Source organism: Acinonyx jubatus, chromosome A2, assembly GCF_027475565.1.
Source record: "Acinonyx jubatus isolate Ajub_Pintada_27869175 chromosome A2, VMU_Ajub_asm_v1.0, whole genome shotgun sequence".
NCBI classification, from domain to species: Eukaryota; Metazoa; Chordata; class Mammalia; order Carnivora; family Felidae; genus Acinonyx; species Acinonyx jubatus.
The window spans coordinates 130,416,500-131,328,143 of NC_069383.1; the positions used below are offsets into that span (position 1 = coordinate 130,416,500).

The 911,644-nt window shown below is 39.7% G+C and overlaps 1 protein-coding gene, 4 long non-coding RNA genes, 1 other non-coding gene and 3 pseudogenes across 9 annotated transcripts; 7 read left to right on the plus strand and 2 right to left on the minus strand.

The window, feature by feature from the left end:
* Window positions 1-92,003: 92,003 nt before the first annotated feature.
* Window positions 92,004-592,494, minus strand: TAFA1 (TAFA chemokine like family member 1). 2 transcript variants are annotated; one of them, XM_053219103.1, is made up of 5 exons: window positions 592,010-592,494; window positions 589,917-590,037; window positions 209,750-209,887; window positions 98,892-99,016; window positions 92,004-93,125 (listed from the first exon to the last, which is right to left on the minus strand). In XM_053219103.1, the coding sequence occupies exons 2-5, from the start codon at window positions 590,032-590,034 to the stop codon at window positions 93,108-93,110; spliced, it is 399 nt and encodes a 132-aa protein (XP_053075078.1). In that variant the 5' UTR covers window positions 590,035-590,037; window positions 592,010-592,494; the 3' UTR covers window positions 92,004-93,107. The 2 variants fall into 2 exon arrangements, with proteins under 2 accessions (XP_053075078.1, XP_026895001.1); XM_027039200.2 differs by having other exon boundaries at window positions 209,750-209,890; window positions 592,010-592,490.
* LOC113593596 (uncharacterized) lies at window positions 315,253-343,700 on the plus strand. 3 transcript variants are annotated; one of them, XR_008297054.1, is made up of 6 exons: window positions 315,253-315,480; window positions 315,703-315,787; window positions 331,401-331,491; window positions 333,852-334,013; window positions 342,644-342,732; window positions 343,170-343,700. It is a non-coding gene; the product is annotated as an uncharacterized LOC113593596 (long non-coding RNA). The 3 variants fall into 3 exon arrangements; XR_008297055.1 differs by having other exon boundaries at window positions 342,647-342,732; XR_008297056.1 differs by having other exon boundaries at window positions 315,253-315,435.
* Window positions 440,464-440,561, minus strand: LOC113593617 (uncharacterized; annotated as a pseudogene).
* LOC128314885 (uncharacterized) lies at window positions 480,460-486,142 on the plus strand. Its single transcript, XR_008297057.1, has 2 exons — window positions 480,460-480,673; window positions 485,856-486,142. It is a non-coding gene; the product is annotated as an uncharacterized LOC128314885 (long non-coding RNA).
* On the plus strand, window positions 588,996-592,104 carry LOC128314886 (uncharacterized). Its single transcript, XR_008297058.1, has 2 exons — window positions 588,996-589,389; window positions 590,785-592,104. It is a non-coding gene; the product is annotated as an uncharacterized LOC128314886 (long non-coding RNA).
* Window positions 592,495-599,259: 6,765 nt separating the features above from the next.
* LOC113593595 (uncharacterized) lies at window positions 599,260-617,353 on the plus strand. The gene is made up of 4 exons (XR_003413878.2): window positions 599,260-600,898; window positions 600,996-601,340; window positions 610,941-611,045; window positions 614,079-617,353. It is a non-coding gene; the product is annotated as an uncharacterized LOC113593595 (long non-coding RNA).
* Window positions 617,354-637,274: 19,921 nt separating this feature from the next.
* On the plus strand, window positions 637,275-637,790 carry LOC128314995 (60S ribosomal protein L12-like; annotated as a pseudogene).
* Window positions 637,791-702,256: 64,466 nt separating this feature from the next.
* LOC106975125 (60S ribosomal protein L21-like) lies at window positions 702,257-702,756 on the plus strand (annotated as a pseudogene).
* Window positions 702,757-837,197: 134,441 nt separating this feature from the next.
* Window positions 837,198-837,303, plus strand: LOC113593610 (U6 spliceosomal RNA). Its single transcript, XR_003413890.1, has one exon. It is a non-coding gene; the product is annotated as a U6 spliceosomal RNA (small nuclear RNA).
* The last annotated feature ends 74,341 nt before the right edge of the window (window positions 837,304-911,644 follow it).

Here is a 911,644-nt window from a genome sequence, read left to right on the forward strand (position 1 = left end):
GTAGCTGGCATAGGGCTGGGGAGGGGTCTGCGGATGGGATGCTGCTGGACAGCTGGTCAAAGGGAGAAGGGAAGGGACCAGGGGAACTTGATGGGACAAACATATGCAGCCCAGTGTGACTATTGTAGTCCCTGGGCGGTTTGAGTCCTGGCTTTGCCACATCCTAGCTGTGTGACTGTGCTCAGATTTCTCAGCTTTTCTGGGTGTCGGTTCCTTAGGTAAGTGGATCTCGATGCTGCTGATCTGAAAATGGTATGAATATGAGCAACATTTGCTCAAACGGGTTACTGTGGGTGTTAAATAATTTAACATTTAGGAAGCTTGGTGGAATGAAAGTAAAGTAGATTTATTTTGTGTATTTAGTTTATTTTTTTAACTTTTTAATGTTTGTTTATTTTTGAGAGAGAGAGAGAGAGAGAAACAGAGAGAAAGAAAGAATATCCCAAGCAGGCTCCAGGCTCTGAGCTATCAGCACAGAGCCAGGCGAGGGACCCGAACTCATGATATCATGACCTAAGCCAAAGCTGGACACCCAACCGACTGAGTCACCCAGGCGCCCCGTATTTATTTTTAACTTTTCAAATATTCCATATCATTGTTTACATTTCATTGTATCAATGTTTATACGGCATGAATACATGTGTTACATTTTCAATAGCTGAAGTTCATAAACTTTAAAATGGGGTGAGAAAAGAGTACCATTTCTTGCATTTTTAAAAAATTTTAAATGTTTATGTATTTTGAGGGAGAGAGAGGGGGACGGGGAGCAAGCAGGGAGGGGCAGAGAGAGAGAGAAAGAGAGAGAATCCCACGCAGCCTCTGTGCTGTCAGAGCAGAGCCCAATGTGGCTCTCGATCTCAAGAACTGTGAGATCATGACCTGAACCAAAATCAAGAGTCAGATGCTTAACTGAGCCCCCCAGGTGCCTCTCGCTTCTGCAATTTCATGCATCCTAACCTAAGAGATGAGAATCTGCAGGGTAGTACCCAGAACTCTGCATTTTGAAAGTCAGTCCAGCTATTTATAACACAGATGACACCTGAGCTACCTTTGAAAAACCATACATATACTCCAAATGTCTTCTTGCGGAGACAGCACCTCTGGATATCTTCAGCAGCTAGTACAGAGCATGACACATAGTAGCTACTCAATAAACATCTGATGGGTGAGTAAAGGAATCAACCGTTGGATGAAAATAAATACTAATCCAGAGTTTCTCAACCTCAGTGTAACTGATTCCGGGCCAAATAACTCTTTGTTGCGGGCACTGTCCTGAGCATGATCGGATGTTTAGAAACAACCCTTACTCATTCCCACTGGATGCCAGTAGCACTCCCTCCAGTCGTGGCAACCCCAAATGTCACCAGACATTACCATTTATCTCATGGGGGCCAAACGAGGCCCAGCTTCAAACTACTGTCCTAGACAGAGGCACCGGTAGAAGGGGAAAGCCCTCACACACTGTGTGGCACACAATAAACATGGGCCCAACACTGCTGCTATTGCTTTAAACCATTTGGGATGCTGAATCACTGCAGATGAAGAGGAGGAAGCACCCAATCAAAGGGTTGTACGAGAGTTCTGTGAGCCTTCTTGTAGGATTAGATAATTACTTTCTCCTTCCGAATGCTTATCTGAGTATGCTCGTAAGAAAAAAAATTAATTTGATTTTGAGCACCCCTAGCAGATGTCTGGCCCTTAATTTAAAAAAAAAATGTTATGTGTTGTAATTGATCAGTGTGATTCCTATTAAGTCAGTGGGGAGTCAAGGAATAAATCCATATACAAGGCTTCAAAGTGTAACCTTGAGTGTGATCCACTTGTTATATTCATGAGAATTATAATCGATTGCCTATATAGGGACACATTTATTTTATTCCCCCACCCTTTAAAAATTTAAAGCCACACACACTTTGTAAAAGGAACTCACTTTGTCAAGAAAGCAAGCAGAAAAATGAAATGTAAAAGATCAGTGTCCTAAACACCATTTTCACCTTATTCTTTAAACACGTGGCCACTCGTACAGCTTCAGACCAAACTTTTGAATCTCCCTCAGGCAACTGACAATTACAGTTTGAAGTACAAGGAGGTGTGATTTTGTGCTCTCCTCCAACAAAGGTAAAAGTGAGGATTAATGGCCTCATGGAAGCACACGTGGGTACATAGCTCAGATGGAATTCTGCGTTTCGCTTGGGGTTCAAAATAACGACTTGGGAACTTCAGTAAGACAGGTAAAATGAAAGAAATGATAGAGAAATCCAGCCTGAGTTCTGCTCAGATTTCTACCCCAACAGCAGTTACTGCTATAACAACGTCAACAACAGACACAGACCACAAGACAATACACATCTCAACTGCAAACTTTTGTTCTACACCTGCTGTTACTAGCCAATCATGGCAAGTGCTATTCCTATGCATGCCCGCGTCTGGAACAAGGTATGACAACAACCCTAACCAATATTTTTCCTACTGCTCCTCCACTGCTGCCAGAAAATAACTCTACTGAGACCTCTCTACAGTCCATAAGCTTCAAACCATCCGATGAGGTAGGAATTTAGTTCCATGTTCCCAAACTGAGGCTTAGGGTTTGTCTGATGTGCTCACTAAAGGCAGGAAGACCACTCAAGTCGTGAGTCCTCGTCTCCAGTTCAGTGATGTGCTACTCGACACCGTGGCCAGATGGCCCCACCTTCCTGGAACTGGGCCATCTAGTTTGTTGAATGCCGGGAATGGATTAGGTAACATGTAAGCAGTTTCCTCTATTCCTTCTCAGATGAACTCTATCACTGTATTACGTAAGCCCAGAGCAGCATGGCCCCCCACAGTGACCCGGAACTGAATGTTCAGATGTGTCCTCCGCGTTCCCATGGGGGCAGCTAGCTAGAGCTGTGGCTCAAGCCAGCAGGTGTTAATTGAATTTGTTGTCTGCTGGCCAATAGGGCAATGTTGAGATCAGGAACCTCCCCTCCCCCCATGTCCACACCAACACTGACCATTAAATAAGGCATTTGTATTTGAACTTTGAGGTCCAAAGAGTGAGGACTATGGAAACCCCGTAAGTTAACCATCCTTTAAGAACATGTTCCTTCAAGAAGAAAGACTAAGGGAGGATTTGAGAGTAGGAAGGACAAGTTCTGGCCTGTTTGTAAGTAACAGCATTGTCGATGACAGCAATGTTCCTAGTACTGTTTATAATAGCAAAAAGTTGGATACCACTTACAAGCCCATCAGGAGGGGGCTGGCTACATTAATTATGAGACTTCTCTACAGCACAGTACTGCAAAGCCATTAAAAATGATGTGTAATTCTATATGTGACACAAAATGACACTCATTTTATGTAAATGACAGGATAAATTATCATCATACTCCCACTTACAAAAGACAACTCATTTCTTTTTTTTTTAATTACTCTTTTTTTTTAATGTTTATTTACTTTTGAGAGGGAGGGAGAGAGAGAGATAAACAGAGTGCGAGTGGGGAAAGGACAAAGAGAGGAAGACAAAGAATCCGAAGCAGGCTCCAAGCTCTGAGCTGTCAGCATAGAGCTCGACGTTGGGGCTCAAACTCACGGATGGTAAGATCACAACCTGAGCCAAAGTCAGATGCTTAACCGACTGAGCCACCCAGGGGCCCTCATTTCAAACTCTGTGTTAACAACGAAAATTGTATATATATATTATATATATATATATATAATATATATATAAAACCACTACCTCTTGGCAGTGGATTAAACTCGATCTTTACTTTTGCCTGTATAAATTTTAAATAATATGCAGAAAAAAGATACAAAGCTATTTCTAAAGACAGGGAAATCTAGACGTAGGAGGCTACACTTATATTCTGGTGACAATTTTCTATCACATCCCAACTTGGTAAACAGCCTATCGGTTTCGTTTATATACTGTATGAGAAAATCAGACCTCTCCTCTTTAAAAACCCACATCTCCTATCTGATCAGCCATGTTATTTGTTAGCTTTGATTCTGAACAACTGGTAGCCTCTCGTGAAAAGTCAAATCCCCCCAGCAGGAGATGGACTAATACTGGCAGGTGCAGGTTATGACAGTAGCTCATGTGAACACCATTAGAATAAATACGAAGCTTCAAAGTCAACTGCAGGGAAGGAAACAATGCTAATCTGAACACATCCATTATAAAGTGTGAGGAAGGAAGAGCACTTTTTTACAGCACGTAAGCCAACACATAGAGAAATACAATCAGCTCCCTTTAGCATAAGTTTTATATGATTTTCAAATGAAGCCTTTCCCCATCTCCCACCGTGCTTCCCAGACCCAATTTGGTTTGCTGATCTATTTCCATCCGTCAATTTTCTCCTTGAGTACAGTGCATTTTGGGCTCCTCTTTTCCTCGAGGCCTGGAGGCATGTTAATAGGATGAGTCAACAAATGAGCTTAATTGATCCTGTTGGGCCTTTGTTTATGCAAGGATGGAGAGGAGCTGTTGGCTCAGTTCTCTTCTGAAAATTTTAACTTGGGAAAAATGCATTTCCATCTAATTTTACTCGCCGAAAGGATAGTCACCTATCTATTATTCAACACATATTGACCACTAGATTACAAGCGTCCTCACTTTAAAAGACACCTTTCTCCAACACCGCTGGTACGATTTACAGCATCTGTTTTCCAAAGAATTCAGGGGCTTTCAAATACCTTCTCACGGCTACCCCCTGCCCCCACCCTCCCTTGGCAGTGTGTCGGTGAGAAGGAAACCTTATTTACCAGAGGATGAGGAACCAGCCCAAGGCCGCTATCAAATTTACACCAAAGAGCACAGCAGGACATTGTTCTCAGGTGCTTCCCACCTCCCATGACCACCACCAGGGTTTGCCTCCCTGCCATTTTCTTAGGCTGCCAAGACGGAGTGAATTCCTTGATGTGCCCTGAGCACATTCCTCAAAAAGAGAAAAAAAAAAAAGCCCAGTACTGGAGATGTTGTCCTGTCCCCTCTGCCCGCCCCCCCCCAAAACACAGAAGCAAATGACTTGATCTTTTGCTTATCCCTTGACCCATCGTCTGGTGGTAAGCCATGCTTCCTGGCGTGAGCACCTTGGTTCCCTCCCTGGTTGTCTCCTGACACCTCCTCCCTTCTCAAAGTGCTAACATCTCCTTCGGCTCAGCATTCTTAGCTGACCAGCTTGCCGTTTCCTTCTTTGAGAAAATGCAAGCAATAACACGAGAACTTCCACAATCTCCCATGTCCGCATCAACTCACCTTTCCACAGGCTCTGTCTCCCTTCTTGTCCCCGCCGGTAAACCACCTCCGCTCCTCTCCGAGGACATTACCTTACCTTGTGCCCACCCTCCTCCTCTCTCCTGCTCAAACCACCCCTCTCCCTCCCACCTCATCAATTCTCCCCTGTCTGCAACATTGTTCCCAGCTGTGTGAAAGCACAGACGTCTCTCCAGCCTTACGACAGTCCCCATTCATTCCATCGCTTCTTTCTCCCAGAGCCTCATTTCCCTCCTCTCCTTTAGCGAACCTCCCCGAAGAACTGTTGAGGCTAATGGTCTTCCCTTTGACCTCGAGCTTATTCAACCATTCTTTTCCACACTTTTCTCCATAGCACTGTGTTGAAGCCACTCTGTAATCTCACCGGTGAATTCCTTGCAACTACTTCCGGTGACCTCCTAACTTAGCCTCCCTTTTCCCATCTTTACCTCCCATGCAATATGATAACCCAGCAGTAAAAGTCAAACCGTGTCATGCTTGTGCTCAGGACATGTTCATGGCTTCCCGTTATATGAAGTCCCAATAATTTTATGCAATGTCATATCACTGTCTCTCACCATTTACTCTCAACCCTCATCCCCTCTACTCTGCCTCAGCCATGTCATCTTCTTAGTCCACCTTGAAGAAATCAGGCACACACCCACCTCAGGGCCTTTGCACTGACGATTGTCCCTCTGATATGCTCTTCCTTCAGTTGCATGCTGGCATACTTCCTTACATTCTCCCTGTACCTGCTTAAATACCACTCTCTCATTTCGGTCACCCTGTCTATTCTATTTACAAATACACTTTTCATCTCCGTGCCTGGGACTGCCCCGCTACCACCCCCAACAATTAGGTTTGGTTTTTCTCGACATCACTTACATTTTATTATTATTTATTTATTATGGTGTTTATTGCTTATCCCCTTTGGTGGAATGAAAGCCAGTTGAAGGAAGTGATATTGTATTCTACCTTTTAAAACAATTATTATTTTTAAAATTTTTATTTATTTTTGACAGAAAGAGAGAGAGAGAGAGAGAGACAGACAGACAGAGAGACAGAGAGAACGCAAGCTTGTACCAGCAGAGGAGGGGCAGAGAGAGGGAGAGAGAATCCCAAGTGGGCTCTACACTGTCAGCACAGAGCCCAATGTGGGGGGTGCAGACTCATGACCTGAGCTGAAGTCAAGAGTCTGGTGCTTACCAGACTGAGCCACCCAGGTGCCCCTAGAACAATTCCTGGCACAGCACATGCTCGGTAGATCTTGAATAAAGGAGTTAGTGGCAAGATGACTGTTGGTACTCTAAGGAACTGGTTGCAAGGTACTTATAAAACATGCAACACATTTGACTCCATACCTAACTATTTAATTACAGTCTCTGTGGGTAGGGCCCAAGAATGGAACTGATTGTTTTTTTAATGTTTATTTATTTTTGAGACAGAGAGAGACAGAGCATGAACAGGGGAGGGTCAGAGAGAGAGGGAGACACAGAATCCGAAGCAGGCTCCAGGCTGTGAGCTGTCAGCACAGAGCCCGATGCGGGGCTCGAACTCACGAACCGTGAGATCATGACCTGAACCAAAGTTGGACGCTCAACCGACTGAGCCACCCAGGTGCCCCGAATCGAACTGATTCTTATTCACAGTGATTTCTGACAGCGATGATTTGAAGAAGGTTAAAGAGCTAGAGCTACAGAATTCTGAATGGCTCTTTGGTAGCAAGCCAGGGGGAGGTAGTCACTCAAAAGGCTTGAATAGGCCGATGATTCTGATCCAGGGTTGTGTGCTCTCCATCAGACAATGTCTAGAGCCATTTTACTCGTCCATACAGAGTACTACTGGCATCTAATGAATAGAGGCTAGGGACCCTTGTAGACATCCTACAATGCACAGGAAGGCTCCCAATCATCAATAATTATCTGAGCCAAAAAAGTTAATAGTGGTGAGGTTAACCTTGGACTAACCTCGTTTCATATCCTGGGCTGTTCACTTGCACAATTTCTGATCCCTAGCTCCCAACAAGAAGTGTGGCAGAGATTTACAGAGAGAGAGACCAAAGGACAATCAGGCAAAGGGAACATTGCTTTAGGAGGAGTTATCTGACTTCCAGCCTCAGCCCTGTTTTTAACTGTATGATCTTGATTATCACAACTATTCATTCTGTTTGCATCATGTTATGGACTGAATCGTCCCTCTCAAATATCATACATCAAATGCCCTAACACATGATGTGGCTGCATTTGCAGATAGGGCTGTAAGGAGGTAGTTTAGGTGAAATGAAGTCATAAGGGTGGGGCTCTAATCCAGCAGAACAGATGGGATTCCCTTATAAGAAGAAGAAGAGACACCAACAGTCTGTCAGTACAGAGTAAAGGCCATGTGAAGACACAGGGAAAAAGTGGTCCTCCATAAGCCAGGAGGAGAGGCCTCATCAGAAACTAACCCTTTTGGCACTTTCTTTAAAAAAAATTTTTTTTTAACGTTTATTAATTTCTGAGAGACGGAGACAGAGCGCCAATGGGGCAGGGGCAGAGAGAGAGAGAGAGGGAGACCCAGAATCCGAAGCAGGCTCTAGGCTCCAGGCCGTCGGCACAGAGCCTGATGTGGGGCTCCAACCCACAAACTGTGAGATTACGACCTGAGCTGAAGTTGGATGTCCAATCGTCTGAGCCACCCGGGGAACCCTAACACTTCCAGCAGTTTGATCTTGACTTCCAGCCTGCAGAACTGTGAGCAAATAAAATTAAGTGTTTGGTGTTTAAGCTCCCCAGTCAGCGGTATTCTGTATGGCAGCCCGAGATGACAGATGCAGAATGCAAATAAACTTTGGGTTTATGCTGCCCAGCATACACTCCCCTTTCTTCTTAGGGCAGCATCTTGATTTTGCCTTTGGAGCACCGGCTCACCTTTTACATCACTCCCTATAGTTCAAGTAGGGTTGACCTCACCCTCTGGCTCCAAGGGCTGACCTGGGAACTCAGCTTGGCTAATCGGAGTGTTTGTTCTCTTGACCACAGTGATTGAAACCAGGGCAAAAGCAAGTATGGGATTTTTGTTGGATTTCTTGGAAAATTCTGCCGGCTTGCAGCTGGGAACATGGGCTACTGTAACCGTCAGGTGTCTTTGCAGCATACGAAGACAGAGCCAAGAAAAGGAGAGACAGAAAGTTCTAGCAACATGCAACCAAGGAAGTCCTGACTCAGATTTCCTTGAATGTTAAATAAAAAGGTAGATTTACATTACAGCCAAAAAGTGATAAGACGCAGTAAATGAGACCGAGGAGCCAATGTTTTTATATCTTTGACAATTATCAATAATAATCACATGCAAGGTGAGCCTCTGACCCTGCCCCCACCCCCAACCAAAAGCGGACCGTGAATCAAGTTTGAGGCATAAGGTAGGGATGAGAAGAGACCCCAGGTCTCTCCCCTGGGGTGAAGATTAAATTGGAAACAGGAGAAAGCCTTGTAACATTTGTGAGACATTAAAGTTCAAGTGGTAAGGCGAGCCAACTCTGGCCTAGTGGAAGGGGAGAGAGAGGAGAAGACATACAACAGTAAATTAGTATTAAATGTGTGCACGCCAACTGGCTTTGCTGATAAGTCTTCATGTATTACATACATCCCATGATGTACCTAGTGTGGAAACCGGGTTTATCGTCCCTTGGAAAAGACAGTCATAATTCAGAGCTATTAACAAAAATAATAGGGCTGGGGCCCCAAGGAGCTTTTCTTAGAATGCCTACACACATTCTACCTAACCTAATTTAAGCGATGTCATGAGTCAGAACAGATCCCCATCAAGCCTGTCATGCTTGTCATAACATAGCATTTGAACAGAAGACATCCCTTCCCAGGAGATATTCCTGCTAAGGAACTGTGTTATTTAATGGGGTTTAAAGATTCCTTTTAAGTTGCAGGGCCTGTTTGTAGGAAATTTGCATTGGAGAAAGCAACTGCTGGCTGAGCTCCACTTAAAGGGAACCAGGCTTTCTCCAGGCTCGGATTTGGAGGGCAGGCTCCACAGCTGTAATTAGCTAATGATGGCAGGAGAGCATCGCGGACAGAGGGATTGGGAGGGGTTGGGGGGAGGGGGGCTTTGGTTTGAATTTGAACTGATGGGCACGGTTTTTTAAGAGCTACCATCTGGGATTCTGACTCACTTCCAAAATAGCCCTGTGGTTATTCATGATGATGTTTGCATTTCATGGTGTCGCCTCTCTGCATGAGGTGATCGGACCAGAGTTGGACACCTGGCCCAGTTTTGGCCATCATATCCTCTTGGGGTTTGGAAATGAGACACAAAAGTAATCTACTCTGTTTGTCCCAAACTTTTTTTCTTGAACTTGGGACATACACATTTCAAGAGACATAGGCTGATGGAGGCCACAATTTCCACTTAGCTTGGAGGAAGGAAGAGCATTAGCTTTGAAGCCTTTGGACGAAGCCTTGGTAAAAGCAGAAAGGGACCCAGAGAGAGAGAGAGAGAGAGAGAGAGAGAGAGAGAGAGAGAGAGATCTAGAGCACTTAGAACCTTCAGTCTAGTTCTGAGACACGGCAGATTCCTTACCAGGTGAGTGATTTCAAGACTAGTAGGGGTTAAGAGAAAAGAGTATGTTTAATTACCAAAACCTCTTTATAATTTTATTTCAAAAGTAGCACTTCAAACTCCGAGGTTCTACTGGTATAAAAGTGACAGAGTAATAACGTTGCTGGAGTTATTTAAACAGAGAGTTACTAAAGCGTCTTACTCTTACCCATCTTTAAATTCTTTCCTTCTGGCACTCTCCACCTTTTCGAAGGATATTTTTGACTTGAAATTAACAAAAGTGGTACCTGAGTAAGGAACACGGTCAAAACGGCACAGTAGGATTCACCCTGTTTAATTCAGAGAAGGATATCTGCTCATGGAAAGGTAGACACAGATTGCAGATACAAAAAGGCCAGCTTGGTATGTCAATCGAGTGCCCAGATATTGCCAGTTCCTAAATATCTGCACTCATCTTTAATGTTACGGGCTGGGTCAGTATCCAAGTGATTCATTATTCCTCTGGATGTGTTTTTCAGAGTTTGTTTGGCAGTTAAGTAGCAGGAAAAAGTTCCATTTTTCACATCAGGAAAAATTCGCGAATAAAATGAAACCTCTCATTAGTGCCTCTCCTTTCTAAATGCTGTGTTGCCGTATTTATCACAAGTCATGACAGCACCTTATTCGAACCTCACACTTCTATTTCAGCTTTCCTTGCTTTCTTTACTTATCTATTGTTTTCTGTCTCTTTTACCTCCCCGGTTAGAAAAACCTCTCAAACTCTAGTTCAGTAAAAGTGTCAGCTAGGCTTTCTGGAAGACAACATGGTTGGAGCAGAGGGGAGAACACTAGCCCTGAATGGTTCATGTTTTGGGGACTTTGGGCAGAAAATAACAGCTAGAACGTTTGTTGCTAAATAAAATTGTTATTTTTATGTCCCTTACTCAGCGAGCATCACGAAGAGAATGCTCCTTGTCTGTCAGAAAGGAATGGTTTAGCTCTCGTAGTCTCTGGATGATTGGGGCAGAGGAGGCTGACAGTGAAAACCTCCTTACAACCGGCACTGAGACAGTAGCTGTGGTCAGGCTACTAAGTTGGTGGTGGCAGCGTGACTATCACTACACATTCCCAACCAATTAGTCCTGGGGTGGATCCAGGAGCCTTTGAACTGCAGCTACAATATCAGTTTGGCTAAGAAAGCTAACTCATGAACCACAGGTAATTTCACCCCAAGGCGAAAGCCTGAAATATTTGTGGGAGAGCAAATTCGTCAGGCGTCTCTCTGTAGGGATACTGAATTCATTCTGGCATACACATAAATTGACTTCTGGGAAGTCAAAGGAGCGGAGAGCTTCAGGAATGGCTGTATCCAGGGGACCTGTTGTTATCCGTCTCTCTCCATCTTTCAGCTCTGCTTTATTCTAGATTGACTTTTTAGTCTTGTACAGGCCTTCTCATCGTGGTGGCCCTAACAGCTTCAGCTTACACTACACTTAAAGCCAGAAGGAATCCAAAAATTCCAGTAGAAAGAGATCTTTCTCCTTTATTGTCCCCCTTTTCCTCCCTAATATGCTCACAGTATTCCTGAGATTGATTCACTCTGGTCTGGGTGGGTAATGAAACTCCCTGACCAGACCAAGGAAGTGCTCTTTTCTGGAGACAGGTGCGTGTGTGTGCGTGTGTGTGTGTGTGTGTGTGAATGGGACAGGGTGTTGTCACCTTGCACTAAAACCCATAAATGAAGAGTGAGAAAGAGGTGACTTTCCACAGAGAACCTAGGTACAATTTCCAGAAGAATGGGGGCTAGAAGACGGGTTTACAAAAACCAGTTTGCAGATATTTTGCAGATATCCACCCTAAGGAAGCCCTTACAAGGACTGCCCTTCATCCCTGAGTGCACAAGGATTGGTAATTATCCACACTGCGCATAAATGTTCACGTACCTTCACTCACACTCACAGGTTGGCAAAACCCAGCTCATTTAGGTTTGACCTGTTTTAAATTGACCAGGATGTGTCCGCATGGGAGGGGAGCCCCCTAACCTTTACTGAGTACCTGCCACATACTGAGCGCTTGCGTATATATGATTTCACTCTCTTCTCATGATGTTCTTTCAAGGCAGGTGTTGTTAGCCACATTTTAATACGGAAGCCAAAATGTACAGCAACAAAGAGGCCTGTCCACAGTCATACAGCTAGTGGGAGAATCTAGCACTTGCCTTCAACCTAGCACATTACTTTTATGTTTACATAATTCACAACATTAATTAATAAGCCAGAGGTCTCATGGTTGGTGGTGATGGTGGGGGTCACTCCCAGAGCCTCAAATGTGTTATCTTTCTAGCCCTTGATACAATTTCTGTGGTTCTACTGCTTGTCTGTCTTAGTGCTCACACTGCTGTGACAAAACACCATGGATTTGGTGGCTTACGCAATAGATATTTATTTCTTACAGTTCAGGAGTCTGGAAGTTTAAGATCAGAGTGACAACATGGTTGGTTTCTTGGAGAGGACTCTCTTCTTGGCTTGTAGACAGTCACCTCATTGCTGTGTCCTTGCATGTTGGAGAGAGAGCAAGAGCTCTGCTCTCTTCTTCTTATAAGGACACTAGTCTCAGCAGGGGCCCCTGCTCTCATGACCTCATCTAAACTTAATTACCTCCCAGAGGCTCCATCTCTAAAAACCATCACAATGGGGGTTAGAGCTTCAACAAATGAATTCTGCGGGGGCAGAAGCACTCAGTGTATAACATCATCCTATCTTCCATTCTAGCTGAACTTAACTCAGAGTTATTTATTCTCATATTCCTTTCCTCAGTTCTGACTTCCTGCCATATCTCTCTGCTAAACCTATCTACGCCACAATAGGAACTGCTTTTGGAAAATGAGATAGAGTCTCTCTGCCTCTCTCTCTCTCTCTCTCTCTCTATCTCTCTCTCATACTCTTCTGACATCGGGCATCCTTTAGCAGGCATGTTAATGCAGAGAAGGGAGAACTGGCTTTCTAGAGGCCACTTTTGCTTCTGTGTTCAATAGTGCATGCATCGTAGAGCCAGAGGAATCACTTTGATTCTTTTACTCAGGCTTTACCATATTTCATTCCAATACAATTTGGGATTTTTGAACCAGTAACAGTTATGAGTTGGATTCTCAATGAACTTTCCCAAATAAAAAGGGGGGGGGGTACAGTGCCACCCCACTCATTTTGATAAAACACTTTATTTGGCATCTACTGAGAGTAACAGCCTTAAGGTGTTAGCTGGCTGAGCTGAGTAGATTAATAACTTGCCTTGGGTTATCAGCTGAGTTTTATCCGCAAATAAATCCTGTCTGATCACTTGGTACAAGCCATGAGATTATTCCATCTAGTCCAGAGGCAAGGATTTTTTGCCTTGTAATTGAGCGGCAAAATGACTCTGAATAAAGCATTATTTTGTGTGTCTCAGGGTTTGGCTACTTTATGAACTATGATCATGGAAGAAAGATGGTTTGCTCCCTGTCATCAGAAATTATATAGTCAAAGAGCATATACTTAAGCTAGAACAGTGGTTCTCAGCCTGGGGGAAATTTTGTCGCCTTCCTTCCCCCAGCAGACATTTGGTAATGTCTGGGGATATTTTTGATTTGTCACAATTGAAGAGAAGGGTACCACTGGCCACCAGTAGGTAGAAGGCAAGGATGCTGCTAAGCATCCCGCAATGGTCAGGGCATCCTCCTCAACAAGGGATCATCCAGCCAAAATGTTAATAGTGCTGAGGCTGAGAAACCTTACGGTAAATCGTAAGTAGCCAAAATGACCCTTGGATTTCTTGTTGGATAGGCTATTTTCTTAAGCTCAAACAGGAAACACCTTTCTCTTTTGCAGATGCTGCTGGTAAGGAATGTAGTCCTTGTATTAGTTTCCAATGGCTTCTGTAGTGAATGACCACATGCAAGGTGGCTTAAAAAATACAAATGCATTATGTTCCACTTTGGGAGGTCAGCAGTCTCACTATGTCCCCTCTGGAGACTCTAGGAGGAGAATTAATTCCTTGCCTGTTTCAGCTTCTAGAGGATACCTGCTTTCCTTGGTTTGTGGCTCTCTTCTACCTTAGGAGTGAGCAATCCCTTCTCTCTGACCTCTGCTCAGGAATTCTCTCTCCTTCTCTGACTCCTTAGAACACCCTACCTCCATCTTGGAAAGATCCTTGTGATTACGCTGAGCTCACTGGATAATCCACGAACATGTTCCCACTTCAAGACCCTTAACAATATCTGCAAAATCTCCTTTGCCATATAAAGGCAACACATTCACAGGTTTTGGGGATTAGGAGACGGATGTCTTTGGGTAACCATTATTTCGCCTATCGTGGTTCCATTCCTTTGATACAAGTACCTGTAGGCTACCCCTAAGTTCTGAGATACCTCTGCCCCAAATGCACATACATTACTAGAATCCTGAGACTACAGAAAAATAAAAAGCAGTTCTAGAAAAACAAATCAAAACAACAACATCCCTACCAACACACGAAAGACAATTCTTTTAAAGGAGCTTCTGGCCACTTGTTCAAGCTCCTAAACTAATGGCACGTAAGACTGAATACAATAATGATTATAACTTCAAGATTTCAAGAAGATAGGAGAATTGAACCATTCTTGGGACTTTCATCATTTCTTCTTTCCGCATAGAGATTTATAGTAAATAGAGTCTTCTTTTTAAAATTTGAATCTCTAGTATTCTTTATTCTATCACTGAATCAAAATTCAAGAACCAAAATTTCAAGAACACAGCTACTATTTTAGTCCAGGTGGGTGTCAATATTCAACTCAGTACTTCATGGCCCCCCAAAACGCAGATACTGAACTTGAAGCTTACCATAACAGAACTGCCTGTAGGGTCTGTATTAACTGCGTGGACTGGAGCAGCTACATGCTTATCACTGTGCTTTGGAGGGCAAAACGGGTACTGGAGAAAAGCCAGGCATCCTGCAAGGGTTCAAGGAACTTAAATCATGTTTGCCTTCACTTGAGTCGTTTGGGAACTAGAAGAATAAAATTCCAGACAACTGAGTAAACGTTTATAGAGCATGTACTCTACACTACCTTGGCATAAAATGTTAGGATATAAAGATAAATACACAAATGCTTCTCTTGAACTCAGGACCCAGAAGGAATGCCTTAATCTTTCTCATCAGGCTGTGTTATCATAGGCATTTCTATAATAGTGAGTCTTCAATTTGTCCCCATCTATAAAATTGTGTATCAATAAACGTGACACTGTGCAAAGAAAAATAAAGTCATTGCCTCCAAAAACTAAGCTTTCAAATCCTAGAATTTCTCTTGGGGTCTCTTCTTAAAGAGGCAATATGACATGGTAGAAAGCACAGTAGCTCTCAAGTACACAAATGTCAGTATGAACCCCGGTGTGGCCCCTGACCAGGAAGTAGGACCTTGGAAAAGTCACTTACTAGTCTTTGTTTCAGTTTCCTTATTTGTAAAATGGGGCTAATAAGGGTTCCAACTAAAACACCATAGGAAGGGCCACCAAAAATGGTGGAAGGACTTCACACAGGAGCATAGTGGGTGGTGGATGAGTGATGCCTACAATCCTCACTCTCTCTGTCTCTGGTCATGGACCCACTGCTTCCATTCAGCCTTACCAAGTTTGCCTCAGTTGCACACTCATCCTTTACGGCTCCCCCACATCCCCCATGGCCTTGGAAAGAGCTTAATATGCAGACCAGTTACAACTGTTCATACTCCTCTGTTCACATTTTTAAAACACCTTTAAATGTAACTCACTTGTCCCATAATTGGATGCTATAAAAGCCTACACCTTTTTTTTTTTTTTATTACACAACTGAGTATCTTCTAGAAGGTGCTGACTTTACACTTTTTAAAACTGGTTACTTAATGGAGTCATTTTTCATGTTGGAAATAATCTCTCATTTTCATGGAGCACACAGGGCTGGCCACACAGCCAACTGGGAGCTTTTACAATTCTCCATTCCATTCATCTGTCTCCCATTTGGTATAATTTTGCCTGGAGAAAAAAAAATAGTATTGACATTTTTGATCCATTCCCTGCTTCTAGGAAATTTGAACATTGACATCTTCATTTTATGATGCAATATTTATGTGGTTTTGAAGTGGTGAGCAGTTGAGATCTTGGGATCTGTAGTCAGGGAGGATGTAATTTCAATTCCAACTCTGCTACTTACTAGGTACGTGGCTTTGGGCAAGATACTTCCCTTTCTGTCTCTCAGTTTACCCATCTCCAGAATGGAAGCTGTAATAGAACCCCATAATGAGGTTCACTGAGATTAGGCATAGTACTGTAGTGCCTAGTGCATACATTATTATTATTACTGCTGCCATTATTATTAACAATACCATCACTTTGATTTATTATTACCATTGTACTATTATACTTCACTGATTGGCAGTTGGGATAAATTTAGATGTTACGTGTAAAGTACTTAGCATAAAGTCTGGCACGTAGTAAGTTCTCAGTGAATGGCAAATATTATTTATTATTCTTTATTTTTACTTATGGAAGGGTTTTATAGACCATAACTTAATCATTATCCTATGTGTGATTTCAATTATTCCCATTCCAAAGGTAGATAAACTGAGGTACCAAATGGCTAAAAATTCTGCTCAAAAAATACAGATATTAAATGGTAAAGCTGGGGTTTGAACCCAGGCACTTATTAAACACAGCTCCATTTTACTCATTTGGCTGTAAGATGCTGCTCCATCTAAAATGTGTCATCAAAATGCCCCTCGTATGTCATTAAAGTCATGGCCATGCCGAAAGGTCAGTTAAATTATCCCGAACTAGACAAGATAAATGAGATTATAAAAATATTACTGGGCTTAGTGTTGTCCCTCCCTTTCCAGGGCAGCACACCATCTGGATGGCCCAGAGAAGGCAGGGAGTCAAAATCATTAATAAACTGGCTCCCTCAGTGTGGAGCGGCCATGAATCCAGCATCCATGAAAAGAAGTGAGGCGCCCGCTGATTCAAGCAGACTGGTTCTTTAGTAAGAATAACCGAACGTTTTCGTTGTCTTGATGGCAATTGACACAGCTTCTCATCAGCAGCTGCCTCACTCCCTTAAGAAGAAAGGTCTTAAATGGGGATGTGGTTTAGGAACACTGCTTCTGGTAGGAAGCGGAAGGGAGAGATTACATTATAATGCTGATTAGAGCCCATTGAGTAGGGTGATTGGCTGGGAGAATTCAGAGGGTCCCAGGAAATCAGTGGGTTGGATTACTCAGTGCCCAACAGAGAGGCTGCTTGTCCTAGAGAACACTCCTTGGCTCAGTGCCATCTGGTGTGCAGGGAGCCACTGCATTTTACAGCACAGGGGCAGTGATGGATTTGACAATCCTATTCTTAGTGGATACCATTTACTGAGCATTCATCAAGGGTGTGGCCCTTTCCGTACTAATTCTCACTGAATCCTCACATGAGCCAGCTAAAGAAAAGTAGAACCGTTTTTCCCATTTCACAGATGAGGAAACTGAGACTCAAAAGCTTGAATGCGCCCATGTGGGCACAGTCAGAATTCAAACCCAGGTTGGGCTGACGCCATCACCTACTGGTTTAATTACTCAGCCACACACAGAGCTGAAGGTGGTGGAAAGGGCCAGATCGGAAGAATTTTAGCTAGCCGGGAAGTATAAGGGACAGCACATTGTTTTCTCATCTGTACAATAAGGAGTTTGTACACAAAACACCCTTGGCGAGTCTCTGTCGTTCACAAAGACAACCTGAGGAACAAATATCATATAACTTCAGTATGTTTTGAAAAGTTTAGGAGGCAGCTCATTTGATTTTCCACTATTAGAACAAAAAGATATAGCTGAATATAGCTCAATATAGAAGCCAAATTTCTAGAGACTTTCCTAAGAAAGGTACAGATTCATTTGTGGCACTGAAAACTCGAGCATAATTGTACTTGAGTTATCCCAGTTGATTTTCTATCCGTTCTCTGGATCACTCAAGAGCAGCACTTCTCAAACTTCAGTGTGTATCAAATCACCCAGAGAGCTATGACAATGGAAACTGCAGGGCCCCACCCACGCTCAGGAAGTCTGGACTGGGGACACAGCAGTTTGCATTTCTAAGTCGCAAGCTAATGCTGGCTCTGCTGGTCCAGAGACCACACACTGGAAACCACTGATCTAGACGGTAGTATATTTCATGGAGGTTTCAGTCAAAGGCATACACAATATCACCAACACCCAAATGGCTCTCCTCTCTCTGCCCTCTGCAGAATTTCCTTCATCTTAGCCTCTGCACTTGCCTTTAGCAATTCCTCATTGTAATGGCATCAGTATTTCTGTAGAAGAGCTAGATTCTATTTCCTCAGACCTCGCTTTATAAGGGTGAGAAAGCCAGGAGACCCGGGTGGCTAGGTCGGTTAGGCATCTGACTTCGGTTCAGGTCATGATCTCGCAGTTCATGAGTTTGGGGGCGGGGGGGGGGGGGGTGGGGGCTCGGGCTCTGTGCTGACAGCTCAGAGTCTGGAGCCTGCTTCGGATTCTGTGTCTCCCTCTCTGCCTCTCTCTCTCTCTCTCTCAAAAATAAAGATTAAAAAAAAAAATTACAAGGTTGAGAAAGCCAGAGTTCCTCATCCCTGGGAACACCATCTCTTTCTCCACAATGTTCCGTGGATCTTCTTGGTTCTGATCTGTTCAGGTGCTTGTTTTTGAGCCATCCCTTGGGGATGGAGGTTGACCAGGCTAATCAGAAACTCTGGAAATATAAGTGGGAAGTGAACCCCGCCTGAAACACATGGCTGAGAAGGACTGAGGACGAATCCCCCAAAGAAAAATCAGGGACCTGACCTTTCATGGGGTGGAGTGGAGATAGATACTGGAGAGATAAACAACATATTCTCACAATTTTATAATACGTGAGATCCCTCGATAAAGCCAGGGCTGAGGTCAGAGCTAGTCCTGGCCATGCAGGCAATTTCAGAACAGGAACTCCTTCAGGAGGTAGCCTGACTCCTCAGAATACTTAGCCATGCTTGCGCGGGGTTCAGCCCCATTTTCTCTTATTAGGTAGGTATCAGGTGTTCAAGATAAACGTTATCTCTTCCTGCTTACATGGCTTGATAGCACTAAGGAAGAAAGAGATCTTATAGTCAGAAGATACCAGTTTCCAGTTATGAGATAAGTAAGTGCAGGGGATGCAATGCACAACATGGTGACTACAGTTAATACTGTACTGTACATTTGAAAGTTACTAAGAGATAGATCTTGAAGGCTCTTGTCACAAGAAATAAGAAAAAAAAATATCAAGGACGTTTGGGTGACTCAGTTAAGCATCTGACTCTTGATCTCAGCTCAGGTCTTGGCCTCAGGGTTTTGAGTTCAAGCCCCATGTTGGGCTCCACGCTAGATGTGGATAAATAAATAAATAAATAAAAACAAAAACTGAGTGCTGGTGGATGTTAACTGTACTTTCTGTGGTGATCATTTTACAACATACACATGTATCAACTCATTGTGTTGTACAACTAAAACTAATACAATATTATATTGCAAAGAAAAAGAGAGACCCTGAAAACTGGCAGTGTGACCAATTTTTAAGCCTGCCAAAAAATCTCGAAGTCTTAAAGCTGTAACCATTAGCCCTAATGACGACTGGGGTCTCTAGAGAACCCATTTCTCAGTCCCAGGCGATTATTTAGGCAATAAGTATCCTTATCATGTAGCTCAGGGTGGGGTCCACAGACCTTTGATCCATTGTCTAGACAACAGGGAAAATGCTCCACTCAAGACAATGCTTTGGTAAAGGAAAGGATTGCGGCTCATTTCACCTAAGGTCAGCTTTGTTCATTGCACCTAAGTAGGGTGGGCTTCTTGGGAGGGGGCCCGGGGAGAAATAGCTCAGGCACAGAAGTCCTCATACATACGGCTTCTTACAGAGAGTCAGGCTTTTGTCCCTTATGTCACCCAGTTTCTAGGTCTCTTAGACTGACCCAGACCAGTATTGGGAATTCTCAACATCATTCCTGATTCCCCAGCACGTAACATATTGCTTGATAAAAATGAGAACCCCAAATGAAAAACGTTTAAGACTATTTGGCCATTTTGGCTAGACTTGGGTTTCTGGTTGGCACTCTTTTCTGTACAGAAAGGGTTCGGCCCATCTTTTGGCAGCTGCCGGGGTCGGTGTCCACCAGATCTTAGAAAGCATTCCTGGGACCTTGGAATGATTATGGAGGGGAACAGCCCCAGGAAGGGAAAAAAGACATTTTCTCAGTAGGAAGTCTTGTGACTGAGTCATTTCATTTGCATTTTCGGCCACAAACTGGTAAAATTACAGGTCAGTAAAATAAAGATGACAAGAGCAACAATTACATTTAGTATATTTTTGAGTGCTTACTAAATGCAAGGCATTTTTTAAAAGCACTTTATGCATGTTAGCTCTTTCCATGCTCATTTTAACAGTGATAAACACTATTACCATCACCATTTCCCAGATGGAGAAATTAAGGCGAAGGGTTTAGGTTACTTGCCTAAAGTCATGTAGCTACTAAGCGGCACGTGCTGCTTTTGGTCTTAGATTGGTGGCTGTCAAATATTAACAAGTAACAAATCCTTTTCCAGCATTTGTTAAAACACCAGTTGGCTAGGCCACGCCCCCAGAGTCTCTGATCCTGTATGTCTGGGATGGGCCTAAGAATGTGTATTTCTAAGTGTGCAGGAGGTGCCGATGGTGTTTTTTCCAAGGGCGACACGTTGAGAACCATGATTGTAGAGAGACAGATTCTGGAGTTTACACACCTAACAAATTTGGGGTGAAAGGGACATTCATTGAGAAATTGTGGCACTGGTTGCTTTGACTTTTTTACTTTTTACTCCTGGTAAAAGTTTGCATTTCTGTGCCCAAGTACGAGTCATCACTTTCTTATGTCCAGGACCATGAGCATTCACACTGAGCACTTCCGAAGCACGTTGTGTAGAGTTCCCACAGCTGTAGTGTGAGGTTGACTTTTCTTCTGTGGACTGTTCACTCTCAGACCAGCCTGCTACTCTGGCCTAAGTAGCCCTATGTCTGGTGACCATCATTTAGTGATAAACTAAATAAAAGTCTGTACATCTAAACAAAGGAATACTACAAACCTGGAGAAGAATGGTGGTCCTCCTAACATCTGTTTTCTGCTTTTGTTGGCTACATGGCCGGTCAGCTAGAGAAATCATTTCCCAGATTTCCTTGAAATGAGGGGTAGCCATGTGATTAAGTGCTCCCCAAATGACGTGGATTCAGCTCTCACTTTATAGGAAACTTGCTTTTTCTTGTTTTGTTTTTTTTTTTTTTCCTTTCTGCAAGTTGGAGTATAGATTGGATAGCAAGCCAGCTTTGATCTTACAGATGATGACAGGACCCTAGGGGTAAGAGAACAACAAGATAGGAGGAACCTGGGTCCCCAAAAGACCGTGTGGAGCACAGCTTCCCTACCAGCCTGGGCCTCACATCTCCAAACTATTTTATGGGAAGCATAATAAACTTATACTTATTTAAGTCATTGTATTTTAGGATTGTTGTTTCTTTATTAGCCTTTGCAATAACTAACAAAAATGACATATGATGGTATGTTTTGGTTATCTAAAATTATCCCCAAACTTCGTGGCTTTGAAGAAACAAATGTTAATTATCTCCCAGTATCTGTTGATCATGAATTTGGGAGCAGGCTAGCTAGATGATTCGGACTCAAAGTCTCTCATGAGGTTGTAGGTAAGATGTTGAATGAAAGCCTTACTTGGACTGGAAGATCCATTTCCAAAGTGACTTGTTCACACTGTATTGGCAAGATGCCTCAGTTCTTTGCCCCTCCATAGGGCTACTTGAGGACTCTCCCAATATGGCAGTTGGCTTCCTCTATGGTGAGTGACCCAAGAAGGAACAAGGAGGAAACCACAATGCTTTTCATGACCTAGTTTTGGAAATCATACTTCATTCTTTCTGCAGTGTCCTATTTGAACACGTCAGCCCTATTCAATGTGGGATGGGACTATACAATTAGGAGGGGGTCACTGTGGTCATCTTAGAAGAGTTCCACTGTATCATATGAAACTATATCCAAGATAAACTCTCAGCCACTAGGGGGTGAAAGGTAGGCACAGTATGCTCTCATGTGTGTTGATTTTATGGATATACATAATACCTGTGCTTATATACACATATGTGCCTGGAGATTGTTTGAGGGGACACCTAACAAACTCCTAACAGAGAATGCCTCTGGAGTAAGAGTTAGGGGACTAGGGGTATAGAGTAGAATAGTAATATCGTTCATGGCACATCATTTTGTCCTGTTTGATCTATATATTTATTTGTAGCCAATATTTAGTGAAAACACTTTTTGTTAAAAGCCAAACCAAAAAAAAAATGACAATAATGCAAACAAAAATTGTAATCCAAACTTGACTCCAATATACAACCATCCCTAAAGAAGCAAGTTAGTATTAGAATTTGATGTTGCTCCTTTTCTTCCCCTCAGATTAACTCACTATCATTTAATAGTGATTTTTTTGCAGAGTTAATATCTTTGCTGTAATGCATAAATATTTGGAAGGCGAAGTTGAAAGTGCTGGAAAACACAAAGTATCATCAATAGCAAATGTGTTCAGTAGGCAGAAATAACAAAGAAACGTAATGAACTCCATATTTCACTTTTAGAAGAACAACTTCTTTTATGTCACCAAAGGCATTTAAAATGCTCCTAATTGATATGGTTTATGTCTTGAAACAAAGAAGCCCATGTCTACAGAATTGCAAAGTTATTTGCAAACAACGAACAAACTCTGTCCCCTGGAAGGCTTTACAGAAAGTTTATTTTAGATTGTGTTCTTCAAAAGAAAAAGGGAGAAAAAATCTCAAAAAGAATTAGCTAGAACAATAAGTTGGCAGAAATAACAATCTTTTGTTTAGGACCCCAGGGTTGGAATGGTGAATGGGGTTTATGTAACTAACTATGGAAAAGTAAAAATCTTTTTTTCCATTCCCAGCCTGTGAGCTACATCAGTGGATCTCAATGGATTTGTAGCGAGCAAAACTTTTAAAACTTCGCAATCCATGGTATGACCAATATAGGGCTCATGCCATGTGTGACTCACCAGATGAGCTAGACAACATGCAAACTAGCCTATTTCCTTTAAATTTTTTTTTTAACATTTATTTATTTTTGAGACAGAGAGAGACAGAGCATGAATGGGGGAGGGTCAGAGAGAGGGAGACACAGAATTGGAAGCAGGCTCCAGGCTCCGAGCTGTCAGCACAGAGCCCGACGTGGGGCTTGAACTCACGGACCGCAAGATCATGACCTGAGCCGAAGTCGGCTGCTTAACCGACTGAGCCACCCAGGCGCCCCAAGCCTATTTCCTTTAAAAGAGGCTAAGTTCAGTGAGCACAGGCTTGAGTGGCATGGCAATGTAAAATTACTATGGACGTATCTAAAACTTACTCTCTATTTCTATATTTACTTCCTCTCAGACCTAGTCAGGCAGTTCACAAAAGGTGCCAATCACTGAGCCAGACATCAAACAATACTGAGTTAGATCAGTGTTTACGGGTGGGAAGTGATTTGGCCAATAAAGTATGATTGGACATGTTTGTCTCATACATACTGTTGTGGGTTCAACTGTGCTTCTTGAAAAGATATGTTCCAGTCTTAACCCCTGGTGCTTGTGAATATGACCTTATTTGGAAGTAGCCTTTGCAGAGGATGTAGTCAAGTTAAGATGAGGTCACACTGGATTAGGGTGAGCTTGAAATCAAATGACTTGGTGTCCTTCGAAAGAGAAAGCGAGCTGAAGACCAAAAGAGCCACAGGGAAGAAGGCCGTGTGAAGAATGAGGCAGAGTTGAATTACATAGCCACAAGTCAAGGTACACAAAGGATTGCTGGCACTTATGGAGGACAGGAAAAGGCAAGGTCACTCTAATTCTTCAATGGCATCAGAGAGTATAGCCCTGCTGTCACATAGATTTTGGTCTTCTAGCTTCTAGACTATAGGAGAATAAATTTCTGAGTTTTTTGATATCCAGCTTGTGTTACTTTGTTACCATATCTTTAGCAAACAAGTACAAACACTAGTAGTGAATTCTGTGGAAAAAAGTTTAAAAAAGGTTTTTACGGCCAAATAAGTGTAACAAGAAGAAAGTTAAACAAAGCCAAAGATTTAATCTCAATAACATTTCTCAGGCCTTTGACATAAAATCAGCAGCGACTATTGACTAAAAACTGTCCCGAAGATGTGTCAAAAGTGTTAGGCACACTAATGTACTTGGTTGACACAACAACTCTATGAAGTTGAATGTGTTCCTGTCCTCATTTTGGAGATGATAGAATGGAGGCACAGAATGGTAGGACGACCCACATAACTGGTAAGAGGGGTGGAGCCAAGATTCAAAGCCTGGAAGTCTGAGTCTGGAGCTTGGACTCTTTCTGGCATGTGAGGAGCACTGAGGATCTCTGAAGTCTCCCCTGGTGACAGTGGGATCCTTTTTTTGTACAGCGATTCATAGGATGAATGTTCAGTGGGTAATGACTGTGGACCTGTTCTAGTACTGAGATTATCTCAGGATTCAGGCAGTTCAGAATCTCTGAGAAACTAACTGAAGCGAATACCCATGGCTTCCAGTGGCTCAGACATTTTCAAAGAGCTGAACGAATTATTTTTATATCTAGACATTCCCATTTGGAAGCAACTTCTTTTTTATCTTCCACAGGTTCTGGGATTTGCACAGGGAGGCACATCTTGGCTAGTAACGAGTACAGCCTGACAAAAGCACAAGAAAAAACCCACCCTGGCAAATGGAAGAAGGAGCTAAATTGATGGGCCATAGAGTTGAAGGGAGACAGACCCAGGTGTAAAGAAACGGGCATGGATGTGAGTCACGCCATGTTGCTAAGAGAATGAGGTCGTAAAAAAAAAAGAAAAAATGAACAACACAAAAGGGATCAGGGAGACTTGGACAGAGAACCAGGGGGATATGGCTATTGGCAAACAGAAGGAAAGGGAGACACGGTCGGTCAGAAGCATTTCAAAATGCACACGCATTGAGAGGAGAGGTCAGGCAGGAGGATGACTACAAAGGAGTAGAAGCTGATACTACTGGCAGAAAGTCAAGCTCTGTTTTCCCACACAGATCATGACTTTCCTCCTTATTTCGTTGAGAACACAGGAGCAGTCAGAAAACAATTTTCTCATGTTTCCATCACCCAATCTACCACCCACCCGCATCTGTACCCATTTCTTTTCTTTTGCTCCTGATACATGGCATCATCTATCCCTTCCGGTCTTGCCACCATGCACTGGATGACTTTCCTTCTCACCCACTCTGGGACTTTATCCTGCAGTCTTCCTCTTTCCCTCTGGTGTCATTATTTGTTCTTTCTCTACAGGATCATATCAATCAGTTTACAACCATACCGAAATGATTTCCCTCCTTAAAGGGGTTTCCCCCACCCCTATTTCTCCCTCCAGCTACAACCCCATTTCTTCCCTTCCCCTCTCATAGTGAAACTGAAGAATTCTTCATACTCCTCTTTTCCACTCTTTAGCTCAATCTGTCTTGCAAACACTCCAATCAGGCTTTTTATCTGGACCACTCCACTGAATCATTCTTGTTAAATCTGCAATGACTCTGTGTTGCCAAAACAATTCTCTCTGTCCTCATCTTACTCAACCTCGCAGCATATTGACATGGCTAATCGCTTCTTTGAAACTCTTTCTTTGCTGGGTTTCCAGAGTACCAAATGCACCTGGTGTTTCTTCCATTTCACTAGCTGCTTCTTTTCAGTCTTGGTTGGATTCTCTTCTTTTTGACCTCTAAATGTTGGGACTCAGTCCTTAGATCTCTTCCCCATCTATACTTGCTCAGCAAGAGCTCTCATTCAGTCCCATGGCTTTAAATACCATCTATGAGTGGTCTTCTCCCAAATTTGCATCTCCATTCCTGACTTTTCCCCTGAGCTCTAGGCTCATACATACAATGGCTTCCTTGACATCTCTCTTTAGCTGTCTAACGGATAACTGACACACATTCTGTTTAAAACAGAACTCTTAATTTTCTTCCCTCTCTGCCTTCAAACATGCATATACAGGTTGGGTTCTTTGGAAATAAATGTTGAGACGGAGTTTGGTGAGCAGGTATTTAGTAGGGATAAGCATCTGTGGATAGGAAGGTAGAGAGGGGGAGAGAAGCAAGATCGAGTACAGAAAGGAGTTTCATTGTGAGGCAGAACCAACAAAATGTTGGCTTACTCCCTGGAGAGTTCTGGATTGCAAACGACCCATTAGAGTTGTGCCTTCTTGGGCCAGGCCTTTCTGCTCCCTCTTCACCAATCACTGAATGTGGGCTTCCCTCAGAAGGGTGTACTCTCAGATGGGGCAGCTCTGTGCAGCTGAGCAAACCATGAAGGCACTGACAGTTGGAGGTGAGTATCTCTGACTGGAAGGAAGTCTTTGTCATCACTAGAACCACGTTGGGTTCTACCTAACCATTTTGTAGAGCAAACCACCTCTGACTTTTAAAGAAGCAGCGCATTGTGAATACAGGCATTTTGCTAATTGTTGGCATTTTATCCCCGGCTACGAGTATTTTTTGCATAACATCAGGACCCCAATTCATTCACTCTATGATGATTACAATGGTGATCTCCCCAAAGCCGCTACCCACTTTATTTTATTTTAAAGAGATTTTTCAAAGGCACAATTATGACAATGAAATGCTGAAATCTCCCCAAAGCCGCTACCCACTTTATTTTATTTTAAAGAGATTTTTCAAAGGCACAATTGTGACAATGAAACGCTGAAATTGTGAGGCTCGTATCTCCAGAAATAATGAATCTCTACACAAAGACAAGCAGAAACTAAGTGTAAGGAATTAATTCTGTACAGGGGTCTCTGTAAGTATCTCAAACTAGAATGGATTGAGAGTCTTTCAGGCTAGGTTTTTTCCAAATTTCTACGTAGTTGTTGAAAATAAAGTAATTGAGTAAGTCTGTAAAGACTTGTGTGTGAGGTGAGTCCCTATTTTCTGAACGATGAATTTTGAGGCAAATATCTTGCCTTATAACCAGGCATTACGCTATTCAAGATTACGTAAAAACCAGATAGATAGATCTGTCACAGTGGTTGAAGTAAACCTGACTCTATATACTGAAGTAAATTCCTCACGGGCCCAAGCAACAAAACTACTTTTCTTCAAAGCGACACATCTCGAAAAAATCCTGCATTCATGTTTCACCTCCATTTAATTTTCTACCTACAACTCCTCTTGAAAACACAAGCGCCTCATGGAACAGGTAAGAGACCCTTAATTCAAGGCACAGACTTTAGTATTCCACAACACATGGGCCCAAGACGCCAATTTCAAATTTTATAATCTGCTTTTAGAAAACTTGGCCTGTCCTCTTCTCCCCTGGGGTTCGCTTCCTCATCCGGGACATCGGGTTGTCTGCTAAAGTCAAGAAATAGGAACGAGTGCCTGTGGGGACAGGTCTCAGAAGCCCACACATAGTGCCTTTGTGTTTTAGTGAAACTTGTGGATATTTCTGTCACCTCACAATGTGTCAAGGCCTCAGACACATGACTGCAGAAGTCAGAAATGAAATGGAGAGTAGACATGTTCCTGATCAATATGTTTTATTTTTTAAAAGTTTAACAACAAGCTTTTATGCTACTCTTTACGTCTATCAAAAGAGATGCTATTGTTTGCTGTTTATTCCTGCTCTTTCCCCACCTTCACTCTGCTGTTACTAAAAACCTGAAGAGTAGCATCACGAAAGGGACTTGGTACTATGGTTTAACTGTATTCTGTGATCTCCCAACATGGCCTGAGGTTACGTGGACCACGACATGGGCTACCACGTGGCATGACTGGGAGTCACCACTGCACAGCCTCCTTTTCTTTCAGCTTGTCTTCTCCTTCATTTCTCTCCCACAACATCCTTTGGCTTAAAACAATTTAAACCAGTCATTTTTACAAAACAATCCAAGGAAACCAGCTAGTATTTATGGACTGTATGTTTCAGGGTTATTCATCTCAACTCTCTCCTTGAGAGCGAGACATTATCTCTCAAAATGGCCATTATCAAGCCCATTTTGCAGATGAGAAAACTGAGACCAAAGAAGTGAAGAAACTTCATAGACAAACATATTTAAGTGGGAGGTTTGGCCTACCTGCCAAAACTTATCCTCTTAACCCCAGCTTATCTCCTTGTGCTCAGAGTTTAAACGCATCCAGCAAATTCTCTGTTCCAATCACCTCATTTTCAGGACAGGAGAGTGACTCATTTGAAATTACACAATAGCTAAGCCAGATTATAGCTTGGATCTTTTTCATTTAAATCTGATGGTCCAGGTACACTATGGTGCTGCCTCCAACATGATGAGGATTCTAGGAAATAAGAGACTCAATGCTCATGCTGGTTTTGGCACAAAGAAAATGCACTTGAAATTCTAAGAGTTATATAAGGGCAAACACTTAGGACAGAAAGTAGTGTCTCTTTACTTCCACTTACTTTTCAGCTTCTTGTAATTCATGCCCATCATGCTAAATTGGCACCCTTCAGTGATGCCAATATAAAGTGCTCTCATTGATTTGGTGTCTGCCTGTGTGGATGTTTGGTTATGACTGGGAGGAAATCATTTTGCTCGTCTGATTTTCTAGGACTTTGCTCTAACTTTACTCATCTTGCTTGTTTAAAAGTGAGACCAACAGAATCACTAACATGAATCTTTGAGATATTCTGCATGCTGTATCTTAGTGCTAGTTTTTTTTTTAATTTTTTTTTTAACGTTTATTTATTTTTGAGACAGAGAGACACAGAGCATGAACGGGGGAGGGGCAGAGAGAGAGGGAGACACAGAATCGGAAGCAGGCTCCAGGGTCCCAGCCATCAGCCCAGAGCCCGACGCGGGGCTCGAACTCACGGGACCGCGAGATCGTGACCTGAGCTGAAGTCGGACGCCCAACCGACTGAGCCACCCAGGCGCCCCATCTTAGTGCTAGTTTTTTTTGTTTTGTTTTTTTTTTTAATATATGAAATTTATTGTCAAATTGGTTTCCATACAACACCCAGTGCTCATCCCAAAATGTGCCCTCCTCAATACCCATCTCTTAGTGCTAGTTTTTAAAGGATTTACAGAATATTTTCTCCCTCCAAGCTTTATCACTTCTCTATCCATTATCTATCTATCTACCTACCTACCTAGCTACCTACCTACCTACCTACTTACGTATCGACCTATGTGTGATTATATTTTTATTTCTTTAGTGGCCAGATGAGAAAACAGATTCACACACCAAACCAAGTATGATAATAGAATTCCTCATAGAGTTAAGAGTTGGCTTTCTATACATTCTGGTTTAACTATGTTTTTGCTAGTTTTTTTTTTGTGTGTGTGAAAACATTTCATGGAGACTGATACAGAATTTCAGAACCACTTCTGAGTTGACTGCCAAACCTATTTATTAATTAACAAGGACAGTGACTCCATGCAGGGGTAGCTCTAAGAGAGGCAGTTTCATAAAGTATGGCACAGATTTTGATCTACAAAACTCTTCTAACAGATTTCCTGGCTAGACTTTCAATTCTTATTTGCCATGGTACTGATGCACACTACTTTTCATGGATTAAAACAAATGACTGTGTTGAAGAATAATTTACCACCCCTTATACTGGAGTTTGATAGAACTATTCAAAGCCATGTGATCAATGAATTATTTATAAACTACAGTACTGACATTGGGCAGCAAGGCTATTGTTAAGGCTCTGTCGGCCTTTCCAATAGATCTCGGCCTTTGTTTCTCCCTCACTGTGGATCACTTGCCCATTTTAAATTGTAGCAAGTAGACACTTGGTGGAGAGAATGACATTTTATAATGAAAATCACCAATGGCTCAGTAGATAGCAAAGAAAATTGCCTTCTTCTCAGTCACATTTAAATCCCCAGGCACACAAAGTTTGCAGGTAAGAGAGTTGGAATAAGCATACATTTTTTTCTCAAAACAAAACCAAGGTGGGTTATTATCAAAGAGCACAATACACTATGTTTTTATATAAGATTTGAGATAGGGTGAACATACAAATAAACTACCAGGCAAACTCACACTACCATTTCCCTATTTATGGGGATCATTGTCCCCTGTCACAATTAGACCTACCCCCTAAATTCTCTCAAGGCAGCATTTCCCAACATCTTCAACTCCCCATCATTAGCATAGGGGAAATGTGGTGCTCATGGACATGACAGACATCACTAACCAACTGCAACACTATTACAGCCCTCTTTGCTGCTGAACTTGGCTTGGCCAAAATGTAATTAACCTTTGCTAGTTGTCTATGCACTCATATCCACTGAGAATGCACTCCACCACTCCCATTCAATGGGAAGAGCAAACACAGTTTTGGAAGGTCTAAATTCTACTTCAAATCAATTTCACAACAGTTGGAGGCACTGTGGAGATAGTGGGAGAGGAATCAGATGTGACTTCAGGGCACAATTAGCTCACTAGACCACCCTGTGTATGAGTGTTGGTATAAAATCTCCCCTACCTCACTGAGTAAAAGGGCCTCCTTCATGACCTTAAAGCCACACATGCTCAATAAATAATAGGAATGAAAAGGAATTGCACAGACAGGCCATGCCCTGGTTGTTTGATCTAAAAAAGTAGCCACTATGCATTAGAATGAATGCGGTTTCCCTCACTGACCCACCCCCTCAAATCCCATCAAGTTTACCATAATCTAAATTATCACCATCTCCTACCTGGAATAATGCAATAGCATTTTAAGTCATCAATTCTTAGCTTGGGTCTCTGCACAGAGTTTGGGGAGGGGGTGTCCTTGAAATACAATGCGAAAAAATATATCATTTCCACTAACCTCTAATTTCCTCCTGGTTTCCCTGTTTTCATTTGCAGTTCATTCTCCACGCTGCAGTCTCAGGGATTCCTGTCAGAGCTTAGCACTATCATGTCTCTGACCTTCTTCTGCCCTCCAGTGGCTTCCCAGTAGAGAATGAAATCTAGACTCCGTGCCGCGAGAACCCTCTGTGACCTACCCACCACCTACCCCATTTTCTCAGGTCCCATCTGCTATGTCTCTTGCCCACCCTGACTTCTTTGCTCTTCTTTTGGGCTTACTCATCCATCTGGCTGGAAACCTTGTCCCCTGGTTATCCTCATGGTTCCCTTCTTACTTCTTCAGGTTTCTGCTCAAATGTATCTATCGGAAAAGCCTTCCCTAACGACTCTATTTAAAGCAGCTCCAACCTCACCGCTCTTTCCTCATTTTGCCTAATTTTCCTCATTGCTTTATCACCCCAAACATAGTATATACTGTTTTTTCCTCCACCGGATGCTTAGGTTTGTGTCAAAACAAAAAAATGGGTAAATAATGTGAGGAAAATGCACAGGTAAGTAATGCACAGGTGAGACAAAGCAAGAGGATGCCCAAGGGCCAAACTGAAGAGTCCCACTATTTCTCCAGAGTCCCCTCCTGCCAGGGGGATGATTCAGGTGATTTTCATGGGTTTACAAGAGGTCAGGTGATTTTACCCTAATCCTCAGCAAGGGGAATTCTGGGAAGGCCAAGCAAAATCAGCGTGTGGCCTGGGACTGAGGCCTAAAGTTCTTGAACTGGGGCGAGCTACATAACGTCTCCAAAACCAATCTTTCTCAGCTGTGGAAGGAGAAAATATTTGTGTTCATTGGGTCAAATATACGGTAGTACAGAAGACTAAATATTCATGAGCTTTAGAGAGAAAATACTACAGGTCAAAGACATTTCCTACCATGGAGGCTTAGGACGTTGCCCCCATATCTCCAGAGGGTAGAGCACCACGTATGGCTGCTGATGGGTGCTGGTGATGGGTGCAATTTAGTACAAGCATGGGAGAAGCAACAGAGGTGCTTACATTTTACTGTGAAATCAAAATTCTATGCAATGTGCATTAAAATGCCCTAGGTTTTAATTCACTGGCTGAGAGGTGAGACCCAAGGATGTGCATATGTAAAAAGCATACTAAGGAGTTTTGATACAAGTGGTCCAAGGCCCACTCTAAAAAAGATGTACTGAAAGGAAAGAAGTAAAAAAGAAGGCCTTTCAACATATATTAGCTTAGGGTCAGAGTGCATAATGGTTTAGGGAAAACTCTATAGGTAACAACAAAAAGATGCATTTGCATGGAGGGCCCTTTGTATCTGTAGTATTGGAACCCATGCGGTGATGGGGGGCTGGATGAGGCTTAGAGATCTTTACCATCGTCTCCTTGGGGACCTAGCTCACATCCACTGCATTTTCTATTATTCATTTACAGTCCTTTTTATCCTGGAACAGCTTTTACTCAGTCCAGTAGTCCAAGGGTAAGTTCTCGATTATCTCCTGGAGTCCTAGATTTAGAAGGAAGATCTGGTGTGCAAATACTAGCAAAGAAAGAAGACAGAGTACGGTAAATTAGGTTGTTATTAGGCAAAAGAAATCATTTGCTTTCACTTCTCCCCGACCTCCATGGGAGGAGTATACTTCCCAGCCCTGTTAATTTTGGGTTTGATATGATAACTTCCTTTGGCTAATGGAAATTGAGAAGGGACAGTGTGTGAATTCCAAGCCCAGACCATAAGATTCTGTATGTTTCTACTCATTGCTTTGTGTATTAGTTTTCTGCAGTTGCTGTAACAAATTGCCACAAACCAAGTGGCTTAAAATAAAATTTTTCTTTCACTGTTCTGGAGGCCAGAAGTCTGCAATAACGGTGTCAGCAGGGCTAGCTACACTCCCGGTCAAGACTCTAAAGGAAAATGCTTCCTTGCCTCTTTCGGCTTCTTGTTTGTGTCTGATTCACTCTGTCTGATTCACAAACAGGCGCTCCTTGTTTGTGTCTGATTCACTCCGTGTTCTCTTATCTTCACGTGACCTTCTCTTCTATGTCTGTGTCTTCTGCTTCTTATAAGGACATTGGGTCACTGGATTTAGGGCTCATTGGGATTACAAATCATCTTATCTCGAGCACCTTAATTACATCAGCAAAGATACTTTTTCCAAGTAAGGTCACCTTGCTAAGTTCAAGGGTCAGGACAGGAACATTCCATTTTGGAGGCCAACATTTAACTGAATACACTCTGGGAGCTTGTGGCTTCTACAGTGAGAACATGCCTTAGTTCTCCAGTCTGGGCCTTGACAGAATTTAGCCCAACCCATTGCCTGAAGCAGAGCACATCAGGTGACCTGCCAAAATTTGAACAAGAGATAATTGCTGATTTCAGTGTGCCACTGAGACGTTGTGGTAGCTTGTCATGCAGCAAAAGCTGACTGATACACCAGGTGTGAAGAACATACTCCTTTATTTCTGTCCTGGTGAACAAGAATTTGTAAACTATGTCACAGACACATCAATGGTAAGCAATAGTAAGAAGTGACTTTCTTAACATGGAAGTTACTAGAAAATCTGGTTTATGGGGTCTTATTCCAGATAATTTACCCCTATATTGGACTGGCAATATTCATTCTGCCTCAGGACTCACATAAAGTGATATAGCTGCCAATAGGGTGGGTGGGGAGAGGAAATTATTTTAGCACTTCTTACTTGCTTACTTCTCAATAATGCAACCCACAGTTGCAAACAGTGATAAGGCTCCTTTGGATAATTTGCATTTTTCTTACAGAGAGAAACTAGCTTTTTGAAATCTGATTAAATGTATCTTGCTACACCACACTGTAGCTGAATATATACCGGTCTTTGTTCAGCTTTAAGAAAGGAGTTATTAGTCAGATTAGAGAAAGTAATGGATGAGACTGTGAAAAATGTGTTTGCCACCAAGCAAACAGAAGGCAATATATACGAATGGGGAGGCACTCAGCAGTGGAAAAAAATTACAGCCTCACTTCCAACCCGTGGTCTTTGCCCATGGACTGAATTTAATAGGACATTTACTCATTTTCATAGCAACCTGTACAAATAGCGGCTGCAGTCTGTGAATTGAAAGAAGGGACTAGATTTTGCTCAATTTTGTGTCCCCAGTACCTGGCCTCAAGACTGATACTAAGTACATGCTCAGTAAGTGTTTGTTAAATGAACATGCAGGAGCCAGAGTGAGACTCTTAAAAGTGTAAGACCCGTCATGTCACTCTTCTGCTCAAAACCTTTCAGTGGCTCCCATGTCATCCAAAGAAAACTGCAAAGTCCCCTTGATGACTCTCAAAGCCCTACATTGTCTGACCCTAATGCCCGTGTAACCTCATCTACTCGTTCTCTGTAACTCACTCATTCTTTCCCAGCAAGACAGCCCTCCCTCTGTTTCTCGAGCTCAACAAGCATGCTCCTACTTCAGGACCTTTGCATTTCTTAACCCCTCTACCTGTGTTGTTCTTCCTGGGTGTCTGCATGGCTCACCTCCCCACATCCTTGAAGTCATTATTCAGATGTTTCGATCTCCGACTGGCCTTCCGTGACCACCACACATGCAACTACAACTCCCAACCTTATTCCTCAACACTTCCTGCTTCCACTTACTGTTTTATCAATTTAATTTTTCTTTGTTTTTAACCCAATATAACAATGGATCCCAATATATTTTTTTTCTCTTTCTAACTAGGCTGTGAGCTTGCCCGAATGAAGAGATTTATATATGTATATATATATATTTATTTATTGCAATATCCTAACATAATGCTTGGCACAGAGTAGTAACATGATATAATTTGTTGAACAAGTGATAGAGTGCCAGTATGTGCTTCACAGAGGGTGATTCCAAGAACAAAGAAATACACTTTGGCAATGAATGCTGTTGCCCCAGCTTAGGACCATGACTGTCTCTGTAGAACTCACTTGAAAGGAATGCTGCTCTTAAGACAGATAGAAAGTGTGTAGGAGATAATTCTTCAAGTTGTTTGTGCTTATCTAACCTTGACAGCTGGAATAATAAGCCAGCTTGGTGCTAACGTGCCATGTAGGGGCAGCAAGTGTATTTTAGTTCAAGATTACGAATCAGTCTACAGCTTTGTAGTGGTCAACAGGAAACAGCCAGACGAATACTGTGATTTATTAAATATGTCTCCCTAATTAAGCTAAAATAGTTGATGCATTAGTATTTCCCTTGCCTGATGCCTGAGTCTAAGGAAGAATAAATCTCCTAAGAGATAAGTCCCTCAGATTATGATGTATCGCCTTGGGGGAGGGACTTTTGAAAAGCTGGCTTTTTCTGATGAAAAGTAAAAGGGAGAGGCACCCTAAAAGTTGTGAGTTCTGGAACAGACTGTGGCTGCCTCTCTGCCATTATAGCCAGTCATTAGGGTGGGGCTCTAAGAACCAATGCTACCTCTCTGGCTCTCCCTGGACTGGAAAAGATGGGGGCCCCAGTCAATGGCTCAGAAAGTGTCATGAATACAGCATTTTCTACAAGTGAAACCAATTTCTAGGGGGAGGAACCTCAGACCTTGTTTACCTTGAGTGTGTTCTATCTTGGGGTCAGGGTAGGAGAAGAGAGGAGGGAACGGAGATACCCATTTCAACTTCATCTTGTCCCGCTATACACACATGCACACATCTCTTCAGCAGGCTTTCTTGAATACTAGGATTAAAGAATGTTTAAACCTGGTAAACCACATTGACAGTCTCAAGAGAACTCAAATACACTCTACTATTTAAATAATCCAAATGACGGTGTATAAAACGAATAGGGCTGTATTGTGCAAAGGGAAAATTCCAATCTATCAAATCCCAGGGCATAGATAGAAGGCTGCTGTGGAATCCAGGGCAGTGACTATCTTGAATGTTGGCAATATATGCAAGGTGTAGCCACATTATCTAGTAGAATTCTCATCACAATCTTATTAAGGTGATAATACCATCCTAGTTTTTTGTAGGTATTAGAAGGTTAATATAATTTGACTAAATAATACATTATTATTTAAAAAAAATTTCTAAACATTTATTCATTTTTGAGAGACAGAGAGACACAGAATATGAGTGGGAGAGGGGCAGAGAGCGAGAGAGACACAGAATCTGAAGCAGGCTCCAGGCTCTGAGCTGTCAGCACAGATCTTGATGTGGGGCTCAAACCCATGAACCATGAGATCATAACCTGAGCTGAAGTCGGATACTCAACCAACTGAACCACCCAGGCACCCCAATAATACATTATTATTATTATTATTGCCCAAACAGGAAACAGTTGTAGTGAAGTTAGGTGACTTATCCAAAGTCAAACAGAAGCAACAGAGTCATAATATAAAGCTGGGTCTTTCTCTTCCCAAGTCCTCATCACCATACCCCACTATTTCACCAGAAGCAGGAGAGGATCGGACTGACAGCACCTCAAAGAAATACAATATTATGCAGAAAATAGTTTCATATAAAACTAGTTTACCAAAAATGGCATTCTTGGAAAGCTCAAATTTTGAAAAAAATTTTTAAATGTTCTTATTTATTTATTTTGAGAGAGAGAGAGTGCAAGCTTGTGAGAGCAAGAGTAGGGGAGGGGCAGAGAGGGAAGGGGAGAGAGAGAATCCCAAGCAGGCTCTGCACTGTCAGCGGCACAGCCTGCTGCGGGGCTCCAACACTTGAAGAACCACAAGATCGTGACCTGAAACCAAGAGTTGGATGCTTAACCGACTGAGCCACCCAGGCACTCCAGAAAGCTCAAAGCTTCAAAAGGGCTCTGCACAAGTTCAACTCTTACCCACACCTTTGACTATCATATTTTATTTAACTCTCCAGCTGAACATGATTGCTCACAAGATTTCTCGTCTCCATGTCTTTGCAGGAACATTGTTCTTTCACACAGAAGGCTTCAACCTTCAAAACAAATGCTACATACCTATTCCCCCAAACCTGTATGAAATGCCTTCCATCTTGGGAGCCTCCATCTTTGGAACCTAGGTACTTGCCTCTTTACACCCCTCCTTGGGAGCCAGGTTTGTCTCTGATTTATTGCTACGATGTATAGTAGTCGCTTAGAACATGCTTATAAAATGACGAGATGAAATGAAAATAGACTAAAACTCCATACTCTGCATGAAACGTGGCCCAGAGCTCCTTTTGCACACATCACCAAGCATCACAGACTAGCACCTTGAAGAGAAGCCAGGCCATTAAAAATCTGGCCACATGTGGTCCACCAACTTTGTCCCTTTTGACATCTGTGCATTCCCTTCTAAAAACCCTCCCACTTGTTATTAAGGAAGAACAGGTAAAATAGAGAAGATAATTTACAGAGCTGTAATTTTTTACCTATTGCAAAACTTCACATGCATTGAGCAGTGTTTTGTCTGTCATGGCTCACAACAGCACATGATAGGGAATTCAGAGAAATGCTCCTGTCCTCAAAGCAGATGAGGTGATTTGGTAGAAGGAAAATAACACAGGCATACATAAGAGTCAGAAGATCTGGGTTATAATCTCAGATATGCTACTTTGGGTAATCACTTAATCCCACTAAGCTCAAATTCCTCATTTGCAAACAAAATTAATCACATTTTTTTCTGCCTGCTTTGGAGGGAGATTCTGGCAATAATTTAAGAAAATATTATTTCTGATCACTGTAAAAACATAATTACAAGTTTCCTAAGTAACAAAAACCCATAGCTTTTGTTAAGATAATCTTTATTCCGTATACCCCCATGTGGACTGGCCAACCTAGCAAAGTGTGGGCAGAGGATATTGAAATCTACCATCAATCACATTTCTTTTAAATAAGTTATTGTCTTATTTCTGGTGCTGCCTATGTACTAGCAATACTATGAGATTAAAATTCACAGTTTCTTTTTTCTTTTTTTAGGATTTAACTATCTCACAGGTTAACTGACAAGAAAAACAACTCCATGTTTAATGTGGTTACTGCTCCTTGAGGTTCCAAATCAGCACTTAAGATCCCATCTTAAAAACCTCAATAGAAGGTGAAACCATGCTAATTAGGATAATGGGAATTTATGTATCGAAGTATAAGCATCCATCGGGGCAGCTCCTCACTCAAGTGGGAGTGAAGAAAATATACTGGGAAGGTGGTAAATATTTACTACCCAATGGAAATATATCTAGAAGACGCTATCTTCTTCTCTGCTTGGGGCAGATTTAATGCGGTGACACAGACTCAGAAGGAATTCTCTGGTGTCTGAGATCTATAGATACTTCCCTATCCCTCAGTCTCTTGTGTAAATCTACACACACACACACACACACACATGCATACACTGCAGTGCCTTTTCAAATTCATTTTCCCCTTTAAGCCTGCCTTAAGGCTTCCAGCACTTATTAGTTCTCTTCAGTATCATTTTTGTTGCCTCTCCCAAGAAAAGGGGATACTAATTCTATTGGTCAGATTCTAGGATGCCTTAGGGAAAATTTACTAGTGGATGGAGTCACTGCAAATTAAGAGATTAAAAATATGGTATTTAGGGACAGAGTCAAAACTCTTTAAGAAAGTTCAGTGTTAAAATAGACTTTGAATGAACTAACGTACATTTGATACCTAGAATTCTTCCCCTAATATCTGTCTCACATCTACAAAACTGGATCCCTGTGGATAATCAGATAAGAGCATGAATTTTCTTGTCTTTCTTTTCCTCCGAGATAATTGAGTGTGATTTTCCCCTTCATTCAGACTTTCATTTCGGAGAATCAGTTATATCCCAGTGTCAACAAGGGTATAGATGTGAAAGGTGACTAAAATAAGTTTTCTTGCCTAGGGATTTATATTTTTGAAATTCTGTTATTGGGTTCCAAGGAGTTTATTCTTGTATCTTTGAAATATGAAGTGACAAGCTTCCTCACACCTCCACCTCCTCCCATTCTGTCTCAGAGACATGGGCATTTATGGTCTTTGGCTGAAGGAATTAGTGGGAGCGAGTTTGTCACCGGGTATCATTTGGGAGTTTATAAAATCCTCGTGAAAGCCTGTCTCTCTGAGTCAGCCTGGGATGGGGACTTTGCTTGACTCTCATGACATTGAGTACACCACACCAGAAGAACAAATTCCAAGTTTTGCCAACCTAATTGTCTCTTTCTCCGTGACACTGACGAGACAGGAGCCAGTGGCACATGCACACACATTAGACACAGCAGTTGGATATAGCGCTCTCTCTCTCTCTCTCTGCTTTTCTCTCTTCTTTATCTTATTTCTAAGACAAAGGTACACAGAGTCACTGGAGGAATCTTGTTAACATTTAGATTCTGATTCAGTAGTTTTGGGGGAGGGCAGACATTCTGCATTTCTAACAGGCTCTCTAGTGATGCCGCTGGTCTGCAGACCATAAACAAGGACATCCCCAAGCTTTAGCTCGGCTTGCCAGAGGGTGGCAAGGGTAGGGTGGTAGCCACGGATCCACTTAACAGTCCATTGGTATTTTGCTTTCCCTCACTTCTATCCCTTGTAGGTGCAATTCCCTTAAACTCTTTTATTTATTTATTTATTTTTTGTGGAGAGACGATTGGGAAGGTAGGTAGGATCGTCTGGTGCAGATATTGCACTGATATCTCCAGGATGTCACCACTATTCCTGTATCCCACTATTCCATCGAAAAGTCTAGATTTAAAACTGTCATCAGTTCAATTGCTGATATTTTTGCAGACGCCTGCATAGGGGCTAGTAAGAGCTTTTCTAAACCAATGACACCTGAATTAAAATAACGTTCGCAAACACAGCTTTCAACATAAATGAAGACTCAGCACAGCTACAGAGGCACATTAGCTTGCTTAACGAGGCAGGCAGGGAGATGGAGAATTATTCTTGTTGGATTGAGGACCTTAGCAGCCTCTGCAGAATAGCTGTTCTTTGGTATCAGTAATAATCCTGAATTCTATTCCTTTATGGGAGTGTTCTTCTATAAACATTATTGAACATTTGCTTCGTGTCGGGGACCCCTGTGAAGTACTGTGGGAGAAACAAAGATGAATAAGACAAGCGCCTGGTTTTCAGAGATCTAAATGCAGGCTAGACCTAACACATTTAGTCGCACGAGATTTGCAAGGATTTAGTAGGCCATTAATGTGTTCATCTAACGGATCTTTGTCACATCACTACCACGTGCCAGGACATAGTGGTGAAAAGAATACATACAGTCCCTCATACAGCGGAACTTATTAAATAGCCAGCCACACAAATAAATATGTGATGGCAAGTTGATATAGGTGTGATACAGGGGAGACGGGTGGTAAAGGAAGAAGGACCTGGTTGAGAAGGGAATCAGAAAGCTGTTGAAAAGATGAGCTGCTCTGCTCATTTCTCCTGAGCTCTTGAAGGATGAGGAAGCGTTTGCTAGGTAAAAGGATGTCCAGACCAGTCCAGGAAGAAAGAAGGTGTATCCTGAGGCCCCAAGGCAGGAAAGAGCTGGTGCATCCCAGAACTGACAGGGGGCCAGTGTGGCCAGATGGCTGTGAGGGAGGCGATGCGGGCAGTACGATGATGCGGGACCAATGAGCAGAGCAAGCTCACCTTACGGCAACTGCAGGACCTCTTATGGAGTCTGCATTTTCTTCTGTGTGCACTGGGACACCTAATAATCGAATCTGCATTTTGAGAAGCTGCCTCTGACTGCAGGCAAACAGAAGAGAGGCAAAAGGTGATGCCAAGGGACCAACGGGGGTCACTAGCTGGGTCATGCTCATCACCTTCTTCAAGAAGCTTCCACACTGACTCAAGTGCCTGAAGTCAACTTGGACACAAGTCTGGCCACAGTGTTTCATTCACTCATTTGATAACTATTTGCTAATTATCTCTTATATGCTGGGGAAAAGAAGTTAATAAGATAGAGAAAAAAATCCTAGCCTCTCCCCTTCCCCCCCCTTTCTTCCTCCCTCCCTCCTCTCTCCCTCCCTCTGTCCTGTTTTCTCTCCTTTGTTCTTTTCCTCCCTAAAATGTGGATTAAGTGGCTTCTGTGTGCCAGGCCTTCTATAACAAGCTTGTGAATACTTCTTTGCACGGAGGTCCTTTAACCACTCATACCTTTGGGTGGATCAGATCTACTAGTTATTAAGATCCGCATTGGGATAAAATAAGAAAGTACTTCCTATTAATGTTTATCATCATTATCCGTTATCATCTATTCCCTTGCTTTCCTCTATATTGTAAGATCAGGCCCTCTGAGGGGTGTGAATTAGAGAAAGAATTTTAGAACATGTCCTCCGGTGAAGAACGTGGGTTTGAGAAATGACCTAAAAACACACAGTAAATCTTAAAGTATTCTTGTGGGTAAGAGCAGTGTACTGGGTGCTGAGGGACATGGGTTCCCATTCCCATTCAACTCTTTGTAAATTGTAACCTTGGGCAGAATGCTTATTTTTCTCATGTACAAAGTAAAAACACTGAATTGTGTAATCTCCAAGGCCCCCCTCAGCTACAAGTTTCTTCTGTGGAAATCAACATGGGATTTGCAATCGGAAGACCTAATAGTTGTGCTCATTCACTTGTGACCTTGGCAAAGTCACTTGATATCCCTGAAGCCAGATTCCTCGTCTGGAATGAAGAGAGAAATGACACCATCTCAACCCAGTATGCTAATGCAATGCCTAGTACTTAGTAGAAACTAAAAAGCTATTTTTCAGTGGATGATGGATACTTTCTACCTTATAAAAATTAAATGAGATCAGGCATATAAGAAAGGTCTGGACTATGTGGCACTCTTTCAATAATAGTTCACATACTTCTTATGAACTGAGTTTATATTACACATTTAAAAAACCCTTTGCTGTGGTTTGGGCAGGGCATGACTCGTTATCCAGCATTATTTGTTAAATTGAGGATACATCTCCAAATTCTTCGGGGCACATTAAAACAGCAGAAAGTAAGGTTGGGAGAAATGAGTAGGTATGCCACTTAATGAGCTATTAAACTTCCCATCAGAAAGCCAGAAACTCAGAGGCAGTCCAAAATAGCAACTCTGCATAACCACCCAAATAATAAGCTACACTCGAGAGCGAGCGATCCATTCTTAACACGCCGACAAGATAAACTAAACAGGAAGAAAAAGATGCCAGCGTTGGCTCAGAGACTTCATTGTAAGGTAACTTTATTCATCATCTTGAACCCTTCCGATTTCCAGGCAACCATCTCTTAACATGGGCTTGCAGGTTTCACATGAGGGTGACAAGGAGTCTGAAGTATGAAATGTTACCTCCGCTGCAGTGTGTTTGTCTTAGGTTGGAATTTCTTGATTTCAACCTGTCAATGCTATTTGAATGCCAGGGTGGTTATCCACCCTGGTCCCCACCCTATGTTCCAATACTCCAGCTTGCCCACCACCGCTTTCCCATTCTGGAAAGAGTTGTAGGGGGACCGGCTGTAGTTTGGTTTGGCTTTGATGTCCAGGAGCCTTCCCATCCTTCCCATGAATGATTTCTGTTGCTGAGACTCACTTTGAGCTTGAGGTAGAGTTCAACGTTCATTAAAGACTGAAAAAAAAATTCCCTTTGGTACGTATTGTAAAGAAAAAACACTGCCTCCTTTTTTCTGCTCCAGTTCATCTCTCTGGAAGGCAGGCTGGTGGGAAGGCTGGAACAAAGGCTAGGCTAAATTATTCTGGTTCCAGCACTCACTACTGATCTATTGCACCAGGAAACCCGCTGGTGGCCTCCTTGAGTGAGCTGGAAGAGGATAAGGCAGGGATGGCTGTGACTGTAAGGGGCAGAAGAGACAGGAGCCAGTATTTCCCCAGGGGTAGTGTGGTTGCCTATCTTATTAGTAAGAACCGCAGCAAAAAGAGAAGCCACGCCAGTAACAAAACAACTACCATTTAACTGAGTGTCTATTACGTGTCAGGTACCATGCCTTGTTTACTCCTTTCAAAAACCATGTAAGATTTCCACAGATGAGAAAATGGAGGGAAGGGGAGGTTAAGTGATTTACCCAAAGTTATGCGGCTTGGGTGATAAGAGCTGGGAGTCAACGCCAAGTCCATCAGGGTCTACAGCCCAGACTTTCACATTTCATCACACGATGGAGTGCCAAGGAGGGTCTCAAGGACTTGTGAAGGATGGCCTTCTCTTTCTAGCTCTCCTGATTTCCAAGGCTTATGTGAGGGAGATGGAGTTGGCTCCGGGCTAACAGAGTGATTCTTTTTTGATGAGAGAATGAGAGCTTTGATTTTATTTTTTCTGTTTAAAGCTAAAAATAATCTGAATTTTGAGGTGTTGGCAAAAGGAAAGAGGGGTGGTACAAAAGGTAAAGAGCATCCTGGTGATGTCTGCAAACTAGTAGCAGGTGGATATATACCCAAAGGGGAAACACAAAGCCCAGGAGGGCTTTACGGCAGAGATGAAGTATATCTAATTAGGCGGCAGTGACAGACTCCCAAAAGGCTTCATCGAGGAGGTGGCTTTTGAAAGACAGGAAGAGTGCTTTGAAAGAGAGGAAGAGTGATGGGAGGCAGAAATGGGTATATTCCAAAGTTAAAAATAGAATCCTTATTAATTGCATCCCAGACAAAAGCGTGATCTTAGGTAGGAGAAACTCACACTGTGAAGGCAAGCATCTTCTGGCCAATAAAAATGTTGACCCCAGAAGTTTGCTAGAGTGGATATGAGTGCACTCAAGTGGAAAGATCATTTACTTGGCTAGAAGGTCTGCTTTCAAATTCTAACTCTGGCACTGAGGTAGGAGGTAACCACTCTGAGACTTAATTCCTTCAGCTATAAAGCTGTTAAAGTCTCTGCCTACCCGCCTCCCAGGTTTTGGAAAGGTTCAGGTAAGATAAAGTAGATGAGAGGTTGCAAGTTAAAAGAATTATCATTTCCTTTGAAGGACTTTTTTCCCCTAGTACCTTCTGGATAATTCTGGGGATAGTGGCTTCCACTGGAAAGTTCCTTCGAGTTCCCCTGGCTAACTGATTGGCCTACACCTTTTAACAGTCTAAGTCAAAGCTTGCAAGGTGTTTGAATTTCTCAAACAAGTAAATGATCAAGATACATTTTTGACACACCTTTCCACGCATCAAAGTCGGTCATAAAGAAATCCATCACATTTGCACACACAGCACATATACATGTGCAAATACAAACACACACTACCATCTGTTCTCACCAGCCTTCTCTTGAAGAAAGACACTTGGATGACAAAAAGTAGGAAGGATAGAACTTCAGTAAAATGTCCTTTAAATGGAATAAGTGTGGCTTTAGGAGAAATTCACTGTAGCGTCCCTCTGCTGTGAAGATGAAAGCATCATACTGTCATGACATCAAGCCACAGGGGGCCCCATTTCAAATTTGCCAGATGTTTGCTGGGGACAGTTTATTTATTTATTAAAAAAAATTTTTTTTAACCTTTATTTATTTGTGAGATAGAGAGAGACAGAGCATGAACGGGGGAGGGTCAGAGAGAGGGAGACACAGAATCGGAAACAGGCTCCAGGCTCTGAGCCGTCGGCCCAGAGCCCGACGCGGGGCTTGAACCCACAGACCGTGAGATCACCACCTGAGCCGAAGTCAGGCGCTTAACCGACTGAGCCACCCAGGCGCCCCAGGGACAGTTTATTTTATTTATTGACTGGTTTGTGTGGATGGTCATTCCATATGCTTGAGGAGAGAATTTCTAGGTACTGCACTTCTGTAGGTTGAGACGAAGTTTAAGACTCCACGTATCCCTTTAAGGCATCTACACTCCTAGCCCCGACACAGTACCTGAGATGGAGGACTGAAGACGGTGCTGGGGCGTAGGAAATATGAAAGGAAATTAGTTTATTTACTCTTTGAAGTTTCTAGGGGTTTATCAGGTAAAAGAGAAATTATGTTGGAGATGGAGCATGAGTGCATTTAATCTACAAGATGACTATAGACCTAAAAGTTTCCCAACCCCACCAGCCCCTGACATCCAGATTCTATTGTATCATCTCCTCTACTAGGTGAGTGTTAGAGAGTTTTAATGGGAAAGTGGCATAAACTCTGAACAATCAGGGGCATTTTATAGTTTTTCCACCTATCTCACTTTCTGCTAAAGATTTTCTAGTTATGTTACATGCTCAAACGTTCAAATGTCCAGGTATCTACATAGGGACTTCCCTCTTGTTTCTTCTTTCAGCGCTTCAAACTCTGATGGGCATAGAATGATAGAAGGATGTACACAAAATCACGACCTGAACTTTGGGATAATCTATAACCTTTTCAAGGTTATTTTTGATCAGTCATAATTTCTGCCTTAACACAATGACATTCCCTTTGAACTGAACGATGGACCAATACCATGAATCACTGGGCCAAACCTCCCAGAACTTGGAATTCTACTGGCAAGTAGAGAAATTGTTAGCACTGTGGTTAAGTGACCCGGCAAGTTCAGGAGAATGCTGAAACACTGCCAAAGAATTTGCATGAAAACTAAGAAAAAGCTTCTAGTTTGTGTCTGTTGTATTAGTCGACTATGGCCACAATAATACCATATAACAAATGAACTCCGAGCTCAGTAATTGAAAATAACAATTATGTATTATCAGGCACTTGGGTCAGTGACTCAGGTTCTAGGCTGTAATCCTCTGGGCAGCTCTGCGTTCAGCTATGGGTCAGCTATACATGGCTCTAGGCTTGGGGTTCGGCTCAGTTTGTTCTATGGTCCTGGAGGAAAGGGCAGGAGCTACCTAGAGCATGCTCTTTTCAACCTTGAAAGTACAGTTCAAGTTTATGCTTGTATTGTCACTAACTGCCTATTATCAAAACAGGCCGCATGATTTGCAATCAATCATGAATGTGACTCCAAGTGAGGAAGTCCAGCTACACCATGGGAGGAAGGGTTCTGGAGGCTAAAAGGACCAAATCTTGCTTGGTGAGTTAAATTCTCCTTCAGGCTGCTAATTAAGCACCCCTTCCCAAGGAAGTGACTTGATTTTCCTATCAGGCTTTATTTCTGTTGCCAGATCCAGGCTCTGGTGGCTATGATTGATTTCCCCAGAGCTAGTATATGGCACATAGGTGAACATGGAATAAAGGTTCACCAGTCAAACTGTGGAAAGCTCAATCCTTGATTTCTGTGACCTAATCCTTAGCCCCAAAATAGAGCAGTGGTAACCTGAGACAAGTTACTTAACCTTTCTTTGCCTCAGTTTCTTTACTTATAATTATAGTGGATCCAAAAATGTATCTGCTTCATAGGATTATTGAGAAGAAATATAAGATAATGTGGATGAATTATTTGTTATAATAATGTCTCAGTAAACGCTTTCCTTGCTACTTAAATGAAAACAACTCTCGGAAAGTACATCCTATAGAAGGGCAAAGAAGGATTTCTCAGAACATGTCATATTAAGTTCTTCTCAAGATAACTGGAGAAGGAAGGATATTGTAATGGTACTTTTAAGTGACTTTGACAAGAGAACAAAAATGGATATCTAAATACAAGAACTCCGATCAATGTGACTGCTAAAAATCAGCAGCTCCTCATTTCTGCATTGCCTTGTTATCTTACATTCTGGCTTCATGGTCACTTCAGGAAACATTTGCTGAACATACTGTCAGGATTTTCACTGGAAGAACAAAGTCGTGTCTGGAAACTCTGTTCATAGGACCTCTCAACTCATACTTTATTTTGCCATGCTCTGAGCATTAGGGCTCTGGAATGTGTTTATTATTCTGAATTTGTAAGAAGTATCATTCTGAGAAATCTTTTCATAACTTACACACTTGTCTAGACGCAATGACTTAGGACACAGACAACTTTCAGGAAATAACAGAGCTTTATTTGACTTTGCAAAATTTTGATCAAATGCCAGTCTGGGAGTTTTGTGGGCTGACAATATCAGAGTCTATGTGGTATTATCCCAGGAGCGGTTATTGCTGTTTGAGATGAAAATCAGGAGTCCGGTGACAATTCTTATTTTAGTGATTCTCAAAAGGAACGTCACAATATTACTGGAGTGCCATGAATCCTTTGCATGTTTGCTTTCTAGTTTTGATGAATGTGTCCAATTAATTTCTTTTTCAACTGAGGGTATATATTATTATAATTTCTGTCTGATATAGGGTTGTGCAGAGTGAGACTTAGGAAGCCCTGTAGAGCAGAGAAATGTTGACATTAAGAAGAGGCTAATCATGATATCAAGTCAGCATGAAGAAAGAGTCGGGTTTCTTGGAATACTCAAGAACTCTGCCTTGTGGGTATGTTAGGGGAACTTAGGAAAGTAAACCGTTCGTCGTCTAAAACAGTCTACATAGTCTGCATTGTGTTGAAAGACAATCAACGAAGATGATAAGACGATGTTTTTGTGTGTGTGTGTGTGTACTATGTGGTATCATCTCATTGTAATAGAATTGTACCATAATTATTACAGACTGATTTATTGTTGCTTTCAATCTCTTAAGGGCTTTAATGTGTGGCCAAAATTTCTGTTATTATAAAGGTAGAGAATCACTAACTTACCACCACAAAACCCTATCCTTTAAACGCTGTAGGGAGAGGGGGGCCTGGGTGGCTCAGTCGCTAAGCATCCGACTTCAGCTCAGGTCGTGATCTCACGGTTCTTGAGTTCAAGCCCCTGTGCTGATAGCTCAGAGCCTGGAGCCTGCTTTGGATTCTGTGTCTCCCTCTCTCTCTGCTCCTACCCCACTCACACTCTGTCTCTCAAAAATAAATATACAGTAAAATTTTTTTTTTAAAAATGCTGTAGGGAGAGAAGCTCAGTATTAACCCAGTGAATGGAAATCTGGGATCTAATGTTCCAGGTTCTCAGGAGGGCTGTGGGATTTGAGGAAGCACAAAAATATCTGAGTGGCAAGATTGGAACCTCCCATATTAAAAAGATGGAGAGAGTGATGATGGGGAATCAAATGCCCTAAAAATAATGAATAATAAAATGCAGCTAATAAAAAATTCCTACATGCAGGACTTTGAAGGAACAGAATACTAGTGACTGAATACCTACTGGTTGACTAGACAAACGAATAAATTAGTCAATGAATAAATAACCTTTACCATATATTATATATATAATATATGGCATTGTATATATAAGATATATATATAACATATATATTATATATATAACATATATATAACATAATATATAATAATAATATTATATATTATACATGTATATGATCTTATACAAGAAGGCAGATATTCTTATGCCCATTTTGCCCTTAATGGTTTAAAGTGAGAAATTCACTTGTCCAGGATGAGCTTAAAGCTGGGATTTGAACTCAGAACTATCTAATTACCAAAACCTATTCTATCAAGCTGTTATCATTAAACAAAAAGCTGTAGATCTATTCACTACAGATGAGCCCAATTAATCATATAAAGCTTCAATGTGATCATATCCTTCTCCTATTAAAATCCCAGGATGGTTTTCTGTCACTCAGAAAACAAAGCCCAAACTCCTGACCCTTGGGCAACAAGGTGTCACATCATCTGGCCCCCGCCCACCTATGGCCCCTCATCTTTTTGCACCGGGCTCTTCTTGCTGTTCTAATCAACCAAACTTGATCCTCCCTCCAAAGGCTTGCCTTTACTGTTTCATCTTCCTGGAGTATTCTTCCCCCCAATCTTTTTTGATCTGTGCATAAATGCCGCCTCTTAGAAAGCCATTCAATGGTCACCCTGTCCAGTCGTATGCTCTATTTCTTTAACTTACTGTTTAAACCATTACCTGAAATTAGATGTTTTGTTTATGTATTTATTGTTTCTCATTTCCAGTAGTATGTGAGCTCCAAAGATCCCTTCAATATTATCACTGTAGCCCTAGGCCCTCAATCAATGCCTGGAAACAGCAGATCCTCCACTAATGTTTATTAAATGAGTGAACAAATTCTTTCTCTGAAGCAAAGACTGAGCACTGCTTGCAATCATGAAAACATTTCTTTTGTCCAGAAGATAGATAATACCTTGTAGGATTAGGTAGGTGAAAAATAATGTCTAGGTAAAATATTGTCACTTTAAGAAAGCACAAGATTGATTAAGGGACACAATCCCCCAGCCTGTAAGAACAAGGCAGCATAAAGGTGAAGGTGAAACATAGAACTGAAAGGGTTGAAAATTTGTGGTTATATTCTCACTGGTCAGGTTAAACTTTATGACCTCAAAATGGTGCAGGTAAAAATGAATTTTGGCCAAAGTTAGCTGAGGACAAATTTGGCCTCAGGGTCACAAGGCAGACATAATTTTAACGTAAACCACCTTCTGTAGCAAGGGCAGTGTCCTATTTGTGAGTGTGATTCTAATGTAATATTTTAAGGGGCTGCAGCAGTTTTGGCCAGGCACAGGACTATACAAGTCTCCAGTTAAGTTTCAACGACTGCAGAATTCAGAATATGCCATCTGAGTGTCAAACTGTGAACTCTTAGCTCTAGCAAGTTTTAGAAGGTGACAAATCAATTCCCATTCAGCTACCCTTCCCAAGGTTAAGGTATCTCTGAGGCACGATCTCCAAGACTCAGATGTAGTTTGGAATTTAACAGTTATTGTTTCAGGTTAGAAGTATAATCTAATGAAGTGTGCAGTAATATCCTGTGGTGAGCACTTGAACGTTAATCTGCTTGGAATAAGGCAGTGGATCTCATCCGACCTTGTCATCTATATTGAATTTAACACTCCCAGTGAACGCATTTCGAACAGCCCATGTCAAATGGATGCGATCTATTTCGATTTTCATTCTTCCCCCTAATAGTTTAATACAGCTGAGTAACTCCTGGGGCCTCGGTACAAATCAGCAGTAGCTCCTGCTGCCAGTTATGGGCTGGTGCATGACGTAGCCAGAAACTGACCTTCATACAACACCTCTCTATTTTCCTTCACCGGTCCTGATTCTAGGAGGTGATTGCAAAACCCAATAGCTAATTCTCCCCTGAAGCTCTCCCCTCAACTAGCTCTTGGAGAGCCCTGGTAGATGCAGGAAGGGTGAGAGATGGGAATGTCTTTTTTTTTTTTTTCATATTTAGAGCTAAACTTCTTTGAGCAGTAGTTTAATGCTGGGGGGTAACATTATGCAGCAGCTGCTAGTTTCCATATTTGGTAGAGAACGGTGAGTATGGCATTATTCAACACTGATCAATTCCATTTTCCCACAGAAAAGAATAGCCTTTTTCTACACCCCATCCAAGCAAACAATGGATAATTATTTAACTAACATTATTGTATAGGCAATTGGAGAATCCAGGTCTCAGGAAAGGGGCTGCTTATGTAATAAGCTATGTTGAGAATGAATGTGTTAATCTGGAAATCGGTAACTGTGGGCAAAACACACCCTTTGGATTATAAGGGAATATGATATTTATTCCCTTTGTGTAAATCAGATTAAACTAGGTAGACTTTAAAAACCTCTGTTACTCCTTGACATAGGTTACACAGCTTTACTCTCCTCAGGAAAACAACTACAGTTTACGTACTCAGAAAGACAACAAAAATGGGTCAAAATGTCACCTTAATCATTTATGGAGAGCCTACTAGGTATTACAGCTGAGTTTCATAAAATCAAGTCATTTTAAAGATGAAAAAACTAAGGCTCGGAGAGGTTAAGTGATTTTGCCAAGGTCTCACAGCTGGTTGCGGGCAGCCCTGGGATTTGTAATCAAGTTCTTTCTGATTCTAAAGTCCAGTGTTGCCACAACATCCATCTGCAATCCAGTTTTGAGGTTCTATCTACCAGCTAAGCTGGTTCTATCTACCAGCTCTTTACTCCCTAAAGAGATAAGCTCTGAAGGAGCTGAGATAGAAGCTCTGAAGGGTCCTTCTGAGACAGTACTACCAGCTGGTGCATTTGTTGAAATACTTGGAGGATTATACCTGCACAGTTTCCACGAGGAAATATTCATGTCTGTTGTCTTCATTAGTTATTCCTAGTATCTGGCAAGTAGTAGGAGCTTCATAAGTAATTAGGTGCAAAAGGGAATGCACGAACAAGTAAATGAATGGCATACTCAAGAAGAGTCTAAAATACTTTCCTAAGTAGAAAGAAGTTAGATTATCAGCTCTGGGTAAGACACACGTAAGTCAAAAGCAAGAAGCAATCAAGGATACCCTTAGTTCAGGCTACGAACTCTGCCTGAATAATCCTATAAATCTTTGTGCATTTGGCTCTTTCTTTTCCCTGAGGGCTCATTTCCAAAGTCATCTCCCCAGAGATGCTTTCCTCAACCCTGGCTGGGGTTTGCCTCAAATCTAGTCACTTCGTGTTCCCTCACCCTGTTTGATTGATTGATGTTCATGTAGGCTTCACTCTCAGTGTGGAGCCCAATGCAGGGCTTGAACTCATGACTCTGAGATTAAGACCTTAGCTGAGATCAAGAGTCCGACGCTTAACTGACTGAGCCACTCAAGTGTCCCTGATTTATTTTCTTTATAGAACTCGTCATCCAGGATGTCTTCATTATTCATTTGTTTGTTTCTTATCTTGCATATTGTGGGCTTCCCACCTTTAGAATGCCAGCTGGCAACTTGCTTGTTTTCACTAAAGTATCCTCAGTGCCTAGGCACACAGCAAGCACTTTATAATTATTTCCTGAATGAATGAAGCCAAATTCTAGAAAATGGGTTCAAATCAGGATTTCAGAGGTCAAGGTCTAAGAGAAGGGTCAAGAGCCAAGAAGCTGGACCTTAGTTAACGCAACAGCACATAGCTGATCCCCCTGAAACCCTACATGTCATCTCTTTTGGAGCTGGCCTGCTTTCCAGGACATTCTCCCTGCGAAGACTGCATGGACTGAAATTTTTGAATCCCTTGGCCTTTCCAATTATTCCTCAGTAACCAACACAGGAAATAGGTGATCGAACAGATTTCAGTCTATGACATCAACATTCCTGACCTCATTTCAAAGGCCATAAGTGGTCCAAATGGTCCCTTGCTGGAGAGAACTCAGAATCTCTTAGGAGATACAGTACGTTGTCCCTGTGTCCCTGAGCTCCGGGAAGGTACCATTCTCCAGGATCAGCCCATCCAGGATTATCATCTTCTCTATGACTGCTGTTAGCATTTGGACCTCTTGGTTTTATTTTATAAAAATCCTCTCATTTATGCTTGGGGTGCCTGCATGGCTCAGTCGGTTAAGTGCTGATTCTTGATTTCAGCTCAGGTCATGATCTTAGTTCGTGAGCTCAAGCCCTACATCAGGCTCTGTGCTGACAGTGCAGAGCCAGCTTGGGATTCTCTCTCGCCCTCTCTCTGTTCCCTGTCTCCACTCATGCTCTCTTTCTCTCAAAATAAATAAATAAACATTAAAAAAAAAAGCTTCAAAAATCTTTTCATCTAGGTTCCACAGTTATCCCCGTCTTATATATGAAGAAATGGAGGCTCAGAGAGGGAGGGTAGCCTGGCCCACAGATAACCCAGCTGGAAAGCCATGCTGGAGAAGTTAAAATACAAGTTAATCTGATTTTAAAGATTATACTTTTCTATAGCAACATGGAAGTGAAAAGCTGCATGGCTCTGCCTGATGCTGAACTCTTCATTTTGGCCACGGTTATGACAAGGGGCTGGAGGGATAGCCTTCAGCCTCTTTCCATCTCTGTCCTATTGAAATTGTATGTATTTCTCCTTTTTCTTTTAATGGTTTTTTTTTAATTTTTTTTTAACGTTTATTTATTTTAGAGACAGGGAGAGACAGAGCATGAACAGGGGAGGGGCAGAGAGAGAGGGAGACACAGAATCTGAAACAGGCTCCAGGCTCTGAGCTGTCAGCACAAAGCCCGACGCGGGGCTCGAACTCACAGACCGCGAGATCATGACCTGAGCCGAAGTCGGACGCCCAACCGACTGAGCCACCCAGGCGCCCCTCTTTTAATGTTTTTTAATGTTTATTTTTGAGAAAGAGAGAACGAGTGGGGGTGAGGGAGCGAGAGAGAACGGGGGAAGGGCAGGGAGGGAGACAGAATCCAAAGCAGACTCCAGGCTCTAAACTGTCAGTACAGAGCCGATGCAGGGCTTGAACTCATGAACCGTGAGATCATGACCTGAGCGGAAGTCAGACACTCAACGGCTGAGTCACCCAGGCACCTGTCCTGTTTCTTTTAGCCTTAAGCTCTCCAACAGCATAGGTGATTACATCTAACTAGTTTTGAAGCCAGGACATGTAAAGTAAGGGTTAAATGACTTAAAAGGCACCAGCATTGAGCAGTCAAAAGGTAGTTTGGAAATGTTCCCCAGGGATGGTTCACCTGAACAGAGCTAGCATCAGGGGCTGGCTCCTTACACGGTGATGTCTTGATGTCCTCCCTTCTCGCTCCCCCTACCCTTGGTCTCCAGCCAGACAGGCAGCTTCATCTTCCTGCTATCGTGCTGCATTTCTCACCCTGAGATTCAATATACGAGTCTTACCAAAGTAAATCTCATGCAGGCTGCCTGGGCGGCCTCAATATTAGGGCAGGAAATGCTGCTGTCCATCACTGTTTGGGCTTTTCCTGAGAAAGCCTGCAGGTTCAGGGAGGTCTGTCATTGTCCAAAAGGCACATTCTTTTCCTCAAGGCAAGAGAGGAGATTTGTCTAATCCCAGATTGCACTCAAAATCATTTTATTTTCCTGGAGGCTGATGGGCTAGAAACAAATAGGAACATGTTAGTGGTGCACCACTCACACAAGGTGAATTGCTAATAATGATCGTCCATAGTGTTATTATGACTGAAATGTATCAAGTATTTGTTAAGTGCCAGCCTGCATGTTGCATTACTTGATCCTCATACCAATCTTCTGAGGTAGTATTGTGATTATTCCCATTTTCTGGAGGCTCAGAGATGCTAAGAAATTTTCCCAAGGCCGCACAGCTAGAAAGTGCTCAAGGTAGGACTTGAACCCAGATACTCTACAGCAATGGTTCTCAGTTGGGGTTGATTTTTCTTCCAAGGGGACATTTGCCAAAATCCAGAAACACTGTTTTAAATTAGCTTTTTTTATTTTACAAGAGTTTCACAGTTACAGAAAAGATCTGAAAGTAGTGAGTTTCCATATACCTCATATTGAGCTTCTCCCCTTAAAAACATCTCTTGTGCTAATCATTTACATAGTACATTTGTAACAATTGAGAGCCAATATCAATACATCATTAAATAAAGTCTGAACCTTCTTCAAATTTCATTTGCTGTTATGTGACGTCTCTTTTCTGTTCGAGGATCCCATCCAGGGTACCATGCAAGGTTTAATCATCTGACTTGTTAGTTTCCTCTTGGCTGTGACAGTTTCTGGGACTTTCTTTGTTTTTGATAACCTTGACAATTTTGAAGAGTGCTGGTCAGATATTTTGTAGAACATCCCTCATTTTGGACTAGTCTGTGTTTGTCTGATGAGTAGAACAAGGTTATAGGTTTTGGAAGGAAGATCACAGAAGTAAAGGGTGATTTTTATCACATTATATCAAGGGTACATCATGTCAACATGACTTATCACTGTTGATGTTCACCTTGATCACCTGGCTGAGTAGTGTTTGTCAGGTTTCTTCACTATAAAGTCACTTTTTAAATCACCCATACTGTAATTTTCAGAAGGAACTCACTACATGCAGCCCATACTTGATGAGTGTGGAGCTAAATACCACCTCCTTGGAGGCAAGTATCTACATAAATCACTTCGAATTCTTCTGTAGAGAAGATGTTATTATCCCATTTAATTGTTCGATAATTTATTTAGATCACTATAAACTCCTGAATATATATTTTATACTTGGGGTTAAAATCCAATGCTACTTTATTTTGTCGCTCAAATTGTCCCCAGGTTTGGCCGTTGAGGGCTCTTCATTTGGTTACTGGGGTCCCTTTGACATCCTCCCATCCTTGATTTTGTGTGTGTGTGTGTTTGTAACTTCCTTTTTTTTTTTTTTTGATACTGTGAGATGCCCTAGGCTCATCTTATGTATTCTTACCCCCGCCACAGAATCAGCCATTTCTCCAGAAACATTTTTAATTCTCATGACGGGGGTGGGGCGGGGTGGGGGCGGGTGCTACTGGCATCTAGTATATAGAGGCCGGGGATGCGGCTAAACATGGTGTGATGCACAGGACAGCCCTGCAACAAAGAACGATCTTGTTGAAAATGTCAAGAGTGTCAAGGATGAGACACCCAAAAGTGTTATCTTGACAATTACTGCCTTCTCTTTATCTAGACCTTCCGAGTGAAAATATTGGAAAGGCGGGGACACAATCTTTGGGTGCCACACACTGTTCCAACCAACATGAAGACATCAGGCTGGTTAAAAGATTCTTTTTGCATTTGCACACATTTTCCTTGCCTGGATATTTGTCTGGAAGAATGAGATATATTTGACAAAAGGAGGAAGAGTTTTTAAAGTAGAGCACATAAAACAGAAGGAGCAATAAATGAAAACATGAGGTTAGCATCTGCTAAATTAAAAATAAAAGTTTGCATCCCTGGAGAAAGCTCTGGTACCTTTCCCTCTTTTCTCCTAGCAAATTCTCCTTAGTGAGAAGAACTAAGACTCCTCTCCTACCCTCTTCTATATGAGGATATTTTAGAATCCACCCTGGGAGACATTATGTGGCCAGAAAATACAACACAGTACATGGTAAGAGGAATGGACTTGTGGCTTGTTTGTGTCTTCTCTTAATTTCAGTACAGTTAGTTTAGAATCAGCAAAGATTACTGCCTTCTGTTTGGTTATCACAACTTCCTAACACCTGTTCGTGTCAAAGTCACATTTGTCATAGGTTTTCACATTGTAACGCCGTGGGCTAATAGAGCGCGCATGTTCTCTCTTATGTGCATACTTTCTCTCTGTCTTTAGAACAGATCCCATTCCCACTTATACGACCTGCCAACACTTGCAAACAAACTGATAAAAGAACAACACTATTCATGAAGACAAAGCCAGGTCATTCAGAGAAAGTCAAAGCTTATGAAGTATGCCAGGTCAATCTCTGGGACACCCAGATATGTCCTTAGCAGATTGAAACAGATTGAGAGAGACCAAATTACCATCTAATGTGGATCATCCTTAGCCCTTACCTTCAGCCCAACACATACAATGATCCATGATTGAAGGGTACTTCTGTGCAGGGAAAGACACTGGACTAAGACAAGTTTCTAGTCCTGGCTCCATCACTGCCCAGCCAGGTGAAAGGCCAGACACTGAACCTTTTTGAGCCTTCTGGGTAATCATTTGTAAAAGTGGGATAATTTAACTACCTCAAAGAATTATGAGGATTCAGTGAAATGGTGAATAGAAAGCACTTTTCATAACGCTGTTTTCAAAAAGCTACATGTCTTAGACGTTCCATAAATTATGTGAATTAGACTCACCTGTTTATAAGAATTATACTGATATGGTAATTCATAGAAGAATAGCTTTCTGAGAAAAAGTGAAGCTCAGCCAAATTAGTTCACTGCTATTGATCTTGGTTTCTTCATTTAGAAAAGACAGGGTGGGACAAAATGATCTTTGAACTTCCAGAGTTGATAAAATTCTAGAATTCTATGATTCTATTAAACTAGCATTGAAATAATGAATATTAGCCAATTATGACTGATATACATACACACACATTTTTGTTGCTATTATTTACATAGGAGGTCCCTACATCCTGTTTTCATAGACCCCTGAAAAGAAAGGGCAATTTTCAGCCCAAATTCTCTCTTCATCCCCCTACCTTGTAATCCATTCCTTGCCTTTCCCCAGCCAGGAGATGTAAGGAGACAGATCCAATAAATGGCAGAGAAAGGCAGACCCAGAAGGGCATTGGTAGAGTAAGACTTCAACTGGTACAGTAGAGAGGTTCATTACATCTTCACAATGAAGCCATGGAGAAGAGGGGATGATGGGCATGTAGAGGATGGGGCAGGGGTGGACAGTGGGCAAACAAGGACTCCAAAGAGTCTCCAGCATGTGGAGAGAAAAGGAAAGGGGATATAGTAAATGTTGAAACTTTTCAATTGGATCTCTTGAATTATCTCATGAATTCAGGTAAGGAGGGACTTTTCCCTTTGAACTTCAAACAAGTACACACCCCTGCCTGCTCGACTCTCTTCATCCATTCAGACTGCTATAACAAGATACTACAGACCAGGTTGCTTATAAAGCAACAGTTCCTACAGTTCTGGAGGCTAGAAGTCTAAGATCAAGGGGCCAGCATGGTCGCTTTCTGCCGAGAGCCCTCTTCCTGGTTCACAGCTAGTGCATTCTTGCTGAATTCCCACATGGCAGAACGAGTGAGGGGTCTCTATGGGTCTATCTTGTAAGAGAACTAAATCCCATTCATGAGGGCTCCGCCCTCACGACCTAAGCACCTGCCAGAAACCCTAACTCCTAATACCATCAAATTAGGGGTGAGAATTTCAAAATGAGAATTTGGCAGGGGTGGTGATGGTGGGAGGGGACACACAAACATTCAGATCATTACATCTACTTTGCCACTTGGATACCTAACCAGCATTTTAACATCGCCTGTTCAAAACTGAATTCCTAATCTTTTCCCCAAACCAGCTTTTCTTATCATCTTTCCTATCGCAGCTGAGGACACTGTGATCCTTTAAGTTGCTCAGGACAAAGTCTGAGAGCCCACCCTACTGGAGTCTTCTCACACACTCATATCACATAATCAGTCAATTCAGTAAGGGCTACTGTCAAAAACCAATCTGATTACTTCTCACCACCTACATTGCTACCACCCTGTTCAAACCACTATTATCTCTTGCCTAAAATATCGACATAGCCTCCTGGTTGGTTGCCCTATGTCTGCCCAACACACCAGCTAGAGTGATACGGCTACCATATAATCAAATCATGCCATTACACTGCCCAAATCCTTTAATAGCCCTCTATCCCATATACAATGTGATGGTGATGATTAATTCTATGTGTCCACTTGACTGGGCTACAGTGTACCCACATATATTGGTCAAATATAATTCTGGGTGTTTCTGTGAGGGTATTTTTGAGGGTTTAACATATAAATTGGTAGACTGGGGAAACCAGATCTCCTTTCCTAATGTGGGTGGGCCTCATATAATCAGTTGAAGGCATGAATAGCTCAAAATACTGGATTTTGAGCCTACTGGTCTTCGGAGTGGAACTATACCATCAGCTCTTCTGGGTCTCTAGCTTGGCAACTGCACATCTTGGTACTGGTCAGCGTCTATAATCTTGTGAGCCAATTCCTTATAATCTCTCTCTCCATCTCTCCCCACATACACACACACACACACACATGCACACACATGCACACACACACATACACATCCTGTTGGTTCTGTTTCCCTGGGAAATCCCGACTAATATCCAAAGTAACATCCAAAGTTGTTGCAATGATATGTAAGACCCTACACATTCAGATATCACTACACCTGCTCATTCTTTTAGACCAGAGGTCAGCAACTGATGGCCTGTTGTCTGTAGCAGCCTTCGCACCACAGTGAGAGCTGAGTGGTTGTTATGGAGACTGTATGGACCCCAAGGCTGAAATCTTTTACTATCTTGTCTTCACACACAAAGTTTGCTGATCCTGGCTCTAGTCTCTTACGGGCCTCCTTGTAATTCTAAGAAAGGCCTAGCATTCTCCCACCTCAGGCCTTTACACTTGCTGTTCTCCCTACCTGGAATGTTCTTTCCTCAGACAACTGCCTCTCTCCTGGCTTCCTTCATACTTTGGGACAAAAGTCATCATCTCAAGGAAGCTCTCTGCTCCCAGTGCTCCCAATCGTCTTTTGCTGCGCTTTTTTCCATATCGCTTTTCATCATCTAACTTGTCACTCATTTTATTTTGATTGACATATGTTTTCCTCCCCTCAGTGTAAAATCAATGCGAGAATACTTTTGGTTTAGTTTGTTCACTGTTGAATCACTAGTGGCATGAACACGGCTGGCACAGAAGATATTCAACAGAAATATTAAATAGGCAAATGGAGTCCATCTTAATCTATATTGGGGTGTTGAACTATGCCTCCCGAATGAGATACCATAGACTGACCACATGGGTCACAGATGCCATAGGGTTTCACATGCTTATTTAGCTTGTGTACGTGTGGATCAGCCCAAAATCGCATAGAATGAAACAGCAGCCTGCGCAAAAATACAACAGAAATAGATTCCCTTCACCTGAGAACACAAGTGTATGCTTTAGGCATTACAAAAAATTTCTTCTAATCTTTTTTCCGACCCTTCTCTTGCACTTATAAGCATGTGTTGTCCTCTGCTTACTTCCTTGACTCCCTGACTTTCCCTGAAATGACTACATTTGGTTTTCCTGTTCTTATTATCTTCTGATCCTCTTCTATTTGTCCAGATCATCTCAGCTCTAATCCTTTAATTCCATTTAGCAAATAAGAGTGGAAAGAATGAAAAAGAGAGATAAACCACAAGCACGGAGATTGTGGACCAAAAGAAGTTGTTATGAGGAATAGATATCTGCCTCTTGCTAAATAGCTCCAGGAAGTCTCCTGGGCAACTTTGCACACTTACTTCTTTTCACAGAAGCAGATATTCCTGGGCTTATATTTTGTGGGTGGATGGATGGGTTGTGGGGATCTGGTGACTTTGTGTACTACTCAAACACCAACATATTTATGAACCTTTCCCCTGAATGCAGTTTCAGACTGCTACATAGAAGTATAGACAGACATATAGATGATATCATATGATATATGTGATCTGTATCTATAATAATAGATAATATCTATATCCATACCTATTATCCTTTTGGAATTCTCTATGCCTCAAAATATTTATCAGATTTTAAGATGAATCACTATGAGTGGAAAAAGAATTCTAACTTCCCATTTTTAGTCCTTGTGGATTCATATGGTAAGAAACTTAACTCAATCTGGTTTAAGTGAAAAGGAAATTTTTGGGCTCCCATAACTAAAATGCCTGTGGGGTGATTTCAGGCGTAGTATAATGCAAGGGCTCAAACTGAGTCAAATAAGCCCCACTTTCTTCAGAACCCTAATAGGGAGACTAACAACATTCCGTGCTAGCAAAAGTTAAAGGTGCCTTACCCATATCCTCCTTAGGTCTTATTTCAGGGCAGCAGGATCTAACTTCCAAATTCTAGCATCTGTATCTCCTTGCTTGATGTTACCCTTTGGTGACTAAAACTTCTACTCTGCTGTGCTCAGGGTGGGCCAGAGGTAGGAGGGATGAACACGCCCAGGAGCAGCCCTTTACCAGTGACTGACCGGGATAAATGTGCACCCCTCTGGCGGCTCCTATTCTACACTGACTCCTTGTCCCCCAAGATGAAGCCCCAATTCCCCTCCCTTATAATTTACCTGATAATGTCAACCAATATTTCCTGAGATCATTTGTCAGGTAAACGATTTATACTCAAGTCCTAATCTCTAGATGTGCTTCTGGGGGATTCTTTCTGATTGAACATATCACAAACCTTACCCTGGTTGGACAGTTTGGGACCACACCCCATCCCTGCACCAGTCACTGTGGCTTGGGGAATTAGTGTGTTCATTGGTTAGATTTTGGTCACATTCTCTACTCATGGAGCCAGAAGCCCAGACAAAGCAAAAGCACGTGAACAGAGGGTCGGGTGACAGTGGTTCCCAAATGACGCGAAGGGAAATAGATCCTAAGTAACCCAGAAAATAAAACCAAGAATGACCACTATTACTTATGTCGGCTATATCCAATAGGAAAGTCCATTTGTATCTCCACATTTTATGCCCCGGGTGTCATATCTAGTCGGAAGGTGGACTTGCTTTGGCACAGATAAACTCGATTAGAGGTTGGGCTGAGTCTAGCTGCTGACTGTTGTATGTAAGTAAAGTTTTATTGGAACCTAGCCACACCCCTTTGTTTATGTATTGCCTATGGCCATTTTCAAGCTATAACAGTGGCGTTGAGTAGCTGCAATTGAGATTTTATTGCTCACAAAACCTAAAACATTTACTATCTCGCCTGCTATAGTCTGAATATTGGTGCTTCCCCAATATTCACCTGTTGAAATCCCAATTCCCTTATAAAAGAAGTCCCAGGGAGCTTCCTAGCCCCTTCAGGTAGACAAGATAAAAGAAGATGTCTGCCATCTTGAAGAGAGCCCTCATTCTACCATGCTGGCACCCTGAGCTTCGATTTCTTGCCTCCCAAACTGTGACAAATAAATACCTGTTGTGTATAAGCCACAAGTCTGTGGTATTTTGTTATCGCAGCCTGAACTAAGACATGACATTTGCAGAAAAAAACTTGCTGACCCTTGAGCTACACAGTAACCACTCTGACTTCAAGGTGTTGTCTCTTAGGTTCCAAGACAGCACATGAAGAAACGTTATTCTCAACCCTTTTGTCTCCTTTTCTGTTCATTTGCAGAGACCTCCATGTGAGGAGGAGCACGTGAACAAATGGCAATTAAATTAGCAGATTCAACTTGTCATACTTCCTTAACCAAGAACTTTGTATTAAATCACACAGCTCTGCAGTGAATCTTGTCAGCAGCTCCATGCCCATGGTCCTGGTAATGGAATACACTTAATATAAAATGCAACCTGAGCACTTCTAAACACAGTTGTCACAAGTATGATTAATTCAGTCATGTTCCCCATATTCAGCCTGAGAGGATGAGTTACTGAAAGGTAAAAGTTGGTGGGTTATGAACCAAAGGTGACAATCTTGGGTGTGTAAAAATTAACTCTATTTCGATGAAACCTGTTGATTTTATGAGTCAAGAATCCCCCAGAGAGAAAAATTAACCTAGCCCTTTCTAGGACTAGTCCAGAAATTCAGTCCCCTCCAGAGACTGTGACTTGTTACTTCTAGGTTAAAACTCAGGCTCATTCAGAAGATCTCACACAATCATCTTGAGGTTCTCTGCTTCCCCCCTAAACCAATCCTGATGCTCCAGGGCTAAGACAATTGCTACAAGATGCCACTGGGGAGACAAGTACAGATTTTGGTCTTACTCTGTCTTCATACTTGGAATTTTGGGGGGGGAGGGACACAGATTCTTTAATATCTGCAAAACTTGTCTTGCCTGAGTCTTGAGGGTACTATCCAGTCTACTATGGCATTTTACCCTTTACGGCTTAGAGTCATTGGCTCCTAGCTGCTCTTTGGGCACATCCTTTTAGCCATATTAATGTGTCTGTTGAAAATGACCAATGATGCCATCATCTCTGAATAGGGATAGCAATGATTTTCAAACATTTCACCCTTCTAACCACCCACCCAACTTTTTCAGTGAATGCCTGCTATATACATTATTCTGGGCTGGACTCTGGGGACATAAAACTTGCCCTTGAGAAGCTCTCATTCAACTAGGGGGGCCAGAAAGTAAAGAGGTAATTTCAATGCAATATGATAAGCACAAAAGGAGAAGTATGAATACAAGGCTGTGGGAACCCAAGAAGGTAGTTTCTCACCCACGGAAATATTCAAGGAATAAAGAGGGTAACTTTCCAGAGGGAGATGACAAAAATAATATAGAAGTTAAGAACACTACTGTAGTAGGCTTCGCACGATATCCATTTCTAATCGTCAGAACCTGTGGATAGGTTTCCTTACATGGCAGAGGGGACTTCGAAGATGTGATAAATTAAGAACAGAGATGGAGAGATTATCCTGGATTATCCAGGTGAACCCAATGTAATAACAAGAGTTCTTTTAAGAGAAAGAAGGTAAAAGTTAGAGGAGATGTAAATGGGGAAGCAGAGTCCCCCCAAAGAGAGGGAGAGACAGAGACAGAGACTGAGAGAGAAAGAAGGAGGGAGGGATAGAGAGAGGGGAGGGAGAGAGATAGGGAGACAGAGAGTGATTTCAAGATGTGACACTCCTGGCTCAGAAGACAGAGGAAGGGGCCATGAACCAAGGGCTGCAGACAGCCTCTAGAAGCTGGAAATATCAAGGAAACAGAATCTCCCCTAGAGCTTCCAGAAGCAATGCAGCCTTCTGACACCTTAATTTTATCCCAGTAGAATTCATTTTAAACTTCTGTCCTCCAGAACTATACGACAGTACATTTGTGTTGGTCTGTTCTCGCAGCAATAGAAGACTGATACAGCTACTTTGGAGTCAGGATGTCCTGATTTGACTTCTCACTCTGCCAATTCTGAGACATGTATCCTTGGATAGGTGTCACTTTGCTGATAGACATGTATCTGTGGAATGGTGTCACTTTGCTGAGCTCTACTTTGCTCTTCAGATTCCTTCTTATGCCTAATAATGGTAACACATCACAGGGTGTTGATCATCACAGTGCTGGATATGCAACATGCACTGAAGACATATGACTTACTAAGGTGATCCTTGGTTAAAGACTTGAGGCCTCCAGAGGAATGTTCCAGGCAAAAGGCAGAGAATATACAAGGACCACATTGTGATCAGTTGGGAGACAGTGAAAACTCTGCTATGGCTGCAGTAAAACATACAGCGTGGAAGAAGCCAGATACGAGGCTGAAGGGGTAAGAGAAAGACAAATTGTGAATGTCTTGCATGGTATGTTAAAAAGTTTCAATTTTACCTAGTCGACTAGGAGAGATCTTTTTTTTTTTAATGTTTATTTTTTATTTTTGAGAGAGAGAGAGAGAGAGAGTGAGAGAGAGCATGTGCAGAAGTTGGGGAAGGGCAGAGAGAAAAAGACAGAGGATCAGAAGCGGGCTCAGAGCTGGCAACAGAGAGCCTGATGTGGGGCTCAAACTCATGAACCGTGAGATCATGACTCAAGCCAAAGTATCATGACCTGAGCTGAAGTCTGATGCTTAACAGACTGAGCCAAACAGGTCCCCATTCAGAGTGATCTTTAAGGGAGGGAGGGCCTTGATGAACTTGGGTATTTAGAGAGAGAACTCTTTTGTTGGTGATAATATATATGTATTGCTACAATATATCTATATATTCATAAAAGAGGAAGAAAGAAGGGAGAGAAGATCTGTTTGAGGGAAATAAGAATGCAAAATGCCCCGCAGTTTGACAAATAATGATGATAATTACTGTCATCATAACCATAAAAATCCAAGTATTTCTTGAGTACTTACTTTATGCCAGGCACTATGCTAATTACTTACCAAAGTTATTTAATATAAGGATCCCAATAACCCTATAACTTGGCAAATCATTAACATCAATAGACAAGGGAAACACGTACGCTCAGAAAGTTAAGTGACTTGCCTAGTGTTACCCAGGAAGCAAGGAGCACAGAGAGAATTCAAGTCCAAGCCATTCAGATGCCAAAGGCTGTCGTTTTACCTGCTGGGCAGTTTTTCACTTCTCTCTTTCCGGCACAATCTCATAAGTAAAGCCCTCTTTTGAGGAAATCCTTGGGTCTTTGAAAACTAAAATAGGCCTCCATGAAGGACCCTCACTTGTAGCTATCCGATCTCATTCTTTGGAGATCCATACCCGAGCCAGTTTCCAGTATAGTAGTTCTCTATGAGCTCACTCTTCAATCTAGCACTCATGTATGCTAGAGACTATTGAACCACTGAACATCTTTATGGCTATGGATTTATGCCCTTCTCTGTGTTTGGCAGATGAAATAACAGCTATTGATGAACCAGCGAAGCACTGCTGATGCTGGCATTCTAGAAATATAGCCAATTAAATTCATCGGGCAGAAGTGAACCCTATCATAACTGTTGCCGGTGAAAGAGACAGCTGTTTGTCTTGGTATAGGAAATAAATATAATCAGTTTTTGCTTTCTGAAAGTGCATCAGAGACCATAGCTGCCTTTCTGGGTACAGAAGATGCTGTGATAGCAATTGAATACCTTTCCTTATGTGGAATGGGTGAGAAGGAGATGGATGGAAGGTAGCTCAGGTAGAGGAGTCATATGAGATGTCCTTTATTAGGGATTGTTAGGGAGAGCTTGACCAGCCTCAGTGACATACCTTTAAACACCAAACGCACCCAAAACCCAGAGAGTGGGATCGAGAAAGGGCAGTGTGGAATCTGACGTTGCAAACTTAAGGCCGAATGAAACTGAAGAGCAGCTTGAAAGGCAAAGGAAGACACTTGTGGTTCCTAATACCAAAATAAGTAAGGTAAGTCAAAAAGGAGGAATACAAAGAGAGAACGGAGAAATACGGAATTATGGATTTTAAGAGATAGGAAATTGTAGCTTCTCTAGTTCAGGGTTAGCAAACAGGTGACGTTTGGTCCGTTATATCCCATGCACTCCTGCAGGGATTATTCCCTGACCTCAGTGTTCTCCTGCCTAACAGTCCCCTGTTGGTTGAACAAAATGACAGCCGGGAAATACGGAAACCTGTGACGTCATACCTAAAGGTCAGCCTGGAGGCAGAGATGTGGTGAAAAGTAGGTAAAGAAGGGCAAAAGTGAGGTATCTACAACACTGTGGGTAAAACTTAGTCTTAGTTTAACAATTAGAAATGACTCTCAAGTCCCTAGAGTAGTGAAAGTGCTGGAAGAAGCCATGTGATAGCCTGTGTATCACACCAGGATGGATACTTAGCTCCTTGGTGGCATCTCCTTCTAGTTGTAGAGAATCAGGCAGTGGTCTCTCATTAAAAGACATAATAGGGGCGCCTGGGTGGCTCAGTCGGTTGAGCGTCCGTCTTCAGCTCAGGTCACGATCTTGCGGTCCGTGAGTTCGAGCCCCGCGTCAGGCTCTGGGCTGATGGCTCAGAGCCTGGAGCCTGCTTCCGATTCTGTGTCTCCCTCTCTCTCTGCCCCTCCCCTGTTCATGCTCTGTCTCTCTCTGTCTCAAAAATAAATAAATGTTAAAAAAAACTAAAAAAAAAAAAAGTAAAAAAAATAAAAGACATAATAAGTCTCTCTTCTCTCTTATTTTTTTAAATGTTTATTTATTTTGGGTGGGGGCACGCACACATGTGGGAGGGGCAGAGAGAGAGAGGGAGAGAGAGAATCCCAAGCAGGCTCCACACTGTCAGCGCAGAGCCCGATGTGGGGCTTGATCTTATGAACTGTGAGATCATGACCTGAACCAAAATCAAGAGTCACCAATTAAGTGACTGAGCCACTGAGGCGCCCTTCTCTTCTCTCTTATTGAGCCTATAGTTCATCCTAAGAAATACTTGGTGACAAAGAGTTTACTGTTGTACATGAGCTAGACCCAAGGTCAGACCCAGCTGGTGGAAAATCACGCTGAGTAACTTACAGGGCCTACTTGCCTTCAACAGGTGGCTGTCCTTGCTTCTACCTCCTGTATGTCCTACCTTCTGGAATATTTCCCCAGCACATTTCTACTACACTCTTCACTCCTTAGGTTAAGCTGTATAGCTGTTTTTGAACATGGGAAACACTCTTCAACCTTATGAGGAGAAAACGAAATACCACCACACGATTCATGAAGCTGAACACTCACAAAAGGCGTACTTTTCGATATATACACATACATATTCCACTTCAGCGAAAAGTTAACATTTGTTGAAAAAAGTGACGTTTCCTCCTAAAACGTATGCACACATTGTTTTCAAACATTCAAATATGGTTATTTTAATGTAAGTCATTGAAAATTATGTTTCTGTTAGAATAAAAAAGTGTGGCTTTTCAGAATGTTCAGTATGTTTCTGTTAGAATGAAAAAGTATGTCTAGTGGACACAGAGCTCTGTTTTCCTCCTCAGCTCTACTTTCTTTGTGGGATCATTTCTCCCACTGTCCATACGATTTTGTGTATGGTGGCCCCCGCTCCCTGAACCTACAGATGATCATGTAATTCACTTGTGGCCAAAGTACTCCCTTCCTCTGGCTGCACAGACTGATGTGAGAATGGATACTCAACTCAAGGAGGCCAATCACAGTCCTCCTTGATATATCTGCTGGAAATCTGAAGAAGATGCATCCTCTTATGCTTAGATACTAAGTTGCAAGGACTGAATACACATGGGACTACTGGCTGTCGTCTATCCAATTACATGACAGGAGAACGAAAATGAGGCCAACGCGTGTTGGAAGTGAAAGAGAAGGACACATAGAGATGAACAGAGAAAAGCAGCCAGACATCATCTGAGGCCCTGGAATCTGCTATGCCCCGCAGGTCAACATCTGTGCTTGACTCCACTCCTGGACTTCACCGCTAGATGAGCCAAAATATTCTGTTTTTACTAGTTTGAGTAATGATTCTGTCTTTTTTTAAAAATATTTTTTATTTATTTTTGAGAGAGAGAGAGAGAGTGTGCGAGCGGGGCAGAGGCAGAGAGAAAGAGGGAGACACAGAATGAGAAGCAGGCTCTAGGCTCCAAGCTGTCAGCACAGAGCCGGAGGTGGGGCTTAAACTCACGAAACCCGGGATCATGACCCAAGCTGAAGTGAGACCCTTGACCGACTGAACCACCCAGGTGCCCCTATTTCTGCCATTTGTAACTCAAAGAATTCCATCAATACAAGGATGTTAGTAGTGTTTCTATATTTAAAATTATTATTAGGTTTCTTTTCTTCCAAAGGTTGAAACACATTATGGGCCTCTCCTTTGGAAGGAGAAATTAAATAATGATTGTTTTGTTATTTTCCAATCTCATTGTGCCTCACATTAAAGGGAAAACGATCTTATATGCATCAGCATGCATAAGCCGTGTTTCCATATTCAAGGATCATTATTGTTTAAAAGGTAGATAAAACCCTGATGAAATCACAAAATCTTCTGGATTGTATATTCCCCCCACGCAGTGGTCTTGAGATTCTTGACTTCGAACTTGCCTCTGAGACTACATTTATGCGAAAGCATTCCAATTCAGTAGAACTCACCTCAGCTTTCTGGGATTTGTAGGAAGAAAGAGAGAGGCAATGACCCCTTCATTTGGAGAAGCAGAGAAAGGCTAGTGTATGGCCTCTACCGAGAGCTTGAGAAAGTCAAGCCCCCAAGAAGAGAAGGCTCAGCGACCAGCAGAACTGTCCCAGACTGTTCAAAAATACCCCCAGGGTCATTTAGAGCCTGCCAGGACCATAGCTGTTAGGTTTGTCCTCATTCACCTACTTTCTGGGAACTTCCATGTGCTTTGGCCTACAGTCAGACTCTTTCCATATTTCAGTTTTAAAGCAATTGCACATATTATTACATTCTCTCTTGGAACAGTTGCAAAGAGAAACCTTGTTGCCTTCTCTCAGGTTGACTGGTTTCACAACAGACCCTACAACTAATCTTCTACGATGACACTTAATGAGAACATGGCCTTGATCTTAAAATAACTAATAAACCCTAACTTTAAGGATGTGTAGCCCATATAAGATGTGATCTCAGACATTAAGATTTATTTTCTAGGCTGACCCTGGCCTTTCCTTGAAATCTGAAGTTTTGTCCTGTAACACAAGGTCATCATTTTTGGAATGAGAGGGATTTACCTACTGATCAAGGTACTAGAGTCTCAAAGCTGGTTTTCCCTTCTTCTGGCTGTTTATAGCATCTGTTTCTTACCACCTTGTCTCAATCAGTTTAGGCTGCTGTAATGAAATGTCATAGACTGGGGGGCTTAAACAATAAACATTTATTTCTCACAGCTCTGGAGGCTGGGAAGTCCAAGATCAAGGTGCCAGCAGATCTGGTGCTTGGTGAAGGTCCTCTCCCTAAGTTGCACATGGCTGTCTTCTCATCGAATCTCAGATGGTGGAGAGCAGAGAGAGGGAGATCCTGAATCTCCTCCTCTTTACATAAGGACATTAATCTCATCATGAGCCCCTCACCCTCATGACCTCATCTAACCCTAATTACCTCCCAAAGGCCAAATACCATCACATTGGGGGTTAAGATTTCAAAATATGGGGGTGCCAGGGTGGCTCAGTCGGTTAAGCATCTGACTCTTGGTCTTGGCTCAAGTCATGATCTCAAGCTCTGTGAGTTCGAGCCCTGCAACGGGCTCTGCCAATGCAGAGCGTGCTTGGGATTCTTGCTCTTTCTCTCTCTGTCCCTCCCCCACTCATTCTCTCTCTCCCCCCCGCCTCTCTCTCTCTCTCTCAAAAAAAAAAAAAAAAAAAAAAAAGATTTCAACCTATGAATTTAGGAGGATATAAACGTTCACTCCACAATACACCCTCACTTCCACCCCCATTCTGGGCTGCCATTATATCTTGCCTAGATTGTGATCATAGTCTCCTAACTGGTCCAGCGGCTTCTATATTTGTATTTCCACCTCTACAATTTTTTTTTCAAGAAGCAACCAGAATTATTTTATTAAAAGAAAATTAGACCATGTCACTCTTGTGCCCAATACCCTACCATGGTTTCCATCTTACTTAGATTAAAAGCCCAAGTCCTTACTATAGCCCAGAAGTCCCACACAATACAGGTCCTTATGACTTTTCTGATGTCATTGCTACCTCTCTCTTCCTCGTTCACTTTGCTTCTGCCCTTCTGATCTTCCTGCTATCTTTGATCTTCCTCAGATTCACCACACATGAGCCCACCTCAGGGCCTTTCTACTCATTGCTCCTTCTGTCCAAAATGCCTCCCTTCAGATATTCTCCTGGATAGCACCCTCATTTTCTAAGGGTCTGTTCTCAAGAGTCACTTTCTCATGGAGGCCATCTAGGACCACTTGATCTCAATTTCAAGCCCCATCCTCTAACATTTCATCTTGTCCTTCTTGCTTCGTATTTTATTTCACCAACTAGTTCTGTTCCTTCTAGTAGAACGTATACTTTCTGAGGCAGGAAGTTTGGTCTGTTTATTTCACTATTGAGTCCTTAGGGGCTTGACGAGTACCCAACATAGAGTAGGTGTCAAAAAAAGTTTTGTAGAATGAATAAATGAAAGGATGCATATTTAAAATGGACGACAGGGACACGTGGTTGAGGGCTAAAATGAAGATGCATCGGGGAGCCTTTTCAGAGAAGGGTTGCTCCCAATGGAAGAGAGGGCAATGGCTTTCTAGAAGCAGGGAATACACAACGTGTATGAAATGCTATTAGAAGTTAAAAAAGATGAAGTTGAGGCAAACATATTGACACAGAACAATCTTCAAGATACACTAGAAAGCAGAAAACAACAACGACAAAAAGGAAGTTGCACAGCCATGAACAAATAAAAATATGCAACACTGTAGATTTCTGTCTATTTGTGTGTTTATATATGTACAGACATAGATACATACCTAGCAAAAGGTCTGGAAGTCTATCCCAGTAGTCAAACATTTTTTTGTCTCTAAAGGACCAGACTGGAAATATTTTAGGCTTTGCAGGCCCTAAAACTGTTGCTGCTACATATTATTCATGTTTTTATTTTTAAATAACCCTTTCAAAATGTAAAAAGAGTCTTAGCTCATGGAATGTACAAAAATAAAATCTAGCCTGTGGGCTCACTGCCTGTTGACTCCTAATCTGGGGCTTGGTTAGTTATGGTGAAGGCATTGGGAAGAGTGAAGTGAGAGTTTAGATTTTTTTTTCCTTTGTATGCTTACTATTGTTTGCATTGCTTTTTTTTTTCCCTCAGGGAACGTATTCCTGAAATGTATGGGCAAAAAATAATATGTGATAAAATAAACGAATGGGAAAAAGCCTGGCGCATAGTAGGTATTCAAGATCATTTGCTGAATAACCGAATGGATTTTAAATGAATGAATAATTAAATCTTCAAAGGAACAGATGAATGCATGGATTCATGTGCTCCCAGTCTTTTGGCTATGTTTTGTGTGGAAGCAAGGAAGTTGTTTCTGAAGTCCTAGAGCTAACAGAGCACGCCCTGAAAAAGATCACATAAGCTACTAATTTTACATTTTCATCATTATCAGTTTCTTAATATTAGTACAGGAAAATCTGTTAAAAAGTCAATTATTTGCAATAAAGACCCTTTTACCTAATGCATTCATCTTTGATTTGTATCAGGTTCTGCTATAATACACCAGAGGAAAGCTTAAAATAAAATAATATTTGGTTACTTCACATTTTATTCCAGGCTTAAGTGGGCACTGGGCCACGAATATTTATTCATATTAAACCCACTTTTCTAAGTGTGAGCTGCTTTGCAGGCTCAACATATCAGACAGTTTTTAGAATAAGCACTTTAAACCTTCTTGGATTTTTGCTAAAAACCTGTTGTTCAATGGCCTGTTTGCAAAGAAGGAAAAAAAAACATGCACGTCTGTGTCCTTGTGGAGAAAGGAGACTATCTGTGTTTTTGCTTTAAAATGCTATTTTAATATTAATAATGTAAATTTCAAATTGTCCTTGAGATTAGTATCTAAATTGCTAACAATTGTTTAAAACATCCCTTCACCATGCTTTAGTACCTATCCCATGTGGTTTCACAAAATAGCATATTTATCATCATCAACATAAATCTCATTAAAAACACACATTAGGCACCCATCTGTACTGTTCTGGTGCCATACCGAAGGATTTTGGGAAAAAGAAAACCAACAGTACAAGTCTGGGGAGTCCTTTAAAAGTCGCTATCAGGAATGATTTTAATCCGGTAAGATTTTTGTCTCTTAAATATCTAGATTTTCTCCCAGCATTATTGAGATACAAATGACAAATAACAGTGTGTCAGTTTAAGGTGTATAAATGTAAGGATCTGATCATTAAATATCTAGATTTCCACCCCCACCCCCACTTTGTTTGCAGGAAGTTTTCACTACTCAGTTGATTTCCTAATTTTATTTTCAAAAAAGTATTTGATTGAGGTCCACATTTCACTGTTTTAGGCTAGAATTACCATCATCACACAAGAGTTTCTTTCGGCTTTAACTGATGCTGTCAAATTTACTGCACTGAATGCCATTTAAAATAAATGCTAAAATACAGTATTAACTATCCGTGAGCAAATATCCGACTACAATATGTGAACTACCTAATATTTTCTTATCGTCCCCAAAAGTGTGAATTAAATTATAATATAATGAGAAACGAGCAGTTTGTAGTAATTCCAAATGCGGCAAATCTTCACCAGTGCGTAAAAAATTTTCAGTGACTGTGAAAAACAGCTGACTGATTCGAGCCTTGAAGCTTTCTCCCAACGACCAAAAAGGACCCAAAACAAACAAGCATAGCTAAGCATTTCACCCTGGAAGCGGCTTATTGAATTAATAAGACAAGTCAATTAATGTAATGCTCTGTTGCTTTGGGATAAAACATGAAAATGGAAAAATGTGGAGCTGTTTACCATATTAGGATCAAGCAACCAGTAAGTCTCTGAAAAAAACATCCTCCTTTCTCCAAGTCTTAGAGAGGAACGTGACACATGGCTTCTGCTGTCGACTGATACGTGTTCTCCCCAAATTCATTTGTGAAAGGACTAACCCCCAGTGTGGCTGCATTTGGAGACACGGTGTAATGGCGTATAAGGAGTAATTAAGTTTATAGAAGGTCATAAGAGGTGGGCCCTGATCCCATAGGATTATCATCCTTACAAGAAGCGACACCACAGAGCTCACTCTCTCTCTCCACAGCGTGAGAACGCAGTGAGAAGGCAGTCATCTATGAGCTACAAGGTGGGCCCTCCCCAGGAGTCGAATTGGTAGCAGCTTGATCGTGGCATTCCGGCCTCCAGAACTGTAAGAAAACAAATTTCTCTTATTTGAGCTACTCAGTCTGTAGTGTTTTGTTATGGCAGTCAAAGCAGACCAATGCCGCTTCCACAGGCATTCTGTGTAGTGCTATGGAGAGAAGTCTGTGGTGAGACCAGCCAGAAGTTCACCATGTGGGTCTCTCAGCCTTCCCAGGCACACAGTGGACTGCATTTCCCAGGCTCCCTTGCAGTTATGTGGGGCCATAACCTGGATTTCTACTTAATGGAATGTGGGCTCTTGTATTGTATTACCACTTCCAGGGCTGTCCCTTAATTCCAGAATGATCCTCTCTCTTCTCTGTCTACTGATGGGAAGCGGAGGCTCAAAGGGAAGTGTCCATGGGCCCAGAAGTGACAGAGACTCTCACGAATTTTTAGCCTTGAGTCCATGAATGCTGGCCTATGAATAAAGTTTGAGGAGTCCACTAACTTGGTTAGAAGAACATCGTATCTTTGTTTTCATGAAACTCTGCGTGGTTAGAAAAACATTAATCTCTATTTGCATCAAACTCGAACTTAAATTTAGCGTTTTCTTCTATTATGAATGTGGGCAAATAACCACAGTGGTTTAAGCCCTACCTCCGACTTTGTTACCTAGAGAAATCACAGGTATTTCATGTCACATTACAATTACAGATATTTCAAAATATTTTGCACTTACCACTGCTTTACAGGTATGATAGTTAATAAACCTGCCGTGAGATTTTATTATTTAATGCTTTAATAAAGAGGCACAGATATTACTATATCACATTAAAGAATATTTTGATAACTGAATTTTAATATAATTTTCTTTAAATCCTGTGTATTTTATTTTATGCATTTGAAAACTATGATGCTGGAAAAGAGTTGACAGACATCTCCAGACTGCCCAAAGGGTCCAAGGCACAAAACAATTCAAAATCTCAGCGCCCCGTGGAAGGAGCCTGTGACACGAGGGGAACATAATCATTTGTTGGGTTAGCACACAGGCTTTGTAATTGTTCATTATATTTGTCAGTCTCTGCAAATAGAAGGGTCTACACCCTCCCAGACATGGGTCAGCAACGTTTTTCTGTAAAGGGTCAGACAGTAAATATTTTGGGCTTTGTAGGCCACACGTTCCCTTTGCAATTATTCAACTCCGCCATTGTAGTATAAAAGCAACCACAGACTACGTATGAATGAACAGGCATGGCTAGCTTCCGATAAAACTTTATTTATAGGCACTGGGATTTGAGTTTCTTATCATTTTGATTTGCCACCAATATTATTCCTTAACGTTCTTTTTCAGTCATTTAAATACATAAAAACCATTCTTAGTTCACAGGCTATACAAAAGCAGGGAGCGAACTAAGTTTGCCAACCCCTGGTCTAAGACATGGGTCAGGTGGTAGTTTGGGGCAAGATTAGGGAGGGTTATTGTGTGAACCGTTCAACTAGCGGGATGAGTCAATGCAACATTGCATGAGTTATTGGAGACATCACTCAATGGCCATCTGAAACAATTCTTTATTGTCTATTCTTCGTAAATCTAAATATCATCCTAATATCATCACCACCTATGTCCTTCATGTTGAGGTTAGTGGTTCCGAGTCTGGCTGTGTTTTACGACAGCATGGAGAGAACTAAGAAGCAAAAACCATCAAGGCCTTGGGCTTCACGCTGGACCCATTAAATCAGAAACTCAGAAGCTCTGAGAGCATGCACTGGCATCCTTACAAAGCTCCCAGATATTACCACATACAGTGAGGGAGGGATCGCTACTGCTCATGCAGTGAGGCTGGACATGAGCACTACTGCCTTCCACGATGGGGGGCTTGAATGAAAATCAAGATTTCTTTCTCCAGGGCCTTGGTCCTCACTTTGTTTCATTTCTGGTAGGTTGCAAATGGCACGTATCATTTTGGCTGAATAAATACAGAACATCTCCTCTCTTCTGATACATACCACATCATGAGACCAGTGCTGAATGAACAGATGTAGTCTTTTGCTTGGAGTTTGAAAACTGGTGGTTTATGGAACGACTTTGACCATTTGCTTCTTTTTCCTTTTTTTTTTTTTTTTTTTTTTTTGATTTTGACCTTTTCTTTTTGGTTTCCTCTCAGCCTCTCTGCCTCCATCCCTCTCTCTTTCCCTTATTCCCTTTCCTCTTCCTTTCTAACATATGTTTATTGAGAACCTACTGTGCACTTGATGGATACGTTTCTGGACACCTTGAGATTTGTTTTGGTTTTCCTGTGCATTGTCTTAAACACTTTTCAATTATTTCCCAATCTTTAAAAATAGGGAGATTTCATCGCATCATTAGAGGAGATGGAGACACTGGACATTTCCACATGGTGACAGTCAGGTATGGTTGAGTACCAGGATCCCTTTACGTTGGGAGGGCAGGTTCTTTCTGCTGAACTCTAACCTCACCATTTCCAAAATCTTATACACACGTACATCTCTCATGTAACTGAAAGTTTTCACCCTGCAGAAATTTGATCTGTGACCTTCTACCAGAGCCACACTGTCTTTAAAACAGTTTTACAATAAAAATAAATAAATATGACAACAACAACAACAACAAAAATATTCTATAATCCACACCTTTCCTCTCACTAAGTGCAAATTCCCACATGAAAGCAAAATATTCTGTCCCCGTCTATATCGGAGGTGTGCAAACTATGGCTCGAACACCAAATCTAGCCTGTTACTTGCTCTTGCAAATAACTTTGTAAATAAATTTCATCAGAATACAGCCCTATCCATTTGTATATGTATTGTCTATGCTTTCTTGCAAGTGGTGATGGCAGGTTCAGTAGTCCCCTGCAAAGTCTAAAACAATTACTTCCTGACCATCTACACACAAAAAGATTGCTAACCCATGATTTAACTATTTGGTTTAAGAAACTTGTGTACCTAGACATCTGTTAGAAGCAGACTGATTTCATTTTTAGCTTTTCATTCAGACGTTTCATATTGTTGTGGCATCCACTTACTTCTGCATAATCCATTGAGCAACCCGGAGGGCCCTGCTCATCTCTGAGAACATAGAAATTTCAGTAACAGAGAACACAGATGGAAAGATGTTAGGAGGTTAGTAACATCTATGGTTGTTCTTTAGCTGAAAGCCTTTGGCTTCATATTAATTTGAGTCACAGTTATTGTTTTTTTCAGTCAACTGCTTAAAGAGTCATTAAGAAAATTTTATTTTATCTTATTACCTAGGAGAACAAAACCCGCGCCGGAATTTTCAGCAAATTCCCATTTACTCCCAACCTGTAATGGACAAAAACACTAATGGTTGGAGATCATTAGACCATTTAAAACACTACGGTTGAAGCTAATCGACTTGAAACATGCTTAAGAAAATATGCTTATGTCAGATCTCTAGGCAGCAGGAAAATGATCCAGTTTCCCAGGTTATAGCAAAATGCTTGACAGTAGTAAGATACCTATCACAAGGCTTCATTCTTTCCCAGGAAAAGCTAGTCCAACCTGAAATTCTTTTTTTTTTTTTTGAGTTTCCTCTTGTAACTCCAACTTCTCCCTACCCCTGCTCAACTAAGAAGGACTTGTTAAAAAAAGGTTCATTCTTTACAAAGTGCTTACTCAGCAACACTTTCTCAATCTTCCTTCATCCTGGGATATGGACTTTTTGATGAACTTCATGGACTGTGAATCTCATCAAGAGAAAACAGAACATGGTATAATTCACTATGTTGGCCCATAACATTCCAATGTTCTGTGGGAACGGGTAACTGTGGATTTAATCACACACTTGTATCTTCAAGTATCTTAGAAGGTGTCTAAGGTTGTTCTCAAGACTGGAATGGGAATAACCATAAGAAGGATAAATAGGGTTTAGCTTTATTAAGACACAGTGTTAAGAGCCCTGATATCAGAAGATCTGATATTCATCACAGCTCCACAATCAAGGAGGCTTGTTTACCCTGGCAGAGTTGTTTCATTCATCTGGGCTATGTGTCCTCTACTATTCAACATGGGTACCATCAGGTACTGTCTGAGAGCCCAAACCCAACACTGCTAAAATGATGGGTGAGTCCAAATGAGACAAAAGAGTGTTAGCACTTTGTAAAGCACTCTACAAAGGGAACTCTCTCTCTCTCTCTTTAAAGTTTACTCATTAATTATTTCTGAGACAGAGAGAGAGAGAGAGAGAGCGAGACCAAGTTGAGGACTAAGAGAGAGAAAGAGAGACACATAGAATGTGAAGCAGGCTCCAGGCTCTGAGCTGTCAGCACAGAGCCCAATGCAGGGCTCAAACTCACGAACCGTGAGATCATGTCCTGAGCTGAAGTCAGACACTTAACCGACTGAGACCCCAGGCACCCCAACAAGAGGGAAGGGGCTCTTAATCGCTGCTCAGGAAGCCCTTGCAATTCCTAAGGAAATTCCTTTCTGGTTTGCCTTTAAAAGTCCCTGGAAAGCCCTCAATAAGTTTCAAACGGCAGAAGAGGGGGCAATTTGAGCTTCAGTAAGGATGAGACATGCAAAGAAACAAAAGACATCAAATATATTGACCTCCACAAAGTCACAACAATACTAAAAAAGTCACTGATTACATTGGAGGATGCTGATGAAACATCTCAATATTTTGAAAGCTGACAAATGAAGAGAAGCAAGCATTTATTATGCCTTCTTATAAAATCTGTACCTCTAGATAATGATGAGGAGAAAATTTCCTTTTTAGACAAGTATTCCAGTTAATAAACAAAGAAGGAATGAGAGAATTAAAAATATCACTATTTCTTTTTTTGAAAGTTTGTTCAATATTTATATTTGAAGGAGAGAGAGAGAGAGAGCAAGAGCGGGCGGGGGGGGGGGGCATGAGTGGGGGAGGGGCAGAGAGAAAGGGAGACACAGAATCCAAAGCAGGCTCCAGGCTCTGAGCTATCAGCACAGAGCACTATGTGGGCTTGAACTCACGAGCCATGAGATCATGATTTGAGCTGAAGTCAGACAACCAACTGACTGAGCCACTCAGGCGTCCCCAAAATATCACTATTTCTAACTTCTAAGAAATCAGTTAATCTGAGTAGTGATCATCAATGACTGGTAATCAATCACTGATGATCAATGACATCACAAAAAGAGGCAACCAGACATTATGTGCCTCCTGATGAAAGTATAAATCTTTGTTGGAGAAGTCTTACCTGAAGAAAGAAAGAACAAAAAAATACAACATGAATCTCATCCAGCCTCTTGATCTCATTACTGATAAATAAGAAATTCAAGGGACAGGATTGTTTTAAACAATACTATGGAGATCTAATCCACAAAGTGAAGACTTTGGGAAAATTCTACAGGACAGAGGCAATTGACTGTTTCAATTTTTTTTTTCAGATGGAAAAAACCAAGGAAGATAGAAGGGAAACCCGCAAGATTTAGGAAACATATCAATCCATTGTTGCATATGGAACTTGCATCCATATTTGGATCTTGCAACTTACTGAAAAATCTTAAGATAATCAGAAGAGCACAAATAGCACTGATCTGGCATTTGGTGATATTAATGATCCATTAATTGTTTATTAGTTTTGGTAATCATATCGTGATTATGTTTTCTTAAAAGGTGCCTTACCTTTTACAGCCTGAAAGATGTACAGTTGAGATGATAAGAGTTGCTTCAAAATAATCTGGGGTGGGGGATCTTGGTGGGCATGTGGAGAATAAAAAAAAGTTGGGCTACATACTACCATTTGTTTAAGCTGGGTTTTGGGTAAACAAGTGTTCATTATACTATATCATCCACTTTTGTTTTATGCTTGAAATTTGCTACAATAAAAAGTTAAAAAAGAAAAAAACAATTGCTCCAACATGGAACAAGTAATGGACCTATACGTCCTCATGTGTGTTCAGGAACTTTGGCCTTAGAGCTGGAAGTTCTCCGAGCAGAGTGGGTAGAATGAGGGCCCCAAAGACTCACTTTTCTGTCAAACGCTTAAACTAGGCTTTGAGTTGCCAACCCTGAAATTTCATAGAAATTCAAAGCCCCCTCTGTCAAATCCATGTCTTACATATGCACACATGTCACATGTCACTGACATCTGTTAAATACCTCAGAAGGTAGAAAACCAACATAATGACCACTGTTTCCCGGCTAATTGAAAGGCTGTCCCTGAGAGACTTTTAGCCGGTCTTGAGTTTTTCTAATAATGTGTTTGATCTGACCCAAATCCATTATGCTTTTTACATGCAATCTGGAATAAATGTGAAATGTGAGCAATTTGAAATGTAGGGTTTACCTTATTCAAAGAGATCATTAATTTTATGTTTAGACTACAATATTTGACACAAAGAATTTTTATATCCAGTTGTAGAATTTGCAGTGTTTATGTTGGAGGCCAAATGGAATTATCATGAAAAATATAAATCTATCTCTAATTCTTCTCTGGGATTTAAAAATCCTCAGTTGGTGCACCTGGTTCGTTGGTTAAGCAATCATCTCTTGGTTTAGGCTCAGGCCATGATCTTACGGTCATGAGGTCAAGCCCCACATGGGGCTCCATGCTGAGCATAGACCCCCTTGGGATTCTCACTCTCCCTCTCTCTCTGTCCACCACTCTTCAAAATAAATAAATAAACATTAAAAAGTACTCTGTGGTGTTTAGGAAGAGAATGACATTTTGAAATCAATGCCTTCTGTTCTCCTCTCTTTGGAACTATAGTCAATGTTTAAGCTGAATAATTATTTCATCAAAATCCCATCCCATAAATGGCAATCGTCCACAGGAGGCTGCAGAAAGCATGCTCCCAGTGATGTTGGCCTGTGACCAGCAGGCCGAGATAGTATTTTTGAGAAAGTCTGAGTTGCATTATCCATCTTTTCTAAGTTACTCTCAGGGCATATTCTATTTTGAAAAAGACTATAAATAAAAATAAAGTATTTTGAGACTTTTAGACTCTCTTTGAAGCCATTAGAGACATCTTTGTGTGCACCAAAACTTGGTTTAGGAATCAATGACTTAGATCTTGGTTTGAAGCCTTCAGCATTTGGAAGGGAACGATTCATTAAAAGAAAAACTGAAAAGGTTCTTAGTTGCTTTTTGTGATGCCAAGCAGCCCACAGTGCAGCTTCAACCCTGCAAGCCATCAGTCAGTTACTCAGTTTCACATTTGAAGGCCTTCCCATGCCTTGAGGCTCTCTTAACTGCTGTTTTAAATGAAAAAAGAAAAAAAAAAACCCAAGCAAGAATGAAAAAGCTTTGAGAAACATTAAAAAAAAAATCCTAAATAGTTTGGAAGCTTTGTGTGTGTTTTTTTAATGCACCCTCTACCTCAAAGCACTACTGAACTATAAAGTTGTTAAGCTCCTTCTAAGAAACATATCATTATTGAATCTTAAGAGAGGCTGTAAATTCTGAGGAATACCGCACATCTTAATAATTTTTATTTTGGAAAAAATCCAAACAGAAACCTGCAATCATCTCATGGATCACGGGATAAGAATATATTCTGCATTGCTGTCTTAAAAATTGGATGGGGAGGGAAAGGCAGATGAAGGAACCAACAGACACAGCTTGAACAGTCCTTGAAATCCCTAAGGGGTGGTAAGTGCTGATGGAAATCCAGCAAAGTACAGTGCCAAGTATTGATACATCTTAATTATTTTTGCATGCTGTTATGACTGTAGTTCTTAACAAGAGCAAAACCTTACCCTTATGGGCCATGTGGAAATTTGTGCAGCGATTTATTGTTGCTACAGGGGTTATGGGCTGCTACTGCTATGTGATGAGAAGAAAAAGATGCTGTATGCCTGAAGTAGGTGACATAATGCTGCTCAAGGCAGAGTCACTGTCCCAAAGAATAATTAATGTCACAGTGAACGTTGGTGTAAGTGAAAACCTGTTTTAAGTGATCTGAGCCCAGAAGTGAACTCAGACACAAAAGAGAAATTTTGCATGTTTTTTAAAAAACTGAGGCATAATTAACGTTCCATAAAATTCACCCTTCTTCCTTTGATTTATTTATTTTTGAGAGAGAGAGAGAGAGAGAGAGAGAGAGAGAGACAGCACAAGCAGGAGAGGAGCAGAGAGAGAATCTGAAGCAGGCTCCAGGCTCTGAGGTGTCAGCACAGAGCCCAACATGGGGCTAGAACCCATGAATCACAAGATCATGACCTGAGCCAAGGTCAGATGCTTAACCAACTGAGCTATCCGGGCACGCCTAAGTTCACCCTTTAAAGTAGCATACAAATCAATGGTTTTTAGTATATTCAAAAGGTTGTATATCTAGATGGCAACTACACTTGTGGCGAATGGAGCATAATATATCAAGATGTTCAATCACTATGTTGTACATCTGAAACTAATGGAACATTGAGGGCCAACTATACTTAACAAAACAAAAACCAAAAAACAAAAACAAAAACAAAACAAAACAAAACAGAAAAGGGAAAAAAAAAGAAAAGGAAAAAGGAAGGTTGTGTATCACCATTATCTAATTCCAGACCATTTCCGTTAGTCCCAAACAACAACTAGCTGTCACTCTCCCATTCCCCCTTCCCTCCAGCTCCCGGACACCAACCAATCTACTTGCCTATTCTGAACATTTCATTTAAATGGAATCATATAATATGTGACCTTTTGTGTTTGGTTTCTTTCACATTTTGTTTAATCTGTTCGTCAATCGATGGACATTCGTGCTGGCATGACTTTGATATAGTAAATTTACTCAGGAGCGTGGCTAACATGTACATGGGGAAAGACTGTCCTTCTTTGTCCTGAACTTTACTGAGAATTAGTCACTATTTTAGAAACAGCACATTAGCAATAGGAACGTGGATTGTGGATTTGAGTCAGCAATAAACCTAACTCTTTCAGTTTTTATTTACAGATGCTGCATTGTTGGCTTTAGGTAAACACACCTTCTCTGTTACTTTGTCTATATTTTCTTTTTCTTTTCTTTTTTTTACATGACATTTATTGTCAAATTGGCTTCCAAACAACACCCAGTGCTCATCCCGACAGGTGCCCTCCTCAATGCCCATCACCCACTTTCTCCTCCCTCCCACCCCCCATCAACTCTCAGTTTATTCTCAGTTTTTAAGAGTCTCTTATGGTTTGACTCTCTCCCTCTCTAATTTTTTTTCCTTCCCCTCCTGCATGGTCTTCTGTTAAGTTTCTCAGGATCCACATAAAAGTGAACACATATGGTATCTGTCTGTCTCTGTAATACTTTGTCTACATTTTAAAGCATTTGTACACACACTCACAAAATTTTTCTTAATCTGTAATTTAAAATATAATATGTCAGCAGTATCTGAATAAATTTTACTTCTCTTAAATCTAAACTTAGTCATTATACATGTGCTCAAGTCTCTAAGTTTTTCATAACGTTTTCTGGCATTATGTGCCAGAGCACTTACACGTCAGAATAAATATTATTTTTATTATACATCAATTTTCTTGCATTTCTCTTTTATATTATACTTGCAAACTACATTAAGTTTTTGGAAACACATGTATAGAGAAGTTGTAGTATCCATGAATTTCATTACAGGAGGCTTAGGTGATGTCGAAAGGAGGCAGTGCATCTTTCAGGGTTGACAATCACCACATTAGGGCAGGATTATAAAGAGATTATTTTGTAGGGCGATGTTCCTCTGACATAGGCCACACATTTCTTTGATGGCATTTGCATGCAGGCAGGCATTGTTCAGCACTAGTATTTGGCACTTTGTTGTTGAAGTCGGGGTAAATGTACCACAATGAAAAATTAATTAACAATGAACGTGGCACCCCTGAGTGTTTCCATTCAACAATTTTCTCCCCAAACAAAACTTTCTCCCAGGGCAAAGGAATATCTGGTGGTCTTTTATTTAGATATGCCCGGAAACAGTGCTGAGATCATAATGGGCATGTTAAGACAGGAAAGTGAAATAGAGTTGAGGTTTTGGTCCAGGTGAATTTTCATTTATGGAGTATCCCACTAATTATATGTTACTGTCTTTAATGATAACTATAATCTGATAAACCATTGGAAAGGTAGTGGAGACATCCCTGGGTAAAATATTTGCTGAGGTGTTCAGTTTTACATTTTTGAACCAAGTCCTGCCTTCAGCCATTTGGATTTTGACCCATGTGTTTGTGGGCTGCTTCCCTGTTATCAAACTTCTGATTGGTTCATCCTTGCAGTTGAAGTTATACCTGATCAAACATCCCGGAAATCTTTTGTCCCATCTCCATAACAAAGGGCTGCCGGTTTCCTGTAAAATTCCTATGACCCCAAGTCACTCCCGTCATCATCTCATTATTGCTGTAACTGGCTGATGAGCAATGGAGCTGGCTTGCTCCAGGTGTGGCCAACTTGCTTTGAAGAAACTGATGACCGGTGAACAATACTTCTGGGTCAGTTAAGGGATATCTGGACATCTGAACGAGGCAACTTGGATACAGGCGGATTCAGTTGCTCTTCAGGGTTTAAGAATGTCTTGCACCATAAGAATCTGACAGTACAAATTATCTCTATATTTATTTCTACTCTACTGGTAAGAAATCAGGCTCAGCACATTACAAATTCTGAGAAGTACAAAGTTGTGTAGGCATGAATCCTCCTAAAGAACTCCTAAGAGTTCTCTTCTGTGTGAACACCATTCACAGCAAGAAAATCACTAACTCCTATGAAAAGCCTATTGGGTACATTGTTCTTACCTTCACTGAAATATATTTAGTTATAAATTCCATACACTCTTTAGAAAACTAATTTAGTCCCTCTTCTAAACGACAAAACCTCCAATATTTAAATATCCTTAAATATCCTTCTCCTTCTTGATCTGTTTATTCTTTTTCACAAATCTAAACATCATGTCCTTCAACCATTCATAACCATCAAAACTACTTTCTTCTGCCTACCTGTTTGGTTGAACTTGATTTCACCATCTTATATTCTCAATGACCACTTTGACTGTAGACCATCTCCAAGATTTGTCTGCATACGATGTGAATACCCTCTTTCACATGGTTAGTAATAAGACAATGCACTGGACACAGCCAGGACAGAACTCAGGTTTCTGCTACTAGGAACCTTCCTCCAGAATACAATCATTCCATGATTTAGAAACATTTGAATATGGCTATTCATTATGGTTATGAGCCCACACAAATTTTTTTAAATTTTTAAAAATTTATTTATTTTTGAGAGACAGAGAGAGACAGAGTGTGAGCAGGGGAGGGGCAGAGAGAGAGGGGGACACAGAATGTGAAGCAGGCTCCAGGCTCTGAGCTGTCAGCACAGAGCCCGATGCGGAGCTCGAACCCACGAACTGTGAGATCATCACCCAAGCTGAAGCTGGATGCTCACCGACTGAGCCACCCAGGCGTCCCGCCCACACGAATTTTTACTATCATCCAGCCTTTTCCATAATAGACCAGGGGTCAGCAAGCTTTATAAAGGGCCCACTGCTAAATATTTTAGGCTTTCTGAGCCATCAGATCTCTGCTGTAGTCATTATCCAACGGCTGTTATAGTGCAAGTGCAGCTATAGCCAATATGTAAACAATTGGCTGTGTCACAATAGAACTTTATTTATAAAAACAGCAGGACAGGTTTACTGTAAGGGCCATAGTTTGCTAGTCCTTGGCCAAGGACACCTACCTTGCTAAAGTCTAGACATATCATATTCATCGATTTCTTTTATTTCCTTATTTTTTAATGCTTATTTATTTTTCAGAGAGACAGAGAGAGAGAGACAGAGAGACAGAGTATGAGGAGGGAAGGGGCAGAGACAGACAGAGACACAGAATTTGAAGCAGGCTCCGGGCTCTGAGCTGTCAGCACAAAGCCTGATGTGGGGCTTGAACTCACAAGCCATGAGATCATGACCTGAGCTGAAGTCAAATGCTTAACCGACTGAGCCACCCACGCGCCCCCATATTCATCAATTTCTTAAAGTCTTCCGGACTAGTTAAAGAAAATAGGCCAATGACAAAAGGTGTCTGGCATGACTTTTTTCTTCTCAGTGAACACCAGTTGGCTCCTGGTGATCACTATTTTCCCAATTATTCACAAAAATTCCTTAAATGATCTACTGCAGCATCTTGCCCTGGGCTGGCTTCAGGGTCACTGGTCTATAATTTTAAAAATTCACTTCCTCTTTTTTAACAATTGTAGCTATACTTAACCAATATTAGACTTCAGGTGTCTTTTCCAGATATCTCAAAATTCCCTGTCAGGAGTGTAGTCATTTTTTGATCGTTTTGTGATTTTTTTCCGCACAGGTGGTTATACACTGGAGCTGGCTCTTACTGGCTTGTGGGGGTCAATCACACACATCTCTTCCCTGCTTCACATTCGTAGCTTGAAATCGGCCATGACACAAGTATTTACAGCGCAGAAATCAATGGATAGTACAAAGCAGGGCTTCCCCCCTCCCCCCATCACTGCACAGGGTGCTTGAATCATTGAGGAGAGCTAGATGCTGTCTTACAAACCTGTTCTTCTATGTGATATATACATTATATTACTCAGCCATCAAAAGGAGTGAGATCGTGCTATTTGCAGTGATGTGGATGGAACTAGAGTGTATTATGCTAAAGCAAAATAAGTCAGTCAGAGAAAGACAAATATATGATTTCACTCGTGTGTGGAATTTAAGAAATAAAACAGATGAATGTACGGGGGGGGGGGGGATAAAGAGGGAAACAAGCCACAAGAGACTCTTAGAGATAGAGAACAAACTGACGGTGGATGGAGGGAGATGGGTGGGGGATGGGCTAGATGGTGATGGGTATTAAAGAGAGGATTTGGTATGATGAGCACCAGGTGTTGTATGTAAGCAATGAATTACTGAATTCTACTCCTGAAACCAATATTGCACTGTATGTCAACTAACTAGAATTTAAATGAAAATTGGAAAAGAAAAAAAAAGGGAAACCACCCCCACAAATTTCTTTTTCTATCTTGAGTTTCTCTCTTAACAATATATTCCTTTCAGATGTTAGAGGCAGAAGATAATTTTACTGACAAAAAAGAAAATAGAAACAAAATAGTTGGCTTGAGAAAAATCTGAATTTCTATCACCTTCCTGGCTTTAGGCAGTAGATTTGCCCCATTTGCTTTGAACATAGCTACAAGAAGTTTTTTTTAGCATGATCTTACCATTCCTGGAAGTCAATTTTAGTCGTAAATTCATTTACCTTTGTAACGATATTCTTAGAGGTTTCTGTCACTCTTACATACATATAATCTTTACTGCTTATGTGACTGTACCAATTTTTGACTTACGTGCTTTAAAATTCCACACTGGAACTTTAGGCCAACATGGTCTCCTGTTGAGATGATTTGGTATCGCCTGCATAGGATGTCATTTCTGAGAACCCCTTCAAGAAGTGTAAATGATTCCTTAAGTTAGGCCTAGAGATTTGGGTTCTTCACTGCATTTTCTAGAATGCCATACTTGTTTTACCATTTGGTGAAAGAAAATACCAGGATTAGAGACAGATTTGAAATTTTCTCGTTAATTGAAATATACTTGAATATATACTTGAAACTTTGCTCATTGATGATGTGGCTAGGTCGAATCACAAGGGACTAAAAGCTTTCTCACTATGATTCACTTTTATGGGATGTGGCACAGCCTTATTGGCTAATCAAGATGGCCTTGGATAACTAAGCCTATTAAATGGAATCTACAGATGTAGTTGAGATGTGAACGCAAGCTCTTAGCTTCTCCATAAAAGGAAAAGCATGACTCGTTGATTTGCCCCCGGTTTTGACAGGAAAATTCTTCATACATGTTTACTAAATAGTATAAAAACCTCCTTACCGGTACCTTCAGTTCCACTTGTGTGCCCTTCCCATCTTTTTCCCTTTTTGGACTATAGTGGTCACTTTAAGATTGCCTTAGGTGGGTCTCTCCATAGGAAGGCTGGGAGACAGAGATTTCAGTGCAAATAGTATAGATGAGAGATGAAAGTACGCAGCACTGGCAAGGAAATGAGGCAGCGAGACAGGAAATGAGAGGAACCCAATTAAATGCATCTTTATGAGCAGGTTTGGGGCAGCTGGGGATCAATCCCACTTGGTTGTCCAATACAATAGCCATTAGCCACAGCTGGCTATTTAATTACTAAAATTAAATAAAAATTGAAATAATTTCTTATGTCACAGTTGACACATTTCAAATGCTCAATGGTCACAGGTCACGATAGAGAATATGACTCTGAGTTGTGCCACCTGTGCGAGAGAAAACTTGGAAACTTGTACATCGAGTCCCATCTGCCAATGGTTGATGGTTGCTCTCCTTCTTGCCTGATACATCTGGTCTACCGTGCATGTGTATGGGACCAAGGAGACGATATGGATGGACACTAATAATGTCAAGTGTAAGTATAAATGAGATTGTGTCACTCCGTGGTTAAAAACCTTTTTACTAACATCTCCTCCTGGCACAATATAGATTAAACTCAAACTCTGTATGGCCTCATTATCTGACTCCAAGTTTACCTCCCCAAACTCAGGTCACTTTGCTTTAACTACTTCTGTGACAGCAAACTGAAAGAGACTTTATCTCAGTTTTGCAAAGACAATGAAGTCCTCCGTGGCTAAGGCCTTGGTACATACTAATCTGCTCACCTCCTGTCCTCTTCATGTCCTCAATAGCATGGCTGTTGCCTGCTACCCTCTAGTTCTTAGCCTAAATTTCACCTCCGTGAAGAGAGGCTCCCTCACTACCCTTCTTCCTAAAGTTCATGTTTCCTTCCCATTATTTACTTTCTTGGCTCCTTTAGCATTTATTTTATCATGATTTATGATTATTTGTTCATTTTTGGTTGGTTTCCCCTAGAATAATGTAAATTCTGAAGTTATCTCCAGTATCTAGTATTGTGTCTGACATGCAGTAACTACTCAACAGATACTTGGTAACTGAATGACGACTGACTGAAAGCAATCTTTACCAGTTTAGTAGCTGTAAGAGTGGACAATGAAAGGTCATACCTCTGCAGTAACAAGGATTTTATGGGAACCTGCTTGGACAGTTAGCCTGAGGGACAAGAGGCTGGATGTGGGAAAAAAGTAGCCAGGTAATAACATCGTGTGTAGTTGCTGAAAACTGTCTTATGTACCAGATGGCTCAGATCGTTATCAACTGGATAAACATTCTGGACACCAGCAAGGTGCCTTCTCCAACCCGCAATTGCTTGCTTGTATCAATGGCACTGCTCGAATGTAAGTTACATTGACATTTTCCAGTGGTTTAAGAACAGTAGCCAGTGGTAATGGCAAATGGCAAATCCTACAAAGTGGAGCAAGATCGGTCTAGACATTTAACTTTCTAGAAAGAGAATATGAAATAACATTTTGGCTGTTTTACCTAAGTTTGTTCTTTGGTTTACCTTGAGTGGGGCTAGCATTGACACAGGTAGCATCTAGGTGACACATAATCATAGGAATCTGAGAGAACAACAAAACAATCATGCTTACGTACTGATTTCCACTTATAAAACATTTCCATCTTCTCTATTTCCCTGGTCCTCCCATAACCTTTAAACTTTGTGCACAGTCTCTGCTTTATAGACATGAAAACTCAGAGAGAGAGGGTATAGGATTTTCTAGGTTGTAAGTGGGGAACAAGGACTTAAATCTTTGGGGGGGGACTTTTCTGGCTTACATTTTAGGGCTTTTTTCCCCAAAAAAACAGTGCCCTATCAGTCTGAAATGTGAAAGAGAGGAGAAAAGTAGCCATGCTGAGGTGAGCGGCAGGTGGGAGGGGCAAGAAACCTTGAGAGTTTCTAAATCTGGGGGAGGATCCAGATCAGGGGCAAAGAACTCAAGAACCCACATGTGTGGCAGCGGTATGTGGAACACGGAAGCAGAGAGAAGAGGCCATTCTGACTGGGCACCCAATTTGTAATGTTCTTCAAATTAAACGCGCAAGCTTCTTACATCTCTTACCACCAGCAGCTGGGATCTGCTGAGCTTGCACTGCCCTCTTCCAGTCCTTGAAGTTTACTCCCACACCAGCTCGGGGCCCCCAAGCTGAAATCTACAGATTAATCAATTTACTCCATTCTAGACAGCAGATGACCTCTTTGTGTGACCACGGCATGATCCCGATCAAGGATAGTTGCTGTCTATTGCTGCACCCACAGTATTTTCCATAGAAAAGTAAAGCAGTTGGCAAGTTAAGCGCAATGATCTTCAAACAAGCTCTATCTCCGTTGCTTTCTCTACCACTGGAGGAGGCACATGATAATGCCAATCCATGGGAATCATGTAATTTTAGGCCAGATTTGCAGACTGTTATTTCATGGACAGAACAGAGTCTTCAGCCACTTTCTTTTAATGCAAATCCAATGTGTTATAAATTTCTGAAATTTAGAGAATTCATACAACCCTCTGAGTTTCTGGATTTTCGCAAAACAACAGTCAGAAGAACTGGGCCACCCCGGCTCCCTACTGCTGCGTGGCAACAATAGTCTGGGACCAAATGCTGGCTGCTGGAACCGTGGTGTCCCATCGCCAGTCTCATCACTGTGGCCCTACGCATGAACAGGTGACCCTTGTTAATTAACTTGTGTTTCCTGACTAGCTCCCGTAGGCACATATGCCTCTTAGGCCTTGTTTGAGAACTACCCTTGAGCCAATTATAATTCCTTCCAAGACATATTTGCAGACTTTATTAATACTAAGAAGCCACTTCCGGCCCACTTCATGAGGTATGACCACACATCCATGTAACTTGGCGAAACGGCTGACAACCACTGACTTACGGCAAGTCTGGCCTCAGGTTTTCCTCAGCACATTCATGCGAGCCTATTCTTGGGTTAGCGCCTCTCAACAGGTGGGAATTAGGGCTACAGATATAGTGCCTAGTCTATAAATATAGTCAGTTATGTCTGGGGTCCTGGCTTTCCTGTGTAAGGACTGGCTATTATTATTTTTAAAAATAATGCAACTAGCTGCCAATACAAATAAAGGAGGGCTTAACACTTTTCAAAAAAGTAAAACAAACTAAATAACAAACAGACAGATGAGAGCCATTCACTGACCAATGATGTGAGCATGCCAGACTTCCAGTGATACGCCTCGGAGAAGTTTTACAAGGAAAAAAAAAACACCTGGCTTATTCAACCTAAAAGTTTTAAATCTTAAAAAAAATTATTTAATTGCTTTTAGTTTTGAAGGAGAGACAGAGTGTGAGCTGGGGAGGGACAGAGAGAGAGGGAGACACAGAATCCAAAGCAGGGTCCAGGCTCTGAGCTGTCAGCACAGAGCCCGACGCGGGGCTCGAACTCACAAAGTGTGAGATCATGACCTGAGCTGAAGTCAGACACTTAACTGACTGAGCCACCCAGGTGCCCCTAAAAGTTTTAAATCTTTAACATGAGATGGGTGTGTGTGTGTGTGTGTGTGTGCGCGTGTGTGTGTCTTTCTTTTTAATTTACTTTTAAGTGTGAACATGAGTCTATTTTAAACAGTTTGTCTGAGGTCCACGGGCACTAGGATATCTGATTCGATCACTGCTGCCATTAGTCCTGAGTCCTCACTTTCCTTAGTACATCTTTTATCTTATTTTCTCACATTTATAAACTAGATGGAGGTGGGTTAGCCCTAGAATTTGCTAGACACTAAACCTTTTATTTAGAAGACAGACAGCTCGTTAAAAGGAATACGATACATTTCTTTGTCAAGGAAACCTTAAGAGATCTTGAAATGAAAGTGTCAAGCTTAATTAAAAGAAAAACTCCTATTATGGCATGCTATTTAACCTTCCGGGACGCAGTGCATATCCCACGTGAGGAATGTGTGGATCTCCTCATATAAACAACTTTTATACTTTTCGTAACTTATATCAGTGACAATGACAAGGTAGCATAAGATGCTGCACTATAAAATCACCATACTGTTCTGTGAAAGTTACACTGGATTTCACCAGAAAAAGGATGTTGGATTGTGTGTTGGTGAAAACATTCTTCATCATTCGATAATGGAATAGAGCCAAGGAGCAAAACTTCTCGGTGTGCTTGCCAAATCCATTAATAGATAAATCTAATCAGGCAAAAAAAAGTCAACAAATAAGCTCTACCTAACTGGCAAATCTGTCTTATGAAATGAACCATATTTTCTTTTTTACCAAGAAATGGGGTCTGGATGAAACCCTTTCCATTTGCTCTAATTATGTTATGACATTATTCATCATCCTTGGTGCACAAGCTCAAAATCATTATTAGTCATACCACACTGAGCTCTTTATTACCAGCAATACATGATAAAAGTTTTTAAACCACACATGTAGGCATGGGGTAGCCAATGAATCCCCCCCTAACTGGGGTGGGTCCAATTTAAACACAACGTGACGGTTCACACATTTGTATAAGGGACTTGATAAATCCAAATTGAATTTGATGACATTTACAAATATTTGCACGGTTTTACGGGACGGTTGCCTGATTCTGATGTGGTCTTTTTTTCTCCTTCTCTCTTCTTCCAGGCCTTTCCAAGGGAGGCTAATGCATCAAGTAACCACTACGAAATGAACTGACAGATGTGGGCCTCTAGACTAATTCTTTCATTGACTTACAGGCTCTGGTTACAGAAGAGGAGAAGCTGTGAGTTCCTCATATCGAAAATTATGAGAAGGGTCTGTATGCGCGAGGCCAAACTTCACATTGAGTTTCCATTCAGGACCAACGCTGTTAACAGGGTATTCCAGGAAACAGTAATCTCATAGAAAACACTACATGATCACGGAATTTGGGGCAATAACAATGCTTGCAGAGTTTTTAATAGCAAACATCTCAGATTAGTTCCTCTTATTTAAGAATGTTAGGAGATGTTACATAAAAATCCAGACTGCTGGTGCTCTTGGAAAAAATTGAAGATGTAACAAGGCAGTGAATATATCCTCACAGAGAAATAATTTCTTGTACCTTCTTACTAGGCAGGGATGTGCTGTCCATTAGTCAAGTATCCACCTAACATGTCTGGATTTGGGAAGATTTTTACTTTGCTCCCCGTGTTTTAGTCTTTCCTGAAGACATACAACACTTTTTGTGCATTAAAGGTTCTGAAAATTTCCTCAGTAAATATGTCTGTTTATTTTATTAAAAATGTTCCCCCAATATATTTGATTAGGGAGGTTTTTTTCCTCCCCATCTTGGGATGTACCCAAGGTCACTCTTTGCATTTAGGTCACTCTTTGCATTTAGGATCTCAGTTGTTACTCTGAAAATTACAGGTGAAAGTCGATTGCCAACATATTTCTCGGTACACGGAAAGGGACCATAAATTCAAGAGACTGTGATTTGGTTGTATGAATCTTATGCTATCTTCTGGCAAATATTTGTGAAAGTATTTGGAAAGCCTAGATTTTGTAGTTAGGATTCCATTTCCATTTCTGGATGCTTTTATAGGCATTCAAGATGGAGAACCCATCTATCTGATTAGAGTATCTACATATTCAATCAGACTTCAAGTTATACTGGTAGGCATTAAGGAGCCTCTGGATATTACCTGAGGTTTAACTTTAAAACTCCAAACTAGGCGGCCCAATGTGCTGGTGATCTAATACGAAGCCCTAAAACATGTATTCTAGAGGGAAGGCTTTGGAGGAAAAGTAGATATCCTTGCAATATGATAGGTTAAGCAACAGGAATGTATAATACTATTACACTATCCCAGGTAGATAACAAGTAGTTATTTCCTTTTTATAATCATTATCTGAGTAACTTTTAGAAAGAGAAGATGGACAAGAATTTCTTTTTTCGGGATGGGAGCCCCATATGTATTGTCCAAGTGACCAGTACAGAAACCCAATAATGGGATTTGACATTTAATCTTGCTGGCTGAGAACACAGCAGTCATAGTAATGAATTTCTGATTTTCAGAATACTGGGGTTGGAAATATTGGCTGCGATTGTAGCAAAGACGTCATGGAAAAATTCTGGGTGACTACGAGTCTCTAAGCAGGGTGTTCTGTGGATTTGGCTAAAACTGACTCAGGAAAAATAAATGGCAAATAAAGAGGACAAGTAGGTTTAGAAAGAAGTTATTTACCACTTTAATAGGGCTGTCCAGCATTTGGTCACATAGATCATTTTGAAACCTAATTGCTTTAATGGTCTTCCTATCTCACCAGAAGAGATTTGAATACTCATGAAAAAAGCAAATCAAACATAGAAAGAGGTACCATGATAAGACTTGTTGCTACAGCACTATGTACTTAATGATGCCAGACTTTGGATTTCATTGGAGGACATTTCTGCAGTCTAGGACAGCTATACAAAGCCTTAAGACATTGTATTTACAGAACTTATTAATACAGGGATCCGTATTCTACCATAATTTTGCCAGAGTCTTAATAGCACGGTGGAGCAGCTCCCTCAAGAATTCTTATTTTTCTTACCCGTGGAAAAGCTAGTAGTTCTAAAAATACTTTCCTGGAAGAGGTTAGGATGGTTATTATATATCAATTGAATATAAAGTATGGTTATGTAAGCCAAGCTTGCATGCTAATATTGCACAGGGTAGAAAGCAATAAAACAGGACGATGTGCTTCCTTGGGCCATCTGGTAGAAACAGAAGGAAGCTCTCGATTCAGTATTGTTACGATGCCTCAGATTCCAGGAGTCCACCTGTAGCTGGCCTTCCAGTGTGAGTGCCATGTTGAAATTTCAGAAGGGCACATGTCTTCCTCGCCAAGAGAAAAAGAAATGCAACAAAACAAAACAAGACATCCAAACTCAAAGAGGTACACCAGCCGCCTCAAACTGTGGTATTGTTCATTTCTTGAAGAGAATATATAATATTTCAAAATATTATATATATACATATATTTAAAATGGTACAAAGTAACTATAGATCCAAATTAGAAGATAGTTGATCGTTCTTCGTAATCCCAAAAATTTTCATGGAGAAAACCCTTTTTTTAAACCCACTTTCCACGGTGTTGCCAAAAATGCAGGGTCTTCTCACTATAGGATACTTCATGACACACAGTAAAAGCACTGTGATTTTCTGGTAACCAGTCAAAGTGCAAATAAGAAATCCATTTGGCTTGTAATGTGTAAGATGTTTTAAATTCTTAAAATGTGTTTTCTGCAGAGGTGGTTTTCCTTTGCTACTATAACAAATGCTTCCATTAGGTTCTTGGGTGAATCTGAAACCAAAGAAAGAAAGAAATTTCAGGGAGAAAAGAACAAAATGAAGGCATAAAGAAAGGTGACTAGGCAGAAAATGAGGACATCTTGAATTTTTAGTATGTGGCTTCTTTCAAGTGATCTGAAGCCAAAAATGTTAGTCTACAACCGTAGTTCTCAAATGGTGATAAAAAAGCACACTGACAGGCCATCATATTTTTATCAGTTCATTAAAGGCATTTTGCCACAACCGAGGAAATGGACTCTTGGAGCAATGAATAACGATGATTGGCTTCATGAGCATGTCACATATGCAGTTGCACAGAGCCCTGTGCTGGAAAGGGTCCCACACTTCATTTAATGATCTTCTATTGAAGTCTTGAAATTATTACTAATTTTTAAATGAGAGACGCCATGTTTTCATTTTTGTACTGGGCCCTTCAAATTATGTAGTTAGTCCTATGTCTGATGAGAATTTGAACTGAGTAGGTCATTCCATGACCTTGTCAAGCTGGCTTGCTGTGACAGGTAGAGGGGTGGCCATAAGGTAAAGTCACTGCCAAGGTTCGAACACATTTTCTTAGGAACACAGGAGGGCTTTGCAGGTTGAGGAATTCTCCCTCTCAGTGACATAGTATTCAAGAGTAACCAAGAGCATACTCCTATAACTAATGATGCCATTTAATCTATTTGAATATAGCCCAAAGACTCTAACATTCAACAGGATACATGCACAGAGTGTCACTGGTTTAGGGCAGAAATGATGATTCTAATAGAGTTGAAGATTCTACTTTAGAGTTCTAGGAATAGGCATTTTTCTTCATAATCTCTTGGTTCTTTATAGTCTTAGAAATTGAGTGTTCTGGGTCCAGGGGTGGAGTCCATTAAAAGATTTTAAGGTTGGATAGGAATAGTAATAAAGTTGCCTTTCAAATGTTGGTTGTGCCATGGGCAGCATGTATAAGAAATCTTCACACACTTATTATTTTTTTTATCCTCTCCTTAGAAATGACATTCTTCCAAACCTTGGTTTCCTACATTCTGATAATGTGTATCACCTCCTGTTTCCACTGTCTTATTTTTCACCAAAAGGAGGGAGAAAGTGACATTTACAAAACTGAAATGGGTTGCCTGTCTTTTATCTCCATCAACTTACCATCTCTACCCCGCGCTACCCAACCTTAGGCCCTATCCTCCATGTAAGAACAGGAGGTTGGTCATCACATCCCAAGACCTTCACACATTAACTTTACAGAGCAGAGGCTTAAATATATTTATTGGCCAAAGAAATGGATGAGTTCACTTGGACCCAGAGGCAATTGTGATGGCATAAATTGATTTGTTTTTCCTTCTGGAAATTTCCAAATCCACACTCTCCCTCCTACCCTTCTCTCTTAAAGCTAGTTCATACAAAATGGTCTGAACATCAGGATTGTAAAGGCTTTTATAACCCTTGACACCTGATGGAATTTTGAGTGATGAAGCTGGGATGTGTCACAGCTGGAAGTTTGCCCTTCTGTAATATAAAAAACACTGGCTGATGAGAATGGATGGAGATATGTGAGGTCAGAGTCACCGTTAGGAGAATGGGCCCAGGTGAGTGTGGGCAAATGACAGTAGTGCATTTGTGTGAAACATCAATTTGGCTGGACAGCCATTGTGGTGAGATGGGCAGTCTAACACGGCCTTTTAGGGAATGGAACTTAACTCTATGTTGTGTATATCTAACTGTTCATTTTCCCAGGAGTCTGAAAGACACTAACATATTGGGTTGAAGGAAATCCAAAGTTGCTTGATAAGTTCCCAGGTATTATACCAGATTATGTTCTACTATTTTAACCTGTTAATTTTGCCTTCCTAGTAACTTTGGTTTTCTCCTCATTTCCTTCCCTGCCTTGTTATGTCCCCCAAAGCCAATGTTCCCTTTTTATATGTGAATTATTACAGCATTGTCAAACAACTTATTTCCTCTGGGGCGAAGTCTGTCTTTATAAATTAAAGCATTATTCTTGAATACACAGAGTATACATTTCTTCCTGAATGCATTAGATACAGCATCCCCAGCTTATTTTTTTTAAATATGTACTATATTATAGCATATTATGTATTATTATTTCATATACATTAAATATAATATTGATTATAGGGAATTAGCTCATCTGATTATGGAGAGTGGCAAATTCAAAATCTGCAGAGCCAATTTCCCAACAGCACCCCCAACTTTCAAACTTATGCGTTTTTTTTGTTTGTTTGTTTTTAGAAATGTTTTTATTTTTGTTTCTATTTTTGAGGGAGAGAACATGTGAGCAGGGGACAGGGGCAGAAGGAGAGAGAGAGAGAAAGTCTTAAGCAGGCTCCACGCCCTGCATGGAGGCTGACATGGGGCTGGATCCCATGACCTGAGCCACCAGGGGCCCCTCAAACTTATGTTACATTTAAAGAAAAAAAATAAACCAATATTTATGTAAAACCATAGGAAACTACCTCTTGTGAATATCTGGATTGGTTTGTCTTGCCACAAACTACCAACAAAGTAATTCAACAAAACAACTGAAGCAATGGTCGAGCAGGTGTAGTTTAAAATTTAGCCATGAAACTTCACCCAGATGTACCAGGCTTCTTCCCAGGAGGGTTTCTGGCACCAGCTTTATTGTACCCCATGCTGGGTTTTGGAAAACTTCTCAAGGGTGACTACCTTCTTTCCGTAAAATGACATTCGGGAAGCTTCCTCTTTCCTAAGACTTATTCTCTCCAGTCTCCTGAAAGGGAAGCCTGTGCCTCATTCTACTTATCTTTTCTCCTTCCTTCTGTAGGTTATATTGTCACCCAGATCTAGTTTCCCCAAGGTTCTCCTTCAGACTGTGGCCTGTTGTCCTGGCTAGTTCATATTCTGGGCTGCCTGGTCCTTTAAATCAAACAATGAATTTCTACTCTCCACCATCCTTAAAAAATGAGCACCATGCAACTTTGAATTAGATCACACTTTGAAACATCTTTTGTTTATTTACATTGCACAGACTGCTGAGAATTTTGACTCAGGGTGATTATTTGGGAAGTAATTCATAATAGGAAGGTTTTGAAAAAACCTATATAGGGAAAATGACACCTTAGGACTCTATCTTGCAAATATCTTCATATTGGCGTTACTTATAAAAAGTAACAGTATGATGGAAACTCGCAGTTGCCATTAACAATCTGGGGATGTTTCTTCTGTGTTTTTTTGTTTTTTTGTTTTTTACTGAGACCACTCTCTTTGAATCAGTCTTATATGTAAGAACCAAAGAGGTGATTTTAAAAAATTTTTCCTCTTTGAGAAGAACTTGAATTTTTTATCCCAAAGATTACCTCTTAAATTAAGAGTAGAACATTGAAAACCTATGACTCACAATTAAAGTACATCTGTTTATTAACCTGTTTTGAAAGTTAAACTGCCAGAGTCAATACTTGAAGTGTATAGGCATATTTATACTCTGACAGGGAAAAACACATAGGGCATACTAGAAAAATTAATATAAAACCTATTTTGGAGCCTATGATCTAAGGACTGGTGTTGGCCTGCCATTTATACAGAATGGAAAGCTCCTGTATGTATCAGCTGAAGTTAATTGGTGCCTTTGTGTTTAAAAGTGCTTATTTCACTGTGAATTTCTTTGTAAGGAAGTGGGGAGAAAATTTAAGTCAGTAGTAATGTCTGAGCCCTCTCAAGGTATAAAAAGTACAGCTTAGTGTTTTCTTTTCCTTCTCTAAAGACAGAGTTGAGATTTATTAGTTGAGTGATGTGTTGCTCACACGACTGTAGAGCAACCTCTTATTTCCTCGCTTGAAATGGATGCACATATCAGAACAGGTACATCCTCTGCTTTCAAACCAACTGCATGGGAGATTTATTTCTTTTGTACACTCAACTGTCGGGTTGCATTCAGCCCACCCAGGACAGTAGCAAACACAGAGGCTGTGCTCCAGCCTCTATTATTGTGATCAGACCTGCACTGTACTTCTGTGAGGAAAGAAAATGTCTAGGATGTATTTACAGTGTTTTAAAATATACTCTACAGAGGCCAAAAAAAAAAAAGAGTGTTACACAGTCATAAAAAGTAGCATTAACAATTTCTGTGCTTTGTTTATTTATATTCTATTTTCCAAAGAGTCTCCTAGTTGGTACCCTTGGAATCTCACATACTCAAATCCTGAAGTAATTTGACTTGTATTCTTATTCTTGACTGAGTTTCAGGTCTGGAGGAACCATAAGAGCAGTGTTTATATTCAATAAAGGGAGATCAGTTATCATTTGGATGAGGAAATAGAGTTTTGGCAGAAAATACATCAGCAACCTGTTTTAAACAATGGTGATCGAATTCCAATCATACTGATGATAATTCAGAGTATCTGAAAACTGACTTGGAAGGGCATCTTCAGATTGTTTCGTAAAATTAGTTTCAGGCAAAATGTAACCAAAGGGAAATATGAAATCCACTCTCCATCAGTTAATGAAGACGGTTTCTGGAGGTAAGTGTCATGAACTGGGTTCATTTTTGAATAATCTCTCCTGAGGCTGTTTCTTTGAAGTGAAATATGATAATCCAAGCTGAGCATCTCAGGTGCATGAATGCATGTTAACAAGCTAGGATGGTTCAGGAACCTCTCTTGGCCACAAGCCAATGAAGTATAACAATTTACTGCTTAATGCAGTCAATATAGGCAATGAAATTGGATATGCAGAAGAGTCTCCACTTATCTTATGTATGAAAGATATGTTTTATAAGATATTATGTTTTCCATATCACGAGGCTGCCAGTACCAATGTTATTTCTTGAGAAGATAATGCTGAGAACAAAGATCAATTTAAGACTCATTATATAGGGGTGGGAATTAGAGATGACCTTTTAAATTTGAGTCACCCTTTTGGAAGGCTACAAGTTCAGCATGTTGGGATTTGTAACTGGTGGATCTGGCTTTCAACAATATCCAGTACATTAAAACACATATACACACAACAGGGCTGAGAGCCACACGATATACATACATAAAACCACACTAGTTATTAATATTGACATGATTGTAATTATGTAATTAAAATATTGTATTACATTTGAATAAATACTGTCTTAAGTGCTCTGAGCTACCCTTTCTACCCTGCCCTCTTTAGGACTCCCCTACTTTCCCATGATCTATTATCTACAGGGCCAATGGCTATCCTACCTGGGCTTTTCCAAACTGCTCTGGCAACATGATACCAATTCTCATGGGTTGGATGGCCTCACCATATAGGTTGTTATGTATTTTGAACATAGCTCCTTATTTTACCACAGAAACCAAGGAATGATAATTCACATCACAAAAACTTTTCACTCATTTAAAAGATCATCAAATAATTCTTTTAAAGAACATGTAGAAAATGGCTGTACTTAAACGCAGCCCTCTTCCGCAAACCATCTGGACAAATTAGGCAGGACTCTTATTTTCTTATCTATTTTGAGCACCGTAGTAGTTGGCTGAATTATGCGACTAATTGCTTTACCGTTCTTCTTCCTTTTGGCTATGCTAATCCAGCTTTATTTGTGACCCAGTCACACAAACGCTAAACTGCTCAGCAGGGAAAAGTCAAGTTCCATGTCTAACTTCTTGTTGCTGGATGGACACTGATATGAACAGTTAAGAATGTTTTCTGTCAGGGAAAAGGTCTTCTTATCTCCTGTTCAAAGCTTCCCTGGATGCTGTTGTACAACTCAAAGGCAACACGGTATGGTTGGTAACATGCATGAGATATTTGAAAGAAATACACTTACTCTTGTGGTCTTAATTTTATTGCCTGTAGCGCACATCCAACCGGAATTATCAGGTAGCGTTTTACATTCTTCTCCTTCTAGACAAGGCTCCATCTCACACCACCATTTCCCAATCACTATGGAGGCTGTGTAAAAACAGGAAACAAGTGTGTTTGCAATTCATCCAAACAACGTGGGCACCAGTGACGTGACCCTCTGTAGGTGTTCATTCTCTTTGAAGCACGCTACTTTCTCTTGAACCTTCTAGGGCCGGCTAAGAATTCGTTATGAAGAAAAGTAATATTTTCATTTACCGGTCTTACAGAGCAAATCTAATTTTCTACTTTTATGGTTTTATCAAGCAACAGTTTGTCAAAAATCACCCTCGTACCCTGAAAGATGAAAATCTATGCATTGGGAGGTATACTCTCTGGAGAAAACTTTATGTTTTCACAAACCGAGGACCTTTTACTCTTTCTTTTCAGGGAAGGGGACAAAAGTAGTAACTGCCCTTCAGAATGATAGAGCTATTCCTTCAGAAAGGCCAGTTTATCCACCGGCATTAGGGCTCATCCCCCAGCCTCGGGCCTTCTTTGAGAATTTCAAAGGCCTACCAACAGGAAAAAAAAAATGAAATGACTGGAACCATAAAAGAAAGCCTGCAAAATAAAAACCAAGGGTATTAATAAAAAGAAGTATTTGTTTACAATCACAGGTATATTCATGTCAGCTGCATTTTCTGTTGATGTTTGATATGAGGTGGGTCGAACTTTCCAAAGTTGAGCCTCTGATAAAAAAAGCCCTATTTTGCAGGGTGATATCAAAGATGACCACAATGGGAAGCTGGCGATGAACTGAGTGGATGTATTTATAGCACAGTCTGGTTTTTGTTTTAAGATTGTATGAAATAGCGACTGGATGCACTCCACCCAAGTCAAGGAGCTCCACATCTTCCTTACTGCCTTCATGAGCGAAGAATTATTTCTGCCATTCGAAATTCTCAAAACGTCTGCCAGTCGTTCTTGTGTGGTGCTTTCTGATTGCCTGTTTTCACACTGGACTAGAACCCTAGTTCTAGATATACTCGCCTTCAGCCTCTTACACCTGCCGGAGGGGAGTCCCCACCTTGATGTTTCCTTCTCACAATGACAAAGAGGCCAGATGACATCTGTTAACATCACAGAAGATTCTTATTAAAATGGAAGGAAGTAAATCCCGAAGCAAAGCAGGAGTACATTATAAGTCCCCAGTGGGAGAGAGGGATTAGATTGCTAATTTAAAAACAGAATGGTTTAAACATCCGGATGTCTGCCCATATTCAAGCTTTCTTCTTTCTACACTACCCTTACTTTGGACTTTCCTTCCTCTGGAAGCCAGCGTATGGATTGCAAAATTTGATCTTATATGCAAAATCATGTCTACTCCATTATCGGGTCAATTTAAGGAATTTTTCAAGGGTAATTTTGCCTCTGCTTGATTTATACCTTATGTGCGGACCAGAATGAACCACATAAAATGCATCTCCATTGGAATATAGCACGCAAGTATAGGAAGTAAAATCTCCTAAATAGTCCATCCGTATGCAAGACAACGTGATATTTTGGTAAAACATGGAGTAGTAACAGAAGACACAAATTCTCCACAGGGTACAAAATGATGATGAGAGTTAAGAGCGTCTTTCTTTTCAATAGCAGGGTTCTCTATGAGCATGTGGAATAAGGGAAGATTCCAGTCACAGGTAAAAGAGACCTTATTTAGGTGAATTAATAGGTGACGATGTTAAATGAGAGAAGCATGTACTTTGGCAGCAAGAAAAACACATGCAGCGTTGAAAAGGGAACAAAAATAAATTGCAAAGCTTCCAGTAACCTAAGATAAAAGCCAGGGTTTGGCAGTGTTTATTGAGAGCCTAGAATCGGAAGCGTCCTTTCGGTTAGCACTCAGGCAGCAACAGGCTGGTGACATTTGCCACACTTGTCCCCTGAAATCCCACCTAATATTTCACTATTGCTGCCCTGAATCGACACCAACAAGAATGGAAAGCCTCTGATCTTAGCTCCGAGGGGAAATTGCCTTTCCAGACAGTGTTCCATTTAGGGTTTGTGACTTTTTTTTTTTTCCCCACAGAGGCACACAAATAATGAACAACTGCCAGTGGGGTCAGCTTTAGCATCTCTACTTTCTTCTAAAGGACGCTGTTCCTTCTTCTTGAGGTTGCTCTCTGCCCTCTCAGAGCTGACCTACTCTGTTGTTAGCTAACAAAGCAGTTTCTGTGTCTTAAGCATTAATGTCTTCTAAATGAAAATGTAGACAATAGGAAAAAGAATGCATCTCAAAACCCACAGATCACCTTTAATTCAAGGGAGTAAAGGTCCACTGACTCAAAGGGAAAAAGGAAAGCCTTTCTAAGAATAAAAACATCCCCAGACTGGACTGTAATCTCTAAAAATTCCTATTACACTTGCTTCTCCTTAACAGAGTTGGATGCTTTGACGTTACCCTCTGGTTTATTGGCATCTAGTTCATTCTTCCAGGGTTGCTTTTCTAAAGATGCTATTAGACTGATTTTGCTTTTGATTTATGCATTACATGGTCATTTTAATATCTTTCACATCATCTTCTAGGTCAAACTATAGTCTTTTCCCCTAATTTTTTCATATACTCGTATTTCCTGCAATATTTTCAAAAAAAATTCACAGAGAGGATTTACAAATTGTGCTCTCTTCTCCCATACTGGAAGTCACCTAAAACCTTCAGATTATTGAAAGAGGAATGATCGATTAGATTTAATCAATAAATGCAATATTAATGCAACTTAACTGGCTTTATAATTTTTCTTATGGAGATACCTATAATAAGAAAAATGCAGGCACAAATTCTCAATATCTTGAATTACAATGGTCAGTGCAATAATAAAAATGATAATGGACATTTTTGATGGCCTCTTCTGGGTTTCTGTGTTAGGTACTTCAAAATGTATGATCTTAGGGGCGCCTGGGTGGGTCATTCGGTTGAGCTGAGCGACCGACTTGGCTCAGGTCATGATCTCACGATTTGTGACTTCGGGCCTGTGTCGGGCTCTGTGCTGACAGCTTGGAGCCTGCAGCCTGCTTCCAATTCTGTGTCTCCCTCTCTCTCTGCCCCTCCCCTGCTCACACTCTGCCTCTCTCTGTTTCTCAAAAATAAATAAATGTTAAAAAAAATTTTAAATGTATTATCTTAATCTTCAGAGCAATCCTAACGGTGGGTATTATTATGAACCCATTGTATGGATGAAAAAAAAAAATGAAGCTCAGAGAAGTTAAAAAACTTGGCCAAGCTTACACAGGTAGGAAGTGTAGGAATTAACACTACGTGCAGGCCTGCTTAATGACAAAATCCTTGTTTTTCATCATTATAGTGCTAACTTATGATAGTTTTGTGTTCAGGATTCAGAGAACTCTTAAGAAACATATGATTGCTGAGTGAAGGAATGAATTCTCTCTGATGTCTTATTATTGAAAAAAAATTCATATAAATACAAACGCTTGAGGAAAATACAAAACATGTAGTTTCTCATAAAATTAAGTTAACATAAAAATAAGTTGCATAATAGCTGGTTTATATCATATTTGTTTCTTCCTAGACAGAGCTCCATATTGCTTGATTTTATTCCTTACAGCATTTTAACAGAAAGTCTCAGTAGTGAATAATTTTTGAAGCCACAAGAAACTTGTGAGGTAGACATATAACTTCTGTGAGGACTTTTTATCCCCTAGAAGAACAGAGTTAATTAAATATCAGCTGCAAAAACCAACTCTCTCTTATCTATGATGATTAGGAGAGAGGCTCTTAAAGGTCCCTTTTAACCCTGGGGTTTGGAATTCGCTCTCTTACTGGATCATGTTCAGGAAAATATCTGATCTTCAACTTGGTCAAGAATGTTCATTTTCCTTGAAAGATTCTTAAAATTACTAAAGCTACTTTAATCATGAGTTTTGATTTCATCCTTATATCATCATGTTGCTGCAGAGCAAAAAAGAGAGACTGTAAAAGGAGACTCAATCCAATTTTCAGTGAGAAGTCTTAAATAGAGAAGTCCTTCTGTTGCTGTTATTGTTGTTTACTTTGTGGTATCTTACCACGTAAAGAGAACAAGGTACTGATAAGCAATGGAGTTAATAAATACAGCAAATATACATTATCTTATTAAAGAGCCAAAGTCCCTTTTTATCGTTTCAATAAACAATGTTTGGGTCTCAATTTAGTAAGTGTTCTTTGGGCACTTTCTGCAGCCAAAGGACTATGTGGCTTAGTGGCATGGATAAAATGATGAACATGACATAGTTCCTGCCCTGAGAGCTTATGACTTAGCTCAAGGTCTCTCTCTCTATGGGCACTATTGGCATTTTGGCATGTGTTATGGTTAGGAGGTATAAGTGAGCAAAGTGCTCCTCTGGCAGGAAGCACGTTATTGTGCGGGAAGAATAGGCTCACGCTGGGAGTGGGAAGGGAAAATCTTAATAAGATTGTGGAAGTTCTTGAAAGCATGAAGCTCAGGCTTCCCTCCCCCCTCAAAGCAATGGCAAGTCACTGAATATTCTAGATTCTGTGAGCAAAGGGAAGACATGATTAACGGGTGTCTGGGGGAAGATGGATTTGGCAGTGATGTCCAAGATGGAAGGAGGAAGAAGAAAGTAGCTGAAATGCCACATGAGCACAGGTGCATTCAAACCTAAGGGATAGGTCTTGCTTTTGGATGCCTCCTCCAGAACTGTGAAGAAGGGCAGAGCTGAAAGTGATGTTAGGAACAACTGAGGAAACCATATGGCAATAACTCAACTATGTTAGCCGTAACCTTAACCACACCGCACTTGAATTATTAGCTCGTGTGCCTGTCTATTCACCAGGCAGTGTGCTTCTTGAGGGCAGGGATCATATTGCATTCATCTTTGAATGGCACACGGTAACTCAAGGCAGGTTTGCAATTTATGATTGAATGAATAAAAAAAATGAAAGAGAAAAAGAAAAAAAATCATGCTTCTATCAAAGGATGGTGAGGATGCCATGAGAAAATGCATTCAAAGCACTTAGCAGCGTATCTGGCATTCAATAAATGTTTGATAAATATTAGCTATTATTATCATCGGCATCATCATTTTTATGACTCTAAAGAATAAAATCACTCCAAAACAGAAACACAGTTCTTCACAAAGTGAGAGAGTAAACCATTGTTCTTCGATATTATGCCAAACACCCAGCTTGCTTCTATGACTTATGAGAGTTTGAGCATAAATTAAATGGTTGAACATATGATTGCATTCATGTTCCCAGAAGTACGTTATAAGTACATCAATCAAGACAAATTTCCAGGCTCATTTTTGTGCAACCTGTCATGCAATTTAGGCAATGGCTGGAACTCCATTAGAAGGCTGGGACAGCCCTCCCGCCTTCCTTTTCGCACAGGTTGTTGGAACAGCTGCTACAATGCTCTTCTTCAAAAGACGTGCAGTGGCTCCCTCTGTGTTACTGTCTTTATCAAAGTAAACAGAAAGTTAAAGGCACTGAATACTATCGCCTGCAGCCATGCCCAACTCCCTCTTTCTGTGAGCCCACATTTAAGGATAAGCTCCAGGGCAGACGCATCATGTAATGGTTAAGACTCTAAGCTCTTGGGTATGTGACAAAGGGACCTGGGTGTGAATCCTAACTAACGCCACCGCTTCTGGACAGCATGGCTTTGGAAAGTCTCTTAGGTCAAATGTCAGGTTATTGAGTTATAAAAGCACTTAAACAAAATCACAACTGGTTGCAGTAAATTTTAGAGGAGATCAGGATCTCAGTGTAACACATAATAAACTTTATATGCAACAGATGGCAGTTATTACTGTTATTTATCCATGTGTCCTTATCGAGCTATATATGCATCCAGCCAATTACCTTCACAGAGAGTTAATGCCTGATCTTTAACGGAAGCTTGTATGAATTGTGGGATGCTTATATCCAGGTTTTTTACTAATTAGACTGTATTTATTAGTAGCATCTACAAAATATTTCAGAGGCACACATGAAATTAATGATGAGTGATGAGCATTGCTTTCCTTCTACGAATTCTATTCCAGGGTTTTTCAAACTGGGGCAATTTTATCTTCCTTGAAGGTGTTTGAAGACAAAAATGATCTTTTATTCATTGACTGCTGTGAATGACATAAGTAGACATAAGACAGACACATTTCCTAGCCTACCCTAAAGTGGCTTACAGTCTGTTGTGGGAGATACTAAATATAATGGTGGGATAAAACAGAGTGACAAATTATGAAAAAGGTACTAGGGAAACTATTGAGTGGATCTGATTTGGATTGTCAGGGTGATGGTAGTAAGAAAAATCCTCATTAAACATAGGGGTGCATATATCTTTTCAAATTAGTGTTATCATTTTCTTTGGGTAAATATCCAGTAGTGGAATTATTCGATCATTGTGTGGGAACCTCCATACTCTTTTCCACAGTAGCTGTATCAATTTACATTCCCATCAACCGTGCATGATGGTTCCTTCTTCTCCACATCTTTGATAATACTTGTTCTTTCTTTTTTTAAAAAAAAACCTTTCTGACAGGTGTGAGGTGATATCTCATTGTGATTTTCATCTGCATTTCCCTGATGATGAGTGATGTTGAGTATCTTTTCATGTGTCTGTTTGCATCCATATGTCTTTTTTGGAAACATGTCTTTTCGAGTCCTCTGCCACTTTTCAATGAGATTGTTTGGTTTTTGAGTGTTGAGCTGAGTCAGCTTTTTATATATTTTGGATATTAACCCCTTATTAGCTATATCAGTTTCAATATCTTCTCTCATTCAGTTTTATACAGCAATAAAAGGAGTAAGATCTTGACATTGCCAACAACATGGATGGACCTAGAGAGTATTATGCTCGGGGAATTAAGTCAGACTAAGAAAGACAAATACCATATGATTTCACTCATATGTGGCATCTAAACAACCAAACAAATGAATAAACAAACAACAACAACAAAAAGTCAGAAAAAGACCTACAAAGTGATGACAGCCATATGAAAGGGAGGTAGGGAATGGGCACTACGCTCACCGAAAAAAAAACAAATAAAGGTCTTCCTTGATGAAGTAATTTAATAACTAAGTCATCAGCAAAATTGTTTCCATAGTAAAGCAAACAATTATACATGTTGTGAGGCAGACGCCTAGCTTCAGGGGAATTTCAAGATAAAACACAAAATGTAAAGAAATCTTTTACTTGTCCTGGGCTGTTCCAAGCTGTCTTATCAGACCGTAGGGGTGCAGTTCGTACTGCTTTGAAAAAAACTATCTGCTCTGGTAACAAGGAACATGCGGAGACTTTTTGTCCACTCAAGGGAGTGCTCCTAATTCTTGCCAGTACTGATATTCTTCTTTGTGGGCTACATACACCAAGGCTGGAGTTCCCGGCTTGGCCTGCACTTTCAATACATGATGACTCTATCCTTGCATTCACTTATAAATCAAACACTGGATGGTGGTAGGCTTTCACTAAATCAGTGGTTTTATTGTAAAATTAACTCTAGTTCTGTTTTTTCATTTGTGTGTATACTTAACTTTAAATACAAGTTTAAGAAGGAACGCAAAGAATCATGGTTATTAAATAAATTTTCTACTGAACATTCCTGTGTTCTCAAACTTAACATTCTATGTTTAAAACATTTAAGAGCAACTCTGAGGTTTATGGTAAAGTGTGATGTGCAATTCTGTGGAGACACACGCATTCTGATGTTCTTGTTTTTGCCAACCATAGAAACCTTTCCTTTTCCTAGTTTTTTAATTATTTTTGAGAGGGAGCACGAGTGAGAGGGGCAGAGAAAGGGGGACAGAGGATCCAAAGCGGGCTCCATGCTGAGTGACAGTAGCGAGTTGGGTGTGGGGTTTGAACTCACGAACAAAGACGTCATGACCTGAGCCAAAGTCAGATGCTCAATCAACTGAGCCACCTAGGCACCCTTTTCCTCCCTAATTTTAAAAGTAATAGATATTCTTTTCTAAAACTCAAAGCATACAGATAATTAGCAAAAGGAAAATAAACATTATCACATTAGGCAGAAGTAGACTGCTACATATGGGTATGTTTTTTCCAGAATTTCTCTCCGATTATTCTTGACACGGCATCCAGCGTGATCTTTTAAAATGCAAATCATTTCCTATCATTCCTCTGCTTAACACTCTCCAAAGGTTTCCAGCACATGGAATAAATTCCACATTGCTTACTCTGCCCTTCAAAGTCCCATGTTACTTGGCTCTTCCTCGCTCTCCGACCATGTATTTTTCTACCAGCCCCACCCCCACCCTCCATCTGTAACCAATCTCTCTGTCCCTCTACCTCTTTTGCAAATCTGTAAATCTCTTTTCTGATTTGGCTCACCCTCTGTCCAGGGAATGTTCTCCCCAAACTGCCATTAACCCCAATTCATAAGCCACAATTCAACTGTGTTGTGCTTTGTTTTGTTTGTTTTGTTTTAGAGTGGCCTCTCTTGATAATTTACCTAAAATAATCCACACTCGCTTGACCCTGACTCTTTCCCCTTATCGCCTGCTTTGATTTTCCTCATTACTCCCTGCATTCACATGACGTGATTACTTTACCTGGATATTTGTCACAGAACAGGTCATCAATATGTGTTTTTTAAATGGTTGAATAAATGCATATATTAACTAGGATAATTTTATTAATAAAAGTAAGATCATTCCACACATACTGCCTGCCACCCTTCTTCAACACCTAACCATGGAATCATAAACAGTTTCCTATGTCTATAAAAATGAAATGCAGTATTTTAAGGCCCACATAATACTCCTTGGTAGGGGTGCATCTTATTTAACCAATCCCTCAGTGTTAGAAATTTTTCTTTTTTGTTGTTGGTTGGTTGACGGTTTGCTATTAGTAAAGATGCTTATATCAACACCCTTGCACATATATCTTTGCAAATATATTTAATTATTTGCCGAGGGAAAATTCCAAGAAGTGGAGTTTCTGAGTCCCGAGGTAAAAAAAAAAAAAAATGTTCAGCACTTGTGATACATAAATTGTCAAGTTGTCCTTTGGAAAAACTGTACTAACACTGTTTCTCACCATAAGTACCCATTTCTCTGCAGGGCTGTATCAACCAGATTAGAATTCTTGACGATTTTAGTGAAGTATTTAGTGAAGATAAGCATTTACTTATCTTTTGGGGGTACAGAAACACATTCTTAGCTAGCTAGTGAACGCAGCCTACTGTCAGTCTTCATATTCCAGGTTGACTATCTATAGAATAGACCTAAAATAGTAGAATAGCAACAATGACAACAAAGTCTCAATTTGTCCTTAAAGAAATCTAACCAAGAGGGCTATAACAAGTGAGGAGAGAATAATGAGGTCAAACAGTGAAGGCTCTACACCAATACAAAAAAAGAACAACAAAAAAATCTGCATTCCTCAGTGTAATTTGATATTTCTTTAAAAAAATTTTTTTTACGTTTATTTATTTTTGAGACGGATAGACACAGAGCATGAACGGGGGAGGGGCAGAGAGAGAGGGAGACTCAGAATCCGAAGCAGGCTCCAGGCCCGGAGCTGTCAGCACAGAGCCCGATGCGGGGCTCGAACTCATGAACCATGAGATCATGACCTGAGCCGAAGTCAGACGCTTAACCGACTGAGCCATCTAGGCGCACCTATAATTTGATATTTCTTGGAAGTCCCTGAAAAATGGGATGTCCTTACTACACATGTACACCTTAGGCTTAGCAAACTCAGATGGAGAACCTTGCTATTTCGGAATAAAATAGGCATTTATGTTGGTCCCTTTGAAATTTGGCTTCCCTGTGGTCACCGTTGCTGTCTGATCCTTTTACTTTCATGGTAACAGAACGGGGGCGCTGGATGTGGTTGTGGAGAAGAACTCCAAAATGTCTCTGTATTTTAAATCAAAGTGAAAATCAGAATAAAAAAGATATATATGCAACTTTTAAGCCACATGCACATGTATAGATCTTTTGAGTGCTAGCTCTCTGTGTTCTTCCAATAGAAATGGCTCACTGGAGGAATATATTTGTATACAAGTATTTTCCCAATTTGGAGAAGTACTTTGAGAGGTTATTATTAAATTCTATAATACAGTTTTTGCTAAAATTGCTACAGATTTACCAAAATAAAATAATGTCAGTTAAGTACATTTTCCTCTTTTTGTATGTAAAGTAACCACTTTTACTGTTAGTGATACATTAACATATCACTTTTGGTTGATTCCACTTTGCAACTGATCCCCAATATTAAATTATTCCCAGAAAATTCTTGGCATCAAGTCCCTTTGCAAAACTAGGGCTTGCGATCTTGGCAGTAATGGGAAAGTTGTACGCCGATTGTAAGGTCTTTCATTTTAATCTTGCTCCCACTAGAGAAGATTGATATAAATAAAATTTAAATAGAAAACACATTTCAGATGCCAACAGTGAAAAAGACTTTGTCAGCCTAATGAAAAGGTATCAATTTTCTCTACTTTATTCAATAAATTGTGAGTCATTTTCTAAATGGATTAGATTAAAGGAAAGTTCAAACTCCCAGGGAGATGCTCTTGGCAATGATGGAGACTTCAGACAAGGGAAAAAGGACAGGGCACATAAAACCTCTTAGGTCTCTTCAGATCTATAAAAATTGATAGCAAGTAGGAGAGAGGTGTCTCTAACCCTGAACTCACCTATTGCCTTAGAAGCCAAATCATGGGGAATTGAACAAGACACATTGTTTCTCTTATTTTATTAGGATGTCATGGGTGGTTGAGTAAATTACAACTGAGAACATGGAAACCTTGGGAGGGGTGAGTCCTGGATGAAAAGCCTGTGGCTCTCCATGCTTTCTCTGCCTGTCTCATAGATGTATGCTAAAGTAAGAGAACAATATGCTCTAATGCGATTATGCTCATGCAGTCTCTGTGGGAGACTCTGAATACCTTCAGGTGTATTATAATTAATTTAACTTCAGAAAACATAACCTACCTTTCATGTGAGGATGAAATGTGTAAACTTTGATCATAGAACACTCTCGGATCTAATGTGATTCTTGTGTACGTGTTTGAAATGGCAAAATAATTTGATAACTGAATATTTTTGTAATTTAGAAGAACTGCCCCAAACCTCTTTAGCATGTGCATTCATTTGCCAACCCCTTGAGAACTGGGAAATAAGAATCAATGTTTTATTTTCCTCTACAGATACCACACAACTAGCATGGTTATTTGTGTGGAATTGTCTGAATGGTTTGGAAGAATTCAACTTTCCTTATCAGAAAATATTTATAGGCTGTCTACTCTATGCTTAGCACCACTTGATATAGGCAGTCTGAGTGACACAAAAGCAAACCAGAGCTGTCACATATGAGTTTTAAAGTAGAAGAGGAAATAAGAAATCTTAAGGTCCCGATTCCTAAACATTTAGTTCCAGTAATACCAAACACTTTGAAGCTGTGACCAAGATGGCAGAATGCGAAGACCTGGAACTCACCTCCTTCCACGGGCACACCAAATCTACACCTACATATGCTGCAACTCCTCCTGAAGAAGAATCGAGGGCTGACGGAATAGCTTTTGCACACAAACAATAGAGGCACCACACAGAGGAGGGCAGGATAGATAGAGACATAGTAATGATGGGAATCCCACTCCCACTATGATGATCTAAGCTAGGAAAGGATATCACTGAGAGGCCAGTGCACTGACTGGCCTGCCCTGGGACACAATGGAAAAAAAATAGTTTCAAAGGCAGCTGGATTATAGGTGAAGGCAATCCATTTATTAGCCTTAGACTGCCCAAAGGTGGGGAACTGCTAGAACTCTCTCTGGAGGGGGAGGCACTGGCAAACTCCACTTTCTACATTTCCGCTCTGCCTTGATAGCATGGGTCTTGGTACCCTAGCCAGCCTTCCAAGGCAAACCAGAGAGCCCCAAGTCCCCAGCTCACCCCAGCTCCAGCCATTCTACCAAGGTGCCACTGGCATGGAAAGCCCTGGGAATCTCCTGGCCCACACCTGTTCTGCCTCCAAATGTCCCACCAAAGTTGCTCTGTTGTATCCTGTCCCAGGACCCATTTTGACACCCACAGGAGCTTTAGCCACCCACCAGGGTGGCCCTGGTGTGGTGCACCTTGGGACTTCCCTGGCCCACACCTGCTCCAGCTCCAGGAGGTCTGTCAAAGCTGTCAGCACATGAAATCTACATAGTGGAGGTTCCTACATGAGGCCACTCCTTCAAGACAGGGAGAGGTAGTTGTTCCACGTAACTAAGAGAAACAAATAGAAGTCAAACGACATGAGGAGACAGAGAAGTATGTTTCAAGTGAAAGAACAAGATAAAACTCCAGAAGAAAACCATAATGAATCAGAAGTAATTTACCTGATAGAGAATTCAAAGTCAGGGTCATAAGGATGCTCACTGAACTCCCCGAAGAGTGGAGAACACAATGGGAACTTCAATAAAGAGTTAAATAATATGAGAGAACCAGTCAGAGTTGAACAATATTGTCAGTGAAATAATAAGAAATATATATATACATATATACATATATATATGTATATATATATGTGTATATATATATATATATATGATAGAATCAACAACAGATTAGATGATACAGAAGAATGGATCAACAATCTGGAAGACAAGGTAAGAAAAAATCATCCAATCAGAACAGCAAAAAGATAAAAAGAGTTTTGAAAAATGAAGTTAGTTTAAGGGACCCCTGAGACAACATCAAGGGTATTATCATCCACTTTTTAGGGGTCTCAGATGAAAAGAAAAAGAGAAAGGGGCAGAAACCTTATTTTAAGAAATAATGGCTGAAATTTGTCTAACTTGAGGAAGGAAACAGGCATCCAGGTCCAGAAAATACAGAGTCTCAAACAAGAAAATCTAAATAGATCCATATCAAGACACATTATAATAAAAATGACAAAATTTAAAGATAAAGAAAGAATCTTAAAGGCAGCAAGAGTAAAACAAATAGTCATATATAAGGGAAATCCCATAAGACTACCAGCAGAATTTTCAGCAGAAATTTTGCAGTCCAGAAGGGACCGGCATGGTATATTTAAAGCACTGAAAGGGAAAAACTTACAACCAAGAATACACTACCCGGCAAAGTTATCATTCAAAATTAAAGGAGAGACAAAGAGTTTCCCAGACAAGTAAAAACTAAAGTTCATCACTAAACCAGACTTACATGTTAAAGGGTCTTCTTTAAGCAGAAACGACAATTCACTAAAAATAAGAAAACATCAAAGAAAAAAAATCTTACTAATACAGGCAGATATATAGTAAAGGTACTGAGTCAGCTACTTAAAAAGTTGGGATAAAGGTTAAAATACAAAATTTGCTACACCTGCATGTAGTTATGTTGTGGTTTTACAACGTGTTTAAACTTAAGCAACTATCAGTTTAAAATAGACTGCTATATACATACAGGTCAATATATATGAACCTCAGGTAACCACAATCAAAACCCTACACTAGCTACACAGGTAATAAAAAGAAATGAATACAAACACAAAACTAAAGAAAAATACCAAATCACAAGGGAAGAGACCAAGAAAAGAAGAAAGGAACAGATAAAAACTACAAAGACAGCCAGAAAACAATATTAATAAAATAACCGTAAGTATATACCTATCAATAATTACTTTAAAAATAAATGGACTAAATGCTCCAATCAAAAAACATATGGTGACTGAATGAATAAAAAAAAAGGCTCATTTATATGCTGTCGACAAGAGACTTACTTTAGATCTAAAGACACACACACAGATTGATAGTGAAAGGATGGAAAATTATACCCCATACAAATGAAAACAAAAAGACAGCCTGAGTAGCACTAATGACATCAGAAAAATAGACTTTAAAACAAAGACTGTAACAAAAGACAAAGAAAGGCATTACAAAACGGTAAAGAGGTCACTTCATGAAAAAGATGTAACATTTGTAAATATTTATATAACCAACACAGGAGCACCTAAATATATAAAGCAAGTATGAGCAGACATAAGGGGGCAAATTGATAGTAATACAATAATAGTGGAGACTTTAACAACCCACTCACATGAATGGATACATCATCCAGACAGAAAATAAATAAGGAAACACTGGCCTTAAAAAACACATGAGACCAGATGGACTTGATAGATATATATAGAATGTTCTATCCCCAAACTGCAGAATACACATTCTTCTCAAATGCACGTGGAAGATTCTACAAGACAGATCATGTTAGGCCACAAAACAAGTCTCAACTTCAAAAAATTACAATAATATCCAGTGTCATTTCTGATCGTGACAGTACGAAACTGGAAATCAACTATAAGAAGAATGATGGAAAAAACTCAATCACATGGAGACTAAACAACATGTTACTGAACAACCAATGGGTTATTGAAGAAATCAAAGAGGAGATAAAAAATTACCTTGAAATAAATGACAATGGAACCACAGCTTTCCAAAATGTGTGGGATGCAGCAAAAAAGGGAAAATTCTAAAAGGGAAATTCAAAGCAATATAGGTCCACAGCAAGAATAAGAGAAATCCCAAGTAAACAATCTAAATTTACACATATAGGAACTAGAAAAAGAACAAACAAAAGTCAAAGTAGGAGGAAGGAAATAATAAAGATCAGAACAGAAATTAAAATAAATAGAGAAAAAAAGCAATAGAGAAGATTAATGGAACTAAAAGCTGGTTCTGAAAAGTTAACAAAATAAGTAAATCTCTACTCTGACTCATCAGGAAAAAAAGAGAAGGCCTAAATTAATAAAATCAGAAATGATGAGGAGTAGTTATAACTGATACCACAGAAATACAAAGGATTATAGGAGATTGTTATGAAAAATTATAAGCCAACACACTGGAAAACCTCAAAAAAGGAATGTTTCTAGAAACACACAAGCCAAAACTGAATGATGAAGAAAAAGATATTTGAATAGACAGATTACAAATAATGAAACCGAATCAGTAATTTTAAAACTCCCCCAAAACAAATGTCCAGGACCAGATGGTTCACAGGTAAATTCTACTAAACAGTTGCATAAAAGTCACTACTGATTCTTCTCAAATTATCCTCCCAAAAAATTAAAGAGGAAGGAATACTTCCAAACTCTTTTTATGAAGCCAGTGTTAGCCTGCTATCACAACCAGACAAAGAAACACACACAAAAGAAAATCATAGGCCACTATGCAGCAGATGCAAAATTCCTCAACAAAATACTAGCAAGCCAAATTTAATAATAAATGAAAAGGATCATACAACATGACCAAGTGGGATTTATTCCAGGGATGTAAATATGGCTCCATCAACATGATACACTCTATTAACAAAATAAAGGATAACAATCATTTAATCATCTCAACAGATGCAGGAAAAACTATTTAACAAAATTCAACGTCCATTTATGGTAAAAACTCTCAAGGAAGTGGGTATAGAAGGAATGTGCCTCAACATAACAAAGACCATACGTGAGAAACTCACAGCTAACTTCATAGTCAATTGTGAAAAGCCAAATCTTTTTCTTTTTTAATTTTTTTTTCAACATTTATTTATTTTTGGGACAGAGAGAGACAGAGCATGAACAGGGGAGGGGCAGAGAGAGAGGGAGACACAGAATCGGAAACAGACTCCAGGCTCCGAGCCATCAGCCCAGAGCCTGACGCAGGGCTCGAACTCACGGACCGCGAGATCGTGACCTGGCTGAAGTCAGACGCTTAACCGACTGTGCCACCCAGGCGCCCCCAAAATCTTTTTCTTTAAGACTGGGAATAAGACAAGGAGGCCCAACCTAGCCATGTGTATTCAACATAGTACTGGAAGTCCTAGACAGAGAAACTAGGCAAGAAAAAGACATAAAAGTCGCCAAATTGGGGAGGCGCCTGGGTGGCTCAGTTGGTTACACATCTGACATTTTATTTTGGCTCAGGTCATAATCTCAGGGTTCCTGAGAATAAACCCTCTATCAGACTCCATGCTAACAACTAACAGCGCAGAGCCTGCTTGGGATTCTCTCTTTTCCTCTCTCTTTGCCCCTCTCCCACTTGTGCACGTGTGTGCTCTCTCTCTCTCTCTCTCTCTCAAAAATAAATAAACTTTAAAAAATGTTACCAAATTAGAAAGGAAGAAGTAAAACTGTTACTATTTGCAGATGACATAACACTTTATATAGAAAGCCCAAGATTCTACCAACAATCTACTAGTACTAATAAATGAATTCAGTAAAGTAACAAGATACAAAATTGACATACATATACCAGTTGTGTCTCCATACACTAACAAATAGCTATCAGAAAGAAAAATTAAGAAAAAAAATCTTATTTACAATTGTATCAAAAAGAATAAAATACCTTGGAAAACATGTGACCAAGGAGGTATGAGAACTGTTCTCTGAAAACTCTAAGATACTGATGAAAGAAATTGAAAGCAACACAAATAAATGGAAAGACAGACTGTGGTCATGGATGGGAAGAATTAATATTGTCAAAAGGTCCATACTAACCAAAGCATTCTATAGGTTTAATGCTATCCCCAACAAAAAACCAATAGCATTTTTCTCAGATCTATAACAAAGAATCCTAAAATTTGTATGGAACCACAGAAGACCAAGAATAGCCAAAGTCATCTTGAGGAAGAAGAACAAAACTTGAGGTATCATGCTCCCTTCAAATTATACTACAAAGCTTCAGTAATGAAAACAGTATGGTACAGCATGTAAACAGATACATAGGTCTGAGAACCCATATATAAACTCACGAATATATGGTCACTTAATCTATGATAAAGGATGCTAGATTATACAGTGCAGAAGGCAGTCTCTTAAAAAAATGGTGGTGAGAAAACTGGACAGCTACATGAAAAAGAATGAAACTGGAACACTATCTTATACCATACATAAAAAAATTCAAAAAGGGGGGCACCTGGGTGACTCAGCCGGTTAAGCGTCCAACTTCGGCTCAGGTCATGATTTCAAAGTTTGTGGGTTCGAGCCCTGCACTGGGTTTTGTGCTGACAGCTCAGAGCCTGGAATATGTTTCAGATTCTGTGTCTCCCTCTCTCTCTGTCCCTCCTGTGCTTGCACTCTGTCTTTCTTTCAAAAATAAATAAACATTAAAAATAATTCGAAAGGGTTTAAAGCCTTTTGAACATACGACCTAAAACCATAAAAATCCTGGAAGATAACAGGCAGTAAGTGCTTTGATAGGATTCTGAGCAATAATTTTTTTGGATCAGTCATCTCAGGCAAGGGCAATTGAAAGCTAAAATAAACAAATGGGACTACATTGAACTAAAAAACTTCCATGTAGCAAAGAAAACCATCAGCAAAAAGGTAATGTACTGAATGGGAGTTAATATTCACAAATTATACATCTAATAAGGAGTTAGTATCCAAAATACATAAAAAAACTTACATAACTTAATATCACCCCCCCCAACAAACAACCAATTAAAAAATGGGCAGAAGGCTTGAATAGACATTTTTCCAAAGAAGACTACAGATGGCCAATAAGCACAGGAAAAGATGCTCAACGTTATTAATCTTCAGGGAAATGCAAATGAAAACCTCAATGAGAAATCACCTCACACAAGTAAGAATGGCCAGTCTCCAAAGATAAGAAACAACAAGCTCTGGCAAGGATATAGAGAAAAAGTACCCTAGTGCACTGCTGGTGGGAATATAAATTGGTGCAGTGACTGTGAAAACAGTATGGAGATTCGTCAAAAAATTAAAAATGAGAACTACCATATAATTCAGCAATTCTACTTCTGGGTGTTTACACACACACACATACACACACACACACACACACACCAGAAAAGAAAGAAAAGAAAACACTGATCTGAGGAAATGTATGCACCCCTATGTTTATTGCAGCATTCTTTATAATAACAAAGATATAAAAGCAACTTAAATGCTCACTGATGGATAAATGAATAAAGATGTGGTATATATACTATGGAATATTAGTCATAACAAAGAATGAAATCTTGCCATTGACAATTCCATGGATGGACAGGGAGGGTACTATGCTAAGGGAAATAAGTCAGGTAGAGAAAGACAAAAACTACATGATTTCACTTAAATCTAAAATCTAAACCAAACAAAAACACAAGACAGAAACAGACACCTAGGTACAGGAAACACACAGCTGGTTACCAGCGGGAAAGAGATGGGGGGGGGGTGGCAAAATGGGTAAAGGGAATTGAGTGGTACAAGCTTTCAGTTGTACAATAAATAAGTCAGGTAATGTACAGCATAGGAAATATAGTCAATAATATTGTCACAACTTGTATGGTAACAGATGATAACTAGACTTAATTATGGGGATCATTTTATAATGTATGAAAATATTGAATCACTATAATGTACACTTGAATCTAATAGGATACTGTATGTCAATTATACTTTGATAAAAAATCAGACACATTTTTTAAACAATCAGAATAAGCTTTTAGGAAATGCTAACATACATGGGAAAAGAAAGCTCACTATACTGGTATTTCGCACTTAAAAACAATTTTTTTTAATGTTTATTTATTTTGAGGGAGAGAGAGAGAGAGACAGAGCATGAATGGGGGAGGGACAGAGAGAGAGGGAGACACAGAATGTGAAGCAGGCTCCAGGCTCTGAGCTGTCAGCACAGAGCCCGATGCGGGGCTTGAACTCACGAGCTGCAAGATCATGACCTGAAGTCAGACACTTAACCAACTGAGCCATCCAGGTGCCCTGGAACTTCGCAATGTTTTTTTTAAAAAAATTATCTATTTCTTTAAAGAAAGAAAGAGGGAGAGAGACAGAGCATGAGCGGGGGGAGGGGCAGAGAGAGAGAGAATCCCAAACAGGCTCCGGACTGCCAGGGCAGAGGCTGGCATAGGGCTCAAACTCACAAACGTGAGATCATGACCTGAGCCAAAACTGTTTGACACTTAGACTGAACTCAGGAGCCCCAACACTTTGCAACTGATTTACTTCATGTTAATGACAGCGTCAGGAAAGCTAGAAAATCAAAGGAAACCAGTAACGTAAATATAACAATGTTTCAGATGCAGCCATTTGCAAAAAGTTCAGAATTCTAGTTTGTGCCTTGAGGCACCTATCTTCTCCTTTTGTGATTTAAAAATCTGTAAGTTTAGCTAAATTGGAAGCGGGATGCATTGTAAACCCAAAGTTCACTCTGAGGGCTGAGCATCTGTGAAGAAGGTGGAGATGGTTGCACTGGCTGTGCTAGGGACTTAGTCATGCGGATTCATTTTTAATTTTTCTATTTAGCATCTCTTTATGTCAGGTGATACTAATATCCTCTCTCCTGATCACAGCAATGGCCACAGAATCTTTCTCTCTGTCCAGAGCTTTGCAATGTGACATTGCCTCTCCTCCCATCGAGAAGTGGAGTCTGGCGGAGGGGGGGGGGGGGGGCGGTGGATGGGTGAAATAGGTGATGGGGATTAAGGAGCGCACTTGAGATGAGCACTGGGTATTGTAGGGAAGCGTGGAATCACTATATTCTACGCTGGAAACTAATATAACACTGTATACTAATTAACTGGAATTGGAATTAAAACTTAAAAAAAAATGGACTCTATTTCTTCAGTTCTTCTATCTGGGTTTGGTCATTTGATTTGTTTGGCCAATTAGAAATTAGCCAACATGGCACAGGAAGAGGCTGAAAGCGCTTATGTCTGGGTTTGCTGCTCTTTGGAACCCCCTGCTGACCATGATGAAAGGTAGACTATTCCACCTGAGGCCTTCCTGGATTAACAAGCCTACTAACCAGCAGATGTAGGAATGAGATCATCCTTGACTAGCTCCACAAAGTCACTGCTGGCCTGTCCTCAATCCTCCTGGTTTCTGTCTTGAACACTTATCGTGACAGCTGTAACTTCAGTAGCTATCACAGCAGGAAACTGCTCCTGGTATTGACGTCACCAGTGAACGAACACCACTAGCCAATACCTCTGGATTTCTTGTCATACAAGAAAAAGCAATTCATATTATTCAAGCTACTCCAACTGGGCATCTGGTACTTGCTTCCTAACACAATCCTAAGTAACAGTGAAGGTATTCAATAAATACTTGTGGACTAACTGAATGAATGGATAGATGAATGAATGAACGAATGCAGTAGTTTCTTTGTACCAGACCAGAACATTGCCATTTCTAGCCACAGGTACTAGATATTCACAACAGCTGAAGAACAATTTCCTTTTTGGCATTAAAATTCAGAAATTCAATTGACCTATAGACAATCCTGAGAGTGGCTTTCGGTCCTCATTATGTGTCTCCCTATTTTGCATGTACAATCACATCATCCTTCACCACGCACCAGATGCAGAAGATAGAGAGCTGGCATAGCTCTATGTAAATGAGGCATTTTCCCAGAGCACTTCAGTGTCAGTGGCAATGTTGAGCTTTCTTAATTACAATCCAGATACGCTCACGATGGAGTCACACTAACTATTATGGTCCAGAGAAGCCGCATTCAATTTTACTAAACTATTAAGATTCATTTACATGTCTCTGGTACTATCTGGGCGAGAAGAAGAGAGCATTTAGAGATTGCTCTCTTGGTGAAATTTTCTTCTGAAGCTTGCTGTAGCACAAGAAAGAAATGGGAAAAGGGCTGAAAATCAGCCCTCAAAAAAAAAAGGGGGGGGGAATAGCAACTAAAGAAACTCCTAGTATTTATTTGTTGGTTTAAAATCATTTTCTGTCTTAGCTGTAGCAGACTGAAATCTATCTCTACCTGAATCTGAGCCCTGGGAACAGGGTCTGAAAATATTTTTGAATTGATATGATTTTGGGAGAAGACAGGTCTGAAGAAATTTTTTTTCTTATTTTATGCTCTGAGTTTTTTAAGTTGGCTCTAACCCAAGTGCCAAGCTCAAAAAACCATTTTTATTTCACTTTCTGAGATGACAACTTTTCTTAAAGAAAAAAACCATCACCAGTGCAACATGGATTAACATGAAATTCTGAGTAAAGGCATACTGCTTTGTATTATAGAATTTTTTCCATAATACACACACAGCCTAATATGAATTTATTTCTGAGATGTTTCATGCTACGGAATGTAGCTGATCCAAAACTATAAGGCAATCATCAGTAATCTTCTAATTAGCCCCTTTCTAGATTGTAATTTAGACCAAGAAGCTCAACAGCTTGAAAAATATAGACACATGTGTCACCTTCTACTATTTGGGAGTTCAAGACAAATTACTGATATTCAAAATCAAATATAGCCTTATTTATATTCATTGTAAAAGTTGTCATCATGTAAAGAACCAAGGAGCAGGCCTCATGGAAAAAGAAAAATTAATCTGAATCCAGTATTGTTCTTGTCTGTTATTTTGGCTTCTCCAATAATAATTCCATTTCCCCCACTGAGTTAACCCATTGAGTTTACCTTGGGAGAAACAAGCTTCTCTCATTCTCTTAATTCATATGGTCATGGGTCCTAGTCCCAACCTCTGCATATTCCTTCCCCTGTGCCTCAGTGATTGGTTCAGATGTAAACGAAACTACCCCATGACTTGGTTCTGAACCTTTTATGGGCTCTTAAAGAATGTGTCTTTCCCACGAGTTTGCTAACCCCGTAAATCAAAAATCTGGTGTCCAGGACCCCACATAAAATAGTCCTGTTTGAGAACAAAGACAAAACACAGGAAATCACAGCTAAGAGTTAGTGACCAAGAGACCGAGTCTTGAGCTCTACTGGATGGTCTGAGTCTAAGATGTGCCTCATTTGGCATTTGGACTTTTCAATAGCAAGCCACGGAATTTCTTGTTTTGCTCAGTCAGTTTGGTGCGTTTGTAACTAACAAATGGAACAAACCAGATTAATATAAATAGTACCTGGTTTGATGCAAATGGTGATAATATTGTGAATTATACTGTAAAGCTTATCATCTGAAATAAACTAAAAACAATCTAGTACCCACATCCACACAGACTTATACCTGTTACATAAATTTCTTGAGCAGCAAAGTCATTGAAGTGTGACTGTTAAAAGTGAAATCTTTGAAGTCTAATTCCCTTGCTTTAAATCCTGGCTCTATTGTATGATGTTGGGAAAGGCATTAACTTCTTTCTGCCTCGGTTTTTTTTTGAATATCTGAGATGGAGATAATAATAGGACTTAAATTAAAAGATTGTAGAATTGAAAGGATCAATACACATAAAACCCCAGATCAATGCCCAATACAAACCTTAGCTTTTAATTACTATTATACAAGAAAGCATCAGCTGAGCTCATCCGGATGCAAGTCTATTAAACATAAATGTACTGAATTTCTGTACTATGTTGGGGCTAAGGACAAACTGAATAAATTTCAGTCCACATATACCCTAAGCCTAAGGAGCTTTCGGTTTAATAAAATATCATTTAATCAATCAATGTGGTCAGTGGGTTGATTAAATAAATAACACTTTGAAATCATAACACATATTGAGCACCAGGCACTGAGCTCATTGAATTGTATTGATTCTATAATTTAATCCTTTTAAAAATTCTGGAACGTGAGCACCATTATTAGCCCATTTTAGGGAGGAGGAAATTGAAGCAAAGGGAGGTTACATAACTTGTCCATGCTCGCACCGCTGGTAAGAGGCAGAAGTGTGAATCAGCCCAAGCCACCTTTTCCAGAGCGGATTAAAGGTCAGAGAAATGATGTCAGAGATAAGTGCTCAAGGATGAATAGTGATTTGCAAAATAGCAAAGTGGAGAAGCATCATCTGAGTGGAGGTAATGCTGTGCACAACCCAGAGGTGTGAGTTAGAAAATTGTATTCCCAGAACTATTAGTGAGCGGTTCAGCATTTGTGGACCACTAGTGCATGTTTATGAGTGAGTGAGGGCAGGTGAGGCTGGATGTACTTTAGGTATTGTGAAATATGATCACAGTCTTCTTAATTAACTATACAAATGCAATTGATGTGACAAATCAAGGATACCATGATTATAATGGAAACCATCACTTTTGGTCCAGCGCCAGCTCTGTCCTCTCAGGTGATACCGTTTCTCTGTCAGACGGATTTCTCCTCTTGTGCCACAGTTCTGCATTTGGAAGGTGCAATTTAGTAGGTGGTTCTAGGCATGAATTAATTCATTTGACAGAAGCAAGCAGTGTGGCCTCCCTGAATGTTTCCTTCTGTTCAGATCTCCATCAGAGGTAACCTAGAAGATCCTTGTATCTCTCCTCGGATCGCAGGCTTCCACAGCATTCCCTGCACCCAGGCTGCAAGACCAACTTGGGACGCTTGGCCTATAAACAAGGAGCCAGGGCAACAGAAGCTGTACAAAGAGCTTCACCTGAGTTTTACGCCACAGAGTGTCACTTCTAGAAATAGCTTCTTTTACTTAAACAAATTTATACAAAAAGGGAACTTTATTTCCTTGTTATAAATGGAAAATGGGTGTTTGCTGTAAGGTCTAAATAAAAAACAATATAACATAAGGTTACTAAATCTAGTTAGATACTGTTGTCCTAAGGTGAAGTCCTCAATTTGTTTTTAAAAATTGGCAATGAGTAAATTTTAGAGAGACGTTAAAGACAGGATAGTACCAAACTGAGATCTTCTCTTTAAAGGTGTAAAACACAATAAAACGACCTCTCTCTCTTGTTACGGCTCTCTTGATCTTTTTGCTCACCTCATGGAGAATGGGAGGAGGTAGCATGAACTAGTTCTATCCTTAATTGTCACACAATATCCCGATTGCTTTCAACCCAAGAGCACTTTTAATTGAGATCAAATCCAAGAACTAGACACATTAATTGAAGAGATAAATAAATGGGGCTGTAAAATACGAAAACAGCTGCAACCTAAGTAGCTTAAGATTTTCGGTTGGCGTTCACACTAAAAAAAAAAAAATGTATAATCCAAGGCTGACATTTCTTGAAGGACAGTTCAGTTTTAGCTGTGTCTTCATGATGAAAAGCACCAGACTGAGAAGTCATCGGTCTGGTATTTTAAGACACATTTAATCACTGAATTTGGAAGACAGTTTCCAGGACCTGAATGTCCAGGAAAAAATATTAAGCAATCAAGTTTTATCAGTGATGACCAATAAAAGAGAAAAGGTAAATTCAGCCCTAAATTTCGTTATTAAGATGGGTTGAGCCGCCTCCCACATTCCTTAAAACACCAATGGCCTTGAATGCTCAGGATTGTGAGAGAGATGCATTCTGAAGATAAAATAGGAGAAAGATGAACAGAGACCAGACTGTATCTGCTTGTATTGATCAAGGTGAACACTGTGAAATGGATTTGGGGAACTGATGGCCAGCACAGCCTGTAAACAATGCCTAGTTTCTGCACACTTCAAACTCCCTAGGCTACTACATTCCATGCCACTGTCAAAGGGGATGTTCGTTTCAAGAGAAGCTCACGGCTACAGTTTAGGATGTTTATCTAGGAAAGAAAAAGAAGGGGACAACATTTTTGAACAAACCTCAAGTACTTTATGTACAGTACTTCATTAATGCTCACAGCAAACCCTAGGATGGCTATTATTATCCACGTTTTATAGATAAGGAAGGTAAGGTTCAGATTTTAAATAATTAGCGCAAGCTAATTAGTGGCTGAGTGAGGATAAAACTGAAGCTTTTATGAGCCTGATGTATTTTTTTTTTGGCATATTTTTTTCCCCCACAAAGCTGTTGGAATCACAGATTTGGTGATGCCAAGATCAATTTGTAACGTAGCTTGTTGTTTCTATGTACCTAGCATCTGCTTCCTTGTCTTCTGGCAAAAATACCCTAATTTTCCTTTGGGGAACTACTCTTGTCACAATGTCAGTTGGATGCTTTGGATGGAGGTGGAGGGGTCCATCCCTTGGCAACAGAGAGGGCATATGACTAGGCTCGACCAATCAGATCATTCCATATGCATGTAGCTTAATGATTGCAGGAAAAAAATAGCCACTCCTCTTATTGAAAAGTAAAGTATCGTTTCCCTCCTGCTGAAACTGAGTTGGTCTGAGTAACTTGCTTGACCAACAGAAAGCAGCAGAAGTGTATTCTAGGATTTCTTAAGTGAGGTCATAAAAAGCCTTGTAGCTTCCACCCATGCTTCTTGGAATCCTCTCTCTGTAAATGCTTGTTAGAAGTTCAGCTACCCTGAGATTACCATGCTGAAAAGAATGTAGATAAGCTGAATCCATCCTTCCAGTCATCCACTTTAAGCCTGTAAATGAGCCATTTTTGACTTTCTGATCAGCCCAGCTCAGTCACCAACTAAACACCATGGGGTGACTTCTGGTTATGTCATGTGGGACAGAAGAATCAACCTACAGACACGTATCCAAATTACTGACAAATAAAAGAGTAACATGTAATTAAATGATTACTATTTTAAGCCACTTCGTTTGGGGGTAATTATGCAGCAGCTAAAAATGAAAACAATCTCTTTGGCCACAGTGATTAGTTCAAAGATGAGCTTGTGACCTGAGTCAATCAGTGATATTCATTACAGGAGTTTTGCTAATACAATTGGGAAAAAGATGCTTTCTTTTCATTATCAGGTGATGGTCTTGTAAGATATGAAACTGGGGCTGCTGGTAGCATTTTTTTTCTTTTATTACTAGAACAGAGCTTGTTTGAGATTGAGGTCAGTATAGAAGAAAACAGAAGGAAGATGGAGAGAGGGGTAGTGATATCTGCAAACAGTCATAGCACTGGCCTTTCATTTCATGGGAAAATAAAATTTTGTCCAAATTAGTTGAATTTTTTTCTCACCACTAAAGGAGAATTCAACTAAGAAAAGATATACTAGGGGGAGAAAGGTGAACGAGAAGGAAAGATTTACAAACAATAAAATCAAGGATCCCTATACATGTATTTGTATACATGTGCATATTTTAAGTGAATATCAAAGGCAGTTTTAACAGTGAAGTCACACTAAAAGAAGGAGGAGGGGCAAACTGAAGATACGTCTAAAAATATTTTGCCAAACCCAAAGAGGAGGGCTCTCAGTCCAAAGACCATTTTGATCTTTCTAATTGTATGTCTAACAAAAGCTACTGGGAAAAATATAAACAAGCAGAATAGTGTAATGGTCAAAACCATTAGCTCATGTCTCAATGGGCAAGTTACTTTGATGGCTGGAGTTCCATCTTCCTTCTCTGTAAAATAGGAATAACACCTGTTTTATTCCTCATCTTAACAAGGTTTTTAATGAAAGGTGTTAGGGCTTTTACAGGCAATTTGAAATAGGCAAATAAAACCATGTTTAGGGCTCACAGTTGGGGGGACTTACTTGGCTGCACCTGTCTTTATGAAAGAGGCAATGATTTGTGTCAGCAGGAAAGATAGATACGACTCCTAAGGTTGATGCTAAGAGTCCAGGGCTGGTATTGTCAAATAGGGCAGACACCAGCTACACGTGACTATTTAAATTAAAATTGAATGCAATTAAAATTTAACTCCTTAATCACACTAGGTACATTTCAAGTATTTAATAACTATAGGTGGCTGTGGTTCCCCTACTGGACAGTGAAGAAGAGAACATTTCTCACTACATAAAGTTCTGTTGGATACCACTGCTCTAACATACCTGACATACCATCTGCCCTGCATTATTAACCATCATCTGGCATAAGCCCGCCTACCCCTTCACCAGCAGTACCCACGCTACTCCTAAAGGAGTTAGCAGCTTTGTTCTCCACATCCCTTTCATGTTTTATGCTCACCACTCTGGAGGCACCTCCTGAGTAATGTACAGTGGAATGGAATTTAAGACTTGAGTTCTGATCTCATAGAGAACACTGGTGTAGATGAGAACTTTAGCCAATCATGTCATATCATTAAATCTCAGATTCTCATCTGTAACGTGGGTATACCACTCACTTTACACAGTTGTTATTGAAATTACAGGAGAGAACACAGGTGCTTTGAAAAATGTACAAAGTTTGATACTGACAAAGCTCTCAGAAAGTTAAACTTTTTTTCTTAGGCACCTGTCAAGATTTTATAGTCAACAGTCAAGATCACAAGCTCTCACACCAAATAAAACACTCTTTTTAATGTATTTGCTTTAAATCCCAGTTAAGTCAATTACTAGCTAATATGACCTTGGTCAAGTTTTTGACCCTTGGCCAACCATAGCGTTTTTTTTTTTAAATGAAAGAACTCACTTAATAGCAATGTGCTAATTTAATGAGATATCACAATTTTAGTATTGTATCTGGTACACAGATGGAATAAAAACTATTAGCTGACTCTTCTAGCCATGGACACCCTACAGGCCATTACATAGCCTTCAATAAATACACATGCAGATGGGTGGTTATAGGATTATATCTGTACTTTTGTGGGTGGGTAAAGAAAATCGTAGAGAGCTAATGACACTTGTATCTAATTTTTTAAAAGTATATTTTCTTAAGCTGGCTGCTCATAATTTCTCGTGTTGATAAAATGGTCTCAACTTTGAAAAGTTAATGATATTTTCTTTTAAAAAAATTTTTTTTTCAACGTTTTTTATTTATTTTTGGGACAGAGAGAGACAGAGCATGAACGGGGGAGGGGCAGAAAGAGAGGGAGACACAGAATCGGAAACAGGCTCCAGCTCTGAGCCATCAGCCCAGAGCCCAACGCGGGGCTCGAACCCACGGATGGCGAGGTCGTGACCCGGCTGAAGTCGGACGCTTAACCGACTGCGCCACCCAGGCGCCCCAATGGTATTTTCTAAAGAGTAAGTTTTTTTGGAAGTGCCTAAGTTCTATATTATGGGCAATAAATCTAAGTCTGCTAAGTGATGAGAGTAACAGAATGAAGTTTATAAAGACTGGTAGTCCTTCAGCGCATGAATTGGTTGAGAACTTTCACTGGGGAGTCAGTGAGGCTAAGGTTCTTGTAACTTTGATTACACTGGGTGACTTCTATAAACCTTGGTGCCTGCTGTCATCAGACAGGGACAATCATAATTTTCCTATCTGGTAGCATTGATGGGATGAGTATGTATTAAACAGTTAATACGGAGAGAAGTTAGAAGAGGGCCTGCCATCTATAAATTCAGCATGTGTTATTGATGATGGTGATGGCTGCCATCATCACTTGTATCACTCAGAGCCATTCCTGATATAGAAGTGCTCAACTTAACATTGGATATCACTTATATATTTATTACTGTCTACTGTTACTCTACAATGATATATTGGTTTTAATTTGAATAAGTAAGCTATATTAAGAATTATAGCAAAGACAAAGGATTTCAACAAATTAAGTTTTTCTATGGTGACTAAGACCACCAGGAAAACGTTAAAGGATTGTAAGGCTCGTGAATATTAATCTGAATTTAACTAATAGTATTCTTTTGCAATTTAAAAGTAGGTATTTCTTTTTACTGAGTAATTATGGATATTCCCCTTCTTAGCTTAAGTAAAGAATTCCTCAGAATCATTTTATAGCATGAAAAACTCGTGATATTTATCCAGCTCACACCCCATTCTCTCCATTCAATTAACTCAGGGTTTACTGTTTTGATTTAAGAACAATTACTACCTTTTCTAGTGTATTTCTGAGTTCTAGAAGGAATAAGTTATTTCATCTTGTCTTCCCCTAGAAATATGTGATTAGCAACCTACCGAAGCTACAGAGATAATTACGTTAATAACATTTATGACAAATGCATTTGCTAACAGTATTATTTTCACATTTGTTTTCATACCCATTACTTCATGTTTAAATTCATCATAGCAAGAGGCTGAGCCTTATTTCCATATTTATTGCTACCCAGATATTTATACTATATGTTTATTTAAAAAAAACAGCAATGGGTGTAATCTTCAATATGCAAAGCAAATGGAATAAGATTACAAAAGATCTAATGAGGTTTCTCCCCACCCCACCCCTCCCCCACCCCTGCTTTCAGAAAATAGCTAACACAGTGTGGAGAGATAGGTATTTGCATTTGAGTCCTCTTAATATATGCCTGGAAAATCAGTACAATAGATACTTGACCTTCCTCTTGTTCTTCTGAATAAACAAGTCCATACTGAAATCAAAAGGTATAAAATCGTATGTATCATAAGCTGATTTACATCTGGGAGCAAATTTGTAACTTCTATTTACCTGATAGGCAAAGAAGAGTAATAACTTGCCTATTACTTCCCTTTACTCTTTTGCAGAACCCAATATATCTGTCACTTTCCTGCATTTTTATTTTTGTTTTATTCATTTTTTTCTCTATGCAAAATGTTACAGCAGAAAGAACAGTGAATTGAAAGTCAGAATTCCCTAGCGTACATCTGCACTGTGTCGTTAATGAACCATGTCACCTTGTTTGACTTCCTCAAATTTTGTGAGTCTCCATTTCTTTACCTTAAGAATTATGTGAACTCTAGGGGCACTTGGGTGGCTTAGTCCTATTTTAGCTCAAACCTCGCTCCTGCTTCCCTCCCTCCCTCCCTCTCTCTCTCAAAAATAAACATTAAAAAAAGGATGTAAATTCTAAATTGTAAATGTAATATACATTTTGATAATATCTTAGGGACAGTTGGGAGCATAGTTGGCCGAGGGCTTTTGCCCTGAGACACAAAACTGGGAAATGTGATATTGGACCTCTTTGACCAGAGGTGGCTCTCTGAGTTAACAGGTAAGCTATTCTTCATGAGAGAGGAGGGTTAAACTGTGCTTCCTACAGCTCAAGGTGTAAGACTGGGAGTGACTTTTCACTTTAGGACCCGTGAGTGGAAGGGAAAATATCAAAGAGGGCTATGTACGTATATATCTGTTTACTGCAGTGTGTATGGGTGGCGAGGGGAGGAGGTGACCACTTGATTGCCTGGCAGTCTACCAGTACTAGGCAAAGTGCTAACTAAGCACTGGGGATGCAAGGCTGGCCAAAGCACTGTTTGATCTTTTCCCTTGTTGCTCAGAAGGCAGTAGATGTGACAGTCAAGTCAATGGGCAATTGTGATTTTGGGTAACAAGTCTATTGTAGGGTAAGCAGTGGATATTAAGGCAGCACAGGTGAGAGACGCCAGACTCAGCCTCGGAGGGTAAATAAGGAAGATTTCTGTGAGTGATGCAAAACAGAAAAAGAAAGAGCACCAGAGCCAGAGGGATCAAATTTTGCAAATGCCTGAATACTACAGGAATCATGAAATAAAAAGATGGGGACAGATCATTAAAAGTCTTGAAAGGCATGATAATGGCATTGGACTTTATCCTGACATAATGGGGACTCAAAGTTACATATAATGTGGGTCTTTCCCCCTTAAGTCCAGAAAGGGACTAGTTGTGGAGCCAGGTGCCTTGACAAAATGGTGTTGTTCCTTTCAGCCTCATTTTATCCTTCCTTTACAGATCCTATTTCCCTTTGGTTTATCCTCTGTCCTCTGCCTCCTCGGCAGTGTTCACATTCTGAGAACCTTCCTTTGCTTTTCCTCGTGTAGCTGTGTCATTCTCTGAAGAGGAATGAACCAGTAAATTACATGCACGTGGAAATGGCTGAAAAGGATGAGATGTGTCACCCTTTCATGGGGCTTTGGGTTTTAAAAACAATTAGGATGACAACAGTGATTTTTTAAAAAAGTCTCCCATTTTTCATGATCTCTATTAGTCCTTGCCCATAAGCATATCTAAATTTTACATGATTTAAATTGAAATTTGGTTAATTCTTTGAATCCCTTTTTGTTCATATAAAACTAAGAACATACTCACTTTGTCTTGATAATGGCTTCACCCAGCAGAGTGGAATGTGGGGTTTCAAGAGACGGGGTTGCCAGGTACACCTGCCTAGGATCATGAAAAAAATCTGGCCAGTGTCCTTCAGTTAAATGTATAACTGTCTTTCTCTCTACCTTCCTGAAGGGTAGAGTGAATATGACATGAACTCTAGCAAGGCCACGTATATTGACAATGCTTGATTAACTTGTGTTCTTTCTTTTCACGTCGGACCACACGATACAGGCTTTCCCCAGACTCCTTGTGTAATTTGTTTGTGACAGTTAAACATAAGAGTGTATATAAGTCACCTAGGACCGTGCCTAACACATACCAGATGTTCAATAAATAGTTCTTTTTGTATGAAGAGATTAACAGGAACACATCAATACCTAGAGGCCTATCTGCCAGTCATTAGCCAATTGGACAGACTAGTATTTGATTCTTGACCTCACTGCTGACACCCCCACCATGCTCCTGCCTTCCGGCCTCTGCTCTTGCTTTTTCTGCTGCTTCTCCTGTCCCATCCCATGGCTTTGCTTGGACAACTCCAACATCTTCTTCTGGTACTTATTCGACTCTAACTTGCTCTGTGAGCTCTATGTGTATCATTTTATTTAATGTTATTACTTATCTCCCTTTCTCCAAGCATTCGGGACCCAACATCACCCATCCTGTTTTTTCATGAACTTATAATTTCCTAATTTAAAATATTACTCTTCTCTTCTCTTCTCTTCTTTCTCTTCTCTTCTCTCCCTGTCTGTCTGTCTGTCTGTCTATCTAATTCCCACCGTTGGAATGCAAAGTTTTCAAAGGCAGAGATCTCTTTCTGTTTTATTCATGAATGCATCTTAGGTGCTTAGGACTGTTCCTGGCACAAAGGAACAAAAATTGTCTTGAATGAATGGTTCTGTCACAAGTCACGTGGTCACTGGGCCAAATGCTTGACTTTTTCAAGCATCTAGAAAGTACGCATAATGACAATATCTACCAAATAGGGTTGCTATGGAGATTAAGTGAAACAACGAAGAGGCTGACACCCAGTGAAAGCTCAAGATATGCTACAAAAGATATAAAGGCAAAACCAAGATGTCTTTCTGGACAGTGGGCATTTTTCTATGTTGTTGTGTACTCAATTTTGGTGTCCTCCCAAATTTATAGGTGGAGCCTTGACCCCCAGCATGGCTGTACTTGAAGTAAGTAATTAAGGCTAAATGAAGTCATAAGGATGGGGCCCTGATATGATAGGATTAATATTCTTATAAGTGACATCAGAGAGCTCACTTTCTGCCCCACCCTCCACTTCCATGTACACACACCAAAAAAAAAAAAAAAAAAAAAAAAAGACCATGTGAGGCATAATGAGAAGGCAACCATTCACAAGTCAAGAAGAGAGACCCTACCAGAAATAAGAACATTCACCTTGGACTTCCAACCTCCAGAACTGTAAGAAAATTCTTTGTTTAAGTGGCCAGTCCAAGTATTTGGCCATTTTGCATATGAAGACATGGGTTAAGGGAGATAAGAGGTTCATATAAGGTTGCAGAGTGAGATATGCTAAGATATCTGGGTATTTGGTCTACAGTTATCTTTACCACATCAAATTTCTACTCAAGAGTTAATCTAGTCTTATGGAAAATGTAACAATTTTAGAGTTCAAAAACCTTGTAAGGCCCACTTAGAAGGACCCCTGTGTTTCTTATTAGATCTTGTATTTCTCAGCACAGCCCAGCTGAATGTTAACTATAGTCAGAAGGTACGTTGAAGGGGATAAGAGCTGAAGAATTCTAGCTCCTAGTTTTAATTGAACTTGTTTGCTCTGATCTGACTACCACACAATCAGAGATAATAATTTTCAAGAATACTCACATATCTCATTTTTTCCATATAAATAATATTTCAATAAAACCATCTTTCTACTTTATCTCAGTAGCACCAATAGCAGGCTTTCTTCCCTCAACCCATTACACCACTGTTCTTCAACAGTCTATGCTTACTACTTGTTTTTTTAGCAGATTATCTCATCTTTAGTTCATTTTGGGGACCCAAAGGTGGTTCTATGGTAAGGTAAGTTAGGTGGCTGTCCAGAACAGGGAGGGCCAACAGGCTTTAACTCAAGTGCCAATCCAGTCATTGATAGTGGCTGCATAGGGTACAATTTTGAAGATTGTAAAGCAGGGTCTAAACTTGAGAAGAAAGAGTGCTCTGATTATCAGTGTCTCCCATGGGTGGCAGGAAGGCATCATGAAAGCTATGGATTTGCTATGCATGGGCTACAACTTCAAATATCCAAGACCCTTCCTGGAACACAGGCCTCGCTTGTGGCCATAATAAACACCTTCCATCCCGGAAAAAAATAATGTGGGATACTATAATGCCATAGGAATACAGGTTTCTGATTCATTTGCAGGATGGCTGCTTTTGGGAATGATTTAAGTGAAGTGAATGGCTATATTTAAATCTTTCCAAAATGAAAGACATTTTCAGGAATATTTCCTCTGTCAAATTCATTGCAATGATCACTGTTAGGTATTAAATTAGGGCAACCTGAAAAATTAACTTCCATGACAAATATTTTACATATGAAACATTTTGTCAATACAAGGACAGTTATTTCACCCTGAATTAATGGGCCTCAGTGAACCAGTCAGATCACAACCAAATACAGACCAATGGAGCTCCATATAGAGATCAATATATATTATGCCTAAATAAGGTTTACACCAACTCTCAGATATTGGAAACTACCTTGGAGTATAAATTGATAAGGCATATTTGCTATATGTATGGTGCACAGGGGACACATGCTAAGGTGACTGCTAATTATTTGTGTCCTCTTTCAATCCCCTCTGCATTTTATGAGTAGCACCTGTAAATGCATTTTAGAAAACAGATTATGGAAGGGGAGCCTGGGTGGCTCAGTCAGTTAAGTATCCAACTTGATTTCAGCTCAGGTCATGATCTCACAATTCATGAGATCGAGACCCACGACGCGCTTTGCACTGACAGTGTGGATCCTGCTTGGGATTCTCTCTCTCTCTCTGCCCTTCCCCTGCTCATGTACTCTCTCTCTCTCTCTCAAAATAAATAAACTTAAAAAAAAGAATATGGCAGAAGAGATGAGGATGTCACTTCCATAATTATGTTTCATTATATAAGATTCTATCTTCGGGACCAGAGAGAGATTCTCTTGCTGGACTTGAAGAAGGAAGCCATCATATGTGAACTGTCGATGGAGAGGGCCATGGGATAGGGAATTATAAGGAGCTTCTAGGATCTGAGGGGAGGTTCCATCCGGCACCCAGTAAGAAGCCAGGGCCCTCAATCAGACAGCTTCAAGGAAATAAATTCTAGAAACTGCCTGAATAAGCGTGAAACTGGATGCTTCCTAGTTGAGCCTCCAGTTGAGAATGTAGCCTACACTGACTTTGAAAGCAGACTGGTAGACACTGAACAGAAGACCCAGCTAAGCCATGGCTGAACTCCTGACATCCAGAAACTGAGTTGATGTACGTGTGTTGAGTCGCTAGATTTGTAATTTGTTATGCAGACACAGAAAAATAATACAAGGTGGTGGCGAATTGGTAATGAGAATCTTACACTTGAAGGGTGTGATTATAAGGTTATTAACCTGATTGTAAAGTTATAGGAAAATGTCATGTGTGAGAAAACCTGTTAAAAGGCAAAAGGAGAAGGTGTTGGAAGAATATAGGTTGCATCACGTATGACTATATCCTGGACCGTGGTTCTTAATGTGTTGTGTTTGCAAAACACTTTTAAACACAGTGGTTTAACACTTGAAAGGATTAAACTGTCACTGCCTCTGCAATTTCCACATTACCTACTGGGGCACCCTCCAAAACCTTGTCACTGTTTGAGTAGAAGCATTTGCTGCCCGGACTCTGCTCTTTTCCGTACATAGGAGGTAGCTCTTCCACGTTCCAGTAAACACATTTGGCCTTTGGTTCCTTGTTTAGCCAAATGCCACGTTTCTTTTACTTGCAAGATATACTCTCTCCTTACCATTCCATGAAACCCACAAATTTTACAATCTGACAGCCTTTTGTCATAACCTTTGTTTTTGAGTTGATCACTTTAGTTTTAGCAGGAATAATATTCATTTCTTGACCATATCTTGATTCTTTGAAGGGATGGTGGTACAGCTGTGTACCACAGCACAAGGTTGAAACTACTGTCCTTTGGCTTTGCTACCAATGGAGAGATTTTGTGGTCAGTGATGTTTTTATTAATACAGATGGGGAACATTTTAAAGCTCATTACCTCAAATGTTTTGAGCCTGGAAGGGAAATTTGTAGTAAAGGGCGAAGAAAAGGACTGATAACCACAATATAGATTTGACAGATTTCCTTTTTCTTTGAAAGAGATGGAGTCATATCTGAAGACACTTGATATATGGTCGCATGGCAGGGATAGGTGCAGGGCTTTTGTGATTGTGCTCTTGTATGGCTCAAGCGAAACTAATCAAGTCAGCTCAAAGACCTAGTGGTGGAAACTGCAGGAAAAATTGGCTGTCATGACTGGATCCTAGTGACAAGCTTGGTTAAGATGCTCCAGGAACACAACTCAAGTCAAAGGAGGTCCCTCACAAGGCTATGGCAGGCAAATCGACACGGCCACTCTGTGAAGAGTTTGTGCTTTGAGCAACTCAGGTTTGGAGGGCAGCAAAAAAAGCCCTACTGGTTACCAAAGCAAAGGCCTAGTGAGCAGTTTCCCTCTGGCTCAACCTGGTGAGCTGGGCAAGACAAACTTGGTTGTATAGGAAACATCCTTACAGAAAAATGCCTACAGTAAACGAAAGGCATGTACAAATTCCATGGCTGGCAAGATCTACCCTTTTCTTTTTATTTAGTTGTACACAAATGAGACTCACATGTGGTTATTTATCTTTTCCTTGTCCCTTTATCTCAAGTTTATACTTCAAATATGTAATCTTCTATAAAACACCAGTCAATTATGCACTAAAAATGAGTTTTATATCTACCGGATTAATTTTCTTCTCTGATTACCAAGTTTATCCCGATTATATGGTGATGATGGTATAATGATGATGATGATTACCATGGCCATGGATCATCACCATCACCAACTAGTTAATCCTTCTGTCAGCAGTGAGCACTTAGTTCAAATACAAAAACGAATCCATCAGGGCTGTTTCACTGGCTTCCTTTCCAAGATATGTGTTATCAGAAAATGAGGCCTCATTCTGCGGAAATGGATACACACTCGCTTTTTACCAGAAAGGCCTTCCTATCAGGAACGATTCTTGGAAAAACTGATAAAAAGCTGTGAAGGCAAAATTCACATAACTAAACCATTTTAACTATTTTAAAGAGTAAAATTTCAGTGGGTTTTAGGGCACTCACAAGGTGTATGTATCACCACTATCAAATTCCAGAACATTCTCATGGTCCCAAAAGGAAACCTTGTGCCCACTAAGCATCACTCCCCATTTCCCTCTTTCCACAGCCCCTGGTAACCACTAGTATGCTTCCTGTTTCTAAGGACTTGCCTATTCCAGCCATTTTATACAAATGTATATACAATATGTGCCCTTTTATTTCTGGCTCTTTCATATAGTATAATCTCTTCCTTCCCCTCCCCTCTCCTCCCCTCCCCTCCCCTCCCCTCCCCTCCCCTTCCCTTCTCTATGTTCATTTATTTATTTTGAGATACAGAGATAGTGTGAGTGGGGTAAGGGGAGAGAGACAATACCAAGCAGGTTCTGCACTGTCAGCGCAAAGCCTGGCATAGTGCTTGAACCCACAAACCATGAGATCATGACCTGAGCCAAAATCAAGTCTGACACTTAACTGACTGAGCCACCCTGGTGCCCCTACTATAATGTTCTTTCTTTTCTTTTTTCTTTTCTTTTCTCCTTCCTTCCTTCCTTCCTTCCTTCCTTCCTTCCTTCCTTCCTTCCTTCCTTCCTTCCTTCCTTCCTTCCTTCCTTCCTTTGATTCACTTTAAATCCAAGCTAGTTAACATACAGCGTAATGATTTCAGGAATCAAATTTAGTGATTCATCACTTATGTATAACACCCAGTGTTCATCCCAACAAGTGTCCTCCTTAATGCCCCTCACACTTTTAGCCCATCCTCCCACCCAACACTACACCAGCAACCCTCAGTTTGTTCTCTGTATTTAAGAGTATCTTATGGTTTGTTTCCCTCCCTGTTTTTATCTTTTTTTTTTTGCTTCTCTTCCCCTAGGTTCATCTGTTTTATATCTTAAATTCCACATGAGTGAAGTCATATGATATTTGTTTTTCTCTAACTTATTTCACTTACCATAACACATCTAGTTCCATCCACCTTGTTGCAAATGGCAAGATTTCATTCTTTTTGATCGCCAAGTAATACTCTATTGTGTGTGTGGTGTGTGTGTATACTGATTGTTTATATATGATATATATATTGCTGATTGTTTCCTTCACTGTGCAGAAGCTTTTTATCTTGATGAGGTCCCAATAGTTCATTTTTGCTTTTGTTTTCCTTGCCTCTGTGTGTGTGTGTGTGTGTGTGTGTGTGTGTGTGTGTGTATGTGTACACATACATACACATACCACATCTTCTTTATCCATTCATCAGTCAATGGACATTTAGGCTCTTTCCATAATTTGGCTATTGTTAATAGTGCTGCTATAAACATTGGGATGCCTGTATCCCATCAAATCAGCATTCCTGTATCCAATGGATAAATACCTAGTAGCGCAATTGCTGGATCATAGGGTAGTTCTATTTTTAACTTTTTGAGGAACCTCCATAAAATTTTCCAGAGTGGCTATACCAGTTTGCATCCCCACCACCAGTGCAAAGCAGTTCCTCTTTCTCTGTGTCCTTCCCAACATCTGTTGTTGCCTGAGTTGTTAATCTTAGCCATGCTGACTGGTGTGAATTGGTATCTCATTGTGATTTTGATTTGTAGTTCCCTGATGATGAGTGATGTTAAGAATTTTTTCATGTGTCTGCTGGCCATCTGGATGTCTTATTTGGAAGTTTCTATTCATGTCTTTTGCCCATTTCTTCAGTAGATTATTTGTTTTTTGGGTGTTGAGTTTGATAAGTTCTTTATAGATTTTGAATACTAACTCTTTATCTGATATGTCATTTGCAAATATCTTCTCCCATTCCATGGGTTGCCTTTTAGTTTTGCTGACTGTTTCCTTTTTTTCTTGATGAGATCCCAATAGTTCATTTTTGCTTTTGTTTTCCTTCCCTCTGGAGACATGTCAAGTAAGAAGTTGCTGTGGCTGAGGTCAAAGATGTTGTTGCCTGTTTTCTCCTCTAGGATTTTGATGGCTTCCTGTATTAAGTTTAGGTTTTTCATTCATTTTGAGTTTATTTTTGTGTATGGTGTAGGTCAAGGTTCATTGCGTATGGTTCAGGTCCATTCTTCTGCATGTCGCTGTTTAGTTTTCCCAACACCATTTGCTGAAGAGACTGTCTTTATTCCATTGGATATTCTTTCCTACTTTGTCAAAGATTAGTTGGCCATACATTTGTAGGTCCATTTTTGGGTTCTCTATTCTGTTCCATTGATCTATGTGTCAATTCTCAAGACAGTACCATACTGTCTTGATGATTACCGCTTTGCAATACAGCTCGAAGTCTGGAATTGTACTGCCTCCAGCTTTGGTTTTTTCAGGATTGTTTTGGCTGTTAGGGATATTTTCTGGTTCCATACAAATTTTAGGATTGTTTGCTCTATCTCTGTGAAGAATGCTGCTGTTATTTTGGTAGCAATTGCACTGAATATGTAGATTGCTTTGGGTAGTATTGATATTTTAACAATATTTGTTCTTCCAGTCCAGGAGCATGGAATGTTTTTCCATTTTTTTTGTATCTTCTTCAATTTCTTTTATAAGTTTTCTATAGTTTTCAGTGTATGGATTTTTTACGCCTTTGGTTAGGTGTATTACTAAGTATTTTATGGTTTTTGGAGCAATTGTACATGGGATTGATTCCTTGGTTTCTCTTTCTTCTATTTCATTACTAGTGTATAGAAATGTAACCAATTTCTGTACAATGATTTTATATCCTATGTATCAGTTCTAGCAATTTGGATACCTTTTATTTCTTTGTGTTTGATTGCTGAGGCTAGGACTTCCAACCCTATGTTGAACAACAGTGGTGAGAGTGGATATCCTTGTCATGTTCTTGACCTTAGGGGGAAAGATCTCAGTTTTTCCCCATTGAGGATGATATTAGTGGTGGGTCTTTCATATATAGCTTTTATGATCTTGAAGTATGATCCTTCTATCCCCACTTTCTTGAGGGTTTTTATCAAGGAAGGATGCTGCATTTTGTCAAATGCTTTCTCTGCATCTATTGAGAGGATCATGTGGTTCTTATCCTTTCTTTTATTAATGCAATGTATCACATTGATTGATTTGTAGAATTTGAATGAAACCTGCATTCTAGGAATAAATCCCATTTGATTGTGGTGAATGATTCTTTTAGTGTATTCTGGGATACAGTTTGCTAGTATCTTGTTGAGAAGTTTTGCATCCATGTTCATCAGGGAAATTGGTATGTAGTTCTTTTTACTGGAGTCTTTGTCTGGTTTTGGAATCAAGGTAATGTTGGCTTTGCAGAATGAGTTTGGAAGTTTTCCTTCCATTTCTATTTTTTGGAACAGCTTCAAAAGAATAGGTGTTAACTCTTCTTTAAATGTTTGGTAGAATTCCCCTGGGAAGCCATCTGACCTGGGACTCTTGTTTGTTGGAGATTTTTTATTACTAATCCAATTTCTTTACTGGTCATGGGTCTGTTCAAATTTTCTATTTCTCCCTGTTTCAGTTTTGGTAGTTTATATGTTTCTAGGAATTTGTTCATTTCTTCCAGATTGCCCAATCTGTTGGCATATAATTGTTCACAATACCCACTTCCAGCAGTGGACAGATCATCTAAACAGAAAATCAATAAGCAACAATGGCTCTGAATGCCATACTAGACCAGATGGACTTAACAGATATATTGAGAACATTTCATCCTTAAGAAGAATACACATTCTTCTCGAATGCACACGGAACATTCTCCAGAATAGATCATATACTAGGTCACAAATTAGCCTTCAACAAGTACAAAAAGATCAAGACCATACCTTGCATATTTTCAGACCACAATGCTATGAAACTCAAAATCAACCACAAGAAAAAAATCTGGAAAGACCATGAATACTTTGAGATTAAAGAACATCCTACTAAAGAATGAATGGGTTAACTAAGAAATTAAAGAACTTAAAAAGTACATGGAAGCCAATAAAAATGAAAACACAACAGCCAAAACCTCTGGGATGCAGCAAAGACAGTCATAAGAGGGAAGTACATAGCAACCCAGACCTTCCTAAAGAGGGAAGAAAGGTCTCAAATACACAACATAACCTTACACCTAAAAGATCTGGAGAAAGAACAGCAAATAAAGCCCTAAGACAGTAGAAGAAGGAAAATAATAGAGATTAGAGCCAAAATCAATGATACCAAAATAAAAAATACAGTAGAACAGATCAATGAAAACAGGAGCTGGTTCTTAGAAAGAATTAACAAAAGTGATAAACTCCTAGCCAGATTGATCAAAAAGAAAAAGGAAAGGACCCAAATAAATAAAATCACAAATGGAAGAGGAGAGATCACAACCAACACTGCAGAAATGCAAACAATAATAAGAGGATATTATGAGCAATTTTATGCCAACAAACTGGGCAATCTAGTATAACGTTTTCAAAGTTCATGTATCTTGTAGCACGGAGTAATACTTCATTCCTTATTTTTGGCTGAATAATATTCTATTGTATGACTATATCACATTTTGCTTACCTATTTATCTAATTATGGACATTTGGTTCTCCAACCTTTTGGCTACTATGAATATTGTTATTAGACACATTCATGTAAGAGCTTCGGGTTGAATATAAATCTTCAATTCTTTTAGATCTTGGAATGATTTTGAGGCTTGAATTTGAGTCTTATGCTTTGGTCAAGACTTGTTCCGACAACATCATAGCTTTCTGCATGTGATATTTCTGACAGCATGAATAAGCAGGTGTTTGATTTGCAAGGATGAAGGTGAATAAGGCAAATGCAAGTACAAGTGGCAAAGTCAGGGAGGGAGAAGCATGCAGGCAATGGGAACTGGGTCCTGTCTGAAGTAAATGTAATTCTCCATAGTCTGGGGCGCCTGGGTGGCTCCGTTGGTTAAGCATCCAACTTTTGATTTCAGCTCAGGTCATAATCTCACATTTCGTGAGAATGAGCCTCTTGTTGGGCTCTGTGCTGACAGCATGGAGCCTGCTTGGGATTCTCTCTCCCCCTCTCTCTCGGCCCCTCTCTCCCCCAAATAAATAAACATTTAAAAAATAATTCTCCATAATCTGTTATATTGGTACCGTAGAGATTATATCTACTTGCCTATGATTGTCTGACTATTTTCATCTGTGTTTCAGTAGTATGTTCAGTTCCTATCCAGTTACTCAATGTTTAGTAATCCATCAATTGTCTGAAATGATTAGTACTAATTATCATAAATCAGGATATTTGGACATTGTAGCCACGTTCCATTAACAAGTATTTTGTGTTTGATGACAGTCCTTGTTTCTATGTATTTTAAAGCACAAGAAGACCCAAATTTATTTTTCCTAGCAGACAATAAGAACAGTAATTATAATCATTATCTATAAAATGGATTTCATAACAGGCTTGCTGTGAGGATTAAGGAATTTAACACATTTAAATTGCTTAGAACATTGCCCTTAATGGGAGTCGACTATTATCATCATTATTATTACTCATTCAATACATAGCAGCAAAACTGATATTAAAAAAAATAAATCAAAGCCATACCATCCACCTGCTTACTATCCTTCAGTATCTTTCCACTTTACTATTCAGTAGAGAATGTGCAAGCACTAAGACACTGCCGGAATGATTTAGCCTCTAAAATATGCCAAAGGTTTTTGGACTATTTTTATTCTTGCTTAGTCGATGTCAACCACACTTTTTTTTCCTAGAACAGATCAAGATTTCCCTGCTGCAAAGACTTGGCAACTGCTTTTCCCTTTTTTGAAAATGTTTTGTACACTATATTTCTTTTGGCTATTTGCTCCCCTTTGGGGGAGCCTGGATTCCGTGCCACTTTCTCACAGATGTCTTCCTTGCTAAAGGAGATTCCCCATTATTGACCTCTATTCCTACTCCTTTTGGTTAGGTCAAATGATAGCCAAATTATAATCTGCAGTTATTTTATTTAATTACCCACTGATTACAGTTTTGCTCCTCCCTCCAAGTCTCTTGAAAAGACCAATGTCTAGCACAGTGTTTAGATATTCATGGTATGTATTTATTAAATATTTTCCAAATATAATCTCCAAATAGTTTTCATTTTCATTTCTGATAATTAGAGTTAAATAATTGTAAGTATGATCACTTTATATACTATCATGGTAGATATAATCAATTCTCTTGTTATTATACCATTTTAAAATTATTTATTTATTATTTTGCATATTTTCTTCCTCTTCATTTCTCATGGGATTTGAGATAACAAATTCTATTCAGTCTTCGTTATGGCCCGACTTCACCCAAGGCATGTTTTGACCGTGCATTCATTTTGTATAATAATTCAATTTGAAGGAATCAAGGAAAGAGGAAAAGAAAAGTAGAAAGATCTAAATTTTGTACATGAAGGTTCTTAGCTTGCAAGAATATTGTTCCCTTTCTTCTTGTAACTGAATTTCAATTTCCATTGGAAAATCACCCCATTTTACCGTGCACGCATATGCTTCATGAGTTGTGCGTATTACTTTTGCTCGTCCAATCATAAACCATGATCTTCTGGTCACAGTGATTGTTTAATGTAGGAACTGACAAACCTTATTCTGTATAGGTACAGACAGTAAATATTTCCACCTTGAAGGCAACAGTCTTCCTCCAACTACTCAACTCTGTTATTACATGATGAAAGCAACCTATTCAATATGTAAACAAATGGGCATGACTATGTTCCAATAAAACTTTATTAACAGCTGGTGGAGGTGAAGACTTGGTATGTATGTTATAGTTTCCTGACCCCTGGCTTAGAGTACTGCTCCTTCAAAGTGTCATTGCTATGGGCCTGCAACTAGGTAAGTACAGAAATTAAGAGTAAGTGGTTAGAAAATTTGATATTAATTTGACAGAGTAATCTGATGTCTATGAAATTTAATAATAATTTGGGCTTGTATTTTGTAAGTCCATTTTTTCTTTCATTTTTATGTTAATTCGTTTTTAATTGTATTTCACAAAATTATTGCTCCATGACAGATTGGTTATAAAAAAGAAACAATTAAAAAGTCCTTGGTGATGGAAACACCAAGGCTTAGAACACAACATGACTTAAGCCAAACTCATCAGTCCAAACTAAGCTTATCCCAAGACTTTTATGAAGAGACTCGCTTCCCCCAGAAACCCAGAAAAATGTGAGGCTGGAGATGTCTGGAGCCGCTTCAAAGGGCCTAGGAAATATTGGAAGATTCGACCAAGAAGTGGACAGAAACTGAGCATGATGACATCATCTGTGACCATTCCTTGACGAAACCTGCAGTTTCCTTGTTACTGTGTACTTGTGTTTTACCTGGTCCCCCAGCTAGTAAGTTTTCACCACTGGACATCACTTGTATGTAAGCCAAAAAAAATTCCTTCTGCTCCTTCAAAGAAAAAAAAAAGCCAGTTTAGGCTTTCTGTCGCTTGTCACCAAGAGAATCCTGACAAATATAAATTTTCTAACCTTTCACTTTGATTAACTAACTGTGACATAACCACCTCCCTTAATCATATATTCATTTCCCCAACTAGGAAAATAATGGGGTTTTCCCAAATACTACCTTACTTCTATTAGAATTTTAAAATCTATTACTACACTTACATTTTTATGGTAGGTTAAAGGTTTTTATGTTGTAAATTTAAAATGTGAATTCAAGAATTTAGTTTGTATTGCATATTCTTAGAAAAAAAGGACTCCTAAACAATATAAGTCCAATGCACTATCCACTGTGTGACAGAGCCACCTAAGACTCCTAAACAATAAACAAGAACAAAAAGCAAAAATAGCATCCCTCCTGAGAATTCAAATTTCAGTTAAGTCATGCCATTGCTAAAACATATTTAGAACGATTTGAATGCTTCAATAAACAGTAGGTGTTTTTTTTTTTTTTGAATTAACATATAAAGAGTTTTCATGGAAAATACTGCCCCAGATAATTGTCATTCCTGTCAGTTTGGCCCTGACAAATAAAATGAGTTGCTTAATATAAATAAAAATTCTGCCTGGATCTCCAACAATATTTTAATACCCAGGCTGCTTTATGAGGGTTGAGGGATAATGTATCTCTTCGATAATTTCTACAGCTCCACTTTAGTGACAAGAAGCTGACCATTTTGACTTCTATCAAGATAAAGGCAAAAGACGGTTGCAAAAGTAGGAGAGGGAAAATTTACTCCTAGGCTCTAGCCAATACATGTCAAAAATCCCGTTTGCTGGAGACAGGCTTTCAAGGCTCTATTTCCCAGTAAGTGTTAAAAAATATCTCCTGTACTCATGAAAGTCCCTGAAGACAGTTTCAAAGTCAATCACCCTGGCAGCTGATCCTCCAGACATAGGGACTACTTCAAATGTTTCCTTCTACGTGGTGGCCACTAAAATAGTTTTCTCTCAAAAAAAAAAAAAGCCACCAAAAAACTTCTGGAGGCATTTTTATGATCCAAAATAGGTTTTTTAAAATCCTCTGCTTGAATCAGCTTTCAAAAGAAAATGATCTTTGCATCCTCAAGCTGTCTTGCATTTCCAGTGACATCTTGGGCTCTGTAACTACCACATTTTCAATCAGGGGTCACCTTGGCCTTGTTTTCTTAAAATAATAAACTCCACTTTCGAGACATGCAGCTTCTTGGGCCCATCTAGCCTCAGTAAACTTTTGTGGTTTGGTATTTACATTTGCACAGACGTAGCACTGTTCGTGGCTCACAGCACCCATTTATCTGTGTGATTTATAACCCAACACCTGCAGATTATAAGTATCTGTGAGAGTGGGGACATTCACTAATTTATCTTTGAATCCCAGTGCCTGGTTCAATACATATGTGTGGAATGGATGATTATAAAATAATAATAATTATTATCATTAAGGCCTCTCTCCATTCCAGGTTCCATCATGAATATTTTCTCTACTTCTAATCCTCACTGCTTGAAGGTGACCGTATTCTTATGCCCATCTTACAGATGACAAAACAGGGGGTACAGAGAAGTGAGTCTTCCAAGGTCCTACAATAACCAGTAAGTGCTGAGTCAGAATTCAAACTCTAACACAGAATCTCTTAACCATTTCACAACACTGAGGAGTGAACTTTAAGCCACTCTTGATGAAGAACATACTTGACCACCAAGCCAGAGATAAGTCATCAGAACCCCTGATAGGTGATGCTCTCTAGAATATCATCAAGTAGATCCTTTGGAAAAATTCAATTCGTTCATACCAACTGGGGATAATTATCCAATGGCAGGGGACCGCTGAGTATTTCTCTTCATCCAGGCCACTACTATGTAGTCCAAACCATCCCTTTCCTCCTGGGCTACAGTTATTTCCTCTAACACACACACTCATCCCATCCTTTCCACACACAGCAGTTACAGTCATCTCCACAAACAAACCCACCATACTGTCATTTTATTTTTTAAAACCTTCACTGTAATTCCACATATCCAAAAAGTAAAAATCCTCCTCTGAGTGTGGAAAGTACTTACTGAGGGGTCTGCTTATTTTTCCAGGTTTTTCTCAAGCTTTTTTCACGATAGCCAGCCCCACTCTGTCTACTTTCATTTCCTGGGGGAACCATGCTCTTTCCTAGCTCAGGACATTTGCTCAGGCTGAAAATTGTGTTGGACACACTACCACCCCCCACTGCCACCCACCCAACTGTGTCACTTTCACTTGCTCTTACACATCCACTCATCCTCCTTTTTGGTATCAACTTGTCCAGAAAGGACTTTCTTGAGACCTCTCAATCCCAGATCGCCTTGGATTCCTCTAATTTATATGAGCATAGCTTTGCCTTGCTTTTCTTTCTTTAAAACTCTCATTATACCCTTACAATTTCTTGTTTAATATATGCCTGCCTTCCTTGCCAAATCCCCTGTGCCCATAATAAGGTCTGTCATATTGCTGACACTCCATAAATCGTTATTGAATGTGCTAGTGGACCTATGTTAAATCATTGAAATATTGTTACTTCTAGCAACCACTTCGAGACGAGAAAGGGTCCAAAACATATCTTGAAATTTTGAATAGTTGATAGAGCACTATAAAAGTTTACCCAAGAACACTGACAATCAGAAAAAAGTGGCATTATTAACAGCTAATACGTGCCAAATATTTGCTATGTACAAGGCACTGAAAAGTGGTGGTTTTGGGTTTTGTTTTTTCATTTGGATTTTCACGAAGACCAAGTCAGAAATCTCTCTCTCTCTAAGCTGGTGAGAAACAATAACAATGTTAATAGTAGTGGTAGCATTGGTGGTAACAGTAAAGATAATTGTGAAGATGATGACGATGATGTTTGTGCATTACTATATGGCATGTTTATTATATGCAGCATAATAATACGTGGTCTTCAGGACCATCCCATGAGTTAGTTAATACTATTACCCATACCATAGAAATGAAGAAACTGAGTCACAGAAGCAGTAAGCAATTTTCTACCTTTGTGTAGATAATAAAGACCAAGTCAGGACACATACCAACCCAGTCCTGACGTTCAGATTGCATGCTCTCAACCACTCTGCTTGACAACATCTCTTATAGTTATCTACCGCTTAAATTTTAGTAGCTGAAAACAACAATACGATATTTCGATTTTGTGGGTTGCATGGCTCAGATTTGAGGTTCTTGCTTGGGATCTTTCATGAAATTGCAGTCAGTCGTCAATTGGGGTCTTTGGTCATCTACAGGTATGAGAGGTTTGGATATCCAAGATGGCGTACCTGCAGGAACAAAACTGCTGCTGCTGTTGGCTAGGTGCTCTTTGAGACTGTTGACTGGAGAACCACTCCATGAGGCGTGGGCTTTTTGCAGCACTGGAGCTGAGTTTTGATAGGGATCATCCCATTAGGAGGGCTCCGTGATACCAGAGCAAGATGCAAAGCTTCATGTGACCTGGGAGTTCAGAATGTGACTCCTCTCACATTCTATTGGTCAAGCAAACATGAAGAACGTCCAGGGTTCAAGGGGTAAGGAATTAGACTCAGTCACTCCACACAGAGAGCAGCAAATATGCACACAGATGAAGGCCACCTTGGAAACCGTCTACCTTAACATGCTATCTTTCCCCATAATTTATTCATTCCTGGTACTCTTTAACCTTGAACATGCAGACTAAGAAGGCAGGCCTTGCCATACATACGCCTTCAAATTCTCATGGGAAGACAACTTTAGGCATACGTTAGACAAAACACAGACACAGTGATATCTGATTTGAAAAGATCTGCTCTTTGCCTTTTTCTTTTTTCTTTCTTTCTTTTCTCATTCTTTTTTTGTTGCTGTTGTTTTGCTCGAGAAAAAGAAGGTTCACTATCATTGTGTTTCAAGAGGCAAGTGGGAAAATCCTACAAGACAAACAAGAGCCCTTCAAAGGACGCCTCTTAAATCAATGTCCACATAGATCATTTTTCCCTTTAAGTCTGTGAGGGAAGTCTGGAGTTGCCTAACTGACTCTGATGTAAATTCCTTCCTCAGTTTCCTTTCTTTCTGGATCCACATGGGAGCCAGAGGGGCGTGCATCTTTTTGTACCCTAACAATCAACCCTGTGTCGCTTTAGATATTTGTCCTTGGGCTATGCCTGCAGCAGGGTAGACTGTGGACAGGGTGGAAAATGTGCCCCCTAATCCAAAAGGACTGAGAATGGTAATAAGTAAATTAGTCGAAAAATTCAGTTAAAACAATAAGTGACAAGTTGATACATATACCTTATATACATTTCAGTGTAACTTAACATAGCCAAATGTACACTTATTTGCCAATTTAAAAATTTAAGGCCAAGAACTTTTCTTAGAGTAAGAATCCAGATTTTGAGGTTCCAACTTGTCATCCTTGCATAAACTACAGTTATTATGCATTATCTTTAACGCCAGGTTTTGTTTTATTTAAAGTGGGAACTTAAAGCAGAGCAGAGAATACTTCCCATGAATACTTTTTGAAGCAATTTTTCCCACCTGCAAAAGAGCAATGTTTCTTTTTTATTTAAACTTTCTAAAGCATTTAACTCTTTTTTTTCCATCCCATATTTCATTAACTTATATGATATTTAATTATGTATTTCAATAGCAAATAAAATATGCATGAACAAGTTTGGAAACAATGAATCTTGGTACGTATGCAACTCAATCAGCGAAAACACAAGTATTCAAATAAACGAGGAAGTGGCCTAATAGCCAGCCAAAAGTTTTGGGGGCATTTTTATAGAAAGAATGGAGAGTATGAGTTCACCTGGTGTGTTGGTTAGAGGTCGGTTAAGGGAGTTTCTGCTGTGTTCCCTTGGTTTTCACCCCAGCTATCACTTAACCTCATTGAAAACCACATTGTCCACAGTCCAGAGAATCAACATGATCTTTTTGGAAAGTACTAAGGAATCCAAGCCCAGTTTAAATAAAAATTATCACTTTTTTTTTTAAAGCATGTTCTATGTGCCAGGCATTGTTAAACACGTTTCACGTGCTTTATCTAATTTTATCCTTACAGTGACTGAATGAGGTAAAATATCAGTAGGAATTGCATTCAAATGCTAGAGTAGTTGCAACAGAGGCTTAAAAAGTTTAGGCTTCTTGTAGGAAAGATGACTTAGAAGGCATTACCACAAGATTTGTGTACTATCATTAGGAATTTAATCATTGTGAGTAATTCCTGTTTTCAACATCAATGCATGATCCAAGATGACCACTGGTGACTTCACATCTGTTTTTCAGCAGCAAATGTGGCAAGGGAGAAAAGTTCTCTGGGAGACTTTTCTAAGATCTAAAACTTACATTGCAAGGGTCACACTTGGCTATATATTTTTTAGCAGTGCTATTTGATATTCAGCATAAAATGTGAGTTATTCTACGAAGAAAGAAGAGACTCACACACTAGGATGCAGATAATTTTTATCATTGACTCTGTTTCATAGAGGAGAGAACTGAGAATAATCAAGGTCAAAGTCTTGATCACCAAGGTAGTAAGTGACAGGTCTGAAATTTATACCAGATGTGGTGTTAGAGTTAACACCACCAACCCTGAAAGCTTTACAATATCAGTCCTAATTTTCAGGAAACTCAAGCTTAGAAAGGCTAAACCCACAAATAATTACATGGCAAGTAAAATCAGAAGCTAATATGGAATCCTGGTTCATCAGATTCTTAAGTATGAGCTTTCAACCATCATTACATCATATTTGACTTCACTGGGTGCTTTTGGGAAGAGTCAACATCAATTTCGGATATTGTCTCATTCCTCTGTGCCTGATGCCTCCAAAGAATGTTGCTCAGTTTAGGAAAATATCACATATTTACAATATGCAATTAGCAATATGGTTCATTATCCTTAAATCTGTTTTAAACTTTCCAATCACCCAGTATCCAAATATGCCTGATCATAAAAATTACCTGATGTATTTGTCAAAAACAAAAAAAAATTCCCAGTTATTTTCCCTAGAAATTACTTTCAGTAGATCTGGGATAAAACCAAGAAATCTATGTCCAAAAACTTCCCCAGCTCAACCTTATGAACAAGCTAACATGGAAAGTACCCCTCTTACATGCTAAATCGGGGCTTTTAAAAAAATGTGTATTTATTTTGAGAGAGAGAGAGAGAGAGAGAGAGAGAGAGCGCTAACCACAAGCAGGGGAGGGGCAGAGAGAGAGGGAAAGAGAGAACCCCAAGCAGGCTCTGTGCTGTCAGTGCAGAGCTAGATGCAAGGCTCTGTGTCACGAACCATGAGATCATGACCCGAGTGGAAATCAAGAGTCAGATGCTCAACTAACTGAGCCACCTAGGTGCCCCTCAAGGGCTTTCTTTTTAAGGCTCAGTTCACCCAGAGCTTGAAGATGGAAATGCATTCTCACAAGACTGGTTTTTAAGGCTTTCCTTCTAACAACAACAAAAATCCCAAAATGTTGTCTTTCCTTTCTGATCTTCTGTGTTTTCTACAAAATAAATATGGAAACAATTTCAAGCAAACTATGGTTCAAACTCCAAAGTCATTTACCTTGAAACTTCATGATTGAAAAGTCATCCCTGAATAAAATCGAGAATGAGAGTCCACAGTGAAACAACAGAGAACTTGAACAAACACTCTTTTCTGATTCATTCATTGGTTTCTTCTTTCATTCATGGAGAGATCAGATGAACTCAAGAAGAAAGGAGGCTATGCAGACTATCAGAGAAGCAATTCACTCAGAAATTCTCTCTGTAGTCTGACTTCCCTGGGTTTTGCTACCTTAACTTTCACAAAAGGAAGCTTCAGGGACATAGAAACCTGCACTGAGTGTTCTGGAAAAGGCTTGATGCAGAAAAGGCCACTGATGGAAATAGAATAGGGCCAGAAAAAGACGATGGTTCTTAATTTATCAAGGCTCCATCACAGGAGGGAAGGGAGTTTTTACAAAGCCTTTAGCCTTTTCTGGAGCAACACAACTATAACTGGGGACTCACATAGACCAGTCTCTACAGGTGCAATATATAGAACAGAAAACATCTCATCCTCTAATATCATGTGTGTGTGTGTGTGTGTGTGTGTGTGTGTGTGTATGCTCAAGTTTTTGTCTATGTGTTCATAATACATTAGCACAGAAGCGCTTATATGCAGACTAAATAAATAACACATAACCTGAGGGTATGCTCCATCATATTGGTTATTTCATTATTTTTATTCATTTATAATTTGTGATAAGTCTCTTAGCAGCTTTCCATAATCACAACACTGTGCATTAGATCCTCAGAATGTATACATCTTCTAACCACGAAGACTGTACCCAATAATCAGCATCTCCCCCATTCTCTCACATTTCTACTCTGTTTCTATGAGTTTAGCTTTTTAAGATTCCACATATAAGTGAAATCATATGGTATTCATCTTACTCTAACTTCTCTCACTTAGTGTAATGTCTTCTAGGTCCACCCATAGGATTTCCTTCTTTTTTTTTTTTTTACGGCTGAATAATATTCTAATTTAAAAAATGGGCAGAGGAGCTGAATAAACAGTTTTCCAAAGAAGACATACAGTCGCCCAACAGACACATGGAAAGTTGCTCGATAACACTAATCATCACGGAAATGCAAATCAAAACCATAAGACATCATCTTATACCAGTTAGAATGGCTATTATCAAAAAGACAAAAAGTAACAACAGTCGGTGAGGATGTAGAGAAAAGGGAATCCCCATGAAATGTTGGTGGTGCAGTGCCCAAATTGGTGCAGTGACTATGGAAAACAGTATGAAGCTTCCTCAGAGAAATAAAACTACAATATAATCCAGCAATTCCACTTGAGTATATATCCAAAGGAAATGAGACAGGATATTAAAAAGATATCTGCCTTTTTATCTTCATTGTAGCATCATTCACAATAGCCAAGATATGAAAACAACCAAAGTTGTCCATCAGTGAATGAATAAATAAAGAATATCTCATTTAATCTTTACAAGGCCCTGTGATGGAGGTATTTTATTGCCATTATACAGATAGAAAAAAAATGAAGCCCAGGCAATTCAAGGAATTTGCTCAAGATCAAGCACAGTATCTGGATGTGGGACTGGATGGGGCTCTAAAGTGTTTATTCTTAAAAGCCACAAATACTGCCATCCATCTATAGTTCTGGAATGTGTTGAAATATGCTTATATCCCTCCCTACTGATCACCGATTGTCTATGGGTGGAGGGACTCTACGAAGAGGAAATCTGTGCTACATTTCTTTTATGTGGAAGTTCTCCAATACGCACCAATGAAAAGCAAAAGTAAAACATCCACGTGACCCTAAGCATTTCAATAAGATTAATTTCTATCACATTATCTTTTTTGGTAGAGCAAACAGTTTGACGCTGACAGGAGTTTCAACATTTATAGCAACACACATCCACCTTTACCAACATGCCACAATTTATAACAAAGCCTAATTAACTGGCTGTGAAAAACGAAAATCACAAACATAGTTATTTTTTCTTTTGTCAAACCCAGAGGTTTTAAACAATGAAAGAAATTCATATCATGGTTAAAGCCCATGTTGCTGGTTTCTCACTGTAATTAGAACCATGTGTACTTTGCTGGTGAGAACTACCAAGTTTCCCCAAACCTTTTCTGACCTTATAATATTTTGGATTTAGGTCACATATCTGAGCAATTGACATTCTCTCTTATTTGCAATTAAATTCTGAAGTTTTCAAACACTCTGACCCATCCTAATATTTTCATCTTTTCAGAAGTTTAAGAATGCCCTTGCTTGGGTTAATTGATCCCAAAGGGCTGTACTTTCTTATATTTTATTTCATTTTGTCCTTGGCTTATTGTCCAAACTTACTGGAAAAAAAATCATCACAATAAACTCATATTTAGTATTAAATGCTTTCAAAAAGAAGCCTACCAACAGCACATGCCAATTTGTCCCCCAAAGAGTGCATGAGTATTGGTCATGATGATTAAATGCCACACAGACAGATGAGAAATAGGTAACTCAGTCGTTCAAATGCCCACGATATCAAGACATCTGGATAATTAACTTAATGATTGCCTTTTTATAAGGATTATTGCTATGCTGACAACAACAAACAAGGGTTCATTTCACAGAGCTGAGAGTTCACCATTGTTAAATGCTTTGCTATGTGCCCCATCGTGGGTAAGTCCAATGCATTGTCTCTTACAAGTAGTTATTTCAAAACCAACTGGCTGGAATCAAACATCTGGTAAACCCAGTTGGCGAGTTGGCAGCATTTACCCGTCTTCCCCATCTGGCTTGTGTGTGATAAAGTACTGGCATTGACTACCAGAGAGATTTTTTAGCCTGTAGCTGTGGAAATTATTAAGAAGAAAAAAGGACAGTCATTTGTTCTGGGTGGATTAGAAGCGCTAAAGGCTTGAGTGCTGGGGACTGCAACCAATGAGCCCTTTTGTGGCTTCTTCATCTGTGTAGATACGGCCACATCCACCTCTTTGAAATTCGAGTAATCCCCCTACCTTTTCAAGAGCATGTGCCGCCATGGAAGGTAATCAAGAGATGAGTTAAAATAGCCTTGGTTATGATTCTTGCCTTGAAATTAAACCCCAGCAAGCAAATTGTTTCCTTTTTCCCCGAGAAGGTTTTAAATCCAATTTATTTGAGGTTTCTATTTAAATGGAAAATACTGTACCATCTCATGCAAAGTGAAATCAATCTCTTCAGAAACAGGAGGAGGAGAAGGGAGAAGGGGAGAATGTGGGCCAAGCATATGTAGATTAAAACTTGCTTTTTCAAAGATTTTGAAATATGAAAAACTATCTCTGCCTATAAGATTAATGATGGATCCTTGGGACCGCACCACTCTGTTTAACTGCTTTCTTGGATGCTTAATAGGCATCTTGAACTTAATGTATCTAAACCCAATTCCTCATTTTGCTTCTGCCTAGCTTAGTTCTCTCCTAGGCTTTGTTCATGCAGCAAATGGAACCAACAACCCAGCTGTTTATGCCAACCTGTAGAAATCCTCTTTGATTCGTCTCCGCATTTCTCAAATCCAATTCATTAGATCTTATCTCCCCAACACATTCCAAATTAATCTCTTTCTGCTTCTATTACCCAGGACCATCTCCTTTCCTCTAGACCACTGCTAGGGCCTCTTAGCTCATTCCCTTGTTTACATTCTTACTATAGGAAATCCATTCTCTACACAGCAGAGGGTGCTTTAGAACTACAATGTCCAACATGGTAGCCATGAAACACAAGTGGCTATCAAACCCTGGAAATGTGGCTGCTTCCAACTGAGATATGCTATAAGTGCAAAATGCACTCTATATTTCAGAAACTTCGTACAAACATGTAAAACGCATTGTAAAGTTATCTCATGGATATTCTTTATATGGATTACACTTTGAAGTTAAAATATCCTGGATGCCTTTGGATTAAAGAAAGATATTACTGAAGTTAATTTCACCTGTGTCTTTTTACATTTTTTTTTTTTTGCTTGTAACTGCTAGAAAATTTAAAATCACATGTGTGACGCACATATTTCTATTGGACAGAACCATTATGATACATATATTATAAAATAGATCAGTCTCCCCATGCATCCCTTTTGGTATAGCCCACAAACCCAGCCACATTCATTTGTTTCCTTATGGTGTATTGGGTTGCCTCCGTGTTGTAAGTGTGGAGTTGGATATTTTTGAAAGAGAGCATATGTGACCTCTTGGCCCACAAAGCTGAAAATATTTACTACCTGATCCTTTGTAGAAAAGTGTGCCAACCTCTTATACATATATAAAGTTATATGAGATCCTTTATGAATCGAGCTTCGTCTGTCTCACCAATATCTTCTCAAGTCATTTCCTCTGTCCCATTCGATGCTGCAGCCAAGCCACACTACATGATGACGTCTGCTGGCACCATCTTCTCTCAGGGGTTTACTTTGGTGCTTGTTTTCTAGTCTGGAAACATCTCTCTTCCCTATATCTGGCAAAACCCTATGTTGGTTGCAAGAGACAACAGAAATGACCCCACCTAGTTTAAGAAAGAAGTTAAATTCAGTGATTCTATGAATTAAGCAATACACAAATAGGACTAACTTTATTCCGGGGTTTAAATGATGTCCACAGGTTTCTTTCTCTCCATTGCTCTCTTCTTCCTCCTCTGTTTTGGCTCCAGATGCAGAAGGCTTTCAAAAGCTCCCTCAACCCTAAGGTTCTAGAGGTTCCCAGGGAGACTGTTACTGAATGGTTCCAATTGGACCATCTGTTCCTGCGTGAATCCATCACCCTGGCCAAAGAATGTGTTGCTTTAATTAGCTCAGAACTAGGCTAGTTGTCAGCATGGTGAATGAGGTACGCCATCAGTTCTAGTACAGGGCAGAAGTGGGGTGCCTGTGTGGCTCATTCCATTAAATGTCTGACTTTGGCTCAGGTCGTGATCTCGTGGTTTGCGGGTTTGAGCCCCTCATCAGGCTCTGTGCTGACAGTACAGAGCCTGGAGCCCACTTGGTATTCTGTGGCTCCCTCTCTCTCTCTGCCCTCCCCCACTCTCTCTCAAAACTAAATAAACATGAAAAAAAATTAAAGAAAAAAGAAGGCAGAACTGAAGGTAGGGAAGGTGATCTTCTCAAGAAAATTAGGACCTTGTAACCAGGAGAATCAGGAAATGAAAACTGTGTAGCAAAAATCATGGATGTTTCGGGGCGCCTGGGTGGCTCAGTCGGTTAAGTGTCCGACTTCGGCTCAGGTCGTGATCTCGCAGTCCGTGAGTTCGAGCCCTGCGTCAGGCTCTGTGCTGACTGCTCAGAGCCTGGAGCCTGTTTCAGATTCTGTGTCTCCCTCTCTCTCTGCCCCTCCCCTGTTGATGCTCTGTCTCTCTCTGTCTCAAAAATAAATAAACGTTAAAAAAAAATCATGGATGTTTCACTGCCATGTCCATTAAATCTTGATGGAAAGGCCAACATCTTCTTTTGGGAGTCTTCACTGATCCCTTCACCACGGTTCCAGCTGAGTCCTGTACCCATTCTGGTCTCCCATGATCCTGGGATTTTCCCTACATGAGCACTGCTTAGATCACATGGTAATAAGTGGCTAACTTGCCTCTTTCCTGCAGAGGCTTCAGCTTCTTGAGACAGGACTTTGCTTTTTGTATCCATAGTATCCAAACACAGTGCCTGGTATAAAGGAGGAACCCAATACATACTGAGCAAATGTTTATTAATATGTACTTTATCCACTGTTTTCTCGAGTAAGGAATAAGTATACAAAGGACGATTACCCTGGTAATGACTTATAGGGTAAATGTGGAAACACTGAAGCTATAAGGTCCTTATTATGTTTTGGAGTGAACTGAAGAGGGATGGCAGGAGGGGCTGGGCCATGGCAGTAGGGAAAAAGGTGAAGGAACTTGATGTCTAGAAATTCTCTCTCTGTATCACTCATCTAGAAGCAAATTCCTAAATTATTGATCCAAAGCTTAGACCAATTTAAAAAGCTGCTTTTTACTGATACTTGCTTCTGTGCTAAACCCTATGCTATCTACTTTATAGAAATTAACAAATTAAAGCCTCTCAGGACCCCGTAAGGTAAGTAATATTCTACTTTTAGAGCTAAGGATATATTTTCAATAATGTTAAGCAAGCTGTTCAAGATATGCAGTGAAATAAGGCAGAATCTAGGTATGAATAAATACCTACCACTAAAGGTCGCATTACCAATAAAGTGAAAAGAGGTATGTAAAGTGAACAATTTTTCTAAAACTCTTTCATGTTCCCAAATAAGTGACTTTGCGATTCAGGGTTTATAATTACTTTTTATAATTAAAGGAAGTCATCGCTTGTTTATAGTAATACTCTTCAGAAAACTAACAGATTAAAACATCCACTGTTTATAGACTCCCAAAGGTCTACTGTCATCATAAGATTTCAGGAGATTTCCCTGACGGCACCGGGTAAAGTCAGAATTCAGGTAATGCTCATGAGTTGAATAAAGAGCTCATGCTTTGTTGTCACAGAGTCTGAGTAAATATCAGATCTAGTAATCAGAGAGATATTAGAATTCAGCCATTTAAGTTCAAAAGATAACTGTTGATAAGGTAGCCAAGATGATGAGGTATTCTTATAATAATATGCTCTCATTATTTGCTACAAGAAGCTACACTTACCATTAATTGTATTTCTGGCCTCCTTCTTTCTCTCAAAAACCTCACAATCTAAAAGAAATCAATGAGATAGATACCTAGGGTCTTGAGGATTTGAGAGTTTCATAGAACATATGAGTTGGTAGGGATATTCCAGATCATTTAGGTGAATGGTTCTGAAACTTCAGCATTCTTCGGAATAACCCGGAAGATTTTGTGAAAACAGGTTATTGGGCCCCACCTCTAGAGTTTTTGACTCAGCTGCTTCTGAGCAAACCTTGAGAATTTACCTTTCTAACAACTTTCCAGGTGATGCTGATGTTGTTGGTATCCAAATCACATTTTGAAAGCCATGTATCTTAATTTGCAAATGAGATAATCCAAGGCCAGAGAAGTGAAAGACTTGTTTCAAATCATGTTAGCTAATGTCATAGCTGAAAATGAGGCAAATAATAATTTATGGACTTCTCTCTAAAGTGGAGATGTGTGTCTATGAGTTTGTGTATGTGTCTACGTGTGAATATCAATGTATGCAGGTATACGCATGCTGTTTTGTTGTTGTTGTTATTATTGTTGGCCTATAAAGCATCCGTTACTCCTTCCTGTGGTCATGACAATACTTTCCTGCTCTTGATTCCTATGACTTGAGTGGAGTTGATATCATGCCTAACTGCAGAGACAAGCAAAAAGCCTGGAAATATTTTAAAAATTTATGTAACCCCTCTGATAGAGCATGTCGATTTTCCAGAATGTATCCTACAAATACAGTCTCGTGTTATATAAAGATATTAAATATGGATGTCCATTCCAGCACTGTTTTTTTAAATTTACATTTTAGTTGGGTAATATACATTGCAATCTTGGTTTCAGAAGTAGAATTCGGGGGTGCCTGGGTGACTCAGTTGGTTAAGTGGCTGACTCTTGATTTCAGCACAGGTCATGATCCCACAGTCTGTGACATAGAGCCTTGTGTCTAGCTCTGCCTGACAGCCAGAAGCCTACTTGGGATTCTCTCTCTCTCTCTCTCTGCCCCTCCCCTGCTCAGGTGCACACACTCTGTCTCAAAATAAATAAACATTAAAAAACATTATTAAAAAATAAAATAAAAAAAGAATTCAGTGATTCATCACTTACATACAACACCCAGGGCTCATCACAAGTGCCCTCCTTAATACCCATCACCCCTCTAGCCCATCCCCCATCACCTCCTTCCATCAACCCTCATTTGTTCTCTATCATTAAGAGTCGCTTGTGGTTTGTTTCCCTTTCTTCCATTCTCCCCCCTTCCCATATATTCATCTGTTTTGTTTCTTAAATTCCTCATATGAGTGAAATCATGATATTTGTGTTCCCTGATTGACTTATTTTGCTTAGTATAATACATTCTAGCTTCATCCATGTCATTGCAAATGGCAAAACTTCATTCTTCTTGATGGGTGAGTAATATCCCATTGTGTGTGTGTGTGTGTGTGTGTGTGTGTGTGTGTGTGTGTGTCACTATTAGGTATTTACCCAAAGGATACAAAAATACAGATTTGAAGGGATACATGCACTTCAATGCTGACAGCAGCATTATCAACAATAGCAAAACTATGGAGAGAGTCCAGCACTGTTTTAACAGAAAAAAACAAAACAAAACACAATAGCAAAGAACCAAAATGTCCACCAAGAAGAGAGAGTTCGGGGGCGCCTGGGTGGCTCAGTTGGTTAGGCGACTGACTTCGGCTCAGGTCATGATCTCACAGTTTGTGAGTTCGAGCCCCGCATCAGGCTCTGTGTTGACAGCTCAGAGCCTGGAGCCTACTTCAGATTCTGTGTCTTCCCTCTCTCTACCCCTCCCCTGCTCACTATCTGTGTCTCTCTGTCTCTCAATAATATATAAACATTAAAACAAAAAAAAAAGAAGAGAGAGTTCAGCTGAACTATGGGAGATGGCTGTACTGGCAACTTATGTAGCCATTTCAAAAAATAAGAGAAATGTACTGATATTGATTACTGAAACTCTTGGAGAATTCTCATTAAGGACATTGAAAAACTAAGATCTAGGGGCACCTGGGTGGTTCAGTAGGTTAAGTGTCTGATTTCAGTTCAGATCTTGATCTCGCAGTTCTTGGGTTTGAGCCCTGCATCGGGCTCTGTGCTGACAGCTCGGAGCCTGAAGCCTGCTTTGGATTCTGTCTCCCTCTCTCTCTCTGCCTCTCCCCAACTTGTGCTCTCTATTATAGGGAATAGAAATATATGCATTCATGTAAATATACATCAGCACATAAGTATATCTGTGTGTATGCAGCTACCACTTTAGCATATAGCAATATATATTCATATATATATTTATATACATATATATACATATACCACATATTAATGCATATAGGATCACTATGAAGGAATATGTATTTAAATATATCATAAAATTAATTTTCTCTTTGGAATTCTCTTTTTCTCTTATAATGTAGAACTAGAGTTTGGTATTTGCATACGTAACACATTTATGCATTTTTCAGGAAAACAGTCACTCATTTAAATAATACATTTTAATCACTGTGCAGTTACATGTTAGAGCTCAGGTTGTCCTTATGTAAATGAAAAAAAGGGCTGGTTGCTTCAAAGTGGAACAGAAACTGAGGACCACTTAAAATAAAATAATCCTAGCATTGATAGGTTCAATCTACATAAACTTCTATTTATTCATCACTTTCCATAGCTTATAAACTACCATAGCACAGATATGATTGCAGAATTTGAGGGAAGAATGATTGTTTCAGCTTTTAGCTTCTTATGGAAGGTGGATAAATATTCATCGAAAAAGAGTTTCAAGTTTCTCAGACTCTAAACCTCACTGAAAATAATTTGTTTTCTTTTCTTTTCTTTTTTACTTCCCCTTCATGTCATGGAAGTAACTAGAGTTTTTTTTCTCCGATTGCTGAGAGGCTTGCAGGATCTCTCATTTAGGGAGAACCCACTGACTTTCTTGCTGAGGAACATGAACAGAACAACTAAATATGCCCAGGTGTCCTGAGCACATGATGTAAACGTTGCTGAGAATTCTCAGTTCTTCTGTCAACTGGGCACCCCATGTTCCAATTTGTTAAACAAAGATAGTGGCAAAGTTGGAAGGACCGAATGGGACAGGAAATGCGAAGGCTGACATCTGTGAGAATGTAGGAATCACAGGGAATGTGTCTGCTCATTTTTCTCCAAGGACCAACCTCAGTCTTAATCCCCAGAAGTCTTCCTAATTCTGAAATTCTGTGCTTGAAAAATTGCCTCCTTTTTCTATGAATGATACACCAGATCGAAGTCTCTTGGGAACAGATGAAGGATCCCCAAGCCATTAGCACAACTGTTTCCATGTTTACTGACGATCCATACCTTTCATTCTAAACTCAAATTCTAAAACTCAAATGAAAATGGCAAGGATACATCAACAATATGATTTAACATCTCATCCCCGCAAAACCTGATAATACGAAGTGTTTGCAAATATATGGAGCAATCTGAACTCTCACACACTGTGGGTAAGGGTATATGTTGATAAAACATCTTTGGAAAATTATCGGATGGTCTCTTCTGAAGCTGAAAATATGCATATTCTTTCACCCAGAAATACTACTCTTAGGTTTATATCCAACAGAGATAGTCACATATGTGTGCCAAAAGAGGTATGTAACAATGTCTATAAATGTACTATTTGAAATAGTCCCAAACCAGAAGCTGATTCAATACACATCAAAAGTAGAATAAATCAATAAAATGTGGTATGTTCGTTCTGTGAAATACCATACAACAATTAAAAAGAAGATACAATTATTTTAAACAATAATATGGATGGATCCTGCCCACAAACTAGGTTTAAAAAACAGACCGGGGCTTCTGGGTGGCTCAGTAGGTTAAGCTACTGACTCTTTTTTTTCTTTTTTCTTGAATGTTTATTTATTTTGGAGAAAGAAAGAGAGACAGAGTGCAAGGAGGGGAGGAGCAGAGAGAGAGGGAGACAGAATCTGAAGCAAGCTCCGGGCTCTGAGCTGTCAGCGCAGAGCCCAATGCGGGGCTCAAACTCACCAACCGGGAGATCATGACCTGAGCTGAAGTGGGACACTTGACCAACTGAGCCACCCAGACGCCCCCTACCGACTCTTGATATTGGCTCAAGTCATGATCTCATGGTTGTGACATGGAGCTCCACATTGGACTCCTCACTGAGCATGGAACCTGCTCGGGATTCTTTCTCCCTCTCTCTCCCTGTCCCTCCCCCACTCACACTTTCTCTCTGTCTCTCTTTCTCAAAATAAATAAAGAGACATTAAAAAACAAATAAAAATAAAAGAAATCAGACACAAAGGAGTAAATAGTATATAATTTCATTGACAAAAAGAAGTTCAAATGTGTTCATTCATTCAAAAAAAGTTGGAAAACGAATATATGGTGTTGGAAGTCAGGATACTTAATGTCTGTGAGGGAAAGTAGGAGGTAGAAGGAAATACAAAGAGGCTTCTTGGATGCTGATAATATCTGTTTCTTCATCATGTGCTGGATACATGGGTAAGTTTACTTGCTATAAATTTCCAGGAATTTTCAGTATGTAAGTTATATACTGACAAAGACAACAACAAAATCAATAGCTATCATGATAGACTTTACCTGTTTCATTGTATCACCAATATTGAAAATTCTAATAACTATAACACTGGTATAGCTTTTTTCAGGTTACTGTGTTTTACATCTCCTTTTTAAAATACGAGATCCTGGGAAAAAATTCCTATGAGCTTGAGAAGACAGATGTTAGGACATAATCCACTTGGGGTTAATGTAGGTGAGGTCCTAGTTCACATCATATACTGTAACCTCAACAGGTGCATAATCAACAGGTGTCTAACTATGAAGACATCCTAACAGAAAAATGCTATTTATTGGGTTTCCTTAATCATATGAAAATATTCTTTCTTACTCCATACTTTCAAATAGGCAGTGAATGGAGAATAGGTATAAATTTTAAATGGTTAAACACGAATTCTTCACAGATTGTATGTCACTTCAAATTCTTCAGTGCCCGGTGTCTGTATTTTTAAAGACTAGTTGAGTTCCATGCTTCTCTTTCATAGCCTCTGTGCCAGGCAGGACAGATACCAAGCACTTTCTCACTATGTTAAATGGCGGCTGGTTTCTGGAGACCATGGTGACTATCTCAGACTTAACAGCTGAAGGTCAAGCCCTTCAAAATGAGAAGCCAAACATTTAAAAAGTTGCTCCAAAGGGTGGCGACAGAACCTTTTCACATCTGACCTTGAGCAAGATGGATTTTTGATTTCAACATCAATGGTAAATTCAAAGGAACAGAGCTTCTTTGATAAGGAAGTAGGACCTTAGCTAATCAGTTCAGCAGATCTCATCTCAGCTCTGAGAAACACTTCACATTTCTGATATTCAAGAGGAAAAACAGTCATATAGTGAAGAAACAAAGCTACACTAACGTGATAAGCAAGAACTTTGTCTCAGGAATCAAAGTTATCTCTGCCACTTTCATTATTTCTCCTTCTTACACTATTTTTTCACTTCTGCTAGAGACCTTATCCTACTGATGATTTATTTGGGTCCTTTTGTGTTAATCTCTTCTATGCCTTTCTATGTATGAGCCTTGTCAAATTTTATTTCTGTGGAAAAGTAACAGAAATGATTGGGAATATAGTTAGGGAAACAATTTTCAAGGATTTATGAAGCTAAGATTGTCAAACCCATGATACATCCATGGAAAGTTGGCTCTCTTGACCACCGTGCTCTCTGAAAGCTGCATTTAACTCTTTGATCACTAGAGACCAAAGGCTACACAGTGAGTCCATACCTTACTGAGCTTTACTCTGGTGGCTTCTACCAAACAAGTTCTAAAGCTTCTGGATGTAGATAAATTCTGACAGCTGGATAGCTCTGGCTTGCCCCCATGGATGGTATAGTCAACTCACCATAGTTTTGAGTAATGGGGCATAGATGTAGAAATCAAGCCTGAGGCAAAACCTCAGATTCTCAAACGGATGAGCGGACAGTGCTTCATTCCTATTGTAATCCCTGTTCCTATCCCCTTTAGAGAAGTGACATAGCCTGCAACAGTGGTAAAGACACATGTCCAGAAACAGGTGCACTTGTGTCTTGAACAATTTGAGAAACCTGGTTTAGTCACTTAATCTCTCTTTGTTTTACTATCTATCTACCATCTATAATGCCTTCATAATAGTGTTATGATATTATAAAATACCTATCTATGTCAAGTGCCTAGGAAATGTTTTGGCATTTAAATTATAGTCAAGACTTAAAATGAAACCTTGCCTTTTATTCATTTAGGTGGCAAGGCACCATGTCATACTAAGTCAAAACTTAATCCACTTTGCTCATGGTGACTTTCTCCCTGAAGCCTTTCTTCATTTCAATATTGATCTCACTCTTCCCATGTTTCAGAACTCTTATGCGCTGGCTAATTAAAGCATAACAAATTAAAAAAGGCTATAGCCCTTGTGGAGATTACATACTAAGGGAGAGGAGATACGGAATAAATAAGCACACAAGTAAATAAATAAAATGATTAGAGATTGTAATAAGTTCAAGGAAGATAAACAACAACAATAACAAATTATGTGAGAGAGTGAGCGGGGTTGGGAATGAATATGCTAACGTCAGTTGAGAGGGTCGCTCTAGAGTTTTTCTGTACTTGTAGGAATCTGGAAGTCAGGGACCAAGACCAAGGCCAAGACTATTATTTCCTTTGTCTGGAGCTACTTGGCCCGGCCTACCATGGCAGACAGATCGCAGAGATGATGCTCCTTATCTCAAGTAATCATTCCAACTTTGGTCAATTCTAGTTGAGAAGGAGGCAAATCCAACAGGTGAGGCTGTCGCTACCTGGTGGCAAGTTTCATTATGGAAACAATGTCATCCACAAATAAGACCACTAGGTCTTTAGTGTCTGGTAATAAATGCTAAACACAAAAAGAGAAGGGCAGGTTAAGAAAAAATCCACTTAGCAATTTATACATCCAGAGATTACAGAAAATTCTTCATTTTCTATCTGTCCTGGATTGTCTGTCACAGACTCATGTTACAATCATCCTCATCCTCATTGTCATTATCATTGTCTTGGGATGATCATTATCATTTTCATCATTTCCTTCTATATCCCCTCTTGGTCACTGGGAAGAAGCTGCGAATTAGAATCCCATTTCTATGTTTTCCGGTTAGATACAGTCAATGAGAGGCATTTGAGTGAGTTTTGGAAGGTGGATGAGAAATCAAAGCCATTGTTCTCTAGTGGAAGTTTCAGCCAGTTCATGTCAACAGCTTTCTGGGCTACTGAGGATTCCCAGGTAGCTGAAATAATTGACGGTGGTTTGCTGTATCATCTGTGGGATCTTCTGAAAATAAAAACCTCATCAAAATATCTAGAGTGGCTTCTATTTTCTGTTGAAAGCTTGACTGATATGCCATTCCTCATTTTTTACATTGTGTTCCACATAAGAAGCAAATTTTATTGGTCAAAGTAATTCATTAGGTAAGTGGGCACTTGGTTTAAAAATAGCTATCATTCACTGGGGACTTATGATGTCCCAGGCACTAAGTTAATTGCTTTATATGCATTTTATTATTTCTAAGTTAAGATAATTATAAAAAATACCATAGAGAGAGCTCATTACTTGGTTTACTCTAACAGTAACATTTTGCCAAAATATGGTAAAATATCATGACAAGGATATGGATATTAATACAATCTACTGATTTTATTCAGAGTTTTACAGTTTTATTTGTATTTGTGTGTGTGTGTGTGTGTGTGTGTGTGTGTGTGTCTGTGTGTGTGCATTTAGTCCTAAACAATTTCAGCACATGTTACAGGCTCATGTATCCACTACCACAGTCAAGATACTGAACATTTAGTTCCATTACCATAAGGACTTTATGTGTAGTTTTAAAGTTCAAACCCATAGGTGCTATTATTATCTATTTCTATTTTCCAGGCAAGAAAACTGAAGCTTTGATAGTATAAGTCAATGGCCCAAGGTTATGTAACTAAAAGGTATCAGAACCAGAACTTGAACCCAAGTTATTTAACATCTGGCCCAGTAGGAAAGAGGAAATGCCCCTGGAAGACAGCCAGTGAAGTTCCCAATGTCCGACCGAACATCTCTGTGACTTTTCATTCAAAAGAAAAAACAAGAGAACCAGACTTAAAAGCTAGCAAGAAATGATGAACGAATTATGGTTTTTCCATTGTTAACATGCCTCCTTTCCATCTGAAGAACAACTGACTGTTTCTTTCAAATTCTATCTTTTAACATTCAACAATACTGTAACAAAACAAAATAAATGCATTCTTTTCTCCAACTTTTTAAGCCTTTTCTAGCTCTGACCTAAACAAGTGATTGGAAAAGAACTTCAATTTGAGCTGCTGGGACATACTGCTCATTTCTTCTTCTTTTTTTTCTTCTGTGACTTTCCAATGGATCAACCACTTTGACAAGAAATAATTTGACACTTTGTGGAATTCATTCCTTACTAAAAATGATATAGCTATTGATGAGTTAGCAGTTTTTAAAGTCATGCAGGCAGCAAACATATGTCTTTCTTAGAAACCAGATTTGAAGATAATAGAAAAGTGTTGATAATGTGAGCTTCAAGCTGGATGTAGCTAACCACTGAAGAAGCATCATAAATCTCAACAATATTGCCAACTCTCAACCATTGGTGGTAATAGAGGTCTAGGAGAGCACAAATACTATAATTGAAATCTACTGATAATTTAAAAACTTCATTTTACCCAATAGCTTCAGTGCCCTCTTAGGCCAAACCCTTGACAGGAATGGATTATCAAGTGGTCAATGTGACTAATTTGAGTTTCATCTCCTTCTTCCTGTTTTGGCTCAACCTAGCAGCAGAGGTGCTCAGCCTTGAAAATGCAACAAGCAAAGCCTGTCACTGAGGGGCTGCTGGTGGAATTTGGCTCATGTCTCATAAATACAAAGAACTGCAATTTAGACTTATGAAAATATCTTCAAAGAGTTTTATACACAAAGTAACAGAGGAACAATGTAGGAATACAGGAAAGTATATGTCATACATAGTTAAACTTCTATGCTGTCTCTAGATCACTACCTTCCTGGTTTAGGTACTATGAATTAATATTTTTTATACCTATTATTAAGGTGTGAATAACAATAATACTATGTTTCTTTCATTTTGCATCAAAAGCTAAAACTTGTTAAATAGAAGTCTTCAAACTTTATAATTTTTGAAACTCTGTTTTAACATTGCTTGACTTTTGTTATGTATCAGGGCCATCAACAAGTGGAAATGGCCTGTGACACTGAAAGATCTTTAAAAGAATTTAATAGGTATTGGGTAAGTCTTCCTGACATCATACTAAGGGGTACAGGTATCTTTGATTTTCAAAAGGTAGAGACTACTTATTAAATCTTTACTATAATGTATATAAGGTTTATGAACATCTCTAGGTTTTGCATTTTTTAATGTTTATTTATTTTTGAGAGGGAGGGAGAGGTGGGGGAGGGAGGAAGGGGCAGAGAGAGAGGGAGACTAGGTTTTGAGATATTTACCCACTCATAAGCATGGTCTTAGTGTGAGTGTTCAATGGTCAGAGACCTAGTGTTTAAAGAAAACTGGTGAAATCATGGCTATGAGGGTCCCAAAAGCCTTGAAAAGTATAAATATAGTTTCTTCAAAAGTATTTATCATTAGGATAAACAGTTAAATATTTGTAATGGAGTACAGAGAATGAGAAAGACTCAGATTCTCATACCTAAAAAAGATCGAATGTTTCAAGGTGTGGGCCGTTCGCATGTTATCTACCTTCCTACCTTCTGTAACCATATGGAAAGTAGAAATGGTAAAAGTTACATTTCAGCGCTATTAGAATGGAAGAGAATATACATACATCAGTTAAGCTTCCTGGGTTACACCATGAAACAATATCCAAATTTCAGGAGCTTAAAACAAAGTTTCTTTTCCCACTTGTGTGTCCCCTGCAGGTTGGCTGGGCTGTCCGCTCCATCTCATTGTCGTTCGTAGTTTGGGAATGAGACCAAGAGAGAAGACATGCTCTGGAACACCTGCTACTGTGGCAGTGGAGAAACTCTGCGCAGTTTTGCATCAGTAAATAATGCTTTGCTGAGACGTGAAGCACGTCACCTCACTTATGCCTTTCCCAAGCTCTAGGGTAGCAGGAAGTGCATAAAGCTACCATATGACCCGACACAGAGCAAGAAGTGGAATATTTGGCAGCCAGTTCAAATGCAGAGCCTGATGCACTCAGTAGATGGTAGCTATTACCACGGCAATACACAATACGATCAGTTCTCAGTACGCCAATAATTGCCAATCTGCCAATACAGCAGTCTGTGGCAGACAGACTGCCGGCATCTCTGCTCCCCCCTGCCCCCCCATATATTACCTTCTTCCGTTGGTAATTGGTTCTCCAACTTTTCACTGGATTCACAGTTCTTAAGCCAAAAGGCATTTTCCAGCCTCTTTTGTAGCTAAGAGAACTCATGTGACCAAGGGCAAAAGTGCTGTTGGTGGAAACAGCTGTCCTTGAAAGGAAAGGCCTTATCCTTCTCTTTCCTCTTTCCTGCTGGTTGGAAAATGGACTTGGTAGCTGGAGCTAGAGCAGGTACTTGTCCTAAAATGTTACTTTGGAAATGGGTTCTCTGGTAGTAGAAGAATAAAATTAAAGACCCATTCTAGTCCTGGAATATCTGCATCTAGACTTTGAGAAACTGACTGCTATAGTGTTTAAATCATTGCTCTTTGGGACTTTACTCCTCATTTTACTGTCCATGATAGGGCTCAGCAAATTTATACACACATATACCAATTAGAATGTTTTTGGCTGTAAATAATAGAACACCCAAATCAAAACTGGCTTAAGCATAAAAGACAACGAGAAGTGTCTAGACATGGATGGTTCCACAATTTTGATGCTCCATAGTCTCAGGCTCTTTCTTTCTGATCTGTGATCCCCTGCACATTGGATTTGGTCCCTGTATACTCATAAGATGGCTGCTGTAATGGCAGTAATCCTTAATACTTAATATTTACGGCATAAAGAGGCAGGGGCCTCCCGTTATCTCTCTGTTTATTGGGAAGCAAAATTCCTTATGGCAGCTTATGAAGCTCTCTGCTCTTCTTCCCTCCCACCCCACTCCACCGAAAACTTTCTCCTTCATTATCTATAAGAAAACCACATACCCTCTTCTAAACCAATCATTAGCAAAGGAGGCTGGGATTATTATGTATGGCTTAGGACATCATGACTCATCTCGCAGGACTGAGGAATGGACTACCCGTCCCTGAGCAAACCGCTGCCCCAAATCAGGATTCTGTAGGTTAAGGAAGAAGGTGGAAACAGTGTCTTCCTCAGCAGTTAAAGAATCTTTCTACTTTTTACTTTACTTTATTTTAATGTTCATATATTTATTGGAGAGAGAGAGGGAGAGAGAAAGACAGGCAGAGAGAGAAGGAGAGGGACAGAATCCCAAGGTGGCTTTGCACCACCACCAGCACAGAGCCCCACGCGGAGCTCAAGCTCACGAAGTACGAGCTGAGATCAAAAGTCAGAGGCTCAACCAAGTAAACCACTCAGGCACCCCTAGCTTCTCCTTTACATTTGTACTTAGCAAGTCATATAGCTCCATGTTTGTTCTAAATATACAGAACTACAACCTGAGAGGCAACGCAAAAAGGATATCTCATCACTGCTCTGCCTTTCATCCATCCCCCTACCTTCAACTGACTCTCAAACAGCAGACATTAGCTACATTGGTTTTTTTTTTTTTTTAACAAATCGTATAACATTACTGCCTTTGCTTAAAACCCACTGAAAACTTCCCACTGCGTGGATGAAAATATCCACACCTCTGACTGTGCTCTACAAGGTCCTATGCCGTGTGACCCCGGCTTCCTTCAGTCCGACATCTCATGCCACTCTCTCCTTCCCTCACTGTGTTCAGTCAGAAGGGACTTCTGAGTATTCTACAAATGGTATGAACTCATTCCTACCTTGGAGACTATGACTGGGAGTCATGATTCCCCATAAGATTTTACCTGAATGGCTCCTTCTGGTCCCTTCAGGTCTCACTTCAAATGTATCTCTCCTGAGAGACTTTCTCTGACCATTCGGGGGAAAGGAGCTCCCTCCACTTCACCTCTCTGTACCTTTACCTTTTGTTTTCATCGCGTTATTTTTACTATCAGAAATTATCTCATTTAAATATTGATGTATTTTTCCTTCTTGTTTAGTGTTTTACTCCCACTGTCTTCAAACTGGAAGGCAGCCAGGGCGTCATCCATGTTCTTTATCTATGTAGCTCTAGCAAATATGTCAGTACCTGGTACATGGAAGGTGTTCAACAAACAGACAAAAAGTTGGGCGATGGTGGTGGTATTCGAGATCATCCCTACCTGGCTGACAGAAATGGCATGAAATCAAATTTCATTTGCCTACAAAAGTGAAATGTCATCCTACCTCATCAAGAGTCTACTGACTCAAATCTGTGAAGGGTCAGAAAAAGCACAGTTGCTATTTATGAAATGATGTGGAAAGCATAAGCCTATCCATTCACTTAATAAATAGATCAATGAATTTGTGTCAAACCATATGTTTGACCATATCTATCTATCTATCTATCTATCTATCTATCTATCTATCTACCTATAACCATATATATGTATATATAACCATATATATGTATATATAACCATATATATATATATAACCATATATATATACATATATATATATATATATATATATATATATATATATATAACCATACACACACACACACACACACACACACACACACAGTAACAACATGTATCTTATTCATGAGGGCTATTTCGGAGGCTATGAAATTGCCTCCTAAGCTATGGTCATAATTCAGCAGAAATGTCTCAAGGAAAATAAAACTAAATGTCAATCCTACCAAAAAAAGTTATCAGATTTTAACTTTAGCCAATAATAATGCCCAACATCAACTGGCAAAGCTTATTCTTGGGTATGAGGACGTGCTCGGCATTTTATATTGAAGTGTTCCTTTCTGTGTAAATCTGGAACACAGGACACAGATTCAATGCTCGGGTGGAAAGAGAGTTTACAAGTGACAAATATAAAGAAAATAAGCAAAACAATTCAATAGGCAGGGGTACCTTTTCTGCATGTTGGGGGGGTGATCCAGGGAGAAAACCTAACTGATTATATTACTAAAATCCTCATTTTCTCGTCAAGAAAAAGGGCTAATCAAAAACCCAACTAAAATGAAACCTTTTGATAAAAAAGGTTTGTAAGTGACTGCATTTGAAATGCAAGTTGTTTGTAATAACTCCGGGATGAAACAGTGGTTTTTCCATTATGCTCCAGGAAATAGATACTTGCTAAAAAACTCCTTTAACTTTTTCTGGCATCTATTGATTATATGCATAGAAATTAACTGAAGAAACCAATTAAGTTTAAAATTTAATGGTGTTCTGATGCTGTTAATTTACTGGCTGACTCAATCAATGTGTCACCCTGGATGGAAATCTATGCCCTCCTCCCATGTGCTAGAGAACTCACTGATGCCCTTTCAGCTAAAATTATAGTGATCACAAGAAACCAAAGAACTTAGAAGCAGGTACCATACAAAGAAGTGAGAGAGTGACAACAGAAACCTACAAGAATTTAATCTATGTTTTTATAGAGATCACTGAAATTGAATTTAACAAACGTCTTGAGTGGTTTTGACTATCTTAGGGCTTGCCAATTTTGGAACTCACTAACTGCTATATAAGCCACACCCATAACAAAAGGTAAAATTTTCTCTACCAATAAGAGCTTATGCATATGTGTGTGTGTGTGTGCACGCGTGCGTGCGCGTGTGCATGTGCGTGTGCATGTGTGTGTGTTGTAATTTTAATTTGCTTGCGAGGAAATGAAAAGAAGTTCTGGGCATATGCCATGATTTAATATGAAAAAAAAAATGCATGGTTACTCTCGAAGGAGATTATGCCATTTATCATAAGATATTAGCATACAGAATAAGCCTAAAGCTTAAACAGTCACTTTATGACAGTGGACTTTCCTCATGATACCATTTAAGACAAACTAGTAGTAATAAGACACAAGTCACTAGAATATCTCACTTTTCACAGAATGTACCAATGATCGTTTCTCTATTCGTTTAATGTATTATTTCCTTTTAAATGATATTTTGTTAAAAATGGTTTTTGTAGATATGTACATGTATTCAAGAATACTTCAAAATACACCAAAATGTTAGATCCTGTTTATCTACCATTAAAATGAGAATTTTCCCAAGCTTTTCAAAAGTGTACCTTTAACAGCCAAAATATATTCTATCTTATCAATGCCTCATAATCATTAACTTTCTCTCTTCTACGTAGCAAGATTTTACCACTTTCTCTACCTTGAACTTCCTCGTTGCAACCCAGAAAACAGCTCTGGGAGAGATGATTTCTTTCCTCCAAAGGTGTTAACCCATTGTACACTACAACCAAAAGTGCCCGCGGTACTCTCTGTCATGGAGGAGTAACCAGAAAACCAGCAGAGAAGGGCGCATCTACTGTCCGGCCCTGCATCCCAGGAGAGCACTGCTAAAATTACATACCATGATTGCAGTGGAAGAAAGGCAAACGGGACCACAAGGGCAACGGTCTTCTGCTTGAGAATAGATGAACATAATAAATGAGATAGGTTTCCATTCTCAACGACACTATGATGATATGTTGTGGGTAGCTTGTGCTCTAACATGAGAGTTTCCACAAAAACCATAGAGACCACTGTTACGGAAAGGGGATGGAAATAAAGAGAGGGAGATGTATGGAGCAAGGCTTCAATCCCTCTTCAGGTTGGCACTTCCACCAAGATCCAGGACTCAGTGAGGACTGCCAGGGAAGCTGAGAGCAGATTGGATGCTGCTAGGAAAAAAAAAAATTGGGCCACATGGCCAGTTCAGGCTATGCACACACACGTGCAGCACAACTGGTGTGGACCTCTTCAGGATATCCTGGCCAGGTATTTGCACACTTTCGGTTGCCTGTCTTGGGCTCTAAGAGCAGATCTTTATCTGTTTTACATTTGGGGGTTTGGAGAAAGACTTCACTTAAAAGTATCTTCTTCTTTTTAAATCTGTCTATCTATATATAGATACAGACACAATTTTTAACGTTTATTTATTGTTGAGAGACGGGGGTGGGGGAGGGGCAGAGAGAAAGGGAGACGGAGGATCCAAAGCAGGTTCTGAGCTGAAAGCAGAAAGCCCGATGCCAGGATTCAAGATCATGACCTAAGCAGAAGTCAGAGGCTTAACTGAACCACACAGGCGCCCTTCAATATATTAAAAAAAAAATTTTGTAAGTTTTTAGCATAGTGGTTCTCAGTGTGTGATTCCCAGACCAACAGCATGAGCACCACCTGGGCACTTGTTAGACATAGAGATTCTCAGGCCCCAGGCCAGCTCTATAGAATCAGAAACTCTGGCAGAGGGACTCAGCAACCTGTGTGCTAGCAAGTCACACAAAGTCCTGCCTCCCCTTTCACTGGCATCTCTGTGTGTATATTCATCCTCTGTGTTTGGGGCTCCACTCCTGGGAAGGGGCAAGGGATGCTTTGAATCTGGAATGTGGAGAAAAGAAAGACATCCCCACAGAGATCTTGCCTCTGAATGCAATCGCTAAAAATATAGCTCAACATCTTTTATTAAATGGTTATGTTCCTGCTGGCATCTACCCTGCACCTTATTATGCTAAAAGTCTGTCTCTTCTCTGGATCTGAGTAACAGCACTGAAAAATAAAAGTCCTTTATTCATGGAGAAACTAGACCCCAGGGAGTGAGTGGTGAGGGGGAAAAAGAAAATCACCCTTCCATTGATTTCTTCCATGATGTAAGAAGGGAAAAACGTGATGCATCAGATGGGCTGGGATGGGGCAGGGTGAGCCAAAATTTCCTTCCAAATCTGGAATTCTGAGATTTGAAAATGTCCACTGTTTTTCCTCCCCTCTTTTATTTTAATTAATACCACCCTAAGCAGTTTCCAGCTAAGTTTTTTTTTTTTCTGTAGAAAGAGGAAGCATTAAAAAAAAAAAGCCTCATTCCTCCTTTCCTTCTGATATCTAAAAAAGTAATTTTTGAGCCCACTTGGAAATTGGGGGAAAACCATAAGGTCCCCATTTTAGGTGATGGAACAAGTGTTCTCTCCAGCCCCAATGAAGGGCCTTCAGTGCATTCATTTACCACGAAATGGTGATTAGTGGGAGAATCTAAAGAAACTAATACTGATAACACAGCTTGATTTTAGAGTTAATGATTTTAACACAGCCTCACTGTGTTTTCCAGAGCCTCAGGAATCTTGGATTACACATGAGAAGTTTACTTTTATTTATCATTTTCTTTTCTTTCACTAGGGATGATATTACTTCATGGGCACTTGACTGGGGCATCTCAAAATGAAAGTCTTATACGGGCAAATAGGGAATTAGGGAAAAAGCAGCAATGAGATTTCTTTGTATTGATCTTATCACTCATTTCAAAGATGAGATAATACCTTCTATCAACTGCAAACACTTTCATTCAGCTCCCATAAAACTAGTATTAGTTCCATTTATTTTGTCCTCCGAACCAGGATTTAGTCATATTTATTCAATTCTCTGAACTTGTATTTTTCAAAAATGAACATTCAAGGCTAAATCATTGCTTACTTCTCCTAGTGCATTAAAAGAAGTGGGGAACAAAAAATCATGTTTGAAATTAGACCCTACTTTAAAAATCTTATTTCTTTCTAGAAGATGGATTCTGAACTCCCGATCAAAGTGTAAAAATATACGAATTTTTAAACATTATCAAGGGTTCTTAATATTCTAAAGTCTGTCTATTATCTTTGTTCTTAAATGTTGCTGAAGCTTATTATCCTAAAGACTAGGAATATTTGTGGTGGATCTCCACTTTCGCGACCAAGAGGCTCATTCTCCCAGATCCTGCGGGGGGCCACAGTTCACTGGGAATTGCCTTCAGCTGAAGAGAGCCTCCTTGCCCAAAGTCAAATCCCTCCCAGGGGTCACCCTGCATTCAATGAGCAGCAAATGTGGGGAGAGAATGGCCTGCCTCCCGGCCTAAGGGAGAAAATCCTGAAGAGCTATCCTGGGGTGATGGCTGTAGAGTTTGCTGTGACTGCATCACAACTCTGCTCCTGCCTCTGTCATCCTGGCTACCTTGTACCTTCCCTCCCACAGGTGCAGGTCCTGGGGCCATTACTCAATATAACTTCTTTTAAAAAAAATTTTTTTTAAATGTTTATTTTTTTGAGAGAGAGAGAGAGAGAGAGAGAGAGAGAGATGGAGTATGAGCAGGGGAAGGGCAGAGCCAGAGGGAGACACAAAATCCGAAGCAAGCTCCAAGCTGTCAACAGAGAACCCGACGCCGGGCTCGAGCTCACTGACTGGGAGACTGTGACCTCAGCCGAAGTCGGTTGCTTAACCCATTGAGCCACCCAGGTGCCTCCTCAATATATCTTCTGCAAGCATATCTCTCCTAGAGTCTGTATCCCAGAGAACTTATCTGAGAAGATATCACTAAATATAACGTGATTTACCCTTTCCTATAGCAGTAGTGAGAAAGTTTTTAAAAAGTAGAAACTCTCCAAATATATCTACTCCAACCACACAAGATTCTCAGCCAAGCAACTCTAAGTGACCTACATGTGGAGTATTTGTCCATAAGACATCTGGGAATGTCACAGTAGTAGTTGCCATCTTAGGATTTATTCCCAGTTGAGAATCTTTAGAGACCCTTAAGAAGACTGGGGTGAACAACAAACAGAATTAAAATCCTATGCCCTGGTGTTGAATTGGACAGACCATTTAACTTTGCTGAACCCTCTTAGAAATGATAAAATAGTGAACAAGTGATCTTGGTGAAAAGCAAAGCTGTAACCATGGATTATCGAATATCTGCCTACTAATTCACACAATAAAACCAAAGATTAAAATGTTTTGTGGATTCATTGCCTTACATAAGAGTGATATGGTCAATTATTTCAAAGCATGATTCATAGGAAAACTTCATCAGAATGACCCAGGATTTTTGCTAAAAAGGCAGATTTTTGGATCCCCACCCCCATCTACTGAATCACAATCTCTGGGGGTGGTGTTAGGAAGATAGCATTTTAACTAGACATTCTTGGTAACTGTTATGCAACCTGAAGAGTTACAGGACAGGGGTGGGTGTGGGGGCTTTGAAGAAGAAGGAGAAGAAGAAGAAGGAGAAAGAGGAGGAGGAGGAGGAGAAGAAGGAGGAGGAGGAGGAAGGGGAGGTGGAGAAGGAGAAGGAGAAAGAGAAGAAGAAGGAGGAGGAGAAGGAGGAAGGGGAGGTGGAGAAGGAGAAGGAGGAGGAGGAGGAGGAGGAAGGGGAGGAGGAGAAGGAGAAGGAGAAAGAGAAGGAGGTGATGGCGGGGGAGGAGGGGGAGGAGAAGGAGAAGGAGGAGGAGGAAGAGGAGAAGGAGAAGGAAAAGAAGAGGAAGAAGAAGGAGGAGAAGGAGGAGGAGGAGGAGGAGAAGGAGGCTGAACAAGCAGCTCTTATGGATTAGCAACAATAGTCACAAAGAACTGTCACTGAGAGCTGAGGTATGGATGGATGAAATGGCTTTGCCTAAGGTCCAAACAGCCCAAGACTTCCAATACTTCTTAAAAGCTTAGGAATGGGCTTGAAGGCAATGGACTTCTCTAACAATCTATAGCTGGGGTTTGTATCAAATAGCATACAGTGAGGGAATATAGATAGAGGCTGCCAAATTCAGTTACGGAGCAACACTGCTTGAAAGACCCGACACCGAGATCAACACTGGGGAGGAAGAACACCAGGACCAAGTAGGAGATGACAGACTGAGGAAAGAAGGAGGGACCAAGGGGTTCTCCACTAGGGGTAAACAGAATCAAGTTCAGGAGAAGCAACAGAATATATGCAACACAACAGACGAAACACACAAAGGTTTCAAGCCAGGGAACATTTAAGAGACAAAATATATATGGTGACCCTATTTCTTATGAAGAAAATGCTGGAAACCTGGAAAAGCTGGCACAATTCTTTTACAATTGGGTCGAATATAGGAGATCTCTTATTTGAAGCTGGAGAAGACTCATGCCCATTTAACAACACAATTGCAGCCACTGCTATAAATATACAAGTTGCCCTAGGTGCCCCACTGATAACAAACATCTGTTAACCTGCTTCTACTTCCTTTGAATGTGCAAAGAATTAATTTTTCGTTTCAGTATTTCTCTTTACGCTTTATTTACTCAGATGTGCCCCAGAGTTCAGTTCAGATTTCCAGCAGAGTGCCAAGGCAAGAAGGCATTGAAATTGTTGCATCTTTATCAATGAAGGAGAAGCACGGAGAAGATTATGGGGAATGTGAAAGCCTTGCCTGCAATGAAAGACTTGTATCTAATTGTCATTTAAATCATGGGGTTGATGAATAACATCCCAGGAATAATGAGTATTCAGCTTGACAAATAGTTCCTTAAAAATTATCTAACACAATTTTGGCATATTGCTGTTTGTCAAATTACTTCTATGCCAGATGCTTACACAAAATCTGTTGCCCATTGCCAAATGGCCTCGCTGCACATTTTCTCATTAGATGGCATTGATATTCTAGGCAGAGAATGTATCAAAATATAATTGAGGACAAAGATATTTGCACTTGTGTTCTGCACGGACAATGCCTGTTGCCACTCCCTACCTCCACTCACCTGCTGTTTCAAGTCCGTTCCTCATCCACTCATTTTGGGCATCCGGAATAACCTCAGTCACTGAGGACAGGACTCCAGCTTGCATTTTTATCAGAACAGGAGTGAGAAGTGGCTTGAAGAAGAGTTGCATTTATAACATGCACTATTTCTGTCATTTTTGAAACACGCTGCATTTTCTGATTGGAGACATTTTCACATCCTAATATAGGAGCTGTCACTCCCCAGCACAAATTACATGAGGTTGAGAGGAGTCTTCAATGGCTCTCTTGTCAAGACAGAGGGTTTGGGGCACCACCTCTGACCCACTCAAACCCCATCATTCTTAAAAAGAATTCAAAAATCTTGAGCGGGTAACTCTCAAGGTTAGCGAACACTTATGTCTCTAGAGATTAATCCAGTTTTTCAGTCTTAGTGAAATAAAGCAATGCCATAGCAGTGAGGGGGAAAAATGAGTGTCTGGCTACATGTAGTGTTTCAAATGACTTTATATTAACATTCAAAGAGGAGAGGAGATGAGCCCATGATTGACAACTGCAGTATTCAACATTTACAATTCCCTCTTCGGGGATATTCAGAATCGATTGAAAAAGAATGCAGTGTTTAGGAACTACTCAGGGGTACTTTTAGTAAAATGCTTTAAATAATAATTGCCCAAAGCCTGCTAGACACTTTGTAAATGTCAGAAACACATTAAATATGTTAAATGGACGTGTTCAATATGTAGAAAACAACACAAGTGATTTACAATCAATTTCACACATGTCCAGGAATGCCTCCCTGATGGAAGACAAGAGCGTCCTCTCTGACCGAGGCACACCGATCCCAAGTCTTCATTTTGGTACAGGATTTTCCTCATCCAATGCCTGGTCTCCAGCCTCAATCAGGCCATCACAATTGCCCTTTAATCCTTGTATTTATCATCAGCCGACTGTCTACCTCACCGTCATTGACTGTTCTGAAACTCCACCTCTCTCCTTCAGCTTGCAGGACTCATTCTTAGCAAATGGCTCTGGCCCCTGCCTCAGTGAGTGAGTATAATTCATCATTGTGGTCCTTCTCAATTTTCCATCCTGTGTCTTTATAAATTTTTCATGCCTGTGTACATCTGCACCTGTATTTTCCCCATCTTAGATGTTGAATTTTCCTTTTCTTTGTTTTTAAGTCAACCCCTATGTTTTCTTTGGAAAAAGTCTAGTCAGGACCTCTGCCCATTTTTTAATCAGACTGCTTTTTTGGTGTTGAATTGTATAAGTTCTTTATATACTTTGGATACTAACTCCTTATCAGATATGCCATTTGCAAATATCTTCTCCCATTCAGTAGGTTGCCTTTGTAGGTTGATGGTTTCCGTCTCCATGCAAAAGCTTTTTATTTTGACTTAGTCCCAGTAGTTTATTTTTGTTTTGTTTTCCTTGCCTTAGGAGACATATCTAGAACCATGTTGCTACATATAGCCACTGTTGAAAACAGTATGGAGCGTCCTCAAAAAATTAAAAATAGAAATACTGTATGATCCATTAATTTTGTTCCTGGGTATTCACCCAAAGAAAATGAAAACACTAATTCAAAAAAATATATCCACTCCTATGATTTTTGCAACATTATTTATAACAGTCAAGCTATGGAAGTAACTTAAGTGGCCATCAATAGATGAATGGATAAGGAAGATGTGTGTGTGTACATGTATATAAATATATGTGTGTATACTTATACATATGTGCATATATAAATATACATATGTGTATACACACATATAAGTATATTTATATATGCACATATGTGTATATAAATACACACATATACACACAATGGAATATTATGCAGCAATAAAAAAGGATGAGATGCTGCCAGTTGAGACAACATGGATGGACCTACAGGGTATTATGTGAAGTAAAATAAGTCAGACTAAGAAAGACAAATACCATATGATTTCACTTATGTGTGGAATCTGAAAAAATCCCAACGAATAAACAAAAAGCAGAATCAGACATAAATACAGAGAACAAATTGATGGTTGCCAGGGTGAAGGGGAGAAGGAGGTATGGGTTTCCAATAATGGAATGAATAGGTCATGGGATAAAAGCCACAGCATAAAGAATGTAGTCATTGGTATTGTAACAGCATTGTATGGTGACAGATGGCAGCTACACTTGTGGAGAACGTAGCATAACGTATAAACTTGGTGAATCACTATGTTGTACACCTGAAACTGATGTAATATTGTTGGTCAATTATACTCGAAAAACAAATAAAACCATTTCAACCTCTCTGTGCTTAGAACATTATTAGGAGTCAACAAATATGTGTTGAATGTATAGAAGAATGTCCAGATGGAGAGAGACGATGATAGGGATATGAATTTACAGATAAGGTCTTTTTTTGTAAGTTTATTTATTATTCATTTTGAGAAAGAGAGAGAGAGAGCCCAGTGGGGAAGGGCAGAGAGAGAGGGAGAGAGAATCCCACGCAAGCACCCCACTGTCAGCACGGGAGCCCTATGCGGGTCCTGAACCCACGAACTGCAAGATCATGACCTGAGCCCAAGTCTGATGCTTAAATGACGGAGCCACCCGGGTGCCCCAATGGATAAGATCTTAGTAGCTTTTATCTTTTGTGATGGAGGAGTAACTTCAACACCATCTCTTTTTCTCCCTTTAGAGACATCACCACATGTCTTTTTCCATATTCCCTCAAGTTTCTCCTCTACTGACAAATTCTTTAAAATTTATTAATATGTTTGAGTTTTTACCATACTAGGTACAAATTTCACTCCTCCACTCAGATTCAACATTTCTCATGCATGTATTTAACAACTGCTTCTCAAGAGCTTATATGATCTGTGACACATGGTGACTCAAAGACGTGTCTAGGCTCACAATATTTTTTGACTGCTCACTGCATGAGTGGGGTGATCAGATATCATCTCAATCTAGACACTGCTTCTTTTTAGGTAGGATGTTGGCACAATAGGCATAAACTGGATCACTCTATTTTTTACCCATTTCAGGGTGAAAACAGAACCTAACAGTACTAAAATCCAGAGCCTAGACTCTGGAGCTAGACGGCCTGAGTTTGAGACTTTACCCCTACCTCTTGTGAAAATTTTGTAACCTCTGCCCCTCAGTGGGCTCAGTGTAATATGGGGATAGCCACAGTACCTTATAAGGTTTTGTTTTAAAAGAGTTAAAATGAAAGCACTTAGGGCTGTGCCTGCAATGTAGTAAGTACTATGCAATTATTATTGTTAACTGGTATTGTCCTTATCAGTTCACTGAACTTGCTTTCACTAAAATGAACAATGAACTCCAAATTTCCCAGATGAATGGGCCATTCTCTCTTCTTAATGCATTGGACACTTCTTAAAAATCTATTCCTCCGGCCTCCATATACCCTATGTCTGGAATCCTTTTATTCCTGTTTGTTTTTCCAGGGCGATTTTGTGGGATCTTTTCCTCAAATGTGCTGTTCCCTGGGCATCTGTCAATGAGCCATTCTTGAATGTCAGGCTCTCCCTGAGTGATGGAATTTACTCTCATGGCTTCACCTACCAACCATCTGCTGCTGACTAGTGAAATCCAAATTTTTCACCCAGATCTCTCTGCTCACATAGCCAACTTTCTGCTCAACATTGCTGTTGTGTGTTCCAAGTTTACCTCCAACTCAACATGTCCCTAACTGATCTCATCTTCACCCTACGTCTGCCTTTTCTTTCTTATTCCCTTAGTCGACAGAACCACCATCAGTTTCCATATACAAAGCAGAAACCAGAGAAGGTAATTTTTTTGCTCTCATAGCCTCCAAGCCAATAATCACAAAGCCTTCGATCACATCCCCTAAGGATCCTGTGAATCCACCCTGCCTTTCCAACCTCAGCTCCATAGTTTGAACCCTCTTATCCAGCCTTGCCTGGAACATAGAAACCTCCCACTATTCTCCCTGCCTCCGGTTTGCTCCTAGAACCCATCTCCCAGGAGCCCATCAGTCCACGCTGTCTATGGCAAGACGGGCTGCAAATTCAAATATCAAGCTTTGGGCAGGTATCGTGAGTGAGTGAAGCATGCTAGAGTAAGAAAGAAAATATTGTCTCTCTCATTTTTCTTGAAACATGTGGTCTACTTGGTGTATCTTTCACTTTTTCACTTTCAACAGATACATGAGTACAGACAAATACTTCTTAACTATAGGGAAAGTGCCATAAACCTGGTGATAAATGGTCTTACTTATTTGGGCTCGGAGTTGGCAAGGAAACAAAGAGTGGTGGGACCAAGACCACCTGGACAGCTCCTGTCCAGTCTAAATGAGACAGTCACTAGTCAGCCATGGCCAAATGATGCCAAGCAAAATATGAATTCAGAGATATTGTATCTTTTCATTTTTTGAAAGGAGGGTAGTCTCATGATTTTTAAAAAATGTTTCCTTATTATTTTTGAGAGAGAGAGGGAGGGCGGAAGAGAGAGAACGAGCAGGGGAAGGGCAGAGAGAGATGGGGACAGAGGATCCAAAGTGGGCTCTACACTGACAGTAGAGAGCCTGTTGTGGGGCTCGAACTCATGAACCATGAGATCATGACCCGAGCCAAAGTCAGATGCCCAACCACGTGAGCCACCCAGGTGCCCCTCTCCTGATTTTTAAACATAGGAAGAATTTTAAAAAGTCAATACACTCGGCAAACAAATACCAATTTTTTCAGAAGATCACCAATTTGTACTCTCTTTCTGATCTCTACATCAGATCGTATCAATCACTTACTCAGAAGACATTAGGGTCTCCCATCCCTTACAGAATACTGTTCAAGAAACCTAGCACAGCAGGTAAGAACTTCTGTGTTCTGGTGCTTCCTTCTCCCCTCTTATCTCTCCAAAAGCCCTCTCCTCTCTAGTAATTCATGCTCTGGAGATGGCAAAAGGAGTCTCATTTCCTGCATTCATAAGGTCTTTTCTTATTGTGTATTTCTTGTTATGCTGCCCCCTCTAGCTGTAACATCAATAACTCTTTCTTTGCCTGACAAACTTCTGTTCAACCTTTAAGGCTTGGTTATCGCTTCCAGCAAAGGCGAGAAGGGTGGGGAGGGTCTTCCCTGGCTCCTGTCTCCTCGTCACATTATCACTGCATTTCCCCTACTATTTTGTGGAGATATGTCTGTCTTTCCCAGAGTAGATTCCAACTGTCTTGAAGGAAGGTGGTCATCTCACTCATATTTCTATCTCAGCAGCATGAACCCTATCCCCGTGTGGACACACAGGAGGCATTCAGTAAAAAACAGTTTGTTTGTTCTTTTCCCCAGTATGAATGGGGAAGTGGCTTCTTGAATACTAACCAAGATCTCTTAGAATTTATTAAGAAAAGGCTTTAAACAGTCATTTCCAGCTACATTATTATTTTTTTATCGAGATCATCCACAGAACAGAGGTTTGTTCCCATTTTACAGTGGAAAAAAAAGTGAAACTCAGAGAGGTTAGGAGACTTATTCAGGTTACATAATTACAAAAAATTTATTAAATTCTACTTCTTTTGCCTCCCATATCCAGTTTTCCTTTTACAACATCAGAACTACTTTTAATGTAGTTCAAAGTTTCAGTGTTCGGAAATAAGAGGGTCTGTGACCTTCACAGGAACAAAAATTACATCTTTACCTTCATTAACCTTTAAGTGAAATTTATCAACTCCTTCCATTATGTAAGAAGGTAACAAACACTAGAACAAGAAGTTCACGCAACTACACCCAGATGGAAATCGCCAAGATTTTCCTGCCACAGCAGAGTTGTTGCAGATTATTTGAAATTCTGTTTATGTTCTTCATTATTTCAAACTATAGCTGCTATTAGACTCACTGATGGGTCTTGTTATTTACTGCATTAATAAAGGAGTATGTATACTACTCTCTTACAAAGTGACTTCTACAAATACATTTAACATGTGGATTTCAGTATATTTGACTTTTTTAGTTACCTCGTGTGATTTGTAGTATGCATTTAAAACATTATTCTGGGAAGGGGTCTGTGGATGTGACAAGACCGTTAAAGCCTCCATTGCACAAAACAGATTAAAAAGCTCTGAGACTATCTTCTTATGTTGTCCCTCACTAGGAGAGTACCTCAGGCATGCAAAGGTCTGTCACACACACTCCTGCCCTCTAGCAGGAAGTGACCACACCATTGACAGATTCTTGGGCTTGTATCCTGGCCCTGCTACTTAATTACACTGAATGTGAATGGGGTAAATCATTAAACTCGGTGCTTTGGTTCCTTCACATGTACCTATTTTATAGGACTGGTGTGAAATTAACCAAGGTGATATTTTAACGTGTTCAGTTCTGGACCTGGCAATTCCTGCAGTATGTGTTGATTTTTTTCTGATTACTATTTATAATGTTCTTTCCTTCTACAGCAGCACAGAGCTTCAGAATCCTTCTCAGTATAGCACTGCAGCAGCCACTGACAATTGATTAGAGGTGGAAATTATTTGACAGCCTCGGGATTATTCAGTTTATGGGCCTGGGCGTGCTTCCCCCTGATTGTGAGGTACACTACTCTGTGGAAACATACACTTAAAAAAATTTCAACTGCCATCTACACTTACCTACGTATTGTCCCTATCTTTGGGATGGACTCTTTTGGCTTAGTCCATGATCAGACCAGAAGCTAAAGAGTTTAGGAGCTGTGGCCACCGATACCTGATGCAAGGCTGTTTTCTGTAGAGTAGACAAGTGACTCACCGGGGGAACAGGTAAGACCAAAGTAAATGATGCTTATGGATGAATGTAATGATCACATTCAGAAAATTTGTGGAGGGAGTTTACCACGGGCAGAGTAGAGTAGTTGACAGTTTCGTTGTTAGTTCACAGTTCAATCCTGGCTATGGCTTTTACTAGTAGGGTAAACTTGAGAAAGTCCTTTCAGCTCTCTAAATAAAGCTCAGTTTTTTGTTCTATAGAATAAAGTAATGCTACCATGAATATCATGAGGCTGCCAAGATATGTCTTGAGCTGATAAGCATCAATGTAAGAACAGCACATGGCACATTTACTTTCCTTTTTTTTTTTTTAACCTCACTTTTTAAGTATAGGATATCAACCCAATACCATATAATCCTCTTAAAGTTTCTTACCCAAATGACCAAATACAACCCAAGAGAATCTTTTAGGTCACCCTTTACTGTTGAACAAACTCAAAAATGCAACAGACAGATAATTGATGGCCCTAAGTAAAGCACAGTGATCAGATCCAAGGAGTCAGCACGAGGCTATAGATCTTCTTTTCTGACGACTCCAATGAAGACCTCATCAAGTAGCAACAGCATGGAGATTATGCGCTCTGTCCAGTGGACACCGTGTATCGCGACTCATGACTTGGGTCCACATGAGCAGTTCTCTCTAATTAAATGGACATGGCAGTGAACCACTCATCACACTCACTGAGCCCCTTTGTCATCTCAAAAGATTAAGCTTCCACTGTGTCTTTTCCAAGAGTGAAGGGTTTAAGAGGAAAGCTGACTTGGTGATTCCTTTTAGATGTAAGTCTTCCACCCATCTGGCAGAAATTGGGTACTGAAGGGTGTAATTCAATTTCTTTTAATTTGCACTCTTTAATGACAGGCATATATAAATGATTTGTCTTTATAATTTACTGTCCTGTTGGTGAGCTCATAGCTAATTCAAATTCTGAGGCCATACAGGGAACTTATATAAGGTACAGATGGAAGAGAAGGGGCCAGGTCTCTTGCCATTCTCTTCCACATTTACTTCCCTATTCTTTAGCCAGGGGTCAGCAAATTCTTGAGATAAAGTAACAGATACTAAATATTTTTGGGTTGGCATGCCATATGGTCCCTGTTAGGACTATTCATCTCTTCCATTGTAGTGTGAAAGTAGCCACAGACCACGAGTAAACAAGTGATCATGGTTGTATTCCAGTAAAACTTTATTTACTGAAACAGATGGTATGTCAGACTGAAGGTGCAAGACATAGTTCGCTGAACTTTGCTTTAGGCTAGTGGTTCTCAGAGTGAGATCTCAATAAAAGCAACATTACTTGAAGGTTTTTTTTTTTAAAAAAATGTACGTTTCTGAGCCTAGATGTACAGAATCAGAAATCTTGAAGATGAAGTCCAAAAATCTGTGTTTCAAGAAGCCCTCTAGGTAATTCTGCTGCATGAGAACCCCTGCGTTAGCCTAAGGGACCATATGTCTGAGGCAGATAGAATTCCCTCCTACCAAGTTAACAGCTAGAACTCATTTCAAAAAAATTTCATGCTGAATGCTAATTTCAATGCCTGGAACTGCATCAGTATTTATATATTTGTTCAATATAAATTATCCATGGAGAATTCCTCTGAGAAAATTAGTTTGCCCATACTCCATTGCATAGATCATTTGTTCATTTGCTGACTGATTAAAACAATAATCTCGCAAAGCAGATAATCCTTCAGTGCTCAATTCTATAAAGGTGCACATCCAACCACCACACAAATTGGGATCGAATTATAGGCTGTTTGGTGCAATCAGAAGACTTTCTTCTAACTGGTCTGAAGTGATTGATACCACTTCCCCAAGATGCAAAATTAAAAATGGCAGAAATAGACAATGGACTATTCATAATCTGCTAAGCAGGTATCTGAGTAAACCAGCTAGTTTTGCAGTAAAGAAAATGCTCAAAATGCAGTGTGTGTCTATACATAGACACACACACACACACACACACACACACACACACACACACACACACACGGCATGCCTTAAAGCTTAAATACCAGCAAGTCCAAGTCTTGTCTAATTACCATTGGATTAGGACAAAAACTAAACGAAGAGGGTGACTATAATTATCAAGAGAACTCTTCACACACGTTTTAAGTTACCGAAAAGTTATTGGTAAAACTAGATAAATTTATCTTCCCATAACAACCCTGTGAATATTTTATAGATTAAAAAATAGGATGTTAAATGTAGTAGAGTAGTGCTTGAGATTACAGGAGTTGCAAAGGGTAAATCTGGCATCTGAACACAGATTCATCTTAATTTCAAGAAGAGCTCGCAGCAGCAGAGGCAATGGACATTCCACAGACACGGTGCAATGTTCATATTCCTGCAAATATTCTTAGGGACAAACAGTTCAATGGCTAGCTCTTCACTGGAGAGTTGTATGTTTCCATGGTGTAATATCATTACTGGAAAGCACAGACAAGGACTGTACTTCCAGACTCAGTCCATTTAGCAATGGTCACGTGACCACTTCTGGTGGAAATAATGCATGTCACACAAGGCTGAGAGAGCAAAGAAATAAAGCAGACTTGAGAACGCTTTCTAAGAAGTAACACTGGAGATGATTACTGGTAGGCAGAGGTTATGCGGGAAAAACAGGTCAGGAGCCTCTGAGTGTTTGAAGGAACTATGTTGCCATAAGAGAAAGCTCAGATTTAAATTAAAAAAAAATGTATTTAGCCATCCAAGCTTAAAGAAACTCTTAGGTTCCCAAATTACTAAGAATAAGAAATATGCCGTGAAAACTGTAGAGCCCGAGGGGGCCACTCTGCCTGGCACTCTACTCAGAGGAGGCCACAGGGGATGATGGACAAGGAGGACCTGCCATGTGACTGAGGAGGGCCATGGAAGAACATGGACCACTAGGGCAGGGATCCCTACAATGCCTGTTGGGCAGGATTTCAGATTGGGAAGAAATGGTGACTCCGTTTCTTTCCCTTTCATTCCTGCTCTGAAGGGCACTTTTTATTGCTTCTGTTCCTGCTTCCACACATATATTTGGTATGTGGGGTGGGGTGAGGGTCAAATCATGCATGTTATAGTTTCTAGGAGGCCAGACGATGAGGAGTCTCATCTAGTCTGGAAGAAACTACTCAGATATAGGAGACTCTGGACTTTGGCTATCTCTTCTGGTGAGGGGGATGGGTGTCGTTCTCTGTGTGGGGACATATTTGGTGGCTGGAGATAAGTACTGTGGAAGAGACACCCGGCTGCCTCCCAGAGCTCTTCTGGAAGTGTTCTTCTTTCATAGAGCAAAGAAGTGACCAAGAAAAGGCTGCCTTGCTAGAAACTCTATTTTCCAGTTTCCTTACAATGAAGCGGGACCACTCACCAAGACCATGTGAGTTGAACGGATGTGACCATTTCTGGGCCTTAGAAGTAGGTGGGTCTTCGCCACTGTCTGCCATGTGATGGAGATGCTCCCAGTAGCCATAAATGACAGAGCTACAATAAGGAGGATTTGAGGTTTCGTGAATCACCACACAGAGGAGAGCCACCTGCCATGCAGGTACCCATGAATCAGTTTTCACGTGAGTGAGCAGTGAATTTCAGCCACTGGATCAAGAAGCCAGAGTTATACAGGATGCTAACATCAAATCTCTGCCCCTCAATTCTTATCAGATGCCTGGTGCAGAGCAGCAGTCTTTAGGAAAGTTTGCCTGTGGGATAACCCATGCTCTTCCCTAGGTAACTAAAATCTGTTTCTGGTTTCAGTCAGGCTAGCTGAGCACTGCTGCATGAACCAGGTCATTGTGCAACACACAACCACTGGAACTACTTTTATTGAATCATGGGAGGCCATCAGCCCACACTAAGGAATGCTGGCAAAGCACCCCATGAATTTTGTGATATATAGTACAGGCTCCTCCAACCTTTCTTTCTTCCTCCATCCACTCACTAAATATGTATTAGCAGACACTCTGTGTTAAGCACTCTATTAGGGTGTTGGGGTTTGCTGAAGATACCATTATTTTATATGGTATCCTCTCTATTTGAACCTGGAGAGGTTGCTCTCTGGTATTGTGCCAGGAATAGCTGTTCCCCTCCTAAGAAATTGCCTGGATTAAGGTGGGAACCTCCTAAATCTTGTAACCAATCTCGTTTCCCTCTTTGCATTGCCTGTAAGGCTTAGAAGGCTTAAGGCCAATTTGTAGCCCACTGCTGGCATATTTATAGGCCCCCATGACCTTCTCTTGATGTGTTCACTTCCCTCTTGGCCTCCTCACAAGTCTCCTATGCTTGCTTTCCCTGGATCCTGACTTCTTTCATGCGTACATTACATTTTATCTTTCCCTGATGTGTGGGCTGCATCCCGGGAAGTTACCTTTAATCTTTTTCTGAATATTTATAAATGAAAAATGAAGAGAAGAGAAACCATTTTCAGCACCATTAAGAGGTTCCTAATAAAGTGGGCTGAATCGGGACAACAGAAGTGGAGTCAGCTCTATCTGTGAATGAGAGCCAAGGTGTCACAAAGACGAGCATCTGTCTCCCTGAGCACCGGGGATTATTAATACCCAGTGACTCCTTGTTCATTTTTGAAGCTCTATGCTGATTTAATCTCAGCTTTTCACAGAGACATCTGTTGGTCCCACATTTGTGTTAAACTGATATCAGAGTCCAAGTTTTGGAATGGACTCTGGGCGACCCTTTAATTTATTCTACTTTGTACAATATATACCTGCTTCCCTCACGTTTGGGGACCACGTTATTAGATGATCAATTAATGAACACTTGCTCAAATGTGAACATTAGCCTGGAACTCAAGAAAGCAATTTGGCCCCAACTTGCCTTTCTAAATGTTTTTTCCTATTACTCCCTGAGGCACCAGCCAAACTAATTGGTGCCCTTGGAACATGCCTTGTGATTTCTGCCTCTGTCCTCATTTCTCTTATTAAATGCATCTGGGTTAAGAAAAATAGTTTATATTCATCAAGCACTTATCTGCCAGGTATTTGTAAATCACTTTATTTGTTAACTCATTTAGTCCTTGCAATGATCCTACCAGGGAGATAGTATTAGTTTTCCATTTTACAGAAAGGAAACTGAAGGCAGAGGAGTAAGAACTAAATTCCTTTCATGCTGACATTACATTTTATCTCTATCTTCCTATGTCAGATATAGTGATATAAGCCACCTTTAATGCATAAACAAATGAAAAATTAAAATAGCAAAAATACTTCCATTTCCAGAAAGGGCTATAATTCCAACTCCCACCACCTTAGTCTCCAGCCCATTCTCTTGGCCACTACACATTTGGTTCTTGAATCTAGTTACAATTTAGTATCCCTTGTGGAGCCTTTAAGAAATACAAATGGCCAGGCACCACCTTAGCCCAATTAAGTACAAATGCCTAGGGGTGTGGTCAAGACATTGGTAGTTTAAGAACCTCTCCAGGTGATTCTAATGTGTAGCTAAGTGGCAATGCATAGTGTTCTTTAATCTTCCTAGCATGGGAGGTCTCTTCCTTCCATGGTGAAGACATCAGTGGAATCAACTCTCCTCTTGCCATAGTGCTATTGATACACTGCCAAGAGTTTTCCCGAAGAACCTTGGAATCCCATCCTAGACCTTCTGAATATGCACAGTGCAGGGCTTTTGAGTCATAGGTCTAATTAAATGCCATGACTTCCTCTGAAACTTGCTTCCTCTTCCATAATCTCCACCCTGAGTTTTTGTCCGCAAAACTGTGACGCACCTTTGCTGAGCGAGCTTTGACCCAAATATCACAACTGACCGGCATCCTTTCTGGCATTCCTTTCTTGGGTTTATTCTATTGGTTAGAAATATGGGCCCAAGTACAATGAAGAGCAGTTCACTATGTAAGCTCCTATAAGCAGTTCTTACAGGAGAAACAACTTGTTAATTCCTTTGCTAGCTAATGATACTCTCCAAGATAAATCCAACCATGCCATTTATGGGCACACAATCCTTTAGTGCCTGAGTCCATCCATTTTGGACAGAGTTCCATTTTTGCAACATGGCTGCCAGGATGCTGCATGAGCTCTCACCCTGGTGACCACTCTGGTCTCACATCTTCTCACATGTATCCTATGCTCATCTCTCCCCAGGTGCACTGAACTGCTTTCAGATCCTTGGATTCATCAGACACCTTCTTGACTCCAGACTTCTGCAGGTATGGTTCTTTCTACCTCAAACATTCTTTCTCATCATCTTACCTAGATACTTAGGGCCTCAGTGTGAATGTCAGTTCTGATGGGGAACTATCCAGAGCCTTCCCCAGCTTGGGTTAGCACCCTCACCTCTGCTCTCACAGCACCCTGGGCTAATCCCTATCACAGCACAAATCACCCAATTTTGAAAGCACCCATTTACTGTTGTCTCCCCTGGATCTCATAATCATTAAAGCAGGGTCAATGTCCTATCAGTTACTCTATCCCTGATGCTTAAGATCAGAGAGGATGAGTCAGTATTTGCGGAGTGAATCTTTTGAGGTGGGCATTTTCTTGGGCCATTTTATGTATCATTTTTGGTTTATACAGGAGGTGGTATTAAACACTTTTCTCTTGAATTCTTTAGATCCTCAAAGATGAAATCATCAAAAATGACAGGTTTCAGACAAATGATGTTAACTCTAAAAGATATACCAATATTCTGTCAGTCAGCCAGCCAGTCAGTAGGCTACAAAGCCATTTGTAGAGCTTGCCTGCCTGAATAATTGTTGAGTACACTGAATAATTCTACCTTTGATCAAGAGTTCTGTGTAAACTTCATCCTCATATATGTTTTATCTCCATTGGAACACAGGAAGAGTCAGGGATGGGATATGTTTCTGTCTGAGGTCTTTTTTGTTTGCATTAAAATGGAATAAAAAGTTCTCATTATATAAACACAAAGAAAGGGCTAAGTAATGTCAAGCTCTTGAATGTACTTTAAAACAATCATTTTAAGTGGAGAATCTGATGAGTTTCTATAGATGAATCTGTCTATATAACATTTTTTATAAGTAGTAGAGAATATTTACACTGTCTTCCAGTGAGTGTTACTTATAACAAGTGCCTAGCTAGAAGAGGCTGCATTCAGAGCCAAGTATAAAGGCAAGAGATAGACTAGCCTTCCAGAGATTATAGCCCTTTAATTACTGAAAAAGCTAAATTTTAGTGAATTACTGAAAAAGCTAAATTTTAGTGCAAAGCATCCCAAGTTACCACAACACACACCACCAGCCAGGTATTAGTAACACAATGTAAAAACCCAATTTTATTTATTTTAGGTCGAGTAAATATTTAAAAAGAGTTCATTGTCAATTTGGTTTTGATAGTGATTATCCCTTCCATGAAGTTAAAAACCACCTGACTTTTGATTTCTCCCACCAATTACAAGGATTCATCTTTCCTCTGCTTTCACCATGGAGAAAAATTAAAAGAGTGCAATATTTCAGGTGAATTTGTAGAATAACGAGGCCAAAAGAATCTTCTGTTCTGTACAAACTATGCCTACTCAAGTGTAAGGCTGAAAGTTGCTGTGTTGACTTTAATTTCTCCATATTAAGAGTAGAGAGCCCCACAGGTGGTCCACCAGAAATGGAGGGTCTTTACTCTTAGAACCAATATTTATTGAGAACTAATTCTATGTTATGTGCTCTACATGCATTTCCTCAATTCATCCTGATGACCTCACCATGAAGCTGTCTTCTTGTAATTCCCATTTTCAGGAATGTGGAAATTGAGGCTTAGAATCATAGTAGAGTGGGGAATGGAACACAAATCTGCCTGATCCCACTAGCCTAGGTGTAAAAGGCGTGAATTATTTGAGTGTCTACACCAGGCATTGAGCTGGGCACTGACGTATAGCCTGAACAAGACATTCGCATAGCATCTGTTGTACAGCAGTGAAGATAACATTGAAATGTAGTTTAAAGTGGGAATTATGCTACAAAAGGGGAAGAACAAAACACTCTGGTAGCATCTATCAGGAAGAATTATATTACTTACTGAAGGCCATGTATGAGAGAGGCTTCAGGCAACAAGAAGACATTTCAGCAATGAACGCTAAGGATGGCAATGGCCTGAGCCTGGTTGTTAGAAGTAGGGATGGAAAAAAGAGAAAAGATTGGAGAGATGTTTAAGCAGTAGCATCAAGGATGCCTGGTAGAATGGATGTGGGCGTGAGGAAGTGAGACAAAGCAAACATGTTTCCCGAGAGGCTGGCTTGAATGAGGAATAGATGAATGCCTTAGTTCTTACAGGCTGCTAAAATAAATTTTCATAGTTTGAGTAACTTTTTTAAAAAAATCTTTATTTTTAAGAGAGAGAGAGACAGAATGCATGCAGGGGAGGAACAGAGAGAGAGGAAGACACAGAATCCAAAGCAGGCTCCAGGCTCAGAGCTCTCAGCACAGAGCCCGACGCGAGGCTCGAACTCATGAACCATGATATCATGACCTGAGCCGAAGTCGAACGCTCAACCGACTGAGCCACCCAGGAGTCCCTGTAGTCTGGGTAACTTTTAAGCAGAGATTTATTTCTCACGATTGTGGTGGATGTAAGTGAAAGATGAGGGTGCTAGCATGGTCAGGTTCTGGCGAGAGCCCTCTTCTGGATTGCAGATGGTCAACTTGTTGTATGCTTGCTGACAGAGTGAGGGATCTCTCTGGGGCCTCTTGTATAAGGGCACTAATCCCACTGTGAAGGCTCCACCCTCATGACCTTAAGGGGTCCTACCTCCTAAGACCATCATCTCAGGACTTAAGATGTCAACATACGAATTTGGGGGGGACATAAACATTTAGTCCACGGCAATACAGGTGCTGTTCACTGATGTGAGAATAACGTGTGCATTACCATGCTGGTAGAAATGTGTACTCCATTTTGAGCATATTGAATTTGGGTACCTTTGAGAAATCCAAATGGTGATGTCTAATAATTGCCTGAATAAAAGGGCCGGGAGTTTGGAAAAAATGGATTAGGTTAGGTAGCAACCGTCTAAGTCTTTGAAGCCATGAGAGTGAATGAATGAACTCACCCAGGGAGAGTGTCTCTAGTGACAAGAGAAGAAGGCAGCTCTTCTGTGAATGTTGAGAAAAGACCAAAGCCAAGGTTAAGTCCATTCCAAATGGAAAAACAAGCATCACATTCAACTTGCTTTCTTTCTTCATGCTTCTCTGGGGACAGGATCCTAATTAGTTATCTCACCTTCTTTTGTTTCTGTACACACATTTGCAGGAGCTTAAAAGTCGTGTTTTATGGTTGGAGGTAATCCACTGAGGTGGGGGTATATAACTATTGGTATTTCAACCAAAACCACAGTTCTGACTCATGGTTTCTTATCTCAAAATCTAGATGCACACTCATTAACAAAAATATAAATTTAATATTGTTTTCTGAAAATAATCATGAATTTATTAGAGTTAATATAACGGGGGACTCACGATATGCCTGGGGATTTTGTGGTTTGTGTGCATTATCTTTTTTTTTTTTTAATTTTTTTTAACGTTTTTTATTTTTGAGACAGAGAGAGCATGAACAGGGGGAGAGTCAGAGAGAGAGGGGGGACACAGAATCAGAAGCAGGCTCCAGGTTCTGAGCTGTCAGCACAGAGCCCAACGCGGGGCTCGAACTCATGGACCACAAGATCACGACCTGAACCGAAGTCGGACGCTTAACCGACTGAGCCACTCAGGTGCCCCTGTGTGCATTATCTCATTGGATACTCTCATCAACTCTTTGACATTGTACTTTTTTCATTCTCTGCTTAACAGATGAGGAAACTACGGCTCCAGGGGAATAATATGCTGAAGGAAATTGGACTAATCAGTGGCAAAACTAGGGTGGAAATCCAGGCCTGTGCATGTTCCAAGTGCAGCATTCTATATTGCCACACAAATTTTCTTGTTCTCTGTCTGGGAAGCAACACAGTCTCAACATCTTATAGGAACACTGCTATCCGACTATCCAGGATTAAATCCTGGATCTACAGTTGGGTAGCCATGTGACCTTTGGCAAGCCCCTTTTTGTTCTGAGCCTCACTTTCCTTATCAATAAAATGGGGACAATAATAACAGTATCCATTTCATGTTGTAAAATGACATGTAAAAATACGGCTCACATTCTCAGGGAGGTGCCTGACACATAGTGCTTAACAATTTACAATTTGTGTAATTATTATTATAGTTTTTCTACAAGGGCTGTTAAGTACAGTGAATAATTTTTATAGCATACGTATGGCTTTATTACATTGTTTATCAAATGCATGTGCTTGAATATTCTGAAGGGAGCAGGACTTGTTAATGTGAGAAACAACCATTTCTCCATTATCTCCTTCACAAAATAGACTCATTAATGCCTGTGTACCCATTTGAATTTTATACACTACCGCAGATTTTTTTAAATTATTATTATTATTATTTTTAAATGAAATTTATGGTCAAATTGGTTTCCATACAACACCCAGTGCTCATCCCAATAGGTGCCCTCCTCAATACCCATCACCCAACAACCCCCTCCTTCCCATCCCCCATCAACCCTCAGTTTCTTCTCAATTTTTAAGAGTCTCTTATGCTTTGGCTCCCTCCCTCTCTAACCTCTTTTTTTTTCCCTTCCCCACCCCAATGGTCTTTTGTTAAGTTTCTCAGGATCCACATAAAAGTGAAAAACATATGGTATCTGTCTGTCTCTGTATGACTTATTTCACTTAGCATAATACTCTCCAGTTCCATCCATGTTGTTACAAAAGGCCATATTTCATTCTTTCTCATTGCCACGTAGTACTCCATTGTGTATATAAACCACAATTTCTTTATCCATTTATCAGTTGATGGACATTTAGGCTCTTTCCATAATTTGGCTCTTGTTGAAAGTGCTGCTCTAAACACTGGGGTACAAGTGCCCCTAGGCATCAGCACTCCTGTATCCCTTGGGTAAATTCCTAGCAGTGCTATTGCTGGGTCATAGGGTAGATCTATTTTTAATTTTTTGAAGAATCTCCACACTGTCTTCCAGAGCAGCTGCACCAATTTGCATTCCCACCAACGGTGCAAGAGGGTTCCCGTTTCTCCACATCCTCTCCAGCATCTATAGTCTCCTGATTTGTTCATTTTGGCCACTCTGACTGGCGTGAGGTGATATCTGAGTGTGGTTTTGATTTGTATTTCCCTGATGAGGAGCAACATTGAGCATCTTTTCATGTGCCTGTTGGCCATCCGGATGTCTCCCTTAGAGAAGTATCTGTTCATGTTTCCTGCCCATTTCTTCACTGGATTATTTGTTTTTCGAGTGTGGAGCCTGGTGAGTTCTTTATAGATTTTGGATACTAGCCCTTTGTCTGCTATGTCATTTGCAAATATCTTTTCCCATTCCATCAGTTGCCTTTTAGTTTGCTGATTGTTTCCTTTGCAGTGCAGAAGCTTTTTATCTTCACGAGGTCCCAATAGTTTCATTTTTGCTTTTAATTTCCTTACCTTTGGAGATGTGTCAAGTAAGAAATCGCTGCGGCTGAGGTCAGACAGGTTTTTTTCCTGCTTTCTCCTCTAGGGTTTTGATGGTTTCCTGTCTCACATTCAGGTCCTTTATCCATTTTGAGTGTATTTTTGTGAATGGTGTAAGAAAGTGGTCTAGTTTCATTCTTCTGCATGTTGTTGTCCAGTTCTCCCATCACCATTTGTTAAAGAGACTGTCTTTTTTCCATTGGATATTCTTCCCTGCTTTGTCAAAGATTAGTTGGCCATACGTTTGTGGGTCCAATTCTGGAGTCTCTATTCTATTCCATTGGTCTATGTGTCTGTTTTTGTGCCAATACCATGCTGTCTTGATGATTACAGCTTTGTAACACTACCCCAGATTTCAAGAACACAGGGGTCAGACATTCTTTGGTATAGGTATTAGGGAGACTTTTTTTTTTGGCTCCAAAGAACATGGCATTATCAATTCATGAAGAAATGAACTGGAGTCAGAGACGATCAAGTGTTCAGAAAGAAAATAAACTAACCTGAGCCTGTAGTTAGCCCCCACGTTTATGTATATCCCAAATTATAAACCTTTTGCCTTAATGCCCCTCTAGGAATAAAGAACCTACTAGTTAAAATGTTATCTAATGACAGACAATAGAATTGAAAGTCAATGACTTAAAATTTCTATCAGAAGGTTTTGTTTGCTTGATTCGGTGGTAGTTATGAGGATTCTTTCAGCAGGATGAGTGGTTGGGAACGGACAGAGTGTGAGACATTCAGGTGACAGCCACCATGTGGATAACAGCATGTGAGGAAGGCGGCGATATCAACAAGGCAATTTGATTTGCCATGCTTTGCCATTGTTTGAAGTGTGAGTGTTGAAATTTTGCAATCTGTTGGCAGACACTACAGAAGGAGGATTTGGTCGCGGTAGAGGCCTCTTGAGTCACCTCCTCATGTACCAAATTCCAGGCTGACTTACCATCCAATTTCCCACAAGAGATTCCACGTCGCTGCCTTCTCTAAGAATTTGACTAGCACGTCTCAGTTTTAACAATTAGGATAATGTATAAACTTGTTGAATCACTATGTTGTACAGCTGAAGCTAATGTAAAACTGTGTGTCAACTACACTCAAATTAAACAAAAAAGAACTATATTAAGAACTGGAGAGGCACAGATCAATTACAACAGTATTATTTAGCCCTGCCTATCTTTTCTGCCTCCTTTCACACATGATCTTATTGTTCTTTGGGTTTCAGCCACGATGGCTTTCTCTGAAGTTCTTGATCAAAACCCAAGGCTATTGCCCATGCTGGCTCTTTGCCTGGAAAGCTTTTCACCCAGCTAGCTTGAGTCATATCTCCCATCTCCAAATTCCTCTCACTTCTTCACGGAAGCCTCAGCTTTCCAGCCTTCTTTAGATTCTTTGTTATAACACCGTCTCTGAGGACTGAATTCTTTCTGTCTGAACATGTAATTTCTACCTGAACACTGGAACATGTAATTAGATTAACATGTGTTCCCCTGCTGGACTGTAGGCTGCATGAAAGCAAGGGCTTTGTTCATCATTATGTGACTAAGTGTTTAGCATAATTCCTAGGATGCCGTCAACACTTTGCAAATAATCGTTGAATGAATGGGTGAGTCTATCAGGGAAAATCACAGTCAACAAAAGGATCTAGTACAATATGTTAAGTTATGGTAAATGTTGTACAGGATGCTTCGAGGATGTGGAGGAGGGTATTTATTAGTTTTGAGTGTGGTGGTTTGAGGCAGGGCCTCTGGAGCTGGTAGTCCAGTTGGGTAACAAATTCAGAGTTGGACAATACAGAGCATGGTATTGAAGGAACATTAATTAGGGTCAACATAAGAGTCTATGGCAGTAATGAAATTAGAGAATGGTGAGAAATTGAAGTATCTGAGAACCATGGGATGTGAATGATAATGGTGTATATATTTGAGGGGATGCTTAGGTAAGGACCTAGCACGCCTGAATGGCAGTGTCATTCTCTGAGGAAGGGAATACAAGAAGTGAGCAGGTACTCTGAAATTTTGCTATCCATGCTTCTCGTACAATCTTCTACAACCATTTCTAGCAGTTCCTCATTTGGGGCCCCAGATCTCCTGCTGCTATTCTTAGAAGAAATGATTTAACTTCCCTATGGCATCAGGTTTTTCCTCAATAATTTGGGGATAATAATAGCAACTTTCTTATAAGGCTGCTGCTTTAAGAATTACATAAATTGATACAGGCCTATTTCAGAAATATTGCAGGTACAGTTCCAGACCACCACAATAAAGCAAATGTGGCAATAAGGCAAGTCAACTAATTTTTTTTGGTTCCCAGTGCATGTAAAAGTTATGTTTATATTATACAGTAGTCTATTAAGTGTGAAATAGCATTATGTCTAAAGAACAATGTACATGCCTTAATTAAAAAATACTTTATTGCTAAAAAATGCTAACCATCATTGGAATTTTCAGTGAGTTGTAATCTTTTTGCTGGTAGAGGGTCTTGACTCGATGTTGATGCCTACTGACTGATCAGGGTGGTGGTTGCTGAAAGGTGGGTTGGTTGTAGCAATTTCTCAAAATAAGATGACAAGAAATTTGCTGCAGTGATTTTCACCGTAGCATGGGATGCTGTTTGATGGAATTTCACGCCCAGTAGAACTTCCTTCAAAATCCGAGTCAATTCTCTCAAATCCTGCCTCTAAATTTATGTCATATTCTAAAAACCTTGTCTCATTTCAACCACCTTCACAGCATCTTCACCAGGAGTGATGCCATCTTAAGATGCACACTTTTTTGCTCATTCATAAGTAGCAACTCCTCATCTGCTCAAGTGTTCTCATGACATTGTAACAATTCATCCCATGTTCAGGCTCCATTTTTAATTCCAAATTTCTTGCTATTTCTACCACATCTGTAGTTACTTCCTTCATTGAAGACTTGAACCTCTCAAAGTTGTCCATAACAGTTGGAATCAACTTCCAAACTCCTATTCATATTGGTATTTTGACCTCTTCCCGTGAATTATAAATGTTCTTTTTAAAAAAAAATTTTTTTTAACGTTCATTTATTTTTGAGACAGAGAGAGACAGAGCATGAACGGGGGAGGGGCAGAAAGAGAGGGAGACACAGAATCGGAAGCAGGCTCCAGGCTCTGAGCCATCAGCCCAGAGCCTGAGGCGGGGCTCGAACCCACGGACCGCGAGATCGTGACCTGAGCTGAAGTCAGATGCTCAACCGACTGAGCCACCCAGGCACCCCAAATGTTCTTTTTTAAAAAAAATTATTTATTTATTTTAAGAGAGAAAAGGGGTGAGCAGAGAGAGAATGGGAGAGAGAGAAAGAATCCTAAGTAGGCTACCCAGTGTCAGTGCAGAGACCAGTATTGGGCTTGAGTTCACAAACTATGAGATCATGACCTGAGCCAAAATCAAGAGTTGCATGCTTAGGGGTACCTGAGTGACTCAGTCAGTTAAGCATCTGACTCTTGATTTTGGCTCAAGTCATGGTCTCACAGTTGTGGGATCTAGCCCCACACTGGGCTCTGTACTGAGTGTTGAGCCTGCTTGGGATCTTCTCTCTTTCTCTGTCCCTTCCTCACTCACACTTTCTCTCTCTCTCTCTCAAAATGAATAACTAAACATTAACAAAAATTAAAAAAAAGGGTCTGACTCTTAATCAACTAAGCCACACAGGTGCCCTGAATCACAAATGTTCTGAATAGCATTTAAAATGGTAAATCATTTCCAGAAGGTTTTCAATTTACTTTGCCCAGATCCATCAGAGGAATCGCTATCCATGACAGTTATGACCTTACAAAATATATTTCTTAAATGATAAGATTGGAAAGTCAAAATTACTCCTTGACCCATGGTCTGAAGAATGGATACTGTGTTAGCAGGTACAAAAACAACATTAATCTCATTTTACATTACCATCACAGCTTGGATGATCAGGTGAGCAGTATTTTGAAAAAAAAAAAACTTTCATTATGAGCAGGTCTCAACAGTGAGCCTCAAATAGTCAAACTATGTGATGAACAGATGTACTAACATCCAAGCTTTGCTGTTCCATTTCTAGAGCAGAGAGTAGATTTAGCATAATTCTTTTTTTTCTAAGTTTTTTATTTTAATTCCAGTACAGTTAGCATACAGTGTTATATTAGTTTCAGGTGTACAATATAGTGATTCAACAATTCTATACATTATTCACTATTCATCATGATAAGTGTGTTCTTAATCTCTTTCACCTATTTCACCCATGTCTCACCCACCTCCCCTTTGGTGGCCATCATTTTGTTCTCTATAGTTACGAGTCTGTGAGTCTATTTCTTGATTTATCTCATTTGTTCCCCCATTTGTTTTGTTTCTTAAATTCCACATATGAGTGAAATCAAATGCTATTTGTCTTTCTCTGACTTATTTCACTTAGCATTAAACTCTCTAGTTCCATTCATGTCATTGCAAATGGCAAGATTTTATTCTTTTTTATAGCTGAATAATATCCCATTCATCTATATCTGTATCATCTACATCTATATCACCTATATCTATATCTATGTATCTATATATTATTTATCCATTCATCTATCTATGGACACTTAGTCTGCTCCCATAATTCGGTGATTGTAAATAATGCTGCAATAAACATAGGGGTGCATATCAATCCTTTCAAATCAGTGCTTTTGTTTTCTTGGCATAAATACCCAGTTGTGTAATTACTGGATCGTAGAGAGACTTAGCATAATTCTTAAGGGCCCTATAGGATTTTTGAAATGGTAAACAAACACTGGCCTCAACTTAAAGTCGCCAGCTGCATTAGCCCCTAACAGGACTGTGTCAGCCTGCAGGTATTGACTTCTACTCTCAAGCTATGGGAATCCCAGACAGCATCTTCTTTTAATAGAAAGCCGTTTCATCTACATTTAAAACGTGTTGTGTAGTGTAGCCACGTTCACTGGTTATCTTAGCTAGAACTTCTGGAGAACTTGCTGTAGCTTCTACATCAGCATTTCTTGCTTCACCTTGGCATTTTTATGTTATGGAGGTGGCTTCTTTCCTTAAACTTCATGAGCCAACCTCTGCTTCATATTTTTCGTCTGAAGTTTCCCCACCTCTCTCAGCCTTTACAGAATTGAGGAGAGTTAGGTAGGGCCTTGCTATGGATTATGCTTTGGCTTAAGGGAATGTTGTGGCTGGTTTGATCTTCTATCCACACCACTCAAACTTTCTCCATATCATCAATAAGGCTGTCTCCCTTTTTTATCACCCATATGTTCACTGGAGTAGCACTTTTAATTTCCTTCAGGAACTTTTCCTTTGCATTCATATTTTGACTAACTGTTTCAGGCAAGAGGCCTGGCTTTCTGCCTATCTTGGCTTTTGACACATCTTTTGACATGTCTCACTAAGCCTAATTATTTCTATCTTTTGATTTAAAGTGAGAGATGTGACTTTTTTTTTCCACATGAAAACTTAGGGATCATTGTAGGATTATTAATTGGTCCCATTTCAATATTGTTGCATTTTAGGTAACAGGGAGGTCCAAGGAGAGGGAGAGAGTTGGGAGAGCAGAGTTGGTCTGCTTTTATTAAGTTCACCATCTAAAAAGTGTGGTTCATGCTGCCCCCCAAAACAACAGCATTGGTAACATCGAAGATCACAGAGCATCACATCAAATGTAATAATAATGAAAATGTTTGAAATACTGCAAGAATTACCAAAAAACGTGATGCAAAGACACGAAGTGAGCAAATGCTGTTGGAGAAATATTGCTGTTGCCACAAACCTTCAATTCGTAAAAAATGGAGTATCCGTGGCATTCAATAAAGTAAGGTATGGCTGCACATGTAGTACACAGGTGCTGGCACAGAGGAGGACTCGATGCTTTTCAGCCAGTATAACTAGCAGTTTTAAACTAGTACTATAACTAGTGACCATACAGTTGACAGGACTGTTTCCAGCTAACACGGACAGACTTAACCTCCCTCATCCACAGAGAAAAGAGAAGAAGGCCAATATCCAGAAGGGTCCCCAGACAAAAGGTGACATCATGGGTGAGTCAGAACTATGAGAAGCACACGTGTCCTGGTTCTGTGTTAGCTTCCTTGAGTCTTGCTATGGAATAATCTCTGCGCTTGGACTCCTGTAGAGTCTCACAATAACTTGGCTTCTCACTTGAGCCACTACTGAGAGTGTTTAGGTTTCCTGCACTCTGAAGAGTTGATGAGAACAGGTGTCCAGCAGAAAGCAAATCTGGTGTGTAGGCACCAAAGGAGATGATGAATGAGACCTTCTGAGGAGGCGCATGCAGGCCCTTCTAAATCTGAAAAAATGGGACCTTCCTTTGAAGGAGTGGCTGGTTAACCACGCAATCACTTTACCAGCCTAAGTAATATTAGCTAGAACTGAATCTGAGTCCATTGAATTTTCCATTGAATTGTTTAAATAATGCAATCTTGGGAGGTGCCTGACTAGCTCACTTGGTGGAGTGTGCGACTCTTGATCTCAGGGTTGTGAGTTTAAGCCCCACACTGGGTGTAGGGATGACTTAAAAAATAAAATGAAGAAAAATGATACAGTGATGAAAGTACCAAATAATATCAGGGATTATACGTGAAGTAGGTAGGTTGGGAAGGTAAGAGTGTTCCACCAATGTCTTAGCTCCGTGAGAAATCTAGTCTTAGGTAGTTGGTGCATGAAATTTCTTTTCTATGTCCACTCTACCTATTAAGGAGCCTAAGTTCCTCCTTTCACTTCTGGGAATTCATAAGCATCCTGGAGGTCACCTATGCAGTATGGAAGGCTAAGACTCTGGTGGTTATGACTGCTGTTGGAGAGTCAGGATGCAACAGGCTAGCTGCCATTTGTGGATGGTCTTCCCAGGAAGGCAACCAAAAGGATATGAAGACAGTGTGTTGAGTTATCATGTACAGTGCTCTCTTGGCTAGTGGTTGGATAGGTGAGTCTATACATCTCTGGTGGTAGTGGTAGGCAGCCTCTACTCCATTGGACCACATTTTTCCTCCTCAAGTGTTCCTTTCTTTCTCCCTCCCTGAGCTGACCCATCATATTACCTTGGGGGGAGGAATAAATGAACTCTTCCATTGTATATCGGAGTCTCGGAATGGCTTTTGAAATTAAACACCAAATATTTGAGCCTCTATTCTCTGGTTAGTGGGTGATTCATGTTTTGTTGTTTGGGTTTGAAGTAGGCCCTCAAAAATTCCACTAGCTTGGGTGTATTGAGGAATACATCATTAATTTTTCAAGATATTATTCATCTGCATAAATTTCTGCACAGGCTTCAGAAGGGGACATAAGTTTTACCACATTCTTAGATGAAGATATCGGAACACTCCACAAAGAAATGTACCAACATCCTGAGCGGCTTCCAGCATTGTTGCAGAAGGACAGGGCTATAGATTTTCCTAGAAGTGTGAAATAATTCAGAAGGCTCGCTCGTTATTCATGTGGACAGCACATTAATAACACAGGACCCTGAAATCTTGCCTTATCTGGGCTGAGGCCCAGCTGGAGAGGGATGAGGAGCTGACTCCTTAGATTTAGAACAACATTTTTCCCCTTTTTTGAAAGAAATAAGAATTGATTAAAACTGCTCTCATATCAGACAAGAACAGGTATTTGAAAACATCTAAGCTTTTTGGAGATAAATGGAAACGAATGACTTTGGAGCTACTTTCAGGAAATTTTCTTAATGAGTTTGGAATTCTGTATAAGGAAGTACATTCCAACTAGGTAAGGGACAAGAATTTGGTGTTGTACCATGATTACACACACACACACACACACACACACACACACACACACACACACACGACATGCACACCACTACAAATACTTGTGCAGAGAATTTTGTATCTCCCAAGTGGCTACATTAATGGACTTTACAATGGACTTCCTACATTTATGTCCAGGTGTATGCACTAAATATACTTTCATATATGGTTTTCCCATGGAAATGAAATCAAAATCCTTAGAAGATGTCTTAGATGATATCCAAATGGATGAACCTGACCTTATTGAAGAAATGCAGGGCATGATGTACACATGAACTCTTGCTAAATAAAGTCACTGTGAGCAGTTGAAACGCATGTAGTTCATATTATGTTCCCCAAACATCCAGTCTCATTACCAAATTTCCTATTTATCTTCTTCTTTTCTGGTGAAAGAAATAAAGAAAAGTGGCTAACTAATTGAGTCTGTAAGCTGTTTATCACTGAGTATGATTTATAAGTAATTTTTCTCTCCTTCCTTAATACTGGGTATTACCAAACTTTTTATCTCTGCCTATTTGATTGATGAAACATTACATTTCAGAGTTTAATTTACATTTCTTCAACTGAGTGATGCTGAACATCTTTTCCATGTGTACCGCCCATTCTTTCACTGAAAGACAACTATTGGAAGATATTTTCTTATGCTAAAAAAATACAGACCAATGTTTCAGTTATATAGCACCATTCTGATTTATCAGGTTGTATGTATGTGTTATCCACAGGCCTGCAGGGGCATGGATATATTCTCTAAGGATGCACAGAAAGCTGGTAACAGTGGATGCTTCTGGCAATTAAGATGTGAGAGGTTCAGTGGGAAAGGGGAGAAGGGGATTTACTCTTCCTTTCTCTGCTGTTTTTGTGTATGTACACTTCTATTTATGCCAAGTTATGTATATTACTTTGATATCAAAGAGCAGGGTTTTTTCCCCAGAAAATTAATTTTTTTATTCATGAGAATAGCAGGGAAATGACTCTCAGCAGGAAGCATGGATTCCCCTATCGTCAGGGATCAGGCAGGTCACATCAGAGGGCCACAGCCAGGTAGGTGTGTAATAGAAAGTGGAGAGGCACAGGAAAAACTGGAGTGTCCCTTTGAAAGGCACGCAGTCAGGTTTCCCCATCACTCTGCCAACCTATGGAATAGGTCTGAGAGTAGTTTCTGCCAGTGGGCTGCCATTTGGCAACTGCTGCTTAAAAAAAAATGACATCTACTCTTAGTTTTAGAAGCATGGGAAAATCTGGGGCGCCTGGGTGGCTCCGTCTAAACATCTGACTTGGGCTCAAGTCATGACCTTCCCGTTTGTGGATTCGAACCCCACATCATCGGGCGCTGTGCTGACAGCTCAGAGCCTGGAGCCTGCTTCCCATTCTGTGTCTTCCTCTCTCTCTCTCTGTCCCTCCCCTGCTCACACTCTGTCGCGCTCTCTTTCTCTCTCTCTCTCTCACAAATAAACATTTAAAAAAAAAAGGTAGCATGGGAAAACCTGAAAGCTGAATTTCTGTTGTCTTTATTATGCAAAGGAACAAACGCAGGGACAGACCTTTTATCAGATGGTACAAAAAGCTTTGTCAGTTCCTCTATATCCTTTCTCTCCTTCCTCTTGCTAATGTAGGCTTGGATCCCTCACGTACCTGGGCAGGACTAGGTGCCAAGTAGGGGAGCAAAAGCAAATTTGTATGTAATTCAGAAATTATACCTAGATGTGCCACAATTTTACTAATGATCCTTTAGTAGACCCTCTTCAATAACAGTGGGATCTCCCTTCAGAAATGCCTCTTGATGAAGCCAACTAAGCTCACCGTCCCATCTATTAAACAAGCTGGAGTCTGCCTTGAAAGAACAAAGCAGGCTTCGAACAGAGACAGTAATGAAGGGACCACAGACTGTTGCTGTGCCATCCCGATCCACCAGAGCAATTCATTATCTTCGTATTTCATTGTGTGGACAAGTAACAAATGGCGGAACCAAAATAGGTCATCTTCCCTTGTTCTCGAAAACGGTTAATATTTTGAATAAAAATAAGGGCTTAAGCTTTTTCATACAATGTTTGCTCTGGAAGGTCCCTAGATGATTTCCAAACTGCAGCTGAGCCTGACATGTCACAGAGATATTATAAATCACATACCACCAAGACCCGTTGTGCGATGCTTGGTTAGCCAGTCTTAGGAAAAACACTGAGCTACTGGCATAGGAATTATTAGTCAGTCTCAAAAGACCTAAGAGGAATTCCTGGAAACAAAAACAAAAACATAGTCCATAACGTCCATACCAGCATGGCCCAAAGTCTGTTTCATAGAACATTGGGTCTACAGGAGATGAATAAGTGTTGAATAGAAAAAGGTTCTCTAGTCAAGGAAGTTTGGGACATAATGGGTCAAAGTTGAACAAGTTTCTTGTCTACAGAACTTCTCAGAGCCTTTAATATGCTATCGTATTTTGAATGGCTATGAAGGGGTTGTTACATGCAGTATTTCTCATATATATTTCATAACATTCTACAGAAAACTGTTGCTGAATTTCAAATTTCCTTCAGTTATCAGACCTTTTTCTCAACCGTGGCTGCCTCTAGGGAATGTGTTGGTATGTGGTCAAGAAACTTTTATCATGTTTTTTCTAAAGAAGCAATCTCCAGAAGCTATTTTTACAGATATTCTGGTTCTAGAATCTCTTATCATACAACTTGAAAAAAACATTCAAAGTCTCAATCTACCAAGTAGATTTCATTTTGTTAAAATTAGTCATAACTGTGAGAATGAATACAAACAATTGTTTGGACAAATGAGTAAAGCTATTTCATAGGTAGATGTTTAATATACCTTCTAAGCACTCATTGTCTCATATCTCTTTTACACCTCTTTTTCTTTGACTCCCCCTTTCCTTGTCCCTCTTTGTATGTCCTCTCTCACTGTCTGTCTCCTTCCCTGTAAGTCTATCTGTTTTTCTGGGTCTGAATATTTGTGTATCTTTCTTTCTTGCTTGCTCTTATCTTAAAGGTTATGTATGATGAGCCAGCAGTAAAATGTCATCTTATATTGTGGGTTTTTGTCTTCACAGAAATAGGCAGGAATATGATTACTTTTCCATTACATTAACTGTACACAAATCTTAGTTACAAACAAAAAATCTGGGATTTCCATAGCTGTCAAAGTTAGGAAGTTCTGTGATGTAAGCTAGTCGCTTCTGGCTGGTATCTGGTATAAAAAGATGACAATAGCAGACAATGTTTGTAGCAATCAGTCATAGAAATGGTCAGAATTCACACTGAATGAAAAGGAAAGGCCTATGAACTTATCATGTAGACTCTTCTTAATAAGATTGATGCCAAAATCTACAGAGAATTAAAAACCCTTCTTTACAAACTAGTACTTGATTTTTTTCACATTTACAGCGCATGAGAATAAAATCCTAAAGAGAGAAAACCACATGAAAAATTCCCCATAAAATAGTTATTTTATGCCACTTCCCCATCTCCATGACACTTCAATCATTCCATAGAACAGAAATCATTATTTATAAAAATGCTTCTAATTGCTCAATGACTACAACCTTAGAAAGGGCAATTAATCAATCCTCTCTGACACAGAAAGGGAAGGGGCAGGTATGGTCCAAAGGACTGGATGTTTCTGAAAGTCAGCACATAGTTGGGCTTCCCCCCTCTCCTCACCTAGAGATTTTGGTATCTCGCAAGAAAGGCTTTGGAAGGGAACGTGTGTTTATGTTACATCCTTGTTTGCCCACACTTGGTAAATAGGGCCCTGGAGTCAGACAGCCTGGGATGGATTTCTGGCTCTGCCACTATTGGCTGTGTGATGGTTAGCAAGTCACAAAATCTCTGTGCTTCAATTTTCTGACAGGCAAAAGGGAAGTAAGAGAAGGAGACACCTTCAGAAGTTGGGGTTAGAGTTAAATGAATACAGAGACTTGAAAGACTTGAATCATACATACATGGTGAGCCTTCAGGAACATATTAGCCATTAATTTTTTAAATGTTTATTTATTTTGAGAGAGAGAGAATCCCAAACAACCTCCATGCCCAGCAAGGAACTCAAAAGGGGCTCAAACTCACCACCTTGAGATCATGACCTGAGCTGAAATCAAGAGTCAAATGCTTAACCAACTGAGCCACCCAGGTGCCCCGTCCTTATTTTTATTATTGTTAACAATGATAGTGAGGAAGGTGCCTTCCTTTCGGGTTAGAGAATACTTAACAAGACACAAGAGGGTGTGAATCAGAGTGTAATGATTTAATATTTGGTCAGAAAAGTGCTAGGCACAAATCCAAGAGCATAACACTTTAAAAAGTCTTTATACATATCACAAAATTGAGTGAATGTTAGTGTTGAGAGTTTCTTTTGGTATTTTCACTTATTAGGTGATAGAATATACTTTTTAAACTCAAAGGCCACTATTTAAAAATTTTTCCCAATATCCTATATTCTACTTTTGAATAAGTTGCTAAAATTACGCTGCAAATGTATGTCCCATTTTAAATCATCTGGTCTCCGATTTTGAATAATACAATATATGCTTATTTTAAAATCATAGCTGTTTGTCGGGTTTTGAAAATGCTATGGAAGGCAAGTGACCTGTAATTTCAGAGGAAAGTAGATAACAGCAATTGGAACGCTTACATGGAAAATGCACTATGTACAACAGAATATATTCAGGACAAATATGGTGTATGGGTTGTCAACTACTGTTATGGGGAGAAGCTGGTTTCCATCCATTTTTAGACTTAGAGAAGTGTGCCAAACGTTGTAAATATGCCAAAGTGGAGGAAATAGATCAATCACTTATATCCACCTCCGAAGCCCCATGTAGTTATTAACAATAATGTTTTTGAAGAATATGTTTTAAATTGGGAAACGTTCACCTCACGTTAAAGGAAACAAGCTGTTGATAAAAAACACTGTAACATTTTAGTTCAATAAAATACCTACCACGTGAGTTTCTTTTTAGTAATGGGTTAAGCCAAAGGGGACATATACATGTTTTCTTACAAAGTAATGATAATCTCTGAGCAATAATATCCTGTGTGATTTTAAGGTATGGATTATTTCTGTAGTTTTCAGAATTCCTATAATAAACTTGAATTCCTGAAGATGACTTACCAGCATTAGTGATCTCCAGGATAATCAGTGAGAAGCAGTTTTAGGAAAAGGTTGGCACTAAAATGCTACCGTGTTTGATTACAATGAAGCACAACTTTGTGAAGCAATGTGTTCTTCCAAGTATTACCCATACTTATTAGTAAGATAGGAAACAGATGCCATCATTCTGCAAGCACTACATGGGAATCAGACATTATGCAAAACACACTTGACTTCCTTAATCCTCATCCCAAACTAGAGAAGTAGAAACAATTACCATCTCCATTTCAGAGCTAAGGAACAAGTAACAAACGTATGTGACTTGCCCAAGGTAATTCGATTAGTAATTGGTGTAGCTGAGTTCCACTCATGTCTGTCTAACGGCACAGCTCATGATTGTAATAACTACACTGGAATGATTATTAGTTTATATATATATATGCTTCATTTTTAATTTGCATGAGGAGATTTGGCCCATAAAAATAATTGTTTAATATCTACTTATGTACCTTGAGAGAGAGAGTAAGTAGGAGTAGGGGAGGGGCAGAGGGAGAGAGAATCCCAAGCAGGCTCCAGGCTCAGTGCAGAGCCTGACATGGGGCTCAATCTCATAACCATGAGATCACAACCTGGGTCAAAACCAAGCTCAACCAACTGAGCCACCCAGGCACCCCCATAAAAACAATGTTGGCCAGAGTAACATGTAGACTTTACTCTGACGTGCCAACGGAGTCAAGGATTTTGGAAGAGTGGAATGCTTTAGAAAATATAAATCATCAGCTTGATCCTATAGAATACTCTATATTTTATAGACTTTTGCTTGGAAGATAGGGACTAATAGCCCTCTTGCCTGAACCTACCACCTTAAAGGATTCAGAGTTTCCAAAGTCAAGCACACTTGTTCCGACAGACAAAATATTACCATCATGTGCTTTAACTTCTCATAGAAACTTAGGGCCAGATGCCATTTCCCCCTCTGCCAGCATAAACAATGTATTGTTCTTTGTGTCTTACATCCAAATCCTGAAGGCAATTCTATTTCTAGATCATTAGAGATAAAAATGAACTGGAAACAAAATGGAGATTTATAGCAAACAGACTCGATGTTTTTTTCTTTGGCAGACAATGTGAGAAACTATCACGGTTTTACAATATTTATTGGCTTCAAGGGCCAAGAGTTTCCTCCTGCAAGTAAGAAAAGCAGCATTTCTAGTCTAGCTGCTTGCCTTTCCTGCACTGGAGGTACCTTGCCATGTTGACTGCGATCTACAAGAAATAAATAATCATAGCGCAGGTTTTCAACCTCAGCTCCATTGACGTCTGGGGCATGATAATACTTTGCTGTGGGCGCTGGCCTGTGCACTGTAAGATGTTTCACAGCATCCCTGGCTTCTACCCATCAGATGTGAATAGTACCCCCATAATTGCAACAGATGTCTAGGCCAAAAAATGTCTCCAAATAGTGCCAAATGACCACTGAAAATGCCTTAATTGAGAACTTACTGATCATAGTATATTCCCAAACTTGGCTTCTCCACATCCTTTGGAAAAAAGAAAAAAGAAAAGCTTGGTACATGATGGGCAGCTGTACGTGCCACATGTACGGCTCTCTGGCTATGGCTGATTGGGCAAAGGTTGACACGTGACCCAGGCTGAGCCAGGTATGTTTTGTCTTTTTGGAGAACACATTTAAAACACAGAAACTGAGTCAAATATTTTTGGGCTGTATTGTGATCCCCATGAGATCAGAGTTGGCACCATGGAAATAAGAACTTGATGCCAGCTCCTAAGCTATGGGGGTTCAAAAGCTAAAATCTTGGAAGAGGGAACCAGTTCACATGGAGAAAAATGAGGAGAACAGAGATCAGAAAAATGCGTGTCCCATGAACAAAGAAAACAAGATGGCTTCCACTTGAAGGATTTATGAATTGAATCCCATGAGGTTTCCTATAACTGGGCTCCCCAGGATTCTTCTATTTTCTTAAAAAACAACTTTACTTGGTGTAGCTTGAGTTTGTTTCTCTTTCTAACCACATAATAATGAAAATAAATAACACAAGTCAGTCTAGAAGGTGTCCTGCTCTGTCTACATTCTAGAGGTACAGCCAGGGATCCTAAGCCAAGAGATTCAGGGTCTAATCGCTGTTGTGTGACCCTGAGCAGGTGACTCACTTAGCTCTGAGTCCTGATTTTCTTACTGAAGAATTTGAACATCACCTCACGCTTGGCTCTAAAATTATGAAAGATAAAGATGGGGAGAGATATTTGTGGTCCTTGTGAGCCTTGGCTCAACTATTAGGACATACAAAGTTGTTTTAAAGACGGTAGCCAAGACTTGGTATTACAGTTAGTTACTCTAGGCTTAAGAGTCAGTCAAGCTACAACTTGTCAGCCATGGGACCAATGGAACATTACATAACCCTTCTAAGCCTCTGTTTCTTAATGTCTGAAATGGGAGGAAAAATGTATCTGTCTCAATGATCCCTGTCTTCTGGCCTTCAAGTCCTGATAGTTCACTCCCACACTGAATGGAGATGACTTCACTAACCAATATGATATTGTAGAAACAATGAAGGGTAACTTCTGAGGTTAGATTATGAAAGAGAACGTTATTGTAGCTTCTATATTGTTCTCTTGGATTACTCACTCTGGAGGAAGCCAGTTGCCATGTTGTGAGACACTGAGCTCCTCTGCAGAGGACCACACAGCAAGGAAGTGAGTCCACATGCCAACAGTCTTGTGAGTGAGTCATCTTAAAACCTTCCTCCAGCAGCAGTCAAGCCTTTAGATCTTGACTGCAACTACATGAAATGCCCTGAACCAGTCACACACAGCTCAGTTGAATTCCTGACCCACAGAACTTGTGAGGTAATGTTTGCTGTTTAAAGCTGCTAAGTTTGAGGGGCTAATTTGTTACACAGCAGTAGGGAACTATTATAGGATCGTTGGGAGGTGTAAATAAGATAATGCATGGTAAGTGTTTAAGACACTGCTTGGCATATCGTAAGCATTCAAAGCATCTCTATTTGTTTACGAATGCATGTGATAAACCCAGAGCAGCGCCTGGCATATAGTAAATGCTCGTTATATTTGCATTGAGTAAATGTTAGGTATTGTTATCTTTAGTACTATCGTCACCATCATCATTATGTATAACCTCATCTAAAATTACTTCCCAAATGAATGGGGCCCTCCAATTTCTTGACTTGAAAAATTACTGTACCTTAATCTCTAAGAAAACATTAAAATGGAGCTATGTGACAATTCCACAGCCAGAGAAACAAGAATTCAAAGTCTGCTGAGGACGGGCATTTGTACAGCCGTCTAACTCTTTGGATGCACCGTGTTCGTTATCCTGAACCGTAGATGAAACAAAAAATATTTATTATGCGCAGTGAACACCTCCATAAACACCTAAGGATAGATGTAAAACTGGCTACTTACCATCGACGCAGGAAGGTCTGTTTCTTGTCGTTCCAGCCACTTTTCCAGGCAGACAGGAACACTTTACTGTTTGTGACCGCTCCTCGATTCGATTCTTATTACAACATCTGTGTGCAGCTATCACTTCACATGTCCCTCCTTCTGGCAAGACAGAAAGAAGAAGGACACTGATTAGAAATAAATCAGGGGCCATTAAAGCCTGTGGGGGTACACGTGGAGGGATTGGGGAGGGTAAGAGAAATTACAGCAAAAGTTTCCAGGAAGTATAATTACTGTGGGATTCTCTGTCACCCTCTCTCTGTAACATCGATACACACATGTATACAAGATTCTACAGTAGGTACGTGCAGTCCTGCAGAAGACAGGTAGTACAGCCCTATACTTCAAATGCACCAAAGACCACCAATGAATAGTGCTCAAGAGGCAACGATTCCGGGCTGTATATACTGAGAAGCGGTGAACCAGGGAATGCCTGGCACTAACACAAAATAAAGAGTCTATCTGATTTAAATGCATTATATTTTGGGAGCTCAATCCTATGTTATCTTTCCATTTAGAATTCTCTGAGCTCCCGCTTAATGACAAGCAACTGACACTCCAGTGATACAGAACCAGCGGTGGCAGGAACACTGCCCAGAAATTAGCTCTCCCGCCCAATGCCCGCCTACTCTCAAGGGGGCTGAATAGAAAATCTAGTTGGGGAGTCATTTCCCAAATCCAGATCTCATCCAAAAAATGATAGAAAGAATTGCTGGAGAAAATAGGTATGTGCTTTAAATGGCATCTCAAATTACAGAGCTAGGCATATGGCTTCACTTAATTGTTACAGGTCAGTCATGCATTCAACATTTATTGGCAACCTAATGTATGTCACTCTCCACTAGGTTCTTAACAGGTGCACTGCTGGGTCTGTCTAAATGTTGGTGAGCATTCAGGTGGGTCTTGCCAGCCTGTAGGATAGCTCTACAGGGACACTAAAGATACTCCAAGTACCCAGAAACCAGAAATTAACTTCCCCGGTATCAAGTTTTATGTTACGAACAATGTTTTTTATTTGACCAGAATGGACCCGTAATATTTAGGATCCAGTTGGCATAAATTCAGCAAGTATTTGTTAAGCAACCACTATATACAAGTCACTGTGTGATAAATTGTTAGGGACATGGGTTCAGCCCATACACAGGGGGCACTTAGGAAACACTGGAGAGAAGGAGAGGAGGGAAGGAAAACAGAAGTCAGGAAAGACTTAAGACATGGCCCCATCCTACCCTGAGAACCCACAAAATAATGTAATGATTCTCAAGGCAGGGCTGGGGATGGGATGATTTTGCTATTTGCCCTCTCCACCAGTGATATTTAGTAAAGTCTGAAGGTATTTTATTTGTCATCGCTGGTGGAGGGTAGGTGCTACAGACATCCAGCAGGTGAAGGCCATGGATGCTGTTAAACAACTCACAACGCACAGGGTAGATCCCACACCAAAGAACTATCTTTCTCAAAATGTCAAGAGTGCCCAGGTTGATAAACCCTGGTTTAATAGGAAAGAAGCAAAAGAATCTCTGGTTCAAGTCAAACTAATTCTACCTCCTCTCAATGGCAGGAAGAGCTTGGGCTTTTGAGCCAGCCAGTTTTCGTCTGCATCTCAGCTCTGCCTCTTACTGTGTGCTTCAGTTTCTTCATCTGTAAAATGGTAAAAATAGTAACACCTGCCTCAAAGGGTTGCATGAGTGCACACCAAGATAACACACGTAGAGGGGTGAGCACTGAGCCTGACACACGGCCAAATGTCCGTATATGCTACCTATGACTATATCTGGTCACATTTATATTATATTTCCTTGGCAATTTCCTCCTCCTTTCTGCCTCAGTGACTGTGCAAAGATGGCGTGTCCTAGAATACTTCCTCCTACTTCCTATCCTTCCACCCTCCACCCACAACTCAAATGTGTTCACTCATGAACTCTTCTCTGAACTAAATGCAAAGGTCAGTTCCTTTAAGAAAGCGTCCTCACTGCTGCCACTGCTCATTCTCTTAGCACCCTACGCATGGCCTCACACAACTGTAACCACACGTCTGTGACCGCAGGCAATTTGAAAGCTTGGCCAGGGCCCAGGTTAGCCTTACTGTCAACAAGCGCTGTAGGTACACTATAATTGTTGGTTGAATGAATGAAGAAGGAAGTTCATTACCTAAAATTAACACCATAAGGCAAGTAGCAATTTCTGTGGATATAGGCCAAAGGGGAGACCCATTTGTTTTTGAAGAATTCGAAATGCTTCTTTTTTTTTTTTTTTTGAGTATCCAAATATTTACTTATTTATTTATTTTATTTTTTAAAGATAATTTGTTGTCCAATTGGCTAACAGACAATGTGTAAAGTGTGCTCTTGGTTTTTGGGGTAGATTCCCATGGTTCATCGATTCCATACAACATCCAGTACTTATCCCAACAAGTGCCCTCCTTAATGCCCATCACCCATTTTCCCCCTCTCCCCCAACCCCCTATCAACCCTCAGTTTGTTCTCTGTATTTAAGAGTCTCTTATGGTTTGCCTCCCTCCCTCTCTGTTTGTAACTATTTTTTTCCCCTTCCCTTACCCCATGGTCTTCTGTTAAGTTTCTCAAGATCCACATATGAGTGAAAGCATATGGTACCTGTCCTTCTCTGACTGACTTATTTCACTCAGCCAAATTATTGAAAGGCTTCTTAAGTTGTGAGTTGAAAGGGAGAACTTCAGCAGGCTATGATGAAGGGAAAGCATTTCACTAATGTGAAAGGTCACAGCCTTTTTTTAGAACCATGTTTTAATTAATATAGAATTGTCTTAGGTTTATAGAAAATTTGTTAGGATAATACTGCCAGTTCCCATATGCCACACCCTATTATTTCCTATTTCTATTCTGCTAATGCTAACATCGTATATTTGTATGTTGTATTTGTTACAATTAATGAACCAACACTGATACATTATTATTAATTAAAGTCTATGCTATATTCATATTTTCTTAGTTTTTACCTAATGTCCTTCTCTGTTCCAGGGTGCATTCCAAGATGCCACATTACATTCAGTTGTCATAGCTCCTTAGGCTTCACTTGGTTATGATAGTTCTCTATCATAGTTTCAGACAGTCCTTCCTTTTTGAGGACTTTCATAGCTTTGAGAAGTGTTGCTCAGGTATTTTGGAAAATGTCTCTCAGATGGGATTTATCTGATTCTTTTTTTTTTATGATTACACTGAGGTTATGTGTTTCTGGAGGAAGACCACAGAGGTAAAGGGCACATACTATCAGCATGACTTACCACTCTTGATGGTAACCTGGCTAAGGCAGGGCTGGTCAGATTCCCTCCAGATAACATCATTCTCCTCCTTGCCTTTCCATACTGTCCTCTTTGGAAGGAAGTCACTATGTACAGCCCACACTTAGGGAGTAGAGAGTCAGGCTCCACCTCTGTGAGGTTGAGGCATCTACTAAAATTACTGGGAATTGTGCATGACAGATTTGTCTCTTCTTTTTCATCTATTTACTTAATCATTCATATCAGTATGGATTCAAAGATGTTTATTTTACACACTGGGTTATAACCCAACACTACGTTATTTATTTTCTTGCTCAGAATGCTCCAGTTTTGGCCACTGTGAGTCCCTTCAGTTGGTTGTTGTGTTCTGTCTCCCCATGTTGCTTGCCCTTCACCTTTTTTTTTTTTTTTTTTTGAGCACTTTCTTACTTTCTGACTTTACAAGATGCCTCAGGCTCATCTTGTATATTTCCCATCCCAGTCCTATAACTAGTCATTTCTCTAAGGAGCTGGTCGGGGCATTAAAAAAATATTTTAGAGTAGATGAACTAAGGACCTGACATAGGATTAAACTGGAGAGATCTTCCCTCTCTAGAAAGAGTATTCAGTGTGATTCTGTTCGAACAAGGCATAACTGGGGATTTTGAAGCCAAGAACTGAAAGGATCTAGATATTGTTCAAGAGTGACTGACCATCCTGGCTGCTGTGTTAGGGAGGAATTGGAGAAATGCAAGGTAGCAAAGCAGAAGAAACATAAGGCCAATACAAAATTCTGAGCAGGAAATAAGGGGGTTTGAAATTGGATCATGGGAAGAGCATCTCACTGTCACCACAAGCCTTTCATTGGGATGAGAGTTAATGAAACAATAGGGCTAACATTACATTCTTTCACCCAGATAAGGGCAATTAGGTTGCTTTAACTTGTAATTGTCAGTTGTAAGTACCCTCAGTCAATTCAGTAATAGCTGGTTCTACACTTTATGAAAATACCACCAATGTTTCAGTCACCACTTGGCTTTAATGGAAGACTAGAGCAACATTTATGAATAAAAATAGCACAAGCCATAGAAAAGCTTCTAGGATAGATCTTGACTCTCATTTGATTTACAGTTAAGGCAGTGACAGACATGCCAAATCATCCAGATTGTTGCCCTGAATTAAATAATGTGGACAGGGAGGTGGCCACTGAAGGCCCAAAGCCAGTCTCTCCCAACACTCTTGTAGATGAGCCAAAGGAACAGTTCTGCACCAGCTAAGTGCTCATTGACATTGACTGGATTCTGATTGGATGGATGCTGGGCACTGTCGTCAGCACTTTACCCACATTACTGACAAACCTTGCAGCAACTATAAAAGGTTTTGCCCCTATTTTAGAGAAGAAAAACTGAGACTCGGAGAGGTTGAATAACATGTCCCAAATTACACAAGCATGGTTTGGGCCTGCTGGACCCCAAAAGTGCTTTTTTGCATCCTGTCACAAGCTGTCATTCTTTGGAAGTTCTTGCAAAAGGAAGTCTGAAGCTACGTTTAGGAAGCTTATCAAGGTTAAGTATCCAACTCACGCTTCCTCCTCAAATTATATTCTGACCTCATCTGCTCCTATCCTTCCCTCCATCTCTCTGTTCTAGGGACACTGGTCTTGCAAGCTATTGCCTCCAAATGGTAGGCGTGGTCCCTCTTGAGGGTTACTCTAAATTCAGGGAGGCACTGCTCTAAGAGGCTCCTCTGATCTTCTTGACAAGTTGAACTGTGCCCCACCTGGGACCCTCTTTTAGCAAATCTAATGGGCCTTCCCTTACTCTCTCCACATCTTTTCTCAAATGTCATTTTTTTCAGAGTTTCACTGGACTACCCTATTTAAATCATAATTCTCTTAGAAAGCGTTCATTATCTCCTTTATTTTGCTCCATGTCCTTATCTTCATCACCTCCAGACTATTTGTAACTTTCAATTACTGTAAGTAGTTTATTTATTTACCTTATTGCCTATATGCCCCCCAACCCCCTCAGAATATAATATCCTCAAGGACAAGGACCCTTATTGTCTACTTCTTAAACATTTAAGTGCATATTTCAATTTACTTGCAAAGTACTTCACAGATAGAAATAGGACTAGTGTTATGCTGATTTTCTAGTGAGGAGGCAGACTTAGACCAGGCAAATGGCACAGCCACATAAGTAGAGGTGATAACTATAGGAATATAGGAGTTAACCATTTCTTGAGTACTTACTATTTTCCTGACACCATGATAGACACATTATAAATCTTCCATTTCCTTTATGCTTATTAGAGCCCAATGAGGTTATGATTACCCCCATTTTACAGGGGACACAACTGAGATCAAGAACAGCTAAAAAAGTGGCCCACGTTTTAACTACCCAGATAACTATTATCTGGCCGCGTGTGGACCAGAGCCCAGATCTTCTGACCCCATATGCAGTGCTCTTTCGCTAGCCCCACTCGGGCATACATGCTGACATTTCTGTGAAAAGGGGAGGAGAACTCAGAGACTGGGAATTGACAAGTGCTCCATTTGCATTAAAACCTTGTGTATAAAGTCAGTGACCCCAGACCACGTCTTCCGCAGGCTCATGGATGATGGATTTGCACACAGGAAGCCAGACAGGTGTTGCTCTAAATAACAGGCTCACCTGATCTTGACAGCTTGAACTATAGCTTCATTTTACACTGACTGCTTAGGTAAGCCAATGTGGAATATGCAACCAGGTTCTGGAGCCCACAGGACCCTAAAATTCAGAAAGTCTTATTGGACCTGTCATACCCAAATCTCCTGACTCCAAAGTTTTATATTTGTGACTGACCTGGCCACAGCCAACCAGAGCAAGTTAATCTATCCAGACCATGAAACCCTGGTCCAATGACTTGGGTTGACAAAATAAAAATATTAGATCTTTGACAGGAAAAGGCTCACTTGTATCTCTAGTCTTTTGCTTGTAAGTTTTTAAGTTATGCTTTTAGGGGCTCTATGAATTACTTAAGAGGGTTCACTTCTACTGGAGACAACGAGAAGCACCTCTAGTTGTTTTTGACATTGAGTACAAGAATCTATTTTTTAAATTTGAGACGGGGTAGGGGGAGAGGGGCAGAGGAGGGCGAAAGAGAAAGAGAGAGAGAATCTTAAGCAGGCTCCACACTCACCATGGAGCCTGACATGGGAGTAGATCCCATGAGCCTGGGATCATGACCTGAACTGAAATCGGACAATCGACTGAGCCACCCAGGCACCCCAAGAATCCATTCCTTAAAGGAATGCTTCTGCAAAGGAAAAAGTGGAAACAACTTTGTTTAGCTGATGATCAGCCCTCTAAAGCTAATATCAAATGATAAATATTATTGGATGGATGGACAGATGGGTGATTGAACAAAATGAATGATTAGTATGAGCCGGTCATGAATTTTTACACAGCCAAATAATATGTAACTTACTGTTTCTTGAGAAGCTTGGATGCCTTTGGTGTAGTAGTGTATAGTAAGATTGTAAGATCAACTTCCCCCTCCCAATTTCTATGTGTTTTTTACTTCTTGGCTATATAAGGAACCCACATTTACTTTGGTCTACCCAAGACACAATGAGAAACTGATCAAATCCTGTGAAATGAAATAAAATTCTGAACTTCTCTTATAACCATAGGGATAGAATTTTTCTATCAAGCTGGCTGCTTGAACAAGGGGACTGCAAACCAAAATATTCTTCAGGTTTGTCCCTGATGATGAAAAGGAAAAGTAAGATTTGTCATAACCCTTTCCAGAAACTAGAAAATGGTCCCTTTAAATCTATTTTATCTGCGATTTAAAGATTATCTAGTTAACTGTCCCTTCAAACCTAACTGCCAAGGTTATTGCAAACTCATAATGATAATATTTATCATGTAAATGTCTTTCAGACTTTTCTTTGGTGCCAGTGCCAATCCATTCATAAATTCTATCTCAGTCCAAGTCAAAATGATTTCAAAATGATCTATCGCTGCTCACAGCATTCATTTAAGTGCTCCATAAATTGAACTTCCCCCCCTTTTTTTTTTTGCTTATGGATTATCTGGAAAATGGCTTTTTACCTGGATTTCACCCAGCATCTGTAGATCTATCACATAAGACAATGAGGTAACCTATTAGCTAACAGCAAAGAATGGGGCACAAAGAACAGTAGGAGGGTTTTCTGTACTCTTCAGAAATTTCCAGATTATTACTTGTATCATCACTTGACTTTGTCCATGGGAAAACATCTAAGATACAATATAAGAAATTAGCCATGGTTTGCCTGGGTGGCTCAGTCAGTTAACTGTCTGACTCTTGGTTTTGGCTCAGGTCATGAACTCCTAGTTCATGAGTTTGAGCTCCACATCGGGCTGGCTCTGTGCTGGCAGTGCAGAGCCTGCTTGGTATTCTCTCTCTCTCCCTCTCCCTCTCCCAACTCTCTCTCTCTCAAATAAACAAATAAACTTTAAAAAAATTAAAAAAAGAAATTAGCCTCATATCCTAAATTGCACTTCATAAGGGGCCTCCTAGTTCTTTTAGATTAGAAGGTAAATGCAGTAATTACCTGGCTCACATGGGTCAATCCAAAATGTTAGATGTGTCAGATGAACATCTATTGCTCAGTTCTTCCTCTCCCACAGATTTTCTAAATGGGAGCCTTGCTTCTCACTCCATTTGTCCATTTCACCCCAGTGGCACTGGCAGCCCCCTGTAGGGAAGCTCTATGGGTCAGCTCTCCACTTTCCCTTCTGCTTTTTCTCTTGTGTTTGTCAGACCTCTGAGTACATTATCAAAACCTATTTTTAACAGGAAGAGAAAGTTTCTAATATCCAAAAATGGGGGTGGGGAAGACAGCATTTCAGGATTATTTCTGACAGCAGCAACTCTCTCTGAGCTGGGGAAGTTAAAAAAAATGCCAAGCCCAATATGCTCCTAGCAATGATCCCTCCTTCCCAGCTCAATACATCACTGTCTTCCCCTGCACATGTGAGGAAACACAAAGAAGATGAATTGCTAAGGGTAACATTTCTCTTAAAAAGAGTCCCCATTGATGACAATTATATGTCAAGAATGAAAGGGATGATGAGGTTAGAAATGACTGGCAAGCAGATGGCTAAAAACTTGAAGGCTGCCATCATAAAACAGGGTTTGCTCCCGGAATGGTCATCTAACAGTGCTCATACCAAGCAACTGGATTGCTCTGGGCTACAAACTGGGTCAGCCACTTAAGAATGGGCACTTATGGGAAAATGCTATGTCTAATCCTTTTCATCTGCCAGGCAATTTGACATTCACTAGTATATTTTGGCGTTGATGGCTTAATGTCAATGACTAAGCATAGCCAAGTAATTCAAAATTATCATGACACTGGGTTTTCTGGGAAAGGAAATGCTAGGGGACAGTACAAAGTTACAAGAGAAGAAAATAATCTTAAAAATAAAAAGAGAGAGACTGTAAGTCTAAACCCTGTACTATATTTTTATTTTATTCTTTTTTTTTTTTGCCCCCCATACTCATTATTAGGATCATCTTTAAGTATCCTTGAACCATACAGTGAGTTAGATTCCCCTGCTATATGATTCTACAACCTTACATAATTCTCCCACAATAATATCACAAAGTATTATTTTGGCATTTTCAAACGATGTCTTCCTTTTCCTATAAAGGGTGAGGGTAGCAATTTTTCTTTTTTATCACTCTATCCCTAGTACTTGCCTTAGAATCTGGTCCAGGTTTGGTCTGTAAACATTTGTTGAATAAATCTCTTCCCCAAAGACTAGCTTTGGATCCCCATGGTATGATCTCTTAGCAAGCCTAAATTCTCCTTTGCAGTGTATCTCCCAGTAAAAATGTTTGGTTCACTATGTGTCTATCCTGTTGGGCTAGATACTCCACATGGCTGGGACCACATCTTGTTTACTTCTTTATCCTTAGTGCCTAGAATAATAGTATCACTTTTGCTAAATGATTGAATGATGAAGGAAGGAAGAAGGGAAGGGAGGAAGGAAGGAAGGAAGGAAGGAAGGAAGGAAGGAAGGAAGGAAGGAAGGAAAGAAGGAAAAAAAGAATGGAGGGAGGAAGAAAAGAAGGGAGTAAAGAGAGAGGAAGGGAACAAAGGAAGGAAGGAAAAAAGTGAAGGGGAGAAAGAAAGTAAAAAGAGAGGAAATAAAAGAAGGGAAAAGAAGAAAGGCTAATATAAATTAATCATCTCTGGGGGACCTATTCCTATTTGAATATTCACTATGAGATCTTTTAAGAAAACAAACTTGAGTGATAGATGTAATTTTTGCAAAGAAATGACCTAATATACCTTCTAGAAAAATCTACTTGGAACTTTGGTGTGGGGTAGTGCCAAAAAAGTACAAAAGACAAGCTTTTTATTATTCTAAGCAAAATGACTGGAAAATTAAATCGCAATTAAGAGTAATCATAAGAGAGGCACCCGGGTGGCTCAGTTGGTTAAGCATCTGACTCTTGATTTTGGCTCAGGTCATGATCTCATGGTTTGTGGGATGAAGCCTTGCATCAGGGTCTGTGCTGACAGTGTGGAGCCTGCTTGGGATTCTCCCCCTCTCCCGCTCTGCTCCCACCCCTGCTTGCATGCATGCACACACTCTCTTTCCTCTCTCTCCCTGTCTCTCAAAATAAACACACAGACTTTAAAAAATAATAATAACTGTAAGAAAACTTTAGTCCTCATTAAGAGTTAAGCCAGGATATATCTGCTTATAGTTGAGGGCAACTTCTGGAGGAAATGAATAAAACATAGCAAGGAGTGTTAACACAGACATAATTACTCAGATCCTTCCATTTTCATTTCATTGCAAATGGTTCCTTTCTTTAAAAGATGTTACGTAGGAGACAAAGCACAGATTTTTCTGAGATTCACTTTTATAGGGCTTCTTGATCAAGACCTTATAAATAGCTCTCTTGGAATGTATGGTAGTGGCTGTCAGAAATGCATATTTAAGACTCTGTTAAAAATGCTTTATTGACCCAGTAGACTGGAAGGAAGCTCCAAGTGTCTTCGTCTGTAAATCACTGACAAGAGAGACACTAATGGATCCTTAAGCATGTTTTGGTCGAGGAGGGCAAATGGCTGCTTGATTTGTTTATGCTTCAGATTAAACAAATTACCATCTCCTCCCTCCTAGGGCTCTGGGGTACATAGAAGACAGATGAATGGAAGAAAAAAGAACAAATTCTGGGCTGGGAAGCCCTGTTTGAGGCAATATAGCATAATGAGTAAGATCACAGATTCTAGAGCTAGGCTGCCAAAATTCAAGTCCTGGATCTGCTGCTTCAGATCATTTTGCATGCTATGCCTCAAGGTTCTTGTCTATAAAATGTGGATAATAATAGCATTAATTTCATAGAGTTGTTCCAAGGACTATGAGAGAGTATAAGAATTAAATAAGTATAGGCAGCTATAATAATACCTCATTAGGAGTAAGCTCTGAAATGCATTCTGCTCTTAATAATACTATTGGAATCAGGATTATTACTGGGAAAAAATGTGACCCTTCTCATTTTTTCCCTCATTTCACTAACATGGACCATTCCTCACACCTGTATCCCTACTCCCAGTCAGGGCCACTGGGAAACATTTAGACCCCGCTATTCCCCTAAAACAAGATTGCTAAAAGTAATGAAATACTACAATGCACTTATCACCCATCCCCAAGATTTCTCCTTTATTTATTTTTTTTTAAGGAAGAAAATGGCTTACACATAGGATATGATGAAACTCTACTGCAAAAATTATTTTTAAGAACTTCTCTAACAACATGGAAAGAAATTTTACCCAAAGATGTACCAATGAGCTTATAAGAAGAACACCTTTCAGTCTTTAGCGTTCTTTAAATACTACACAACTTTTACTCTTTTTCCAGCAGGGATGCCTTGGATAGCATTAGAGAGGGCAAACCCCAGTAGTGGTTTGGATATCAGAGGATGTAAAATAAATAAGTTGTGTTCTACTATTTTTTAAGTTTATTTACTCATTTCAAGAGAGCAAGTGAGCAGGGGAGGGGTAGAGAGAGTGAGAAAGAATCCTAAGCAGGTTCTGAACTGTCAGTGCAGAGCACAAGATGGGGTTGAACTCATGAACCGTGAGATCATGACCCGAGCCGAAGTCAAGAGTCAGATGCTTAACTGAATGAGCCACCTTGGTGCCTCTCCACTATTTTGATGAAGGCAAGGGTTAAAAGGGAATGAGGATTAGAGGAGTAGCTATGTCCACTGGTCCCCTATAAGGTACAACTTTCTTCTTCTAAATCCCACTTGGATCCCCCCAAGTCCTTTGCCTAAACCAAAATCACCAGTCCAGCTAGGTGGTAGGTTACCAGGTTTTCTTCTCTATTGCTAGCCTTCCAGGCTGGGAATGATAGGGCAACAATTTTTATCAAACAGACAGGCAAACTCATTTCACATGAGCAACTCCTCTGATTATAATATTATAATAATTCCCCTAAAATTACGTGAAACACTGACCTTAAAGGTTGAATACATTAATATTTAAATATTTCAAATAACGCAATGTGGGTTACTAGCTGGATAACTAGGAACAAAGTGTAATCTCTAACTTCTGGTCTTTCATAAAGAAAATGCCCAACTCTACAGGATATTAGGAGAATTAGAAATTGTGTATTAATATACCAAACAGCACTCAGTAAGCATACTATAAATAAAAGCTAATATTATTCTTATGACAAACATAAAAATACGAAACCCAGTTTCAAAGATAACACTGGAGGCAGTTACTTCTCACAAGAATTTTGATAAAGGAAGAGAATTCTGAAAGGGTGAAAAATGGAAGAATTTGCCTTGCAGGCTCCAGAATGTCCTGTCAATGGTGGGTGGTCTGATATGTTGTCTATATTGAATCTTATCTGCTCCTATGTCTTTATTCATCTTTCTATTTGGGTTTCTTCCCGGCATTTATTTAATGGTATACAGATAGGAATACTCTCTGAGGTGGAAGTCCAACAACAGTTATACACTTGTTTTATTCTCTTAAAATGAGATTCTTCCATTATCCTTCGCAGGTAAGTATGATGGATGTTAACAGGAACACGGGTGGTAATTATACATAAACTCCATTAGGACAACATGAAAGTATAGTCAACAAAATAACGCAGGCAAGAGAATGGCTCCAAATCTATCACCTCAAAGCCATGACTGTATTCTTTGACATGTCTTCCACAAGCCACACAACGCTAACAACAAAAATGCTCGTGCAACAACCTTCCTGAGATGGCCGAGAAGCAAAGACAGGAAGACAGATACACCTTGAGTTAATCCAGGAAGAGAGTGGTTGTAAAATACTCTCCTCTGAAAGAAGTGATCTTACTCGAGGGTCTGATGTCCCCCTGCTGAGTCAGAAAGCGATTTTAAACTACAAGTTCCTCAGTATCTGGAGGAAAACCACGTGAATCTCCAACACACAATCCTACCTGAATTATCGGGCGTTATGGAAATCTGTCCCACAAAAATAAAAAGTAGCATTTTGCATCTACTGAACTTTACATTTAAGGGTTTTGTCAGGGAGGGGTCTCTACCGTACCAAGGGCTGGCACTTCTGTGAGTCCCAGGGGTTTGCACGTGGTACGATGGTAAGAGTCCAGTGTTTGGATGGGATTCTGGAGCTCTGTTGACTGGGTTGAAATACTGCCTTCCCGCTTGATTAACTGTATTTACCTCAGGAATATCACTTAAGCTTTTCATTCTTAGTTTTATCATCTGTGTAATGGGGAAGATAACAGTACTTTCAGGATGAAGTTGTTGTGAAGTGCTATGAAGCGAGTAAACACTGGCAAAACACTTGGATCAGTGCCTGAAGTATAAGAAAAATGCAATTTCCTCCTATTAATATTCTTGCTGTTATTAGTTTTAGCTCTGGCAGCCAGCAGGAGTGCTAAATGACTCTCTCTGGCTCTCTTCCTCCTGGACTTATGCGTAGTTCTTAGTCGCCTTGTGGGAAGTGGGGCCATGTGACTATTTCTGTATTAGTGAAAGTGACTTATCACTACCGTGATGAGTTTTTAATTCTCTATACAAGACTCACCAAGGCTCTCTTCTTGCTGGTGTGATAACCAGAAATATAAAAAAAAATTTTTTTAATGTTTTATTTTATTTTTGAGAGAGAGAGATGGAGAGAGACAGAATGCAAGCAGGCGAGGGGCAGAGAGAGAGGGAGACACAGAATCCGAAGCAGGCTCCAGGCTCCGAGCTGTCGGCACGGAGCCCGATGTGGGACTCAAACTCACGAACCGTGAGATCATGACCTGAGCCGATGTCGGACGCTTAACAGACTGAGCTACCGAGGCGCCCCCAGAAATATATTCTTTTAGTTTAAGTTTATTTATTTATTTTGAGAGAGACAGAAACAGCACAAGAGGGGGCGGGGCAGAGAGAGAGGGAGAAAGATGCCCAAGGGGGCTCTGCACCATCAGCACAGAGCCCGACCTGGAGCTTTAACTCACAAACTGTGACATCATGACCTGAGGTGAAACCAAGAGTCCGAGGCTTAACCGGCTGAGCCACCCAGGTGTCCCCAACCAAAAATATTTTAGATCAGGGGTCGGCACGCTTTTTCTATAAAGGTCCAGATAGTAAATATTTTTGGTTTTGTAGGCTACCTGATCTCTGTGGCATCTACCAAACTCTGTTATTTTATCAGGCAAGTAGCCACGAACAATACTTACACTAGTGAGTGTGGCTGTATGCCAAAAAAATTTTATTTATAGAAACTGAAACTTGGGTTTCAGGCAATATTTATGGGTCACAAAATATTCTCCTTTTGAGTTTTTCTAGCCATTTAGAAAGGTAAAGGCCATGCTTAGCTCATCGGCAGTACAAAGCAGATAGGATGTCTGGGTCAGAGTTTGCCCACCCCTTGGTTTTAGATGGTGGCTCCCCCAGCAATGCTAGTCCCTGAGTGACGTCTATCAACACAGCCCCACTGTTGAACCACAACAAGCATGCTGCCAGATGAAGAAATAAACCTTTGTTGTATGAGCCAATCAGATTTGGGGGTGGTGAGTTGGTGTGGTTTAATGCGGCCTAATCCGACTAATAAATTACTCTTTAAGATGATTAAAGTAAAAGTAGTATATTACTCCCTTAAGAGTGTTTAAATAACTTCTATAAATATGTTTAATGGTAACTAGGGAGGCAGACTCTCCGAGGCTTTCACCCGTGAAATATGGTCTTTCAAATCTACGCTTTCCAGGGAGAACCAGAACAAGACAGAGCTTCCTAGTTTCCTCCGTGCACATACCTCATCTGAGCCAAGAATCTGGCCCTTGTCATCTTGATATTTTATTGGCTTCGCTGAGAGGTGATAATAAAAGTATATACTTATTTATATCATGAGACTGTGCCTCACGTTCACAGCCAGAAATCTCAGAAAACACACATTTCGGGGGAAAGCAGACAAACAGAAGCTCTGATTTGTGTTACACATTGTAGAAGTCATTAACTATGACTCAGGTAGAAAAACCTATTACTTCTCTTTTTGACAGTGATGACAATTTAATAGTATTTGACTCTACCGAGTTACATACAGCGTCCAGAGGCACTGAAAGGGACTGTTTATCAAGATGATAAACAAGGTTTCATTTCCTCCCTGGCTGCATGGATGTGATCAGAAGTCTAAGGCCATCCGAAATCACTTAGTCTGGCCACCAGGCAGACGTTAAGCTACTTGGGACCATCTGCGCTTGAAATGAGCTTCACTTAATGGACCTTCTCTAAGCCCATCAGCACCGAGGGAAGTATGTGTGCATGAGTGTGTGAGCACTGGGGCATACGGTGTGGACGTAAAGGGCTGAGGGAAGGGTTTTAGACACACCAAAAACCCCATCCTCTGGGAATCTCATACTTACCAATTTCAAACCTCAGAGCTAGTTTTTCCTTCTGGGTTGGGTAAAGCAGGCTGGATACATTTTCAAAACGCTGGGAGTGTAGAACAGATTTGTATGGGTAGGTATAATAAGGAACACTTAGAAAATAAGCATTTTTCTTAATGTTATTACTATTATTTTTGTTAGCTATGGCAGTGAATGAAGCCATTAGTCATTTCTACCCTGTGGAGTCCCCTGTTCCTCCTGTCTGCCCAGCAAACATTCCCACTCCCACTAGTGAATGCTTCTTGCTTTTCCATGAGAAGCCAACGGTCTTCATCCTCATTCCCATATCGTGGAGTTTTGAAGATGCTGCTTCTAACCCCGTCCGGGAGAAGGCACAAGACTTAGGACTTGCAAGGTGGATCATGCATTTTCTGGTGACCAAGGGATTGCCCCAAGCGTGGGTGCCTGGCCTAACCCACACACAATGGGAGCCAATCAGAAAATATTTATTCTTGGGAAAATAACATTTTTTTTCCTCCATGGGTTTCTGATAAGAATTTGTAAATCTGGAGCTTGCCACGACCTTACTATCATGAGAGCAAAAGCAGCAAACGAATGGAGTCAACACAGAGGGAAGCCAAGTGGAAAAGCATAGTGCTACTTGACAACATGGGTGATGTTACCTGATGTTACCTGGTGCCACAAGGTAGAAGGTGAACCGTAATGAATACATGCCTGTTTTTTTTTAAAAAAAAAAACTCAGTGTGAACTTAGATTTTTTTGCTACTTGCAATAAAAAGAGTCACGAAGTACAGTCCTACTAGGCATTGCAAGACTCTGTGTCGTGATTTTTTCTTCTTTGCTATAAACTTTGTTATATGAAGGACCCTATGTTAGGTGCTAAAACTGAAGTAGATACCACCCTAAGGGCTCCTCGTTCAGGAAAGCCTTCCTAACTTCCCTGATTAGGTCCTTCGTATCTCCTCCTCCCCTTCCCAATGCTCAGAGCCCTGTGACCTTTTTCACATCAGCACAATTACAACTGAATTTTAAATGTGTTCAACAAATACTTTTCATTATTGCCTGTGTCCTCTAATTAGGAAAAAAGCTATATGAAGCAGGGGCCATAACTGTTTTCATTGATCATGTTGCCTTGAATGCCCGGCACAGTGCCTGAGGGTGGAAATCACTGTTGCAGACTCAACGCTTATTCTCTTCTTTTTCACAGAGCTAGACCAAGAATGTTGATCCGAGTGCCTAAATGCCCGCTCGTTCAAAAATATTTTTCCATTCTCCTTTCAGCTACGGATGGAAACACGACACAGTTCTTGCCAGTGGGATACAAATCAAAGTCTGGTGAGGCTACCTAGGAAAACTTTGTTTTCCAGACATATTAACTTCCTATTTACCATTTTCTGCTTCTTCCTCCCCAAAATGCAGGCTTGATGCTGGAACTATGGAAGCCATGGTGTGCCAATGAGAAAAAGCAATGCTTAAAAAAAAAAAAAGAAGCCAAGAGAATCACAGAGATTTTAATCTTGAGAGTTTGGGACCGCTGAACCAATGTCACCAAAACTCTACTTTCAAACTTTTTTTTTTTCCTACGTTCAAACTTTTTATTGCATGAGAAAAAATAAACTGCCTGCCAATCCGTTTAACCCACCATTCGGTTGGGGTTTTCTGTCCCTTGAAACCTAATGTAGTTTTGGTACAATGTCACACATTAGGGTTTGGATAAACATTTGTCAAATGTATGAATAATGAAAGGAAGGGCGGGCCTTCGGCTTCAGAGATCTAGTCAGAGTGCTGAGACATGGAAAAAAAAATGAGTATTTCAAAACAAAAAGTAATAAATGTCCAGAGAGTTTAGGGATCGGTACTGGAGGTTTTGAAGTAACCAGGAGATACTTCCTTCAACCTAATGGACTAAGTAAGTCTTGGGGAAGTAGAAGTATTTGATTCAGGCCCTTGGTCCTTCAAGGAGGACTTGTTTTTGCAGTGATGGGAAACACACATTTTAGGTAGTGAGGGCAAGTTGAATGAAGGCCGAAGGGTGGGCCAGTGACAGATTCTAGAGTGTCCCTTAGACTATAGAATGGAATACAGGAAAGGTAATAGGATGATACTCTTGTAACTAGGCTACATTATGTGGCAAGGATGATGTGATGCCACACCACGGTTATCTCTATCTTTATCTCTAGGTAAGATCTTGTTAGTAGACATTAGGGAGATCCTCTCTCCATTGCTAGCTTTGAAAAAGTTTACATGGCAAAGAATTGCAGGTGGCCCCGATGAGCTGAGAGTAACCCCTGGCTGGGTGTCATACAACCACAAGGAGATGAATTCTGCCAACAACCTGAGGGAACTTGGGAGTGAGTATTTACTTACGTTACCCTCTGAGGAGGGTCTATGTGACTGTCATCTCATACCTACCCAGTGCATATTCTCACCAAGGATGAGGGATTAGTTAGGCAATTTCAGGTAAAAATGTCTACTACATTTGGCATTTGATTCCAGTTACTAGGGACATCTTCCAAGAATCGACAGCATCTATAAGATCTGTACAAATAAGAAAACATGTATTTTGCTCTTTAAGAGTCTGGTTCAGAGTTAGTAATTTTACTTGACTGAATCCAAACATAACTCTCTGTTCTATTTTAAGTTTACAAGCACGAGCAACAAGCTCCTTTTGAAAATCTTTACTTGCAGACTTAGTTCCTAGAAATTCACTGTGGTTTTATAACTACCCTGAGATTTCCTGGCTGGAATACTGGCTTTATATCTTAGTAACTGGCAGATATTGACATGTCACTCTAAAGTTCTTGAACCTTAATGTAGCTGTCTATAAAATGGGGATAATGGAGACTATCACTTTCTGTAGCTGAAATCCAATGTTCTTGCTAATCTATGACTCATTTCCTCTTCTAATAAAAAAGTTAATCATCTGGGGAGTGAGCACCCCACCCTAGTTTCAGTCCATGTAGTGCAGGTGAGCAAAGTCTCCAAGGGTGAAATTGTGACCTAGCATAGGCAAAACTGCATGGTCCATCCCAGTCACAGAGACTGGTTTGAGAATAAGTTGTGATCTAAGGTGGTTCAACGAACTTAAACATGAGGGCTGTATGGAAGCACTATGTGAAAAGAAGCTTTCTTTTCTGCTGGGCTTAAAGCCGTGGGCTAACTTTTGGGGAGATTCTGTGTGAGACCAAGCTGACAGGGAGAAAAGCGGAGAGGAGTCATAGCAAAGGACTAAGCCCTCATGACACATTTGAGCTTCAATAATGCTGGCTCTACCTTTGAACTTATTAAGTGTGCTAATATACCTTCTTCCTCTTACCGTACATGAGTGGGCCACTGGGAATTCTGTGGTTTCTTTCTCATACCACACCTCCAACGCTCCAACAGAAACTAATATCTAACAATTCCATTCAAATTATGACATTAACTACTTGGAGTTAGCACAGACCCCACAGATTGAAGGGATCAGTCCCACAAGAATGACCTCACTTCAGACACCTGTCACAAGTGGGGTGCCCGAACCACATGCACTTTGGTCTGACTTGGTGATAAATTTGGGGATTCCCAAGACCCCTTGTCAGGTTCAATAACTAGCTCGAATGGTTCGCAGAACTAAGGAAGGCAGTTTACTTACATTTACTGATTTATTATAAAGGGTACAAGTCAGGAATAGCTACAGGGAAGACATGCATAGGACATGGTATGGGGGATGGGTGGAGTGTGTTGAATGGAGCTTCCACCTGCCCAGCATCTCAATGTGCTCACCAACTCAGCTCTCCAAACCTTACATTTAGGGGGTTTTATGGAATTTTCATTACATACATAAGACTGAAAAAGTCAATGGCCATGGATGATTAACTCAGCCTCCAGGCCCTCTTCCCTCCAAGAAGTAGGGGAGCAAGGTTGAAATTTCCAACCCTCTAACATGTGTCAGTCTTTCTGGTGACTAGCCCCCATTTTGAAGCTATCTAAGCACCCCCAGCCACCAGTCATCTCTTTAATCGACAAAAGATACTCTATTACTTTGGCAATTTCCAAGGGTTTCAGAAGCTATGTGCCAGAAACAGGAGGCAAAAGCCAAATATTTTTCTAGAATACCACAGGAATTAGGTTTTAGGGTTCTAACATTATACTTTATAGGGTCTTTGTGAGGACTAAATTTAAAAATGCACAGGAAGCATTAAGCACAGTGCCTGGAACCTAGTAAGTATTCAAAGTAAGTAGTCATTTTTGTTACCACTATTATTATTATTATTATTATTATTATTATTATTATAGCTATTGTTCTACCCTTTTTTATGAAGTGACTGGAATTTTATTACACTCATATGCTTACGGGTCTACAAGTATTGTTGAATATTTCTAAATTTACTGAGGGAAACTGATCAAGAATCAATGTGATACTGATTTTCTGTGACTTTTACTGCAGGTGAAGTCCAAATAACTCACCACATAGATCCCTGGCAATTGATAGTTCAAGAATCAGTTGAAGTGACTCATAATCAACTGGATGGTTGAGGCTATGTTGTTAAGCAATCCCAAACAACAGAGCCATGAAATGATTGGCAAAATCATTCATGTGATTTTGAAGCCTCCTGGGCTCAATATCTGCCAAATGTGGGTTTGAATCCCAAACTTGCTGCTTATACATCACGTAAAACAGATCCATTTCTTAATCTCTCTGAGCTGTGTAACATGGGGTTAGGGGAACACCTTCTTCATAAGGTAATTGTAAGGAATAAATGGAGTAATAAATCTGAACTGCTCAGTACAGCCTAACTCAAATTGTACAACACCCTAATCCCCAGCCCTTCTGATGTTTTAATTATGTTGACTGATATGAATAAACCAGTTCCATCTAAAGTAACACAAAGTTACCTTAACATTTTTATGGCCAAATGCATTGATTCACTGTCATTTGAGCAACGTAGAAGCAATACCTCAAAATAGATCAATTTTGACTTTTAAGCTATGTATACTAATGAGAGACATATTTTTATGCCTAATGTAAAAGAATGCATTCTTTAAGATATTAAACGCACTAGTTTAGATAAATCATACATAAAGAATGAATGACCCTGCGGTGAGAAGCCTGTAAAAAGAAATGACCATTCTTCCTTGGTTAGATGTCAGTTTGACAGCAAACATTTGTGAGTGATCACTTGAAAAAGCAGAGCATGATTATTGAAGTTTTAAGTTCTTTTAAGAAACAGTCAAGTAAGTTAATAACTGTAATGAAATAACGTTAGGGAAAGCTGTCCAAAAAGTACATAAATTTCAACCTAAGTCTGAAGTTTTCTTCTTCACAGCAAATTATATTCAGGCTAATGGAGTCTACATTGGGGATTTTAGCTACTGAGAAGGCCTAGTTGGCTCATACCAAATTTCTGCTAACATCAATAACGCATAGAGGGGCGTGTGGGTGGCTCAGCCGGTTGAGCGTTCGATTTCGGCTCAGGTCATGATTTTGCAGTCCATGAATTCGAGCCCCACGTTGGGCTCTGGGCTGACAGCTCAGAGCCTGGAGCCTGGTTCAGATTCTGTGTCTCCCTCTCTCTCTGTCCCTCCCCCGCTCATGCTCTGTCTCTCTGTCAAAAATAAACAAACATTGAAAATTTAAAAAAAATAATGCATAGAGACATTTGGAAGAATGCTATTACCTGAGGATACTTGTGAACATGTAAGGTCTTCATGGGAAGAGCCTTACAGAGAGAATGCCTTTCTCCTTTTTACTCCATAGTTTTGCTTAGACCTTTGTGTCCACCTAGAATGGCTTCCTTCCTGTCCAACAGCTTTTCACCTTCCAATCTCTCATCCCTGAATCCACCACTTTTTTTTTTTTTCTTCCAGCACATCTACTTTGAAAGCTTAGGGAAGCAATATAAAACAGCAGCCAAGGAAACAGACTCGGACCACTCAGGGTGCAGTTTAACTCCCAGTTCTGGTATTAATTTAACCTTGGAATCCTTGATCAATTTCTCTCACTGTCAGTTTCCTCATCTGTTCAATGGGGTTAATTTTAAAGTTCATTTATTTTTTATTTTTGAGAGAGAGAGAGAGAGCACAAGCAGAGAGAGAGGGGAGAGAGAGAGAGAGAGAGAGAGAGAGAGAGAGAATCCCAAGCAGTCTCCATACTGTCAGTGCAGAGCCTGATGTGGGGCTTGATCCCATGAACCATGAGATCATTACCTGAACTGAAATGAAGAGTTCAACGCTTAACGGACTGAGCCACCCAGGCACTCCTCAATGGGGTTAATTTTAAAGATGATGGAGAGGAATAGGCAGAAAAAATACTGGGTTAAAATTACCTAAGAAAATCATTACCTCCTCCATCACCCTGGAGAGATGCCTACAGCGATGGGGGCTACATGATTTAGGAGGAAGTGGAGAAGAGGAGACGCAGGACCCCTAGCTCTTGCCTGCTCACTCCTGGCAATCCTAAGAGGGGTGAGGGTCAGCACCACGTACCTTGTGACTCACTGTTGGCTCTAGCTCTCCCCTTCCCAAGCATAGGCTGCTGAACTGAGCAAGCTTAGCGCATGCAGAAGGGCATTCCTGCTCTTTCTCTTGGAAGATTAGAGAGAAAATCAATTCTACCCGATTGTCATTTTATCTTAAATTCCAGCAAGAAAAAATTTTGTGGAGGGCCACCTGGGTGGCTCAGTCGGTTAAGCGTCCGACTTCAGCTCAGGTCATGATCTCGCAGTTTGTGAGTTCAAGCCCCGCATCAGGCTCTGTGCTGACAGCTCGGAACCTGGAGCCTGCTTCGGATTCTGTGTCTCTCTTTCTCTCTGCCCCTCCCCTGCTCATGCTCTGTTTCTCTCTGTCTCTCAAAAATAAATGTTTTAAAAAAACTAAAAAAAAAAAAAAAAGAATTTTGTGGAGCTTTGTTTTCTCTCAACCATGTTATTTAAGTACCTGCATAATACCCTCAATTTTGTCTTTTGGCCCACAAAGCATAAACTAGTTCTATCCTGCCCTTAACAGGAAAACTGCCAGACCCTGATGCCGCTGAATTCAAATTCCAACTCTTCCCATAGGCATTTGATAAGTGGAGTGAGGGGCAGACAGGAATTAACATTAACAAAAAACAAAACACAAAAAAATTTTTTTGGGAGAGAGAGAGAGGGCAGGGGAGGGACAGAGCGAGAGGGGGAGAGAGAGAATCCCAAGCAGGCTCTGCACTCTCAGAGCAGAACCCATTGCGGGGCCTCAACTCACAAACTGTGAGATCATGACCTAAGCCGAAATCAAGAGTCAGGCACTAAACCAACTAAGCCACCCAGGCACCCCAGAAATTAACATTTTTGCGGCTAAGTGAAAAAAGGTTGATGTGTCCCACTCTTCCTTTATCTCAGAGGGTGTGCCTCAAGCTGTGAGAGCGACCGTGACCGCTAACATTGGTAGATCACAGGGCTTTACCTTTCAGACTTTAGTTTTTTTAATCCTACAACAAGCTTAAGGCTTAGTTTCTGTTATTACCCATTGTGTAAATAGGAAGGCTTATCCCCGGGCACAGTTAGAGAGTTTGGAACCGGGACTCAAACCCAGGTTCTCCATATACAGACAGATATTCATGGTAGTGAAGCGATACAAAGTTACTGTTCACATTGGTCTAAAACCGTCAGCACTTGTGTTGTGCAGTGTTGTGTTTGGTAAGTATGCGATGATGGAGTGGAGGGTAAGGGACACGTGAATGTACACAAAGAGACACATTGTACAGAAGAGTTTCTAGAAACTCAAGTAGAATAATTACAATTTCATGGGTCCTTATTTTAGCCAGCGGTTTTGGGTCCTGAGGATCATGAGTGGCTTTTATCTGTTCCTTTGCACAATCATTAATTCATTCAACAAATATTTTGAAGACTACCTACTGTTTGTCATCACTACCTTAGGCAAAAGGATACAACAATGTAAATATCCCCAAGGTATTTACAGTTCAGTGGGAAAGACAGAAAAATTAAAAAAAAATCCAATTCAGTGATGTAAATGCTATGATTTTGATAAGCACCTTAAAGGGGACCTAACTCCAGTTTGGTGGGAAGGGGAAGTTTTCTAAATGACTTAAAACCTGAACAATGAGCAAGATTTTCTCAGCCAACAGGGCAAAAGAGAGCTGAAAAATTTCCAGGCACAGTAGTGTTCAAAGAGGCTTTGTTGTAAGCATAATTGCAAGGAATTGGGATGGCTGAAGATTACTCAGGTCAACACAGAGGAAGGTGCTTTATAGATGAGAATAAGGAAAGTGGTCAAAAGATAACCTGATGTGAAATTCTTAAAACCCATGTTAAAAAGTTCTCAGTTTATTTTAAGGACCCTGAGCAAAATGACATGATTGAAGCAGTGTTTTAAAAGAATGTTTACGGGCACCTGGGTGGCTCAGTCAGTTAAGCATCTAACTTTGGCTCAGGTCATGAACTCATGGCTCATGAGTTTGAGCCCCCCACGGGGCTCTCTGCTGTCAGCACAGAGCCTGCTTTGGATCCTCTGTGCCGCTCTCTCTTTGCCCCTCCCCTGTTCGTGCTCCCTCTCTATCTCAAAAATAAACGTTAGAAAAAAACCATGAAAGAATGTTTAAGTTTGTATGGAAAACTGTCATCCTTCTTCTAGGTGTATACCCAAGGATAATGAACTTATCTTGCATTTATGCAAGAACCGTCCCAGAATTCTCATAGGAGGTTTATTCATAATCGCCCCAAACTGGAAGTAACGAACAGTCAATGAAAGCAGCCAGACATCAAAGAGGATATAGTATACTGATGAATTTAAATCAAAAGGTTTTTTGTTGTTGTTGTTTGTTTGTTTTAGGCAAGACCAACCTGTGGGGTTAGAAATTAGGAAAGAGTCACCTTGGGGTCAGTAGTATACTTCTGGATTGCTGCCAATGTTCTATTTCTTGATGTGAATTGTAATATGAATGAGTTCAGGTAATGAAAATTCATTGAGTTGCTCACTCATGACTTGTATGCTTTTCTTAATGTATATTGTGTTTCCGTTTTACAAATTATTTAAAAAGAAGTAAACACTGGACACTGTGACTTTCCTATTTTAAAAGATCTCCATCTCAATAGGGTTTTTGCTCTAAAATAAACAAAGAAATAAATGAACAAAAACAAAGACCCTCACTTTAAAACAAGAAAACTGAAGTTAACCTAGCAATAATTTTCCCCAATCAGTTTGGTAAAAATGGACAGGGATGGTTGGTATCCAGAGGTGATGAGGGCACACAGAAACAGACACTCTCAAACACGATTAGGAAATATCAAGAAGACGTTTTTAAAGAATAGAATTTGGCAGTATTTACCACTATTTAAATGGACATAGCTTGTGGGGCGCCTGGGTGGCTCAGTGGGTTGAGCGCCCAACTTCGGCCCAGGTCATCATCTCACGGCTTGTGGGTTGGAGCCCCGCATCGGGCTCTGTGCTGGCAGCTTGGAGTCTGGAGCCTGCTTCAGATTCTGTGTCTCCCTTTCTCTCTGTCCCTCCCCGCTCACACTCTCTCAAAAATAAATAAACGTTAAAAAAAATTTAAATGGACATAGCTTTTGACCCAGTGATATGAATTCTAGAAGTTTCTTCTACCACTATCTTTGCAAAAGTTTACAAAGCTGTATCCACAGATATTCAAGGCAGCCTTATTCATAATAGATAGGAAAATATTATAGTTATTGAAGATGATATAAAAAATGAATAAAATATTTTTAATTACCACGAGGCCAAACTGATGAAAGCCTTTATGTGTTCTTCTGGTTAAAACAAATCTACACCAAAAAAACAAAAACAAAAACAAAACAAAACAAAAAAACCCCCAAACAAATATGAGCTTAAAACGCACTGTCAAATACCTATTATATTTAGGCTTAGAAAGAATAATTGAAAAATCAAAGCAAAGTATGTGACAGTTTTACAACTACATACAGATCTCCTTAATCCAAGGTAGAGATTGTCCAGACATATTCTCCAGGATAGCTACCGAAGGGGTTCATAATGAGCCTCATCAAAGTGTGCCATTTTAGAAGGTGGATTATTCTGAGCTAAAGACAATCATGGCCCCAAAGACTCAAAGTGTATTTTACTTCCTCCTTTTCTGTCTCTAAGAATTTAGAGGTCCAGGGAGATAGCTATCACCAAGGATAATTACCCAGACTATGGGTCAGGTGTGGTAAACTGGGGGAAGCTCAGCAAGGCCTGGAGATCAAATCCCTCTCTGTGTCCCCCTGTCTCTGCATGGCATGACAACCATTTGTTTACCAAATGTTTGCTCTTCCGGTCTTCCTGTACACTATCCTCCTCCCCTGCAGCCCCAGATCCCGACCTCCTTCTCCTTAGCTCAGTGTGCATATAAGCCTCCATTGCCTGACTGTGTCTGAGCCTCCCCCATCTTTGTGGGGCTCCTGCATACCCAAAATACAACTTGTTTTTCTCCATTAATTTGTACTATGTCAATTTAATTAATAGGCCAGCCAAAAACATCTAGAAAGGGAAGAAGGGAAATTGTTTCCCTCGTACTATCTACAATCCCGAACTTTGGAAATATAGAATTGTCCTTATCAGCACAGACTATACGCTAGTTGGCAGAATCCACAATTTCATTTTTAATTAAAAAGTTATTTGCACCTTTCGGTCCATCATCAGGAATAGTTTTCTTATTTTCCTTGTAGAAAAAATCATGCAAAAAATACAAATAAAGGGATCTGTATTATGGCTTATTAACTTGCACAATAAAAACTCCTTTTCCAAATCACCGATGTACAATAATTCTCTTGGGCTAGTTTCCCAGATAAATATCACTTAACAATGCAAACAATTACAACCTAATTTTCTCCAAAATGGATTTTTGAAGTAAAGCTGAAGCATCAATGGCTAATCACATGGAGATCTATATTCCATTGTGATGGCGCTGTTGGCTAATTGTTAAGCTTTAGAATGACCATTCAAAAGGCTTCTTTTGCTGTCTACGTTTATATTTTAAAAAATCAAATGGCCACAAACTTTTAAAAAGGAGCAGGTCTTTCTTAACATTGATTTGGCTTCGTGTCGTTGTTTGTCAGTTGTACAGTTTTAGAATATGGGACCAAAGGGGTCCAGAGGAATGTGGTACCATGAACGGTGGCATGCTATCTAAATCTGAAGGTGATGGGGATTTATTCGGGGGAGCAAATTAAGATACTGGTGGGAAGATCCAAAAAGAAACCTGCAGGTGGGATAATGAGCTGAACGCAGCTAGAAGGAAGCAAGAGAGATAAATGTTAGACACGACATATTAGAAACAAGTCCCTAAGTATAGATGGAAAAGAGGTTTAGCAACTGCAGTGGTTTGAAAAAGAGAGAGAGGTTTAAATTGATGGTGAATTTTGAATGAGCCCTCTGTGTGATGTGGTTACTAAAATCGCTAATGTGCTTGTGGGTTTCATTAATAAAAGCTTAGTACCTAGTTTAGTGATGTCAGCCATTTTTTTCCCTTAAATCCATACTACCTTTTGATAAAGGTAACATTTAAATCTAGTGATGCTAATATGCATTTATTCAATGGCATATCCTTCCCTAAATCTCTTCTAACAATCTTTTGTTTTTTGTTTTTTGTTTTCTGTTTGTTTGTTTTTTGGGTTTTTTTGCATATCTCTTCCAGCCAAGATTCCTTTGGCCCTAATTTTGGTAGTGTGAGTTAAGACATAGGAATTTTATTTGATTTCTAAAAATAGCAATGTACTCATATACTGAATATGCCTCTTCAAACTATATAGAGTATGCTTGTAATGTGATAAATGATTAACACTCTTTTATAAAATAACGTGAGTTCCTTTGGTGGAATGTGGAAATGTTACCTTGAATCTCATGAATGAGTTTTAATGATATAGCCAGAAAGGACTTAGATACCAAAAAGAATATAATATCATCATTGTTTTGCATGAAAACATAGCGCTGAATGGAGGGTATATTACAAATAACCTCCCCATCACAATCCCATACTTTAGCCTCTACTACAAAGCTGTAATCATCAAGACAGTATGGTATTGGCACAAAAATGGACACAAAGATCAATGGACTAGAATAGAGAACCCAGATTTGGACCCACATATGTATGGCCAACTAATCTTTGATAAAGCAGGAAAGAGTATCCTGGAAAAAAGACAGTCTCTTCAACAAATGGTACTGGGAGAACTGGACAGCAGCATGCAGAAGAATGAAACTAGACCACCTTCTACACCGTACACAAAAATAAACTCAAAATGGATTAAAAACCTGAATGTGAGACAGGAAACCATCAAAATCCTTGAGGGGAAAGCAGACAACAACCTCTTTGACCTCAGCTGCAGCAATTTCTTATTCGACACATCTCCAAAGGCAAGGGAATTAAAAGCAAAAATGAACTATTGGGACCTCATCAAGATAAAAAGCTTCTGCACTGCAAAGGAAACAATAAAACTGAAAGGCAACTGATGGAATGGGAAAAGATACTTGCAAATGACATATCGGATAATGGGCTAGTATTCCAAATCTATAAAGAACTCACCAAACTCCACACCCATAAAACAAATAATCCAGTGAACAAATGGGCAGAAGGCATGAATAGACACTTTTCCAAAGAAGATATCCAGATGGCCAACAGACACATGAAATGATGTTCAATGTCCCTCATCATCAGGGAAATACATATCAAAGCCACACTGAGATACCACCTCACACCCATCAGAGTGGCTAAAATGAACCACTCAGGAAGCTATAGATGCTGGAGAGGATGTGGAGAAACGGGAACCCTCTTGCACAGTTGGTGGGAATGCAAACTAGTGCAGCCACTCTGGAAAACACCGTGGAGGTTTCTCAAAAAATTAAAAATAGAATTATCCTATGCCCCAGCAATAGCACTGCTAGGAATTTACCCAAGGGATACAGGAATGCTGATGCTTTCAACAATGTTGGTTTTAAACAATAGCCAAATTATGGGAAGAGCCTAAATGTCCATCAGCTGATGAATGGATAAAGATATGGTTTATGTATACAATGGAATGCTACTTGGCAATGAGAAAGAATGAAATCCTGCCTTAACAGTAGACCATGGGGGAAGGGAAGGGGAAAAAAAAAAACCAGTTACAAACAGAGAGGGAGGGAGGCAAACCATAAGAGACTCTTAAATACAGAGAACAAACTGAGGGTTGACAGGGGGGCTGGGGGAGAGGGGAAAGTGGGTGATGGGCACTGAGGAGGGCACTTGTTGGGATGAACACTGGGTGTTGTATGGAAGCCAATTTGACAATAAATTATATTAAAAAAATAAGAAATAAACTTCCAAGGCAAGGTAGGTCTCAGGAAGCTACCATGTGCCTCTCTGCTAACAAAAAGGAGACAGTGAAAGTTTTCACGTCACTGTTGGAATAAGCATTTACTACTGATGACCCTGTATAGGGATTCTTAACCATGGCAAAGAAATGATGTCCTGCATGAAAGGAGAAAGAAGACTTACAAAAGAAAAATCTGAGAAAAGAGATCGACCTAATACACCCTGATTCTTTTGTTTCCCCAGCACCAGCATAACGCCAGGCAGAGAGCTATTTCTAAATAAATGTTTGTTGAAGGTTGAGCACAAGGTAAAATTGTACCAAGACTCTTCATTGAGACATAAAATTTCCATGGTACACTGGGACAAATTACCACGTAAAAAAGTCTAGGTGGTGCTTTTTAATGTAAGAAAGCATAAATAAGTCCACATTAGGCTTCTTAAACCTAATTTTTCTTTAATAAATGATCCTAAGGAGAGGTTTTTAATGTAACTGGAAAATTCCAAACGCCACTTGACAATCTAACAATGTCTTTCTTAATGTTGTGAAATAGATCCCCATTGCAAAGTGGACTACAGACTGCCATTTGGAGTTGAGCATAGAGGACATGAAATCTGTAAGAAACCTAATTATGACTGGAAATACAATGCCTGGATTTATAGCCACCAGAATTTTTAATCCCACCTTCAGCCAACAAGAAAGACAGCTTTTTGAAGGTTCAGATATCAGATTCATTCCATCACATTCTTCTCATGCTTAAGGGCTTCATCCTTAAGAAAGCGTCTATATGCAGACACCAAAAAAGGATCATTAAGGCACAGGGTGTATGGATTTAATTTCTGACTTTACAAAGAAAATTCGGAGCACACTAGCAATCTACATGTAGAGCAAGTGTATGTATTTCCATATCAAACCAACATACACACTAGAGAATGATCTTTCCTTCTAAACTAAAGGTTCTTGCAAATTGATCTCACGGGAAACCTTTCACTGGACCTAATTCTTATGCACATGACGTATTTCAAAAATGAATCAAAGGAAAATGGTACCTTCTCAAACAAAATAAGCTTCTGGGGGGGCAAAGCTTCAGACATTCGGTATTTCAACTAGCTCCACACCTACTACAGTAGTTACAGAGCGGATATCCAAGAGGCCAATAAGAAAGGAAGCCACAGTCTGTAACATTAATTCATCAGCTACACAGCTGGCCTTGTGGAGGCAACACTGTTGGTGAAGGCCAAGTGTTCCATCCTGGAAGGAGGAGGATGGTTTTCAACAAAGATGGAGGCAGGAAAACACACCTGTCACCAGGCTAGCTTTATTCAGGCTTGTCAAGTTAGATCGAGCACGTATCATCCTGCCTGAGTTCTTGGTGCAGGTAAAATGCAGGTGGGTGGCCCAAACGTGGACTTTTCAAACATGCGCTCTTTGTATCATCTATATCTGAGATTAGAAACAAAGTAAAAGAGGAGTCGCTACCAAAGCCCTATTTGTCATCAAAGAATGACCTAAGTGAATCTGAGAAATATGGTTAGAAATGTGGATTTTGAGTCATAAAGGAAAAAACAGTGGTTCAAGTTCCACACTCTTTGCCATTTGCTAGTTGTGGGACTTTGGGCATTTTACATAATAATTCTAAATTTTTGCTTCTCCTTATGCAAAATAGGGATAGCGATAGTACCCACCTAGTGTTATTGGCAGAAAATATTTTTCATGCTATGGGGATTAAATTTAGTCCTGTAAAGGTCCAGATAGTAACTAGTTCAGTCTTCAGGGGCCAAGAGGCTTTCCTCACCCCTGCTCAACACGCCATTGTAGCACAAAAGCAGCCTGACAATGTGTCAAATAACGAGCACGACTGTGTTCCAAGAGAACGTTATTGACAAAAACAGGAGATGAGCTAAATTTGGCTGGGAGGCTATAATTTGCAATGGTTTATAGATATGCTTAATTGCAATATTATAAATAAATTTAATGATATCAAATATTGGAAGTTGTTTAAAATATGCTACATATTGTACTGTTTCATATGGATTGGCTCATTCAGTTTTCATAAAATAGAAACTATTACTAAGTCCATTCTTACAAAATTAAACAGGCCCAGAGATGTTAAATAACCTGATCAAAGTTACAGACCTAATAAACTGAAAAGGTAGGATCTGAACCTATGTCCTCAGGCTTTTGAGTCTGTCCTCTTAGCCACTCACTATGGCAGTGTCTACGACCTACTAACCTCTGTTAGAATGCAACTGTATGCCAGGTGAAAGCCAGTCTATAACTAAAGTTCAAACAAAACTCTAGTGTATTTCAACTTTGAGGAAATACATCCTCCATAATTGTGAGGTAGATGAGGCAAGTGGTGAATCTAGAGGAATTTCTATTAGCTTTATCTTTGATTTTGACCATCGCTATTTGTTTTCTCGGAAACATGTCCTACCTATGAGTCACTGTAAGTTTTCTCAATGTTGTAAAATTCTGTGAATGAAAATGAACTAATGATGATACTGATGAAGATGGATAGGGCATATCTAAGTTTTTCAGGTCAAAGAGAACTTTAAGAATGATTTATTATGTGGGGTGCCTGGGTGGCTCAGTCGCTTAAGCGCTGACCCTTGATTTTGGCTCAGGTCATGATCTCATGGTTGGTGGGTTTGCGTCCCACATTGGGCTCTGCGCTGACAGTACAGAGCCTGCTTGGGATTTTCTGTCTCCTGCTCTCCCTGCCCCTCCCTCACTCACACTCTCTCTTCCTTAAAAATGAATTAAAAATTTTTTTTAAATTTACTATGGAGTATACTCACTTATAAAAACAATATACCAACATCAACAATTCATTTAAAAACACAAAATAACTTGGTTAACCAACAACGTTACTTGTTGACCAGGATTTATGTGGTTTTGTAGTCATTGGAAATGTTTCTAAAATGACAAGCAAAAGGCTACAGAGGACAATGCGAAAGGCAGTTCTTTCCCGGTTCTTTGTAACACACTAGATGCATGCATTATCTCATTTAGTCCAGTAAGGTAGGCTCTATTATTATCACAGATGAGAAAGTTGAGGTTGAGAGAGGTTATCTTGCCCAAGCAAACCTAGTTAGTAAATTCCGGTACTGGGAAATAATCCCAAGATATTAGATTCCAAGGTAAAATATTAAGGCAATTAAACTCTGCCCTGAAGTGTCCCTTTTCAGGAAAGGCATATAACTGATGGGTATGGAGCACGTGGGGCTCAAAGGTCCATATCCTGCTTAAGACCAGAGGACAAACAAAAGATACAAATTGAAATGGAATGAAGGATCAATGGAAAACATCATCTAATTAAGATACTGGTGCTCAAATACTCACTGGTGAGTATCTGTAGGAGGCTTTAAAAATATAGAGATGCCTGGGCTGCTTGCTCAGAGATTCTCATTCATTTTGGACGGGGGTGGCGCTATAAACACAGGGGCTCATCCTCGACTGTGTGCTGTGATAAGGCAAATCTTTACATATGTATATATAAACATTATTTATTTTTTATTATGTTTATTTATGTGTGTGAGAGAGAAAGAGGATAAGCAGGGGAGGGGCAGAGAGAGAGAATCCCAAGCAGGCTCCGTGCCATCAGTGAGGAATGATGTGGGGCTCAATCCCATGAACTGTGAGACTGTGGCCTGAGCCGAAATCAAGAGGCAGATGATTAACTGACTGAGCCACCCAGGTGCCCCTACCTATGTGTAAATAAAGAGTGGGCTACAGTAAAGGTCCCCAACATGGCCACATATGTGAATGACTTGTGTATACAAAGTTAGAACAGCGCATGATATATAGAGAACACCAAAAAAATTCATTATTACTATTAGCTAAGAATGTTAAATATGAAGGAGTGGATACTATGCTGGTTTTTAATGAATGTAAGTTACACAAGGAAAAAAGATTCATAGTGGTCCTTGGAAATCATCTATACATTAATCTGAGATTGACTTTCCGCCAATGTGAGTTGATGGGGGCATATTTATATACAAAATGTGTAGATCACGATCGACGTAAGGTCAGAGACAGCATGTGATTCATCTCCATTCCTTTCACTCCGTGACTTGTATGGAACAAATGCAATATATACTCCCTGAGTTGATTTCCAATGTGGTTTATGTAGGTAAGCCACCACGTATGATTTTTAATGAACCATATTTTAATTGATATAGATTTAGAAATTATTTGCTTGGTAATAGAAAGTCCTGATAGACACTGTCAAGTGATAACATCGCTGTCTGGAGTAGGATGCACAATGGAAACGAAGCCTGTTTGGAAAAAAGCTCTCGCTTTCAGTGACAACGGCTGAGCAGCAGACAGAGTGAAAAACAGGAGGCCAGAGAGCTATTTATGTGGGAGAGGATTAGCGTTCAGGTGGGAACCCTGAAAAAAACGTCTGGCACAGTCATGTCAAAAGCGGACCTCCTTCTACAAAGATTTGGGTTTGATAAGATCAGCACCAGATAAATTTATCCCCAAACACAATTATTTTGAAATGTGATTAGCCTATGGAGAGCCCATGATGCCATCACCAAGAGAGAAAGGTGGTTGGAGAGAATGCTTTTCTTTTACTTTTCCACTGGAGGCTGATTTTGCAGGCAGGGAGATAAGAGGCAGTGAAAGTAATGCGATCCATAAAGAATGTATAGAGACAGAGCTCGTGAGATCGCTGGGATAATATGAAAAGGCTGAGCTGGAGTTCCTGGCCGGGCTGGGGACATTTATCTCACAAGAAAGCATAATAAGTAACTGAACAACTAGGAGACCTGGAAGTAAATGAGTTTCATCAATACATATCATAAGGTGAGTGCTTAACATGATGCTGGCATGTCGTGGTGATCTTTAGAAACAGTCAGGGTGTGGTGACATAATACAGAATGGTTGTGGGGTTCTTAATAGTCATTTTATGCATCAAGCCATACTGAATTCTAGAGTGCTCAAAGAGCCAGTTTATCATAAGAAACATTAATCTTTTAAAACCCTTACAATCAGTAACATCTCTGTATGAAATTCTACTCTGTATGAAACTATACACAGTAGAGACATTTTTCTTTTGTATGTGTGTATAGATAACAGTATGGAGGACCACCGAAGGTAGCTGACTTGCTAAGAATCCACTCCCCATCACCCCTTTCTTCTTTACAGGAACCAGCCCCTTACCGCTCTGCTCCACCCATATGTTTGTAGTGCAAGCAACCGTATTTGCAAAATGTGACCTCTGGCTTCCTGGTTTAAGTGGATTGGCCAGGGGTCGACCCCTGACCCAAGCCGGACCAAAGGGGATTTGGGATTCCTGCACGCACGTGGCTGGCCTCCTGAATACTAAATTTAATCCCGAAATGCATGGATAGCTGTGTTTTACCATGTGAGCTAAGAAGCAGAAAAGGCTAGTTTGCAGGGAAGAGAGATTCAGAAAGGAGAGTGACCTTGTCTTGGGTCTAGTTCTGAGTCTTAGGTGCATTCCTGCCCTCAGGTTTGAAGAGACACTGCGTATCCTTATAATAAATTTCCTTCCCTCTGTTTTATTCTTGCTCAAGTGGGTTTCTATTCCTGTCAGACAAGAGTCTGAACTAATGCAGAAATGGGCTCTAGCTGTTTGCAGAATCCATTTGCTTTTACTTATGAAAAAGGGTCCTAAGAAAATGAATGTTTGCCAGGCAGAATGACCCAAGTTTCCAGTTTGAATGCTGATAAGCATTTCCCTCACACTGGAGTTAGATTTAAAAATCTGGCCTCAAATTAAGATTGGCATATCTGGTCTTCCAGATGGTGACTCGTGTCTTGATGTAAAATGAAAAGACTTCTGTCTCTTATGGTAGCTCTGACATCAACATTTATTACACAGCCAGAGCATGCTGATGGTTGCTGAGCAAAACAAGCCAAGACGTATTGTTTGCCAGGGTTTCCTGGAGGAAAACAAAGCAGGTATGGGGACTGTGATCTAATAGAAAGAGCAGTCGCGGTAAAGGAGGTAACCTGGATTTAAGCCTTCTGTTTCTTTGTATAGTTTGAGCCACCTCCTCTAAGCCCATCTGTATACAACTAATACAGAAAGGAGTCTGCTTCGAGAATTAACCAGCTTCGGGTTCAAATCTCACTTCCGCCACTCGGGAGTTATGTGACTTTCATTCAGTTCCTCTCTCTTTCTGAACCTCGGCGTCCTCATCTGTAAAATGAAAAGCATACTCGTTTCTGCCCTTAGAGTATCAGAATAAGTAATATTACAAACAAGCTAGGAACACAGTAGTTATTCATCATATGGTAGTTACCAGATCGAGCAAGTGAATTCAGTTTTTACTTCATTTACTTCTTCATTTATTCCACAAGTATTTTTGCTGTGACTGCTGTGTCCCAGCCACTGTGTTAAAGGGCTACAATTGCACCAATCAGTGAATAAAAGTGGCGGCCACGTCTTTCTGGGGTTTGCAGTTCAGGGGGCATTAGAGTCATTAAAGAGACCCCATAAAGGTACATATCCCTAACCAGGTCTGGTCTGAGCATAAGCAGTCCCTGTTTGCCATTGTTTTAAATGCAACGTTCACGAACATGCTTCTTCACCCTCAATGCTCATTTTTTCAACCACGTGTAAGTGGGGCTAGCCATTTGGAGAATTTTCTCTTGGGCAGTTTCAAGGCTAGGATCTGTACGTTCCTCATGAGCAGCACCCCAGCACTCCATAAATGGTGGTGGGAACTTGCAATTTAAAACTATAAGGATATGTTAACTGTGAACTTTACATACTGAGGGACCAAATTTTTCCCCACTGAGGTTGAGGCCAAATAAATCCATTACCACCTCCAGTGTGAGATCTGCCTGCAGACAGACTGGGGGTCTTGCACATCGGTTTCCTTTATAAACCTGGACGGCTTTGCAAATAACTTTTGTATTTTCCGACAGATTCCTGGGTTTAGTGTCTCATAGAGGCTATTCCTATGGTGTCTTTTAGTTCTTCCTTCTAATCACTGATTTCCTCGGTGCTGGCTTCCCGCCCCCCCCCCCCATCTGATTGGTTGTGCTATTTCATTTTATTAATTCAACCTTTGTTGGATCAGATCTTGGCAGTTTATTCCCCAAATTGTATTTTTCCAGTTCGCCTTTCATTTGCTTCTATCTGAAAACAAGGCTCTACTGTACTATGCCCTGAAATTTCTCTACGCTGCATTTTCTTATCGTCTGCCAGTTCCGTACTAGGCTATTTGTCATGTGGTAAGCAATTAGTATAAATGGCATTTTGAGCACATGCCCAAAGCAGCACCAAAGATTGGTAGCCCACGTCCAATCCCACCTGGCTCTCTTCATCAAAGTGCTCATTAACTCAGAGTTTGGGCTTCCATGCTGTTGCTTGCTGGGACTGATTATTCTCCATTAGGGTCTGGATCAGTCTCGATGACAGTCTTGCTCTTTCCTTGCATGTCAATCTTCACCTGAGAATGAAGCATTGTGTTGCTGCCAGGCTCTAGACGAGCTCCAAATAGTGCAGAGTTATGTTCTTCTGGCATTGGCCAGACCACAAAACTATCAACATGATTCCTGGTGTATTTTAAAAACAAACAAATGACACCAAATTTCTGGGTTTCTTGGATTGTTTATTTTCAACCTTTGGGGACATCTTTAAAAAAATTTTTTTTAATGTTTATTCATTTTTAAGAGAGACAGAGTGTGAGTGGGGAAGGGACAGAGTGTGAGTGGGGAAGGGACAGAGTGTGAGTGGGGGAGGGACAGTGTGTGAGTGGGGGAGGGCAAGAGAGGGAGATACAGAATCCACAGCAGGCACCAGGCTCTGAGCTGTCAGCACAGAGCCTGATGCGGGGCTGGAACCCATGAACTGTGAGACCATGACCTGAGCTGTAGTTGGATGCTTAACCGACTGAGCCACCCAGGCACCCCTAGGGACATCTTAAATAACTTAAGAATTTAGATAATTCTTAATTATCTAAAGTTGGTTAAGCTTCCAACTCTTGGTTTCGGCTCAGATCATGATCTCAGGTTTTGTGAGTTTAAGTCCTGTGTTGGGCTCTGTGCTGATAGCATGAAACCTGTTTGGGATTTCCTCTCTCCCCTTCTCTCTGCCTCTCCCCTGCTCACACTCTCTTTGTCTCTCAAAATAAATAAATAAACTTTTTAAAAAAAAGGGTCTAGGTTTCTAGTTTCTCTGCAAAGTATCAGAATGTATGACAACAGCGGGCCTCTGTACCCTCATGGGAATAATGATCTGGGGCCCAGGCTGACTAGGTACCCCACTTTCAATTAAAAGTAGCCCCTGCTCCCCTTGTACCCCAATGTTTATAGCAGCACTCTCAACAATAGCCAAATTACCGAAAGAGCCTAAATGTCCATCAACTGATGAATGGATAAATAAATTGTGGTTTATATACACAATGGAGTACTACGTGGCCATGAGAAAGAATGAAATATGGCCCTTTGTAGCAACGTGGATGGAACTGGAGAGTGTCATGCTAAGTGAAATAAGCCATACAGAGAAAGACAGATACCATATGTGTTCACTCTTAGGTGGATCCTGAAAAACTTAACAGAAACCCATGGGGGAGGGGAAGGAAAAAAAAAAAGAGGTTAGAGTGGGAGAGAGCCACAGCATAAGAGACTCTTAAAAACTGAGAACAAACTGAGGGTTGATGGGGGGTGGGAGGGAGGGGAGGGTGGGTGATGGGTATTGAGGAGAGCACCTTTTGGAATGAGCACTGGGTGTTGTATGGAAACCAATTTGACAATAAACTTCATATATTGAAAAAAAAAAGTAGCCCCTGCTCATCTGTTTACCATGCTCACTTCTGCCTCCAAATTGGCCGCTTTGGTTACTTTTAAATCTCCTATATCCTGTATGCAATCGAGGTGACACATCTGGAATAGGGGATTACAAGCATTTTAGCTTCACAAAAACCTCAAGAAAGAAGTATTATCTGCAGTTTACCGATGAAGAAACAAAGGCTCAGACAGGTACCTGCTGGGGAGATGAAAAAAATGACAGTCTTCCCTTAAGAGAAGAGTCAGTAAGAAAAACAAAGTGTTTCTGGCTTGCTTGACCTGTTCATACCTTTTCTTCATTGATTGCTAGATGATTATACTAGTTTACTCTTATAGTTAAAGGAAAAGATAACTAACCAAAGGTAGCTAAAGAATGAGGTGGGAGGGGAGGAAAATCAGTGTTCTGTAAGATTATACCCACAAATACCTTCTTCATACCAGAAGATTTAACCACATGGTGACAGTCAATTAAGTGCAGAGTTTCTTTTTTTCTCCCTCCGCCGGACCAGACGGCCTTGTTTGTGCACTCATTGGCTAGAAACTGGAACTGAATGGCAGGTGTCCCAACACATTTAATAAGGGGAACTGTGTAAGCATCGCTTCTAACTGCTCCCAACCATCTCCCTGACACCCCCACAACTTATCCAGTGATTATGGAGCACAGGCAATTAAAAATAAACAAAAATAAAAACAAACACACACAAAAGAGGAAGGAGGTTCAGCAAGGATATCAGCCATTCTCAAATTTTCTAAGAGTTTTGTTGTGGTTCTTCCATGTGCCTTCATGAAGACAACTTCTAATACCTATAAGGGTTTTGACATCGCTTTTGTTGTTCCACACACTTAAAAAAAATTAACTCTACATCTCATTTGTAACACCTATTTCCTTTAGTAAGCAATTCAGTTTGATTTTTTTTTTTGGCAACTAAAGTTCAGCTCTTTCTTCCACTTTGGTTAAATTCAGGCTACAAAACTTCTTTTTTTGTGAACGCTGTGCAATTTAAAACAAATGTTTGTTCAGCCATCAATCTCTTGTGTGTTTTAAAAGCATATGGGTGGTCTTATTTTCTTCTCTATTGTCTTAAGGGAGGCTGTCTCCTGGTTTTAAAGGTGTAACACTTGCAAATATTTTGAGAAGGACATGGGTTCATCCTTAATAAGAATCCTAGAAAGAGAAGCTCTTGTTTAACAAGAAGAGTATTTGTAGAAACAACGCAAGAGGCAGAGCCAATTTATATTGAGATTGAAAACAATGTGAGAGTGAGTGACGGCAAATCCCTAAGAAATTGAGGATTTAAATGGAACAAGAGCTATAAAAATAGAATTGGCAAAGGGAGAAAGATCACTCAGAAACCAGACTGGACAGTATCATCTTTGTACTGTGACTGCAGATGCCTAATAACCAATTGCGTAAAGCAGTTGACAGAACTGAGTTTTAAAACTAGGTCTCATCCATATTCTGCTAATTTATATTATTTGTTTAAATGCATATACCTTCACTGCACACATGATTTCTCTGCAAAAAATTTAAAAACACACTTTATTTTTTTGCAATTTTGTTGAACTTCACCATTAATGTATTGACATGCAACGCAAGCCAACATGTCACCTCTATCTTTGCATGCATGATAAAAGATATTCTGATCCAAGTATATGTCAAAAGCTCATCTCAACTGGAATAATGGTTGCTGGTTTCATGGCCTTCCATTACAAAATTATTTACGTACTAGACTCTTTAGTTCTATTTTCATTTGGTGTGACGGTGGGGCGGGGGGGGGGGGCAGTGTGCACACATACACACTAGACTGATGGTCCAGAATGTTCTTCTCCTGACTAAGCAGTATTGGAGCCACAGAGCCTGCTTTGGAGAAGTGAAGTCTCTGCTATATAATCTGATAAAACAAGTTTATATCAACTAATAAAATAGCCATAGAGAGATGATATCTCCTACACAGTAAATTTTATTTTCATCCAACGCTTTCCTTAAACGATTTCTTAACTCTCCACCACACATTGGTTCTCGTTCTAATATGAAGTTACTCACAGAGGGAATAAAAAGAAGAAATAATAGAGGATGGGCATAAACCATGAATTCAGAATACATTCATGTGTGATGAGATCCTTCCTGCTCCTAAATTGTAGCCAATCCCAAGGATTTGTTGTCCCCAATTTCCCTTGGGTCTAGGTGAAAGGTTTGTTGGTGGAGACACCATGGCATAGATGGGACATACTGGGGTTCTGTTTCCCTCTTTCACCTGTGCAAATAAGTAAATCTAAAAATGATGCTGAGGAACCAAAGGAGGGAATAGAGAAGACAATTTAGAATCTCCATTTTCCATTACAAAGAACACTAAAAATCTCAAGATTGTTTGGGGTTACTTGTCAGATTGACATGCCAGCTGTCTTTATGAGGCGCTTCTGTCAGTGTTCTGTATAATGGGGTTTTCTTTCCTTTGACTGTGTTACCTTTACATTTAATGGAGAGATGTCAGGGCTTTACGGCCCATGAGAAATAATCTCATGGTGTAGTAATAAGGTCGTTGGTAGACCCCCTTGAACTATCTCCCAGTGGGAAGTGGAAAATATCTATTCTTATAGACCAAATTCTATGATGCTCAGTGCTAGTCTTGTTTACGAACTCTCAGAAGGTTGGGTTGTCAGAAAAAAACTAATAGTTTAATAGCTAATGTCTATCTATTAGGTTTGTTACATCCAGTAAATTTAGTTAGATTAAGAGACTAGAGGAGAAAATGGTGAGGTTGAGCACATTTTCAAAGGCTCCCCAGTTTGTCTGGTACTTAACAAAGGCAGGGTGGAGGGATAGAATTCCCAGCTTTTCACTTGGGAGAGTGAACAAAATGAAAATTCCAGGCAACTAACTGGCAGAATTGCATGTATATTTATACATAGGATGGCATATTTCTCATTGTAATTAGCTTTTAGAGCACCGCTTGGGATTCAAATAAATGTATGGGACTATGTTCATATAAATAAACTGTTTGCATTTGAGTTAATTTGCTTCACCACCAGATACAGGCAGCAGTTAAGTCAGCCATTAATGTTGAACATTAGTTTTGCAAACAACAGAACCACTCCCTCCACCCAGGCAGTTGCCCTTTGTTTTCTGTTGCTATCCTACAATCTGCCTTATTAGAACTTAAAACAAATTTTTTTACATTTATTTATTTTTGATAGACAGAGAGAGACAGAGCACAAGTGGAGGAGGGGCAGAGAGAGAAAGAGACCCAGAATCCCAAGCAGGCTCCAGGCTCTGAGCTGTCAGCACAGACCCTGACGTGGGGTCCGAATCCACAAACTGCAAGACCATGACCTGAGCAGAGGCCGGATGCCCAAACGACCGAGCCACTCAGGTGCCCCTGCCTTATTATAACTTTTATGCACCATTTCCTAAGCTTGGCTTAACAATGGAACCCCTTGGAGAGCTTTAAAACAAACAAATTTACGGTTCCCACCAGAGAGAGCCTTATATTTTGTCTAGGGTATGGCTGGGATACAATAATTTTTAAAAAGCTTTTCAGGTGATTCTTATATGTGTCTGAGCTGGTGGACCAAGGAATCCCAGCTTGACCTTCTTCAGATTTTAGGAGCATCACCTGGATGAACACAGTTCTTCCAGCTTTGTCTCTGCACTTACAGGTGACTTGTGGTGTTCTTGTTTATCCTTTGCCATTTGATGGAGAAAAATCATGGCATAGGACCTCTGATGGACGCTGTAAGCTGTTATTAGACCAGAGGGTTACACAGTCATTTGATCCAATTTTTGTTTCCTTTTGCTCTATTTCACTCCATCACTGCAATACTGTTAGAGATCTTGCATGCTTCCTAAAACAACTGTATCAAGTGAAGTAAGGGGCCGCTAAATGGACTGCAATTGCTCAAGAGTGGCTCTGATTATTTACAAGAATTGTCATTTCCGAAGGGGGAACCAGAAAACACTAGACTCTGGGAGATTTCTGTGCCAGAAATTGTTCCCTTAAAGGTTCAGCTGGGACTTACAAAAAATAGACAACCTGACCATCTCTGTAGTGGCAAAGCCTGAAGCACTTTGACATAGAACCTCACTTGGTACTTGACAGCAGCATGATCAACCACAGCCAAACTGTGGAGAGAGCCCCAATGTCCATTGCATGATGAATGGTGAATGCATAAAGAAGATGTAATGTGTGTGTGTGTGTGTGTGTGTGTGTGTATACATACACACTGGAACATACATACATACCAAAATATTAGTCAGCTTAACAAAGAGAATAAAATATTGCCATTTGCAATGATGTGGATGGAGCTAGAGTGTATTATGTGAAGTGAAATAAAGTCAGAAAAGATAAACATGATTCCACTCATGTGTGGAATTTAAGAAACAAAACAGATGAACATATGGGAGACAAAAAGAGAGAGAGGGAAACAAACCCTAAAAGACTCTTAAAGATAGAGAACCAACTGAGGGTTGATGGAGGGAGGTGGGTGGGGGATGGGTTAGATGGGTGATGGGTATTAAGGAGGGCACTTGTTGGGATGAGCACTGGGTGTCGTATGTATCACTGACTTCTACTCCTGAAATCAATATTGCACTGTATGTTAACTAACCAGAATTTAAATAAAAAATTGAAAGAAAAAAAGAGAAATTAAAGGTATAAACAATGAGTTCTTGAAGCTTTGAATGAGTCATGGTCAATGTCCAGGGTATAATAATTGACAAGAGGTAAGAACATAAACATCTTTGAATATGATCTGGCATCAGAGGCATGGACACATTTCCAGGTTTTTCATTCTGAATCTTGCATCTAATAATAACAGTGGGTCCTATTTATTGAGCACATACTATTCGTCCAACCCTACACTAAGCAACTCATCTTAATTATTTCATCTGATCCCCCCAATCTGAGATAAGTACTATTCTTGTTCCCACTTTATAAAAAGAAAATGTAGGCTTAGAGAAGTTAAGGAACTTGTCCAAAACTCAAAGTTGGGTTTGCACTGTCTTGCCTTGAAACTTCTATTTTGAAATTCTGCCACCACTGCCTTGTTCTAAGGAAGGGATTAACCACAATTGTATCCATTACATTATACTGCTTCCTGTGTCATTACATTTCCACCCAGTGAAGTCCCTGTCTCCATTTTAGATCTTTCTGCTTAAGACCAATCAGCACCGTATCGTGTAATGGTCTGAAAACAGGGACTCAGCGTAAGGATGTTAAAGGAGGTCTGTGAGCTTCTCTGTTCATACGAGGGGTGGTGCTTCTTGCCTTTTCTGGAGGTCAGGATTCAAACCATTACACTCACTCACCCTGAAGCAGGGCTCTGGCTCAGCTACTACCTCAAGAGGGAGACCAGAAAGGACACCCATGCATCTTTACTGGAAATGTCCTACATGGTAATTCACATCCTTGATATTTATTCCACATCGGTGTTCCCTCATCCCCCTCTGCGCCTTTATCATGGTCAAAATGTTTCCTGCGTTCCATTTTTTGAGCATCCAAACTTGCCTTCCTCTGTAAGTGGTGAGTTCCACAAATAATTTCAGGTACAGACATGACTTCAGTAGACATGGTCCTTGTGTTGGAAGTCATTTGTCTTGGGTCTGAACTCTTCTGAGTGCTGACACTAATTCCCTAAGAAGTGGCAATACAGTGTCCAGAAAACGAACTTTCCGGCCAGAGAGACCTACATTCAAAACCTGGATTCATCATTCAGTATCTATGCCATTTTAGCAGTTAATGAGGATCTTCGGAAAGAAATTCAGTTTCCCTATCTGCAAAAAGGACCAAGGCATACTTACTTCACTGGGCAATTCATGAGGTGAAGCATATGAATGGCAAAGCACAGTGCTTGCTTGGTGCATGTTACTTTTACAGCAAACACAACTACAATGATCATGACTCTCCTACCCCACTGCTTAATAAAAGAGTCTTTCAGCTTTATGATCAACATTAAGGGCAAAAGCTCCTTTATAGACAAGCTGGTTGTCATCCAAAAAACAACAAACCAACCGACCAACCAACCAACCAACCAACCAACGGTGTTATGTAGCAGAGAATCTCCACAGCTAGACATCTGGGTTCAAATCCCTGCCTGGCTCTTTCTGTGTGAACTTTGATAAGTTCCTTAAATTCCCTGTGCCTCAGTCTCTGCATCTATGAAAGGACGATACAAAAGGTTGTTATGAAGATTGAAAAGGTAATATGAAAATTATCATGTGGGAGTTCCTTGGACTAGTATCATGCACATAGCTAGCTACTTTTTGTTATTATTTCACTTAAGTTCACCCAAATCCACAATGGCAAAAGAGAATCGAAGAATGTGTAGTCCACGATATTCTTAGGTACGTATCTCGGTTTCTAAACTTGTTTGTTTAGAGGTTATAAAGTGACATGCGTATCAGCTTATAAGATAATTATATCTTCCTAGAAATAGGTTTCTTTTGAAATGCATCCCTAGCTTTAACACCCTTACCCTCCTTAAGTCTTTGCTACAAATTCCTCTTTAAGGTGCTCTTGTCATTTGGTAGCTTAATTTCTTAAAGTTTAGAGATGGGCCTTTCGAATCACACACATTACCTAGGCTCTGCTATGGGTCTTAATTGCCACGAATCACCGTTTCTGAAGTTGGTGTGCCCGGATTCACTAGAAGTGCTTGTGAAGTAGACAGATTACCTGGCACTTCCCAGAATTCCAGACTCAGCAAGTCTGGGCTGGAGCCCAGGAATCTGTATTTAAGGAAAAACACCTCAGGATATGCTTATTGCTAGCTCTCTCTCTGTCCTAAGGGCTGATTTACTTAAAGTGGAGGTGGCAAGTAGTAACCACGCCTCCAGTTACACTTGTCATTCTACTTCCTGTTGTCACTTCTCCCAGCCCCGTTGGGTACATTTCTCAGCTTATTCCTGGGAACAATTTTTTTTTAAACACACTGTGCAATCTTCATTTCCAAGATTCCTAACTTCTGGTAGCTCATGCTTTTGAGTCCCCCAAGCTCATGGACTGTAAACAGTTCTCAGGTCCTGGTGAACAAGATGGAAACCATCCAATGCCCAATAGTCTGCGGCGTGGAGGGAAATAGGTAAAAACCTTGCGGTGGCATCACTGTGACCTTGAAAAATACAGTGAGGTACCTGTACCTTAGTGTGGGTACCCAGATGGAAAGAAGCTAGAAGTTGCCTTTCTTTGGGGATGCATTGGAGAATTGCATTAGTTATTCTAGGCAAGAAAATGAGCCAATGCTTTCAAAAGAACCAGAATAAGAATGAGGGTAGGTCGTCCAAAGAAAATCAGACAGAAGGCATTTTAAAAATTACAAATGTATTTTCTGGTTTATGTTTCCTTCAAGTTACTGTTTCTCAGGAAATGTCTGGAAGACATAAGATTTCTTTGCCCTCTCTCGGTTGGACAATATAGCTTAGGGGTCAAGAGTATGCCATGCTTCCATGTACTAGCTATGAGACCTTAGAAAAGTCACTCAGCTTCTCTGAGGTTTGGTCTTCTCAGCTATCAACTAGGGACAGTACTATCTGCCTCATACTATTTAATCCAAATTGATTTTGGATTTAGCCAACTCTGCTACTCACCAACTTTGTAACTCAAAGAAATTTGTTACTTTCTTGGAAACCAAGTTTCCCGTGCAAAACAATAAGACACATTTTTTTTGCATCACAAATAAATTAAATAATATGCAAAATTACCCAACACTGAAGGTTGCAAATAGTGTATATTCAGACACAGTGATTCTTTCTTTTCATTTCTTAGGTCTTACCCAAGACTGTTGTGCAACAATTTAATCTGTTTATGTTTGCTCAACACTTACTGGAGGCAGCCAGTGGAGACTGACTACCCGTCTACAATTATTCAAATACCTGAATAAATCCGTGATATCATTCTTCAAATATCAGTAATTAAGTTTGAGTTTCCACCAACATTGTATTTTGCCTTAATATTTCCTTTTTTTAACGTTTATTTATTTATTTTGAGAGAGTGACAGCGCACATATGTGGGTGCCAGCTGGGCAGGGGCAGACAGAAAGGGAGAGACAGAATCTCCATACTCAGCATGGAGCCCAACCCGGGGCTCGATCTCGTGATGGTGAGATCAACACCTGAGCCCAAATCCGGGGTCAGACGCTTAACTGACCGAGCCACCCAGGTGCTCCATCTTATTACTTCTTTAGCCTAAAATCATACCAAACTTTTATCATCATGGCAGAAAACACTAGAAACATTATGCCTTGTGAACATTAAACTTCTTGATTTAAAAGACTCTCACCAGCTCTAATGTTCAATGAATAATAACTGATATTCCTAAATTTTAGTTTTCATTGGGATACTGTAAAGTCTATTTCATGGCGGCAATATGTTGTCAACATGCTAACGTAGTGTACAGTGATTTCTGTTTTAGAACAAAATGTAAGCATTTCCATATGAGTAAGTGATTTTAGCATTGTTGTGTCTTCGTATGAGGCCAAGCTGTGAATTTAAATAGTAGCATATGTCATACTTATGTATACAGACAGTATTTTAAATGACTAACTATGACAATATTAGTGATACTGATTTGAAATTTTCAGCCTACTGAGCGAACAGTTGTGATTTTAAAAATTTACACTCAGTGACATAGCCATTGAGTAACTAATAATGTGAATTTTGCCCCTTCCTTCCAGCCACGGCCCTTTTGTTTGTAAATGTGTGTTGGGTGACAAGTGAAGTTGGCATCCTACTCTGGGAGGAAAATTTGAATTAGTTATGCCAACAACAGTGCTGGGACTCCATGATGTATATCATGTCACATATTATGGCTGTAACTAGGCAAATAGCCTTGCACAAATAGCCTAAGCACCTATGCTCTATGAAGCATTTACATTGTTAACCATAAATGCTTTGCATTTGTTAAACTGGTTGCTCAAAACAGCTGCTATTAGTGATATAGTCAGAATTCTCTGGATGTTGTAGGCCTCCAAGAGGATGTGTTGAATAAATACTCTTCCACGAAATCACCAAGTCATTTAGCATTAGGAAGCATGGAATTGAAGAACCACTCAAGTTGGTTATTTACTTGTATTGTTCAAGGGGTTTGGGGGAGGATCTATACCAGTATTGCATGGCTGTGAATACGACAGAGGCATGGATTCAATTTTGAAAAATATAAACTGGGGTCTGAAAAACACACACAACTATCAACACGAACGGTAAACCCATGCGCCCTCTTGATGTACAATTTTATAAGGGAGCAAAGATTTAAATTTTCTCATTCGATTTGTCCATGTTTTGTTGAAATGTCTTCTATCGAGGTCCCCACTAATGGAACCTACAGAATGGCTCATTATGAAAATAGGTAGTTCCTTTGATGAAATAAACCCTCTGGTTTGACAGTGAAATAAAGTTGAGCTCCTGCCATGATTTGGTAATCTATGAAGGGGTATTTACTGGCTATATTACTTTCCTATTACTATTATAACAAATTACCACAAACTTGGAGGTTTAAAACAACACGAATTTATTATCTGACATTGTGTAGTTCAGAAGTCCAACATGGGTCTCACTGGGCTAAAATCAAGGTGCTGGCCAGGCTGCATTACCTCCCGGAGCCTCTCGGGGGGAATGCATGCTTTCGTCTTTTGCACCTTCTCAAGGTTGATGGCTTCCTTCCTCTACTGTCAAAACCATCAGTGACATATTGAGTCCTTCTCACAACCTATCACTTAAATCTTCTTTTCTCCCTCCCTTTTCCATTTTGAAGGACCTCTGTGATTATACTCAGCTACCCAGATAATCCAGGATAATCTCTCCAAAATCAGCAGATTAACAACCTTATTTCTATCTGCAACCTTAGTTTCCCTTTCTCATTTAACAACATATTCACAGATTCCAGGGATTAGGACGTAGCAGTTTGTAGGGGGAGACTTTATTCTGCCTACCACAGATGTTAAAACCCAAGAGTTACTGGAATCTTTTTGGCAATTTCTGAAAAACGCGATTTTAAGAATATTTGCCTTTTACCACAGAACATATAGGAAAAATTTCTCATACATGCACAACAGGTGAACAATAAAAAAGGAGCTATCAGGGCACCTGGGTGGCTCAGTTGGTTAAGTGTCCAAACTCTTGATTTTAGCTAAGGTCTTGATCTCAGGATCATGAGTTCAGACACCATGATGGGCTCTGCACTGGGCGTGAAGTCTACTTAAATCAAAAAAGGAAGTATCTTCAGGAGAAGAGTCTTATTTTTTATTTTTATTTTTTTTATTAAAAAAATTTTTTTAATGTTTATTTATTTTTGAGAGAGACAGAGACAGAACGTAAGTCGGTTAAGGGCAGAGAGAGAGAGGGAGACACAAAATCCAAAGCAGGCTCCAGGCTCTGAGCTGTCAGCACAGAGCCCGACGTGGGGCTCGAACTCATGAGCTGTGAGATCATGACCTGAGCCGAACGCTCAACTGACTGAGCCACCCAGGCGCCCCAGGAGAAGCGTCTTATAAGTGATATGTGTCTGGTTCAAGAGTAGGAAATTGTGCACTGGACACCAAGTTTATGCTGTCAACCCAATTCACACAAGAAAAAGACTTTCTGTTAAAGTGGCAAGACCCAGTTATATTTTAGTGGTGGATTGGCCATACCCATAAGAGAAGAGAATACCCAATTAATTCCATATGTTAAAGCAACTTCTGCCTTAGGCTGAATTAAAGGTAGATTTAGGTCTGGAAACAAAATCAATTCAGATCACTCGATGGGTGCCAAGAGCTTTAACAGTCGTGCAAGGGTTATTGTCTATTCCATGATGCTGTGGTGAGTTTTCTACAACTGTATCCAAGAACCATAACAATATCACTAACTTGGGCCACAGGGGCTAAAATTCCAAAGGCTATAAAAAGAGGGGTGGGCAGCATTCCTTCATCAGCAGCACGTGTAGCTGAGGGCTATGGGTAGCACAGTGATGGAGACAGAGAGTTGTCTAGGGACAGGGGGTGGGGATGGGGCAGTCTCAACGGGGACTGGGTCAGTAGAAGTTGTAGGTGAATAACAAGACACCCAGGTGATTAATATTCAACCATTTAGGAAGTGAAGCCATATTTTATAGTGTTTGAGAGGGTCCATCAGCTATCAGCTATGTATCCTTGAGCAAATTACTGGACCTGTCTAAGCTCCAAGGGCCCTTCCTATAAAATGGAGATAATGATAAAACTGGGATAATGCCTCAGGTGGATTGGAATATTAATGAGATGATTAATGTAAATATAAGAGTATAGAACCTGATATATGGCATGTCCTTAATAATTATCGGCTGTGTCTGGCATTTTAATTATGAATATTATTATTAGCTCAATAAGAAAACATGTAACAATATCCAGGATACAAAAGTAAGGATAATTAAGATACAGAACTAGGGGTACCTGGGTGGCTCATTTGGTCGAGCACCCAACTCTTAATTTCAGCTCAGGTCATGATCCCAGGGTCGTGGGATAGAGCCCTGTATGGGGCTCAGTGTTGAGTGTGGAGCCTGCTTAAGATTCTCTCCTTCCCTCTCTCTCTCTCTGCCCCTCCCTCACTAGCTCTCTCTCCCTCTGTCTCTGCCCTCCCCCTACTGCACTCTCGACCTCTCCCTAGGCCCCTCTCCTGCTTGTGTGCACTCTCACTCTAAAATAAAAAAATAAAAAGATATAGAACTAGAATGATTCTATTTTTAAAAAAACAAGCCAAAATTATGTACACAGAGAGCTCACATAAGTATAGAAAAATGTCTGAAAATACACACATCTGTTAATAATTCTGGGCATAGGATTGGATACAGGTATCTTCGACTTCCAGCTTTATTACCATGGTAAGAATAAACAGCTTTGTTGAATGCTGGCTCCCTGCAAATATCACCCAAACCAACTGCTGATAAGACAGTCTATTTAATAAATCTATAATGCTTTTGTAAAAACAGCAACAAAGCACATAAAGCAACATGTAAAGTAAATCTAAGCACTTGCATGTAATATTTGAAGACTTTTCATAATCTGCTATCATTCTGTCATCTCTCAAAGAAAAATCCTCTCTCCAATTTCCAAGATTCAAAAATCTAAAGTAAAATGGAACATCTTCCTCAGAATTCCTTGGGAACCAGAACAAATAGAGATGGAAATCCACAAAACCCAAGGAACATTAAAATCTCGAGCAGGGACACAAAAATGCCTGGTCATTCCACTTTTATTTATTTATTTATTTATTTAGCACAACAATGAATCAGAAAGCTTGGAAAGCGTGTAATTGCTAACAGCCACTCTATTCCTCTGCCTCAGCCTCTTCAGAAACATTTGCTTAACCAATTGTTGAGCTCATTGGAGTTTTCTAACCGACTGGCTCAGCAGAGAAACTTGCTGAGAAACTGACCAGGGTCGGGGAGATCTTTTACAATAGAAGGAGTGAAAACTGTCTTAAACAAACAAACAAACAAACAAACAAATGTCATAGCTTTTTAAGGAATTAAGCAACAATAAAATAAAACAAAAAATTACCAATGGGTCCTATACCAACCTAATGCTTTTTGTGTCCCCTATGGTCCCAGTTATCTCTCTGAGAAAAGAAGATCTTTCCATCTTGACAAGACCCATCTATCAATCACTCAAGTGATAATGAATATATACATAATGAGAGTATGTTGTGTTTCATGAAAATGGGTACGTTTTCACTGAAGTAAGTTGCTAAATAAGAAACATTTCTTGGTCAGTATGTCCTTTTAGGAGATTTAGCTCCATGTAATTAGGCAAATGCTTGTTTAATCCTTGTGTGTTGTGTACAGTTCTGAGAGAAAAAGAAGAAACAAATGTTACAGATATAATTCTTGTTTACTAAAGGCTTATAGTATCATTGGGAAGGGGAGAGAAATATTTGTATTTTTAAAAAAATGTTTATTTATTTTTGAGAGAGACAGAGAGCGCTAATTGGGGAGGGGTGCAGAGAGAGGGAGACAGAGAATCTGAAGCAGGGTCTGCACTGACATCAGAGAGCCTGATGTAGGGCTGGAACTCACCAGCTGTGAGTTTGCAGGACTTGAACTCATGAGCTGCAAGATCACGAACTGAGCCGAAATCAGACACGTAACTAAGCCACGCAGCCACCCTGTTATCTTCATCTTTGTGTGACAAAGGCCACAGGGACATCACCCTTAAAGATTCTGCTCATCTATCTTATAAACAAGGAGGCTAGGCTGGGCACATAGCAAATACCTAGTATTAAAGAGACCTGGGTCCAAAAAGTTGTGTCTGTTCTTGTGTAAGAATGGTTAAAAACAAGGCATTTGAATATTCAAAAAATTTTCACCTACAAAACAGCTATAGGAATTAAATGGCATGATGTATTAATGTTCTTGGCACAGTATCTGTCATAGGTAGTAATCTATATATATTAACTGTTATAAGTTAGAATTATTCTGAGTCAAAAGAATCTGCGTTTGAATTCTGTATCCATACCCTTTATAACTGTGGGTAGACCACACGCTCTGTAAACTTCAGTTTCCTCAATATGGGGACAGTGTGAGTACTTAACTCCCAGGATGGTGGCAGGAATCAAATGAGATATTGTATGCAAGGAGTTTAGCTTAGAGCCGGGTACACAGTTATATGTTCTCCGATGGTAGTTACTGGTTTTTGGGGGGAAGCTGACACAAGAGGGAGGCTTTACTCTATTGGAGATGGCTGGCTCTACATAATTCCTTCCCTTCAGCTTAAGAAAGAACCGAGCAAGTGTGTGATGTCCCACTTTCTCCCAGATGCCGAGCTTGAATTTTATCCATTTATACTCATAATTACACTCTGAGGCAAGTTTTAGTTATTGAGCTGGGGAAACTGAGGCTTAGCACCAGCGCTTTGTGTGGGCAATGCGTGAGTCTGAAATCCAGGAGTCCATGGGTGAGTAAGCTCCATATCACTCAGTATACTCAGTATCTCTGTCCCTTCTTTACATTTGTTCCATGCTTCTTGGATTGACCTTTCCAGGTAATCAGATTCAGAACTCCAGAGCAGGACATCCCTCTATAATGTGCTGCTCACCAGAACTTTCTGTGATAAGGGAAATGTTCTCTGTCTGTGCTATCCAGTGAAAGGGCCACCAGCCACTAGTGGTTATTGCTATTAGCACTTGAAATGTGGATCGTGTGACTCAGGAGCTGTTTTATACATTTCATTTAAATTTAAGTAAAAATTTAAATACACTACCTCATGGCTACATATCTGGACAAGAGACCTACAGCATCCCTGACAGACAATTATCTAGTCTTTGCTTGAACAACCTAAGGGACAGGGTGCTGATCACCTGACAAGCAGCCTATTCAGTTGCTTTGTATCTCTGAAAATAAGAAAGGCCTTCATTGTATTGGAATAACATCTGTCTAACTTTTGCTTATGCAGTCCTAATTTTTCCCTCGAGTTATATAAAGTATGCTTAATCAATTCCACAAGCTACTTCCCCCTAATAGTCTTCACCATGCACAAATCTTTGCATAACTGCAAAGCATTCTGGGATCAGGGTTTTTTTTATGAGGCTACTGTTGGGAGTCAGCAAAGTGGGATGATAATAACATAATGATGGTAATAATAATCATTACTGTGTACTAAGCACAACACCACTTCGTCAAAAGGCCAAAATGGAAGGAAATGGAAAAGCTGCTCTTGCCCAGGGTTTCAACCCAAAATACCTATGGAGGCCGGGAAGCTCATGGAAATGAATGAAGTGGGTTGTTTATTTCAATGTATCTTGGTTTTCTCAAATTTGTTATTGCCCATTGTTTTTTCTTTGGAACACGATGTCTTCTTGGGTTTCCTTATAGTTTCTCACTGCTCACAGATGTATTTGTACAATGAATGATCCATAGTCACTTGACCAACCACACTACCACGGGAAGTGCCAGGCAAGCTAATGGCTTGTCACCTAGTCCTATTGTCTGGGTGGAAGTAGAGAGAGGAGAGGACCCTGTGGCAAAGTGAGGTGCACACATCCTATCCAAAAGGGCAGTCATGGGTGACTCGGTTGCTTTTCACTGCTATAAGCAAGCTTATGAAGTGATGCACACAGGACTCTAGTCATTAGAACCCCTGAGCTTTCAAAGGATGTGTGAAATCCAGATTTCTTAAGTAAAATATTTTACTTTTCAAGAACTGGCAATTCAATTTAAAAAATACCTTGTACTACATGCACAGTGGTACCCTAGATTGGATCATGAGATAAAGAAAGGACGTTAGAAGAAAAACAAATGACATCTGAAAAAATCTGGAGTTTAGTCTTTTTTTTAAAAAAGTGGGGGGAAAAGGCCCTAACTGGAATATCAGTAAATACATACGTAGCCTATGGGCTGTTAATACGCCATCACTAATCCAGTCCAAGGACCACAGTTAACGATGAGAAAGCAGAGGCCCGAAGTTCAGAAACACTTTGCTCCAAGTCACATGCATTAGTTGCAGTGTTTTGTCTAGAAACCCCATTTCCTACTGCTCAGGCCACTGATAAATTCTGGAATTGTAATAGAACTTTCCCTTTCTCAGTCCACACTTGGAATAAAGCAAACCTTACGGATACTACTGGTGAAATTCATCACATATGGTAAGACATTATGTGATGGAAATGTTGTGCTGCCTTGCTAATGATAAAGATGCTTTCTCTTCTTCCTTCCCCACTGGCTTTCTTCCCCCACTCTCTGCCTCAGCCTGGATTTTTCTTGCCATCACCTTTTCCTGAACATTTAGAGTTTTCCTTCTATTGTTCCCTACCTCCCTGAAGCCACTGTTGCATGAAAAGGCAGATTATGCAGCAAACTGTGGGCTATGAATACAAACAATGTGCTTATCCATAAACCTAGTTCAGAAATACCCCTCCATTAAAGCATCAAGAAAATTTCAAACCGCCAAGGACGAATTATTCCTACAAGGCTCATGCCACACCAGTCGCATTCTGGGCTTGCGTGGAGCAGAGAACCATAAGGCGGGGATCACCTATACGTGGCCAAGAGGATGGACGTGTCTTCAGTAAAGAAACAAGGAGACGCCTGTAAGCATGTCCATCTTGACAGCGTGACTCTTACAGAACAGAGGGGACTTATGAAAGCAGACTGCAGACTTCTTGCCTGTCCAAATACGGACCAAAAGATTTAGGTGAGCTTCATAAGGCAGGCAGGAGACGAGTGAAAAGTGAAAAACTGGTGCCTGGAATAAAGGACCATTCCAACATAGGAGAACAACACATTTGTGGAGTGGATTCTACTATAGCGGGTACAATTTAAGGACTGAGAAGAGAGGAGTAACCCCAGTTGTGAAAACGCACAGTTTTAAGAGGACAAAGAGGCCATTTTCTAAGCGTCCTGTTTATTACTGGGTCAATTTGGCTAACGAGGAGCTGGGTTTTTTAGATCCTTTGATTTGTGACTGAGTCAGACTTGAGCGCAACACAAGCCTGCGATTCTGAAGTGTGTCACAGTTACAGCTGGCCAAGGAAAGACGAGGACTCGTGGTTTTCCTTGCTCTCCCCCGCTGCTGACCCTGCAGATCCCCAGCGACCTCGGGGCCAACATTAGACTCTGGGCCAACAGCCTTCCACGGGCTTCTCCGCCAGGGGCTAGGACACCTGCCTTCCCACATTTCCACGCAAGCTCCTACTTCACCAGAGCTTCGGGAGGGCCGGTTAGAGACTTCTTTTTGCACCTTCTTATTCCTTCAGACCCTCACTTCTCCAGCTTCTCCCTCAAGTGTATCTCCTTATTCCTATTCTACAGTCCTTATTCCTTAAGACTCTTGGTAATCCTGCCCCCACACTGAACTCTGATTGATGTACTAAAGCGAATCTCTTGGGGGTGTTTTGCCAAATTTGCCAGATCACAACATTCACCTAGCTTGCTTATTGAAAACACACATTCCCAGGACCTATGGCAGGCTTGTCAATGCATGAGAATGTTAGAATGTTGAAGATAGGGGCCTGAGAGCCCACACTTCTAACAAGCTACGCAGGTCACTCTCAAGATCAAGTAACTTTTGGGCTACACGTTCAGTAACTTAGGTTGCACGTGAGAACTACCTGGGGAGCTTTAATAAGAAATACTGATTGGGGCGCCTGGGTGCTTCAGTGGGTTAAGCAACTAACTCTTGATATGGGCTCAGGTTGTGATCTCATGGTTTGTGAGTTTGAGCCCTGCATCAGGCTCTGGGCTGGCTCTGATAGCATGGAGCCTGCTTGGGAAACTCACTCTCTCTCTCTCTCTCTCTGCCCCTCCCCACTTGCATTCTCTCTCTAATTCTCACTCTCTCTCTCTCAGAATAAATAAATAAACTTAGAAAAAATACTGATGCCAGGGTCCCATATCCAGAGATTTGGATTTAGATGATCTGAGCACAGCCTGGACATCAGGATTTAAAAGCTCCCATGCAATGTCCATGTGCCTCCAAGGGTGAGAAGCCCCGTTCTTCTGGAATAAAGGTGAGCCATCTAATAAGAGGGAATGATTTTCTTCTAACTCACTAGCAAGATATGATAGGCCCCACACGCTCCAGAAAAAGACATCTATAGAATTTTAAAGTCAATGTGCCAGCTAGAAGGGGTCTCAGTGGTCATTTGGCAATGCTCTCATTTCTGCCCTTCGGGTAGAACACTGAGGCCAGAGAGGTTAAGTGGCTGGTTCAAGGCCACACAGATAGTTATTAGAAGACCCGGCACAAAACTCTTTTTGCCACAGATTAGCAACCTTTCATCAGTGCTTAACTGTGCCTGGAATAAATGTTCTTACATGTAATTGACTCTGTTCTGAAGAGGCACCCCGCTGCTTTTCTGTTAAAAGGGGATTTAAGTCACATCCAATAAACAAACAGGAAGTACTATGTCTGTACTGATCTTATTGCAGTTCTGCAAATTCCTCCCCACATAAGAAACACACTGGGGCCTTTTAAATATGCAGATCCTGAGAGGCTGATGGGGGAAATCTGTGGCAGGCCTAAGAATCAGCAGTTCCTACCAAGTTATAAGTATACTTCCCTCCTACTTTCCCTCTGATGCAACTAGTTCAGGGGCCAGACTTTGAGGAACCCTGTCCTGTCATTCGATCCCACACACTGGTGTAAAATATTCAGATGAGAACAGCACCTAGCTCTTATCGTATATAACGCAATACTTGACATTTTGTTTTTCCAAATTTGTGTAGAACATTGGAGTCTCAGCTCTTCTAAATCAGAGATTATATCCACAGCTTCTCAAGTAATGCTCTATCAAACAAAGCCAATTGAATCACTAACTGAATATGTATAAATTGCTTTTTAACTGCAGTCTTGCCATCCATAGTCTGGCTCTCCAGAGTTTGAAAATAATGCATGCTATATATATACCAATATGTTTGCCTATGAGTGATTGAGTTTATATCCCTTAAACCTGTCACAGACTCCAAATCCTAGAGGCCAGAGAAGTATCGCTGATGAATCAGGCCGACTGGGCTGGAAGTTTCACAGGAGGTAGTGGGGCTGTAGCTAATTTATACCTCATTTTGTGTCTCAAAAGAACAGTTGTTGTTTGACTCTGGATTCTTATGATGCTGATCTTCTGGTCTCGCTTGCCCATCCTGCACTCAAGAGAAGATGAGAACTGAAATCAAGATTCCACAAACCGGGGAGCTTGGGTGGCTGAGTCGAATAAGCGTCCAACTTCACCTCCGGTTGTGATCTCAGGGTTTGTGAGTTTGAGCCCCGCATCCCTATTTCTGCTGCCAGCGCAGAGCCCTCTTCAGATCCACAATCTCCCTTCTCTCTCTGCCCTTCCCCTGCTCTCTCTCAAAAAATAAATAATAAACATTAACTAGGACCGGAGAGCCAAATCCAACCCCTCATCTGCCTTTGCAAATAAAGTTTTACTGGAACACAGCTACACTCTTCTTTACATATTGCCAGTGGCTGCTTTCTCCCTACAATGACAATTAAGTATTTGTGACTGAGATATATGGCCCTCAAAGCCTTACAATATTTACTCTCTGGCCCTTTACAGTTTAAGTTTCCTGATCCCTGATCAAGATTTGTTAATGTGTGAAAATCTAAAATGCCAGGTCAGATTCTAAAAACACAGCATATCCAAGTAAAACAGATACGTTAACAAACTAAACAATCATTACTGTTTACCCCTCCTCTTGTCTGTATGGGCGGGAAATATGAATATACAGAAGCAGAACAGAGACAGGGTATTTATTTCTGCAACACCTTTTCATAAAAGAATATCATGTCCAGAAAAATGAGCACTTAAGTACTGTGATATTTGATGCAAAATTATGGCAATTAGAACAGATTTTGCTGGTGGAAACAAAGAAAAAAAAAACAAGCACAAAGGATTTTGAAGACAATAAAGCCTGATTTCATTTTTCAAATGCCTCAAAGAGAAGGTATAGTCTAGATAACGGACTGTGGGAGATACTATCTCAAATTTTATGACATTAAACACATTTCTTGAGTACATTCAGAATGATTCAGGAGAAGTTTCCCAAAAGAAAAAAAATGTATCAGTCCCTTATAAAGAACAAGCAGGTTGGCATGCCTTTTAAGAAGGTTTTAACATCAGAAATCCGGGTTGTTTCAGAAGCAAAGCCTTCTAGAACTTTTATGAATTGTGTTTTAAAATTATCAAAACCTGTTCCTATTGCTTTCCCCTTACCCTCTATTTTATATGAGTCCTTGATCTTTTCTACTACAGTTTTTCCAACCATTATACTTTTCATGCAGGAACGTGATCCCTGTGGCTGTTGGGGGATTGCAGTAATTCATTCTTAGATTTCACGTTGAGTTTTAAAAATTGCTTTCAGAGGTTTTGGGGGGTAGAAGAGAGAAGGAAGAAAACAAGGGTCATAAAGAAGCTTGGGTTGAAATATTTCAGAACAGTAGCAAGACGGAAATCCTCTAAAATTCACTGGTGCTTTAGGAGCCAAAGTTAAAGAACAGCTCAGAAAAAAAGACAGCCTAAATTTCCCTTCCTCTAGCCTCTCAAATGCATCCAAGGAATAAAATTAGGAAGAGAAGTTGTAAGTAGCTGGCAAATGGTTTCCATTCCCCCAATTTCTAGTTCAAAGAAGCATGTGTTGTGGTAGAATAAGCTGTTATTCAAGAAGTCAAAGACATGGGATAGTAAAAGACAATCACAGTATATCAATAAGAAAAAAAAATCAGACTTATACTGTGTCTAAATCTGCACTATGGTTTGGAATTCGTGAAGCAGTCTATCACCATAAGTATATGGAAAAATAGAAATACTAGTTGGTATGCACTTTCTATGTACAAAGCTCTCTAGTGAATACTATACATATATTATCTCTTTGATTCTTACAGGGTACATGATCCCACCTTCTACGCAATGACTGTGAGATCTAGAGAAGTTAATAACTTGTTCTAGATGATACAAGAAGTATAGGCTGGAATAAAAAATATTCTGTTTTTCATACTTTCAGCTTCCCAATAGCACTGTGAGTATGTCTGTTTTACAGACAGGGGATGTACAAGCTGTGTGGAGTGAACACCACGGAGTTAGCAAATGAGAGCATCACGACAGAGCCCAGGTTTCCTGACTTGGGTGCCCTTTCCATAATGCCACACCACCCCCCATGTGAAAATCTTCTAGTCTGCCATTCCAAGTAAAGGGAGCTACAGAGAAGGAATCTCAATGTTGCGGAGAAGGACGGCAGTGGCTACCTCAAAAGGGACCCTTTCAAAAGGCACATCTTGACGGACTACTGCTAATATACTGTGAACAAAATGTAAGGCCCTTCACACTCACACACACACACACACACACACACATCAAAGCTAGTGATTTTAGGGTAAGAATCAGCAAACTGTGGTCCTACTGGCCAAATGTTTCCCCAAGTTTGTTCATTTGTTCCGTTTTGAGATTCTACATGTAAGTGAAACTGTGCAGTATTTGTCTTTTTCTGTCCGCCTTATTTCATTTAGCATAATACTCTCAAGGTCCATCCAAGTTGTTGCACTTGGCAAGATTTCGTTCTTTTTTATGTATGAGCAGTAGTATTATTGCATGCATATCACGTCTTCCTTATCCATTCCTCTCTTGGTGGGCACTTTGGTTACTTCCATATCTTGATATCGTAAATAATGCCACAATGAACAAGGGAGTGCATGTATCTTTTCAAATTGGTATTTTTGTTTTCATAGGATAAGTTCTTGGAGTGAAATTGCTTGTCCATATGGTAGATTTTTAATTTTTTTGAGGAAATCCCATACTGTCTTCCATAGCAGCTGTTTATACCATCCCCAACAGTGCAAGAGGGTGTACTCTTCTCCATTTTTGCTTGTTATCGAGTTGTATTAGTTCTTTTCATATTTTGGATATTAGCTCCTTATTGGACATATGATTTGCAAATATCTTCTCTCACTAAGAATGCTGCCTTTTTGTTGATGGTTGCCTTCAGTGTGCAGAACTTTTTCATTGTGGTGTAGTCCCATTTGTTTATATTGGCTTTTTTTTTTTTTTGCTTCTCTAGTGACACCCAAAAACATAAAACCAAGATCCCTATAAAGGAGCTTACCACCTATGTTTTTTCTAGGAGTTTTAAGTTACTGGTCTTATATTTAAGTCTTTAATCCATTTTGAGTTCATTTGTGTGTATGGTATACAATAGTGGTCCAGTTTTATTTTTTTGCATGTGGCTATGCAGTTTTCCCTACACCATATATTGAAGAAACTGTCTTCTCCCCATTGTATATTCTTGCTTTCTTTGTCATAATATATAAATTTTGATATATGCATCGCTTTACCTCTGGGATTTCTATTCTTTTCCATTGACTTACCTGTCTGTTTTTATGCCAATACTATACTGTTTTGATTACTGTAAATTTGTAGTATAGTTTTAATCAGGGAGTGTGATGCCTCCAACTGTGTTCTTCCTCAGTGAGAGAAATAGTTTTGAGACCTTTTGTTATTCTGTGCAAATTTTATTATTGTTTTTTCCATTTCTGTGAAAGTGCCACTGGAGTTTTGATAGGGACTGCAGTGAATCCATAGATTTCTTTGGGTAATACAGACACTTTAACAACATTAATTCTTCCAATCAATTAACTAGTTCAATTTCTTTCATCAGTGTCTTAGAGTTTTCCACATATAGGTCTCTTCCCTTTTTGGTTAAATTTATTTTTAGATATTTTATTCTTTTCGATAGAATCGTAAATGGGATTTTTTGTTAGTTTCTCTGATACTTGATTGTTAATGAATAAAACAGCATTTGTTTTTTTATATTGTGTTCCTTGCAAATTCACTAAATTCATTTATTAGTTCTAGTTTTTTTTTTTTTTTGGTGGAGTCTTTATAATGCTTTGTATATAAAATTATGTCATCTGAATATAGTGATGGTTTTATTTCTTCCTTTCAAATTTTGGTGCTTTTAATTTCTTTTTCCTGCCTTATTGCTGTGTGCTATTGCTGTGGCTAAGACTTCCGATACTATGTCAGATACAGGTGGGCATCCATGTTTGATTCTTGATCTTATACACAAAGCTTTCAGCTTTTAACTGTTGAGAACGATGTTAGCTGTTAGCATGTCATATATGGCCTTTATTATGTTGAGGTACACTCCTTTTATACCCACTTTGTTGAGAGTTTTTATCATAAATGGATGTTGACTTTTGTCAAATGCTTTTTCTGCCTCTACTGAGAAGATAATATGATTTTCTTCTTTCATTTCATTCGTGTGATGTATTTCACTGATTTACAGATGTTGAATCATTCTTGCTTCCCTGGAATAAATCCCATTTGATCACAGTGTATGACTCTTTTAACATATTGACGAATTTGGTTTGCTGTTATTTTGTTGAGGGTTTTTGCATCAATGCTCGTTAGGAATATTGTAATTATTTTGTAATTATTTTGTGTGTCTGATGTTTTTGTATGTGTTTTGTGTGTTTATTTACTTAAATATATGTATATATTTTAATATTTACATATTATCTGAATATTTTAACATGTGTTGTTTATACATATTTATATATAAAATGTATGTACAATAATTTATATAATTAAATAAAATATAATTATAATATAATGCAATAAAACCATGAATATATAATAAATACATACATATATTATGTGTTTTAATAAAGTTTATATAAAACCTATATATATTTCTCTATATCATGTAAGGGAAACAACTGGGAAACCAGTATAGTTCATTATTTAGGACTACGGAACAATTCTAGTTAGAAACTCTAAACTTGGGTAGTTACTTTGTGGCTTGAAACCTCTAACCACAGCTTTGGCAGTTAAATAAAATGTATACCAAGTACTGTGTATAATGATGGTCAGACAAAAGAGGTTCAACAAATGTTAGTGATAATTTGCAACCGACTCTTCTGCTGACTTCATAAAAATAATAAAGAATCCTTTCGAGTACTATCACTTGGAGATATTTATGCTGCGAGGTTCCTCTGTGAGTAGAGTAGTGGGGATTCTGGATTCAGAGAAGGAAAATGACAGGTAAGCAGTATCCCCTGCTTAATATCTACATGCAAAGCTTACTTTTTTTAAGTTTATTTATTTATTTTGAGAGAGAGAGAGCACATGAGCTTGATCCAGACAAGGGTAGAGAGACAGGGAGAGAGAGAGAATCCCAAGTAGGCTCCACACTGCATGGAGCCCCATGCAGATCTCAAACTCATGAACCTTGAGATCATGACCTGAGCTGAAACCAAGAGTCAGTTGCTTAACCGACTGAGGCCCCCAAGAGCCCCAAACAAAGCTTAATTTTATTTTGGTAGGCTACCCATTCTTCTAGCACTTTAAATATTTTTGCTTCTTAATTAGACAAACTTGATCTATATGCAGGTGGTAAGGTCCCAGAGAAACTGTTGGTAAGGAACAGCAACTAAGCAGCCAGCCATTCCCTCTAGAAAAATTCTAAGCAGATTTTTAGTTGGTTGGTAGAGCCCAGTATGTAACTTAGCAAGCTGCTCTTTCTTGACAGTCTTTCCCATCTTTGTCTCTAAGAATGTACATTTCATGATCAATTATCCTCAGTGCATCTTCTGACTCACCCTTTTCACCTCCAGTCCCCGCACCCCCACCCCATGCACACAAAATATTGCACAAATTTCTAATGGGATACCTTTGGCTTTCCAGAATCTTCATTAAAAATATTCAAAAACTATCATCGGGTAAACACAACACTTTTCACTGAGGCCTGTTTCCTTGTTTTGTTTCTTAAATTTCTAGCTATAAGAGTATTTTCCAGGCAAGAGCAAACATTTGAATAAGATGGTATCTCACTGCCTTAAGGAAATGCTTGAACATGATCTCCTGGGTCTCCTCGTCAAGCTGAAATGTCATTCTATGATTCATGTCAACATACTGCCGATTTCTCACGTTCTTCTCTGACTTCTTACACTCTGCGTGCTGCTAATCCCTGTTCTATTTTCCTTGAGTCAGAGGATTTTCCTGTGTAAAAGAGCAGCTCTCTTTCTATATCCATCCTGGTACATAAAGAAAGGCTGTGATGATGAGACTAAGGGCAGATGGAAAGTACGAAGCAGCAACTGCCTGGTCCCAGGTTCAGATTTCTTCTTCTAGGCCTACTTGCCTAGACTTCCATGAGGTTACATCCAGCCCTGGTTGTGCACTTTATTTCAATCTGTTGCCTCCTCCTGCCTCAATGACAGGTCTCTGGAGATTCAGTGGGACATAGCTTGTCTTGAGGGGTCAACAGTTGGTCTGGATGGTCTCTTCCAGATCCTGGATGTAGGTTAATATTTGATAATACTCCATTTGATATCAGTCTCCCAAGATCTAAATATGAATGAGGCACTTGATTTTACTTTCTTATTTTAAAGCCTGGAATAGAATTTAACTCAATTTATTTATCACTCTTGTAGACAGTGATTAAGAATGCAAGTTCTGGTGTTGAAAAGCCTCTGTTCCCTTCAACTCCCAGTATCTCAGTTTGCATATCTGTTCAATAGGGATAATAACCTAACTCGGGGATATTTAAAGATTAAATAGAGGACACCTGGCTGGCTCAGTCAGTTGAGAGTCTGACTTCAGCTCAGGTCATGATCTCATGACTCATGAGTTCAAGGCACACACTGGGCTTGCTGCTGTCAGTGTAGAACTTGCTTTGGATCCTCTGTACCCCTTTCTCTCTCTCTCTCTCTCTCTCTCTCTCAAACAAACAAACAAACAATTTAAATAGAATAAGGACACAAAGCACTTGGAAGACTACCTGCCAGGCAAAGGCTCTGTAGTATTTATTCCTCCTTTCCTTCTTATCTCTGTTATTAGCTGTGGTAGACTGAACTAAAACCTAGAAATTCAGGGAAGTTGAGTGACCCAGCCTAAGTCACACAGCTAGCTAGTAGCAAAGTCAGAGTGGAATCAAGGTTACATGCTGTCCAGTTCACTTTGACCGTTTGTCTAGGAGAGGGACTCTTACGCTAATGACTCAGACCTGAGAATCCTGTCCCATAAAAGCTGGCTCACATGCACACATGCACTCTGAAAATCTCTTATGAGGTTATGATGTGAGAAGCACGTAGAAGACACATGGCACGTAGAGACAGGCAGACTTGGGTTCGTATTTTATTTCCACAAACGCATGCTTTAAATCAGAGGTTCCCGAACCTCGTCAGGTCACATGGTATCCACAGCGTCTCTGTGGTTTCTTCACGGGGCATGCCAGGCCCAACCTTCCAGCTATTAAGTGGTTAGTACAACCACTTCATAGATATTTATGTCCTAACAGCTTAGCAGCCATTTGAAAATATACTACGCATAACCTGAAAGATTAAATATTATAAAAGATATATTTCCCACATAATAGTAATATACGTATTTCACATATTTACATATTTAAACATATATATTTTTTTATCTAAATAAGAAATAGACTAAAAATATAAAAACATACAGGGCGCCCAGGTGGCTCAGTCGGTTGGGCGTCCGACTTCGGCTCAGGTCATGATCTCCCAGTTTGTGAGTTCAAGCCCCGCATGAGGCTCTGTGCTGACAGCTCAGAGACTGGGAGCCTGCTTCGGATTCTGTGTCTCCTCCTCTCTTTGCCCCTCCCATGCTCATGCTCTGTATCTCTCTGTCTCTCAGTAATAAGTGAATGTTAAAAAAAAAGAAATTAAAATATAAAAATATAAGATGTATTTAAATTTATTGTATTTATAGATAATATATAATATTAAATGGAATATGTAAATATTATATTAAAATATATCTAATATTATAAATATAGAACATACATATAAAAATGTATATATGACAAAATATTATTACTGTATTAAAAAATGTATATATGACAAAATATTATATTGAAGCACAACTTCTCAGACATCAGAATCAGACTAGACACCACCACTCTTTTTTCTTTTAATTTTTTTTTTAATGTTTATTTTTGAGAGAGAGAGAGAGATAGAGAGAGAGAGAGAGACAGATAGAATGTGAGCAGGGGAAGAGCAGAGAGAGAGGGAGACACAGAATCCGAAGCAGGCTCTAGGCTTTGAGCTGTCAGCACAGAGCCGGCTGCGGGGCTTGAACTCATGAACCATGACATCATGACCCGAGCCGAAGTCAGGTGCTCTTACCGACTGAGCCACCCAGGTGCCCCGAGACACCACCACTCTTATTTCTTGGGACATGCTTTGGATCACAGCAACTCCTGGAAACTCAGCTATACAAAGAGAAAATATCCTCAAAAATATGTCGCAGGGGCGCCTGGGTGGCTCAGTCGGTTAAGTCCGACTTCGGTTCAGGTCATGATCTCACGGTTCCTGGGTTCCAGCCCCGCGTCGGGCTCTGTGCCGACAGCTCAGAGCCTGGAGGCTGCTTCGGATTCTGTGTTTCCCTCTCTCTCTCTGCCCCTCCCCTGCTCATGCTCATGCTCTGTCTCAAAAATAAATAAAACATTAAAAAATATAAAAAATAAAAAAAAATTTAAAAAATGTTGCAGAAAGTACAAACGATACAGAATTTGAGAGCGAACTACCATAAGCTAGGCACCGGCTCACTATTCAAGAGATGTTGAGCATCACTGTATCTTTCCCCCAATTTTAAAACATCCTGCAAAGCTCTGTGGAATCAATGTAGTTAGTGTTCAAGGATGGAGCAGGACACAGTGTGAGAACCAGACACATAAGCCACGCCCATCCTCATTACCCTTACCTACAAACCTGGGGAGGCTAATACACAACTATTTGTGGGGATAAAATTCAGTAGTAAAACTACCAAACCCAGCAGTGAGTCCCCATCTTTCGTGTGCCGAAGAATCACACGAGTTCTTTTTTTCTGAATGTGAATTATTGGTTCGCTATCCCCAGAAATTCTGACTCATCAGGGATGAGGAGTACCCCAGGAATCTGCATTCTTATTCCCACCAGGAGACTTCTACGTAGGTGGTCGGAAGCCTACAGTTGGAAAAAAAAAATTGCCTGAGAGGTAACATTTATTTATTTGGGATGCGGGAAAATGCCAGCCATTTAGAGAACAGAGTTAACCCATGACCTTTTCTTCATTATGGGTAATGAGAAAGCTCAAAACGCCTCCGGTGGGTTGCTAAGTAAGTTTCTTTCATTCAATTCCCGAGGTAATCAATCTATAGATTCTCACCCACTCCTACATTAGCCACCTGATAGCACTTTGTTAAAACAACTAGCCTATAGGAAATTTGATCCATGAATAAAAAAAGGACTTGAAAGGATAAAAGATACTTGGAATGTGTGAAGAATCTACTATTAAATCTTAAAGGCAGCACTGCATAAAGTGAAATTATTGTTATTAAATTCTCCACAGATTACAAGGTAGCAGCAGCTCATATTGTAAAGGCCAGATTGGGCCTTTGTGATGTGTAACGTGCTAAGCACAAGGGAAGTAGACTTTGCTTCTTGAAGGATATTTGCCTACAGCATAATACCAATAATGGAAATAATATCAGATCACATAAAGTTGAGGCTTTTATTCTCCACAGAACTGAGAAATGATGAGAGAAGCACTCTGGGAATTTTCCCTTTAGATTAAATATTTGAATCATGACTGTCTGAGACAATCACATTCAGCTTGAAAATTACTTTGCTATCTCAAGCATGCTGAGAAGAAAAGACACTTTCGGTATCACAATTAAGACATGAGAATCTTATTTTCTACGGGATTTGTATAGTTAAGAAAAGAGAGAAAAAAATATTTGAATGGTACCTAATGTTTTAGCTAACTTTTACTAGCTCTTACTGCCTTCGGATGGGAATAAACAAGTTGGCAACCTGTTGGAGCTGATTAAAGATCCTCCTCAGTTCTAAGCAGGATCAGAGACGAGAAACAAAAGAAAAGTCAACAGGGCAACCGCTTTGTTGTTCTGCAGTGAGGTGGCAAAGTTTTCCAGCACCTTTTTAAGTTAAGTTCCAAACTGGCTTGGATCTCAAATTCCCCTGACATATCACTGAGGCCTTGGTGGGAAGGGGCAGCCTTCATTTTGTGGGTTTATTCCCTTTACCTTGTCTTTGTCAGGATCAGTTGTCATTTGTTTTGGAGGCCACCCAGCTTCCAGAAGAATTGGTCAGAAGGGTGCAAACATTCCATCCATCCATCTACACATGTGACTGGCCTTAGGAGAAGGGGGTAACCCCTGGGTGATAATTTCTTTAGCAAGATCCCTTTCCCATAATATGCCCCTACTCAATGATCCGCTCTCGATGGAGTTCATTCCCAAACCACCTTGGTACCAGAAGCCTTTTTATCAAGGCTGCGTTTTTGTTCCATGTCTCTTCTTTTCCCGTTTTAAGCTCCTGGGAAACTGAATAAGCAGGATATCTTTGTGTATCATCTCTATTCCCCCATCTCTCCAACTCTTTCTACTATGGAAGACTATCTCACCCTTTGTCAACCTCCATATGGTAACATCTTACCTACTATTAATGCTACTCTTTCTAGAAAGGCTTCAATGGTTCCCAGCACCCCCCACTGAGGAAGTCTCTGTTTTACTTGATCTGGACCTAAGATACTGATCATGTGCTCATCACTTTCCTCCTGATAGTACGGACATGCAGGTATTGGTCAGATTCGTGTTTTCCTGATTAGATTCTGAGTTTTGAAAAGATTTAATTCACTTTTGCATCTTTCCTAGCATAGAAGAGGGCATATAGCCTGCCACTGGTGAGTAATAAATGAATTAGTGAATTAGAGAAAACAAGTGATATGTGGTTACTGCTAGAAATTCTTCAAGGACTCTAATATATCTAAGATAGAAGCAACAGAGCTTTCTTGTTTCTGTGCAAGGAAATAGTCATGTAAAGAGGAGAGAAGGACAGTACACAGAGTATGAGGTCATCACTCAACTGTGGAAAGATGACAGCACAGGGAGACACTTTAAAGGTACCCTTCACCTAGTTTAACTAATTTGCTCAACACCTGGCAAGGGGGGCTATTTTTTCCCCATTCAAATCCATGTCCATGCAAATAAGAGAGGCAAGGCAGCACAGATAGCTATCATATTGACTACATTCCCCAGTGTAATCCACAGTTACTGATCCGGATTTCACATAGCCTGTTTCAGATGGAACTGGCAGACAGAACAGGTGGTACGTTCTTTGGTTCACTGATACCTTGACTATTTAAGTTCAAAGAAAACAGGAGCTTCTTTCTTAAACCAGGAACATGTAACAGACAGCATGCTACAAAATCATGTAATTCTATGTGTCTTTCTAACGTAGAATACGTAATTGGTAAGTACATCAAAAACACAGGGACCTGAAGCGCTGGGGTGGCTCCGTTGGTTAAGAGTCTGACTCTTGGTTTCAGCTCAAGTCATGATCTCATGGTTCATGGGATCGAGCCTGCAATGGACCCTGCACTGTCAGCTTGGGATTCTCTCTCTCTCCCTCTCTCTCTGCTCCTCCCCCACTCACACTCTCTCTCACAATAAATAAATCAACATTAAAAACAAAAAAAGAGAAACACAGAGGCCTGTTTTGAGGCTTCAAGCACAGTATTTTCATAATGATCTTCACACTTACACATGACACAATGTTTTTTCAAAATGTTTATTTATTTTGAGAGAGATAGAGAGCATGAGTGGGGGAGAGGCAGATACAGAGGGAGACACAGAATCCGAGGCAGGCTCCAGGCTGTGAGCTGGCAGCACAGAGCCCGACGTGGGGCTCAAACCCAGGAACCACAAGATCATGACCTGAGCTGAAGTCTGACGCTTAACCAACTGAGCCATCCAGGCGCCTCCATCATGCAATGTTTTGATGGTATATGAGACCAAATTCAGTCAATATGAAAGAAAAATTACAAGAAAATAAAAGAGATAAGGAACTTCAATGGAACAAGTAGTATTATTTATATATTATTTATGTTGGAAGAGGTTCAGGTGAGCTGGCTAATAGCAGCATTATGTGAGTTGGTTCTCAAGCCACTGGCAAATTGAAAGGGGCCATGGTGGGAATATTTATGTTACAGAAATTAGCAAACACGACAAATCAAAACCTTTTTTGTTTGTTTGTTTGTTTGTTTTTTGGAGAACTGGTTTAGCAACACCACTGAGTAGGCATGAGGGTAAGTCATAGTTTGCAAAGAAGAATAAAAAAGTAGATTAAGATATTCTTATTGACATTTTGTTTCTTCAAAAATCTACATTAAGGGGACTATCAGTGACTCTATGTTCAAAATCACTGGTGTACTTGGGTGGCCCAGTCGGTTAAGTGTCTGACTCACGATTTTGGCTCAGGTCATGATCTCAAAGTTCATGGGATCAAGCCCTGATTGGACTCTGTGCTGCAGAACCTACTTGGGATGATCTCTCTCCCTCTCTGGCCCTTGCCAACTCACACACACACACACACACACACACACACACACACACACACTCTCTCTCTCTCTCTCACTCTCTCAAAATAAACAAACATTAAAAAAACACTGACAATGTCTGAGTAGAGCTGTACGCATTGCAAAAATATGATTCTACTGAGAACAAGAGGATTATAAATCTTAGCTTCATCAAAAGAGCTTTTAATAAAATGCCTTTTCAATACACAAATCTCCTATTTCTCATGTATATATAATATCTTCCATAATGATTGAACCTTCAATTACTTTCTCTGTCAAGTTTAGTTGGCCATTATCATCCACATTGTCATAATCATCTTTAAACAGTAATCATGGCATAGACTGAGACTGTGTCTCTAATAATACAATTCTCCACTTTTTTATAAATAAGTTTTCTGTGGTAAAAACACCATAAAATGATAGAATAACTTTTTTTAAAAATTTTTTTAACGTTTATTTATTTTTGAGACAGAGAGAGACAGAGCATGAACGGGGGAGGGGCAGAGAGAGAGGGAGACACAGAATCGGAAGCAGGCTCCAGGCTCTGAGCCATCAGCCCAGAGCCCGACGGCGGGGCTCGAACTCACGGACCGGGAGATCGTGACCTGAGCTGAAGTCGGACGCTTAACCGAATGAGCCACCCAGGCGCCCCTAGAATAACTTTAATAAGAGTCACAGAATAAAATCCTGTTACACTTTGTAGATAAGTACAGTGATTTTAATGCTGTGCTCATTAGCATCCAATCCCATGTCTTTGACAGTGAGAAAGAAAACAGTTGTTCTGATATATCTAATCATTGCTGTAGTTCCTTATATACCTTCCCCTCTCCCGGTATTCACACTCTTGAACTTCACATCCGTGTACGTTCCATGACACTGCTGATGATATTGGCCATATAGAATGTGGGTAGAGCCCACAATGTGTCTCGCCCTATCCCAAGTGCTCAAGAGCCATTGTTCATTTCTCTTCGTTCCTGCCACCAACCATGAGGAAACTATGCCCTAGAAAGCTGCCATTCCTTAGCATGACCCCCAGCATAAGAAACATGGAATAGACATTAACCCACCCTGTAGTCAGATCCAACCTCAGACAAGCCACTGACCCATGAGTGAACAATAATGCTCATTTTAAGTTGATGAGTTTTGAAATAATTTGGTAAGCGGCACTATGGTAGAAATAGGTGACTAAAATAGTTATCAGACATTAGGCAGAAGCAGAAATTATTTGAAACTTTCCTTAAGACAGTTTATATCTTTTATATCAGTTTATACTGATATACTGAAACTTTTTATACTGATATACTGAAACCTTCCTTAAGACAGTTTATATCAGTTATAAGTATAGGTTTGGGGATGAGGAAACAAAATTTTGAGTCATGGCTTGATTATTTATCATCCTTCTAGCGTCTCTTTTATCATATATAAAAAGACAATAATATTTATTTCACAAGTTTTTGGTGAGGATGAACTAGGAATTCTCACCATAAAATAATCTATTATAAAGGGTTTGACATCCTGGATGCCTGGGTGGCTGAGTCAGTTAAGTGTCCAACTTCAGCTAAGGTCATGATCTCACTGTTCATGGGTTCGAGCCCCTCATCAGGCTCTGTGCTGACACCTCAGAGCCTAGAGCCTACTGCAGATTCTGTGCCTCCCTCTCTCTCTGCCCCTCTGCTGCTCGTGCTCTGTCTCTGTCTCTCAAAAATGAATAAATGTTAAAAAAAATGTAAAGAGCTTGACAAAGAACCTGGTACATAATAAAAGCTGAAAATTTGATAGGTGAAAGTATTGTTTTTTATTTAATAGCATTTATCGAACATTTACTATTGACAAAAGCACTAACACTAACTGAAACCTGGAAGAGAAATGAAAAAGCATTTTTTTGGTTTAGAGTCAGAAATCACTAATAAAACAAAATCACCTGCAAGACAACATATTCAGTATTGACTGTAGAACACAGCCAAATGTAATTGCTTTCGAATTAAACACAGATTTGGAACAGGAATTTATTTTTTGAACATTGCTTAGCACTGACCATATCAAAAAGTCTCTGTAAAATGTGATGGATGAGTTCCATTATATAAGTAAAAATTAAGGAATGGCCTTATCCAAGAGTTGTTAACAAGAGGCACTAAAGATCCGTAACAGGTAGCCCAGAGCTCACCAGGGAGGAGAGTTTTCAACATAGGCTTGTACAGCAAAAACAAATATTCACATCATTAAATGAACTCCAAGCCAAAGAACCTTCAGCTTTGTACTTGAACATAGGCTAATCCAATTTGACAGAAACCCACTAAGTGGTTAGAAAATTCAACCATGTGGTCTTCAGTGAATTAATGAAATTGGTTAGGGACTCAATGTCTCAGACATGCCCTAGCGCTCTTTTTCAGTTACAAGAGACAAAATAGATATATAGTCAAAAATGTAGAGCTTAGGTGGATGCACGTATCACTTCACATAGTAATGATCCCTCTGGGAGCCACACTATCCTGTCCCTGTGTCTCCCAGAATCTGCCTTATGGTTTCTTTCAAAGGGTAGTACCTTCAACCAGTGTATGGTGTTAAACGTTAGAGGGCACAGAATCATGTGAAAAGCTTTCAGTTTTTTATTGGGCCAAATACTCAAACCCTGACTCAGTGGTCTGTGGGGTTAAGCCATCTGGACTAATGGCTGGAACTCTCCTTTTTTCCCTATTTATACCAGGTAATTGTCAAACAGATATGGTGAGGAATCTCCTTGGAAGAATATTGAAGGAAGGTTAATAGGAAGTCACAAACTAGTAGCCCATGGGCCAAACACGTGTTTGTATCGGTTCACAGATTTGTTTTACTTGATAGGGCCAAAAAGGAGGAAACGTCACATAAACAGATTTCCAGATTTTCTTAAAACGTAAGTAGATATGGCAATGTCTAGGTTTCTACGTCAAAGCCAGGTTTCTGCACGACAAAAATGCACTGGAGAAGTGTAGTAACAGGGAGGTCTGTTTGGAAGATCATGAAAGCATGAAACCAAGAGATCAAAGGTTTTGTCGTGGCAGGGCGGGATGTCACAGCTAAGGCTCTCAGGCCGAGAGCCCAGTTCACATGGCATTACAATAATACCCAACATTTAAACAACCCAAGTAACGAGCTAGACCTTCTTCTAGATGCTTTGCATATCTTGTTTATAATCGTCATAACTACCCTGCAGAGTAGATATTATGGTCTTTATTGTAAGATTAGAAAGCCAACGATCAGAGAGATTCAGTGTTTTACCTGAGGCCACACAGCTGGCAAAGGGAGGTGCTGGGCTTCAAGCCCAAGTCTGCCTGGCTGCAAGCTCCCTTTCCTTAATGATTGCTTGCTTTTCCAACTCAGCATATTAAGGAGAAAGAGAAGCACAACAAATGCTGACAGCAGTGGGCTGGGATTCAGGAATTGCAAGGAAGGGTTACAAATCAAAACTTGACAAAGCAACTATGAAATGCTTTCTAGAACTAACCCTTCCGTGTTCCCAGCAAAACCTATCATGTGACTTTCTTCCTTTCTAAGGGCATTTCTGTTTGAGGAAATCATTCAAAGACAGCCTGGTGTTTGTTCTGGCTACTGACATCCTCTATTATTTATCCTGTCATTTTTAGAATTAATGGAAATTCTTACAGTAAGTGGACTCAATGACCTGCCAAATTTGGAACGTGATCATGTGTCTTGTGATGCCATTATCTGTACTTGTGTGGGTTTAAAACCATATATCCTTAAATTTTCTAGGATATCATCCAATAAAAAAAAATGTGCCTAAGAACCACTAGAAGAGCCTGGAAGTTTTAGTTATTCAGCATCTAAGTTCCACTTTAATTCAACTGTTCTAAAACTAACAGGGGGCCAAAATTCTTTGTAAGATCATGTGTGTTCCCCGTGGATATGGAAAAACTGCTCTCTGGATGATCCATCCATCATTTGCCATTTATTTAGCCTAAGAAATGGGCAGCGGTGCCATAAAAAATTCATGAAGCATAAGCCAAAACAACTGAATTCTAGACTTAATATTCCTTTTCTGGAAAGAAAAGTGATTACTCTTCTTTTTATGCCTCTACAAGTAAGAGGGTTGGAAATAACTTCTACAATTCTTTTTGGCTCCCAAATAAGAATTATTAGCTCATCCTATGAGGAGAAAGAAAAATCACTCCAAACTCTCTTGTAAATAGCATGTATCTAAAGCCTGAAGGCAAATGTATTTCCTCTGAAACTTGTGAATAACTAGTATATTCACATGATGCAATCCCATGCACAGGCTCTCAACATGACAAGTTACTATGATTCACTAATATGTTATTCTGCTCTACTTCTGGGTATAGAAAGATTATAATTCTCTGCTTCCTTGAGCTTAGGCATGCTCACAGGATGAGTTCTAACTAACCCAATATGATTAAAAGTGACATGGGACATCTTGAGGTCAAAGTACTTAATTGCCAGGGCTCAAATTACCAACCCTCACATTCCCCATCCTTTAGATGGTTCAACTACAAGATGTTAGATTTTTCACTGATGTAGGTGCCTGAGTGACTCTGTATAGCTAAGTTTCTCACTGAAACTTCATCAGATACATAACATGAGTAAGACATTTAAATAAGACTCACAGCCTAAGTGTCAAAACACTGGCGTTTCAGAATTAATTTCTTCCCACAAAAATCAAACTGGGTGTATGATCTAGCAGCGGTGGTGTCATCTGGGAGATTAAAAATGCAGACTCTCAGGCCTGACCCCAGAGAGAGCAACAGAGCACACAAGCTGGCGAGGAACAAGGAGAGAGGGAGAGAGAGAATCCCAAGCAGACTCTGCACTGTCAGTGCAGAGCCGGCTAGGGCTTGAACTCACCAACTGTGAGATCATGACCGGAGTCAAAATCAAGAGTTGATCGCTCAACCGACTGAGCCATCCAGGTGCCCCAAATTAGAAGCTACGTTTTTACAAATTCACCAGGGGATTTGTATGCACATGTCCTGAGCGTCTATCCTGATTTATACGACGCTCAAGTAATTCTGTCCAATGTAGATACATTTGAAAGATCTTGCATTCTCGAATAATCATGACCTTCTTCTGCTTAAGAATCTTCTTCAGTATGTTCCAAAGCTGTCTCACAAATCTCACGGCAAAGAAGTAATTGAAATATAGCATGACTACACTGCATCGAGTTATACTTAATAGTATGAATGTTCTCTCCTTCTAACTTGAAGAATCAAGAGGGGGAAACACATGTAAATGGTCTTACAAACATTTCTTAATCACAGGCTAGAAGATGGGTGCCTTTGGCTTCTGTTTATCACAAAGAACATGTTTCTGTGCAACGGAGTAGAGTAGAGTCCTCATGACCAAGTTACTCCAAAACTTTTTTAAAGTTCTGGAATCTCACCAGTTTCCATTCATTTGTTTATTCAGCAGGGATTTTTTTGAATACCTACTCTGTGCTTGGAAATTTTTTGTGGCAAAATTCACATAGCATCAAATGCACCAGTTCAACCACTTTGAAGTGTACAATTCTTCAGTGGCATTTTGCACATTCACAGTGTTGTGCATCTATCACCACAGTCTAGTTCAAGAACATATTCATCATCCCCAAAGGAAATCCATGCCCTTCAAGCAGACATTCTCTATTCCTCTCTCCCTGTAGCCCCTGGCAACCACTAAGCTATGTTCTGTCTGTAGGAATTGCCTGCTCTGGTTATTTTTTAGATATGTAATCATATACTACATGGCCTTTGTGTTTAGCTTCTTTCACTTAGCATAATGTTTTTAAGGTGCACCCCTTGTAGCATGTAAAAGTGCTTCATTTCTTTCTATAGTTGAATATTTCGTTGAATGGATATACCACATTGTGTTTATATACTCATCAGTTGATGGGCATTTGGATTTTTCTTTCTACCTTTTAGCTATCGTGAATAGTGCTATGAACATTCTATACAAGTTTTTGTTTAAATACCTGTTTTCAATTCTTTAGGATATGGAGCCACTTTTTTTTTCTTTGGAACCACTCTTAAACTGGAAAAAACAACAACAAAACACACAACCATGAATGAAATTCCCTGTATTCAAGAGATTTAAATCTAGTAAGGGAAAAAGACATATAACTACTGAAAGTAGAAAATGTCAGAACCTCTTAGACTAAGACCACTAAGATAGGCTTTCAATTTTATATCGCAGAGTGACAAATCTCCAAAGTTAAATGGAACAAACAAACAAGATTAGAAGGTGCGGTAGTTAGTTACACTTGATTCCAATCCCAATTCTATCACTTGCTGGTTGTGTGACCCTGGAAAATTTACTTAATTTCTCCAAGCCTTAATTTCCTCTTCTATAAATGGGGAAAATGATAACATATCTTACTTCATAGGATTGTTCTGGAGACTAAATGTGGTAACACATGTGAAGCACTATAAGGGCTCAATAAATGGTCATTATAAGCATATGAAATCAAAATAGGGCTTAGTCAAGGCAAAGTGAAAACAGAGAGAGGGAGCCTGGCATATATCCACTCCAAAGTCCCCTCTTACATGATTACCGAAATTCTTTACACAGTAAGTAATGCATTTTATGCAGCTTAGTCAGGCTGGCATGATTCTTGAATCATAGGAATGAGCACCGGGCCCAGCTTGGCCAATCTGAGGACTCGATCACTTCAGAGAATGTCAGGTGATCCAAGATGGACAGACTTTGGAAGCTAGACACCAAACACGGTAGTTTAGTCATTAAGATTGGCCACAGGTAAGATGATGTTCTATTTCTCCAAGTCAGCTTGAAAGACACGATGAAAGGCATAGATAGCATCAGAATACTTGGCTACATCATTATGTTATCCTTTTCCCTATTTTTCACATACCTTGCGACTAACCTGCCATTCCGTATTTGCCTTCCTACTTAGTTTTTATTTCATTATATGTAATCTCCTCTCTTTGCTTACCACCAACTCTCTCTTCTTTGCTTCCATGCCACTGTTCCCTCCCATTAAGGTCTGGTTTCTAGCTCAATTTCATTTGTCTCTCCTCTTTGGAGCTGTAATGCTAAGTACACATTCATTATATATAAAGAGCTTATTCTCCGAAATGAATGAAGAAATAAAGAGCGTACAGGAATAAGTGTTATCTGTGAGCTGATGTTCAGACAGAGTAAACTCCAAAGTAAACCGCACAATGAAAACTGGGTAACGCATCCATGCCTCACATTAGCCTTCTGGTTTATGTAAGTCCCTGGAAAATGCACTGAACAATTTAGGATAATCCACAGAACTTGAAATGTGCACAGGGCAACCACACGGGTTTGTTAATACCTCTCAGGAAATAGCTGAAATGCTTAGACTAGCTTCCCGGCCCAGCAGACACTGTGCCCAGCAATTTCAGCTCAAGGGGCTTCAAAGCTGGGTAATAACTACTTTCCCCAAACACAAATCTGAAACTAAATAGGATCATCAAGAAGAAGAGACTGTCCTTCTGAAACTGGGGCGGCAATTGCCGTGTTCAATAAAAATAGCATCTTACCCAACATCAAAAGCAATTTTATGAAATTGGTAATTTCAACACTCCACACAGCCTGAGCCAGACACTGGGGAATGCATTTGTGAGAGCAGCACAAAATCCCAGTTGATCACCAACAAGCTGATTCATGAAAACTAGACATGTAGAAAATATAGAAGTTGAGGACAGCCTTCCAGTTGAGCCAGATGAGGAAAATGAGATCCTAGGCAGCAGCAAAGAGTAATATCTTTTGTAATGACAGATTCATAGATCAATAATGTACAGTAACTCAGATGCCCTTAAAGTTACCATATTAACAAAGTAGCACCCTGTAATCAAGTCAGTGTTTCAATATCCAGATACCTCCATTTAAAACTTTACTCATATTACAAAACATTGTAGTAATAATTCTCAAGGATTTGGAGGATGTCTAGTTTCTAGATTACCCTGGTCCACTTATTCTTCCTGATGGAGTTCGATGGTGAAGGAAGGCAGCCCTACATGTTGCTTTAAATGATATCCATTTGAAAACACTTCTTCAATGAATAGTCCTATCATTAAGGAGAGGCTGAAGATTTTCATGAATTTTAGTTAATTACAAATGATACTGAACTTTAGGCAAAGCAATGAATACCCCAACTCATACCCTTCTGTGAGTACTTATTTTGTGCCCAGAACTGTGCCAAGGATATATATGAATTAACCTATCTCATATTTTCAACAAGGCTGTAAAATTACTGTAGGTATCTCTATTTTACTGAAAAGAGAATTAAAGCTTAGTGATGTTAAATATTTTGGCCAGAGTTTCACACAGCTAATTAGTGGTAAAGCCAGCACTTGAACCCAAGCTGGTTTAATATCATAGCTAATACTTAACCTCATATTGCCTCTCCTCAGTTGTACATCCATTTTAATTTAAAGTTTTTCTAAATGTATTTCTTGCTGAAGCTCTAAGTTTAAGGCCTAAAATTCATAAAATACTTTCCCTGTTCATATCTAAATACGCTTGGGAAAGGTAGCAGTTTAGGCAACATAGCATCCAGAAGTTGGACCCTTATATTTGAAGTAAGATGTCCAAACTCTGTTTTATAGTTGTGGGTTTATCACATAACACCTCTCTGTCCCATCTCTTCATCTTTTCAAAGGGGATGTTAATATCTCCTTCCCAAAGGCTTGAGGATTAAATGAGACAATTTATAAATATCTCTGCATTGTGTGTATCTAGTAATAAGAGCTGTTTACATTCTAATTTGCTTTCATTTTGCCATGATTACTCTTTTCTACTTCAGGGTGAAAGTTTACATGTCTTTTCAAACATCAGATTTTTTTACCTTTATTTATTTTGAGAAAGAGAGAGCATACATGGGGGAGTGGCAGAGAGAGAGAGAGAGAGAGAGAGAGAGACAGAAAGAGAGAGAAACAGAGAGAGAGAGAGGATCCCAACCAGGCTCCACAATGTCAGCACAGATATGGGCTCCAACTCAAGAACCATGAGATCATGACCTGAGCCAAAATCAAGTCAGATGATTAACTGACTGAGCCACGCAGGTGCCCAATCAAACATCCCATTCAGGGGGCACCTGGGTGGTTCAGTCAGTTAAACGTCCGGTCTGCTCAGGTCGTGGTCTTGAGGTTTGTCAGTTCGAGTCCCACATCAGGCTCTGTGTTGACAGCTCAGAGCCTAGAGTCTGCTACGGATTCTGTGACTCCTTCTCTCTCTGCCCCTCCCCCGCTCATGCTCTGTCTCTCAAAAAATAAATACATGTTAAAAAATTAAAAACAAAACATCCAATTCTGATGATGCACTGGCCATGTGGAGGGGGCAGTTAGCTAGTGGTGGCACAGCATTATGGAGATCAGCGGAAACGATGTGGTGAATGCAAATAATGTGGCAATCAAACCAAGGCTGATGTGAATATACAGATATTTTGAAGGGGAAACACATACGTGTTACAGGTATGATTAGTGAATCCAGCAAATTCCCAATGGTTCTCATTCTATTCAGTTGTATCCCTCCCCTTTACCAGGCTTAATTTCCCTGGGTCATTGTCAGTGACACAACCCAAAGGATGCAGCCATCAAAACTCACTGAAAACAACTGCAGATACTTTTACACACATGTGACACAAGGGACCCTCCACAAGTTGGTTCTACTCAATACTAATATCAGCAAACAGGGAACTTAGTGTTCTTTATCAGCCTGAAAATTTCAACTCCTTTTATTGTCATGTGAAAATTAAAAAAAAAAAAAAAAAAAAAAAAAGAGGATCTTCAGGAAAAGAGCATTTGGGACTTCAAAGTCCAGTAAATTCTGCTAAGCCCTTCACTTCTATTTTCGTAGGAATAGCCATCTTCTTGGATTCTCAACATTTTACCTTGTCCTAACTCTATTTCAAATGACCCCCTTCACCAGCTAAGACCAAAAAATATCATTCTATCTACTGCCCCATAATGAACCCTTCGTGTCACAGCACTGTGATCCCAGAGGAGCGGTTGAGAGTTTGGGATGTGGGTTCAAGTGTGCTTTATCACCAGCAAGGCATGTGTCATTGGATACATTATGTAACCTCTTTCAAGTCTCAGCGGCCTCATTCAGGTTAGGGGAGTCTTTGGGATCCTCAGAGAATTATGAGAACCACAAAAAGTGATGGACAAGTCAATAAATGTCAAATACTACATGTTATTCATACAACAATAGATCTTAAAACCTCAACTGGTTCCTCTCAAAGCTCACTGCCATTGCAGCTCCCAGAGAGAAATTCACTAGGATGTCCAGCCCAGCATTTGGCACATAACAGGTACACAATAATGACAGTGATCTTTCTCATCACTATCATACCAGTAGCTACAAATACCGAGCACTTAGTGCAAGGCACTGCTCTAAAATCTTTACATATATTGCCTAAATTATCAGAACAATCCTCAGAAATGCATACTAATATCTTCATCAGTTTCCAGATGAGGAAGAGGCTGAAAAACCAGCCCAAAAGGTCATAGAGTAGGCAGGGGACAAGATTCAAACTAATTCATGTGGCTTTTATCTACACTGTTAACCATAGAACTTGACAAGGAATAATGCATGTTTAACTCACCCTTCCTTCTATAACTCCTAACAGTGATGTCCAGCACCATTATTTTCCTAGGGTCACACATCTGGAAACTCAAACCCATGTTCATCAAGACTCTATTGCAGTGGCTCCCAAACTTGGATTTCATGAATAGTTGTGATATTGAGAACGAGACAGAGAGGAGGGGGAGAGGCAGAGGCAGACAGACACCCCTAACTGGCATACTCCTGTCAGTGTGGAGTACTGGCTCTAACAGACCATGGTATTTTCCTGCTAAATACAAAGAATTTCTCAAACACCAACCAACATCAGTTAAGGCTACTCTGTGGCCCTGATGAAGACCAAGAAAGAGAGACCACCCTCTTATCCTATCTGAGCACAGAAAAAACAAGAACATGATCAAGCCACAAAAAAATGACCAACCACCCCCCCCCAACCTTCGCCTAATATGAGGGACTGCTCTTTCTTTACTAATTACTGATTTACTAATTTGTTCTTCTTGCCTACTTAAAAGACTTGTCATGGTACCCAGTCATAGAAATGCTCCTGTTTTCTGAAAGCACACAATCCACAGCAAAACCAGAAACGTCCCTCAGATACCTAACAAGATACATCTCATGACAAGCCCTGCCTCACAGTTTTGCTATAGGTCCCTACACTTTCCCAACATGTGTGGTTCCCAGTAAGGAGCCCTGCTTTCATGGCCTTGTAGATGTTCCCGGTATTCTTGCTGTGTTTCTGATATTCTTTGATGTCCTTAGGCTATATAGACATAGAATTTCCAAATATGTTTTTTTTTTATTACCTGAAGGTAATTTTTAAGAAATTACTCTCTATGGCCAAGTTCCTAAAAGAAAGGGCATTTATCAGCAAAATACAGTAAGGAAATATTTCCTCCTTCTCCCTGCATTAAAAAAAAAAATCTCACCAAAGTAGGATTAATATGATTAGTTTAGCTTTATGGAAAAGTCTCTACATTATTCTCATTTTTCTCATTTCATTTTGGACTAGTGATATGTTTGTCATGGACCAGCACTACCAGAAAGAGGTCTAGGTTTCAGGAAGCCTAAAGCTTATACAGTTCGGGGGTAGGGCAAGCTATTTAAGAAAAATACAGAATTAAGCAGACAAGTTGTTTACTGAGAGTGAGAAAAGAAATACAGACTCCCTGGAGACTTAAGAGATGTAGGGGCCCTTCTTCTGATATCCCTGCAGGCAATTTATCAGAAATGCTTAAACAGAAATTACTCCTGATGACAATCTGGCTTCCCCTCCCCATGGCGCACACAGTAAGGTTCCTCCAAGGTGGAGGGTTCCAGATCTAAAGTTTCATTCGCCTCATAGTAAATCCACCAAAGGCTGGCATTTGGTAAACAATGCTCTACAACATCCTGCTTCTGAGAATTATTTCTCAAGAAATGAATTCCAACTGATCTCACAGGCTAAAGGAATAAACAAATATTAATATCACCAGGCTTACCTTCATTCTTGGATGGTTGGCGTTTCTTCCCTCTTCCAGGTTCAAATAAGTATGGGCGGTTCAGCCTCGAAAAATGTTAATTTTGAGGGCCAAAGTTATCTAGTTACAAACACAAAGATGGGCAATTCAATACAGTTTGGCCAGAAAATTGTCAACCACCGACCCGTGGTTAATTCGGATGCTCTTGCTTCCTCTCTTTGTAGAAGTCGACATTTGATTCTGTTTGGTTTGGCTTCCAACTCCCCTCGCTTTTTCTCTGCAGTTGTGTTGGCTCCTATTTGCCGAGTCTCCAGCCTGTTTCCAAGTTCTGGCCCCTTGCATCTATTTACTTCAGAGAATTTTACACAGCTGGGTAGGTCTGCAGGTGGCAGCCATTACTTTACACAGGTGGATGCATAAATCCTAATTCCCTTCATCTGGAGGAGATAGCGTCCCTCCCCGGTATATGGTTAGTTCAACCGGATCCGGAACATGCAGCCCTGGTCACACTGAAGCCAGGGTTTAATGTGAGACCAATGCTTGGCAAAATTACGTGAGGATTTTATGTACAATTGGTTTTGCAAAACATCTTTTAATATAAGCGATGACACCCCTTTGCAAGAATTATGTTTATGATCCCAGAACCCCAACTGGCTTTGATTTTCCTAGAGGCAGTGAGGCTGTGCGATGTAGCGGGAGAAATTAGACTTCACCTAACTCATTTAGCTCTTGCCCAAACTTTGTCTCTTACTATATGAATCTGACGGGGCAAGCTGCAACACCTCTCCAAATCTGTGGATCTGAATAAACAGGAGACAGTTACACTGACATCTCAGGACTGTGAAAATTAACGAACAATGGCTCTCTGGATTTCTCGAATACAGTGTGTGTCATTGTAAGGATAGATGATGGTTCTGAGAGGAAGAGGAAGGACATAAACCCAGCACATCTTACTCAAGTATTAATTTTACTTAAAGATTGACTAAGTAATTTAAATGGTAAGTATGTCAAACTAGTATTTTTGTGTTACAATGATTATGGAGTCCGAAGCAAAATGTGAATGCGTCCCATAAACTTAGCTATGATACCAGATCATAGAAAATGTTCCCTTACGTAGGTATTTTTGGCATATTGGCCCCAGAACCATGAAATTAGAAAAGAAGCCTCCTCTGCCCTTAAGAATAATTTGTCCTTTGTATTTATAAAGTATGCTGTGAGGTTCGAGAACCATTGTGTCCACGGCTACGGAAAAAGATCTCTCTGTTTTAGGGAAAGACTATAGCCTAAATGCATGGGAATTTATTTTAGGATGGAAATATGTCTGTTATGAATGACATTAAACAAAGAGAGAAGAAAGTGACTATTCATATTTAGGGTCTGTCAGAAAACCTTGGAGTTGCAGTTGGCTATTTCCTTTAAAATGGTAAACAAGGTCCCCCTGCGGTTTTCATGGCCTCTAAGTCCAGATGGAGCCTAGGATAGGCTGAAAGATGTATAATCTTAGAAGGCCAGGTGGGAGGGGGTAATGCAGATGGATAAATAGTGGGGGAGAGGACGGCCAAGGGGAGGGTCAGGGAAGGAATGACCTGGTAGGCAGAGAGGACAGAATAGACCATCAAGAGGAACGATGGCTTCCTATCATTCAAATATTCAGACAACATGCAGCTTCCTGAAAGTCCCTAGCATGTTAAAAATTTCAGTCTTTATTATTACATGCCAGCCTTACCTAATGATTCTTACACAAACCGGAGCTATCTTCTTACCCCTTAAGCGAAACAAGTGAAAAGAAACATCTTGAACATTTGGTTCTCAAATATTTAAAAATCTCAATTTGTGGGGTGCCTGGGTGGTGCAGTCGGTTAAGCATCCGACTTCAGCCAGGTCACGATCTCGCGGTCCGTGGGTTCGAGCCCCGTGTCAGGCTCTGGGCTGATGGCTCAGAGCCTGGAGCCTGTTTCCGATTCTGTGTCTCCCCCTCTCGCTGACCCTCCCCCGTTCATGCTCTGTCTCTCTCTGTCCCTCCCCAAAAAAAAAGTTGAAAAAAAAAATAAAAATCTCAGTTTGTTTACCAATATACTTTTATTTCCCTCTTTCTTTCCTCTCTCCACCATTAGGGGGAATATTGGTTAAAGATGCCCCCAAATGAAATGACAATAATTGTAAAGTAACTAAACACTCATTATGTGCCAGACATGTGCATTATCCCATTCAATCTTGAACTAATCTATGATGTAGGGGCTATTTTTACCTCCATTTTATGGGCAGACCCAGAGGGACAATAATAGTAGCCATGTATAAGAGGGTTTCCATGTGCCAACCAATGTTCTAATAATTTTTTTGTATAAGACAACATAGAGCTAATGATACTTTTATGAAGTAACCTTATTATCCCCTATCCTCTATACTGAGACCAAGTAAAGACAGATTAGTCGGCTTCCCTGTATAAAACAGCCAGCAAGAGGCAGGTGGTGAGTATGAACCTAGACGGTCTAGCTTTAGAGATCATTCTTATGGCTTTGGTCTGTATGGTCTCCGGTGTAGAACAAACACGGAAACTTCTACCCCATTCTCCAGGGGGAGCTAAATGGGATGGACTTTCTTCAGCTCCTCCCCAACGTCTACTGTCTCCCCAGGTGGGAAGAGACATTCTTACCGGATCAAAGAGCCGGGCGTGGTGGGGGGGGGTGGGAACGACCACGAATGCTTGTAGCTCCTCCAAGGAAGAATCTACTCTCGGGGCGTGAACTTTCTCTTCTCAAGTTCCTGCCGTTGGGGCAGAACCTTGAGCTCTGGGTGCAAGAGACATGTGGAATTCTAGGGGAGTCCAAGTGTGAGAGAGTCTTTAGAACATGGTTTTCATCAGAAAACTACTTATAAGAGCTGAGGGAAAAGGTGTGAAGCCAAAGAGGAAATGAGGCTTGGCAGTATTAGAGAACCAAGTGTGGTCCTGGGCCGGAAGGAGACCAGAAGGAGGTGCTTTTCTGGGGGCTTCACTTTCAGAGTCTAGCAGTGACAGGTGGAACCATGGCAGGCCTCTCTGGCAGGATGTGGAACCACAGGGTGTCTTTGGGACAGAGCTGTTGGGGACGTCGCAGAGGCAAGGAAGGAGGAATACTCGTTTGTCCTTTCCTAATACCTTCCAACCTCCCATCAGCACCCACTATGGTCTGAACCCAGCTGCCAAAGGAACCAAGGAAACGCAGCCTGCAGCAGCCAGCCACACTGCAAGCGGCAGAGCAAGAGAAGGATGAAGTGTGGGTCTGAGGGCAGAAAGCCAGGCCTACACAGTGGGCGAGTCCAACGGGGAGGGAAAAACACAAAAAAGCCATACTGTGGCCACTTACCTAAGCCTTGTTCCCAACCTGGCTTTACCATGAATAAAGCTAAAATATTATTATATTCCTCATTTATAGGACCCCTATTATCTTTCAAGTGACAGGGACTTTGGGGAGGAAGAGGAAGGGCTTGGTGAATTATTTCCCCCAGTCCCCCAGCCCAAACTGCAAAACTGATGGTTAAATTGCAAACAATGGGGGCGCCTGGGTGGCTCAGTCGGTTAAGCGTCTGACTTCGGCTCAGGTCATGATCTCGCGATCTGTGGGTTCGAGCCCCACGTCAGGCTCTGTGCTGACAGCTCAGAGCCTGGAGCCTGTTTCAGATTCTATGTCTCCCTCTTCCTCTGACCCTCCCCTGTTCATGCTCTCTCTCTCTCTGTCTCAAAAATAAATAAATGTTAAAAAAATTTAAAAAAAAATTGCAAACAATGAAGCCTTTATTGTTTGTTTTTTACATATGTGTATACGTAAAATATATATTTTCTATTTATAATGTATATAAAGTATACATATTTCCTCAAATTAGACATGAAGTATTCAGGTGAAATTCAGGTGAAATCATTATTTTAGAAACAACTCTGCTCTAGTAGTATCTCATTACTTGCTTTATCAAAGCTAACAACCATTCTAATGTTACTATGAAAATACCAATTATTTTTATGATAATGAAGACTTTAAATAGCTCAGTAGGATAAATTAGATCCAAACCATGGCTTAGCTAGTTCCTTCCATCTTAGGAATACTAAACTAGAATGAAGGATTTAATCCTTCTCATATGGAAACGTCTCTTCTGAACTATAAAGAAAAAAAAGATCCTTCTCACTCTATTTCAAGGATGATGCATTAATTTTGAGATGGGAAAGTGAAAAAAAAAAAGATTATTACCTGAGGGACAAAGCCCAGAATGAGTTTAACTGTGTCAAAATCCTTACTGGTAACAATGACAGACATCACCAGTACGCATCCATCCATGTGATGACAATGGACAGAATGACCACATTTTTATAAGCCACCTACCCTCCTGGATACCTTGGATGGAGCAGCTAGGTCAGGGCTGCCCAACCTCAGAGAGTCCACATTTGAGGCCAGGTAATTATTTGTTGAAGGGACGGCTGTCTTTTGTAACATAGGATGTTTCACAGTGTCCTGGCCTCTACCCATTAGATGCAGTGGCCTCTCCACTCAGTCATGACTATTACATCTCCAGACATTTCCAAATGTCCCCGGGGGAGTGGGGCAAACTAACCACTGGGAGAGAATTTCTGCTCTCGACATTTACAGTTATCTCACTTATGCTACTGCTGGCTCTGTCTGCCACTTGTGTTGAATTAGCTCAACTTTCAGCTTTGAAAACCATGCACGTTGAAATGGATTCTACTGGTGAAGAAGTAATACCCAGGGATCAAATCTCTTTGTGGGATTAAGTCTTTTTATCACCTATCTCCTACATGTCCTTAAAGTGAACCCAGATTTCAGTTTCAGTATGCCTAATGGGACCCAAGACACCTCAAGCGAAAAGGATGTGTTTGTTGAAGATGCGTGGGTAGGAAGGAAAGAGGGGGAGGAGAGTGATCTTCAAATAAAATGCTGTCTTCTGAGATATCTGCATTAGAGGAATTCCTTAAAAAAGTGGGTATTTATTCATGTCATGAATTCTTTCTTCTAGCTATGAATTTAAATATTGGGATCCATTCCTTGAGTTAGTAGATATATCACATGGTGTATCCTTAGGGAAGAGGGCTTAAATTCAACTAATTCTCTATCTAGACCTATCTGGACCATACGCCCTTAGAATCTTTTCAGCAATCATAAAATACATTCTTTAGATGCAAAAAGAACTAGGTTTCATGTGAAAAAAAATGTATCAAACGGTTTAAGAACAATATTCAACCTGTCCTATCGCTTCAAATGGAAACGAAACAAAAAGCGATTGAAATACTCAAGGAGGAAGAAAAATATAACTCTAGAATTCAAGACAATGTAACATTAGATAGATGGCTTTGACGGCTGATTTCTTGTCAAGTTTGTACCAACACACTATAGATGACCACAGATATGACACTCTATTTCTGTGGGTTTCGGCTCCTCAGCAGGAAGGTAAGAGAGTCAGATTAACACAATGCAGGGAGGGGAAGCAGGCAGCTGGTGCCCCTCGTGGGGTAGGTAGGGCTCACCAGCAAGTCCATGTGCCTGAGCAAGCTTGAAATTAGATACCAAATAAAGAGAGAGAAAGGGAGAGAGAGAGGAAAAATAGAAAATATACTTTCACAAGTCTAAAGGGTATGCGCCCCCGTATTTTTCAAATAAATGGCCTCGCTTTTCACTTTGCACAGGGTCACACAAATAATGTAGTTGCCCTGGTAATCAGCCAACACTCACTGAGCATCTGGCATGTTCCAGGTACCATGTTAGGTACAAGGGACCAGAGGAGAAAAAACAAGTCGCATTCTAGCCCACGGGGAGTTTTCAACGACTTCATCATTATTACACTCCCTTTCCACCCCTGACATTCCTTGTAAAGACTCCTTATGAAGACATTCTCTATATGCTGGTGAGAAATTGGCAAAATCACCTATGATAGATTGGATTACTAGCTTATCAGGTGTTCCAATTTCCATTCCTAGGAATCTCAGGGTCAGGAATATACCTCCTCTCCCTGGTGAGCTCAGGAGTGGCCATACAACTTGCATCCATCAATGAACAGTGGACCCAAGTGTTCTGTCGCTCGTGGACAGCAACTTCAAGAACTGGTACACAGTTCACCGGGTCTCTTTTCCTTCCGGGGCAGTGACTGGAAATAATCTTAAAAGATATTGGTTCTTTACCCTGGGTCCTGGGAGGGAAGCAACATAGAATAAAGCTGCAGCTGGCATGCAAGCTAATTAAGAAAGAAACTTTGGTTGTGGCAGGTAACAGGGGAGTCCTTTGTTAACGTACCATCATCTAAGCTGGTCTCACAATTCCACCAATTTATTCCATTTCGCTTGAGAAGAGCTATAAACTCCCCAGAGATTTCGCATGAGTGATTACACCTCTGACATCTCTCTCTCTCTCTATCCAGAAAAGAACAGTTTTTCAACAGAGTGTTGGAATCCTTTTTCCTATTAATCAACTCCTTATCTAGCAAAATTTCAGCTATCCCCTTCTACAACTCATCAGCAATTTATTGACTCTGCAGTTATTATGTATGGAGCTTAAGTTTTTGCTCTATCACCAGCTCTTTCAAGGACCTCACATGCTACTATCACAATGCAATAGAAAATATGTACAAAGAAATAATGGACATATAAGACTATTTTTCCATTTACCACAACAGTTGAGAAACATTCATTCATTAGCTATATTCTCGCTACTTTCTCTCCTTATCTTAGAAAAGCAGGCCAAGAATTGACTAAAGTCAGCGGATTCAGATACTAGCATGTAGTTCTACTTCATGGATTCATCCCACACATGTCTACTGAGGTCCTACTATGTGCCAGGCACTTGTAGGCATTGACTCCTCCCAGTGCCTAGGGTAGCATCAGGCGCCTATAGCGGTCCGTAAATATTTTTTGAAAAATGTGAATTAAATGAATTTAACCCCATTAAACGTGATGAATTAAATTCTCTATCCACCTCACAAAACGGTAGGGTCTCCAATGTTTTCGAGACCCCTTACTTTCCCGGTCTGCAAGGAAATGCCGAGAAAAAGTCGAGAGAGAGAGAAAGAGAGAGAGAGAGAAAGAGAGAGAGAGAGAGAGAGAGAGAGAGAGAGAGAGAGAGAGAGAGAAAGCCCCGGGCCACTGCAAGTAAGGCACCTAAAAGGAGAGCATTCTGAAAAATCCAAACATTGCACACACATTAATCAGCCAAAGGTTTAAATCTAAAGCAACACGAAACAGTACTGGTAAATAATTAGTTTTGTTTCCTTTTCACACGAGGGTAAATTCTGAGGTAGGGCAGGGCAGGCGAATTTTCTAAGCCACTGTGATTTATTTAACCATTTAGCAAGGTGAACCTCTTCCTCACCTCCCAGGTATTGTTCGGCTTTGTCAACTTTACAAGCAGGCAGTAAAACGCCTATTTAAAATAACCATTTCAATAGGTACATTAGCATGGCAATGGAACAAAATAGTCTTTACTCCGCTTAGAGGAGTGAATCCCTCATTTAATTACAACTGCAAAGGTTAGAAACTTTTTATCGTACACACATATTCTCTGGGAATTATCTGGCTCTGAAATATAATTAATCATCCTCTGTCATGCTTTCATTATATGCACCGCTCTCCAGAGTCACTGCATTCTTCCTTCTTCATTCATATTCCTCTGACCTTCCTCCTCACTGTTACCACAGACCTCAGGTGATTTCCGTGGCCCGCTCAGAAATGACTGGATATTGTTAAACCCATTTGTCAACCACATTATCAGCTCACAAACACGAGATCTCTGCATATGTTTAGCCTTTTCCATATATAGCCGTCCAAGTATTAACATGGATGGCATCTGTCAATGTTGACAAAAATTAAATTTCGAAACTACTGTAAATAATAAAGCAGTCATATAAAGATTATTTCTCTGGAGCATAAGCTACCAGTAAACACGATTTGCATATTGTGCTTACAGCTGTTCCGACATGAGCTGTTTGCTGTGGTTCATTAAAATGATTTGATTTGTCAGATTCTAGGATAGCTGAAAGTTTGCATGTAAAACGATTTAAGGAAGTTTTGGGAAATTTTTGATTTTTAGAGCTGTGCACATATGGCATAAGAAGAGTAAAGTGAATGGAGTCCTCTATCTTCAGAGAGAAATCACCAGGGTTTTAAGGCATAAGAATTCATCATTAACTCAATTCCAAAGGGCTTCAGGGAAAACCAACTTGCCTGTCCCAGCAAAGCTCATGTACTTTCCGCACACGGCTCAGTGGAGGAGGAAGGCTCACCCTTCTTATTTCTTATGAAATAAGGAATACCTTTCTCACCTCCATGGGAGAGGACTCGATCGTCTTCCATAACAACAGCGGAACATGACAGAATTAAGCATGGGTTCACCAGCCTGGGAAGCATTTAAGCTTGTTTCTGACAGTTTTGTGTGGAATTGGCTTAATTCTGTAATCCTGTGGCTCTCCTATTCCATCACTTTCCAATCAGAAATCATAAAATCTTACTGCTCAGTGGAACAGAGAAAGGACATGTGGGTTGGCATTTCCTCCCCCAGGAAGAGCAGAACTAACTGGCTTTAGAAAAACGGCTGCAAAGTCTGGCTTTCATGATTTCCAGAGAAGAATAGTCCATGATGTCTTACTTACTGCAGTCCTTTCTTATAATGAAGAAAGCTGCTTTTTTCCATGTCTGATGACCTTCTTCATATATTTTATTCTTTTATCCAACACTGATGTATGTGTAGTGATATATGCAATGTACATCACTATTACCATCATTGTGCATGCCAAGAGCTATCCTGAGAATGAAAATTAACCAGAGGAAGTCACCCTTTAGCCAACTCTTCCAAATTTTGGACCCGAATATTCTTTCCCATATTATTGTGATCGCTTCTGTGCCAGAGCTTCCCCTGTTTCATGACGCTGAAGGGGTCAGGCTGAACTTCTCTCACTATAGGTCATGTCTTTAAAAAGAACTTTTAAGATTTTGGATATAAAAGCACTTGCTAAATGCATTTACAAATGCACTACCAGTATCCGTGAGGAAGTGCGTTCAGTGGCCATTACAGGGACCGTGTGCACGCGCGTGCACAGGCCCGCACTCACGTGGACCGGAGGGCAATGCTTTCTCCCTCAAAAATCAATCCCATCAAGAGAAGAATTTGCCAATCGTTTTTATTTTGTCCAGTGATATGTGGTTTTAATGGAGGAAGAATTATTTGTAGACACCAATTTGTGGACCACTAAGAGCCGGAGAATCGGAGTGTAGGGGACCGAAGAAGTGGCAGGAATAATCATGTGTCAACAGTGTGACTTTGCTGTAAGTCTGCTGCAAAAGGCAGATATTAATTTCCTTTATGGGTAAGTATCCACATAAAGCTCAGCTCTCAACATACGATCAGCTCCTCTCTGAGCAGGAACAGGTGTTCCTATTTGAATTTTACAAAGAAGTGTAGAGCTGCCTACTCGCCCACATGTCAACCATCACTATCTAATTGGACCAGGTGTTCAATACACAGGGTAGTGTCTTCCCAAAAGATAGTTCATGGGCTGTCATAAGAAAACCAACAATCCAACGCCAAACTGAACAAGACCCTAAAGCCTAGGCAAATAAACAACAAAGACTGGAGTCATTTTAATCCCATGCAGGGACACTCCGTTATAATGCGGTGGAAATTGTAGCGTTGCTTCATGTTGGAAAAAAACGGATTCCTTTCCACATTTCTACTTATCTTTGTAATCAAACACGCCAAGCACATTTGTTATTTCTGCAGGCTGATATTCACACCGTTTCTTAAAACGAAACCATCCCTCCATTCCTAGCCTTTGGGCTTCTACTAAGAATGACTTTAAACTTTGTCCCTAAGAGTAAAAGGAAGGCACGTGAGAATAGTCCATGCACCACACACATGCATGGAGTGATTGACTTAGACAAATAACCCAAGGCTGGCTATTAGGGTCAAATAGGATATATTACGTTTTTGTTATTGTTTCCCACTCTTTCCCAGGCAGTTGTATACAGTTGTCCGGGTTGTACACTGAAGAAAGACATTAGATCTGAGGGGCTACCATTCATATTGATATATCTTCTTTATCATGACATTTTGTTTCTTATAACTTTGTTAGCTTCAGCACAGATGATTTACATATTTATTTTAACAATTTGGGGGGCAGATGGTACTAAGATGTCTTGTTCTAAGAAAATCAGCCGATTAGGACAATTTTCCAGCAAACCAAAGTAAAGACTGTTGCTCTGACAGGGTATACATAGATCATTATGCTTTGACTGATGAAAGATAAGCAAGCTGGAGAATTCAGACACTCTGCCAATGCAGCAGCATTAAAAATAATTTCTGATTCTAAGCAAGGAGCTTACAGAGTAGACAGATTCTGGGATGCAAAACAATACTATAATCCCCAAACTATTTGCTTTCAAATGTATTTGATTAGTGTTAATTTGGCATGAAGTTGTAAACAAAATTAATGTTATCAACAACACAATGAGCAACCAAATTTCAGCATAAAGCATTTGAAAGCACTAAAAGAAACAATGAATTCTTTGAAGAAAAATGAAATGATGTTTTAAAAATACATATAATTTAAGGTCCATAAATGTAACATATTTTAGCATTAATATTGAGTTCTCCAGCACAGAAAATATGAGACTCATTTCAAATATGAATACCATTATTATTCACTTTCTATGGCCCAGAACTATATTTTAGAATACATTTCTTCCTACACTGTATTTTACATTAACCAATTCACCTTTCAAATACAAGTTTATAATAGTTTATGAGACTGTTAGTTGAGATGTAATTTGAAAAATTATAATGAACAAGAGCTACTCCAATAGTGTAAAATATAAACTTGAAATTGAGGAACAAAGTAAGGAATGGGATACTGAGGGGACATCAGGAGATGATGATGTAAACTTGCTATAGGTTTTCTAACATTTATAATACAAAATTACATTTATAATGAATTTTAATACAAAATTACAAATATTACAATGCAACTCTTGTTGCAGCAATGAAATATTCATTCCCCAGGAGAATTTCCACGTGGTTTCATTTTAGAACATTTAAGATCCATTCAACTTAGGCAGTACTGGTCATCAGTCAAGAATGTGGCTTTTCAAAATTAAAAGGAAAACTACTTGCGGCCTCCACCTTCACTACAAAGACGGTGAAACCTATAGTTTCACTCTTGGTGCAGGTAGGCTTTGAAAATATTTCATTTTGTTTTTCTAAAAGGACGCCATGTAATTGTTTTCTGCCAATTAATACATGGAAATGCCTTTGGATTCTTAATTTTTGTGATTTAAAATGTACCTATTCTATTATTTTCAGTAGTATGATTACCATTGTTTTTAAGAGTGCATCATCTATGTTTCCGTAATTACTGATAGAGTCATACACCACGTTTGGAAATTTCCTCAAGATAGGGGTACCTTTTTCTAATTTTTACAAACATACCATATGGGCTGGCAGCGCTTTGACTACTGGGGAAACAAACCTCCTTGTTCCCACTGACATGAAAGAGAATACATGATGTCTGTAGCTGCTAGAACTACCCACCTGCCATGTGCACACCAAGGAAGGAGAGTATGGAAACTGGGAAGAAAAAAAATTGGCTCCTACTGTCATAATACGAGCACTAGGTCAAGCCTCCTTTAAAGATATCCCTCCAACCTGCTCAATTTTGTGCACTGAGACATTTATTTATCTTATTTTATATTTTCACTCAAGCAGATTTAAGTGGAGATTTCTACCACTGCTAACAACAAAAAAAATCTAAATGATATAAGTCTCACGGAGTGTGCATTTACAAGTAATCCCTTCTGATGGCCAGAGGGAGAAGTGTTAGGTAGGTAAATAGGTCTCTGGGCCCTTCGTTGTACATATTCTGGGTTTCTTTCCACATTTGTGCCTAATGGTAAATGACAATGCTTTGTTATAGGATAGACATGGGTTCAAATCCATCTTGGTTATTTAGGGATGCTGTGAATTCTCACGATATGAGAATTAAGTAAGACAATTTAAGCACCTTAGTGCTTATAATAGGGGTTGTAATACCTTAGTTTTAGTAGGTGCTCAGTAAATGATAGATAGCCTTTCCTCCTTTCCTCTTCGAGATACTAGGTATCTTTGTACACACTATGATTATTTATTTTACTACTGAAGTCTACGTGATTATATTTGACAAATAATTTTTTGAGCACCACCTATATATTCCTGGTATGTGGGGGACTGAGGATATCATAGACATGGTATGTTTTTCACTTTCACAGAGCTTATGGTAGTGTGGAAAAAAATGAGTAACAAACCAAGCTGTTAGGCGTGATAAGCCCTAAGAAGACAATACAATAAAATTGTGGCATGTTAAAAGTCTGGAGTAAGGGGTACCTTCAACTGGTTAAGACGTGAGCTTAGGTCTAACTGATGAGGAAGAATTGGCCATGTGAAGATTCATGACAAGGTAATTCTAGGTCAAAGACAAAGGCTCTAGAGCAGGGGGCACATTCCAGGGATAGGAAAAAACTGGTATGGCACTTAACATACTGAAGAAGCAAGGTGATAAAAATTAGAGTTGTCGGCAGGAAGTAGATCATTAGAGCCATGAAGGCTAGAGTATTTGTACTAATTTCTATTTGATTTTAGTACAACCAGTGCTTTTGAACTACCTGCTACTTCCAGGTGTGTGTGTGTGTGTGTGTGTGTGTGAGAGAGAGAGAGAGAGAGAGAGAGAGAGAGAGAGAGAGAGAGAGACAGAGATGATTCAGGCTACTTACTACTTTCTAACAGCACTTCTTTTTGTTTTGTTTTGTTTTTTAAATTTTTTTTAACCTTTATTTATTTTTGAGACAGAGAGAGACAGAGCATGAACGGGGGAGGGGCAGAGAGAGAGGGAGACACAGAATCTGAAACAGGCTCCAGGCTCTGAGCCATCAGGCCAGAGCCTGACCCGGGGCTCGAACTCACGGACCGCGAGATCACGACCTGAGCTGAAGTCAGACGCTCAACTGACTGAGCCACCCAGGCGCCCCTCTAACAGCACTTCTTATATATATGTGTGTGTCATTGATGAGCATATGCTCAAAATAAATGACCATCATCCTCTTGATGGAATCACTTGTTTCCCAGGCCACGGTGGACAATGATGGAAACAACCCCACCATTTTTAAATTTTAGGGGGCTGATGAGGTTTTATAAACAAACTGGCCAAGGAGAAACTTTTCTGCGTTGTTATGATGGCCTCTACTTATTATACTATCCATTTCATGTGGTCTGTGCAGGAAACAGCAAATTCACTGGGAAATGCAGGAGGGAGAATAAAGAAAAAAATTAAAGTAAACAAGTATTTTTATTATTAAATGAATACAAGTATCTCTTTAAAAAACAAACCAACAGGGGCACCTGGGTGGCTCAGTCAGTTGAGTGTCCGACTTTGGCCGGGGTCATGATCTCGCAGTTTGTGAGTTTGAGCCCTGCATCGGGCTCTGTGCTGATGGCTCAGAGCCTGGAGCCTGCTTCAGATTCTGTGTCTCCCTCTCTCTCTGCCCCTCCCCCGCTCACACTCTGTCTCTGTCTCTCTCTCAAAAATAAACATACATTAACAAAAATTTTAAAAAATTAAAAAAAAAAAACAACCAACAAACAAAAATGACCAGTAACTTTAGAGTATGACCATGTACGGGGCGGCAGCATTTTCATGAAGACAGTAATAAAGTAGGGGCAATTTTGGATATTAAGTAGTGTATGTGGTAGAATGACCTAAGGTAGGAAGCCTTGCCAGAGCATCTGAATTTACACACTAGGATTGGTGTGTAAAACCTAGGTTTTCGGTGGGTGAATGCTCCAACATTTTGGGGCTTATTTTCAATTTAGGAAGTGAAATTTCCATTCAGATCACCTAACTTCTTACTATACTTGCTACTTGGTCAAGTAATTTCAACAGAGGGCAGTATTAAAAACAAGCACTTTCCCTTTAAGGGAGGTAATTATTTTGGAACAGTTAAGAAGGCTAACATAGTCATATTAGAAACCAAGGAAGTGACAAGGGCAATTATGAGTCTCTGGTGCAATGATCATCCATTTCTTATGCATCTTTACAAATTTCTAACCTTGACCTCACGCTCACCTTCTCACATGGAGTTCACCCTCACTATGTCTTTCCAGTCCTGGGGAAGCCACTGTCTCATGAATCCCTCAATCCCCAGATGAAATGAAAATGCCAAAACAAGGAAGGAGTCTAGGATACGCTTCCAATCTCCAATCCTTTCAAATGTTTTGCCCTGTTCAGTGAAACAAAGTAACCATCAAATAATAAGGGTAAACTATGAAAATTGTTTTAAGGAAAAGTGGAGGCGCATTCCCAACAAAAGCCACAAAGGAGCACAGGACAAAGTCATACATCCATTATATCTGAGTAAATTAGAAAGTCATATTATTTATACAGGTAGTTGAATATTACTGCTGAATATAATAGATGTTACTGTTCTAAATATATTTCTGGAACTGCAGAATTTGTGGCCATTGTGTATTTACATACCTGGCAATTATCTTTCCTACTAGACCACTCTAGACTGGCAATGGAGCACTAGAAAAATTATTCAAAGTGTCCAACTTCTTTCTCATCTTGAATTCCAAGCTTAGACAAATAGTTCTAAATCAAGCTAACCAAGATAATTCCCAACTTTTGAATAAAGGTAGGTATAAATAAATATTTTAAATAACTTTCTTTCATTATTATAAGATGGACTTTGGCCTTGGAAAATGTGGGATGAAAAATGATAGCTAAAGTTGGGAAGGTTGATTAGGCACACAGCTATGTGCTGCGGAGCGTGTTAAACATGTAACACACAGTACCCCAATCACACCATTATTATTAGCATTTTACAAATGAAGAAACAGAAGCCTCACAACAGTGAAATGGCTTTCCAAAGTCATATGGTGGAACTGGCATTTGACCAGTCATTGCTGGCTCTGAAGATGGAGTTCTTAACCATTACATAATGCTGCTTTGAAATGTCACCAAACATTTACAGAAAAAGGCATGCAAATATTTGGCAGAAACTGGCTGAGCACATGCAAATTAAGCCATAATTGGTCTCTTGGGGAAGCATGGGGGTGAGGCCGGTGCTGGAATGTGGATACTCTAGAGGAAGATCCCATCTCTTACACCCTGAAGGTTCAGCACGAATGACAGCCACCTAGGTGGTATGGCCTTCCTCTTGGGCAGCCAGGTCCAGAAGCACCTGCTAGCCCTTCAGACATTTCAGACAGGTAACTGATGGGGGGACAGGATTTCACAGAGTATGGTTCCAGAGACCAGCTGTAGCTCCTCTGAGATCAGGGTCTGTCCAGTGGGGAAATTTTGTTAATTTGTATGAGACCAAATTTAAACTGTTCCATCAAAACATGTTTTTGACAGCATACATGTTTGAACACACACACACACACACACACACACACACACACACTGGATGTTTGAGTTAAAGAGTGTTTCTACAAGTTCAAAAACTAAACTCAGGAAAACTAAACTCAGGCAAACTAAACTCATGTAATTCTTGCATGTTTCAAAGGTAATAGCAATCTGATAATTGTTGTTATTTAATTACATTTTTGGCAAAGTCAAACCCAAATAGTTTCTTGTGATTTCCAAGCACTGAATCCACTGGGAAGAAAAAACACCCAGTAAAAATGAGGTACAATGTAATACAACTTCAAAGAAAGGCAACCACTAAGTATAAGTCATGATCCAAAGGTTGGATTTTTTTATTAGAATCTAAAGATCACCGGTTTGTATTTTCTCTGCCAGAACAACTTCAGGCATCTAGTCCCTATATGAAATCACACTGTTCCCTCTTTTTTTTTTTAATTTTTATTTATCTTTGAGAGAGAGAGAGAGAGAGAGAGAGAGAGAGAAAGGAGGGAGGAAGTCGCAGAGATAGGCAGAGACACAGAATCTGAAGCAGGCTCCAGGCTCTGAGTTATCAGCACAGAGCCCGACCCGGGGCTTGAACCTACAAGCTGTGAGATCCTGACCTAAGCGAAAGTTAGAAGCTTAACCATCTGTGCCACCCAGGTGCCCCGTCACACACTGCTCCCTCTTTTCTCACCTCCCTTACTCAATAATCAAAGGGTTTTAATTAGTAGCTTACCCTAACTCACGGTTTCCAAGTGGATTAAAACCATGCCTCACACAAGACGTTATTCTAGGTGTTCTCTTTACAATTCAATACTCACAACTGTCTTGTGCTATTATTATCTCCATTTATATGAGGAAACTGAGGCATGGAGACATTATCTAACATGTTCCAGTTCCAACGGGTAGTAAGTGGTGGTGCAACACGTGAATCGGCCTTTCTGGCTCTTTACTTGCGTTCTTAATCACTCGACTCACACCTGTCAATTTTCATAATTTTACCTCTGTTCTTTTGCTGGTGATACTTGTAAACCCTTCAGAAGCATAAGGCACCTTCTTCTACTCCCTCACCACACTCCCTCTCAAGAATACTTGTAATTATGTGCTCTAGCTAGAGGATTTATTAGTTATTTCTATATTTCCCAGGGATCTAAAGTGCCTACTATTTTTCTTTTCGAAAATTATGCTTTCAAGGGACTTCCCTTTTCCCTAAGTCTTTGTTAGGGGTTGGATGCTACCTCCCCCTCCCCCTCCCCAAAATATGCTGAGGTCCTAACTCTTGGCAGGTGGTGAGTTTGTGAATGTGACTTTACTTAGGAATAGCATCTTGGCAGATATAATCAAGTAAAGATGAGGCCACTGGAGTAGGCTCTAATCCAATATGACTGGTGTCCTTATAAAAAGAGGAAAGTCAAGGGCACCTGGGCAGCTCAGTTGGTTAAGCATACGACTCTTGGTTTCGGCTCAAGTCATGATCTCACAGTTCATGGGATCAAGCCCTGCAGGGAGCTCTGTGCTGACAGTGTAGACCCTGTTTGGGATTCTCTCTCTCCCACTCTTTCTGCCCCACACCCCTGTATGCACACGCACGTTCTCTCTCTCAGAATAAATAAATAAACGTTAAAAAAGACAAGTGCCAGAAGAAACAGACACACAGGAAAACCACCATGTGATGACAGAGACAGAGAATGGACTCACGCTACTCTATGCCAAGCAATGTCACCAATTGATGGCTACAGCTGAAAGTCAGAGACAAGAAAAAAATGCTACCCAGAGTCTCAGAGGGAGCGTGGCTCTGCTGACATTTCTGGCCTTCAGAAAGTTAGGAGAATGAATCTCTGTTGTGCTAAACCACCTAGTTTATGATACTTTGTTTTGGCAGTCCTAGGGAACTGATGGAGTCTTTTGAATTCTAGTTTTATTCCTTTGTGTTCTACCGGGCGGGGCAAAATGGACACATCCTCAAAGGGATTAGCAACTATGTAGTTATGTGATCTACTCCAATGACTCTTTGCCTGGCCTGCCAAACACACAAAACAAATGAAACTACCCAACCAAGCAACCAAATAAACCTTCCTTAGCAAACTTTTCCCACAATAACTTCACTTTTACTTCCTCTTAAGGACTAACCAAATAACTCATTAGCATCAAAAGGAAATGTACCTTCTTGGTTCTCTATTTTAACACTGTGGGCTTGCCAAGGTTCTCTTCGACCTCTGTACGTAATAAAGTATCTATTACATTTCAGTGGCTGTTTGAAAAGAATAAAGTGGAACAGGGCTTTACAAGCTTTATCTTCCTTCCTGAGTACCACAGTAATGGTTGTCACTCCTTTATTAGTACAAATCCTGGGAACAAGGCATTATCCTCAGCCTACATGCACATCCCAGTATCTGGAGGGGGCATAGGAAATGTTGCAGATCTGAATCCCACCCCTCATTCATACCATTTAGGAAAGAGTTACATATGGAAAAAATTAGCTGTAACAGAAAGATAAAACGATTAACGGGAAGACCTTTTACCTCGGTCCACATATAAAGAAAACTTCAAAAGATTTCTTCTCTATGGTTAGGTATTCGCTTATATTGACTTGGGATTTTACAAGTAAAACTTGGCTGTATTTGAATTTTGCAGTTTACTCTTTTTTTTTTAATTTTTTTTTTTTAGTGTTCATTTATTTTTGAGAAAGAGACTAAGCACAAGCAGGGGAGGGCAGAGAGAGAGAGAGAGGGAGACACAGCCTCCGAAGCAGGCTCCGAAGCAGGCTCCAAGCCGTCAGCACAGAGCCAGACGCAGGGCTCGAACCCACGGACCGTGAGATCATGACCTGAGCCCAAGTCGGACGCTTAACCGACTGAGCCACCCAGGCGCCCCTGCAGAGTTTATTCTAAAGGCAAACCTCTCCTTTATGTACACTCATATCAGGTATCTATCACTTAAATCACACAGCTATTGAATATCTTCTACTAACATTTTTTTTTAATTTTATTTTTTATTTTTTAAAATTCACATCCAAATAGGTTAGCATATAGTGAAACAATGATTTCAGGCATAGATTCCTTAATGCCCCTTCCCCATTTACCCCACCCCCTTCCCACAACCCCTCCAGTAACCCTCTGCTTGTTCTCCATATTCATGAGTCTCTTCTGTTTTGTCCCCCTCCCTGTTTTTATTTTTTTGTTTCCCTTCCCTTATGTTCATCTGTTTTGTCTCTTAAAGTCCTCATATGAGTAAAGTCATGTGATTTTTGTCTTTCTCTGACTGACCAATTTCACTTAGCATAATACCCTCCAGTTCTATCCACGTAGTTGCAAATGACAAGATTTCATTCTTTTTGACTGCTGAGTAATACTCCATTGTATGTATGTATATATATATATATATATATATATATATATATATATATATATACCACATTTTCTTTACCCATTCATCCCTCGATGGACATTTGGGCTCCTTCCATACTTTGGCGTCCTTAAAATTTTTTTAATGTTTATTTATTTTTTGAGAGAGACAGACAGAGCATGAGCAGGGAAAGGGCAGAGAGGGAGACAAAGAATCCGAAGCAGGCTCCAGGCTCTGAGCTGTCAGCACAGAGCCTGATGTAGGGTTCGAACCCATGAACCGCAAGATCATGACCTGAGCCGAAGTCTGACTCTTAACCGACTGAGGCCACCCAGGATCCCCGAATATCTTCTACTTCAATATGCGATAGGATGAAAACATGGTTAGAATGCTTTTACAAACCTTCATTTTGCCATATTTGAGTATCCAATTTCTGATTTCTATCATTTCAAAGTGGCTCTGCCTTATTTTTTGTGGATAAAACTGTACACTTTAATTTTCCACTAATATTATGTCTACCTTTCTTAAGAAAGTACCGTATTACAGGTGCAGACCTAATATTTGAAATTCTAGTGAGTATACATCCAGGGAAACACAGGGCAATAAAATGTTTTAGTTTTGCTTTTTTAAAAAAAAATTTCAGTAAGGGGAAGGATTGTTTTTTTTTTCAGCTGCTTTTCAAATTTATGTCAGCAACCCTGTAGCTTCCTTTAAGAATTTTGCCTGTTTGTGACGTATTTTTAATTCTTCTACAGAATTCCCATAACGAGAAGAATTGGACCAAAAGGCATTTTTCTTGTCCCCTCTTTAGACAGAGTAATGGCAAACTTTTCAGCATTCAGTTCAGGTCAATCAAAAGCTCCTTTTCTCAAAAATCTCATCTGTCAGTATGCCAGCATTTGGAAGGATTTCCATTTTGTCCATAAATTTGGTTAAAAGCACTGAGCTTCCTGCTGGAACACAAATGCATGTCTCTGAAGCAGGTAACTTGGCAATCTGGAAGTCTATACCTGTATAGCCTTTTTTCTTTTTTTTTTAATGTTTATATATTTTTGAGAGATAGAGAGAGAGAGAGAGAGAGAGAGAGGGACAGCACGTGTTAATCCAGAGAGAGAGGAAGACACAGAATCAGAAACGGGCTCCAGGCTCTGAGCTGTCAGCACCGAGCCCGAGGCGGGGCTCAAACCCACGAAACGTGAGATCATGACCTGGGCCAAAGTCAGCCACTTAACTGACTGAGCCACCCAGGCACCCCCTGTACAGCTTTTTATAAAGAGAAATTACTTTCCTTCACTGTCTCACTTGTTTCCCACAGTAGTACTGGGAATAGAAGTGGCTAATATTTACTGATCATTTATTATGTACCTACTACATATTGTGAAGCGGAAATAAAGTTCTCCCAACAACCTGATGAAGTAGATTATTTGTGTTTTTCCTATTTTGCAAATGAGAAAACTGAGGTTCAAAGGTCTACGTAGCTTGCCCAAAGTCATACACAGCACGTAAGTCATAGAGCTGGGCTAAAACTTAGGTGTTCTGACTCTAGAATCTGAATTTGGGGACTGAATCGTGAGTCTCACTTTATAACTGGAGAAACTGAAGCTTAACACCCTTGCTGATTTATATAGTTAGGAAATATCAAGGCAGGGATGGGAATTCAGATCTCCCTGATTTCTGGTCAGCTGGTCTTTCCTGTAGGCTAGACTGTCACCTCTGTCCCATTCATCAAAAAGGGTTCATAGCATCCCTCCTGTGTGCCTGACTTGGATACAACAGTGAACAAAACAGATGAACTCTGTGGTCTTAGAACTTTCATTTTCATGTGTGGGTGTAAATGAACATAAACAAAGGAATAAAAGGATAGAAATTTTTCAAAATGCTAAGAAAAAAATGGAAATTGTGATATATAAGTGCCCGAGAAATCTCATTGCCATTGTCACCCATCATCACATAAACTCCACTCATTTTTCAAAGCAGTTAGCTATTATTCGGAAATGTTCTGCAAGAAGAAGTCATGTGTGTGTGTGTGTGTGTGTGTGTGTGTGTACACACACACACACACACACACACACACGTTTTAAATTAAGTTCTACATCCAGTGTTGGGCTTGAACTCACAACCTGAGATCAAGAGTTATACGCTCTATTGACTGAGCTGGCCAGGCACCCCAGTCGTGGTAGATTTTTATATGAGAGACCAGGGGACTCTTTGAGTAGGAAATTCTCCCTTAGACATATGTCTAATGCCTGATGCATAAAAGACGCTAAAAAATTCTTTACTGAATTTAATGGCTTTTCTGAGGAATTCTTGGAATCTCTAAGGCAGTGAAAGAGTACTGGGCTCAGTGCTCTAGTATTTTTTTTTTCTAGTATTTCCAGTATTTTTACTGATGAGTGGAAGTCTAAGATAATCATTACCTTGGTCATTCAAACTCCAACTCAGAATATTTACACCTCCTTTTCAATTATGGTAAAAGAAAACATCTGATGTCTGGTAGTGATGATTGAATATGTCTTAACTGGACTTACATTTGTGTTTATGCACACACACACACACACACACACACACACTTGAAAGAAAGTATAGAACAAACTCTGAAGCCTTTCTGATTATCAGAAAACATAAAGCAAATAAGTTGTTAACAAAAGGAAGTAGAATAAACTGAACTAAGAATATGAAGTTGAATAAGCTTAGCAGAAAAGTTGATCTCTAAAATATGTACATTTAATTAATGCTATCATTCTGGAGCAATCTTTCTTTCAACTCGGTTTAGACAGTTAGGTGATGTTCTTTCTTGCTTTTCCACATAAGCACTGTCCGTCATCTGACAGACTTCTGACAATTTGCAGAGTGCTGCTGAGTCTCCAATGTCAGTTTTTAATTCAGTGATGACCCCGTTATCTCAAGTAGTTCAGGTGGTGTTCTCTTTGATTAAAAAAAAATCCATCCTTTCAGTCTTGCAGAGGTGTACTCCTGCTTTTAATTCTTCTTTACTTTTTCTGCTCCCAGCCACGTGGCTACTTTGCCCCTCAGCCTTTGATAGAGCGGCCCCAGTTTATTGTGCACATTTGGCAAGCTTCTCTTGAACTTACCCTAAGGCTCTTGTTTTGTGGTATATATTGTGGCGTGTTTTTTGGCAAAGAAAGCCACTCAGAGATTGTGTAAGTGAATTAAAGGTACAGAGTTAATACAATGGGACACTGTGCACTTGAAAAGAAGCAAGGAACTCTCAGTGTGAGGATATGAACTGATCTCCAACATATATTAAGTGAACACAGCAAGGGGCAGAATAGTTTACATAAATAATTTACCTTTTATATAAAGAGGATATACATTAAAATACATACATATTGGGGCACCTGGGTGGCTCAGTCGGTGGAGCTTCCGACTTCGGCTCAGTTCATGATCTCATGGCCTATGAGTTGGAACCCCACATCAGGCTCTGTGCCGACAGCTCAGAGCCTGGAGCCTGCTTCAGATTCTGTGTCTCCCTCTCTCTCTGCCTCTACCCTGCTCACTCTCTCTTTCTCTCGCTCTCTCTGCAATAAATGTTTTGCTTTACATTTTAAAGAAGGATGAATGGAAGGAAAACACAGACTAGTGAAGGTGACCATTTATAAGGCAGGAAACAAGATGAATGGGGAAGTAGAGTTGGGATTTAAATGTTTCATTGAATACCTTTTAATATCATTTTGATTTTTTAGCCATATGAATGTACTACCTTTAAAAAAGATTTCACAGATCTTGGTAGTGGTTATAGAAATCTATACATGTGATAAAATTCCACTGATCTATACACTTAAAAAAAAAAGCAGGGCATGAGATCTAAATAAGATCTATGGTTAACAATATTACACCAATGTCAGGCTCCTGGTTTTACCAATTGTGCTATGGCCCCTTAAGAGGTTATCACTGGGGGAAGTTGGGCAAGGGGTAATGAGAATTCTCTGTCCTGTTTTTGGAACTATGTGAGTCTAAAAGTCTTTCAAAACAGTTAAAAAGCAAGTTACCGAGCTAGCTGGGCATTTCAAAGAATCAAAAGAAATAAAATAAAACTTCTGAATAAACTTCCAAATGAAACTTCTAATGAAAGAGGGAAGGAAAAAAGATAAATAACACTTAGAAGAAAAATGAGGGGGGCGGATCTAACCACTAATCCAATAGTGAATTCAGGGACAGGGAAGAGAATTGGAAGGACTCATGGCAGGATACAACTCTTCCCAGTAAAAGCAATTTCTCTGTGTCCTCATCCTCCTGCACATCTCCTTCTCTCTGTATCATCATTTCTATCCCCTGTGTCTCTCTGCCCCATTATCTCTTCTACAGTCTTCTTTCTGTCAATCTCCCTTTTGTGTGTGTGTTTTCCTCCCTTCCTCTGTCTTTTTGTCGCTCTTTCTATCCATTCCACTCTTCAGCTCCCAGATTTTCCATCACTGCTACAATCCCGTTCAATTTCTCCTTTTCTGTCCCTTCCTGTCCTTTCCATTGTATTCCATTCCCTTGACTTGCGCTCCTCCAACATCTGCTCAGCAGATGACATACGTACTATTTAGCCATTGGTATTTATAGCCCCACCCAGTCCCATTTCTGCATGGCCTCTCACTTCAAGTAGCCCAAACTAACTAATTAGATATGTTGGACCCGTGTTTCAAATTCCTGCAAGGAGTATCTAAGTGCCTCTGCCAGAACTGGTGTCCAGCTCCGGCCACAGCCAAGACAGTTGTATTATTGGCTTGTGCTTTGTTGATCGTGGACTGTGGGCACTGGCTCTCCAGGGCGGTCTACAGCAAGAGCAGATACCTCAGTCTACATAACGGACGGAAACAGACTAACAGATAAGGACAGGGAAAGCAATCTCCAGGTCCGATGAACTAATTTAGTCCGAGAGGAAACATCTTTGTCTTACTTCTGAAGTGTTCAGAAAGTATAAATAATACCGACTGCAAGAAAGTGGTTGAACGATAGTAAGTTCTTACAGAATGAGAAACAAGATAAAAACAGCACGATCTGAAAATGTTAGACTTACTGAGCTTGTTGTAAGAACTGCTTGAGTTCGGTTTCAAAGTAAAAGCAAACACCAACTTAAAGAGAATCAGCATTTTTTGAGGAAAGCAAAAGAACGGAAATGAATGCAGAGAAATATTCTTGATATGGATGACCACAGAAAGTTCAAAAACTGAAATATCACAAAGCCCACTGACATCAGGGGAGGAAAATTATGGGGCGCATGGGTAGCTAGGTTGGTTAAGAATCTGACTCTTGACTTTGGCTCAGGTCAAGAATCTGAGCCCCTCATTAGGCTCCATTCTGGCAGTGCAGAACCTGCTTGGGAATTCTCCCTCTCTTCACCCCACTCTCTCTGGCCCTCTTCTGCTCACACTCTTGTGTGCCCCCCCAAAATAAATAAACTTTAAAAAAAAGAGGAAAATCTTGCTGTAAACCTTCCCCATTAGCTGATTTCCAAAAATGACTGGTAATATCGTCTATTCTGCCGAGATTGACATCAATAAATAAAGGGGTGATGCACAAAACTGAATTTCTGAATTTCCAGCCTTTGTTGACCATCAGATTGACTAGGAGAAGGTTTAAAAGATAAAGGTGGCTGTGCCCACCCTAGGTCTATGCAAACAGAATCACCAGGAATTGGGGAAGGAGGTCTTATCACCTAATTTGCTGTAAATCTCACCAGCGGCTCAAGATGCAGATCCCGAATTGAGAGTAGCTGTTCTCAAGACCCAAGGAGAAGGTTCCGCGGTAATTCTTGGCTTGCTTAAAAAACTGAAGATGGGCTAGTGACAGTCTAAGTTGTCCCAACAATTGAAGTGATTACCTTATTACAATGGGTATTAGAAAAAAGATCAGAGGAGCACCTGGGTGGCTCAGTCGCTTAAGTGTCTGACTTTGGCTCCGGTCACGATCTCATGGTTCACGGGTTTGAGCCGCACATCGGGCTCTGTGCTGACAGCTCAGAACCTGGATCCTGTTTCCGATTCTGTGTCTCCCTCTCTCTCTTGCCCCTCCCCTGCTCGCACTCCCTTTCTCTCTCTAAAATAAATAAACATTAAAAATTTTTTTAATAAAAAAAAGACAAAGACGAGATTAGGTGTAAAGGCTTAGACTCAAGATCAACATCTGTGATAGAGCCAACCGAGCCCAGCAAGGTCTGCCCCCCTTTTGCGTCATCCTGTGTTACACTCCTGCTTCTTCTCTAAGCTCCAGCTACATGGGCTTCCGTTGTCTTCTTTGAATGTGCCATGCTATCTTCTACCTCAGAACTTTGGCACATGCTGTTCCATCTACCTGGGGGGTCCACCCTCCTTTTCTCTACTATGGTCAAGTGAGCACTTTGTCATACTTTGGGTCTCAGTTCAACCACAGAGGCCTTCCTGACTTCTCCAATTAGGTTATTTCCTTCCTAAAGCCTCCAGTTTCACTGTTTCCGCCACCTTTCTATGCTTCTCGCTATGGTTAAATTTTTCCATTTGGTTATTGGATGAACAGGCCTCCCCTGTGATAACAAGCTTCCTAAGGGCAGCACCTGTGTCTGTTCACCATTATCCTGAGCACCTAACACACTGTGTACACATAGTAAGTGCTGTAAACTGGATGTTTATATCCCCTTGAAGTTTACATGTTGAGGCCTAAATCCCCATTGTGATGGAATCGGAGGTGGGGCCCTTGGGAGGCGATCGGGTCATGAGGGTAGACCCCTTGCAAATAGGATTTGTGCCCTTATCTGAATAGACACGAGAGAGAAGACTGCTGTCTCACTACAGGAGAACACAATGAGAATATCGCCGTCTGCAAACCGGGAAGAGCACCTTCCCCAGGAGCTCCCCAGGCTTGCACCCTGACCTCAGACTTCCAGCCGCCACAACTGTAAGAAGTAAGGTTTTGTTATTTAAGGTACCCCGCCTGTGGTATTCGGTTATAGCAGCCTGAATGAAGACAGTAAGCATTCAGTAATTATTAATATAATCAGTGTAAGTATATTAATATACAGGCACACAGGTGGGTCACTCGTATGTTAAATTGGGAAGTGCTTCCATCTGGACAAGTGTGTTTACCAGAGACCTAAGAGCAAATTGACTAAAATCTAATGCAGGAGGTATTGTTCAGTAGATGTCTTTCTGAGCCCTTACACATCACTTGTTACCTTGTGTTCTCTTCAAGGGTAATCTGAATACATAAAACGGATTCTAGCTTTCTGTGGCTGAATAGCACGAAAACATCTAGATGAATTTCCATCAGATCCAAGGTAATGTTTGGGATTATGTGGTCTGTATAGAGATTTCAAGGTACATGTGACAGAAATTCATTTAGGGGGCTTTGGGGAACAATTCAACCGAGCAGGCAATAATCCCCTAGAGAGGCTAACACTGAAATTCAAGAGGATATACCCATAAAGAGACATACACACATTTTAAAATGCTTGAGACAGGAACAACACACATGGATGCCAAATACATAATCAAGGAAAAAGTTAGGAGGGCCAGTGATCCCGACTGCCAGGGCTGATTTTGTGGTGGGGCTGCAGCTCACACGGGCCCCTTTATGGAGTTGGGTTTCATGATATAAACTAACTCTGATTTATTGATTTCTCCATATTGATTCCCATGCACATTAATAAGGTTCATTCGCCAAAGATAATTAATTTGATCTCTTACGAATGTAGACTCAGAGGCTTCTGCTTTATATCAGATGATATTTTTCACGTCCTGATTTTTATTACAGAAATAATGTATGTTCTTTGTTTAAAACTGAAATAACACAGAGGACTTTGAAACAAAACAGAAAAGCCCCTCTTTGAATCTCTACCTATGGGGTAGATAGGTTTAACAATGTGATGTGTATTTTTCCAAACACACACACACACACCCCACTGTGACCATGCTACCACTTAAACTCTTCCTCAGAAACTTCTGAAGTATTCCTTTATATTTAAAAACTATATCTTGAGAACTAAAAATCAAGATGAAAGCATTGATGTTGCTAACAGGAAGCAGAAAAAAGAACTGCTTTAAAAAGGCAACAACCCACAGAATCCTACCTTTAGGATTTATAATCAACATTAGCAATAGGGACGATGATTTGTTTCAGTCTCCACAAATGTAGAATCTGATTTGAAATCCCTATAAAATTAACTCCCTCCCTATCATTAAATTTAAAATACCTTATGTTTACATTTCATTTTACAGTCCATTATCTTACTCAACTCTCACAACAAACAAATTTAACAGCTTGGGGCGGGGGGCTCTGTAAAAGCAAAAAAAGTGAGGCTCAGAGAAGTTAAGCAAGTTGTACAAAGACACACAGTGAGTAAGTGGGAGACAGGATTCAAATCTAGAGCTTCTGACTCTAGTTATTTTTTTTTCTTAATTCATTTATTTATTTTGAGAGAGAGAGAGAGAGAGAGACAGAGAATGTGGAGGTGTGAGCAGGGGAGGGGCATTGAGAGAGGGAGAGAGAAAATCCCAAGCAGGCCCCATGCTATCAGCACAGAGTCCGGCGTGAGGCTTGATCTCACAAACTGGGAGATCATGACCTGAGCCGAAATCAAGAGTCAGACACTTTTTAAAAAAAATTTTTTTTAATGTTTAAATATATTTGAGACAGAGGGAGACAGAGCGCAAGTCGGGGAGGGGCAGAGAGAGAGGGAGACACAGAATCCGAAGCAGGCTCCAGGCTCCGAGCTGTCAGCACAGAGCCCGATGCGGGGCTCGAACCCACGAACCGTGAGATCATGACCTGAGCCGAAGTCGGACGCTCCACCGAATGAGCCACCCAGGTGCCCCTGGAGCTTCTGACCATAAATTCACATTCTTCCCTGTAAACCCATGCTCTAATATGGCAGCCACGAGCCACCCGTGGCTATTATGTACTGCAAAAGTGGCTATGTCACTCAGGGAAAGGAGTTTTAATTTTATTTATTTTTATTTTTTACAGTTCATTTATTTATTTGGATAGATACAGAGAGATCAGGGGAGGCGCAGACAGAGAGACAGAAAGAGAAAATTCCACACTGCCAGTGCAGAGCCCAATGTGGGGCTCGAACTCACAAACTGTGAGATAATGACCTGAGCTGAAATCAAGAGTTTGGATGCTTAACCCACTGAGACACCCAGGAGCCCCAAATTATTTCTATAAAAATTTTTTTGAGTTTATTTATTGAGAGGGAGAGAGAGGTGCAGGGACAGAGAGAGAACGAGAGAGAATCCCAAGCAGGCTTCCCACTGTCAGCAAGGAGCCCGATGAGGGGCTCAGACTCACAAACCCTTGGGATCATGACCTGAGCCAAAATCAAGACTTGGAGCCTTAACCAACTGAGCCACCCAGGTGCTGCTAATTTTATTTAATTTAAAAATAAAAATAATATAAAATATTTTTTCTCTAAACACAACCTAATTATTTTGGCATTTTACTTTTATCACTGAAAATTTAGCATCAGAAGACAGATGCATTGTAAGTGTAACAGACACAATGGATTTCAAGACTTGGTATAAAAATAAGAATGCAAGACATCTCATTAACAAATTTGTATATTAAGTATGTGCTGAAATGATACTTTGGATATATTGGATGAAATGAGATATAATTTCACTTTAACTTTTTAAAATGCGTCCACATGAAAATTTAAAGTCAAGCATGTGGCTTGCATTTGACTGATGTTGTTCTGCATTACACTGTCCTATCAATTCCATAAGCATTGGGAGAACATTGTGTATGGTATTAAAACGTGAATTTTTGTTGTTGTTTATTGCATACTTTGACCATCACAGATAGTGTCAAGTATTCCCTAAAGTAAGGGAAGAACTAAGCAAGAATAAAATAAGTTTCTCTCAATGGATTGGTAATGTTTCTCTGAATGCATTTCACTACAAATGAACAAAAAAAAAAAAATCCTAAATCTTATTCGATAGTGTTGCAGAGAGATTCCCTGCTTTGATCAAGTTCTGCTTCTTTGTGTTTTTTTGACAAGGTTTGCTTTCTCCCTGCCCTCCTTTATAAAAGGGCTGGAGGGAGCATCCCCCACCAGGCCTCAAAATGAAATGAAAAGGGCCTTTCTCACCCCAGTTCTCAACCTAGAAATCGATCTTCAGTTTCCCTCATTGGTCTCTCGTGACTAGCTTCTTTGCCCTGCCTTCCATTTCCACTGAAAAGCTTGAGATACTAAGTAATTACAAACGTTTTATGAAGAGAACAATAGTTAACATTGATTAAACCCATGTGCCAGGCAACAAACTATGCCCCGTCATATCCAACATCTCATTTAATCTTTTACAGACGTCCAAAGACGTAGATGCTTACCTGAACCATGGGACTAGGAGTGGCCAGCTTGCCCGTGATTAAATATCAAAGACAAGGTCAAGGTTTGAGCTCTTACCCATCGATCCTGAGTATATACTGTGAACCATAACATTCTAGTCAAGATCAAGGAAACTAAAGAGGTTGCTAAGAGGGATTCTTAATCTCGGGATACGTATACGAAGAGTATAAGACATTTGACGTAACGTATATAGAAAGAAACTACAAATGTGCCCAGGTTTATTGTGGCTGGGAGAGAAAATGGTAACAGAAGAGTATAAGCCATGAATGGAGGTTGAAACCATGTTTGTAAAAATACAGCAATAATGTTCTAAAGATTTTGAAAGGTAAATTTCTCTGAAATTTTTCTAAAATCATTGTTAGAAGCCTTATAGAGTTCCAAGCCAAGGGAATTGTTCAGCTTAAAAAAAATGTTTATTATTTATTTTTGAGAGAGAGAGGGAGACACAGAATCTGAAACAGGCTCCAGGCTCCGAGCTGCCAGCACAGAGCCCGAGGCGGGGCGAGAACTCACAGACCGTGAGATCATGACCTGAGCCGAAGTCAGATGCTCAACCTAGATGCCTGCCACCCAGGCACCCTGCAATTGTGCAACTTTTTAAAGGATCCCGCAAAGATTGCTTTCCCTCAAATGTAAACTCCTCTCCTGGGAACTTACTTTTTCTCTCACATCTTAATGGATCTCCCTCCAAGCAGGCTGACTACCTTGAGTTGGCTCAGAGCAAATGATGAGTCTGTGCCATACTCGTCTCCTTGTGTGCCAAAGTAGCCCAACTGTCCAGTTATTCAACCTATTCTAATCCCACCTAGAGGAAGAGCCACCTTTCCCAAAACACTTCCCACAAATGTCCACATTCTCCTTGTTCACTCCCCTTAATGGTTCTGCTGCCCCCTATTTTCCCTGTGGTTATATTCTCTTCTGGTTTGAAGTGCCCTGGTTCATGCAGCCAGCTCCTATATATTTTAAGGAAAAATATTATCACCTGCCACTCTCTTATCTCCCACTAGACAATTACCAGCTTTTTAAGGGCAGGGAATGCATTTTAACTGTTATTCCTCGCAGAGCAGCGGACCCAGGATTCTCTAAACAAACATGGTTATTTGGAAGGAAGCATTCAATCCAGTGGGATTTGTGGGTTTAGGGACATCAACATCACTTTGGGTTATAACACTATGAAAATTCTTTAAACGTGATCCAGATTCTTTCTGTACGGAATGGACCTATTGTGTTAACATGCCCTACCTTACGTGTGGATCCTCCTCTAGCTTCCATTCCTTCTTTTAGGAAAGGACTTATTTAATAAGAGTCTTTCAAAAGTAGTGCTTACAGTGGTTAAGAGTATGGGTTCTGCAGGCAAAGAGACTTAGGTCAAAATCTACCTCCATCGCTTACTCGTTCTTTGGTCTTACAGTCTCTAGGCTTAATTTTGTTTTTCTTGTACCACGGGATCCACAATACTGCCCACCTCATAGGGCTGTTATGGAGATTAACTGAGAGCATGCTTGTAAAAGGCTTAGCATAGCACTGGACAGGTAAAGTATACTCTGTGTATGGATGCTAGAACAGTGTTCTCAAAGTTATCTTCCAGGTCTAGTAACTATTCATAATTACATGGCCAATTGTATCGAAGATGGGATAGTATCTTACGGTCTATAACTCTGGTTCTAAATATCTGTTAGTCTACTAATGTCATAAGGGAAATTTCAATGTGATTTAATGTTATTTCAATTGAACAAATACATGTTGAGCTCATACTCCTGTCGAACCGAAAAGTCTTTATAACTGAGATGGATAGAGCTAACGTTCCTTGCACATTTTATATGGGCCAGATTCTGCTCTAATCCTTTTATACACATCCTTTCTATTTGATGTTCACGATGATCCTAGAATCATTATTCTTCCCATTCTACAGGTCAGAAAAGTAAAGCTTAGCTGGGTGAAAAATAACACATAATCGAAATTGAAATTCAATTGAAAGTGAGTTATATCTTCAGGAAAAAATGTTTATTTTTTTTAAAATGGTTCATTCCATTTTGGGTTACAGTTTTAGATTTATCTATGCTTGACATCCGTGGGCTTGATCATGAGTAATTTCTTTTTATAATTATTTCTCATATGCAGATCAAAGGTTACAAATTAATAGTTAAACATACTGGGGAGCGTACATTCTTTTAAGAGCAGCAATATAGATATCAATTAAATAGCAAATTAGATATACCTTTTGACTTATGTGCAAAGAAGAAACTTGCTACAGTATTAAAGTGTTTTTAACTACTGGATAGTCAGGTAATTAGGAAGCTGTCAAAGCTTGTTATGTTATCTTGTAGCAGTTGGTGTTAAGAATATTTCTTGCTACTTGTGTCTGAATGGGATGTGGTTAATATGCAGCTTTAGTCAACAAAGGTTCAAAGGGGACGATTTAATTATGACTCCGTAACTTCTTAATTTTCAATTATTATGACACAAGGGAACTGCCCTTCACAAAGGGCAGTTAAAAGACATTTTGCCACTTGCATAAGATTGCAGAAATAGACAAATTTGATCAAGCATAATGTTTACTGTTCGCTTATTTTTGAGTGTTGCAATAAGTCTCCAGGGTGTGTGCGTTTGTGTTAACACAATAGCACAGGCTGATGAATAACTTTTCCTGAAGATTATTTCACAGAATACTAATGCTAGTTTCAAGGCATGTTAACAGGTCTTCCTAAAAAGCACTTTTGTAGAAAAAAATTAGAGAAATATCGGGTTAAATAAAGCAAAAGTAGCATTGTTTTCTTACAGAATTTCCCTGAGACTTCAGTGATGTATATAACAAACCATCAAGGGAGTTAGTATAAAAAGTATCCAAAGTTACTGGACCAGAAGATCTTACTTTGTTTTTCTATAATGCTTTGTAATGGGTTCAATGGCATGTTCTGTGCATTATATTGCTGTAATGGAGAAAAATCCTAAACGTAGGGTCAAAACACCTAGGTGCTCCAGTTTTGTCATGTACAAGTCTAGTGGATCACTCATTCATTCTTTCATTCATTTCCACTTAGATGAATCACCTCAAACTGAACCTGAATAAAACATGATTTTTTTAGTTTGCCCTACAAATCTTTTTTTTTTTTTAATTTTTGCCTGCATAATCATAATCGGTAATACCGTCATTCACCCAGCAGCTCAAGAACCAAGGAGGCATCCTTAATTTCTTTTTCTCTCCTCCCCATCTATAAAATTTGAAGGCTTACCTCCTGAAACATTTCTCAAATCCAACCATTCCTTTCTATGATCACTGTTATTCCCCCAAATCTAAGCCATAACCATTTCTTGTCCAAACTGCTGAAGGAGAATATTCTAAATGTTCTCCCTACTTCGTCTCTTGTCCATCTTCCATATGGCAGCCAAAAAAGGTCTTTATCAAATAAAAACTAGCCATGCCAAGCCTCTTCTAGGAATATTCTAGTGGTTTCCCATCGTTCTCACACCAACACCCAAAATAAGTTTTGGGGTCAATGTAGATCTGACTCCAAAGGGCAAGCAGTAAATCTTCTAGGAAGTAAAAGTGAAGACTATCTTCATGTAAAGAGATTTTTACAATCGGATACAAAAAACACAGGCCATAGCAGAAAATTCTGTAAATTAGACCACAATAAAATTAAGAACTTCTATTCATGAAAAGATATGAATAAAAGAGTGAAAATTCAGCCTACACAGTGGGCTTTTATTAGCACATTGAGTACACAGAGAATCCATGTCTAATCCTTACAAAGAAAACAACAGCTATAAGTCATACAAGAAGCGGAAACAACCCAAAAGAATATGGGCTAGACACACGAATAAGGCACCTTTAAAATATACTATTTCTTGGCCACAGCTGTGGTTATATACTTTGTGTTAATTCACTGAGCTATAGGTTTACAGTATGTGGTTTCCACTTCAATAAATGCTACAAAAATTTGCATACCCAAATACTTTAAGACATGAGCTAACTTCCTTGGGGACTCAAGAAACTTGGCCTAGTTGGAATACTTCCTTACCTCTACAATGGTCTTTACAAGACAAGTCATTTTTTTCTTTGAAAAGATAGACATATTTCATTTTTTTTTCCCTACAGGGTAGTACCAGCAGAGCATTTTTGAATAAGAATTGCATGCTTATATAAAGCTCTAGCTCTCCATATCATACAACAGTCATTAATAAGTCATTGTGTCTGCCCATACACTAGCATTTAATATAGACAGGGGGCTCGCTGTTGCGTTTTGCATAAGATGAATAAACAAAGAATCCAAGAACAAGCGGTATTAATATTTTAAGTACGATATTTAATTTGAAAACCAGGATGGGGAGACATTAGCATTGATAGCAGATAGGGAAAAGTGCTTGGATGAGAAATGATTAAGAGACATCATGAAAAATAGTGGTTGGGGAAGACTACAAACACAAAGAATTCTTGTCTCGTAATCTTGCATGGGCCAATCCTCCAGTAGGCTGAGCCAAGGAAATGGAAGCTTCCCCACAGCCGATCTGCATTTTATTTGCCTCATTTCTGCCTTCACCACCTCCTTTAGATTCAACACAAACATGAGCCCAAGGATAGCTCCATGTTAGCAGAGCTGCTTAAAAAAATAAATGTTCTTTTTGTGCCTGTGGCAATGTCAGGCATCACACGGGGGCCTAGAGCCACGTTCTGTTTTACACTGTGACAGGTGAGCAGCCACAAATGTGGGAGAATTATTACCTCGAGGAGCATATTTTTCTCTATCTGCTAATTCTGAATTAGAAACAGCCATGAACTCTCAACCCTGCAAGGAGAGGGTAGATCATCCATGACCAGAGAGAAAAGTAATGGAAAATGAGAGCAAAAGCTTTCAGAAACCAAGGACAGGACGTCACTAAAAGGAGTCTACATGGTCTCTTGCAATGTCCTCAGAAAGTTGACGTTTAAAAAAATCAATCAAAGGACGCTAATCATTTGGGGACTTTCAGAAAGACAGCCCCCTGCCCCAAAAAACCTACTACCAAACAAACACCTTACAGACGTAAGAAGTGTGTACATGTTGAGAGGTCTAAAAATGTCCTTTATCTATGGAAAGATGCATGTATAATTAGATTTCACAAATGGGCCTTACTTCAGGGCATCGTGGAGGGAGGGATAATAAAGAATCCTAATTGGAAGTGTATATAATGTGTAACACAGGCTAGGAAACATCCACTGTTAAAATCATTTCCTCAGATATATTTTTCATACACTTAAAATGCACACAGGAACCTCAGGAGTGATCTTTAAAGCCTTTAGCAGGGGGCACAATGGAAAGGTGAGGTCCTCCAGTCTGCAAAGGATCTCACAGGGTGCCCAGCAGCCGGGTGTCCTGGGATAGACTTGAAGGGAAAGAGAACAGTGCTTAATGCTCCCTGTCCCGTGAAAGCAAAGAAAAAATCTTGTTGCCCCTCACTGTGATTTTCACGCACCATAACTTTAACTCCAAATGGAACTCATCTGTTTGCTCATGGAGCAGAGTGGGGAGACCAGTGCGGGGGAGGGCAGAACAGCTGCCATTAAAACAAAGCGGCTCGATCAGGTTTCCATAGTTTGCAGGTGATGAATGAAGGGCAAAGGGAAGCCTGTTCCCCGTGTAATAGGGCAATAATAGGAGCCTCATTTGGGCTGCGATACTCCACTTTGGCTGGTGTCAGCTTTTCTATGACACACGCAGTTTTTCACGAAGGTGATAATTCAAGGATTAAGGAAAAATAAAAGGGAACTAAATTAACCGTGGGCTGAGACTTGGCAAATAGGGTCTCCACTTGGGCGTGCAGAGCCCAAGGAACTATGAAAGCGGGTCACTTTTAATTCTAGGCCAGAGAAATGGCTATTTCCTGGCATTTTTCTTTGCAGTGTGGTTGACTGCAGGGCCCTGTGACCGTGGAGTTTCCCTGCTTGAAATGCAGGGAGCCTCTATTCTGATTGCAGAGCGTAAAGGATGGCACTGTTAAAAGTGTGATGCCAACACACGTGCCTGGCTCTCCCGGAGAGATGGTGTCCTCTGGTTCTGTCAGCATAAGGAGCAGAGAGTGCTTCAGATGTCTCTCACGGGCTCACTCTTCTCTTGTACCCACCCTTCTGGTAAGAGTTTAATACTCCATGTTCTGATTGCTCTGCATTACTGCAACCTTGTGCTTGTCCCCTAGTCCCCCAAGAGTCCAGTGGGACAGCCTCAGGAAGATGTCAGCAACAACCTCTCCACTGCTCAATGCTCGGGGGGGGGGGGGGGGCGGGTAGATGGGACGTGCTCAGAAACTATTTGCTGATTGCAATTCACAAAATGCTTTTTGCAATTCCTAAATTTCCTGGGCTTTCTGCCCTTTTTTTTTTTTTCCTCCCCTCCTGGGTCACCTCATTCATCCCAGTTAGCCTGCTCTAGGCTCTCCATTCCCTTTGTCTATTCTTTGCATATTAAGCATCTTCGGCTGTGCCAGCTCTTTGGTTCGCTCCAGATATTCTCTGTATCCGGTTTCTTTCAAACCCAGAGCTGCAACTTGAAGAACTGGGGGTCCTTTTATCTTTCTCTCTGGGCCCAACCTCAGCGATGAGCTCTTGGCCCACAGAGTCAGCAAGCTCCTCTTGAACAGCTCACGGATACATCAAACTCTGTTTCAAAAAAGGGACTCATTGGGGTGCCTCGGTGGCACAGTCGGTTAAGCATGACTTCGGCTCAGGTCATGATTTCACGGTACGTGAGTTCGAGTCCTGAGTCATTGATGACTCTGTGGTGACAGCACAGAGCCTGGAGACCGCTTCAGACTCTGTGTCTCCCTCTCGCTCTGCCCCTCCCCACCCCTGCTTGCGCACGTGCGTGCTCTCTCTCTCTTGTCTCTCTCTCTCAAAAACAAACGTTAAAAAAATTTTTTTAAATGGACTCATTAACTCACCCCTCATCCCACCCTAACACTTATTATTTTTGCCCTACTTATTTCAGTCACCTAAGTCATAAAAGTGGATTTCATTTCTAAAATTCAACATCTGGGCATTATTCTTGTTTCATTTGTTTGCTGACCCTTTACTGGGTGAAATATTTAATGCCAGTCCTAGACACCTTACCATTTTACCTTGAGTCATGATACTATCATCCCCCTAATGATATAAGCCCCTAATATCATTTAGCAACTAGCTCATGTTCAGTTTTCCCCCAATGACTCAAAAATATCTTCAGTTTTTTTTAATATTAGGATCCACACAAAATCCACATAAATTGCATTTGACTGATATGCCTATTAAAAATTTTTAAATCTGTGATAGTTACCTCTTACTCCGTTTTTTCATGTCCCATATTTGTTGAAGAAAGTGGGTATTCAGAAAGTTTTTCATAAAAATCAGTAATTTCCTGTGTCTATCTTATATTAATAAATCTCTTCTAGTACAATAGACAGGTTATTTGGAGTTTTTTGAGGCATAATGTGGATATGACAAAATCTACAAATCTTTAAAGCACATAGGCATACATTTCACACACACACACACACACACACACACGTGTTGAATACTGGCACCACCCAGATCAATATTTAGATCATTTTTATCCCAACACTTCTTGCACCACTTTCCAGTCATCAGCTATCCCCCCAGAAGCAAACACCATTTTGACTGCCATCAGCATAGACTGGTCCTTGTACTTCACATTAATGAATTTATACATTATGAACTCTTTTGTACCTCACTTCTTTTATCAATCTTAACGGTTTTTGAGTTTCATCCGTGCTTCTCAATGTATTTGTAGTTTATTCTTTTTTACTGCTGTGCAGTTTTCTATCGTATGAACATAGCATGACTAATTCACCCATTCTCCTGCTGATGGACATTTGGATAGTTTCCAGTATTTGCTACTGTAAATAAGGGTGCTAAAAACACGCACGATCTTTTTGAAGACATATACCTCAATATCTTATGAACATAAGCTGGGTCATAGAGGAGACCTATGTTTTCTTAATGACTCCCAGTTTTCTAAAGTGGCTTACCGTTTGACATTCTCACCAACAAAATACGAACTTTCCAGTTATTCCACAGCTGCACCAACACTTATTACCAATTTTTTAAATTTTGGCCATTCTGAAAAATTTGGTGCAGTGACTGATGAATTTACAGTGCTGGCATTTATTTTTAATTCCCAAAGTGATGGAAAAAATTAATAATCCAACAGCTTACATAAGTGTTTAGACTTTAATAGGAACACAGTCTTCTGAGTTGTATCTTCTGACATCAATGAAGTGTAATTAAGGTTGTTGGCTGAAAAATTTATAAAGACTAAAATCTCATCAAACTTTTTCCTCTTTCAAAATTCTTTGACTGATGTGGGCACCTATGAAGATTCAATATCAAAAGCCTAATGTCAACCTGGCCAGTTACAAGTAATACCACGTGGTGGATGTGGAATAACCAGAGAAATCTCAGTCTCGGCTTCTTGTTCAAGTTGATATGTTCATCTTGTAACTTACAGCTTTTACCTAACTTAACAAGATGTGTGAAACTACTCAACCATTCATTCAAGAGGATTCAGCCAATAAATGAGTATTTTGCAAGATGTGCACCTATGCAATGTATAAAAGTTAATAGCAAACGAAAACAGCTGCATGCCCTTGAACCCAGGAATGAACACTCATTGCTGCTTTATAGTAGGGAGAGGCAAGCTGGGAAGGAAAGTGACATTAGCCAAGTATTTATAATGTGTCAAGACCTTTGTTGTTAAAATTGTTGTAATATGCAAGAACCTTAATGTATATATAGTCTTAAATCTAATTCAGTCATCACTAAAATATATCAAGGTGGGTTTTATTATTCCATTTTACTGAGAATGAAACTGAGGCTCAGAAGCATTTAGAAGCTTTTACTGTAAATGCCTGGGCCAGAATTCACCCAGAAATATAGGAATGCCATGGAGTTTTATCTTCTAAGGAGGATGGAGATTTTATTAAATTTAGAGATAATATTAAAAGTATGCATAACTTATCATAAAAAATTCTTTGCATATCCCACAAAGCAGGGCCAAGTGGCTTGGTGTATATAACCCCCAACAGTAATACTTACGTATACTACAGCTTGAGAACCAGTATATTAGAGTAAAAGAAAGAACAAAAGATATCAGATACAGACTCAGGGCTCTCTGCTTTTTTGCATTTTAAGGTAGTTATAAAATCTCTATAGGTGAACAGTTATGGCAGGGTTTACTCATTTAAGTATCAATCCTCTTTAATCATAAAATAAATTACATCTGTCTGTTGCTCTGAGAATTAATTTTACAATATAGGAGAATCACAGGTGGAAGGAAGTTTATCTTCCAAAATCAACCAAAAGGTAAACTGTGTATGCAACATGATTTTTTTTTATTCCTATTGCATTATGAATAAAACCAAGGTTCAGAGAAATTTGATATAGATGTCCCAAAGTCTACAGCCAACTGAACCCATTCACCTAATTGCAAGCTCAAAGTTGAAGGCTCTTTCCATGAATCAGCCGACCAGTGGTTTGGCTACAGTAGACCCAGAATCAGTTAACCGGGAATTTGATATACTTCAGACTGACTTCGTGAAAGAAAAGACTGGACAGCTTGTCCATGAAACTGCGTGCACTAGGCAAATACTTCACCCGCTAGAGAATGAAGGCCAACAATTTTCCTCTTCAAAGATGAAATGCTTTGGGACAGCTCCTCCCAACCTTGATGCTGCTGTGATGGTGCTGTCCAGGGGGCTGGCTGTGCTCCCCATTTATGTACCTGGTTGTGGTTTCCATGACTTTGCTCTAACTACAATCCTTAAGATGGACATAACCTGCCATCTTACGTTACTAAGAAATTGCTACCTTCAGACTTAAAGAGGTAGCCTACACATCGGCAATGCCCTTAGAAGAGTTTTCATTATCTTGCTGCATGAAGGGGTGGTTAGGTTGATTGTGATGAGAAGGAATCAAAGTCATGTCAGGCATATGATGTGAAGTTCTCACAGGATACCACCACCCAAAGATATTTCTTTGCTAAGTACAAGGAGATGCCCACAAGTCTGCTTTATAGTACCAGGAAAGACAATAAATTAAATATAATACCGGGAAAGACAGCATAATCTGGCCAATTCTAAAAGAATCAGTGTTGGATCTGGAGAGCCAGTGGATACATTCCAGTTCTACCAATCACGCAACTATCCTGATTCTCAGTTTCCTCATCTGTAAAATGGGGATAATAACTGCCCAATAACTGTAGCTGCCCAACAAGGTAGTTCGCAGGGTTATGTACAGATAACACACATACTAGTCAGAATAGTGTCTGGTTCACATTAAGTTCTCAGGACCTGTCCATGATCATCACCATTAGGAAGAGGAAAGGAAAGAGAGCAAACTGAATTCACCCACTTGGGTGGATCAGATATATTGCTATTTTATTCTAATGGAAATCAAACAAGTAGAATGGTGGTGCCACAGACACATCCACTCTTTTAATTATCCTGAGTAAAAACTTTTCATGGAAGAAGTCAAATGTATCAGCTGCCACAGAACTATCACATCAAATAAAAGGCCCCCGTACCTTTAATTGAATTTTGGAGCTGATGACAGATTGTGTGAACAATGACCCAGACGAATGAAAAATCTGAATATGAATTTTAAGTTGGTTGCAATTCACCTATATCACTATTGTACTGTAAATAAAGAGAATTCAATATAATTCCTTTCAAAGAAGCAGCTATCTGCTTTGTTAGAGTGTTTAATATGGAGATTGGGGCCCTCCCCAAATCAAAACATCTTAAATAACTGATTCTAGGGCTTCATGTTACAGCATGTTTTCAGCATTTTTTTATTCAAAAATCGCTAAAAATAGGGGCACTTGGGTGGCTCAGTCAATTAAGCATCTGACTCTTAATTTCTGTTCAGGTCATAATCTTACAGTTGGTGAGTTCAAGCCCCATATTGGGCTCTGTGCAGACAGTGTGGAGCCTGCTTGGGACTCTCTCTCTCCCTCTCTTTCTGCTTCTCTCTCGCCCCTACATTTCTTACAAAATAAATAAATAAAAAAGAAACCACTAAAAATAAAATTTTAATATGGCATAAAGATAATATCAAGGGCAAAATGGTATAACAGGAAAAGTACTAAGTCAGAAAATGAAGGTTTTAGTCTCATACCATTTCTTTTTGTGCAACTTTAAGTTTCTTTGTAATGCATAAGGCTTCCAGGTTGTAATCACTGTCTTTAAACATCCCAAGATTCAAATTAATCATCTGTAAAACCTCAAATAAAACATTTATCATGGCTATCATATAGACCTATTTTAAGAACTGAAGGGGACAATGTATATAAATTTGAAAATGCTAAAATCTTATAAAATATTTTATTAGAAACTATATGGGTTTCTTATTCCTTAAGAATACTCCAAAAGAATAAGAAATAAGTTGCCTAACAGCATCAAAATATTTCTAACCATCCCACTGTGCAGCAGGGGACAGATCACCAAATCAAGTACAGGCATGCTCAATTCCTTTAGAAATGGAGGTAGAGATCTCTAGCAATGATCGTAAGGCTGACAGTCTATATCTAGGCATCCTTTTAACGAGTATGATATCCTGCCTAAAAGCCACTTTTTTTTTTTTTTTTTTTTTTTTTTTTTTTTTACCACCTGTGGAATTTCCTAATTCACTCACTAGGCTGAATTCATCAACACATATATGTTGAGACTGTTTAACAGTGAACCACAAAACAGGGCAGAAAGAATGCCACTAACTGTGTAACTTACAAAGAGTGATTGCCAACCAAGGTTGTTAAAGGGATCAATGGTATTGAAAGAATGAGTTGTGGTGAGTGGAGTATTGACCATTGAAAAGAATGATGGACAATTACAGTCCCGGCCCAATATCAGTGTTAGAAAGGTCACTGCTGAAAGATGTCTCAGTTCCCTCTTTTATAAGTCTTTTTATGCTTGATTATAGTTCTTTTTCCTTTTCACTATTCTGTTTTCTCAAGCAATCCTTTTAGAATCTTAATGACAGTGAATAGCACCATCCAGCAGATGGTAAACATATCACTTACATTATTAGCATTTCAGAATTTTTACACCCTGTATAGAAAGCTATACAGGACGAGAATTTAGGAAAACAAGAATGCGGTGCAAGACTACAATTGGCACATTATTTAAAATGCAAAAACTACAGTTGTATCTCATTAAGGCTACAAATTGAAATTCCCCCAAAGTCAAAGAATGAACAAAGTTATGGTTCTCTAGGTGGTGTTCACTTCCTCTTGTCGTATATACTGTGTAATGAACAACATGTTGTATTATTCTTACAAACCTAGCTAATAATTGGCAATATAACCCATGTGCAAAACCCATACGATGATTACATGGAGGACCATCACCTTGGCATTCTTAGGCTTTGAGAGATTTCTTGTTGAGCGGGGAGTTTCCTATTGAGCAAATGTTTAAATTTAACTTTTAAAAGAGAGAAAGCAGAGAAAGAAAACCAATCTTTTTCTTCTCTGACTTCCTATACAGGTAGATTATGTGTTATTGTATCTGTATCTTTCACCAGGTTTTCAGATCTACAGAGATACGATCATCTCCGATTCAACTCCTGATTCATCTCTGCATGGCCCACAGCGTGCAGCAGCATCATGTAAAAGGTCAATGCAAATACGTGTGTCTTGATAAGATGGATGGTTTGGAAATGAACCAGATGAATCCAAGAAAGAACACCTGTGCATCATCTGTGGCATGTAAAGCAGTGGCTCCAACACTTACCTGTGCCCTCAAATTGACAAAAGAGTTGTCTGAAAGATAAATTTCCAGGCTCCACTCCAAACTCAATGAATCAGGATTTCTCACTGGAGGCCCCTAGAATCTAATTTTTTTTAATGTTTACTTATTTTTGAGAGACAGAGACAGCGAGGGGGGCAGAGAGAGGGGAGACACAGAATCTGAAGCAGGCCCCCGGCTTTGAGCTGTCAGTCCTGGTTTGGAACTCACAAACAGCGAGATCACGACCTGAGCCGAAGTCAGACACTTAACCAACTGAGCCACCCAGGTGCCCGTGAAGTCTAAATTTTAAGAAAAGTTTCGCAGTTCATTATTCTGTATCCAGTGTGGGCTTAGTCTGTGTAGTGATATTCAAGACTCTTTGAAACCAAGAAAGCCCTTCCTTCTCGGTCAGGCATCGCTGGCTGATTAACTTCACAAGCCTTCTTTCTATGGCAGTGTGGCCACTGAAGATCTACATACTGAAATTTGGTCCATGGACCAGCAATACAACTGGAACCTTGTTGGAAAGGCTGAATCTCAGGCTATTCAGCAGACCCACTGAATACAAATCTGCATTCGAACATGATCTCTAGTGATTCATTTGTGCAGCAATGGAAGCACTGGTCTAGAAAAATGTTAACGTGTAATATATAGACAGGTACCATCAGCATTGCCTAGCAGGTTATTAGAAATCCAGAATTGTAGGTGCTGCACCGAATGTACTGAATGAAAATCTATGGAGGAGGGATCTAGGAACATGTTTTTAACAAGCTCTCCAGGTAATGCTATGCATACTGAAGTTTGAGAACCATTGCTCGAGAGTCATAAGGATACACTGGGGCTTCCTGCAAAAAGATGTATAGCTCAATTAATAATATCTACCAAGGTACAGAAGGGGAAAGGTAATGAGATTCTTGCCACATATTTATTATCTCTGTGATAGAGAGAAAACTTGACTCGTGGATATGATGCTTCAAGACCAAATACATAAAACTGTGAAGAAATCAAAATTGGTACTAGGATGACAAGTAAAAGACGAACAACCAAACAATGATGACGACAACAATAACAACAACAACAAAGAGTGGAGAGGGAAATGGCAGGAAAAGCAAGCAAAGGATTAAACCCCATGCAGATAAAACAAGTCTGGCCATATATTGGTAACTATTGAAACAGGATTATGGGCAATGAGAGTTTATTGTACTATTCATTCCATTTTTGAGTATCCATGATATTCTTCATGATAAAAAGTTTCAGGGGGCACCTGGGTGCTCAGTCGGTTGAGTGTCTGACCCTTGGTTTTGGCTCAGGTCATGATCCCAGCGTTGTGGGATTGAGCTTCATGTTGGGTCTCAGTGTGGAGCCTGCTTGAGATTCTCTCTCTCTCTCTGCCCTTCTCCCCTACTCCTTCTGTCTCTCTCGCACGCACGCGCTCTCTCTCTCTCAAAACACTACAAAATAAACCCATCCAGTGATACATTATTGCCTATGTTGTTATAAAACAATAATATTGATAACATCCATCGTTGATGCAGATATGGAAAAGGAAATTCTCATATATTGTTGGGAACATGAATGATTATGACCTTTTAGAAGGCAACTTGACAGTAATTATTAGAATGTTTAAAAATGTTTCATATGTATTGACCCAGCAATTCTATTTCTAGAATGCTTATGTACAAAAGAAGTCATCCATTTGTGTATGCATACAGTACAAAGATACACACTGTTGCCTTACTTGTTAACAATAATTTGGAGAAAGTCTATGTATCTACTCAGATGGGGAAGTTTAACAATTATAATATATTCACTGTGGGGACTATAATACAATTATTATTTCTAAATGGTTTAAGTCTAAACATATTGATCTGAAAGGTTGCCAATGATACACTGTTGAGAAGAAGAAAAGGTCTACCATACCTTTTAATGGGAAGAAAAAATAACTTTAATGTGTGTGACTCTCTTTGTCTATACATAAGCAAGCATATGGAAGTTTAATTCCAAACAGTCGATGCTTATCTTAGGGAAAGAGAATGTCTACTTTTAGAAAGATGTATATCACTTTTAACTTTGTACAATTTCATATGGTTCTTCTCGCCTTTTGCATCTGGATTCACATGACAGTTCTAGGCAAGAGATAGAAATCTCCATCACTGGGAAAATTCTTAAGTTCTGAGAGAGCTTGTTTACAGGATCAGACTCACACGGCCCTTCCTTTTGCATTTTTTCCTTTACCTTCTTCCAGTTCAAAATCTGGATGAACATCTGAATGAAGGGCAGCTGTTTTGTAAGCTTTGGACCAATGAATCCATGCTTAGCAATAGCACAAGAGAAAAACAAAGGAGCCTGGGTTCCCAGGGGAAGCGTGGACTCATTGAATCAGCCCTGAAGGGTTCAAACTTTTTATGTAAGTAAGATAAAGCCATTAATTTAATAGTTTTCAGGTTTCTGCCACTTAAAGCCCAACAGTTCCTGGCCAAGCATTCCTTAACTACCCAGGTGTCCAGGTACATCTGGTATGAGTAGAGGCAGAATATACATACTAATATATATGCAAATAGGCTTCCCCTAAAGAGGTACCTGTACATCTGGTTCACCATGAATCTTGAGCCTTAGCACAAAATCTGGCCCATAATTTAATGAGGGAATAAATTAATCTATTAAAGCATAATATACATAGTTACCTCTAGATTGTGGGTTTATAGATGATTTTAATTTTCTTCTGTATACTTGCCTATATTCTCTGAATATTTAAGATTAGGGAAAAAAGCTCTTTTTAAAAATTCTTAAAACTGTATGGGAAAACCGTATGGTACAGCTTTTTTAAAAAAATTTTTTTTTAACGTTTATTTATTTTTGAGACAGAGAGAGACAGAGCATGAACGGGGGAGGGTCAGAGAGAGAGAGGGAGGCACAGAATCTGAAACAGGCTCCAGGCTCTGAGCTGTGAGCACGGAGCCCGACGCGGGGCTCGAACTCACGGACCGCAAGATCATGACCTGAGCTGAAGTCGGACGCTTAACCGACTGAGCCACCCAGGCGCCCCCATATGGTACAGCTTAATGACAAAGTGGAACTGTGTTATTCCACAGAATACAATACATTTCAGGTCAACTTTTTTTCTCCTCTTTCCCTCCCTCAACAAACTACTTAAAAAATAGAATAAAATTCTGATAAAACTCAATATGCCAGATGAATATTAGTCTGATCCCCCATCAGAATGATAAAGGAGGTTTACTCTACAATTATATTACATATTTATAAAGAAAAACTTTGAAAGTGGTTTCTTTTACAATGATGGATGTCTGAACACTAACCATAAAAAGTCATAAAAAAATTAAGCATCTTTGTTTAGCTGCTGCTAAGAACATATGCATGATGTACAGTATTTCAATTCAGGGGACACATTTCTACCTCTCGAGAAAACTTTGCACACAAATCAGTTGAAACTCCTCCAGGTGGTACATATTCTGCAACATTTTACCAAGTGTCAGGGCATTAATACTTTTTTTTTTAATTTTTTAATGTTTATTTTTTTGAGAGAGAGAGACAGTGTGTGAGCAGGGGAGGGGCAGAGAGAGAGAGGGAGACACAGAATCCGAAGCAGGCTCCAGGCTCTGAGCTGTCAGCACAGAGCCCGACGCGGGGCTTGAACTCACCAGCTGTGAGATCATGACCTGAGCCGAAGTCAGACGCTCAACAGACTGAGCCACCCAGGCGCCCCGGCATTAATACTTTCACACCCGTTGTCTTAACTGGGCCATATGGCAATATCTGGAGTCACTGTGGGTTGTTACCACTGAAGGGGTGCTACCAGTTTCTAGTGGGCAGGGTGTAGCCATGCTGCTAAGCTGAACAGAATTCTTCAGTCCAAAGTATTAACAGTTCTGAGGCTGAGAAACCCTGATTTATATAATTTTTTCCCCCTGTCTTGTTACTTAGGTTCTATCTACCCTTCCAGGTAATTTGATTGCTTTGATTTCTAGATTTTTAAACATTGGGGTATTAGACTACAAAATGGCTGATGATTGTCAACATTTAAACGATTTCTTTCTAGTTTTAGAATTTTAACCCTAGATTTATGGCCACTTTATCTGAGAGATTCCTTTGTGAAACAAACGTTTGCTGAGTGTCTAATGAGTCCTAGGCACTGTCGCAGGCACTGAGAGTACAGAATAGAGGAAACGTGGTCTCTGTGAAAGAGAAAAAGCCCCCACACCTCAGGAAGCAGGAAACCCAGACAGGTGACAGCACTGGCGAGCAGTAAAATTAATGAGTACACACTCAAGTCCAAATCCTAGTCAACCATTGCCTTCTATCTATTCATCAGACCCAACCACAGTCCTGCTTCCTGGTCTTTTGCACCTTCTAGCTCTTTCGCTGGACGAATATCCTTTCTTCCCATCTCTCCTCTGCTGGGCCTTTTGCGCCATTCAGGTCTCCGTTCCAATGTCACCTCTTCCCAGAGATATTCCTGTTTATCCTAGCTACTATCTCCTCTAAGCTTTCTGTGTCTCATTGCCCCGTTCCATATTCCTGCTCTAAAATTCTCTTGATTACTTGTATAGCGTTTGTCTCTCCGACGGTGACTTTTTATGACTTTTGGAAAAACGGCCCACAGTACTTCAAGGCCTTGGATGACACAACATCTGAAGACATGGGTGGTCTTACTTGAAGCCCTCCTGCCTTCCTTCTTTCTCCCTTCTAGCCACACCGGTCTTGCTCTGCCCCTTCATCAGAGCATGCTGCCTCCCACAGCAGTAAAAGGCACACCACAGGGAATAGAGTCAAATGATATTGTAATAGCATCTTGCGGTGACTAATGGTAGCTACACTTGTGGGGAGCATGGCATAGTGTGTGGAGATGGGCAATCACCATGTCGTATACCTGAAACTTGCGTGACCTTCTGCATCAACTGTATTCGAATAAATAAATTGAACAAAAGAAAAACATACCATCTTTGAGCATTTGCCTAAAATTCTTCCCACCTCCCCTGGCAGGTAACTATTCATTCTTGAGCAGTTATCTTTCTTTTCTTTTCTTTTCTTTTCTTTTTTCTTTTCTTTTTTCTTTTCTTTTCTTTTCAAAGTCTATTTACTTTCAGAAAGAGACACAGCATGAGTGGGGGAGGGGCAGGGAGAGAGGGACACACAGAATCCGAAGCAGGCTCCAGGCTCCCAGCTGTCAGCATGGAGCCCGATGCGGGGCTTGAACTCATGAGCTGTGAGATCATGATCTGAGCCAAAGTTGGACACTTAACCGACCGAGCCACCCAGGCGCCCCGAGCAGTTATCTTTAAATGTGACTTCTTCCACTATCCACCAAGGGCTGCCTTCCATGTTTCTCCCCACTTATTACATTTTAATTATTGGCTTCTTTTGGCTGCCTTCTCTTTTAGGCGCAAGCCCTATCAAGGCAGAACCCCAGTTCTTAGGCTATGTGCTCAACAGATGCACACTGATTAACTTCCTCCATCCAGCATCCTAAAACGGGTTTTGAAAAATTACATCTAATAGAATATTTAATAACACTTACCTTGTCTGCTTTGCTCAAGGAATACTAACTTTAGGCACACACCTCCACGGTGTTTCCACAGATTACGTGCGGACTAAATATTAATTCTGCAACATTAACAAAACTGTGAAAAAGGTCCTTTGCTAAGAGAATCACTTCCGGAGAATAGAACTCAATGAGAGAAAGAAAAAAAAAAAAGGCAAAAAGAGAAAGCGAGCATGCACACATGGTCATAATCTCACTGAATTGAAGCAGGAGCCCATAACTGAACTTTCTAAGGGTAGTGACACACACGCCTTATGGGGAAAATGCAAACACTAAAAAGCCTCTGCACTCTTGTGAGGTCCTGATGATGTGATTTATGGGTAGTGTAACTATCCAGTCCCCCAACGTCCTCCCAGTACAAAATATTGCCTCCCACAGCAATCCAGACCAACTCCTGGAGAAGCCAAAGCAGGCTGTGTCTTGTCCTTGAGGATATTAGTTGCAGAACGATTTTTGCAAAGCGCGCTGTGAAGCTCACATTGATCTGCCGGCAGCATTTGAATCTGCAAGCAGAAACGAACTTTGGCTTTTCTTGAATGTATTGGCATCCCGCACTGTTCTGCTCTTCATTTTTATCTGAACGCCAGAAAGAAAATGTCGGAGGAGGTGTGGAGAGTGTTCTCTTTCTAATTCTTTAGTTAATAAAACTTTCATCACAGCTCTTTTTACTCGTTTGCACCTCTCCATGAAAACCATCATCCTAAACACCCCCGAGTGAAACTTAATTAACCTATAATCTGGATTTAGGAACTTTATAGTCTGCATGTGGAATTGGACATTTGTTTGTGTACCCGAGTTACCATTGTTTGAAGTCATTGCAACTGGAAAAGAGAGAAAATAACACCGTTTCGAGGCAAGCCAACCCGCGCAGTTCTCAAGAGGATCCACGCTAATTTCTTATTCTTTGGTGCATCAATATTCCCACACTGTTGCCTTGGGGAAGGTCTGGGAAGCTGGTCAGAGCAAATTACCGCATCTGACCTAAGCCAAACAGATTTGATAGAAGGGTTCATCTGGCTTAGAGATATTTATAAACTAGAATAAAATGTTGATCTAGGAGAGTCCTTAGAGATTGTATTCTGCATGCCCTTATTACAGTGAAACGGAGCTCCAGAGATTGAAAGGGATGCAAACAAGTGTCATAGACACTCTTAAGGCTGCAAGTTTCTTCTTGTGTGGGTGACAATGTCACACATCCTGCCCCCTCCAGTGTAGCCCCTGTCTCCTTAGGGGATTTCTCTAACAGCTTTCTAACTGGTATCGTCTCTACCAAACTCTTGCTCCTTCCCTACAGTACCAAGAGTGGTGTTAAAGATAAGTCAACTTGTTTCTTGCAACCGTGTCTCAATGCACAAAAAAAACAAAAACAAAAATGAAGCAAGCTCTTGTCAACACTACAAGAGCACATATGATATGGCCCCTTCCTTTCTGCAATTACACAGTTTTTCCCTGACTAACCCTGCTTCAGCCCTACTTGTTTGGTTCTTCAAAGATATCCAGACTGCACTTAACTCAGGGCCTTTGCACTTCCTTTGCCCTCTGTTGGGAATGCTCTTCTCTTTCTCCTTTGCCTAGCTGAATTTTTTTTACTCTGTATCTCAACTTAGATCTCACTTCCTTTTACAAGCCTTGCTATAGGAAAATAAGGCTGCCTTAATTAGTAATATTTGTTTCTCTTGGTCTCTCTCTTTCCTTCATAGCATGTAGCAAAATTTGTTATTATTTTGCCATCACATAGTTTTACCCCCCTTCCCCCAATTAAAATATAACCCCTGTCCTGAGCAAAGAGCAAGGGACAGAGCAGGCACTCAGTTCATCCTTGTAAGATAAAAGCATGAATGGGACTTGAATCCAAAGCGCTCACCTCCCAACCCAGTGCATATCCAATGGTGGGAAGCCGAAAGTATTAAAATAAAGGCTATTTTAATATGTTATCAGTTTCAGCCACTACCAACTCATTGTTTAACTTGATGACAAGTTTAGCTCTGTTTCAAAAACATTCACCACGTTCTTACTGTACACAAAAACTAAAGCTACCACAAGTTTTTTTTACTGCGAATCTTTTGAGTTTTAAAGTCTGAAGGGGTTTTAAAAGTTGTATTTGGAATCTCTTGTTTCATAGATGAGGAACCTACAGCGAAAAGGGATGCATTCCCATAAGTGTCACAAAAAAACGGCTGCTTAGGCTTTTAGTTCAACACGTAGTCTGTTTTTTAATCCAGAATCCCCCCAAATAGAATTTGCCCAACTTGCATGGAATTATTAGGGTCCATTTACTACACCAAACAGTCATACACTTACCGATCGCCAATTGTTTGTGTCCTTGTCGTATGCCAAGTCCTGTGTTTTATGTTTAATGGGCTTGATCTGACTAGACCCCCATGCTTTCCGTTACTTTATCATAGTCACTGAAGAGATGAGGAAACCGAGGTTTAGCAAGCAAAGCAGGTCCCCAAGCAGGAGAACAATTGGAGGCCATATTGGTGCAAAGCAGATGGTTTCAAGCCCCCCTCTTCCCTCCCTCTTTGAAGGGCACTCCAGTGGCACCTGGGAGCTGACACGGGTTTCCAGAGTGCTGTGCTTTATTACAAAAAAGCAGCTTTTCACCTGGTGAGAATAAGGCTCTTTTCACGGAAAGTGATTTTTATCCTTGGCAGAAAGCGAATGCAATACAAAGCAGTATTTCACTGTGCTCAGAGCTTGGATCTCCTCATACATCTCCATAAGTCAATAGGATTGGGGAAAGAGAATCTTCCCCTGGGCATCTACTTAGAGTTGCAGAGTGCAAATAGCTATATACTTGGAAATCATTTAGCCACATTTCCATCATTTGAGTAAAACCCTCTGGCTGGCATCACATCCCCAATTCTGAGGTGAATAAGCTTATTGTGTACATTTATACACACACACACACACACACACACACACAAGTGTAAGAGTAAAATCTACTACGGAAAGTGACAAAATACTGGTAGGTATAATCCTCCACCCCAACTTCTCAACTCTTAACCCTTTGGAAGCTGTCAAGTATTTGCCAAAAACACCTTGTCTCTGACAGACATCAGGCACTCTTTCTTGTCAAGGCTTGGATTCTCTCTCACCCAAGTTTTTTTTTTAAGGAATATATCACTTTTATTCCCTTTGAGATCTTAGAAATCAGTTCTTTTTCCTGCCCATAATCCATTCTTTCTTCTTGAAATAATACCCTGATTTTATTAGAGATATCGTCTTTATCACATTCTCAGGGATGTAGCGTGCATGGCCTGGGTCTGGCCAATTAGAAGGAGACAATTCCATCCCCCCGGACTATTATTGGTTCCTGGACAAATGTGTGACAAAGCTAGGCCTACAAAACTCCATCTCAGGACTTCCATGGGTCTGTGCTTGGAAAGCAGGTGTTCTTTGTTTCATTGGAGTTTTAGGCCGTGGTGGGAAATACAGCTGGAATGGATCGTGGCCCTCCTTCTACCAGCAGAGAGATCTTTCCTGAGATGGAAACCAAACCAGAAGAAAGAAACACCAAGAGATGGGGAGGAAGAGAGAGCAAGAGAGGCGGGCTGTGGAACAGGACACTGATCCCCTGAATCGTGCCATGCCCCAAACCAGCCGTATCCTGTGAATTGCAGTTATTCAACCCAACAAATTCCACGACCACCACCCCCTGCCTTTTTTTTTTTTTTTTGGTTTAAGCAGTTTTACTTGGGTTTGTATCATTTTCAACAAAGACCCTTGATTCATATAGATCAAAAATCAATGCTTTTAAGAAGTCTTCAATAAAAGCAATATTTTCTGTTCTTTTCCCATCATTCTGAGCTCATTTTCTAAATGGCTCATATAAGCTAAATGGCTCCCATGTGCTTCCCTAATGAATTTTGATTGAGGGTTGACTTTCCTCTACTGTTTAATCTATGATATGTCCCACAGCTGCTGGTGGGTTAGTCTACCACACCTCCCAGGAAATAGTTACTTTTGACCTTTCCACTAGAACCTTCATCCAAAGGATCAACACCAATGTTAGAAGCTCCACGCCAAGTAGAAACCTACTTGTGGTTGAATCATTTGGCAGTTCCAGATTGCATTTTCATCCTTGGCCCACAGATAACCCTGACCTCTTGAAAAACCCTTGGTACCAACAGGAGTCAAGTTCCAAATGATTGTACTGACGGGGAAATCAGTGCTGCATGAAAACACTAAGCCACTTGTATATACACTGAGCATTGTCTAACTTTCCACATACAGTAACATTAAATACTTCCTAATTCCAAGTACAATGTTAGAAACGTTGGAATGGTCTCTCCTCTTCTTCCTAAATACAAACACACCAAATGTGGGGCGCCTGGGTGGCTCAGTTGGTTAAGCCTCCGACATCGGTTCAGGTCATGATCTCACAGTTCATGGGTTCGAGCCCCATGTCAGGCTCTGTGCTGACAGCTCAGAGCCTGGTGTTTGCTTTAGATTCTGTCTCCCTCTCTCTGCCCCTCCCCTGCTTGCTCACTTCCTTGCTCTCTCTCTTTCTCTCTCCAAAATAAATAAACATTAAAAACCCACACCAAATGTGACAAGAATCACCTCAAAATATTAACCGCTTACACCTGAACTCCTGTGTTCTGATGCTTGCTAACCCTCCACTGAGGCCATCCACAAACCCATCTAGGCACCTACTACTTTCAAACTTCCTTTAACCAGGGGTTTAGAGAGGTTCCCTTAGAAAGCAATAGAGAATAGACTGAAATCCACTTCTGCTGGAATCTAGAAGTCTTGGAGCCACTTCAATTCTGTACCACAACAGAGGGGAAGAATACATTTGGATGTGGTTCCTGGAAACCTCTTAGCACTGGGGAAGGGCATCAGACTTCCCAGAGTTGAGATGGGAACTATTTCACCAAACGAAGATCTGAGCGAACAGGTTCTGGCACGGCCTTTGGTTTTGTTAAAAATCAGTGACCTCTAAAAGCACTAGAAACGAGTGGACCCCTGTCTTGAAGTTTCCCAATGCGTAATCCCAGAGTCTGCCTCACGGTCATCTCCAGGAACACTGATAAAAAGGAGAATCCCCAGCCTCATCCTCATCCTACACTTACTGAATCCGAATCTGTATTTCAATAAGTCCCCCAAGTGGTGCAAATGCACACCCAGATTTGCAATCAACTGGACTGGGCCAAGCTATCAGTGTGTGGTCCTTAGAAGAGCCGCATAAGCATCAATGAGAACAAGGCTGGCAGATGTGGAAGAAAAAAAGAAAGGAAGGGGGAAGGGAAGGAGGGAGGGAGGAAAGTGGAAGGGAAGGAAAGTAAGGGAGGAAGAAATATTCACATTCGCTGGAAACTTTCACATGCCTGGTGTAATGGGAGATTAGAATTAATGTTAGTTCAGTCAGGCAAGACAGCTTAGGGTAATGAGTTAGTGTCAGCCACTCTGAAAGTTTACATCTTTTTCAATTATCATGATTACTCAACTGACTGGTTTCTTTCTAACAGCAGGAAAGGGCAAGGAGCAAGCCAGAGAAGCAACAATAGCAGCCCCTACAGCATATGCATAAGGAAAGCAGAGTAGAAATGTCAACCAGGTAAGAGGGGGGTATTTTTAGGTTTCTGGAAGAAAACCGAAGGGCTTCATTCGACCCTCTTCTCCCACCCATCAGGGTGTCTGGCCACTGGCCACTGTTCATTCTTTTCCTTTCTATCCCTTTCACCTTTCATTTCCTTCGCCCTATTTTCTCCCAGTGTGGGGGAACAATGATGATAATGGCCATCAAAGAGAGGTCAAGTAGCAGAGGAAGAAAATGCCTCAGGAGCTCTAATATTTAGCTGACAATTGAACTGCCCACCCCCCCCCCCCCTCAACTTGTCAGCACCACAGTGCACTGAGTCACCGGGGCCAGGCAGTTTTGGTCTCTGGTTTGGATGTGCTAAACCTCCAAATGTCAAAGTTAAGGCAACACCTTAAAATATATCTCTTCTTGTTGAAACTGAAATGGCGTTTTCTCCCCTCTTATTTTCTTAGATTCCTGACCCGGCTGTCCTTTTTTTAGAACATTGTCTTTCGGTGCCAAAACTTTAGGCATCTTCTCGAAATAAGAAGGGCATGTAATGGCTGTCAAAGACTTCAGAACTTTATTTTTGGAGCTGGTGTCATAAAAGAGAGAGACAAAATGATGCTGAAAATATGTCTCACCTCTTACCTTTTCCACACTGTCAGAAAATTTCAACACAAAGAACAAGCCAAACGCGCTGTCTGGACTGCCAGTGGCAAGGGACCACAGCCCTTCTAATTAGTTCATGACTGTGAAAAACTCCAGAACTGAGTCATCTTAGCCAGTTCGTATTCCTAGTAGCACCTCGTAGCCCTAATAACATCTGACAATCGTCTAGCAGAGATGTATCTCATGCCAGTAGTCTTCCTACTGCGGATGACTTACTGGAAGAAACAAGAAGGAGACAGGGAAAGAGCCCTCAGAGGAAAAGAAAAGGCAGAATTGAAAAGTTACATACACAAAGAGTAATGTAAGGGTTTGGATCTCCCCACCCCTACCCCTTAAACATTAGAAAGGAAATCCTTCAAGCAACCTGTGCAGTGGAGAACAAAATTTCCAGGAGTTACCAGAGAAACCTTGCCGTAATCGAGAATCCTTTTGTGAGGAGGAGTCCCCACAAATTTGCTACACAAATTCACTTACATTGAGGTGGTGACAGAAAGCTTTCCATCCAGAGCAGGGGGACAATTCTTGAGACCTCTAGGTACACAGGCTCTAGAGTCCCACAGTTGAGCTTCAAGTTTTGCCTTCAGACTCGATTTTTTGGTAAAGCTGGTATGAGTAACTTCAGCTTTTGGACTTCAGCTTTTGGAGCTCAGATTCCTCATATGAAACGACAATAGTTTACCCACCGTAACGCAGACGCAGCATCGTTTTGCTTGAATAAAATAATACATGCAAACTGCTTAGTAAAAAGTATGGGTGTAGAAGTCTTAATCTATGTGTCCCAGTGTCCCAGTTTATACCAGGGGGTGGGAACACATGGTTACCCCAAGGAGAAATTCAGCTCTTTGTTAATGTACCCCTGGGAAGGAGGCTCATTCGCATGCAGGAAGACTATCCCTGGGAAATCTATTTTTACTGGCACCCAATGCTCTCTGCATCTTCGGGAATATTCACAGGAGAAACTGAGGTGTATTCATCCACAGAAGCCTCCTTCGCTTGACTAAACCCAAGAGTGGATGTGCCCCACTAAAAACCAGTCAGGCAGGACACATGGCTTCAGATTATGGCAATAAGCCAATTAAAACCACACGCTTATGCCTGGGAGCTGGGCAGCATCCCCTAGGGAAGATGGTTGCAGAAGCCAGATAAGCTGATGGACAAAGGTGGCCCGATTCTCTGGCCTTCCTTTCCTATTCTCTGCACATCCCCAAGCATCTAGAAACCGCATTTCCTGCTCTAGGTCTCCTGGAATGATCTGTGCTCCCAATCCCTAGCCAAGAACGGACAGCCCTGTGTTCTAGAAATGCAGCATTTCAAACCTGGAACAAGTGTGGTAAAGGAGAATAGCAATCCTGGGCACGCCACGGAGGTATAAAGATTCAACACACTTCTGTTTGTGAAAGCTCTTTGTAAACCTTAGAAAATGAGCCAAATGTCAGTATCACTAGCAGTGGAAGTGAAGGGAGGCAGAGATTTACTTAGGGTCAGTCTATCCGGACCTCCTCCTCGAGGAAAGGACATGCATTATGTTTCTTATAAAACCTTTAACTCCACAACACACATCCTAGAGATCTCTACAATTAAAGAGGTTTTCTATCTCCCTCTCATTCCATTAAGCCCCAAATCAAACTTCACTCTTCACCAATGGCAGGGACACCCTTACTCCAATGGTGTCAAAACTTAAACGACCATCCTGGCTGTAGCTGAAATCGCGCCCCATGAAAACGATGACGTTCCACTTCTGTCTCAGTTCAGCCCCAGCGGTGACCACTTTACTTTAATGTTGCCCTTATCACGGGTGCTTTCTTTTCCCTACAAAGGAAAGGTTTTACGCCCTTAAGTATAGCAGCTTGGCATGTGCAGGAGGAATAAGAACTGGCTGACTGCGTCTGGGGAGTCTCAATCTGACGGCGCCGGTCAGGTGAGAGGGGGAAGTGTCCCGGAGAAATAGCTCAATGCTATTGGGCCTGGCACCTTAATGAGCCACGTCAGGGCCAGGTGGTCCAGACCCTTCTAAAGGGCTGGTTTAGCTTCTCTGTCACTCAGCAGCGCTTGTAGACCATGGGAGGGAAGGGACTTGGCTGTCTTGGGCCAGCTCTGGAACAAGCCTCACAGAGACAGCTCCTTCCAACTGGCTGCGAAGCCGTGTTTTTCATGTTCATGTGATCTTTCTAAGGACTGAAGACGAACTCAGTAAGTTCGGGCTTCACATCGCATCTGTGCCCTAGAAAACTTCCTCTCCCTACAGGGACAGATCAAAACATCCTTCCGACATTTCAGAATTCATAGAAATTCCCACTGGGAACATCAAGTGTGATGTGGCCAAACCTTGCCAGGAGTCAATAGGCCGGTCTTGGTGGGACGCTGGGTGAGTGTGCTAAATCATCTTTAATTAACGAATGAGTTGCCCTTGATGGTGGGGAGTCATTTTCACATGAAAAGACCTCTCAAATTAGGTTGATGTTGGAGGCAGCAGGGCCAGGGCCCCTTTGGAATACACAGGGAGCATGCTGCGGTTAGATTTCCTAGCAAGAAATGATTAAGACAAAGAGAGTGAAATCAACACATGTTAATAACGGCTGAGGAAAATTAAATAGGAGATTGTGATCTAAGTGAACAGAGGCTCAGAAAGGGTTTTTGATGAGATTCTTTTTAAAAAAAAAGCTTTCGAGTTAAACAGAACCGTGATGAGGGGAAAATAAAAATTGGAAGGATGGAAACTATACTAAATTGAACATGTTTCTTGCATTGCCAATTAAGCAGCCCCGGAATTTCTAACTTCAATATTATATAAAAATGCCCCCAATTTTTATGTACATTTTCATAACACATGCTAATTTTATACAAGGGCCATATGTTATTATAGGAGCTCTTAATAATTATCGATAAAGTCTTACCATCTTTTGTCAGCTTTACTGAGGTATAACTGGCAAATAAAATTATAAGATATTTAAAATGGACAACCAACATGATGGTCTGGTGTTTGTATATATTGTGAAGGGACTCCGCCCAGTAGGTTAACATAACTATCACCTTACACATCAACCTTTTTTACTTTTTTTCTGGGTTGAGACATCTAAGCGCTACTCTTTTAAGCAAATTTCAACTGGATGTGCAGTGTTATCAACTGTGTATCATCGCTACATTATACGTTACATCCTCACAACTTATTGGTAATCTGCAGATTCTTATTCAGTGAGTGTGGGGTGGGGTCTGGGATTCTGAGTTTCTACAAAGCTCCCAGGTGCTGCTCGTGTCTGGACTGTGTTTTACATGGAAAACATGCTAGGATACCTTTGATGATATCCAAAGCAAAACATGGCCTGACATCGGAGGAGAAGGCTTCCAGTGTTAGGCATCAATTTACAAAGTTATTACAAGACTCTGAAATCACACCATCCGCAGCTGGTATTTCTTGTTCTGTGGAATAGCATTATCAGAAATTTTGATTTGCAAATATTCACTGAACACTAGATTCACCATGGCAACCACTCAGTTAAACAAAATGACTAAGTCACATCAGTTTCTTATTATTCTGAAACAAAATATTTTAAAGGAAATACTCTGTAACAGAAAGCCAATTTTAAGTTTGTTTGTTTTTAAACAGAGACAGTATAACATACTCCTAAGAATCAAAACAGTCAACAACATGCCATACAGGACCCCTGGCCAATCAGAACCAACATGTTGCATCAACTTAAGTCATGGTATACTAGCTAGGCAACCAGGGTATATTAGCTAAACATAACTCCTGATTTCTAACCCACTTTGGTTATTTTTTTTTAATTTTAGAATTATTTTAGGTTAAATTATTTTTTAACATTTATTTATTTTTGAGACAGAGAGAGACAGAGCATGAATGGGGGAGGGTCAGAGAGAGGGAGACACAGCATCGGAAACAGGCTCCAGGATCCGAGCTGTCAGCACAGAGCCCGACGCGGGGCTCGAACTCACGGACTGCGAGATCATGACCTGAGCCGAAGTCGGCCGCCCAACCGACTGAGCCACCCAGGTGCCCCAGGATTATTTTAGGTTAATAGAGAGTTGCAAAGCTACTACAGACAGCTCCTGCATATCCTTTATTCAGCTTGGCCTAGTATTAACATCCTATATAATCACAGTTCATTTGTTAGAACTAAAAAATTAACAAGGGTACATTACTGTTGACCAAACCAGAACCGCCTTTGAATTTGACTAGCCTTTTCCCTTTTGTCCCTTTCTTCCCCGGGATCACACATTTTATTTAGTACATGTGTGTCCTTTGTCTCCTCTGCTTTCTACCGTTTCTTTATCTTTCCTGGTTTTTCATGATCTTCAGAGTTGGGAAGAGGAATTTTGTAAAATGTCCCTAAAATTGAGTTTGTTTGATGTTTCCTCCTGATTAAGTTGGAATTCTGAGTTTGGGGGAAGGATATCAACCAGGTGGAGTGTCTTTCTTATCCCACCATGTTGGGGGTGCATGATATGAATGCTTTAGCATTGGTTATATTTACCTTGATCACTTGGTTAAGACAGTGCCTTCCAGGTTTAGCCACTGTAAACACAGTTATAATTTTTTACCTTTTTTCCTACCATTTATACGCTATTCTTTGGAAGCAAGTCATTAAGTTCATCCCATACTGTAGGGGAAGGGTAGCCAACTTTTAGAGGAAACTAAGAGTCCCTTCTATGCCCATTCTATGAAGATAGATCATTTCTTCTTTTGCAAAATGGCAATTCTAAAGGTAATTAACTCAAAAAGTTATTGTGATGAGGAAATAAAATCATGAGTGTTGTGCCCTTGGCTCAGGGCTTGGCACACAGTAGGTGTTCATTTGTCCACGCATTCACCAATTCAACAACTATACATTAAGCACCAATCATGCCTGAGGCAATATCCTGGGTATCCAAATACAATGTTAAAAACCAACCAACCAATCAACCAAAAGACACAGTCCCTGTTCTTATAGAGTTAATTGTCTACTGGGGAAGACAGATGTTAAACAAACACAGAGAAAAATGTAACACTACTAACGGAAGTAAGTTATACAAAGGAAAAGATCAGTATGCTTTTCAGAAAAACAGATTAATGATGGGGAGACTAATTTAAATTCTAGGGTAGGGTGGCTGGGCTTCAAAGAAGTGCTCTCTAGGAAAGTTATATTTAGCTGAGATCTGACGGATGAGCAGAAACGAGAGGTAGGAAGTACAAATGGAAGGTGTCCCACATAGGAGAACAGCATGTGCACACGTACTGTGGCTAAAAATACTTCATGTATTCAAGGACCGAGGGAAGGACAGTGTGGTTAAAGGCAGTGAGCGAGGCAGGACGGGACATGAAGCGAGAGAGGGAGGCAGGAGCTTGATGCATTCTGTTTACCCCAAGTCCAAGAAGTGAGTATGCTCAGCATGGGAGTGACACGAGGTGGTGGACAATCCTCAGTAATCAGGTGGGCTGCAGTGTGAAAAACAGACCAGAGGAGGTACAAAGGCATTTGGGAGATATGGCTAATGTGGGCAGAGCAGAGATGGTGGCAGCAGAGAGAGGGAGGGAGAAGTGGATGGACCCACTCGATAAACACATCAACAAACATCAAAACTCCGACAACCCTCTTTTCCCCTATTACCCAGCTTGATTTACATTGTAATTAACCCTCCAGTTAAATTTGTTGTCCTCACATTCCAAAGTCTCCAAAAAGCATTCTTCACATCAAGTTCATGCACATGAATTTATAAATAAGACTATATGCATGAAAACATTCAAAAACAATTATACAAATGCTTTCAATGCTATCTTTATTTTTTATGGTAGACACTCAAGATGTTTAACAGTGAGTGCTAAGTAATGGACAGAGACATTATTTTCTTAAGGACACAGTAACAGCTCATAAATAACACCGCAGGTGAAGCATCATTTAAAGATGTGACTTTAACTACAATGTGAGGAGATAGGTACAATTATCATCCCCACTTTACAGATGTGATAACTAAAGTACAAAAATGTTAAGTACCCTAATTAATGTCTTGATCTCACAGTTTATCTACATGCTCTGACACATCTCAGTGCAAGGGAGTTTGGGTTTGACAGAATACTTGGCATTTCCCTGTGGCTAAAGGAAGAATTAAAGAAGTATATTTTTAAAATGTGGCAACGCTTTAGCAACCATGCCCTAAAAACTCCTGAGACCGAGTGAGATTGAAAGACCAAGTGAGAATAAAAATTCTTGTATTCCACTCCACAACTGAAAAAGCTGTTATTATGCCCCAACTTAAAGGTAGCTGGAGGTAGCCATCTGGCCTGATATGAGAATCTAATATTCCACAAATGTTTTAATTCAATTTTCTGGCTTTGATAAATAGTATGTATTGCAGCAGTTAAAGCTACTGTTCTGAAAGAATGAATTAGTCCCAAATAGAATCACTGACAAGATGAGTTAATAGTAAATAGATTCATTAACCCCATTTCTCTTAAATAAAAACATGTTTGTTAAGACAGAAACCTCCTCAGTTTTGACAGCTTTAACTGTCTGTCAGCCAGAGAAACTGGAGTGGCCTTTCAGTTTCTATCAGCCTGCCTCCAATCATCCCTGCTACACACATGTTAGACAAAAGAAAATCCCAAGAAGCTCTGGGTCCCTTAAACAAGTAAATTATCATTCCTCACAAAACAGGCAAATGAACAAACAAAAAAAAAATGTAAAGATCTCTACCATGGGATTTAGTTTTCCCTTGGTCTTTCCCTATGTTGCAGCCATTGATCGTGGTATCCTATGAATGGACATCAAGACAATAGGTACTTCACACTACCAGACATAAAGTGGAATATAAAGTTTCCTTCCCAATAAATGTCACATTTAAGGAAAAACACTGGTGACTGCTGATTGTACATCAAGACTTTTCAAAGGGTCCTCAATTTTGAATACTTCTTTGGTATACCAAAGGGTTGGTCAGTGTTTTTCATTACCCAGATTTAATGATAACTTGCAATCGGTACCAAACCAATAAATGTAAATGGATTACATTATTTTAAATTAGACACAAACCAGATTTACATACGTAGATTTGTAAGTCAAAGCTAATAGAAAAAACCAATATTTAATAGAAGGTCATACAAAAGCCACACCGTTTCTTTATTCCTTCTTTACTCAGTCACACTTCTCAGGTTGAATCATCCTACTTTAATCTAATAGTTTGGAGTTGCAGATGACCTAAAGATGCATGAATATTCGTCACCTGTTTCACTAGCGCTTATTGGACTTATTGCTTCCTTTTTTGACAAAATGGTCACTCTTTGGAGGAGTTATTATTTCCTATTGTAAAATCAAATACCTTTGAGTGACAAGTAATTCATTACAAGATTCATTTCCTCCCCACCTTTTCAGTGGGGCCAAGTGTCTGCCACTTCCAGGGCTAGCTTTAGCCAGAGGATCAAATTACCTTTTCTATTCCTTTCACGATGTAGGCTGGCATTGTGTGTGTGGTTTGCTGCCAGCAGAATTAATTTGGTTCTCTGTGATCAATCAAATGACCTCACTACTCCCTTCTGCCGGCATGGCAGATACCATGGTCCTTGGGAGAGTTTGACATGAACATTCTAGAAGGTCACTTTCAGAAAACTAGGACTTAATTGTGGTAGACCCACGGTTAAAAACCAGGATTATTTGTAATATTGCTACTTATCTTTAGCTTTCCTCCACAGAGGTAATAACTATCCATCACAAGATCTCTTTGGTTTCCATATGGATGGATTTCAGCAGTAGTATTTAGAAAATGGCCTTGGTAATTATAGCCCTACTCCCCACCATGATGGCATATGGAATAGTGTTTTATTTCAGAGACTTATGCAAATGATGGCACAAGTATCTTCCTTCCAGGTTTAAAAACTTTTTCTGAGATTTGACTGAATTTTACACAGCAATTCACTGACATTTATCAAAAAGTACACTTTGAATCTTCCACCTCTACTAACAATCATCTTCGATGGCTCAATCTTGATGTAACTGATTTCCACACTTTCTCAGTAATTATTTGCATTGTCTCTATCACATAACCTAATATATCTTGAATTCTCATATTTTGTCTTTTATCCATCTTGAAGACGAAGGCCCAATATGAGCCACAGTCATTTCTGTATGTGTATATACGGTTTCGTATATAACTTCGAGAACTCCAAAGAAACAGACTCCCTAGTCATTTTTATACATTGGCCGATTAGGTTTAGAGCTTCCACTTGGAATTAGTGTCACACAGTCATGACCTTCCACCCATCTCAACCGCCATTCAAAGGGATGGAGAAACTATTTCAACTCCACAACTTTGCAATTTGTAACTGGCTACCTTTTCCAACCTTCCACTGACTGGAGAGAAACATGACCTTCTAACTTGGTATTGTTGGCCAAGAAAAGTATCTTGATAAAATTTTCCTCATGAGGTCTCAGAAAATAAATTTTATACTGCAGAGCATTGGTGCCAACTCTCTGCCAACAGGTTGAAACATGACCCAATCATCACCTGCCATGCATCTCTATTAGGATTCTCCTATCTGGCTAGAGAGAGAGAAAACACCAGCACAAGATAGCCAGAAAGCAATGCAGGGGTGCCGGGATGGCTCAGTTGGTTGAAATGTCTGACTTTGGCTCAAGGTCTCATGGTTCGTGGGTTTGAGCCCCATGTCAGGCTTTGTGCTGACGCCACAGACACTGCTTCGAATTCCCTGTCTCCCTCTCTATCTGCTCCTCCCCAACTCGCACTCTCTTCTCTCTCAAAAATAAATGAGCATTTGAAAAAATTTTTAAAAAGCAATGCCAAGGAGTAGATGAATGTACAAGGGACAGCACACAAAATCAGAGCTGGAGGAATGGAAAGCAGTGAGAAATGAAGTCCAGCAAGGGTGGCCAGTGAAGGCTTCATAAAGGGGTAAGCTTTGAAGTGGACCTTAAGAGATGAATAGGAATCAGTGATCACAGTGGATCGGATAGGCAATTTGGGAATGAGGGTTGGGATAGGCACTTAGGATAGTGCCTGGCAGGGAGATGAGACTGTAAAAGACATGTTCACTTTGAAAACTATACCAATTTAACTGATACAGAGCAGAAATTATAAACAGCAACCTTAAAAGTTACCTTTTATTGAGTGCTTTCTACAACCAGTCATTGTTCTAAATGTTTTTGCATGTATTAACTCATTTAATCATCACACCAGGGATATGAGATAGGTATCACTGTTACCTACATTTTGCAGAGGAGCCATAGAGATTTCAAGTAACCAGTCAACATCCTAAGTTGAGTAAGTGAGAGAGCTGGAATGTCAACCCACTATTTTGGCTCCATTAAGTACTTAGAGCTAACATTCTTCATTAGTGCCAAAATCCGTGTCCATGCCTACAAGGACCAGACAGGTTATATATGATGTCTGTGGATGTCTGACTATAGACAGTGGTGCAGACTGTGGAAAACCGGAGAGCTCATGCCCCACACCAAATGGGCAGCCACTGCTCAGCTTCAGCCTGTGGGAACACGGGTCCGGTGTTGTGACTTCCGATTTTTCTAGAAGAGAATCTAGTATCCTAATTTGTATGGAAAAAAACATTTCGAAAAAAAGGTACGTATGGTCACAATATCACCTGCAGATGAGCAATCTGAGATGTTGAGGATATGGGAGAGATGGGATTGAAAAGGTAGGCTGCTGTCAGATCACTGAGGGTCCGGAAATCACAAGAAGATAGAGCATACATAGCTGGAAGGCGATAAGATAGTGGGATTGAAGGAAAAGAAGGGCCACACCCTGTGAATTTTATAGGGGATAATTAACTGGATCTGTGACTGAAGGAGGGGATTAAGGGTAAGTGAAAGCAAGGAATACAATAAGAAATAAGCCAGCTGAGATTTTGAGCGAGGGGATGTCAACAGAAAAGGAAGCTAATTTCAAAGTTAAGTTTGTCAATAAAATCAATAAAAGGGTACACATATGTGAAATTATCTACTGAGTAACTAAAAAGCTATGCTGTGATTATAAATGATTAACGCTTTGGAATTGCATAGACGCCTTACCCTGGCTGTGGGCTTCTCAAATGGGTCCTATCAGTGAGTTATTTATTATCCCTTTGTTTTCAGTTTCCTAGCAGGTGAAGCATTTCACTTCCCTGCTCCACCCACATAGGGCTTTCCATTATCCACAGAAAGAGATCCAGGGTCTTTATCTGGCCTCCAAGGCCCTGGCCCTCCTACCCCTCTCAGCACATTCCATTCACAGAGGCCATACTCTGTTCTTCACAAGCACTGTTTCTTCCACAGGACCTTTGCACAGGATGGTTTCTATGCCTGGAACACTTTCCCCGGAGCTCACTCACACCATTGCTTTACTTAGCTCTCTGCTCAGATTTAATTTTTTTACTCCCTCTCTTCCACCACCGTCTCGTCTTTCATTTACTACCTCGTGCCCCCACTAGAAGGCAAACCTTGCCTTTCCTTATCACTATATCCACAGTACCTAGGACAGTGCCTGGCCTATAGTGGGCACTCAGCGAATGCTCACTGAAGGCTATGAATGGATAGAATGAAAACGACAAAGGAAGGGAACAGAACTGCTAACAGAGAAGTATGCAGATCAAAGAGACGATACGCGTCAAGCACTTAGCACATAGCCGCAGCAAACATTAAAGAAGAAAAAGTAGCTGAAAAAGACAGGAGGTATTAAGACAGGGCAGAGAGCTGGAGGTGAGCCCTGGAGCTTGGTGTCTGAGACTGTGAACAGGATCGTGAGCAGCTAAATCTGTACCCACCTTCACGACCCAAACTCTTGAAGGTCTATCACCTGCACTGAGTGAGAAGTGAATGGCCACATTTTGTTTTCTTTTGTTTTCTTGTTTAAAGATAATCTATAAACTGCCACTTATCACTGCTTTGCTAATTAACTGGAGATAAGGGAGTGGTGCGGTATTCCACCAAAAGCAGCGAGAAGTCAAAAGAAAGCAAATGCCAAATATCTTATGTACTGTAGCTCTTTCAAAAATTACCATTTCATTACCATAATAAGGAAAAGAAGGTTCTTTTTCTGATTGTTGTGTAATTAGGCCCTTTATGAATAGTAACTGACTTGAAAATAGATCCTTGTCTGGGGTGGGGGGGGAGGGGAAAGAAAATTGCTAGAAAAAAGACCAAAGGACCACTTAAGTTTGCCCAACGTGCCTAGTAAATTCCTTCTCTTCTCTGAATCCCTGTTGGAATCCCCACTGAAGCCATTTCCTTTTGCCTTAGGGGTTGGCCACCTGAAGAAGAAATAATAGGTGGGGATTTTAAAGGGCACAAGATAATCTGTTGCTAAGTCTGTGAATGTTTTGGGAACGGAGCTAGTCTCTTGACCATGGGAAATATTATGGGTTATTCTGAGAGAGTCTGGAGAGACAAGGTAGGTCTCCCCCCTCCCCACCTCGGGATAAAATATGAGCCAGAGGCCAGGCTGAACTAGGAATTATGTAACTCCTGCTCTAGTTTTCAGGTCCCTAATACCGAACATTGGTATATCATACCTTCTCAGGATATCATAAGCAAAGAGGTCTGGTTAATTCTGAGACCATTTTCAAACGATGCCAAAATGCCTGAACAATAATTAGAAAGTGTGTTTACTGTCTGTCCAGTGTCAAGATAACAAACCTTTGCAAGGGGTATTATTATTATCCCCATGGGACAGACAAGCAAACTGAGAGTCACTTTTGTCCAGGGTTACATACACAGTTAGCAGGCAGAGGAGTGTGGATTAGAATCACCACATTGAACCATGAGGCAGGGATAGGACTATAGGTAATGACAGGGCATGCCTATTCACTGAACTACTTTTTCTCCGGAATGGATTTGTTGCGTGCCTTCACATTAATAATCTCGATATACATTTGGGAGATGAAAACCCTGAAAAAGTTGTCGGTCAGAGAGCCATTTTTCATTGTTCGGTGTTCTTCAGGTATGTGCCTTTGGAGGACAAGTAATTGAAACACATACGTCACAGTCTAGGGGCCCACACTGGAGCGGAGGCTGTGCTTCCGGCCCCGGAGAGTACTCAGAAAATACCAGCACGTCTCTGAGACAGGGCTTCATGATGGGGCAGTGCTGCACCTTCTGTAGCTTGGGCAGCCTTAGCTTTATTCTGCTCCCTTCTGTCTAGTGGTAAAGTGGATCTCAGGCACTGGGCGGGGGAGGTAGGCCATCTCATGTCCTCTTTTCAGTGTTTCTCTCCTTCCTGGGCTTGAGGTGCTCAGTTTTCCATCCCATTCCTTCCAAATTTAGCTTTGGCAGGGGGTGGTACAGGACACCATGTTGTTTATGTTTCTTGGGCAACCATTCTACTTTTTCTGGTAACAGAAGCTCTACTTCCTCTGGAGAAGCACCTTTATTTATTTTATTTATTTTTTTAATGTTTAGTTATTTTTGAAACAGAGACAGAAAGACAGAGAGATACAGAGCTTGAGCAGGGGGAAGGGCAGACAGAGAGGGAGACACAGAATCTTTTTTTTTTTAATTTTCTTTTTTTAACGTTTATTTATTTTTGAGACAGAGAGAGACAGAGCATGAACAGGGGAGGGGCAGAGAAAGAGGGAGACACAGAATCCGAAGAAGGCTCCAGGCTCTGAGCCATCACCCCAGAGCCGGGTGGGGCTCGAACTCACGGACCGTGAGGTCGTGACCTGAGCCGAAGTCGGCCGCCCAACCGACTGAGCCACCCAGGCGCCCCGGGAGACACAGAATCTGAAGCAGACTCCAGGCTCTGAGCTGTCAGCCATGGCCCAACGCAGGACTCAAACTCACAAACTACAAACTCAAACTCACAAACGTGGGACCCAGATCATGACCTGAGCTAAAGTCGGTTACTTTACCGACTGAGCCATCCAGGCACCTCTGGAGAAACACCTTTATTGTATTCTTATGCCTCTTGATACAAGGGAGGATCAATGTTGAAATCAAGCCCTGGTAATCGTGAACCTCTCAGGGGTGTCCTGGGACACAAACCAGGTAACAAAGACTCCGTCTCAGAACTATTGCTGATTCACCTGGGAGAGACATTTTCTCCCGAGTGGAATTTGTGACCTGGTGGATGTGAAGCCTGGAACCCCTGAAATATCTTGACTTGTCGGGAAGGTTCTGCCCAGTAGTGAAACTCAGGTAAGACAGGCAGGATCAGGGATTAGGGGAGCCCAAGTTCTGAGGACGTCATTGAGTTCCTGGATTTGGTTTTATTTCTGGATTATTTTAGTCACTTGAACTACTCTTTTTTTTTTTTTTTGGTGCTTAAACCTATTTGAATTGGGTTTCTGAAGGCAGCTGGCTTGTGTGGGGATATCTTCAGTAGGCATGCTGACTTTAGTAAGATGTTTACTTTGATGTCTGGTTTCAGCCATTGTACAAACTTTGTTCTTTCCAAGTGATCTATCCATCCTTAATCTTTTCTCAATAATTTAATTTTATTTCTAGAAATGTCAAGCCTAAAGGCAGATTGAAATCTTCTCTCCACTAATGATCTGCAACTACAGAGCTTTATCAAGTGTTTGCACTTAGTGGTCCTTATTAGGGTTGTGTATGAACCAAACTGGGATTTTCTTGGATTTATAAAACAAGTAGCCCCACACTCGGACTTCGCAAATAAAGCTTTTTGTACTATTACCACTGCATAATGGTTATTAGAGATTATTACAATGCATATTTTTACTGTTTCACAACTGAAAGTGTTCTAGTCAAAGCCCCCTCCCCAGCCAAGCTTGCAGACAAAACTCACAGGTGTCCGTACTTGGCCCTAACTCTTTGTTTTTCTAGGTCATGATGCTCCCCATTCTCAGAAAATAGACCACAATTACAAAACATATTCTTCTCCAGCTGGATCACACCCCACATCCAGGACGGCCCCCTGGGAAACCGTCACCTCCTACTCTACCTGGCCAAGAGATGACCCCCTCCCTACACACTCTCCCCTATGGACATAGCTGTAACCCTCTCACATCCTTCAAACCCCTTAAAAGTCCCACGCTAATAGAAATTCGGGGCCATCACTCTTGAGGTCCGGCCCCTCTCCTCCCTTGGAGAGTAAGTAAACTCTATCCTGTCTGTTGGTCCACTCCGTGCAATTCTTTGCCACCTGGGTCATTGGCCACCCTAACAACAATCATTTTAGCCATTGTTTTTGACAAGCATGCACTGAAAGCCAGTTATGTTTTCAAGGCTCGCATTCATCGGATTCTCAAAGTCCAGGTCTTAAAAGGATCTTAAAATGAGATTTTTTTTTTTTTGTAACAGTTTTTGCAACTAAGTATTCCAGATGTGGTCACCCTTAGTTCTGCCCTTTAGCCTATAGTACCTTGATATTCAAATGATCTACAGTTTTTCAAGGATACAAACCACAGCCTGAGAATTTAAGTCACCTTTCCAAAGTTACACTACATAATTCACAACGACAGACTTTCTACGCATCTCCACACAAATGGAGACAAAGAGTGATCAGGCTAATTGATTCGGGCTCAGTGCAGAAACACTGCAGAGAGCTCAGAGCCCAAGGTGCCCACCAGAACTTAATTCAATCACCCAGTTGCAAGACTTTCCCCTTCACATTCCAGGGTAGAGTCAGAAGCCTTCCTGCAAGGGTGGTTTTGTTTTGTTTTTTAAATCAGACGTAATGATATCCCTTTCTCCCATGCAGGGCTGCAATCAGATCACTGGCTTAAAGAAATTTGTGGAAAAAGGAAAGGGTCCAGCAAGTACAAATTAAAACGATGAGGGCAGCGCTTGGGGAGAGAGTCAAACAGGACCCTGCTTACAGCCCTACAGAATCCCGGGCCCGAGGGTGCACGGATCCTGCCCAGCCTGTCACCTCCAGGTCCCCTGGCCAAACCTGTAGCGGGAGCGACTTGAAGTGGCTTCAGGCAAAAACCATCCTGAAATTGACAAGGTTCCAAACGAGGCCAGGTGAGGAGGCCTGCTGGAGCTCACCAGGGCTGGAATTAGGACAGGTGCTAGCTCTGGTGACATGTGAAATGAGAAAAAGTAATCCTCCCATGCCTTTGTTTTTGTTTTTTGGTGTTTTTTTGTTTTTTTGTTTTTTTGTTTTTTTTTGCAGGGGTGGGGGTGGGGAGTCTTCAAAGCAGGAGGAGAAGGAATTAAACAATTCCTAGCAAAAGAGAGAATCTCCTCCAGAGGATGCATATGAAACAGAGATTTAGCTAGTGTGGGAGGGGATATTCCAGGTGGACTTTCTTCACGATGATACACAACAAACATCTCTGTGTTTCTCATTACACTCATCTTTCACACTCCAGAAAAGGAAGGAGGGAGAAAGAACCAGGTAAGGGGTGCGTAGGGTGGTTCGACGTTTTATTAATAGCAACACAATAACTCATATGTCATGAAGTTTATTATGTGCCAGGCATTTTGCTCATCATCTGACATAATTTCATTTCATCAACCCCCTGAGGCGAGAATCAATATCCTCTGGCATTTAGCTGACGGAGAAACTGAGGCACCAGGAAGCTCAATAAGCACAGGGGCCAATATTGGGACTCAAGGGGCCTAATTCCCTAACTTTGTTTTTTCTCATTCCATGTTTTCACCTGTATTACCCTTCAGAATCACCAGTCACCTATTCTTTCTCCGATCCTTCTCCCCAGGGGGAAAAGTGAAGACTTGCCCATTTTCCAAGTACTCTAATCCTCGCATTATAGTGCAAGGTGGAACCAAGTCAGTGAGCTGAAGCAGAACAATGCACCACTTCCTGTTAGGAGACAGTAACAATCCTTTGACTGGGGATGGCACTCTGCCATTTGCAAAGTCCTTTCCCTGTAAAATCCCATTTCATATTCACAACAGACCAGTGAGAGCTCATTATACAGAGAGAAAACAATGAGACCAATGAAAACAGACTGACCAAGAGGATCCCAAACCCTTATTTTCTTATTCCAGTGTTGTGTCCCTGGGAAGGTTGGGACCCCGTCCGAGGTTGGTTTGGGCACAATGAAGGCAACAGATGGCTGGGGTTTGGGTGGTTGCCTTAGGCTAAGTGTGAGATACTCAAGTTCCAGGGCACTTCAACTGATTTCACTACCTTACAAGCTCCACACAGAGGTATGGAAAAAGGAACTCCAAGAGCAGACAGAGGGGAATGCCAGACTCTGTTGCTGACTTCGGAGATAGGGGCAGGGAATGAAACACACAGATTCTTGGTCCTTCCATTTCTGGACACTGTGTCACGTTAACTTTTACCCGTGCCTGTGTCTTGCCTACTGCCCTCAATAGGCTTTCTCTTGGCTCCTGTCAAAGACCCACATGCTTACTCTTGCTTCAAAACACCCAGCTGATACATTGCACAACACAGTGAAAACAATAAAAGCTAACCCTCAAGAGCAAAGCATTATTTTCCTTTGTGATCTACACTAATAAGATGTGCAGGTTTAGAATTGGAGGCTGCTCAAGGTCATTCAGCAAGTAACCGGTAGAGGAAGCAAAGCAATTCATCTTGTGATTTTTTGCTCTACCCACAACATTTTCTATTTGCAAAAGGTGACCAAGTACCAAATGTTTATGAAAAAAAGTAGAACTATGGTAAAAAAACAAAACAAAACAAAAAAGAACTCTTGCCAATTCCCTTCCAGGCAACATATGGCACTAGGTGACCCTCTTGTTCACTTTGCTTTAATTGGCAACATCTAAGCAAGCCTCCATGAAATGAAAACTAGCACATTAGAAATATATGTAAATTGGTTATAACATGTAAATCACAAAGAAATCATTACTACAGGTTAATGTCCAGGAAAATAGCCTATCAAGATTTTAAAAAGGAATTAGAGACTCAAATAAGGAAAGTCATCCATAGCTATGTGATCTTTGTTGAAAATCAGAATGATTCTGGAAGAATTTCTGTTAAATACAAACTGAGTAAAAAAAGAGCAAAAATGTGTTAGATGCCCTGGTTGTAACCATTGGCAGGGTAAAGAGTATCATTTAGAAAGCGATCCTGGGGGTGCCTGGGTGGCTCAGTCAACTAAGCGTCCAACTTCGGCTCAGGTCATGATCTCACAGTCCTGAGTTTGAGCCCCGTGTTGGGCTCTGTGCTGACAGCTAGGAGCCTGGAGGCTGCTTTGCATTCTCTGTCTCCCTGTCTCTGCCTCTCTCTCTCTCTCTCTCTCTCTCAAAAATAGTAAATAAACATTAAAAGTTTGTTTAAAAAAAAGAAAATGATTATGGATGAAGACATCATTTCATTTTCTAAAATGGTTATAGATAAAATAGCAAACTTCTGGTTGAATTTCATTACTGGTCTCCAAACTTCTAGCTGCTTTCTTGATCTGCAGAAACGTATTTTGAAAGTTCTGCCAAAGAGGTCATTTTGATCCTGACTGAGCAATATAATGACTTGAGAGATGAAAAGCCTTGATTCTGAGCTTCCTTTGGTGAGCAAACATTTTAGTACTAAGCATGTTATGGGTTTTTGATCAGAGACACCTGGATTCTAACTCTTTATATCACATTATCTTTGCGATCTTGTCATATTGGTTAATGTTTTCCAACCTTTGTTTCCATAGCTCTAAAATGAACATAATAATAATGCACACATAAGTTTGTATGCAAAATAACAGTTAATAATTTAAGTAAAATGCTTATAAATATGCCTGGCACAGAGTAAGTACTCAAAAGTTTCTAATTATCATTATGGGAGACGACACATAACTTACTTAAGGACTATGTATCTTTTAAAATATCCTGCTGTGATGAAGTGGATGAGGAGTAACTTTTTGATAACCATTGCCAGAGTCAATGGACATCACAGGAAATCAAATGAGTCTGAACATAAACCTCATACTTTTTGTAAAATTTAACTAAAAATAGATCATGGACGTCAATCTAAACCATGAAACACTAACATGTCTAGGGGGAAAAAAACAAGAAAGTCTTCAGGACCCAGGAGCAAGCAAAAAGTGCTTAGACTTGATGTCAAAAGAACAGTGAATGCAAGGAAAAACTGAGAAAGTGGACCTGGTCAAAATTAAAAACTTCTGCTCAGCAAAAAGAGGATTTTGCTCCGCAAAAGAGCATTAAGGAGATGAAAGGACAGATTAGGGGCTGAAAGAAACTATTTGCCAATCACATATATGATAACAGGCATAAACTACAATAGATCAAGTTCCCCTCAAACTCAACATTAGAAAACGAACACTGGAACTAGAAAATGAATAAATGACATGACAGTTCACTGGAGAGGATATACCTACGGCAACTAAGCACATGAAAAGATGTTCAACATCATTAGCCATTAGGGAAATGCAAATTAAAACCACAATAAGGTATCACTGAACACCTATCAGAATCGCTACAATAAAAAATAGTCGTCAGATCAAATGCTGGTGAGGATTCAGCGGAACTGCATCCCTCACACATTACTATTGGAATATAAAATGGTACAGCCACTCTAGAAAATAGCTTGGCAGTTGCATTAAAAACTAAAAAAGGAATTACCACATACGATCCAGAAATCGCACAATCGGTTATTTTCTGCAGAGAAATGAAAAATTATTCTCCTTAGAATGTGCACAGCATCTTTACTCACAATACCCAATACCCTGAAACTACACAAATGTTCTTCAGACGGTAAATGGTTACACAAACTGCGGCGTATCTCTATCGTGGAAGATTATGTGGCAATAAAAATGAGTGGACTCTGGATACACCTAGCGCTCTGGAAAAACCACAAGGAAGTTGTACCGAATGAAAAACATCCCTCTTGAAAAGTTACATACTGCATGATTCCACATATGTTGTATTTGTGGACTAGTGGAATCATAGAATGGTGAACAGATTAGCGGTCGTGAGCTGCTAGAAATGGGAGAAACACATGGGTGTGGCTATAAAGGGTTTGCACAAAGCAGCCTTGTGATGACAGTAAATCAAGTATCTTCATTGCCGTGGTGGTCCGTGAAGCTACACGTGATGAGACTGCACAGATATAGGCGTGCTCACATATATGCACACACGCACACACGCATGCACATGAGTGTAGGCGTCAACTGGCGAAATGCGAATTTGCTCGGTGAATTGGACCAGCGTCTATTCCCTGGCATTGCCATGGTACTTTAATTGCACACCAGGTTAACGCTGGGGAAGCCGCTGAGTGAAGGGTGTGACAGAGGACCCCCAAACCATACATTTGGTCACAACTTCTTTGGAATCTGTGATTATTTCACAATACAAAGTTACAAAAACTATGCTGATTTCAGGATTTTAGGTAAGCACTTGCAAAGCCTTGCACTTTAGGAAAAATTCCACTGTGACACCGAAGCTCACGGGTACCCGTGCTGTTCGGGAGAGAGAATAATTTAAAATGCTTCCTAGGAAATTAGAGATGGAAAGCAGCATTTATTTCATCATACTTTCTCCACTGCACATGCACACACATCTCACATCGCTCCTTGAGAATCCCCATATGCTAAGTGTTACATACAACACATACAGCAATAAGTTTTATATAGTCCGCATCAAATTTTACAGTTTATGTAACGATATGTGCCTGCACTTAATTCTGACCAGTCACACTGAAATAGGAGAAAGAAATCACATTTTTGGTCCTATAACTAAATTTGTGATGTTAGCAAATCAACTCTCTAAATTGTTTTTAATATGGTGATTAAACTAGGTGATATTAAAGATTCCAGCTATAATTAAATAACACCTTATAACTAGGAGCAAAAATTCATTAGGTACAAGTGCTGGAGATGTACTATACTTAACGTACAGTAAAACCTCATTAATTTAGATTCCATTAATTCAGAACTTGTAATAACTTAGACTGCTTTACGTATCTTTATTTTAATATTTAAGAAAAAGAGGAATTTGCCATATAAACAAACTGCAAAGAAGTGTCTAAGAATATTTAAACAGAGCCAACTTATTAAAGGAACAGTGAGTACTCTAGAAATTCTTGTGTATGTGCAAGAACGGAGGGGTTTATTAGAAATGCTTCCTATCTATTGCTTCATACGGATGCTTGAGATATGGGATGGACAGGGACTAGACCTTCCCAAGAGACTCCTCTAAACTCATTCATGCCAAAAGAACTCCCCCCAGCTTCCAGTTGGTACCCTAAATGGCATCCAGCTTGCCAACCTAATAACCCAGCCTCAGGCTGTATCACTGCACAGACAGAACAAGTGGTCAGGCCAAAATCCAGGGCTATTAGGATTAAAACAAACAAACAGACAAACAAAAATTACAATTAACATGACAAAGGGGCAAAACAAAATCTCTGGTTCCAAAATTTTATTTCTAAAATTTAAAAATGGTATCCACATTTTCAGTACTCAGATAATTTGCTAAGCTGCTGGATTTTCCAATGGCCATTTTTAAAAAAATATCTTTCTCATACCCTATGCTTCTGTGGGTCTTGCTTTTGGCCCTGGATCCAAGATTAATGCATTTTTTGGGAGTCTGGGTTCTGCTGGGAAGGAAAAAAAATAAAACCTTGGTATCAAGCAATAAATTGTGTGTAATGCACATGTGTCTGTCTGTCACACCCTTTCCTCTGCCCATTCATTTATTCACTGAGCTGTTGACCACCCCCCCCACCCCCCACCCCAACTGGCCTGCGAGAGGTCTAAAGTTGGGTCTGGTACCGGAACAGAGCCATGAGGAAGTTTAAGTATCAGACGAAATTAAGATACAACAACGTCTGACCCCAATCCATTATAGGAAAAGCATTATTACATCCTTGGAAAAATACATCTATTTGGAGTTTAGAGTCATTTTCTGGGTCTCGCTCTAAAGTTCTATTTCTTTCTGGCATTAATTCATTTATTTACAAGCTGAAAAAAATTCTTTAAAAGTCATGATGAGATGGACATCTTAACATTGTTTCTCCCATTAATACACTCTGAGTCCAGAAAGCCTTAAAAAAAATCTCATAGAATCATAATATTTGTCCAAAAATATCCCTATAATTATGCCATCTCACGGTATCGGAAAAAAAAAACCACACACAAAAGGTCACCAAGTAATTGTTGTATTCTTTTACTTCTATTTAAATCTGTAATAAAGAGACTACCAATTTTGTGTTCTAATAGGCCAAGTAGCAAAACTTTTTATATGAAATAACTATTCTAATGAGCAATTTTATGAAAAATATAAGGATCATTTTGCAATGCCAACATTTTCTTTACTCCTCTCAGAAGTGACCTAATCATGGTGAAGACATAAAATTTCTTATTATAATTTCCGATAGGCAAACCAGAAATATTGTGATGGTTTATATCTGAAGAGATCTGTATCCCCCCGTCTCAAAGAAAGATATGAGAATATCCACACCAGAGATGATTTTAGTGCCTCAAAGCTTTCTTTGGCAGAGATAAATATGGTCAAAACACAGACTTCTTTAGTATTTCATACAATTCTGTACTTATGGCCGAGTTGCTTTCTGTCTTTGGGCAACAAAGCCTAGACTGAGGAAGAGAAGCATATCTACTTCCCCTCGCCCCCAACCGGTAGTCCAAATCAGTAAGAGACTGTCCATGAGTTCTTTGGAGAAAGTTCTTTATAAAATGCAAAGCAGTTTCAGAAGGCATACTGAACTCTAACACAATGTTAGAACCAAGATTTTGCCTCTCTTTATCCCTGTCTATCTTGCTTACCAGAGGAGAGTAACACATATTCAATGCATCAAATTCTAGGACATACTATGTCTATGTCACAGAATGGTCCCTGTTTACCAGTGGGCAAGGTTGCTGTGTAGTAAAAGGTCATACGAATGTGACACAGTGTGAAGGTACTGCTTCTCTCTGTGCAGCTGGAGTGATAACAAAAAGAGGAAGGTTTTGGTGATGTTCTTAATCATACATCTTCTGGCACTCTCTCTGCTTCGCTTTCTGGTGTCCCATGTAGCGGGCCAATCACAATAGTCTGAAACTTGCCTTTGTGTTTAAAAGAGAGGGAAAAATCCCTAAGGTGCCCTTAATTGTTAAGACTTCTGGCTTACTATTTTGCACATGCTCACCTGCACACGAAGTGCTATTGTGTTCTGAAGCAACTTTCCTGTTCATCTGTCTCTTGAAGGGACACCATAAAGTGGGGTGGACTACTTGAGGATAAGATAGGAGTATTCCTAGATCGTTTGGCATAAAATATCCAAGAGCAACCCATTCCCTCCATCGTTTCTAAAAGTGTAGTAGAGCGAGCACCGAACTGGCAGTCAAAAGACAGTAAGTTCTAATCCTGGCTCAGCCACGAACTTGGGCAATCGCTTCACCTCCTTAATTCTCTGTTGCCTCCTTTGTAAAATCACTCATTTTACAAAAGAGCTGCTGGGCGCATCAGATTTCAGAATGCACAAGAAAGCCCTTTAGTGGTAAAGCACTATTTATTTATAAGGTGCTATTATATATTTAAAAGGCAAGTTCATTTCCAACAAAACCATCTGTCTTCTCATCTATGAACGTGTCAATGAGGTTTCATGAGGACACGGGGGCCGCAAATGGTTCTGACTAATTGTCTGAGGGATTCAGTGATCAGTTGGCTGTTTGCTCTAAATGCCACAAAAGAAGCAGATGGACTGCTTCCTTCCCCTCGACTAAAACTGCTAATTGTTTTGGCAACTAAGCCTCCGAGAGATTAGAAGTTACACTAAACACTACTTACACCCTTCTACGTGTGCCTTGAGAACTCTCTGAAAGGCTTGGACCCATCTTTAAATACTGGCAACATCATCATCAGGGTTAATGTTTTTATTTGGAGCTAGAGTGGGGTAGGGGATGTAACTCACACAGAATTTCAGGTGCTTCTCCTGGGTAAAGAGTGACAAACAGGAAAAAAAAATATCCTCTTCCCAAACATTAGGGAAGAAAGGATGGTAACTGTTCTACCAGAAATTGGAAATTTAAGACAGCTAATTAAGAAACAAATCCAAGCACTTAACTGTAAGCAACTATGTGAGTTTAGACTGAAGACTCCTGAGTTCTAACATCTTATTGACAAGCCTTCTAACATTTGCTTAAACGATACTAATTTTTTGGCCCCTACTCTCTTCTTCATGATACTTCTCAATACCGCATTCTTGACAAATGGAAAGTGGGGTAAAGGAAGAAGAATGGAAAACTAAGAGGATTTCCTTACTTCCCATTTAATTGACTTATCTATAAAAGTTTGTTTTGGCACAAATAAGTATAAATACACATTCTTAGGGTGGTTCCAGTCTATGCCTCATAAAATCAGTCTCCAGCAAAAATTTAATATGAAAAAGGCTGTATTTAGCTCAAGAACTTCCATTTGGGAAAACTTCTTAGAAATCAGCCTAAATAAAAAAGTTCGATACGTTTTAAAGGTGTGACCCCAAAAGAACTCCATAGACCATTAATTTTCACATGTTTCAAACTTAAGTATCTGTTGAAAGAAACTAGTCTTAAGCTATGGATTTAAATACTCACTAATAAGGTAACGTTTTCCTTCAGGGAAGGATTTCCCCTATAAAATTACGTATGTATTGACTGGGGCCATGGAGAGAAGAGAGACCAAAAAATGGATTTAATATCATGGTTGTCTGCAGTGTCCATGTTTCCATTAAGATATTACAAAATATTGAATCGTCAACCATCAACTTGGCAAAGGAAAGAATTCAGAAAACAATTCCACTCTTCCTTTGGTATTTAGTCACTTTCTGCCAGCGTTTGATTAAAGTCTCATTCAACCCCCTACCAAGTTGTCATTGTCATAAAAGTGAAATTTTCAAAAATTAGCTGCATTAATGGGTCATAGACAAGCATTATACATATGAAAATTAAAGCTTTTATCCTGGACAATTCACCTGAAGGAAACACATAACCAGACCTGGCATTGAGTTGCCAGTCCCTCTTCATCGCAAACCCTGAATTTCTCCTCTAACCAGTGCATGTAACCAATAGGAAAAATTAGCTGGTAAAATTAAGATGGTTCATGAAACCCAACAAGGTCTAGATCTCAGCCTGGGGGAGGAAGGTTCTCCAAGGGTTCTCTGTCTCAGCACTAAGGGTAGTGAATGTTCATTATATCTCCTATTCTAATTATATTTAGGGTTTCTTTAAATCTTAGTAGCCAATCCCATGGTACTCCAATTCCCTATTGTAGACGATAAATCTTTATGTTAAATTTCTGTTCCAGTTATTGTGTGGTTTCTCTTTTATGCTTGGACCCTAATCCAGCATCTTTTGAAAGAGTTTTATTTATTTATTTATTTATTTATTTACAATGAGTAAGGAATATATTTGTAGTTGAAAACAAACAACAAAGAGAAATTTTAAATTAAAAACAAAAAAAAAGAGGGGTACCTGGGTGGCTCAGTCGGTAAAGCCCTGGACTTTTGATTTCAGCTCACGGTTCTGAGATCGAGGCCCACATTGGGCTCTGCACTGGGTGTGGAGTCTGCTTAGGATTCTCTCTCTCTCCCTCCCTCCCTCCCTCTCTGCCCCTCCCCCATGCACACACGTGTTCTCTGTCTCTCAAAAACAATTAATTTAAAAAAGCTAAGAAAAACATAGATTATGTATTTATTATGATATAATCTGCCTCAAAGATATGTTATTCCCAGAATGTCATGGACTGCATTGATGAATACCTGAATTCATATATACATGCCTAATTATCCATTAGCACTTGATGTGTGGGTAGCATTTAAAATAAACCAACTGACAGCCTACTAGCTACTTGAGGATCAATAGTCTACGCTGTGCATCGTGTCTTACAATGCTAACATATGCTTGTGAAATTATTCAGTGGTTTACCGTTTAGTGAACACAACCTAATTTTGATTAGAGCAGCTAATTCATCTCTGAGATTCCTGTTGAAGCCACATTAATTCCAGCACACGTTTTATGAGCTCCTATTGATGCGCCATCAATATCCCTCCACAAATAATTCCACAATCATGATATCATGAGAAGGTACTGCCTCTCCCAACACAACTCAGCCAGGAGGTTCATTGAAGTGGTTTCAGTGGAGATGTCATTTCACGAAGCCATTTTTATGTGACCCAACAGAGATGTTCTAATTGACACTTAGTTTCAGGAATAATTAAAATCCACTTTAAGATGAACAATTTCTCATGAATAATATTAACTCACTGTGAATATAAGAGACTGTAACTGAACTATCTGGTGCAATAGAGGTGTTTTAAACAACTCCACCCCATAATTATTTTTTCCCATTGTGTACTTGGTTATTATCTGCCTCCTAAGTTGGGGCCATAAATATCTCCTTTTAGCACATCTTATTTTTATTATCCCAGTCACAGAGTCCATTAACAAATAATGAAAGGGAGTGAATTTAACTGGTCTTAGCCCAGTTTTTCGCCTACATAGGAATGCCATTTCCTAATTCCAGAAATGGTAGTAATTTGTGTTTTTTTTAATGTTTTTATTTATTTTTGAGAGAGAGAGAGATAGACAGTAGTGAGCAGGGGTGGCGTAGAGAGAGAGGGGAATAGAGGATCCCAAGTGGGCCCTGTGCTGATAGCAGAGAGCCCGATGCAGGGCTTGAACTCACAAACCTTAAGATCATGACCTGAGCCGAAGTCAGATGCTTAAATGACTGAACCACACAGGCAAAATGGTAGTGATTTGTAATTTCATTCTGAAGGATCTAGTATGTGGAAATATATTTTTCAAAGTATGAATTATTGAAATAAACGTATAACTAAAACAATCTCACTGATGTGTATGTGTGTATGTGTGTGTATGTTTTAAAACACTTTTATTTTTTTAACGTTTATTTTTGAGACAGGGAGAGACAGAGCATGAACTGGGGAGGGTCAGAGAGAGGGAGACACAGAATCTGAAACAGGCTCCAGGCTCTGAGCCGTCAGCATAGAGCCCGACGCGGGGCTCAAACTCACGGACCGCGAGATCAGGACCTGAGCTGAAGTCGGCTGCCCAACCGACTGAGCCACCCAAGTGCCCCTGTGTGTGTATGTTTTAAACAAAAAGCTTAGAAAATTAGTCAGTATGCCCTGAGAAATTAGACATATGAATAATTAGATGGTTCAGAATTACCATTTTTATTTTTTTAATTAATATTTATTTTGAAAGAGAAGGGGAGAGAGAAAGAGGAGGGGGGTGGCAAAGAGCAGGGAGAGAGAATCCCATGCAGGCTCCATCTGCCAGCTCAGAGCCCACATGGGGCTTGATCTTGCAAACCTCAAGACAATGACGTGAGCCAAAACCAAGAGTCAGATGCTCAACCAATTGAGCCACTCAGGCATGTCCTTCCCCCCAAGTTTTTTTATAATGCGATCCTTTCCCTTGGCTCTACTGAACTATGAACTGTCAAATGTTCAGCCTTTATTTATTTATTTAAAAAAATTTTTTTAATGTTTGTTTATTTTTGAGACAGAGAGAGGCAGAGCATGAATGGGGGAGGGTCAGAGAAAGAGGGAGACACAGAATCCGAAGCAGGCTCCAGGCTCTGAGCGGTCAGCACAGAGCCCGATGTGGGGCTTGGACTCACGGACCGTGAGATCATGACCTGAGCCGACGTCGGAAGCTCAACCGACTGAGCCACCCAGGCGCCCCATGTTCAGCCTTTACTGAGCATCAACCTGTACAACAGATTGGCAGAGGAGGGCAATATCGTGGTGGTTTTGCTACTGACAAGTACAAGAGTACATTAATCAAGACTCCCAACTGCAGTTGCCAAAACACCCAACTCAAACCAACTTAAACAAATGGAAGTCTTTGAACAGTTCTAGTTTCAGAGGTAGCTCTAAGATGGTCAACCCATGTGGCAAGAACTCCCTATTTCTATTTCTCTTTGCCCTATCTCAGCTCCACTTTTCTCCGCTTTAACTTCACTCGCAAGACATTTCAATGTGGGGGCACCTGGGTGCTCAGTCAGTTAAGCATTTGACCCTTGATTTCGGATCAAGTCATGATCTCACAGCTGTGGGATCAAGCCCTGTGTTGGACTCCACACTGAGCATGGAAACTGCTTGAGATTCTCTCTCTCCTTCTCTCTCTCTCTCTACTCCCCTTGACACACACACACTCTCTCTCTCTTCAAATAAATAAGCATTTAAAACAAGTTAAAAAAAAAAAAAGAAATTTCGATGTGCGTGGTGGTTCTTGGAAGCTCCAGATTTATACTCCCCCACCTTAATTCCAGCTGAAAGGCAGTTTCTCTTTGCCAACATGTACATGAGCATCCCAGCTCTGAGTCTCAATGGACTACCGGGGTCACAGGAAGCTTTCATTGGCCAGATTCACAGAAGATGGGTGTGTTCAGCACCAACTACATCACAAGGACTCCCTAGACTCTCTAGGAAAAATGGAAAGAGGTGTTGGACAGACATCAACAAAAGTTCTACATTTCCAGCATGCACTATTTATTTTGGCTAAGTACCAACCTATAAGCCAATACTTAACCCTCCTGATACACCTATTTCTTTGAATCATTACATGTGATTTACAGATGAGACAGTGGGTGCTCAAAGAAATTAATTAACATGCCCAGGATTTCATCATTGGTAGGTGTTAGAGCTGCTATCAATATAATAGAGACAAAGTAATTACTCCTGAAGAGCCCCAGTCTGTAAGGGGATGATCTCCAAAATGCTTTCCATGACTAATGTGGCAAGATGTAGGAGGAAGAAGTGTTTAACTCAAAATAATACACTTATTTGGATTTGGGTAAGATTTCTACTTCAAGAGCGGAACTCAAAGTCTCTCTAGAAAACAGCAATATTAGAGGCAGAATACTTACGATCCTTACAGAAGCAGCAACTAGCTCCTTCACCTTGAACTGAAATGAAAATGCAATTGCCCTTTTAGGGCAAGACCTTCAAAACTCCAGGGAAGGTGTATATGTGCACACATGCACGTGTATGCACACGCGGGGGCGGAGCAGAGAGTCCGGTCTGTGAGAAATTCAAGTCCAGCTGCACCAAAGAGACAACGCAAGCTACAATGCTTGAAATAAAAGTGACCTGCTCTGTCACTTTGCCCTCAACCATTTGCTTTGCAGGGACTGAATCATCGGAGGAAATCTAAGTACATTGACTGCAAGCGCCAATAACACTGTGTTTGTTGGTTTTACTTTTTGTTTTGGTTTTGTTTTGGTTTGGTTTCCCAGAACTATAAAATGTGGGAGACATTAACCTCTTGGAGAAAACCTAAGCAGGGAAGACTCGGTCTTAGAAGGCCAAGCAGCACTTTGATGGGCCAGGTGAAAGCCAGGAAAAAAGAACCCAGAACAGTGTCACTTGTGAATGGGTCTGGGCCAATCGTTTTGGAAACAGAAAAATGGGAACCGTAGATGTACAACGTGTTGGAAGCACTGGTGCTTTTTTATACTTCAATTGCACTCAGATGTGACCACCCTCAAATTGTCTCCATTGAGTTGGCAGTGACAATTTTATCCCCGAAAGGAAAGATGCCCCACGTGTGAGGGAGGCGTTCCAGTTGCCCGCTCCTCACCCTTCTATATCTTCAGGGGATTTTAATGTCAAAGAAACCTCAATCTGTTTGCTTGGAAACCTGCCACAGAAGCGACTTCCCTCTGAGAACGCCTTCGACTTCCCTCCTCACCCACGAAGTCAGCATCTAACTCCTTCCTGTAGGAGGCCAATTCCAAAGGCAGTTTCCAAACACCTGCCATTGCTGTTGTCAGGTTGCACGCTCAAATGCCATGGTGGGGGATCTGTTCGAGCAATTACCACCCTAGCTGATAACCCACAGAAACATCAGCTGCTGGGTAATCTGTGCATTCCCCCATCTAGGGATCTTCCATGCAGGTACAGAGATATTCAGCAAAGCGAGCCTCAAAGCAGTCAGCAAAATGAACAGCCTGGGTCTCCGGGTTTTCTGGCCACTTTCAGTCTTTCCTCCTTCTCCTCTTTCTTGCCTCATTTGTATCTGTAAAATGGGAATGATTTCGTGCTCTAGGTATAAGGAATTGAAGGGAGCAGAAAGATAACAATAATTATAGGGACATATTTTTTTGTGTCATATAAACTCTGCCTCATGAAAAAAAAATAATCAGGTCTCTCTGGTCTTGGACAGTCTCGTCAAAATCTTTGTAGTTCTGGGAACCAAAATATAGGAGCACCCCATGAATCCATGCTATGTTGGTTAAAACTTATGCCCTTTCAAATCTATTGAGACAGAAAACAGACTGGAAGTTGCCTGGGGCTGAACGTACGAAGAGGGAGTAACTGTCAACGGATATGAGGCATCTTTTACAAGATGATGGAAATGTTCTCGAATTGGAGTATGGCGACGGTTATACACTCTACCAGTTTACTAAAAATCGTTTAATTGTGTGTTTTGAAACAAGTGGACTTTCAGGCATATAAATCACATCTCAATAAAACTGTTAGCAAAAATAAAATGGATTCCAGAACAAATGGATCTGTTGACATACGATAAATATAAAATGTTAACTGTGCAAGCTGGATGTTGGCAACGAGTGTTTATTGTTCAATTTTCCTGTTTCTGGATATTGAAATGTTCATAATGAAATGCTAGGTAAAATACATGTGTACAAAAGTTCGTATCTCCAGGCCTGGCAGAAAGCATGGAATCTTCCTCTTAGTGTAGTTCTGTGTAAATCCACAAACACAAATGCATATATTTAAGTAAAAAATATAAACAAATGACCCCCTTCCGTCCTTGAGAAAAATACACAAAATATGCTAAGATTCTTGTGGTTAGAGATGGCTCTCAGTAAATAATGAATGAATGATATTCAAACAATTACTTATTAAGCCACCGCCATATCTGCTGTGTGCTGTCCTAAGGACTTTACATACATTATCACATTTAGTTTTTATAAACAGCTGTGTGAGGCATGTGCTATAAATACCTCTCTTATACAGATGAAAAAGCTAAGGCCTAAAGGGTTTTAAAATGCACATGTAAGTGGAAGAGTTCGAACATGAAACAGATCCAACGTGAAGGAAAGCCTATCTATATTCCGGTCTAACAAATGTACCTTGGGAGCAACTCACATGACAAATGATCACAATTTTAGGAGTCTCCTTCCACCTGTGGGGAAAAAGTCAACTGTCTAGGTGACAATTAGTCTGGCCATGCTGTACTTCTAGCCTATGTTTCTACATTTTCTACCCTAGGAAAGCATTTTGCAGCATTTGGGGAAAAAACAAAAACAAAAAAGATATTTTGTGCTATTACTTTGGTTACTTTGGGGTATTTGCCCCAAGGCAACCACAAACCACAAAAATTGTTGAGAGATGATATTTCAGACTGTAGAACAGCAGGTATTTTTTCTGTTTTAGAATAAGATACCCCGGCAAGAACTTAACATTTTTTTCAGCTAGCATATAAGGATTTCTTACACATGTTTATTTCACATAGATCAAACTGTTGCTCTTGAGCACTGAAAAAAAATTAGAACGAGCAACAGGAAATCTGAGTTACCTTCTCAGTGAAGAAAACCAGTAAGGAAACATTCAGAATGACTTTCAAATCTACTGTAACACAAAATGTTGCCAACACTATTGTGCTTATTTGGTTCAAAGAGGTAAAGCCAGTGGCCAAGATTTCTAGAATTGAGGAACATCAAGTCACCTGTTTTTGAACAGTTGTGATAGATGCCATGTTTGGAGGGGGCAGTGAGCAGGGGGCCACAGGATAGAGGAGGGAAAGTGTCCTGTGCAAAACGCACTCTTTGGGGCAATCCGTTCACTTTTATCCTCATAGTGTCCCTTTTCCATCTTCTTTTCCCCAAATCTTCTCCTTTCTTCAACCTTCACTTATCCTTAGATCTATGGGTAGGACTCAGCTTATTTGGAGGAGGGGTAGGTACCATCCTGGTCTGTGTCCCTTTCCAGTGTGACATCACATGAGATGGTTTTATTCAGGTTTTGACTTCTTTCCCAAAGCATGACTTATTAAGAAGCTGCTTTTAAATCAAGTAAACTTGTATATACGGACACAGTTACTTACCATGGCAGCCAGAGAAAATTAAGTAAGTACAGAGCCATATGGCATTGCTATAAAGAAAAGAAAATATATAATAGTAATAATAATGTGTTTTCTATAGACATGTTTTTGAGTCTGGTTATCAGGCAACCTTGACGTAGTACAAGTTAATATTTACCGAGGGCTGACAACACATCAGGTGATGAGATTATGCTTTACGTGCATGATCTCCTTTTATCTTCATAATTATCCAGTCAGGTCACTATTCTTTTCTCCATTTTTACAGATGAGCCAACCTCAAATACACCTGCTGGATGAGGGTGTGTTTATCTTCCCATCCAGGAGGTCCAGCTGCAAGCTGGATGCTTCTGCACCTGTCAGCCTGTCTCCAAGTTCAACCCTTTGCTGCTTTCTCCGCAAGGCAGTGTCCAAAATAAAGCATGTGTTCAACTCTAAGTTACAGCTGGTGATAAAAGATTTCCTTTTGGGGAATCACTTTTCACTTACAATGTACAGACCTTGGTCCATGGAGCATCTGTGGTGGGAAAAAAGGAATCATTTTAATAAAATGAAAAGCCCCAGATGCTCCCAATATTGAGTGATAAATTCACACCCTGTTTGGGAATTCACTAAGGATTTGAGACAGATCTGTAGAGAGAAAGTTAATATCTCTGACAGAGTTGGAATAGAACCACATCACTTTTTTCTCTAATACAGAGGTGATCACTATTTTTTTTTCCATTTCCATCCAGCCTTCCTCTTAATTTTTCCCCCCTTGCATTTGGTGGTCTTCTTTGATGCACTCTTTCCACCGCCCCCCTCCACCAGTACTGCTGTGTGGAGTCCAGCTATGTGGGAGGTGGCATTCTGAGTCTGAAGTACTCATGTTCCAAGTTCACCTGGAGATAGGCGGTCTCCAACTTGGCCAGGCTTGAAAGGACCTGGCTGAAGGCCAGCCCCCCGTAATTATGTTCTAATCTGTCTTGATTCCCTCTCCTCATTTTTCATGTAATGTTCTTAACACAGCTCCAACCACAATTTCATTGCTTTCTAGCAGGAAGGGAAATTAATGGATGTACTGTGAGGTTATCTAATGACATATGATTTATTTTTAGTTCACTCCAGTTAGATGATACCTAAACAGAGAGTGCTAGGATATGAGCTAATCCACAATTTTCAAAGTATCTATTTTCTATATGAAACATGCCAAATTTGCATATTTTAGCTGTATTACATGCAATCGTATGACATATGCAATATTTGCATATATAAGCTGGACATAGTGGAAATATTTGCCTCCTGTTAAAAAATTTTTTTGTGTGAAACACTTAAAGGCTAAGTTTTACCAGTAACAATAACTAGTTGACTCCAGGCTTGCAACCCCACCTATGCATCTTGGTTCCCATAATAATAAATGTTCTCTAAGTGACAGAGGCCAGATCAGCCGCTCTTCATGTGCCCTGCAGCACCTAAGGACAAAGCTGGGTACCCTTGGCCCCTCCAAACATCAAGTCTGCTTCCTGATGGTGCTCACTGGCAGTCACTGCCTTTGCCAAGAATGGTTTTCCCAAGTGTTTGCGTGGCGGGTGGGGCGGAATGAGGAAGCATTAGGATCAGGAAGGGCCGAGCCGGGAAGTGACCAGTCTGAGAATTACTGCTTCTGTGACTTGGGGCAAATCATGTTTGAGCTTTCAGATTTCAAAAGAAAGAGAGTACTTCATGCACGGCTTACATCTCACGACGACTGATTGTCGTAAGTAACCGGATAGTCATCAGCATATCTGTAAAATGTGCTGTACGATGGAACTTAACAGGAAGAAGAGGAGGGCAAAGGACAAGGGAAGCAGTGCCTAAACCTTCACTCTCACTTAAAGTACAAGCTCCCTGAGGTCCTAGATTATAGAGCTCAAGTTTTATTCTCGTGAAGCCCCTGTGTCTCCTATATTAGAACCTCACAGGAAAGCATGTTAGAGATGGGGATACATGGGGGAGGCAAGGATGGGCTGGAGGGCGAGTAAACATTTTGAAATGACAATTCATATGCCCATATAAAAATTATGTCCCTCAGAAGCATGAGAGTCATTTATCTGAACATGAAACAGAACACGGACAGAAACCCTGTGGTTGTGCTAATATGGTTTTTCCTCTCCCTTTGTTAATGGGCATGAAAGCATGTCCAATACTTCTAAGCGCCTCCGCCGATGAGCGAAAAGCATTTGTCTACAATGCAAAATCATTTCCTTTTGAGGTATACCCTGACCCTTTGTTTTTAATTGTCTGATCAAGAAGTGCTAAAACATAGTGGGGAAAGGTAGACCTCGAGACCAAATAAAATAAAATAACATAAAATAAAATAAATCACATTTTTTCTATCGGTCTTTCTTTGAACCTATGTAAATTGAACTCTGAAAATGGGACCCGAAATTCAATTCTTGTAATGACTGCATGCCCATTGAGCGCTGTGATACAGTTTTTGCAAAATGACTTTTCCAGTCATGTCTCAACTATAAGCTATAAATTTATATATAACAAACAGTATCTCCCATAATATTGGATGGTTTTCAAAGTATTTTCATAGCGACTATGTTTACGCAATGCTCACGGCAATTCTGAGATGCAAGTATTATTAGCTCTTCCCTTTCACACACGGGTTACCTGAGGCTCAGAGAGTTTTGAAAACTTGCTCAGGATTCCACACGTTGGCAGGTAGGGAGACAAACAAAGAGGAATTCAAGATGCGGGAAGTCAGGCTTAGTTTACAAAAATTAACTACAGTGCCGGAGATCTCAAGGTTAGTAAGAGTAAAGGCAGGACTTGAACCCAGAGACACTGAGGACATATCCTACTCCCTTACTATGCTGTTTTGGGCTCTACATGCTAGATGCCTGGTACAGAGCCGGGCACATAGTAGGTGCTTAGGAAATACGTATGTCCCGTCATTATTGGGGTCTGTGCCCTGAGGCAGAGAGCGAAGACATGTGTAGAGGAGACGTGACCTCCTCAAGGTCGCCAGCTGGCCCTCCTTCTGTGGCACCATATTGCCACCACAGGCCGGAACTCCAAGGCCATCTATTTCAACTGTTGCTCTCAATGCTTCCTTTGGTGTGGGTAAATGTATTTTAAATAGATGACCCTGTTTAGTTGCTATCTATGTATGGGCAGAGGATCCTTCTTAGACATTACAGCTTGTTCGAAACTTCCCTGATGTGTCTCCTCTTACTCTACTAAGTTAAGCCCAGAGAAATAAATTCCACCCAAACAATGAATACAGTGCTACAGGCAAAGCGTTTCTTAAATTCAAAATACCAAGGAGAGCATCGCCGTCCTCCTCAGCAATGTCTTACACCCTTCTCCAAACCACAAGTCTGGGATCCCCTCTTTCTATTATTGACTACTCGTATGAGCTCAAAGTCTTTCAGAAATCATTGGGCGAGGGGTGCCTGGGTAGCTCAGATGGTTCAAAGACTGTTTCTTGGTTTCAGCTCAGGTGACGATCTCATGGTTCATGAGTTCAACCTCCACGTTAGGCTCTGTGCTGACAATCGGGAGCCTGCTTGGGATTCTCTCTCTCTCTCTCTCTCTCTCTCTCTCTCTCTCTCTCTCTCAAAATAAATCAATAAAAAAAGAGAAATCAATGGGCTAAATGTTGCATTTCAAAGGTGGGGAAACTGGGGCCCAGAGCAATGAAGAGAATTGCTCAAAACAAAAGCCTGTGAACCTCATTCAGGAGAGTGACTCCCATGGCCCATCTGTTTTTGTTTCTTTTTGGTTTTTTTACTATGCTGTTACTTTTCCTTCTATCGAAAGCCACAGGCCATAGAGTTTTCAAGAAACAAGCTCACATCTCAAACTTAACACCCCTCTGATTCCTGGATTTGTAGAATCCCAAAGGGTTTCCCATAGAAGCTAAGGTTAACTTAGTAGCCCTTCGGCTTCGATTACAACAATTTTAAAAAGAAGATTAAAATGTATTTAACGTTTTAGGATTTCCTCTGTCAAAGCCTGGACCCTAAAGAGTAGGTGATTGTGTGACCTCTTACATTTCAAGGAGAGGTAAATAAGCTGGGGGTTCTGACTGCCTCAAGGCAGGCTCCCACCTGCAGGGGGCTCAGAGCCAGTAATAGTCTTAACTCCTACTTAGGAGCTAGTCTTACATTTGCCTAAATCTACCTTAATTTACTGAAGGTGATTTGGATGTGCATTTCAACCTTCCCAAAATATTTCAGATTTTATGTTGAATGTGAGCAGCAAACCAGAAAACGTTCATCGGGGAGGGAGACATAATACACCCAAAATACTAGCAGTTTGCCAAGACTCGCACGGTTGATGGCTATAAAATTTGTGCTCAATAAATTTTATTCTCATTAACTGCATTCTGGACAAAGAAAACAATGGATTAAGGTTTAGGCAAATTAATGTATTTGATGTTGGGGCATTCACATAAACATGGCCGTATGGCCTTGCATTCTATTTTAAATGCTGAACTTAACACAAAGCAGGGTGAAACCCAGACAGCTCTGATCAATCACTGATTTCAGTCTAAAACTGCTAACAACTTTAGGTGTGGCATGAATTACATTTGCCCTGACCAGCATTTGTCATGGCTCTGGGTAAATAACATTCCTGATAAAATAACAGCCATTTGTCTAAACTTCTTCACCCCATCAACAGGCAAAAGGAAAACTCTTAGAGGGCTAAATATTTGGGATATCACCCAGGGAACTTGGGAGGGTCTTTCAAGAATTGCATGCTATCCATCCGTTTGTAGGTAAAATTCTGCAGACTTAGGTTTTTATTACAGAGGCATGGCAATGATAAGAAACGTGTATAAGAGACTTTTGTGCATCTACGTGTAACTCACACACACTCACTGGAGAAAATTAGCAAGGGTCTTAAAGCGCTTTATTTCTAAAGCTCAGTCACCTTGGTTGTAAATACTGGATGACACTACTGAATAACATAATACATACAAAGCACTTAGCACGATGTCTAAGACATAGCAAGTACTCATTAATTGAAAAAACAAACAAACAACAACAACAAAACTTTGAGTAGAAACTCTAGATTGTTTATGAGCAGAGATTTCCCTCCAAGGGTGTGGGGAAAGATTGAGAGGCTTGGTAACTTATCTCACCCTTAAGTACTTTGAAACGGCCTTAAAAATTATTTAATAGGCCCTTAAGGAAAGCACAGATTATCTTTGCCAGAAAGAGAAACATTCATCCTGATCCCCCCCAACTCGGCCACCAAACGCGGGTTTCAAAGACTTGCTTTCTTTCAAAAGGGAAATGAAGTCACAAAGGATGAGAAAAATGTCATAATTAAGGGTGTTCAATAGAATGTGATTTCTGTTTTAAAAAATGATAGGCCCTCTCAAAAAAATCCTTTAAAAAATTGTTTTAATGTTTACTCATTTTTGAGAGAGAGACAGAGACAGAGACAGAGATGGAGACAGAGCGTGAGCAGGGGAAGGACAGAGAGTGAGGGAGACACAGAATCCGAAGCAGGCTCCAGGCTCCAAGCTCTGAGCTATCAGCACCGAGTCCGACCCGGGGTCTGAACCCAAGAACTATGAGATCACAACCTGAGCTGAAGTCGGACACTCAACCAACTGAGCCACCCAGATGCCCCATTTAAAAAAAAAAAAAAAAAAAAAAAGAATTCTTAAGTCACGACTCATAACAATGATTCCTCCATTGGAATGAGCACTCAATCTGCTGCACAGAGAGGGAACAAAGATCCTGCACAAATAAACTCCAGGAAGCTAATTCTACCAAATTAACTGATCAAATAGATATTGAATCCCCTCCAGGTGGAAAAAGATAAAAAAAACAAAAACAAAAACTAGGCTAGGAACTGGAAGGGTGAAAGGGTATGGAAATGGAGCAAAACAGCCCCACTCTTCCTAGAACTCAGAAGCTGTCAGCCAGAGAGGCAAGCAGGTAAGAGACCAACTCTAATTGCCTTACTTTAAACCCTGCAAATAAAGATGGACCAGAAAAGGAGACACAAAGGACAACACAGTGCTTCCCTATCTGGCATGAAATTTATCTTGTGAAAAGAACAATTATCTACAGGCCAACTTCTTCCTCCATGACATCAGATCAAGTTTGCTGGAAAGGGCAAGAGAAACCACATCAACCTTTATTCCTTAGCTGTGCTGTGGTTCTAAAAGACACATGGCATTGCATCTGTAAATCAGAACCACAAACTTTAAATGAGCCAGGCTTTCTTCTGATCCCTCTCACTCTCATTCAGACCATGAAAGTAAAATGAAAAAGCGGATTTCGGGTTTGCTCAAGACCAGCAGCTATTCATCTTGAGGAATCGACTCTCCATAGCTGGCCCCAAAGCACTGTCCAGGTGTCATTCTCTATTATATTTCAATGTTCAACAACTACACTCTGAGTTCTTGTTCTACCACACATATTAGGTAACATTTTTGTGTGTGTTCAAATTATACTGCAAATATTATGATTTTTAATGGCGTATCAGAAGGGATGAAAGAAAATAGCACGATCACATCATGTTTTGGTGTATCATATTCATTAAGAATCTCCCCACGGTATATTTGCTCTTTCTTTTCTACCTACCTACTCTGCTGATTAAATTACCAATTAAACTTTGAAATGAGTTTCAAAACCATTAAGGTGCTTTTCATGGACTCTTTCTTACTTTTACCTCACTGTTCCAGTATATTCACCTGTTTTGCTGTAGAAGAGGATGGGTATTAGGAAGGTAGGAACAGGAGCACCTGGGTGGCTCAGTCAGTTAAGCATCTGACTCATGACTCAGGTCATGATCTCACAGTTTTTGAGTTCAAGCCCCATGTTGGGTTCCACATGGACAGTGTAGAGCCTGCTTGGGTCTCTCTCTCTCTCTCTCTCTCTCTTTCTCTCTCTCTCTCCTCTCTCTCCATCTCTCTCTGCCTCTCCCCGCCTCAAGAATAAATAAATTTTTAAAAAGTTAAAAAAAATAAATGTTGGAACAGAAGCAGGACAAGGAGAAAGGTAATTTTCCTTCTGGAACTTAAAAAAAAATCAAGGTTGTTGTAAAACAATTGCTTTACAAGCCGTGCTATTTACTTGAGAAAATATAATCAGAATTATTTTATTCCTCATTTAACATATCAAAAGGCAATCTAGTCTCTTTATGTTACAGTTTCACATAAGGAAGACTCAGACAGGAATAGGGATAAACCCCTTGTTTTAAGGCCCAAGGAAATAATGGAAAGGAGAAAAAGAAGAGGGGAGTAAAATTCGGTCCGGATTTTCTTCACTCTAGGTCAAAGCCCAATGAGTGGAGTTGACTAGATGGGCAAATGAAAAAGGGCACTTGGTGCTAGAACATGATGGTTTTCTAAGCCATTTCCCATGTCAGTTTGAGGACACAGTGTGTCACAAGAGCATGGAGACAGAAGTCCCGAGGCTCAGCATTCCTGAGCCAACTCTTGTTTCTGGTGTGATAGACCTAAGACTAGAATTTGCTGAGGGTATGACTGGAAGGCTTCCAACAGAGGCACTATAGCAGGAGGAAGGCAGCTTTGTTACTAGGGCTATAAGCAAATCACTGAAGCCAGGTCTTGATGGAGGTCACAGGTAGTCTGCAGAGGTCACAGGCATCTCTCCCAGCGGAGATGACTTAAGTCTAAGTCTGCTGTGAGCACCACTAACTCCAGTGAAGCCAAAACAGACCTAGTCAACAATACCACCAGCCACCCCCAAAGCCAGCAGTATAAGCTAAAGAGAGAGAAAGAAGGGATATTACTCAGGAGACAGGAGCCAGAGAATTCCATGACCTAAGGACCTCAAAATCTTCTCCACCAAGAGACAGAGAAAGCCATTCCTCTTCACCCACACACCCAGATGCCATATTGGAGGATATCTCAGGGGTAGTGGTACAAATCAGAGGCTGAACACCTTTTTTCCAGCACATTCTTGAATAAGAGACTGAACACTTCCTAAAGAGACTGTGTGAACTAAAAGATCAGACAGACCTGTTATCTTGACTGGAAATTCACCCATAGTTATATTTTTTCCTTCACTAATTACAGGGTAAAGGACTTGGGAAGAAGAGTGTATTAGTTATAGATTATTTAAAGAAATGACATCTTTTCTGCACATTCAGGTTGTATCAAGAGTTAAATGCCTTACCCTGCTCTGCTCCAAGCCTCAGTGCAATTCTTTATCTGTGAGAATTAACTGAGTTTGAATTAATCATTTCTTCATCTAACATCTGCCAGATCTCACTTTACTTGAGCATGGACTTTTTTCAGATTTGTACTGCAGACAAGATTTGTATAACAATGTCCCAAACCTACAAACTCTCTGAGGGTATCCTTTCCAGTGATCCTGTAATATTTTGTCTTATTGACTAAATAAACAAACTGAATTTAGAAGCTAAATGGCATTTTTTTCTAATTAAAAATGTTTTGTTTCTAAGGTCTAATTTGTGCTCTACTATAGTTCATATTGTGACTCACCTAATTAAGTGGGTCTATGTAAAACTTGTAAACTGGCTTATGATTTTTTAAATTTATTTATTTATTTTGAGAGACAGACAGAGAGACAGAGAGTGAGCGAGAGGGACAGAGAGAGCGCAGGGGAAGGGTAGAGAGAGGGACAGACAGAATCCCAAGCAGGTTCGGCGCTGCCAGCAAGAAGCCCGACACGGGGCTGGAACCCACGAACTGTGACATCATAACCTGATCTGAGATCAAGAGTCAGATGCTTACATACAGAGAAAGACAGATACCATATGGTTTCACTCTTATGTGGATCCTGAGAAACTTAACAGAAACCCATAGGGGAGGGGAAGGAAAAACAAAAAAAGAGGTTAGAGTGGAAGAGAACCAAAGCATAAGAGACTCTTAAAAACTGAGAACAAACTGAGGGTTGATGGGGAGGTGGGAGGGAGGGTACGGTGGGTGATGGGTATTGAGGAGGGCACCTTTTGCGATGAGCACTGGGTGTTGTATGGAAACCAATTTGACAATAAACTTCATATATTGAAAAAAAAAAGAGTCAGATGCTTAATTGACTGAGCCTCCCAGCCAACCCTAAACTGGTTTATGATATTAAATCTACAAATGATGGTGGAGGACAAAAACTTCATGCTTTGATGACTATAGTAGCTCTCCTATCTGTTGCCCAGTATGCACAAGGTCTCGTATTGTGGTAACAAATCCACAGAACTCAAAACCAATGGTAAGCCAAAACTGTTACCATCTGCGACAGGCAGAATTGAAGATGGCCCCCAAGATTCCCACACTCTGATGTAGGCACCCTGTGGTTCTCCTCATTTTGGTGTGAGCAGGACCAGTGACCCCGACAGAATAGTTTTCCCTTGCTTAGGTTACCAATCAGTTGACTTTAAGTTAACCATAAAGGAGATTCTGGATGAACCTGACCAAATCGGGTGGGCCATTTAAAAGGTGAAGCATCAGTGATGGGCTCTCTGGAAGGCCTGGAGAAAGCAAACACCCATGTGTGAGAACAGAGGGGCTCCTGAGAGTGACTCCTGGTAGATAGCCAGCAAGAAAGCTAATGGCATGGACCTGGGGTTAGAGGCAGTGCAACGGTGAGGTGTTACAAAGACACCTGTATTTGCACGCAGTTGCATTTGGTAGATCTGAAAAGGAAGAGGGACAGAGGGCTAGAAAGTCACTACTTTCTAAATACTGTGCATTCCCAACTATGTTTTGATGTTCAATGATGTCTGCATTAGTAAACTATATTCACAGGTGGATTTACCTCCTCTGGGTTTTATTTCACCACAGTTTTGTCAAATTAAAATACTTTTTAAAATGTCTTTGCGTTATAAGAAAACCTGTTCTGGAGAGGAATGTAAATTCATTTCTCACTGTCAGGCTATGCCTAAGATTTATTTTTTTAAGACATAATAGCTGCAGCCATATTTCCCTAGTGATAAAAAGAAATCCCCTTAGTAATCCCTACAAAATCCTAAAGGGCTAAAACGCAATGAAGAGGGTTTCTAATGGTAAGTTATAAATCCTTTTAGAGAACATCTTGGTTTAAAATAATTTCAAAAAAAAAAAAAGAATGCTTAGGAATGGAGTAGTACTATTTAGAAATCCTTCAGCATTATCAAGGACACTCAAAAGGATTTCACATTCAGAGCTGAGAAGATGAAGTTCTATTTGTGACGGTCAGAGGCGGTAAGAAACTAAAAGGTACCAAAGAAACACATCTGTACACTCTCAAATCTTGACAGAAATCCAGGGGGCCATTCATTCCATCCACCCCAAATTCAGACACTCCTCTACGGCAAGGATCACAGCCAGAGATCTAACCATCTCACAAGCCAACATATTCCTCCGGTGAATTCAAGAGAAATTTAGCTCAGTGTAAATGTTAACCTTTATATAAATTTTACTTTCTGGCACTCCAGAGAATAAGTTCTCTCTCTTCTATCTGGATGTACTTCCAACATTTGATGGTAGCTGCTAGTATTACTAACTGTCATAAAATGGATACCAGTTGGGCCAGGCATGAAACTTAAAGACATAAAGATCTAAGATGTAAAACTTCAAGACAATGGGAGTGATAAGCACCACTGCAGACTCCAACATCAAGGTCTGCACTGACAGAGGCAGCGTCATTCCCCACAAACGTGTGGTAATTTGGGAAATAATCACCACAAACCAGGGATCTGGACTATCAAGAATAAAATCCTCCCCTCTAAAAAGTGTCATGAATTAACCTGGATATTAAGAAGTCACATTTGATCCCCCTAAATATATAGTTATATTGAAACACACTTTCAGCTGGCATTTTATACTATTAGTATTTTAAACCACTATTAGTATTTTAAAACTATCTGTCATTCAATGTTGAGAAGATACCCGGAAAGCTACATCTACGTAATTAAATAGAAATGGAAATCTTGAGACCCTTCATTGAGTTTCTACAGTTGGGGCCTGAAAGGCTTGAACGTTTTACACTGAGTTTTGCATTGCTGGAAAATGCAAACAACAACTATTGAGGGATGCAGATTACATCTCCAGGGAACATAGTGTGTAAAGATCCATCTGCCGTAATGACCGGAAGACATGGTAGGTGCTTTGGATACTGTTCCTAGAAAGCCATACAAGTACATAGCATTTGCCTTATCATTTCTGAGCTTCATCCACCACTTTGAAAGATATTCATTGTCTTCAAGTCTAAATAACCTTCGAAATAAAAATGATAATGATAATAAAAGCTAATGCAAATGAAGTGATGCAAAGGGTTATGGTGAACATTACAAGAGATAAATGCACTTATCAAAGAGTTGTAAGAATGAACTAAATTAATACACATAAAATGTGTGAACTATATACATGATCTTAACTTTTACCAACTCTCCAGTTTTAAAACAAAAATTTTTTTGAACAGTATTAGACATACAGAAAATCTATGAAGATAATATAGAGCTCCTACTGACTCCACACCCAGTTTCCCCTATTACGAATATTCTACATTACTTGCCTTAATTATGGATTCCATACTGACATATTATGATTAACTAAAGCCCTAGTTTATTTACATTTCCTTAGTGTTTTCCTAATGTCCTTTTTCTGTTCTAGCATACCACCCAGGATACATTATATTTGATCATCTTAACTTCTTACGTTCTTTTTGGCTGCGACACTTGGTCAGACTTTCCTTGTTTTTGATGACCTTGACAGTTTTGAGGAGTACTGGTCATATAATTTGTAGAACACCACTCAATTTAGATTTATCTCATGTCTTTCTCATAATTAGACTGAGATTATGGGTTTCAAAGAGGATGACCACAGAGCCCAAGTGTCATTTTCTTTCTTTTTTTTTTTAAGTTTATTTATTTGAGAGAGACAGACACACAGACAGAGAGAATCCCAAGCAGTCTGTGCACTGTCAGCACCGAACCCAATGTGGAATTCGATCCTGTGAAACTTAAGATCATGACCTGAGTCGAAACCAAGAGTCATACGCTCAAATGACTAAGTCACCAGTTTTCCCCCAGTGTCATTTTCATCTTATTGCATCAAAGGCACATACTATCGAAATGGCATCACTGATCATGTTAACCTTAATCACCTGGCTGAGGTGCTGTCCGTCAAATTTACCACTTTCAAGTCACCCTTCCCTCCCATCCCCTGTTGTCATATTGTTCATTTTAGAAGGAGGTCACTACTCACAACCTACACGTAGAGTAATGAGTTGTGTCCTAGATCCTTGAAGGGAGAGCATCTAAACAAATTATTTGGAAGTTTTCTACAGGGTAGATCTATTATTTCCCATGTATTTGTGGGTTTAATTATTTGTTTACATCATTATGAACTCATGGGTATTTATCTTAAACTTTGGGTTATAACCCACAACCACTTTATTTTGTTTTTCTGGTTTTGTTTGCTGGGAGCTCTCTCCGTTGGTGCCTGTGTCCCTTTGACTCTATTAGTGTGGGGTGTTTACTTTGTGTGTGCACATCCTTGCTTTCAGGCATTATAAGATGCCCCAGGCTCATCTTCTATATTTTCTGCCTTAGTCCTTGAATTAGCCACTTCTGCAAGGAGTCCTGGATCCTTTTATTAGATAATACTATTAGCAACCAAGATCTGGATGCTAAGTGTGCTCATTGTTACAGCAAGGGCATTTGTGTGTCTTTATCAACCCAAATATATACACATTTAACCCATATGTGTTGATACACCTTTATCAACTACAGTGCATGTTTATGTGCAATTTCTTTTACCTCTGGTTTTACAAACTCCATGCATTTCCAAGACTACTTGTCAGTGTTGTTTTTCTCTATTCCTTTCAATGAGGTTGTTTCCTATATTTTAATAAGATTCTTTTTGGTTGTTGTTGTTCTTTTCCTAGTCTACATTCATCTGGGATTCCCTTGACCTCTAAAGGATTTTTTTATTTGCATACATTAAAGTTTATTCTTTTTCTGTAAATTTTAATAGGTTTTGACAAATGCATAGTGTCATGTACCCATAATAACAGTATCACTCATCATAGTTTCACTGCCTTAAACAAATCCACTGCTCTTGATCTATTCAATCCTGCCCCATTCTGAATATCTGGCCACAGATGATCTAGAATACCACACAGTAGGAATCATGCATCACGTAGCCTTTCCATAATGGTTTCTTTTGCTTAGCAATATGCATTTAAGTTTGCTCCGTGTCTTTTCATGACTAGAAAGCTCACTCCTTTTTGTGTCGCATAATATTCCACTGTCTGGGTATGCCATAGTTTGTTTATGCATTCACATACTGAAGCTGTTAAAAACATTTACCTGCAGGTTTCCATGTGGACATCAACTTTTATATCAGTTGGGTAAATACCTAGGAGAATAATGGCTAGATCATATGGTAAGATTATGTTTAACTTTGTAAGAAAGTGTCAAATGGTCTTGAAAAGTGGTTGTACCAATTTTTACTCCCACCAGCAACAAATGAGAATTCTATTTGCTTCACATCCTTGCCAGCAACTGCTCTTGGAAGTTTTTTTAGTATTTAAGCCATTCCAATGGCTTGCTATACCTCACTGGGTGTTTGTTTTCCATTCATTTTCTCCCAGAGTCTGTGGTTTTGTCTTTCCATATTCTTAAAATCTGTCACAGAGCAAAAATTCTATTTTTGATAAAGTCTAATTTATCAGTATCTTCTTTGGAGGTTCATGTTTTAGCACTGTATCTTAAAACTTATCATCAAACCCAACTCAACCTAGATTTTCTCCAATCGTCCAATTTTTAAGAACTATATACTCTTTTTTTATGGCAAAATTGGGAGTGAAATATAACTGGGCCAAGTTCACATAGCTTGTATGTCAACTCAGGTTGTCTGACGCCCCCCCACCTCCATTTTATGATTTTTCAGAACTATGTCATTTGTGTGAAGATTAAATGAGATAACGCATAGAAAGTACTCTGGGCATGTTGGATACAACCTGCCTTTCCATTTATTGTTGTTACTTTGTTTTTGCTACTATTAATATTCCTCTTGGACATGCTTATTACCTAAAGTTTTTTTTTAAGTTTATTTATTTATTTTAAGGGGTGGGAGAAGAGGGGCAGAGAGAAAGGGAGGCAGAGAATCCCAAGCAGGCTCCTCACCGTCAGCACAGAGCCCAAGGTGGGGCTCGAACTCACAAACCTGAGCTGAGATCAAGAGCTCGATGCCTAACCAGTTGAGCCACCCAAGCACCCCAACTACCTTGGGTTTTGATTTCAGTTATAACCACACTAACTCATGGTGAAACCTCTCTGGCATACTGGCCTAAAAACGTAGCACTGAATTTAAAGGAGCTTTATGGAGCTTTATGTTGCTATGATTAAATAATGCAGAAATCTGAGTTCCCTTCATTTCACAGATCAGCAATAGATACATGTAACCTCTAAGCAAAACTATCACTTTCTTGCTTATTGAGACACTTGAGCTAAGATTGTAGAGAAGTCCCCACTTGCTCTTTGGGGTCTCTCTTTCCTTATCACCTTCAAAAGCAAACATTCGGCATTTATTATTTAAAAGACAGGTGCAAAGAATTCTCTTATGAGTGCAATGAATCACCAAAGATAGTTCGTATATGGGGGGACTGGGAATAGCCTGCAAAGCATGTCATAAGGGGACAGGGAAGCTGCTGGTAACTTTAAACATTTTTTGATCTCTTGATGTGTGTTAGACACAGTAAAAAAACTGAACACGTATTACATTACTTAACCTCAGTTACTCTTATTATAGTTGAAAACCAGGAAATGGAGACCCAAATAAATGAACTAATTTGCCCAGGGTCACACAGTGAGGCAGAATGGCATCAGGATTTGAATTTGGGTCTCTCTGAATCCAGAACCTTTGCTCTGAAGCACAATGCCCTTCTACCCAATGGAAATCATGCAGTTAGAAGGCCAGACCTTCTAACATGCCAAATTTCTTGCAAAGGGAAAGATCTCATAGCACCTAAGGTTTGGATGGGAGGATTTTGGAAGACTACTCAAAAGGCTGTACTTACCCTATGTGGCCAGGAGAGTGACCAAACATCATAGCTTCTATTTACAGAGCTCGGTTCCTCATCAATTTAGTAACTAAGCTATGTTGCTCCAAAATGTTTGACTGTATTCTATAAATAACTAGAAGGAATGAGAAGGAGAGACAAAAGCATCTGGACCATATTGAATGCTGAGCTGTCAATGTATGCCAAGGAAAAGACCAATAACTTAGGTGATCTGTTCTTTCTAACAAGCTAATCCAAGAAATCAATGCTATTATGTTTGACTTGGATAGTCAGAATCAACTGAGAAACAGCTTCAGGACATCCCACTGGTATAGCAGAGTAGACACATACATACACAACTGATAGTGGGAACAACATGAACTACTTTGAAGTTAACTCTTTTTTTATATATAATCATATGTTTTGTGTATAATAATACCCATCTGAGGCAAGGATGGACAAAAGTCAAGTACTTTTTTATTGAAGTCAAGGTTGAATTGATTCAATATTGGAAGAATGTGCTAAGGGCTCTTCTAGGTTTAAGCAAAACTTTCTGGTTGACTCCAATGGTAAGAATATTTAAGCTAGACATACCCTCACACATTAACCATGGGTATAATTCTTAAACTGGAGATTATTATGCAGAAATATGTGGTATATGACTTTTCATAATTTACTGATCAAATAACCCTGAACGTGTAAGTTGGGCCTCTTTCTGGCTGGGTGTGAGATTGGTAGAATCCACAGATCAATTTCCCCTAAGATTTAATATCTCTCATACATCAATATCCTCCCTTGCCTCACCCTGTAGGGAATCTGGAGGCAGAGGAAGAGAAAGGAAAGTATCACTTGTAGTAAAGACACCATGATTTCCTTTTGGAATATTACTTCTTCCAAGTACACAGTGTCGAACTACAATGAGCTTTCAAAATTTTTAAAGTTAAGGAGAATGAAGCAAAAAGGAAAATAACAAAAGTGGTGAAATCCACTCATTATGGAAGTGAAAACCTGAAGAAAGTGTGAACTAGATCCTATATCTTAAATCATGGCCAGCTAATGACTTCTTTGGGGTTTTGTTGCTGGTTTTTTTCCCTCAAAAATGTTTTTCCAACATTCCCTTCAATTTACCTAGTCTCCTGGTGGTCATCCAATAAATTTATTTTCTACTTACATTAGCTGAGTTGCCTTTTAGTTAACTGACGACAAAGTTTTATAACTGATCATATCACCTAAAAGAATCAGGTACCAAGCGGTACTGAAGTGCAAAGAAAATGGTGGCATCTCTAGGTTTATGTTTTATTTTTTCCTCTGCCTAAAATCGTTTTTATAAATACCACCATTTGGAAGTTATGTCTGTCAAACCCTGAGAAAGTTTACTGAAAGAGACTATAGCATATCCTGAGAGCTTCTCAAGATGACAGCGTCCTCTTTGGCCGGAATAGTGGGCTACAAGCCCATCTAGAGGCTCCGTGTTTACTTCAGCCTCGGGGCTGAGTGTGCACACGCAGAACCAACGAAAGAAAACAAAAAGAAGAATGACAATAATAGCAGGTGAAACTGTCCATCCATTTTCTACCCAGTGGCAAGATTGGTCAACCTAAAACCTAAAGAACGTCATGTTGCTTCTCTACTAAAAACCTGTCATTGGCTCAATGGCTGCCATTGCATTTAGAAAGGACCCACAAGGCACCTGTTATTTGGCCTTTTTTCTCCCCCTTCCAATCTCATCTCATACTCCTCTCCTCCCCACTCACTGTGCTTTAGCTACACTGATCTGTTTTTCAGGCTTGTGACAGCCTGGTTTTCCTGAGTTGAGTCAAGCTACTTGTGACAAAGCCTTCTAAGTTAGTTTCACTTTCTTCAACTTCTGGTAACAGAATCACATTTCTAAGGTAAAACAAATGGAATGTGTTAAATAATAGAAATTTCTTCAAAAATAGGACTTGATAGTAATAGGAGAGATCGTTGCAATTATTTTCTCCCTTTCTTTTTCTCTCAAAACACAAGCACTCTACAGATCCGGGGCAGCAAAATGAGAAACAAAACAGATGTGTGATGAACTTTGATGCTTTCAAGGACGCACTTAAGACAAAAATTAAAACTGAGGTACGCGAGTTTAAAAGAGAGGCCCAGAATTTCAGTCACTAAAGGTTTCATCATGCCTATTACTTGGGACTATGTATTCCTGCATTTCAACCTGATGATACACTAGGTATCAATTTCGGTGGCTCTTACACTTTTTGTTAGAGCTGTATCTGTATTATAAAACTGAAATATTCAGTTCTCCAATATAGCACTCATGAACAACAGAGACAAAAAAAAAAAAACACCTTAGGGATGTTGCAGTATTTATTGATTCAATGAAAATATTTCGGCGATTTCGAAAAGAAAACATACTACAGCAATTCTGAATCTATGTGCCAACACCCTGGAAGCCAAAAACCCAGGAAGTCCATGGGCAGAGACCACACATATGATATAATAGTGCATGTGGGAGACAGCAGAACAACTGGTTAAGAAGCCAGAAGGGACAATAACAACATGATATGCCAGCCTCTTAACTGTCGGTGAGAATCACAGCATTTCTGTGCTGCTTTCCGTTTGCTATGAAACCACATGATCCAGTTTTTGTCTAACAGTTCTCGGAAATTACCACTACGTGGTGGAGTATTCCGGATGGAGGGCTAAACATGTTCCAGGCTCTGTTTGTGTTCCATTGCCACCTAACGCCTTTCCATAGAGGTGGTGGTCTCCAACAACGTAAATTGATCATCTCACAGTGTCTGTGTGTCAGGAGGCTGGCACGTTACAGCTGGGTCCTCTGCTCAGGGTCTCTGACAGCTGAAATCAAGGCATTGGCTGCCTGTATCCTCATTTGGGAGCTGGACTAGGCAAAGATCTGAGGCCACGCACCCTCAAGTTGGTGGAATTCATTTCCTAGCAGCTGTATGACTGGGGTTCCCCATTTTTTTTCTAGATGCTGGTTGAGGACCTCAGCACCCAGAGCTCTCTCTCAGGCCCTATCCATTCAACAGCATAAAAAGGAGGAGGTGAGCCTACAGTTTTGCATTTCTCAGGTTTTTCTGACTGATCATTAGGCTTGCTTTTAAAGGACTCACCTGAGTAGGTAACTCCCGGTCACACTCAAGAGCAGGGGTTCTTCGGGGCCCGGACACCAGGAAGGGGGGGCGGGTCTTGGGAGCCACCTTCTAACTTTGGTTACAACAAAGGCATACAGGTTCGAGGCAATTTTGCACAGAAGGCCAGCATGGGCATAGGCACATGCCTGCCACCAGAAGAGCTGCCTTGGTTCTTTTTTTTCTGCAGGGAGAGGAACTGCCTGGGCCACTAAACGATGGTGGTTATGGTATTGTTCCGAGAGAACTGAAACAGCTTTATTCTGAAGACAAGAATGTGGCCTTGCTGGGGCTGAGTTCATCCCAAGAGCCAGCCATTCCCTAAATGAAAGCATTCAAATTATTTGAGTAGGTTCTCCTGACCAGTGACTTAACAGTGACTACTAAAGGCGGGGTGCAGAAAGGATTCAGGTATTTTCTCAAATCTGGCAGGACCCCACCTGCACAGAAAGTCTTCTCTGGAAGTGTGTACCCAGAGAGGCCTCAGGGTCAAGAGAAAAGTGTGCCCACATATACTGCATAGATTCTGCTTGCAGTAACAACCTGGCTGGCTACACCACTGAGCCAACCCACAGGGTGTGCTCCGACATTTAAATGCATGAGGGGCTCTACTGACGCCAGAAGGCACTGAAATGGAATGACGAGGTTTGTACTGGTGCACGGGTCCCAGGCAGACAGAAGGGATAGCTTACAACATGCACATCCTCTCCACAGCGGTGACTGGCAAATCGTGTCTTACCGTGGACAACGTTGTAAGATTAAAACTAACAATAGTAACTTTCCCTTTTCTTTTCCCATACAACTAAAAATAAAAAAACAAGCCGGGTTGATATTCAAAGGAATATGAAGCCTATTGTTATTCCATTGATACCTGAAGAAAGCACCTTTCCAAGTGCCAAAATGACAGAATGAGAGGGAAAGGTGAGAAAATGAGAGTGTTGCTATTTAGAGGTATGGCTTTGAAGAGACACTTTTTTTTCCCTCTCCATTTTCTATAAAATGGGACTCATAAAAGCACCTAATTGGAGAGAGATGCTCACCAAATGAGACGTGCATTATGCCTCGGATACGGTTAAGAGATTAGTAATTACTTCCACTATGGCAAGGGTTAGTACTGTTGGAACAAAAACTTTTCATGGAATTGTTGTTACAAAACCGTGCCAACAAATCGCTTGCTGGTTTCGCAGTTGGTAGTTCTTAAACCTTAGTGTGCATCAGCATCTAGATGCACATAGATGACTCAACTAAAGAGAGACTACTGGGACCCAGTGTCACAGTTGTGGATCCCAAGCCTGGAGTGCGGCCCCAAGAATTGGCATGACATGCTCATGACCACGGTCTACTCTGTGAAGTTGGCCACTTCAGGAGGGCAACAAGAAAAAGAGGCAATCCAAGCGGTAATGATGTTCTCCTGCACAGTCAACCCTTCAGCACGTGGGCATATTTTTCACTTTTATGAGTTTTTCACAAGGTTTACAGAAATAGTACCTGTTTTAATTAACTGTGACATTTTAACATCATTTAATTTGGAAAACCCCAAGAAAGCACGATGTGTAGGATCTTGGACCCCTGCCTTAAGAATAGGAAAGTTTTAGACAACCATAAATGTATGGATCTTGATTACCAAGAAGTCACCCTGTATTTGTCAACAGTGAGAAGCATCCTCATTTTTTGCTCATATGGGGCTGAAAACTACCTGTTTTGTAAAAACCATTAATCAGGCAGGTTGGTAACACTCAGGGTAGTCCTTACCAAAGGTAAGGTCCTTGACCTTAAACCTATTACCTGTGCATACTATGTACATAACATTTATGGATTTTATTGATGTTAAAGTATGACTGACATAGCCCAGTTTGAAACCACTTGAAAAAAAGAAGTTTTCTTAGGCTCAAAGTAATTAAGGTGACAGAATGTAAAGCAGGAACTGGGGGTTGGGGTAGGTCTCTTGTCTTCACACAGAAAGACCTTACCAGACAACAATACCAACTCAGAGAACAGCAAAGCCTAGAAATAGGAGCATGATTAATGGTGATGTTGAACAATTGGACCCAACTATGCCTGAAACATATTATTTTTTTCCATATATATGAATCAATAAATCCTTTTTTTGTTGTTGTTTAAGCCAATTTAAGTTGATTTTTCTATGTGAGACTGAAAGAGTGCTGGAAATTGTTCTATTTTTATAAAACATGAGTAACTTATTATCAACACATATTTTATAGCATTTCATGACAAATCACAGACATAGAAAAGAGAAGAAGCCCTAACATTTATTTTAAGACTGCCAACTAGCTTTAATCTGTCATTGGTTGTCATACTACATTTTTTCTAAGAAAATATCATATTCTCTACATTGATAGGGAAGTAAATTCAAATCAGCCATTATGCTACTCCCTTAATAAACACATACTGTATCTCTTTATTATCTCATAATGTTAGACATAATTTAAAACCTACTCTAAATTTCTTTACTAGTCAAAGATGGCTGGTTACATCCGTGTACATCTGCAGTTTTAAAATAAAACACAGAACAAAGATTGAAACCACTTAAAATCATCCCAATCTCCATGTGACATGGGGATTGATAAGGAAATTTTAGACCATGCCCTTAGTCATATGGTTGCTGTATCAGGGTGACTATCTTCTTAATTCCACTGCAAAAGGATTCCAGTGCATTGTAACCACGCAATGTTTTTGCATGTTTCCAGAAAGCTCGATTTAACCGAAGAGAAAATCTGAACACCACCTAACTTTTCCCCTTTCTCCAGGTTAGTATTTTGCTACCGAACATATTCTTGTTAGTGTGAGCAGGACCAATTCTAGGAATAATTGCTCTTTTTGTCTTTATTCATGCTTAGGTAAACAGTAATTTTATTTTTTCTGGGGCACAGCTTATGATAATTTGTATTTCACTTATGATCTGTTCCTTTGGAAATTCACATCAGTTACAAATAAATATAGTGGTTTGAAGAAAAGATTATCTAGGGACACTGTCCCGTCTCCATGAGTCTAGTGTCAGGCTAAGTTCACCTTTGCCCTCTTATAGCAACGTAGCTGCTCGTTACTGATGGACCTGCCTAGTATGTGATCTCTAAATATCCACATCTTAACCCATATAGAAAGTGGGACTTGGAGGGGCGCCTGGGTGGCTCAGTTGGTTGAGCGTCCGGCTTCAGCTCAGGTCATGATCTCTCCGTCTGTGAGTTCGAGCCCCGCGTCGGGCTCTGGGCTGACAGCTCAGAGCCTGGAGCCTGCTTCGGATTCTGTGTCCCCCTCTCTCTCTGCCCCTCCCCCACTCATGCTCTGTCTCTCTCTGTCTCAGAAATAAATAAACATTAAAAAAAAAAAAGAAAGAAAGTGGGACTTGGAGATTGTGTGCCTTGTCCTAAGTCAGAAAGCCCTGTTGGACTCCAAGCCCTATGTTCTTTTCCATTTCCTACAGTCCCTTATGGTCATTTACCTCTTCTCAAGGCTTTGAGGCCGAGTCTAGCATATCGCAGTGGCTACTAGCTGTGTAAAGAGCGGCTGTGAAATGAACACAGCCAGAGTCCCGATCCTTGCAATGATTTCCATTGGGTTTATCGACTAAGAGTTTCAGCTCTTAAAGCACAAACTCCTGCTATTGAACTGATTTTAATCATCTCAGGAAGAGTGTGATGTCTAAAAATCACGCCTATCTTACAGAATAAGTTAAAAATCCTCCTTCACATAATTCTCACACTGCAATGTTATTAACTCATGGTTCATTTTCTTGGGCTTACCCAAGTTATGGAATCCCTACACATTACATACAAGGTCAGTTTCATCCTGTATGTGCAACTGCAATTGGCCAATCTACTTTATAATTCTATAATAGGATACGATTTACTAAATGGGAAAAGTTATGCTTGAAGTGAAAGGAAAAAAAGGGAGTAGGTTTATAGGGCATCTGGGAGGCCAAATGATACAGTGGGAACAGGCTCTCAACCAGGCAACTGTAGATCTTAGTTATCTCATAGATTAGTCATTAACTCACTGGATGACCTTGAGCAAATCACATTTGCCTGAGCATTTCAGTTTACTCATAAGGGAGTTGGGAAAGTTTACCACTGAAATCAAACTCTATACAGAAAACCTCAAAGAGAGAATGTGGTGGCCATCTGTCCTGAACTGCTCTGGGATTGTTGCTTTTATTTGGTCCTTATTTGCGGGATCTACCTCTTTTTCTCTTCATGTTAGTCCCAGAGGCTGCCAATCCCAGTTGTGCATTTCCTGCCCTGTGATGGTGCATGATTTAAGCTCTTCTATCAGGGTATCTCCACCTCGAGACGCAGTTACTGGTTCAGAAATGAGCAGTATCATGAAAGAGAGATAATCAGAATCACTTATTAATTCATATGGATGTAGGGGGACGGAAAAATGGACTCATTTTCTGGGATCTCTAACCATAAGGCCAGGTGAAACTTGGCCTTCTCATGACCATCTTTGCTATGAGATGTATAAGAATTATGCCAAACCGGGAGTGCCTGGTGGCTCAGTCAGTTAAGTGTCCCACTTCGTCTGAGGACATGATCTCACGGTTTGTGGGTTCGAGCCCCGCGTTTGGCTCTGTGCTGACAGCTCGGAACCTGTAGCCTGCTTCGGATTCTGTCTTCTTCGCTCTCTGCCCCTCCCCCACTTGTGCTCTGTCTCTCTCTCTCTATCAAAAATAAATACATGTAAAAAAAAAAAAGAATTATGCCATCCCAGATGAAAGTAGAGATGAAAATATAACCAGAGAGACAGAATCCAGGTTTTATCATTAGGACATCTGGATCCAGCTATAACTGAGGTCATATTTACTTTCGTGGACTTTCCAAAACATAATCCAGTAAATTCCCTTTCTTCACTTAAGATAATTTGAATAGCTACTGATTGAATTCTGATGAGTATCTCCAGAAATTGTTATTTAATCTCTAGAACTGAACACTATGCTGTAATTAAGTAGGTGCTCATTACATATGTGTTGATAAAGTATGTGTTATGAAGCGTTCTAGGAAATGTATGTCCAGTATTAAGGTCTACATTGGGAGGATTTTTAAAGACTAATCACTATTCATTCATTTGCTGAATATTTATTAGACAACTTTTACATGCTAAGCGAGCCCTGAGGATACAAGGGCTGAACAAAACAGACAAAAACTCCTGTACCCACTGAGCTAACATTCTAGCAGAACTTGAGTTACATTGTATTCAGTCACATGTAACTCAAGTTTCAGAAGCATTCAAGCCAGTATATTCAGGAACAATTAAACCAAAAATGAAAAACGAAAAATATATAACTTAACAGATCTCAGTTCTCCAAGTACTTTTCTTTCACGGTGCAGTGAGTTTGCAACAGAGTTTACCATCGAAGCCTGAAGGTACAGTTATTTGCTAAGTTTTTAAACAAGAGCTCTTACGTGCAGTTTTGACGAAGATATATTTAGGCCTTGTCTGATTGTACATTTGTGTAAAATAATTTGGAATAGTTCCTGTCAACCGAAGTTAGATTTAATAACAACCACCTTGCCAGCAATCAAGAAAAAAAGGCACTGACATTTCCTTTTGTATAATTAGATGTTGCCCCTGATATGGAGAACAGACACCACGGTCTTGAATTTTGATTGTTGCCTGATGCAATGCTCACCGTGTTCCCCTAACCTCAAAGGAGCTTGTCCTTCTGACTGAACGGTCATAAAATGTGCTAGGGAAAAGTCAGGTAATTCCAAAAGATATACCTGATCTGATGAAAGCATACAATCCATACCATACCCACTCAGTTCTCCTAAATTTTACCTTTTTTTTTTTTTTTTTTTGTTAAGAAAAGCCATACAGTATGCAGCCGGAAACATTTTAGCAAGCATAAATGTTCTATTTATGGGCTATGGAATTTTTCATGCACTGTGCTGGCAAACCATTCTAAATAAACCAGAGTGCTGGCAACACCTAGCATAGTAAATTATCACACATTTTCTTCAGTTGGGGATTATGTATATTCGCCAATTACAGCTGGGGTATAAAGCTTGATTCTAGGCCTTGTAGAAGAAAAAGAGAGGCAACACTTGGTGAATCTGTGATATGATATCTGATATGCTGGGCATCCGCTATGCTTTCTTGTCTAGCAATTCTTTCTACACTTTCTCCTAGTTATGAACTCCTTCTTTGGTCTCTGAAATCCAGTCCATGCCATTGGCTGGAGTTTTCTCTACCTCCCCAGCCAGAGATTTGGTCCTATGGTTGGGATCAACCTGTATGGCCAGAGTGATTGGTTCAGATGCTGGCAAATGACCCACACTGAACCAATCAAAGTTCTTCCTAGGAAGGTTCTCAAGAAGATTCTGGGCATGATTGCTCAGCAGGGACTGACGGTGGCCTTCTGGCCCATCTGTAAGATGGACAGAGACACAGTGCTGACAATAGCAATTGGAACGCCTGGTTCCAATCATACAGGAAATGTAACACAGGAAAACAGAAGGAGGAGGAAAGACAAAAGATGGAAATCTGATCATATCATTTTTGCTCCCCATATGCAACTACATTCTTGGTCTGTCAAAGTATTTGAGGGAATAAATCTCCCTTTGGTTTTTCCCTTAGAGTAACATGACATGCATTTCCTCAGCTAAAAGAATGGTGACTATACATTGGGAAACAGATGAGTCAATACAAATGCAGACCCACAGAAGTATCATCCAAACTGACTGATTGATTTATACATTGATTGCCTCCAAGATTCATTCACCTGTTCAAATGCGTGCAAGGTACCTACTGTGTTCCAGGCACTGGGGGGAACAAAAATAAATAAGACCAAGCCTTCAGGAGTTCACTGTTGAGAGGGAAAGGTATGTACCAAAAAGCTATTCTGGTACAATGTAATGATAGCTTTAGTTGCAGTGTGCAGAGAGAATTGAGGGTCTGATGAAAGCATTCTTGGATGCTAAGAAAATTAGGGAATGGCTCCACGAGGCCTCAAGCACAGAACAATGAACTAAACTCAAGTTACCCATTGATATGTGAAATGGGTATTTTGAGGGCCTAGGGGTAAGTACTAAGTTACAGAGAACAGAGCAACGTGGGCCTGGCGAGAGCTGCTCACCCATGGATGAGAAGGGCAGGGCCAGGTCCCTCATTCTTGACCAGCTTCCACCTTGCCCTTGTTGGAGGATCGTTTTTTCCCCCAAACCTCAGCTCTTTGATGCATGACCCAGCTTCTAAGAATCATAATGTTTCTGAAATCCTATGCAATTCTGGTGCTATTTGAATGACAGGAAGAAAGAAAATATATTTTTTCATCCCAAGTGGCAGAGTCACTTGGGTGCAAGACAGCAGACTCCATCCAAAAACATTTATTGAGCATCTACTACTTCCCAGGAGCCGTGCTAGGAGCTCAAGGCAACACCAAAACAAGCTATGGAGAGCCAGAGGGGGGAATAATCAAGTATTATATGGTAATGACCTCACTGCAAAGTAGAAATCTCTCTGGTTTGAGACAGTCAAATACAATGTGATCATCCCGGGCATGGTTTGGAGCAAGGTTTCTCAGTCTTGGCACTGACATCTGGGACCTGAGGATTTACTGGCGTGTGGGGCTTGCGCAACAAAAGATGTTGTATACCATCTCTGGCCTCCACGCACAACTTCCAGTAGTATTCTCCCTTATGACAACCAAAAATGCCTCCAGACATTGTCAAATCTTCCCTGGGGGGTAAATCACCTCTGGTTGAGGACCCCTGGCCTAAATGGACTGAAGTTGAAAAACGGAAAGATCTTGGGGCACCTGGTGGCTCAGTCAGTTGAGCGTCTGACTTTGGCTCAGGTCATGATCTCGTGGTCTGTGAGTTCGAGCCCCGCGTAGGGCTCTGTGTTGACAGCTAGGAGCCTGGGGCCTGCTTCGAATTCTGCCTCCATCTCTCTCTGCCCCTCCCCCACTCATGTTCTCTCTCTCTCTCTCTCTCTCTCTCTCTCTCTCTCTCTCTCTGTCAAAAATAAACATTAAAAGAAATTTTTTTAATGGATAGATCTTATCTGAAATTCCAGCTAAGACACAGTAATAAGCATCTGTACATAAGAAATTCTCAAACTCTAATTAAAAGTTGATAAGTCCACATGTTTGTAGTAGTATGCTGGGACTAGGGGGACTAAATGGGAACAAGAAGCCTTATGTTGTATCCTCTCAGGGCATAAACTTTCCCCTGGAGAATTTAGAAATAAAGTAAGCAATGTAGTAGTAATTCAAAGCACCCATATTTATATTTAAGCAAATGCACATAAATTCGGTAGAAGCTCAAAAGAACATTTTCAAATGCTATGGGCTATTTCAGGCTACAGCCCCAATCCCTTCAAACACACCCTCGACCTCCTCTGCCATTTTTTTTTGGGCGGGGGACACAAGAAACCTAGCCCCAGAAAGTAAATTTGTTTTAAATGTTGCTTCATAATGACCTTTGCCATCAAGATAACATTAAAAAAAGCACATGAAAGCCAGACATAGATTAGCATACAGGGAACACATCCACTTTAAGCAGGATTATAGAACATGGAATGGCTGGACTCAAGGAGTGACTATTACTGAGAAATCTGGAAGAAAACAATCACCCCTATTTGGTGATGATGTCGATGACAACCCTACCCCTGCAATGAATACGTCATATATGCAAGTCTCTGTATTATGCACTTTCCACATAAGACCTTACACCCTCTGGGACAGCTACTGCTGTCACTGTCATTTTAAAGCAGAGGAAATGAAGTTTTCATACACTGAAGTACTCTGCCCCGAGCTGTATACCTAGCATATTAGTTTCCTGGGGTTGCCGTAACAAAAGACCACATATGAGGTGACTTAACACAACAAATTCATTCTCTCATAGTTCCAGAAGCTAGACGTTGCAATCAACTTGTTGGTAGGACCGTGCTCCTTCTGAGGGCTCTAGGGAAGAATCCTGTAGGCCTCTTTCTAGCTTCTGGCGGTCGCCAACAAGCCTTGTCATTCCCTGGCTTGTAGCTGCATCACTCTACTTTCTGTCTTCTGGCCTTCTTCCTCATATGTGTGTGTCTAACTCCAACTTATCTTCTCCTTATGATACTCTTTACTCAATAAAATCCAGTATGTCCTCGTCTTAATTTGATTTCATCTGCAAAGACTCTATTTCCTAATAAGATCTCACTTAACCGATCCTGGGAGTTAGGACTTCAATGTGTCTTTTTGGGGTGTGGGGTCACAATTCAACGCAATGCCCCAAGGGAAGGACGTAAGCATGTCTCCCACTCACGATCCATGTACATCCTCTACCTAAAGAGCCCTGTTATGTAACAAGCACTTATTTATTAAGAGACACTGTGTGCTAGACAATTTTCTACGTGTGTTCTAGGCATTCATTGTGTCAATTCTCCTAAGAGCCCTGAGACCCTAATGCTATTATTATCCCTACTGTACATAAAAGGTATCTGAGGCACAGAGAGTTACAAAACTTAACTGAGGCTTCCACAGTCTGGCTCTTACTTCCTCTGCCATCCTGACTTCCCCTTTTGCACAATGAATTGTAAATTATAATCAGAACCTCTGGGCCATGATTGGAGGTCACTGCACATAAATAATGTAGCTGCAAAATGCAATAAAGGGATGTCTAGGTATATGAGATACATGGCTGACACCCAACAAAACTTACCCTTTTTATTTTGTTTTTGGTTTTGTTTTTTAGCTTTATTAACACAGAAGATGGCTCTTAGTTCTAATCACCTTGTTACCATTTTTAAAAGCAGTATTACTTTCTTAAAGAGAACTTGAAGAGTAAATGTATTGAGTACTACTAAAATCTACTCATGTTTTCCCATTCAAAAGTAATACTTTTGAATTGTTTATTATTCTGTCTTCTTACTCTGTTTTTATTACTTTATTACTTCCAACTCAACCTCAATCCTGCTTTAAAAAACTATCTCTATTAGCTAAAAATGACAAGCTTGTTTCTTGAAACAGCTTTCATTTCTAATTTTACAATATCTAACTGATTTACTGCATACAAATGTCCTTTATCCCTGAAGAACATCTTAAGTGGATATTATGTGGCAAAAAAAAAAAAAAATCATACTGCTTGGTCGTATGATCTGATTTTTTTGAATGCAGTTTATCTTTGATAATGATAGCACAGCATTTACTGTTTAATCAACTGACACCAAGTCTGCCATTAGAGTATCTGTAGAGATAATTCTTTGGTTAGTCAAATCTTCCCCCTCCCGCCCCCAGAGTGGTTAAAGAGTTCCAATTTGCACAATGGCATAGTCTAAGTGGAGAAAACAAAGGAGACTCCCATTTAATGATACTTTAGCCACCATGGTAGGCTTGATTATTGCTCCCAATGTTTCACTTCCTCTCTCTGATAGAACTGTACACGCCCTTTGCACATAACTTGGCAGACAGTCCCCTTACTGGAAGCAGAACATGTATCTCTAACTTACTGACTTTGAGCTTGACCATTTCACTTGCTTTACAGTGGGCACAAGTGATAATATTTCAATTCTAACCCATGGTTTTAAAAGGCATTGCAAGATTCCACCAGCCCCATGAGCTTTAGCCCTCTGCCACAGGAAGAACATACCCCAGATAGACAACAATCTTTCCTAAGCCTCAGAACGAATATACACAAAGCCAATGTGAATCTGAAACAAAGCCTGAAGTATAGCCCATCCCATCCAAATTCAGCCAAGACCAGCTAAATCACACTGAAAGGCAAACCCATGAACCTATATATAAATATATACAGTCCTAAGAAACTGGGATTCAGATGATTTCTTGTTACACAGCATAAGAACAGAAATCTAATATAGCTACCATATATCACAGATACAGAGGAGATCTATTCTACTTTTTTGCAACCCAGCTCTAAAGCCTAGGTAAGCTGACAAACTTGGGGAAAACAGAATTTGTGTAAGGAAAATCATATTTTCCTATTGACTCACATAATCATTTCAGAGATGTTTTTGCCTGGGGAAAAATGTTGGCTTCCAAATGATAATGAAAGCCACACTCTCAAGAATGCAGCAGACTCAACAAATAAAACTCTGCCTAAGTCCCTGTCCTTGACAATGCAAGCAACTGTTGAGTATCAATTCATGCTGAGGGAAGAAGGCTCATCGGAAGAAGACATAGTCTGGCTTTTTGTTTTCTTGATGTTTGGTTAAGTTTCAATGGTAAATGTTCTGGTCAACTTTTCTTTCTAGAATACTATTTAACTTGCTGTTCCCTTTATTGACATTTTTAGTAAAATACTTAAGGTAGGACATAATGTTTTGCTATTTCTTTAACTTGACATCTTTAAAAAAACATTTTTTTCCCTTGTTAATTTTTTTAAGTTTTTTAAATTTACATCCAAATTATTTAGCATATAGTGCAACAATAATTTCAGGAGTATATTCCTTAATGCCCCTTACCCATTTAGCCCACCCCCCCTCCCACAACACCTCCAGTAACCCTCTGTTCCTCAACAAGTACAAAAAGATTGAGATCATACCATGCACATTTTCAGACCACAACGCTATGAAACTCAAAATCAACCACAAGAAAAAATTTGGAAAGGTAACAAATACTTGGAGACTAAAGAACATCCTACTAAAGAATGAATGGCCTAACCAAGAAGTTAAAGAGGAAATTAAAAAGTTCATGGAAGCCAATGAAAATGCTAACACCACAACCCAAAACCTCTGGGATGCAGGATAGGCGGTCATAAGAGGAAAGTATATAGCAATCCAGTTCTTCCTAAAGAAGGAAGAAAAGTCTCAGATACACACACTAACCTTACACCTTAAAGAGCTAGAAAAAGAACAGCAAATAAAACCTCAAACCAGCAGAAGACAGGAAATAATAAAGATTAGAGCAGAAATCAATGCTATCAAAACTAAAAAAAACTTTTAATACAAAAATAACTTATGTTTGAATAATAGGGAAGTACCTAAAATAAAAATAAGGTATCTCTCTCTTACCAGATCCTACCCCTCTAGGACTGTAGTTAAGCATGATACATAAAAGGTGCCTGGGTGGCTCAGTCCATTAAGTGTCCAACTTTGGCTCAGGTCATGAGCTCACTGTTCGTGAGTACAAGCCCCACATCAGGCTCTGTGCTGACAGCTCAGAGCCTGGAGCCTGCTTCAGTTTCTTTGTGTACCTCTCTCTCTGCCCCTCCCCCACTCATGCTCTGACTCTCTCCCAAAAATAAACAAACATTAAAAATCTTTAAAAAAAATAGCATGGTATGTTGAATGAAGACTTTTCCAGATCCTCTCTTATCCTGACACACACTATCATTTATCTTTTCCTCAGGAGTAAGACATAGGTCTTGTGGCTGATTCCTCATACTTACAACACTTCATTGGCTTCTCATTCCCCCCTGGCGTAAAGCTCAGCATCTTTAATGAGGCTTAAGAAGCCCTGAATGGTATACCCCCACCTACCATCTAGGCTCATATTCTCTACTATATTTTGTCCTGTTTGATTTACAGTCATCCTGGACCTCTCTGGGCACATTTCTATACTCTATTCCCTCTGCTCAACTATACCATAGGCCCCACCATCCCGGAGTTAACTTCTTTGTCAAGCTTCAGGTCTCACATGATCCATCATGCCCTTCAGGACCACATCTTTTACTTCTTTAGATGAGATAAAGCCCAGGACTATACACTTTTAGAGTCTCCTTTACTTTCCTACTAAAATATTCATTATAATTTTAGTCACATTTGTTTACTTTTTTCCAGCTTTATCGGAGTATAACTGATAAATAAAACTGCAATGTATTTGAAGTGCACAAAGTGATGATGTGATATATGCGGACACTGTAAAATGATTCCCACAATCAAGTTATTTAACACATCCATCACCTCACAAAGTTACTTTGTTCTTTCTTTTGATAAGAATGCTTTAGCTATACTCTCAGAACATTTCAAGTATACAATATGGTGTTATTAACGATAGGCATTGTGCTGTATATTAGATCATCAGAACTTACTCATCTCATAACTAAAAGGTGTTTGTCTACTTTTAGTTGTAGTGATCTCCATGAGAATAGAAGCTGTGTTGCTTATTCCCTTAGCCCCCGCATAGGGCACAGAGTAGTCACTCAAAAGTTGTCGGACTAGAGCGACACAATTCTCATAGCTCAGAAGACAAGTACTTAAGAATTAAAGCTAATAACACATTTATGCAAGGCTCTGGGAACAAAAGGGAGACCAAAGCAAAGGAGAGAAACCTAAAACATGGAAGGAAGCCCTGCATTGAGAATTCACCTAATGGTTGAATCAGGAGGAAGCAGGTAATTCAATCACTATGACTGAGAAGATTACTCCAATACCATCAGGTCAGGTCCTAGATAATGACTACATCAATCAGGACCCCTAAATTGCCCATGGTGAAAACCAATTGCCCATTATCATCTGGCTTAGGGACCTATGAGTATTTGCCTCAAAGCTGCACGGCCTAAAGTTTACCTGTCATGTTGGGACCTTAAGCCAAGTAGGCTTTGGTAGGCTTTCATTCTACGGCCTTCGCTGTATAAAAAGAAAAAAAAATTTAATTAAAAAAAAACCTGTGGCAACTACAGAATTAGGCTGAGCTGATGAATCAAGTCCAACTTACTAATATGGAACTTGACCTAACTATAGCATTCCCTTAAATACTTTGCTCTGTCAGTTCTACAAGTAACAACACCAAAGCCAAATGAACAAACACGCAAAGACAAGAATAACTGGGTACAATTTCAGCTTTGCCTCTTTAGTGAAGCCACAAGTTTCAACTTCAGTTTACCCGTGAATGTAATTCACTCTCTTTTGACAATAACCATGGTTTTTCACTGCTTGAACAGGATTAATAAATACTTCCATGATGACAGTCCTAGGTGTCTTGGGGAAATGCTTTTAAGGTCTAAATTAATGACACATGCTACCTTGACTATGTACTCAGCTCTTTGTCGAGTTGTTGGCGATTCCGTAGGAAGGACATTAAACGAGAAAGTACATCATATGGATTAAAAGTGTTGTACTGTGTTTGCCACTGAGTTTAACAAAACAACAGAACAGAACAAAACAAACAAGATAGACACGCTATATATTAATCATAAAACATTCACTAGCCTTTTCTCTAAACGTAGTGTCAAGACCACTTACGTGCGATTTCCTCTAGGGCATATTTGAAGTTCACATCTCAGACTGGCTGAATCCAAATTTCTGAATTCAACCTGCTATGCAGATGAGCATTTAAGACCTCAAAAACATGAGGATTGCAATATGGGGGCAACACCTACAAGTACTAGGATGTCAATATGAAGTGAGAGGTGTTTGTTAAAATTGTGCCTTGGGACAGACACTGTATTTATTGTATTTGAACTCTGGTCTCTCCAAGTTCATACTACCTTGTTTGAGGAAGCCCCAGATACATATTATATTAGGAATAAATAAAAAGTTTATATTTCTCTGGTTCAAAAAGATACATCAAAAATATCTATTCACAGCTCCTGTGGTGAATTTCCTATTCTGTTCTCACTAACCCCTTCCAACTCACTTAGGGTGACAGACTTTAAGCGCATGCTTTTCCCACCTCACTATTTTGTCTTCAGGAAAAAAAACCCTCCTACATATCAAGTTGAGATGCCTGAGTGGCAGAATCTTCAGGAAATATTTGCAAATGTCTTTCCTAATGACGTGCGGGTATCACTGAAAGCTGATCCAAAGGAAGGCCAGCCTCCCCCTATCAGAAAGACTGCCAAGCTGTAATGTAGTGAATCTCAGATAAGCTATGATCTAATTAATCATTTCTTTCACTCCAGTACAATGTAGCCATAAAAGAAGCTTTTGGTGACCGACAATGAATAATAAAGGGGAAAAAAAATGACAAACATTAGAATTTGTTAGTATCTCTCTGACACCATTCAAAGGAGAGAGCAGGCTGATTCCACATAATAGCAGTTCTTTTGACAGAATGTCCTTCAAGTGGAGGAAGAATTCATCCAGTCCCTGGACCCTGATATAAACATCTATGAACTTCACCAGCTTCCTTTGTTCTAATTCTTTCTCACCGAGCAATCTTCTCTTCTGTAAATGGGTCTCCAAAGTCCACTCACATGCCAGGAAAAACTCCCACAGCAGATGACCAAGAACACCAATGATGCCATTAAGAATTACAGAATTGACAAGAACAAGAGCTAGGGCAACTCCCTTTGTGCCAGGCCCTTGTCCTACAGTGTCTCATTTCATATTCAAAGCTTCTCTATGAGGGAGGTCTCATTACTGCTCTCATTTTAGATATGAAGCAACTGAGGCTTAGAGAGATCAAACAATTTGAATGAAGGGAATAGCTACATAATAATTAAGTGGACAAGACATCATTGAGGCTCTTTTTATCTGAATATAAAACATAGCTTCTATAATTTTGTTTTCTTTCTCTTAATAGAGCACCTTTTGTTGGCTTAATTTGTGAACTTCTAAAGGGTGAGTGCTAGAAGTGAGAAGCTCTCAATGAGGCCTTGGAATCAGAGTTTGGGGCAAGGCTGTGAGTGGGCAGCCATATTTAAATATACAAAAGGCTAACTGAAATGGGTTGCCAACCCAGAGTTGATATTTAAACTGGGAGTATAAAGCCCAGAATGTATGAAATAGAGTTAACAAGAACAGATGCAGGGGTGATGATATTAAAGGTCATTGTGAAGCAATATTTAAAACAAATTTACTTTCTGGGGCTAGACTCCTTACCCTCACCCCGCCAAAAATAGCATATGGGTGAGAATGCTAAATTAAAAGAGCCAAGGATCAGACAGTGCTAGTTACTTTCTAGTACATAATTCTTCTTTCACTGAAGCATCTTTTACTGAGCACCTACCGTGTGCCTAGCCATATGAATACAATGATGAACAAGACACAGATCCCACCTTCATGCAACTTGCATTCCACAGTTTTACATTCCAAGAGTTTAGGTCATGCTCCATGGATTTCAACTGGTGCAAACAAGCCCCTGAGAATATAATCACTCATGGTGATCCAACTTGAGAGTCCGACTGTCCAAAATTGATGACCACAGCCTAGATCTAGAAAGACTTGAACATGGTCATAAGCCCTCCTTATTCCATGGCACACACCTGGTCCCTCATCTATTAAGGAAATAGAAATGGCAGGCCACAAAGAATATATTTCATCAAAATTGCACTGATTAATAAAAATTAACCGAAACAAGCATCATTTAAAATGGTGGTCAGTGTCAAAATGTCATCTTTCCTTACTCATCCGTGGTTCTATCCTCAGTGCCAAGAAGAATGGAATTAAGAGTTAAGAAAAGCTACTGTCCTTTCTCTCTAAAGCACTTAATACTTCATGGAAACACAAAGACTTCACTGAAAGAGCCAGTGTTGCTTCTGTAAACATTAACACAGATATAACAGATACTAGTTTCCAATGGCCTTATAGAAAAATATTTAGAGCAATTCCAATCCATTAAAAATTACGCCTTAAAGCCAAATGACTATTTAAAATAATTAACTGAGCACTGATAGGGGAAATCACATTGCAAACTTGCTCTTACCAATGTTCAGGAAAATTGGGCAGCATGGAATTTTGTAGGTTGTTACTGAGGATTTTTCAACAAGCAAAAAAGTAGACTTGACTGCAGTAAAGGTAAAATTTTCTGTTAAGTTTATAACCAAGCAAGCAAACACCCGTAAGACAATGAGAAAGCAATCTACAGAATAGACTATGCAACACAGATGAGAAAAGTCTTAAATGCCGAATATAAAATGACTGCTCTCAATCAATAAGATGAAGCTAGACAATACGGTAGAAAATGGGCAAGAAATGTGAACAGAAACAGCAAGCTCACAAAATAGAATATCCCAAAGGCCAATAACTCATGAACAAGAGTTCAACTTCATTAGGAATTAATGAAATGCAATTAAAGGCAAAACGCCACCGCACCACTCACCAAAATGGCAAAAAAAAAAAAAAAAAAAAAAAAAAAAAAAGACTGGCAGAACCCAGAATGAAATGCTGGCAAGAATGCCCGGCCCAAAGGGTTATATGCTGCTCCTGGCATAAATATAAATGTGTCTAACATGCTGAAAAACTGACTGGTATTTTCTACTAAAGCTAAACAAATGCTTTGCATAGAATGACCCCAAAATCCCACACCTAAGTATGTACCCAATGGCAATACGTGCTTCCAGAACACAAAAAGTTCATGGCATCATTACTTATAATGGCTCCACACTGAAATTCACTACTACAGAGGATTTATAAAAATGGTCCTGCAATTCTACCCTGCAGTGATGAACTATACCACGTAACGTAGTTAATTTCACAAACATACTACGGCACAAATAGGACCACAGAGTAGCAGTCCATCACCAGAAGTTCACAAATGGACAAAACCAGTCTGTAGGGTTGTAAGTGAGAATCGTACCTTCAGTCGGAAGTAGAGGTAAATAGGAGGGGCATGAGAAAGGCTCCTCCTGAGTCACTGATAATGTTTTACTTAAGGCTCTAACGTGTTCATTTGGTGACGATACATCAAGCTCTACACGGATAATTTGCACACTTCTTTGTGTGTGATACTTCTATAAATAAAAATTTTAAAGATACTTTGAAGAGCTGCTTATTATACACAGAAAAGGATTTCAAATTATTTGGGAAAGTAGACAAAGAAGCAATGCTCATGTTTTATTTTTTATCCACACTCAAAAATGATAAGTGAGATGAATTGAGCATGCGACTCAGGGCTTCATTATTGCACAGATATTCCTAATTTCCATAAAAGTTTGGCCTGAAACAGAGTGATAACCTAATGATGGGATGGGTATCTAGGAAAACTGGCCTGAGTCATTGTCTGAACAAGTTCCATATGTTTTCAAAAATCTGTTCATTACCCACAGAGGAAAGAAAGATCATTTTTAGGAGTGTATTTTATGGACTAGATATACTGGTCATTTTAAGGGGCCAATTCCTAGCAAGATGGGAAATTAGCATGCCATTCCCCAAAGTTTGAGCTTTCCTAGCAGCTTAATGCAATTCAATATATCCTGAGCACTTAGTAAAAACTCTGCCACACACTACATTTGATAAATGAATTAATGAACTGGAGACAGCAGGAAAGACAAGGAGAGAAGTAGGGAAAAAGGGAAGGGGAAAGAGAGGGAGAAGGGGAAGGGGGGGGAGAGGGAAGGAAAGAGCCCAGGCAGATTAAGCGTCTGCATGAAGAAGGGTTAATAGAAGGGTAGAGTCACCAACAGAGGAACCAACAATCCTTCCTAGCTCCAAGTGGGGACAAGACAAGGATTCTTCTCAGCAATGGAGATCTGACTCAGAGTACAACATGTAAAATATACAACCTGAATTGCATTGGTTAAATGGAGTAATGAGAATGCAGAACTCTGCTCTCTTAGTAACTGATGCCACCAGACTTCTTAGAAGCATACCTGAAACATGGAAATATCAATCAATTGCCAATTCAAAAGCATATTTTCCTTCAGTAAGAGAAAGAAATAAATGCATTAAGTGTATGATTTTTAACTGTAAAAATGCATGTGTTGGAGGCCACTAGATGCCACACTACAATCACCAGGAATTTGTCCACTTACTAACATACATTTATGGTGCACTACTATGTGCCCGTCCCTATGGCAGGGATGAGGGGTAGGACAGTGAAAGAAAGTAAACAAAAGCTTAGGATCTGCACTCACATCCTAGTCAAAGAGGCTTTACCCCAACGGTCTATTATTACAATGAGAGGCGGCTGCATTATGCCGGAGAGCGCAAAATCACACTTGAATATTGAAAACAGAACACAAGAACTCAAAGGCATTTTCAACTTGCTGCTTTGGCTTCGGGCTTTTCTGGATACTCGGTGGACAAGTTAGGGAAGCATACCATGAACTCTCTAAAAACCCTCCAACAGTTTCTAATTGCTCTTAGGACAGAATTCAAAATCTTTATGATTTAAAATAACTATTCCCAAAGAGTGGGAAATGTATTATAGAAGACTCTCAAGATGATTGTGGATAGTACTCCAAAGGGGCGGTACATGGCTGAGGCACTAAATAACCATGACTGCACGATAAGAAAGTTTATCAATTTTCTTATAAGAAGAAAGTTTCATACTGGCGCTAGGCTAGCTTTACCTCCTTCCTAAGACCGGCTCCCCTCCCTTTTTGACAAAGAACAGGCTTAGTATCTTCAGAGGGCAGCAATTCTGACTTTGCATTTAACAATCTAATTTTGTTTCAGTTTGGTTCATTTAGAAAGTGGCCTCCTAAATATGTTAGATAGCAGTGTGAAGTCTTTCTTTAAAACAAAGGCATTTGATTGTATTTATTTATTTATTTATTTATTTATTTATAATCTTTACTTATTTTTGAAAGAGAGACATAGTGTGAGCAGGGGAGGAGCGGAGAGAGAGGGAGACACAGCATCGGAAGCAGGCTCCAGGCTCTGAGCTGTCAGCACGGAGCTGGACGTGGGGCTTGAACTCACGAACCGCGAGATCATGACCAGAGCTGAAGTCAGATGCTCAACCATCTGAGCCACCCAGGCGTCCCGAAAACAAATGCATTTAAGGAAAGAAATGAATAGATGCAGAGCCTCATATTCAGGAATTAACAGTACAAGCGTACCCAAGTGGAACAAAATCATAAAAGCGGTATCAAAGTACTGAAGACGGCTGAGCACAAGTTTATACTGTCCTGTAGTTTCCACCTTCATCCAGCCCCTTCTATGCCACAGTCCTCCATTCCATTTTCCAGCCATTAACGCTTTCTGTGTTTCAATCCACCCTGTTTTATTGACTCCGGGCCCACACATAGGATTGTCTCCATTTGCTAGTCTCCCATCTCTGTATCTTCCCTTCCTTGCCTGCCCTTGGCTGGCTCCTATACAGCCTTCAAGGCCCTTCAAATGCTATGTCTTCAGGGGTGCCCTTCCTGCTGCTCCAACACAGATTAGTTTAAGTGCATGTGTGCTGTGTGTTCAGTTGTCTGTGATCCCTAACAGCCTGGCAGCTATGCGACAAAGTGTTTGGGCCAAGTTCCTATCACATATTGTAGTTAAATATTTATCAAGTTGATGAGTGGGGGAGAAGAAGCATCCCAAACAGGAAATTGAATTTATACCACTGGTTATTCAAATGAAGATTGCAGAATGATTTCCTGGGCGCTGGTGTAAAACACACTTCCCCAGGCTTCCACCTTTGAGAATCTGCTGCATCACACTAGGTTGAGGAACCAACATTGTTTACAAGTAAAATAGTCGTCCATACATTATTTTGAGAAAGATTAAGTGTGTACGTATGACAGGCAATATCCTTTGGACCCATTATCTTTCTTTTGCTAGAACAATTCCACACGAGTGAGTAGTTTATCTTTGCTCATTTACTCAAACCCAATATTTATTCAACACCTGCTTTGTCGAGATCATCAATAGTACCCATTTAGAGACAGAAGCAAAGACATCCCCCAAATACATTTGTAACATTTCAGCTTATTTTATTGCGGTGTGATTTTTATGCACACGCTCACACACACACACGTGTGTGCACAGAGCTTATCTTAAATGTGAAAAATATGTTGGTATACCTTCTAGCCACAGTGTTTCCAAAACAGGAGTTCTAATAATTTCCTAAGCCTCCAACCCCACAAGGCCATCAAATCTGTTATTTGCTTTTGTGTAGGATTTAGGCTGAGATTGCTGTCATGTTATCTTGTAGAAGTGATTTATTTCATCACCATATCCATCTTCTGTCAATCATCTGAGTTATAAATGTTAGCATCAACTCAGTCATTTGATTCCTTATTCACAGAAATTCATAGAAAAGTTCAAGGAGAACATGGTACAGGAGGTACTTTTTGCTGTCCAGGTCCCTTCTGAGGCATACAAATGTAAAATGCCACATTGACATCCTGGAGACAAGGAGCTTAATGTTAGTGTTTGGATAAGACATTTGAGTTTATTGTTCAGGTTATGGATTAGGAGCAATTACATTAAACTGTGATGAAGGACAGTATCTTTTTGAGTATATTAGCTCTGCATTACAGAAGACCAGGGTTAGCTCATTATCCCTCATTGTGGTTATCTCTGAAGCACACGGAATTATATTACACATTTGTGTATTCATTCTCCCTGACATGTTAACTACAGTTATGACTGTTCAGTATGCATGGATTCCCATTCTCTGAGCAAAATGAAAACTAGAGAACTGACTCCGATCTACATAAAATGTGCTTAGTAGCAAATATGCTATCTTAATCCCTTGTATTACCAAAGTGGGTTTGGAATCACCACAAAGGAAATGAAATAATGGCCAGTACTTACATTCAAAAGTGATGCATGATTAAAAAGCTATGTTTTAAGTGGACTGCCTAAGTGGTGGAATGATCAAACAACCTTGTCTCTCATGGCTGAGGGCAGCTAATAAATAGTCACTAAACATAAACAGGATCCAATAGACTCTTCCCGAATCATAACAGTTCCAATCTGAAAGTCTTCATTATATCAAAACTATAGTTCATTCTCAAAATGGGAACTTGACCAAGCTATTAATATGCACCTCACTTTATACCTCACTTGAGACAATGTATCTGAGACATAATAAGTTGCTGGAGTGTTCTAATGCATGATAATGCATGTCTTCTAGTTCATTATTTCCTGATGTTATGACATTGCTGTCCAATCCTGGAACATAATGAGGAGCTGGAGATCTTATATTATCACTTAATGAAGCCCAATTAAGCATCATTAACCTTTGATCTACTTTGCATGCTTAATGGACAATGAGTGGTCCTGGGAAAACTTTAAAAGGTGAACTTGGGCAAGATTAATGGACTTTTTGAAGAGTGAAAGCTGTCTCAGACTACCATTTTCACCAAAAGCAAGGGCCAGGTGATGCTACTGATTGATAATAAAACTATATACACATTCTTCAGGTCAAATGTATTGAATACAGCAAGGATTTTATAATGGGATAATTATTTAGGAGAGTTTATTAATACAAGAGGTAACAGAAATGTGATTTTGATGATTTGCATTATTAACATGTTATCTATTAACTGCTTGAACCTAGATACAAATTATATTTATTTTTATTTTCAACTAAATCTAAGTGATATTTATCACTATCAGATGCGTAAAATGAAAATGTTTATAAAACATGATTTATTATCAAGTAAGAAAATAAATTGGCCCACCCTGCTAATAAATGTATATAATGCATAAAGTACTATGTTTTATGTAAGGTTCACAGGAGTGCAAGGTTTATACCAAGAAATGGTATAAGGGCTACAAGAGATTACATTACAACACACAGTGAAGTATGTGTGTGTGAGTATCATTAAGCCCTTTAAAAGGATGTTTCAGGTTCATCTGAAAAATTCAGTATGATACAGAAGTAGGAGAATTAAGACATGACAGGGGTACAAGTTGGAGCAACAACATAGCATTCATCATTCCGAATTCTCAGGTCTGTATTTGAGTATGTTAACCCGTCAAAATAGTTTTGAATAAAATACTACTGCACTGTTTGTAGCCCTTAAAACCTAAATATTATAATCTCAGAAGCTAAAGGCACCATGCATTGCACTCCATGTCTTATCAACTTTTATCTCGAAACGGAACACAATTACTGGTCCCATCTGGAGGCTTTTACAAAGCTTCTGAATACAGAAATGCACAGGATCCTGTTTTCCAACTGACAAAGAGGAACCCACTACGGGTTATACAGTGACACTGAGTAACCCACTAAGCGTTATACAGCTTATTATCAAAGAATCATATTCTGATTAGTGAGTACAGGGTCTTTGCCCTGTCCTGCTTCTTTTTTAACTTAGATTTCATCCTACTCTACAGATGAGGGAGTTGTAACCACTGCTCTTCAACCCATGCTTACTGATAGGAGCCCATCCATGTGTCTGGAGTTTCATAGAGTCTCCTTTAGGAGTCTGATAGTCTGAGAACTTAGTATAGTCAATAGTATTCAACCTTTTTGAATTCGAGACATACAGAATATTCGAGATAATCAGAATATTTGGAAGAATATTTGAAGGGGCTTCAGAGAAAATCTACTCAAACAATACTGATGTAATATTATACAAGTGACATTTCTGTGTAACAGTCTCATGGGACAGTTAACGTACCATTGGCAACCTTTATTTCATAGCAACTGAGTACTTCTAATGTCAGTCATTATGCTAAAACTATAGTTATGAGATTTAAAAAAATCACTGGTTTGATTTTTATCATCACAAGGAGATTTTCTTTAATATTATTTTTGAGAGAGAGAAAAAGTGCAAGCAGGGGTGAGGAGTAGAGTGAGAGGGAGAAAGACAAAAAGAATCTTTTTTTTTTAACGTTTATTACTTTTTTGACAGAGAGAGACACACATAGAAAACAAGTGGGGGAAGGGCAAAGAGAGAGACAGACAGACATAGAATCTGAAGCTGGATCTGTGCTGACAGCACAGAGCCCGACATGGGGCTCAAACACCTGAACCGCGAGACCATAATCTGTGCCAAAGTCAGACACTTAGCCAATTGAGCCACTCAGATGCCCCATGAGAGATAGAGAATCTTAAGCAGACTTCATGCTCAGCACGAAGCCTGGAAGGGGCTCAATCCCACAATCCTCGGATCATGACCTGAGTTGCAATCAACCAACATGCTCAACCAACTGAGCCATCCAGGTGCCCCCAAGATAAGTTTCTTGTAGGGGTTACTCAAAGCACCATTTTTCTCTGAAGTAATATGATATATTATTTATCTATTGCTGCTTAACACATCACTCTGAATGTCAGCAGCTTAACACAACATAGTTTCTGGAGGTCAGGAATCTGGGTATAGCATATCTGGTCCTCTGTTTCAGGGTCTCTCAGGCTACAACCAAGGGATCAGCCAGGGTTGTGGCTTTATCTTAAGACTCAACCAGTGAAGGATCTGCTTCCACATTCACCAGTGTGGTTGCTGGCAGGATTCAGTTCCTTATAGGGCGTTGGACTGAGGGCCTTAATTCTTAACTGGCTCTTGGCCACAGGTCACTCTTGCTTCCCTACTCAGTGTGCTTCATCACGCCAGCAGCTTGCTTCATGCAAGTAAGCAGACTAAGAAGGCAAGACAGAAAATGCCAGCAAGATGGAGGTCATATCCTTTAATAACCTACCTCAGAAGATCCCATCAATTTTGTCAAATTTGTGTGTGTGTGTGTGTGTGTGTGTGTGTGTGTGTGTGTTTCAGAAGACAATCACTAGCTCCAGCCCACCACAAAGGGAGGGGATCACACAAAGTCCTAACAACTAGGAGCAGGCTGTCACTGGGGGGTCATTTAAAAGCTGCCTACCACATAGGTGATGTTAGTGTTCTTTCTTTTTTTTTTTTAATGTTTATGTATTTTTGAGAGAGAGAGAGAGAGAGAGAGCGCCAACAGCAGGAGGGGCAAAGAGACAGAGATTCAGAATCCTAAGCAGGCTCCAGGCTGAGCTGTCATCACAGAGCCCATTGCGGGGCTTGAACTCACGGAACATGAGATCATGACCTGAGCTGAAGTCAGTCACCCAACCAACAGAGACACCTAGGCGCCCCAGGGATGTTAGTGTTCCAATGATCACGCACTTGAAAGGCTACAGGGATCCAGCAAGGACTGTAAGCAACTAAAGCATGTCAGATGCTAAGAGAAATAATGCAGAGATCCTGGCAAACCAGGGGCATGTGCCTCCTCTTTGAGGGGGAAAAAACACTATAGCTCGTGCTGATTTGGGCCAAGCAGGAATGAGGGCCCCCTTTTGCCAACTGACTAATTTTTCAAGGGACACTGTGAGTTCTAGTTTCTGTCTTAAATTATCTGAATTTCAAGTATTGCGACAACACAGGTTGGCCAAAGAAAACTTGCTTATAGATTCTTGCTCAGTATCCTAGCCATCTCTTACATGGCTCCTCTGCCATTTCGACTTACAACCTGCCTAGCTCAAAGTGAGGCTCAGAGTGATAATTAAAACACTCTATGTTCTCTGTTCTAGGCAGGAACAAATCTTAACCAGGTATCAAAATGTGATGTGCACTAGCTGACTTGCCTATATTGGTTATCCATGGTTGATGATTTATTGCATTCACATAAACATATAAATGAATGGGTGGGGTAGATGAGGGACATACAGAAGGCCGTCCTCCCAAATGTGAAGAGTATGTATTTAAGCCGGATTGCCTTACTTGACTTAAAACACAATTCAAGAGAAATGATGTTCTACTTTACAGATATATATCATCCAACTCATTTAGTTGATAACTAATGCATGAAAAAAAAAACTCCAGCATTGTTGGGGTACAGCAAGAAGAGAAAGATTAGTTGGTGTTACTTTGGAAACTTTACAGAGAAAACATTTTCAGTGTTCTCCAGGGACAGAGTTGCAAATAAGAAGTCCTTGAATAGAGTACTAGATAAGTGCCTGTTATTACATTATTACTTAATAATTCCGCAACACATGGAGTGCAAAAAAAGAAAGCCCTCAATTCAATTTTTACAACTTCAATTTCTCTAGAAACACATGCCAAACTAAAATGAGGAGAAAAGAGGGATGAACCAAAAAAGCAGAAAAACCATAGTGTGAAACAAAAAATCGAATGAGACTCCCACATTCAGTCTGTGATCCTTATGCACTCAAATTAAATTATGAAGGTCGTGTAGTAGTATCATATTGCACGATGCTTAAAAATATTTTCCACCTAGAGAGGAGAAAAATCAAAGAAACAGGCTGATCTGGTACATGTCCTGGAATTTTAAATTTTTTTAAATACCCGAAGTGGTGTTTTTGTGCAAAGAAAATAAGGAGATGGAAACTATAGTTTTTCTGGAAGTACGTTACGACCTAACGAAAATATGAATGATGGGGTGCGTTTCAAAACAAGAGTAAATGCAATCGTGAGTGGTTCTGCTATGAAAAGCTACTCTTATTTACCAAGTAAGTGCCTTCTGAGCACTCCTACCCCCACTCCCTGATCCATGGACAACGAAAACATCTAACATCCCAAAGTGTATCAGCTACAAAATAGCCCCAGACAGGGAAGTTTGGAAATTTCCCCTATGATCAGTAAGGAGGAAGCCTGGGGAGACACTGGTGATTTTCTTCAAGCCATACTTGATAGGGCATCTTGAAGCACCTCCTTAAATCTCAACCTTACGACACGATGTCTTCTAGAGCTCCTGTCTACATTCTAAATGGAATCTAAAATTCTCACAAGGGTTACCAAGCCCAGTACTACCTAGCTTTTGTTTTCTTCTTTAAGCTCATCTAATGATTCTACCTCATCTTCCTTGTGGTCCAGCCACCGGCCTTCTTTCAGATCCTCGTGCGTACCAAGCTTTTTCTACATCAAGGCATACACAGCTGCTGCTTCTCCAATAGGAATACTTTTCCCTGAGCTGGTCTTCCAAATACTCCTTGTTCCTCAGTTATTAGGTTCATAAACAATGCTTGCTAGAAACCTTCCCTGAATGCTCTGAAATTAACTATCATGCCCCTCTCCCCATTGCTGATTTCCAACCTCAACTTTGGCTTGCTTCTTTCCGAACACCTCTTATAATTCATGATCATGTATCTGATTGCATATCCTTTCCACCAGAGGGTTAACTAAATGACCAAGAGACTCTACCTATTCTGGTCACCATTGTACCGTTTTCAGCACATGAAAACAATTGACAGGTGTGACATAGGAGTGAGTGAATGAATAAATAAATGACAAATTGAAAAGCCTTTCTGGTTAGGCCACCGCATTGCTTAACCGTAGTAATTACCACATACCAGACACTGTGCTTTGCAGGATTATCTTTTTGATTTTTATAATAATCCTCTGAAGTAGCTACTATAATCACCGTGATATTTTAGGAAGAGAAACAGAAGCTCAAAAGTCTGAAGTTATTTGCCCAAAGCCCAGACAGATAGTAAAGGGAGCGGTAACAGTGTTTGAATCCAGTTCTGTCTGACCCAGGAGTTCCAGCTTGTAACTATTACACACACCATTAATATTAAATCCCTTGTTGAAAATCAGGAGTTCCTAATTATTTATACGGGGACTACATTTTAGATAACGGCCTAAAACCACATTTAAATGTGTACCCAAGATGACAATGTATCTAATCACAAATTGACTATAATAGGAGTTCAGTCTTATTATATTCTTGATTACTACGGCTACAAGTCTCAGGATGGCAAGTTTCTCTCTTCCAAAGAGCAACGTGACCGTAAAGCAGCTGGAAGAGCAGACAACTCCAGGATTGTTTTACTTAGTAAGGCTTCCCTTCAGCCACTAGCTCTGCAGCACATCTACGAGAAGTCAAATGTGAATGTTCGTTTTCTGAAAGAGTCAGATCTAAACTTTTCTAAACATCAACATTGATTTACCACTTAAGCATCCCAGAGAAATTCACAGGAGCACGCTTTGGTGTCTCCCTCGTCGAAATACACAGGCAACCTAGGAATCCACTGCAACCTCCTTCAGTGAAATATGTGACCATTTCTGCCTAATTAGAATTACTCCTTTTCCCTTTTAATGGCTTTCTTATGCATATTTGTCCCCATTTGTGTAATATAAACAGTGGCACCTTCTGAGTGACTGCAATATTTACAGTTTGAGTAAGGTCTAGGAAGACGTGAGTGAAAATACCGGTTCTCCATCATCACCAGTCCATAAAACATCTTAATCCAAATGCCACCAAGAATCAGATGAGCAGTAATAGTGAAGCACAAACAATGAAATCAATTTTCCTCCACATTCCTCCCAGATCCGGCATACAATCTACTCCCAGGTTGAGCTTTTGTGCTGACTTTCATCACAACTTCACAGCAGAGTTATAAACCCCTAAATTGCTGATACAGCCTTAATTATCGCTATGCTGGTGACATCGTTGTAATGAACCCTTGGCTATTTTATGTAGCCTGGGAATCCCAGAAGGAGCATTGTCTAAATGTACAAACGCACTGGTCAGGCTTTAGGGGGATATTTTTGGAATGGATTATTAGTAGATGTGTGTATGAGTGTGTGTGTGTGTGTGTGTGTGTGTGTGTGTGTGTGAGAGAGAGAGAGAGAGAGAGAGAGAGAAGCTTTTAGTGCAAATATGAATTATGTAAATTTTAATGTGTGTGAAATCACAATGGTGATAGCATTTGCTATTAGCGAAGACACTTGAAATACTGTAAATCTTCCCAATTTAAAAATTTATCAAGATTAAAAAGGAGAAAAAATTATCTGTCAACTGTATTTATGTTTACATTATTTCCTCTATTATCATGAACAAGCAATAATTCGATTCGCAAACTAAAATAGCAGCTACCATTTTCAGTTCCATGAAAATCGGTGCCTCTCAAAGTATAATGCAGTGCAATCCACTGAAAATTCAGATTGTGATTTGGTATATCTGGAGTGGGGCCTTGGATCGTGCATTTCTCCCAAGCTGCTGGTCCATATTACTATTTATTTGGAATAGAATTTCTAAAAGAGATTTGGGTTACCACTGCACTCTTTTTATAACATTCAAAATCACTTTGAAAATATGTTGGGTAACAGATTCACACCCAGAAAGATGTGTTTCCTTACAAGTTGAAGATATGATTTTTAAAAAATTAAAAAATCCTTTAACTTGTTATCTAAACATTCTTTATTCATTCTAGCACTGGTTTTAAAAAAAAAAAAAAACATCAGAAAGCCTCTGAAAAATCAGTGACTTTGGAACTGAAGGGAGTAGCTTAAAAATACCACAACAAACGACAAATACCACATTTCATATTGGTAACTTAGGGAAAGAATACTTAGAAATAAAGTTAATGAAAGGAAGACAAAAAAGGAGCATGAACACCAACCTTTGTAGATTTACATCTATTCTTTCAATGTATTCTTATAGGAAAGGGAGACTTGAATCCCACAATTTTCTTAAGTGTTTGATGATTTCAAAATATACTTTCTGCATAAATCTATGGACCAATGTATATTTAAAATCTAGGTAAAGATAAAACAAGGAACCTCACACTATACTATTTCCCTGGTTCTCTTTGTTTCAAGCTTGATGTCTTAAGATGACCAACTGCTCTTTTGCAACATGAGGATATAGCATTCCCATTAAGGAAAACCTAAGGAGGAGAGTTAGCTCAAAAGCTATAGTCCTCAAAGTCCGTATAAAAAAGCACCACAAAGGAAACAGGCCACATTGTGTGATGACAGATTCCAATTCCTACTCCGAAACAAAACAAAACAAAACAAAACCATAGACACATAAGACTGCTATTACACTTAGAGGATTTACTCAAAATATGCACCTTTATTCCAATGTACTGGGAAATTCAAACATTTATCAACACAGGAAAGTGAAGAGGCCACTTAAGTGCCCTATAGAAATGAATATACATTCTGGTATATTCATTGTATGAATTACATCTCCAAGTTGAGAAAACGCATACATACATTTCTATGTGTGAGCTGCCACTCAAGTATTTGCAAAGTGGTTCTTGAATGACTTGTCTGATTCACAACTCTGACATATTACATGAAATGTTAATAATACAGCAACACAGAGGCATGGGGAAGATGGTTGAGTAGGAAATCCAAAGTTCACCTTGTCCCATGGACACACTTAGAAAACAGCCACATCAGTGCAATCAACCCAGAAAATGATCCCTGGACAGGTGGAAGAGACTTTCCTCAGTTAATCATGGAGAGGAGGACATACTGAAAAGTGTAGGAAGGGCCGAGATGCAGACGGGAACCAAGGTTCCAGTAAGACTAAAATGACAAATGGGATGGACTTGACATGCACAGAGAAGGGACAAGAGCATACTGTACACCAAGCATCCCAGACATAGAGAGCCTCAACTGAGAAAACGATTTCCCTTAACATTTGGTTTTGAAAAACAATGGGGCTTAACCTCATCACTTTTTCTAGACGGTGGGGCTTAACTCCAGGTACTTTCAAAATCAGTGGGCTTGGCTCTGGGAGAGCTAGAGAGCAGTAGGAAACTGAGTCACCACCTTAAACATGCGTAACAACGAGATACAGCATAGAAATGGTTTAAAAAGTGCCTGTGGGGGGCACCTGGGTGGCTCAGTTGGTTGAGTGTCCGACTCAATTTCAGCCCAGGTCATGATCACAGGGTCATGGATGCATCCCTGCATCAGGCTCTGCACTGAGTGCAAGGCCTGTCTAAGCTTCTTTCTCTCTCCCCCTCTCCTCCACTCCCCGCTTCACACGTACTCTCGCTCTAAAAAAAAGGAAAGAAAATTGCCTTGCGCTTACATAAAGGAGATTTATTTACACATGTTAGGATATATGCTGGAGGAGCAGGGATTTTTATAAGACTTGTCCAAGAACAAAAGAGTTGCTGGGCACCATATCTCTCCCACACTCCCCAGCCTAGATACTTAGACACCTGCAGGAACCAGCGAGAACATTCACCACCTTTCTTACTAACAATGCATGCCCCCATCCTGTATTCTCTTGTTGATGGTCTCATCCAATCCATCCCACTCAGGAGTCCATCCAAACTGGCTCCTGCCTAGTCTTACCCTATAAGCAGCCCTGGCAGGGACTGCTGCCACTCCCAAGTGACTCCTGCCCTGAGGAGAAGGTAATATAACCACACACACCAGTACACTCGCAGTCTCAGCAGCTGAAAATTATAACTGGCAATACAGAGAGAGTACCCTGCCAACTAGTGCATTTGAAATCCTGGCAGGCATCTGGCCTGGCTGCTGTCTCTTTTCACCAACAAAAGCCTCTCAAGGGACAAAGCAAAGGAAGATACCCCATTGGTTAGTGATACTGTAGCCCCCAAAAACACACCGGGGGCAGACATCTAGTTTCTCTGCAGGCCCCACCCACCAACAAAAGCCTCTCAGGCGACAATGCAGGGAGAGCACCCTGAAGTTCAGTGGACCTACAACACCAGGAAACAGACTGAGAGCAGGCATCTGGTCCAGTGCCCAACTATGAGTCCATCATGGCCCCAGACTATTCCTTTAACAACAAAGGGACCAAACCCAGGCCACAATAGGCAAAGGAGTCATCGCATCCAAACAGACAGAAGGCTAATGTGGCTCAGCCACAATAGCAGGGCACATTCAACCTGCAAAGGAGACACCTTTGAAGTGCTCGTTTCTGGTGGGCAGGGAACATTGCACTACAGGGCACCAAAGAACTTCTTCTCCATAGGGCTATTACTTTCAAGATCAGGGGACATAAATGACTTTCCTAATACATAAAAATGAACACAGAGAATTAGACAAAATGAGGAGAAAGTGAAATATGTCCCAAATGAAAGAAATGGACCAAATCACAGCTAAAGAGCTAATGAAATGGAGATGAGCAATATACCTCATCAAAGATTCAAAGTAATGGGCATAAAGATACTTCCTGGACTTGAGAAAAGAGTGGGGGACCTCCGACCTTCAAGAAGGAGAAAGAAAATATACACATGAACCAATCAGAGATAAAGAACTCAATAAGCAAAATTAAAAATACACCAGGGGAATCAGTAGAATAGAAGAGGCAGAAGATTAGATCAGCAAGTTGGAAGACAGATTAATGGAAAACAACCAAACTGAACAGCAAAAAGAAAAAAAAAATGAAAGTGAGAATAGGTTAAGGGAACTCAGCAACATCATCAAGCATAATATCATTATAAAGATCCCAGAGAGAAGAGAGAAAGGGGGGCAGAAAATTAATCTCAAGAAATAATAACAGAAAACTTCCCTAATCTGGTGAAGAAAACACACCTTCAGATCCAGGAGGCTGAGAGAGCTCCCAACAAAATCAACACAAGAAGGTCCACACCAAGATACATAACAATTAAAATGGCAAAAAGTCATGATGGAAAATTTTTAAGAAAGCAAGAGAAAAGAAAACAAGGGAAACCTCTTAAGGGTATCAGCTGATTTTTCCTCAAAAAACTTTGCAGGCCAGAACAGAGTGGCATAATATATTCAAAGTGCTGAAAGGAAAAAAAAAACCTGCAACCAATAATACTCTATCCAGCAAGACTATCATTCCAAATAGAAGTAGAGATAAAGAGTTTTTCAGACAAACAGAAGCTAAAGAAGTTCATCACCATTAAACCAGCCTTACAACGAGTAGTCAAGAAATTTCTCTGAGTGAAAAGAAAGGCTACAATCAGGAGTAAGGAAAAGAAAAAAAAAAGAAAAGGGAAAACAATATGTACACCTACATATAAATGTGAAAATTAGATTTATCACTTACAAAACCAGTACAGAGATCAAAACACAAAAGCAGTAAAATCAATTTTATAAAAATCAGTCAAGGGGTTCAAAAAATAAAGGATGTAAAATAGAATATTATATACATAAAATGTGGGTGAGAAGGAGTAAAAAATTAGTAATTTTATGTTGGGCTCAAACTTAAGTGACCATCAACTTAATATAGACCGCTGCATGCATAAGATGTTATACATGATCCTAATGGTAATCACAAATCAAAATATGTAATAGATATGCAAAAAATAAAGAGAAAGGAATCCAAGCATACCACTAAAGAAAGCAAACAAACCGTAAGATAAGGGCAAGGGAAGAAAGGAGCAGAGAAAAACTATAAAAACAACCATAAATAAGTAACAAAACGGCAATAGGTACATACCTGCCAGTAATTACTTTAAATGTAAATGGACTAAACGTTCCAATCAAAACATAAAGGGTGGTGGAACAGATAAAAAAGCAAGACCCATATATATGCTGCCTACAAGAGACTCACATTACAGCTAAAAACACAGGCAGATTGAAAGTGAAGGGATGGAAAAACATTTATCATGCAAATGGAAGCAAAAAGCTGTACCAGACAAAATAGACTTTAAAGCAGAGATTGTAATAAGAGACAAAGAAGGACACTACCTAACGATAAAGGCAACAATCAAACAAGAGGATATAACAACTACATACACTTATGCACCCAGGATGGGAACACCCAAATACACAAAGCAACTATTAAGAGACATAAAGGAAGAAATTGACAGTAATACAATAATAGTAAGGACTTTAACACCCCACTACATCAATGAATAGATCTTGCAGACAGAAAAAATGAGCAAAGAAACAGTGTTTTTGAATGACACACTGGAGATGTGGTAGAGATGCACCCAACAGATATATTCAGAACATTCCAACCTAAAAGAGAAAAATACTCAAGTGTACATAGAACATTCTCTAGCATTAGATCATGTTAGGATACAAAGTAAGTCTCAATTTCAAAAAGACAAATCATATCACGAATCATTTTTTACCCCAACAGTATAAAACTGGAAGCCAATTATAGGACAAAAGCTGCAAAGAACACAAATACATGGGGGCTAAATAACATGCTACTAAATGATGAACTGATCAATCAAGAAACATGGAAACAAATATAAACAAAAATACAAAAGGTCTAAAATCTTTGGGATGCATCAGAAAGTGTTCTACAAGGCAAGATTATAGCAAGATAGACCTACCTCAAGAAGAAAATTATCAAATAAAAAAACGTAATTTTAAACCCAAAGAAGCTAGAAAATGAAGAATAAGCAAAGCTCAAACCAATAGAAGTAACAAAATAAAGATTATGGCAGAAATAAATTAGAGACTAAAAAGCAATAGATCAATGAAATCAGGAGCTGATTCTTTGAAAGATCAACAAAACGGTTAAGTCTTCAGCCAAACTCATCATAAAAGAAGATAAAAAACTAATGGGGCACCTGGGTGACTCAGTCAGTTAAGTGTCCAGCTTCAGCTCAGGTCATGATCTCGCAGTCTGTGGGTTTGAGCCCCACGTTGGGCTCTGTGCTGACAGCTCAGAGCCTGGAGCCTGCTTCAGATTCTGTGTCTCCCTCTCCCCACCCCCCCCACTCACATTCTGTCTCTCTCTCAAAATTAAGAATTAAAACACTTGTTTAATTAGAAAAAAAAGATAAAAAACTGAAAATCAAAGTGGAGGGGAAATAACCAGCATCCCAGAAATACAAATGAATGAGATATTATAAAAATTATATGCCAACAAATTGGACAACATAGAAGAAATAGATAAATTCTAGAAACATATAACCTTATAAAACCAGATCAGGAAAAAATAAAAAATGGGAACAGACTGATTACTAGTGATGAAATTGATTTAGTAATAAAATAACTCCCAACAAACAAAACTCCAGGACTAAACAGCTTCACAGGTGAATTCTACTAAACCTTTAAAGAGTTACCGAAGCTAGAACAAGCAATCCTAAAATTCATATGGAACCACAAAAGGCCCTGAATAGCCAAAGTAATTTTGAAGAAGAAGACCAAAGCAGGAGGCATCACAATCCCAGACTTCAGCCTCTACTACAAAGCTGTCATCATCAAGACAGCATGGTATTGGCACAAAAACATACACATAGACCAATGGAATAGAACAGAAACCCCAGAACTAGACCCACAAACGGATGGCCAACTAATCTTTGATGAAGCAGGAAAGAATATCCAATGGAAAAAAGACAGTCTCTTTAACAAATGGTGCTGGGAGAACTGGACAGCAACATGCAGAAGATTGAAACTAGACCACTTTCTCACACCATTCACAAAAATAAACTCAAAATGGATAAAGGACCTGAATGTGAGACAGGAAACCATCCAAACCCTAGAGGAGAAAGCAGGAAAAGACCTCTCTGACCTCAGCCGTAGCAATCTCTTACTCGACACATCCCCAAAGGCAAGGGAATTAAAACCAAAAATGAACTACTGGGACCTTATGAAGATAAAAAGCTTCTGCACAGCAAAGGAAACAACCAATAAAACTAAAAAGCAACCAACGGAATGGGAAAAGATATTTGCAAATGACATATCGGACAAAGGGCTAGTATCCAAAATCTATAAAGAGTTCACCAAACTCCACACCTGAAAAACAAATAATCCAGTGAAGAAATGGGCAGAAAACATGAATAGACACTTCTCTAAAGAAGACATCCGGATGGCCAACAGGCACATGAAAACATGCTCAATGCTGTTCCTCATCAGGGAAATACAAATCAAAACTACACTCAGATATCCCCTCACGCCAGTCAGAGTGGACAAAATGAACAAATCAGGAGACTATAGATGCTGGCGAGGATGTGGAGAAATGGGAACCCTCTTGCACTGTTGGTGCGAAAGCAAATAGGTGCAGCCACTCTGGAAAACAGTGTGGAGGTTCCTCAAAAAATTAAAAATAGACCTACCCTATGACCCAGCAGTAGCACTGCTAGGAATTTACCCAAGGGAGACAGGAGTACTGATGCATAGGGGCACTTGTACCCCAATGTTTATAGCAGCACTCTCAACAAGAGCCAAATTATGGAAAGAGCCTAAATGTCCATCAACTGATGAATGGATAAAGAAATTGTGGTTTACATACCCAATGGAGTACTACGTGGCCATGAGAAAGAATGAAATATGGCCCTTTGTAGCAACATGGATGGAACTGGAGAGTGTTATGCTAAGTGAAATAAGCCATACAGAGAAAGACAGATACCATATGTTTTCACTCTTATGTGGATCCTGAGAAACTTAACAGAAACCCATGGGGGAGGGGAAGGGAAAAAAAAAGAAGTTAAAGTGGGAGAAAGCCAAAGCATAAGAGACTCTTAAAAACTGAGAACAAACTGAGGGTTGATAGAGGGTGGGTGATGGGTATTGAGGAGGGCACCTTTTGGGATGAGCACTGGGTGTTGTATGGAAACCAATTTGACAATAAATTTCATATATTGGGAAAAAATAAAGAAGAGTTAATACCTATTCTTCAACTACTCAAAAAAAAAAATAGAATATGAAGGAAAAGCTTAAAATTCATTCCAACAGGCCAGCATTACCTTGATACCAAAACAGAAAAAGACAGTATGAAAAAGAGAACTATAGGCCAGTATCTCTGATGAACATAGATGTAAAACTACTCAACAAACTATTAGCATATCAAATCCAACAACACATTAAAAAATCATTTCCCACCATCAAGTGTGAGTTTATTCCAGGAACAGAAGGGCAATTCAAGGTTCACAAATCTATCAATATGATGTATTACACTAACAAAAGAAAGGATAAAAGTTCTATGATCATCTCAGTAGATTCTTAAAAATGAATTTGACAAAGTACCTTTATTCATGACAAAAACAGTCAACAAAGTAGGGGTAGAGGGAACATACCTCAATGTAATATAGTCCATATATGAAAAAGCCACAGCTAACATCATACTCAATGGTGAAAAACTGAGAGCTTTTCTTCTCAGATCCGACATAAGACATGGATGTCCACTCTCACCACTTTTATTCAACGTAGTACTGCAAGTCCTAGCCACAGTAATCACAAGAATTAAAAGGTGTCCAAGTTGGTAAAGAAGAAGTAAAACTTTCACTATTTACAGATGACATGGCACTACTATCTATAAAAAACCCCTTGGGGCAGCTGGTTGGCTCAGTCAGTAGAGCTGGTGACTCTTGATCTCAGGGATGTAAGTCTGAGCCCCACATTGGGGGTAGAGTTTACTTTAAAAAAAAGAATATTGGGGCGCCTGGGTGGCTTGGTCGGTTAAGCGTCTGACTTCGGCTCAGGTCATGATCTCACGGTCCGTGAGTTCGAGCCCCGCGTCGGGCTCTGTGCTGACAGCTCAGAGCCTGGAGCCTGTTTCAGATTCTGTGTCTCCCTCTCTCTCTGCTCCTCCCCTGTTCATGCTTTGTCTCTCTCTGTCACAAAAATAAATAAACGTTAAAAAAAAAAAGAATATTAAAAAAAAATCCTGAAGACTCCACCAAAAACTACTAGAGTTGATACATGAACTGAGTAAAATCATAGGATACAAAATTAATAAACAAATCTGTTGCGTTTCTATACAGTAATAATAAAGTAGCGAAAGAAAAATTAGGAAACAATCTCATTTACAATTGTACCAAAAAGTCCTAAGATATCGAGGAATTAATTTAACCGAAGAGGTAAAAGATCTGTTACTCTGAAATCTATTAAAACATTAATGACAGAAGTCGAAGACTATGCAAACAAATAGAAAAATATTCCATGCTCAGGGTTTGGAAGGACCAGTATTGTTAAAAAGTCCATGCTACCAAAAAGCAATCTACCGGGAAGTATCACAAACCCAGATTTGAAGACCTCCTACGTAACCGTCATAATCAAAACAATATGCGAACTGACACAAAAGTGGATGCATAAGTCAAGAGAACAGAAAAGAGAGTCCAGAAATGAACCCACGCTTTCATGGTCAATTAATGAGGAAAGGTATACAATAGGAAAAAGCCAGTATCTTCAACAAATGGTACTGGGAAAACTGGACAGCAACATGCGAAATGATGACAATGGACATGTTCTTACACCATACACAAAATAAACTCAAAATGGATTAAATTGGAGACCTGAAACTGCAAAATTCCTGGCAGAAAACATAGGTAGTCATCTCTTTGACATCAGCCACAGGAACAGTTTTCTGGATATGTCTCCTTTGGCAAGGGAAACAAAAGCAAAATTGAACTGTTGGGACTATAATGAAATAAAAAATCCTGCACAGTGAAGACAACCATCCCAAAACCAAAAAGGCAACCTACTGAATGGGAGAGGTAGTTGTAAATGATACATCTTACAAAAGGTTAATATCCAAAATATGTGAAAAACTGAAAGAAGTCAATACCTAAATAAATAAATAAATAATCTGATTAAAAATGGGCAAAGAATCTGAATACACATTTTTCCAAAGAAGACATACAGATGACCAAGACACTGAAATGATGCTCATCATCACTTATCCTCAGAGGAATGCAAATTAAAACCATAATGAAATATCACATTACACATATCAGAGTAGCTACAATCAAAAACACAAGAAATAGCAAGTGTTGTCAATGATGTGGAGAAAAAGGAATTCTCTTAACACTGTTGGTGGAAATGCAAACTGGTGTAACCACTGTGGAAAACAGCATACAGGTTAGTCAAAAAAATTACAAACAGAATTACCATATAAACCAGTATTTCCACTACTAGATATTTACCCAAAGAAAACAAAAACACAAGTTCAATAAGGAACATATACCCCTATGTTTATTATAGCATTATTTATAGTAGCCAAGATATCGAAGCAACTCAAGTGTCTATCAATAGATGAATGGATAAAAATGTGGTACACACACACACACACACACACACACGCACACACACACACATACACTTGCAGTCGGAAACCTGAACCAGAATTCCAGCTAGGTTCTCCTTATTCCTAGTCCACAGCCGAGTGCCACCATGATACTGTGCTGCCCAAATTGATAACTATCTCTACTACTATAATCTGAACCATCTCTACTGAGAGTTTTACGTGAAGCACGTTTCTCAACACACACACTGAGGACAAGGATTTCCTAGCTTTTGTTCTGGTTCCTGAATTAACACTGCTTCCGTAACCTCAATTACTATAGTTTTAATGACATGTTACTTAATTTAAAAGGTTCTTCTTTTTTATATATTACAGCTTTACTAAGATATAGTTCAATACCATAAAATTCACACTTTTGATTTCACAATTCAGCAGTATTTAGTATATTCACAGGGTTGCGCAAACATCACTGTTACCTAATTCTAGAACATGTCACCATCTCAGTAAAAAAAAAACCCATAACAATTAGGGTAGCAGTCACCCCTTACTCTTCCCTACCTCCAGGCCTTAGAAAGTACTAATCTATTTTCTGTCCCTATGGATTTGTCTATTCTGGCCATTTCATAAAATTGAATACTGTATTATATGGCATTTTTGACTGGCTATGTTCATTTAACATATTATTTTCAAGGTTTGTACATTTCTAGCATTTATCAGCACTCCATTCCTTTTTATAGTCAAATAATATTCCGTTCTATAAACCACATTATACTTACACATTTGGCAGTTGATGGACATTTCAGCTGTTTCTGCTTTTGGCTACCATGCATAATGGTGCTATCAATGGTTGTGTACTGGATTTTTCAGAGGATGTGCTTTCAGTTCTCTTAGGTATACAACTTGGAGTGGAATTGGTGGGTCACACAGGAACACTATGTTTAACATGGCAGAGGCCAAGTCTAAGAAGGTGAGGTAGGATGACCCTGAACTCATCTCCTCCCACAAACACACCTAATTTAAACCTACATATAGAACAATTGCCCCTGAAGAACAAGTGACAGTGATTTCAACAACTGCGCAACAAATGGTAGAGGGTTCACATCGTGAAGGGTAGGACAGATGGAGGCATGGTAACAGGAACCCTACCTCCATTGCAACAACCTAGAGTAGGGAGGGGTATCACTGAGGGGCCTGTATGCAGACTTATCCACCCTAGGGAATGGGCTGGGGGGGAAGCATTTTAAAGGGCAACTAGACTGTAAGTGAAAGAAATCTATTTACCAACCTCAGAACATGTGCCAGAGACCAGGTAACTGCTGGAACTTTGTCTGGGGTCAGAGGCACTGAGAAGCATCAGTTTTTATATCCACTCCCCCCCCCCCAACTATACCTCCAAAATGGCCTGATACGGCAGCCCCCTGGGACCCTCCCATCCATGCCTACAGCAGCCCCATCTGTCTCACTGGGGCAGCCACAAAACACACATCTCAGGAAACCTCTGGCTCATGCCCACTTCAGGCCCATCCATCCTGGAAAGGCAGCCCTGGTATGGCATATCCCAAGACCTCCTGCAGCCAAAGCCCACTACAGTTTCAGCCATCCACTTAAGATAACCCTAGCAAAGTATGCCTGATCAAGCGACCCCACCAAGGCAGCCCCAGTGCAGCATGCCCAGAGACCCCACCAGGCTGTGCCCACTCCAGCTTCAGCTGTTCTACAAAGTTGACTCCAGCAAAGTATGCTTCAGGTGCACCTTGGACCATGCCCATTCCTGTTCCAGCTATCTCATGAGGGTGGCTCCAGCAAATAGAGACCCAAGAACCCTAGTCTGTGCCCTCTTCAGTTCCGGCTGTCCTCATAGTGTGGCCCTGGAATGGCACACTCTGGAACCCCTGGATAGCACCTGTACCAGCCCCGGCTGACCCGCCAGGGCGGCCCCAATGCAATGCATCCTGGGACCTCCCCAGGCTACACCCACTCTAGTCCCAGCCAGCTCCCAGAACCTCTAGGATCACACAGTTTACAGAGAGGATGCTCCCAAACAAGGCCCCTCCTTCAAGACTGGGAGAGGTAGCTGATCTATTTCATTCACAGAAACAAACACAGGAAGTCAAAAAGAATGAGGAGACAGCGGAATATGTTCTTACACGAAACAACAAGATAAAACCTCACGGGTGGGAAGGAACTACAGAAATGAACATAAGAGTTGAAAGTAATAAAGATGCTCACTGAACTTGGGAAAAGAATGGAAAGAACACAGAACTTCACCAAAGTTAGAAAATTCAAAAATGAATCAACCAGAATACAATTACTGAAATGAAAAATACACAAGAGGGAATCAACAGCAGATTAGAGAAGACAGAAAAATGGATCAGCAATCTGGAAAAAAAATTAATGGAAATAACTCAATCAGAACAGCAAAACGAAAAACCAATTTTTGAAACTGAGGATAGTTTAAGAAACCTCTCAGACAACATCTAGCATGCTAACAATCACATTACAAGGGGTCTAGAAGGAGAAAAGAAAGACAAAGAGGCAGAAAATTTATCTGAAGGAATAAGAGCTGAAATGATCCTAAACTTGAGAAGGAAACAGTCATCCAGATCCAGAAAGCAGAGAGTATCTCAAACAAATGAACCCTAAGAGATCCACACCAAGATATGATTTTTTTTAAAAAAACGCAAAAGTTAAAAATAAAAGAGAATCTGAAAGGCAGCAAGAGAAAAACCAAGAGTTGTATACAAGGGAAGCCCCATCAGATTATCAGCTGATTTTTCAGCAGAACTTTGTAAGATTAGAATAAAGTGGCAGGATATATCTGAAGTGCCAGAAAGGAAAAACTTATATCCAAGAATATTTTACCCAGCAAGATTATCATTCAGAACTGAAGGACAGATACAGAGTTTCCCAGACAAAAACTAAAGAAGCTCATCACCACTAAACTGGCACTGTAAGAAATGTTCAAGGGTCGTCTTTAGGTGAAAAAGAAAAGACCAAAACTAGAAATAAGGAAATATATGAAAGAAAAAAAAATCTCACTACTGAAGGTAAATATAAGTAAAATATAAGTGTCCTAAGTGAAAGGGTATTCTCCTACTACAGGTAGTGGATTAGCTACTTAAAAAGCTAGTGCGAAGATTAAAAGACAAAAATAGTAAAATCAACTAAAACTACATTAAGCGATTTAGGAGTACACAAAACAACCAAATGTAAACCTTGACATCAATAATATGAAAGTGTGTGTGTGTGTGTGTGTGTGTGTGTGTGTAGAAAGTAAAAATGTAGTGCTTTTAGAACGTATTTGAACCTAAGTGACTATAATCTTAAAATAGACTGTTTTATTTAAATATGTTATATATATGTGTTATATATATGTTATATATATATGTTATATATACGTTATATATACGTTATATAAATGTTATATATGTTATATATATGTTATATATGTTATATATATGTTATATATATATGTATCATATATATACACACCTCATTGTTACCACAAGCCAAAAATCTACAATAGAAACAAAAATTAACAGAAGGAACTTAAATAGAACACTATAGACAACCACCAAACCACATAGGAAGAGACCAAGAGAAAAAAGTAGCAGAGAAGAGCTACAAAAGCAACCAGAAAACAAGTCCAAAATACTACCTACCTATTCATAGTTATACATACCTATTCATAGTTACTTTAAATGTAAATGGACTGACTGCTCGCAAAGATTAGCTGAATGGAAAAAAAAAAAAACAAGACCAACTATATGTGGTCTACCAGAGACTCCCTTCAAATCTAAAGAACACACAGACTGAAAGTGAAGAGATGGATAAAGATATTCCATGCGAAGAGAAATATAAAAAAGCTGGAGTTGCAATACTCGTATCAGATCAAATCAGACTGAAACCAGACTGAAACCAAGACTGTGACAAAAGACAAAAGAAGACATAGCAAATGATAAAGGAGTCATATAAAGAAAAGGACATTTGTAGATATTTGTGCACCCAATATATAAACACCTAAATATATAAGGTGTATATTAACAGACATTAAGTAAAAATTACAATAATACAATAATAGTAGTGGATTTTAATACCCCACTTATCATCAGTGGATAGATTACCCAGACAGAAAATGAGTAAGAAAACATTGGCCTTGGGGCACCTGGGTGGCTCAGTTGGTTAAGCGTCCAACTTCGGCTCAGGTCATGATCTCACGGTTCATGGGTTCAAGCCCTGCGTCGGGCTCTGTGCTGACAGCTCGGAGCCTGGAGCCTGCTTCAGATTCTGCGTCTCCCTCTCTCTCTGTTCCTCCCCTGCTCTCACTCTGTCTCTCTCTCTCAAAAAGAAATAAAGATCAAAAAAAAATTTAAAAAGGGGCCCCTGGGTGACTCAGTCGGTTGAGCGTCTGGCTTCAGCTCAGGTCATGATCTCACAGTTTGTGGGTTCGAGCCCCACATCGGGCTCTGTGCTGATGGCTCAGCACCTGGAGCCTGCTTCGAATTCTGTCTCTCTCTCTCTCTCTCTCTCTCTCTGCTCCTCCCCCACTCATGCTCTGTCTCTCTCTTTCAAAAATAAATAAAAACATTACAAAAATTCAAAAAAAGAATCAGTGTATGTCTATGAAAACCTTTAAAAAACAAAAAAAAGAAAACATTAGCCTTAACACATCAGACCAGATGGACTAAACAAATATACACAGTACATTTCATCCAAAAAACTGAAGAATACACATTTCTTTCAAGTATACATGTAACATTCTCCAGGACAGATCACACCTTAGGCTATAAAACAAGTCAATAAATTAAAGAAAACTGAATCTTATCAAGCATCCTTTCCAACCATAATGGCATAAAAGTAGACATCAATTACAAGAAGAAAACTGGAAAAAAATAAATGCATGGGGACTAAACAACACGCTACTAAACCAGGTGAATGAATATAGCAGAGTAAATCACAAAGTACCTTGAGACCAATAAAAATGAAAACACAACTTTCCAAAATCTATGGGATGCAGGACTCTGAAAACTCTGAGACTTTGATGAAAGAACAACAACACAAATGAAAAAATACACCATACTCATGAACTGGAAGAATATTTTTAAAATGTACATATTACCTAAAGCATCCTACATATTCTATGCCATTATTTTCAAAATACCATGACATTTTTAACAGACCTAGAACTATTATAAAATTTGTATGGAACAACAAATGACCCTGAATAAGCCAAAGCAATGTTGAGAAACAACAAAGCTGGAGGCATCATGCCCCCTGATTTCAGTCTATATTACAAAGCTATAGTAATCAAAACAGCATGGTACTGATATGAAAAACAGACACATAGATCAATGGAAGAGACAGCCCAGAAATAAACACACTGGACAACTACATGCAAAAGCATGAAATTGGACCACTATCTTACACCATATACAAAAATAAATTCAAATGGTATTAAAGACTTGAAACCATACCTGAAATCATAAAATTCCTTTAAGAAAACATGGGCAGGAAGTTTGTTTTAAAGAAATTCATCCAAGGATTTTATTTTCACCTAATACAGGCAGAAAGCTCTTGGACATCAGCCTTAGCAACATATATATATATATATATTTGGACCCTTTCCTCAGGCAAGTGCAACAAAAGCTAATATAAACAAATGGGATTATATGTTAACTAAAAAGCAACTCCACACCCAAGAAAACTATCAACAAAACAAAAAGGCAGCATAGTGAATTGGAGAAGATATTTGTAAACCATACATCAAATAAGAGGTTAATATTCAAAATACATAAAGAAGTTATACAACTTAATAACAAAAACACAAATAATAAAATAAATATACACACAAATTAAAAAAAATTTTTTAAATTAAATAAAATACAGAATAAAATATGGACAGAGGACTTAAATATACAGTTTTCCAAAGACATGCAGATTGGCCAATGCATACATGAAAACATGCTCAGTATCACTAATCATCAATGAAATGCAAATCAAAGCTACAACATAATATTAGGCCATGCCCATCAGATGGTCTATTATCAAAAAGAAAAAAAAATAATATGTTAGCAATGATGTAATTAAAAGGGAATTCTCATCCACTGTTGGTAGGAATGTTTAATAGGTGCAGGCACTATGGAGAAAAATAGGATTCTTCAAAAAATTAAAAACAGAACTACAATATGATTTACCAATTCCGATTATGGTTTTTTTAATCCAAAGAAAACAAAAAAAAATCTATCTCAAGAGATATATACACCACTGTGTTCATTACAGAACTATTTATAATAGCCAAGATATGCAAACAACCTAAGTGTACATTGCTAAATTAATGGATAAAGAAGATATGGGATACATATATGCAAGGGAATATTATTCAGCCATAAAAAATGTAATGTTGCCATTTGCAATAACATGGATGAACCTGGAGAGCACTTTCCTAGGTGAAGTAAGTCAGACAAAAATAATACCATATGATTTACCTTATATGTGGAACCTAAGAAACAATAATAAACGAAACAGAAATAGACTAATAGATATAAGATACAAACCTGGTGACCAGGGTGGGGAGGGATAGGGAAGGTGGCAAAATAAGTGAAGAGAACAGAGAGGTGCAAACTTACAGTTATAAAATAATTAAGTCATGGGCATGTGTACAACATAGGGAATACAGTGATATTATCAGAATTTTGTACGGTGATAGATGGTAACTGGAGTTATTTTGGTGATCATTTCATACTATATAAAATTATCAAACTATTTTGATGTACAGCTGAAATAGGTTACTACATGTCATTATACTTCAGTAATTTTTTTCCAAAAAATTGCCCAACTATTGTCCTAAGTGGCTGCACCATTTTACAATCCAATCAGCAATGCCTAGGTGTATGAAGCTTCCCGTTTCCCTATATCCTTTCTAATTCTTGTTTTTATCATTTTTATTTTAATCATCTTAATAGGTGTGAAATTGTATTTCACTGTAATTATTTCTATTTCCTGAATTACTCATTATTTTGAACATATTTTTATGTGCTTATTTGCCATGTGTAAGTCTTCTTTGGAGAAATGTTTATTCAAATTCTTTGCCCACTTTAAAACTTTTTTTTTATTGTTGAGTTAAAAGGGTTTTTTATATATTCTAGACACTATACATTTATCAAGTATGTAATCTGAAAATACTTTCATCCATTCTGGATCTGTATTTTCTTTTTTTTTTTTAACATTTTATTTATTTTGGCAAGACAGAGAGAGACAGAGCGTGAGCGGGGTTGGGGCAGAGAGAGAGGGAGACACAGAATCCAAAGCAGGATCCAGGCTCTGAGCTGTCAGCACAGAGCCCGACGCGGGGCTCGAATTCACGAACCACTAGATCATGACCTGAGCCGAAGTCAGATGCTTAACTGACTGAGCCACCCAGGCGCCCCTGGATTTGTATTTTCACTTCTTCATGGTGTCCTTGAAATACAAGTTTATTCATAAGGGTAAGTAATAATTGATAAAATTGAATTCAACATTTCTTCTTTCATTGCTTGTTCTTTCTGTGTCCTAGCTACTAACCTACTGCCTGATACAAGGTCACAAAGATTTACTCCCATTTTCTTCATACTGTTTTACAGTTTTAGCTATTACATTTAGTTCTGTAATCCATTATAAAGAATCTTTTCATATGGTGTGAGGTAGGGGTCCAACTTCATTCTTTTGCATTAACTTATCTAGATGTTGAATAGACAGTTGTTTCCCCACTGAACTTGGTTGGCATCTCTGTCACAATCAGTTAACTGTAATGTAAGAGTTATTTCTGGATTCTCATTACTATTGCATACACACAGGATATATATAAAATATATATAGCATAAGGATGAAAATTCTGTTATATATATAAAATAATAATTTCCATCCTCATGGCAGAAACACATGATCCTGTTTTGACTATTCTAGGTTCTTTGCATTTCTATATGAATTTTAAGATCAGCTTTTCAAAATGTAAAAAAGTAATTGGAATTTTGACAGAGATTACATTGACTCTGTGGATCAAATTTTTGTCTTAACGTTAACTCAATCATGACCATATGATCTTTTAAATTAACTGTGACATTTAATTTTTTCAGCCATGTTTTATAATTTACAGTGTATACGTCTTGCACTTTTTTAAAGTTTATTCCTATTTTATTTTGTTGCTAATAAAAGTTTAATTGCTTCTTAATTTTGAGAGTCTCCATTACTAGTATATAAATATACAAAAGACTTTAAATTTTTTTATGTTTATTTTTGAGAGAGAGAGTGAGCATGAGAAGGGGAGGTACAGAGAGAGAGAGAGGAAGACAGAGAATCTGAAGCAGGGTCCACACTGTCAGCACAGAGCCCAATGTGGGACTCGAACCCACGGACGATGAGATCATGACCTGAGCTGAAGTTGGGTGCTTAACCAACTGAGCCACCCAGCTGCCCCCATAGAAGAGACTTTTTTTTTTTTTCAACGATTATTTACTTTTGGGACACAGAGAGACAGAGCATGAACGGGGGAGGGGCAGAGAGAGAGGGAGACACAGAATCGGAAACAGGCTCCAGGCTCTGAGCCATCAGCCCAGAGCCCGACGCGGGGCTCGAACTCACGGACCGCGAGATCCTGACCTGGCTGAAGTCGGTTGCTTAACTGACTGCGCCACCCAGGCGCCCCTAGAAGAGACTTTTTGATAGTGACCTGGTACTCTAGAATTTTGCCAAACTCATTTATTAGTTCTAATAATAATTTATTCATTCTAAAAGATTTTTAGTGGACTCTACTGGATTTTCTAAATCAAGATCATGGGCATCAGTAAATAGAGAGAGTTTAGCTTCTTCCCAATGTGCCCAATCTGGATACCTGTATTTCCTTTCCTTTTGTAATTTCCCTGACTAGAACCTCCAAAACAATGTTGAATAGAAGTGGTGAGAACAGACATCCTTTTTTTGTTACTGATCTTAGAGAAGGAAGCATTTCTTCTTTGGCCGTTAAGTGTGCTATTAGCTGTGGGATTTTTGCGGACCTAATTTATTAGGTTTAGAAAATTCCTTTACATTCCTAGTTTTTAGTTTGTTTGTTTTGGAAAGGCTATTGGCTTTTGTCAATTTTTTTTTTTTTTTGCATCTACTGAGATGGTCATGTGATGTTTTCCATTAGTCTATTAATATGGTCTATTATACTGATTTTCATATGTTAAACCAACTTTGCATTCTAGGGAAACATTCTATTTTGCGATGGAGTATAATCCTTTCCATATATTCCTGGATTCTATTTACAAGTATTTTGTATGAGGATATGTCTATATTCATAAGGGATATTGAGCTTTGTCTGATTTTGTTACCAGAATACTACCAGACTCAGAATGAGCTGGGAAGCATTATGTTCTCTTTTATTTTTTTAGAAGGCATTGCGAACCACTGGTGTTAATTGTTTAAGGTTGGATCATCAGTGAAACCATCTTGGCCTGGGCTTTTCTTTGCAGGAAATTATTTGATTACTAATGTATTATGTGTGCTTGTTACAGGTATAGTCACATTTTTTCTTCCTTCACTTTTAGAAACTTCATTCTAGGAATCTGTTTAATTTGTTTGCATACAATTACTCAGATTATTTTCTCATTATTTTTATTTCTGTAATATCATTAGTGATATTCCCTTCTTGACTCCTTATTGTAGTAATTTGATATTTGAGTCTTCTCTCCTTCTCTGGATCAATCTAGGTAAAGTTTTGTCAATCTTGTTGTGCTTTCAAAACACAAAGTTTTGATTTTCTCCCATGTTTTTCTATTATCTGCTTCATTTTTTTCTACTATAATCTTCCTTCCTCCCTTCCTTTCTTCCTTCCTCACTCCCTCCCTCCCATCCTTCCTCCTTCCCTTCCTTCCTTCCTCACTCCCTCCTCCCTTCTTTCTCCCTTCCTTCCTCCCTCCCTTCTTCTTTCCTTCTTCCAGTTTAACTTGTGCTTATTTTTCTTGTTTTGTTTTGAAATATGGAACACATCACAAATTGGCACGTCATCCCTGCACAGGGCCACGCTCATCTTCTCTGCATTGTTCTAATATATGCGCTGCCAAAGTGAGCATTATTTTTCTTGTTTCTTAAGTGGAAGATTAGGCTGTTAGTTTTAAATGTTTTCTTCTTTTTCAATATAGGTATTCATTGCTATACATTTCCTTCTAAGCAACTGCTTTTGTAACAGCCCGTAAGTTTTAGTATTTTATATCTTCATTTTTATTTACCACAATGTATTGTGTAACGTTGGCAGTTTTCATCTTTGACACCTTGACTATTTATGACTATGTTGTCTAATTTTCACCTATTTGTGGATTTCCCCAATTTCCTTCTGTTATTTCAAATTTGATCACCTTATGGTTGGAGAATAAACTTATGATTTTTATCCTTTTACAATTATCAAGGCTGGTTTTATGGACTTATATATGGCTTACCCTGGACTATGTACCACATGTACTTGGGAGAAAAATGTACATTCTGTTATTGGTTGAAGTGCCGTATAGATGCTTCTTAACTCTATTTTTTAAGCTTTCTATTTCTGTGTTATTCTACCCATTATTGACAGGGTGGTATTGAAGACTGAAGTCTATCATTATTGAATTATCTATTTCTTCCTTGGAGTACATCTCTACTACCTTCTAGGCTTCATGATTTCTGATGAAAAGTGATGTTAATCTTTTTGAGGAGGCTTGTGCATGATGAGCTGTTTTTCCTTGTTGCTTTCAAGATTTATTTTTGTATTTTGACAACTTGAACATATGTGTAGGTGTGCATCTCTGTGAGTTTATCCTGTTAGGAATTCAGGGGTTTTTTAATCAAATTTAAAAATATTTATGTCATTTTTTCACTATTTTTTCTGTTTCCCTCCTTTTTCTTAATTCATTTATCTATATATCTGTACATGTAATGAGGTTCCCACAGATTGAGGTTCTGTTCATTTTTCTTCATTCTTTTTTAAGAATGGTTTATTCTTAAATAAAGAATATTCTTAAAGAAAGGAAGGGAGGAAGGAAGATTATAGTAGAAATCTTGGACTAAATTGATCTATATTCAAATTTTCTTTGTTCTCTCTTCTGCCAGATCAAATGTTTACTCCCAGGGATCTTGTAATTTTTGGTTCCATTGCAAATGAGATTGTTTCCTTAATTTCTCCTTCTGCTGCTTCATCATTAGTATATAGAAATGCAACAGATTTCTGCACAGAGATATCTTGTGACTTTACTGAATTTATGTATCAGTTTTAGTTGGATGGGGTATTTCAGGTTTTCTGCAAAATGTATCATGTCATCTGCAAAATGGTCTAAGTGTTACTTTTTCCTTACCAATATGGATGCCTTTTATTTGTTTTGCTTGTCTAATTGCTGTGGCTAGGACTGAGGGTAGTATGTTGAATAAAAGTGGTGAGAGTAGACATTCTTGTCTTGTTGCTGACTTTAGGGGAAAAGCTCTGAGTTTTTGATGATGTTTGCTGTGGGTTTTTCATATATGGCATTTATTATGTCAAGAACTCAAAGAACTTCTATTTGCCTCTTTCTTTTATAATGTCTCTTTATTGACAATTTGGTGAGACATTTTTCTCAAGTTTTTCACTCATCTTTAGACATAACTTTTAAAAAAAAATTTTTTTTAACGTTTTATTCATTTTTGAGACAGAGAGAGACAGAGCATGAACGGGGGAGGGGCAGAGAGAGAGGGAGACACAGAACTGGAAGCAGGCTCCAGGCTCTGAGCCATCAGCCCAGAGCCCGACGCGGGGCTCGAACTCACGGACCGCGAGATCGTGACCTGAGCCGAAGTCGGCCGCCCAACCGACTGAGCCACCCAGGCGCCCCTAGACATAACTTTTATTAAACACTTTTAATGTAGTTCACTCAATGCTTTTTTTTTTTTTCCTCACTCAGTGCTTTTAATAGCTTACTTACAGTCTTTGTTTATGAAGTCTGACATTTGTGCTGGCTCTGGGATAGTTTCTATTGACTGGCTTTCTTCCAGGGTATGGGACATGCTTTCCTCTTTTTTTGTAACCTGTCATTTTAAATATATAATCTTGCAATTCTGAAAAGCATGTCCTCCCTGACCCCATATTACTTTCCTCTTGCCACTGAAACAAGTTACCACAAATTTAGTGATTTAAAACTATGCAAATTTATCATTTTACAGCTTTGCAGGTCCTAAGTCCAAAATGAGTCTCAACAGGCTAAAACCAAAGTGTGGGCGGGACAACATTCCTACCGGAGGCTCTGTGATTGAATCTGTTTTCTTTCTTTTAAGGTTTTTCTAGTTTCTAGACACTGCCTGCATTCTTTTACTGGTGGCCCTATCACTTCTTCCAAGTCATTAGCAGCTCTTTGAATCTTTGCCACATTTTATCCCTAGGAGAAGAAGTCTTCTTCCTCTCTCTTCCACATTCAAAGAGCCTTTAAATTGGAAACTAGATAATCCAGGATAATCTCTTCCAAGCCAGCTGTTGGCTAATTTAACTCCTCCTTTTCAGGTAACAGAACAGATTCCTATCTCCTGACCATGAGAACTTCTACGTCTTTGGGGAGGAGGCTTTATGGTGCCTCCCACACCTCCACAACATTTGCTATTGTTACTGGTGATGGTTCAGTGAATTTTCTGGACTAATTGTGTAATGTCTGAATTGTGTGTACATGTGGCCACTCACATCTCTGCTTGAGAAACTTAATTGTTAGCTAGTGAATGGTTAGAGATTTCCTTACATAACTGGAACCAGTAGGTATCCCAGTCTTTGCTGAGTATCTGTATGTTTCAGGACATGGCTCCAGTGTTCTGGCATTTTACAACTCTGAATTAGCTTTCCACTTTTGCCCTGGACTGAGTCTCAATATGACCCACAGATAAAACACAGTTCAGGACCTTCTCAGTTTATTTCTGACATGGGCACAGCCCTGAACATGTGTGTTACTTCTGGGCTTTTATTCGAGTATTTAAAATATGCTGGAGCATTTAAAATGTTCCTATGGACATCTTATTTCTCAGTTCTTCCTTTTAATTTTTTTGGTCAGCACTTGTATCCCTGCCTCAGGATTAAATCACTGCAGCTGACTGTTTTAACACTTGGGATAGGCTGTTTGCACAGACAAATCTGCATCAGACTACATAAAAGAAAGCCCTAAGAACTGGTTTTTTTCAAGGAGCTACTGGATAAGATAAATAGTGAAAATACTCCAGGGATCGGGCTGTTGAGAGAACCCAAACTGTTTTGCCCTACCCAGCGCCTCACAAACTGTTGGTTTTGACACATAGCATGGTTGCGAGGTTATCGGTTTCCACAGCTACTACCTTGCCTGGACAGGGAAACGGGAATAAGAAAACTTAAGATGTCACAAAGCTTGCTTTTCTTACTGACATTCAGCTGCATTCTTTGAATAAGTGCTACATTAATTATTAGAAGCCTTTACTTCCAAATTCCTACACAAGCTCATTTAGAGAATGTTTGCAATTGTTATTGCTTTTACAGAGAGCAGATTTTTACAGGGACTTATTCCACCATTTTGGAAGGGCTTCCTGACAGTTCTTTCTTAAATTTCCAAATTTGCCTTTTCTGCAACTCGCATCCTTTCTCATTACCAGGATATCAAACCTTCTGACCAACCACTGAAGGTTTAATCTTTTGAGAATTTACCACAAGTAGGAGTTGTTTTCTCTACCTCACCACCATAATCTATTCTTCTAAAACCTAGTTAAAAATTAATTTTTCTCTTAAAATCTTCATATAAACCAACAGAATGAGATATAGATTATGATCATTATGGCAGTTGGCATGCATCCAATAACCTGAATCTTTCACATCATGCTCTTGTCTCTAGTCATAAAACTGTGTATTTATTTTCTATTGTTGAGTAACAAATTACCCAAAAGTTATTGGCTTAAAGCAATGATGATCATCCATTAGCCATAAAAGTCCTATCCATTAAACAGATGTTCAGTTGCTATGTGATCAAGCAACTATTGGTCTGTGGTTTCTGTGGTAAAGCAAATTGGGAGTGCTTGGTTGGGTGATTCCAGCTTGGATTCTGTTTTGTTGCAGTCAGGTAATGGCGGTGTCAAAAAGACTCACTTCCAAGGTGATTCAACTACAAGGCTAGTAGCTTTGTGTTGGGTTTTTATTCAGCAGCCTCAGTTCCACTCCACATGGGCAAAAGGTTGTTTGAGAGTCATCATGACATGAGAGTTGGTATCCCCTGGAGTGAATGATCCAAGAAAAGAAGAAGCTCCGGTGACTTTTATGACCAAGGTTTGGAAGTCACACATCACTACATTTGGCATATTCTGTTGGTCACTCAATGTCAACTCTGATTCAACAGGAGAAGGGCACCAATTCTTGGAGACATGAATCATTTCAGGACACGATAGAGGTCCAGTGTTGTAACACCTGTTTTGCTTAAGACCTTGTGCAAGATATAAGATGTTAAAAATATGACCCTTCCCTTAAGGAAGTACAGATCTGGGGCACCTGGGTGGCTCAGTCGGTTGAGCATCTGACTTTGGCTCAGGTCATGATCTCATGGTCTGTGAATTCGAGTACCACATCAGACTCCGTGCTGACAGCTCAGAGCCTGGAGCCTGCTTCAGATTCTGTGTCTCCCTCTCTCTCTCTCTGCCCTTTCACCACCCATACTCTTTCTCTCTCTCAAAAAAACAAAAAACAAAAACAAAAACAAAAAACATTAAAAAAAATGAAGTACAGATCTAATGCAGAGAAAAAGGTAGGTATTCCAGTACCAATACTACTGCAAATAAGTGATATGTTATAAATGAAATAAAGACTGTATACTCTGAGAAGGTACAGACTTTATATATTATGTAATATATATATATATATGTATATGTATATATATATGCTTGTTTGTGTTTTTTGTTGTTGTTGTTTTAAATGTATTTATTTTGAGAAAGACAAAGAAAGCTTGTGTATGCATGAAACCCAGGGAAGGACAGAGAGAGGGAGAGAAAGGACCCCAAGCAGGCTCCATGCTGTCAGCACAGAGCCCCACATGGGGCAATGAGGACCTGAGCCCAAACCAAGAGTCAGACACTTAACTGACTGAGCCACCCAGGCTCTCCAAATACGCTTACTTGAATGGCTTAAGCAGCAGATTTAGATTACTTGAACTAAGTTTTTATAAAAAGATTTTCAAGCTCATGGTAGGTAAAATAACTTCAAATATCATAAATAATTTTTAGCTAAGCCCTTGATACCAGAATTTATTGGCCACAATTATAAACTGCCAGTAGGATTTGAAGAAAAACCAGTGTCTTCTGAATTTAATTCCTATCCTCAAATAGAAATTACCTTGATATCATGTACAACCAATCAAAACAATGTGAATAGATGGACAACTAGCAAAGAAATTGAATCAGAAATCAAAAACCTCCCAAGAAACAAAACTCCAGGACCAGACGGCTTCACAGACAAATTCCACCAAACATTTAAAGAAGAGTTAATACCTATTCTTCTCAAAATGTTCCAAGAAACAGAAAAGGAAGGAAAAGTTCCAAATTCATTCTATGAAGCCAACATTACCCTGATACCAAAACCAGATAAATATGCCACAAAAAAAAAAAAAAAAGAGAGAGAGAGAGACAGAGAGAGAACTACAAACAATACCCCTGATGAACATAGATGTGAAAATACTTAACAAAATACTAGCAAGCTGAATTCCATAATACATTAAAAAAATCACTCACTACAATCAAGTGGGATTTATTCCTGGGGTACAAGTGTGGTTCAATATTCACAAATCAATTAACATGATACATGACATAAATAAGAGAAAGGATAAAACCCATAAGATCATTTCAATAGACACAGAAAAAGCATTTGACAAAGCATACAATCCGTTCATGATAAAAATCCTCAACAAAGTCAGCTTAGAGTGAACATAATTCGACATAATAAATGCCATGTATGAAAAAACCACAGCAAACATCATCAAAAACGGAGAGCTTTTCCCCTAAAGTCAGCAACAAGACAAGAATGTCTACTCTCACCACTTTTATTCAACATACTACCCTCAGTCCTAGCCACAGCAATTAGACAACAAAAACAAATAAAACTCATCCAAACTGGTAAGGAAAAAGTAACACTTAGACCATTTTGCAGATGACATGATATATTTTGCAGAAAACCTGAAATACCCCATCCAACTAAAACTGATACATAAATTCAGTAAAGTCATAAGATATAAAATCTCTGTGCAGAAATCTGTTGCATTTCTATGTACTAATGATGAAGCAGCAGAAGGAGAAATTAAGGAAACAATCCCATTTGCAACGGAGCCAAAAATTACCAGATCCCTAGGAATAAACTTAACCAAAGAGGTGAAAGACTATAAAACACTGGTGACAGAAACTTAAGATGACACAAATAAATTTGAAGACATTTCACCCTCATGGATTGGAAGAACAAATCTTGTTAAAATGTCTATACTACCGAAAGCAACCAACCGATTCAATTCAATCGCTATCAAAATACCAACAGCGTTTTTCACAGAACTAGAACAAACAATCATAAACTTTGTATGGAAACACACAAGACTGCAAGTAGCCAAAGCAATCTTGAAAGAGAAAAGCAAAGCTGGACGTATCACAATTCCAGACTTCAAGTTATATTCCAAAGCTGTCGTGGTTAAAACAGTATAGTACTGGCTTAACAATAGACGTGGAGATCAACAAAACAGAATAGAAAGCCTAGAAATAAACCCACCATTATACGGTCAATTAACTTTCAACAAAGGAGTAAAGAATATGCAATGGGATAAAGACAGTCTCTTCAACAAATGGTGCTGGGAAAACTGGGCAGCTATATGCAAAAGAATGAAAGCTGACCACATTCACAGTACACAAAAATAAACTCTAGATGAATTAAAGACCTCAGTGAGAGACCTGAAACCATAAAAATCCTAGAAGGCAGCACAAGCAACTTTTTTTCTGGATAGGTCTCCTCAGGCAAGGGAAATAAAAGCAAAAATAAACTATTGGGACTACATCAAAAGACTACATCAGAGCCTGACATGGGGCTTCAACTCACAAACCTTGAGATCGTGACCTGAGCCGAAATCAAGAGTTGGACAGCCAAGTGATTGAACACCCCAGGTACCTCCTAAGTAACAGACTTTTAACTATAGAGAACAAACTGATGGTTACCAGAGGGGAGATGAGTGGGGAGATGGGTTAAATGGGTGATGGCGATTAAGGATTGAGTCTTTCCAGAAATACAAAGTTGTACGGTTTTTAACTATTTGCTCCAAAGTTGGCAAATATATTAATATACAACAGAGAATGACTATGTGGTTTACTACATTACGTGCTGAACATGCTGGGAACTTCAGGGAATGATTTGCTCTAACAACATTAAGTGAGTTGATAGGCACACCCTAATTCATCAAATTTTGAGATTTAAGAATCTTTAGTTACACCCAGTGCCACCAGGCTGGGAGGAATACAACCTAAAACAAGGTGTAGTGATTCAGAGTGAGCTTAACAAATCAAATTTGTCTTGTATTTGCAAAGACATAAAATTAGAGAAAAAAAAAAGAAAGAAGTTTGTTAGGACCAATAAATCGACAACAATGGTGAGAATTCTGAAGCACTGCCGTTAATAATAGAGATTCCCCCCAGGATCCTACTTCAAGAGAGTTTGATTGGGTGAAGGCCTCCAGTTTGCATTTTGACTCCTACTAGCTGATTCTGAAGCAGTCGCCTAAGACCACACCTAAAGAATGAGAGCATTACTGTATGGGACTTACCCTCTTTGAGCACAGAAGGAACATCCTACATTATGATTCGGTAGATGTGAGTACATGTCCCAACCACAGCACTAAGCAGCCACGTGACCTTGACTAGTTCCCTTCCCATTCCTAAGACCCCTGTGAATCATGGTGAAAATTCTCGTCTCATGCTTGGTAGTAATGAAGATAAAAATGGCAGTGTTAATGAAAGCCTTTCTAAACTGTAAAGCTTCTGCAAATGATATTAAGAATATTCTTACTGCTGAGGCATCTGCCAGAGGTGGCTAGTTTACATCCTTGGTCTTATTTATCATTCAGAAGATATTTACTGCATGTCTACTCTGCGCAAGGCTTCGTGGCGGATGTACTTCCTCTGGCCTTTATACAAGCCTATAACGGGATTTCAGGACTCACAAATGGGCTATTAAACCACCAGCCTCTTCCTGAGAGTTCTGCCCTCCCTTTGATACACAGAACTTTCCTCTGATGATTAAATTGGCACCTCTGTATAAAAATGTTCCCTTCTTATCCTCTGGGGAGGGTGCTTTCTCCCGTTATGAGCTTCACAAGGGAGGAGTGTGGCAGGCTTTGCTGTAGATTGCAAATTGTTAATTTTTAATGCGAGAAGGCAGATTCTGCTGGCGTTCTTTATGTTACCGATTGCACTGTTGGTCTCTCACCCACTCTGCAATGCATCCCGTTAGCTGTTCCAGGAAGGTGGCTCTTCCTTGCGAGAGGTTTCAAGATGCCAAGTTGTTTAGTGACTTTATAAGTAAGGAGACACAAGATCCAACTCTGTTCACCATAAAGGACAGATCTGACGAAATTTCAAAGGAATGGTAAGCCGTCTAGTTGACTGACAGATGAGGAAGAAAATGTACTAACAGGAAGGACAAAACACTACCCAAGATGGTGGTAGAGGTGGCTCAGGAAAGGAGAAACTCAGAAATGCAGATGGGATGCAGAGTAGTCTGCTTAAACATTTTCAGGTGTCACTAATCCATAGGAGAGCAAAACCTTGTCCCTGGCAAGTAAGACTTTCACGGTTGAGTTCCAAACCACCTGTCCAGTCTCTGAGCTTGGGTTGCAGTGAATTTCTGGAATGCCTTATGGTCTTTCACATCTACACTTGTTTGAGCTTTTCTCTCCCTTGTCTGACATTGCTGCTTCGCTTCTCTCCACTCTTCCATCTCCTCCAAACAACTCAAGGTCAGGCTGGACTTCTCAAGCTGATGCAGACAGAAGGAACTAGTCCTTCCTTCGTCCCTGATGATCACTTTGCCATGCGAGGGTTTCTCCTTTTGAGGCACCTGTGACCTTGTTTTACTCATGATTATTTTTATTCAAGTTCCCAAATATTTACTGAGTATATACTATGCACCAGGTACTGTACTAGATGGAGGGGATATAGCAGTGGGCAAAACCAAGTCACTAGCCACACACACCCCACTCCCGAACACGCGTGAGTGCACGCGCGTGTGCGCGCGCGCACACACACACACACACACACACACACACGGTGACTACTGGTGCATTCTTCTTTCCTGGGAGATGGGAGGGCAAGGTATTGCCTATTTAGTTCATCAGTCTACTCCCACAGTCTAGAATAGTGCCCTGAACATAGATAACACTTAATGAATATTTGCTGAATAAACAGACCTTATTTTCATTCTAAAATGCACTATAGGGTACCAGTCAGGAATCTGTTTTGCATAACAGATTGCAGGCAATTTGAGGGTAGAGGACACATCTTCTTTACTTTTTGCATCTTTAGACCAGAGCCATGTACCTGGCATGGAACAGATGCTCCTGAATAAATACAACAGTCTAAGCTTATCTTTTTAGCTACATCCATGCACTTTATATTCAAAAGCTTAGTTGGCCTAATTGTACAATTATTTATTCTGAGACAGCTTAAGATCAAAGTGTTATCCTAAAAAGTCCTGTTCTAAACGTAAGACTTTAGACAGGCTTGGAGTGGAGAGAATCTGCTTGGAGTGGGAGTCTCACTGTTGCTGATTAACCAGTTTTGCTAATAGCAGAAAGGGTGTTGGGGGTTCCCACTTTATGCCAGGGAGGTTGCTGCAAATTTACCAATGTTTTCCACCGTTAGCATTATTGGTTGATTCAGAGTCACTCATCAGAGAGAAGATGAAATTCTAAAATTCCAACAGTTGATGGTTCTCCATGCACAAAATAGCAAAACTTCTGGGAATTCATCTATGTTCAAATTCTCTTTTAGGCTGCTGCACTGTGGCCTGAACTTAATCCTTTTCACTACCCATTATGGACAACTGTACGAAGAGTTCATGTATGACCAACTACTCTTCACTTCTCCATAGAATGGAAGAAAAGGGACCCATACACTTCAAAATAGTGGCATATGTAGAGCAGCATTTAAATCAACGACTTTCAAAGAGATTTTATCGAGTCTGGAGAACACAATACATTCCCAAAATGATATACCTCAGAGAATCCACAAAGGCCTTTACAATCATTAACGGTGCATTGGAGTGGGGGGAGAGGAGTTAATCTGTTTTATTTCAGATGGGTGGGAAAAGTAAAATCAGAGGAGAAATATAGACCGTCTGCAAAGTGGATCATTCCACGTGAACATTTGAGAGCCAACCATAAGCACTGATATCAATTTCCCCATGTAGACACTTCTTACACCACAATCTCACACACATACACACACACACACACACACACACACACACACTGCAAAAATAATGGATGTGGTAGATGAGATCATGAGGTGAAAAACTAAGAACAAAAACAAATGGAAAGGGGAAACAATGTAATGAAAAAGAAGAAATTCTGCAAAAACGAGAATTGATTGAGTTCACAAAAACTGGAAATGTTCTACACGATATACCCAGGGCAATTACCCAAGGCAGGACAAAGGGATCTATTCAAACCTTGCCTGATGACACGTCCATGATGAAGTGTCAACATTTCGAGGAACAAGTTACAATGCCTTGAAGGCCCTTTCCAGAATTCCACTTGAATATCTATAAACTCTGCAATAGTTCACCTACATTAAACGATGTATTTTAAGATTCTGTTTGAAAAAAAATGCCATTCAGAAGCAGGACTTCCTATGACAAGCTTCTACTCCGAGTGAATTTTTATGGCCAAATTAGAAACCCTGGAAAATAGAGATTGTACTGGAAATGCTGACTCAGCAGTAAATTGCAGCAAGGCAATGGGACACTAATTTAATGATGCTAGACCTGAAATGCATCGTTCCTGAGATTAGCATATCTGTTATAGAATAAAAAAGAAGAACGATCAGCAACCCAGCTAAAGCATTTCACTAGCGGTCAGCAGAAAGGGGATTTTTGAATAAATGCAAGATTGGGAGATAAGGTCAGGAGATTCAAAAGGGATTATACAGTTTATAGATCTAAGAGTTTGAGCTATGAAACTCCAGATTGCATTCAGTCTCTGTATGCCTAAATTGTTCCAGAAGGATGTTCTTTAGTACAGTCCCTGGCAGATTTAGACACTGCTTACATGGTCATTCCCATCTTTCTAGTAGATCTTCCAGTTTATTGGCAAGAATTAAGCCTCTTTAATTAGCTCATCTATCAAAAATTTATTTAGCATCCACCCTATACTAGGAACAGGAATACCCGGAGGATCAAGATCCAGCTTCTATCCTCAAGAACATCAACATTTACAAGGGAAGTACAGTCAGCACGGCAAGTGATTTCAGCCCGGAGTCAATTGTGCAAGATAGAAGTAAGTAGAGAGGACTATGGGAATACAGAAATGAGATACTTAACCTAGGTTGGGGGAGATGAATGAAATCAAGCGTTTTTAGCCTCACCTCAAGGGTCGTAAGGTTGACTCAGCCTTCAGCATACTTTTTCCAGAATAATTAACACATTCCAAGTACAGCATCAATTTTAGACTTTAAAACCAGTTTAACGTGTAAAGGTAGAACCTCCTGATGAAGTGGAGAGAGTAGGTCTTGGTCTTAGAATCAGATCCAGGCTTCAAGCTGAGTCTACCTGCTAGTTGAAAGGTTTTCTGCAATTTATGTCTTCAGTTCCTATGAAGTAGGAATATTATCAACTTATATGAACTCTGAGATTTGAAGGAGATAATATATATAATGCACCTGACAGAGAGCACCAAAAATGGACCCAATAAAATGGTAGCTGCAATATCTGTTCTGCTGTTGTACCTGTGGAGCTGCTATGCTTACCGCTATTATTAAGATACAAATATAGTTTTTCAAGTTGAAGTCAACAAGCACAAAATTTTCATGGCTCTACATTTATTCCTACATTTCTTAATGTATTATTGAAGGATGCTGTTCATCAAAATAGTATTGGGCAGAACTTTCCAATAAACTTTTTACTGATGAAAATATTTACATGGGCCACTAGCCACATGTGGCCGGCTGTTCAATGCTTGAGATTTCCCTAGTATGAAGAATCGGATTTTAATTTTTATTTCATTTTAATTAATTTAAATATTTAAATAACCATGCTATGGTCTGTTGGTTTATCCAAAGATGATGTCAGCAGGAGGTGGGGTCTTTGAAAGGTGCCCTAGGGTAGTCATGAGGGTAGAGCCCTAGGAATTAGGATCAGTGTCTTATAACAGAGGCTCCAGAGAGATTCCCTAGCTCCCTTCTGCTATGTGAAGCCACACGAAGTCTATGACCCTGAAGAAGGTCCTCACCTGACCACATGTGTGCTCTGAGACTTCAGAACTGTCTGGTATTTTGGGAGTCTAGTACTTTGGCATAGGAGCCTGAATAGACTAACACCAACCATGTGTATGGCTAGTGGCTACTGGATTTCACTTCCTAATTCTAGGGCAGTTGTTAAACAAAGTTACCAGGATTTCACTGTAGGCCCAGTTAATCAGGAAGAATGATGAGAATTTGCATTGATATGAAATCTAATAGAAGATTCTTAAGAATGCCGATGTTGAGAACCACAGTTCTATTCCTCTGTGTGGTTTTGATTTTGTGGCTATGTGTTTGTAGAAGGGCTCTGAGGTATTAATTAAATATATTTTCCTGGAGGGTATCTCTATGCTAGGCTCTAGAAGTTGAACACAGCCTACGGGTAAGGTCTGTTTTCTCTTTTATAGACATTTTGGAATTCTTAAAAAATTTTCTATTTATTTTGAGACAGAGAGACAGAGAGAGAGAGAGAGCTGGGGGATGGCAGAGAGAGAGAGAGGCAGAGAGAAAATCCCAAGCAGTCTCCACAAGTACAGACCCTGACATGGGGCTCAAACTCATGAACTGTGAGTTCATGACCTGAGCTGAAATCAAGAGCTGGAGGTTTAATCAACTGAGTCCCCCAGGCGCCCAAGAAATTTTGCTGTTTTGTAAACTAGTTAGGACATACACAACAATTAGGAAAGAAAAACTATTTTTAAAGTAGGTGAAAAAGTAATATATACAAGTAGGTTGTGAGTGGAGGGTCTCTCCCGTAGAGTTATCAGAGAAACCATCAAAAGCAAGCAAGTATGAAAACAGAAACTACAAGGGCAAGAGTGAGTGTGATTGGAACGAAAATTTGTTGACAACTAGGAAACTACCAACAGTCTTAATTTTCTCATCTAATAAAAGGGGGATATGTAATAACAAATACTAATTGAGCACGTACTTTACGCTGAGACACTTGACCACATCATCTAACTCTCCCCAAGACTTTACAAGTAGCTTCTACCATCACATTCCATTTCACATCTGAAGACAGTGAGTTAAATAAGTTTCTCAAGATCACAGATTTTGTTTAGTAAGTGGTATCAATCTAGGCTAGAGAAAATGGTAGATCCAGGGGCCAAAGGAAGCCATTAAATCTCAATTGAGCTAAATTTAAGTACTCCTCTAATATTCATCATAGAGGCTCTATTTAAAACACACCAAAAAAGATGGAAACCACACTATCACCAACAAAGATAACAGGTGTCACTTCCTGGGCACTTACTGTTGCCAGGTATTCTGCTAGAATCCCTGAATTCTCCTGACAATCCTCGAAGACAGGCACTGAACAATGAGGGGAACAAGAAAATGAGCAAGCATGTTCTTCAAGAGCCTTGGGGGAAGAACCATGCCAAGCGAAGAGAATTTTTTCCTCTTCAGTACACAAATAGGCTCTTTCATTTAGATCACCAGTATAGAAGAGCATCCAACGGGGATGAGACACATACAATACTCAGGTAATAGTGTTGACATTAGAGTACAGCTCAAGCTTTTGCACTAAAATAACATTTTATTGATTCCTTAAACATGGAGGTTGTGCCTTTCACCTCCAGGTCATAATGGTGAATTCGGGAAGTTCTAGGGGCACCTTTTGATATGTCAGCAGCTGCTTGAAGTTTTCCATTGTAAGATGTTAAGGGATTTCCACTCCCCCCCCCACACCTACCCACTCCCCATTTTTGGTCCCCAAAAAACTGGGACCAGATCTATAAAGATTACGAGTTGTTTTCTTTGCTAATACAAACACAAATATTTATCTCAAAGTATGGTTTATACAATAAAAACCATTATACCAAGACACTAATATACCTGGGGATTGATTTCTTTGTCTCCACAATCTTTTGAACATTAGACAATGTTCTCTATTATGCGCAGGGTTTCAAACAGAGTGCATAGTTTTTAATTAGAGCTGCATGTAGGATTCTTACTTTGACAGTGACCAATGTTAAATGTATTTTAACAATTATAACTGCTCTATCACCCCTATCTCCCAGATTTATTTTTAGGACAAGGCAAAGTTAAAACTTTTATGCCAATTTTTGCTGTCCCTCAAATAACCACGAGTAACTATTCACTCTTCCGGGTTCTATCCATATCTTAACATGTGCAGGCTGTAAAATGTAAGTTTATTACCAGAATGTCAAACTACAGAAGATACATAGGAAAAAAAAATTATGATTCTACACAGCATCATAGAACCCAGAGATCATCTACTTGTTTATTGGCAAATCATTTAAATTTAGACAGCAGCTGCTAATTCTTGAGATGAGCTGTTCAGAATACTGAATTGAGGACAATTTTGAGATTGGCTTCCTGGAGAAAGAAGGTGCAGGGATGAATTAGTGACGTCTGCCATAATGAAAGCGACAGAAGTGATGGTAGAATTCACTTGCAACTCATTTTGTTCACACTGTGACTTTAGTAATTAACAAAGTGGGTCCCCATGGTTTTGTCATCTACCCAAGGTTGTACAGCAAGAGTAATGTATAAAGATGCTTATCAGTTAACTCCCACATCACATGGTTGCCCACTCTATCAACCTGCAGTCATGCTATTCATTTTTTTTTTTCCTCCCCAACCAACAATACTTAAAATCCAGCTAAACGCACTGGAAAAGGCTGATCAATACATAGACGAGAGCAGTCCTTCAGAAGATTACACAGAAAGAAAAATAAATTGCTATGCCCTTGAAAGAAAAGCTACTTTTATTTAAGTTAATAAAGCTTTATTTGTTCTTCAGCCGTTAAGTTTATAGAAATTAAAAGTCTTGACTATTTGTCTTTTGCCAACATGAATTTAAAAGTGGCTTTAAAAAATCTCATTAACATTGTACTTTTTTTTTTCTGTCCCAAGCTGATTCAATACAAAACAGATTACCTCCTGTCTGTGCCACTAAAGTGCGCATAAATATTTTACAAACCAATTTATCTAAAAATTTTGTCATTCCTCATTCTGAGTCTGGACACAGAGCTCACTATAAAGCACTTTAGGTTTTCCAGATAACATAATCATTCAGGCAAGAGTATATTATATTTCCTTTTTTTGATTCTCGCCTGGGCTCAAAATATTCCTCTTGGCGTGTTTTCAGAATTTCGCTATGTCGGATAGGTACAAACACAGTTAATGGGACTTCCAGAGAATGATCAGAATATACTTAAATGAAGTAATTTAATAGTCAGAATACTGATAGAGTCCACACTTTTGAGCCATAGGGGAAGAAGAAAATAAACTTAGCTTTTACTGATTCAGGTGGGAAAAATTATAGTCCTAATGTGAAAAGACTGATCTAGTTCACCAAGAAGCACATGCAGACAAGAGCAGAGGAACCTTCAGTACTGAAGTTAGGAAAGCAAAGGTAATGGTAGTAATCTTGAGGTATTTTATCAATCAAAAGTAATGTGAGGTGTCTGTTGCCTCTACATCAGTCAGGGCTAGTCATAGGGGAGGCACTCAGCAATTGCGTGTTGAATGACTAGGTGATTGAACAACAACAACAAAACCCACTTCCTTTCCCGGGCCTTGGAATTTCTCCCTTCTGTCACCACCCTGCTTGGCTGACTTCTAAAGGATGCAGGTATTCCCAGTTCCAGCTGCAGGATTCTCTCCTTGCCTCTCTACATGCAAAATGCCCTGACCTGCTACAAAACACATGAAGGTTCAGCATACATTTATTTAAATTATATAAAATCACAGTATTTATTTTGCAAAAAAAAAGATAAGTGTGCAAATGAAAGAGAAAATGGGAAAAAATAATTTGATTGCAAATTCGGGATGTCCTCTCGTATTGAGGCCATCTCATCTCAGAGTAGCATTCCAGGGTTCAATGCTCTAGTTTTTATATGCAAGCCAAAGACTTCATCTTATACGGAATGGAACAAAGAGAAAACAAACTGCACTAACCCTAACAACTTGGCTGGGCGGGCCTTTTTGATTTATGAGCCCTCACACCCATCTCCATTGTGGCATTAAATAGGGCCACAATGTATCTAATACCTCTGTCATCAAGATTCACTGAAGACACATTTGCATCATTTTTATGAGCTATTTATACGATTTACTACGTTACAAGTTGAATCTGAAATCAACCCCAGCACAAGATGCCATGCCACTCTACTGTACATGTTACACGTTCAAGGTCAGCACAGTTAATGAAAAGGGGAGGGGCGCCTGGGTGGCTCAGTTGGTTAACCATCTGACTTCGGCTCAGGTCATGATCTCATAGTCGGTGAGTTTGAGCCGCGAGTTGGGCTCAGCTCGGAGCCTGGAGCCTGCTTCCGATTCTGTGTCTCCCTCTCTCTGCCCCTCCCCTGTTCATGCTCTGTCTCTCTCTGTCTCAAAAATAAATAAACATTAAAAAAATTTTTTTTTAAAAAAGGAGGATTCCCAAGGAATGCCGGGAGAACCTCTACTTGGACCCCGCAGTAGAGTAGGCAGGCACTTCTGAACAGACAATGCTGCAGAGCAACTTCAGGCAGATACATGCCAGCCTAAAAGATGTGCTGAAATCTGAAGCCTATTTCCTATCAATCTTGGGCTGTCAGGAGGATAAAGATCCAGCAAAGCTGTTTGTCTGGGATTTCGATATTCAGGTTGCTCTTCAAGGTAGATTTTGTAAAGGGATTGGGGGAAGCCTCTTCATGGATTTTAATTTCAGCTGATTCTTACTGAAAGGTATTGATTGATCTCTGGAACTTGTTAAGTGCAAGGTGGAGATAATGGCTCTGATTTCACAGTGAAGAGACCCAATGTGAAACCCGCCCAGCGCTCACAGTGGCTCTTCTTGTGCCAAAAAAGACGAGACAGTTTTTCATGACTGTAGCACACTACTTTCAAACCAAGGAGGTTGTCTGTTGGTAAGGAAACCAAAGGTATTATGTGGCTATCCGCCTAGCAGTGGCGGATGCTAAAGACAGTTCTAAAATGAAATTTGCAGTCAGAGGTATTCAGAGATAAGCTAAAGATGCCAGCCCTATTTGGAAATGACTAAAGACAGCACATAGGATTTTTTTTATTATCTTGGTTAAATTAATAGGAAACATAAAACCTGGGAGATGAGACCATAGGCTTTCTTTGTCCTTTCTATTGATTGGATAAAGGGTCCCAAAGGACTCAAAAGTATTTAAAAATAAACAAACTGTATTTTTCTCCTGTTTGTTACCCGTGCCTTCCAAGCAAGACTTTTTCCCTCCTCTCTACCGCAGTTGGCAGAAATTAGTTTCCAGTTAAAAAATAAGGCTTATTTATCAGATATTCATGATAAAGTGGTGATCATTATTATTGCAGTTATTTCTAATACCTCTTGCCAATGCTCTACTTTCTAATTTAAGATCATGGACCTCACGAAGTTTCCTACCTGCCACTGAATACACTGACCTCAGAATGAGTTTCGACGTGAAACTCCAGAACCCATTTTGAAGCACAGAGAAAGCAGGCAAAAATAGAAAGAAGCTAACAAAGATAACCGTGATGAAGAAACAACAGCTTTCCCAGGCCCTTTCTGAATACACATCGAATGCATGTTTTCCATAGCATACTGATCGCTTCTGAGATAAAGTTGAATTAAAACGCAAGGACGAAGCTAAGATAACCCTACAGTGCAATAGAAGAGTTAGTTACTATTGCAAAAAAGAACCTGAGAACATTTCCCTCAGGGTTTCTTAAGTCAGAAAAGAGCAGTGGTTAAAAGGTGATGGAATTAATATATCTGAGTTCTAACTCATCTCCCTCATTTATTAGCTAAAAACCTACAGGAAGTAATTTTTCTGTGCCTCAGGTCTCATCTACAAAATGGGTACGTTAGTATCTGGCTCAAGGTGAGGGAGGACATAAATTAAAGCTAGCACTGGATTTACGGTTTTCCCTGGCACATTATTCATATTCCAAAGATTACAGCTGTTATTGTAGAAATGAAAATGAGGATAATATTGATCATTTCACAGCTTATTCATGGTCAATCATCCTAGCTGAAAATGTAGGTTACTGAACTGTTTCCTATTTTGTATACAATACAGATAAAACAGGTTAGCATTAATGAATCACTTCAGTGTAGAGCATTTTTTTAATTAAAAAAAAAATTTTTAATGTTTATTTTTGAGAGAAAGAGCACGAGAGGGGGAGGGGCAGAGAGCGAGGGAGACACAGAATCCAAAGCAGGCTCCAGGCTCTGAGCTGTCAGCACAGAGCCCGACACAGGGCTCAAACCCATGAGCTGTCAGATCATGACCTGAGCTGAAATCCAACGCTTAACTGACTTGAGCCACCCAAGCGCCCCACGGCAGACATTTTAATATGCAATGTTGATGCATTTTCTCAGTCAGCACAACAGGCATGTTAGCCATCTTGCCGATGAGGAAACTGAGGCCTAGGAAATCACGTAATTTACCTGAAGCCCGACACTTGAAGCAAAGCCAGAGGAAAATAAACAAGCCAGCAAAAAAGCAACTCTGATTTCAAATCCAAGGAGTATGGCCACTAAGAAAACACTGTTCATAAATTCACACTGCATGCCTACCTTTGGATGTTCATCCTCGTTTCCCAGAGACTCTGGTTAGAGGGAGTAAGCCAGAAAGCCAAACCCTCAAAAGTACAATGGCTGCTGGTCTAACAGTCTCTGCCTTCTTCCAGACTTAACTCAGTATCCCAGATGCTCTTCTTTGCTTCTGTGTCAGAAACACCAGGCCGGCGCTTAGGCTTTATTTACCCCGTCCCCATCTACTAGCTTACTGTGCCGCAGACCTTAGTCCTTCAAAAGCACTCAGCATCCGAAACGGTATCCTGGAGGCGAGCGCAGCCTGCTTGACCCTGGGGTTTAGACCAGCCAGGTACTTGCAGGGGAAAAAAAAGCAATAACCTAATTACTGCAACCGCCTGCTGCCCTCGCTTTTGTGTTCCTGACTGCAGCCAGGTGCTAAGCTGGCATGCTTGGATCAATTAGAAATTGTAACTGAAGCTGACTGCAATTAATTATATAACTTTAAGCTGTTCAAGCTTAATACCGCCCCCCCCCCCAATTACTTCATGAAACTGGGCTATAGCGGATTGCAGCAAATAAAGAAAAAGAGCTATGAATAAGGTTTCTGTAAGTGTTGTCTTCAGGTGTGGATCATACCCAATCCTCATATGTCATGTGCATGGCCAACTTGTTCCATTTACCCATTATTAACGAAATGATTCGTGAATTTCCAACTTGTGGCCCAAGACTGAGAAGTGTGGCTGTTCCTCTCACAGACCGCGAGGGAGGTGACTTCTCCCTTGGGCCGTGCTGTGATGGTCTTCAGTGAGGTACAGGGCAGTGCAGTAGATTAGGGACTATGGGACGGTAGGGATCAAGGTTTGAGTTCTGGCTCCGCCCTTAGGCAACGGGATAAGGGATAACCTCTACCCCTGCTTCCTCATCTGTAAAATAGGGATAATATTAACACTGGAGAAACTCATCAAAACAGAGTATACACATTGATGGATGTGCTATCTGGCATAAATTGATGCTTGATAAATGCTGATATGCCACCACCGGCTGCTAACCTTTGCAAATTTCAGGGGATGAGCAAACCTACTGAGGCTCTCTCACAGTGACAGCTCCCCCACTGACCAGGAACTACAGTGTGATACGGTCGTATCTATGGTACCTGGGCTCTTGTCATGGACTATACCCAATAAGGTGTGTGTCCAGGAACCAGCAATGCAACTTCTTCCAATCCCATTTTCCACATCTTAAAGTAAAGAGAAACGTTACCTGTTTCATAGGGTTGCTTCAATGACTAAATGCCATAGGGCAGGGCTCTGATAGGCATAAACATTAGCAAGACATGCTAACATTTACTCATGGCAAAATAATTTCTTGGAATTATAATTTGTATTTTTTTCTCTTGGCATTTTCCCCTGTCTTCATTCCACAATGGTAGCCAAGCCCGTCAAGGCTTCTCGCTTCAGGAATCTTGGTAAGGCTGAAAATATCAGTCAAACTAAACGTCCCAAGTGCACTAGGTGAGTGGGTGCGGGTGGGGGCAGGTGAGGGCTGAGAAGTTTTGTGAGAATGGCAGAAGTTCTGCAAGAGAGAGGAGAACCAGCCCCAGACCAGGAAAGAGAAAGGATGTCTGTGAGTCTCCGGAGCAAGGAAATCTACATGTGTTCTCTGGCAAAGCCTGGAATACTAGCAAGAACATTAGGTAGATAGCTATATGCTGCCCTGAGAAAGATGAACTGAGAACATCATGGTTTCCAGCCTCAGCATGAATCCCCACAGGGGTAGGAAAGAAGAAAAACATGAGCCTCGAAGAAATGGCATGAGTTTGAGTAAGAGGATGGGAAGGGTGTTAGCTGCAATCCTAATGGGCTAATGAGACCCCCTTTTGCAACAAGTTACCTAGATTTTACTCTAATCTAGAAGCACAAGGAGTGAAGATTATATAGTTGGAAGTGGGTGAATACTATTAAATCCATTTCCTTTTCTTAAACACACAGAGAAACTACCTTTACCAGCCTTCCTTGTGGTTAAGGTGGGCCATCGCAGTTAGATGTGGCCAATGGAAAATGAGGAGACGTGATGTACACAAGTTCCAGGCCTCTAAAACCCTTCAGGTGATGCATCATAGTCTTTGCCCATTAGCTGACTCTATGCATAGGATGCAGTTAGAGAATGGATGGAAGGATAGAGAATCCTTGAATTGCCACATGAAAAGTCACTTGCCAAATATGTAATCAGAGTATGAAAAGACTAAGAGGGGCACCTGGGTGGGTCAGTCGGTTAAGCATCTGACTCGATTTCCACTCAGGTCATAATTTCAGGGTTTGTGGGATGGAGCTCCTTGTTGGGCTCTGTGCTGACAGCGAGAAGCATACTTGAGATTCTCTTTCTCCCTCTCTCTCTCTCTCTCTCCCCCTCCCCTTCCCACACAGGCAAATGCATATGCCCTCTCTCTTTCTCAAAATGAAAAATAAATGTTTAAAAAGACTAAGAGATAAATTTATATGCTATTAACCCCACAAAAATTGAATGCCATTTATTAGAATAGCTAATATTAAATACTTTTTTTAATGTTTATTTATTTTGGAGAGAGACAGAGCGTGAGAAGGGGAGGGGCAGAGAGAGAGGGAGACACAGAATCCGAATCAGGCTCCAGGCTCTGAGCTGTCAGCACAGAGCCTGGCGTGGGGCTTGAACCCACAAACCGTGAGATCACGACCTGAACTGAAGTCAGACGCTTAACTGACTGCGCCACCCAGGCACCCCTAAATACTCTTATTAATAATATGTCTGGGGGTGCCTGGGTGGCTCAGTCGGTTGAGCGTCCGACTTCGGCTCAGGTCATGATCTCACGGTCCGTGAGTTCGAGCCCCGCGTCGGGCTCTGTGCTGACAGCTCAGAGCTTGGAGCCTGCTTCGGATTCTGTGTCTCCCTCTCTTTCTGACCCTCCCCCATTCATGCTCTGTCTCTGTCTCAAAAATAAATAAACATTAAAAAAAATTAAAAATAAAATGCCTGAGGTAGAATTTTTCATCAGCCCTAAAAGGTGTAGGATAGAAAGCAGAATTGAAGTTGATTTAAGAGAAATAATCAAATACATGTCATACCTGAATTTGTGCATAACTTTATTACAAAAAGATGGATTTTCCACGCAGCAAACTAAGAAATACGTGGGTAAAAAGAGTTACAAAAGGCAAGTCCTTTACACCATGGGTTGTTCAGATAACAACTCAAGAAGTCACATGACAGGTTCTCTCCAGAAACACGCCAAGGTTGCGGTGACTGTCCCTTAGTCATCTCACCACGAGAGTGCCCACAGACAGATCACAACACCATCTGACTCAACCACCTCTATGAAGTCCTACCTGCAAATATGCATGATGCTACTAATACCTGCAGGTATGAACAGGCAAAATGGACTTGTCTCCGAGAGCTCAATTTCAAAGCCCTCCAAAGCTGTAAATGAGCTTTTCAAACTCTAAGAAACACCCTCATTTCTATCTGTATCTTGCAGCTTTGCAAACAAAGTTCTCATTCTCTCCAGCCCCTCATCCTTCCACGGTTTCAGCTTCTAATTATGACCTTCCCGTTCTCCCCAACCTGCAGCAGTTTCTAATTGGTCCTTGAAAGTGTCCTGTGACCTGTAATAAACCACTTTATCCATTCCAGTGATTTGAAGCATCTGGGAAATAAATTCTATTAGAATGCTAATTGGGCCTGATGTGAACAGTTCACTATTGATCTATGAGGAGACGTACCTGACAGAGCGCCGGATCGTGTTAGACTCCGTGACATTTAAAAATATTTGCTAAGAAAATTATGCTACACCCAGTCACCTGGGAGAAAATGACAGCTGAGCTTTGAACAGAGTATAGCTCATTTTATCTATTCATTGGTAAGAAGGATATCCATTGATTTTCATGCTCACCATTTACTCCTCTTGCTTGTAGTAGCAAGACCCAACTTTCCTTTAAGAACTAAACCTTCCTGGGGTGCCTGGGTGGCGCAGTCGGTTAAGCGTCCGACTTCAGCCAGGTCACGATCTCACGGTCCGTGAGTTTGAGCCCCGCGTCGGGCTCTGGGCTGATGGCTCAGAGCCTGGAGCCTGTTTCCGATTCTGTGTCTCCCTCTCTCTCTGCCCCTCCCCCGTTCATGCTCTGTCTCTCTCTGTCCCAAAAATCATTGAAAAAAAATTTTTTTAAAAAAGAACTAAGCCTTCCTCACTTGGTTCATGAGTGACTGATTCCCCCTCTCAATGCCTCTTTCTCCCAGGTTCAGGACTGTGTACAAGATCCAGTTTGGCCATACTTGGGGAGCATGGCATGCCCTAGCTTCTATTTGGTTCAGGAAGATTATGGTAGCAATCTGGGCCCAAGTCCTAGGGTTTTTGAAGGAATTATGTTCCCACCAAAGTTCTAACCTGACAGAATAGAAGCCTGGAGGTGGTGGGGGGCCACCTCATCACTGATGGGAAGTGGCTACTTAAGAATGAAGCCAAAAGGAAGAGAGGAGCACCAAAACATGGAGAGAAGGGGGTTCCTGGTGATCATGTTTGAGCACCTGGGTGTAGCTGTATTGCACATAGTCAAATGAATCTCCTTTGATGCTTCATCCTGTTTGAACGGGGGTTCTCTAAAAGCATCTAGCTTAAAACCATGGGACTGAATTAAACTGGTAACATCAGATTTTCATAGAGGTGGTGTATTCAGCCATCATTTACTTCTGGGCATCCAAAATCGTCTCACTTGCTGCCTGGTACCAATGTGACCATAGTATAGTTACTCTTCAAGGGACTTTTCAAAAAGTATGAGCTTTTTACCTGAGTAAAATTTATATGCGTTCCAGGGAGAGTTGGGAACATTTTGAAAAATTATAGATTCCTAAGCCATATATGGGCAGATTCTGATTTAGGAAGTCTTTTGAACATTCCACAACTCAGCATTTTCAACAAGCAGCCTAGATGATTCTGATACAGGTAGCCACATTTTAAGAAATATTACTGTGACGCACAGATCAGAACTGAGGGACTCAAGTCATATTCATATAAATTTCAAGTCCTGGTTTCTACTGCCTACGAAGTATACCTTGGACGAATGGCTTAATCTTTCTTTGCTTCTGCTTCCTAGTTTACAAATGAAGATAATAAAGGCATCATAGAGGGCTTTGCAAGATAATGTTTGTAAAGAATTTAGCGCAGTCTATCATACCAGTAAAGGCTCCATTGAATGGTATCTGTTAGTAATTCATTTGCATGGATTAGCTTCTCAGATAAACCAGTTATTACTCCTTAGAATTCAGCAGCATATAAGACCTGGTAACAGTGAGACAGAGGGTATATAAGTTTTGGTGCAGAAAAAAGGAGGCAGCCTCTACTTTTCAGCTTGATAAATGTTCTGGTTTACAAGGAACAGGAAAATTGTAAGGGAAAAATATCTATCTTATCTATTATTGGGCCAAAAAACCCTTAGGGCATTATGCTTGCCAATATGATTTTATTCTTTCCACCAAAAACTTCCGTACATTAAATAATAACTACCCAGACACAAAAGTGAATGAGGCGATGGGACCAAAATAGCATCACAAAACATGTTGCCCCTTGTGTAACAGGTGGGGATGTATTTGAGGGGGGATGTAAATGGTGAATGTGGTGGAAGGAATAAGGAGGACACCTGAAAGGTGTAAGTTTGTATGGCATCCAGATATGGAGGATAGGCTTTGGAGGAGGGCCAGCCATCTTGGGTTTAAATCACAGAAGCCCCATTTATTAGATTGAGCCATCATGTTAATGAGTCACTTAGCCTCCAGTTCCCAGGACATAAAGAAAAAATGAAGCCAATCTTGTTAGGTTATATTGAGGACCCAGTGAAATAATGATGTATATGTCTAATAGAAGGCTTGACATATGATCTACGCTCTGAAATGTAGCCATTATTATTATTTATAATAATAGTATTATAATAACAATAGTATTGGTTAGTATAACAATATTATTTACGATAGTAATTAATATTATTATTATTGTTGTGGGGTTTTTTGGAGATTTTTTTTAAATGGCAAGATTAGGGGGTGCCTGGGTGGCTCAGTCGGTTGAGCATCGGACTTTGGCTCAGGTCGTGATCTCCCGATCCGTGAATTCGAGCCCCTCATCAGGCTCTGCGCTGACAGCTCAGAGCCTGGGGGCTGCTTCGGATTCTGTGTCTCCCTCTCTCTCTGTCCCTCCCCCACTCACACTCTCTCTCTGTCTTTCTCAAAACTAAATAAACATAAAAAAAAATGGCAAGATGAGGATGTTTTGCAGGAAGAAAAAGGATTCAAAACATTGGATATTTCTGCAAACATTGACAGTGAGGAGAAGTAATAATCACATACACCCCAACCTATCAATTTCGGTACACTGGGGGGAAAAACAAGAGGAAGGCTAAAACAAGTACTTGCTGTCAGTCACTGCTGCACTCCCTCGTTTCGTAGGTGAGGACTTGGTTGGCCTTTGCCCACAGACATGTTGGAGCAAACACCAACCACGGCTCTGACTCTAAGGATCTCCACTGGCTATCTCCAAAATCCATGTTTTAATGATTAGCCTTTGCTGCCATAACAGTTGCAAAAAAAATCAATTCCACAATTTTTTTCCTTTTCTAAAATGCCTGGTTTGGGGCTGATAAAGCAATGATTTAAGTCAATGGCCGAGGGGGGAATTCGAGTATGTTCTTAAAGGATAATCACTAGGCTCCTTCTTGGGATGCATCTGTTTTGAACCAATTTCTCCACTCTGTGCTAATTAAACAAGGAGGTGTACAAAACACAAACAGTGGAAACTGGAAACGAGCTTCATTAGTTTCTGTATCTTTGGTAACTACAGGTGTGTGTTAATGAATTACACGACTGGTAAAATAAAATTAAAGGCAGCTGCACGTGTTTACAAACCTGCAGCCACAAATTACAGGTATCTGTAGCATCCGTAATTCATCCATAATTGACAATTTTCATATTACTGGAATAGAGAATCGAGTCATGCAGATGATTACAGTATTTGCCTCTCAGCACTAGAGATTTTGCTTCATTTTTCATGCAGCATCTCAAATGAAATAAATCACAGCTTTTACATGGAGCTGGACGTCAGGGTAAAGGACCAAAGTATTGCAGACAACCTAGCCCCGAGTTCGACCTCCTATGCTTCCGACTTCTGACTCCCTACTATTCCCTAAGTTTGCTTACCCACTAGCTTCAGAAACACATGAGCTGAGTCCAGTCTAGATACTGCTACCCAAATCTAGAAATGAGAGCTAAGTTTTTAAAAACGCTACGCCTCAGTTTCTTCGAGTATTAACAGAATGACAAGAGTGCCTACTTCACAAGGTCATTAAGTTTGAGTTCATTGAGTTGATATAGCTCTTCCCATAAGCAACCTGAGGTGATCCCTGAAAATAGTGTGCTATTCACTTGACCCAGAAAACCCTACAAAATCATGCAAATCAAGAGGTCCCGATCTTCGTGTTCACTTTAGGAACACATGTGCAACTGCCCAGGCCATCAAGAGTATGCACATCAGAAAAGCTCCCAAGTATCTGAAGGATGTCACTTTGCAGAAGCGATGTGGGCCATTCCATTGCTACAAGCTACAATGGCAGAGGTGACAGGTGCTCCCAGGCCAGACAGTGGGGCAGGACACAGGGTCAGTGCCCAAAAATAGTGCTGAATTTTTACTGCACATGCTTAAAAACGCATGCAAATCCCCCAAGATGCGGTGCAGAACTTACAGGGTCCACGGTCAGATTAACCCACACATGAGCTCTCCCTGCCACACCGAGATGGTCCTCATTGAAAAAGAGCAGAATGTTCCTAAACCGGAAGAGGAGGTTGCACAGAAGAAAAAGACATCCGAGAAGAAACTGAAGACACAAAAACTTAAGGTCCGGGAGTACATTGCTGCATAAGATAAATGCAAATAAAAGTAAAAAAAAAATTTGAGTTAATATAGGTACACTGCATGAAGATGGAGTAATGGCTGGCACTAAGAGCTTAGCGAACGCTTAACTATTAACTTCTCCAAGCTTCAGTTTCCTGAGCCAGAAAATAGGGGTAAAAACATCACCTATCGCACATGGTTGGTAGGACAAGGAAGTGAGATAACACACGTGAATTGCCTAGTTTACTTCCAGATATGAGCACTCGGTTTTCCCGCCAGTAGTAGGCATAGTAATAACAGCAGCTTTACCTCAAAGGGACACAAAAAATGAATACTGTTAATTAAAAAATTATTTTGTGTAAAAATCCCACATCTTTGGCTTTTAATTTTATTTAGCAGATTTTTTTTTTCCATTTGGGTATTCTGATTCAGGTACTGTTGGGGATTTGATTTTCACAAGGCATCTTGGACTCAAATAAATTTGCTCTTGATTAAAAAAAAAAAATCTCGGGGCGCCTGGGTGGGTCAGTCGGTTACGTGTCTGACTTCTGCTCAGGTCATGATCTCACCGGTCCGTGAGTTCGAGCCCTGCGTCGGGCTCTGTGCTGACAGCTCAGAGCCTGGAGCCTGTTTCAGATTCTGTATCTCCCTCTCTCTCTGACCCTCCCCTGTTCGTGCTGTGTTTCTGTCTCAAAAATAAATAAACGTTAAAAAAAATTAAAAAAAAAAATCTCTCCTGTAAAGAGATGGCCTGTGCATCGTTCTAGCTTCACCTCCCCAAAGAGGGCTAGCCAGAGGCACAGAGATATCTCTGCTGCTTGATGACGGTGAACAAGGAGGCCGCTTTGAAAGCTACCAGAGTTGTGAGGGATCCAGCAGGGGACCTGACAGAGACAAAGCTGGGAAGCTTCAGGGACACAGACTAAAGGCTTGTCTGAAATCTCTGTAACGTTCCCCAGAACTTTCTCAAGTACCCGTCGTTTCACAGATGCTAAGTCTCGAGTCTGCCTGCATGCTGGTTCCTATCACTGAAATTTAGGAAGAGAGGACAATGCAAATACACAGTAATGACAACATACAATTTCTTAGACAAACTCATCTGAACTTGTGTCGATGTTTATTGCGCGTTAATGAGGGACCCAGCACGTAGAAAATGCTCATTGGAACGACATGGACGAGGGAGGTTAAATACACGAGGCTTCCAGCAAGGTACAGACTGCTGTGTTCCTTGGAATGGTCATAAAAAGGTCATATTTTTATCAGTGGTTGGGTAAATTTGTAGCACAATATGGAGCCATCTTTGGTCATAACCCATTCATCAGAAATAAGTAACCTGTAAGAGAAGCAAATGATAAGCAAATTGATCTGTAGCAATTAATTAGACATACCAGATAACAAAGTTGCTCCTGACTCTTCCGCAGAGGACCATTTTGCACCCAGGCACTGGGCAGCCGTCAAATACAAGCAGCACTGACAGGAGCACAAGGGTCCCGCTTTTCCTCAAATTTCTGCAGCAGGTAATCAAAGACACCACACCTTTTACTTAATGCTCAGCGAGGGAGAGGGCGTTTTTCTTTCAGAATAAGAGCATGTTGTAGTATTTTAGATGAATTTGGTGGAACAGTTTACCAAGTGTGTTCTCTACACAAGCTCACATTTCAATTGCACACTAGGTCTGAGAAGGGGACAGGGTAGATGCCAAAAGGCATCCGACACCCAAGGAATATTATATCCAGGGGGGCTAAATGTCTTTGCGAGTAATGTATCTTTAAGTGGATGAAAGAGCCAGGCATGGAACTGATGTCCAGTGCAGGTATGGAAAACATTTCTCTTTCAAATATTTCAAGGGCTGCAAGGAAATTCTTAGCTCTGGGCCGATAGCAGACACAGATAGAGACATGCATTCAATAGCACGGAGGCTTTAGGGAGTATTTAAAAGTCCTCTTGCTCTTTCTCCATCCAATCTGTCAATGCCAGTGTCCCCATGTTCCCAGCCTGACTTAAGTCACGTAAGTCTGTTTAGACAAGAAACCTATTGTATAGAGGTAGGTCTAACACTTCAGAAGTTATCATGTTTAGCATCTGATCACAATGTGTTAGCAGATACGCTATTTCGACTTCTGAGCTGTCCCCAGATGTACTCTGTTAGGAGAATTTCTCCCTCCTGTCCAGCGTTGTCCAATGTCCATTCTACATCAGAATCTCCTGGAAAGAGTTTAAAAACTATTGATATCGAGGTTGCACCCCCCCCCCCCCCGCAAATATCTGATGTAACGAATCCAGTCAAAAGACACTTGGAAAATATGTAAGGGAAGTTCTACATTTGACCATGTAAAAGGGTTTTGTTAGTTTTTTTTTTTTCTCCAGTAGGGTTTCTCAGAGTTTTTAATACATTCACATATCATGTGACTCTCCAAGATGGGGAACCATAGTTGATAGAGTTTGGCAAACTTATTTCACTCCAAAGTCTTTTCGGTGTTGAACATTTCCTGGGACTCGTGTTGCATACTGACCTAATGAATTCTAGGAGAGAAGGAGGGATGTTTTCATCAGCTCTGAATTCCACAGGAGCCACAAGGCACCTACTAAAGAGAAAGACTCCATCCAAAGAAAGATATGATTAAGACGATCTTCCTAGTCTAGAGCCTCATGACTCAGTGAGGTCCCTGCCCCAGCCTCACCTGCCTCCTGGGGAGGTGGTTAGAAATGCAGAGTCTCAGGTCCCATCCCAGACCCAAGGAAGCAGCATCAGCATTTTGACAAGATTCCTGGGGAAGTCACAGGCACGTTAAAATTTAAGAAACCTTGCTATAATCCACCATTTTTTCAACCCCTTCCCAGGTTTCATCATTCTGGTTTTGAGACAGATGTCACCAGGGGGTCGACAGGAGGACTTTCTGTGGCACACCTTGTGCGCTCCACTGACGGACAAGGAAAGCTCAGACTCTGGTGGCACAACTCCAGGGGCATCAGGCACAAAGAACATAAAGGAGACACTGTCCCCCAGAGTTGTGTCAACCAAAGAAATATTTTCAAAATTGACACCATACCATGTAGATTATAGAGACTTCATACATGAGTCCTGCCAAAGAGATTTAATTGAGTCAAGCTTATCGATAACTGCTAATACTTTTTGAGAACTTAATAGGGTCTAGCACCTTGATGTCACTTTATAGTCTTTATTTTATATTATCAGTATGACAACACTCTAAGATATAATCTGTTATTGCCCTCATTTTTGATGAAACAGAGGTTGCTATGAGTTTATAAAAGATATCATGCTCAAGGTCAAAGAATTGAAAATAACATACGTGGGATTAGACTCTTGATCTAATGCTGACCACGCTCTTACTACAGAAAAGCTGAATTAAGAAAAAATCTGTAGGATAGATTATTGAGGTGAGAAATTACAGGAGAGTTCATATGAAGAGAGAGGTTAATATGAAAGGCATGGCTAGAATGTGTTCTTAGGGGACTAGGTTTTGCCCAATTTAAAATGAAGAACACTGCATAAGCAGACAATGATGAAAAAATATTTGCTACATGATTACAATGTCTGATCACACTAACAGATAATTTCCATAGGCATTTAAAAATCTTCAAAGAGCTACTCTCTTGTTTTACGCTCACCATAGTCCAGTGGAGACTTTTACCACTTACGTGTTCAGGGACAAGGTAAGTCCCAGGAATTTAAGAACTTCTCCTGAGATCTTGAAGCCTGGAAGTGATGATGGTGAGATACAAAACCAGGTCTTGAAACTTTCATACTCTGAGCTCTCTCCACTACAGCATAGCCACCTTCCCAACCATCAGATAAATGTCAGGACCTTGAGAATAAAAAACGGTAGATCCACTTCTCAGCTGGCCAGCCTGGCCTGGACAGCCAACAGACACAAATGAGAGGGCTCATGGAAATGAATTGATAGAACCACAATAACAAAATTTAGAAAATGCCTTCCAACAATTTTTCACACTTTAGCAGACATTTGGTTCTGACAAATGGTCGATTCTGGTACCTAAGAGCACAGAAAGTTATTTTTCCATAGTCCTTAAATTTGATTTTTTTTTCTCTCTCTCTTGAAAAAAAAAATGTTTCTGCCAAGCCTACTAAAAAAAAAAAAAAGGAAGAAAAGAAAGTCTCCTTCAGGTTTCCTGCTGACATAAAGGGCATTCTGGATAGTGCGACAGCTCGACAAGCCCTATCATTAGTACAGGCCACAGGGACAGGGAGAGAGAGAGGAATTAGGCCAGGTCACAGATGAACAGTGTTCTAGAATTCTAGGGTCAGCAGGGATTTTGAGAAGTCAGTGCATCCATTCCTCTGTCTCCAGGAATGATTCACCTTTCCCCAATAATATGGACCATGATAGAGCGAGTTTATTCTATTTTACAGAATACTGGAAGACAGGTTTTTCTGTGGATCAACACTTTGCAAACACCAGTCCACTCTTACACATCTTCTCTTGGTTTTGGTTGTCAACTGAACCATGTTTTGCCTTCTCTCCTCTTCACCCTCCCATTCACCCAGGAGACGCGTGACAATGTCTGGAGACTGTTTTCGTTAAGACTGGAGAGGAGTTCACTACTGGCATCTAGAAGGTAGAACCCGGGATGTTGCTACATACCCACAGTGACAGGACAGCCCTGCAGCCAAAAATTATCTGCCCCAAAATTGAATATGCCAAGATTGAGAAACTTTACAGAAGAGAGAAGTGCAGTCATCCTTTGTATATTGCTGTCACAGTGTGGATGGGAAGGTAGGTAACACAATATTTGTTGATACAAGTGCCTACCCATAGTAGGCTAAAGTTCTATGCTTCAGAAACACATTTCTTCATAAGACATTTAAAGGATATGTAGAATTCTTTTTTTTTAAGTCATACTGACTTAACTCTTTACTGCCTAGCTGGGCTTAGCTATTGGACAATAATTCCATGAGGGCAGAAACCATATACGGCGAATCTCTACTCTCCCAGGGTCTACCACAGAAAATCGCAGTTGGAAGATGCTTCATATAGGTTTTAAAAGTCTCTATGTAAAATTCAAATTATCTGGTTATATAAAAACATAGGTGGATTTTCACCAAATTAAGGGCATGTGCTAAGATGGTCTATCTTAAAGTTACTGGTTATTTTGTGTACTTGATATTTTGGTGCTCCCTGGGTAAGGCATCTCAAAAACATGGATAGTCTTCCAGAATAGTTGAAACCAAGGAATCTTTGTGACTGTAATTGGGGCATGGCGTGCCATATGTGTGAAGATTTTATACAATAAAAAGTAACTGTGGTTTCCAAAGTGAGTCCCAAAGTGAAAATCATAGAGGTAAATTCTGCAAATTATGGAGTTGCTTTGCTTCCCACAAGGGCAACCCTATTTAGTCATGTAGTGGTCCACTTCTTGGAAATAAGCCACCTCTGAGAGGAAAGTCTTAAAGAGAATCAGAGCTGAGCAATTCATGGCATGGGGTGTATTTAAAGTGCTCTTGGAAAGCTACCAATTACCAATATCACAGACACAACCCATTTCTGTTTTAACAGGAACTGCTTTAGCCCATCCTGTTAGAGTAGGAGGCTTCACCAACTTCCTTTAGACTTTAATTGATAACACACAAATCTGTTGCCACAGATGGTTGGGTGGGCAGCATCTGAAGCTGAGGTCTGGAAGAAGGCTTCCCACCCCCAGCAGATGCAAGAACATTCAAGAAGTGTCGATGCAGGGCGCACCATGGAAACAGAATTGAGGGAAGAGCTCTGGGTTGCACATCAAAGCACAAGGGGTCTGGATTAAAGGTGCCCCTGCATGAAGAAGGTTACAAGGTTCTAGCTCATCTTTATGTCATGTGCGAATCAGATCATATGGTTTTGAATCCCAGATATAGCAGCCATTAACCATGGGATCTTGGGCAACTTATTTAACTTCTCCAAGCTCTGCCGTTCCCCATATGCAATGGAGATTGATATCATACCTCTCTTTTTAGATTTTGAGAAGCTTGAATGAGATATAAACACATTCTCTATTAATTATTAGTATTTCCCCATGTATAAAAGAGAACTATCCTTGAAATAACCTCTGTTTTCCTTGTCTTGGAAAATTTTTCGTTTGTTCGCAATATGGCATGCAGGATCTATGGCATCCCATTGATCTACAGGTAGGACGGCAGAACTCAACAGTTAGTAAGCTCAGTGACCTCAGATTCTTTAGGGACAACTGAAGGAATCTCATATAATGCCAACTGCTCAAAGAAAGTAGAAATCACCTGTGAAGGTAGATATCTCAGAATGAGGAGAAACTTCACTGAACTGGTCTCTTTCAATGGCAGGTGATTGAAAGTTAACAAAAACTGCCTGACGGAATAAACAGGAAGACATCAATGGACTCTCCTTCCAGATGAGAAGCCCAGTGCAAAGCTTCAGGCCAGGTGGTATCTAGCTGATGAAAAGAGATCATGGGGACTCTGTTTCTATCTCTTGGCTTTACTTCCTTTTGTGTTGACTTTGCTCTCAGCAAGGCCTTCTGCAGGGGTGACTCCAACAGCTCCAAATATATATCCTCTCACTGTCAAGGCCAACAGACCAAAATGTATCTCTCCCCTTCACTCTTGTAAAAGGCTAAGGATTTAATCTGTTTTGGTCAGACATGGGTTGTCTGCCTACTATGGGCAATCAGAACACGTTCATGGGTTGAGGAGGGAAGAACAAATAATATATGCACTTCCCCCACTAAGAAATGTGCAATCCAAATGTAGTGGATATCATTCAAGGCGACTGAAGAGAAAAGGGTATGATTCTTGATCAACGCAGAAGCTGAGGCGCCTGGGTGGTTCACTCTTGTTTTCAGCTCAAGTCATGATCTCAGGGTTGTGAGTTGGAGCCCTGAGTTGAGCTACACGCTGACAGCGTGGAGCCTGCTTGGGATTCTCTCTCTCTTTCTCCCTCCCCCCCCCCCCCCCAAGTAAATAAATACACTTTAAAAAATGAAAAAAAAAATGCAGTAGTTTAATCTGGAAGGAGTTTCTGGAACAGGAAATTCGTTTTGATATTCTAGAAAAAGAGTAACATACTCAGCTGCTTCTGAAAGAGACCCTGTCCTCTTCCTTCAAAGCTTTAGGATAGTATCACCTTTATAGGCAATGAGCAAAGAACACTGGTCCCCAAATCAGCTGCCCCTTTTGAATCAATTGTGATGACTAACATCAAGTGCGGTTGTCCCCAAATTACCCTCCCACTCAAGATGTGAACAGACAGACAATGTGATTGGCTGGAGCCCACTGTTCTTGCTCCTATCTACTACATGATATCCACTGCAGTTTGAGACGCAAGAGTCAAACCAAGTCCAAGGTAGCACAGGAAAGTGGTGTTGGTTGACCCCTAGTGTTTAGGAAGGACTTATTTAGAATTTCACATGCCTTATTTCACTTGGTCCTGACAACCGCTCCATGGGTTAAGTACCACTAATATCCTCATTTGCAGATACGAAAACATGAGCTATAGGTCCAAGATCACATACAGCTAATAAACAGAAGAGCCAGCCACTGCTGAAGAGCTCGTACTCTTAACCACTCTATGTTCAGTTTCCTGTGTTGACATGAGTTGGGACAGAAATAGATGAGTGCAGGTAAGATGAGGCTTGCTGTTAATTGGAAGGGAATCCTACACCAGATTCCAGGCATTATTAAAATGCGGAAGTCAGATCTGGCATCACTGTAGGAACTCAACTTTTTTTTTTAGGGTGTTCTGGTTGTGAAAAAGTTGTTGAGGTTCCAGAAACCTTCTCGTTCATCCTATTAAAAAAAGCAGTCTAAATATCCCAATTACAATGAGCAATTCCATACATTTAGTTTAAAAAGAAGAAGCTGACAAAAGACCACAGACTCTTGTCTTTATAATAACAAGACACATTGTGCCTACAGTGAATCAATATTTCCCCATAATGGCACTTGTCTCCCACTGAATTCCTGGCAAATTCTGCAGAGGAAAGCAATGCTTACAGTACATTGTCACTTTGGTATTTCAGGGGGAATTATTCATCCCCACGTATTATTGCAACAGTGCTCACTTTACAGAACCAGTCCCCAACTCTAATTTCCAATGGTGCATATTTCTCCTCTTACTGCTCTTTAAATGCACAATTAGGGGCGCCTGGGTGGCTCAGTCGGTTAAGCATCCGACTTCAGCTCAGGTCACGATCTCACGGTCTGTGAGTTCGAGCCCCGCGTCGGGCTCTGGGCTGATGGCTCAGAGTCTGGAGCCTGCTTCCGATTCTGTGTCTCCCTCTCTCTCTGCCCCTCCCCCGTTCATGCTCTGTCTCTCTCTGTCTCAAAAATAAATAAACGTTAAAAAAAATTAAAAAAAAATAAATGCACAATTAATTTCTAAGGTTAATTGATCTCGTATTTGGTACGTCAATATTTGCATGTGTTAACATAAATAAATATATATAATGATAGATGCAACAATGTAGTAGAAATTCATTTCCCCATGGAACTCATTAAATACAATTAAAATATGCTGGTAGTTTCCAGAATTCTAAAGGTACACCAGGGCAAATCTAAAATATTAGACAAATACAATTGGATTCTACGTGGCCACACTCAAGGAGAGTGATTCACAGAGCAGAGGAATTTGCACATCCTGCTTCCTTCACAATTTCCCCCTTGGATGATGGCATTTGGAGCGTCAAGTCCCCCAGTCCTAGAAACTTCTAGCAATGTCAAATATATCCTAATTCTACCTGAAAAAATTTGCAGTGATTCAGTGCCCAACTAAGTACAACCTCACTATTACGGAAACCAACCATTGATAATAACAACAATGGAGCACTTAGCAATACCACTGAATGTCTGCCACGGGGCTGGTGCTGTGGACTTTCCACTGTGCATTCCTACGGCTATCGGGACTCACAAGCAAGCTGCGATGTGGGATAGATACGCCCTCTTGACTTAAAATCAGACTCTCTCCGGCTGAATGTCATCTGACAGGACATTCGCTCCTTCATCTAATCATAAAGTTGAGGGACAATGAAAAACAGGAGATTTGGAAGAAAACAAAAAAACAAGGTATTTATATGAAACAATGTGAAGTGACTGAATGCTTGAGGGTTTTTGTTTGTTTTGTTTTGTTTCTTTCTGTGCCTAGAAGTCTCTTAACATATTACGAGGGAAAGGAAAGATTATCCTACAAAGTACTCTTATTTCTAGACCTTGAGAAACTAGTTTGGGAAACAATAAACCCCTGACATAATGGAAAAATCATTCTGTTGCTTTCACTCTTGTCTTTTGAAAACTTGTATCCTTGAAAACACTATTATGAGATTTTCCCCTCAGCCAAATCCTTGGGGCCTGAGTGGCTGATGGCAGGTCCTTAACAAACAGGTGAAAAGCAGAATGAAAGTACCCTTTGAAATTTCAGCGAACCACTGGGCCAAAATTCACTATCAACTGAGAAACAAATTAATTGATCCACACTGTATCTCATCAGAATGCTCACTGATGGAGGAGAGAATCCCACATACCAGGTGATTTTTTTAATTACACCTTTTTGATTTGTATCCACCCAAGAAGGAGACAAATCAAGAAAAAGAAAAAAAAAATCCCCTGCTTTTCCCCCAGGGTCTGTTGTTCACCCCACCCCCTTTCTCCATTTAGGAACCCAAAACATATATATTTCTTTTCCTTCCCAACCTGCTCATTAAAAAAAAAAAAAGAGAAGTAACAAATGCACTCTGTGAATGGGGTTGCCATGGAGAAGCTGTTCCAGGTAAAGAATAGTCACTACAGAAAAGTGGCATGCAGCTTGTCAGCAGAAATGCTGCCGCAGCCCCAGAGCAATCATGATTCTGCCCCTGCTCATTTAAATACAACAGGGTTCTGCAGGTCTCCAGAAAAGGCTGTGTCCCTTTGTAGGGGGGGCCTGGCTTTCCAGAGGAGCTGCATCCTGGCTGTCTGTATTTAAATCAAAGCACACACTGTCGTATTTAAGAGAACCCTAATGAAAATCCTTTGTTTAAAGCTTTTCCTCTGGTTTCAGAGCATCAGGTTTACTTACAGTGGGATCAACCCATAGAGTTCTAACACGGGACCTCTGCCAGTGTGAAGGAAATAAAGGTCCATTGTGAGCTGCCTTGGTTTTGACTCTTCCCTCTTTTCTTGAAAAAAGGCATCGGCCCAAATCAGAGGAGTAAGTACAAGTTTACCTTTCTGGAGTCCAGCCTTTTTCTCTGCTGGTTAAAAATTATTTTTATTTTTAAAAACTTGTTTTTAATGTTTATTCATTTTTGAGACAGAGAGAGACAGAGCATGAATGGGGGAAGGTCAGAGAGAGAGGGAGACACAGAATCTGAAACAGGCTCCAGGCTCCGCGCTGTCAGCACAGAGCCTGACGCGGGGCTCGAACTCACGGACCGCGAGATCATGCCCTGAGCCGAAGTCGGACGCCCAACCCACTGAGCCACCCAGGCGCCCCCAAAATTATTTCAAGACTATGTAAGTAAATTTAGGTTCCTTTATTAGACTTGAGCATAACAGCTCAGGTTTCAGAGAAAGGAAGTATGTTTAAGGGGGCACGAGATACACACACATACCCTAAATATGCAGGAACCATATACATCTATCATCATACCTAAGGTTGTTTCAATGTAAAATGGAAAGAGAATCTTGATATTTTGGAAGGAACAAAGAAACGGTGATTGTGACTCAGTTAAGACTTGTTCAAATAAACTGCTATTCAGCAAGCCCTCATGATCTAATCCTTCAAGAATCGGCTTCTAGCTTTGAGCATGCAACAAATACCACTGACATTTCTTAAGTATCTATTATGTTCCAAGCACGAGGCTGGATCCTTTATATTCATAACTGTGTTTGGTCCTCAAAGTAACTCCATGGTGGTTTACAAACAAGAAAATAGTGGTTTAGGGGCGCCTGGGTGGCTCAGCCGGTTAGGCGACCGACTTCGGCTCAGGTCATGATCTCACGGTTCTCGAGCTCCAGCCCCTCATCGGGCCCTGTGCCGCCAGCTCGGAGCCTGGAGCCTGCTTCGGATTCTGTGTCTCCCTCTCTCTCTGCCACTCCCCTGCTTGCAATCTCTCTCCCAAAAATAAATAAATAAACAACAACAACAACAACAATAATAATGAAGGAGGAGGAGGGGAGGGAGGAGGAGAAGAAAATAGTGCTTTAGAGCGGTTAAGCAACTTGCCAAGGCCTATTCTTCCATACTCTGGCCAAGCTGAAGGTTCAAACCTGGGTCTTGCAGACTCCTGCAGAGTGTGTGTTTCTTCCTCCACGCTGCCAGAAAATCAGGAAATGACAAAATTCAGCTGCGCGACCGCAGCCACGCAAAGCACGTGCCCCATCACTGAGGACTGGGACAGCATCAGGGAAGAAATGATATAGGCTTTGTTTGGCCTGGGCTAGGTATCCCGGAGATGCATTATGGCAGACACTGCTGGACGACCATCTGAAATCTACTCTCCCCGGCTCTTTGCTAACAAGTGGCAACATGCCCAGCTTCACTACTACACTTGCCAGGCTGCTGTACAGACATGTGTGGCGAGTGACATGTAATCAAAAGCTTCGGGCAAGGTTTGCAGCGAAGTTTTCTAAAAGGGTCTCGTTTGGCCAGTCTGTGTCTTCTTGCTTTTTCACCTGCCTGCACACCCATCTCAGGGCTGAAAGGTGGGTGACAAGTCATAATAATCAGAGAGGAACTCAGAAGATAGAGACCAGGGGCTAAGAGACTTCACTAACCTGAAGACAGTGATTCAAGTCCTGGTTTCTTGTTTATGTAAAAGAAAATTACCGTGACTCTTCTTTAAGCCAGTTTTACTTAGGGCTTCTGTCATACAAAGTCAAAACCAGCCCAACTGAAACCTCCATGACGTTAGAATAAAGAAAAAGGAGTCAGAATTCACTCCTTTGTCTTCCCAGTGTGATGATAGCGTCCCGGAGGCTAAGAGACCTTATTGCTTACATCTCCTTTTTTGCCTCCCCCAATACCCAGAACTTTTCCAGATAAACAGCGGAGTCACAGTCACTTGCTTACTTAAGCCAGTAGATATTTTAGAAAAGAGCCAAGGAAGGTCTAACTTTCCGGATGTCATTTTTTTTTTAAGCTAAACCCAATTCAAATACTTTAGGAAAATATACCCTGGATGGATTCCAACAGGCCACTGACACTGACTGACAGTAAGCACCATCTACCTGAAGAAAACAACAACCCAGAATTAAATTTGTCTCTCAGAACGACACCGGCTAACAAAGGAGATATGTGGATATTTAAATTATAGTTGGCAAAGAAACGACTTTTTACGCACACACACACACACACATGCACGTGCACACAAACACACACCTATCAGGGGTCCTTGTAGAAACTAGTTTGCATACTTACTCTCTCCTCTTGCACATGCCTTGGGAAACCTGGGTGGCTCAGTCATTTGAGCGTCTGACTCTTGATTTTGGCTCAGGTCATGATCTCATGGTTTGGTCAGTGAGATCAAGCCCCATGTCTGACTCTGCACTGGCAGCACAGAAGCACAGAGCCTGCTTGGGATTCTCTCTCTCTCTCTCTCTCTCTCTCTGTCTCCCTCTCTCTGCTCCTCCCCTGTCCAAATGCACACACACTTTCTCTCTCTCAAAATAAATAAATAAACAAACATTTTGTAAAACTAGAAGGCATTGCTCTACAGCTGTTTAATCTTCTCTAAAGCCACAGTACCCCCACTGGTAAATGAATAAAAGAATAAAATCTCATCTGGTTGTTGGCTAGATTCTATGAGGTTATAGATTAACAAGCCTGGCATAGTATAAGCTTCGTGAGATATAATCAATCAGTAAATATTGGTTGCCTTGGTTGTATGACTCAATCAAAATTCAATCTCATAGCGACATTTATTTTAGCTCTCCCTTTACTCCAATCAATTAATCAGGGATCTCCTTTTAATCCAATTACTTAATCCAATCCAATTAATCAGTCGTCTCCATTGCACTATTCATTTCAGCTAATGTCCACTCTTAGTCTGATGCCCAGCCCCAATCCCACACTCTCCAAGAGTCCAGTCCAACCACTATGACATCAGAAATGCCTCCAAGTTTTGCATTCCATCCAGCCCATGGGGCTTTACAAACTGAACTTGAACCACAATGCTACAGTGATTCTAAGACATGAGCTTGAATGCTGAAGGTTTTATGCAGCCCAACGCCCTGCAGCAAGACACCCAAACACCCACCTGCGCTCAGTAGCCGAAACCCGTATTCACTCTGCGGATTTAACAGTCCACAGCAACAGCGAAAAAGTTTGCTTAAACCACCTCAGAGCAACACTAGTAAGTACAGCGGCAGATTGAAGAAGGGCAGCAGCATGGTGGTGAGAAATCTGAAAATAAACATAAAGATGCCGGAAAGGTGGGACTTGAAGGCAATTGACCTATGCTCTTCCTCTGGGGAGAATAGAGGCAACTGACTGGCCAGCTCAAACAGTTCCGACAGCCACCTTAGAGCCAGACTCTCCTTTTGGGAATGAGTATGAGTCCAGGGGTGATTCTAGAGAGATGACACCACGCATCATCCAGAGCGTGGGAGAATGTGGGATCTCCAAAGAGGAGCTGTAGGAATCACTGACGAGGTTAAACAAACAAATAAATAAATAACCACTACTTCATGATGGTTCCAAAGATCACATGGGCGACCAGTCCCATGTCGCTGCAAATAATTACCCAGGGAGACGCTAATTCCCCAATTCATTCATTACACATGGACTGGTTTCCTAAAATATTTATTAAGGCATTATGCCGGTACTAGGGATAAAATGGTGAATCGTCAGAAGAAGTCTCTACCTTCATGGAGCTGCTCATCCTTTGGGACAGGCCGACATCAAACAAGTCATCAATGAATGACCAAGAGAATAACAGGTTATGAAGGAAAAGGACAGGGTGATGGGCTGGAGATGAGCTGGAGAGGTGACAGGGAGGGCTTTACAGGGGGTGTAATATTTGGGCTGAGACAGTCACAATGAGAAGGAACCATCTCTGCAAAGATCTAGTGCAAAGAGAGTCTTGGAGGCAAAAGGAACAGAGGTACAAAGGCCCTGAGGCAGAAAAGACTTGGTGTGCTTGGGGAAGAGAACTATGACAATACAGGGAAACCGAGACAGGAGAGGTTGAAATGGACAGGAGCCAAATCGGAAGAGCTGTGGAGGCTGGAGTACAAACTCAAGGTTTTACTCTAACAAAGGAAGGTTTTAGAGCATTGCAAGGGCAAGCCCCAAGCTCTGCTGTGGCTTGGATTCAATGGAATAAGAGAAACAGGGAGACGACTTAAGAGGCTGCTGTGGAGGCCTGTATGGTTCAAGTGAGTCTGGGCAACGGCAGACATGGGAACAAATGGCAGGATTTGAGCTGATCTTGGAGAAAGAACCACTTGTGGCTTTTACCCAAAGGCCTCGCTACTCCAAATGTCAGCAGCAAGCTGTTCAAGTGCCTGAAATTTCTGAAATTACATAATTAAAAAAGAGAACGGGTTATGTTCAAAACTAACTCAAGGCAGAGATTTTAGGAAGTTTTGCTTCCAGCTTCAGCTTCCTGAATGCATGGCTGCTTTGTTGTTGGCCAACTCTTTAAACTAACTGGGGTGCGGTGGGTTCTACATCCCAGGGTCTGTCCCAGGCTACCTGGAAGGGTTGTTGTGAAAAGTTAACTAATTAATAACAAATAAAGTAAAAGCCTTTAAGGCTCTAGGCCAATATTTCCCAAACCAAAACACGTTTGTCCCAAGAAATAAGAAAATAAACACTGCGTAGTCAGACACAGGTATAGGCTTCTATATCACAGGACTTATCAGAGCCTTTAATGAATTAATGGGTATGTTACCGGCCAATATCATACTGCATTTCTCAAAATTATTTCAAGAAGGAGGTTTTTTTTTTTTTTTTCCTCTCAGACCACCTGGTTGCAACTGCCATGGAACCCAGTTTGGCAAACACTGTATTACAGAGATGGAAAAGACTATTACTGAGACACCAGGAGCCCTTTTAAAATCCAGAATCTGCTAGCAGGGATCATGTATTGCACAACTTATAATTGTCAGGACTTTGGAGAAGAATTACCAGGTTAGGGAGTCAGCATCTTGCCTAGGTGCCAAACACATAAGGTACTGATCACACAGTAAGAAGAAAAGAGCTGCCTAGGCAACACATTTTAGAAATGTAGCCTCCCATAAACCATAGACAAAACCTGTGAAGTAGCCGTATTGATCTCCACGTAACAGGAGAACTGGGCTTGAAGGGGTTGAGTGACCGACATCAGTACATGCAACTAATGTGAAACCAGGAAGGGAACTTCTAACCATTATACCAAAGGCTCCTTAAAAAAAAAAAAAAATAGAGTATAGTGACACACAATGTTACAGTAGTTTCAGATGTACAACATAATGATTCAAGTTTTCTATACATTACGTTCTGCCCACCACAAGCGCACCTACCTCTGTCATCATACAACTTTATTACAGTATCATTGACCATATTCCCCGTGCTGTGCCTTTTATTCCTGTGACTTATTCATTCCACAACTGGCTAGTGTGGCACCTGTTCCAATTCCAACCACAAGGAGCAGCAGAGAGCAAGACTGTCAAGGGTTATTTGAACCCTGGCTTTCCCACTTACCAACTGTGTGATGTTAGGCAAGTTGCTTAATTTCTCTGAGCCCTGGCTAACTCTTCTGCACCAGAAAGATAGTAACAATGCCCCCCATCCACTCTTAGGTTTGTTATGAGGATGAAATGGGACAAAATAAGTACTTAGCTCAGCTCCAGGCACATTGGGAGACCCTATTAAGTATTCAGTCTTGCTTACTATTTTGTATAGGATATTTAATTTGTATGTATAATTTGGGATGTTTCAGGGGCAAAGGCCCCCTGGGGGAATTCTGGGTGCCAAAAGATGAGGAAGAGCTTCACACTTTTCAGAGTTTTGATTAGCATGATTTATTCTGATGTCAAAGTCAAGGTTTAAGTGACAGAGCACAAAAGCTACACATTTTCACTTAATCTAGGGAGACTATCTTTTTCCAGAAATCAGCTTTGAGTAAAAGACATTATTATTTTTTTTCTGGGAGCACTCAGTTTAGAGTTAACTCACTGAGCCTGAGCAATATGAAGAAAATTGGAAACCTAGTGAGAGATAAAGACTTAGCTCCGGATGTCTAAATGATTCCCAAAGTATTGCTCTAAGTACCAGATTTTCTCTCCATGGAATGTGCCCACATAATAGCAGGTGGGGACAAGCACGGGAAGAACGGATCATGAGAACGTGGTAGACAACCAGGAATGACATGTGTGCATATGTGTGGAGGGAGTCTGTTGTGACTATGAATAAAGCTGCTGATTTAAAATCATACCTATTCTCGCCTTAGTTAAATCCACAAGAATCCAGTTTTTGACCTTTAAAAAACAATATCATCTTGTTCACAGTCCCCTGTGAATTGCTTGTCTACTTAATAAAATTGTTGCCTGGCTCATAAAGTTGTGGCTGAAGTCCTGCCTCTTAGCCATTAACTTCAGGATCTGAGCACAGTCTTCTATTCATTACACTCTTACGTCTCTTAGCAGAAGGATGTAGAGTCTTGCTTAGAATTGGATTTGGATGGCCTCCGATCTTGATGAGTTTAAATTGGAAAACAAGATGTTAGATTAGTATAACGACTACGTGGAACAAAGTGTTTGGCCTCTGGAGTCAGCCTGCCTGACTTTGTGTCTTGGTTCCACTACTAAAGGCAAACTCTCTAAGCCTGTTAATTCAGTTGAATACCTGAATAATAATAATAATAATAATAATAATAATAATAACAACAACTACACGACATCGGTATCTGATTATGAGCATTAAAGGAAAAGTAGGGTACCTGGATCATAAACACTCGCTATCATCATTGTCACCACCATCACCATCACCATCATCACCATCACCACCACCATTAATCATTACTATTATCATCAGTCACCACCATTCCCACCACTATCAGCAACACCATCATCATTACCACCATCATCACCATCACCACCACAATCATTACTGTCAATCACCACCATTGCCATGACCATCATCATTACCACCATCGTCACCCTCACCATCACAATCATTACCACCGTCAATCACCACCATTGCCATGACCATCATCATTACCACCATTGTCACCCTCACCATCACAATCATTACCACCGTCAATCACCACCATTGCCATGACCATCATCATTACCACCATCATCACCACCACCACCACCATCAGCACCACAATCGTCATCACCACCACCATCACAACCACCATCATCAACACCATCACGAATCTACAATCACCATCCCCACCACTACCAGCAGCACTGCCATCATCACCACCATGGGCACTACCACTGTCAGCAGCAACAAAAATGTCCAAGTCCACACAAACCTATAAGCCCGATTCTTCAAGATCCATTTAATATCTCCTTATCTTCTTTCATTTCTCCCACGCCCATTTTAACCTGTGCTTATGTTTTCCATGTTACAAGTAAAAGCAATTTTAAGCCTAACAGGAAGTTAATCAAGAGCCGTTGTGGCAGCTAGCTGTGGTCTTTAACAACCCCTATTTCTGCCTAATTTAGATAGCTTAACTCAAATGTTCTGCCCTCCGTCCCTTTTCTGACACTCATACACTATCAATGGCCTTCATATTTTCTGATTAATCCCTAAATGAGACTCATCGTCTTTTAAATATTTATCTGTAAAGACTTCTCCTCCCATTTAGTTACCAAATGAGTCTACTCAGATCTACTCAGGATCTTCAGAAATATGACTGCTGGATTTTGCTTGGGGTCTGATATAGCAAAAATCAGTTAATAAAGCTCATTCATGAGTTTTCAGTTTATATTAACTGTTCTTGCAGTGAAACCCTGTTGTACACATTTTACATTTTCAGGGTAGGTAGTAATATCATTATTCTAAACCAATATCCAAAAATACTGAGTTCATCAGATTCTGCAGACTAAATCTCTAAAACTCCCATCTTCCTCTTTTTAGGAAGACAGAAATTATGAGCCTATTATATTGAAGAGTTCACACAAACTGCTCTTCTGTAATGAAACAGGAACATGACCACTCAGTGAAGAACATTCCACATTCTCAAGTCAGGCTGGCAGGATTGCTGAGTCATCATTGTTAGTGAACGAGGTGCATAGTCAAACGAACCCCCATCTAACATGATGTGCCTCACATTATAACCTCCCAGGGTACAAATATCATCCCATGATGTATTCTTGACTATGCCTTTGGCCTATAAACTCTGTATTTTGTCTATAAGCTCCCTCTTGCTCTGTATTTGGTCTATAAGCTACATCTTTATCTATTATTCCAGCCTGGGACAGGGCCCATAACAGAAAATCAATGGATATTTGCTGATACGTAAAGCATGTTTATGTTTGGAAATATATAATTTTTGAAAACATAGACAGCCATCAAATTCACTATTTGTTTTCCTTCAGGATTACAGGGGAGAAATGAATGATCTCCAAGAGGAACGACGGAAGTAACCAAGCAAGACATGAGAGCCTTCCAAGGAAGATTCTGACAACCAGCTGCCAAGTTACTGGTACAGCACTTAGTAAAGAAATTTGAGCAGTGCACAACTGATGTGCTCATTATCAAAGTCTAAGAGGCATATTTATTTGTTTGTTCACTGATTGAGTCATTCAACTAGCATTGGCTGAGTGCCTAAAGTGTGCTAGGCACTGGGGGCTCAACAGTAAATAAAGGAAATGGAATTTACAGATTTGCACAATGGCACCGGCTTTGGCATTAGAGTTTTAGAACAGCATATGTGTCTCAGTTTGGGTCCCAGAAATCAGAGCCTGACACAAGGACTTATGTACAGGTAGTTTATTGTGAAAGCAATTCTGTGAGACAAGAACAAGGGAAGAAGGAGAGTGACACAACAAAAGAGCAAGTCAAATATAAGTGAGTGTTTTGAAAGTCTGTGTTGAAGGCAGTAGGGGCTGCTGAGAATCCACTGGGGCCTCTGAGTAGCACACACGGCACTTTCTAGAATTGTCCACCGGGAAAGTTGGAAGGCTGCAGTGTTTACCCACTAGTCAGCACTGTCTCCATTGGCTAAGGGTTGTTTGCAGGCTACCATTATACACAGGCTGAGTGGGTTCCCCAGAAAAGACCTTGAAACAGGAAGCAGGAAGGCAATGAGCACCCCTGAGGCAGGTGCTGCCACCATGAAGGGAATCTGAGCCCCTGAGGCACCGCCCGCCACAGCTGTGGCTAAAATGAAGGGTAAATTGGGGAACCGCAACTTGAGACACCAAAACCCAGTGACTGTCATTCTTTAAGAAGCTTTAATGAGGGCCTGCTTCCAGGCCCTTTGCTAGGATACTGTCTGTGAGCTTGAAAAGACAAAGGGTTTCCACATCTCCAATTATACCCATCTTTAGGCCGGGACTGGGTCTCTCCAGCACACTTAGAACATCGTTCAGCTCACAGCCACAGACCAAAGAAACTTTTCTGGTGATGAGATTCACTGTCCCTTTTTGAAGCATATTAAATGCTAATTTTCAAAACAACAAAAAATGGTAGTAGTAATAATAATAATAATGGTGATAATGGCAAAAAATACACATGCACACACACACACACACAAAACACACAAAAAAACCAATAGGACAAATGACTCTCTCTATGTACCAGGCTCTCAGAGCTTTACATATATCATCTCTTTTATTCCTCCACTAATTCAATGACATAGGTACCATTATTATCATCCCCATTATGTAGATGAGGCAACAAAGGTTACAAGAACTTATAAGATATGCCAGTGAGATGCAAGGCAAAGACTGAAACCCACAGTCAAATTTGAGTCTGCACTCACGACAGCATTCTGTGTCTGGAAGCCTAATGGAGAACCTGAGCGTTGCCCGCTCGTTCCAATCATCTGCATTTTTTTCACACCTATTTCTTGTATACAGTCAAGCGCTTTCAGATATCATGAGTCTCAATCGATGCCTGGTGGAGGCAGAAAGTTGTCTGTTTCTATTCTAGAACTGAAAAGAAATACAGAGCTCATCTACTATGACCCCAACCTCAACCCCCCACCCTTTGTCCTTACCCCCTTACCCATATTTACAGATGCTCCAAGAGAGCAAAAGTTCCATGGGTAGGGATAGAGCAGGTTCCAAAACTCTTGTTTATTAGTAAAGGTTCTAGGAGCCCAGGCTCTGAACTCAGATTTCCCGAGTTTGAATCTGACTCACGCAAGTTGTCCAAAGCATTGGTTTTCTTACCTACAATATGGGCATGATAATAGTGTCTTACGTGTTAGATAGTACTTACAAATTCTGTAGCACAGTCTCTTAAACTTGGAAAGCATTGGCTATTATGCTTATTCCCTCCACTGTCATATACCCTTTATGAAAGGAGCTCATGCTCCTAACTTAGAGAGTTGGGGCTCCAATTAAAAGTTCATGATGTGGGGCACCCAAGTGGCTCAGTCGATTAAGCATCCAACTCTTGATTTCACCTCAGGCCATATTCTCACGGTTCATGAGGTCTTGCCCCACATCGGGCTCTATGCTGACAGTGAGGAGCCTGTTTTGGATTCTCTGTCACCTCCTCCCTCCACCCCTCTTCCACTAGTGCTCGCTCTCTCTCTCTCTCTCTCTCTCTCTCACTCTCTCTCAAAATAAACAAAATTTTAAAAAATTCATGATGCTATGAACATATCTTCCTCACAAATGCACATAGGTACCTAATGTTTCAGACGGTCTCAGGGACATCACAACCTACTAAGCATCCTTATGGGCCACACAGGGATATGTTGAGGGATTCCTAAAGTCTGTAGTGAATCAAACACACTTAAAAATAAGTTTCGTTCTTTATCAAAGTATAAACGTTGTATAGATATTCTCATAGTACAGCTGGTTAATTAAGAAAGCAAAGGTAGCCCATAGTATCCGAACAAATAGCTACTCTATTATTAAACCTACAACCAAATATCAGGTGAGCAACTATACAGATTTAGAAATAATTCCCGTGGACACACTGTTATACCACTTGGTTGTTAAACCAATCGCAGACCAAGCCACTATGCTAAATGAGAAGAGATGAACTCAGGCTGAATGAAATAAGTCCGATTATTTAATTGAAATTCTCAAGAACAGACCTCTGCCATTTCAGACAACTGAAGGAGTCTTACCAGACCTGGAGGTCCCACTGCCTACCTGACTATGCACCATGTTTTCTTGGGTATACAATAGGAAGAATTCTGTATTATCTTAGGAAGGGTTCCTCTAGGGGTTTTGTGCAAATTGTGCAAGAGGAAACGACTGCTTCCCATTTTTCCCTTTAGAGTCCTTCACCCATCTCTTCCTAATAGACAACATCCCCTTCAGGCACTCTGGGAAATATTTAAATGGAGTAGAGCCTTTGGCAAACCTTTAAAGGTACCAAAGGCAGCAGCCCCCTTTTTCTATGCTTCTTGTCAACTTTTTTCCCTGGTGAGTACCTCTTACCTTCTTAACTTTTCTGCACTTATAATGCATCTTAGCATCTAAGGAGGTGAACCTGAAAATGAGCATGATGGAGAGTCGCCAAGGGAGAAAAATAACACATTTTCCTATGGCAAGAGGAAACGCTTGCGTGAGAGCTATCTAGGGTGGGGAGGAAAGGAAGGAGGAGAAGAACGGAGGAAGGGAGGAGGAAGGAATCTACAGAAGTATTTTCAAAAATGAAGGTTATTTTCTTTACTGCTATTTTCAGTGGGTCAGCCCCCAGTACCCAGTGAGTCATGAAATTTCAATGAGTCATGAAAATACACACACACACACACACACACACACACATATATATATATAAATGCCATGAAGTAAGTTAAGGTGAATAAAAGCAACTGAAGTCTTAATATAAAAATAAATAAATTTCTCATTTATTTCAAGTTCTGCTTATGGAATTTTAAGCAACTTGCTTTTTCCAGGCTTTGCTTTTTACAATGAACACATAAAATATGCCAATGGCAAACTACTAGGTTTATCTTGACATTGGTTTTCATCAGAACATGGCCCTAAATTCATATTTAACTTATTTTCTCTCCTCATACAGGAGTAAGTGTTCCTGTCATGTGGATTGCTTAAGCTGCACATTATGTGTAGCTCCGTATAATCCTTTTCATTCTATTATCGTCACCTCATTTATGATTCCATTCCAACCTGCACTTCTCCTGGGACATATGTGATTATTTAATCTTTTATAACTTACACTGCATAGAAGACAGAACTCCCACTGGGCCACTGTATTTATAAATATGATGAAATCTATACATTATAGGGACAACTTCCCCCAGTTATTGGCGTCATTGCCTTGGCGGAGATGAAAGACTGGCTGTATAATTGAAAAGGAAATTCTCAAAATCATTAGGAAAGTTAGATCACATAGAAAGCCTTGGAACTAAATGATACAATGAACAGTTGTATCAGAGACCCAGACAGAGTAGAACATCATGAAAATTTGACTCTGGAGTTAGAGAAAATGAACTTTGAAACCCAGAGACATGACTTATTAGAGATCTCAGCTTTCTTCTTTCTAAAATGGAGATAAAAAGAACACCTACTTCATGAGATAGATGTGACGATAAAGGGACTATATACCTCAGGCTTAGCAGAGTGCTTGGCACACACATACGGAATACTCTAGAAACACTGGCTGCCATTATTACCAGATACAAAGGACTACAATATATTTGTAAACATCCTGCAATTAACCTTCCTCTATGCTTCCAAATGATGACCCCATACAAAATTCCTATCAAAAATCATACTTAAGCTTCTGGAGGGAAAGAAGGGTACTCCATTTTTAATTGATTATCATTTGTTGTTACAAATCACAGTGCATGTGTTTTAACTGATCTAGATGACAAAGGTATGATATTGAACAAAATAATAAATTATGTCCATTTATGTTAGTATTTTTATACTCAGTCATGAGCACTGCTTCATTGTGGGAGAATTGGAAAACACATGATGATTGAATTAGGAACACCATGGAGAACTTAGTATCCCAGCTGGTTCATTCACACCCCAGACACATACTGTTCTTATTCAATTACAGCCTGTACATTCAGTTCAATAGTGTTCTTCAAAAACCTTGTTAGTGAACTTCAAATTTCTTGGAACGCCAAAAATAAGCTTGATTATGTGAAAGATCCACTGACACAGAATAATGAGTACTGCAAGAATTTTAAAAACAGAGGAAAATATTCATATTTTGAATTATTTAATAATGATTTAGCCAGAATATCCTGAGGAATCTATATAGGTATATATGTATGTATATTGTGTATTATATATATAATATGATATTATTATTCACATTCTGTACCTATATTCAGGTATATTTTAAAATTCTACATCAAATCGTGTCCTATGAAAAACTAGGATGAAATGCATTATAAAGAGTATTTTTCAGCCCACGCTGAAACATTATTAGCAAGGAAACTCAGTATTCTTTTCTTTATTAAGACTTGGGGAAATTTACACCCTGGATTGTCATCCCCATACTGCTGACTCAGTAATAGGAGAAAGCTGCGGCCAAAAAAATAAATAAATGAATGAATGAATGAATGAATAAAAAAAGCTACTGGAAGAAAGAAGACACCATTGACTCCATGCAGGATTTGAATTTGCAATTTAGCGCTCAATCTAAGCTACATATAAAGTTCTTAAATGACTTTTAGTTAACTTTTCAGGCATTTGACAATAAAAAATGGAGCCAGACCTTCATATTCCTAAAGGTGAGAGGGATTTGAGAAAAGTACTTTAACACTTTCAGTACTTCACATAATCCTTTTATTCTCTTAGAGGAACTGAGTCCTCTGGAGATATCTCTTATCCTATGTTCTAGAATAACCACCCCCAAAGCCTCATGGAAAAACAAGTTTTTTCCATGTATTTTCATAAAAGAGTAGGCCTACAACAAATACCTACCACACAGAAACCTGAAGGTGGAGAGTGGTATCTTCAAAAGGCCCATTACCCAATAGTTATAAACTTCACCACAGGTAAGATGAGGCCATATCATCTCTGTAACTCTCAGGACGGGAAACAGATCCAGACACAAATATTAAGGCTGTGGAGGCAATGTGAAAACTGACTGGTGTAGTTTGCAAGCAAAGAGGGCCACTTGAGTATTCTCCACTCACTCTCCAGATTAAGGATACCATAGTTCTCTTAAAAGAAGAATGGAATGGGGGCGCCTGGGTGGCTCAGTCAGTTAAGCGTCCGACTTCAGCCAGGTCACCATCTCGCAGTCCGTGAGTTCGAGCCCCGCATCGGGCTCTGGGCTAATGGCTCAGAGCCTGGAGCCTGCTTCTGATTCTGTGTCTCCGTCTTTCTCTGTCCCTCCCCCACTCACGCTCTGTCTCTCTCCCTCTCTCAAAAATAAATAAACGTTAAAAAAAATGGTTTGGTAGTGGCATCAAATCAGACACATAGACCGATGGAATAGAATACAGAGCCTAGAAACAGTTTTGCATATATCGTCAAACAATTTTGGACAAGGGTACCAAGAGTTTGCAATGCACAAAGGACAGTCTTTACAACAAATAAGTGAATATCCACGTGCAAAAGAAGGCAGAAGGCAAAAGTTTAATCCTAACCATATAGTATATATAAAAATTAACTTAAAATGTATCAGACCTAAACATACAAGCTAAAGATATAAAGCTCTTAGAAGAAAACATAAGGGAAAGTCTTCTTGACATTGTATTTGGCAATGATTTCTTGGATGGGATACCCAAAGCACAGGAAGCGAAAGTAAAAATAGACAAATCAGACCGTATAAAGTGTAAATTGTGCATCAAAGGACGCAGTCAATAGAGTGAAAAGGCGATCAGCAGAATGGGAGAAAATGTTTACAAACTACACATCAGATAAGGGATTAATAGCCAAAATACATAAAGAACTCCTACTCAATAACAGAAAAACAACTCAATTAAAAAATGGACAAGAGAGTTGAATAGATATCATCTATTCAAGAGAAGGTGCACTAATGGCCAATGAGCACATGAAAAGATGCTCAGCACCACTCACTGTTCATTGGGGAAATGCAAATCAAACCCATAATGAGATATGACTTCACATCCATTGGAACAGTCACTATTTTGTTTAATTTTTAAACTTTTATTTTAGAGAGACAGAGAGAGTGTGCATGCAGGGGAGGCGCAGAGGGGGAGAGAGAATCTTAAGCAGGCTCCATGCTCAGTGCAGAGTCTGGATGGGGTGCTGGATCCCACGCCCCTGGGATCCATGACCTCAGGTGAAATCAAGAGTCAGATGCTCAACCAACTGAGCCACCCAGGAACCCCTGGTTACTCTTTTCTTTAAAAAGACAGAAAATAGTAGGAAAATTAGAACCTCTGTGCACTGTTGCTGGGAAGGCAAAGTGGTATAATCATTTGGAAAATGGTATGGCTGTTTTTTGAAAAATTAAAAACAGAATACCATATTATTCAGCAATTCCATTTCTGAGTATAATATCCCTAAAAGAACTGAAAGCATGCTCTCAAAAGAGACAACTGTACACACGTTCATATCAACGTTTTTCATAATAGCAAAAGGTGGAAGCAACCCAAGGATCCATTGACAGATGAATGTATAAACAAAATGTAGTATATACAGAAAATGGAATACCATTTAGCTCAAAAAGGAAGGAAAGTCTGACACCTGCTACAACATGAATGAACCTTGAAGACATGATGCTAAGTCAAATAAGTCGGCAAAAAAGACATTGTCTGATTCTACTGATACAAAGTACCTAGAACAGTCCACTTCATAGAAACAGTAAGCAGATGATGGTTGAAAGGGGCTGGGGGAGAGAGAGAAATACTGAATTACTGTTGATGGCATGGAGTTTCAGTTTGGAAAGATGAAAAAGTTCTGGAGGTTGGTTGCACAACAGTGTGAACATAGTTACCTTGGCTGAATTGCACACTTAAAAATGGTTAGGATGGTACATTTTACACAATATGTATTTTACCACAATTTAAAAAAACTGGGGGAGCCGGGGTGGCTGCAGTAGTTAAGTGTCAAACTCTTGATTTCTGCTCCAATCATGATCTCACAGTTTGTGGGATTGAGCCCCGCATCAGGCTCCATGCTGACAGCTCAGCGCCTGCTTGGGATTCTCTGTCTCCCTCTCTCTGTGCCCCTCCCCTACTCACGCTCTCTGTTTCTCTCAAACTTAAAAAAAAAACTGACGAGTCACTTAAGAAAAAATCAAAGTTAGTTCTGACTCTAGGAAATTTTCATCATGAAGTAATGAAAACTATTAAAACCGAACCCTTACATTAACCCGTCATTCTACTATATTTTCTGGCTATTTGTTATCAAGTTTTGTGTTTATAAAGTAAGAGAATTATAAGGAACTATAAATATCAAGTAACCAAGCTTTTTCCAGTTTTAAAGAAAAAGCTGAGAAATACTGCTTGGAGATGGGTCCCACTTCACAAGTTTATACATAGCTAATGGGATTACAAACTTAGAGACCAGTCCTCTGTACATTCTGTTAACTATCTATTAAAAGCTAATGTACTTTTATCCCTGAATGCTGATAATCTACCATGGAATCCAACTGGGGGTTATAACAAATCATATTATCCACTCTGATATACCACATTCCATCCTTATTAACTTGGCTTTTCACTGAACTCATAATCTGATATATTATTGCCAGTTTTCTGAGAATGAGAGCTGGACCAAATCTCATATACGTAATTAATGTGCTCCTGAGAAGTTATGCTTAACTTGATTCTCATACTCCCAGACCTCACTGTACTTTAGCATAACCAAAACCCCAGACTGGCTGCAAGAGAAAATGAAGGGCACTTAACGCAGTGAGGAAAGGAAGTTTGCAAACACAGACCACAGTATAATAAAACAATTAATTAAAGGTAACATGCAAAAAGAAATGTATTTGGGCAAAAGAGAAATGCTTAGAGACACTAATAAAATGATTATTTCATTCATTCAGTATTCAACAATTACGGAGAACCCACTGTATTATAGTTATTGCTCTAGATCAGGGATCAGCCACTGTTTCTGTAAAGGAGCTGATAGTAAAATATTTCACGTTTTGCAGGCCAGACAGTCTCTGTCTCCAACCTTTCAACCCTGCCACTGTAGCATGAAGGCAGCTATGGATAATATGTAAGCCAATGGGCAATGCTGTGTTCCAATGACTTTATTTGTAAAAATACGCAGGTGGGCTGGATTTGGCCCATAGCCATAGTTGCTAACTTCTGTTGTATATATTAGAAAATAATATGGAAGTAAACCCAGTAATATTATTTTCACGAAGCTTACCTTCCAGTAAAGAGGCAAGGGGAAAGCATACATACATACATAATACATACATATTCAGATGCTATTAAGTGACATGAAGTTATGCTCTTTAATGACAGAATGTTCCAACATCTTCTAAACTAAAGGTTTTAAGATCTGGCAATTCAACAGATTGGCAGAAAAATTTGTCAAAAATTCAGACTACAGGGCTTCATCTGGGAAAACTTTTAATTAAGTAGACCTACCACAGACCTCTAGGATACAGCTTGCAGAGCGTCCCTTTTAAAAAATTCTTCAGGTGAGATCTCTGATTAAACAACTTTTGTTTCTGTAAGTATTATTGATAACAACTCAATTATTAATAACAATGAACAATTGTTAATTAACAAATAACAGTTATTAATTGTTAATAACATTGAGAGAAAAACAGAGAAATAAGCTGAATCAATGTTCAAATAATAAATAGCTTTTTCAACACACAAAGGTCAACACATGTGCATTATTGTAAGTAGCAGAGCTAAATGGTATACTCGTCCTTCTTTTATGTAAGAAAGCTAAACACATTTGCATTACGTGCATGATATGAATTCTATGTTCTTCTTTAAGACTTTTTCAAACTGATGTAGTTTTGTCAGAGGATAATTGTACATATCAATACCACAGGGGTAGTTTGTCCCCGAATTTCGTTTTTACCAGAAATATTTTATGGTAACAACAGGGCATGTGTTACATGAGTATTACAAGCAATTCCAAATCGTCCCCAGATACACTCAACGGGCTTTGAATCAGATAAATAAAACAATCTTCTTGTCATAAAAAAATGAGACATGGGAACAGCTCATAGGAAAAAACTGATAAGGTACAGGCACTTCCTGATTTGCATCCGGCTGTGTTTTCTGCTGACACGTCCATAACACTGAGAGACGGGGACACACATCCAGCATGGCCGAAACTGCCCAGGGATCAGGGAGCAAAGCCTCGAAGAACTACCTCAGCTAATGTGGGTTGCTACTTAGATCATGTAAAAAACCTCAACCTGGTCCATCAGATGTCATCTCTCGCTAATTCGGGGGCTCAATATTTGGGCTCTGTGCCAAAATTGCTGTAGCAGCATCTTACTTCAATATATAAAGGACGACTCAGAGCCATCTGGTCAACCAGCCTTTTACTTTATAGACCAAGGAGTTGTGGTCATAGCAGGGGGAACGGCAACAGACTGCTTGGCTTTTCAGCAACATCGTCACACTGCTATTTTTTTGCCCACAATTGCTATTCTTGAACTCCCATGATGCCCCTCTGTCTCTTTAACATTTTCATTATGAAGTATAACATGCTTACTGCAAATGCATAAAACATAATTGCAGTAATTAATAAATTACCATATAGCAAACCTTCATGTAATCTTCCCCCAGGCCAAGAAATAAAAATTTTGCCAGCATTCCAGAAGGCTCCTGGCTGCCCCCGGCACTTAAAATCTCCTCCCTCTCTGATAAATGTAACCATAATCCTGACTTTTATAGTCATGGCTTCCTTGCTTCTCTTTATACTTTTATCTCCAGTGAACTATAAATTATACTATAGTTTAGTTTTGCCTATTTCAATGATATAATTATATCCGTTATAAATTTCTGTGCCATATTCAACATATGTGATACACCATGTTGCTGCTCTTGATTGTAGTTTTCTTTTTCATAAGTGTATAATATTCCATTGTATGAATATATCGCTGTTTATCCATTTATAAATCGATGGATACTGGTTGTTTTCAGTTTAAAACTATTACAAATAATGCTGCTATGAAAAGTCCCGTGTATGTCTCTTAGTATACAGATGCATGTGTTTCCTTTAAATATGTATCTAAAACAGAAATTGCTAATCCATAAGGTATTTGTATTTTCAGCTGTGTTAGCTGATTTCAATCTGTTTATCAAAGTATTTTTGTCATTTTACATTCCTACGGGAATCCTATGAAAATTAAAGTTGCTTCATATCTTTATCAGAAACTTGGCATTGTTAACTTTTAATTCTAGCCCTTCTGGTAGGAGTCTCATTGTAGTTGTGTATTTCTCTAATGATTAACAAGATTGACCTTCTTCTCAGATGTTTATTGGTCACTTGTATATGCTTTTGTGCACAGTGCCTGCTTGTCTATTGTTTAACTGCATCAGTTAATTGTTGCTGAGTAACAAACTATTCCACACCTTAGTAATTTAAAACAAACTAAAAGAGGACATTTTCAGCATTTAATCATTAAATATAATATCTACTTGTGTTTTGGTGACTATATTAGATTATATATACTCTTTTTGTTGTTTCCTAAGAGTTTTTTAAATAACTTATAGTTTTGTCACATCTTTGCATTAACTGAAATGACTTCCCTCTTTTATTCTGTTAATGTGTTATATCAGACTTAAAATATATCAAAGGTAAGCAAGTTTAAATTTCTGAATAACCTCTACATGGCAGGATATATCAGTCTGCTAACATTGTTTAGGATTTCTGCATCTACACTTACACATGAGACTGCCCTATATTTTTCACTTTCTGTAACTCCCTTTATGAGTTTTGACTAATTACGCATACCTCCTAAAATGAACTGGGATTGTGGCAACTTTTAATATTTTAAGATTAGTTATTTAAGATTATGTTACTTCTCCCTTAAATGGTTGAACTGACAAATCAACCCAAGCATCAAGTTTCTTTTTGGCAAAATTTATTTCTCTGCAGATAGAATTTCTTTCATTGCCATAGGACCATGCATACTTAGTATGAACATTCTGTGTCAGTTTTAAGTAATTGTATTTCTATAGAATATTTTCCATTTTATTTACATTGTCAAGTTTATTGGCACAAAGCTCATAAACTGTCCCTTAAATTTATAGCTGTAGGATATATGATTAGGTTCTCATTTTTATCCCTGATATTACTCCCCCCTTTAAAAATTAAGCTCACTAGAGGCTTATTAATTTTATTAATCTTCTCAAAAACTAACTTTTGATTGCACAAATGTTCATTATTGTTGTTTTGTATTTTATTTTTTAATAAAATTGTTTATTCTTTTACGTTTTATTAATTTTTGATAGGCAGAGAGACAGAGCATGAGCAGGGGAGGGGCAGAGAGAGAGGAAGACACAGAATCCGAAGCAGGCCCCAGGCTCGGAGCTGTCAGCACAGAGCCCGACATGGGGCTCGAACTCACAAACCGCAAGATCACGACCTGGGCCAAAGTCAGACGCTTAACCGACTAAGCCACCTAGGCACCCCTGTTTTGTATTTTATTAATGTCTGTTCTTACCTTTATTATTTCTTTCTTTCTACTTTCTTTGAATTTATTCTGTTCCTTCCCTCTCCTCCTTTTTTAACTTCTGAGAAGGACCTTCAGAGAAAGACTTTCCCTTCAGATACATGCATTGAAGACTAGTTTTTCCCTAAAACCATGACTATAGCTGCATCTCACAACTTCTGATGCTAGTTTCATTGTCATTCAAATGAAAATATTTTCTAATTTCCATTATATTTTTTCTATGAACTACGGACTATTTAGGAATGTATTGTTTAATTTTCAAACAGTTGGGAGTTTCTAGTTACCTGTGTGTTCTCAATTTCTACAGTAATCAAACTCCAGTCAGAGGACATATACTCCGAAAGTTTAATTTTTTGAAACTAGTTGAGAATTACTTGATCTAAAATAATGTAAGTCTTAACAAATGCACTACATGTGCTGACAAAATATGTTTCTTGCAGTTACTGGATATAGCATTAAATATATCCACTGACTTTTAAAATATTCTATATCTTTACTGATTTTTGATCTGCTTGTTATATTAATTACCGAGCAAGAAGTGTTAAAATTTTCTACTATTCACCAGAAACCATTGGTCAATTACAAGCCTCAGGAAAAGTTGCAATAGAAAATATATAGCACCACTGAGGAAGAAATCTAGTCAAAAATAAATTGAACCAAAGTCAAATCAAGTCTCCAGAACTACCTACCAACTTGATGGGGAAAGAGGGATAGAAAAACAAGGTAAACAACATGACGAAGAAGCAATAAGTCGGGGCGCCTGGGTGGCTCAGTCGGTTGAGCGTCCGACTTCAGCTCAGGTCACGATCTTGCGGTCCGTGAGTTCGAGCCCCGCGTCCAATTGGAGCAGTTGGAGCCTGCTTCCAATTCTGTGTCTCCCTCTCTCTCTGCCCCTCCCCCGTTCATGCTCTGTCTCTCTCTGTCTCAAAAATAAAATTAAAAAATGTTAAAAAAAAAAAAAAGACGAAGAAGCAATAAGTCAAATACAGAATATAGGCATGGTACAGGATGAACAATGCCATTTATTCACCAGAACAACAGCATGAAAAACGAACAAAAAGACAAGGATTATGAAAAAAATAAAACACATTTGAGACAAGTTTCTAATCACTCACTATAACTGTATAATTATTTCCGCTCACGACTGTAACCATTTTTCTTTGCATATTTTGAGCCATGTTGCTAGGTGCACACATATTTAGAATTGTTCTATCTTCTTGGTGAACTGTGTGTTTTATGATGATGCCATGCCACGTTTTGTCCCTGGTAATTTTGCCTTATAGTTGCTCTATCTGATATTGATATGGCTACACCAGCTTTATTTGGTTAGCGTTTTATGGAGTTTCTTTGCCTATTTTAGTGAAATAGCCATCTGAAATATAATTAGCTTTTACTTGGGGCACTTAATGCAATTATTGATCTATTTCTGTTAATGTAATCTACTATCCTGTTACATGTCCTGCCCTTTGTCTCCTCTTTACTCCCAGGATGGCACCCTTCAGGATTCGAGACCAAGCAAAAAGGATTTTTTTAATGGACTCCACTCCTCAGGGGTTCTCGACTCCAGCTTTTTTTCTCTCTTCAGTACTAGGAGCTGCTAGAAGCCCTGATCTGTCTGAGAACCTCCTCTTTTAAGATTGAAAGATGGCCATAATTTATCTACTGCATTCCACAATCAGTTTTACAGCAAGTACTGTATTCTATCTCCAAAACATATCTGTAACTCATGACTATTCTCAGCCTTCAATGCCACCAGCACCTCCTAACTGCATGACCTCAATTATCATCCTACCTTGTCTCCCTGCTTCCACCTTTGCTTCCTTTAGTCATTTCACTGAACAATTAAAACCAGTCACATAATTACATAAATCAGATTATGAGGCTCCCAGCTTAATCCGCCCATTGCTTTCCCACTGAACTTGAAGTGTGCTGTTTCCCAACATTCAAACTTCTTACCTTCTCACCTCTTCATGGTCTTTTCATGGTCTGGCCCCTGTGTTTCTCTCTAGACATACTAGAGTAATTTTTGATCTATGAATAATCCAAATTAGTCCCTTCCTTAGTTTCTTTGTGTATTTTGCTTTATCAGAAAACAAAAACAAAAACAAAACTGGTTTTTCCCCCTTGATATATCTCATGGTTGGCTCCTCGTGGCCATTCAATTTCTCCTTGAATGTTCTCTCTTTCACAAAGTCCTTACCGTCCTAGCTAAAGTTCTCCTCCTACAGTGACTCTTTTGTGCATTACTCCATTAATTTTGTTCATAGCATTTACCACTCCCTGAAAGTTTCCTTTTTATTACATGCAACAAATTTCAGTCAAAGATAATGTGAAAAGGCCTCTTTTTTTTATAGAGGAGACTGCTTGAATGTCATAATCGATGAGAAAAACTAAGTCAACACAAAGAAATTACACATAAAAGTATGTGGCACAAGGCCGGCACATAGAAGATAGTTTTAAATATGTTTGCTGAAACCGAAAACACAAAGCTCTGGATATCACACATACATCATTAATCCAGTCATGGTCTTATGAATTCATTCTTCATGCAGCCATCTGATTCTCTTTCCTTTTATCCTTCATTTCAAATCTCTCCTTTGATTATCACCCAGTTTCCTTCTCAAGAAAACAGCATTATTTTCAACTAAAAAAAAAATTGTTTCTAGTAACATACCCAAACAAGCAGTCTCCACTTAAGTGAGCAAATAATTGGGTACAAACGTGTACTGTAATAAGCGGGAAAATGAAAAACCTAAATATTCTTTAAGAGAGATTGGGCAAGTACATTATATTGTATCTTAAAGCCTAATTATATACTGCCCTGAGGTAGACCTGGAGGTATTTTCCTGGAAAAAGTTAATGATAAATTGTCCATTAAAAAATGTACAAGTAGATGTATACTATGGTAAAGCTTTCATTTTTAAAATACCTCTCTCTATGTACACCTATATACAGAAGTTGTGTCTACAGAGTGAAATTGACATTGAGCAAAGACTGTTATTTTGTATTTCTAAATCCCTGCTATGTTCTAATATTTTACTTATGTATTATGTTTTTTTAAATAATAACAAAAGCCCAACAAGCCCACTCAGATTTTAAAAACCATACCCTATGATTTTTTGATCATTGCATGTAGCTGTGTTTTTACATCTTTATCTAATCAGCAATGACATTATTCCCAAGGTGTCAAAAATTACTAATGCACTTGTAAAGCTCTAAGCTGTCTAGATTAATTTGCTCTCCTCACTTCATGTCTAGTGTGGCAAGTTCTGCCAGGAAACGCACCACTTAACCAAACAACACTGTGATATCCCCAGCCCAACAGGTAGGTATGGCAGCCAGCATAGAGAGAGCATATTGTAATCCTTAACTTTACTGTATACAAAATCCTCAAATCAGACATTTTCCCCACTACTTTCTCTTGGCTTTATTACATTGGACATTCCAGAAAGCAAAGTTACCTAATTTGAACATATTTTGGCCTTTTTTTTTTTTTTTTTTTTTGGTCTAGGACCTATTGATGCATTAAAAAAACACATTACTTATTACAGGTCAGCTCAATTGGAAATCACTAAAAAATAGCTCTCATAGCCCTTGTCTGAGCAAGTTGACATTTTATAATATAAAATAAACACTTTATTATCATCATTATCTTTTGATTCTAGAGAGAGAGCAAGAGCACATGAGTAGGTAAGAGGGGCAGGGAGGGAGAGACAGGGAATCTTAAACAGGCTCCACACTCTCAAACAGGATCGATGTGGGACTCGATCCATGACCACGAAATCATGACCTGAGCCGAAATCAAGAGTCGCACACCCAGGTGCCCCTAAAATAAACACTTAAAAGGACAGAAATAATAAGCGATTATACACTATTTCACACATTTGTCCTAAAGAGTTATACAATAATTATCTTTTAAAGATTATTTTATTTTCAATAACTCCAAAACCTTGAAAAGCTTGCTCAGAAATGTGGGAACATAATATGACTAGAAGAGAATCCTACCAGCTTGTTAAACTCTGTATTTCTCCACCCATACATTTTAGCATTGAATCATCAAAGTTAGGCATGAATAGGTAATTTCATTCTTAATAAGCGTTTAACAGAATTAGTACCCTGATGACTAGGGCAGAATCATCCAAAGGCCACTGTAAAATCAATAAAAACACAAGAAAGAAATTGGAATAGACATTAAATTATGTGCTAAAAGACTTTAGCCCTTTAAATTTGGATTTAAAACTAGACTTTGTTATTTGATGCTATTGTCTGAGTATCAGAAATCATATGAAATCAAGCCACTCCTAGGAACTTGATCAAGAATGAAAATTTCAAGCTTTTTAGTCTCATATAAGATATGACATGTCCCTGAAAACTCACATAATGGATTAACTGTAATTATAGTCTGTCTGGTAATTCAGAAGTAAGTTTCATGCTCAAAAAATTGGGGCAATGTGAAGCTTTATTGGAATAAAGTATTTTGGATTAGGGTCCCAAGGGAAATACTTAGCTTAATTCATATTTGTAATTCTATTTTTTAAATTTTTAATGTTTATTTTTGAGAGACAGCAAAAGAGCAAGGCAGGGGGAGAGAGAGAGGGAGACAGAATTCGAAGCGGACTGCATGCTGTTAGCACAAAGCCCGACCGACATGGGGCTTGCACCCACAAACCGGGGAATGGTGAGGTCGTGACCTACGCCCAAGTCAGATGCTCAACTGACTGAGACACCCAGGTGCCTTGTAGTTTTATTTTTAAATGACGGAGAGACAGAGACAGAGAGAGAAACCCTCATCAACCACTCAAAGTCTCTTGTATGTTACATTCTATTCATTGTGGTTTTTAGTTTCCCTAATGACTACTAAGGAAGACCTTCTCTTGTGCTTATTTACCTTTGTGTCTCTTCATTGAAGTATCTGTTCAAGTCATTTGCCCATTTTGTTTTCTTATTATTGCAATTTGAGACTTCTCTTCCCTGCTCTGGCTACAAGCCCTTTATCAGGTAATTGCTTGTAAATATTTTCCCCCCAGCAAATTGTCTTTTCATTCCCTGACCACAGTCTTTTAAAAAAGCAAAACCTTTAAAAACTTTTTATATAGTCCAATTTGTCATGTTTTTGTTTTGTTTGTGCTTTTTCATCCTATCTAAGATATCTTTGCCTAACCCCAGTTATAAATATTTGTTCTTGTAATGTCTTCTAAAACTCAGAGGTCCAATACAATAGCCAACATCCACATGCGGCTATTTATTTTTTTTAAATGTTTCTTTATTATTGAGAGACAGAGAGACACAGAGCGTGAGCATGGGAGGGGTACAGAGACGGGGAGACACAGAATCTGAAGCAGGCTCCAGGCTCTGAGCTGTCAGCACAGAGCCCGACGAGGGGCTCGAACTCACGGACCGCGAGATCATGACCTGAGCCGAAGCCAGACGCTCAACCGACTGAGCCACCCATGCACCCCTTACATTTTTTTTTTTTAGTGTTTATTTATTTTTGAGAGAGAGACAGAGTGTGAGTGGGGGAGGGGCAGAGAGAGAGGGAGACACAGAATGTGAAGCAGGCTCCAGGCTCTGAGCTGTCAGCAGAGAGCCCAACGCGGGCTCAAACTCAGGAACTGCAAGATCATGACCTGAGCCGAAGTCAGATGCCTAACCGACTGAGCTACCCAGGCGACCCTTAGAAGCACTTTCTTACAAGTTTACAGTTGTATGTTTTACATTTAGTCTCTGTATATTTCAAGTCAATTTTTGTAGATGGTGTGAGGTACAAGTAGCGTTTTTGGTTTTGCCCATGAATTTCAAATTGTTCAAGTGACATTTAAAAAAAAATCTGTTTTCATTTTTATTACTTTGTAAATTTTGTACGTGAAAGTTAATCACAAAGGCTTCCCTTTGGCATTTTTTTTAACTTCTTGCAAAAAAAGGTATACCTGGGGATAAAATATTACATGCCTGAAACTAGTTGAGTAAGGCCCACCAAATTCACCAGGTCACATTTGCATTCCCTACTGCCCTTGGTCTCCTGAATCAGCACCTGTTTCTGACATTGTGTCCAGTAGGCCTTAGGGAATTAGCCCTGGTTTATATAGAAAGGCAGCTCAAATGAAAAGGCAATTCTGCCTCTTGCAAAGAAACTACCAAATAATCTGATCAAGGTAGGAAAACCTCACTGTGGCCCCTTATGTACAAGAGATGGGCCTCTGCAAATGGACCTTTGTTGTTCTCTGCAAATGGAACAGGTGTGAGGAGGTTTGTTTGTTTACTTTCAATAAGTTTACATTTTAAGTCTGCTTTAGAAGAAAAAGTAAATACTTGATTATGGGTTTCTTTAACAGGCTGAACATTTCAGAGTCCCAACATTGTTTTGACACAGCTGTGCTTTTTGTCCACTTGGAAAGTCTCCAATATTAGGTAACTTTGAAGTATTACTGAATTGCGTATATCAACCAACAATTCAGTCTGTACAAACTGTTCAGAGCAGGAGTCCTCAAACATTTTCTATAAAGGACCAGAGAGTAAATATTTTACTCTTTCAGTGTCATATGATCTGAATCACCAGCACTCAACTGTGCTGTTACAGCACAAAAGCACAGATAATATGTAAACAAATGAGCTTGAGTGTCTTCCAATAAAACTTTATTTATAAAAACAGCTTCTGGGGACGCCTAGTTGGCTCAGTCGGTTGAGCGTCCGACTTCGGCTCAGGTCACCATCTCACAGTCGTGGGTTCGAGCCCCACGTCGGGCTCTGTGCTGCCAGCTCAGAGCCTGGAGCCTGCTTCGGATTCTGTGTCTCCCTCTCTATTTCTGCCCCCTCCCCTGCTCATGCTCTGTCTCTGTCTCAAAAATAAATAAAAACATTTAAAAAAATAAAAAAAAAACAGCTTCTGGGCCAGATTTGGCTTGTAGGCTGTAGTTTGCCTACCCCTGATTTAGTGTTAAAGTTCTTTACTCCAACTCTTTAAAATTTCAGTGCAATTTGTGTAAAAATAAATGAAATGTAAATATTATTCATTTCCTTTCAAGTGATTTCTATGAATGTGACTTTTTTTTTAATGTTTATTTATTTTTGAGAGGGTGAAAGCTGGGGAGGGGCAGAGAGGGGGGTGGACAGAGAATCTGAAGCAGGCTCCGTGTTCTTAGGGCAGAGCCTGATGTGGGATTCAAACTCACAACCCATGAGATTATGACGTGATCAGAAGTCAGATGCTTAACCAACTGAGCGACCCACGCATCCCAGGAATGTGGTATTTTTAACAGCAGCATAAAAGTCATGAATTTTTCCTGTTAATATATATCACAATTTTTATTTATTTTTTCTCATTTAAAAATTGTGTATTTTGCCATGCATTTAAAAAAAATAAAGACAACTGAATGAGGTAATATAATTCTTAAGGAACTGTCCTGGGAATTGTTTGATGCAAGCTTATGACTTCGGTAGTTATCTAAATAAACACAGTAGACCATATGAGTATAAATGCTAGCAATCTCCCAAACCTCTTAATGACCAGAATAGGAGACTGGTATAATGATGGCTACTGAGTCCAGAATGCAACCATTATAATAGTAAGGGGAATAAAGATTAATGATACACTCAAGATAGTCTAACATTAGTCTTCAAATTTCTATAGAACACTGGAGACACATGAACAGTAAAATCAGTAAATCAGGCTGACAAAAGGCATATGCAAATGAAGTGGGAACCCTAAGCTAATTGGAAGAGACAATCAGAGACCTGGGTTCAAATTCTGACCCTCTACTTATTAACTCTGGGTTTGGGAAAAATCGCTTTAGAGAAAACCTTTAAATATACTCATCCCTTCCCCCAGCCCCTAGCATTTTCTTCTCAAAAATGTTAGGTTACTCTCCTGCAGCTAACTTCCTTGCACCCCCTTTTAAAGAGGGGGCACTAACAGGTCCAACAAAACCTGCCCCAACACTTGCAGGGCCTGAAGCAAGAGCACAAATGGAGACCACCTCCCCAGCCCACCGGCCTCTCCTTGCCCAACTCCAGTCTGTACTAGGAAGAGTTAAGCACATGATTTTGGACAACAAAGCCCTTCAGCTCCACCTTAGAAATATCTACTCTTTGGTGATCCCATATACACACACTCCCAGAATTCCTTTCTGGACCTTGAGGTAATAAACTCATGGGAAAAGGAACTTGAAAACAGGTTCAGGGCCACTTGTGCTAAGAATCTGAGGGTCTCAAATACCCAGAGCATGGTGTGGGTGGGGGGCATGGGTTCTGGATGGACACGTCCCTTAGCGCAAAGATTCTCATGGGGAGAGGCTCAACCAGAAGAGGCCAGAGCTTCACTCTAAAGCTCAAGGCCTAGAGTGGGACCAGTGGTCTGGGTCTAGGGTTGTATTGACTACAAATGGTTGATGAACCAGATCTAAGAATCAGAGAAATAATGAGGCTTTCTGCCAGGCAAGTGGTTGAAGTAGATTAGTAACTGAGAGTATGTGTAAGTCTAGACATCTTCTTTTCCTATGTTCCCAGAAATTGATAATAATACATAACAGCAAGCTATCTGTCTTGTTTTTTAATGAGTACTGGCCCAAAAGTCACCCCCATGTAAAATTTTATGTGTATATATAGCAATTCCATATGGGAGCAATACTTTAAGGACCAGCTTTCTATACATATTATTATTTAAGTGACATTAATGTCTCTACCCAGTTTTCCTCCTAATTAGGGGTGTGTAAAAATCCTGCTTTATACATAATTGAATGGTACGGCAGAGCTACAGGATGTTGCAAAATGAACATATCACAGTTACCTGAGAAGTCGATAATTAAATGGGAGGAAAAGAGCAGCCTTTTAAATCCTAGGTATAGGGTATTTGAAGAATTGGGAAGTGGTTTGAGAACTTTGATCACAGAAGAGTTTACAGCCTTCTCAATTTTAAGAGATTCCCATCAGCCTCACAGTTCAAGCCAACCTGGATGTTTCCACCTAGAATAATTTAGACAGAGGGAAAGAAAGGAAGCATTGCCATCTGAAGCCAGGACAACTTCCAGACTTGAAATTTCACAATGTTACTAGCCCTAACACAAGGGAAACAAAAGAAGCAAATAAACTATTGGGATTGCATCAATATAAAAGGCTTTAAACATCAGAGGGAACTGTCAACAAAATAAAAACTTGATCCACTGAATGGAAGAAAATATTTGCAAATGATATATCTAATAAGGGATTAATATACAAAATATTTAAAGTAGTTATACAACTCAACATCAAAAAATAAATAAAAAACACAAATAAAAATTGGGCAGAGGACCTGAATAGACATTTTTCCAAAGATGACATAAGAGATGGCCAACGGTCATATGAAAAGATACTCAACATCGCTCATCATGAGGGAAATGCAAATCAGAACCATAATGAGATTATCACCTTACACCTATCAGAATGGCTAGAATAAAAAAAGACAAGAAATAACATGTGTTGATGAGAATGTGAAGAAAAAGGAACCCTTCTGATCTTTCAGTGGGAATGCAAATTGGTGTAGCCACTGTGGAAAACAGTATGGAAGTTCCCCAAAATAGTAAACGTAAAACTACCATATGAATCAGGAATTCCGCTATTGGGTATTTACGCAAAGGAAACAAAAACATTAATCTGAAAAGATATATAGACATATGGACCTTTATGTTTACTGCATCATAATTTGCAATAACCAAGATATGGAAGCAAGGCAAGTGTTTATTTGTTTACTGATAGATGAATGAATAAAGATGTGGGGTGCGTGTGTGTGTGTGTGTGTGTGTGGGTGTGTGTGTGTATAACATATTTTTTCTAGATAAGATGTCATCTTGCCGTCTGCAACAACATGGATAGACCTAGATGGTATTATGCTAAGTGAAATAAGAGTGAGAAAGAAAAAAGCCATATGATTTCACCTATGTGTGAAATTTAAAAAACAAACAAATAAGCAAACAAAAAGCAGAATCAGACCTGTAAATGCAAAGAGGAAAGAGGTGTTGGGGGATGGGCAAAATGGATGAAGGGCAGTGAAAGATACAGGCTTCCAGTTATGGAACGAATAAGTGATGGGAATAAAGTTGCAGCATAGGGAATGCAGTCAATGGAAGAGAAAAAGCTATTAGCTACTCTAACACGCCTAGCTCCTTCTGCAAGTTTGTCCAGCTCAGAGTCATCCACTTTGAGATCTGTTAACTTGGGATTCTGCAGGGATGCTTCAGGAATAACTGGCCACAGAGGCAGAGCTACATGAGCTGTTCAAGGCTTGGATGATGGGAGAAGCTGCCAGAGTCTCACACAGCTCTACTCTGAAATGCCTGGAGTCCCTCAAGAGAAACCACCCCAGGAGAACTTAGCAGCAACACCTCTTGGCAGTTGTGTTTCTCAGTCTCTGTCTTCTCACAAGACCTGGGCACGGCTGCTTTCTAGTTCTGCTTGTGCTCCCCTTTTCCCCTTTTGTTTCAGAAATGGATAGGACTCTTCCTACTGGATAATCTCTGGAACCCGGCATCCAAATCCTCGAAGCTCTCACCTCCCTTCAGGAACTCACCTGTCTCCTCTCCCTTAGCCAAAAGAGTGGCTGAACTTCCAGGGTCTGGTTGCACAGGTAACGAAACACATGGTAACACGTGGTACTAGCAAGGTATGAAAACTCAGGCATATGTTTTTTCCCAGCCTTTGTTTCAGGTCTATGATTTTACCATATTCTGAGTCAGGCTCCAGTGATCTACATTTTTTCCTACATCATTTCCTAACCTGGGAGCTTCTTAAAAAGAGAGATGAAATCTCACCCCTTACTGATTTCAGAGCAGCATACGTGACACACAACCCATGCTCAGGAAATATCCCTTTATGGATTATTAAATCGATGTCAGTAAACAGGTATTTGGAATGATGAATGATGACCTATGAAGGAATGTTTAGCATGGAACCTGACAAGTAGCATCAAACCCTACTTTTGGGATGGAGACTAGAAAACAACACATCCATCTGGTGCACATGACAGTCCCGTGCTATGTCGAGACGCTTTTGCCACATGTCCATCGCTCTTGGTATCTCCCTGCATAGAATTTAACTGCCCTCCCATGTAATAATTTGTGCATGGGCTTGTCTTCTCTCACCTCCCTGCCATGTGCTCCTCCAGGGCAGATATGCCATCATAGGAGTGGCATGGAGCACTGGGTATAACTAGTGACCATAAATCATTTGTCAACAGATGGACTAATGAAGGAGGCCCTACTCAGACACAGGTCTCTTAAAAGCACACTGAGATATAGAAGTTAATGGCTTTATTTTATTTTATTTTTTTAAATACTCTTTTTTTAAATTTTTTTTTAACATTTATTCATTTTTGAAAGGCAGAGAGAGACAGAACGCAAATGGGGAGGGGCAGAGAGAGAGGGAGACACAGAAAGAGAAGCAGGCTCCAGGCTCCGAGCTGTCAGCACAGAGCCCGACGCGGGGCTCGAACTCACGGACCACGAGATCATGACCTGAGCCGAAGTCGGCCACTTAACCGACTGAGCCACCCAGGTGCCCCAGAAGTTAGTGGCTTTATAAATTTATTTTTATTCTTCTCATTTTAGAGCTTTGGAAGCTGAAACTCCTAGAGGCCCAGTAGCTATACCTCCAAGTCACAAGTGAGGAAGCAGCACAGTGTACTAGAGAATTTTGCTCGTTTTTTTTTTTTAATTTTTTAAGCATTTATTTGTTTTAGAGAGACACAGTGCGAGTGGGGTAGAAGCAGAGAAAGACGGAGACACAGAATCTGAAGCAGGCTACAGGCTCCGAGCTGTCCGCGGAGAGTCTGATGCGGGGCTTGAACTCATGAAGCGTTAGATCGTGACCTGAGCTGAAGTCAGACATTTAACCAACTGAGCCACTCAGGCGCCCCTGAAAATTTGGCTCTTCTTAAGGAAACACTAGTCATTTGGAAGGATGTAAGAGAAACGTTTAAAACATAATCACCCTTTATTTTTTTTTCTATAAAACATGTTTTTCTTTATTGAAAATTTGTTATAATAATTATTGGAATAAATCAGATAGTAACTGAGATTTGGAAACAATTTTTAATATGGATATTATTGTTATGCTAATGTATTTTATCTGCAAAATATCTAAATATAAACTGTTATAGAAAAGGTTTTAAGCTCTCAAATCATTCAGATTTTCCTTGCATCAGATTCTATAGAATCTTTCAGATGGCATGTTTTTCCTGCCTCTAAAGAATCAGCTTTTGTTTTTATAATTGTTCCACATAAAACATAATCACACTTTAAAATGTCTAAGTTGGGAGGTTGTGATTTTTTTTCTCCCTTTTTCTATTTGATGCATTTGATTACTGACTTCCACCACAATTCTGTTAAGACACCACAAAGTTTCCTTTCAGAGGAATAACATAATTCTATGCAGTGAGAACCCAACCAGTCTCTCATGGTCAATAGCAATTATAGCTATTGACTGCTTAACCTGTGCTAGTCACTAACAGCGTCCACATGAATCATTTGCCATTTTACAAAAGAGAAAATTGAGGTTTGGGAGAGATACCTATCAATGCTTTCATGCATAGAAAGTAGGGAAACAGAGTAGAGATTCACATTTACCTGACAGTGGAGGCATGTTCTGGACTGCCATGCTGTGAGGGTTTGTTTTCCAGGGGGCTGTCAAGAATGGCAGGGAGAGCTTCCTCTGGGGAAAGTGGTCTAGCATCATACATTTCCATGGCTCTCAGGTTACCCCTTTATCATAGACCTTTACTACACGTTCCCATGAAGGTACTCACCGGGCAACTATTTACTGAGCATTTACTAAGTCCCAGGCATGGGGCACAGCAGTGAAAAAGACAGATAAAATAGCCCACCCTGTCCTTTGGTCGGAATGTAAGCTGCATAAAGACAGGGGATATGTTTGCCTTCCTCCCTCTCCCTTCATTCTTGCATAAATGAGATAATTAAATTTACTGAGATTCAAAGCACTGAATAATTGCTGTGAGACAACAAAATACAAGCTCAAGCTATACACAAAGACATTTCATCCAATGCTTATTTCAGGACAAATGAGAACTGTTTAGTATTGGTGTGCCATGCAGGGAACGCAGGATCAAATGCAGATTGTGAAGGAAAACAAACAGAGGCAATAATTTATTTTGTTTACTCAAACATAAGTAGAAACTAATTGCTCTTCAACCTGAACATAATCGTTGTGGCCTCGAGGCTTAAAGGTGTTCATTTCAAATGAGGTTTATTACCGGAAAGAAGCATCATGTGTAAAAACCTATGTTAATGAAGCTGAGATTCTGTAATTATAATCACGAGAAACCCAACCCCGGGTTATGCCCCCATTAAGATCTCTACTGTGCTTGTGTATGAGATGATCATTTCTCTTACGGTGTGCTCATGGTGAACACAAGGATGGGAAATGCATCGATGGCGACAAAAGACAATCCTTTTACTTTAATAAGAATAATCTCAGAGCATCTGTTACTGAATCCCTCAGCTCACAGAAGCACAGTGTAGACAGAAAGGCACGGGTAGTGAAAGAAGAATTCATCAGTTCCCCAGATACCATTTTACCTGCTGAGCGTGCCTGGGGGCAGACACCTGCTAGATGGTAATTAGGTGTTTTCAAAACCCTCCAATTCATCTGATGGCTCCTTACCATTATCTCCCAGAATAACTTCTCCAAACTCTCACTTCTATCCTAGATAAAAGTGCTTTGTGATTACAATTCTGTGATTACAAAACTGTAGGGTATGGACACATGTTTGTATACTATTTAGACATGTTAATGATAGTGTCGTCTTTGTTAAAGATCAAACTCCTACAATAGTCTAATCTGCGATTTAAGAGTAGAGGCTTGGTTGTTCCAAATCCCAGCTCTGCCTTTTACAAACTGGGTGGTCTTAGGGAAGTCACCTAACCTCCCTGAGAGTTAGTTTCCACAGCTGGAAAACACAGCTAGTGCTCCTCCTTCACAAAGTGTCTCCAAGAACAGAATAAGATAACGCACCCTAAACATTTTCAGCACAGCGAGAGGCAGGAAATCTCTGAGGCCTGCTCTAATCCTTTGGCAACTCATTTACTCTCTTTGAGCCCAGTTTCTTCATCTGTGAAAGGGGGATACTGAGAGTACCTAATTCATAGGCAATTTTGCCAGGATTGAACTACTTAATGCACAGCAAGTGTTTAACCTAGTGTCTAAGACATGGTAAGTGTTCCATAAATGTTACCTGTTAATACTGTGTTGTTGCTATCATCCCCATCCTCATCATCATCATCACTTGATAATCTACTGTAAGTCAGAGACCAGGGTTTACAAATGTTTCCTCAGCCCAGATGCTAGGGAGCTAAAAATTCTTTAATATTTATGGATAGCTATCATGGAAACTTGGGGGTGAAATCTCTACGGAGTAAAGATATACCACTAGGGAAGGAAGGACTTGCTATTAAATAATAAGACATTAAACCCACGATATGAAAAGCCAGGGAGTTCCAAGACTAATATAAAAGGCTCTTCAAGTGTGAGTGCTGGATAGCACCAGGCCAAGCAATCTCATTGCAAAAATGTCTCTGAATAGCACTCTTTGAATTAATAAAAATTTTTATTAATGGTAAGGTCACTTAAACTCAGGCATGTTTCCATTTGAATTGGTATCAAGATCCAGGAATTTCTTCTCATGGTAAGTGAGAAAGGAGAAAATGTGTAAGCAGAAGAGTTCAGAACCTAAGAGCTGTATCCGATGTGGGCAGAACAGGAGTGTCCGGGGAGCTGTAGACACAACTTGGAAAACAGCCGATCAGATCTCTCTGGCCTGAAGAGGAGGGACCAGAATGCTGCCTGCCTGAGGCCAAGCTACTGAGGGGCGAAGGGCCTCTGAGAGGGTCACGGCCCATTTCCTGTGATGGGCGGCCTTGCACACACTGCTGTTGGAGTAATTCTTTGAGACTCCCAAGAGTTATTCTACAAGATGACTCCTCATTAACTGGAGAAAAATGGCCAGGAAGAGCGAAAGCAACTTTCAATTATTGTTGAGCACCAGAGTCCTTGTTCAATTTCTTTTGCCTCCCTTCCTTCCTCTGATTTTTCATATCACCCTACAGGCTGATACCTAGGGGAAGGAAATAGAAGGAAGCTACGATTCAGGCACAACACTGTAGGATAGGTAACCCTATGTCCACTTTACAGATGAAAATACTAAGGTTCGTGGCAGTTAAACAGCTTGCCCAATATCACATAGCTAGGAAGTGGCAGACACAAGATAAAAGTTAATCCTCCCCTTTTCTCCTTCCATGAGAACTGACATGTGTCTGTTTGTTCCACATTGTCACCTCAGTGTCTGATACTTTCTAAGCATTCTTTAATGCGTATTATTAAGACAACATACTTTCTCACTTATATGCAAGACCTGACTCTTTTCAGTATTTGTTGCTAAATGGACATAAGGGAGTCTGTTTCTTTTATCCATTCATCATTTACTTATTTAACAAACAGTTATGAGACCCTAGTAGGTTCCCGGCACCAACGGATCATCCATTTCAGGCCCTTGTGGATCTTATATTCTCAAGGAGGAAGTGAGACAATAAGCGATAAACTGAATAAATAAATAAATTGTTTAGGATGTCCAAGAAAGATTCATTGATCCAGAGGAGATGAATGATCTAACCACCCATGAACCCATCAAAGTTGGAAATCATAACTTAACAGAATTAGAGTTTGGATAAGTATAATGTTTTTGAAAATATTAAGCTGATGTACTTTTCATTCCTCTTAAATCACCATACCCTGGTCTCCCTCGCCGACCCTAAAGGGTTTCAGCACCTCAGAGAAAGGGCAGGGATCACCTAGAATAACAAAATCCTTGCTTCATATTGACTGTCAAATTAAGTTTATTTTGAGTCCATAACAAGATCATAGTTCTGACAGTCAGGCATTGTCAAAAAAGAAAAAAAAAATTCTCAAAACTCCCTTTCCATATCAAGAGACAAGTCTGATGACTGCCAGCAGTAGACAAAACTCAGGATAGAACATAATGTAAATTCCCATCTAAGTGGGGAATAGAGAATGCTTCCAGGGAGGTCGGAAACTAGGGTTCTTATTTCTCATAAACCCCTTTCCACTGCTGGGGACCAATCTCCAGGAGGAGTCATAAAAACATAAGATATATTGACACAGGATGCTGTGAGCATCTTTTCACCTGTAACTCAGGAAAGTGTTGCTAACAGTATGCACCCTTCTGATATGGGATAGCTACCACACATTATAAATGGATACAGGGCAAAGTCAGTCAGAAAATGACTCCATCAGACTGAGCCACCTCCCCAGAATCTACCGTGTGGCCTCATGGATCACTTATGATACAGAAAATATCTGAAAGGATTTCTTGGGTTGCTTAATTTAAGAACCAAGAACCTGCCACAGACACACCAGGATAATTTTTAAGGTCTTTCTCATAGCTGAAATGAGGGAGACTGACGCAAGAGGATCTCCTGAGCCATCAGTAAGAAAATGAGACCAATTTATAGCATGGAAAACGGGAGGTGGAAGGGACAGCCACTATGATCCACTGGGTGAAAAGAATACCGTCAGCAGCTGTGAAGTTGGTGGCTGAACAAGAACGACGTTAAGGGAGCTAAGTAAGAACCCAGGCAAGAGTCTTGCTACTTATACTTACTGCCGCTTTCCTTTCTCCATCACCATGAGTACAGAAAAGCTTTTTATCTATGCTTAACGCCATCTTGGATTTTCAGGCAGGACAGGGGAAACTTTTGAGAGAAAATAAACATAGATGAAAGTGACTTTCAACCATTCATTTGTGAATACTCATCCAAAAGAGGCTGAACGAATTTGAAAGAGACGGTTTACAACCAGCAGGGAATGAAATACCTACAATCAGGCTATTCCCAGGCAACCGCGTTCAGCTAGAGACAATAACGCTGAGTTGTACGGTGTAAATCTTGATCACTGTGTAAAGGGGCTACTGACTCGGCAATTATGATTTATCCCACATTATCCTATATGCACATGGGGCCAGCTGGTTTTATTTTGACACGTTTGAGAAGTACCATCGCTATTCTGGTAGGTCTCCAGATACTAAGAGTTCCTGTTTATGACTGCTGGGAGCTGTTGTTTTCTTTGTTTGTTTGCTTTGCTTTTTTGTTTGTTTTGGAGAAGAGGAAAAAGAGTTCTTCTGCCTGTTGATATACCTGTAAACTCTTTGAGGAAAACTACTTAATAAGCTCCCTGAGAGATTTACCTCAGAGAGAAGGAAGACTGGACTGGCACAACAGGACTCAATTTCTTTTTCTCTTGCGCATTACAAGAGATCACTCATCTATCTAAACTTCCTTTGAATAAGTTGAAATCTCTCACCGTGCCGGTCCTTATTCTTCATAGTGTCTACCTAGACAAATATAGCCCTCATCTCCAATCATTTGCTTATCTCCATCTGCTCAGAGCCTTCCTTTCTGAGTAGGACTTTCTTTTTCTCTGTAACAAGTTACTTTGACTAATTTACATCTTAGTAGGTCTTATTCCAAACCTTGACTCAGCAATTCAGCTCCATAGGGAACACATGGGTAAGTGGGTTGAGTAAGGAGGCTGTTAGAAAGGGCTTCTTCTAGAATTTGGGATTAGGTAATTGAGATATAGAGTATTAAGTTGGTCATTTTGGTGGTTTCTTCATGTTTTTGTCTGTATTCAGAAATGATTACAGTCACTGTCTTGATCAATTAGAGTCAAAGAAAGACCTTCCTGATGCTGATGTTCTGTGAAATTCTTTATGTTCAACAGAGAAAATCCAATTTTCAGTGCTGCTTTTCCCTTGCTCAGTTTGGTCATTTATTTACTCAGTTGTAGTAGTTTATCAAAATTGATAATTAGTTCATTAATTGCTCTGCTTGCTTGATATTTCATCTATTCCTTATATTAGAAATAAGCTCTAAAAGAAAGATACCACGTCTAACTGATTCATCATTGTATCCCAAGTGACTGTTCAGTGCCAAAGAAGAGAGCACCCAGTGGATTGAGAAGTCTTGGAAGGTCTCACTCAAATGAGACACGTAATAATTCCATTACATCTTCTAGCTCACAACACTGGAGACATGAGAATGGCTAGAAAGTCAGCCACTCAGTCCAGACTTCAAAAAGCAAACTTTTCAACAAAAAGTTTTTTAAGACATACCATATGCCCGCAGAGCTAACCACTAGGGTATACTTTTTTTCTTAGACTGTTTGTTTCAGACAACCTGCCAAGCTTTTGAAAATGCCCAATTATCAATGTTCCATCATCCCTAGAGGGAAGCCTGTGGGTATCCTGGATGATCACAAAGAGGATTTCAAGAAGCATTAACTTATATTGTCATTTAGGCGGGAAAATCATTCACCTACAATTGTCCAGCTGATCAGAACAACATTCGACAACCAAAACAATGTTCATCAAGAAAGCCATTCTGGAATAGATTGTTTTTTTCAGACTTGATTTTAAGACATTTCAGTAGTTGGCTCATTGATATTTAACTGACATCGGATTTTTTAACAGAGTAAGAATTTTTCCCATGTGTTAGGACACATATGTATTTTGGTTTCTGGGGGATGGAAATCTTCTAAGAACAGATTTGGGCTCAGAGAAACAAAGGTCTTACTGACATTGATTTTCAGGAGCATCACCACTAATGTCCTAGTTTTCTATGACATGTTGCTGAGTAGGTTAATTGATTATCTCATCCAGATGAAACTCATCCAGCCTCTCCTGGTGTCAGAAACTTTGCCAGGTGCCATAGAAACAGTAGTGAATAGAAAATGTAATTTTTGCCCTCTGAGGTTATAGTCACAAAGGAAAGCTGATACTGAACAAAGATTACTAGTGAGCTGAGGGTTACAAAAGGCAAAGTACACAATACTACCAGAGTGCAAATAGGAAATCTATCCAGACCCATAGGGTCACAGTTGGAGGGGAACAGCATAGGGTAAAAAAAAAACCCAGGATAATAGCATTAGCTGAGATGTCTTTGCATGTCTTTAGAGTTGTAGTTTCAAATCTTACATTTTTAATTCCAATGATTCAAATCTCAATGTAATCTTAAGATTCCAAATCTTAATATAAAGATGAATTGTCAATATCCTGGCTATGATAATAACTATAGTTTGGCAAGATTATTACCATTGGGGGAAAGCGGGTAATGGGTACAGAAGATCTCTCTGTATGTGCATCTACAAGTATCTCAAAATAAAGGTTTAATTAAAAAAATGAAACATATATCTTACAGGGATTTGTTTGTTTTACGTGTTGAGGAGCATACTCTTGAGTTATCAACAAATGACCGATATTTCTGCCATCACAACTCCAAAAATACTGTAATTCTCAGCTAGTAGGATGTCTGGTTCACATTAATTGCTCTTGACATCTTTGCGATTGAATGAAGGAGGGAATTCTTAGTGAGTACATGGGCTCAGGTTGCTAATCTCAACTGCAAAGTCTTGGTCATCGTGGTGAAATATTCACTTAGTGTTTACGAAGGGTTCTTGAGAGGTCAGCCAGCCAATTTCATTTTCAGAGATCACACATATAATAAATAGCTTCTGTGAGTCATGAACATGTTTTTTAACTAGAAATTGTAATTCAAGCCAGGATTGTTTATATTTCTCTTTAATATTTTATCCTTTATTCCTAACAAGGCCTAGCCCAGACATCAAGGGACCATGTAAATACAGATGGCTGAATTATTAAAAGGATTCTCTCTGAGCATGTCAAGGACTACACAAGGCTTTTCAAGTTAACATTTCCATCTGGGTGAGGAGGGTCAGGACCACACTCCAACCACAAAGATTAGAGTTGGCACAGTCAACCATAATAATATGGACCCTGGGATTCATGGCTTGGTTTCCCTGCAAAGTGTAATTAATAGCCCCTATTTATTCAACCTCTAATCTAAATAAATTTTAGGATCTGCCTTTTCTCCTCTACCCTCTATACCCTACACAGAAGCTAGACAAACACACATTTTCTCCACCTTCTGCAAGTCTCTAATTGGATTTTAGAAGTGTTCTTATTGGCTAATACCTTCACTGCCAATTGACCCATCCATGTAACATCACAATTAGGAGAAGAAGCTAATATTTATCACCTACTTACTATACAACAGAGAATGTGTTGAAAATTTTATAAAATTCATATCGCCTCAATTAATCTTTACAAAAAGCATCTTACAAATGATTCAGCTGAGGCACAGCAAGATACATTGCCTTGATTAAGAGCATTTAGCCAATGCTGATAATCCCCAAATTTAAATTGCCAGTGCTGGCCTCTCTCTTGAGGTGTTGACCCATATATCCAGTTTCCCCCTTGAACATCTCCAGCGGCATGTCTAATAAGCACCCCAGAGAATATACAAAACCAAAATGCTGACAACCCTTCCCTCCACCCCCATGAAAACCTTTGCTCCCTCACTATCCCCCATCTCAGTGACTGACAACCAGAATCTCTTTAGTTGCTCAGGCCAAAAACTGTAGAATCATTGGGAACATCTCCCTCCTGCTCACCCTACATGCTACCCATCTGCATATCCGATCAACTCTACCTTCAAAATAGAGCCAGAATGCGACTATTTCTTGCCATTTCTGGTGATGCCACTGTAATCTCTACCTTGTCAACCGTAAGTGCTTTTTCCAATGGGTCTTTCCACTTTCACACGTGGCTTTCTATAGTCTATTCAGACACCCATAGCGATACTAATCTTTCAAAATTTTAAATGTTGAATCACTCCTTGGCTCAAAACTCTCATTGTATTTATGATTTTGTCATCCCTATCTCTTAGCATAGCTCAGATTGAAGGAATCCGTACTCGTATTAGGATCTCAGAGCATTTTGGTGGTAACTTCTGGCAGTAATATCAAAAAACCCAAAGGCTAAAGATTGCTGGATTGCTAGAAACTGAGAAATTATTTAGTGATATGTTCTCATTTTACAGAACAGGAAACTGAAGCTCAGGAATATCTGATGACCTCCAAGGTTAAGCAGCTAACAAGCAGTTTCATATTGAGAATTCGCGGCTCCTGGCCAGGGCTTTATACATGATGCCACACTGTCTCCACCCACCTGGTGGCTATGAGTGGAAACCTCCGTATGTGTTAAAACCACAAGTAATCAATAAAACCAAAATCAATGGAAAGATAAATTCTGCGTATTTGCCTGATACCACCTTTTGACTCGGGCTGTGAAGAGAGCCGGATAATACAATTGTTACATTATTTTTAGTTAAATTAAGATAGGCTATGGATGCCCTGTGAGTACATATTATTCTTTCCAAGCCCATATTACAATGTTATTTATACAAAGTCTCTTAATGACCTTGGAAAATAAAAAAACCAGAACTACTAACCTTCTAACTCATGATAAAGATTGTCTCAGTACAAATAAATATTGTTTCCCCAAACTAAATTTAAACGACCTTATTTTATTTATCATGGAAGCATAGGAAGACAGAAACACGAGTTGTGTCTAACATTGTTGTAGCTAAAGAATCCAACATGTAGTACTAGCACAACAAATATTTTTTGAAGAAATGATTGCATGGAAGCCATTTATCACAGAAATGTTTATCATAGACAAAACTTAAAAACAATATAAATGCCTAGTAGTAAGAGATCCGATATATAATTTATGGCACATTTATACAACAAAATAAAACTCCTGTGAACTAGAAATGTATTTACTGGCTTGGAAGACATTCAAAGTACGCTGCTTTATTACAAAAGCAAGTTATAAAAAGTTCAGGTTTAGTATAATATTAAGTTTTGAATATGAGGATGGTTGGATGAAGCGGAAAAAGGGAGGGGATGCAAAAGGAAGAAGGGAAAGAACAAAAGAGGAAGAAAAGGAGGGAAGCAAGGGTGAAAAGTAAAGAAAGAAAAACAAAACACACTACAAAAGGGTATTTTCTAAAATGCCTTCTCTAGGTGATAGTATTAAATAATCTGTATTTTTATGTTTTTGTGTTAAAATGAATTGCTTACACGAACATCAATCATTGTTTTGAAAAATGCCCAGCACAGAGAGGCAAATTTCATTGGCAACCTCATGTCCTCTGAAGCAAATGCAAAATATTGAGAGTAATTATTTTCTTTAACACAATACCAAAAAGCCCTCCAAACCAAGTGAACATCTATTTCCCAGCATTTCAGCTATTGTCTCAAAAAGGATTTCTACTGAAGTATCTGGGTATGAAAGCTTTATGGATTTTGCAAATCAGATTGAATTCCTTTCTAAATGCAATTCCTGCACAACAGTGGGTATCCAATGGTAACTAGGCAGGGTTATTTGAACAATGCATAAATATTTCATAGTGTGCAAAAAGCCACAAATGCCAAACTCTAAAATGTCTGCAAACATGCAAGATTTCCAGTTCCAAGGATGTAATTATTGTCTTGGGATTTGTGGGGTGTCTTGTTGAAGACCCTTTGTATTTTGATAAAACGATGATCTTGCAGGCAAAATTATGCTGTAACATCTCCTGCTAACCTCAATGGTCCTGATCAAGGGGAAAGATTCTTTTTGTGAACCCTTTAAGAGAAGACTACCTAACGTCTTTTGTTATCTAATAACATTCAAGAATTCTCTCCACCAGGCCAGTATTTGGGAAAATGGGTTTACCCCACAATAAGTCTGACAACTTCAAAATCATGATTATAGGCATCAGGCTGCCACCGCTCTTTAAGGGTAAATTAGAAATAAATAATGTTTTCTCATCTTCTCCACATTCTCATTACAGAATAATAATAATAATAAATAACACCAAGTCGGGATAAAAATCTTGAAATCAGAAGGGGGAAATTATAGTCAGAATGCTTTTTCATGCAGTTACTAAAGAATAGGTGAAAATGAGCAAGAATGTTGTTTTAACGGGCAATGATTAATCAGACACACCTATGACAATCCGGCCATAGAAGCATATTATTTGTTTTTAAGTTTTATTTATTTATTTTGAGAGAAAGGGAGAGAGAGCCCAGCAGAGAGGCAGAGAGAGGGAGAGAGAGCCAGAATCCCTGGACTGCCAGCGCAGAGCCCGATGCAGGGCTTAAATCCATGAACCATGAGATCATAACCTGAGCGGAAACCAAGAGTCAGATGCTTAACCCACTGAGCCACCCACGTGCCTCCAAAGAGATATATTAAATATACAGCTCACACTGCTGAAATGAAAAGGCAAAGAGACAGATAAGAAGCTCTGTCAATCGTGGGGCGCCTGGGTGGCGCAGTCGGTTAAGCGTCCGACTTCAGCCAGGTCACGATCTCGCAGTCCGTGAGTTCGAGCCCCGCGTCGGGCTCTGGGCTGATGGCTCAGAGCCTGGAGCCTGCTTCCGATTCTGTGTCTCCCTCTCTCTCTGCCCCTCCCCCGTTCATGCTCTGTCTCTCTCTGTCCCAAAAATAAATAAACGTTGAAAAAAAAAAATTAAAAAAAAAAAAAGCTCTGTCAATCGTGATGGAACCCCTAGGAAAAAACCTCACATCTCCAAGAACCTCCAAACGTACCTGGAGCTCTACATAGTTATGGGCACCTGACATTGGTCAAGCCCCTAGATGAAGTCACTGATCAGTGCCCTCAATAATCTGGGCCATATTCTGGAAGTGTCTATCAGCATAAAACACTTTGGGATAGGACAGGAAGTGACCTTCAAAGGCTTGCATCCCGGACTACCCACAAACCAGATCGGCACATCAGGTAATTCTCTACTTCCAGATGTCTGGGTTAATGACTGACCATTTTAGTATTTGCAAATAAATGGGCTGTGCCTCCTGTGAGGAGAGAAAATGCCTTCAGGGTAGTAGGGAGAATTGTGAATTTCAACAAGTATCAGCTGTTGGTTTTCTCAAATACCAGAATTATTGCTCAGCTTCTGAAATAAAGATCAAGACCTGGGGCTAGAGCTTTCCATGTTGGACACATCTGTTCAGGTGGTGACGTACGGTGTGTGACAGCTTCACCACATTCAGTGTGGAAAGAGATTGGGTGAAAGCACAGCCTCCATAAGAATACATATGCCCTCATTAGAATATCAAAGTCTGCATGGGTCGGGGGGAGTTGGTTGAAAACCTACTGAAACTACAGAATATCTAACATTGTATTCAACGTTTGTCCTGGTCCCTGAGAGACCTGCGAGTCCCAGTGAATTTCAAATATGTGACAGAAACTTACATTATTGCAGTAGGTAGATATGCTCGTGGGAGTGGATGAAAGCTAAAAACAAGTAAATTTCACTTCTAAGCCCTGCAGAAAGCAGTATGTTGATCTTTTGTCTCTCATAAGGGTCAGGAGTTGTGATCGTCTTTAAGAGGCATATTTGACAACTTCCTAAGAAACCGTGTGTGTTTTGGTGAACGAGCTGACTTTTTGAAAAAGCAGAGATGGTGAGAGAGTAGAAGCTGAGAGAGAAAGATAGTAGGCAACGATTGAAAGAAGTCTAGTAGAGAACGGACCAGGCGCAAGAAAATACACCAAAAAGAGCCAAACCCAACAAAGCAGTTGAAGCCTGTAACTGCCGGAGTGAAGAGGGAACTATTAATGAGGTTTGCAGGGACACTATTCCTTCATTTGCATTTCCCATGATGCCTGAGCACAGGTCCTCAAGAAAGCCCCACTGGCTTACTGGCCACAAGCATTCACACAACTGGGCCATTCTGAATAAGTCTGTCCCATGCCACTGACAGAAACTAAATTAAAGCAAATTTGAATTTAGAAAGAAGAGAGAAAACACTTATAATCTCACCGCTCACACATAATGATCATGTTGGGGTATTCACCTCCAGTCTTTTTGATGTATAATTTTATTTTAAATGATTTTCATGTAAAACCTATTGAAAAGAGGCAATTAAAATCCAAATAATTCAAACAAAGACAAACATATCAACTAAAATATGTAACTGCTTAGAAATTAATAGGTGAGGGTGGGGGGCTGGGTGCAGTTAAGTGCCTCAATCAACTTTCTGATGACTCACCATGCTTTTTCTTGCTAGATAGATCCCCCTCTGAATTGAGAGGCTCTCCCTTATTTGGCATGAGCATGACATAAGGCACCACCGCCTTCACGCTCTTTCACTTGGGCTCTTTTATGCTGGAGCACTTTACAATTACAAAAAAAAAAAAAATTAAATGGTAGGCTATGAACGTCATTAATATTAAATATTAATCCCTCACAAATTAAGATACAATTTGGCATTAAGTGTTACATGCATTTTTATAGCATCTCTGAAGGGCAGATAGGCTACCCCTTCTTTATACATGGAAAAAATGGGTAAGCCCAAGAGGGCAGGGATGTCCTCAATGTCAAATCGCAGCATAGTCAGTAAGGACAAGCTATGCCTTGCTTACTCTTTAACTCCAATTCATTCAACTCAGTCCTGTATTTATTAAATACCTTCAAGATGGCCAAAACTGTCTCTGAGAACACACATGAATATAATTCACTCCTACCTTCAAGGCATTCACTGCTTAGTGGGAAAGGCAGACATAAATTAGCACACACTATACAAAGGATATCTCCATCATCATCATCATCATCATCATCATCATCACCATCATCATCTACACAGAGTATGCTTTCAGACTGTTTTAATTTCTTCATGTGAATTCCATCTTTCAGTCCTCAAACCAGCCAGAGTTTAGGCACTATCGATGGCCCCAGTTTATAGATGTGAAAATAAGACTTCAAGAGATTAATAACGTTCCTGATGTTACAAAACTAGACAATGTCATGGTTAGAACTTGCACCCAGGTTTATGAGACAGCAAAGTTCAGGTTTATAACTGCTATATTGATGGGCCTCCTGTATTTAAGATGTATGTACATTGCATCAGGAACAAAAATAAGGAATATATTAATTAGGAAATAGGAATAATGCAAAGACTCCTATGACTTAGGGGTTTTTGTGGGGGTTCCTTTGGAGTCTTGCTCTCTTTTGTCAAACTCTGATCCCTAAAGACGACTGGACCGAGAGTCAAAATACCTGGGCTCAGGTCCTAGCTTTCCAACCATCTTACACCAAGAATATTTAAATGGCAGTGGAATCACAATAAAAAACTTACATTTTCTACAATGATCATGTCATTCTGCTAATGGAGATTTTAGTTAGATGATTGAGAGGGATTTTTTTTTTCTATGAGAGACAACGGTCTTGGTCCAGTCACAGTTATGTTGACATTGGCTTTACCATTCCACCCACTTGAGACACTTGGAAGATGTCTAAGGATTAGGAGGTTAACTTCCTTAGACAACATCACAATTGCTGCTTCTTCACAATGTGTAATAAAACAGCATTTACTTTTAACAGCCCCCTTGTTAAAGTCTTTGGTACTTACAATGGTGTAAAATGAAAATAATTCATTATAATTCCACTGAAGTGATCTTTTCTTTGCAGAGTCGAATGTAACATCCTAGTTAGGTTTTTCAATATTCTTATCACAAACTACAAGCTGGTTTCTGAATCAGTGTATGGAAAGAGAACAGAGAGGAAGAAAACTCACTGAAGTTGACTAACAGTCTATTAGCCTAAGAGTGAGATTCAGAGTCACAGGGGTCCCAGACTTCAGTGGAAAGTCAAAAAGCAGCTAATTTTATCCCAGTGCCAATTAGTAGGGAATGGAGTAACTGTGCAGCCCGTATAAAACAGGATCCAATGTGGCCAGTCTCAACACAATACTGTATACAAAAAAAAAACAGATTTAGAGTTTTAAATACTGTTCCAATAATAGTACTGATTGAGCCTGGATAATCTTCTGTGATTCTACTTTGTCTAGTCTTGCATGCTAAATGGGCACCTTTTGTCAACTGTCAGTTTCCTGAGAAAGACCAATCAGTCACCTGTGATCCGAAAAACGCTAAAGCTAAAACAGGCATCTGCAACCACTCCAGAGGATTCACAAGTGGAACATTCCAATGCTGAAAATGTCCCGGATAACAATGCAAAGATGTCTAACTAAGATCTTCTTCAAGATTTAACAAGCAAGTTTCAAGATTTGAAACTGAAGTGCTCTATTCAAAGAAAATGGCAGTCGTGGTTTTGAACAAGCTTGGGAGTCAGACAGACCTGGATTTGAATTCCTGCTCTACCACAAGGCAGACTTGTGGATTATTTCACTTCCCTGAGCCTCAGCTTGCTACTATGTGTAATAGGAACAATAATAATGCCTCCCTGTTAGAGTTGGGGCTATAAGCTTCGCCAGATGTTTCATGTACGTATGTTTTTCATTTCAGTCTTACTGCATCTCTTTCAAGCAGGCACTTGTATTCTCGTTATCCATACTGATGTGGAAAGTGAGATGTCGAGAACTGAAGTTATTGTTCAAAGTCATATACCTAGAAAATGGTTGTGCTGGGATATAATCCCAGGAATTTGAACCTGAATGTGTTAAGATTTCGATTATACCTTTGCACAGCCTCTTATGTATGTGGCAGCTGGCCTGCAGAAAGCGCTTAATAAACGTCTATCATCATCCTCACCATTACCATCACCATCGTTACTAATTTCACCATGACCATGCAACTATAGCTACTACCATTGCTGCTGCTACTACTTGCATCATTAATACACTTTCAGGAAAAGAATGGGCAGGAGGATGTGACGTTTGTCTTTTAAATATGGAAACACTTCAACCCAACAGCATTTTCTAACCAAACCTCACGGGACAGTTTCAAACTAGTATACTATGTTTTGCTGAGAAGAGCTTTCCAAGCCAATGTTTCCACTCCACTCCAGCGGGGCTATATTTATTCATACGTGATGCTCTCCTTGGCTGGAAGGTAAATAGAGAAAAGGGCGGAACAGAATTAAGGGGGATGCAAAGATATATGCGTTTCAATACTGAAAATACTGTAGGGAACACTGAGGACGCCCAGTGCCTCAATCCAGCAGACTTCATTCTGAGTGCCTGGTCCTGTCATGTGTTTGCTGTGAAATCTGGAGCAGATCACTCGGCCTCAGGAAACCATTTTTTTTTTCACACACACTGTAATACCAGGCTGCTTCTAACTCTAATACTGTGTGAATCCATAAACATGCCTTCTTCTTCTAATAAAGCCATAGGTAGAAGTGATCCTCCCATAAGCCCACAACAAATGGAAAAGTCTACCCACGGATCTCTTCTGCTGGTTTATCTCCTTATTTTCTAATTAACCAAGAACAAGGATGGCCTGTCTGGAAATTGCCTTTGGAGGTCTAGAATTTGAATGCATGTCACTGAACGCGGTGTTTTCTTTTCAGAAATCCTTCTAATGAGCTGGGGAAAGAGTATATTGTTTCTTTTTAGAAAAATTTCATTGGAGTTCTTTGTATTCTAACATAAACTAATTACTGCTGAAGACTGCGGCAATAGGAGAGCACTGCTCTGAATACTTTATATGTGCAGGGGGTTTTCTGCAATTTATCGGAGCGTCTGCATCTATCAGGTCACATCTTCCAAGCTTCAGACCAAAGCAGTGACTCAAACTGTACACGCGTCGTGTCCAGCCCCTATGTGCTCTGTGATAATGCTTGTCTTTATGTGGACAACATACCATCACAGACTCCACAACCCACACTGAACTCACTGAATCTGCACACACATTCCCTGATGCTTTATCTCTATCGGGGGCATGGCCATTCACCCAATTCCCAAGACAGAAACCTGACTTTTGTCCCTCTCTTCTTGTTAACCTGGCCCCATAAAATCAAGAACTGTCTGTATTATCTCCCAAATATTTAAAAAATACTCACCCTCCGCCTTTTCATTAGTGTCTCTATTATATCTCTTCTCTGTCACCTGGATCCCCCCAGGTCCTCCTAACTAGTCACCCTGTCATCTTATTTCCCTCAAACCCAAGCTCCGCAGATCCATCGGAGTGCTGTCAAAAATACCGCTCTCTGACACTCCTGTGAAGGTTCTCCATCACTTGAAAATCAATGGTACAAGCCCAGGGCCTTTGGGACCTGACCCCCTGCCTACTTCCTTGGCCTCGCATCCCAGATTTTCTCCTCGGGCAACATGAGGCTGTTTCTCATCTCTACGCTTTTGTACATAATGTCTCTCTGCTGGGAATGCCACCTGCTAATACCACATCTGGTAATCACCTGCTAGACTCTTCCGCATCCCGTAAGCCTCAGCTTAAGGATGATACCCTTGAAGAGCAAAAAAACAACGAGAGCAAATAACTAAACATCACTTACAAAGTGCCAGCCACTGTTCTAAGCAAATTGCAGGTGTGAACACATTCAATTCTTCCAATGGCCACATGAGTCAAGTACTATGTCTATTCCCATTTTACATGTGGGGAAACTAAGGCACAGGAAGACTAAGTGACTTAGTCAAGGTAAAACAGCTAGCAAGTGGCAGAGCTGGGCTGGAACTCACACTGCTTGGCTTCAGAGTACTGTCCTTATCATTTCACCTCACCTCTTCTAGGAAGCCTTCCCTGATTTATCAGTTATCACCCTACCTATCCCACCAACAAGACATAGTTACTGGCAGATTCAGGCTCTTGTCTTCCATTCTAGCAATTTATTTGTTATATTATCCATGCTCCATTGCTTCCCGAAGGGTAGTTTTAGCAACATCCTCATCGAAACGGTCCAGCATGTATGTTAAAAACTACAGGGTTCAAGTTACTCCCTTTCTTTAAACCATCCAAAAAATGCAGAGTGCTGCACCTAACCCAGACCTACTGATTTGCAATCTCCAAGGGCAAAGCCAGGAATGTGCATTACAGACAACACACATAATATATTCTTATGTATAACAATATGGGGGATTAAATCAGATAATGTGTGTAAGGTACTTAGCTTGTAGATTCTCACCTGATGAACACTCAGAGTGTTAGCTACTATTATGGTATGGTTTCTTTGTTACTGTTTGATCCAAAGACAATAAATAAGAATAACTTTTCTATATACTATGAAATGAGGGAGAAAAAGGGAGACAGCAAGCATGTTACTAAAACCATAACACAGGGTCTTTCGTAAGCAGACAAAGACCAATTTTGGAGGAAATAAGAAGTTCATGGTTTCCAGTTCCATGTTCTTTGGGGTTTGTTTTAGGTAAACCACAGGGGAAGAAAAGACACAGATACATTTTTATTATAGCAGTTTTATTCCTGAGAACAGTGGCGCCTACTTAAGTAACATGACCCCAAGTGCAGGAATTGGAGTGATTAAAGATTTAAAAGCTTAGAATCATCAGCATGGTCATACTGTGATGTCTCAAGACTCAGAATAGCAGAAATAGCCAGATACCATAACAAGAGGAATCTGTCTGTGCTAGAAATAGGTGTCTGATTCTGGAAAAGAAGATCTACGATAGTTTAACCCATGAAATGTACATTAAAGTCCTTGATGGGCAAAGTGACATCTTCAGCGTGGTATTGCACAACCTCAAATCTCATTCCATGTCCTGTTACGTTACATGCATCACATATTGAAACCAGTTATTTAACTTACCTGGCATCTAAGAGTCCATTTGAAACTATTTTTAAGTAAGTAGTGTTTGCCCAGTATGGGTTAGTTCTCTTTTTTTTTTTAATGTTTATTTCTTTTTGAGAGAGAGACAGAGAGACAGAGCACAAGCAGGGGAAGGGCAGAGAGAGAGGGAGACACAGAATCTGAAGCAGGTTCCAGGCTCTGAGCTGTCAGCACAGAGAGCGATGTAGGGCTCAAACTCACATACTGTGAGATCATGACCTGAGCCGAAGTCAGATGCTTAACTGACTGAGCCACCCAGGTGCCCCTGTATGGGTTAGTTCCTAATGTCTAGTAGCCAGTGCCCAGAGCCAGGAGACCTGCAATGAGTTGTATTTCCTAGGCATCAAAACCATTGCTTCAGCCTGAAGATATGTGAGGACACCAACTATCAGAGGAAGCAACAGGAAGTACGATGCTGGTCACAAACGAATAACCATGCCAATCTTCACACTGTTGTCTGAGCATTTCCTAATTCCTTTATTAGAAGAATTATGTTTCTAATTATATCATAATTGTTTATGCATCTGTCTTTCTGCCAGCTCTTTGACGGCAGGGCCAGGGCCTCATTCAACTTTGTGTCACAATATGTAGCATAGAGCTGTCGATCAAAAAATGCTTGTTGAATGAGTGGGAGGAAGGAAGGAAGGAAGGAAGGAAGGGCAAAGGAAGGAAGGAGGGAGGGAAGAAAGGAAAAAAGGAAGGGAGGGAGGGAGGAAGGAAAGTTCATTAATGGATGACCATAATTTACAATTTAATTAATATTGATGCAAATTCCAAACTTACAAGAATAACACAATAAAAACAATTTTTATAAAAACCATTGCCTCTGCAAATAATGTAAATGTCTACCATGTGCTGGGCAATGTGCTGGATTCTAAACCTAAGTGCTTGTATTACCTATCAAGCCATGTACTTAGGTATCCAAATTCAGTTGCACAACACTGAGATAAGACACATGGCTCAGAGCAGCCCATTTAAAAGATGTTTAAGAATAGAAATTGGACACAAATTCAAGTATACACTGGCAATGAATAGTGAATGAGAAGTGGGTAAATTGGCCATAAAATTTAAAATGTGATATAAAAAATAGCAAAAACTTAGGCTACATTGACAGAAATATAAAATCCCAAATGGGAAATGTTAGTGTTCTTCAAAAGACAGTCCATATCTAAAGGATTAGGTCCAATTTTGTGTCCAAAAGAGAGTGACAACTTGTTAATTCATTCTTTTGGTGAATATTTTCTGAGAACCCAGCAGATGAAAGACATTTTGATAAATGTTGCTATTTATCAAATAAGAACAGGATAGCCACACCCCTAACACTCACAGAGCCTTCAGTTTGGGAGGGGGAAAGACTTTTAACTTTGAGATGAAAGTGAATTTTCTACGGCAAAGGGGGAAGTACATGATGGTGGTGGGGTAAAAAACAGCAAAGCTGGTGAGAAAATACGAATTATGTTATGAAGAATAGATAAAGGGATGTTGAACACAAAGAAAATTAGGAAGAATGTTAAGGTGGTCTAAACCAATTGAACAGGTAAATCCTAGACATATTTAGGATGGTTATACAATGTAAAACAAGGACCCAAACATAGATGTCACAAGAAAGTAGATTTGGGGTTAATCTGAGGAAAAATGATCTCATTGTAGATTCTCAAGCTTGAATCCCAGCCAGTATAATGGAAACAATTTTAATTTACGCTAAAGTTCTATGTCATTCTTCCCAAATCAACTCTAACCAGAACATTTATTTCCCAGTTATTCTATATGGAGTTGACCATCTTGCCTGGTACCATATTGAAGACCCTATACAAGTGACTATTTTTATTTAAAAAAAATTTTTTTACATTTATTTATTTTTGAGAGACAGAGAGAGACATAGCATGAACGGGGGAGGGGCAGAGAGGGAGGGAGACACAGAATCGGAAGCAGGCTCCAGGCTCCAAGCTGTCTGCACGGAGCCCCATGCGGGGCTTGAATCCACCAACTGTGAGATCATGACCTGAGCTGAAGTTGGACGCTTATCCAATTGAGCCACCCAGGCGCCCCAGTGACCATTTTTATTTAAACTCCCTTTAAGACCATGTGCCTCAAGGAAAACTACTGCTCTTCCACTCTGATAGAAATCCAGAATCATGACAGGCATATACCTTGTAGACATCATGGGGTTCCTCTCCAGTTCTATCCCTGGTCTTTTCTTTCTCTTCCTCTCTGCCCCAAATCCACCAAATTTTGGTCTCAGGATATCTTGCCCTTACTATTACCTGTTGATGACTTTTATAATGTTATCATAGCTCCTAAAATGACCAGAGCCTTCATCTCCTGAAAATTAGAAGTTAACTCTGTATGGTCAGATCCTCTCATGAAATATTTGGCTAATCTTTTGTCTTTCAACCTACAGCTGGATTCTCCTTCTACCTGTTTATTCTGTGATTGGGGTAGTGCTCAGTTCTTTGTCACCTGGGTGGGTTTTTTTGTGTGTCTTTACATTTTCCAGGCCCATCTGGAAATGTTCCTACTATATTGAGAGAAAGAAAAAGATGATGATGATTTTCACACAATACACATTCAAAAGAAGGAATAGAAGATTTATATCTACGGAGCTATGTACCCTTTTTTTGCATTTATTTATTTTTTTAATATTCATTTATCTTTGAGAGAAAGAGAGAGACAGAGAGAGAGAGAGAGAGAGAGAGAGAGAGAGAGAGAATGAGCAGGGGAGGGGCACAGAAAGAGGGAGACAGAATCCAAAGCAGGCTCCAGGTTCTGGAGGTTCTGAGCAGTCAACACAGAGCCCAATGTGGAGTTTAAACTTGTGAACAGCAAGATCATGACCTGAGCTGAAGCTGGATGCTCAACTGACTGAGCCGCCTAGACATCCCTAATTTATTTTTTTTTAAACAAATATTTACTGAGCACTTACTAAGTGCCAGAAACAATTCTAAGTTATGGGAAAATAGCAGTGATAAAAAAAAATCCTTTGCTTCCATGGAGTGAATGTTCTTTGTTTACAGAAAAGGGAACACATGTGCACACACATGTAAATGCACAGACACCTATATAGCTCCACTGACCTTCAACAAATTGTAAATAGTGTATAATTTGATAGACTTAATATATGTACACACCTGTGAAGCCATTAGCACAATCAAGATAGTTTCCTCTTGCCCCTTTAAAATCTTTCCCCACAATCCCCTCCCATATAACCACTGGCCCACTTTCTATCACTTTGGATTGGCTTATATTTTCTTGAAGTTTATATAAATAAAATCATAAAGTATGTGCTCATTTTCATCTGGTATAATTATTTTGAGATTCACCCATATTGTTGCATGTATCAACAGTTCAACCCTTTTAATTGCTAAGGAGTATTCCTTTGTATGAATATTAAAGTTTATTTCTCCATGTACCTGTTGATGGACATTTGAATTGTTTCCAGTTTATATAAACAGATAGATGCATAGATATACACATATGTGTGCACCTATATATTTACATATGTACATATGTATATATATCTATATCCATCTACACACAAATAGAAACACACACACATACGTACATATTATTAATAGATTAAATGGAACACACATATGTCTCCATTCAATTTGCATTCTCCAACACTCTAACTGGCTCTTTTGGGAGTTCTAAGTAGAAGGAAGTTAACAGTCATGATACTGTGATACAATAGCAAATACATATTTTGTCTTCATCCCTGGTTCCTGGCACAAGAGCTCCTTGAACCCTTGAAATATCATGTGATGAGTGTTTTTCGTATACTAATGCGATTACTGGTGGCTCAGGGCCCCTAGGTATCTTTACATTAGAGACTGGATACCAGAAAGACCAAGGCATGATTAGAAGGTTGGAACTTTCAGCCCCAATTCCCTATTCCAAGTAGGAGAGAGGGGCTGGAGGTTTAGTTCCATCATCAACAATTTCTTCAATCATGCCTACGTAATGCAACCTCCATAAAAATCCCTAAACAGTAGGATCTAAAAAGATTTCAGATTGGTGAATGCATCCCTGTGCCAGGAGCGTGGGGCACCCCAACTCCATGGGGATAGAAGTTCTTGTGCTTGTGACCCTCTTTCCTGGATGCTTATTTGTACACTTTATAATAAGCTAGTAACAACAAGCAAAGTGTTCCACTGAGTTCTGTGAGCCATTCTAGCAAATTGTGGAGCCAGAGGAGGGGGGTGTAGGAATCCATGATTTGTAGCCAGTTCATCAGACGTACAGGAGGCCTGAAACTTTTGACTGGTGTCTGAAGTGAAGGCAGTCCTGTGGGACTGAGCCGTTACCTATAGGATCTGTCCTAACTCCAGGTAGTTATCATGGGATGGGAATTGAACTGTAAGACACCCAGCAATTGAAGAATAATAGGTTTGGGAGACCAGCCCATGGATTCACGGATTAAGCAGGAAAAGTTACTCAATTACCCCAATGGCATCTTTAAACAAAGAGGGCAGGACACTAGGCACCCTCTCAATCACTCATGAGGCGCCCTTATAACGTGCTTCCACGTTATAGGACATTGCCCAACACAGCCAATTGCTCTGGTTCTAGTTTAGAAAATCTTCTCCCAGAGCTCAAAGAGTACATGTTCCGATTTACGTGATCAAGTAAGGAGCCACTTCGCAATCACTCTTGTAAAATCCTAAGTAAAACAAACCAAAACCCCTACAATATGCCAAGAAAGCCCATCAAAACTGAAACACAGTCACCCAACAACAATCTAAGTTACAACGGACACTGATCTGTGCTTCCTGTCCCTGGTAGAGATGGAAGCATCTCCCTAAATTGAGAGCTGTTACAACTGACATGAAAGACGACGGCACAAACTAATGGGATATATGACCAAGAGGAAGCCACTTGCAAAGTGCAAAATCCTCAGTATTACAATCTGTTTGCTCTACTCCATGGGTCTGGATTTACTCACTACCCAACAGCTCCAGGAGATGACATCGTGGGCATATAATGTACACTTAACCATGGCAAGTGGTAACTAGCCAAGAAGTACAGACCAAGGCAATTTTTTTTTCTCAAAAGTGCAGATATTTTCAGAAAAGTACAGAAAAAAGAACTTAAATGAAGAAAAAAGACACCCTAGAGCTTGCATCTTTGTCTCTCATTAAATTTACAACACAAAATAATTTTATCATCAAAATTATATAATAGCATAAGCCACAATAGGATACATTTTAGGCCAAAAAAAAAAAAAATTGAAAACACACACACACACACACACACACACACACACACACACACAGACAATGTTTTCCAAGGAGTTAAGAAGCTTTCTTGGACAAGTTATGTTACAATAAAATATTAATGTGTGCTCATTTGTCATGTGTTAATTAGCAGAATAAGCTGTAGGAAGTCCGGATTACCATGCAAATGTTAATTAGGTCATAATTTATGTTAAGCATTTCTGAGTTTAGGAGCACTGCGTCTCATTTAGCAGCGGTTGAACTTTAGAAATAATTTGCATGTGCAACTGCTCCTTTTCAATTTTAATATGACAGTCACTTCATTTTAATAAATACAAGAAACTGCATTTAAATAATAGCAAATTCAGAGCTAATCTGGTCACAGTCAGTACATTTCCATGGGAGATAGAAACTGTCTTTAATCACTACACAGGTGAAAAAAAATGCTTCTGAAGATACTTTTTCTAAAAGAGCTAAGAGAGTCCTTCTCTCCCCAACAACTATTCAGAATATTGAAGCCCTACTTCCTTTTTAAGAAAATACACCCTTAGATCATTTTTTCATGATCCAGCTTGACCATCTTTAGGTCCAACGTCATCATGTTTTTCTGTCTCCACGTTGGCTCACTACAGACAACCACTCGGCAAGGTTCTGTCAGTTGTCCCTGACCCTGGTTTTACACATTGCAATGTAACTGAGACAGAGCAGGGACTGTGGGGTTCTCTCACCTCCAAACACAGAATCCAGAGCTCCTGGGCTAAGTCCACAGAAGAAAATGCTGAGCCACCTGCCTCTTAAGTCATGTATCTCATGGAACTGGGAAGTAGGATATTCACCCAAAAGGGAAGCTTGGCTGCAAGAGCCAGACCAAACCAGTCTACTCCAAGATGGACCCCAGCGCTGACCTTTCACCTACTTTCTCTCTCATTATAACAGTGAAAATCACACCCAGGGGTAGAGATTTAACATGTTAATTAGGCACGTGATGCATGAAGAAGCATGACGCTTGAATGCCTAAGCACAAAAGAACTCCCCGTCCCTACCTGTTTAGACAGCACCCTTTTCCTGCCTAAGGACTCTCAGAGATCCCTCTAAGGGCCTCTCCAGACCCCTGCTCCTGAGAAGCAGCCTGAGGACATTTCCCTTTGTGCTGTCTCCGCTGTGCTCAAGTACAACTCCTAGCAAAGCCTTGTCTGGAACTTCCAGAATGGCCTTGTCAATTTCCATTGTTTGCGAACCCCAGGCTCTGGTTCAGTCACATAACCTTTTCAAAAATCTTTATTTTTTAATTCATTTTTGTTTGTTCTCTGTCATAACAATGAATGATCCCAACTACTCCTGAATTCCTGGGAGCAACAGAAAACTCTCCTGGAAGGGTTGTCCGTCTCCCAGGTAGGAAAATTTACAGAAAGGAAAGCCAGACTACTATCTCCAGAGCAGATCACCTTTTTATCTACTGTTAACGCTCATCAGAGCAGGGTTTCTTAACTTTTCTCATGTCCTGAGCCTCTTTGGAAGTCTTGGTGAAGTCAGTGAACTCCTGCTCACAGTAATGTTTTTTAATCCTTAAAATAAAATATGGGATTAAAAATGGAACTAATTATAGTGAAATATTATATTTTAGATATGTGACACAGTGGTTTATATATGTGCTTCTTTATGAATACTTTACAGAACATGATCCAATGTGGGTCTGCTAACCACTGTGGTTTCAAAGTCTCTGTAGAAATAAGTTAAATGTTAAGCCATCTGCATTTCAGCACTGAAAATACCTGGGATTTCAATTGGAGACAAAGTCGCAGAGGTACAGCTTAGGCTTCTGTGGGTTGTTAACCGTTTCATAATGGAAGGAAGTGCTACACTTCAATTAGAGGATAATGAAAATAAAGATGCACTTATGCTTTTTTTCAGGGTCATACCCCCCACCCACCGAGAATGCTCTTAGGCTTAAACTACTGATTTGGAGGAACAACAATTCCTAGACTTCTAAAAAGATTTCTTAATTAATGTTTGTTTCCCTAATTTAAATTTTATACTATAATTAGGAAACATTTGAAATGAAATCATCTTTTTACTCACAAAAAACTATTTTCATTTTATACTTCTTGTCCATGTGCATGCATTTTTTTACATATTTGTAATTAAAATGCATGCCAAGTTTATTCTAGCCTCAATGGTCTCCCATTATAGACAGCAGTAATATTTAAAATACGCTTGAGGACAAGAGACCACCCTTGGCTCAAGAAGGAAAAGAATGTAGACTCAGGACTTAGGGCATGAATAACCTTCATCCCCCCAACACCCCCCCCCACCCCAGCCCAGCAACTCTAGGTTTATTTTACATATCAACTTCCAAATAAGCTTTGCTTCACACTTTTTTTAAATGGGAGTTTGCTGCCAACATTTAAAAACTGTAAGCTTCAAATAAAACCCCAGATTTTAGACTTCTCATGGGCAAGGCTGGCACTGCATTTCTACATGGCAACAATCCACTGGACCTAAGTCTGTTTCTTATCTAGATACAGTGCCCAACTCACCTCCAAAATAATTTTGTCATTTTTGGTTACCTTCCTGGCTCCTGTGGGCGTTTGAGTTGGCAACCGCCTGCTAGAAGATAAAGCTCATCCTCCTTTGCCTGCCTTTTCAAACTCTCAACAACTAGTGCCTTCAACTAATTGTTTTCATGAGCTCTTTACTCAAATGGAAGTGATGTTGCCATTGTCCCAGGAAGGGTGTTAGAAACTCTTTATATCATGGGGCTTTCCCTTCCTTCATTCAACACTTCAGGACTGCTTCTTCTTTGTTATTATTATTATTTTTTGCTCTTCACCAGCTAATATTCATATTTCTTTTTTTTTAACGTTTAGTTATTTTTGAGACAGAGAGACAGAGCATGAACAGGGGAGGGGCAGAGAGAGAGGGAGACACAGAAACTGAAACAGGCTCCAGGCTCTGAGCGGTCAGCACAGAGCCCGACGCGGGGCTCGAACTCACAGACCATGAGATCATGACCTGAGCCAAAGTCGGACGCTCAACCGACCAAGCCACCCAGGCGCCCCTAATATTCATATTTCAAATAATAAATCAAATATTACCATGAATCATCCTCTTTTACTCTAAACTGAAATATTTGCCCCTACTCTCCTTGTGTAGCTAGCAAAGAGTACATGTTTTGGCTTATGGTTTAGATTTTCCAGTGAGCAAATCCTGGAGTACTGCACATATAGAAAGACATTAATTACTTGTTGATTTTATTTGAGTTGGTTTGGTCGAGAACCTGTATTTTGTTTTCTTGATGCTTTGCTGTTGCTGTTTATTTATTTGGTGTTAAACCCCCTTAACAAGTCATTCTCTAGAAGTCACAATTAGAGTTTCAGGGCCTGCATATCATTTCAAATGGCAGTAAACTTTGTTACTTTGACCATATTTCTGGCATCTCTTGAAAATATTTGTGTGGGATCACAACTTTGGGTCTACAGCCCCACATGGAAACTATTGGCTGAAACTGAGTAGTAGCAGCCTCCCTTAACAATGGAATATGATCTCTAGTTTGCTACAGTCCTCACCCTTCCTTAGTAAGTACCCTGGATTCATCTCAATAGTCCTTATGACTCGCCTGCCTGGCCCCTCCTATGTTTCTTGGCTTGAGAACACCCAATCTATACAAAGACAAAATTATTACAGAAAAAAATATACAAGTGACAGTCAGACAAGGGATTTGACTGTTAGAAATGTAGCAGCAAAAGATACATTGACAGCTTCCAAAATAATATACCTCCTATATGTCTGCGGGAAGCATTGGAACCTCTTCCATGAGTATGAGAAGAGAGACTATACTCTTTAAGGTATCATTTCTACATTTGCCCATAAAACGGAAAATGCCATTTTGATGAGGAATAAATGTAATCCATCCAGGGAACATAAAAAGAAAGTAATCTTGCTATAGCTGGGCCTCCACCTCCCCCTCCTTCCGTGAAGGGTGTTTTGTGGAGAGAGATGACTTCATCCTCCAAAATAGAGATGTTTCCTGAATGTTCTTAATGTACCTTTAATCATCAACTACAGTTTTACTCTTCACTTATTTATCTGCCCTTCTTTGGAATCTGCTTCTCTTTCAAGCTGCTGCACATGATCAATAGTGCTTATGACCTGTGCAAAATGCATCCGTTATTCTAGTCTTAAATCACCACTTTCAAGCTTCGAGCAAAACCCTTAGTTTTCAAGGATGTGATAAACAAGTGTACATTTATCACGCCTGGCCCCTTTCTAATTTTGTGCATGGCTACACCATTTCCACTCAGACCTAGTATCCCTGCGCTGACTCCCACTGTGCCTTTCTAGCCTTGTCTCATAAAGAAACTTGCTCATCACGTTGAACTTATTCAGTCTCTTTTCTCAGGATTTATCCTGCTTTTTCTGCCCTCCTTGAGGCACACAAATGGAATCAAATGTAGAATTCTTGGTATGGAAAGTCCATATGAACAGAGAAACTTATCAAGCACCATCCTTTTAATGAAATTTACTTTCATTACTTGATTCGCCATGTTGACAATCAAGTTGCAAAAACCTCTCTCAACCTTAATAAATGTCCTCAAACTCTGCCACCGGATATATGCCGTCTGCACAGGGCACTGATGAGAATGACGGAGTTACACATCCCATGTCACAGAGCTTCCTGCTGGGAAGTTTCCCTGTCTCTTCACTGGCTACTGTCCGCTCAGTTTAAGCAGATATTTACTTTCTACAACTGTCAGTTGGAAAAAAAAATCCAGAGAGAGAGAGAGAAAGAATGTGTGTGTGTATGCACACTAGAGTAACATGTAGTCAGTACAAATTTGAACCTATATCAAAACGCGCTAAGGGAACAAGTGGAATCATCCATCCTGGCAAGATGGTGTGTGACATCGGGACCTGAAGAATCCACATTTTCATTATATGGAGCTTTCCTGCTAAGAAGAGCAATCAAAAGCCAGCTAATTGAATTATCCATGAGCCCATTTAAAGAAGAAATATTGCTCAATAAAATTATACAGTCTCTCTCCAGCCCGCCCCTCCAACTCTTTTATCTTTCCTGTAAGGCATACGTGCCTGACATCATGACAAAGACGCTGGGCTCCGGAGACAGCTGGCCCAAGAACAGGCCCAGAGAGAGCCAGTGTCTCCACATTCATAGGGACAAAAGGAACGCTATTCACACACAAAAAGGGAGTTCGCCGTAAAAACACAACGCATAGATGTCTGTGAAAGGCCCATAACCTCACCTGCTGGTCCAGAATATTCTCCCATCTTCCTGTTTCGCTGTCTGAAATGCTACCATTCTGGCTTCAGCCCTTCAAAGCAAGGCAGCATGGCCTCAAATAATGTCTTATGGAAATAAAAATACCCATCCTGGGGGCAACAACAACTTGAAGCTGCATTGGTCATTTGTACACCCGGTGTCTATACATAATGCAGTCCAAGCAGCAGGTGTACGAGCCCTGATGAAGGAAGGCTGAGGTAATTTAAGTTGCTGTATGCATGCACACACACACACGCACACACACACACACACGGTTGCAATGGTAGACTTCTGAGGCAGTGAGCATGTGGGTTACAGGACAATAGGGAGGCATCAAAGATAAACTTTCTCTTCCCAGTTTTGCTTGGGCAAGCCCTGATCACCAAAGGAACAAACCGTCTTAAGTATCCAGAGCAAATTCTCTCAGGTTAGTCTCCTGAACGGGAGGAAGCCAGGAACAAGGCCCACGGAGCCCCCAATTGCCTCACACAGATTTATTTGCAGCCAGCAATTTAGGCTCAAGTGCTCTTATAAGTAAAAACAATTACACTCCTCCACCATGGCACTTGGGTTAATAATTCCCAACTGAGTCGGTAAATCAAACAAACACATTTCTTTTTTAACAAAGACCTATTTCCTCTGAATCTTAATTCATTTAGTTAGGGCTGGCCCTTGGCTAAATGGTGGAATAGAGAAAGATTATCCGGGGGACCTTTTGTTTCAATTCGTTTCCCTCCATCCCAGCCCCCTTCTGTCACTGCACAAACATATATTGAGCACCCCTTGTTCCCACAGTGATCAGAGACACTCTGATGGTATCTTAACTGGGTCTGTACTCTCTACCCACCATCCTCCCTTCTTGCTTTCAAAACTCATCTATGCTGTGTGCTGTTCTCTGAGGTCTGTTGTCTAGATTCCAAGGTAACTTACTAATGAGTAGGAATGTGGGCTCTTGGCGCCAGGTCACTGGAGTTCAAATCCCACTTCTGCCACTTACTAACTCAGGGAACTTAAGCAAGTGATTTAGCCTCTCTGCCTCCATCCCTCATCTATAAAATCAGAAAACTAATAGTTCCCACCTTGCAGGGTTGTTATGAGGAATAAACGTATTTATATATATAGCAGGATCACAGCAGTGCCTGGCACTTTCCAAACACTCAATGAGCGTTAGCTATTACTGTTATGACAAATGGCATCTAGGACAATAATCCTTATCACATGGTCTCGTGCTTCCAGCCATTAGCATGAATTTTCCCCAATACGTTTTCTCAGCTCTTGGAGTAAATATGAGGTTGCAGGAAAGAGAGGCACCATGATACCACCATTCAACACTGAATGTGACAGGGACAATTACGTATTACTCACTTAGCATGTCGAATAGTGAACAGCTCCACAATTTGGTTCCATCTTCAGCCATCACTGCGTGGCTTCTGATCCTGAAACTTCTCAATTTGGGACGTTTTTCTGCCACCGGACCTCATCTCTCCAGGCAGTGTGACTCAACCCCGAGAGAGAGCAGCAGAGACTATTACATGAGCCTTTTTTTTTTTCCCTGCGGCCTATTCATTGAAAAGTCATCAAACTCTAAGGTTTCTAGAAGCCTAAAACCCAGATATCAGTACACAGTTCGGTTCAACAAACAGAAGCCAAGTGCATTCTGAGATAGTAAACCCGTGGGGCTGTGGGTGGGCCATTATTTAACCAAGCTTGTTTTCCTTTACTTCTGGAATTCAACCCAGAAGTGAAAAGAGCAATGGGTTAGGAGACATTCTCAACCACACCTATTAATGACTTGGAGACCTTATGCAAAGCCGTTATCCCTTCCAAGATCCTATGCGTCTATACAGAAAAGGGCAAGGGAGAGAAGTGGGAAACAACCCCACAGGCTTGATTTAAGTTTAAACTAATATGTTGAAAGAGCTCTGTAAACTGTGAGATCATCACGAGTATAATGATCATTGCTGTTACATTACAATAATGATAGCCAACGCTTTTGAGCTCTTACTACATGCCAGGAACTCCTCTAAATGCATTATATACATCATCTTGTTCAATGCTCATAACAACACCATACCTGACATATCATTACAATGCCCATTTCACAGATGAGGGAACCATGGTTCAAAGTTGCTACCTCACTTTCTGAAGGTCACTGCAATTAAGTGATAGGGCCACGGAACTTGAACTCGGTTTCTTGAATTTTTAACATCTACACTAGACTTCCGCCAGAAATAGAAGTGCCTCCACTTTAGCTCCCAAGATCATTGTCATCTATTATACTCTGTGCATTAGTTTCCTATTGCTGTTGTAACGAACTCCTACAAACTTAGTTGTTCAAAACAATGCACGTGTACGTATTATCTTACAGTTCTGGAAGCCAGATGTCTGAAACGGTCTTAATGGGGGCTGAAATCAGGGTGTTAGTGAGGTTGCACACCTTCTAGAGGCTCTCGAGTATTCTTTGCCTTCTCCTACTCAAAGAGGCTGTCCCCTCTACTGCGTTCCTGGCTCTTTCCTCCATCTTCAAAGCCACAATCACATCAGCCTGACCACTGCTTCTGTCTTTACATCTCCTTCCCTGACTCTGACTGGAGCCTCTCTCTTTCACTTACAAGGATACTTGTGATTACATTGAGCCTTCCCAAAAATCCAGGATTATCTCCTTGCGTCAAGATCCTCAATTTAATCATAACTGCGACTTCCCTTTGCCATATAAGGAAACATAGTAATACGTTACAGTAATCAGGATGTGAACATCTTTGGGAGAGCAATTATTTTGCCTTCCACATGCTCCAATGGCCAAGTTATAACCTTACAACCAAAGAACTGCTTCTAATATATACAAATGGAAAGGGAGTAAATTCACTCTATCCTACCATCACTTCTGTAACAAAGATCCATGTTTGAGAGAGGTAGGAAAATTGATGTTGACTCATCAAGCTAATAAAATGATGTGAGGTCAGCAGCAGAGTGAATGAGGAACACCCTGGTATCACCTCTTCCAACACTAATACAAGGGGGCTGGCTTTGGGTAGGTGTTGGAACTGTTTCAAGGGATGGTATTTGACCACATGCCACAGCTAATGGAACATCTCTAGCTGTAAACCATCAGCACCATTTGAGTTATCACAGTGGCAAATCTGCAAACTATGGATTTATATCCCTGTCTCCCAATTCAGGGTTATAGACTATACAATGACTCTGATTTGGGAAAGGATGCCCCTTCGATTGTGGCTCAGGTCTAAGAGAGTCCTGTAGCTTTTTCCCATTAAACCTCCTGTTGTAAGTCTTGCCCAGCCACCCCCTTAACTATGACAAAGTCAACTTAACATATGTGGATCCAAGAACTGCCAGGGGGTAGGAACACCAAATGTCGAATTGCCTCACTTATCTTCCAGATCTTTCAGTGTCTCCAGTTAAATACCAGCTGCCAACCTCTTCATTCCTGAGCCTGAGCTTTTTTTCTGTCCCTGAAACTATAACAAGAACACTCAGGCCCTGGTCAACAGGCTGGAAGTACCCAGAATTTAACACCCTCCAGGAGCAGTCCTTCCCAAGGACTCTGAAGGATTGGTAGGCAAACCTCCCAGTGTCCTTACATCTCTACTGGGAAATTTCTGGTGCATGTGTTTTGCCCTACTTTCCAGTTTTCCATGAGAGTAAGATCTGATTGCTTACTGTGGTATCTGGCTTAATAATGTTGTCTTGATTGGCTGTCTTCCCTTCAACATATCATATTATTCACTATACTTCCTGAACAAATCTGGATGGACTCCAAGGTCCACCTGTGCAGCAATAAAACAGTTGGAAATAGGGTGACCAACTATCCCGATTTGCTCAAGACTTAGGGGATTTCGGGAAGGGATTTTCAATGTCAAAACCAAGAAAGTCCTGGAAAAACCATCCCACATTTACCTGAAATTGAGGACTTTTTCCAGGACATGGAACTTTCAGTGCTACTACAGATAGTAGTAGGCAAACCAGGATGAATTTGTCACCCTCACTGGAACACAAAGTCATCCTAGGAAACAAACCTTTGGAATCGGCTTCTGTTGCTAAACCATCAGAATGGCGATATAACCACCATTGTTGGTACCAAGGTGAATGGTGTGCTATGTCGTAATTACTAAAACTGTCACTTGAGGTTGAATTGGGATGGGACAGATAGAAGAGGCCACGCCAGTTTGTGCAATCTCTCTAACATTTGAGACATATCACGGCAATGACCAGTGAAGGGTCCCGGGGCTGGAGAGTTGTGTCAGGTACCATCAGGGAGCTGAAAAAAAAGAAAATGGCAGAGGCTCAAGTGACCTGAACACCAAACCATGGTACAGTGGGAAAGCCAGAATATCTCTCCAACAACATTTAAAGAAACTCACCTTGTGCAGGTTAAGGGAAGATCATGTTGAAAATTAGGGCTTAGGATGTGATGTGAAAGAATCATTGTAGGGACTGTTTAAGTCACAGTCCCAACAAGCATGCTATGTTATAGTCGGGAACTGATTGAGCAAACGGGGGACCGTGAGATATGGGATAGGTTCATCTGGGTAAATGTACCCTGGACACTTGAACCCTCAGACTCCTCTGGACTTCTGGGACTGCAGAAATCACCCACACCCCACGGTTAGAAGATAATATTCTCTCCTTGCCAGGTGACCAAGCAGAAGCTTCGCTTGAGAGAAGGCTTTGCAAGATGATGCCTTCCTTCCTCGAGACCTGCCCTCACCTTCCCATATGTCAGCACCCAGTGTGAAGTTTCACTGGAGAAGTACCAACTTTGCTTCAGGAAGACAAGAATTATTCGGCAATAGAGCTTTAGGACCTGGCTACCGGGTACCTGTAGAAACTGAGTAAACGTGCTTGGTCATGACTCTTGTGGAGACTACACTGTGAGGTAAGGGAGGGGAGCAAACTAAAACCCTGGATGAGGGGCAATTTGTAGCTATCAAGGCGCATCCCACATGAGGAAAGCCAGAAACACCAAGAAATTAAAACTCCCCCCTCACACTTCACACTTTTGTGAGCGCACGGGTGCGCGCGCGCACACACACACACACACACACACACACACACACACACACAGACCTATTAATGACTCCTGAGAGTTAATGTATCAATAGTCCCTTCCACCCTCTTGTCTCTTAGGTGGGCCATTTCTGAGGTGTGTGTTTTACACATTTCCCTGAGTTTCCTCCTGGGATTCAGCTCCAGTCACCCACTGTGGTAGGTGGCTTAGTAATACATCTTCTATGGACTACTTTCCCTTCCCCTTCTTACCTTCCCACTCCTCAACCACTCAAATAAAATGTCCATGCTTAAATCCTTACCTGAGTCTGCTTTTGGGAGAACCAAAACCAAAACATGGAGGAAAAGATCTCATTACTAAAATTTTGCAGCACATTCTTTAATCTCTCCTCTTAAAAATCAAAAGAAGAAAAAAAGAAATACCTCTACCCCATTTATGCCAGATTAAATGCTTCTGAATCATAAAATTGTGGCTCCCATTATGTTGTGATTACAGATCTTAGAACACTGTCTGGCACACAGTAACTACTTATTAAATATTTGTTCAATAAATAAATAAACAAATGAATGGATGAAAAGATTAACTCCCACCAATTATATAACTCAGGAGCTGGCAAAACTCTGTCCATAAAGGGCTGGATAGTGACTATTTTTAGCTTTGCAGGTCACAGAGTCTCCATCCCAGTTGGCCAACTCTGCTGTTGTAATGGGAAAGTACTCACAGAGAACATGTAAACAAATGAGAGTAGCTGTGACCGAACAAATTTTACTTACAAAAAAAAAAAAAAAAAAAGGCAGTGGGCTGTGTTTGGCCAATGTTTGCAAACCATACAAGCCATAGTTTGAAAACTCTGGCGCAAATCGAAATTCAGATCGTACAAAAACTTCAAATGGACAAAGTCCAGAAAAAGTTCTGATTTATCTGATGGCCACTTTTTAAAAACTATATTACTTAAAAACAAAAACAAAAACAGATCTTCTCATTTTTGGTGGCCCTGCTTTGCTGAAAGCTTAATTTGCCATTTGGGTAATTCTATACCACACAAATTACCATAAAATAAAATTCTGCAAAATAAAAGGCAGAGACAGATTCCACTGGATGGAAGTAAAACAAATACATACATTAAAATATTGGACACCGAGGTTTGGGAGGAAGAATGCAAAGAGATGGAGGAGAGTAGGAGATAGACCTGATTTTGCTTTTATTGCTATTGGAAAAAGTACCAGAAGAATCTACTAACAGCCTACACTCATGACAAATGTGGACACTGTCACTTGTAGAATAAAGTCACTATCACATTTGTCTAAATTTAAATTTTTTTAATGTTTTTATTTATTTTTGAGACAGAGAGAGACAGAGAATGAACAGGGGAGGGGCAGACAGAGAGGGAGACACAAGATCTGAAGTAGGCTCCAGGCTCCAATCTGTCAGCACAGAGCCCGACGCAGGGCTCGAACTCACGGACTGTGAGATCACGACCTGAGCAGAAGTCAGAAACCCAACCGATTGAGCCACCCAGGCACCCCTCACTTGTCTAAATTTAAATAGGCAATCTACTGCGAGTGCAACTTGAAACAATTCTCAGTAGGATTTCCTTTGGCTCTCTGGTCTAAACAAGGTCCCACCCCGACCTAGCACCCTGTTTCACATCACATCGCTTTATTTCTGTCATTTACTTCTGTCCTCATCATCTGAAATGTTTGCATATTTGAAAATTGTCTGGGCTAGGAATTGTCTGAGAGAATTTGTGAAGACTTTGGAATGAACCACAATAACTGCTGTAGAATGCTAGATGCTGTCTAACAGATCTTCCGGGGTAATACGATTGTGTGGAGTATATACCTTTCATTGTTTTTCACCAATCTATTTTGCAACTCTGGGAAGAAAAAGTTAAATTATAGACAGTGCTGGTGAAATCAATGCATTCTTCAGAGAGCAAGGCAAAAGCTACCTGCTCATGGCAATGCAAATGAATAGCGTGCCAAAGATATGATAATTCTTCGTAAATCCAATTCCCATTCAAACTAAGTATTAAATATTACTGGTTCCCTCATTAATTAAAGAGTTAAATAAAATCTTTGATGTGCTTTCATTCTGTGTGTGGGAGTCATGGTTTTCCCTTTCCAAAAATTAAGTAATGCTAGACACAAGATTCAGAACCTGACAGGAGTCTTTGTTTGTTCACTGTTGTGCCAGGCACATAGAAGGAACTCAATAGATAATTGTTGGCTGAATGAATACATGATCAAACAAATGAATAAATAAAATAAATGGAGATGATGCAACAGGAGAGAAAGCCAGGGGACAGGTCTGGTTAGGATATAACTTTTAGGAATGTCCTGTAAGAGTATACAAGCTGTGCATAGTTCAAGAGCTCCCCATCAAGGCTCTGTGTCCTGCTTTATGGAGATTATTTCCTTAGAGTAAAAGATCCCTTTCTTTATACCCCAAAGGTTCCACATGGACCAGGGGAAGATGCAAGAACAGTGTAAGGACATTGGAAGAACCAAGGAGCCATGGAAATCTAGGGAGATTCAGGTGTAAGCTGAGCCCCCGAAACGAAAAAGGCTGCCATTGAGAAGGGATATATTGATGGAGATGGCCTATTTAGAGCTGCAATTTTTTTAATACAAATTCTCTAGCAAATTCATCTGTCAAGTTGAGAGAAGATCTCAACACTTAAAAAATAAGAGAAAGAAGAGTTCATGGTGATTTCTCGACAGTGAAGAGCTATTAACAATCACTCCAATGTGGTGCAATTCAGAACAGAAAGCATTTTGAAATGGGACAGTCCATTTCAAAAATCATGCTGTCATAATATTGGAAGTTAAACAGGTATAAATAATAGCCTTGCATTCTTCTCATTGCCAGATAGCTTGGTAATTTATGAAGAAAAGTCTTCCTTAAATCACAACATAGATGATGGATTGGGGAGGCTGGCCTTCATCATCTCAAATGCTGTCCTAGATTGATAGAAAGATAAGGAATGTAAAGAACATCATTTGTATTGTTAGAAAGATTCTTCAACAGTTAAAATTGTTTTAGAAGAAAATGAAGTATGTGGTTTTGTCAACCAGGCACCTGGCATATTTTTTTTTAAATGATAGTGTCATTCAAAAAATAACACTCCACACCTAAATCTATTTATCTTGACAAAATATTCCCATGCATCTTTTTGAAGCCTATGAAGCTGACAAATCATGATGACAATTTAAAAATCATCTGAAATACTGTGACATACACAGTACCAAATGTTAGAGGGTAAAAGTTCAGAAGTGACATATCCAATCTAAACCAGGTTTTCTCAGTCTCAGCACTAGTGACATTTGGGGCCAGATAAATCTTTGTTGTATAGAACTATTCTGTGCATTGTAGAATGGTTAGCAGTATCCTTGCCCCTACCTACAAGGTGCAAGGAGTCCCCTCTCCCCCGGTAAGGAGAAACAAAAAATTTTTAGATACTGCCAAATAATCCTTGAGAAGCAAGTCACCCCTATTTAAGAACTACCGATTTAAGCCCAGGAAGTTATAACAGTTTATTCAAATGTAACTGGCAAATATTTGTGCCAGACCCAAATCTTACCAAGGATCTCAAGAACTATCGTGTTATCTTTCCCCAGTAGAATTCCAGCGGAATCTTCCAATGAGAAAGCAAAGTAGTAGTAGAAATCAAAATGAAGGTAATGGAAACATCTATTAAGTTCTGTCTGTCAAACACTGTGCTAAACCGCACGTGGATTAATGCATTTAACCCCCGTAAGAACCCTAGGAGGCAGACATTCTTATCATGTCCATTCTGCAGATGAGAAAACCGAGGCCTGGAGAGAAGAGATGCTTTGCATGAAGTCGCAAAGCAGAAAGAACACCAGCTGAGGTCCAAAACCAGGCAGGCTGACACACACTACCTGTAATGTCCACGCTCTATGGTGTCCTGTGAAGTAAACCCTGTTCTTTATCACACATGAGACAGCTGTGGAAAAAGATACTTGGGCTTATGGGAGAAACAATGGTCTAGGGGTCAGATCCAACCCATAACCTGTTTTAGTAAGTAAAGTTATATTGAAACACAGCCATGCTCATTCACTAAACATTCATCATGTTTAGAGATGATGTTTAGAGAACCATGGGGTTCCATGGTTATGAGAATCCACCATAGGGCTCACAAAGATGAAAACTCTACTACCTTGATTTTCCATAAGAAGTTTGTTGTTGATGCTGACTCCTGCTTTAGAGGCTGAGGAAGAGGCTTCCCGAGGGGTAGGTGGTAGAGCCTGAACTTGAATGCAGCCCAATTCCATGCCCTGGCTCTAACCCACAGGGCTCTTTTGAGCACCACAATAGGCATGGCCCCAGCGCAGAGCTAGGGCTTGCTATGTGCCCAGCACTCCACTAAGCACCACGTGGAAACTCACTTCAAGTAACCCAATGAAGTATTAGGATGTGTCATCACAGATGCTGTTAGTGCCCAGCCCATAGCCCCCCAGCTTTCACATCCACACGCTGAGGGCTTTTCTTTCCTTGCTTTGGGAGCACATTTGGTCCAAACACAGGGAAAGTGGGGAGTGCCAGGAAATAACTGACACAAAAGCAACCATCAAAGGCTTAGTGATACATTTCTGAGAGTCTTTTCCCTGGAATGGGATAAATTTGAGGTCTCTTCTACACTCACACCAAGTTCCCAGTTGTAGGTTTAATAACACGGCCTTTATTGACTTTTTCCTCTCCCTCTCTTACTTCCCCATTTTCCAACCCATGTTTCCTGGAAACGTTTCCCAAATAAACTACTTGCACTTGAATTCCGATGTCAGAGTCTGTATTTGAGGGAATTAAAATCAAGATATGCCATTTTTCTCAGCAGAAAACTAAGGCCCAGAGAGGTTATGCAACTACCCCAAATTCACACACTGGGAATTGGTGGTGTCAGGATTTGAACCAGGCCGTCCATCCGGCTCCAGAGTCCATACCCTTTAACAGCACTCCCAAGTAACAGCCATTTGGGGGGCATCTGGATATTTCTGCTATTCTTTCTCTACTTTTCAGGAAAAATAAATAATCATGAACACCCAGAATTTATTCAGGGAGAAATAGAAGTCATTTCAGGGGGAAAACACACACACAGAGCATGCTCTCAGCTTCCTCCCCTCCCTATCTACGGGGGAGAGTCAATTTCTGTGTCAAAACCCAAGACAGGGGGACAGAGGCAAACTTTTTTCTCTTTCTCATCTTAGAAAGTCACATCTATATACTCCCTTTGCTTGTGCTCCATTACCAGCCTTACCCAAAATTTTCCCGCAAGCTCCACATAAACAATCAGAATTCCCATTTCCCCAGGCCTTCTAATAGATATGAAAGCTCTGTCCAGATTCCATTACTGAGACGCAGAATCCGTGTGTGCCTACCAATGCAAATTATGTTTCTAGTCCTCTTCAGTGTAGAAAAAGACTGCCATTCTCTTTTCTCTTAGGGATTAAAAAAATGTGATTGATTTACCACTGCCATAACACAACCACAGCCTACAGTCCTCAAATAATGAGAGACGTTGAAATCCCTCTGCCTGTCATGCATACATCCTGCCTAGGGGCTGAATAAAGGCTGCTCCTCAGGGGAAAAGTCCTTCTTCAGTAGAGACCCTTGACTTGCCCCTATCTTAGACACTTTAGGCAAAGGTTTGGGGTTTCTTTTCTTTTCATAACCTATGTGTTATAAAAAGGAAATTTATGGGAAGATGAGTGGCTAGAAAGAGAAAATGCGGAAATAAGCCAGGGCCAATACAAATAGTTATACATTGTGGACCATGTGATTGGGGCTCCCTCGAATTGATTGCTCAGTGAAAACTCTGGCCAACTATAGGTAGCATCCCTGCCTTAAGACCATCTCCAAGGTTCATAAACCTCATATGCATCTGTCTTGCCCAGTACATTCTTACAATCATAACTACTACATTATTCAGTATCATTGATTTCAGAGTACCAGAGTGCTTCTTTGTGGCAGTTACAGAGTACTCAAAAATAGCACTTATATTTCATAAAGTAGGAAGAAAAGAAAGAAGGTAGTTCGAAGTTTTGATACCCTCATGATTTTAAGGTATCTAGGCTCTGTGTTGATTTCTATGGAATTACCTTGGCTTCCGCCTCATGGTCAAAGGATGGCTGCTGAAGCCAGCTCTAAACATCATCTCTCATAAACAGTTGGCCATCTTAATGCATTCACATGGTCTGAGTGACCCTGTTAGTAACTGAGTCCCCCTCTTTTGAAATAAAGTGTTGGAGTCAGAATCCTAGGTTTCTGAGCTTTGCAGGGCTATTTCAAATCTAGAATCACCCAGTAGTTGGTGTCTTCTTGAAGCCTGGTTCTTTTGTTCCTAACATATAAATTTTTCTAATATATCCCTATCCCCCACTACTTAATATAACTTGAGTGAGTTTCTGTTCCTTGTAAACAAATCATTTAAACAACTCAGTTCGCTGCTACTAGAAAAGGATGTTTCTGCCACCACAGTTTGAACCCAGCAAAATCACAGGGCATTTCAAAGAAAGAACAGAAACTGTTAATTCTGGTGCATTCCCGAGACGAGGGTTTTCAGTCCTCTTTAAAAGTACCTGCTACCCATATAAAATAAGTTTTCCCTTGTAGCTTTCCATGAAGATTCAGCCGCCTATGTTATTTCTTTGTGATGAACCCCTTCTTGAACTTACTTTTTTTTCTCATATTTGCTGTGTGTTTTATTTCACCTGGAAGATTGTATCAGAATTATTTCATACCTGGGTTCATTTATGTTAGTATATGTCACCATCTGATGAGGGTTGTTTCAAATTTCTATACCAGCTTCCTATGCTGAAAGAGATGATAGTACCCATATCACACCCTAGAGTTACCTGGAGAAGTAAACTCTGGGATGAAGGAAGCTACAATACTTTCAAGGGCCTATTTACCGTGTCTTTGTTTTGAGGAAGAATTGTTTTATACTCGGCAGTCAGTCACCTAAATATAAACCTATCATCATAGGCAACAAATTCCGAAAGAAAATATCTAGACCCGCATTTCAATTTTTTGGTTTAGTACCGAAACTAAATAAAGATATGGATTTGTTTCAAATCCTGAAAACCACTGCCAAAATAACTATGCTACTCAACACCGTGGTTGCACAAGTGAGTATCCTCCATGGGAATATGGCTTATGTAAATAATGGGGACAAGAGAAAAATGAAGGAATTACTGTAAATCTAAGAGGAACAGTAAACTTATTAGGTAAAATATGCTGTCAATGGGACAAGTTAATTAAAACTTGTCACTAAACTAATTCCCAAAACTTTAGTAATTAACTTATGGCAATATCACCAGAACACTACTGCAGATTCTTTACAGTTGATAATCATCTATGAATGAAGTCTTCTGTAGGATATAAGGTGTGCTCCACCATAAGAATGTTCCCCTCTATTAATTTTGGCACCTCATTTTAAAAATGGAATAAAACTTGGAAAAATAATAAAATGAATAATTAGAAAGTTGAAAAGACTTAAGAGACAACCTATGAGCTGATGAATAAACAATACGTGATACATAATAAGTACAAATCACCTGTGCCATCATTCCCCTCTCCAGTGCTCGTGTCAGACATAATAAATCTGAGCTGGCTGGTCCCATAGCTCAGAGGAATGCCTCCCAGCCAAGATCAACTGACTCTTGGTTGCATAAGTAGGCCAGCTAAGATCAGTTGTAAGGTGCTCCCAGTTAATCCAAAGAAGCCTGAATGGGGAAGAAGCCAATACTTTATACCCTGTGATTATGTGGATATTTGTTACACAGCAGTAGCTGACTGATATAATTATGCATAAGATAATGATGATTACTATCTCAAGAACTTCTATATGCCAGGCATTTTGCCATTTTATGTCTAATCTTCACAAAAGATCTGCAACAGTATTCTTATTTCCCATTTTAGAGAATCAGGAATGAGATCCAGAAAATTTTAAAACTTGCCCAAGGTCTAACACCCAGTAAATGGCTGGTCTATGGTTTGAACTTGTAAATTCCAAAAGCCATGTTCTTTCTTAAATACCATACTTACTCTCTCTTTTCATCTCCTATCTAGCTATCAATATCAATATATCTATTGATATATTTCTATTATATTTCTATTCTATTGATATATTTCTATTATATTTCTATTTCTATATTTCTACATATATTGATATATTTCTATATTTCAAAGCCAGAAGGAAGTTTGCAAAGGGAAAATAGTAGGATGTGTGGTCCAGGAGAGGACCAGAGGCTGTGTTATCCAGGGCCACTCAGCTCACTCTAGCAAGTTCTGATTTTACTCTGAGCAAGATGGAGGGCCATGAAAAGGGGAGTGCAGAATGTGCTCGTTCATGTAGTCACTCAGCAGATATTAATAAGCACTTCACTAGACAACTAGGGTTTCAATGGTGAGCAATGAAAGGACAAAGTCCCTACCATTGTTGACTTTACAATGCAGGGGACAAGAACAAAATACGAATTAAAGAGCCAAAAGGGCACCTGCAGGGCTCAGTGGGTTGAGTGGCCGACTTTGGCTCAGGTCATGATCTCACAGTTACGGGTGTGAGTCCTGCATCGGGCTCTGTGGTGACAGCTCAGAACCTGGAGCCTGCTTCCGACTCTTTGTCTCTCTCTGCCCCTCCTCTGTTCCCTCTCTCTCTCTCTCTCTCCCCCCCTCGCTTCTCTCTCTCAAAAATAAACATTTAAAAAAAATTTTAAAGAGCCAAAAATAAAAATATAACTGACATTAGTGCTACAAGGGAAGAGTACATAATACATTGAGCACCTGAAGTAGAAACAAATTGAATGAATGATTGGATGAATGAATGAACAAGACGATAGAAAAGATTCCCATCCAAATCTAAGGGCATGGCATGCTTGTTATACATGATCAAAGAGTAGAATCCTAAAATTCAGGGCTATGAATGTTCTCACCTTTATGTCTGAGTCAAAAGGGTGGCTGGAAAGATGGGGAAGGGGGTTCTAGATCAGAAAATGAGAATGAGTTTTCCTAGAAGCATCCCTGTGTGCGTCCCGTAGAAATAACGTACTTCAAAAGAAATACCATCACCAACAACGTAGGCAGCTTTTGACTCTGGCAAACACCATCAAAGAGCCCATATATTAGAATGACCCAAGAAAAAGAAATATAGGAGAGAAAAAAAAATGTTTAAATCCTACAAGCATCCCCAGCTTCTTTTTAGGATTTGGATGGAAAAAAGCAAAACTCGAGCCTTACTTTTAAGATGCTAGAGAAAAAGAACTCATAGAAAATTCTATGAATAATGAACTTGGATTTTTATTTTTCATGTTGTGGATTCAGCTTTTTCTTCACCAGGAAGAGAAATATCAATTACTTTGAAGAATTCTGATATTTATTAAAGGAAATGAGTAGTTTCTGAGATAGACTAGACATTTGTATGTTTTGGCTTGGCTAATCTTTTAATTATCTTTCAAAAACATACATTGATATAAATATATACACATCTCACCAAAAATAATAATGTATGAGTAATTTCTTAGAAAATCAATACTACTGACTCATATACCTGGATAGTTCTTTACTTTTGAAGGAAATTCTTTTAGACAGTTAATCTTTTAATCAATTCTTAAAAATACTTCTCCCACCCCAAATAGAAGAACTCAAAGAGACTCAGGGGAGGAACCTGGGTGGATCTAAAGTGAATAGAAATGAGAATTCAAAGAAAATATTTATTTACTTCTTTTGAGAGAGAGAGAGAGAGACAAAGACAGCGAAAGAGAGAGAGAGAGTATGAGCAGGGGAAGGGTGGAAAGAGGGGGAAAGAGAGAATCCCAAGCAGGCTCCACATCCAATGTGAAGCTCTACAAAGGGTTCAGTCTCACAAACCGTGAGATCATGACCTGAACTGAAATCAAGAGTGAGACACTTGACTGACTGAGCCAACCACCCAACCCCTTTTGAGAAGACAATTTTATCAGTTCCTTCTCACCTTCCACCATCACCACCTTCCCCTTCCAGCAAGTAATACCCGAGTCACGCAGCAATTGGTTGGCAAAAGTCAGAACCTGCTAGTTTTTTTTGTTTCTGTTTTTGTTTGGTTGTTCTTACAGAAAACACTGCACTCTCCTGTTAACACAGAAATACAGAACAGCACAATGTAAGTGGTTACTGAAGTGGAAATTAATGTACTCCTGAAGTTTTAGGGACCTGAACCAGAGTCACCAGCCTCTGTGCCTCTCATGTGTAAAACAGGAGAAAAACAGTATTCTTCTAAGAGATGTGCTGATTAAATAAATACGCAGACATCTAGGTACAAGTACAGCTAGTACTCCATTTAAATATAAATATGTAAAAATCAATGTTTCCATTAACCAAAATTGAAAACAGTATTTGCTCTGCATAAAGCCAGAGAAATGTAATCACTATACCAATGTAAAGGCTTATTACGATCTCAAACATGCATGAAAAATACATGTTGCTTAGGTTCTCAGACAAGAAGTTAAGGCGATAAGCAGAACATCCCATAGGTTCACAGTAGGTGAAATAGAATAGAGTAAGAGAAGAGCAGCCATAAAACTGGGGATGGTGTGGTCTGTGGTGAATTCCAGACAATCATGGGAAAATGAAGGCTCCCTGTAGCCAGATCTGCCAATTCTCTCAGAGAGGCTAGAACTCTAGCTTTTTTTCTGAATTTTTATAATATTGGCAAGTAATTAAAATGTTTTCAATATGATTACAATACTGAGGGCATCCAGCAAAACCTCTCTGTGATAAATGTTTACAACCTCCAGTCTAGGTCATTAGTTCTCAAACCATGCGACGTGTAAGATCCAGAGCTGAGCTGGAAGATTCAGAATCATGCCTGCATTCAATGGACCACAAGTTGGATTTACTATCCAAGGTGAACTGCCTTTCACCAGAGTAACTCAAATTTTATCTTTTAGATGTTGAACTTCTAAGATAAGAAGCATTTTGAATCAACGGATTCAGTGCTTGTAAAATGGTGGGAAAACATTGGTCTGTAGAGAACACAGTATGGTTTTTTTGTCCACTTTGGACTGGGAGCTTGCCTGTGTCTGTCCTATTTCTCCACACAGCCCCAGCACCTAGCAGAATGCCCAACACAGTAGACAGTCAACACCTGTTTTTCAAAGAATGAATGACGAAACCAGCTAAGTGTTAAGTTCCAAAGCTTTTCAATCCAGGTTCATTTTCTGGACCTTCCCACATTTAGGTTATTCCTATAGGGAAAATGGGAGACAAAAAATGTGTACTTCACAGGGATACAGCAAAGATGCATGAAATAACCTATATGGGTGGCTTCAGGTTCTCACTAAGAATGTTTCTAGACAACTCGAGGGCATATCTGTGTGTTCTCTGACTTCAACCCAAGTATAAATTCTTGGAGAGCATACAAACTGAATTTTGGCAAACCAAGTAAGTTAGTTTCAATATTTTTTAGCCAGAGTCTTTCACAAGCAAAGAGGATATGTTTTATGTAAAAAGAACCTCAACAGGGCACTTTTGGGAATATGAACAACAACACAGGATGGAGGGGAGAAAGAGGTACTGGAAAAAAAGTTTTTTGGTTTTGAATTACAGATTTCTTTATAGTGAAGCACATGCCTTATAATTCCCAGCCATAATACTTGCAAATGTTATCATTCATTTTATGAAAATGCTTTAAAAGATATAATCATGAAATAATCAATTTGTATGATTACAATAATCCTTGATGTATTGGAAGAAACAGAGGCATTGACTTAATATGAGTTTCAAAATAATTTCTGTATTTGCATAATCCATAAATGTGCAAAGGTTGAGGGCACTGGAATCTTCATTAGGGACGCGCTACTAAAGGGGAAAAAAAGTCGTTAAGAAGGGTAGGAATTTGCTATTCTCCTCGGAAAACAAAATGAACTTTCCTCTTATACAAATTAATTTGCCACAGACACTTGGACAAATGTAAATGGTAAATGACAACAACTATGGTTCTGAAACTTTCGCACTCGTGAAAATCTCCTGGAAGGCTTGTTAAAACATATTGCTAAGTCCCATCCCAGAGATTCTGACTTGGTAGATGTGGAGGAAGGAGGGTCCAAGACTGTGAACCTTGAACAAACTCCCAGGTGATACAGATGCTGTGGGTATAATGACCACACCTTGTGAGCCACTGGACGCGAGGAAAGCATAACACTGTTTTCAAAATAAAGCTGTGGTAGCTCTGGATAAATCATTCATCCACCATTGGAACACCAGCAAAAATTACATCCTGCTTAGTGCTATAAAAGACATTTTCTTGGACACACAGGTTGCATTCAGCTTCAGAGTCATTAAAGCAGTGACTGAGTTTCTTGACTCAATTCACTTGAAACCCACCTAGAGGAGCCATGAACCTCCCCTGGGAGAATGTTAAAGAGTTGGGTTGTGTATCAGGAGAGCCAAAGAGTGTTACAAGATAATTAAAGTGAATCGCTGACTCAGCAGGAGAGGAAGCTAAAAAGGTATAAAAACAGTTATGCGTGGAACTGAACCACAGAGAAGGTGAGCAACATTGCCTTGCAATAAGCGTTTTCACAAGAAAACACAGGAACCAAGACGCAGGGTCTGGGTAAAAGTGTTAAAAGAATAATTTGACATTGTTTCTCAAAAATACCTATTAAAGCATAAACACAAATGCACAAGAAGGTGGCACAAGGATGCCGTAGCAGGTGGTCTCCACGTCCTGCCCACATCCTTTCTAAAAACACTGTTCTCGAACACCCAGAGCTTCCTACTGTGAGCACTAGATTGAGAACTTGCTATGGACATGAATGCAAAGGCATGCTCAGCCCAATCACAGGACAAGTCAGAAGTGCTCTGGAGTCAGTACTCTGAGATTAACCCATAGCCAATGATAAACTGAAGTTGGTGGAGTCCTACCTCAAATAGGATTTCTCTGAGGCATGTTCTTCACAACCCCCAGAAGGCCCCAAGGGGACTGAGTCCCACTTGTCCCAAGCAATGATCCCAAGCAATGCTTATGGGAGCAATACCATTGGCTCCCCTCCCTTTCCAGTCGTATTTACCCACTCTCATACTGGTCTCTCCTAAGATCATCAATCACCTCCAAGTGCACTATCTGACCTTAATCTTTGTTTCAAGGTCTTCATCTGGAGAAATCCAGCTGTTCACCAAAACCTTGTTTAAAATAATTAGAAAAAGGGGCAGATGGCTGGGTTGATCAGCACAGCAGGCAACTCTTAATCTTGGGGTAATGAGTTCAAGCCTCACACTGGATGTAGAGATTACTAGAAGAAGAAGAAGAAGAAGAAGAAGAAGAAGAAGAAGAAGAAGAAGAAGGAGGAGGAGGAGGAGGAAGAGGAGGAGGAAGAGGAGGAGGAAGAGGAGGAGGGGGGGAGGAGGAAGAGGAAAGAAAAATGAATTGCCCATCATTGTGTATCTGTAAGATGAAATCCAACATAATCACTGAGTGGGCAGAGATATGTAGAATAGTAAGAATAACATTGTTTAAGTTAAATAAAATATATACACACAAACTGAAAGTATATACTTTTATGAATTCATATATATCATGGAAAGGCTGAGAAAATGATGAGAAAAATTCAAATCCACCAATAACTAGGACCCTCCCTTCAAGGAAATGTGTTTGATAAAGAGTACTTGGGCCTACATTTGTAAAAATGTTTCCATTTTTACATGGTAAATATATCTATGTATTATCTTGTAGGCATAATTTCTAATATTGATAGGAGTGAAATCACTCATCAATGCTCCTGTGAAAAACATTAAAAGTTTGAGACTCAAAAACAAGTTTAAGCCTCTACAGAGAAAGACAAATACCGTAAGATTCCACTGGTGTGTGGCATTTAAGGAAGAAAACACACAAGCAAAGGTAAAAAATAAGAGAGAGAGAGACACCAGTCAAGAAACAGATTATTAACTGTAGAGAACAAACCGGTGGTTACCAGAGGGGAAATGGGTAGACAGAGGGGTGAAACAGGTGATGGGGATTAAGGAGGCACTTGTTATGAGCACTGGGTGATGTATGGAAGTGTTGAATCACCATATTGTACACCTGAAATTACTATTACACTGTATGTTAATTACACTGGAATTAAAATAAATATTTAGGGGTGCCTGGGTGGCTCTCGGTTAAGCGGCTTGGCTCAGGTCATGATCTCACAGTTGTTGGGTTTAAGCTCCACATCGGGCTCTGTGCTGACAACGTGGAGCCTGCTCAGAATGCTCTCTCTCCCTCTTTCTCTGTCCAGCCCCGCCCCCACTCTCTCCCTATCTCAACATAAATAAATAAGCATTAAAAGAACATTACAATAAACATTTAAACAATTTTAAGACCAATAGTAGAAGATTAAAATAAATGAATGATGGCATATTCCAAAGGTAAGAAACCATGCAAACAGTACAAACAAAAGAGTAGTCAGCAATCAACCAATGCAGGGTGTGGTTACAGAGCTGAGGACAAGGGAGGCATAATTCTTGTCCACCTAGAGTTTATAGTCTAGTGAAGAAGGAAGACACTAACGCAGAATCTTGTACAGTATGAGTTGTATGTGAGTTAAAACACAGATACTTGTGACAAATCAGTAGAAAAAAATAGGCCACAAACCAGTAGGTACAATAGCGTCCCATTTTCTTTTTTTTTTAAGTTTATTTATTTATTTTGAGGGAGAGAGTGCGCGTAGGCCTGTGTCCCCATGGGAGCGGGGGAGGGGCACAGAGGGAGAGAGAGAATCCCAAGCAGGCTCTGCGCTGTCAGCACAACACCAGAAGCGGGACTCAATCTCACAAACCACGAGATCATGACCTGAGGCGAAATCAAGAGTCAGACGCTTAACTGTGTGAGCCACCTCTGTGCTCCTAGTATCTCATTTTCATAAAAACAAGTGCAAAAACAAATATATTGAGTCAGTGTAAAGAAGATAGGAGCTTATATAATGAAATGGTAACAGTAACAATCTCAGGGCAGTGACATTCATTCAAAACCATCTTGGTTAAAGTCTGCAAGAAACTAGAGGTGTTTATTTTTCCACATTTAATGTAAACGTTCTCCTGCAAGCATTGACTGTTGTATAGTTCTTAATTTTTTTTTAAGAGACGGCCTCTAAAATGACTTGTAACTCCTATTTGAGCAATCTCCATCTGACCTACATCAGTTTCTAGCTTACCCTTCCTCATCTCATCAGTGTTTTGAACCACTCAGTGGTTAGGTCAGTACTGCAGCCATCTTGATCCCGGTCATTCCTGCAATTGCCACTTACTGTATTTCTGCTGGAATCCATGCTCTGTGCCCAATCCTGTGCATTCAGCTGAGAGAGACATGCCCCTAGGCTCCTAGGGCTTCTAGTCCAGAACAGAGGACTGATAAAGCAAAGTATGACCTAAGTTGTTACACTGAGCTCAGTAGAGAACTCTCTATTGGTTGTACTGAAATGAGACCTTCCCAACCTTAAGGGAAGATTAATGTGACACCAAACTTTGGTTTTCAAAAGATTTTAATTACTTGTCTCAATTTTCTAAATCCATTCTTTCCCATCACCTTCCCAAAGTGACTCATTAAAAAAGCATAAGGAAGACTTTTCAGACTCCATGATCTATTGTTCTTAAATGTGACAATGACAGTCTTTAAAATTATGATAAAATATGGTAAAGTATTCCACAAAGCAAAACAAGAGTACATTAAGCTAAATATACTGTAGGCAAAATTCAGCACTGCTCTGGAATTTCCTAATGCTGCTTCTGTGGTCTGTTAATGGCACAATCAGTTGACAGTCATGTATAATATAATAATTCAAGTGACATCAGGCTTTTATGCAATTATATGGAAAGGTTCTTTGTGGTTTTCTTTGTGTTTCTTTTCCTTATTCGTCTGTGTCAGAGAGGAGGAGAGAGACCACATATTTTTATGGGGATTGCATGCCTACTTGCACAGAATGGTACACAGCAAGGATATGTTTTCTTCCTCTGTCCTATCTGGCCATAAGATGTTTAAAAAAGGATTTGCTTAAATTGAGACTCCAGAGCTGTAAAATATATCTTGCTACAGACTCCCTCTCCACATTGCCTCTGGGGCGATCTTTCTAAAATGCAAATCTCACTGTGTCTCTTCTCTGAAAACCATTTAAAAGGATCCCTTCCACCTACCACAGGAAAAGATTAGAATATTTACAGGCTGAGTTTTTTCCCACTAAAACTGAAAATAGTTTTACCAAATCCCATGCATGTACTGTATATTCTTCCAAAATGGATTACCTGCTTTATTGAATAGATGAATGTCATTGGGAAAGATTGAAGCTGCCATTTACACAGAGAAAGTTAATACCTAGACGTTTGTGAAAAGCAACGTGAGGGTAGCTCTCTAATCTTTCAACCAGAAAACTAGATAGTGGGCTTTGATAGAGTTATATGGGGCCTGTGGCTTGTGGGTTACCCATCATCACAGGCTTGCAAAATTGAAATATGAATTCCTGAGCATCCAAGACCTTGCAAATTTGGCCCTCAAATCTCTGGTGTCATCCCCAGACACAAGCACCTTTATATGTCACCGTCTAGCAATTCTGCACAACTTGCCTTTCCCAGAACATACTTTTCTGTCTGTCTGGAGTGCCCTTCTCCCATCATTCTCTGCCTGGAAAAAAATGTATTCATCGTTCAAGACTGAATGTAGCTACCATGATTTCTTTTCATTCTTCCCTGACCTCCCCCAGCAAGAAATTAACCACTGCCCCTCACCATTCCATGCAATTATTGCCATCAGTTACACATCTGTCTGCTTCACCTGACTATGGACTCCAGAGGGTAGGACTTGGTTCTACTTCCCAAGTTCCTGGCCCAGGACTTGGCACTTAGTGGTGCTAGATAAGTGCTAAATAAATGAATGATTGCACAAATGAAAAGATAAAGAGGAAATTCAATATGACAGGAGAGCAATAAAAATCCCGTTGATTTTGAAGTGGCAACAGACTGGGTTCTTCTTATCTAAGAAGTGGTTTTGTTAAATAATTTCCTGGATTTCTGGAAACCCTTGAGAAACTAGAAGGATTGTCCTAAAAGTCAATACCTTTTTGGAAATTCGCAAAGCAGACTTCATGCTCTAACATTTAGTTGGGAGAAAAGGGCTAAGATTTGGGGGCAGAGCAGATAGATGAGGAGAATAAAGGTAAATGGTCCATCTTCACCAATACTTGTACAGCTAGCCTGACCTTGCAGGAATTTACCAGGCCCTACCTATCTGAATGTCAGCTACATCCAAATAGTGTCACACCCTCCAGTTGGTAGATGCATATTTTTACCCAACTCAAAGAGAGAAGGTCCAAACAAAGAGGTGACAGGCTCCAGGACGTCATACAAATCATCCTATCAATCTACAAATACGCCAGGATATCTTTCATTTTTACACTTTGATTCATTATTTTTAAATTTACTTTCAGTAAAACTCATCCTTTTGGGCGAACTGTTCTATTTTTGACAAGTTCATACAGTCATGTAACTATCACCACTATCACAATGTGAGAACATTTCCATTAGTCCCCCAAATTTCCTCATGCGGCCACTTTGTGGTCCGCAACCATCCCCCAACCCTAGCCCCGGACACTAGTGATCAGTTTTCTGTCTCTATAATTTTGCCTTTTCCAGGAGGTCCTATAAATGGAATCCTACAGGATGGTGTCTTTTGTGTCTTACTTCCTTCATTTAGCGTGATGCACGATACTATTGTCATTGCGCATACGTACCACAGTGTGGTTTGTGTCGTCTCATTCATTAAAGGGCATTTAGAGCATTGTTCCCTTGTTAATGATTGTAAAGAGAACTTGTAGAGATGCTCATGTATGGGTTTTGTGTGAACACGAGTTTCATCTCTCTTGGACAAATACTCAGAAGTCAGATTGCTGTGTCATATAGAAAGTGAACGTTTAATTTTGTACAAAACTGCGAAACTATTTTCTGAAGAAACTGTGCCAGTTTTCGCTGCCATACAGTTGCTTCACAGCCTCACCAGCACTTGGTGTTGCCAGGTTTTTTTGCTTTTGTTTCTGTTTTTTTTGTTTGTTTGTTTTGTCATTCTAATCAGAGGAACTGGGATGCTTGGAAAGAGAAGGTGGGACTTGTAAACAGGTATACAAAACTTACGTATAAAATGATAAAAGGAGTTAGTAGTAGTAATGATGTAATTACAGTGGAGGGGTTCTTTTTACCAAATATATTAAATTCTTCATTTAAGGAAAATTGCAAAGACATCACATACATAGAGAGTCTGGGGTTTCAGAACAGGGAGCATGATTGTAAAGGCAATAGAAGCTTTGTGCTAAGTGAGGATGTCTCAACATGGCACGTAGGCTAGACTGGACCACAAATCTCTGGAAAGAAAAGTCTGAGTTCAGATGACAAATCCAAGGGATGCTTGTTTTCTTAAAATCTATCTGAGATGAGACAAGATCTGAGAAGGGAATTATAATTAAAACACACACACACACACACACACACACACACACACAAAGTCAAGCTAATGTCATTGTGAACAGAGGGAATGCCCAAATCCACTGTATAAGCAGGTTTATCTATATATGTTGAATGGCTGACCCAGAGGCATAATCTTCAGATCGAAAGAAAAAGGATTTGCGATTAAACCTTAAGATGCCTCCAACCTGGGCACCACCATACAGATGGATGTGTAAACCATAATGAATAGATAATATACCTACTTTGGAGTGTAGATTTTTTATTTCCCCTTTCTACGACAGTGTCAGATATTTGCCCGCCTACGTGTTCAAACATTCATCCCAGTACTCCTGTCTTTACCAATCTATAGTGCTCCCAGTTTCTCTCACCTCCAAGCTGTCATGTGCACAGGGACGGAAGTGCTTTGGGCCTTACACCCTAGAACATAAAGCATCTGTACTCACCAGAGACATGCAATGATAATAGTGACTTTCTCATTCTCCAGTCCCAGGAACACAAGAACGAAAAGCGAAAGGAGCAACTTTGTCAAGCAACCCTTTTAGGCTTTCTGCAATAGGCCAGGTCGGAGTAGAGCCAATTCAAGGTCATCTTTAAGAGCTGGGGGTCTGGGATCAACTGCTTGGGCTCAAATCCCACTGCCCACCCCTCAAGTACTAGGCATGTGATGTTGCTGGGCAAGGTATGGAAAACCGTGTTGCAGGATCCTATTATGTCAAATGGGATGAATAACGTGAGTGCCTTGAAGTACCAAGATTGATGAAGATTAAATGGATGTACACAAGTACAGAGATTAGAATAGCGCCCAGAACACTGGAACATGATCATGATCCATGTTGCATATTAACTATTACTACTCTTAAGTTGATTATCATTATTACAATTAATATCATCATATATCAAGTGAAGGAAGTATTCTAAGGGATGTAAGTCTCTGATGCTAAAATCACATGGCCTTATTTCTGCTACAAATCCAAACTACTATTTACTTGGCTCCATTTATAAATTAGGTCATGTGCACTACAGGGAGGTATGGGTTAGCACATAGTGCTCTACCTACAAAAGTCACCACTGTGTCTAGTTTATAGGTCAAAGGTGAGAGGTCACAATGACTGTCTTTGCTCCTGAGTACATTGCTTTGCTCCTTGTTAGTGTGGTCATTTCTCATTTGGTTCACGGTGATACTGTTACTTGCCCACCTTGCTGTTAAAGGGTTGATATGAAAAGTACATGTAACTGAAAACTGAAAGGTGCAATTGGAAACCCAAACATAATGTCTACTTGTCCATCTAGTCTAACCCCATTGAGATTGTAAATTACATTTCTAGCATTTAGACACCAGTAAAGATCTCCACTAATAAAGATTTTTTGACAGGGGTGCCTGGAAGAATCAGTCAGTTAAGCGTCTGACTTCAGCTCAGGTCATGATCTTATAGTTTGTGGGTTCAAGCCCTGCCCTGCACAGGGCTCTGCTCTGACAGCTCAGAGCCTGGAGCCTACTTTGGACTCTGTGTGTCTCTCTCTGTCCCTCCTCCACTCACACTTCCTGTCTGTCTCTCAAAATAAATAAACATTCTTTAAAAAACCTGTTCTGTAAGGTTGTTTGACAGGGAAATATATTATTTCTCCAGTAAAGAATAAATGAGGCCTATTTAAATTTTTTTTTTTACTATTGGCTTATATGCATACAAAAGTACCATACTATCAGACGGAATATTAAAATTGGATGGAGAATGTTCTTTTTTAAAAGAGAAACATCTAACATATTATGCAAAGTCAATATCAATGTCAGAAGCTAAATACTTGCATTGTGAATGCCTTAAAAAAACACACGCACGCAACAACAACAAAAAATTAAAAATAAGCCGCGAGTAATCTTATGCTCCTAAAGGAAAAATATAAAGTTGTATGACTTTGAGATAGATTGTTCCAGATATGTCAGGTGTTGAAAGTAAAAGTACAGTCCCCAACTGTGAGGACAGAGAGAAGGTGAAGATTGGAACAGCTGAGCAAGTTGGCAGAAAGGAAGTGGGTATGAAAGCTCAGACACAGAAAAATGGATGAGTCCCCGATTTCATACAATCAAACAGCAACTAGGTCAATGGAAAATGTGGAAAATTACAAGAGAGGTTATCTATTTTTGCTGAACATTGAAGGCAATTTAGTCACCTTTTCATTATCAAAAAAGTGTTCCACAACCAGGCATGACCTTCCTAAATGACTGTTAAGTATATAGATTTAGTATCAAATACATATACATTTAGTATTATATGTAATTACATATACATAATTATGTGTATTAGTATATATATTTAGTATTTATAAATATTTATATACGAAGTACATATTTTTTGCATCAACTATATAATCATACATATAAATGTTCTTTCCTCTGGCTTAATTTTGGGAGAAATGAAAAGCTATCACACACAGAAAGGGCAAGAGATGGAATGAGGAATCTGGAGGGGAAGACAGAAGGAATAGGGTGAAGAGGTAAGGACAGAAGTGTAGCAGAGCCAGTGACTCATTAACAAGTGTTAACATCCCCCAAGTCCTCAGGTATGCCGGTCCTAAGGAAGATCCTTTTCCTTCAATGGTCAGGAGGGTATGAGGGCTAAACTAAAGAGGAACAGATTTCTGTACCTGAGAAATGGTTTAGGGTTTCCCTGAAGAAAATAGCAGAGGAGTCTGGGACAGGACTCTTGCAAAGGCAAGAGAGGACAGGGACGTGTGGGGAGGGAAGCGGACCAGGTGATGGTGAGAGGAGGGTTTGGAAAAACATGGACAAGGACACAGGTGACTATTGGGAGGACTACATCGAAAAGGAGGATTTTAGCGAAGTCTCACTCCATGTCATAAGGTACAATTACTTTTGTCTTAGCGCTACAAAGGTAGGTCAGCAAAGCCCTATGTTACCTTCTAAAACTTTTGCCAACGAATTATTATTTCATTTATGTGTATTCATAGGATGAGATGGGCTTTTGGGGGCAGAGCTACATGTCTACACCTTCCATGGGGCGAGGGACAGAAGGAGGGAGAGGTGAAGAATAAGAGGTCAAAACAACAGTCAACTAAATCTGCCATCATTTGATAATTTTAGCACATCTGTATGCATCTCTCTTCTTGGTATTTTAGTGCACTTGTTCACCTAGAGAGAGAGAGCATTTGTTTACCCTCTAAAGCACTGTAAAAATTCAAAATAATTTTGAGAGTTTCAACTAGTGAACCTCAGATACAGACTGAAGAAGCTCTTGCTTTGTTCTACAAAGACGAGGCTGTCCAAACCCAAAATCAATCCGAAAAGATGTCAAGGGTACCTGCATGTGGCTTAAGATTCCAAACACAATGAAATCTCTGAGAGAGAAAAATACCAAGACTCAATTTTTAGTGTGTGCAATGAGTAAATAAACCCTACAGCTTAGAGAAGGAAAATCTATAAGAAAATACAAATAGGTATAATTTAGAGATTAAGAATGAACACCATGGCTCTTCGATTCTGGCGTAGTTTATCACAATGGGATATGACCCAAGCAGTATTTAGATTAGAACTGAAAATAGAGTCCACGGGAAATCTAACAGAAGACACAAGTCATCGAAACCAACCCTCTCACAAAAATACTATCGTTCTGCATTATTCAGAATGGATGTTTACACAATGACGCCTAAAGTGTCTTTATCAATAAAACTTTTCAGATCACATGTCTCATTTATTCACTACTCTTTTGAATGATTAGTTACCCTATACAAGGCTTTGGGATTTATGGCAAGCCCTTCCAGACATTAACAACTTGACAAATGGAATTATTATTGTGATCTTTCTTCCAGGCTCACTTCCACTGCATCTACTCCAAGAATGAGCTCTCCCCCCAATACCAGGTAGTGTCATTATTCTTCTCTCTTCCTCATACCTTTATTCAACAATTACTTCTCTTTGCCTGATCTTATTGTTCATTTTTTAGGCATTGCCCACCACATCATAAGACCTTTGGTGAAAAGATCTTTTACTCATCTTCTTTTATGGCACACCAGTTCTAGCACAGCACCATGTAAATATTGGAGGAATGGAATCAGAATCAGATAGGACAAGAAATTGGTCACCGGCTATCCCACTAGAAAATTACTTCAACGTCAGTTTCTTGGTATGGATAACTACAGGCCCCAATCTGTACTGAATATTTATCTCCTTCCAAAAATGATTGTATTAAAATATTCCTGAGACCTGCTAGTTTCTACTTTTAAATAAGGGTTGGGGTTTTTTGTTTTGTTTTGTGTTGTTTTTCTTAAAAATTTGCTGAGCATTGGTTCCGGATGGGAACTTCTGAGGTGGTAGAGAAAACAGTTCCAAAGATTAGAACTGATGCTTGCCAGCCAAGTATTAGCAGCATGTTTGAGTAGCTTAACCATCTCCACAGCCACAGTATTTTTTGTTGGTGCAGTTCTTTCTGGTATTGAATCTAAGCTGCTATAATGTAATATATGGGCTGACTTGTGGTCTTTTTAAAACCACTAAAAAGGGGACATCCTTTCCCTTCCTAAGAAGGGTACATTTCAGCCTAGGATTGCTATTAAGAGCAAATAATCGGCATCTTATTTGGTAAACCTCTCAGGCAAAATGCACTATATAAAAGATATATGGCTTAAGACTCCATTAAGTTGTGTTCTGGTTAAAAAAAAAAAAGTATGAACTTGTTTTGTCTTTATAACTTGTTTTACTGATGTGACATTACTGTTTGCCATTATTAATAATGCTATTCACTATGTTTCCAGTTATAGTCACTCTCTTGACATTTTAAATATATTCTCTTATTTCTTCATTTTACAAAACATCAAGTTAACGTCCTGAAGAGAAGTTAATTAGAGGAACTCAGAAGGATATTCAGATCATGTTGGATAAAAACCTGAAATCAAAGTTCCGCTGAGGTTCTAAGCACTGAAATTTCAAATAAACTGGCTTCTTGGGCCAAATACAACTGTCTTCAGATGTATTTTCTCATCGGTTCCCTTATTTATCGTCCATACAAACATCTGACTCATGGGGCACGGGCAAGGTAAGAACACCAATATGAGTTGAGACACATTCCTCCATGAGAGGCAGGGAGTCCTGCCTATCTTGTTTATTACCATATTCTCAGGTCCCGACACACTTTAGGTGCTCAAAAATACTCGCACCACAAATGACAACACTTAATGTCACTTATGGCTAAGTCAGCAATATATAATGGCATACGTCAGCTATTATATATTATTATTAAATTGTAATAATTGAAGTGTTACCACTGCAATGTACAACACAGCACCCACTCGCTACATGTGGCGACTAAGCTTGAAATGTAAGGAAACAAATTTTTCGTTTGTTTATTTCATTTCGTTCAAATTTTAAAACTAATATTTGATTTCTCACCGGAAAACTTTGAAATATGCTTGGAAGAACTCAAGTATGTGAATCAACTTTTTTCAAGTTTAAATTTTACAAACTCTAAATAGAGATCAATAATGTCCAAATTTTACAAACTCTAAATAGAGATCAATAATGTCCAACGAAAATTTGGTGGCTGAATTGAGATGTGCTATAAGTATAAAACGCGTACCAGAGTTAAGAAATTTAGTACAGAAAAAAAAAGAATGTAAAAGATCTCATTAACAGTTCGTTATATTGATTACATACTGGCATGATCATGGAGGTGGGCTGAATGATGCCCCCTCCTCAAAAGATAGGTCCTTGTCCTCATCCCCAGAATTTGTGAATATTACTTTATCTGCAAAACAAATGCGATTAAGAATCTTGAGAGGAAAAAAAGGAGTGGGGGATCTCCAAATGAGGCACGTACCCTGGATTATCCTGGTGGGCCCTAATTCCAACGACAAATGCCCTCTTAAGACTGGAGCCAAGAGAGATTTGGCAGGCAGAAGACGAAGTAGCAGTAAAGAAGCAAAGACTGGAGTGGTGTGGTCACAAGTCAAGGAACACCAACAGCCAGGAGAAGCTGAAAGAGGCAAAGCATTCTCCAGAGAAACCACAGAGCGTGGCCCTGCATGCACCTGGATTGTGAACATCCGGTCTCCAGAACCGTGAGATGGTAAATTTCTATTGTGTTAAGTAACCCAGTTTGTGGTAGTTGTTACAGCAGTTACAGGAAACCAATAAAATAATATTTTGGATATGCTGGGTAAAAATATTATTAAAATCCATTTCACCTGTTTTTTTTTTAATGTTTTAAAATGCGGCTACTGGAACATGTTAAATTATATATGTGCCTCTCATTATATTGCTATGACATCCCATTTCTCTAAAACAAACTATCAGAGGTTGACTATCTCTTCAAATAATATTTTTCCTGAAATTTCCATCTCTTAGGTCACATATGGAAGAAGAAGCTTCAAGATCTTCTTTAATGCACAAAATGATGCAATGTTGGCATATGATTACCATTCCTGGAATGTGGTAGTGCTCAATCCATGTTCAGAAATCAATTTGTAATATTTAATTGATAGATTGCTCTATTCATTCAAAAACATTAAGCTTGTAAGTCTAATGAATATATCCGATGAGAGACCTGGAATGTTTAAAGTTTCCAGTAACATGAAATAAAGGCTGAAATCTAATAAGATGGAAAGTCACAGGGACAAATTTAAAGGCCACACTTGAGTTCACGTAGCCAGCTGTGAAAACAGACTTGAGAAGATGTGTCTTCACTGCAGCATGTGTGAAAGGGACCTGGGGCGGGGTTACTGATGATAAACTCAATCTAAGTTGGCAGGGTGGTGGAGATGCTAAAATAACTATTGTGACCTTGGGCTATTTAAATAAAAATTGGGGTTCTACAACTGATAGTCCTGTTCCAGTCCACAACTGAGCCATTTCATGTGACAATCAACTAGCCTGGAAAAGGGATGTCCAAAGGGAAACGTATTAAGATATCTTTGCATCTGAAAGGCTCTTCTATGGAAGACACAATGAGCTTGCTCTGTTCCCACCATCAGGTTTAAAACAATCTGGATATTCTTCCCCAGTCCCAATTTCCTCAGGATTCTACCAAGTATCAGGGGGTAGAAATCTAGCTAGTATTTTTTAGCTTCTCCGGTATTGAAACACACTACCACAAAAGGCAGCAAACTTTCCATGTCTCGGAGGAAATATAAGAAAGTGCCTTCTATGGGGTCTGAGATTTTTTTTTAAATTTTTTTAATGTTTATTCATTTCTGCATGACAGAGAGAGAAAGAGCACAAGCAGGGGTGCAGCAGAGAGAGAGGGGGACACAGAATCTGAAGCAGGCTCCAGGCTCCGAGCTGTCAGCACAGAGCTCAACGTGAGGCTCGAACTCACAAACCGCAAGATCATGACCTGAGCCGAAGTCGGGCGCTTAACTGACGGAGCCACCCAGGCGCTGCCTGAGAATGTTATTACTTTGCCTTATGAATGACATCACAAGATAACTGTGTACCCCTTTCCAGAGTCAAGGTACATACATGTGAGAGGATAAAACAGTGGTTAGGAGCACAAGGTATAGATTCAGACTGGCTGGATTTGAATCCCAGCTCTGTCATTTACTAGCTGTGTGACACTGGGCAATTTCCATAATCTCTCTGAACTTTTTCCTGACTTGAAAAAAAAAAACGGTAATGAAAGTTCTTACTTTCTCAGGATATTGTCACAGGGTCTTCCCATGGGCTATTGGCTTCAGGCCAACCCCCATGCTCATTGCCATGGCCCACAGAGTCATGCCAGGGGTACAGACTCTTGAAACTAGAAAACAATTGCATTTTTGGTAGAGACCTGAAGGCTGTGGGGGAAAGATATGAATATTTATTGTGTAACATTTGATGGGGAGAAGAGGAAATGGTCTCTACCTCATGAAGTCCTAAAATTTCTTTTATTCATTCATTCAGTCAGTCAGTCAGTCAACAAATATTTCTTTTCTTTTTTTACTCATTTACTTTCAGATAGAGAGAAAGGGAGAGAATGCCAGCAGGGGAGGGGCAGAGAGAGAGAGGGAGAAAGAGAATCCCAAGAGACTCAGCGCTGTCAGCACAGAGCCTGATGTGGGGCTTGAACTCAGAACCATGAGATCATAACCTGAGCTGAAATCAAGAGTCAGACGCTTAATTGACTGGGCCACCCAGGCACCCCAGTCAACAAATAATTCCTAAGAGCCTTCTGGTGCCCTGTGATACATCAGAGAACAGACCTGATGAAAATCTCTGCCCTTAGGGAACCTACATCCTGATGGGGAAAGACAAACATTACATTTAATCAGGAAGTGAATGATACAGTATGCTGAAAGGCAACAAATGCTTTTGCAGAAAGTAGCATGGAGTTAGGGGATCCAAAGATCTCAGAGGAGGGTGAAATGAATATAAATAAAGTAGTCAAGAGAGCAGTCCCAGAGGAGGTGATATTTGAGCAGACACTTGAAAGGGGGCAAGGATGTGTATCTTGCAGATATCTGGGAAGGCATACTATAGGCAGATAAGAGCCAATGAACATGGAAGTGTGCATCTTTGAAGGGACAGCAAAGAGGCAATATGCGTTCAGGAGAGGGAACAAAGGCACAGTAGATGTCACCAAGGTAACGGGGGAAGACGAGGGCACATTGCGTAGGGCCATGGACTCTAACCCTCAGAGAAATATGAAACCGGTGAGAGTCTTGGAGAGATGAGTCAAAGATCTGACTGACTTTTCAGTCTTTCCACCCATTCTTGGTTTCTCTGTGGAGAGTATACTGTAGGCATAACAGGTGAAAGCAAGAGACCCACAGCCACAACACTCGGGCTGGTATTAAGGGTTAACTTGCTACAAGCTAACACACTCCTTACTTGCTGACCTAAGGCCCTTGATCTGTAACAGAACTAATTTACTTTCTTTGAGATTTGCAGACCACTGGCCTTGAGGAGTGAAGGACCAGAAATTCCCAGGCCCCAGAGGGCAGCAAATCTGTTTGACACGGCCTTGGCTTTCTGATTAGCCCAGCAATTTTTGCCAGCAAAGTGTTTTTCTTTCTTTTAGGTCAAAGAAATGATTTTACTGACCTCCCTTAGTATATCTATAGACCTTGCTCTCCTCTGTAGATAGAACAGAGTCCTCCTGTATATCAAGAAACAAGAACCGGACCGCCTAGCACAATTCCCAAGCACTGAGATAATGCCCATCGAGTCTGCACATGATTGAGAAATGCTGAAGGTCACCACACTCTCTTTACTGATTAACTACCCTAAATCCCTTTAAAAGCCCCTGAGCCAGGCAGAAACCTTGGAGTTGGTCTCTGGACAAGAGTCGCCTTCTCTTCAAGTGGGTGGCCTCCTAAATAAAGCTCCCAATCCTTTTCAATCAAAACTCATCTTTTGACTAATGATCTTTCTGGTGAGGGTAGCCGAAATTGGATTGGGTAACACCACCATAGGTTTCTGTAACAATTCACCTCAGAGAAACAGTGGTTTGGCCACTGTCTTACCATGGAGGTAGTAAGATGTGGTTGGATTCTAGATATATTCTGAAATGAGCAGAGATTGTTTTGCTGAGATTGAATGTGAGATATGGAGAAAGGGAGTTGAGAGAGATTCCAAGATTTTGATGTGAAGAACAGACAGGACAGAATTGCTATGAGCTGAGATCAAGAAAACTATGAATGGAAGAGGTTTGGGGACAGCAGCAGATCTGTTTTATGATTGAAAGAATTTTAGGCCAGAGAACAAGTCCCAAGTTCAGCATGCCCCAAGTCAATATGGTGGTAAGATCCAACCAGTGAATCAACAACCACTTGGCAGAGGGTATTTTGAGGCAAATAAAGTGACTGATGACAGCTTGGTTTGGATGATTGCTAAAGTAATTTCCAACTCTTAAGTTATTTAGGTATGATATTAAAATATTTTAACACTATATGAAGGAGTGTGTGTGTGTGTGTGTGTGTGTGTAGCAAGGAGATAACGTAGAAAGTCCTTTCAAATCTTGACAAAATAATTGCCTAAGCTTTATCTCACTTCTAAGAGGTGGGAGGTCAGCCATGAAAGCCAAGTTTCACAGACCTAACCCAGATGGGTGAGTACTGTCTTCCTGAACCATCCATGGGAAAGCAACACTTGCTAATGACATCGGGACAGATAAAGTGATGATGGACCAAGCTAGTCTTCCTATTTTTTTTTCTTCCCTCAGATTCACAATAGAGAATTACAGCTTTTTCTTCCCATCAACACAGACTTTTTCTTTGGCTAATCAGGAGAAATCTTGTTCCTTAAAAAAACAGCTCTCAGGAAGCCTAATTCACCCTAAAACAACGTTTCTTCAGCTGAGGTCACTATGGATTATGAGAATGCTTTATTAAAGGAAGGGGGAGAGGAATAACACTACTGTACTTCTAGGGTTTGAAAATAAGTCATTTAGCACCTAAAACTGCAATGTTCTCTGCTATCACTGTTTCCTAGCTTCATTAATTTTTCCTTTTCAAAGTCAGCATCCACCCTTACAAGCCTTTGTCTTTTGCTGTCATAAAAGCATTTATATGCATTAATCCATGACAAATGGATGCACTTGATCCATAACTGATTTCTCTGCCCGACAACTAGAAACAGGTAGAGTGCTGAACATGAAAATAAGAAGAATTAAAAATACCTAGGAAAATATAAAAATATCACTTACTTGCTCAATATGCCCTAGAAAAGTTTCATCTGAAAAAAACAGCATCCCAGATAGTGTAGTAGGAAACGCTTTGACCTTTTATTCATGGGTGACCATTCTTAAAACTGAAAATCAGCTCACAGATTAGATTCCTACAAATGAGAGCGTGGAGGGAGGGAAGGGGAGAGAATAAGCAAGCAAGAGCCTTGGGTGTTTGCTTGGGGAAAGAGACTGAGCTCAAGAATAGGTCAGGAACTCTCATTGTCCCAAAGGTTTATTTCACATTCACTCAGCTATGGGGCTGGCTGGTAACACCCACTTACTCAACAGTCAGCTATGTGTAAACAAACAAAACAAAACTAGATGCTTGGTGTCACATTGTATTTTGATTTGACTTTTTTTTTTTTTGACTCCCTCACTGAATTATCCTCTTGCTTATAGACTGCAGGACTGAAGTTTCTGGAGCCTTCTCCAAATAGTGAAATAAGCTAAGATGTGTAAGGTTGGATATGTGAGAGTGGAAGAGTACCACAACAAAGAAAATATCATCTCCTAGCCACTAAGGCATTTTATGGTTGGCATGAATGCTCTACATACACCCAACATTGCCCACTCTTGACTTTCTGGGCACGTGGTAGGGATGCACCTCGGAACCCCTAACCATCAGGATGAGTCACAGTACCAGGACTGGCCAATGACTTGTGAGCCGAAGTGACCTGCACCACTTTCAGGCTGGACTCTTTATTTGTAGATCTTAACCTCCAAAACTCTCTCTCTTTTTTTTTCCGCCACGATAACAGTACTATTTCAACTAGATGCTTCTCTTAATTGGGGATTGAAGATAACATGGAGCACAGCTTCTAGCCAACCTCAGAGAACAGCAGCATGAGTGAGACATAAACTTTGCTAAAATACAAAATTGCTTCGTGCGATTGAGATTTGGAGCTGACTGGTTACCACAGTATCACCTGGCCTATTGTGAGGTACATCGATTTCCTCCAGATACTGTCCATCACAATGAAAACAACAGTGGCAGAAGCAAAGAATTTCAAGTAGTATAGTCATTAGGAGGGCGGGATCTGGAATCAGATTACCTCAGTTCAAATCCTGGCTTCACCCTTATTACCAGTGCCCTTCGGGCAAGTCATTTAAACTCTCTCAACTTTATTTCCCTCATTGGTGGAAAAAGACAACAAGAATAGTTATCTCACAGTGATAAGTGTAAGATTCATGAAATAAAATAGAATTCTTGGCACAGTGTCAGGCACGTAGTAACTACTAAATAAAAATCTATTTAATGAATCTATATATCAGACACAATGAAGAAGTTAATTTTTTAAGGCTAAATTATTATTATTTTTTCTTCCAAAGTAAGTTTCCACTGGGTCTCTTGCTGCCTTCAAAGTATTTGCATGCATTAATCCATGACAAAGGAGTCCCATTTCCCTGATAGCACGATCTTCCCCGGATTATGCATCTGCCTTCACAATGCTGTTATCTTTGCCTCAAATTCTTTGCTACCCAAACCCCATCCCTAACTGTTGGTACACTTCTTATTTCTTCAGGTCTCATCCGAAGCCCCTTTTTTTCATGGAAGCCTTGACCCAGATCTTAGACTCTTCTCACCACCAAACAACTCCTCCAAGGAAGGAAGGGGAGGTGGAAAGATGGTCTTGGAGCCCCTCAGGGGACATAGTAAAAAGCATGTCTTCCTTGGCCAGAACGCCAGTATTCTTACCTAACAATGGATTTAAGATACCAAATACTATGTGAAGCTTCCCTTCCAAATGTTCTATTATAATGACAACTCTCTTTAATTAGCATTTTTATGCTGCTTTCTGTTGCCGAATAATACCATGCCCAGAAGAAAGAACTTTCCACAAGATCTTATTCACACAAACAAGCACATCAATAGAGCCTTCTGCTTACAATAATAATAAACTACCCTTACTTGTTTTCAACAATTTAATTAAATACAATTAACTCTAGTTTGTTTTGGCAACCTACTAATGTCACAATTGAATATAAATAGACTCCTGAAAAGATTAAAATTAATAAATCCTTTACACTGCTGTAAAATTACTTCAATGCTCTGCTTGCCAGAAATACTTAACAGCAGTTTTGAAGTATGTTAATGAGGACAGTAAAAAGGAGATAATAAAGTTTTATCAAATAACTGAGCAAGGCTTTTGTAAGGCTTTGACCTCTTCAGTTGAGAGCTCTCGCCTGGTGGGTATAGTTCTTAAGAGACTCTAAAACACTAATTGCAAATTTATCATCCTCTTATATTATCTTTAATCCATGTCTCTAACCTTATAGGCTACCCACTCATGCTAACTCGGGTTCCCTAGTGTCTTAAAACATAAGACACTAACCATGGCACTTCTTTTTTTTTTTTTTTTGGTTTGTTTTGCTAATTCTCAAAATAAGAGATACAATGATGCTCAGGCAATCCTTAACACACAAAGATATAATTTTGTATTCAGGATAGAAAATATGAGGTACACGTATGAGTACACATAAATGTAATGAAACCTATGACCATTTAGGTACTCATGTGTTTATCAGTATATGCCTGGGTTCCTTCCTTTGGTTGATGGGGTCTATGAAAAAGAAGGGATGGGTTATTGTAAGAAGTCAAATAGTGGAAAGAAAAAACACTGGAGGAAACACAGATAAATAGTATCAGATTTCAGTTGATTAGTGGCTCTTTTAATAGAGTTATAATAAGGATATAATGCATTCTGAGAATCACAAAGCACCAATGCTGACTTCTAGACTATTTCCCACTAATGAGTTATTGGCCAGATGTTTAAGTTAATTAACCAAAGTTCACTATTATTTGGCATCACGCAGACTCTACCAAAACTTATGGATTAAAGCACCTTCATCAGCAACTACATAGAGAAATGCCATTGGAAGGAAGGATGCTATTAAGTACTGACCTGTTCTTACTGACTTAGCACCCATGCCAACCCATTACATAGAGATTGTCTATAAAATCGCTATCTTTAAACTGTGCTAAGTATATAGATTTTATTAACAAAAGACTCAGGTGTGATCATAAAATGAAAGTAAATTCAAGTTGCAAAATTTCTATGGGCATTCTTTTTTGTACAATAAACTGTTAGGGAGGTATGTGTTAGTATCAAGCTCTTCTCGGCCATCTTCGCATTGACATTCATATACTTAGATGACAATACAATGAGATACCATATGCTGGATACCTACCGTATGGCACATATAGAATAGACATCACTCTATTCTTCATGCAAACCTGCAAAGTGGGGATTTTGTAAACAGGGATCCCCATTTTATGGATGAGGCAAGGAGAGCTACACTCATGTGCCCATATTTAGAGCTAACAGTATAACAATGATAGAGGTGGAATGCAAAACTTGGTTCACCTTGTACACCAAACTGCTCCTCTCTCTATAGGTTCCTTGTGCCAAGAGTAACTGGTAACAAAGAGGGGGAGGTGGGGGAAAACACCTACAGGCATGTCAACTTTCTACCCAATTTTCAAAGATGTATGGAGATGCTATACTTGCCTTAAGGGGGACTTACCCTGTTGTGGGAACCTTTCCAAGTGCTATATATTCCCTTGACTCTTTAAATTATTTCAATCATTATTTGTAAATGAATAACATGGCCCACCTTGAGAGGTGAGTTAAATTACATATAAAGACAGCCTAGACCATTAATGGACAATATGTTTCATCTTAAAATTAAACAGATAAATCCATATAAGGCACTTTGCACAGAATGTGACACAATATATGCTAAGTGATGATTGTTTTGGGGCAGTTGTGTTTTTTTCTAATGTTTATTTATTTATTTTTCTGAGAGATCATCAGTGCGTGTGCAGGAGCGCACGAGAGACAGCGCGTGTGTGCCGGGGGGGGGGGGGGGGGGGGCGGTGGTAGAGGAAGAGGAAGACAGAGAATCCCAACCAGGCTGCACGCTGTCAGCACGGAGCCCCATGGAGCCACCTGAGCCAAAATCAGGAGTCAGACACTTAACTGACTGAGCCACCTGGGTGCCCAGGTTGTGGCTGTTTTTGAAATCATCAGTATCTCCTTTAACAACTCAGTGATTGAAGCATTGTACCTGGAAGGATTCAGAGGTTGAATCTGGGTTGGTTAGCAATGCCTTCAATGATATAACCATAGGAAGAGGGGGCTTTGTATCGGGAATCTGCCATCACTAGCCACAGGGATATTTTTGGAACAAAGATTTATTTTGATGATGAGAGGAATTTAAAAGGGAGGCTTCAGATTCGATTATATAAGCAATTTCTACCTAGCATGTTACTGGGCTATGCATCTAGCAAGTTTAATGTGAAAGACAGCAAATTTCATACTTTAGCAAAAAGACACTACTACAAATGATCAAACCACTTACCAGAAAGGTCAGCCCACTTTACAATATTCTAGATAATTTATAAAGTCTCGATATGATGAATACGAAAAAAAAATCTTATCAAAAAGTTAAACTGCCATTAGGGAGAATTCTTTTCCAGTGTGAATGATTTACAACTTCATTTGAAGTGAAACAGAAAATCTACACTAAGACCGAGTCTAATAAATGTAGATTTATCCTATGTTGTTGCTTTGCTACACGGAGCGCAAAAAGGGTCTCCAAAATCTAAAAACAAGAACAAAACAAAACAAATACTAGGAGACTGTAAAAAATATTTGAAAATGAGGTGCTGTTAACCCAGTAAGAGAACACGGTTTCAGCCAGGGGTATTGCACAGCAAAATTGAGACTAAAGCATTACTCAGCCACAAGACTCAAAATTATTAAGTGACCTAGCTACCCTAATGCTCTTAACACAGAAATTTGTTTTGTAATTTAAATTAACCAGGACTAACTTCCTGATATTCCTAAGGGCTATAGCAGTACTTGGCTGTGATGGAAAGACTACCGGAGTGCAAGTCAGTGCCAAACCTAAGTTTTCCTCTCAGCTTTATAACTATAATGCACAATTCTGCAGTGTTTTGTACAACGGAGGTAACAGCACCAACCACACAGGGTTGGGGCAGAGTTCAAATGTCATATTCTAAGAATCAGCCCGTATCAGGACCTCCCCACAGCAAACACTCAGTAAACTGAGCTGTTATTCAGAGGCTGGAAACATTCTCAATTTGCCCTCCCAAGCTACATGGCTTTGAATAAATCAGTTAACTGGGTTTATATTTTTCATTGGCTCAATGCAAAGATGATCTACCTCCCAAGTTTATTGTGAGGATTCAATGAGACATCAAATTCCTAGCATCATTCATCCATTCATCCACTCATTCGGCAGTTATTTATTTGGCTCTCGCCATATAGCAGACACAGTTTCAGGCATTGCCAGATCAGGGCGGGGGGCAGGGGGCTCCCTACCCTCACAGAACTGACAATCTAGTGGGGAAAGTACAGTTAAACCAGTGGCAATAAAGCGGCATCACTACCGTTACTGTGGAAGCATAGTGCTCTGTACCTAGTAAGCAGTCAGCAAACATTTGTTGATAATGAATATTAAATCGGTTGTCAAAAATCAAAAATTATTTATCCTCAGATTTTGGTTTAGAGATATGCAGTTTTCTCTAATATAACAACCAGACTTTTCAAGTCAACCATAGTAACATATTTTGCCTTCCTTACACAAAGGTAACAACAATTCAAAGGTGCGAAAGGCCTCACGATGGGGACTCAGAGAATCTGTCCAGAGTGCAGTGCCTGGGTTTTTCGTAGTTAACTGATTTGCTTTCCATAGAGACCTTAATTGTAGATACTGGGACTCTTTCCTTCCATCTTACCTAGCTAGCTCTCCAACTGCGGTCATCAGTGTACATTGGTAAGGCAGCCCTCAGAATATAAAATGGTGACGAAGAAAAAGTAAATCTTGCTTTCCCTTTAATTGGAATAATACAAAGTTTCTCCAACCAGTTTAGGGCCAATATCCATCCAAGCCCCTAGCCCACCACATCCCCACTACCTGCTTCAGGTTTACTTGTTCCGTTCCTTCTAGTTGAACAGGCTACCCTCGATCCTCTCTTGTTAGCTGACTTCCTTTCCAACATTCAAAGCCCAACACAAAATCCCCCCTCCGTGAGAGCTTCCCAAATCCAGTCTGCTCAGAATTGGCTTCATGCTTTTTGATCATACAGCATGCTGTTTGGTTAGAGCTCATATCATAAACCACTCAGCATCTTAGACCTAGAGATACAGAAGAATGGAGAAAGGAATGAAAAACTTCCAGAGGAAATGAAAAGAGAGTTTTGTAACTCTCACTATTCGAGAGAATTGCCTAATGCCGCACTATCTTAAACAGCAGCTACAAGACACACGCAGCTCTTTAGATTTTGATTTAATTTCCATTTGGCTCATCGTTCTTATTTTTTAATGAAATGTTTCATGGCGTGTACTTTTTTTGGATAGGAAACAGATCCTTGAGATGGTCAGTCAATTAACCCACAACAGAGATCGACAAAGACTCCCAACTTGCGCACCACTGACCATCAATGGATAGGCGGTGTTTGGCGAAGAGATTGAGAAAGATTCTGAAATCACATCCTGGCTCTGTGGGAATAATCACTGTGATTGATGACCTGGGCCTGTGATAGATGGAGGGCTGGAGATTGGCAGCTTGTATGCCATAAATCTGCTCTTACTTCTAAACAATCCTGGGAGTAGCTGTCAAAAATGTTGCCCTACAAATATTCACCCAGTGACCTAGTTTCTCAAGCACATGTCTGATACATGGCATCTTGCATTTTCATCAGATAAGAACACATAAGAAGCTACAAAAACAATTCACCTAATAAGACCTCATCTGAGAAGCTTCCATAGCACCTTCTCTTGTCTTATAACTTAACATTTTATTTCAGAAAAAAAAACAGTTTTATTTTTATTTTTTGCCATGCCACATATTTCTTAATGCAGAGTTATACATAGGGCTTCTCTAGTTACAACTTCTTCATTAAATATTTGTGTTCAGACTTTCCTGCCCACAGTACACCAAAAACATGAAATATCCAATTCCAACCTGTTTCCATTTCCCAGTGGGAAAATACTCAGTTAATAAATATTTGGAAAGATACACTTAGGAATCACTATTATTTTTATAAAATAAGATGAGCCTACTAACATGCTCATTTGTTATAACATGATGTCCTGTGGGTATAAAAAGAAACCGAAAATGTTACTTATCTTGAGAACTATTGTTATAGAAGTTAACAGGCAGTATTAAACAATGCCACTATATAAGCGTCACCATAGAAATAGTTTGAGAGTGATTACATTTACGTGTTTTCAAATATGAATATACGTTATTCATTTCTGAACCACAATTCAAGAATGTCTTCAAGTCTACTCTTTGGTAAGTCTAAAATCCAAAACATGCAAATATGCATCATTACAGACTATACGGTTAATGAAACAGGCCACAGCAAATTTAATTGATAATGATGAAACTAAACCAACACTAATTTATAATTAAAAAGCAAAGACCACAGCAATTGAAAATCACTAACAACTTAAACAACACTCAAGTTACACTGGTAACAAATGATCCCTCCCCAAATTGCATGAATTCTAATTATTTGCATGCAGGCACTTTGCAATGTTTCCAAGAGCTGGCAGCCAGTTTTCTTAATAGAATACTGAATTAAGAAAGCTCAGTAAACCTTAGTTACATGTCATTCTAATAGAAGGATAATTCAGTTGGTATACTAGTAAGTAGACTATTCATATACAAAATGAATGCACATGAGATCTTAAAAGCAGAAGAACAGCAAAACACAAAAACAAACACCAAAAAACCCCAAAACAATGTTGAGTTTCAAGGTAAATTTATAACCTACTAGTGGACTGCAGATTGCATTTTGAAAACTTTAATAAAGTATTAAAATTCAGCATTTTATATAGGCAATAGTACTCTGCCTGATGCTAACCTCTGTTTCATTACATTTGTAGTTTATTCCTTCTGCCAAACTTTAATCCAAAGGAAAATTAATTTATTTTTAGCTAAGATTCAAAGGAGACCTCTTTTCAGGCCATTGACTTCATGATATAAATGCTCTTTGTTTATCAGACTCCCAGGGATACCAGTTAGTAGCTGTATACAAAATGCCCAGAGACTCAACGCTTTAGGCATGTTGGGGATAAGTCAGGAGAGGCGAAAACTGCAGGCATGATTTTAAAGCAAGCCAAGAGAGATGTGCATAGAAATTCCCCTTTTAGCCCCACTGCCTTTCACCTTTCTCTACCCTTCTTGCATAAAAGGATTTGAGAAATTCATTAGAAATCAAAAAATGTTGGAGCTGGAGATAATCTTGTCTGAGGTCAGACGCTAACAGCCTACAGGTGGGATATAGCCGTGAGTCAAGTTTTGTCTGGACCACCTGACATTTAAAAGATAAGGAAATTATACATAAGATTCTAAGTTCCCAGCGTGCCTTGATCTTTCGGATGATCTGGTCACACTGAGCCCGTTTTGGGCATAGCTAAGGATGCAATGTGCCCTCTAGATGCACACGTGCTCTTGAGCTGCTACGGTTGTCACCATTTTGTAATGTCTGGCCCCTAGGCGGATCCAATCATTTTTGTTAACTGGTCTATGAAGGTATTTGCCTTGTTCATCTATGATGGACAAGAATATACTTTATGTTTGCAGGATGCACCGATGGCCTCTTTGGGACATCTATACAAAATACGAAAATCATTGTTTCCATCCACCCTCTTACTGGAGGCCTGCAATCGACAACTTATGGGAGATCTCAATGCTCCAGTATCCTACCCTACTCTGCGGCTCCTTTCTCATTACCATTCCATACAAAAAGGCTTAATGTGGTGTTTTCCCGCCAGTATACGCATTCTTAAAGGATGTAAAGTTCTTGCCTAGTTGATAAAAAAATACCTATTGAATATTTACACAACATTTATTCAGTGAGAAGTATGATCTGCCAGCCTGCTGACCCTAATCTAAGATATATTATCAATTTCAAGAGCACTGAAGTGCTTTTTCCTCCTACTGTGTGGTAGCTCATCTAAACCTGGGGGCTGACATACTGTAGTCACTTCAGAGCCTATGACTCAATCCATCCATTCTTCATGTACTTTCGGGGGAAACACACACACACACACACACACACACACACACACACACACACGCCTTTGGGTGTATACAGACTCAGCTTGCATTTATTCTTGGGTAAAACAGAAGCATGCCTAAAAGAGTAGGTCTAGTCAGGACACAGTAAAGGTAAATACAGGTGATGGCAAGAGCAGAACAATGACCTTGGCTGAGGATGGGGCTCTTCCTCCCTTCTGGACTCTGGGTGAGATTTGGTTTGACTCCTTCCCTGCATGGAGGAAGAATCTGCTTAATGAATAGCCACATCACTCAGCATATCCATCCATCTTCTGAGAGAAAATTGCTGTGATTATATCATTTGTCTTTTCTTTCTCTGAACCTTTATTATATAAAGATGGGGGAAGGAGAAAGAAATAGTGCGCCAACATGGTCCCCTAAGTGCTTTGAAGACATTATCTTTAGAAAAATCCAATTAGTTTACACAAATTGTTAACAAAATAATTCATTTTCTTTCTACCCCAAAGAAAGGAAAAATTGCTGTCTGTTGTTATTTTCTCCCTGCTACAAAGATGAAGTGAATTTTTCCCTTGCTATCAAACAATTTGAGAGCAGAAGGCCTTCCCTTATTTGCTAAGTGAAGTTTCTCTTCAGTCCCTGAAGACCACACTTACAATATTTTCTAAATCCATAGGAAAAAAAACCCATGCTGTGACTGAAAACCTTAGGGATTTAATTTTGTACTACATCCCTAAGCACATTCTTTGGATTATTGTGATTAATGGAAGTGCTGTCAAATATTAAATAGAGTAAAAAGCTACACAAAGATATTGTAAAAAATACACACACACACACACGCATATGCTATACTGACAATTTAATATTTACATCACTCTCCATTTGAGGTATCTCTGAATGGCAAACATGCACACATACACATATACATCCATCCATACATACACACTCACACACAAGTAGTAACAAATGAGGGAGAGGTTCAGATTTTACCAGAACATTCATTCCTTCTTCACTTAATAACGTAACAACTATTTTCTGAGCACCTATTATGTGTGAAATTCCTTACTAAAAGTGAGAGATAAGAAGATGTATAGCACAGGTTTCTAGAATTATTTCGGGTCACGCTTCTCAATGCATGTGATAAAAATAGATACTTGAGACATTGCCCGAGTAAAATAAAAGTGGAAATTTTTAGTTCCACACAATCAAGTTTCCTATCTGCAAATCTTTCCAGAGCTTGTATATACATCGCATGCACTGCAAATCTCCGAGAGGAGAACATACCAGACAGTCAGTACTGCCCCAACACTGAACGGCTTTTTTCCAAGGAGCATCGTGAGGGTACAGCATTTTGTGAACTGGAAAATGCTGGCCTAGACATTTTATTGGATTAAGGCTCTAAAAAGGAAAAGGGCCTCATGACAATTTTGTTTTTCTTTCTCCTTAAACTAGGATCAGTGTGATACATTTTTTTTTAATTAAAAGAAATGTTTATTTATTTTTGAGAGAGAGAGACAGAGCAGGGGAGGAGCAGAGAGAGAGGGAGATACAGAATCTGAAGCAGGCTCCTGGCTCTGAGCCGTCAGCACAGAGCCCCACGCAGGGCTCGAACCCACGACCCATGAGATCGTGACCTGAGCTGAGGTAGGATGCTCAACCAACTGAGCCACCTAGGCGCCCCAATACATTTCTAATTTTACCATAAAACTCTCTACAGCTAATATTTTAAGTTTCTTTTAAAAAAGTAATGTATACCCACATTAAAAACAAATCCATAAAACACGTAAGTATAGGAAATAAAAAGTCTAAGTCATTCTAGCCTAACACTAGGTTTAACTAACACTATATAGGGAATGTTTATATACTTTCTGACATTATTTTATGCCTGCGCTAATATTTTTTCCAAAATTGTTTTGAAACTGTATATTTCGTTCCTTGTTTTTTTCACTCAGCAGTACATCATGGGCATTTTTCCTTAACAGTGCATATAAATCCATCTCACCCTTTGCAGTGGCTACATTGAATCCCACTGTTCAGGTGTACAATGACTTACTTTACCAAACTCCTTTTGACAGAGATAAAACTCTCCTCCGACTATTTGCCGTTAAATTAACAAAACCCTAACATTCACTTTTCCAAACCTGTCCAATCGTTTTCTTAGGATAAGCATACCAAAATGGAATTACGTAGGATCTGCACAATTTTACACTTTGGGACACACTGCCGAATTGTTTTCAAAAAAATGGTATACCAAGGTATACAATCAAACTTTGAGATTTTCACACAGCTTAAAACTGGAACAGTTTTTCAAAAAGTTCAAGTTGTCATCTCAAATGAACCTTAAGAAATTGACAGTTGAACTCTAATGCTCATTTGGGCCACTCCTAAATACTTGTTTTCAGTGTGGTATAATATTTATTTTCCTTAACTATGAATTGAGGCCATAGGCTCGAGCTCACATAAATAACAATATTCATATAGCACTGTAATAATTCTCCTATAAATTCACGAGATTGACAGGAAATATTTATTTGCATCTCTACTTGGTTTGGATAATTTGAAGTCTTATCAAATGTCCATAGCTGACTCTGAGACAAGGTCAATATCATCAATCAGATGATCAATGGATTATCACTAGCACGAGCTTACACCAAATAACAACCTGTCTGCTCTAATCCTCAGGTCAATTCGCTACCCTTAGCAATCCAGTACAAATTCTTAAAAAGCCAACATGCAACCAATGTTGTTCTAACAATTTCTTTTATATTATAATTGTAAAACAATGCTTTATTGTAATGTGCCAGGGTATTCTAATGCATATTCCTTAAGCAACTTTCAGTACAGTAATATTAAATAGTAAGGTAAAAACAAGTATAAGATATACGAGAAAGCTTTTTAATATTTTAACCAAAAACACCACACTTTTAAATGGATGGTGATATTCCCTATGTAATCATTAAGTCATAAATGAATACCTCTAAATACATAGTTTTGCTTAATACAGTTTTAAATCAGGCCAAGTATGAGTTACATAGACAATTCTATTAAGTGTAATCTTTCCATATATCATTTCCATATACACCTGTCAATACAATAGCAGCGACTCAAGAATAAATGATTCATTAGGCACTTAAAACTTCTTGTCTCATGTAATTTATCTTCATAATTTTAAATTACTAAAGAATCCCAAGGATCTTTTCTTACTAAAGTATTTTGAAATGATCCATATTTCATTAAGTTTCAAGAACAACCCCCCACACACATACCCACACACTCGAAATTAAGTAACCATTAAACTTACTGTCATAATTCATATATCCATAGGGGAGAAAAACTAATTCTAAATTTAGATAGTTACGTCCAGCGAACCATTCATCCTATTTCACCTGTTACACAATAACTAACGATCACAAAGAGTTGAAGCTGTCTTTTTTAATTACCTGAAACAAGAGAACACCACTCTTGTCGTTGTTTAGTCTTCCTTTATAAAATTATGTGTGTGTGTTCATGTGCATGTGTCTGCGTGTGTGTGTGTGTGTGTGTGTGTGTGTGTGTGTGTGTATAAGGGCACAGGTATTCTTCAAGTTATCATGGCAATTTCCGACATCATTACCAAAATAAAAACTTGGTTTGACCAAATATTAAAATATTGACATTACAAATCTGTTAACGTACAGCTCATTTCACACATTTGTGTACTTTTAAAATTCACTTCCATTTGATTGACTATTTTAATCCTCCTTAACTAGTGAGTTAGTGAAAATAAATGGTGTGTTCCTAATACCAGAAATACGGAAAAGAGAAAGTACTTTGGGTCTACAGGGAAATCTATTAAAACCAGCCCGTTTTCCAGTTAACCTACTCTGATTCTGTTTGTGTACTAACCCACTGTACTGAGAAGACAGATCTCAAATTCACGGGCTCGCAAAAACATTGTCCCGATTTCATGTTTTGACAGCAGAAATTGGCCCAAATCTCCAACCATTTCCCCTACAGGACCCTGGCCGGCTGGTGCCATCCAGGTGCGGCACAGTCTGACAAGGGGAACGTCGCGTCAAATTCCACTCATCTGTCAGTGTAGTGGATTATTTCTTGAGAGACTGAAATTGGCTACTTAGGATGGGAAGACCATCAATCTTCCTGTGTAGGGGATGGCGAAGGGGCTGCCGGTAAGAGGCTGGCAAGAGGGGGACCAGCCGCTCCTAAGCAGGTGAGGAGGCAGCTGTAAAGCCTTCCCTCTCCCCCACTCAGGGCTCTGAGGGAAAGATTTGTCATTTTTCACATTTCCCGGATACTTGGTATGCACGCTGTGTCCGCCTGCTCCTGCTTTATGAAAGAGGCGATTTTTCAAGCTTAGGCAAATGTGGCAAAGCTCAGGGTCTGCCTGGTGTCTCATTTTTTTCTGATCCTGTCACTTGTTTTAACTGATTTGAGACAATGAGATTATGTTTTTCCTTTTTGCTCATTTATCCAGCGATTTATTTATTTATTTGCTCATTTAGGGGTGGATTGTCACAGATAACCGATCCTGATTTCTCTCTGGTTTTCATACACATTTCATTAGTGTCCCTGAAGATTTAAGGCCCACAAAGGGAACCATCACAACTCTCATCACGAAAAGCATATATTTACTCTTAAAATCAAAACAGATTGTATTAAAGGAGATTGTATTTCTGACTGAAAGAATCTAGAGTATTGCTATGTCCAAGATCTATCGCTTTAATCTTCACAGCTATTGTTGAAAACCCAAGAAAGTTGAATAAACCTATTACGTAGAACAATTGGACTTTCACTCTGATATCATTTGAATCTTTCTGCACCGAGAAAGGAGTAGATATAGTTCCTTAATTTCATCAATGAATCTGAAATGGATCTCAAATGTGTAAGCACTTGAGTTGAAATTGCTTTGGGCACTAAAATTTCTTAGGGTATTTGACACACGGATCAACCACGCATGGATGATGATAAGCAACTTCTATCAGTCCACAGTGGAGAAAACAAACACTGTGTTTCATTTTAGTCAGAACTTAATGTTTCTCAGTTTAAGATTATAATATTTTGATAACAAGCCCCCTAAGGATTTACTTACAAGTAGCATGGCCATAACCCCTGACCAAAAAAACCTCATGTATTAATTGATTAACGGAGATAGTCTAAGTGAAAGCGCGCATTGCAAAGCGTACTATATTTCACAACTATACAAACTGAGTGTAACAGACACATGGCATCTGGTGATATATTCTAGCCAGGTATCAAAGAGCTAAAAAAACAAACAAACAAAAAACATTCACAAGAGTAAAACGAGATTTTTGTCCCAGGTGGATTATTAGCTGTGTGCACAGCAAAACTTGACTCATTCAGCGTTCCTGACAAGTACGTTTGCAGTCCTTTAAGGGGACACATCAGTAATCGCTGATATTTATGAAGAGCTTCCCAGGTTTGCAAAGCACTTCCGCAAAGACGATTTTATTTACACCCCCGTAATATCCCTAAATGAGAAACTGGGCTCAGAGAAGAAAAGTGACTTTCCCAAGGTCACGCCATCTGATGTTAAGTCACAGACAGGAGGACCGGCCTGAGCTCCACACCAACCAAGGACACCACCGATAGCCTCTGCCGGGGGCCACCCTTCAGAATGGGTTTGCAATTTAAAAGAGTCCAGGAATTAACATAGCTTGGAAGTTTTCACAAATTATGGAAAACCGTTCAGACCTCCTCAAAGAGGCTACCTGGCATGGCCATTCTGTGCCCTGGGAGGCATTACCCCCTCCCTGGGAAACAGGGCAGGGAGGTGACATCAGACCGTCCTGACTTCCACTGGCAGTTATTGGCTGTGCCTTCTCGCACTAGTCACCAGATCCCTCAGAACTTCGGTCTCCTGGGCAACAGGATGGGGGGGGGGGGAGGGAGGGCAGTGCTACGTTTGGGGCGGTGGGGTGCAGAACCTACTTGCATGGGGACTAAGACAACGTGACACTGTGCCTGAAACAATCACAACAGTTACGTCTGTCAGGAAGTCTTATTGTTCAGTATTACAACGCATGAAGATTTCCCGCGTTATTTGTACGGCTGTAACAAGTCAAAGGCATTTTCGCCACAACAGACTGGCGATTAACTGACTAACCTGAAGATTCCAAAACCTACGTTTGTTCTTCCTCCACCTCGGCGCGGAAGCCTGGGGGTGTGGCGGTCCCCGCTCGGGGTTCAGGACCCACGAGCAGAAATGCGAGCGCGCGGCAGGGGCGGCAGAGCGGTTTTTATGCCCGCCTGCAGGGGCACCAGCGCCCGCTCGCCTTCCCTCCCAGACCCGGGGCGTGGGGAGTGAGGGTGGCTGGGGCCCAGACACAGCCCGGGGTTCAGGCCGCCCCCAGCCCCTCCCCCCGCCCCCTCCCCCTCCCCCTCCTCCCACGGTGGCCCGGCTCCTGCGGCTCACGCGCTCCCCTGCAGCCCGGTGCGGGCGCGCGGGAGGACCCAGGGCTGCACCCTCGCGCGCTCCTTCCTGCCAGCAGCCCGGAATCGGACGGGGGAGGCAGCAAGCGGCGCCCCGGGAGATGTTGCTGGACGACTGTGCCCAGGAGCCCAGGATTGGTGTCCAGGCCGCTTGCGGAGCCAGGGAAAGGCTAAGGCGTGGACGCTGGACCGCGCAGCTGGAACGAGCCGAACGTTTGGGAGGAGGCCAGGAAGAATTTGGAGAGGGGCTGGAGGGCTGGGAGCGTTTCAGAACTGAGGATCTGGAGCTTGCCGCGCAACTAGTCCCCCCGAGCCCGGACTTGGAGATGAGGGTGGGGGGAGGAGTGGGGGGGGGGGACAGGCGCAGGTGGAGGGGGGAGTAAACCAACGCAAAGCTGAAATTAAACAGAATGTGGAAAGAAATCTTTTCAGATAACCAGGGAGGGTAAGGACAATCGAGCTGGGGGACAGTAACGAGAAAGGCAAAGAAGGAGAAAAAAAAAAAAAAAATCCAGACTGAAGAGTGAGGCCATGGAAGGATGAGAAATGTACTTTAAACAGAAAGGCAAAGAAAGAAAAATGCGTCCGGAAATCAAAATTCAACATGGGGGGAAAATCAGGCTACAGGCAACGTGTTCCTGAAAGTGTCAAGAAAGAGAGAGAGAAAGAGAAAGAAAAAAAAAAAAAAGCCGCCGAACAAACTGGAAGAACAGAAAGTGAAGGGAGAAAGGAAAGGAGACAAATTAAACCAGACAAGAAATAGTAAGTTATTTTTAAATTTCTTTCTCATTGACAAACTACTTCCAAAGTTAATTTTGGCACATACATCCCCCCAAAATTCTGAGCTGCATAGACACCGACATTAGAGTATCTACACTTAGATAGACTATCCCAGGAATATATACACATTATTTTATTGGTAGCAAAGATCATGTTTTGCCTATAAAAAATCCTCAAGTCTTGCAAGTTATCCCACCTTGTGCAGAATATTTTGCTCTTGGCCAAAGTACCCCAAAAAACCATGACTTCTACTTTTTAAGGCATGAGGAAGAGGGCAGGGAGATCTCAGCGAAGACCTTTTTTTGTTTTGCTTTGTTTTTTTCCTGAGAAATTAATAGAAATACCTCTGAGGCATTTTAGGATCCCCCCAAGCATCCAGCCAACAATATGTCTTGGAATTCAGAGGCAAGCTGCCCGCATCATAGCACTTTCTGTCACTTACATTCCACCATCTGTTAAGGTGACAGCAGCGAGACTGGAGGCTGCATTGGAGCCAGCTTCCGACTTACCTGGTCTGTGCAGGTGGTGCTGCTGGAAGGTGTGCTGAAGGGTTCCATGGCACAGGAGCACTGCACAAGCACTTATCCACAAATACAGGACCCAGGACATTGCAGAGACCATTGCCATCCTCTAAAGACAACATGAGACAGCAAGGATTACCTCCAGCTTCAAGCCCCCAGCTCAGTCAGTCCCAATGATGAAAGAAGGGGGGGGGGGTCTCAGACGTCATGTCCCCTTTGCTACTTTGCTGGCTGGAATTAATAACCCAGCAGAGGTCATGCCATGAAGTGGGACTGAGGGAAAGCTCTCTCCAAGAGATCGTGAATTCTTTTTGAAATTCTGCAAAACCCAACTCCAAGGCTTGCCAAAACACAGAAATAAATTCAAGTTTTTGCCTTTGGGTTAGGCAGTTTGCAACATAGTATCCTGACTATACATCCTGTTTTGCGCAATGATCTTTAAACTATAGTTATTCCAGGCAGTGAAAAGCTGCAGACTCCTGTTCCTTCTAACTTCATTGTAAGTCTGACATAAGCCTGAAAGGAAAGAGTGGATTCTTTTTTTTTTTTTTTAATTCTACAGTCATGAATTTTTAATCATTCTGCTGTCTTCTAAACTAAGTAATCATTTCTCAGAGGCATGTTGTAATCTCCTGATAGAACCGGTCTTTCTGGCTGGACTTAGAATCAGAAGGAATTGTCTTCAGCCAAAATGAGTTTCAGATGCAACATCTATGCTTCTATCCTAGAGCGAGCCATAATTTACAATATTGCTTTGCCTTCTAAGATCCCATTGTGGCATGTGTTGTATAGTGTTGATGAATATGCATATACAGGTGGTGTATGTATTTATGGATGAACATGTACCTTTTCTCAGGCGCTGAAACTTTGACAGTCTTATCTGCACCTATAAGGATCTTAGGAGCTACAGAGACTCAACTGTGCTACATATTGTCCAATTTCTCAAACAACACCTTATGCTGCATTTCATATTGCCAAATTAATCAGACTTGAAGCATCGTCCTTACTCAGCCAGTGATATGGAAGCATTTTCTCTACAAGAATCCAGTTAAGTGTATGCTTTTCTCTTAGAGCTCCGGAACCCAGATTGTTCCTTTTTGACATTTTCTACTGTCAAATTACACACTACAAGTATTTCAACTATACATTTAAAATCTGCTAGTGACCTCCCAGTGTGGTTTCTTTATTCATGGAAATTGGCACTCTTTCAAAAACTGTGATGTTCAGAAAGCAGAAAGATATAGATATATAGATACACACACACACACACACACACATATGTATATACAGACATAACAGAAGATAATTTATGGGCTTTAGGAGAGAGATGCTCTCCTTTAAGAAGGGTTTAGGACTATAATAGACAAATGGTGACAACCATAATTAAGTGCAAAGTAGGAAAACATTATTTGCAACAGCATGGTGCCTTTCATGCCTCACTCTGTGATTCAGTTGGACCATTCACTTTATAATTACTTTCACTGCCCACTGTTTACTTTTGTAGACAACAGATTTAGCTTCATTGTCTTCAGAACTATCAATATAACATAGATGCATTCTCTTCAGCAGAGATAAATAGCAACACCCCTTTTGTGAACCTTGAAATGAATGCGTTTGGGGGCCTTTTTCAAATACCCTGCAAATTGTAGAAAGACACAATAGAGGTGACTGTGGCATGCATTGACTACTTGTGAATTTCAGTTAAAATGCACTAGGAATTCATCTCAACTTTCAAAAAGCCTACCACAATCAAAACTTAACAGTTTTTCAATGACTGTGCTTTCTCTTGCTCATTTATTCACCCACATATATTTTAGCCCTTAAAAAGATTACTGTGACTTCACATTTGCAGTATTTTCCTTCTTTTTCCTTTTTTAATTTAACTTTCTTTCATTCTTAGCATCACTTCCAAGGCTCGTGCATTATCACTCTCATGGCTTACTATCACCAAGAGCTTGTCTCCATGTTAATAAGTGTCTTCCACCAAAATAATGCATCCAGCCTTACATAGTTCTCTAGATATGACTGAACAGGTTACAAATCTGTTTTCTGAATCTTAAATCCTTAAAGAGGCTTCTTACCTGAAAAATCCAGCCAAGAGCAGAGTACTCTATTAGTGTTCATTGGAAAGCTCTAACACTTTCTAAAATCCATCTGTGCACAATTGGAGATTTTTTTTTTTTAAAAAAAGAGCTTCCCAATAATCTTCTTTATCAGGATTAAAAAATATGTTTTTTCTTCCGATGCTATTTCCACAGTAAAGAAGACATCGGGTGCATTCAGACTGTATTGTCAGAAAAGGAGCCAAGGTTTGAGGGGTGGAAACCTTGTCATTTTCACCTTTAAATCATCTCCTGGCGTCACCTCTGCCTGATGAGACCTTTGAAGGGATGGTGGAATAATGTGCAGTTTCCTGATGAGAGTCAGTTTACAGTTAATGACGGACCATCCCCGGTCCTGTGCGTTCAGGGCAGAGTAAGGCAGCAAAATGCAGGAGCAGGGCTGCTATACGGTGCTGTAAGTAGCAGTAGTCTGGTAGTCTGTTTCGATACATCCCTCCTCTGTAAAGTATCACATGTCTTAAAGTGACATTACCCTCTATTACAGCTACAGTGAATTGTGATGCCTGCCCACTAACTCTTCAACAACTCAAGCAGCACTTTAACACTGTATTGCCTGGTATGTTATGTAGAGCTATTACTGATGCCTTTCATTTGCCAAAAGAGTGAAGAGGGAAGGAGAAACAAAAGAAAAAGCATTCTGCTAATATTGATAGTGTTAATGGGGGTTAGACTTGTAACAATAAATGCGAAAGTGAACTGCGAGCCATTTCTTACCTCTTCACGTTCTTTGAACCAGTACGTTAACCAAAAATATTGTTAGGCTTATACAAATGTAAGTCTGTCGATGGTTTTGGCAGCTAAATCTGGAAATATGGTATACTTGGAATACAATATATGCATAAGCCCGATAGAAACCTTCTGAGGTTTTTGAACATGTTTAATAAATAGAAACATGTCATTTTCAGCATCAAAGCCTGGGTTATGACAAATAAGTATGCTCAAGGCATTTTTTAAAAAATTTCCCTCTCCCTCTAATAACATGCTGGTGTGGGGAGAGAAAACACTCAGAAATTGGATATTTTGTTTCTAGTACTATGCTTTGGACACTCTCTTCTTTGGAAACATAGTGTGATTGTACCTGAACATCAACCACACACGAAGGTTGACCTAGTTTTCACTTACAGACTGCATGAGCACTGATTCTCAGAAATACTCATTCAGTTATTTCATGAATTGCTTATAAAGCACCTACTATGTGTTAGACACTTGGACAAGGCAGAGAACAAAACCAATGTGGTCGCCATTGTTACAGGTCATACTGATGAGGGAGCATGGGACAAGCTGAGGGCAAAAACAGGCTGGCACCCCCGCCTCCCAGGTGGAACAATGTGTGATATTCCTCAGACACTCCTGGCTACCCAAGAACAGAGGAAGGGGGTTTAAGTGCTTGCCGAGGTAATGTGGGAAACTACAGCAAATGAAAAACTAAATTCCTTTACTGCCTATAGCCCATTGACAAGTTCCTGACACCAGCAGAGTGACCTCCCTCTAGGAGCTCAGCTGCCTTGATGAGGACACTTTGCTTGGGGCAAAAGGGAATCTTAGCTTAACATTATCCCAACCTCCGGGATCCTGTAAGTCTACTTCCTTTGTCTCAACTACCCCGAGATATGTGATGTCAATCATACTCCAAGCTTATGGCCCCCCGAAATACATCTGAAGGGTCTCATGACTGAGGTTGTATTCAACAGTAATAAATGGCGTTTCCCTAGCAACAGCTAGCCCAAGTTCCTTGAAACCTTGCTTCCAAAATACCTTAGAGACTTAACTCTATCCCTAACTCCCAACCTGAGGGTATATAATCATTTACCCACCACAACCCCAGAGCAGCTCTTTCTGCCCACGGGTCCTGTCCCTGTGCTTTAATAAAATCACCTTTTTGTACCAAAGACGTCTTCAAGAATTCTGTCTTGGCTGTCGGCCCAGACCACCCACCATCACCCCAAAATTTCATCAGTACTGTTTAGTCTTTCATCTTTTTTTGAAAATCAAAGTGGTTCCCATAATTTTCCTTGTTCACAAACCTTTGGAAATACCGCAGAATACTCTTGCCTTGTGCAGGTGTCATAAAGAAGGGCCAATGCTGCCACCATGCTATTTTGGAAGCCATCCCCTTTTTTCATCTTACAGAGTGAAAGAGGGAGAGGCCCTGCAGACACGGAGCTCTTCCCCACTGGTCTTTCCCATTGCACATTACATATGTAACAACACCAAAGTTCTAGTTAGTAGTGTGTGTTTCATTTCATCGGTTCATGATTGTTGTGTTGGTGACACCTACAGAAATTTTACGCCAATAGTGCAATCTCAAGAAAAAATAATAATGGCAGTGCAGCAGCTAATGTGCATTAAACTTTTGCTATGAGTAGCATTACTCTATATGATGTTGTTTATAAGGTATAACTTAATCCTTTTTACTAACTCCATAGGATAAGTGTTATCATTCTTATCTCCATTTCAAAGATGAGTAACCCGAGGGAGAACAGGGAGATTTAAAAACTTGCTCAGGGTAATATAGCTAGTAAGCCTTAGAGCAGGTTTCAGACTCCAGTGATCTGGCTTAAGAACCCACCTCATAAAATATTTCATGGTTAAAACAACACCCCAAAATTAACCATTACATTTCCTTATTTCCTTACCTTTAAGATGGTCTCAAAAAAAGTATTATTCATTCATTCAAGAAGTATATATTGAGCACATTCCAGGCTTTTGAAATATAGATGTGTGTAAGGTAGTCTTTATGATTTTTTTTGTTTTGTTTTTGCTATGCTAATGCATTCAAATTAAAAGGAGGTTCACATTTACTAATAAAGGCTACCATTTTGAAAAAGTAACCATTATGTTCTTCCTTTCTAGGGATTAAATAAAAGCTAAACATAGTTATCTACAAATTAGTTCAGTTTAATAAGCTTCAAAGACATAGTAATGGATTATGTTCAAGGCACTCAGATAAGCATTGTTAATTTTTCAAAAAAAGACTGGAAGAAAGACTTGCTCTTTCAAGCTTAAGTGACTTTCAATACATGTATATGATGTATATCATATATATATATGATGTATATCATCAACAAGAACATCAACGTAGTTCCAGTTTTTTCTCCCAAATACCTTGCAGTCCATTGTATTGCAGCCAATGACCATTTGTCCTAATACTATAGGCATCAACAAATATTGGCATTTAAGGCAATTTAGTCCATTATCCCACCTTTTGTGTGATAGCAAAACTATTCTCACACCTTTCAAAGAAGTTGGGTCTTTCTACCGTCTGGCCATAGAAGGACTGTCTGAGTATCCGAACTCCTTTATGGTTGAGTGGGCCATAAAGTTCTGGCCAATGAAGTATCTGCAGAATTGATGGTGTCTTTTTGAGGCTGAAGCATTTATTTGTTGAAGCAGCATCTGCCTTTGCTGGATGAACAGGGACTAGCCACACTCTCAGCCTGGATTCTTGAGTGATCACAGAGCACAGGCCTTCCCCTTTTCCCACCAACCCAAAATGGATATACACAGTGAATGAGAAATGTTTTGTTCTTTAAGCAAGTGAGATTTGAGGGCTATTTGTTACTGCAGCATAACCTAGTCTACTCTGACTGATGAGGACTTTAGCTTACATTATTCATGTATTAATTGAATTTTTATGGTCCATACACTGCCCTAAGCTCTGTGGAGACAGCAGTACACACATCAAACCAAGTTCCTGCCTTTTCAGAGCTCCTTGCAATAGAAATCCATTGGAGACTTTAAGTTTTTTTATCATTATTTTTCATCAGAGCAGCGATAAACCCAAAGCACTGATTGTTGCTGCTGGAATCCCTTAGGATTCTTAGAAACCAGGAGTTATAGACTGATTGCTCATGTGGCCCATGGCTGTGTCCTACTCAGCCATTTTCTTATGCAGGCACAGTATTTACAAATGGCCAAGGACTACAGCAGCATTTTTTTTAGCCCATCCAGTTTTATTAATTCAAGATACCTATGTAGCTGGGTGTTCAAACCATGATTCAGGCCAAACTCCTAAAGATCTACATTTCAAACATAGTATCTATGTATATACACATTTGTTTATGTAAAGAAGAGAAAAGTCTATTCATTAGCCTATTTATCTGCCCCATGGAGAAATCCACTTTAATTCAGAGGAAAAGACCGACACAAATAACTGGGGGTAAAAGCTAAAACACTCAGAATGGTTAAATAGCCAAGAATATTCAGTGAATTGCCCTGTATAATAAGAAGCAGTGGGCAGAGGGATGAGTGATAGAGGATATGACAAGGAGAAAACCAGGAGGGAGAAAAAAAAATGGTGGGAGGTAGAGAGGCAGAGACAGAAATATATTAGAGGCTCAGGAAGAGGCCTTAGAACAGAAATGTCCAAAGGGGATTTCTTGGTGGAAAACTATATCCTATGGAGTGTGACTCTTCCCTGTTTCACCAAATGATTATAAAAGTCTTAAAAAAAAAACTCACCTACACTTTGTGTTAGTTATTAAGTTTCTTGGGAAACCCATTGAAGGGGCTAATTCCTGTATCTTGACATAAAGTACCATGAAAGAATCCCTCACTCCCCTGATTACCACACTTCTTACTTCTTAGCATTAGAAATAAAAGCCATCATACTTCAGTTTAAGAACAGTCCACTTAATAATTTGGCTAATTTTAATTCACAAATGCACAGGAAAAAAATTTGAGACAGGCAAGATTTTATGTCTATGCATATTTCGAAATTGAAAAACAACTAAAGGAATTTAAATAAATTACATCTGGACTAAGAAACATGCCAAGTTTCAATCCAATGCAAATTAAAGTGGCTTAGATGTATACCATTTAAATCGCATTTCTTGAGATAACACATTTTGGTTGTGATTTCCCAACCCTGATGTTTTTTCTTATTTCATTTCAATTGGTTAATGAAAATGGAGGCATGGATAAAAGGACAATTGTCATGGTACTTTCTATCTCAACTATATGCCTTCTGTAGCACTGAAGTCCAATTTCTTTTTTTCTATAGTCACTGGGGCTACCTATCAATTGGCTGAAAATGTCTATTTTAAATCATGATCATGAGAAGGCTATATACCTTTTCCCTTGGCTAAGTAATAATGTTATCTTTCTTCCATTTGTGTATATAAATCATTTTATTATTTTACTTTTTTTTCTAGAACTCACCTGAAATTTTCCAGTCTACCAAACAGTCCTATGTGCCCTATACCAGATACACAGCAGTTAACCCTAGTTGTCAGTCTTACCTTTGGGACCTAAACAGCATGTATATACTTGCCTTATTTCTCTTATCACCTGCCATGATTCAAAATATATTTAAGCTAAGAAGAAGGAAAGGATGATGAAGTGAAAGTAAATGAAGTACAATAAGAGAATAGGAGTTATAATGATAACATATAATATTGATGATGATTGATGATATATAATACATGGCATATATAATAACAATATTATAATTAAGAATATAATCAAATATAATATAATAATGATGAGGGGCATCTGGGTGGCTCAGTTGGTTAAGCGTCCAACTTCGGCTCAGGTCATGATCTCACAGTTTGTGCGTTCAAGCCCTGCGTCAGGCTCTGTGCTGACAGATCAGAGCCTGGAGCCTGCTTCAGATTCTGTGTCTCCCTCTCTCTCTCTGCCCCTCCCCCCACTCGTGCTCTGTCTCCCTCTGTCTCTCAAAAATAAACATTAAAAAATTTGTATAATAATGATGACAGTGCTATTCTATTAATATCTATTTGGGGGTGCTGGGGGCGGGGGGGGGGACTCTTTGTATATACCAAACCCTGGCTGAGCCTTTACATTCAGTGTCTCATTTAATACTTACAAAATTGCGAATAGATCTATATCTTATTGATCTCTATTTTATGGGTAGAAAATCAAATTTCAGAGAAGTTAAGCATTTGAACTAATATCACACCTCTAATAAGATTGAGGAACTAAGATTCAGACTTATCTTTAGTTCCCAGAACCTAAGCTCCAATCAACCAAATACAGATAAGCAGTATTAGTAAGAAACAATACATTTTGCATAATAAAGATAAAAGATCAAGTAAACAAAGATGAGCCTGATGTAAAGTTTGAACATGAAATGTAAACTGTCAAGTGATACACAAAAAGCATTATTTTGACTCTAAGTTTCCAACTAGTAAAGAAGAGAAAATTATTTCTTAAAAATCCATAGCATCCACAAGGTAAAAAACAAGACAAAAGCAAACAAGGAAACAAATAAAAAGCCAAACTCTGCTCAAGAGAGAATAAGCATCATTAATAGTAACAAAGAATGAACAGAACCTAAATCATTTCCTATAAAACTAGTGATACTTAGGTCTATATTTGAATCTGGATACATAAGGCAGAATTTTCAGGAACTGTAAGAAAAGGGAAATGGGAGACAAAATTTTTCCTAGGCTGGAAGGAAAGATAACCTTCATGTAGGAATCTCATTTTTCACCTCTAGCAGCCTATCTCTACAATTACTTTATCAATTATAATTCCTCATTGCTTATCTTGTCTGTCTTCCAGGCAGAAGAAAAAGAAAGAACAAGGTCATTTCTTTTGTTCTTCTAGTTCTCATCTCTTTATTTTTCTTTTAGAACAGAGAGAAAGTTGAAACAACAGCTTCACTTTCTTCTCTATGATCAAAGTAATAAATAAACTAGTGAGTTAGAGACCAAGTGGCCTCTTTATTACAAGAATATGAACATATAAGCACATAAAGGTCATGAAAATGACTGCTTTGATGATAATTATAAAAACAGTAATGATTTCTTTCGTTCATAAAACTCACACATCCATAGTTGTATTCATCATCACTGTTGCCTAATCCCAATGAATGGTTCAAGCCAAAAATGAAGACTGTCTTTCCCATCTCCCTCTCTATGAACTTCCACATTGTGTCATTTCCTATTACTTTGACTTTCTGTCTATGCCTTAAATCCATCCATTCTTGCCCTCTCCATTCCAACCCTTGTTTAGGCAACCATCATCTTTCATCAACTATGATAATACTTTCCTAATATATGTGCTCCTCCCACCTATCAGTCCCCACTCTGCAGTAAGAGGCAAAGTGTTTGAGATGCATGTTGATCATTCCACTCTTGTATTTAAAAACCTTTTGGTAGTTTTCCATTGAGCCTAAAATAAAGCCCATAGTCATGACCATGGTTGAGAAGGCTCTGTATCCCTACCCCGGTCTACATCTCCGGCCTCATCTTACAACACTCTCACTCTTGACTTGTGCTACAGTTTTCTCTTGGGTCCCTGAATGGGACAGGGAAACTTCCTCCTGGTAGCCTTTTGCTCCAAAAGAGATCAAGTCCCTCTGCTACATGCTCCTGCAGCCCTCAGGGTATCATCTCTGTAACCTTAACCACCATTGTAAATAACTGTTTTTGGTATTACTTGCTTGTTATCTGCTTTATCTCTTTCCTAGAGTCACCATGAGAGCAAGGAAAACCAGTATCTTATTTACCACTGTATCTTCAGAATTGAGCATGTATGTAGTACCTGGCCTATAGTATACACTCAACTGTTTGCATAAACAAATGAATAATAATAAATCAATCAAAAGTAAAATATGAGTTCACTATCATGACAGCATACACAACAAACTTTTTCTCTGAATAAGTAGATGGTGTGCCTTCCCCAATACCTTTTGCTAGTTCTCTTGGTAGCCAATAGCATGCTTTTACAAAGTGACACATATTCAGGATGACTGCCTTGATTTGTGTTAGTCAACGGCTATGACACTTAGTCAAGGAAATTGGCCCATACGTTGTTTAAACCCATACTTACCTGCCACTAAATCTGTGTTGGATTTTTTTTTCTTTTCCTTTTTTTGCCAGAAGAAAAGAAATGAAACTGCCCTGAATTTTCAGTCCTCGTTCTCAGTATTTGATATCTGAGTATGATCTCATGATAGAGCACACAGCTGACCCCCGAAGAATAAAGAAAAGTCTACAAATGTTAAAAATCAAAAGAAAGCACTTAGAATTTCATTATATTGAAACTAGAAGAGATCCCTCCACCCTCCAAAACCTCCTAGTCCAACCTCTCTGCTCTAAAGGAAATAAAAAGATGTAACAAAGGGAAGAAGCTTACTTACCAAAGGGAATATAGTGAGTTTAGTGGCCTGGGTGATGCTAGAACACAAGTTTTCTAATCATCTACTGTCTCTCTTTCTGTCTTAGTAGGCACTAGACAGTAGCACTTTCTGTAATGCTGGAATTGTTCTATGTCTGTGCCGGCCAAGATGGTAGCCACTATCCACATGTGGCTATTAAGGACTTGAGATGTGGCCAGTACAACCGAGGCAATGCATTTTTAATTTAATTTTAATTAATTCCAATTTAAGTAGACACATATGGTTAGTGGATACTGTATTGGATAACACAGTTCTGGAATATGCCAGCTAGGTCAAGGAAAATAAAACCAGTAACATCAAATAATTTTCTATTAAACTGGAAGATCTTGAATTACCTGACAGTAACCTTTCAGGACAGGGATAACAAAGAAAGAAGGAAATACGATATGCTTGGTTTCAGTTAATGGAAAACAACAACAACAATTCAAGCTACGATGCATAATAAAGAAGATGAATGATTTCTCTTCTATAATTTTTTTGTTACGTTTATTTTTGAGAGAGACAGAGACTGAGTGGGGGAGAGGCAGAGAAAAAGAGGGAGACACAGAATCCAAAGCAGGCTCCAAGCTGTCAATAGAGAGACTGACGCGGTGCTCGAATTCATGAACCATGAGATCCTGAGTGGAAGTTGGACACTTAATCCACTGAGCCACCCAGGCGTCCCAAAAATGAATGATTTCTTAAAGGTTGAGAGTTCACAGGTGGGGCTCACCTCCTAAACTCCGTGGCTTTGATTCAGTAATTCCACCAAGACTTCAAGGACCTAACTCATTTTCAACTCTCTCTCTGTCTTTCCAGGAGCGCATCCTACGGCAGGCTCTCCACAATGGATCAAGCATAGCTGCCCACAGCTGTCTCAGTTATGAGCTTCTTCATCCACATAATGGCAACAGAAAGAACTGTTTTGATTTCTGTCAGATGAGCAAGGAAGATTCTTTTTCAGCTTCCACTAGCAAACCACTTCTCGTATGGCTTTAATTTAACTTGGGTCACTTACTGCTCCTGGTAATCAATGACTTGAGCCAGGTACTGGCTTGGCCGAGGGAAAAAAAATCATATTGCTAGGCTTAGAGCCACACCACACTCTCCAGGCCCAAATCAAGAAAGAAATCACTTTCTGCCAGAAGAGATGCATGGAGTGAGGTGACTGTGGTACTTAAGGGAAAATTAGGACAATAGTGATAAAGAGGAAATGAATATTGAAGAGAGACCATTGTGTTGACTAAAGCTAATAATGGTTTCATATGTATTTTTAGAACTGACGTACTTTGATTTTTTTTTCCTACATATAAAGTGTTAAACAACAAAAAATTTGAAGATCTAATTGGTTTTATTAAGTGATTCGGAGGGGAGCTCCAAGGAGATGTCCAAAATGGAAGATTTTGTAAGAAAGAAGGTGGGGCAAAGAAGTTGTTTACAAAAGAAAAGGAAAGAGTGTTTCTGGCAAGGTCATGTTCTCTTTGGGGAAGTGCAGGGGGTCTTATTAGGTAAATTACCTCATTTTCCTTGGGGGTGGGGATAGAGAAGTGTCCTTTGACAGACTGCCTCTTTGGTGCTGACCAGAAAATTCTGGACTCAGTTAAGACCACATTTCTGGGAAAGGTTAAAACTGATATTAGGTGAGGTATTAAGCCCTAGTTTGGTGACTTGGCCAAGCATAAGTGATTTTTTTTAACGAAAGTAATATATTCATATTTTAAAAGGTAGAAAACTAAAGATCTAAATAGTAAACTTTTGGGGCTACTGGGTGGGTCAGGTGGTTAAGCATCCAACTTTGGCTCAGGTGATGATCTCGTGGTTCATGGGTTCGAGCCCCGCATCAGGCTCTGTGCTGACAGCTCAGAGACTGGAGCCTGCTTGGGATTCTGCATGTCCCCTCTCTCTCAGCCTCTCCCCCACTCGTACTCTGTATCTCTCTCTCAAAAATAAATAAACATTAAAAAAATTAAAATAAATAAAGTAAAATAAAAATAGATAAATAAATATTTCTATTTGCCACTTTTGTGGCACCTGAAATGCTCAGGTCATGATCTCGCAGTTGTGGGTTCGAGCCCCTTGTTGGACTCTGGGCTGACAGCTCAGAGCCTGGAGCCTGCTTTGGATATTGTGTCTCCCTCGCTCTCTGCCCCTCCCCCTCTCATACTCTGTCTCTGTCTCTCAAAAATAAATAAACGTTAAAAAATAAAAAAATAAATAAATTGAAAACTTTTAAAGTCAACTATAATTTATCACATGTAAGTTACCAGTACTTACATTTAAGTGTACATAAACTTTTCCAAACATCCTTATTTGGTTTTGTTGCTTTTCTAACAATTGTACTTTAATATACAATGTGTTTTATGATTTGCTTTTTTTCTCTGAAAAATATCACATTTTCCAATGCCACTAACTTATTCCTCTAAAGATGACCTTAGTCTACATAACCAACCTAAAGTACTTTTCTTTCCCTAAATATTTGTTGCTTGTAAACTGTAGTTGATCTCACTCCTGTGCCAGTAAATTTCCTGCTATGCAAGACCCAAGAATTAACAACAGGAATGTTTTTCTTTTTCTATAGGATCTTACATGATACCAATGGTTAAACTACAATAGACAATCATAAATCACCTTTGGCTGGCGTGGGCTTAAACTCCATTAAGTTTTCTTGACACCTTAAGTTTGTCTCTAACTTCTCTTCAAGTAAATTTCCTTTCTGGTCTTTGTCTTATTATCAATATGGCTGATTATCTCTTTTCTTCTGGTTTGAATTTTAATAATGGGGGAAGATAATTTCCAGAAATAGAAACAATACAGAAAAATAGAAGTGTATGTGTTCATATATAATATAATATAATATAATATAATATGTATAATCCATAATTCTTTGGGCCTCCTTCCTTTTCCTTCTTTATTTTTTGACTTTGTCAGTAACACACTATAATAGAAAAGCTAAGAGAATGAACTCTGGATTTCAGCTACACCACAAACTCACCATTAGATCCTATGCAAATACCTTCCCCCAGTTGCCTGACTGATACCTAATTCAAAAGATTGTTAGGGTGTGCACCAGAGTGCCTGAAATTCTAAGTCTCCATAAACTCTTAAAATTAAATTTGATTTATATGTGTCACTAAGATTTAGCTCTAAATTTTTAGATACTTTGTTACATCTCCATGCTTCTGTACATTCAACGTTTTCTGTTTGAAACATCCTGTTTGTCTTTCCATTTCTTCTTTTTTTTAATTTTATTTTTAAATGTTTATTTATTTTTGACAGAGAGAGAGACAGAGCATGAGAGGGGGAGAGGCAGAGAGAGAGGGAGATACAGAATCCGAAGCAGGCTCCAGGCTCTGAGCGGTCAGCACAGAGCCCGACTTGGGGCTCGAACTCACAGACCGCGAGATCATGACCTGAGCTGAAGTCAGAAGCCCAACCGACTGAGCTACCCAGGCGCCCCTCCTCTTTCCATTCCTATGTACCTTTCTTCTTCCCCTTCCACCTCCCAAATCAACCCACTTGTGTAGATTTGGTTTTGGTACTACATTCTCCATGGAGTATTTCTTGGCTTCCCAAGTCTAGACTGGACACTCCTCCTCTGCAACCCTACACAATTCAGTGCCTGCTGCATTCGCCCCAGCATCTCTGCTCCGTGCCATATTTACTTATTCACTTGTCTGTCCACTAGACTATCTTTCATCTCTATATCTTCAGGTAAACATAGTGCCTTTCTGTTCTTCAAACCTCTTATGCCTTTCTTGGCTCCCAGCTTCTGCACATCCTGTACCCTCTTTCTGGAACATTCTTACATCCTATTCTTTGGCGCTTTTTGAATCCCTCTGGTCTCAGAGATACCTTCCCTGTCCTTATCATTTCTTGTTTGAAAATACACCCTCGTTTTCCAATGTACAGAATATATATCAGATTTTGTTTTCAAGCCATAGACTGCAGGCCCAGCGTAAGCCATTTATACCCGTATTTCCAACCTGAATATCATCCCAGTCCTCCCTACCCACTCCCACCCTCACCATACTCCAGTCACTGTGGTCTTCCCTCAGTAATACATTCAGGCATTCATTCACTCAGCAAGTATTCATTCAATGACCAAGGGACAGGGACTAGAACTCCAGAACGGGTGACCAAGATAATCATTGTGCCGTCTCACACACTCCAAATACTTTCCAGATTCAGGGCCTCGGTACATGCTATACATTTCTGTTTTGTTTACCCCTGTTCACTCACCGTCTGGCAATGTACCTGGCACATAGTAGGTGCTCAGTAAACAGTTCTAGAATAGATGAGTAAATGAAAGGGTGAGTGAATGAATAAACATAACCGTTTCTCATTTATTCATGTTTTAGGGGTTTTACGAATTCGCAGCAAAATTCTGAGCAAGCGGTTGGCAGTGGGATGCACAGGGAGGAGGCAGGGAAGAATTTCAGATGATGTGTCTGTATGTGTATGGGTGTTTGTGTGGGAATCTGAGTCTGAGAATGCCTACATGTGCATCACCAACCACATCCTGGTGCCAGGAAGAAAGGCTTTTTGCATCACTTCTTGTTTTCTCTCATCCACCCTTTTGTCCCTTTCTCCTCACATACCATATTGACAGTAGGCCTTCCCCACTCTTGGTTTCCACCCTCACATTCAGGTTTTTTCATCCTGTAATGGGGACCATGTGGTATCTCTGGGAGTCCCAGCTTAGAGAGGGGAATCTAGTAGTTACTAGTTTAGAGTAGAGGAGGAAAAGAGAATTATAAAAAGGAGTTCAAGGGAAGCTTGGATGTGACTGAAGGGGGTAGAAAGCATGTGTGCATGCCCCCACTTAGATGCCCTAAACCAGAGGTCCCCAATCTTGACTATGGATTACAATAACCTGGGGGAGTTTTGAAAACTCTAAACGTCCAGACCTCCACCCCAAATCAATCATGCCAAGATTTCTAGATCTGGGATGCAGGCGACAGTATCTTTCAAAGCTCCCTAAGTGGTTCCAATTTGCAGCCAAGTTTGAAAACCACTGTACTAAAACAAAAACTTACTGCAGTAGGCCTCTGGTCACTATAGCAACTCCAGAAATACCCACGATTTCTGTTAATTAGTTGCCAACTGAGAAGTACCTTCTCTGTGTTTATCTGCTTTAAGGTTAGCCCAATGCCTGCACCTTCATGGAAAGCTTATTAAGTGCTTAATATGATAATAGTTACCATATAAACTTCTATTTTGTTAATTTGGGGTTTTTTTTCTTAGCTCTTATTTAACTGTGAGCATTATGCGAACCTTAGATTTTCTAAGCGCTAAATGGTTAGTAAACTTCATGGTTTCCCGCTTACCTACATTCTCCCTTCTTGATTTTTAATCGGTTAGTAGCCACAACCCCTTTGCTTGGGCTAAATGCTGGTTGTAGGAGTCTCTCCTATGGCTCCGGGCAGTCGGATTCCCCGGTCACGGTCAGAGATGAGCAAAGAAGTCAACGGGTGCCAATGATACGCAAAGACAGGTTTATCAAAACAGTTCTTCATTCATCTAAAATTCAGGAAATGATTTTCTCTTTTTGTCCAGACCTGAACAATGAAGCAGGTCATTGACTCGAAGTCATTAACAGGCATGTGGACATTCTAAAGAGGTTGCCACCCTTAACACGAGGCTGCTACCATGGAAAGCCAAGTGCCTAATGGTAAAAATATTCTTCGCTGAATCAAACCATTCAAGTCCACACAACACATACTAGACTTTCCCTGGGATAGTTTGAGACAGTTTGAGTAGGGCTTTCTGTTACGTGCAACCAAAAGAATCAATCCTAATTAACAGAGCATTAATAGACAGCTTACAACAATGGAAACATAAAACTAAAAATGCCGCAGAGATTTTTAAATCCAAACTCCTATTTTAAAAATAAGAAGATTAAGACCCAAACCACTGATCTGACTTGTGCAAAGTGACACAAAGGACCTCACTTTATGTTTACCTAGATTTAGGTCTTAATCACAAGTGTCCTCATTGCCAATCCATTGTTCATTCTACTGACATAGAAAGTTATCTTCATTGTGAACACTCACTTTAATTTTCCAGTGTTGCTAAATTAGCTGTGATGACCCTAATTTTTAAAATCCCATTAAATTTCCTTGGAAGGAACTCTCTCTAGAAATAGATATTCTCAGCATTCTCTTTAAAGACACCCTCAAAGCCTGTAGATACCATCTGATTTTTAAATGTAGACGTCATGAAAGAATATGTAAAACTGTAGAAAATATGTATCACACAACCCACCCCCAACCAAAAAAAAAATATTTAAAAGTTCTATCCAGTTAGGCTGCTTCAGTAAATTATGTTGCTGAATATATAAAATACTTGAATCTAAATTTAAAAATGTTCCCCCCCCCTTGATTAACCAGATTGTCCCCTCCCCTATATATAGGAACACTGTGTGCCTGAGCCCACTTGCCATCTGTCACCACATTTTCCAAACTTCTCTTCCACCCCCTCCTCTTACACAATCTTATCACATAAAAATATTAGATTTCGGGGATTTGTATAATTTCATTAAATTTTCTGAGCCAAGTAAAAATAGAGGAGGTATTGGTGTACCAAACTGACTCAGTTTTTGAGTGCCCAACACGCGTCTGTAGTAGCCAGTAATGCCTTTTAGGTAGAATTTATGTGGCCAGGAATAATAGGGATACGTTTTTTTTCCCCCTAATTATGGCATCTCCTATTAGGAATTTGCAGATGTTCCCCATGTTGCAGAGAGGAATTTGGAGAGATTCCAGAGAATCCTGACTCATATACCATCCTGTTGCTTTGTTTATTACCTTTTATAAAGTTTTGTGAGTTTTCTTAGATTAGAAAAATACTTACAAGCCAATTGGGGATTATCCATGTTACTGCGTCCCCATCTGCTGCCCCCCCACAGTTTGAGGAATGATTTTTAACCATCCAAATACAGGGTGCCTCTACTCACCCAAGTACTTAATGACAGACACTTAAGATCTTCCTTGGTTGCTCTCTTTCCTGCTTCTCACATACGATCCAACAGAAACCCTAACCAGTGCTTTTGTTTCCAGACCACGCAGGAGGTCTTTGAGGAATAAGCCTGGGGACTGGGTATATAGTATAAAGTGTACCACACAGTAAGGGACTGTTAGGGATGGTCCTCTGAACTTGGTTCTTCCCTGCTTCTCTACATCTGGAGGAGGAAAGAGGCTTGTAATGAGCATCCTGTTGTGTCTACCGAGCACCACCTCTTCTCCCATCCCTAACCCTGGTTCTATTGAAAGGCTCATCAGTCACAGCGCCTCAACTATTCTCCAAACACAGGGGTAGTCACAGGACTCCAGGCCTGACCAATCAGGAATTCCCATGCCCTGCCAACAGAGACTGTTCTAAGCCCGGGCGTATTACCCAAGAAGAACACTAGGGAGAAAGAGATTTATTTCCCATATGACAAAGACTGGTGGCTATTGGTGCCATTCCGTAGACAGTGAGGAAAAAATCTGCCTGTGGCAGCAGGGAATATAGTCATACCCAGACGAGAAAGAGACAAATGAATGAAAAATGGAAAAGGAGAAAGAGGGAGGGGAGTAGGAATAGTCCAAATCAGGGGTCAGCCAACTAAGGTCTGTCTCTTGTTTTTGTAAATTAAGTTTTATTGCCAAACACACACACATTTTTTAATGTATTGTCTATATCTGCTTTTAGAGTACTATGTTAGAGTTTAATTGGTGCAGATGCCATACCTGACTGAGAATGCCTGAACAAGGACACATAAAGTATCTTTGTCCTTTTCAAAGACCTTACAATTCACTGAATTGCCAGAAATACAAATACATATTTATAGCACAATACGATGATGGGGGGGACCCAAAATACAGAATTAGAAAGAACACATAAATCAAACAAAATAACAGTGGAATAATGATGATAATAATGTTACTGATGATGGCAGTTACCATTCATTGATTGCATATTACATTGCTACTTCATGTGTATTGTCACTCATCCTCCAAACAACCTTGCAAAGTAAATGTATCAGTCAGGATAGGATAAGTTTTGCTGCAGTAACAAACAACCCCAATATCTCATGCCCCATTTCCAAAGCGGATCAGCAGAAGACCCTGCTTATTGCTGACAGCCAAACCCCAGATGGTAAAGGCTCCTTCTTCACACATTTCCATATGTGACTCATTGAAGTAGGGGACCATAGCAAACGACACAATGACTCTAAAAGCTTCCATTCATGAGTAAAACACATCACTTCTTCTCAGATTTTATTAGCCAAAACAAGACGTAGAGCTATGACTAGCACTGGTGGAATGTAATACAACCATGAGCTCAGGAGGAGAAGATGTGGAAATATTTAAAGAATGGCGGGAGTGTTTACCCAGATAGGTGTTGTTAGTTCTCACCTTTCCAATGAAGAAACGCAGTAAGAGAAGTTAAGGGACTTCTTCAAAGTCAGAGCTAACAAGTAGTAGTGGTTGTATTGAACTGAGTCAGTTGGACTCTAAATTCCAAGCCCTTTTATGCCGTACCTTATCATTATCTTCCCTCATCAGCTTCATCTGGAAAATAGTACAGTTTACCAATGACAGGAATAGTAGGTTGCATGACAGAGGACCGAGAAAGAGATATAGGCCTAATGAGCTTGGAAATAGTAAGCACTTTAACCTTTTTGTTAAGGAAATTTACAAGATTTAATCAATGTTTAAGCAAGATATGGAAGGTGATTTTTGACTAGAGAATTGGACTCAGTGTGGAATGACTACGGAGGGGGAAGGTCAGTAGAGAATCAGGATGAGGTAATATAATTTGAAAAGAACAGTGATCAAGAGAGAAAGAGAGAGAGAGAAATAGGGAGAGAGTGAGTGAATGAGAGAGAAGGAGTAGTTGTAAGGGAGATTTTAGACTGAAACTATTCCTGTTCTTGAGTGCCTTAAGTATAATTCTTTCCTAAAAGGTTCGGGTTCAAATATTTATGAGACAGAGTTACTATTCCTTTTAGAGGCTTGTCAAGTGTAAAAGAGGAGGAAAAATCTGTTTGTGAAGGGAGTTTACAGTATACTTAAAGTTTATTTTAAAAATAAATAGGACTTGATAGATAGGGCAATAAACAACAGGCCCCACCAGTAACCTGCCAGGAGCACTAACAGGAGGCATCTGTAGGCTGCCAAGAGCCAGAAATAAGAATGAACAGTTCTTACTGTCAGAGAGTCAGAGGAACATTCACAAACAAAGAGATTATTTGGGGTGCAACCTTTCTAAGCCAAGTTACTCTGTCATGCACACACTCACAGTTTATGTGTAATACACCCACACAGGTAAAGTCACATCTGAGTCAGATGTTGCTGGCTCCCTTGGCTATGAATTCCAGGTTTTGTTTCCGATTGAGATTGTTACATGGCACACAAAAATATGTAGAGACCTTTAGAAAAATGGAATATTGTAGGGATATTAAACTTTGTGTGACCTCAATCATTAGGAAGTACATGTGATCTGAAAGGGGTCTATGTGTTTCCCTCTAATCTTTCTTTCTTTCATTATTTATATTTATTAAATGTATACAGTTGTGACTTATTATTTATGTGTGCCTACAATGCTGGGTAGGATTGCAGGGCCTGGGGATACAGATGTGAAGAAGAGAAATGGTCTTTATCTTCGTGGAATCTCCTATTTTAATGAAGGAGGAAAATGAGAAAACAAATACATGAGGTGATTAAAGACTGGGGTAAATGAAATAAAGCTATGAAAACAATGATACACTAGAAAACCTGAGGGTTGAAGAATGGGACTGACTTTAGACAGTGGTCAGGTAGTCCATTGTGGTGGGGACCTTTGAGCTAGGACCAGAAAGGTAAGAAGCAAACCATGCACTGACACGGTTTGATATATGTTTAGGCCTGTTTAAATTAATAAAGACTTCCTTTCTGGAGACAAAAAAAAAATAATAGATCTGGGTTATAAAGCTCATTGAATGAGGACTCAAGAGATCTGGATTTCTTCGCTGCTGCTTATAATAGCTGCATGCCCCTAAGCTAGCCATGTAAACTTTATGAGTCTGGATTTCTTCATCTGTGAAATGTGTGAGTTGGGTCGGAGGATCTGTAAGGTCTCTCTAGGCGTTAAAAGTTTATACTATTTCCTCTTCTGTTCTTATTGTATGTGCATGCGTATAAGCACATGTACATGCAAGCACACACACACACACACACACACACACACACACACTGGATGCATGTATGAAGTTTTATTTATCTGTCTATCTATTTATTTATTTATTTATTTATGGCAGAGAGAGTGTGAGTGGAGGAGTGGCAGAGGGAGGGAGAGAGAGAGAGAGAGAGAGAGAGAGAGAGGGAGAGAGAAAGAATCTCGAGTAGGATCCATGCTCAGTGCACAGCTGGATGCGGGTTCCATCCAATAACCCTGGGATCATGACTTGAGCCAAAATCAAGAGTTAGACGCTCAACTGACTGAACCACCCCAGCACACCAAGTCTCTTGTTTTTTGATTGCTGTAAGGAACAGACCCAGGGCAAAATAAAAATGCATACTTAATATGTTTTCGATATAAGTGACAAATACCTTGCCTTTTCAAACAACTCTACCTTTGCTGAAATACAATTAGTCTATTCCATAAGCGTCCCTAGGAACCAAGGTGACTACTTTATGTTAGAAGATATACCCACACCCTTCTCCCAAACTACCTATTACTGGCCACAGCCTCTGATATTACAACAGTATGTGACTCTTCTTCTGTATTCTCCCCCTCCAGAGTACCCCAATCCATCCACATCTGATTGGATCAGGAAAATAAAACACCTGACTCAAATAAGCATCAACCATAGTTTGGCCACAGATCTGGAAATGAAGAGAAAAGGTGAGTCAGGCCAACAGATTGGCTTCCAAGGAATTTGGATTTGGGAATGTGAAACATGATATATAGGTTGGTGGCAAGGCCAAAAATTAAGGACACATAAAAGACTGCCAAAGCATAATGATGACAAAAAATTTGAATGAAGTCTATTAATTTTCTGACTGTTCTGACTACTGAGTCTCCCAGAGCTGTTTAGATCCAGACTCACTTTCCAGTTTCATTTTCCATGAGGCCCTGACATTACAGTATTTCCTATCCCTGAGATCTATGAAATTTCCATGTTCTGTCCACAGCCCCCATTTCTACTTGAGTTAGTTTAACTGGATTTCTTTCAGCCACGTCGCAGTCACAAAATGTGACTCATTCAATAGATAAGCTGAACTCCGTGGAAATGTTCATGGTGACCAGATTTAGAAACGGGAGCAATTTTTTTTTAATGGGGGGAAGACTTTGCTTTCAGGAAATAGAGGTCAGAGGGCCATGAGTTGCTTGCACACAGAGGTTTGAAAGGCACCTGTAGGCAAAAAAAATGGATGCCACAAAACACACCATTTGGAGGTGCTCCAAAATTGCTCTGGAAAGCCTAAAAGAGAAGCCTAGAATGGGAATATGTGACCCACAGTTTTGCTAATGAGAAGCACTCAACTTTGTGGGAAATCAACAGCCCCCGGAGCGCTCAAGCACTTCGCTTCCCCTCCTCCCATCTTTCTCCCAGCACAATGCATGATATATAGTGAAAAATAATAATTCTTATTAGTGGAGGCATGAAATTCTCTCCTTCAGGAACCACACCGGAAGGCATTTTTCCCTAGTCATTCTTTAAAGAACACTCTGTTTTCCACCCCTGCTTAACTCTTCAGAATTTTTCTTAATTCTGTGGCTTATGCTCCTCAACTTAGGGACCACGGGGAAACAAATCAAGCTTGTTGTTTTTAAGAAGAGGGTGGTATGGAGTGATCGTCCAATAGTCACTTCCAACTGCCATCTGTGATAAGTCTGTAAAACATTTCGTTTGCATAATATATGGGAACGCTATTAAAATACAGCACACTGTTAGAAGAAGGGGGAATATTCTAAGTCAAATTATGTCTCCTCATAAAACAGTCCCCCTGCTATTGGCAGCAAAGCAGAGTTCTTCAGTATTGCTTTAAATTAAAAAAAAAAAATCGGCTGCGCAAGGAATTACCAAATAGACACTGAACCTAGTTTAATCCAATTCTGTAGACATGTTGTGAAGTTATAATGAACACAAGGCTGAGCAAAGGTCATTTAGCAGAAATATGCCTGTTTAGAGTGAACATCTTCTCTGCTCTGGGGTAAGCAAGGACAGAACAGCAATCAGTTTACAAAAGCAGGCACTGTGGGCCATCCATAATGTAGACCTATATATTTGACCTAAAAAGGCCACTGCTCACGTTTCCAGAAAGGAAAAATGTATATCAAATGCTTTACCTGCAAGAAAAGATCTCTGTGTTTAGTCAGAAGTGGGCCAGCAAACTATCGGGACAGCATGCTGGAGAATCTAGTGAAGGAGTATGGAGGGTCCTTGGGCTTTTCATTCATTCCCTGTCTCCGTCTCTAGAATACTGACCTAATTGCTCTAAAAAAGGATACTTTGCTTGTCTAGGTACCGAATTTTCAAAGCAATGCTATTATTCTTAGGTTCAAACCAGATTGTGGCTACCAATGTGGTTTTTCTAAAAGCCGCCAGGTTAGCAAAGCAAAGACCATGGTAGTTATTTAGTGACTGGTCAGGTCACCTCCACAGACTATCCAAATTTCAATGATCACTTAGAGGAAATTAGAAGGGAAAACAGGACAGGAGAGAATGGCAGAGGGTGGGTTACCTTCAGTGTTTTAATTAGCCCAATCTAATAAAGTAATGTGAATTACCATTGAACAGCTTAAACATCATTGTTGAAGAATTCCTATTGAAATGTAAGCCCTGGAAATAACCTTCAGAGGCATTTTTAATTGTCTGGTTCCAACTCTGTATAGGGTGTTCAACTCAAGGCTGGAAAAACATAGAAGTGGTTTTGCCTTACAAACAGTGTGAATGACAGTCACTCCTATGTCCTATTCCTTTTAAGACAGATGGTGAGAGCACAGTTTACTGTTCAGTTTCAATTCACTGCTGCCTTTTATAAGCAACATGGTTAAGCAAGCTGCTAAAGAGAAAGGCTCCAAAGCCATTCTGCTTAATTTTAACAATACCAGGATGAATCCTCATGCTTTGATATTATGGTTCACTTCCCTGTAGTGTTTTATGAAATTTGCCTTAAATTTGTCATCCCAAACTCATGACGGATGGAATTCAGATGGTCTCCTAAAAATGAAATCTAGGAGAAGTTTATAATTTTCTGTGTCATTCCTGACACCATTGTCCATCTTTTGTTTTGTACAGGTGTTTCTCATTTTCAGGTCTCTGCCTCAATGTGCTTTTATGGGCCCATTTTATTTCCACACGCCACCAAAGAGAAGCAGAGATGCTCTCCAAACTTGAATAATCCCACACCTGGATTTGTGTTTTCCTTTATACTGAGTGCTTAAGGTGGACCAGTCACTGTACTAAATGCTTAAAGTCTTTATCTGTATTAATCTCACACAACTGTGAGATCCATTTGATAGATGAGAAAACAGAGACTCAGGTTAGGTAGCTTTTCCAAAGTTATATGACTCATACACAGCAGAGCAGAAATGCAAACCTAGGTGTAAGGTTACAGCCTCACGTGTTAACATACTTCACTAATCAGCTCCTGCCCTTAAATCTATTGCTCAAAGGGAATGCTTCAGCAATGAGTTTAATAATAAGGCCTGAAAAAGAGCAGTGTTACCTTTGAAATTCCAATCCAGGCTTCCATTTTGGTGAATTCCCACCGGGCCACTAAACACCTGTGTTATTTTGTGCCTAGACCAGGTGGAGGGAAACTGATTTTCTTTGGGGCGGAGACAAAGAGAGTTCATGCAGGCTTTGCCCCATAAAAAAGGCTAATGTGTATAACTATACTCTCCCTTATGTTTAATCCCATACCACAGTGCAGTTTCCAGAAGTTCCGAGATCCAGTCTTATAGCCATGCTTGGAGCCCAGAGATTGGTGCTTAGATATTCAAGTATTTGTTGAAGGAATGAATGAGTGAATGAATGAACAGAGGCTTCGTGACTTCAAGAGACCTCAGTGTAGGAGACTTTCACTCTATGTCTTGCTTTCACCAATTATACTACAGATACCTGTCCATTGCCTGGTTTGTGATTGCCAGTTTATTTATTAACCTAACAAAATCTCCACCCCAAAGCTTCCCTTGGATCTCTCCCCCTTATTGAAAAATCTGTGTCCACCCACAAGCTTATCCTTAGTTTCAGAATGAATTTCCTCTCATGATAGTTTGACATTATTTTCTCCATACCTAGACTCCAAGGGATAAAGGGGTGGGGGGAACCAGAGATTGCTTTTTTGTGCTTTAAATTAAAGATAAATCATCAGACTTCTTAAAAATGAAATGTTAATAGTCTATCATTTTCATTCATACAAAAAATATTTTTTGAGTTCCTACTGTGTGCCAGGTATAAGAGCTGAGGTATAGTCTGAGGATGCAAACCAACCAGACAAGAATCTTTGACCTTGTAGAACTTAAATTCCAAAGGAGGGAGCCAGTAGTGAGCCAAACAGACAACTAAAACACAGGGTGTATTAGGAGGTGATAAGCAGCAAGAAAAGAAACAAAGAACAGCAGTGGGATAGGCAGTGATGAGGGCAGGGTGCAATTTTTAATGGATAGGGTGCTTATGGGTTCCATTACAGCCCATCACAAAGGTACACTGAAGTCCTAACCTCCAGTATTTCAGAATGTGACATGATTTAGAAATAGTCTTTGCAGACGTCATTAGTTAAGATGAGGTCATGCTGGAGTAGGATGGGCTCCTAATACAATATGACTGGTGTCCTTCTAAGAAGATAGTGTGAAGACACACAGGGAGAGTGCCATGCAGTGAAGAGGCAGAGGTTTGAGTCACTCAGTTAAAAGATTTAAGACCACCACAAGAAGCTGGGAAGAGGCAAGAAAAGATTCTACCCAGAGTCTTCGAGGCAACATGGCCCTGCTGACACCTTGACTTGGGACTTCTAACCTCCAGAACTGTGGGAGAATAAATATGTGTTTTAAGCCACCCAGTGTGTGCACTTTGTAATGGCAGCTCTAGGAAACTAAAATAGTGGAGGGGCTGGGAGAATCCTTCAACTGTGAGGATGACATCTAAGAAAAGACTTGAAGTTGGTGATCAAGCCACATGTGTAGCTATCTGGGAGAAAGGGAACAAAAACCACAAAGGCAAAGCAGTAGGAGCAGACTTAGTATATTCATGTGGCTACAAGGAGGCCACAGTGGCTGGGGTAGGGTGAGGAGAGGGGGTATAGTCAATGAAATCCAAGGGTAATGAGATCTAAATACCATAGAGTCTTGTAGCACAGTAGTGCTCAAACTTTAGCTGGGTATCATAATTACCTGATGGACTTATTAAAACACAGATTGCTGGGCCCACCCCTAGACCACCAGACTTTCTGAATAAGTAGATCTGGGGTCAAGCCTAAGAACATGCATGTCTAACACTTTTCTGAAGCCGATATTTTGGTCCAGGGACCATCTTTGAGAAGCATGGTTGTAGAGCATCATTATGACTTAGATCTTTGTTCTGTGTTAAGATACAAGCTATTACAAGGTTAAAGCAGAGGAGTGACACAATATGACCTCTATTTTAGCAGGATACTGTGTTCATGGGTTGGGAATAGGCTCTAAGAGGTGACAGGTAGAAGCAGAGAGACCAGTTATGACATTATTGAAATAATGTGAAGCATGTATTTAAAAGTTGATATGAAAAATTAACAACACAAGAAAACAGCAGGTGTTGGTGAGGATGTGGAGAAAGGGGAACCCTCTTATACTGTTGGTGGGAATGCAAAGTAGTGCAACCACTCTAGAGAACAGTATGAAGGTTCCTCAAAAAGTTAAAAATAGAACTACCCTATGATCCAGCAATTGCACTATTAGGTATTTAGCCAAAGGATACAAAAATACAGATTCAAAGAGGTACATGCACCCCAATGTTTATAGCAGCATTATCAACAATAGCCAAGCTATGGAGAGAGCCCAAATATCCAATGACTGATGAATGGATGAAGAAGATATGAGATATACACACACACACACACACACACACACACACACACACACACACAATGGCATACTACTTAGCCATCAAAAAGAATGAAATTTTGCCATTTGCAATGATGTGGAGGGAGCTAGAGTATATGATGCTAAGGGAAATACGTCAGTCAGAGAAAGATAAATACCATAAGATTTCACTCATATATGGAATTTAAGAAACAAAATAGATGAACATATGAAGGGGGAGAGAGAGGGAAACAAACCATGAACAACTCTTAAAGAGAACAAACAGGATTGATGGAGGGAGGTGGGTGGGAGATTGGCTAGATGGGTGATGGGTATTAAGGAGGGCAAGTAAATACAACTGGGTGTTGTATGTAAGTGATGAATCACTGAATTCTACTCCTGAAACCAATATTTCACTGTATATTAACTAACCAGAATCTAAATAAAAAATTGAAAAAAATAAAAGTAGATATCAACTAGTATGTGTTACATATGACCCAGGGTTTTTTTGGAGAGGGCAGGAGCATGTGGGTTAGTCCACAGAAAGTGAATATATAACTAAGAGACCTAAGTTACCTGGTGCCTTGAGAGCTTGGCATTCTTAGAGGACAACTCTTATTTAATATGAGTTATATTACCTCTGAGCAGCACTACCTTCCCTCCTGTCACCTCCATGCACAGCCAATTCAGCAATCAAGGCCATGTCACATCTTGAGATTTTTAATGGGCTCTGTAGGCCATCCACTGGAGTTTTGAATTCTTGGATTGCTTTTAAAAGAGAAAAAGGTCTCTTTCCTCCATCCTAACACCAACCCAGAATTCTTTGAATTTTAAGAGTTTTTGCTTGAGTAGCTAATGAGGACTCTAATACATATGTCCTGTTAAGGCTCTCAGATCATTCCCACAATGACCTTTAAGAAGGTCCTAAAATAGATTAGAATATATGTATCTTTTTATATAAAGCCTAAACCTTACAGTGGAAGAAATTTCAGATGTGAAGAATAAAACAAAATACTAGGGTTAATAATGACCAAAAAAGTAATATTTAGAAGGAATAATACATCCAACCTTTACAGAGCATTTGATTTCTATTATCACATTCTTTTTTCACTCAGTGTGTGCTCTCACCTTCCTATTGATCTATCATCCTGACAAGACACTCATAACATCTACCCAGACTGCTTCAAAACATAATGGTTTTATTTCTTGACTGTTTGAAAGACATTTTTATTTTGTAATTGTTTTTTTTAAAGACCTTGACTTAAAAAATGAAGTCTTTTTAAATAACCAGAATCCTAGAGAAAGACATAGCCTTTCTGCTGCAAGAGAAAAAGTGAAGCATCCTCAAAGTCTTATCTAGACCAATGGAATGCTGGCATACTCTATCATTAGCTATGTGACCTTAAGGTAGAAATTAACTTCTGTTTCTCAGCGTCCATATCACTAAGTTAAGGGAGTTTGGACCAAATCATGAAGGCCCTAGTAAGCTGGAGAATTTGCTGATTTAAACTGTACCATTGTAGCCTAGATTTATTTTGGCTTAAAAAAAAAGGGAAGTTATTTTAATTGTGTTCTCTCTGTTATTAGAACTTTGACCCAAATTCAAAACTTACAAAGAATAGGCTGGTAGCATAAACGAGTGAAGCAAATGAACAAAGGAAACAAAATCAAGGACTAAGAAGTGGTCATGTATTGGTGGTGGGCGGGGGGGCGCATGAATGACCTCAAAATGAAGGATATTTGATACTGAGCTGCAGCCTATGTGTCCATACTAGACAGAGAGACTTGGATTTGTTAGAGTTCCCAATGCTTTACAAGCTCTAAATATTCATTTTTGTTTAAAACACCTTGATACTTAACCTGATGATTACCAGAGGGGAGGTGCATGGGGCAGATGGTTGAAATAGGTGAAGGGGATTAGGAGTACACTCATCTTGAAGAGCACTGAGTAATATATGGGACTGTTGAATCAGTATATTGTACACCTGAAACTAATATAACACCATTAACTCCTGAAACTAAGCTAAAAAATAAAATAGGCATAAAAAAACTGCCTTGATTTTTAAATGACAAGTAATTAAAATTAAAATCATCATCATCATTGGGCAGGCCGAACCAACATATCTTCCAGCTGAATCCAATCTACAAGCTGTTAGTTTGCACGATGAAAGCCATATTGGTTAAGATTCATCCCTTCAGGGATTATTGTTGCATGGAAGTTTCCATAAAGGGAGAATCAGGTTGCATGAGTCCTTATCTTAATTGATTTTCTTGTTGAAAAATAACTACCAATCTCATGCATACCCCTCCAAGGAAAAAGTTAAATAAATCATTCATAATAGCCAGAGATAGGCAGAACGACAGACACAGGATATGTAAAAATGCCTACAGAACAACACCAACTGGTTTTGTAGAGGAGGCTTAGCTGAGATTTGAACTGTCTAGCCCTAAATCAAGATATGCTCTATTACTGCTCAGTTCAATTGGCCAAATGGTGAACAGCAGAAGTCATGGTTGGGCTGATTGATCAATCAACCTGGCCACAGGATGAAAATTTATCTTCTTTTCCTTTCCTTCAATTTATATTTCTCCCATAGATTCTGTTCATTCACAGCTTCAACACGAAATTACTCATTGGTCATAAGTCACAGCTGCCCCAATATCTCTCCCAAACCTGGCAAAGAGACAAGTGAGGATATAATTAAAATTATAAATACGGCTTTTTCTTTGAAAGAAAGATTAATAAGATTAAGAAGTAAGCATCTTTCACATATCTACGTGTTTATTAATGATAATTCACTTATTATGTGGAGCTTCATAAAAAATTTCAAGAAAAGGTATTTAGGTTTATGGATTTTCTATATAAATAAAATTAGATTCCCCAGTTTTTCTTCTTGTTACTGCAGCGCACAAGAAAATAAGGGGATGAATTTTCGCCACTTTTGGAGACTACAGTTGAGACGGCCTGAGTGAAAATATAAGCTATATTCTGCATGTCAAGTTGGATTCTGCCATCAAACAGCCCGAGACAAAGTCTCAGGTAATTTATTTGAGACATGATCCCAGGAAGCAGGAAGAATGGGGACAGAAAATGCCAATTAACCTGCATTATTTTACTGGAGATGGGTATAAGAAACTAGGCTCATTCCTACCTGGAATTTAGAACCTTGTAGAATATGTTTCAGAATGGGTCTCTCCAAAACTGGAGAGGTTGGGAAATTTCTATATAGACTCTCATCCTGCAGCAGTTGAGATTTGCTGTGGGCGTCACCTTCCCAGCATAGTAAGAACTGTTCATAGATATGGAAAAAGTTTGGAGGCACAAGAGCAGAGAGATCCTGGAGGCATTTTAGGTAGGATCCGAGAACATCATAGGAACGACCCATCACATTTGCAACGACAATTACAGTTACAGTTAACTATTACAGTTGACTACCAAACAAACAAACAAACAAAACCAAAAAGAAAAAAAAACCCAAAAAACTTGTGAAAGCAGGTGTGCAAAATTGGGATCCATCAGAAAGATAGGATGCTATCCTGCAGAGTAGCTAGAACTGAATGGAGGTACGAAGAGAAATCTACGAATTTGCCATCATATGTTTGCCAGAGAGGAAACATTTGATCTTCACAATTGCCAGCTGTGGTGAGTGCCGTCTATGTACAGAAGTATTCCATGTGTGTTACGTATATCAATTCATTTAATCCTTGTCTATGCCACACATGCTATTTGTACTCTATGCTCTAATAAGCAAATTAAAGATTGGGAAGATGAAACCACGACATTTCAATATACCAAGGGACAGAACATTTAACTGTGCCCCAAGTACATGCCCAAATGAACAGTCTTGAGGGAAGAGACCTTGAATCTTGGGCAGTGATTTGCCACACGCTGCTTCACACATGGGCAACCCCAGCAAATATTCCCAACCTAGTAGCCGTTAATGATATATTTATTTGAGTGTAGTGTATGATTCTCTTAAGCAATGATCAGCCCACCAGCAAGTCCCCAATTAAAAGTTTTCTTTTTTGAACATCTACTCAAATTATCTGGGAAAACAGGGCTCGAGTTAAAAACGTCTCATGGGTACTGAACTTTCAAGAAACACACCCACTGTATATCAAAAGATCCACTTACATATAACAAGTACTTATGCAAGTGTACGTGAAGAGAGATTTACACTAAATAGAATTATGTTCTTTTAGAAAATATACTTTTCTCTCCTACTGGGCACTGCCATTGTGGGGCTCTAAAACAGAAGCAGGCATTTATAGTTTGTTAACTCAGTACCACACTTGAGTACCAAAGACTCGTGTGCCCCACACAGAGACCTTGCTTGTCTTTTATGGTAACTAATGACTCCTCCGTGTTCTGCTTTTTTGTCTTCCACCACGGGTTTTGAATGCCAAGGGGAAGAAAATGGAAAAACAAGAGCAAAGAGAAAATGAACTGCTGAAAAATAACGGGTAAAGTTATACTATGTTGCAATGAGCATTTTTACTCAGATTCATTTGATTTTATTTAGACAAGTGAGGTGTATAAATGTAGACTTGGTCAAATGAGTCCCCGTCGGTGAAATTATTTGAAATCCTGCTAATGATGCCAAACCTGAGGGTTAAAAACTGATGCTTTGCAATTAAGAGATTTATCCATCTATATTGGTGTTCTTTTCTTTACTGTCATGACAGATCTTTCTGAGATTTGAGTTTCAATTTTGGCTAAACTAGAGGGATTTTGTTAAACTGTATTCCATTCTATTCTATTAGTTAGCTAGTTAATTCCATTTCCTGGGATATGAAATCATACTGACAAGCAGATATCACACTGTCACAGAAATCTTCTCCAGGTTGCTTAAAAATATAAAAGTGAATAAAATAGAAAGAAAAAGCAGACACCTAGACAGTAGAGATATAAATGGCAATGGACTGAGGTGCAATATGAGAGTTGGCTTGTCCAACCTGTTAACATACTGTTAGAGATGCCAGTGTCTTGCTTACTTACCTTTCCATAGAAGATCTTAATTTTCAAAGTATATGGTTCTATTAATAACTGGCCAAATAATATTTGCGTGTTAATTTTTTTTTAATCAGAGCCTACAACAGTAAGCCTCCTTTTCCTGTTTTCGTAATATTATAATGAGAGGGGAATGATTTTGGCTTGGTCTTCAGAAACTCCTTGATGCCCTGATACTGTGTGCCAAATTATGGGTGGACATACTTAGGGCACAGAGTCCATAGCTTTCATTAAATTCTCAGAAAGATCTGAGACATTCCCCCACATCATACACACACACACCATGCACAAATACATACCCCAAGTCCAAGAAGAAATGAACACTCAGGCTGAAATAATTTGATCTTTAATTACCTTTGCCAACTGGTCTCAAGTGATCAACTACTGGCTTTCAATGAGGGCTATCAAAGAGTTGCCCACTCTATGACACAGGATCCATTCCATACCAGAAAGTCTTTCTGGGCCGGTAAAATGTTTGCATGAACCCCTAGATGGTATTCATGTTTTGGCGATAGCCAATCTAAGGAAATGCTTGAATAGTTCTCTTTGCTTGAAACAACAGGTTCAGTGCCAAGTTTATGGCTCCTGGGCAGCCACCGTACCAGACTATAAGGTTTACATTTCCATGATCTAATTTAACCCCAGGATGTAATAGTTTTCTGACCTTGTGCCCAACTTCCTCAAATATTTAAGGAATTATTCTGAGCCTTGTGTATTTTTATAAGCTACTTTAAATTCCTGTGCAAAAAGAAATCATAAAGTTCCTTTTGAGGAAAAGTAAACCTGGGGCAGTTAGGTGACATTTTTATCGTTTTGGGCCCTGACCTTGCTTGATTTTTCCTCACAGCGCTTATAAATAACTCTGTGACAATATATTACATATCAATTTGTTTATGAGTTTTGTCTGTCACCCCAAAGAAGATAAATGCCATCAGGCAGGGACATTGCCTACCATATCCAGCACTGTATCCCCAGTGGCTAGAGCCAAGTATAATCCTAATAGGACCTCAGCGGAGACTGGCTGAATGAACTTAGTTATCTGAGTTTCTAGAAAAGCTTAATGAGCCACTGTTCCCTAGAGGCCAGTCAGCCAACTCACTCCTCTCTGCTGTTTTGATTTCTTCTGATGAATACCCCAAAGTGTTCAAATAGAACCACGCATGAGTTTTGCAGTCTCCCAGGTTTAGACAGAAATCCTTTCAAGACCCATGAATGTTCCCCATTTAAATAACGGTATAACTCTTACCACTTGTTTTAAGTGATCCTAAAAGGAGAAAATCATTGACTTTACACGAATTTTATAATTGGAAATCTGGGTACATTTGAGCAAAAGCTAAGGGATCCATATCTATTTCCTCTGAGCCTCTTTTCTATAGTAGCTTGAAAGGCACTCTTATTAAATTTTTAAGAATAGTCAAAACAAGCTTTCTTTTTAATGTTTCTCAACAAAATTAACATACTGTTTGTAGCCTTATACCGACTTCAGTTTCATGCCCCGTAAATCATCATTTATATACTCAGTGTTCAGCAAAGAACAAAATATGTGTCCCATAGAATTTGTGGTTTGTTTTCAGGACACATGAGAGTACAACTGAGACCCATGTGATTCATAACAAATTCAATCTAGACAAGACAGCAGACCATTAAATGCAACTCCACCTCCTTCTCCTTTCCCATAAGAGACTGAAGAGTGGAAGTCATTTGCTCAAATATGAAATTCATGAAACACTTTAATTCTATGACAACCATACACCACGGACCAGAAAAATCATTTCATCTCATAAAGTTTTAGAGACCCCAGGCAAATGTAAACAGTAGATGCTGTTAGACATTAAGAATTCATTACAAGTACTAAACAGCTAAACTGAAATCTACTGATTTATTTGGAATTCCATGGGATTCTGGTAGGAGATTTGTCAAATTATTTACCAAATATGAACATAAAAAATTACTATTTATTGAATCTGAATATAATGCTTACGGGCTTATTTCTTTTACAACATGGTTTATATTAAGAGATTATGTCCATGGTGAAATAACATCTAGTGTCTACCATTAATTCTCCAGTAGTGATCTCACTGGTGATCTTACTTCTAGGAGCTGATTCACTGGTGTTTAAATATTCCTCAGATCTCGTGATAAGATTTACCTTCTATCAGTGACACCTATCTGGGACTCAGAGACCAAGATTTGGTATTTATATAGACAGCATGGTCTTCTGTCTACCCATGTCTTTTGAGACAACTATCCACATAATTTTACAACTGGTTCCACGTAACTCATCTTCCAAACTTTCTGAACAGACAGTACAAGCACTGGATATCATTCTTCCCTTAAGAGAGTGTGTTTTTGCCAAATATTTACCTCCATACACTATGTAAATTTCTACATGTATATCTGTATACATATTCAGATACTGTGCATGTGTGTCCACATACCCAGATATTGTGAGCATCTGTATACATCCAGATATTATCATGTGTCGGTATATACACAGACATTGGAAGCAACTATACATGTGGCAAAATGAAAATGAAGAACGAGAATTCAGCCAGACAGTTCCACGAATAGTACAAATTATATGGTATGGGTGGGATGAACAAAGACATCGTTACAAGAGTGTGGGTTAGCCAAAGGATCAGATGACCAAACAAATTTCAGCTCGGATAAATCTGTTTCCTGGTGGATAAGATTTCTTGGGTGATAATGGAATACAATAAAATGGTCATTCATCTAAATGAGAACACACTAATTTAAAGCAGGCTAACCAACTGTGGTTACCAATACGTGATGGTAGGGGATGCAGGAAGACTGCGTGCGATAAGGAATGGCTGGTCACAGGGATGAAAGGGACAGCATGAGGCAATTGTATTTCTGTGGTGAAGGCTGGTTGTATCAGGGTCCTGATAAGCGGAAGAGGGAGGCAGAAGAGAGAGAGACAGAGATGGAGACAGAGAAAGAGAGAGTGAGAGACTTGAAGATGCTACATGATTGGCCCTCACGATAAAGGCACAGGGCCACAAGCCAAGAAATGCAGGCAGGTCTAGAAGCTGGACAGGCAAGGAAATGGATTATTTTCCAAAGTACCCAGAAGCATCCCAGTCCTGCAGACACCTGGATTTTTAGTCCAGTAAGAATTCTGGCATACAGAACCTTAAGATGACAAACCTTGACTGTTTTAAACCGCGAACTAAGTTTGTGGCAATTTGGTGTAACAGCAATATGAAATTAATAGACCCATTCTTACCAGGAGTAGCCTCTTCTCATGTGACATGTCTAGAACTATCTCATTTTGTACTCATTGGATCCAGGCAAGCAGAAGAATACTTTTGGATGAATCAACTTATCTTCCATTCTTCCTTCCACACCCTCAGTTTAGGATTGAGAGGTTTATCTGTGGAAAAGTTGTGGTGGCTGGAAGGACTCAAGTAATTCGTGACATTTTCTAATCAAATTTGACTGTTCAAATCATTAAATCCGGTAGACCTCACATTACTTCAGATAATTACTTAATATAAGTTTTAAGACAGTTTAATAATAAAGGGAGAAGTTGATGTTTTCCTTTAATAAGCAATTAAATTAACTGGATTGACTTTACCCAATTTAAAAATTATTTTAATTTATTAACACTGGGTCTATCACACTGAAGATCCAGAGATTTGTTCTTATAACTTGATGATTCTGTTGAAAAATAAAAGCTAAGCTCTGGTGTCTCTAGACAGAGAAGAAGTAAAAAGTCATTTTCACAACCCACTTCACATTCTGTCTCTCTTTGTTCCTTACGTCAGTTTACATGTCCCTCAAGGAAGTATGTCTATATATTTTTGTGCATCATAACCTTGTTAACTCCTCATCCTGGTTGTTCATTGTCGCTGGAGGGAAAAGATCAAGGGTTTCCATGGGGTGTCTGCTTAGGGCTCCATAACCATGAAACCTGGGCTGCCTCCTTTCTGTGTGGTCATTTGTCACCAGTGAGAGTCTAGAGGGGACAAATGCCCTAAATTCACCTCCACCCAAGACTGACCAGGGATCATTAGTTTGTAATCTCTGTGTTTTGTCATTTTTCTTTAAAAATAAACAAACAGGGGTGCCTGGGTATCTCGGTTGAGCATCTGACTCTTTTTTTTATTTAAAAAAATTTTTTTTAACGTTTATTTATTTTTGAGACAGAGAGAGACAGAGCATGAATGGGGGAGGGGCAGAGAGAGAGGGAGACACAGAATCTGAAACAGGCTCCAGGCTCTGAGCTGTCAGCACAGAGCCCGACACGGGACTCGAACTCACGTACCACAAGATCATGACCTGAGCCGAGGTCAGATGCTTAACTGACTGAGCCACCCAGGTGCCCCAAGCCTCTGACTCTTGATACCTGCTCAGGTGGTGAGATCAAGCCCTGCATTCAGCTCCCTGCTGGAAATGGAGCCTTTTTAAGATTCTCTTTCCCTCTGCCCCTCCCCCACTCATGCCTGCATTCTCTCTCAAATAAAATAAAATAAAATAATAACATAAAGTAAAAACTAACAAACAAAACAACTAACAAGGAAAGCAGCGTAACACAAGGTCAAGCCCACAAGTTTTGGAATCAAACTGGGGTTTATCCGCTGGCCGCCATTCTCCCTAATGTGTGACCTTGGACAATCGACTCCATTACTTCCAGCTCCCATTTTCAAACCTATGCAAGGGGAGAAGTAACAGTCTTTATTTTGCTTGTCTGTTATAATGATTAAATAAGATATGTCTTCAAAGCTTCTACATAACCCTAGTCTGTGGGTTAATCGCTTTATAAAATGCCTCTTACATCTCTTAAATAATGATTTGAGTGCAAGACATGTTCTTTAACTTCTTTTGGGGTCATCTTCTTCATTTGTTAAGAGAGTTTGACCGAATAATAACTTATTATTTCCCCTTTAGTAGTGAAATTCTTAAAGCAACAGAAATATAAACAGACAGTTGCAAAAGTGAAGAGATATTTAGGCTAAAGGGTATGGAAGGACGATAATGTATTTAGATGTGTTTCTCCAACTCTTTTTTTATTAATACTTGTTCCCATATTAGCTGTGAAGTTCTTTGGTGCCATGGATCAGTCGGGGGTATGTTGATCTGTGAGGTTTGTTCAGTCAAATGTGTAGCAAAATAAAAGCTAATATTTATTGTTTATGGCAGACACTGTTTTGAAGTGTTGTGTGTTCATTCACTCATCTGGTCCTTGAAAAACACATGTATATATACATATATATGTATACACACACATTTACACACAATTTGGGAAAGTTATATATACATATATGTGTGTGTATTCTAATATAATATCAGTATATATTATATATTTTATATATATTATACATGTTATATACATCATGTATTATAATTAATATAAGAACTGAATATATATATTATATATTATATATGTACACATAGGGAAAGTATATATTTTACATTTACAATAGAGAAGAAACTCAGGTAGAGCTTTCCATTGTAATTATTCAGTACAATTTTACTTCATTGTTAAGTTCTGTCTTTATAGGATAAAATTGCTTTGTAACCTAACCCTCCCCCTCTACCTTTATACTTTTTTTTTTTAGAACACTTTAGACTTTTACAACACATATGAAATTCTAATTTGAAAGTCATTTCAAATTTAGGAAGGTTTAACAAACTTTTAAATAGCATAACACGGTCCAGATTAAAGTGTAGAGTGCCAAATATAGGAAATAAACAGATGACTATGTTAATATGAGCCTTAAATACTGGCATAAAAGTCTAAATCATTTTAAAAGGGAAAACATACTAAATAAAGAATAAAATCAGGGGAATATACCCAAGAAAACTGAAAACTCTACAACAGTATTGTCCAATAAAAATATAATGTGAAGTGTGCATGTAGGCCACATATATTATTATACATTTTCTAATAACCACCTTAAAAGAATTTTTAAAAACAGTGGAATTACTGTCAGTAATATGTTAGTCACATTACATTCAAAATATTTTCATTTTGACATATAATCAATATTAGAAATTATTGAGATACTTTACTTTCTGTCATAGTAAGTCTTTGAAATCTCATGTTTTTGATACTTAAAACAATTCAGACTCTCTACATTTAAGGTGCTTCACAGTGATATGTAACTAGTGACTACCAGGTCAGACAATACAGGTTTAAGTCTATCCAGATCTGTAGCTAATATCCAAGGTGTGAGAAGAGGTTAATCTATGAAAAATCATACATGTACTTCTATTTCGAGATTCAAAAATTGTTTCAGGAAGGTATCTGTAGGTTACATAGAATTCACTGCTTAGTACAGGTGATAGGTTTGGGTTTCACAAGTATTGGGATTGCATCCAGAAGGAGAACACTAGGCAGAAACAGAAGGCCTGGAATCAAGTCTTAGCTTCGTTGAGTCACTTGAAATACATAGAACTCATTTTTCTCATCTCTCAATTGGGACATATTACATGTTCTATTTACTTCCCTGCATCACATTTTGAGAATTAAATGAAATAATTTAAATGAACTCGTAGAAAAGAATAGGATATAGGGGCGTGTGGGTGGTTCATTTGGTTGAGTGTCCACCTCTCGATTTTGGCTCAGCCGTGATTCTAGGGTTGTGAGATCAAGCCCCACTTCGGGGCTTAAGATTTTCTCCCTCTCCTTCTGCCCGCCCCCCCCCCCACTCATGAGTGCATGCACACACACTCTCTTTCAAAATAAATAAACTTAAAAAAAAAAAAGAATATGATATAAAGAATAGCGACTATGATTGTTGTTGAGATAATGTTGGTGGTAATGATGATGATGTCAGCATTGTTCTTTTTAAACTAAAATCTATATCAAATAATCCTTCCAAAGAAGAATATTTCTAATGAATAGAGCTTTGGCTGAATCATTCAATTATAAAATTATTAAAAGTAGAATTACTGTGCAGTTACATAATGATTGAATTTGCTTAATAGTTGCCCTTCTTTTATTTATTCATAAAAATTGGATCTTTAGTTCTAAATATATATATCAAAAGATAGAGGAAGTATGCATGGAAACTTAATGGAAATGGTGATTTATATATCTATAATTTAGGATATATGAATATACATATATTCATATAAGGAGTTATATGAAATGGAAGTATAATATAGCTAAAAAAATCATTTTGACTACATTATTATAAAAAATAATTATGTCAATACTTTGTGTCAATAAAACAGGTAAACTAGAGAGCTATTATATTTAATCAGGAAACGGGAAATTTTAAGAAGCAGCAGTTAATTATTGTCATTAGCCGGATTGGTAACAATTCATTTGTCCTAGATTGGTTTAATCGCAAACATCGAATCCTCTCCTAAGAGTACATGATTGTATGCTAACAAGGAATTGAAGAGTTTTAGACACAATGTCAACTGCATTTACCTTCACTTTTGGTGAGAGAAATGCCAGGCATAGATCCGTGAGAGAAAAGTCTGCATTAACTTACATTTTTCTAGAAGTTTTTCTGAAACTTTGTTTCAATTAGTTACAGTAAAGCAGGCAATATTTAAACCTACTCTTTATTTACAAAGCAACAACAGTATCCTTTAAGGTTCTGTCTCAAAGAATAATAAGCTGGTAAAGAATCACATGTGTAATGATAAAATGCATCCTTCATCACTGGTATCATTTAGTTGGAGGAATTGTCTTCTCACATGATAGATTTTGTAGAACCTCAATATATAAAAGAAACTATAGCAATTTTTTATTAGCTTCAGTTAATTTCATGTTCAAATATATGTTTTCTTATTAAAGCCCATCAATAAGAAGGCAGGTTGGATCAAATAAAATAGTTAAAATAAGATTATTGCCAATCTTGGGGTCTCATTCTCTGTGTTTGTATCTTTATATATGGATTGCTATGAATATTAGGATAAACCATAAGATCTTCTTAATTTGACCAATTTTAATCAGCAAAAAAGAAAACATCGCATCAAGCTAATGGTTATAATTGTGCTTGTGTTTCTTTAATATCTCCACTCGTGCTCTTTCCATTCCCTTTAATTTATAGCATCCAGAAATTTGAAATAGAAATACAGTCAAATTTGCTTCAAGGTGTAATCACTAACAATATCAAGAATTTGCTCACACATGCTATCCTGAGAGTAAGAGTCATACCACAAAAACTGAGTGATTTATTGAAGGTTCTGACTCTCACTAAAAGAAACTCTAACAGATGTCTATCAAACAGAAGGAAAATTTTATCACATGGAAGGGCTGAGTTGCAAGAAGGTGAATAAAAAATCACTAACAGTAAAGAATATAATAATTTGTCTAATTTGGGAGGGATTAAAACTCACACATAAAAAATGGTAATATGTAGGTTGTAAGGGAGATGATCTGAGTAAAATGCTCTAAGTTCTTATTATTCTGCAGTGTGATAAAGATACTGGTTAACTTCAGGTGTCATTAAGAGAGGCATGTTACAATAGCTTGGATCATTACTATAATAATAGATATATGACCTAGAAGTTCCAAAAAAATCAAGGGTTAAAATGGAACTAAGGAAACAAAATTTCATAAATCTAAAATAAGAGAAAAAAGGGGGTGGGGTAGAGAAAGAAAAGCAAGACCTACAGAGCATAAATAAGATGACAGCAATCAACACAAATATACTAGAAATCAAAATGGGCTTAACTCTCTAGCAAATTCTCCAGTCTACTTATACAAAACTGCCTGTTTTTGACAACTTCAGCATCTGCCATTTATCGGAGATACATCTTTTTTTTTTAATTTTTTTTAACGTTTATTTATTTTTGAGACAGAGAGAGACAGAGCATGAACGGGGGAGGGTCAGAGAGGGAGGGAGACACAGAATCTGAAGCAGGCCCCGGGCTCTGAGCTGTCAGCACAGAGCCCAACGCAGGGCTCGAACTCACAGACTGTGAGATCATGACCCGAGCTGAAGTCAGAGGCTCAACCGACTGAGCCACCGAGGTGCCCCCGGAGATACATCTTAATATAAAGATTCAGAACGGTTAAAAGATAAAGGACATACCGGGTAAATAGTAACTCAATGACAATGGGTATAGAAGTAATCATATCAGACAAAATAGACCTTAGGACAAAAATAATTCATTCCAATAGTAATCATTTGATACTAACCATAATAACAATTTAATTCACTAAGAAGGTAGACAGTTCTAAACTAGTATAAACCTAAAACCATAACCTCAAAATACATAAAGTAGAAAATGACAACTACAAGATGAAAAATAAGCAAATTCACCATCAGAGAAGAAAGATGATGTACCTTTTGTACAAGCAGAAAAAGACTTAGCAAAAATATAGAAAAGTCAAACAACAAAATTAGCAAGCTTGATCTCATAAGCTCAATATCTACACGGTTTTCTGGAATCCCTGCCGTCCTTTACAGAAGAAGGGGTTAAACCCATAGCACAGCTTCCTCTTTCTATGAATTCAGGAGTGCATCTAGTCCTCTGCTTACAGAGGCTATAGGGGAAGTATGGAAATGATAAAGACACAGTCAGCTCTTAACACGCCTTACGTGGATACCCTTGGCTGACTTCCTTTTGAACAAAGGGGTTCATAGGCCCTAGTTCCATGACAACAAGCAAAGTCCAATGCTACATTCTATCATGCTTGAAATACAATTGCTGAAGCTATCCTAAATGGACCGTGTTCTTGCATATGACCCTGTTGTCACCACACTGTGTGCCATTCTGTTCTTAGGAGAACTGTACCAAAGAAACGTCACTGCCACTTCATTGAGCTTGTACTCACCTGCCTGGTTTTAAAAGAGCAGACAAGCGCGCTTTGGAATTTTAATCCAGTGACACTTTACAATTAATCCCAAATCATTAACATGTTCTCGGGATTTCAAACATTGCATATGCACAGAAGGAGGGTGTGTAGGCCAGAGGGTGGAGGTGAGATTCCAACGTCTGGAGGAAAGGACTGGTTAACCTGGTCACCAAAGTTCAATGTTAGGAATTTTAATGTGTTCCCAGGAATTATGAGAATGTATGTTGGTTTTTATTAATTTGTTAGGTAGCTGAAAACACAGTTATAAACAAAATCAGAATTGAATATACGAGGAACCCTGCAGCACTCAGCAGAACACAGGTAAGGCAACCAGCAGCCTATGATATGGAAAATTGCTACGCGGATACTTAGACACAGAGGATAAAGCAAAATACGCTTACTTTGGGTACTTCTTTCTAATGAGCTACTTTCGGCCATCCTGCATTTATTCATCATGCTTGTCACTGTGAGGTCATATCCCTGCCACCAACCATGTAATTCAAGAACGAGCACAGATAACAAACACCTGGTTGGTAACCAGTGTGAGTAAGTACTATGCATGATAGAAGTTCCCGCCAACATTTATTCACTGACTGTTTTATTAATTCAACTAATAGTTTTCAAGCTTCTACCAAGTGTCAGGCACCCTGCCAGACCCTGGGGATGCAATATTGACCAAAACAGACAAGATTCCTGCTTTCACGGAGCCTACATCCTAAAGCGGGAGGTAGGCAAAGCCAGGAAAAGGGGTGAGTGAGAGTTTCAAAGGGTCAAATTCCTTCAAGAAAATAAAACAAGACTATATGTTAGATGCAGTTTTGCAACTTTAGGACTACAGATATATTGTGCCAGACAATTACTTGCTGTGGGGGTTGGGCTGTACATCGTTTGGTAACATCCCTGGCTTGTACCCGCGAAATACCAACAGCACCTTCTCAGTTGTGACAACCATCAATGCCTCCAGACATCGCCAAGTATCTCCTAGGGGTGCAAAATCACCTCCAGCTGAGAACCAGTGCAAGAGTGACCGGAATGGAAGTGGGTTTCTGTATGGTCTGGTTTGGCCCCTTCTTGGGTGCTCAGGGAAGGCCTCTTTGAGGGCTTGAAAATGAAGAGGGGGAAAAAAGACGAGAAAACGATTTTGGAAGAAAGCTTTCCAGGCAGAGTTGAACAGTGAGTACTGAGACGAAAAGGTGACAATCGACTCGGAATCCTAAAGGAACGGACAGAAGGCTTGGGCACCTAAAGCAGAGAAGCAGGAAATGGTCTCAGAGAGGCAGGCAAGAGCAGATCACAAGATCACATAGATCCTTACAGGCCAGAGTAGAGGGGTCACATTTTTTTTTTTCAGGGTGATGAGAAGTTTAGATGAAGGGGAGGATTTCTGATTAATTGTGAAGAAAAACATGTTTCTAGCTAGCCCTTTAAAGATGGAGAGGCCTGGATTTTTACAGTCTGAGATGAGAGAGTGTTCCAGGTATGGGTAAGGGATCAGAGATGATAACATGTGGCTGGGCTGGGGCAAGGGATGAACACAATTCCAGAATTGTGAGAAGTGGAGAATCTAATGTAGGAGGAAGGGATTTTTGAGGGGTATCTTCTACCAAACACTTCTGGAATAACAGCTAAGAGGAACTCTGAAGGAGAGTGTGTTTTATGCAACATATTGGCAGCAGCTGTGAGCTGTGGGACCCACCGTGTGTATGTGGACTCTGGCTCAGCCCCAAACATGCCCCTTTAGGGAGGGAGGGCCCAAAGCCAAGGGCAGGCCGGACTACCCAGCAGGAGCCAGAAACTAACAACCCAGGGACAGGTGACTACCATCACAAAGATGTCAATGTCTTGATTCTAAAATATTCTTGCTTGGAGGTTTAGAGAGTCAACTCTTTGACACCAAGGGAGACAAGGATAATAACTTTAGCCCTTTATTCCAACTTCCTCACTGTTGTATTATCACTACCATTTTTTAGGTAATGGCACCCGTAAGGCATTATTCTAAGTGTTGTCCATCAATTTTCTCATTTAATCTTCTGAACAATCCTATCAGGTAGGTTCTCTTAGTTTCATCATTTAAGAAAAAAGGGCACCAGAGCCTAGAGATGCTCTGGTACTTGCCCATGGAATCTGAAGCCTAAGCAATCTGACTCAAATCCAAACCTTTAAACACTGCATAATACTCAGGTAAAGCAATCCATATGATATGCAGCTCAGACGAAGCAAATGACAAAGATGAAATCACTTGCCGAAGGTCACACCCAGCTAATGTCTGTCTGAGAAATAATTAATGATAAATTTCTAGTATTTGAACACTGACTCGTTTGTTATTTTTCTAAGCACTGTGTATGAATTCTTGTTTAGTCTTCATAAAAACTATAAGAAAGGTCTTATTAGTTGTCTCATTTTATAGATGAGAAACCTTATGTCTAGAGATCTTGTCACTTGTCCAAAGTCACCCAACCAGCAAATTGTGGAAATGAGACAGCAATTTAGGTGGTCAAATGCCTGAGCCTTCACCCCTAACATTGAATCACAGAACCCAGTTCTCTTCCTGCAACAAGAGACTATTTTAGAAACTCTTACCGTCTTACTTGGTAAAAATGACGTGTGTGATTTACAATAATGTAACACCACTAAAAAGAATTTTGCAAACAAGAACATCTGATAGCACAGTCCTTTGGAAAGCTTTGTGCAGACGTTTTACAGAAAATATGTTAAATTCGTTTATCAGTTCATCTCACATGATACGTTAATTTCCAAATACGTTTATGAAAAAGGACAATGGTGCATTGATTCTGCATTCTCTCATTAGAGTCCCAGGAGGTACTGTTCTGGAATCTGTGTGTTTGCCTGATTTCCAGGGGCTGACATAGGAATGCCAGCCAGTCTGCTGCTATCCATGTACTGCCCATTTCCCATGGCACCAGTGTGACATAAGAGAATGACCCAATCTGTTGGTGATGTAATCTGTTGAAAAGTATATTCTCAAGCAAGAAAACTGGAGGTATTCACAGGCATCCATGGAGCAGTGAAAGAAAAGCAATATTGGGCATCAGAACTTTGAGATTTGAGTCCAGTTGTACCGTTTAAAAGCTCTGTGGCCTTGGGGAAGTCACTATGACTGCTCTGAGATTAGAGCTCTTCATTACGCAGGAGGCAACCTAATCCTGACCCTGGCTACCAGACAGGTTGCAACGTAGATCAATAAGACGATTTGTGCACGGGTGGTTTATGAACTGTGGGATGCTCTGACAATAAAGGGAGACATTCATAATAGAGATGTCAAATAGCTAGTTACAAGGCTGACTGTTTACCGAACTAGGGATAGTGTGTCTCTTTTCTATTGTCAGGTCTTTTTGACAACGGCAGCGTGCCGAAACAAAGCCAGCTCAAGTCTATGTGTTCTGGAGCTAGAGGAGGGATGAGGTCAATGGGAACAAGATATTTATCCTTGAGGCAGCTGCTCAAGACAGAAACTAAAAATTCCCAGTATTTTAAGGCACTAAGTCTAACCCGACTAGGTAAAATTTGAGTGAGATAAACCTTGCAGACCCAGGAACAACTCTCTTTTAAAATGTTCAATACCGATAATAATAATGATTACAGTCGTGGTATTTCATATATGAGTGAACTACTTGAATAATTACTATTTTTTTTTAATTTTTTTTAACGTTTATTTATTTTTGAGACAGAGAGAGACAGAGCATGAACAGGGGAGGGTCAGAGAGAGGGAGACACAGAATCTGAAACAGGCTCCAGGCTCTGAGCTGTCAGCACAGAACCCGACGCGGGGCTCCAACTCACGGACCATGAGATCATGACCTGAGCCGAAGTCGGACGCTTAACCGACCGAGCCACCCAGGCGCCCCGAATAATTACTATTTTAATAATAATAGCATCTCACATGTCCATCAACCACTTTTGCCAACAAAATATTCTAAGACTCCTATTCTTGCAAATGATTATTTATTCTCAGTTCTCTAACTGCATGGTGGGTAGGCATTGGTTCATCTACGTTGGGCTCAGACAGGGAGGTTGGGCTCAGACACGTAGTTCTGCCTCAGATGGCAGGCCCACTTGACCTTTCTTCTTACGGTGGGTTGGGCTCACGTGTGCTTCTTCTGGAGTCCAGGCAAATTGAAAAGCAGCTACCTATGGGTAAGGCCTGCTCATGGCAACAGAAGAAGTGCAAGAGAGCATGTGTGTGATCATATTTCAGGCCTCTGGTTTAATCCCTGTGGGTCCTGTTTACTAGGAACTAACTTTGTGTTCAAGCAACTGTGTTCTAAGAGGTTTATTTTACCCGTTCTTTTACATAATCTTTACAGCAACCCTGTGAAGCCAGGCTCATTTTTATCCTCGTTTTAAAGACAAGGACATGCAGGTAAAGAGAAGTTAAGAAACGTTCCCCAAATCCTACAGCTAGTAAATGGCAGAGTCAAGATTCCAGGATAGACAGTGGGACTCCAGGAACTATACAATTTGCCAGTACATTCTAATCACTGCTTAAATCCTGGGCCATCAGCACTGCAATTAAAATGGGACTAGTTTCAAAGTGTTGAATATGTCCGGGTTCCTATACCATGACACTTAAAAAATGTATGAATTTTGTTTTATTTATATCATGAAATACTTGCTTTGTACAAGGCACCTAGTAAAATGAACACATATGAACCCACCACCCAAGAATGAGAATATTACCAATATCTTTGTGTGATCCTTTCTGTATCAACTTTCCCCCTCTTCCCTGAAGGTTACCATTATCTAGAATTTTATATTTATCATTCTCTTGTTTTATAAAAAAATTATATTGATCGGATATATCAAATAGTTTTTGCTTGGTTGAACCCTCAACTGTGCTATCACGTGTACCTATAGTCATGTCATGTTTTAAATTGTTGTATAATAGTGAATTTCGTGAATGTATCACAATATATATATTATCCCACCAATGAATACTGGGCTATTTCTAATGTTATTCTATTAAAAATAAGGCTTTTGTGAACAATCTCACTAGTAATGTATGAAAGTTTGTATTATGTTACATTCATTTTATTTTATTTTATTTTATTTTATTTTATTTTATTTATTCCTTAACCTACAGTGATGTGTTAATTTTAGGTGTACAAATTAGTGATTCCACAATTCCATGCATCACCTAGCGCTCATCCCAGCGAGTTGTGCTCCTAAATATCCATCACCCATTTCACTCCCATCTGGCCACCATTCATTTGTTCTCTATAATTAAGAATCTGTTTCTTGGTTAGTGCGTGCCTCTCCCTTTTTTTCCTGTGGTCATTCCCTTCTTTTTCTTAAATGCCACATAGGAGTGATATCATGGTATTTGTCTTTCTTTGACTGACTTATTTTGCTTAACATTATGCTCTCTAGTTCCATTCAGATCATTTCAAATGGCAACATAACTTTTTTATGGCTGAATAATATTCCTTTGTGTATATATACATATATGTGTGTGTGTATATAAGCACACCCATACACACCACATCTTCCTAATCCACTTATTTATTGATGGACATTTGGGCTGTTCCCATAGTTTGGCTATTGTTGATAATGTTGCTATAAACATTGGGGTGTATGTATCCCTTTGAACTAGTGTTTTGTATATTTTGGGAAAATACCCAGTAGCGTTGACTGCTGCACCATTGGGTAGTTCCATTTTTAACTTTTTCAGGAAACTCCATACTGTTTTCCATAATGGCTGCACCAGTTTGTATTTCTACCAGCAGTGTAAGAGAGTTCCTATTCACATCCTCTCCAACACTTTTTGTTTCTTGTGTTTTTGATTTTAGCCCTTCTGACTAGTATGAGATGATATCTCATTGTGGTTTTGATTTGTATTTCCCTGATGATGAGTGATGTTGAGCATCTTTTCATGTGTATCAGCCATCTGGATGTGTTTTTGGAGAACTGCCTCTTCAAGTCTTCTGCCCATTTGACAATTGGATTATTTGTTTTCTTCAAGTTGAGTTTTATCAGTTCTTTATACACTTTGGATACTAATCCTTTATCAGATATGTGAGCTACAAATATCTTCTCCCACTCAGTGGTTGCCTTTTAATTTTCTTGATTATACCTTCACTATGCAGAAGCTTTTTATTTTGATGTAGTCCCAAATGTTTACTTTTGCTTTTATTTTCCTTGCCTTATAAGATGTATCTAGAAAAAGGTTTTTGGCTTTCAGCTTTGAGGAGGAAACGGTGCAACAGTCTTCGATCATCCCAAATCTGGGTTCATCTGACACCAACCGCTGACACCAACTACCTCCCACACGCCTCCTAAGCTCGACCCCAACTAGATCAAAGTCATATACCTGAGGTGCACCGGTGGCAAAGTCAGTGCCACGTCTGCTCTGGCCCTGAAGATTGGCCACTGGGTCTGTCTCCAAAAAATGTTGGTGATGACATTGCCAAGGCAACAGGTGACTGGAAAGGTCTGAGAATTACAGTGAACCCGACCATTCATAACCAGACAGGCCCAGATTGAAGTGGTACCTTCTGTCTCTGCCCTGATTATCAAAGCCCTCAAGGAGCTGCCAAGAGACAGAAAGAAGCAGAAAAACATTAAACACAGTGGAAGTATCATTTTTGATGAGACTGTCAACATTGCCCAACAGATGCGGGATCAACCTTTAGGCAGGGAACTCTCTGGAACCATTATAGAGATTCTGGGGACCGCCTAGTCCATGGGCTACAATGTTGATGGCGGCCACCCTCATGACATCATAGATGACATCAATAATGGTGCAGTGGAATGTCCACCTAGTTAAGAACGACAAAAGGAAAATATTTTAATAAAGGATCATTTGACAACCAAAAAAAAAAAAGAAGGAAGGAAGGAAGGAAGAAAGAAGAAAAAAAGAAAAATGTTGCTACAGCCTATGTCAGCAACATTACTGACTGTACTCTCTTCCAAGATGTTTATGGTTTCAGGTTTCATGTTTAGGCCTTTAATCCACATCGTGATTATAATCTTGAGATTATAATCTTGAGATTATTTTTGTGTAGGGTGTAAGAAAGTAGTCCAGCTTCATTCTTTTGCATATTTCTGTCCAGTTTTTCCAACACCATTTGTTGAAGAGATTGTTCTTTTCCTCTTGGATATCCTTTTCTGTTTTGTGGAAGACTCCTGACTATATAATTGTGTATTTTTTCTGGTTTTTTAATTCTGATCCATTGATCTATGTGTCTATTTTTGTGCCAGTACCATAGTGTTTTGCTTACTACAGCTTTGCAATATAACTCGAAGTCTGGGATTGTGATGCCTCCAGCTTTTCTTTTCTTTTTCAAGATTCGTCTAATTGGGGTCTTTGCAGTTCCATACAAATTTTATAATTGTTGGTTGTAGTCACGTGAAAAATGCTGTTGGTGTTTTAACAGGGATTGCATGAAATCTGTAGATTGCTTTGGGAAGTACAGCCATTTTAACAATATTTTTTCTTCCAATCCAGGAGCATGAAATGTCTTTGCATTTCTTTGTGTTATCTTCAATTTCTTTTATCAATGTTTTAAAGTTTTCAGAGTACAGGTCTTTCACCTCGTTGGTTAAGTTTATTCCTAGATATCTCATATTATGCTACATTCTTATGAATATTTGGTATTGTCAGATATCATCATAAGTAAAATAATATTTTATTATGATGTTAATTTGAATTTCTCTGCTTAATAACAAGGTTTGGCACATTTCCATTAGGCAATCTACCATATATGTTTTATCTTTTGTGAACTGCATATCATGACCCTGGTCAATTTTCCTATTGAGTTATTTATCTTTCTTATTGATTCCTATCAGCTATTTATATATTATATATAGTGTAATTATATAAAGTTGTCCATTATATTACTCACACCTTCTCTCAGTTTTTGTGTTGTCTTTTCATTCTCTTTACAGTGAATAGTCAAAAGATTTATCAGTCTTTTCCTTCATAGTTGTACTGAGTTGAATAGTGCCCCCCAAATTCATGTCTACTAAGAACCTGTGAATGTGACCTTATTTACAGATAGGGTCTTTCTGGATATGATCAAATTAAGATGAGGTCACACTGGATTAGGATGGGCCCTAAACAAATCACTGGTTTTCTTATAAGACAAAAAATTAGACACAGAGAGAGAGGAGACAGGGAAGAAGACTACATGACAACAGAGGTAGACACTGGAATGCTGCCATGGAAAGCCAAGGAACACCAAGGATTGCCAGCAACCACCAGAACCTGGAAGGAACAAGAAAGAATTCTTCCCTAGAAGTTTCAGAAGGCACATGGCCCTGCAGACATCATGATTTCAAAATTCTAGATTCCAAAACTGCCAAAAAATAAATTTCTATGCTGTAAGCAATCCAGGATGTGGTAATTTGTTAAAACAGCCCTGAGAAGCTAATATAATGGTTAACAACTTTTGTTTTAAGAATTTCTTTTAGGGGCGCCTGGGTGGCTCAGTCAGTTGAGCGTCTGGCTTCGGCTCAGGTCATGATCTCACAGTTTGTGGGTTCGAGCCCTGCATCAGGCTCTGTGCTGACAGCTTAGAGCCTGGAGCCTGTTTCTGATTCTGTGTCTCCCTCTCTCTCTGCTCCTTCCCTGTTCATGCTCTCTCTCTCTCTCCTTCAAAAATAAATAAAAACATTTAAAAAAATGTTTTTTTTAAATCCTAAAGCTATGAAGATACCCTATATAGTATTTTCTAAAACTTTAAATACTGCCTCCACATTTAAGTTTTTCATCCATAAAATACTGACTTTGTTTATGGGCATGTGTAGGAATCCCATATTATTGGGTTTTTTGCTTTGCTCTGTTTGGTTTTGTTTTTCTGTTTGGATAATGTACTGTCCCAGCACCATTAACTGAAAGGTTTATCTTTGCTTCATTAATTTTCAAAGGCTCCATCATATATGAAATTGCCATAAAAGTTTGGGCTTCTTTTGGTGCTCTTCTGAGTCTATTCATTGGTTACTTTGCCTATCATACTATTCTAGTCTCATTATTGTAAATTTATTATCATTCTTCCTATCTAGTAGAGTTAATACTTTCACAATTCCCTTTTTTTTCTTTACAAGTCTCTTGGTTATTCTTGGGTATATGATCTTCCATTAAAATTTAAAATAAGCTTGTAAAGCTTTTCTTAGAAGTCCGTTGAGATTTGGATTAAAATTTCATTTAACCTATAGATCACTTGGGAGAATTAACATTTTTACAATATTAAGCTTATCTATTTATAAAAATAGTTATATATTTTTATTTACATTTTAAAATAAATTAATAACACATTTCAATTTTCTCCAGATAAGTCTTGTACATTTATTGTTGAATTCATTCCTAGGTGCCTTCCATTCTTTGTTGCTAACGTAATATTTTCCTTTCAAAATTATATTTTATAAATTTTTGGTTGGTGTATATACATGCAAACTTTTATTGTTGGTATTATACCCACCTTGCTAGATTTTGTCATTATATTTACATGCCAAAAATGATGACAGCATGGTTTCTTCTTCTGCAACATTTATACTCTTCATTCTTTTTTTCATGTTTATTTATTTATTTTGAGAGAGAGAGAGAGTGTGTGTGTGTGTGTGAGCAGGAAAGGGGCAGAGAGAGAAAGGGAGAGAGAGAGAATCCCAACCAGGCTGGTTACTGTCAGTGCAGAGCCCAATGTGGGGCTCGCTCGAATTCGCAAACCCTAAGATCATGACCTGAGCTGAAATCGAGAGTCAGACGCTTAACAAAATGAGCCACCCAGGCACCCAACCCTTATACTCTTCGTATCTTTACCTCTCCTTGCTTCTCTGTCTGCGACCTCCAGTATAAGGTTATGTATAAGCAGTAAAATTGGACACCTTTGTCTTGTTTCCTAATTTTAAATTTAATGCTTCTACTGTTTTACAATTAAGAATTATGTTTGCTGTAGACTTTTGTGGGGTTTTTGTACTCTAAGAGATTAAAAAATTTCCTTCTATTCATAGTTTGCCAAAAGTTTTATTGCAAATGAGGCTAGAATGTATTAAATGATTATTTGATATCTATTGAAATCATGTGTGTTTTATCCTTAAACACACTAGTGTGGAAAATTAAAGATTTTTTAAATCAGTGAAGTATGACTGACTTACAAAAAGTTACATATTTCAAGCATACAGCTTGATGAGTTTGTAGGTAAGTATACATCTGTGAAACCATAACTACAATCTATGCTAGAAACATCTATCACTTCCAAAAGTTTCTTCCCATCTTCTTTACCAGTGTTTTATATGTGACAAAAACACTACACATAAGATGTATTCTCTTAGCAAATTTTTAATTACACAATAGAGCATCATTAACTATAGGGACTGTGATGTACTCAAGATCTTTAGCACCTATTAATGTAGCACAATGGAAATTTTCATTTTTGACTAATACTTTTGACTAATACTTCTGTTTCTTGCCTCTTCCCCCAGCTCCTGACAACCACCATGCCACTCTCTGCTTTTCTTGAATTTGACAATTTTAAATTCCATATGTAAGGGGAATTATGTAGCAGTTGGCCTTCTGTGTCTGACTTATTTCACTTAGCATGTAAGGAAATAAGGTTCATCCATGTTGTCACAATTGGCAGGATTTCTTTGTAAGGCTAACTAGTACTCCTTTGTAGGAACATGTCACATTTTCTTTATCCACTTATCTGTTAATGGACACTTAGTTTGCCCCTCACCCCCGTCTTGACAATTGCAAATAATGCTGCAATGAACACGGGAGGGTGGATATCTTTCAAAGATTCCAATTTCAATTCCTTTGGATGAATACCGGAAGTGAAATTGCTGTACCATCTGGTAATTACATTTAATATTTTTTTAGTAATTTCTGCACTGCGTTCTATAGTGGCTGCACCAATTTGTCGTCCCACCAACACTGTACAAGAGTTCCCTTTTCTCCACATCCTTGCCAACATTTACTTGTGCTTATTAAGTAATAGCCATCCTAAGAACCGTAAGGGGATATTTATTGTGATTGTGATTTGCGTTTCCTTGGTGATTAGTGATGTTGAGCACCTTTTCACGTACTCGTTGGTCATTTGTATGTCTTCTTTGAAGAAATGTCTATTCAGTTTCTTTGTCCATTTTTTAGTCAGGTTATTTGGTTTTTTGTTTTTGTTTTTTTGCTATTTACTTGTTTGAGTTCTTTATATATTTTGGATATTACCCCCTTATCAGATTTATGGTTTGTGAGTATTTTTACCCATCCTATAGGTTGTCTTTTCACTTTGTTGATGTTGTCTTTTGCTGTGCAGAAGCTTTTTAGTTTGATGTAGCTGATTTTTTATTTTGTTGCTTGTGCTTTAGATGTCAAATCCAAAAAAAAAATCGTGACCAAGACCCATGTCAAGGATCTTCCTATGTTTCTTTCTTTCTTCCTATGTTTCTTCCAGAAATTTCATGGTTTCAGGTCATATATTTAAGTCTTTAATCAATGCATAGTTAATTTTTGTGAGTGGTGTAAGATATGGGTACAGTTTCATTCTTTTGTATATGAATATCCAATTATTCCAACACCTACTATTGAAAAGACTGTCTTCTCCATTCAGTATTCCTGGCTCCCTTGTCAGATGACTGTATATGCGTGGCTTTACTTCTGAGCTCTCAATTCTGTTCCATTGATCTATTTGTCTGTTTTTATGACAATACCATACTGTTTTGATTACTACAGTTTATAGTATAGCTTGAAATAAGGAAGTAATAATGCCTCCTACTTGGTTCTTCTTCCTCAGGATTCCTTTGGCTATTCAGGGTCATATGTGGTTCTATACAAATCTTTATATTCTTTTTTTCTGTTTCCATAAAAAAATGCCACTGGAAACTTGATAGGGATTGCAGTGAATCTCTAGATGGCCTTTCGTACTAATGGCATTTTAACATTATTAATTCTTCTAATCCATTAACATAAGACACCTTTCCATTTATTTGTGTCTTCTCTAGTTTTTTCATCAATGTCTTACTGTCTTCAGAGTAGAAACCTTTCACTTCCCTAGTTAAATTTATTTCCAAATATTTTGTTGTTTTTGATGCTATTGCAAGTGAGATTGATTTATTTCTTATTCAGGAAATTCATCGCTAGTACATGGAAACACTACTGATTTTTTTTTTTATCTACAACTTGACAGAATTCATTGACTAAAAGTTTTTTGGTTGAGTCTTTATGATTTTCTACTTCCAAAACTGTATCATCTGTAAATAGAGAAAATATTATTTCTTCCTTTCCAATTCTAACTACACTTAATTCTTTTTTCTTACCTGATTGCTCTATCTAGGACTTCTAGTACTATGTTAAATAAAAGGGGTGAGAGAAGGTAGATTTGTCTTGTGCCCGATCTTAGAGGAAAAGCTTTCAGCCTCTCACCATTGAGTATGATGTTAGCCATGGACTTTATTATATTTATATTTATTACATTGAGGCATGTTCCCTCTAAAGCTGGTAAAGCTCTTTTCTGCCTTAAGTCAAACTGCACCCTAAGTTCCCTAGCCAAACAGGGCCACTGGCTTTTTTCTGCACACTATCAGCTCTGCTCACCCTTCTCTCAGCTTGTATGTTATTGTGTCACACAGCTTCCAGGAGTTGTCATTCACCCTTCTGGTCAGACAGGGTGAAAGACGCCACAGCAGGTGGGGACTATGTCTCAGATATCTTGCCTGGGTGGAAGAAGGAGGGCCCATTCCTGGCTACTCTCAGGTTCCCAAACAGGCTCTCCAGTTGGCAGAGGCGGAGTTACTCTCGGCATAAGCTTTGAATTAATTGCCTTGCTTGTGCATAGCATGGTACATCTCCACATCTAACACTAGCTTTGCCCTTAGAGCAATCTGCTCTGGCTTCTCATCTCTCGGCCCAAGTGCCACTGGGCCACACAACTTCCAGGAGCTGTTGCCAGTCATTCTAGTCAGATGGGGCCAGAATGCACTTTCCACAGGGTGTGGGGCTGGGATTCAGCTTCTTGCTGGACATGGGCAAACTGGGCTCTAGGGCTGGCAAACCTCCTTGTTTGAGGATCCAAATCAGGCACATCTAGACCCTGCTGACTTCCCTGGTTAAAGTGAGATCCCAACTTCATTTTGCAGATGCAACGATTTTGCAGCAAAACTGCTGGTTCGGACTATAACTTGGACACTGCAGTATGAACTTGGTCTGCCAAGATCCTTGTACTGTTTGTTGCAAGCCCCTTCCCTCTTCCCTGTCACAGTCTGATTCCCAATGCAACATACCCTTACAATTCTTGTGGTGCAAGACCAGAGCAGGGACTCCTAAAAAGCAACTCAAAATGCTAGTTACTGATTATACTCCCTGGGTTCTCTTTTTCCACTGGTGACACTGACCTCTCCATATGGTGCTGTGCTGGCCAGGGGAGGGGCAATGGGGTCAACAGGTAGCTCCTTCTCTCACCCTTCTAACACAGGCTGTCTTGTTCTCTGTTATATAAGGTAATTTAGCTTCACCCCCTGTGTGTTAAGACTGTTTCAGTGGTGTCTTGTTTTTGAGTAGTTAGTTGTCCTTTTTATGAGGAAGACTGAAGCCAGGAACAACAATATTGCCATCTTGGTGATATCATTCCCCTAACAGTTTTTCCATTAATCTTTTCTACACATATTTATGTATAGGAACCATATATCTTTGTTTTCTAAAAGTGCCCCAATATTAAAAAGCTGGCCATACTTGATGCAAAAATAGACTTTGACTTGTCAAATATCTGGTTATTCTTGGTAACTTCAGAAGTTGCTTGCTCATTTTCATTGCATCTTTCATTTCTTTAATGTGTTCATACCGTAATTTATATTCTATATATGATATTCCTAGATCAAATAATTAGGTATCTAAATTTGATTGCTTGCTTGCTTTTGCTGACTCACTCATGGTGGTTTATGAGCTCCTGCTGATTTACTGTAATGAATTGGGAACCTGGGTGCCTACCCCCGGAGGATACTTTGCACCATGGAGAATTTGCTTTCGCTTCTGCTGAAAGCCAGGAGATGTTACAAGCCTAGGATGACTTTAGACCCTTCAGGGGCCACAAACTTAAACTAGGAATCTCAGGTTCTGCTCATCTAATCACCTTTGGTAGTCCTATTCTTATGAAATTTAGAGACAAACAATATACACATATATTCATATGTAATCTCTTGATAGTATATGAGACACCTAGAATAGGTGTACAATACAGCACTTTAAATTCTCGTTATTTCATCCTTCACTTCAGTCACTGATATGATGATAGTTTGTTCCAACTTTTGATGGTGCAAGCTCACAGTGACTCATTGCTTTCTAAGGTTGTCTCCCTTTCTGATATTTTATCCTTTGCATGTTCAATGTCATTAAATAGCTCCAGGAATTCCTTTAAGGTGAAGTTTATGCCATACTTCATATCCCTCTTGCTTCCTTCCTGAAAACTTATAAGACATCATAGGATGAAATTTCCTACAAGAACTCACTTACTTTCTGGAGGAGTGAGGTAGTTCATGTCCACAGGGTTACTTCTGACCATTGAGGGCTGGGAGTGGATGGATAAATACATCTCTGTCCTTGAAATAGATAGCTTAGGTGGGGCCCCAAACTGTTAGGATTGGTTACAACTCCACTTTAAGAGGAAGAGAGCTATCTCTTTCCTTGTGTGCAAGCTCACAAACAAGAGTTCATGTGAGCATATGGAAGATGATGGTCACCCACAAAACAGGACAAGAGGCATCAGAGCTAAACCTGCCTTGCCAGCACTTTGATAGCAGACCTTCTGGCCTCCAGAACTGTGAGAAATACATTTCTGTTGTTGAAACCACCCAGCCTATGGTATTTTGTTAGGGCAGCCTAAGCTGAGTAAGACAAAATGTTTTATATATTTATTTAAAAAACTGTATTGCCTTCCTCTCCTCCTCACAGAACTTATACTGAGTTAGCATCTTTCCTATGTATCGGCAAATTCTCATACTCTTTTCTAAATATGAGTCACCTTGCAACACTTTCACCTTAAGCTTTCAGCTTTCAGAGTCATGAATGATCTCCAAGAGTCCCTTTATTTTTTTTAAATCTTTTTAAGATTTTATTTTTAAGTAATTTCTACATCGAACATGGAGCTCAAACTCACAACCCCAAGATCAAGAGTTGCATGCTCTACCAGACTAAGCCAGCCAAGTAACCCTTCAAGAGTCCCTTTAACGGAAGCTTTGCTGATGTCACTTCTTCTGGAACATGTTCCTACTGTCATCACAATCCCTTTCCTCATTTATGTTGATCACTTTGCCTTCACTGAGTTCATCTACACATGTAGGTCATTTAAAAGAAGGCATTTCTATTGTTTAATAATTTGAATCTTCCGTGTGAAAACCATTATCTGTGGGATTTGGTAAGTTACTTGTTCTAATTCCTTTGTAGCTCAATATCTTTATTTATAAAACAGAAGTAGGGGTGGCTGGGTGGCTCAGTGGGTTAAGCGTCCAATTTCAGCTCAGGTCACAATCTCACGGTCCGTGAGTTCGAGCCCCACATCGGGCTCTGGGCTGACGGCTCCGAGCCTAGAGCCTGCTTCCAATTCTGTGTCTTCCTGTCTCTCTGCCCCTCCCCTGTTCATGCTCTGTCTCTCTCTGTCTCAAAAATAAACGATAAAAAAAATTTTTTTTTAAAACAGAAGTAATAACAATACAACATGTTTTCTTTAATTTTTTTTTTTGGTTATCATTCACTAGTAACTTAAATGCCATGCATGATGCTAAACATGTTAATATGGTAACGCCTAAGAAAAGTTACATTTAATGTTTCATTTTCTTTAGAGATGTTAATATTTTTGATATTATTTGGTAATGTCTTGTTTTGGGGTGTTATTTATTTATTTATTTTTTGGTCTTCCCCCAAAGATGGCTTACATGTTTAAAAGACATTCTGCTCATAGCAGGTTCTATTCACCCATAAGATTAAAGCATACTGTTCAGAAAAGTCATGACCTGCATATGACTATGAATAGTCTCCTTTTAGTTGGCTTTTTAAAGAAATACTTAAAATAATTAGTGGTTAAACAGTACAAGATACAATACTTCTTGTGACCTTTCCATTTAGGTTACAGAAATGAACCAACTCATACAATCAAAAAAAATAATAATGAATATCATCTGAAAATGACTCTATTCTTGATTTATAAAGCCCTTTGCAACACGGTACATACAACTGATAAACACCAGCTTTTAAAATCTTACCACCATTGTTTTTGTGGAATAACACTGCCTTACTATAACTGCTATTATTTTAACCTTCTCTTATCTATTTATAATTTATTGAGAAATTCACAAAAATGCTACTACTGACTTTATAAATCATAACTCCCTAATCAAATATTGATGAAAATTTTAATTCTCCAAAAATCACACACTCTCTAGAGACTTTTTATTTAAGAAATGCTATATTTTTTGAGTTGCAAAAGGGGAACTTACATGTATAGGAAAACTTAAACACATGCTAAGAAAAGGAAACCGCAGGTGTTTCTTCTACAGAGAATTGGTCTTAGGATTGTAATGCACAGACTGCTTTGAAAGGATTGTTTCCTAACTTTCATCACACTGTGATCATATTTTAGGAAAGAAAACTGAAAGTCATTGAATACAGTGATAAAAAGGAAAGATTGTTGCAATTAAAGTTTTTTTAATGAATATAAAGCATGAGTTAGTCATTTCTACAGTTTGATAAGATAAGGAAGAAGGCCAAAAAATAAACACAAACCAGCTGCCATCACTTTTAAGTTAAATAGATCTATAATTTTCTTGTGTTCTGTTTTCATGAAGGTGAGTTTCAATGTAAGTCTGTTAAAAACAGCATCTTCCCTATAAAAATAAGAAGCTTTGGGCGTTTCTAAATAATTATCTTCTTGGAATTGTTAACCTGAAAACTTCCAATTGATTACACATATTAATCATAGGAAATTTCAATTATATTTTAGGTAAGAGAGAGATAGTCATACTGGCTAAAATGAGAGAGAAAATACCAAGTGACAGGAATCACCATATATTTCTGATGTGAGTATAAAGTGGCAACCACTTGTGAAAACTGGCATTTTCTACTAGAGATGAAAACATGCACAGTCCACGACCCCAAAATTCCACTCCTAGGTATATTTGCAACAAAAATGTTCACATGTTTATAAAACAACATGTCTTTGAGCATTCATAGCAACATTATTTTTCATAGCCCCAAACTGAAAACTACACAGATGTCCATCCTAGTGGAATGGAATAATAATGGAATATTCACTCATCAGCAATGAGAATGAGCCAACTGCAATGTATGAAGTCTCATGGATCAATTTACAAATTCAATGCTGAGTAGAAGTCAGAACAAATAATCCTGAAATTTGTATGAAACCAGAAAAGTCTTTGAAGACCCAAAGCAATCTTGAGAAAGAAGAACAAAGCTGGAGGTATCACAATCTCAGATTTCAGATTATACTACAAACCTATAATAATCAAGACAGTACAGTATAGCACAAAAATAGATACTGAAATTAATGGAATAAAATAGAAAGCCCAAAAATAAACTCATGCTTATATGGTCAATTAACCTATGGTAAAGGAACCAAGAATGTACAATGGGAAAAAAGACAGTCTCTTCAGTAAATGGTGTCAGGGAAACTGCACAAGTACATGCAAAAGAAGAAACCAAACCCCATCTGACACTATACACAGAAAAACTCAAAATGTATTAAAGACCTAACTATAGTTAAGAGTCTGTTTCTTGGTTCGCCCCCCTCTCTCTCTTTTTCCCTATGTGTGCCCATTTTGTTTCCTAACTATAGAGAACAAACTGATGGTTACCAGAGGGGAGGTGGGGGAGGGGAATGGGTTAAACAGCTGATGGGAATTAAGGAGTGCACTTGTTGTAATGAGTACCAAGTGTTGTATGTAAGTGTTGAATCACTATATTGTACACGTGAAACTAATATTAAACAGTATGTTAGCTAACTGGAATTTAATTAAAAACTTAAAAAAAAAGACCTAAGTATAAGACCGTAAAATTCCTTAAAAGAACATGAAGAGTAAGTTCTTGAACATATGCTTTAACAATCTTTTTCTGAATCTGCCTCTTCTGAAAATGGAAACAAAAGCAAAAATAAACTACTGGGACTACATAAAACTACAAAGATTTTTCACAGCAAAACAAAATCAACAGAATGAAAAGGCAGCCTACTAAATGAGAGAAGATATTTACAAATGATATATTCAATAAGAGGTTAATTTCTCAAGTATATAAAGAACTCATACAATCCAACAACGACGACGACAACAACAACAAAGCCTGATTAAAAAAGGAGCAGAGGATCTCAATAGATATTTCTGCAAAGGAGACATACAGATCACCAATAGACACATGAAGAGATGTTCAACATCACTAAACATCGGGGAAAAGCAAGTCAAAACCAATGAGATATCATCTCACACTGAATGGCTAGAATCAACAAGACAAGAAATAACAAGTGTTGGTGAGGATGTGGATAAAAGAGAACCCTGGCACATCATTCTTGGGACTGTAAGTTACTGCAGCCACTATGGAAGATGGCATGGAGATTCCTCCAAAAATTAAAAATAAAAAGATTACATGATCCAGTAATTCCATTTCTGGACATTTATCTGAAGAAAACAAAAATACTCAATTGAAAAGATATATACATCTCTATGTTCATCACAGCATTATTCACAATAGCCAAGGTATGGAAGCAACATGTTGAATGGATGAAGAATGGAAGAATGTCCATTATATATATAATGGAATATTATTCAGCCATAAAAAAGAATGAGATTTTGTCATTTGTGACAACATAGATGGGTCTTGTGGGTATTATGCGAAGTGAAATAAGTCAGACAGAGAAAGACAAATACCATATGATTTCACTTACATGCAGAATCTAAAAATCAAAACAAATAAAACAGAAATATAGTCATAAATGTAGAGAACAAACTGGTGGTTGCCAGACGGGAGGAGAGTGAGGAGAGGGGCGGAGTAGTTGAAGGGGATTACTAAGGACAAACTTCTATTTATAAAATAAGCAAGTTGGGGGAATGTAAAATACAGTAAAAGGAACTTAGTCAATAATACTGTAATAACTTTGTATGGTGACAGATGGTAACTACACCTATCCTGGTGAGCATTTCGTAATGTATTATAAATGTCAAATCACTATGCTGTACATCTGAAATTAATACAGTATTACATGCAAACTCCTCTTCAATAAAAATAATTAAATAAAAAGAGAAGTCAGACACACAAAAAAGTACATGCCATGTGGTTCCGTTATATAAAATACGATGTAGAAAAAATATCTACACTGTTCAAGACTCGTGGTTACTTGGGGAGGCGGGAGGCATCACGTCTGGAAAGAAGCATGAGGGTCTTATAATGTGCTTGTGTGTGAATGCTGCTCACACAGGTATGTTCAGTTTGTGAAAATGTATTGAGCTGTAAACTTTCATGTGCAAGTATATTTCTCTCTGTAAACTGTATTTCAATAAAAATTTAGTATTAAAAAGCAAAATGCTGTGACAATTGTGTTTACTCACTTCAATTTATATATTGTTTTCCATATTAACTTTATGACAGTCAACAGCCAAGCAAACTTAATAACAGAACTCTCACCTTCCCTGCAGAATATTATTGGTAAGTTAACTAATGGCTCATAAAACACAAAGCAAAATCGACTTCTACAAAATGGGTTGAGTAGGGCTTTCATAGCATTGCTATAGCAGTAGAATAGTTATGTCCCCCCCCCCTCCTTTTTTTTTTGGATAGGCTTTAACTGAATTAACACACCTGAAGATTGCAGAGCAAATATTCTATTATCCCACTTCAGAAAGGCATTTTATTACACAAACATTAAAATCCACTCCTCCAGATAATAAGACAAAGTTAACTGAATTTACAACCATTTGAGGTTTAATGTCAGAATTTTGTTCTTAAAATGAAAAGTATGTAAACACAAAATTATCCTTGAAAGGTCCTGAATAGTGTGGTCCACCAGAGACCGAATTACAACTCACATTCTCTACCAGATGCCTCTATTACCAATTCAATGATTTTTTGTTTAATTTAACAGGAGATAAAGAAGCTAGCTTACATTTACAGCCATGTTATTAAGAGGAGACAAAAGTATCGGGAACACATCAGCCTCACAGGCATCTGGGAGCTCAAATGACCTGGGTCATAGCAGGTTTACAGCGCCCATCTCAGAGTTGCCGTGGAATACATATTCACTGGATAAAATGGCTACTTGGATTATCCATATTATTTGAATTATTTTCTCTTTATTCTCTTCTATCTCCAATCCTGGCCCCAGTGCAGTGCACCAAGACATGAATTCACAAAAATTAATCCCACACACGGACTCCATTGTACTATGCAAAGATCTGAATTTTATAGCCACACAAATTTAGAATCAGTGGCTGGATCTGCCATTTACCATCAACTGATGAATCTCAGTTTATTTGTCTGGAAAATGGGATTGGTTTCTTATGTTGTGTTAAAAATGAAAGATAAATGTGTATACAACGCTTTAGGTGTTGTATTTGACACATTATAAGTGCTCAGTAAATGACAGCTATTATTGTTATGGTAAAGAATGTGAAAATAAATGATGGATTTACTGTCATGCATTCTCAAACCAAAGTTTAATAATACTTCTTTTCAAACTGGAAAAACATGCTTTTTTTAAAAAAAAAAGTTTTATTTTTTTTAAGTTTAGATCCAAGTTAGTTAATATATAGTGTAATAATGATTTCAGGAATAGAATTTAGTGATTCATCACTTACATATAACAGCCAGTGCTCATCCCAACTAGCACCTTCCTTAATGCCCTCCCCCATCCAGCACCTCTCCAGAAACCCTCAGTTTGTTCTCTGTATTTAAGAGTTTCTATGGTTTGTCTCTGTTTTTATCTATTTTGGCTTCCCTTCCCCTATGTGGTCCACATCTGAGCGAAATCATATGATATTTGTCTTTCTCTGACTGACTTACTTCACTTAGCATTACAGTTGATTCACGTTGTCACGAATGGCAAGATTTCATTGTTTTTCATTGCCAAGTAATAATCCATTGTGCGTATGTATGTTTGAATGTATATGTATAGGTGTGTATATATATATATATACACACACACACACACACATACATATATATTATATAATATTATATGTATGTAAGTATGTATATAACATTTTCTGTATCCATTTGTCAGTTCTTGGACATTTGGGCTCTATCCATACCTTGGCTGTTGTCAACAGTGCGACTTATAAGCATTGGGGTGCACATGCCCCTTTGAAACAGCACTCCTATATCCTCTGGACAAATACCTAGCAGTGCAATTGCTGGATTATAGGGTAATTATATTTTTAACTTTTTGAGGAACCTCCACACTATTTTCCAGAGTGGATGCACCAGTTTGCATTCCCACCAACAGTGCAAAGGATTCCCCTTTCTCCACATCCTTGCGAACATCTGTCGTTTCCTGAGCTGTTAATTTTAGCCATTCTGACACATTTGAGGTGGTATCTCATTGTGGTTTTGATTTGTATTTCCCTGATGATGAGTGATGGTGAACATTTTTTCATGGGTCTGTTAGCCATCTGAATGTCTTCTTTGGAGAAGTGTCTATTCATGACTTTTGCCTATTTTTTTCACTGTATTGTTTTTTGGGTGTTGAGTTTGATAAGTTCTTTATAGATTTTGGATACTAACTCTTTATCTGATATGTCATTTGCAAATATCTTCTCCTTTTCCATTGATTGCCTTTTAGTTTTGTTAATTGTTTTCTTTGCTGTGCAGAAGATTTTAACTTGATGAGGTCCCAATGGTTCATTTTTGCTTTTGTTTCCCTTGCCTCTGGAGACATGTCAAGTAAGAAGTTGCTGTGGCTGAGGTCAAAGAGGTTGTTGCCGGTTTTCTCCTCTAGGATTTTGGTGACTTCCTATCTTACATTTAGGTCTTTCATCCGTTTTGAGTTTATTTTTGTGTATGGTGTAAGAAAGTGGTCCAGGTTCATTTTTCTGCATGTCGCTGTCTAGTTTTCCCAGCACCATTTGTTCAAGAGACTGTCTTTATTCCACTGGCTACTCTTTCCTGCTTTGTCAAAAATGAATTGACCATACATTTGTGGGTCCATTTCTGGGTTCTCTGTTCAGTTCCATTGATCTGAGTTCCATTGATCACACTGTCTTGATGATTACAGCTTTGTAATACAGCTTGAAGTCCCCGATTGTGATGCCTCCAGCTTTGGTTTTCTTTTTCCACATTACTTTGGCTATTTGGGGTCTTTTCTCATTCCATACAAATTTTAGGATTGTTTGTTCTAGCTCTGTGAAGAATGCTGGTGTTATTTTGATAGGGATTGCACTAAATATGTAGATTGCTTTGGGTAGTGTCAACATTTTAACAATATTTATTCTTCCAGTCCATGAGCATGGAATATTTTTCCATTTGTGTACTCTTCAATTTCTTTCATAAGCTTTCAATAGTTTTCAGTGTATACATCTTTTACCTCTTTGGTTAGGTTTATTCCTAGGTATATTATGGGTTTTGGTGCAATTGTAAATGGGAAGAATTCCTTAATTTCTTTCTGCTGCTTCATTTTTGGTGTATAGAAATGCAACCAATTTCTGTTTGTTGATTTTATATCCTGTGACTTTGCTAAATTCCTTTATCAGTTCTAGCATTTTGGGGGGGGGTGGAGTTTTGGGTTTTCTTCATAGAGTACCACGTCGTCTACAAAGAGTGAAAGTTTGACTTCCTCCTTGCTGATTTGGATGCCTTTTCTTTCTTTGTGCTGTCTGATTGCTGAGGCTAGGACTTCCAACACTATGCTGAATAACAGTGGTGAAAGTGAACATCCCTATTAGGGGGATAGCTCTTGGTTTTTCTCCACTGAGGATGTTATTAGCTGTGGGTCTTTCATGTATGGCTTTTATGGTGAGGCATATTCCTACCATCTCTACTTTCCTGAGGGTTTTATCATGAAAGAATTCTGTGTTTTGTCAACTGCTTTTTCTGCATCTATTGAGAGGATCGTGTGATTCTCATTCTTTCTTTTATTAATGTGATGTGTCGCTTTGATTTGTGGATATCGAACCAGCCCTGCATCCCAGGAATAAATCCCACTTGATCATGGTGAATAATTCTTTTAATGTATTGTTAGATCTAGTTTGTAGTATCTTGTTGAGAATTTCTGCATTTAAAAATAGATACACTTTGGGGCACCTGGGGGGCTCAGTTGGTTAAGCGCCCTACTTAGGCTCAGGTCATGATCTCACGGTCCATGAGTTAGAGCCCCACTTCAGGCTCTGTGCTGAGAGCTAAGAGGCTGAAGCCTGCTTCAGATTCTCTGTCTTTCTTTCTCTCTAGCTCCCCCCATTTGCTCTCTCTCTCTCTCTCTCAAACATATATAAATATTTTAAAATTTTTAATGAAAAAATATATACATTTTATTCAACTCAGGGTCCTTGGCCTAAAGCTCAAGACCAGGTAGCCACAGTGGTTTACTTTTTAGGACCCATATCCTTGGCATAGTGGCTCTGAAGTCCCTTCACCAAGAGGTAGAGGTCTATTTCCCAACCTCATGGACCTGAGCTAACTTGTGGCATGTTTGGCCAACAAAATGCAGCAAAAGAAGCAGAGTGCCACCTCTAGCTTTGGGCCTCAAGAAGTCATGCAAACTGTCAGTTTGTCTCTGGAAACTCTGTCTTAGCCATGAAAACAACCTCAGGAGGAAGGGAAACAATAGAGATGAGATGCCAGTCCAGCTAATTCTGCCAGTTGAGATCCCAGATATGTGCTGGGTCCCAAACTACTGAGAAGAGCCAACTTACATTTTTCCAGTGGCCACTCCCAACTGACCACAAACACATGAGGGTGACAGCTCACATTAGAACTGCCCAGCAGTGGGGTGCCTGGGTGGCTCAGTCAGTTAGGCAGCCAAATCTTAGGTCACAATCTCACAGGTCATAATCTCACAGTTTGTGAGTGTGAGCCTCTCATTTGGCTCTGTGCTGATAGTGTGGAGCCTACTTAGGATTCTCTCTCTCTCTCTCTCTCTCTCTCTGCCCCTTCTGCACTCTCTCTCTGTCTCTCAAAATAAATAAATAAATTTAAAAAAAAGAACCACCCAGCAGAATTATGAGCCAAATAAATCCTTGTTATTTTAAGTCATTGTTATGGTGGTCACCCATATCTAACTGTTAAAGACCAAATGTTTTCTCATCAATTCTTCAAAACTTTCCTTTAAACTGAGAGCATTAGTTCCCATTTGAGGTTCGGATAGAGTATGATATTCCTACATATGATTTAATAGTCTCAGACATTTTAAAGATTCGTATGAAATATACATATACACAAACTTAACAGTTGGTCTCATAAAAATGTCTCACTGACTTCAGAATCTTCTGTATTTCTTTCTCAGTGCACCCCGTGTGCACCTATAGTGACAAAGCCGGTAGTTAGATTCTAATTACCAGTATACTCTAGTCATTTTCTTTTTAAGTTTTATTTATTTTGAGATAGAGAGAGAAAGAGAGAGGGCATGAGTGGGGGAAGGGCAGAGTGAGGGAGAGAGAGAGAATCCCAAGCAGGCTCTGCACTGCCAGTGTGGAGCCCAACGTGAGCTCGAACTCAAGAACCATTGAGATTAGGACCTGAGCGGAAACGAAGAGTAGGACACTTAACCAACTCAGCCACCCAGGCACCCCTAGTCATTTTCTATCTTGTCACATTATAAATAGATTATTTAATCAACATATATACATATGAGAGTTTCTTACCAAGGTAATGAGGTCAGCAACTTATTTCAGACTTGCCGTATAATTAGGAGACATCTAAGATCCGCTTTAATACCAACTTAGTATAGTTGTATGGAAGAAGGCACTTTTAATCTTCTTTTAAATTTAGATAGGTACATATAGTGAAAATTGATTCATCTTCTTCCTCTGTCTTGTTCTAAAGGCAACCTCATTGCCAATTTCTTATACATCCTTTCAGAGATATTGAATCTGTTTGTATACACACTGAATATGTATACACAAAAGTATATGTGTGTATATTTGTGTGTACGTACATATACTTGCTCCCCTCCTTGCTCCTTTGAATTTTACAGTTTGTCCTGGAAATCACCTCATATCATTAAATACGGATTTTAAAACAGACTTGAAACAAGACAAGCCCAGTCAAGGTACCCAGAGCTTACTGCTACTGAGTAACTATGAACGCAAATTTACCAGTGTCTAGAAGACAGAGCTTCCTCTCTACTATTCAATTTCCATTTTTTTTACCCTTTCATTGAAGAGAGAGACAACGTATGACTGCCAGAAAATTAGAGATCATTAGAGACCATTTACTCCTCTTCTCATTAAAGTAACATTTGCTGAACTCATGGTAGCTTTTAGTGCAATCAGTAGTCACTGATTTAAATAAAATCAGCCCCAGAATTTGAAAGGGCAGAGAGAATTTGGCCTTAACTTGGATCAAGTTACTTTAAGTTTATAATTCCTTAAAAACAAACCATTTTATTACCTTAATGATATTAGGAAGTTTTATGTTTTCTAAGAACGTCTATGTACAAAATCAGTCTATATCCTTAAGGGAAAATTAGGAAAGCATCTGTGCTATCAAATGTCAGAATGTGTGATCTATACACCCAAAAGTCCAGAAATAATTAAATCATAGAGGAGGTGATGGCGCAGATACAAGTCCTGATTTAGTCCTTATTTAAAATAGGAGCCAAGTTTATACAATTAAGAACTCTGCATTTTTCAAAGGAACACTTGTGGCTTGATGATCGCCCTTCATAAAATTGCCCTTAAAGATTGTGTTGCACCACAAACACATCTAAATTCCTTTTAGCACCCCGTACAGAAAAACATCAGTGATATAGTTCCTGAAAGTTTTAAATCTGTTCTCAGTCTGTATTGCATTATATGTTGAACAAAGATAGGTTGTTTGCTGTTTTCCTGTTGTTTGATGGTTGGTTGGTCTGTTTCCATGCTACTGCCTAATTCAGATAACGCTAGCTCAGTCCTGAAGACACAAAGTCAATAAAACACTAGCAAGTTATTATAAGATATTGAATCTGCAATTCTGTTTTTAAGAATCAGATTAACTTTCATATGCATTTTCTATAACAAAAATTTCAAGATGCTTCAAATTTGGGACACTTTTTAAGCAATGTTACAAGAACTAAGATAGTGGAAGAAGAGGAGGGGGGCGCAGAAGTAAAGCAAAGATGGAGGAAGAAAGGAAGAGGGAAGGAAGGAGAAAGAAGAAGGCAGGATACAGGTAGGAGGGAAGAGAGGAAAAGGAAGAAGGAGGAGAATCAAGATTTCTTACTCCCTAAGCCAGCAATTCCATGAAGAAGTAATTCTATTAGAGACATTTAGCTTGCTTCTGAGGACCAGAAGACATTCTTAACTGGACGTTCAATTGGAAGATTATTGCATACTCTGGCTTTATCACAGATGAAGCAGCTCATTTTCTTAGAACACCAACAAATAGGCTTCAGAGAATTACATGCTGAGGACTCGGTGATTGCTATAAAATAAACAAAAGCTTTTGGTTTATTCCTCATTAGATGAGAATCTAGAAAACATGGAACAATTCAGAAGAGAAATCTGATACAAAAACTCCATTTAAGAAAACATTAACTTGTACATCCAGAGAGGTAAAGGGAAGGAAACAGTTCAAACTACTTTTTCCCCCTGTTATATTTTCTCTTTCTGATAATTTTGGGAATAACATCATGTCCCATATTCCTCCAGTTACTGCTAATGCTCTGAACTTTCTGTTCTTGCCTGGCAGGGATCCATCAATACACCATCTTTCTACTATTAAATCTATTTCCCAATATAGGTCACTTGAGTCAGAATTACTCAGTTACGGGTAAGATATAACCCTCCGCTAGAGGGACATACCTTTATCTCAACATGCAAAGTCTTGCCTTCTTAACATTCCCCAGTGTTAACGGAGGTTACACTCATAGCTCTTTTAGAAGAGAATATAATTTAGAAATGTACTCTACCCTTGATGATTGGGCATAACTTCTAATTAATATAAAATGAGAATTACGTGACCTACAGGCAGCAAGATCAGACCTCTTGGTTTAAACTAATGGTCAAAGTTTTGACTTCTCCATACTGTGAAAGTCTCCTCTGAAGCATACCAGCATTCGTGAAAATGCCCTTTTACCTCCAGAGCTGTTGCCTTGAACTCAACTGGTGAATATTTTAAATCTTTACATCAAGTCTGTATACTGTGGGTGTCACTGATTCGTTTCATGCTTTGTTTTAAATAATGGCTTGCATTTCAAAGTAAAGGAGATTCACTTTGCTAGTATACACTTGGCCACAGGTGACAGATTCAATTTTTTCTCATTATCACCTCTTGGTGATTTCAAAAGGTCCTGGTGAAGCTTTTACTCGAAGCCTACTTTATGTTTAAGTCACCATAAATATGAATTCTTTTATGCATTTAACAAGAATTAAATACAAATTTGGCTATGACAGTAAGACCACAACACTAAGACAATTCCTATCAAAAACTAAATTTTTATAATTCTGAAAAATCTGCTGCATATCCACGTGGCATATTATAGATATTATTCAAGAAGTGTTAACTTGAAATCCTCATGTTTTCCTGTCAATACATTATACAATCAAAGAAAAGGCAAGTTACCCATATCACCTCTTTTAAAAATTAACAATAAATACTGTCCCCCACTATTGGGATCATGGAATTATCAGATAGATGTATTATGAACTTATGACAAGTGCATTCAGACTGAGAACATTTTTAACAAACCCCTATGTAGAATTGAGTGGGCAAGGTGGGAGGGATTGGGGTAAATGAGACCCTCAAGAGATCCTTGACACACTAAAATGTGTAAGATAAACCAACTAATGTGTTTCTTAGAAAAGTATACTCGCTAATGACTGATTTACTCTTATTTTAGTCATTTCCTCTTATTTGAGCAATTTTACTTATTTCATTTCTGGACACATAAGCTATTATAAAAAACAAACACACACACACACACACAAGAAAGAAAACAGAAGTTCAGACACACTTTCAGCAAGAAGTTGTGTCTAACACAGAGGGAGAGGACAGAAAATAATACAGCATCCAACACAAGTATTCACAAAGTACAGCTCGCTGGGATTAGTGAGGGCATCTGAAGACACCACTGTTGTCCACATGGTCCAATAATAGCTTTAAAAAAAAAGAAAGAAAGAAAGAAAAGAAAACCCTAAGATACCTTACACAAAACACAAAACTTGTTGAAAAATACTTGCTGCAAGAGGACAGAGGAAGCTACACTTCATTGTTGAAACGCTTTCATTTCATGGCTAAGTTTGTGCCATTATTGTCAAGGTTTTGCTCACGCAAGAAATAACTATAATTAGCTAAGCAAGTCAGCTATAAGGACCCAGACTTCCCACGACTGTAAAGTAAACAAGATTATTATGTGTGCCTTTAGTTATGTGCTACGGAGAATTGATTTCATTTGACCCTTATTGAGCCCCTAGCCTAAGAAAGATGCATTGGAAATGAATGACATTATATGTATTAAATTTCTCATCCATTCAATTTAATTAATTCTTTATTGCAGTCATTCATGACAATGGCCGTGAGAAAATTTTTAAGCCTATGTTTATATCCCCTCCTCACCCTACCAAAACACAATGTCAGTAAAAAAAAAATTGATGTGACAATAACGACAGCAAATAATGGGATAGCACTAGCTAAGTTTCACACACTGTTCTAAGTCCTTTACAGATATTACTTCATTTAATCCTTACAACCTTCCTGCAAAATAGGGACAATTATCACTCTAAATTTAAAGATGAAGAAACAGACACAAAGAGATTGATTGCTCAGGAATGCATAGCCAGTAAGTAGCAGAACTGATATTCAAATTATCAGCTTATCCATGAATAAGGATTTTTATAAGAACATAAATGATGTATTTTAAATATCACGAGGACCAATTATCTTAGATTCAGAACTGTCAACATGGTATGTCTAGGCTTAAATAAACATTTGAAACTCTCCAAAATTTGTCATGGTTTGTTCTAAAAGACTGGCCACATATGTATGTATGCACTGCTTACATCCAGTTCAAATGCAAACTGCCTCAATGGGTCTGAATGCCAGAAATATCAGATAGCCTTGTATGCCGTGGACTAAGAGTATTTTCTTTACAATCTGGTTTATCATGCAGTATTCAAAATTTACCATCATTAATGGATCGTGAGAATTAATATTTCAAGTAAGTTAGAAAAAAAAATAAACCACAAGAGATGAGAACAATTGTGTGCGCGAGAAAACGTTCCTGCTAAAACCAAAGTTTCAAACACTAGATTCTTTTGGTTGTCAATGGAAGAAACTCACATCAAACTAGTGTAGGCAAAAGGGGTGTGGAGGATATAGTTTATTCACTCATGAAACTGGAAAGTCAGATATTCAGTGATTCCAGAAGTACAATGTCCGTAGGGCTCTGCTATGCTTAGCTTTCAACACTTCTGCCCAAGGGAAGCGTTGCTGTCTGCCTGACTTTTCCTCAAGGCACAGAAAACAGCACTGAGTAACCCCAACACTGACTTTCATCACGGAGTTACTAGGTCTTAGATAAGTTTCTAATTAGCCTGGCCTGGATCAAGGGCCCCTCCTCAGCTAATTACTGAGCACGGAGATCAAATATCACGACTGGCTCTGGGATTAATTGCTTAACCAAGACCTCACGGACGGGGAAAGGGCAGTTGCCCAAAATAAAAATACAATGTTTAGTTACCTGAAGAAAGGGAAGATACGCTAGACAGGCAGAAGCAACATTTAACCGCTACCGTCTTGATGCACATTTCTTCATGGACAAAGCACAGATTTCTTGAAGGTAACAACTACTTTATATTGAGGACGAATTATGGCTCAAGCATAATTGTTAAACATTTCAGATGCCTAACTTCACTTAATCCTTGCGACAGTCTTGAGGTAGGCACTACTGTTATTATTTCCTGGAATGATACACAATTTACACATCAATTCACCTGTAACTGCCAGGACTCCCCCTAACTGGCCTAGGCCCCTTTCAGTGATTCGGTTCCCATGCACATCACATGATGTCTTTTGAATGACCAATCTTGGTTATTTCCAATACTTCCATAAGGCAACTGAGTCTGACAATTTAAAAAAGTAAAATTAGGAAGTATGAACCCTGAGTAAACGCAGTAAGTGTTATTCTTTATTAGTGTTAATTACATCAAAGCCTAAACATGACAAATATTATAAAGCGTTATACTCTAATTGCTTAAGAGCTTCACTGCCGGTGCAATTTACATATAATAAGATGAACCTGTTCTAAGTACATAGTCTGACAAGTTTCACCCAAAAATACAGCCTTGTAACTACCACCCACCTAAGACAGAGAACATTTCCTTTGCTCCTTTTCAATTTCTTCCCCTCACGCCTGTCATCCACCAACCAAAACTCTGTTTTGTCACTACAATTTTTTCCCTTTCTAGAATTTCATAGGAATGGCACCATAAAGCACATAATCTTTTGCATCTGAGTTTTATCATTCAGCACAGTAACTTTGAGAGTCATCTACCTCATTGCATGTATCAGCAGTTTGCTCCTTTTTATTGCTGAAGAGTATTCCCTTGTTGGGAGATACCATATTTTACTTACCCATGCATCAAGTGATGGAAATTGTAGTTTACTCTAATTTTTAGATGTTACAAGTAATGTGAATAAATATTCACAGCAGAACTATGAATCCTAGGAGAGACACGTTTCATTTTTGGGGGATAGATAATCAGGAAAAGAGCGGATAGGTCATAAAAATAAGTGTATACTTAACTTTATAGGATACTATCAACCTGTTTTCCAAAGTGGCTATTATATTTTTGCTTTTTCATCAGCAGTGAATTAGAGTTGCATTAGTTCTACCTCCCTACAAAGGCCTGATGTCATTACTCTTTTTGATTTTGGCCATTCTGGTGGGTGTCCAGTGGTTTTTCTTTGATAATTTAATTTTCAAATGTCCAGTGACATGTAACATTTCCAGTGTGCTTGTTGGTCATCATGTATCTTCCTCACTGAAGTATCTGTCCAAATTTGTGCCCATTTATTATTGGATTGCATGTTTTGTAAGTTCTTTACATAATCTGGATACAAGTTTTAGATTTATGACTTCGTAAATATTTCTACCAATCTGTCAATTACCTTCTTTTTTCCTAAGAGTCTTTCAAAAAGACAGTGCTTTTTAAATTTTAATGAAGTCCAATTTACCAACTTTTCTTCTTCAGAGTGTATGCTTTTTATATCATACTTAAGAAATCTTTTGTTAAACCAAGAACACAAAGACAAAAAGATTTTTTCTTGTTTTTATCCAAAAGTACTATGGTTTCAGGTCTTGCACTCAGGTTTATGATGAGTTTCCATTTAATTTGGATATCCCATACAGATATCCAGTTGCATTATTTTTCTATGATCGTAGCACATTGACAGAAAGGTACTGGTTTGAAATAACATGAATTTATTATCTCACAGTTCCATAGTTTAAAATTCCACCATAAATCTCACAGAGTCAAAATCAAGTTGTCAGCAGCACTGTGACCCTTTCTGAGAGCTCTAAGGGAAAACCCATTTCCTGGTCCTTTGTAGCTTACAGAAATTGCCCTTGGCTCATAGCCCTCTTCCTCCATCTTTAAAACCAGCAGCATTGAGCCCAGTGTTTCTCACCCTGGGACCTCTGTGGTTCTCTTTTTTTCCCGCTTTCTCTTTTCAGGATCCTCATGATTATATTGGGTCCACTTGCATAATGCAGTATGCTCTTCCCATGCTCTTCCAAGGTCAGCTGACTGACAAATTGAATTCCATCTGCAATCTCCATTCCTCTTTGTCATATGACCAAATAGGTTCTAAGGATTGGGTTGCGGACACCCTTGGGATAGGGAATGTTATTTTGCCTACCACATTAACTGTACCAGGATCATATGTTGAAAAGACATTGAATTAACTTGGTACTTTTGTTGAAAATCCACGTATGTGTGTATTCATTCTTAGATGCTATTCTGTGCCTCTAATTTGTCTTCTTTTTAACTATGACCGTGGCATGTCTTGTTCACTATAGATTTATACTAAGATTTATACTACAGCTTGAAATCAAGTAGTAGAAGTCCTTCATTTCATACTTTTCCAAATTATGTAGGCAGTTCCAGGCCCTTTGCATTTCCATATAAATTCAGAAACAGTTTGTCGCTTTCTACAAAAATTCGGAGAGAATTTTAAGAAGAATGGAAGGGAATCTATATTGGAGAATTGACATCTTAATAACATTGAGTCTTCAATCTGTGAGCATGGTATCGCTCCCCCTTTATTTAGTTCATCTTTAATTTACCTGAGCAATTTTTTGTGAAAGTGTATACCGATCTTACACATTAATCTTTGTTAAAATAACTCTCAAGAACTCTATTTATTATAGGTATCATTGTAAATGCAATTGCACTTTTAACTTCATCTTCCAGTTGTTCATGACTTGTATTAGCAATAGAGTTCAGGGGCACCTGGGTGGCTTAGTTGGTTAAGTGTCTGACTTCGGCTAGGTCATGAGTTCATGGCTCGTGGGTTCAAGCCCTGCATCGCGATCTGTGCTGACAGCTCGGAAGCCGGAGCCTGGAGCCTGCTGAAGATTCTGTGCCTCCCTCTCTATCTGTCCCTCCCCTGCTTACACTCTGCCTCTCAAAAACAAATAAACATTAAAAAATTTTAAAAAATGAATAGAGTTCATTTTTGGATATTGCTTTTATACTGCATAAAGTTACTTAATCTGCTAGTTCAAACAGCTTTTAAAATATATTTCTTAGGACTCTACATACATGATATTGTCATCTGCAAATAAATATACTTTTCTTTCTTCCTTTTCAATATAGATGTTTCTTCCTTCTTTTTCCTGTTTTGTTTCACTGATTCAGACCTCCAGTACAACACTGTATCCTTACAAGGATTTAAGAATTTAAGAAACAGACATTCTTAACTCATTCCAGGTTTTAGGCAAAATATACTCAGTCTTTAAGTATAATGCTTGCTGTGAATTTTTGTTGATGTTCCTTACCAAGTTGAGAAAGCACTTCTCTGATGCTAGTTTTATGAGATTTTAGTAACACAAGTGTGTGTTAAACTTTTTTCTACTACTATTGAGATGATCAAATAGTTTCTTTAATCCTTTATCCTGTTAATGTCATACATCACATTCATTAATATTTGAATGTTAAACAAATCTTGAATTCCTAGGATTATACTCTCCTCTTTGCGATTCATTTTTCTTTTTATATAATGCTGTATTTGATTTGCTAAGATCATGTTAAAGATTTTTGCATCTGTATTTATGTAGTTTCTTTTCTAGGATATCTTAATATGGTTTTGCTATCAGTGTAATACTGGTTCCATAAAATGCGTTGACAAGGGGACTCCTTTTTTTTTTTAACATTTATTTATTTTTGAGATACAGAGACAGAGCATGAGCGGGAGAGGGGCAGAGAGAGAGGAAGACACAGAATCAGAAATGGGCTCCAGGCTCTGAGCTGAAAGCACAGAGCCCGATTCAGGGCTTGAACTTACAAACTGTGAGATCATGTCTTGAGCCAAAGTCGGATGCTTAACCAACTGAGCCACCCAGGTGGCCCTGGACTCCTATTTTTTAAAGAGTTTGTGAAAGACTAGTTCACCTCCTTCATTAAATGTTTATTTCGCTAGTGAAGCCACATGGTTTTACATTATTTTTTCTTGAACATTTTTTAAAAATGTTTATTCATCTATTTTTTGAGAGAGTAAGAGTGCATGCACGAGCCAGGAAGGGGCAGAGAGAGAGGGAGAGAGAGAATCCAAGCAGGTTTCACACTCAGCTCATCACAGATCCTGAGGACCCGATCCCACAACCCTGAGGTCACAACCTGAGCTGAAATCAAGAGTTGGATGCTTAACCAACTGAGCCATCCAGGCGCCCCTCCTGAACATTTTTAAATTGTGAATTCAATGTCTTTAATGGACATAGGGCTGTTCAGGTGTTCTATTTCTTCTTGAGGCTGTTTTGGTAAATTGTATTTTTCAATACATTTGTCCATTTCATAGAAAGTATCAAATTTATTGACGTAAAATTGTTCATAGCATTTCCTGACATTGATTTCTGCTTTGATTTTTATTATTTAGTCACTTGTTACTGAATTTAATTTGCTCTTTTTTGCTAGCTTCTTTAGAAACTGGTGCAATTTTAGAACTTGAGTTAGGATGTTTCTTCTTTTAAATATAAGTATTTAAATCTCTAAAAGTGCTGCTGAGCATTGCTTTAGCCATATTCCGTGAAACTGAACATGATTTATTTTCCCTTTTATTACTTTCAAAATGATTTCCATTTTTTTCTTGTAATTTATTTTTCAACTGTGGTAAATAACACGTAACATAAATTTTGCCATTGTAGACATTTTTAAATGTACAGTTCAGTGGCATTAAATACATTCCCATGTGTGCCACTACTACTCTCATTCGTCTCCAGAACTTTTTCTATCTCCCCAAACTGATACTCTATACCGTTGTACAATACCTCTCCACTCCTCCTTTCCCCCCAGACCCTGGACACCACCATTCGACTACTCTCTGTCTCTAGGAGTGTCGCTACTCTAGATACCGCATCTACGTGGCATCATACAATATTTGTTTTTTCCTGTCTGTCCTACTACAGTTAGATAACACCCTATGTATGATTTCAATATTTTTGTACTCACTGTGGTTTCTTTTTATAGCCTTGTATTTGGTGTGTCTTGGGGAAAGTTCCATTTGTTCGTGAAAAGAATGCATCTTCTGCTGTCTCAGTAGAATCTATTTCGAAAATGTCATTTGGGTGAAACTGGTTCGTATTTTTCAAGTCTTTTAAATCCTTTCTGCTGTTCTGTTGGTCCTGTAAATTACTGGGAGAGGAGTACTGGAGTTTCTAACTATGCTTGCTCATAATTTTTAAATTGTCTATTTTTTTCACTTCTGTTATTTTTTGTTTCATGTATTGTAGAGCTATTTTATTAGGTACATCGACTCCTATAACTGGTTTATCTTCCTGTTGTATTGATCTTTTTTTCATTAAATATTACTGTCTCTGCTACTACTTGTCTTAAGGTCTAATACATATATATATATATATATATATATATATATATATACATATATACATATATACATATATACATATATAATATGTTATATATTAATATATTGATCCCCTTTTTATGCTTACTATTTAAATATTATATAATTTTCCATCTTTTTACTTCCAAATTGTTTGTGTATCTGTACTTATCTATTTGTTTATTTTTAACGTTTATTTATTTTTGAGACAGAGAGAGACAGAGCATGAACGGGGGAGGGTCAGAGAGAGGGAGACACAGAATCTGAAACAGGCTCCAGGCTCTGAGCTGTCAGCACAGAGCCCGACGCAGGGCTCGAACTCACAGACCGCGCGAAATCATGACCTGAGCCGAAGTCGGCCGCTTAACCGACTAAGCCACCCAGGCGCCCCTATTTGTTTATTTTTAAAGCTTATTTATTTATTTTGAGACAGAGAGAGAGAGAGAGAGAGAGAGAGAGAGAGAGAGAGAAAACACACACACAAGCAGGGGAGAGGCAGAAAGAGAGGGCAGAGAGAGAGAATCCCAAGCAGGCTTGGTCTTCCTTATTCCAAGCATATGTAGTTTTGTGGTCACCTTGGGATTTGGGGAAAGTTTATACTCAGATTTTAGACTGCAGCTCTTTAATTTCTGATTTTTTTTTTGTTTAAAGATCAAACTTTTCTGTGCTCAGAACTCTATCTTCTGTTACTTCCAAGTGATAAGGGAGGTTGGGGTAGTTTTTATTGAGATAATTATAATTTATATCAAGTTCTAAAGAATAATAAAGAGAGATCTCATGTATGCCTTACTCAATTTCCCTCAATGTTAACATCTTGGAAAGCTATAATACAATATCAAAACCAGGATATTGACTGATAAAATACACTGATCTTATTCATATTTCTCCAGTTTTCCTTATTTGTGTGCATATATATTTTATTCTACAAAATGCTATCACACGTGTAAGTTTGTGTATCCACCACCATAGTCAAGATACTCAATGTTTCTATCAGAAGGATCTCTTGTGTTGCCCTTTTAGGAACACATCTACCTCTTGCCTGCCCCTATCCCTTCCTTACCTCGGGCAACCACTAATCTGAACTTCATTTCTAGAATACTATCATTTCAAAATGTTACATGAATAGAATATGTAGTATTCTGGGACTGACTTTTTTCACTTAGCAAAGATTCATCCAAGTTGTGGCATTTGTCAACAGTTATTTCCTTCTTATTGTTGTAGCAGTCATTGGAATAAATACATACACAGTTTGTTTAGCCATTCACTTGTAGAAGAACATCTGGGATGTTTCCAATTTTTAGGTATTATGAATCAAGCTGCTGTGAACATTTGTGTGTAGCTTGTTGGGTTTGTGTGCGTGTGTGTGTATGTGTGTGTGTGTGTGTATACAGGTTTTCATTTATGTGGGACAAACACTCAAGCATATAATTGCTAGGTCATATGATAATTGCATATTAGAGTTTTTTAATTGCATATCAGTTTTAAAAGAAATTACCAAACTGTTTTCCACAGTGTTCTAGAGTGACTATACCATTTCTCAGTCTCATAAGCATGAGTGATCTGGTTTCTCCATGTTCTCACCAACATTTGGCATTGGTATTATAGTTTATTTTAGTCTCTCTCTCTTTTTTTTGAGAGAGGGAGAATGAAACAGAGACAGAGCAATCAGGGAAGGGGCAGAGAGAGAGGGAGAGAGAGAATCCTAAGGAGGCTCCGTGCTGCCAGTGCCAAGCCTGGAGCCTGACAGGGGGTTCCATTTCACAAATATTGCGATCAAGACCTGAGCCAAAATCAAGAGTCAGACACTTAACCAACTGAGCCACCCCACGTGCCCCTATTTTAGCCATTCTAATTGGTATCCAAGACTACCTCATTGTGGTTTTATTTATATGTTCCCAATGGACTCATACTTAGAATATACTGATAATCTTAACAAATAATCAATTAGAAGGGTACCTGGGTGGCTCAGTTGGTTAAGCGACCGACTTCGGCTCAGGTCATGATCTCACGGTTCATAGGTTCGAGCCCTGCATCAGACTGTGCACAAACAGCTGAGAGCCTGGAGCCTGCTTTGGATTCTGTCTCCCTTTCTCTCTCTGCCCCTCCCTCCCTGACTTGTGTGTGTTCTTGTTCTCTCTCTCTCTCTCTCTCTCAAAAATAAATAAATAAATAAATATTTAGAAAGAAAAAAAATACAAATGATCAATTAGAAAATGGACAAAAGACCAAAAAAAAAAAAAAAAAAGACATTTCACTGAAGATGATATACAGATGGAAAATTCTACATATGAGTCTTTTAAGGCTGTTTTGTAGGAGGAATTAGCTGACATCTTCATGCTGCCACTATGGAATTGAAATTACATAGAAAAACATCTGTAACATTAGTATAACACAGAATGGGATTTCGTTAGATATGTGAACATAGCACTATTAAAAACAAAAACAGGGACTTTGTCAATGAAAGACTAAGAATAAATACACCAAAGTTACAACGATTATCTTTGATGATACTAACGGAAGTAATTTTTGTCTAGTTTCCATTTCTTTGTACTAGTGGGTGGCTAGTTATCTTCTATAATTACAAATTTTTTCAGCAGTTTTATTAGGTTACTTAATCATGGCTGAAACTGTTTCTCAAAGACGTGAATGAAAATTATACTTGGAATATTATGCATAGTCATAGGACTTTCTACACATCCCCTAACTCCGCTTTGTGAAGGTAATACACTTCCCTAAATCCCCTGAAGCCATAAGTAAGTTGTGATGAGAGCATATAGCTCTTCTATTATCAGGTAAGGGTTAGGTAATGATTCCTAATTGATTTAGTATCATTCATACAAATTATATGCATATAACATATTATTAACTATAGTAACATCTCATGAATAATTCAAGCAAAATTTAACCATCACATAAAATAAGGACTTTAAGGCTAGCCTCCTAAAATATTAAATTGAATACGCCAACAATTAAGGTAAAAATACACATCTAAGGTGTATTATTCAAAGATGAGATGTCTTTTAACATTTTAAAAAGTAGTTTCACATACAAGAAATAAAAAATTAAGTAACAAACTAGAACTTTTATGGACATTTTGGTAAAGTCTCTTAGGATAAGCTGGGCCCTGGGCAACTCTTTCTAATTTGCTAAGATGATACATTCAAGTTATAGTGAGTCGGTCAGAATTTCCTATAAATGTAGCTGAACATTCTGGATTTGCTTAGACAAATCCGCATAATCCATTTAAAATTTATTTTGGTTCATTTTTCCCCCAGGATCAACAGAGAAATCTGTCCTCCTCCAAAATCAGTAAACCTGGCATATTAAATTCAGTCTTTTAGGCTCAATTATTATATTCAACATTCCAGAAAGTTTTGCTTTCAAATTTATAAAAGTTCATAAACACCTATAATTAAAAGGTAAGTAAAAATGACTTATTTGACAATCAAGCCATTCCCATGCCAAGATTACAAAATTCTGAAATCCCTCAGTGGAGTGTATAAACCTGTCATTTTTACCATAAGGCCATTAACATTTAAAAATTGGCAAGGTTGGCATTTCATGTAGTAAATAACTCCTGATAACACTACCATCCACACATCAATGTCAATGGCCTATGTTCCAACCTGACCTGGCTGTTTATGGAAGTCAATGAATATCATTTTTAAGAATATTCTTTTTGCTTGGAATAGAAGTTGGAGGGAAAATCCTCTGAGTACAATATTAATAGTTAGTGTGCTGATGATTAGTGTACAGTTAAGAGCTCATAAATTAGAAGTTCAAGTCATGAATACTGCAAACACTTCACTAACGCACATGCTTCTAAAAACTCAGTGGGGCATAAGGAGGGAGTTGAAAAGGGCTGGTTTAAAAAATTTATGTACTTTTTATTTCCCTTTGGTTTTTATAATAAACAACTACTCAAAAGAAATAAGCTGCCAAAGAAAAGTTACAGTAAAGTAATCTGGGGGCTGGGACTAAATCAGGGAATCAACATTCTTTATTAGTGCTGAAATTCTGCCCCAATAGATAGAGCCCTGGCCTAGTCGTGGGAGCTCTGGTTTGCTTCTTAAATCCACAGGGGATAAGATTTAGGGATTTGACTTACTGCTTTTGAAAGGCATTTTAAGTTATGTGACAGGAGTGAAATTGGCAAAATGACTGTACTGATATTACATACCTCAGATACTCTTTCAAAGATTTCTCAGCAGCCAATATCCTCAATTTACTTCATCTACTACAATGTTACTTTTTGCTTTGGGTACCTTATTTTAATGTGAAAACATCCCATTGAGTATCAAGCATGTATGATGAATTTATGCCTAAGGAGTTTTCCCTCTTGCTGCCATTTCCATTTTGGAAAATGTGATTGAATTGGTAGATGTTGTACGTTGACAGAACTACCCAGTTGGCTGCTTGGGATGTGGTATACACCAGTATGATGCATTGTTCTTTTCTTCTTTTTTCAGTGATATATTTTGCAGGGTCAGATGCTAAGGACTGGGAATGCACAAGCCCACTTCTGTCAGAAAATTTATGTTTTGGTGCACTGAGCTCTCTCATAAAAACATTTATGTTTCTTTCCTGACAGTGATGCCCAGTGACCTAACACTGGAATCCTATAACACACTTCTCTGAGAGGCTCCAAACACAGACAGATGGTCCTGAATTCTAGTCCTTCCCAACCCACTGGCTCAGTGACCTTGTGCGAAAGCGTCTGTGAGAGGGGCCAAGATGGCAGAACAGTGTGGGAGTTTTTTTGTGTCTCTCATCCCTGAAATGCAGCCAGATCAACACTAAACCATTTTGCACACCTAGAAAACTGATTTGAGGATTAACACAACAATCTGCACAACCTGAACACACAATTCGGCAGGTATGCAGCATGAAGAGGTAAACTGGGGGAGAGAGAAGCCGCAGAGGGCAGGGAGCTATTTTTGCTTGTGGAGAGAGGATGGAGATGGGGAAGAATATGGGAAAAGCACCCCCCTCCCTGAAAGCAGCTGGAGAGAAAATGTCAGAGTGGAAACAGCCACAAGGACTGAACAAAAGAGGGAGAAAGGAGAAAGGAGAGGGTTTAAATTCCATTAAGACTCTATAAACAGGGGAAGTGCAGAGTCTGAAACTCCGGAGCTCGATACCTGGCGGTGCTCTTGTGGGAGGGGCAAATCCCCAGGAGCAGAGAATGAGGTCTGAGGGGTCCTTGGGCCACACAGAGGTGGTATCCCTGCTGGGAAGACATTTGGTAGAGGCAGTGCAACCTTCACACAGGCAAAGTCCTCAGCAGACCCAGGGGAATGGCCACATTCGCTGGTGTTAGAATGAGGACATGAAGGGTGAAGCTGGCAACAGATATGTGTTGTGATTTGCCATAATCCCTGAAACCCTGCTGCTACATGATTGTGCAAACTCTTTCTGGAGTGGGCTGGCACCCAGCTGCAATCCCTGGGCATTGGCAGCAGCTTGGTTTCATGAACGTTCCTGAGGGCAGGCCAGCACCCAGTCATTGCTCAGGGAGACCCTCCCCCAGAGGGTCAGAATGGGTCAAACCCACAGTCCTTCAGAAGTGAGGGGATGGGAAATGCAGCTGCATCTGAGATATAACTCAGGTGGGAGGTGCCATCTTGAAGCCTGATGGCTTGGTCATGAACAGTGTAGAAACAGGGAGGGGACAGAAGCCAGAGACAAAGGAGGGGTGCTCAACTGCTGATCAGGGAAAGCACAGAGTTCTGGTACTAGAGACTGGGTAGCTGGGTGACACTATTTTCACCCCTTCAGTGCATACACATAACACGCCTACACATGCCTTAACAAGCCACCCCAGTAAGATAAACAGTCCCATCTAGTGGAGAATGGAGCCATCACACTAAGCCCCGCCGAACTAGGCCAACCACACTCTTGAGGAACACAAGTCTCTGTGCCTGCTTAGTTTACAGACTATAAAGTGCTTCATAGTTTGACGTCTAGGGACAACTGGATATAATTTGAATCATATTTGATTCTGTTCACTGGTCCATCTATTCAATTTTTTTCTTATTATTGAATATGGAAAGAAAAATTTATTTTTATTTTCCATTTTTATTAAAATATTTTTCTTTAATTTTTCTACCATATTTTTTGCTTTTTTGTAAATTTTTAAAATTCTATTTACTTCCATCATTACATTTTATTCTATTTTAATGTATCCATTTTTCAAACTTTCAAATGTTTTCCTTTTTTCCTTTTTTTCCTTTTCTTATCTTTCCCTTTTTTCTATAATTTATCAAGGTGTTTTTTTAACAACTAGACCAAAACACACCTAGGATCTAGCATCATTTGATTTTTTTGTGTGTTGTTTTTAATACTTTAATTTATTTTTTATTTTTTTTTTACTTTATTAATTTCTTTTCTTCCTTCAAAATGACAAATTGAAGAAATTCATCCCAAAAGAAAGAAGAGGAAGAAAGGACTTAATCAACACATATACAAGCAAGATGTCTGAACCAGAATTTAGAATTATGATAATAAGAATATTGGCTGGGGTTGAAAATAGATTAGAATCCCTTTCTGTGGAAGTAAAAGAAGTAAAAACTAGTCAGGATGAAATAAAAAATGTTATAACTGAGCTGCAATCTCAAATGGATGCTATGGCAGTAAGAGTGGATGATGCAGAGCAGTGAATCAGCAATATAGAGGACAAACTTATGGAGACTAATGAAGCAGAAAAAAAGAGGGAGAGTAGCAAAAGAGCACGATTTAAGAATTACGGAAATCAGTGACTCATTAAAAAGGAACAACATCCGAATCATAGGGGGTCCCAGAAGATGAAGACAGAGAAAAAGGGGTAGAAGGGTTATGTAAGCAAATTATAGCAGAAAACTTTCCTAATCTGGGGAAAGTCAGAGACATCAAATCGAGGAAGCACAGAGGGTCCCATTAGATTCAACAAAAACTGACCATCAACAAGACATATCATAGTCAAATTCACAAAATACTCAGGCAAGGAAAGAATCATGAAAGCAGCAAGGGAAAAAAGTCCTTAACCTACATGGGAAGACAGATCAGGTTTGCAGCAGACCTATCCACAGAAACTTGACAGGCCAGAAAGGAGTGGCAGGATATATTCAACGTGCCGAATTGGAAAAATATGCAGCCAAGAATTCTTTATCCAGCAAGGCTGTCCTTCAAAATAGAAAGAAACATAAGAAGTTTCCCAGACACACAAAAATTAAAGGAGTTGGTGACCACCAAACCAGCCCTGCAAGAAATTTAAGGGGGACTCTCTGAGGGGAGAAAAGATGAAACAAAACAAAAAAGACCAAAAGCAACAAAGGCTAGAAAGGACCAGAGAACACCACCAGAAACTCCAACTCTACAGGCAACCTAATGGCAATAAATTAATATCTTTCAGTACCTACTATAAATGTCAATGGACTAAATGCTCCAATCAAAAGACATAGGGTTACAGAATGGATAAGAAAACAAGATCTACCTATATGCTGTTTATAAGAGACCCATTTTAGACCTAAAGATACCTTCAGATTGAAAGTAAGGGGATGGAGAACCATCTCTCATGCTAATGGTCACCAAAAGAAAGCCAGAGTAGCCATACGTCTATGAGACCATCTAGATTTTAAAATAAAGACTGTAACAAGAGATAAAGAAGGGCATTATATCATAATTAAGGGGTCTATCCACCAAGAAGATCTAACAGTTGTAAACCTTTATGCTCCAGACGTGAAAGGGCCCAAATACATAAATCAATTAATCACAAACATAAAGAAACTCATTGGTAATAATACCATAATAGTAAGGGATTTCAACAGCCCTCTTACAACAATGGACAGATCATATAAACAGAAAAGCAACAATAAAACAATGGCTTTGAATGACACACTGGACTGGATGGACTTAACAGATATAGCCAGGACATTTCATCCTAAAGCAATGGCATACAATTCTACTCCTGTGCACATGAAACTTTCTCCAGAATAGATCACATACTGGGACACAAATCAGCCCTCAGCAAAAAGATCTAGATCATACAGTGCATAGTTTGTGCATAGCACAATGCTATGAAATTTATAATCAACCACAAGAAAAAATTTAGAAAGATAGCAAATACTTGGAGACTAAAGAACATACTACTAAGAATGAACGGGCAAACCAAGAAGTTAAAGAGGAAATTAAAAAGTACATGGAAGCCAATGAAAATGATAACACCACAGCCCAAAACCTCTGGGACACAGCAAAGGTGGTCATAAGAGGGAAGTATATAGCTATCTAGGCCTTCCTAAAGAAGAAAGAAAGGTCTCACATACACAACCTAACCTTACACCTTAAAGAGCTGGAAAGAGAAAAGCAAATAAAATCCAAACCAACAGGAGACAGGAAATAATAAAGATTAGAGCAGAAATCAATGATATTGGGGGAAAAAACCCAGTAGAACAGATCAATGAAACCAGGAGCCGATTCTTTGAAAGAATTAACAAAACCGATAAACCCCTAGTCAGATTGATCAAAAAGAAAAAGGAAAGGATCCAAATAAGTATAATCAAGAATGAAAGAACAGAAATACAAACAATAATAAGAGAATATTATGAGCAGTTATACGCCAATGAAAATGGGCAATCTGGAAGAGTTGGGGAAATTCCTAGAAATATATAAACTACCAAAACTGAAGCAGAAAGAAATAGAAAATTTGAACAAACCCATTACCAGTAAAAAATCGAATTAGTAATCAAAAATCTCCCAAAAAACAAGAGTCCAGGGCTAGATGGCTTTCAGGAGAATTCTACCAAACATTTAAAGAAGCATTAACATCTATTCTTTTGAAACTGTTTTGAAAAATAGAAATGGAAGGAAAAATTCCAAAGTCATTCTATGAAGTCAGCATTTCCTTGACTCCAAAACCAGACAAAGACCCCACAAAAAAGGAGAACTATAGACAAATTTTCCTGATGAACATGGACACAAAAATACTAGCCAACCAGATCCAACAATACATTAAAAGAATTATTGACCACAACCAAGTGGGATTTATACCTGGGAGGCAGGGATGGTTCAATATCCACAAAACAATCAATGTGATACATCACATCAATAAAAGAAAGGACAAGAACCACATGATCTTCTCAATAGATGCAGAGAAAGCACTTGACAAAATACAGCATCCTTTCTTGATAAAAACCCTCAAGAAAGTAGGGATAGAAGGACCATACCTCAAGATCAAAAAAATCATATAAGAAAGACACAATGCTAATATTATCCTCAAGGAGGAAAAACTGAGAGCTTTCCCCTTAAGGTCAAGAACACGACAGGGATATCTACTCTCAACATTGTTATTCAACATAGTATTGGAAGTCTTAGCTTCAGCAATCAGACAACCAAAGGCATCCAAATAGGCCAGGAGGAAGTCAAATCTTCTCTCTTCACAGATGACATGAAACTCTATATAGAAAACACAAAGGTTCCACCAAAAAACTGCTAGAATTGATCCATGAATTCAGCAGAGTCGCAGGATACAAAATCAATGCACAGAAATCAGTCACATTCCTATAGACCAATAATGAAGCAACAAAAAGAGAAATCAAGGAATCAATCTCATTTATAATTGTATCAAAAACCATAGAATACCTAGAAACCTATACCTATACCTACAAACATACCCAAAAAGGTAAAAAATCTATACCCTGAAAACTATAGAAAGGTTATAAAAGAAATTGAAGAAGGCACACACAAAAAATGGAAAAATATTCCATGCTCCTGGATTGTAAGAACAAACATTGTTAAAATGTCAATACTACCCAAAGATATGTACATATTCAATTCCCTCCCTATCAAAATAACACCAGCATTCTTCACAGAGATAGAACAAACAATCCTAAAATTTGTATGGAACCAGAAAAACCCCAAATAGCCAAAGCAATCTTGAAAAAGAAAACCAAACCAGGAGTCATCACAATTGTGGGCTTCAAGCTGTATTACAAAGCTGTAATCATCAAGACAGTATGGGACTGGCACAAAAACAGACACTCAGCAAAGTGGAACACAATAGAGAACCCAGAAATGGACCCGCAAACATATGGCCAACTAATCTTTGACAAAGCAGGAAAGAATATCCAATGGAATAAAGACAGTCTCTTCAGCAAGTGGTGCTGGGAAAACTGGACAGCGACATGCAGAAAAATGAACCTGGACCACTTTCTTACACCATACACAAAAATAAACTCAAAATGGATGAAAGACCTAAATGTAAAACAGGAAACCATCAAAATCCTCAAGGAGAAAGCAGGCAAAAAATGACTTTGACCTCGGCCGCAGTAACTTCTAACTCACCATGTCTCTGGAGGCAAGGGAAACAAAAGCAAAAATGAATTAATGGGACCTCATCAAAATAAAAACTTCTGCATTGTGAAAGAAACAATCAGCAAAACTAAAAGGTAACCGATGGAATGGGAGAAGAAGATATTTGCAAATGACACATCAGATAAAGGGTTAGTATCCAAAATCTATAAAGAACTTATCAAACTCAAATCCCAAAAAACAAATAATCCAGTGAAGAAGTGGGCAAAAGACATGAATAGACACTTCTCCAAAGAAAACATCCAGATGGCTAACAGACCAATGAAAAATGCTCAACATCACTCATCATCAGAGAAGGACAAATCAAAGCCACAATGAGATATCACCTCACACCTGTCAGGGATGCAGGGAACATCCCTGCAGATGTTGGTGAGGATGCAGAGAAAAAGGATCTATTTTGCACTGCTGGTGGGAATGCAAACTGGTGCAGCCACTCTGGAAAAGAGTATGGAGGTTCCTCAAAAAATTAAAAATAGAACTACCCTATGACCCAGCAATTGCTCTACTAGGTATTTATCCAAGGAATACAGATGTGTTGTTTCGAAGGGGCACATGCACCCCAATGTTTACAGCAGCACTATCAACAATAGCCAAAGTATGGAAAGAGCCCAAATATCCATCGATGGGTGAATGGATAAAGAAGATGTGGTATATACATATATACACACACACACAAAGGAGTATTACTCAACAACGAGAAAGAATGAAATCTTGCCATTTGCAACTATGTGGATGGAACTAAAGGGTATTATGCTCAGGAAAATTAGTCAGTCAGAGAAAGACAAATGTATGACTTGACTCATGAGGAATTTAAGATGCAAAACAGATGAATATAAGTGAAGGGAAGAAAAAATAATACAAAAACAGGGAGGGGGACAAAACATAAGAGACTCTAAAATATAGAGAACAAACACAGGGTTGCTGGAGGGGCTGTGGGAGGGCTAAATGGGTAAGGGGCATTAAGGAACCTACTCCTAAAATCACTGTTGCACTATATGCTATCTTGGATGTAAATTTAAAAATTAACTAATTAATTAATTAATTAAAAAAGAAAACTGCTGCCACTAAATTCTATTAGTTACAGTATCACTGCTAATTTGAGATGAAACCTGTTGTTTTTGCAATAATATTCAGGGATATAGCTTATCAATTGTTTATTTCTGTTTCCGAAATGAAAGAAAGTTCAAAAGTAAGACTTACCTGTACTTATCCAATCATGATGGGTAGGACATATTTTTCTAAAAATGTGTCCACACTTCATGGAGATTTGTTTAATTCTAGGAAAGGTGGGGAAGGAGGCAGGGAGGAAGGGAAAGCAAGACTGGGTAGAATGTTCGAAGCTGGCCTCAGCATCCCAGCAACCCAGCGGAGTCACTCAGAAGCCATGCCACATGGCTATGCCTCAGAGCATTCCATTGAGGAGAGGAGTAGCAGCACTTTATCTGCTGACTTGTCTCCCTCTCCCGCCACTTATTGGCCAAAGTTCTGTCCATGGGCTATTATGGTGCCATTCCCTGCACCTTCGGGTTATGGGTTAATATCTTCCCGGAACCTTTGGGCAGCCATTGGGAAAGCCAGAGCTCTGTGGGCACAGAGCTGGGGTGGAACTGATGTGGCTTCTACCATAGGGAGAACAATGATTTTCACACAGTAATCTGTGTGAGGAGGGAAGGTCATAAAAACGTCAGAACCGTAAGAACAGGAGCCTCCACTGGGGCCATTCTAACAGGAAACTAAGCAAGCAACTGATGTCCGCAGTGAGAGTGCATGTAGGCTGAGCCGGTGTAAGGAGGCATGTAACCTGGATCTTGAATCACCCGCAGAGATCCATATGAAGTTTGCATGGTTCCTTCTCACAGAAGACCCCAGTCGAGGATTCTTTCTGAGGTTTCTTTGTGCAACACAATTTCATGATAATATGGCAGCAAAAGCCAACTGCACTACTGTTTAGATAATTTAAACCCCAGATATAAAGAATTACAGTGAGATTTCAACAGTCTTCTTAACTCTCAGGCTTTTTAACCCTTGTAACTCTTTCCACACAGCTGGTGAGCCCAAGTCAAGCGTGTCTGTGGTGGCTGAGGGGCGTGGCTGCTTGAAAGCAGGGCATGGATGTAAATGACGTCAGTGACTATCCTATTTTTTTTCCCAGTGTTTATTTATTTCAAGAGACAGAGCGCATGCATGTGTGTGCAAGTTGGGGAAGGGCAGGGGGAGAGAGAGGGAGAGAGAGAATCCCAAGCAGGTTCCATGCTGTCTGCGTGGAGCCTGACACGGGGCTCATGTCACAAACGGTGAGATCATGACCTGAGCTGAAATCAAGAGCTAGATGCTTAACTGACTGAGCCACCCAGGAAACCCTGGTTTTTTTTGGTTTTTTGTTCTTTTTTAAACTTTTTATTTCAATTCCACTATGGTTGACCTACAGTGTTATATTAGTTTCAGGTGTATGATATAGTGATTCAACAATTCTGTACATCACCCGGTGCTCATCATGACAAGTGGACTCCTTAATCCCCATCACCTATTTCACCCATCCCTCCACTCACCTCCGCTCTGGGTTACTCTTCTATTTTTTAAGAAATATTACAGACACTGAAATTTAAAGCAACGGGTAACATTCTGCATAAAATCTGTTCCACCACCTGGTGCCACTAGTTGGTTCTTTTCCTTATAACTTTTTTGCTTCAAAGCCTCCCTGGGGTTTGGCTGGGCAAATAACTGATTGAGCTGCGCCTCTGATCACTTTCCCAGCTCTCCCCGCAGTTAGGTACCAATCCCTGCCTTCTTCTGTGAAAATGCACTGTCCTTAACCTCAGATTGATGTGACTTAGAGATGTGCATCTGCATTGGCATGTCTGCCTGAAACTTCTAGCTTCCTGCTTAAGTCAGTCCTTTGTGCAATTAGGACCTTAATACCTATTTTTAAATAATTGCAAAGAAGCTGCTTCAGTGGCGCTGGCAGCAATGAAAATGGCACTGACATGATTTCTTCATGGGTTTCATTTTGAAAAGCTTCTCAAGGGTGCTTAGCTTTGTATCCTTACTTAGTGGCTAAGCCAGAATCTGCCTGCCACATTGGAACGACTCAGTAAATACCTAGTGAACAAACGAACAGCACGGAGAAGATGGAGAAGATTAGCCCTGAAAAGCACAGACATAGAACAGTGGGAAGAAAGTTCATGATTTTTCATTATAATATCATATGACATATTACATAGAACACAGCTATGTAAATCAGCAGGATGGAAACTTTTTCTCCGTGCTAACAAGGCAACTGTGTTCAAAAAGCATATAATCACAAATATACACAAGCACACGTATAAAAATAATGTAAAGGACACCATTGAAAGAAAGTGCAACAAAACATAAATAATAGGCCCCTGTGGCCAGTTGGGGCATAGGTAATGTTTGCTGTGTTGTTTGTATTTTTCAGATTTTTCCAAAATGAACACGTATTACAATTTATAATTTGAAAGATGATACTATAAAAAGTCTTACCCAAAATTCAATAGAGGAAAGAGGAGAAGGAATTAGAATAAGACATAAGCATTTCATAATTTATCAAAATATAAGAATTGCACTTATCAGAGTATGACTAACAATGCCACCAAACTTTATAAAATGGTGTACTGGACAGCAGGGTGAAGCAAAGTAAATTCTCTACCTAGAATGTGCTTCTGCTATATGATTTTCTGACATCCCAAGACCTGTACCACAGAATGATGGGGATGGAAGAGACTCCTCAAAGAATCACAGAATGAGGATTTGAGGCCATAGTGTGCCCGGCCACTGCTCATGCTACATACCCAGGTAGAAAGTCTCCCTAGAAGAGCCGTACTGTTCCAGTGAGAGGAAGCCATGCCATGTTCTTTGTTCCAAATTCTTGCTTTGCGGAACGATTTGAAACCTCCATCTTTGTTTCAAATCTTACACAATACAGAATGGAACAAGAGAATCAGAAGGGCGGTAGGACAAACAGAATGTATGGTTTTAGGTGAGTGGTTCCTACAGGATGTGATTTTGCTGACAAGGGGACATGTGGCAATGTCTGGAGACAGTCTGGGTTATTACAACTGGGAAATAGGACAGGTGCGGTGGGCACCTCACAGAGGCTCATCATCTCGCGACGTCAAGTACAGCCCTCACAATAGAATCATTAGACTCAAAACGTCAATATTATCGAAGATTATTGAACATTATACAAACACTGCTTTAGAATAGAAAAGAATGGGTTCAAAATGAGACTTAATGGCCTCCACCACTGTCAGGAAGGTGGAGCATTGAGAAACTGCCTGGAAGGGCCAACTCCAGACTGGAAACAACACAGATACCAACAAGCCACTGCCATAACAACTATTGGTTTCACAGCCAATACCCCATTTCCTAGATTCACATTCCCAAGAAGGCAAATGGCATGCCCTTGGCCCCAGCCTGAAATCATAATCTCAGGATTACTCACTGGAGCACATCAACAGAAAACTCAAGGCTTGCAATCAGGGTCATGCATGTAGACAGAGTAGAAGCCAAAGTGTACCTACATTTTATTTCTGCTTTCTGGAATCTTCCTGTGGAGCATCCAGTTGGAAAAGTCTAAATCAAGGAATGCTGGGAAAGGAAGGCTTTACTGTCATAGCCTGTACTATAAAATGAAGGTGGCAGGGAAGTTAGCTCTCCTTGCCCAGTTTAGATCTGCTTAAAACAGAGAAGTCTGTAGTGAATAAAGGAGCTGTGGTTGGCTTCTCTTGTTCCCCTGCCCATCCTCCACAGCTTCCTCCCCAGATAGGTCTCTGAGGCATGAAGAATTTAACCCAGAAAGATGTTGCGGTTTAGTGGCTGAGCCTGGGACATTCTCCCAGGGGGAGCTTCTAACTGTAGCTCCCACGATACGAGCAGTGTTTCCTTTTTATATGGCTGCTTTCAACTCTCCTCCTATTCCTGGTCTTACTGCTATTTATTCCTCTTTTGGGTCATTTGACTCATCCTGGGAGTTATCCTAGATGGAATCTCTTTCACAATGCTTCTGTGAAACTATATACCATTTTTTATTATTTCCCGTACTACCACAGACCTAAACAGGAAGGGACACCTGTCCACGTCCCTTAGTGTTCCTCTTATATCACATCTTACTTGGGTTTAGGTAGAAAGACACACAGCCCTTCTCTTCCCCATGAGGGAACAGTGTGCAAACAGGGTACTCCACACCAACACTTTTTGGTGTACTTCCCTCTAATTTTGAGTGCCAATATAAACCAGATGTGGATATTCTCAAAACCTGGCAGAATCAGGTTTGCAATTGCTCTAAACTGATATCCAGGATTTAATGTATAGTAGCCTGACCAAATGATGATGCGGAAAAGTCCATGTTAACAGAAGAATTTATTACCTATATTTCCTAAGACAAGGGGACACATCATGCCACATAGAGCCATAGGGGAAACACCAGGATGGTTAGAAGGCTAAAGACCAGAGTGAGGGGAAAATCTAAGCCCCAGATTTCACAGGGGTTTCCTTAAGAGAGGCGAGGCAGGGCAGAGCAAACAGTTTAGAATTAGCTAGTTTGAATAATTCAGACACATAGTTGGGGCACAGGGGCTGTCCCTTCTTGTCTGGTACCTGGTCCTGGGGTGATTTACAGCAGGGAAATATTGGCTTGTGTGTTAAGTACTAGATAAAGGAGGTGGCTGGAGCTATAGACTTGGGACTGGTTGCCTTACATATAAGGGATGTGTTCCTGGTTGAGCTTTTGCTATCTCTAAGAATTGGCCAGCCGTGGGAGGGACTTCTCGTCCAAGGTCTGTAAGGCCCCCAGATGCCAGAGCATCAATAATACAGAAAATAAGTAAAATAGTTAATTTAATTGGCCATATGGTGAATTAATCTCAAATAAACAAATATGGCATCTTAAAAAACACAGAACAACCATTTCTTAGCAGATCTTGCTTTAGTGATCTAACTCTCTACTTTATGATACAAGGATATTTAGTATCTATGGTCTTTTAAAAAATATGTTTATTTATTTATTTTGATAGACAGAGAGAGCACTAGCAGGGGAGGGGCAGAGAGTGAGAGGGACTGAGAGAATCCAAAGCCCACTCCACACTGTCAACAAAGAGCCAGATACGGGGCTTGATCCCATGAACTGTAAGATCATCACCTGAGCCTAAATCAAAAGTCAGAGGTTCAACCAACTGAGCCACCCAGGCACCCCTTTACTGTATTTTTAATATAGGTATGTCACATGCAATAATTGGGGCACATTTATACTAAAAAAGTATTATTGTCTTAGTTTCCTATTGATACCATAACAAATTATCACAAATATAGTATCTTAACACACGACAAATGTATTATCCTGGACAGCTCTGTAGGTTAGGAATCCAACATGGGCTCCAACGGGTGAAAGTCAAGATTTTAGTTGACTGGACTGCAAACATTTCTGGAAGCTGGTGGGATATCCCCAACGTGGGGAAACATCTCTTCATTGTGAACACTGTTAAGGTGCCTTGCCCTCTGGCCAGTTGTGGACAGACAGTTTTCCTCAAGTAATTGAATTTTAAGTAGAGCCATTCAAGATTGGAATCCATTGGAGCTATTTCATCACATCTGAGGGGACCTGCAGTGACTAGTCACTTGCCCATGCCTCCTAGATCCATGGCATTGATTCTTGCCCTTTCTGATGCCTGGCTATTTATCTATTCTCTTGACTCTTTGAGCTACACCTTATCTTTCCAAGAAGTTTTTTTCGTTTTTAACCCAAGTTGGCCAGAGTCCATTTCTGTTGCTCTCTACTGGATAAAAATGATATCTAGTGTTAATCTTACACAGAAGAAAAGGGGAAAGGGTTTTGAATAGTAATTCTCCACTGTTGATTTCACAGTCAAGTTGTGTTTCTGTGTTTCCATGACATATTGGATGCTAAGAATCACAGATCGATAATATCTTCATAAAGTATAATACTTCATTTTGCCTCACTCCAGGAAGAATTCATTTTGTTTGGGAGAAGTCAATGAAAGAAAGATAACTAATAAAAATTCACTGTTTCCTTAGAGTGATTTAGGTTTTTGCTGAATTTGAAATTTTTATGCCAATACTCCATGGGTCACTGATTTAGACAAATTAAAGGCATAAATCATATGAAAGCTGTAATTGCCAGAGTGGCTTGGTTTTCACTTTATATTTATAAAATCTATCTGTTTTGCTCTCTCTTATTGTCTCTGCTTTACCTGATTTTGTTGTTATGCTAAAACAATTTCTTCCTTGAGATATCCACTTATCTAGGCCCTGTGTTACAAACTGTGTTGAATCATAGTTGGGGCATGCTGGGCTTTACCTGTTTGCCAAATAGCATTAACATCTTTTAAAAGGAGCCAGTATTTCTGCGGTAGCATTCGTGATATTATCAATCCATGGAAAAGTCCTCTGGGAGATATCTGTGTTAATAAGTACCTGGGCAGCCCATTATAATGCAGAATTATTCTTTTAAGAAATCTGTTCCTTACTTAATAATTAATTATAAATAATAGCTACTTTATTCATTTATTGGATATTTATTATATGTTAGATAAAGACAAAATTAAATTTAGTTTTAATAGTAACCACATACTTTAGGAATTCATCATGCTCAATTAATAGATAAGAAGCTAGAACTTGGGGACCATAAGCCACATGCTTCAGCATCACCCAGAGGCAGAGCTGGGATTTGAAGCCAGACCTAGACGACTCAAAACTCATTGTTTCCAAAGACTCCAACATTTGGATTTCCATTCACCTCCTAAATGATCCAAAATGTGCTTATCTTCTTTATCCATTCATCAGTTGATGGACATTTAGGCTCTTTCCGTAATTTGGCTATTGTTGAAAGCGCTGCTATAAACATTGGGGTGGTTTAAATGGAATACTACTTGGCATTGAGAAAGAATGAAATCATTCCATTTGCAGCAATGTGGATAGAAGTGGAAGGCATTATGCTGAGTGAAATAAGTTAGTCAGAGAAGGACAGATACTGTATGTTTTCACTCACCGTGGATCTTGAGAAACTTAACAGAAGTCCATGGGGGAAGGGAAGGGGAAAAAATGGTTACAGGGATGGAGGGAGGCAAACCAGAAGAGACTCTTGAATACAGAGAACAAACTGAGGGTGGATGGCGGGGGGGAGAGGGAAAAGTGGAGGAAGGCACTTGTTGGGATGAGCACTGGGTGTTGCATGTAAGCCAATTTGACAATAAATTATATTTGAAAATGTGCTTATCTTTATTTTTTATACTTTCAACAAAATGAAAGCCCAAATCTTTGCCTGAGGTATCATGGAAAACTCAGAAATCTCACTTGGATATTAACTTCCTTGAAACCCTTGGCCATCTAAGCAACTTCAGAGTGGTTGTTTGGGTGTTTACTTGGGACGGTATAGAATCTTTGTTAAGTCAGTAAATAAGGGGGAGTTTGAATAACCCCTTTGAGAACAACTCTCATGAAGCTATGCTTTCCAAGCATCTGTGGAATTGAACCGTGGGTCCACTCACACTCACCTATAAGGCAGCAGGTGGAAGATTCCAATAAATGGGACTGATCCTTTCCTTGGCTGAATCGTACTACTCATCTTACAGAAGGAAAGCAAATAAAGTTGAAGTGGTAGAACTTGACACCTGACAAAAATCTCATTACAGCCTGTTCTTCCATTTTCTGTATTAGGAGATTAATTCGTCATCAATGATACACATTCTTCTTAGCATTTTACGATGGCTGTCTTTCTACTTGTGTCTGCACATTTGTGAATTTATATGTGACACAATGTAGCATGGTGATAAAATACAGGCTCTAAAATCAGAACACTTGGGCTCAAATCTTGGCTCTGTCAGCGACTAGAACATTTCATCTGACTGCTCTGTTCCTCAATTTCTTTGTCTGTACAAAGGAAGTCATAGTTTCTACTTGATTTCACAAAGTTTTTGAGGATTAAATGGGGTAATACTCACAAAGCACTTATAAAAGTTTCTAAATTATTATGTGTTTGATAAATGTAAGATGTGACCTTCATTTTGTATTTCATTCAAGTGTGTGTCTCGAATTGTTAAGGGCATATTTGATACCGAAATAAGGGCCCTCAAAAGTGACTTCCCAAAAGAATCACTATATGCACATGGCTATAATGGCCCTGCCATTGGGCTAAATATACCAGTTAGCGTACACTAACTTTTACTACTATACAAAACCACCCTAAAATCTCATTGGCTTGCAAAGTTTTTATTTCTGGATTGAGTTTCACAAGTGTGTCATCTAAAGCTAGGCTGCATGTCATCACATGCATGCCTCCTCTTTGAAGGAGCAGTCCTTCGTGCCACATCTTGGCTGGCCTCATGACAGAGGGGGAAAGGGAGCATTTAAAAACCACCAAGGACTCAAACTTCCTACTCGAAAGTGATGTGTATCACTTTTACTTGCCAAAGCAAGTCACCATGGCTAGCCTAACTTCAAAGGATCAAGGAAAATCAATCATCCCACATGGAAAAGAAGAAAACAATTTGAAGCCTACTATGGCTACCATAGCAAACATAACTAGTATTTGCTGAGCAACTCCTATATGCCAAGCATTGCTCTACATACTCTGAGACACATTATAGATATGTAATATCCTACAATTCAATATCTGGATATATCTTCACAAAAGCCCTGTAACACAGTTCTTTTGTTCTTTCACTATAAATGAAGAAATCTACACACAGAAAATTTTGATATATTCAGCCACAATTTTTGCATTCAGGTCGGTGATAAGCTTAGCATTGCACCTTACTGTGGAGGTACAATAATGACCAGGAAAGTCATGACCTTTACCTGCAGGGAGCCTGAGATTTGCAGAGGAGATTAGTTAACATGTAATTATTTGAATGCAATTGTGAGAAGTGTTCAAAGAAGAGACACAGGATGCTATGAGAATAAATGCAGAGCGGTTTCAAGCAGGGTTGCTTAGAGAAAATCATCTTTAAGTTGAAATATGCCAGAAGAGTAGAAGGTAGCAGGATGAACGTATGGGTGGACTTGAAGTGAAAAAGGTCCAAGGAGGGAAAGGACAGCCCTGACTTTATAGCAGCATAGTTACATGACCAATGGGACTATGTCAGAATCAGGGGAAGGACTCAGGTGCTTTCAAAGGAAGTAAAGCAGAAGTCATTTAGCCTAGAAGTTAGAAGTACAGGCTCGCAACCCATATTATCCGGTTTCAATCCTGGTTTTCTTACTTACTATCCGAATAAAATAAGGCAATTTAACCCCTTGTTGTCTAAGATTCATTACAAAATGGGGCTAGAAACGATAATGACTTTCAAATTGTGCCAAATTAATTAATTTTTGTAAAGCACTTAAAGTACAGTGCCTAGTGCTGAATTATTGTTCCGTAAATTTTAGCTTTTCTTAGTATTGTTATTAAAATGCACAGAACAGGAAACACAGTGGCATATCTATTGATATGCCTGGACACCTGATTCGGGTGTCGAGGTGGGCAATTAGGACAATGAGCAAAATGACATTAACTATCAAGCATTTAGGTAGTACTGTGACAGAGTAGGACACAAGAGAGGTGTGGTTTCCCCATTTTTCCATTGCCCCCCGTGGAAGTGTAATGGGCAAGGGGCAGGGGTGGGCAATGCACATAGATGGGGGATTCCTCTCATGGCTGAGGAGCCCTGAACAAGTCTCCTGAGTTCTCATGGGCCCATGGACCGGAAGAGGAAGATGCAGGGAAAAAAAGGGGTCTGCGGGGAAAGGTACCAGGTCAAAATAGGGAAAAATGCCTCAGCCATGACCCCTGATTAGGAGGTCTCATCAGAGAGGTCTGGGACAGGAATGCAAATTGCAATGCACTCCCCGTGCACCCAGTCTGGTGTGGGGAGGGCAGCTACCCCTGATCAGACCTGCTGGGGAAAGTCTGGGAATTGCCTGTGGTTGGGTCTCAAAGATCACAGAGAGAATTTTAACCTGGAACCAGATTCCTCAACATTCTGTTAGAGCTGTAAATTGTTTTGGCTTAAATTGTCCCTATGAAGTTTCCCAGCTGCTGATCACCCTGTAATTGGAGTAGGAATTGCAGCAGGTTCCCTGGATGGGTCTCTGGTTTCCAGTCTCGCTTGTCTGCTTTGTTTGTTTTCGATAACCTTCTACCTCATCTCCGTGGACTTGGAGACCGACTTTGCAATTGGTGGAAGTGATTGCCAACAGCCTAGCACCTTGCTCAGTGCCACTCAAGATGAATTTCCCAAGGAAATCCTCCTCCTCCTGGGTGAGGCGTCAGGCCCATTAGAGGACAAATCCTGCATCTTGTTTCAATAAAACAATTAAAAGGCTGATGTGATGGAAGTGAGTTTAAATGGAGGCTCAGGATGAGGCTGGAGAACAGAAAGGGACCAGGTCAAAGTGCAAGTGAATTGACCAAGGTCATACAACCGAATCACTAGGGAGTGAGAACCTGAAGCCGTGTGTGTCTGGCTCCAGAGCCCTGATGAGCACACTGAGTCAGACACACACCATCATTTATGCACAACGATGGTTGAGGAAAATGTCTGGTTTTTCTGCAAAGTTGTACCTGGAGCAAAGGGAGAAGGTGGTGCTGTTAAACATAGTTCGTTGTCAAAAACAGAAGAAATTTTTGCATGATCCTAGATTCAGATTTTAATCTTTTGGTCCTAACAAGAGGGATTGAAGCTCACAGGGCTATGAAGCTGCTGGGAAGTGACGGACCAGATGAACAACCTGACTCCAATAGTCTATCAGTGCAGATATGGCTAATACCCTCTCCAGCAGTTAGCTTTTCCATGCAACATAATGAGGGAAAAAGTAAATCTGAGTCAATGATACATCTGCTCATAAACTTCCATTTGTTAAATATGAAGCAAAATTCTGACAGCCATAAAACAGGGTGAACAGTTGTGTGTTTGTATTAAAATATCATTGAGATAAGCAATAACCAGCTATCCGAGCAAAGGAACATCTGTGATATTATCACGCTATTTCTGGCTGAGTCATCTCATGCTGGGAGAAAACACAGGGAAATGGAGATATCACTTGTGGTGTTCTTAATTGAGTTAAGAAAGGGCTCTGTTTTTTATCTTCCCAGGGTAGGTCCTGGAAATGCAACAGGTAGCATTTAAAAATAAATTTTTAGCTGATTGTTACAGCTCACTGCAAACCAGTCCTTGCAGCCTACTTAAAAAAAAAAAAAGGCTGCCATGACAATTCCTGGAATAAAATGTCAGCACTAAAAGTTTTATAATTCATGAATCTAACTTTTTAGTGGTTGGAAGGACTTTTGGTTTGACCTCTACAGAGAAGAACAACAGTACATCAGAAACATTCAAAAATGCTATTTTCCAGGGTCCCCTGGGTGGCTCAGTTGCTTAAGGGTCCAACTCTTGATTTCGGCTCAGATCATGATCTCACAGTTTGTGGGGTCAAGCCCCATGTCAGGCTCTGTGCCGATAGCATGGGGCTGCTTGGAATTCTCTCTCACCTTCTCTCTCTACCCTCCCCCACTCATGCTCGCTCTCTTTCTGTCTCTAAATAGACTTTAAAAAACGCTGTTTTCCATGTTTTTGCCATGAGAAACCCTAAGTAGTAGGCAAAAACCCTTCTCTACCAGGGAGTAATAAGGTGCTTAGTAATTTATTAACTAAACCCCTTGAATAGGGATGAGACCAAAAAAAGACAGTTATTATCCCAAATTATATTCTACAGAAGAGTAATGAATTCATGGAATCAAGATTTTATACTGTTGGAGGAAGCCTTAGAAGTAACTGAACATTGGATTTATGGGCTTGAGCAAATTATTTAATAATTATGAGCTTTAGTCTATTCATCTACAAAACGGGGGGTCTTCTAGAGTTCTTGCATACACTAAATCAGATAACATATCTAAATTGCTAGGACACAACACTCTACTCCTAGCAGATACAGTAAATAGTTTTTCATATCAGCTTGAGTCCACAGAGCCTGTTGACTATAGTGAGCTATTTCTCCAAGTATAGTAAAAAGAGAAAGAAAGTCAAAGAAATCTAGATCTTGGAACACTGTCAGTTTTTCCAGGTCAATCTACCAAGCCCATAAGAAGTGTATGCCTCTAAGGATTACCACTACACCTAAAAAGTCTACTGTTGGTTTGTTTGTTTGCTTGCTTGTTTGTTTGTTTAAGAGAGAAAGCATGATGGGGGGGGAGGGGCAAAGGGACAGGGAGAGAGAGAATCTTAAGCAGGCTCCAAGCCCAGGGAGGAACCGGACTCAGGGTTCAATCAAACATGAGGCTCAGTCTCACAAGTGAACGAGATCGTGACTTGAGCAGAAATCAAGAGTCAGATACTTAACCGACTGAGCCACCTAGGTACCCCAAGAAGTCTACAATTTAAACCACAACTTATTCAAGGAGACCTTTTCCAACCCAAGTAATGCAAGGAACAAAGCAAACTTAGCCTGAGGATTAACTGAGTGCAAAAGACTAACTAGACTGATCAGATAATCCTGCCACCTAACTTTCTACGTGGTAGAGAGGAACAGGTAGGTTACCATTGTTGCTGACAAGGTAAATTTTGCCGGTTGATTTCGGTACAGCCATGCTTTGTATTCAGAAGATCTGATTCACACATGTCCTCAGCTTCCCCAGATGCCCACTGAAAGCCAAGAACCCACAGCCCGCAAGTCATTTATACAGACAAATTCAGACTCAGGCATAAAGATACCTTATGGACTAAATTTTAAAGACAATGATCTCTGTGTACCTCTGTTACATATGTAGATCCCTTTGAATATTACCTTCAAAGAGCCAAATACAAACAGCTGGTGACTTGAAACAGAAATTTACTTTGAAGTAGTACAAACTAGAGTCATTATCTTAAATTTGTGTTCTTTAATAATATAAGCTGTAACCTGGTACAGTACCTTTTATCTAGGCTTTATTGATCGGGCAGCACATTACAAGTATAAAAAATTAAGTAACTCATTAGAAATACTGAAAGCTTAGAAGGGTTGCTGTACTTCTAATGCATGGCTTCTATTTAAATATAACTAACTACCTGTAGAGAGATATAATAAATTTATACCTTCCTTCCAAATGCTCAGCCCCTTTACCAGCAAATGGACTTTCACGACATCTCTATGAGGTCTGAATGCGCTGGTGTTTCACCTTCATTTTCTATTTGTGTACTATGGCAACAGTGACTTCCAGGTGTGAACTGTATTCATTGGATCACAGTGGAGCTGGCACTCCTCGTGGGGTTGACTCCCCTCTTTGCCACCCGGTTGATGGCTCCTTACTATACATGTTATCCAAAATTATTCCAGGCTTGGGGCACCTGGGTGGCTCTGTCGGTTAAGCATCCGACTCTTAATTTTGGCTCAGGTCATGATTTCATGGTTTGTGAATTCAAGCCCCGTGGTGGGCTCTCTGCTGACAGAGGCCTGCTTGGGATTCTCTCTCTCTCTCTCTCTCTCTCTCTCTCTCTGCCTTTCCTCTGCTCACACGCATTCTCTCTCTCTCTCAAAAATAAATAAATTGATTTAATAAGATAAAAGTATCCTGGGCTTTTGTAGCCCGTGTTTTTTCCTATAAACCCTTGCTTTGAAATGGACATCATCTATGTTCTTGCTTTGCATGAATTCTTGTAGGTATTGACTTCAGCAAACACATGGGAGATGCCCACCAGTCCTTCAAGTTATGAGTCCCATACACATCAGAGGTCTCCCATGGAAAAATCTCAGAACCATATGACCCTATTGATGCACCGAATGAATATCAAGAGTTGGTTAAAATGAATCTGTATGTGAAAACCTAAACTCCCTTTAAAATATCATGGAACTCCCACCTTCCAGCATTTGCAACACCATAGAAGGCATTTATAGTCAGTTACTGGTAACCAGAAAAATTCCGAGGAAATCAAAAGAAATATCACCATCATAGATCCCATAAAAACTGATGGTTTGGTTTTGAGCTGTTACTTTGGATTTTTGTTTCTTTAAATACATTATTTAACATGGTACAAGCATCTATTTGTCATCCTTAATTATGATTTACATTAGTGTTTATATTGATTGATTTCTGATTGGCTCTGAACTCTTTGTCCAGAAACAAAAAATTAATTTCCATGAGAATTGCCATGGGTTACGTTCTGTGGTGTTTAAAATGTGCTCTTTAAAAATGCATGCTTCTACAATGACTGGGGCAACAATCATTTTTAACTACATCTAACCTCTAGTTATTGGGTTATGCTAGTAAAATAATACAAGGTTTCCATGTAATTGCCAAGTGGTGTTAATATTTTACAAAGTCTGATTTTCCCAACAATTAAATATTTAGTCTAGGTTGCCTCAAATGTTTGCATTTATATTTACAGTGAATGAAAAGGAACTTGGACTAATGTTCCATTTCTCACATACGATTTAGAATTCTCTGGAGGTGCTTGTTATAAATCATGGACTTGCCTCCGGGCCTAATGAACCAGACACCACAAAGGTTATTGTGGTAGGTGAGTCTTATGGCTTTAAAGTTGGAAAATAAAGAAGATGATGATGTCGATGCCCATTTTAACGGTAAAGAAATTGAGGCTCAGGAGGTTAAGACACTTGTTCTAAGTCACTTAGCTATTCAGTAGTAGGCCCAGGATATAAACCCATGTGGGTCCCACACCAAAGCCTATACCCTTCCCCACAGTGCTTCAAGGTACATCAAATTCATATGAAATTTATAAATTTATACAAATTTCTATAAAAGATTCACAGAGACTATAGATAAGACAACAAGGAAAAACAGTACGAAAAGGCTGGAAGAACAAAAGGAGAAGTTTTTTCAGGAGACTATAAAGAATTCCTATTGGCCCCAAAAGTAGCTTCCTATTGGGTTTTAATGTTTAACTGAGAAGCAAGCTCCATAATGGGAGGCATCTTGAACGTCAAGTTGAGGAAAATGTTGGTAAGCAAGACAGTGGTTTCCCACTAAACGTGCTGTTCTGTCTACTTCTCTGGACACCTTTGGTTCAGACTACCCTCACCTCTCAAATGGACCACAACCATGCTGTGCCCAGAGTGTTCTTTCTAAAATGAAAATTTCATGTCATTACTCCCCTTGAAAACCATCTTAACTTCCCATTACCCTCAGAATAATGGAACCTAAGATATTTACCCTGGCTTCCACACCCTATTCAAAATCATATCCCACCATACCTTTTTACCCCTCCAGTCTTCACCTCTAATGATGTCTTTTGTCTGCCGCTGTCTTCACTAAGTCTTCCCAATCACCTACTTCACTCTGACCCCAGATACACATACCTTTTGTTTCTTTACAAGGCCATCATTTTTTTCTTCACTTGGCCCTTACATATCCTGGACCCTGCCAGGAACATTTTTATGTCATTTTTACATATTTCACTGTGAACTCTTACTATCCTTTGGGTCTCTGTTTATACACCATCCTCCTCTACCCCAAACCTACCTATCCAGGTACATTTGCATGTTATCTCCCTTACTTATTCTAGCATTTATCTCACGGTATTCTAATAGGCTTCATGTTGGTCTAGAAACCCCTTTAAAGGCAGTATTCCCTTAGGGTAGGTTCAGGCTCTATCTTATTTGCTAGTGAATCCCTAATGTTTACCATAGTGCCTGCCAGTAATTACCCAACAAACATAATTTGTCAAATTGATGAAGAGGTGGATGGATAAATGAATTATGTGGGGTGTGGATATGACAGAACAGATGAGAAAGGATAAGAAAGGATAGACAGGAAAAACATAACCAAGCAATTTAGTCACACTGGATAAATCAAAGAAATATATATATATATATATTTAACCTATATATAAATCTATACATAAATCTATATATATAAACATATTTATATATATATTGTATTTATATATTGTAATATATATAAATTATATATATTTTATATATGTATATATATATAAACATATTTTTTTCTTTTACATTTATTTATTTTGAGAGAGGGACCATGCACATGGGAGTGGGGGAGGGGCAGAGAGAGAGGGTGAGAGAGAATCCCAAGCAGGCTCCACACTGTCAGCGTGGACCCCGACGTGAAGCTCAATCTCACCAACTGTGAGATCATGACCTGAGCCAAAATCAAGAGTCAGAGGCCTAATCGACTGAGATAAGGCACTCCAGAAAAACATATTTAATACCACCAGGCACCCCAGAATAATATATTCAATACTACCATGTATTAAATGTATGCACATTTTCAAAGGGAAAAAAAAATCTTTTCTTCAAGTTGTCTTGAAGGATAACAGGATGTCTACGAAGTCTGGAAACAAAGATAATATTTTATTTCCTATAATTTGAAGAGTTCTTTGATGATATTATATAATAATAGTGATATATTTGCCTACATTTCGAGATTTTGTGGACACCTACAGATGTAAGTATCATGCAAATAACTTTTACAATCCCTACTGCCCCAATTTCCATCTGATGTGGAGACAATTGCAGCCCTTCCAGTCATAAAGGGGGGGATTAGTTGATAGTAACAAGTTGATCTGGAATGTCTCATCGATCTAGAGCACATCACCTATGGGATGGATGGCCTCCTATGAGCTCTGTCTACCTCCAGCCACTAGGGAGATGCTGTGACAGGTTGATGGAACACACTGGTCCAGAGGATGGTCTTTTGTGTCATATAGACCTAGATTCAAAGCTCTGCCGGGCCTCAGTAACCTAGGAACATTCCAGACCTAAGTTTCTCACACAACCTTCCATACCCAAATAACATTTTTGCAGCACCTCTGTACTAAGAAGGAGACTCATTTCCGGAAGTTGTGGCCACTACCGAAAAGGTCATCAGGAAGTAACAATGTCCCCCAAAGCCTCCTCTTGCTTTTTAAAAGGCATATTTAGAAGGAAACTCTAAGTTACTCTTGGGTGAAGGAATAATGTGGAAGAAACAACCTGAATAACAGTCTTGCCCACCTAGAAACCAGCACAGCTGTTGATCATTAAGGAATTAGCCAAAAAAAAAAAAAAAAAAGAAGAAAGAAAGAAAAAGAAAGAAATTTACAACAGAGAAGGGGAACATGTTTCCCTTGAAGAGAGGCATTTCTGTGTAAATGCCACATCTTCAATATAACCATCTAAAATTATATACAAGTCTCTGTTAACTATAGTTATCTAGAAAGGAGAACCATTTTGTCATTAGCTTCATGTACTCTCAACATTTGTCACTTATATAATGTATTACTATTATTTAAAACAAATAGAAAGCACTATGGTGAATTGTTGTGTAAAAGTAGCCTATTCTTAGTACTTTTGTTCCAGGCCTGGAAACCTTTCCAGAGTGTCTTATTTTTTGTATTTTTGTGGCAGAATAATCACTTCGGGACATAATGCTGTATATTAGTTCCTTTGAAAATAACATTTCTCTATCAAATATTAAATTCTTCAGCTTTTCATTAATTTTTAGAATATTTCAGGATGGCAGGTTATATTTCTTGTCAAAGGAAAATCACTCTTGGCATCTTCTGCAGTTAGAGCAAGAAACATATTCCTCTTCAAATTGCCTTTTTTATTTTTTTATTGTTGTGTTACAGCACAACCAAGAGTGTGTAGCATACAAATGATAGGTGGTAAAGATATTGTGGGTTTGCATGCATAATAAATGTGGTTTCATTTCAGGAGTTGGCGAGCATTTCATAACGCAAGAGTGGAAAATGGGACAATTTGAATATTTTGGGAGGCTTCAATATATACTCACGGTGCATGCATATACATATTTACATATAATTTTCAACATTCTTATTTATAAGCAAATAGCCAAACAGGCAATTATTTGCATGTGGGCCAATATGACACAGTCAATGGTTTGGAAAATATAGGCTAGCTAACTAACTCATTATTGTAAATAGAAAGTGCAAGTAAGGTATATCAGCTCTTTGAAACATAAGCCACTGAAAACAGAGTTGCTTCCCTTAGAATCAAATGTAGGAGGTATGTTTAGATAGAAGTCCTCTCCTTTTCGTGATATTTAAGAAAACATGGAATTGTGAAGTGTCTTAGAAAATCCCTTTTAGAGTAAAATGTGGACCAGTCCCTTTCTACAGCAGCAGCCAGCAAATCAAAACCAATCTATTCCCTGTGATTTTACGTTTTAATTCCTAGGAATATTATATGAGCTGGGCCCCGGCTTCTAACGCACTTAGTCACCTGAGTCACAAATAGTAATACCTGCAGAGAGTGGTAAAATAAACCTAATGAGCCCTTACATTAGTGTCAGAGTCTCTGTTGAAGTCATGCATCTGAAATTACTCAAACGAAGGAGAAAGAGGAGACACACAGGGCACAACAGGTTGTTGCCGCGAGCGAAGGTGTCGTCTGGGCGCGAGGATGCGGCCAGCGCTCCATCAATGCCCACCCTGCTAAAACACTGAACGAAAATGACTGATCTACAATTTGCATTCTCTTTTCAGTCCATCAGCAGAACATTATTAAAACCAGTCAGCCAAAACCCATTAGAACAGCACTCACGTAGGAAACAATGCCCAGGTCTGCTTGTTCTCCATTTTTATGCACTGCTACAGGACTATAAATATTCATCGTAATGTAACTGAAAATTATTGAAGTGAGAAAAAAGAGAAACAGGGAAGCCATTTGCTTCAATTCATAAACAGCATCTGTTGGGAAGTTATTCATAGATTGCTTCAGGGCCTGCTGAGCAGCAAGCCCACGGAAAAGGATGCCATTGCAAGCAAATTGGCGCAAACTGCATGGAGATGCTATTACACATGATTCACTGACAGCCAGGGAGAATGATCAGGCACTGGGTTGTTTTATGTGTTCTTTTATCACTGGGACACAGGACTACCCTCCAGCCAAAGTCTCACACAGTTCAAATTAGAAGAGCAACCTTCTAAGTGTATTAAGGCCTAACCAGTAGCTAGAGAAAGTTAGAATAACCAGCCAGACTCCTGGTGAGAGAGCTTGTTCATCAGCCCACACCTTAGGCACCCTCACATCCTGCCCGTACAACCTGGCAGATGTGAATGTCCTGGTAATACTGTGTCCATCAGAAATTAAACATTCGAGGAAAAAGTTTCTAGAAGGTTGAAACGAAATTTCTGGCTGGGATGTCCTGAAAGAAATGTAACGGAACGCTCACCACTTACCAAACCAAGGTTAAGAAGAAACATTGGCAAGGAATGCTTGCCGACCTGGCGTTAGTGGTGAAGTTGTATTTCATCAAAAACTGGATTTACGGCTTCCTAGTCAAAGCACCAGATTCAGTGCAGAGAAAATAAACACAGCAAGAGCTTTCAGAGGTGAAGTGATCATGAATAAAATGGGTGGGTTGATTTAGTAAGTGTTTACGCTTGTATATTGATTTATGTTTTTGTGGTAAAAAGGGATCTTCAAGACTCAGAAAGAAAATATGTATTTCAGATTTGGGGTGGGTTTTTTTTTTTTTTTTGGCAATGTTGAATGTCATCCATTTCAGGCTGAGCCCACTGATCAATCTTAATATCACTAAAGGAGAGAGAACCAGACATGATGTGTCCCCTAAAAGGAGGCAATGAGAAAAAGTTCTCCCCTTCCCCATGAAAGACCCTTGTGGTTGCATGTAGTCTCCCCTCCCCCCACAGAGAGAGAGAGAGAGAGAGAGAGAGAGAAACCTAAATCAGATCAAGCGCTTAGATCCAATTATGCTCTATAGAAAACAGACAGGGGACAGGAGAACCCATTACCAACACTATAGAAGTAAAATCAGCAAAATTCAGACTGTGGAAAACTTAAGACTTCAGCGACCTGGTTTCCCCAACAAATAAGTTGCAAAGAAAATAAAGAAGGTGGGGGACAAAGAGAGAACCTATAGATTAAGAGAGATTTAAGAGATGTATCAACTAAATACAATTGTCTGGATCCTGATTTGGATAGGATCTGTATACCCTCCCCCTACCCCCCAAAAACCTCTATGTACTCAGGCAAATTTGAATCTTAGTGGTTAGTTGATAGTTTTAAGGAATTATTCTTGGTATTTTTTTTTTTTTTGTATTGTGGTTGCATTTTTAAAGAGTTTCCATCTTTTAGAGACACATTTGAAGAACGGGCTTCAAAATAACCCATCTGGGGATGGAAGGAGCAGGTGGGATCCAGATAAAACAAGAATTTGCATGGTTTGATAATTACTGAAGCCAGGTATTGGGAACATGGGAGTCGGTTAGCAAATTCTCACTTCTCTTGAAAATTTTTTATCAAAAGTTCTTATAACCTCATAGTTATCTTATCCACTATTTTGCCTAAATTGGCTTACACTGGCTCATGAGAGTTGATTGTTAAATTTTCAGAAATTTTCCAGCCTGTTGTTAAACCATCAGTGGCTAGAAATCAGCCAGAGTGGATGTGTTTCCATCACAGAATTTAACCGTACTGTAATTAAGGCTCCCCTCCGCCTCCCTGCCCCCCACCCCCACCCCTGCCCACCACCCAAAGAATTGATTGGAAAATATTAATCACCACACCACTGGTCATGACCCTGAAGCCCAATGCACAAAACTCTATATACAAGTTGGATATTTTGTCAATTAGTACAAGATGCTGCCTTTTCAGCTTAGGTCTCTCTCTGTTCTCCCTTCCCATGTTTTGTTGCCTCAGATCCCAAGGTGTGGCAATCCATGGGCCCACCCTGGAACATTCCACCTGGGCTTCAATCATTCCTTCCTGTGGTAAGTCTTTACTATTTCTCCTTCTCTCAAAATGTATCCAGGGTGTGGCCCTTTTCTCTCAGGACTAATCTGACAGAGAACAGAGCTCAGATGATGAGGTTAACAGATTCTGAATAAGAAGGAGGAAGCCTGAATCCTTCAGAAATAATTTTCTCTGGAAATTTCTGACCTTTTGACAGCCTTCATATTCTTGGGTAACTCTATACCTCCAAAACACCTTTATACAAATAGGTTCATTTACTTATAAATATTCTTGGTATTTTTTAAGTGACTGCTTATTATATAGAAGATGAACCCTCATTAGAACATTGTCTCATTAAATCCTCAGAATAAAAATATGAGCTAACACAGAAGCTAGAATTTTGTTCCTCTGACAAGTAAGGGCATAAATCATCATCATCATCATCTTCATCATCATCATCATCATCATCATCATGGAAGTCAAGTGTCTTATCTAAGGTCACCTGGCTAGTTAGAGACAAACTCAAGACAAAACCTAAGAGTATTTCCTATCATGAATCAAGAATCTTTCCACAAACCACCAACCCACCAAAGCACCCAACCCATTGTTTGGGTGAACAAGCAGATTTTCCTGCCCTCTCCAAAGGCAGGTTTGTGTTAACTATGTGGACGACAAAGAAAAGGAATCCCAAAGGCATTTTTTTTTCTTTTTCACATACATGAGCATGAAGGCTACTAGTTATTTAAGTCTAATCTAGAAGCATTTATTAAGAGCCTGCAAGAGAATGGAACACCCGCTACAAGGTACCAAAAACAAAAACATCCTACATTAAAAAAAAAAAAAAAAGGGAACGGCGGCTCCCTCAATTTTTAGCTAGCTGTATTGCCAAAAGGGTGTGTTTTGTTTGAAATACTGTGATTTGCAAAATTATGTGTTTGTCATTACTGGTTTCTTCCTGCATTTCAACAGAAGCCATGTCAACATTGCCCAGAACTATTTAGGAGGCTAGGCTGTTGTCCCATTAACATCTAAATTTACTGCATTTGTGTCCTTTTCAAACGAGATGGGTAAGACAAACAACCCCATCAACTCTTGTCGTTTCCTTCTGCTTTTCTATGACTATTAATTGTAACTCAAATCCTGCAATCGAGAAAATGGCTGAGCATGGGGAGGGGTGGGACGTACAAAATGTGATCTCCTCACTAACACTGAATAAAGACATATTCTGTCCCTGTGTGTTCTTGGCAGAAATTTGAGGAGAAATTAACTGCTCCTAATTGCTCATCAATTCCATTATCTCTTTTTATTTGTGCATTTGTCTCTTATTGACCAACTGCTATATGCCAGGGGCTGTGTAAGAACTTGGGATATGATAGTGAAAGTCCTTGGTCCCAAGTTGCTCACTGGGTTGTGAAAAATAGACATATAAGTAAAGGCACAAGGACATTAGAGCATTCAGAGTGCTAAACACTGAAGAGTTCAATGGGCACACAAAGGGGTAAATGGAGTTCGATGGGCACACCTTCAGCCTGGGGTAAAAAGAAATATTCTTAGAGATGGGGGCATCTAAGCCAACATGAGAAATACAAAGAGAGTTGTTCTAATGAATAACTGAACTGGGAGAAGACACTTCAGACAATGGGAACAACATAGGCTGAATTTGGGAAGACCCAACCCTGAGATGCTCTGATGCAGTAAATCTGAAATGAAACCCAGGACAATGTATTGTTAACAAGCACCCCAAGAAATATTAATGCAAGTGATTAAAAACGTTTAAAGAAAGTCAGAAGCAACATGGTAGTTTGAAACAGTTTGCATGTGGTCATCCTAGAAATTTTGGAAATATGTTCAGGAATCTGCACAGGACCTTTCTTGGCACCATTTACATAACTAAATCAAGTCATGTTGATTATGTATCTGCTGTGTGGAAGCATGGGAGCATAATGGGGTAGCTCTCAAGGTAGACCAAGGAGAGAGAAGTTCCAAATGAGTGGTACACACAAGAAATATACCACAAGAAGGGTAACATTAAAGAAAGGCTTTCTGGGCTGCACGATGCTGAACTAGGGCTTGTGGAAAGGGTACAATACAGAATAAGAGGGCACAAGCCATTCCTGTAATAGAGATTTGTAATTTCAAAGTCCGCATCGAATCAACGTTTAGCTACTTGTTAGTTGTGACATTCAGCAAGTTGTATGACTTTGTTTCAGTTGCTTCATGTGTAAAATGGAAATGATAATTATTTCAACTGGGCAAGACTGATGTGAAAAACATATGATGTGATCTATCAAGTAAAATACATATGGGTTCTGGTACATAGTAAGTGCTTAGTAAATATCTACTGAACAAAAAATGAAAACTAATTGTTATTTCTTTTCTCTCTGTGGTTCCTAACCTCAAAAAATATTTTTCTAAGCAATGACCTTATATTTAGCAATAATCTCTAAGAAACCTTATATGTTATTACAGAACCATGGCTCTCTTCAAGGGACTTTATGAGATCATTTGATTCCAGCTCTATATTTTACAGTAGGAGAGTATGGTGAAAAGGATACAGATTTTGGGATTAGACTACCTAAGTTTGAATTGTTGCTCACTATTTACTAGCTCTGTAACCTTGAACATGTTTCTCGAACTCTTTTAGGCTTGGTTTATACAATAAAACGATGAATGTCTAACTCTTAGGATTATAAAGAAGCCTATGGATTCATTCACTCAACAATGTGTGAACCGAGTACAGTTGACCCTAAACAATGTAAGGGTTAGGGGTGCTAACACCCCGTAGAGTTGAAAATCCATGTATAACTTTTGACTCCCCTAAAACAACTACTAATAGCCTGCTACTGACTACAAGCCCTACTGGTCACATAAACAGTGCATTGACACATAGTTTTTGTTATATGTGTTACATACTGGATTCTTACAATAAAGAGAGAAAAAAGAAAGTGTTATTAAGTAAATCCTAAGGAAAAGAAAATACACTTACTATACTGTATTTATTGGAAAAAAAAAATCCACATGTGGACCTTCACAGTTCAAACTCATGTTGTTCATGGTTCAACTTTATTTACCAAATGTGAGAAACTGGTCCAGGATCTGAAAATTAGCAGTGAACAAAAATGAGAGACCCCTACCTTCCTCAACCTTATACATAAAAGATAGCTATATTATTTCTCTAGAGATATATAATAAGTTTCTATAAACCTGGCTTAAAACAAAATTTATTTTCTCACCCTGGAGACTAGAACACTGAAGTAAAGGTATCTTAGGACCATGCTCCCACCAAAATCTCTAGAGAAGAATCTTTCCTTGCTTCTTCTAGCTCCTGGGAATCGTCATGTTCCTTGGCTTACAGACCCATCACTCCAATCTCTGCCTCCATTGTCACATGGCATTCTCCTAATGTGTATGAGTTCAAATTTCTCTCATCTTATAAGGACACCAGTCATTACATTTAGGGCCCATTCTAATCCACTATGACCTTATCTTAACTTTATTACATTTGAAAAGACCCTATTGTAAGATCACATTAACATGTCCCAGGGGTTAGGATATCAACTGATCTTTTCGGGGGACACAATTCAATCCACAACAGTAGTTAATGAACAACTTGGCCACATAATTTTTGGCAGGCCATCCTAGGATCAAGCTTCCAGGAAGCCCTCAGTAAATGATAGCTAATATGGGGTGACATATTTTGGTCACATTTTTTCAGGTAAGTTCGGTGAATTTTGCATTGTTCATCAAAGATCAGAAAACTAATACAATGGAATTAGAAATCTGATAAAATAAATCCAAAGAAGGGTCTCTATAAACAGCAGTGTCTCCCAAAATTGGTTATTCACATGCCTTACGGCTTCTAAAAAATTTTAGGTATTAAGAGGACAATCTTTACTTTTAATAATTATGTATTTAACATGCATTAGAAGAAATATTACTAGCACTTAAAACCCACGATTTCACAAATAACATTTCTTTCAAGGTGTTTTATACAGAGCTGTCATTTAAAACAGTTAGGTGTTTGCCTTTCAGCCAGAATTGCCATCTTGCAATTCGCCAAAATGACCAACACGAAGGGTAAGAGGAGAGGCACCCCTCTCTCCAGGCCTTTTATAAAACATGGAGTTGTTTCTTGGGCCATGTTCATGGGAATCTACAGGAAAGATGATACCGTAGACAAAGGGATGGGCACTGTTCAGAAAGGAATGCCCTACACATGTAACCATGGCAAAACTGGAAGAGTCTACACTGTTACCCAGCATGCTTTTGGCATTGTTGTAAACAAACAAGTTAAGGGCAAGATTCTTGCCAAGAGAACTAATGTACATATTGAGCATATTAAGCACTGAAAGAACGAAGACAGCTTTGTGAAATGTGTGATGGAAAATGATCAGAAGAAGAAGGAAGCCAAAGAGAAAGGTACTTGGGTTCGACAGGAGCACCAGCTTGTCCCACCCAGAGAAGCACACTTTGTTAGAACCAATGCCAACGGGTCTGAGCTGCTGCAATCCATTTCCTATGAACTCATGGCATGGTAAGTGTTAAAATAAATAAAATAGCTCAGGACTGTGAAAATAAACAATTAGGCACTTGAGTGAATCAATTCATTAAAAAAATGACAGAAGAGTTGGTAAGTGGCTGTAGCGAAAAATACTGCAGTGGTACTTGGGTGACTCAAGTTTCAGACATGTCCTACTCCCACATGATGCTTCTTTCTTCATTCTGTCAAACCAACTAGCATCGATGGCTGTATGTCTTCACATGGATCCAATTTGCAGAATGCAAATATTGGGACTTTCCCAGTTGGGGCATTGGACGTAAAGATGCAGTTTCTATCTTTATGTCACCTGCATTCATTTATTTATTTATTTATTTATTTATTTATTTATTTATTTATTTATTTTTACTTATTTAATATAAATTTATTGTCAAGTTGGCTTCCATACAACACTCAGTGCTCATCCCAACAAGGGCCCTCCTCAATGCCCGTCACCCACTTTCCCCTCTCGCCCAACCCCCATCAACCCTCAGTTTGTTCTCTGTATTTAAGAGTCTCTTACGGTTTGCCTCCTTCCCTCTCTGTAATTTTTTTCCTCCTTCCCTTCCCCCATGGGCTTCTGTTAAGTTTTTCAAGAGCCACATATGAGTGCAAACGTATGGTATCTGTCTTTCTCTGACTGACTTATGTTTACTTAGCAAAATATCCTCTAACCATCAACACCCAAGAGGAGAAAGCAGGCAACAACCTCTTTGACCTCAGCTGCAGCAGTTTCTTACTGGACACATCTCCAAAGGCAAAGGAATTAAAAGCAAAAAATGAACAAGTGGGATCTCATCAGGAAAAAAAGCTTCTGCACTGCAAAGGAAACCATCAACAAAACTAAAAGGCAACTGACAGAATGGGAAAGATATTTGCAAATGATGTCGGATAAAGGGCTATCCAGCTGCCTTTAAATTGATGATCACTTCTCTCAAATCCACATCTTAAATACGTCTGAAGCTCAGTATCAAAGCTTAATGATTAAACTACAATAATCAAGACTGTGTGGTAATGGCATAAGGATATACATGTAAATGAAAGGGACAGAATTAGGAATCCAGAAGACCTCCCACATTTATTGTCAAATGACTTTCAACAAGGGTGTCAAGATAATTCAATTGGGAAAGAATAGTCTTTTCAACAAATGGTACTGGGGCAATTGAATGTCCACATGCAAAAGAATGAAGCTGGACATCACTTCATCTCATATACAAAAATTAACTCCTCATATATAAGAAAAGAGTATGTTATCGTGTGTGTGTGTGTGTGTGTGTGTGTGTGTGTGTGTTCACAAAAATATTTTATTCCATTCTGGAGGTTGTCTTTTTTCTTTCTTGATGGTATCCTTTGCTATGTTTTCTCCCCACCTTTTGTTGCTTGTACTTTAGGTATCATATCTAAAGAACCATTGCCTAATACAAGGTCATGAAGATTTACACCTGTGTTTTCCTCCAAGTTTTAGTTCTTGCATTTAGGTTTTTGATCTGTTTTTAGTGAAATTTTAAATATAGCATTCTCTCCATTTTGATTTATCTCAGAGGCTCTTAATTTCTCAATTTTTTTGAGATATTTATTTTGATGGAAATTTTGAGATTATGGTTTTGATGGATTTTAATAAGCTTGACAGTCTTTTTCTCTGGACACAATGAATATATCACCACACTGTTTCTAGCCTACATGGCTTCTGAGGAGAAATCAGTGATTAACCTTATCGATAATCCCTTTAAATGATGAGTCACTCTTCTCTTGCTGCCTTCAAGATTCTCTGTTTGTGTCTACCTTTCAACAATTTATGTTTTACCTAGGTGTGAATCTCTTTGAGGGTATCCTACTTGGATATCCTACTTGGAGCTTATTGAACTTCCTGGATGTGTAGATAAATGTTTTTCATTAAATTTGGAAGTTTTAGCCATTATTTCTTCAGCTACTGTTTCCACTTTCATCACTCCTTGTGGAATTCCCATTGTGTGTATATTAATATACTTGAATGTCCCTTGGGTCTCGAAGGCTCTGTTTACTTTTCTTTCTTCCTTTTCGTTTCTGTTCCCCAGACTGGATAACCTCAGTTGTCCTATCTTTAAATTCAATGATTCTTTCTTCCACCTGTTCAATTCTTCTACTGAGCCCTTGTAATGAATTTTTAAATTTCAGTTATTGTACTCTTCGAATCCAGAATTTCTACCTGGTTCTTTCTTTATATCCTCTATATCTTTATTGGTAGTCCCTATTTGGTGAGAAGTTATTCTTCTATTTTCTTTACTTTCACAAGCATGGTTTCCTTCAGTTTTTTGAACTTATATAAAATAGCCAGTTTAAAATGTTTATCTACTTAGTCTGGCATGTGGGGCTCCTTAGGGAGTTTAATCAATAGATTCTTTCTTTGAGCTATACCTTTTTTGAGTGTTTGAGCTATACCTTTTTTTTTTCTTTTTTTTTTTTTTTTTACAAGTGCACTCCTTAATCCCCATCAACAGTTGAACCCCACCCACCTCACCTCTGGTGAATCAGTTTGTTCTCTCTAGTTAAGAGGCATCTTGGCTTGCCCTTCTTTTCCCTTTGTTTGCTTATTTTGTTTCTTAAATTCTACATATGAGTGAAATCTTATGGGTTTTGTCTTTTTCAGACAGAGTGATTTCACTTAGCATAATGCTCTCTGGCTCCACCCATGTTTTTCTAAGTGGCAAAGTTTCATTCTTTTTCATGGCTGAGTAATATTGCACTATATATATACATCTTCTTTATCCATTCATCAGTGGAGCTGAGCTATATTGGAGTTGATGAGCTAGACATTCTTATTTCTTTGCATGTCTCATAATTTTTGTTGAAAACTTGACATTAAAATAATGTATTGTAGAAACTCTGAAAACCATCATCTCCCCCCCCCCCCCAGGACTTGTTATTGTTGCTGATCATTGTTTATCCAGTAATGTTTCTGAACTAATTCTGTAAAATCTGCATTCTTTTCCTTATTTGGCCATCAAATTTCTGCTTAGTTTAGGGATTGCTAACTTGGAAACCAAGAGGCATCCTAGTCTTTGCTAGGGACCTCCATGTGCGTGTTGGGTCACATTTTAATACTCAGTCAGCCACTTGACAACTTTACCTTAGTCTTTACTTCATGCTTTGCAAGGAACATCAAGACTGGCCAGAGGTTAGAGGTTAGGACATGTAACGTAGGTCTTTTGTAAGCATTCATGCTGCCCTGGGAATGTGCACAGCCATACCTATGTGCTTGTCTTCCTAAATTCTCAGAAATATGGGAGAGTTTTCCAAAGCCTTAATAGACTCCTCATTTCCCAGTTCTTTCTATTAAGTTTTTTTTTGGGGGGGGGGGTGTAGCCTATTGTTTGCTGCAACCATCATCCAGTGCCTCAGGCAACCACAAAATTAAACAATCACCCCTACAGATTTTTGACAAATATCTCAGGAAAAAGTCGTCAATAGGGCTTTCTTCAGTGGGTGAGCTGTAAGTCAGGTCAAAGAAAGCCAGCTTCATAACTGGGGTCATCCTAGGAACTATCAAACAGGTGAAATAATGCTAATTCTCTAGGAATGTGGCTGTGAGGCAACTCCGACCATATTCTGTCTCCTTATTCTCTCAAAATTGTGGTCTGCTGGTTTTCAGTGTTACTGTGGAGCTGTAGAGAGGGAGATGGGAGGGGAGCAAGTTAAAATATAACAAAGCTCACTCTTCTTAGGAAGATTTACCTGTTTTTCTTCAACGAAAATTCTCCAGATTGCTGCAAGCCTTTGTTAGCTTTTAAAATTTTGAAAAACTTTATTTGGACAATGCTGTCCGGTTTTCTCACTGCTTTTATAAAGAAAACTTTCAAAAGTCCTTATTCATTTTCAATGACATCCCCTCTGTCCTTCTTTCTTTGTCTATAAGTGCAAGGTTGGCTTCTAACCAGCACTATGCTAAGTTGTTCCTCTTTTTTTTTTTTTTTTTTTTAATTCTGCCCCTTCTTTTTACTCTGGAAAATACAAAGTATCATAGTTGGGTAGAGACACCGGTGTCAGATTTGTTAAGTTTTGAGAAGATGAGGATCATTGAAGGGTAATGATCCTTGAGGATCATTTTTATTAATTTTGTCCCATCCCAGATGGTGATTACTCCACTTAACCGTGTTGTTATTTACACTAAAATAAAGCTGTCTACTAAAGCACATACATTAAATGACATCCATGTCCTGATGATGAGAAGAATATACATAATGAGACCATCACAGAAGCTAAAGCTGAAGAATACAGGTTGAGTGCTTCCTTTCCAATCACATCAAGAAACATGGTTCCTCAGACTATCTTCACCTCACCAATAACCCACCTTTCAACTTTTACCCCATTCCCCTTCACCTGGGAGTCCTTTTTCCAAAGAAACATCATTACTGTTATTGTTTTAATCAACTGGTGAATGTTACTAAATACAGGAAATAGTCAAATATCAAAGCTCCGCTGAGATCTTAATGCTGGGCAGTTAGCTAGGTTCACTCACTCGCTCAGTGACTCATTCTTTCACCTTATCTGACAAAGTTGAATATTATTACCTGTTACGAAACTTTGAGGTCCTCGGTGCAAACTCACATTGTGAATTTTGAGTAACAAAGACCAATACTTTTACACAAACTGCAGAGACTTTTACAAATGTTTTCTCGAAAATGAAACAGCCCGTGATTCATAAGCGCAAAAGTAGAATTCACCAGCTGTTTCATATGCCCTTTCCCATCAGGCTTGACCTTTTCTTCACTGCTTCCCCAAATTCCAAATTCTTTCCTGCCTGAGGGGAAGAAAAGCATTTTCTCCTGCCAGCGACAGACAAGATGCTGCAGAAGCAACAGCTGGCCAGAAGTGATTCTACCTTCCCGCGGAGCAAGCCAAGTCAGAGACATGGATCATTATGTTTCTAGGTGAAAATCCCAGACTGGTAATTCTTTGGGCTTTTTTTAACTTCTTTTATTTGATGAACATTTAGCATGCCATCTCTCTATGCTCAAAGGTGTAACATTTATGTAACATAACCAGAAATACATCTGACCAAATAGAATGAAAATTATTTCGGCTGAGGCCACAACATCAATATTAATACGAAACCCATGCCACAGTCCCTTAGTGCCATTAACCCATAAAAACATACACAAATTAAGGATGGTTATGGTTCTGAGGTCTCACTGGCAGTTGGAAAATGGGAATTTGTGTTGTAGCCTAAGAAATATTCCTTAAGTGGATACCTAGTGTTCCAAATTTGACCAGTTTTTGGTCACTTTAAAGAATTTATTTACCACTTATTACCTCAGTATCTATGATTCAGAAACTTTCAGTATTTGGGTCTTTTTCACCTTAAGGCTAAAATGTGAACAAAATTCATTTGTTGTTGTTGTTTTTATTTTTTAAAATTTTTTACTGCTTATTTATTTTTGAGAAAGAGACAGAGGGTGAGCAAGGGAGGAGTAGAGAGAGAGGGAGACACAGAATCTGAAGCAGGCTCCAGGCTCTGAGCTGTCAGCATAGGCCCGACATGGGACTTGAACCCATGAACCGTGAGACCATGGCCTCAGCCGAGGTCAGATGCTTAACCCACTGAACCACCCAGGCGCTCCTCATTGTTTCTTTTTTAAACCATTGTGTTAAGTGAGGGCCCCTAACCACTATCCCAACCAGGGAGCAGCTCCAGAATTTCCCGACTGCTCAGTGAGGCTAGTTTGACCTGCTGAAGACAAAGCCACCAGTACAAGTGGTGAGCTCTCCACTGGACACATTTGCCCGTCTCTGCATATGGCCAGAAACATCTGGCAGGGACAGAAACTCACAGCCACCTTGCTCACAGTTGCAGACTGTTCCTGAACCATCTGAATCTGGCCGGAGAGGAAGCACAAAGCAACGTCCTAGCCACTTAATTTTAATTCAACAGGGAGATAAGGAAGTAATGACCTTGCTTCTAATGTGAGTTCCAAGAAAGGAGATGAATAAATTGCCTCTCCTCTATCCAGACCACTATTAATTTATACAAATACTGGTCAGTTAAATTAGATTACACTTGTAAAGTGCTTGGCTCCAGGGCCTGACACATAGTGAGGCTTACAGTAAATCTTAGTGGCAATTAATAATAAATCATATTCTGAACTAGTTAATGATATTTTGCATGCATTTAAAATTTCAACAGAGAAAATGACCTCAGTGCAAAGACACCAACACCAAGTGTTCCTTTAAACACATCAGGTATCATGTAATATTTCACATGTCTGGAGAGGCTGGGTGTTCTGCTTTTGCACATGTATGAATATCATATATGATTGTGTTTGGGAAAGACAGAAAGAACACCAGCAACTATAGAGGTGAGGGGTTGAAAGCCATATGATTATCTAATTAAAGTGATATGTGACATACCTGTTACTTATTTCCTTTGTGGACAATGTAGAGCCAATGAACCAACAACACTTGAATCTTTGAAACCATGGAGTAAGCAATGAGATACTACTTTGTCTCAATATCCTTTGTGTAAGAACCCTAAGTGAATTTCTGTTTTGAGATTCATTTCAGAAAAATCGTTGCCTTTGTAGATTAATATATCTTCTTTCTATTTTCAGAAATCGCTTGAGTCACTTGTTATCTTTCTTTTGTTGCTTTAACAGCTTTATTGTTATACCTAAGTTTATCACCCAGGTGGGTAGAATCTGCTCAACCAATATATGCAATGCTAAAAACATTGACTCCTTCTGCCTTCTCCAGATGGTTTGGAGATGTCTTACCCTACCCAGTGTTTGAAATTGCCTTAGTATATAAAGGTATAAAGAATGGCATAAAATTGCATTTATAAGATAATAATGTGGCATAATGGTAAGTTGTGCTATTCATGTTTAGAAAACCACTTTTGGGGCTCCTGGGTGGCGCAGTCGGTTAAGCGTCCGACTTCAGCCAGGTCATGATCTCGCGGCCCGTGAGTTTGAGCCCCGCGTCAGGCTCTGCGCTGATGGCTCAGAGCCTGGAGCCTGTTTCCGATTCTGTGTCTCCCTCTCTCTCTGACCCTCCCCTGTTCATGCTCTGTCTCTCTCTGTCCCAAAAATAAATAAACGTTGAAAAAAAAAAAAGAAAACCACTTTTACCAGTTATTTGCCTCTTTAGTTTCTCCATATCCATTTGTCCAAAGACAAAGGTCTTTGCTCCTACATTTTGCTGGGTTGGTATGCCCGCCCCTCCCCCTTTTCTCTTCTGATACAAGCCAAGTCAAGTACCATATCCTTGGCAGATCTTTAACCTATAAACAGCTCATGTCAATTACTATACTTCTGTCCCTCCACCGAGAGAGAGAATTGCCTGGGAGAACATGTGACTCTAGAGGGTCTCATCACAGCAAAGTGCTTTAGTGCCTAATATATGTGGTGGAAACACTGAAGAAAAGAAACTCTCTTCTCAGTAATCCTGGGGCTTTCTGGTGGCCATGTTGATACCCAAAGGAAAGAAGTTGCTGGAAATTTAATAGTGACCCTGTCTCATTGAGTCAACACTCTTGTGAGGGATACCAATGAGTCAATGAGTCATAATAACTGCTAACAGCAAATAAATACAGGGAGTTATGGGACCACTCAGCAAGAGCACTGACCCAATTTAGGGAAGATCTGTCAAAGAAGACGACATCATATGGATTTTCTGTCACCTGCTCCTCAGGGGTTAAATTAAAGATGTTACATTTTTATCCTCAAACTGAGTGCACAGTGAGTAATAACGTTGACACCTAGCCATAGGTATTATCATTATAACTCTAAAACTGTAGCTTTTCCTTAAAATTCCCACCCAACAAGATGTCATACCCCATTCTATTTTAATAGCTAACTTTGCATTATTCATGATTATTGCCTCAAAAACATAGATTATCACAGCTGCTCAGCCATCATATATATAGTTTCCAACCCCACCACCCACTCCCAATCAGAATTTTGGCCATGGCCCCAGTTGGTACTGAGAGAGAACACATAAACGTTAAATACTATAACAATCTGTGGTAGAAGAGAAAAAAAATTAGCCACCAACAGGGCTGCAGAATTGTAACCAGGAAAACAAAAATATCTCATCCAAGTACCTATTTTTAAAAAATGATATATTCTGACACAGCAATTCTTTGATAGGTTTAGTAAACCCATCAAAAAGCTCATGGAATGAACTCAGTAAAACCTTCCTTTTAGGACTCTCTTACTGAGAAAATAGGAGAGTTGGTCAGGATTTGCACAGTAGGTTAATTATCAGAAGCCAATGAAGGACAACATGAATTTCATGTATGTATAATTTGCTGGGTGGATAACCTATTAATTTCTCTCTCTAAATGTATATATATTTTAATCACATATAAATTGTAAGAGCTGAACATTTTCAACGCTTAGTTAAAATTTTAAAACAAAGGACCAATAATATTAGATTGTTCAGCATCTGCTTTTGGGAGTTTTTCCCAACCCATGTGTCCTTTGGTTGTTCAGTACCAAAGACTTTGTGAGGAATTGCACCACAAGAGATCCAGGATGGAAGCTGTCAAGACGTCCTTCAAAACACCCTTATAAAGCCTGACTTCAGGATGAAAAACTTACAAAAACCAACAACAACAAAACCCCCCCAAAAACCTAAAATGGAATTAAAAATGATGAAGCTTTCCTTGGCTAAGATATTTCAAATACGGAGGCCTATGTGAGACATGAATCCACGAGACTAGGGCTGATGAAATGTGGTAGACAGGCTCAAGACAGTCATTAGTGATTCTTGCCTTCTACATTTATATCCTTGTGTAGTGCCTTCCTACGATGATAGGACTGGCCTTTTCAGTCAATAGGATAATGCAATATAAAGGAGGGTGACTTCTGAGGTCAATAAAGATGTTGCGGCTTCTGTCTTGCTTTCTTTTGAATAGGGTAGTCCACAGAAAGCTAATCACCATTCTGTGAAAACACTGAGAGAGACCTCTGCAGAAAACTAAGTGGGAAGGAACTGAGGCTTCTCACTAATTGCTAACACCAACGGGCCAGCCATGTGAGGAAACCACATTGGAAGCAAGTCCTCCAGACTCAGTCAAGCCTACCAATGCGGATATGTTGATTATGACCTCATGAGATGCGCTGAATCAGAACTACTCAGCCAGGCCACTCAGGGGATTCCAGATAGACAGAAGCCATGAAATAATAAATAATTATTGTTGTTTCAAGCCACAATGGCTTGAGGTAATTTGTTAGGCTATGATATATAACTAATTCACCAGGCAGTTAACCTACTCATGTCTTTTGCTCTAGACTTTACAGCTATTATTTATTTAATAATAGGGTAAATGTGTTTCTGAATATTCATCAGTGCTGATTACAGTTAAGAAATGAGGTCCATAATATTTTTCCAGTCGTCTACACATGCCAATCTTGAGATGTAACAGATTCCTAAGACTGAAGGCATCTATAACTCCACTCAGTACCTATCCAGTACACAATTGGCATAGTGGACAAATTGCCCATCTACTCTATTTCCATGCAATTGTTTGTGAAAAGATGCTCACACTTATCCATGTATGCAGTATGTTTCTCTGCACCTTGACCTTCATAGAATTATTAATCAGAAAAATTGATACAGATCATAAATATCTTCAATTTCAGCCCCCTCTTCAACATGCCAGCTGTAAGTTCTTCAGGCTAAGTCATAACACTTTCAGGGACAGGAATTCATTATTTATCGCCATCTATTGAAAAACTCAAAAAAATTTATTCAAACAAAATCTCTCTCTCTCCCTCTGAATTCCAAATACTAGCCTTAGACACTGAGTAAGTCATATGCCACTCCGATCAGTCTTTCAGATATCTGCAGAAAATAGTATCTTCTGTCTGAGATCTCACTTACATAGGATGAACGTATCCAGCTCCTACTATTTCCCTTAAGACATGATTGATCCCCTGATATCCGCGATGCTTTCCTCTGAACTTGCCCCAGTTTCTCTTACAATCAGAGCCCATGATCCAGCAGCCTACAAGCCTGTAGATGCTGTTTTGTTCTGTTTTGTTTTGTTTTCAGACATTTGTTTCTGGATGCTTTTGGACGTAGCTTGCCATCTTCGGTTACCACAAATCCCACAACATCTTGCTGTCTTATAGCTCAGTTCCCGTCACCCATTCTTACCTATCTGACTGATGTCTCCCAGAACACAATACTCCTGACTTAGGAGTTAAAACTGCGGCAGCGCCCGTTCCATATGCCACAGGTGGAGATAATTCAGAAAGCTGCTCCTGGTTATTACCGGGAAGAAATCGGTGTCACCACCTTCTCGCCTCATTCTTAACCATATCAAGTTAATCAATACCTACTAAGCATCTCCTGAAGGTCTCAGACCAGGAGTTGTGTTAATAACACAGAAGACAGGGGTGCCTGGGTGGCTCAGTCAGTTGAGTGTCTGACTCTTGATTTCAGCTCAGGTCATGGTCTCATGGTTTATGAGATCCAGCCTTGTGTGGGGCTCTGCACTGAGAGCACAGAGCCTGCTTGTGCTTGTGATTCTCGCTCTCCCTGTCTCTCTCTCTGCCCTGGCACCATTCACGCCCTCTCTCTCTCTTCCTCTCAAAATAAAATAAACATTTAAAAAATAATAATACAGAGGACAGAACACTAGTTAGTTCACTCCTCAAGGCCAGGATCTGTACCTCTTATCCACCCCCTAGTCCCCTCCCTGCATGAACCTAGCACATAACGATTACTCAGCACACGTGATTAAAGGGAAGAAAGCAGAAACGTAGGTGAGGACAACAACGCCCACATCTCAATTGGCAAAAGACAAGCAAGAACTACGTGGGAAATCTAAACGGGAGAAAGATGTCTACCCCTTCGTATATCCAAATGGAGGGGCCATAGAATGGGGATAAATTCCTCATTGGGCAATTGTTAGTCCGTTTGGTCTATCCCATAAGCCTCAATGGAGCATGACCATTTTGGGGGTGTTTAATCAGTGCATGGCAATAGCTAACTCTGATTTTGCTTCCCTGTACTGGCAACCTTAAGGACTAGAAGATATTTTTTTGCTGTTTACTGCATGATTTACTGAGGGTATAAATTTCAGAGAGTTAGATCTAAGGTCTTTTTACCTTTCTACTAAAGAAAAAGTTATAGTGGGTCAGAAAACATAGGCAGTGAGTTGTTCTCAGTAAGAAATATTAAAGGGAAATAAATAATACATGGCACCCCTCAAGAGGTCTATCTTTATTGTTTGTTCCATGGTACACACATCCTTGCAAGCCTCAAGTAGAATAATTACTTCTCTAAATAGCAGCCGAAGGGGGGGACAAAAACCAGCACACAATAGCACTCGACTTTTAATTCCACTGGCAGCTAGAACACCATTAAACTGAACTTCAAGTCTTTGAAGTGCTAAAAATTTCACTCAGAAAATATAATATGGCCATGTATCCGACTTAATAGCTAACGCGGTCCCCTCTCTCTCCAGTTGAGAAGAACATTCAAACTACAGCAGAGTGGTGTCGGAAACTTTCAAAACCATACTAGCAAGTCTTTTGGACCAGTTAAAAAGAATGTAGAAATCATAACCTCTTCCCACTTCACTGCCTCTATCCAATCATATTAGACACTCTTGAGAGGCAGTAGAGATTACTGGTTAACAGTACAGGCTTTCTCTGCACTCAGACCGCAGCTTGCCACCTAGTCTGAAGCCTGCAAACCATTGTCTGGTTCAACCACCTGATTTCAGTGACACTCAGTTTTCTCCTCTAAAAATGGAAGTGATCGTAGTACTTACCTCATAAAGTTCTTTTTTTTTTTTAAGTTTATTAATTTTTGAGAGACAGAGAGGACAGAGCACGAGTGGGGGAGGGGCAGAGAGAAAGGAAGACACAGAAGCAGGTTCCAGGTTCCGAGCTGTCAGCACAGAGCCCGACACAAGGCTCAAAACGACAAATCATGAGATCATGATCAGAGTCAAATTTGCATGCTTAACTGACTGAGCCACCCAGGTGCTCACCTCATAAAATTCTTAAAAGAGTAAAAGCAGTGATATATGGTAATCATTACCACTCTGAGTTCTCTATTTACTGAGCGCTTACTATGTGCCAGGCTCAAAGCTAAGGGGGTACATTACCCACACTGATCCTGACAGTGGTGTTTCCCTTTCCCTACAACTTTATAGAGAATACTTAAGAGGAAGCAAATTTGGGGGAGAATAATACTCAATTGCATTTGGGACAGGTTGAGTTTGAAATATCAGCAGGCCATTGGAGGAGAAAACATGGCCTCCACATCTCTGAACCACATCCCCAGGTGCTCTTCAGATAAAACCACGCTGAATTTTAGACTATTCCCACTTGCCAATAACAGCCGTAGGAATGAGTTCACGTTCTAAATATAACCTAACAATACTGTATGTAGTGGCTCAAGGCGTTTACCTAGGGTTGTATCACCTATTTAGGCAGCTCCTTTATATAAGCTGTCCTTGTCACCTACGTCCTCTATTTTTTTTCTGCCCTCCTGAGGAGACTTTAATCCAAATCATCCTGTTATCATTCTTGGATTTTTGATACCTCTGAACATTAATTGTCATCAGAATTAATCTTAAAGGAATTCTTTACCTTTTTAGCTTGTCACATTAGATGCTCATTTTCACTTTGGCATTCTTCACATTAGCTCTCTCTCCTAACTTCAGGACAACCACTATATCATAAGGAGACTTTTCTGATGGACTTGAAGCAAAACAAACCAAGTAAGACAAAACCCTCTTCACTCTGTGGAAAGAACATGGAGACACATTTCTAATGCCAGCTGGAGTCCAACGCTTTGAACCTGACCTGTCCATACTATTTCTAACATCCAGACTATAGCAACTGACATACTGTCTACATCCAGCTCCAATGTGAAACATTTGCACCTCCATCCCGCCGGTGCCTTAGTTCTCAGGCCATGAAAGAAAATGTACAGCACAAGAAATGTTAGCAACTTAGAAGCGACAATTTATACTAGGAAAGGCACATAGTTCTACAACAAGCTATCAGGCACTCCCTTATTTTGAAAATCAAACTTTCTGTACAAAGTGATGCTCAGTTTCTGCAGCTGGAAATTCTTAACTAAAAGCAGATTTCACTATCAAGTTGGTAAGTCATTCCTGTGCAAGTTGAACCTTGTACAATTAACTATTTTACTTTGGATGTGGCTGTATTCTCTTATGATATTAAATACACATCCCTTTGTTTCCTATATCCTGCCACAAGAAATGAAGCAGAAAGATACATCAAGAGCGATGAGGAGAAACTTCCTATTCATCCAAAATTTTCATGGGAAATGTGAAAAGCCAATAGCGTTCATATGGGAAGAATTATTTCCATTTTCTACAGGATCACGAGGCTATATACAAGGACTAAAATTATTTAAAATAGTTAACCACATAGCCCACTAGCTATTGAGAAATAAAGCTATGAAAGGGTTATAAACAGGTATTGGATGCAAAGTTTAATCACTAAAGTTACATACAGAACATACCAAAGTCCTTTTTAAACTTAGAGTGAAAACAAATGCCTTAGGGGCTTGGCTATAAACTAAGAATTTCAGAGAACAATATTTACCATGAGGGACTATTATGTGTGGGTTATATATATTTTAGAGATTTACATGGACTTCTAAACGTTTTATTGGCTCGTTCCCTAACAACATGTTGAAAAGAGAATCTGACAAATCCCGATTTATTTTTTAAAATATTTTTTTTCCAAAACCGATCGTTTGTAAAATTTTTCTAGGATAGTTTTCCTAAAAATTACATGGGCCACATCCTTCCACTTCCTGTGAGCTGAGTGGATAATAGCAGGGTTTGATTCTCAGTCCCATCTAGGTTTGATTCTATAGCTTCTTAACTCTGTAATCTTTCATTCATCACTTAAATTCTCTGAGCCTCAGTTTCCTAATCTGTAAAATGAAGATTGAAATTCTCTTAGAAGAACATTCACAATGTTTTAATAAGGAAAGTCAACCCCTTTTCCTTCCCTTTTCTTTTTTTTTGATAAAATTGGAAGATTAATTCTAAGAATTTCTTTTCACCTTCTGGCATGGTTTCAAGTTTATGTTCTTGATTTTCAAGACAAGACATCTTTCTTGTGGTTGCTAACAATTTGTGTTATGAGTTTGACTCCTTCCTGTCAACTGTGAAAGAATAAGAAGAGAAAACATTTGCAAAAAGAGTAAGAAGGCGGAGAAGGAGGAGGCAGCAAAGGGATCAAAGGAAAGTGGAAGAATTACTTTAAAAATTTTTTTAAAGTAGGCTAGAATCTGGGAGGCTAGAATCTGATCCTAGGAACAACTTCCTTAAAAGATTGAAGATCACCTACCCAGAAGGATCCAGGTATGCAAACTCATGGAATGATCACTTGGAGTGGCACTGTTCACATAGACTAGTGGGTCACAGAGATGATCTGTCACCCTCATCACTAATTACCCAGCTATCACTGAAGGAAGAACTTGTAAGGTAATCTTCCCTTGAAAGCAAAACAAATAAAGCATCGCCTATAAACACCTAGCAGGAGTGATATGTATTTATGGTAAAACACTTGGTAGATTTCAATTCTTTGGGCCCAGTGAACCCCCATGAACATACCTCTCAATTACGTAGGAATCTGTATGTTCCTCCAATGGTGATGAGACTTTGGACATTAATTAGGGTTATGATGGAGAAGTTACCTGTGCTTGCAGGGTAGGTAAGTTAAACTGAATAAACCCAAGATTCTCATGCTGGATCAATGATTACACATTACATATTATTTCCTGCCTCGCTGCGTTCTTAGAAAGATTAAGTGAAATGACTTATGTGAAATTCTTGGTATTGTGAGGATTCAAAATGGTAGCTACTTTCATCATCAATATCACAGTAGCAGTGCCTCCTTGTGTTATCAGGACCTTAGACAGCTTCGGCAGAGATCAGAGAGGAGGGATAAATGGTGGAATAGAGTCGGGAACTTTATAAGAGGTAGCCTTGGTCATCAGAAGCTGCCAGAAAATACAGGAGACAACACGAGGTCATTACAAGAAAAGCTGTCTCAGAATTTTACATTTTTTGACCTGGAAACAGCCTTGGGATTATCTAATTCCAATTATTCATATGCAATCACCTCTAGCTACAGATACACAAACACCGATGAGAAGTTAAGTTTCTACAGATACGTTTTCAATAACTGATCACCTAAAATAAGGTGTATGAGAGATATTCCTGACTTTCACTAGCCCATGTCTGAAGATTTTGCTCTCAAGAGTCAATGCCATTGAACAGTTGTTTTTTTTTTTTTTTGGAAATCAAAATATATTAATCAAGACTCGTCTGAATTGCAAATGAACCCCCATTGAAATTCAATGAAGTAGGAATTTCCTGGCTGACCTGAATGCAATGACTAGAAGACCTTCAAGCAAGAAAGAATTGAGCTGCTCAACAATATCATCAGGATTTAGTTTTTCTCTGTGATCTTCAGTTCCTCTGGGTCCTCTTCTCTTGGGCAGTTTCTCTCTTTTGAATGAGTCAATGCAGGAGACCTAGTTGAAGAATGGCTTTCTCTTCACAACAATCAGATCCAAAATTCCAAGACTGGGTGTCTGCCTATCCTGGGTCTTGTGCTACATCTCTGAGTCTATGTTGATTGCCCTGGCCTGGGTCACATGGCCACTCCTGGAGATAAAAAAGTAGTCCATCCTCACACAAATCAAATGTATGAGACTAGGAGGTTATTCCCCAGAATAAATTGGGATATTGTTAGGAGAGAAAAAAAAATGCATGTAAGGCAAACAAAAACAACAGATGCCTACTAAAGCCAGTTTTATGAGAATACAGAGTGTCAGGATAGACAAAATCCAAGTATAAATTCAAAGTTCTTCAGTACACATTATTATTGTTTTCAGAGAATAGGCAACTATCCAACTCTTAAAACACTTCTGCAGAATGCAAAAGGTCAGAGAGATACAGACTTTTGGCTCTCATCTCTTTTCATAGACTTACAAATACTAAATCCAGCATTTACAGTTAAATTGTGGTTCCCTTACCATCTTAATGACCAGTTTTATACAATCAGATTGGTCATTTAATCGATCCTATTAAGTTTGAAAGACAACCCCAAACATCAAATTGACCTCTCAGTCTAGGATTTTCTTAAGTCCTAGACAATGTCTCCTTCATTCTCATTTACAGTTTTCACATCTATTTTTTTCTTCTACTTTCTTCTTTTCTACTTTTCCCATATAAACTCTGACTCCTCTTGCAATTCACACAGCAGACCAATGAATTCAACTTCCTATTTTCCTTTACTTTCTCGGAGTCTCCTAAAGATATCTTGATTAAATTATACTCTGCTCCATTTATTTAACAAATATCTGTGTTCCAGGAAGGATTCTAGGTGCCTGGATCACAGCCATAGACAAGTCAGACAAGATTGCTGTTCTCATAGAATTCACATTCTAGTGCTGAAAACAGGCAAACTTACCACCTACTTGTGATTCCTTGCCTGCTGTTATCCACCATGGACTGTGGTTGTCATGAACCGTGGGTAGCTTTTCAAACACATTAAAACTTCCCAACTCATCGTGGAAGGTAGACCAACTTCCACTAACCTCATTTTACAGATATTATTCAACAGAGAGGTAAAGTGAGATCATTAATTTAATCATTCTAGGATCTCCTAAACCTCTACCTTAAAAAATGCCAGATACTATTTTGGGCTTTGGAACAATAACGTTGACTTCGGCATTATCCGCATGCGTCTAGTGAGGGACACTGATAACTATAATCGCAACTAAAAAAAAAAAAAAACCAAAACGAAACAACAACCACAAAAAACCTATGAAATCAAGTAGCAAGTTAGTGGCAGACCTAAAACAGTGGACACCATTTCAGACGTGAGTCTGTTATTCTCACAAAAGTGTAACTCTCCCTGCAAACGATCACTTGACCAAAACCCGTATGAGGATGAAGCACCAGCACCTAAAGCTATTCTTACCGTAGCACCTGCTGCACAGATCAGGCCTAAAAAAGAATTCTATAATCCCCGATCATGACAACACCTCTACTTCACAAGAAAATCCACTGACTCCACCTCCAGTCACTTCTACTGTTCAACATCTACTGAAGGTCTTCATGAATGCAATGGGTAAGATCAGATGGATGGGCTAGGACAGGAGGTGACAACCTAGCTTGCCTCTCAGGGCAGCCTGGCTCCAGAAATAAAGCTCCTAAACATTCTGCTATTGTGCCTTTACAAAGAAGACCTTAATACAGGGAAAATACAATTTGCGAAAGAAAAAACAAAATTCACCCAAGTGAAAAGCTTACGAATAACTTAAGATTGATATAGGGCACCTGGCTGAGTTGGTTAAGCATCCAACTCCTGATGTCCACTCAGGTCAGGATTTCATGGTTCGTGACATCGAGCCCCACGTCAGGCTCTGTGCTGACAGTGTGAAGTCTGCTTGGGATTCTCTCTGTCTCCCTCTCTCTCTCTGTCCCTCCTCTGCTCGTGCTCTCTCTCTCTCTCTCAAAATAAATAAACAAATTTTTAAAAGATTAATATAAAGAAGCAACAGGATGCGGATATTTTTTAACACAAACAAAAATAGGAAACAGTATTCAGAAAAAACAAGAAATTCTACAAATGAGTTAGAAAAAAAAAAATGAGCCAATGATTCAAACAGGCAAATTAGAAACCCAACAGCCAGCCACAAACACACGTACACACAGCTCAACTTCAAGTAGCAACCTAAGTATTACGAATGAAAGTAATGACAGCATAGTATTTCATACACTCAAATAGGGTGAAAAATGTCTGACTTCATCAAGTGCTGATAACAGTGTATGCTTCTGGAACGAACTGAGTTGCTGCAACAACTTTTGAGAACAATTTGGCAACATATCAGTAATTTCTAAAAAGGACATAATCTACAACCCAACGGTTCCGTTCCTAAGTATATACCTTACAAAAATTCTTGCACTTGTATCCCAGAAAACTGTTTGAGAATGTTTACACCAGCAATCATGAAATTGTATTATAAAAACCTACACATCTTCCAATAGTAGAATAGATAATTAAGCGGGAGTGCAGTTGCATTTGAAAGGAAATAGCTATACCTATAACATGCAGCACAGATATTAAAAACATAATGCCACGTGAAAAAAGTGTACATACAGCACATTATACTTTCTGAATCTTTTGCGGACCCAAACAGTACTATATATATTATTTACAAATAGAAAAGAGAAAATAGAAAAAAAATTTTCTAGAAATAGAAAACAACGACTCCAAGTATGCCTCCTTAAGTTAGGAGTCAGTGGGAGATGAAAAGAGAATATGGAGGGATAAAAGGAATGTCAACATTGCCTGTTCTGTTTTGTTTCTTTTACATTAAAAAATGTGAAATAAGACTGACAGAAGGAAGTCTTTATCGATGTCAATATCCCAGTGTTTTTATATAGTTTTCTATGCTTTAAATTTTCAGTATTTCTCAAAATTAAAAAAAAAAAAAAAACCTCTCTGTATTTGCTACTTTATGGTTCCAGATGCCAAGATGAGCATAATGGTAAATTAATGGGGCTCTGGATTAGAACCACTTGGATTCCAATGTCAGCCTTGCTGTGTATGTGGGTAAGCTACTTAACTGCTCTCTGCTACAGTGTCTCCATGTGTAAAAGGGGGAAAGCAAAATCATCTTGAGTGTGGGGATATTGAGGGAAACAAGTGAAATGGCACATGTAAAACACTTCTTAGCACCAAGATTGGCACCGGTAGTTACTTTCGTGATGACTAGTGGTAGGGAAAGCTGGCTGGGAGCGACTGTACTCCAGGAATCTACCGCTGAGCCAGAGTCCTTGCCTGCCTGCCATCTCAGGCTTCCAGCCCAGAAGAGAGGTCACATCTCATTCATGCATCTTCCATGGTGCCCTATCCATACTTAACTGAAAAATTACAACTCAGACAATTAAAAGTGCAAGGCAAAAATAGGATCTCCAAACAAAGAATTAACATATCTTAGCATTTTCTTTCCTTGATCTTTTTCATTCATTGCTTTATTTAATAAATATTCACAGAAAGCCTAGCACATACGAGTGCGACTTGAAATGGGGTCCACAGTTCAGCCAAAGGCTCACAGAAGCAGCATTTAACAAGATCCCAGCTGATACATATTCAATTTAAACTTGCCTAAATCAACTAATGTTTTTCTTTGTTTGTTTGTTTGGTGTGTGTGTGGAATGCTTGGGTTTAAATCTTTGTTCTAGTATTACTAACTATTGGACTTTTACCATGTGATACGGCTTGCCTGAGTCTGCTTTCTCATCTGCCATTGGGAATGTAAGCCCCTATCTCACATTTGCTGTTAAGAACTAAAAAATTAGTTCTGCCTAGAAGCGCTTGGCATAGCCATGTGACATAACCCCCCGATGGTGTTAGTTTTGTTATTAAGTTAAAGTCTGAAAGAAATAACAATCAGCCAAATGAAAACATGGAAAGGAGGGGGAAGGATCTCTATCATTAGGGGCTGAGGCAAAATGGTTCCAGGAGAAGCAATGGTGAAAAATTAATTAGGGCAGGGTGGAGGAATGATTAAAAAAAAACCAAACCAAAACAAAACAAAACAAAACCTTTGCTCTACATTAATTCTGAAATCGATTTATAGCTATAATACATCATTACTTCTGTTCTAGAACTTAATGCAACTAAATTTTTCTTCTTCATTCCATAAAGATGCACTTTTGATGGTAGTGATGGTTTGTTATGGTGTTTATCCTGTATTTCATGTTTTGTTTTTAAAGGCTTCAACTAGAAAAATCCATGCACGTGCACAGTGTAGGTTTTCTGCTCATGATGGAACAATACCAGGCTTAAAAGAGAAGCACTGGACAGAGTCCTACATCCCTCGCTAGGGGCTCTCTCCCCACCCCTGCCACTCATGATGTTCTGTTTATGATGTTCTGGTTCCCAGGAGGATTTAAGACATGTGCCCTCTCACTCTCACCAGATCATCTTCCACACTTACCCTGCTGCATCCCCTACTATGCAAAGTGGAAAGAAGGAGATTTTTAAAATAACATTTCTAATGTTATCATACCATTTAAAACCCTCAATAGTTGCCCAGCTTTTCAAATGTGGGTGCCTATAAAGACGGAACATTCATGAGCTTAGCTTGCCAGGCAGGAACTGCACAGAGTTCCCTTTCATCCTCCCTGTAGTCATCACCTGGCTTCAGTCCCTCCCACACACCATGACCGCTCTGGCCCATGCAACTTTCCACATGGTCAGCTTTCTGAGAGGACTGCTCACCCGGCACCTGCAGCAGCCCAACTCAGCCCCACAGAGTCCGCTCCAAACACAGGGTCTCCAGTGAAGCTGCCATAACACATGCCTGGCCAACTTTAGCCAGATTATTTAGCTGGATACTCTCAGAGTACCATCTTGCTTTCCTTCAGAACACTACCTTAGTTGTGGGGCTTCCATATTCTACTGTCTGGTGTGTTTTCAGGGTTTTTTCTTCTAGCTTGTGAGAGTCTCCCTCACTTTTTCCTACATTCAAATGCTTCTTCATATAGTTCATCCAGCGTTTGGAGTATGTTACAACTGGAGGATTTCTTGTTATCCTGGGACTTAATATCACAAGAAATGTAATTACTCTACACCAGAATGTAAATGTGTACTTATTCCATTATTTAAGAAAACTTGTCCATTTCACCCTAGTGCATGGCAACGTCTGTGTTTGACTCATCACTGTCATCGGTTTTGTTGCGAGCGCCCAGCACAGAGTAGGTACTCAGAAAACATTTGTTGAATGAATGAACAGATCAGAGCTTGAGGGTAGGGGGATATATCTTGGAACGTCTGGCTGAATAACAGGCTGATAAAATCCAACCAAAGGCGATATGACAAATTCCAAGATGTCCCACATTCTTCCAGGCACTTCAGATGAAAGCCTCAGAGTCTTTGATCACCAGAAAATGTGGCTCTCCTACTAGTCTAATGTCGTTAATCTTTAATGCATTTTCACTCCATCCATCCTACACTTAAGTTTCCATATTCTTCATTAATTCTGACATCAGCAGGCTGAATTCCTCTGAGGCCCAAGGCACTAGAGCTCTCCCTTCAAATACCAAAGGCACATTTTTTTAAAAGACAGGCATAATTTTTGCCCACAAGATTTTGTGTAACAATATTACCAATTAGCCTCTTGTGCCATCCAAATAAATTGCCTACTAGTCATCACTTTAAGGGATTAATTGACCATGCAAATACTGAGAGGCATAAAATTCTGCCGCCAAACAGAGACCTAGTTAAGGCCTCTGTAAGTATTTGTCCTTGGGAGCAAACTCCCTTATATTTTAATCATATTGTATTATTTGAATAAAACTTACAAAGTTCACTTAAGGTTTTTTTTTCCCTAGGATTATCCTCAATTCATTTGTTCTTTGCCAGACTAGAATTGGCCAGACTTTCTTCAGACATTGTACACAAAGCGGGCAGGATGCTAAAAGGTAATGTTAGAATTCCAGCTGGTTTTCCATACCTCTCAATGTACCTCGGAGAGATCAACCATGGCAGAATTCCACCTGACTTATCTGAGCTATGGATAGAGTCAGAATATTGGTAATGGGAGGTTTCTTAAAGGTCATCTAAGTTCAATGAGAGGTTGGGGAAATAGATAAGTAAGAGCCTATTAGAAAGGGCCTCACCAGGGATCCTGAGAAACTTAACAGGAACCCATGGGAGAGGGGAAGGAAAAAAAAGAGAGCGAGGTTAGAGTGGGAGAGATCCAAAGCATAAGAGACTCTTAAAAACTGAGAATAAAGTAAGGGCTGATGGGGGGGTGGGAGGGAGGGAAGGGTGGGTGATGGGTATTGAAGAGGGCATCTTTTGGGATGAGCACTGGGTGTTGTATGGAAACCAATTTGACAATAAATTCATATATTAAAAAAAAAAAAAAGAAAGGGTCTCACCAGGAAATAAATGGCACAGTCCAAAGAGAATAATGGGGATAGTTTTACTAAAGAAAATGTTTACAAGGGTGTAAGAAAATGGTAAAAGCTGTGAGAGTGCCCTGATGTTAGGGCCAACAGAGTTGTCACCACCCCTTTGCTGGAAGGGGCCAAAAGAGAGAACAGTTACAAGAACTTGGAAAGAGAGAGACATACGAAGAGGCCCCCCTTTGAAGGAGCTATGATCTTTGGTCAAAGAGAAAGCCAGTCCAAAATGATCCCTTAAGTAAGGAGACAAGGAAATAAAATAGACCAGCCTCCCTCTCCTTGCCTCCTCCCACATTCCACCACAGCTACCCATTGGCTCCTCTCAACAGGAAGCTAGATATCAAGGGAGTTCACCAAGGCAGTTCACAGAGCTTGGCCTCCTGAGACTAAAGCATGACTAAGAAAAAAAGTTGAGTGCACATCTAGAGGGTAAAACAGGAGATATCCAATATAGCAGACGCATCTAGGGAAGACTCTTAAAAACGTAGATTCCAGGGCCACAGCCCACACTTACTGAATCAGAGTCATAGCAAAATTCAAAGGCACATGAATTTTGGGAAAACTACATAGGCAATGATGATGCATACTTATGGTTAAGAATAGCTGACATTTTTAGTTTAAAACCCTAATTTTAACCTTTATTTCACAGCTCTTGGTAGCCCAGGAAAATTAACAATTTTGGTGCTGCAAATTTGTCTTTGCACCACAAACATCAATTTTCATCAACTATCCAAGGGAATGGGGCTATTTAGGGACCCAAGCTTTCAACCTGGGTAGATATCCACCCTGTTCACATGGTTTTTGCTATGCCAGTGGTTAAACTATTTAATTACCTATTAGTTGGCAAATAGCCATTGCTCTAAGCTCCCAAGTATCCAACCTCTACGCGAGCTGTCCAGAACTTCTTCAATACAGCCACTAAAGGGTTAACACCCCAGGATCCAGTATGATTAGATGTTTTGAATACCACATCTCAGTTTTCAACTAACTTATTCTCCTTCTCCACCATACTTTACCTCTTAACCAGGAATGCTCACGTGTAAATCTGATGACTCTCTGGCAGATTTATTAATAAACCCAACAGCCAAAGACTATTTTTGATGAGACACAGAAACCTACTAGGCAGCTGGATGCTTTGTCCCTAAATTAACACCACTGTGCATTTTCCCTGTACCGGTTTTCAACACTGAACCCAATAACTGTTAACCTTAAATCGAAGAACTGGAAGAGCATAAACCCAAAAGAATGGCATTTGCAGTCAAAATCTTGCATTCAAACTCAGTTGTTACAACCAGGTGGTTGACCTTGGTCTGGATATTTAGAGTCTGGGTCTCAGTTTTCTTATCATTTCAGGATTTAAAAACACAACACGGGTGACCGGGTGGCTCAGTCGGTTAAGCGCCTGACTCTTGATACTGGCTCAGGGCATGATCTCACCGTTCATGAGTTCCAAGTCCCACATCAGGCTCTGTGCTTGACAGCATAGAGCCTGCTTGAAATTTTCTGTCTCCCTCTCTCTCTTCCCTGCATTCTCTATCTCTTTCAAAATAATTTTTTTTTTAATTCTAACTTTAAAAAGCAAACAAAAAGCTTACTCCCAATGTTGCTGGACAAAATACCCTAAGTGAAAACAGACCTCATGTTTTGATTGTTCAGTTAGTAAGACCAAAGAAAGCAAAGGGGAAAAAAGGAGAGGAAAAGTTAAAATGAACAAAAAAATAATAAGGACAACACATTCCAGTGTGTTATCACATAAGTAACAAAACACCTACCACATGTGAAGCTATTATGTTTCACTGAGAGGAGAGTAGTGACTTTGCACACATTTAGTGCTCACCTAAGTCCTAGCAGCTAACGTTTTTAAAGGCAGAGCACTAAAGTAGACATGAAGCTCTGAAATAACATGTTTAAGAGCACACAACAGCAGAAACCATCTCCCAGGTAATTTCTTGGCCTCCCAAGTGATGTACCAACCTGCTAGTTAAGACAATAAAATCATTAGCTTATGGTCCCATTATTATAAACAAGACCTTTAAAATCACTTACCGACCAATCACTTACATCTGATTTCAGAAAAAAAAGAAAATTACCAAGTATTGATTTTTAAGGGGAGACCCTTATGAAACTGCTGTATAAAGAAAGGTCCATTTTCTTAGGACTTCTCCATTTATCTGGATTGGCTAAATTCTAGATTTCTAATATGCCAGAAAGAGTGAGTCATGTAAGTGCTTCAGGGATTTGTAAAAAAAAAAAAAAAAAAAAGTAACAAGCTATTGATTTCTCTTTCTGTAAGACTTTGTTTACATGTTTATTAACATGACCGGCATCAAAGTAACTCATGGCTCAGGAATTTTAGTTGTAACAAGAAAAAGAAAGCACTTTCTCGGGAGAATGTAGGCTTAATCACATTATTTGGGGCTCTTTCAACTCCATTCCATCCCCAAAATATGTAGATTTGATCTTCAACCCCCAACACATCTGGGGAAATAGCTTCAGGGGATCTAATACGGTCCTATTCAATAAAGACCACTATGGGGACAAGAAAGAAGTACACTTCACGGACTGTCAAGTACAGAATCAGGGGAAAGTTCTTTTTTTTTAAGTCAGTGCTTTTCTGTTTATGAAAAGACATTGACTTTGTTTCCTGTTTCACAGGTTGTAGAAAATGCATCGCTATAACTCATTTTCCCCTAATCCAGGGCTCAGATCTTCAAGAGCTTTTGCCTCCTGATCTCAGGAAATCCTTACTACAGCCACACGAGGAGCGTGCTACCACTGTCCCTGCTTCCCAGAGGACTTTAGGGATTTGTCTAAGGTTGGTGGTTCTTAAGAATAGCTGCTTGTTAGAAAGGCAGAATCAGGAGCTCCGTGCTTCTCAAATCAGAAACTTGGAGGGTTTAACAAGTTCTTCAGGTGACTCTGATTCTTGGTCAAACGTTGCTTGATAAAACTTACCTGGGATATTATTCTTCAACCAGAGCTCCTAGCCGGTGAAATGGATGAGTCCCCAAAAACCCCTCCCACAGAAATTTTGTCTCAGGGGGTCCCAGATGGAGTTAAGGACTGAACTGTGTCCTCCCACAATTTCTCTGTCGAACCCTAACCTCGACTCACTCAGAATGTGACTTTATTTGGAAACGGGTGCTTTAACGAAATAATTAAGATAAAATGAGGCTGTTAAGGTGGGCCCTAGTCCAATTTGATTGGCATCCTTAAAAGAAGAGACTAGGACACTTACAGAGAGAGACCAAGGGCACACAGGACAGGGAAAAAAAAATCATGTCAAGAGGCAACAAGAGGGCGGCAGTCCACAAGTCAAGGAGAAAGGCTTCAGAAGAAACCAAACCCTGCTGTTAACCTTGATCTTGGATTTCCAGATGTGCCCTTGTTTAAACCACCCAGTCAGTACTGTGCTGTTATGCCAAAGTGTCTGTATTTTCAATCAGCACCACAGGTGATTCTTCTACTCTGACAAGTTTCAGAGACTCTAACCCATCACCCTTGTTACTCGGATGTGATTTTCAAAATAGTAGCTTTCGCATCTCAACTTCTCAACCAGAATCTGCATAAAATTCTCAGGTGATTTATATGCATAATAAAGGTTGAGAGACACTGTCCTGGGGTACATTCTAAGGTTGCCATACTTAGCCAGTAAATGTTTGTGGTATTTGGGACCTGTTCATACATACATTCATATAAAGATATATTTATACTAAAAAGTCATTGCTTACCTAAAATTGAAATTTACCGGGGCATCTTATATTTTATCTGGCAATCCTATCACAACAGCTCATCCTGAAGTGCAGGGGAGAAAGTGGATAGGCTCACCAGAATGATGTCAAAACAGGACAAAGACTCACCTTTGGTTTCTAAAAGCTCCTTTATGGTTGCATGTTTCTTGTCCTCAGATTGAGTAGTATAACAACGCTCCAAAGGGCTGACATTTCCATTAGCTGAAAGAATAGCAAATCTCAATGATCTTGTCTAATCTTCGGGTCGTGAAATTTCTTACTGGAAACATCTGTAGCAACCCTCGCCCTTAAAGCCGACAACTTATTTTCCGGAAGGCAGCCCCGAGTTCAGAGCTCCTCATAACCCAAGCAGTCTCAGAAACATCACGTGATTATTTCTTATGGTGTGTCGTATCTCTCAAAGTAAAAATGGCAGGTCATTAATTTTGTTATTTCTTAAAAATCACAGAATATTAGCGCTGGAAAAAAGTATTGTAAATCTCTGAATTTAACCTTGTGGTATAGTGTTAGTAGTCATAACAATCACTATTTACAGAGCAGTTACAAAACATCAGAGTAATTTACAAACATTCTTTCAAATTTCGAAAAGACTAGGTATGATGATTTCATTTTTCATAGCAATAACTTGGCTAATGTTACTGCAAACTTACTATATGGTGGGCACTGTACTATAATGTACTATTCCAACTTATCTTAAGCCTCTAATGTAGATATTATGTACTCCATTTTACAGATAAGGCAAGTTATTTTCCCAAGGTTTGCAGAGCTGATAAGCAATTGAGCAGATGCCCAAACACAGGAAAAAATCTCTAAAGCCTTCACTGCTAGTTACTGACATCACCTCACCTGATAGAGGTGGCAAGTCAAAATCAAAGAATTTAACCCACCTCCCTCTTGTCAGAGCTGAAATTTAAATAAAAACCTGTGATTTTGAGAACTATCCTTTGTGTGAGCAAAGTAGAGAACTTACGTGGCTAAAGGACCAGGCTATGGTCTCATAATGACCAGTGACTCAGTCAGTATCAGGACTCTACCCTGAAGAGCTTCAGTTCAAAAATGTTCCCACCCTCTGCACATGGCAGCTGGGTAGGAGAAAACAAAGGCATCCAGGTAGGTCACGTGACAAGCCACGGTTGCCATGATTGACCAACTGGACTTACATAGTATTGCATGGCTATAGCAGGACTGGACCAAGAAAAAAAAAAATCAAGAAAGGACACATAGAAACATAGCATCTGTGTAAGGGCTCAAGGGCTAACATTTGCAGAGTATCGGAACATATTAGAGCATATTTATTCATTCGTTCAACAAGCCAGTATTGAGTGCTCTCTATTTGCCAAGCATTCATCCACTCTCTGGAAAGCCGACCTCAGTTTCAATAGAATAACAGAGTACCTCAGATATTCTTCTTTAATCATCGTGGGAAATATTCTTTGCACACCGCCAAGTGGTAGTCACCTTTTACTCCACGAATTTTTGAATTTACAAACCAATTAAGTTTTATAACAGCATATTCCACATGTGTTAGCATATTAGGCTCTGCTTCCTAGCATCAGTGTGAACCTTGGGAACATTTTTTAACCTCTCTGGGCCTCAATTTCCTTATCTGTAAAGTATTGGTACAAAGAATATCAAGCTAATAGGGTGGCCGTGAGGATTGATAGCCAATGGTTTTCAAGTAGCTAGAAGGATGTCTGGTTCGCGATTGCTATAAAGTGTTACCTATCAGTGAAAGTAAACTGAGGCTCCAAGATCAGATGTCTTCAAAGATGGTGCCTGGACCACCTGAGTCAAAATCTCTTAGGGCAGTTGTTAAAAAAGGTGATTCCTGGGTCGCCTATCTACTGAATCAGAATCTCAGGAGAAACATTGCCACGTAGCAATGAGAAAGAATGAAATATGGCCTTTTGTAGCAACGTGGATGGAACTGGAGAGTGCTATCCTAAGTGAGATAGCACTCACAGAGAAAGACAGATACTATATGTTTTCACTCTTATGTGTATCCTGAGAAACTTAACAGAAGACCACGGGGGAGGGGGAAAAAAAGTTAGAGAGGGAGGGAGCCAAACCCTAAGAGACTCTTAAAAACTGAGAATAAACTGAGGGTTGATGGGGGGTGGGAGGTGGGGGAGGGTGGGTGATGGGTATTGAGGAGGGCACCTGTTGGGATGAGCACTGGGTATTATATGGAAGCCAATTTGACAATAAATTTCATATTAAAAAAAAAGGAATCTCAGGAGAATCTCTGGTCATTACGAGACCTCCTTGCCTTTCAGGTGATTCTTATGTACATAAATGTTTGAGAAGCCCTGTCTTGGAGAAGAGACCTGCTCATCTCTCAGTGGTAGTATCTTTGCCGACCAGCAGATGAAAGACAGGTGAGTCCTCCAGAAAGAACTCAGTCCCTGGCATACAGCAGAGTGCCATATAAAATGGAATTTTAAGTGGTTCTTTTCAAGCTAACAAGTCGTCCTAATAATAGAACCAGAATTTCAATGCATGTCTGTGACTCTTAAGGCCTGCTTCAGCCACTGCACCAGCAGGAATAAAAATGTACTCGGGAGAAACTCACCTGCCTCTAAATGGAGTGGAATGAAATCTCTCAGAACATCTTCGTCACTCGTGTTGGATGCCAGGCCACCTTTTCCATTAAACCAGAGCATCATTTCTGGCACTAATTTATGGTGGTCCCCTTTATCCTAAGGAAGTCTTGTGCTGAAGAGCAGACCCTTGGGTGTCTGTTAGAAGGGTGGGTGGGGCCTGCCAAAGCCAACGTTTCTAATTGAAAGCATCTGTCTAGCATGTAAGACCTCACTTTGGAGCCGTAGTTAAGAGCTGAAGGCTGTTAAGAGCTCACACCAGGAACACTGACTGCAACCAGGATGGCCTTTTGGTCCAACCGTATCACTTCTGAGATTTTTCTTTAGATGGGGGTTTAATGGTCAGAAGGGGACAAGGTCAACCAGCCTGAGCTCTTCAACAAGGCAATGTTAAAGGGGGAAAATAGAGAGGGTAGGGACTACTTTAGATTAAAAGACACTTAAGAGATAAGTAACAGCCATAGGTGATTCAGCCTCTTGCTCGCGGTCTGATTTGAAAAAAAAAACACTATATAAGAATATGAAAGCATTTTGCACAATTGAGAAATTTCCAACTAAACTTAGTATTAGGTAATATTAGCAAATTATATTTAATTTTGTTATGTATGATAATTTGATGGTTATATAGGGAAATGTCCTCATGTTTATGAAAAACATATTATGTAGCATTAGGCCAAAATGTCAGGATGAAAGTTTTATTTTTAAACGCTTAAGAAAAATATAGATCAAGTATATTTGGCTAAACGTTTATAAACAGGCTAAATATAGATGCTAGTCATACAATGATATTCATTATGCAATCCATTTTAAGGCTTTCTTGTTTTGAAACTTTACATAACAAAAAGCAAATAAAAAAACCTTGCATTGGACAGTTTGAGCCCGACAGATCCACTTCTAGAAATTTGTCGATATTTGTGTGTTTATTAAACAAATGTGCCAAGCAGTAAGAAAATAATTAGGTAAGTATTTAAGTTGATTTTTGCAGTGTTATGTGTAATAGATAAAAACTAATTTTTTCTTTTGAATTTTTTTTAAGTTTATTTATTTATTTTGAGAGAGAGAGAAAACATGAGTGGGGAAGAGGCAAAGAGAGAGGGAGAAAGAGAATCCCAAGCAGGCTCTGCATTGCAAGCACAGAGCCTGATCATGAGGCTTGATCTCACATACTGCAAGATTGTGACCTGAGCCAAAATCAAGAGTCAGACACTTAACTGACTGAGCCACTCAGGTGCCCCCCAAAAAATAATTTTTTGAAAAGCTAAATGTCCAACAATTAGATACTGCTGAACGGTGGGGCGCCTGGGTGGCTCAGTCAGCTGAGCATCCGACTTCGGCTCAGGTCATGATCTTACAGTTCGTGAGTTCAAGCCCTACGTCGGGCTCTTTGCTGACCGCTCGGAGCCTGGAACCTGCTTCCGATTCTGTGCCTCCTTCTCTCTCTGCCCCTCCCCCACTAGCGCTCTGTCTCTCTCTCTCTTTCTCTCTCAAAAATAAACATTAAAAAATTTAAAAAAAAAGACACTGCTAAATAAATTCCAGTTCATGTATACAATGGGGAGGTGTGCATCTCATAAAGACAATGAACGATATAGGTGCCTGTTTCCAGAGTCGTGAAGCCATATGTGCAAAATAAAATTGTTACATGAAAAAAGCAAATACAAAAGAGCATGCAGGCTGTTTTTGTGAGATATTTTGTAAAAAAAATATATATATATATTTAATACTGATTTTACAAGCTGATCTGAATTGAGAACTTACTAGTTTCTAGTGCCTGGGCCACATCATGATTATTTCATAATTATCAGCATTGTCCAGATTGGGAAGTTGAGGCACAGAGAAGTTCAGTCACTTGCCCAATATCTTCCAGCTAAAAGAAAATTGAAACTTACGTCTGTGGGATTTCTAGGCCCAAAGCCTTTGTGCTCTGCCCTGGGTCTCTATCCAGGCAGACAATCAGCCCCAACGCCAGTCTTAACACTGGTTCTGACTGTATGATGGGAGGATGAGTACTTGTATTCCTGATATGTTTCCCTATAGCTTTTATTTTTTTCTATAACACTAATACCTGGGGCTCCTTATATAAATTTAGGAATGAATCATTAAAAAAAAAAAAAAAAAAAAAAGGAAAAAAACGCAACAAGGAGCAGAATTCTCCTGATCTGGGCACAGACATCCACCATCGTCTGTGTGATGCTGTCTGTCTACTCTGCGGCCGTCCTGGGAGGCTGTTTCTAGGGACCTGCTCTAATTTTCTCTGTGTACATGTGCCTGGCTGAAACCCAGTGTGTCTAATGTTGTCAAACCTCTTGCCGAACTTCCCTTATAATATCTTCCACTTTGTTGTAGGTCGTATTTGCCAAAGGTCAGTCATATCCATTTCTCTCACACCACATGCTTTTCTTCATATAGGACTTGTCTGTGATCTTGCTATTCCCCCATCAAAAGATGGTGTCTAGGGGCGTCTGGGTGGCTCAGTCAGTTGAGCGTCTGACTTCGGTTCAGGTCACGATCTCGCGGTTCACGAGTTCAAGTCCCACGTTGGGCTTCGTGCTGACAGCTCTGAGCCTGGAGTCTGCATCAGATTCTGTGTCTTCCTCTCTCTCTGCCCTCCCCCTGCTCAAAAATAAATAAACATTTTTTAAAAATGAAGAAAAAAAAGAGATGGTGTCTACATCCCTTCCTTAGAACCTAATGGAAGCCTGTGACTGCCTTAATCAATACAGGAAGGCACAAGTGATTCTATGTAACCTCCCAAGCTCCATCATGAAAAAAAAAACATACAGATTCTACCTGATTCTTCTTCTTCAGGACGTTTGCTGTTGGGATGCAACCACCATGCTTTGAGGAAGTCCAGGCCACATGAAGAGGCCGTGTGTTAGTGTTGTAGTTGACAATCCAAGCTGAGCTCCTAACCAACAGGCACTATCACCCAGCAGCCATGTAAGTGAGGAAGGGGACCCTGGCTTCAGCACTCCTGACCACGATTATCCAAGGCATCCAAGCAAGAACCACCCTGTTGAGCCCTACTGACCTCTGGAACCAAAAGAAATAATAATAAGTTGTTATCTCATATCACAAAGTTTGGGATATTTTGTTCCTTGGCAATAGATAACAAACAGAATTGTATAGCACATTATAGTTTATGAAGCATTTTTATGTTCCCTTTCATACAATCGTTACAATCCTGGGGGTGTAGTTAAGATCATAAGAGCCTCTTTATAGAGGAAAAAACTGGGGCTTTGGGAGTTTGGACTCTGGGATAATTAGTATCAGACATCTGGGTCCAAGTCCTACTTCAGGTACTTACGGTCTTAAGAGTTAAGTTTTGAAAAACTCAGTTTCTTCATCTGTAAACTGGGTAGAATGATATTCCCAGCCTAACCGAGCTAAGCAGTGGGTTGTCTAAGGCATGTGCAGTGATTAGCACTGGCCAATCTCAGTAAATGCTTCTGCTTTTCAGGCTCCAAACCTTGGAGGGATCCTTGACTCCTTCCTTCATTTGTCACATTCAACCCAGCATATTCTAGCATTCCAGCCCCAGAATATATGCAGAACTTCACAATGTTTCCCAGTTCCTACTGGTCCAAGCTCCAGCTATCCTCCTCCCAGATTAGGGCAGTAGTTCCAATGGTCTCTCAGCTCTGCACTCGCCTTCCCAGGAGTCTCTTTTCAATACAGATGCAGAAGTGATCCTCCAGTCAGAACACCACGTCGTGTCACATCTCTTCTCAGAATTCCCAGTGGCTCCTCACTCTGCTCCAAGCAAATGCCACAGTCCTTCCATTAGAGAGCCAGCTGAATGTGCACAGTCTCACTGCTCTTATCTCTTCCACCTCATCTACTTCAACCCTTCCATCCCGCCCACTTCCCTTCTGCCTGGCTGGCCATTTACTCACTCTCCAGCCTGCAGCCCCGAGTCCTTTGCACTTTGCCATTCCCTCTACCTGGAAGACTTTTTCTGTGGATGTCTACCAGGCTCACTCCCTCCCCTCCTTCAAGATTTTGCTCACATGGTAGCTCTTACTGAGGCTTTCCGGGACCTATTTAAAATGGCAACTGTTCTTAACACCCCCAGAACTTCCTACCCACCTCCCCTCCTTTATAGTCTCTTTAGTGCTCATCACCATCAGATATACCATATTCTTCAGCTTATTTAGTATTTGGTTGTCTTTGCTCCACCCACCTCCACTAGAGTGTAGTCTCCATGAGGACAGAGAGTTCTGCCATTTTTGTTTATTACTGAAGTCCCAGAATCTAGAATAGTGCCGGGCATACAGTAGGTGATCAATAAATGTTTGTTGATCATAAATGAGTGCTTGACAAACGGTAAAAAAGTACAGTTATTGTTGTATTATCAATTGGGATTAAAGCCCAGGTTTTCTGACTTACTATCTACTATAGTGGGTTGAATAGTGACCTCACAAAAGATATGAGGACGTCTTGACCCCATGACCTATAAAGGTGACTTTGTTTGGTAAAGGGCTTTTTTGTGGATGTAATTAAGAATCTGAAGATGAGATCATGCTGAATGTAGGGAGGCCTAAATCCAGTGACAAGTGTACTTGTCAGAAGAGGAGAAGGTGACTGATAGGAAGAAGGTGGCAGAGATTACAGGCAGAGATGTATGTATCCACGAGCCAAGGAACACCAAGGACTGCAATGCAGCCACCAGAAGCTGGGAGAGAGGCATGGAACATACCATCCCTCAGAGCCTCCAGAGGAACCAACCCTGCCAACACCCCATTTCAGACTGCAAGCCTCCAGGCTGGGAGAGAGTAAATATCTATTGTTGCCTATCAGGTTTCAGGTGATTTTTTTATGGCTGCCCTAGGAAACTTATACATCTCCTTGGACACTAAAGTTGTCTCCGGTTTGTCCTAGCAGTCTGGACTTGACCTTAGTTTTTCAACTGGCCTCGTCATAACTACACCTCCTTTTGCACGTGGACAAGCATGCCGGCATGACCTCAACTCCCAGTCCGCACACTGTTTGGGCCACTTCCCTCTCCAGCCCAGCCTGTCTTCTGGTCCTCACGCTCCCCAGCTTGTCTAGACCAGGCCTTGGTACTGCTGCAAGTTGCTGATGAAGCTCTTTGGTCCCGTCTTTCTGCCTATGTTTCTGATTCCTGTCTCCAGACCTAAGTGGACTGGATATGATACAGCATCCGGAGCCAGAACAATTGGCCTCCCGAGCCCCAGCCTGTCTGCGGGGCTGGCTGCGAATCGCCCCGGGGCCCCATACCTGCTGGTGATCTCACCACCCCTCTGAACCCATTGGCCAGACTGCATTAATAGAGTGCTGGAAGGACCTTGGTTTCCTGTAACTTTTCCCAGCCTGATGTCTGCTGTGATGTTTAATTTATGCTGTAAGAAATAAAAGAAGCACACTCCTTCCTGCTTAAAATCTTTACATCCGCTGAGATCTCCAGTGTTGTTCCTGTGCGATGGAGACAAAGTATCGGGAGGAAGATTCTGTCTGAATCCAGAAAGGTTCAACAACTCCCTCCTCCCACCAGGTTGGAGCCGCATCATTTCAGATGTCCCAAACCTCTAGATAAATCCCTCCTTACCCAGGTAGCTGAATTTCAAAACCCCTTTCTTCTTAACCTTCAAACAGGCATCGGCAACTGAAGAGATGGATTTCCAAATGCCTTTGGCTTCCTGCTAAACAAGCTGCCATGCTCTCCTTCCCAGTCTACCCTAATTTTTCAAGTCTCCCCCCAAGCCACGCAAGATGAAATGGAGACACCTATCTCTTCCGCATCATTCTTTATACCTGTACAGAGCAGTAAGCCATCACGTCATAAAAAACAAGTAAATAAATAAGCAGAGCATTCGTCAAAGGGAAATCTTTATCTCGTTGAATAGCTGATGGCTGAGAAAAATAGTGTCCTGTCTGTGCTGGAAATTTTTCAGTCCAAAAAAGAATTCCACTCAATGGAACCAAAATGTATTGAGTACGTCTCTGTACCTGAAATGGTTCAAGAAAGGCCAGCCCTCTCTCGCATGTACAGTCCTGAAGGGCAAAGACTTTTTAGCTGTGCTCAATGTAGCCATAGTGTTCTGAATGGTCTCGACACATAGTAGGTCCTCAATAAATACACGATGAATGTGGAATCCTTAGGAAAGAAAGCAACTGGAGATTCTGGGAGAAACTTCCAGAAGGAGTCCTAAAATTCCAAAGTGGCGGGACCTCTTTGGGATCATCTAGTCTACCCCTCAATTTTCATTAATGGTAACAACAGCCAGCACTTATCGTTGAGTGCCCGGCACTGAACTGAGCATTTAAAATTTATTGCCTTATTTAATCCTATCCCAATCCTCATTTTATACATGAGGCGATGAAAATCACAGAGGGTATCAGATCAGAGTAAATAGGTAAAGAGTAACCTAAGGTCACACAACTGGTGAATGGCCAAGTCAGGATTTGCAATCAGTGCTTTGAGACCAGGGCCGGTACTTTTTAATTCTGTGCTATATTGTCACTTTTTACAGTTCAGTAAGCTGAAGCCAGGAAAGAGGAAGAGGTCACCCTAATTTTCATGCTAAAATGGGGCAAAGAAAGCCCAAACTTGGCGTTACTGGATCTCTAACTTGGTGTTCCTGGCATAGGACCACACTGCCTCTTAGCACTTGTAAAACCAGGATTCAAAAACTTCAGCACTTTTCAGAAAAAGTGCTTTCTTATCTTGCTACTCTTTCCTCTGGGGTTGAGAAAGAAATCTCATTGGTGCCTTTTAAGACGAAATTTTAAAATCAAAAAATTCTTTTGGGAAAAGGCAACCTGTTTGATCATCAAAAGAAAAAAAAGACTTTTATTCACATAGACCGAGTTAACCTGTTTAAAATATTAATATACTGTTTATATACTGCCTTTCTTCCAGGAACTGAAAGAGTTTAATATAGCTCATTAATTCTTGGACCATTTCTGCAAGGAAAGAAAGCAAGCATCATTATCTATATTTTAATATGAGAAGGAAACTGAAGCATAGAATCAACTAGATAGTCGAGAAATACCGCCAATTCAGATTCCAAGCCAAAAGGGAAAGACATGATCATTAAGTCACACTATAGCTGGAATGTTCACTGGATGTGGATCATTTCCCTGAAGTCCATTGATCTTTCTTGAGTACTAGATGCCTCAAGAAGTCCGTGGTGTCATACCATTAATCAGTGAACCCTGTGATTTATAGCATTTTTCTTGAAGTAAAAGTCAAAATAAGTGATTCTCAAACCTGAGCATCCATGAGAATCAGCAGGAGGGAGAAACACATCGCTGGCCCCCACCCTCAGAATTTCTGATCCAATAGATCTGGAGTAGATCAAGATCTTGCAGTCTCACAAGTCGTGGCCCATGGCCAACAGTTCAGAACCACCCTTCTGTTACAGACGGTCCTACGGGAATCAAGCACTCAGATCTGGAAGTAAAGCTGTTACGGGCTTGAGTCCTGGCTCTTCAAGTTTACTTAATTCTTTCATACTTCTATTTTTTCTTTGGAAAAACCGGAGATTATGATAATAGCTTTAACAGTGTATGGCAGAGAAAGAGTGCTCCATAATTGTTGGTTACCCTCATTTTGTCATGACTCAGACCACACACACTTAGCAATCTTCCTTGGTGCTACAGAGCTCTCACTAACAAGGTATCATAAATTAGGAAATATCCCTTCTAAGAAGTTGGGCAGGCCCCAGGGAAATTAACATCAGGCAGAAATCTTAATTATGAGAATGACCATTAAACTCATAGGTCCTGAAACTTTGATCAACGGGTATATCGCTTTAGGATACGGACTTCCAAGACTTGCTTTACAAGTTCCGTGAGCAAGGGTAGAGACCCTAACTTTGATACGTTTCCAGAGACTTAAATAACAAATTATCAATGTTCATGACGCTGGTGAGAATAACTGTTTGGTGGAGGTGTCCGCGGTAATGCTGAGCTCTGAATTTTAATGAAGGAGATTTTCCTCTGTTCCTAGGCTACACTTGTTCCCCACCTAGAAGAAAGGATGCTGTGTATGTGCTGCATGACAACGACATGCTAAAATTTTTGCCCAGGTTTCCACAATTCCTCCGGAGCAATGGAGGAGATGGTACTGTGTGTTTAAATCAGATCACCTAAAATCCCATTGCTGGCCCCTTCGAAGGCATAAGGGGGGGAATGATTCAGATAATTTACGCTAATGTTCCTTTCAAGTAGTTAATAGGCCTCATATTGTTCGTGGCACTTTATGGACGTGAACAGGTAATGCTATGGATTTTTAAAAAGTGCTTGAGTGCTAGCTCAGCAGCTCGTTCATGACCAGCCCTGCACCTCTCCCCAGACTGCATCCTTCTCCAACCTACGAGGCTGGGTGCACACCCTATCCCCGATCACTATGGCAGGGCATCCGTTTTACATCTTTGCGCACAAATTGAATTCCCGAAGGTAACTACAAAAACTCGTCCTAAGTTATAACACACAGAGCTAATTTACTTTACTGGCCCCTAATGAAGGACACTACAGGTATTTGCGCCCATTTGTTGCCCCTCCCCTTGAATCTAGACCAGCTCTGTGACCAACAAAATGCAGCAGAAATGATGAATGTGCTTCAGTGGTAAGAAAGCCTACGGCTTCTGCTTTTGTTCTGTGGGGGAAGCCTGCTATCAGGTAAGATATGACCACCGTAAAACTGCCATGCCATGAGAAGTCCAACCTAGTCATGTAGAGAGGGGCATGTGGAAGAGAACCCCAAGCCAGGAGCCCCGGAGGGATTCCCAGCCGACAGCCTGCACCGGCCTGCCAGCCATGTGAATGAGGCCATCTTGAATGTAGAGACTTCAGCCCCCCTGGAGCAGCCAAACTGTGATTTGGGAACACATAAATAAAATAGTTTTTGTATAAGCCTCCGAGTTTGGTGTATTTCATTAGGCAACAACAGATAACCAAAAGAGCTAACTCCAAGCATAGCCCAGCCCTGCTCCGCGTATGTAGACTGTGGAAACATTCGTCCTGATACAGCCTTAACCAGCCCACAATCTTTTATCTGGTGCTTTGTACACCATATCGATTCCAAGTGAAAAATTACACATGCATTATTTGATACTCGTTTCTGACAACAATTTTCTTTTACCATTTTGTTCTCACCCCTTTTGTTTTGGTTTTTACATCAGGAAGAACCCAAGAAGAGTTTTTCGTTTTGTTTTGGTTTTGGTTTTTCATGCCTTTCTGACAGTCAAATAATCTAGGCCTGGCATTTAATTACTTCTCATCCCTTGTTATCATAAAAGCATCAGAGGGGCGCCTGGGTGGCGCAGTCGGTTGGGCGTCCGACTTCAGCCAGGTCACGATCTCGCGGTCTGGGAGTTCGAGCCCCGTGTCTGGCTCTGGGCTGATGGCTCAGAGCCTGAAGCCTGTTTCCAATTCTGTGTCTCCCTCTCTCTCTGCCCCTCCCCCGTTCATGCTCTGTCTCTCTCTGTCCCAAAAATAAATAAACGTTGGAAAAAAAAAAAGCATCAGAAAAAATGGAATTGTCAAGTACACAAAGGTGATGACCTGCTTAAGCTGATGGTTTCATGTGCATTTAAAACTGAATGTACTTCCGTGCTTTGGGGTCTGTGACCCATTCCATCCTCTGGCCTTATATTACCTGCCTTGGTAGAACTACACATTTCTCTAGGTTATGGGGACAACTACGCAGAGTCAAAATTTCTAACAGTTCATCTGTAACGCCATTCAGAAATCTACCACTGGTCTTTTCAAAATGAGAGAAAGCACACAAAATCCAAATGCACAGATCAGCAAACTGTCACTACGTAAATATTTTGTAAAATCGTATCTGTTCTCTTTTAAACCCTGAGGAAAAACTCATACGCATCCGGTTGTAACAACGAGAGACTTCCTTTCAAAGTGTCTTCATCCTCCATGGAACCCTTTCTCCAGATCTCACATGCCCTCTAAATTTTTCTTCCCTCCGGAGAACAGCAGATGATTGCATTAACTGTTTGCTAATTCCATCCTGCAACTAGGGAGACTGGAAAACGTATTAAGACTATGTGTTTACCTTTGCAACAGTGGGGTTTTCCAGAACTTCTGCAAGCAGATCCTTTAACCTCATGAAATGTTTCCTGAGAATTGAATAGGGGGAGGCATATACCTACAAGGAAAATGAACTGCATGGCATGTTTGTCTGCTGCTGCCTGCAGGGAGGCACAGAAAGCACGCTGGACAGACTCAATGTGCACTTGGTCTGCAATTAATTCCATGGCTTCCTGGGCAAATGATTGCATGTTGAAGCCTCAGATTCCCCATCTGTGAAAGGAGCATAGGGATACCTAAGCATGCGTGCGGATAAACAAGATGTTTGAGGAAGCACATTGACATGCGCTCTACAAAGTCAAAGAACTGTCCTTACTGTTGCTATTATTATAACATTCTTAATCTGCCCTAAGTATGAAGAATGGCAACCACGTGTTGACTCTTGTTATGCTCTCTTTGCATGAAAACATCGTTACTTGCCATGGTAGTTGTATGATCTTGGACACGTTATGCTCTCCTCTCGAAGGCTTTGTTTCCTCCCCAGCTGATATGAAGACATAGTTGTGGGGATCAACTGAAATAGCCTGGGAGCGTAGCACTGATGACTTCTGCACTCCGCCCCACACTGCCTCTAGTCCCTGAGTGTTTCAACTAGGGCTTTACCACCACAGACTGTTGTGTTCCTTTTGCATCTAGGTTCCAACATGCCGCAGCGGCTGTTGATGTGCCTCCCTGCCCCATATCCCCGCAGTCCGGATCTGAGCTGACCTGCAGCTACAGTGGACAGTTCCTGGCCACGTTGTATCTTGAGTGTCTTTTTACTTTGCCATCTGGGATTCCTTTGGTGTCCCAGGTGCTCACTTAGCCCATGCCTTGGGGAAAATTTCAACCAATGTCGTATAGAAGCTGGTAGACACCAAACTTCTCTTTGAGACACTTCTAACCTGCCATCTAGAGGACTCCTTACATGATGGTCAAGAATATTGAAATTCATGTGTTTATATTTGTAACCTGCTCATTAACGTTCCTTTTAATGGGCTTTCATCTATCCTCTCCCTCACTTTTCCCATTCCTTCACTTGAACTTCCAGGTTTACTTCCCAAATAAGCAGATAAGCCAAAAACCGCATCTCAAGGTGTGCTCTTGGGAAATCCCAAAGTACGAAACCATACAAAGTTTGAGGTAGGTGTGCCTAATTCACTAAGGCTGTCATTAGCCCATCCTTTAGCTGTAAGGCAGACTGGAAACCTGGGTGCCTGACATTTCGGCTTCCAGTGAGACGAATCCTCTCAGTTCTGCCTCCGTAGTATCCTTATTTTCTATATTCTCCAAGCAGGTGAAGTCTTTTTAGTATATATATATATATATATATATACACTATATATATATATATATATATATATATATATACACACTATATACACTAGTGTATATATATATATATATAGTGTGTGTATATATATATATATATATATATATATATATATATATATCTTTACAGTGGTGGTTCTAAAAATCTGTTTATAAGCCGTCATTGCACCACAGCTCCCTCCTGGATCCTCATGAGATTTCCATGGCCTGTTTGGTCTGTTATTAGATTCAACCAGCAGACTCCCTTTGTGTTAACCCAAAGCCTAGAAGAACAAATGAGTCACTGCCTTTGGTCCTTAACTTATCTGCTATCTAGTTATGGAAGCAATCATACACATACATAGCTCTGATTCAAGGACCCTGGCTAATGCTATAATATAGGTACCGAAGTCTGGAAACTGGGAAAAGAAAAGATTTGTTTCCAGTGAGAATAAAAAACTTTAGCGTTTCACCATTTGCAGACTCTGGCGTCTCTCAGTGATAAGCAACAAGACTAGCAAAAGCCTAAGCACTAATCTGAAAACATGCAAAAAGTACTTTTCGACCCTTCAAACAATCTATAGCTGTGAGAGCATTTACGCGAGCAACACAGTCTGTCACGGATTTACAAGGAGCTCCTCCGGGCAAGTGCCGAGCAGTTCCCCAAGTGAGTCCCTGATTAACTGCAAGGTCAGGGCTGGTTCATGTAGGAAAGATGGCCCTGTAATTGACACAGTGTTGAAGCTCTGGCAAGACAGGGAGTTTGGGAGATTTCAACTGATTTTCATACTCCATGTATTTTCTTCATGCTTGGGAAGAAGCAGCTTTTTGATTTACAAAGGCAGGGATGGCTCATCTTGACACATGATGTTTTCTCTTCTTTAATAGCCACAACATACAACCACAAGATCAGGAGCTGATTCCACATAATGTTTTGGCACCTCTTCTATATGCATTCCCAATTCTAGCACATCATCTTTCCCATTCGTTGCAAAACCATGGGGCTTGTATCCCAACAGTAGACTTCCACCCATTCTCTTCCATCCATTACAGCCTTTACTTCCCTGGTTTTGGATGTGGGTGGATCATATTCAGATTTTTGCCACTTTGTCTCTCTGTCTTCTGCTGCGAATTTTTCCTCTCCAATCCAGTCATCTTTCCTCTGCCTAGAGCACCTTTCTGAGGCTTAATTCCAAGCAATATAATGGAGAGATTAAGAGAACAGGAGCTGGCACAGACTTGAATTGGAGTCTTGGCTCTCCAGATTAGAAGATATTAAATGGGAGTGATGATCTATGTCCATAGTTAGCAAATCTGGCCTGTCGCCTATTGGTGTAATAACTTTTATTGGAATTAAGCCACTCCCACTCATTTACATGTTGTCAATGATTGTTTTCCTGCTGTAATGGCAGAGCTGGGTAGTTATGACAGGGATTATATGGCCCACAAAGCCTAAAATATTTATTATTTAGCCCTTACAGAAAAATTTTTGCCAATCCCTGATCTATCTCACAGAAGTGCTAGAAGAATTAAATATAAAAGTACATGAAAAGAAAACACTAATGTGCCTGACACATTATAAATGCTCAGTAAATGTGAGCTTTTATCATCGTCATTATTTTAGAATCTCTACTCACTGACTTCCATGTAATCAATTCACCCAATTAACCAGTGCTCTCTATTCCTTGTGTATAACATAATGACTGATGGTCAGGGCATACCAAAAATACTCAGCTAGTCAATCACCTCTTGCCACAATAGTGTATTTGCCTAGAGAAAATGGACTTGAGAACCACACATTTAATCCCTATCTATTCTAGTTTATCCCACATCTCAAGATTTCTATCAGATAGCTCCGCTTCAACATCCAATCTTCAAATACCATAGGCCCCAAAGTATATATTTTTATCCTCTCCCAAATGGGCATTCCCTCCTGAATTCCAAATCTCTATCAATGAACTACTCTTAATGCAGTCTGGAACCAAGTTTAAAGATTCAGAGAATATCGGAACTCACAAAACATTAGAATTCTGTCTCCTTAAACCAGAAGAAAATCATATAATTCAGCTGCCTTACTTCTTATAAATCGTTTTGTTTCTTCATTTAAGGCATCTATTTGTAGCCAAATTTTATTTCTTCTTCTCTTTTAATTGTTTCCCTTTCATACTATTTATCCACTTCCATCTGTACTGCTCCCCTTTCATGAAAACATCCTCTCCTTTATTCACTTACTCCATCATTTATTTATCCCTCTGATATTCACTGAACATGATTAAGTGGCACGTGTTGAGTTGAGGCACTGGGGATATGACAGTGAATAACACTCAGCACCTGCCCTGCAGAATTACCACAAATATTATGGAACTGAATTCTCATTAGGAATAATGAAAACAATGAAATCCTGGTAAGCAGATTGCTCATTCACTTCTCCACCCCTCTGACAGTGGAATTCAGCTTTTTTGGAGTCCTAGATACTTTACATTGGTTGGAATGTATTCATTTGTCTGCATTTAGATATAGTCTATAAGGAAACATATCTTCTGCTTGTACCATGAACTTCTCACAGTTTATTTCAAAAATTTCCACCGGTGGTTTGGTCTTATCCATTGGTTTTTTAAAAAACACAACCCACAGATTTCTTGCATTCTACAGAGCTTCTTTGAGTAACAACACTTCAGGAAGGAAAAGGAATAGAAGCAAATGGAAGGGCTTTTCCCTTCAAGTGCACAATGTAGCAATCATGATATGTTACCCACTTATAACACCTTGAATAACGAGGACCCATGAGACCCGTGAGTTTTTAAAAAGTTTTAAGATCATCTAGAGTCTTCTCAATAACAGAAATTTTATTTTCATTTAAACTTTCTGAAAGTAACCCAAATTCAATACGGAAAATAAAAGTTCTTTTATAAATACTTACAGTGTGCTTTTTTAATCCTCCCAACAAATGTATTCTATAGACCCCATAATTATGTCTGTGTGTTCACGTGAGTCACTCTAGGGTCAGAGAGGTCAAGTGACCTTCCCCGTGTGCCATAGGTTGTAGGGCAGAGCCAAGGAAAGCATCTCAATCTCTTTGACTCAATACCATTGCCTTTAACTGCTCTGCTCTCTAGAGCATATGGTTGACCCTTAACCAACACAGGTTTGCACTGTGCTGGTACACTTGTACGAATATTTTTTTCAATAAGTACAGTACTATAAATGACTTTCTCTTCCTTACCATTTTCTTAACATTTTCTTCTCCCTGGCTTATTTTATGGTAAGAACCTACTCTATAGTATATATAATATACCAAATATGTGTTCATCTACATAAATGGTAAATCAATAAGGCTTCTGGTCAACAGCAGACTATTAATAATCGTTCCGGTTTTTAGGAAATCAAAACTTACATGCGACTTTTTGATGACAGGAGAGAGGAGAGTCAGTGCCCCTAACAACCCCCATGTTGTTCAAGGATTAAGTGTATCCTACTTTCTCTGTTTCATCACCACATTCTCTCACTCTTTTCCTTTGTTTTGTTTTCTTCAAATAGCGCACGCAACAGTCCTTTGATTTTCACTTAATTTTTTTTATTTGGCTGGATATTTTTACTTTTGTTTTTTTAAGACTCCAAGTACATTTGCGCGTCTCTGTAATGCCAACCTTTATCCGCCTATCCCACACACTTACCAAATTAATCCACCCGAAATACGTTTTTCTTCTTTGCCATATTTTACAATCTTCTAATTCCCCCTACTACCTACAAGGGCATTATCCAAAATAGTTTGTTCATTGAGATGCTGCCAGATAATCCATTTAACCAAAGTGGAGAGGTGGGGGGCAGGGGGGACACTTGGTATTTTAATTTCCTTTTCTTAGAAGAAAAAGAAAAGAGAGAAGAAATTAGGTATGTTTTAAAAGACTGTAATTCTATAAGGTAATTGAGGAAAATACTTTTAAGAAAAAATAACTTTTTTTTCTTCTGAAGCAACCAGACACCTTTGTTTTTATGGCTGAAGTTTTGTGAAGAACACTGCCAGAATCACTGAACCAAAAAATTATTACATTTGTCATTTCAAAAACTTGAGAAATAAAGAAGCATAAAATGTTACATGATTAGTGGTCGGTTACAGCCTAAGCACTTTCTTGGGAGCGATAACTTAATATCGAGGAGATAAGATTCATTCATTATAATCCAAGTTTAAGTTGTAGTCACCCTCTGGGGCGCGAGATAGAGAAGATGCAACAATCCTACAAGCAAAGAACACACTTAGTGTCAGAGATGGTCTCCTTATAAGGGCAATGGTGTTAACAATAATAAAACTTTTTTTTTAATGTTTATTTATTTTTGACAGAGACAGAATGCGAGTGGGTTAGGGGGAGAGAGAGAGGGAGACACAGAATCTGAAGCAGGCTCCAGGCTCTGAGCTGTCAGCACAGAGCCCGACGCGGAGCTCGAACTCAACGAGCTGTGAGACCAGGACCTGAGCCGAAGTCGGACACTCAACCGACTGAGCCACCCAGGTGCCCCTAAAACTTTTAAGTAGTATTAATTTGAAACTATCTTCTAAGGGTGGTGGAGTCACCAACCTGGAAAGGTCAGATCCCACCTCCCCAAACACAATCCTTAGAATGAAGAGAAGGAGAAACAAACTTTGATTGCGTCCAAACACTGAGATCTGGGTAGTTATTGCAGCTGGTGTGAGTTGCCCTGAGAGAAAACGAGGCCCAGAAATGTGACAGCCCGTCTGAAGTTCCACGTGAATTAAGGGTATAGCAGGCTTGTACTCCTTCTACCAGAAGATACTGCTTTAGATGTTGCAGACATCATTTTTCCGTGTCTTTTATTTTTTAAAACCAATTTCTAAAAGGTCCTTGTTTGCAAGTAATCATTGGTTTCTTTTCATTTACTTCAGGTAAATGTAAAAACTTCAATGACCATGACATTAAACCAAGTCTTTATAAAATTACAGAGGCATCTACTCGAAAACATTTAAAGCCGCTCTATAATGCAGCACATTCAGATAAATGAAGTCACATTGCTTAAAGCTTTCTGCTTTTATCCACTAATAGAAGAGGGCAGCTTGACATGACACAAAGGGTCCCACAGTCTCACAGTAAAAGCTATATGTACTTTAGACAACTCTCCTCCCCCACACCAATAGTTCTGCTCTAAATTTAATTATATGGGGATTTCTTACTTTAACAATCCCACAATGTAGGGCATGGTGTCTTTAAACACAGTCCTAAATAGAAACCCTAATAAATCACTGTGTTTTGGACGAAAGCCATGTCTGCAGTATAAATTGGAAGGGAAGATAAATGATTCTGCAGGGGGACATTCACCTAAATAGGTTTATCCTCGGTAACAATGACAATCCCCTCTCTGGGTTGTCGGAATAGAATAGAATCGCCAAGGAAGTTGGAAAGGTGAGATTTGAATAAGGTGAGGGCAGGTCCTTCCTGCCTTGAACAGATATGCCCATGCCAATCCTGACCAAGAGTCAAGGATCTCAAAAGCAAAAGATTAAACAATGGAGACACTTGGAGCCTTTTTTTTTTTTTTAAATGTAAAGCTGAGGCATGGACTATTGTTCCTGCATTCTGTGTGCCTCTCACAATGCATGTTAAACTGTAAGCCTCAGGAAGTCAAGAACCTATCTCTCTGGTTCATCACTGTTATTTCCAGTGTCTTCAACAATACCTGACATGCAGGAGGCCATAACATTTGTGGGAGGCAGGGAAGGAAGGAGAAAGTAAGGAAGAGAAAAAGAAAGGAAGAAATGAGCATCTTGCTGTACTGAGTGTCTCTATTTTTTGATATAACATGGCCCCAGTGAGAAGCCATCTACTTTTACCAAGTGTGAATGGAAGGAATAGCAACAAATTCTAATGCGGGGAGGGGGAACTAGCTGTGTCAGACTTTTTGAAAGAATTCTCAGGGGTAATTTTGACTATACACAATGCTCTGCTTATGTACTTAAAAACCCAACTGCCCAGTGAGACGCAAACCTATTGTAACAGTAATTGTATACAATTGTATAAAAGTAATTGTAACAATACTTGTATAACCTAACTCATGAGGCTCATACAACTCACTAAGATTAAAACATAGAATAGTATTCTGCATAGTAAACAAGGTAGTATGAAAATGCCAGGCTTAAGTAGGTTGTATCACTATCTGACTCACCTACTAGTTTATCCTCTTATAACTGTTACATACCACAACTATTGTATATAGTTTCTATAGTGACCTGACAAAAGGAATTTCTACCGTTCAACTACTGGAAGTGATGATAACCGAAGAACATGAAAAGTAGCCAAGGAAGGAAATATCTGCTACTCATTCCATCAGCCAACTTAGCCTTGTAGCGCTATTGACATTCCCATCTTGACTCCGTGAAGCTTGTCAATAGAGATGCTCACAAACAATTAAATCTCTTGCTACCATTGTTAAGCTTATAAGCATGTATTCGTTACTATTTGTGAGGTGTTTTACAATCTAGTGACAGTCAACTAATTTGTTCAGTTGCTGGTGTAATAGTGTAGGCTACTAGCTAAGGGAGACGCCTGTATCTTCAGACAGACCTGGGGTCAAGTTTAGGCTCTCCACTGATTTGTCATAGGACTTTGGACAGGTCATTCACGCCCTTTGTGTCCTCTTTCTCAGATGTCCAACATGTCAACCATGCATCTCAAACGTGAAGGGTCCTAAATAGCTCTTGGTTCTCATCCTAATGCTCATGCTGTAGTCCTGTCCACCTACATAGCATCCCTCCACCCCCAGATGATTAAGACAAACACCTAATTGATGCCTTCCTTTCCCTTATCCACACCCAATATCTAAGTATCATCAAGTTCTGGAGGTTCTTCTTGCAAAGTACATTTCATTTCAAGCCACTTCTCTCCTCCACTACCATTAGCCTACCACAAACCACTCCAAGTTTTCCTGAACTTCAGTAGCCCCCAAACAGGTTGATTTTCCTCTCTTAGCCCTTCTCATAATGATTCTTTTTAAATCTCAGGTCAGAGAATGCCACTACCCTGTTCAAAGCCTTTTCATCGTTTTCCTTCTATTTCTATTAGTATAAAATCCAAATTCCTATACTGTGCCCTACAAAAAAAAACCTTCTTTTTTAAAATTTTTTTCTTTAAATTTTTTTAACCATTTTATTTTTTTTAAATATGAAATTTATTGTCAAATTGGTTTCCATACAACACCCAGTGCTCATCCCAACAGATGCCCTCCTCAATACCCATCACCCACCCTCCCCTCCCTCCCACCCCCCCATCAACCCTTAGTCTGTTCTCAGTTTTTAAGAGTCTCTTATGCTTTGGCTCCCTCCCTCTCTAACCTCCTTTTTTTTTTCTTCCCCTCCCCCATAGTTCTTCTGTTAATTTTCTCAGGATCCACATAAGAGTGAAAACATATGGTATCTGTCTGTCTCTGTATGACTTATTTCACTTAGCAAAAAAACTTCTTAATGCCCTATTGATTGCCTACTTCTGTGAATTCATCTTCTACCCATTATTTATCACTCACTACTGTCTAGGTAAACTGTTCTGTTTCTCAAAACATCAAACATCTTCCCAGTTGATATCTCTGCCATGATTACTCTTCCTTGTACGTAGAATGCTCCCTTGACTACTTACAAACAAATTAGCTCATTTTCATTCTTCAGGGCTCAATCGGCTCCTCAGAAAACCCTTTTCTGACTACCTTCATGCTCCTTTTTAACCTCTATAATCTCAATTTTCTAGAAACTACCTCAGTCTATAATAATTAATGTATTTAAATATCGTTTCATCCACCAGAAAGTAACTTTCATGACATCAGAGACCTTCTCATCACTCTGTGCCCAGGATGTGGCACAGTGAAGGCACTCAATAAATAATTTCGAGTGATGGAATGAATGCTGGGACAGAAAGGGGTGGATGGATAGCTGGGTTGTACTTATTGAAGGATGGGTTTCCCAAAGATAATTTTGACTATACACAATTTTCTCCCTGCATGTTTAGAACCCATCTCCTTAGTAAGGTATAACTCTATTGCAATCATATCTGTGTAAACTAACTTATTAAGCTTATAGAAACTCAGGGAGATCAGGGTGCCTTGGGTGGCTCAGTCAGTTAAGTGGTTGACTTTGGCTCAGGACATGATCTCGCACTCCATGAGTTCGAGCCCCGCATCAGGCTCTGTGCTGACAGCTTGGAGCCTGGAGCCTGTTTCAGATTCTGTGTCTCCCTCTCTCTGACCCTCCCTCATTCATGCTCTGCCCCTCTCTGTGTCAAAAATAAATAAATGTTAAAAAAAATTTTTTTAAAAAGAAACTCAGTGAGATTAAAACGCATCATAGACACTCTTAAATGTTAAGTAGTCTGCAAATGTCCTATTTTTCTTATTATCATAGTTTGACTCTTGATGCATCCTCTTACATTAATATTTGTACATAACAGACCAATGTTCATGTTAGAGTTAGGATGGACTGGGAGATAAGGAACAGAAAACCCATTTCAACCAAGCTTAAATGACACAGGGAATTTATAGGCTCACATATCTGAAAAGTTGTACAGATACAGCAGACTACTCAGGACCCAGGCTAGTTCTTCCTTGAATTTTCTTATCTCTCCTTTTTTCTGTTGGCTTCATGCTTAAGCTGGTAATGAGAAGGCTGCCACCACCAAGCCAATGTACTCAGCAAGGGGAAGCCGTCTTTGTCAATGGCGTTCTCTTTTCCAAATTCCCCCCGCAAGTATCTGGTCTGATCCCCTCTACTTGCACTGAGTCATAGGCCACTTTCTGAAACGATTCTTGTGTGCAGGAATGACTGGGCATCTTGGGCTTGAGCTCCTCCACCAATTATCACCAGAGGGATGCAAGACAAGTCAGACTCCACCTGGGAGCCAGAGACAGGCCCTGTTTCCCTGAAGCACTGGTGTTGTGCTGCAAGCAGGAAATGAAAATACCTAAGGGTAAACCAGGCAAGAAGAGGTGATACATTCACCACATTTATGAAGATTAAATGGCTTATGGCCCGTAAAACACCTAGACATCCCTGGGATGTGGGGGGGAAAAAAAAGCTCCATATCATAAACTGCTCTTTTGTTGGGACTATAACTATTTTTCTAAATAAAATTTTAAAAGTGTGGGCAACAAAGAATTTGTGTCACACCAAGAAAAATCATGGCCTCATACAAAATATTTTGAGGATGTTCAAATTGACATGCGATCAGGTATTATTGTATGTTTTCCAGTTGGGTTTTGACATCGACTTGAATATGTTTTAGTGTCTACACCATGAAAGACACGATGTACAATGCTGCAGAAGACGTTAAGTCTAAAACGTAGCTTCCTCTAGGAGCTTGGGAGCTAACACCCGACATATGTTCTGAATCAACATACAAAAACAATGTACGTTAAGTATTTGATGAGTGGAGCTCTATCGACATGCAATAATAACATAAGTCAAATCTAATATTTGTATACAACCTAAATATGTATACATACTATATTCACATAATGCTAGAAATACTAGCTAAGTGGTTTACCTTGGCAGCCTGCAAGAGCCTTGGCATTAGAGCCATGCAAAATAGGGGTTGATCCTGGCTCTCGGATTGATATCTGGGTGATACTGACTAATGTATTACTCTTCTCCTAGCTTGAGTCTCACCTGTAAAATGTACCTAACTCACTGGGCCATTGTGAGGTTTACCTTAAAGGAGTTGATGCCAATAACCACTGTCACTGTGTCCAGCATATCGGAAACGCTGCATAAAGATTAGCTACTCTTAGAATCACCATCCTTGTTATGATTCAGCTTTACGGAATTCCAGAAATAGAAGTCAAGGAAACAGATGCGATTTGGTTTTCAATACGAAAGGAAGCGTAGGATTCGAACAGGAAAGGAGACCACTGACCAAGTCATCACATCCCATGTGGGGACTCAGTAAGTAGCCCAAACTGTATGGGTGGGGGGAATCCATCTAATAAGAGATCACATTTGTACAGCATTGCCTGACAATCTTTCTAGTGATAATCAAGGTAGCTATTATGTCCCCTCATCCCCATTCCCAGCCCAAAGCACCTAAGTCTTCTGTTTACAAACAGGGAAACTGAGACTCTGCAGGGATGGAAATGGACAAGAACCTGGTTTTTTAAATAAAAAAAAAAAAAGTTTCCTACATTAATCAACGCATTCCACGTAAAGAAATTACAAGAGAAGATTGTTAAGGAGCATCTCTGGAGAGTGTAACGGTCAGAAACTCAGGTGAACACACCATGAACTAATCCATTATATTCCAAGTGTCAACACAGTATAACGGGCAAGTGTACAGGTCTGGTTACAACTTTAGTTCCTCCTCTTACGTGGCTCCGCGTCCTTACGTTCTCTTTTCCTTCATCCATGGAAAGGGGATAAAATAATGGTATTCATTTCACACAGTAGTAATCATTAAAGGAAACGGTGCATGTGGATCATGCAAACCTGTGCTTAGAATATAGAAAGCACTCGGTAAATGTTAGCAATGAGTATTTAGAAAAATGAAAGGACTGACTTTTTAGAGCATTGTTGTTTTTTATTTGTACCCACCAATTCTTGTGTCTGAGCGTATGCAATTCAGAGTTCTGCTGCTCCCTTGTCAGAGGTGTAGATGTGGCTCTGTCAGCTCTAGGAACAACATCCTCAAAGAAGAGAGGACTGTGGTCTCTGTTTTGCTGAAATTACTCCAGGGAAGATATCATCCACCTCATCACACACATGATTCAAAACTAGGGAAAATGTCTACTCCTCTACTTTCATGAGTCTGATACTCCGGGCAGGCTACCTAATTTGTAGGGACCAGTGCAAAATGAAGGCAGGGGGCTTCTTGTTCAAAACTAAGAATTTCAAGGGGCGCCTGGGTGGCTCAGTCGGTTAAGCATCCCACTTTGGCTTAGGTCATGAACTCACGGTCCGTGAGTTCGAGCCCCGTGTTGGGCTCTGTGCTGACAGCTCAGAGCCTGGAGCCTGCTTCAGATTCTTTGTCTCCCTCTCTCTCTGACCTTCTGCTGTTCATGCTCTGTCTCTCTCTGTCTCAAAAATAAATAAACATTTAAAAAAACCTAAGAATTTCAAGACAGCAACAGCAGAGGATTAAACCAAGTGTGGGACCCTTGTGAGCACATATACACATTGCAGACCCTGCTCATGCTTTAAACATCTCCCTCCCTCCCTCCCTCTTTCTTGTCTTCTTTGCAGTCATCTTTCTGCTACTTTTGTCCCAAACAGCTAGCAGGAAGTGTTCCTTGCTCCCTTGATCTTTGCAGTAACTTGCTTTGCATTCTGGAATGCACATACCGGGATTCACATTTGGATTCCACTCCTCACTAGGCCATATAAGCATAGGCAGAATGCTTAACTTCCCTTTACCTCTATGTTCTCATCTGAAAATTGAGGATGATAATAGCAACCTTACAGACCTATTAGGATTGAATAAAAAGCTTTTAAGTAGAATCTAACACAGTGGTTCTCGACCCTGGCTTCACATTAAAATCACCCGGGATTTATCAACAAATGCCCGTGCCTGGACCCCACTCATGACCAATTAAATCAGGGTCCTGGGGGTGAGGTCAGCACAGCAGTAGTTTTAAAAGCTCCCCAGGAGATTCACATAAACAGGAGGGTTGAAGGCCACTGATTTTGTGCCTGGTGAGTACTCAATGATAAATAATAAATGTTATAATAAATAATATAATACAAATGTAAAGAATATAATAATAAATGTTGGCCAGTTATTATCACACAGTTTAGCTAAACAAAGTAAAAAGTTCTATTTTCCTTTCTTCCCTTGGATCTACTCTGCATCTGGCTTCTTTCTCCCACTCTCCTCTGCTTTGATCCAGCATGTACCTGCGACCAATATAAATCAATACCAAAGATGTCTTACGGTACTCCCGCTGAGACGAAGGTGCCTTGAATACAGGTCTTTCCATTAACCCAGAGATAAGAGGGGAAATGTCAAGTCCTCCAACAGGGGTCCTTCCTTTGATATCAGAATGGTGTATATTCCGAAAGCTCTGCACACTGTGGGTTTTGGGGGGCAGGGAGGACTTCAGTCAAGTCACCAGCGATCCCTAAATAATGCAAAGCGAAGAAAGACAAGGCATTGGTGAGAATGTTAATTTCTTGAGCTTGCATTTCTCTCCCGTCAATGTGGATAATCATCTTTTTGAAAATGTCCTTTTGTCATATTTATGATGGTGACACATCCATTATGAATACAGTAGCTCATTTGCAACATGACCTGACAAATATTGAACGTTCTAGGCTACATTTAATTCCAAGGTAACTAAAAATCATTTGTGTTTCTTAGTAACCAGAAAGAGTTCTGATCAAAGTTGAAAACAGTAGGGCTTTTTATGACTTGTTCTTCATAATGAATCTACCAATCAGGGCCTAGACTGAGGTTGGGGTAGGAGCTGGAAGACAAGTCAGTTGAGTTAATTTGGCCTTAAGATCGGGAGGATCTCAATTTCGGGGTGAAGTTCATGGACACATTGTTGGAGGGCAACTGGGTGAGCCAAGTTTCTTTATGGAAACCCACTGACCATTTCCTCCAGCTAAATCAGGGAACAGGGAGGGCGCCTGGGTGGCGCAGTCGGTTGAGCGTCTGACTTCAGCCAGGTCACGATCTCGCGGTCCGTGAGTTCGAGCCCCGCGTCAGGCTCTGGGCTGATGGCTTGGAGCCTGGAGCCTGTTTCCGATTCTGTGTCTCCCTCTCTCTCTGCCCCTACCCCGTTCATGCTCTGTCTCTCTCTGTCCCAAAAATAAATAAAAACGTTGGGAAAAAAAATTAAAAAAAAAAAAAAATCAGGGAACAGGGTTTCAGACCCAAGGCCACTGGAACTCGGAATATAAAACCTGACTTGTGGAGACTCACAGAGGTCCCAGCCCCAAATATCCCTGTTGTTGAATACCTGTTATGTTTATGGGATTGTGGATCTGAGAGAAAAAAAAAAAAGATCCCTCCCAGAACTATTTATTAATCTCTCTGGCTGTCTAAATCCTAAACACCTGAGAAGGCAACTCTTAAGAGACATTACAAAATTACATAGGTTTAGCTGGGAAAAGGATGGTCATAGTTAGGACAGCGTTTTTAATAAGGTTTGAAAGCATTGGTAAGTCCTAACCGCTAATTTAGTAATTCAAGACAAACATTTTTAGAATAGGATAGATGGAACTAGACTAGATCAGAGTGCTTTCCTTTCAGTGAAGTCGATTTAGGGATTAAGTATTGTTTTCTAAGAGTTTTGCTTCATGCATATATGTTCATGTGTGTTCATATCAGGCTGCAATATGAAATGGAACTTGCTGCTATGGTTCAAGGTCTGAAAAGAAGAAAGTTCACCAAATCAGGGTGAACATGTAGTCTCTTCAGGCAGAGTTTACAAACTGGTGAGTCACAGAACAGATATGGCCCAGTAAGTGGATTGGGAGTTATATTACTATCGTTTTTATTTTGTTTTTGTGGTTCACAGAAAGAGATTTTGAAAAAAAAAATCTGAGTCGATGGCTAGCAGTTAAAGTCAGGAAGTTTCATATTTTAAAAAGATTTTTCAGCTTCTCTTCAAATGCCAGAACATCTGGAAAAAGTCAACTTGCATTCCCACAGGATAAGATAAACTTTTTTCTCAAAAAGGAAAAATTCTGATGGGTGAGTCAAATGGATCCATTCTATATTATTTTCTGTCCCTGTGTGCTTTGTCAAATGACTTTATTTTTTATCTGCTATGTCTTCCTTCCTCAACCTACTTAATTGTCTGGCCTTATCACTCGTCTCTCTGAATAGGCCATGAGCTCCCTGAATGCAAGAGCCATGTCATATTTGTCTCTGCTTTTCCATGCGATTGTCCAGACCAGTGAATTGCATATAGCAGATAGTCAATCATCGTTTGACGAATTGGATTACAAAAAAGACTTCAGTATAAGGCTATTCATTACAGCAGTGCTTGAAAGAGCAAAAAATTGAAAACAATCCAACTGTCCATCAGTTGAGTTTGAATAAATCACTCATGGCACCTCCACAAAATGGAATTCTCTTAAAAATTACTAAAAACTATTTCGATCTACAGTTGGTGACGTAGAAAGACATTCAGGGCATATTATTAAATTAAGAAAGCAATTGACAGAAACACGGAGAGAGCATTATCCAAATAATTTTTAAGTAGACATCCTATATGTAGAAAAGACCTGAGAGGACATATATTCGTTCGCCTCACAAATATTGACTGAATACCTACTATGAGCCACATGTGATTCTAATGGCTGCATACAGATAACAAAACAAAGCAAAATCTCTGTGTACATGGAGTTAACATTCTAGCAAGGGAGAGAATAGAGAGAAAAACTTTAAGACAACAATAAGTGCAACGAAGAGATATAAAACAGAAAACTTGAATAAACAGTGATAGGGGTGGTGTGGTTAACAATTAATTGTAAAAGGTGGTTAGGAAACACCTGTCTGATGAGGGATGATTCCTCCAAACCTAAAGTAAGACAATAAGCCATGTAGTTATCTGAGGAAAGTGGATTCCAGGCAAAGGGAAAAGTAAGCGTAAAGGTCCTGAGGTACAACTATACTTGGTGTGGCAGGATACAATAAGTAAAAGGAGAAGCTGTAGGATATGAAATAAGCAACTTAGTGGGAAATCACATTGTGTAATGCCCTATTGGAAATTTTGATTGTCATTCCGAGTATATCAGAAGGACTAGCCGATTTAAAAAAAAAAAATCAAGAGTTTTGGTAATGGACATGTTAAGTTTAGGATGTCTATCAGAGCTCCAAATGGGAGGCAGACAGCTGGATACATGATCGGGGGTTCAGGAGTGAAGCCTCGGCTGGTATTATAGGTTTGGGATGACGCATAAATGGTATTCAAATCCATTTTCTCTGTAGGTGAGACCGCCTTGAAAATAAATAGAGAAGGCAAAGAGGACTGAGCCATATGGCATTCCATCATGAGGGTTCCAGAAGATTAGGAGAGTCCAGTAAAGCTTACTTAGGGAACAAAACAAAACAAAACAAAACATCATTGAGGAAGGAGATGAAGGAAATAGCTCTGTGAAGAAAACCTAGTGAAGAAAGCACGGTGCGCTCAAAAAGGAGGAGGAGATGAGTTCTAAAAAGATTCTGCTGAGTGGTTGCATGGGAGAACTGAGAATTGACCATTGAATTTGGTGCCATGGGGGTCACCGACGACCTGAAAAAAGCAATCTTGGAGGAATGAGAGGGACAAAAGTCAGAGTAAATTAGGATCTCAAGAGAGAATGGGAAGGCAGGAACAGTGAGTTTATACAACTCTCTCAAAGCCCTTTGAAAATTAGGAAATATCAGACAAATTTGAGATGTAGTCCAGAAATCAACTGGCCTCTTCTCCACAGAAACGTCAATGTCATGAAAGATAAAAAAAAAGGCTAAGGAAATGTTTCAAGTTTAAAAAGACCGAAGAAACATGACCACTAAATTGTATAGATGATTCTTGATATAATCCTGGGTTAGGGGGAAATTGTTATAAGAGGCATTATTGAAAACAAATGACAAAATTTGAAATGGACCGCGTTTCAATTGAGGATATTATAGCAATGTTGAATTTTCCGAATTTTCTCATTGAATTGTAGTTATTTAATGGAATGTTCTTTTTCTTAGGAAATAAATCCTTAAACACTCAGAGGTAAAAATGTAGGATAGATGCAACTTCCACTCAAATGATTTGGAAAAATAATACTAAATATATACACATATGAGAATATATGTATACAGATATATTATATAATATATACATAAAGAATATAATATAAATAATAATTAATATAATCTCTATATAATATGGGTTATTATAGATAATCTATTTATTATTACATATGTAGAATTGAGATGAGGAGTACATGGGAGTTTTCTGTGTTATTCTTACAGCCTTTCTGTAAATTTGAAACTATTTTACAACAAAACACTTTTGAAAGTACTGTAGTGGTTATCTCTGAGTAATAAAATAATGGATTTTTTTCCTGTCTCTTTATTTCTACTTTCTTTTTTTTAACAGCAAACAGGGATCAGTTATGCAAAAATGTATTTTTTAATGCCAAGGAAGTATATCAATTGACTGTATCAATCACTCAGAAGGGAAGTGTTTTAATTATCTGCGCAGATACTAATCTCAGGAGAAATATGTATCAGATATTTTTGAAATCATAGGACAAGATTTGTAACAGATCTCTAATGATGAGATTGTATACCTACGTATGATACCTGTGGGCCAATGTTCATTTATCAAGAAGGAGGGAGTTAATAAATTGGGATATTGCTTTAAGCATTTTCAATTAATTATGATGATAAAGCACCATATATTCATCATTTTTGAATCTTCCTTAACTCAGTTGCCAGAGCTTTCTTAAGGGCTTCAGTTATTATCTCTATGTTTTGTGTGTTGGCCTGACCATCCACAGAGGAGAAATCTCAAGCAATTAACTAGACCCTTTCATCTCCCTCCCTGAGAAATGTTTATAGGGAACTTGTGAAAAAAATAAGAGCAGAAATAGAGTAATCACAAGGAACCTGTTTAGTCAGATTCTCAGCTTGGGGAAAATCTGCTTGGAGATCCAGTGGCTATCAGAACAAGCTTGCCATTACCACATAACAAACTTGTGGGAGAAACTCAATAGCTGTGTGTTGATGACGTGGCAGGAAAGGCAGGGGAGTTTATACCAGAGACAACTTGACTTTGCAAGATCTGTCAAGGTTAGCATCAACTCTGTCTCAGAATGTACAGTATAAACACCACAGTATTTGAGGCTGAGTGAAATTTTTTAAAATGTCAGTCCACTTAACAAAAAGGATAACTTTCTTGACTGCAAGCCTTAGGGTACTTTATTGACTCAGCAGCCAAATAAGAAAGAAAAATGGTGGAAGCAGGGAGTAATCAGTTAAAGAAGTCTGAATAGCAATAATTGTGCTATGGAGATGTGTAATTCAACAGAACTAAGTCATTGAAATTAAGCTCTTAAAACAATTATATGGATATCTTTTCAGATTCATTACAAATATTGTGTTTTAAAGGTGTTTAAAACGTATGTATGTACGTATGCTTTCGTTCATCTTTCTCAATTTCGGTTTCTGGCAGGATGGCAGATTAAATAAACTAACTTACCCTCTTGACTAAAATTAAATAAAAATAAATTAAAATATGAATATTCATTTCATTACGTTGACAAATCAACAAGAAGATAAGGATTCTCGAGAGACCTAAAGTTTAGGGAAGATGTAAGTTCAACATGGTAAGCAGAAGACAGCTCACTTTTACCCTGAGGGCATCTTCTAAGCCCAGATAACTTTGGGCATCACTTTTGAAGGCCTCACAGGACGTGAAGATCTGAGAAAAATCTTTCTGGGGGAGGGGGGGTGGTGCAGGGAGGCCTAATAGGAGAGTCTACCCATATACCTGAGCTTAAAAATCACACACTCGGCGAACAAACCAGAAATAAAACCGTACCTTTTAGGAATAGAAAATAAAATTAGCTATCTAAACCTTGTTTCTGGATGGAAGCCAGGAGGAAATATTTAAAAATAGAAAGGAGTACACATATACAAAAGAAATTAAATTTCCTTATTTGAAAAGCACTTGAAACATGTAATTTTTTAAAAAGATAGCATTTGCGATAACACCAACAAATCAATCTCACCAAAGATGTACAAGACATTACCAACATCAAAAAAACTGTGAAAATTTATTGAAACATATTAAATAAGAGCTAAATAGATAGATGTAGAGATGTACCATGGTTTGTAGATAGGAAGACTCAATATTGTGAAGATATCACTTTTTCCCAAATTGGTCTATTTGTTCACTCCCAATAGGTTTTACTTTGAAACTTGACAAGAAGACTGTGAAATTTAAATAGCAGAGCAAAGACTAAGAATAGTCAAAAGAGCCCATCACAGGAATACATAGTGGAGCTATCTGCCTTACCAGGTGTCAAGTGTTATAAAAATCTAATATTTAACATAAGGTGGTATTGGTCTGAGATAGAAGAAAGCCAAAAAAACAGTATCATGAACCCAGAAATAGATCCCCACACCTATGGAAGTTTGATTGACAGATGAGTGACAATAGGCATTTTTCTATAAGTAGCGCTAAAACAATAAAATCGACACCTAACTAAAACAAGACGACCCTGTATGAATGAAAGATCTAAATGTGAACAGCAGAAGGCAATGTAACAAAATGTCTTCACCATGGTATTCAAGAAAGTCTCCACTGTGTCTAGAGTTGGTCTTGGAGTAGGGAAGTATTTCTTAAACACTAAAGAAGTAGAAACCATGAAGCAAGAAACTTAAGTTCCATTACCTTAAAATTAAGATCATCTGTTCATTTAAAACATCGTGTGGCAGAAGCTATGAACACTCCCGACTGTCAGTGGGTTGCTCTACACTTCCCAGACTCATTCGCATTACATGGGGCCTAATGATACAGTTGTGACATAAGCCACTTCCAGGCCTGGCACTTACAAATAATCTGTGCATTCCTCCAACTGTCCTTCCCTTACTATAATAGCTTTGAAGACCAGGTATTTTCTAAGGTACAGCTTCAAGACAGAGGATGTCCCTACTAACCCCAGACTTTGTTACTCCATTGAAATTCAAGGTTTGTTACCCCAGTTGAGCCTATCTTCTACTAACTAATAAACGTCATAGAGAAAATGACAGCTGCGAAGTGGAGAAGACATTTTTGGTCCCTCTACTTGACAAGAGATTAAGATCCAGTCCTTTTTTTTTTTTTTTTTTTTAACCTCCCATACATGAATAAGAAAAGGAGAAGCATCCCAACAGGAAAAAAATGGGCAAAAGATATGAACAGTTTGGTTCATCAGGATCAACAACCACATAAAAAGACATCCATTCTCTTCAGTAAATGTGAAAATGGTACCTCATCATTTCCACTCCCACCAATATGGCAAAATGTTTGAAGTCTGACAAGTGGTCACCCAGTACCCAGTGTTAACACAAATGTGGAACAATGGGAATTCTTATCCACAGCTAAGGGAAGGATAAATCAATGAAATACTTTGGAAACCATCTTTAGCATTACCTAATAAATGCTAAGGAGCTCACGCCGTCCCACTCAGCATCTCTACTCTGACATATATACTCTGGTCCAGGGCTGCCCAGCAGAACTTGGATGTTAATGGAAATATTCCATAATGTAGTTGTCCAATATAGTAGCTGCTTACCACGTGTGGCTATGGAGCCCTTGGAATGTGGCTACCATGACTAAAGAAGTGAATATCTTATTTTATTTTAATTCATTTAATTTTAATTGAAATTTCCACATGTAGCTGTGGCTAATATACTGAACAGCACAAGCCTAGGGGTTTAAAAAAAAAGAACTGGGTCACTTGTGCTTCTGGGAAGAAAGAGTAGATACAGTTTTCCATATTTCTCTCATTAAGTATAACTAAAAGCCTGCTGGGAGAGGGAGAGATCTATATGACCATGCACAGTGGAGAGAAGTCAAACTGGGACCTCAGGACCCTATTAAGCAGATAAAAAAGACAAACTCGAGATTGAGAACAAATATTTACAAACCACGTATCTAACACAGGTCAGGTAACCAGAATCCTTAAAGAAGTCTTAAAACTCAACATTTAAAAAGCAAGCAATTCAAACAGAACATGAGCAAAAGACCTGAAAAGACACTGCACCAAAGAAGACACATAGACGGTGAATGAGCGCGTGAAAAGATGTTCAACGTCATTAGCCATACTGGAGATGCAGATCAAGGCCATGACGTGATTCCAATGCATACCTGTCAGAATGCCTAAAATAAAGCAGAATGGCAACACCGATAACTGGTGAGGATGAGGAGAGCAAATGACTCAAGCATTGCTGGTTGGAATGTAAAAAAAGGCACAGGCACTGTGGAAAACCTGTTTTGCAGTTTCTTAGACCACAAAAATGTAATTGTTATAGGACCTAGTAATTGCTCTCCTGGGTACCTATCATGAAGAAACTAAGGCTTATAGTCCCATCCAAACCTGGACCCAAATGTTCATAGCAACTTTATCTATAACGGCCCCAAACTAGAAATACCTGAGGTTGGGGAACAGGTCAATGGTTAAAGATCCCAGAGTACACACATACCATGCACTAGGACTTGGCAGTAAAAAGAAATTGAAGTATTGTTCCATGCAACTGGCTGGATGAATTTCCAGAAAATTATGCTGAGTGGAAAAAGTCAATCCTAAAAGGTCATATACTGCATGATTCCATTTAGAAAATATTGTTGAAAAGAGAAAATGATAGAAATGAAGAACAGAGTATTGGTAGCCTCAGGTTAAGGAGAGAGGGAGGGCTTGAGAAATGAGTATGGCCATCCTTGGGCTGGTGGAAATGCGTTGTATGTTCACTACATCAATGTCAATATCCTGGTCATGAGATTATACTAGAGCTTTACAAGATGTCCCATTTGGGGAAAACTGGGTATAGGTTATATGGGAGCTCTCTATATTATTTCATGGAACCACGTGTGAGACTTTAATTATCTCAAAGTGAAAAGTCTAATTTAGAAAAATACTGGAAAGAACTCAATATCCATCAACAGCAAAATGCAGGAATACATTGTAATATATTCATTTAATCATTGGAGCAAAATAAATTCAGTAAAGAGTATTACCTCTGAAGCGACGTTTCCAAGGGTGGGCACCTGAGGGAGCTTCAAATAAAATGTAATATTTTTCTCCATAAACTGAGTAGTGGGTACACAGGCATTCACTGTATATCCATTTTTTATAACTTACACATATTTTATAAAGTTAAAAGTACGTAAATGTTAAAGTTCTTTTCAAAGTTAAAACCCTTGTATTTTAATCTGCTTTTAAATGATATTTTAAGTTCACCAATAAACTAGAAATTAAGAAGAAAAAGTCCACACTCCTCAGTAATATGTGCTGGATAATTTCAATAAAAAACAAGCCTTGCATTTAGCAATTAAGATTAGGATTCATATTCTGCTTCTGCACAAACTGTGTTAGACAACGTAGCCCCATGATCAGCATGGGGCTCCTGGGTGGCTCGGTTGGCTGAGCGTCCAACTTCAACTCAGGTCATGATCTCACAGCTTATGAGTTCAAGTCCCGTGTCAGGCTCAGTGCTGACAGCTCAGAGCCTGGATCCTGCTTTGGATTCTGTGTCTCCCTGTCTCTCTCTCTCTGCCCTTCCCCCGCTCACACTTGGTCTCTCTCTCTCTCTCAAAAATGTATAAATGTTAAAAAAAAAAAAAGAAAAGAAAAATAACCTGCATGTAGTTAGAGACAAGGCAGCAGGGACACAGGAGATGAAGGAGGATAGGAGAACCCAGAATCTAGGGTTAAAATGAAACGATCCCCCTTTTTTTTTGAACATTTATTTATTTTTGATAGCGAGAGACAGAGCATGAGTGGGAGAGGGACAGAGAGCAAGAGAGACACAGAATCCAAAAAGGCTCCAGGCTCTGAGCTGTCAGCACAGAGCCCAATGAAGGGTTCAAACTCACGAACTGTGAGATCATGACCTGAGCCAAAATCAGATGCTCAACTGACTGAGCCACCCAGACGCCCCAGAAGTGATCACTTTCTAAACGCATGTAACATAATGATGTTGGGCTGGGTCGGAGAACAACAGCCAGAAGAGGTATAACCTGCTACCTCTCAAAAGCAGATGGAGACTTTACTATTTTGGATGGAGAGGACCCGGGAGACTCTGGCCATTTCTCAGACATGCCAGCACTTCTGTGTATGAGTGGCCCTAAGGAAAAGGAGCAGCGTTTTAGAATACAGCACTCATTAAAGGAAGGGCCTAGAGAATTCTGTGCAGGAGACAAAACCAAAATATTAAGGCATATTGTATTATAAATTCACTGCAAATGTCTATCAAATTTTGAACAAAGTCCATAGTGGGAAGAAAGGATAAGTCCGTAGGTGGTGGCTTGTTTTGGGAGCTAAAGGGAAATTTGTAGTAAGAGGTGACCCTTACTGAACACTTACTGCATTTCAGGCATGGCGCTAAATGCTTTACATGCACTGCTTCATTCCATAGTCACAGAATTCTTCTCCAGTAGGACTATTATTTTCCTGATTTTACAGGTGGGGAATCGAAGACTCAGTGAGGTTAAGGTTGCCACTAACAAAAGGCAGAACTAAGACAGACCCAGATTTGTGAGTCTCTAGAGCATGTGCTCTTAACCGCTGTGCAGACTGCTTCAGCATCAGAAAAGGGAGGGGCAGAGAAAAGTTGCAATGACAGGTGACTTTCTGCTTGGGAAAGGGGAAAGGAATGGAAGGCATGAAGACCAGCCACATAAGTAACATTATACTGGTCTAGCTTAGTTAACTACCAGAGAAGTCTGCAAGCTTTCCATTTAGGAAGTGAATGCATGGCTAAGATCCACAACCTTTGTTCTTGGTCTGTCTTTTGCATTTGTTCCCCTCTGTACCTTGGAGAGGATGGGGGGGGGGGGGCGAGGGGGGTGGGAACAAACTACATAGTCCAGCAAGTGTTAAGAGGAGAAGAAGGCTGTCAGAAACTACAAAGTTTCAAATTGTAACATTTTTGCTGACTACATGAGAGAGGTCTTAACATGAGGAAGGAAATCCTAGTTCTGATGTGGTCAAAGGCAAAACACTGGGGTTTCTAAATATTGAGCTTACCTATCTGTCTGGGAAAAAAAGTTGCACATCACCTTTTGAAGAAGGGCTAGAACCCAATTTTGTTCTGGTTCTTTGGAAAGTGAAAGCCATTTTCCCAAGCCAGGACAGCATCCAGAAAAGAGTAGTTCTGCTTCCCAAAAGGCAAAATGCTTTCTGAGAGCAAAAAACTAGCTTGCCCTTGGTGTAATTTAGCAACGCTTCTATCCACTGGCAGAAATAGCAACACACTTCTGCAGATCAAATTTGCAATTTCTTCGGAAAATATCTTGGGTTTTGTAAATGCATATTCATAAAATGAAAATAACTCGATTTGCTGGCACTCTGGTCCTGGAAGCAGAGGGGCTTGGGGGAGAATTATCCCTAGGGGTTCAAGAGAAAGAGCAGGGCCAGAGAACACAAGACAGTGGAGGGAAAACCTAGGTCAGGTTTCTGGAAAGAGGAGGAATGTACAGATGTTAACAGTGCAGATATGCTGGGGAAAGAATAGAGCTTTTCTACTCAAGGTACTATAGTGTGAACTTGAACGCCCCGCTTGCCTGACCCAGATGGTGGAGACTCTCACGTCTGCCAGTGCAGAGCTGAAGGTGTGTCTGGATACAAGCTGGCTGGGACTCCAGCCAGGGAAACAGAAGTGAAGCTGGGAATGAGAGGGAGGCATTCTGATCTTTTTCAACAGAGGTGCCCTTCAGAAACAGGTTCCTATCTACCGCATTGGCAGCATCTCGTAGAAAAGGAGGGGGAATGAGCTGGATATTCTTTGTTTGCCCCTCCAGTTCCACTCTCTGCGTTTCTGTGTATTTTACTGATGGCTGGCTGGCTGGATGGTTGGATGGGTGGAAGCAAGTGATTTCACCGCATTTATTCTGTAGCCCCTTCCCTGCTAGGCTATGGGTTCTTCCAAGTCCACAGCTGCTGGGTGGCCGTGACCGTGCCCTGCTGCTCTCCGTGGGGTGCCTCACCATCTCCTCTTGTGTCTCTTAACACTGCCCTTGCCTATGTAATGATCTCCTCAGGATATCCTACCCAGTGGGGGTAATTCCCCCCCTCCAGTGTTTGTCTGTCTCCTGCCAGGACCCTAACTCAGGCACTGAATTTCTTCCAGCAAGTAAATGAGTTCCAGAAAGGCAATTTGAAGAGGGGGAAAGAGACTAGTAGCAATGACAGGAGAGAGGCCTCCAGGACAACATGCTGTTTGTGGTCCTTGGCTGTCCTCTAGAAAAGCAGCACTACCACTGAAGCCATCTGGCTTAGGTTACGGTGTTGCAGAAATTAAGCAAATGACATTGGGTGTCATTGGGAGCTCGGAGGTGGGAGGCAGTGTGAGGTTATGAAATAAACACAGGTTTGAAGGTCATAGAGACCTGGATCTGTTACTTGGTAGTTTTGCAGCCCGGAGGAAGTACTTAGATCCTGGAATCTCTTTGTTATCATCGGTGCGAAATGATAATGGTACTCACGTCTTGGGAATTTTGTGAGATCTTTAATTATTAAGGTAAAAAATAGAATGCATGTAGGACAGGGTCCAGAGTGTTGCAGGTTCTCAGTCAGTGTTAATTCCTTTCTTCATCCTCTGCTTCCAAGCAACAAGACCCACGATGGGAGGCCATGGCCCGGGAGAGTAGATGCTTCTAGGTGAGAGAGGTGATGATGGTGCTGGACTATTGCTTTGCTAATAAAAGGCTGTGGTACCCAGTGGAAGGTGCACTACACTAACATCAGGTTCTGGATTCAAGGTTTAGACCGTCCACAGTGTTAGTTGATATGTACAGGACATTTCTCCTCTCCGAACCCGAGGGTCCTACCAGGAAAGGGAATCATTTGGGTCATAATCTAGGATTATGTAGGACTATAATCTAGACTTTGGAGGAAGACTAGGGCATAAGAAGCAGAGCGCGTAGGGCGCCTGGGTGGCTTAGTCAGTGAAGCGTCCGACTTCGGCTCAGGTCATGATCTCGCGGTTTGTGAGTTCGAGTCCTGCGTCGGGCTCTGTGCTGACAGCTCAGAGCCTGGAGCCTGCTTCCAGTTCTGTGTCTCCCCCCCTCTGCCCCTCCCCTGTTCATGCTGTATCTTAACAAATAAACATTTAAAAAGTAAAAAAAAAAAAAAAAAAAAAAGGAGAGTGTGTGTCCCCTCAACTTCCACAAGGAAAATAGAAATGGCAATAGAGATGAAAAGAGTGCATTAAATTACCTAGAGCGAAACTAATGGGTTGATGGGCCATATGCTAACAACATTTGCATGTGTGTCGTCTTTGACCTTGTGTGGCAGTGTTTTTAATTTTTCCATTATTTCACAACCTTTTAAAGTCAGGAGACATCACGTGAAGATTCAGATCATCAGCTTCTTTTGAAGGTCCAGCCGCACTACGCCCTCTACCACAGAACTTCCTACAGAGTATATTGGTAGTCAGGGCTGTGGAACAGCTCCCACCCTCAGAGCCTGCATTTGGCCACAACCTTCACCTGAACACCTTCACTCATAAATATATATATATATATATATATATATATATATATATATATATGCTGCACACCAGGCTCCTGGAGACATTTAGGTGCCTGACATGTAAAACATGAAGAAATTGAAGTCCCAACACTAATGCGTCCGCAAGAGCTAAAAATTTGCCTTTATTTTCATTAAAATAGAAAATAATCATAGAAAGAAAATCTGAGAGTACAGTGGCATAATACAACTGGTCATTGACTCAAGGGACAATTCAGTGACACAATTTGCCAGGAAGAGATTGATGGCGTCACCTCCTCCATTGTTGGCCACAGCCAGAGAAACAGCCACACTAATTGGAAAGTTCATCACTGAGGAGAAAACAATCAAAGATGTGTTCTGTCTTTCTTGTATGAACTCTATTTCCAGGTGACCAGGAGTTGGTGAGGGAAAAGCTCCTTTTATAGACGTATTTCCACTAATAATTGCAGAAGGAGTGATAGAATTAAAATATCATCATTTTATAACACTCTTTGAAATGATGATTTTGATAAGCATCAGTGGTGTCTAAGGCCACATCCGGATGGATGCACACAATACCATCTAAGATATTCTTTCCCCCAAATCAAAACTGAATCTCATCAAATCTGTAATGCTAACAATATTGTCACCAACTCGGAAATACAAGGGAACAGAGACACCGGACCAATGATACCAATGGGGAGACAACCCACATTATCCAGACCTAGGAAAACGACATTAATTCAACAAATACTAAAGAAAAAGTAATAGAGGGAGGGGATAGCCCATAAAGTAAAAAAGCCAATACAAATCAACTAATGCCAATGTATGCACCTTATTTAGAACTCGATTCAAGCAAACTGTAAAAATAAAAAATTCATAGGGCAATCCGGGACATTGATTGGATGTTTCATGGCATTGGACAAGTGCTGCGTTTACTTGTTGTAAGAATTACATTAGCACTTTTTGTTATTAATAAAATTTACTTTTCACAGTGGTTTCAGACTCACAGCAAAATTGAGCAGAAAGTAGAGTTCTCAAATACAGCCACCTCTCACCCCCAAACACAAACAACTTCCTCTGCTATCCACATCCGCCACCAGAGCGGTACATTTGTTATAACTGATGAACCTATAGTGGCGCGTAATTTACATTAGAGTTCACTCTTGGTGTTGTACATTCTCTGAGTTTTGAGAAATGTGAAATGTATGCATCCACCATTGTACAATCATACAGAACTGTTTCACTGCCCTAAAGAATCCCTTGTCCTCTTCATCTCTCTCTCTTACCTATCCCCTGGTCATCTTGTTACTATTCTAAATAATTTGCCCTTTCCCAAAATGTCCTCTAGTAGGAATCATACAATATGCATCTTTTTTAGATTGGCTTTTTTCACAGAGAATATGAATTTAAGTTTCCTTCCTGTCTTTTCGTGACTTGATAGCTCATTTTTTAAGTACTGAATAACCTTCTGTTGTCAGGATTTACCAGTGTATCCATCCACTTACTGAAGGACATCTTGGCTGCTCCTCAATGGTGACAATTAGGAATAGAGCTGCTATAAATATCCACATGCAGGTTTTGGTATGGACCTGAGTTTTCAGGTTATTTGGGTAAATACCAATGAGCATGTTGACTGGATCATATGGTAAGAGTATGTCTAGCTTTGTAAGAAACTGCCACACCATCTTTCAAAGTGGCTGTCCCATTTTGCATTCCCACCAGCCACGGATGAGGGTTCCTGATGCCTTCCATCCTTACCAGTGGTTGTGGTCGTTAGTGTTTGCAGCGTGACCATTCTAATCCTGGTGCAGGAGTATCTCATTGCTGTCTTAATTTGCCTTTTCCCAACGCCCTGTGATATGGAGCACTTTTTCATTTGTTTATTTGCCATCTGTGTATCTTCTTTGCTGTGACCCATTTTTTAATCAGATTGTTTTCTTATCCTTGAGCGTTAAGGGTTCTTTGTCTATTTTAGACACCAGTCGCTTATTAGATGCATCTTTTGCAAATATTTTCTCTCAGTCTGTGGCTTGTCTTCTCATTCCTTTGGCACTGTATTTCACAGGGAAGAAGTTTTTAATTTTAATGAAGTTCAGCTTATTAATTATTTCTTTCATGGATTATTCCTTGGGTGGTGGTGGTGTATTTCAAAAGTCATCACCATGCCTGAGGTCACCTAGACTTTCTTTTATGTTATCTTCTATGAGTTTGGTACTCTATTTTTACATTTAGGTCTCTTATCCACTTTGATTTAGTTCTGTGAAGGGTGTAAGGTTTGTGCTTAAATTGTTATTTATTTATTTATTTATTTGCACATGCAGTCAAGTTGTTCTAGCACCATTTGTTGAAAAGGGTATCTTCACTCCCTGTATTGGCTTTGCTCCTTTGCCAAAGATCAGTTGGCCACATGTACGTGGGTCAGTTTCTGGCCTCAGTATTGGGTTTCATGGATCTATTTGTCCATCCTTTCACCAAGACCACACTGTCTTGAGTACTATACCTTTACAGTAAGTCCTGAAGTTAGGTAGTGCCAGTCCTCCAACTTTGTTCTTCCCCTTCAGTGTTCAGTTTGCAATTCTGGATCAGTCTGTTAAAATCCACAAAATTATTTGCTAGGATTTTGGTTGGTATGACATTGCATTTACAGATTAAATTGGGGAAAACTAACATCTTGACAGTATTGAATCTTTCTATTCATGAGTATTAAGTATCTCTCCATTAAATTAGCTCATCTTTGGTATCTTTCATCAAAGTTTTGTAGTTTTCTTCATATAGATTATATACATATTTTGTTAGTTTTAAGTAAGTATTTTATTTGAGGAGGGAGTTACTATAAATGCTGGTGTGTTTTTAATTTCAAGTTCCATTTATTCATTGCTAGTATATAGGAAAGTGATTGATTTCTATATATTGACCTTTACTATAATTATTTACCAGTTTCAGGAGCTTTTTGCTGATTCCTTCAGATTTTCTAAATATTGTCATCTGAAAACAAAGATAGTTTTACTCCTTCCTTCCTAATCCATGTTCCTTTTATTTCCTTTATGTGTATGTGTTACTCCATTAGCTAAGACTTTCAATATAATGCTCCATTGCTAGCTTATTAAGAGTTTTTATCATGAATAAGTGCTGGATTTCATTACTTTTCCTGCATCTATTGATATGATTATGTGATTTTTCTTCTTATCCTGAAGCAATAGATTACATTAATTGATTTTTGAATATTGAACCAGCCTTGCATACCTGGGATAAATCTCACTTGGTCATGGTAAGTCACTGTTTTTATACACTGTTAGAATCAATCTGTTAATATCTTGTTCAAGACTTCTTAACTGTTCCTAAGAGAAATTTGTCTGTAGTTTTCTTGTAACATCTTTGTTTAGTTTGGTGTTAGTGCTGACCTCATAGAATGAATTACGAAGTATTCACTCTGCTTCTACCTTCCGGAAAAGATTGTAGACAATTCATATAATTTCTCTATTAAATGGTAGGCTTCAGCAATGAACCCAGTTCTTCTCTATTTCGGAAGTCTATTAGTTACTTAATTTCTTTAACAGATGTAGACCTACTTCAGATTGTCTATTTTTTCTTGTGTGAGTTTTAGCAGACGGTAGTCTTTCAAGAAATTGGTCCATTTCATCTAGGCTATCAACTCTGTAGGCATAGAGTCATCCATAATACTCTTTTAATTTTCCTTTTAATGTCAATAGATTCTGTTGTGATGTCTCCCCCTTCATTTCTCCTATTAGTAATTTGTGTCTTCTCTATTTCTTTCTTAGTTAGCCTAACTAGAAGCCTACCAATTTTATGGATCTTTTCAAAGGATCAGTTTTTGGTTTTTTGATTTTCTTCTGTTGATTTCCTATTTTTAATTTTATTGATTTCTATTCTACTTTTTATTTCTATTATTTATTTCTCTTAATTTATTATTTATTTTTTTCTTCTTACTCTAACGTTGTAAGGTGGAAGGTTAGATTATTGATTTTAGATCTTTCTTATTTTCTAATGTATGTGTTCAATACTGAAAATTTCCCTCTAAGCCCTGCTTTCATGGCATCTCACAAAATTTGATAAAATTTTGAAAAGAAATATTTTTCATTTAATTCAAATATTTTAAAATTTCTCTTGACTTTACCTCTATTACCCATGTGTTATTTAGAAGTATGTTATTTAATATCCAAGTCAAATGGGACTTATAGCTATCTTTCTGCTACTGATTTCTACTTTAATTCCATTGTGCAGACATTATATGGTTCCTATTTTCAAAATGTGTTAAGGCATATTTTCTGACCCAGAATGTGGTCTATCTTGCTGAATATTTCATATGAGTAAGAAGAATGTGTAATTTGCTGTTGTTACATGAAGTTGTCTATAGATATCCACTATATCCAATTGTGTTGTCCTGTTGAGTTCAACTATGTCCTTACTGATTCTGTGCCTGCTAGATATGTCCATCGATGACAGAAGGATGCTAAACTCTTTACCACTGTAAGTGGATTTTTCAGTTTTTCTTTGCAGTTTTATGAGTTCTGCTTCATGTATTTTGATGCTCTGTTTTTAGGTGCATACACATTAAGGATTCTTATATTCTGTTACAGTATTGACCCCTTTATCATTACAGATTATCCCACTTTATCCCTCATTATTTTCTTTGCTCTGAAGTTTGTTCTATCTGAAATTGGTAGAGCTACTCCGATTTATTTTACTTGGTGTTAGCCTGGTATATCTTTCTCCACCCTTCAGGTTTATAGGTGTCTTTAAGTTGGGTCCAATTTTTTTGACCCATTCTGGTATTATCTGTCTTTTAATCAATGTATTGAAATTTAAAGCAAATACTGAGATAGTTGAATTAATACCTACCACGTCTGTTACTGATTTCTATGTGTTGCCCTTGTTCTTTGTTACCTATATTTTTTATCAACTTTTTTCCTTGTAGCTTTGAGTATTTTATAGGATTACATTTTCTTTCTTGTCTTAGCATATCAATAATAATTTTTCTTTTAAACATTTTTAGGTGTTGCCTAGAGTTGTCTGCAATATACATTTACTGCTATGTATATAGCTCACTTATAGAGTTCAAATATATGTATATATGTATTTATATAAATATTTCTATTTATTTATATATATTTATATATATTTCTTTATATATATTTATATATAAATACATTTTGCTATCATTATTTTGAAGAAACTCTTATGTTAGATTAAATGAGAATAATAAAAATAATCGTATTTATTTTATCTTCACTTACTCATTTTTTGATGTTCTTCCTTTTATTTATTTATTTTTTAAAATTTTTTATTTTTGGGACAGAGAGAGACAGAGCATGAACGGGGGAGGGGCAGAGAGAGAGGGAGACACAGAATTGGAAACAGGCTCCAGGCTCCAAGCCATCAGCCCAGAGCCTGACGCGGGGCTCGAACTCACGGACCGTGAGATCGTGACCTGGCTGAAGTCGGACGCTTAACCGACTGTGCCACCCAGGCGCCCCCCGATGTTCTTCCTTTTAATATACAGACCCAAGTACCTGTGTACATCATTTTCTTTCTTTCTAAATAACTTCTTTTAACATTTCTTGCCAGACAGGTCTACTGGCAACAAGTTCCCTCAATTTTTATTTATTTGACAAAGTCATTATTTCACTTTTGAAGGACAATTTTACAAGGTACAGAATTCTAGGTTGATGGGTTTTTTTTCTCTTAGCACTTCAAATATTTCACCCCACTCCCTTTTTGCTTTCACAGTTTTTGACAAGTAGGATGTAATTCTTTTTTTGTTTGCTTCTTTTTACCAACAAAAATGCATTGCTTCAGGAATAGCAGAGAATTGCAATCAAGGACAAACAATGGCAAAACCATAAGCAAGTCCCAGCATATAATTCTTACCTTTTCTCCTCTCTAGGCAAGATGTTTTTTCTGGCTTTTCCAAGATATTTTTGTTTCATTTTATGAAGGTTGAATATGATATACCTTAATATATGTTTCTTTAGCATTTATCACCTGGTGTTCTCTGAATTTCCTCGTTTGTGGTTTGATGTCTGACATAATTTAGGGGAAATTCTCCCTCATCATTGATTCAAATATTGCTTCTTTTCTTTTTCCTCTTCCCTCTCTTTCCGGTAATTCCCATTATGTGTATGTTACACCTTTTGTCATTTTTCCACAGTTCTTGGATACTCAGTTTTCTGTCTGTTGGTATCTCTTCTCTTTGCTTTTCAATTTTGGAAGTAGCTATTGTCATTTCCTCCAATTCAGATATTCTTTCCTCAGCTGTGTCCAGATTCCTAATGAAGCCATCAAAAGTATCCTTCATCTCTGTTAGAGTGTTTTTGATCTAGTATTTCTTTTGGATTCTTTCTTAGAATTTCTTACAAATTGCATTTCTCTGCTTACATTAGCCACCTATTCTTTCATGCTGTCTACTTTTCCCCCTAAAGCCCTTAGCATATTAACAGTAGTTCTAAAATTCCTGGGATGTTAATTTCAACATTCCTGTCATGTGACTGTGGTTCTAATGCTCATTGTGTCTCTTCAAACTGTTTCTCCTGTTAGTAGGCCTTATCTTTTATTCAAGAATGTACATGATATACTGGGTAAAAGAGGCTGCAGTAAGTAGGCCGTTAGTGATGGAGTAATAAAGAAAGGGGAAGAAGCTTCCTACGGTCCTATGAGTAGGTCTCAGTCTTTCGTTGAGCGTTTGCTTCTGGAAGGTGAACTTCACAAGTACTTCCTAGAGACTTCCCCCGACTCAGGTGGGGCAGGATGGCTAGAGGGGGCTGGGTATTTCCCTTTCCTTGCACAGAAGACTAGAGCCAGCTGAGATTGGTTAGATTAGTTGTGTTCTGGTGAAATAGTTCCTCCTTGTTAAGAACACAATGCTCCGGTGTATTTAAAAATGGTTCCTTTCCTTTTCTCAAATATTTACTGTGAGAACTTGATAGAGCTACTGGAGCTAAAATTCACAAAAATGTAGGGATCTGACCAAGTCTCCTTGGAGTTTTCTAATTCTCAGAGTTGTCCACACTGAGTCTCTAGTAATTCATCAATAACAATTCAGGTTTTCCTTCCTGACACTGGTTCCCGAGGCTGGGTCTGCTTGTGGGTTTCTGCTCCAGTAATTATGATCCTCTGTTTCGGCTTGTCTATCTCCAATACAGGGGCAGTGGTTTGCTTGTGACCTCACGTCTGTGACAGATCCAAGAACGATTGTTGATTTTTTTTTTCAGTTTATTTGGGTTTTTACTTGTTTAGGACAGAGGGGCAACTTGTTAAGTTCCAGACCAGAGACTGGAAGTCTTTTTAAAAAGAGTTCCTATCTCTTCAAGATACATGGAAACTATTTATAGGTGGAATGATATGAAATAGGCGATGCTTCAAAAGGATTTGAGAGGCTGGGGATACAGATGAGCCAAGATCGGCCATGAGTTGATCATGGTTGACTTGGGAATTAGCTGCAGTGCACTGGTGTGTGGTTCTCTATACTTTTGTATTTGTGTCCAATTTTTCAAAACATAGTTTGTCATGTGGCTTCTTTTCTACTCCCTGATGAAATTCCAGTAGCTACACCTCTCCCGGTCCATTTGTCCCCTCCCTCCCTCTCTCTCTTTCTCTCTCTCTCTCCTCTCTTTTCTCCAAATACCTTCTAAACATTGAATACAACTCACGGATGTCCAAAGAGAAAGAAAAGTAATTATGCCTTGGGAGTATTTCCCACACCTCTGGCCTTTACGTTTCTTCACCCTGATCTTGAATACACCATTCTATTATTCTCTTGAAAATTTTCTTTCATTTTCTTTTCCATCAACTTTTTCGTAACTTTGCCCTAAGAATATTGTCTATGAAATCAAAATAAAAGCGGTTGCGGCAAATTTAAATACACATACAAAGAAATCTTTAATCAGCTGTAGGTTCACAACCCTCTGGGGAGATTTTCTGGGGTAACCTGGAATCTGTACCCATACACAAAGGGCAGAGAGAGACTGCAGAGAGAGGCAGGCCACTCGAGGTCGGTAGGTGATGGCCTTAATAAGAGCGATAGGCACTTACACGCGAGGCCGGTCTTGGGCAGCAGCAAGACGAAGAGATCCCTGCACCCGCCCTCCAAATCTTGAGAATTTATAAAGAGCCCCTAATCGGGCTCAGTTGTGTATACTGTGCAGGTGTTTTCAATACCACATCACCATCTCAAGGCTGTGTCCTTGGAGCAGCTCCTGGGAACGGGGGGAAGGCAAGCGGAACCCACATTCCAAGCACAGGAAAAAGGATGAGGAGCCGGTGAGTGCCTGAGTCCAGGCACTTTTTTTTTTTAATCACGGTTTTCAACACCAGTAAAATAAAATGCATTGGTTCATGCATCTCTTTTAAAAAATGTTTAATGTTTATTTATTTTTGACAGCGTGAGAGACAGAATGTGGGGGGGTGGGGGGGGGGACAGGCAGAGAGAGAGGGAGACACAGAATCCAAAGCAGGCTCCAGGCTCCTAGCTGTGGGCCCAGAGCCCCACACAGGGCTTGAACTCAAAAACCGTGAGATTATGACCTGCGCCAAAGTCCGACGCTCAACTGACTGAGCCACCCAGGCATCCCTGGTTCATGTATCTCTTTCAATCAACATACATTTTACCAGAAGATATATGTGTGCTCTGCTCTGGGAAATACTGCACTAGCTCAAGTGATGGTTACAACCATGGAGAGAGGTACGTGGCTACCCAACGCCACCCCCCCCCACCCCCACACCTTCAAACACTTTAAGTCATATTTATACCTCCCTGTTCCTGCACTAACATTTGGAAAGTGATTAATTGGCAGAATTGGAATCTCTCACTTCTCCCGAGTGGTAGTTTTTCTTAAACCTGAATGTCTATGAGAAATTGCACCTGCTTTATTATGCAAATTCTCAATAGTTGCAGAGAATTCAACTGTTGTCCTGTCTCTCATATGAGAGAGGTATAAAAACATGTTTGCTTCTTGAGAGATGCTTCAGAACTCCAGCTAAAAGAGAGAGCTGCTGTTTTAGATTCACTTTGTTTTTAATTTATCTGCGAAGGGAACTCTGAATGAATTGATCACAGAAGATGGGATTTCGTTTCTGAATGCAGCCATGTAAAAATCAATGTACATATAAATGTGGCAAACCATTTCAACTGTGCCTAGAGTCTTGGTTTCTCTTTCACCCCTTAGATTGAGTTTTCTTTCATTGGATCAGTGCTGTGGAGACCCTGAGGGGGGGAACAAAATAGAAGAAAGTACAAGTTTGGGCTTTGATTAAATCTTATTGAACTTGAAAAATGACAATTCTTTGGCTTTTGGTAATTACAATGCAACAGGACCAGCAGCCGAGTGATTATAAGAAAATAAATGTTCCAATAAATTGGTCAGGTACTACCACCACCATTAAAATCTGAGCATTCCTGGCTGGGAACCCAACAAAACCCGTGAAATCCATGTGCAGAAATGCTTCTGAAAATGGAATGACTGTTGAATGCTGGAACTTTATAAAAAAACAACCAGGACAATTTCAATAAGCGTGCCAGGCTTTTAAATTAGCCTTGAAATAATGAACGTCAATTTTCAACCTTTTTGGGGTATTTTATATCAAAGAATGTGATGAATGTTGCAATATCACTTTTTACTCTGGTGCAAAAAAATATTATTCTCTGTAGACATTGCAACATAAAACAAAAATGCTTTTATTACCAGTAGCAGTGATGTGACAAGCCTGATAAATGTAAGTTTAAGATTCCTTTGGGTTTTGGCATCCCTTCACACTTATTTTCAAGTTACTAATAGATTCTGTAGGTTTGACTAGCCATCATTTAAGAATGTCATTTAGTCTGAAATGACAGAAAAGTAAAATGTTCTTAAATGCCCAATTTTTCTCTTTCCCCTGACTGAGTTGCTAATGACTTAAAGTAATATCTTTTATTCATGTTGTCTGAGTGATGAAATGGTCATTGCAAAATGATGAATATCAAGCAGAGATGTTTTCATTTAACACTCTTAAAAAAAAAAACTCTAATGGGAACATGGCTGCACATTTTGGTTGTTTTTGTTTTTGTTTTTGTTTTAAAGAGACTTGGATTGACAGATAAATTCTTCCAACTGAATGGGCCTTAAATATCTCTCATGCAAAACCGAGATGGGTTAGATGAAGCCTGCTTCAAATGGGTTGGCTTAGAGGCTAATTGGCGCATTGGAGAGCAAACAGGGTTTTCCTGTTTTCTCCTATACTATGGAGGTTTCTCAGACCACGACAGTTGGCTACCTACACGTAAATAGTTAATGACAAAATGATCCATTACTTTCCAAGCAGCATTTTCTTTGAAAGTTATGTGATCATATTCGAAATGCCACATAATAGCCACATTAGGGATCTCTGGGCTCCTAAACATGTATTTTGAAATGTAAATAACCAGCTCAGGTCCCTCGGGGTGTCTTGGAGGTTGACATTTAACTAGCTTTTAATATTTTCATTTGCCATTTGGAAAAATACAACTTTTTTTTCTTTACAAACAATTCCAAAGACACATGAGACATCCCAGAACTTGTGTAAAACAATATTTATTGTTGCAGGAACTTTTCGTTCATTCACTCATTTCTTCATTTATTAATTTATCCCAAGAAAACACTTTTTTGGTTTCAAACACTGTGTTGCACACAGGAAGAATGACGGCGAACAAGGCAGATGGATCTCCTCTCCTACAATGACTATACCAATGTGAATTTAAATAGTGACCAATAAATGAGGCCGATTCATATAGTGACAGAGTGGCAGAAACACATAGAAAGATGGGGTGCTTTTGTTAGAGGGAAGTGTCAGCAAGGGAATCAATGCCCATGAACAGTGATACTCAGAATATGTTCCCTGGACTGGCAGCCCCTGCAGCATCTGAGATCAAGAAGAAAATGCAAGTTCTTGGGCCCCACCGTTGACCAGAGGTCATCCCAGCTGTCTTGTTTTCACCATCCTGCCCCTTGAGAGATCCTGATGCGTTCTTGAAATTTGGGTGGGGCCGGTGATCTCATTTGAACAAACCTCCAGGAGATTCTGATGCAAAGTTGGATCTTGACGTTCTGATAACGCTGAAGTAATAGTCTACCCTTCTCTTCACCGCAGAACTGCCCCCACCTCCACGTTATTTCCCATATCTTTGCTCTTCAAAGAGAGTTTAATTCCTTCCCTCACAATCTTTCTTGAGTCTACTTCAGTCAACTCTTTGTTGATATCACTACACCAGAACTGCTCAGGCCAAAATCACCAAGTGACCTAGCTGCACTGAATCCAATGATTTTCAGTCTTTGCTATACCTGAGTTATTGACAACATTTGCCACAATTGACCAACTTCCTTCTTGAAGCAGTTCCTTCCCTAGACCATCTCCTACCTTACTAGAGAGGCTTCCTGTTGGCTTCCCTCTATCTCCTCCACTTGTGAATTGCAGTGCCCCAGCCCTTAGACCTCCGATCTCTTCCTCACTGGTCTCACTTAGTTTCACAGGTTTAAATATCACCTACATACTTCCAACTCCCAAACTCAGATCTTTGTCTTTGACTTTTCCCTAAACCTCAGACTTCCACTTACGTGTAGGTGTCTAATTAGCTTCTTAAACTTAACGAGACTTTAACGGAGCTTCTGATCCTCACCATGAAACTTGCTTCTCCATCTCAGTAAATGACACCCCCATCTCCGGAATTGCTCTGGGCTCACATCTTGGAGACAAGCTTGACTCTTCCTGTTTTTTTTTTTTCAAAGTTTATTTATTTTTGGGACAGAGAGAGACAGAGCATGAACAGGGGAGGGGCAGAGAGAGAGGGAGACACAGAATCGGAAACAGGCTCCAGGCTCTGAGCCATCAGCCCAGAGCCTGACGCGGGGCTCGAACTCACGGACCGCGAGATCGTGACCTGGCTGAAGTCGGACGCTTAACTGACTGCGCCACCCAGGCGCCCCACTTCCTGTTTTTTTTAATCCAGTATCCAATCGTTCAGTATTTGCCTCCTGTTAGCCTTACCCTCAAAATATATCTCGAATTCCGCTAGTTATCACCACCATCACTACTACTGGCCAAGCCACCATCCTGTCTCACTTGGATAATTGCCCTGGCTTCCTAATGGGTGTTTCTGCTCTCACACTTGCTCCACATAGTCTGTTTTCCACAGGAAGACTCACCCATCTCACTCAAGGAACAGGGCAATGTTTTTACAATAAGCTAAAGTCACATGTGGTCTGAACCCCTCGGAGCTTCTAGCACCCTCTCCCTTGTTCCCTGTACTCTCTTGTACTTAGCTTCCTAGCTTTCCTCGAAGAAACAGGCATGCTCCTGCCTCACGACCTTTACATTTGCTTTTCCAACTGTCTGCAGTGCTCTTCCTCCAGATATTCTTGTGACTCATCTGTGACTCCTTCAGGATCTGCTCAAATGTCTTCTTAGCAGTGACATGTGCCCTACTTTACTTATCTCTTTATGTGTTCAATAGAATGTATCACCCTCTGAGACATTATATCACTGCTTCAGTGATTTGTCTATTGTCTACTTCTCCTCACTAGAACTGAGGACAGAGACTCTCAGTCTCTGTTCATTTCTTTTTCTCCAGTGCCTGGCACAGTGCCTGGCCCATGGCAGGGCTTCCAGTAAATATTAGAACAAAGAATGTATTTAATGCTTCAGGTCTGAGATCAAATACCCACCTCCTCAGGTGCCCTTCTACACCCATCTAAAATGCCCTTCCACACCCCTAATCTATAGCTGCTCACCCTGTTTGTTTCTTTATGGGATTGTGAAGATCTGTGCTACCTTATTAATATGTGATTTATTTGTGCATAATATCTTCTTCCCAAACACACTAGATTGTATACCCCATGGGAGTCGGGACCTCATCTAACCTCATGATGTTTAGCACCTAACACAGTGGTGAACCTCAAATATTTTTCAAACAAGTGTGGAAAGAAAAGAAAGAGCTTTCTCTATGCTCTCTTGACGCCACCCTATTTATTTAATTTTCATATCACACCGCTGAGACATAGGATGTCACCTCCATTCTATTTCTGAGAATGCCAGAGCTCAGGGAGTCTAATAGCTTGCTCAATGCCACTTAGAAACAAATCACGAAAGTCAGGTCAAGATCTGAAGTCCACTCTCTTTCCATTTCATTCCTTGATAGGGAAACCAGCCACAGGGTCAGTAGGATCTCTTTGACATAATACCCTAGCTTGAGGAAGAAACTATTTCGTCTAAGGTGTAAATAATCGATAATGTCTTTATGGCTAGCCCTCTCTACTGCTTTCTTATTACTTTAAAAGAGGAATTCTCATTTTAACCCAAGGGAGTAATAAAGATATCGAGATCTATGCAAGAAAGTAATTTCAGAAAATAAGGTTTTCATTTTCTTTAATGACTCCAAAATGGTAGATAATTTTTGGGTCTACATCTAGGAGTTGGTACAGTGGAGGAAGTATTGAATTTAGAGTCCGGTCTGCTACAAATTAGACTCTGAGAAGCATCCCATCACCCCCCCCCCCACACACACACACACACAGTGGCAATTTTCTCACATAAAAAGGGAAGATGACACCTATTCCAAAGAGCCGCAGAGATGAGAGCACTAACAAAGTCAGTCAAGTTGTTGTCACTTTGACGTCATTGTCATCCCTTCTGGGGTGTCCTCTGTATTGTCCAGAAGCCAGAACCATTCCCCAAACCCCCTTCACAGAACACCTTCCGGTTGGCTTCTGCCAGGAAGAATCAATTGTAGAAGACGTGGGGGACAGAAGGGAAAAGCAGTGGATTACCAGAAAAAGGCATTGTGGCAGATATGATGTCCCCAGCAGCTTCTGATGTGCAGCTTCTGCACATCACTATATTCAGGGCTGCAGCCTTGCGAGGTTTTCTCCTTTCTCCCCTCCATAGAGAGTCACAGCAGCATGCGGTGAGCCCCCCGACCCGCCGGTTCAGGGCTGCAGGCTGAGGTGATTAGAAATCCTGACCTTTCCCCCCTCACACTTTCCAATAATTGCACAAATCTCTAATCCCCGGAATTCAGACTCTTTATGCTGGAATACATGGAGTGATGTCTGTTTGCTCCATAAAACCCCTAGGAGCTCCATAAATCCTAGGAGTGCCTGGGTGGCTCAGCCAGTTGAAGATCCAACTCTTGATTTTGGCTCAAGTCATGATCTCATAGTTTGTGAGTTTGGGCCCCACCTCAGGCTCTGGACTGATGGCGCAGAGCTGGCTGGGGATTCTCTCTCTCTCTCCCACTCTCTCCGCCCCTCTCTTGCTCCCTCACGTACACACATGTGCACACCATCTCTCTCAAAGTAAATACATGAACGTTTAAAAAACAAGCAAACAGGGGCTCAGTCAGTTAAGCATCAGATTCTTGGTTTGGGCTCAGGTCATGATCTCACAGTTTGTGAGTTCAAGCCCTGCATGGGGCTTTGCACCAACAGTGCAGAGCCTGCTTGAGATTCTCTCTCTCTCTCTCTCTCTCTCTCTTTCTCTCTTTCTCTCTCTGTCTTTGCCCCTCCCATGCTCACTGTCTCTGTCTCTCTTGAAATAAATAAATAAACTTAAAATCTTTTTAAAGAAACAAATACAAACAAACAAACAAAAAACCCTGAATCTTAAACAATAATAACAATGTATGCACAAGGAGCATGTCCTGCCCCAGCACAGAGCTGTTTTTTCAGCTCTGAATTCCTACAGTAGCCCTGCGAGACTGATGCTGTTACTAGGTCCATTTAACCTATGAGGAAACCGAGGTTTCAAGAGGTAACTTGCACACAATTTATCAGCACCAAAGTGGGGATACGCTAAGTGTTCTGTCAGGTAGGCTGCTGTAATGAAGAGCCAGAGACCTGGTGGCTGGGGTGTCCTCTGCATTGTCCAGGAGCCAGAACAATTCCCAGAGAATGATTCCCAGCATTCCTGGCCTCCACCCACGAGACGCTAGAAGCATCCCCAAAGATACGGTCACCCAAAATACCTCCAGGCACTGTCAAATGTGACCTGAGGGGCAAAATGCACCCTCTATGTGCCCCCTTTCTGAGCCACTGTGTTCTGGGGCTGCGATGGCATAGATTTAGCCCCCACTATGGCACCCTCAATGGTTTCTGTGCTAACGTCACAACAGGCTCTTCAGGCTAATGCATGCTTTTACAAAACCTGAAAAAAAGATGCGGAGTGTTGTGTGTAGTATCCCATTTGGTTTACAAATGTTGAAACCTACCTAGAGCAAAAGATACGAAAAGAGTCATACAAAAGATACGAAAAGTGTCAACCTGCTCACATTTATTATATCAGAGATGTGAGCTGGAATAAGAGCCGAAGAGCTGGTGAGCTCGTCTCAATGTGTTCCTGCTGGGGCTTGCCTTATTAGAACGAGTTAAACTTTTCCAAATCATGTTTCCAATCATTTTATTGATTACAGTTAAACAGTAGAAATCAGATCATGCTGTCCGTGCAGACCCCAAGGGAGACACAGTGAAAGAGGCCAAGAGGAAACACGTAAAGTCCCTGCCCAAAGCCACCAATCCTTTCTGGAAAGATCAGGAGGTTTGAAAAGCTGAGAGAGTGTTCCTGAAATGTTCTTGAGCATTCTAGGATGGGAAGTCAACATCGTGGGCCCTAAAACAGAACAGCAAGAGAGAAACAACTCTGAAGGCATCATCGCCCCACACCCCAGCAGCCCCCAAACAACATCTTTGCTTGATGATCTGTGATGAAGGAAACCACCTGCAAGTTCCCGGGGCCGCGCTTGTAGGCAACAGGACTTTATTCTCCACACGCAAAGAACTGATGACCCCCTGTCCCGACTCAGTCCCTACTTACTTAAGCTATCTACCCTCTCCTGCAGGACAAGGTAAGCTATGCCTCAGTGGAAAGCAGAGAGGATCACTGATTGTTGGCACTCCCTCATTCATTTAACATCGGCCACTAGGGCTCCATGTTCTTTGAATTAAGGACGATGTTATTCACTCTCGAAAACAGTGAACACCCAGTATGTTTCTCAAAGTAACTAACTGAATGAAAGGTACTGGGATGGACACTGATCATACTGCATCTGAATATGAGGGCAGGGGACAGTGTGGTGCAGAAATCTGACCGTTAACAACTCCTTGGGGAGACATTTTTGCACAGAACGTATAACATTTTTGTACAGGATGCACTTAATACATATTTTTTAGTCATTTCAAATCAATTTGGATGAAACCAAGTGAATCCTTCATTGGATGCTAAAGTATAGAGAGTTATTGAGCTGAAAAGGGACGAGTTTCTCAAGCCTGGCATTTCCCTTCCATAAAACCTCTGTGACTTGAGTAAAAGCAGAGTAACTTCCGAATTAGACAGCAGTCTGAAAGGCCTTTAGAAATGGATATGAGGGGCGCCTGGGTGGCTCAGTCCGTTGGGCGTCTGACTTCGGCTCAGGTCACGATCTCGCGGTCCATGAGTTCGAGCCCCGCGTCGGGCTCTGTGCTGACCGCTCAGAGCCTGGAGCCTGTTTCAGATTCTATGTCTCCCTCTTCCTATGACCCTCCCCTGTTCATGCTCTCTCTCTCTGTCTGTCTCAAAAATAAATAAATGTTAAAAAAAATTAAAAAAAAAAAGAAATGGATATGAAACGTAACACGAAATGGCCCCAAATTCCAGTAGACTTCGCAATTTAAGTCTGATGTCTGGGCAAGCTATTAGTCAGCTGTATTCGTCTGAGAGGTGTTGGAGAGCAAATAATTATGAAAACTATCACTTTCCTAATTTCATTTTAGAGGATCCAAATTTCCTTCTACCTGGACATCTGCCTGGAGCAATCAAATCATCTCTGTGCCAGCCAGGTGAGGGGGACTCCTATGTGGTGCAGTTCTAAGAGCATCAGCACCTCTAAGTTTAAAGTCTTAGTTAAAAGTTTCCAGGTATGTCCGAACTCAAAAGGGACACACTGCAAATTATGATATGGACGGGAAAAATAGCAGTGTTTCTTTAAACCAACCCTAAGAGGGAACACCTGAGTGGCTCCGTCGGTAAAGCCTCTGACTCTGGCTCAGGTCATGATCTCATGGCTCATGAGCTCAAGCCCCATGTCGGGCTCTGTGCTGACAGTTCAGGGTCTGGAGCCTGCTTCGGAGTGTGTGTCTCCCTCTCTCTCTACACCTCCCCCTGCACGTGCTCTGTCTCTCTTTCTCTCTGTCTCTCAAAAATAAAAATAAACATTAAAAATAATGAAATAAATAAATCCAACCCTAAGAGGAAGATGGCCAAAACAAAGGAAAAGATTTTCGGCACACAACAAACAGAAGGAAATAGATTTAAAACCAGTAAATAAACATTGATTAGTCTTTATAGGTAGGTTGTTAAATTAAATTTATACTGAAAGGATGAAATTTTCGGAAAATGGCACACTGAAGGCTTCATTTTAAATTATAAATTCTCATCTAAAGAGAAAATTGTCTTAAAGGCCCCATTTTATTACTCAGCACTGTTTTCACTTTATGGAATATTTTGCATTATATTTTAATTAAAGTTATAATTACAGAACTAAATATAATTAGCTTCTTTCTTCAAAAGAAATTGGAAGTGAACTTACTTTATTAAATTTTCAATTTGTTTCCTGCAGTGTTACATGGTTTATTCTAATTAATTGAAGGAGAGCTCATAAATATTTTATCAACATGGGAATATGATTAAAAACTCAGGAATTTTACCCTTGATTTTTTAAATTTTATACCCCTAATTTTTGGCTTGTGCTCAGATGTAAGCAGATGAAGTAGGATAAAGTCCCTTGATATATTCTCTCTTGACCTGGGAACATTTCAGGAACACTCTCTCAGATGCTTAGCATCTGGGTTAGTGGAGGCATTTATTCCTCCATATTTCTTTTTCCTCTGGGGTCAGCATTTTGAAGTCATTCTGAAGGCTTCCCAAAGGAGGAAAGGAAATGGTCAGGCTTTATTTATCCTTACTGGATGGACACATTAGTGGATACAAGATGTCAGTGCCAGATGTGGTATTTCTGTCTGCCTCCTGTCCCCCGTAGCCCTCCTGAGAAATACATTACTCAAGTACGGGTACTTCATTTGTTTTGTTGGCTGTCCATCCACAGAACCAAAAACAGCACCCAGTACAGAGGGAGTGCTCAGTAAATGCTTACTGAATGAATGAATGGACCCAAACTTCCCAAAATGTGTTCCCTTGAAGACTAGTTCTGAATGATAAGCAAGGGTACAGCATGATGATTTGGTATACACAAGCAATGTGAAAGATCCCCCCCCCCATCTAGTTAATTAACACATCCATTACCTGACATATTTATTTCATGTGAGACTATTACAGTTCTATTTTCTTAGCAAATTTCAATTATGTAGTATGGTGTTACCAACTATAGTCAGAATGTTTTCCTAAAAATTTCTGAAAATTTTCACATTTATCAAACTCTCCTTATTTCCCCATCCCTCAGATCCTATAGCAACCACTTTTCTACTCTCTGTTTCGGTGAGCCGAACACCAACAAAAAAAGTCAGACTCATAGAAACATATTTAGTTTCTTGACCGCACGACTTCCAAGGGAATCAAATGTGTAACTTTACCCATTGTGATTTAACCAGGAACATTTATCCCCTGGTGGATGTCTCCTGAGACTAGTATTCTGCAGAACATACATTGGGCAATGCCGCTTGTATGATGCAAGGAGAAAGAGACTAACACTGAAAGCATACTGAACCATATAAATTCAATTGTATTTCAAATGAATATCATAACTACCCTTAAGTGATGCAGAAAGAAAGGACAAGAGGGAGAGAAGGAGGAAAGAGGGAAGGAAAGAAGGATGAACTAATGCAAGCAACTGACTATACACTTTCAGTTTGTGGCAGAATGGAGTAGGGTGGAGTGGGGTGAGGGCAAGAATTGCAAGCAAATCCTCAGCGGTTTTTACTAAGGGCTTTATTTAATAAGGGTTTTTAAAAAGTTCTTTGTAATGGTATGGGCAAAGCAATTGTGAAACTATTTTAACTGGATTATAAAATTGAGCAATTGAATAAATTTGGGAGCAAAGTGTTCCAGTGAGGAAGAAGATACATAAAGACATGAAATGGGAAAAGACAAGAAAGAAACCTGGAGTGGCGATTTGGAAATTGGGGCTATTGATGTGAATTTCAAAGATATGTATATGAATGAGCATATGTGTGTATATGTGTACATGGTTAAGCATATATGTAAGCAGAAGTACATAAATGTGTGTGTCTGTTGCATTTCTATACAATATAATAATTAATGATCAGAAAGAGAAATAAAGAAAAAAATCCCATGTAATGATTACATCAAAAAGAATACAATATGTAGGAATAACTTTAACCCAGAAGGTGAAAGTCCTTTATACTGAAAGTTATAGGACTGTAGGCGTTTTTAATTGTCAACCTCGTAAAGAAACGGAGAAAGACTGTGGAAATGTTCCACATTTTAAAGGAGGCAAATAGACATGACAACTAAATGCAATACTTGACTTTAGACTGAGCCCTATATGAAGAAGACATCTCTGGGCCAACTGGTATGCTTGGAATATAATAAAATTGCATCAAAATAAATTTGTGAAATTGATAACTTATGTAAGACGTTATATAAGGTCAGGTAAGATGATATTTCTATTCTTAGGAAATACACAGGGAAATATTTTTTAGGTAAATGTCCATGACTGGTAAAAATTATTCTCAAAGGATTGAGAAAAAGAAAAAGAAAATATTAAAGAAAAGGAAAGAAAGAGCAAGAGAAACTGCATGTGCCAATGATAAAGGAAAATAAAAAAAATATTAATAGGTGAATCTGGATAAAGGGTCTCTGGGTATTCTTTACATTATTCTTATTCTTTTTTAAGTTTATTTATTTATTGAGAGAGAGAGAGAGAGAGAGAGGCAAGGAGGGGCAGAGACAGAGGGGGAGAGAGAGAATCCCAAGCCTCCTCCACACTGTCAGTGCAGAGCCCAGTGCAGGCTCAAACTCACGAACCATTGACCTTGCGACCTGAGCTGAAAGCAAGAATCGGTTACTTAACCAACTGAACCAACCAGGCACCCCACATTATTCTTATTATTAGTTGAAAATATTCTATTTAGATGACACTCTTCTATATTAGTCTATCTTATTTGAAATCATTACTGTCATTACTATTACTTATTCTGTTCTTATTTGAAATCATTTCTACGTAAAATTCTTAAAAAGAATGTATTTCTTAAAGGAATACTCTTTTGAGAATGGTGATAATATTGAAGCTGGGTGATGGGTATATAAAAGGTCCAATATTCTGTTGTGTTTATTTTGTTTATGTATGAAAATTTTCCACAATAAAGAGACTTTTCATTTTTTAGAAATGGTTTGACTTCTTACTGGATTTTGTATAAATGGCGATTTCTTGTTTTGACCATGGGCAACACTTGTGAGATATCATAAAAGGGACATCTCTGTACTGGATAAGTAAGTGTCCATACCACACATAACATGCTTGCAAAACTGAAGCTTGCACAATCCCCCATGATCATCTAGTCCAGCACTAGGGCTCTTATCTTTGCTTTTGTTCTATTGAGCCCATTCAATCTTTCTCTCCCTCTCTCCCTCCCTGCCCTCCTCTCTCTTTCTGAAATTTAAAGACATTTGTTCTTCTGCATGATGATGTTATAAATTAAGACACCTTTTCCAAGTTGATCTCTCACTTCCTTCTAGGCTCTTCCGTCTTTTTTTCACTTGTTTACTATTACCTTATATGTCTACAGCATCACTACACTTTTCAAAACACTTCACATACAGAATCTGACATCATCTGCAACCATCTGTAACCACCTGAGAGGTCTCAAGGGAAAGCTATAAATGTATACAACCATATTACACATTAATATAACCATATTATAATATATATATATATATATATACAGATGTATACATATACATATACATATACATATACATATACATATACATATACATATATGGCTATATATACATAAAACCATGCCAACATGGCCAACAAAGAACCTGGAGAGATGGATGGCAAGTCCAATGTCTCCAGAAGAAGGGATTAGAAACCAGTCCATTTTCCTCCACACCATGCATTGGCCCAAGCAAGCTACATCATGAAGTCTGACACAAAATAGTCCCTGACTATTAATAGTTTCTGGTAAGCTTTTAAATAACAACACAAGGCTTGTTTTTAGCTTATGATCCACTCTGACAACCATGTCTTTTTCTGCTGTGATTGTGCAGAGCCCAGCTTTCCCAGTTTTGGAGCTATGTCTTCGCATGTGTCCATATTGATTTCAATCCCATATGAAATATTTACATATGTTTATCACTTTGTCATCATTTAGCATGGCATCTGTTTGCTGAAAATGAGTCAGGTCTCAGCCACAGCAGCTTGTCAGAGCGGCATATATAAAGGAAAGGGGAAATTGCCTTTTGGTAATTAAAAGTAGTTTGGTTTAGGGGCATCCGGGTGGCTCAGTCGGTTAAGCCTGTGACTCTTGATTTTGGCTCAGGTCATGATCTCATGATCATGAAAGTGAGCCCCCTATCAGCCTCCACCCTGATAGCTCAGAGCCTGCTTGGGATCCTCTCTCTCTTAGCCTCCCTCACTCACACTTTCTCCCTCTCTTGAAATAAAAAAACTTTTAAAAAGTAGGTTGTTTTATTCATTATTACCTGACATTTCATTATTTTACAGTTTCAAATATGTTTTTGCATGCTTCTCTTCATTTCAGACTTAGGACAACCCTGTTAGATATGTAAAGCATCTTATTATTGTGGTTGTGAATTCAAAATCTTGAAAGGTTAAATGATTTGGAAAAGGTCACACACAGGGCTGAGAGCCCAAAGACCCAGGTCTCCGATTCATAGAGTCATGGTCTTATCATCAAACGTGCTCAGTCACGGCATTAAAATAAATACTAGGATGTGATGACTTTTCAAAGATGCCAGAAACCGATTTTACAATTAAAATAACAGATACCATTTAGTGAGTATTTAAGTATTCATTTAAATATATAAAAGAATATTACACAGAACGCTTTCTGTGGTTCTGGAAATCAACTAAGTCTCAAAGTCCCACGAGTCAGGAGGTAACCCCTTATTCAAAAAAAGGTGACTGAACTGGGCTTCTGACACTCACCCCCATCACCCATCCCACCTATACAAGCAGAACACAAGTGTTAACAGAGATTGGTTAAATCAGAATGATTGTTGGCCTAGAAGGCATCCCACAAGCCAAGTGAGAGTGTTTCTAAGGAGAGATTGAAAGCTGATTATAAGGTGAGAAGAGCCTCATTCACTGGCAGACCCCTTTCAGGGCTACAGAAAATCCTAACTTCCCACCTCTCCCCCTCCTCTACCTTGTAGTACAGAGCTCAGTGACAAGATTCTTGAAGGAGCTTTACATATGTCCCCTAAATTTGGGAGCATATGTGAAACAAGAAGCTGATATTCAATTCCTGTTTGAAGTTTCCCCAAGATGGAAAGGGAGGCTGGCTGGACCCAACCACACAACAGGGAGAGGAGAGAGCAGCAGTGAGAACAGCCTGCTCTCTCAGCATGGCGAGATTTCCATGCACCAGGTAACTTATTCACCTGACTCAAACGATCCTGATGGTGCCATGCCCAAGATTTCTCCATGAAAGGAGCAGCGAACCCAATAGAAACAGGTCGTATGTGGGCCACAGAAGACAGAAGCTCATCAGTGTCACCAAATCTTCAACCAATGGGAAGCGAGCATTTTGAATAACTGGTCCCAATATCCCTGTCTTAGACCAAGTTTCCTGGAAGCAGATATTGAGACAAAGATTCAGACATAGGGATGGAGAGGTCTCAAGAGAAATCTATAAAGGAGGAAATAGAAGAGAATCGGGATGGGGAAAGAGTCAATCTAGTGAAGACAGGTAGGTCTAATCATGGTGTAAGCCATGGGTGGAGGAGGACTCTGCAGCATAAACTACACAGCTGAATTGTTCTCTCATGAGGCAGAGGGCCGGTCTTCTCTATCCCTACATCAATTAGTCAATGGCTATTGGCACCTGGAATGAGAAGGTGGGCTTAACCAAGGACAGTTCCGAGGAGAAGCAGCGACAGGGTGGGGAGGCAGCTCTGAGCCATCCAATGCTCAGCTTAACTAGGGAACGTTTGCACTGGACCAGTAAAGGGATCCAGGTATGGAGGCAGCAGCATCTGCTACACTCCCCTTCCTCTAAAGAGAATGTTCTCAGTATGTTCCAGAAGGTATCTCAGAGACTTTGAGCCCCAGTTACTCATTGTAGCCACCTGCTCATAACAAAGCTTTTTGCAGGGGTGGAGGGTGTCTTTCTTTTCTTCCTCTTTCCCCATCTCTTCACTTGTACCACCTGGAACCACCTCCCAGACAAACTCATTGCACCCAAATTCTTGTGTCAAGGTCATTTTGTGAGGGAAACCCAAACGCAGACAATTACCAAAATGAAATTATTCTTATATCACTGAGTGTTACCTAAGACATGAGCTCCAACTCAATAGCCTTAAGCAGCGAGGAATTGAGAAATGTGGTTGGGGGGGGGGGGTGGAGAGAATAAAGCTCTTTCCTGCTTGTGCCTCCATGGAATTTAAGTTGGTTGATAAATCAACACCCATTAATTATCTCATGTAATCCTCACAGTGACTTTCTGAGGTGGGTGTAATTACCTCCGCTTTACAGATAGGAAAACAGAGGTTCACAGAAGGTAAGTATGTGGCCCAAAGTCTCTCAGCTGAGATTCAAATTCAAGTAATCTGATTTTAAAGCCAACGTTCTTGTCTGCCACACCACATCACCTTTCTTGAGGTTTTAGAAACATGACACTGATGTTCATTTGCTCATTTCTAAAATTATATATAGTGCAAAAATAAGTAAATAAAATTGAATACAGTGCTCCTGAAATAACTCTTAAGACAAGGGTGGTGAGAAGTTCACTTTTTTGTCTGATGAAGGGGCACATTTTTTTCCTTTTCTAATGTAGCCAAGAAGATGAAAAGGCCAGATAGCATGCTCTGTTTTTAAACTGACAACATTATTGATATTTTTCAAATTATTACAAGAAAGACCCAGAATTCACATGTTTTATTTAAGGCACTCCCTGCATTGTTTGGACATGACATTATTTATGCCAAAAATGGTATATTGGATGAACATTTATTCACCCAATAACATTTATTAGTTACAACCAAGCAGTTTTAAGACCAGAATAAACACTGGGAAAAAACAGGGAAGTAAAACAGTGTCTTATTTCCCTGGCATTCTCTCCGACATGCAGAGATTTTGTTCAAGTTATAAACTACGTTCTTGACATTTTCTCTATAGGGTCAACAAAACTCCCTAGGTGGCTGGCTACTAGGAGTGACTATTAAATCAGCCAGGTATCAAGCACAGTTTCCATACAGGAGTTCATGCTGTATGGTAACTAGGGTCCATTCGTTGGTATCAGACCGTCTTTTAAATGAGGACTTGACTTTTATTAGCTTTGCAATCATAAACTATTTATGTTCCTTACGACTCAGTTTCCCCTAAATGAAAACTGGAAACAATAACAGCTGCTCCATGATAGGGTTTAGGAAGCATTACGTCTGTCATGAAGACAAAGGCGTTACATGTATCTGACCACAAAGCAAGTACTCACTAAATGTTTTTATAAGCAGAATAGAGTAGAAGGGGGTACTTAGATGAAAACAAATAAGCGTTCATTTTGCAAAGTTTTGGCCTATCCAGTTCCGGTCTTAGGCATGCCATACTTTCCTGGAGGCCAACAGCTAAATGGCATGCACAAATTCACTGAGCAAAGCACATTGGGACGACTGCATTACTGACAATGTTTATCTGGAATGATGTCACTTACAACATTCCCCTCTATGGTGCCTTTTGGGGATTAACCGTCTCCCCTGGGAAAGCAGCAGAGGTAGAAAGGGATTATAAACAGTAGAGAGAATATATGTTGATGTGGAGCTCTGTAAACTTCCATTACTGTGGTTCTGGGATGACAACATAAGTCACAGGAAGGGAAGCTTCAAATGAATTACACAGGCCTTCCCCAAGAAGTGGTAATAAAACCGTGGAGTACCATTTGCCATCCCATATTTCATGTGTGCCCGATAAATTCAACTCAAGAATTTTATCTTCATTTTTTCCCCATTTTAAGTCTCTTTCTTATTGCCCCTGCCATGTGACTCTGGGATTTATTTTTTTCATTTAACATATAATTATTGAGTGACTTTGCTGTTCTGTAGAAAGGCAAACTATCGAGCTGTAAGTGCAAACTATGGTGATTATTTCCACGGATACCTCGCAAAACATTGTTTTCCTGTTATAAAGGATGGATAACAGAAAAACAGGAAAAAAATAATGTTTATTAAGCACCATATGCCGTCTCTCTCTAGCTGACACCATTATTTGATGTAAATTAAGAGTAAATGTTAACTGATTTCATGGTTGCTTTTGTGAAATGTTAATACTATAACAAGGAAGGACAAGCAGAAGCTCAATAAAGGAGAGCATAATAATAATAATAATAATAATAATAATGTTATTATTACTATGGTTATTATTTCTGTGTACCTTAAGCCATTCTACCTCTACTACCCATTCCCCAACTCTTCTCCTGTCCCCCACGGTCTGTAATGAGGCACTATGGGTGGAAAGGTCATTAAGAATAGATGAAAATGGCAACTGAGGGTCCCTTAGAGCAATGGCAACATGGAAATTAAGATCTCTTGGATCGATTTCCCGAAGTACTCTAACAAATGTATGTGATTAATTCCTGATGACCCAAGATCTCTCATTTTCAAATTAGAAATGAATTAGCTCCTTTGCAGGCTTATTTTGAACATTGCATATAATGTATGTAATTTATCTCGCATAACTCCTGGCACACAGTAGACACCCAAAAACAGTGGCTGTAACTATAAGTATTATAATTAATAATGTGTGTTCACTGTTCTTAGGATGAAAACAATGATTAAAATCTATTTTTAATCCCCTAATTCCAGCTGATGGGATGTGATGGAGGTGTGATAGTTTCTTTCCCAACATCCTCACTTCCATTTGCACACTAGATGTTCTAGGACATCAAGGTCGGTCTGGGAAAGCTAACAACCTCAAGGAGAGCTTCCAGCAACTCTAAGTGGAGTATGCTATAAACTGTTGTAATACACAAGAATCCAGGCATAAAGTGGGCTGTTCAACTCACAGTCAATTAGAACTCTGATTCTTTATATTTCCCCCTTAATCCCCATGGCTTTAGTTTTAAGCAGAGCTGGGTCATGTGGAATATTAACAAAGGCTTCTCTGAAAATCCAAAAGAGCTATTCTCTCTGTGTTATTATGAAGCCTCTTTTATGACCTTATTATATAAGGGGTTTAGTTAAACAGGATTTTTTTTCTCCAAATTAGCACAGAACATACTTAACTTTTTTTATGTCTCAGCAAGGTTTCAAAAATCCTTCCCACATTGTGGTTCATTTAGCCCAATTAGAATTCCATGAACAAAAGATAAACTACAATTTAAAAGAGAGAGAGAGAGAGAGAGAGAGAGAGAGAAATACTAGGAATGTAAAACAATGCAGCCACTCTGGAAAACAGCTCGGCAGTTTCTTTAAAAGACTCTACATGCATCTACCATGGACCCAGCAGTTGTACTCCTGTAGAAGTTTCCTAGGGAAATCAAAATTCATATTTACCCAAAAAGTCCTGTACATGAATATTGACAGCAGTTTTCTTTGTAATAGCTAAGAACTGAAATCAGCCCCCATACCCCTCAGCAGGGGGATGGTTAACCAAAATGGGGCACATCCGGGCTGTGGAATATGACCCAGCAATAAAAGAGCCAAACTCCTGATACAAACAACAATCTAAATGATTCTCAGGAAATTAAATTGAGTAAAAGAAGCTAATCTCAAAAGGGTATATACTGGTGACTCCATTTTTATAACATTCTTGAAATGACAGAATTTTTAAATGGAGGAGAGATTCATGGTGTCCAGGGTCAGGAGCTGCAAGATAGCAAGAGTGAGCAGAGCAGGTGTGGTTAGAAAAAAGCAAAATAAGAGATCCTCGTGGTGTTGGAACCTTCAGGATGGTGACGGTGAGAGTGGACACAAGAACCTAAACCCATGACAAAACTGCATAGAACACAAAAATGAGCATAAATAAAACGGGGGAAATCTGAATAATGTTGCTCAATTGTATCAGTGCCAATACCCTAGTTATTATTATCATACTATAATTTTGTAAAATGTTAACCATTGGTGATAATGTGCATGTAATCTGCTTCTTACAAATGCATCTTAGTCTGAAATATCACAAAATTTTTTCAGTTAGAAAATAAACTAAACGAAAAAAAGAAAATAAATTAAATGAAGCCACGAAGAAAAAGAAAAAGAAAACATTTTTTCTCATATATCATGCTCCTGTGGTTCTTCCCATTCTAAACAGGTTTTCTCTAAGCACATTCCTGTATCACCGGGGTTTTCTTACAGTGATCGTAGTATTCTAAGTGTGATATAAACAGCACAGTAGAGAGGCTATGACTGCTAAGGTTGAGAACAGGGAGAAGGGGAACAGAAGTTGGTGTAGTTTTAAAAGGGCACCAAAACTAGGGATTGTCGTGGTGCTAGAACTGGCTTGTAGCTTGACTGCATCCAGGTTAATATCTTAGTGGCGATTCTGTATAGTTTTGCAAGACTTTATTTACTCGGAAAAACTGAGTAAGAAGTATAAAGGATCTCTCTGTATTGTTTCTTAAAACCATATGTAAATCTAAAGTTATCTAAAACCAAAAACTTTAGGGGCACCTGAGTGGCTCAGTCAGTCGGGTGTCTGACTTCGCCTCAGGTCACGATCTCACGGTTCGTGGGTTTGAGCCCCGCTTTGGGCTCTGTGCTGACAGCTCAGAGACTGGAGCCCTCTTTAGATTCTGTGTCTCCCTCTTTCTCTGCCCATTCCCCACTCATGCTCTGTGTCTCTCTGTCTCTCAACAATGAATAAATGTTTAAAAAAAAAGGTTTTAATTAAAAATTTTAACTAAAACAAGACGCTGAGTGGGGAAGACCTGCCTCAACTTCTAAGCTGTTATAAAATGCTGAGTGCTCATAAAAATGAAATTTAGCAAACCAGAAATACCCAGATTCCAACCAATTCTGTGCGGGTCACAACAAGATGTTAATATCTGTGAGTAAATATGCTTGAAGTGGTTTATGTTTGGCTCCGAGCTGTGGATCAGCAAACAATTAGTATATGGCCTCTGGCATCTGAATATTTGGAAAAGTACACATATTTATAGTATGCATTTAGATAAGTATTGCATAGTCTTCATACTTTGGCTTTTTAAAATTTATCCATACATGACAACAATCCTTGATTGTTCTCCTTGATTGTTCTCTTTCTGTCCCATCACATGCCCAGTCTGTCAGTAAGTTCTCTTGTCTTTGCCTTCAAAAATATATCCACAACATGACCATTTTTTTCATCAATTCTACTGCTACTCCCATCTCTCACCTGAAATATATTAACAGCCTCATAAATGGCGTCTACAATCTCCCTGTTACTTTACAGTCTATTTTCTTTTCATTTTTTTATTTGAGAGACAGAGAGAGACTGAGGGAGACGTGAAGAGGGAGAGAAAGAGAGAGAATATTAAGCAGGCTCTACACTCAGCATGAAGCCTGATGCTGGGCTTGATCCTATAACCCTGGGATCATGACCTGAGCCGAAATCAAGACTCAGATGCTCAACCAACTGAGCTACCCAAGAGCCCATACAGTCTATTTCCAACACAGAAGCTAGAGTGGTTCTTTAAGACATAAACCAGATAATGATATCCCTCTCTTCAAAACCTCTCGACAGCTTCTAAACACAAAGAAACAATCACGGAAGATGTCAAAATTCTTGCCAGTGCTTTGATGTCCGGCATGGTCTGACTCCCAGTGTCCTTGTCCTCTCTAACCTTGTGTCTTCTACTCCCCCCTCCCCCCATCCATCAGCTCCAGTCTTACAGGTCTCTTTGCTGATGATCGCAAATATGGCAGACAAACCCATATCTCAGGGCTTCTGCACTGGCTATGCACCCTATCATGGATGCTCTTCTCTAAAATATCCACATGGCTAACTCTCCCCCACCACGTAGAGGTTTGCTTAAATGTCATCTTACCACAAATTCCTTGTTCCTTTCTCTGCTTGTTTTTACTAGAACTTAAAGCTATCTGCAAATTATTTATTTTATTTATCAGTCTCCTCCATTAAGTGTGCATTTTTTGTTCACAGCACGACAGTAAGTTGCCTATGATATCAAAGGCAGTTTATTGAATAAACTCACTAAATAACTGAAATGAATGAATGTAGCATTTCCATAACAGAAAAAAATGGTTAAAATTTTGAGAAAATTCTCTTCCTTCAGGCCTAAACCACAGCCCCCTCCATACTGCCTATTCCTTTCCACGCAGTACAACTCCTTCACCAAATTCATAAACTCCTTCACAACACCCACTGCTTCGTTTTTGTTCTAATTGCTCCATATATGGTTTGTGTTCTCAAGTAAATTCAAGCTCAAGAGTAAGAGCTATGTTCTCATTTTTCCATCCTCCCCCATTACTGGCAGAGAACAAGGCACACTGCAGGTATTCTAGACATAAATACTTCTCCACTTGTTTCCATCCCTGGATTTCATGATCCCTCCTGTACTGTTCTCACTTTGATATCTATTTTATAATGTATTTTAATTTTAGGATGATTATGTCTTCCTTTTTTTTTTTTTCCAAATGTAACTAAGGCCCAATAGCCCTCTGGCTACTCAAGGTTTTCCACGGATGTGACTGACCATATAAACTCGTAAACTCACCCCACTCACATTCCCCAACAGAAATCTCTGTCACCTCATTCTTGCCATTAGTTGACTTGGAAAGTAAAGGCTGTCGCCAAGAATATTTAAGTCACAGATGAAAGAGATTTCATGGGAAGTTCATCATCAGAGAAGGGGAAAACATTTTGTAGCTCACAAAAACAAGGAAAGGATTCTATGAAATCCTTCTGGCTGTGGGGATTTACCTCGCCATGCATAATGACTGAAGCAACCATTTCCACTAGACTTTAGAAATGCAGATTCAGAGACTTCATTTTAGAGCATATCAGAAACTTAGCTTTTCATCTGACTGTTTCTATCCTTAAATGTCACTCCGAGTTTAAAGCTCTTGAATATTGTTTTATGTAGAGTCCTTAGAGATAACTCTGTATATTGCAGATTGGGTTTGTATAGCATTGGGTTTGAAGAAAAAGACGAGGGCAGTAAGAAAAACTATAGGGAATGATAATTCTTTGAGGAGACTGTGCTGATGGAAAAAGGGGCCGAGAGAGGCAACACAAACCACCTTTTTGTAAAAGACAATAAAATGCAATGAATTTCAGGGGTGAGGGAGCCCTAACAATCATTTATTTCACCCTCTTTAAGTAATGCAGGCAAGTAGGTTGGCCTAAAATGGTGAAATAAGTTGCCCACGGTTGCACAGTGGTTAAAGACAGAAATGCGATTAGAGCAGATTTCTCAAGCTTAGCACTACTAATATTGGGACCAGATTATTCTTTGTCATATGCGGCTGCCATGTATATTGCAGGATATGTAGTAGCATCTGCTCAGTCTCATTCCATTCATGTTTCCCTCCCCAGATTAACAACCAAAAATGCCCTCGGACTTGCCAGTGTTACATGTAGGCAAAATCCCCTCCCCTTTAACGAACAGTGGTGTCAAACCACTACTGGACATGATCAGTGAGTGAGAACCACTGAGAGGTTTCCACTTCCAGTGCAACGATCTAAGATTCTACAACCAGAAGTTGGGGAAGATGGCGGCGTAGGATGACGCTGGGCTCACCGCGCGTCCTGCTGATCACTTAGATTCCACTTACACCTGCCTAAATAACCCAGAAAACCGCCAGAGGATTAGCAGAACGGAGTCTCCGGAGCCAAGCGCAGACGAGAGGCCCACGGAAGAGGGTAGGAAGGACGGCGAGGCGGTGCGCGCTCCACGGACGGGCGGGAGGGAGCCGGGGCGGAGGGGCGGCTCGCCGGCCAAGCAGAGCCCCCGAGTCTGGCTGGCAAAAGCTGAGGGGCCTGACGGACTGTGTTCTGACAGCAAGCGCGACTTAGCGTCTGGGAGGTCATAAGTTAACAGCTCTGCTCGGAAAGCGGGAAGGCTGGAGGACAAAGGGAGGGAGAGCTGCTGAGCCCCCTGATGACAGAGCTCAGTTTGGTGGGGAACAAAGGCGCTCGCCAGCGCCATCTCCCCCGCCCATCCCCCAGCCAAAATCCCAAAGGGAACCAGTTCCTGCCAGGGAACTTGCTCGCTGCGCGCAAACACCCAACTCTGTGCTTCTGCGGAGCCAAACCTCCGGCAGCGGATCTGACTCCCTCCCGCTGCCACAGGGCCCCTCCTGAAGTGGATCACCTAAGGAGAAGCAAGATAAGCCTGCCCCTCCTGCCCCCGTGCACCTTGCCTACCCACCCCAGCTAATACGCCAGATCCCCAGCATCACAAGCCTGGCAGTGTGCAAGTAGCCCAGACGGGCCACGCCACCCCACAGTGAATCCCGCCCCTAGGAGAGGGGAAGAGAAGGCATACACGAGTCTGACTGTGGCCCCAGCGGTGGGCTGGGGGCAGACATCAGGTCGGACTGCGGCCCCGCCCACCAACTCCAGTTATACACCACAGCACAGGGGAAGTGCCCTGCAGGTCCTCACCACTCCAGGGACTATCCAAAATGACCAAACGGAAGAATTCCCCTCAGAAGAATCTCTAGGAAATAACAACAGCTAATGAACTGATCAAAAAGGATTTAAATAATATAACAGAAAGTGAATTTAGAATAATAGTCATAAAATTAATCGCTGGGCTTGAAAACAGTATAGAGGACAGCAGAGAATCTCTTGCTACAGAGATCAAGGGACTAAGGAACAGTCACAAGGAGCTGAAAAGCGCTTTAAATGAAATGCAAAACAAAATGGAAACGACGACGGCTCGGATTGAAGAGGCAGAGGAGAGAATAGGTGAACTAAAAGATAAAGTTATGGAAAAAGAGGAAGCTGAGAAAAAGAGAGATAAAAAAATCCAGGAGTATGAGGGGAAAATTAGAGAACTAAGTGATACACTAAAAAGAAATAATATACGCATAATTGGTATCCCAGAGGAGGAAGAGAGAGGGAAAGGTGCTGAAGGGGTACTTGAAGAAATAATAGCTGAGAACTTCCCTGAACTGGGGAAGGAAAAAGGCATTGAAATCCAAGAGGCACAGAGAACTCCCTTCAGACGTAACTTGAATCGATCTTCTGCACGACATATCATAGTGAAACTGGCAAAATACAAGGATAAAGAGAAAATTCTGAAAGCAGCAAGGGGTAAACGTGCCCTCACATATAAAGGGAGACCTATAAGACTCGTGACTGATCTCTCTTTTGAAACTTGGCAGGCCAGAAAGAATTGGCACGAGATTTTCAGTGTGCTAGACAGAAAAAATATGCAGCCAAGAATCCTTTATCCAGCAAGTCTGTCATTTAGAATAGAAGGAGAGATAAAGGTCTTCCCAAACAAACAAAAACTGAAGGAATTTGTCACCACTAAACCAGCCCTACAAGAGATCCTAAGGGGGATCCTGTGAGACAAAGTACCAGAGACATCACTACAAGCATAAAACATACAGACATCACAACGACTCTAAACCCGTATCTTTCTATAATAACACTGAATGTAAATGGATTAAATGCGCCAACCAAAAGACATAGGGTATCAGAATGGATAAAAAAACAAGACCCATCTATTTGCTGTCTACAAGAGACTCATTTTAGACCTGAGGACACCTTTAGATTGAGAGTGAGGGGATGGAGAACTATTTATCATGCTACTGGAAGCCAAAAGAAAGCTGGAGTAGCCATACTTACATCAGACAAACTAGACTTTAAATTAAAGGCTGTAACAAGAGATGAAGAAGGGCATTATATAATAGTTACAGGGTCTATCCATCAGGAAGAGCTAACAATTATAAATGTCTATGCGTCGAATACCGGAGCCCCCATATATATAAAACAACTACTCATAAACATAAGCAACCTTATTGATAAGAATGTGGGAATTGCAGGGGACTTTAACACCCCACTTACAGAAATGGATAGATCATCTAGACACATGGTCGATAAAGAAACAAGGGCCCTGAATGAGACATTGGATCAGATGGACTTGACAGATATATTTAGAACTCTGCATCCCAAAGCAACAGAATATACTTTCTTCTCAAGTGCACATGGAACATTCTCCAAGATAGATCACATACTGGGTCACAAAACAGCCCTTCATAAGTTTACCAGAATTGAAATTATACCATGCATACTTTCAGACCACAATGCTATGAAGCTTGAAATCAACCACAGAAAAAAGTCTGGAAAACCTCCAAAAGCATGGAGGCTAAAGAACACCCTACTAACGAATGAGTGGGTCACCAGGCAATTCGAGAAGAAATTAAAAAATATATGGAAACAAACGAAAATGAAAATACAACAATCCAAACGCTTTGGGATGCAGCGAAGGCAGTCCTGAGAGGAAAATACATTGCAATCCAGGCCTATCTCAACAAACAAGAAAAATCCCAAATACAAAATCTAACAGCACACCTAAAGGAAATAGAAGCAGAACAGCAAAGGCAGCCTAAACCCAGCAGAAGAAGAGAAATAATAAAGATCAGAGCAGAAATAAACAATATAGAATCTAAAAAAACTGTAGAGCAGATCAACGAAACCAAGAGTTGGTTTTTTGAAAAAATAAACAAAATTGACAAACCTCTAGCCAGGCTTCTCAAAAAGAAAAGGGAGATGACCCAAATAGATAAAATCATGAATGAAAATGGAATTATTACAACCAATCCCTCAGAGATACAAACAATTATCAGGGAATACTATGAAAAATTATATGTCAACAAATTGGACAACCTGGAAGAAATGGACAAATTCCTGAACACCCACACTCTTCCAAAACTCAATCAGGAGGAAATAGAAAGCTTGAACAGACCCATAACCAGCGAAGAAATTGAATCGGTTATCAAAAATCTCCCAACAAATAAGAGTCCAGGACCAGATGGCTTCCCAGGGGAGTTCTACCAGACGTTTAAAGCAGAGATAATACCTATCCTTCTCAAGCTATTCCAAGAAATAGAAAGGGAAGGAAAACTTCCAGACTCATTCTATGAAGCCAGTATTACTTTGATTCCTAAACCAGACAGAGACCCAGTAAAAAAAGAGAACTACCGGCCAATATCCCTGATGAACATGGATGCAAAAATTCTCAGTAAGATACTAGCAAATCAAATTCAACGGCATATAAAAAGAATTATACACCATGATCAAGTGAGATTCATTCCTGGGCTACAGCGCTGGTTCAACATTAGCAAATCAATCAATGTGATATATCACATTAATAAAAGAAAAGATAAGAACCATATGATCCTGTCAATCGATGCAGAAAAAGCATTTGACAAAATTAAGCATCCTTTCTTAATAAAAACCCTCGAGAAAGTCGGGATAGAAGGAACATACTTAAAGATCATAAAAGCCATTTATGAAAAGCCCACAGCTAACATCATCTTCAATGGGGAAAAACTGAGAGCTTTTTCCCTGAGATCAGGAACACGACAGGGATGCCCACTCTCACCGCTGTTGTTTAACATAGTGCTGGAAGTTCTAGCATCAGCAATCAGACAACAAAAGGAAATCAAAGGCATCAAAATTGGCAAAGATGAAGTCAAGCTTTTGCTTTTTGCAGATGACATGATATTATACATGGAAAATCCGATAGACTCCACCAAAAGTCTGCTAGAATTGATACATGAATTCAGCAAATTTGCAGGATACAAAATCAATGTACAGAAATCAGTTGCATTCTTATACACTAACAATGAAGCAACAGAAAGACAAATAAAGAAACTGATCCCATTCACAATTGCACCAAGAAGCATAAAATACCTAGGACTAAATCCAACCAAAGATGTAAAGGATCTGTATGCTGAAAACTATAGAAAGCTTATGAAGGTAATTGAAGAAGATTTAAAGAAATGGAAAGACATTCCCTGCTCATGGATTGGAAAAATAAATATTGTCAAAATGTCAATACTACCCAAAGCTATCTACACATTCAATGCAATCCCAATCAAAATTGCACCAGCATTCTTCTCCAAACTAGAACAAGCAATCCTAAAATTCATATGGAACCACAAAAGGCCCCGAATAGCCAAAGGAATTTTGAAGAAGAAGACCAAAGCAGGAGGCATCACAATCCCAGCCTTTAGCCTCTACTACAAAGCTGTCATCATCAAGACAGCATGGTATTGGCACAAAAACAGACACATAGACCAATGGAATAGAATAGAAACCTCAGAACTAGACCCACAAATGTATGGCCAACTCATCTTTGACAAAGCAGGAAAGAACATCCAATGGAAAAAAGACAGCCTCTAACAAATGGTGCTGGGAGAACTGGACAGCAACATGCAGAAGGTTGAAACTAGACCACTTTCTCACACCATTCACAAAAATAAACTCAAAATGGATAAAGGACCTGAATGTGAGACAGGAAACCATCAAAACCTTAGAGGAGAAAGCAGGAAAAGACCTCTCTGACCTCAAACGTAGCAATCTCTTACTCGACACATCCCCAAAGGCAAGGGAATTAAAAGCAAAAGTGAACTACTGGGACCTTATGAAGATAAAAAGCTTCTGCACAGCAAAGGAAACAACCAACAAAACTAAAAGGCAACCAACGGAATGGGAAAAGATATTTGCAAATGACATATCGGACAAAGGGCTAGTATCCAAAATCTATAAAGAGCTCACCAAACCCCACACCCGAAAAACAAATAACCCAGTGAAGAAATGGGCAGAAAACATGAATAGACACTTCTCTAAAGAAGACATCCGGATGGCCAACAGGCACATGAAAAGATGTTCAGCGTCGCTCCTTATCAGGGAAATACAAATCAAAACCACACTCAGGTATCACCTCACGCCAGTCAGAGTGGCCAAAATGAACAAATCAGGAGACTATAGATGCTGGAGAGGATGTGGAGAAACGGGAACCCTCTTGCACTGTTGGTAGGAATGCAAATTGCTGCAGCCACTCTGGAAAGCAGTGTGGAGGTTCCTCAGAAAATTAAAAATAGATCTACCCTATGACCCAGCAATAGCACTGCTAGGAATTTATCCAAGGGATACAGGAGTACTGATGCATAGGGGCACTTGTACCCCAATGCTCATAGCAGCACTCTCAACAATAGCCAAATTATGGAAAGAGCCTAAATGTCCATCAACTGATGAATGGATAAAGAAATTGTAGTTTATATACCCAATGGAATACTACGTGGCAATGAGAAAAAATGAAATATGGCCTTTTGTAACAACGTGGATGGAACCTGAGAGTGTGATGCTAAGTGAAATAAGCCATACAGAGAAAGACAGATACCATATGGTTTCACTCTTATGTGGATCCTGAGAAACTTAACAGGAACCCATGGGGGAGGGGGAGGAAAAAAGAAAAAAAAAAAAAAAGAGGTTAGAGTGGGAGAGAGCCAAAGCATAAGAGACTGTTAAAAACTGAGAACAAACTGAGGGTTGATGGGGGGTGGGAGGGAGGAGAGGGTGGGTGATGGGTATTGAGGAGGGCACCTTTTGGGATGAGCACTGGGTGTTGTATGGAAACCAATTTGACAATAAATTTCATATATTAAAAAAAATAATAATAAAAAATAAATAAATAAATAAATAAATAAATAAATAAATAAATAAAATAAGATTCTACGACCAGTAAGTACTCATGCTGGTCAGAATTCTGGCTGAAGTGACAGAACTCCAAGTGAAACTAAATAATGCGGTCACGCGTGAGCAAAGCACAAAAGGCAGGTATCGAGCCGGCTGGCATTGGACGGCAGCTAGGATCTCCCCACTGCTCCTTTTCTTCTTTCTCTCTTGCCGGCCTTATAGTCTCAAGCCATTCGTCTGGGAGTGAACACAACCCTACAGATCTGGAGACACTTCCTTATAATTCAATCAATACCCAGGGGAAATAAAGAGTAATCCTGTTATCTCCAGTCAAGAAAGTCCTAGAAGGACCACGATTGGTCCAGAGTGAGCCATGTATACAACCCTATGGTTAGGGTATCGGCAGCCCTGTTTTCACCAGAATGGGAGGTGTGGGGAGAGAGGTGAAGGATATTGATCAGCAGCGTAAGAGCAGCAATGATAATAAAATGCACTCTCCAGTGCCGTGAAAATCACTAGAAATAACTATCCTAACTTACGTTACCATTTCCTTTAAATCCTCTATACATTACTAGTTAGGTTGGAGGTTTGTTCAAACCAGATGGAAAGTTCATGCCTCGAGAGCCCAATTTTTTTAATTTTTTAAACTTTATTTATTTATTTTGAGAGAAATTGAGAAAGCGCGTGGGGGAAAGGCAGAGAGAAAGAGAGAGGGAGAGAGAGAATCCCAAGTAGGGTCCGCACTGTCAGCACAGTGCACTGTGGGGCTCGAACTCACGAATCCTGAGAACATGACCTGAGCCAAAACCAAGAGTCAGATGCTTAACCGACTGATCCATCCAGGCATTGGGTGCCCAATTTCTTAGCATGGGTATTTTTGCTGTTGACAAGGCCCACCTCTGCACAGGGTCCAGAGTAAGATTACAACTAGAGGCCCACAGATCGTATAGCTAAATATTTATATCTCACTAAATGTTAAAGAAATATATTCTTTCTTCCTACCTTGACAAATATATCCTCATAAAGATCTAGAAGGTCAGGTTTGAGCTTAGAATTCTCAAAGTCCTTGGTGTTCTGCAGCAGAAAGTGGTAGCATGGGGAGGGCCATCTTCCAGCCCCCAAGCACTGGTCTCCTCACTCTTCTCTCACCGTGAGGGCCTGTGCATGCACGCCTCATCTGCGTTCTCTGCAAATAATTGCCCTCAAATACCCTGCATGCGTAGGGTTCCCATACTGGCCGCATGGTCTATCCCAGATAAGATAGCTTCAGTTAAGAGGTCATGCAGGCTCTGTAAAGAGAATCTGGACCATCTGGGCAGGGAATTCTAGATCTAGGTGCCAACAGCTTGTGCCAGATGAAGCTGGCTGTGCCAGATGAAGCATGAGCTCCCTGGAGACACATCCCCTTAGCCATAGGAACTCTCATCCTGTGGAGAGCCAGTGGTGGGCCTCTAAAGCCTGGGGCCCAGGGTTACCTCTTGCTAAGACCTAAGGGTTCTACTAGGTGGAGCATGATATATATATATATATATATATATATATATATATATATTGTGAACAAAACTTATGTCGTCTGTGAAATAGAAATTAAAAATAATCCACCCGTGGGGGGGAAAAATACAGTCAAGGGTGCTCCAAACCTCTCCAGCTTCATAACCAAGTCAATAACAAAACAACAATTGGTACCTTGGAAGATGCTTCGAACAACTGAAGAAGGCAGCTCAGTGAGACTGCCATCAAGGCATTACTAATGAGCAAGAAACGACACGATACCAGTGCTGGCTTGTGGGCAGAGTCCGTGCACGCTGAAAGGAAGTTCTGAGCCAGCAGGGCTGCTGTTAAGGTGGGCCTAGAAGGAAGTGCACCTGTTACAAGACAGGAGCCCGGCAAGGTTGATGGGGCGGGAGTTGGATGCAGACATTTATTTTTAATTTTCTTTAAAATGGAAACGACAGAAAAAAGAAAATAAATAATAAAATTAAATTAAATTAAAATAAAAAATAAAATAAAATAAATAAAATAAAATAAAATAAAATAAAATAAAATAAAATAAAATAAAATAAAATAAAATAAAATGGAATTGAAAAGTCTCCTGCATGCAGAGCGGAGAACTAAAGGCCTTTCCTTTTCCCACTGAAGGCTCTAGCTCTTCCCATTGTTGTAGCCCTCCTTGCCTACGAAAAAGCACATATGACTCCAACATCACTTTCGTGTTTCAGCTGACCTCATTCCCTATTTACAATTGCATGCGAACTAATTAACGTTGTGAGAACACATGTAGTAGCAGGACAAACTCCACAGCTCATTTATCTTTATTATTAAAATAATGATTTCTTGGCTAATTATTGAAAGAATGAAACACAGGCTGTCACCCAATTGAAATCACAATTTCATGCCACACTAATTCTATTCCTTGTTCAAGGCCCCATTCGAATGCCACCTATTCAGCATGTTTTTTACCTTTGTAACTTTTTTACATTCTCTCGCTACACATCCTTTAAGCAGTTTATTACAGTTGTGTTATCTCATTAACTGCAAAATTTATGTTGTATTCATCTTCCCATAGGTCACTGCACCTCATCCAGAGCTTGGCCATGGGAGGTGTTCAGTAAATGCTAAAGCAAATAAGTAAAATCTAAGATCTAGAAGCCACAATTGTCCACTCAAGTTCAGTTTTGAGTGACGAAAATTAGATGGTGATCCTGTCTTTTATTTTTCTTTTTTGAGAGGTAGAGTAGGGGCAGAGGGAGAGGGAGAGGGAGAATCTTAGGCAGACTACATGCCCAGTGCAGAAGGCGATACAGGACTTGATCTCACGGCAGTGAGATCAGGACATGAGTGGAACTCAAGAGTCAAGAGTCGGACACTTAGCCCACTGAGCCACCCAGGTGCTCCAGTGGTCCTATCTTTATTACCCAGCCACTCTTGCCTGCCGTTGAGAGCCTGAATGTGGTTGTAGAAAACAGAAAACAAAAACTGAACAGAATAATTATATATAACTATAAATATAATTATTTCGCTATATATAATATATAATTATAATATAATAAATGTAATAACATAATATAACAAATATTATAATACAATAAATATTGTTACTATATCATATAATATTTATATAATATTATTGTTATATTGTATGTGTTTTATAATAATATGTAAATATTATATATTTATAATAATATAATTGTAGTATATAATTATTATATTATTATATATAATACATGTTATTACATATAATAGTTTTGTTATTATGGTTATAGCAATTTGAGAAAATAAGGCATGAAGCTAAGTACATAATGTGCATTATCTCACTCAAAAACCATCCCGAAGGTAAATGGCAATACTCTTATTTCATAACAGAAGAAGCTGATGCTCAGAGAGTTTAAGGAATTGTCCAACATATCAGAGTCTAGGTGATGGAACTTACTGGCAAATTATGTGAATGTCAATGTCTCATCTATAAAATCAAGGCAAATGTTTCCTCTGCAGACCTTACAGAATCATTGTGAATTGATGTGAGCTGCAACAAGCCTAAGAAAACATTAATTTCTTACATTTGCAAAGGCCATTAAAGGTTTTTAAAGCGTTTTCTCATGCATCAAGCACTTAAAAAGCCCAAGGGGTCTCTGCAAATGTAAATTATTATAAATCTCCTATGCTGTTTTAATCCCTTACATGTTTTAGATAATAATAGTATCAACAGCTTGTATCAAAAACTGCTAAGCTCAGTGCTAAGAGCTTTACACTGATTGTCTTAATTTATACAGAAAAGAAAGAAGAGGTTAGTTTTCTTAATAACCCACTTTATAGGTAAGAAAATATATGGAAATTAAGCAATTTGTATAATTCATTTTTAGTACATTAGCATGTCAGGATTTAAACTTATAACACTACTTAAATATTACTTATTTTATAAGAGAATTCATCCAAGATGTCTTGATTATAACAATGTAGAATTCAATGTACGTGTACTCATCACTGATTATGATAACCTATAAATACAGAATTTGGGGAGGAGATGCTTAAATTTTGAATAAATTGCACCCTCTAAAGCATCACACCCAAAAATACTTAGCTGGATTCTCTTGAAAAATTATGTGTACGTCAATCATTTCCATTCAGGAATAACTCAATTTGCCCAACAGCTATAATACTGTAGAATTGTATATTTGCAAGTAAAATATTTGTAAATAAAATCACATTGTGAATGTACTCGGTAAAGCAGTTCATCTTTAAAGCAGAGTAAATTAAGAATTTTATATGGGATGCCTTAGTGTCTCAGTTGATCGAGTTCTGACTCTTGATTTCGTCTCAGGTCGTGATCTCACAGTTTGTGAGTTTGGTTCATGAGCTCAAGCCCCCCTTGCTTGGGGTTCTCTCTCTCTTCCTCTTTCTCTGTCCCTACCCCACTCATGCATGTGCATGCCCATGTGCTTCTCCCTCTCTCAAAATAAATAAAACTTTAAAAAAATTTTATAAAATAACAACCAAAATGGAAATTACTTTTCTAAGCTATACCATAAGTTAATATTATCTTGTATCAAATTTTCTCAGTGATAGTAAATGCTTTTTTACTAACCAATTTTTAACCACCTTTATATCTACACAAACACTGAGCAAATTGTGCAGAAAATTCCCACGTACTCTCCCTACCCAGCCTGGAACACAGTTACCCTTACTATTTATATCTTACATTAGTATGGTATATTTGTCATAATTAATAAACTAGTATTGATGTGTTATTATTAACTAAATACCATGCTTCATTCAGATTTCCTTACTTTTACCTAATGTCCTTTTCTGTTTGAGTATCCCATCCAGGATACCACATTACATTTAGTTGTCTGATCTTCTTGGGCTCCTCTTGGCTGGGACAGCCTCTCAGAGTTCTTTGTTTTGATGACCTTGATAGTTTTGAGGAGTATTCGTGAGGTATTTTTCAGAATGGTCCTCTGTTGGGCTTTGTCGGATAATTTTCTCACAGTTATACCGAGGTTACGAGTTTGGGGGAGGAAGTCAATAGAGATGAAGTGCTGCTTCCATTGCGTTATATTAAATGTTAAGCTCCCATTATTTGCCATCTCGGACTTAATTGTTCAATTCCAGTAGACTTGTATAGCAGTATCAGAATTATTAAACAGATAAATAACTGTATCAACTGGACTACAGTGCTTTTGTGCACTTCCCTTTGCATGATTCCTTTTGCCTTTAATCATCCAGACTCTATTCATCTCCAAAGTTACTTTTACATTCTGCACCTCAGTAAGTTTACTTCACGCTTTGTAATACATTTAGATTTTCTTGTCAAGTCTGCATTATTCCTGGAATCCCCTGACCTCCTAATTTATTTTTAAAATTTGTATATATTGCCACTCCCTATGTCGTAAAGTTCCATGGCTTTTGACGGATATATGATGCAATGTACATAATGCAAACTACAGTATCTTACATTATAATCTCATAGGCCCCCAAATCTCTCATTCTGGACCTCTTCTTCCCTTTCCCCCAAACCCTGCCAAACATTGATCTTTTTATCGTCTCTATAGTTTAACTGTATCTCCGAATATCATAATTGGAATCATACGGTATATAGCCTTTTCAGAAACTTTTTTCATGTATCAAAAATGCATTTAAGTTTCCTCCATATCTTTACATGACTCATTTCCTTTGTTGTTGCCAAATAATATTCCATTGTATGAATGTACATTTTTATGCTTTATTCATGCATCTATTGAAGCACATTTGGTGGCTTTCAGTTTTTGTTACTATGAATAAACCTGCTATAAAAACTCATATGCAGGTTTCGTGTCTACATGTATTTTCAACTTAACCTGGTTTCAATTAATTAGGAGCAAAATTGCAGATTATTTAGTAGGACTATTTTTAGCTTTGTAAGAAACTGATAAACTATCCCACAAAGTTGCCCTACCATTTTACCTTCTTAACAGTAACGAGAGTTCCTATTAGTCTGAATTCTTAATGGCATTGGGTATTATCGGTCTTTGGGAATTTAACCATTATAATTGGCATATAGGAGGGTTATCTCATTGCTGTTTTAGTTGACTGTTCCCTGATGACATATGATGTTGAGCATTTTTTCATATGCTTATTTGCCATTTGTGTATCTTATTTGGTGAGTTGCCTGTTCAGATCTTTAGCCTATTATACACAGTTCTTTCTACATATTGGATCCATGTTTTAACAAGTCTATGTTTTGAAAATATTTTATCCCAATCTGTGGCTTGTCTTTCCATTAACTTAAAAAAAAGCCTTTTATAAACTATTTTTTTACATTTAATAAAATTCAAGTTCACAATGTTTTCTTTCATAGATCATGATTGTGATATTATATCTAAGAGCTCATCACCAAAACCATGATCAACTAGATTTCGTTTATCATCTTATAAACATTTTAGAGTTTTCGTTTTACATTTAGATTTATGATCCATTTTGAGTTAATTTTTGTGAAAGTATAAGGTCTGTATCTAAATTCATTTTTTGCTGGGATGAGCACTGGGAGTTAATGTATACCGTATATTAACTAACTTTAATTTTTTAAAAATAATAAATAATATAAATAAATACATAAATAATAAATTAATTTTTTTACATATACTTATCCAATTTTTAATGAACATTTATTAAAAAGACTATCTCTTCTCTCTTGAATCTTGATATTGTACAGAATCAGCTAGCTATATTTGTTTGGGTCTGTCTGGGCTCTTCTGTTCCACTGACTTGTCTATTCTTTTGCCAATATGACTATACCTTTATACTATTACTTGAAGTCAGATAGTGTCAGTCGCCCAACTATGCTCATTCTTGTTTCAGTATTGTGTTGGCTACCCTAGGTCTTGTACATTTCCATATAAACTACAGAATCAGTTTGCCAATATCCACAAAATGGCTTGCTGGGAAATGAATGGGATTACCGTGAATCCATAAAGGACTTTGGAATAATTGATTTCTCAACAATATTGAGTCGTCCTATCCAGGAACATAAACTATCTCTCCATTTATTTAGATATTTTTTGATTTCTTGTATCAGAGTTTTATAGTTTTCCATATATAGCATAGGACTCATACATATTTCGTTAGGTCTCTATCCAGTATTTTTTTTCTTCTGATACAAATATAAATTATATAACAACAACTTTTCGGTTTTGATAATTTTTAATTTAATGATATTTTCAATTTCAATGTTCAGTATGGTATGTATTCTGTATATACAACAGTAACCGACTTCTGTCTATTAACCTTGTATCCTACACCATTCCTATAATCACTTAATTAGTTCCAGGAGGGTTTTGTTGTTGTTGTTCATTCTTGGGTATTTTCTAAATAGACATATTCACATGTTATCTGCAAACAAAGACAAACTTATTTTCTCTTCCCAATCTTTATACCTTTTATTTCCTTTTCTTGTATTATTGTGCTAGCTAGGACTTCCAGTAGACTGTTGAATAAGAGTGGTAGGAGAGATTTTTATCTTGCTCCTGCTCATAGAAGAAAAACATCCAGTTTCTCACAATTATGTGATGATAGTTATATTTGTTTTAAATGTTCTATATCAAGTGAAGGATGTTTCTCTCTATTCCTAGTTTTCTAAGAGTTTTTATCATAAACGGATGTTGAATTTTGTCAAATACTTTTTCTGCATTAATGGATATAATCATGATTTTTCATGAGCTGGTCAATGTGATAAATCACATTGAATGATTCTAAATTTTGAATGGTGAACCAGTCTGGCATACCTGAAATAAATGCCACTTATCGTGATGTATAATTATTTTTATACATTGTTTGATTTAACTTGCTAACATGTTGAGAATTTTTGCATCTATATTCATAATATATAATAGGCTATAGTTTTCATTCCTTGTGACATCTTTCTCTGGTCTTGGTATTAGGATGCTAAGGCTATGCTTGCCTCGAGATGCCTGGATGGCTCAGTCAGTTAAGTGTCCAACTTTGGCTCAGGTTATGATCTCACGGCTCCTGAGTTTGAGCCTTGCATCAGGCTCTGTGCTGACTGCTCAGAGCCTGGAGCCTGCTTCAGATTCTGTGTCCCTCTCTCACTCTGCCCCTCCCCTGCTCATCCTCTGTCTGTCTGTCTCTCTCTCTCAAGAATAAATAAACACTAAAAAAAATTTTTTAAGAATATGTTTGCCTCATAAAAGGAGTTAGAAACGGTGCTCTATGCTTCAGTTTTCTGGAAGAAATTATTGGGAATTGGTATCATTTCTTAACTGGCAGAATTCACCAGGAAGCCATTTGAGCCTGGTGCTTTCTTTTTTGAAAGGTTACTAATTATGTATAAATGTCTTTAATAAATACAGATTTAGTTAGATAATTTATTATTCTTTCCAGGAGTTTTGATGGCTTGTATCTTCCAAGGAATTAGTTTCTTTTGTCTAAATTGTCAAATTTTGCCAGCAGAGATTTTTTTGCAATACTCCTTTAATACCCTTTTACTGCCCATGGTCTCAATAGTGATGACCAATATTTCCTTTCTGATAGTAATTTGTGTCTTCCCTCTTTTTTTTCTTGGTTAGCTTGGCTTTGGGTTTATCAATTTTGTTGATCTTTTCAAAGACTAGCTTTTTGTTTCATTTATTTTCTCCTCTTATTTCCTGTTTTTAACTTTATTGACTTCTTATGGCTTTTTTTTTATTTTTTTTAACTTTTATTCATTTTTGAGACAGAGAGAGACAGAGCATGAACGGGGGAGGGGCAGAGAGAGAGGGAGACACAGAATGGGAAGCAGGCTCCAGGCTCTGGGCCATCAGCCCGGAGCCCGACGCGGGGCTCGAACTCACGGACCATGAGATCGTGACCTGAGCTGAAGTTGGACGCTTAACCGACTGAGCCACCCAGGCGCCCCTTCTTATGGTTTTTTATCTGCTTATTTTAAGCTTAATTGCACTTCTTACTCTACCTTCCTAAGGTATAAGTTTAGATGATTGATTTCCTTTTTAATATATGCATTCGATGCTATAAGTTTTGCTCAAAGCACTGCTTTCACACTTTCCCACAAATTGGGTGAGTGGTATATTCCATTTGATTTAGTTCAAAATATCTATAAATTTTTCTTGAAACTTCTCTGACCTATTTGTTATACAAAAGTACGTGGTTTAGTTCTAAATATTTTGGGATTTTCCCGCATTCTTTTACTGATTTCCAGTTTATATCTTTGTGGTCCAATCCCACTTCCTCCAGGTCAAATAAGGCTCTTATAAAGCTGTTTCTCTTGAAAATTAAATCTTTGTTATGAAGAATGCCCTAGGAGTATTTCAAAAGAGTTATTTTCCCCTTCCACCTGAGCAAAACATGAGGGCTTTTTCCTAGGATCCCACTATGAAAATCTGGTGAGCTTCCTCAAGGTAAAATCCACCTTGAGGAAGCGGGAGGGAATGTGAGCATTCCCTTAAAATTGGGCCCCCAGAAGTTTCAATTTAGTCCACACTCAGAAATTCATTCCTACCACTTTATGGCTCCAATGTCTTCTTTATCTTCCCTGTATCCTTTGCCTGTCCAGCCATTGAGACAATGATTTGCCTTCAACTCAATTCTCTGATGGGTCAAAGAAAAGTTATTGAGGGGTGTCTGGGAGGCTCAGTTGGGTAAGCATCCAACGTTGGCTCATGTCATGATCTCACATTTTGTGAGTTCGAGCCCCACATCGGGCACTGTGCTGACATTGCAGAGCCTGGTTAGGATTCCTGCTTAGGATTCCTGCTTAGGAATCCTGCTTAGGATTCTCTTCTCTGTTCCTCCCCCTCTTGTGCATTTGCTGGTTCTTTCTCTCGCTCTCTCTCACTCTCTCTCTCTCTCAAAAGAAACAAATACTTTTTAAAAAGCTATTGATTTTCAGTTTGTTCATCTTTTTGTTGTTGTAAGTGTGGGAGTAGTTGACAAGTGACTGTCAAACATTTGGCATATCAGAGCTGAAACTAGAACTTCATACATTACCTTCTTAAATCACGCATTTTTTAAATTCTTTTTGGAATCTTTTTTGTATATTTCTGATCTCAAGTCACAAAGCTCTTGACATTCAGTAAGGCTTAGTGAGAATGCCCTGGAATTATGCTCAGGTTTCTTTCAACTCCATTATTCTAAAATTCAATCATTCACAAGTCTAAGAAAAGCTTGTTACAAATGCGAATGCTGAAGTGGAGGAAGCTGAGTAACTTACCTTCAGTCACACAGCTAGTTAACCCCAGAGAAAAAGCTAGTATCTCTAGGGTCTTCTTCACCCACCATTTCTGCATATTTCCAATGTGTAATTTCATTCTATAATATCCTTCCAAAATAATATAAGATGGTGAGGCTGTAAACATAGTGTAGTTTCTGTTAATACTTCATCTGGTTGCAAAAAAAATTGTTATAAATCTACATGATTCAATATTAGACACATTTATTTGGTTCCCTTCCTTGTAGATGTTATTGACATAATTAATGGGAAAATCATTTCAAGGTATTAAAAAGTAAAACTTTGTTACAGTAAAAATGAATATGATTAATGACATAAAGTCCCATTTTTCCATTAAATAATTTTCTCTTTAAATACTGAGGGATTCTGACTGTACTTCACTGGTTTTTAAAAAATAGGTACTTCCTAAAATGCAACTGACTATTTGTTTAGTCTGTCGCTAAAGAAAAGAGTTAAATGATACAAGTTCATGACATAAGTGTCCATGTTGAATATGTGTGTAGTGTTTAGACAAAACAAAACACAAACAAACAAACAAAAATTGTTATGGAAAAGAATGTGAATTTAGCTAGCAGCGTGTCTTTGAAAAGGAACATGTTAATTTGTAGCCTCTCATCTGCGTACTACCCCATTTTCTACCTACCGAAAAGATGTTCATTTTAAGGCACCTACAAGTCTGAACTGTTAAGAAGCTGTACTCCAGAATCAATGTTGGTTTTGTCTGCCACCCCTTCATAGACAGCCCTTCTTTGAAATCAATTTCTCTTTGGGGCTAATTGTTTAAAAGCCATGACTTCATTTCCAGGTTAAATACATGTCTGTACCTCTCTGAGAACTAAAAGAAAAATACTAAACAGAAAGAAAAGAAAATCAGTATTTGAGTACTATTGTCAATTTATTGAAAAATGTCTAGAATACTAAGGTATTTCCAAAGGCAAATCTTTGGTGTGACAGACGCATAACAACATCCACAGCTGAAGGGTCTTTCTTAGAAAAGCATCCTGTAGCTACTTTAACAAGAGTACTGGGTATCATCTATAATTCATGCAAGTATATTGAAGCTTTCTGCTGCCATCCAAGAAAGATGGTTTTCAAAGCTACAGAGTGCAATAATCCAATATTCCTTGTAGAGACTTCCATACATCTCATACAGATTTTACACTAGAGATCATTTCCATGCTGAAGTCCTCAAGAACACAATGTGATATTTTCACAAAACACAGATTTATGCTACCTGGGTTTTTTGCAGGCTTGGGGAACAGCCATTAGATCATCAAGTGGAGGATGTATTTCTAGCTTTCCTTCATCAACATTACAGGGGTCACTACAAAATGAGTAGGTGTCTAAATGCTTTAAGAACTTCATTTTTCTGTTCAATATATTTTTCAGCGGCAAAATGAGTTTGATGATCAGAGTATACGCTTGGCGGAAAGCAAAGTGACCGTAAGTATAATTCGATCGTTTCTTTTAAAGTATGGAACTTAGGAAACAAGATCAACTTCCGTTGAATTATTTTGCAAGCCAAAAGAGGTGAGCTTCCTAGAGTGGTTTCATTATTTGCCATTACCAGAAAGTGATAATGCCATAGGCAACCATTAACATGTCGTCATTGTAAACTCTGAGAAATACTACCATGCATTGGAAGAATATGTAGTCAAAAAATAATAGTCATAATTAAAGCCATTTTTCAATGGATCAGTCTATGCAATATCATATTTAATCAGAATTCAATTATAGGAAATTTCCTAAGCCCAGTAATCTTCAAGTAGCCACTTACCTCCAATACTTCTCTCCTTTCTTTATGAATTCTACCAATGGCATCAGTCTTGCACAGTTACTACTAAACATGGCATAAAATCTCTTGTCAGAGTTGTGCCAGTAACTGGAGAGAGAAGTTACCCATGGTAGAACTGAGGAGTCTTTACAACCTAGGGCTATACTGCCACAAAGTATGTATGAAAGAATATTTGTTGAAAGATATCAATAAATGAACAAACCAATCGACACACTAATTAACTTAATGAATAACTGAATTTTGCTCTGACTGGTTTGCATTTCATTTTTTTTAATTCCAAGGCTACGGGCTTTTGAAGTAAATTTTTATTATTACAGAATAGGTTTAGATATAAAGAAAAGTTACAAAGATAGTACCGCCATTCCCATATATTTCATATCCTTCCCCTATTGTTAATATCTTACAAAAGTATGGTATGTTCATCACAATTACTGAACCAATACTTATGTGTTATTATTAACTAAATCCCCTACTTCGTTCATATTTCCTAAGTTTTTACCTAGCATCCTTTTTCTGTTCTAGGATTTCATCTCAGATGTCACATTATATGAAATCATCATGGCTCTTTGGTTTGGGACAATTTCTTAGCCAAATTTGAAATGACCTTGAGTATTTCAAGGAACACTGGTCAGGTGTTTTGTAGATTGTCCATTGGGTTTTGTCTGGTGTTCTTCTGGTAATTAGACTGGGGCTATGAATTTTTGGAAGACAGACCACAGGTAAAAAATCATTCTCATCACATTAGATCAAGGGTATGTGCCAGCAAATATGACTTATTACTGATGATATCAAGTTTGATCACTTGGCTGAGGTAGTGCTTGTCAGACTTCTCTGCTGCAGAGTTATTTTCCCTCTTCCCACACTTTCTTCCTTGGAAAAAAGTCATTGTGCACAGCCTACACTTAAGGAATGAAGGAATTATGATCTACCTCCCTGAGAGTGAACTGTGTAAATAAAATATTTGGAATCTTATGCACAGGAGATTTGTCTATTCTCTTCAATTTATTACTTTTTTTATTTTTCTAATGTTTATTTATTTTTGAGACAGGCAGAGTGTGAGTGGGGGAGGGCAGAGAGAGAGAGACACACAGAATCCAAAGGAGGCTGTCCGCACAGAGGCCAACGCAGGGCTCGAACCCACGAACTGTGACATCGCGACGTAAGCTGAAGTCAGACGCTCAACCGAATGAACCATGCAGGCGTCCCTATTCTCTCCAATTTATTTATTCTATCATTAATTTATATCAGTATAGACTCATGGACATTTATTTTATACTTTAGGTTATAATCTGATGTTACTTTATTTTGTTACTCAACTTGTTCAGTGTTGGCCATTGAAAGCTCTTTTTTTTTTTTAATTTTTTTTCACATTTATTTATTTTTGAGAGAAGAGAGAGAGAGAGACAGAGCATGAGTCGGGGAGGGACAGAGAGAAAGGGAGACACAGAATCTGTAGCAGGCTCCAGGCTCTGACCTGTCAGCACAGAGCCCAATGGGAGGCTCAAACCCATGAACTGTGCGATCATGACCTGAGTGGAAGTCTGGCACTTAACCGACTGAGCCACCCAGACACCCCGAGAGCTCTTTTAATTGATTTCTGTTTCTCTTTTACATACCTCTATCATTGTGGATTTTTTTTTCCTTTTTCAGGACAATTTTTTTACTACCTGAATGTAAAAATACTCTGGTTTTCTTGTTTATTTCCTACCTTAGTCCTAGAATCAGCCATTTTCCAAAAACTGCTTGTCCTTTTTTTGGGAGAATGGTATTAGAAACCAAGATCTTAGGTAGCAGTAGATTCTACAGGAGTTGTTGTGGTGGTGGGGGTGGGGATGGTCGTTGTTATTTTATGTATTTATTCATAGGATATTCATAATCCTTCCTCTGGTGGTCACCATACGTAACTTTTGCTAAATTATCTGGAAAGTGGGAATAATTCCTCCTTCATAGTCATTAGCATAGGACATAGTATAAAAACAAAACAAACTGTAGCTGTAAATGATACTACTACCAACGACTAGAAATGAAGCAAATAATAATAATTTTGTTTCTCAAAGCTTATTTTAATTCTCTAGAGGTTTTGTTTTTGTTTTGATGTCCTTTCCTTGCCTTTTCAAATAGACAAAGAAGTTAGAGACTACAATTCTAGGCCAAGTTCTGTTATTAAAAATAATTTAGTCCAATCACCTATTGTCCCTTTTTCTCTAATGGGTACAACGCTGTTTGCTCAGTCTAAGACCACAGGATTAGTCTGTAGATAAAAGTGAAATTAACCAAAGTTTATACAAATGTATGGATGACAGTATTACTATGCTTTTGGTCAGTATTAGTAAGTATTTTTTAACCTCTGACTCTTTTGTTGCTCTTCTGTCACTCCACTTTTTTCCCATTTCTCCAAAAGGTACTCATGATGCCATCTTGAATCTTTCCCTTAACACGAAAGTGAATGATACCAGGTTTTTAAAATCTAGTATCTAAATTTAGATGTAACTATTGCTTTCAAATTTTATTACAGGGGATACAAATTCAGCAACTATTTTAGATGCTTCAAAGTCAGTTCACATCTTTCTAATTTATCCACAGATAGTATTTTAAGCTGCTTAGCCTTCTTAGTTCCTTCTTGAGAAACTTCAATTAAACCAAGTATCACTAAGCCCACTGAGTTACCAGGTCATAATGAATATGGGAAGATAGAAGTTTGACACGGCAAGAGATGACAGTAAGATGTAAGTCAAGCACAACATCTATACTCAGTGGGTAAGAATGTCTTTTCCACTCTCTTCTAAAATCTCTTAATTTTGTGTGTTGTTTTGTGTGTTAATTTTGTGAGACGCTTAAAGTGTAGCGTCTCAAAAATGCCCACTTATCAAATTATTGATGTGAAGCCATTGACTATGATCCTAAGAGGCAAGGCCATCAACTGTCTAGACATGATCAGAGAGCAAAGTCGACGGGTTTTGCAATCTGATCATCTTGTTTTCCTTTACCAAGGTAAAGGAAAGGAGCTTCACCATGCCTCATAGACTACAAGCAATATCAGTATAACTACATGAGCGAAGTGCATCTCCTTAGAGTGCATCAACCCTAGGAGATTAATGTAATTTTTTACTGGTCTGTCTGCCGAGGAGTATGGGTAAGGGAGAGTAAATATTTATCTCTAAATCCTTTGTACCTCACTTCCTTTAAGATACCAGTCATATCCCATGGAAAAACCCACTCTAATTTATCTTAAGACTTAAGGGCCACATGTTGAGAAGTAAATTGAACTAGGTTCCCATGCTTAATGTGTTAAAGGTCATTGCTATCTCATGATTTACATTTATAAATAGCAAATTCAAGTTTAACTACTTGTAGGCACTATTTCCTGTGCGTCATCTAATCTCTTAGACCTTCAGTATATCTGAATTCTAAAAAACCAAATATATTAATAATCCTGTGACGGATATGGTATTATTTATTGATGAATGCTTTATTTTAGATTTGCCACTTTAACTGATTTGTCAATTTCTATTTCTTCACAGTCTCCTAGCTACCCTTTTTTTTTTTGATAATGGACTCCTCTACCAGCATGAACTTCATAGCAAATTCATAACAAGGCTATGCAGAGAGAGAAAGCTTCAAAAATCCATATATACATGTATTACCTGGAGATTTTAGAAGAGAGTGGAAAAGACATTCTTACCCACTGAGTATAGATGTTGTGCTTGACTTACATCTTACTGTAACAGATAAAAGAAAGGAAGAATTTGAGAGTTTCTGACAACATTAGGCACCTCTGAAGAATCTTAAATCCTAGAAGTTCCATTGCCTGCTCAGTCAGAAATACATTGGTTTTTTCACGTGGGCTTCCGAAGGACCATTAAGAAACAACCTGAGGGGCATCAGAGATTCTGGTGGACATGGGAGCAAGGAGTGACAACGCAGTGCATTCTAGTGCAAACTATTTTAAAAGACAAATAGAGAAGATAGAAAATGAAGGAAATACATCCACCCAGGGCCTGTTAAATATCCCTTCCTCTCTAACTTTCCCATTTTAGCACAAAAGGGGACATGGGCTGCCACTCTCTGCTCATGCCTCATGAAGTTGTAGTTAATAACAAAAATCTATTCAGGGAAGTCAGAAGAATTCTTAGCTATCATTCAATTAAGCCCTCATGTCTGGTTTTTTCCCTTCACGGAACAGCAAAGGGACTATTGCTCTGGTGTCCAGTGTTTCAGCCAAGCCACATACTATAATAAGCCAGTTTTAAGTGATGAAGTCCCAATTCAAACACACATTTAAAAATGTATTAGCATATCTATATTTCCTCAAAAAGAACACATATTTGGAATAAATAAAGAGCTCTCATAAATCAATATGGAGAGATAACGCAATAGAAAAATGGGTAAAAGACTTGAATCCTTCATCAGAGAAGGTATCAAAATGGTCAATAAACATAAATTAAAGGTGCCCAACCTCATGAAGCATCTGGGAAATGTAAGTAAAAACCACAATACAAATTCATCCCCCAAACAGAATAATAAAATAAGTGAGATGGAAAATGCTCAGTGCTGACAAGAAAGTGGAGTAATCAGAACTCTCATACATTCCTGGAAGAATATCCACTTAGGACAACTATTTGGTGGTTTCTAACAAAGCCTAACATATGCATTCCCTGTAAGCCCGTAGTTTCATCGCAAGATACATTCCTGGTGGAATTGTCTGCAAATGTTCACTGAAGGTCATGTTCAAGGATATTCACGGCATCACTATTCTTGATAAACAAAAAACTGGAAACGTCCACCAACCACAGACTGGATAAACTGTGTTAATATTCACACAACTGAAAATTATACAGAAATGCGAATGAAAAATCTAAATCTAATCTTGTCCACACACATGGACAAGTCTCATGAGCAGAATGTTGGATGAAAGAAGTCAGATGAAGAGGACTATATATTATCTGATTACATTTGTACAGAGCTCTTAGAAAAAAAAAAGCACTAATATATGCTGTCAAATTCAAGACAGCAATTTCCTCTGGGAACTAGTTGAAAGTAGACAAGAGTCAGGGTGTTGGGAAAGCTATAAACTTTGGTGTCCTGATCTTGCTCCTGGTTACATGGTTGTGTCCAGATTTTTAAAATTCATCAATCTCTACACTTAAGATTTATGAATATATGTAATACAACAACTGTCTCTTTTTTATTGAGGTGTAATTGACATGTACCATTATATTATTTTCAGGAATACAACATAATGATTTGAGATGTTTATATATTGTGAAATAATCACCCCATCTGTTACTCTACAGACTTACAAAACTTTTTCTTGTGATGCGAGCTTCTTCTTCTTTTTTTTTTTTTTTAGAGAAAGTGTATGTGCAAGTGGGGGAGGGGCAGAAGGAGAGGGAGAGAGAGAATCTTAAGCAGATTCCAAGCCCAGTGTGGAGCCTGATGAGGGCCTTCATCTCATGACTGTGAGATCATGACCGAAATCAAGAGCCAGATGCTTAAATTACTGAGCCATCCAGCCACCCCAATATGAGAGTTTTGAAGATCTACTCTTATAGCAACTTCTAAATATGGGATATATTGTTAACTGTAGTTGCCATACTGTATATTACATTCCCACAAATTATTTATTTTATAACTGGATGCTTGTACTTTTTGACCCGCTTCACCCATTTCACCCATCTCCCACCACCTGGTCTCTGGCAACCACCCCCTGCAATTGGCCCTTGTAACTGAAATACCCAGGGTTAACCCTCAGGAAGAGTTCTGTACAGGTACCCGAATTATGCCATTAGTGATCTCTCTTTCTCTCTCTCCCTGTCTTCCCTGCTGTCTTCTTCATTGGCTATTGTTTTTGTTTTTAATTTTTTTAATGTTTATTTATTTTAGAGACAGACAGACAGAGCCCAAGTTGGGGGGTGGGGGGCAGAGAACAAGAGGGAGACACAGAATCTGAAACAGGCTCCAGGCTCTGAGCTGTCAGCACAGAGCCCGACGCAGGGCTCAAACTCATGGAACATGAGATCATGACCTGAGCCGAAGTCAAACGCTCAACCCACTGAGCCAGCCAGGCACCCCCCTTCATTGGCTATTGTATTCGACAGGCTCTTCCTGTATGGCATGATGATGCACACTAGGAGCCCCAGGCTTACATGCTATTCAGTTAGAAACAAAGCAAAAAGAGAGATCTTCTACTCTTTCTCACGGTGAAGATCAAGAAATTGAGTCCGAATGGATCAAACTGAGATACACATCCAACCCTGTACAAAATGATATGAGCAGGGTGTTGAACTATAGTGAAAGAAAGAACTAGGTCATATGTCCATCTCATCAGCTCTCAATACTCCCGGTTGACTGCACTCCCCTATGTAGTTCTCACAGGAGGGTCTTACAATATGGTTGCAGTAAGATAGATTTTTGGCTCAGCTGGACTCGTCTTGAAGACTTCCTTCTCATACATCTGTCCGAAAAGTCTTAAACAACTAGGGCTCCTTAGCATCTCCTTCTATCTCTATATCATCTTTCTTCAGAGCGTTTCCTGAATGGTGGCTTCAGGACGGCTAAAAATGGTGGCTTGAAGAGTGAGATTCCAAAAAAAGATATACAGGTCACAAATAAGTATATGAAATGTATATGTGTTGCTCCGCGTCATATGCTTTCAGGGAAATGCAAATTCAAACAACAATGAGATGTACTACTGATGTATTAGAATGGCCCAAATCCAGAACACTGACACCACCACATTTTGGCAATGATGTGAAGCAACAGGAACTCTCATTTACTGCTGCTGGGAATGAGAAATGGCACAGCCGCTTTGAAACACTGTTTAGTAGTTTTCTCTCAAAACTAAACATACGTGTATCTTATGATCCACCCATCACGCTCCTTGGTATTTACCCAAATGAAAGCTTCGTCTACATAGATACCTGCACATAAATGTTTATAGCAGCTTTGTTCATAATTGCCAAAACTTATCTTTCAGGAGGTGAATCGATAAGTAAACTTTGGTACATCTATACAATGGAATGTATACAGTACTAAAACGAAATGAGCTGTCAAGCTCATGAAAGAAGCTCATGAAGTGAGCTATCAAGCTAAATGAAAGAAGCCAATATGAAAAGGCTATATACTGTATAATTCTAACAATATGATATTCTGGGAGAAAAATACAAACAGACGAACTGTGGAAATGGTAAAAAGATCAATGGTTGCCAGAGCTGGGGAGGAGGAAGGGAGACAAAGGTAAAGCACAGAGAAACTATTTTGTATGATATACGGTGGCAGATACATGTCATTATATTTCTAAAGCCACAGAATGTACAACACCAAAAGTGAACTCCAAAATAAACTAAGGACTTCGAGCGATAATGACATGTCAACAGAGTTTCATCAATTATAATAAATGTCCCACTCTGGTGGGGGATATTGACAATGTGGGAGGCTATGGTTCTGTGGGGGGGAACCATAAATACACGGGAAACCTCTGTACCTTCTGTTCAATTTTGCTGTGAACCTAAAAATTCTTTTTTTTAAAGTTTATTTATTTATTTTAAGAGAGAGACAAAGAGAGCACAAGCTAGGGAGGGGCAGAAAAAGAGAGAGAATCCCAAGGAGGCTCCACGCTGTCTGCACAAAGCCTGACGCAGGGCTCAGAAACAGGAATCACGAGATCATGACCTGAGCTGAAACTGAGTCTGACACTTAACCAAGTGAGCCACGCAGGTGCCCCTAAAACTTCTTTAAAAGAAAAAAAAAGTCTACTTGAAGAGAGAGAGCTAAGCAGAAGCCACATCATCTTTTACAGCCTAACCCATGGATTGGCCAACTATAGCCTGTGGCTCAAATCTGACCATACACCTAATTTTATACAGTTTCATCAGAACACAGCCGACCTCACTTGCGCTCCATGCTACAGTGGGTGAGCTGTGTAGTTATGACAGAGACAATATGGGTATGGCCTGAAAAGCCAAAAATATTTATTCTCTGGCCCTTTACAGAAAAAGTTTGCTGACCTCCAACCTGGACTCAAATGTCACACAGTGTCATTTCTGCTGCCTTCTATGCACTAGAAGTCAACCTCTAAGGCCTGCCCATGCTCAGAGGAGATGACTTTATGGGTATCTCACCCCAGTGTGGAGCCACCTAATACACATGCATTGAGAAGACAATGAGGGTGTTGTTGGCTACAGAAGGCATGGGGGTGCTAAGCTGACCCAAGCAGAGAACCCATTCTAGGTGAGATAGTGTGTTTCTTATTTTTTTTTAATGTTTATTTATTCTTGACAGAGAGAGAGAGACAGAGCATGAACGGGGGAGGGGCAGAGAGAGAGAGGGAGACACAGAATCGGAAGCAGGCTCCAAGCTCTGAGCTGTCAGCACAGAGCCCGATGCGGGGCTCGAACTCACAGACCGCGAGATCATGACCTGAGCCGAAGTCAGACGCTCAACCAACTGAGCCACACAGGCACCCCGTGATAGTGTGTTTCTAAGTCTCTGGGCAGGTTAACTAAGTTGAGAAGCTACCAATGGTGCATTCTTTTTCCAACTTAATTAATGCTAGTGCCCACACCAGGGTGGTAAGAGAAGAACTTATTCCTCTCCACAATTATACCTATTGCTCAGGGGCACTTATGCTGAAGTCATTATGACAGCTTTTTACAATGCTCTAATTAAACTGCCTGGACACAGAAGAATTGCTTCGTGCTACAGGAAAATAGTGGGGAGAATTACAAAAACGGCATATCAGAAAAAATGCAACATATTCTCAGGCTTTTGAAATGTCAGACTTCTGGGCACCAATTTATCTGACTTACATTACAGGGCTACAAATAGTTGGCAACTCTTATTTGGCCATTTTTCATAATGAAAATACATTTCTAAGTGCTATTTTAGCTCAATAATGATTGCACAGATCTATTTATTTTGCGTTTACGTGTGTACATTTTGGGAGGAGGGAGTGGTTCTGTAAGTAATACCTTGCCTTTGGCAATGGTGGGCAACAGAGGAGAATGTATTATACTAATCAGATTGGATCACTTGCTTAGTGAGGAGAATTTAATCTGAATTTTAACAAAATACAAAGCATTCAACATTCACACGTAAAATTAAGCAGTCACTGAATTCCTTCTACAGAAATATGACACTATCATCTCTTCAGCTCTAGGGTAATGGAGAAGCCTGAGGGCCATTATCATAATCTTGAAGAGATTTCTTTTGATTGTATTATGCCCAAAGAGGCAGCTTACAAGGTGGGTTGGAAATGGAGGAGAGTCTTCCACTGCAGGAAGATAGCAGACTTCTTTTGACTGACCACACTTCTCATAACAATAGGTGTGTATTTATTTATTTATTTTTATTTATTTATTTTTTAACGTTTATTTATTTTTGAGACAGAGAGAGACAGAGCATGAACAGGGGAGGGGCAGAGAGAGAGGGAGACACAGAATCTGAAACAGGCTCCAGGCTCTGAGCTGTCAGCACAGAGCCCAACATGGGGCTCGAACCCACGGGCCATGAGATCATGTCCTGAGCCGAAGTCGGACGCTTAACCGACCAAGCCACCCAGGCGCCCCTAACAGGTGCATATTTAGTATCTCATGAGAGAAATACTGGCCAGCAGAACTTTATGAAACATGGGCAGAAATTGACAGACACGGTATTTTTACCACCTGTGTTTCAAGCGTTGGTGTGAATGGGGAGATATTTTTAATTACCTTTTTAAGCAAGCTCTTTAATGAAACATTTGGGCACATGCACCACTCTTTAGAAGGCGGGCACAATGTGCAGAGGACCTGTCACAGAGTAGATGCTTAAGAAATACAAGCTGGATGAGAGCTAACACTCATGTAGGGCTTATATATAGCAAGTAACAAGGTAAATGCTGTACACACGTTCCATCTTCACAATGATTTTATCAATTACAATGCGATTATATTTATTTTAGAGGCAAGGAAATCAAGCCTTCATAAAGCCAAGTAAATTGTTCAAGATTACACGAATTTGATTTTTGAACTAAGGAAACCTGATTCCAGAGTTTCTAATCTTAATTACTAGGTGTTACAACCACCTAATGGATGGATGAATGGGTGGAAGGATAGAATGATAGATAAGTGGTTGGGTGGAAGGACAGATGGGTGGATGGATGGATGGATGGATGGACTGATAAACTGAATAACCAAAATACTGTGATAAGGTAGAGGAAGGAATAAGATCATCTAACTAGCTATTGAAGAAGGATAAATAGAGTCCTGAAGAAGACAGATGTTTCCAGGTAAAGGAGATAGTAATGGACTTCCCCAGGCAGGCATGCTCCCCAGGGGAGCATGAGCAAAGGCAGACCTCCAAATCCCCAAGAATCTAGAGGATGACAGCTAGATCTGCCTGAGTAGGGCATAGATCCTAGAAGATCCAGGGTAGCAGCCCAGAAAACAGGCTGCTGAGTGGGAGTACATGGAGAGGGGTCTGAAATGTCTTGTTGAGAAGTTTGGGCTTTTTTCTGCAGGCAGGAAAAAAAAAAAAACCTTCAAAGGTTCCTTTCTTAATGATGAATAAAATTTACTGAGGACCTACCTTGTGCCATCCAGGAAGTGCTAATATCCTCACAAGAACCCTTATCAAAGTTAGGAATAGCTATTAGCCCTTTATTTTATAGGTAATGGAGTTGAGATTCAGAGAGGTTCAATCTCGCTGAAGTCAGACAATCTAAAACTGCTTGAATCTACATTTGGACATGGGCAGTTCTCCAGAGTTCCAGAGCTAAACAGAGCAAGAGCATGGCATGATTACATCTGTGTTTAAAGAGATAACCATGGAAGCAGTGTGGATGAGACTGAAACATAAGAAAGAGAAACTAATTAGGAGGATGTTTATGTTTAGACAAGAAAGGCTGTGGACATGAACCAAGGCAGAGCTTCTCAACCTTGGTACTATTAACATTTGGGGCTGAATAATTCTTTGCTTTGGGAGCCTGGGTATTGTAGGATATTTAGCAAAATCCCTGGCCTCTACTTAGTAGATGCCAGTAGTATCCCCTTCAAGCAACCACCACCACCACCACAACAGTAAAGTCCCCACACGTTGCCAGATGTCTCCCTGGAGGGCAAACTGTCCCTGGTTGAGAACCATTGAGCTAAGGGATTGATGAGAAAATGGAAAATAGGATACTTCACAAATATGATCAACAAGACCGAATGATCAAAAGGTAGAGGGTCTCAAAGATATGTCCATATATGTGTGTAACATAGTCATGGTAATAGTCAAGTCAGTACTAACTTCAAAGGTTCAAAGCTCAGCATCTAGATTTCAGTCTTGGGTTTGAAATCCAGCTGTGCCACCTACTAGTGGGAAAACTTGGGCAAATTACTTATACTCTGTAGGTTTTAAAAAGAACATCCTAAGAAGAGGGGCGCCTGGGTGGCTCAATTGGTTGAGCATCCGACTTTGGCTCAGGTCATGATCTCATGGTTTGTGGGTTCAAGCCGCACATGGGGCTCTGTGCTGACAGCTCAGAGCCTGGAACCTGGTTCAGATTCTGTGTCTTACCCTCGGTCTGTCCCTCCCCCGCTCATTCACTGTCTCTGTCTGTCCCTCAAAAATAAATAAACATTTTTTAAAATTTTTAAAAAAGAAGCTCCTAAGAAAACATTCACAAATTACATAACCAACAAGGGGTTAATACTCAAAATATACAAAGAACTCATATAACTTAACAACAAAAACAAAACAACCCAATTAAACAATGGGCAGAGGATCTGAATAAACATGTTTCCAAAGCAGACACATACTGATGGCCAACAAGCACATCAAAAGATGTTCAACATCACGAATTATTAGGAAAATGCAAATCAAAACCACAGTGAGATATCAATCACCTCACACTAGCTAGATCAGTTATCGTTAAAATGACCAGAAATAACAAGTTTTGGTAAGAACATGAGAAAAGAGAACCCCGGTATGTTGTTGGTAAGAATGTAAACTGGTGCAAGGGCACAGGGGTGGCTCAGTGTCCAACTCCTGGTTTTGGCTTAGGTCATGATCTCATGGTTTCATGAGTTCAAACCCTGCATTGGGCTCTGCCCTGGCAGCATGGAACCTGCTTAGGACTCTCTCTCCCTCTATCTCTGCCCTTCCCCCATTCACGCTGTTTTGGCCTCTCTCAAATGAATAAATAAAAAAAAACTTAAAAAAAAGAATGTAAATTGGTGCAGACACATTGGAAAACAATATGGAGAGTCATCAAAAAGTTAAGAATAGAACTAACATATGATCCAGCCATTCTATATCTGGGTATTTATCAGAAGAACATGAAAACACTAATTTGAAAAGATACATGTACTCCTACGTTCATAGCAGTATTATTTACCTTAACCAAGATGTGGAAAGAACCTAAATGCCCATCTATGGATGAATGGATAAAGAAGAAATGGTACAGGAATACAATGAAATACTCCTCAGCCATAAAAAGAATGCAATCTTGTCATCTGTGACAACATGGATGGATCCTGAGGCTATTATGTTAAGTGAAATAAATTGGAGGAAGAAAAACACAAACAGTCTTATTTCACTCATATACAGAATCTACACAAAACAAGTGAACGAGCGAAACAGCAAAAGCAAATTTATAGACATAAACAGGTTGGTGGATACCAGAAGGGAAGGGGTTTGGGAATGGTGAAATGGGTGAAAGATGGTATAGACTTTTGAGATGATCACTTTGTGATGAATAAAGATGTTGAATTATCATGGTATACCCCTGAAACTAATATAATGTTATATACCAATTTTATGAATATACGAATATAAATACAAATAAATATATAAATATATAATTTATATAAACACAACATAAATTTATATTTTAAAATAATGTAAATATATGTATATACATATATATATACACACACACATATATGTGATAGATAGAGATATAGAGATAGAGACGATAGAACATCCTAATAGCATTTATTTCAAAAAGTTGTTGTAAGGATCAAAACAGGATACTATGAATCAAGGGCTTAGTAGAGTTTATGCTTTCAGTAAATGCTCAATAAATGTTATTACTAGCCAGTAAGAGAAACACAGGGAAGCTTCTTGAGCCCCAGTTTGTAAAGTTCATGGTTTGAGAGTTTAGTGAGTGGTCCCTGAGAACTCTATACATAATTTTACATCAGATTAAATATTCTCCAACTCATGAAAATTAAATTTAAAAAGAATATGTAAGTGAATACTTATTTTGATACCAATTTGGGTGCCTGGTATATGTATGTATATATGTGTGTGACTCTGTGTTTCTAGGTATATTTATGAGTGTATGTGTATACTAATCAGGTATTTGGAATCACACCAAAATATTAATACCAATTCATCCAAATTAGATAGTAAGGTTATGGGTGAATTTAATTTTTTTTGTTTTTCTGTTTTCTTTTAATTTGTTCCATAATGAATAAGTATAACTTTTGTAAACAGGAAACAAAAGTAAATGGTCTAAAATGTCTTCCCTGAAGATATATTAAGAGGCTACTATGTACCAGACGCTGGGCTAGAAACTGAGGATATAATAATAAAAACTACCCTCCCCCCCCCCCAACACACACAGACATATGCATATATACACACAGGAACAACAAAAACCTCAATAAATCAAATGTGTATACCAGAGAGCTGGAACTTGAAAAACCAAGTTCAAACATAACAATGATACTCCAAAAGCAATGAAAATGGTGGGTTTTAGCAACATCATCCTGATCATGTTCTTAAGTCTGATAGAAGATCCAAAAGAATTTTCTAATTTTCCTATTCTGCAAGTGGTTCAGCACAAAACACCATCATCCTCTTGTTTTTAAGATTTGGCTTCCCGTATTCAGTTAATTCCTATCCTCAAGGAATATAATGCAATTTTGCAATGTCCAAACCAGCCTTGAGTCTGATGAGTAGGGAAGCTCCCCTGAAAATTATAATTTTCCACAGAGAGACTTATTTCAGTAACAAAGGATTTCTTCAGACAGTGTATAAGGGGGTTTGTGTTTAAAAATAAAAATCCCCGCCTCCCTGAACATTTAGGGAAATTTAAAACACTATGTGTTTTCTCAGCTCCCACAGGCTTCTGAAAACAACAATTTGGGCCTCAGGAAAACTCTTCAACATTCTGACTGCTTAAGATGGAAGTGCCTGCATTTGACTGACTGTAACAAGGTTCTGGCTCAAAGTTGTCACTCTCAGTTTCAACTGGTATTAGTGTGGAGAGTAATGGAAACGATCAATTAAAGATGCTCACTCTACCCTGTGCATCCCTTTTAATTACGTACATAGTCAAAGGATGGGCTTTATAGAGAGGACAGTATAGCCACTCTGTGTCTGCCCCTTGTCATTCTTTCCCACTGCTGTGTTTCTGGAATTAGGCTTCATGTTCTGCCATCTCAAATATTTTAATACTTTACCGATCTTGAACGTGTTTAGCCATAGGAGGACAGCTGTAAAATAAAATTTTATAGCCAACAAAGTCCTTTATAACTAAAGTTTATTGCACATTTTATATTTTGTTTAACAACACATGGCTCCTTGAGACTCTGAAATAAACATAACTTCCTCCAGTTGCAGTTTGTGTGTGTTCTTTTATTCCTGGAGAACTGATCCTGTTAGTGGGATAGAAAGAATTTCTGATAATTGGCCAGAGTGGCTGAAAAGTTAAGGGGTAAGTGCTTCTTTCTCCAAAAGTATTGAGACAAACTTAGTGCTGAGAAAAATGGCCCAATTTCTTATCTGCTCCAAAAATATATGCATTTTCCATGCAGAGTGACCATGGACTTGCAGTTTTTATCACTATGGTGAGGATTTCAATCCATTTCAACCAACAAGTCAAGAAACAGACAACTGATCAAATTAAAGGACCCCATTTACTCATCGAGTCATTGATACGTATTTCCAGCAACAACTTTTCTTGTCTAGCTACCATCTGTGGAAATGGTACTTTATAAAAGTGACAAAATTATTTCCTGTAGTGAAAAAAAAATTTTATGTTTATTTATTTTGAGAGAAAGTGCAAGAGACCGCGTGCAAGCCAGGGAGGGGCAGAGAGAGAGAGCGAGAGAGAATTCCAAGCAAGCTCCGCACTGTTAGCACAGAGCCCTATCCCCTGTCCGGGGCTCAAAATCACAAACTGTGAGATCATGATCTGAGCTGAAATCAAGAATCAGATGTTCAACGGACGGAGCCACCCAGGCATCCCTGTAGTGAAAATATTTTTAAGTAATTAACATAATCTTAATTACTTCATTGCCAAGTTGGCACGGGTGGCCCCAGAATTAATGGAAGAATTTTAATATAATGTCAGACATTCAAGTAGTTTCTTTTTTTCCCAGATTGAGCTAAATAACTGGCTTAAGGTTTTGGCTGTTTTTGTTGAGAGTGCATAGGAATCAAAAACAAGCAAAAAAAAACCTCTAGATTTTTCCATAAGACAAGCTGCAGAGAGAACTAGCATCCCCAAAGAGTATAATGTATGGAAACACAATCATACTGGCTATATTGCCCAGTTCTGATACTACTATTCAGATGACCAAAAAAGCATGTTATTCAGTTGCCCCGTTACTTTTTAAAAAATGGATTAAATTTCATTTCTGAGGTCTTTCTTTACTCCGATTTTCTGTAGTTCTCAATAAAATACATTAACCTGATTTGATCCCAACTACACTATTATCACAATTTCATATTTCATTCCCTCATCCATATCTCCCACCAAGATTTACTAAACAACCAACGCTCATTTAGACCTCAATATCCTGACTTTCTTGTCACCACTACTATTTCCTCACAGGATATATTTCAGGATATTCTTGGGAGAAAGGGTTAAGGAGAATGCTAACTGCCATACAAAAATAAACCACTGATCTCCTTGGTCTTACTGAGCTCTTGACCTATTTTTTTGCCTGAATAGGGAGGAAAGCGATTCAAAAGCCTTTAACCCTCATACTCAGAAACAGAATCTAAAAATATACACATCTGATAGAAGTTCCTCACCACCTCTTCTTATCTCCAAGGATGAGCTCACTGAGTCTTAGAACAGGAGCAGTGTTAGAGGGGTCACCATTTCTAGATGCTGACTTCGGATTTGCAAGACTCGGGCCATTGCGGTGAGATGCTGTATCTTCTATAAGGCCATCTTAAGAACTCAAATATATCACAAAGAGTGGAGTTTAGTTCTTGGATTTTTTAATGACTTGTTTCCCCCGATATCCTTATGGTTAGGAAGTTCATTCCATTGTCTACCTTTCCTGGCTTCAATTTAAATGTATTTTTTTTTCCCGTCTGTCTTCTACTGAGATGGAAATCTCATAAACCCCTCAGAACAGCCTTTTTTACCCTTGAATATAGTTGCTAAGGTGCCCTTCAACCATCATTACTGTAAGCCATGTATCCTCCGTGATAAACATAATTAAAAACTGCTCCAGGGCCTTCTTAAAGTAATGTGATATTTTTACATTTTTATGCCTGGTGTGGGTGATGTTAAAGCAAGTAGCACTGGGATGGAAAGGTAGGAGGGATGTCAAAAGATACCCTCTATCCTTAGCACTCCCTTGATGGAAATGACAGCCTTATTTGTTTTGTTAACCAGTGTATAATTAAAAGTCAATATTCAAGATCATAATAAAAATCTGTATAACTACTCATGTTATGAGACTGAGGCTTGGAAGGAAAATCCATTAAAACACAGCCATGTGTAATTTACAAGAAATCAGTAATAAAATGTTTGCTCTCAACATTATCTGCAAAATGGTCTGTATATTACCAGAATAAATCCATATTACTTGGAGGCTGTAGATAAACATCCATAGGCAAAGTTCACATTGAGGTTATCTGCCTCATGCTCTGAAATGGGGAGTGCTATTTAGAGGAGATAAATTGTGGTTTACTTCTCCAAGACTCAAGTACTTCGTGCAGAAATGAGTTTAGTTCCTGAGAGGGTATCTGTCATATCCAAACAGGAGGGAATACCATTACAGGGTTGTGCCCACTGCCGAAAAGGATACAGCTTTTGTCCTTAGTGGAAAACAAAAGGAAGATTGTTAACAGTTAAAAGCCTTGAAAAACACTGATGCATTCAGCAGTAGAGTGATATCTTATTTAAAGTCGCTAGTGAATTCACTGCTCATGCATGTGAAACTGTTCGCGAGGCTGTACCTTGGAATTCTGAAGTTAGAATATTTTTACACATAGAAAAAAAATTAGTAGCAACAGGATGGAACCCTGAAACATCCTAGCAGAGTTTTTATGAGAGGTCTGACACCTCTCAAGGCAAGAAAATGGACAACATCTTTAGATAATAGTCAATTTCCTCACATTAACTAATGACTGTTATTTTATGCTATTTAAATTAAACTCTAAGTGCTGGGGAAAGGGGGTGAAAACATTCTGTCTCTTTATTGTCATTTTGTCTTCTTTCCCCTCCCTTGGTCACTTTTCTCCATCAGCAGAGGGGACTTCTCATCCCATCTGGTAATGCCTACTAACATCGATCTGTGATAAAAACAAAAAAACAAAAAAAACAAAAAAAAAAACTCCAGGTTTAGAACTCTATGCTTTGCTTTTGATATGGAAATGAAAGCTCTGAAATTCACAAATCCCACATCTTTCTCAGTACATTTGACTTTCAAGAACTACTGTGATTCTCAAAGTGTGGTCTGAAAATCAGCAGCGACAATATCTCCTGGGAACTGATTAGAAATGTAAATTCTGGGAGCCTGCCCAACATCTACTAAACCAGAAACTTTGAATGGGTTTCAGTAATAGGGCCCAGTAATTCATCTCGTAGCGAACCCTACAACTGCTTCTGATGCTTACTAAAACTGGATAACCACTGCTATCTGGACTCCAGAATATTCTTCCTGAGGTTCAGAGCCCAGCCATGATGTCTTTGCTCTGGATGTTACCTGTCTTCCCCTCAGCCAACAAATGCTATGGACCTCATGGGTGGGGAAACATAAGGCAAGATTTACTTAAGTGAGAAAAAGAACTACATTATATTTCAGAAACATTAATCCCTTGATATGCATCCCATTCAGAAAAAAATTTTTTAGCAAATCTCTTGGGTCCTTATTTTCATGAGCATTTCTTATTCCCACAAACCTATGTCTCATTCTCTTTCACTGCTGCCAGAAAGTATAGTTAGTCCAAAGTTGTCTATAGCTCTAGACCCATTTGACACTACTGGTGTTAGAGAAATAATATATTGCATAGTACAGCTAGTATAAAACTGGCATTCTGACAACATAAATCTATAAGCTGGGCACCACTGAACTCACTAGAACCATGTTCATGAATAATCACGGTGAGGACCTCAAGACTTGGAAGTTCTTCTGAGTCATGAAAAATACAAATACATCAAGCTACACTGACTCTAATTTTAAGTAATAAGTGTATTCTGTTATCCTCTCCAGATTTGATAGTTCATCTCCATGGTTTTAGCTCAACATGACTGATGTTGATCCAGTTTACTGGCAACTCTCTGAGCCTATATTTTTGACTAAGCAGAATGCCCCTTGTCCTAACACGAACACAAGATTTTGGGATTAATGCATGGATATCAACACGATAAACGGAAAAAATAGCTAAGGTTTGAGTTCCCGGACTGTGCACAGAGCACTTAAGCAAACACAACAGCACAACAGGGTGTTTCAAATGTGTAAAAGAAACAGAGATACTCAAGATCTGTAGACACTGCATGAATTAGTATCTATGATAGTTCACAACTTTGACATTGGCTCCTCTCCATTTGAGAGCGCCCTACCTTTGTAAAGATGAGTTTTCAGCACGTACTCTGATAAAAAGCCAAGGCCACGTAAAAATCACGATGGAATGCAAATAAAGGATGGTGGGTGTTCTCTCTGGCACCAAGATTTGAAAAGCGGTGTAGTACCTGACAGGCACACCCATCTGTCAGTCAATAATTATGGTTGTTTAAAATTGAAGTAAACATTTTTTGTTGTCCAGTGCACGTGTGTTTTTTTCTAACAGCTACTAAATTGTTAGGACATAAATATGTTATACATTTTAAATTGTTTAGACCTGGGGCACATGGATGGCTCAGGTGGCTAAACGGCTGACTTCAGCTGAGGTCATGATCTCATGGTTCATGAGTTCAAGCCCTGCATTGGGCTCTGTGCTGAGAGCAAGGAGCTTGCTTGGGATTCTCTCTCTCCCTCTTTTTTTTGCCCCTCCCCCACTTGCTCTCTTTCTCTCTCTCAGAATAAATAAACATAAACTTAAAAAAATAACATAAATTATTTGGACCTAACTACTTAATAAAACTCTTGGCGATATACATATATATAGATATGGATATATATAGATATACATAGTTGTTGTTTGTTTGTTTTTTGTCCTAAAGTTACCATTAACCATTAACCAGTTTGCGGGTCTCAGGGCTAAGGGAATTCCCCTCGTTTGGAATCACACAGAATAAGATATCCACCACAGAGGTGGTAGGAGCCAAAGTCTGTCAAGGTTACAGTCGATGTCAAGAATTCAGGTCATTGCCGTCATGAATCCTTCATTAGCCCAAAGACTTTACTTCCAGCATAGCAACTGTTTCTCTCTGCCTGATATTATAATGAATCTTTACACATCAATCTCCCCCATCTTATATATTCCTAAGACTTATCCTTGTTACCACACTCTCCCATCAAACCATCTATGACATGTTCTGAGATCCTCCCTTGGAATCAAGCAACTTTTAGATTCAGATTGAGGCTACTCTCTCAATTTCCTATTTAACCATTTGGGATCCCTCAGATTTCAGTTGGGGTCAACCTTTGTGATGAGGCCTCATGCTATTCCCATGAACTTGTTTAGCTGATCAGATGTCAAAAGTCAAGTTTCCCTTAAACCTGAGGGTTGGGGCCCAATGGCTTGGCTGGCCCCCTCTTTCAGAATCTTATACCTGTGTTATACTTAGTGAAGGAATCGATAGATGGATGCATGGATGGATGGATGGATTCTCTCCAAAACATTGAACTGCAGTTTAACATTACTGCCATCAGTCTTCTATGTTAGCAAACCAAAGGTAGCCCGCAAGAGTGGCCAACACAAACACTGCTCTTCTTAACACCTGGGAAGACCTCTTCTGAGAAAGGCATTCTTTAAAGGGCTACACCAAAACCATCAGCTTAAAGATTGTGCCTATCTTAAGAGTCATGAAAATCTTTTCATCTGTTTAAAAACAAGATTTTCTGATCAATTCACTGTACGTGAGAATACCTTCCTAACCTCCCACATACTCACCAGGAAGGGAACTGAGCTCTGTTTAAGGCATAGTTATATCTAGGTCATCTATCCAAATAAACACAATTGTCCCAACTTGTACATCTGATCATATCTGCTAAAACTTTGCTCAGGAAGACACCTGGTTATTGGAGTAGAGGAGGAAGACTAAGTTAATCAAATGATTCCATGTAATTAAAGTTCATTGATGCATCCCCTAGATTTCTTAGCAGTGTGTGCTTGCAAATGAATTGTATTCCACTGGTTCATTTGTTAATTAGTTGTGTGGAACATGAAATTCATTTTTCCATTAAAAAAATACTTATAAAAAGTAGTTACATTTCCAGTCTAGCCTCCCAAACTTACCTACGCATAACTTTGCTAGAATAAAGTAAGTATATTCACAATGGGTTCATATTGCCTTGATGTACATGGTTAAACAAAGTAGAAAAGATAAAATTGAATAATAATTTCATTTTTAAAAAAATGTAACTTGAAGACTCATGCTTTGAAAAAAGATAGTTTTAATAACAAAAGTGATGTATGTGCTCATTCAGCAGCACATATACTAAAATTGGAATGATACAGAGAAGATTAGCATGGGCCCTGCACGAGGATGACACACAAATTCTTAACACAAAAGGCATGTGATAGGAGAAAATTTTCAGGAAAATTCTGAAACAGATTTTGGGAGAAATCGGAACCTTTAGGATCCTATCTCCAATTCAGAAGAGATAGTTAAATCAGAGATAGCAAAGAAAGTCTTGGTGTTTATGGGATTAATTTTCCCCTGACTTCATTCTCTACTCAGATTATAACTTCCTCTGTGGACAATAGATACATGTTGATCTATCTTCCCAGCATTCCTTCCTTCTTTCGCTGATAGTGTCTCAATATTCCTCTATGGGAAATATTCCTACCCTTCCCTCAACTTACGTAGTTCAATAGAACTGACTCCATCTCTGGGGTTAAGAAATGTATTAGGAATTTAGGCTAATCTGAGCATTCCAGTCTTCAGCAGATTGGTCCAGAGATGAGCATGTGACCTTAGTAGTTCCAGTCAGAAAATGTGCATCACTCTTACTATTGTGAAAAAAGACCTTCATTCCCCTAGAGTGTCTAAGATTTTAAGATACAAAGCTGATGCTGCTTATATAAATAAATAAATAAGATTTTAAAAGTCAATCCTATTTGGAAATTAAGCCAACGCAGGAAGGCAGAGCCAAGAATCGTACAAAGATAAATTCCTGACCACAACTTTTAAATCCTTATGCCTCAAACCTATTTATTAAATATAAGAGCCGTTGATTTTTCCTTTGTTTCAGGCATTTTTTCAGTTGGCTTTCCCTTACTTTCAAGCAAAAAACTTTATTTATTTCACAAGAAATGTCAACTACTAGTATATATTTTAGACTACTTCTATAACAGTAGAAGGAAGCCCCATCCAACCTCTCTCCAGATTCTGACACCAGGTGAATTGACTTCTAGATAATGTGAAGGGAATTTGAATTACAGGATACAATAGTTATTTTGTAATTTTTTTTTAATTTTTTTTTCAACGTTTATTTATTTTTGGGACAGAGAGAGACAGAGCATGAACGGGGGAGGGGCAGAGAGAGAGGGAGACACAGAACTGGAAACAGGCTCCAGGCTCTGAGCCATCAGCCCAGAGCCTGACGTGGGACTCGAACTCACGGATCGCGAGATCGTGACCTGGCTGAAGTCGGACGCTTAACCGACTGCGCCACCCAGGCGCCCCATAGTTATTTTGTAATTTTTTATTCATCTATGTATGGCTTTCCTTTTCTCGATTTGGGTCAATTCTTATCATTAATCACCCATTGCTAGTGATATTTTATTCCCCTCTACCTTGCCCCCAAGGTGATTATAGAAATATAACAAAAAGAGAAAGAGGGAATTATAAAAATGCAACAAAGAGAGAAATATTTTTTGTTAGAGAACTGGAATTCTGATCTTCTGTTTCACTATTAATATGCCTGTCCTAACAAAACCACTTTAATCTCTCCAGGTCTTTGTTCCTACATTTGTGTAGAAGCAATGGTGATTCTGTGACTTCTGAAGTAATTGGAGCTGGAAGGGGTAAGGTTGGTGGACCAGGGCTAAAGAAAGATATAGGAACAGGTAAGAAAGGGATTTCCTGAGGTGTGATGGACTGAGGTGAGATCAGAGGAAGACAAGAAATCTAGGCATGCCTTGGACACAGTCCCAGTCAAAGGAAAGACAGTGGTTGAGAAAAGACAGAGCCAAACACTTCCCTGGGGGAGGCCTCTGGCAATGGCCCCAGACAGGGGCTCATAGAGTAAGCATTGCAGACCCATAAGCGGTTGTCTACTGACTGAAGACTGTAAACTTTCCTGAATGCTCTCAAGAAGTCTATGTTTAATAAATCTGGTCATTTATGCGACTCCTATAGTAAAACCCAGATGAGGAAACACTTAACTTTTTATAACAAGGAGGTGAGAGAGAAAGAGAGAGATTTTATGACATGGAATTTTTTTCTCTGAAAATGAACATAACTCTGGCTAATATAAGCAAGAATTTTCAACTTATTGGAGTAATTAGTTGACACTTAGTTATAAAATAAACCAATTTTAAAGTGCTGATTTCTGCTTTTTCTGTAGCTACTTAAGGTCCACAGAAAGGTTTTAATTCCAAATAAAATGGACTGCTGGTAGTAAGCTAACAAGCTATTTAAGATATAAAAACTACACAATATGTACAGATTTAAATGCAACAGCATAAGGCCAGCCTTGAATTGTATATATTATATATTCGTCCACATATTTCTTTTTGGAGACTGTGATGCTAACTTTATTGCCACAGGTTACTTGATACGTATTCTATGGTGCCTTCCTAACTAGGTGATGAACACACGAAAAGAAAACTTGTGTTTGTCTTATGTCTACTCTAAAAAAACTAAAATGCACATTACAGTAAATTAAAAAACATTAGCCATTAAAATGACAGGGTTCAAGTTACTTCCATGACAGGAAAGATGGAGTAGTCATACTTTTTCTTATTCCTTTTACTAAGTACCACTAAAAACCTGTGCATTACATATGGAAGAAACATAAAGAAATTCTTAACGATAGAGAGAAGACAGATGAGCTGTGGATCTTGGGACCTGAAAAACAACACAATGATCAGGTTCCCAGGTTTGTTTAATTTGTGTTTTTTCTAGTTTGATTTTTGGGGGGAGGTGGGCAGGAGCCGTTTTGCTTCATGCATTCTAGACAGAAGAAACCGGCAATCCAGAAATTCTAACAAGAACATACAAAAGAAATTCCAACTAAATCCTGCTTTCTCCCAGGCACGTGGGTGGCTCAGTCGGTTAAGTGTCTGACTTCAGCTCAGGTCATGATCTCACAGCTCACGGGTTGGAGCCCGGCATCGGGCTCTGTGCTGACAGCTTGGAGCCTGGAGCCTGCTTTGGATCCTGTGTCTCCCTCTGTCTCTGCTCTTCCCCCACTCATGCCCTGTCTCTCTCTCTCTCTCTCTCTCTCAAAAATAAATCAACATTAAACAAACAAACAAATGAACTCCTGTTTCTCCAACCAAAAACCAGCAAAAGGACAGCCTAGCAAGAAAGAAAACTGTCAGAAAATAACTACTCCAGCCACACACCACAAAAAAAACACCATGGCCGCTTCCCAGCCTGCAACAGCAAAGGCTGATGGGGGAACCTAGAAGTCACTTCTGCCAGGCTGAACAAAGCACTCCAAACGCTGCTAAAGCAGTAACAAAAGGCAGGGCAGGTAGCCGAGATTTCATCCCCACAAGGGCAGTAACGTCTCCCTGTCCCACCCTCAAAGAAGAGTGGGGAGCTGGAACTCCCACCTTCTCTGGTAGTATCAGGGAAAGCCAGCTAAAACAGAAGGCTTAAATAAGATTCAGAAATACCCAAATATTTATAAAACCCCAAATTTCCAGGTTTTAACAAAAAAAAAGTCACACATCATACTAAGAACTAAGAATATCCTGAATTTAGGGGCACCTGGGTGGCTCAATCAGTTGAGCATCTGACTCTTGGTTTTGGTTCAGGTCCTGATCTTAGATCTTAGGATCAAGCCCCATGTAAGTCCCTGTGCTGAGTGTAGAGCCTACTTATGGTTCTCTCTCTCTCCCTCTGCCCCTCTTCCTCCACTCTCTCTAAAATATTAAATAATTAATTTTAAAAAGAATATCTTGAATTTAATAAAGAACATCAATAAATGCCAACACCATGCTGACATAGATGTCAGAATCACATGACAAAATGTTTAAAGCAGCCACCATAAAAATGCTTTGATGAACAAGTAAGAATACATTTGAAACAAATGGGGAAAAAAATTAAGTCTCAGCAAAGGAATAGAAAGTTTTTCTGGAGAAATAGAAGACATAAGGATAACAAAATGGAAATTTTAAACCTGAAAAATACAATAACCAAAATTTAAAACCTCAGTGGATGGGCTGAAAATCAGAATGGAGAGGATAAACAAAAGAATACTGACCTTGAAAATAAAGCAATATAAATTACCCAACCTTAGCAGGAAGAAAACAGATTTAAAAATAAATAAACAGAGCCTCAGGAATCCATGGGACCACACAGCAAAAGATCTAGCCACTGGATCATGTCATCGGAGTCCCAAAAGGATAGGAGAAAGATGCAGTACTAAAAAAAATTTGAGAAAATAATGGCTGAAATCTTCCTGATTTTGAAAAAGACATAAACCTACATTCAAGAACCTAAGTGAATCCCAAACAGGATAAACTAAAAAAAATCCACACTAAGTGTATTAGTCTACTGAGGCTGCCATAACAGAAGAGAATGTAGCACACTGGGTGGCTTAAATGACAGAAATTAATTTTCTCACAGTTCTGGAAGCTGGAAGTCTAAGATCAAAATACCAGCCAAGTGAGTTTCTGGTGAGGACTTTCTTCTCAACTTATAGATGACTGTCTTCTCACCCTGACCTCACATGACCTTTCCTCTGTGCATCTGGGCATGCATGGAGAGAAAGAGAGAGAGAGATTAATCTGATACCTCTTTCCCTTCTTATAAGAACACCAGGCCCGTCCAATTAGGAATTCACCATTATGACCTCATTTAACCTTACTTACCTCCCTAAAGGAATTCTCCAAATGCCATCATACTGAACATTAGAGAGAGCTTCAACATATGAATTTGGGGGAGGCACAATTCATCCATCACACCAGGACACATCATGGTCAAACTTCTTAAAAGTAAAGGCAAAGAAAATATCCTGAATGCAGTGAGGGAAGTGACGTCTACGTTGAAAAAAATTTGGATGATAATGAATTTCTCATCAACAGCAATCGAGACCAGAATGAATTCTCATCTTTTCAAGTGAGAAAGAAGGAAGAAAGAGAAAGAAAGGAAGAAAGGAAGAAAGAAAGAAAGAAAGAAAGAAAGGAGAGAGAGAGAGAGAGAAGCCCAGTCAGAGCCTTCTATCCAGAGAAATCAACCCTCATAAATTAAGGAGAAAGTAAGACATTCTCTGATAAAATAAAATTAAGCACATTTGTCTTCAGCAGTCCTACCCTAAAATAATGGCTAAAGGAAACTTTCTAAGCATAAAGGAAATAATACAAGAAAGAAGTTTGAAATATCAGGAAGGAAGATAGAACATGGTAAGCAAAAATATGGGTAAATACAATAGACTTTCCTTTTCCTCCTCAGTTCTCTAATTTACATTTGGTCATTGAAGCCAAAATTTTAACGCCATTGGATGTGGTATGAACAAGAAATATTTAAGACCATTATGTTACACATGAGGGAAAGTAAGGGAACATAAAGGAAGGCAAATTTTCTATACTTCACTGAACCAGAAAAATGACACCTTCAATAGACTGTGACAAGTCATGTATATGCGATGTACTACTTAGAGTAACTGCTTAAAAAGCTATACAGAGAGATACACTCAAAAGCACTATAGATAAAAGAAAATTGAATTCTAGAATATGTGAAAATAGAAAAGCAGAAAAAAGAAAAAGAAAAAACAAAAACAGAGAACAAACATAAAACATAAACAAAATTACAGGTTTAAGTACTAACATATTAATAATTTCATTAAATGTAAACAGTCTAAATACACCAACTAAAGGACAGAAATTATGCCATCTACAAGAAACTCTAAATATAACACTACAGACTGATGGAAATGAAAAGTATGGAAAAATACATTTTCTGGAAACGTTAATCAAAATAATGGGATTCACACATAAAAAATGAAATTGAACATTCTAACTCACACCACACACACACACAAAACTACTCAAATGGATCAAGATACAAATGTAAGAGCTAAAACTATAAGTCTTAGGAAAAAAACGTTAAGTGTAAATCTTCATGGCTTTAGAGTAAGCAGTGGTTTCTTAGTACAACACTTAAAGACAAGCAATCAAAGAAAAAAAATAGGTAAGTTGCAATTCATCAAAACTGAAAACTTTTCAGCTTCAAAGGACACGATCAAGAAAGTGAAAAGACAATCCACAGAATGGAAAAAAATATCTGAAAATCACAGATCTGATAAGACTAACAAAGAATGAGAGAGGAGGCTGGGGTGCCTGGGTGGCTCAGTCGGTTGAACGCCCTACCCGACTTCAGCTCAGGTCAGGATCTCATGGCTCATGAGTTTGAGCCCCGCATTGGGCTCTGTGCCGACAGCTCAGAGCCTGGAGCCTGCTTTGGATTCTGTGTCTCCCTCTCTCTCTCTCTGCCCCTCCCCTGCTCACGCTCTGTCTCTCCCTCTCTCAAAAATGAATAAACTTTAAAAAAAAAAAATTTAAAGAAGAAGAGAGGAAGCAAAATTTCCAGCAGCAGGAACAAAATAGCATTACAGACCCTACAGACAACAAAATCAGGGAATGCTGTGAACAACTCTGCACACATAAATTTGACAATTCATATGAAACGGACTAATTCCTGAAAAAAGCACGAGCCACACCTCACCCCATATGAAGTAGATCATTTGAATAGCCATATAGCCATTGAAGAATTGAATAATTTTAAAACTCCCCAAAATTACATCTCCAGGCCCAGATTGTGTTGCTGGAGAATTCTATGAAATGTTAAAAGAAGAATGAATACCAACTCCATATAGTGTCTTCCAGAAAATAGAAGGAAAGGGAACATTTCCAACACGTTTTATGAAACTAGTATTACCAGGATACCCAGCTGTGCTGGGTGAAAAAGTCAATTCCGAAAGTTTACATGCTATGTAATACCATTTGTATAACGTCCTGGAAATGACAAAATTATAGAAGTGGAGACCAGGTAGTGCTTGCCAGGCATGAGGCAGGAAGTAGGGGCAGGAGGGAGGTCGGTGTCTATAAAAGGGCAACATGAAACTCGTGGGCTTGGAAATGTTTTGGTTTTGATTATACTAACATCAATATCCTGGCTGTGATATTGTACTATACGTCTGCAATATTTGCCATTGGGGAAAAGTGGGTAAAAGGTTGATATGTCTTACAATTGCCTGTGAATCTACAGTTTGAGATAATCACAATTATCTCAAAATAAAATGTTTAATTTTAAAAAGACACTTCATTAGTGTGAATGCAGCCAACGGTTAACAATGATAGGAGTGTGTATAAAATGCTTAGCGGCAGTTAAAAATGAGATAAAGAACAATGCAAATCTACTGTATATATACATATATATACATATACCTGAAATTTAAATCCTGATGGTTCTGGGTGTATTTGCAGCTGTTTTCAGCAGAGATTTGAAGTATCTGGAACCATAAGTTTCTGGTCGAACATGCGCTCAAAATCATTTAATTACGACTGAGACCACCCCTCTTTTCCTTTTTTAAATTATTAGAAACTAAGCCTGTTTTCTAAATGACCTGCCGCAAAAATGTACGCATACTATGCATTACCCGATTTTCACATAATTAGAACAACCATAACAAACCTGTTCCCTTGACACAACCTCAAAATCGCACATACTTACAATAAGTCAAATGGGTTCATTGTTGAGTTCCTGCAAGTCAGAATTGCAGGAGAATAAGAGACAGCAGCTCCCTCAAATATTCCCACTGCCTGATTCTTGGAAGTAGGGATAGGGAGAAGCCAGGTTAGCAGGGAAGCCCATTTCCCTACACCCCCTGCTGTCTTGGTTCTTAAACACACCTCCCCTCTGACCAGCATCAAGCCTCCTTCTAAAACTGAAATTCTGGCAGTGGGAATACTAGCTAATATCTTCTGAGTAGTTATTATGTGCTGGTCACTATGCTAAGCATATATTTAATGTTAATAATGGCATATGGTCCAGGTGTTATTTTTATCTCCACTTTACAAAAGAAAAAGGAAGAAAGGAAAAAAGAAAACCAAAGTTAAGAGAGGTCAAATAACTTTCCCAAAGTCACAGAGTCTAGTAACAAAATGGAAATTTGAACTAAGATTTGTCTGAATTCAAAGCTTAAGCCTAGCTAACGCCGTTACTCTGGTGGTTCTCAAATTTTTCTATACATTAGAAGTGATAGTGCGGGTACCTGGGTGGCTCAGTCAGTTCAGCATCCAACTCTTGACTTCGGCTCAGGTCATGATTTCACGCTTTGTGACTTTGAGCTCCGTGTCAGACTCTGTGCTGAGAGCACTGAGCATGCTTGGGATTCTCTCTCTCCCTCTCTCTCTCTGCCCCTCTCCTGCTGGTGCCCTCTCCCCCGCTCCCTCTCTAAAAACAAATAAAAATAAACTTTTAAAAAAATGGATTTTTTTTTAATCCTGATGCCAGGTTACACTCCACACAAAAAAGTCAGAGTGAAGTAGAAGCCAGCCTCAGCCTTTTTAATTTTTTTGTTCTTTTTTTTAAAGTTTATTTATTTATTTTAAGAGAATGTAAGTGGGGGAGGGGCAGAGAGAAAGAGAGAATCCTAAGCAGGCTCTGCACGGTCAGCACGCAGAGCTGACACGGGGCTCGAATTCACGAAACTGTGAGATCAGGACCTGAGCCAAAATCAAGAGTCAGATGCTTGACCGACTGAGCCACCAGGCACCCCAGCTTCATTCTTTTTAAAAAGACCTTCAGGTGATTCCAACGTGCAACTGATTTGGGAACCACGGCACTATGATCTCGCCTTTTCATTGAAACTACAGGTGGCCAGATGTCTAGCATTACCAACCTTCATCCACAAAGCTCTGCCTATTTCATATCCAAGTCTCTAAATGCACTCTGTCCCAGAGAATACCTTCATCCTGAATCTGGCCCCTGAAAACCTGGTTAGAATTTCTGGATTACTCAGGACACTGTTCCACACTAGAGTTTAAGTTCATGAAGGCTGAACACCTTTCCCCTCTGATGTAATGATTCACACTGAGGCTTGGATGCCTCAGCCCCGGAGCAGTATGGGCATACTGATATTTGGGACCCTAAAGATTCTCTGAAGCCAGTTTTATTGCAGACTTAGCAACAGCACACGTGAGTATTTGTGAGCCCATTCCTGAAAAAAAACAATGTAATGAATTAGAAATCACGAACAGGGTCCCTACGATATGAACCAATGGCTTTCATAAATAAAGACTTTAGCAATGATTTGCAAAGGCTCTCAGTGCCAATTGTATACCAGTTGAACTCCCCATGTTGGCAGAAGACATTGAAGATAAGGAAAACAAGGCCCAGAAAGTAGAAAAAGTAAGGCGACCCAGCTAGTAAGGAATGACAGTGAGATTATAATGTCCAGTGGCTCTTATGTGGATGAATATATTCATGCATGGCCAAGTTATTTGCATGGTACCTGTTCCATACCTCCTTACCCATGGACAGACACCCACTGTCTCTTGGGCTATTACTTCCTCTGTCCTTGTTCACCATGTTCACAGACATTGCAAAATGAGGGGAACAGAAGGGTAACTGATAGGAACAAATGTTGGTAGACAGAATAAAGAAAAATAAAGATGGAAGGAGCTTATAAAGTCCACAAACCCGAAAGCAAACACTCAAAGTCAATGTGTATGGTTCAAAATAAGTTGAATGTTTGGAAGAATTGGAATTAAGCTATGCTCTATTTAAATCCAAATTTAAGACCAAAGTCAACTGAGAAATATGCAGAACCCAAATGCATTCTGACCCCTCTTGTTTGCCTGTCACCCCTACCAAGAACAGTTGAAATCACTAGGTAGTTAAGAGAAGTTAGGAGAAACCTGGTATCTCGAAATTTTTCAGGACAATATTGGCAACCGTCCCTTCACAAATTACCCTAGAAGCCATATCTTGTCTGGGATTGTACTTCAGTTTTCCTTGTCCCAGGTAGTGATCATATGCCCCTTTGTAAATTCCTCAGAATAACACTGTTGACACGTTTTTCCTTTAAATTTAAAAAGTGATGAAGTTCTGAAAAGATGTCTGCCTACCAAGGCCTGGACTTCCCTGGGCAGAGAAGAAAACTGTTTGCTGCAAGCAGCTAGTATATGAATGGTATTCAGGCATTCACAGACAGTGGGAGGGGTCAGGCCTCACTGCAATGCTGCATTGAGGCCAAGGCTGACAAAGTCCACATCTGAAGCAGGTCCCGGGCACACACCTGCTTTTCTCAAATACCCTTGAGGTCTACCATGTGCCAGAGACAAAGCTGAAGTAGAAACTCTTTTCAGAGCGTTAACCCAGTGTGCTCATCAAGGAAGCATTAATCCCCTCAGCTGACCCTCCATAGGGTAGTTCCTATACTCCAAATATGGCCAATTTCTATAGAACGCAATGAAGAAAAGCTTGTGATGAACATAATATATGATGCATCTCTCTCAAGTCTCAAAATCGCTTCAGAATATAATGAGTAAATGTAACTGACTCATTTGAGCTAGTAAAGGTGCTTATTTATTTCACTTATTTCAAAGTGGAAATTTCAGGCAAAAGTATACTCCTTCATCCTGAAAAGTGAAACCAACATGTATTAGTTACGTACTGCTGCATAACAAATTTCCCCTGAACACAGTAAACTAGAATAGCAAATATTCATTATCTCGTGGCTTCTGAAGGTCAGGAATCTGGGCACAGGCAGATAGACACCTTTGTCTGAGAGTGTCGCAGGCTGCAGTCATGTTACCCCTCAACTGGGGAAGGATCTATGGTAAAGCTCATGCACATCTGATGGCAGGACTCCTTTCCTTTATGTCTGTTGGCTGGAGTCATCACTTCCTGGCCATAAGGACCTCTCCTTGGGGTTACTCACAACAGATCAGTTTGTTTCCCCCAGAGCAAGGGCCGCAAAAGGGAATAACAGAGTGAGGAGCAATATGGAGGTCACAGGGTTTTGTAACCTAATCTCAGAGGTGACAACCCATCATTTTTCTTCTATTCTCTTCTTTGGATGCTATGAAGTCCAGTCCACAGTCAAAGGGAGAGAATTTACACATGGGCATGAATGGTATCGAGGTTGCCTATCACACCACATATTCCTTGTCCCCAGGTTATACAATACTGACACTATATTCTTTCCTGACCCCAAGTTAAACAATTCTGGGATGGGCAGAATTTCCCCACGTTAAAAAATGCCAACAACAAATATTACTTAGAGGCTGGCTCCAGAAAACACCTACTCCTGGAAGATGAGGTGTAAAAACTAAGACACTTTACTTAGCAAAACTAATCTCTTGCCCACTACGTCTGCTTCAAGCCCCTCACCTCACTGTGCCCGTGAAGCCAAAGCTATGATGTCATAGATTCTGCCCCATCACAATGAAGATTCACCTTAAAGTTCTCTGGCCCACCTGCTAGAAGTCTCTATGTGTCCTACTGCCACTTCACATTTTCAGACAGTACAAAGCCTTTGCAAAGGTGCTGTTCTTCCTTACTGCAATAGTTTTAATAATAGCTTTGCAGGACCAACAGATTTTTCTGTGGGTTTTTTTCAGAGGTCAAGAGCTGATGATCTCAAGTATGAGAATAATTCTTTCCATTTTCCATTACCAATGAAATCTTGACCCTTTGTCACTATAGAATGACAAATTATTTCAGTCAAACGCCCCCTGAAATATAAAGGAAATAAAGTTATAATGAACCTCAAGAAGAGGTAATGTGCATGGTTACACATTCAACAACATGTCTACACTATAAAGTTATATTATATTATATTATATTATATTAAGTTATATTATCTTATACTAAATAATCTTAAAAGTATCCACTGAATTCGATGTATAGCAAAAGATCCAAATTAATGTCCACATTCTCTTTATATCATGCTGCTATTTCTTAATTCTTTATTGGGGGGTGGAGGCTTTTGATGCCTTTCCCTACTATCCTATGAACAGAAGCTGGGGAATTGCTAAATTCTGTCTTTTCTACACAGGCAAAAATTTCACCAGATGCATCACTCACAAGATAAAATTCTCTCCCATCTGAAAATGCTAACTTGGCATTTCAATGTTTTTAAGCTATTCTTTAATATATTTTGAAATTTCTGGGAAATTTTTTTTAGGAAAATTAAAGAATCAACCTCTTTTCTGTTGTCCATCGTCGAAAGCAAACACCACTGTGATTCATAGCACTCGTTGCTACTGTGCTTAATTAAAATGCAAGTGTTTGGGGGGGAGGATGTTTTGTTAGCTCGTGAAAATTAATGACACTACTTTTGTAAAAAAATATAGTTAATACTTAGAATGTTGACATGACTGTCGTATCCCAAACAAAATAAGCTGGCTTCCTTTGGATTGCATCTTATTCTTTAACTGTGTTTCAGAACATTTACCTTTATTTAGAAGTTTTCCTCTACCTAATATCTACCCTTTCAGTCTGAGCTGCCGTGTTCAATTGTAATGATGGAGACAATATTTTTAATGTGAAAGGAAGTCATTCCTACATGCGCTGTTTGTCTGCTAATGATGATTAATGCTGTTCATTTGATGCCCAATTGAATTTATGAATTTTCGAGTTTGGTTTTTGTTTGAATAGCCAGATTGGCCATCACTGTACAATAGCACCCATTCAATGAAGGTGAATGGGGAATGAAGGAACGTTTATCTGTAGATGATCAAGCATTCAATAGGTTAAAAAATATATACATTCCCAAGTTTTAACTTTTAAAATACATGTAAGCAAATGGGAACTTGTTATTTATCTCAAATAATATGGAGACACACATCTCAAGTAAACATACACAAAAGAAGGATTTCATTATGTTAGTGTCAATTTAGACCTTCCTAAGATAATTTTTCTTTCATTTTAGATCAAAACCATGTCCTTATAGCTCAGAATAGGAGCCCATTGAGACTTTGAGACCTAGCCAACACTTTTAACGAAAATCACTATATTTTTTCAAGTCCTAGGATATTTGAGTCCTAGCATTCTAATGAGTAATTAGTACCACTACCAACCCATTAATCACACATATGGCTGCTTTAATAAGTAATTTTTCTGTGAATATGGCCTAAAGATTATGATGGAAATGAAAATGCCCCAGCTCTATCAGCTTATTGATATTCTTGATGAATTGACTCAAGCCCCATGTTTTCATGTATTTGGAATTGGTTTCACGAAATAAATTATGTCATTTTTCAGAAATGTTCATACTCTTGCTAATGTTCAATATTCAATCTGATCAAGCATTACAATGTGAAATATTAAGATCCAGTGAAAAGTCTGGATGTCAACATGTAACAAGATAAATCATTTTAAAAGGATTCATCTTTACATTCACGGGAATCATTTGTTTCTTTACAAACGTGCCTCTAGACAGTGTGTTATATAGATATTAAATGTCTGTATGTGTGTAATTCCCTCAACTACAGAAATTCTGGCCCACCAGCCTTCACTCACCCTGGCTTCCAGCTGAGAAATCTGACAGTCAAAAGAACGGAGTTAAGGGGCGCCTGGGTAGCTCAGTCAGTTTAGTGTCCGACTGCAGCTCAGGTCTTTATCTCATGGTCCATGAGTTCAAGCCCTGTGTGGGGTTCTGTGCTGACAGCTCAGAGCCTGGACCCTGCTTCAGATTCTGTGTCTCCCTCTCTCTCTCTCTGACCCTCCCCTGCTCATGCTCTGTCTCTGTCTCTCTCTCAAAAATAAATATTTAAAAACATTTTAAAAAATGGAGTTAAGTTTTAAGCCTTATTTCTTTCCAAAACTGAGGATCTCAAGGACAAAAACTCCTTTTTTTATCCATGTGCTAATATGTACCTGCCTAACCACCACCCCCAGGAGGAGGAACTTGCTTGGAAATACACGATTTCCCATTACAGCTTCTTTCCAGGGCCAGCTTCCCAAAGGATGTGTCTGTCCAAGTCATGATGCTGAGTCTAAATCACCATTTTTAATCTGATGAGGCTTAAATTCAACTTAAAATTCAAGTAGTAAAACAGAAAAAGAATGAGGCAATCAGAAAAGTGCCTGAAATGATCAGGAAAGCCTTCCCTGGCACACCCCTTGGTACCCCCTCTCCATGGCAGTGGCCCTTGTTTGTGTTCAAGCTTCCAGACGTTCTTAAAACCATTTTGAAATTTTAGAAATACATAAATATATAAAAATATGTGATACTATACAGTATTTCATTATTATGTATAATTTTATATATTACATGTAATATACAAACATATGTACACAGACATAGGGTATATATATATATATATATATAGCATTTTTAGTGCTAGCAAAAAAACTAGGAAAAAACTTAGTATCTATTATTAGGAGACTAGTAAATTATCCATCCATACAATAGAAATCTCTGAGGCCAAGACAGGGACTCTTTACATCTAAATATCGCAAGGTCTCTGGGCCACTGGGTGGCTTAGTGAGTTAAGCATCCAACTCTTGATTTGGGCTCAGGTCAAGATCTCACAGTTTGTGGGTTCAAGCCCCAAATAGGCCTCTACACGGACAGCACAGAGCCTGCTTGTGGATTCTCTCTCTGCCCCTCCTCCATCTCAAAATAAATAAAGTTTTAAATAAATAGATGGATAGTGAAAAGTGTGTATTTATTTTTATTTTTTTAATGCAGGAAAATATATCTAAAAGGATTATAAAGGAAAACAAACTTGACAACCTCCAGGGAAGGGAATCAAGGAGCTCAGACAGAGGGAGAAGAGAGACTCAACACTGATCATCTTTCGCACATTTTTAATTTAAATAAGTAAATATAATGTATAATAAAATTAATTTTTAATCATTAAATAAACAAATTGTAGTTATTAGGAAACCTAAATTCTGCCTTATGACTTCTTTACATTAATGGAATTTTATTATATGGATTATTCTGCAACATGCTTTTTATCACTTAACAATGTCCCTTATAAATTTTTTTCTGTTCAGTACATAGGAGACAACTGAATTCTTTTCAAAGTTGCACATTATTCCAACAAAGAGAACCTAAAGTTTATTTTAAAATTCCTCTATTAACATACTAAAGGTTGGGGGCCAGTCAGTAAGTGCTTCATGTCCTAAGTTAATTAAACTCTCTACTCTTAGAAACAGGAACCCTCTTGCACTGTTGGTGGGAATGCAAATTGGTGCAACCCCTCTGGAAAGCAGTGTGGAGGTTCCTCAGAAAATTAAAAATAGACCTACCCTATGACCCAGCAATAGCACTGCCAGGAATTTACCCAAGGGATACAGCAGTACTGATGCATAGGGGCACCTGTACCCCAATGTTGATAGCAGCACTCTCAACAATAGCCAAATTATGGAAAGAGCCTAAATGTCCATCAACTGGATAAAGAAATTGTGGTTTATGTACACAATAGAATACTACATGGCAATGAGAAAGAATGAAATATGGCCTTTTGTAGCAACGTGGATGGAACTGGAGAGTGTGATGCTAAGTGAAATAAGCCGTACAGAGAAAGACAGATACCATATGGTTTCACTCTTATGTGGATCTTGAGAAACTTAACAGAAACCCATGGGGGAGGGGAAGGAAAAAAAAAAAAGAGGTTAGAGTGGGAGAGAGCCAAAGCATAAGAGACTGTTAAAAACTGAGAACAAACTGAGGGTTGATGGGGGGTGGGAGGGAGGGGAGGGTGGGTGATGGGTATTGAGGAGGGCACCTTTTGGGATGAGCACTGGGTGTTGTATGGAAAGCAATTTGACAATAAATTTCATATATTGAAAAAAATAAATAAATAAATAAATAAATAGACTCTCTACTCTTAATTTACTATTAACTCTTCCTTTGGTCTATTAGTAGACAATACATATAAAATAGCAAATATGTTCAGTTTTACTATTGATAAAAGAAATGAACGTTAAAATAAAAATGGGAAAAATCCATTACTTGCAAAAAAAACCCATTACTTATGGATAATAGGGCATCATCATACGTGTCAAAAAAGGAATAAAATTGGACAGTTGGAATGGCAATTTGGTAATTTGATTGAAAACATTAAAATGCATATATTTTTCTTCCATGAATTCTGTCTATGAATTCCTTTATTCTATGTCTATAAATTCTTTTTAATTTAGCAATTAGGCATGTTAGTCAAAATAAATGTGCAAATGTCTGTTATAGCATTTTGTGAAAGGAAAAAAATGAAGATAGTAAGAATATCTAAGAATAATAGGTCACTAGTTAATTTATTAGGGCATGTCCATATAATAAAATACTACAAAACTATCTAAAATAAATATGTAGAGAATTATCTTTTTCAAATTGTTGAAAGATAAATTCAGATTACAAACAGTATATTAATCGTTATACTGCTTTGGAAAAAAATATATTTGCATTAAAAAAATCTGTAATATATATCAAAACATTAAATAGCTATCTTTGCCAAAAATCGGAAGTATTGGTAATCTTTATCCCTTTCCTAGTAAGGATTTAAATTTTTTCTGACATTAGCATGCATCACTTGTATCATAAAGAAGTTGACACAAGGTTTAGTAACTGTTGAGTAATCTTTTAAACTCTAACAGAGGTTGGAGCAGATCAAGGGCCATAGCATAGTCATAGTGATAACGAACGTAAAGCCCTTTTATGTTTAAATTTTAACTTCTAAAACTTGCAACTATTTGTGTATATAGTGCCTATTGTTGAAAAACATTGTTTAAAAATAAAGCCATTTTTTAAAAAAGGGAGCACCTGGGTGGCTCAGCTGATCAAGCTTCCAACTCTTGATTTTGGCTCAGGTCATGATCTCAGGGTTGTGGGATCGAGCCCCATGCCAGACTCTGCACTGAGCATGGAGTCTGCTTGGGATTCTCTCTCTCTCCCCACCTCCCACGCTGCCCCTTTCCCCTACTCATGTGCTCTCTGTCTCTTTAAAATATAAATAAATAGGGGCGCCTGGGTGGCGCAGTCGGTTAAGCGTCCGACTTCAGCTCAGGTCACGATCTCGCGGTCCGTGGGTTCGAGCCCCGCGTCGGGCTCTGGGCTGACGGCTCAGAGCCTGGAGCCTGTTTCCGATTCTGTGTCTCCCTCTCTCTCTGCCCCTCCCCCATTCATGCTCTGTCTCTCTCTTTGTCCCAAAAATAAATAAAAAACGTTGAAAAAAAATTTTTTTAAAAAAAATAAAATATCAATCAATAAATAAATAACAAATAAATAACACCATTAAAGGATACAAACTTTCAGAAATAAGACAAATAAGTTCTGGGCATCTAATGTATAGCACATCTATTGTAGTTAATAACTCTGTATCATATATGTGGAAGTTGCTGAGAGAGTAGCTCTTAACATGTTCACACCACAAAAAGGAAATGGTAATTATGTGGCATGGTGGGGGTGTTAGCTAACGCTACGTTGGTCACTATTTCACAACATATAAATCTATATATCGTACACATTGTTCACATTAAGCATATACATTAAACATGTTATATGTCAATTATATCTCAATCAAGCTAGATGAAACAAAGTGAAAGCCACAGTTGGGGAGATGATAATGAATCTAATTCTATGGATTAGACTCAATAATTAGTCATTGCTATCCATCTTGGTGTAGATAAATGACATCGCCTATTCTCCTGAACGATTTGTAACTGATCTTTAAAAAGCAAAAAGCAACTCTTAGAACTTCAGAATATCAGATTTGCACAGCAAGTGCCATTCAAGCCACACTCATCAACAAAGCTTGACAAGCCAAATAATGTTTGAATTAGTAAACTAAACCTAACAAGAACATGGGCGCTATTGAATGGCAACCCGTTGTATGAAGGTTACCCCTAAGTAGGTGATAGGACATAAAAAAAAAAAATCTGTGCTGCCCTGTGAAGTCTTCATAGGAGCTCCCTGAACCCAGACTTTACCCTGACAGTGCTCAGAACAGAATATTTATGACACCATGGTTTTTACTGACGTACACACTTTCCCTCCACAGCTTGCATGTGAAGTTTGTTAAAGACACAATGTGACATGGTTTTGTGGTAAATATTTTCTAAGGGCTTTGGTTTTTCTGCCTAAATGCTCTGTTTTTATGTGGGAACTTGGAATGACAAATCATGCTCCCAGCTGGAATCTTCCTTTCCAATATATTCTTCAGTGAACAAAGTAACTAACAAGCAATGCAGACCATGGGATCAGTGGGGTACCAATTTCTTTGAAGAGCATAGATTTCGGTTAGTAGTAGTAGTATGCCTACTATCCAAATCTGTTCCCAGTTAGTGGGAGTTTACACAGCAAAGTCAAATAACAAGGGATTCTGCATTATCCAAATCTATTTGGTGGCAACAGGTTGGACAGTGAAGGAATTGTCAGAATATGTATCCAAAACTACATCTTTCCGGAGTCCAAAAAAGGAAAGTTCAAAATTGAATTAAATATTGGATATTATCTCTTAAACAGTCAAGATGAGACTTCAGGAGATCAGGTGACTTTTTACTTTCTTCTCTATTTCCTTTTGTATTATAGAAATTTTCCTAAATCAAGCTTGAATGTTTTGTTTTGTTTTGTTTTGTTTTGTTTTGTTTTAAGAAAAGAACCTGAGCAGTGACTCACATTTCAACAGCTCTTTCAGAAAAGAAAGATCTAAGTCGGTGTTGAGAGGTGAATTATGTGGCCACTGGACTGTTTGCTCAGTCAACATAAAAATCATCACATAATGCAACACACTTTCTTGATCAAAATAAGCTTTGCAATCATCTGAAGAAAGAAATATTCTCAGAAATGTGTTTTTTTAACTGCCCCCAAGCCATTCTGCACAATGCTAAATAAAATTCACCATCTTCGTTACTTACTATATTAAGCCAGTAAATTTTTGAAGGAAAAAACAATCTGTAGTGAAATAGGAAGTAAAATTATTTCCCTCATAACAACTGTCTTTTAATCAGGTCACTATGAATTCAATAAAACTAATCTACTTTTGCTCTATCTGCATTGTTGAGATCAATTCCTCAATTGCAAAAGCAATTAAAAAATATTTAATGTCCGAATTAAAATCAATATAATTTATTCCAGAATCCACTCTCATTTACTTGAATTGATGTACCTAAGGCCTGGAGAATCCCTGTACGTCCACTAACATGAATGTAAAAAGTGAAGCTTACCCTACATATGGCAATGTAAATACAGCAGTGGCAGTAAAAACAGGGAGGCATTTATTGAGCGTCTGTGGTTTGTGGGGTATCCCAAGAGGTTGTCAAAATGCCAAAGTCTGAGATAGGAATGCATAAGACATGGGACCCCTGGGTGGCTTAGTTGATCAAGCTTCCAACTCTTGATTTTGGCTCAGGTCATGATCTCACTGTTCATGGGATCAAGCCCCCCATCGGGCTCTACTCAGACAGTACAGAACCTGCTTGGGATTCTCTCTCTCCCTCTCTCTCTGCCCTCCCCCACTCATGCTCACACGTTGTCTCCCTCTCAAAATAAACAAACGAACATTTAAAAAAATGTTCCAAAAATTTATGCCCATATATAGGTCAGATGGAGCACTTGCACAAAAATATGTGCTTTGTCATTTAATTTAACTTACTTTAATTTGCAATCATTGTCATAAGGATCCCACAATGAATGATGTTCCCTGTGCATGTGCTCCATTGTCACTTCTCTCAAGAGGCCAAGTCTATTTCTCCACTCACTTGAATATTGGCTAGCCTTGTGACTTTCTTTAACCAACAGAATCTGGCAAATTGTGTGTGTTCTACAGCCTAGGCCTTAAGAGGTTTTGAAGCTCCTGCTCTCATCCTTTTAAACCTTGCCACTGCTGTGCCTGAAGAAATGAAAAAACCTGACATAAAAGAATCCATAGAGAGAAGCCCATCTCAGAGGAGCCCAACAAACCCACCCAAACCAGAAAGCAGAATGCCTGACCTCCCAGGGGATCTGGACAAAGAATACACAGGTTTTGGTTTCAGCTACTTAGTTTGGGGTGGTTTGTTACACAGCAACAAATAAAATATGGCTTCAGCTCTTTACTCTTCGAGAACCATTTACTGAGTGCAAACTGTGTGCCAGTCACTGGCACTGGAGAAGCAGGGATGAACACCAAATGGTCCCCTCTTCCACGGTGCTTACATTCTAGTGTTTGAAGGCAGAGAAGGGAAAGTCCGATGATTGCAAAACAGTGAAATAAATAATAATTTCACATACAAGGAGGTGAGTGCTATGATTAAAACAAAGCAAGATAAAGGGATGAAGTGGGGCAGAGGTGGGAGAAGATGGTCAGAGAAGGCTTCTCTGATTGGTGACATTTAATCAGAAACCTGAATGTTAAGAAAAAAGGAACCAGGCCAAAAAAAAAAAAAAAAAATGTAAGGGAATGACATCCTGTCAATAAATTTAAAGGCTCTGTTGAGGGATCAGGCTGCCTGGGTTGCAGACAGCAAGCTCAGGGGCAGGAAGGCAATGAACTAGGGGTGGGTGCCCCAAGTGGTGGTCCAGGAGGCAGGTGCGGGAAAGAGCTTGTAGGACCTCGGACACCACAGTAAGAAGGCCGGTTTTATTTTCAATTAGTGAGGATTTACTTCACTTTTAACTCTTGCTATCCAGAAACAGAAAAACACATTACTGTGAATAATTCAAACGGTGTGGCAATAAAGTCTTCCCTCTCCCCACCCTGTAAAAGCCAGGCTGCTGTCACCGCCATTTTGCCCCTTGCTTTAAAATTAGCATCTGCCTCATTATGAGCTTAGAAAGCTGCCTGTTGCATGGGTCCACATTAGATGAGCAAAAAGTCTCTGCTGGGAGTAGTATCTTCAAAGTAGCTTGTTCTTACCCCAGGAATCCCTGACACGGGAGGAAAAGATAATTCAAATTTGTGTCCAGTGAGTAGGAACTTAGAAAGCAGGTATTAACAGGACAACTCTGCGACTGAAGATGCCGTTATGGTCAGAAACTCAGAAGGAGACTTAGCCGGGCAACAGAGGCCTTTCCACTGCTCCTTATACCGTGCGGTTGAAACAGTGGTTGATTTTACAGCTAATAAGGCATTAAACTGAATCTCTTAAGCTTTTCATATTGAAAGTAATTGCAAATTGAATTTGCTAAAACAATAACTTAAAGAGGCAAGACTTGAATGTTGTCGGAGCAAATCAAACGATGATGCGGAATTTAAAGGGCCGCTGAAACAAGTGTCTTCGAGTACTTTATCGATCTGCCAGAAGCAGCTACTGAAGCCAGAGCTCTGCTTGGCAACTGGAATTATTGCACATTGATTATTCATCATGGAGTGAGGCTGTAAGGCTCCGGCTGGGGGGGGGGGCGGTCATTTACATTTCAACACTTTGATTCTTAATAAAGATAACCTACCGCAGAAAGAGAAGAGCCAAGACACGAATCCCACCTGCGTGCAGAGGCAGGCGCTGGCCCATTTTCAGGAGGGAAGGGGAAGGAAAGGCTGAAAATTTTTAACCCTGAAAAAACACTGCAGCTATCAAGACCATGATGGTGGTTGTTTGTGAGGGCTGCCTTAACAATGTACCCCAGACTGGGGGGCTTAAACAATAGAAATGTATTATCTCACAGTTCTGGAGGCCAGAAGTTCAAGTCAGCCTGTCAGGGCTGGTTCCCTCCAGGGCTGGGAGGGAGAATCTGTTCTGTCCCTCTCTCCCGGCTTCTGGTGGGGTTCTGGCCTTCCTTAGCATTCTCTGACTTACAAAAGCCTCACCCCCATCGCTGCCTTCCCCTTCACTTGGTGCCCCCCTATGTGGCTATCTGTCTCTAAATATCTCCTTTTAATAAGGACACTGGCCCTGGTGAATTAGAGCCCAACCAAATGACCTCATTTTAAATTGATTACATCATCGAAGACCTTCTCTCCAAGTAGGATCACATTCTGAGGTACTAGGTGTTAGGACTCAAAACACATGAGTTTGGGGAGAGAAGGGACACAATCTTACCCATAACAGTGATGGCCCAGGAGGGTAGGGAATCACTTAAGTATTCTCAATTTTGGCTCTGTGAACTATCTCCTGGGAAGCTTTGAAGAGGAGCTATGCCTGGCTCTCACCCTCACTAATTTCGATTTAATAGGTCTGGGTTAGGGCCCAGGCATGAGTATTTTAAAGGAGTATCTCAGGTGGTTCTAAAGTGAAGCAAGGATTGAAGGCTACTCATGAAATGCCTCCTTCGCTAGCATGTTTAAGAACAGGGTCAACTATCATTCAGAGGGGAACCTATAAAATAGGTCAATTATTTTAAGCACCGTGAGGGCAATGACTGTCTGCATTGATCACCAATACATCCCTAGGACTGCACAGTGTCTGGCCTGAGGTGACTATCCCATAAATATTAATGCGAGAATGAATACATGAATAAATTCAGTTTAAGTCATATTCACCAAACATGTACTGTACCTTAAGCATTACAGTAAGCATTGAACAAACATAAATATTTGTTGAGGAAATGAATGAGTGAATGAAGAAATGAGCTCATATCCAACATGTCCAACATTCCCTTCCGGTCTACTTATAATATGTAATGTGTATTACAATATAGGGTTAGCATTTTCAGTGTACTGAAACAAATTGACTCCAACTAAAATACTTATTTTAAGTCAACTAAACAGCCTGCATTTTTGCCTAGGAATTCTTTTTTTTTTTTTTTTTTTTTTTGTGGGGAGGGGGGATTGGCTCTTATATAACTAGACCTCAGAGTATAGATGCTTCTCTTTTACTGAGAGTATAGATGCTTATACAAGAGCCAATGGACTCCTTGTTGACATGTTTTAACATCCCCGCAGAATGTCCAAGAGTTGCTGCCAATGTGTAGCAGAGAAAGAGAAGTACACACAAATCATCATAAAAAATACTTGTGTTCACAATAATACCATTCAGTTGCCATTGCCAGTGGAGTAATACAACCTAAGATGCAGACATCAGGACTCATCCTTCACGGAAGTAGTCAAAGATTGACTAGAATAAAGAGATAAGCGATCAGAGATTGACTAGAATAAAGAGATGAGCGATAACCTGTTAAATCTGATCAGTTTTCATAAGCTGACTAGATAGTTTTAGCCCAGTGACAAAGCTTATTTGGCTTCTCCTTCTCCTCCCTCTCCTTCTTCTTCCGTAGCTCTAGAGGATTATGGGAAATTTCATTCACTTGTTTCTTTATCCATCCATCCAACCAGGTCTGCTATTAACATGTACTATGCCACTATGGATGTTGCAAAACTGGGACCTCTTCGGTAAATAAATCCCAAAATATCTTATTTTTTCCTTCCCTTCTCCTATGTTCATCTGTTTTGTTTCTTAAATTCCACACATGAGTGAAATCATACGATATTTGTCTTTCTCGGACTGACTTATTTCACTTAGCATAATACACTCTAGTTTTAGCCATGTTGTAGCAAATGGCAAGATTTCATTCTTTTTCAATGTCAAGTGGTAGTCCATTGTATATATACACCACAACTTCTTTATCCATTTATTCAGCAGTCGATGGACATTTGGGCTCTTTCCACACTTTGGCTATTGTTGATAGTGCTACTATAAAGATTGGGGTGCCTGTGCCCCTTCAAAACAGCACTCAAGTATCCTTTGGATAAATACCTATTATTGCAATTGCTGGGTTGTAAGAATAGTTCTATTTTTAATTTTTTGAGGAAGCTCCATACTCTTTTCCAGAGTGGCTGCACCAGTTTGCATTCCCACCAGAAGTGTAAAAGTGTTCCCTTTCTCTGCATTCTCTCCAACATCTGTGGTTGCTTCAGTTGTTAACATTAGCCATTCTGACAGGTGTGAGGGGGTATCTCATTGTGGTTTTGATTTGTATTTCCCTGATGGTGAGTGATGTTGAGCATCTTTTCATGTGTCTGTTTGCCAACTGGATGTCTTCTTTGGAAAAGTGTCTGTTCTTGTCTTCTGCCCATTTCTTCACTGGATTATTTGTTTTTTGGGTGTTGAGTTTGACAAGTTCTTTATAGATGTTGGATACTAACCCTTTATACGACATTTGCAAATATATTCTCCCATTCCATCAGTTGCCTTTTAGTTTTGTTGTTTCCTTCATTGTGCAGAAGCTTTTAATCTTGATGTGAAAAATAGAGAGGGAGGCAAACCCTAAGAGACTTAAATACAGGGGACAAACTGAAGGTTGCTGGAGGGGAGGTGAGTGCAGGATGGGCTAAATGGGTGATGGACATTAAGGAGGGTACTTGTTGGGATGAGCACTGGGTGTGGTATGCACATGATGAATCACTGAGTTCTACTCCAGAAACCAATGCTACTCTGTGGGTTAACCAACTGGAATTTAAATAAATAAATTATATGCTCTTTAAAAAATAAATAAATTACAACCAAAATAGACGTCCCTCCTTGGGGCCGTGACAGCTTATGCCATTTCAAGCTGGATTTTAGTGCACTGCTTCTTAGCGTTACATCTTTCTGCAGGGTGCTAATCACCATATAAAGAAGCCTTTCATCCAACAAACATCTATGAGGTATCTACTATGTGTCAAGACTGTGCTGGTCTCTGGAGATACAAAAATGAATGAGATATGAACCTGACCCTCCCAGAGTCCACAGTCCGCCTGGGCAGACCCAAACCAAATGAACAACTATAGGATGATATAAATAGGAAAGGTAATTGTGAAAATACAGCCAAGGGCTCAGAGAGGAAAGAATATTAGAAATGGGTCTTCGAGGATGAGTAGGACTTTAATCACATAGCAAAACAAACAAACAACGAACAAAAAGAGAGAGTGAACAGGGAATGCCAAAGGGTGATGACAGCAACCTATGCTTAGGGGGGGAAACACACAGTTCTAGAGAGCCAGAAAGAAAAACTGAGTAAATGGAAATAGTTGCAAAATTAGTCTGGAAATGTATGCTGGCACTAAACTACTTATATCAATCAGCTAGATAATAGATAAAGATGGGTCAATTTATTGAAGCTAAGGGGAAAGATTTGAGTAACCCAGATAAGGTTGGGAAGGAAGAAGGCTTAAGCAAACCAACACTCAGGAAAGATGTACTTACTTTCTGTCCCTGAAAACAGGAAATTTCCAGCATCATACAGTTTCTGTTTTTTTAAGCCACATCTTCACGGGTCAGTTCTATGAATTACTTGGGTTATCACACGAATGGATTTCCAAATGTCTGTCTCATGTAGTATTTCATTTAAATTTATGCATTCACTAAAAATGAAAGTGAGGCATCAACCCAGGTTGCTCACGCCATTTTGATTTGATGTTTAAATACAAGGTATAAGATAATTTTCCAATATTCTCTCATGTGTAAATAAAGAAACTAAAGCCATGTGGCTTTTTCTAACAGCATTGCTGATGAGGTAAAGATGCGGTTAATCCTGGGGTATGTGCTGCTTTGCCCTGAAGCCAGCAAATATTTTTTAGTAAAGTTGGCATACACCCCTCCGAGTCTTTGGTTTATGACCATCTTCTTTTTCTTCCCCGTTTGATCTCTGCACAGCAGTGAGAGATTGTAGTAATTAACAAACCCAGTTTATGGTCAGTATCGATTTGAAATTATGTGGTATCATAACATTTTGTGACTGCCCAGTTTCCGTGAAATTTCAAATTAGATCACTTTTTGGTAAGGCTGTCAGTCTACGTTCTTTTTCTTTTTTCAGTTGCTTACATTTTCCTAGCGCCTTGGGGCTCTGTAAGTTCCTACTCAGCTAAAATAACATGGAATCTAATTTGAAAAATCCAGTGGAGTTTAACCATAAATTATTCTGTGTTATATTCAAAGGCTAGAGGTTTTGAAATTGATCACATCAGCAACGATTGGCTCTAATTGCATTAGGTTATTTGATAATGCTTTAACATACAATTTGCACAGAGCGTTGCTTGAAAGATAATCCTTCAGGATGAATAGAAGCATCAGATGTTGAATATAAAAGGAAACTGTCAGATTTGAAACCAGTTACGGTTCCACAGAAGACCAAATTAAATGCCTTGTCAAACCATACAATTGACATGTATCACTGCAACTGCGTGGATGGGGAGATTTTGAGCCATAATCATTTTTTACCATAATTCTGCCTTGCTATCTAAAAATATTTTTATAATCTTTTGTGAACTCCTTGAGGGTAAAGTAAACAGAACTTGCCTTTGCATCTCCACCGGGATTCTGTCCAGTACATGCTAGGTATTCAAAACACATTTACCAAATAAAGGAATAATAATAACTTTTCCTATATACCAAACTCTCTGCAAAATATTTTATGGGAATTTTCTCATTAGTTCTTCACAGTCACCCCCATGAAGTCATTACCATTGTTAATTTTACAGATGAGAAACACAGGCTTCGAAAGGTCACACAGCTAGTAAGAGATAAAGAATGGGTCTTGGTAGCTCTAAGCTCCCCATTCTTAACTGCTGTGTTATATTAGATGAATGTATAAAATGTTTAAGCAAATAGTGACTCGTGTGCTTGAGTCTTTATTTGTGCAGTGACCACAGCGTGCATGTGGCCATGGGAGCCTGTGCATGAAAAACAGTCTAGGAGCCTCTCTTCTGCTCACACTCACTACCCTTCTGACAGCAGACGTGTGGAGATTTTCCTCACAGCAAGCAATTCTTTGCGACACCAGCTGGTTGCGTCCTACAGTTCAATTTGATTCACCTGGAACACTAACCAGAGTGCAGACCCCACAGGGTAAGGGCTCCATTCCGCAAGACCACCCTTGCCCCCCACCTCAGATGCCAGTCATAAATCCCACGTTGTCGCCTGTATTTCTGACCAGCCAGCTATAAATCAGAGGCTCCCATGACCCCCTTCTTCGGTTTGATTATTTGCTAGAACAGCTCATAGATTTCAAGGAAATACTTACTTTTATCAGTACATTACGTAATAAAAGATGTGATAAAGGATACAGATGGAAAGATACATAAGGTACGGCCTGGAAGGGTCCCGAGCACAGGAGCTTCTGTCCCCATGGAGTTGGAGTGTGTCCCCCTCCTGGCACATGGTGATGTTCCCCAACCCGGACACTGTCCAAACCCAGTACTATTGGGACCTTTATGGAGGATTTATCATGTTGACCTGATCAATTGTTAACTCAATCTCCAGCCACTTTTCCTCTTCCTGAAAGATGGGAGGTGGGTTAAAAGTTCCAAGTTTCCAATCATGGCCTAGTCTCTCTGGTGACCTGCCCCCATCCTGAAGCTAGCCAGGAACCTGCCAAAAGCTGCCTTACTACAATGAAAGATGCTCCTATAACCCACGGAATTCCAAGGTTTTTAAGAGCTCTATGCCAGGAACTGAGGCAGAGACTAATATTTTTTTCTATTGTTTCACAGACCCATATACCATATGCCCCCACAAGCCATAAATTATGATGAGATGCTGCAGGTGGAAATACCTGTTATTAAGCAAAAAGAGATTTGGGCCAGAATCATGCTAAATAGTTGCCATTATTCATGAAATCATCAGGACATTCTGCAATTCTTAATTGTCTCATTCACTATTCCTGTCAAAGGCATGAAGAATTCATCTATCCACTCAGGCAAGTAGAAATCATGTGAAGTTATGGATTTTTTCCAGCATATCTTTGTATTAAATAATCAAAGTCTTGGAGAAATATTATTTTGAGTCAGACTTTCCAAGAAAGGGGCATGGAGCTAAGAGAACTGTTAAATTATATTCAATTATCAAAGCATAACTGACAGGAATCAGACTTCTGAAGGGCAAGGACATGACCTATGTTGTAAATTAGGGAATTTATTTTTAGCTAGACACACATAGATATGACAATACACAATTACCAAGAATTCTGAGACTATTTTCCAAAGAAACCCTGATTGATAGTTTGGTCTAACACATTAAACAAAGTAATGAAGAAGGCTCTTACCCGGTGATCAAGTTAATTTGTATATGGGAACCTACAAAATAGAGGCCTCCCCAGTGGCCCAGCCCACATCACAAATCTAAACCAAGGTCAGCCTGCTTTGCGGAGAAATATTTCCCTGTCAGGGAAACCTAACACAAACCAGTCACAACCCTCCAACTCAGCTTTAGCTAGCTTACCTTACCCAAGAAAACAGGACCTGCTAGGCTTATAAGGAGATGCCAACCTCTGAGCCAACCATACCCTATTTCCACGTTGCCTCGGCTAATGCTCTGTAACACTCACTTTTGTCCTAAACCCCTCCAGAAAAATGTGCCACTGTTTGTGAGGCACTGTGCTCTCCCACTCCACGGATTGTTTCCCCTTGAATAAAGGACATCAAACTCATTACTAAATTTAGTTTTGTCATATGACACTTAAAAATGATGAGGTCTAAATTTAAACCCTGGCTTTGCCATTTACTAGCTGCATGTTTCAGCTTTCTCAATAGCTCCATTATGAACACCATGGATGTGGCAATCGCATTGGTCATAGTCACTGCTGAATTTAAAGAGAGTAATAAGTAACCGTGATAACAATAATAAAAAAACAGTTTCAACTACTTTCCATCTGCCAGAGACTTATCTCATTGCTAAAGTGCACTGTAACTTACCTGGGGTCACACAGGAGGTGATTGAACTGGGATTTGGACTCAAGCCATCAAATTTGTAAGAACCTACAAAAAAAAAAAAAAATGTTACAATTAGGAAAGGTAGGAAGAGGGGGAAAATGTGAAGGGAAGAGGGAAAGAAGATCAATAAAGGTAAACCTCACTGAAATAAAGTTGGAAAGCCGGCAGGGGGTGTCCTCAGGCCCTACCACTCCCTGTCAATCCCAAATCAAACAGGAAGAGATGAACCTTGCTCAGGATACTACTTTAGGTACTACTTAACTACCCCAACAGGAGAAAGAAAGGCTTTCCTCCTTCCCTGGCAACAGCCCAGCCAATGAAAGGCAGTCACAGCTCAGCCAATAAGAAGCCACTATACTTCAAACTCACAGCTGACTACAGTGAACTTCTTGTTTATAACAGACTCCCAGAACCCTAGCCTTTCCTCCTACAAGAGTGTTCCTCTCCTTTGTGGGGTGGACTTGCTTATGGTTTTTGCTGTAGCTCCCTTGTCCTGGATTACAACTCTCTGCTCTTCCTGAGTAAACCCATTTTTGCTGCTAAAATAACTGGCAGTTTTATTTTTAAAGTTAACAGGATAAAAGCAAAGAAAGGAGAGGGGAGAAAAGGCAGTCAGGAGGAAGGATGGGAGGGACGGAAGAAAGGGAAAAAAAATGAAAGGGGAAAGGAAAAGAAACATCACAGAGTTGTGGTGAGGTCTAATTGAGATACATAAAGCAAGTTTCATGTGCAAGGTGCTATGACGTCATAGTATTGGTACATATCAGCACTCTTTGGGAATTAAATGTCAATATCAATGGAGGAAACTATCGTAAATAGAGCAAAGCAAATTACAAAGTATGATTTGGCCCGTTATTTACTGAAATTATAGGCAAAGTTCAGTCTCCTCACTCAGTGAAACACACAGCACTGAAATCGTCCTTTGTCTGTTGAGCAGAGAGGATGGATGGGCTCTAATGGGGGAAATGTTTCTCCCCACACCTTCATTCACAGCACAAAATGACAGCACAGGGGACCTGGCTTGATGCATGGACATCAAATAGATCTAAGCATTTCAATGACAAAAATAGCCAAGGAAGGCAGTTTTTCAGCCAAGTTTACCAGGCACTTCATTGAACATTGGACCACCCTAAAATAGCCCTCCTATTTCCTCTCTACCATTCACAACAAAGACAAGACACAACCGTGCCTCAGAGTCACTTACAGATGCCGTAGGGGGCCACAGGTGAGTGAATATATTTCACACAAAGTGATTTACCACCTACAGCAGAGATTCAACACAGGGGAAATGGGCCATTTGGAAGCACTAAGTGCTAAAGAGGAAGGTAGCCCTAAAAGGACATGGGTGGCAGGCTTTGTATCGAATGTGCTAAGCAAGATGTCCTAAGTGACCCTGTGGGAAGATACACCCATGTACCTTAAGTGCCTTGAGAGAAAGGGTCTGAAAAATCTGTTTTGTCCTTTAAGCCACAGCTGAAATCCACTTCATCAGAAAAGTCTTTTCTGATCCTTTGCCTAGGCCAAGTTCTCTGCTTACACTGTCAGAATGCTCCCATCCCCTGCCTCACGGCCCTGGCTAATATTTTAACTTTTGTAACTTTTTGTTCTAACAAATTTTAAAATACACAAGAATATTCTCACCTTCAACAATCTAATAATTGCAGCACATTTGCTTCATCTACCCCTTTTCCTGCTCTTTCTGCTTTTAGGTTTGTCGAAATAAAACCTGGGTGTAATGACATTTCATGTCTACATACTTCAGTATGCATGTCTTTTAAAATAACCAATTTCTGTTACAACCACAGTCCCGGCCTAGGTTTCCCCCAGAGGAGACCTGAAACAAGAGCTTGCATGCCAGCTGGTACTTGGGGAAGTGATCCCAAGGAAGGATGTGGAGCTGAGAGGGTGGAACCAGCAGAAGGGAGAGCCAATCCAAGGATGCACCTGTGGGCACCTGGGTTTGATGTTGTTGAGACGCCTCTGAGGAGCCATAGAACGTCACTCAAACTGTGTATTAAGTGACTGAAACATGGAGTGTATACTCATTGGCTCCCAAGGCTCCCATGCCTAGTCAGGGATGTCCCACGGAGTGGGTGTTAACACTCCCAAATTTGCAATGGAATGCTTCAGAACAAAACAGAATAGATGGAAAGGTTCCCACAGGTGCCCTACAGGAGGTAAGAGAACAGCTCAGAGCAGAAAGCGAGCGATCGGTGGTGCAGTTGAGGGGCGGTGCCGTCAGATTTCATCTGCACAGCTCTACCTACAACAGCTAACGTGAACATGGAGCTGGGGAGGCCAGTTCCAGGACCGAAGACATACATGACACAACTCTAACGCCATTGCCACAGCTAATCAAATTCATTCTAATGCTCTAAGATCATCTAATACTCAGCCCAAAACGAAATGCTTGCGATTGACCCAAAGATGGCTTTTTAAAAATTTTTTCAATGTTTCATTCGTCTTTTTGAGAGAGAAAGAGGGACAGAGCACAAGTCGGGGAGGGCCAGAGAGAGAGGGAGACACAGAACTCAAAGCAGGCTCCAGGCTCTGAGCTGTCAGCCCAGAGTCGGGCGTGGGGCTTTAACTCACCAACAGTGAGATTATGCCTGAGCCGAAGTTGGAGGCTAACCCACTGAGCCACCCAGGCTCAGTGAGAAACCACTGTACTTCCAACCCCCAGCTGGGTACCGTGGACTTCTTGTTTGTAACAGCCTCCTGGCCCCCTTTCCTCTATACAAGAGTGTGCCTTCTTTTTGTGGGGTGGACTGGCTTGCGGCTCTCACCATAGCTCCTTTGTCCTGGATTGCAACCCTCTGCTATTCCTGAGTAAACTCATGCTATTCCTGATTCCCCGGAGATGGCTTTTTAGAGTTGCCTTGGTCTAATTAGGACCCAAGCAAGGATCACACATTATGTCCTTGATTAGTTAAGGTTATCCCCTTAAATCTCTTTTACTCTTCAGCTGTCCTCCTTCACCTTTTCAAATGCCATTGATTTACAGACACATACAAAAATGTGTCTCTTGTCCTAAGACTGTTCCACATTTTGGTTTGGCCTTGTTAGACACTCATTTCACGTATTTCTCTATCCCCAGCCTTCCTGCAAGTGATCACAAACTCTTCCGTCTTTATTAAACTCAAATAGCTTTTACGGCAAAAAAACACCGTAAGTGATGTGAGTGCACCCCACCTGAGGACACATGTAATGGAACGAATGGTGGCCCCCCAAAAGTTATGTCCACGTCCAAATCCCAGAACCTGTGAATATTACTTTCTATGGCAAAAGATGTAACTAATGTAAGGGTCTGAGGAAGAGCTTACCCTACATTACCTGGGTGGACTCTAAATGTGGGCATAAGTATACTTCGGCAGAGAAAGTTTGGGGACAGCCCCACGAAATCTAGTGAAGACAGAGCAGAGATTGGAGTGATGTGGTCCCTAGCCCAGGAACCCCAGGGCAGCGCCCAGAAGCTGGAAGAGGCATGAAATGGATTCTGCCCTAGAGTCCCTGGAAGGAGCGCGACAATGCTGGATGTCTGATTTCTGAACTCCAGAATTCTGGGATAGTACATTTTAGGCGTGGAGGGACATAAAAGCCTGATCCCTTCATTGCCAAGTTCCCCACAAACTTTCCTTTAAATGGTTCCACTTACTGATGCATGTGTCCGTCATTTGTTATTCTTCAAGGGTAATAGAATGACTTCTGGATTCTATCATTCCTTCCCACATTATTAAGAGTTGCTTAGGGGCGCCTGGGTGGCTCAGTCGGTTGAGCGGCCGACTTCGGCTCAGGTCATGATCTCGTGGTTTGTGAGTTCGAGCCCCGTGTCGGGCTCTGTGTTGACAGCTCAGAGCCTGGAGCCTGTTTCGGATTCCGTGTCTCCTTCTCTCTGACCCTCCCCCATTCATGCTCTGTCTCTCTCTGTCTCAAAAATAAATAAACCTTAAAAAAAAAAGAGTTCCTTATAAAGATGGACTTTTCGTTATCACCTTGGGCTCTTTGCTTATTCTAAAATGCAGCTCGTGCAGGAAACACTAGGATAAATATTTCATCCCTCCCTTTTAATTGCTATACTCCCAAGTGAGGAATTGGCCATGATAGTATTTTTTTTTTTATTTTTAAGACATTTTTTAAAGAACAGATTTAGGTTCACAGCAGACTTGAGAAAGTACAGAGATTTTCCTTATTACCCCCCGCCAAATGCCTAGCCTCCCTACCTATCAATTTCCTCCATTATAATGCATTATAATGGTATATTTGTTACAATCAACGCATTTGGACATTGTATATTGTATTTGTACGTTGACACATCATGATCATTGAAAGTCCATAGTTTATATTAAGGTGCATTTTGGGTGTTATATATTCTACAGGTTTGGGCAAATGTATAGTAACATGTATTCACCATTATAGTACCATAAAAATTTTAAAACCTGTCCTAAAAGTCCTCCGTGTTCTGCCTATTCATGATAGTAATTTATTTTTGTTTAACGTTTTTATTTATTTTTGAGAGAAAGAGAGCTCACGGGGGAGCAGCAGAGAGAAAGGGGGGGACAGAGGATCCAAAGCAGGCTCTGTGCTGACAGCAGAGAGCCCTATAAGGGGCTCGAACTAGGAACCGCGAAATCATGACCTGAGCCGAAGTCCAAGGATGTTTAACTGACTGAGCAACCTAGGCGCCCCCATGATGGTAATTTAAATCCTTCTTTGCATCATTGTTTAATATCTCTCTCCCTCACTAGATTCTAAGCTCTGTAAGAGCAGAAAATCTGTCCAGCTTCTTCACTGCCTAATCTGTAGTGCCTGCCACAGGGAAGGCGCACACCTAAGGTGTTTTAATAAATTCTTCCTATCCCTAAGAAATCCCAGAGCCCCAAGAGGAATGTAGAGCCACCCCACCCCCTTCCACCTGCTTTTCTCTTTGATCACAAAGCAGTAAAATAACCTAGGATTTTTTTTTCCCCAGCTCTAAAGCAATGAAACAAAATCCCTTCAGACAGTATCAGCAACTTCTTGGGAAAAGAAACAGACTTTGATGGGAAGGGATCTCAGATGGAATCTTGGCATTATTTTTCTCACTAGAACCATCTTCTAGGATGTAGGGGTGGGAGGATGCATGGAGGGAGGGTACTTTAGCAATTACCTAGTCAGGTGCTTGTAAACAATGCAATTCAAGGGCACCTGGGTGGCTCAGTCGGTTAAGGGGTTAGGCAGTTGACTCTTGATTTCAGCTCAGGTCATGATGTCATGGTTCATGAATTCCAGCCCCACGTAGGACTCTATGCTGATAGCACAAAGCCTGCTTGGGATTCTGTCTCCCTCTTTCTCTGCCCCTCACCCTTTTGCTCCCTATCTCTCTCTCAAAATAAATAAAAAGTTAAAAAATAAAATAAACAATGCAATTCAAAACAGCCACCACTATAATAATAATAATAACAAGAATAATGGTAATACAACTAAATACATCATATAAATGCCTCAGGTAACTAAATCAACATCTTCAGGATCAAGCTTTGGAAGGCGCAGAGGTTCAGGGGCAAGGACCTCTCTGGAGCACCATTTAGTCCATTGTTTGCAAACTGAATCTATTACCTCAAGAGCCTTTTCAGTTACCAAATCCTAGAATTTTTTTCCTGCATATTCTCATTCAGGATGAACATGAAGCCTGGGAATAAATATTTTCAATGAATCTCTTCTGGTGCAAGACACAAAAATGAAGTCTAGCTTTTGGCTTATTGAATCAAAGGAAAGGCAGAACATACAGGCCCTGATCAGGACTGTGACAGCTCTCAGGGCCTGGATAGCAACAACTCAAGCGTGATTTCTCCACAGGTTATAGCCAGAAAGAACTGGGCCCTATTGTCATCCATGCATAGGTCACTCTAATCTAGATGAAATTCCAGTGGGAAAGAGTACGACTAACCTAACCTCAGTCACATTCATACTTCTTGGAAGGACAGACCATTCAATTGTCAATACCATCAAAACTGCACAATAGTAGAGAGATAATTTATCAAAGACAAAAACCAAGGTACTATTAGCAGAGAAGAGGGCAAGGATGCAGGCAGGGAATGGATATCCACTTCTACTTCCCCAAGGTTCGACAGCCAGGTTCAAAAACCAATGGCTTGGTTCAAACCCCGGTCAGGTATTTGAACCCTCCCGGCATCAGACATAGCAACATACTTGAACATAACCTTGCCAAGTTGACTTTCTTCCCGGGGTATACATATCCATAGCTTTTCCAAAGGACTGTGGCCTCCCTCATGGTCCTATTGCACAAACAGGGTATCTCACCTCACCCAACAGAATCAGCTCTTTTTTCCCCCCAGCTCAGTCTCCAAGGTTACCCTGGCATCTTGTTATTCCTTAAGCTTTCCAAACACACGCTTCCCTAAGTTCTTCTGTACCTGCTGATCCCCTGAGTGGAGCACGGTTCCCTTGGGAACCACATGCTTTGCTCTCCCTCTCCCTTCATTTAGCAGTTGCCTTTAATGTCACCTATTCAAAAACCAGCTTCATCTCCCTCCCTGGCACTCCCTTCCTGCTTTTTATTTTCTCTGATTCACTACCTGATATACTACAAGTTTTCCTAATGTACTCATTCATAGTCTATCTTTCCTCTCTAGAATGTAAGCCCCTTGCGGACAGGGAGCTGGTATGTTTTATTCACTGTTGTAACCCCATACTTATTATTGTGCCTGGTGTATTGTGGATCTTCAATGGCTACTGATGATAGCTCAACCCTCAAGACCCTCTAGAAATTATTCTCTGACCACTCCTACTTCTTTCACTACCCAACAGGTATTGATCCCGAGAGCAGCACCCAAGAAACTTCCTGCACACTGATCTCTGTCGCAGAGTCTGCTCACCCAGGAAACCAACCAGCAATGATGTCAATCATAACAACAAAGTCGAAGTAATAGAGTCTTTCAGAGCCACAAGGGGTCCCAAGCAGGATTTTCTGTTTTGCGATAATCTCTGCAGAAACTGGCACAACCACAGGGCAAGCCTTGGAGCCGAGCTTCTCACCCATTAGACACGACTGGCAGTGACTGACAGCCACCTGTGTTTTTGCTGGACCATACAATGTGTTTCCAGAACACTGAAGGGGCGTGAGTGGTAGAAGGGGTAAGACTGCTGTGTGAACAGTAGTGAGTGCACACGCCCGGCACAGGCAGGCTCCGAGGTGGGATGATGCACAGGGGGTGGTGGATTCTGGGGTGCACCAGGCAACTTTCTCAGCAATGGCAGGCTGCAAACAGATGCAAATGACCAGCTAGATCTATGATTATGAAGTCGAGAGTGCAGTTTCTTCCCACTCACTCTGACGCAAAGCTGTTTGCCGTATCGGATTACTTAGACCAGTACTGAGATAATGATCTGAGTTCAACTTGAAAGTGGCTATGTAATGTGATGTTTATCGCAGCACTAAAAAACCAGATGCCAGTGTCTTAAGCAGGCCCCAGGAGAATAAAATGGGTTCCCAGTTAGGTTTTGCCTTCTTACCTTTTGTTCCTACCCTACCGACCTTTTCTTTACCCCAATCTCCCTTCTATCTTTTTTTTATATCTGACTCAGGGGCTGACAAAGTACAGCCACCAGGGCCACATCCAGCTAGCTGCCCATCTGTCAATGGTCCCCAAACTAGGGAGAGTTTTAAAAGATTGCACTTGAAATGGTTATATAAGTATCTTTGTAATGGTCTCAATTTTGCTTCTTTGCCTGCAAATCCTGAAATACTTATGATCTGGTCCTTCAAGAAAAAGATTGTTGAGCTCTGGTCTAGCTCACAAAGCAGCATTTGTGGAGAGGAAAATGACAAGCCAATGCCCGTTTTTTTATGACCAGTAGATTTTGTCCTCTAACTGTCAGGGACTTGGGGACGCACACCAGGTGAGCGTCCAGACGTCGTCCAGGTGGAATCTTGTCTTGTGATGCTGCCTCAACAAGGCTCTCTCTGAGCAGGTTCGCGCTGGACGTCTTTTCTCAGGATTCGTCAGTCATTAAAGGTTCTAGAGCAGGTGGTAGCTTTTTTATCCCTCCATTTGGGAAAATATGAGTGCTGAGTAAAGAGGGGCCAGGCCCTGTGACGGAGGATGGATATATTTCCATGAATAAAATCCGTACATCCAGGGCCTCACAGAAATTGCAATCCAAACACTCTGTGCACGATCCACATGTTATGTTGTCCTCAGATGGTGGTTTGCAAACCAGCAGCATTGGCATCACCTGGAGGCTTGGTGGAAATGCAGATTCTCAGGCCCCTCAACTAGATCTACTGAATCAGAAGTCTGGGGCTGGTGGGACCCAGCCATCCCAAGTTTGAGAACTACTGAGCTATGCCAGTAAAATTTGTGCTGGGATAGAGGTTTCACAAATCAGGTTTTAAGAATGTAATTAGTTTTGGGACGCCCGGGTGGTTCAGTCGCTTGAGCGATCGACTACAGCTCGGGTCATGCTCTCATGGCTCGTGGGTTCGAGCCCCACTTCCGGCTCTAGGCTGACAGCTCAGAGCCTGGAGCCTGCTTCGAGCTCTGTGTCTCCATCTCTCTCTGCGCACCACCCCCACCCCGCCCCCCCTTCATACTCTTTCTCAAAAATAAATAAAAATAATTTTTTTTTAATTTTTTTGTTTATTTTTGAGACAGAGAGAGACAGAGCATGAGCAAGGGAGGGGCAGAGAGAGAGGGAGACACAGAATCCGAAGCAGGCTCCAGGCGCTGAGCTGTCAGCACAGGGCCCGACACGGGGCTCGAACTCACAGACTGTGAGATCATGACCTGGGCCGAAGCCAGACGCTCAACTGACTGAGCCGCCCAGGGGCCCCTAAAAAAAATTTTTTTTTAAAGAATGTAATTAGCTCTTGACAAAACCCATGTTACAGGGTGCTTGGGCACCTCACTCTTCTCTGTGTTTGTTTTTACTGAAGTTAAAAGAAATTGATAGTAAAAGCACACTACAGAATCTATAGGTTGCTTCATATGTGCGGGACATTGAGCTGGGTGCTTCAGTGAATGCTAAGGAAATAAAAGCTGCTTATCACCCTGCTTCTTTCCCGGTGAAAAAGAAGGTGAACCTGCAGCAGCGGCATCATTATATACTCAGGGACCAGCAACCAGTTTCTGTAAATGCCCAGTTAGTAATCGTTTTAGGTTCTGTGGGCCAATGGTCTCTGTCATGACCATTCAACTCTGTGTTTACAGCACAAAAGCAGCATAACTATAAATTATATGTACATAAATGGGCTTGGCTATGTTCCAATAAAACTTTATTTACAAAAACAGGCAGCAGATATTGCATACGATGCCTTAATCCATCCTGTATGGTTCCACTGTATACTTTATCCTGTTCTCACTTTTTACACAATTCTCCCCAATCACCTAATTTTGACCGTATAAAGTTCTGTTGGTATCTTGTTTGTGCAAAAATTGGTCACAGCAGTAGCCTTCTAGATATAACTTATTCCAATGAGTGTTCACATTCTACTTGTGTATTATGACAGTATTAACTGTGGTGACAAAAATCCTTGAAGTTAATATTATTATTTTGGATATGAGAAACTAAGGCTTAAAGACATAAAACAAATTGTTGAAATTCATGCAAATGACACGTTTTGGAGCCAAGGCTCAGACCCTGTTTTTTCTGGAACCAAAGTTCAGACCTTTAGCCATTACCGGATGCTTCCTCCACTATGCACGGAATAGCCAATACATGTTCAATGTTGAACCAGAAACTGGACTCAGGGTACAAATGCAACATTTATGTTTGATTGGCTATTTCTCTTCTTGACTGTGTTCTATGACTGTGGTCCCAGTCTCGTGTCATTCAATACCCTTAAGTCCCAGTACAATCAGACTCATATTGTAGATGGACCATAACCCAAAACCGTAAGTGCAATACTACTTAGATCGTTCTAGAATAATAATATTCTTTAATGGCTCAGTCATGAACATAATATCTTTTGCAACATGGTTTTGAGTCATTTTTCCAAGGTCTAACTCTCTATGTGAGCAGTCGCAGATCTTTCCCCTCTTTGGATGTTAATTTTCCTGATACAAAGGGTCTTCATCTATATATTATCAAGACGTCTATCTCTTTTAGTACAAAAGTCTAATTCTATGACCATGTGACATTCTTCCTCCAACTATGCCACTATTAAAGAGACAACCCATGTGTTCTTCCATGGTTACAGAATGCACACTTCTTCTGTTGATACATATGTTAAACTAATTGTGCAACTTTGTAGCATTTACAACCTAAAAAATTAAGGAAAAAATCATTGCAAAGCATGGAGGAGAAATTAATACCTGTGGCCACCATCATTTCTAAAGAAATAATGAACAAAGCCAAAGATGATAACACTTCCAGGGAGTTCACGTGCAGTATTCTGAAAATTGGAAGAGAAAATAAAGGTTGATAAAATAAAGCGTGTTAAATCTGAGAACATGAGCAGATCTGTACAGATGGGAACATCAGTGAACAAGCAACCCTATGCGTGTTTTCAGGTCAGATGCAAAGCCACATGAAAATAGATCAGAACGCACCAAAGCCTGACAGGCATGCATTTGAAAGAGGGGAATTTAAACTCAACCTCTGTAGAGGAAGAAAAAGCCTCGCCGTCATTATATTCCCCTAATAAGATTGACATGTTGATCATTCAGAAAAGAATAGGAGCCAGATACAGGGGAGAAATGGCTTACAACAATCAACACAGAAAGGAGGTCCAGGCTTTCCTGAAGATTCCTCAGTTTATTCAGTGCCTGCTTCATATGAATTTCTTACCCTTCAAAGTGAGATGAAAAAAATGAGGACTTTTTCAGGAAGCTGAATTCATCCAATTGAAAGGATAGCGTTGTTTCTTAGGTTACATCCTTCCATTTTTATTGTCGTTGCAAAACTTATTTACTCTAAATGAAATGACGGGAGTAGCTGATAGTTGGCTTGGTGTTCTTCCTCATTGTCTTTACTTAACAAGACAAAAGTTTGTGCACTTTCTATCAGCTCCGTCAAAACAAAAATGGAAATTTTTTTAGTTCATGAAAGCCAAACGACCACAAAACCTGACTGGTCTGACGCTTGGATGCGTTGATTTTGCGGATGTTCACAATAGCTTCATTGTTGAGGGCCTGTTCCATTCAAATGCTTTACATTTGTTATTTATGGTTGCCCCCCAAATCCGTCAAGACATGTATTGTCATTTGTAATTCACAAACAAGGACGCTGAAGTTCATGAAAGCACAAGGTCAAATGACGGTTGAAATGGCTGTCTCACTTCCTAGATCATCAGGGAAATGCAAATTAAAACGACAATGAGATACTACTACGCATCTATTAGAATGGCCAAAATCCAGAACACTGGAAACACCAAATGCTGAGGGGGATGTGGATCCACAAGAACTCTTTTTTTTCTAACGTTTGTTTACTTTTGAGAGAGACAGAGATAGAGTGCGAGCTAGGGATGGGCAGAGAGAGAGAGGAGACCCAGAATCTGAAGTAGGCTCCAGGCTCCAAGCTGTCAGCACAGGGCCTGACATGGGACTCGAACTCACGAACTGCGGGATCATGACCTGAGCTCAAGATGGCCGTTTAACCAACTGAGCCACCCAGACACACATAAACTGTTAATATTTTTTTTTAATTTTTTTCAACGTTTATCTATTTTTGGGACAGAGAGAGACAGAGCATGAGCGGGGAGGGGCAGCGAGAGAGGGAGACACAGAATCGGAAACAGGCTCCAGGCTCTGAGCCATCAGCCCAGAGCCTGACGCGGGGCTCGAACTCACGGACCGCGAGATTGTGACCTGGCTGAAGTCGGACGCTTAACCGACTGCGCCACCCAGGCGCCCCAAACTGTTAATATTTTTAAATGGTCATGCACAACACCTCTATCCTCTCTCATAGGCAATGCAGCCTCTCACTGGTGTACTATTGAAAATTGGCAAAACTCATACTTACCTATAAAGAAACACAAACAGCAATCAGCAGAAAGACACCCATCGTCACCCACAACCTCCATGACTCAATGTTAAAGTTTCCCCCAAGTACCAAAGAAGATGTAAGTGATGTTACATGTTTATGTATCTTAATGTGGTGGAATCTATCAGAAAGCTCCATAGCATTTTGGACATACTCCATTTTGGAAGAGTTGGAAAAACAGTTGGCAGCATTATATGCATTTCATTTTAATTTAGAGGAGGGACGTTTGAGATCTGCAATCAAGAAAAGGTTTGGCTGTGATGAACTGATGTAATTCACAATTTAAACTCATTTGAGGAAAATAAAACAGCAGTCACATTTGCCAGGGGGACAAATGGAATATACAGTAATGTGGCAGGGGTGTGGGGGGAGAGTAGACCCAGCTTGTTGATAGTACTGTGCATTAGGAATTAAAAGGGCAGGAATAGCATCCATGGACAATCACTTGACATTTTATGAAACACAATAGAGACTTTTCAAAAGGATTCATTCAAGAAGCTGTAATAATGAGTGCCTGTGTGCAGCTACAACCTTATGATGAGTGGAGTATTGAAAGAAGGAAATATTTCATATTGAATCGTGTTTATTTGTTTTTCTTTTTTTAAAACATTTTGAGATATATTTGTACCCTCTTTATGCATTTCTCCCCCTATCCACACCCTGCCTCTGGCAACTACCAATCTGTTCTCAGCTATCTATGAGCTTGGTTTCTGTTTCTGTTTTGTTTTGTTTGTTTTCAGGTTCCACATATAAGGGAGATGATATATTTCTGTCTGGCTTATTTTATTCAGTAAAATGTCTTCAAGTTCCATTCATGTTGTTGCAAATGGTCTAATTTCATTCATTTTTACGGCTGAACGATATCCCATTGTTTATATATACAACATTTTCTTTATCCATTCAACCATTGAGGGATACTTCGCTTTTTCCGTATCTTGGCTATTGTAAATAATGCTGCAATAAACACAGAGATGCATATATCTGTTTGAGTTATGTTTTCATTTTCTTCAGATAAATACCCAGAAGCTGGAAGAGCTGGATCACATGGTAGTTCTATTTTTAACTTCTTGAGGCAACTCCATGCTGTTTTCCATAGTGGCTGCACCAATTTACATTCCCACTAACAGCGCACAGGGGTTCCCTTTTCTCCACATCCTTGCCAACACTTGTTATTATCTTTTTGATACTAGCCATTCTGAGTGGTGTGAGGTGATTTCTCATCATGGTTGTGATTTGCATTTCTCTGATGAATGATGATGTTGAGATCTTTTCGTGTAGCTGTTGGCCATCGGAACGTCTTCTTTGGGCAAATATCTGTTCAGATCTTCTGTCCATTTTTTTTTAACATTTATTTATTTTTGACACAGAGAGAGACACAGCATGAACGGGGGAGGGGCAGAGAGAGAGGGAGACACAGAATCGGAAGCAGGCTCCAGGCTCTGAGCCATCAGCCCAGAGCCCGACGCGGGGCTCGAACCCGCAGACCGCAAGATCATGACCTGAGCTGAAGTCGGACGCTTAACCGACTGCGCCACCCAGGAGCCCCAAAAGTGGTTTTCTAAACATGAATAGCACAACTTACCATTATGCCACATTATTCTCTTATAAATGCAATTTTATGCCATTCTTTATACCTTTATATACTAAGGCAATTAGTATATATATATATATATATTAGTATTATTAGTATATATATATATAAGGCTCCCCACTCTCTTATTCTGCTCCCCTTGTCTATTTACCTGTTTTTATGCCAATAACAATCATGTTTTAGTTAATATTGTTTTGTATATTTGAAGTCAGAGAGCCTGATGCCTCCATCTTTGTCTTTATTTCTCAAGATTACTTTGGCTATTTGGGGTGTGTGTGTGTGTGTGTGTGTGTGTGTGTAGTTCCACACAAATTTTAAGATTATTTGTTCTATTTCTTTGGAAAATGCCATTGGAATTTTGATAGGGATTTCACTGAATCTGTAGATTGTATTGGGTAGCATGGACATTTTAACATTATTGGTTCTTCCAATCCATGAACATAAAATATCTATTTATTTGTGCCTTGAATTCTTTCATTAATGTCATGTTGTTTTCAATATACAGGTCTTTTCTTTCCTTGGTTAAATTTATTCCTTGGTATCTTACTCTTTCAAATGCAGTTGTAAGTGGGATTTTCTTTATTTTTTTTTTCTGATAGTTCACTATTAGTGCATGAAAACACAACAGATTTTTGTGTACTGATTTTGTATGCGGAAAATTTGCTGAATTCATTTATTGCTCTTAATAGTTTTTTCATGGAGTCTTTAGGATTTTATACATATAATGTGTCATCTACAAATAGGTACAGTTTTACTTCTTCTTTTCAATATAGAAGCCTTTTATTTCTTTTGTTTGCCAAATTGTCCTGGCTGGGACTTCTAATACTATGTTGAATAGAAGCGGCAAGAGTGGGCATCCTTGTTTGATTCCTGATCTTAGAGAAAAGGCTTTCAGCTTTTCACCATCAACTATGATGTTAGCTTGTTATACATGGCCTTTATTATTCTGAGATATGTTCCCTCTATACCCACTTTGTTGAAAGTGTTTACCATAAATTGATATTAGGTTTTGTCAAACGTTTTTTCTGCTTCTGTTGAGATGATCATGATTCCTATCCTTTATTTTGTTAATGTGGAGGATCACATTGACTGATTTGCAGGTGTTGAACCACACTTTCATCTCTAGAATAAAGTTCACTTCATCATAGGGTATGATCTTTTTATTGTATTGTTGAATTTTGTTTACTAATATTTTATTGGAGAGTTTTGCATCTGTGTTCATCAGAAATATTGGCCTATAACTTTCTTTTCTTTTTTCATCTTTGTCTGATTTTATTAGCAGGGTAATGCTGGCCTCAGAAAATAACTTCAGAGAGTTCCCTCCTCTTTCATTTTTTGGAAGAGTTTGAGAAAGACTGGTATTAATTCTTCTTTGAATGTTTGGTATAATTCACCAATGAAGCTGTTTGGTCCTGAACTTTTGTTTGTTGGTAGATTTTTGAATACTGATTCAGTCTCCTTAGTACTAACCTTTTCTATTTCATAATGATTCAATCTTAGTAGATTGTATGTTTCTAGGAAATTATCTGCTTTTTCTCAGTTGTCCAATTTGTTGGTGTATAATTGTTCATTGTAGTTTCTTATAATCCTTTGTATTCTTTGGTATTGTAACATCTCCTCTATTGTTTCTGAATTTGTTTAGTGAATCCTCTTTCTTTCTTTTCAATTTTGTTCATCTTTTCTAAGAATCAGTTTTTAGTTTTGTTGATCTTCTATTGTTTTTTTAGTCTCTGTTTTATTTGTTTGTGCCCTAATCTTTATTATTTCTTTCCTTCTACTAATTTTGGGCTTTGTTCCTCTTTTTCTAGTTCCCTGAGGTACAGAGTTAGATTGTTTATTTGAAAATTTTCTGGTTTTTTGATGTAGGCCTGTATTCCTATGAACTTCCCTCCTAGAACTGTTTTTGCTGTATCCCATAAATTTTAGTAAGTTGTGTTTCCATTTTTGTTTGTCTTGAGGTATTCTTTTATTTCTCCTATGATTTTTTTCATTGACCCTTTGGTCATTCAATAGTATGTTGCTTAATATCCATGGATTTGTGATTTTTTTCAGTTTTTTTTTTCTTATAACTGACTTACTATTTCATACCATTGTGGTCAGAAAAGATGCTTGATGTGACTGAAATCTTCCTAAGTTTATTAAGACTTGTTTTGTGGCCTAACATTTGATCTATCCTGAAAAATGTTCCATGTGCACTTGAGAAGAATGCATATTCTGTTACCGTGAGATAGAACATTCTATATACATCTGTTAATTCCTTCTGATCAAATGTGTTATTTAAGGCTGATGTTTCCTTATTGATTTCCTATCTGAATGAAGTAAGTTGGGTATTAAAATATCCTGTAAATATTCTATTGCTGTCTATTTTTTCCTTTAAGTCTGCTAGTATTTGCTTTATGTACTTTGGTGCTCCTATTTGGGTGCATCATTCTTTACAAATGTTACCTTCTTGGATTGATGTCTTTATTGTTATGTAATGCCCATCTTTTTTTCTTTTCACAGTATTTGTTTTAAATTTTATTTTGCCTGATGTAAGTATAGCTACTCCAGCTTTCTTTTGGTTTCCATTTGCATAGACTATCTTTTTCCATCCCTTCCTTCAATTTCAGTCTGTATCCTTACTTCTGAGGTGAGTCTCTTATGGTTGACATATAGATGGGTCTTTAAAATAACAACAACAACAACAACAAACCTATTCAGGTGCTCTACGCCTTTTGATTGGAGAATTTAGAAAATTTACATTTAATGTAATTATTGGTAGTTATGTACTTATTGCCATTTTTTAATTGTTTGCTGTCTGTTTTTGTACTTCTATGCTCTTTTCTTCTCTTGATCTCTTACTTTGTGGTTTGATGACTTTCTTTAGTAGTATAATGATATTCCTTTTTCTTTACCATTTTTGTATTTACTATAGGTTTTTGTTTTGTGGTTACCATGAAGCATACCTATAACAATTATATCTATAACAGTTTATTTTAAGTTGGTAATTTACATTTGACCCCACTGTAAAGCTCAACACTTTTAGTCTCCATCCCATGCTTTGTATTTTTTATGTCACATTTTACTTGTGGATCCAGTAGCTAATTATTGTAATCATAAGTATTTTTACTACTTTTGCTTTTTAACCTTCATTCTAGCTTTATAAGTAATAATCCACTACCGTTTTACAATATATTTACCTTTCCAGTAATATTTGTTGTTTCATAAGTTTTCTTGTTACCAATTAGTTCTCTTTCTCTTCAGCTTAAGGATATCCCTTTAACATTACTTAGAGGCTGATTTAGTGGTGATGAACTCCGTTAGCTTCTTTCTGCTTGTCTGGAAAGCTATTTATCTCTCCTTCAATTCTGAATGATAACTTTGCTAGGTTTTCTTGGCTGGGAGTTTTTCTTTAAGCACTTTGAATATATCATGTCTTTGCCTTCTGGCTTGTAAAGTTTCTGCTGGAAAATCTGCTTATAATCTATTGGGGGTTCCCCTGAACATAGCAAGTTGTTTTCTCTAGTTGCTCTTAGTTTTCTCTCCTTGCCTTTAACTTTTGACATTTTAATTATGTGACATATATATGTGTGGGTTGGGGAGAATAGGTTCTTCTTACGTAAAGGGGTTAGGGAAAAGCTTACAGCAGAAAGCCGCCACCACAGGGTGAAAGCGCCCAAGGTTAGCGAGATACTGTAATGGGATCACGTGTAACTTGTTATATCACCTGCAGAAAATTACCATCCGATGCCAATATACTATCGTACTTGGATCACAAACTCCACTTGCCCCCCCCCCCCCGGCCTGTTGCTTCTTACACACACAAGTTAATGATTACTATCTGATTGTTTTCTCCATGTTCACATGTGTAAGATATTGTTTTATTCACGCTCACCACATGGGTAATATCTTGTGAGCTCAATAAATACAGAGAGGAAACCCCTGTTCGGGGCTCTTATCTCCTCCAGAACTTTAGAGTCTCTTGTATTCAATTCTGTGTCTGCTCTCTTGTTGGACAAGTGAGAACTCCAGACTTGTAGTCTGCAATATATATATATGTATATACATACATATATATATTTTTTACATATATTTTATATATATTTTATATATATATGTATGTATATATACACATATGTGTATATATATATATATATAGAGAGAGAGAGAGAGAGAGAGAGAGGAGAGAGTGTGAAATGATCACAAGTTACATAGTTATAAGTTTTTCTTTTCTTGTGACAAGAATTTTTAACATCTACTCTTAGCAATTTTCAAATATACAGTACAGTATTGTTAATTATAGACACTGTGTTCTGAATTACATCCCCAGGACTTATTTATTTTATAAACCAAAGTTTGCACCTTTTGACCACCCATTTCACTATTAGAATAAAGCAGTAAGTCTATTCTTTTTGTTTATTTTGTTGTAATTTGTAATGTAATGTGGTATATATATGTATGTATGTGTCTTCATTTTTTATTCTCCAACTCTTTATCATGCTCTAAAATTTAGAGTCAACATTAATAAAAATTTGGCAGTTACCTTCTCCAGAAAACTCCCTTGTGTCTTGGTACAGATATCTTTAGTTTCATCTTATTTGGAACTCTCTGGGATTCCTGGAGCGGGAGGTCTGTTTCCGTCTCCAGATCAGAGAAGTTTTCATCCATTATTTCTTCAAACAAGATTTCTTCCCCTTTCCCCTTCTCCGTCTGGGATCCCTATAATGTGACCAAATTTTTTTTTTCTTTTTGATACTCTGATTTGCTATTCTGAGTCCCACTCCCTTGTCTTCAAGACAGCGGATTCCTTCTTCTGCTGATGTTGAACCTTTCTAGTGTATTTTTAAAGTGAGTCATTGACTTTGTTAGTTCTGTGACTTCTACTTGGTACTTTCTTATATTTTCCATCTCTTTGTTGAAGTTCTTACCGTGTTCACCTATTCTCCCCACTTCAGGGAGAGCACCTTCATGGCTATTATTTTGAACTCTTTATCCAGTAAATTACTTATTTCCATTTCACTGAGGTTTTCCACGAATTTTGTCTTGTTCTTTCATTTGGAACATAATTCTCCATTTCTTCATTTTGCTTGGCTCTCTATTGGTCTCTATACAGTTGATGAAACAACCATCTCTCCCAGTCATGAAGGAGTAGCCTCGCATAGGAGGCGACCCTTGTCATTTAACCCTGCCCCGATTTGCTGTCATCTCTCAAATCTTTGTGTTTGTCTAAGTGGCCTAATATACAGCTTCCCATAGTTGAGGATATGCCAAGATCTGTTAGTGTCCCTCAGGAAAGGCTCTCAGACCCTGGATTCAGACTGTTTGGAAGCCAGACCCTCTAGCAGCAACTTTTTTTTTCAGCAACTTTTAAAAGTATACAAATATTTACATTCCTGTGGGACCACAAGCATAAGTACCATTGGCCAGGTGATCTGGGAGTGTCCCTTAGGCAGTAGTTCAAAAACTGGGACTCCAGACAAGTGTATACTTTCCTTTTCGGGAGATACTAGAGAGTTGCAGCAAAGCAGAAAGAGAGTGCCAAGATGACCAACGCCAGTCTCCTTCCCTGGAGAGTGTCACATCGGGCTCTTAGATGTGCGTGTTAAATTAGATCCCTGCCCTTCCTGCTGGCACTTTAATATAAGCAAGTGAGCTTCCTTTAAGTCTGGGTGCAATTTCCTACCTCTGAGCTGGGTCCTTGAGAGGGTAAATCCAAGAGCACAGACCCCCTTGGGAGCTCTCTCCAAGATCACTACAGTCCTCTAGGTCTCGGGACACGAAGTCCATTCATTTTCAAAGTTATATGTTTTACGGATGCCTGGGTGGCTCAGTCAGTTGGGCTCAGGTCATGATCTCATGGTTTGTGAGTTCAAGCCCCACGTTAGGTTCTGTGCTGACAGCTCAGAGCCTGGGGCGTGCTTCAGATTCAGTGTCTCCCTCTCTCTCTGCCCCTACCCCACTCACACTCTGTCTCTCTGTGTTTCAAAAATAAATAAAACGTTAAAAAAACCACAAAGTTAGATGTTTTAGGGGTCATCTCTCAGAAACAGGTCCTAAAAGCTAAGGTTCCCCCCATGTGGAGTTCACACCCTTTGCTCTTTGGGGAAGAGCTCCAGGTTTTGACTTTCCTCCTTGTACTGGATTGCTGTACCCAGAAAATTCATAATAGTGAAATTGTGTCCCAGTCTCTCCTCCCCACATCAATGTGTTTTTCTTCTCATCGGCCCAATATATAGTCATCACTCAGCCAGGTTTCAGTTTTTGTAAGAGGAAATTGTTCCCTATGTACGTGTAGACTCAGTGTATTTGTGGGAAGAGGTAAGTTCAGGATCTTCCTTTGTCTTGAGTTGGAACCTCCACATTGAATTATTAAATTAAAAATGTGAGCTGGAGCCCTGAGTGACAGGAAATATGTGCAACCAGGAATCGTACAGGAAATTCCCTCATTCTGTCCTCTCATAGGAGAAAAGTCAAAATTCTAATGACTTGAGATTTTAAATCCTGGGGAAATTATGAACTTGAGCATACCGGGTCAGCGACTCTGTCCACAAAACTAATATTTATCCATTTAGTGGTTTTCAATGAAGCCTGTGTCCTTGTGAGGTTTACTGCAACATTCCATCTCTGAAAAATCCTCCAGCATTGCAAATGAAAGAGACAGTGACAAAACACGGTTTCCTTCCATGTTTTTTGGCCCGTGAGAAGAATAAAGTCAAGTTTCATTTCCCATTATGTGAACTCTACTAAGGCTCATTGTTCTCACTGTTTCATTTAATCAATTAAATATGCAGGAAATGATTGTTTCAAATATGAAACTGTATTTTGCTTCCTGGGAGGAAGCTGGTTTCCCCCAGCGGCCGGCCTTCGGCCACTAAGGTTAGGCAAAGAAGCTGAAGCAGAAGACCCCAGGGCAAGAGACAGATACCATGTAAGACCAGATATTTGCAAGAGCAAAACTGGGAAGCCCTTGCAGAGCTGACAGGAAGTGTCTTGGGGAAAACAAGAAAACAGAGGCAAGGATCCAGCCCCTTGCGTTTTCCCAGACGTGCCTAGTAGATACCACCTTAGGACACCAAGGTACCAAGCAAACAAGCTAGATACCAAAAAAAAATAAAAATTTAAAAATTTAAAAAAATCCAGCATTAAAGACGTTCACCCCAAATACCAGAATCCTATGGGAGCTCCCCAAAAGGAATTTCTCCGGGAAGAAAGGCCAGAAAACTGGGAGGGCGAGAGTCTAGAACACTATGTCTGGTAGAAACATATAGCTGTAGAAGTATATTGCAAGCCCCACCTGCAATCGACAATTTTCTAATAACCACATTTTAAGAAGTAAAAAAAAAAAAAAGGTAAAATGAGTTTTCATCATACAGTTTATTTAATCCAATACGATTAAAATATTATCACTTTGGTCCGTAATAAATACAAAAGTCTTTGTCAGACATACACTGGATTTCATTGACAGGACATCTCCACTCAGACTAGCATTCTTCAGGTGTTCAACAGCTATATGTATTGGATAGCACAGATCTAGCATAAAATAAGTTTACATCCTGGGGTGGTTAAAATCAGAGGAAACCAAGTGATCCTGTAGGGACAATTCTGTTTCCTTATTTTTCTAGCACAAATCTGAAACAATGATCAGAGAGAAGGGAGAGGTTGGTTTTAGGAAATTGTTTAAAGCCATAGGATTCTTTTAGCTGTTCACTGGGTTTTTCTGAGGTGTCCTGTAGAAACTCTGACTCTACCACACGCAAGTTGATTGCGTGTCTCATGCGTGAGAGGTACTGGTTGTGACCGTGGAAATGAAAGGAGGAATAAGACGTTGCATTGTCCATGATGCTCAGGCGCGGTCCATAATAAAAAATAAAGGCATAATAGAATACACATAGAGACAAAAAAGCAACAGTGTGGGACTCCGAGGAAGGCAGTAATTAATTTTTTCTGGATTCACCGGTAAGCTCTATGAGGGCTCGAACCATCTCTGGGCTGTTTGCCACTTTCTCCACGGTACTGACATAGGGCTCAGTAGAACTTTGTTGAATGAATGAGTGGATGGATGAATGAATGAATGAATGAATGACGACTGGTCAGAGAAAATCAGGTGAGGAGAAGCCTCACATGTGACATGACATCTGAGTTCAGTTTTGAAGAACTAACTGGTCTTCCCTTAGGAGAGTAGATAATGAAGACTAACAAATCTGAACTACCTACAAGGTAACTAGTTAGGGCACATTCAGTCAATGATATTTGAGGTAGGCCTGTAGGTGGGGACAAAAGATAAGATGGGTAGATGGGGGCCAGATGGTGGAAAATGGGGAAGGGTTTTTATGAATTATTTGCAGGATTAGTCTATTCTAGCCACCTGCTGATAGCACTAGAGGGTGAGAAAAGTTCCTGCAATGCAAAAACAGACTTTTGCAGCATATTGATCTCCTGTTCTTAGAGCTTTCAGAAAGCAATCAACCATCAGACAGCCAAATGGTGGTAAGCGACAATATACATTCTTTAGAGCCTCCTGTACATTGCTATTGAATTTTCCCCATCTCGGTTGACTTTTTTTTCCCTCCTGAAAAAAAAAAAAGTTACCAAGAGAACGATATAAGCAGGGAATGAAATGAAAATGTGCTGGTTTACATTTCCCCCCCAAATGATAGAATGGATTTTTTTTTTAATGGTGAGAGGAGTGGCAATCTTTGCTCACTGTTATCATCAAGCCTCCCTTTAAGGATTTCTTATATCGTGAAATAATATGAAACACACCATCCAACTGGTGATATTAATGCATAAATCCCAGAAATGCATCTGGAAATGTTTGTGCTATAAAATATAGAATGTTCCTGACTAATGTGGTAGTTTATAAATTCAATGTGCATACGGCAATAGCAAGTTTAGAGAGAGGCAATAAACAAAACAAAACAAAAAAGTGGGGGAGGGTAGTTTATGAAGCTTATAAAGGCATTTATTCCAGCATTTGGATAATTGGAAATTTGATGATGGCCTACACGATTTGCGCCCATGTTGTAAGAGATATGGTACCATGTGGATGGTTAATAAAACAAAAATTAGAGTCAAATATGCAAGGGTACCAATCCTGGCTCCTTTTCTTGCTAGAAAGTGACTTTCCTCTCTGATCTTCATATTTTCATCTGTAAAATGAAGTGATAAAAACACTGTTGAGGGGCACCTGGGTGGCTGCGTAGGTTGAGCTTCTGACTCTTGATTTTGGTTCAGGTCGTGATCCCAGGGTTATGGGATTGAGCCCCACGTTGGGCGCTGCCCTGACCAGGGAGCCTGCTTGGGATTATCTGTCTCCCTCTGCCCCTCTGTCTTGTTCATGCTGTCTCTCTATATATAATAAGAAAATTACTACTTAATTGTGAGGGTTGTTATGAAGTCAAATATTAAAGAAGTGTCTGATACATGGTAAGAGCTCAGTAAATGCTACCTATAGTTTTATTTTTGTTCACTGAGTAATTGTTGAGCATGTATGATGTGCTGAGTTCTAGAAATTCAGAGATAGAAAACAGTTGACTTGAAAAAGTTCACCGTCGAATCTAACAAATATTTTGTAGAAAAGTAGGCATTGTTACACAGACTCAGGCTATATGTTCTATACAGTAAGGGGAATGGTTTTCTCACACTGTTGCCCAAAGCCCAGAGTTTCTCAACTTCAGCACAGCTAACACAGGCTGGATAATTTTTTTTTGTGGTGGAAGGCTATCTGAGCATGTAGAATGTGTAGCCACATCTTTGGCCTCTTTGCACAAGATGCCACTAATATCCCCTAGCTGTGACTACCAAACATTGCCAAACGTCCCTTGGAAGACAAAATAACCCCTGGTTGAAACCACTGGCATAGCCCGATGGCAACTGTTCCCAAGTCTTCCTAAATTGGTAGGTGGAAACAGACAGTACTCAAAATAAATTATTTTATCATCTAAGTTAAGGTTTTAAATTCTTATTTGATAAGGCACCATTGCCCAAATCAGCCAGCACGGTTAAGATTACATTTAGTCCACAAAACCTAACTATGTATCTATGTCCCAGTTTGCTGGTGTGGCCAAAGTGTCATCTAAATCGTGTCCCTCCTCTGTATTTCAAAGGCTTCTTTCCAACTCAAGCTCACTGCATCTCGCCCTCATCAGAGCCACTGAACCACTAAAGCGGTCTCAGAGCCTCTTTTCTCTTCCCACCCAACCTGCACACGGTCAGTAGACTCATATCCCCAAAACACAGCACTGATTGTATACTCTCCTCTTCAAAAACCTGTGGTGGTTCTGGGCAGCAATTTGTAACTACTTCATTGGCAGTGCTAGAGTGGTCATTTCATCCTGTTTTTCTCAGAACTTCCCCAGTTTTATTATTTTAGCATTGAAAGACTAGAGGGACACCTGGATGGCTCAGTCGGTTAAGCGTCTAACTTCAGCTCAGGTCATGATCTCACAGTTCTTATGAGTTCGAGCCCCGCGTCGGGCTCTGTGCTGACAGCTCAGAGCCTGGAACCTGCTTCAGATTCTGTGTCTCCCTCTCTCTCTGCCCCTCCACTGCTCGTCTTCTCTCTCTCTCTCTCTTTCAAAAATAAACATTTTTAAAAATTGAAATAAGAAAGAAAGAAAGAAAGAAAGAAAGAAAGAAAGAAAGAAAGAAAGAAAGAAAGGGAGAAAGGAAGAAAGGAAGAAAGGCTGGAAAACCTTCTGCCCTGGGCAGACTAGGTTAGCGGGAGCAATGAGCCCAGTTTATTGCTAGGCAATTCTTCTGTGAAACTCCAGGATGCACCAGGCAGATATGAATCTTGGGCTCTGACTCAGGTGGGTGAAATTTGTCATCACTATTCTTATTATTTTAAAAATAATCTAGCTTCATTTCTGACTGTTCCTCATTTTTCTAGGAGCAAAAAAATCTACTTCAGCCTAAACTGTGACCTCCCTCATACTTCCAAGGTTGAGCCGCAGTGCTGGGATCCTAGGCAGAGCCAACAGGTTGAGGATAGAGGGGTTTCCCTGGTCTGCAGTCACGTGTGGGTCCCAGGGAGTTGCTGCTGAGCGCCCTACAGTCCCTGTCCACCTGGCCTCTTCCAGTCCAAAGGCTCACTCTGCTGTATCCACGTCATGTCTGCCAACATATAGCCGTTGCTATGAGGTCTCATAACCTCCTTAGCAGCCCAAATAGTAGGAATTCAGGAACATTCCTCCCCACCGAGGAACCCCCATCTTAGGGGGTGGGAAGTGGCAACAGCAATACATCCTTTGCTTCTCCTACCTATAAATTTGGTGCCTTTTAATTTGTTGCCACCTTCTTCACCCATTTCTTCCCAAGTTTAGTCCAGAGGTCATAAGCAGGTAGTACTTGGGCTGACTACAGCCCCAGATAAGCTTTGTGTGGCTTGCACAGTATTTCTGTTTGTTTGTTAAAGCTTAAATCTGAATCCCTTAAAGGAGAAAAGTGCTCTCTGGTTTACTGCAGACCTTGTCGTTTCTCCCCGCCCCCCCCCCCCGCCCCCACACACACACCAAATCTCCTTCGCCTGTTTACATCACCTGCCTCATGCTTCTTGGCAAGTGAAGTTTCCAACCTCTGGCCCCCACTAATGGAAAACACAAAACAGACAATGAGCACAGAGCAATTCTCTGTTTGAATGGAGTGAAATACAGAGAGGGAAAATAGCACAGGTTTACATCTGAAAATACTGTCTTAGCCACATATGAGGAATTAAAAAAAAAAAAAAAGCCAAGACACTACAGTTGAGGTGTAGACAGGTTGTCCAGAGCCCTGGCACTCAGCCTTCCAAGTTTAAAAACCACAAGCCTGCTGAATGAGTACAAACCTTAACAGTGACATTTGAGACTGCTCATCGTATGACAACCATCTCCTTTGTCATCCTATCTCCCTCTCAGGCTCAACAATCACACTGTGTAACTTACTCTTACATATATCTGCCCTGCTCACATTGTCCTGAGTGATTCAGCTCATTATGTCCCCTCCATTCCTGAATCTTCATCCTACTATTTCAAGTCAGAAGCTTAATTAGCCTTCGAGTAGGAGCTTGAACTTGATGGTCCTATGCTTTCACAAAAGGTTCTTGTCGCCTTTACAGGTTTATTCATTCCCACCAGCCCATTAGCTATGGGAATTGTCAGGAATCTTAGGGCTTCTTTTTTAATCTCCTCCCTGGACAATCTCCTCCAGGGTCACAGCTCCAGGGATGACTTTTAGGAAGGTGGCCCACCTATATATATTTCTAGCCCAGTAGTGAACACATATCTAATTGCCTTCTTGACATCCTCTTTTTGGATATCTCAAAGACATTTGAAGATCAGTATGACTTAACCAATGATCTTACTCTCCTAAACCTTTGTCCCTTTTTCAGTGATGCCCGCCACCAACTCGCCATCCGGTTTGCAATCAGAAACCTGGGAATCATCTGGGATATGCCTTTCTGTATTACATTTCATCTGTAAACCATCACAAATATAATTTTTTACAAGAGGGGGATGTCCTGATCCAAACGGTTTGACTCTGATGCTTCTCGTTGCACATTATTGACATTTTTATTTTCCTCCACTGTTTTTGCAATGTATCCCTCATCAACTCTGGGGAATTGATGGTTTAATTTCAGAATTGGTCAGGCTAAGAAGGGGAGTGACTCAAAGCGAAATGATTTCCCTGGATAAGCATCACCATATGAAGGACTGTCCGAGTAGCCCACTCATTATTCTAGGTCCTCACCACTCTGTCACTATGAACCCAGCCACATCAGTCTAGATTCTCCTGAGAAACAGTTATATACATAGCTATATAACTATAACTATAACTATAACTATAACAACTATGTGTGTGTGTGTGTGTGTGTGTCTGTATGTATTATGAAGAATTGGTTTAAATGATTATGGAGGCTGAGAAGTCCAAGATCGGCAGTCATCCAGTTGGACACCCAGGAGAACTGATGGGATAATTCCAGTCCAAGTCCAAGGACCTGAGACCAAGGAAAGCCAATAGTACAAGTTCTAGTGTGAGTTCAAGTCCAAAGGCAGGGGAAGACCAATGCCCCAGCTTGAAGACAGCCGAGCAGAGACAGACAATTCTTTCTTACTCAGCCTTTTGTTCTATTCAGCTCTTTAGTGGATTGAAGGAGGCCCACCCATGCTGGGAAGGACAATCTGCTCTACTCAGTCCATGGATTCAAATGTTAAGCTCATAGAGAAAGAACCCTGTAGATACACTAAGAAATGTTTAACTAAATTCCAATCCCAGGGGCTCAGTCAAGTTGACACATAAAATTAACCATCACAGAAGTTAAACTTTGCTATTTGCCTTTGTATCTGGTTTGGCCTTATTATTTCATTAGCTCTCAACACTCAGCTTGCACAGAGTCTGGTCCACTAAAGGCGGACCCAGGCCTTCTCATAACGGGAACAAAGTCTGCCTGTTCCTGGAAGCAAATGTTGTATTCTGACCAATACTCTTTCTCCAAGGGAGAGACAAATGTCATTTAAAATGCAGCATTTCCAGGCACCTGGGTGACTCGGTCAGTTAAGTGTCTGACTTCTGCTGGAGTCATGATCTGGCAATTCTTGGGTCCAAGCCCTTACATTGGGCTCTGTGCTGACAGCGCTGGGCCTGCTTCAGATCCTCTATCTACCTCTCTCTCCCTCTGAGCATGTGCATGCTCTCTCTCTCAAAAATAGATTTTTAAAAAATTAAGAAAAATTTAAAAATGCGGCATTTCCACAAAATTAATTTCACAAAATACCATTCTTATGAGATACACTGGAAAAAAAAGAAAGAAAAAATTTCTTGACAATTAAGTGCTGCATGCCTGCATTAGTTTTCTATGCTACATAATACATTACCACAAACTTAGCAGCATAAAACAACATCCATAGTTTCTGTGGATCAGAAATCCAAGCTTGGCTTAGCTGGGCTCTTTGCTCAGATTCCCACAGGAGTTAAATCACAGCCTTGGTTGAGCTGTGTTCTTTTCTGGAACTCAGGTCCTCTTCCAAGCTCATGTGATAATTGTCAAAATTCAGTTCCTTGTGGAGTTTGTAAATGAGGCCCTCAGCAACTAGAGACAGCTCTCTCTATAGGGAATCACATGTGGCTGCTTGTTTTTCAGTCAGCGGGATGACACTTGTCTCTCTTTTAAGGGTTTCACCGGATTAAGTCAGGCCCATCCAGGAACATCTCCTTTTGATTAACTCTGAGTCAACTGATTTGGGACCTTTCATATTTGCCATATAACATAGCCTAATTACAGGAGTAATGGCCCATCAATTTCACAAATCCCATCCACATTTAGGGGGAAGAGATTATATAGGACCAAGGGGTTGTAATCTTGGAGGCTATCTTAGAATTTTACCTGCCACAATCTGAGTTTGTGAATTAGCGTGTTACAGGCTCTGAAAAATCCTGGAGCTAAGAACTCTGGTTAACTTTATTGCCCTTATTGTTCTCCAAATTAATTTGGCCTTATTTTCACATGACACCTCTCATCATTCTGGAAATTCGTATTCTGTACCATCCATGTTGTGGGATACACTGGAATGGAAAAACCCTGGGCCATGAAGTTAATTCAGGATTCCAATACCTAACCTGCCTCTTCCCTATGGCTTCAGCTTGGCCTATTTCCCTGACTTTGCAGAGTCTTGGTAAAATGAGTGTGGAATATTAGGACTGTTTCTCATGGCTGTTACAACAGTACATTGAAAGTTAGTAATACCTTGGAAATGGCTGGCACAGGTTAGAGATCCGGCAAGATAATAAAGCATGTTGGCTTCCCTCCCTCTCCTTTTTCATGCGAAATTTTAGAAATAATTACAAAAAGGGTGAATATGCTATTGATGTTAGAGTCATATGAAGGTTTTGGATATCAAACATGAAGTTTCTTTCATAACATCCTTAGGCTAAAAAAATCTAAAATTAAAATTTAAGAGGAAAAATAGTTCTTTATTCTGTCTGCGATAATGAATTTATGTTTTAAACAGGCTTTCATCAACACCATCAGACCACAGTAAAGACAGAAGTGAATCATTAGCATATGTAGGAGATTCTGTGCTCATCTGAACCACCCAAACAGCAAAAACATGGAAAAATTGACATAATCACTTGTTTAATAGGTTAAAATTGATTGAGATGTCTCAAAAATGTTAATTACCACTCCCTTTATCCAGCAAAGTAATGTGATAAGACTTCAGCCACATAATGTAAAGAATAAACTACTTAATGCCTTTAGAACAAGGGACAAGTTTTATTTTTTTTTAATTTTTTTTCAACGTTTTTATTTATTTTTGGGACAGAGAGAGACAGAGCATGAACGGGGGAGGGGCAGAGAGAGAGGGAGACACAGAATCGGAAGCAGGCTCCAGGCTCTGAGCCATCAGCCCAGAGCCCGACGCGAGGCTCGAACCCATGGACCGCGAGATCGTGACCCGGGCTGAAGTCGGACGCTTAACCGACTGCGCCACCCAGGCGCCCCAAGGGACAAGTTTTAGAGACAAAATATTTGTTTAGACTAACCTGCAGGGCAGTGTCTATTATAAAGGTACAGAATGACAAAATTTGTGGGTAACGTTGAAACATGGTGATAATTGTGTCATCTTCAATAAAGTATTAGCCCTTTCTAAACCTCACTTCTACCCTAAGAAATGGGTATAAAAATTGTACTTGTACCATAGGCGTATAGTAAAGGTACAACAGGTAGAAACTAAATGTGATGGTGTTACTTAAATATAATTATTGTACAAGTTTAAGCTCTCACTTGATCTCAATTGCTGTTGCATTGTGCTTTTTAAATTCTTGAACGAAAAATACGTGCTGAATTCTGAACAATTCGAAAACTTTAGAGTGAAGTTCATGCGGGACGTCTCATTAAAAGGAAAAGAAAAACAGCGCGCTTGTATTATTCAACGTCGTTAGCCGTTAACAGAGGCGAGACAAGTGCAGAGAATATATTACTCATAAAATTCTTCCTAAATGAAATGCTTTGCAATATATCCCATGAGGCATCTGTAGGTCTTTAGGGACACAGAACAATTTATTGAAACTTCTGTGCAAATTGAAACTCCTATTTGGAGCAATGCATTAAGAATCTATAGATCATTTATTCCTGCTCTTGCTGAAGGAATTGCAGAGATCACTTTTATTATACAAATGCTCCTTCAGTGATTAAAATTCCTTCTCTCTGGCATATACATGAGAAATAAGAATAAGAATGAATAAGAAATGTAACCTACTCTGATAGATAAATTGCATATATTCAAGAACAAGGAAAATAGTGTGTGTGTGTTATCGTATTAAAAAAAATAAAACATATTGGGAACTCCTTGAGTTTCTTTCCTCAATAATGAGAAGCGCAGAATGAGAATGTTCACTTATAGTAATTTCATCAGTGCACCAGTGAGGCCAGAATGAATGGTAGACAGCAATGTGAAAAGGGTATCATTTTTGATATTGCTTCTGCAAACACAGCTAGGCGAGCTAATGCTCATTTTAAGCTGCATGTCAAGGCTTCAAAAGAGTCACAACCAGTAAAGAAAAAAACTCTTTTTCTGTTTCACTGCCTTTTGCTGGGAGCTATAACATACCCAGTCCTTTCCTGGGTAGGATCAACCATATAAGGAAAAGATGTTAACATTTCCTAGGGCCACAAGGTAAGCTTGTATTCACTATGTACTCCATGATTCCAAAGAGACTGGCCTTAGAGTTTTGATAGCACTTAGAACAGAGTTGGGAACCCTCTTGCACTGTTGGTGACAATGCAAACTGGTGCAGCCTCTCTGGAAAACAGTGTGGACATTCCTCAAAAAATTAAAAATAGATCTACCCTATGATCCAGCAATATCCCAAGGGATACGGGAATGCTGATGCATAGGGGCTCTTGTACCCCAATGTTTATAGCAGCACTTTCAACAAGAGCCAAATGATGGAAAGAGCCTAAATGTCCATCAAGTGACGAATGGATAAAGAAGATGTGGTTTATATATACAAAGGAATACTACTTGGCAATGAGAAAGAATGAAATATGGCCTTTTGTAGCAACGTGGATGGAACTGGAGGGTTATTATGCTAAATGAAATAAGTCATACAGAGAAAGACAGATACCATATATTTTCAATCATATGTGGATCCTGAGAAACTTAACAGAAGACCATGGGGGAAGAGGAGGGGGAAAAAAGTTACAGACAGAGAGGGAGGGAGGCAAACCATAAGAGACTCTTAAATACAGAGAACAAACTGAGGGTTGATGGGTGGTGGGGGAGAGGAGAAAGTGGGTGATGGGCATTGAGGAGGACACTTGCTATCATGAGCACTGGGTGTTGTGTGGAAACCAATGTGAAAATAAATTATATTTAAAAAAATAAAACAGAGTTGGGAGTCACTCAGACCCGGGGGGACCTGATTCTGCTACTTAATGCACGAACTTGAGTTTCTCAACTTTTCAAAGGCTTGATTTCCTCATTAGTCAAATGGGAATAAAAATACCTACCCTTATACGTTCTCTATGGGTACTGAGTGGATTAATGTATATGAAGTACTGAATCCAATATGCTATTAACATGTTATGGTGGTTGCTGTTACTGCTTTAGTCAATGTCTGCCTTTGTTTGGCTTTCCTTAATAGCAGCCTCTTAGACAAGGATTTTGGTACAAGAAGTTTATTTGGGAAGTGACTGCAGGAAGTACAGATAGAGGTGTTGGGAAGTGAGACAGAGAAGGGAAGGAAGACAATGATGGGTGATTTCTCAAGCAGGTGACTGTTGCAGGTAACTTGGCTCAATCCCACTGAGAAACTCTAAGAGACAAAGTAGAATAGTTTCAGAATTATCCCACCCGAGAGGCGAGGTTGCTAAGGTATTTATCCACCAAAATTTGTTATCGGTTGAAGATTGCTTCCAGGGGAATTAACCTTTCTGCACTTTTGGCTTATCCTGCATGCTGGCCAAGCTTGTTCCCAAAGGTAGACAAAGGACCTCAGCCAGAGAGAACTGAAGGGATTTCAGTAAGTGGCCTTTTGAGTATACAGGTGAGGACACAGGGGATATGGACAGAACTCCAACAAAATGTGCTGCATTCTTAATAACCCAGACTTTTCTTTTTTTGTTTGTTTTTTTAATTTTTTTAAGATTTAAAAAAATTGTTTTAATATGAAACTTATTGTCAAATTGGTTTCCATACATGGTTTCCATACAACACCCAGGGCTCATCCCAACAGGTGCCTTCCTCAATGCCCATCACCCACTTTCCCCTCCCTCTCACACCCCATCAACCCTCAATTTATTCTCAGTTTTTAAGACTCTCTTATGGTTTGCCTCCCTCTCTAACTTTTTTTTCCCCTTTCCCTCCCCCATGGTCTTCTGTTAAGTTTCTCAGGATCCACATATGAGTGAAAATATATGGTATCTGTCTTTCTCTGTATGACTTATTTCACTTAGCATAACACTCTACAGTTCCATCCACGTTGCTACAAAAGGCCATATTTCATTCTTTCTCATTGCCAAGTAGTATTCCTTTGTATATATAAACCACATCTTCTTTGTGCATTTGTCAGTTGATGGACATTTAGGCTCTTTCCCTAATTTGGCTATTGTTGAAAGTGCTGCTATAAACTTTGGGGTACAAGTGCCCCTATGCATCAGCAGTCCTGTAGCCCTTGTAACCCAGAATTTTCTCATCTTCCTTCTGGTTCTGTGGCTGCCAAGCTCTTCAGCTCCCACTACTTTACGAGCATCTTATAACATAGGTAAAATCTCTCAAACTGTATTCTTAGGTATCTCCTCATCTAAAGACTTTAGTCACGTAAGGTAGAGTGTGTACCTTCTGGGTTGAGTGAATTTAAAACTTTGGGCTCGGACATCCAGACCTTATACAGGGCTGGTTTGGTAGATGCTCGCAAAGAGTTTACAACTGAATTGGGAAGACTGGACATGCACAAGTCCAAAGTTTAAATTTATAAATTTAAGGTGCCAATTTAGGTGCAGTGGTGTTTTCTAAGAAGGGAGATGTGAGGTTTTGCCATTGAGGAATCTGCTGAAATTCCCACTGCTTTTATTTCCATTTACTCTGAAACCTCAAGGCATCTGCATAGGACACACACTCAGTGCTGACTTCTCAAACCATCAGCCATTTAGCTCAATAGTGAAATGACCAAATGACTTGCTAGCGTAGAGTCAAAATGACCAATCATTGGGCAATTGCTAGAAACACCCTGCTGAATTCCTTTGTTTTACTAATTTTAAGAGAAAAGAGAGAAGAGAAATAGTTATGCTGTTTGTGGCATAAAGAAAGCATCAAAGCTAAAGGTAAGGCTTTTAAGTAAGAGTATAAAATTGGAAAACGTCTGAATATATAGATTTTTGCCAATTAAAGTGGATAACAAGCAGTCGGGGTCTATTTATGTTCTTAGAAGGATAGGGAGAGTAGAAAAAAACATAGGCTTTGCTGAGTGAAAAGAAAACAAAACCCTGAGCTCTAAGGTCCACTATTTATGAACTGAGTTATCAGGGAACTTAGTTCATCTCTGAGCATAGATGCCTCTTTTGTAAAATGTGCATTAAACCTACTTTACAGCATTGTTGAACGAATATGACATACAAATGTGATATATGTAGCATACTAGATTTTATCAATAGGTGAGCAGATTAACAAATTGTATCTTTACAATGGAATGGCACTTGGCAATAGAAAGAATGAACTACTCATGCACCAAACAACATGACTGATCTGATAATAATTATGCTGGACCAAGAACAAAGAGTAAATACTGTAGGGTTCCATTTCTGTAAAATTCTAGAAAATTCAAAATAATCTGTAGTGACACAAGGCACATGTGTGATTGGCTAAGGATGGAGGAGTCGGGAGGGTGGCATTGATGGACAAGAAAGGGAAACTTCTGGGGGATGGAGACACTCATTATTTGTTGGCTGTGATGGTTTCATGGGCGCATGCACAAGTCAAATTTTATCAAATTTACACTTGAAATATGTGCCGTTTATTGTATCCTAATTACACCTCAATAAAGCTGTTGACAAAAATAGTGTTGGTGATGAAGTAGATTCTCAGTAAATGTAATAATTCCTTCTCCAAAAGTGTGTTTATATGAACTTGCCTCAACTTACTTGGGGTTAAATTGGGTGAGCCCAAATCTGATGAGGCTATACAGAATTGACATTCATTACTCTGTCTGCCTATCACTTCCTCGTGTCACAGGATCTTCCCTCTTTCAGTAAGCTGTTTTTCCCATGGCTCAAAAACATGGTTCTCGTTGGGGTTGCCGATCACAAAGAACCAACACTTTGACCACTCAGGGATGGGCATTTACAGCAGATACCAAGTGCTACATGCCCAGTCCCCAACTTCCCTGGGTTATGATTCAAATAGCTGGTCCTTGTAACCTTCTGCAGAGGTTTACCCTTGGCCAAGAGAGCTACTTCACCTTTAGAGAGCCAGAGCTAAAAATAGCCAGGAGGTTGTATTCCCTCAGGGCTACCTGTGCTCAGTGACTAGTGCACCCTTGCAAAAATCCAGCTTCCTTCCTCTGAGATGGGAACAATTCTGATATGCAAATGTGCTCCAGAGCTCCCCGTGGGATCAGGCAGAGGCCAGCACTTTGTCTGGAATGACAGTCTTCATTGGCTGTTTTCCTCTTCTTCTTTCCCCCATTCCATTAACATCGCCCACTGAGAGAACTTCCTTAATAAAACCATTTATACTTGAACGCAACCTAAAACAGCATGGCAAATCTCTTTGGCCCCAGAGATCCGTCCAGAAATGGAACTGGGACTCCAATGGCCTGGCTCATCAGAACCTTAGATATTTTTAGAACCTGAGCTAGAGATGAGGGCTCTCATTTATCTAATCAAGTTAAGGGTGTGACACTAGAGCTCCGAGTCCCCAAGTTCCTCATCTTGTGAAAGAAAAAGTATTTTGAAAGAAGCCAAGCTGAGACAAAGTCAGACTCCTCTAGAGGTTTGGAACAATGATGCCAGTTACCTTTAAGAATGGCCCCTCTTTCAGGGTACCTGGGTGGCTCAGCTGGTTAAGCGTCTGACACTTGATTTTGGCTCAGGTCATGCATGACCTCACGATTCTTGAGTTCAAGCCCCAAGTCAGGCTCTGCACTGACAGCACAGAGCCTGCTTGGGATTCTCTCTCTCCCCCTTTCTCTCTGCTCCCCCCCCCCCCCCCCCGTTTGCTGTCTCAAAAATAAATAAACTTTAAGAAAAAAAAAGAATGGGCATTCTTTTTTTCTGGGGTGTTTTATGTCAGCCAGTGAAAAACCTGGGTTTGGCTTCAGTTTCTGTCTTTTACAACAAAAGGAGTCCTGAGGGAAACCCCCGTAAATAGCCGAATTAGGCCTCTCTGCCCTTGCCATGTGAAATTGGCCAGATGGACAAGTTAGAACAAATTGGATCACACAAGTGAATTACTTTCATCCAATTAAGCCACAGAAATACCCCATGTTGAACTTTCAAAATTTTACCTTTCAGAATTGGAGCTCAAAGAGATTTCACTTTTTCTTTCCTAGCTTAGAATTACAACTGGTGGGGCACCTGGGTGGCTCAGTTGGTTGAGTGTGAGACTTTTGATTTCAGCTTAGGTCATGATCCCAGGGCCGTGGGATTGAGCCCTGCATAGGACTTCATGCTGAGCATGAAGCCTGCTTCAGATTCTCCCTCTCCCTCTGCCCCTTCCCTGCTCACGCATGTATGTGCACTTGGCTCTCTCTGTGTATAATAAAAGAAAAGAAATATAACTTGTATTTTGAGTTATAATCAAATTCTTGAATAGTATTTTCCATATTTCCATGTCAGTTGTTTTTAATCATTTGAACTGATTTTCTTTAGAAGACCAAACTCTCCCTTTGCACAAACTGATGATATGAACAGGGACATAGGAAGATTTTGGAGGCTAATCTTAAGCTCCTTCCATTAAAAATTACACTTTTCCCTAAGACACAGAACAATAACATAGAGCATCATTTTATCAAGAAAAAATGATCTTAATGGCACAGACTAACGCTAATAGTGTAAAGATGATTCCCTGAGAGACTTTAGCTCACAAATGCTCTGAACCCTTACTAAATCAGATGGATAGCAGGACCATTAACTGGTTGGAGAATTTTCAAATTGAAATTTCCTATTTTGCACAGACTATTAGAACAGCACTTCCTCAGCTTGGCTAAAATCAGACTAATGACATGAGAATTACTATTTTAATTCCTTTAATGATTCCATGATGACTTACAACTTTTTACTTCCTTCTCGTCACAGTTTTTTAAGAGTTTAACCTACTAAACGGTGAGATATATAAAATGTACATTTTATGCAATAATCCCTGTTGTAATCAGTTAGAATTTGGGGCGAGGGAGGGGACATAGCTGCAATTTTGAAAGTCTACAAACAGGGAAATGACAATATTAAGTGTAAGATTTCTGCTCTAAGGACAAAAATTGGTGTAACTAATTATGACAGAGGATTTTGCTCCTTCCCCCTGCCCTCCAGTCTCAGGGACATTTGGTAACATATGCAAACATTTTGATCGGCACAACTGAGTGGAAGGGAACATTTGCTCCTGGTGCCTAGTGAGAAGAGGCCAGGCCTGCTGATAAACATCCTACAATGCACAGGACAGTCCCTACAACAAAGAATTATCCAGCCCAAAATGTCAGTAGTATGGAGGCTGAGAAGCCCTAGTTTATACCTTTGTTACCAAGTACTCTCCACCCCTTCTGACTTACACATTGCTGCGGTCAAGCAGTTAACGTTTGCAGAAGACCTGTGCTCCTTGTATAACCCTCTGGATTGGACTCCAGATTCAGAAACCAGTTCTGCCATGTGACCAAGCTTCCTAGCCTCTTTCTTTTGATCTACAATACAACAATCACACTTGCCACCTAGGGCTATTTTGACAATCGATTCAGATGGACACTCTTAGAAATTGTGTTTAACACAGTGCCTGCACGTAGTATAGACCCAGATCAACTTAGCTGTTCCCGTTTTTACCATGAGAACTTTGGTGCAGGTGCGTGGAAGGTCATTATTTGGTCTGTTTTGATGAAATACACACACTAGGAATATTTTGATGCAGCCTAAGAAAACAAAACATTAGAATTTTATTTTAAAAATTACTGTGTAACTTCTGCAAACATTCTTTTTTTTTTTAAGATTATTTATTTATTTTGAGCAAGGGAAGGGAGGGGCAGAGAGAGAAGGAGAAGGAGAATCCCAGGCAGGCTCTGAGCTGTCAGCACAGAGCCCAACGTGGGACTCGAACTCACAAAATGTGAGATCATGACCTGAGTGGAAACCAAGAGTTGGACACTTAACCAACTGAGCCACCCAGGTGCCTTTTGTTTAATGCTTTTTATTTTTATTTTTGAGAGAGAGAGAGTGCTCACACAAGCAAGCAGGGAAGGGGCAGAGAGAGAGGGAGATAGGATCCCAGGCTCTGCACTGACAGCAGCAAGCCAGATAAGGGCCTTGAATTCAGGAACCATGAGACCATGACCTGAAGTCAGAGGCTCAACCCACAGAGCCACCCAGGTGCCCCCATGTTCTCATTCCCTTCTTAAATCCTACCTTGTTTCTTCTCTTTAACCCCAAATCTCTTGTCCATTTCTAATTCCAGCCTACCCCTATACTATTCTTGAACCTCAGTTAACTGTCACCTTTCTCCCAGCTTTCTGTGTCCATGAACCCAAAGGCTTTAAGGAAAAGTTCCAAGCAATTTATATGACCAGACAGTATAAACTATAGGACAAATTTTGTCAGCCGTCTTGCCTTTGTTTGCTTTGCCTTTAAATACGAATTTATTATGTTTTTTTTCCATTTGACTGCCTTTAGATGCAACATGTACTTGTTGCCATGGTCCCCACAACTCCTCATTCTCTTGTATAGCAGCTTACTTCACATAGGCTTTCTTGCTTTGTCTTCTAAAGGCAACCGGGTCAGCTGCAGGAGGCTGTGGATGTGGAAGAGATTTTGGAAGGCTACTAGGAAGAACCTCAGTGGTGGGCTCAGGAAGGGGGTGAAAACGATAGCATTCCTGACAGGACAGATGTTATGACTGAGTGTGCCAAGGTGGAATTTCTAAGGACTTTTTTGAGGACAAAGAGTAATATCCCAGTCTAGCTGAGCAAACCTTCCACCCAGGACAGCCATTGAGGAGACAGTTAGAAACATGTATTTAAACCAGTGGCTCAATAGCCTTAAGTGCCAGGTGAAAGAATTTTGATTTGACATATAGAGATGTAAAGCATTAAATGTTTTTAAATTAGACATAAGTGACAAGATGAAAAGGATCTTATGGTTTATTTCAAAAATAAATTTTATGTTTAGCTTACTCTCGATGTGTGTTAATTTTAAAAACTTTAGAAACAATAAAGAAAATTAAAATTTACCCCAATTCCACTCTGAGCCTGCAAATTATTTATAGTCACACACACACACACACACACACACACACACACACACTTTTAAAAACAAAATGCAGGGGCGCCTGGGTGGCGCAGTCGGTTAAGCGTCCGGCTTCAGCCAGGTCACGATCTCGCGGTCCGTGAGTTCGAGCCCTGCGTCAGGCTCTGGGCTGATGGCTCGGAGCCTGGAGCCTGTTTCCGATTCTGTGTCTCCCTCTCTCTCTGCCCCTCCCCCGTTCATGCTCTGTCTCTCTCTGTCTCAAAAATAAAATAAACGTTAAAAAAAAAAACCAAAAAAAACCAAAATGCAAAATGTAGGGGCACCGCAAAATGTAGGGGCACCTGGGTGGCTCAGTTAGCTGGGCATCTGACTTCAGCTCAGGTCATGATCTCACAGTCTGTGAGTTTGAGCCCTGAGTCAGGCTCTGTGCTGACAGCTGGGAGCCGGGAGCCTGCTTTGGATTCTGTGTCTCCCTCTCTCTCTACCCCTCCCCCACTCATGCCCTGTCTCTCTCTGCCTCTGAAAAATGAATAAACCTTAAAACATAAAAAAAACCCACCCCAAAATGTAGAGTAACAAAATGTTAACCTATTTTTAAAAATGTTTATATATCAATAGTTTGTCATTAAATACTTCTCAAAATGTTATTTCTGATACATTTGCAGAAGTGAGCCAAGATCTATGCTCTTTGCAGCATTATTTGTAATACTAAAAATCTCACCAAATGTGGAAATCACATTAGTGTACATTAACAGAAGCAACTAATCCCACTCATTCACCCCACAAATATTGACTGAGCACCTACCATGTTCCAAGCACTGTTGTAGGCATTGGGAAGGCAATAGCAAACAAACCAGAGAAAAATATTTGCACTCACTTAGCTTATGTTCTAATGAGTTTGTATTCTGGTGGAGAGGTCGATGAACTTTTATGCAAAGGGCCAGATATTATTATACATTTTTACTGGTATGGCCTTTGTCACAACTATTCAACTCTGCCATTGTAACTGGAAAGCAGCAGTAAACAATACACACACATATGGGTGTGAGTGATTTCCAACAAAACTGTTTACAAAGACAAGCTGTGGGCCAGAGAAATAGATACATAGATATAGATATACAGACATTGATGTAAATAGATACAGAAATAGACACAAATACATATAAATAGAAAATGCATAGATAGAACATTTCTTGAAGAAATAAAAGAAAGTATTAAGCGGCTATTACCTTCAGAGAGTTTAAAAATCTTACAGTGTGCGTACATGGCTTCTTTAAGTAAATTTAAATTTTATAAAATTTGTTGGGGTTGCTCAGTGTTGTAGTAGACTTTTTATCAACTATTTGCCACTTACGTGGTTTCCAAATTTTCATCATTAAATATATTGGCGCAGTTAACAAATTTGAACAGAAATCTTTGATTGCAAATGTAAGTATTTGTTTAAGATAATCCCTAGAAATAAAATTTAGACTAGTGGATTTAAACTTGTTTAGGCTCTGTATATATTTACTAACCTGTCCCTTAGAAGAATATAACAATTTACACTTCCACCAACAGGTTAAAAGAATACTCATTTTCCCCACACAGTTGTAGCCACATTGGGCACTTGTATTTATTTTAAATATGTATAAATTTAACAGGTAATATTATCTTTGTTTTATTTTGCAGTTCTTTAATACAATTAATGAAGCCAACCCTTTCTTTTTCTTATTTATTGCTCCTATCTACCTCTTTTTTCCTGAAGTTTATATTCATGTCATTTGTTCATCATGGTGCTTTTTATTTTCATAGGAGCTTCTAGTTACTTGAAATATTTCCATGTAAAAATTTTTAATCTAATCTCCCTCTATTGTTTCCCTGTGGCATTATGGGTTTCACTCTTGTAGGAACTCTTGCCCTAACTTTGATCTAAGACTTTCTTCCTTCCTTCCTTCCTTTCTTCCTTCCTTCCTTCCTTCCTTCCTTCCTTCCTTCCTTCCTTCCTTCCTTCCTTTTTTTCTTTCCTTCTTTCTTTCTAAACTGACATAACTTGGAAATATCAAAGATCCAGTTCCAGTTCCAAACCACTGCAATGAAGGGAATATCGCAATATGAATCTAATGAAATTTTTTGTTCCAGTGCACATAAAAGTTATGTTTATACTATACTGTAGTCTATTGCTTCTCAACCTTTTGGCTAAGATCAAGTGTATTATACTGAAGTCTATTAAATGCACAGTGGCATTCTATCAAAAAAACAGCACACACCCCGTCATTAAAAAATACATGACTGCTAAAAAAATGCTAACCACCTTTTGATCTTTCAGCGAGTCAGAATCATTTTGCTGCTGGAGGGTCTTGTCTCAGTGTTCAACGCTGATGCCTGCTGACTGATCAAGGTGGTGTTTGCTGAATGTTGGGGTGGCTATGACAATTACTTAAAATAACACTACGATGAAGTCTCCCACCTTGATTGACTTCCTTTCACAAATGATTTCTTGGTAGCATAAGATGCTATTTGATAGCATTTTTCCCACTGTAGAACTTCCTTCAGAATTGGAGTGAATTCCACCACTTTTTTATCACCTAAGTTGGTGTAATATTCTAAATCATTTGTGTGATGTCAACAATCTTCATAGCATTTCACCAAGAGTAGATTGCATCTCAAGAAACCACTTTGCTCATCCATAAGAAGCAACTTCTCATCCATTCAAGTTTATCATGAGATTCCAGCAATTCGGCCCCATCTTCAGGCTCCACTTCTAATTCTAGTTCTCTTGTGAGGTCCCAGGCAAGGCAGAGAGATGGGATTGGCCTACTGGTGGGACCAGTCAGAGAACACGAAACATTAAGTCTGCAATCTTACGTGGGCGTGGTGTGTGGCACCCCAAAGCAATTACAAGCATAACATCCAAGCTCACTGATCGAGGTCACCATAACAACATAATAATCATGAAGAAGTTTGAAATCTGGCAGGAATTACCAAAATATAACACAGACACACAAACTGAGGGAATGTTCTTGGAAAAAAGTAGCACCAATTTGTGGCTTGAAACAGGGTGGCCACAAAAGTTCAATGCGCAAAAAACAAAAAAAAAAAACCACACACACACACACAAATTTTTTAAAAACCCAAAACACACAGTATCTGGGAAGTGCAATAAAGTGGAATGCAATAAAGCCAAGCGCAATAAAATGAGGTATGCTTGTACAATTTTTAAAAGGAAATTTATAGAGATTCGTTATGTGAAGAAATCTCTCCAGGCAGGTTCTTCTTTGAGGTAGCTAAGCCCTCCTCAGCTTCCATGACAGGTCACTGACTCTGAAAGAAGTTTGATCACATTATTTTTGCCCACAATATCGAGTTCTCAACATTCTCTCTGCCCAGGGTGGTAGGGACGGACCAGCAGCCCCTCGGCTCTGGAAGCTAGGACTCTTACCCTGCTCTCTGTGCAGAAGTGAGCACACCTCCTTTAGAGGCTGATCTGCCTTTTTGACTTGGCTTTTATTCAATTTACATCAATCATAATTACATGTTGGCTCTTCTGGGAGCTAAACAAAGCTTGATATCAGAAGAGGAGAAACCATTATTTACACCACTTCTATCTACTTCTGCCGTAAACTCTATTTTTTATTATTATTTTTAAAACCATGTGTATGTTCTCCCTCATTCTCTTCTCTTGCTGCCTCTAATCTTTTTATATATTATCAAATAAAAAGCAAACAAACACTTTCTGGAATGCTTGAGTCTCTTCACGTCTACACTGAGAAAGTCCAGGGTCAGCTGCTTTACAGCTACATTGTGATGGCCCAGACTGCGGGGGTGTTTAGAGCATCCACGCTGAGCTAGAAATGATACAGAATAGTATAAAATTCAGTAATTGAGGTGGTCAGGAAGCCGGGCAAGAGCACAGCTTAGAACTGTTGTTGGAAAACTTTTTTCATTCTTGTTGGAAAAAGAATTGTGTTTCTTATGAACACAGTCTCAAGTGCCCTTCCTCCTACCTCAGATAAAATAGTAATATGAGCTAATCTCATCATTTTCAAGGGAGAGGTAATGTAGTCTTACCTGCCCCCACATCCCCTTGATCTCCCTAGAACTTGCCTGCAGTTTTGCAGGACAGCCCCTGCTGCAGACACCTGGGTCCCTCTGCCCCAAGGATTTATCTAGCCAGCCACAGGGACATGACCGTCCCACGGGTGAGGCAGGCTGGAAGTATGGGAGTGCAGGGTGGCGGGTGGGTGCCCCCGGAAGCAGCCCTCAATAATGAGGCACGGGAATTGGTGGACAAACATAACCATTTCCTTGCCCCATTGCCGGGACGATTATGGGATGTGTTCTGTAACAGTCTATCAGTGTTCCCTGAAAACATTACCCCGAAGGTCTACAGCCAATTAACACAGCCTTTATTAGTTTCCCACCTGCCTGGTCTCACTTCCCCATTCCCTCACCTGCTACCTAGGATTGCCCCTTAAATAAGCTATTTGTACCCAAATCCTTGTCTTAGGAACTACCATGGGAGGAAACCCAGTTAAGGAAATAGTGTAGGAGCTCCTGGGTGGCTCCGTTGGTTAAGCGTCTAACTCTTGATTTCAGCTCAGGTCATGATCTCAATGGTCGCAAGATTGAACCCCACATAGGGCTCTGCATCTCTCTTCTTCTCATTCCTCCCTTGCTCTCTCTCTTTCTCTCGAAAGAAAGAAAGAAAGAAAGAAAGAAAGAAATGAAAGAAAGAGAAAAAGAAAAAGAAAAAGAAAAAAATAGTGCAATGGTGCAAAGTTTGTACATCAGTTAGATGCGTGCTGGGCGATATGGTAGCCACTAGCTATGTGGGGTTATTCAAAATTAAATATAGATTAATATTAAATACAATTTAAAAATTATTTTCTCAGTTCCACTAAGCCACACTTCCAGTGCTCAACAGCCATATGGCTAATGATTATGGTGCTTAACAGCATACGTACAGAAACTTTCCATCACTGCAAGAAGTTCTGTGAGGTAACGCGGCCTAGAATCAATCCTAGATTGATTGAGATTGGGCTCCTCTTGCTTATTACCTCAGGCAACTTACTCTGTGCTATAAGCGCCCACCTGTACATCTGTGAAAGACGGCTGTGCTGAAAATCAAGTAAGAGGATTTCTGTAAGGCTTTGAGAAAGCACATAATAAGTGTTCAGTAAATGTAGGGGAGAGAGAAAGAGCAATAATAAGAACAAGAGTGATAGCGGTAAAGAGGGAGGGATGGTGAGGGAGGGGGGAGAGAAAGAAAGGAGACATGGAGCCCGAAGGCATCTGAGAACCCTGAGGAACAGTGTGTAGAAACCACGAGTGTAATGTGTGATGACGGGCAGGTTATTTCTCATCATGGGCCTCAACTTCCTTTCCTGTTGAGGGGTACTGACATATCTCTAGACACCACTAAATCTGTGATTTTTCTTAGGGTGATTTTTGCCCTGGCTTCTCTTATATACCCATTCAGCTCCAGGCACAGGGCTGTGATCAGGATAAGACCTTTGAAGAAAATGGTACCTGTCATGCAGATTTTAGAATCTTGCAGGAAGAAGCCGATAAGGAGCCAGTGCAGTGATCGCCCTTTGGGAACCACTGAGGTGACCCCCAGCCATGCCTTCAGGGAGGCTTCCTGAGGAGTGACAGAAACTCAAGGGATCAGAGGCCCTGAGCCAGGTGAGCAACGAGGAAGGGTGTTTCAGGCAGAGGGAACAGTGTGTAGTCTTTTGGAGGCTCATTCCATACCCCTTCTCTCATGTAGCAAATCAGATTTCGGAAGGAAGGATTAAGGAGGATAGTGGAAGTGGAGTAAGAAATGGAAAGAAAGGAGGGGGGGGCGGGAATTGAATGATTGTTATCCTTCCCCTTTAGCCTTCTCAAAATCCACCTTCTGGGTCAGTGCTTCTTCAACCAGGGACCAGGGACCACCTACAATAAAGGAGGTGGGGAGGGGTGCCTGGGTGGCTCATTGAGTTGAGCATCTGACTTCAGCTCAGGTCAGGACCTCATGGTTTGTGGGCTTGAGCTCCACGCTGGGGGCTCTGCGCTGACAGTGTGGAACCTTGCTGGGAATCTCACTCTCTCCCTCTGCCCGTATCCCTAGCTTGTGCTCTCTCTCTCTCTCTAAATAAATAAACACTAAAGAAATTAAAAAACAAAAAAAAGACAGTGGGGTGGGAGAATTACTTACAAAAATGCAGATCCCTGGGCTCTAAGACACCCCTACTACATTAGAAACTGTGGAAAATATGGCCCCAAAGACATTAAAAAGAAAGAACTCTTCAAAGGCTTCTATTAAGAATCACTGCTGTGATTCCTTACTTCCTAATAAAGCAGGGCATTTGAACTAGATGTTCCTTTAATTTTTATTTTAGTATTTAAAAGAAGGATATCTTAATCATATCGGAAGGGCTAAATTCCATGGCTTCCCATTGTGATGGGAATTCTTTTCCACAAGCTGGTGCCACTTTTCTTTTTCAGTCCATGCCCTTCCATGGTCTCTTCTGTCAACGTACTCTACTCGTTTCTATCATCCTCCATTCATCGCCAGACTCCCTGCCAATACAACGTCATCACCCCTGTTCCCGCCATTACATCCTGTTCTCCATTTGTAGTTTGTGTTTAGCTGACTTTTTCTCTACCTGCTCCTTCTCTGGGTTTATGATGTCCCTTACTCTTCCTTCTTTTTCATCTTGACATTGACCTGGTGCCAGCACTCTAAGCTGGTCCCCCCCTTCATTCTCCTGAGGTTACGGTAAGAATTCCTCTAGAGTTCCCTGCAATTCTGTTAGACACTTTTAGTTTTAGATCCCTTTTCTCCTGGGCACCTTGTAATTTAAATAAGCTTCTGAGAAATGCCATCAGAATTAATCATTTTAATGTATTATTGAAGAGAGGAAAATAACTTTAGCACAATGGAAGTTCTCTCTGTGTCATTGGCAAATAACACAATTGAACCATTGGTTCAAATGGCTGTCACAAACAGCAAGAGAGATATTACCTATGTACATAATGAAAGGCCAAAGTTTCTTTGCCTATAAATTCAAGAAATCTGCTATCCATCAAAAAAATAATAACCAAACACAATCCACAAATACCCTTTATCTCATCATCATAATAGTGATTTTCATTTCTGGCATGCAGCAGCATGAAGTCAAATATGTTATTCGTGAAAATTAGGGTTGTTTCTTTAGAAATTCTATTCAGTTCTGCTGGTTATAATGAGTTTGTCTTTGTCAAATGGTTTTTATGTTTAAATGAAAAGGTAGTGGTAAACTACCAATGTAACTGCTAGATGTACTACCCCTGTGCTAAGTTTCATGACATTCCTCCTTGGCAAATCAGCATCCCTTGAGTAATCCCCGTGGCTATGAAAATGAGCATATTATTTCACTGTTAACATGCACTGCTAAGAAGAAAGAGAAGGTGTGTGGGCTTATTGATGTTTTTATTTTCCTTCCTGGATGGATTCACTGAGTAAGAAGCAGTGTAGGCAGGGTGTTCTAAATTCAAAGTTTGATCATGGAGTTTTAGAACTTAATGCTTCCAACGTATGCAAAGTTTATGAGAAGTAACATGTTGTGAACTCTCAGTTCAAATAAGACGCTGTCACACCTGGCCTTCATTTTACTAATAGGCAAACAGGCTCACAGACATGAAGAGTAAAAAAGCAAACATGAAAAAGGATTTCTGAGTCAAGTAAAGAAGGTAAGGTGAGTAACAGCCCCTGGATCTCAAGCACTTGTCAACACATCTCTGGCAAAATAGGCGTTATTATAATCCTCTTTACACAGATCAAATAACTGAGGCTGTGATGTAACTTGCTCAAGATCATGGAGTTTTAAACCACAGAGTTAGTACTTGAACTCGGTTCATCTCCTGTCTGCCTCTGTGCTTCAATCTGATACCAGACAGCACAGAAGGCTTTCGATCATGCTATTGCCTGTGGCCATATAGGATATTCAAGCAGTCCACATGGGCAATTTTGATAAAGAAAAAGCATAGAATAGCTATTCATTCTTCCTTAACCAATGCTTCCATATGTTGAAGCTGACCTAGACCCCTGGGAGAAGGCAGATTTTTGTGTGCATGTGTCAGGCGAAGGTCTGTGGACGCAGCATTTAGTCAATATGCACATTTACGATTTATCACTCTACATTTAGGAACCCCATGGAGGGAAGCAGAATAACTTATTGATTCACCAGAAAACTTCAAGAGAGTTTGGCATA

Coding starts and splice junctions, on each gene's coding strand:
- TAFA1 (XM_027039200.2), bottom strand. CDS start 590,034: ATGGCAATGGTCTCTGCAATGTCCTGGGTCCTGTATTTGTGGATAAGT. Junction 209,891..589,916: donor GCACCACCTGCACAGACCAG/GTAAGTCGGAAG, acceptor CTGTCTTGCCAG/AAGGAGGGACATGTGAAGTG. Junction 99,017..209,749: donor CAGACCTTCCTGCGTCGATG/GTAAGTAGCCAG, acceptor GTTTTTACACAG/CCTCCATAGTGATTGGGAAA.